Source organism: Tenrec ecaudatus, chromosome 8, assembly GCF_050624435.1.
Source record: "Tenrec ecaudatus isolate mTenEca1 chromosome 8, mTenEca1.hap1, whole genome shotgun sequence".
Classification (NCBI taxonomy): Eukaryota; Metazoa; Chordata; class Mammalia; order Afrosoricida; family Tenrecidae; genus Tenrec; species Tenrec ecaudatus.
In genome coordinates, this window is record NC_134537.1 from 42422231 (window position 1) to 43575663 (window position 1153433).

At 47.5% G+C, this 1153433-nt stretch overlaps 5 protein-coding genes, 1 non-coding gene and 2 pseudogenes across 9 annotated transcripts; 2 read left to right on the top strand and 6 right to left on the bottom strand.

Moving 5' to 3' along the window:
• Positions 1–9760: 9760 nt before the first annotated feature.
• On the bottom strand, positions 9761–18076 carry UMPS (uridine monophosphate synthetase). Its single transcript, XM_075556311.1, has 6 exons — positions 17856–18076; positions 16593–16746; positions 15251–15922; positions 13230–13405; positions 12395–12509; positions 9761–10107 (listed from the first exon to the last, which is right to left on the bottom strand). The coding sequence occupies exons 1-6, from the start codon at positions 18009–18011 to the stop codon at positions 9938–9940; spliced, it is 1443 nt and encodes a 480-aa protein (XP_075412426.1). The 5' UTR covers positions 18012–18076; the 3' UTR covers positions 9761–9937.
• Positions 18077–26193: 8117 nt separating this feature from the next.
• Positions 26194–753604, bottom strand: KALRN (kalirin RhoGEF kinase). 4 transcript variants are annotated; one of them, XM_075556312.1, is made up of 60 exons: positions 753170–753604; positions 533671–533745; positions 525132–525246; positions 491326–491518; positions 487773–488285; positions 455549–455671; positions 416893–417084; positions 413078–413209; positions 408014–408244; positions 385872–385994; positions 344280–344471; positions 336785–336993; positions 332675–332849; positions 319264–319459; positions 312299–312465; positions 303487–303606; positions 296438–296629; positions 293230–293379; positions 291996–292110; positions 290916–291031; positions 290272–290394; positions 283992–284174; positions 282502–282620; positions 280653–280719; positions 278503–278612; positions 268523–268592; positions 265925–266014; positions 260428–260520; positions 253190–253301; positions 252393–252583; positions 251839–251940; positions 250139–250281; positions 246572–246674; positions 186498–186744; positions 108186–108469; positions 107093–107197; positions 102993–103088; positions 93323–93453; positions 87416–87482; positions 85747–85850; positions 85524–85593; positions 84207–84293; positions 83293–83385; positions 82284–82334; positions 80935–81012; positions 77366–77551; positions 76823–76994; positions 72255–72493; positions 70522–70781; positions 66896–67019; positions 65677–65736; positions 48229–48256; positions 47500–47671; positions 45310–45431; positions 44795–44926; positions 41729–41893; positions 38319–38397; positions 31438–31638; positions 27773–27911; positions 26194–26739 (listed from the first exon to the last, which is right to left on the bottom strand). In XM_075556312.1, the coding sequence occupies exons 1-60, from the start codon at positions 753240–753242 to the stop codon at positions 26194–26196; spliced, it is 8946 nt and encodes a 2981-aa protein (XP_075412427.1). In that variant the 5' UTR covers positions 753243–753604. The 4 variants fall into 4 exon arrangements, with proteins under 4 accessions (XP_075412427.1, XP_075412429.1, XP_075412428.1 ...); XM_075556314.1 differs by lacking the exons at positions 26194–26739; positions 27773–27911; positions 31438–31638; ... (7 more) ...; positions 66896–67019; positions 102993–103088 and adding an exon at positions 69390–70216 and having other exon boundaries at positions 107093–107194; XM_075556313.1 differs by lacking the exons at positions 26194–26739; positions 27773–27911; positions 31438–31638; ... (7 more) ...; positions 66896–67019; positions 102993–103088 and adding an exon at positions 69391–70216.
• Positions 277924–278087, bottom strand: LOC142455727 (U1 spliceosomal RNA). Its single transcript, XR_012785872.1, has one exon. It is a non-coding gene; the product is annotated as a U1 spliceosomal RNA (small nuclear RNA).
• On the bottom strand, positions 436171–437036 carry LOC142454581 (S-formylglutathione hydrolase pseudogene; annotated as a pseudogene).
• Positions 753605–785974: 32370 nt separating the features above from the next.
• LOC142455377 (ferritin heavy chain pseudogene) lies at positions 785975–787390 on the bottom strand (annotated as a pseudogene).
• Positions 787391–878597: 91207 nt separating this feature from the next.
• Positions 878598–893588, top strand: ROPN1 (rhophilin associated tail protein 1). The gene is made up of 5 exons (XM_075555645.1): positions 878598–878713; positions 884274–884391; positions 885536–885697; positions 892911–893086; positions 893522–893588. The coding sequence occupies exons 1-5, from the start codon at positions 878598–878600 to the stop codon at positions 893586–893588; spliced, it is 639 nt and encodes a 212-aa protein (XP_075411760.1).
• A 21629-nt stretch (positions 893589–915217) lies between these two features.
• Positions 915218–960662, top strand: CCDC14 (coiled-coil domain containing 14). The gene is made up of 13 exons (XM_075556316.1): positions 915218–915373; positions 921789–921841; positions 922146–922218; positions 923182–923251; positions 923343–923471; positions 934893–935129; positions 935242–935336; positions 936465–936978; positions 938984–939125; positions 950174–950256; positions 955440–955658; positions 955738–955870; positions 958138–960662. The coding sequence occupies exons 1-13, from the start codon at positions 915344–915346 to the stop codon at positions 959069–959071; spliced, it is 2712 nt and encodes a 903-aa protein (XP_075412431.1). The 5' UTR covers positions 915218–915343; the 3' UTR covers positions 959072–960662.
• An 87474-nt stretch (positions 960663–1048136) lies between these two features.
• Positions 1048137–1048424, bottom strand: LOC142454286 (small ubiquitin-related modifier 2-like). Its single transcript, XM_075555646.1, has 2 exons — positions 1048271–1048424; positions 1048137–1048213 (listed from the first exon to the last, which is right to left on the bottom strand). Exons 1-2 carry the CDS (start codon positions 1048422–1048424, stop codon positions 1048137–1048139), a joined length of 231 nt encoding a protein of 76 aa, XP_075411761.1.
• Between the last annotated feature and the right edge of the window lie 105009 nt (positions 1048425–1153433).

Consider the following 1153433-nt stretch of genomic DNA (forward strand, 5'->3'; position numbering starts at 1 on the left):
AGGAACTGATTACAAGGATCCACATGTGACCTCTTCCCTGGGAGAGGGACAGCAGAGAAGGGGGGAAGGGAGACTCCGGATAGGGCAAGATATGACAAAACAACGATGTATAAATTACCAAGGGCATATGAGGGAGGGGGGAATGGGGAGGGAGGAGGGGAAAAAAAAGAAGAGGACCTGATGCAAGGGGCTTAAGTGGAGAGCAAATGCCTTGAGAATGATTGGGGCAGGGAATGTATGGATGTGCTTTATACAATTGATGTATGTATATGTATGGATTGTGGTAAGAGTTGTATGAGTCCCTAATAAAATGTAAAAGAAGAAAAAAAAAAAGAAAAAAAAAAAAGAAATGTGAGGTCATTAATGATGTAAAAACAAGCAACTTTACATTTTTTGTTGTTGTCTAAACTCAACATCATCTCTGCTTCAAATGTCCCTCGGGTGATGGTCGAATGATGGTCATACCAGGAGAATCAGCACCCTGTGTACTGCTGACACGTCAGGATCTGCCCTCACACAGGTGGGCACTGGGGGCCAGGCCCCGGAGCTGTGCACAGGGAAGCTCAGCTTGCATGCTTTGTCACTCTGTAACCTAGGCTCCCAAGGTCCCCAAACTTCTTTGACCTACTACCCCTTTAGAAAAAATAACACTTTCACTCAGAGACCCCTTGGCTACTAAAAACGTTTGTACCATAGCCTATAATCCAGGTATGGTGTAGGCATCTGTTTTTGCAGCCCCCAGGTCTTCCAGCATCCCCTATGGGGTGCTATCGCCCACGTGGGGAAACAAGCTCTGCTCCTGAGCCAGCCCACTGCCGCCCTGCCGCACACACTGAGGCGGGAAATCTCTCGCTGTCATGGCTTGCCTGGGTCCTTCCAGAACAATAAATGTGAATCTCTTCTGCTAGAAGTTTCCCAAACATATTTTAGGTGTTGTGATCATTGGGTTTATTGTGCCAACCTGGCCAATAGGAACATGTGAGATTAATCAGGTCAAAGTTTGATTGGAGGGCAAAGAGATAAATGACTTGGCAAGGTCCGCCCCTTGTTCTCTTGCTCTCTGGACCAGCATGTGCTGCTTTAGCTACCGTGTTTCCCCAAAAGTAAGACATCCCCGAAAATAAGACCTACTTACAATTTTGCCTCTCGCTGAAATATAAGGCCTCCCCGATAATAAGGCCCTTCTGAAGCTACTGTAAACTCTGGACTGTAGTGGTGGGCGCCGCCACGCAGCTCACTGTTGGCCACAGTGCAGTCAGAGCAGACAGGGAGTGCGAGTAAATGAACCACAGACTGTTGAACATGGAAATGATGGTACCGTTTCCCCGCAAATAAGACAGTGTCTTATATTAGTTTTTACTCCCAAAGAGGCACTAGGTCTTATTTTTAGGGATGTATTATTTTTCCATGAAGAAGAATACGGTACACTTACTGTTGAACAAAAAAGGAAATTTATCACCTGTATACAGTATGGTAGTTGTCATCACAAACCAGCATAACCTGACAAACTGTGAATCCTACAGTATCAAGAATTTCTTGTTACTACCATTATTTCCATGTACAACCATCTATGGTACATTTACTCACACTTCCTATCTGCTCCAGCTGTGCTGTGGCCAACAGTTTGCTGCACGGCAGCACCCACCACCTACTCCAGAGTCCAGAGTTACGGTAGCTTCGGGGGGCCTTATGTTTGGGGAGGTCTTATTTTCAGGGATGCCTTATATTTCAGTGAGAGGTAAAACTGTAAGTAGGTCTTATTTTTGAGGAAACATGGTAGTAACAAGAAATTCTTGGTACTGTGGGAATCACAGCTTGTCTAGTTATGCTGGTTTGTGATGACAACTACTACTGTACCATATAGAAGTAATAAATTTCCTTTTTTGGGGTTCAACAATAAATGTGTACCATATTCTTATTCATGTAAAAATAAGACATCCCCTGAAAATAAGACCTAGTGCATCTTTTGGAGCAAAAGTTAATATAAAACTGTCTTATTTTTGGGGAAATGGGGTAATTCTCTGCCTCACTTGGTGAGCTACACTACCTGTGGGACAGCCAACCCATGGATAGTGTCACTAGAGCTTGAGATTCCTTTGATACCTGCTTTGCCACGCTGCTGGTGTGTACATAGCCTGAGCATGAGACTGGTGGGTCCTGTCATCTTGCATTGCTTGAGTTTGATATTCCATCTGGGCCTGCTTCCTTAAGCTCTTAAGCAACTGACTGTTGCTGACCCGTCCTGCGGTTTGCTGCCTGTGAGCAGACTCTGCCTGCATTGCCTGAGGGAGGACTCTGCTGTCTGCTCCCTTGACCTTGGACCTGGCAGCCCTCATGAGTTGAAGGACTTCCAGTATATTAACTGTTCCATGGAAGGGAGTTGAATTGAGACTCCTCTGTACTGCTGTGTGGACTAATTTGCTGTCATACTCCTTTGTGCTGTATAAATCTACCCTTTTGTATACATATATAATTGTAAGTGTCCTGGGTTTGTTTCTCTAGAGAACCTGGCCTAACATAGTGTCTAGTTTCCTCCCTCCCTGGTGTTCAGCCTGTATCACAGCCTGCCTGCCCCAGGATCTAGGTTTTCTAATCCTGGACTCCTGTCCCCCTCTGCACTGTGTCAGAGGATGGGGTTCCCCTCTGTGGCATGGACAGACAACCGGGCACATGCTCTTCCAAACCGGCAGTATGCCAAGACCTTGGACTTTGTGGGCTCCCTTTTCTGAGCGATGAAGGCTAAGTGTGAACTTGGAAAGGTTCTGGGGTAAAACAAGTAAACTCACTTGCTCATTCAAACAAGAGCAGTGTGAGCGGTAAAAGCCCTAAGAGCCTCAACAAAGAAGAGGAGCACAGGCATCATGTCTTGTAATTCAAAATAAAATAGCTCTTAATAGCATTCATCATAAAAGAAATGTGAAGCACTGAGCCTTGGTCTGCCCCATCTGTGATGTACTACCGTCAGATGCCTTCCAGCAGCACGTCTTGGTTCCTTGCTTCGCTGGCGCTCTCAGCATGTGCTTAGTCTGCCAGTCGTGTGCACGGACCCAATGACACCAGGGCAGGGCCCGAGGCAGCACACTGCAACCCATTCCCAATATCAGGGGTCCACCGATGCTGAAATACAGCTTTCACGCAGGATCCAAGAGAAGCCAGAGGTGAAGCCCCAAGGCAGCCGGAATCCAGGGAGCAGATAGTTAAACCCACTAGTCAGCACCATCCTCCCTAGGCTTCGGCTTCCCCATGACCTCCGCTCTGCCCTCCTTGGAGATCCCGTGCAGACGCGTCCAGGCTTTGCCCATGTGCGGGTCCCAACAGCGATTGTGTTGGTTGCCATCGCCCTCCACAACTTTTCTCAGGAGGTTTTAGGCGGCCTAGGAACTCTCTTCTCAAGGAGCCCTAGTGGTGCAGTAGTTAGTTATATGTTGGGCTGCTAACTGCAAGGTCGGGAGCTTGAAACATTCGGGAGAAAGAGGCCTACTGCTGTAAAGAGTGACAGTGTCAGAAACTGACAGGGCAGTCCTACCCTGTGCTGTAGGGTCACTGTGAGTCAGCATCCCGATAGCATTTGAGTTTGGTTATTGAGGCGAGCCTTTAGGGCACCTTTTCTAGAGACGGCTCATGTCAGCATCAAGTGAGGTAGAAAGAAGTGAGATCAGGCCTCCAGGTCTGTGGGACAGAGGCTGGTCTCATGACTGAGTGGATCTCTACTGCTTTGGGTCTACACTCGGAAAGCTCCTGAATAAAGGGAGCTAAGCCAAAGTGAAGGCGCCCTGGTGGCTCAGCAGTTATGTGTTGGGCTGCAATTCCCAAGGTCAGCAGTTCAAAACCACCAGCCGCTCCTGGGAAGATGGGCCTACCTACTCCCATCAAGGGTTAGTCTCAGAAAACCAGAGGCAGTTCTACCTTGTCCTATATGGTTCACTATGAGTCAGCATCGACTCAATGGCAGTGAGTTAGGTTCTTTTTGGAAGTTAGGTGGTCTCCTAGGCTCTCTGGGCAATAAAACTCTCCTAGCCATGTGCTATACAAAGCTTAGTGTTGGGAAAGGCCACAGGTTGGAGTTCTGATTCCACTATTGGATTCTTATACGTAGTTCTCCATTACCTGCTGCTGAGTGCTGTCCAATGTAACTCATGACCCCTCTCCATGAGCCTAGAACAGCCCCAGAGGGTCTCCAAGGCTGTCACTGCCCCAGAGCAGACTGTCACATCTTCCTCCTGTGGCATGACTTCTAAGTTTGAACTAAGAACCAACCTACTGCTTAGCAGCCGAGTGCTAACTACTGGGCAACCATTAAAAAAATTAAAACTGAAACAAAAATATCTCCTAGCGACCCTGTGGGACAGGGTAAAACTGTCCCTGTGGGTTCCCGAGGCTCTTCACTCTTTATGGAAGTAGAAAGCCGTTGTCTTTCTCCCAAGGAGTCGTTTTGAACTGCTGACCTTGTGGATCACACAGCCCGACACCACTCCACCACCAGGCTCCATGTGCAACCAGTGGGTGTCCTCTTCTCTACTGGGAGAGGTAGGTTTTGTGTCAACTTGGCTGGGCCAGGATTCTCAGTGCCCTCATGGCTTGAGCTAACACATCATTATCAGAGTGATCATGTCAAACTAGAGTGGGGTGCAACATCCTCTCAGATGATGATGATGAAGAAATCACTCAAAGTGAGTTTCCTAGGGGGCAGGGGGAGTGGCCTGATTCTGATCTAAGTGAACACTCTTGAAAAACGTGTGTGCTCTTTTGGCTGGGTCTGTCTGCATCTGGCATTTGGTTCTTTCGACTTGAGTCAATGGCCTGCTAATGCTGGGAGTCACCAGGAACCTACCATCTGAGCTGCTGGCTGTGAATTCATTTGCCTTGGCTGCTGACTGGTCGGTCCTCTCCCCACTGAACTTGAGTTCAGAAGCCCTGAAGCTATCCAAGTCAGAAGCCTCCAGCTTCACACCTGGCTCAGACTTGGACCGGGCCAGGACCTGGCCTTGCCCGTGTGAGCCATTTTCTTGTTATAAATTTTTCTGTTGTTAGGTGCTATCCAGTTGGTTTCGACTCAGTGACCCTGTGTACAAGAGAATGAAACACTGCCTGGTCCTGTGTCATCTTCACGATTATGCTGTTTGAACCAATGTTTTGTTTTTTTTTAAATCATTTTATTGGGGGCTCATACAACTCATCACAATACATCCATCCATCCATTGTGTCAAGTACATTTGTTGCCATCATCATTCTCAAAACATTTACTTTCTACTTGAGCCCTTGGTATCAGCTCATTTTTTCCCTCTTCCCTCCCCACTTCCCCTTCCCTCATGAGCCCTTGATAATCTATATTTTGTCATGTCTTACACTGTCTACTTCTCCCTTCACCCCCTTCTCTGTTGTCCATCCCCAGGAAGGTTATACTTAGATCCTTGGGATTGTGAACCCATGCTTTTTTGCAACCACTGTGACAATCCATCTCATCGCAGGTCTTCAGTGAAAAGGAGGAAGATCTTCCACAAAATGGAAACTTCCCTCCACAGGACACAAGCTCCTCGGGATTTGCTTTCGTCAACATCGCCTAAGACACCTATGTTCTATGCAGACTGGTCCTGCCTCTCTGTCTGAATCCGTTTGTGCCTCAGAATTCGTGATGCTCGCAAATGTAGGCAGCCTGGGATTCTGCCGAGGTTCAGACGCCTGCAGCAGCAGTGGCAGCTACAGTAGCACAGGGCTGTTAGGCAGCCAGCTTAGGGACAGGGACTTATCCCTCCCATACCTGCAGAGGCCCCCATACAGATGGTTGGAAAGAAAATCTGGCAACCATTAGATGCCTATGCAGACCCCAAACTGAGCATGCTCATACTCAAGCTCCTGAGCCAGGTGGGAGGTACACCTGGGTGCCCAAACCAGGCCCAGGCTCATGACACCACCCAGGTGGGCTTAACTTTTAGCCAAGAGGGTCAACCAACACCATCAACCACACCTCTCCAGCCAGAGGCTTGAAATATCCTGGTTGTGGGAAGGAAGGCTGCTCTTACTTACCCTGCTCCTGGTCAGAGGTGGGTGGAGCGGAGGGTCTCCCTCCCTCTTGCAGGCACACATGCACCTGCTCCAGGCCTTCCCGGGGTCCACACGCTCTTAGCTCTAGGTCTTGGGCTTCTGGAATGCCCACCCCCAAGTTTTGTACATGTATTCTTTTCCACGTGGTTGTTTATGTCCAGTTAAAAACCCGAGTGGCTTCCGTGTGGCTTGGCATGCTTCCCAGAAACAGTATGTAGCCTTTTGAGACTGTACAATCTTAAACTTGTCTTGTCCTTCATAAGAACCCACTTGGATTACAAAACAGGCTTTGGAGTGAATTCTTTCTACATGCAAAGCAAGGAATGGAGGTATTACCCACTCCAGAAACTTTACAGTTCCTTCTCATCAAATAACAAAATCCCCAGGACGACCCCTGAAAAATACGTTTCCAGGGCCTCTCCCAAATGCACAGAAGCAGAGTCTCTGGTCCCTGCATTTGAAAGCAGTAGTGGGAACCAGGTGGTTTTGGGAGACTCCTCCTTTCCCCCACATTGCCTAGCATGACCCTGAGTCAGTGCCCTGGAGAAAGCAGAAAACACTTTGAAAGGGAGGAAGAAAGTAGGTGTTTCTCACCAGGAAGGAGGAAGATATCCCTGCACCCCCTTTCCCCCACACCTCCCCACACATCCTGTTTCATGCCAGAGCGGAGTATGGGGCACTCCAGGCAGTCGGTCCACCCCCGCCCCCCCCCGGAACTTGTTGTAAGGCAAACCTCAGTCCACCTCCCCAGTCAAACAGTCAAAACCTGGCCTCTGGGCCCAGCCATCTGCTTGCACCAGTCCTCCAGGTGACAGAGCAAGTCAGTAAGTAGGTCTTGAACGTTAGCACATCACCCTAAATGTACTTGCGGCTCCAGGACTTGTTTAGGCACCCTGCCATGGAGTGATGCTGATTCACAGCGACCCCGTAGGACAAGGCAACAGTGCCCCTATGGGTTTCCGTGACTGCCATGCTTTATGGGGGTCGAAGGTCTCCCAGAGACCCCAGAAGCTACTGCGAGTTAGAAAACACTCTTCTCCCTAACTTCCAATTCTTAGAAGCTGCCCCAGGGACCACAATACTTCCTTTTCCTCTTGGCCTGTATTTCTCCATATTTTGTTCCTGATACAAAAGGAATTTCCTTGCAGGTAGAGTGCTGTAATTCTGAAGTCCAAATGCAACTTTCGAGCTTCTCTGTGAGGCTGTGATAGAAACCTGAGCAGACAGTTGTGCTGTCTTGTTTTTGTGCATGTTATTATCTCCGCAGGTCTGTCTAGAAAAGATAGGCTGGAGGAACAATCTGGAGAAAATGGGACCGACAGTTCTTGGGGGACATGGGAGAGGGAGAGGTGGGGGGAAAGGTAGTAGTGTTAACAAATCCAGGGACAAGGGAACAAGTGATTCAAATCAGTGGTGAGGAGGGTGTAGGAGGCCTGGTAGGGTGTGATCAAGGGTAATGTAACCAAGAGTAATTACTGAAACCCAAATGAAGGCTGAGCATGATAGTGGGACAAGAGGAAAGTCAAAGGAAATAGAGGAAAGCGCTAGGAGGCAAAGGGCATTTATAGAGGTCTAAATAAAGGCATGTACATATGTAAATATATTTATATGATCGGGAAATAGATCTATGTGCATATATTTATAGGCTTAGTATTAAGGTAGCAGATGGACATTGAGTCTCCACTCAAGTACTCCCTCAATGCAAGAATACTTTGGTCTATTAAACTGGCATTCCATGACGCTCACCTTCCCGACACAATTGCTAAAGGCAAAGTGGGTGAATAAGTAAATGTGGTGAAGAAAGCTGATGGTGCCCAGCTATCAAAAGATATAGCATCTGGGATCTTAAAGGCTTGGAGGTAAACAAGCAGCCATCTAGCTCAGAAGCAACAAAGCCCACAGGGAAGAAGCACACCAGCCTGTGGCGTGATCACGAGGTGCCGAAGGGATCAGTTACCAGGCATCAATGAACAAAAAAATCATATTGTGTGCTCACCTCCCTGATATGATCACTGAAGACAAATGGGTACATAAGCAAATGTGAAGAAAGCTGATGGTGCCTGGTTATCAAAAGATATAGCGTCTGGAGTCTTAAAAGATTTGAAGGTAAACAAGTGGCCATCTAGCTTAGAAGCAGCAAAGCCCACAGGGAAGCACGCCAGCCTGTGCAATCACGAGGTGCTGAAGGTATCAGGTATCATCAGAACAAAAAAAATCATATCATTGTGAATTGGGAGGGGGGGAGGGCAGTGTGGTGACCCAAAGCCCATTTATAGGCCACTGGACACCCCCTTACAGAAGGGTCTCAGGGAGATGAGCCAGTCAGGGTGTGATGTAGCAACAATGAAAAATACAACTTTCCCCTAGTTCCTAAATGCTTCCTCCCCACCAACTATCATGATCCCAATTTTACCTTACAAATCTGGCTAGACCAGAGTATATACACTGGTCCAGATAGGAACTGGAAACACAGGGAATCCAGGACAGATGATCCCTTCAGGACCAGTGGTGTGAATGACAATACCGGGAGGGTGGGTTGGAAAGGGGGAACCGATTACAAGGATCAATATGTGAACTACTCCCTGGGGGACGAACAACAGAAAAGTGGGTAACGGGAGACATCGGAAAGTGCAAGATATGACAAAATAATAATTTATAAATTAGCAAGGGTTCATGAGGCATCAGGAGTGAGGGTAAAAAATGAGGAGCTGATACCAGGGGCTTAAGTGGAAAGCAAATGTTTTGAGAATGATGAGGGCAATGAATGTACAAATGTGCTTTACACAATTGATGTATGTATGGATTGTGATAAGAGTTGTATGAGCCCCTAATAAAATTAAACAAAAAAATCTGAGCAGAAACCCAGGTTGTGCCACGTAGGTTAAGTAGAGCAGCCAGGGAGGGGCCCAGCTGGCTTTGTGGGTCCTGAGGGTGCCGGGCTGGGCAGGAGAGCCAGGTGAGGGCAGAGTGGGCGATCTTGGTGGGAGCCTCAAGCCATCTGCTACGTGGACCCGGAATGTGTGGAGTGGAGCCACTTCAACTGTCACCCAAGTCCACCCCCTCTTCTTCTCAGACGATCCCAAACAGACCAGAGATGTAAAAATGGGGACAAGCTGTAATCATATGGGAAAACAGGGCCAGGGCCGGGAGCTATTTTCGTGAGAAGGGTGAGGCCTGCGGGGGGCGGGCTCGGCGGATGTCTCTCAGCAGGCCAGCTCTCAAGCGTTTGTTATCACAGGGCAGGCTGGCTCCCCGGCTGGCACGGTGTCATGTGGAATTCTCGGGCGAAGCCCTCACTGGAGCCTCAGCTAGGGGGGCACTGCTGCCTTGTCAGTACAGAAGGCGCAGGCGTTTGTGGGGGACCCAGGGAAGGCGAAAGGAAGCAGGGACAGTTTTTCACTGCGTCTCAGTTGCAGCCTAGGCAATGCAGTGCATCAGAACACTCCCCGCTCCCCGCCCTCCATCTGCTGAAACGAGAGCCAGGTAGGCATCTGGGGCCCCTGTGCACCCCCCTTCCCCTTTGGTGAGTGAGAAGCAGCAGCTCTGGAAACCAGAGGCATCTGGGTACCTAGACAATCACTTGCAAGCAGAAGGGGAATTGCTATTATTTAGACCTGAAACTAAAAGAGGCATCTGATCTAGAGAAAGGAGGAACGTGGAGACCCCAACCAAGACAGGCAGGGCTGGGGTTGCCTTCCCAATACCCACCTCAACAAACTAAGCTAGAAAATGAATTTATTACAACAATCCAGTATCACAAATCACCCGGCGTTTCCCTATGACCATGAGCCTGCCCAACCATCCCGGCACGTGTGGGGAGACCCAGCAGCGTCAGAGCTGCTCCTTGCAAGGGAGTGCGCCCGGGCCCCCAGGATCTTCAAGGCATGGAAAGAACTCACGCACCAAGTCTACTCAAGTAAGCTTCCCATGCGGCTTTCCTGTACATCTCGGCCGCTGCCAGACGATCCGCAGCTGCCAGGATGCCTCGGCCCACAATGACGACGTCGGAACCTCGCTTGCCGATAACGTCTTGCGGGCTGTTGTACTGCTGGCCGAGACTGTCCCCTGCAAAACCACAGCCGTCAGTTCAGCAGAAGACAGGAACGGGCCTGTCGCAAGTCACCTAAGCAGCTCTGCGTCCGGCTGTGTTCTCACTTTTCATTCTCCCCCAGGAGCAGATGCGCGTTAGAGACCACACAGCCGGGCAGAGGCTAACGGCAACCTTTGAACGATCAATTCTAGAGCACTTAACGCGCAACAACAAAATCCAAACAGGCAGGGAACCCCCGCAAAGAGGGTTTGAAACAAAATTGGAATAAACGAAATCTAAAAATTAACTGACCTCACAACTGAAGAAAACCTTAGCATACCATCAGGCCAACTCAGTGTGAGGGCGGTCTTCATGGCCGTCTCACCGGCCACTCCCACGTGCACACCTAACACTTGTCATTGTTTCACGCTCTTTAAAGCGCCTGTTTTGGAAGCATTTGGTTAAATGGTGACCTCTCTTTCAAATCAAGATGTGGCCTTAAAAAGTATTATGGATGGAACTGTGCCCCCAAGAACCCTCACCTCTCCACTTGTGGTTAGAATCCCGTTTGGGAATGGACGGTCTTTTTGTATCAACGCCACACGGTTGGACTGGGTGTGTTTTGAGTCCACCTCTCCAAGCTGTAAAAGGATGAGCGGAGGACGGCATGCCGCCACAGGGAGGCCTCAAAGGGACCAGGACCTTCTCCCCAAGCCGAGGAGGAGGGCTTCGCTAGGGCTGTGCTCCGCATGCACATGCGGCCTCCCAGACGGGGAGAAGACACTCTGCTCCTCAGTCCACCGCTGGACTGAGGCTAGAGGAGGCAGCAGTCTGGATTTGAACCCCACGATCTAGTCAGAGGACGGTCGGGGCTCATGTGCATGCTCTGTGCAGACACGTTTCCACAGATAGTGTGCACGGCACGCCTCCTTCCCCTGCAGGCCTCCTCTATGTAGTACGTGCTAGGCGCGCGGGCATGTTACTTCCATGGGCACGCTACACGTGAAAATGCACGGCAATCCTCTCAACCAGGGGTGTCCACTGGTTCCAGAATGGTAAGGTTCAAAGATGAAGGCTGACTGATCTCATACCCTTTGCGGTGTTCTAAACCCCAATCACTAGGTTCTCCTTCAGCTTCCTAGTCTCAGAAGCACCAGCTCTCCCACCGAGTCCCTTCAATAGGTGCACACTATTTACACAGCATTCCCGAAGCACGGAGTCCGTGGGAAGGGCTATGTGGTTCTTCAGAGAGCGCTCTACTTTTAGGAGCTTACAGCCTAGTGTAAGAGTATTCCAGAAATAAGTCACCTGCCAGAATGTGCAAGGATGTGTACAAGTTCTAAACTGTCTAACTGTGTTAACAAAACAAACACAGCACAGCCCATTCACAGGCACACACCGTGTGCAAAAGCACGAGCTAACTCCCGATGTGGAAGCACAGTGCAGCAGACACTTGGCATTGTGTACGCTGCAGTCCCCGTGCCCCCTCGGCACGTGAGTGTGCGCAGAGCCCGGTCTGAGAGGACCCATGGTCCTGAGTTGGGTGGCTGTCTCTGGAGAGGGGTGTGGACTGGGGGAAGACCAGCGTGCAGAGACGGCCACGAGAGCTCTACCTCGCCCGGAGGTAACAGAGAAGCAGGGAGGTCACCAACGGGGAATAAGCCAAGGGTCTGAGAGTAGTTGTGTAAACTGAGGACCCTGAAGAGCACACCCCTGCCTGTGACTACGCCTACCCTGTGAAGAAGGGGAGACATGGAAGGTGGGACCGAAAGACTCCTGTGCCCACGATGGCCACCTGTCGTGCTCAACTGCCTGTGCGGGGAAATAAACAGGCCATCCTTTCTTCCCCACTCAAATCCGGAGCGATGTTCCTGAGCCCCGGAGGACTGGGTCTTCACTGGAGGGCAGACAGTGAGAAAACACCGCCACCGCGTGCCTCAGAGTGCGGGGAAACTGGGCAGAGCCACTCCGAGAACCCCAACCCGCAGCAGCAGGCCGAAGGCCCAGCCATGCCCGGCAACAAAACACATATTGATTTTGGTTCAACTTGAGCACAGAGGTTCCTTTGGGGGCAACGTACTCAGGATATAGTTGGAAAACCCTAAACTATCACTTTTCTGGGCCTGTTTCAACTACAAATGGCTGTTTAAACTTTCACCTGACAATGAAACTAGGCTGCTTTGTGGATCTAGGTGGGGGTCACACGGCCACAGGGCTGGTTCCTCAGTTCTCCCCGGAAGCCTTTCTGGAGCGCCTGGGTATAAAGATGCACGTTTGATTTTCCTGTCTTGAGTCAGAATTATGACTGAGAAAGGGATTTACCTCCTGTTTGTAATTGAACTCCCGGAGTCAAATGAAGGAATTCTGGTTTGCTGCTCACTCGGGTGCCAGAAATAAAGCCCACCACAAAGTCAGAATGCTCCTCGGCCATTTTAACCTAGAAGGAATGTAAGCAGGCAGGTCATGGGACAACAGTGAACCACACATGATGACACAGAGCTCCACCAGCTGCCTTCTCCCGCGGCTGGAACCGGCGCTATTTCGGGTAGAAGGCACGTGACCGCCTTCTACCCGAAACAGATCCTCTTAGGCCAGCCTTGCTTGGAGAAGACCCTGAGAGACCCTGTTCTGTCCCACCTCCCAGCCGAGCATGCCCTCAAAGCACTGGGCTTTTCCCTGCGTGCCGGCACAAGGCGCGGCAGGCTTTGCACAATTACTTGAGATAACACTTGGCCTTGGGGTGAGCACTCTAGACTGCACTAGCACGGTATGGAGTCATAGTCGAGAACTGAAGGCATCTCCCTTCCGTTTTCCTCGTCTCAACTTCAGTACTTCTCAGAGTCAACGTTTCCCTGGGAGGCCTGGCTGCTTTCTGACCTGGCTCTTCCACGAGACGCCCCTTGTTGCACTCCTACCACCAAGGAGGACCACCGACAAACCAGGGATGTCCTTGAGGCGGGGAGGGTAATCCTTTGACTACCTATGTGGCTCTTAAAATCTGTTAAATGTCCACTACAAGATATCAAATGCGATTGGCGAGCAGGGGACTGGCTAACTAGCATGAACATGTTGTCACGCTGAAAAGGATCCCCCCGCACCCCCAGGTGGCAGACTCCAGATGCAGATGGTCCCTTCCCCTGCAGTCTCTGCTGCTCACCACTGCGTCTGTGTAGCCGCCGGTGGCCAAGGAGCCCGCGGAGCTCATCTCGGCAATCAGCAGGCACCCTCGCTGCAGCGGCAGGCCCACTTCTCGCAGGCCCTTCACCACGCCCGAGCCTGGCACCGCATGCACAGTCACTAGATCTGCCCAGGAAGCGATGTGAAAGACACCGGCTAAGAAAGAAGAGGCAGTTATTGGCTAACGTCCAAACAAAACCATTCACCACTCTGCTCACACCCACCGCCTTCAGTAGGAAAGAGCCGAGAGACAGCTGAACACGGGAGGGGCGCCAGTGACTGCAGACCCGCGTCACTGCACCGGACGGCTCCTGGGGTCTCTCAGGTTCTCCACTTGGCTTCGTAGCTATACGGATAAGACTGTTCCTTCATGCAGGCTCAAGTCTGTGACCGCTGATCAAGCTTACACAATCAGAAACGGACTGCAGTGAAGATGGGCATTGGTGGGGGGCGGAGGGGGCAGTCAGAGACATCGATACTAAGGAATTCCTCTGATGACACATTTTTATTGTGCGTGGGTTTCTCCACTTTACTCTTCTTTGGTTCTAATGCGCCTTCTTAGGAGGCCTGGTGGCGTAGCGGTTACTCACTGAGCTGCAAGGTCAGCAGTTTGAAACCACCAGCGGCTCTGAGACGGGGCACTTTCTACTCCCACCAGGAGTCGCAGCCTCAGAAACCCACAGCAGTTCTGCTGTCCTATCGGGCCGCCGCTATTAAGTCCGCACTAGTGAGCATGCGTTTGAATGTCAATTCCTTGGCTCCTGAAATGCCGGTGAACCCCTGGATTCCTTTCAAAGCTGATGGCAGGAACTTTTTGAGACTACATTCAAACCTGAAGTCTGTCTGTCCATGGCAGCCAGTGAGCTGTGGGAATGATGGCCACATGCACTCTGTGCCATGGAGTCGATCCCAGATCCCAGCTTAGTGACCCCCTGGCACTGGGTAGAGCCGCCCCTCTGGGTTCTGAGACTACAAACCCTTAAGGGAGCCGACGCCCTCATCTTTCTCCTGTGGAGTAGCTAGTAGTTTTGAACTGCTGACACTGCAGTTAGCAACTCAATGCTTAACTCACGATCCCATGATGCCTTCTAGTTACGAAGCAGAATGCCAGAGCCCGACCTATCTTAAAGAAACAGCTTAAAAACATGCACACGTGACGTTATTAACAGAAGCTGACCAAATGTTAGACGACAGAGCAGGGTGCTTGTTGCAAGGCGAGGTGAAAGAAGCCTTGTACGTGCGCAGCTCATAGTCCTAGTTTCTTCTGTCTGACCTGCTTTCCCCAGACTCCTACTCCTCCCTTCCCGCTGCCAAGCACTCCCCTACCGATGCACGAGAGAGGCGTCAACGAGCACTGGTGGGAAAGTTCCCCTTTCTTAGTTCCAGTTTCCCACAAACTCTTCGAAGCACCTGTATACAAACAATTTAACCTGTGCGGAAATCGCCAGCCATTTCTACGGCGACCGTCCCTGCTCAACATGGGGGCCACCTTGAGTATTTAGTGGACACGAAAGTAAACTGTCTTTGGCGGAAATAAAAAAAAACGTCGATAGAAAGTTTCCCCCCCCCTACTGAATATGTAGCTTAATTTTAGATTGAGTGTCCTTTGCTGGTTTTGACAAATGGTGCGCTGCCAGAGCCTGTGACTCAAGCCTGCCTGGAACTCACACCTTCCGTCTGATACCACGTTCTGCCAGGAAACGACCTCTCCTCAATTTTCAGTTCCAGAGCCTATAACAGGTAATAAGCTCCCATGGGGAGGAAGGAGCACGGGGAGCATGCCAGGGAATGGTTGGGGGGGGGGCACACGGCACACACCTGCCTGAGAAAAGTCAACCAACAACTCAGAGCCGGGGGAGGGAGAGAACAGAAACCCACAAGACCCCACTCAGATCCCCCTGGACTTTGAAAACCTGCTCCCCTGCTGGGCTTGCTTATGGGAGCCAACACCTCTCCTGCTCCCTTTCGCCCTCTCACCTGGGCTTCTCACCTACTACTTGCCTTCGTATTGCTTTTTCACTGTGTTGCCAATATCTGCAAATTTCCGGTCTTCAAATATTAAAAACTCATGACGCCTTGCCAGGGCTGTCAACTCCTTCATCACATCCAGAGTGAAGTCGTCCAGAATATCCACGTGAGTCTTGAGCAGGCAGATGCTGGGTCCTAAGGCATCGGCAAGCTGCAGCAGCTCCCTGGCCTCGGACACATCGGCAGACAGACAGAGGTTGGTCTCCTTCTTCTGCATTAACCGGAAAAGCCCCGCTGCGATGCTGTGGGTCCCGGGCAGCTCTGCCCGGGCTGCGAAGCTAAGTTCTCTGGGTGCTCTTGGCACTGAAGGGGGCACATTGCCAGCACCAGCAGGCACGAACACATTCTCCTGAATGAACCTCTTCACTCGCCCCACCATTTCAGCGTCGAGCTTCTGCTGCTGCTCAAGGATCTCCAGCATTTTGGACAAGGTGCACACGGCGTGGAGACGAATCCCGTGCGCCGCCAACATCTCCTTGCCCCCCTGCTCTCTGTCCAGGAGCACCACGGCATCCGTGACCTTGAGGCCCTCCTTCTGAAGAACCTCAACGGTCTCCAAAACACTGGAGCCACTGGTGACGATGTCCTCGATGATCAAACAGGTTTCCCCTGGATTCACGGCTCCTTCCACTAGACGCTTAGTCCCTACGGAAGAACAATGGTTGGTTTCGATTAATATGGATTTTTACACCTAAATATAGAAATTTATTATTTTTTTACAAGTCTTAAGTAAAATATAAGGAGTTCTAGTGGCACTGTCAGGTAAGCGCTGAGAACCGGCAGTTCAAACCCACCTGGTGCTCATGGATAAGACTTACAGACCCAGAAACCCTACGGAGCAGTTCTAGCTACTCTGCTCTCTTGGGAGGCTACGAGCCGGGGTTGAAGTAATGATAGTGGGTTTGGTTTGGATGTAAACATGAATTACAAGTAGGTATGTAACGTGAAGCATCTATGTCAAAGCAAGCTCTATCTTGCCTTATATATTTGGCACGTAGCTATGAATGAGATCAATTTATTCCCCACTCATCCATTTTGGAGTTCCTTTCTCTTTATTTATCATCTGCAATGCGCCAGGATTTCTATTTTATTTAGTGTCTCTGTATCCCCCAAGCAGCAGCGTACACAGTGTAACTAGCAAACTGTTTTACATACAATACACATAAACAGTGTTCAATGAATTTTACAATCCAATTTTCAAGTGCAGCTTTTCTTAAAGCATGATCCCTGCCATACAAAACAAACGACATCAATCTCAGGCAGTAGCAAAACGTCTAACAGGATCAAAATCATGCTCCCGTCACTTCAAATTTACCATAGTCCTTTTTTTCTTTCCTTCTAATAAGCATTGGAATCTGGTTGGTTGAACAGAGAACCGTGGCCATTGGCAAAGCTGTGTACGGCACTCCACACACAGTGTCAAAACTGATCTCTGCATTTCTGGCAGTTTGAAATAAAATGTCTGCGACCTGTTCAAAGACAAAACAAAACCCAAAAACGTATCTATTATTAAAGATGTTTTCAACCGTGTTTCAATCATTAGGAGAAATAGAACATCAGAAATAGTAATATTCTATAGGGAGTAATTCCACCCTATAAGAAATACAAACATCTTTTTTAAATGATCACTTCTAATCAGATTTACTTGGCTAGCCTCGACGGAGATTTTACTTGACGGGAGATTTGCTCCGAGGACATGAGATGCTGTAGAAGATCAGGATGAGGACTCCTACGCTCAAGGTCCTCCCATGTCCCCTGATCCCGGCCCACGCTTTCTTCCTGGAAGATGGCTTCGATTGAGATACTCCACAAGAACAGCGCCTGCGGTGGGAAGTCTTTTTAAAGTCTCCTTTTCCACATAAGCCATCACTGAAATGCAACCTAGCTGTCTCCGGGATAACTCCCACTTTGGAGCTCTATCGGGCGGGGCCAGTCCCTGGAAAGGGCAATTGTGCTTGGTAGAGGGGCAGGGGGAAAGGCGGCCTTTGACAAGATGGATTGGCACCAGGGGTCCACCATGAGAACAATTGTGAGGACCAGGCCCTGTTTCAGCGAGTTCTCCACAGAGCCGCTGTCACTTGGCACCGACTTGACGACACTTAACAACAATACCACGTGCTCAGTGAGCTGGCCTGCGAACTCCAAGTGTGGAGGAGAGGGAGAAAATGTGGCCATGGGCTCCCGCCACGAGCCACAGCCTTAGAAACCCTATGGAGCGATTCCACGCTAACCGGTCCCACGAAAACCAAACCAACGCATGAAGCTGCTGGGCAGTGAAAGAGAAGAAAGCGAGTTTCCTGCAAAGCACGTGTCCCAGCCAATTCAGGAAAAATCCAGGGCGGCTTCAAAAAAGTTGGTGGGGAAATTCCATGACTTTTTAATTCCATTTCTCCATGAGCTTTCTGAAGCCCCCTCTAGGGCCCCAAGACCGAAATACCCTCCACTGTGCGTGCTGCTGAGACCCGCGTTCCGGGCGGACGGCCGGGGGTGCCCGCCGGCTGGGCTTGGGCGCTCGCCCACCTTTCTAGTGCTGCGCCCCCCCCTTTCCCAGCCCCGGGTCCCTTTCCCAGGCAAGCACCTGGCTCAGGAGACGTGGCCGAGAAACGATGCCCCGCAGGTCAATGTAGACGGGGGAGGACAGCCCGCTTTTCAGCACAAAGTCCCCGAACTTGAAAGCCTGTACGTCGTACAGACAGGTTACCAACGGCGCCAAGGAGGCAGGGACGGCCGCCATCGTCGCACGTGGCCGGCTGGCTCCGAGACCCACCGCGCGCGCCCGGCCCCGGCGCGCCGCCGATGACGTCAGCCGCGAAGCCCCACCCTGCCCCGGCGCGCCGACGACGTCAGCCGAGAAGCCGCGCCCGGCCCCGGCGCGCAGATGACGTCAGCCGCGAAGCCCCGCCCCCAGGCTTCCGGGAGTCCGGTCTGGCGCGCTCGCCTTCCGGTGCGCCCCGGGCTCCTGGAGGGCGGCGCCGAGCGCTCGCTGGACGCGGTGCCTGCAGGTAGTTGATTGATCCTGGGATCTCCTAGCCTCTCCAGAGAGTCTATCGGAATCCTAACCATGTTCTGTAGCTTCCCTTTGCGCCAGACGTTTTTCAAGTCTGATTCGGGGGCTCCTCCGCGGGGGTTCGAATTACCCACATCCTATTCTTCAGACTAGCATCTAGTTAGTGGCCTTTACTTGCCCAAATGGAATAAAACTTCCCGAAGGCAGGCCCCCTTGCTCAATTAGCTCAGCAGCATCTGATACAAGACAATTGAGTAAGCAGATGGCCCGTTGGACGATTAAAGTGCCTGCCTGGCAGCCTGGCAGGTGTGTTACTGCACCCGCTGGCTCAGTGCCTGGAGTCCCCGGAGGAGGTGTGTGTGTTCATGTGCACTAGAGTATCGCGGGTGTTTGGGAACATGACGGGTGCTTAGCGGATGGGGCAGGAAGAAAGGGGGTCTCGGGATGGATTTATTACTATGAAGGTAATCAAGAGGATAACTTTTCTAGCCAATCGGACAACCCAAGCTTATTTAGTCTTTAGAAAACCCTTAAGTTGGAGACATTTCCCATTATGTGTAGAGTAAAATATATGATTCGAATTCACCAAACGGATTCTGATTTCATTTCTATAACGGTTTCCTTTTTTTCATGATTATATATTTTTAAATCATTTTATTAGGGGCTCATACAACTCTTACTACAATCCATACATACATCAATTGTGTAATGCACATTTGTACATTCATTGCCCTCATCATTCTCAAAACATTTGCTCGCCATTTAAGTCCCTGGCATCAGCTCCTCGTTATCCCCCCCCCATGAACCACTGAAAATTTATAAATTATTTTGTCATATCTTACACTAACATCTCCCTTCACTCACTTTTCTGTTGTCCCTCCCCCAGGGAGGAGGTTATATGTAGATACTTGTAATCGGTTCCCCCTTCCCACCCCACCCTTAATGGTTCCCTTTCTTTGAAGAGTACTGGTCAGCATTTGAAGAGGCCACACTTGACACATCCGCGTAGATGCAGTAAAACCTCGATGAAAGAGCTAAATGTTCAAATGTTTTTGCCCATCTTGCCCAAAGTGAGTTCACCAAGGCACTTCTATCCCTAACCTAACAGTGTGGCTAATTGACAGTGTACTGGCATCTCATTTGCACTTGGGCAGCACAAGCTGAGTCACTGAAGCCCGATCCTGTCTGCATAAGCCCACGAGGCCCCTGGGTTTCATACCTCGGTGCAGCAACTTGTGAGACCCAGCCCAGATGACCTGCCAACCGTCTAAACACATCACTGCATAAAACAGAATGGCATCAATACCAGACCCGAGGCTTCCTTTCATGGTTTTGATAGGGAAATGTCCCAGAGTCCTTCTCTGGGGCAGAAAGTTACCCTTGATGGGAAAAAGTTATATAATAATGTGATGCTTTCAGGTACCTGGTATCTGGGGGAGGAGAGGGGAAAATTACCCTTTTCATGAAGCAAAAGTTTTAATTAGGAAAAGTAGACAATAAACAATGACAGCTGGAAAGAATATCTTTAGTGTAGTATATTTATAGGAATGCATAACATGAGATGTACACTTTGAAGCTTCTTCCATAACTTAGAACATTTACTGTAGTAGTAACAGGACAGCAGGTTGCCACTTCACCGCATTACACATGAGTGATTTTGACTTACAAATAAAATATTTACAGCCCACCTTTACAAAATGACTGTGTGGATACAAAATGAACGACCACAGGAAAAAAAAGGCTAGAACAACCAAAAACCCCAGAGGATACACTTAAGGCAGACCAGCAAGACACTGAAATAATTAAGGCTGTGGAACTCTGCACCTTGAAAATAGAGAGCTAGTTATCAATACTGTGGAGTGGTTTTAAGATTGTTAACAAGCCTGATGGATGCATGTGTTGATATGTATATGTGTAGTGGTCCCTATGGGGAAACCTGTCCACTTACTGGATCAGGCCTTTTATCAGTATGGCCAGAAGAGCTCACCCATAAACTCTTAGGAGACATTGGGATCACTCAAAATCAGCAGGTGCTGCTGCAAACCCATTCTTAATAACTCAAATATAATGATACTTCTGGCTCCTGTTAAATCGAATAAACGAATAGAGTTCCATTCTGATGTTTCAGGCTCTGTAAACTTGGCTTTGTGGACTTCAGAACACAGCACATAAGTTCCCAAGGAAGTAGAATTTTTCCCAACTCAAATCAACCCCGGTGGTTTTGAATGGCTCTACATGGTTTTCCCACTGAAAAAAAGTGACCCATCTCAGCTGTCTGCAAATGGATAGATTTCTGCATATGAGCAATAACATATACATACATATTATACACTATGTACATGTACCGATGTACACATATCCATGTTTTCCAACCGTTTGCACTTTGTTCTCTGACTGGGATCTCATTGTGAAGAGTAGTCGAGTTTATTCACAGTCTTCGTGTTTGTCCCGCTCTTTTCACCCCCTTTCCCCGTAGAGTAGGTCGGCATTTGGCAGAAACAAAGTAAAAGCACCAGGGTCCAAAAAAATCACAGAGATGACAGATTATGGCTTCCGTTAGTAAGAGAACAGGTTGGTTTTGTGGACTTCAAGCTCATAACGAGAGTCTCTGAGGTCAAACGCTACTAGTCCCCATAGTGCTTCAGAATGGACTTACTTCGTGATACGAGCCAGGCAGTGACAGAATTCCTGTGTTACCTGTTCTGTTTGCTGTTGGCAGATTAGCTTGGGTCTATGAAGCCTCAGGAGTTGGGCTTTGCAGCTTTCGGTCATTCTCTCTTCTCAGCTATGCTTGCTGTCCCAAAGACCACTTATCCAACCAAAGCCAAAGGACAAAGTTCATCATCAGAATAAGTATGACCACATTTTAGAACCTTCCAGCCAACAGGCAGATAGGAACATACAGTAGCCCATGAGCATGGATTTCAGGTTTTCTGTAAATATCCCTCGGTGATGGAAAGTTGTATTGTATCCAGTGATTGTGTAACCCTCGCCTCTAACTCTGATATAAATTAAAAATGAAGAAGAGATGCTTTTCATAGGAAGTATGGCCATAGGATAGGAGTCCTGGTGGCATAGTGGTTACGCATCAGGCTACGATCTGCAAGGTCGGCAGTTCAATACCACCAGCCATTCTGATGGAGGAAGACAGGGCTATCTACTCCTGTAAAGAGTTAGTTTTGGAAGCCCACAGGGACAGTTCTACCCTGTCCCGTGGAGTCCCTGTCCGTCAGCATAGACTCTGTGGCAGTGAGTTTTGAGTTTTATGGCCATAGGATATTTCTGTAAATTTCTTTTCAGGAGTAGCATCACCTGTTAACAGTGCCCCGTGCCAGACACAGACTCCCCCTCTTTAACCCTTCAGAAGTCACGAAAGAACAGAGAGCCACCGCATTTTCAGAAAATAACATCGGCGCCTCCCTTTTGTGGTGGTGAAGCGTGTATGGACTCTATCGTACCCTACTCTCCCAGGGTTTAATAATTCATCGATCCCTAGATTTTAAATGATCAGGAACATTTATATTGCAGCACAGAAAGCTTGCACCATGTTTTCCTTCCTAGCTTAGCCTCTGTAGAGAGCCTCCCACACCGACACCCGCCCCCCAAGACGGGAACAAGTCCCATACGCCTCTCCATTGGCCCCCTGAATAAGGACGAGGTGAGTGTGTACTTGGCTCGACTGTAAATGTGTGGGACAGAGTTTTAGTTCGTACACAGAAATGACCCCTCTTCTGTTCATAACCTATTTGCTCCTGAATTTCCTTGCTCTTCCAAATAGTCCAGAACAAAGGAAGGAACGTAGGGCGGCACGCTATTACCCCGACTGTGGGAAAGCAGCCATGTACTCCGGAAAGGCCTGAGTGTTGGGAAGAAAGAAAGAGTCAAGGTTCTCTTTTCTCCCAGTATCAACAGTTCAATTCACCCGCCTCTCGTCCTGTCTGGTTGTGAGGCTCAGAAGGGCCTGTGGTCTCAGGAGATATCGTACTTTCGTGCCTGCCCTCAAAGTGAGGAAATTCAATTCTGCTGTTTGGGTTCTACTCTGCCCACTTTTCGGGGGCGTAAAGCCTGAGGAGGGCGTGCTGGGTGCTTTGGAGGGCCTCTTCGTTCCCCTGGCTGCTGTCAGGGCTGCTGGGGGGAACAGTCATGCCGGTCAGACTCAGCTCTCCTAATCCTGTTCTGTAGAGTACTTTTTAAAGGATCGAAATAAGGCCCAATCACATGTAGACCAAGAATACCTCGTACCTCTAATGAAAAGCCATATACAGATTTTAAATCTTAGGAGTTTTCACATAGTATCTAATATGAATATTGAAAACCTGGAATGTTCAAAGTTACTATCAATCATAAAATCCATAGCACTGGCAGTGTGTAGCACTTAAAAAACAGTATAGGCATTCAACTGTGGTATTTTCTCAGCATTCCTAAGAGATTAATGCCTTCCCTCTTTCCCTCCCTAACGCCCATTTTACCAATGGAGACATTTGGGGCAGAAAAAACCAAGACTGACTTTCTGTAAGAAAGGATGAATCTGGAATAGCTGAGGTCAAACTCACACTCCTGGCCTCAGCCTATAGTCAAAGATTTCCTGTCAAACACATTTTAAAAAAAGAAAAAAAGGAAGGTTGAAATCTCACTCACTCTAAATACAATGAACTCCTTTATCTCCCATCCTCCTCTCTGAAAGGCACTACTGTTTATAAAGGCTGTGAGCCACAAAGCAATGAAGCCGGCTTCCCCTCTCCTTCCCCTGCTCCCATGGAGACAGATAGTTTATGGCTGTGAGACCTGAAAGACACCTCCAATATTACTAATTTTTTTTCAATCTTCTGTTCAGCTCTGAGTCAATATAAATCTACTTAATTTGGAGTATTTGTGTACAGGGGTGGGTGGGGTAGGGGGAGACGTATGTAAAAGATACAATAAATTGTTATACTTTTTTCTTATATGGGTTGTCTCGGATCTTTGCCTTCTGTATATATCCCATCCTTACCCAAAATGGAATGAAATAAAACGACCATATGCAATGAATATAAGCCATGCGAGGAACTTGTGACTTTAATCAACATTAACCCTCCCCCCCCCCATTAAGACTTGAAATATGCTCTCATTCCTGGTTAAGTAAGGCATGACTTCAAGAACGGTCTAATCAGAAATGGAATAGTTTCTCCTCTCTCCAACTCTCAGCCACCAGGTAAGGGACATCTCTCTGTTCAGGGCAAGTGAGAGAGAATCTTGCAGATCCTTCTGCCCTGGGGACAACTGCCCACAAGGGCAGCCTAAATGGATGCTATTCACCCCCAACCGAGGGTACTTTGAACTTGCTAAGGAGGCGTCTTGAACCAAGACCAATGGTCGTATTGCTTTTGAGAACGGCCAGAAGCTTTGCAAACAAGAAGCCTGCTTACTACTTCTCTTGAGTTAATCAAACCATAGAAAATATATCCCCCTTCTCTCGGGGCCTCTATGAAGTTTATTCTAAGGATTCCATTTTGGCTTCAGTGAACAAAATCCTATTCCTTTGTTATTTCTTTGGCCCACCTCTCCTTTCGTTCGCATTGCCTCACATTTCCCAGTGAGTGTTCTCGGGGAGGGAGCTCAGGGAAGCTCACAGCTCAACTTGGATGTGGACGTTCCGGCTGGAACGTTCGCCGACTGCGCTCTTTTAACAACGCATTCCCGCTAGAGCCGTGGCCCTAGCCCTGACACTCGAGCGGAATCGCAGCTGGCCACCTACATGGTCTTTGAAACTCGAAAGGGCTCAGCAGGGGGCTCTTCAGTCATCCACAGTGGACAGACAGACCTCGCCAAGCCACGGGTGGATATTTGGATTTCTCATCATCTACAATCCAGCCATGACAAGCCCTCTGGACCAAGTGTCTTTCTTATATGCTACATACCACAATGAACACATGTTCACTAAAGGCTTTTAGTAAACATGTTTACATGTCATATGTAAACGTATTTGTACATACATACAGGTTCGAATGAAGAACATGGAGGATTAGCGGAGAGAGCTTTGAAAGAGTTAGACCTGGTAGCTCAGGGCCATTCAAACACTAGGAAACAAGTACAGTCTGAGTCGGTTTCCACATTTTTGGTTAATCCCCGAATACTAAGTGCTAGCTACTCTTATTGCTTGAATGTCCTACTCATTTATCAATATAGAATCTTGGATGAGGCGGGGCGGAGGGTGGATGAAGATGGCAACGTTCAAGTCCACGGGGCAGGAAGGGTGGTTCTGAATCTGCATTTCCCTGGGGGGGGGGGCCTTTTCTCTAGTAAAGTCAGGCTTCTGTCCGCCTTTCCCTTCCCATGTCGGCAGATGGGTCGTTCTGGTCCCCGCTTCACAGACTCTCCGCTCGCACCCTGTGCAGGAGAAGACGTCCTCGGCCCTGCTGTGGGCGAGCAGCAATGCCACGAAGCCCGATTTGGACCAACACTTGAGTGCTATTTGAAGATACTTTCTGCATCATGCCAACTTTCAAAACATCTAGAAAACCAAGGGGGGGATCGGATGCAAACTCAAACACAAAACTGCCCTCCCACTCCAAACCAACAAGCACACACACAAAACAACAAAACCAAATGCCATAAAGTGCCCGTTTTTCTTTCTCCCCCCCCCCCCTACCCCGAGGAAAACGAGGGCAGTGAAGAATAATCTTGTGTTCGGAGTAGACAGTCGAGAGCAGCATTGGTCTCAAAGTATAATTCAGCCTTTTCGTCCCGTGCGATCCCAGCGCTGTGTGGTGGTGGGCGCGGCAGTCTCAGCTGGGCTTCGGTGTTCCGGTAGGGTGCTGTGCCAGGTTTTGCTCCCTGACTTCAGAAAGGACTTGGGACCAGGCCTTTATCAAAGGCCTGTATGGCTGCCTCCTTTTTGGTAAGCACCCTTAGCTTCGAGACGGAGTTAGAAATAAAGCACACCAACTTTCTGAGGACAGTATTCTACAGTTGTAGGGGGAAAAAATCAGAAAGCCTTAGTGTTTTGTTCATCAGAACTGCAGGAAAGGTTTCCACGTGTCGGATTCCCGGACAATGCTGACTGTGTTCCGACTGACTTCCCGCAGGCTTTCCCGCGGGCGGACGGACTGAGCTGCAGTGAATTGGGGGTTAACTTTTCGTTGGCAGAGCCTCTGTGAATCAATCACCTGTGACAGCGAGGAGAAATCTTGTTCAAGGATCGCAAAAGAGGGTCGTTGCTTCCTCCTACTGCACAGGTTTGGGTCAAAGATTTCTGTACAAGATTTATAAAATGCTCTAAAAAACGTGCTGTGGAATTGTGCTTAGTCAAAACTCTGTACTGTCTGGCCTCAGAACATAGACTGCCGTCTTCCCCAGAGCACGCCAGGCATGTAGGATGGGCTTCATCTCTTTCTATATTATAAAACTCTGAAACCTGAGTGGGATCTATCACACGGGCACGCGTAGATGCATCCTGTTAGGAAAGGCTAGCTCAGGCATCCACCGGCAACAGCTGACACACATGACATCTCTGCGATATCAGGCTTGGGGCTTAAAAGGGCAGCCAAGGTGGAAATCCTTCTGAAGTCACTCTCATTGGCTTAGGGCTTGTCCCAGTTTGGAATTCAGGGTGAATTAGTTTGTAATAGCTCATGGAAGTCTCTTGCTCTCTTCGACACCCTCCACCCGCCCCAATCCCCCACCCCCTTGATCAATTCTGCCACTCTGCAGCTTTCTTTCTTCACGCCCTCTTCTGGAAAGCCCCCCGGGGTTCAGGCGATTTCCACTGCTGCTCCGTGACCCTGCATTGCCAGTGGAAAGGGTTAGGGGTGCATCTCCCATGCGGAGGGCTGCCCGCGGAGACACACCGACGGAGAACTATTTACAGACACCTGCCGTCTCTTTGGCTCCCACCACACGTGTCTGCGGACCCTCCGGGCCGGCCCGACGGCTACGTGCCTTGGTTCACCCGGTTGACGATGTAGCCCTTGACGTTGGGCACGGGACGCACGTCGTTCTGGTGCCTGCGGCGCTCCAGGAAGCCCGCCAGGCGGGAGGTGTCCAGGGGGACTTTGGAGTAGCTGCCGTTGTGCGGCTGCAGCCAGGGATGCTGCAGGCAGGTGGCCGCCGTGGGCCGCCGGCGGAAATCTTCCTGCAAGATCACGTTGATGAAGTCCCTGGCCGCGTTGCTCACGCCGCAGAAGTACTCGTGCGGGAAGCTGAAGTCCACCCTGCACACGTTGATGCACGTCTCCTCTTTGCTCTCATCCAGGAAGGGCGAGACCCCGCTCAGCATGACATAGGTCAGCACCCCGATGCTCCAGATGTCCGTGCCCAGGGACACGGGGATGCCTTGGATGACTTCGGGGGCAGCAAACTCGGGGTTCCCCAGGAGGTGGTGGATGTGGAAGTGACCGGAGATCTGGACGGCATCTTCCAAGTCAATGAGCTTCACTCGCGGCACTGGGATGCGGAGGTCAATGAGCAGGTTTTCCGGCTGTGGAGACCCAAGAGGGCAAGGGAAGAGAAGGCAAGGTCAGCTCGCTCTTGGGACTTAGCAGCGGGGCAGGCCCGAGGTCAAGCCTGGTTTCGGCTACTTTTCGATAAAACCTGCACCTGTGCTCTGGTACCTAAACGACTGTGTTCCCAGGGACACCCAAAACGCTTGAAGCTGACTTCCTATATTCCAAATGTCTCTGCATCATGAAGGAGACCTGCGGGTGTGGCCGGTGCGTGCTGGTCAGCACACTGAAACCACCAGGCACTCCCTGGGAGAAAGGCTTAGCTTTCCACACCTGGAAAGAGTGACGGCCTTGGAAACCCACAGGGGACAGTTCTACTCTGTCCTCTGGCGTCGCTCTGATTAGAATGGGGTTTTTTTGTTAGACCCAAATGAATGTAATGTTCATTATTAGAAATCCCCAAACCTGCATGGATTTATCACACTGCGCATGCGTCTGCTATTGGGAGACGCTCTCTACGCTGTCTGAGCGGGAACCGCGGGTATGCAGGAGGTCTCTGTGACATAGGATAATACCATGTTGGAAACTCCCACCGCAGAATGCACAGGAGACGTCCAGGGGCCCCACACTCCCGGTCTGGGTGTTTGACAGTGAAAATCAAGGCTTCTTATCTACCCGTTGCTTGGGGATCAAGTCAAGGAAAGAATAAATGATTTGTTTGGGAGAACGCGGGCTTCTCTCTGAGTGCCATGAGACAGACACCTGTTGTTCTCCTGCAGTGATGCGGACCCCCAGGATCACGGGCCTCCCCGAGTCAGACTCGTCTGTAACGTCAGATCACACGTGCAAAAGCGTCCCTCCCTTCTTCCACCCAGGGGAGATTTTTACTCTGATGGTGTTCGCATTCATTCAAGAACAACTCAAAGTCCATGGCAACCAAGCTTCTGAGGAACGTTTCTACATATTTGCATCTAAGCAAGTGGGAAGACTGCATTTCCTTCCCTCCAGGGCAATGCCCGGTACGCTGGACTCAGATGCTCCCCTGCAAGGGCACCCACGCCCTCTGACCTTTATGTCCAAATGGGCAACCCTGCAGCTGTGTAGGTACTGCAGCGCCTCCATGATGTCCCGGATGTAGAAGGCGACCTTCTCCTCCATCAGCTCATCATGATTCATAAGGTAGTCCAGGAGGCGGCCATCGTCCATCCTGGAAGTAGGAAGGCAAAGGAAATATGTTTGGAAAACCACGGGAGAATCACACACACACACACACACACACACACACACACATGCATACACACACACGGACCTGTTAGAACTCAAAGGTGCTCTGGCTCCCTATGAAAGGTGGAGATAAATGCAACATCACAGCGCGTTTTTTTTTTTTTTGGTTAGATCCAAATGAATGTAATGTTCAGGACAACAGCAAAAGAGAAAAAAAAATCATGTGTTGTGCCTCATGGGAGAAATCCACGTATCTCGTGTAAAACACATTCCATTTGTTGGCAGGGGAAAGGGCCGCCATCCCTTAAAGAGGCTGCATCACAAACTCAATGGGAAAAGGCCATCAGCCACGTTCTAAACAACTAACCGGAACTGGGAGGCTACGGGAAGCCTCACCTATGTTCTGCACACTGCTATTATTTGTTACGTTTTAGTTGGAGAGAAGCAGAAAGTGGATCAAGTTTGTCCCTGGCCATCTTGGCCCTGATGGAACCCTTTCCCTTTGGGTCGACTTTCCAACCTTAAGCGTTGTGACTGAGGACATGGCACCAAAGGCCAGCCAGACTCGGGTTTCAGGCCTGGCTCTGCCACTTACCACCAGCTGGGGGGCTTTGGGAGGTGGCGGACAAGCTCTGCATTTTGTCTCTTCATCTTTCAAGTGGGATCATCCTCACCATCATACCTACTGCACTCTGCGGACAGAGTGCGACCCCAAGCATATGCGAATAATGTGTAGCATGAGCAGGTCCTCAAGGAATGATAGCTAGTTTACCTCGGGGACAGAGAAAATGCCCGGCAGTTATCTGGTAATGTGTAAAACCAAACCAAACCCACGACCGTGGAATCAGTTTTATCTCAGGAGACAGGAAAGGACTGCCCCTTAAGGTTTCCAAGAATGCCAGACTTCACAGGGGATGGTAGCCTCGTCTTTCTCCCAAAGAGCTGCTGGTGGGTTTGAACCATCAGCCTGAGAACTAGCAGCCCAACATCTAAGCCACAGGCCACACTGGGTAGTCGGAGGCATCTTCCCAGGAAATGTCCAGGGAAAACAGAGACGACCCTGGCCAGGTTTTCGCTCTCTTTTCCAGCACATTCCTTCCTCTCGGACTCTTCTGCTACTTTCCGTGACAGGAGCAAAGGCTGGGCTCCATGAAGGCGGATCTTTGCTTCCCTCAGACCACCTGGAGGTAGAGTCAAACGAAACACCAAACTCACTGCCATCAAGCCAATTCTGACTCAGTGGTACTATGGGACAGCATAGAACTACCCCGAGGGTTTCTGAGATTGTAACGCTTTAGGGTAGTTGAAAGCCTACCCAGGCAGGCTGATGGTTTCGAACTGCTGACCTTGCAGTTAGCAACTCATGATGTCACCAGGGGTCGAATAGGGGACGTAAAGGTAGAGCAGGCCTGACCTTATGGGATCCATCCTCCGGAACCTCTCAGAAGGCTTACAGGAGCAATGTAACAGTAGCACTGCTCCTAGACCAGAAAGTCTCAACCACCAAGTTCACCCGGGGACCTTTGGGATAATGCAGAAATCCAGACTCTACAGGACAATCAGAATCTCAATCACCCAGAAACTCAAGGCCAGCCCTCCAGAAGGCCACCCACAGCCACAGCGTAACCAAGACGGCACAAGATTTAGCTCTGGCACAGAGTCCTCCACAAATCCCCCCTGGACCAGGACCAAGACCAAGCCAGGTGCCTGTCCCAGTTCTCCCAGCAAACCTTCCCGAGGTGTGTCTATCTTCAAAGTATCCATTCGTCTATTCGTTTCCTCACTAGACTGACAACTACATCTTTTCCTCTTTGCCGCCCTCACCCTACCTCGGGTCTACACAGCGGGTGGCACACACAAGTGGGTGCTCAGTCGATGCTTGCTAAACTCATTTCACGTGGTCTTCATCTTACGTCATGCTGACAGCATCCTTGGGAAGTGGGGCTAACTCTTCAGACATCACCGGTGAAGACCCAGAGAAGAACTACTTCTGCTGCCCAAGTCACAGGGGGACAAGCCCAGATCCTTCATGCCCAGAACAGCTTCTTCCTGTCGCCCTGTTGCCGCCTGGTGGAATCACCCCCTTCTCTCAGAGTGGGCAGGGGAGCTGCGCTTCATGGCCATCCCTGCACGCTCAGGCATGACCTAACGTGGTCTCTTGTACCCAACATGGTGTTTGCCTGGAGTTAGGATGCTCCCAACCACCAGGCCAGGATCTGAGCGGCTGTTTGCCGGTCTTTTGTGTGTGAAATGCAAGGTGACAATGTACTGGCCCCCACCCCGCGGGGCAAACTGCTTCACCAAAGGACTACAGATGGCAACAGGGTTGGTCTGGTCGCCTGTGTCTTCTTCAATCTACTTGAAAAAAGTACCCAAAGCTATTTGCGTCTTGACTTTCTGTTTTCACTAGAAATGAATTTATGCTAAGTTGGGGCTTCCTTGAAGCACCTCAACACATGTCTAGATGAACAAACCCACGACAGTCCGGCTATAATGCCACTTAAAAGACATCTGCGGAGGTCTTTTTCTATGACAAGGATGGGTCCCTGCGGAGCCACACAGAGCACTGGTCTTGGGTGGACATACCTTCTCTCTAGGAGAGGGGCCTATTTAAACCCAAGCCCAACCCCCAAACTAAAAAAACAAAAACCTGAATTAAACTCACTGCCAATCGAGCCAATTATGACTCATGGTGACTTCATATAACTTTACAGAACTGCCCCTGTGGGTTTCCAAGCCAGTAACTCTTTACGGGAGCAGAAAGCCCCGTCTTTCCCCCAAGGGGTGGCTGTTGGTTTCAAACTGCTGACCTTGTGGTCAGCAGCCCTTCTCATAACCACTATGGGTCTCTTTCCCACTCTTGTAATAACCTTTCTGCCAGGGTCCAGGACTTCTGAACGAATTCTTGCCTTGAGCCTCCCGAAGATGTCCCTAAACCATACAGTCTGCTCTCTGGTCTTAGCCTGGGCAGTAGATAGAGAATAAGACCTCGTTGCCCTACTGGATCAACAGTGCCATCCGGCTGGCTCGAACATCTGCAGTGAGGGGGGTGTTTGGAGGTGTGGCTCCGCGCAAAACGGAGACGTTGGGATGGTAGATTCCTGATGCTATGGCAGTGGTTGACGTATCAACCGCTCGCTCCCATTTCCACTCCACCTCTGTCAGGAGCCTGCCATCAGCACCCTTTCCTAACTTTCTACACAGCCCAGGAGTCCACCATAGAAACAAATAAATAACGAGGAAATTGGAGTGAGAGAGATACGGGTTCCATTTGCAGCTTCACTTCCTGGCTATAAGGAGCTCCTTATTCTACCTTCCTTAATCTTGTTTCTTATCCAGCGAAAGGAAACAGCATTTCTATCAAACCAGGGGGCCGTGCAGGCTGCAGACAGAGCTGTATGAGCGAGGACACACTGTCTACCATGTTGCCAACATGCTGGCCAATCATGGCGGACAAGAGATGCCCCAATGCCTGGGGACCTCCTTAGAGACATGGCGCCTGCACTCACAGTTCCAAAATCAGGATGTAGGATGTGGGGGACTCGTAGGTGTCGTGCAGAGTGATGTACTGCGGGTGCTGCAGGTGCTGCAGGAGGGCGGCCTCATGGGCGGCCTGCTCCTTCTTCTTCATTTTCTTGCTCACAAATTTCACAGCAACATCCTTGCGGGTAGCTTTGTGAATGCACTTCTTCACGATGGAGAAACGGCCCCTGGAAAGCAAAGGAGAAAGAGTGGTTTGTAGACAGGCATGCACCGGGAGGGCATCCTCTTAACCTGGAGGTTCGTGCTCTCTTATGAGGAAGCTGACTTTTCTACATTTTTCAGCTAGCCCACTCTCCCTCCCCCGCAGCATTTTAGGATTCCTTGAGCTGCAGACTCATCGTCTTGGCCAGAGGTTCTGCTTTCCTTTCGAAAGTAGCCTGTGTGACGGAAAGTGCGGCAATGAAAACAGTAGAGAAAAAGGGAGTCTGCCGTGTGATCGTGTTACGACCTTCTTTCAGGCGGCGAGGTGTTCGTGTTATCGTTTACTCCTTGTCTTTTTACTGCAAACATTTTGAATGCACTCAAAAATCAGCTCAAACAGGACAACTCCCTGCCATCGAGTCAGTGCCGAGCCTCACAGCGACTGCATAACGAAGGGAAGAACCCGGTGAACCTGTGCGTCCCACAACCAGTTCTCAGTCACATGCTGCCACACCTTTCTATTTCCCACAATATTTTACAGCCAAATCCTGAACTCCTTTGATTTTATTCCGAAATCCTTTGATCACAAGATGAGTAGTCCCGGTGACATAGCCAGGTAATCCCTGGACAGCTACCTGCAAGATCGTGTTGGCGATTCAAGTCCACCAGTCACTTTTTAGGAGAAAGATGCAGCCGTCTGTCCCTGGATCATTTTCTAGCCTCAGAAATCCTATTTCAGGTCAATGTGAGCTGCAATTTACACGATGGCAGTGGACTTTTTAGTTTTGCTTTTAATTGACCTTTGTCATTATTGAAAAAGATATAACTGCCATGCCTTTATCATATTTAACTAAATTCGCAAGCTTACTGCCACCGAGTTGATTGTGACTCACGGCGATCCTATAGGACAGGGTAGAAGTGCCTGTGTGAGTTTTCGAGGCAGTTAACTCTTTACAGGAGTAGAAAGTCCCATCTTTCTCCCACAGAGCAGCTGGTGGTTTTGAACTGCTGACCTTGCAGTTAGCGGCCCAACTCATAACCCACTACGCCACCAGGGTTCATTCCTCAATGGCTCCCAGTCTCACCTGGAATCCTATGGATGGTCGTGAGCGAGCTAATGAAAAGCGATGGAAGTAGAGAAGGGAGCATCAAAGCCATGGCTAAGCCCTGTCCATCAAGCTTCCTAACCCACGAGCACTGTTCTAACGGAAATGGGTGCCGCTGGCCCCGAGGCAACCCCTATGTCCTCCAACTGACCCCTGACCCGGCTCTGCTTACCAAGCCACTTTCTCACCGCCTTCCCTCACCTACCGACTGTACAGATTTGCCTGCGAGAAGAGAGAGTGATCACTATTAAAAGATGGGTCCGACATATCTAGTGGAACACCAATTATGTCCTGCACATCAGACCTGACACAGTGAGCAAGTACGAGGTCAAACGGCAGGTCTGCTTTTACATTATAAGTATGTAAGTTGTAAGTCTGGCTTTTGACAACAGCCTCTGAGGAGTTTGATTAATAGAAGTCACTCACTTCAAAGCATGTTAGCTTCAGGAGAACAACTACCTGCTTGTGGAGCTCTGGAATTTTGGAGCCAGGTCTGGGTAATGTTACCTTAAATTTTTATAAGGATGACTTTTATTTTTTGTCCAATGTATGCATTCTTTTGACTTAAAAAGTCATAGTTTTATTAATTTAGTAACAAGGGTTGCTACTAAAAACACACAAACACCAGTAGTCTCTGATCCTCTCACACCAACACTTATTTTCTGTCCCTTAGAGGATGATTCATATATCAGTTTAATATATTTTAATGAAATATTTTGGTATTTGCTTCTCTGATTCTAAATGGAAGGAGTCTTGGTAGTGTAAAGGGTTATGTGCTGGGCTGTTAACCCACAAGGTCAGCAGTTTGAAACCACCAGCTGCTCCTCTGGAGAAAGACGAGGCTTTCTACTCCTGTAAGGAGTTACTGACTCAGAAGCCCACAAGGGTAATGAGCTTGGGTTTCGGTCCTTCAAACGGGAGCCTTGGTGGCACAGCGTGTGATGTCTTGGGCTGATGCCACAAAGTCAGTACTTGAGAAGCATCAGCGCTTCAGCCACCTGCGTCACCACCGTATAGTTCTGCACAACTAATTTTGGAATGAAGTCACGGCGGCAACGAGAGTGGAAAAGCAACAGGGATTCCTCTGTCCTTCCCAAGACACTTGTCCTTGTTCGGTGCTGTCGAATCAGTTCCAACTCATAGTGATTCGATGTCCAACAGGACAAACAACGCCTGGTCCTGGACAACACCTGAGTCCATTGTTGTAGCTACCGTGCCAATCGATCGCACGGAGAGTCTTCCTCCCTTTTTGCTGACTCTCTACTTGTGGGAGTTACATCATCTGGTGTCAGTTTGGGATTGAGAGGATGAAGAGTGAAGGGGTGGAGTCTAGTCTGTCAATCAGATCATAACCAATGAGGCCTCTGTGTGGGCACGGCCTTCTCCTAAGGATTCTGGGAACTCCTGTATTTCCTCCTTGGAGGCAGGAGACACTTCTCATTCTCTGCTCACTCACTGAGAAACGCTCTACTAACAAGACACATGGTGCTGCGCCCTGGGAGCTGGAGAAGCCACATGGACCTACCCTGATGCAACCAGACCTCTGGAGTCGGAGAAGCCATGTAGAGACCCCTGCCAGCGCTGCGATGCTTACACCACCACTGGATCTACAAGGCTTCCAAACCACTGGCCTGTGATCCTCCTGCATTCAGCATCACTGCATGTGTTTCGTGAGTCTGAAGCGGATTTTATAGATTGGTATCAGACATACAAGCTAATATTGGACTTATGGACTCAATCTGGAGTGGGCTGGACATTTTCTCAATATTCAATTGCCCTTGTATATAAACCGCTTTCTTATATACATATGCATGTCTATGAATATGTTTCTCTAGTCAACCCAGAGTAACACACTACTTTATCATGTCCATGTACAGGTTCCACACGAGCACAATGAAGTGTCAGGGAATCCATTCTTCTCAATGTGGACATGGACCCCACTTGTGTGGTGTTCATACATATTGTTCCACAATCTCCACATTCTCTTGGCTCACTTTCCATTGGGATGGGCACGAAGAGGAATCTCTTCCAGTCAGTTGCTCAGGCAGTTGTCTTCCACATTTCTTGGCCTTCAGTCAGCGAGAGCTGCCGGCACTGCACTTCTTTGTTGAAACATCTCACGTGGTCGTGCGTCAACCCTTGCAGTTTCCTTTATTTTTTTGCCAAATGACTTCAGAGTAGCTTGAACGTCTTCTTCCTTCAATACCATCAGTTCTTGAAAATATGCGGAATGTGTGGGTGTTGATGGTTCTTTTTAGTACGGTGATTCTGTACACTCTGTGCATCTTCTTTTGATGCCTTTACCCCGAGAATCCTTGAGGATTGCCGTTTAGGCTTGCTTTAGGAGCTCCATTCATGTTGGCTACTTTACATTCCAAAGGAAATTTAATTTCAGCATCTCTTCCGACATCCGCTTTAGTCTCTTCTTTCCTTCCTGGTTTTTTAAAAAATGACCTTTGTTCTCTTCATGTGTCAAGTGGTCAGGTTGTTATCCCATAGCTCAGGTGAGCTTCGGTCTCAGTGCTCAGGGCATCCAATAGATTTCTGAGGTAGCCTCTAAACTCACGTGGCATATACTCATTCTTTGGCTACTCTGGACTTGAATTTACTTCTAAGCCCTTGATGGTGTATTCCACAGTCAGCCTCTGGTCTTGTCCTGACCGATGACATTGAGTTTCTCCACCTCTCTCACCACAGATGGAGCTGATTTGATACCTCTGCATACCACCTAGTAGGGCCCACATGGTTAGTCATCATTTATGTTATTGGGAAAAAAGACTCCTTTTTGTAGTCCTGTAGCTAGAAAGGTGGGCTTCTTTCTCCCAGTGGCTGCTCTTCAGGTCACTGATTTGGCCCGTCCTTGAACCAAAGATGAAAGATCAAGAAGGAAACAAGCAAGAAGCTCCTGGTCACTGTGGTGGTCACTCTTCAAATTTTCACTTCCCTGTTTTTCACGTTTCAGAATCTCCAAGCAGTTTTTGCTTTGTGCAGGGATTGCTGTTGTGGTCATTGGAGAGAAACTCGCAATGAGTTGATCCCACGCTGACCTGGAGGTTGGTTCATTTTAAAATTTAGATCCTCAAAAGTATACACTTCACTCACTTTTTTCATTATCCAATATTTCACATTCACGACAATAGCAGAAAACTATTCAGCTCATTAACAACATACGCCTGTCAGGAGAGGATGCTCAGGTAAGGCTGAGAGTCACGCTGCCTGCGATGGCTAAGGTTGTGTCAACTGGCCCGGGGCCAGGCTACCCGGCGGTTTGACAGTTGTGCAATGATGTCACCTCGCAGTTAGGTCATGATAGAATTTGCCAGAGATAGAATAATGTAGTCATGCAACATTTTGTGACCTGCTGTGGTCATCCTCGATTTTGCAAAATGCTGGATGTTCACAGCAAGCGGACCTGTGGAATCTAACCGTGTCGGCGGGTGAGGAAAGGGTGGAGTGTGGAAGCGCTGAGTCTGATGGTTGGAGCTTATCAGATTGGTGTTTATTGTGGCAGGATCTGACCTGAATGTCTATTTAGGAAAACTTCAAAATCTTTACGCTTTTCTTCACAGGCTGGTCAGAATCCGCAGAGAATGATTCTCGGGTTTCTTGCCTGAGAGTAAAGCACGGGTTGTCACCTCTGGAAGCCCGGTGAACAGCAGAACTGGAGTTGTTGGTCGGCAGCGCACTTGGTACTGCTCTGCTCCCTCGACTTCACCTAGAATCGCCCAGAACACCAGCACTCTCTTTGACGCTGTCCGGGGAATAAGCCTCTAGTCTTGTTCTGGGGGGAGCACAGTTGTACAACTGCAAAAAGCTGGGGACAGCAGGGGTGAACTCAGAGTCACAACTTCTCACAGATATTTTGAGCCAGACCTTCCAATTCTAGAATCTCCTCTCCATTTATGTCTGTGGTAGTTACACAATCTGGTGTCAACTTGAGGGTATTAAGAGTGAAGGGGTGGAGTCTAGCCTGTCCATCAGGTCACAGCCTGATGCCTCCTGGTGGGTGTGGCCTTCTCATGAGGATTCTGGGAACTTCCTCTCTTTGTAATCATCATCTTCATCACGATTGCATGAATTTCCCCAGCCTTTCCCCCTTGGGCCACACAAATGGTGGGGGGGGGGAGAGCTAGAGTTTATATTTGATGGACGGTACTGCCGTAAAGAGTAACGAGTCACTGTGTGCGCCAGTGTCTGTCCCTCCATGGGCCACAGTGGTCCCATGGCAGAGCAGCCTGGCCAGCGGACCACAGGCCTGCCTGCCACCTCCCTCCTGCTGCAGTGTGCCACCTCGGAAGGGCATGGGACACTCTCCCCAGCTTGAGTCTGAGGAGAAATACAGAATCACCTCTGACCCCTCGATTTGCCAAGTCAACCTTCAGGCCCCCCTTTCACGTGGGACTCTATTTAGTTTAACATCTATTTTGTTGCAATTAATCTATGAGCAATTACTGTAGGTTACCTCTTGTGCAGGACTTTAATGTTACACATAAATAAAGAAATGCTCAGGTTTGGTTTGGTTCTGCCGGGAGTGGCGAGTGGTGGTGGTAATGAGTTACATTGTGACTCCTGCCTAAGAAGCCTTTCCCCCAAACCCTCTGTCACAACCGTCTCACTTAATGACATTTACTCGGCTTCACTAAGCATTAGCACTCTGAGAAGGAGGCGATGCTAACGGCCCAGAGTTCGGAGACGGTCTCTTGTGTATTCATCCAGGGTGGGTGGGAGACGGCAGGATTTACCCATCTTCTCTCCTGAACATCACCTTGAGGTCAGTCATGGGGATGAATCCCCCTTTTGTGTATTCCCCTCCACTATTTTGGGGATGTACATAGCTTTTTCCCCATCATATCCCCGCCCCCCGCCCCACCAAAGACACACCAACCGTGGTTGGGTTAGAAACAGTGGTCACACAATTCATGTGTTTAACACAGGGACATATAAAGACAACAACCTAGGAAAACCCTCTGGGCCACTTCTGCTCGCCCATCGAGGGCCCTGTGAGGAGGAAGTGGCTTGGTGGCATAGAATAACAAGAACCTAACAATTAGTGACGGTGCCTTCTTGGGAAGAACACAGAGAATTTGCGGCAAGGATGTACTTCCGCATAAAGCAAGTCTTCACCCAAACCAAGGAGTTCATCTCACACAGCTCGATGTTTCTGAATGCAATTAAGTTAGAAATAAGCCATAAAAGATAATTTAAAAATTTTTCATACATTTGGAAACGTTGAAAGCATTTCTATTGCACATGAACCAGTGGGAAAAGATGACAGCTGAACTTTTAAAAAGACTTAGAACTTGGTGGCGATAGAAAAGTCCACATCTCAAAACTTGGGCTGTGTGGCCAGAGGTCGAGGTGAAGAATCTTTGGAACCTTGAGCAGATGAGGAAAGGAGAAGGGCTGGACCTCGAGGGGTGAAGCATCCAACTGAAGAAGTCAGAAAAGAGCAGTGGATGGCACACACGAGCAGTATGTTTTCCTTACGGCAGAGACAATACATTTAGTACAAGCAACCGAAACAAACAAACAAACCACCCACACAACAAAGCTGTGAGCCTGACAGGATCTTGCTTCTCATTCATGGATGGATCCATTACCTTCCAATCTCATTCAGCTCCGTGTAAGCGGAGTCGAAATTGTCCTTCCAAGAAATGGTGGCGCCGTCCGCAGCAGCATCTTCGGAAGAGAAGAATCCCATTTGTGATAGCGGAGATGCCATGGAAGAACAGAGAGAGGGTTAACAGGAAAGCTCCCGGGGGAACGAACAGCAATTCTCTCCACGACGTACGGAGTCAGACTCGGGGAAAACGCAGCTCTCAGAAGGGTGCATCTTAAAAATATAACCTCCCAGGGGAAACGACATTACAGAGACAGGCTCCCTCTGGCATTTACTCAGACAAGGGAAGCGCTGGTCAACCGGAAAGGTAACTTCTTGATATTTTAAAATAGCAATTTGCTAGAAAGCAGAGAGAAATATATACTTTGAAACTATAAAAAAAGCCAGTGAGAACCAGGGCTGTTGGGAAAAGGCACTGGAGTCAAGTGGGGAGAGTTTAAGGCCGAGGAAAGAGCAGGAGAGGAATGTGCAGCAAACGTGCTGAAAGCTTATCTTTCTCCCCTCCCTGCCCTCAGTCGCGACTTGTACGTGAAATGATTGAACTTCACCCAAACTATGAGCTTAGGTAAAACTCTTGTCAAAAAAGCACAGAAACCTTTATTAGACAAACACGCACACGGGAAGCTATTGTTTGTCCACATAGCCTCCATCGAGGTCCCTTCAGAAGCAGTTTCTCTCTCACTAACATTTCCCTGAAGATCCCTGTGCTCTTCGACTGGGATCGTGAAAACAGCAGTTTTAGCATGCTTGAGGGACTCAAATCGTGTTCCTTTTCAAGGTTTGGGGAACAAAAAGAAGCTTGAAGGGACAGATTGTGGCTACAGGGAGGGAGCACGGCTTCTCAAGGTCAATGAAGTTCTCATGAGCCAGCCCTCGAGATGCTTGTAGAATGAGAAGAATGAGGTGCATTGTTGGGAGGGGGTTAAAAAAAGGCTTTGGCCTTTCCTGTTTTTTCCCAATGTTCTACTTCCTTAAAGTGTCTTTCTAACAAGCTCTGTGACCACCCCGTATGCTCTGAGAAAATGTGGGAGTCACCCTCGGGGAGAGTCCCCGTCTTAGCGGACTTCTCCGCTTCAATGGACCTGGCCAGCAGATCCCCTCGGAGTCCCTGTTTTGCCTGGACCTGCTTGTGAAGGCCCCTGAGGAGACTAGCCAGGAGTCCTGGTGGCATAGTGGTGATGAGCAAGGTTACGCTCCAAAGGTCCACAGTTTGAAACCCCCAGCAGCTCTGAGGGAGAAAGGTGGGCTTTCTCAGAAACTCACCGGGACAGTTCTGCCCTGGTCCCACAGGGGTGCCCCTGGGTCAGCATCGGCTTGACAGCAATGAGTTTGAGGGAGGAGACAAAGGCACGTGTGTCACTGAGAGACCCTGTCAGCAGTCGTCCACTGATCGCAGAGGCACGTGGAAGCAATTGTTGTTCATGTGTGTCTTGGTTGCAATACCTTTTCACTTACTCTCTGAGGTAGTTAGTTTATTGTGCCAACCTGGCCGATAAACACATGTGGGGTTAATTGAAGGGCAGAGGGATAAATGGCTCGGTGAGCCTCGCCTTTCTAGTTCTTGGGTCTTTTGCTTTCTGATGGTGGGACGAGGGTACAGCTTCCTTAGCCAGTTCCCTGCTTCAGCTGGCAAGGCTCACTTCCTGCAAGACATCCCTGAGGAGCAGCCACATGGAGACCCCTGGCAGTGCTGAGATGCTTACACGCTCACTGATCCGGCTTTCCTCCTGCAGTCAGCATCATTGCGTGTGTTTTGTGAAATGGAGGAGGATTTTGTGGATTGGTGTCAGACATGTGGGTTAATGTTGGATTTGTTGGCTTGGGCAGCACTGGATTGGGATGTTTTCTTGATGTGCACTTACCCTTTATAGAAACTCTCTCTTATACATGAGTCTCTATGGATTTGTTTCTCTAAAGTACCCAGACTAACACACTCTTGTCTGATTAAAAGCCTGAGTTGATTTTTTGGCTCCTGCACAGTTTTCAGTCAAGGAAAGTTCTACTTTGTCATATGGGGCCACCAGGAGTGAGTCAACAAACAATATGTATATAACCTGTTCACTCAGTGGTGGTGATTCACACACACACACACACACACACACCTGAGAGCACACGTGCCCACACGCAAGGTCCACAAGTAGCAAAAATGAAAGGAGTCATTATTTCTGGGCAGCATCCAGTTAAGGGGCTTGTGGGGAGAGGTGCCAAGCCAGCAGCACAGACCCAGAGCTGCCCATGCCACAACATGACTAAGGTGGAGGGAGGCTGATCCACATGGAATCTGGAGGAAATAGAGACTAGGGCCAAGGTTTCCCAGGGAGTCACAGGCCTGTGGGAACAAAGGCACCGGATGGGAGCTGCAGTGGGGAGGAATGGGGAGCACTTTTGAATTCAGCTTTGGAAGGAGCATGTCGCCCAGGCCCTCTAGGGACCCTGAGCTCCCCTTAACTGACAGAGATGCAGGCCCCCTGTCTCTGAGTGCAGGGACTGGGATGCCAGGCCCCTCATCTGCTACCAACCTCCTCACAATACACAGACACCGCCGCCGCCGCCCCCCACTCACGCTACCTGAAACCTCAGTTTTGGGGGCTTCCTTGTGCAACAAGTCTCAGATACTCTCCGGACCAAGCAGTCTTGGTGAGAGAGCGGAGGCTGTTCTCCATGGAAAGGGGGGAGGCGATCCTCTCCCATAAGGACTCAGCCTTCCCTGTGGAGCAGTCCCTCTGCCCTAAAGGGTCCCACTATGGAATGCAGGGGGTTCCATTAGCTACAAAGCTCATGGCCATTGAGTGGGTTTTTACTCACAGCAACCCCGTCTAGGGTTTGGATGACTGTAGATCTTTATAGACACAGTCAGCCTCATCCTTCTCTCAAAGAGCCCCTGGTAGGTTTGAACTGCTGACCTTGTGGTGAAAAACTTCCCTGACAGTATTACAAGGTCTCCTTAGTTATCTGTGCCCCTTAATTAGTTTCTCAGTGAATCTACACCCTGTGGGGGTGGGGTGGAAGGGGTTAGCAGAATGATCAAGTTTTCTTTTGGGATGAAATCCTTCCACCGGGCTGCATTCCTCCCTCATGTAAAGTTGTCTAGGGACCGTTGCTAAAGCTGAGGGACAGACTAGGGAGAGGTCACTCCTGCTTGCCCGTCTCAGTTTCTGGAAACACAGACGGCAGTCTGGGAGTTGTCAGCAGGCCCAGGGGTTAGGCCTGGCCCCAAGACGCTTTGCCCCACAGTGTATGGGAAAACTCTTTGTGCGGCCTCTAAGACCCTACTGCACTGAAGCCACCACGCCGAGCAGGTTACCACTTGGCTGGGTGACCTGTCACACCCATTGTGCTAGGTGCCTGGCCATCCACTGCCTGGGGGGCCCGGGCTTGGCTGGGGCTCACCGTATTCCGGAAGTCGCACAAACTCTGAAGGCTCGCTGGGAAGGCTGATCCCCCAGGGGTTACTGGCACTGACTCTGAACTGGTAAGGACACCCAGGACTGAGGTCTTCAATGACGAGGTACGTGTCCAAGGTCGAAGCGACAGACTGCTGCCAAGCCTGGGAACCTGGGCCGGTGTCCGAGGGGAGGAAAGGAGAAAAAGTCAGAGGAACATTGTTTCAAAGACCTTCAGCGCACAAAGAAAGGAAAACGGATACATGCCATTCCAGTGGCCGCTGTGGTCACTACATCAGGCCGGGCCTTGGAAAACCTGCTGCCCAGGCCTGGAAGGCCTTGGTTCCGCTCAAAGATCACTGAATATGATGGGGGGTGGGGGGGAACTTGCAGAAGCCAGATTTTTAAAAGATGTGCTCATGACACACGGAATGCAGGACCAGCAATGGGAGTAGTGATACCAGGAGGGTAGGGCAAGGGGGAGAGAGGAGGGGGGAAAGGGGGAACTGATCTCAATGATCGACACACATAACCACCACCACCCCCCCTCCAGGGGAAGAACAACAGAAACCATGGGGGAGGGAGACAGCGGTCAAGGTGAGATGTGAACATAATAATAATTTATAATCTAGAAAGGGGTCACGAGGGTGCCAGCAGGGGTAGGGAAAAAAGAGAGCAGATCCCAAGGGCTCAATAGCAAGTCAGTGTCTAGAAAAGAATGGTGGCAACATATGTACAAATATGCCTGATGCAATCGATGTATGGATTGTAATGAGTTGTAAGAGCCCCCAATGAAATGATCTTTTAATGCAAAAGAGTATTAAAAAAAAAAGATGTGCCTATAATTTGTTTACGTTAAAAGAAATGTGTGAGGGTGAAAGACGCTGGTAATGCAGGCTGCACTGAGAAGCACGGGGCTCATTTTTAATTGGGCCAAGAGAAAACACTGTGAATTAATTCTAAAAGGGGAGAAAGTAAGGCCAGGAAAGGTTACGCACTCCACTTCCTCCTGCGAAAACCAACGGCAGGGAGCGCCATGCACACACCCCACTGTGAGCGGGCTCTTCTGAGCGGAGGCGGTGCCCTTAACCTCAGGGGTGAAGACTGCAACGCTCAAGCTCAGCGCGAGAGTGCTGGCCCATAAGCCGGTGAGCGCTGCGGAGTGAACGTGAACTTGGAGGAAACGCGCCTGGGCGCCTGCGCGGGGAGACAGCATAGCGGTTCAAAGGCGTCAAGCCGGGCAGCTGTGAAGTCCTGCGGGACCGTTTAACACGAAAGACAGCACTACCATGAGGACGACAGAAGCTGGCGAGACAGACGTCCCAGGGAGGGCAGCAGGCGCATACGTCCCCAAACCTATCTCACCTACTGCCACCTTTTCAGGGGAAAAATAAATTACTCAGAGCCCTCGTGGTCATTAAAAACATTTGCACGACAGCCCGTCATCCAGGATGAAGTGCAGGTACCTGCTTTTGCAGCCACTCTGGGGCCCTGGCGGGGCAGTGGGTATGCTGCGTTGGGCTGCGACCCACATGGTTTGCAGTTCGAAACCACCAGCCGCTCCGAGGGAGCTCTCTACTCTCACAAAGAGCCACAGTCTCAGAAACTCACAGGGGGCAGTTCTGCCCTGTCCTGTAAGGTCACTCACTATGAGTCATAGCATCCTCTCAACAGCAGTGAGGGGATTCTGGATTGTCCCAGGTCCCCACAAAGGGGAAGGCTCAGAGATGTGCTCTTAATGACCAGCACTCCCTGGCGGCTTCAGATGTAGGTATTTTTCCTTGCCAGCATCCCAAGCTCAGTGGTTTCTGCTGAAGACTCTACGTAAATCGCAGGCACTTTTCTGAACGTCCTCAGCTTCGGCCTCAGCTTCCTCGTCTATGAAAGTGTCCTGCTCAGCCCTGTCTGAGTGACTGGCGTGTTAAGTGAGGCGAAGGCACTTGAAAACTGCCCGGATCATAGAGGGACAAGGGACCCCGTGTTTGCGATTAGAAGGCAGCTGTTCCTTCCTGTGTCTTCGACACAGGAGAAATGGCTTATTTAAGAGGTGGAGGCTCATAGTGTTGTCACCTTCTGAAGGGAAACTCAACTGTCTGCCGTCCAGTGGCTGCCGACTCACAGTGACCCTAGAGAACAAGGTAGAACTGCCCCTGTGGGTCTCTGAGGCTGTAACTCTTTACCGGAGGAGAGAGCCTCGTTTTTCTCCCATGGAGCAGCTGGTAGTTTTGAACTGCTGATCTTGTGGATCGGAGCCCACTGGGTAACCAATACACTCCCAGGACTCCTATTCTGAAGGGGGGGACAGGAGATAGAAAAAGAAGAGGAGGAGGGTCATTGTGAATGAGGGGGAGTGCGGAGTGGGGACCCAAAGCCCACCTGCAGGCAACTGGACATCCCCTTACAGAAGGGTCGCGGGGAAGAGACGAGCTAGTCAGGGTGCAGTGTAGCAATGATGAAACATAACTTTTCTCTAGTTCTTTAAAGATTCCTTCCCCACCCCAACTATCATGATCCCAATTCTACCTTACAAATCTAGCTAGACCAGAGGATGTACACTGGTACAGATAGGAACTGGAAACACAGGGAATCCAGGACAGATAAACCCCTCAGGACCAATGGCGAGAGTGGTGATACCGGGAGAGTGGAGGGAGGGTGGGGAAGAAAGGGGAACCAATTACAAGGATCTACATATAACCTCCTCCTTGGGGAACAGACAAGTGGGTGAAGGGAGATGTCAGACAGTGTAAGATATGACAAAATAATAGTTTATAAATTATCAAGGGTTAATAAGGGAGGGGGGAAGGGAAGGAGGGGGAAAATGAGGAGCTGATACCAAGGGCTCAAGTAGAAAGATAATGTTGTGAGAATGATGAAGACAACAAATGTACAAATGTGCTTGACACAATGGATGGATGTATGGATTGTGATAAGAGTTGTATGAGCCCCCAATAAAATGATTTAAAACGAAAACAAAAAACAATATGTAATTATATATTGTGAAATATTTATTTCTAATTACAAATAAATAAAATTTTGTCTTAAAAAAAAAGAAGAGGAGGAGGAAACAGCTCACCTTCTTCTCTGTACTCCACGGTGTAACCGGAAATGGTGCAGTTGCCTGTGCTGGAGGGAGGCAGCCAGCGGAGGATGACGGAGGTGCAGCTTCTCTCCTGGGCAATGGGGCGACTGGGGGCCGCGGGAACACCTGCAGGAGCAGCAGAGTCAAGCGCCATTTCTGCAGAACCTGACATGTGACACCAAGTTTGGTGCGCTCTGGACAAATGTTCTGAAGCCGCTTCTCGTACTTGCCCGCAATTGGCCCACCTGGCTCCAGGCTGGAAGAAGACCTGGAGCGAGCGGTGGACACACTTTGCTGGCCAGCGTTCTCCCTCTGGCTACATTCTGCACTTGGACATAAAAGTTGGCCAGGGAACTGCGGGTGAGGGGCGGGCAGCTCAGCGCAAAGACCCATCCCCTTCCCATTGACTAGACGTCCGTTATAGACGCTTTCCAGCGGATTCTTTCTTCCCCGGTCTCAGAGGCCCTTGGAACACCATGTACCACCGTTGGCCAGTAAAGAACCTGTACCTTGCACTTTGACGGTCGCAGATGTTGACGTGGTGCCGTGGTCGTTTGCTGCCACGCAGGTGTAGATCCCACTGTCCTGCGGCATCAGGTTGCATATCTTCAGCGTGATGTCACCCGAGTCACTAGGGACACAAAAGGAGGCCCTTCCAGCTCCAGTGTGGAGCTTCCTGTGCTCCCCCGCTACACCCCTGCTTAACAGACGCCCCAAACCGCACCCCAAGATGGATTGGCCTAGTGGCTACAACAATGGGCTGAAACATTCCAACAATTGTGAGGATGGTGTGGGCCCTGGAAGTGTTCTGCTGTGCTGTACAGGGGGCTGCTATGGGTCGGAACCACTTTGACGGTACCTAACACCACCTCCACTCTGTAGGAGCCCTGGTCGTGCAATGGATCCAGCACTGGGTCAATCAAGGCAAGGTCAGTGGTTCAAAACCATCAGGTGCTCCTCGGGAGATCCCATAAAGATTTACATACTCAGACACCCCCTATGGAGTCGGTCTAGTCTGTCCTCGAGGGCTGCTATCAGTCTGACTCAACTTGATGATCGTAGATTGATGCCCTCTAAGGTTGCTGGGTGAGTCCACCTGCTGGCACCAAACTCAGCCAGCAGTGACACAGAGGAGACACTTGACAATTACTCCCATAAAGATGGCAGTCGAGAAAACCCCGTGGAATGAGTAATTCTACCGTGAAACACAGGGGTTGCCATGAGTCAGGATCAACTTGCTGGGAACAGGCTTTGCTCTGCTTATTTATGCCTGTCCCTGTCTCCCAGATCCTGTCCTGGACTTCTAAGAGATGTAAGTACGCCCAGTTTCCTTAGAGAGACCCTGTGAAAAACTCAGTGAAACCAAGCTGAGAAAGGATTTTCCACAACGTGCTTGTCGTTGACTATTGGTGGGAAAAAGACCGTAGACTTGGCACACGGATGCTGAGCGGGGAATCCTGAGGCCCAAGATCTAATCCAGTGCAACAACCCACAACCCTGCCTCTCTCAACACCCCTTCCCTTCCACGAGAAAAATCCTTCTCGCCATGCCCATCTCTCAATTGTGCTGTCAATAATGAATGACTTTGGGAAAAAATGGATGCACTAAAATATGAAAATATTCAAGTATCTCAAATTCTGTATGTGGAAGGCTCAAATAATTATGTGATGGGTAAATTCTCCCACTATCCACTGGTCTTCCCCCTTGTCCCAGTTTAGGGCCCAGGAGGATCACACAGGAATACGAAGTGCTCTGAAAAGTTGGACCACTGACCCAGCTCACAGTGGGTCTCTCCGTTCTGTCCCCATGGGAGGGTGATCTTAAGGGTCCTCCCCACATGAGGACTTACTCAGCTCCACAGGCCGTTGATCGTTTATGAGCTGGCCAGGGTCTATGCTGTGAAAACCCAATCATGATGTCGATTCCCGTTTCACGTGCACGGAATGAAACGAATGAAGGAAAGTGTCTTGATGGCCTATTTTCCTTTCATGAATTTTTTAATAAACATTTCGGGTCTACTCCTGCTTGTCTCCTACTAGGGGAATCCACTGCACAAGACCTGTTTACCATGTGAACGAGCAAAGATGCCGCTCTGAGGCCTAATCCATATTTAGGGCGTCTTCAGGCCCCTCGTGTGCATGAGAGAGTTGGACAGCTAATAAGGAAGCCCAGAGAAGAAGCGCTACATTTGAATTCTGACATTGGTGAAGAATGGTGACAGCCCCACGAGCTGCCAATCTCTCTGGGAGGAAGTCCAGCCAGCACGCTCTTTAGAAGCGAGGCTGGCGAGAGCGGGTCGTATGTTGGCCAGGAAAGACCCGTCCCTGGAAAAGGCCTTGCTTGCTCAAGTCGAGGGTCAGTCACAGAGAGGATGAGGTGGATTGACAGGGTGGCTGCACCAACGGGCCCCAGCGTCAGGGCAGTTGTGAAGATGGCGCAGGACCGGGGGTGAGGTGGGGGGTGGTGTTCTCCTGCAACATAGGGTCTCGGTGAGTCAAAACCGACCCCGTGGCAGCGCTGGGGAAATGACCATGTTGGGCTCGGCCATCGTGTCTCTTCCTCAGGCTCTCTTCTAAACCAGGGAAAGTGTTGGAGCTAGGGTCAGTTGAGGCACAACCCTCCTCCCGGAAAGACTAAGCGACAGAGCAGAAGGGGCCTCCCGGGACCGTGCCAGGCCCATCGGCGTGGTAGTGGCTCACCAGGAGGAGACGGCGTACGTGGCTGAGCTGCTGTCCGTGTCCAGGATATTCTGGTCTGGACCCTTCCAGGTGATGGTGGGCTTTGGCCGCCCACAGACTTTGCACTGTAGGGTCACCGTGTCCCCAAGAAGGCAGGTCACATCCACCAAGGGCACAAGGAACTCTGGGGCCACTGTGGTCAAATCAACACACACCCCAAGGGTCAGAACAAAAAGCACACCACAACCATTGTATCCACCTCCACCCCCACACTCCCCACCCCTGCCCATGTTGGGTGACTCCGTTTGAAAGCCTTCCATCTGACCATCATCCGGGGCCCATCCCTGCACTGGGACCCAGTAATCGCTCTAATCTCATCCACCAGAGTCCTTTTTAACTGTCGTCTAACTTTTTATTCTCACATCAACAAAGGCCTCCTGTGGAAACATGAGGAAATGCAGATGAGCAAAAAGAGGGGGCTGGGGGAGGCTTTGCAGTGTCATGGACCAGAGGCAACTGTGTGGGCATTCTGCACGTACCCTTTCCAGGCTTGAGATAAACGGTTCCTTCTAAAAACAAGGCCCCGTTGTCCAGGTTGAAAATCCTAATCCTTCACACTTAATAGTCAACCGGAAACATCTTCCTCACATAGAACCACATCCCCACCGCCGGGTCAGCCCTCAATCAGTGCTGGCCGATCCCCAGCGATTTACCTAACACCCGCCCATAAGCTCACTCTCTTTAACTTACCTTCTTGGATGAAATTTGGATTCAAGATCTGAAAAAGAAACACAAACAGAAAGTTGCTTCAATCCAAAAGGACTAAAAGTCACCGAAGCTTTCATCCTCCTGGGGGAAAAAGAATGTAGTCAGATGGAGCCCACCCTCTACCTCAGCTGTTGGTAAAGCACGCTCTTCTGATCACAGAGAGAAAGTGGGCCTGGGTCACAGAAGGGGGCTGGGTGACTCTGCTGTGTCCTCTGGGTTTACCGGGTCTGTGCCATTGCTCTGACCGCGCATCTTCCCGTTCACACACCCACAAACCCACGCCCCTCCCGTTCCTGTGACGCCCCCCAGCCTTTCCAGAGCCCCTCGTGTTCAGAGGGCCTGAGACCTGGGCAGCTGGAGGGGCCATTGGAAATGAACAAGCCCAGTGGCTTCTTTCTACATCTCCCCTCCACGTGCAGGGCAACTGTCTCCTTGAATGGGGCGCTGCAGAGCCACTCTGGGGTGTCTCCGGTAGCCCAGGCCCCCACAGGGCCCTGTGGACCCGGCCTGGTCCTAACCCCTGTGGCATTGGCCAAGGGCCCCGTCTAGGCCGTTTCTCTTGAGAGGAACTGGGCTGCCTGCCCCGTGACATTGTTGGCTCTCTCCAGAAGGGGAAACATCAGCGTGTGCACCATTCCGGGAAGCTACCCCGAGGGGCAAGCACGGCCACCTTGCTCCCCCCGTCTTGTCTTCGCCAGCAGCACTGCCTGTGCTGGCCCGGGCTGAGAGCATGGGCGAGGTAATGGCACCGGCAGGGTCCTGGGCCCTTTTTCGTTTGTTTGTTTACTGTGATTTTTGTGTTAATTACTTAAAATGTATCAGCATCAATTTCCTCCAGTCTTTCCCCACCCCCAATAATCTGTATCGTAGTTTTATTAATTTACTGCTGTATGGGAGAAAAGATTTAAAGTGTTGGCACGGACAGTTAAAAATACAGTAACTTGGCAAAATGTAAAATAAATATATTGCAGACAAAGGATTCCATTCACTTGTACAATTAATTGAAACAATGTGGATTCTCAACTATAAGCTTAACATCTGATCCCTCCAGCCCGGTGAGCTCTTTTTTAAAGATCATTTCCTTGGGGGCGCTTACAGCTCTCCCAAGTCCTCAGCAGGGACGCGTAACACCTGTGGCAGTGGGTGACGGCAAGTTACAACAAAGGAACACAGGTCAAGTCCTTAGCACGATGCTCCGCAAACGGCAGCTTCTCAGCAAATCCTCAACTACACCAGCGGAGGAAGAAGGGTGGTCCAATGCTATCGACCACCTCTGCCAAAGCAGATTGGTGTTAAAGTGAGTGACCAGCTGTCGTGTAGTCTCTGTTGAGACACGCGCCTCTCCTTTGTAATGACTCTTGAAGACTCGTGGCAGGGCAGCCCAGGGGGCACCCACCCACATCATCCCGGGCTCAGCACGTGGTTTCCGCGTGACCGTCCCTCACGCAGGGGCACAGAGCAGACACCACTGCCTTCTTTGAAGTCCCCTTGGCACTTCTCCGACTCCGGTTTCTCATGGTATGTGCTGTTGCAAGCCCTTGCACTGCCAGCTTCCACTGCTGAGTGCCCAAGGCTCGGACCCCCCCAGAGGCCCCTGCTCCCTGGAACAGCCATGCATGCCAGGGCCTGGGCTGTCTTTGGATGCAGTCCTTCATCTTTTACCTGGGCAGCTTCAAAACCACACAAAGACTAGAAGTTCTGTCTTAATTGGTGTGAAGTGGGGGCAGGATAAATATTTTTATCTCTCTCTCTCTCTCTCTCTCTCTCTCTCTCTCTCTCTCTCTCTATCTATCTATCAAGCTCCCTCATACAGAGCCCTGGTGGCATAGTGGTTACATGTTGGGCTGAGATCCACAAGGTCAGTAGCTCAAAACCACCAGGCACTCTGAGTGAGCAAGACAGGGCTAGGGCCAGGGGTAGGTCTACCCTGTCCTGTGGGGGAGCTGTGAGTGAGCGCCAACTCCATGTCAGTGAGTTTCCCTCCAGGAGGACTGGTCTCCTTTTAAACCAACTTCCTGTCCCACAGGTGGGGGGCTGCTCTCACAGACCGGGTGGGTGAGGGGCTGCAGGAGGGAGGCAGGAGAGGCACCTGACGGGGTTCTCACATGGTGAGCTATGAAGAAACCACCAGCCACTACGGGGGGGGGGGGGCAGCGGGGAGCCAGCTGTGAGAGCACCCTTGGCTGAGATAGAGCGGGGAGGGCGACACGTGAGTTAGCTCCATGCTTAGTAGACAATAAACATTTTCAAAGCATGAACAGTGGCTCCCGCCAGCGGGTGGCTTTGACCTCCCCATTCGAAAACACAGGGCAAAAGAACACCCACCCACAAACACACACGTGTGGAGCTTCTTTGTTCCAAGGTTTTGTGGCGACAGGCATGATTCAGAGATGGGCTCTGCCTTCAGGACCTATTAACTCTTCTGTTAGGTGACGATTTTTCTTTCCAAATATTCTGCAGTCAATGTGATTCACTTTTGTAAGTAGTAATTTCCCCCCCCCCAAGGAAAGAAAGGTGCAGTCAGACCTGTTAGGCTGTAGACTCTTCAAGGACTAGGTCTAGGAAGAAGGCCTGTGGTGCTGTAGGATAAGGATTGGGCTGCTAACCACAAGGTTGGTGGTTCAAATTCACCTGCCAGCGCTAGGGGGGAAAATGAGGCTCTCTGTTCTCATAAAGATGTACAGTCTTGGAAACCCTGTTTAAGAACTGCCATGAGTTGCAATCCACTTGATGGCAGTGCGTGTTTTGGCTTCATAAATAGAAACTGGAAATAGGCCCCCAACGTCTTCATGATTAATATGAAACATGAATAATTAAATAGATTATAATTGACATTAAAGTATATAATGAAAGTCTACAAAATAATTCTGGCTATGTGGTTGATAATCATTGAGTAGAGCATGATTTGGAAACAAGTGGAATGTAAACATCTGGGAAATGATTTTAACATAGCATAATCTGCAGCCTCGGGGGGCGGGTCCGAGTGGCAGGCTGTGCAGGCAGGGCCACGGACTTTGGGGAGCAGATGAGTCCCTTAGTGTCCAGATTCACTCTGTCTTCCCTTGGACCAGATCCCTAAGCAACTGACGCCTGACTTTTCACTGGACAAAAGGGATACAGATACCTGCGTAGGAGAGTTACTTATATAAGGAGTCGGTGTATTCGAGAAAGATTTGCTTAGATGGAGGTGAGCGGGCAAGAAAGGAGGCTGGCCCGCCCACAGCCTTCAGTCCAGGGGCCAGCAGTCCAGGGGGAAGGCAGAATTGAATGGCATTTGCAAAGCGTCTGGGGCGTGCCTGGCTGATGCTAATGGGCAGCCTTCAACACCCAGCACTCTGCTCTCCCCACCTGCCCAGAGTGAGTCCGGGGTAAAGCACAATCCGAGCCGGCAGCCGGCTTTGTTTAATGGCCACCATGGCCCTTCACCGGGAACCACTGAGGGAGCAGAGCACGGAGTCCATTCACACCAGGAAACAAATGGCAGATTCCTATGCTAAACCATTTGAAGTGGGGGTTCAGAACCCTCCCCTGGGGAGCTGTTGGGCTAGCAGTCGTTCAAACCCAGTAGCTACTCCACGGGACCTTCCGGAAAGATCTACCGTCTCAGGAACCCCGCATTGGGGTCACTAGGTCAGAGCTACTCAGGGGGAGTGGGCTTGGCTTCTTTCTTTCTGGTTTCACCCAAGGGGAGAAATTTTATAAAATAACCCCCAGACGTGAGGGACTCTCTCTAAATGTGACCCGATTTCTCATCGGAGAGTCTCATCTGTGCATAGGGTCACGATGAGCCAGAATCCACTCGGTGGCCGTGAGCTTGAGCGTCTGTTGGGACACACACGCACGGTGTGAAGAGGGAAGATTCCCAGCGTGGGTGTGAACTTTAGACGCGATGTCAGAGAGAAAGGTCAATGGTAAGGCTTAACTACAGCTTTCCCGTCTGAAAAGGACTCCTGGAATTTTCCCTGTCTTTGTTCCTTCGCCTCCCGACTGGCCCCGCCACTGAGGAGAGCCCTGCTGGGCGCTGGGGGATGCTGGTGATGTCACAGATTTGTGTCACGTTATACACTCGGCACACACTGTTCACCAACTCCTCCAAAGGCTTTGGAGGCGGTGCAGAGAGGGTGTTACCCCACCTCGTCAACCCAAACCCCCGCCAGTGAGCAGATTCCAACTCATAGTGATTTCAGAGGACGGAAATCTTTCCGGGAAGAGATAGCCTCATTTTCCCCCACCGAGTGGCTGGAGTGTTTGAACTGCAGACCTTGAAGTTAGTAGTCCAATGCTCACCCGTCAGTGCCATCAGGTCTCCTTAGAGAAGGCGATATGTATTCCCATTTCCTAAAGAGCTCAAGAGACACGGCTATGGGCCGGGCCGTGGCGCTAAGTGCAGCCGAGTTCTCGCTCCAGTGCAGGAGAGTCTGGGAGAACGTCTTGTACAACTCTGTCATCACAATCACGGACCTACCTGCCTATCTTTGCTCCTCCCCCAGCCCCACCCCTGCCCTCTATTTCTGCCTGGGCTTCATTTTAAAACTCCTTTACCAAGAACCAAGATAAAACACACTACTTTTTTCTTCTCTAAATTTGAGTCTCGATGATGCCAGTAGAGCAGCGGTTCTCGACCTTCCGAATGCCACCACCCTTTCATACGGTTCCCCATCTTGTGGTGACCCCCAACCATAAAATTCTCTTTGTTGCTACTTCATCACTGTCGTTTTGCTGCTGTTATGAATCGGGCAAATCCCGTGAAAGAGTCATTGGACCCCAAGGGGTTGAGACCCATAGGCTGAGCACCACTGCAGTGTAGAAGAGTCCCTAATGGGGCCCGGGTGACAGTGACCTTGAGAACTCCTAACCTCAAGTTCAGCAGGTCAAAATCACTGGCTGCTTTTAGGGGGAAAGAGAAGGCTTTCTACTTCCATAAAGAGTTATAGTCTCGTTTTGAAAATGATGATGGCAACATATATACAAATGTGCTTGACGCATGTATGTATGGATTGTGATCAGAGCTGTGTGAGCTCCCAATAAAATGATTATAAATATGAAAAAAGAGTTACAGTCTCAGAAACCTGCAGGGGCAGCTCTACCCTGTCTTACAGTGTCGCTATGAGTCAGAATTGACTTGGTGGCAGTGAGTTTAGCTTGGTTTGGTATTCTGAAGCATGAAGGGGGAAAGTCATAATGCAATGTCGTGTGGTCCCTTAGGTATTTTTCCATGGCTTCCTCTAGATCCAAAGGCTCAAGAGGTCAAGGTCATGCCATTTTATGCATAGGCATCCTCAGAGCCTGTAAATCCCTGACATACAAGTTGATATAAGTTGACTCAATGGACACTTTAAATGGTGGGATCCTAATCTGGGGGAGAAGAATCAGGAAAACGTTTGCCCTGGGCTGGCAGTGCTTTCTAATTCCTATTACTTGGGAAAGTGACCTGATGGGGAACTGCATTGGTCAGTGAGACCATCATCATCCAAGATTCAGCCCAGAGTGATTTCTTCCTCCTCCAGATCCTTTTATGGAGACTGGTAAAAACAACAACAACAACAACAAACTGGCACTTCTCGCCTCTGATTATCATAGCATCCGATCCTGTACACGAGATGCCCTAGCCGACTGCAATCTCCAAGGGAGTCATTCTTTCACGTGCTTGAAATTACAGAATCAAATGGACTGAGGCCACTCAGTTTGCAGACTAGCATTTAAGTTTCCTGGCTACCTTGTCTAAGGAGCCCTGGAGGCATGGTGGGCTATGTGTTAGGCTCCTAACCTCAAGGTCAGCGGTTTGAAGCTGCCAGATGCTTGCTGGGAGAGAGAGGAGGCTTTCCGCTCCGGGAATGATTTACAGCCTTGGAGAGCCATGGGGGAAGTTCTGCTCTGCCCCGTAGGTCATTATGAGTTAGAATCACTTGACGGCAGTGAGTAAGTGAGAGCGCTGTGTCTAATGATCCGTGTTGGGGTGTGTGGAGGCCAGAGGGGTCCATTAGGTGTAGGTTGGGAGTCCATCTAATATGGGGTCCACGGGTAGAACTGGGATTGGAAATGGAAGTAGCAGGGAAGGAGAGAGAACAGGTTACATAAAATGCACTGAAAATCTGAGCTGGCGAGGCAGGCGAGGCCGTGTGGGGAAGGGCTGCCCGGGAGCCTGGCTTGATTTGAGCAGAGGGGGGGACCAAGTGGGGGCAGGAGGTAGTGCTTCCTCTGAGCCGGGAAACTAAGGACTTCCGCCGGGGGGCCGCCCATCAGCCACTTAGTGTCTTCCTTCTAGAAAGCGACCTGGCTGTTTTCTTGATTTTTCTTCAAAATTGGAGGGCGATGAGGTAAGAGGTAAGAGTGACCGGTAAAATCAACCAACACCGAATAACACAAATGGAACTCTGACATTTTCTAGCCAGTCTAGCCCAAGGCTGGCACTGTGTGACTAACAGTGTTGGTGACGTCCTTTCTGACTACAAGATTAGAGGTCAACGGGGCCCCTGTGAAGGAATCGTCTCACCCGTGTGATTCCAAATCTCTTATCATTCAAACCTACACATCGAGAATCACGACAAAATAAAAATGTGTCAAAAGCAACGAAAATAAAATATCCTAAACTCAATCAGAGCTTCCTCGACTAACGCCCGATTTCTCTCTCTTCTGTTAGTTCCGTACCTCCGTGCGCAGAGAGGGGGGGAGAAGGGCATTCGATGGTTTTCAGATGGTGAGATTTGGCAATAAGCGAACAGATATAACAAAAGGAATTGCTCCAACTTGAGATATGATTTCTGGTTTGGAGATTCAACCCTGTTTTCAACATGACTGTAGTTTCTAAGCTTTTTAGACAATCTTCCCACCTGGCTTATTTCTAGATGAACCCAGAACAAGCTGCAGTGAAACATTTGAGAAGTTCTTTGGACCATTTCCTCAGTGGTACAATGGCTTTGAAAGTGTGGAAGAAGTTCAAGGTTTGTTATTGCTGGAATAGGTGATTTCCAGACAGCTCTAAAACAGTCTACCACAACGAGGGTTTCAGAGAGAGCTGGAATACCAGAAAGCCTGCTTCTTAGAGTCTCCCTCCTCCTCCTCACATCCTAAAACCAAACTCACCGCCATCGAGTCAGTTCCAAGTTATAGCGACCCTACGGGACAGAGCAGAGCTGCCTCAGTGGGCTTCTGAGCCTGGAACTCTCTATGGGAGCAGAAAGCCTGGTCTTTCCCCGCCCCTCGCATCCTACCCCCTACCCCCCTACCCGCACCTCCGTCTCCGCCCTCCGAGTTGAAATCCACAAGTACAACCCAGGTTCACTCTGCTAGCCATGGAGGACCTAGATCTAGAGCCTCCGTCTGGGACGCAAACATAACCTAAAGCACTGGCCAGCAAGACCCCTGGGCGTGGAACTGATTAAACTGCCACCCGGTAGCACGCACTGAGAGACAAGTAGTCCAGCCCACGGGGAAAGGGAGTACGGGAGCAAGCACCACCAGGGTGGGAAAGAAACATCTAGCAGTGTCAAGCGCGGAGAGGAAAGCAGACTACGCCCCCTATTGGAAGGGGCCAGCTATCTTATTTCTTCTGATCGTGCGGGAGGTGGATCTGAAGGTAACACAGCAAACGAGGGCCTTGGAAAGCTGCCAGGGCTCGCTGGGCAGAGTGCCCCCAGCAAGGTGGCGAGCCCACTCACTGTCATTGAGGCGATTCCTGCCCGGAGCAACCAGCCCCACAGGGCAGAGGCGAACTGCCTCCTGACTTTCCGAGTCCACATCTTCAAGGGCCGGGAAGCTTCCGCTTTCTCCCCTGGACAGGCTGGTGGCTTCGGCTTATCAACTAGTTAGTAGGTTATCGCAAGGCAGAGCCCCGTGCTGCCAGTTCACACCCAGGGGTGGCTCTTGGGACAATTCTAGTGGAGCGTCCTGGTCCACGGAAAGGGCGTATAACTAGCTCTGAGTGGCTCCAACTGACCCCACATTGAAGAAAAAAAATCCCCATGTAGCACATCGTGTGTAATCTGAGCTAAGAAATCAACTCGGATTTATCTGGGTGGGGAACAAAAGGCAGAAGAAATTCACGGAGAAGCTTGAAGACGGTGGGGGTGGTGGTGAAGAAAGAAGCAAATGAGACAATAGAAGGAAGGAATGAGAAAGGGGGAGGGAGGAGATGCAGGAGCGGGCAGACTATAGTTGAAGACAAGAGCAGACAGTGTAATGATCTCTACTAGAGAGGTTCAGTGGGCAGCAGCAGGTCTCCCCCCCCCCCCTCCGTGCTCGGCACATTGTAGGCAGTAGTGGCACTTGGGGCCGGCGGTCATGCTGGAGGAGGGGGAGGCAGTGTGAGAAAGCAAAGCAACCAACCAACACTAACAGTAAGAGCACGTGGCTAGCTGGGGAGACACGGAGTGCCTGGCCTGTGTCTTAGCCTGGAACTCGTGCTGGAAGCCCCCAGGACTAATTTCCTCGGTAAGGCCTCCCCGGAGGTGGGGTGGGCACAGGCAGACTTGGAATTGCTGGCTTTGCTCTGTGGCTGGCCATGGACGCTCGGGAGGCTGGGTTGGCCCCCGCAGGGGAAGGTGACACAATGGCTAAACCTTGCATGCACTTTGATGCGTCTCACAGCCTGGCAGTCAGTGAGGAAGAGGCTGGGCAGGGGTGCTGGTGGTCCCCGGGTGGTGGCATCACTTCTTTATCAGACATAACATGTCCAGCCTGGAAGGCAGACTCTACGTGGACCAAGTCTTTCTGGATGAGTGCGGTTGGTCTCATCCTTTAAGGAGTTGGCTGTCATACACAGACTCTCAAGTCTCCTCAGACTGAGTGAAATCACAGGCCACACGAGGCAAACATTTCCCCGGGGAACATGGGAGAGAGTAGAAGGCTGGCTGTTAGCATTTTCTGGCGTTCGGAATGAGAATGGGATTGCCCAAAGCCTGATGTCCCTTCCCTGAGCACCCTTCCTGAGCTCACCCATATTGCTCTCCTCAGGGGTTTCCCACTGTTCTCAGACAAGCCAACCCCCTCCACCCGCTGCCCCTCACGATCCTTGAAGTAGGTGTCAGCCGTCTTCCTAACAGAGAATGAACCATACACCGCCGCCCCTGGGGACGCATCCACTGCGTCGTGCTCCAGACCGTCCCAGGCATCATGTCCTAAGATGTCCCACATGGACCCTGACCCTCGGGCACCCCAGCACTGCTCACACGTGCCGGGCACTTTCACCGCCAGGTCGGGTGCTCACATCCTGTCCTCCTCTGAACATCCTGTGGACCCATCACTCAGACACTGTGCGCCGTGAAGCTCCTGGCCTTCTTGGGAGAAGGGCAGCGGAGGGGTGCAAACCCCGGGGGAGGCCGGAGCCAGCTGCGCTCTGCAGCATGCTCAGCTGTCCGGGGGCAGGATGGTGGCACACCTGTGTCATGGCACTGTCTGGAGGCAGGGACAAGCCACTGCCACCGCTGAGGGGCCCTGAGAGCACAGCGGGGTACACGTGGGGCTGCTCCCTTCAAGGTCGGCCGTTCACATTCACCAGACACTCAGCGTGACAATGAGGAGGCCACCTGGCCCCGGGAGGCTTCAGTTTCAGCACTGCTACACAGTCGTGCAGGGTGGGATCGCCTGGGTGAGGGCAGTGGTGCTTAAATACCCACGAATGAATGACCCCGTCAGAATTGGTCCCTTTTCTCTGCTTCCATGGGTGGGAAACCATCTCTGGTCTTTTCCAGCACGTACCGATCTTCAGCACGGACTGCTGTGGCTCCGTGGGGTTCCCGAGTCTGTACGTCTAACCGGGGGCAGAGAGCTTCATCTTTGCCCCATGCCGTGGCTGGTGGGGTGGCACGGCCAGCCGGGCCGTGTGGTTAGCCGGGCCGTGCTTCCCCGGCAGTGTCACCAGGGCTCCTTTGCTTCTGGCAGACACTGCTTTAACGTCTGCTGTCAGCGACCCTAACTCCCCAGGCCCTCCGCAGGAGAGCCGTGGCCATCACTTCCACAAAGGCTCTCAGACGGGGCAATTCTACTCCGCACGGCAGGGGAGCTGTGGGTCGGAATAGGCTCGATGGCTGTTGGTTTGGCCGGGGTTTATAACGCGGGCATGTACTCAAGCCTTCGAGCCTGCCTCATGCTCCTCTAGGTGGAACCAACCTTCCCTGGTTGGCTGGCCTCTGCAGTACTGACCACAGTGTGAGTCAGATGCTGCCACGCTGAGACTGAGCACCCCGAGTGAGCCTGTAGCCTGCGCCCCGACGGCAAACACCGTGGCAACAACACCAGGCCCTTAGAACGACTTCTCTGGGTCAGTGGGACTGCCCATCTGCTACGTGTCCTTCATCCAGGCGATGGGCCAGGCCTCCGGGGGGGGCGAGTGGCCGAGGAGACAGGTGAGCAAGTGTGGTGTGTCCAAGGTCGCTGCTTCGAATCCTTGTAACCGGATTCCTCTCTCGGCTGCCCTGGCTGGCTGCCTGAGTCATGGGGACGGGTGGGTGAGGCCCAGTAATTACCCCAACTGGCAAGAGGCTTAACAAGTTGCCAAGGGAGAAATCCATCCTCCTGTGAGTACACGTGTAACAAGGGGGAGACTGAGGCCGGCCCTATGTGAGGACGTGCCTGCGCCCCAGGGAGCAGGAAGTGTTTCTCCTCGGCCCCACGGGCCTTTCCAAGCACCAGTACCAAGAGCTGCTCTTTAGTGGTTTGTGGAACCCTGACCCCCTCAACCTGTGTCCCGGGGTGTGGGATGTGCCTCGACTGCCCTCACTGACTTCCCAGGGTGGTGGGGAGTCAGTACCAAAAGGCTGCATCCAAGACGTGGCCCTGCCTCGGGGAGAAGGCTCCCTCCCGCTGGGCGCAGAAGGGTGTCCATTATGCGCAGGACTCGGACCAGCGCGAGGCCGGAAGAGAGAGTCTCTATGACAAAGAAATTATTTTTTACATATAAAAATGAGGGGAATGTGTCACTTCACTTTTTTCCTCCCCAAGAGGCCTTCTCAGAGGGGGAAAAAAATCTTCCTGACATTCAGAAGTGGGCATCAGTGGAAAGACACTGGCAACTCCGTGACAACCTTTCCTCCTGTCTGTTGGGTCTGGTTCTCAGGGAGCTTTCGATCCGGGCAGGAAGACTGCGGGGCTCGGGCTGGCGGTTTGGGAGGTCGGAGAGGTGGGGACCTGGGGGTGGGAAAAGAAGGGCCGGTTTTGGCCACTCAGACACGCCCAGTCAGGTTTCAGGAGGAAATCTGTCCAGGCTCTGCTGTCCTGCCACACCTTGTACAAAGCAAGTTTCAGGGCGAGGGCTGGACTCGTTCACCTTCTGGCCTCTCAGGTCTCTTTGTTTCCAGAATCAGAGGTGCCAGAAAGGAAGAAATCTTCTGCTAGCACACCTCAGTTTCTTCAGTTTTACTGTGTGTGTGGGGGTGCTCAAACCCAAACCAAGTCTGTCGCCATCAAGTCCACTCTAACGCATAGCGACCCCCACGGGTCACAGTGTAAACTGCCCGCATGGGGCCGGTTGGCTGGTGGACTGCAGCCTTGTAGAAGCAGGTCGTCAGGCCTTCCTTCTGCAGACCCACTAGGGGAGTCCGAACCACCAACCCTCAGTTGTGTGCCACCCGCGTCAATTCTGACTCACAGCCGCCCGGCAGGAAGGACGGAGTCAGTGGGCTCAATGGTTTCCCGAGCCTGCCGTCCTTATAAGAGCAGTCACCGGACCTTTTCTCTAGCAGAACTTGGGCTGCGGGCTTCACCTGCCAGTCTCATGCTTAGCAGTGGAAGGTTTAACCACTGTGCCACCAGTGCAGGCTGTTGCTGCCCACCCCAAACCCCGGGGACCTGTATGCGCTGAAAGGGTTACCCATCGCAATGCACACCCTGCTGTGCACCCTCCCACAGAGGAGCATCCTCCCACAGTGGAGCTGGGCTCAGGAAGACTGGGTCGCCTGCCTGCCCAAGGTCACCCAGCTTACAGGATCTGGGCCAGCATCCAAATTTCCGGACGCCTGCTCCTGTGTTCTTCCAGCGTGACACTGCCTTTGTGTGATTTTTATGTTACTCAGACTCCGGCCCCGGAAAGCAGGGATGGGCAGAAGTGATACTCCCTGCTGTTGTTGAACTGGAAAGAGACCGAGGAACAAGCCCACACAGAGGGACTGGCGCTGTCTGTCCGAACCTGCCCCTGCTCTGGAGGGCGGGCAGCATGGAGGTGGGGCGGGAGATGGACAGATGGTTCTGCAGGGGGCCAGCACCCTGTGCCTCAGCGGTGGGGCTCCCTCTGCAGGCAGCGGGGGGACTAAAGCGTCACAAGTTTCCTCTGCTCGGTGCTTTGCACTGACTGGAAATGGTTCCATCCTTCCCGATGCTCCCTCTCCCTCATCTTTCTGAAGCATCTCCCATCAGACCCAAATCTTGCCGCACAGAGTAATCCCGAGCGAAAGGCCTCCTGGAGGCTCTGTCACCAGGGGTGTGTGTGCCCTGGGCGTGACTGGCTGCCTGCGGCATGGCAGGGGCAGACAGTGATGGAAACCTGAGTCTGATGGATTGATTTCATCTGCTAAGCGTTGTATTGGCTTTTTTACAAAAAAGCTCATTTCACTAATTGGCCCTGGCATGAAAGGTCTTGGCACACCAGCCTGGGAACCCCTTGAAGGCACAGGTTCAAGCCTGGGAGCTTGGTGAGGGTCTTCCAAGCCCAATGTGTGGGGCAGACAGCTGAGTCTGGAGGTTGCGGTGGGTGCCAACCCCCACACATTGACACCACCCTCAGCCGCCTTTTCAGACGGGGTGTGGAGGGGTGAGAGGGAAATACAGTGTGGGCCAGGGAGGACCCAGCCTCCCCAGAGATGCACATTGGATGTTAACCCTGCTGGGGTGGGGCAGGCTGAGTAAGTGCCACCTCCACTCCCATACACCTCTCCACTCTCCAATAAAGGCCCGTCTGCAGCCCGAGCCACACCAAGCCAAATTAGCTGCCACTGAGCCGGTGCTGACTCACAGCGACCCGTGGGGTTCCCAGACTCTGACTGTTGACAGGAGTAGAGAGCGTAGTCTTTGTCCTGAGGAGTTACTAGTGGCTTCGAACTGCCGACCACGCACTGGAAAGGGTGATTTTGTTCCTCAGGCACTCTGCTGTTGGGTCGTCAGCCTGATTTGGCTCCTCTTCCACTGTGGAAAGTCTGCTCTCATGCACGATGCCCCCGCTGACACATTCCCATGTTGAGCTCATCAGCGGTGAAGGGCAGCAGAGCTGGGGACAGACGGGTCATCTGCAGAACCACAGTTCCTTGTGGGGAGTGGTCGGGTCCCAGGCAAGCCAGGAGCGATGGCCAAGACCCAGAACCAGTCTTGTCCAGCTGGACAGCCGCATGGTGGTTGCAGGGCTGGGGGCGGTACGTGAGAAGATTCATGAGTGTGTCTACAGCGGGAGGAATTATGGGTGCCTGAGGACAGAAGCACCTCCCTCTGCAGAACTGAACGTTCTTAGGGAGCTGGCTTTTTGGGGTTCACCGTGCTTCACTTCCCTTTTAATTAGCATTCGGAGGCATGTCTGCCTCTCTCCTGGAAATACAACGGTGACATGCATGCCGGTGCTGAAGGTAGCAAGGAGCCAGTTGGCAAGCCAGGCTCCTTATAGGAACCCTCCAGCCTACCCACCCGGGAAAAGCAGGGAGTGTTCGCCCTGCGGAGGGTGGGGGGCCTCCACACAGCTCGCCCTGGAACCCACATGCTGGTGTCAGACTGCGGTGGCCCGTCAACAGTGCTGCCCCGGCATCCCAGGCTTGGCCCAGAGTTAGTGTGCAGAGTCCCCGGATTGGGGCTGGGACTCTAGGCATACAGGCTTTTACACAGCGGCTATGTACCGTCCAGTCTGACTCAGCAAGAGGAGGCAGATCTGCTGCACGAGGTTTTCCTAGGTTGGGATCTACTTAGAAGCTGACAGCCTCATTGCTTACCCGTGGTTCGAACTGCCCACCTTTCAGTTGGCACCCAAGAGTGTTGCCAGGGATCCTGGTTTTAGACTGCTACAGTTTAGCTCTCTGAGGACACCAGGGCTGGTCTGGAAGGCAGGTGAGTCAGCAAGCTGCTTCCCATGAAACAGCACATGTCACGGTGATCCCGACCACTTATCAATCACAGGGATCTCGCTCAGCGTGGGGCTGGCCCAGGTGTGGCGAGGATGCTCGGAGGTCTTCAAGCGACGGCCCACTCCCCGCGTCTCGAATCAGGGCTCGTGTGGGACGTTCTTCTCCTGCAATGATGTGCTCTGCCCTCAGGCATCGCTATCTGTCCTTTGAGACATGGCTCAGCTCATGGCGAGCAGGTTGGCTTTCTCTCCCGGTGTCGTCTGTGTCTGAAGAAACTGAAGAGCGAGGGCAGAGCTGCCTGCTTTCCCTGGGCGTCCGTTCACAGGTTCAAGGCTAATTGCCAGGGAGCTGGGCACCGTGCGATGGATACTCAGCAGGTGCCACCAGCATCGCACGGGAGGCAGGCACCATCAGCATGGAAACCTGACCTTGGCTTAACTAGAATGCTTGCAGCCTCCCAGTTTGGGTTAACTCACACATCTGTCTGGATTCCGAAACTGCACCGCAACATCTGAAGACTTTCCGACATGCAGCGGGAACTTCTGGCTTCCCCCGGGGAGCAATCACAGGGTCTTTGGTGGGGCTCCCCGGCGAGCGCGTCCTCCCCCAAGCAGGGCTCAGATCGTGTGTGTGCCCCTCCTCCTCCCAACAGGGGCTGACGAATCTGCTTACGTGGTCGGCTTTCTCGCTGGGGGCAGCTCGCCTGGTCCGACACGCCTCGGCGTGCACTGCTGTTCTGCCTGCCCACTATTGCTGGACACGGTTCTACATTACTTTATGGAACACAGACACCTGACTCGTCCCGCCTGCTGCCCGGCCGGCCTGCACTGGCAGCTGACACCCCCACGGCATCCCAGGGTTTCAGACCGAGTAGACAGGCGCCAGCTGCCAGCCACATGAGGGCAGGTAGTGGGTTCCACATAGTGGAGCAGAGCCAGAAATCTCCCTTGGTTCCCTTGTTTACCTGCGGCTAGAACTACTGTAGCCACTTCCTTCTGCAGTGACCCGGGGCTGCTAAATTGGGGCCCTCGACCATCACCCACACCCACAGGGGGTGGGAGGCTATTTTATCCCGGCAGGGCTCCGGGAAACGACCACTCGATTCCTGTCCACTTCGACTCAATTGCTGTTTCTTCTGCAGCTGCCTGACCTGTTCTTAGCTCTCGGCGTCTCCCCTATGTTTTGCAGCGGTTGCTGTAATAGGAGGGTGGGTTTCCTGGGAGTTAGGCTAAATTTGAAAGAGTAGTAAAAGCCCAGCCCTCGAGGTGTAGTGGTGTCTCATTGGGTTGAGAACTGCAAGCTCAGCAGTTTGAAACCACCAGATACCCCCAGGGAGGAAGAGGAGGCGGCCTAGTCCTAGTCCCAGGAAGACCTACTGTCTCAGAAACACAGGGGCCGTTCGGCCCTGTCCTCCAGGGTCACTGGAGCCAGCACTGAAAAAGGGGAAGGGCTATAATGAGGCAAAGGTTTAAAAGATGTTCTTCATGAAAAGAAAATCTCTGAACTTTTATCTCCTCCTGGGGATGGGGATGGGGACCCCCCAGATGGGGAGAAAGGCGTTACCATTTACCCTGAAGGACAAGACAACCCCACTGCTCTCGAGTTGCTTCCAGCTCCGCTGACCCCATGGGATGGAGCAGAACCGCGCCCAGGGCTGTCCAAGGCCAGTCGGCCTTCACAGGAGGTGGCCACCTCTCCCTCCCACAAAGGGCATGGTGACGTGGGGGGGCCAGCTCGCAGGAGGACGCTTTCACCAACCACCACCAGGCCTCCTTCCAAAAGACACAATGGCTGGGACTGCCAATTCCACCTTGCATAAACTCTCTCCCTTAAAAACCAAAACAGTAACAAAAAACCACGACCACTGCCATCGAGTCGATTCCGACTTATAGGGACCCCAGGAGACAGGAAGGAAATAAATTCATTTTTTAAAAAGACTGGAAGGATGTGCTCCCTATGGGTTTCCTGGCTTTAGAGGAATAGACAGTGGCTGGTGGATTTGAACTGCTGACCTTGGGGCTAGCAGCCTAACGTGCAATGCATTACGCCACCAGGGGTCCTCTGCAGTTTATAAACTCACGGTGGCTGTAAATTATATGGGAGACATGTTTCTGCAACCTGGCATAGTTTCTAGACTATGTCTCGTGTTGGAAGTTAATTCAATGCTCTTAGTCGATGGAGGTGTGGATCCCATACCGTGCCTCTGTCAGTCTGTGGGGTGGCAAGGGCTCCTATGTAGTGTTTCAGCCTCATGGTGGACACCCAGACAGGCTTCTGCCAGAGATTTTGGTTCCCCTGATGTGGTGGGTACAGCCACTGTGGTGAGCTCCGGGGGCCAGGCAGGGGTGTGTTCCCATCACCCTTCCTATTTTTAGTTAGGGCCAAGGTCCGTGTGAAGTTGTGGTAATTAACATAATCTGGTGTCAACTTGAGACTATTGAGTGAAGGGGTGGAGTTTAGCCTGTCAATCAGGTCGCAGCTTGATGACCTCATTTGGAGGCATTAAGGAGATAGTTTGGTGGTGGCAGGACACACTCATTGCTGTTGACCAACCACATGGAGCTATGCTGATGGCAGCCAGAGCCTTGGAGCTGGAGGAGCCACATGGAGACCCATGCCAGTGCTGAGATGCTTCCACCCCCACTGGGTCCACAAGACTTTCTGCCCACTAGCTTGTGATCTTCCTGCACTCGGTGTCATTGCATATGTCACATGAGTCTGAAGAGGAATTTACAGACTGATACTGGACATATGGGCTAATATTTGACTTAATCTGGGCTGGGCTGGGATGTTTTCTTATGTAAAGCTCTTTCCTATACGCATATGAGTATCTATGAATTTGTTTCTCTAGTCAACCGAGACTAACATAGAAGTCATCCACAAAACCACATTTCAGTCTTGATGCTGGACGATTTAGGGAGGAGTAGGCCCTGGGAGAAGAATAAGATGAAGAGGATGAAGGGGGAAGAAGTGAGAGCAGAGAAAGGAGAAAGCAAAAGAGGAAGAATGTAAAACCCAAATGAGTTCTTGCCTTTCAGCTGGAAATCAATCCGTATAGGTAATGCGGTCTTCCATGAAAATTAAAAAGGGGGGGGGGCTCTAGGGTCTCCAGAATGAAGTTGGTTAGTCTCCACACAAAACCAAGCCCTCGCAGAGGGAGTCCTGAGCAAACATTCAAAAGAACGTGTTTGCTGTTAAGCGTTTTCTACCAACACGGAGCCGAACGGAACGAGTTTCGTTTGCTTTTTGTTAGGAGGGGCCGGATGCCCAGAGATGTCCCGGTACCACAGTTTATCCGCAGCCGGCTGGTCATTTTGGGGAGACCACCATGCCAGCGCGCAGTAGAAAGACCAGCCCACCCCGACAGTCACTGCAGGCAATAGGACAGCAGCTCTACCTCCATGCTAGTCTTAGGCTCAAGATCGTCACACTCCGACTCCTCGGAACTGTCGGCCTCCTTGACGGGCAGCATGAGGAAGCGGGAGAGAGAGAACACAGTTAGGACACAGCAGCTTTTGCCAGCGAGAGAGGAGAACCTCAGAGAAGCGTGGGCAGCGGGGAACCGGGGCAGAGAAAACACCGGACGTTTCTAAGGCGGGGGTGCGAACCGCCAAGGGCGGCAGCGTGCTCTTTCCAAGGGGGGAAGGCTGGGGCTAGTGTACCCGCGGGTCTCGCAGGAGGCGCCATGGGAGCAACCCCACGAAGCATGGGGGCCGCAGACTTGAACCTGCTGTCTTCTGTGAGGCTGGACTTCCCAGGTGAGGGTGGCAGAGGGAGTGGGATTTCTTTTCCTCTCCCCCCCCCCACAGGAGGACGCTCGAATGGGATGGAATTCAGTGTTCTCATTTTGCCCAGGAAGGGGAGAAAAGCGCCAGGAAGACCAATAATCATTTCAACATTACACGGCCAGCCATCTAATTCCCATTGTTCAGGGCCCAATGTCACGGCAGAGTACTTCATGGTAAGATGCTGGGGGTTCTGAGGAGGAGTGGGGAGGGGGAGGAAATGAGGGCCAACCAACACTTTGTGAGTCCAAAGTAGTAGGTGGAGTTTTACAGAGAAATAACTTGGGTTTAATGTACACGCCTCTGTGCCCTGCCTATGCGCAGGGAGAGGTGAGGGGACTGGCCCACAGTGAGTTTGTCTGAACTCGGGGGAAAAGAAAAGAAATGTTCCTCGGGACAATGGGGTCCCTTCAGCTCCAAACCTCAGCCCTCCTGGGCTGGGGGCACCCCCAATTCCTTGAACCCGTAGGTCTTATTCTCAACCCCCGGGGACAGCATGGGCGCTTTGACACGGGCATCTTGCACTTCTAAGGGGAGGATGCGGCAGACGAGGCTGTTAGGAAACACCTGCACAGTCTCAGGAGAAAGGTGTGAAAGAAAACAGAGATGCACTTACCTGAGCCGAAGTTGCCAGGTGAAACCGAAAATAAAAATAAATAAATAAAAATGGATCTGGCATGCAAAAATCCTGCTAAACTACTTCCCCTCGGGTCCCCCGAACTAGTTTGGGGAAAAGAAATCCCCGCCCCTCGCGTTGCCTTGTGAGAATGCTGCAGGTGGGAGTGGGTGAGAGGGGGTGGTGGGGGGCGCAGCTCCGGACACCTTACTCACTTTAACAGAGGCTTTGCTGCCCAGAATATCCTTGGGTTTACGAGCCCCTGTGGCTTCATGTTTACCCGTGTTCTCCACTTCTGCCCGCTTTCTCATGCGCAGGGTATGCCATGAACATGACTTCCTGTTGTACCAAGAAATGCACCAATCAAAACGGCACGTCAGGGCAGAGGCAAGCGCTGGCAGGGAGGGCTCACCACCCTGGGTGAGCCCGTCGGTGAGGGGCTCCAGGCAAGCTCAAGCTTCAGAGGCCTCACACTTGGGGGCCAGCTCCCACGGTGGCGGGGGGGGGGTGACCTCCCCTCCGACCGAAGAGTATGGGGATGAACGCCGACCTCACTTGCTACCTCTGCCAGGCTGAGTGGCTGGATCTGAAGACAGTAGGAATGTCCTGGGTTACTAAACTTCACCAAGGGGCGTTTTTAATGTCATACCGATGAGGCTTTGCAGGACTGGGGACCCCTTCATGAAAGGCACGCAGAACACAGGGGCAGGGTGGGAGGCGGGGAGGCAAGAGTGCTGAACAGAGGCAGAGGTGTGCTCTACACGGTATACGGTACCGGCAACACACCTTCCCAGGACCAGATATAGCCCAAAGGATGACTTATGGGTTTCCATCTCATTATTCGGATTTGGACTGTGGCCACTCCCACCCGCCGCAGAAGGGACAGGGTTCTCTGGGGTATTTGATGCCATGAACAGCCAGGCACCATCATTTTGCCTGATATTTCAGAGTAGAGGCTTTCTTGGTCTATGTACTCCACACCACTCAGTCCGTGACTCGGTGGCTCGGTCAGCCCAGGAGAGGTCACAGAGTCTTCTCGTGGGGAGAAGGCCCAATATCTGCTCCCAGGGAGCTGAGAGAGGCAACCAACCCGGGCATGCCTTCCTAACTTCTTCCTTCCCATGAGGGGGTGGGGAGCTACTTCTTCACAGTCCTTTGAAGAGCAGCCCAGCCCAGAGCTCGAGCGCCACACGCGTTGGGGCCCAAGGACGAAGAAACCAAAGCCACATCACAAATAGGATCAGTGACCCTGGGCGGGCGTCACCCATCGCCAGTGTGGTCACACAGCTTGGGGTGGGGGGCGTTTTAACCATTGTCTGCAATAAGAGACTTGGCTTGTCTTCAGCGTCTTCTGGTCAAGTTCAGGCCTAAGAAGACAGGGCTCCACACCCACAAAAACCTTCACTGAGGGAGAAGGACACAGCGTCTCTTCCATGCAAGTCTACCCATTTTAGGACGAGGGTGCCCGTGGAAGGTGTTCCCCAAACACTTATCCCTAGCATGCTCGCTCAACAATTAGCCTTCTGGGTGAAAAAATAAATCCATTGCAGACACTGAATCTTGGGAAAGCTGCTTCCTTCAAAAGGCAAGACCTTCTCTTGTCCCAACAAAACTGGTGAGTTCTTTAGGACCCTCTGGCATTCCAACGATCTTATCTGAGTGAGAACCAGTTGTGAAGGTAAGCTCACACGCCATAACTCTGTTAACTTCAGACTTTATCTCTTCTCTTTACCATCCAACATCCCAAGTCCCCAGGTCCTTCTGAGAATATCTCCTGTCGGAGAAGTCCCTATTGAAAAGACTCTCAAGGCAGATGGTGTGTGTGCACATGCTCCTATGTTTATTACCACCTCTGGATTGTTGGGTATGCTTGGTAAGGAACTAGAGATGTGAAGAGCAGATGGTCAAGTGGCCGGACAGCTCAACTTCATATTCTTCTTCCCAGAAGAACCCGTCATTATGGTTTGGGGAACTTCCATCATGGGCCACAGTCCTGGGCTGATGTGGGAATGGGCGTTCAGTTATGACAGTTATCCTGTAGGCATCACCACCAACCCTGACTCCTTTGGTCACAGCAGGCCCTTGGGGAAATGTGTGGTGAATGTGCTTCACTTGTAAGTACTGGCAACCAAGTTGACTCCTCTGCCCCCTTCCAGCCTCCTGACCCTTGGGTGACAGCAACTAAAGTGGACCATACTGACCAATCGGCACGGGAGTCTCTTTACTTTCACTCCCCCTGATACCCCACTTTCACCTGGCAGGTAAGTGCAACTGACAAGAGACCCCAAGATCAAAGATAAGGGGGAGGGAGAGCCAGAGGGTCTGATCAACAGCTCTGAGTCAGTAGGTCTCGGCTCTTTAAGACTGTTGATTAACAAGAACTTCAGTATGTTCAAGGACATTATTCCAAAGGCCCGGGCTTCTTAAAAGCCACTCGAAACAAATGTCTTTAGACTAAAATGAAATGGACCTGCTGGGTTTTCGGGTATCCCTAGAGACTTGGGGGATGTGTGGTGACCTAGAGAGGCCACGGTAATGCTAAATAGCCTCTAGCCCTGGCCCTAAAGAAAGGGCCACAGAAGTGCGCTTCCTCTGGTGCTCTGCTCAGATCAGCCCCTCCTCCGTGTGACCACGCAGGACGGAGATGGGGAGCCGGGCCAAAACCTGCGGTCTAGTCTGGGCAGGAGCTGACGTCAGCACCTCAAGGTCGCCAGTTGCTGGGAACCAGCTGGGCGGCATGCTGTCAACACCAGCCTCATGGCCGAGGTTAGGGAAATCGGCAGAAGGGAAGGCTAGGATGGGCGCTTTGGTGACCAAGGCGCTTTTTCAGGTTCTGAAGAAACTGGCCCCCCGCCCCCCGCAGTCAATGGCTCCTCAAATCCAGAGAAGGAAAGGGAAAAACAAAAAGAAGGTCACCTGTACATTTAAAAGTCTAAGGAGAGTGAGATAGGGTGGGTGGTTGGGGGGAGGGTCAACTAGTCATTCTGCTCATTAAAACATGCTCGTGGTGAAAATTTATTTTACATATTTAAAATAGTACATTTAAAGTTATTAGTTACATGACAGGTTCAATGATGACCATTGTAGCTCTTCAATATATTGCACAACCTGACTTTATCCGTACGGCTGTCTTTAAATAGTGCAAAGTATCTTACACAGGAATGTGCTCAGAAGGGTCTTCGCAATCAAAGGGAAGGGAAAGGAAAATCTTACAAAGGACCATGAACATATATTAACGTGATGGGGAGCGGGGGGAAGGCTTTAAGGAAAAAAAAGTTACAATCTGTACAGAGAAAATTGCCACACACAGCCAAAAATGTCCCTCTCTTGTGGGAGAAGCAGCGGGCCTCTGACCTGGGCAGGCTTGGCATTTGTGCTAAGGTAACTTTTTGGTGTCGATAAAAAAAAAAAAAACAGAGAGAGAAGTAACTTAATACAACATAAATAGAAGTCCAGTCCAGTGAGTCCTGTGGTGGGTCAAATGGAGCAACGGAAGGCATGGCTTTGGTCACCTAGGGCCTCAGTACGGTTCGGTTCTTAATGAATGAGGGGGGGGAAAAAAGAGAGAAAAAAAATGAACAGAAAATCATAAACAGAAAGGAAAGGGGAAACCCCCACCGCCGCCACCACCACCAGGGCAAGCCCGAGGGGATGCCTGTGCTGTGCGCGTGAGGTACCCACACGGGGGCTTCTGTCCCCCCAGCACTGCGGCGGGGGCTCCCAGCAGGGTGTGCTTGCACCGTGCTGTGCGTGCTTGCGTGCGCGCGCTTTGCTGCGGAATGTTTCCAACGCACGCACGCTCTCCTTTCCCGGGGAGGCCACGGAAGCCACGGGCACTTACTTGATGCTCCCGCCACTGTTTTCTGCGGTGGCCACTGTGGCTTTGGTGAGCGGCGCCAGGATGCTGCCTGGGACCCAGCCCTCGGCGGCGGGGCAGTGGTCGCTGGCGGGCTGGTACACCAGGCACATGTTCTGCTGGTTGACGGCGAGGACCTGGACCACCTCGCCTTGGCTCACAGAGATCTCATTCTCCTTCAGTGCATAGTAGTCTTGAATCACCGCCATGGAGGCGCTCCCGTTGCTGCCTCCCAGGTCGTTTGGCTAGGAGGGCAGGGCACACAAACAAGAAGGCTGGGTCTCGGGTCTTCTCTACAGCCAAAGCGAAGGACCCACTCCCTCCCGGACCGTGAGTCCACACCAACAATGCGGTCAGGCTTCGCCCCATCGAAGGAGAGGCCACTGCCTCCGCTGACCCTGCCCCAGGCAGGAACTGAACTCCAAGTGGTGCTGCATTTCCCACCTTCTCCTGTCTGTGGACACCAGGACAGCAGTGAGTTATCAGGGCAGCCCGTTGCTCAGAGGGCATGGGGAGAGCTAGCGGGCCCTCGACATGTCTTTGTAGCAGTGACTTCAATTGATTCACAGCGGCTCGGGGGATTTAAGGAAGAAAATCGTTTCTAGGGGATGTAATGAAATAGTTGGGGCTCTAACAGACAAGAAAGGGCTTCAAACACTTTCGTGGTAATCTGGGATTACAGATGATGGGATTTCCCCAGGAGCTTTCCAATAGCACTGATTTTAGGCACTAAGAGTTTCACCACATCAATGACAACTAGTCATTTGGAGGAGGAGGAGGAAGAGGAGAAGAAAACTCTGAAACTAGACCACGTAGGTCAAACATGCAGCTGTTCCCATTCATAAACGCCCTGAAGGAAAGGGCAACCTCGTGTAACTAACCAGTTGGCTAAGCGTAGGCAGCAAGTGAGTTACAGATTCTGGAATGGAAACCACATTGCTTAATTATTCATCTAGCACAGAATTCAGCTTCTTTTGTTCCTTGTAGGGTCAATGGTCAAGTTTCTAACTCTCCTTATGGTGTTGGCTGGAATGACGGGTCATCTCTGAGAAGGATGTAATCCAAGGCCGGCTCCCTGCGGATCCATCCATGGATGAGACCTCTCTCCTCACACATCAGCAGAAGGAAGGAGGAGACCTATGACCTCACTTCAGTGGCCCCTTTACCAAACCAAACCAAGCTCACTGCCACCGAGTCAATGCTGACTCATAGCGACCACGTGGGTTTCCGAGACTATAACTGTTTATGGGAGTAGAACACCCAGTCTTTCTCCGGCAGAGCTGATGGTGGTTTCGAACCGCTGACCAGGCAGCTCACAGGCCAATGCGGAACCTCCAGGGCGCCTGCCCAGCACAAGGGCCATCTTATTTTAAGATGCCAGGTCTAGGGTGGTGCCTTTCAGACGATCCGTACCACAATGGCTCTGTTTGGCACAGGTGACTCCTCTTCCTAACTGCTGCCAGGGACACCACGTCTGCAGTGTCTGCAGGGGACAGTACACCTTCAACACAGGGTGTCAGAGGCAGCGGGAACTGGCCTCACGCATTCGATTTACAGAGGAAGGGTGAGAAGTAATTGAGATTGTACTCTATTTAATCTGGTCTCACGAGATGCCGTCTACTAAAGCGACCCCTGAGGCTGTGTCCTCACAGTGGGGGTGGTGGGCGGGGGACGAGAGGGGGACACAGGACGGGACTGGACCATGGGCTGTCACCTACCTTGGCGGTCTCATACTTGTCACCAGGCTGGTGGTAGTCGAACCCTGGACTGCCATTGGAGGTAGATATCTTCAGGGGTGGCAGAGGCGGGGTGCAGCTGGAGCCCTTGGGAGGCTTGTCAGAGCCCATGGGGACAGAAGAGTAAGGCCTGGGGCTGGCTTGGGGGAGCCTGGTGGGCTGGGGGCGCATCCCAGCTGTGCGGGTTTCTTTCCGCTGGTACTCAATGGGCGACTGTAGTGCTGCCGAAGAAGAGATGGGCTTGTGATTCTGAGCCTTGGGAACCCCCCAAGGATGTGGGAGCCTCTTTCAGCATCAGACCTGCGCCAGGCACTGCCCATTGTTTTTAAGGAATTTACCACGTACAGTGAGAACCCAGACATCTACCTCACCAACGCCAATACAAAACCCGATAGAGAGCAGTGCCCTGTGGGAGGGACCCAGGCTGGGCAAAGGGGGGGAGGGTATGTGTAGTATGCGGAGGCGAGCGTGTGCACATGCACACGGGTGCTGGTGATGGAGCTACTAAAGAGCTCCAGGAAGACCTGGCTGCTAGGTGACGTGAGAGGGGGTGGGGGTGTAATCTGACCACATGGTCAGATTTCCTGGGGCTGAAGGCCACAGGCCTCCAGGGCAGATGCAATGAGATAAGTGAGAGAGGTTGGAGGGTGGTGGTATGAAGGATCTAGAAAGACCAGCTGTGGTGTCCGGATTGAATTCTGTAGACAATGAAAAGAGATGAGGTTACATGAACTCCCTAACCCAAGCCCAACTCCCTGCCATCGAGTTGAAGCCGATGCAGAGTCACCCTGTAGGACAGGGCAGAACTGTCCCCTGGGATTGCTGAGACTCACTCTTTACAGGAGTCTAAAGCTGTCTTCTTGCTGGTGGTCTCAAACTGCTGACCCTGAGGTTAATGTAATCCACTATGGGACCAGGGCTCAAAAAGCGCCCTTAAATTCACATTCTACCTTCAGAGCCGCATGCAGGGCACATTCATCTTGCAGCAGTTACGAGGGACAATCGGAGAGGAGACGGCAAGGGATGAGGGGCTGTCGCAGATGCCCTGAGATGGGAGCAAGCACAGGGGGGAGTCCCAGGGGTGGCGTTGTGGGGGGAAGCGGGGGGAGTTTCAGAGGTAGAACACATAGGATGCCAGCATCCCCTGGGGGGGAGGGGGACTGGGGACAGGGGGCAAGCATGGCCAGATCTGAAGCTCCCTCTGGTTCGGAGGCTGAGAGAATGACAGGTCATGGCGCTCAGGAGAAAGATGACAATGCCGAGGGGAAGAAACAGAGGTGAGCTTTGTTCCCTGAGGTTAAGATGACAAAGTCCCGGGATCCGAGTACGTAAGAGGTGCAGGTCAGATTCTGGAATAAAGTCTGGTTATGGCGTCATCATCGGTGAGCGCAGTAGCCACTAGCTAACTGGGCTAACTCACAGCTGGGGCCCGGAGAACATGCAATTAATCGGGCTAGCTCTGCAGTGACAGGGTTGTACGAACCCCACTACATCTTCCCTCGGGGTCACGCTTCCTTCCTCCTGAGGTCTCGGTGGGGACAGATGGCTCAGCCATGGCCTTCACCACATCCTGAGAGTACCCAGGTGTAGAGCAGGTGCCTGCCAGGGAAAAGGCTCCCTCCCCAGAGAGGGCTGCGGGCGTGGACTATGGAGGCAATGATAACCTAGGTCGGCATCCCCCACTGCTCACCATCATTAGGAGAAGCTCCCGGGAAATAACATAAAAGTCTGCCTCATTGCCAGTGCCCAGAGACAGACAGTTTCAAGTCCAGAGCAAACAGGCCTCGCGACGCCTAATTCTGCATCAGCCCGCATCTGCTGTGATTAGGGTACTCCTGGCTTATATGCGAGGAACTGCATGGTGTTTTCCGTTGCCCCATGAAACTCACTGTGAGAGTTGGACATTGACTAAGGACAACTGAAGAACTGATGCATTTGAATTGTGGTGCTGGCAGAGAATATTGCAAATACCACGGACTGCCAAAAGGACACACCGATCTGTCTTGCATGAAGTATTGGCCGGAGCGCTCCTTCAAGGTAAAGGTGGCAAGGCTCTGGCTTACAGCCACTAGACATGTTGTCAGGAGAGACTCGTCTCTGGAGACGGCATCATGCTTGGGAAAGAACAGTGGCTGCAACAAGGCTCAGGCAGAGGAACAACGGAGAGGGGAGGAGAGGAGGGAGCAGGTCCGGGCAGTATTTCCTCCTTTTGAAGTAGGGTCGCTATGGGTTGGAACTGACTTGATGGCACCGAACAAGAACAACAGCACAGAAAGATCTGAAAATAGTGTATCTTCTCAAATAAGGGTCTCAGAGGACCAATGTTTCCCTACCAGTCTCAATTGACCTAATTGAGGCCTTAGGACCAGGAAAGCTATGCATCCTCCGACAGCATTTGTTTTTGGCTGCTGGGTGAGATATCTTATATCTAGCCCCATTTCCTTCTTTGCTTTGCTTGCTAGGGAGCTCAGAGATCAATGTGCCCACCACTAGCAGCTGCATGAAGTTTTATGGTTAAGAGCCTAAGTCAAAGTCACACAGTACTGGGTTTACATCCTTGTTCTTGTGACCTTGAACAGGGTTTTTCCCCTGAAACTTCCCCCAAACCCTTTTTCCTCACTTGAAAGAAGAATAGCCGTAACTGACTTTCCGAGCCATTCCTGCAACTTCTGTTATTCCTGGTTTCAACATCCTGTCTCACCTTGCTTTTCTTTTGGTTTGCATTCGTAACTTAAGAACCTCACTCCTGCTTCGGCTGGCTCAGAAAGTCCTAACAAATGGAATGTCATTTAGCGTACACATTTTATTTATGTGTATGACTTGTCATGAAATTATTCTGCCAAGCCAAATTTGATATCAAAGTAATAACTAGTACTATGGAGCTTTCCGTACCGCTCCTCAGGGCTGAGCAGCCGGGGCTTCATTGGAGATGTTTTAGACTGGGAAAGCCCTGAGCGGCCCCCATTTCTGCAGGTGGAGATGGGGGTGGGGTGGGGAGAAGGGTGTGTGGACTGGGACTAGCCTGGGAATCTTGTGCAAAACTGCTTTGAAGTTTCATGGTCTATCTTAAAAGTCCAGGACATCCTGCTCTATCTATTTTTTTGAAATGCTCCCTCATTGTCCCCACAGTCCATCAGGGGCATGTGCCATATTTTCCTATTTCCAGTACTGCTGGAAGTGCTGCCAGCGTGAGACAGAAGATTCGCCCCATTCCCTCTCACCAACAGGGGAAGCAGAGGCGGAGAGAGACATCATTGACTTACCTGGCACCCTCACGGAGGATGGCCTCCCTGAATCCCTCCCCACAGCTTCCAGGCCCATGCTGGACGCTGTCCCAGTGAGGGCTCTGTTTGCATCATGGAAAGAATCCAGATCACAGCACTGTGAGAGGATGTGGCACACTCGATGTGGCCTCTGTGTGTGTGTGCACATGCCCATCCGTATATTACATATACGGGCCAGATCTCAGGGCCAGCAAGGCGAGGTGGGACCCCTGAAGGTAGCCCCGTGTGTAAGTGTGTGTGGATGTGTGTGCACGTGTACTACAGGTCTCCCTGCTCCACGGGCAAGAAGAGATGGCACATCCCAGGGCAGCTGTGCGTGTGTGCGTCTGTGTGTGTGTGCATGTGTGTGTTAAACACAGAAGTGCTTGCTGATCCTCCAGGTGGACTCGCCTTCACTTTCCTTTCGCCCTTCACGTCCACTTCAAGTTCTAGATGCTTCTGCTCAGAGACACTTTTGCGTTCCCCAACCCCGTAGACAAGCACCAGTTTAAACCCATCCCCTCCCTTCACAGGCCACGCCGAGGAAAACGTGAAGACCATCCCAGCAGAGAAAAACACAGAGACCCGTCAACGAGAGCACATGAACTTTCCTCCAGCTCACACAGCCGGGGGAAGCCCCAACAGAGCGCACGCACAGAGAGCTGCATGTCGGGGGGTGGGGTGGGGGTGGGGGGCTAAGACATTTGTTCTGGGAAGATGCCAGGTCTCAGGGAAATGTCGAGCGAGCGATCAGCTCTCAGGGACAGGGTCTGGGTTAGTGAGATGCCTTCTCTGGGCTCTGACACAGTTGGAAGCAGAGCACAGACTTTCCCCAATTTGCCAAGCTTCTGGTCATCTCAAGAAGACACCAGAGGGCACCAGCCAATGCCACCAAATAGGAAAACAGGGGTCCTACAGAGCTGGCCCCATCTCAATCACGCCCACAACTGCCGCCAGCTGGCAGTGGTGGTCACATGTAGATCCCCCGTGCCTGGGTGATGAGAGGATAACTCGAAGAAAAGAAGGGGGTAAAAACAACAAAAAGAGACGAGGCTTCTGTGTTATGCCTCTTCTGCTCTCCTTACATATTTGGGTTCAGAAAAATGTTAAACATAGTCTTTCTAAAACTGCAGAGCTGGAGCCCATGTAAAACATGGCCTGAGCTCATAACTCACTCGAAACCCAGACCCACAGAAGCTTGGAGGTGTTTGTGTGTTGATGGAATGGGGGGGGAGGGCGGTGAATGTTCTGAAAACAACCTTGCTAGAAACCAGGCACAGTACACACCATTTAAGAAGTCTCGCTGTGTTTCCAAGACCTGGTTAATGTCTTGCACCCAGGCTTGCTGGATGTCAGCGTTGGCGGCCTGCAGAATGACCCTCTCCGAGGTCTCCCGGTTCATGAGCGCAAACTTGCAGGGGTCGTTGTCCACATTCTCCTCCAGGACCAAGTAGTTCATCTGCAAGAAACGAAGCCGATCTTTTTCATATTTAAGTGGAATAAAAAAAAAAAGTTCAGCAGCACATGACAGTGTCCCCAAGCCTTTTATTTCAGGAGAAGTCTCCGAAACCTGGGCCTGGATCGACTTGTCTGCTCTGTGGGTTGCTGTCTCTAGGGGAATGGCTTCCTCTCGGTGAAGCATGCCCAAGACTGCATGGTGCTTCACGTTTTCTCCCCGACCAGCACTGTCTACAGAACCTCCACCACTCGAGGTTTGTGGGCTGCGTGACCTTCCAAGCATCGCACTGACCTCTGCTCACTGAAGTGCCAGAGTCTTCAGCAAGCAGCTCCCGGCACGCTCTTCTCCCTCTCCTCCCCACCGGGGCTCACCTTGATGCTCCTCTTGAACATGTAGCCTGGTGTCAGGGAGCCCTTCCTGAGCAGCTCACTGAAGATGACAATCTGCTCGAAGAGGAACACGCGCCGCTCCTTAGTCCGGGCCTGCACGCCCACATCCAGCTCAATCACGTAGAATGTGTCCTGCTGCAGCAGCTTCCCCTGAGCGGTCAGGGTGCCCTGGCAGGAGGAGGGACCAGGCAGAGCGAGTGAAAACGGGGAAAGCGCCACAGCCCTGGCAGGCCACAGTCTCCTGCTGTGGGGACATCAGAGACAGTCCACCTACCACAAGCTTCTCAGCTCAAGTACGAGACCGCGCCCCCATCCAGCCATCACCCATCGGTCAGCCCGTTGAACTGTGGTGTCTCCGTGTCGCTATCCTGCCCGGAGTTATGCTACCAGGAGTGTGAAGAGCGTTAGGGCCATCCGCGATGGACAGTTATCAATAGATTTCCCAAGCCAAGACGGGCTAGAAGAGAGGTCTGGTGATCCACTGCCAAAGATTAGCCCGAGAAAACGGAGAGGGTCACAACAGGATATTGTCTGATCCGGTGAAGACAGACGACTGTCCCCGAATCACTACCATCAGACGCCATTCGGGCTCATAGCGACCCAAGAGGTCAGTAGAAGCACCCCTGTGGGTTTCCAAGGCTGTAACATCTTTACAGGAGTGGAAAGTCTCATCCTTCTCCTGAAGGGGGGCTGGTGGTTTGAACTGCTGGCCTTGAGGTCAGCAGCCCCATGCGTAACCCACTATACCAGGAGACGTCCTTGCTGAAAGACGAACCCCTTCAAATATGCAGTCGGGAGCTTAAAGCCCATGGCGACCCATGATTGGTGGGCTCAATCGCACCCATGACTGGTGGTGAAGATGACCTCAGACCAGGCAACCTGCTGTCCCGTTGAGCATGGGGCCACCACGAGGCGGCGCTGACTTGGGGACAGAGAACCATCATCTCCCTCAAGGGGCCGATTATGGCCACTTCCAGTCCAAACAAAGACCCTCGAGGGAAAGGGAGAGAGGAAACGCGAAGCCACCACGAAGCAGTTCAGGGAAGAAAAGTAAAACTGCCCAGAGTAAAGAGCTCCGGAACTCCCCTGGCCCTTCCTGTGTCTATGAAGAGGAGAGGAAGTAAGAGGCTCTCTGAAGAGTGCTCTCTGCTCCCTGTAATGCGGCCTAGGCCCTGTGCACTCGCTTGTCCATCAACCTGGAATGCACTTGTGACCGGGGGGACCACCGGTAATGAGGCGAGTTGGGCCCCTCTCTTTTACTTCCATGATCTTAGGATGGAGGAATTCTGCACTCCTAGCCTCCTGGGACAGACCGAGAGAGAAAGGTAGGGCACCACCAATTGGTTCCCGTTGATTCTAAGCTGGTGGATAGTTTTCTGGGTCCTGCGATCCTTTCTAAAAAGACTCCAGTGGCGAGGCCACCTGACGCCCAGGTGAGAAGGCGTAGCCTACTCGGTTTGCCAGTTTTGAACCAGATTTCCAGAGATCTCTTCAGCGCTTTATGTACCCAACTCTTCACAGATGCTACTTTTCCTACCGCTCTGCAGGGAGAAGACCCGAACTGGGGGACAGTGAGGGGCAGAAGACCCGAACTGAGGGACAGAGGGGCTTCTCTGAATGCTGCTCTAGCAGACCAGCTTCGGCCCTGCACTGCAAACATGGGCCGATCTGTGCATGTGAGACTTTGTTCCACACACTACCCAGCATGCGGGTGACTTTGCGTCCATGCTCTGTTTGAATCATGGCTTCTAACAGCCACGTCAGCAGCCATACGGGCGTCTCTCTCCCCTGGTCCAAAGTTCACAGTCATAAGCCAGTGACCAGCTAGTTGGGAAAGTTCTCCAAGCTCCAGTCATATTACACAGAGCTTGACTCCTGGGGTCTAGCTCTGTGGATGGGAGAGGGAGAGCCAGGAGATCTGAAAGGTAGGGAGACTCTAAGTGAGGATGCTGGCTTCTCTCTGGCTAAAGCCATGGACTTCAGAAGGCACGGGAATACCTTCATGGCGTTACCTAATGAGCTGCAGGAATGCAATGCAGCTTTTCCGGTCTTGATGGAAGAAGAGACCGCGGCTCTCGGGCTTAGGGGAGGAAAGAACCCCACTCTCCCATGTGGCCTTCCTCGGACGCACACTCAGTGGATAGTCCCGTGGACATGACCTCGAGTCAGATGGCACCATCAGACACCATTCCACCTGCCAGCACTAGCTCCTCTGGAGGTGCCGAGAACGTAAAGCGGGACTCCGGTTCAGAAAAGACGGGGCCCTTCCGGATTTACAAGCAGAAGGCTTTGCTCAGAGTGGGAAAACGTGTCAAACTTGGAGTGGGAAAATGTGTCAAACTCTATCCATAAGACTCATGAGCTCCAAGCCTGTTTCCGCTCATGCTCATGTTGCAGGGCTACCTTGGAGAACCGGGAACCTGTGACACAGAACTGGGAGCAAGAGCCACCTCACAGTTCCTGGTCACAAGGACGCAATGGAACCAGCCAGAGAGCCCCGGAACAGACCGGGAAGGCAAGGACAAGCCTGTGTGCTGCAGGAGCTTCAGAAAAAACCACTGTCCTGGGGCCCGCTCCGACTTGCAGCAACTTGACAGGGCAGAGACCTGCCCACAGAGCTTTCAAGGCCGTGAGATCTTCTGTCTTCTTGGAAGCTCACTGCCACATCTTTCTCCTATCGAGTGGCCAGTGGGTTTGAACTGTGGACCATTTGGGTAGCAGCTGAGCATGTAAACTCTGCTCCACTGGAGCTCAAAAATACCAGAAACCTCCTAAATTTAACTATCCTACTAGTCTGTCTTTAAGTGGACGTTTCGGTGAGGAGGAAGCTATTACTTTCTCACCTCAGCTTCCAGGAAGCCTTTTCCCTCAAAAGCATTAACAGAATCTTGGGTTGCAAAGATGACGGGGGATACAGGATTATCCGAGTCCCATCTCTCTCTCAGGCCTCCAACACCTCCTAAGTACCAGTCAATGACTGTGTCTGGTCCACTTCTGTCTTCTTTTTATGCACAAACAGATCAAGCTGAGTTAACTGACAAGCTTTGGGGCTAGCTCCTCACAGCCACTCATGAAGCTTAAATCAAGTTCACGGAACTCAAGATCTAGCTCTTAGGTCTAAACTTTGATTCCACTCTTAACGAACCACTGGGGTGTTTTGAAGCCTTCAATGTTCATTTACTAAAAGGCCAGCTACTACCAGGTAGAGCTGTTCATTCACACCATCGTCTAAGAAAAAAAGAAGTACTTCCTTTTCCATCTTGAGATCTGTCGCCTAGTCCTGCTCCTCTCACAGGCCCCCAGTTCTCAAATAAGGGACAAAAGGGAGCGGGTTATGGCAAGGCCCAAAGGGTTGCCAAGCATTCTGGGCTTCCCTGGCCCCTATTGCCCTGGAGGGCTATTGATGGCCCTGTCACCAGGCGTCCTAAGCACATGCATCCTTTAGGTGTGCAGCAGACGGGCTGAAGGAGAGAACTGAGCCTTTGGAGGGCAGAGGCCTGCAGGGTCTGGCCTCCCACTGTCCACCCGGCGAAGCATCCCTAAGGGCTCACCTCAAAGCCCTGGAGGCGTCCCAGATTCATCATGTCATTGCAGCGTTTCGGAACAAGGCACATTAGCTCCACGGCTTTCTGCGGGGTCAAGAACAGCAGTCACTCACGGGGGGAAGCACACACAGGCACGGAGCTGGTGGGGCTTCTGTGCCTGGAGACAAGGGCCTCGCCTCCTGGTCGCTCCTTGCTCTAGAAACCCACCCCAAGCCCTCTGCCATGTCATTGAGTCGATTCTGCAGCCCTATAGGGCAGACTGCAATTGTCTCATGGGGTTCCCGAGGCTGTAAATCTAAGAAAGCAGACTGCCACAGCGTTCTCCCACGGGACTGCTGCGAGCTGAACTGCAGACTCAGGTGTGTGGCCGAGTGCTTTAACCACTGCACCACCAAGGACCCTTTATATTCTAGAACCCAAGCCAACTGAAACCCACCGTCGCCGAGGCCACTCGAGGCCCAGCTGCCCTCTAACACAGGAAGGGGCGACCTGCCTGCCAGGGTTTCTGAGAGAGACTGGCGATCTTTACAGAAACCAACAGCCTCGTCATTCTCCCGACCTTTCTGTTAGCAGCCCAGATCCGACCCCACCATGCCACCAGGCCTCCGCCGTTCTCGACACGGGTGCCTCGTGCTGGTCTCTGCCGACCCTTCTCGGGAGTGTAGGGTCTGCTGCACTGGCGGAGGCATGCTGGTGGTCCACATGGGACCACGTGTTGGGGGGGGGCTGAGTCTCATGGGGGTCTACTAGCCCGTCTGGGTCTTCCCTCCCCTCCTGTTCATCAGTTCCCTCTCACCTCTGTTGTTTCCCGGCTGCCTGGGCAGCGGGTACCCTGGTGCGTGGAACAGGAGGGGTGCATAACCCGAGAGGACCTGTGGGAAGAGCTTGCAAACCCTTGGGTCTAAAGTCATCTCCGTGGCACTGCAGCCTCGAAGGACCCCACTTAGAGGGTGATTCTCACAGAGGAGGGGCGGCGAGTGAAAATGGGACCATTTCGTCGGGTAGCTTCCAAGAGCCCTCGGATCCGTGGGGGCGACAACACTCTCCCACGCCCCACTCTCTGACAAGTGTGAACGGGGGTCTCATGGCACCCTTGCCCATGTCAGGTCTCTGAGAGCCACAGGGAGGGCGCTTGTGGGGGCTGAGCTGGGGTCTGGCCCATGACAGAATTCTCAACTTTTGCGAAAAGGTGGTCACATTAAGCACAGTCCCCGTTGCTCATCCTGCCAAGTAGCTGGGGCTCTTTCGCCCCGCCTCCGAGGACTCAGCCTGCACGCCTGCCTTCCTGGGGACATCGTCTTCCCCGCGAGACACAGAGAGCCAAGAACAGCGGGCGTTACCCGCCGAAAACGCACCTCGATATCTGCGCACTCCAGACCAGCCTTCTCGCTGTATCTCAGGAAGTCCTGGCCGCAGGGGACGCGGGGAAGGGCATAGAGAGGAGCGAAATCAGTTAGTTAGCCAGTCAGAGAGCTATTTAAAAACCCCAACTTGGCCTCAAAAACCAACAGCAACAAAATGCGATCCTGCCCAGAAGAGCTTTCTTCCCAGCAGAGAGAGCAATGGCATGTTTTAGCTCAGCAATGACGTCACCCACCATGTCAGGCGATGAGGAAGAGAGACAGTCAAGACCCCGAGAGGAGAGAGAGATCCAGAGAGAGAGAGGGAAAGAAGGGGGAGGGGGGGAGGACAAAATGAATGGAAGGAAACGTTAAATCTCTTCCATTTACCTCATGTTTCTATAAACTAATTCAAGCTATACACTTAAAAATAAAGTTTTAGGTGTTACTTAAGGTGTCTGGGGGATTTTCGTTTCTTGTTCCTTCACATGCCACTCTGATCCTACGCTCTCCTCTTTTCTGGTTGGGGGAGCGGACGGTGGGGGCACGGTGAACAGGCAGAGACGGTGAACTGGGAGGAGGCTCTCAAGTGAAAACTAAGAAGCCCAACTCACTGCCACCCAGTCGGTGGCAACTCACTGCGACCTTGTGGGACAGAACAGAACTGCCCCTGTGAGTTTCTGAGACTGCCACTGGTTAGGGGAGTAGACAGCCCCGTTTTTCTCCTGTGGAGCTGGCTGGTGGTTTTGAACAGCTGACCTTGCAGTTAGCAGGCACATGTGTAACCACTATGCCCCCAGACTTCCTATCAAGGGATAGTCAGCTGTACAGACAGGGGCAGCAGTCATACAATTTATTTGGGGCAAAGCTGACAAAAGTAACGGACGGGTAAGATGAAGGCCTACTAGCTGCCTAGCCATTCGCAAAGTGGGGTGCAGTCAGAAGCCCAGGCTGAACTGCTCGTGCATGCTGAGCCCCAGAAGGCCCTTCTTTGGCTTCGGGCCAGAACTCAGGGCTCTCTTACCTTGAGGAGCAGCTGGTACTTGGTTATTCTCTGAATGGGCTTGATAAGAAAGTCGCTAAGCGTCAGCCTTTGATTGATCTCATGTTTCACCTCCTGAAACACAAAGGAGCTGTGTTAGGAAAAACCCAAACCAAACAACTGGGGTGTACTCTGGATCAGGGTCAGAGGCAAGGAAGGCAGGGCTCCCTAGATTCCAATGCAGCTTTAGCCTCTCTGAAAGACACGAGAAGTGAAACTGCCTTACACAGCTGCGGATCTGCCATCAACAGGGGACACCGCCACCTTCTTGTCCACCCCAGTCGGCAGAAGGGGTACGTTCGCCCTGCCACTGCAGGGAGAGGTCCAGACTGCCGGGCTTTCCTGAGGACACAACAGGCCCCAGATCTCCAAGCACTCAACTGAGGACTTTTCCCAAGCGAGGGTGTGGCCTCTCTACCATTAAGGACGGATGTCCAGGCTATGGTCCAGCAAACACTTGGAGGTGCTCCATTGGCCCCCCGAGACCAGGAGCGTAAACCTCCGAGGTGCGAACGTCTCAGCAAAGAGGGGCGGTCCTCAACGAGCATGTCCAGAGGGCTGCTGAGAAAGTGTGAGCGAGTGTCCTCTGAGGCCACGGACGAGGGCAGGCCAGAGCTCCTAAAACAGTGTCTACACTCACAGAACCAAACGGAGCGTCTGCAAACAGTCCACAGACTGGGCCAACTCAGCACCTCCCAAGTGGAGGTGCACACGAAGGTTTGCCTTAGACGCCAACTGCTCTGTTGAGGCAGCAATTTCTGTAGAATCAGGGTCACTGTGTATGGGGCCAGCTGCGCATGAGCGATGGCTGACTCGCTATGTCCGCACCTCACATCGGTGCATGGGCCTCCGTGGCCTGCCCCTGGCCTGGCCTGAGCGAGGGCTGAGAAACTTACTTCAAAGTAGGCGTCGTACTCAGCAACGATGTACTCTGAGCGCGGCTTGTTCTGACAGTACCACACGTAGATGTGCAGCTTGCGCTCCTGAAACGAGAGGAGGCACTGTTCTAGCCAGGTGTCTGCCACGCTGGTCTCCACCCAGATAAAGAAATGCAGGTGCCCACGTTCGCAGATGCAGTGTGCTCATCCCTAACTTCAAGGGTGGTGCTCCAACACCCCCCCTGGTGCCCTGGAAGAAAGGCCTGGCACTCTGCTTCCACGCAGATCACAGTCTAGAAAACCCCATGGGGCACTTTGACTCTGTACCTCCCAGGGCCGCCATGGGTCAGAACCAATTTCAAGGCAATGGATTTGGGTTTGGGGGTGCACAGAAGCAGTTAGAGTGTCAGAGATGTACAAGTAAATGCTGTCGGCACGAGGTCACCTGCCACATTGGCTAACAGAAGGCTACGGGATGAGGATAAAAGCAGTAAGGGTAAAGCAAAACCAGCAGAGAGGTGAGCCAAGAAGGAGAGTCTGGAGTCAAGAATGAAACAGAAAAAAACCAGAACCATGAAAAAGAAGAAATCAAAGATTTTACAACCAACGGATCCACGTAACATTTGTTAGTACACAAACACCACTCCCAGTACAGTCTCCTACAGAAACCTTGCCACCGTGGATGTCCCACATCCAACATACCATACACGATCAATTCTCTGAATACAGAGCAAGAGCATCGAGTCACAAGAAAAGAATACACGCTAGATGGGCAAGTCACGGGCAGAGAGTTACCTGGATTGAATTTGTCGAATATGGATCACTTTGTCTGTTGCCGTGGGTTACACCCGAGTCGTCTCTGATGAAGGCCGTGGTGAACCGCCCCCGCCCATCCTCACACCCACCGGCACTCTCACCCTCTGCTGCGGCCCCCGCGGTAAAGCCACTCTAGGGAACACTTCATTTATTTTCGCAGCTGACCCTCTAAAGCTCTGTTTCAAAACCATTCTCAGCCAAACCAATTACCAAATGGCATTAACTTGATAACCTACGAAGAGTATGTTTTCATAAAAACCGTTGTCTTCTGATTGAACACTAAAAGGATCGCCATTTATTGTATATTATGTTACTGTGGGGGAACACCTTTGTGCGTACAGTGCTTTATAGACACACGGCTGCTCTTTTCATGATCTAATAGCACTGGAGAAACCTGCTGTGAACCGTTGATCTTTCCATTCTTACATCTTCTGCATTAAAAAGACATTACTCTGCAAACAAAACCCAATGGAGCGGAGGCTGGTGAGCGGGGTGGAGGCGGCGCCGGGCAACACTCACGTGTTTGATAAAGAGCTGGGCCAGTCTGTCTTGCTCCTGCATGCATTTTTCCAGTTCTGCCAGGAAAAAGCTAGACGGAGAGAGGAGATAAGAGAAAGAAGGCCCGTCACCGAGCGCTGTGCTACTTCTCACGGCTGAGACAGGTGGCAGAGGCTGCTGTCCCCTGCCCCACCACGTAGGTCAGACACAGGCCGCAGACACGACGGACAGCCGACACACTTACTCTTTATGCCAGTCGTAAATCTGGTGTATATTTCCAAACACGATTTTATCTTTCCCTCGCATGTCCTCGGGGGCGCCCTTTTCTTCTATTCTCTTCATGAAGCCCTGAGTGGGGGTGGGGAGAGGCTGTGATGAACAGAGTGGTTCCCACGGGGCGGCCCTCGGGGCTGAGCCCCTCACCGGGCTGCTCACACGCTCTGGGTAACTCCAAGGGCAAGGTCTTCGGCAGGTTCTCGTTGTGAGACCACCTCTCTTCTCACGGAGCAAAGATGGACAAGGCTTTTATGAAACGCCGAGTCGTGGGGCCCCTCGAAGCATGTAGAACAAAGAAGGCAGCGGCCATCTGTCCCGCTCCCTTCTCCCAAGCCAGATAAATCGTAACTTTAAAGGTGTAGCTATAGACGCGTCTGGCTTAGAGAAAAGTCTCAGTATGCTGACGCTGCAGCCAGCTGTGTTGATTAACCCTGTACCGGTTGCTTGGATTGTGACCCGTGGAGACCCCATGAATATCAGCCCGGAACTGTGTGCCTGTGGGTTTTCAATGACAGACTTCCCCAGGCCTTTCCTCCCAGCTGCCTCTGGCTGGGTTTGAACCATCAAGGTTTTGATTAGCAGCTGCTGTGACAGACACAGGTCACGGTTCAGCTGTAAGAGAAAGACACAAGGCTGCATAGATTGAATTTATCTCCGAAAGACGAGACGGTCAAGGCAGCAGGCTCCTAGACGGCTTGTCATCTAATCACGAATGTCAGTCTCCCCGTCCTCAGCCCTCCTCAGCTGGCCACAGCCCCTACCTCACCTGCCCCTCACTCGGAGAAGAGAGGGACTTACTACTAGCTAGAGTTCAGGCCCTCTGGGTGCCACGTCATCTGTTTATCCAACACTCGGGGAAAAGCAGATGTGAAACCTGAGTCAGCGGACTCCTGGAAAGGCGGGGGGGGGGGGGGGCGGGGTAGGGGCAGGGGGGCACAGAGGCCAACTCTAAGGGGCCGGCGGGTGACTAGGACAGTCCGCTTCCCATCTTCAGATTTCACCTTCTTTCACTTAAGAAGCTGATGAACAACTGGGCTCTAAGCTGTCTACACGATCCGTTTACCTCCTAGGCTTTCCTCTGTGCGGGTTGAAGTCCCCGGAGGTGAACCCCCAGGAGAGGGAGCTGTGTTTGGCTTACGCCCAGGTTCCCTGTGAACTGTGGACTGTGTCAACCTTGCCACATCAGTGGGCGTTTCCTTGTGTGCGTCCTATCAGCAGTCACAACGCTCCCACTCTCCACGTCTACGGAAACGCACCAGCCCCACAGGCTTCAGTGAGAGTGGTCTGCTCGGGGCCTGTGGTAACTCACAGGTCTGAGAAAACAACAAGACCTCCGTGTGAGGAGACAGCCAGCGAGAGCTCCTGAGACGATCCCGGGTCACCTAATGCCAGAGAAATGGAGAAGCAGAGTGGGCGCTACCGAAGACGCTCCCCCCAGTGCTGCAGGCCCGGGATGCCAGGCTCCTTCAAAGATCGCATCCTGGTTCCACAGGAAAAGAACTGAACTGCTTTGTACACTCGAGCTGAGGCTTTCAAGGAGCTTATGTCCGTTTCTGAGTTAAAGGTGGAGAGCTAAAGTAGAGGACAAGAGGGCCCTGGTGTAGAGACCACCATTCCCACCCGAGTCAGCTACTCACCTCCACCACGACCCCCAGGTCCTTGACGTAGTCTTTTTCCGTCTGTACCAGCTCATTGAGGACAAACCTGAGCGGGAGAGGAAGAACAGTGAGGGACCGATCCTCCTCTGTTTGGGGGTGGGGTAGGGGTAACAGCGTGATGGAGATGTGAGCCACACGATTCACCCATTCAGAATGGACAAGTCAGGGGTGCGTAGTGTGTTCACAGATGGGTACAACTCTCCCCACGGTCAGGTTTGTGTGATTTTCTTCACCACAAAAGGAGGCTCTGTATTCTTGACCTCCTGCCCACCAAGCCTCCCTCCGCTCTAGGTGGGTCTGCTCTGTCTTTACGAATTTGTCTACTAGGGGCATTTCCTATAAATGGTATCCTGTCCTGTGAGGGCAAAAAGTATTGCTGTAAAATCATAGAATTCCTTATTAGACACAACTATGAAACCCCGAAGCTCTTGTTTCTCGGCATTTCTTCCATCGAGGTCTCTACCCTTCCGGAGGCAAAGTTTCTCACTCTCTAACCCTTCCCTAAAAAATTGTGCTCTGTGTGACCAACACCATTTCAAAACAGCCGCTTCAGCAGCTTCCCGGGTCTCACACTGTCTCTTTTCAATGCTATTGGAGTTTGGGAAACAAAAAAGAAGTCTGGAGGGACATGCTCAGGGCTGGAGAATGGTTGGAGGAAGGCTTCCCAACGAAATTCCCCTAGGACAGCCCTGCCGCTATCCTGCAAGAACAAACAGGTGCCTGGCGGCAAGGGAATAGAATTCTCACCAAGGCCACCTTCAAGTTTACATTTCTTCTTTCATCAGCCCCTGTAATTATCCTGTGCCTTTGGAAAAAACAATCCTTGGATAATGTTTGGAAATAAAAAGTCACTATAGCTCTCTGCAGGAGAGAGCCGGGGCTTTCTGCTCCCGTGAAGGGTAGTCTGGGAAACCCAAAGGGGGCAGTCCTACCCCTCAGAAACCCACAGGGGCAGCTCTGTCGCTAATGAGTCGGCATCGACTCGATGGCAGTGAGTTTGGTTTGTAGGTTTCATCACCTTCTCAGCTGATTTTTCTGCCTTGAATTTTAACTGGTCCGGCTGACCCCCTTGGAAGCCTCCCCAGGCTAAGACTTAAATGTATCACGGAAGGAACTTGTCTGTAGCTATCGACTGATCACAACGCCAGCTGCTTGGAATGAACCTGTGCGCGTCGGGACTGGGCCCCACTGGCAAAACTTTTCGACTCACCCTCGCACGTGGTCTTGAATATGATAATGAATGATAATGTTTTTGAGGTTCCGCCACATTGGAGCTGGTGTTAGCAGCTCACTCCTTTATGCGGCTACACCACAGTTTATCCACTCACCAGGTGCTGGGCATTTGGGCTCTCGTCATGATTTGGTACTCTGGTACCTTCCTGACAAGACCACCCAAAGGACTCCTGCCTCACACCCATACCTAATAGCCCCCAGGTGTCCTCCCTGTGAGGGCTGAGGGCACCGGGGCAGGGCTTTCCCCAGACGATACCCAAGGGCCAGGCACAGAATGAAGTTCACCACCCAGAATTCTTTGCTAGGCTCTTTATGCTTCGCCCCCTTCAGGCACAGAATGAAGTTCACCACCCAGAATTCTTAGCGAGGCTCTTTATGCTCCACCCCCTTCACCGGTGATGGAGGTCATCTAATACACAGAGCAGAAACACTAACAACTGCCCTGGCAGAACGGAGCCCTCAGAGCTTTGAGGCCCAGGCCGCCACGAGGCCGGCCTTTCCTTCACGTCCGCTCCGTTGCCAAGAAGAGAAAGGCATCTCTGGGCAAAGGCCTCGTGGACACGAATATCCATGTAGTGGAGACGAGCGAGGTCTCCATGGCGACTGTCCCGAAAAGTCCCCAGTCAGGGCCAGAGAGCTTTCCTCTCAGACATCCCCAGTCACAGTTCGGAGAGCGGCAACCGCGACGAGCCAGCGAGACCCACAAGGACATCTGCGTCCTCCCTCTGCCTCGTTGGGACTCTGATCTCGGAAGTGTGGACGCAGGCCCGTTTCTTCATCCAGCCTTCCTTATGCCTAGAACCAGGCAGATATTCTAGGCCCTATTTCATAGAGATGAAATATGGAGACAGAAAGCTGGGGTGACTTGCCCCAGATTCAGAGAGTGAGGAGCAGACCTGGACTTTGAACCCAGCTGTGCAGGACTCCAGGGAGCCCTGATGATGTACTGGGCTGCTAACTGCAAGGTCGGCAGTTCAAAGCCACCAGCCGCTCCACAGGAGCAAGGTGCAGCGTCCTGTTTCTGTGACTTTACAGCCTCACACACCCCCAGGGGCAGGTCTAGACTCAAAACACTTGTTCACGGTCGCCTGCTGCCCAGGAAACAAGTCCGCAGCCGCAGACCCCCTTCTTCCGTCCCTGAAGAGCCACGCAGAAAGCGACGCGGTGGGTGCAGGCCAGAGTCGGAGCCTCGTGGCTTACTGGAGTCTGACCCCTATTTTCTCAGCTTGCAAGAAGCTCGCCTGCGGCCACACCAGCACATATTTGGCCCGGGTGGAACAAGGAATAACATTCTGAGATGTCAAAGAGGGGCCCCAGCACCAGGGTGGCGGGGTTTCTGATCCCAGGAAGCAGTTCATCTGAAGTCCTTGTCCCCTCAACACAGAGAAGCAGCCAGCCGGTGCCGGTCTGTGGCCTCGGGCAATGAGTGGGGAGGACGCAAAGGAACACATGCCGCTTTATCAGCCCGTCCAGCAGTTGCACGCCGCTCCCTCGCTCCCAGACAGACGATCCTGTGTTCCAGGCCACAGGAAGGAACTGGCGTGGCCAAATAGAGGCATTTAAATATATCTTTAGCCGGGCCCACGTTACTGCTGGGGAGAAAGCGGCACAAGAAAACCCGCAGGAGAAGGCGGAGGGGCACTGAGGGCTGGAAGGCCTTGCAGATGAAGTCCAGCTGGGACTGCAGGCAGGACTTTTATCCTCAGGGCCTTGCTGACACCTGTTCGCCCCCAGGAAAGGGGATTCTATGAGGAGCCACCATGGGACTGAGCGCCCTTCCCTCCAAGGGCTGAGGCAATTCTTGGGGGCAATCAGGATACATTCAATGACACCTTGAAAAGTTACTTAATTTAAATTAGATGCATTGTATGACAGTGCACGAATTAGCTGCCAAGGAAACAGAATTGCTGATAAAGACTTTTTCCCCCCAGAAGCAGTTCTTATTAGTGCAAGTTTTTTTTTTTTTTTTAACAAAGTAAATGTTATGCTTTGGTCCCATTAAACTTCTGCCATGCAGTCTAAACCCTCTTCCAGGGTGGGGTGGGGGTGCTGCTCGGCCCCAGGAAGTCTTAGACAGCTTTGGTACTGGCTCCTGCTTGCCTCTGTGGATCCCTATGGCTGATGATGTGCACCGACCCCCAGTGACGCTGTCCAATGGGGTAGGACTGCCCTGAGGGCTTCTGAGACGGTCACTGCATAGGAGGAGAGAGCCTCATCTTTCTCCCAGAGCAGTGGAAGACCCAGCCAGTAGCAGCCCAATGCCTAACCAGTGGCCCCTCAGGACTAATGGCGAATGGCTCCTTCCCCACCCCCTTCTGGTCTCGATGTGAATGTCGCACCCACTTCAAAGTGTCATCTGGGCCTCTCCTCCATCCACTCAAAGTCCCTTCGTCTGCACTGGTTCTCGTTCTCTCTCTCTCTCTCTCTGCTCCTCCACCCCACAGCTTCTAGCATACCATACCATTTGTTTTATGTGGTTTATGGTCTGGTTGTCCCACTAGAACGCAAATTCCATGAGCACAAGGGCTTCTTTGCTGGTGCCACCTATTCTGTTCACGATGGGCCCAGCACCCAGTGCACAGAGCTCACAGTGACCCCACAGCACAGGGCAGAGCTGCCCCTGTGGGTTTCTGAGGCCGTAACTCTTTATGCAAGTAGAAAGCCTCATCTTTCTCCCGAGGAGCAGCTGCTGGTTTCAAACTGCTGACCTTGTGGATAGTAGCCCAATGTATAACCACTCTGCCATTCACTAGGGCTCCCTGGTCCCTAATAGGTGCGTAATAATTACTTTTTGCGTTAATACATGACTGAAGCTCGAAGATGATTAAGATCACCCTCACATCTTTCTTCTGCTGGGGAAGTCGTTATTTCTTTGCCTCTTTTCTCCACAGAGAGCTCATGCAACCTTCTGAAAGTCTCGCTGCCATTTTCCCAGGCAAGTCTTGATTTTCTGGGTTAGCAATGAAACATGCACACACCCTCTCTTCTGCCGCGGCCACGAATCCCAGCAGGATAGAATACGGAAGCTAGCCAGTGAGAGAGATGAGATGTTCTAAAAGATGGGTTTCCAGGACAGCTTGGGGTCTGGAGGACTATGACGTTGGGCAAGAGAGGGAGGGAGTGCAGGGAGATGAGATGGATCAACGGGACAAGAGGCAGCATGCCTTTGCTGTGGCGGCCACAGCAGGCAAGGCCATGGGTGGAAGCAGACCGGCCGGGTACATGAAGCAGGTGTGGGCTCATGGGCCCACTCAGCCTCGGTGACAAGCGCAGGCACTGGTTTGACCAAGGACTAGCTGCCAACCCCCCAGTCAGTGGCGTTCACTGCCCTGAGACACGGTTTGTTCTGGTTGCACAGGGCACCAGGATACCAGCTCCAACTCTGCCTCGCCCGTGATACAACCTGGGGTGCTGCGGTGAGCCTGCGCTGGGCAGGTCCCCGGAATCGCTCTCTGGGCGCGGCAGTACAGTAGATCAGCTCACGGGGCTAAGGGCAAGCTTGGTGCTTGAACTCACCAAACTCCGTGGGAGAGACACATGGCATTTTTCTCCCAGAAAGATACAATCTTGAACTCCCTGGGGGCAATTCTATTCTGTCCTATAGCTTCACCAGGAGTTAGAATCGACTCAAGGACACACAACAAAGCCCATCCATCAGCTTTGGGACATCCCCCTGTCCCCTTAAGGTAGGGGCAAGTAGGGAGCTATGTGCTATTTGCTCACTCACCTGCCACGATGAGGGGAGAGCCCTGCTCGAAACTAGCCCTGGTTAGGACGTTTCCACCGCGGCTTGCTGGGAAATGAAGTACTGACGTTCACTTAGCCTTTCCCCTGCAGCAGAAGGCACTGGCCGCGTTTGCTTTCACTGACCTTGACGTCTCTGCCCGGGCTGAGAGAGCGATGCATTTAAGGGCGAAGGGAGAACTCCTGCATGCTATGCCAAGCTCACCCACTGTCACTGCTGCGGACAGCCTCACGCACGGAGCCATGGCCAGACTCCCCCGTAACTCCGCTTCCCAAGCAGAGTGCAACCCCACATTGCACAAGTGAAACTTAGGGGAGTTGCGACTTGGAAAGAGTAACGTCCTCTCTCGCCTTGATCATCTCAAATATTATCAGACTGACTTCACATCGGGCCAGATAACGCAAGCCTCGCAGGTAAGAAATGACCAGGAAGGAAACTGTATTTCACGACTGGAGAGCAGGTGCTCTTGGGATGATCAAACCAGGATATGCAAATGCCTCCAGGACCCGGCCTGGTGTCACAGGGGGTACAGCTCCCTCTTGATATGGGGTCCTCTTTGCTCAGGGGACTGCCATCCAACTCCCAGCGAAGGTTAGGGGTTCTCGGGGTCTACAGGTTCTCCGTTGGAGCCACACCCAGTTTTCTAAACTTTGCTGCTTGCTTGGTCCTCCAGCAGATCTCCGTGACACCCCCCCCCACACACACACATCCCTGCTAACAGCAGCTGCTACCTTCCAGCATACACTTCAACCTGAAATTCTTAAAGTCAAGGACAAGGTGGCCCACTGTTCATCAAGGGCACACCATCCTGATCTGGGTCACAATCCAGGGAGCCTCCTCCCCCAGCCCTGCTCTCTGGCCACCATTCACTCTGGCCTAGCACCCAAGTGGGACCAGGGGGCACTTACATCCGGCCTCGCAGCGCCTTGGCTTTCTGCTCTTCTTCCAAGTTTCTGGGGGGAGTGGGAGGGGCCATCCCCTCGTTCAGGCAGCCCGAGGGGTCTTTCAAGCTTCCCCGGTAGGAGCCTTCTTCTAGACTCTGCAAAGAGAACCGACAGGCTCAGGGAATCAAGCACAGGAAATTTCCTTGGGAGCAGATAGTCCCCTTCCTCTGGCCTCTGCCACAGCCAACTTGAAACCGCAGCTGCTGAGGCTGCTCAGGGGACTGGGACCCATGCCTCCCCTGACCTGACATCTCAGTCCAGCCACTTCCCCAGACATAGTGGACACAGAGTGACTTGTCTCAGGGAGCAAGCTGCAGAGGATAGCCAATCATTTCAGCACTACAACAAGTATGCCATCAGCACAGAAAACCAGTGGTGGCACAGCCAAATGCCAACCGGCAAGGGGAGGGCTGAACCAACAACCCAAACTCATGGTCATCGAGTCGATTCCAACTCATCGGGACCCCAGAGGTCTGGGTAGAATTACCGCTGGGTTTCCGAGGCTGTAACTCTTTACAGGAGCAGAAAGCCTGTCTTTCTCCCTTGGAGAGCCTGCTGGTTTCGAACTGCTGACCTTGTCACTAGAAGCCCAGTGCATAGCCACTGTGTCACCCGGGCTCCCATTTAGGACTAGTATGGGAAAAATCAAGCTTCCTTAAATCACCTACAGGCCTTCTGCAGAGGCCAATGAGGTGTAGTCAGAAGCTAAGAGATTTACACTTTAAAAAAATGGACCTTTGCTAAGATTAAAAAAAAAACTTAAAAAAAGTTTGCTAAGATTAAATTTATTCCGGGATTTGTTTCACTTATTAAGTTCTTTCCTTACATTAAAGTGCTGTAGGTTTGAGAAAACACATGAAAGGAATTGCACTCAAGAAAGAGTTAAGGGCAAACTCCAAGCTCACTGCTATCAAATTGATGCCGACTCACAGTGACCCTACAGGACACCCCTGCGGATTTCTGTGACAGTAACTGTATGGGAGTCGACAGCTTTGTCTTCCTCCCCTGGGGCAGCTGGTGGGCTTGAACTGTTAACTCCGGTTGGCAGCTTGATGCATAGCCTAGTACACCACCAGGGCTCCTGACAGGCAAAGGACCCTGAATTATAACTCCTGATCGCAGCTAAAATTGCTCTCTTTTCATTTCCCCCCCTCAAATTTCAAATCAGACCCCTTGCCAGATTTTTGTAAGGCAGAGAAAGCAATTGGGCGAGTTAAATTGTTTCCCCCATGGGCGGAGCTGTCAGTCCTAGGGAGACTCTAAGTGGGGCCAGGCATAGCATCTGTCAAGCTCCCCAGAAGGAGACCACACAGTGATACTTAGTTATTTCATGATCCAAATTGGCAGATGCAATGTGGACAGGCAGTCCTCTGAAATCCATCACTGTGGGGAAATGATGGGACAGGAGGAGGAATATAGAGCCACACATGCGAGCCAGTCCTCCAGGCAGCCTGCCTGAACCAGCCCGGGAGGAGAGCAAGGCTTCACTTCAGCAGCAAGTCCCAGAGACAAAAAAAAAAAAACAACCAAACAGTGCCACCCTGAGGGTACTGGGAACAAAAGGCCCCCCCTGGGTCTTAAGCTCCCACCCTCGGGATGCCTGCCACAGGTGCTCCCAGCCCTGCTTTAGCTTAATCCCAATGGGGGAGGGAAAGGGCCGGGAAAACAAAAAAGCAACTGAGGTGCCTGGTGGGCCATTCTGTGCGGACAGAGAACATCTATCTTTGGATCTGGAAAACTGAGAGCTGAGAGGAAATGGCAACCTTCTTTGGTCCCCACGCTGCCCCCAAATCCACACAACGTGCCAAGGGCCCAAAGTTTATGACCAACATGAAACTCCGGGCCATCAAGTCAGTTCTGACTCATGATGGCCCTGCAGCGCGGGACTGCTCCTGTGCACTCCAAGACTCTAACTTCACACCGCAGAAAGCTCCATCTCGCTCCCGTGGAGTGGCTGGTGGTTTTGAACTGCTGGCCTTGTCACCAACACTAGAAACTAGAATTAAGAGGGCAGGGGTCTTCCAGATGGAGGGAAGAGTTCCTTACCTTTTCAAAAGAAAGGTTTGGGTTTTTTTACAAAACAAGTCATGGTGACTAGTACCCAAAGAAGCCGCATGGGCTAAAAATATCAAAAAGGTCAAGAAGGGTTGAGGTCAATTTATAGACACAGGATCTGCAAGCAGTCATTAAGGAAATGAGGGAGGCTGGTGCTGAGGCTTGGCACACAGTGGACAGGCAGGCTTTTCAGCATGTCCCTTGGTGCCATCGCCAGGCAGGCTCCCCGCACTGCTGACCTCATTACATGCCTTTCACTACCCTCGCCCCTCTCCTCATGTCGGTCACAGCCCTTGTGCGGCATGGTGCTGGCTGGTGACAGCCAGGTCAGGGAGACAGGCCTCCAGTGGCTGAGACTCGGCTCAGGGTGGCCCACCCTCAACTGCTGTGCGGAATGAAGGACATTGGAGAAGTAGCTCCACGTCCTCTTGTTTGTCCTCCCACGAGCAAAACAAACCGTGCCATCTTCACGGGGGTGGAAGGAAGGGAGCAGAGGCGGCGAGCGGGCGCTGCCTGCTGGGAAATCTGCTTCAAGTAAAGGGGTTGGATAGGCATGCTCCCGGTAACACAAGCCCACGTTCTGGCTGCTCTTGCTGGAGTTAGAATGCTGGGCCCCATGTAGGGACCCAAATCACCCCCCTGCCATCCAGGGAACTACTCAAAGTGACCCTGCAGGACAGAGGAGACTGCCTCACCAGGTTCCCACCGCTGCCATCGTTTTGGAAGTTCACGCTCACATCTTCCACCACAGCGCGGCTGGTAGGCTAGGACTGCCAACCTTCCTGGTAGCAGCCGGGATCTAACAACTGCTCTGGCCGTGGTCCGCCAATCACGGGCAGTCAGTCACCCACCAGGCCCGCTCCTGGGAGCAGGCAGGCAGGTGAGTGGTGGGCTCTGCGGCCACAGGGAGGCCATTTGCCCTGCCCGCAGCTCCGAGCCACGGCAGGCTCAGTCCAAAGTACAGGTGGCCCAAGGTCAGAGGGTGGAAATGCACGCAGGTCTTTCCAGCATTAGCAATGAACCTATCTTAAACAACTAAACCGAGCCTATGGTCACATGCCCCACCGAATGCCTGCCTCTGGGCTCCTGTAAGCGCCCTTTATTCCTCCTCACAGCTCCCAGGATGCAGGATTGAAATCCACCATGTGCTTGCACGGCAGCAAATGTCTACGGAGAATCAACTGCAGCCAGGATATTTGCAAAGCCGAGAAGCAAGTATTACTGAGAATCTACTGCAGCTAGGATATTTGCAAAGCATATGAGAAACGGGTGTCTAAGACCTGGTTCCCAAAATGCCCTTGTCATCTAAGACATAGCAGTGCTCGTGGAGATTGGAGGAGTTCTGGGGAGAAGGAAAACAGGGCAGGCAGCTCTGCAGAGGGGTGGAGTCAGGAGTATCTGTGAGGGATCCTGGTGGTGCGGTGGTTAAAGTGCTGGGCTGTGAACCAGAAGGCCAGAGCTCTGAACCCACCCCCACTCTGAAGACAAAAAGACACAGCCATCTGCTTCCACAAAGCTGACAGCCACGGGCAGCTCCACACTATCCCACAGCAGTGCCAGCAGTTGGAGGCAACTCAACAGCACTGAGTTTTGGGTTTTGGTACATGAGAGGGTGGCAAGTGACTGTGTTCCGTGAGGGCTGCTGGGGAGGAAAGCTGGCAGAAGCAGGAACAGATAGCCCCCGAGAGGGACGCGGGGACTGTATCACATGGAGTTGTGTAAGTGGCATGAGGGAGCAGGGACTTTACCTCCCAGACTGGTCGGTGAGGAGCCAACAGGAGGGTAGGAAGTAGGGCAGGGATGTGGTTGAATGGAAACTGTAGAAATATCAGCCTTAAGGTTCCAAAGAACACTCTGCCTGACCTGGGAAAACACCCCTGCTATGGTATAACAGCGAAAGAAGCACTGGGCTGGCATCTGCCATGGGAGTCGCTACATTATTTATAGTGCAGTGGTTACGTGTGGGGCTGTGATTTGCAGGGCCAGCAGTTCAAAACCACCAGCTGCTCCTTGGGAGAAAAAAATGGGGTTTCCTACTTCCATTAACAATTACAGCCTTAAAAATTCACAGGATGTACAAATGTGCTTTAAACAATTGATGTATGTATGGATTGTGATGAGTTGTATGAGCTCCTAATAAAATGATTTAAAAATTTTTTTAAAGAAAATGTTTTGAAAATGATGATGGCAACAAATGTACAAATGTGCTTGACACAACGGATGGATGTATGGATTGTGATAAGAATTGTACGAGCCCCCAATAAAATTATTTTTTAAATTCACAGGGTATTCTACCCTGCCCTGTAGGGTTACTATGAGCTGCCCTTGACTCGATGGCAGGAAGGTGGATTTATTGTTGTTGTTGTTTTTGAGTCTAGAAGGCAGTATACCAACATTTCTATAATAAATATGTTTAGATGATGGTGCTCTGTGTGATGGGATTTCTATTTATATTTTCAACACAATTCCAATTTTCCTTGAGTGAGTACATATTACTTTTATTTAAAAAATATAGTTTTTAAAAAAGAACTTATTAGCAAGTACCTTAAAGTAAAATGTAAAGGTCCGGGCAGGAAGGAAAGCAAGCTCCCTCTGGCCGTGACAAACTCCGGGGGAATGGTTGCAGTGACTCAGGCGAGGGCAGACCTCAAGCAATAACCCTCGATTGCTCTTCAAGATGATGCTTGATTCCACAGCCTGTCCTGCGAGAGGACTCGCGGTTTATTATAGGACACACTCTGGCACTCTTGGGGAGGGGACAAAGCTTGCTTGAGAAGACAAAAAGGTAAGTTTGCTGGCCAAATAGCACTCACCACACCAACCAGTTGGCTCCAGCCTCCTTGTGTTTAAATTGTGCATGACAGTCTCTGGATAAACGTTGTTCGATCTAACCCATTCCCAGGCCAACTGGGGATGATGTGGGTGAGACCATGTGGCGGGACAAGAGGCTGGGGGGGGTGGTGGTGTTGATCCTTCTGGAGGGTGGTGGTGGGGAATAACTCCCCAATGGGGAAACCAGAATCGGGATTTTCCAGGCAAATGGCATCTTAGGTTTGTGACCATGGGTTAAGAGACGTCCTGGTGGGAACCTGGAATGCTCTGACTGTATGAGAGCGTTCGGCATCTTCCCAACAGAGGGGCTTCGCTCCTGACAACCAGCAGTAGGATGGATCTTTGTTCTTCTGGACACTGAACGACCAGTCAGCCTGTCCGTCCTACCACTGACTAAACACGCCAAACCAACTCATGAGAAAGAAGGCTGCCCATGAGTGCAGGCTGGCCTTGAACTTCTGCTCTCTGCCCGCCTGCAAGGCTGGCCTCAGAACCTGGACATTAGCAAAGCTGGCGAAACGAAGGGCTGGAGGGCTGGCTGAAGCCATCAGAATACCTTCTTAGAACTCCAGGCCACCAGGGAGACCCCTAAGAGCTTAGCCCAAGCCAGTGCTTTCCTAAAGGCAGAGAGTTTGCAGCCAGGGGCCTGCTGCAACGCACAGTCACACCCACACAGGTACCATCCTAACCTTCAAAAAGGAGATGGTGAAGTAACTTGCTAGACAGAAAGTAGCAGAGACAAGACTAAAAGCTAGGTCTTCTGTTGACTGATCCATGCCGCCCCCATCCCCCACGACTAGGCAGCCCACAGGTTGAGAAAAAGCTTATTCAAAGCACGTAGGGAAGGCAGAAGACACCGTTATTCCCTGCTTAAAGATAATAACCTCCTACCAAAATAAGAAAAAGAATAATAGTTGAGGGAGTGGGGACCCTCTCAGCAGACAAAAGTTCAAGGCCAGCAGGCAAGAATGCAGGTGGGTGCGCTAACGTGGTGCAATGCAGGTGGGGCTCAGGACGCTTGCCTTGCTGTGCTCCCTAACAGCAGCTCCGGCGCACCTGAGGTCACAGCTCTCAAAGGTAGGAGCCTGAGAACAATAATAATGACATCCGTGATGGAATGGCCAAGGCCAGCTTGGAAACACAGGACAAGGCGATACCATGGCTTTGGGCATGTGAGCTCCAAATGCAGCCTCTCTTGAACGAGCAATAAAAAAGAGCAGAGGCAAATCCAAGGTCTAGACCAACGCCCAAAACTACCCATTGGCTCCTCTGAAATGGGAAGGACCTTGCTAGCTCTTGCTTGTGTTGAACTCGGGTAACTTCCACCTGCAGGTGCGGTTCCACCCTCTGGAGCAACAAAGCAGGCCCACCCTTCTTTCCCACGGCTGCCGGCTTCCGCTGGTGGATGACCACTCTCACCAAGCTGCCCTCTCCCGACTTCTCCCTCGTCTTCATCTCAGTTTTCCCAATGTTCCTGCAAATGATACGGGTCACCTTGCACTGCCTACCTCCTCTGGACCCCTGCTGGACGACTCGAGAGCAGACACTGACACATGACTCACACACCACTGTCGACAGGTGTGGTCTGAATATAATGGGGCCATTATACCCTTTCAGTGGGACGCTGGACTTTCATGAACCCAGTCCACCATGACAATGGTTATTTTGGCAACTGTCATGCTGTCCCACATTTACAGGCGAACACAAACTGCAGCAGCAGCTCTGGGGTCTTCATTTCTCCAAAGACAAAGAGCCGACGAGGAAGGAGAAGCCCGAGCTCCTGGTGAAAATGCCACCAAGCCTCCTCAAACATAACTGAGGACCCACCGGCCTGAGTCGCTGGGTGGGAAGGAGGAGGAGGAGAGAGGGGAGGACAAAGGATGCACGTTTGTTGAGGGCTTCTGGGAATCCAAGAGCCACGGCTCCCTCCCCCTCCTCTCATGACATGCGCAGGGCTTTACAGATCAAGACGAGGACATGCCTATCGTTCTAGGACAGCTATTGGAAGCCCATCGAAGGAGGCACTCCGGGGCCAACCAGATGGTACAAACGGTGTGTGCCTGAGTGCTAACCTAAAAGGTAGGGGTCTGAAACCGCCCATTGGTGCTGCGGAAGGAAAGGTTGGTGGTCTGCTTCTGTTAGAGGAAAAACAAGAAAGCTCCCTAGGCTGGTGGCGGTGCACTTGATGACATCCGGGCTCTCCGTCAGGCAGAGTGGAGCCTCCATGGGAATGTTGTTACTTTCTGTGGTTTGGGGCCAGGCCAATCAACTCCCACCCTGTCCTCACACTCCCTCTTCTCTGGAAAGTTGGCTCATCTAATTTCTGAAGATCTGTCCTCACCTGCTTAACACCCAGGTCCACTGAGCACACACACTAGAGGCCCAGAGGGATTCTCAACAGTGCAGAGCTTCGCGGCAGGAATAGAAAGCTGCATCTCCAACCATTACCCGCTACAGATTTTTGGAAAATAGTATCTGCTTCAGACCTGCTAAGTGTAAAACAATTCTGTGAACCAAGGAAGGGAGGAAGCAGGAAATCATGTCATAAATGACTTATCATCTAGCTGGGGCCATAAGCTGCAAAGTTCAACATGAAGAGGCTCTCATAAATACTGTGGCAGGGCCAGGTGGGAGGCAGAAAGGCATGTGATAGCCCTAAATTAATGAGGTGGCCACGGCTGCAGTGGGATTTCCGAGGAATGGGCTGGACTGGGCTGGGAGCCCTGGGGAGAAATGAGAGGGGAAAGGGGCCAGGAAGGGTGGTCTGAGCTAGATAAACATAAACACATAAAGAGGGAGAACATTCCAGACCAGTAGGGATGGTATAGACCCAAAAACATGGGCAGAGGAGCCCACTCTGGTCAGAGGAGAGGGAGGAAAGCTGTTGGTTGAGGCAGAATACATTAGCCAGACGAATCCATGAACCCTGGAAAGGCAGATAGGAGACCAAGCGACAGAGCTTTAGGATGCTGGGTAAGTGTGGATTTGATCTATAGGCTTGGGTAGGGTGGTGTGTGTATGTGTGTGTGTGTGTGTGTGTGTGTGTGTGTATGTGTGTTTATCTCCAAACGTTGATCATATATACCTCTATCAGTGAACACAATGCCGGCCATACACCCCCAAAACACGCAACACATATGCCCGAGTGCATTATCTGTGTGTCCACAATGAAACACTTAAGACCAAACATTTGAAAGTGATACGACAAAGAGGCTCTAATATTTCCTTCTTATGTCCCAATAAACTTGTGGGTAGCCGAAGGCTCCCCACATGCTGGGGGTCAGTGCTCACAAGCAGCGGGGTGGCAGTGAGCTTCTGTGCCCCAGGGGAAGGCAGTCAAAGCTATGAGTGTGGGGAACTGGTCTGAAGACTGAGCAACAGGAGGCAGATGGAGGGGAGGCGGAGGCAGCGAAGGCCAAGCAGCAGCTACCACAACTGCTCAGGCAGGAGGCCAGGCCCCGGGCCCAGGTTGGGGAGAGAGAGAAACACATAGGGACGACTTCGAACCAAACAGGTAAAGAGAGTACTTAGAGAAGGAGGGGGCTGGATGGGCCAGTGTGGAGAGGGAGTGAGGAAACATTCATGCTGTGCCCAGAAGGACATCAGCTCCAGGCAGAGCAGGAAAATGAACAACTATCAGGAGCTGCAGATGAGGGTCTCAAACCCCCGCTCAGTTCCTCCTCCGTTGTGAAGTGCTAGGCAGTTAGATGGCAGGGAAGAGTGCGCATGCGTGTGTGTGTGTGTGCGCGCATGGTCTTATAAACGGGGCTCTCTGCAAAGGGAGCCACTGCGCGCAGGGAAGCCTTCCGTGGAGAAGGTCCATCATTTTCCTCTAACTTTAAGCCGAGTGGCGAGGATGCTGGGTGAAACACTGGCCTGCCCAAGGGAAGTCTGCCAAAGACACAGGCCTCTTTCCTAAGGAGAGCCGCAGGAAACAAAACAGGGGGCCTGCATGAGGGTTAACAAAAAGACTGAGCTGCCTCAGTCTCTCCTCTGACAGTGCCCCGCTCAAATGTAAGAACGTGGACGCAGCGAGAGCCGTGGCCAAGAGAGCCGTCACAGTGGAGTTCCCTTCCCGGCTTTATCCAGAGTGCCCCGGACAGCTGGGCGCCACAGCCCCCTCATGCTCATGGTCAGGGTCACGGTCACGGCAGACTTGGCTGTGAGACGCTCACAGGCTCAGGCTCCACCTGTGTGTCGTGTGCAGCTTGTGCGTGGTTTGCCCCCTGGGGTTGAGCCGGTGTCCCGGCTGCCTGCGTTTCTCGCCGGGGCACTTCCTGTACTTCTGCCCACTTGACATTGCACCCCGCTGTGGCCTTCTGAAAGACGTAGCAGGCCAGAAGGCTATCTGAGGTCTCGGAATAATTTCGGGGGACTTCAAGCAGCTTACATTCTGCTGGCTGGCAGCTCAGGGCACTAGTCTCAGGACTGAACGAACACACACACACACACACACACACACACACACACACACACAGTCACTTTCCGAAAGCCACTTTTCTGTCGGCCAGGGGACAGGGCTCACAGCTAGTGCTGTTTTGTCTGGAATCCTTTTGACCTTTCCTCAAAGGGGGCTGTCTGTCCCTAGCCCATGCCCAAATACCGCCACGGAGGACGCTGGGCTCAGCCTGTTGGAAACCCTTAGTCGCTGCACACAGTCCTACGGGAGGAACAGAGGACAGGCGCCGAGGAGGACGAGGCAGAAGTGTGAGACACGCACAGAGCTACCTCCAGGGCCCCCACTTACCAGCTTGCTTTTGACCAACTGCTCTATTGCACTGACCAGGTCGGCGGCGGTGGGGACTTCAGCGGAGGCCTGGCGCGCCGCGAGCAAAGAGGAAGACTGCAAGACATCAGGCGGGTTAGCGAGGAAGGAGGCACAGCAATTAGGAAGCAAACAGCAAGTTCAAAGCTCGAGGTGGGGTTGAGAACAAGGCTGTATGTTCAGAGGGAAGAGTCGACAGGTGTGGGACAGGTGTGGGACGGGCCTGCTTGTCGGACAGCCTGGCCAGCAGCAAAGCCTGGGGGTGGGGGCAACAGGTTCTCCTGAGTCAGGCCTCGAAGGGAGCGGAGGGGAGGGGGTGCTGAGTTGCCCACAGCCCAGCCAGTGGGGGCTACAGAACTGTGGCCTGCATTGCCCTTCCAGGGAATGAAAAACGTTCTACAAACCTAGTCTCATGCATGTCTGAGACGAGCAGGGGGATCCAGGCTGTGCTTCCTGTGTGCCCGGCAAGCAAGCCAGCTGGAGGGCACTCAGAGCCCAAGAGACCAGCCAGCTGTGCCCTGCAGCCCTCTCCATTCCCAAACATGGGCACAAGCACCCCCCCTCGACTGGCACACCCCTTTATAAAATAAACCTGCTTCTATAGTCAAACCAGCCACTGAAAGCCAGGCCTTCCCACACCCCCCACACTGGGCACACCAGGAAGTCATAAAGGGCATGATCAGGGTTAACTCTCCCGGGAGGGACCAGGGGCGACCCTTCTTGTTCACAGCGAAGGGAGGCTTCTGGGATGGGCCTGACTCTGCTCTGCTTCCCAGTGCAAAATGCCAGGGGTGTGGAGACTCCTGCCCACTGGGGGCTGTGCCATCTATCACCGTCGCTGTGATTGCCCTCCTGCTACGTGAGGAAAGATCCGGCGATGAATGGCCGACCCCGTTTGTGTGCACGCCTGCGCGCACTGTTACTCCATCACCGGACCGTGGTGGCCCAGTGGCCAGGACACATGCCCCTCCGTCTTTTATGCAAAGGCTGTGGGAGCAGAGAGTTGAATGTCCTTCACCTTGCTGGGACTTGAAGTTTCTCTCTTAGGTGGGAGGGAGGAGCTTCAACACAGAAGCTTCTTGCTGCCTGATCTCAGAGTCACTTCGGTCTGTTCTTCTGAGCCAAAGGAAAATATCAATGATCTGGGGCTAAGACAACCACATGTGTCTTTAGGGGGGCGGGATACAAGGAAAGGGCTAAAGGATGTTTGGCAATCCAAGTTATTATGTCTTTGACCTCCTGAGAAATGACTGCCAAGGCAGAAGTCAGAACATGCTATGTCCACGAAGTGGTTAGCAGCGGGGTTACCTAGAGTAGCAGCAAATTGGAACGAAAAGAAGACAAACCCCACACTGAAGAAGTTCTCCAGCAAGGCCTGGTCAAGCGGGTCACGGTCACCAGATCAATGAAACAACCTTCAACGGTAGTTACGAAAGCTACGTTTTGGGAAGTGACATCAAACGCCACACGTGCATATTACAATTAGTATAAAGGCAAACCCCACGTGCATAGGAACAGAGATCAGAAGACCCCACGGAGAGTTGGTGTAACCATCCCACAGCCAGTGGGTACATTTTTAGAAACTCCTCATAAGCTATTGTCTGAAGAAACTCAGCTCTCTCTGCTTGACATGCCAAGGGCCGCCCCACTCTCAAATCCTCCCAAAAGATACATGTGGGGTACCAGCACAGAGGGCACGAGGGCCTGGAGGGGCTGTCGCCATCTGCCCCATACCTCGTTCAGAAGAAGTCTAAAATGTTTGGGGTCAGCCTGTATTCTCTGTTAAAAATTATCCAGAAACAACACCACAGCCCTTTCCCCCAAGTTCATGACCTTTCCTTATCTCAGCCAGCGGGCACCTCTGGGTGGAGGGCTGTGTGGGATGGCAGATAGTGTGACAGGAGTGCCCAGTGCCCTGCACACACTATCACTGCTTATGGAACGTTTTACAAGGCTAGGCTTCTGGGAACGGACGCATTCTGGGTCTCCTTTCCATCTCAAGGTGAAGCCCAGGCATTTTTGCCTCTGGGAACCCAGGGTGGGCACGATGCCAAACCTCCTATTGCTTTCCTTCCCAACAGCCCAGAGTCAGAGAGCGGGATCCCCTCCATCAGCCCAGGCAGCCCCCCACCATGAGCAGTAGATGAGAGGGAGAGCAGGAGCAACAGCTCAATCACTGGCCTGTCCCTAGACTCCGTGCCTCGAGCCGAGCACAGAGAGATATCTCGACTGGCATCTGGGGACTGATGACCTAAATGTGAAGGAAGAGAGATTAAATACCAGCCAGGATGCCACCAGATACTTCCTAAGTCCCTGTACAAAACACTTTAGGAATTCTAGGCTACCCAGCACTTAGGAAGGTGTCCTTCCAGTCAACAAATCTTGGGGAAATTTCCTGGGGGTAGGCTGCCTCCAGCCAGGTAGAGCACTACAGAAGACAAGACCACTCCCGGGATGGCTGAGCAAGCCACTGCTGGCACCGCCATGGCAAAAGGACCCGCCAAAGGGCACATGGGATGCAGAATTAAAAAGGTCCCTGAAACCACCACCTTACGCACCAGAGTCCAAGAGGAGCGGCAACACTAAGCGAAGGCAGGAGGAACACGGTGTGAAAGCAAGGCTGGTAAGGCCATTGGGTGAAGGTGAAGCAGACGATTCTAGCATCACGTTTTGCGTCAGTCTCTGAAGCTCACCCAACCTGAGCTCCTAGCTCCAAAACACGGGAGATGACCACCCAGCACTTCGAGGCATGTCCATGCCAGCGTTTCAGATCCCAGGGAGCCTCTGACATGCCAGCCAGTCGGGGACTTTTAGGAAAGAGAGGTTGTGGTAATTCGGGGTGTCCACCTATGACGACAACCTTTCCTCCGCAGTGGCTCCGTCCGCCTCGTCCCCAGAGCACTTCTGTCTAATGTCGGAGCATAGAGTGATGAGAGCACCGGACGTGGATGGAAGTGTCCGTTATGCAAATTTCAGAGTTGAGGTGAGAGAAAAGAATTACTACGAACCGTAACTACAAGGTAGGTGGCCCGGGCAAGTCCAACAACATGGTCATGGCCTGGGACGACCTCACACCCCTTTGCTAGGTGTCAGGTAAACAGGACAAGACTGAAGTTGTCAAGGACATTGCTGCGTTTGGATCTACTATCAACAACCGTGGAAGCAGTCATTAAGAAAGCAGACGGAGTGTCGCACTGGGGAAATCTGGCCTCTCTAAAACCTCTAGGAAGCGTTCAAAAAGGCATTCCGAGGCCTCAGGTGTGCCTGATCCACGTGATGGTATCTTCCACCACCTCATGTGTATGTGTGAGCTGTCCAACGGATAATGGGGACCAGAGGCCTTTGTACCAGGGGGGTGAAGAATCCTGAATATTCCATGGACTACCAAGAGAATAAACAAAGCTGTCTGCCAGAAGGCCAGCCAGGAGGCTTCTTAGAAACAAGGACGGTGAGGATCATAGCTCACATACTCTGGGCACATCATCAGGAGGCACCGATGCTCAGAGATGGAGGGAGACTAACTCGGTAGAGTACAAGGTCAGTGGAACGAGAGAGAGAGAGAACCTCCAGGAAATAGACTGACCTCGTGGCTGCAAGGAAAGGCTCAGAGCAGGGCTACCACTGCGAGGGTGCGCAGACCCAGGCAGGATTAGGTTCTGGGGCACAGACAGTGCGCAGACCCAGGCAGGATTCGGTTCTGGGGCACAGAGGGTGGCTATGAGTTGGAACCAAGTCAACAGCCACGAACAACAGTGGTTCCTTTTAGGCTCTGCTCCTCGCGAGGCAGAACCTGTGCTTCATCAACGGGACATGATCCAAAATTCCCATTCTGGGAATTCTACACGTACCCCCATCCTGCCCAGAATGAAGTATGACACCAACCCCCTCCCTCGGGGTGGAGGAGAGGGGCCACCAGGTTCACTACCAAATGCAGATAGACTCTCATCATCGTGGACTCACATGGGACACGAGCTAACAAGGGACAGAGACCGACCCCCCCCCCCACCCACAGAGCACACACACACAACTAGTCACAGGCCTGGCAGACTGCTGTCTCAAGTGAGGAAGCGCAGAAATCCCACCATCTCATCCTGGGCAGGGTCATTGTCGAAGATCTTCATCGGCGGAGGGAGGGGTGTGTGTGACTCTTCATCCGGTTCATCTTCTCCCCAACCTTTCTTGCTCTTCTAGAACAAAAGAGCGCTGTTAGTTACTGTTTTGCATAGCCGAAGCCATCGAGGGGTCTGGAGCCAAAGTTAAGGACAAAGACACGGAAGTGGCAGAGGGTAGGGTGCGTTGAGAGAGGAGAAATGAATATGATTTCCTCCTGCCTAAACAGACCCTAAACGCTTCGTTTGGGTTTCTTTGTTCATGCAATGCATACACCTTCTTATCTCAAAGGGCAATGACCACACACACACACACACACACACCCTGGAGGTTTTTTTTAAGGGCGCCTCACAAATAGCATATCATTACAACAACAGCAGTGTGGTTACACATCAGGAAGCATTTGTTGGCCACATCAGCGATTACTATAGATTTCTTTGCCAGATTAAACAGCTACCGCCTTCCCTCCGGCCAAAACCCCCACTACATGGCGACCACAGAACCTCGACTCTGGAAGGGACTTCTATGTGCTCGCACAGCTTCTGAAACTCTTCCAGCGGGTGCCCACTCGTCCACAGGAAGACCCATCTCCTCACCAGGAGTCTCCCCAGGAACGTTTCTCTGGAGCAGAAACCGTGTCTACCGTCACCTCATGGACGAGTCATAATCCCATCCTGCGGTGCAGCCTGGCACTGTCTTCTCTTTTATACATGACAGTACTTCAGATACCTGAAATGCTGTCTGTCTGTCCTTTCGGCCTTGTTCTGAGATGTCTAGCAGGAGAAGCCACAGCCCCGAGGGGAGGCCGTGACACAATGATAAGCAATGCCTCCGTCTGTGGCCCCACTTGGAAAAACAAGGCTGGCTCTCCCCAGTGCTTCTCAGCCCCTGAACGGGTCCAAAGGACCGGGAGCGTGAGACTAAGAAAACCTCAAGCTCCGTAGGCTCAGGAAGACACGTTCTTGAGAACTAGAGACTGGCTAGTCTCCAAAGTCCCCGAAGAAGGCATTCCCCAAGGCTACAGGAAGGATGCCCGTCGAAGGGTCAGAGCCCTGGTGTAAGTACCTCATCCGCGCTGTCTCCCTGCGGGGTCGTCTCATCCCCGGGCTTGGGGGATCCCAGGTCAAAGCTCTTCCGACCGTCCCGTACTTTCTTCTGCTTTTTGATATTCCCATCCGCCTTCCCGCTGTTGAGCCGGCGCACCGGGCTGGTCAGCCACTTCTTGAGCGTGTTGGTGGACCGCCTGGGCCCCGGGGAACTGTGGACGGAGTTCAGGGAGGACTGGGCCTGCAGGTTGGCCACCGACTCAGATTTGCCCCCATTTTCAGCGGAGGAATGCGAGTACGCATCTGAGGAAAGAGAACAGACAGAGAGAGCCAGGTCAGGGATCATGGAGGCAGTCTGCCGACCAGAGAGGAGGACCGGTCCGGGCCCGGAAGCAAGGACTCAGGGTGGACTGCTAAGGCCACCGCACACCCAGGCCGGAAGCCCTCTCTACGACAGCAGGATGGCCGTTACTCACTCTGTGTGTGCTTAGGCACTGTCCGCTTACAGTCTCGGAAACCCACCGGGGCAGTTCGATCCTGTGCTAGAGGGTCGATATGAGTCGGAATCAACTCATGGCCGTGAGGCTGGGGTTCATTGTTTAAAGGCATTGTTCCATGGCCGTGGATACACAAATAAACAGAAGGCAAAGACCCCAACCGTCTTAAGAGTTGATAGTATGGTAGGAACTATATACACATAGACTATAGCACCAACAGACCAAGGAAACTACCCAGCAGAACAGATGCTGAGAGTACCGTAGTGAAAAACAGAAGAGGAAAGAGGGCAGGGGATGCTGGGTTGGAGTTGGGGGCTGTGAATTAAACAAGTTGATCACGGAAGATTCCAGGAGGCGCCATGCCCATAAAGACCTTAGGTGACTGGTGATGCTGTAACAGAAATAGGTGGCTTTCAAGAGCACACATCTATTTTCTCACAGCTCAGAAGGCTGCCATCAGCGTGTGCCAGGGAACCGACTCTGATTCACAGAGACCCTCTGACACAGCAAAACGCCGCCCAGCGTTTCAAAGGCTGAAATCTTTATGAAGACAGATGACCATGACCTTGATGAAGGTGCTTCCTGCCAGGAAACCCTTGGTGGCTTTGAACCACCAACCTTTTGGTTAGTGGCCTAGGGCTCTACCCATTGTGCCAGCAGAGATGCTTGGAAGACTAAAGGCCTGCATTCTGCACACTGGCTCTAGGGAGGGCTCTCTCTCTGCTCCGGAGGAAGATCTTTGTCTCGGCTTCTCTCATCCCATCATGCCCAGGTGCCATGGTCTTCTCCACAGGGCACCCGCCTCTCCCCTCTTGTGCTGGTTTGTCTCCGTGTCTACACTCTTCTTTGTGCCATTCAGAAGCAGGTTCTAGTATTGATCTCACCGGACAGAAGAACGGCAGACTTAGACAAAAAGTCAACTTCTAAAGACATTTTCGCTAAGAGGGGAAGAAGCAAGATTTGAACAACAGGTAGCCAGACTTGAGGTCTACACTTTCCAGGTTTGTGCCACGCCTGGTTCTCTGGTTCACTCTGAATGCAGGGCTAGGGCGGAGGCTGGCCAAAGGGTAAGACCAGGGAGAGTCACAATGGGGTGGGGCAGAAGGGCTAGGAGAGGCATGAGGCATACATGTGCATGTAGGAAGCACAAACCTGGTGTGCCCGTCCATCGATGTTGCCTGCCTTCAAGTCAATTCTGACTCAGAGTAGCCCCATGTGGTACTGAGACCGCCCACGGGGTTTCCTTGGACACACACACACACATACACACACACAGAGAGACATACAATATATATATATACACACACATTTGTATGTGGGAGGGTACTTTTATTTCATTATTTTTGTAACCTTTATGGTGAGAATTAGGCACCAGTTTCACAATCAATAATTCATACGCATGTTGTTTCAACACATCCACTGCTTCCTTTACTGGACCATCGCATGCCCCACTACATCCCTGTGTTTCTGGGTTCCATTTCTCTTTTCCTAACCCTCTGAACTCTGTTTTTGGGAAAACGCTGCCCCTTTGATCTTGAATGGCTGATTATTCTAGCTCAGGGGTGAGTTCCCGTCCACAGCTAAAAGGTGACAAGGGCCTTGGTCTCAGAGGCCCCACCTGTCTCTGACCTGGCTGAAATCTTTACAGGTGCAGATCACAGGCAACACAGAGCAACTGTGTTGGGTCAAACTTGCAGGCTTTGGGTTGGTACTCATGTGCTTCACCTGTACCACCAGGGCACCCAAATCCTTAACCTACTAGCCATTGAGCCCAAGGAGATCAGCGCTGCCATCTACCTACTTGAGTGTCACGGACTAACTCTGGATTATTCAAAAGAAAGCCCTGAAGTAGTCTTCAGGTCTCTTCCTAACTCTTGTTTGGAGCTCAGGGACGTTGCTCTTGGTTCTACCAGTGCTGAGAAAGGTCGGCCCCAAGACCGTCCAAAAGTAACACAGCAGCACAGGGTGCGTCCTTGGCACAGACTTCAGGGCTGTAAGCAAGACTACCAACCAACACAAATGCCACTGAGCGTCTTCTAAAGAGATAAAAACCACAGGTTTTCTTTTCACAGACTTCTATGTAGCTACAAAGAGAGAGAGAGAGAGAGAGAGAGAGAGAGAGAGAGAGAGAGAGAGAGAGAGAGAGAGAGAGAGCGAGAGAGCGCGAGCGAGCTAGAAGGAGCCTGTAAACTAAAGGGAAGTTCATGGGCTGAGCTGGCATCAGCGTTCAGGAGAGGGTCAGACAAGGTAGGTGGGATTTGTCTGCAAAGGTTAGAGCCATGTTGCCTGAAGTGGGTGATACCACCACCAGGGGCGCTGGACCAATTCAGGGGGGCTGCAAAACCAGACACCAACACTGGTCCTGAATTACGGGCCGAGTACGAAAGGTTTTCATTACCGGGGGGGGGGGGGGGGGGTGTTGAGTAATACTTTTTCCAGAAAAGGGGTGGTAGGACAAGTACGCTTGGGAAGCTACGGGCTATAGGGAAGAGACGTACCGGAGACGGGGGAAGATATTTCCAAAGGAAGAAATGTCAGGAAGAAAGGCAGAGAGGAGCAAATGGAAAATTGCGTTAACGCGGCCCTTCAGAAGATCTCTCCAACGAAAGCAATGTTAACGGAGGAGAAGCAGGGTTGAAAGATGAGTGAAGATACTGAATCATAAACCAAAGACTCAGCGATGCTACTGGGGAATGACAAGATGAAAAAAAGAGTTTTAAAGTTTTGATCGGCGTTTTGATCGGCCAACTGGATACAGCACGGCCCGGGGAGGACGAGAATAGAACCCCAAAGCCATCCCGCCAGGGCTCTGCTGCAGGGAGTACATTTCACAGCAAGAAGTGGCATGTCGTGGCGTCTGGATGACAAATCAAAGGGGGGCTGTCTCTGCACGCCTCCTCTTCCCATCACAAACACGGCTTTTGTAAGAATATCTGATCAGCTTCCTTCTATCCTCACCTCCCCACAGCGTGCCAACACGGATTGGCAAACTATTATTGACGCCCAACAGATGCATAGGTACTTAACAGTCACAGTGGCCTTTTCACAGCCCCGGTGGTGCAGTAGGGAAAAGACTAGGCTGTTAACGGTAAGGTCACCAGTTCAAACCTACCAGCCTCCCTTGGAAGGAAGATGAGGTCTGCATTCCTATAAAGGTTTACAGCCTCGGAAATCCTGTATCGGATCCCTATTGGTCAGAATCGACTCAAGGCCAGTGGGTTTTTCAGTAAGCCCTGGTGGCCCAGGGCTAAGCACCAGCCTGCTGACCGTAAGGTCACCAGTCTGAACCGATCCCAAAAAATGCCTGGAGATCTGCTTCCGTAAGGATTCCCCCAAAGCAGACTCACTGCCACCGGGTCCATTCCGACTGACCCTAGAGGACAGGGCAGCACTGACCTTGTGGGTTTCCACGACTAACTCTTACATGAGTAGAAAGCCTCGTCTTTCTCCTGCCGAGAGGCAGGTGGTTTCGAACTGCTGACCTTGTACCCACTAGACCACCAGGACTCCAACCTCTAAGGATTACAACCAAGAACACTCCATGGGGTAGTATCAACAGTCTCAGCTACGGAGTCCCTTTTCCTCCAGTGCCGTTGCCCCAGACAGGAGAAAGAACGGAAGTCTTAAAATTGGCTTTGTGGGGACTTTCTTTGATGTTATGGGGACACACACACACACACACACACACAGTCCTTAAAGATCTCGGGTGGTTCCACTCAGAGAACTACTTGACCAATGACTGACTTGCTTGGAGCCCCTTTAAGGACAGAGTGGTCATCTTATCTGAGAAAACTCCTGCTGGTTGTGCTCCTGGTGTGTTGACATTGTTTCTGAAGTGTTGGCTATGGGCCAAACTCCTTCTCCCAGCAGGTGCTAAACATCTCCTGCCCCTGAGCTTTTCTGCTGATAAGACACAGACCTTGTCAGTCACCAGCCCCCTGGGCCACCGCATGGCTTGACTGAGCCCAAGCCTTCCAAATGCAGACTAGTCAACATCTACCATGTCAGGACACCTAGAAGCCTGGTCCACATGAACTGTGCCCTGTGTTACCAGAGGGGTCGCTGGGTGATCCAAATGGCTAACATGCCCTGCTGCTAGCCAGAGGCTGGAGGTGTTGAGGCCATTCAGAAGTGCGGTGGAGGAAAGGTCTGCCAATTAATTTCCAATAAAAGCAGTCACTGAAAGCTCATGGAACACAATTCTACTCAGACCCCCATGACACCACCATGAGATAGAAAAATCTCAGTAACAACCATGTGCGCGTGTGGGTAAGCTTGACAAATGACATCTTTCCAAGGTATCTGCTGATGGCAAAGCCCAGCCTTGTTTTTGCGGTTGACACCTGTATCATCTGCATGACCCATTCTCTTCCCCATTGTCATCTGCTTCTACTTGTAACAAATTAGCAGCCAGGGTACAAATGACAAGGCAGAAATTAAAAATCAAGAGTATTCCCTAAATGACTGGGAACCTGTGACTTCGATTATTAGCCCAGAAATATCTACTTAGTTTATAGCTTCTTCAGCAAAAGGAAGTGGACGACTGCAGCCCTCTCCAGCTAGCCCAGGGCCAATCTTCCTCGGGATGTGGGTGCGTCCTTGGTGGACATTACGGGGGGAGAGCATTGTCTTGAGTCATGTTCTATCACGACTGCCTTGGTCAGAAGGTCCTGAACCAATCTTGTAAGTTCTCTGTCTACCGTAATGTCCGTGTCTGCTGCCAATCATGCTTTCGGAGTTTCCTTCGCCCGTCCGTGTTCTTTTTAAAGCTCTGTATTTCAGCAAACCCTGGGGCACCATTATGACCTACTGCCAATGGCCTCCCTCATTCTGGATGAGTGTGTCTTTGTCTTATTGTAGACTTCACTCATGCTCTTCTTAATTTATACTTAAATTATACATGAGACTTGGAGTCTCTCTGATTCCCTAAAACGGAACCAGTGCATCTTTTTCAGTCTCCGTGCTTTGAGACTGCCCCTCTGACATAGCTTCATTAAGACCTGGGAAATAGCCAATGAAATTAAGGTAGCTAGGAAGACAACTCTGCCCCCAGTCGGATGTTCTGGCACGTGCAACTTGCTTGCGAGAGAAAAAGAAAAATCCTACTCTGAGACTAATTTTACTACATTTTAAGAACATAAAGTTACCCAAAAAATAACGACCTTCTACCTACTACCTAGATATAACAAATGTAAACATGTTGCCTCAATTGCTTCTTTTTTTGCCTTTTTCTTGTTTTAAAAATCACTTGGGGGCTCGTACAACTCATCACAATCCATACATCCATCCATTGTGTCAAGCACATTTGTGCATTTGTTGCCATCATCATTCTCAAAACATTTGCTTTCTACTTGAGCCTTTGCTATCAGCTCCTCATTTTTCCCCTCCCTCTCCGACCCCCCTCCTTCTGGAACTCTTGATAATTTATGTTGTTATTATTTTGTCATATCTTACGCTGTCCGACATCTCCCTTCACCCACTTCTCCACTGCCCGTCCCCCAGGGAGGGGGTTCTATGTAGATCTTTGTGATCAGTTCCCTCTTTGTAATCCACCTTCCCCTTACTCTCCTGGTATCACTACTCTCATTATTGGTCCTGGGGATTTATCTGTCCTGGATTCCCTGTGCTTCCAGTTCCTAACTGTACCAGTGTACATGCTCTGGTCTAGCCGGATTTGTAAGGTAGAATTGGGATCATGGTAGTGTGGTGGGGCGGGGGTAAGGGGGGAGGGAGAGGAAGCATTAAAGAAATAGAGGAAAGCTGTATGTTTCATCGGTGCTATACTGTACCCTGACTGGCTCATCTCTTCCCTGAGACACTGTAAGGGGATATCCACTTGTCTACAGATGGACTTTGGGTCTCCACTCCGTACTCATTCACATTGATGAAATTTTTTGTTCTTGGTCTTTGATGCCTGCTACCTGATCCCATTGACACCTCATGATCACACAGGCTGGTGTGCTTCTTCCATGTGGGCTTTGTTGCTTCTCCCTTGCTTCTTCTCTTATGAGTAGATGTGTCTCTTTCCACCCAGGCTGTCAGACATTTACTTTGTCTGCAATCACAGTGTTATTTTGTTTTCATTTATTTTCTTTTTTTCCAATCATTTTATTGGTGGCTCTTACAGCTCTTATCACAATCCGTACATATATATATCCATCGTGTCAAGCACATTTGTACATATGTTGCCATCATCATTTTCAAAATTATTTTCTTTCTATTTGAGCCCTTGGTATCAGCTCATTTCCTCCCCCCCTCCCACCCCTCCCTCACGAACCCTTGATAATTTATATATATTTTTTCATGTCTTACACCAACTGCTGTCTCCACTCAACCGCTTTCTGTTGTTCGTCCCAAGGGAAGGGTTCTATGTCGATCATTGTGATCCCCCTTCCTGCCCCCACCTTCCCTTCTCCTCTTGGTAGTTTGTGTTTTCTAGTTTAAATAATTGCCATAATGTTGGCATCATTTTGCAATCGATTCCTGGATTCAAAATGATCTAAGCTCTATCCATGTTTATACATGTAGGTCTAGTTCATGCATTTTCATTGCCGGTTCAACGTTTTCTTTTATGTGGGTATCTCATAATGTTTAGAATATATTTTCTTTAAAAAACACTTAGGTTGCTAAAACTTTTTAATTTCACGATAAACAATGCTCTAACTGGTCTCTTTGCACAAGATAAGTCAACAGTGCTGCTCGTAACGTTTCAGTCCATCCACAAGCAGATCTGTGCCAAACACAGTATGTTCAACATGTCTCTGCCATCAGTGGGCAGCTGCAGACAAATTCTTTTAGTAATACACTTGCCTTTGTCTTGTGAGGGTGCCTTTTTAATAAATGTATATTTATTAAAAGATTATTTTATTGGAGGCTCTTACAACTCATAACAATCCATACATCAATTGTATCAAGCATATTTGTACATATGTTGCCATCTGTGATAGTTAGGTTTATTGTGTCAACCTGGCAGATGAACACATGTGGGAATAATTAAAGGGCAGTTTAATTGAAGGGAGGAGAGATAAAAGGCTCGGTGAGCCTCACCTTCCAGTCTCTTGCTCTCTGAAGGTCAGACCAGTGTGCGGCTGCCTTAGCTAGTTCTCTGCCTCAGCTGGCAAGGCTCACGTCCTGCCAGACATCCCTGAGGAGAAGCCACATGGACTTACCTGATGCAGTTTTGGGTGCTGGAACAGCCGTGTGGAGACCACCCCCTGCATCCACCAGCACTGAGATGCTTACACAGCCACTGGATTCAAAGACTTCCTACCCACTGGCCTGTGATCCTGCTGCATTTGGTGTCAATGTGCGTGTTTTGTGAGTTTGAGGAGGACTTTGTAGATCCATGTTGGACATATGGGCTAATGCCAGACTTACCGGCTTGGATTGGACTGAGTTGGAAGGCTTTCTTAATGTGCACTTACCCTTTATATAAAACTCTCTTTTATACACATATGAGTTTCTGTGGATTTGTTTCTCTTGTCTACCCAGACTAACACACCATCATTCTTTTCTAGACATTTAATTTCTATTGAGCCCTTGGTATCAGAGGGTGCCTTATTGAAAAAAAAAAAAACAAGACAAAAAATAAAACACCACAACAGTGGATTCTGAGGGGACTGGGTGGGTCAGGTAAGTTTAAAGCAGCTAAGTCAGCTCAGAAGATGACAGTAACTGGTTTTTAGGGTTCCAAAGGAGTTAGTTTGATAGAATTCCTCAAGAAATACAAGATGATGATAGAAGCTTCTTACGAAGAAGGTTTAAGAAAACTGAAAACTGCATTGGTCAGATAATGGCCAGGAAAGTTGCCCCCTCTGCCCCCACGCCCCCGCCACACACACAGCAACGCATCTGCCCACTCCTTCCAGGGTAGCAAGGGCTGTCCATGAGAAATTTGTTGGGACACCTCACCCCACCCACCCTACAGCCCTGATCTTGCCCCTTCGGACTTCTTTTTGCTTTCCAAACTCAGAGACGATTTCAGAGGAACCTGATTAGACTCCCCCCAGGATGCCCAATTGTGGTTGATATCAACCAGGAAGTGACTGATTCTTCAGTACACAGTTAGAGAGATGTAAGCATGATGTTAAGAAGGGTATAGACTTAGATGGAGGATATGCCAAGAAACAACATCTTCACATTTTGATATTTTGGTTTGAATAACAATTCCTATGGTTTTTGTAGCCAAACGTTTTAACTTACTGTGGTCTGTGAGTATTGGTCTGGGGCAGCGCTTCTCAAACTATTTTGGGGGAAAGACTTGGGGTTACTGTTTGTTTCTCATTTGTTTTCTATAAAGGTTCGTGCTGGGCTGTGATGGAATGTGGGAAACAAAGATTTCTCCCAAGTTGTCTCCCCAATAGCTGCCTAACTTAGCTGCTTGCTACACATGGTCAATGACTACACACTTGGAAGTCAACAGAAGTAGGTCAGGGGTTATTCTCCCCAAAGGTTATCAGCCATCCAGAGCAAGCAGACACTACTGTTTATCCCACAACCAGGAGGGCCTGCTCCCTTCTGATAAGGATAGTAGTAAATTGTTTCCCTGCAGGAGCGCCCAGGGAGGTCAAGGCCACCCAAGGGTGACCACAGTTAGGTCACCATCATGACTCTAGGGTCTGCCCATCTTGTCACATGTGTACCTCTAGTCCCTCCCCTTCCTATGTGCACACCCCAGGCTTATCCCCTTCCTGTCATGTTTATACCTATTGTACTGCCCCTTCCTGTGATGTGTGGTTACCTGTAATCATGCCCCGCCCCTTCCTGTGACGGGTGGTTACCTGTAATCACATCCCCTCAAGTAGTGATAAGCCTTGGTTAGCAAGAGTTGCGGACCCCGGCTCTCCCTTTCCGGCTCTCTCTCCACGAGGACCACCAAGCGAGGCTGATGTGAGCATGATACCATGAAATGTGTCTGACTCCATTATTTCAATCTCTCTTGTAGCTCTCATGCTCTCTATGACTTGACTATAGTCTTTACTTATTATCACCGTACAATTGCGCCTACCGGACCCGTGATGATTTGTTGGGGGCTCTTTCCCCCACAGTGGACATGTCAAAATGCTACAGGAAGAATCATCGCTTTCTGGGCGAATCTCCCTGTGGGCTGAGAACAAACATCGGAGGACGTTTCCGGGCCGCAGCGCCCACGTCACACGGCCTGCTCTCAGCGCGGAAGAAGCTTTCTCCAGGAGAAGCTGTCCCCTCTGAGGGACTGCCCTCCAATCTGCCCTAACTCTGCCTTCTTGCTTCCTCCCCAGGCTTAATAGTGTATGCTTGTTTACTTGACCAGTGGCAAAATTCAATGTATCCTTGCTGGCCAATCTCAGCTGAAGGAAGAGGTCAATTGAGATGGAGGTAGAATGCTTCAAAAAGATGCAAAACTGAAAGCAAACAAAACCCAGTGCCTCTTGATCAGAGTTTCCCCAATGGGGTGAGACTGCACCCCTGGGTCTGCTGGCACAATGGGAGGGTTGCAAGCCTACTTACCTTGGTGGGCAGGGGGCGGGCTGAGTAGCTGTTTTTTATGAAAAGAGGCTTTAGGCCAAATGTATTTAGAAACCTGTGTTATAGATCAGGGACCGGCAAACTTTTGAGATGGAAGAGCCAATCCTGTCCCTTACAACAAATTTAAGAACATTTGAGAACTGCGGAGACCTTTTTACAAACAAATGAAATCACCCTTATCTGAACACGAGTAGTATTTTCATTCTCAATTTCCTTTCAGAGCCACATGTACATATGGAAAGACCTACCCATGGCTCAAGATTAACAGAGGATTAACACAATCTTCAACTGCAGTCAGCCACACACTGGGAAAACAGGAAACTTGGCAGAGTAATTCACTTAAGTCAACTTTATGCGCCAAGAGGGCGTAAGCTTACCTAGATCATTCATGGGAAAACAAACACAGGAACAAGAAGAAGAAACTCTAAAAAACAGTAAATGTCGTGGTTACATTGTGTTAGTCTGAGTAGACTACAGAAACAAACCCACAGAGATTCATATGTGTATACAAAAGAGCTTTATCTACAAGAGCAATTGAATATGGAGAAAACATCCCAGCCCAGTCCAGATCAAGTCCATAAGACCAATATTAACCCCTATGTTCAATACCAATCTGTAAAGTCCTCTTTTGAGTCATGAAAGACATGCAATGACACGGAATGCAAGGAGACCCCAGGCCACTGGGTGCAAGGTCTTGTGGATCCAGTGGTGCATCTCAGCGCTGGCAGGGGTCTCCACGTGGCTCCTCCAGTTCCCAGGGCACAGAGTCTATCAGCACAGTGCCATGTGTCTTGTCAGTGGAGCATCTCTCAGTAAGTGAGCAGAGAGTATATCTTCTGCCTCCAAGGAGGAAATCCATGCTTCCAGGAGTTTTCAGGATGCCATGCCCTCAGAGTGGCCTCTCTGGCTATAACCTGACTGATAGTCTAGACTCCACCCCTACACTCTTAATTCTCAAATTGACACTAGATTAAGTAACTACCACAGCTCACACTGTGACAACTTGACACTTTCACACAACTCTTTAGCCATATATAATTTTCAAAAAAACAACAATAAAATCATATCTGTACTTAATAGAATAAAATTAAAATGCATACAATTAAAAAATGTGCCACCCTCTTGTAAGAGGCCTAGCAGGGCTTGATCAAGGGCAATGTAACCGAGAGGAATCACTGAAACCCAAATGAAGGCTGAGCATGATAGTGGGACAAGAGGAAAGTGAAAGGAAATAGAGGAAAGAGCTAGGAGGCAAAGGGCATTTATAGTGGTCTCAATATAGGCATGTACATATGTAAATATATTTATATATGATGATGGTAAATAGATCTAGGTGCATATATTTACAGGTTTAGTATTAAGGTAGCAGATGGACATTGGGCCTCCACTCAAGTCCTCCCTCAATGCAAGAACACTTTGTTCTACTAAACTGGCATTCCATAATGCTCACCTTCCTGACACAATTGCTGAAGACTAAGTGGGTGCATAAGCAAATGTGGTGAAGAAAGCTGATGGTGCCCAGCTGTCAAAAGATGTAGAGTCTGGGGTCTTAAAGGCTTGATGATAAACAAGTGGCCACTTAGCAGAGAAACAACAAAGCCCACATGGAAGAAGTCCAGCAGCCTGTTTGATCACAAGGTGTTCAAGGGATCAGATATCAGGTCACTCCCTGCAAGACATCCCTATTGACAAGCCATATGGAGCTGTGCTGATGGAGCCAGAGTCTTGGAGCTGGAGGAGTCACGTGGAGACCAACGCCAGTGCTGAGATGCTTCCACCACCATGGGATCCACAAGACTTTGCACCCACTGGCCTGTGACCTTCCTGCATTCATTGTCATTGCATGACTGCATGAGTCTGAAGAGGAATTTACAGACTGGTACTGGTCATATGGGGTAACATAAGACTTATGGACTTGATCTGGACTGGGCTGGGATGTTTTCTTAGTGCACAATTATTCTTTATATACAGCTCTTTCCTATACACATATACGTGTCTATGAATTTCTTTCTGAGTCTACCCAAACTAACTCAATAAATAAATAAGCAAAAGCAACAAACTCTTATGGACCAGCAGCCTTTCGGACCATTTCCCTCCTTTTTCCCTCCATTACCAGCGGCCTCCCTGAACAGCCCCCTTAATACTCAAGGAAATACCAGGTATAACACGGTCACAACACACATCCCAAAGCCGATCAAGCCACGAGAGTTGTTGACCACAACACGCACTTTGGAATGGCATGTTGTTGGGTTGACCAACAAAGAAACTGCTGGGATGAGAACTTTCCAGCCTTGCTTTTATGATCCAAGACCCACCCGCGCGGGGGCCTTCTCGGTGGACTGTAGTGAAGAGAAGACCCGGGCTCCGGCGCTGCACAGCCACCAAGGAGCAACACGGCCCTGGACAGGGGGCCTGGTTCTTCATCTGCAAAAGGGGCAGATCAGGCCGCCCGGGCTCTCCCACTACCGGTGCTGTGCCCCTGGGCCAAGCACTTCACAACCGTCTGCAGAGGTTTCCTCCTCAGCAAGCGATGACACCATCTGCGCCGACGTCAGCGCGTTGGGATTCGCACCAGAGAGTTACCATGTGATGTTTCTTAGGGTGCTCAGGATGGCATGGGTCCATGGGAAGAACCATCTAAGCACTTGTTAAATAAAAATGAAGAAAAGCGCACAAAGTTTACTCTAATTCTAAGGAGTCTGGGTTTATTATTTATGCTTCTTATTTCTATCTCTGTGCTCTTCTAAACGACAGACTAGGTCTCTCGGGGCTACTTTCAACGCTGCAGTCTGTGCCGTCATGAAGCCAAGGGGGAATCACTCCAGCCACATTCTGTATTAGCGCTCCGGCCCACTTCAAGCAGCAACGATTGCACACTAACCGCTCCTATGACCAGGCCCTGACACCTCTTCCCAACAAAGCAGCCACCGTCCTGAGAAACCAGACACCCCACCCCCACCCCCACACCAGTGCCCGCCCATGGGCACAGGTTCCTCCTTGGTGAGAATGGCACCTTGGCAATGTAACAAGTATTAAGATTAGAATCTCACATACTACCTTGCGGTTAGGATTAATGTGCCAATGTTATCAGCCTAAACCTGGGCGGGGATGGGGTGGCAGAGAGGCCTCTGAGATTTTAAGAATTTTAAGCCCCTGCCCGTTTCAAAGCAGCACAGAAGACGCGCGCTCTCTGCAAGCAGACAACATGGAAACTCATCGCCAAGTCGGTGCAAGTTTGTCCTGAAATGCATCCTGGAAAGCCCACTGTCTGAGTCCAGCAAAGACCATTCTCCTTTGAGTTGGGCAACTCTCTGTTAGCAACCCAAACAGAAGATGTTATCCAGTGCTGTGACGACAGAAATGCCACCCATGAACGACTTTTACAAGCTGAAGTTTGATTCTCACGTGTTGGAAGCTAGGAGTCTGCCTCACGGGTGCTGGCTCTGGGGCAGGGGTGAGGGCCTTCCTGCTGCCAGGGGTCACTTGGATATTGCCCCTTGGATAACGTCGTTCCTGGGCCATACTGGTCAGACACTGAATTAGCTCACCCCTATGCGATGGCTCACACAGCTTCTCAGGTTTGTCCCAATTCCCTCATTGGTGGCTCTAATAGTTTGGGGTTTTACCTTGAGGTCTGTGATCCACCTTGAGTTTATTCTTGGGCATGGAGTGAGGTAAGGGTCTTGCTTCATTTTTCTGCAGGTAGATATCCATTTTTTCTAGCTCCACTTGTTGAAGAGGGCATCTGCTTCCCATTGGATATTTTGGGGGGCCCTTATCAAAGATCAGCTGTCTGTATGCTGATGATTGTATTTCCGGGTTTTCAGTTCTTTCCCATTGGTCCGAGTATCTGTCCTTGTACCAATACCATGCGGTTTTGACCACCGTGGCTGTGTAGTATGTGCTAGTCAGGTAGAGCAAGCCCTCCCACTGTGTCCTTCCTGAGGAGTTCTCCGCTAATGCGGGGCTTCTTCCCTCTCCACATGAGGTTGGTCAGCAGTTTCTAGCATGAAACTTATATAGTGCCGATTTCAAGGGTCTTATGCAGCCCTGGGCCAAATGCTCCCCAGACCTGCTCTAGGGAAGGCCCTGGTCTCCCTCTGAACCCTTGCAGGCCGAGTTCCCCAGGGCTCTCCCTGTGTCTCGGCATCAACCATCCTTCTTTGGGCTGAAGCGGTCCCCAGGACAGGACTCCGGGTCTAAAACACGCACTCCACTCTGGTGCTCTTACCTATCCGTGAGTGCTCTCCCCTCTGCCTGTGCCTCTCTTTGTATCTTGAATGGAAGATGTTACTTAAATAAGGGTGTGACTTGAGCCATGTCCTCTTGTAAGGCAGTGACCTGAGGTACACCCACCCTGATCCTGCCTCTCTTCCCTTAAACTGACAAGAATCACCGCCATCAAGTCAATTCAGACTCATAGTGACCCTACAGGGCTCCTGCTCTTGTGGGTTTCCCAGATTGTAAATCTGTATGGGAGTAGAAAAGCCTCAACTTTTTCTCACAGAGTGGCTGGTGGTCTTGAACTGCAGACCTTGTGGTGAGCAGCCCAACTTGTTACCCACCACGCCAGCAGAGGATAGCGCTTACAACACATCACAACCCGGAAGACAAACACACCACACTGGGAACCATGGCTTAGCCAAATCAACATGTCATCTGGGGCAGTGGGGAATCCTCTGCCCATTACAAGTACTGACTCAGGATACTAGGAGTTTGTCTCACCCAATACGTTGGTTTCTACATTCAGTTTTCTTTTTAGAAAAACACTTCCAGCTTCCATACTCATTTTGCTCTAACAGACTGTAGTAACGGCAAGATGCCACCCTTTCTGGTTTAATGTAAACTGCACGAAACCATGGGGAAAGCAAAAGAGCGTGAGCGAGCGGGCCAAGTTTCAGATACAACAGCACGAAACCATGGGGAAAGCAAAAGAGCGTGAGCGAGCGGGCCAAGTTTCAGATACAACAGATGCCGACAGCGGCACCATCAGGCTGGCGCCCACTATTTCATCCATCACAAAGTATTGATTCAGTCTTCTCTCCATTGATCACAACGGGAGTTGAGCGTAAAAGAAGACTATACCGTCTAGACAAACAGAGAGGCAGTGCTATTGGTTTGTAGGTTCAGTACCTCGAAGACCAGAACAACATGGTATCCTTGGAAGGGCTAGTGGGAAGCCCAGGGAGCAGGGGGAGGTGCAGGTGGCAACCGGCCCCGCAGTGGCAGGCAGCACCAAGGCTTGTCATTCACCGAGCGCGCTGGCCGTTTCCACATCAGCTTGAATGGGTAAACTACAGGACGGAAAGCTCATCTTCAATCCGTTCTCTGGGAGGTCAGATGATATTCCACACACTTCAAAGGCGTGCCCTGTTACAGACTGTCAGCATGTGTCACCGAGTAGTCGCTAAAAGATACGGGCGCTAGTCATTCTATATCAAATGCCTGTCGTGTCGAGGGTGCCTCTGGGTCTGTAAGTGTCCTTACTGATATTACTCACCACACCGACCTGGACACTTGTACTCCCGTGGCCCAAATCCAAAAAGATCACGGGGCTTCCTTAGGTCCACTGGCTAGTAGCAGAAGGATTCTGTAACCTCCTGTTCTTGTTCATGCCGACTGGACAGAAATCATTTAAAACTCACCCTCGTTGCTTTTGATGGCCGTAGCGGTACAAGGCAAATGCATTTCAATGCACCCCTCAGCAGAGCTGATCCCGGCTTCCGTTGAGTTCCCAGAATTTTATCAATGGACACATGGTAGAAGTATCATACAGACATACATTTTTTTTTTTGCCTACACTGGAGGAAATGAGCATGTTGAGAAGAGCAGCTGGAAGGCAGACGGAGGGTGAAGCTTTTCTTTGGGTAGAAGACGGATGAGCCCACTTTGTAAGCAAGGAGAGGGCAACGCCCACAGCTAGTTGGTACCCCGTCCTGCCTGGCGCCCATAACCGCTGCCACAGGTCTCTGAGAAGGAGCATGGGAAAGCCTCTCCACTGCGGCATATTCGGCTGGGGTCCTGAGCCTGGGTACCATCAGTTCCCACCATGGCTGACTTCCTGGCACATGGTTTGGTTGGCCATTTTGGTGCGTGGGCCCTTGGGCGCCTGGGGATGAAGAAAGCTGCTAAGGGGCAGCCACGGGAAATGAGGGAGGGGGAGGGCCAGAAACGGTGTTTTTTTAACACTAGGAAACGTGCCGCCCTTGTAATCATTCCCACCAGAAGGTCAGACTAACCTTGGCTCAGGAAAGTCCTCGCAGCTCTTAGCCGCGGTCAAATGTCAAACGCACAGGGCCTCTCTCTTATTATGCCGCTGCCGTCAGACTCAGCTCGGGGGCCTTGGCCAAGCTGCCACTCACCCCGCCTCCCTTCCTGTGTGACTGCTCTTGCTTTCCTTGTTGGTTGGGGACGTGGACACCGAACAGAAACACGTTCCCTTTCACATTTCCACACACTGCTCAGCAGCACTGTCTCAGGTTGTCCAGCCGTCACCATGATCTGTTGTCCATTGTTCTGAACAGGTGCTCCGAGCGCTCGAAGCTTCGGCTCCCTCCCCAAGCCCCTCTCAAGCCCTGCTAACCCTGGATCACTTCAGTTTCTAGCTACTTGCTTTTTCTAGATAGGGCACGTAAGTGACGAACCATTCTGCACCTCACTATTTTACTCGCACTTGATTCTCTGTGTTTGAACAAAATTTGTATGCACAGTGCGATGGGTTTGGGATTTTTGCGTCAGCTATTTTTGCCCATCAAACCAAGTACAAATGCAAGGGCCACTTACAACCTTATCAGCACTTGGTACTGGGCTGTGTCTTAGTTCACGTCTACCTAGTGAGCACCCCTCTCTTCTGTCTACCGCTCTTTTTGTCTTAGTATGGGGGCACAGACATGATTTCAGACTCAGGGACACCCGGAATGGCGCAGGAAGCCCTTCCGTCTGCAGATCCCATGAGGATATTAATTCTCAAACTCAGGATCATCTCCAACAGACGAAACAGTTTCTACAGGGGTGAAAAGTCAGCACCTCTGGCTTCCAGCTTGCTAGATCAACTCTCCCGAATCCTGCTTCCGTTCAGATCCGATCTCCCTCGCCACCTCTTCCCTTCTGCCTGCCCTGCTATCAGGGAGTCATTCGAAGTAAAGGGTAACATGATGAAGTGTCCAAATGCTCGTCCTCACAGCCTCCTTGCCTCAGTTTCCCCTATGTAATTGTCTCTTTGAGCGAGATATGGGATGAGGAGAGACCGCACAGGGCATGGAGGTTTCCCGAGAAGTAGATCCTGAAAACGCAGGCTGCCGTGACATATGGGCACACTGCCTGAGGTGGGTAGTTTATCGTGCCAACCTGGCCCATAAACACATGTGGCGTTAATTGAAGGGCAGAGGGATAAATGGCTCGGTGAGCCTAGCCTTTTGAGTTCTCAGGTCTCTTGCTTTCTGATGGTCAGACCAGGGTGCAGCTGCCTTAGCCAGTTCCCTGCTTCAGCTGGCAAGGCTCACTTCCTGCGAGACACCCCCAAGAAGCCACATGGACCTACCCCAATGCAGCCCTGGGTGCTGGAGCAGCCGTGTGGAGACCCCTGCCAGTGCTGAGATTTGTGAGATGGAGGAGGACTATGTGGATTGGTGTTGGACATATGGGTTAATGGGCTAATGCTGGACTTGTGGGCTTGGGCAGCACTGGGTTGGGATGTTTTCTTGATGTGCACTTACTCTTTGTATAAAACTCTCTCTTACACATGAGTTTCTGTGGATTTGTTTCTCTAATGGACGCAGACTCACACACCGACTCACTTGCCTTGCGGACCCCGCCTGCTACCTTGGAAGTTAAGGGCCAGAACAGTCTCTAGTTCCACTGGGGAGAGAGTGGAAGCTGAGCATTTCAGAGCAGGGAGAAGCTGCTTGGCAGTTTTATCAAGAGTGGATATTACAGACATCATTTCCATTTACGGACTCATCTCATTCTCCCAGAACCTTTAGAGAGGGGATAGACATTTCTTTCACACTGGAATAGACCTTACATCCTTCCTGTAAGGTTTCTGTGTTGTTCAAAACACAACCACCAAAATTTGAGCAACCACACAAATTCAGACTCAAGAAAAGATACTCTGTAGTAGTATAAAGACCAAACCGTGGAAGTTTTCATGTTAAGTCACAGCTTTTACGGTCAAGTGATATGATAATCAGAACTGGTGGAGACGCAGGAACTGACGTGCCCTGTGATTGGATTCATCTATAGAGGCGTCAGGTGCGGGCACAAGCAGACTCCTGTACAGAGACACCTGGGATCCCCCAAGCTCAAGGCTGGAGTGGGCACCTGCTCCTGCCTTCACTGCTCCCTAGGCAGCCCTCTCCAGCTCCACATCTGGCAGGCAAACCACATTTCTATGGTGAAACAGGATCGCCTTTTACTATCCAGTGTATCGAAGCCGGGGTCTCCCAGGCCTTCCTTCGATGCCCCAAGTAGGTTCAATGAGCTCCCCCCAACAGGGCCTACTCGGTGAACTTCTTTTCTTCAATTAATAAATCACATAAGTGCTGGGGGCGCCGACAGCTCTGATAACAATCCATACATCGGTTGTATCTAACTCATTTGTACATGCTTCCATCATCATTTTCAAAACATTTTCTTTCTCCGTGAGCCCTAGGCATTAGTTCCCCTTTTCCCTCACCCTCACCCTCATGGACCCCTGATAAATTATAAATTATCATTTTCTTATCTTACACCATTCACTATTTCCCTTCCCCCATGTTTCTGTTGTCTGTCCCCCTGGGGGGGATGGACATGATCATTGTAGATGGTTCCCTATTTCTCCCCCCCAACACCCCCCCCCCCCCGCCTTGTGGTATTGCTACTCCCATTACTGTTTCGGAGGGGTTTATCTGTCCTGGATTCCGTGTGTCGAGAGCTCTTAGCTATGCCATTGTATATGTTCCGCTCTAGCCGGATTTGTGAGGTAGAACTGTGGTCATGATAGTGGGGGCGGGGGAGCATTAAAGAACTAGAGGATGTTGTGTGTTCCGTCTGTGTTATACTGCACCCTGGCTGACTCCTTCCTTCCTTGTGACCCTTCTGTGAGGGAGTGTCCCGTTGTCTACAGACGGGCTTTGGGTCTCCTCTCTGACACCCCTCATTTTCATCACTATATTTCTTTCTTTTGGGTTTTCTGATGCTTGTTACCTGATCCCACCAATGCCTCATGATCACACAGGCTGGTGTGCTTATTCTATGTGGGCTTGTTGCTTCTCTACTAGGTGGCCGCTTGTTTAACTTGAAGTCTTTAAGACCCCAGATGCTGTATCTTTTAATAGTCGGGCACCATCAGCTTTTTTCACCACATTTGCCTATGCACCCATTTTGACTCTAGAGAGCATGTTGGAAAGGTGAGCATCACAGAATGCCAGGTTATTAGAACAAAGTGTTCTTGTGTTGAGGGAAGACTTGAGTAGCGACCCAATGCCCATCTGCTACCTTTATACTTAACATTTAAATATATGTACATAGATCTATATCCCTATGAATATATTTATATAGTTACATTGTACATGTCTATATTTGTATCTCTATAAATGTCTTTTGGCTCCCAGTTCTTTTCTCTATTTCTTTTTACTTTCCTCCTGTCCCACTTTCATGTTCGCCCTTCATTCAGTTCTCTGTACTTCCTCTCGGTTACATTGCACTTGATCACCCCCCACCAGGCATGCTACGCCCTCCAGGCCATCAATTTTAGATCTCTTATTCTTCCCTTGTCCCTGGGTTTATTGGCTCCCTCCTCCCTTTCTCCCACCTCTTCTGCTCCCATGTTCCCCTGGAGACTTCGGCCCCATTGTTTTCTCGTTGGGATTGGTTGAACTGTCTATCTTATACGGAGAAACCTGAGAAAAAAGGAAAATAAGGCAAAAGGGGGTGCGCGTGGGAGCCTATAAAGAGTTCCAGGTCTGTCTCTGGCCCTTCTGATTCCGAAGTCTATTTTCGGGATTCGCCAGGGACTCCATTGCTTTGCTCCCCTTGCTGCTCTGCTGTTCTCCCTTGTGTTTCGTGTGTGTGGTGGTGGTGGAGCACAATACCTGTACCATGTCTCCAGTGCTGTCCTCCTTAGCACTGTGGGTCAGTGAGGGGGCCATCCCCTCGGTCTCTGTTAACTTCTTTAGTAAGATTTCCCCCATTTCTTTTCAGACAGTGTGGACATGAACACGTTCAACACCTGTATTAACCACAAAAACCCTCAAAACAGAGTCTGTAACTAACTGAAGGCTCTCTCAGAGAATGCCAAGGCTAACTTTCAGCTTTTCATTCCTTCCAGAAGATTCTATAATCACAAAGATTTCTGGATCGATATTTTAATTTTTCTCTCCACAGCCACTTCCCTGCTTTAGCTCTTTACAGGTCAGTTGCTTAGACTATGCCACAGCCTCCCAAAGGCCGGCTCGGCATCCGTCTTTTGGGGGCTGCTAACCATAAAGCCACCAACTACTTCTCAGGAGAGACTTGGCTTCCTCCTCTCATACAGATTGACAGTCTTGGGAACCCACGGGGGCAGCTCTGCTCTGTCCTATAGGGTGGCTTGGTGTCAGACTGGCCTCACTGGCAGTGAGGTAGGATTTGGTCTGGCCTGTATGTGGCTGCTCCCGGAGTGATCGGGTGGCTTTGTTCCAGTCATGGCTCAAGCACTTACAAAGCCACTTACAGTGTCTCCTGCCACCTTAAGGTAAAGAAGCTCTCATGAGTCAGCCTCCCGTTCAAGGAATGGGCATTCTTCGAGGTTCTCACACTGGAGACCCCAAGCCGGCAATTCTTGGTCCCCACGCCAAACCAGCTGGATCGGAAGCTGCAAGGGTGAGCTAAGTCTTGAGAAGGACCATTCTCTAGGAACTCAGTATCTGAGCTCCCGTCCCTGTCATGCGCATTCCTCAAGCTTCTCATCTCGGCTGGTCTAAAGCCTGTTTGGCGAGGACTTTCTGGACGAACAGGTGCAGCACGTTCCTCCCTTTTCTCTGAGAGTGCCCTTTGTTCTGCACCGACAAATGCTTGCTTGTGTATTTTAAGGTAAGTCCTTGAGGACAGGCATATCCTCCATGCTTGTGTCCCTAGCACAACTCTCTGGCCATAGAGGAACTCAGAAGAGTTATGAAATGAGAATGAAGAGTTAAGGGGGGCGGAAAGAGAGAAATCATTGGAGAACGAATATACTTAGGTCCAGAGACACCTAAGAAAGTCTATGCTGGCGAGCCACTCATCACTAAAACTGAGCAGTGTGGCCATCGCTGTGTTGTTAGGTGCCATTGAGTTGGTCCTGACCCAAAGCAACTCTGTGTACGATAAAAGGAAACACTGCATGGTCCCGCACCAGCCTCACAGTTGTTCCTGTGTGTGAGCCCGTCCGTCTAGCGACTTGGGCCAATCCATCTCTTTATCGTTGCCCCTCCACCTTACCAAACACGATGTTCTTCTCCAGAGACTGGGCTCTCCTGACAGTATGCCCAAAGTGTGTACGACAAAGTATTGCCATCCTTGTCTCTAAGGGACACTCAGGTCTTACTTCTTCCAACACAGGTCAGTTTGTCCGTTTAGCAAGGCAGGGCACTTTTAAATAGTCTTCTCCAGCACCACAACTCAACCGCATCGAGTCTTTTTCAGTCTTCCTTATTCAATGTCCAATTTTCGTATTTGATGGAGAGTATCATGGCTTGACTTCAGGAACACCTCAAAATAACATCCTTGCTCTTCAATACTCTAAAGAGGTCTTGTGCAGCAGATTTACCTAATGCAATATGTCTTTTGATGTCTTGACTGATATTTCCATGAGCATCGATTGTGGATCCAAGTTAAGACAAAATCCTTGATAACTTCAACCTTTTCTCCATTTATCATGTTGTCATATATTGGTCCATTTGTGAGGATGTTGGTCTTCTATATATTGAGTCATCATCCATACTGAAGGCTAAACTCCTTGATCTTCATCAGCAAGTGCTTCAAGTCCCCCTCGCTCTCAGCAAGCAAGGTTGTGTCATCTGCATACTTCAGACTGTTAGTAAGCCTTCCTCCAATCCTGAGGCTGAACTCTTCTTCACAGAATCCAGCTTCTCAGATGATGTGGCCAGCACACAGATGGAACAAGTCTGGTGAGAGGATACGACCCGGACGCACACCTTTCCTGATCCTAAACCATGCAGGTAAGCCCTTGTTCTGTTTGCACAACTGCCTCTTGATCCATGTACAGTTCCCACGGAGCACAATGAAGCGTTCTGGAATTCCCATTCTTCTCAAGGTTGTCCACAGTTTCTGATGGTCTACATGGTCGAATGCCTTTGCAGGGTCAATGGAGCACAAGTCAACATCTCTCTGGCATTCTTTGCCGTGGGCCAAGATCCACCTGACATCAGCAATGATACCCCTTGGTCTACACTGCCTACTGAATGAGCCTGAACTGGCAATTCCCTGTCACTATTGACTATCACTATAGACAAGTGTTTCCTGTGTTCTTAAAATGTTGGGTTTCCCAGTTCATTAAGCTGGTTTAAACGAAGTTACTTGTCTTTTTTAACCAATGAACTTTTCAGAACCTTAATATGCTCATTAATATGCAAATATAAAACTCAATAGGTAACACATCATTTTGCCAATTTCTTTCCTTTTTGGGTGGCCATTTTCTATTACTAGGTTGTGACTAGCATTGTGTTTAGTATTGATCTTGGCTACAATTCATCCTCTGTCAGGAATACAACAGGCAGATTGAATTCCTGGGGACAGTATCCTGATAGCAGGGCTGCCTAACAGACTCAAAACTTGTTATGAAGACTAAAGTGGGAGATAAGTTATAATCCAGCCCAGTTATTTTGGGCTTATACGCTATCACATCAAAGTCCACCCAGAAGGCAGCGGGAAGTCTGACCTGGCTTCAACTTAGAATGTGTCCTTCAGGGGTTACCTTACCTAAAGGCAGCCACGGGCTGGCTTAATTATAGAGCCAGCAAGGAAGAGCTAAGTACTGGGACTCTGGAAATTTAAGGCTGCAATTAAGTGCTACTTAACTGAAAATGTAATGGAAATTCTCCTGGGGGACCATAGAGAGAAGACGACACTGAGCACACAGAGCTGGAAGCAGGTGGTTGGAAGTCAAGTGTGTGTAAACTACACAGGTGTGTGTGATGGAGGAGGGGAGCTGGTAAGAGAAGTTGTCAAGACGCAGAGGAAGAACAAAAGAAGACATGGGGGAGAGGAGACAGCGGTCGGTGTGAGAGATGAATAACAATGTACAATCTATCAGGGGCTATGAGGGTGGGGGAGGGGGGGAGAGCTGATACCAAGGGCTCAATAGAAAGTAAATGCCTAGAAAAGAATGTGGGCAACATATGTACAGACAAGCCTGATTTAATTGACATATGGATTGTGATCAGAGTTGTACAAGCCCCCAGTAAAATGATCTTTTTTTTAAATGTAGAGGTCCTCGTATTTAATGTAGTTTTGGGAACTCGGGTCTGGACCCGGTTCTGCCTCTGCCCAGCACCGCTGTGAAGACCATTTCCTTCTAGGCCAACATGGCCTGAATTGACTGAAAACAGCAGCCAAGCCAGAGACAGTTCAGACCAAGGCCCAAAGTCATGGGCCTCCCATCCAAGTGCACTGTTTGGGTCTACGTTTCTCAGCTCTGCTCTTCAAGCACTCGTGCCCACGTGGTCCTCCCCTCTGGCCAACTCTTGACCGAGCACACAGGTGAGAGCAGCAAGAGGGGCACAGGAAGACAGGAACCCTGCCGTCTGCCCACAGGGAGTCACCAGTAGGATCCTGTCGGCATCATTTCTTGAAAACCTCTTATTTTGATAGAATTTCAGATTTAGAGAAAAATCCTAAGGCTAGCAAAAAAGCAAACAAATCCTTTAGGTCTTTTGTTCAGAATTTCCAGTGAAGGGCCCACATTTTACTACTCGCTTTTCCATTCTCCCTCCCACAACACACAGAAGTGGTATGTAAATATATGTAAATATACCACACACAGAAGTATGTACACACACTTCCACCCCTGAACAGTCTGAGAATTCCTGCAGAGAGCATGTCCCGTATCCTTAAATACCACAGCGAGTATGTCCCTAAGACAAAGGCACTCTTACATACCCACCGTACTGTTGCTGTCAGGAGATGCCCTCAAGTTCAAACTCATTCTCCCTGCCATCGATTCAGTGGTTTCCAACGCTTAGTATTAAAGCGGCCCCTGTGGGTTTCCCAGGAGTGGAAAGCCTCATCTTTCTGCCTCAGAGAGGCTGGGAGTTTCAAACAGCTGCTCCTGCGGTTAGCAACCCAGGGCGGAATCCACTATGCCACCAGGGGCCCATGTGGTTGGGCCCTGACACACAGAAACCTCCTGCACAAGGAGCTCCGACCGCTGCGGTCCACAGGGATTCCACAGGCCGATGTTCCTAAAGTGGATCACCGGGCCTTTTCCTCCCGTGCATCCCAGGGCGCAAGCTTGACTGAAACCTCTTCCACGTCACAGCCACACACGGCCTCCACTGACAGATGGGTGGGGGCTGAGCTTAGGTTACCTTGCCTGGAATTTGACCCCAGCTCTCCTGCGTGGAAGGTGAGACCGTCATCACTGAACATCACTGTCCTGGATGTAAAACATCATCACGGTACAATGAGCAATTGCGGAATTTTAATGCTCCTCTTCTGCTTTACACAACTGCTACCAATTGCTCTAATCATGTCCTTTTGGGGAAAAGGTTGTGTCTTTCATGATTTGGACATTTTTCTTTATTTTTTTTCCTGAGGACAAGCCCATTCTTTATCAGAATGTCCCTTAATTTGGGGTTTCCAGAGGTTTTCTCATAATTAGGTTTTGGGATACTGCCCTGTCCCCCCACCCCATGACACATCAAGTCAGGAAGCACAGAATGTCTATTTCACCCAACGTGCGTGTGGCAACTGCGATCCTCTAGGAAAAGTGTTCTCTGTCACTGGCTTTTCTTTCTAATCCACCAAGTTAGGTTGCTCTGGGTCCAACCCTGGTGTATTAAAATGCTGGCACAACGTTGGCTGGCTAACCTGAAGTGTATATGCGACAGAGGAGCTATGAGCGACCTCTGAGCATAACTCCTATGGGTTCACACTGGCTGAACAAGAGAGCAATGGCTGTGAGGATGGACAAGGGCTGGGCAGCGCTTTGTTCGGTTGCAGAGGTCCGAGCCAGAACCAGCTTGATAGTGCTTAACAAGGACAACCACCAACCGTGGAAAAGATCCTATTTCATTATTCAAGAAACAATTTCCTGAAGACAAATCCGAGGGGAGAATCATTACCCCCCAGGACCCCCTCCCCGCCCACCCCAGAGCAGACTGCAAAATGTACCACGACAGCGGGCAGCGGTCTCCTAAAGGCTGGAACTGGTTCGCGTTGTACGGCCTGTGCTTCCACAGGCTGCCTGAGGTAGACCTTAGCCTTGCGGCCATAGCAACCAGTGAAGCTGACGTCTTCACATGAAAAACACATTTCTATTTGTGGATCTTGAGAGCCAGCCTGGGATCAGTTTCTACTCAACTCAGCAGTGTATTTTTTTTAAAATAAACCTTGGCACTGAAAATGAGGTTAAAGTTTTTTAGGGAAGGTAAAAATTCCAAACGGCCCTATTAACGACGCACACTTATTAAAAATGAATACAAGAAGGTCATCGTGGAGAAGAAGGTTGGTTGGGTGGGGGGTGCTCATCTGGAAAGGGGTTGAGGAATGGAGACAATTCTAAGGCACCTGTAGGTGGTAAGGCTTTTCTGACCGCCAAAGTCAAATGTTAGCACGTCAGTGATGGGAGAGTGGAGCTCCAGGGCACCGATGGTGAGGTGCTTGGTTGTCACCTGAAGCCCGGGCGCTCTGAACCCACCCCAAAAGTGGTGAGAGAAGAGGCAAGTATGCAGTGAGAGAATAAATCCTAAGAACTGTGGAGGTGTAACGAATGCCCTCTAATCTAGAAAACACTGAACTTGGTTATTTAAAAACGGTTCTAGCAAATGATAAATCCTGGGCACAGGAAGATCTGGCTACTGAGGCTGGACTGGGGTAAATAACAAGGGACTCTAGAAAGGGTACTTTCAAAGGACACAATCTAGTTCCAAGGTAGCGCATTGGCCTAATGGGGACCTACATTCCCGTTGCTACGCATCTTTAGTCCTCAGAGCAGGCAAGGCAAACCACTTACCTCTAGCCATGAGCCAGTTTCCCAGAAGTGCTTTAACAGTATTGCAACATCGCTTCAACCAGGAAAAAAATGTAAAACTCCACTGAGCAACTAACCAGGGAGCAAGAACACATTGTTCACCAAGGGCAGGGGCAAAGCTCCTATGGCTTCAGGGACCCACGGGCGACGTGACATGAGAAAAGCTGGATACTGGACCACCTGGAGGGTCAAAGGCCATAATAAACTACAGAGCGTAAGTCGACTCAGAGACATTCATGCTCATATTTAAGTTAAAAAAGACTGTAGACGCTGCTGTCACATAGTACATGTCTAGGGTCAAAGATCTAAGGGCGGCTGCTTTGCCCTTTCTGCCCAGGGGTGACAGGGTAATCCCCTTCTGGCCATATCCGGAACATCCAGTACCATGATCAGCAGTGACTGGGAAGGGACAGTAGGCACAATGGCAGCTATCTCTTGAGATAGGCTTTGCAAGGGAAATACACAATTTGAATATTATCATCAGAACTGCCCTTTCCTGAAAGATAGATGCCTAAGAGGCTGCTCCACCAGGATGACTCCTTCACTTCTCAAATGCTGGGTCTATAGTCTCAAAGAATACGGAGTCATTGCACGGAAAGGAACCGGTTCACACTCAAGCATTTCAGGAGGCAGCATATGAGGGAGAACCAAAGGCCCTGAAGGCACAAGTTCAAGCTTCACTAAAAGCATTAGCCCCAAACAAGCTCTGGCCACTGGTGAAATACCAATTCACATGTTTCATCAAGCTGATGAAGCACCGAAAGTACTTACTGGTCTATGCCGGGAGATTGGGAAGACAGCTACGTGGCCAACTGACTGGAAGAGATTCACATTTGTAGCCATTCCAAAAAAAAGCTCAAATCACATCATATTATCATATGTAAGTAGAATTTGGTTAAAGATCATCCAACAATGGTTGCAGCAGTACATTGACAGGGAGCTGCCAGAGAGTCAGGCTGGATTCAGGAGAGGATGTGGAAAAAGGGCGATCATTGCCGATGTCAGATGAATCTTGGCTGATAGCAAAGAATACCCAGAAGATATTTACCGTGCAGACCATAAAAAACTACGGAAGAATGGGAATCTCAGAACACTACACTGTGTTCCTGTGGAACCTGCATGTGGACAAGGGCAGTTGTGTGAACAGAACAAGAGCGCACCACCTGGTTTAAATTCAGGAAAGGTGTGTCAGGGTTGCATTCTGTCACCATACTTATTCACTCTGTATGCTGAACAAATAATCCCAAAAGCTGGGTTATATGAAGAAGAATGCAGCAACCGGATGGAAAGAAAGCTTATTGGCAACCTGCACGATGCAGGTAACACAACTGATTGCTGAAAGTGAGGACCTGAAGCACTTGCTGATGAAGACCATGGACCACCTCCTTCAAAATGGGTACAACTCAGTGTGAAGAAGACCAAACTCACGACCACATGAGCGGGTAGCATCACGACACATGAAGGAAAGATCGAAACTGTGAAGGATTTCATCTTGTTTGGATCTGTCCTCAATGCTCACGGAAGCGGCAGTCACGAGATCAAATGACAAACATAGCATTCGGTAAATCTGCTGCACAAGACTTCCTTAAAGTGTTGAACAGCAAGAACGTTACTTTGAAAACTGAGGCACACCTGACCCAAGCCATGGCATTTTCAATCACTTCGGATGCATGTGAATCTGGACGATGATATGGAAGGTCAAAGAGGAATCCATACGATTGAATGACGATGTTGGCGAAGACCACTGAACGTACCGTGGGCTCTCAAGAGAACAAACAATTGCCTTATGTCCCAGAGGGAAGATTAACAATGAGTTTCTTTGCTTTTTTTTGTCTTTCTGCTCTTTGTATGCTTTTGTTTGTTTTATTGTTGTTGTTGTTGTTATGCATTTGGTTTTGTCAGAATATAACCACAAAAGGAAACCAGAGTCATTAACTTCCTGGGCTGGGCTAGCCTATGGATTTTGGGCTCCTCCTTAGTTCTAGCCCCAATCCAAGAATAGTTTGTTCTTAAAACATGGCCCTGCTCAATTCCTGCCTTCATGACGAAATCACGGAATACACGGTGCTAGAGAAGTGTGGGGGAGAAGGCAGATGGTGCCCAGCTATCAATTGGAATGGGGTCTGGGGTCTTAAAGGCTTGTATTCAACATAAAGAGTGAAACCAAACTTGACCTATGGTTACCATGGGTTAAGGAGGAAGGGTTTTTGCTTCAGGGGTGTGGCAGTTACAGAATCCCCTGTCAATTTGCAAAGGGGTGGAGTCTAACCTGTCAACCAGGTCCCAGCTTGATGATATCATTTAGAGGCACTACGGAGATAAATAGCTCACTGGAGGCCAGATACACTCTCTCCCTGGGAGACATTCCTGATGACAAGCCACATGGAGCTGAGATGATGGAGCCAGAGCCTAGAGCTTGGGTAGCCATGTGGAGAACCACACCAGTGCTGAGAAGCTTCCACCACCACTGGATCCACAAGGCTTTGCACCCACTGGCCTGTGATCTTCCTGCATTTGGCATCATTGCATGAGTCTCGAGGAATTTATAGACTGGTAGCAGACATATGGGCTAACATTGGACTTATGGACTTGATCTGGACTGGGCTTGGATGATTTCTTAATATGCAATTGCTCTTGATATAGAGCTCTTTCTTAGAGAGGGAGAGAGAGAGAGAACAAACAAATCTGCTTTGGAAGTAGAGCCAGATACTCCTTATAGGCAAGGTTGTCGAGCCTTGGTCTCTTGTACTTTGGACAATGTTGTGAGGAGAGGTCACAGGCTTACTACCGTAGCAAGGCAGTGAAAAAGAGGAAGACCTTGACAAGAGGGATGGGCTCAGTGGCTGGGGCAATGGGCTCAAACACAAGAACAATTGTGAGGATGGCCCCCGCCTGGGCAGTGTTTCATTTATTGCACATAGGGTCCTTGTGAGTTGGAACCTACCCGATGGCATACAACAACAACAACAATAACAACAACAATGTATCCATTTATGTGCCCTTTTGTATCTAAAGATATCTTTCATGAATTCATTCAGCAATATGTTTTGTGTCAGACGCTGCTGCAGATGCTGGGCTACAGTGGTAGAGGCGGGGGAGTCGCTGGCGCTGGGAAGCTGAGATTCTAGTTGAAGGAGGGGAGAGAAATCAGTCGCTGTTGACACAGTTGAAGGAGGGGAGAGAAATCAGTCGCTGTTGACACAGATGCACGGCGATCCCACCTGTCTGAGTGGAACTTCTATAGGGTTTTCACCCTGATTATTTCTGGGAAGTCAGTGACTAGGCATCCTTCCAAGGTACTTCTGGGCGAACTCCACCCTCTAACCTTCTGGTGAGCAGCCCAGCACGTTGACCATTTAGACCACCCAAGGGCTTCAGGGTCAGGAAAAAAAGTAAAATTGAAAAACTTCCAAATGTTGAATAGAGTTTAGAGAATGAAGCCAGCTAACTGGGCTGGAAGGGGCCCGATGACTTCTTCAATGGTAAACTTGCCGAGAAGCAGCATTCAAACCGAGATCTGAATGACCAGAGGAGCAACGTCACATAACGATGGGGGCAAGGCATCCTGTCAAACCCTGAGGCAGAAATGAGTTTTATACCCTTCAAGACTGGGACTGGATTCACTGCCAAACAGACAACTCTATCAGAAGAGAGAGGAACAGTAGGGACGTGCCCACCTTAGGAGAATCATCCAGTTGAGATCAAGAAAGCAACAATTCCCAAAGGACAAAGTTCAGAACGCTTAGGAAAGGAGGAGGAATCAAAGCAGGAGACACAGGGAGAAAGTGGAATAAGTGATGTTACATGGGAGGGATTGCCATGGATAAGTTTAAACACAAAGTGTGTGAATTGTTCACTGTAACACAGATCATCAGCTCTGTAAATCTTCACCGAAGTCATAATGAAATGTTTCCAAAAAGAGCGAAATGAGTTTGGGATGCACAAAGGAAGACGGTGCAGCTGGGGCTCAGCTGTAAAAAGAAATGGAATCAAGTCGGGAAGGTAAGAAGGGATTAGTGGCAGAGCCTTGCAGGAAGTTAGACCTCATACTAACTGCAAAAGGAAGCCACTGGGAGGTTGGTAAATGAGCGTGGGTTGATGTATCATTGATCTCAGTGGACAGTCTTGAATTCCTGGTTGTTCCATGTTACAGAGCCAAACAAATTTATCCTACATTAGAAGTCCCACCAGGAGCTAAGTACCAAATGAAGGGTGGAAATTGTGGGGGAAACATCTTACTAAACATGGGATGAAGGGGAATGATGAGGTTACTCAAATGGAGTCCCTGACCGTAACACATCATATTAGACGCACATACATAAAGCCATCCCATGCTTTGCTACTTACTATCAATCAGCTGTGTTCCCAACCCTAGATTGCTACCTGATATCAACTCTTCCTGTCATGTGCACATTAGCACAGCTTCAAGGACATGATCAAAGAGACCTGTTCTCACCATAAATCAGGAGGATGCCTACCTAGAAAGCGCTTCCCCGGATCCCACCCGGCTCAGACCTCTTTGCCTTCAGGTCTTTATTGCAACATGGCCTTCTCAGTATCTCCTTCTCTGATTACCCGGTTAGAAAGGCAAGCAAGCGCCCAATTCCCGCTCCTTGTTATTCTCACCACGGTGCTTACCACCATCTCATCTATCAAGACAAGATAAATTAGCAGTGTCCATTGAGTTTGTTCTTTTGGCAGTCCATGGCACTTTCTCTATTTCTCTCCAGCAGTCAGAAGATCAACTGACACATGGCACTGGGTAAATCCGCTGCACAAGATCTCTTTAGAGGATAGCTAAAGCAAATGAAAAGCCAGGATGTTACTACGGTGCACCTGATGTTTCCAGTTGCCTCACGTGCATGTGAAAGTTGGACATTGAATAAGAAAAATGGAAGAATCAATAGTCGTTGTGACCCCCACGCCTCCCAAATGACTAGATGGGAGCAAGCAGATAAGGTGGAGAGAGAGGCCTCTAACGAGGGGAATTGATCAGTTTCATCATCCCTCTGGGTATAAAGTGAGTCGTCTTCAGAAGCAGGAATAGAGATCTGGACACTACTCTCATGACCGTAAAGGAAGAAGAACACTAGCGGCGTGCATGCAAAACCGTGCCTGAATTGGCAGAGGCTGCGGCACTGGGACCGTGAGACGGAGCAGAAGAGCCATGCTAAGGCCGCGAGACAGACCAATGGGCTCTCCAGCTCTGCACTCAGAAAGCTGAGGGCCAGAAGGCTGGTTTGCAGAGTGATGTGCCCTGAGAGCATTTATTAGCACAAAAGGAGTTTTGTAACACGTGTTCAAGCATCAGGGCAGAGGCCAAGGGACTGTGTGGATAAGAGGCCGCTGACCAGAGAGAGGCTGGTCTGGATGAGAAGAGACCCTGCTGCAGACAGAATGACTGTATCCTTAATGGTTTCTGATCCTGACTTGTGGTAACTTATTAACACCCCTAACAAACCCCCACAACTATAGGAAACAAAGAAGAATGAGAAGTCATTGGAAAATACAGCCTTGGAGATAGAAATGATGCCGGAGATCACAAGATCTAATTGTGCAAGATGGGCAGCTTCTTCATTGCAAACACCCTTTTTTCCAAATTCTAAACAGCAGCTGTACCGATGGACATCACCAGATGGAATGCACAGGAATCAAACTGACCACATCATGGGAAGAGATGATGGAGACGCTCAGTATCATCAGCCAAAACAAGGTGAGGGGCCAGCTGCGGAAAAGACTTAGCAACTGCTCATATGCAAACTCTGGTTGAAGCAGAAGAAAGTTAAAAACAATGGCACAAGAGCAAAAGTGCCATCTTATGTATATTCCATCTGAATTTAGAGACCAGCTCAAGAACATATTCGATGCATTGACCACTATTGACCAAAGACCAGATGAGCTGTGGGATGACATCAAGAATATCAATAAGGCCATTAAAAAGACAGGAAAGAGATACTCTCTTGACCTCTCTCTTTTGTGATGCTCTCTGCTCCTGGTCTGCCACTGTGCTGCTGTGCCTTGCTCCGAGCAACGCTGTGTCTCTCCCGACAAGGTGGCCCACCCTACAGAAGAGAGAAGCACGTGGCTCTGCTTTGCCGTCTCTCTTATGGCTTTGACCCAGGGGTCCATGCGAGCAGACTAGGGCCTGCCCAGTGCCTGTGATTCCATAGCTCCATGCACGGAGGAAGCTCTGGTGAACCCCCGCCCCCTCCAGGGAGCCCCTCCTTCTAAGTGTTATGGAAAAGCAGCTCCACGGTCTCGCTTGGCTGCTAAGCACCTTACAGATGTAGGAGCTCGTGTCATAGAGGAAGATTTTAGGAAACGCTGGTGGGGTTCTGTTGGATTTTGACTAAGAAAAATGTGAGGTCCGAAAGGGTTTTTGGGCTGCACAGCTCATCTGTGAGTGAGAGCCGATGTCAGAAGCAGAGGAAGTTCAAGGTTTAGCTGACACAGAAAGGGGCTCTGGAGGTTTGGGCTCTACTGGAAAGAATCAAGGCTCATGCCAGGAATAGAAAATGTACCTGGAAATTTTTTTTCTCCTTAAAACAGAGAGTTTTCATCCAAAGTGTGTGGCACTTTTGTAATGTTCATCCTTCTAAAAATGATTATTGGAATCACATAGAAGCTTTTGTTTTTCTATTTGACTATCGTTTATCATCTGTGCTGGGGTCACTTAACGCAAGGAGTTTCTTTAATTAATTTTTTCGAAATATTTCCACCATTTACAAATACAAAAGAGATGTACTTAATTTGTTGTTTCATTGCTAAATTATAAGCAATGTCTTTCAGTCAATAAACTTAAATTCTTTCCCAGAAAGTAGCGCTGGTGGCATAATGGTCTGCCTGCAGTTCAAAACCACCAGGCGCTCAGTGGGCGACGGCAGGGCTTTCTAGGGCTGCATGAGCGACAGTCTCGGAAAAGCCCAGCGGCAGTTGTAGCCTCTGTCCTACAGGGTCGCGTGAGTCAGATTCAACTGCAGGGACTCCACGGTGGTCGGTGAGCAGACGAAGAGGTCGAGAAAGACAGGAAGAAAGAAAAGACCAAGCGGATTTCACAGAAGACTCTGAAGTTTGCTCTTGGATGGAAGGAGCTAAAGCAAGTGGAAGACATGATGACGTCAGAGAGCTGAACAGAACATTTCAAACGGCAGCTTGAAAAGACAGCGCAGCACTCTGCTAAGGACATGTGCAAAGACCTAGAATTAGAAACCAAAAAGGAACCGCATGCGCAGCACCGCTCAAGTTGAAAGAACTAAAGAAGAAAATTTGAGACTCGATTTGCACAAGATCTCTTGAAAATGCTAGAGTAAAGCTGTCACACCGAGGACTGAGGGGCACCTGACACAAGCCAGGTCTTTTCAGTCACCTCTCACGCACGTGAAAGCCGGGCATTGAACAAGGAAGGACTGCAAACAACTGATGCTTCTGAATCGTGGTGGCGGTGGTGGAAGAGTGACCCAGGCGACCTTGGGCAAAGTTCGGCCAGGAGGCTCCTGATAAAGCCAGGGTGGTGAGACTTCATCTCACGGACTTTGAATGTGAGGCCAACCCTTGGAAAAGGATGTTGTCCTGGCTAGAGGGTCACTGAACAAGAAGACGACCTTCAGAAGGGTGGAAGGACATAGGCTCAAACATAACAACAAGGGTGAGGCTGGCACAGGACCGGGGAGGGCTTGGTTCTGGAGTAGCTAGGACCAGGACGCGCTGGAGCTGACTCAAGTGGCACTAGCAACTCCCACAGCCTGTAAAGGAATAGGGAAAGGTTATCATCTGACAGCACACAGCCCACACAACAATGCCGGCTGAATGACAATACTTAGACTGTGTTGTACTATGCAGTGTCCAAAGGCTCGAGTCCTTGAAGACAGCCCGCTCTTATCCGGAGAGCTCAGAGTCCTGGCCTTTGAATCAGCTGCTGGAATGTGGTCTGTTCTCACTCTCACTTTCTCTTGCTGAGAAGCTCTGCGACTTTTCAGTAACCCGCACCCGCGGCTTCCTCAACAGTCACAGACGTGGCAGGAGATCCCAGCTCCTACTAACACACATACACTCACAGGCACGCATGGCACGTGTGTGCAAACCACCCCCATGGCTTAGGACACCCATGAATTCCACTCAGAGAGCCCAGAATTACCAGATTCACAGGGCAGAGAGGACGTATCTGATTCGTAAAAGTTTCCACCACTTTCTGTCTACAGCAGGGGTCCTCAAACTATGGCCCGTGGGCCACATGTGGCCCGCCGAGGACATTTATCTGGCCCACCGGATGTTTTTGCCCTGTTTTGTTTTTTACTTCAAAATAAGATATGTGCAGTGTGCATAGGAATTTGTTCATAGTTGTTGTTGGTTTTTTTTTTTAACTATAGTCCGGCCCTCCAACGGGTCTGAGGGACAGTGTTTAAAAAGTTTGAGGACCCCTGGTCTACAGAGTTAGGAAGAATTTCAGGATCTCAACAAATAAAGAGACTGAGATGGCCAAGGAGACTTAAAAAAAAACCAACAACACAGTACTTTACGCTTGGCTGCTCACTGACCGGTTGGCAGCTGGGACTGCCTACCAGCGCCAAGGAGTGGGCCGCGGGGACCGGCTTGTGTAAGGACCAGACAGCCCTACAACCCCACAAGAGCAGCTTTACTCTGCAATGGGTCTCGCCCAAGCAGCAAACCAACACCACAGCAAAAAACAAAGTCAACAACTCAGAGTCAGAACTGCAAAGAGTTGGGGATCAAGATCTCAAAGGCAAGACACGATCATCCTGGGCAAAACCAGGAAGAAAGCAAAAGCGTCTGGCATCCTGCTGCTGCTGCTGTTCCGTGTGGCCCAGCGGGTTCTGTCTCACAGCAGTTCTGGGCCTGCACCGTCCCCACAATGGCTCTCCTGTCGGAGCCCGCTGCGGACCCTTGGGACCCTGGGCTAAGTCTCAGGGCTCCAGGCAGCCTGGACGGTACCTTCCCTTCTAGATTCTGGGCTCTCAATGCACATTTTACAACAACAACAACAACAGGCACCGGGCCACATCAAGAACCCAGGTATGGGCTTTGGTGTTAACTCTGCAGCATAATTTTAGGCAAATCCCCATCTTGCAGGGTTTCAATGCACCACCACGGAAAAGCAATTCTAGATCATCTCTCACATTTAAGACCCAAAGCTACAGATGATTTTACTATGTATTCTAAGCTGGCTCTCGGATATCATAACCGCAGGGCTGGGCCAATATTTCGAATCCTGCCCTTTGGTCCCGGCTCTCAGGCATGTCTGCATTTTTTTCGTTAACTTCAGGTGAGCGTGGGATGGCTGTGCCACACGCATTTCCCTACAACACTACCGCCCGTCTTCTTGTCGTCGTCGACAAAAGATGTCAACTTCAGCATCCTGGGACAAATGGAGGATTAGGACAGATTCTAGAAATGGTATGGTGGACCCCAAGATATACACATTTTCAATTTTACAGTCTACCAAGTCACCCTCCAGAATGACTGTGTTCATTTATGTTCCCTTGCAGATGGAAGTCCATTTGTCAACCCATCTAGCAGTAAGTTTGCTAACCTGAATGTTAAAAGTCATCGATTTTATTTGTGTTTCTTGGATTACTTGTGATACTAAGTATCTTTTCAAATGTTTGCTCATTTTTTTGGGTCCTGCTTCTTCGAATCTGCCCCCCTCCCACTCCCCACCCCCGGCGCCTTAATGGGTTACTTGCTTGGTTGATTCTTACTGTTTCATAATAAGGGTGGGGACACTTTTTTCTGCTCCGGGCCCATCTGGATTCTTAAAGCATCATCCTGCTCAAACGCTTCATGAACGCACTGCTAACGTGACGGCTGGAATGGCTTGGGGAGAGGTGTGAGGTGAGTCGGTGCTGACGCTGACAATTGCGGGCCTTAGGCAGCCCGAGGGCCGGACGGATATGAATCTTGAATCTATGTCAGAGGCTGTAAGTATTTCCCTCCCGACGTTTCATTTGTCTTAACGAACGTCCTTGAGCGTGACGGTTGCATTTGTCCCTAGAGACCACTTGGAATCTACTTTAATGTGCAAGGAAATTGAAGGATACAATTTACCTTACTTAAGCCTTCCTTAAGGGAAAAAGTTTAAAGGAGGGACTTCAATGAGGCCCTGATTGATCTTTGTCTTTTTAAAAAAAAATCATTTTATTGGGGGCTTGTACAAATCTTATCACAATCCATACATCTATCCATCATGTCAAGCACATTTGTACATTTGTTGCCGTCATGATTCTCAAAACGTTTTGTTTCTACTTGAGCCCCAATCCCAATATGGTGGACAGCCTCCCTCTTCCCCCAAGGAGAATTTACTTCAGAGGACGGCACTGAAGCTACAGCTTAGGGAGAGGGACATGTCTGATCAGAGCACCCAGGAGCAAATGAAGATGGAGTAAGAGAGTAGAGCACATCCTGGCCCACCAAGCCTTGAGGATGATATCCCTGCTCAGAGCAGCCAATCCACAGAGAGGACCATAGGGCCGGCCCAACTATGAGACACGACATCCCTCACTGACCCATAGCCCTATAGGGAACAACACTGGAGACACAGTGTGGGAAGTGTGCCCGATTTGACTCCACCACACCGAAGCAGAACACTAAGGGCATGCTAAAGAACAGCAAGGGGAGCAGAGCAAGGAAGCCACCAAAGTACCAAATTTTGGGAGTACCAAAAATAGACTTTGGGGCCAGGGTGAGGAACCCCATCAGACGCAACCAAAAACATTCCTAAAGGTCAACACACAGACCTTGAACTATTTACATGCTTTTCTTTTTGTCATTGGTTTGTTGTTGTTTTGTTTGCTTTTCTTGCTGTTTTCCTGTCTTGTTTTTTGTGCATACTATTATCTCTGAAGAGCTATCTAGATAAGCTAGGCGGGATAAACAACCTGGAGGAGAAAACCACAGGACCAACAGTTCTGGGGGGGGGGGGGAGAGACATGGGAAAGGGAGAGGGAGAGATGGGGGAAACGAAGTGGATGTTAACAAACCCAGGGACAAGGGAACAACAAGTGATCCAAAATCTATGGCGAGGAGGGTGTAGGAGGCCTGGTAGGGTGTGATCAAGGGCAACGTTATGGAGAGGAGTTACTGAAACCCAAATGAAGGCTGAACATGATAGTGGGACAAGAGGAAAGTAAAAGGAAATAGAGGAAGGAACTAGGAGTCAAAGGGCATTTATAGAGGTCTAAATACAGGCATGTACATATGTAAATATATTTATATATGATGATGGGGAAATAGATCTATGCATATATTTATAGGTTTAGTATTAAGGTAGCAGGTGGACATTGGGCCCCTACTCAAGTACTTCCTCAATGCAAGAACATTTTGTTCTGTTAAACTGGCGTTCCATGATGCCACCTTCCCAACAGGATCGCTGATGACAAAGCGGGTGCATAAGCAAATGTGGTAAAGAAAGGTCTGGGGTCTTAAAGGTTTGATGATAAACAAGTGGCTAACTAGCTGAGAAGCAATAAAGCTCACATGGAAGAAGCACACCAGCCTGTGTGATCACGAGGTATTGATGGGATCAGGTATCAATGAACAAAAAATCAAATCATTGTGAATGAGGGGGAGTATGGAGTGGAGACCCAAAGCCCATCTGTAGGCAGCGGGACATCCCCTTACAGAAGGGCTGCAGGGAGGAGACAAGCCAGTCAGGGTGCAGTGTAGCAATGATGAAACATACAACTTTCCTCTAGTTCTACTTTCCTCTCCCCCTCCTCCTACATGATCCCAATTCCACCTTACAAATCCAGCTAGACCGGAGGATGTACACTGGTACAGGTAAGAACTGGAAACACAGGGAATCCAGGACAGATGATCCCTTCAATAATGAGAGTAGTGATACCAGGAGGAGAAGGAGAAGGTGGGGTAGAAAGGTGGAACTGATCACAAGGATTCACATGTAACCCCGTCCCTGGGGGAGGGACAACAGAAAAATGGGTGAATGGAGACAACGGACAGTGTAAGATATGACAAAATAATAATACTTTCTAAATTATCAAGGGTTCATGAGGGAGGGGTGGCAGGGAGGGAAGGGAAAATGAGGAGCTGATACCATGGGCTCAAGTAGAAAGAAACTTTTGAGAATTATCTTGTCTTTTAAGCTTCCTTTGTTGAATAAATTGAAGCTATGGAATGTCTGAGGAGACAGGGCCACGTAACAGGCGCAAGCAGATGCCTGTCCACACATTTCATCGCGGGGTCATTTTCAGCGTCCAGTTGAGGCCCTGCACTGGGCCCGCCGGACTCGTGAGAGGCGGGCCTGGGAGTCCAGCCCTCGGGGCCGCTCCAGCGCTCTGGTTGAAAGCATGCCATCCGACGGCATGTCACTCGTCTAACTAGCTGCAACAACGGGCTCAAGCACAGGAACGATTATGAGGATGGCGCAGGGGCCGGGCGGGCAGTGTTTTCGTTCTGTTGTGCACAAGGCCGCTGTGCAGCGGAAGCAACTTGACAGCACCTAACGACAGCAGCGAGTGTAAGAGCAGGCCGGGCGGTTTAGGGACAGCTTGCATGACAGCAGCCCAGTTATTCCAAAGCGTAAGTCCATATGAAAACAAACAAACAAACAAACAAACAAACCCAAACCGATTCCAAATAAAGGTGAGTTTTTCCCTGTGAGTTTTGCGTAACGGTGGTTTTAAGTTTGAGCACATCGAACTTCCTGAATGAATATATGAATAGCTGAACTCAAAGCTTTACATTCTTCATGAGGATGATCGGAAAGAGGGACAATCAAGGGGGTGATGTAGATGGTTAGCCAGAGGAGATTTTCCCAGTGCCTTCAGGGGGGGGGATGCTAGGAGGGGCGGCAGGACGAACACACTGGCGCAGAGGCAGAGGGAGGTGCACCAGCTCGCTCCGCTCTGTTCTGACAGATCACACTGGTATGGAGAGCCCAGGCCCTTCAAAGCAGCCCGGGCACACACTATCTCTGTTAGTAGATGTAACACACACACACACACACACACACACACACACACACACACACTGTACCGAAGCTTTGTGATATGGAGACATGGCACGCTGGTCCCTGGTCAGAGAGGAGGGCCACAGGCAAAGGGCATGGAAGAGGAGTTCAAGCTTCGTGAGGAAAAGTCCCCAAAGATTTCTAAGCCAATAGAATGGAAATTGTTCTGGGTCCGTTATTATCCTCTCTATCGAGTGGGCTAATTGATTGTAAGGACCACAAAAATATGTATAGGGCTGGCTTTCAGGAGCTTGTGCGCAATCTTCGGCTCCATTAAGCTCCTCGCCTTTCAATTGTACTCGTACCAGGTTAGACAGGAATGTAACCTCTCTGGGTTTGTGTAGAGCAATACAGTCCAACAGTGGCACCAAGAGTGGCTTGTGGCCGGCTCGATGGGTGACCTCTGTGCCCCCACTCTGGAAAACAGACTGCTGAGACTGTGGAGCAAGCCTGAAAACAAGAGGGACCTGCCCTGCCCATCTATTAGCTTAGAGTTCAGTCGTGGGTCAAGCCCAGGGTACCCAACACAGGCTGTCCATCTGCTTTATCTTGCTGATGGCTCTGAGAAGACGACCCTCAACTAAGATGACCAGGCCCTGGCTAATCCTCGGTTTTCCTAGCTTGTAGGATCGATTATTCTAGAAGGGAGACACGGCAGAAACTGCAAAGTCAAAAACGCCATCTTGATTTCCCTCCTTTGACAGCCCTACCAACGAACTCAAATTCAAAGCGAGGAGCCTTTGTTTCATTTGAACTTGCGAGGGTGGAAGTGCACAGAGCAGACAGGGTTTCCATTCAACACTGCACACACACGCCTGACATTGATGGCCGCTCCCTTCCCACTCCCTCCCTGCGTACCGCTTCCATGCAGGCTTCTCTCCAGGCCTCCTCCCTTCGAACCTTTAAGCCGGTCACCTGCTGCTCGTTTGCTCTCAGGGGCGCAGGGCTCTCTGGTGGTATTGTTCACCTTCCAGGCCTGCTGACTGTTGGGATGCAAGATGAACTCACAGGAGCGAGTTCTAAGCCCGAAGGGTATCTACAGGCCAATGTCTCTATCAGACCAGTAAGCTTGATGCTGCCCATGATTCTGCTTCTACGTTTGTTCTCCCACTCTATCCAGGACCTGCTGAGGGGATGCCTTTCAGAGCAGCTGGCAATGGTCAGTGTCTACTTTAAACCAGAGGAACCTGGGAGAACAGTGTGGGGAAGCCTGACTTTCTTTTCCTGAGAGGAACCAAAAGCAAGGACACACCATTTTATTGTCCCCCCAGGGTACAGGCCCGTTCAGACCGTGGGTGGGTCCAGCTCGACAGGCCAGAGATCACTATGCCTTTTCGACCCCTCGCCTCTGAGGACACGGATCCAGGCTCACCAACATGTCCTACGGGTGGAGACAGGTTGGTGACTAGCTGGGGAGACTTACACCTTATCACCCAAGTCAGCCCCTGGGTTCCAGTAGGTGAGAGCCAGCATTCTCCCTGGGAAAGACCTTTGTCTCCTAGGGAAGAACTCAGGAGGGCTGACCCAGGGAGGGGGGACGGCCAGCAGGTAAATCACAGCTGGCAGGGACAGGCCGGGAGAAGGTACAGCAGACAGGATTCTGAGAGGGCTGTGGTCTCGAGGGCTCTGACTCTTGGGAGAGCCGATCCTATTTTAAGAGACAAACAAGTGTGACTGCGGTTAAAGATAATCACAGTCAGATGTTGGCAAAAGGAGACAAACATTTCTAAGCCTCGGCGATGTGTGTGTGTGTGTAGCACTTAGATGAAATTAAGAGCTTGGCAGCACGGGGCATGTATATACAAATGAAAGTGACACCCCACAAGGAAAGCTGCTTTGGGAACTGCTAACTGGTCTCCTGGCTTCAGGGACGCCTTGTGGAATGGTCCCAGGTCCCACCGGCAGCGATACAAATAAGTCATGAAGCTGAGCACAGGCTCTGAATGTAGTTGAGCAGCAGGGTGAGTGGGAGAGAGAGGAGATTTTATTAGGAGGAGACCGAGGCTCCAGTGAGTCACCCACATTCGATTGGGGAAATCGTCGGACCTCTCGGAGCCTCAGTCTTCTCATCTGTGAAAGGCGTACACTGACTCCCAAGGGGCAGAGCTCGCAGGGGATACTGCAGTCATGCAATCCAGGTCTTACTTGTGGGGGGAGGCCAGATGCTCACAGGCGTCCTCCCTGAGGGCGATCAGTTGCCAGACTGCAGTGGGCCCCACTCCCTGCTGTTAAGGACAATGGATGCCTGCAGTCATCTATTTGGTTCCTGTAGGTGGGGTTTACACCCTACTGATAATGGATCCTATGGAGACCCAGAGAACAGGTCAAAGTTAAACTGCCATCCTAAACCTAGGATCCGCCCATCTTGTCACATGTATATCCCCAATCCCTCCTCTTCTTATTGCGTGTATGTCCCTAGACCACCCCCTCACTGTATTAACCTATAGCACAGCCCCTTCCTGTGACGTATGTCCTCACCTGTAATTAGGGGGCTTGCATGTCCCCAGAGAAGATAAAAAGCCTGGGCTAGCATTAAACTCTTGTGTCCTCCACGTGGACCATCAAGTGGGGCTGAGGTGAGCATGCTACCATGAATCGTGTCTGACTCCATTTATTTCAATACTTCACTTCTATCTCTCATGCTCTCTGTAACTTTACTATGATTTTTACTGATTTTTGCTGTACAATTGTGCCTACCGGACGGACCCGTGATGATGTGTTAGGGGCTGACTTCCCTGACACTTACTCATTTATTTATCTGGATACGCCCTTTCTTTTCAGCCTGTGATATCCTTCCTGGGCGCTTTCCTGGCCTAACTTGGGACATGAAGAACACTCCACCTGACTTTTCAAGACCAGCATCCCCTGGACACCTCCTCCTTCCTCTGAAGAGCTGTCTGTCTGCTTCTCTGAGCATTTGCCAAACACTGGCTGTAGTTTCTCAGGAGGCTCAGGGATCCACAGGCCGATTCTTCGCACAGAGCATTTGGTGTTGTCTGCCTAGCACCTCTCTTTTTCCTCAAAAGAGCAATCTGGGGTCCCAGCTTTGTGAGCTAAAACCCCGTTTCATTCCATTTCCACCACCATTCTAAGATAATCAGACCATTTCATCCGCTGGTTCCTGGGATTAATTCTAGGATGGGTAAATGACCCAGCACAGGGTAGACAGACCTAGGGAGAGGCAATCTGGGGGACTTTGGATTTCTTCTGCCCACTGAACACAAAGGTTTGTAATTGAGTTTCCCCATTGAAAAATGCTCCATGTAAACTTCAGTAATGCCATGATCTAAACTAATGCATAGCTGGAGAAGTCCTGAGTGGTGCCCAACCAGGGGCACACTGGCTGCCAGCATGATGTAGACTTTTTATTCCTTTCTTCATAAAGACTGTCACCCAGCATCAGCTCTAAACCAGCATCATGGGAAGGCACAGGATGCAGAAATTGAGCAAAAGTGCCAGCTGCTTGAGGGCTAAGTTACATGTTTGTTTTCCTTATAAGATTTGAAAAGTACTAATTCATCTTCTCCTTCCACTGAGTTTGACTATTATTTAAAGTTTTGCCTTATCATCAGTCCCCCATTGTTTATGGACATGGTGTCCAATCACTTTAAGGATTTAATCTGTACAAGTCAATAATTCATGTATTGTGGTTCATAGCTGGCCTATGCTTTTGTAATCTCCTTTTCTAAAATGTGTTTTAAATTCTATACCATTGGCTAAATTAAGGACACTATAGAATGACCTTCTGCTGCAGGGAGATGAATAATAACGTTCTCTAACATAAAATGACAATGATGTCTCCAAGGTGAGCCAGTGGCATATATAAAGCACAGTATTATGAATGGATTTGGGGTTTGCATTTCATTCAATCTAACAACAATTAGATCTTGTGACATAGCCCTGGTTGATATGCTCCCTCATGAAGAGATCGTTGAAGATAAGGATGCTTCAGCAAAAGTTGGTGAAGAAACCAGATGGTGCCCAGCTATCAAAAAGACTAGCATCTAGTCTTAAAGCAGCAGTTCTCAACCTGCGGATCATAGCCCCTTTGGGGGTCGAACAACCCTTTCGGAGTCATCCGATTCATAACAGTAGCAAATGACAGTTATGAAGTAGCAATGAAAATAATGTTATGGCTGGGGAGTCACCACAACATGAGGGACTGTATTAAAGGGTCACGGCATTAGGAAGGTTGAGAACCACTGTTAAAGGCTTGTCTGTAAACAAGCAGCCATTTAAGTGAGGTGTCAACTAAGTTCACATGGAAGCACACCAACCTGTGTGATCTAAGGATTGTAAATAATATAATCCAAATTCAAAGGAGGGATTGGTATCAGAGATTAAATTATGTACCGGTTTGCCGAAGGCTATGGATGACAGTGGAAATCCAAACCCATTTGTAGGATCTATATGTAGATGAAGCCTTTACCTTTTGACCATAGAAGAGGAATGGAAATAGTCGGGTTATCAGGCTGAGAGTATTAGAGATGATTATAGTGGATACAGCCAGGTTAAAACGTACCATCTGATTTGAACCCCTTTTGATCCATTTAACAGTTCTGTTGGTTTGAAAAAACCAATGAAGGGGTAATACATGTGGATGGATTCACCAGAGGGTGAATCCCCTATGAACACAGACCAGGGATGTGTGAAGACTGGCCGGCACACAGAAAATGGAAAATGGATTATGGCAGAGGGAGTTCAGTTTAAAATTGAACACCTTATCATATGTTCTCCCTTTTGACCCATTTTTAAAGTTGTTCTAGTTTTTAATATTTTCTAGTTTCTTTTCAATGAAAAAGATGCAAAGGAAGACCAGACCAAACCAAAACCAACTGAAATCAATACAGCACAATGTGAAATCGTATTTCATAGACCCAGCGGTGATTTTGGCCTAAGGGGCAAAGTTGAACACTTACTTGTGGTATGATGTTGGCAAAAAGTGATTCTCAACGCAAATCCAGGTGATGTTATATCATCGATAGCTTATAGCAGGAGGAAAGCTAGAGAGAGATGAGCTTGGCGTATTCCTTCAGGGTGCCCAGCCAAGCTAGGCTAAGCCCCAGCAGCATTTGGGGATGACTACACTGCTCTGTGTCCTGAGCAAGTGCTCGTCTTCTAGTGTTGATTCAAGGAAGCCTTGCTCACTTTTCCATCTACATCCTACCAGCACTACTGCTCCTGGAGCCTAGTGGTTACGTTGTGGGCTGCTACTGACAGGACAGCAGTTCAAAACTACCAACAGCTCTGTGGGAGAAAGTTGAGGCTTTCAACTCTTGTGAAGAGCTGCCGTCTTGGAAACCCACGGGGGCAGTTCTTCCCTGTCCTATAGGACCGCGATGAGTCAGAATTGACTCAATCGCCGTGAGCTTGTTTTGGAGTCTGACTACTAACACACACACCCAGTCCTCTCTGATTGCCCGCTTATAATCCTGCTCACATAGGCTGGTAGAAGGGTCATAGCTAAATTTAGACCCTCTCGCTGGGAAAGTAGCTATTTGCGGAGATCCATGGGCACTCGGGTCGAGGGCCTGTTGACACTCTAAAATGGAAGCAGCATTTGGTGGTTAGGCTCTAAATTGAATCAGAAAGGGGGTGGAATGTTTCAAACCAAAGCACAGTGAAACTAGCACAAATTAGAAAGGGTTGGGGAGGGGGAAACAACCCTTAAAAGGTTACAGAGGTCTACTGCTGGCTAGCAGAATCCACGTAAGCCTTTGAAAGAGGGTTGTCTCTGGCTTTAAAGCCTTTTATGGAATAAGAATTGAAAAAGGCTCTGGAGGCTGCTGAGTGTAGAGTCCCACCTGTTGAAGAATCGGGCCCATGGCATCGCCCAGGGAGGTCCCGCAGGGGCTGCTGCAACACGCTTTGTGATGTGTGGCTGGTCCCTGGAGGAGGCAGTGGCTTGGATGACAATGCTTCGGAGCAGGACCCAGACATCTGTCCCTTTCTGTCTGGGTGCCGGTGGCTAGGAAGGGGCTTCAGCCACGGGAGGGCCCCTCCACGAGGACACAGGCCAGGCATTGGGAAGTGGGGGCCGTGGCCACCCTCCTGAGTGGCAGAGCGCCGCCCCTTCAGGTGCTTGGGGGCCAGAAGCACATGCGATCTTGAAACAAGCCACCCAAATGTGACATCCACAGAGCAGATGCTCCTTTACATGTCTTCTTTTGTCCTGTCCCGTACCACTTGGCAAAATCTTCTGAAAAGAGGCTGTACAGTTGATCCAGGATGCAAGCCAGGCCCACTTGGAGGCCAGGAGAGACCAGTTATCATTTCAACATGTCATCAGTATGTTTGCGATACTTTACTTTTTTTTTTGGTATGAAACTCTTGAAATCTGGCATGTAATTTACACTGACGACATAGTTTATCAAATCCTCAATAGCCTCATGTGGCTAGAAACCAGACATTGCAGGTCTGCCTTGCATTTCTGCTTTCCTCATTGCATGTCCCTGCCCCTTTAAAAGAAAAAGGTCCACCTGCCCTTTAAGCCTAGCAGGAACCCCAGCTCTCCCAGGAAGTCTCCCCAGGTCACCTGGGCCTTTGTGCTCTTATCAGCTTCTGAATAATTCATTGAGCCTATAATCAGGGTGGACCTTGGAGCACTGTTGCTCTGGTTGTTTTCAGCAGTGTGTGTGTGTGTAGATTACTTACTATCTCTTACTGACAGAATTATTCTCAAGTTGAACTTCAGGATCTTGGGGAGCATGGAAACATATTCTCTATGGTGACTAGTTGAACACCTGTTATCCTGGTACTCAAATATTTACTGATAGAAATAAAAAACACTCCGCTCTGTTTCCCATACGATTATGGAACTAATCAAATCCACTGACGGTGACAGCTGACAGAGTCACACAGAAATCTCTCTGTGTCTCTCTGACCCCCCTGGAGAAAGACAAAGCTTTGCACTCCCATACAGAGTGACAGTCTCAGAAACGCACAGGGGAAGTTCTGCCCAGTCCTCCTTGACAGCAGAGAGTTAGGTTGTTGAGTTGACCCATCCATACTAGTTATAAATCCATCCATACTAGTTATAAATGCATCCATAATAGTTATAAACCAGCACTGACCTAGCTCACATCACGTGACAGATGCTGTTCTAGAGGATTTTTGGATGCAGCTCACTCAAGCTTTGTAAACCCCATGACTTGACCCCTGACCGTCTCTGGTTTACAGGTGAGCAGCCTGAGGCGTTACAAAGGACTTCTGTAGCTGCCACACTCACACAGACCAGTCCTGGAACAGAGCCAGGGCTCACGCTCAGTCAGCTTCCCTAGCCCCGACAACGCGTCTGTCGACTTTATTGCCTTATAAACCCGAGCAGCCACAAGATCGATATTTTAAACCCCGAATACCAGCACATAGCCTAAGAATCAAAAGCATTCGTTTGTGCTATACCTTCCACTAGGATATTCCCTCATATGAAAAAGAATGTTGTTACTCTGGGCAATGTCCAAGGGGGAGGCAGGGCATCCCTGGTCCCAGAGGACGAGCTCATCGTAAATCCTTCACAAACAGCAGCAGTGCACGCCGGCTGCCTCGGCGCGTGGCACGGCGGGGCCAGAGTCTGCATGCCTGTCATTCGCTTGGATTCAGGAAGGCCCCTCTGGGAATTCATCGAAGGAAGTCAGTGTGCATGTGTGCAAAGCCGTGGCGACGAGAGTGGCTTTTACAGTCATGCACGGCAGTGAAAATGAGCTACAACCCCCCAGAGCGGGTTAGTAAATGAAAACGAATTCTATGTGCATACAACAAAGGGGCATCGGGTTGGTGCTGATAAGCCGGCTCTGTGAGTGAAACAGAAAATTCGCAACGATGGTGCTTAGGGATGTGCAAGGTGCCAATTGTGCCCTCAGGGCCAGCTCCCAACGCCCAGTGATGCAGTAACTGGCTGTGGGAAGTCCGGTGCGCTCACTGCCACTCCGTGAGCTGAGCGGGAGCCAGCACACCACGCACCGAGTGCATGCACACAACATGGAGAAGTCGTTCCACGTGTGTGTGTGGGGGGGAGTTTGGTGCTACAAAACCACAATTCTGAGGAGAAAAATAATAAGCACATGACCAAAAAAGAGAGAGAGAGAGAGAGAGAGAGAGAGACTAAAAAGAGATACTGAGAGTGTTAGGGCTAGTTATCGCTGATGAAGGGATTTTATCTTCATTTATCTGTAGTTTCAATGTTTTTCTTAACGCTCATGCATGATTTTACTCAACAGAAACAAAACAAAGGTTTTGTTTCCCAGTTACAATAATTTAAAAATGATCTCTCTCCCATGGCAGGTCTCATAAAAGAAAAATCCCCCAAACAAGGAATCCCTGGCCGAGAAGCCTCTGCATCAAGATCATGAAGATCGCTCAGCTAAGAAACTGTCGAGGGGGCAAGCCTCCAGCGGGCTCCAGTCACAGTGAGTGTGCGCTCCTGGGCTGGGGGAGTGGGGCTCTGCATACATGCTGCAGGAAGGAAAGGTGAGAGGTAGGGAGTGAACCTCCAGATGAGAATCAATCTGCCTGGATCTAGTCTGATCCTGGAGAAATCCGTCCCCAACTCAGGACTCTTCCCAACTCCTTCCTACCAAACTCCCACCCAGCCAATGGAACGAATGCTAACATTTAGTCCAAGAAGCACGAGTGGTGATGCATTGGCCGGCTCACCTCGAGGCCAGCAGTTCGAAACCACCAGCTTTTCCAAGAGAGAAAGACTAGGCTTTCTACTCCCATAAAAAATTACTGTCTCCCAAACTCACAAGGGTAGTGCTGCCCTGTCCATACGGTTGCCATGAGTCAGAAGCAGTGAGTCTGGCTTGGTTTTTGGCATCTGTCCAGTTTAAGTCTTGTTGGCAATGGAATACCACTCGGTAGCCATTCACAAGGCACTCTCACTATCACCAGTCAGTGCTGACTCTCAGGGACCCTGCAGGCAGGGGAGAGAGCTGCCCTCAGGGGGTTCAAAGGCTGCAACCGCGCATACACTTAGAAAGCATCATCTTCTCTCCAGAGGGGCTGGTGGTGACTGGTGGTCTCGAAGTCCTGACCATGCAACCCTGTGGTTAGCAGCCCACTGCATAAGCCAGCAGGGCTCCGCTGCCGTTCACGATACCCTGAGCACGCGTCCACCTGGAGAGATGCTCAGAAGGTGGACAAAAGGCAGGAGGTTGAGCAGCCTGTCAAGGTACAAACTTCTTTCAAAAGGGTGGTGGTGGTGCTAGGGGCGGCGAGTCGACCCGACACACAGGGCCGCATCCAGAACAGAGCGTCAGGGCGAGGAGAAGAGAGTAGGTGGGTTCATATCCATTGTATGGCAGTTTGTCCCCAGGGGGCAGTTCTCCTGTCAGATGGGTCACTAGGAGTGAGCGTCCCTTATTGAGGATGCCGACAATGACAACAACGACAACAATGACAACAAGAACAACAACAGAGGGTTTAGGAGTGGCAGCCACGAGGCGATTAGGAAGATGCCGGAAGCGTTCTGTTTCTGTGTGCCCTGCTTGGCTTGTTGTCTGTAGGGAGCACAGGGAGCATGCCGGGAAGGGAGGAAAACAAGGACATTGCACAGAGAAGCAACGGGCCTCCTGCGTCCGCTCCGTGCCCGGACTGTGCGCTCCCAGAAGATGAAGCGCTCAGTCCTCAGCCCTGCAGTGGAAAGTGAAGCAGCAGAAGCAGCAAGAGGCCTGCTGGAGTCTGGGGCAGGGGGTGCTGGGTCTGGAGAGGGGGAGCTGGGAGGGGCAGCAGGAGAGGACAGAGAGGGAAGAGGACAGATAGACAGAAAGGGATGGTGGAGAAGGAAGGAAACGCCCAAGGGAACCCCCTTTTTCCAGCGTCCACTCAGCCCAGAAGCACCGCTCTTACAGCAGTGGTGCCCACGCCTGAGCCTGCTTCACAGCCACCCGGAGGGCTTGCTGCGGAACAGACGCCGGCTCTCATCCGAGGGTCTCTAAGTCTGAGGCCCAGACAATGAATGTCTAACACGTTTCCAGCGACCACACTTCGGGAACTCGGGGTGAAGGACAAGGCTTTCTCCTCCGTAAAGAGTTCCAGGGCAATTCTGCTGTCTGACAGGGTCGCTGACTCAGAATGGGCTCCATGTCAGTGAGCTGGGTTGGTGAGGCTCTAAGTCACGGTCAGTAGAGAGAGGAGAGCAGGAGGCACCGCCCAGGTGCGAGGCTGAGCCACGGCCTGTGGCGGCACAAGCAGGATGTTCGCCATTCTTTCTAGCAGTAAGGCTTGGCCATCCTTCAACTGGGGATAGGCCGCTCCCCTTCCTCCACAGGAGCAGTGGGAAGAGTCTAACGCAGGGAGGGAAGCGAGGCAGAAGGACGCTCAAGTACTGCAGAAGAAAGACGGATTTGCCTACGATGGATCGTACTCCAGGATAGCAAACCAAACCTGTAGCGGTCAAGGCAGTTCTGATTCACGACAATGGAGAGATCACCTGCCCCCACCCCGTGTGCTCAAGTAGAACTGGTCCATAGGCTCTGGGTGCTGGGGGGCTTCAAACTCCCAAGCTTTGGGTCAGTAGTCAAGTGCACACCACTGATGCCACTCGGACTAAGGAAGAGCCAATACCTGAAAACAACTGGACGGTTTCCTCAGCAAGTTACCAGCCGAGCATGAAGAATGCGGAACAGCTTGTTCTGTGAGCCTGATCTTTGCTGTCCACCCCTCCCTGCTGCCCTACAGGTATAACTAGGGCTTCCTTCTTCCCCGGAAGCAGAACAAGGTTCCACCAACCTCAGAAGGCAAGCTCTGGAACAGATGGATAGACCAGACAGACAGCCGAACTATGGGGAACCCTCATCTACAAGACAGACGATGCCAGCCAAACCTCAGAGAGACTCTTCTAGAGCCCAGGGACTGGGATCCTGTTGTGATTTTTTTTTAACCGAGGTGAAAACAGAAGAACAAGAAAAGCATAAAGGGTGTGCGGCAGGTGCTGGCTGAAGTGAACTGGGGAAAAAAACAAACAAAATCAAACACGCTACCAATTCCCTCACGGACCCACGTCAAGGGGTAGACAGGGAAGAGTGGCTGGCCTTTTAGGCAATGTAGGCTTTCAGGATCTGAACTCCACCCGATATAGATGTCTTTGGTTCCTGTGCCTCTGTGTTCCCCCTCGGATTAGGAGAACTTGGAATGCTGAAGCATTTGCCAGTATCTTCTGTTGAATGCTCTTCTCGTGTATAATACACTGGAGGGTAATACTAGATCTGTGATGTGGTTAATACTGTGTTAATTGTTTTGAAGCGGAAATCCCATCACACGTCTAGATCACACACACCCCGTCTCCCTACAACACACACACACACACACACACACACACACACACACACGATACACAGTGTCAAGTCCACAGCATTGAGGCACCTCAGGCAATGGTTTGAACCAAGGTCAAATTATGTAGAACTTGGATTGACAGCGTTGCCACCGCGTGTACCCATGGCTAGTTAGCTGGGAGCTCTGTGGGCATGGGTCAACCTTTAGCTCACAGTTACTGTTACCCAGAATAGCTAGCCTTTCAAAAGCACTGCCTGTGCCCGGTGCTAGGCTAAGCCCTATTACACACAGTGTCTTCACTAATCCTCACAATGGCCCGGTGGGGTAAACACTGCTCTGATTCCTGCCCATCTTCCCAGCGTACCAAGTGCAGGGCTGGCACGCAGTCAGCACATAAACATTTGTCAAGTGAATTAAAACACTGTATTACATCAAACCAGTGCCGCTCCAAGATGGAATGACAGGAACGCTTTGAGCAAAGGGGCGAGAGAGAAGCGATGGGGATGGTGGTAGAAATCTCTGAATTCAACTGCGCCAGAGGGAACAGATACTCAGCACAAGGTGCGTGGACTCCTCTGGGAGATACAAGAGATAAGACGGTGCCTACCTACTGGCCGTTGAGACATGGCATGGTTCTGACTCAAGTGACCTCGGGTGTTCCGGGTAAAACTGCCCCACAGTGTGTTCTTGGCTAGAATCTTCTCAGCAGTGGATTGCCAGACCTATCTGAGGGGTGGATTTGAACAGTCTTACACTTCTCAGATAGAAATTGAGCACGAACCATGGGCACTACTCAGAGACCTTCAGAGCAGACCGGGCAGATCCAGCCTCTGTGGTGCACGCACGAAGTACAGGTCACAGCATAGTCAACACCCAGTGCAGATGGACTTGACTCCTATCCGCCGGGTCAGCTTGGACTCTGTTCAGAGTTACGACGAGCCCCGTGCTCAGGAAGATAACTGAGGAGTCAGGGAAGTGAACAGAGGTCGATTGTAGTGCTGACCGTCCCACGACATGGCTGGAGATGGGGTGGCCAGACCAACTACACGCTCCCCCGTGTAGCCCCAACCTTCCACGGTCCAGCGCCTTCTACTTGAGAAGCCCCACATCCCTGCTCCAGGGCCTTCCTTCAGGCAAGTCTGAGGTTTGGTCTGGAGGAGAGGGCGGGTCATGCTGCCCACCTGCCCCTCACATGCTGCAAGGGGCGCAGCACTGCGGAAGGATGGCGAGTGCATTTAGGGGAGACGAGAACCGTTCTCGAGAGGAGCATCTCAAAAGATCATGCCAACAACTCAACTCCAAAGTGGAGGATGGCCGCAGCACTGCCCAGACAAGGGCAGAGGAAGGAGAAGAGGAGGAAGCAGATGACGGATGAGGATGACCTGTGAGCCCCACTGTCTTTCTACATGATGCATAAATCCTTGCACACCTTCTCTTTCTATGCAATGGCGCCCAAGAAGGGCCCAACAGCCCAGGTTGAGAAAGAGCCAAGGGATCATGGCTTAGCCCTCCCTAGTGAACTAACTGATTCAGTTTGGGCAAGTCACCACCCAGTCGCCCCTGAGGGCCTCTGACTACTCCTGAACTCATGTCTACAGGGGCAGATAGGACAGCAAAGAGCCTTAAGATGCTCAGGTAATAAACGAGTGTAAAGAAATTCAGGGGACCCGTTGGAGACGCAGAGGGGGAGGTTCTGGAAGGAAGGGACTACTGTCCACAGGCACCCAGTTAATTGTCAGTAACTCGAAAGCCAAGGGTTCTATGACCAACTTCTACCCAGAAGCGTCAGGATCATGTCTAGACTCCGTGATGTAAGCAAGCACACATTTCAGCTGGCAAACCATTTCGCAATCCCCAGGTCAGTGGAGATGCTGCTTGTTACTCCAAAATAAGTTGTTCGTTTTTAATTGACAACAACTAAGGAATCCATAAGTGACCCATCTCTTCAGGCTTCACCCAAAGTCCAACTAACTAAAGTAATCCTGAAACTACTGCCACCGCCTCCCACCCACCCACCCCTGGCCGCAGCAGTGCTTCATCGCTCTTTGGACATGGGCGTGCCATTATCTCACTTCTGGTCATTCTGCCTGTGTCTTTCCTTCCCACCTGATTCTTACGCCCCTCTGACCTTGATTCTTGGTTTTCCTGCTCTTGACCTCCACTCTCAAGGCTGATGCTGTCCTGTGCTGTGGAGTGGATTCCGACTCACAGTGAGCTCGCAGGACAGAACAGAACTGCCCCTTGGGGGACAGACTGCCAGCCCCTTTCTCCCAAGGAGCGCTGAGGGTTTGCTAGCATCTGGGAGTGAAACCATTACATCGATGGGCTCCTACTTTCAAGGTAGGAAAATCATCTTTGATGACTCTCCTGTACTAGAACTATATTCAAAAGAAACAAATAAAAATGGAAGGGGTAAAAATGACATCTTGATTTTCCTTGTTTCCAACCCACAAGACTGTTCAACTAATCTCCTCCTTATCTCCCTCAAGTATGATGGTTAGAGGTCACAGAGATGGTGTCAGGAAATGCTGGACTCTTCACCTAGTGGTTACAGGAACTAATTAGGATCCACCTGAGGAATTCCAGGAGGGTGCAGGTTGCTCGGTTCAACAATAACGAGAACATTCCACATGAGCTCCCTCTTGATTCTTTTTGCGTTGGCCCCTTTCCTCAGGCTTGAGGAAGAAGCATCCTTTGAACCTCATCATCAAGAGCAGAGTAAAGACGGACGCTGTCGAGGATGTCATTGCACGTGGACTCACAATCAGTGCTCACGGGAGACGCCCACGGAACATGAGATGACATACCGCGCGGGGCAAATCTGCCCCCAAAGACCTCTGTGAAGTAAGTGTTAAAGAGCGAAGACGCCACTGAGGACTAAGGTGCCCCGACGCAAGTCATCGTGTTTCCAGTCACCTCTGGCACATGAGGAATCTGGGTCACGAAGAAGAAAACCGAGGAACTGTGCCTTTGATTGACAGGATTGGCAATGACTCTTGGATAAGCTGTAGGCTGCCAGAAGAATGATCCAATCAGTTTTGGAAGAAGTACAGCAAGAATGGTCCTTAGAAGTAGCGATGGCGAGACTCCGTCTCACATACTTTGGGCATGGTTATCAGGAGGACCAGTCCCCAGAAAAGTTTCTATTGGAAAAGTAAAGGGTTAGTAAAAAAAAAAAAAAAGAGGATGACTCTCAAGGAGATGGATGGACGTAATGGCTGCAACCATGGGTTCAAGCGCAGCAAGGACGGTGCAAGTGGTGCAGGACCAGGCAGAGCTTCCTTCTCTTGGCACCTCCTTGTCAGTACCTGCCAGCAGCAACCACCCTTGAAATCTTTCATGATGAGAAGCCAGGGAGGCGAGGCTCCCGGACTTGGGGACCCCAGAAGTGGTCTAGGTTCAGGATTTAGCTACAAGAGTAGTAGGAAAAAGTCAAGTTCTCTCACGTCTAGAGAACAGAGACCAAATAACGGGGCAGTTTTTATTTACATATAAAAATGGTTTTAGGGTTGGGGTGGGAGGTGTTGTGGCTGCCTTTCCATTTAGTAAGTCTGAAAGACCAGAGAAACTGGTTTGGACTGAAAAGGTAGGCAGGTCGTCCCATCCCTTGGAGCTAGTGCTCCAGGAGACTGGTCAGTCTCTGAGCCAGCTTCTGTGTTGCAGTGGGGCAAGTCTCTTCCCATGGACTCTGGGAAGTGGATTCAAGATCCACGGACAAGGCTTTTTCTTTTCAAGATGGATTGAAACTTTTCATCGGGATTGATGCCTCAGGGGTTCTCTGATCTAGTAGAGACAGGCCAAAGGACCCAGGACTGTGCTTGGACACCTCCGCTGACACCCTGCTCAAGTGCTGCCAGGAGGCCCCTTTGAAGGGTGGCTAAATCAGCTACCTCACCAACTCCTCGTATTCCAGCCCTGGGGGCACAAAGGCTGATGGTTACCCATTGGGCTGCTAACTGCAAGGTTGGCAGGTCTAATCCACTAGCCGCTCCTTGGGAGAAAGATGAGGCTGTCTGCTCCTGTAAAGCGTTCAACCAAAACCAAACTCCCCGCTGACTCATAGCGACCCCGTGTGGGTTTCTGAGACTGCTAACTGTTTACAAGGGTAGAAAGCCCTGTTGTTCTCCCACCAAGCTGCTGGTAGTTTTGAACAACTGACCATTCAGATTGCAGCTCAACAGGAAACCACTGTGCCACCAGCAGTCTTAGAAACCCATCACGAGCAGTTCTACTCTGCCCCATAGGGTGGCAGCGGGTTTGGTTTCTGATCAGGAAAGGGGTAAGGACGAAGGGGACGGAGGCTCACAAAGCAACCACCTTACTCTCTTCCTTTGCCCTTGGAAGCTGCGTCCACTGCCTGCCCCTTTGCCTCCCTCAGTCGTCAGCTGAGGGTTGATGGCCCCATCCAGTTCGGGTTCCCATTACCTCCTTGCCAAGCCTCCAGGACACCTTCCCTCACCACTTAGGCAGGAGAAGGCCCTGCAGGCCCCCATGCTGGCTCCCTGCCCCCTCCTCTGAAGACTGTGGGGTGGCCAGAGAAATTCACACACAAAGCCCTGGCTTGGACCCTGGGAGAGTTACCCAGATGGGAAGCCAGGGCTGCTTCTGCTCAAGACACATCTGGACTCTCGGAGGCAGCTGCAGGGGCTTTAGATAATTACTGCCCAAGCCCCCGCATTCGGCCTGGTGACAGGAAGCTCCCAAGAAATTTTGCTTGGAAACCCTACTTGGTGGAAGCAGCACAGCTTTCAGACCAAACCAATCCACTCAGTCTCCCTTTGGCCATTTCCTGCTTCCTCCCCTTGATTCCCTGCCTTGGTTTGAAGAGTTTCTGCATGGCAGCTCAGAGCTTTGTGAGGGACCCTGGCCCCTCAGATTCCTTCTGCTAAATTCTGGCTTTCAGGGCCAGTTCGTTCTAGGCAGCTCCTAATCAAATGCAGAGACTGAGAAAGATTACAGATTTTAATTACTTGGGGGTGGGGGTGGGGTGTCCTTCCGATTGAACCAGGGCTCCTAACCGTACCTCTGTCTAGGATGGAGAATTTGTCAGGGTGCTCTCCTGTGAGAGGCACAGAAGATGGTGAAGGGTCACTTGGTTGAAGTTCCTTGCCCACCACAGGCTGAAAGTTGCACCTGGAGTTTGCATTCAGGGATGGTGACCGGGACTGGGTGTTGAAACCGAGGGTGAGTGGAAAGCAGGAGGCTCTGGATTCACCTCTCACCAAGCAAAACTGGGCTCTTTCTCCCAGCCCAAGCCCCCTGCTGCGGGCTCCTTTGAGCGGGACTACTTCAGGAGCATCTGACTCTTATGGGACCTTCCGGAGGCTGCCCACTCAACCCACAATCTGCCCTCTGTGGGCCTCCTTGCCACCCCCTGCTCTGCAGGCGGATTTGGCAGAAACCGGTCGCTTTCTGTAAGTCTCCCCGTCGCTTTCTGTAAGTCTCCCCACCACCATTACAATGAGCAGAATAATTAAAAGCCAGTCTTAATTGGGGCCAAAGAGGGGGTTCTTGGTTAATTAATGTGGCAAGCTCCAGCCCAGGGCCACAGCCTATTCCCAGCCGCCTGCAAAGTCCCAGGCTGGCAGGGAAAAGTGCTCCGGTCTCCTAAGGGAATTGTCACTTTGGCAAAAATAGTTGCTGGTGTTGAGGCAAGTGCCAAGCACATTCCTAGAGCCAGGAGTCACATGTCCATCTCACAGCTGACACCCGAAAGCCCCCGCGAGCCGCCGCGACGGGCTGCAGGGGCGCGCACAGCCCGAGCGCACCCCAGCCCCGGCCCCTCCCGCAGCAGGCTGGCGCCCTGAAATCCAAAGTCGCCGCCAGCGAAGTAACCCCAGCTCACAAAGGGCAGCTCCCCGCGGCATCCCAGGGAGAATCTCACGGAGGGAGAGAGTGATCGGGCTGCGGGGGGCAACGGGAGTGGACGCGGGCTCGGAGGAAACGCTCTCCGCCCCCCTCGGCGGCGGCCCGGGGCCGTCGGGGGCGACACGAAGGCTCCGGCAGCCACTCACCTCCGCACGGGAAGCAGCAGCAGCAGCTGCACTTCGCCAAGAGCCACGAGGGACATCGGGTGTAAGCCCGGCCACGACCCTTCATGCTGGCCCGTGGCCCAGCGCTCACGCATGGCACGCAGCGCCGGCCTGGGGGCAGGCGCCAAGCAAAGGAAACTTGAGCGCCGCTCCCGGGAGCCCACTCCCTGGCTCGGTCCGGTCCGCTCGGCTCCGCGGCGCCCTGGACTTCCCAGGCGCCCCAGCCACCTTGTGCAGCCGGGGAGGGGCCCGGCGAGGAGGCGGCCCCGCGGGGGCGGAGCTCCAGATCCAGCTGTTGGCTGGAGCGGCCGCCTGGGGCAGGGCGCCAGCCTTGAGCAAAGCCGCCCGCGGCCGTGGCACGGCCAACGTCCCCAGGGAGGACAGTCCTACACTAAACACCGGGCACCAAGCGCCCTCCTCCTCCAAAGCCACCCCCACAGTCGGGGCTTTCAGGAAACCAAGCAATGCGGCCGAGAGGTGCGAGAGGAGCAGGTTTGGAAGGGGTCAAGTTTCAATACTGCTTCCCCGCACCCTGTCCCCTGCCCTTCAGTCTTCGCACTTGGACAGCCTCCTCTGTATTGAGGCACCGTCCCCCAAATCTTCATTCCTTCTTTGAATGCTCATTCCTAATAGTGATTCAAGTGCCCCATGTCTTGGACGTGGAATGCGAGGCTAACTGCCTCCCCCAACCCCCACCCCGGGCAGAGCTGCGTCCTTTGCCACAAGACCAGAGAACTGGGTTATGCTCAGGATCAAAGATGCTGCTGCCTGCTGCAGAAATGTCCACCGACTCAAACACCCACAGGGACAGTGCCCCCTTGCCCTTCCTGGTTGCCATGCACCAGAAGGGACTCATAGCCGTTAGTGAAAAGAATTTGTGTAATTCAATATCGCTTGACCAACAAAAAGAGTCTATAGAAGACCTGGCCCAAAAAACACCCCCAAAATAAATAAATATAAAATAATAATGAAAAACAAAAAGACTGAGCCAAAAGGGGTGGGCGTAGGGGGTGGGAAAGTAGAAGAAAGTGGAACAGTCCCATGGAATAGGTCCTTTCTGGAGCCACTGAACCCCCAAAACGAATATCCAGAGATCATTCTTAAACCTTAAAGCAGTGGTTTTCAAGCTTCCTCACGCCGCGACCCTTTAATACAGTTCCTCATGTTTGGTGACCCCCCTCCAACCATAATCTTATTTTCCTTGCTACTTCATAACTGTTGTTACTATTATGAATCGATCCCTGTGAAAGGATCGTTCGACCCCCAAAGGGGTCACAACCTACAGGTAGAGAACTGCTGCCGGGAAGCAAACACCCCCCCCCCCAAAGTCAGTCTTCTTTAAATGGAACCGGTTGTTGTTGAGTGCTGTAGTCGGTTCCGACTCACAGCAAGCCCACACACACAATAAGGGAGGGAGGGCGCACTGCCCAGTCCTGTCCCCTCTCATCGCTATAATTGTTGCTAGTATTAAAAAAATGCAATTCTTGTGCCAATCCATCTTGTAGAGGGCCTTCCCACTTTCCACTGACCCTCAACTGACTGGTCGTCTAGCCTGATTCGTACAGAATGTCTGCCTTGAGCGGGGCGCCCTCTGGAAGGACTGTCTATAGGGAATCAGAGTGAGGAGAGCGACCAGAACGGTTAGATGGGAAGCTGGGAGGGGCAGGGAGTGTAGGTTCCTGAGGGGAGAACAATCAGAGAGGGGAGAACCGCAATTTGAAGACTGTAATCAGTGTCACTGATTTATGCAGGTAGAATTGTTGAATCGGTGTATGTCTTTGCGCAACAACGTGTGGAAAACTGCTTTGAACTTTGAATCATGAACCTGAAGTACAAAGTTCAGGTCGGCAGCTAACCAGCCCTTTCCTCCAGCAGTGACTGACACCCCTGTGGGACCTGGTGTCATTTCAGTAGGCTCGCAATAATGAGGTCAAGGTATCTATAGCTTTTGTTTATTTGTTTTTCAGGTTAAAAAAATGTCTACAAGTAGTTTCAATGTGAAACCAGGACTGAGAACTCCTGACCTGGGGGCTCACAGCCACTCACATTACTGAACTCATTCTGAATGTTTTCTCTTCCCTCCCTAAACCGGGTAACTTGAATTTGTTTTTTTCATGCTTGCTTGCCCGGTTAGACCTTCTAGTACACTACTGAACAGTAGTGGTGAGAGCAGGCATCTTTGTCTTATAACTGATCTTACATCAAAGAAAGCTCTCAGTTTTTCTCCACTAAGTATGGTGTTAAAGATGAGCTTCTCATAAATGCTCCTCATTAAACTGAAGAATTTCTCTTCCATCCCTAGCTTGTTAAGTGGTTTTTTATCAAGAAAAACTGTTGGATTTCATCAAGTGTCTTCTTTGCATTGGTTGACCCAGTCGGGTGAGTCTTTTCCTGTGTTCCATTAATGTGGTGCACTCATTGTTTTTTCCCAAGCTAGAACCTTATATTTCTAGAATAAGTTCTACTTGATCATTTTAATTTTTTTTCCTTTAACATGTTTTAAGATTCAGTGTACTAATATTTGTTGATGTTTTCAATATCTTACGGTAACTAGAAAACACTGCTACAAAATTCAGAGACCTATATTCAACACAAATATTAAAATGTGAGGCTGTTTCTTGACCTAGCTGCCAGCCAAGTCATTACAGTGTTTCCATTTCGCTAGCCCTCCCCCAAGGAGGCCTGTGTTCTTCCATTACACCAGGGTCAAGATGGCAGTTTTGGCATCTTTGAGGACTCAAATCATGTTTCTTTAAAATGTTTTTCAAAAAACATCTTTTTTGAATAAAAAAAGAAGTCTGAGGGGGTGGGGTCAGAGCTGCAGGACAAATGGGACAAGGCTACCTAGCGAAACAGCCTAGGACAGCCCTTCCCACCCCTAAAAAAATGAACAGCACACTGTTGTGATAGGACAGAAAAGTCCTCGGTACAACTATTCCACTAAATCACTTTTTAACTTCCTTAAAACTCCCTTCTAGTAAGCCCCTGTGATTATCCTGTGACTTTGAGAACATCTATCAAGCTCCCCCTTGGGAACCCTACACAAGAGCCCCCGTGATCTTCTGAGCTGCTGCTGCTGCTGCTCAGGTTGAACTGGGCCAGCAGATGCTCCGGGGCCACTGTTCTCATTGGACTTGGTTTCGGGAAGCGCCCTGGACACGGCAGGTACATCACTGCGACAGCGTGTCTGCAGCTACCTACCTACCGACTGCACACGTTTAACCGTGCCAGGAACAGACCTGTGAGCACATCAACGTTAGACCTACGAGCACTTTGGATACATGTTTTACTTACCCTTGTCTATGTTCACGGGGGATACTGCACTACAGTTTTCTTTTCTTGTGGTGCTTTTGCGTCTTTGGTGTCAGAGCAGTGATAGCCTCATGGGTTGGGGTTTGTCCCTCCTTTTTCTAATTTTCAGAAAATTAGCATCTTATGGAAGATTGAGGTCCTTTCTTTAACTGTCTGGTAGAACTCCCCAGTGAAACCACTTGGTCCAGGACTTTTTGGGGGGAGGGGGGACAAGGGGGGTTCTCTTGGCTATTTTCAATTATTGCCACTACTAAGCACTGACACCTGTCTACCTCATGCTCGCAGAGAGTTGAGCCTCAGGGTGTCTTGCCCATCAATCACCCTCTTTGACTTCCGGAAGGAGGGATTACTTATCACTACCTGCTTATCACTTATTACTACCTGCTCGGAACCAGGCTCAGGTTGGAAAGAAATCGACAATATTAGCTGTGGGATTCCAGAAGATCTTCCCGTCTCCCCCAGGTCCTTCTGCGGGACAGAGACCCCAGGGACGGGTTCTGGAGCTGGATGCTAAGCAGATGACTGAGCTGGCCTGAGTTCAGGAGAAGAAGAGCCATTTATCACAGTGAAAGATGATGGCAGCTGGAGTTGCTAAAAACAAACCACTCCAGGTTTCATCCATTTCCAAAAATGTTTACCTCTAAGTAGGCCAAAGTGCTCTCAAAGTGGGGCACTGAGAAGTGCCAGTCTATCACTTTGACCGGGTTCCAATTTAGGAAGGCTTATGATTGCTAAGTGTCCACTACCCTTTGAAGTGTAGTGTCCACTACTATTTTAATTTAGGAGGTCAATGCCATTTTCTCTCCAGCAGTCAGAAGCAGCAGCTGTAACAGAATGTGGATTAATCTCATAAAGTGTTTCCCAAAGTGGATAATTCGGCCCCCTTGCATAGGGTGAGGGTGGGGGTGGGAGGCACTGGAACGATCCAGGTGGGCTTTCAAAAGCAGATACCTCTACTTTATCCTGGATGCTGAGCTACAGTACAAAAGTCTTTTATTGCCAGGAGGGTGCTGAGTACGTTTTTTTTTTTTCTCGTTAAAGGGGACAGTAGGTGTAGTAAGTTTGGGAAGCTATGACCTAGTAAATTAAATGGGAAGTGGCTTTTGTCTTACTGTAACGCAGGTTGGTATAGTGAAGGTTGCCAGGAAGAAGAGGAATCACTGGGGAGCCTAAGAGTTGGGTTAGGCAGCCAGACAGGGACAGGGGGCTGTCCCTCCCATGCCTGCCCAGGCACCCTAAAGGAGGTTGGGAAGGAAAATTAGGCGACCATTAGCTACCCATAAAGACCTGAATTGGGCAGGCTCTCATTCAGGCACGCCCTCCCTGCCAGGTGGGCTTGATTCAGCCAATGGGGTCAACCAATACCCTTGACCACGCCTACCCAGCCAGAGGTTTGAAATACCCTGGCGGCAGGAAGACAGTCTCTTTTTACCCTGCTCCTGTGCCCGTTGCGTCTTGCCACAGTCTCTCTGGCCTCAGTTCACAACGTGTGGGTGCACAGTCTCAGGAGGTTGTCCGTGTTCAGTGTGGGCCAGTGTGGCTTGTGTGTGATTTGCCACGCTTCCCTGAAATAGCGTGGGCTTTTGTGAGACTGTAAAACCTCAAACTTCTCTCGTCCTTCATAAAAACTCCCTTGGATCACAAACCAGGCTTTGGCGTGACTTCTTTCTCCTGAGAAGCCAAGAACCAAGGTATGACCCAGTGGAGAAACCTCACAGTTTTGGGTTGTCAATCATTCTCAATACACAACAAGTTTGCCCACCTGTCCCTGGAGAAGGCATTCCAGGACCCAAGACTGCAATGATTTCCTCAGCCAGAATTCCTACCGTCAGGAAATTATTCCCTATTTTTAACCTGAGCCCCCTACCTCCCCCGCTAATGTGTAAGCTTGGGTTCTTCCTACCAGCAATTAAAGGACAAAATACACAGTTAAATCTTTTACACAAACTCTGCAGGGGTTCTTGGTGACCGGCCCTTCCTTCACCCAGTCCCTACCTATCTTCCTTCCTTCTTTCCTCTCTCCCGCTCCAAATACTGAGCTGATAACTTACATGCCCATCACTGTTCCAGATGCGAGGGAGAAAGCACGAAAGAAAACAGGCAAAACGTCTGCTTTAGTGGAGGGTGCAGTGGTGGGGGGGACGAGACAATGAACATACAAATATGTCATGGGGGTGCGGTGGGGGTTTGGTGAAGCAGCGGCTTAATTGCTGGGCTGCTCATCAAAAAGGTCACCGGCCACTCCACAGGGAAAAGAGGTGGCAATCTGTTTCTGTCACAATGCAAAGCCTGGGAGTCCCCACGGGCAGCTCCACTCGGTCCGCCAGGGCCGCCACGAGTTGGAGTCCTAGACCCAATGGCAAGGGGTCAGGAGCAATCCCATGGAGCCGGGCAGAGCAGGGCAGGGGTGTCGAGGGTGACGGGAGGGGTGGGGAACGGGGAAGACCTCGATCAAAGATGTGGAACAAGTGTGGTTATCAGTCCATCTAAGCATCTGGGGACTTGGAGTACTGCAGGCAGAGGGGACGGCAGGTGTGTGCCTGGGGGGCAACAGTACACAGCCTAATTGGTGACCAGCCAGGTAGGCTGATTCATGTCAGGATCCTCAGAACTTATACCTATGTGGCCAGATATGACAAAAGGGGCTCTGTAGACACGTTTAAAGAGCCTGAGGTGGACAAACTGCCCTGGATCATCAAGGTGGACTCAGTCGCGTCACATGCATCTTTGGAAGTGCAGTCCTTTCTGGCTGAGGTAGAGGGAGACGGGACTAACGAAGGGACAGAGGTGTGACTTTGTTGACCTGGAAGATGGAGGAAGAGCCAGGAACCAAAGAATGCAGGAGGCCTGGAGAGTCCGGAAAAGGCAGGGAAGCAGATTCCTATCCAGGGCCTGCCAGCGCCTTGATCTTCGCGCACTGAGGCCCGTGTTGGACCTCTGGCGATCAGAACTGTACGGTAACACAGTTGAGTTGTTCTACGTCCCTGGACGTACAGTGATTTCTTCTAGTAGTTCTTGGAAATTCATGTACAGAGAATCAAGAAGAGGCTGCGGTCAGGTCTGGACCGACCTCCTCACGAGGCGCGGAAAGGGGTTCTTGAGGTAAGATGGGAGCCATCGGCGTGTTTGCAGCTAAGGAGAAGCTCTGCAGCCTACACCCATGGGAATGGCCTAGATGCCCGTCTGTCCACTTGACCTGCATCCTCCACCATGTCAGAGTCAGTGCTGGCTGGTAGACAAGGGAGGGGAAGCGAGAACCCAGCCTCGCCAGAATGGCAAGGAGGAAGAAAGGGCAGTCTGTGCAAGGACCAGGCTGCCTCTCGCTTCTGGAGGACAGAGAGCTGGTGTTCAACGTGGCGGTGGCTGTCTCACATGTGTGTATGGCTGCGTTGCTCTCCAGGTCCAAGTGACACAGGGGAGGTGAAGGAGGAGCAAAGCGGAGGGTCCGGCCAGGCAGCATCAGGCCTGCTTCTGAAGGCTCCTTGGGCTACGCTCTTACTCATGGGCTTCTCCCTAAGGCCTCCCGGGTTCTCCCACCTCCGACTGTCGCTGAGCACACAGGGGGCGATCAGGACAGACTGCAGCCGCACCCCCCTTCTGCCCCTTCCTAAAGCACACTGGGTCCACACGTCACGCCTCCAACTTCCTGAAGTTCCTTGGGAGAACAATAGATCCAGCTTCTAAGTGGGAGCACCGCACCCAGTCTTCTATTTCAGAAGGAGCCCCTGGGTGGGGGGGTCTGGTGAACTTGCTCCCCGGCTAACCACAAGGCTGAGGTTGGGTCCACCCAGGAGTGCCAAGCAACGAGAGTCTGCTGGCCCGGCGATCTGCTTTGGAACCATCAGCTGCGGGAACCCGATGCCCAGTTCTCCGACACGCGTGGATTTCACGTGTCAGGAACGGACTCAACAGGAAGTGGGAAACATTCTGGGGCGACTGTCTCTCCAGCCCCTCCAACTTCTCCTCAGAAAACACCATCAGGCGGTCTTTCTTTTCTGGGACTTTCTGAGCGCCCTCGGCTAGTTCACGGGCCTCTGAGACGCCAGGAGAATACGCATGCCGAGGTTCCTTCTGCCCTGATGCTGGGGCAGCATCTGTCCTGGGGCCCCAGGGGGTCCCAGAGGCAGGAGTGTGTGCTGCTCAAATTGGCAGCCGGCAGAAGCGGCTACAGAAGAACGAGGCAGGCTCTCTGGCGAGGGCACCAGAGATGAGTCAGTTCCCGTGACAGCTTGCGACCTCCGCCTGTGACAGCATCAGACTGACGAGCCTTTACAGCAGCATGGGGCCTGGCCCCAGTGGCACACTTGGGCGGAGGAGTCCAGCTCCTGGGAGATAAGCTCTCTCTCTCTCTCTCTCTCTCTTTGTTTTCATCAGCAAGTTTGTATTCGCTTTCTGTTTGTATTGTGGATTATGTGGAGAGCGGACCATTGGTTTTACCTTGGATCATCTGCACACATTCGTCCCAGGCCGTCCAGTGCAAGCCCTCAGCGCCATTACCCATCCCACATCCTCCATGGGGGCTAGTTCCGGTCCCTCCTTCTTGGTTAACACGCTCAACTTCATGCTGCCATCGTGACCGGAAGTGGCTGATGATTCTATCACAGGTGCGTTTAGTTCCCAAGGGTGACAGAGGACTAGATCGTCTTGGGGGTCAAACCTGTATCTCTCCAATAGTGAACTTGGCCTTTTGTAGGATTTTGAGTTTTGTTCCCTGTTGTTCGTCTATTCTCTCCAGGACCTTCTAACGTGATCCTCTCAGAGCAGTTCGTTGGTAGGGGCAGCCCAGAATCATCTAGTTTTCCTGGTCTCGGGGTCCTGAAGGCTGATGTTTGCGTGATCCCTTGGTCCCCTGCACTGAATGTCTCCAAATGTCTTTCGACTGTCATCACCCTTTCCTCCAGAGGGGCAGAGATCAATCGTTTTCCCTTACATGGCTGTTTATAAGCTTTTATGACCCCACTAGCTACTCACCAAAGAAGGATGTAGAACACTGCCTTTGGGAACAGTGCTATACCCATTGACCCGAGTGACCCTGAGGCTGTGGTCCTGATCCCTCAGACCCAGTGACTCATTCCCTCAGGCTGTTCACTTATGTCTAAGACGTTTTCGTAACTTTTCCCACTGTATGTTCTACCACGTTCATGGATATATTTGCAGCAAAGGTAAATGCATATATCCATACAGTCCCTGTAAAAACTGCATCTATCCCTAGGTATACTCTACTCTGTTTCCCACACCTGTTCAGCCTGCATGTCTGTCCAAGCATCTACTTGGTGGTAGTGGTGTCATCGAGTCAGCGCTGACCCATAGTGACCCTGTGCACGACAGAGGGAAACGCTGCCCTGCGCCATCCTCACAATTGTCCCCATGTCTGAGCCCATTGTTATAAGCACGGTGTCCATCCATCTCTCTGAGGGTCTTCCTCTTTTTCACTGCCCTTCTTCCACTTTACCAAAGATGATGCCCTTCCCCAGGAACTGGTTTCTCCTGACCATTTGGCTAGAGTATGGAGGGTGAAGTCTCGCCACCCTTGCATCTCAGGAGCACTCTGGCCTGGCTTCTTCCAATGCAGATCAGTTTGTCCTTCTAGCAGTCGATGGTACTTCTGATAGGCTTCCCCAGCACCATGATTCTAATGCATCGATTCTTCTCCATCTTCCTGACTCAGTGTCCAACTTTCATCTGAGTATGAGGCAATGGAGAAGACCACGGCCTGGGTCAAGTGCACCCGAGTCCTCAAAGTAACACCCTTGCTCTTCAGTACTCGAAAGAGGTCTTGTGCAGGAGATTCACCCAGTGAGACACTTCTTCTGATGTCTTGACTGCTGCTTCTGTGAGCAATGATTGTGGAGCCAAGCAAGACAAAATCCTTGACAACTTCAACCTTTTCTCCATTTATCATGATGGTACCTATTGGGCCAGTTGTGAGCATTTGGGTCTTCCTTACATTGAGTTTTAGTCTACATTGGAGACTACAATCCTTAATGTTCATCAGCAAGTGCTTCAAGTTCTCACTTTCAGCAAGCAAGGCTGTGTCATCTACATATCAGTTGTTACTAAGACTTCCTCCAATCCTGATGATACACGCCTCTTCACATCATCCAGCTTCTCTGATGATTTGCTCAGCTACAGATTGAACAAGTATGGTGGGAGATACAACCCCGATGCACACCTTTCCTGGTTTTAAATCAAACAGTGATCCCTTGTTCTGTTCATACAACTGCCTCTTGATCCATGGACAAATTCTGAATGAGCAAATGAAGTGTTCTGTAATTCCCATTCTTCTCAACATACTCCACAGTTCATTATGGTCCACACAGTTTCAACTGTGTGAAACACAGTAAACATCTTTCTGGTATTCTCTGCTTTGAGCCAAGATCCATCTGACATCAACGATAGCCCTTGTTCCATGTTCTCCTCTGAATCTAGCCTGAACTGTTGGCAGCTCCCTGTCAATGCACTGCTGCAACTGTTGTTGGATGATTGATTGTGCCAACCTGGCCAATAAACACATGTGGGATTAATTGAAGGGCGGAGAGATAAATGGCTCAATGAGCCTCACCTTTCTTGTCTCTTGCTCATTGATCATCGGACCAGTATGCGGCTGCCTTGCTTGTTCTGTGCCTCAATTTGCAAGCTACACTACCTGTGGGACACCTAACCTGTGCACGGTGTCACTGTAATTGAGGTTCCTTCAAGGCCTGCCTCGCCACACCATTGGAATTGACATCTCTTGAGCTGGGGACTGTCGGACCCTGTCATGTGGCTGACTGTTGGTGACCTACCTTGCTGTTTGCTGCCTGTGCCCGGATAGCCTGAACTGCTCTACAGAGGACTACCCTGCGGCCCTCAAGACTTGAAGGACTGCCAGTGTCGAGCAACTGTCTCACGAGAGTGAGTTACACTGAGCCATTTGTATTGCTTTACAATTTGATTTATTTCTTATGTTATCTATCGAGCTGTGTGTGTATATATCTCTATCTATCTATCTATCTATCTATCTATATATATATATATAATTATTAGCATTCTGCTTTTGTTTCTCTAGAGAACCCTGTCTAACACAATGATCTTCACCAAAAATTTACTTGTGTGTGCTATCAATGATAGGTTTCTATAGTTTGAGCAGTCTGTTGGTTCACCTGTCCTTTGAATGGGCACCATTTTGGATCTCTTCTAGTCAGCTGGCCAGGCGGCAGTTTTCCAAATTTCCTGGCATAGATGGTGAGTGCTTCCAATGCTTCTTCAGCGTTCTGAAACATTTCAGGGGGTGTTCCATCAATTCCCGGAGCCCTGTTTTTGGCTAATGCTTTCAGTGCAGCTTGAACTTCTTCCTTCAGCACCATCGGTACTTGTTCACATGCTACCTCCTGAAACGGTAAACTGACGACGAGATCTTTTTGGTACCGTGACTCTGTGTAGTCTGTCCATGCTTCCTGCATTGTTCAACATTCTGTCTGTAGGATCCTTCAAGACTGCAACTAGAGGCTTGAGTTTTTCCCTGGGTTCTTTCAGTTTCAGACATGCAGAGTGTGTGCTCCCCTCTCGATGGCCCCATTCCAGGTCCTTGCGTGCTTCATTGTACTGTGTGGCTCTGTCTTCTCGAGCTACCCTCTGAACTGGTCCACTCAACTCCTGCTCGTGGATCGACTTGGAGGGCACCACCGCTGCAGCACTGTGCGCACGACAGCATTCACCTCTGACTTGTGCAAACCTCTTCATGCAGTGGTTCTCAACCTGTGGGTCGCGACCCCTTTGGGGGGTCGAACAACTCTTTCACAGGGGCCGCCAATTCATAATAGTAGCAAAAGTATAGTGATGAAGTAGCAACAAAAATAATCTTGTGGTCCGGGGTCACCACCACATGAGGAACTATATGAAAGGGCTGCGGCCCGAGGAAGGTGGAGGACCCCTGTGTCTCTCCCTGCTTACATCATTTTTGTCTACCTCCCTTTAGCATACATTGCCTTCCCTTTGGGTCACATTAACATCATCTACTGTCTGGCCAGTGACCTTCCCTCTATCAGCTTTCCCTTCTGCCCAGGTAAACACCAAGGTAAACCTATTTGCATGTATTTCCCAAGGCAATACATTTGGAAATGGCTGAACCAGCCTTCTGATTCAGATCTGGGCCTTCTACTCCAGGACCCTAGTCATGCCGCACTTCTCAACATCTGTTTCTTGTCATAAAAAGTGGCAAAATATGCCCGTAAACCAACACTGGCTAATGGAACAAGTTTTGAATGTGTAAGTCAGTGACCCCGAGGGGGCTCATTTTGCTGTGTAACCATAACCACTAGCTCTGGTGGCGTAGTAGCTGCACATTGGGCTGTTCGAAACCACCAGCAGCTCCGAGGGAGAAAGATGAGGTTTTCTACTCCTGTCAAGAGTTCCAGGCTCAGAACCCCACAGGGGCAGCTCTACCCTGCCCTGTCGGGTGGCGCTGAGTTGGAATCAACTTGTTGGCAGTGAGTTTGGTTTGGGTGAACAGAAGCCCATTGGCCCCTAAGCTATGGCTCTGTCTCCCTGCCCCACCTCTGGTCGCTAATAAGCTTAGGTCTCTGTACATGAGCTGTGTCGCATGAGTGAGGTCACAGAACACTGGTCCCTCCGTGGCAGGCTTATTCCACTGGGCAGGGTGTTTTCAGAGTTCTCCCATGCGGCAGCTTGTGGGGGCTCGAGATTCCTCATTGGGGCCGACTCATCTACCGCGTGTCCTACCGCGTGTCTCTGCATCACCGCTTGTTTATCCCTTTGTTTGTTGATGGCGATCCGGGGCGTTTCCACCTTTTGGCTGCTGTGAATTCACGTCCCCCACTGGCCTGCTCCAAAGTTCTTGGGAAAGCAGCCACGACCTCTGCGCTCCATTTTTCCGTGAACGTTTGCAAGTCCCTTCCAACATCTTTGTGGCAAGCGTCAGGAGGGGTAGCCAGCTCCCTTTTGTTTTAGTCTAAACACGGTCGGAAAATGGCGGCTCTCGGGCCACAGCTCTCGGACATGTGGCTCCCCAAGTAAACCTGAAAATTTTTACAGGATATTATTGCGATCATGGTGATTTAGTCTGTGTGTAAGGAGACAGTTATGGCTCTTGAATAGCTTTTAACTTGTTTGAGGCCAGGATTGACTCTTGCGTCTCAAACGTTTGCCAACCCCTGTTCAAACCACGTAACAGCAAGGCTGACCTGACTGTTTTAAAGTCACTTTTACTAAACACTGTGCTGCGGAGCCTCCCAGCGCCCCGTGAGACAGGCTGTTTTATCAACTCCCCCTGGTGCACACGTGGAAAGTAAGGGCCACGAAGATGAAGTGGCTCTTCAGTGAAGATCAGTGGCGTCTCATCCCTCATCCTGTCCTCGCCCTAGACCGACCGGTGGACACCCTGGGCACCAAGCCTCCCCTGCTTCCACAGAGATCTGGGAACACCCTTCGGGGGAAGGACCGGTAGACTGTAACACCGAGCCATCTGAAATGGCTGGTACCGCACCTCTTCTTTCTGACGACCACACTGGCGGGGTCGTGTGGTCCAACTTCACGAGTGGATCCTTAGAGTAAAGATCCAGAGTCGGTGCTTGGGTGCCTCACACACAGGACGCCCAGGGCAGCAGTGTGCGCTCTGAGGGGGATGGGAAGAAAACCAGGGTCTGGCGGAGACCCTGCGGGTGATTTAGGAAGACGGTGAGATCAGATAGTACAGCTGACAAATGCACTGCCATCCAGTCTATTCCAATTCATAGCAACCCTGTCAGATGGGGCAGAACTGCCCTGTGGGTTTCTGAGACGGTCAGCTCATTATGGTGCGGAAAGCCTCATCTTTCTCCCTGGGGGCGGCTGGTGGTTTCCAACTGCTGACCTTGACGTGAGCAGACCAACTCGTGACCACTGCACCCCCAACTCAGAGCGACCCTGGGAAAACCCACCTCTCTGCCATGGAGTCGATTCTCACTCACAGTCACCCTAGAGGGCAAGGTCAAAGTGGCCCTGAAGTTTCCATTAGAAAGCCACTTCTTTCTCTCTTGGAGCGGCTGGTGGGCTTGAACTGCTTATCTTGTCCTCCACAGTCCAACAAGGAGCCCTCTGTGCCACCAGGGCTCCTCAACCAAGCCTACGGACGTTTAACAGAACTAAAAAGAGAAGCAGGTGCACACGTCATCACTTTAAACCAGGGTTAGGATTGTTGAGCTGAATCCAACATGTCTTTGTTTGGCTCAAAGGGATATTGGATTCTTCAGTGAGAAGATGGGCAGAGAAATTGCCGGGCTCGTATTAAACGCAAGTCCAAGATCAGGAGGCTGCCTGGAATGCGGAGGAGGGGGGTCAAGTCCAGTCCACAGGCTGGGCGGCTCAGCTGCTGTGTGGCAGATGGCTGTTACTCTAGAGGCAGGAGGTTGGAACCCGCTCAGAGGCTAGGGGAGGCGGGCCAGCTCCCATAAAGACACCCACGGGACAGCACTGCTCTCAGGAACCAAGGGGGCAAAAATGGGTTGGGCCAGACTCAGTGGCAGCTAGCAAGACCAAGATTTCAATGAGGGGTTTGGGGAGAGAGTGGGAGATAGGAAGTACCTGGCTTTCTGTCCTAAGGAAGCCTTTTCTAAGGTGGAGAAAACACTAAACCCTAGATTCCTGGCAGCGCCTGTGAAGATCCCTTGCGATCTCCTGGCAGTGCTGTTTCCCTCGGCTCCGCTTCTGTCCTGTGACCAGATGCACACGCAACCAGTGCTGCTCCTGTGGACCCTGACTGCCCACCGCTGATCAGAGAGGTACCAGTCCTCCCGGCTGCTTCAAACACATTGCTTTGGGAGCCCCCTCGTGAGCCCATAGGCAGGGAGCCTGTGGATGTGGCCGCAGAGGGGGGCAGGAACGGCAGGCCTCCTGAAACGTGTGGTGTATTGGTCTGGCAGCAGGAAGGGGAGGGAGCTCCCACCCTGCGGAACATCTGCTGGACAGACTGGCCCAGCTGCAGGGCTGGGCAGGCCCCCTCTGCGCTGGCCCCCTCTCAGCCTGCTGTCCAGAGTGCCGCACAGACGAGCGTTGCTCTAGCTGGGGGCACCAGGGTCCATCCTATTAGGGTGCAAAGCACCTTCACGGCACACTGTCCCTGACAGCTGCTCTTACCCTGAAGGCGAGGAACTCGTGAGCCAGAGGCGAGCAAGGAGGAGGAGGAGGAGGAGGAGGAGGAGCAACAGAGGGCTGGTACGAATACTACCCAGACTCTTGCAATCCTTCCTGAGATTGGCTAACAGGTAGCCCAGTTGGAGAAGATAAACTAATGTACCTGCCTCCAGGGCCTGCAGACTTGAGAGGCTGGCAAGCCCAGCAGTGAGATGTTGGAGATGGGTGGACCTGGGTTCGATTCTAGGTCCCCGCTTGTTCCTTATGTTACTCTGAGTCTCTGAGACCACACACGAGGAAAACATGATTGATATGAGGATAAAAGCATTACCTTAGGACAGGGGTTCTCACCTTCCTAATGCTGCGACCCTCTAATGCAGTTCCTCATGTTGTGGTGACCCCCAACCATAAAATGGTTTTCGTTGCTACTTTATAACTGTAATTTTGCTACTGCTATGAATCATAATGTAAATATCTGCAGGATATATTAGGTGATATTCAGGTTGAGAACCGCTTCCTTAGAACTTGGCTCAATACAGGTCAGTGATTTATATTTCTTTTTAAAATCATTTTACTGGGGGTTTCTACAACTCTCATCACCATCCATCCATCCATCCATCCATCTATCCATTGTGTCAAGCACATTTGTACATTTGTTGCCATCATCATTCTCAAAACATTTGCTTTCTACTTGAGCCCTTGGTATCAGTTCATTTGTCCCCTCCCTACCCCCGACCCTCACGAACCCTTGATAATTTATAAATTATTTATTATTTTGTCATGTCTTGCACTGTCCAATGTCTCCCTTCACCCACTTTTCTGTTGTCCATCCCCAAAGGGAGGGGGTTATATGTAGATCATTAAGATCGGTTCCTCCTTTCTACCCCCCTTTCCCCTTCCCCTCCTGGTATCGCTACTCTCATTATTGGTCCTGAGGAGTTTATCTGCCCTAGATTCCCTGTTTCTAGTTCCTATCTATATCATTTGTACATGCTCTGCTCTAGCCAGATTAGTAGGTAGAATTGGGGTCATGATAGTGGGGGGGTACATTAAAAAACTAGAGGAAAGTTGTATGTTTCATTGCTGCTACCCTGCACCCTAACTGGCTCTTCTCCTCCCTGAGACTCTTCTGTAAGGGGATGTATCGCTGACTACAGATGGGCTTTGGGTCTCCACTTCAAACTTCCCCTCATTCACAATGATAGCATCTTTTGTTCCTTGATGCCTGATACCTGATCCCATCGACACTTTGTGATCACACAGGCTGGTGTGCTTCTTGTGATCGCACAGGCTGGTGTACTTCTTCCATGTGGGCTTTGTTGCTTCTAAGCTAGATGGCCGCTTGCTTATCTTCAAGCCATTAAGACCCCAGACACTATATCTTTTGATAGCCGGGCACCATCAGCTTTCTTTACCACATTTGCTTATGCACCTGCTTTGTCTTCAGCAATCGTATCGGGTAAGCATCATAGAATGCCAGTTTAATAGAACAAAGTGTTCTTACATTGAGGGAGTACTTGAGTAGAGGCCCAGTGTCCATCTGCTACCTTAATACTAAACCTATAAATATATGCACATAGATCTATTTCCCTATCATCACATATAAATATATTTACATATTTACATGTCTGTATTTAGACCAGAGGTTCTCAACCTATAGGTCACGATCCCTTTGGGGGTCGAATGACCCTTTCACAGGGGCCGCCTGATTCATAACAGTAGCAAAATGACAGTTTATGAAGTAGCAACGAAAATAATTTTATGGTCACCACAACATGAGGAACTGTATTAAAGGGTCACGGCATTAGGAAGATTGAGAACCACGATAAATGCCCTTTGCCTCCTAGTTCCTTCCTCTATTTCTTTTTACTTTCTTCTTGTCCCACTATCATGCTGAGCCTTCATTTGGGTTTCAGTAATTCCTCTAGCTTACATTGCCCTTAACCAAGCCCTACCAAGGCTCTTACACCCTCCTTGCCACTGATTTTGGATCACGTATTCCCTTGTCCCTAGGTTTAACATCCACTTCCTTTCCTCCGCCTCCTCCTCTCCCATGTCTCCCCAGAACCAATGGCCCCATTGTTTTCTCCTCCAGATTGCTTATCCTGCCTATCTTATCTAGATAGAGCTGCATAGATAATATGCACAAAACAAGATAATATGCATAAAACATAGATAATATGCATAAAAACAAAACAACAACAGCAACAACAAAAAAAAAACCAATGACCAAAAAGAAAAAAAAAAGCGAGAAGTCTATAAATAGTTCAAGGTCTGTTTGTTGACCTTTAGGAGTGTTTTCTGGTTGAGTCTAATGGGGTGTCACGCCCTGGCCCCCAAAGTCTATTTTTGGTATTCCCTCAGACTTCCTTGCTCTGCTCCCCTTGCTGTTCTGTTGCAGGCCCTTAGTGTTTAGCCTTAGTGTGGTGGGATCAGATCGGGCAGAATTCCCACACTGCGTCTCCAGGGTTGTCCCCTGTAGGGCTATGGGTCAAGGAGGGATGTCGTGTCTCATTGTGGCACCGTTCATGTGGTCTTCTCTGTGGATTGGCTGCTCTGAGCAGGGATATTGGCCTCAAGGCCTGGTGGGTCAGGATGTGCTCCACTCTCTCTTCCTCCCCCTTCATTTGCTCCCGTGTGCTCCGATCAGACATATCCCTCTCCCTGAGCTGCAGCTTCAGTGCTGTCCTCTGAAGTGAATTCTTCTGGGGGGAGGGGTAGCTGTCCACGTAATTGCGATTGGGGCCGGCCCCACAGACCTCTCTACTGGTTCCCTGCTTCATGCTTTTTTTTTTTTTAAGGAGTTGACTACATGCTCACCAGGGGAGGCGACTTTAGCTTGCCAAATTGTTGTCAGCTCCCCTGAGCTGCTCCTACGCAACAGAACACAACGTCGCCTGGCCCTGTGCCATTTTAAAAACTGCCAGCAGGCTGGAGTGTGTCTTGGGAGCCACGGTGCCCACTGAGCTCTCTGAGGGCTGCCACGCTGCATGGATCTTCGACTCCCTTCACCAAGCGTGATGTGCTCCTCTCTCGACGGGCGCTCCTCATGACGGCCCCGGCAAGTGAGCTGCACGATGCTCTGTTGCGATCCACTGGGCTTCCTTCTGTGAGTCCATCACCAACGTTTTCTTCCTAGTCTGGCTTAGTCTGGAAGCTCCTGGACAGTGGACCCGCCACGGCTTACCCGGTGGCCATCTGAAAGACCAGGGTTACAGCCTGCAGCAGGACAGCAGCCCAGCACAGCCATCTGACAGATGGATGTGTACTCAGAGCTGCAGAAGTCCAACTTGACCCCTGGCGGTACCGTGGTGAAAGCACTCGGCCGCTGGAACCCACCGGCGGCTCTGCAGTGGACAGCTGCGGCCACCTGCTCCCATGAAGACCGCGGCGGTGTAAACCTGAGGGGGCAGTTCTACCCTGTCCCACAGGATCGCCGTGAGTCACACACACTCCAGGATAATAGGTCTGGTCCAATTCCAATCCAATCCGAAGGGGAGCTGAACCCCTGTGTTCAGGGTGCGGCTGCACCTTTTTAAGTGAGGCGCGACTAGCTAGGCTTCATTTACAGAAGGGTGGTGAGGAAGAGGAGCAGGGGGCTGGAGAGGCAGGGCATAAGGGCTACCTTCAAGGGTGTGCAGGAGGGAGAAGGCTCGTGCCAGGGCTGGGGAAAGCAAGGAGCATGGAGCAGCCATTTCAGAAAGCAGTCATTTTCTTTCGATATTAGGAAGATTTTTTTCAATAATTATAGCAGCCTAAGATCAATTAGCGGCCCAGTGGTGCAGTAGGTTAAGGGTTGGGCTACTTACTACAAGGTCATTGGGTTCGATTCAGCAGCCGCTCCTGAAGGATGAAGGGGAGGCTCTGCTCCTGGGAAGGTTTGTGGACGCAGAAGCCTAGGGAATGGTTCTCTGCGGTGGAATGACTTGATTCCTAGATTTGTACAACACACGTCCCCAGTGCTGGTCATTAGCACATTTTGCAGCCGTCTCTCCTGTCCTTGAGGTCGGGCCCCATCAGCAAATGGAGCTCTGGAAGGCTCCACTCCCGCCGTCTGATGCCCGATGTCACCACGGTCGACTCCACTCCAGAAAGCAGCTCCTCCTCAGTCACACTGTGGGGGCCCTAGGACCCGAGGGCCCCTCTGGCACTGTCTCCACGATGCCCTGATCCCATTCACCAGCATTCAGCACCTGACCGTGCTTTGAAGCGACGTGCACAGTCCTCGGGGCCTTCTTCCAACGAAGGGGACAGCAGGGTCCTTCTCTGTAGTCTGGAGGTTCCGCTGAAACCTGTTCGCTGTGGGTGACTGCTGGCATTTGAAATACCACCGACAGAACTTCCGGCATCACAGCAATGCATAATCCTCCACAGTATGACAACCGACAGACAAGGGGTGTCTCTCCTTAATCCTCAGAAAACAAGGAGGAAAGGAGGGGTGACTAAACTTGGGGAAGGGGCAGGTGCATGTGCTAAGTGGAGGGAGCTGGCTCAGCGCAGGGGAGCCTGCTGCAATGCTGCAAACTGACCCTGCCCTCTGGTGGCGGAAACGAGGAAGTCAGGCCTCGGCGCTGGACCTGGCGGAATCCCAGGAGCAGCACTCCCTCCGTTTAATAATGGTTTCCATTATTACTATCCAACGATTCAGCAGACGCAAACGTGTGAAACAAAGAGAGCAATGGACAGAAAGAAGGGCCGGGTGAGAGACGAGAGAAAGGGAGACTGTAAGAGTGAGTGATAACAATAGATCACCAGGTAGAGTTTATAAATATCTGAGTACTTCGAAAATCCTGGCCATTTTGAACTACAAATTGAAAGGGCTTAAAAAAACAATCAAACAAGCCCAAACCACTCGGAGATTTTATAAGTTGTTGAATACAAAAACGATGACCCGAAATGTGGACGCCCCACCGAATTCACGATAGAAAGTCACGAGCAAACACAAGCCCACTGCTGCCATGTGGCGCCTGAGTCACGGAGAGGGTACCTAGGTCCCCCAAGGCTGTGCATCTATACGGAGCAGACGGCCTCACCGTCCTCGCTCAGAATGGCTGCGGGTTAGCCCCTAGCGCTTACACAACCGGAAGACCATGACAAGTGTTCCGTGGCAGAACTCCTGCCTTCCTTACGGGAGACGCAGGCCCCGCTCCGGGCCAGCGCATCCCCCACGTAGCCGCTCCCATGTGTCAGTGGAGGTGTGTGGGCTGCTAAGGGTCACAGAGGTGTGGTTTGTGATTGTGAAGAATCATGGGAATGACGCCGAACGGGCCAGGGGCTTGCTCCATCTTACAAGGCGGTTCCCACGTGGCGGGGCCGACAGGCAGCAGTCAGGACACGGTGGAAAGGCGACCTTCCTCACAAAGTGCTCCGCTCTCTGGCTGTCTCTGGGGCGGCTTGACGACTGGGCTGGCGGGACTCCGCTGCTGTTGTGTTAGAGCGCATGACGAATGGCACAGTAATTGCCACTTCTCGTGATACGTGACACCTCTGCGGGGCCAGACCTTGTGCTACTACCTGCGCTCTGTACATCAATCCACGCTCCTGAGAGAGGGGCGGAGAAGGGGCTTTGCAGCAGGATGCTGGTTTATTGTGTACGCCCTCTGGCTTCTGGGCTGCTTTGGAAATTAAGACCGCGCAGGCCAGTGGAAAGGATGGAAACCAGAACAGCCTGAGAGTCAGCAGGGCAGGGAAATGCCTGAGGACTTGGTCTGAGGGTGCTCACCTCAGCTCCGGGGCTGGAGGGACAAGAAAGGTGGGATCAATTGGGGCCCAGAAAACCTGCCACAAGTCTCCCCAGTGACCCTTACCCCGTCTCCTGGCAGAACAGGCCCCCTCTCTCTCCCTCGCTCCCTTGTCCCATACAAACCCCCCATACCGCAGATGACTTGACCCGTGACAACACTACGAGTGGGTCCTCTGCTTCTCAATGTACAATGAGGGTCTTCAAGCCTCTGCTCGCGTTGCCGTTCCAGAAAACAGCCCTCAACCTTAAGCTGGCATCAGAGTCGCTTGGGGGTGGCTTGTAACAACACAGATTGATGGGCCGTACCCTAGCATTTCTGGTTCAATAGATCTGGCACGGGGCCTGAGAACGTGCATTTCTAACAAGCACTCAGCGATGCCAATGCTGCGAATCCAGAGCTCGCCTGTGGAGAGAGCCCTGTTCTGAGCTCACCCGCGCCTCACTTATCAGCAGGGCTAAGCTCCGAAGACCCAAAAGCCACGTCAGACCACCAAGGAGGGTGATGGCATCTGGTTAAGGCGCATCCTTTACAGGGGCATGGGAAGCAGGCCTCTGACCAGGTGGATGGCTGCAGCGGCTGCGACATAAGAACAATGGGACGGATGGCGCAGGAGCCGGCAGTGTTTGGGTCGCAGGGTTGCTGTCAGTCGCTCGCCTCTGAGGCTCCTCACCACCCACCACCACACAGCGGGGAGAGGACCGAGCTCTGGGGACGGGGCACGACTAACGACAGCGTCACACAGCTGCCCGACCGCACCGTGTACGGTTAATGTGCCAAACAGTCAAAACGGCAGTTTGGTGTTTGTCTCGTTGGCACCTGTTGTAGATGCGAAACGCCGCGGTAACAAGACAGTCGCTACGTGAGAAGATGTGTTTTGGTCCTCCGGTGTGAGAAAAAGTAAGTCAGCAAACAGGTGGAGGCGACATCAAGCTTATATAAGACGCGCCCCAAGGCCCAAATCGTGAACAGTCCCTCCAAGGCACGTGCGTGCCCCCAGATGGTGGAGGGCCTGTGGGCAGCTCGGCGGGGTCAGCTGTGTGGCCGTGGTCGCGGCGCCTCTCTGCCCGAGGAGGGGCTTGGAGAGGCGTTTGCCTGCTGTGGAGGGCAGGGTGCGGGGGTCAGCGGCTTCTGGACACCGGGGAACAGGACTTTTCTGAGTGCCATTGGAAGAAGTCACATTGTTAGCTGCCACTGCACCCTGGCCCCACCCCATGAGCAGAGTAGACAGGGCTCTGGAGGGTTTTCAAAGCGGTGCCCTTCTTAGAAACAGATCACCAAGCCTCCGGGTGGCTTCGAACCACTAACCTTTGGGTCAGCAGTGGAGTGCTTAACAACTGTCCACACCACCCGGAGACTCAAGAAGAGAGGGAAGGATCCTGCTGCCGTCAAGGCAGTTCCCACTCAGCCGGTGGAGGAGAACGGCCACGGGGGGCTGTCATGTGCATGGACGCTGACGGCCTCGTCTTTCTCCCCAGGGCCAGCCGGTGGGCTTGAAGCTCCAACCTTTGGTTGGCAGCCGAGTGCTTAGCCACCGTGCCACCATGGTCCCTTAGAGGATCCTGCAGCTCTAATTTTTACAAAACACCTGTCACGTTGCACAGCTGGTCGACTCTCTCCAAGTTCACCACAAACAAGTTCATGAGACAGTTGCCCCCCACGGTTCTCCCTACCTTTCACCAAGGGGAAGAAGCAGTCCATCTCCACACTGCTCCGGGAGTGGGAGATGCACAGGGCGCTGCTGGGGACCAGGCCCTCCTGGGGGGGACTCCGCTCGGTGGTGCGGACCAGACACCAGCCGGGTCTCTCGCTCGGCCGCTCCAGCAGCTCCACCGTCTGGCCCACCTGGATGGTCAGCTCGCTGCTGTGGCCCGCGCTGAAGTCCTGCAGGACCACCGTCAACTCACAGCCGCCGGACAGCTTTGGGGGCAGGTGGGGCGGGAAGGCAGGCAGGTGGGGGAGGTGGGAAAGGGATGTGAGAGCAGGGGAGGGGGAGAGGGAGATGGGGTGGGGTGGGGGTGGGGAAATAAAGGGGGTGAACGTAGAGAAAGGGAAAGGGTGGGAAGAGGGAAGGCCGGAGATGGAGAAAGGATTTGGGAAGCAGAGAGAAAACAAAACAAGTCATTAGCTCAGGGCCAGGCAGGCAGGCAGGCTGCTGCTCTGGCTGCAGCAGGAGCCTGGAGCACGCCCAGGACCAGGGCTTTGATTCTGCCTTCTGGCTGGACTGGCGCTCCTGTCATTCCTCCCTGAGCCCGCAACCCCTTCCCTCACAGGCCCCTCGCTCCCTTCCAAGGACTCTGCCCGGTGCTTCTTCCCAGCCCCCCGAGGCTCCAATTGTGCTGGCACCACTTTCAACCCACCCATTCGCACCCGCTCCCAGGTGATGTCTGGGAATAACAGGAGAGGTGGCCTCCCTCCGTCCTGACCCCTGCAACCCCTGCCCCTAGCCCCACCCTTTAGCCTCAAACAGAAGCAGGGAGTGACCCCAGAGCCATGGGAAGCAGGGTGTCATGTGTCTGGAAGGGGAGATAAACCAGACTCCCTGCACCCCCTTCCCCACCCCGGGCAATGCTGATGCACAATGACCCCCACAGGGCAGGGCAGAACTTCCCGTCGGTTTCCGAGACTGTCACTCTACTGGAGTAGAAAGCCTCATCTTTCTGCCATGGAGGTGGCTAGTGCTTTCAAACCACTGACCTCGAGGTTAGCAACCCAATGCATAACCACTATACCACCAGGGCTCCTGGGGGAAAGAAGAGGGTCCCACCTTACGCAGGCACAAACACCCCGTCTTTGAGCTCCACTTGCCTTTCCACTGGACCTGCTCCTTCTTCTGCTCCTGGGGCAAAAACTGCTGTCTGCATCTCCCACCAAAAATCCAAACTCAACCTCACTTCCATAGAGTCAGTTCTGACTGGCAGTGACCCCACAGGACAGGACAGAACTGCCCCTGTGGGTTTCCCAGATTACAATTCTCCAGGGGAATGGAAAGCCTCATCTTTCTCTCGAGGAGAGTCTAGTGGTTTTGAACTGCTAAGCTCTCCATTAGCAGGCCAGTGTGTAACCATGACACCACTAGGGCTCCTGCATCTCCCACACATCAGCTTGAAGACGATTTTTCATTGTTACTTTTTTGAAATGTTTGAGTCTTCTCCCGGACCAGGCTCCACGCTTCCTTCTTGGGTACATCTTTCCTCCCCTTCTTCCTGCCCCACATTCCTGTGTTCATGGCTTTGAACTTGGATGATGAGGCTTTGGAGGTTCACTGATAGGATTCTTACACCTGGCTCAACCCAGGCATTGCCCTTTCTGTCCAGTCACCACCCATTTCTCTCTCTCTCTCTCTCTCTCTCTCTCTCACACACACACACACACACACACACACACACACACACACACACGAACTGTGTGCTGCTATAATGGCAGGCTAGGTTTCAGGGGAGCTTCCAGACTAACAAGGACCAAAGCTTGGCTACTGGCTTCTGAAAGTCGGCCCAAGAAAACCTCCGGGGCCTGATGGCCCACAGTGCCCCTGCTGTCCTCCCAGCATGTGGGTGGCTTCTCCCACTACACAGAGGGTCACCGGGTACTGAGGCTGACTCGGAGGCATTTACTAACAACAAAGTGGGGAACGCTTTGTAGTTTATTCACTGTCTCTGGCCCACGTGTCACATGACCACCTTCGGTGCCCATCTGGGCTTTAAAAGTTCTCACTCACATTCCCTGGGAATGACTCCCATTTCCTTTAGGCTCCTTTTCCCGGGGTTAGTAGTTGGGGGCAAGCTGAACAGATCAATAGTGGGAGTCGGATTGCCCCTAGGAAGGAGCTCTGCATGTGCTGTAGGCTAGATTGTGTCCCGCTCGGACCACTGATGTGCATTGGAATCCCAGCTCCTTGGTTACGTTAACTGGAGAAGCCCCGTTGGGTGGGATGTATTGCTAATCGCTTCAGCGGCAGCACCGCAGGCTGAGCACTGCCTGCTACTGCCCAGAAGTCTGTGGTCCCACACAGCCAGCCGCTCCTCTGGGGAAAGAGGAGGCCGTCTGGCTCCCATCAAGATTTGCAGCCTCAGAATCCCCAGGAAAGGCCGTGAGAGGTGCAGGGGCTTTCAAGTATCCCCTTGTTGAGGCAAAGAACATCCACCTGTCCGGTGAGCTCCTGGCACAACCCGCCCTCTTCCCCGCCCAGGGGTCTGGGGCCTGCCGCTAATGCCGCGGCGACAGCATGGAGTGTTTTATTAGATATTCCTCTTATTAATTTGATTAGGGGCTCATACAACTCTTATCACAACCCATACATTTATTATATATTATTATCATTTGTCCTTCCAACCGAAAGATGTCACCAGCATACTTGGGAGAGGCTTCACACATAAATAATAGCCTTTTTTTTTAAATGAGCAGAATCTAACACTATAATATTTTTTAAAAGCCCTAAAACAAAAACATAAATGCCTGACAGAAACAGCGTGGTTGGGTAATGATGCTCAACCCACTAAGGGAATGATCAATTATGCAGTGCTTAGGTATTCCCCAAACATTGTGATCGCCTTAGAAATTGCCCCGTCAGTACAATGTTCAAAAACAAAGAAGTCTGCCTGCTGAGTAATACATCAGAAGGCGATTCAAAGGTTTGTGGGAGCATTCCTTTATCTTTTCATTTCATTTTTCATAAAACTTTTTGGGTAACTGTATGGAAAATGTCATTATCATCAACAACCTCATTCACCATAACCAAGCAGCAAGGAAATTCATCGAAATGTTAGCCCTGGCCTTGTGGGGGTAGGGGGTGGACGATGGTGCTCCGAACCCCCGCCCCCTTTAACTGCATTTTATCATACGCAGTGATAAAAATACAACAGTCCCCAGAAAACTTCTGCTCCAGGCCCAAACTGGGGTGAAACCCCAGGAGAGCCCCGAGCCGCAGGTGCCCGGGTGGAGCTGCTTCGGAGTTGTCATCGGCTCAGTGTCTCTCTGTGCCTCCGGGACGTCTGTGACACCCACACGAGCTCTCGTGAAACCAGGGCCCTCGGTGTTAGTTGTGCCTAAGAACTACGGTTGTTGACTGCCACCAAAGGTGCTGTTGGACTCAGCTGCTTCCCGCGGTGCCCAAACGAAGGGCAGGGCACCGAGTACGGTCTGTGGGCCTTTCCAGTCTCCTGATTGTGGCAAAATGTGGAGGTGGGAATCAGGAGGTGTGGGAGTGGGTGCAGGTTTCCCCTCTCTTCTGCAGACCTGAGCTAATACATGGGTGCCGTGGACCGATGGGGCTTCAAGGTCACTCAGATGTTAACATTCTAAGAGTGTGCCACATTCTAAGAGTGTGCCCCACACCAAACTCACTGCCACTGGGGCGATGCTGATTCACAGCCACGCCCTATCCATTTCCAAGACTGTTGTTTCAACACAGTTGTTGATCAAAGTAGAAAGGCCAGTCTGTCTCTTTCCAGACTGCTGGTGGTTTCGAACTGCTGACCATGCAGATCGCAGCCCAACAGGCAACCACTACACCATGAGAGCTCCTTCCCTAAGAGTACAGTTGTTTCCATACTGATTCTTTAACACCCTGCGATCAGTGTGAGGTGCTGCCTTGTGGTGACCCTGTGTGTTACAGAGTAGGAGGGACACCCATCACCTGGTCTTTTCTTCTGCAGGACTGCTGGGTGGGGGTGAACCTCCAATCGATAAGCTAGCAATTGAGTGTTAACTGTGTGCTCCCACTTAAGACCTTCTCTAATACACGCTGCTGTTGAATGCCATCGCGTCGGTTCCGACACTGACATGGTTCTAGCGGACAGAATGGAATGGCCCCAGAGGCTTTCCAAGGCTGGAAATGTCTATGGGAGCAGATGACCGCATCTTTCTCCTGTGGAGCAGCGGGTGGATTTGAACTGCTGACTTCTTGGCTATCAGTCAAGTGCTTAACCATTGTGCCACCAGGCTCCCTTCCCCAACATGCAGCCTGATTTCATTGCTTAAGCAGAGGGCATCTTAAGTCATACACTGAAGAAAGTAAGGATCCCACCAAGCTGGTTTGGAACAGAGGCTTACGACCCCAAATTCCTAGCTCAGAGCACTTTCCACAACACTTGCTAACGTTCGTGTATCTTTCCAGGAGAATGGCTTCAGGCTCCAGGCTCACACCTGCACCTAACACTCCGATAGAGACCCGCATGACACCTGGCCAAGAGATTTCAATTCCAGGCCTGACAAAGCTGCAGAGGACACAAAACCCAGATAGGAGGCAAACATTACAGATTATAAACCCCACCGCCACCGCCACCACCCCAAGGCACCTTGGGCTTTTATTCACTGCCATCAGGTCTACTCTGGCTCATACGGACCTGTAGAACAGAGCAAGGCTTCCACTGGGGGGTTCTGAGAGTGTCAATCTTTACAGAAGTAAAACGCCTCATCTCATCTCTCGAGGTGGCTGGAGATTTCAACTGCGGCTCTTGTGGCTAGCAGCCCCCTGTGTAACCCCCTACTCCACCAGGCGCCTTGTCCTGAGCTTTCACAAGCTTCTAATCTCACCTCCTGCTCCAGGCAGGGCCCCTCAGCTTCATGAAAGAGGACCCTGGCCCCAGATTACCCATCGGGCTGCTACCCATCAGGTCAGCCGTTGGAAGAACGCGGTGAGCAGCTGCCACCTTGGGCACCCACAGGGACAGTTCTGCTCTGTCCTACGGGGTCCTTTATGAATCCGCATCACCTCTACGGCAGTGAGAGTTTGGATATGACTGTATGAAAATGGCCCCTTCTGGTGGAGAGCTGTGGTTTTAAGCGTCTTCATTGTGTGTGTGTGTGTGTGTGTGTGTGTGTGTGTGTGTGTGTGTGTGTAGGGGGATGGCGTGTGGTATTTGCCTGTAACTCTTCCAAGTCTGCCTTCTAGGGTAATACAGAAGTCTTCCTTCCATAGGGATTTCATGTCGTATTTGAAATCAATACCACGCTTTCCTTGATGTTTTCCAAAATGTTCCCATTCCCCAAATGTTTCTTTGAGTGAGTGATTCCCAGAGGTGCGGCTTCCAACCTTTTCATAGTCATCTTTGGAGACTCATCAACCTTTTCTATCTAGTGGGGGCACCCAGAGCTGAGCCTGAGCCTGAGCCTTTCCATGCAGTTGTCCCAGCAGGGACTCTTCATGTCTCGAGTCCTGACACTACGAGGGGCTTTTCTTCGGGCCACGCCGCTGGCCTGCATTGAACACGCAGCCTAGGAAGATCCCCAGACCTAACTGTCCAGGGTTTCTCGGGCCAGCTTCTCTCCTTTCTGGGCTTGTGCTACGCGGCTTTTTACGCAGGGGGTTTAGACGCATCGTCATTCAGCCCCACGGTTTAGCGAGGGCATTGTGCTCTCGAGCGAGAGACATACATACTTACACCTGCGATGTATGCCCGCCTTCAGAGGAACCAAACAGGGAACACAGTGGGAGGGGGGTGAGGCGAAATAAAATGTGTGCGTGAAACACTGTTGAATATACAACCAATGGTCTGCTCTGTAAGCCGTCACCCAGGTAGTTCCCAGCGGGTCATTTAAAGGGAAATAATGAAAGTCAAGCATTCGTTGGGTTCCTTGAGGTGAGAGAACAAGGTAGGGACAAGAGAAGAGCTTGGAGAGACAGGACCCTGCAGTTCTTGACAGGCACGCTCAGAGTCAGCGGAGAGAGGACCAGATTTCCTCCTGGGTACAACTAAACCGCGCACAGAAGGTACAGGGGGTGAGCTTTGGCTTAATTTAATGTTCTTCCAGACCTCCTGACCTGGTGGTTCAGAGGTAGAAGCCTTGCCTTCCATGGGGGAGACCCGGGTTTGAGTCCTGCCTCTCAGTGGAGGCGTGCATGTTGTTGGGGTGGCAAACAGGCTTCCGCAGAGCTTCCAGGCTACGGCAGACTGGGAAGAAGAGCTTAGCGACCTTCCTCCTCAAACCAGCCAGTGAAAGCCTGCTGGTGCACAGCGGCCTGAGAGGCACTCAGTTGCGCATGCAGTTGCCGAGAACCAAAGGCAGCGCCAACAGCCACACTGGTGATGCATCTGCCTCTCCGCAGGAATGTGGCTGGTGCCGGTTGGAGCAATCCGGCCCTGGAGCAGGGGGACATGTGAACGGATCCACAATTGTCTGCTCCGTCCCTGTGTCCTCTCTCCACGGAGGCATCAGGGAACAAGGAGATGAGGCACTGTAGTTTGAGAAGCCTCCACTCGGAGCAAGGCCTCTGCAGGACTAACAGCTGCTACTTCCTCTCCTGTCTGATCTCCTCGCCTGATCTTCTAGGGGAGGCCCTCGCTGGTGGTCAACAGAGGCGGCTAAGCGCGGCGATGAACTTGAGTTGGCAACACTGACCCAGACATCTCCCAGCAAACCCTTTCTCCCCCGAGGAGAGCCAAGCTGCTGTCTGGTTGCTCTCGGGTGGGAAGGCTCTGTCCCCCATAGTTTAGGGAATGACCCTGAAACCCCCAGGTTACCTGTAGACAGCGGGGAGCGGGGCCTGAGAGGAATCTGCGACTACCACACGCAACGCTTCAGTTAGAGAGGAGGCAGACTGCCCCCAGGATCCTGCAAGTGGTCCCCCATGTGGATCCTGAAACACTGGACGGCTGAGCCCCAGAGGAAACCAGGGAAAAGAGGAGAGGGGATATTCCCAAAAATCTAAATCGCTGCCAAGACTCCGTTATTCCCGACTCCCCCCTACCCCCCAAGCCTCCATTATTCAGTTCTAACCACATAGCCGCCCAGTCGATTCAGACTCATGGAGCCAGAGAACTGTCCCTCGGGCTAGCTGACATGTGCTTTGGAGAACTGTCAGGAGAGACCAGTCTCGGGAGAAGGACACCCTGCTGGGGCAGCAAATAAGGGGAGCCCGGGGAGGATGGCCTGACACAGTACCGGCAGTGATGGGCTCACACGTGGTAACACTTGGGAGAATGGTGCAGGGCGGATGGGGCAGTGTTTTGCACTGTTCGTTGGACATGACTGAACGGCACTGCTGTCAGGTAAGTGTTGGGTTGCTAATCACAAGGTGGGCTGTTCAAAACCACCATCTGCATCTTGGGAGGAAGCTGTCTGTTCCTGTAGAGGCTGGTAGCTCCAGAAAGCTTAGGGTGAGTTTCCCTTTGAGTTGGAAACCCCTCGGTGGCAGATGGCTTGTGTTTCGCTTGTTCAGTAACCATGAAACCCCCCGTTACAGAAGCAGACCGCCACGTCTTTCCTCCGCAGGGAGGCTGGCGTGCTCAAAGCGAAGGCTTTGGTTTGTGGCTGAGCAGTGACCCTGTGCCACCTGGCTCTGTTGTTCAGATGGGGGCTGGGTGGCACCCTCCTTATTTTGTGGGGTATTGAGTCTGGAGCCAGAATGACTACATTGTAATATGTCACCATCATGACCATCTGTATAACCCTGTGTGTGAGTCCAGTGCTTTCTTTTGGGCTCGTGTTCTTTATCTCTACAACAGGGATAAGATCCATACCTCCGAATACAAGTAAACTCGGACATACGTTATCTACTTAATTAACAGTCCTTATTCAGGAGCCCTGGTGGCATTGTGGGGTATGAGCTAGGCTGTAAACCACAAGGTCAGCAGTTCAAAACCATGGGGGAAAGATTAGGCTTTCTATTCCCGTAAAGAGATGCAGCCTTAGACCCCCAGCACCCATTCTGTACCCTCTGGGGTTGCTGTGAGTTGGAACATACTCAGTGGCAGTGAGGTTTTGGTCTGGTGAGTTCTTATTACCTGGGAGGGCCCGGGGCATTGCTAGTTCGATGCTTGAGCAGGAACAGAAAGGGTGGCAGTTCGAATGAGTCGGAGGTGCCTTGGAAGAAAGGTGTGGCAATCTTCTACCAACGGAAGCCTTGAGAGACCTATGGAGTGCACCTGACTCTGCACATGTCGGGGGCTGGCTGGACATCATTGGCACTGGCTATTCTTTTGCACGTTATTATCACTTCACTTCTGCCAAGACACGCTCTCCCGCATGGATCCTGTTTGCTCGCTGTTGTTGGACGCTGCCGAGTTGATTCTGCCTTAGGACGGCCCCCCTGAGCGCAGCGCAGGGAATATAAGTCCATTCAGTTTCCAAAACGTCCTCAAATGCACATATTGAGGTAGACTAGTAGACTGGAAAACCCAAACCCAAACGTCATCATTCCTAAGCCAAAGGGGAAGAGTTCGGGGACATACTTTAGGCCACCGTTTCCTTTGTAGAGTCATGGAAGCGACCCCCCCCCCTCAGTCTGTAGAGTCCTGGTGGCGCACTGGTTAAGCACCACTTGGCTGCTGGCTCAAAGACTGGTGGTGGTTGGATCCCACAGGAGACAGAGGTGGCGGTTGACTTTGGCCATACGGTGCGGCCTTGGAAACCTCATGGGCAGTTTTGCTTTGTCCTGGGTGGTTCCTAGGAATTGGCGACAATGGGCTCAGCTTGGGGTTTGCTAAATAGGCGTACACATTCGGTGGCAGTTACATCATCACCTGTCAACTTGAGAGTCTAGCCTGTCAATCAGGTCGCACTTTGATGACCACATTTGGAGGCACCGTGGAGATAAATAGCTCACTGGAGGCCAGACACACTCTTTCTGCCTGTCTCCCTGAGAGACATTCCTGCTGACAAGTCCCATGGAGCTACGCCGATGGAGCCAGGGCCCTCCAGCTGGAGCTGGGTCTCCAGCCACATGGAGACCCACGCAGTGCTGAGATGCTTCCACTGCCACTCGATCCACATGACTTCCCACCCACTGGCCTGTGATCTTCCTGCATTCGGCGCCATTGCATGTGTTGCGTGAGTCTGAAGAGGAATTTATAGACTGGTATTGGACATATGGGCTACTATCAGACTTATGGACTTGACCTGGACTGAGCTGGGATAGTTTCTTAATATACAATTATTCTTTGATATAAAGTTCTCTCTTGCACACATATGAATTCCAGTGAATTTGTTTCTCTGGCCAACCCAGAGTAACACACATACTCACATGTTGTGACAGGGCAGAGGTTGAAGGATCCATTCATAGACAGAAAATTTACAGACTAGTTAGTCCCTGGGAAGAAACCAGGCTCACCCAGGGTTGACCAGAGGACCCTGGCCAGCCTATTTATTGTGTAATTGGAGCTCGGGCCACATGTCTGCCAAGGCTGGCGTTGGCAGAGGGCATGGGAGGTGTTCAGAGGTATGCTGCTGAATGCCCAAGACAAGCCACCTTTCTCAGCCAGGGGCTGGCCCCACGCTGTTTAAGAGAAGCATGTTTGCAATGCTCTGGTTTCAGAAAGCAAACATTCACAGTTAACAGTGAGGCCACGGTGGACATCTTGTTAATGTCCTAGCTTCAGGCAGGATACGATGATCATGAACGTTTGCTCAGATCTTCATTGTTTACAAAGCTTTTAGTAGACATTGTACAAGCCCCGTAGGATCCCCTAAGGTTGTCTCTACCATTCTGTTTTATAGAAGCAGCAGCTGGGGTCAGAGGGGGCGAAATGACCCGCTGTGGACTGACAAACAGCAAAAGCAGGGCTCTTGCTTCTGTGGGTCCATTTCCCTCTTGCATGCATGCACTCGTTTGCTCAGGCACCAGCCAGCCTGCTCCTCTGTGGGCATGGAGACGGAGCGGTACTCATGGAGTCCTGGCCCTCAGCAAGCTGACAGTAGGCATGGGACACAAGGGACAAGCATCTTGCAGGTGACCAGAGGGCCCTACAGAAGTGCATTAGCAGGGCCCTGACCTGGCCCAGGGATGTGGACTGTGGCAATAGGTGACTATCTCTTCCCGCTGGATTGCTTCTCTGGATGCGGCCATGGTTGTGTCTTCTCAGTGCTGTGCATCCTCTTAGGCTCAGACTCCCCCCTTTGCTGGGACATCCCGTAACAGCTTCATCCCCGTGTGGCATCATTCCAGCGCGGCTGCCTCGCCCCTGTGCCAGCCTGCTCAGCTCCATTGCCAGGAGGCCAGTTCTAACAGTGCTGGCACCACCCTGGTGGTGGGAGCTGCAGAGAGTGCCAATTTCCACCACGAATGATCCAGACATGTGCTCAGCAAGGAGGAAAGCTTGTTTCCAGCATCTTCTGCCATCTTCTGTAAACTTTTTTTTTAACTTAAAGCCCTCAGCAAATTATCATCAGGCTTTCTCTCTTCTGTCCTCCCCTTCAAGGCGCCTTGGTGGCACTGTAGCTTAGGTCTGCTAAGTGCCAGGTTACCGGTTCAAACCCCAGCAGCTGCTCCTCAGGAGAAAGATGAGGCTGCCAGCTCCCATAAAGATACAATCTTGGAAAGCCTATGTAGGCTTGCTATGAGTTGTAATTGACGAGATGGCAGTGGGTTGGGTTGGGTTTCAGGATGCCCCCCACATCCATGGGAAGAGAGACCTGTATCTTGGTAACCACACTCTTTATTTATAGACTGTACTTTAAGTCCATCTCATACGGTGACTTCTAATGTGATCCCTCTGCTTCCATCTGCTGCCTTGGATTGGTTTGGCTCTGGCCAGCCAATGTCTTGTGTGTGGTTCATGGCATTTCATCTCCCTACCATACCTCCCTGGAGACAGCTCTCCTGATGTGCTCTTTGGAGGCCGCCTGCTGCCTCGACACAGTTTATGATCCGCCTGCCCCCTAATTTTTTATTTGAACCCCCTCTCCTGGTTAAAAACAAACAAAGCATGATTCTAGCAGCTCTGCTGGAGTTACTGTGTAATTGTTGGCCCAGTTCAAACCCACCAGCCCCTCTGCAGGTGAGGCCATTGCTCCCATAAAGATTTAGAGCCTAGGCGTCTGAATTGACTGGAAGACGGTGAGTTTTTCTTCATGCCCCAGTGGAACCATTACACGGAGGCCCAAAGCAGGATTTCACAAAGTTGCTTGAAGAGCAGGCAGGTCTCACAGATTCATGGGACCCCGGCCGGGACATACCATATGCAGAATGTAGGTGCTATGTGGTAGGTGCTCAATAAATCTCTCCTGGGAGAACTTCTTAACCTTAGAGAAGGAGAAAGCATAGGCCAGGATGGGCTAAGGGATTTGACCACCAAAGTAGCATTGGGGACCAGTGTTCTGGGTTCTTGAGCAGTTCTTTCTTCATTCAGTCTGCTCAACTGCACATTGGGAGGAAGGCTCTCTCTGCTGGTGGAGTCACCAACCCACAGGACACTGAGTGACAGGTGATGGTGGGGGATCCCAGGCTGAGTCGAGAGTCTGAGAGTGGACGATGATCCTGGGTAAGTGGCTGGATCTCTCTGGGCCTATTTCCTTATCAATAAGATGAGAGGATTCCCACACTTGAAAAAAATATAGAAGCTCTCTAACTTGATATTGTGACTCACAGCTTGCTCTGCACAGCATCCTGTGGGCAGTGTGGAGGGCTCATAGTGTGAGGGACGGGCAGGCTGCTGTTGTTCTTCTGAGCTACGGGGCCCCACTTGCTGATTCTGCTGGGGAACTGCCCATTTTACACGTGTTCTGTTTCAGTTTCCATATGTGCCTTTAACATTATAATTTCCTTCAGGCAAATAAAAAAGGGAAAGGCTAGTTCCTTCCTGTTCCACCACCCTTAGTTCCAGTTTAAATATCACTGGCTAAGAGTCGATTTGAAAGATTTCCTTCGCCACTTTCAGTGTCTATGAATATTGAGCACTGTGAACTTATTCTGAATGTTGGTGAGGGTATTGGTAGTGCCCACATGCCACCTGATCACAAACTACTACCCCATCGTCATTTCTTCTTTACTATCAGTGCAAGTACCCTCTCTCTCCCTTTCCCAGCCTCCTCTTCACATATCATAGAGATCACACACACACACACACACACACACACACACACACACACACACACACACACACTTTCCTGCCCCCTTTATAAAGGTCCATAAAACCACCCCTCTCTGCTAAGAGAGGGCCAGGTTGAGAGACAATACATCTCGAGATGTCAATCCACACCATTTAGGAAAAAGCTCCATGGCAGACTTGTGCTTGTCAAGAACGCAAATGCTCTTGAACCTGGCCTGTTGGCCTCTGCTCTTGCTGTCAGGGAATCCGAACACTCGGCACGTCCTACGGCTCAGACAGGACCTGGCGGGTCCCCCGTCCCTCGTCACAGCACTCTGAACCACTCTCTTCTCAAGCTAACGAGCGGCTCCAGAACCTGGTTCATTATTCCCTGATAACATAAAACGGAATCCACTCAACTTCCTGCGCCTCCTCCATTGCCCAGAGACCCTGGTTCAAATCCCTGAGCACACCATCCACCACCTCAGAGATCCAACCTCCAATCCTTGCACCTCATCTGCTCCCAAGCTGACGCTGGGCGGCGGCACTCACGGATAACTCCAACTTTCCCAACTCCTTTTCAGTGACATATTTAAAATTAGTTAGCTTATTGCTTTTTAGCAGTGTCACTGGCAAAGGGTTCGCCTGTGGCGCATTGCAACAGTTCAATCACATTCATAAGAGTTGTGAAGCCATCGCTCCCATCAAGTATTCCAGGATATTTCTCCTTCCTCGGACTCGGTGTTAGCGCTCCATGTCCAGTCTGACTCTCTTTTACTGATTGACCTCTTCTCAAGCCCCCTTGCTTCTTATTAAAACTCTCCCCTACTTTCAAGCCCAGCTTAAGGCACCTTTTCCACGAAGCCCCATAAGCAGTCCCACCCATGCCACCAAACAGGGCTCCCAACCTGTGCCCGCCTGCCGAGCACACTCCGCCTCGGTGACAGGTCACTTTTGCTTCGATGATCATTTTGTACCTTGCTGTGTCTTTCACTGGATTAAGCGAAAGCACCCACAGGTAGAGCTTGCTATTTTTTTTTATATAGTTGAGTTCCTCAATGATTATTGACTGGAATTAGAAGTAGGTAAGAAGGACTGGACTCTGCCTTATTAGATGCCTGGCACTTCTGCATCTTCTGTTTCTTCACTCTCTTACACGGAGATGTAGACACTTTACTGAGTGTTTTAATGAAAAACCTTCTCAGGTCCCGTGGGAAACAGGCCACATATTTATTTTAAACTTTTTTACTGGCTTATCACTTGGGCTATTTTACTTCCTGTCAAGGGATTTTTGAGGAAAATACCTTGCAATTATTTTTAAATGGTTGTCTTAAGTATATTTTAAATGGTAAGCCGGAAACATGCTATGTCTCTTTATGATGAATGGAAGGGATTAGATGTGAAGCTCATATGCTAAATCTGATGATTCTTCTGCACAAAACTGGTGCCACAAGTAGGGGAGCGAATTGGATGGTGCCACACGTTATCTTTTTCCAATGAGATGAACGAAAAAGACGTCTTGGGGTCTCCCACCATCTTTCTATCCCATTCCTGAGCTACAGGGACTGCGAAATCCAGGGGGTAACTAACATTCCTGCTCGGTGAAGGACTACATTTCCCAGCTTCCCTTTCAGCTAGTGTAGCCATGTGATCAAGTTTTGACCAATAAGTATTGTTTGCAAGTACTGGGCGCTTCCTAGAAAGCTGGGCAACATGATTATGAGAGAGAGGTGCCCCCTGGAGTGGTGGCAGAATAGCTGAGAAGGCCCCTGGGTACCTGATGGTTTTCTCCACCAGCCCTAGACGGCCCATCTTCGGGCACCTATTATGTGAGAGAAAACACATTTCTAGTTACATCAGCCAGGCTTATTTGTTGCTCTTTTCTGCGTGATGTTGTTTGCAGGGGCCGCTCCCCTCACAACAGAGGAACATGCTGCCGCTCGGCCCCGTCCACACAGTCGGTTTGGATCAGCCTCTTGCGATCCACAGGATGTTCAGATGTGGGATCAGCAGGCCTTTCCTCCTAGTCCTTCTTAGTCTGGAAGCTCTGCTCAAACCTTTACGGCATTACAGCAACACAGGCGTCTTCCCTGACAGATGGGCCGTGACTGAACATGAGGTGCATTGGCCAGGATTAGAACCTGGGTCTCCTGCATGGAAGGAGAATGCTACCACTGAACCATACGAAGCTGAGTCTAACCCTAATTCAAGGAGCCCTGGGAGGATAGTGGGTTACGGGTGGGGCTGCTAGTTGCAACATCAGCAGTTCAAAGCCGCCAGTGCCTCCGTGGAAGATGGAGGAGGGTTTCTGCTCCCGTAAAGATGGACAATCTTGGAAACCAAAGGGGTCGTTCTACCTGCCCTTTAGGGTTGTTATGAGGTGGTGGAACCCTAACGGATGAAGATGACAGAAGCGGAAAGAAGATAGCTACGGGCGGCTTTGAGTTGCCATTTGTCTCCATTATGATCCAGGGAGTAAGTAAACCCAAGAGTGGCTTTGATCAAAGAACCGCACCTCTTTGACAAAAGGAGGCAGAGAGTGAGGGGGACGCTGGAGAGCTCAGCAGGCAGCGGACATGGGCGCTCTGCACCCCAAGTGACCAGACGGAGCGACAGGCTGAAGGGACGGTCCACCCCAGGTCCTGCTTCAACATCCCGGTAAAGGAAAAAAAAAAAATACATGGCAGAGCTAGAGTGACAGATGGAGACTGGGGATTTGTGAGAATGTACCTTATAAACATTCTTTTTAAATCGACTTTATTTTTATATATTTTAATATCAACTTAACAAATAGTCTTTACAACCTTACACTGTTCAGGAAGTCCCATGTTGTAATTGTGTCATAATTATTTTTCTAAGTTGGACCTCGCTGGGGAGATTCTGTGAAGCTTTCCCACTGAACCAGGAGGCCCACCTAGTCCTCTGACAGCAGCTACAAACACCACGGGAAGAGAAGCAAGCAGGGATCATGAGTCTTGAATCTCCAGCCCAGCAAGCCGTGATGGGTATCAGCCAATTGAGTTTTGACCACCCAAAGTCAGCTCTTGACTTCTACCAGCCTTTCCCCTCCCCGCTTTTCTTCATCTTGGGGGAAATCACTTCTGTTTCCTCCCCCTCAAGACTTCTGGACGCTCTCTTCCCCTTGGCTGTTCACACAGTCGGCAGTCAAGTCTTGGCTCTGTGTTTGCCTCTGTGTGCTCACCAGCAAATGTTTTGCCCCACGTCTGTGTTCTGTCTTGGCGAACGTTCACTCTGCAGCCTAGAAGCCCTGCCACTCGTGTGACCGCAGCCCTGAAACCACCCCTCACACGTGGGTGTCTCAGTCCTCAGACACTTGCTCCTTTCCCCTGCAGGGTAAGTGGGAGTCTCAACACCTTTCTCAGCCTTCTTTCCTCTAGACCACCCCTGGCGCCCTGTCCTCCGAGTAGTTCTAACCCGGAGCCCTTTCCACGTGGCTCTGCGACTCCTGCCTCTCACGCCTGTAGAAGTGACAGCCCAGAAAGCCCCACGGGACAGTCCTGCTCTGTCACTACGCGTCCGAATCGACCAGACGCCACCTCACAACAACAGAGCGCTCTGACCCTTAGCGTAGGCCATTCTGGGTACACGGAATCCACCCCATTCTCCTGTTCCCTCTGCCAGCCAGCCTTCTCCCATGCTAAATCTGCAGGTGCCTCTCTTCTGGGGAGTCTATCTGAATGAGAAGGAACCAGCTTTCCACACACATGTTCAGTTTTCAAACTTTGCCACTTAGGTGCTCATAGAAACATGTATATGGAAAAGTTAAGCACTGATTAAGAACTCCTTTTTGCACAGAAACACTTGTGGTGATGTTAATGAAACACGTCTGAACAGGGTCTCGCCGGAGGCACTGAGAAAGATAAGGCATCTTTTGGAAAGGGCCCCCTACCAGAGCAACTTAGTCTGCTGGCACTGAAGCAAGAACAAGCATCCGATGTGTGATGAAGCACGGGGTGAAGAAAAATGAAATGATCAATACTTTGGGACAGGTTTCTGGGGACAATGTCCAAACGAAATCAGGAATTTGCATAAGTCTTTGAATATCAGTCATTTGAATAACCAGTAAAATGAGTAACTCCGTGCCGGAATGAACGGATCAGACAGTGTTGGGAATCCATACCATACCAGCAGTTTAAAGTCCACCTCAGTTTGCAAGGAAAAATGCAACTTGTCTGTACAGGTTGTAGAAAACCAACTAGTAACAGCAGACACAGCAGCCAGCACCACAGACATCTCTGTTGATTCAGCTTATCCAATTCTGACTGAAAAATTAAAGTTGAGCACACTTTCTGCCTGAGCAGCGGCAGAAAGGAAGAGAACTTTCAGTCATCATTTGAAACCACTGGGAGCAAGATTCTGAAGCGTTTCTCCATAGGAGAGGAAACATGGCCTTACCAATATGACCCAGTGATAAAACACAGTAAAAACAATTGTTACTCAGAGGTGGAAGTGGTCTAGGGGTCAAGAGAAAAGGCCCTAAAACAGGTGTGGTTTTCTTTTTTGTGGCATGTTCAAGACATTTTGCTTGTTGAATGTCTAGAGCAGGCGTCCTCAAACTACGGCCCGCGGGCCACATGCGGCCCACCGAGGACATTTATCCCGCCCACCGGGTGTCTCTGCTGCCGCTGTCTACCTGCTTAGCAGCGGACTCGTCCAGTGTGCATCATAGGAATTTGTTCATAGTTTCTTTCAAACTATAGTCTGGCCCTCCAACGGTCTGAGGGACAGTGAAGTGGCCCCTTGTTAAAAATGTTTGAGGACCCCTGCTCTAGAGGGTCAGTGAATGATAACATTTGTATATCAGGAGTGCATTTTGAGAAAGTTAGACAACGCTTTAGCAGAAAAACGCCCAGGAAAGCTTCCCCAGGAATCCTTCTCAGGCAGGACAATGTCCTGCTCATGCCGCTCCTCAAACTGGGGCAATTTTGTGAGAAGTCTGATGGGAAGTCATTAGGCATCCACCCTGCAGTCCCGATTGGCTCCTGCTGACTTATTTTGATTTCCTAACATTAAGGAGTCTTCAAAGGGCACCCAGGTTTCTCCCCTTAATCATGCAGAACAAGATGGCACTGACATGGTTAAGTTCCCAGGACCCTCGGTTCTCCCCAGACGGACTGGATGGCTGTTATCACTGCTTATAAACGTTTCGTAAACTTGATGGAATATATGTGTAGAAATAGAGGGTATATTGTTAGCTTTACATTCCATTTCCTCTCGCAAAAAATGTGACGTTTGCTCATGGAGCTGTACTTATAATTAATATACCTTTTATAGTTATCTTGGACCAAAGGAAACCACGTGTGAATCCTTTCTCTAAGTCTCACCATCTGCAGAAGATAAGACTCATTACATGGGATTTCTTTCCCCCCTCACACATGTTTCCTGTTTTTCCTGAATAATTGAAACCTTTTTTCCAAGATGTAACTTGAACAACTCCTCATTTTCACAAATGGAATCGATGTCCTTCTATCTAGTGTTATTTTCCAAATGGACTACATGTCCCATGATGCCTACCAGTTGTGGTTCTATTGGTTAAAAATGCCATGAACCCAAGGCTAGATATTTCACTTCTACAGGCTTTAGATTTCTTGTCTACAAATTGGCTACCGATGATCTCACCACTGGATTTAATATCCCGTGATTCTATATCTCTGTGCCCATTCCTCACTGGGATTATTGCCAGTTACTCTAGTCTCTCCTCCACAACCGCAGACCGTCAGAACTCCCGCCGAGGGGACTACCAAGTTCTTATTCTTTTTCATGCGACTCAATCAAGCCTTTACATCCGGAGAAGCTGCATGTCATTTCCCTGAAGCCTTCTGATCATGGTGAATGGGGATGGGAGAATGGGAGGAGGCAGGGGCCAGGAGCTATAGCTGCGTGTGTGCCTGATTGTGTGAAGCTCCAAATGTTGGGGTCCACCCGATCACCCTGTTTCCTGGCCTTTCCATGCTGGGTGCAACACGGAAGACTGGCTCTCGGGGCCAGCGAAACCTGGAGTCCTCGTGCAAGTTGCATTACGTGGATCTCTTTGAATTTCGTCAGACTTGCTCGGTGATCGCCGCCATGATGAGTGTTGGCAAACACTCCACCAGGACTTGGGAAAGAAAATACACCTCCAGATGCTGGGTGCCAATTAAAAACGCCAATTATAGGTGGTTGACTGTGTTATCAAGTGTCCTACAAGAGGGGTTAAAAAGTTGGTGGAAAAAAATCCATTATCTTTTCGTTCCATTTTCCCCATGAACATTCTGAAGCTCCCTCGCTGGTTCTCTATGTAGTCGTTCTATCCGTTATAGAGAGGGAGGGCGTTTAAAAATGTCCAGTCGCATTTCTGGACTTCTCTATCCCTCCGTAAAGCCCCATTAGTTTTTGTTCCATGTATTTTCAAGCTTCCTTATGACTCCACCCACTGGTCATCATGAAATGACCATCTCCATCGCTGGCAATATTCTTTGCTCTGAATTGGACTTTGTCAGATAACACAGCTTTTGGAATACTGTCAGCGTGCTATATCTTTATTCCATCTTTTTACTTTTAGCTGATTCGTATATTCATTTTTAAAGTGCATTTTTAGAGGACTTATATATTGGGTCTTGCATTTTTACCCAATATGACAATCTCTGCTTTTAAATGGAGATGTTTGAAGTCATTTACATTTAATGTGCTTATTTATATGAGAGGCCTTAACTGTATTATCTATTTGTTTTCCATTTGTCTCATCTATTTCTTCCCCTTTTCTTTTTCTGACATATTTTGGATTATTTGAGAATATTTTATTATAATACTTTACCTTCTTTTCTGGCTTATTAATTATAACTCTTATTTCATTAATTACATTAGTTTTTAGTATATATGTTTAGCTTATCTCAGTCAAATTTCAAGTGATACTATATCACTGTATATAAGAACTTTCAATAGTGTACTGCCACATCCGTATCTCCTTTTTGGGCCTTTATGCTATGTTGTTATATGTTTTGAATTTACCTAGGTTACAAACCCCACATTACATTGCTATTATTTTTTTAAAATAATTAATCTTTTATATTTCAGTTTCTTGATTGTAAGCCATAAATTCATTAATTACAGATGAGCCTCCAAGTTGACTGATCTTTTCTCTCTCACTGCATAATTTGCTATTAATCCTACATATATAGTTTTGATTAATGACACTGTTGCTTCCAGCTTTAAAAATTCATATGCAATTTTAATCTCTTCCATGTCTCTGTTTAACTTTTTGAATGTTTGGAATTCTGTTAGCAACAGTATTTTTATGCCCATATCTTCTTTTTTTTTAATTTTAACAATTTATTGGGGCTCATACAATTCTTTTCACAGTTCATATATATACATACATCAATTGTATAAAGCACATCTGTACAGTCTTTGCCCTAATCATTTTTTTCTCTTTTCTTCTTTTACATTTTATTAGGGACTCATACAACTCTTACCACAATCCATACATATACATACATCAATTGTATAAAGCACATCCTTACATTCCCTGCCCCAATCATTCTCAAGGCATTTGCTCTCCACTTAAGCCCCTTGCATCAGGTCCTCTTTTTTTTCCCCTCCTCCCTCCCCCGCCCATATCTTCTAATTCTAGTATCTGTGCCAACTTTAGGTCAGTTTCAATTTATTTATTTATTTTACTCAATACATGTCCTATATTCCTGTCTTTCGTAAACCTGGTAATTTTTTTGAAAACAGTTTTGTTGGCACATAATCTACATATCATACAACTCAATAGTTCAATCTTGCCATTGAGTCCCCATTTATCCCACACCTTCCCTGCCACACCCCCAAGAAACAATTAGTCCAGTTACTGTCTCGATAACGCATCCGTCCTGGATTTCATGTACAGAAGGCATACACAACCCACACCAAATAAACAAAAGTGCTAACAACAACTACAAAACAGAAAAACCTTAATAGAAAAGAAAGCAGAAAATATTAAAAACTCGAACAACTTTAAAATGGGTCAAAAGGGAGGTCAGATGATAAGCTGTTAAATGTTAGCTTACCTACATCCTCCTACATCCTGTTTCTAATGCACCCTGCAGGGCAGCGTAGCCCCTCACATCCCTGTCTCTGCTCAGAGGGGATTCTCGGAGGCTTCATCCCCAAGGATTTCCCCTTCTTTTTAAACTGATACAACGTTTAAATTGGTTACAAGGGGGATCAAGCAAGATTTTTAACCTAACAACTACATCTACTACAGCCGTCTCTCCAGTACTCTGTCTGATAACGAGGCTATTCCCACCCCTCAACTCTGGGCAGAGAGCGTTTCCCGAGGCTTACACTATCTGAGTGTACTGCACATGGATTTTGGGCTCCTACTGTCATCCGCAGCATTCTGCAAACAGGGCATTCACAATTTAAACTCTGCCGCATTCACGATTTAAACTCTGCCGCATTCGCGATTTAAACTCTGCCACCATTACCGCCGTCAGATTTGGATTATATCATTTACAGCCCTGGGATCACATAGGCTGGTGTGCTTCTTCCATGTGGACTTGGTTGATGCCTCACTTAGCTAAAACTGCTAAATTGTTATTAGATGACAGACATGATAAATTTTACCTTGTGGAGTACAGAATATTTGGTAACTTCATAAATATTCATAAACATTTTTCCAGGATACAGTTCTTTGGAAATAATCTGATCCTTTAAGTCTTAGGAGCCCTGGTGGCATAGTGGTTATGCGTTGGGCTGCTATCCAGAAGGTCAGCAGATCAAAACCACCAGCTGCTCTTCGGGAGCAAGACATGGCTTTTGACTCCTGTATAGGGTTACCATTTTGGAAACGCCCAGAGGAAGTTCTACTGGTCTTACAGAATTGCTATGAGTTGACTCCTGTATAGGGTTACTGTTTTGGAAACGCCCAGAGGCAGTTCTACTGGTCTTACAGAATTGCTATGAGTCAGCATTGACTCAATGGCAGTGAGTTTTCTGTCAGTTACGTCTTAGTATACAGAGGCAAAGTCATGTTTAGTCTAGGGCTAATCATTCTCCACTAAGGCGAAGTTGAAGTTTTCGAACCAGGCTGATGGGAACAGGCCCTTTGTGAGTGTTGGAATCTGTTCCAAGGAATTATTTGGGGAAATTCTTCCTCCTCCTAGCGTGGTTCCCCTCAACACAGGTTCTCAGCCAGTGATGGGTATTTCAGAGGGCCCTCTGCCCATCTCCAGAGTCGCTTCTCTGTACTTGGCTTCGCCCCAGTCTTCCACCCAGAGAAGTCTAGCTCCTTTGTCCTCCTTGTACTCTCAGCACCCTCTTCTCAGCTCCGGGAGACCACGGGGCTGCACCTCTGTGCCTCTCCTTGCAGGGCAGCATGCACCCCAGGCACTCAGAGGACCCACTTTGCTTCCTGCCTCTCTCAGAATCATACCCCCTCGCTCTTAGGCTGGCTTGTGTCTAGTGATTTGAAATGGCTGTTTCTTATATTTTGTCTGATTTTTCATTGTTTCATCAGGAGTGGGGCGGGGGAGTGGGTAGGTAAATCTTGTCTATCTTGGTCAGAAGTCTGCCTCACATTTTCCTTCCCAACCACACTTTTTCCCTCTTTCCAAAATTGTTTGTCCAACTACTTAGACTTTTGCCCTTGTATCTGACTGCACTGGCACCTGAAGAAGTCATCATCCACTTTCTTCCGGGCTACTGCCACCTCCCGTTATTTTCCTTGGTAAGAGCTTATATCCCCGAAGCCCTTACTCCAGACATGCTCTGGCCAACACCCTCAGCACCTTTGCCCCTCTGCTCAGTGAACGTAGTTCATCAAAGGGTAGATGATCAAGACTTAAGAAAAAAAAAGAATGAAGAAAATTGCCCATTTCCTTTTTTTTAAAATTGCCTATTTTCAAGGCTAATCAATGAAAAACTTGCTGTTTCACAGTACTTGTGTCTCGTTAACAGCAGGTATAACAATTATACTTAAAATTGGACTTTTCCTTTATGATGTTTTTCTAATTTCACATGGTTTGGGATGTGTACTTGTTGATATTTTCCCAATAAAAGCTGTGACCGTGGGCACTGCAGCTAACCTGATAACAGAGCAACAGGCTGCTGTGAGCGGGAGACCGTGTCCAGACCAGGTCCTCCGATCTTTCGATTTTACAGGTGAGGAAGCTGAGAAGATACGTGGTTTGGTGAGGTTATTTTTCAAAGCTTACGCAGGTGGTCAATATCAGATTTAAGACCCAAACCAAATCCCCTCACTCCAACCCACTGATTTTCTCGCCAATAATTCCTCAGTTAGGACCACGGTGTTCAATGCCTTGTGTTTGCAGACAGTCTAAGTATGTTTTATTGTAGTTTGCACTGGACTTTCAGTGACCATGGACTAATGAAATCTGGATTTCCAGAACGAAGTCGCACAATCTCATAGCATGACTTGTATCAAGAGCAACATGGTATATGGATTCATTTATTCTCTTACGGAGAGAAAACAGGATCAGTGATTCTGCCAAGAGAGGATTAACGAAGTTGACAGCCCTTACATAGCACCTACTGTGTAGTCTGACCAGCTGCAGGCTAACCCTACACATGAACATACCTAAAATGTAATAAGCTGAATCCTAAAATACAGAGGGCTTGTGTCCCACTAGAGTCATCATGGCGTTGTCCCCTTGACATTGGGTGTCGGGGGTCTGGACAAGGTTTTGAGAAGAAGTGTTGTCCTCTTCACAATCTGACTAGATATTGACATTAGCACTGAACTACTTACTATCTATAAACCCACTCGTGCCAGATTCCATCACAGGGACCCTTTATCTATAGGTTTTGGTTTCCAAGATTTTAAAATTTATGGGAGCAAAGAGCCTCATCTTTCTCCTGACCTACTACATCTAGAGCTTACTAATCACTGACAGGAGCTGGTGGAAATTAAGTATCAGGAGTTAACACAGAGCAAGCGATGAGCTGAATATGAATAATGCTATTTCAATGTCTATGTTTGAAATTCACACACACACACACACACACATCTGTTGAGCTGGGTCAACATTTGAAAATCTGTTTGATTTAGAGCCCAAATATCAATATTGAATTTGAGGCAAATGTATATCATTTGCAAATAAAATAATATGGCTCGATGTTAATTGCTAAGGCGACTCAGTTTGATGTTCAGCATATATTTCTAACTCTCTGCCTTCTGAACATATCATTTCGCTGTTTTTCTTGGCACCCTGTGGTTGAATATGGCCACGTGACTGGTTCTGACCAATGACAGGAAATCATTTCTAGACTGGAATATTTCATTGCTGGTGTAAGAGCCTTCAGAGTTATCTTTCTGTTTGGGGTGGTAACGAGCAACTTCAGCAACTGATCCAACAGCTAAAGAAACCATTTCCTTATGAGCGAGACCCCCTGCTAGCCCATTATGAACGTGTAGTGTTAGAAATAAGCTCTTGCTGTTTCAGTCGCCTGCATGTTAGAGCTGGTTACTGTAGCCTAACCTAGCTTGTTCTGACAGCGACAGCTACCTTACTGCTTTTTTCTGGATGAGTTTTCGGATGGGTCAATAGAACATTGAAATAAGAAAGTTCACGGAACAGAAACAGGGAAGAGGAGTAGGAAAGAAAGGAAAGATCCACAGATCCACAAAACGACAGTCAAAATGAAGGCTGAAGGTTGGGTTTATTATTAGGGTTGTTAATACTTTTGCAATAATGACTATAATTAGTGTGTTAAGACCATTTAACGATTGGTGCCCTTACATCTATGATTCAGCCTATATGCCAAATAGACACACAGAGGGGCAAGACATAGTTCTAATTTGTAGGCCTCTTAAGTGAATGCCATGGGCTGAAACGTCACAACGATTGTGAGGAAGACACGGGCCCAGCTGTGTTCGGTTCTGTTCTCGGAGGGTCGCTTTGAGTTCGAACTTGGGTTCCACGACCCCCAACGACAAGTTACTGCGACAGGCTGAGATGGCACGTTGCGAACTTTGTTCTCTTTGTATTTTTTCCTCTCCAAAATGACCTATGCAATCTTTGATTCAATGACCGCATTTTACATTCTTTGTGTGTACTTCTGAAATAAATCCAGCAGCTTGCCTTCCTGTGGGGGAACTGGCATCCCAGCCCATTGCTGACCATCTCTTGGGCTGACTAACCACAGAGGGCCCAGCTCTCACATCCTCATTCCCTAGCACATCAGGAATGCTTCCTGGAGTCAGGAGCGTGGGAGCCGTGCGTGCTGAAGAGGGCAGAGGCATTTTCCAACCCCCACTCTCTCTGGAACCTTCTTCTCATGGGCACCCATCTCCGGAAAGCAAACCCGAAGGGAGGCATTCTCCCTTGGTCCATTTTTGGACATGTGTTCGCCTGGGTTTATTCGCCTGCTTATTGCTGCTTCACTTTAATGAGCCCTAGGCAAGCTTTGGGTAGCACAGTCGATTGCATGTTGAGCTACTAACCGGAAGATCAGCAGTTTGAACCCACCAGCTAAACCATAGGAGAAAGAAGAGGTTTTCGATTCCTGTAAAGAGCTGCAAGCTCAGAAACTCACAGTGGGCAGTTCTACTGTGCTCTATAGGCTCACGATGAGCCAGCACTGATTCGATGGCAGTGAGATTTAAGCAAGGTCTGGAAGAGGAAATGAGGGAGCTCCATGTGCACCACAATTGTGACTCAGTGCTGCCAGGGACTGGGATCTTGGCTGACCAGATGTATCACTGTGCCCGAGGCACGGATCCTACACGAATCACCATCCTAGGATTCTGGCACGGGCTCCGGCGGGACCTGTCCTGTTCACGATAAAGGGAACTAGTCCTCTTTCTACCTTTGCACTGATTACTGAGGCGAGTCCCCAGGCAGGTGTGGTTAGAAAGCATGCTTTCTCCTGCTGCCGGATCTTCCTAAAACTAGACCGGAGGGAAATCTAGGGGGTAACCAGAGAATTCTTATTCTGAGCCTGTTGAGGACACAGGAAGGCATTAGGCTACTCTTCGTAATTGGTAACGAGTGTCCTTCAGAGCTTCGCATGATCTATGGATCCTGTGTTCCCAGATTCATGATGTATTTCAATGGTAACTTTATTTTCAAGGACATCCACAGGAGAACCGGGAGGGATGTCTGACCACACTATAGGCGAGGGCCTTGTCACTTCTGATGCCACCAGGCGGCCTTCCCTAGACTTTTAGTGGCGTTTGTGTGGAGGAGTCTTGGGGACCTGGAGGTCCTGGCTACCCTCCTGGCTCTACCGGAGGCATGAAGGACCATCTTACCCAGAAGCTCCTACCTGGCCCAAGATAACACTGTTTATCTCTTCGCCCCCATGCTTCTTTTGGGGGCAAGGAAGAAAGGTTCCTAAAACTTTACGCGTGCTCTGGTCTGCTTTCCTCTGCTCCAGCATTCACAGTGTCTCCCACTATCTACCCACAGACCATCCGGACTAATTGTAGCGTTTCCCTAATTCCACCAGTCATTGAGATGGAAGTCCTGCTTGCCCGGCTCCCCTCAGGAGAAAGACAGGGCTTTCTGCTCCCGTGAAAAGTTAAAGCCTTGGAAACCCCCAGGGGTGGGTCTACCTTGTCCTATAGGGTCGTTACCAGTTGGCATCGCCTCAACGGCAGTGAGTTTGAGTTTCACACTTCCTACATCTCCTCGCTGCCACATGTTTCTCTCCAGCCTGTCATCATCATCTGATATTTCACATATTTATCTGTGGGACTTTCTAAGAGAAATGTAAGCGCCAAGAGAGCAGAAATTCTGGTTTGTGTTTTCACTCTCCAGAATGGTGTCTGGCTCAGAGTAGGTCCTCAATAAATATTGGTTGGATGAAGAATTGCATGAACCTTATGGACATCCAGTACTTTTGGAAATTTGCTAATTATTAGCAACTGTCAGTCATGGATGTAGGGTGGTGGTGGTGGTTAGATGAATTATTATAGCATTGGACATTGAAGGGGTCCTTTAGGCACAATCTGAGAAGCCCCCTCCTCCAGGTGGAACACTCCCTAGAGAGATCAATGTGGCCAATGTGACTTGAGACTATCATATTTAATATTTCAAATCACCCCTGGGCCCTTGATGCATCATTTCATAAGACTCCCCCAAATCACTCAGCAGATTTCTGAGTACAGTAGCCAGATTTGGGGGCTAGGGCAGCTTGAAAAACTGACAAGCAGTGATAGCTGAAGCCAAAGGTTCCCAAACTCATTTTGCCTACGGCCCCCTTTTCAGAAGGAGAGAGAGAGAGAGAAGAAAAAGACTCAGCACCCCCTTAGCAATGAAATATTTTGGTACTGTCGTTCAACATCCAAGATAAAGTAGAGGTATCTATTGCTGCAGCCCACCTGGATCCTTCCACTGTCACCCACTGACGGCACTTTGGGAACCACTGATCTAAGCAATCACCCTTGCAATGCCATCAGACTAATTTCTCACTTGAATTTCTGAATCTTTCACTACTTGGGAGCCAGAAATGTTTGGACAATGGCTTCTCAAACACTGCATTTGTCCAGCCCTGTACACGATCTTCGGCCATTCCTTTAAGCTGGAATGTCCTCACTTGGATTCCATAACTCCGACCAGTGAGCTCACCGCTGTTAATTTCTCGTCCTCTCATGGCGGATTCATGCCTGCTGGTGTGATCTGACAGGGGGACAAAGCACTTAGATGCCTGTGATGGCTTAGCTTTGAGGCCTATATTATAGTCATGTTTCTTCACGTTTATGTTTAGAAAACCCCAGGAGTAAACCAAAATTAAGCTCTAGGTCAGCATCTTCAAAACCAAAGAAGACAAGACGAGTCTAGGAAGTTCAAAGCCTCCTACTTCTATTGCTAACTTCCAGCTAGTTTGGATTGTGTCAGATGATTTTAATCACCTCTTAGGACCACGATGCCGTCCACGCCCTGGAGACCCTTTGAGACACCTCTAGTGTCCTCCTTATTGGTCACTCTTAAGACTTCTGCCACGTAAGGAAGCCAAACCCTGGTTCGACATCCACTATGTTTTTGGTACCTGTAGACGTTTGGTACACTCCTCTACCATACAGCTACCCCAAAGAACTCAGCACAGTCAACTGATACAGTCCATGTTATGTTTGAGGGGGTAAATCCCACTGAGAGGTCACCCTTAGAAACAGAATGACGCTCCTCATTCCACCCGCCCAGACACTGCTGTTTCTGAACTTTCTAAATTCTCCTGGAAGCTCTCACGATCCAGGACCACGCTGCACCATGTGGGCCAGGACCTGCATGGGCACTGGTAAGCCTGGGAATGGCACTTGTGCTCAGACACTTTTTTGAGGCCCAAGGAAGGCGTGTAGAGCTGGCAGAAAGAGGGCTCAAAGAAAAGAGGAGCCGAGAACCAACTAATGCCTTCCCTGTACTCCTCCTGTGGGGTTTCTGTGCGTAAAGCCCACCCTAAGGAAGGGTGGGGCCAGAGCCCGAGCAGTCTCCTTAAGCTCTGCAGGGGGTGCAAGCTGCTACCCACGTAGGTGGCTCAGGAGAAATATGAGGACGGTGTGCAGTGGTCCTCCGTGAGCCCTTCGGCCACCACGCTCCCTTCTGACTGCGTTCTTGGTTTTCTAACGTTGGTTCCTCTTCTGGAGGATGAGCTCAAAACTTATCTGAAGGTCCCTGGCCCAGCCTCACTGGCCTTCAACACGCTTCCTGTGCACAGGCACATATGGACAACGCAGCCACACAGTGGGGTGTATAGTCGGGACCTTTCCCCTCATGGATCCTTGAACGAATACTAACTCCGTTCATTGAACTCTGCATACTATCCTGCCTTCCCCAGTCCGGCTATTGCTTAGGTGCTCTGTCCCTGTGATGCAGTGGGCAGGGTTTTGTTTGTTTGTCTGTTTGTTTGTTTTTAAGGCACAGTCATGCTCACAACACCCTTGAGTGTCTGAAGCTCCAGCAAAAACTGACGCTCACACAGGGTCTTTCATCTTCATGCAAACACTGTGACCCAGATATACCCCACGGTCACAGGCGTTACATCCGCACCGCTCCCTGTCACCCCGCTCGGGGGCTGCTGAGGCAGGCCCGTGTGTGCTCAGCACCACAGCCTAGCGCACCCCTTCCCTGGGTCTTCTTGTCTCAATGAAGCCTGCTTTATGTTGGTGCTAAAAGAACTTATCGATTACCTGTCTTTGAGCACATATTGAGTATAGAGAATGAAGACGGGGAGGCGCTCATGTTAGATGATAATCTACCCCCAGCATATTCTTGAATGCTGATTACCCTCCTGAGAACCCCATGGCGCGCAATTCTACTCGGACACACGTGACGGCACTTGATGGTAAAGACTGGTTTGCTTGCTTTTTGAGATAGGGTTACTTTTATCTCACCACGGTGGCCTGTCCAGCCCTAGTACAGTGCCGGGTACCTCTTCGGTGCTGAACCATCTCTCTTGCATGAGTGAATGCTCTCAGTGATAGAATGGGAAAGCGATGAGGTCAGCAGACCGATAGGCTGGGAAACAGGGGAGGGTGGTCTTAGCGATCTATCACCCCCGTGGGCTCCTGCGTGGCTGAACCATGTGAAAGCTGACGGGAGATGGCTCAGGGTGACCCACAGGTCACTGTCTCCAAGATTCAATGAGAGAGCAGCTCTCTAGCCACAAGGAATTCAAGGAGTGGGCAAAAAAGGCTAAAGCACTAGAAGGGCAGGTACCGGAAAGGAGGGTTTCATATTGCTCTCCATGTTTTCCCCGTGTTGCATGCTTAAAATACCAGAGAGGCTGATGGACCAGCCATCACATGGAAGACAATCTACTCTTAGTTGGCCATGTGCTTCGGAGAGACAGAACGTTTTCGATCATCTCTACTAAAGGCACCTTGAATCAAAATGTCCTCGCTGTTTGCCTTTGGAGCGTGGTATGTGTGCCTTCCCCCAGACCGTTTGCTTTCATGACACGGAGTTGCAGCTAGTATTAAAACAGATTAGCATTTGCTCTGCACAGTGTCTGGTGGGGGGGGGGGGAAAGAGGAGGGACGAAAACTCACGCAGGGCCCCGTGTTGACCAGTGAATCACTCACAGATCAGGCCCACAAGTGGGCGTTTAAGCAGAACAAAAGGGAAAGGCAGCTGTAGGTGCGGGGATGTTCGTGAACTGGGGGTCACTGCCCCAGGAGACAGGTCGAGCTCATCCTGTGAAGGGAGCGAACAACAAGCACACTGGACGGGAGGTAAGGCCACTGGGCTGCTCATCCTTGATGACCCAAAGGGAGCTCACAGAATCTCTGTGGTGTCTCCGTTTCCTGATCTGCAAAATACAAGAATGACACGTGTTCTGTCTTCCCCCTGGATTCGGGGGTGGGTGAAAGGGCTTGGGGGAGTGCAGAAGGCTGCGTACATGGAAAGCACTGAGAGACAAGCAACAAGCTATTGGTTCCTAATTTTCAGGAGCTGTCTCCTGTGCAAACCCCTCAAGGCTTGGGGGTCTTAGTCTGTGGCTTCTGCAGCTTATTCTGGTTAAAAAACAAACAAACAAACAAACAAACAAAAAAAAATGAGTCCTGTTTCTTAAGGATCCTGTTCTTTAAGGATTGCTACTTTGATCACACCTAAGGGGTCCTGGTGGCTGAGTGGTTATGCGTTGGACTAGAATCCTCAAGGTCAGCAGTTTGAAACCACCAGTCACTCCTCTAGGGAAAGATGGGGCTTTCTACTCCTGTAATGAGAAGGCTCGGAGACCCACAGGCAGTTGCACCCTGATCTATAGGGTTACTGGGAGTCCACATTGACTGGATGGCGGTGAGTTTGTTTTGGGGATTTTTTTTTTGAATGGATGTGTCCTCTCTAAGGCAGCACAGGTGCTTTTGTCTTAATAGGGACCTTCTAGCTATAAGATCTGAATGTGGTGAGTCTCAAAGTCTGGCCCAGGAGAAGCAGCCTCAATAATCTGAGAATGTGTTTGAAATGCAAATTCTTGGGTCCACCCCCAACCTATGGGCCACACACCTTGTTTCTTAAGGCTCTTGCTCTTTAAGCATTGCTACTTGGATCACACCTAAGGGGCCCTGGTGGTTTGCGTTGGGCTGCTAACCACGAGGGCAGCCGTTGGAAACCCCCAGTAGCTTTGAGTGAGAAAAGGTTTTCCACTTCCGTAAAGAGGTACAGTCAAGAGTCAGAACTGACTTGCTGGTTGTGAGTTTTGAGAGTGTACCCCAGGCCTACTGAATCATAAACCCTAGAAGTGGGGCCCAGTAACCACGTTTTAACGAGCCTTGAGGTACTGCGGGTGCACTCGAGTTTCGATTGCTTTGGGCCAAAGGGGAAATAAAGACTGAATTTGGGCACTTGGACCTGGTGCTGAGAAATGCTTCTTTTGGGGGAAGGGGGCTGAAGAAGGCCATGGGACTTTTCACATCACACTATGCCACTGCCTCTTCAGAGCTGGGCCAAGCCGCACGTTAAACGCTCTCTCTGGCCATCTGAGAGTGTTTATCACCCACTCTACACACTAGCTCGCTTGCTTCTCTGGGAGGTCCTTCCCGCTGCACGTCCTACCTCCCTCTCTTGGCTCTGGCTCCTCTGAAGCATCCATCCCTTTCCAATATGCTGCGACTCCCTGGTCGGCGTGGCTAATCGCCCATCTACACCACCTAGAGAGTGAGCTACTTAAGGGCAGTCCACTGCTGTGTCGCCCCGATTCACAACCCCACAGGACAGCGCAGAATGGCCCCTGTGGGTTTCTGATCCTGCAACTCTTTACGGGAGTAGAAAGCCTCGTCTTGTTCCCACAGAGCAATTGGTGGTTTCGAACTCGTCAGCAGCCATTCTGCCACCACGGCTCCTTAGCATGTAGTAGGCACTCAATAACAGTTGTTGAATTAGAGAGTGAATGAGCCTAAGAGATGAGAACAGAATAAGGTCGGACTGAAATGCCAAACTGCTGCTAAGCAGCCTGGGCAGGCAGTGAGTGATGTGGCGATATGTGGGTGCTCACTCTCGCGAGCGAGTCCTGCTGCCAGCTTTGGGCGGTGCGCACACACAGGGCTCAGGGAAGTGCCGTCCTTGGGATTTAGTGCACTCTACTGTTACCTTCACAAGGCTTGATAGTCTCACCTACCCCCACTTGCTCTGTGGTCTTCAACAAGCTGCTTAGCGTGCCCAGGCCTCCCTCTGACCTGCGGATGTCCAGGATCTGCCAAGTCTTTTCCAACATGTAAATACACACTTATTCATGTGTTACTCGGCTCAGGTCTGCCTCCTCTCCTGGGTCAGTACCTAATCACCATGGGATCCCTCCCAGCTAGTTCAGAATGCCAGCACTTGTAGGCTTATCTTCTGCATGAACAAATCCCCCAAGAAAACCAAATGGTGATCTTGGGCCTATCAGCTTGTCGTCTACCCAGCCAAGTCAGCCACAGGAGGCGGATGACCCGGCACCTGGCCAGGTGGGCTGCTCCAGGGAGCGCAGGGCACTGGTTCTGACCAGGTGGCCAAAGTGAGAGCCCAGGCTGGGGCCTTAGGACATCAGCCCAGGAGAACAGGAGAAATGCAGGGCGTGGGGATAGAACTTGAAATTGGAACCACGGATCTGCCATTTTCTAGGTGTGTGACTTTGAGCAAATGCTTCAGCTTCTCTTGACTTAGGGCAGACAGTACTGTCTGTCTGTCTGTCTCTCTCTTGAGATAGCTGTGAGGCTCAAAGTACAGTCAGTCTATGAAGTGTGTTCACAGGAGCTTCTTTAAGAAGGTAGTCCATATGTGGAAGCCCTCTTTTCTGGTTCTTCCTCCCCGCCCCCCGTTACAGAATCAAGCCATGAGGTATCTAGTGATGTGTCCTTGTACAAAAGAATTGGGTTTAGTTTGCTATCAGCAAGTAGTTGTACCCTCGTCTCCACTGAATGGGGATACCTATGGGGTGAAAGTTATTTCTTTAATATCTACTTTTGGAAATGTAAGGCGTTTCCCCCCCCTTGCTTCCAGTTTTCCCTAGGAGATTTCCAACTTGCTCTGGGTTGATATCATAAGCGTTATTCTGTAGATCAAACCGTACAATTGATTTCTATTTGAACATGCTGAGCCCTGCTATCAAGCAGAATGGATGAAGATATCCCCTTTCTTTCCAGCTGCTTGCCTCTCTCCCCCCACCTTGCTCCTTCCCTCCCCGTTTGGTAGAATGGCTTCTCCTCCTGCTCTCAGCCCCCTCCTACCCCACACTCATCTACCACCTAGGGTCTTTATTCTGGAAAACAAATTCTGCTGCTAGGCAACCAGGTCGGTATGATGCTCATGAGTGACTCCACTGCAGTGGTGCACTATTAGCTAGATGCCTGCTCATCCCATCTGCCCCCAGCCAGTGAGACCTTTCTGGAAAGTGGGGTGGAGCAGGGTGACTTCTCCACATAACATTATGGGCCTTGGTGCTCAACAGGACAGGTATTTATAAATCACTGTATATCCAAAGCCTGCTTTAGAATCATTTTATTAGAACACATTGGAGAAAGTGACATGGAAAAAGACAGCAGCGGTTCTCAGTCATGCAAATGCCCGTGTTAAGGTTCACCATTTAAATTCAAGTACAAAGACAGTCCTTTCCTGAGCCAGGGACAGTTCCAGAGAATGACATTCTTTTTCATCGAAACAGAGCTGGTTTCCTCTGCAAAGTTCAGAACACTGAACAAGTCACACCCTCACAAGAAAACTGTGAGATACATGGAAGTGTAAACTTTCAGAATTTTAAAGACCCCTTTCCTGCCCCCCTCTCCCACCCTCCCAGCCAGGGAAGGAAGCACAGCCTTGGGGCCTCTGAGGAACTAGGTCCGTCTATGGAAAATAAAGCGGCGAGTCTTAAGAAAAGTTAGAAAATGAACTCATGTATATGGAGCGGAACCATCTCTGCCTCGTTCCTTGGTCTGAGGCTCCCAGAAAGCTCTGTGCAGGGGGTGGGGCTAAAAGCTGGAGGACTTTTTAAAAAAATGTTTTATTATGAAAATTTTCAAACAGATACAAAAGTGGAGAGAATGGTGTGTGATGAATGCCTGTGTTCCCATCGCTTGGTTTCACAATGACCAACGTATGGCTACTCTTGTTTTATTTATATCACCCTGGTCCATTTCCCACCGCCCTCCCCAATGAGATAATGATGTTTCTCTTTCTTTCTTTCTTTTAAAGTAAATGGAAGTGTCAAGAGGGTATTCTTTGAACCCAGAGGCCTCAGGAGGGAACAGGAGAGGGAGGAGTTAGGAAAACAGGACAAAATGTGAGTCGGTTGCAGCAAACGGTGTCTGGTGGGCAGGTGGCTGCCGCCCGTGTTTGGGACAGGCTATGGCCAAGCCTCCTCTCTTCTGCCATAGCCACCCCTACCTTCTCTCCCCACGCCCCCTTCCTCCTGATGCTGGAGGCTGGGTGGATTCGAATGATGGTTTTGTTTGTCTGTCTGTTTGTCTGTTTTCCAGAGTGGGGCCACTCATAACAGAAATGCCAGCCTGGAGCCCAACTCCAGGGACAAGTGTGTTCCTCCAACTGACCTGTCCATGCACCCTGCAGACCCTGAGGGCAGTGAGGGCCTGGGGGTCCTGGTGTCCGGAGTGGGGGCTGGGGGAAGTGCCCTGGGGCACCAGGGCCTCTCCCAGGTCCCTACCGACCGTCCCATCATTTTAGACTTTGGCGAGAAGCTCAGCAACCTTGAATTGCACCCAGTAGAGAGGCAGGGAGGAGCCGGAGGGGTGAGCCCATGACCCAGGCGGCAGTTTGCTGGGAACAGGCTGCCCCCTGAGCAAAGGCTGCACCCCACACCAGCCCTGCCAGAGCGGTCTCAAGAGAGGTGGGTGATGGGAGTCCAGGTGGGAGGTCCCAACGGCGGCACGGCAAAGCCGGAGAGCTGCAGGGACAAGTCCCAGGCTGCGCGCTAAACGTAAGTGGAGAAAGGATCTCCAGGTCCCAGGTGCCACCGAGGAGCAAGGTTGCCATCCTGTTAAGAAAAGGGCCGGGGCTCTGTGATCTGCACATGGACTTGGCAGTAGTCTGCACGAGATCCCATCGCCCTTTCTAGAAAACAGTGAGCGTGTCAGTGCAGCCGACTGCAGCTCTAAGCACCCAGCGCACAGCCCAGCCCCGTTCTCCTTAGAAGAGGATGCACAGACAGCAGGTGTCACACAGGGCAACCCAGGTCGGAAGGTTCGGAAGAGGCCAACCAGGTCCTGGAAACCTTAGGGGCCACTGTGCTGGCCTGGCCGAGAACTCAGCCCCCAGGCACTCTCCCTTGCCGTCGGCCCTGTGCACCGGCCGGCCCTGCAGTGGTGTCCAGGTGGGTCAAAGCAGGAGTGGAGCCGCGCAATATAAACACGGACAGGGCTCCAGTGGCAACGATCGCTGGTGTCTGTTTCACACCAGTCGTTCTTGTCGTTCTGTTTTCTCATGCAAATTCTTTCAGGGTTATTACACCCCACACCGAGCCCTGCCCCTGTACTCGACTGGGAGAGAGTAACAGACAATGGACCCGTTTATGACAGATCCTTGGCCATCATGGATTGTAAATGAGTAATTTCTAGTGTTGGCAAAAATCCATGATGCTTGAAAACCTAATTTTCCCAAGGGCGGGTTTTGGTTGGCACAGTCTGCCAGGCTGCCTGAGGGCGGGAGGTGCCATGTGAGAGTGAGTGAGCAAAGGTGCCAGGTTGGGCCCTCCCCCCTCCCCCCATATTCTCGTGTGGCTTGCGCCATATCTCTACCGGGCTGTCTGAAATAACGAAATCAGGGTTTCTTCAAGAAAAATAGTCTCTTGAAGGAAGTGAGCTTCTGGAGCCCTTGCCGGTGTTAAATATTCTAGAAAGCAACGGCTCTCAGCCAAGAGGAGAGTTCAGGAGAAATGAGCCTTCGGACCAGTTCTTCCCGGCTTCGTTATGGCTGACAAAGCGAAACCAGAGTGGCCCCGAGTGTGTACACTGTGTGTAGACCAGAGCGATTGCCGGTCAGCACCGTGCGAGCCCTGGCAGCTCCCTCCCTGAGATGATGTGCACTGCACCGCAACCAGACAGCTTGCACCCCTTTGACTACGTGTCACTCCTCACAGTCCTGGCGAGAATCCAATCCCCGCGGCGGGCCCCGAAAAGGGCTCACTACACACCCCTCTTCCAGTCTCCCGTCCCAGGGCTTTGACTTGTCATTTTTATTGTTCCTGTTACTGCTCCGATACACTTAAGTTGAGGGAATTTGAGTCTGGTCCAATTCTCCGTCAGCTGTGACTGAGCTAGTCAACCGTTTAGAAGGCCGAGGACACATGAAAGAGCGGGAGCTCACATGTGGCCGAGGCTCCGCCCTGGGATGGAAGAAGCCCCCCAACCCGACCCTGTCTTAGTGAGAACTCCCGCCCGCCGGCCCAGACTGTGCACGAAGTGATTGAAGACAGGTCAACGTTACTACAGGGAAAGCTGTTGCCTTGAGCTGCGAGGCAGGTAGAAGACATTCCGGGGTGAGAAGGGAATGAGGGTCTAAAGCACGCCAGGCGCCGTGCCTGGCGGGGAAGGCACGGGCGTGTCGACCGAGCTCACCTTGATCAGGGCCGAAGGGACGCAAGAACTTCAAGGCACGTCTTTCTTTGTATACTAGCACGTTAAGATGGGGAGGTGGTATTGTCTGTCCCCGTGAGCGAGTCCTCCCGCATCCTAATTCCCTGCCATTACCAGGAGTGGTTTCAGGTCTGTGGGATTTATTTCGGTGGCAGAGCCAAATAGTTCTAGGGGATGTTTAACTTGACATTCTGCCCTTTGTACAGCTATTGGATTCTGAAGAACAATTGCACGGACCCTTTCCTTGCAACGAGGATTGTGAATGGGTACTGCGGCTCGAGTGCTGACCGTGTGCCAGGCAAAGGGCCGGCCTCTGGCAGCCTGGCTTCCTGTATCCTGCATTCACAACCCTGTGGGGTGGGCAACCCATGACCCCTCTTTGGCAGAAGGAAGCACTGAGAGGTCCCTGCCCGGGTCTCACAATGAGCAGATGGGGGAGGGGAGATGGGAACCATGGCGCTTGTGGACACCCACACTGTCCTCTGCCGCTGGCCACTCTGGGGAGGGAGACTCCACCTGCCAAGCGGCCCGTGGGCGTGCATGTTCGGAAAGCACCGCTCACATAGTTCAAGAAGCTTCTCATCCTGCAGGACCTGTTGTCAGTGTTTCGGGTGATTATGTGATGGGAAATTTTAAAATTATTTTTCCTACAGAAAACGTCCTGTCTTCTTCTAAACCTCAAGCTGCGATGGTCTCTGCATCCCTGTGGATCTGCTCGACGATGGGGTGACCTGTGAGGGCCCTATGCAATAAACCAACCTGCTTGTTCACATCGATGCCTACTTCTTAAAATGCCGAGACCACGCTGCACAGTGGTCCGACCTAGTGGGCCCTTACAGGAAAAGCTGACGCCAGCGCACAGCTCCTCACTCAAATCCGCAGCTTACAAAAGCAACCAACTGGGTTCCCTAATGGCCTCGGAGGGTCGGGTTGGTGTGAGGACTGGGCACCAGGAACACCTTGGACCAAATCTCGGCCACTTGCTTGTTGTGTGACCTGGGGTGAGCTAGCGAGGCTCTAGAAGCAACATTTGCTTCCTCTGCACCACGGGGACAAGGGCACTTACCTTACAGAGCTGTGCGGACCGAGTGGGGAGCAGGCTCACCACCCAGGCCCAGTCAGAGGGCAGTCAGTGTGGAGGGCTTTGTGCTCTGGGCGGCTTCCCTGCAGGCACCATCGCTGGTGCTTTCCAGGAGGGCCCTGTCCCCGACCCAATGGCGTCACTAGCTAGGGGAGACCTCACACGCTCTCTGCGTGCTCCTCCACGACACCCGGGGACTCCACCAACGCCCTGCTAACTGGCTTAAAGGAACCTTCCCTCCGCCTCAAGTTTCAGACCAGCCCAAACTGGCAGAGCCATTGGCATTTCGACAGACACAGGTGGCAAACCCACCAGGACAGCGCTCAGAGGACAGACAGAAGGAGCGGCGGGAAACACGAAGTCAAGGACTGACTTTGGGACTTATCTGTTCCTACTGCTTTCTGCTCTGCCTGGATGGTGTGTATGTAGGGGGGGGGGGTGTCATCCCACCCCTTTGGGGCCTCCTTATCCTGCTTGGTTGTGTGAGAAGTCCCTCCCAGGGCCTCCCCCACCCCCCACCAGACCCCCACCCCAGGCCCTCATCCCAGGAAGACAAAGCCAGAGGAAGACTTCATCGCCCCGTGTTTCTTTCCTCTCCGTTCAGTGACACCCCCCCCCCCCCCCAGAATGGTGATACCAGGCAACGTGGGAGAAACGGCCTAGAAAATCCCTGTTTCATGTCGTTCCCCCCCCCCCCAAGTTCAGCAAGATTTCTCAAAATCCCTTTTTACCCAAGAATTTTATCTGAGAATGTTCCCCTCTGACCTTAGGCTGTGGGGAGGGAGGGAGAACGTGCCTTGGCCTAACCGTGGCCTGCCTCTGGCTTGAAACCCTGCTGCCGTGCGGTGGAGCTGCTCCGCCCATGTGCTCTCAGAGAGCCCTAACCCTGCTCCAGGGTCCCCTGCCCAGGAACTGTCAGGAGGCTTAGCCCAGCTCCAGACAGGCCTGCTTTTTCTCTGCCTCTCAGCTCTCCACGGAATCTCTCTACCAATGTGGGAGTATCCTTGAAGCTTGCTCTCACAGGCTGATGGAAGAGTGCACTCTGGGAACTCTCTGTCCTTGCACACCCCTCCCTGAAACAGTCAAGTGTTGGGGAACCCCTGTGGTAGTCTCCTAATCTGGTGTCAGTTTAAGGATTAAGAACGTAAGGGTGGAGCCTAGGCTGTCAATCTGGAGATAGCCAATGAGACTTTTGTGTGGGCATGGCCTTCTGAGAAGTCTGGGAAATCTGGTACTTCCTCTGTGGAGGCAGGAGACACTTCTCTGGGAGACAAGGTAGCTGACAAGACCTCTGAAGCTGGAGATGCCACATAGAGACCTGCCAGCGCTGAGATGCTTACAACACCACAGGATCCAAACACTTTCTACCCACTGGCCTGTGATCCTCCTGCACTTGGCATCATTCCATGTGTTTTGTGAGTCTGAAGAGGACTTTATAGATTGCTGTCGGACATATGGGCTAATGTCGGACTTATGGACCTTCTCTGGACTGGGCTGGGATGTTTTCTCAATGTTCCATTGCACTTGTATATAAACCTCTCCCTTATACACATATGTGTCCGTGGATTTGTTTCTCTAGTCTACCCAGACTCACATAACGCCCCACACACCCAGCACTCCCCTTCTCTTTCCTTCACTTCAAGTCCCCTGTCCTTTCCAAACCAGCCCACTGGCCAGTTTCTCAGCTCTCCTCCCTGGTCCATCCTTGAGTCTGCCCAAACCCACTGTGGTGGCTTTCACCACGCTCCGATTGCTGGGGAGGGGCCCGTCCTGCTCCCTACAGCCACCCGCTTGTCCCCGGACCTCGATTCACACAGAACACAGACCTCGGCAGCCATCGGATCAGCTTGTCCCTTCTGGTCCTTTCGAAAACAACATTAGGATTTTCTGTTCCCCAAAGTGAATATTTTCTTCTCGAGACATTGGAAAAAGCTACCACTCCAAAATAACCACTATTTGGATTTTGGTTAATTTCCTCCTTCCATATCTATAGGACTGTGCACGTGTGTGTAACTATGCATACCAAGAGCCCTGGTGCCCAGTGGGTGCATATAGCATACACATGTATGCCAGTGGGTCTGTATACTGTACACGTACACGTGCATACAATGAGCCCGTGGGTAAGCACTTGGCTGCTAACTGAAAGACTGGCAGTGTCACCCCACCAGGTGCCCCGTGGGAGGAGGATGTGTCAGTCGGCTTCCAGAAATGTCACCTGCAGGCTTGGAGCCCCGACGGGGCAGCTTTCCTCTGTTTGGTCGGGTTGCGATGAGTCCACACAGACACCACGGGCACAGGTTTGGTTTGGGTATAGCTACATACAGAAGCACAAATGCACATGTGCACACACACACACACACACACACACGTATATTCTTTTTCTTTTTTTGGTTAACAGAAAAATCAGCCTTTTGTATTGAGTGGGAACAGGAAGCCCGCAAACGGGTAGGAAAGAAACGTCACCCCAAGATCCAACTCAGGTAGACCCTTCACTGCGCCAGATGCGGCCAGGCGCGTTCGGAGCACACACCCTACCGCGGCCTGAGCAGCTGGCCCAGTGGAAGCATCTGATCTGCAGATGCCCGCCGCCCAAACCATGGAGACGACCCTTCTCGTGGAAGCTCTGGGAGCTACAGTCAGAGACAGAGATGCGTTTGTAAAGACACAGGGACACAGGACACAGACGTAGAACGCGCCGTTCCCCACTTAGGAGCTGGGTGCTCCGAGTGCTTGCTTCACTGTCAGGGTGCGGCGGGGACCACCGGGAAACAGCAAACGGGGAGTAGAAGGACCCCGACTAGCAGACTGCTCAGGGAGGGCTAGCGATCACTCTTAATGACGAAGATGGGCCCTGAGCTCAGGAACTTAGCCACCTGAAAGAGGACTCCTTTGGGGGACACAGCCCGGCAGGACGGGCAGGCAGACCAAGGAGCTCAGGCCTGCAAGGCACAGGAGTCTGGGGGGAGGACGGCACAGCGGCCGGAGCACAGTTCACAGAGGAGAGTTTTGCAGGCAGCTGGGGGCCCACGGGGGAGGAAGGGTCGGCAGGAAGATCTAGGTGTTAGAAAAGGTAAAATGGAGGGTTTGGGGGCGGGGGTAGGGAGTATGCTTCTCCTCTTGAAGCTCCCAGAGATTTCATTCATTAGAGAAAACCACCCAGCCAGGCTGAGTAACGTGTAGTCAATGAAGCTCTGCCATGGAAAGCTGTCTGAGGAAGAGACCGAAACGAAGATGGGCCCAGGTGGCTGAGACGGGACGCTGTTGGTGGGGCTGTTAGAAAAGGAGCCGGCTGGGCTATCAAGGGACGTAGTGTCTGGGGTCTTAAAGGCTTGAAGATCAACAAGTGGCCATCTAGCTGAGAAGCAACAAAGTCCACAGGGAAGAACACACCAGTCTGTGTGATCAAGAGGTGTCAATGGGATCAGATATCAGGCATCAAAAACCCAGAAAAATCATATCGACATGAATGAGGAAGAGTACACAGTGGAGACCCAAAGCCCATTCGTAGACAATTGGACATCCCCTTACAGAAGGGTCACAAGGAAGAAACGATCCAGTCAAGGCGCAGTATAGCACTGATGAAACACACAACTTTCTGCTAGTTCTTTAATGCTTGCCCCCCATGCCACTATCATGAGCCCAATTCTACCTTAAAAACCTAACTAGACTGGAGCATGTACACTGGTACAGGTAAGAGCTGGAAACACAGGGAATCCAGGACAGAGAAACCCCTCAGGACCAATATTGAAAGTAGTGATACCAGGAGGGTAAGGGGAAGGTGGGGGGGAAAAGGGGGTACTGATCACAATGATCTACATATAAGCCCCTCTCAGGGGGATGGACAACAGAAAATGGGTGAGGGGAGACAGTGGTCGGTGGAAGATAATTTAAAAAATGATAAATTATCAAGGGTTCATGAAGGAGGGTGAGGGAGAGGGAAAAATGAGCTGATACCAAGGGCTCGAGAAGAAAGAAAATGTTTTGAAGATGATGATACAATCGAGGGATGTGTGGATTGTGATAAGAGCTGTGCGAGCCCCCAATAAAATGATTTAAAAGAAAAGAAAGGAGCGGCTGGGGGATGGGATCATGGCGAGACACCCAAGTTTGGTGACGACCTGGACCAGTGGTACTGGGGCCCGTCCAGGGAGGACGGCAAGGTGCAACGGCAGAACGGCTGCCTCTCCACTAAGTGTGCAGTGTTGTGCGAAGCACCGTGGTGAAGGCAAAGAGAAGCCTGCCCTGGATGTGAAAAGATCGTCATCTGTCTGTTTGTGTCCCGTTAACCGGCATCCGGGTGGGTGGCTCAGAGGCAGAGGACGTGGTTGATGTGGGGGCAGGGGGAACGCTGGCCTGAAGGGCGGCTCTGAGGCGAACAGGCAAAGTGTGCAGGAGCCGGAGGCAGGAGGAGCGAAGCTTGACTTGACCAGAGGGCGTCCAAGCACCACCATCTGCTCTGTGGCCGAGGGGGTAGCAGATACTCCTGTGGCGGCCTCCTTAGAACCCAGCCATGCCTGTCAAGAAACCCACACGCTCGACGGGAGGGAGACCTCCGGGCAACTCGTTTGGGGGGGCTAGGTTGAAGTGTGGGAGACTGTGACTATCTAGCTGCTTTGGATCCCCGGACACGGCAGTTGCCAATGGCTCCCCATGGCACAGGTTCATGTAAAGCGCATGTCAAGGAAGACAAGGGGCGGTCTCCAAAGGACGTGGATAAGAAGGAAAACTATCAATGCCTTTGGAACTGGGCCTGCACGTTCTCGTCAGGAAATGAATTACAGGAGGATGTCCCTGGGCAGCTGAAATGTTACTGGTAGGAGGATGAATCTGCTGTCCGTGGGACAGATAAGAGACATGGGCAAGGGTCCAGATACTTGGAGAGCTCTGTTTCTCCTGCCCGAACTAAGGAAGTCAACCCAGACTGCAGTCTGAGCGAAAGAGCAAGGAGTGATCTCTCTGGAGCAGACACGGAGGACAAGCAGGCTTTCCCACCGGAAGTGTCTGGCAGCAGTCACGGTCCTTCTGCCACCACGTGGCTCGATCTTTGGTTTCCTGGCTCCTCGGCAGCTTGCATCAGGGTTGGAACTGATGTCTTTCGTTCCACTACTACACCTCCCGGATGTGGGACACTGCTCAAAAAACACACTGTCCTCATTTAGCAAAATATTTTCTGAGTACCTTGGACAAGTCAGTAGCTTTTTTGACACTGGGAGACAACGGAGATACAAACACAAGCACGTGTCTCTGTCCTTACTGTCTGCTGGAGGAGGCAATCACAGAGTGACCCAAGTGCTTACTTACACGCTGACCAACGGGGATAGCGCGCCAAGGAACGACAGTCCGGGTTCTGTGATACATAGGCGCTGGGGAGAAGACCAAGGCAGGATAGGCTAAGATCTGAAAGAAAAGAGGTGGGTGGACCAAGCTATTTGGGGTGGGGGAGAAACAATTTCCTGAGCAAAGGAGAGAGCATATCCAAAGGCCTGGTATGGAGCAGAAACATAACACATCCCAGGAGGACCAGAGAGGTTGCAGGGCAGGAAAGAGATTAAGAGTGTTTCCAGTGACGTTGGCGGGATGGCAAGGGCTGGACGCTGCAGCTCTCACAGGACGTGCTGAGGAGCTTAGCATCGGCCCTGTGAGCCAAGGGCAGCGATAGAGGAGCTTGGCTGCAGAGTAGAGAAGAAATCAGAAGGAGGTGATCCTGAATGCAACGGGAGTGGGGTGTAGTGGGTTATGCATTGGGCTGCTAACTGCAAGGTCAGCAGTTCAGAACCACCAGCCACTCTGTGGAGGAAAGATGAGGCATTCTACTCCCCTAAAAGTCTCAGGAACCCAGAGGAGTTTGCAGCTATGAGTTGGAATCAACTCAATGGCAGTGAGTTTGGGAAGCGTGAACATGCAGAGACTAGTTAGCAGGCTTCCGTCCTGGGAAACTAGAGGTAACCCCTCATAGTTGCTTCTCCTCATTTCTGTGACTCTCTGGCCATCCCTAACTTACGACTGAACGTAATCTACCCTTTGTTCATAACTAAAAAAATCAACACAACTAAGAATCACGGTGTGGGATGTCTCCACGACAGGCTAGTCATTAAAAAAAAAAAAAGCTTGATATTGTCACCAAGTGGAACCCAACTGGTGACATTTCAATTGCCCTGCCAGCTTCTACATGGCATGGATTCCTGCTTCCTCTTGTGTGGTCAGTGCTTGGCTGTGGTGGCTACGGGTGGGCCTGCAGAGAAGCAGCTCTCTCCTGTTGTAGGTCTCCTGGGAGCTGCGGGGCCAGGATGGAAAGGGTGCCGTGGGAAGTGAGCATCTAACAGGGTCCCCTGGGGGCACAGAGGCTTATTTTGGTCCTGTCCAGGCTTTTCCCTAGGCCGTTGGTCTGTGCTGTCAGACAAACCCAATATGTTCATCATATATATACATATATATATTGAACATACTATATATATATATATATATTTGCCTCAATTTTTCATGGCTTCAACTCGATTCCCTGTGAACGCGCAAGGTAAAAGGGCACACACAGGCACATTTTCTAAAAAGTCAGCTGGTTCTGATTCCTTCCCTCAATTAGAGGTGGTCATGGGGGTTGAGAGACACCAGCCTTCTACTTTTGCATGGTGGTGTACTATTCTGTGGAGAAATCACTGGTGAGATTGTATTTAAAAATCCCAAACACGTATCACATCACAGAACCCTCCAAAATGTATTCAAAATGCCAAATTGTGTTTATCAAGCCACAATATAGAGAGTGAAAAGACTAGCCAGACCCCGGCAATCAAAAGAGACAGCATCTGGGGTCTTAAAGGCTTGAAGGTAAACAAGCTGCCATCTGGCTCAGAAGCAACAAAGCCCACATGGAAGAAGCACACCAGCCTGTGCAATCACGAGGTGCTGAAGGGATCAGGTCTCAGGCATCAAAGAACAAAAAAATCATATCATAGTGAATGAGGGAAGGAGTGTGGAGTGGAGACCCAAAGTCCATTTGTAGGCCATGGGACACCCCCTTACAAAAGGGTCTCAGGGAGGGGATGAGCCAGTCATGGTGCGATGTAGCAACGATGAAAAATACAACTTTCTTCTAGTTCCTAAATGCTTCCTCCCCTCTCACCCACTATCATGGTCCCAATTCTACCTTGCAAGTCTAGCTAGACCAGAGGATGTACACTGGTGCAGATAGGAGCTTGCAGTGCAGGGAGTCCGGGAAAGATGGTTCCTTCAGGACCAGTGGTGTGAGTGGCGACACTGGGAGGGTAGAGAGAGGGTGGGTCGGAAAGGGGGAACCGATTACAAGGATCTACATGTGATCTCCTCCCTGAGGGATGGAAAACAGGGAAGTAGGTGAAGGGAGATGTCGGACAGGACAAGATATGACAAAATAATAATTTATAAATTATCAAGGGTTCATGAGGGAGTGGGGAGTGGGGAAAGAGGGGGGAAAATGAGGACCTGATGCCAGGGGCTAAAGTGGAGAGCAAATGTTTTGAGAATGATGAGGGCAAAGAATGTACAGATGTGCTTTACACAATTGATGTGTGTATATGTATGGATTGTGAAAAGAGTTTTATGATCCCCTAATAAATGATTTTTAAAAAAAAGAAAAGACAAACCAGAGAGTGAGAGCAGATATTTGTAACAGGTGAAGCTAATCTAGAATAGCCAAAGAAGAGCTGAAAATGGAGTTTAAAGAAGAGAAGACCACCTACTAGACACCTCGGCAAAAGAACATCCAGATGTCCAAGAAGGATATGAAAAGGAGTCCACCCTCATTGGTGATCAGGGAAATACAAATTAAATTGATAAACAGCTATCGCCATATCCCCACCAGATCTGCAAGGCATTAATACCTGACAATACCTGAGGCTGGAGAGCGGTCACAAGCTCATCTGTGCTGTGGGAGTATCAATCTAGGGGCAGCCACTTTGAGTCATAGCTCACTACAGCTGAAGACACCCACATGGGCCATCGCTTAGCAATTTCTCTCCTAGCTTTACACTCTGAAAGAGCGTCAAGAACTGCATGCACAGTGGGACGACACACGAGCACTCGCACCAGCATTGTGCACCATGGTCCCAATGTCCAACACGGACACGTGGATAGTGTTAGACCTTCCCCATGGAGCACTACCCAGCAAGGAAAAGGAATCAACAACTGCACACAGAGACAGGAATGAATCCCATAAGCAGACTGTGGGGCAATAGATGACACAAAACAATATATACACTAGTATCCTATTTACATTAAATTCAAAAACAGGCACATCAAACCTAGCTTACGTAGGGACCCCACAGAAGAGGGACAATAAAAAGAAGGGTAATCATGATTCTGAATGTCATGGGAGGGGTACCTCTGACCAGGGAGGGCGCAGAGGGCCTTTGGAGAGCTGTAACCTGCATGGCTGTTACATGTATATTCCTTAAACATGTTCACTTCTGTCCATCTATTTTCAGCATGTATGTTTCATATTTAAAAATTTTTATGTAAATCAGATGTTTGTAAGTAGGAACAAATTTTATCCCTAGAAATTAAAGTTAAAAGTAGCAGTCAGTTAATTGGACAAATTCACACCTCTCATTTGGGTAATAATGTAGATGAAACAGTGCACACTGTAATGAAATACCGTATATACTCATGTATAAGCTGAGTTTTTCAGCACATATTTAATGCAGTTTTTGTGGTAAAATTAGGTGCCTCAGCTGTTATTCAGGTCGACTTATACTTGAGTATATACAGTAATAGAAAATGCTGACATTCCAATTCTAGCAGTTAAACAAAACATAAGCAAGTAGTAATGGACAAGGGAACAACAAGCGATACAGGGAGAGTGGAGGAAGGGTGGGCTGGAAAGGGGGAACTTATTACAAGGATCTACATATAACCTCCTCCCTGGGGGATGGACAACAGAAAAGTGGGTGAAGGGAGACGTTGGACAGTGCAAGATATGACAACATCATAATTTATAAATTATCAATGGTTAATGAGGGAGTGGGGAGCAGAGAGGGAGAGGTAAAAATGAGGAGCTAGATGACAGGGGCTTAAGTGGAGAGCAAATGTTTTGAGAATGATGAGGGCAATGAATGTACAAATGTGCTTTACACAATTGATGTATGTATGGATTGTGATAAGTTATATGAACCCCTAATAAAATGATATTTTTAAAGAAAGTAATAATGGACAAGGGAGCAACAAGTGATCTAAAATCGATGACGAGAAAGGTGTAGGAGGCCTGGAAGGGCTTGATCAAGGGCAGTGTAACCCAGTGGAATTCCTGAAACCCAAATGAAGGCTGAACATGATAGTGGGATAAGAGGAAAGTAGAAGGAAATAGAGGAAAGAACTAGGAGGCAAAGGGCATTTATAGCAGTCTAAATACAGACATGTGCATATGTAAATAAATTTATAGATGATGATGGGGAGATAGATTTATGTGCATATATTTATAGGTTTAGTATTAAGGCAGCAGATGGACATTGGGCCTCCACTAAGTACTCCCTCAATGCAAGAACACTTTGTTCTATTAACGTGGCATTCCATGATGCTCACCTTCCCACTGAAGACTGTCACTGAAGACAAAGTGGGTGCATAATCAAATGTGGTGAAGAGAGCTGATGGTGCCTGGCTATCAAGAGATAGCATCTGGGGTCTTAAAGACTTTTAGGTAAACAAGTGGACATGTAGCTCAGAAGCAACAGAACCCACATGGAAGAAGCACACCAGCCTGTGCGACCACGAGCTGTCAAAGGGATCAGGTATCAGGCATCAAAGAACAAAAAAAAATCATGTCATTATGAATGAGAGGGAGTGCAAAGTGGAGATCCAAAGCCCATCTGTAGGCAACTGGACACCCTCTTACTGAAGGGTTGTGGGGAGAAGAGAAGCCCATCAGGGTGCAGTGTAGCACCGATGAAACATATAACTTTCCTCTAGTTCTTTAATGCTCCCCCCCCCCACTATCATGACCCAATTCTACCTTAAAAATTTGGCTAGACCAGAGGCTGTACACTGGTACAGATAGGAACTAGAAACACAGGGAATCCAGGACAGATAACCCCCCAAGGACCAATAATGAGAGTAGAGACACCAGAAGGGTAAGGAGAAGATGGGGGAGAAAGGGGAAACCAATCACAATGACCTACATATGACCCCCTCCCTGGGGGACAGACAACAGAAAAGTGGGTGAAGGCAAAAGTGGACAGTGTAAGACATGAGAAAATAACAATAATTTATAAATTATCAAGGGTTGATGAGCGAGGAGAGAGCGGGGAGGGAGGGGGAAAATGAGGAGCTGATCCCAAGGGCTCAAGTAGAAAGCAAATGTTTTGAGAATGACGATGGCAACAAATGTACAAATGTGCTTGACACAATGGATGGATGGGTGGATTGTGATAAAGAGTTTTAGGAGTCCTCAATAAAATGATTTTAAAAAAATTAATAATAAATAAAAATTTTTTCAAAGATACCTGCTATCAGACTGGAAAAAATATAAATATTTGTGGGCCACTACCCTGTGAGGCTGAGGGGGCATCTAGGTGGGCATAGCCACCCTAGATGTTGCTCAGACAATGCCAAGGGAATAATGCACACTGCCTTTGGCCCAGTGATTCTTCTAGGAAGTTAATATTCTCTCAAGTGTGGGAAGCTGGGTCTGACCAAGGGGACTAATTGCAGCCTTGTTCTGTAATGAATGACACAGACCGGAAGCACCACAAGCGCCCATCCAGAGAGGGACGGTTAAATGAATCCTAGGACCATGGGGGACGGGGTGATAGCCAGCAGCAGAAAGGGTGGCATGGCTCTATCCTGTTTGTCACAAGGAAAAACAAATGAAACAGTATTTAGGATATCAACAAATACCAAAAGAAGATGTGTGCATGTGATCATATGTATGTGCATGTACACATATAAATGTCTATGAAGCTACATAAGAACAATGTCCATTTATTATGCTTTATAGGGAGATATAAAACATCACTACACAGAATATCTGTAAACCAAATATCTTAATCAATGCTCATTACCGGTATCAAGGAAACTGACTTCCAATTACTAAAATGGAATATTATATAGTTTAAGATTTATATATGTATGCATGTTTGTTTCCAAGGGGGCTTCAAAAATTTCAGGGAAAAGTAGAATGCAAAGATAACAGGCTTTTGCTATGAATGTTTTGAAGTACATACACATACACACACACACAACAAGTTGGATTTGACTCAACAGCAGTGGGAATATATGTGTCTGTATATATATATATATATATACATGTGAGCGTATGCATACATTAACAATATATCCTTTATATACACATATATCTATGTATGCATCAATCCTATAAGCATAAAGCTAGGTAATATTATACACACACACACATACATATACTTTGGCTTCCAAAAGTTTAATGGAAAAATTCCATTTTTTCACAAACCTTAAAGGGGCCTTTGAATAAATATAGCGAACATCTTACTGTTGTCTGGGGGAAAGTTTACCGGGCAAATTAGTTTCCCATTCGTGCATTTTGCTTTGTGACGTCCGCTGCAATCCCTCCGTGTGACGGCACTCTCCTTGCTTCCTGCCTGGGCTCCTGCGTCCATTCACCCTTCTGTCCTGGCCCTTCCTGCAACCTGGACTTTACTTCTAAGCAAGTGCTGCCCCCTTGGAATTCCTGGAGAAGACTCAATTTTGCACCCTGTGGATGTGCTATTGCTTCCAAACTACAGTTGAAAAATTGTGCATGCAAACATTTAAGGAAAAACTGGTCCAAGAAAGTATTCGAAGGTTTTGGCAAGATGCTAAAGGAATTTCTGAAGAGTTCCCATGTCCGGACAGAAGAGCTGACTTAAAAACTTCATATCTAATTCTATTCCAAAATAAAAAGTGGCTTTCTATACAAATGCATATCAGATTGCTCTGTTACATATTTTCTTTGACTAGAATAATTATTTAGGTCAAAAACTGATACAAAAAGGAGGAATGTAAAAAAAGATGAGCTTCAAGGCCAAGCTCAAATGTCAGTCCAAGGCTAAGCATGTGGGTCAAAGTGGGCCTAGTCCTGTTCAAAAAGGAGCCTGCTGGGCCGTAAGTGTGTGTCTGCTCTGCTACTTTCTTTGTTCACTGCCCCGAGGACCAGCACAGGTTGCGGAATAAAGCCAGCGCCATGTGCAAACGCCTCATTCCCTAAGCCCATCTAGCAAACACATAGCCACCCTCTCTGGTACCACCCACACGGCCCTTGGGATTGAACGCAGAGGACTGAGGTCAAGGTCTGAGACTAACTCTACACAGTCTCTGGTCATGATGCTACCTGGTAACATTCTGGTGCTTAAACAGGATGAATGTGGTGCACCGATAGATTGGAAAAAATCTTCCGTCCTGCCTTGAAGTCCACTCCTTTCTTTGTGTTCCCCCAGCTCGGTCAGCTCTTGGAAATCGGTTCCTGATAAAACTACGATTCTGTGGTTTGGACTCTACTGGCAGCAACGGCCAGTTTAAATGGTCGAGAACATATGCTAAACATCTTTCCCTCTGGAGAAGGCTCAAGAACAACTTCGTAAGAGCTGGTTCCCTCCTAATAGCCTGTGTGAAAGCAGTCATAAAAGTCTTATTGACTCACCCGTGGTTGTGTGGGGAAGTGGGAGGTGTGGGAATGACTGGGGGTCAGGTGGGGGGAGGAGGAGACACCTGCATTTTATTCTGGGTTAAGGGTTACAGTACAAATGTTAATTGCCAGTGGGGCTCTGAGTAACCCCCCCTGAAAAGGGGGGTGGTAGGCCGAGTCAGTGAGGGAAGCTAGGTTTAAAATAAAGGCTGTCGAGGCGTTGGTCACGGAGAACTACTCGTACATGGAGGCAGAGGAAGAGGAAGGTGGGCAATTGGTCTCAGGACTGAGTGCGTTCCGCTCCTGCCGGTGCGCAGAGCCCAGTGCAAGAGGCCACCGAGGCGCTTTGTCCGCTCTGTCCACTACCTGTCCTCCATCACTAGGAGGAGGAGAGGGACTCAAGCAATGGCGAGTGAGTGAGTGATGAATGAGATGAAAGGCTAGCACCCCTCCCGAGGGAAAGATCCTGCAAGGCCACACTCCCTTCGCTCTGCGGTGAGCAGCAGCCAATCAGTCAGGGCAATGTAGTGAGCTCGATTCCTGCAGCTAGGGGACCCTGCCTGGAGGCGCTGCAGGGATTCCGAGATGCCAACTCTTTGTAGCAGAACCTGCCCGCGGGGTTTCCTAGGTTGTATTCCTTATGGGAACCAACCTGTGGGCCTTTCTTCCGCACAGGCTCTGGGTAGGTTTGAACTGCCGACCTTTGGGTTGGCTGCCAAGTGCTAACTGTTGTGCCACCACGACTCCTTGCAGAAAAGGTGTAGCCTGTCTTTCTCTCTCTCTTTTCCCCCTGAGCACACCACGCACGTTCGTGACACGTCTGAGCCCCGCAGGTGCCAGAGGGCAGCAGGCAGCGCACATAGGGCCATGCCGCCTGCCTCGCCGGGCCTGTAGTGAAGCGAGGCTGCGCTGGTGGGAAGAACCTCTCTCCTGAAATTCTGAGAAAGTCAGTGCGTATCTCTCTGCCGTGAGCAATTCCAAACAGAACCAAAGAGCTCTTTAAGAGAGGGAGTGCGTGAGCAGGCGCAGGTTCTGAAGTTCAGATGTTTGGCTCAATGTCTGGCCTCGGGAAGCCTGCATGCCGACTGGTAAAAGGCCAGCTCTGATAGGCACAGGTGCGGGTCCCCCACACGCCAGGGCCAGGCGGCATGGAGAAGCCGGGTGCGTCGTGCCAAGGGGTCGGTGCGTGAACACATGCAATGCAGACCTCCCTCTTCTGGCAGCCTCTTCGGACAAGAAGAGCTACGTTAGGGCAGAGGCTGGTCCCTGCTCCTTAGAAGAGGCTCTGCACCGAGTCACGTCCTCCCTGATGCTCCTTGGCAGCCAGTCAAAGTTGTTTCTCTCGACCAAGTCCTGCTTTCCAGTAGTAGGGATCATCATCCCACCTGCCCCAAGGGTTTCCTGGGCTGGAATCTTTATGGAAGCAGACAGCCGCCTCTTTCTCCCAGAGTGGCTGCTGGGTGCCAACCACGGTCAAATGCTAGAACCAGGCCATCAGGGCACCCCGCCTAAGTGCTGGGCACCCTTACATTAATCCCCATTATCCGCCTGTTACGTTGGGAGTTGGCTGTCACCATCAGCACTGAGGAAGTGGCACTAATTGCAAGGTAGGACTCCAGTAAGAATTTCCAATCTAGGCTCAAGATTTTAAAAAACAACAACAACCAGGTCCCAGCCACCCTTTCCTCTGCCCCACTGGCCATTTTGATCAGGTGTCGTGGTGCTACAAACAGCTAAACATTCTACTGCTAGTGGAAAGGGTGGTGGTTCGAACCCACCGAGAGCTGCCGTGGGAGGCAGGCTTGGTGACCTGCTGCCCAGAGGCCGTCAGGAACGGTTGTAGTTGTCACACGTGGGGTACCCAGGAGTCAGCTTTGACTCACTGGCAACTATGGATGCCGACCCATCCTACGGCCACAGATCACTGAGGCCGGGCTCCCAAGCGTGTGCGGAGGGATGGACTTGAGAGAGACGGGCGTCTCTCTGTGCACTGTTGAAGCCGCCTCCTGTGCTCGGCCGCATGGGGTCGCACGCACAGGCAAAGGGAGCTGTAGATACAGCCGAGCCCCGGCTCCAGAGCCACCTGCCCCCTCAGCCCCACCCACCCATGTTGGTCTCTTCACTGCTTTTGTCCCAGACATTTATTTTTTGCACAATCTCTGCTCAGAGTTCTGAAAAGAATTCATTTTGAAACCTGCCAAGAGTGTTCGCTGATGAGACCCAACTCTGACTTATCAATTCTAGTGACCCTGCCATTTAAGAACGAGGTTCCCCACAGCCCACAGCTGTCGGTCACTAGCATGGACAGGGTGGATTCAGTGATTTTGCTCAGAGGTAAATTAACTAATCCAGGAAGGAAAAGGGGTGAAGTGAGATGCCCAGTGATCCGGGTGGGCCGCTGAGGCAAGCCCTTGCTCTGAACGCTGCCGCATCTCTCCATGCCGGAGTGCTGCTTGCACCTCCCTGCACACTCCTCCCACCCCACGCCACCCTCCGTCCTGCCTGCACCCCTCCCCGGCAGCAGCTAGAGCCAGACTCACGCACTCCGGTCTCCTGGGTCTTGCGCTGCCACCAGCTGATCCACTTGACCAACACGGCCTGCTCTCAGATTTGTCTTATCTTTCTAGCAGTTTTTAAAAAGAAATGGTGTCGGGTAGCGGCAGAGCTGTGCTGGTTCTGGAAACCCACTCCTTCTGGGCAGCCGGGAGCCGGGGATCGGCCTCACACTTCCTGTGCTCTCTGCCAAGCGCTCTGAGCCGGCTGGGACTCTGCCTTAAGAGGCCACAGGCAGAATCACACTCCCACCAAGGCCACTGTGAGTCATGCACACTTGGTTTTAGATATCTGTGAGAGGATTTAATACTCCCAGTGCCACTGACAGCCCCAGAGACACGGGACTGGGCGACTGAACCACTTAGTCATTTAATTTGGATTGCTACAGATCTGATGGGGCAAAGTTAGAGGGGACAGAGGGTGCAGATGCAGGCACGTGGAGGAGGGGGCAGCAATGGGCCTCACTTCTTGCTACAAGCATCAACACGTTAAGCTATCAGGATGACTATGAATTCAACGTGCTTTCAGTTCCATGTCATCGTCGGGGCCTGGCGTGGGGTTGAGCCTTGGTTGTGCACTCAGCTGCTTCTCTGACTGAGCAGACCATGAAGCGCTTTGCTCTTTGGAAACAGGACAAGGAGAGGGAGCAAGCGATCTCTAAGTCTCCTTTCTTCTAAAAGTCTGTGACTCCACATTCCTGGCTACCCCTGCCCTTGTCACACATTGACCTAATCCTTTTGAGTTCAGACCACCTTATCAAGTCCCCCTATTCCCATACGAAAGCGAACAGGTTCGTGTACAAGGTGCATATTGGGCACATCCAAATGCTCAGAGCATCCCGGCTGCTCCCAGGCGTGCTGTGGGTTGGCCATGTTCAGCAAGTGCCCATTTGCTTTTCAGGCGATTGGTCATTTCCAACATGGGCTTCTCAAGGGTGGCTGCCAAGCTATGCTGCGCACGGAAAACATCAAGTCGAAACAGTGCGGTTCGGCGACATTTGCCCAGGAGCAGCAAAAGGGCACGTCCTCGTTTCTGGTGGACCATGGCTGCGAGCCCCCCACTCGCCTATCTGAGGACCCTTTCACTGGAGTCAAACCCGTGGCCTCAGCTCCTCATCCTTTATCAGTGTGTTCTGAAAGGGCAGCACATTTCTACTGCATTGCAATATCACTGCGGAGGTGGCAGCCTGAGGGAGGCAGCAGCAGCCAGAAGGCATCCCAAGGACCACAGACTATAGAACCACGGACTACAGGACCACAGACTACTGCGTGTACTGCTCACGGCTGCCTTTCTCCCTCCCTCCGGCCAGCTGCCCGCCACAGATAAAAGCAAGAGCAAGCAAGGACCGCTACCGTGAGAAAGGTCATTGTCAGACTGAGTCCAGGACTAAGACTATTAAGAGAGCTAAAATACAACAAAACATTTATTTTTAAACACAGTTTATATGTAAAACTCTATGGTAGATTAAAAAAAATTGTAGTGACTACCAAGTCCTTGTGGGAGAAAATAATTTGAAAGTCATTATCTAGGACATACACAGTGATTCTGATGCCCTTCACTGTCCAGGGTTGGACCCCACTGAGGTCCAAGCTTCTAAGTTCCAGATTTCATTTGCAGGTGGACCTGCCCTAAACCCTGGTTAAGGAAGTACAGATATAGATTCCCTTTCAAGCCATCTACGGAAGGACTATAAAGTGTGCTGTCACTCAGTGGAAGGGAACAAAGCCACTTTCTCGGAAGTCATGGCATATAGACCCTTTGCCCCAGAGAGACAGAGGCAGAGGGACAGAGGTGCTGAGTCTTCCCCCCCAGAAACCCCGCCTGACTGTCTTCTCTTTGTACGAGAGTGGGTTTAATGGCCGGGTGCCCAGACACCACAGCTGAATGCAACATGCTGCCACGATAAAATGTGAGCCGACCAGCCTCGGGGCGATCACCGTGATGGTTTTTAAGATGCTGTCGAGTGAAAAGTCCCACCTGGCATGAACGGATAGGTTTGATTCTCATCGGGGTACTGCTGGACCCCCGCATTTCCACATTTTGGTTTTCTCTCTGTGGAGTCGTCCGAGTCCACAGGGAACACACTGCCTTCGGATCCTGCAGCCACCCCGAGAGCAGCCCCCTGCGTCCTGTATTCCTTTGCAGAGGCTCGCTGAGAGCCCGAAATGGCCGCAGCAAGTAAGACGCACGCCCGCATGGTACAGATGAGGAGACTCAGGCACAAAACCATCAAGTGACCTGTCAGGAGTCCACAATGGGTTTGCATCCCACACTCGTCTACTCACCAAACCCCCCACTCCTCTACTCACCACCTTTCTTCCCGGCAGTAGACAACATCTAGCATCCTGCCCAGAACCCTCTCCCCACCAGGACCCTCCTGTCTCGACCCCTGGGTGTGGTGGTCGCTGACAGCTCATAAAAGGCCAGCCCTCCTGCTCTAAGGAGAGAGCCCTTGTGGATCTTACTCCACAGCTCTGGGCCTGGCCTGGCTGAGCTGGGCTCCCGGTGAGGCCAGGTGCCCACTTATCTCCGCCCTGTCCCCGTGTATGTGTATGTGTGTGTGTGGGGGGGGGGCGGGGGGGTTGGGAGGGCTGCTTTCGCTGTTGGTTTTTATTGATTTACACGAAGATTCCATTCCCTCTCGGTTAACCGTGTCAGCACAGGTACGCCGGCACGACACTCGACCCGGAAGATCCTTTTCTTTAGCTGCTTTAGGTTCTTCCAACGGCGGCATCAACCCATTTTTCTTTAAGGGGAAACCCCCAATGCTAATGGATCCACGGAACGGCCTCTGATCTCTGACGCTATTAGCAGAAGTCTAGGAAAGCCAGCCTTTCCCCTTCTCAGGATGGAAGCCGTGGGACGGCAGGGCCTTTGTTTGGTTCGCTGCTGGGCTCCCAGCGCAGAGAACCGAGCTCACCCGGGTCCTCAACATGAGTATGAACGAAGACACCAGTGTTCACCGTCTCTCCCCGCCTACTACCTCTGCATGCGGCGGTCTGTCTTGTGTCCCTAAGAGCAGGTGCGAGATGAGGCTCTAGGGAGGCTCTGCTCCCAGAAGGCTCCTACTGCCCAGCTGCCACACCCCTGGCTTTCGGCTTCACCGGAGATGGCTGCAGATCAAAGTGGCAGCGGCAACACAGGACTCTCTAGACCTTCCCGTAGTTGGACCCTCAACACGTCTGCGCTGGGCCTTCCCTGACAATCAGTACAACACAAGTGGGGGTACGTGCACCGATCTGGGCACCCAGAGTTTAAGAGTGACTAAGTTAGACCCTGAAATCTCCAGGCTTCTCTACGAGTCTATTTTTGTGTATGTGCCACCAGCACCCCACACCCCAGTCCCAGCACATGACCCCTCTCAGCTGTCTCTTGGGTTGCCTGAGTTTGATCATCCTAATTCAAATCACACGTCCGCCCTGGGATACTCAGCCGCGTCCTTTCCCTGGCGACCTTGTTTGTGGAGAGAATGGCACCTGCAACTCAATGCCACGTCAATCCCTGTCTCCAGCCAGCCTGACATGTCTAGAAATTTACTGACGGTTTACGGAGGGCCACTCTTGCTCCTGGGCTGTATCTGTCATGTCCAATTCAACAAGCGTGTACTGACTGCGTCCAGCGTGGCCAGCCCCCGTGGTAAATACATGCACAGGGACCATTGCGCAGCAGACACCGGCTTGTATCCCATCAGCTGGCAAGTCATCGGCAGACCTCCATCGTGTTAAACAAGAGGCTTCTTTGCCGACATCTCGCAGCTCAGCTTTGCTTGCGGCGGATTCTACATTTCTGGAGTTCTCTGAAGTCAGAGTGGCAAAGGCCCACCAGTGAATGAGGCCTCTACAGGCAAAAGACTCTTTCCAGTGGGAAGCTCAGCGCAGTGTCGCCGGAACACACTGCTGGGCAACAGAAGGTCAGCGGGACCGGGAGGGCTCAGACCGCTAGGGAGCAAAGCAAGGACACACATTTTCCCTCCAGAGAAACAGCCCTGGACGTCCATCAGGTGGGATCGGATTATCACAACCCACTGAGAGCTGAACGAAAGCCACTCTGGGAAAAGCTATTTGCGTCATTGATCAAGGCACAGACGTTGGTCACACAGAATTAAAGAGGACAGACCGTCTCCTCTCAAGGGTGGAATTTACACCCGAAGTAAACAATCCCAGCTTCTCTGCTATAGGGAAAAGGGGGGCTGCCTTGGCCGGGTGGAGAGCTTAAAGAAGAGCCAGACGAAGAATCTTCCAAGAACCAAAGGCTAACGGAGGACGAGAAGGAGACCCGGGCATTGCTCTGTCCATAATCTGACCTTTTAGCTAGAACTTGGTAGAAGACACAGAAGGTACACCGATCCGATAATGCTGGGAGACAGGTTAGTGGATAATGTGCAGCCGCAGCACACTGGAGCACTGGGGTGGATTTAGACCAGAAAAAAAGCTAGTAACTCTCGTTCTCAGTGGAGCAGCTCACGGAGATGTGACAGCCAACATGTCAGGGCACACCACCCAGCAAGGAGCCCACACTGGGAAGCGGTGGAACAAGGAGCTGTGTTCAACGTTCGTGAGATGCACCCTGGAGCACGGGGCACCCTTCTGGATGATCCACTTTAGACAGGTGATTACAGACGGGAGTAATCCCAGAGGAAAGCAAGGCTCTGAAGCTATCCGCCCATCGGGAATGGGTGCCGACGCTCAGGCCTCTTTTAGTTCATGCAGAAGAACATGGGATCTGTTTGCCACCCTCACGTCTAGTCTGGTGATACTCGCATAAGCAGGGAGGTCACAGCCTGTTCAGCTGATGCCGACTCCTGGCGACATCCGGGTGTGGCAAGTAGCTCCGTGCACCACACGGTGTGGTGTTTGTGGTGGCGGTGGTGGTTTTTGGACGAGGGGCTATGGCTCACGTTTTCATTGTTATAGAATTACAGACAGTACGCTTGCCAATGCACCAGCGTCCGTGTGTGTAACTTGGTGAGAGCACTGGCATCGATCACGTGGTGTTGTCAACCATCGGTATCTACTGCCACAGTTAACACTGAGCTTCGGTTTATGTTGAAGGAAACAGGATTTCTAACCAAAATGAGAAGGTCTGAAGAAAAGGCATGAAGGAAGCCTTTAGTATCTCAGTCTCAAGGCTGCCCCTGGCCCAGTGTGGTACTGTCTGAGAATGAAGTGAATGAACGACAGAGATGCATCATGACCCATTCAACAGAAAGATGGCCCATGCGTCAGTGTGACAGATCTCTGGGCCTTACATGGTAAGGGCTGGCACGTGGGCAGGGGGTGACGCTGTTCTGCTTTTAGATGGGTGATGTAATCAACTTGATGGGGGGGAGGGGGCTGGGTTTGGGTTTCGTGGACGCTCCATCCCTGTAGTTGAGCACTGAGATGCATATGCTCCCAGCTAAGTCTTCCTAATGACATTGGAGGGCGGGCTCTACTCGAGCACATGTGAAGCTTCTCACGGATGGCTACATCATCTGCTTATTATCTTTTAAGCCTTTGTTTCCTTCTCTAGTAATGCAGAACTTGAACCCTTGCAGCATCATATTTTACTCCATCTGCACAACGGCCCAGTGAGAGGAGCGTTACTAACTTGGCGTGACAGAGGGGGTTGCTAGGGTGTAGTCACTTATGCAACAAGACACAAATACAATGGCCAGAGCTGGGATTTGAACTCAGGCAGGTGTGCCAGGCTTCAAGTCTAAATTCCTCTCCACCACACTACACCAAACCACACCACAACACACCAGGAGGAGGGGGCTGGCGGGTGCCGAGGGCCCCACTGCTCCAAAAGCCAGTCTGCCATGGTCCTTCAACGGTGACATTCCTCATCTCCGTGGGACTAGAGAAGAACCAGGGGCAGTGTGCTAGGAACCCATTGCCAAGATGCTGATCGCCCGATTCCTATAGCTACCTCCCCAGGCTTGCTCCTCTGCTGGATGTGGTTTGATTTGCTCTCTTTCTTCCCCTTATGTGTTCCCCTGACCACTTGCAAACCAGCATCCTCTGGCCCTCCGGCACAGTCAATGCTACCGATCACATCTAGAAGTCCATAGATACCAATGAATAGTTCCACCAATGAAGAGCACTGCAGGTCAGAGACGACACGTGGCTGCCTCGGCACCTGTCCTTCATGTTGCAAGAGCGAGAACATTCTAATTTGCCGTACCTGGCTACAGACACACGCTCCCCTTATTGTGCCCACTGCTGAGGGATTTTCCAAGGTTCAGTCATGAAACACGCCTTCGTTTATCATCTCCCAGCACACTCTGATGGCTGCAGCTTCGTGGTGCCGTTAGGCTAAGTTCTCCAGCCCACTAGAGCTTTCCCCTCAGAACTAAGGAACCGAGGAAACATCTAACTCCTTGCTTTGTTTGAAAATACCATGTGCATATGTTTTGCTGCTTTGGGATCCCTGGTTTTCCCTGCCTCTGAATGCTGGTGCTCCCCAAAGCCAGGGACAAAGACTGCTGAGAGCCAGAGGCATCCAGTGGCAAATGCATTTCTCCTCCAGTCTGTGCTGAGCATGTTGTGTGCGCTGCCTGTCAGGCAGTGATGGGGCAGACAGACACGGCCCTGCCGTCACCAGGCATTTACAGCTTGGCCGAAGAGACAGACAGTCAACACAAACTGCTACAGATAGGGATTCACATGGAACACAGAGGCCACATCTCTCCACAGGACCCAGCACGGAGCAGGGCACACAGGGACTCCTTTTTGACGAATGGGTGACTAGTGTGTTTGGGGATGCACAGAAAGCCTACCCGGCTAGGCTGCTTTCAGCACTGGGAATCCAATGCTTTGACTTTTTTGGAGTGGGGAAAACACTTCTAAGACAAGTCACTCAGCCTCTCTTGGGCCTCTGTTTTCTGCATGGTAGCATCAACCGTGAGTACCAGATTCTACATGACTGGGGATCAGAAGTGTCCTGATCCAACTGCACTCCCCTGCAAGAAGGACAAGGACTGGCCAGTGCCCAGGGCCTGCTAAGGCCCCAGACCCATCGGAAGGGTCTACGTCTATGTCAGGGCTGCTGGAAAGATGGGCAGCAGCTGGGAGGGATGAGCCTTCTGAACCTTGAAACTACGGGACGATGCTTGAACATGGCCAACTCTTGGTTTTGCTCATCACTGACTGGTTAAGAAGAAGCACTTTCTTTCTTGCCCATGGCAGTTGAGGCCAGCCTTCTAAGCAACGGACTAGAGGAGAAAGGGGCGCACAAACAATCTCCTTCGCACGCGTTTACAAGTGGGGAAAATGAGCTCTGATAGTCAAAGGTGGCTCCAATCCTGGAAGGCAGGATGCCAGATGGAATTACCTTGAATGTCCTTGAACGCTAGTGCATGCGATGAAGGTGGACAGAGCGTTTTCCCTCTGAGTCAGAAAACGCTAGAAAAGTGGACGGATATCCTCTCAGAATACGCACAGGAGCCAGGGGACAGGAGCTGAAGGAGCGGGTGAAACGACTCCTTCTGGACAAACTAGGGCCTAAGAGTCTTTGAAAAGCTCAACCTTCGTGAATAATATCACCGCTTGGCAGCAAAGGATCATCTCCCACCAAGCAAGTGAGAAGTAGGGGCAGGGAAATCGAACCTTTCTCTCCTGAACTCCATTCCCAACTTGAGCAAATTCGTGACGTCTTTGCTCCAGTGTGCTTCCTTTTACTTCCACCAGGACCCTTAACTCTTGTCCATTTGCTCTAAGATGTAAGAGAGCAAGGGACTAGACTTTCTTTCAAGACACTACTTCGTGGGCCTGCTGCTGCTCAGGCCCAGAACGTCCGTGGCTTCTGGGCAGAAGCCAGGAGAGCGCTGTGGGTTAAGGAGCCTCATCACTGTGCCCATTTCTCAAATCATTAGTCTTAGTCTAACTTTAAAGCGATCCCCCATTCAAATCACTATAAAAAAGGAGCCAATCCCATTCACGAACCTCAGGAAACCAGCTCAATCTCAGTCTCCCGAGTTCCTTCCCGAGCATCCAGCAGCCCAGGAATGGGACCAGGACCAGAGACCTAGGCCCCCTCGCCCTTTCCACTTCTGTTAGCCTCTCACAGCAAGCGAGGTGCACCCGAACCCCTCAGACAAGGTCCCCGAGCTGCAACACAGCTCCTCCCTCCCGGGTTCTTCCCCGTTGCTGGCACAGCGACAGCTGCCTGTTCAGTTAGGACCACGGTGGGAACCATTCCTCTCGGGCTAACCCTCCAGGGGTGGTGAAGCCAACAAGAGGTCTTGGGGGGAAGGCAGGCCGGGAGGGACATCGTCCTACCTTGTCACTGTCCACTGTGTTCTGAGAAGTCCTCGAGGCAATGGAGATGGTGTCCGGCTGGCTGCTCCCATCCCCCTGGCTGTCCACATCCTCCACGCCATCCCTGCAGAGAGAAGAGAGGAAAAATAGGGGTGGGGGTGGGGGGAACCCCTGTGGGTTGAGAGCACACAGGGACTCCAGCTGGGCTGGATGAACAAAGCCACAGTACTCTCTGCAGGGATTTATTTGAAATGATCCCGCTAAAGGGAACCGCACTAGGTGATTTTCAATGATGCCATCTGTGGTGAGTAAACACGAAATTGTTATGCTGACAACTGAGAGCAAAATGAGCTCCCCGCATAATCCCTCTGGCCTGTTGTCCGGGGGAACGGCTTGAAACAGGCAGTAGGAAGAAGTGCATTCCTAGAAGCCCGGCCTCTATCCAGGGGGATTGGGTCATCTCCAGCAGTCCCAGAGTTCAGGGTATTCAGGGGGATTTTTCTGCCAACTGGGATAGGGGTCAAGATATTTTCTCTGAGAAAGATGATCTTTGGAAAGTTTAGGATGTTGGAGTCTCAAGTACTGAGTGTAAAAGGGGAATTTATGGTCTTTGTCCTGGCGGGACACGCTCGTGCTTATTGTTCATGATTTCTTCCCAGCACAGAAGGCCCAGCATTTCTCTCAAAGACGGACGAGTCTCAGGTCCCTCAGCAGCTCTGAGTCAGCGGTGCTGCTGCTGCTGCGTGGCTGGTGAGACCGTCCCCAGGAGCCCCCCGGCCTTTGCCCGCCAGCCTTGGCCTCTGGATCATAACCACACAGCTTGTTCCACTCACATGTCTACCCAACTCTTGCGCTTTAGTGCTTGCGCCAACCCTGCACTGAACCACAGCTAACACTAAAAGGAAGGGATGGAGGCTGAGTCGTCTGTGACTGGAAAAGCTGGTGAGAAGTGAGAGCTGGGGCTAGGTAAATGAGCGTGGGACAGAGCTCCTACTAGGAAGGCTTTTATGAAAGCTGCACTCCTGATGGGTAAGCATCGGGCTGCTAACTTCAAGGTGGGAGGTTCGAACCCAACAGCCACTCCTTGGGAGAAAGATGAGGCTATCCACGCTGGTAAAGATGGACAGGCTCAGGAAGCCCGCAGAGGGAAGCTAAGGGTCAGAATCGACTGGAGGGCAGTGAGTTTGGATCTGGGGTGGCACTCCTGGTGCTGGTTCTGGACCAGGAATGGACTGAGGGGATATAAATATCTACTGCCTGAGAGTCTAAAGGCAAAGTGCCCCCAATCGTGAAGTCACTATGTAAGGTTCACACGATGACAGTCTAGCACACATGTGAGGTCCCTGCGGCCATGGGTGTGCGCACGGTATACAGTGCGTGTGTGCTGTCGCTTTATGCATGTGCACAGTGCCAATTGGTCATAAAAAAAGTCCTCCTCCCACCAGACACTTCTCAGTTGACTGCTTTCTCCCCGCCACTTGTGGGCCTGGGAAATGTCGACCTGTGTGAATGGCATCCACCCTACATTCGTGGGAGGAGAAGCCTGCTGTAAACAGCAATGACGTGACACATCCCGTAGCCCAGGAGACAGGTCTTTTCCAACCTGTGTTGTTGCAGGTGGCTGGACCCCGCTCCTCACCATCTGGGGATGGTGAGGGTGGGCTGGGCTTGCTGCTTCCAGCTATTTTGACCCATTTGGGTACATTCCGGTCCAGTGTGGATGAAGTTGATTCTGGGGGCTGTGTGGGGCCCATCCAGGAGTGTTGTGTGTGTGTGTGTGTGGGGGGCTGTATTTCCTAAGCCAATCAGCTCCTCCAGAAACTCTTGTTCTAATAGCCAGGGATCCAAGCTAACCAGACAACACAGTGCCTGGGTATTTGCTATGGAGCCTGCTAAGGTTGACTACTGGGCAGTAACAGAAGATGAGGATGGTGGGGGTGACACGTCTCTGTCCCTCCCACCTTATACCACACCACACCAGTTGCCCCTGAGACACCTCTGATTCATGGAAATGCCACGTATGTCCGAGTGCAACCACGCTCACGGGGTTTTCAATGGCTGTTCTTCAGAAGCACCTCCCCGAGTGTTTCTGACCCTTGGGTTGTCAGCCGAGCATGCTAACCGTGTGTCCCGCTCCAGGACTGCCCCCGGGTTCTAGAATGGCTCAGACTCACCAGCTCCAGGACAGGGGCTATTGCACAGCGTTACCTCCACCCACCACATGTCACTGGAGTACCCTTGTACCCCTCCGGTCCTCACGACCATTTCCTTTCCTCCTCCACTGCAGCGGGCGCTGCTTCCCGTGCTAACCAGGCCTATCTACGTCTGAGCCGGGGCAGGAGGAGCGAGGACAGTGCCGCTCGGCTCTTGCAGCACTCCGAAGGCGCCCTTAACCCGCACACGAGGGTCTTGGGGCTCCCACCTTGCTCCGCCCCTTCTTTGGGCTACCTCCTCACTCTGGCCAGTGTGTCTACCCCACAGTGCTCTCCAGTTTGCTTATCTCAGTTGATTGCCAAGAGTCACCTGAGTCCTTTATTCCACGCAGGAACAGGGAGGGACAGGAGTCAGCTACCATCCAAGTACATCATGCCCAGCACCCTATTTTCACTGTTGGCCTATTTGGGAATCCTCTGGTCCAGGATAGCGGAAGCCAGTTCAGGAGGGAGTGTGGGTTGGGTGTCAAACTCATATGCAGTTTTTCTATGCTTTTTTCTTTTCTTTCCCCCCTCCCCAAATTATCCCCAAAAGAATCGGGTAGGAGTCTGTCCCATGGCGACTTACCAAAGGAGATCATCCATTGGTCTAGAGGACACTGGGGTGAGAAGGCTCAGGGACATGAAGACACAGAACTAAGGCCTCTTTACCCAATGACATTGTTTAACATTGGGTGCGTGGAGAGCAGGACTATGTGGAGGTCACAGGACCTGCTACTTGACCTTCACAATGATTAACCCACCCGACCCCCACGCCACCTCATGCAACTGGTTCAAGGAGCTCCAGAGTTCATCTCCTTCCAACGTTTTTCCCCGCTCCCCTGTGGTCTCCTGACTCTGAATCCTGCAGGTATTCCCTGTCTCTGTGTGTGATACCAGCTCTACTCTTTATCTTGTATGGGAGACATGGCCCTTAGAGGGTCCTCTTGTCATATCCAGCAGTGTTCGAGTTCTGATGGCATCGTGGTTACGAGTTGGGCTGCGATCCACGAGGTCAGCAGTTTGAAACTACCAGTTGCTCTGTGGGAGAAAGATGGGGCTTTCTACCCTCACAAAGGGTTTACAGCTTTGGGAACCCAGAGCGGCAGTTCAGCTCTGTGGACAAGAGGATGGCCACGAGTTGGTAGTGAGTGGGGTTTTGGAGAGCAGGCCGTTCATCTAGGTCTTCTAGCAGAGCGTTCAGTGACACTGCTGACCTTAATTGGCAGCAACTGGCAAGACGCTGGAAGATCAGATAATCCAGGGAGAGTTTGGGGGTGGCATTCAAGGAAGGGGGTGCCCTCTACGGAGTGCTACCGCCCCTACAAAAGCAAAGGTTTACCCCACTCCCACTCCGGAAGCATGTGAGGCAGTTGGAGGGAGAGACGCTGGTTACCTCTTACTGTTGATCCTCTGTTTGGCTGGTGTTTTGGGGAGCTGGATTGGCTCCTTCAAAGCTCCTTTCAGGTGAATGATCCTTTCCTGAATCACCTCTCGGATGTTCTTGATCCACTCCTGCTTGGTTTCGATGTTGGAGGCCTGGAGAGCCACAGGGAAGAAGAATGAGGACTCCCACCTCCCCTGCGCCCTGCCCAAGCCCGTTCAGCCGGCCTCTCGCAAGCGTGCTCCAGTGCTTGCCAAGATCCCGATGTTTGGGGAGGTTAGTTTTATACTTGTCACTCTTCCAGTGACCTGCTTCTCCAACTCCTTGACCTCCTATGGCCTCAAGACTCGATGTAGACTTGGAAAGCGTGGTTTTCCAGGGAATCTGGTAACCACCAGGGCACTGCCTGGTCCTGGTACCTTCTCTGGGGCTGGAGCAGTCTCTGGAGGCTCCTGCCAGGTCAGGAGTGAACACTTTAGCTGCTAGGTATTGGGAGGTCTACTCCTGTTAACAGTGTGTGCAGTCTGGGAAACTCACAGGGGCAGTTCGGCCCAGTCCTACAGGGTCGCTAGGAGTTGGCACGGACTTGATGGCAGTGAGTTTGGTTTTCGGTTTTGGAGGGACAATGGGGATGGGGGAGGGCATCCAGGGGATATTTAAAAGCAATGGCTATTCACCAATGGCATGGGCCTTCATCAGGTTAAATGCAGGCTTGTGTTGATGGGAAGTCCGTTTTGGGGGTTTGTGCCTGCTAAACCTTGGGAGTTTGAGAGTACTGTTGCCATTCCATGAACATCCTTGGTCTTTGAGGAGTTTGTCTCTGGGAAACTTCTGTCAGGGCTGTACGGTCTTTTCCCTGGGGACAGGTGAGTCCCTGAGAAACAAATGATCGGTGGGCGGTCCATATGCTCAGCCAGACTAACAAGGTCATGGGTACTCATTTAAGGCCCACTTGTACTCTGGAAAGTAGCAAGACTCCTGTGGTCTGTCCTGAGGCAACAGGCCCTCCTTGTGACGCCTCTCAATCAGCACAGTTCCCGTGTGACTATGGTTTTACGGGAGCTTCTAGAACGTGGGGTCCCAGAGGACAAGGCCCGTATCTTACACACATCAACACCCCTTAGGTGAGCAGAATGACTTGTGCATAGAAGGTGTTTTGGAGTGGTCATCGTGTGGTGGTGGTGAGGGGGGTGCAGCCCTGGTGGTGTAGGGGGTTATGAATCAGACAGCTAACTACAAGGTCCGCGGTTGGAAACCACCTGTGGGAGAAAGATGAGACTTTCTACTCCCATAAAGAATTACGGTCTCAGAAACCCATATGCAGCGATGCTATAGGGTTGCCATGAGTTAGAATCAATTCAGTGGCAGCTGAGTTTGGTTTGAGTGAAAATGTCAAAGAGAGGTGACTTGTCTCAAAGGGCCAATTATGCGTCTGGCCACTTGAGATGGGTATATGGACATAACAGAGCTGAAGTGGACTTGCCAAGGGAGCCTCGGGGACCACTCCCTGCCCTCTGCCCTCCAGAGTCACATGACCCTCCTGACCCAAGGAGACCTTTTGGCTTTGAGCTATGGGTCAACCTTGTGAACACCCATATGGTGCTGCCATTCCCAAGAGAGGCCCAGTGGAGTCTCTGGTCTCCCATCCCTCCACCCGCTCTCTTCCAGCATCCCCTACCCTGGCCTGGTGCCCGGCAGAGAGCGGTACTTACTTTCAGCACTGTTTTATTGTCTGAGGATGGGGTGCGTCCAGACCACAAGGCAAACTTGCAGGGGTCGCCCTCTACGTGCTCGGTCACACCCAGCTCTGAGGTCTGTAGACAGGAAATGCCTGTGAGAGGCGGGGAAGGGGAAGGCAGTGGGGAAACTGAGGGGAGGGCTGGGCTGGGAGGGGAAAGGCAACAGAGAGGAGAGGGCCGAGGGAGGGGCTTCTGTCAATCAAACTTAAACAGACTGGACTTTCCATTCATCTCCCCAGGATGGAAGGGCCGGCAGGCAGGTGCCTGAGCAGCAGGTACCAGGTAGGGCATCGGAAGAGGTAGTGCCCACAGCAAGCAGAGAGCTGTGGGGACGAGGCGGGTGAGCAGGGAGCTCTCCCTGTAGGAGAGGTTCTCTTTGGTCCTGGGGCAGGGGTGGGGAGGGTGAGGGGTGGGGGTGGGGGCATGGAGGCCGGGCAAGAGGTGAGAGGAAGCTTTCCAGACCCCTTCCTGCTCTAGGACTCTATGACAGCAGGGGGGTCTGGCCTTACCCGACTGGGCCCACCTACCAGTAGCTTGTTCTTGTAAACATATTTTGTGTGTCCCGCTGAGTCTTTGATCTCCTTGCTAAAAACCAAGGAGATCTCAAAGAGGAACAAATGCCGCTCCCGCCCCTTCCGGATCAGCGACTTCGGGTCCCACACTTGAAAGGCATCTTGGAGGATCAACTCCCCCTGAACATCCAGGTTCTCGTCGAACCCTGAAAAACACCATTCCAGCCCTTGCTTCTTTCTGGGGGCGCCATCCTCTCCCGGAAGGACCTGCCGGCGCCAGAGTGCTGCTTGCTCTCTGCTGCCCCCAAGCGAGGCTCCCCCACCCCACCGCTGCAGCGCTACCCTCCGCAGAACTGGGGCTCAACCCCAATCCCTGCACCAGGGCTCCCAGCCCCGCAGACTCCACAGCAGGGGAGTCTCCAAGTTCCAAGACAGACTTCGGGGAGGGCCTGTCAAGTGCATCCTTCTGGACTTGCCTAACCTCCTGGGAAATATATCAGTGTGTGTCTGCGTGCGTGAGTAGAGTTTCTACCTTTTCTGAGGATGGAGGCAATACAAATGCAAAACTCAGGACTGCTGTGGCTCTAGTACACTTTGAGTAATGTCAGGGGTCTTAGGCAGCCAGGTGTCCACGTAGCTTACATAGCTTAGGCATGGCCCTACGTGGAGGCAAGACGTTACCCCGCTGGTTCCTGTGACTTCTTCTCTTCCAGCCTGGTGCCTTGCCTGACTTCATGCCACTCCCTCCCCTGGCGCTCCCTGGTCTTGGGAATGCCCAGAAAGCCACAGCGCAGGTCTCAGAGAACAGCTACCTTCCAGCATGCTGACGTGCATGGCGTCATTGGCTTTCTTTGGGACACTGAGCATCACCTCCAGGCCATCCTTGAGCTCCCCCTTCCCTTCTTCACAGCAAGTTAACAGCTCCTGCAAAGAAGGCCAGGCGCCATTAGAACGATTCCCTCCAAGAGTCCCCATCTGCCCACCATCTAATCCCTGCAAGGCCATGGCACACCGGCTTCAGCCTCTGTCATGGTTCCCCATAAGCTAAAAGGAAGGCGGGGTGGGGCGTTCTCCGCAAGACTCCAACCACTCTGTGGACGTTACCCAATCTGTTGCCAATTTGAGACTTAAGAGTGAAGAGATGGAGTTTAGCCTGTCAATCAGGTCACAGCTTAATGACCTCCTTTGGAGGTGCTAAGGAGGTAAATAGCGTGCTGGAGGCAGGACACACAGACACTCCCTGCAAGACATTCCTGTTGAGAAGACACATGGAGCTCCCCTAGAGCTGAAGGAGCCCCGTAGAGACCCACGCCAGCGCTGAGTTGCTTCCACCGCCACTGGATCCACAAGACTTTCCACCCACTGGTCTATGATCTTCCTGCATTCGTCATCATTGCATGTATTGTGCGAGTGTGAAGAAGAATTTATAGATTGGCATCGGACATATGAGCTAATATCGGACTTACGGACTTGATCTGGACTGGGCTGGGCTGTTTTCTTAATATACAATTGCTCTTGTACATAAAGTTCTTTCTTATACACACGAGTGTCTATGAATGTGTTTCTCTAGTCCACCCAGACTCCCACATACTCTATTCTTCCTAGACTGAGCATCTGCTGCTCACTGTAGTCTCAGCCAGGCTTTTGAACCCTTTCTTTCTGATTCTACCTCAGCAGAGGATTTGCATTTCTATCCTACATATAATGAATCAGCAGCTACAGCTTAATGAGCTCTCCAGGAGATTCTTCTATAGATGAGAAGAATTACCTGGTGAACTATAAGAGTCACCCGAGGGTCTTGGGAAAACTGCAGACTGATTTGGTACAGCTAGGGTGGAAATGCAAATTCTCAGGAGACAGTCAGATCCGAATGAATTGGTTCAAAGCCCTGGTCCAGCCCAACTCAATTCAACCCAACTCCAAAATGACTGGCTCCCAGCCAGCACGGGGGCATTACACAGCCCCTCCTTTCCCTGCAATATAAAAGAGGTACCCAAACCCCAAGCCCCACAGGCATTGGGTTCATTCCTACTCACAGCAACCCCACACGACAAAGTAGAACAGCCTATCTGGGTTTCTGAGGCTGTAAATCTTTACAGGAGCGGGAAGCCTCATCTTTCTGCAGAGGAGCAAGTGGGGGGTTCACACTGCTGACCTTGTAGTTAGCATCCGCATCCATAACCTAGTATGCCCCGGGGCTCCTTGAACGAGGTACAGAATTGTGAAATCATAAAGGAAAGAGGGAGGGATGCTACAGAACGCCGGCACCCACACGTCGCTGCGCCTCTACTGTTAATCCCTTCCCGCTTACACACCTCTCCTGTCTGAAGGCTGTCACCATATTGGGAGCAGCCTGAGGTTGGTGACATGGTTGGCCTATTAACATTTCAGAGTTATAAAAGATATCTAGATCACTCAGGTCAGGCCATCCTAACCTGGGGTCCCTGGGGGGGATTCTAGAGCAACCCTTTTGTAGTCAGATGAGGAAACTGATTACGAGGGGTGAGCTGATTTTTCCCAGGTCATAGAGAACTCACTAAAGGCTGTACAGGGGCTGGAATCCTGAGTTCAAGTTCAGCACTCTACTCCCATCTCCATTCTGTCTCCATGGCACCGGGAGCGGGAGCACACCCTCTCCCTTTCACTTCCTCATGCAAGACCAAATCACCACCATCTCCATAAAAGGTACATACTAGCTGGTTGAGAGAGAAAAAGGTTTCCAACTGTCTTCAGAATCATAAAGGCTTTTGGGAATATTTTGGCCCTGAATCAGAGTACAGTTAACTTTCCATCACATTGACCCTGGGAAGGATATAGTTAAGCGAAATATCTGCCAGCCATATTCTATCCCCACGGGGGTCCTGAGGATAAGGGTAGGGGGGCAAGAGTATACATCCAGGAAAAAATAAAAGAGTTTGGTTACACATGTCAGTGGCCGACCTCCTGGCAAATAAACTACTGGTACTTGATAGCAAAAGAGCCCTTAGCTTTTACGAGCGGGATCTACCTGGCCCCTCTAGGGCTTCTTATTGGTAAATAAACCTGGAACCTGTGGCTTTAGGATCATGGCTCTCCCTGAGTAAAAAGTGGCCCATGTGTTGTGGTCAAGATGGCACCCTTCAGGGTGATACGACCAATGTGCCCGTCACCCACCCGCTGCCATCAAGTCAGCGCCAACTCAATACCTAGTCATCGTGCAAATCTAGGTGTCATGTCAAGGCACCGCGTGTTAACCCGGGTCCCCGGGCAGGACCTGGAGCTGCTCCAGCTGTCTAGGACTTCTCCCTGCTGCTCCTCTGCCTACGAACTAGTTGTAGCTTGGAAATTTACTGGCCAATTGACGTCTGATAAGGTATCTGATTCCTGTGAGTTTGATTTGAAACTCCAGGTCTTTGTGAAAGTCCAGGGAAGAGGGGGGGCTCCCCAGTGCCACGCTCGGGAGGGAGAAGGTTTCTTGCTCCTGTCCCTGCTAGGCCAGCCTTGTTCACGTCGTATTGACTTCCGACAACCCTTGCCCTTTTCCTCCCTCCCTCCTCCCCAGTTTGTTCTCATACATCATTAAAGGAACCACTGAGGCAGAAACAGAGGAACAAAAAATATGCTTCTTCGGCTGGCCACAGAAAACACCAATTAGTTTAATCCATTAAAGCATATTCTGCAAGCCCACTGATCTAGCGGCGAGCCGATAAATTCTCCTCCGTTCCCTGATACTGTTTACGGGCAGAAGTTCCTCATGTAATTGAGGCTCCCAAAGGTCAGCTGCGGCTGATTTACAGGAGACGATCGAGCGCTCCATCGGACACCGAGCAACTACTTTCCCGAGACGCCTAAAGTATCAATTTATTTGGAATAAAACTGGCTTTAATGAGACAGGAAGTCCCATATTATTTATTGCTAGCAAGAGCTCAGCAAACCATATTTCTTTTGCTCAGGAGGCACGCTGCCACCGGCCCATTGAAAACCTGCCAACATGGTCTTCAGTCTTCCCCACTTAATTTTATAACAACTCTACAGTTAAATTCCTTCTGATTTATGATTTCAATGTTCAGTTATCACTTCCTAATGTCCAGTGCCAGGATGCAGAGCAGAGTGTGGGATTAGAAGAGATTTTTCTCCAGCTTTGTCTCCCCCAAAGACATGCCAAACCTTAGAGGCGATTTGCCATCACATAGTGGGAGGTCAGATGCTTGGAGATGTCCTCCCTGAAGGCAGTCAGTTGCCAGACAACTGTCTGGGTCCACCACAAGAGGGGTCCACTCCCTGCTGTTAAGGACAAGGGGCTACTTCTCCCTACAGGCTTGCAGTCATGGTTTGGTTCCTGTAGGTGGGGTTTACACCCTACAGATAATGGTTTCTATAGTGAGCCAGAGAATAGGTCAAACCTGCTCAGCCATATCCAAAATTAAACTGCCTCCCTGAATCTTGGATCCTCCATCTTGTCACATGTGTACCCCCAATACCTTCCCTTCCTATTATGTGGATAGCTCTAGGTCACCCCCCCTCCCAATACTAAATTACCTATAGCGAAACCCTTTCCTGTCCTATGTCCTTTCCTATGTCATCATCTGTAATTAGGGGGCATGCACGTCCCCAGAGAATATAAAAGCCTTGGTTAACAATCAATCAAGCAATCTCTCTCTCTCTCTCTCCACGTGGACCAGCAAGTGAGGCTGAGGTGAGCATTTCAGACCATGAAATGTGTCTGACTCCATCATTTCAATCTCTCTTCCATCTCTCATGCTCTCTATGAATTTACTATAATCTTTACTTATTATCACTGTACAATTGCACCTAACGGACCTGTGATGATGTGTTAGGGGCTGATTTCCCTCACAACAGAGCCTACCTGTCTACCTGCCTGGAGCGAGACACAGGGGGATGTCTTCCACTCTAGGTCTCCCTCCCATTACCCTGTCGCCTAATCAACCCACGGGGGCTCGTCAGCCTCCTGGGAATGACCTGCACAGAGGAAAAGCGGGCCTCTCTCAGAACAGTGGCAATGTGACTAGAAGAGTCTTTTCTTTCTTAAATTTATAACCCTACCAATTCCTGAAGAAACTCCGAGATGCTTACATTTAAAGCACAGAAAAGTTGATTTAAAAAAAAATTAGTGCAAGAAGAGTAACTTAAAAGGGGCCAGCTTTCAGCGAGAACCACTAAACTTGGCTAAGAGGGAACCACCTGGCCACCCTGGGTATTTGACAGCCAGAGGGTGTCCAGCTTTAAAGGCAGGAAGCAGACAGCACTGTCAGGGGAGCGCCCCAGCCCCTAATCTGAGCTTTTAGGCTACTATCAGTGTCTTTACTTCAAAGCCAGTGCTGTGAAACTGACTCCTGCAAGCCCGCGAGTGTCACCGTCGAGCTGTGCACCACCGTTGTCAGTGGCTGGTTCTTCAATAGGGGATCGCCCGGCCTTTCTTCTGGGCAGACCCCAACTGCCATCCCTGTGATTGGCAGCCCTTGGCATCACCGGGGACTCTCAGCCTTTAGATAAGAAACTGAAAAGATAAGGTCTTCAAAAATGGCTCTGCCCAAATTGCCGAGCTGTTCTGCAGAGTGTAATCTCTCATTCTGGTCCTCGATAAAGGCCAAGAGCGTCATGCCGTGTTGTCATTTTCCAGGCCGTTTCCCCCCAGGTGATTGATTTCAAGGCCTGAACGTAGAAGCCTGCAGGCTCTTCATGGGAAGAGGAAGGAGAAACGACACAGAGGAGGAAAGAGGTGTCCTGGGCACAGCTCTACCTTACTGCCACCCCACACCTCTGACCTCAGGACCACAGTGCTAAGTCGGGCGATGTCATGGGCTGGAGAGGGCAGGCACATTCCATTGTGACTGGAGCCCGAGATTGGAAACTAGACTGGTTTTCAGGTCTAGTCAAACTGGAATTGTTAGGTAGGTTAGCTTAGGGACTGGGGAGTCCATTACCCATGCTCAGAGGTCCGAGCTACAGGCCCATGAAGGAGTGGCACACTGCGTATGCTCAGAGGTTCAGGCTTCCGTCCCGGAAGGGGAGGCACACCTGGGTGGGCACTGCACCTGGATTGTCCCACCTAGGCCAGGTAAATTCACTTCAGCCAATGGGGCCCACCAGGGTTGTCCACCACGACACCGTGGAATAATTGAAAAAGGCAGGAGCCCGGAGTCGACTACGTAACTTCCGACCAGCTTCTAGGGAGACTGCACGGGGTAAGGGGTCCTGTGGGTGTCTGAAACTTCTTCTAACTCTCATAAAACTCACTTGGCTCACAAATCAGGCTTCGGTGTGAATTCTTTCTCGCGTGGAGTCAAGGACTGAGGTATAAGTCTCCCCGGAGAGATCTAACAGAATGTGCTTGACTTTTCTACGGAATCTCCTGAGAGGGGCTGAAATGAATCAGATTTCTCTAGAACTACCCTGTTTAAAACATAGGGGTAGTTAGCAAAATATTCAAAGTGAGGGGCTCTCAAGCTGCCTAGAATCTCAACTTGTCATTTTAAAAAAATTAATAAATCATTTTATTGGGAGCTCTTGCAGCTCTTATAACAACCCATCCATCGTGTCGAGCACATTTGTACATATGTTGCCATCATCATTTCCAAAACATTTTCTTTCTACTTGAGCCCTTGGTATCAGTTCCTCATTTTTACTCCTCCCTCCTCGACCCTCCCAGCTTCATGAACCCTTGATAAATTATACATTATGATTATTTTCATATCTTACACCATCTGCTGTCTCCCTTCACCCATGTTTCTGTTGTTCGTCGCCCTGGGGGGATGGTGGTGGTGGTGGTTATACGTCAGTCATTGCAATCGGTTTCCCCTTTCTCCCTGCACCTTCCCTCTACCCTCCTGGTATCACCAATCCCATTACTGTTCCTGAGCGGTTAATCTGTCCTGGATTCCACGTGTCCAGAGCTCTCATCTGGGCCGGTGTACATGCGCCGGTCTAGCCGGATTTGTCATTTTCATACTGTCAGTGGTCTGTATTTGAGAGAAATCAACTCAAATGATTAGCGTTTCCCTTAATTTGATTATTTCAGTCTTGGGAAAAGGTTCAAATCTTTTGGTTGGCTGTAAAACAATATTTCTCAAAGTGCATGATACTATTCTGTGCATGTGTGCGTGCACACACACACACACACACATGCACACAATGGACTGGTCCAGGGGGAATCTGTAAAAGCAGATACCTACACTTTATTCCAGATGATGAGCTACAGCAGAAAAAATGTTTTACTTGCCAGGGAGTGCTGAGGTTTTTCCCTCTTCCTTTTTTTCTGTAAAGGGGGTGGTAAGCCAAAGAAGTGTGCGCACCTATGCCAAGGAGCCCCTAACAAATGGATCTGCCACACGGAGGCGTGCCAGTGTGTTTTAATATGCCCCCTGGAAAACCCCGTCCTCATGACAGACACAGGGATTAAGGCAATGGGAGCGGCCACCCTGACTGACCTCCACTGCCTGTGGACACCAGGAAGTAAAGATCCTATGGCCCTGATGTCTAGTTCCATCGAAGCACAGCTTCTAGGGGGAATCCGCCTAAGACGGAGCAGCAGAAAAGACTCCAAGTACCAATTTAGGGGCACCCCTAAAACGGTAGTTCTCAACCTTGCTAATGCCGCCGTGACCCTTTACTATGGCTCCTCATGTTGTGGTGACCCTTCCCCAACCATAAAATTATTTTCGTTGCTACTTCATAACTGTAATTTTGCTACTGTTATGAATTGGGTGACCCCTGTGAAAGGGTCATGTGACCTCCAAAGGGGTTGCAACCCACAGGTTGAGAACCGCTGCCCCAAAACGTTGTACAGTGGTGGGTTGGTATAAAACTAGTCACAATAGATTTCTGCTTATATTTTCTCCTCTTTCCTCCCCAAAGTAAGTATCTGGGATTTTGTGAGCTACACCCGATAATCTGAGACTGGTATTCTGGACTGGACTCACTGTTGAAGTTCACTCTAGGTGGAAAATAGATTCGTAGGGGTTAGACTGCCCACCCCTAGAGGTAAAACCGGGATTCCCTTGCTCTGGGGGGGGAGCATCATGTGATGGCGATACAAGAAGGAGGGTGGTACCTTCAGGAGCAGTTGGTACTTGGTGATCCTCTGGACAGGCTTAATCAGGTAGGAAGAGATGGAGTTGGCCAGGCCATGCCGCTGCTGTATCTCCTACAGGGTTGGAAACAGACACCATTAGACGCGGAAGGGCAGAGGTGGGCAGGGGAAAAGTGGGGGGGGGGGCGAGGAGAGAAACGAAATGGTTAGAGAATTAGAGCATTTTTCTCTAGTTAGAGAAACTGTTTTATGAGGAGGAGACGGGAGTAGGAAGGGAAGAGAGACTCAGATGTATTTGTAAGTGGAGGAACTAGGAGGAACACCTTTAAAAAAAGCAAGCCTTGTGAAACAGAAATAAAAGTGGGAAAAGAAATGATGAAGGATGAATAGAAGAGTGCTGACGCAGAGACACCGAAAGGCAGAGGAGAGGTAAAGGAAACGGATGAAAGAAATCAAGATAAAGACAAGACTGAAAAGCCGGACAGGGAGCAAGGCGAGAGCACAGGAAAGGGCCTGGGGAGCTCTGTGCTCTGCTCTCATGACGCAGGGTTCCACAGGTCTTACAGGGTGCGGGGGGGTCGGGGGGAGGGGGGGACAGATGGGGAAAGCTACGCTCAGGAAGAGTAACGGAAGTCTAAATTGCAACATCAGAGGGTGGGGTTGAGGTTGAGGTGAGAGACGGAGCAGTTAGTAGGGTGTTGCAAAAGTCCAAGCCTGTGAACATCGAGTGATGCTACGGCCCGGCAATTCCGCTCCTAGGACGACATGCACACGCCCGCGCAGTGACATGCACGCGGCAGCGCAACCAGAAAGCATTCCTTGGTGGGAACAACCCAAATGCGCGTCAGTCGAATGGCGGACGTTTCATCCCGTGAAACAGCATTTGGTCATACGAAGGCATGAGACACTAAGATATAATAGCCGGGCTTTGAGCACATTATGCTGAGCAGTGTGATTCCATTGTTAGGACCTAGGGAGTGTTGGAGAGACGGGAAGTAGAAAGAAAGTTACTTCCGGCTGGAGGAGGTGAGGAGTCAGGTGGTTAATGGCAAACAGGCTCAGGGTGCTTTCTGCGGCGATGGAGATGTCCTACCCCTGACTGTGGTGGCTGCCGCATAACTCTGTGAAGACCTTAAAAGTCACTGGATCGCGCACTGCAATGTGAACTATACTCCCAATAGAACTTCGATAAAAATGACTCCAGGTGCCTAAGGCAGGCCCGTGCCGTGAACTAGAATCAGTCAGCAAGAACGCAGGAAACATTTTAAAGTCAGACTAGATAGGACTTGCTATGGGGCTACGGACGGGGAAGGAGAGAGAATGATACTACAAAAAAGGAAGAGTCTACGTAGGCCCAGCTATCCCAGAATGCAGTGCTTTCTCTCACTCGCGCGCCTCTTCCCCAGAGCACTCGTTCAAGGACTAGGGGCATCCTAGTGGGCAGCTTGCCTCTGGGCCAGCAAACCCTGAGCGTTTATTTGGAAGCCTGAGCGAGAGGGTACAGCCGACAGTGCACTGACGCTCTGCCCTCTGGGAAGACTCCCAGCTCTGGGAAGGAAGGCTGAGGAAGGGGCTGCTCCCGGCAGCTACATCATCTTTAGGGCAACAGAGTCTGGATCACGTGACCATGTGTATCCCCTTTATACAATGGGGGCCTCAGGAGCTGCTTCCTCGGTGGGGACTGAGGACAGCCCTGTGATGGGTAGGGTGAGGAGGCAACCAGGAGGGTCTGTTCGTCACCGGCCGCATCACAGGCATTGCCTGACCTCATGTAAGAGGGTGGGGGCCGGGGGGGTGCGGGGGGAGTTTGACATATCGGTTAAAGTCACAAAAGTGCCTAGAAGCAGGGACGAGAGTAGTGCAGAACTGGAAGCAAATAACAGGTAGTATGGTGACTTGCGCCTGTCGGTGAAAGGCGTATCTTCGTCCCCAGCTGGCCCAGGGTGGAGGGAGGAGTGGGAAATAGAAACGCGCATTGTTCACCTGCCAGCAGGCAAGCAGCTACAAATGCTGTCAGAGATACAAAGTATAGCCTATGCAAAGAGAATGGGAAGGATCTGCGAGAGCGAGCCACCCACAGGGACTATGGTGTGAACAAAACTAAGAAAGCCGAAGCGGCCTTGGGCTCGCTCAAAGCACTGGGCATGCCGTTCAGGAGCAGAGTAGACACAGGGCAAAGGGCACGGAAAGCTTCAGGAAGATCTTGCTGGATATTGTCACTGGATAATCAGCTAGAAACATCCCCATGGAAGGACATTATCAATCCACGGTAACCATGGTACAGATGTCTTACACGCTAGACCATACATTGAGCTATCAGATTAGGAAGCCCCTTTCCCGGGTTACTCTGTAGCCCTAGAAATTCCGGTTTGTAACACCCAGAACCAGTCCATGTTAATGTTCCACTCTGATAGACATCAGACCTAGTTTTTCCTCATGCGGGCTTCCTCCCATTCAAATCTTTCCTTCCCTGGGCAATAACGGGCTAGGCGGATGCTCAGAGATGGTACATTTGTGAGCTTCATTGGGATGTATTTGAGTTCTCCAAGGGAGATGCCTTACTATTGACTGGCAGTCAGTAGCTTTATCATCTAAAACAACAACAACAACAGAGGGGTGTCCTCTTTAAAATCCAAGGTCCTGAGAAAGCAGGTGAGCACTTGCTATTACAACAGAAGTTGTTGGCCCTGACAGCCGGTAGGCTCAGCAGCGGAGCGCTTACTAACCCAACACCCAGGACAATCTCACCAGAAGCTCAGCCGTGGGGCCCAGGAAGAGGGAGTTTGTCTCAGTGCCTCAGGTGATTCCCAGGCACGGTAAGAGTTGGAAAGCTCCCTGAGAGGGAGGTGGCAAGCCTGTCTATCAGACAGGGAGCGAGTGTGGAAAGCCGATTACGGCAGACACGATTAAGTCAAAATGTAACACCTCATTTGCTCTCCCTTTTGACCCATTTGAAAGTTGTTTCCGTTTTTAATACTTTCTTTTCAGTTGAGGTTTTTGCTTTATCTAGCCATTGGTTCATATGTTTGTTTTGCTTCCCTGTTTGTGTTTGGATGACTCTCTGTATATGAAATATAGGATATGTGAACCTAGAGAGACAGTAACTGGATTAATTATTACCTAGGTAATTACCAACGAAGTGGACCTACCCCCCAGAAGACTTCATTTCAGAGGACAGCACTGAAGCTACAGCTCAAGGAGAGGGACGTGTCTGATCACAGCACACGGGAGCAAACAAGGAGGGTGGGATAAAAAGTCAAGCACATCTGGCCCACCAAGCCCTGAGGACAATATTTCTGCTCAGAGCAGCCAATGCACAGAGAGGACCAGAGGGCTGGCCCCACCATGAGACAGGACGTTCCTCACTGACCCACAGTACCACGGGGGAGAACACTGGGGACACACGGTGGGAACTGTGCCCACTCTGACCCCACCATACCTAGGTGAAATGCTGGGGGTGTCCAACTGAGCAGCAAGGGGAGCAGAGCAATGAAGTCCCCAAGTTACACCAAAAATAGACTGTGGGGCCAGGGCGTGGCATGCCATCAGACTCAACTGGAAAGAACTCATAAAGGACAACAAATAGACCTTCAACTATTTATAGGCTTTTCTTTTTTGTGTGTCATTGGCTTTTTGTTGTTGTTGCAGCTATTGTTTTATTTTCCATTGTTGCTTTGATTTGCTCAGTCTTGTTTTTGTGCATATTGTTGTCTCTGCATGTCTATCTCAATGGGATAGGCGGGATAAACAAGCCAGAAGAGAGAACAATGGGACGACAGTTCCCTGGGGACATGGGAGACAGGGAAAAGGAAGTAGGTGTTAACAAACACTGGGACAAGGGAACAACAAGTGACCAAAAATCGATGGCAAAGAGGGTGTAGGGGGTCTGGTAGAGCTTGATCAAGGGCAATGTAACCGAGAGGAATTACTGAAACCCGAATGAATGCTGAACATAATAGTGGGACAAGAGGAAAGTAAGAGGAAAGAACTAGGAGGCAAAGGGCATTCATACAGGCCTAAATAGAGGCATATACATTTGTAAATATATTTATATATAACAATGGGGAAATAGATCTATATACGTATATTTATAGGTTTAGTATTAATGTTACAGATGGACACTGGGCCTCTATGCAAGTTCCCCCACAACACAAGAACACTTTGTTCTAATAATCCGGCACTTTGAGATCCTCACCTTCCTGACATGATCGCTGAAGACAAAGCGGGTGAAGAAAGCTGATGGTGCCTGGCTATTAAAAGATATAGATTCTGGGGTCTTAAAGGCTTGAAGATAAACAAGCAGCCATCTAGCTGAGAAGTAACAAAGCCCACATGGAAGCAGCACACCTGCCTGTGTGATCATGAGATGTCGGTGGGATCAGTTATCAGGCATCAAAGACCCAGAACAAAAATCATAATGTGCATGAGGGGGTAGTGCAGAGCGGCGGCCCAAAGCCCATCTGTAGGCAATTGTACATCCCCTTACAGAAGGGTTGTGGGGAGAAGATGGGCCAGTCAGGGTGCAGTATAGCACCGATGAAACATACTTTTCCTCTGGTTCTTTAATGCTTCCTCCCTGCCCACTATCATGACCCTAATTCTACCTTACAAATCTGGCTAAACCAGAGCATGTACATGGATACAGATGAGAGCTGGAAACACAGGGAATCCAGGACAGATAAACCCCTCAGGGTCTATGTTGAGAGTTGTCATACCAGAAGGGCAAGGGGAAGGTTAGGGAAGAATGGGGGAACCAATCACAATGACCTAGCTATAACCCCCTCCCAGGGGAATGGAAAACAGACAAGGGGGTAGAGGGAGACATCGGACAATGCAAGACATGAAAAAATAATAATAATTTACAAATTATCAGGGATTCATGAGAAACGGAGGGTGGAGGAGGGAGGGGAAACATGAGGAGCTGATATCAAGGGCTCAAGTAGAAAGAAAATGCTTTGAAAACGATGAAGGCAACATATGTACAAATGTGCTTGACACAATGGATGGATGTATGGATTGGGATAAGAGTCGTACGAGGTTCCAATAAAATGATTACCAAAAAAAAAAAATGTAGAAGCTGATGGTGTTTCTCTGAAGTGGAAATGCACTCTCTGCAGTTGGTCCAACTAGAATGAACTGGTTCCAAGCCTTGATCCAAAGGGAGGTCTGAGAATCTGCATTTCTAACCAGTTCTCAGCTGCTGGTGATGGTTCTGGTCTGGAGAACACTGACAGAGGCGGCTCGGGGAGGGGAAAGGAGGAGCCTCTGAATCAGCAGCTATATCCTAATTGGTCTCTAAGCATATATGGCTAGCTAGCAAGGTGCCTGAGCCACATTCACAGCGCTTGATCTGGGCTGGGGCCAGGCAGGAGGTATAAATAAGGTTTCTGTTTTGCTCCGTGACGAACTGGTTTTCAATGGCCAGTAAAGAAAAACGAGCAACACATTCATCATCCCAAAGCAGAGAAGCGTTTCCATCCACTCACTAATCGCTCAAGAACGGGAAGTCGCAGCTTACATCAAAGAAGGTGCCTGCGTGCTCCAGGATCAGCTGGTTGGAATCAGGCTTGTTTTTACAGTAGGTGACATACATCTGAAATTTGTCTGCCTGAAAAGAATAAGGACAGTGGTAGATAAGCATCCCTTAGTTGCTGCTCTCTGGTCACTAAACCTGAGACCCACCCGTGGGCAGTGCAGTTAAACCCTCAGATACTGATGTCTGGATTATCTGCAGTAAATGTCCTGGGCCCATGATCCCCTTGTGTAGTTTGGAAGGGAGAGAAAGCTTGGGGGAAAGTGAGCTGATTTTATTATTAGTCCCTGCTGGAAAGAATCAGAAAAACCAACTCGCATAAATGTGCTCTCCAGTCAGGCAGAATTAGACATTTACCCCATTTTGACAGATGATAGTATTTGCTCAAAAAGATCCCCCCCAAATAAAATTAAGCACAAGCTCAGAGGTACAGAGACTTGGCTGCAAATGCCTCCCTGGAGCATAGTTTAGAGGCGGCACATAGCTACTGTCTACTGCCAGCCCCAGCTTCCCAGAGGCAACGGAGGAGGGCGGGACACAGAAACGCCAGGCAACACCTTGAATCCAGAGTTTGGACAGTGGTTTCTCTTCAGCTCAGTCCCTCAGAGGATCAGACCATCAGGAACCTTAGGGTTCAGTGAAAATCCATTTCTGAGTTTTCATTTTCCCCACAGCCTTCTCACTGAGTGCTCCAGACACCACCTCTTCACTTGGACGTGTGTGTGACTTGGCCATTAAGGGCTTTCAGCGCTGGGGAGGCATGCGCATCTCGTGCCTACAGAACAGCTCTGGGATGTCCTCTCCTGAGAGAGAGCACTCTAGATGCGTGCTCATGAGAACCGCTCTAAGTACTTATGTACAGTGGCGTGTGTCCATTTGACCCACACACGGATCCCATGTAGTGAGTTCTGTTATGACCGTCACCTTCACAGGAGGAAACTATAGCACAGAGATTGCTGCTGGTGGTGGTGATGACTGTGTGCGTCAGGTCCACTCTGACGTTGGCATTTCGACCCGACAGCAGAGTGGAGCTGCCCCGTTAGACTTCCCACACTAATCTTCACAGAAGCAGTCTGCCTCTTCTTTCTTCATTGTGGTGAGTAGACTTTAATTTTCCACACTTACAAAGGGGTAGCGCCCAGGCCTCCATCTCTGTGGTCTTAAGAGCTGACTTTCAAAACTTGATTACAAGCTTCTTGTCTCACGCTTTCCCCGCAAGTGCACACACACGGCCAGGGTGAGACGTAAGAAAGACACCTTGGGGCGATTCTTGGCCACAGGTGCACACTTCATGCAATCAATGAGGATTTCCTGAAATCAATTTTAGGGGAGAAAGGCTGGCGGTTGAACCTAGCCGTGACCCCGTGGGGCAGAGATGCGGCAGTCTGCTGTCTTACAGAGGACCACCTTGAAAACCCTATAGGGTCGCTAAGAACCAGAAAGAACTGCCCGGATGACAGCGAGTAGGGTGTGGTTACAGTACCCGGAGAAGCAGCCATGGTCTGGAAGAGTGACACTGCCTCATGCAGGTGGTGAACTGTAAAGGAGATCCTCACGCCCCACCCTCACCAGTGCTTATTATTCCATGGTCAATTTCAGCTTGCTCTTCTGTATCTTGACTTTGCAAAGGATCAGTTTCTTTTATCAGTATCAATATGAGCTGTACATGGGCCCTTGTGTTCAGAGAAATAGAATGCATTAGAACAAAAGGAGCGTATGCTAGGAAATAAACACCAGGCGCTCATTAGAGAAACGTTCTCCGGGTGTCTGGTCTGCAGTTATGGGACAGGTAGTGGGATGATTTACTATGTGTCAGTGAACCAGTCAACTTCCAGAAATGCACCCATCTTTCAAATCTAACACAGGATCAAAGCCTCGCCCGCTGCATAGGCTGCTGAGAACACAATCTCTGAAGCATGAAGACATTTTCAAATGCCATCAGCCCATTTCAAACAGAAGTTAGACTTGGGTAATTATTAAATATGATAAATCCTGGTGCTGGCGGTAGAAGAAATGTCCATGCTTAGTTGTATTTATAAGTAGACTTTTCTGGAGAAATTCTGAGGCTGAGCTGAATTATCAGAGACCGGTTTTTAATTTATGTCACCACCTGGCAGATTCAGCCCATTAAATTGGTCCATGACAATGACACGGAGGGAGAACGACTGGACGCTCGTCTGGTTGGACAAAATTGGCGCTGAGACCCAAGGAGTGCTCTTGCCAGGTGAGGGGGAGTACAGTTAGGTGGTTTCCCAAAGTTCCACTGCCCTCGCCCACATCCTATATAAAGCGCCTGGATGGAGCAGATCTAGTCCCTTTTGCCAAGACTGAGTGGTCTTGCTCTACTTCCTTGACCTCAGAGATTTAGAAGAGCTTAGAGACCTTAACACCACGACAGGTCCTCAGGGATGGACCGCTGCTCCCTAGCCCCACGCATGGCATGGCCCCTCGCCACAGCCCCGGGCCCTGATGCCAGGCGGGCAGTGAAGCCCAGCCTCGGGTTTGGCACTAAATAGGTGGCGTCTACCGTGCCACTGGCACTCCTGAAAAGCATGGACCAGGAGAGGGGTTTCGGTTAGTTACCCAGGTCACAAAGCAGTGTCCCACATCCTCAGGCAGCTGCTCGTACTTCTCCAGCTCCTTGAGGAAGATGCTGAAAGGAGACAGAAAGGCTCAATCAGATCCCTCGGTGCCGCTCGACCCGCAGGGGAGCCGCGCGGCTGCTCGGCTCTGCGCGAAACGAGACGGCGCGGCTTTCACAGACGAAAAGTAATCCCATTAAGTTTCTGTGAGACGATGAATTTGTACCTCTTGGGTTGAAAATAATGCAATATCATTATATGTATAAGTGTTGGACCTGTAATTTTATCAGCAACTATGGCTTCCTCTTTATTGCTCAAGTAATCTAAGTAGAGTTAAAGTTGCTGGGTTTTTAAAAAAGAGAACAGACACTAGAAAGACCCAAATAAAACAACATCCATAACCCCAAGGGGAAAGTAGAAATGTTTTGAATTCTACACTGGCCTCCTCATAATTCTGGGTTATTTTCACCCACCAATAGTCTGTGCTGAAAAAAGAAGTACGTTCAGCGTAATGTCTTCCTAATGTAGCAGACGTCACTAGTTGAGAAAATTTAATGGGAGGAAAATCATACTATATTCCAAAGCTGAATTCAATGACTGCTGGGCTCCTTGGCAGCGTGGACATCTGCCCCATTGCTCCTTTCCACGTTGATAAGTGAGGGCCGAGGGCACTGCCTTTACATTAATCTGTTAAACAGAGAGTCGGTTTGGGCTCCGGAAATACAAACTCTGATAAGCCAACATCATACGAATGGAGTTTGCCTTTAAAATACACCGCGGCATTTTTCAACTAGGCAATAATGGGGAGGCTGTGGGGAAAGATATATGGAAATGCAAACTGGTAGGATCACCAGGAAGTGCAATATCAACAACACGAATGTGTTTACCTTTTGCCTCTGTAGTCTCATTTTGGAAATTACCGACAGCGATACCCACCCACGTGCAAGATGATCGATACACAAAAGCTTGCGCTGTAGTAGCAGAAGGTAATGTGTAGAGGACGGACTGTTTAGACTATGGGACAGTCAGGGAACGGGATGCTATGGGCTGGCACAACAACACAAAGCTGTCTGGGCTGTGATTCTGCGGAGCTCAGGCAGGAGGCTCTGGGACGAGCATCAACTAGAGAAGGCTCTTTTTATTTTAAGCGAGGACTTACATGATTCCCAACCCAGGAAACGAACAAACGTCACCATCGTAGGGAACCAGGTAAAGAAACAGGTGGATGAATACAGTGTTCCATGTGTAATTTTCTAAACAATTTTGATTCTGGGATCATGAAAATGCATTCCCTTCAAATATTAAAATATATAAGCAGTTCTGAATTACTCTACTACTTATCTCTACTGCTGGGGAAAAACATATGTTTTTGTGATTGTATTTGTTTAGGAAAACTCCACCTGGCTCCTGTATCCCAACACGCTAGCGGTGTATTATAATCACAGGGTCCTTTTCACAGGGACACAAAATAATGGAATGTGCGATGTCTTCACAGTGGCGTTGCAGATGACGCTGAGAGGCGCTTTACGTGGTCATTTCTCAGGCTAGCTTCAATCTAAATCTGGGTGATGACGCAGAGTGGAAATCCAGCCCCGAGGCACAATGGTAGGGCATGGCTCGACCATTTGGGGGAGAGAATCTGATATTCTAGCATAAGCTCTAGTGGCAGAGTGTGAAGTACTTTAAAGAAGAGGGTGCTGATAGGACCTAAGGGGAAGAGAGAGAGAGAGAGAGAGAGAGAGAGAGAGAGAGAGAGAGAGAGAGAGAGAGAGAGAGAGAGAGAGAACACTCTGGAGGTCCCAGTGCTTAGAAGAAACGCACGGGGGAAACCTGGAGGAAACCTCTGCTTCCCACCCCAGCATTGCTTTATCCCGGTGAGCATTTTTATTCCTACTCTAGCTCTGTGGTTGGCGGGTGGGCTCTCCTGCAGGGGTGGCCCAAGAAATACTCCCACAGCCTGCATGATGACATCCCACACGGGACCTCAAGTTGGATTTTTGTTTTCTGCATTGCAAGGATAGACACAATGACTAGGGAGAAAGTCTCTTTCCTGTCTCATGGCCAAGTTCAATTGACCTTGCCACTGAAGGTTCATTTAAGCACGCTGCAACTGCTGGATCAGGAGTCAGATGTCAGACACAGCGCTGGACATCTAACATGAAGCATTACAGCCACACCTTGACCTCTTGTGGCTAGAGCCACCAAAGAGCTGTGGGAAGATATTCCGTTGGAAAAGCCTAAAGAAACAAACGCTCTCTAAAATGACTGGAACACCTCGGGCCGTGTTTCCACAGCAAATGCTCTTCCACGGATGTCAACCACTGCTCTCTGTCCACACACAACAAGTGCAAGTTAGAGAACCAGACTTCACCCTCAGTCACCAAAGCGTCTTCCATGGCCTCGCTCTGCTCATCTTTCAACAATGACCTTGGGGGATTGCTGGCACCCAGCCGACGCGGCAGAGGCACGGTTCTCTGGGATCAGTGTTTTCCAGGCTTTAGGAGCTCCCCCACTCTCTGCTCAACAGGAGGACCTCATGTTCTTTCCTACTCTGGGAGACTGAGCGCGCGGGGCCTGCTCTCCACCAACTCCGTGCCGAAACCTCCATTAGGTGCCTTCCCTGAAAGCACATCTGAGCGGGTCTGAGGGGGATCCCAAGGTCATAATCATGCACACTTGGGGACTGCTGGACTGGCTGATTCTTTACTCTCGGACTTCCAAACTCGTATGCTGTGATGATATACGTTAAAAATCTCTGAGACACACGCAAGCAGGCAGTGCTTCCCAGAACTTTCTGTGCATGGAACACTTTGGGGGGAGCGGGAGAGTGGGAACATAGCAGACCTTCCTCCAAAGATCACCCTTGGAGACACCGAACTAGTGGCTGGGCCCCGTCTTTGGTTGGGCAACCCCCTCTGGGGCGCGGAACTCAGCGTGTGGATTTTTACGAAAAGTCCCCAGGTTATTCTAGTGCCGCCAGCCCACAGATTGGCACTAGATTGTAGTGTGCTCACAGCTGGTATATCCTACGTGGTCTCTTGGTGGTTAATCAAAAGAGAAAAGGTGCGAATTAAACATTAAAAAAAAAAGCAAGACAATCATTTAGCTTGTGCCGTGAGTACCAAGGCCTCACGAGCATTCCAAGGTTCGCCACCACCGCACTGTAACTGTTGAAGGTACGTGGCGATATTCAATCTGATTTTTTTTTAATTTCCAGCTTAGGAAGATGAGAGACTGTGTGAGTTTGATTGATACCATTCTGTCTGCTTCAAATGAGCATGCTGAGGTTGTATGAAGGCAGAGTAGCTCCCAACGTTCTCTACAAACCACGACACAGCCCCTCTGCTGTCCCACAGCAGCTTTCGCCGCCCCTCCTCCTCCGTCTCAGTCAATGCCTCACCGACCGTGGAAGGATGAGCAGAGACGGTCCTTGAAGCTTTGAGGGGCGTGGGGGTCTGGAAGTCTTTCAGCAACGAGTGGCGTTCTTAGAGAAACGTCAAGATCTACGCCCAGTCATCGGTCCGTTGGACTGTATTAGGCAGTGACTTTCTGCGGGACGTGCTCTGCTCTGCTTTGTCTCGAGTCCTGGGAAACGAACCCTTCAGCGTTGTTTATAAGGTCGCTTTCTGAGCTTTGCCATCAAACAGCACAGCCTGAGCACCAGTCTGAAGGCAGCCTCAGTCGTTTCCTATGGCGTCTGCAGACAGGTTTGCTCTCTAGCTTTACTGCCTCCAAGGGACTGTGTCCTTGACCAAGCAGCTCATCATCTTGTCCTGCCTCTCACACCCTGAATTTAAGTGGAACATCTGATGTCTGTGGCAGGGGCGCTATGGCGAGGGGGGAAACAGAGGCAGTGGAGTGGATACTGGAGGCCGGGTAGGGAGAAAGGTCCCAGGCTCACTTACTTGCAGAAGTCTGATGTTGCTTCCATCATCTGGGACATTGTTGGGCTACAAGTAAATCTGAGATCGTTCCCAAAGAATCCATTAATGCTGGACAGGTACGCAGCCTGCTCATTCGTGGCTGAGGCTGCTGGTTAACCGACTGGAGCAGCTGTGGAGTCTGTGAAGATTCCGGCCGTGCACGCGGGAGAGGTACTAGGTTATGCACGGAGCCGCTTTGGCACAGGCAAGTGGCACGGCTGTGATGAGAATCACCTGGCTCCGGCCCTTCCCGTCACCCCAGAGTCTCCAGCCATGGTCAGAGATGGTGAGAAAAGTGGGCCAGGGCTGGAGCCCACACAGCTTGCCCCCACTCTCAGCTCCCTGGCTGCGCTGGTACTGGTTGAATATGTTTTACCAATATTTCCTAATTTTCTCAAATTTACATGATTATATAATGAACATAGTTTCTCCATTGACGCCTATATACCAGTTGTTATGGTAAAACAAAACACAATACATTCACCTAGCATGTCATGGTGGCATGTCCGTTAGGTGCTGCTTTGCCACGAGGCCGGCAGGTGGCAACCGCCACCAAACTCCCTGTCATTGAATCAGTTGCCACTCAGGGCGACCCTGAGCTGCCCCGTGAGTTTCTGAGAGTGTAACTCTTTACAGGAGTAGAAAGCCCATCTTTCTGACCTTACACGTTCCAGCCCACCGGCTACACCGCCCAGGGCTCCTGAAGCAACAAGCGTGGGAACCGTAGTGAACATCATTTTGACACATGCACATTCGGTTTTTAACATTTATTTTGTTTCAGGCCTTCCCTGATACCTGCAGTCAGTGCCAGGGATGTCAGGTTACTGGAAAAAGCAGCAGCACATTTTATAGGGCCCTGCTGGTGGGTTGTGTTAGGCCAGCGGTCATTTTATACAGTGTGGCTTTTGGGGTCCAAAGAAAGATCACAGTACGTGTCCCTTCTCTCATGCCTTCGTCTTCCAATAGTAAGGACTTGCTTTTAGTCTGGCTGGCCCACGGAGTAGTTTGGGCAGGTCAAAAATCTTTGTTTTTATAAAGCAAGGGATTATCTTGGAAGTTTCTTCATGGTTTATTATGAGATTACTTTAAATTATTTTATAAAGCAAGGGATTATCTTGGAAGGTTTCTTTGTGGTTTTCACATTTAGTCATTCTACAATTTCTGTACACCGGATGAGACCAATATCAAAGGCATTTGGTGCAGGAAAGTGTATGGAATCAGGTCATGGTGATGATGCACTATGTACATAATATGTGTCCCATAGCAAGGGGTGTGTGTGTGGGAAGGGGCAAGCGAGGCACGAGGAAGGAAGAGCCCCTGGCAGGGTGGCCTTTCAGCCTGCACTTCATGCTTGTCACCACTGAGTGGAACCAGGTTCTTGACCTGCAGAGACTGATCAACCACTGTGTTTCAGTGGGTCCCCACATCAATGTAGGCTGTGGCAACCAGCAGTTTTTAAAAAGGGGGAGAGTGTGGAGGAGGAGAAGGCAAAAAAAGAAATTGAATAGAACAAACTATCAGAATGTAACATTCATAGTGATATACTAAAACAACCCTTAATTTAGTTATGCATTTCATATTAGGAGATGAATTTTTATTATGAGTATGTATGTGTCTATCTATCTATTCATTCTTGTTCATTCCAACTCATGGTGACCCTATGGGCTAGAGTAGAGTGGAGCTCTGTAGGGTTTTCAGTGGCTGATCTTTTGGCCATCGATTGCCAGCTCAGGTTTATAAAGACAATAAAGGGCAATACTAATGAAAACTAGGGGATTATTTTACAGAAACAACTTGTGACAGTGTTGTCACCACAGAACCCCATCCAAAGTCAGGGGTGACGTGTAGCTATGAAGAGGGCAGCTGAGATCTAACGGAAGCTGGGGAGAATTTTAAACAAAGAGCTGTCCTCACCAAAGCTAAACATCTAATAATTCGAGGAAACTGTAGACAGTGATTTCCGTGAATTTCTGTGTTAACCAGCCCATTAGGAAATGGCCGTATGCAATATTTACCTAGGACTACAAAGGCCCTTGAGGCAGACAACAAACACGGGCCTACACACACTGAACAAATCTTGGCTGCCGTCTTTTAGAATGACCCCATTGACAAGGGTCGATACAAACTGGCTGAGATATTGAGGACATTCACCCGTCAGCCCTTGGTCTAAGGCCCTAGGTCCTCATGGCCCATTTCCCGGGAGACTAATTTGGTTATCCAGGCAGTGCCACACTCAAGCTCGCTCCTTCAATCCACGTTCCTTTCTTACCTCCTCCTTCCTCTCGTCCCTGGTCCCCTTCTCAGAAGCAGCAAGAGCAGATGGCCGGAGCAAGGCTCCAGAATGGACAGGAATGTGGTTCTTTATCAGATAACCAAACTATAACTTTGTAAACACCTAGTACAGATAAAAAACCAACTTTGTACATTTAGTAGGCTATAAAGCAGGGGTCCTCAAACTTTTAAAACAGGGGGGCAGTTCACTGTCCCGCAGACCCGTTGGAGGGTCGGACTATAGTTTGAACAAATTCCTATGCACACTGCATATATCTTATTTTGAAGTAAAAAACAAACAGGGCAAAAACACCCGGCGGGACGGATAAATGTCCTTGGCGGGCCGCACGTGGCCCGCGGGCCATAGTTTGAGGACCCCTGCTCTAGAGCAACCATGGCAGAGAAGCATTCCTGAAGAGCAGACAGGTGTTCCTGTTCAGACTGCCAAGAAGCCCCTTCACCTAGAAATTCAATTATCCACTGATGGTGATGGGGAGGGGGCGGCAAAAAAGAAAAATCAGATCTCATTGTTTTGCCCTGTCTCGAGACTCGCACAAACAAGAGGTTAAATTATGACTTAGATGGCATTAACCTTCAGCCCACAAAGTGTAATACTATATTTTGGCTTCGCCATCCATCTATCCACAAATATTTACCAAAAGTTTTACTACTATCTGCAGTGAAAGACAGTCTTGTATTTTCAAAGTTGGTCAACTGCCTTTCTGAGTCTTATTTACTAGAGGTTTTAGAAGTATTGTGTTTCTTCATCCATCAAAACTTATAAAGCACAAATAGAGAGCATACAAATAAAGCAAAGCCTTGGCCTCCTTCGGACTTTGGGGAATTAATATACAGCTTAATTTGGGGCGATCATCCCTTACGTTGTTGTACTTTAGAACAGGATTACATGTTGGTGAATGGCTTTTCAATGCCTTGCAGAGGTCCCCGCTGTTCAACACAGAGTCATCAATTACAGCTATTATGCACGAGGCCCTACAGTGTGATAGGGTTGCTGGTACCAATCCTGAGCAGCTCTTGATGGCTATGACCTTTTGTCCTTTGGGCTTTGTTTAATTTTCTCTCTGGCATTATTTTAGGGGGTTGGTATCAAGTGACATGCTGAAGTTCTTGATTCGTACCTGCTGTTTCTGAATGACTTAAACCAAAAAAACAAGCTCACTGAGCAAGTCAATTCTGACTCCTAGCGATCCCACAGGACAGGGAAGACCTGAGGCTGTACTCCATTCAAGTAGAAAGCCTTGCATTTCTCCCTCAGACTAGCTCCAAACCAAACCAAACTCACTGCCAATGAGTCACTGCTGCCTCACAATGACCCCCTGTGGGTTTCTGAGACTGTTACTGTTTACAGGAGTAGAAAGTCCAGTCTTTGCCCTGAGGGGCTGCTGGTGGTTTCGAACTACCGACCATGCTGATGGCAGGCCAACGTGTAACACCACTATACTCGCAGGGCTCCCTAGAGGTTTCAAACTGCTGACCTGGTGGACAGCAGCCCAGTAGGTACCCATGGTGCCACCAGGGCTCCTTGTGAATTACTGGGGGCTTGGAGACCAACTGACCCAGAAGTAAAGCAGATTTGTGGCAGGGTGGAGAGAGCCTTTCTGGAAAGTCTCTGCTGTGCGCTCTAGAGTTCCACAGATTTGGTAAGAATGGTGGGAGTGTGAGGCTGGTTGACTAAATCCCAGAGACCATAAATCATAAAGCAACAGGAGCTTACTGTTTACCACTTGGGTGCCCTCTCGGATATCCCGGTGAGATGGGATGCTAATGACCCGGATGAAGATAGCACTGGGGACAGTAGTCAAGAGTAGCTTTTTTGGGATCTTATTAACAACAGGCATGGGGAGAGACCGTTTTGATGTTTGAACATCTCTGAAGAAGACATATCGAGAAGGTCAGCAACATTTGTGGAACAAGAATAAAAAGTTTTTAAAGGATTGGGGACTTTTCCTGGGTGTCCCAGAAAAGCAGGTAGTTGTCAGCCCCTCCCACTTAAGAACGTACCATGCTAATCATCTGACAAGGCTAACATGTCAAGGGAGCTACATATTTTATGTGCTGTTCTTAAACTGGTGCAATCTGATGACATGACATGGGGTTAATTATCAGGAGTTTCCAGGAGAATGTGACTCAGAATTCTTAATTTAGCCTTCCCCAGGATTCTAAGACACAGCGCTAGCTGGCCTCTTGGTCATCCTCGGCAAAGGACCACACGTAGGCTGCTCATGATGGCCAGTTCTGTCCACTGTGGCTCTCTGAAAGACACTTTGCTAACACTGGAAATGCAGATGCACCAGGCGCATTTCAGAGGGCCCTGGATGCACGGGGGTGAAGAGCTGGGCTGTGACCTACCTGCAAGGTGGGCCGTCTGAAGCCACCCGCCACTCCGCAAGAGAAAGCTGGGACTTTCTACTCCTGAAAACGGTGACAGTCTTGGAGACTCCCGGGGGCAGTGATGGCCTGTCCGATAGGGTCACTGTGAGTCCGCATCACTTGATGGCAGTGAGGGAGAACGTGGCATAGCCCCGGATGCATTACTGATGGCGACCGCACTGGCAGTGTGGGGAACGGTCCTGTCATTGCAGTCTCTCAGTCAGTGCTGCTCTTGAGTGTTGATTCAGGTTGGCTGCTCCACCTGCTGCCTGGCTTCCTCAGGGATTTCTGCAACTGGCTGTTTCCTCTTAAGCATGCCCGCTCACTTCAATAAAAGCCTCGACTAGCCTGCCTCCAGTCCTTCCTCTACGTTGTGTTCTTTAACACCGAGCATCTACCTCTTGACCCTATCTGAGCAACACAGGCCTGAAAGAATGCTAGGCTTTGATCCCACATCATCATATTATTCCTGCGCCCTGAGATCCCACTCTATCTCTATTTTGGAAACTACAACATTTCTACTAGTTGGTTATGTCACTAACTACACCAATGTGCTTGCTCACCCCGTTAACAATAGCACGTGTTGTCTCATGTGCTGGGCAAAAGACTTCTCAGTTAATTTCTGCATGGGGGGATGGTAAGATTTTATGATTCAATGATTCCATTCATTTCAAGAAAACATAGAAGGTCCATTGATATAATCTCTTCTATAAGCTATTAGGAAATGGGTTCTATTAGGGGCTCTGATGGTTATTTATTGTGAGGAGAAGTTAGAGGGAAGACGTTGATGCAAAATTTCTTTCTCTCTTTTTTTAAACAGGGGATAGCGCGAACGCAGTCCCCCACTACCACAAATTATGCAGTTGAGTTTCCCACATTTGGGGAAATCGCAGGGGTCAGCACACCCGGAGTGCAATGGGTGAGCCTCGCCCTGGGAAAACCACCTTCGTGATCATGGTATCTCCTCTGCCAGGTAAGTATGATGTAAAAATTCTTAAAGTGAAAGAAAAACTTCATGAAATTTAAAACTAAATGCCCACAAGGTAGAATGGTTAGCCAGGGATGAATTTTGACGTCAGCATTTCCCTCCAGATCTAATGAGAAGATACAATTATTTCTTCAAAGCCTGGTGAGTGTTCTGATTAGGAAGATGAAGATCTTGCCCATTGGGTCCCTGAGGTGAGTGAGGGAGGAACCTGAATACCTTGCAGCTCCCGTGTGGATTTTGAATTGCAGAGAAAGGTGAATGAGGGAGAAAGAAGTCTGATAGGAACTGGCGTGGAAACATCCCAGGTCAGATTTCCCAATCAGCTTTGAGCCATTTTTTGAGAACCCCTGTTGTCTGCTATATATATAACCCCAACATGTGCTCTGCTGAGACCCACCCTCAACCTACTTGTTATGAAAGTCGTAGATCTCCTGGATGTTGCCAAAGATGATATGCTCTTTATTGAGGATCCCAGGGGGAATTTCCTCCACGCCACTGGTCATTTCCCAAAGGTAGGTCTGAAAGACAGAAATAGTTCATCACTGGCAAGTGCTGCCCCGCGAAGCCCATGCAAAACAACAGCCCCTCAAACTGGGGCGGCACGAGTTGAAACACGGAGATTTTAAATAAGCAGAATGGCAAGAAAAAGCTGAATACAAGGTCTTCTAAAGCTTTATGTTAAAATTCCATTTTTTTAACTTAATTTCTCCAAAAACCTCCTAAAATTTGCTGATGGCCCTTTTGTCCAAGCGTTGTTGGGAAAATTACACACTAAACCTTATAAAGAATGCAAACTCCATGCAATTTTGCTATTTATTAAATGTGTGTGTGTGGGGCGGGGGAGGGCAGGGAAGTGGAGAGCAGATTTTCAGGCGCAATTCAGAGCCAAAGACTGTATAAAATTTTTTATTTTGAACAGAGGTGATATGTACACACACACACACACACACACACACACACACACACACACTCACTCACACACACTTGCTGAAGATCATCCAAAAATACTTGCAGCAGTGTACTGACGGAAGTAGTTCGTGCTGGATCCACAAGAGGGCGTGGACCAAGGGCGATCATTGCTGATGTCAGAGACAGATCTTGGCTCAATGTAGAGAATACGAGAAATCCATTTACTTGTGTTTCATTGACTAGGCAAAGGCATTGGACTGGATGGATCACAATAAACTATAGATAACCTTGAAAAGAATGGGAATTCCAGAACACTTCATCGTGCCCACGAGAAGAGGAACTTGTATATGGATCAAGAGGCAGTTGTGTGAACAGAACAAGGGAATAGTGCATGGCTTACAATCAGGAAGGGTGTGCAGCAGGGTTGTAGCCACTTACTACACTTACTCAATCTGTATCCTCGGCAAGTTCTCAGAGAAGCTGGCTTATAGGAACGTGGATGTGGCATTTGGATGGGAGGAAGGTTTATTAACAATCTGGTATGCAGATGACGCCACCTTGCTTGCTGCCAGTGAGGAGGACTTGATGACGATCGTGGATGGCAGCCTTCAGTGAGGGTTACAGCGCAGTGTAAGGAAGACCACAAGCCTCACAAGTGGGCCAAGAGGAGGAAAGGTTGGAGTTGTCAAGGATTTGTCTTAATTTGGATCCACAATCAATGCTTATGGAAGCAGCAGTCAAGACAACAAAAGGCATGCTTTATTAAGTAAATCAGCTGCACTAGACGTTTTTAGAGTACTGCAAAGCAAACACGTTACTTTGAGGACCGAAGTGCGCCTGACCCAAGTCATGGTATTTTCCATTGCCCATTGCATATGAAAGGTGGGCACTGAATAAGGAAGACTGAAGAAGGGCGGCTGCAACTGAACTGGGTGCTGGGAAAGGATATTGATAGTACCATGGGCTGCTGAAAGGTCAAGCCAATCTGTGTTGGAAGAAGTACGGCCAGAGTGCTCCTAAGAGGCAAGGATGGCCAGACTTCACTTTACGTACTTGGAATACGTTGTCAGGAGAGGACAGACCCTGGAGAAGGACATCGTGCTTGGAACAGTGGAGGGACAGTGGAAAAGAGGAAGGCCCTTGATGAGATGGACTGACATCGCGGCTCCCACAGTGGGCTCAGGCACAGGAACAATGGTGAGGTTGGCGCAGGGCCGGGCAGTGTTTCGATCAGTTGTGCACTGGGTTACTACAGGTTTTAACCCACTCAATGGTACATAACAAAAACAACAACATATATATGTCTATGTGTATACATATATGTATATACACACATATACATATGTGTGTGTACATATGTACACACACATACACTCACATAAATATGTCTTATTTTTTTGGCTGGGTATAGCATCATCTGATTAAAAAACCAAACTTTCTTTTTCAAAAGCACTTGAAGTTCCCATGCTTAAGTCACTTTAGGAGAAAGCAATGGTTGACTTTGGGAGAAAGACTTTTCTCAGGCTGCCTTTCATTCCTTACTCTCTGGGAGAAGACAAAGACAACTGGACTCAATTCTTGAGTCTTTGAGCCAGGGCAAGGGTGCCATCTTCCTGCGACCGCTATGACCTGGTCACCACGCGCCTTACCTCCATGCACTCGTGTAAGTCCCTGACGTACGCCTTCTCTGTCTGCAGCAGCTCAGCCATGATGAACCTAGAAGGAAATGGGGGTTTTTGTGAGCGATGCTGTCATGCCTCCCTTCCCCCAGCTCCACTCCTCCTCCTCTTTCATGTGCAACTTTCTGGAATGTCCCGGGTCTCTACTTTACGGGCACCACAGAGAGAGCTTTGAAATATGAGCACCTACTCAAGTCCGGGAGGGGCCGTTTGGCTTTGGAGCACCTCCCAGAGCCTGCCTTCCTTTCTTCTGGTCTGGAGGTAAACCCCCCAACTTCCAAGAACACTGGCAGTCTGGTCCCAGATATATTCCTGATGTGCGGCATGGTTTTAGAGAAATGCTTGCCCTCCTCCAGGCCTCGTCTCCATATTTAAGGATGTTGCTACAGTGTTTCTTGATCAATGTGGGTGTCTTCAGCACTCTTTTATTCCCGTGGCTCAGACAAGACACAAATCACCGCCTGCCCTCAAGAAGTTTCTAATCCAGTTAGAGATGCTCAGGAGTCAATTGAATATATAAAATGTGAAACCACATAGGAAAGATGTTCAGAAAGGAGGGCCAATGACAGTGTATTTGATACGAGTTGGATTTTACAGAATCTCTGGAATTCAGAAAGAGAGAGAATGAAACTAGACAGAAAGAAAACCCGTGACGGGGCGCAGAGTACAGAAAGTAAGCGATGATCCAGAAAGGAAACGGGAGAGGTGGGCAGGGAGAGAGGAAGGGAGCAAACAGAAAAGGCAGGTCTGGTTCCAACCACCAAACGGAGAATGTCCCATAATGTCTTCTTCAGACCTGCCAGGAGCCTTGTTCATCAAAGTGCGTCATTGGGATGGAAAATTATTGTGATCTAAGATTGGGTTAGGCAAAGCCAAATGATAAGGACTTGGGGGTTTGATCTATGTCCTGGAGCAAGTGTGAAGCCATTTAACATCTGGAACGGAGTGACACAAATGATTCACACTATTCATAATGGTGACAAGGCAGGCAAGACCTAGGTTTGAATGACGGCTCCATTACTTCCCATTGCCATGTGGTTTAGGACAAGTTGCTTAGCCGTTCCAAGTCTACTTCTCATCTGCATAATAATATTAAGTACCTGGGATCCGTGGCAGAGCCTTGTTGCTGCTGTGGGGTTAGCATTGGGCTGCTAACTGAAAGGCCAGTGGTTCAAACCCACTAACTACTCTGTGAGATTACCCCCCAACAACCATGTAGGTGGTGGTGGTGGTGGTGGTGGTAGACACAGGATTAGCAATACTGAGATGTCACTTCGGAAAGAAAACTCGGTCTCACTGGACTGGGAAACTGGGCACGGAGTGGGAACCAGGGAGTCAGGGAAGGTCTTGAAAGACTCCAGACATCTGGGGATGCGGGCTGAGACGAGAGGAACTCTGAAGTTAACAATGGACACCAACTGGTGACAGGTGGGCCACGAGACGTCAAAGGGACAGTTTGAGCGCACTGCATAACTCCAGGTGGGGACACGACAAGGCTGGTGGCAATTATTGACGGGATTAGGAAGCTGAAGGGAACTCAATTTGGGGGAGGCGGAGATATTTGGTTTCATCTGTGTTATTCTGAGAGTGTGACATGAACTTTGATCATTAAAGAGGAAGATTTTCGTTATGAAATGAGTGGCACGTTGAGAGAGAATTCGAGACATGTAGATGTCTTCACAGTGGCTCTGTCCACCCGACAGGAATTCATGCCTGTCCATCCCAAACCTAAGCCGGCAGGCGGTTCTTAGGCTGCCCGAGGGACAGATGACAGCAAAACCTAAGCAGAGTCACAAGGAGCCTGCCTCCTAACACCTACTCTTTCTTCCGGGCGGACTTGCGCTTCTCCTCGTTGGTTTCATGGTTGGCATCCCGCAGTTTGACCTCACGATCGGAAAGGCTTGCTGGGATGATGTCCAGCTCCAGGTCCTTGTTGTCCTACACACGAAGAGATCAGACAGGTCACCCTGGGGACGTTCTGGGAGAGCAACTTGGTCGAGTCAGGGGCGGTGGTAGTGGGGGAACCCAGAGCAGATATATGATGGCTGGGAGGGCGGGGAAGATGGGAGAGGACTCGAGTATTGATAGGCACTCTCACTCTGCTCCCCACATCCCTCTTTCTTTCAACCAGGCCAGACCCATAGGGCCAGGGTCAGGGTCAAATGCGTGGAGCTAATACCCACAGCAGGAAAAAACAAACAAACAAACAAGGAGCACACTTGATAATGCCACGTCTACTTCCCCAAGGCCTTTGGTTCTGATTAAATCCAAACACACAGCCTCACAAATCAGTCTACGGATCCGTCACCGCTGAACTCGAGGTGAAACAGGAGAAATGCACACAGAAAACGTTCCTTTGTCCAGGGACAATCGACAAGGCAAAAACATCCCGATGAACACAAGCAACTCCCCTTGAGCATAGAAAGCTAAATGGCGGGACCATGATTAACGCTTCCCATGGCTTCGCCTTGCTTAGTTCTCTCATCACTTGTCTTCTTAGATGGCAGCAGCTTCTGGGCAGAGACGCCATGCAGAGCCAAGCTGAGGGGGTCCTGAACGGCCTCAGCTCGCCGTGGGGGGATCGCGTTACTCTCCAGGCTACTCTGCTGCAGAGCATGAGCCTCTTTAAAGACTTAAGAATGAGAAATCCTAGGATTAAATTCCCAGACTGTATTTAGCTTTTGCTTCATAGATCACTGGCCCCTATTATAAAGAAGAGATTAAAAGTCAATCTTCCCTTATGTTTTAGCAAATAATACCCCCTTTTCAACGGAGCTGTCAAAAAGCATTTGCACAAATTACACCCCCTCTTCTAGAAAGGGCACTATTATTATATACAAGGGGTTCTAATCATTGGCTGATTAACCCCATTGGCTGGAAGATGTACGGATGATCCCCAGACAAAGGATTTAGTCTTCAAGGGCGACAGCCCACACTGCACACGGCAGAACTCTGCCGTCAGAGGTCCCCCTCCTAGCGGCCTGTTTTGTAACATGCATAGCATGGGAGAAAGAGGCTTTCGACACCTGTAAAGAGCTACAGCCGCTGAACCCCATAGGGGTGGCCCTACCTCATTCTATGGGGTCGCTATGAGTTGGAGTTGACTCGATGGTGGTTAATTTTATTTTTTGGAGAGCAGAGCACTAATTACAAGGGACGGGAGGTGATTGGCTCAGCATGGCCCGGTGCCTCCACTAGAAAAGCCAGGCGAGGCAAATGTCTGAGAGGGAAACAGCTCCTGGGATTGCCTGGTAACCGCCGGCAGGGCCGAGGATGTGACGGGAAGGCTGGGCAGGCCTTCCCACCTACCTCTGTGTTGACTCCGAGGGCCTTCTCCAGGGAGTACCGGTACTTGCCCATCCGCAAGGAGAAGTCCCTGTAGTGCTTGTCCACCGTGGTCACCCATTTCCTGATCTCCGTGGCATGAATATGGCCTTTTTCCACAAAGCTATCCGCCAGCTGGATCAGAAGCTTCACCTTCTCCTTGGTTTGCTGCCCCAAAAGACAGTCTCGGGTCACTGGGTTACAATGACTCTCATGCCCCTTCCTCCCAGCCCCCTTTCACAGGCGCCAGAGAGCAATCTCGTCGCCACACGGCCTGGGTCTGGGTCCTGGCCCTGTCACCCACTGGCTGGGAGAAATTGAGCAACATACTTCGACTCTGTGCTTTGGTTCCATCATCTGTGACTACTAGTGTCTGTGTCACAGGGATGGGGTGTGCATGAAGGGAGGTGATCATGCCCATTAACCGGGACACGTGGTCAATGACCTCTGCCACTATGACTATTACTGTTTGGTTGTTATTGATGTGATGCAAATGAGAACCCCTTGAATTAATGTGGTACTTTCTCAGATCCCAGAGCATGTTCATGTCGCAGCATTCGAAGATCATTTGAATGACAAGACATCCCTTTGAGATAGGTAGAAGGTAGGTGGTGACAGTCTCCGTCAATCCCACACGACCCAATGGAGGCTTAGGTCCAGGTTCCCAAGGGCAGCAGGGGCAGAGGGCAAAGTGTGCTTGCTGACCAGCATGTAAGTGAACGACAGCAGGGTCTAAAGAAACCTAATGAGGAGATTTAAGAGTAATGAGCTGTCATTTTTTTGCCACCATGACCTTGTCTGTGGTTTCCATCAGAGAATACACGGAAAGGGTTAATGATGGCTAAGTAAGGGGTAGCTCTGGCAGCTATTGGATTAATTTCATTACTAGCAAGAATCTGCTCAAATCTGACTCTGCCCACAGCACTGTGTGCAAGGCCTATGGGGATGTGCCTGGGGGATAAGCAAACAAAAGAAGAAAAAGAAGTAGTATTCCCCACCCCACCCCCCATACATAATCTCCAGAAGGGACCAGGATTCACACCGACTGATTACATCACAGGAGGCGTGACGTAATTGCATGCACACTAGCATGAGAAGCAGGTATACAGTGCACCCGGCAGGAATGTTCAGACAGAGGATGCAGGCGGGCTAGCATGGCTGGCACGGGCAGGAGAGGCTGGGGAGAGGAGGCGGAACTGCCGTCGGGTATGACACGGGCATGGATAGGGCGCTGCAACACGGAAGCCGCTGTTTGCCCCTGGATCTGGAAGCTGTGACTCGATCGGGGATGTCTAAGAGAGTTTAAGGAACGAACATTTCGATACTATTCTGAGAAGACTTCTTTTGAGCTGGGGAGAGCACATTCCAGGTTTTCGCCAGGCATTCAGTCTAGACAGCGGAGGGAGATGGAGGGGGAAAGTCACAGGAAGAACAGGAGACAAGACCGAGGAGAAGTCTCTTGCTCTCACTCCCTTCCCTCCCTGCCCAGGCTCTTCTGCAGCTCCTCGCGGGGGAGTTTCTGCCGGAGACAGGGCTTGGCTTCCTGCTGGAGAGCGAGCAGAGGGCTCTGCGGGCCCCACAGCCGAGGCGACTGAGCCTCCTGCACCTGAGGACCAGAGCGGTGTCCGGGCCAGGAGAGCAGAGTTGGGGAGCTCTGATTTCAAGGGAAGGAGCCTGGTGGGAGGGCAGGAGGAACAGCTTCTCAGTCAGGAACTGGCCTCATGAAGGAAGAAGGCAAGAGTAACAGTATTGGCAACTGGTTAAGCGACTTGCACAGATAGCCTAAGGATTCGGTGTTTTGTTTTCCATTGACGATGCTTTATTTATAAATATCTTTTTAAAGGCCTCGTATTTACATAAGACAGCATCATTTTTGTAGTTATAATTTAAATTTTTTATGTGAAAGGCTGGGAAACTTGTCACAGGGGCAGTTCCATCCTGCTTCATGGGGTCACCAGGACACAGACTCAGTGGCAGTGAGTTATCTTGTTGTTGTTGTTGAGGTCTTTAGCATGAGATGGCATCTGACAGCCAGATGGTGGCAGCAGCAGCCTGTGGGGCAGCCATTATACCAGAGGACATCTATCCCACAGTTTCAAACCTGGGATGCAGTCAGCCGGGAAGCTGCTTCACAACCACGAGCATCCTGGGTGGTGCGGCGCCTGGGGAAGCCCACAGAGAGCAGACCGTCTAGCCCAGGGGTGGCCAATGGCGGCTCTCCAGCCCTGGGTGGCCCTTTCAGTACCTACATGTAGCTCTGAAGTAAAACTGAGATATTTTAAAGGCCAGTATTGAGATCATGCTGATTTCATTGGTTTGTACAAATGGGTTGATGCCTGCCCAGTCATTTTTAAATTGTGTGAGGGGCAGGATTGGCTCTTGTGTCTCAGAAGTTTGCTGACCCCTGACACAGACAACTCTTCTCCGCGTGGCTGCACCTCCCTCTGAGAGAGCAACCCCACCTCACTTGCTGGACTTCACGCGGTGAGGGGCTCCCACGCACCCCCGACTCTTAAATCCAGTGGCCCTCCCTCCTTTCTTCTCCTCCCCAGACACACAGATGCAAACCTCCGAGTGCTCCACAGACAGACAGACAGACAGACAGAGTCTTGCTTTGCGTACGCAGCCTAGCAAGTTATTCCCAGGTGCTCTTCAGTGAGCTGCGAGCTCCTGAGAGCGTCAGCCCTTGTTCATTTGTACACCTCAAGTTCGAGAAAACAGCAGGCCTGCCATAGATGTTGGATAGAGGAGCGGGTGAATGAGTCAGTCTTGTGTTTAGGGGTTTGGTTCTTGGAGCTTGACCAGTAAGCGCTGAGGATTTAGACTGGGGACACATGGATGACCCATCTGGCCCATGAACTAGCAAGGGCCGCTGGGCGCTCACCGTGTTTTCTCATGATCACTCGTCACTAGGGAGGAACCCATCAAAATCGCAGTGAGAAACCATCTCTATTCTGCCCTGCAGGGGCACCATGGGTGGGAGCCGACTGGTGGCGCCTGGAGGTGGTGGTGGGATGGCCGTAATCAAAGAAACAGACACTTTAAGTGTTGGCGGGAAGACGTGTTGGAACTGGAGCCCTCGATGGGTGCTGCTAGCACTGGAAAGCGGCGGCCCCACTGTGGAAGAGAACTAGATGGCCCCTCCAAAAGTGAAACAGAGGGGCCAGAGGCAGCTGCCAAAGAGAATTGGAAACATTTGTCCACACCAAGCCTTACTGGATACGAATGCCCACAATATTATTCATGATGGCCCCGGATTAGAAACAAATATTCATCAACCGATGAGAGGAAAACAGAAACCCAGTCTATTGATGGGAGACTCTTCAGTCACAGGTTCGGAAGCCTGCTATGAACCTGGGAAACATGCTGAAACGTGGACGAAGCCAGGGACGACGGGCCTCTTCTTGTAGGACTCCGCTTACAGGAAATGGCCCGAACGGGCAAAGTCAGAGAGAAAAAGCAGATTAGCGACAGTCAGGGCTGGAGTAAAGGGCGAGCTGGGGTTGCTTCAGGGGTGACAAAGGGTCCTGGAAGCAGCCAGTGGTGACAGCTGCAGAACAGTCTTGTGTACTAACCCCCCTGATGTATTAAAAAAAAACATGAAAAATATAATAAAGATAAAGACAGGTTGCTTTCAGAAGTTTCTCCAGAAGCCAAAATGATGAAGATTTCCTTTCATCGAGTACCCTCTTGAGAATTCTGAAACTCACAATCGCAAGACATCATTTGCGCTCTCCCACACGCGTGTTTGCAGCGAGGCACCAGAAGACGTCGTGTTCCCTCTCAGCCTCACGCAAATGATCTCTATCTTACTTTGAGTCCTACACATAAGTGGATTTCTGGAGACAGTAGCTTTGCAAATTCAGCATTTCTTCTGTTTCATCTGTTTCGTAACTCGGGGTTTAGTATTCAGTCTCGAGCCATGCCATTTATTCTCTCCTGATGCAAGGTCAATTTTGTTTCCAATTCAAATCCATCTTATTGGCTATAAAGTTTAAGACCAGAGGGGCTGGTTAAATGAGATTTGCACCTGAGACGTGGGGCGGGGGTGGGGGGGCAGGGGGCTGCTGTTAGGCCCTAAAAGCGCTTCAGCTAGTTCTGTTAGCCTATAGATTTTTTTAAATGACAAATAGTCCAGAGATTTGGAATCTGAGCGATGGGAGAGTGATAATCTGCTAACAGAAATACCACACATACTCGAGTATAAACTGATCCGAATAACAGCCGAAGCACTGAATTTTACCACAAAAACTGCATTAAAAACTCGGCTTATACACCAGTTAATACGGTAATTAAATTGAGAGCGAGGACTTACGGAGCTAAAGTAGAAGCAGCATTTTAAATACAGATTTGGGAGTAGGTGTTGAAACGTCCCCAGCTCCCTTTATTCCCCGTATGCTCACAGCACAGAAGCTAGAGTCTGGGGCAGAGAGGAAGCATGGAGAACGCTTCCTGTCCTTCGGGACTGACTGGCTGGTACAGGAGACGGCACAGCACCCGGGTGACTGGAGCACAGGAGCGGCCCTGCCAGCCACCTAACATGTCATGCCGACCCCAAGGGCCATGGGGCAGGGATGGGACAGGCAACTTCCTTGCTTTTAGGCAGTATGACAGAGGAGCAGGAGGTACCAAGGAAGAAAGAGGCATGAACCGGCAGGAAGCATAAAGGATTCCAGTCAGAGGAATGGTCTACAAAGGCACAGAGACTCAGAGCCCATGATTTGTGATCAATCTCTCAGAGAGTAAGAGAGTACACTGTTCTGCTGGAGCGTAAACTTGACACCAAGAACAAGTGACGGTAATGCTGGGGAGGCAGGGGTGCAGGTGGAGAAGCTGAGTGTCAGCCTGCCTCCAGGGGCTGAGTGGCCTTATGATCCGGGCAGTCTCCTGATGAACCGTGAGGAAGAACAGCACGGACGGGAAGGAAGGGCAGGCCAGAGGCATGGAACTGAATTAGGAGGCTGCTACATCCCAGGGCGGTGACGATGCAAATGAGAGGAGAAGGCTCTAAAGGTAGGTTGAATTACAGCGAACCATTTCCCACATTGCAACTTTGGGTCAGGGCATATTGAGGTCCTACGAAGTCAGAAGGGTCTGCTGCGGCCCATTCTCTGAGGGTCAGACGCTGATGGCTCTGACATTTTTCCGCCTGTTTGTTCTAGACACTAGGCAAGAGGATGGGAAAACCAACCGCGGGTCAGTGAAAAGCCCCCTTCACTGGGTCCTGAAAGGAGCCTGTGCACTTGCCACCTTCTCGGCACTGCTGGTTGCAGCTGGTACTGAACTCACAGCTATTGACAACAGGTGAAAAAGGTCCAAAAGTTCACAAGGACGCAGGCGATGGGCCTTCTCTATCTAGAGGTCCTAGCACGGGATTCCTAAAGGCGAAAACCACGTTGGATGTACCAGCTCAAGCAGAAGCTAAGGCTTAATTTTGGCACCGTCAGTCCCTCGAGCGGCAGAGGGGTCTCTAGGTAGGGTGAGCGCTCGCATGTTCTCCCCTGGCCCCCACAAAAGCCGCTGGCACGGTGGCGGTAGTATCTGCCACGGGCGGAGGTGATGTCGAGAAAGGCCACCCGGTGGCAGGGAGCCCAGGTGAGGCACAGAAGGAACTGGGCAGCTCGGATTGCCGTTCAAAGTCAAGGACCATCCAGATGATCAAAGTCTGACTGTTCAACTGGAGGCAAATCTGATTTTCCACCCGCTAGTGCATTCTCCCACTCAGGGTCAACCAGAGTGCGAGCGTGTGTGCGCGTGTGCACATGGGTGCCCACACATGTACACGTTGCTTACCTAGCTCACTAGCAGGCCCGAGAACAGCGGAAGCAGTCAGCTTCGGAGAACAGCATCATCTGCTTTGTGAACCCCCCACGGTCACGGGCCCTTCTAGTGGGTGGCGCCCTCTGCTGCTCCAATTTCAGGAATGCATTGGTAGGTGCCCAAGCTCAGCACACATGTGCACCTGGGCATGGACACACCCCTTTGACTTAGTGGGTGGTCCAGACTGCAGCAGATTTCAGAGCCATGAGCAGGAAGGCGAGTATTGGGACATGCAGTATCGAGGAGTGGACTTCTGGACAGTTGTTCTATCCAGCAGCTGCATTCTTTGGATAATTAAGGCCTCAAGGGTGAATGCTTACTGTTCTTTGCCCTCGCCTTAGCTCCCTGCATGGCTGCTGTCCTACCTCTGATGCAAAGTTGGACAGAATGTGGGGGGAGGGTGGGGGCTGGCTGGGTTGGGGAAGGGGCTCTGACCACCTCCTACCTTGGCAGGCACCCTGAATTCCCCATATTCTTTCAGCAGCTCCTGGGTCTCCTCTGTGGTCTCTCCGCTGGAGGTATGTGTTGAGAGGTAATATTCACCTGTTTCTTGGATCCAGTCCAGAGCCTGTGGGGGAAGAACATGAGACACTCAGTCCCCAAGGTCAGAGGACAGCAGGGAGGCAAACCAGGCTACCACAAAGGCTTGTGGCTTGGGACAGCATGATGGACCTAGGGACGGTTGACACAATGTGATTGGGACGTGACTCTGAAACAACCTATAATGTGACTGGGGCGTGACTATGAAACAACCTATAAAGGAGCCGTTAGATTTGGAACATCCGGCAGCAGATAGTGTCTCCTCCATCAGACTAGGGACTTTCAAGGCCAGCCACCATCCCACCCATAAGTTCAGGACAATGGCCTTCAGCATCTTCTCACAACCGCTGGCTCCCACTCTGAACAGAGGGTTTGGAAAAAGCCGGGTGCAGGATGACAGCCTCTGCCCTCGCTCTTCTCTCCACCCACACAGCTCATCTCTGCTCTGCCAGCTGTGGGGACTCTCCTCTGGACTGCCCATGCCTTGGTCACTGGGGCCTCTGTATGCTCCCAGAATCAAGGCAAAGCCAAGGAAAGCTCTGGACGTACCTGCTTGGCACTGCGTTCAAACACCACGTACTGCTGACACTGGTCTAACCGCCGCTTCTTCAGGGTCCAGAAGTGCAGGACTCGATTCTCCCTCTGCAAGAGCTCACTCAAGATGGCTGCAGGGAAGAGGGGTCAGTGCTGGTCACGGGAAGGCTCTGAACAAACACAACCAAACACCCCCAGCCTCCAGCCCAGTCCTCTGGTAACGGAGGCCTTCAAAGCCTCTCCGCCAGACGAGTGCAGACAGCAGAGCCAGCACTGGGCATGGAGACTCTCTCAGGAGGGAAGCAGTAAGTGGCAGAGCCAGGATTAGAAATGGATCGGATGATTTACCAGCCCATGTCTTGTTCCCAGGCCCCCAGACACCCTTGCCCTGGGCTGTTCCACACGGCGGTCATTAGCCACATCCGATTGCTGGCATGGAGATTACTGTCAACTGCCATTGTGTTGGGCTCCAATTCAGACACCTGGCAGAACAGAACTAGACCCCGCCCAGTTTGGCACCACCCGAGCGCGGACGGAGGCTTGGCTTGTGATGCATTGGCTGAGTTTGGAAAAGCAGGTCCGCCAGGACTTTCTTTCTAACGTTTAAACGTGCCGTATATACTTGTGTAGAGCCAAGTTTTTCAGCACATTTTTAATGCCGTTTTTGTGGTAAAATTAGATGCCGCAGCTGATATTCGGGTTGGCTTATACTCAAGTATAGATGGTACTTAATTACCATTAAAATACAAATGAAAATCTAGCTCCTCAGTAGCTACCTATGCCTATAGGTATTGCCCAGTGTCCACACAGAACAGTTCCACTATCGTAGACAATTCTATTGTACGCCATTACGGCCCGAGAGGCCAGGAGACACGTGGAAGCTCTGGGCACAGTGTAGGCTGCTCACGTCCGTTATAACTTCTGATGTACAGCAACAGAGCGACCGTGACCCACCGCTGCCTCCTCCACCCCGCATCACTTGCCCTTCCCTACAAAGAAGAAGCAGGGAATTTGCAATTTGGGGAATGTGGGAAGGGTGGGGCTTCGGTGCTATGCTGTGGTAGTGACCAGTGACCTGGTAGGTCTCCCACTGACCTTTGACTTGCTGCTCAGGCCCCCGGGTATGGCTGGCGACACTGGGCATGCTGACGTTATTCCTGTGGATGTACTTGAGAAAGACCTCGGCGTTCCGCCGCGCCAGAGTGCAGGCCTAGAACAGACAAGGGTGTGAGACCACACGTTCAATTTCTGTCTGTAGCGATTTGGAGACACCAGATGGTTTGCCCTCTTCCCACCTTTGGAGGATGCTCACAGGGTGCTTGCTTGCGGTGGTGAGCATTCTGCAGCTCTGGGTGAGAAGAAAGGAGCCCTGCTGGTACTGTGGGTTAGAAACTGGATCGCTAACCTCAAGGTCCATGGTTCAAACCCATCATCCACTCCATAGGAGAAAGATGAGGCTGACAGTCTTGGAGATTGACAGTCTTGGATATTCTATATAGGGTCTCTATGAGTCAGGGATAACTAGATGTCAGTAGGGTTTTCCAGTTGGGGGAGAGGAGCTCTGGAGGTCACTTCTGGTCAATTTGGATGGCTCCCCCTTTTGAGCCTTCGAGTTATCAAATGAAGCACTTCTTATGGCTCCCCTTTTCCACCTTGGATACCAATAAGAAAGCAGTCACTCTTGGTGACCTATATGTGAATTAGGCTTTCTCAACATTCCCTGTCAGGCAGGTGTCCCTCTGCCCCGATGATGCCTTGCTGATGGTCACTCTGCTGAGCCCAGAGAATGCAAACTCACTTCAACAGCCGTTTAATTTAGACTCCAGAGAGGAAATTTGAAAAACAAATCATCTAAGCATATGATTCCAAATCCAGATGAAAATGGTCAACATTTTCCAGTCCTATTTGACCATGAAATCTACTCTCACCTCCAGAGCACTGGCAGACATCCTCCTGCTGGGAGGCCCTGACAGACACGGAGGAAGAAGAGCCGTTGTCACACATCCCTTACAACTCACGTTAGCTGCAATGGCCAGTGAAACGCTCCTTGTATGCATGGGGGTGTCTGAGCCCCCCAAAACTGACACTATGGCCAGTTATTCTTAAGGCTGCGCATTTTCTGAATTCCTCTAAAGAGCATTATTTCCTCTGATGGTAATGAAACATTCAATGAAACACTGAACACAAACAGCACACAAATAGGTAGGTGGTCCCATAGAGAACATATCGATGGGAGACAAGGCGACAGGAGTCAGGGGGCAAGAGAGAGAAGGTGGATGAACCCCCAAGACACGAGAGATCAAGACTGTGGGTGGCCATGGGCTTTGACCTTCAGAAAGGCCTCCTTTTGTTCCAAATGCTTGCTGATGAGAGGAATGACGTGGTCGATCTCTGCTGCCGGGCCCAGCTTATCCCGTCCGCCGCACCAGTCCTCATCCCTCCGGTACTCTTGCTCCAAGCTTTCCAAGACACTACACACCTACCGAGCCAGGGAGGAAAAGAGGCAGTCAGTCAATCAGCCTGGACGTAGGCAGAGAGAGAGGGAGGGGAAAGTGATATTTTTGGGTGTCGCTGTTATAACCTCCCAGTCATCCTGCGGATTGGGTAGAACAGAAAACGAAGGGAGAAGAGACCTGGCCTTGTCTAATCCTCTGTGCTTGCCCTGCAGTAGGCGTCCCCAGGCCAAGGGAAGGAAGGGCATTGCCTCTGGGGGGTGGTTTGTGGACCATCAGTGAAGTCATTTTCCCCACCACTGGGGAGAAAAAATACCCCAGCAAAAATGTCGCAAGGCCATGCCAGTTCCAGGCCTTCTATCACAAAATACAAATTTCTTTCAGAGGGACAACACATTTGGGGTAACCTAAAAGACAGTTGGCAGCCGTGGTGGCATAGTGGCTCCACAGGAGGCTAACCCAAAGGAAGCAGTTCAGAACCAGCAGATGCGCCTCTGGAGGAAAATGGTGCTTTCCTCTCCTGCAGGGTGACAGTGTCAGAGACCCACAGGCACAGCTCAACTCTGTCCTGTAGCTTCACTATGAGTCAGAATCGGCCTGGTGGCAGTGAGAAAAGACAGTTGGGAAGTGTTTCCGTTCTCAAATGCTGAGAGGTGCTGTTAAGCAACCTGATCCATGACCTCACAAAAGCTTGGCAAAGACAATTTGCGGAAGGACAAGTTACACTGGGCACCGCAGTTTGAGACTCAGGGCAGGCAACCCAGGACCAAGGCCACTGATACCTAAAACATAAACCCATCTTCACTTAGGTGTCTTCAAGTGGATTCTGATAACTTGATGGGCGATGAAAGCAGGGGAGAGCGGCTTCCCCTCTACCCTCGGCCATCGTGGCCTGGGAGTGCCATCCCGTTTGATGAAGGGCACGGCTTTGGGAAGGATGCTCGCTCAGTGGTCTGCACCATGTCCCAGGCGCACTCAGTCCAGACATGCTTCTCCTGTCAGAGAGGGCTGTCCCCACACGCTAGCTGACTTCACTAGGCCCATCTCTAGGCCCCCCACACCTCCCTTTATTCAAGGCACGGAAATGTGCAGAAAGGCCCAGGTCTTGCAATGAGACAGGAAACAATGTAAGACAAAAAGAGGGCTGGAGACCTGCTCTATCACAGCACTGTGACGGAAGCCAATACATGTAGGAGGCAGAAGAACTCAAAGATTATCAAGTAAGAATGCTTGGATTTAACAAGGGTCCCAAATCTAGAAAAGGTAATGACCTTGAACAAAGTCAGTTCGGGGTCAAAGTTTCTCACCCTTAATCAATGTACTGTCCCCATCAGCATCTAGACCCCAATGAACATATCTGTTTGCTATTAGAGAGAGACAAAGCCTCCGTTTCCCCCTATGAAAACTTATTTGTTGAAAAGACTTTCCTTTCCCCATCGAATTGCTCTGTGAGAACTCAGTAGACAACGTACGGCAATTGTAATCCGATTGGAGCTTGCTCTACTGATCCATGTGTCCATACTCACTCCGGGTGATTCTGTCGTGATACTGTAGCCTCAGCATGTCTTAAGAAGCAATAAGTGTACCTTCTACAATGTTCTTTCTTTTCAAGATTGTTTGGTTATTCTAGGTTGTTTGCATTTCCATGTAAACCTTACACTCAGTCAATTTTCTTGATAAAAGTTAGTTTCCTGGGATTTGATCGGAATTGTGCTGAATATACAGAACAGCTATGGGAGCCTTTAGCATCTTGGGCTGCTGTGTCCACTTCTGTGACTCCGTCTCCCTGAACCAACAGACAGAGGGAGCGAGAGCTCTTCCCTGTTGCCATATCCAAGCAAGCAACCCCAGAGCATGCTGGGAGAGGGTGCCGAGCCTGTAACCCTGGCTGCGGGCCTTTTGTATTTGCTCGGAGGCTAGGCTTTCCCACGATCCCCATTAACCACTCTGAAGGAGACACACGTTTCTCTGATCACTCTCGACCAGGGAGCAATGCACACGAGGAAATTATTTCACAGTGACAACGCCAGCTTTAACCCCTTGCTTCCCGAATAGCACCCCAATCGTTTAGAAGACCCTCTTACACGAGGCCTGCTGCAATTGCTGAGCGGACGCCCTGGCAATGCGTCTGCATCTCCTGCCTGTCCTCTCCCAGCAGCCCCATCTCTCCGAAGGCGAGGCTCCAAGCTCCCCGAAGACCCAGAGCAGCGTCTCCTTCATTACATAGAGACCCACGAGGCAAAGAGGTGTGTGTGTTTCAAGCAAATGCGCCCCCTCCTCTTCCGGCCTTCAGAAAACTCAAAACCAGACTCTGCCAGTGAGTCAGTTCTGACTCAGAGACCCCCTGGGACAGCATGGAACTGTCCCTCTGGGTGTCTGAGGCGGTGACTCTACCAGAAGAGAAAGCCTTGTCTTTCTCCTGCAGAGCGGCTGGTAGATTTGAACTGCCGACCTTGCGGTTAGCAGCCTAATGCACAGCCCACTACTCACCCCCAGAACTCTTTCAGCCTTCTCAGGAACCATGTATTGCCTGCCTCCCTGATGCTGGTTTGGACACATGACTTCCGTTGGCAATAGAAGGTGAGCGAAGGTAGGTTTCCAGCACAGTAGGTTTTAGGCTCTTGCACTGCTGCCTCCAGTAACTACTGGTCAAGGCGGAGGAAAGCCCTAGAAGAGATCTAGAGCCTGTCTGCCAGGCTCGGTCTAGACAGCTGAACCACGGGTACTTGTGTGAAAAACAGAAAAGAAAAATGCTCACCGCTTTATACTACTGAGTTTGGGGAATGGCTTTTTATACAGTATCATCAGGGTAATGGCTGATACACTGCTCCCCAAATCTAGCATCCCAGAAGGCCCAATTTCTATTTCAATACCTCAGTAAAGATCGCAGGAGTTTGAAACATTTATTTTATAAGAACACAACAGAACAAAACATCTAAATTTGTTGGAAAGGGTGACAAAGAAACACACTGTGGGGGTCCACAAACGGTTCTCCAATTTCAGAGCTTAGGACAGAGGGGCCTGGCTTTGCGCTGCAGATTGTCAACCTTGGCCCCACAGCCCCCCCATCACCTCTCCCCTCACCTGCTCTGAGGTTTTGTAAAAGGCCACCGAGGCATTAACCAGCTTCAGCCGGTCTTCCATCTTCAGCATGAGCTGCTGCCAGTGCAGGGCCACCTTCTCGGCACATTCCCGGATGGCCTCCGCGTCATAGTGGCCAGCCTGGAGTAGGGCCTCGGCTTTCTGCTGCACCTGCAGGGCGCTCTGGTGTGTCTTCTGCAAGGAAGTGGCATGAAAGAGGGACTGGGCACGAGGGGAGGAGCGAGCGGTCCGTGGAAACGACCCAGGCGTGGTATGGGAGGGGGGTGGAGTGAGGCGTGAGTGGAAAGATGCAGAAAAGTTAAAGAGCTTTAAATGATGGATTCAAGCATTTTTGTCATGAAGATCAACACATCATAGTATTTAAAGCATCATCTTAAAAAAAAAACAACAATACCAGGCAGTTTTGTTATCTAATCTCTCGGCCCTGTAGCCCCTGTCTCTCCTCTCTCCTCCACTACTTGTGTCTGGGTTTTAAGGAGGGTCTGGCTTCCACGGAAGAGAAACAGTGTCAGTGCCTATGAATCTGTTCTCTGGTTGGTTCATATGTTATTTAAATGTCCCTTCCAAGTCAAATCCTAAAACTTGTTCACCAGACTGAGTTTTCAGAGAAGTTATTTCTGGAGTCCATTTTATAGATCAAATATTTGGAGCTCATTAAGAAGAAAAATCTCTGAGTGTCAAAAACCTCCACCAAACACAGTAGGATTCATTTCAAGCATGCATAATCAGCTGGAAAGGATTTCAGTGGAAGAAATTCAAGTTTTTAAGTTAAGAAAACTTTAAGAGTATCCTCCCATGTCACCCTCGAGTTACCCTACCCAGGGACAAAGCAGTACATCGGCAGTTCAGCTCAATGCCTAACTCCCACGTCATTTATATTTGGCTTTATGGTATAAGCTTTTGGTAGAAAGTTTAGGTTGTCCATGCCTCCTGATTCAAGCTAAATGGGGTTCTCATTCTCTGTGTTTATGAAACACGCCAGCGGTGAGGAGGCCAGACTGGAGGATAGTGTCAGCGGGGATTTAACTAAATGGGATGAAAATTTACTAAAATGAAATGACCCACGGGGGGATGCTGGAGGCCAACTGACTTGACAGCTGATGTCATTCCATCCTCTGTTGCTGGGCTCACTTCCACTCCCCCCCAGATCCAACCAAACCCACTGCTGCTGAATCAGTTCCAACTCATGGTCCCATGAGTTACGTAGCAGAAGTATCTCCCCATAGGGCCTTTTGGCTAGAAGAGGGAAGCAGACCATCAGACCTTTCTTCTGAGTGCCATTGAGTGGAGTCAGACTAGTGATCTTCAGGTTACTAGTCAAGTACAGGCCATCTGTGTCTCTTAAGACCCTTTTCAGAGAGTAAGGCTAATTTGGCCTTTCCACTTTTAGGAAAGCGTAGCTTAATCAACGCCGGGAGGGAGGGAGTTAGCAGCCCCGTCCGTACCTGGTCCCAGAATTAACTCCTCACCTTCTTCTTGGGCAGCATGCAGGGGCAATTCCCAAGGGACAGTTGGCTCAACATTTCCTATATTGCATTTGCTTCTCCTTCTCATTCCAAACTGTACTCCACACACTGTGATATTTTCCAGTCCGCAGCCTCCAGGCTTCGCTTCCTGCTTCTGAATCTGCACTTGGTATCAGCATCTATCCCCTCTGGTTGCCTCCTGCTCCAACCCCGGAGCCTCCAGTGTGCTGCCTTCAGTTACACACGACTATACGCTGATCAAACCCACCCAGTGTTGCCTAAAAAAGAGGACTGCTTCTGAAAGGTCCCAGCCATGTAAACCGTGTGGGGCCACCATGAGTCAGAATCAATTCCGTGGACACGAACCACAGTCCACTCTCTTTCAGCAGTAAAGCTCTAGTCCAGGGGTCCTCAAACTTTTAAAACAGGGGGCCAGTTCACTGTCTCTCAGACCCATTGGAGGGCCGGACTATAGTTAAAAAAACAACCCTATGAACAAATTCCGATGCACACTGCACATATCTTATTTTGAAGTAAAAAAACAAAAGGGGGAAAACACCTGGCAGGCCAGATAAATGTCCTCGGCGGGCTGCATGTGGCCCGTGGTTTGAGGACCCCTGTTCTAGTCGGACAGCAGGAACATCACCCTGTGCCCTTGTCTCAATTCTAAAGTCTTTAGGATTTTCCTCATTGCTATGAAATTAAGTCCAAATGCGGGAGGCCATCATTAAAAGATCTCTACAACACGGTCTCCAACGTAACCACATACATTTCCTCACCCCCAATCCCTGTGAATGTCGACTAGCCTACGTTCTTTTTTGTTTCTGTTCTGGTCGTTGCTCTGTCTTTAATAGGTGTCTCTCAGGCTCCCCTTCCCTCTCCCACCCTCCCGTCTTTATTCCAGTCTTCCTGTGAAGTGCACCCCAAGTCCCCCTTCCTTCAATAAGGTAGGTCCCTTCCCAACAACCTGAAAGTCAGAGAGACAGTCTCCTAGGTCCTTCAGCTGATGCTTGGCTGAGACTTTCAAGGTGGGCTGTTAAAATAATGCTAATAGCTGGGGTTTGCGAGGCTCTACTCCAGGCGCTGTACGCACATTTTCTAGTTCTTGCAACATTATTTCCATTTCCTAATTTTAAAAAAAGGGGGAGGGGCCTGAGGCTAGTTGAGTGTCTTGTCCTAAAATGTACGACCAAGGAAGTGTTGAACCCGGAAATGCGCCTCTGGTTTGACCTATTCCCAGAGCGATGATCGCTTTACTGTTATCACCCTGCAGCATCTGCTCTCTAGTAAGTCGGCTGGTATCTGCAGCATCCCATTCAGAGCAAGGGCTCACCAAATAGAGTAGTAATTGGGGTCATGATTTGGCAAACCGGCACTTCACTATTATGGCGTCATTATGCCTTCTTCCCCGAGAGCGGAGGCGCGCCTTGCACGTTCATCCTCCCTCCGCCGTGATAAGTCCTCTTTCCCATTCGGCAGGTCATCATGGTCTAGTGGTCCTAGAAAGGCCTCCTCCATCAATCTCTAAAAGGAGGTGTTATTGAAACTTCATAACCTGCTTTGCTAAACTTAAGTCGTCATTCTCTATTATTTCCTTCTACTCCCCATGTCCAATTACCCTGAGCTCTGTGACTTGAAGACATGGATTACAAGAAATATTAATATTTAGTAGTAGTACACAGAAAATCAATTGAATTTACTGTCCAGTCTTCACAGTTTTCCTGATACAAACACCCATGCTTACAATGAGTAAGAAAATGTCAAGTAAAAATGGATTTGAAACTTGAATCTATTTCTATGAGGTTTGCAGTCCCTGAAGGCTTACCAGCCACAAGATCTGAACTGCAAAGAGATAATAGACTAGTTGAGCTTGATAAAATCACGATGCTTCTGGGTATCGTGTGGAATGCACCCTTCTCCATTCTGAATGGCTCTGGGGAGGGTTTCTAAAGTCAAGGCTTTTTCAGGCAAAGGCTGACATCCTCTGGGGAGAGCAAAACCTTCAACGTGATGAGGTCACACAGCAGGGTGAGCAGTCTTCTGGTTTTCCCACATCCCAGGACCAGTGTGTCTATTTTTTTGCCTGAGTTATTAATAATCCCTTCCTTCACGTTGTAATTGTCTAGGTAAGAATGATCCATCCTAGGGCCAGTCAACAGGGACAGCTGGTCTTTCTAGGAGCCAGTCTGTCCCAGCAAGTGCCCCATCAGGAAATCATTGTACAGGCCTCATATAGCACCCTCAAAATGGACCAAGCTAAACTAGACTCCTTATACACTTTTAAAGTTATGTCATGTTGGGCTGCTAGTCACAAGGTCAGCAGTTCAAACCCACCATCATCTCTGAGGCCGAAAGATGAGGCAGTCTGCACCCAGACAGAATTATAGCTGACACTGGCTCGATGACAGTGGTTTTATTAAGCTGCTGGGTCAGTTGCTTAAGGCCTCGCTGGCCCATTTCCCACCTGATGGAGATAGAACGTGGTCTACACGGACACATTTGGAAAGAAGCGCACGGTCACTTAGAGGAAGGGCTAGTGCTGAAATTCGGGTCCTGCTCTCTTTCCTAGTCTAGCCATGCTGCAGACCCCCCTCCCCTTTCTTCTCAGTATCTTCCAGAAACCCAATTGCTCTGCTCTGCCCTCAAGAGACAATAGACACTAAAAGGGCCTATATCTCAAGATTAACCCCAAGAATATTTAACACCTCGTACCCATATGATCCAGAGTGGATCACAGGCTGTGGATGTTAGGGAGTCTCTGTTCGGAAAGGGTGCAGCAGCTGCCAACGCAGATGGACACGGGCTGGGCCTACAGTTATGTGGAAGGCCGTCATGCCAGGGCACCACTCGGATGCGGGAAGGACCTTGCGGGCACAACAAACACTCAGCTGCTAACAAACTCTCAGGCCGGTGGCTTGAACCCACGAGCCACTCCACAGGAGAAAAGACGAGGCGCTCTGTCCCCATAAAGATTAAACCCACGGTCAGGTGTGATACCAACTCACAGTGACCCTAACGGCAGAGTCCAGATGCCTCACAAGCACCAGGTTCCCAAGAGCACAATCTGCATGGAGCCAGACGGACATGGCTTTCTCCCAGGGAGTCTAGTGTGCTCAAACCACCCACCTTTCTGTTAGCAGCGAGCACTTACCCACTGCATGCCAGGGCCCCTTCCCATAAAGACCCCAGCCTAGGAATCCCTCTGGGGCAGTTATGCTCTGAAAGGGTCCCCGTGCGTGGGGATCCCCTGGACAGCACAGCACAACGGCAGCAGCAGGTGCATGTGCCCACTATTTCCCACCAGCACACTGCGACGCCCACGCGGCATGACCCTGGGGTTTACCTGCCACCACTGGACTAAGGGAACAGACATGTACTTAATCGGGACCGATGAGGTAAACTTTCACTTTCAAGACAGATAAAGACGAGACTTGGCCCGACGGGTGCAAGTGGATTACACCCGGGGCTGCTAACTGCAAGGTCAGCCGTTTGACTCCACCAGGCGAAAGAGGAGGGTCACAATGCGTTGGAACTGGCTCCATGACAGCTGGGCTTGGTTGGGGAATTTGGTGTAGCTAAGTGCTGCCCTCTCCCCCGCCAGCAGCGCTCAGTCTCCAGTGTGACTGCCCAGCCTGCCCGCCCACACTGCTGCTGACCTGTCTCGGCAGACCATCACTACTGGGTGAATGCTGTCCCACGGTCCTTCTGACCTAGCTTTGTGCCACACGGATCAGACCCTGTGGCCGGCCAACTGCAGTAGAGACGGCTGGTGATAACAGAGCGCCCTCCCCTCTAAATGATTTGCGTCTAGGGCACGCGTGGTTCTTTTGAAATCTCATATCCTGGGTCGTACAGGCATCGCCGACTTTTTAAAAGTTCACTCTGCCCCACTGCCTCGGTGTGCCCTGGAACACATGCCCTACACGCAGTCTCTGCAAGTCCTGTAGGCGCTGCTGTTCATCACTAACTGAACCATATCTGCAGAGGCTTTTGACTTCCGAGAAAGAAGGCTCTTCGCAGTTTGCTTTGCAGCCGGCCCCTTAAGAGGCAGCATGCCCCTCTCCCAAGTTGCCACAGCTTTGTACTTCGGCGGGGGGGGGGGGCTCCCCAAAATGTGTGGAATTAGAAGCCAAAGTAATTTCCCCATGAACTTTGTGACGCTCTCTCACATGTTAGTGCTACTTTATTTTTTGTTTTCTTGAGTTGAGAGGGCGAGGGAAAGTGAGTGAGAGGGAGGACGAGTCTGTTAGTGTTACTTTAGGTTGTATGGGCTACTTGTTTTTTTTTGCAGGGAGAGGTCGGTGCTCTGGGAAAGTGCCATTCTTCCATGTGCAAATGAATGGTAATTGCTTCTTCACTTTATGTCCCTTTATGAGAGGCTTCAATAGGAACACTGGACTTTTGGATAGTGGGGGAAGCCTGTGTGTCTAACAGTAGCGCCTAAAAATACATCAAGGTACCTTACAGAAATAAATCATTTACCTGCACATGGCATGTAAGATGCTTTCTGGACCATTACACGATTGAATTCAGTCAACACTGGCTTCAAGATTAATTAATTGTGTTGAATCACTAAATTAAAACATGTAGTTCTAAGCACAGTCAGCTGAAATGTATTGTTTGCTTATCATGGTGGAGGACACATTTCTTTCACTCCCCGAAGTGGTCAAGGCCTTAACTGACCCATAAGTGATGAGTGCCTTTGAATTTCTTGCTCTCTCTGTCTTTCCCCGCTGGCACTGGACTTCTTTTTAATTGAGGTTCCCTGTCCCACTTCCAAATCTTTTGCCCACACCACACCAAAGCAATCAGTCCAAATCTCTTTGGGAAGGAGAATGTTCTCCTGGAAAGGCTAATTAAAGACATTATTGAGAGGGAGAAAACACTCATATTAGGTGGCTCTTAGGTGGAAGTTGATGTTAGCGTGGACTTTCAGGAAAGTCCCTGTTGGCAAGCTATTTCTGGTCGTGAAGTTTCTTTTGGGAAGATCTCCTCCACCATCACCGACCAAGTTTCTCCTGGAGGCGAGCTGGCTGCTGCAGTCGGCTCCTGTTCTAATGGTCCCTGTTTAGAGGCAGAGACTGACAACAGTCTGTAAACACAACCCAGAAGCCAAATGCCTAAAAATAAAACCTCCGCTGCCCAATGATGTCTATGCTTGCTCATCCTCGATTCTGAGCGCTCTTCGATTCCGTGTGGTTTCTAACCTTCTAATTTTACGCTTCGCATGTTGGGCCTGCCCCGTTTATCATCCGTGAAAACTCACCCCGTGTGCCAGGAGCCTTCCAGGTGAACGGTTCCTATGTAGCATGTGCCCCATCAAGCTCCCCTAGAGTAGGCTATTCACACATATGGTTTGTGCTGCACACACTTGCTTTCTACATGAGGCCTCCCTGGGATGGTTTGCTTCCCCGTCAACTCCTGGGTAACAGGGAGGCTGCCTGGCCCCGCTCACTGAACACAGCAAGGGCTTTGGCCCCTGGGGGAGCATCCGCACCTCAGGGAATCATGCCGCTGGAGGCACGGAGCAGAAGGGGGCGCAGTGCAGTCAGAGTTGGCTGTTACCTCGATGGCCAGTTGGAACTGCTCGTGCTCCCGCTGCAGTTGCTCTGCCTCAGATAAGGAGCTGGCGTTGACCAGGCTGGCGCTGAGCATCGACTCCCCATTGCGGATCCATCCCAGGACCTGTGCGGACAGAATGGGCAGATGCTGAGCAGCTGGCACGGCTTCCCCAGAACTCGAGTCTCCTCTGCTGGGTAGCTCAGGCTGAGAGTCCACTTGCCTTTGTCCATCGTTAGCAAGAAGAGAGGTCTAGCCTGGATCATTTAAAAGGTGATCTCCCCAACTGGACCTGGTACCTTGTATCAGGGGCACTATTTTGTGTCCCCATCTCACTCCTGGCTTCATGGTTTCTTTCCTCCCACGCCTGTTCCCGTTTCCTCCCCTGCTTAGGCAGAACGATGCTCCATTTCACTGTTTTGCACACGAGGAGCTGAGGTTCTTTCTGGAACCTAACCAACACAGCCCCAATTACTGCCATCAAGTCAATTCTGAGTTATAATGACCCCACCGGCCAGTGTGGAACTGCCATAGCGTTTCTAAGGCTATAGATCTTTATAGAGTGGACCATGTCATCTCTCTCCTGCTGACTGGTTGGTGGGTTTGAACTGCTGACCTTATGGTCCACAGTGCACCACTTAACCACTGAGCCACCAGGACTTCTTTTCTGGAGTGCATAGGTGGTGTAAATCAACTTTGTCTGGTGGCATTATGTCCCCCTCTTTAAGGCCAAGTTCAAACATCCACAACATCTTCTGTAATTAAGCATTCCATTTAGAAAGAATTCCCTTCTCTTCTAGAAAGCCCATGTCATTTTGTTTGTACCCCCTCTTTGCATTCACCAAAGACTGCCTTGTTCAGTCACCCTTGTCTGCTTCACATCTCCTCTTAGAACAGCGGTTTTCAACCTGTGGGTTGCAACCCCTTTGGGGGATCAAATGACCCTTTCACAGGGGCCGCCTGATTTTTAACAGTGGCAAAATGACAGTTATGAAGTACCAATGAAAATAATTTTATGGTTGGGGGTCACCACAACATGAGAAACTGTATGAAAGGGTTGAGGCATTAGGAAGGTTGAGAACTACTGTCTTAGAATGTAAACTACTGAGAAGTTGGGAAATATTTATTAGTGATTTTTAAAATATCATGTAGTATTTACCATAGGCCCTTATGTGATGGGTGTGCAGTACTTTTTTTGAAACAGGGTAGATGGAAAATACCCAACTACTATTGAGCAGTGAATCCAACCCCCTATGTCTTTGGAAAACAGCCAAATGTAGACAGCTCTGAGTTTTAGCAAGTAAACAACTGCAAACCAGGAGGAAAAAGAAGTAAAACAAGCAAGAAGCATAAATAATTTACCAAATTGTTCATCAGAAAAAATGAGAATCCTTTTTAACTTAAATTATTTAGAAGCTCTGACTAGGCTACATGTACGATCTGGGTGACCACACTGAGTAGTGGAGGGACAGAAACACAGCCAGGGGAACCTGAGACTTGGAGACCCAACTGGCATTGGCTAGACACGTGGGGGTCCAGGCGAGTGGTGCCCTCGGCAGCTGAGTCAACATAGGTCATCAAACTGGAAGAGTCACGCTCTGATAGCCGACCCTGTGTGGGGTCTCCAAAAAAAAATAATAAAAAAACAAACAACAAATTAGTGAATCTGACAATTTGCTTGGAGAAGAAAAGTTCCTCTGAAATGTCAAGATCAGTAAACACCATCCATTTGCTATTTCAAGGCAAAGGAGAAGACAGCACAATCTGCTGCAGAGTTGCCTTTAAACCCCCCCCCCCCTGCACGCCCTCACGCTGTCCAGTTAGAAAACTCCAAGCCCTTTCTCCCACTCCATCACCCTTGTCGGCATCTCTCAACTTCCCTCACTGGGCAGGAAATAAGGGATGTCACATTATGCAGGGGCAACATCAAGGCATAAATCCCACTGCAGCCAAGCTATTTGGATTGAGATGTGAATTCATGGCCAGTCTGGCAGATTGTGGGGGAGCTGCCAATCTGTAAAGCAATGAGTTGCAAGAAATAACTGCTGGGAGTCCGTGTGTGAAATTCCTGATGCCATGAGTGTGCTGTGGACCACTGAGTCACAGTGGAACTGATTTCCAAACGCTTCCTGTAGGTCTGGGTGCACGCGTACACAGATTACATGCCCAAATGCTTTCTCTCTAGGAGGCAGAGCACACAATGTTTATTTTTGAATTATGTAAGCCTTTCTGCAGTAATTAACTACTGGTATATTTTGCAGGGCTCAGAGATTTAATTGGGGTGACAGAAAAACGTTTTCTCCATGTACATCTAAATCAATGCTTGTGTGGCAACAGACTCCCTTGGAGCTTGCTGGAATGGGATTTTTTTTTCCCTTCCTATTTTCAACCAACTGGGAACACCAGTTGTTAACAAAGATGGCAGCAATTCCCATCGCCATGGGAAAATCTCATGGCTCAGACCTTACTTTTCTCAGGAAGTCATTCTGTTTATAATGGCCTTCCAAGACTCTGACGTGGGGCGATGCAGTTTAGGAAGATGCAAATGCACGGTAATTTATAGTCATGGTTTAGATCCTGGCATAGGATCTATGGATGAGTCAGTCCTGGGATCAAGTCGGAGACACTGTAGAAAGAGCACAAACTGGGAACTGGGAACAACTGACCTTGGTACTTGGCAAAGTCACTTAGCACACACCCCCTCCCCGAACTTTAGGTTGTTTTCATCTGTAAGATAAGGGTAATTGGTCCTTCACTTTCTGTATTACAGGGCTGTTTTGGGCAGTGGCGGTAGTGATTTTTGGTTGTGGAGCAAAGGTGTAATTCTTTATTTACACGTCACCCGACAGGAAGACTATGAATTACAAGCTTGCCTTTGAGTGCAGTATCTGTGTGTGAGCGTACGGGGGCACCCAGTATGAGTACGTATGACAGCTGTTTATTATCATAATTTTTGTACTGACCTGTGATAACTCTTGATTGGGATAATTTACTTTTACCGAGGTCCTTTATTCCCTGCTTCATAAAACTGGTCACCGTATGTATATACACGTAGAAGCCGACCCGAATATCAGCCGAGGCACCTAATTTTACCACAAAAACTGCATAAAAATGTGCTGAGAAACTCGGTTTATACTCGAGTATATACAGTATTTATTCCTCTGCGAGCATCCAGGTATGCGCAGGGTAATACCAGGGCGCTTCCAAAAGTTTGCGGAAAAATGGAAATCAAAGGAACTGAAGTTTTCCCATAAGCATTTAGGAGCCTCCTGGAGGTGTGACTTTGAGGACTAAGGTGCACCTGACAGAAGCCACTGGCATTTTCAATGGCTCCTCTGCATGTGAAGTCTGGACAGCGGGTGAGAAAGACTAAAGGATGAATGACTGAAGTATGCTGTTAGCCAAGAATATTGAATATGACATGCACTACTAGAAGACTGAACAAATCTTTGTTGGAGGTCGGACAGCCAGACTGTTCCTTAGAAGCCAGGATGGACTTCATCTCGTGCACCCTGAACGCACCAGCAGGAGGCCTAGTCTGGAGAAGAGCAGCGAAAGCGGTAGGCCCTCACCAGACGGACGGATACAGTGGCTGCACCATAGGCTCAACCATAGTAACGACTGTGAGATGAAGCAGGATGGGAAGCACCTCCTGGCCATGAATCAGAACTGACAGAGAGCACCTAACAACAACAGAGGAAATAAACTAATAAAAAAGCGAAGTCAAGTAAGAAAATCTGGCGCTACGCACCTTGAGCTACATGATCTTGGAAACATAAAATCTCTAAGGCTCAATTTTCTCATCTTTAAAATGGGAATACTTTCCTTGCTTCAGTCATACGATAAAGATAAAGTAACACAATTTTATAAATCAACAACATGTTTATCAGTCATCTTAGACAGGCTTACTTAATAGATCGGATGATCTTTAAAGATCACGCCTAACTCTAACATTCTACCCTTCTTTCAAAATGAAACGTGTTCCCCTTTCTGCTGTCAGAAGACACTAGAAAGAGGTTAATTTTGTAGAAATGAGAGACTCAAACAATATTTGCCCTTGGAAAGTTCTCAGCTAGGTCAGAAATCCAGCTGCATCTGAGCTGAGGAGGGACCTGATTGTTGAGTTCCAGGGCTTCCTTCGGCCATGCTAGCCACGGCAAGGCCACGTGAGGAGGGGGACAAGGGCATAAAGGCCCACCGATGACAATGGCATCTAAGCTGGGCAGACAGACCCTTCCCCGAGCAAGCTGGGGAAGTCATCTGTATCTGGCTGCGTACTCAGGATCACACCTATAATAAAGTCATTAGCCTATTTCTCCTAAGGTCTATTTCTATAGATGACTGATCAAAAGGCAGAATTGTCTGTGAAGCTCTAGGTGCCCCAAGAAAAGTTGTCAGGTTCCCAGATGGTGGAAGGGGGCCTTTCCTATACCCACCTTCCCTGTGTTCTGGAGTGCTAGAGTATGAGACAGCGCACGCTCCCCCTTCACGGTTTTCCAGACCGGGACCAGACCAGGTCTCCTCGCAATTACCCAGATGCGTGTGAGACTCAGGAAGAGGCTGCTCTAGCCTTTGGTCTCCCCTCTTTCAGATTTGGCCCCTCTCCTGTCTCACTTTTATGGATAATGACTAGCATGCACCCCAATACATGCACCCCAATAGCATGCACCCCAGCAGTGTTTTGAGGGCCAGCCTCGTAATTTCTCCTCTGTGCTGAACGTCCATCTTGATCGGGTGGAAATTTTGGCCAGTGTTTGGTCCAAAGGGACAAATTGAGCCAATGTCTTTAATTAAAAAAAAAAGGAAAAAAAGAGAATTATTTCTTTGTAGAAGCTTAGGGCCAACGGCTTATAAATTCATTCTGGCACTTTTTTCCCCCACTAAATGCCCTGCACTGTATACATATGGGGATTTACTTAATTTTTATGGCCATTAAATGGGTTTTTCAAATGTTTCTGATTCAGATGTGAGGTCACGTTTACCAGGGTAGTCATTTTCCTGGAAGGCAATCAGGATGGTGGTGTGTGTGTGTGTGTGTGTGTGTGTGTGTGTGTACAGAATCATTTTTCTAAAAGAAATGGAAATTTGTGTGGTCTCGAACCCTGAGCCACAGTCCATGATCAGCAGTGTGAGATCCCTTCAGAGCCTACCATTTCTCCAGAGGTGTTTCGGTCATACATCGTTGATATAAAATCCTAAGAAATCCCTCAGAAAATCAGTTGCCTTCATCAGTTTCTTTGGTCTGAATCATTGAGAACTTCAATGGCTCACTCTCTAAAGCTTTAGATTAATATAATTTAATTTCACATAAGGTTTTAGTGGCCACACGGCCACATCAAAGTCTCTCATCTATGAGCTCGTAAAAGAGCACCCCAGAATAATTACATATTGTTCCCCGATCAGTTCCCATCAGTGGCATTGTGATTTAGCTGCCCCTACCCCTCCACCCCCGCTTTATCTTTTAAGAGTATATTCACACAAAAAACTTTCAAGCTGTTGTCTAAATTTAAGCTCTGGGATCAATACTGACATCTAGATTAACTACCTCTTTCAAAGTGTCAACAGCTTCCGGATCAATATTTCCCGCTTCACCAATTTCCATGAAAGTGGATCAGACGTCTCCGGAAAGAGCCCAGCTCTGACAGGGGACAGGCTGTCTAATGAGGCGTGGGGGCTGCACCCAGCAGCGGTCTCGGCATCCACGGGGCGCTGCCCTTTGCACAGGACTAAAGAGCCTGACTCAGTCAACACCACACGGTTGATTCCTACGGTGTGTCGTTCTCACCGAGGCTGGGAGAAGGAACTGTCCCACCTACACAGAAGAATTCTCCCACTGTCCCCCGCCCCGTGAAATTCTGAATGGTAATACGCACACATATTTGTCAACGCTGGATTACGCGGTTATAGATTCTCTGCTTTTGCCTTTGAAGGGCGACCTGTCTCCTACCCCCCTCCACACAGAATGTGTACTTAGCGAAGAGACATCCATTCTGATTGAAGACGAACACAACATGGGAGTCAAGTTCTACTACTCATGGTCCAGAAATGCACAAACATCGCCAGAAACAAAAGCATTAAACTATACCCCTTAAGGGTCTTGTAGGAATGCTTTCCTCCTCTCTGTGGGGTTCACATTATCCACGCAGTTCCCTCCACGGGCAGAAACCGCAGAGCACGGGCAGCCGAGGAGAACTTGGTTGCCTTGCTGGGGACTCCAGTTGGCCAACCAGGCAGGCAGCACCCTCCAGGAAGTCGAGGCCACGCCGACCCTGACTTCTCAGCCAGGGTCTTGATGAGACGCTCCGGAACATACGAGGCTATGTTCTGCTGGAGGATTGCTTCCTAATTTTCCTGAAATAGGCCGGAGTAGGTCCCAGTAGAGGAGCCCCAGTGGCATAATGGTGACGCACTGGACTGAAAATGGCAAGGTCAGCAGTTCAAATCCATCAGCCGCCCCTTGGGAGACAGATGCTGCTCTCTATTCCCGTGAAGAGTGACAGTCTCAGAAGGCCACAGGGGCGGCTCTACCCTGTCCTGCAGGGTTACTATGAGTTTGCATCACCTGGAAGGCAATGGGTTGGGTTTTGGGATGTTTTTTTTTTTTTGGCGGCCCCCACAGAGGCAAAAATCAAATTGAGGTGGCCTAGTGATTCAGCACCGGTCACTGCGGGAGAAAAACCGGACCACCTGCTTCTTGGAAGATGGACAGCCCTGGAGGCATCTTGGGACCGCACTGACTCCGCTCTGAGTCAGGCTTTGGGCTCAAGTTTGGCTCAGGGGTCACACGGCCCCAGGGAGCACTCATCCTTATGGTGTCTCCCTTGTAAAATCAAAGTAACCCTCCTTTCTCTCAGGGGCCCCTTCTACTCTGAAAGTGACTGTGAAAAGACTATTGATTCTTCCTCCCTCTCCCGGTGTCCTGGGCCTGCAAGGATTTCCACCAGGCCCTCGGGAGCACCATTTCTCCCCAGAGGGCCACGTGCAACTCCCGTGCCATGGGCTGGCAGCGCTGTGTCGCAGCCTTGCTGGGGGGCAGCGACAATGTGTGGGGGTTCTGGTGATGTCTGGGCTGGAAGAGGACAGGGGTGAGGAAGGCCACTCTTCCCGTGACGGGGAAGAACAATGCAGTCTCTATCCAACGTGCTAGCACGCATAGCCTGAATACACAAGGTGAAGAAGCAGTCGCTACATTAAAAAGACTATCTTTGTTCCCTGTGCTAAATTATTAGTCTTAAAGCAAGTCTGGAAGCCACATTGTACCTGAGGGGAAAGTGGCTAAAAAGAGGCAGATGTTTCCAGTTTAGGATTTTTTTTGGGGGGGGGGCTCAGCCTAGAGGAAAGGAGCCCCAGAGCTGCTGTGAGGTAAACACTGGCCCACTAACTGGAAGGATCAAGGTTCAAACCCATCCACTGCTCTGTGGGAAAAAGCTGAGGCTGTCTGCTCCCATAAAGATGGACAGTCTCGAACCCTCTCAGGGGGATCTGGATGGGTCAGAGGTAACTGGATGACAGAAGGTTTCTGCCTAAAGCAAGTAGGGGAGGGGGGCTGGGAGAGCCTGCAGAAGGGAGTGACCCCTGAAGTGATAGAGTCTGCCCTGCTCAGGGCCCCTCCCAACCTGTGGACAGTGTTCCAGCCCCACGGTGGCACTCTCTAGGTGCCAGTGGCTTCATCTGTAAAACAGACTACATCCGTTTCTGAAAGTGATTGTGAGGCTGGACTGAGATGTGTGTAAAAGGAGCAGAGCCCTGCCCACTGTGCCCCTGTACCCCACCCACAGTCACGCTACACTGTGTTTCCGAAGCCGTAACTCTTGGTGGGAGCGGATAGCCTCAGCTTTCTCCCGGGGAGAGGTTGCTGGGCTTCAACCGCCAACCTTGAGGTTAGCAGTCCAATGCTCGGCCCTCAGCATCCCCAGGGCGCCTCCAAAAGCTCAGAGCACTCATTCCATGGGACGGACGACCAGATGTTTGCTTCTTCAACCCCACTTTTTCTAAAGATGAGACGCCCGCGGATTATGTTAATAGCAATCAACACTTGATCTCTTCCCAATAGTGTGAACACATGCCAAAGTGTGTCCATTCTTTGAGGTTTGAGCTCTCAAAGATCTGGGTATGCCTGTTGACAAAAAAATGTCTCATGTCATGTCTCCTGCCACTAAAGATTCTTTTTCTTCTCTTTTTAAATCAACTTTAATATGGAAAGAAAGGCTTCTTACAAGATTACCCCACACACTGAAAACAATGAGGGTAACGGCTACAACTTATCGGCTGCCAACCAGACACCAGGCACTGTTTGGAGGCACACTGGCAGGCCCCCCATATGGACAGACCCTGAAGATAATGCCTAACCATGCTTCTTGAGGGAGGGTGTGCCCTTCTCGTGGACGGTGCGCAGGATTAGAGACAGGGAGGAGGAGGAGGAAGAGGAGGAAGAGGAGGAGGAGGAGGGGGAGGGGGAGGAGAGGTTCAGGGACTGACCCCTTGGGAGAAGTCTGGAATGCACTCCTGCGATTGTTCTGAGAGTTCGAGCCACCGCGCTGTTGGGGCCATTCGTAATAGCAGCCTAGCTTTCAGAGATGAAGACGGCCGAGCCTTTCACCTGTGTGTCTTCTATGTGCTGCTTATTTTAGGGGATGCACCTGGGGCGCTGTATCCTTTAGCCTCAGGCCTGGCTCAGCAGGGGGGGAGTGCAGGCTAAAGGTGGCTGGTGGGGGTGGCTATTGGGGGTGGCTGGTGGTGATGGTGGTGGTAGGTGGTGAAATGGGGAGAGGCGGAGGGGAGGGGAGGTTGGGGGCAGCTTGGGAAGGGCCAGGCTCACCTGCTTGACCTCCGCCTGGAGGTGCCGCAGTTGTAGACACTGCTCTAGCCGCTTATGGGTCTGCTCGGCATTGAGCTCCAGTTCATGCTGCTTCTCATGGAGAAATTCCAGTAACTCTTGCACCTGGGCCGCTAGGTCAATGTCTTTCTCACAGATCAATTCAATTCCTGATTGAGGAAGAAATACAAGGTACACGATGAACACCCAGGTAGTACGGGGGTACTTCAAGCCCATCCTTAGTCCCACTCACGACGGGGTTGCAGCCCAATGGGGTTAGATCCCGATGACTCCTTTGCAGGTTCCTGCTGATGTAGTTGACTGACTCACCTTTTTGTTTTCAGTATCACTGCCTTTTATTGTTATCAATTTTGTCTTTATTTGCCTTTGGGGGTTGGCAGGAGAATGTTAACTTGAGCAAATCATCCACGTGACACTGGATGCAACACATCTTTACAACACTAGGATGTGCACAAAGAACTTGTGAGGTCCCATGTAGCTCGAGCCAGCACCAAGTCGGTGTCTACCTGCATGGCAGCTTCTTAGTTCTGTCCAACCCTTTCCCTGCTCACCATCCTGTAAGCACTCTACCACCCCAGCTGTGGTCCTCATGCTGACCCTTGCCTGGGACCCAACCAACAACGGGGTTCTGATTCAAGAGCCCAGCAAGTCAGTCAGCGAGGGCAAGCATCTCTCTGTGCGGGCAAAACCTAAAGGAGCCCACAATCTTGGAAGACTTCCTCGCGGCTGACTCATACCATCAGAACACCATCTCCCCGCCACCGCCACCGTCACCACCCTGGCAGCATCCAGTCGGGGGAGTCTAAAGGAAGGTAGCGCACACTAGGGGAAATTCACTTCTGGAAGCAAAAATAGAGCTTTATATAAGGACAATATGGTCGAGTGGGAAACGTTTCTTCCTGGTTATATGGTAATGATTTCGATGTTTTTGTCCCAGGCTAATTTTAAAAATCAATTTCATAATTTCAAGCCCCCACTCATGAAATAGCTGTGGAAGACGGCGAAAAGGGAGGCTTGCTCCTCGGGCTGCCAGCTCTCTCTCCTTGCTCTCTTCAGTTACCCAGGGGATTTCTTGATTACAGCAAAACGGAACACGGTGGTGCTCGCCACAGGGGGATGACCCCTGAAACGCCCCCCCCCCCATGATTACTCCCTAGAAATGTAATTTAAAATCCAGTTGGAGAAGCAGGAACCCTTCCCTGCCCCCAGCTCGCAGGGGGATTTCCACTGCACATGTGTCTCTGGTGTTGAATATGCCGGGCTTGGCAAAAGTGTCTCCATGTGAGGTTCACAGGGTGGACGCCTAACACACAGCACGTGGCTCATCTTCCCACACCTGCTAACTCATCCAAGAGGCCAGGTACCTGCTTAGGCCCCTCACCCAGAACAGGCTCCTGGCTGACTTCTCACTTGGATCAATCTCACTTGCTACTGCTTGATGTGAGATGAACCCAGAACCCAGAACGGGCAAGGGAGATGGTGGCTGCATCCCAGCTCTCGACAGCACACTGTGCACTGACGGAGCAGGAAGAGTACCCCGGCCCCTTCCAGAAGAAGAGAGCCTCCTCTTCTTCCACACTGACCCTTCCCCCACCCCCAACACAGTGCCAGGAGCACAGTTAAAACCCACATCTGCTTGCATTGACATTACTACTCTTGTCTAATCATCGTCTGTCTTCACCGCATTCATCAGGGACCGGGAAGGCAAACGCAGCCATGTGGGTGGCTTGACCTTTCCAACCAGTCGTGAAACAAACCCAGGCAGTGAAATCGTTGGTCAGGCTCTCTTAAAATGTTGCATGGAGATTTCTTTCTGGGGTACGCCTACCCTCACCCCCATCACACTGCCTTGGACAAAGCTGATCGTTAACTCGTCGGAGTGCTTGCATGACCAAAGGCTCCCTCCCTGAAGCCAGGGCCCTGCCTGTCCGGTGTGTCTCTGCACTGCGATGACACGTACCTGTGGGCCGTGGAGAAGGACCGAGTAAGATTGGAATCTACTCTCGACAACTTGTAAACTGTGAGGCTCTGGGCTCTTTACCCTCTCTGCGCCTGAATCCACGTCCCTGTTAGAATGGGAACCACAGTTCCTTTCCTGGGACGGCGTGAGGATTAAGTAGGAAAAGGAAATTATGCCCTTGGTGTTTATTTGCTCAAGAAATATTCATTTTCATATTTTTTCTTTTCCTTGGGGGCAAACGTAACTTACTCATCATCGATTACTGATGGGATCATTGGATGGCATGTGCATGTAAACTTAACAACATACTGATTCGTGTTCTATGCTTACTTATCATTGTGTTTATTTATCTTCAGAAGGGTGCTGTTAGACCGGGATAGGGAACTTTTTTTTCCCCCCTGCCAAAAGCCATTTGCATACTTTTAATATCCTTCATGGGTCATACAAATTATCAACTTGAAAATTAGCCTGCTATATTTGCTCACACATTTAATTAACTCGCCCTTACGTGATGGCTGGACCGGCTTCTCTTTGGGAGGTGCGTGACGTGAGTTGTGGTGACAACTGCGTGCGCCTTACGCAGTCCACAGGCCGGACAGCCCACCCTGTCCTAGACCATCGCTGTCACCCTGGCGACAGCTGGGACTTGATGGGGCTGCCTTGTTTGTCCAGGTCTCAGGAGTTTTCTGTGTCTGAGCGTGTGAAGTCTTACCATCTTTCTAGGGTTCATTTTAGTGCAAAACATTTGGGTTTTCCTTTTCTGACTTACATAGGTTCTGGTTTACACAGGTTTTAATTTATTAGATTTGTCTGGAGATTAAAAAAACCAAACAAACCAGGGGTAGGATTGAGGCCCTCAGGATGAGGCCAGCATGCAGACAAGATTCTGAACTGCTGGAAACACAGGCCAGGGTCTCCTTACGAGACACTAACGTTGTCAGAGGCTATGCATGTGTGATTATTTAGGTCTCAAGGCGATACAGCTAATAACAAGGATGCGACTCTGCTTTCCTTTGTTGCCACCAGGGGGACCTAACTTTCTTGAGGAGAGGGGTAGCTGGGATCCAGGGAACGGTTTAGGTATTCCTGGATCTGCTGCCCATATTCCTAACAGGGTTTCAATGGTCTCTGAGTTCTTAAAACCTTGTGTCTGCTCTCCAATGGACATAGTGTCTTCTCTTGTCCCTTCCCCCTTTCTCTATCTGTGTCACTCCGTCTGCACAATAATCAGCTCAGAAGGGACAAAGGCCTTAATCAGGTTTTTAGATCAGCGTTCTGAAAGCTAGCTGTACAGCACAATCACCTAGAAGTTGGAAAAATCAAGGCCCCTTTCGGACCAATTAAATAAGAATCCCTGAGGGGGTGTCCTGCCACCACACCTGGGCCTTTGGAAGCGGCTCCCCGGGAGATTCTCAATAAAGCCACCAGGTCCACGGTTCTGCAGCAAGGCTCTAGTCCCTGACCCGACCCTCAGCAGGGCCCCACTCCCGGTCAGCCCCGCGCAGCTTTGGTTTGGGAAAAGCATAGTCCTTTTCTTTCCTCTGCGGCACGTGGGGGAATTATTTGCAGGGCTTTATTTTTACCTATGTCTGTTCCACCCACACCGATGTTCCTTCTCCATCAACTAAGCAAACATGTTTAAGGTCTCGCTGTGTGCAAGACAGAGCTGCCTGCCAGATGCTGGGGCTGAAAAAGAGAAGGAGCAAAGAGTCGCAGCACGTGTGCTGCAGGAGAAGCTTCCAGAACACAGATGACCCTGAAGGGATGTGGTTTGTATAGAAGACCTGCGTGGAATACACAAGCAGGTGTGCTTTCCTGAGCACCTGCCATGGGCTTGACCTGTGTCCTAGCACAACATCCTCACAATGACCCTCCTTGGCAGGCACGCTAAAGAGACACGCCTTATTCCTCAGGCCAAGGGTAACAGCTGCATGGCCAGATAGCAACTAGAAGATGAGCAGGCTACAGCATGGCAGTGAGAACCGGGGAAGGGACGTCAGGAGTCAAGGCTGGACAGAGGAGCCACCCGAAACCTCAAGAAAAATGACCCCCCAAGTCTAACTGCTCATAGTGGTGAAGCTAGACCTCGAATTCAGCTTGTTTTCCAAGCCCAGCTCCTTGCAGCCAACCCACCACCTCCCAAGCTGAGGCTCGGACAGATGGTTCTTTAATGAGGAAATTGTCCTTTTTTGCCTTCCAGTCCTAAGGCTGGCATTGCATTAGGCACAGGCTTTTGCTCCAGGGTTGTTGGCATAGCAGAAGGGTTCAGGAGAACCTGGCTCAATGTCTTTCACTTTATACTTGAAACTAAGCATATGAAAACTCCATTCTCCCATCGACGGCGGTAAAAGCAAAGCGCGACCCCTCAATTGATTTGACACGGCGTGCTCAATAGCAACCAAACCCACATTTTGCCAACTGTCCTTTCTTAAAAGCAACAGCCTATTTTACTTTTAATCGGCATCTGTGTATTGGCTATCCCTTACAGCTGTCCAAGCCTTATCCCTTATCAGCATCCGTGTATTGGCTATCCCTTACAGTTGTCTAAGCCTCCAGCACTGGTGTGACCCGTCCTCCCTGCCCTCCTTGCTCTAAGTCCGGAGAGGAGATGCCTCCTCTGCAGAAGCAGGTCGCAGATCCCCCTGAGACACTTGGGTCCAGGTCCCCCAAACCTCACAGGCTGTGTTGGACTGGACAGTCGCTTCGGTGGAAGCAAGGCAGCAGCCAGTCTCAGCGGAGGGGGCTGCAGAGGCCACTCAAACTTCGTTTGACGAAACTCTCATCTCTGAACAGGATCACGTGGGGGTAGATCGACCATCTGCCTGGGGGCGTTTGCACCCACTCAGTCCTGCTGGTCGCCAAGCAGAGCCAGCCCACAGTGACAAGCAGTCCTCAGGGGCTGCCAGCAGTCTTTCTGTTACCATGGATACTTAGCTCCTGGGACAGAGGGTGGCTTGCTCAAGGTCCTGCCACACAGAGGTACAAAATGCTGCCAGTCTCCAGGCAGACAGGGCCTCTCCTGCTCGACAGGTCAATTCTGAGGCATGAGGGCAACATCCCTGCCTAGCTTCTCAGTCCCAGCCACTCTACTGGGCACCGTGTCTGCAACTTGTCACAGTTTTAGCCAGATAGCAGCTATCATCCTGAGTTCCCAAAGGACAAACTGGAGAACTGAACCCCAAACTCAAAAGGTTCTCAGTCACAGAGAAAGGGCCATCACCCGCTTCCCTAATAAGGCACGGAGAAAGTACAGGCCTTATCCTAGATCCCTGTTTCTCCAACACTGATGCGCGTGCATCACGGGAGACTGGGAGAACATGCAGATTCAGGTGCACATGTTTGGGGTTCTGCATGTCTAACCCGCTCCCCAACAGCAGCCAGTGATGCTGGTGAGACTGACCCAGGAAGCAGACTGAGCAGCCAGGGGAGACACCGATTTCCGGATCTACCTGAAGAGAATGTGGTGTGGAAGGCCTGGAGTGGGCCCTGGAACCTGCATTTTTAACCAGCGCTGCACTGCTGTTGGGAGACCACACTTGAAAAATCGCTGTCTTTGACCATGGTCCAGATGGGAAACAGCGATTCTCTACCCTGGACACAGTTGACTCACCTGAACAGCTTTTCGCTGATGCCCAGGTCCTGTTCAAACCAAGCCCAGGCCCACTGCCAGGCAGTCAATCCAGACTCATGGCGACCCTATAGAGGGCCTCGGAAACTGTAACCCTTCCCAAAGAACAGACAGCCTCATCTTTTCCTTGTGCCATGGCAGCCTAACCCCTAACGCACAGGGTCACCGGTGATCTTTAAGTCTTAGTTATGTCGTCGTCTCTGGAGGTGGCGCCTGAACATTGCCCCCGAGAGAATGCAGCGTGGGTGGCCTGTGCGGCGTCTGCACGACAGCTACATGCAGGCTGTGTCTCAGAGGCAACTGCAGCCTGTTCAGAACACGGTAAACATCAGAGGACGAACATCGAAATGGCCAATATGTTGCTTTTAATGGTTTCTTCATGTGGAGGCAAAGTTCCTTTCCAAGATAGCATTTATACTTTCAGGTCGTCCAAGGAAACACAGTACCCTGAAGTTTAGAGTGATTGCTAGCGCCCCCTGAGAATCTTCCGATTCTGAACACCCTTCAAGATGATCATCAGGGACTTGGACCCGCAGGATTTCCAAGAGGCGATGGCCTCAGTGTGTCTGCCTTGATCTAGAGAACAAGGAGCCTTCATTTAGGGTAGGCCCGGGTGGCAGAGTGATGGTGTGGCTTAGGGTGGTAGGAGACCTGGGCTCTAGCTCTCTCTGACCAACCCAGTCACTTCTTTGACTTCGTTAGGACCGTGGGGATCCCGAAGGCTCGTCTAGTTCTAACATGGAAGGCTGTCTGGGGCAGGGGAAACATTCCAGTGCTGGACAAATATCGAATGAATCCTGAGCAGGAAAGAGTCAACAACGGAGCCAGCCAGCCGTATTGTTGAGTAGGTTGACTGGTTTTCGATGTATGAGCTTGCCGTAAGTCTCTGTTAGCCCTTCTTAAGCACCCTCACAGACCCGCGATCCATAAGCAATTCTAGCCTCTGAGAGGAACGGACTGGAGCTGAGGTGCGAGCCCGGTGGGGGAGGGTGTCTGCACACTCCAGGACAGCCCACCCCGGTGTCTGACTGCATCTGAAGCCAACCCGTGCTGTGCTCGTCCAGGGCAGCTTTCTTTGGATCCGTGCAAACGCTGTTACTGGTCCTCTCGTCGTTTCTCTAGCACCAGGAGACCCCAGTCATTGCTCGCCCCGCCCCCCATAGTACACAGAGCCCACCTGCTGATGCTGGAGGGGTGACTTCAGCTCTCCTGGTTTGGGGATCCTTTCTCTTTAAAATGGGAGTAAACATCTCCATCGGTCAGAATAAAGTGCACTCACGGGGCGGAAGAGCTCGTGGGAGACAGCTGGTACATTCATTCCCCGCACCACCCCAGCCAGGAGAACGAGGGGCCGCCTACCTGAGGCCTGGACCTCCATGATGTACTGGTGCAGATCCTGGCCCTGCTGGATGACCTCAAAGGTCATGTTGTTCATGGCTAGCTTCCGTTCCGTGTGGCGCTGCAGCCGCTGCTCTGCCAGTGTCAGATCCTCCGTGTTGAAGTCATTCATCTGCCGGAGCAAATCCTCATTCCAGGCATCCAGCTCGGCTGTCACCTGCGAGGGAAAGACCATTGGTCCAGGCCCCGCCCCTAGACATCTCCCCCAGCCATTCCAAGCCTTATGTGCCCCTCCCATCAGCCACTGCTCTGCCTCTTTTCAACCCTGTGCCTTTTGGAAGCAACGTTGTCATGAGCTCTGGCGGCGGAGTGGGTTACGAGTGGGTCTGTGGCTTGAAGGCACCCACTGCTCTGTGGGAGGAAGCGATGCCCTGCGGGGGCCACACGAGTCGGAATGGATCCCACAGCAGTGGGTGCTGGTCCCGTCACGCGCCCACTCACTCCTGGCTCTCAAGTAGTCCCTGTGCATTCCAGGACCCGGAGCCACCAGCAAAGGAACAGCAGCCAACCCTGAGACGCCGAGGAGGTTCATGTTATAGAATGGTACACATTCCGACCGGTCTGAGCCAAGCAAGGCAGGCAGGTCCATCTTATGGAAGAGGGTGCTGATCCTTAAGCAGACACAGTAAGGTGCCCAAAGTTCAGGGTGCACGTGAGGGGCCAGAGCTTCAGACAGAGCTCGGTCCTTCCCCTGACGGCACAGCCTCTGTCTGCTGACCCACAGTGACTGCTCTCGGTGTGCGTCCCCGTTGGCAGGTGCTCAAATGAAGCAGCTAGCCCTGTGGGGTCGTGGTTACTCGTCGGCTGCTAACCGCGAGGTCAGCTGTTTACAACCACCGCCCCCTCTGAGGGCGAAGGACGAGGCTTTCTGATCCCATCGGGAGGTGCAGCCTGTCCTGCAGGACTGCTTGGAGTTAGAATCAGCTAACTGGCAGCAAGTTTCTAGAGAGAGAAACTGAGGGATAGAGACGGCTGATGAATGGTTACATAATTACAGTTCACGAGCCAGTGGACATCAACCCCAATCCAAACCCGTTGTCGCTGAGTTGATTCTGACACGTGGTAACCCAGGGGTGGCACTCTGCTCCGGGGGGCTTTCAGGACTGCGGTCTTTCAGAAGAGGCCCTCCACCTGAGGCACCTCTCGGTGAGTCTGCACAGGGTGACCGAACCAGCTGTGAACGGGTGGCACACCGCTCAGAGTCCAAGCAGCTATCAGGTGCTCAGAGGCGCCATCGATTCGACGATGACTGCGCATGTAATGGACGGGCCCACTGCCCCTGCACGACTGTGCCAAGTTCTCACTGCAGGAAGCGGCGTGCCTACGATCTGCAATGATCGGAGGAGGGACTTAGAAGCCCTGACTGGATTGGTGATCATTCTACCCGCTATCTAGAACAAAGTGGTTTTCAGATCTGTTATCTCATGCTACCCGGACAACAGCCCCGTGACGCACTGGTGTGGTCATCCTGTTTTCAAGGAGGGGAACAAGAACTCTCATTCAGGTCACAAGCCGCAGGGTGGCCTGAGCACCCACGTGTCCCAGAGCCCCTTTCAGTTATTCCTGTAGTGCCAGGTCTCAGCCCTGCTGGCAAGTCACATGGCCTTTCCAGCAGCCCAGCACTGATGCACCAGGGCACCAGAGGCCAAAGGGCGGCACCTTGGGGCAGCTGGCATCGCACCCTCAGGCCCCTTATGGGTGTCATTCAGATGGGGGCAGGGAAGACCAGCTTGACCGCAGCAGGGGTTACAGTCTGCAGCACAGGACTCTGCCCACCACACAACAATCACGTCTTTCTTCCAGCAGAAAGCACGTAGCTGAAGGCGTAGCTGCTCTCTATGGAGTGGAGGCTGCAAAGATACAGTTCCAGGGCCTGGGTCCCCATGTCACCCATCTACGACATCTCAGGCCAGGGCTTAGTGACCCATGAAGCTCAGCAAAAATAAGTGAATACATAAATGAAATAACCCAAACCAAGCTTACTGCCCTCAAGTCGATTCTGATTCACAGTGACCCCAAAGTACAGAGTCGAACCACCACCCCTGGGGGTTTCTGAGAATGTAAACTTTATACGAAGGTAACAAAGCCTCCTTTTTTTCCCCTCAGAGTGGCTGGTGGTTTCGAACCACCGACCTTGACGTCAGCAGTCCAACGCATAACCACAACGCTGAGAGTCGGCAGGATAAAACATGTTGTTGTGTGGCCACATCTTTTACAAGGACTGTATGCTCTAACTTAGAGAAGGGGCCTAAAGCGAGGGGAATAAGAGCAATAGTAAGCCCTCGTCTTTACAGAACTACTCTATAAACATACTTTTCCTTTTGGTTGATTTCAAAATGAGGTCCAAAGCACAGAGATTTTCAGCATTTAGTTCTGTGAGTTCTGACCACCCCCGGAAGGAAAGGGATCCTTGCCCTCACAGTGAGACGTCCACTTGGCCTCCCCGCCTCTGGTGAGCACTTTCTGATCTCCCTTAGCATAGCTCTGGCTTTGCCTATTCTGACATCTCAGACACATGGAACTACACAGCGCCCACTCCTTGGTGCCTGGCTTCCTTTGGTCAACGTGTTTCACCCATGGTGTATGCGTCAGCTGCTCATTCCTTCTCACACTTGAGTAGGATCCGAGTGTCTATCCTGAGGGTCATTTGTTTATCCACGCGCCTGCTGATAAGTTTTTGGCTGCTTTCCAGTGTTTGACTATTACAGATGAGGCCGCCGTGAAAGCCCCTGTGTACTCTTTCCATGGACAGCGGTTTTGGTTTGCTTGGGAGAGGGACTGCAGGGCATTATAAATGTTTATAAGAAGCTGTCAGAGGGAATAGTTCTAAGTCAGCAGTTCTCAACTAGTGGGTCGTGACCCATTTGGGGGTCAAATGACTCTTTCACAGGAGTCGCCTGATTCATAACAGTAGCAAAATGACAGTGATGAAGTAGCGATGAAAATAATTTTATGGTTGGGGTCACCACAATATGAGGAACTGTATCAAAAGGTCATGGCACGAGGAAGGTTGAGAACCACGGTTTTAAGGGATGATAGCATTGTACATCCTCAATAGCAATGTAAAAGAGTTTTAGTTGCTCTACATCTTTATTATCATTTAGTATTGTCCATCTATTTAAAGTTAGCCATTCTAATGGGCTCAGTCATCTCTTACTATGGGTTTATTTTGGACTTCCCCTTGGACTGATAGGACTGAGCTCATTTTCGTGTGGTTATTGGTTATTTGTATAGCTACTTTTATAAAGTGCCTTTTCATGTCTTGCTCGGCATTAAAAAACACTGGCTCGATCCTCTTTTGATTTGTTAGATTCTTAATGCATTCTGGATGCAATCCACTATCAGGTATTCCATTGCAAATAGCCGAAATCACAGTTGTTTTTTTTAAGTCCATTTCCTTGCCTACAACTTAAGGGGAATGACAATAAAACCGAGACCACAAGCATGGAGACAAGGGTCTGCCTTTCTTTCTAGGTTGAGTTCTGTCCTCAGAGTGTGCTGTTGGCTCCTTCCATCTTCTGGGTTTTACCAAGTAGTTAAGCTCAGAGAAAATGTGAACCCCCACCAGTGATGTAGCCTGTGGCCTGCCTGGTGCACTATCTTTTTATCCAATGTACATTGACTTACTTATGCTTCTACTTCCAAGTTAGCACCTGCCGAGGTAGAAATCTCACTATGTAGGAGGCCCTCGGAAGGAAGCTTCAAATCATTAAGTGCTCCATGATTAGACAAAAGGTTTGTAGTTCAAACCCACCAACCTGGAGGTGCCCAAGAAATCCAGCCTCAAGCTCAAAACCAAACTCACTGCCATGGAGTCACTGCTGACTCACAGTGACCCTACAGGACAGGGTAGAACTGCCCCTGGGGGTTTCTGAGACTGTAACTCTTTACAAGAGTAGACAGTCTTGTCCTTTCCTCCAAGCAGTATCTCGTGGTTTTGAACTGATGACCTTGAGGTTAGCAGGCCAATGAGTAACTGCTACACCAGCAGGGCTCCTCAGGAAATCAGGCCTGGCAATCAGTTAATGAAGGTTCCGGCCTGGAGAAGCCATTGGGGCAGTTCTGCTCTGCACATAGGGGTTCACTATGAGTTGATATAGGCTCGAAGGCAACTAACATCAACAGTCTTTCCCTCAGAGCATGTCTTGATGCTGATTTGGATCATGAGAATGATGAACGTGATGAAGAGGATGATGTAGGTGAGGAGTATGATATTGTACTACTGGTATGCGATATGCAGTGTGTTAAGCACTTGACGAACCCTCCTAAGGAATAACCCTCATTGCAGGTCTAAAGGGAAACGAAGGCAGAGAGGTCCTTTCTCCTTGGGTCTCTGGGCTGCTGGACAGTCAACCGCAAAGTCCAATGTTCTTAACCATGGTGTCACATCAAAACTGCTGGGCCCAGAACTGACTGCTAGAAACACCCTTTCCTTTATTATTTTCATTTCTGATAAATGTGCATTCCACTCTTCCTCTCATTTCCTTCTCCATGAAAACGCGGTTTTATTTCCCACGAACTCTCAAAATTGATGACGTGTTCTTTGAAAAGCTTAGCACCTGAATTTTCATATTCTTTAAAAATTTCCATATCATTCACTCTTGTAAGAGGCTACACTGCCTCCCCCTAATATATGGGGTATCTTTGCTGAAGAATTCGGTATTTCTTTAATTTTTTAAGATGGACTCTGTCATATTGCTTAGTATAAAGGTTATAATAATCTATCAAGAACTTTCTGGTCTGAGGGAATACCAAAAATAGACTTAGGGGGTAGGGCATGACACCCAATCAGACTTGACCAGAAAATACTCCTAAAGGTAATGTTGAACTATTTACAGGCTTTTCTTTCTTTCTTTCTTTTTTGGTCATTGGTTTTGTTGTTGTTGATTTGTTTTATTTTGCTCTGTCTTGTTTTGTGCATATTATTATCTCTGCAGGCCTATATAGATAAGATAGGCAGGATAAACAATCTGGAGGAGAAAACAACGGGACCAACATTTCTAGAGGGACATAGGAGAGGCAGAGTGGGGGAAAGGAAGTGGGTGTTAACAAACCCAGGCACAAGGAAACAAGTGATCCAAATTCGGTGGCGAGACGGGTGTAGGCCTAGTAGGGCTTGATCAAGGACAATGTAACTGAGAGGAATTACTGAAATCCAAATGAAGGCTGAACATGATAGTGGGACAAGAGGAAAGTAAAAGGAAATAGACAAAAGAAGTAGGAGGCAAAGGGAATTTATAGAGGTCTAAATACAGGCATGTACATATGTAAATATATTTATATATGATGATGGGAAAATAGATCTATGTGCACACATTTATAGGTTTAGTATTAAGGTAGCAGATGGACATTGGGCCTCCACTCAAATACTTCCTCAATGCAAGAACCCTTCGTTCTATTAAACTGACATTACATGATGCACACCTTCCTGACACAATCACTGAAGACAAAGTGGGTGAATAAGCAAATGTGGTGAAGAAAGCTGATTGTGCCCGGCTATCAAAAGATATAGCATTCAGGGTCTTAAAGGTTTGAAGGTGAACAAGCAGCTATCTAGCTCAGAAGCAACAAAACCCACATGGAAGAAGCACACCAGCCTGTGCGATCACAAGAGATCAAGTATCAGGCATCAAAGAACAAAAATATCATATCATTGTCAATGAGGGGGAGTGCAGAGTGGAGACTCAAAGCTCATCTGTAGGCACCTGGACATCCCTTTACATTAGGGTCGTGGGGAGGATACAAGCCAGGCAGGGTGCAGTGTAGCAACAATGAAACATACAACTTTTCTCTAGTTCTTAAATGCCCCCCCCCCCCAGTTCTACTTTACAAATCCGACTAGACCAGAGGATGTACACTGGTACAGATAGGAACTGGAAACACAGGGAATCCAGGACAGATGATACCTGCAGGACCAGTGGTGAGAGTGGCAATACCCGGAGGGCGGAGGGAAGGTGGGGTAGAAAAGGGGGACCAATTACAAGGATCTACATATAACCCCCTCCCTGGGGGATGGACAACAGAAAAGTGGGTAAAGGGAGATGTTGCACAGCATAAGACATGAAAAAAAAATTATAAATTATCAAGTGTTCATAAGGGATGGTGGGTGTGGAGGGAGGAAAAAATGAGGAGCTGATACTAAGGGTTCAAGTAGAAAGAAAATGTTTTGAGAATGATGATGGCAACAAATGTACAGATGTGCTTGACACAATGGATGGATGAATGGATTGTGATAAGAGTTGTATGAGCCCTCAATAAAATGATTTTTTTTTTAAGAACTGTCTGGTGCTCCAGGCCCTTTCAGACACACCTGCAGTCCGGTTTGGGATGAACCGAGGGAGTAAACTGGCAGCAGAGAGAAGTGCAACCTGCCCCCCCTGCCTGCTGCCGGGATCTCTGACCACAGGGCCCGGCCAGTTACTCAGCGCGCACTCTCAGGGCCCTCCGAACGAGACTTGCTGGCAAGGTAGTAGAGAAACAACGAGGGAAGGGGAGATGGGATGCTTACTGCTCAGAGATCAGAAAGCAAACACACACAGAGGAAATGAAAATATACCACAAATAATAATAATACTAACAAGAACAAAATAAACCCATTGCTGTCGAGGTAATTATGATTCACGGCCACCCCATGTTTTACAAAACAGGGGTGCTCTCCATAGGGTTCTTCGTGGCTGACCCCCAGGTCTCGCCTCTCAGGAGCTCTGGTGGCCGTGTGGGGTAAGCAAGGGCCTGCTAACTGCAAGACTGGCTGTAGCAACTTGCAGCCGCCGCTCAGGAGGAGGCTGAGGCTGTCTGCTCCTGCAGAGATCCACTCTCTTGGAGGCCTATTCAGGGTCACTATGAATCAGAATCAATTCGATGGCAGTAGGTTTGCCATGCTCCTTAAGGGTTAGGCCCCCAGCTCAGTCCCACCCCATTACGAGAGGATCTCTGAGAATTGATTGAAGGCAGGTGTCTTACTGGGTGACACCCCCGATTTTATAATGACAAGAAGGAAGGGAAGGAGCGAGAGAGAGGGATGGATGGTGGGGAAGACTTTCCAATGGTCCCACAATTGATTTCACAAGAAGTTGAGAAGAAATGGTGAAGTAAACATTCGGTGAGGATTTGGGTCTACCTAGCTGTATTTATCCTGCGCTCCCTCCCACGAGAGCCCGTGGCACATGTAGAAGATGCGACGACAATCGCTAGGAATTCGCCAGGGTTCATCTCAAAGAGCTCCCATCTCCTTTCTGGAGATGCGAAGCGTGAAGTGGGTCTGGGCAACTTACAAGCACAGAGAGCAGCCAGGCTCTGAGACTCTATGAAGGTCCCGCACTATAGGCATGGAAGAAAGGGCCAAGACATTGGGCTGGAGGATGGCCAGTGTCCTTGGATGATTCCCGGCCAGCAGACTGGCTGTGCAGGCCATAGCTCGGCGTCCAGGAGGAGACCCTCCCATGAAGATCCGCCTGGCCGCCCCATAGCTTCGTTACCAGACTGCGGATATGTTCAACTGGAATGTATTCTGACAGGCTGAAGAACTCAATAAAAACCAGCCAAGGTATATTTTGAGAGGAAAAAATATAAAAGCCTTTTTTAAAACTTAAAAAAAAAGTCCGTATGCTGGAAGCACTGACTTTGAAAACACAACCAGAGGCTTTTCAGAGAGCCTGAGCCCAGACGAGACAGGGGGTGCATGGCTGCAAAGCCCCCGGGGAGGGTTCCATTTCTGCCACTGCACTGTGAGTGCTCTGGTGGGGAGCAGGGGACATGGCGGAAGGTCACCACAGGACCTCCACCTCTCCACGTCGACACTGCACAGATGTCCACTGGACGTCTCCTAGGTCAGAGGGGAGTGGGGACGAGCCCCTTCATCAGAGGCTGGCCGGGAGAGGTCGGGGTCTGGAAGCCGTGCTCCCTTCAGAAAGAGGCCACTGAGTGAGGGGTGCACACCACAGGAAGAGCTGACAAAGGGGAGCAACAGGCCCAGCATGTCGGGTGTTGGAAGGGACTGCCGGAACAACCGAGATAGATAACCTCATTTTTTTTTAGATCAGAGAAACAAGGCTTACGAAATGCACTTTCCACTATTTTTAAGGCGGCCACGCAAAAGAGGGCACAGATTTGTTCTGTGGTTCCAGAGAGAGGCACTGAGACCACGTGTGGATGAGTGGAAGTCTGGGCTCTACACAGCGATACCCTGAACACCTGCCTGTCACCCACCCAGCCCCCGCTTCTGGGAGCTATTCTGGGTAGAGGCTGGGTGGCATCCTCCTGGGACACCAAATCCAGACCACAACTTCTATCTGTCCTCCTCCAGGTGTACCCTCGCCCAGCAACTCCCATGGGCAGCCTGAGTAGGCTAAGCGCCCTGCCTACCACAGCACAGCGCTCTCAATGCCTTGCGAGTGCCACTCTATCACATCGTGTGAGGGCTGGTTCTGTTCTCCCCACTAACCGCTAAGAGCTGTATCTAACAGTCCTTGTCACACACAGCAGGTGCTCGTGAAATATGGCCCGACCCGAACTTCTGTACGCCATGAGAGGTTAGGACGAGTAGTCTCTCAGTGTAAAATGCTGGGAGCGTGTGTACCACACGTTAAAGAGCCGAGCTCTCGAGGCAGTCGCGATCAGCTCGGTGCTCTCGCGGCTGCGTTCTCCTCCTCCTCGGAAGGCCGCTCCTTCCCCGACTCAGCCTGATGCCAGCTCATCATAATGTGAACCCCGAGATGTGCTCAGGCTCATTTCCAGGTGAGCTGCGGCTCCCGACAATGCAGTGCAGTTTGAGGGAGAGATTTCAAAGAAAGCCTAAGTACAGCCCACACTTCTCAGAGGGTCTCTTGCCGAGAGTTTTTTGCTAGGTGTGTGTCTATGCCAACATGGCCTTGGCCACTGCAGAGAATCACCCAGATTATTCATGGAAAATAGCGAGAACAATTCTTTATATAGATATGCACGTAAGTGTGCACATGTCTGTATGATAAAAACCAAACTGCCAGTGAGTTGATCCTGACATGCAGTGGTCAGCAGTTCAAACCCATTAGCTGATGTGCAGAACAAAGATGAGGCTTTCTGTTCCTGTAAAGATTCACAGCCTCAGAAGCCCACAGGGAGTGTTCTCCTCTGTCCTCTAGGGTCACCAGGAGATGTGTATTATATGCATACCTATTTTACCAGATCAATAAGCAATTAGGTTTCACAGACTTTCATGAATCAAAATCAACAGCAACAGAAAAACAAAACAAAACACCAAAGAACAACCCAAACCCCCCACTCTCCCTAGAAGGTACTACATGACAGGCGGTGTCATCTGAGATGCAAGTGGCATCTTCATAGACCCAGTGCAGCCGGTTTATCGAATACCCAGTTTTAACGAAACTAACACTCTCAGAAGGGCACATGCCTTCACCAGGCTCCTGAAAAGAAATTGCAGTTTCAAGACAATTCTAACCACGAACTCGCAGGGAGCGCATAGGGGCTGAGCAGGGAGGACGCGTCTCTTACTTGGGACTATGTGCTGACCACATGATGCCACTGTTCCGTGCCGCAGAGTCAGTTCTCCAAGACTCTGTTTCACACACTTTGGTCATGTGGTCAGAAGAGACCGGTCCCTGGAGAAGGACCTCATGCTTGGTAAAGTGGAGGGGCAGCACACAAAGAGGCGGCCCCTCGGGGAGATGGATGGGCACGTGGCTGCATCCATATAAACCATGGTGCGCATGCACAGGGCTGGCACGTTCCGTTCTGTTGCCCGTAGGGTCGCTAAGAGCCACACCGATGCCACGGCTCCTCCCAACACCTGTTCTCCCATTAGCAGTTCATCTGAAACCTCTTTGTGGAGGGAGGCTGACCCAAGAGGAAAGGGCCTCTGAGCATGTCACGTTTCCTTGGGGACCGCTCTGTCTAGTCTCCGTGGCTCTGGGAATGCAGTCTTGGTAATGAGCATCAGGCTTACCTTGGTGTTCAGGGTCACCCTTAGGAAGCTCTGAGGCTGGACTGTGGAGCCAGATGGGAACTGACCCCACAGCAGTGGCGGGACACATCACTTAGCAAGCACGAGGAGCCTGGAACACGTGCTATTTCACTGTTAAAGGAATATGCCCATCCCTCAGGCCTTGTGTCATCTTCATTTTAAAGGGAATGAGTCCGTCCCAGCCATCAGGGAGACAATGAAGGGGTCATGTTTAGATCCCCCCAATCGCAGGATAGCAGGGTTTTCGGTCATGCCCAGGAATTTGGAGTATGTTGCCCAATGCCTTCCTTTTGTAAACGAGAGCAGAAGCCCTGTGGTCAGAACGTGGTCCTGGGTAACGTCAGCTCTGACAAGTCTCTCTTTCCAGGAAGCCCCCTCTGTCTGTCTCACCCTCCGGGGCCTCCCTACACGGTTGCTCTCTGTCCACACAGTGGAACGCCGGCTGGTCTTGGCACTAATCCCGGCAAGTGCATACGTCACTCCTGACAACCGGACTCAGGGGCAGAGGTTTTCTATGGCGTTGGCAGGATTTCCATTTCTCAGGCTAAAGGCAGGATCTCTGCCCTGTTTGGAGCTACCCGCCAAAATGGGGAACAAGAAAGGCCCCTTCCCAAACCCGGATGTCGCTGTCCAAATCTGAAGATGTGGAGCCCAATCCGTGTCCTGACTCTGTCGCGGTGGCAGAGAGCCACACGCTATTGCACCACTTTTGCCGCGTTGTCTGCCGCATAGAGGTGGCGGGAGTTGCTGACCGTTGCTCAGGGTGGGGAACAGACATTTCCACACATCCACGGGCTAAATGTCAAGTGACTCCATTTAAATGTCAAGTGACTCCACTGCTACATTTCACTAGGATCTAATAACGGGAAGTTATTTGATTTATACTCATTGCTTAAGGAACACTCTCTGCATACGCTTGGGATCATTCTACAGGTGTGAAGTAGGCTTGCCCAGTCATGCTAATGGCAGGAGAGCAATTCACGGCCAGGTGAAAACCAGCCAGCACTGAACCGCCCGCCCCCGCCCCCCCCCCGCCCAGTCAAATCAAAGGGAAGCATCCAAACCTGGCCTTGTCCCCCTCCCCTCGAGCATTCTGCTGGTCAGGTCTTGGAATGACAGCCGAGTCTCTAAAGACTGCACCAGCAAAACCACCAGCCCTGCTCAATGGCATCGCCCCGGTGGGTAGGCATTTGCTCCCCGTGGGCAAAGTGGAGCAGAGGAAGGAGCACCGGGTGCTGAGGGCCCTGCTTACTATAATCAAGCGTCACCTCTAGTTCTGTGAGTCTCGCTTGCCTTTACTAAAGAATCGTAACTCATGTCCCTCCTCTCCTGCCGTCAGTACCCTGGCTTACCTGCCGCCTTGATAAAGTTCACAGACTCACTCTTCACTGGAGGTCAAGATCCCTATTTACCCTCTGGCATTTTCATTGTTTGTTCAATGTGTGTTTTACTATGACTGGCCACCCCCAATCCTTTCAAGGGCAGATTCAAAATAAATGATACAATTAAAAATGGAAATAAATCCACCTGAATTTGTGGGGCTTCCTTGGAAGGATCATTGAGATCTGGATCGAAAGTTATCTTTCCCTGTGCTCCAGAAACTGTCCAGTAGCCACCTTTTAGACCAGGAAATCTTTAGGCCACAAATTTCAGCGGCCCCAGGGAGGCAGGGGCGAGGTGTGTTTAGAAGAGAAAGAGCAGGTGAGATGAAGGGTTAGGAGGAGGGGTACTTTTAGCACGGCTTCTCTCCTACACGGACCCTCGGGGAAACTCGCTTGGTGCGCCCATGTCTTCTCACAGGATTGCAATATGTACATATACTGAACGTACACACACTGAACATCTACTCAGTATTATATTCCGTATACACACACCTACATATACAAAGTACATATAGACTCTAGGTATACATATGAGGCGTTGATGCAGTGGTTATGTGTTGGGCTGCTAACTACAAGGTCAGCAGTTTGAAACCACCAGCTGCTCTGAGGGAGAAAGATGAGGCTTTCTACTCCTGTAAAGAGTCCCAGCCTCGGATTGAACTGGATACTCGGTCAGTTGACGTCCCTCTTGAGCGAACCTGAAATTGTTCTCAGTGCAAGTATTTCTCGCTTGCTCCAGACAAATTCCTCCATCCCCTGGCCTTTTAAATATTCATGGTGCTCTTTTCTTTCTCATTTGGATCTTTATCTCAGTATTATTATTATTTTATCTTTACCCCTTTATTTTGTCTTTGCTTTATATTGTTTCTGTTGGGTTTTCCAGTTTGTGAAGCGCAGAAGTAGATGCATAGAGATAAGAGGTGTTTCAAGGGTTTATAGGGGAAGCAGGGAGGGGGGAGGTAGAGAAGGTGAGGGGGTTGGGGAAGCAAACAATGTATGTGGGAGGGGGAGGGAGTATTAGAACTGATGGCGATTACACAACTCCTTTTAAAAGTGATTTAACCACAGGAGGGGGTAGAGAAAATATTCTAAAATGGATCGTGGTGATGGTTGTATAACTCTTCCTGATATAACGGAAATATTTAATTGTGTGATATGGGGATTAAGTGCCAATAAAACTGTTTTGTTGTTGTTTTTTAAAAAAGCGTCAGAGTCTAGGAAACTCACAGAGGCAGTTCTACCTTGTCCTACAGAGTCACTGAGTCAGCATTGACTCGATGGCAGTGAGTTTTCAGGCTGTGTGTGTTTATGTGTTTCTATATACACACAAATACACAGATATTGTTGGGAAGATCAGGCCCAAGAGACTCAGAACCCCCAACTCCAGGTAGAGAGTTGGAATGCAAGGCAAGGTCCAAAAGAAGTGGTGGATGGAGAAGTGACCACAAGGCAAGAGAAGGCAGTCTAATCACCCTGTTTAACAACTGCCTACTCGTGAAGCTGTGGGACTCGGTGACTTTACCTCAGCAAGTCATGAACTCTGTGTTCCTCCAGGAACCAAGGCACTCCGTGCGAGTCCAATGAAGGGCAAGGGAAACCCTCTCCAGGGAGTGACGCCGTGACCCCAGACAGAAGGCTGAGAGAGGGCTCTGCTGGCCGCAGGGGCAGTGGAAGTGAGGAAGGGCTGTCTCACGATGGATCTGCAGCTGCAGATTTCTCAAACACATCCTTGATGCCTGTCAGTGACCAGTTGCTGTTCCGACTCACGGTGACCCCACGTGTCTAACGTCGAGTTGTGCCACGGAGAATTTTTTAATGGCTATTTTTTGGGGGAAGTGGATTGTCCTAAGCACCTTGGGGTAAATTCAAGCTCCCGACCAGCATATAACCATCCACACCGCGTTGCTGGGCACTCCCCTCTAACCCCCGAGGCGACTGCCCTGTCCCTGGGTGGTGTGCTTGGTCAGAAAGCAAACCACCCCACAAGTGCTCTCCCAGAGCGGCCCTCCAGCCCAGCCCACCAACGGCCTACCTCAATGGTGTACTGCTCAAAGATGCGCAGCTGCAGGAAGATGTCCAGCTTAATCTTCCGCTCGTGGAAGAGCTCCTCCATCTGCACCTGCGCGTCGTCCAGCTGCTGCAGCACCGACTCGATGTGGCTGATGGAGCTGCTGTGGGGCATCTTGTTGTTGGCCACCGCGGAGTCCCTGTGGCGGGGTGGAGAGAAGGGGTGGGGGGGCCTTGCCATGTTAAAAGTGGCAGAGGGAGAGGAGGCCGACGCAGCTGAGCAAGGTGGACAAGTCATTCCATCAACAGGCATTTATCCAATTGCTCCTGCGAGCCTGGCACGCTCTACTGAGCCAGTGAGCCCAAGGCAGAGGCATTCTCTTTGGGGCTCCCAGCGCCACCTTTCCCCCATGAGTTATCCCTTCCTCCCACCCCTCCGCCAGATAGAACTGTGAAATGCATCCAGTAAAATAATATATAGCAAAGGTCTCTCACGGCACAACATATCAGAGACATGGGTCAATATTTAGAAGTACAGTGGTCACACATACATGCATACATATATCACAGGACACGTGGGGAGGCCCAGGAAAGACCCATGGAGAGTAAACCTTCCTGGCGTATCTCACAGGACTCATGGCTGTCCAAATTAGCCCTACACATCCCAGTGCGATGGCAAGTTATAGACTGGCATTCAACCAGCTTTAAGCTGAGGTTGGGAAAGCCTTGGGTCACGAGTCTGCAAGCTGACTGAAGTCCCAGCTCTGGTAGGTGTGTGCCGGTGGCCTATGGAAATCCTCTCCCTGAGCCTCAGCTTCCTCACCTGTAAAATGGGTGAAAGCCTTGCCCTACTCGGTGAACTGCCCAAAGAGACGGTCTTTGTGATGGCGCTCGGTGGCCACTGTGTGAATGGTGAATGGTGGCTAATCCTGAAGAAAGGCTATGAATGATGGGCAAGGTGCTGACTGAGGCCAAAAGGCCAGGCTAGATCACAGCCAGCTGGGACAGCCAACAAAGGTTCCTAAGAGGGTGAGTTTTTGTTGGAGGCTGGGGAAAGAATGAACATGGGCCCGTAGATGGGAAGGGAGGGGGTGCACTTTCTGGGCAGAGCAAATCTGTACCCAGCAGATGATGTTGCAGAACAGAGACCAGAGGTCAACACATTGTCCTGCTGACCCGCAAGACCCACAAAGAGGTCACCACTGAGGTTCACACGTTCATATTTAGGTTCTTCAGCAAACACAAGCCCTTGTGTTTCTTATGAGTTTAAGGATTCCAAGGAGAGGCAGAAAACGATCAGTTTTCGATCCTCTCGCCAGTGGGCTTTCTGGAAGGCTTTTGGTATAGAGTGAATTGTGTTCCTTTCTACATGCAAGGACATGTTGCAGATCCCAGCCTCAACATCTTGTAGTAAGATTTCCGTTCGAGAATGGCTTGTTTCTGTTGTGTTGATGAGGCAGGATTAGTGTAGGGTGTACCTTGAGTCAATCCCTTTGGAGATACAGAAGGAATTAAACAAGCAAGTGAGCAAACAGATGGAGAAGAGAGATGCTAAGCCACCTGAAGCCTGCCAGGAGCAGAAGCTTAGACAGACCAGGACCTTCCTCCAGACTTGGCGGTGAGAGAGACAGAGAGAAAGAGAAAGAGAGAGAGAGAGAGAGAGAGAGAGAGAGAGAGAGAGAGAGAGAGAGAGAGAGAGAGAGAGAGAGAGAGAGAGAGAGAGAGAAGAAGAAGAAAGGAGAGGAGAGGAGAGGAGAGGAGAGGAGAGGAGAGAGGAGCCCCTAGAGCAGGCACTCTGCACTTGGACTGCTAGCCTCCAACTGGGAGGAAATACATTTCTGGTTTTTAAGCGGATAGAGGCACTCAGGCCCCCTAATCATGCATTTTCTGGGGACTTAGTGGTGGGATATGACTGTCCTTTGAACGAGACATCTCAGTGGCTCTCCAGCACCCAGTTTCCGGAAGAAAGAAGATGATTTCTGACTGTGTGGGCAGCACAGAGGGTCAGCGCCACACTCACTGGGAATCAGAGAGGATGCAGTGACCACTCAAGCGGAGCCGCGGAGACCTCCAGATGATGCGTTGTGATGTGTGTGAGAGGCATCTGACAAGGACTACTGAGCACCCCTTCTTCTGGCTATCTTTGGTCCTGAAGTCAGGCAGAGGAGTGGTTACGGACTGAAATTGTGTCGCCCCTGACAGATGGGTGGGAATCCTAACAATAATATGAATCACAATGTGTGTGGGTAATCCTCAGAACCTTTGGGTGCGATCCCAAATGGGACTCGAGCACCCTTCATTAAGCTAGTGAGGCCCTACCAGTGTAGAGTGTGCATTCAACCTACTGGCCTCCGAGACCAAGACCTAAGGGCCTGTGAGGTTTATAGAGGCAGTGCAGATTAGGAAGAGCAGCAAGCGCAGAATGGAAGGCAGATGCCTTTTGTAGATCTTGAAGGAACTGAAGACCAGAAGCCAAAAGAGAAAGATTTCCCCCTACAGAGAGAAGGGAGGAAATCTTCCCTAAGTGCCTGCGTCCTGAATTCAGTTTACTTCTAGTTTGCTAAACCGTTTGAGATAGACTGATTTTCATTAAAGTCGCCTCATTGCGACATCGATCCTGACTAAGACAGGATCCCAGGCAGAGTCAGGCTAACGAAGGAGTGAATGGTCACCTTCTTGGTCACCTGCCAGAGGCACTGTCTAAAACCCAGGGAACCTGTTCAACAGCATCACTCACATCATTGCCCTCACTGTCCTGCAGGAGTAGCCTTAAGCCCCTCGGCATTGTGTAGTGCTGGCAGATAGATGCTAAAAGAAAGTGACATCTCCCTGGGCCCAGGCAGAGTGAGGACAGCCGGGCTTGTGAACAGTGTTTGGTGAGATAACACAAAATCATCACTAAATTCCTGAGCTGAGAGAGCACCCCCACCCCCTCCATAGCAATCCCCTTAATTACACAGATGAAACAGTTCAGCTGAGGCCCAGAGAGGTTGAGTGTTTCTTCCCAAGCAAATGGCAGTGGAGTTTCCTTGAGAGGCAGTCAGACTGCCATGTGTTATATATTCATAATTATGCACAGGGTGTGGGTGGAAGGGAAAGCTTCTGCCTGGCCAGGATGCAATAGTGGGGAGGGCTCAGGACACTTGCACACGTGTTTGGAATAGAAATGGTTAACAGGAAAACCCACTAGGGCCTCATAATGGTAATTTCTCATCGTTTATTTAATTGGACAAGTGGTGTAGGAGTGGGGGGGGGGGCTAGAAAGCCCTCTCCAACGGACATAATTCCCCCGGGGCCTCCAAATGGGCCTGGGACTTGTTGACGAGATTACTTCTGCCCATAGCCGGCACGGTCACGGCACAGCGTAATTTGGGGAGAGGAACAAGTCCCTGTAGACAGGCATGGTTAGCACGATCACATCCCATTTCTCTAGCACCTGGGCAGGGGACACGCGGCTGGGGGCTTGCTCAAGGCCTCCTGACACCTTCATCTGAGGAGTCAGTGCCCTCGACAGGAATGGGAAACATTAGGCCCAATGCCAGCCATACGGAGGCAATGGTGGTGAACTCTAAGTGACCATAAGCTCTCCCACAAGGACTGCCCCCCTCTTGGTTTATCTGTTGAGGTGACTCGGGAATTGTTTTATTTCCTGGGCAGCACAGAGTCCAGGGGGAGAGGCCACACACGGGATTGTTAAGTGTGACCATAGCACTCACACAACATCTGCATCTTCCTGGGGCCAAAGCCGGCCTCCAGCACAGGGTCGCATTGCTGACTGGGGTGTTGGCGTTCGGAGTTCAGCCTAAGATCCGATGCCAAAGAGCACTCTATTCTGTCACGGCCCATCCCCATGTGACCAAATATGCCAGAGTCCTCAATGGCAACGCTAGTTATTCGGTGTTGAAAACATCATGGGCGATACTGCAGGCTCGGACACATCAGCATGCTCACACTCAACACTTCGCTCAAAACTCAAAGGGGACATGGTGGCAGGCATTTTCCGGTGTCACAGAGGGAGAAACTGACGCTCACACACGGCCACAAAGCTGGGGTCACGGCTGAGTCAAGACTAGGACACGACTTATCTCGCCTCGAGCCCAAGGCTTCTCCCACCGGGAAGCACTGCCATGCTGACCTGGCCTCGCTGGGCTCCCCCAGGGAGGGAGGCGCTGACCTGAGCTGCTGGATCAGGTCTTCGCCCTCCTTGATGATGTTGAGCGTGGCATCCAGTGTGGCTGTCTGCTGTTGCTGGAACTGCTTGATCAGTTCCTGCACGGCATCCACCGAGTCCGCACAGACGTCCTCCAGCATCTCCTTCTGAAGGTCTTCCATCCATGTCCACAGCTGTGGGGACAGAGCGGAGACTGCGCTCAGGGCCAAGTGGGCAGGGGAGGCCAGGCGGGGGGCGAGGCGTGGATCCATGCCTGCCACATCCGACCGTGCTTGCTCCGCGACACACGGAGGGGTCAGCGTGTTCCAATAGTGACACTCATTTCCCATCCGCATTACGCCGAGCCCACTAGAGCTGGCCTTCCCCACAAGGGACTTCACTCCCCCTGCAGTGTGGGGACGCCCACGGGTGTCGTCTGCGAGCGGGGACAGAAACTATGGCATCCTTTCCAAAGCGAGTGAAGAGAGGACTGGGCACACTGGCCTCCGGGCAGCCAGACGTTGATTGCCGGGAGTTATCCTGAGATTTTCAAGATGTGACCAAGGGTGTGCTGCTCTATAAGCAGCGGCCGGAGATGAGGAAGCATCCCCCGGGCTGTGTGCGCTGGTGTCCTCCTCAGGATGCCCACGTTGCTTGGGATGTGGAATGCTAAAGCTGTATCTTATCTTAATTTCAAGGCAACTAGGCAACCTTTCCCCTATGGCAGTCAAGGCGAGGGACTGCTCTCTGGGTGTTGTGAGGCGTCTCACCAACTTAGAAGAGCTAAGCGGTGTTTGGAACTAAATTAAGCACCGAGCATGTTGAAAAGTTAATGGATTTATTGAAAACACTTTTTTTTTTTGGGGGGGATAGCTCTTCCTATTGTTTAAGATGGGTTTCCAGGACCAGGTCCCAGGATCCCACAGTGACTTACTCAGAGTGAACATTTGTATAAACGAGGGTGGGATAAACGAGGGTGGTGTTTGCTTTGAAAGCAGGAGGCTGTACCTAGCAGAGCTAGCAGGGCAGATACATTCTGGGGTTTGGTCAGGGGAAAAAAGCTCAGCGGAGAAAGAAAGTGATAGGTAGAGAGGGAATCAGAGATGTGCTATTTTGGCCTCCGTTCTAGCCAGAATTTGTGGGAGCCTTTGAGTAAATCAAGTAGCCCCTTTGTATCATGTTAGCACACACATGTCATTGGATTTGAAATCTCTTCAGTTTGGGGTTTTCGCTCCTTGGGCAATTCTGTCCACCTTGGGCTGGTCTAGGGACTAACACATCAGCACTGTACCTTCTCCACCCATCCTCTTCCTCACCAAAAGAACGCTATGCCCCTCCACCAACATGCCGCTGCGGGATTCTCACAAAAGCCCTGCTCTCCTCATGGGATGGCTTAGCACCCTTTCTCCCCCATGGAATTCATGAGCGTGGCTCTCATTTGGAACATTTTGGCACCCCAGTGGGATCACAGCCAAGGAGAACGTGTACTGCTGTACACGAAGCTAGCTTGAAAACCCCGGGCACGGTGGTGGTTCACCCGCCGGTAAGGTGACCGCTTTCCCGCGTGAGTCTGATTCCCACTTACTACAGGGGGAGGCCCGCGCTTCTGGGATGCTGAGCAGGTGTCTGCGGAAGTCTAAGGAAGAAAACAACAAACAACCCAAAGGCCCCATGATCTACTACTGAAAATCAGTCCGTGGAAACCCTCTGGACCCCAAAGTCCCAGTACACAGCAAGATTGTGTAGTTGTGCCTGGAGTCTCCGAAAATTAGGGGCCAGCCCAATGGGGGTGAACCACAGTAGTGAAACTGTGCGCAGGTAGGAGGGACCACCCATAGGACCTCCCTCACCAGCTTCCATTGGAGCGCGCGGGTGGGGGGGGGGGGTGTTGAGAAAAGAGCCCCTGAAAACTGTGGGAAGGGAGGGGCAAGGAAGGAGTTTTGTAGAGATCGAGTGCACTGCGGCGGAGGGACCAAGGAAAGTGGGCATTTCACGTCCTCTCTTGCTCCTGCTGACTGGCTGTTCCAAAAGTGAGGCTGTTTTTGACTCCCGCAAAGACTTGGGGTCTCAGACACGCAGGAGGGCCATGCTCCCGTGTCCTCCAGGGTCGCTAAGAGCTGGAATGGGCTTGACAGCAGTGGGAGAGAGTCCTTCTCTGCAGAACTCTGCACACCTCAAAACGGCAGTTTGGGAATTCTCCAGAGACTCAAACTGTTCTTCTGAAAGGCCCCGTGAGTTTGGAGAACAAGACACCCGAGGGGGCAAGATGAAGGATGTAGGATAAACGGGGTAAGGTTTCCCAGCAAAAGTTCCCAAGGACGGTCTTTGCTGACCTGAAGGAATGGGCTGGTCAACTGTGGCCACAGAAAGCCGTTCCCGGACACAATGTTTAGGACTTTTTTTCACCCATGCCGTTTTCTAGTAAAACGTCTTCATAAGGTGACCTTGTGTACAAGACAATCTATCAACATGAAAGCTCTGGAGTCCCCGATACAGTCGCCAGACCCTTCTGCGCTAGCCTCCGTCTTTGCATGCACACGAGCCCTGCAGAGCCCCTGGGCAGGCACGCTGAGGAGATTGCCATGGAGAGAATGTGTCTGCGTCCACCCACTGCGGGCAGAGGCGTGTCCCAACATGCTGTGCGCGGCTAAACCTGTGCAGGTATGGACTGCAACTCGGGCGGCAATGCTTCCTGACTCACGCCCCCACAGTTACAATTGACTGTGCCCCGCGGGTTGCTCTAAGGAGCACTGGTTCCGTCAGGGCGAAGCTCCCCTCCCTCATCTGGAAGACATCATTGTTCTTTGGCCCGGACCACCAGCTTTTATTTGTTAAGTAAATCTCATGTTGTGCTGATGCTGGTTGTTGACAAGTCCGTTCCAACTCACTGGGAGTCCCTGAGTGCGGAGGAGAGCTGCCCCACGAGGCTTCCAATGCTGTGTCCCTGTGGGAGCCGATCACTGGGCCTGCCTGCCTTTTGAGGCGCCTCTGGCTAGGAATGAGCCATCAACCTTTGGGCGGACAAGGAGCTAGTTTGTTCTTGCAGCCATTATCCTTCTTTCAAGGATTGCTTTACTTTTGGTTCTAGGGTGGGTGGACTGATGTGCGTGCAAGCAGGTGCAGGCATACCTGCATGGAAGGATGCTTCTGCGAGGTGAGGAACAAATGGAAGTGGGAATTTAATGAAGCTCTTACCAAGTGCTGAGGTTGATTATTTTGGCCAATCTCCTTTGCCAGTTTGACTTTCATATTCTTAGCGCAAAAGTACCTAAAAGTGGTTATTTTGAAAGCCCGGGAATTGCAACATCTCCATGGAAACATAGCAAGGAAGGAGAATCCTGTCTTGACAATCTCTGCAGCGCAGACGGCACTTGCTGCAAATGCCAAATGCCTCATTCTTGGACACAGAAAACGAGGAGTCGGGTCTGCCCTTCTCCCTACCCCTTTCCTTGCTCGCCAGGCCAGAAAACAGAGCCATCTGCCCTCTTGGCCCCAGGCAAAAAGGAGCGACATGAACGTTGGTACAATCTGTACTAAAGGCTGAGGCACTGAGCGCATCAGAACTAGCTGAGGGCATGTTGGCCACTCTTCTCTATGGAGTAGCCCTTGCCCACAGGAATCGAGACTTGTTTGATTTTTGTGATACAGCATGTCGTGCGGTTGTTTCAGATTCTAAACTGAATGACCACTGAAGAGTACCTGTGAAAAAGAAAAATGCAGAAACGAAAATCAAATCACCCTTAATATTCTGACGTTTTTGGTCATTTCCTTCTAGTCTTTATTCCACATGTGAATGAACCAAAGTGTGGTCTCACTGGATGGACAGCTGTCTACACCACCAGCCCTTCCTCAGCCCATGACGGACCTTTGACCGTGGGGCTTATGAGCGCACACTTCACTATATAGATGTGCCGTGACTTCTTTAAGGAACCACCCAGCGCCAAACAGTTAGATGGACTTTACTTTGAAGATTATGAATAACCGCAATGAAATGGTTCTGAGATCCTGCCCTTCCAACTCCTAGGGTTCTCAAGAGCCCCCCACAAAGCAGGGCCAGGAGCATTATGCAGATTGTTCCCTCTTCGGAGGACATGAGGCTAGAGTTACCTTTTTTCACACCTTCTTTCTGTTTTTGTCTGATTCTAGTTAGGGTAAGCCTTCTGTGGCAGGATGTGGACAAAAGTAAAAGGATATGCCTCAGCCTGGGGGGGGGGGGTCACTCACAAGAAGCTTAGGTTAAATCCCTCTGGAGAGAGAAATTCAGTTGACTCTCAAGAATCTTCTAGAAAGGTGACTTTAATTTGACCAGAGTTGCATTACACCTCACATTCTATTACACATCGGTCCTAATACAGAATTTCAGCAAACGACTGAGATGGGTAAGGAGGAGAGGAGAGGAGAAACAACATTAAAAAAAAAAAAAAAAAAAGGAGCGAGTCAGACTGGGCAGGAAGGCTGTAAACCAAACCCACCACTGCCAAGTCAATTCTGACTCCAAGATAGCCCACAGGACGGGAGGGACCTGCCTCGGGGTGTCTGAGACTAAGTCTCTATGGAAACGGTGGCTACATCCTTCTCCTGGGGAGTGGCTGCTGGGTTTGACACCTTTGTTTAGCAGCCAACTGCTTTAACCACCGCATGACCAGAGCTCCTCTAGGAAGACGGCTTATCAACAACCCAGTTTAGCAGCACTGAGCAGGTCACTTACTTTCATTCACTGTAAGGGGGGAAAGCTACAGCAACAAGTTTGTTCTGTACAGACTTATAGATGATCAGACTCAGCTCTTACTGCCTTGAGTAAAAAACAGAAGTTTGCATGGAGAGTCAAGAGGAGGGGACCAGGATCAGATAAGACCCACATTTAGCAAAGTGTGAAAGGGGGTGAGATGACATGCAAGGTACTATATACAGAAAGAACAAACCTCAGGAGATCCTTCATGAGGCCACTGAGGGATGCTCACGTCTAACCACCTAGTAATCCATTTCTGCCTGCTATATGGATCCTAGGAGAACTTGCATTCAGATGCCCCGCCCCAGCTTCCTTCGCTGACATTGCTGCTGAGCTCAAGCCCTACAGCTTGCGAAACTAAAAGATTTGAAGGAGCTGGCTTACCTCTCCCTCTCTATTTTAGAAAAATGACTAACTTCCCAATACAGAGTAAGCCCAATAGTCACTGAGGACTTCTTTGTATTAGACATGTTGTTATATATGTACAGCTATATGAGAGGGCTTCAAAAAGTTCATGAAAAAAATATCAATCATTTTTATTTTTCCATGAGCTTTTGGAAGGCCCCCTCCCCCTCCACATTCCAGGCAAAGAGACTATGCTACTTCCTGACAGCTTCTTGTTCTAGTAAATTCCCTGGGAGGGAAAAATCCTCCAGGTCTCAATTTATTGACCTTTAATATGAACACCTGCGGGAGAAAGACGGGGTTTTCTATTCTTGTAAAGAGTCACAGTTGCACAAACTCACAGGACACTTCTTCCCTGCCCCATAGGGTAGCTCTCAGTTGACATCGACTCTATGGCATTGATTATATAGATATATTTGGCTCTCTACTCCCATAAATAGTTACAGTCTCGGAAGCTCTCAGGAGCAGTTCCACCCCGTCCGGTAGGGTCGCTGTGGTCGGCATCGATTCGATGGCAGGAGTGGGTGTGGGAGATTATTGTTTATTATTGCCCCATCATCAGATAGGGACGAGGACAAGGGGAAGTGACAACACAAACCTTTAGGATTCATGTTAGGATGCCAAGGGGCCTTGGAGTCACCATACACATTTACAGATGAGGCCACCCAGGACCGGGGTGCTGTGGTTCGCATGAGCTCATCCGGTTCTTGGGTGGCAGAACCTTTCAGTTTTGTGTGCAGGTGGGAGATATAGCTAGGAGGAGTACCTGGAAGCCAAATTCTCTTTTTCAGGAGTGGCAGAAGGACCTGAAGTCCCCTAAAAGAGACATAAGGCTGTGCTCCCTCCCAGGCCTTCCCTGTCAACTCAGATATGATGGCTGCAGGGAACTGAGATCAGATCAAAGTGCCACCTACATGGAAACTGACCTCTGCCTGCAGCCAGCGCCTGCCCCTACCCCCCACTCCCCCTCTTCTTCATGTCCCACTGTACTGAGATGGGGAACACAGGGGCCTTCAACTGGGAAGCAGAGGAGCCAGAAGGAAGCAGACAGGCAGGCAGCCTGGATTACAGCTAATCCCCCAGCTCTGCAGGCTCTCCTCAGAGAGGGGCTGTGAGCCCAGGGAGAGGAAGCAGGGCCCACTCCAGGGCGCTCCCTGGCAGGCTGGCCCTTCATCTGCCTAGGGAACCTCAGTTTAGAAAACATTATCTTTCATGTTTCCCTCTGATAGGCGAAGCAATGAATGGCATTCATTCCCACGATCTGCCAGAAAGGCTTGTGAAGAATTAACAACCCTACTTCCAAATGCATTTCAAATATTTAAAAAGATCAACTTAATTAAGTAGGGTTATTTTTTCCCCCTGAGTAGCAATCAGACTTTAGCTAATACTCTATTTTAACAGATCCCCGGGGGAACACAAGTACGTAGGCACCTAAGGAGTTCACCTGCCGGGAGTGATATTCTGGGAGGGGCTGGAGGTCGCTCCTGGCCGGCCACTTCCGCCTTCTCAGAGCATCGGTGCCCATCAGAAATGGAAGGCCATTGCAGGTCTGCAGCCCTTCTCCTCTATGGGCCCCTCTGTCCTGCCCTCTTCAGTCTCCACTCGGGGGATGACGCACGTCCAGGTGGGAACCCATGCCTTTCACATGACCCGGGCAGACAGATGTAGACAGACCATGTGGGCCACCTCCTTGTGCTCCTTGCTGAGGGTTACGATGATCCAAGTCCTACAGGGCTCTGATTTCTGAGGGGGACCAGCCAGCAACCAAAGACTCTGGGTCACAGGGGAGAGGGGGACTCTCTGCTCATCTGTTTCCTCTTTCAGACACTCTTGGCGTTCCCAAAGTTCTCGGGCTACAGGCTGAACTCTCTGGCAAGGGCATCGAAATCCCCAACCCCTCGACAGCAGCCAATTCTGACTTCCAGCAACCCTGTCAGACAGACCCTCGAGCTCCCAAGGCTGTCAACCTTTACAGACGCAGACTGCATAGCTGTCTCCCGAGGGATGGCTGGTGGGTTTGAACCACTGACCTTTGGGTTCGTGGTGGAGTGCTTTAACAACTGCGCCATTAGAGCTCTTCTCTAACTGTAACACCACTCCCGCCCCCCTACATTTATTTCCTCGTCTTTCCTTCGGCTGGAGGGGTGGGGAAGGCAACTATCCAGTTTGGGTTGAGGCTGATCAGAAGCCAATTTCCAGTATCATTAACATGAGTAGGGTACCCCACCCCAGGCCACCCAGACACTGATCACATGCCAGGGCCCGTTTTGCTAGGAAGCCAACCCCAGACTCTGTGCAACAAATGAGCCCCGGGGAACCCTGCTTCCCGGGGGCGCCCCCCCTTACCTCTTTGGTGTGTGTGTGGAAAGAGACAGACATGTCCAGGAGAAGCTTTCGCTGCTCCACCCTGCGCACGAAGTCTTGGATCCGCACCTCCAGGTGCCGCGCGGCTTTGTAGATCTCCTCCGGGTCACATTCCCCCGTCTGAGCCAGCTGCTCCGCCGCTTCCAGGAGCTTGTCCGCGTTGGTGTACGTGTTCTGCCAGCAGCGACAGGGAGGGAAAGTCAGCTGGCTGCGCGCTGTGAGCTCTGTGCCTCCCCCCGCCCCCAGAGCGGGTGCGCAGAGCCGAGGAGGCGCTGAGCCCCCGGCTCCTGGCGCTGGCACGGAGGCGCGGTGCGTGGGGCTCGCCCGCCGCCTCTCAGCAGCCAGACCCAGCCAGGTGCCCCCTCCGCAAAGAAGCTGGGGGGCAGGCCAGCACCTCACACCTCCGGGGCGCTCCCTCAGGCTGGGCTGCCGATCCACAGACCGTGTTCCGAAGTGAAAACGCCAGGAGTTCCTGGAGACTTGCTCCCCCCACTCCGCACCCGCCACGACTGGTGTGACTGGTGTTTATCTTTTGGAACCGAGCTATCTCTGCGGAGGGGTCGGGGTCAGCAGCTTCAGGGAGGTGACGGAGGAAGTGGTCACAGCGAGGGAGGCCATGCAGGCTACTCCCCGAGGCGCCCAGGAAGGCTGACTGTTTACAGAGAGGCTGCGGAGGAGTCTGGTGACTTGATTTTTCATAAGCTAGTGCGTGTGTACACGCGCGTGTGCACACACACACGCAGGCACTTCTCCAGCCCCTGGTCTGCCACAACCAACCCACAAGTACTGTTCATCAGAATAGGCGCTGTCTTGACCTTTTTATCATGATGATTATATTATAAGCCATGTACACAATGCTTCCTCCACAGGCTTCCCTGAAGAACATACCCTGTTAGACACTGACTTAGAGCTGATGACTCAGATGTGCATTGTATTTCTTAATATCTGTACATTGTCTTGGGAACTGGTCCACTCACGGTTGCTGTTGACAACAGGAGGCTGGTAGCAGCAGGCACTCGTGAACACAAAAAGTGAGAATTGAACTAGGCTTCGTCCAGTTCTACGTTGCCTGTGGAGCGGCCTCCAGATCGCCTGGTGAGTCTTCCGGACAAACTCAAAGGCCCGGGACCGAACCTTCCAGAGTTCTACTTCTGGACTGGATGGGCATACAACCTGGAGGAGAAGGGCAGGCCTTCCGCACCCCTGGCCTGGCTTCTAGAACTCCAAAGAGCCATAAAGAATGCTGTTTGCAAAGCAGCTCCCCGAGGCAAACACTGCCCCAAGGTTGGGGCGTTGAAGTGGCAGCGATGGGAGACTGAGGAGGAGGAGAAATCCCAGCCTTGGTGGGGACAGAGCTTGGCCACAGCATTAAGAGAGGCATGCCGATTGTGGAAAGCAAATCTACAGTCATCCAGCGTCACAAGGAAGCTCGGGGAGAGATGTGGAACGCCAGTCAGGGGGAACTCTGAGACTGGGGGCCAGGCTACGGTCAGTTCTCATCAATGCTACTAGAGTTGACTGGAGAGAGGTTTTGAAGAAATGCTTCAGCTCCTCTCAGGAAAGGCTGGAGAACCCAGGATTGTGAGTGTGTATATCCTAGCCAATAACTCTACCTCAAAAAGAAAAATCTCTGAGCACTTGACTCAGAAAGTACAGATGTCCCTGCTCCACCGGCCTGGCTCCAGATCCCTGAGCTGAAGTGGAGGGGCCAGGAACATGCTTTTTGAAGGAAAGGGTTGGAAAGATGGTGAAGAAAAACCACTTCTTGAGCCAAGAGTCGCCTCCGTGGGTGATACGGTGTTGGCATTCTTGGCTCTATATGCTGGGGATGAGGAGGGGTGCGGTCCAGACTAGTCACTGTTAACAAGGGAGCAGAGTGAACTAGCGATGGGGGCAACCAGGGAACCGTGAGAGAACCTCAGTCCTCATGGTTATCTCTTTACGGGTCGGCATCGTTGGAACCGATCGGCAGCAAGAAAAAAGAGCAAAAATACATGAGCCTGAGGGAAAAGAGGCCGAACGCAGACACTCGTACTTTACCCTGGCCCAACAGCCCTCGTCCCCTCCTTCTTTACTCTGGCTTTTCCGAGATCTTCGTGGCACAGATGAGGAAGCTGAAGTACAGAGAGGTGAAACTATGGGCCAACACTGAATATCTAAGTAAGCATCACACATCAGAACTCAAATCCGATTCTTCGGTCTCCCGAGTCAATTGTTTATTTGTGGTATAACCTGTCCTGAGTCCGTGTACATCTTGAATCCAGTGGGGGTCTGCAGTGAGAGTTTTAGAGGACAGCTCCCTTGATGTCAGCTGTCGCTTGGTCCACTCCCCTTTCCGACGAGTTGGTACGGCATTCCTGTTCATTTTTCTTCCCGCTGCACGCTTTCCTTCTTAGTCAGTGGTGAGAAGAGACTCCCCAGATGTCTTTTCTCCACTGGGCCTCATGAAGGGCTTTCTCCGAAGCAGCCCTCCCCCCTTCTGGCAGAGATACTCCGGGTGGGTCAGGAGATTGCTCTCCCGGTGGGTGCAGGTTTGGTTGAGGAAGTACCTCACTCTCACAAAGCAGTTTATCCTTTACACAATGCTTACTGGGCGCCCTGCTTCTGCTCCAGTTGCCTGAAGAGACTGCCTTCAGGAGGACTTCCTGCTCTTCCCGGCCCCCCTCCCCCCGTTTAAGAATTTACATGGTCCTCAAAGTAGCACTTTATGATGCTAGTTTGTTCATCCCTTTGTGCTGCAAATCCATGTCCTCAAATGTTTAGGCCTTTTCAAATTTAGACTCTGGGAATCTCAATGCACGGTCTATATTCTGAAGACAATTGCTCCTAAGACTTAAAGGATCTTTAAGGGTTTTTTTTTTTTTTTTTGGTAACTCCAGGAATCTATGAATTGGATGATGCTGGCACTGCTGATTTTCTCTGACAAATGTTCTCTTCCTCTCTCCTGATGCCAACACAACAACACAGACAGCTATCAGGATTGACTCTTCCAGCAGAGAGGGGTCCAGGGTCTGAACTTATCTTTGTACTTGCACAACCAAAACATCAAGCAAACAAACAAACAAAAACCCAACCAAACCCCAAACTCACTGCTATCAACTTGATTCTGACTTGCAGGTCAGAGTCGAAATGCTCCCTGTGGGTTTCCGAGACTAATTCGGTACAAGAGTAAAACGCCTCATCCTTCTCCCCCAGAGTTGCTGGTGTTTTCACACGGCTGGCCTGGCAGACAGCAGCCCAACACACAGCTCACGACACCCAACCAAAACACGAAAAGATGGCTTACACGGCATCAGCGAATAAAGGATGGTGAAGGGGACGGACCAGAGTGAGCCCTCCACTCACTGCAGCCTGACCGCTGGTGAGCGCGCTCCAGGTCACAGCTCAGGGAAGGGGCTGATGTGAAGTCTGGCTGGGACTCTGAGCAAATGGGAGCTGAGAAGCCAGCGGGAACAAGACCACTAGAATTCACAGGACAGCGTGTTAGGGAGGAGAGAACCTCCAAGATGTGCAGAGGAGCGACCGTGTGTAAAGACCTGAGACCCGGGAAATGAACAGTGCGGAGAACTAGAGGTAACTAACAGAGCTCAGTGTACATACAGGTCTAGGAATGAACAGCCTCCATTCCCACCCGGACATTTTCCATGATTCCTGTGATACTGGGTAGAGTATCAGGAGGGCCTGCCTCAGCCGTGGGAAAGAATGAGCCTTTGTTCCAGTGCTGCTTAATAATAAAAGAAAGATCTGAAGGATCCAACTGTTTACAGGTCACAACTGTGTCCCAATCAGAGCTTGCAGAGGCTTATAGGAACACAAAGACATCCAGCATCTGACAAGTTCAAGACCACAGTCTGGTGTTGCGTTTATAAATTACCAAGCATGTCGGGATAAACAATCTGGAGGAGAAAACAACGGGCCCGGGCGGTTCCAGGTAGGGGGGACATGGGAGAGGGGGAGGTGGGCAAAAGGAAGTGGGTATTAACAAACCCAGGGACAAGGGATCAACAAGTGATTTAAAATTGATGGTGAGGAGGGTGTGGGAGGCCTGGTAGGGCTTGATCAAAGGCAATGTAACTAAGAGGAATTACTGAAACCCAAATGAAGACTGAACATGATAGTGGGACAAGAGGAAAGTGAAAGGAAACAGAGGAGAGAAATAGGAGGCAAAGGGCATTTACAGAGGTCTAAATACAGGCATGTACATATGTAAATATATTTATATATAATGAGGGGGAAATAGATCTATGTACATATATTTATAGGTTTAGTATTAAAGTAGCAGATGGACATTGGGTCTCCATTCAAGTACTCCCTCAACACAAGAAGGCATTTTTCTAATTACCTGGAATTCTGTGATGCTCACCTTCCTGACATGATCACTGAAGACAAAAGCTGATGATGGCCAGCTATCAAAAGATACAGCATCTGGGGTCTTAAAGGCTTGAAGGTAAACAAGCGGACATCTAGCTCAGAAGCAACAAAGCCCACATTGAAGAAGCACACCAGCCTGTGATCACGAGGTGTCGATAGGATCAGGTATCAGGCATCAAACACCCAGAACAAAAAATCTTATCAAGATGAATGTGGGGAGTGTAGAGTGTAGACCCAAGCCCATCTGAAGGTAATTGGACATGCCCTTACAGAAGGGTGGAGGGGAGGAGATAAGCCAATTAGGGTGCAGTGTAGCACCGATGAAACATACAACTTTCTTCTAGTTTTTTTTAAGGCTTCCTCCCCTACCCCCCACTATCATGACCCCAATTCTACCATACAAATCTGGCTAGACCAGAGCATGTACACGGGTACAGATAAGAACTGGAAACACAGGGAATCCAGGACAGATAAACCCCTCAGGACCAATATTGAGAGTAGCCAGCAATACTAGGAGGGTAAGGGGAAGACAGGGGGACAAGGGGAGAATTGATCACAATGATCTACCTATAACTCCCTGCCAGGGGATGTACAACAGAAAAGTGGGTAAATGAAGACATCAGTCAGTGTAAGACATGACAAAATAATAATGTATAAATGATCAAGGGTTCATGAGGGATGGTGGGTAGGGGAGGGAGGGGGATAATGAGGAGCTGATGCCAAGGGCTCAAGTAGAAAGAAATGTTTTGAAAATGATGATGACAGCAAATGTACAAATGTGCTTGACACAATGGGTGGATGGATTGTGATAAGAGTTGTACAAGCCCCCAATAAAATGATAGTAAAACTAGCACACAAAAAAACCGCAAAAAACAACATTACCAAGCATGTAGTGAGGAGACAAACTAATCAACTGAAACTGATCCAGCATTGACACAAATGTTAAAATAAGCAGATAAGGACTTTAAAATAGTTATTTTACCTGTATTCCATATGTTTGAAGGGTTACGTGTATTTTTATACAGGCTCTATGTGCATTACTATAAATACATTAATTTATATTCACATACAATTCTTAAAATTATTATAGTTAATAAGTTAACAAAGGCAATTAAATTTTTTTAGTTCATATAAGGGCAGAAAAAAGAAGGAACAAAGAATTGATGGAACACAGAAAACAAGTAGCAAGACGGGAGATTTAAACTTAATTTTATCAATAATCACATTAAATGTAAATGTTCTAAATAATTAAAATATAAGGTGCCTACAAGGTACATGCTTTTAAGACGAAGATACTAACAGGATAGGAAAAAACATAGCATGAATAAAACTAGTTGAGGAAAGCTGGAATGGCTACATCATGATCAAACTGAGTAATTGTCAGGGCAAAGATTACCAGGGAAAAAGATGGCATTTCATAACAATGAAGGGGACAATACAGCTCCAAACTCCAATGATAGAGGAAAGGATAAAAACTGGTGTATTCGTAAAATGGAATATCATACATTAATTAAAAAGCAGAAACAACTCCCTTAACACCACAAAACATGGACAAAACTAGAGAACATTGTGCTTACAAAGTTAGTCAGTCTTCTAAGAGTAAATATTTAATGACATCATTGTTATAAGAAAAAGCAAAGACAAAGAAACATGGCTTTTACACCAAAAGGTAAGACTTTGAAAAATCCAGGAGGCCAGGGATGTGGGGTGCAACTAGAGAGAGGGAAGGGGAGGGAATTAAAGAGGGAGGGAGGCAGGGAGGAGGGGCGAGGAAAAAGAAAGAAAACCACATTTATGAGACGCTTAACAGGGCACTATTGGTGATTTCACTTGCTGAGATAGGCTGTGTAGCTAAACAGACCATGCTTCTTTAAAAGCCAGAAGGAAAGAGGAAGCGTGAAGGCTCACGGCCTTAAAAAACCACCACCACGATCCTCCAGACTCCCTGCCCCACACATCTGAATGCTGTTCCCAGCGGCTGGCAAAACGGAGGAAAGTAAAACGGAAGAGGACTTCAGAGTGTTTACTGACATACAAGTTCACCTTCAAACATATGAAAGAGAAAGGGAAAAAGCAGGTCAATCCATCAAGAGGATTTAATAATCCTAAGCATGTATGTATCTATTTTCTAAAACTCATTTTATTGGGGGCTCTTAGAGCTCTTATCACAATCCATCCATCCATCAATCCATACACCCATGGTGTTAAGTACTTTCATACATATGTTGCCATCATCATTTTCAAAATGTTTCTTTCCACTTGAGCCCCTGGTATCAGCTCCTCATTCCACCCCCCCATGCCCCATCCCTTCCTCATGAACCCTTGATAAATTTTAAATTATTATTATTTTCATGTCTTACATTGGCCGCTGCCTCCCTTCACCCACTTTTCTGTTGTTCATGCCCCTGGGGTGTGTGTGTTATATATTCATCCTGTGGTCATCCCCCTGTCTCCCCCACCTTCCCCTTCCCCTCCTGGTATCACTACTCTCATTATTGGTCCTGAGGGGTTTATCTGTCCTGAATCCCCCGTGTTTCCAGCTCTTATTTGTATACAGTGTACATGCTCTGGTCTAGCTGGATTTTTAAGGTAGAATTGGGGTCATGATGGTGGGGGTTGGGGGGGGTAGGAAACCTTAAAGAACTAGAGGAAAGATATATGTTTCATCGGTGTTATACTGCCCTCTGACTGGCTTGTCTCCTCCTTGTGACCCCTGTGCAGGGGGTGTCCAATTGTCTACAGGTAGGCTTGGAGTCTCCACTGCACCCCCCCTCATTCACATAGATATAATTGTTTTGTTCTGGGTGTTGGATGCCTGATGCCTGATCCCACTGACACCTCGTGATCACACAGGCTGGTGTACTTCTTCCATGTGGGCTTTGTTCATGTATGCATCTATTAATAGAGCTTCAAAATAAGCAAAAATTGGTAGAACTCCAAGGAGTTGATAGAACAAGGAGACCAAAAAACCAGTAAGCTTTTACAGAAAATTTGAGCCGCAGCAACCAACTCGACTGAAATGATACTTCCAGAGCGCTCTACCTAGCAACAGCAAAGGAAGTATTCCTTTCAGAAGCCCACAACACATTTATCGGGATAAACCATATTACGGGCCACAAAAGAAATCTCAACAAATTTAACAGGATTCAAGTCATACAAGGCATTTTCTTTGACCACAGTGGAATTAAGTTAGAAACCAATAATAGAAACATCTCTGGAAAAATCCCCAAGTAATTGAAAACCAAATAACTTGTGGGTCAAAAAGGGAAGCCAGCATTAACCCACTGTCTATAATCTGCTAGCCTTGAGGTTAAGCCCTGCATACATACTATCTCCAGGCTAGGGACAGATGTTCAGCTAGGTGCTACTGATCCCACTTTCCCAACAAAGAACACAAGGCTCGGAGAGATAAGGTAATGTGTGTGGAGAAGGCAGCACAGTTAGAACATGGCCATCTGACGTAGCTGCAGTTCCCTCACTATCAACTCTAGGCACGTTCATTGACCACGTGTCTCTCTCCATGGCTCAACGCAAGCAACAGCTCCACCCCCTCTGCTTTGCCCTTTCTTTCTTATTTCTATTGTTTACTATTTGTGGGAGCTGCATAATTTCATGTCAACTTGACGTGTAGGGGTGGAGTCTAACCTGTCCATCAGGTTACAGCCTGAAGGTGCCTCCTTGTGGGTGTGACCTTCTCATAAGGACAGAGTTCCCCACCCCAACCCCCAACCCCCACCTTCATGCCGGTGAGCCCTGCTGAGACCTACAAAATGCAGCTACTATCACTGGATCCACAGGACGTTGCACCCACTGGACAGTGACGTTCCTGCATTCTGCATCAATGCATGTGGCTTCATGAGTCTGAAAAGGGCCTTATGGACTAATTAATATTAGACATAAGGACTTGAGTTGGACTGGGCTGGGCTGGTTTCCTGATATGCAATTACTTCTTGATAGAAAACTCTTTCTTACCCATAAGCTCTTTCTTATGAGTGTCTCTGGATTTGACTTTCTAGTCAACCTGGCCTAACACCCAATTAGACTTATTCGAAGACCTTTGATGCTTAAAACATAGTAAATGCTGTTTCGCAACTCTGCCATTGGGGGAGGGGTGCATGCGCACTTCCAATGTGCACATTTGGCCTTCTAAAAAGTTACATTCGCCTTTAGAGCAAGGAGATATGCTCCACATCTTTTCTGTCCCCACCTCTCATCTAGAGAGCTTTTTTCCCCCTTGATCCAAACAACATTTAGGCTATCTCTCTCTTTTTTTTTTTGAACGCCCATGTTGACTTTATTTTATTTTTTTTACATTTTATTAGGGGCTCATACAACGCTTATCACAATCCCTACATATACATACATCAATTGTATAAAGCACATCCGTACATTCTTTGCCCTAATCATTTTCAAAGCATTTGCCTAGAGAGCTTTTTAGAGATATCTGACCCCAGGTTTCTGCAGTCTAGGCTCGGGTAATGACATCCAGATGAGCACATAGTGCTGGTAGAACAGTATCTACGATCGACCCAAATCTGCATCGATGGCCAAGTGGCAAGAGGCTTCGCGGTGCTTATTCCAGATCACCATGATCACATTCCTCCTCCATCCACTGGCTCTGGCAGGGCAGGTAGGAGATAGAGTTTGGTAAGTTTTGCAACATAGTCTTTGGCAGGGAGCAGTAAGGCAAAAAGGAAAGTACTTCTGGGTCCCAGTGATGGCTTAGCTTATCATGGCATTTGCTGGGTGTCTGGGACTCGGGAAGCAACAGCTGCCTCCACTAGGGCTATCAGTACGTCCAAACGAGGGACGTCTCCTAAGCAGGCCTAATGAGATGATCCTCAAGCTGCAATCTGTTTGCACAACTCTTCAGTCTACTAATTGGAACTTATACCCAAAATAACCACTGCCGATGCCAAGCCATCCCAACACAATGGTCTGGGCGGAGCTTATTTCTGGGAACCTAAACCCCAGCGTCACCACACTTACATGTGCAATCATCACCTTATCACATTCTCACACACATCTCTAGTGCTGGAGCGCAGTTTCCACTTTAAGTCTAAAATGTGCCAGCACCCTTCCTATGACCAATAAACAGTATATTTTCAGAACTTCTCAGGTCTCATTTCCTACAGTCTAACCGTGTATGTTTATGAATATCCCCAAGTCAACAATTCTGAAAGAGAAGGAAAAGCGGTTGTTCTTGGTTGGGGTGCTTCCTCTGACTCACTCCTTTTCTTTCCCTGCTAATATTCAACCGCCTTCTTCTTTTACAAGCTGTTGGTGTCAGTGGCTTCCAAACGCTGCCGGCATCGTGCACAGCAGGATGAACCGCGGCTGGTCCCGTGCCACCTCCAAGATTAGTTACTGATCAGACTGGCTGATTTTTGGAAGTAAATTGGTTCATCATTTAGGCTTTAATCACTAAAGGTTCTTCAATGCGTTCTCTTGCAACTGCAGATTGGAATTAGACACTCATTGGCAACAGGATACAAGGAATAATGAGAAGTAACTATTTAAATGATCTACTCGAAACAATAACAACGCACAATGTTTCTGCACCAAAATCAGAATCCATCCTCCCCAAAGTTAACTCACCTCCACTGCATTGAATCCAACTCATAGCGACCTTCTATGGACAAAGTAGAAGCCTCAACTATCTCCCCTGGTGCAACCTTTGACCTGTGGTTAGCAGCCCAGCATGCAACCCACCATGCCACCAGGGCTCCTTGGGTCATTCCCCTTGCCACTCAGTTGATGCCAACGAATAGCGACCCTATAGGGCTGGGAAGGACTGCCCCTGTGAGCTTGTGAGACTGTAACTCTTGAGAGGAATAGAAAGCCCCGCCTTTCTCCCTCGGGGCAGCTGGTGGTTTCGAACTGCTGACTTTGAAGCTAGCAGACCAATGCATTGCCACGGTACCACCAGAGCTCCGGCTCAATATTAGAGGTGGCCAACAGTTAGGAGCTCACATATAACACAAAGGACTATCGGCAGGAAAGGACCAGTCCATATTCCAGCAAACACGCTGCCCTTAGAGGACGGAGACACAAAGCAAATGCAAACTCCACTCCCCCGCCCCCGCCAAATCCCTCTTCCTTCCAGTCATGGAGAGCAGGAGAAAGCACAGTCAGACTAAACCAGGCCTGGAAAAGTCAGAACAGGCACTTAGACCAGCACACCAAGAAGACGGCACAGTCTGCAAAGAGCTAATAGGTTGGCCCAGAGCTGCAGCCCAAGTCAAAGCAGATGGCAGAAAGAGCCGAGAGCTAAGAGGGTCGCAACTAGGAGAGTTCCAAGCGGACACAAAAAGCTCCGGAGACCGAGGATGGACATGCTTTATCCTCTTCCCCGTGGAGGGGCCCCAGATGTTGCCGGCTGGCACCCTTGTTGCTGTTGGGGGACAGCCCACCACACCAGGAATTTGATCTCCTGGTCTCCACTCCCCGGGTCACTCCTTCCCCTCATTCCAGTTACAGTCAGAAAATCATGAAGGGGTTATAGAATCACAACAGGAGAACGTAGACCCCTCGCCCCACAAAAAAATCTTAAAGTGAAACAAACAGACATAAGGATTCAGTCACAGATACAGGAGCCACCCATTCAGGGAGCAGGCTTCACCCTGGCCCCAAAGAAGTCCATTCTTGCACGGAATTCTTAGAGCCAAAGCAAGACTCGGTTGCTGGGTGAGACATCTCCCCTCCGCAGAGACAAGTAAGGCCACCCACTGCAATTCAAGAGACAGGGGGGAGTGCACCCAGAGCAATGTTCTCTCTTCAAAGATGGAGCTTTGCGCAGAGTGGCTCTTCTGCCCGTTTCCATATTCTATGTTTGGCTGTCAGCAGGAGGCAGTAGGCGGGAGAGGAAGGAGGCAGGGCTTGGGAGAGACCAGACAGTTGGCTTGAAAATATTGCTGAAAACCTTGGGGCTTGTGGATTTGCTTTTTCTTCTGTTTCACTTCTAGAGGGGCAGAGAAGGAAAGGCTATGCTCAAGCCAGGGGAATCGGGGTGAGCTGATGAGACAAGAGCAGAGGGCTTGGCCCCAACGTGTGCTTCCACCCGTTAACACGGGCTCCCTCAAGTCTCACTCTGTTTGCGCACAGACCGCCCTGTGGGGGCCAGAACTGCCAATATATCATCCACCTAAGCCGGCAGCACCCACAGCCCCTGACTAGGATCAGAAGCCCCTGCCTCTCTTGACAGAGGATGTTCCTGCTGACTGTCCCCTTCCCGGACCCCAGGCCTTTCCTACCTGTTCCTCCAGAGGGGGCCTCGGGGTATGTGGGCAGGTCTTCTAGCAGTAGCGCTAGTGACCTTTTGGGCTGCAGGTTGTTTGCAGATTGTCCTGTATACAGGCTCTCTGGCTTCTACCCACTGGATGCCAATACAACCTCCCCAGATTACAGTGTATTTCTGATCATCATTCAGACACTGGGAGCTTTCAGGAATCAGTGAAGCTGAGGTTCTTATGAGAACAAGGTGGGGGGCTGGAGAGACATGGGGGAAAAGCCTTGTCCAGACCCTATTCACATCACTTACATAAGAATGGGCCAGGAGGTGTGGGTGGGAGCATCTGGTACCTACAGGAATTCTTAGTTGTTAACCCTAAACAAAACCTTCTTGGCATTCTGCTGAACTGAATGTATATATCCCAGGGAATATTCAGACTAGTGACATTTGAGGACATGAGGGGTAATTTTTCATTTCCACTATTTCATGTTTTCCAAATGTTCCACGGAAAACACGTATTAATTTTTTAAATTACAGAAAGTGCGATATTTTTAACTGGTTGCTTTATTTCTATATGGGCAGAGAGAAAAACACACTAGACAAGTGATTATCTAGTCTGATGAGAGAAGTGGGGGGGGGGTGGAAGGATAAATGGCATTTGCAATGTTCTACTTGCTAGTAGCACAAGTAAGAATTCATTTCAAAAGCTGCAAAGCATTAAATAAAACCACAATGGAGACACCAGTGAGGGAGATTATAAAATAAAAAAGTCATTTAAAATGAAAAGGGTTTAATATATTCTTGTCAATGAATAGGCACATTTACATATGATATTTTAAATATATACCTAAATTTCATTAGAACTATTATTTGTCCTAGACATGGGTGCATTTCCTGCTTTCTGGGGTTTCCTGGAGATACTGATGCTTGGCCAGTCACCATGACATGTATATTCATTAGGGGAAAAAGGCCAACTCTTCTGTCATCCCCATCAAGGGTTTCACCTTTCTCAGTTCACCCTTTATGACACCATCTCATCATCGCTTGGAAGAAACATGATTTTGATATGACATGTACAAGTCGATGCAGAAAAGAGCCAGTTAAAAATAATCACCTACAAAATCTTAGAAATGATTCCGCCTGGGCACTGTGCCAGCACCAACCACCCATCACCTTGAGTTGTGTGCCTCAGCAATCAGGAGGAGCAGACATGTCAAGTGTGAACTTCCTTAAAAGTAAGACGAGCAGCTGGGCAGCACCCCGAGAGGCTATGTCTGAACTGGGGCTGAATGTGCAGTGGAAGGGCTTCCCTAGCACCATCAGGCAGGTATCAAAAGCCGTAGTGCCTGGGGCACAGAGCTGAGAGCAGCACACCGGGACAAGCAGGGCCCCGGCCTTGGGTACCGCTCCGGATGAAACTGACAACCTGCTACAGACTTAAATGCTTTTAGTTAAAGAAAAACAGGCAGAGAAAGAAAGCTGAAGTGATGCAGAAGTGAAATTAATACGATGAGAGAGTCTGCTCTGGAAGAATCATCCCTGTTCTTCCACTCATGCTGGGTCACGCTAAGATTGGGGTCTCCATGCAGATCCATTAAAAAGACAGGAGAGAAAGCAAAGATCGGTGTGGATGTCTGAAACTTGCTCTTCGCCACAGAGCAGCTAAGGGAAATGGAAGCAATGATGAAGTCAAAGAGCTGAGCAAGAAATGCCAAAGGGCAGATCGTGACGTAAAATGCTATCATGAAACATGCTAAGACCTAGAGTTAGAAAGCCCCAAACAAAGAACATGTTCCGCATACCTTAAACTGAAAGAACTCAAGAAAAAATCCAAGGCTTGAGCTGTCATATTGAAAGACTCTATGGGAAAAACACTGAATGATGCAGGAAGCATCAAGAGAGGCTGGAAAGAATACACAGAGTCACGACCAAAAAGAACTAGAAGACATTCAACCATTTGAGGAGGTAGCACATGAGCAAGAACTTATGGTACAAAAGGGAAAGATCCAAGCTGCACTGAAAGCAAAGCCGGAATGAAGACTCCAGGCATGGGCGGACACCCATCGAGATGTTGTAACAAGCTGATGAAGTACTGGAAGCACCCACTCGTCCATGCCGGAAAATTTAGAAGATAGCCACTTGGTAAATTGACTGGAAGAGAGCCATATTTGTACCCATTCCAAAGAAAATTAATCCAACAGAATGTGCACATTATGGAATATCATGAAGGTGACACGCAAGTAAAATTTTGCTGAAGATCATCAGCAACAGTTGCAAGCAGTACATTGATAGGGCGTTGCCAGAGGTTCAGGCCGGATTCAGAAGAGGACGTGAAACAAGGGATATCATTGCTGATGTCAGATGGATCTTGGCTGAAAGCAGAGCATATCAGAAAGATATTTACTTGTTCCACACCCCACCCCCACAGTTACGGGGTCTATTAGGGAAGCTAACAGGTTACAGTGCTCAGGTTCCAGTTGACCAGTGCTGTGCCCGCAGGCAGGTCTCTCTCTGGCCCGGAGTCTTTTGGCCTGGCCTCTACCCTGCTCAGGTAATGATACAAAGCTCTTTCAGAGCGATCAATAAATGCACAAAAAACACACCACTCAGCTAGAAGCCTTATCCCCAAGACACTCAGCTCCAGTTCTTTGGGTCAGCAAATCCTGTTTCCGAATGAAGTATCCAGTGGTATCCCATTCGAGAAGACAGGCTCCTGTCCCAAAGCACTCTGCTTTCCTTGCTCTGTGCACTGAGATGCCACTGCCTGTGGTCCTGCTCTGGCTTCTGGTTCTGCTGCCGCTGTTCCTCTGATAGCAGAGCTGTCTCCGGGATCACAGAGGCTCAATGTGCAGAGATCTTGGGGTATGAAAGACATGCTACATGCTACACTCTTGGCTCTTCCACATCCTGCTTCTTAGATCTCATTTTACATCAAGAAGAATGGCAATCACAACTAGCTCTTCTAACAGCAACTTATACTTGAATCATATAATCCAATCAGTGTTGCCCCCCCACACACACACCATTTTACTCAGATTCATTGCAAAATGAAGGTCATTTGGTGGAGTAGCAAATGCTCTGGCTAGAAGAGCCATATGGGCTTGAAGGTCAACAAGCGGCCATCTGGCAGGGAAGCAACAAAACCCACATGGAAGAAGCACACCAGCCTGTGTGACCATGAGGTGTCGACGGGATTAGGTATCAGGCATCAGAAGATCCAAAACAAACAATCATATCAATGCAAATGAGGGGGATTGGAGTGGAGATCCAAAGCCCATCTGTAGACAATTGGATATCCCCTCACAGAAGGGTCACAAGGAAGGGAGGAGCCAGCCAGGGGGCAGTATAGTACTGATGAAACATACAACATTCCTCTAGCTCTTTAATGCTTCTTCCCCTCCACTATCATGACCCTGGTCTACCTTACAAATCTGGTTAGACCAGAGCATGTACACTATTACAGATAAGAGCTATCAACACATGAAATCCAGGACAGATTTCACCTGCCCATCCCACCCCCTACAGGAACAGTAATGGGAGTAGTGATACCATGAGGATAAGGGTAAGGTAGGGAAGAAGGGGGAGAAAGGGAGAACCAATAACAATGATCAATGTATAATGTCACACCCCCAACCCTTGAGGGGCACGAACAACAGAAACATAGGTGAAGGGAGACAGTGAACAGTGTAAGATATGAAAATAACAATAATATGTAGTTAGTCAAGGGTTCACGAGGAGGGGAGGGTGGGGGAAGGAGGGTAAAAAGAGGAGCTGATACCAAGGGCTCAAGTAGAAAGAAAATGTTTTGAAAATGATGATGTCAACACATATACAAATGTGCTTGATGCAAATGATGTATGGATTGTGATAAGAACTGTAAGAGCCCCCAATAAAATGAATCATAAAAAATAAAAATAACAACAACAAAAGAAGAGCCATAGTAAAGAATTCACAGCATTGCTGGTTTCCGGTCATCCCCTCAATGTCCAAGAGTCTCAGTGACCATCAACAGAGGTGATACCACTTCCTCTACAATTCAGTTCAGGGAGCTTAGCAGAACTCTTTCAGAAGTTCTTCAGAAAATACGAATCTATCTGTTGCTATCCTTCATCTTTACTATTTAGAATATTGTTTTTCTTTCTGATTCTGTTTGCTCCACCCAAGACTGCAAGTCTACTTCAGGTTTACTTTCCTTCTTTATCTGGCCACTCAGGCAAATTCTTAGATCTGAGTGGGAAAGGAGGTGGTTTTATTATTACTACTATTGATTTACTTTTTATTTTTCTTGTTAAATGCTCTTTTTTTTTTATCCTCCCTCATCCCTCCTATCACCCTGTTCCCTGGCCTCCTCAAAGTCACCAAAGTCTTGTCTATTGGAGTACAAAGCACATTTCTTCTTTTCTTGTGTGGTTTTTGTTGGTGGTGGTGTTTACTTGGGTTTTACCGACTGTGCTAAGGCACTTGACAGTGAGGATCATAACACCCGTGGACAGCCTTGAGGAGAATGGCAATTCCAGAACACTTCATTGTGCTCCTGCGGAACATGGACGCGGGTCAAGAGGCAGTTGTGGGGACAGAAGCAGGCACACTGGGTGGTTTAAAATCAAGAAAGGTGTGTGTTGGGGTTGCAGCCTCTTGCCATGTTATTCTATCTGGATTCTGATAAAATAATCAGAGAAGCTGGATTATTTGAAGAAGAACTTGGAATCACAATTGGAGGGAAGCTTATGAATAACCTTCGATTTGCAGATGACACAGTCGTGCTTGCTGAACGCGAGGAGGACTGGAAGCGCCTGCTGGTGAAGATCAAGGATTGTACCCTTCAGAGTGGGTTACAACGCAGTCTAAGGAAGACCACAATCTGGTAGGTAACATCATGGTAATGGGGGGGGGGGTCGAAGTTGTCGAGGATTTATTTCATCTTGCTTGTATCCACAATCAGTGCTCATGGGAGCAGCAGTCAAAAGGTCAAACAACGCCTTGCAGAGGGTAAATCTGCTGCACAAGACCTCTTTAAAGTGTTGAAAAACAAGGATGTTACTTTTGCACCGTGGTGTTTTCAACTGTCTCACAGACAAGTCAGAGTGGGACACTGAACAGGGAAAAGAAAAGAATCGACGCACTTAAATCATGGTTCTGGCAAAGAATATTGAAAGTACTAGAGACTGCCAAAAGAATAAACAGATCTTTCTCAAAGTACAGCCAGAATGCTCCTTAGAGGCAACGATGCAAGACTTCAACTCAAGTACTTTGAACAGGTCGCCAGGAGAGACCAGTCGCTGGAAAAAGGCACAATGCATGGTAAAGTAGTGGGGCAGCAAAAATGAGGATGATCTTTGACAAGATAGATTGACACCGAGGCTGCATCCATGGGCTCAAGACATAAGAACAATTTTGGGGATGGCACAGGACCGGACGGTGTTTTGTTCTGTTCTGCATGGGGCTGCCATGAGCCGGACCCAACTAGAAAGCATCTAACAGCACAACAGGTCTGTGGCAGTTACATAATTTCATGTCAACTTGATAAATAAATAAGTGTAGGGTGAAGTCTAGCCTCTCAATCAGGTCACAGCCTGATGATGCCTCCTTGTGGGTGTGGCCTTCTCATGAGGATTCTGGGAACTTCCTGTCCTTCTCCCTGGAGATGGGCACACTCTCTCTCTCTGCTTCACCTTCCTGTTGGTGAGGCAGGTGGCAGAGACCTGGCAGAGCCTTGTGATGCTCTGGCCTTGGATCCACAAGACTCTGCACCCACCGGCCTGTGACCTTCCTGCATTCTCGTACATTGCATGTAGCCATGCGAGTCTGAAGAGGGATTTATGGAGTAGTATCGGGCTTATGGACTTGATTTGGACTGGACTGGGATGTTTTCTTGATAGCCAATTACTCTTTGATATAAAGTTCTTTCTGACACATAGATGGTGTCAATGAATTTGTTTCTCTAGTCGACCCAGTCGAACACAAGGTCACTCACATCTGATCCTTTATTAACATCATCATGGTCATGACCATCCAAGAGAAATGGGACTGTTAGCACAGAGTGGTCCTGGTGGCCTCAGAGTGACACACACTGCTCTCAGAATCATATTCCTTTAACAGGAAGGACCCTATGGATGCAGGCCAGCCTTCGACTGCAAAGAGAACAGAGGCCTCAAGGAGAGAAAAGGAAAACCGTAGCTTCTCCAGTGACCGGAAGGTAGCCCTGTTCATGACTGGAATTGATGAACAAGACACTACAATGGAGCTAAGGACGATAAGGTCAGTAGTTAAAACCTACCAGCAGCTCCGCAGGAGAAAGATAAGATTATCTGCCCCCATAAAGACTTGCAGTCTCAAACAACTAGATTGTGCCCAGCTACTACCACCAGCTACCACCAGAGAATCACATCAGAAGGTCCTAAAGCAGAAGATGAATGCAGAACAACACTCAATGTCATGACACAGATCAGTCTTATGGGACAGACCGAGGCTGCGGTGGGACCTCGAGGACTCTGGCCTTTGCCCATCAGGCCTGTAAAAGAACACACCTCTGTGGCAGAATCATCAACCACTGAAAAGCAAAAGGGCAGCACTGACCCGAGGGCAAAGTTCAGAGGGTTCAAAAGGAAGAAAGGAAACAGGAAATGCAGGGAGACAGGAGCATACATAATGATACATTGAAGGGAGTGCATTGGATGAATTGGGGGAAAAAGTATATGTGTATTAACTGTGGAATATAAAACTGACCATCTGTTGTGTAAACTGTCACCTAATTCACACACACACACACACACACACACACACACACACACACACACACGAGGGGCAGCCTTGGACATTCGAAGAAGCAGTTCTACTCTGTTCTGCAAGGTCGCGGCGGCAGTAGGCTTACTCGGTGGGTCATAGGCCCAGCAAAAATAACCCTCCCTGAAAGCATGAATCACATCCAGAATGTTGTGTGCATGGGCATTAAAAGTATAAACTGTTTTTCAGAGAGTTTGCCATCAATGAAAATTAAATTCAAAGCGTTTCAGCATGAAACGCTGAGGGTTAAGTTTAAGTCTGCAATAAAACTAAACGATGTAGGACAGTTATTCTCCAAGGAGGGAAAGAAATGAGGCGTGACAGTACTACAAATTGGCACACTGGGCTGAGGAGTGATCCGGGTAGGATGGATAAGCCCGGAGAACTTCTCAGAGGAAGGTGAATTTTGGAGCCAACTTTAAAGAGCCTAAAACGAGAAGCCAAAAGGAAGGCCCTCCGGGGCATGGAGCTGCCATGGGCAAGGCCAGAGGGAGAAGCCGGGAAGCCACGGGGCCTGGGAAAGGATCGGAAGGCTCTGATGGAGTTAGAGGGAGACAGCTCTGGGGTTGGAAGGTGGAAAGCTTTGGGGGTACACAGAGTGGCTAAGGGCTCTCCAGGACGAAGGGAACAGCCCTCCACCCAAGCAGCAGAGCCAAGGGGTCAGAAAGTCTAGCTCCATTGCTCCCTGTGGAATGAAGCCCACGTGGCCATCTGGTGTGAGAAAGGGGCCTGAGGGCGGCAGACTGAGTAAGGAGACCAAGGTCCAGAAGAGGGCAGCCTGCACACCCTGGGCTGCATTAGACACGTGCTCTAGGAGAAAAGGGGACACTGTATGTCCGCTACAGAATGTCGGCCAAGACTCTGTGCCCCTGTGGCCCCAGACTCCCTGCTTCAAAGAGGGAACAATGCTCTCCCCTTTCCTTTCCAACACGTTGATTCTCACTCACAGCGACCCTGCAGGGCAGGGGAGACTTGCTCCACGGGGTTTCCAAGGCCAGAAATCTTGATGGGAACAAACAGCCTCGTCTGTCTCCAAGGAGATTCATAAAGAGTCTACAACTGGCGGATCTCCTCAAGGCAGAGAATCCACAGGGAACCATGTCTCCCCATTCAAGGCCCTTTAGGGAACGAGCAGAATTCCAAGACTTGGAGACTGGGTCATGACACAGGCTGTGGAGTTCAGGCTCACATCCCATCAGGCACCTCATCATCGGGGGCTCTTGGATGCTTCCTGCCTTCATAGGTCTTGACCTATGAAACGACAAGCTGCACCCATCCTCCTCATCGTCACGGAAGACTGGGCAAGAACTCGGACTCCTCCAGCATGAACGCATCCTCAAGACTAGAAAAGGACAACTGGAGACGGGGGTGACGGTAACAGTGGCAATAAAGGGGAGCAAGCTGGCCAGGAGGCAGGGTCTGGCAGTGCATGGGGATTTTCACAGAACCCTGGGGAGGTGGGTATGAGAGCCCCGCTGCCCCTTTGCCCCAGGGCCGGGCACGAGCAGAGCAGGTCACTGTGCGCAGGGAAGCCGTCTGGTTAGAAGGACACGGGCATTAAGTGGACACCATGCTCTGTGTTCATAGCAGCGTGCTGTCTCCGTTTGTAACTGTTTTTTGCCCCAACATCTCCCTGACCCGAGTTTTTACAAACCATCACAAGGAGAGATTTCCCCATGAAATCATTAGCTTTAGAATGTGGAACGTTTCCCAGCTAATCTCGCTATGCCTGGGAATCTGGCCCTCAAACCGGGCAAGAAGCTGGGGGCCGTGAGGAGTTGGAGATGGGTCAGCACTTCGACTCTGGGGAAATAACCACTTTGGGGCAATAGCATCAATCTTGTCGATATGTCGAGCGCCTCTTTTCTGACAGTCTTCCAGACGTGATCTCACCCCGGAGCGCCCCATCCTCGGCATAATAGAGACACTAATTTATATCTGCTCCGTGCTCTAAGCTGGAAGTGTTCCTAGACACATTATGTCACCTAATGCCTACTTCAATCTGATGATACAGGCACGATTCTTATCGTCTAGGTGTGGAAACTGAGGCTTGGCGCGGGAAGATGACTTGTGCGTTTAGCTGGTGGTACCTCTGGGCTTCCACCTCAGGCGTGGCTCTATTCTCTCGCCTTTTCACCAGGTCTTGTGGCCTCCCACATGGGAAGAGGGTAGAAGAGCTTCTAAGGCCCGATTCTGTGTGTGGGGAGAGTATGAACTCAGAGCTCAAGTGGCCTTATATGAAGCAGAGAGGGGGCAGACGAGAGTCACTACCTGGGCGTCAGATCGCCTGGTGCTACATCCCGGGGCAACCTGAGGCCAGGATGAAATGAACCAAGACATCCCCAAACCTTGAACCTTTCTAACTTTATAAACGTGTACAATGTTCACCTACCTACAGCTGGCAGACCAGTCCCAAAGTTTGCACCCAGATAACCCTTTCATCTCTAACTATAGCTTATTTAAGCGCACGACTGATTTTGTAAATCCCTAAGACACTTACCCAACCTCCCCACTGTGGTCAAGTTCATTTCGACTCAGAGTCACTTGCAGGGCTTCTTTATGGGAGCAGACCACCTCCTCTTTTTCCTGCGGAGGGACTATGGGTTTGAACTCCTGACCTTGTGGGGAGCAGCTCAATGCTCAACCCACTACACTACCAGGGCTCCTTCCGAGATATTAAAAAGTTCTTAACTTCAGACAAGAATTCAAGCCTCGTGAAGGAGGAAAAGAAGGTTGGGTAACATATCTGTTATATGAATTTCAAGTTCCCACTTTGGTCTCCCTCATTCCCCCTCGATGGTATTTTCAAAACACCAGACAAGCGATGAGCCTAAATGCACAGACTAATTTTAAGTCATCTGTGATACTGTTGCTTGCTTCAACATAGTTTTAAAATAGCCCGCAGCAGGGGCTGTCACAGAGCTATGTAACTACAGCGGAGGTGGCCGACTGTTAGTGCTACTGGCTCTAGATCAGACTAGAACAGCTGGACCACGCTCTCTTTAGACCCACAGCACAGTGCCCTGGGCCAGTGGGCATCTGCCATGGGCATTCAAAAACACGTGTGGGCACCAAGTCATGCTTGGTCTTGAATGTCCCCAATACCTGCACCAACCCTGGCTTCCTTGACAGGTGGGCTCACTCAGATGTAATGCATTGCTTCACACCTTGGCAGTGAGCTATTCTCCCATTAAGAAATTGATTTCAGACAAAATTGGTTCCTGAAAATGCTTTCAGTGGCTCATTAGCAGAGAGTGTGGGGTGTGGGGAGAAGAGGAACAGATCTGCCCTGGTGGGTTGAGCTTATTTCTGGTTTGCCTAATACGCAGTCTGAAGCCCTGAGCTTTAACTCAGGGCTCATTGGTACTGGTCTCCTGTGGTCAGCCCTCGTACCAGCTGCCTGCCCACTCACAGGCTCTCAAAAGCATCCTGCCTCACTCTTTAGCCAAGACATTTCGGATGTCCTCAGGATCTGAGTGCCTCTGGCAGGGAGGACTCTCCTTACAGAACTCTCGGGCTCCTCGGGTGGGGGTGGAGGGGGACTACCTCTCTGAAACCTTCCTGTTCAGGTCAAAGGGTGTGCCTGGGTCCTATCGTCGTCACGGTGTGTGGCGAGTCATCGCCATTTCATGGCAACCCTACATGACAGCGTAGAACGGCCCCACTGGGTGTGCTAAGACTGCAGAGCTGTCGCTGCATTTGAATCAAATTGACGGTGTCAGAGGAGAACGATCCAAGTGCCACTGACTGCCAGGAGCACAAACTGTTTTGTTGTAAAAGTACAGTCAGAATGTTCTGTAGGAGCGACGAGGGCCAGACTTCAACTCACATCCTTTGGACATGTTGCCAGGAGAGACCGGGCCCTGAAGAAGGGCGTCATGCTGGTAAAGTGTAGGGGCAGTGACTCAGGGGAGGCTCCTCAGAGAGAGAAACTGACCCGTGGCTGCAACAGTGGGCTCAGAGCAGCGACGGTGCATGTGGACCAGGACGGGCGGTGGTTCCCTCTGGTGCTCACAGGTTGCTATGAGTCAGAAGTGACTCAGAGGCCCCCAACAGCAACAATCGTTACGGGAGCAACTGCCTTTGACAAGCTTTTTTTTTTTTTAAAGTAGGAGGGAGTGACATGAAGGAACAATGAAAGCAAGAAGAAGGAGACAGGGGGAGGAGGCGGGAGAGGAGGAGGGAAAGAGGCTACACGGTGAGTATTTAGAAGCAGCCCGCCTCTTACCTACACTATCATTGCACCCCACTCCACCCAGGTTCACAGGCCCTTTTAATACGCAAGCAAGTAAAGGGGTAACAGATTGCCTCTTCTGAAGCCAGGTCTGGAGACAAGGTCCCCAACGCTGGCTTCAACCCAGCCATCTGTTTTCCATGTTTGTCTTGCTTCTTCTTGTTGACTTTTATAACTACCGGATTTTAAGAACCTAGAGTTGCTAAAATCTAAGCAAGTGAAACATCAAATCCACAGTCTTTGAGGCAATTCTGACTCACACCGACCCTGTAGGGCAGGGTGAAACTGCTCCGCTGGGTCTCCAACGCTGTCATTCTGGCTGGAAACCGACGTCTCGTCTTTCTCTTGTAGAGCAGCTGGTAGATTCAAACCACGGACCTTTCGGTGACCAGCTGAGCACTCTAACCTCTGTGCCACCAACGCTTCTTTTGGGAAAGAGGAAGTAGCCATGCTCGTAAGAACGTACCCAGTAGAGAAACAGCATCATGTATAGGTGAGTGTGTCTACTGCGTGCACATATCCCTCAAGGAGGCACACTGGTTACCAGACGTCCCCAAACCCACATCAATAGAGAAGCAGCTTCGAGAACACCAACCGTCAGACAGACAACGGAGTGGGTGGCTTACTGGTGTTCCCTGTTGCTTGTCTGGAATTTCTGTATTGGAAATGATAGCTTCATAATTGAGGAATTAAAAAAGTTAAAAAGAAAATAGAATCTTAATTGGAAATGAATCAAAAGGAGTACTGCACCCACTCCTTTCCTGCCCACCCTCTCAAGCCCTCCAAAAATCGGGGGTTAGAAGCAGAACAGGAGGCTCCGGGCTCAGCCTGTCTGGGTTCACATCTTGACACCAACATGTGGCTCATTCTATCGAGTTCTTATTCTTCACGTGTAAAATCAGGACAATATCCTGGGAAGCAACAAAGCTCACATGGAAGAAGCATACCAGCCTGTATAATCATGGGGTGTTGATGAGATCAGGTATCAGAAAATCCAGAACAAAAAATCATATTGATGGGAATGAGGTGAGGGTGTCAGAGTGGAGACCCAAAGCCCATCTGTAGACAATTGGATATCCCATCACAGAAGGGTCACAAGGAATGGACCAGCCAGCCAGAGTATAGTATAGCGCTGAGGAAACATACAACTTTCCTCTAGTTCTTTCATGTTCCCCCTCCCCCACTATCATGACCCCAGTTCTTTCTTACAAATGCAGCTAGACCAGAACATGTACACTGGTACAGACAAGAACTCTGGACACAGGGAAGCGAGGACAGATAAATCTCTCAGGACCAAAAGTGAGGGTAGGGGGAAAGTGGGGGGAGAAAGGAGGAACCCATCATAATGATCGATGTATTAAAACACCCTCCCCCCACCCACCCCAACAGGGGACGAACAACAACAGAAATGTGGGTGAAGGCAGATGGTGGTCAGTGTAAGATATAAAAATAATAATAATTTATAAAATATCAAGGGTTCATGAGGGAGCGAGGATGGAGGAGGGAGGGAAAAAATGAGCTGATACCAAGGGCTCAAGTAGAAAGAAAATGTTTTGAAAAGGATGATGGCAGCATATGTACAAATATTTTTGATACAATTGATATATGGATTGTGATGAGAGTTGTAAGAACCCCCAATAAAATGATTGATTTTTTAAAAAATCAGGATATGTCAACACCTACCCACATACCCATGTTATTTCAGGGATTGAATGAAACAGTGTGTGTTTTTATGAGATGCAGTCAGGAGGTGGTAAACTCCAAAACCAACTCACTGCCATCAAGCCCATTCTGATTCCTGGCGACCCTACAGGACAGGGTGGAACCACCCCTGTGGGTTTCCGAGTGAAATGATGGGAATTCCAAACTCCATCGTTTTCCGTTGGAGGAGCTGGGGGATTTGAACTGATAACTTTATGATTGGCAGCCCAACATGTAACCCACTGTGCCGTCAGGGCTCCGTCCGTACGTGGTAGTGGTGTTTTGTCAGGTGCCATCAAGTGGGTTCTGACCCATCGTGACCGGATGCACAATAGAACGAAACACTGCCCAGCCCTGGGCCATCCGCACCATCATTCCTGCCCTTGAGCCCATCATTCCTACAGCAGCCAGTGTCGACCCAGCTCCCGGAGGGCCTTCCTCGTCTGCGCTGCCCCTCCACTTGACCAAGCACGGTGTCCTTCTCCAGAAACGTGTCTCTGCTGACCACATGCCACAGCATGTAAGAGGAAGTCTGGCCAGCCTTGCCTCTAAGGAGCATTGTGGCTGTACTTCTTCTAAAATCAGTTTGCGTCTTTTCAGCAGTCCACAGTATTTTCAATATTTAGTGACAGCTATTATTATTTCTTCTGGTATGCTTACCACTCATTATAACACAAGTTTAAAATTTGCCAATACTTTGCAAAATCTTTTTATCTACAAAAAATATATTTTCATTGAGGAATTTGCATACACTCTTCCTATATGCAAATGAATCCCCTGCTTCTTCCCTTAGTTTCACCTTAGCCCGTGCTGGCTTCTACAGCAGCCAACACACTCAAGTAGTCCACCTCACTGGCTATCTGTCAGAGAAATGAACGAGGGGGAAAGAGAAAGTCGATTCAGTTTTTCAGAATCCAGACAGGTTGACCTGTGCTGAAATTAATTATAGGAAGACACAGTAATAAATGGTTTGCTTTCAGAATCAATACTGGACTGGAAGAGCTTTCTCGGTTTGTGTTCTAAACCACATCAATGCTCTCTGAGAGATAGTAACTTTATTATTCCCATCTGTATCTTTCAACCATACAAAATACACAAGTCCGCCAATTGTGGAACTCTAGTGGCTGCACACTTGGTCGCTCTCTAAGGAAGACCACTGCGTTAGAGAACTTTTGAAAGGGGAGAGTCTGTATTTCCCTTTCCCTTGGTTCTGTCTCCTTCCTTCTTTCTTCTCTGGACCCTGGGGCAGACTCAACTCCTGCCTAGTCAGAGACACCCAACGCAATCGCAGCTCTCAGCCACCTAACATGCTAGTCCTCTGAATTAGGTCAGCTGGGGGACAGTCCTGTCCTGTGCTGGTGCCTAGTTTTGATAACTAGATGTTTTTTTCCCCAAAAAGCATTTTTATTGGGAGCTAATACAGATATCATATCATTGCCTAGTTCAATCACATCAAGTGGGATTGTACAACTGCTATCACAGTCCGTTTCAAATGGCTACAGCTAATCTTAACAACATCACCACTGATGGAGCCCTTATCACATGCCAGGCACGGTACCAAATCTCTGTCGGTTAGCTCATGCTCCCCTTACTACAGCTACAGTAAAACTGAAAAACCAGACGCACTGCCACCACATCAGTGCCACTGAGAGCGACCTTAAGGGACAGGGTATAATTGTCCCCTTGAGATAACCAGACTTTTGACCTCTCCCTAAGAGTTGTTATCTGGTGACTCAGGGACCCTAGCTTTGAGTCTTTCTCAGTGGAAACGGTTCATCTTCCTCTGGGATGTTTGAACACCACTGGCTCCTAGATGCCCTACTGCTGGGCACTGCCTATGTCTGGGCAGGCTACACCAGTACTCTGTTGGCCCCTCCACTGGATGACCACCTGTTCCATAGTCTTCAACCTATGGGCCATGCTTGTCTGTAAATCTGTCAGTGTTTGACATGGATGTGTCCCTTGCATACCCATGGCTGTCAGGTGTCTTTGAGTCAGTTCCAACACACAGCAACTCTATGCACAATAGACTGAAACATGGCCCATCCTGGGCCCTCAACACAGTTGTTCTTGGCCCCACTCCAAGGACAGGCCTAGTCTCTCCAATATGGTTAAGTCTTGGGTGATGATCTCATGATTCTTGCTAACTCAGGCTGGAAGGGAGTGAGGCTTAGATGTACTGCCACCGGCACTACCATAGTCCCAACTGCTGCCACAAAGTCCACTGTTTACTAAGAACCTCCTAAGAACAAAATTCTGTTTCATGTTATTTCTAATCATCACTTCATTCTCTAAGGTAAGTGTTATATCTATTTTAAACGGAAGACACTGAAGCTCAAAAAATTAAATGATTGTCACCAGATCTGAAGGCCAACAACAACAAAAAAATTCTCACTGCCATTGAGTTGATTCCAATTCACAGTAAGCCTACAGGGCGGTAGAACTGCCCCTGTGCATTTCTGAGACTGTAAGTCTTTTCAGGAGCAGAACGAGCAACACACCTGTCTCCCTTGGAGCTGCTGGTGGTTCTGAACTACAGACCACATGGTTAGCAGTCCCGTGGGTCACCCACCAAGCCACAAGATCAGAAAATGTGTGTGTGTGGGGGAAGCAAGACTGTCTCCAAATATTCAATTTTCCCCTCACTATATATACAGGAGCCCTGGTGGTATAGTGGTTACTCACTGGACTGCCATTGGCATGCTTGGCAGTTCAAAACCACCAGTGCTCTCAAGAGAGAAAGACTGGGCTTTCTACTCCCATAAACAATTACAGCCTCAGAAATCCCCAGGGGGTCACTCTGAGTCAGCACGGGCTCAATGGCAGTGAGAGAAGACATGCACTAATAGACGGGGGCAGACCCACTGCCACCACTGCTGTCACTGTTATTAGGCGCTGCCAAGCCAGTTCCAACTCAGTGGTCCAGAACTGACCGAGGCACCAAAATTGCTGAAAGAGCTCTCAAGGGTGATGGGATTTGAGAATGTAAGAGGTTTAATTAAAGATAGCTTGACCTTAAGGAAGTGGTGTCAACAAACCCAGGGACAAGGGAACAACAAGTGATCCAAATTGGTGGTGAGATGGGTGTGGGAGGCCTGGTAGGGCATGATCAAGGGTAATGTAATGAAGAGGTATTGCTGAAACCCAGGTGGGGATGGAGCATGAGAGTGAGACAGGAAGAAAGTCAAGAGAAACAGAGGAAAGAGCTGGGAGGCAAAGAGCATTTATAGAGGTCTAGACAAAGACATGTATATATACAAACATATATATGAGGATGGGGAAATACATCGATGTGCCTATATTTATGGGTTTAGTATTAAGGTGGTAGAAGGACATTGGGCCTCCACTCAAGTACTCCCTCAATGCAAGAATGCTTTCCTCTATTAAATTGGCATTCTATGATGCTCACCCTCCCGACACAACTGCTAAAGACAAAGTGAGTGAATAAGCAAATGTGGTGAAGAAAGCTGATGGTGCCCAGCTATCAAAAGATATAGCATCTGGGGGTCTTAAAGGCTTAAAGATCAACAAGCGGCCATCTAGCTCAAAAGCAACAAAGCCCACATGGAAGAACACACCAGCCTGTGTGATCACGAGATTCCGAAGGGATCAGTTATCAGGTATCAAAGAACAAAAAATCATATCATTGGGTGCACACCTCCATGATAAGATTGCTGAGGACAAACTGGTGCATAAGCAAATGTGGCGAAGGAAGCGGATGGTGCCCGGCTATCAAAAGGTATAGCGTCTGGGGTCTTAAAGGCTTGAAGGTAAACAAGCGGCCATCGAGCTCAAAAGCAACAAAGCCCACATGGAAGAAGCACACCAGCCTGTGCCATCACGAGGTGTTGAAGGGATCAGGTATAAGGCATCATCAGAACCACAAAATCTTACCATAGTGAATGAAGGGGGGAGTGCAGAGTGGAGACCCAAAACCCATTTGTCGGCCACCAGAGATCCCCTCACAGAGGGGTCTAGGGGAGGAGATGAGTCAGTCAGGGTGCAATGTAGCACCGATAAAAAAATACAGCTTTCCTCTAGTTCCCAAATGCTTCCTCCCTACACCCCGCCCCGCCCCCCCCGACTATCATGATCTGAATTCTACCTTGCAATTCTGGATTGACCAGAGGAAGTACACTGGTGCAGATAGGAGCTGGAGGCACAGGGAACCCAGGGCGGATGATACCTTCAGGGCCGGGGTGTGAGTGGCGATACTGGGAGGGTAGAGGGAGAGTGGGTTGGAAAGAGGGAACCGATTACAAGGATCTATATGTGACCTCCTCCCTGGAGGACAGACAACAGAAAAGGGGGTAAAGGGAGACGGCAGACATGGCAAGATATGACAAAATAATAATTTATAAAAATTATCAAGGGCTCATGAGGGAGAGGGGAGCGGGGAGGGAGGGGAAAAAGAGGACCTGATGCCAAGGGCTTAAGTGGAGAGCAAACGCTTTGAAAATGATGAGGACAAAGAATGTACAGATGTGCTTCAGACAATTGATATATGTATGGATTGGGTTAAGAGTTGTATGAGCCCCTAATAAAATGTTAAAAGAAGAGATAGCCTGGCCTTAACAAAAGGTGAAGAGACAGGGATCCAATAAGCTATGACCTAGGCCAAGTGTAACCTACCATTCTGTGCTAGAAAATGGAAATGAAGACTCAGGCCAGTTATTAAATAGGCCAAGCAGGATCAGCTGTCATCTCCCATTGTACATGGACTTCAGATAAGCCAGAGGGTAGACAGACCGAGAAGGCAAAAGGCAGGAACGGGTTCCAGAAGGCCTGGAATTACACAGATATTGGACACACACAAAGTCTTGAAGAATCACAAATGCGGTCCTGGGGCCCCAAGGAAATTGTAAAGACAAGATGGGAAGAGGTCTTCCTCTGTGATGGCGCGCAGTATCCGGAGGATCACCTGCATCTAGTCAAAGAAAGGAGACCAGGAACTGGTTCTGAATGGGCGGAACCTGCCACTCTGGGTCCCAGAGACACTCAAAGCTTTTTTCCATCAAGACATTCTATTGCCAGGTGGTTATCTGGACCTGAACTCCTGGAGTTTGATTCCCAGCTCTACCACATACCAGTTCTGTCAACTTGAGCTAATTATATGACCTTTTAGCCTCCGATGCCTATATAAAAACAGGAATGAGAAATACTTCACTCATGAAACAGCGAGGAAAGTCTGCTAAAGAAGTTAGAGCTGTGGATCTCCACCTTCCCAACGCCGCGACCCTTTCGTACAGTTCCTCATGTCGTGGTGACCCCTCAACCATAAAGTTATTTTCGTTGTTACTTCATCATTGTAAGTTTGCTACTGTTACGAACCCTTTCACAGGTGACCCCTGAGAAAGAGTTGTTCGACCCCCAATGGGGTCGCGACCCATAGGTTGGGAACCACTGAACTCGATGGTGCTGGCTATCAGAAAGAACAGTGTCTGGGATCTAAAAAGCGTATCTTCGAACAAGCAGATAAGTAAGTGACGAGGCAGCTAAATCCACACGGAAGAAGCACACCCGCCTGTGTGATCTAAGGACTGAGATCATGGAATCCAATGCTGGAGGAGAGAATGGCACCAGAGCTTAAATGTGGAGGATTCAGTTTGCAGACGGCTACACATGACAAGGGAAGCCCAAATCCATTTGTAAGGTGAGCCTCTGACAGAGCTTCATTATGGCACATACACGTAGGAGAAAATGTAATATCACTTGATAGCCCTTTGGACCCATTTTAAAGGTATTTCCATTTTGTTTGTCTTTTTTTTCTTAAATCATCTTATTGGGGGTTCTTACAGCTCTTATCAGAAGCACATTTTGTACATATGTTGCCATCATCATGTTCAAAACATTTTCTTTCTACTTGAGCCCTTGATATCAGCTTCTCACTTTCCCCCCTCTCCCATTTTCCCTCCCTCATGAACCCTTGATCATTTATCATTTTTTTCATGTCTTACACTGAATGCTGTCTTCCTTCACCCACTTTTCTGTTGTCTGTCCCCCTGGGAAGGGGCTATATGTAGATCATTATGATCAGCTCCCCTTGATCCCCCCACCTTCCCCTTCCCCTCCTGGTATCGCTATTCTCATTATTGGTCTTGAGGGCTTTATCTGTCCTAGATTTCCTGTGTTTCGAGCTCTTATCTGTACCAGTGTATGTACTCTGGTCTAGCCGGATTTGTTACATAGAATTGAGGTCATGATAGTGTGGGGAGGAAGTATTAAAGAACTAGAGGAAAGTTGTGTGTTTCATCCTTGTTATACGGCACTCTGACTGGCTCATCTCCTCCTTGTGACCCTTCTGTAAGGGCATGTCCAATTGTTTGCCGATGAGCTTTGGTTCTCCACTCCGCACTCCCCCTCATTCAACTGATATGATTTTTCATTCTGGGTCTTTGATGCCTGATCCCATCAACACCTCATGATCATGCAGACTGGTGTGTTTCTTCCATGTGGGCTTTGTTCCTTCTCAGCTTTACAGTTTTGTTTACATATAATTCACAATCATGGCTGCTTATTTACCTTCAAGCCTTTAAGACCCCAGATGCTATATCTTTTGATAGCCAGGCTCCATTAGCTTTCTTCACCACATTTGCTTATGCACCCATCTTATCTTAAGCAATTGTGTCGAGAAGGTGAGCATCACAGACTGCCGGGTTATTAGAACAAAGTGTTCTTGTGTTGAGGGAGGACTTGAGTGGAGGCCCAATGCCCATCTGCTACTTTAATACTTAACATATAAATATATGTACATAGATCTATTTCCCCATCATCATATATAAATATATTTACATATGTACATGCCTGTATTTAGACCTCTGTAAATGCCCTTTGCCTCCTAGCTCTTTCCTCTATTTCCTTTTACTTTCCTCTTCTCCCACTACCATGTTCGGCCTTCATTCGGGTTTCCGTAATTTCTCTTGGCTATATTGGCCTTGATTAAGCCCCACCAGACAGCCTAACCCTCCCTGCCATCAATTTTAGATCACTTGTTGTACCCTTGTCCCAGGGTTTGTTAACACCCACTTCCTTTTCCCTGCCTCCCCCTCTCCCATTCCGCCCCCTCCCCCCCCTGCCCCATTGGAACCATCAGTCCCATTGTTCTCTCCTCCAAACTGTTCATCCCACCTATCTTGTCCAGACAGACATACAGAGACAATAATATGCACAAAAACAAAGCAAAGCATGACAACAAAAGATGACAAAACATCAACTAAAATAAATAAATAAAAAACCAACAGCAAAAAAAAAGAAAATCCCTCAAAGTCCTTGGCCTTTAGGAGTGTTTTTTGGTTGAGTCCACTGGAGTGCCACGCCCTAGCCCCAAAGTCAACCTTTGAAGGTTAAGATTCTTGAGAGTCTAGACACACACTGTATTTTCAGCCTTTTATTTTTACAGCAATTCACTTTCTACCGTGTAGAATCCTTTTCTTTCAGCAACCTAGTGATATTAAACTAACAGTGTTACACCACCCATTGATATGTAATTCACAGTTTTATAAAATTCCTGGGAGATTCGAAGAAATCAGATGACTTCCATCACCACCACAGCTTTTCTTAAGTCAGAAAGAAGCTCACAGCGAGCCAGTCTTTTCCATGTCCTCGATCCTCTATTTGATCACACCCTCCATTTGATGGGAACTACTGGTCTAATTTTGTTTCTGATTTATGGAAAGCCATGGTGGTGATGGGTTCTTATTTCCATATCATCAACTTGTTTGAACAGTTTTGTTTTCATATAATTCACAATCATACAATCCAATAGTGTACACATATTTTAAAAGTTGTACAATCATACCTTAATTTACAACCTTTTCTTCTTTCTTGTACTCATGATTAGCTCCCCACAACTTCTTCTTTCATAATTCCAAGACACGTCTAATCTATTGTCTCCACAGATTTACCTATCCTCGACTTCACAAAAAGAAACACACACACACACACACACACACACACACACACACACACAAAGAAAGAAAACATATAGAACCAAAAAGCATCAAACACATTAAAAACAAACAAATCCAACAACAATAACAAAATAAAATAGAGAAAAACGTCAATGGGCAAAGATGACAGAAAACAATGAAAAGTCGCACCAGGTACAATGGGTCAGCAAGGAGAACAAAGGGCGAGGCGCCACGTGTAATCTGGCAGCACGGGCATCAGTCCACTCTCACTGCACTGTCTGATCTCACCCTGGACGCGGGTCCACGTGGGGACTCTGCGGATGAATTTCAGACTGTCACTGTCATCCACAGCCTTCTGCACACTGAAAGCTTAAGAGTTTGTGCTTATTCTCTCCTCCAGCTTATTCTCTACAACCCTTGGATTGCCCCGGCTGGTGTGCTTCTTCCATGTGCATTTAGCTGATACTTCACTTAGACAATCCTTTCCGAACCCAGACACGTTTCTTTCTGGTAGCTGGGCACCATCTGCTCTTTCCCCCACACTTTGCTACAGCATCCATATCTTCAGTATCTCTTCATGAGGGCGAATATCGAGTAGGTCCATGTCATAAGAACTAATTCACTGTCCTTGGACTAGGGCCACGTCCAGACGCTCTATTTGATAAAGGTGCCTTGGGGTCATCCTGGGCTGCTAACTGGAACCATCAGCTCCTCTGCAGGTTTAAGATGAGATTTTGTACTCCCACAAAGCCTCAGAGTCCCAGAAACCCATCCTTACTGTGCTGTCCTGTTTTACAGGATCACTATGAATCAGAATCAACTTGATGGCAGTGAGTTTTCTGAGTGAGCCCAGAAAGGACTAGACTATGCTATGAATCAGGAACACGTTACCTCCCCACCCCCTGCCTTTATCTCCATATTGTTTCTCCGTATCCCGACCCTCGAGTTTGTGGAGTAGGTCTGTCTACCTCAGAAACTTTCTGCTCCATTGCACTATATCATCCTCAGTCTTCTTAGGACGAGTTCTCTAAACAGACTCCTTTTCCATTGCAGGCGAAACCCAGCCCAAACCCACTGCTGTGCAGTGGATGCTGACTCACTGTGAGCCGAGGGGCCAGAGCAGATCTGCCTCCATGTGGTTTCCAAGTCTGCTGTTCTTTATAGACGCAGACTGACCTATCTTTCACCCGTGGGCCAGCTGGTGGGCTTGAAAAACCAGACAGTGCGGTTAGCAGCCCAACACGTAACCCACACCATCACTGGGACTCGTTGACTCATAGAGCAGCCAGTCTACTGTATTACCTGCATTCCATGTTGAGTACTCTAAGATTACCTAGGGTCATTTTTCCGCTGCTTTTAGAAGCTTCATACGTGCAGTTTTGTTTTTGCTGGACAATGTTCTCCTTCTAATTTGAAATTCCCTAAAAATGCCCCGAGATCTGATGAACAAGCCTTTCTGTAAACCTGTCCCAGGCTTTCTTTACATGACGCACTCCACCCCGTCCCTGCAGCGCATCGTCCTAGCTCTGCAGCACATAATTCCGGAAACGGAAACCTCCATCTCCATAGACCCCGGTTGGGTCTCAGAGCCTGCCTTCCTCACGGTCACTGCCATCCCTGGAACGCGAGAGAAGAGCGCCACCTGGGCTCTCCAGTCTTTCAGTCCGCTACCCAGAACTTCAAAGCCATTAGACATTCAGACTCAACGGATTCTCTGTGTGTTTTTTGTTGCCTGCCTGAGGCAGACAAGTCGGGGGAGAGTTCCTGAGCAAGATCACAGGGTATTAGCATGCACAGATATTAGTTCGCAGCCCTCCCAATTTCCCCACCACATCTACACAAGCGGCTCTCAAAACCCTGAGCTGGGAGTCACCCAGCACCCAGAACATCTATCTTTTTTTCTACAAGTGGCAGTAAGATCTCTCCCATCAGCTCATGCCAGTGACTTATTCCTAGTGCTCCATGGGGCGATACCCAGAGAGGGTCAAGCAAGATCCAGAGACTAAGCCCGTAGTTCCCCCTGCTTGCATTTGCTGCTAAATGAATGGGCACCATCTCAGGCAGGAACAGAAAGGTGCGCCTCACTCCAGAGGCCACGCCACCATTTCCTACTGGATCTCCAGGTGAATGAATGTTTTTTCTTAGTTTTCACTAGGAAATCTCCTTGAAAACCCCAGGAGATCGAGGAGTGCACCTCTTCTCTCCCTACAGGACTTTTTAAAGGGTTAAAATATGCTCGCCACCTGCAGCTCTTTAGTTTTCTAGGGTCTGATGTGGAACCCTGGTGGTTAGAAATCGATTCACAGAACCACCCAGCCCGAGGAGAATAGGTTTCTTCTCTCTGTAGCTGCCTATTTTATTTGCCTTGTGGGGCTACTTGTTAGGCTGCTGACCACAAGGCCATCAATTTGAAACCACTAGCCACTCTGCGGGGGAAAGATGAGGCTCTCTAGGCCCATAAAAAGTTACAGTCTTGGAAATCCATAGGGGTGGTTCTATTCTGTCTGATAGGATTTCTATAAGTCAGAATCGACTTGATGGCAATGAGTTTGTAAATTTATTTGCTCTCAACACTGACTGTATGCTACATATCTTTGGTAGATATCACATAATAGACATCAAAATGAATCTCTGTTTTTGTTAGTTTTATTTCAAGACTCAGAATATATTTTTTTTGGCCTGAGAGGGACCGGGTGCAACATACCAACGTGCTGTGCCTCGAATCCTATCAGGGCTCAGTGCCCACTGCCCTGGGGCCTACAGGATCCCAAACTACCAGAAGGGGTCAGTGTGCCCAGTGCAGGGGGAGGCACGACCCTGCAAGCTGGCACCCTTGGGAGAGGGTCTGAGCAGGACAGAGAGCAGCATGTTGGTGCCCAGGGGCTGACTTCTCAGTCCCAGTAAGCAAGGGCTGGGGAGTCCCTGCTGGTGGGGATCTCAATAACCCTCTGCCTATTCTCTAGTCCTCGTCAGGAGCTCCAGGGGGCTCCTACTGGGTCTGACCTCTGCCCCCATAAAGGGAAAAAGAAGAAGAAAAAAAGAAATATAAAAAAAAGACGAAAACTATTTTTAAAATCATTTTATTTGAGGCTCATACAACTCATCACAATCCATCCATCCATCCATTGTGTCAAGCACATTTGTACATTTGTTTCCCTCATCATTCTCAAAACATTTGTTTTCTACTTGAGCCCTTGGTATCAGCTCCTCATTTTTTCCTCTCCCTCCCCACTACCCCTTCCTCATGAACCCTTGATAATTTATATATTATTACTTTGTCCTATTTTACACTGTCCGACGTCTGCCTTCACCCACTTTTCTGTTGTCCATGCCCCAGGGAGGAGGTTATATGTAGCTCCTTGTAATCGATTCCCCCTTTCCACCCCACCTTCCCTCCACCCTCCTGGTATCACCACTATCACCACTGGTCCTGAAGGGATCATTTGTCCTGGATTCCCCGTGTTTCCAGTTCCTATCTGTACCAGTGTACATCCTCTCATCTAGCCAGATTTGTAAGGCAGAATTGGGATCATGATAGTGGGAATGGGGGTGGGAGGAAGCATTTAAGAAGTAGAGGAAAGGTGTTGTTTCATCATTGCTACGTTGCACCCTGACTGGCTCGTCTCCTCCCCGAACTTTCTTTAAGGGAGTGAATAGTTGCCTACAGAGGGGCTTTGGGTCCCTAATCTGCACTACCTCTCATTCCCAATGATATGATTTTTTTGTTCTTTGATGCCTGACACCTGATCCCTTCAACACCTCGTGATCACACAGGCTGGTGTGCTGCTCAAGTTTTCGAGAACAAAACAAACAGGATTCAGATGAGGAAACAGCTAAGCAGAGATCACTGAAAGAAGCATTTCATTGTGCTTCATGGTTTGCATTTCTTTGAATGGCTATCAGTTCAAAAAGGTAATTCTAGTGTTCCCTCATATCCCTATCTCTGTACATATATAATATATAAGGAGATACATACATGTTTAGATGGCAGCTCTGTCTCTTCTGTTATATTTATATCTATATAAGCATAGAGATATAAACCTATACCTATCTGTGTGTGTGTGTGTGTGTGCATGTGTGTGTAAAACAAGGTGCCATCTAAGCTCAGGCACCCGAGTGCTCTCGAACTGAGCAAGGCAAGCACCTTGAAAGGCTGAAGGAGGTAACATCAGCACCACGTCCCAGCCCACCCTCCGGGCAGACGAAGGCACACAGATCCCCAGACAGCCCTGCTATGACAGGCCGCAACTCCATCTTGTCTAGTCTGTCTTCCCAATGGCACTCATGTGCCACAAGAAAGAACAAATGCCTCTTCAAGCCTGTTTTACCCTGTGGCATGATGGAGGTCACAAGCTCACGGGCAAGTTGGGACAAGTATTTAGCAGGCCCTGTCTCCTATTTGATCACAGACGATGCCAATAGCTTGGACTAGGAGTCCAGCTGAAGTAGAGCCCCTGGTGCATGGCTTTGCCCCAGACCCACATGGCCTGCATGCTGGTGGGTCCCCCAGAAGCCGTCATATTGCGGCTCATTTTCCCGCCCAGTACAGTCCAGCCCAGTCCAGCCCAGTGTGTTCAATGAGTGCCACTGCAGGACGAACCAAGGACCCACCATTTATTTCATCTTCTTCAAATGAAATCCAAGTAGCCCTGGTGACTCAGCCAGGATCCCTACTGAAGCTGTGGGTGGAACATTGGGCTGCTGACCACAAGGTCGGCAGTTCCACCCCAACAGTTATGCCTTGGGAGGCAGAAGAGGATCTCAGAGAAGTTCTATTCTGCTTTGAATCAAGATCAACTTGAGGGCAGTGGGTTTAGTTTAGTTTTGCTGGGCCTGTGCATTAAGCATAGGCCCACTACCCAAAAGGCCAGCAAATCAAATGTATCAGCTACTCCAGAGGAGAAAGACGAGGCGGCCTGCTACGGCAAAGACTTACAGCCTCAGGACCCCACGGTGCTGCTTGGCGCCATCATCAGGGTGGCTGTGCATCTGAATAGATTGCACACCAGTGAGCTTGGCTTGGGCATGGCGGGGCGTGCAGCGGGTGCGTGCTCAAACGCTAACAAAGGGGCGAGAAGCTCCAGCCCAGCTGCTCGGTGGGAGAAAGCAGGGTGGGGCAGCCCTCCTCTGTCCTGCAGGGTTGCTGTGGGAGTCTGAAGTGATTGCACTGCAATGGTTAAAGAACATTTGAAGACTCGGTTTAAAACCGAGAGCCAATGCACACAATCGACGCTAACAGTACACCATGGCCATAGCCAGTCCCGCTCCTCACAACTCTTGTTGGGCTCCAACCAAGGCCCTTTTGGTTAGCAGTCATGTGTTCAGCCACTCCACCATCAGGCCCTCTTTACAAACCTGAAGTTGATAGAGTTAAAGCTATGTTGTGGATGACCACGTTCTTCCTTCACAGATATAATTTATATGTCATCGCTGTCTTCAGGGCCTTGGTGAAGCTGGGGTTAGGCGTTGGGCCTCTCACCACAAGTCAGTGGTTCAAACCCACCAGATGGTGGGGGAGACACAGGAGGCTGTCAGCCCCCACAAAGGTCTTCAGTCTCAGAAGCCCTGGAGAGATGGCTCCATGGCGGTGGGGTTCCAGTGCCTTCAACTCAATGAGTGCCACCTAGTGGTGAGAAACAGCACCATGACCCTCTCCTGAGCAGAGAGGTCTTTTTCCAGGGACTTGTACTGACCGTTTCCCCCTCCCCAGGGGTGAAGCGGTTTTCTCTGCCTGTGGATTCGACCTTCCCAGCAAAAAGAGGTGTTTCCAGGACTCGTAACAGACGTGGGCCCTCTCTTCCTGCTTTGACAGTCACGGTACCTCTGATGAAGCGGCGAACAGAGAGTGAATGCTCACCATGCTCACACCCGCCCTGGGATAAAGAGTCATAACCTAGAAACTGAATCATAACCTCTAAACCCCGAGAAAGGAGTCCCTTGCCTCCGACTCCACCATGCCTGTGACACCCTTCCTGACCACAATCCCATTAAAAGCAACCCCCAAATAGCAAAGGAATGAGTCTCCAAGCGTTGGTGGTATTCTGACTCAAGAATGCCCGGATCCCTGGTTACAGTTCTCCTCTCTGCTCCAGCTTTCTCTCCATTGAGAACAAAGGGTACAGAGGTACGGGGAGCCTTTTCCCGCCTGCATCACCCCAGCTCTCCCAGCAGGATCCTGCAGATTCCCTCACACAGAAAAGCCAGTTCTGAGGCAGGCCTACCAACAGTGCACCTGCCTTTGCTGACGTCGAACCTGGGTTGCTGGGTGGCGCCGCTGCTTGCCCCTTTCCTCGGAGAGGAGTCAAAGGGACTAGATACAAGTTCCCTCTCGGGAGACCAGCTGGAATGTGAGGTGACAGACTGATAACCTCTAGCGTAGATGTTCCCTTTGGGGTCCATGTCTGGGTTTCTCCTTTCTAGAGCAAAACAGGAGCCTTTTTGGACCTTAGAATTCTCTACTCTCCCTCCAAAGATACCGTCCTATCAGAAAGCAGAGGGCCAGGGGCCTTGAGAAGGGCCAGGGAAGAGGTGACAGAGCGTGTTAAACAAGATAGTGGCAGCGCCATCTCCAGCCCTGCTCTCTGACCTGCTTTCTCCACGGACCAACCAGCACCCAGAAATACACTGCCTTGCCCTCACCACACCTCCCTGCAGCCCCAAGCTGGTGCCAACGACTTAGGCACCTCACTGCTAACAAGGAGGCTGGAGGGTCGGGCTCACTCCAAGGCAACTCCCTGGGTAGAAAGGCCTGGAAATCCACTTCCATGATTACAGCCTAGTGGAGCACAGTTCCACTTTGACCCCCATGGGGTTGCCATGCTCAGAATCAGCTGGATGGCAACTGCTTTCACACTACCTCCAAAAGGAAGGCCTACACATAGTAAGCACATGACTCCGAGAAACTTGAGTCTAAGTCCCAGCAGAGCAGCCGCACACTAGCGCATTGCGCACAGTGCACACCTATCTGAGCCTCAGCACCTCCAAGTAGACTAATACAATGGCAATGACACGTTATCTATCAATCAGAACTGGCGTGAGATAAAATAGGCAATGTAACGGTAAGCTCTCAAAAATGTGTCCATCCAACTCTGGGCCTCTCCTTAAATCTTAGCTCAGTACAAGAGCGGTTGGTTCTAATATATTATGTGGCATTGTATGATACTCACCTTCCTGACACGATCGCTGAAGATAAAATGGGTGCATAAGTAAATGTGGTGAAGAAAGCTGATGGTGCCCGGCTATCAAAAGACATAGCATCTGGGGTCTTAAAGGCTTATAGTTAAAACAAGTGGCCGCCTACCGGGGAAGCAACAAAGCCCAAAAGGAAGACACACACCACCCTGTGTGATCATGAGGTGTTGATGGGAAGAGGTATCCAAAGTTCAAAAACAAGTAACCAGATCAAAGTGAAGGAGCTGGATGTAGTGGAGACCCCAAACCCACCCATAAGATAATTGGACAGTCCTTCCCAGAAGGGCCACGCAGAAGGGAAAATTAATCCAGAGTGTGATATAGCACTGATGAACCACATAACTGTCCTCTAGTTTTTAATATTTCCTCACCTTACCATTATGTTTTTTATTTGTTTTACCTCATTAATCATGTTAGATTTGCATAGGTTCATTTGTATATTTAAGATCATTTGGTACATGAAAGTCAAGATAGATAACCCTTCAGAAACAGTAACAGGAGTAGTGGTTCCCTGAGGGTATGGGAAGAGGTGGGGAGGAGGGGAATGGGGAGCTGATAGCACTGATGACTATATAACCCCACTCGATGGGATCGAACAGCAGAATTATATGCGAATGGATATAATGGATCATGTAAGATATGGCAAAACAACAACCACAAAACATTATAGAAAAAAAACCATAATGTGTCCATTCAACCTTTAATATGAATTTAAGCTAGTATGTTTCTATGGTTAAATAAAAGCCATTGCCTCATGTGAGAGGAATATCTAGGCATCCCTGAGCAGGTCTCCCTCAGGGGCAAGCAGTGGGGTGGGCTGAAGTTGGGGCGGCCACCAAGCTTGCTTGGCTCTAATACCACACACAGCCATGGCCTTGACCATGCGACTACAGATGACACAGAGTAATGAGAACAGGCTAGACCATGGCTGGGGTCGCTTTGGAGACAACCTTCGTAAATGAGAAGGCACTGGGCCACTGCACACCTCAGAGGCAGGAGCCCCAGGGAGCACCCAGGAAGGGAACACCTGCTCCAGGGAGCACCAAGCATCTGGGATGGCTCAATTCCCACCCAGAGATTTGGAGTCTCAGCTACAGCCTCTCCGTCAGAAGACACAATGGGACCTGCATCGCCATGATGCTGGGAAGTCCTGCTCATTCTGAGGAAGCCTCCATGAGACCGTGAGGTGCTTTTCCTCTCACAGAATGGCCCATCCACTGCTTTCCTGGGCTCAGTCACTGTGGTCGCTATCTTTCTGCTGCCCAGCTCCTCTCCCTCTGCAGCGATCTAGCTGAAGCTCCCCTTGGGATGCGGCTGTGCTCCTACCACATGCCTGACCTCTGGCAGGTCCATCTGGTCCTCGATTGGCCTCTTCCTTTCCCAACTAGTGCACATTTCAGTCTGGGTTGACTGGGACTGCTGGTTCCCCTAGGCAAGGTCCTGGGGTAAGCATAATCCCCAATGTGACACCCCCACTGAGGGCTGCCTTACAGTGGGCTGGGAGTCAGCCCAGGCTAGAGTCATGACCTGGCCTGGTCAGGTTCACTCCTCTAGCAACACCTGCCTCTGGGTCCCATCTTGAGGCCGTGCCCAGCACCTCCTCCCTGCCCAATTTACCACTAAGAGTTTAATTGTCCACTGCAATCAATGGCACACTGGGGGGGGGGGGTTAGCTGACAAAATTAGCTGGCCAGCAGTACTTCATCTGGAAGATGACGACTTTCACAACCCATCTGGAAGCACTTCCCACCACAGGAACAGAAGGGAGCTGGGGTGGAAGTTTTGAGGTGGAGGCTCGGAGCAGAAATCCTCCTAGATTAGGATCAGTGGTAGGGGCCTCTCATACAGCATCTCTCTGCGAGCAGAGCGAACACCGTGTCAGCTGTGCATTACGCTGCTGGAGGTTTCAAACTGCCGACCCAACAGACGACCACTACACCACGCATCCTGATCAAAGCTGCAGCCCTGGCGTCATGTCTCAGGACTCGTCAGTCCTTCCCGTCAGCACCCCCTGGTGGACAAGGCATTTTCAGATCATGCTGCTAAAAAGATTTTCTTTGAAGACCACACGCTGGGAGTGTGTGTGTGCGCGCGCGTGCACACACACACACACACATACGGACACACAGACACCACCACCACCTCCTTCTCACCTGAGCCACTTCTTCAAAGTCATCATGCCTCTTCTGCAGGGCCCGGGCTCGATGCAGGGACTTCCCAACCCCAGTGTGTTTGCTGAGAAAGGCCTCACCATGGTTCTCAATCCAGTCCAGCACCTAGTCAGAGAAGCAAGGTAGAAACAATGACTCTCAGTGGGCAGGAGGGCTCTGTGGTCTCTGTGCCAACTTGAGAGACAAGACTGCCAGAATCCTAACCCCAACCCCACCCCAACGCCAGGCCCCCAAGCAGCACTCCTGGCAGAAATCTGGAAACCGTCCCCTCCCCCCCCCCCCAGCCACTCTTCACATGAATACAAGGATTTCATTACCGTCATTGGTCAGCCAACATTCTTACCCTTTAGCAACTGCAACTCATCTTCCTTGATCTCCAGAATATCTCCCATTAATATTTACATTTCCATATCTTAATTAGTCCATGATTCTTAGCAAGTTACACAGACCATCAGGCACAGGTTAGTTAACCCTCTCCTTGTGCCCCAGCCACATGAAGACAGACAGGAAATTGGGCAGCATCAGATCAAGTCAGTTCCTTAGCCCTTGACCACTCTTTGTTCACACCAATGGCTGCCAGTCCCGAGGTTCCTTTTCATTATGCCCCTGAAACTCCTTTCCTCAACTCTGAAGCAAATTCCAGAGTGGTCAATTCCCCGCTTGGTTTCTTTCTGCCACTCCCCTCCAGTCCATACCAACCAGCCAGCCAGCCAACCAACTAACCAGCCAACCAACCAACCAACCAACCAACCAACGGTGTGAAGGCTTTTAGCATCTTTAGGCCCTCAGTGTCTATGAGGCTACAGGGCTAGCTGACACAATGACGAAGTGATTTCTTCTCACAACGTTGGTCTTAGTGGTTAGCGCCTGGAACAGGGGTGGCCGATGCATGGGGGATGAGGGAGGAGATGTTGATCAGGCAGTAGAACATGCTGTCGCGGGCCCATTCCAGGAGCAGAGCAGAAACTTGGAAATGCAGGGAAGGTCAAAGCGCTCCAGGTCTACTTTGCACTCACTCAGGTGGTCTACTAACAGAGGGCGTACTGCAGAGAGGAGGCAGCGGCTCATCTTCTGGGCTCTGCAGAGCAGGGGCTCAGTAAATCAGGTGGCCACAATTAGGCCGGAATTATGGTGGAGACACACCTGTTACAGATCCTGGCCAAGACTCCCCAGAGCCCAGCCAACTCAGGCTACCCTAAACATGAACCGAACACTTCATTGATGATGAACTAGCCTTCCCGGATGTTAGGGGGCTATGGTCGGAGCACGAGTTAGATAGACACAATCTATTTAAAGGGATGCGTTAGTCTGCTGCTCTGTCTGCATCCACTGTCCGGTGGCCAGCAGGGAAGACCAATTCTTCCTGTGGGTGGTGGGATGTGAGCTCTGGCCCCACAGAATGTAGCCTTTTCCTCCATTTCCTGTAACATTTGGGATGAATTTATGCCGGCAGTTATGCAAAATGTGGAAGCTTTCAAAGTTTCCATGGCACGGTAATGAATGCCACACCACGACGGTATTCGTCCAGAGGAAAGTATACACGCTTATAAAAATGAAGCTGAAAAGAGAGCCGCTTTATCACGCTGGAAGGTCAGGTTCATGGAACTGAAGGGAAACTTATATTTGAAAAGAAATAACTTCATCTAAACATTAGGTACGATGATTTTAAAACATTTCCTATAACAAATTATGATACCCAACAGGATAAGTCTCAGACTGCTAACCACAGGTGGGCAGTTCAAACCCACCAGCGGCTCTGCAGGAGAAAGACGAGGCTGTATTCTCCTGTAAAGAGCAGTTCTACACTGCTCTACAGGCCACTCCAAGTTGGAATAGACTCCAAGGCAGGGTGGTGGTGGTGGTGTGTGTGCTTTTATTAGCTGTCGTCAAGTCAGCTCTGACTCAAGTGGCCCTGTGTGCTGAGCAGAACTGTCCCAAGGTGCCTCTCGGTAGGGTTGGCCGGACAACCTTCCTGCTGGTAGTTGAGTGCTTGCTTAACCGTCTGCACTGGGGATTTCATCTCACTAACTTATGTTTTGCTAAATTACACACTCATTCTATTACGTTATTTATGTGTTGTTGCATGGCAACATGTAATAGATTTAATGCTCTGAAGGTATGCTTGTGAAAAGGCGTGACAGCACTGAGTGGACTGAGTTTGACCTGAGCAAACACGGGAAGGCGGCAGTGCAAGGGACTCCCGGGTGGCGTCCCTTAAAAGGGCCTGTGTTTCTCTAGAATTGCCGCAGGACATTTCAACAGCAGCAGCGGCACAAAAAAACATCAGGAGAGGGTATTTTGACTCGGCTTGCCATAATTTGATTTCATGATGCTTTCTTGCAACAGCGATGAGACAAGGCAGAAAGGTGCAGGCAGTCCGTTAGGAGGAGATAGACTGGTCCCAAATGAGCCTGTCAAGTCACAGTGTTTCCAATAAACTGCGCCTCCTACAGGGACGCTGTGAACATTTTAGTACATTTAAACCTTCATTTCTTCTCTTTGAGAATGGATTAATGATTGGAGATAATCTTTGTGAACAAAGCAGCTCACAATTGTTTGAGAGCTGATAGCAGATTTTCAGATAACTATCCCCCCCTCCCCTTTGGGCGGTTACATGCGACCTGTGTGTCTGACAATCGATCGTATTTGACTTGTTTCAATCTCTAGCTTTATGAAAAGTGGCTATTCCGAAGCAAATAGGTCAAAAAGGCATGTTTGCCTTCCTGAATTCACCACTGGCTAGCTCTCATACTCACTGGCTGTGATTTCCCCCTTTTAATTTTTCTTAAGCAATGTGTTTTCTTTAAAAAGTATTTTGCTCACTCGCACATGTGAATTCATCCTCGAGGGGTGTCATTTACTTTATTTAAGTAGCTGTGCCTTTGCAACGTCAATGTGTCTACTTCATATGTGAGGAGCCGGCGCCTAATTGAAACCTGCCGCTCCCGGCTCTGCGATGACGCTGTACTCGCCACCATTCACTCAGACTCCCGCCAACAGGATGGAAACTGCGAGAGAGACGGGTGCAACCGCCCTGGGAATCCCGGGCCCGGCAAACATACTTTGACCAATCAGGCCATGATTTAGGAAACGCACAAATCCCTTTCAGGATGCAGAAGACCAAAACAGCAACCAGGGAGGGGCGCAGCCTGTGCAGGAGGCATGGTTTAGATGCTGTTTTCTGGCTCCTTTGCCTTCAGACAATTAATGCAGGGTGTCATCGTTCGACGTACATTTAGACGCCAGGTTCTCTTGACCCCAACCTCACGTCCCCCTACCCTGAGAGTGGACTCATGGTTCTCAGGTACACTCGGGACAGCAGAGAGAGCAGTCACCAGGATTCTGATTTGCCTGACAATGGCTCCCCCCCCCCCATACGTTTACAGGCAGCCCTGGGATTCGGCTATCCTTCAGTGGCTGGTGAGTCAGGTTAAGCTAAGTCCAACTTCCAGATTCTGAACATTTGCACATCACAGATTAAGCTACTGTGTTTCTAGCCAAATCATGATCCCTAGATAAGTTACTCACCCCCACCCCAGCTTCATTTCTCTCATCTTCAAGACTATACTTCAAATAATCAATGATCATTTACCAACTAGCTGGCATAGTCTGGCATGATGATCATGTATACTATACTGTTGGTGGCTGCAGGCTGGTATTTAAGTATCTCCAAAACTGCAGGTTTTATACTTCTGTTTTAGTCTGGGGGTGTCTCAAGCAGCCAAGAAGGATGTGTGGGGTACAAATACCCACACATTCAAACAGATGCAAATGCCTTAGTGCTGGGGGATGCTGTAGTCAGCAAGGCAGTAGAGGCCCTGCTGCCAGCAAGCCCCTGTGTGTGTGTGTGTGGGGGGGGCAACTCTGACACAGCATTCACCAATAATCACAACATGAGACATGCCAACTGCCAGAGGCGTCCTCCCTTGCTGGAGGCCCAAGGGAGGCTTCCCTGAAGAAGTGAGGTGCAAGCTGAAACCAGAGAGACAGCAGGATTTAATCAGTGAGGGACAGGAGGACTCAATCACTGGAAATGAAACTTCCAGCATCATCGAGAAGAGTAAGAGGCTTACATGAGGACAGTGAGGGAGAGACGAAGAAAATTTGATGACCCCTGGGGTGTTCGAGATTCCAGTGTTCCGGTGTTGATCCTGACAGCCACTGAAGGGTGTGTATGTGTGAGAGAAAGAGAGCAAGAGCGAGAGCGAGGTAGACATCAGCCAGGTGCATATTTGAAAACATGCTCCGCCTGCTCTGTGGGAGAATCAAACAGAGGAAGGGAAGAGCAAAGCTGGGACGCAGAAGCCACCGCAGAAATCCATGAGCAGTGATGGTGGCTCCCTCCAAGCAATGGCAGGGCCCCTAGAGCAGCGGTTCTCAACCTGTGGGTCTCGACCCCTTTGGGGTGGAACAACCTTTTCACAGGGGTCGCCCGATTCATAACCGTAGCAAAATGACAGTTATGAAGTAGTAATGAAAATAATTTTATGGTTGGAGGTCACCACAACATGATGAACTGTATTAAAGGGTGGAGACGTTAGGAAGGTTGAGAACTACTGCCCTAGAGAGACAGATTTGAAGATGTCTAGGGAAGAATGACCAAGATTTGATGGTGGTGGTGGTGACAGAGAGGCCCAGCCTTGAATAACAGCGTGTAAGGTGGACCCAGTCCCGACACAGAAGCAAATGATAGTGCTGACATGAGACATGTGTCTTCATTCTATGTCTCTACTCTTGCTCTGGCCTGGATAAAAGGCTGTTGTGTCCCTGAACTCAAGTGGGAATTGGCACTAACAATAGCTGTCAATCTGATTCTGACAAGATGTGACTTTATACACTTGCTTTTACATACTAAGGTGTGAAAGTACATTATAAGTTGTTAATCTAACTGGCTCAAAATAATAGAGATGCCACCTCAATTTAAAAACACAACCTTAGGCCTAAATAGCACAAATCCATTTATATTATTATTATTATTGGGATGAAAGGGGACATTTGTCATCTCAACCTTTTTCACATGGACAGCTCAGGAGCGTTACCTGAGGTTCTTCGTGTTGTTCAGCCATCACATTTAAGTGTGCCCTGGTTTGTCACCCGTGACAGGGCCCAGGGGCTCTTAAGCATCCAGTTCTTTCTCCCCACGCTCTCTGTCCTTGTCCCTAATGATCCTGTCCTTGTCCACTAATGATCTCTGGTCGCTACATACTTGCCTATTGGAGATATTCCACTTGTCTATTTTGTGACCGACTTACTGTACTGCGAATAATGTTTCCATGGCTGATCCATGCTGTAGCCTGCATTGGAATGCCGTTTCTCTGGACAGTGTTCCACTGTGTCTTGCCATCTGTCCACCTGCTGACGGACATTGAGGGTATTTCCACCATTGGGCTACTGTGACTGGTGTTGCAATGAGGGCTGGCCCACAGGTACCTGTGTTCCCACTCTCAGCTCTACTGACTCGTGCATTCTCGTAGGGGGCTGCACATCATTTCTGAGGGCTTCTTACCTTGACACACAAAGTCCTTGGTGCTCAAGCCCCACCCGCACGTCCAACTCTACTTCCTGGGAGCTCTCGTTTCACCCCTCAGCTCCCCCACAGCTGTTTTTTCTCCCCAGCTTGGCTCTTGCCTTCATTTGAAATGCCCTTTTCTCCCTGGGCTGCCACCAATTCATCGTTTAAACGTCACCTCAAAATCACTGCACCTCAAAATCACTGGCTTGGAAAGCGTTTACTCCTCTTTACTAACCCGCCCATACCAGAGTGGGCACCATTCTTCTCTGGTTTTTGTTCACGCCTTAATTATTCCTCCCTGACCTGCTTCCCCTGCTGGCCCCCAACCTCCTGAAGGGCAGGGGCTATAATCTGCGAGCCTAGGACACAGTATGGATCATGGCCCAGAGCAGCTGCATAGCAGATGTTTGTTTAACTGCTGAAAACTCAATCTCACTCCTCCCGCACAGCACTTTGGGGTGACTGTCTCCAGCGCCACCTCCCCAGGTCCCAGGTCACTGTCTCAGCAGCTCTCACACCCTACCCTCAAAGCTCTCTCTTTGTGGTCGCCTCTCACTGCTGGCCCCCCTTGGCAGGGCATGCCTAAGGGAACAAAGCAATATCGAGTGTGTTCCCCTGTACCCTTTCCTTCTACCCCAACCCAACCACTCTGCATCCTGGTCAACACCTCACACACAGGAGTTACGCAACACACACAGCCAGCGTGAATTGCCAAGCGTACACATTGCTGAGCCAGCGTATTCCGAACGTCTGACTTTTGCAGTGTCTTCGGGGGGGCAGTCACGTGGGTTAATACAGACCTCTTGGCCACTGCCCCCAGCAGGCAGGCTGGCAAAACATTTGTAAACCTCTTCCTCTCTCCACAGGCCCAACTTTTCAAACAGAAATTAGTCCTTTATGAGAACAGCCTTTTTCCGTGAGAGAAACTCATGTCCTGAACCTGACTGGCAGCCAATATAACAGCATTACGCATGATCCCTAATCACCCCCTTTCTTCCTCAACTAATTGTGCTGATTCCGCCCAGCAGCCAATCAAGGGGAGCTCTTTCAGAGACGGAAACAGCCCCTTTGAGCTACTGCCGAAACAGGAGGAAGTCTCTCTGAAGAGAACTATGGAGACTCTCTGAATGGTGGCCATGGACGCATCTGAGCGACGGGAGGCTATGAAGGCCTTCACTGACGGCTTGCCCGTAGCTCTGCCGGCTTGGATTCTCCTTCCGCAGCTGTTAGGGGCCATCTGAGAGGTTCCGGCTCCTAGTGACCCTGCAGACGAAGTCTTTCCTGGTCCTGCGCCGTCCTCACGATTGCTCCTGTTTCAGCCATTGGCAGCCATGGTGTCAATCCTGAACGGCTTCCCTCACCGCCCCTGGACTTGATCGAGCATGATGTCCTCTCTGGACAACATGTCCTGCATCTCCCCCTCTCTAGCGCCCTGATGCAGACAAGGACACTGGGTCAGACCCAATTCCAGCACAAATAGTTCACAATTTGATGACACATAATTAATTAGGGTGTAGCTGCATCCCTCCCAGGCACCTGAAGTTTCAGTAGGTGAAGAAGCAATCCACACATTAGTTAGAAGGAACTACTCCCCCAGGGGGGCGGGTGGAAGGCAATGCTTGATGGCCGCTACTGTGTAAGGGCCCAGCCCTCTCCCCAACACTGGGGCCATCCACCAGTTATTCCATCTCCAGAACGCCCTAGGAGGTTGGCCGAGGACCCCGAGAGATGACACTGCAGGGCAACGCTGCCTTTTTCTTTATCCCCTCCCCTTTGCTACCTTTCCACAGGAGTTCGTCCCAAGACACCTTTCTACTAAACAGCTTCTTCCTCCCTGAGCAGGCAGCCTGTCAGAGTCTCACCTTGGAGGCAGTGCCTCCCCTCCGCGGAGCCCTTGCTCTCTCCGCCCAGGCGCTGGCCCCGTGCACCACAGCCCTGCCCGCTGTGAACCACTTCCCCTCTTGTGGTAAGCTTTTCCCATGAACTCCAGGGACGATCTCCTCATGAGGAATTCCTTCTGGTTCTCTGAGCTCTCTCAGTGGTCTCTCTACCATCTTCCCGCCCAACCTCTAGGTTTGGATTACATGGGTGTACAATGCTGGGCCTCTTCCTTTCTGTATCCTCTCTCACTCACTCTATAATTTCACCCAATTCCATGGCTTTAAATACCATGGAGAGGAGCTTGCGACTCGTGCAGAGGATTAATGAGCCCAGCTAATAATCAAATGGTTGGAGGTTCGAGTCTGCCTAGAGCTGTCACGGAAGAAACACCTTGCCAGTCACTTTTAGAAAATCAGCTGTTAAAAATGAGACGCAGTCCAATTCTACTCTGATCGACGCATCACCATGGATCAGCATCAACTCCATGGTGACAGGTCGTATTTTTTTATGTGCCTTTCATTTCCATATTCCCTGTCCCAGTGCTGATTTCTGTCCTGAGATGGAGATGTACACATCGAACTGCCCATTCCTCCTCTCCATGTTGACACCTGACAGGCAGCTCAAACCCGAAACATGTAACACCGAACTCTTGGTTTCCGTCTGGCCCCACCTCCCTCCTCCCCACTTCTTCCTGGTCCCAGGAGGGAAAAGACTCCATCTCCTTGCTGTGCTTCCTCTCAAATCAGAGTGGTTCTTAATTACTCTTCCTCATGCGCCTTTCTCACTTATCCTAACAACCCCCAACGGGCCTCCCTTCTTTCATCCTACTCCCCGGACATCCCCCAACTCAGAAGCCGGATCCAATTATGTTTGTCAAAGCATTCTCCATTGCAAAACCCTATTGTTCGTTCCCACAACATTTAGGAAACCCATATTCTCTCCAAGCCTACCAGGCCTCACCTGGACCCAGCTCACCGCTCCGCATTCACTCCTCACCCCTTTCCCTACTCTCTATTTACCAGCGTTCACGAATGCATCTCGTCTGTTCCAGCCTCCGGAGCGCTAAACATCCCGGATCCGTGTGCCTTCACCTGCTTCTTAAAGATGCGTCCGTGGCGGCGCATTCGGTCACTGATGCGGAAAGCACTCTTGGACGCATCGTCCATTTCTTTCTGACGTTTTACCTCGACCCCTGAAGGTCAGCCCAGCGGGAGCTGTGGTCACTGCACGCTACTGAGAGTATTCGCGGATCACGGAGGGAAGAAAGGAATCTGATTTGAGAGCTTCTTGTCGAAAGGAGGAGGAGCACCCCCACGTGGAACAGAGGCGGGTTCGCACATATTTGTGGACTCGAACCCCAACATTCCTCTGGCTCGCTCTGAGACGGCACTGCGTTCTCACTCGCTTCTAGCTCCCTGCACGTTTGAGGCGCAGTGCAACCCGCACGGTGCAGGGGAACGCTCTACGGGACTGAAGGCGTCTCCCTCCGCTCGGGGCCTCCAGCCCCACTGCTGTGACGGTTGATGGGTTGCGTGGGCTTGGACTCGCGGCGATGTGTGTGTGTGTGTGTGTGTGTGTGTGTGTGTGTGTGTGTGTGTGTGTGAAGGGCACCTGCTGTGGCTGCCATCGTTACGCTCCTGAGTATGTTGAGGTTCATGGTGTGCTGACCGCATCAGCCCAGCGCAGGGAGGGTCTCACTCCTTTGCCAGCCCCCTCCCTTACCAAGTCTGCTGTCCGTTCTGAGAAATCAGCCTGCCTTGGTGGCTGAGCCGGCACCTTCCCTCTTACCACTTGTTCTTTCTTTTGTAAGTTCCTGGTCTAGAGAGTACGTGGCTCTGCTGGCGTACTGCTTACACGTTGGGCTGCTAACCACAAGGTCAGCAGTTCGAAACCTCCTCCGGAGCAGCCCTCAGGAGAAACAGGAGGCGTTCTGCTCCCGTAAAGAGCGACAGTCTCGGAAACCCAAAGTAGCAGTTTGGCTCTGTCCCCCAGGGTGCAGGGTCAGGGGAGTTGGCACCGACTCGATGGCAGCGAGTGAGTTTGGTGTCATCGATGTTCTTCACCAGCACCACAGCTGAAGTGGATCAAGCCTTCCTTTCCCTTCACCGCCGCATGCCTACGGGGCACGCACCTGCAAGGCTCATGGCCTGGGTCAGAAATGCCCACGCACAGAGCTCTGTATCTGTGACAATGGACTCTGTTTATGGGCCTTGGGTAAGGTGCCCAGACTTTAACACGGGTAAAGCGGGACACCATTGATAAAACTCATATCCTGGCGAAATAGCCACATGGCAGCCAAAAACCACATACCCTTGCTTGTGGTGCATTCTTTCAAAAAATCGGGACTTTTTTTAAACACCACAGGATGCGGGAAAAATTGTTAAAAATTGGGACTGTCCTCCCAAAAGGGGGACGTCTGGTGACCTTAGTGCCCTTGGGGCATCTGCAAAGCGTCTTGCCCTGGAAAAGGCTCAGCAGGTAGGAGCCTGGACAGTCCCTTGGGTCATGATTTTTCCCTCTTGAACAGCATATGGAGTGGGGGCTCAGAAGGGGCGTGGTTCACTAACAGCCAGTCCTCCCCAACTTCCCCATGGGGCTGGGACTGGAGAGCACTGGAGCCACTTGAAATGCCCACTCACAGCCACACATTCTCTGTCCCTTCTTTGGAACACCTGTAATACGAATAAACGATGTGCGGGGGCAGGCGAAGCCACCACTTTGCCAAGAGGGCTCTCGAAAGGAAGCTCATTAGCAGGTGTACAAAATCTTCCCTGGAGAATGGCAGTCTCTGCCTGACAGACCCCATGCTGAGTGGAAGCCAGCTAAGAGAGTCCTGAGCTCTGCCCCCCTACCCCTACCCCTTAGAAGCCTTGCACCTGCCCCCTCCCAACAGAGCGGAGACTCCCAAGATTGCTGGGACTTGTCTTTGTCCTTGGCACCTGCTGGAGAGACTCTCCTGTCCTGGTAACTGAATGTCTGCCACTCAGGCTTTAAACCCTGAAGTAAGAGGTTCTCAAACTGTAGAATGCATCAGAGCCACCTGGGATCTTCTGACACTCGAGTCAGCACCTACTCCCCTGTTGCTGCGTCTGCTGGGTCCTCAAGTAGATCCTGACTCCCAGCAGTCCAACAGGGCAGGGCAGAGCTGTGCCGGGGTTTGCAGGGAAACTCTGTCCAGGGCAGGCAGTCAGGTCTTTCCTCCCGAGGAGCAGTGGTTTCCAGGCTGGCCTTTGGGTGGGCAGCCAGGCACTTACCCACTGGGCCACAAGGAGCAGAGTCGGATAGTCTGCATTTTTCACAACCCCCTCCTGTCTGCCTATATTTTTTAAATGTCAGGGTGGTGAGGGCCAATCTTTGAGAAATACAGGTTCATAATGCACTTAACACCGCCCTTGTTTTCTATACCAAAACAGACAGCAATCTCTAGTAAGCATTTCCACAAATGCTCTCAAACCTTTGCTTGTCCCCCATCGCACACCCCATCCTCAGTCCTGTCCTGGCCATTCCATTACTGTTGCTTACAGCCTCTAGCCCAGTGGCTCACAACCTTCCTAATGCTGCAACCCTTTCATACAGTTCCGTATGTGTTGGTGACCTCCCCAACCATAAAATTATTTTCATTGCTACTTCATAACTATAATTTTGCTACTGTTATAAATCAGGCAACCCCTGTGAAAGGGTCATTTGACCCCGCGGGGGTCGTAACCCACAGGTTGAGAACCACTGCTATAACCCATCATGCTCACCATGCCTCTCTTCCCCATAAACCAGGCTAGAGTCCCATGTGTGTTACAGATTACCAATCTGTTAGCCTAGCATTCAAGCCTCCAGAACTCACGTGCCTGACAAGCATAAAGATCACTAGCAAAAAGTGTGGCTCTCGATGGGTAATTCATCAACATATAATGTTCCTTAATAAGAAGGAACATTAAAGATTTTTAAAATTCAGAATTTCCAATTCTCTTGGACTCCAGACTTCCTGAAACCATGAAAGTCAGGCGAACTCTGGAAACAACTGTCCTGAGACAATCTTTTACCCTTAACCACAAGCATCCCCAGAGTCATCTTAAAGCTGAACCAAGTTTACCTTACAATTTTAACTAGTAAACATGCTCTGCCTGGTGCATTGTGCTCATTGAAGAACTAGCGATACAGAGCAAGGTGACAAGAACAGCTCAAAAGAGGAGCTGGAAGCTTAGATGCAGTCATGATCACAGGTAAAGAGAGTAGGGAGAGGGAGTGATGAAATTATGAATGAAAGAGTTATAATTCAAAATGGGCACATAAGCAAATGTGGTGAAGAAAGCCGATGGTGCCCGGTATCAAAAGATATAGCACCTGGGGTCTTAAAGGCTTGAAGGTAAACAAGCGGCCATCTAGCTCAGAAGCAACAAAGCCCACATGTAAGCAGCACACCAGCCAGTGTGATCACTAGGTGTTGATGGGATCTGGTATCAGGCATCTAAGACCCAAAACAAAATCATGCCCAATGGGAATGGGGTGTTTGTACAGAGTGGAGACCCAAAGCCCATCTGTAGACAATTGGACATCCCCTCAGAGAGGGGTCACAGGGAAGAGATGAGCCAGTGAGGGTACAGTATAGCACCGATGAAACACACAACTTTCCTTTAGTTCTTTAATGCTTCCCCTCCCCCACTATCATGACCTCAATTCTACTTTACAAATCGGATTAGACCAGAGCATGCACACTGTTACAGATACGAGCCTGCAACACAGGGAATCCAGGATAGATAAACCCCCCAGGGCCAACAATGAGAGTAGAGATACCAGAAGGATTAGGGGAGGGAATCAATCACCAGGATCAATCTATAACCCCCTCCCAGGGGAACAAATAAAGGAAAAGTGGGTGAGGGGCAATGGAGGACGATGTAAGCTATGGAAAAAATAATCTATAACTTATCGAGTGTTCATGAGGGAGGGTGGGAGGGAAAGGGAAGGGGAAGAAATGGGGGGCTGATATCAGGGGCTCAAGTGGGAAGAGAATGCTTTGAAAATGATGGTGGCAGCATATGTGCTTGACACCCTGGGTGAATTATGGATTGTGATAAGAAATGTAAGAACCCCCAATAAAAGTATTAAAAAAAGGAGTTGTAATTCAGAAAAGGAAAACAAGAAGGTTGTACAAAACACAAAGAATGTCATCGAGGCACGGGTAGAAACTGTTGTGCTGGCATGCCTGATGCTGTACATATCCTCAACAACAACAAATAAATAAAACGATATCATTTGTGAAGTGCCAGATTACTTTGGCTCCATCCAGCCCTGATCAGCCTTGCCCTGTCCCTCCCAGCCACGCCTTCCTGCCTGCTGGAGGTAGCAGGTTCTATCTGAGAAAATGCTCTCCAGGGAAGGGCCTCTCTTAGTCAAGTCAGAAAGCCTAGAGAAGAGACACCGGCAAGGGGTAGGCGCGGGGAGCAGGGCCGACACAGGAACCTACCAGAGACGCAACAGACGGTCCTCCGCAGAACGGGGGAGAAATGCCGTAAGAAACAGAAAATGTAGTGGGGACACAAGCAGCCCATCAGGCCAGACACACTGGACTGGCAGAGGCTGGAGGATGCGTGGAGACGATCAGCCTGAGACAGCCTTTCATCTCGGAGCTCAGCCCACTCCCGGAGAGAAGACGGGCCTTTCCTCCCAATACTGGATTGGCTCATACACAATACAGACCTGTGTGCCCTGTGCCTTTCAACCATCACTGACATGAGACCAAAGGGTCAGGATTTACCCTAAAGCAAAGGTGAGAAGGGAAAGTGGGACAGGGAAGCTAGATTGGTGGACAAAGAACAACCAGAACGTAAGTAATGAGAAGGCTGACGCCTTGTGAACAGTGTAACCCGTGTCCTTGAACAGTATGCACGTTGTTGTTACGTGGTGTTGAGTCGGTTCTGACTCATCGCACGCGGCGCCTGTGCACAACAGAAGGAAATGCTGCCTGGCCCTGCACCGTCTGCACAATCGTTCCTATGTCTGAGCCCCTGCTTGCAGCCTCTGTGTCAATCTTGTCCATCACGGTGTCAATCACTGTCCCATTAGTGTACCAAGCAATGTCATGGAACAGAGGGCAGAGAAATGGTGAACTGGGAACATAAATTGTGGTGCAAAAGTTTACCAGAAACATCACAAAAACAGAGAAACCAACCAAATAACAACAAACTGGGAAAATAGACAAGTAATAGAGGGATCGAAGGAGTCCAGGGGCTTCCCGGCAGGAAGAGTCTGAGAGAGATGCAAGAGGTAGCCCCTAGAACTCACAGATTGCTTCCTCAATGTTCACTGACACCCGAGACAGGTGGGAATGTTGTTCCCTGGCCTTCACTCCAGCCAGACAGCAGCCCCGACAAGCAGGGACCTTCTCTCCTTCTCGCTGCCCCCTGCCCCCTCCCCCAGCCCAGCTCGCCCTCACCTGAGCTTTCTTTCTGGGCAACCACCCTGTTAGAGAAAACATTCATGATCTGCCTGAGTATATTTTGAATGATGGGATGATCACAATCGCAGAAACTTAAGCTTGTGGGCACATGAATCTTATTTTGGCTATGTGCTACCAAGAACCAGAGAACGATGATGCTTTCTGCTCCAGGACAGACTGACAGCCTTGGAGCCCCACAGGGTCCCTGCGAGACAGGATGGACTTGATGGCGGTGAGTTTGTCACCATGCACAGTGTCCGCAAGGCTGAATTAAATCTATGGTGACTGTGAGAAAGAAACGCGCAGGGAGCAGGGTCTGTTTTAGGGAACTCGGTGACTTTATTCTGATGGAGTGATGGCAAAGACTGTCTTTGTGGCCCTTATGCAGCCTGGGTATGATGACCCTCACCGGCTACTGCCCTCTGACCTTGAGCAGGTCACATCCTTGGAGACCAAGTCATCTATAGGGGCCTTTAGAGGACCGATATTCATGACAAGATTATAAGCCCCCCGGGCAGTACCTGTATCTACCTGCAGGCCCATTGCTCAGGGAGGGGCCGGTGGCCCAGCAAAGACTCTGAGAACACCAACTCTGATGTTAGGTGGTCTTGTGTTCGAATCCTTGATCTGCTAGCCATTGCCTGCGTGATCCTGGGAACATGTACTTCAACGCTCTGTGCCCCAACGTCCTCATGGATACAACGAGAACCTAGTTATCGCCTGCCTCCTAGTGCAGGAAGATGACAGGGGAAGGGTGAGCACAGGCCCTGGCACATGGAGTGGCTGGTATATGTGTAGCTAGCTGTACATTCATATGTTCGCTCCTCAGGATGCGAAATCCCGGTCTTTGAACAACAACGTGGTTACAAAGACACATTTAATCTCAGGAACAAAGTCTCAGGGATGGCCCTCAACCACTACAACATATTCACTAAGTATCCGGCATGCTCTCCCCATTCTGCAAATGGTGCCCTCGCTTGCTCCGTCTCCCCGAACAGGGTGCAAACTGCCCTCAGCATCTCTTCCCGAGATCGTTCAGTCCTCCTTTAATAAGAAGAGTTGATTTCTGAATGCATCGTCTATTCTGGTCATTAAAAAAATAACTGATCCTTCTGTGTGCAAACCGGAGTGCTTGCCTGGATTACAGGAAGCCTGTTTACAGGAAGCCTGTATTACGGGGCTCACACACTGCCCAACCACGGTCAGTGAGACTGAGGGGCTACAGTTCTCTATAGTTGGTAACATATTGCTCTCTGGAGGCCGTTTGTTTTGTTTTGTTGCTTCAAATTACTCTCCCCATCCTTTTAGACCTTCTTTGGCAGGTAAGAGCTGACGTAGTGAAAGCTTTAATTGTCCAGGTGAGGCTCCGGCAAAGCTGGTGGAAGCAGGTGAGACTCATTTGCAGTGCGGGAGCACTGGGCTTTAACATGAAAACATCGCTTCCGAAGCCAATGGGCAGCCTTAGAGCCAGACACCTGCCACCCCTGCCTTCGCGGACTGCCGAGTCAAGACATCATTTTTAAGGTCAGGCGAAGAGTCTCAAACGCATGATCCCCACCACCACCACCACGGCCACTCCTGTCCCCTGGCAGCCTTGCCTCCCACCATCACTGCCAGGAGAGTGAGGGCAATGGTCAGATGGCCTATTCTTGTTCCTTATGGCTTGGCTCTCTGTCCTTCCCCAAGAACACACCACCCTCCTTCCCTTGGGTCCACGTCGCAAAGACCCACACAAATCCCTTATAGCCAGGTGCCATTCATCTAGCTGAAGCCCTTCCCCACTTCCCTTGAGCCCAGACTTCAAATTCCTAGCCTAGGGCTTTGCGCAGAGCAGGTGTTCCAGAACACGGAACCATCTCATTTTCCTCTGCAAAAAGAGTTTCAAATGGAGGTCAGCGAAGAAGGGGACACAAAACAGGGTAGCATGCAGAGGGCAGTCTGAAACAGTTGTCCCGGCGGAGAAAAAAATGCAAGACTTGGCATCTTAAAGAAAGATCCACAATCCAGCTCTTCCAAGTGTACACATCGGATGCAGAGGAGTATGGAGCATGAGAGGCAGAAGGGAGACACTGACTAACGCTGCACTGGAGGGCTTTCTTGGTCAGTGCTACTGTACTATAAAATAGAATAATAATGACCTACTGCTGCCAAGTTGATTCTGCCACACAGAGACCCCATGGGGCAGAGCAGAGCGGTGCCTCACAGAGTTTCTAAGGCTGTAATCCTACTGGAAGCGGACAGTCACCTCTTTCCATGGCAGACCAGTTACGCACTTGAACCTAGACCTCTCTGCACATGACCACTGTGCCACCAGAACTTCTTAAAACCAAAAACCCAGACTCACTGCCGTCAAGTCCCTGCCAACTCATAGCAACCCTCCAGGACAGGGCAGACCTGTGAGTTTCTGAGACTGCAACTCTTGATGGGAGGACCAAGCCCCATCATCCGAGGAGCAGCTGGTGGTTTTGAACTTCTGACCTTGCAGTAAGCAGTTCAGTGCATAGCCATCTGAAACAGTATGATGGACGAGCCCCAGCCTGACCTTAAGGGATCCAAGTTCCCATCTTTCCCTATGGTATTTACTTTCATAGACCACTCCCGCCCCAGCCCAGAGGGGGAAGAGTGTTGAGCAGACGGCTGCTGGGCACCAGGCTGAAGCACCAGGCCAGTGCTGGCTGAGAAACCAGACAGCACCTTCTTCACGGGCACCGGGCTTTGGTTTACGTCTCTCTGCAGTGCGCTGGTTCAGGCTGCTTAAAGGGCAATGTCCCGCTTCTGGGGCAAAGGTCACCTCCAAAATGGCAAGGGGGCAAGAGGTTCCCCGACAGTGTTCTCTTCTGTCTCCCTCCTGCTTCTCGTTCTCCTCCCAGGTGGGCCTGTCCCTCTGCTGATTTCCTCTTTCCCTCTCCTCTCCCCACCTTCCTGTGCTAGGCGGTGTGTGCACGCATCTGTCTGTCTTCCTCCCCCTGCACGTCTGCACGTGTATTTCCTGCCTCTCTCCTCACCCACTTGCTTTCTGGGGCTCAGGAGACATAGTGTCTTGCCTGGCACCACCCTACACTGGCTGTGTGGTTACGGCGAAGCCCCTTGACATCTCTGAACCTCCATTTCTTCAGCTGTATCGCAGATGAACCCCCAGGGGTCTGTCCGTCTGTCGCAATGCCGTGGCGTGTGTGTGGCTGTGGTGCTGGAAGCTATGTCACTGGCATTTCAAATGCCAGCAGGGTCACTTCACTGTGCTGATGCATAACGTGTACATCAAGAGGCAGGTGTGCAAACAGAACAAGGACATCCTGTATGGGTTAGCATCAGTATGCCCCTTGCGCCTTGCAGTTGTGTCCTCACTATACGCGGTCAACCTGTACGCTGAGCAAATCTTCAGAGAGGCTGGATTACATGGTGTCAGGAAGGGAGGAAGGCTTCTGAACAGCCTGTGGCATGCAGATGACACAGCCTTGCTTGCTGAAAGCGAGGAGGACTGGACGCACCTGCTGATGACCATCAAGGACTGCAGCCCTCAATATGGATGGCAACTCGATGTAAAGAAGACCCAAACCCTCACAACAGGACCCACAGGTAACTGACAAACGATTGCAGTCGTCAAGGATTTCCTCATGCTCGGATCCAGTCAGTACTCAGGGAAGCAGCAGTCAGAGATGAAATAACCCACTGCTCCGGCCAAAGCTGCTGCACACAACGCCGCTCGAGTATGGAAAAGCAGAGAGATTACTTCAGGGACTAAGGTGCCACACCTGACCCAAGCCAGGGTATTTTCCATTGCCTTCTATGTAAATGAAAACTGGATACTGAACATTGAAGACCAAAGAGGTCATCGATGCATCTGACTTGTGGCGCCGGAGAAGAATATTGGGAGCACAATTAAATGGACAAACCAATCTGCCTTGGAAGAAGCACGGCCAGAGTGCGCCTTAGCGGCAAGGATGATAAGACTTCATCTTATAGCCTTTGGACATGTTGTCAGGAGAGACCAGTCCCTGGTAAAGTGGAGGGACAGCGAGAATGAAGAAGGCGCTCCGCCAGACGGACGGGCACACTGGCTGCAACAAAGGGCCCAAGGACAGAAACAATCGTGAGGAAGGCCCAGGGCAGAGCAGCGTTCCATTCTGTGTGTGCAGGGTCCGACTCGATGACCAACAACAACAACAACAACAACAATATAGTAGACTAGACTGGGTGCTCTTTCAGCCCTTTGGTATTGTTTAAAGACAAAACACCTCCAATGCACAGCTGCTGAGTTGATTCTGATTCGCAGGGACCCTGTGGCCAGGGGCGAACCGGCCCTGTGCGTTTCTGAGACTGGGGAGTAGCTGGTGGTTTTGAATTGCTGTTCTTGCAGTGGGCAGCCCCACACGAAGCCACTGTGGCACGGAGCTAAGATGAAAAACAACCTTACAGCTCTCGCTGAATAAAACGAAACCCGCAGGACTACAAAGCCTTCCAGTTGGTAGACACCAGAGAATCATGGAGGGAGGTCCCTGCGATAGGTAGATCTGTTGTGCCAGCCTGGCCAATGAACACACGTGGGATTAATTGAAGGGCGGAGAGTTAAATGGCTCATCAAGGCTCGCCTCTTGTCTCTTGCTCTTTGATGATCAGACCAGTGTGCGGCTGTTTTAGCTGGTTCTCTGCCTCAATTTGCAAGCTACGCTACCTGTGGGCCACCTAACCTGTGGACTGTGTCGCTGTAGTTTGAGGTTCCTTCAAGACCAGCTCCGCCATGCTACTGGAGTATACATCTCTTGAGCTGGGGACTGTTGGACTCTGTCGCCTGGCTGACTGTTGGTGACCTGCCTTGCTGTTTGCTGCCTGTGGCCGGAGAGCCTGAATTGCTCTACAGAGGACTACCCGGTAGCCCTCAAGATTTGAAGGCCTGCCAGTGTATTAGCTGTCTCATGGAAGTGAGTTGCACTGAGCCATCTGTGCATAGATTAACTGTTTGTTTCTTCGTTAATCTATATTAATATATATAAAATCAGTAGTGTCCTGGTTTTGTTTCTCTAGAGAACCCTGTCTAACACAGTCCCCAATGACACAAGCGCCAGGGGGCGCCCGAGTACCACATAACAACCCAGCTACTAGGGATAGGCTTTACTGTGTGCCAGGCAGGTCATCTGGTCCTATGAGATAGGAACTATTATCACCCCGGCTTTAAAAGCGAAGAAACTAAAGGTCAAGTGACTTGCCTAAGGCCATACAACCAAGACATGTCAGAGCAGGAATTGAACTCAGGCTGTCTGACTGAAGCGTGCTCAGGCTCTAACCTGAAATTTTTACATCGCATGAGTTGTGGGTGGACACGCTAAGCCTCCCACCAGGGCCACTGCGTGGATCTCAGCATGTGCTCAGCGTCTTCGGGTCAATCAATTCTCTCCTGCACGACGCCAGGTCCGACTTCTGCTCATGTTTGGCTGTAGTTCTATGGATACTCCCTGCAAGATGGCTGGTGTGCTTCAGTACAATTGTTCCTTTTCAAATATGTATGTCTTAGGCTATTCTGACTATAAACTAAGGTTCTTGCATGAGCCTAGCGTGGCCCCAGGGCTACTGTCGAAGCTGGAGCCCACTGGATAACCAATGAGCGTCTGGATGCTTCCAGGGGGCACTGAGGATGTGCCCTGTGTGGGCTCAAGAGAGCTGGACCCCCAGGACTTCTCACCACAGTTCCCACTGGGAAGATGCCTAATACTCACCAGGTTGGGAGGAAGGATTACATGGCATTCACTTCACAGGAGCAGACATGGAGGGTCCCCCCAAAGGTAAAGAAACAAAAACCAAACTCACTGCCATGAGTCACTGCTGACTTACAGACTCTGCAGGACAGGGGGAAAGGCCCCTGAGAATGTCCAGGCGAGAAGGAAACTAACTCTTTCCCGGAGTAGAAAGCTCCGCTTTCTCCAGCAGAGGAGCTTGTGGTTCCATACTGCTAACCTTTCAGTTAGCAGCCTAATGTGTAACCGCTAGGCCACCAGGGTTCCTCCCCACAAAGGGAACTGCAGCTCAAGTCAGCAAACAGGAAGAGAATCCAGCTTCGGACCAACACAGCTTGGAGCTACACGTGGGGCACAGCTGCTTGTCTCAATGAGATGCTGGAATGGAGACATGTAGAAACAATAACAAAACCCCACAACTATCATGTCAGTTCCAAGGTGAAAGTGCTACTATTGAGATGGGCGGATAGAAGGATGGATGGATGCACGGATGGCTGTGGGAACACAGTCCTGCAGCTGGGGCAGCCGTACAGCTAGGAGGCAGGAGATCAAAGACTAAGCCCCTCACCAGTCCCTGGGTGGATTAAGCACCACCTCAGATGCCTGTCAGGTGCCCATGGCTGTTTGGGTGGCGAGTGTGCAATTAAGGCGCTCCCTAGTTTAGGCTGCACTTATTTTTCTGTATTTTTGTATGAGTGAGTCCGATACCGGCTGAGCGAGCGGGCCGAGTAAATGAAAGCCATCCCCGAAAGAAGGCAACCCGGAAAATGCAATTCTCATGGACTTACCAGCCCCCAGCCCTACACACCCTATGATCTCCCGCTTGCTTTTTGTTCGACCAACAATGTGATTCTGACAGGAAAGACCAACTGACCGCGTTTCAACTCCAGAAAGCTCTCCTCTTTAAGAGCAGGCTGCGGCTGGCTGCGGCTGCTTGATTCCATGTGCGCTTGGTGATGCAGCCGTGTTGGTGGGTGCAGGAGAGCCTGATAACGGCAGTTCCTAGATAGTCCAGTGGGGACGCTGAGGTCCCCACGTGGAAGAAAGCCTTTCACAGCTCCAGGCCGTTGCTCCGCACCCCTTGATGCCAGGCAAACAGCACCAATTAGAAGCACCAGCACACACCCATTGTCGTCTACCGGATGCCCATCCATGGCCCTTCAAGACAGGGGCAGAAGCCCCCTGCGTTTTCTAAGGCTGTGCCCCCCCCCCCCCGCCGGGAGCACCTGGTGTGCTCCAAGGATGTGTCTCTCTGGTTAGCAACAGCAGCCCCCTGATTAACACCTGGGCTACCAGGCTCCCTGCCTGGTCAGCACGGATGATGAGTAGCGACAGGCGGGGAGACAGCAGGGCCCAACGATCTGTGCTCTCCCACCTCCTGGAGTCACAGAGGGGTCACAGAGCTGGCACCGGGCCCTCTTCTGTGCCTTCCGAGCGCAGCTGGCTCACTCTGTCTCAAGTCACAGATGGGCTTGGGGGCACTCCAGGGCTCACCGGTGATCGATTCATCTGGAAGGCTCCAGATGGCAGGAGCAGGCAGCGGACAACTGCCCCTCTTCTCCCAGTGGGTCCCCAATAGCCTCTGAGCACAAACCCTGGAGCAGCCTGTCCTGAGGCTGAGGTGTCACCTCTGAGGACCCAATCCCAGCTCAGTCAACAGTCTCAGGGCATCCAGGGGAGGGGAATGAGTTGGAGAGTCACCAGGATGCCTATCCAGTCATGGGGGGAGGCGGGAAAGGCAAGCACCCCCACCCCCCACCCCCCGCCCCAATCCTGCTCCACTACTGTTTCGGCTCTCGAGTTTCCATGGAAGAGTGAGGCAATGTTGCTGTACAGGACTAGCCCTGAGGTCCTGTGATGTGGAGGGGTTGGAATGGTGGCGTCTCCCCAACAGGGAGAAGAGCCCCCAGGAGACGCATGCACAGAAGTACATGGGGGGGCGGGGCTACTGCATCTGAAAGAGTGTTTGTTCATGGCAAGTTGTCCCTTTAGGGCCAGAGACGTAGCCATTTCTGCGTTGTTCACAGTGGCAGGGAAAGCTACGACAGGGATAGGAAAGCAAAGAGAGAGATGACGCCCAAGGTAACCTCCATGACAGGACCCACCGTGAACCAGAGCCCCGTTTCCAGTCTCATCTCCCAAGGACAACTGCCATAAGGCTCGGAACTCCCCACCCAAGCGTGGCAAGCCCCCTGCCTCCCCAACATTCGATGAGGGGGAGGGGGTGTTTCCAACTCCACTGTCTCAGCCAAGGCTCAGCTCTCCAAGCCAAAGAACAGTGATTCACCTGACGGCAAGGCATATTGCCACGCCTCAGAGTCTCCTTTTGACGAGAAGGCCCAGTCTCTAATGCTGCTTGGGGGGAGGGCGCTGGTTGGGGAGAAGCAGGCCCCGAATCAATCTGGTCGGATGTTTTCATTTTGCTGGAGAGGGTGCTGGGGGCTGAATTACCCTCCTTCCTGCCCTAGCTCCAGGCTTCCCCAGCCCGATGGTCACTTAGCTCAGGGCCTAGAACTTGCCCCCGCCCAGGCAGGCAGGTGGTGGATAGGTAGAGCGGAAGCAGAGCCCTTACCTGCTGGACATCCTGCTGGAAGACACAGAGCTGCAGCCGCTGGTGGAGCCGCACCTTGCGGTGCTGCCAGATGCTCTCGAGCCGCCGCTGGTGGTGCAGCACCTCGTGCACCACGTCCAGCACCTGGTGCACCGCCTTGGAGTAATTGGCCGTGGCTGTGAGGGACTCGGAGTTCCCGGGGCTCAGGGGACGCTGCAGCACATCCAGCAGGGCTTTGCCATCCTGGCTGACCTGCAGAAAGAAGAGAGGCCTGTTCTAGGGCTGGGCCAGGCAGGGCGCAGAGGGACCAGGGGCAGCAGCCCTAGGTGACTGCAGGAGTCCCCAGGCCCCTGGTTCCCGGGGCATGCCAACCCACCAGAGCTGCTTAGGTGGCTGGCTCACAGCTCAGGAGAAGGCAAGCATCCCGGAGAGCTGGGACCTGGGCTCAGAAGGGATGCAGTCCGTCTGCCCCTAGGTGTGCAAAGAAGGAGCTGCGGAAGTGCCCACCCACTGCCTGCGGGGCTCTTCCATCCCTGTCTCTGCTCTCATGAACTTTGGCTTCATGAGCAGGGACTTTTTTATCTTCTTAAAAACAAGAATAAATTCTAAAATGGGTCAAAAGGGAGATCAAATGATCCGGTGTTACATTTCAACATCATTACAACTGCCATAATCGAGTTCCCAGTATTCTCTGTCTGACAGCAAGGCTGTCCCATCCTCAACTATGGTTAGCGGGGGTCCACGTCCACGGGAGGTGTAATCCATGTAGGGACCCTCAGAATGGACTTGGGGCTGCCATTGTCACACATAGCCTTTTGTAAATCGAGGGCTCACAATTTAAGCTCTGACACCATTCCCTCATTTGGATTTGGATTTTGTTATCTATCGTCCTTGGATCACACAGGGTGGTGTGCTTCTTCCTTGTGAATTGAGTGGAAGCCTTACTAAGGGGGCTCCTTATTTGAAGACAGGCCCTTAAGACCAAGATGCTACTCTTTCTGATAGCCGGACACCACCTGTTTTCTTCAACACACTTTGCTGTAGCACCCATATCTTCAGTGATCTCTTAATGAAGCATTGAGTATTGAGCATATTGTAAGAATGAACTGTTCTTAGATTGGGGCTAGATTGAAGTGCCGGCCTAAACTCCTTTCAGCCACCGGTGGTTTACAGAGCTCTCTGGTTCACTTTAGAGGTCTCATTATCGTCTTATGACAGAGAACATTATCCATTATCTCCCTGGAGCATAAGGTAATTCTAATGATAGTGTCATTAATTTATCCAACTGTAAAGACTTTAACACACTGTTGAGAAAGGGGAGTTATACAAGCACAGAGCAGCACTGCACTGCAATCCAAGAACTGTTCACTTGTACAGATTAAACTCTTCAGTGCCCATGGGCATGGTTGGTTATAGGGCAGAGTGGGGACTTCTCCACCTCTCTCTCACCAATGCCTCTGGCAACCCCACACGGTGGAGTACAATGGCCTCCTAGTGTTCCCTAGGTTACAAGTCTTTGTAGAAGCAAACTGCCTCCCTTTCTCCTGTGGAGAGGGCAAGTGGGTTTGAACTTGCAGTTGGCAGTCCAACGTTTAACCTATAGTTCCAAGACACATAGTAGGTGCTTGGTAAATGACTCACCAACTGGGCCAGGCAGGAGCACTTTATTTCTCAGGAATGACATTCGGACAAAACCCCCACCTTAACCCCTCTCCCTCCTTTCTCTTCACCTTGGCGACTGGGTTCCACACTTCTTGGTGCGTGACCAGAGGCACATTACATAGTCTCTTTGGGCTTCAGTGTCCTCCTCTGTGAAATGAGGGTAATCACAGTACAGGCCTCGCAGAGCAGTGGTCAGGATTCCGTGAGCTGGTACATGCATAACCCACTGCCAGTCGATTCGGCCGTGCAGCAGCCCTTTCCAAGACTGGACAGCTTGATCCACCTGACGGCCTCCTCCTTCTCCCACGGAGAACCCCCGGGCTCCATAACCACATGCGTAGTGCTTCGAAGAGGCACGTGGTGGGGTCCTCATCACCACTCATTTCTCTGTCTTCTTTATTTTCTTGCCACATTCTGTCTTCCTTATCGCCTCCCCCCTTTTATTTATTTTTTACTTCTTGCAAGATGGGAGGTAAGATGGCAGACTTCTTCCTCAAGGATGTTGAGACTGACAACTTCCAGAGACACAAGAATAATGGCAGGATTCTGTCTCCACTCCCCAAACCTTCCGGTCAGATGAAGGGTCCAGGTCCAGAACAAACCTCCTCCCTCCTTTTAAAATCTCCTCTCTGACCCTCTTCTTTCTACCAAAGAGCAGCAACATTGCCCATCCCTCTTGAATATGCAGAGCGAGGGAGGACTGCTCATTGGGGACACATCACCTATGCTCTGGTATGTCTTCTATGTCTCCAGCATCCACTGTGCTGGGGGCAGTGCGGTGGTCCTCCTTGGCCTTCCACTCATTGGGTCCCTGGCACAAGTACCAGCACCAATAATTTGCGAGCATGGCATTGCATAATCCATACCCGTGGTCCTAGTGTGTTTCTAAGAGTGCCCAGGAGGGATGCATCCCTAGGGAGGCAATGGGCTTCTTAAGACCCCACATTACCCTGCTTGACAATGAAATCAAAGTTATGTTACAGTTGAGACAGTCTTCTTTTCCTACCAGAAAACTGGGGAGGGGAGTGTGCCTCCACCTCCACCCTTAGGACAATGAAGGGGGAGCTGCTCTGTGTGTCTGGCTTACAGCCTCCCCTCCCCATTCCTGCGGCTCCTGTGAAGCGCTCCATTGGGGAGTGGTTCAAGGACATAGACTCAGCTTTTAGTCTTCCTGCTTGGGGTTGGGTGGGGGGCAGCAGAAGCTTTGGCAAGGCTGAGTGGCAGTGGAGAGGCGAGCTGGGGTAGGCTGAGACTGAGGCAGGAGGGGAAGCCTGGCTGGAGCAGCATGACCAGTTTAGGTGCCCACTGCCTCCTGCCCAAGCGATTTATTTATTGCCACAGGATGGGGGGGGAGGAGTGGCATAGACTTTAATAAAACAAGTGTCCACAGCTGAAACCCAGGAGAACACGGGATTAGAGAAAGGACTGTCTTTTGCTCCATGCTCTGTCCAGGGCAGAGTGATCAGGAACGGAGGGCCACATTTTAGAAATCCCATCAACAAGAGTTCCAGTTTTCTGCCCCTGTTTCCATATCTACAGCTGGTGAAGCACCGTGTGCTGGACAGCAAAGGACCTGACTCAACACGGGTAAGGACTGGGAATGGGGAGAAACATTGTCTTGTATATACTTATATTGATACTGACACCCCATGATGAGATGCAATACGTCTACTTCTTCCTATTTCACATGGAGTGGACTGAAGAGATTCTTGACTCATGCATGGGTAAATGGAAAGTTCTGGTCTGAGAGAGAAGTCCTTGGAGCAGTGGTGTCTGTGTTGGCGAGATCAGACTCAGCTGCAAGTCGTCCTGCAGGCTTCGGATCATGACAGAGCCTCCTGGCACTTGTCAGCCCTTACCACAGCCAAGTGGATTACGTAAGCAATGTCTTTATGACCTGTAACCCACCCTCTGAGGCTGATGCTCGCTCTCTCTTTCACTTCACCGAAGACAAACCCTGGGGCTGGGGCTGGCCAAGTACCTTGCCAGAGTGAAGAGAGGAGCTAGGATCCAAACTCAGTTTGGATTGAGGCAAAACCCCTCTTCTGACCTTGAAGACACTGATTCTTAGACACTTGGACTGCTGGGTGCATGAGTCAACCAGGCGCAGGGTAAAATGCAGGTTTCAGATCTTCCTGTGTGCTATTCTGAGTCAGTCAGGGGTGGGGCTCTGTAGCAGGTGGGTCTGGGGCAGGTGCTCCGGGAGACTGCTTTGAGCAACACAGCCCTGATTGACCTTGCTCAGAGGAAACCTGCAGGCCGGCATTCCCTCCGACCCTGAGCAAAGTGGCTCCCTTAACCAGCCCATTCGTATTATAGTCCGCCTCCTGCTTGCTGCTCCCCTCAGAATCCACACCCAGGTAGTGAACCGTGTGTGTGTGTGTGTGTGTGTGTGTGTGTGTGTGTGTGTGTGTGTGTGGTCTGAGGAGATGCACCTAGGTGGCCCATTACTTTAAAGAAACATCAAGACATTTCCCCCCTTGATTTGTCCCTACCCTCTCCACCCTCCTGGCTCTGACTCTCTCAGGAGTCTCTCAGGTCCCTCCGCAGCCGTGGCGCTTTCTCATTCACTGCTGCAGGCACGTGTCTCCACCCAGGGGTTCCCTTCAGTCCCTCTACTGCGAAAATCAAAACTTTTTGATGGGGCACCTCATTAAAGGGGCGCACCCCTGCTCACCATGCAGAGCAATCTCTAGAGGAGTACCCCTGTGCTCTTAAAGAAAGCCCTCCCCTAGGGGAGTGTCTAAACCAGTGGTTCTCTGCCTTCCTAATCCCACCACCCTTCCACATAGTTCTTCATGCTGTGGGACCCCCAACCGTAAAATTATGTTCCTTGTTATTTCATAACTGTCATTTTGCTACTGTTATGAACTGTCATGTAAATATCTGATATGCAGGATGTATTTTCATTGTTACAAATGGAACATCATTAACGCACAGTGATGAATCACAAAACAATATGTCATTATATGTCGTGAAATATTTATTTCTAATTACAAATAAATGAACTTTTGTCTTGAAGCATGGTGTAGCATGGGTAACAGTCTTCACACAGGGTACTCAAATGTGGGTGTATCTGCATGTAGATGGACCCGACTGGAGACGGATAGAGGAGCGGTGTCTCGGTTCCTGAGACCATGAGAAAGATGTGCTTTCCGATAGTCTTAGGCGACCCCTGTGAAAGGGTCGTTTGACCCCAAAGGGGTCTCGACCCATAGGTTGAGAACCGCTGGTCTAAACCTTCACTTCCACGGAGGTGCACACGCCAAGGAGGTGCCATGATTCTTTCGGCTGCCGGGCTGGCTCAGGACAGGACAGACATCTCTGAAGGAAGAGGGCCCTCTCTTCTCCTTAGCTCAGCAGCCCAGAGGGCTTCCACCTCCCACCCCTGCTGGGACACCTGGCTGCCCTCTGGGGTCTCACCTCCGTGTAGGCCTGGGTCACTTGCTCGTACAAGGTTTGGTGGTGGTGGATCGCCAGCTCCAGGTCCTGCATCTCGGATGGCAGGCCACCTTCGCTGCACATCTTGCACCAGGCGTCCACGCCCGACAAGAACTGAAAGGAGAGGTGGGGGTCAGTGTGGGTGGTGGTTGGTTACCTAGGACACGGAGGGTCAGGCATGTTGGGGAGAAGCATCGGGATCTCTGGAAGCCGGGGGAGCCCGGATCATCCTTGACGTCTCTGAACAACAAGCCCAGTAAGAAGCAGGGCTGAGGTCCCTCTTTAGGTGTGGTTTCCACACACAGGGATGACTGTTAGGAACCTACCGGGTGTGGGAATCACCCCTCCACCCCCCAAGTGCTGGTGTGGAAACATCTCACTGGGATGCACGAGGCCCCCTCCGCCACCACACCCCGGCCATGAGCCTGTGCTTGTGCACAGGATGCGTACGTAGCTCTAACGGAAGCGCATGTGTGTGTTAAGCTGTGGAGTGTAATTAAGAGCTTGCTGCATGCAGAACCATTAGGAACCCAGAGCCGGCCCCACAGGGGGTGTAGAACTCCCAGGGCTGGGTCAATCTCCCTAGGATAGACTCAGGGAGAGGCAGCAGGATGACAGGCATGTGTGGCTCCTGGGGAATGATAGGTCGGGCTGGAGCCTGGCCGACGTGAAGGTAGATCAGAAGTAGAATGAACAACTGGAAGACCCAGCGTCTCCACGCACAAAGGGAGAGCTAACTGAAATCACGCAGGTTTATTGGGTGGAAAAACATACCTCTTGAAATGCAAATAATTCTTCGCCCAACAGCCTGAAATGGGTCTGTGTGACTCGGCTTGCCTGGTGCACAGCCCCATCTACGTTAATTGCCTAAATACCTTTCTCGTCCATTTCCTACCACAGCCCCTGGGAGGACAATAAAGGGCTGCCTACATAAATACAGGGAAAATCGCCTTGAACGAAGCTCTCCCAAGTGACAAAGAGGCACGGTTTATAGATTCCCCTAAAAGGCTGGTCATACCTGCAGAAATGACATGAAAAACTGAATACGCACACAATTTCTTCTTCCCCAAACTCATCCAAGCCAGGCAGCATCAAAAGTGGGCTCCTTCCATTCCCTTGGCCTACCACTGCACTTTCCTCTGCCACGGCTGGAGTCACTTCCAAGCGGTCCGGCCCTGCCTGCTGGCTTTGGTGGTCCCAGAGTTTCCCATCTACATGTTTTTATCCCACGAGGTCATCTCCCAGCAATTCTCGAACAGCTCAGGGCTGCCACCCTGGGTGTTCCCTAACCCCTCGGAGGCATCTGTGTCCTGCTGGCAGCTGAACGCAGCTCACGGTCTTGTGTCAAGTGTGGGGTGTGTGCCTCCCTGAGCTCTTTGGGTTTCTCTGCGGAACACCGTCAGGAGGATCCCACCAGACAGCCAGCTAAGGGAGCCGGCCAGACCCAGATGAGGGAAGCACAGCGTCTTCCTTCCCATCTGTGCAAACGTGGGACAGTGGTGGGGAGAACGGGAGAGAAATCAATGTACCCACTTTGCCATGAATGAACCGGTCGCATCGGTCACCACCGGCGCCTTCTCTGAAAGAAGACAATCCAACTGGATCCCTTTCAGTGGAAGGACTGTGCTTGGCTTGTGTCTCGGGAGCTCAGTCTGTGGGGGGAGTTCCCAGGCGGGAGTAGACACAAATGGAGGAAACACAAAGATGTCCACACTACACAGCACTGGAAACAATGCCCCCAGGAATTGCTCTTGCCATGTAACCAGGGCACACCACCACGACCTTGGAAGAGCCCTGTGAGGTTTAGGTTGTGGTGGTTGTGTTGGGTACCTTCCAGTCAAGGCCGACCCATGGAGCCCAATACCACGAAGTAGAACGGCCCCATCCCATTTTCCAGGCTACAATCAATCTTCATGGCCACATCTCCTACAAGGGGCTGGTGGGCTTGAATGGCCCATCTTTTGTTAGCAGCCAAGCATCGCCATTTTGCCACCAGGACTCACTGAGGCCCCATCAGGGAGGAGGAACCAGGCTGAGATTGGTGAAGTGACTTGCCTAAGAAACTAGTCAATACTGGGTGGGGCTTAGATCCCACATGCCACGGTCTGTGTTGCAGTGGCTAGCAGAGCAAGAGATGGCAGGTTAAACCTGGGGCCCATCTCTCCATGATCTGAAGTTACCCGAAGTGTGATTCAGAGAAAAGAGTTCGGAGGGTAAGACTTTAATGGTAGACACCTGGAGTGAAATCCCAGCTGTTCATAGACTAACTATGTGATTTTAGATTTTAGCTGTGTGATGATTAACAACCTGCATATCACACACACGTACACATACACACATATACAATGATACGTTTTACTGGTATAAAGGACATGTAGCACAAAATCTACAAAGAGTCAATTTCACACGGCTAGTGGAGCCTCATAGGGCGGCCTGGTGGATTTTCATTTACGTCGTATGAACACCACAGCCACCTCTGGTGACACAGTACCAGTGGGCATATTCTGACACTACCGTGGGGGGACGGTGGGCATTAAGGGTGTCAAGGTGAAAAATCTGAAGGCTTCTGTGAGAGCACCCTTCTCTGGGCAGGGATGGAGGTGACTGCTGACCTTCCTCGCGGTTATGAGCACTGGCAGCAGAGAATGCCTCCTCAATGTGTGGGCCACAGCTACAGACAGGACAGACTGTCAGCTTTAAAACACTGTCACCATCACTCTGTTGAGACTCTAGATCGTCAGTAAAATGGCCAATCAAGCCCTGGTTTGCTAGGGAAGGAATAGGGTCCCCTCTGCCACATCCCATCAATGAAAAGAAGCTGACGGACGCAGAGAGCAGGAGACTCAAAGCCCAGACTCTGCCATCGAGCCAACGCTGACTCACAGCCACCCCGTGGGTTTCCGAGACTGTCACTGTTTACAGGAGTAGAAAGCCCAGGCTTTCTCCCTTGGAGCTGCTGGTGGTTTTGAACTGTTGACCATGCAGATCACAGCCCAATGCAGAACCACTACATCACCAGTACTGTAGACGGCAATAAAATAGAGTCAAATACTCAGGACTATGAGAACATAGTGAGGCTCCCCGTTTGAATGCACCCAGAGGTGCTTCGTTCCACAGGAGAGCTGCTTCTTAAAAGTCACACACTCGGGCGCCCTCAGGACCAGTTAGTTCTACTTTCACACACTAGGTTGCTACCAGTTGGAATCCACTTGACAGCCACGAACAACAACAAAATAAAAACTCAAGATGCCTGGCAAACACTTACAACTGGCCCTTCATGAGCTCACAGGCGCCAGCACTCACACCCCATCAGGCATTGAGTAGGCCACGAACCTCCGTACAGTGGGCTAGCAAGATCTCAGAGTGTGGCCTCACAGGACCGGGCAACGATGACTGTTTCCATCCACCATGTGACTCACTACATGATTAATACCAATGTCAAATGCTCATTTACGAGTTTTTCTTGTGTTGACGTTTTCATCCCTTTGGTCTGGGTTAAGGGAAATTAAACTGTGCGTACACAACAACAACAACAACACACACACACACACAGTAATCGGCCAAGCAGAACATATAGAGGCATGGTGCTCCTCTGGTTTGTATGCTAAGCAGAGTCACTAGAGCTGCCGATGGTTCTTTGTGTACCCGGGGCAGTGGAAGCGGCAGAATAGGGTCATGGCTGCAAGCCTTCAGCAGTGTCTGCAGTGTGCGGAGAGAGAGGGGGCCTCTCTGTAGAGCTGCGTGCACATTCTCCCGGCCGGTCCCTCAGACCCACCCTGCTTCCCGCCTGGCCTCACCTGCTCGGCCTTCTGGTGGAACACGGCAGACATGGCGAGGATGGTGCTGCGCTCGTCCAGGGCCGCGGCAAAGCTCTTCCACTCCTGGTCCAGCTGCGTGGAGATCTGCTTGATCTGCTGTGAGGCATAGTGGCCAGCCTCCGAGAGGCGGGAGGCCACCGACATGATGCGGTTGATGTTGACGTAGGCATTCTGGGAAGCAAGGAGAGGGAGCGCTCAGTGGGGCAGGCAGAGAGGGCATCTGTTAAGCATGGTGAGGCCAAAGAGAATATTTGTAGCAGGAGGCTGCCCCCAAACGAAACATTTGGGAGAAGCTGATGTAGACCAAGTATTTATATTCTTGGACCAAAGGGTGTCTTCCTCTAAGACCGAAGAGCTAGGCAGATAGGGGGCAGCAGTGGCAGCCTTTGATCCCGGGGGACTGGGATTGTTCCTGTGCTGTCAGTGTGTGGCCCCGCGATGCGCGTGGTCTGATCCAATGCTCGGAAACACCCACCCCCACCCGCCGCCATGTGGTCAATGCAAGGCGGCAGTGCTGTCAAGAGCTGCAGCCTGGCAGCAAAGGCGCTGGCTACAGCCAACGCTAAAGGAGATGAGTGTACACCTCTCAGTGAGGAAATTGTATGCCAGGGCACCTCGCTAGATCGGTGGGAGGATTCTCGCCTGAGTTCGATTCCTAGCCCATGCCCTCCATGCACAGCCACCACCCGTGTCGCCAGAGGCTTGCTCTTTGAAGTCAACAACGAACAGGCTTTAGTGGGGCTTTTGAATAAAGACTGACCAGGAAGAAAGGCCTGGTGAATTCTTTCAAAAACCATCGGGTGGAAAATGCTGGGGATTACAAGGGCTCCATTCACAGGTGAGCTGGGGATGGTGCAGGACTGGGCAGCTCTGTTGGTTTTGTGCGGGGTGGCCGTGAGTCCCAGGCCAACTAGATGGCAGCACAGGGCGGTGACGCTAGCCCAAGTACAGAGGACACTCTGGGCAGACGTGGCCCACAGCTCTGTGCCCCCCAAAGAGCTGGGGCCCCCTTGGCTTTCAGTAGGGGAGACGCAAAAATCAGTGAAAGCCACAGCAGTTCTTCGGGCTAAGATGTACAAGTTTCTGTTCAGGATGATTGAAATTTTGGAAATAGATCACTGTGCAGGCTGCGCACATTACAGACACCATGCCACAGATCTGTACTCTGAAAACATCTACGCCACTTAAGACTGAAGCCTGCGGAACCCTTTCCTATTGCTCTGCTTCATTAAGAGCATCGCCCTACCTGACCCTGAAAGTCCTATGAGGGTGCTTCAGAGACCCAGGGTGGGGGCTCCTGGTGACTCCCCTCATCTTGTGTTTTGTTCACATGCCTCCCCATCTCTGCTTGCAATTAGAAAGCCAGGGACAGGGCATTTTTCCCTACCGGTCCATCAGCAAACCCTCCAGGAAGGAACAAGACAAAAGAAAAACCCCACAGATACAAGCACGGGAGTGATGGCAGTTATTTTTAACCGCCACCTCCTATTAATTGTCGGAGGTGTCAAAACAATCAAGTAATACTGTGGCACCCACACTGTGCTTCTGTGAATCACAGAAACATGGGCCCCCAGAACGGCAGGGGGGGGGGTTAGGGGGAAGGCAGGCTGCTCAAGCAGTCCTTCCTTCTTTGTTTCAGATGCTCTCAGATAAGAACTATCCCCCAGACCTGGGGTTTCTGCATCACGGTTCTGCAAACTCAGGTGTCGATCATTAATGCTGGGGGAGGGGTGAGATTTAATGAAGGCTCTTTATTTTCTCTCTTTCCTCAATGGCCTCCATTGATCTGAGCTGTCCACAGCTGCCAAGCAAGCCACTGCAAACTGGGGTCAGGCTGATAGAGATCTCCCTTACTGAAGAGGTCTAGGTGGAAGTTGAAAAGGTTAACTGAAGTAAGTGCTGGAAACCAACCTGTCCCGATGCTGGGGATCCCCAGGGGTCACCTCTTTAGTCTGGCCTGAGGCCATTCTGGCATGAGCAGCTCCTTGGTGGAGCTAGAATCGTACTGGCTCCTATTATTTGATAATATCCAAAGATTCATCCCTGTTCTCCGAGTTAGGAGACAGATCCTAACTAAAAATTAAACTCTATTTATAGACCTGACAGAAAAATCAAACTCGGCACTTAAAAATAGAAGACAAGATGGGGGTGAGGGAGGAAGCATGGACAGATTTTAATAGTTGTCACTGTTAGGGGAATCACACTTGGACACCTTCCCCAAAGTGCCTGCTGCGTCACCGTGTTCGTCCGGGCTCCCTCCAGGCAGATCTGGAGACAATGGTTTGGGGACGGGTAGTTTATTTGGGGTCTGGCCCCCAGAAGTCCCGAGAGAAAGGTTGGAACGTTAAACAGGGAGAGGAGGGGAGTGAATGGAGTAGGTTAATAAGAGGTTACTGAGGGGAGCAACTGGGGTGCATCCCTTCTGGGGACACTAGAGCACATGCTGAGCTGGGGTGTTTGTGCAGGAAATCCCATGTAGTTTCACCTGGTCATCTTTGGGCATTTCCAGACAGACTCAGAGAGAGGCCAAGCTCACTGCTCAGGTAAAGGCAGAGACGAATCGTGGGCAGACACGTGGGTAGGCAGGGGAGCCATCTGCATGCAGACCACCCCCTCCCCAGGCTAACGAGATATGGGCGGGGCACTGGCAGCATCAATATAAATGTGTTTTTCTTAGCAGCCTTCCGATCTGAGTGCCCTCTGGTTATCCAGCTGGGTCTCAGGGTGCTGCCCCCCCCCCCGCCCTGGTGAGAAGCTTGTGTGCTTTGGTCAAGTGGAACACAAGAACAGCACCAAGAGCAGGGCATGCCCCTCCCTGTCCTTTGGCCCTCACAGCCCCACCCAGGGCACCTGGTTCCGCTCACACCCAGCTATGGGCCGCAGCAGCCACTGGAGAGGGTGACCGCCCTGTCACTCATTCCATTAGGTATGGAGAGTGGGCCAGGCTCTGTGCTTGGAGTTGGAGGGGATCCAGGAAGAATGAGAGAGGATTCCTGCCCATCCATCCCCAGGCTTCAGGGGCTAACAGCTAAGACTTCCGACAAGTCACAAATAACTGTAATTTAGAGCAAAACCAAGCAAGTACTTCCAGAGAGGGATAAGCAGCTGACTGGGCGTGTTCGGCGGGAAGAGGTCTGAGCAATGGCCAGGGATGGTGGGGAGGAGGGTTTCAAGTTCCCTTTAATTCTTGTTCGTGGGTATAATTGAACACTCAACCCAAGAGACCTCAGCTTCCATGCACGTTCTAGCGACAGGCCCAGTAAACACTTTCATGTTTCCTTTAGTAGTGGGCAGAGAAACGTCTAACTGAAATGAACGAACGATTCTGCTTCACAAAGGAAGCAGAGACAGTGCACTTCTCAAGAGCGGGGTAAATAGAATGCCGGCTCATGCATTTGCTCATTGTTTTCCTCTACCTGTCCCTTCTCAAGTGTATTAAAGCAGTGGAGCCCAGTCGTGTGGTCCAGGCTTATCTGCTGCTGCTTCAGTTTCCTTGCCCCGGGGCAAAGACAAAGGGGCAGAGAGCTTCTGAAGCACAGTTTGCCCCTGAGTACAAGAAAGACGGCCACAGTCCGAGGAGCAGAGAGCAATGGTGACAAAGGGCCAGATGACTTAAAAGGAGAGACTGAGCTGAAAGAGCTGGACCGGGTCTGAATGACTCAGGTGCTTAATCCTGGGGCAGGAATGAAATCTCACAGCCTTCGGTCCATGTATCCATGCTTCTGTGACACGGAGGCACATCTGTCCAGGGGACACAGTCAGCAGGGAGGGCCATTCTGACTCCGTAGGATTTGCAGCTTCTCCGCCACCCCTTTCCCTTTGGTCCGGTTCTCTGGGCTTCTTTGCTAGCCTGAGGGCCCCAGGATCCGCAGAGTGGTCCATCAGTCAAGGGCATCAAAGGACATTAGTCAGGAGACATAGGATCTGGTCTCAGCTTTGGCCCCAACTTACAATGGCATCTGACTGCTCTGCCCTTAGTGTTCTCATCCGTGAACGTGAGAGTTGGACTGCAGGGCCCAGAGGTTCACTGCCTGACTGAGTCACGTCCTTTTCCTAATCCAGGTCTGGAGGTGCGTTCTCTCTTTATGGCGGGCACTCAGACTGAGTGTAGCGAGACGTCTGGAGGCCACAGTTCTGTCTCAGGAAGCCACAGTGTCTCCCAGGAGGAGGTGGGACATAAAGTGAAGAAATCTGGGTAGCTGACATGTCAAGGGTCCAGGTGCAATAGATGGTTTTAAAAACAGAGGGCCATGACCTGATCCATACTCCGAAAAGACTGTCCCAGCTGCTCCACACTATAGGATGGCCAAGCGTGGTCCAAGCACGCACGGAGCCAGCCCACAGAGGGGGTGCTGCTAACCACGCGGGGCACATAGCCCAGCCCCACGGCTCCTCTATCAGCTCTGAGTGTGGGCGCCAAAGCTAGGGCTAGAGCTAGCCTCCAAGTCCCAAGGCCAGCAGCCCTCCTGCCATCTCAGCGGAGCTGCCCAGCATCCCTGGCTAGAAGCCAAGAACATCACTACAGTCTCGGGCTTGATGTATCTTCTTAAGCCCCGACTTCCAAGCTGCTTCACTAAAGTCACATCCCCATACACACATACGGTGCTCGTCAGAGCATCTCATAGGCCCAGATGTGACCACATTCTACTCCCGAGTGCAACAGGTCTGAAACACAGTCAGCGCCCCCATCCTCCCTTCAAAGCCTTACGCCTCTCATTTTTGTGAAAGAGAACAATGCATAGTTCTAGGAAAACCTCCTTGTCCAAAGCTCCTGCCCCCACTTGTGTTACCTCCATGTCCTTGGCTTATCGCTGCAGTCACTAATTGGAGATCTGCAGGGACCATCTCCTGGGTGGGTAGCCTCCTGCGGTGATTAACGGAAACCCATGGAGCAGACTGGTTCTCCAGAGAGAACCGCTCGGCAGGACCTTGAACAGTTTCTAGCCCTGACACGGGCTTTCCCTTGGAACCCAGTTCCTGGGTACCCCCCTTCTGGGTACAAGAACTCGCCAAGTTGCTTGCATGATCATGGCAAGTTCCCATCTAAAATAAACTAGCGATGCCTGCTCTCCAAACAAGTTCTCTGATGTGCTGCATTCTGAGAGAGACACAGGTTCTTCCAGAAATGAAGACTATCACAGGCTACAATTTTGGTCGCCCTAAACGCTGCGTCTGGGGCTGGTTGTCAGAGTAAAACATTGCCAGGTGTGTGTGTTCTTTGAATTCCACTCACTTCCTTCCAAAGGAAAAGAGACTGACTTGCCTTTCTGGCTGCTAAGGGAGCCCTAGTGGTATCGTGGTTGGGTCGAGAACCACAGGTCAGCTGTTCAAAACCACTAGGTACTCCTCTGTAGAAAGCCCCAGCTTTCTAATTCTAGAAAGAGGTACAGTCTTGGAAACCCACAGTGGCAGTTCTACCCTGTTTTATAGGGTTGGTATGAGTCAGAATCAAATTGATGGCAGCGAGTTTTTGGTAGGGTGTGTGTGTTAAGTGCCCATCCTCAATCAGAAACTCTTCCAGTGAGCTGCATGAGAAACCATAAAGCATGCGTCTGGTTGCCTACTATGTAACAGAAATAAACAAGTAGCATGCCTTCTCTGCCATCCAGTTCCAGCAGACTGGTTTTAAGGTCCCGAACCCAAGTTTCAGTAAAAAGCACAAGCACAAATCTATTAGTGATTCCAACCAGAGGCGAAGCAAGTAGCTGAGCATCTCGTGGCATTTCCCAGTGAACCCCCTGTGGTGGCACTGTCCCGGGAGGAGTCTGCTCCGGCAGCAGTGTCAAGTCCCAGCGGCCCGTGGTGCTTGCCAGGCCACTGCACTACGCTCCACCCCGGGAGCTAAGGGTCTGGGGTCTTGCCCTGTACGCAGGTCTTTTCTTGGGCCAAAGAGCTCTGGAATTCAGAATTAGCCAGCGACTCATGTTGTTAGCTATTCACTTGCAACACACTGTCCTTCCTTACCTGTTGGGAAAACAGGGGTCTCTGTCTCATGAGACAGCCACCTTGAAGCATCTCTATTGGCACGTGTGGCCCACACCCAGGACACCAGGCACGGGCACCTCTGCTCCGTATACATCAGAGACGGCAGGTCCTTCTCCTTACCGCTGGTTTCATTTCAGAAGGCACAGAACCCTCATTCCTGTGGTAGGGTGATTATGCCATTCTCTCAACAGAGGACATGGGGCCTTTATCATTGTTGTCCCACAGTGACATGACTCAGCTCTAGGTTTCTTGTCTTCATCTCCCAAGAGGCAGAGGGAAGCCATCTCAGAGCTATCTCACCTCTGTAGCAATGAATTCTGGGTGCATGGCTCTCATTCCATCCCAGTTAACTGGGCAATAGCTTGTAAGTTACAATTGAGAGAACAAAGTTGCCATCTGTATGTCAGATTGCCCAAGGATGTGAGGTAGGACCACCACTTAGTGGCCACTTTCCCAAAGGCACTCAGTCCTCCTGAGGAATCCTAGAGAATGGGGCCTCCAAATCTAAAAGTTAAGAGAATCAGCCCAAGGGCAAGCCAGGTATTCGTCAGCCATTCAGATCAAACAATGCTAAACCAAAAGCCAAATGAAAAGTACATAACAGTCAAGCCTCTGCTGAGAAGAGTATTATGCATAACAGAGAAATGTACCCAAATGTTAGCAGTTCCTGAATGTTTATGGGCACCTGACGTGCACAGTGGTGGGAGCATTTCATTGTTGCTAGCTTCTGCTCAGGCAGTCTCTGACTCACAATGACCTCTCAAGCACAACAGGACAGAAGGTTGCCCAGTCCCGTGCCATCCCCACGATGGGTTGCAGACTGGACCCCAGAGGTCTCTGGGGTTTTCCATGGCTCGCTCGTCACCAGGCTGCTCAAGGCTGTCTTAGTCTGGAGCACTGTTAAAGCCTGTTTAGCATCAGAACAGCAATGAAGCCTCCACTGGCCAACAGGTGACGGCCTGTAACTGAACCTGAACCTGAAGGGAGCACCTTTCTTCTTAGTTCTATTCTGTATCAAGAAAGGGGCAACTTTTCTTAAAAATCATTTTATTAGGGCTCATACAACTCTTATCACAATCCATACATACATCAATTGTGTAAAGCACATTTGTACATTCATTGTCCTTATCATTCTCAAAACATGTACTCTCCACTCAAGCCCCTGGCATCAGCCCCTCATTTTTAACCCCTCCCTTCCTGCTCCCCCCTCCCTCATGAACCCTTGATAATTTATAAATTATTATTTTGTCATATCTTACAATGTCCAACGTCTCCCTTCACCCACTTTTCTGTTGTCCGTCCCCCAGGGAGGAGGTTATATGTAGATCCTTGGTTCCCCACCTTTCAAAACCACCCTCCTGGTATCGCCACTCTCACCACTGGTCCTGAAGGGATCATCCGCCCTGGATTCCCTGTGTTTCCAGTTCCTATCTGTACCAGTGTCCATCCTCTGGCCTAGCTAGATTTGTAAGGTAGAATTGGGATCATGATAGTGGGGGGGGGGCTTTGCATTTACCCTGTTCCCCCAAAATAAGACAGTGTCTTATTTTCAGGGTATGCCTTATTTTTCCATGAAGAAGAATGTAGTATAGCTATTGTTTTATTAAAAGAGACCTCACACTTCCTGTCTGCTCCAGCTGCGCTGCAGCCAAAAGTGATCTGTGTGGTGCCGCCTACCACTACAGTCCAGAGTTATGGTAGCTTTTGTGGGGGGCTGATTTTGGGGGAGGTCTTATTCACGGGGGGATGCCTTATATTTCAGCGAGAGGCAAAACTTTAAGTAGGTCATATTTTCGGGGGATGCCTTACTTTCAGGGAAACAGGGTAGGAACTAGAGAAAAGTTGTATGTTTCATTGTTGCTACACTAAACCCTGACTGGCTTGTCTCCTCCCTATGACCCTTCTCTAAGGGGATGTCTAATTGTCTACAGATGGGCTTTGGGTTTCCACTCCGCATTTTCCCTCATTCACAATGATATGATTTTTTTGTTCAGATGACGCCTGATACCTGATCCCTTTGACACCTCCTGATTGCACAGGCTGGTGTGCATCTTCCATGTGGACTCTGTTACTTCTGAACTAAGTGGCCGCTTGTACCTTCAAGCCTTTAAGACCCCAGACGCTATATCTTTTGATTGCTAGGCACCATCAGCTTTCTTCACCCCATTTTCTTATGCACCCATTTGTCTTCAGTAAATATCAGGGAGGTGATCACACAATGATATGATTTTTTTGGCCTTTGATGCCAGATAACTGATCCCTTTGACACCTTGTGATTGCACAGGCTGGTGTGCTTCTTTCTTGTGGGCTTTGTTGCTTCTGAACTGGGTGGCCGCTTGTACCTTCAAGCTTTTAAGGCCCAAGACGCTATATCTTTTGATAGCTGGGCACCATCAGCTTTCCTCACATTTGCTTATGCACCAGCTTTGTCTTCAGCAATCATGTCAGGAAGGTAAGCATCATGGAAAACCAGTTTAATAGAACAAAGTGTTCTTGCATTGAGGGAGTACTTGAGAGGAGGGGGGGCAACTTTTTAAAAACAAATAACTTTGGTAATTTTTTACTATTAGGCAAAATTTGTGGTTTTAAAAAATGGGTGTTTTAGAATCTCTATTCTCTACTGAGAAGCCCTGGTGGTTTAGTGGTTAAAGTTCATGGCTGGTAACTGAAAGACTGGCAGTTCAAACCACTACTCACTCCATAGAGAAAGCTGTGACAATCTGCTAACATAAATATCACCACTCGGATATCCGATGGGAGATTCTATTCTGCCCACTAAGGTCTCCATGAGGGAGACTTGGCTCGAGGACAATGGGCTTGGGAGTGGATTCTTTTCATTGAAGCACATAGGTTGCCTTTAATTTTTTTAAGTTGTTTTGCACCAGAAAATAGTAGGAGTTGCTAAGACAAAAGATACATATATTTTTAATTTAAGTAGATTTGGCCAGGCTGTACTCCATGAAACTTGTCATTACTCAAATTGGTTCATGCATTTTTACTTTGGTAAAGCTTGTTTAGTTTTTAGTTGTTCATTTAATTGAAGTAGTATTTGCATACAGCAATGAAAGATATTCCTTTTGCAAGGAAAATAATATAAAATGCACTCTAAAGTGTTTTAGAAACCAAGTTCATATTACTTTACAGTTAGCCAAAGGTAAAAAAGGAATGGAAACATGGGTATTTCTTGAGTCCACGTGTTGTCTCATTGGGTGTCAAGTAGGTTCCGACTTGGTAGAAGAAAACGCTCCCTGGTCCCGAGCCATCTTTGCTATTGTTCAGTTTGAGCCCTGTCACAGCCACGCCGTCAGCCCATCTTGTTTAGGCTCAAGCATGAGGTCCTCTCCAGGGACTGGTCCTCCCTGATAAGATGCCCGAAGCACGTGAGATGAGGTCTCGCCATCCTTGCTTCTAAGGAACGTTTTGGCTCTTCCTTTTCCAATACAGATCTGCTCCTTCTTCTGGGAGTCCACGTGTTTAATATTTTTCACCAAGACCACAGTCAGTGGCATCCGTTTGCCCCAGTCTTCCTGCTTCAGTGTCCAGCGTTTGCAAGCAGGGGAGCCCATTGAAAATGCCACCACGGCTTGGGTCACGTGCGACGTACTCCATGAGGTGCTTGACAGGCCTGCTGCAGTACAATTGTCTAATGCAGTCCATTACTCGGTCTCTTGGCTCTGCTTCCATGGGGATTGATTATGGAGCCAAGCAAAACGAAATCTTTGACAACTTACCTATTTTCTCCACTTAGCAGTCCATTCTTAAAACATGCATTAAATCACTCAGGTGTTTGCTCAAAGACACAGAGGGCGGGTAGAATTAGAACTAGAAGACAGGTCGCCAGGATCCCAGTCTGCACGGCTCCTCCACTGACCGCCGTCTCCTCCCGCCCGGCAACTTTTATGAACCCAAGCTTTTACTTCATCACCCTCGAGCCACGAGGAGAGCACCTGGCAATGTTTCCACACAGCTTCTGGAGCAGTGGTTCTCACCCTTCCTCATGCCCTTTCATACAGTTCCTCAGGTTGTGGTGACCCCCAACCATTAAATTATTTTCATTGCTACTTCATAACTGTCATTTTGCTACTGTTATGAATCAGGCGGCCCCCGTGAAAGGGTCGTTGGACCCCCAAAGGGGTCGTGACCCACAGGTTGCGAACTGCTGTTGGAGAGGCCTTGAGAGCAATCGTTCGGTATCAGTAAGAAAATAAAGAGATCCTGTCAACGTAATGGAAAGTGTGGGGTCTCACCTCCTTTCCCTCATTCCATACCAGGATACGTGCTGTTTACACCGTTGCTCGGGCCAAGCCCACACCGGGCCCTGAAGTCGTTAGAGCATCCGCTGATGATTAATTAAGTTAACATTACTATGTAAACCTGCTGAGTCCACCTGGAAACATATGGACACTGGGCTAGTAACATCTGGAGGAGAACCGTCCATGCCTGAAACGATACTACAAGTTAGCTCTGAGACAGGATGCGCTCTAAATGAAACCTCCATTTCCTGCCTCCTCAAAGTCAGAGGGTGCCCTCTGGGGACGCCCAAATAGGGCAGCTGATGGATGACTATCTGCTCGGGTTTGGCCGAACAGTAGGTCAAACCATGTGGAAGCCATCTGTCACTGTCGGGCATAGAGGAAAACAGGCTGAAGCAGCCCGGGGCTCAGCAAAGATAACTCTGGTCGTGAATCCCTCTGTCCCTCTGGCCTGGCTCGCTGTAGCAATGTTTCCTCCAGCAATTGCTTTACAAACCATTAAGCAGTCATGGGAAGCAGAGCCTGCCCATATGTCTGAGGGCCACAGCATGCCCAGGAGCAGGTTTCAGAAAAGGTGAAGCCCCCTTTGCTCTCCTTCCTCGGCATGGAGTGAATCTTCCTTGCACACGCGAGTGTGTTTGTGGGAGGAACTGTTGAGGAAAGGTGGGTACAGTTGGGGTCAGATTCAGGGACACCCACAGGGAATGTTGGAGGGGGGGTGGGGTGCGTAGCTCCGCTGGGTTAGGACCCAGGGGTTTTAGGCCTGCTTTTAAGAATGCAAGCAGAGGCTACAAGACTTCAGGGGGAGATACATTTGCCAGTATTTTATCCCATGACCCTTTCTCTTGGAGAGCTTTGCTGCTGGAACCTTGGCCTACGCCCTCTGCGTTGCCTAAAGTTACTTAGAAACGCAGAGGCCGCACTCTCACACTCACTCTCTCACTAATTCAATCACTCACTCACTCTCTCACTAATTCCCTCACTCACTAACTCACTCTCTCGCTCATTTACTCACTCACTCACTATCTCACTGTCTCACTCACACAAAAAAAAAAAAAGAAAGAAAAGAAACGCAGAGGCCAGGCACAATCGGACCTTCTAAATCCACATTGCACTTTAACAAGATCCCCGCAGATGGTTTGTACACACAGAAATCCGACAGTCAGAACCTCGGAGGAGCTTCCCTGAACACAGAGAACAATGGCTTCTGGCATGCCTGACCCTGTAACAGTAATAGCTCAATCATGACACGGTGCCACCAATCACGTTTCATCCTTACAACAACTCTGGCAAAGGCACTACTGCCCCCCCCCCCCACTTGTGGACGAGGTGGTGAGGCTCTGAGAAGCTTTAATAACTTGCCAAAGATCACACAGCGAGGAAGGACATCTAGACCTAGAGGTAGCACCTCCCGCCCAGGTTCCTGCCCACCATGCTCTTGCACTTGACATGAAGGAGAAGGCAGGTGGGCTGCCCAAGGATGCCTCTTGGGGGAGGAGACGATGGAGAGAGACATCGCCTAAAGAATCAAACATCCATCTCAAGGAAATAAGGCCCCGAGAGAGAACTCAATGGAAATGCCGCTGACTCTCTAAAGTCTCCCCCCACGAGGGTCCTGAACTTATGCTTGTAATTATTGCGACAGTGCAGGTCCAAGAGGGACAGGAGCCTGGCAGGTGGGCCTCTCTTACCAGCTCCCTCCTCCCAGCAATGTTCTCCATGTGCAAACATGGGACCAGCTACCTGAAGCACAGGCCTGTTTCCACAGCAGCACAGGACAGACAGCGGAGGCCCTTTTAATCGACATCATGCCTGACATCTGCTATTCTAGGTGTGTCTTCAACCCTTCATTCATCCAGCCATGCTGGGCATGGTTTGAGCAGGGAGCAGGACAGACTCTCCTACACTCACAGGGCAGACATGTAGCAGAGGAGTCAGCTGAGACCTGAACCAATATTTCCTGCAGAAATGAATGGGGAAAGAGGGTTGGAGAGTGAGGGCAAGGTTCTCTGAGAAGTGACACCTGGGTTTCCCCCTGATTGAAGTGACGGAGGGAACCACATCGCCATCTGGAGGAAGGGAGCCAGGGAGAGGGGCTATCAGGCACAAAGGCCACAGGCACCAAAGAACTCGGTGGTTCCAGAGGGAGCGAGGAGCCCGAGCGACTTGACACGGAGAGTAGTCAGAAGGAGCTGAGACCTGAGAGGTAACTGGGGGCCAGGCCCTGCAGGCTATGGAGAGCCATGGGCAGACTCTGGGGAAGAGATCTCCGACTTCATCCAGAGAGATAGGATGACAGCCAAGGGCTCTGAGCAGTGGGGTGATAGGGAGGGATTCACCTCACATCCAGGCAGGGCCATTAGGCTCTCGTGTTGAAAGGAGACTCCACTGGAGTCAAGGTGGAAGCGGGAGGACCAGGCAGGAGATGATGGTGCTAGGGCCGGGGGTGAGAATGGTCAGATTCTGGATGTGCATTTTGAGGGTAGAGCGGAAAGGACCTCCTGATGGAAAGCTTGTTGCTCCTCCTCCTTTCCTGGCCTCTGCCTGGGCCGTGAGCGCTGACGTTTTTGTACAGCCTCCTTTCCATCCATCCACCTGGCCCTGACTCCTTGCCTTCGGAATGACCTGACTCACAAAGGCCTTTCCTGGATGTCCTTGGTCAGTGTCAGTCCCTCATCTGGCACAAACGACATATGCAAGACACTGCCGCCCAGTGCTATCAGGACTTCCTGTCTGTGCTGTGCTTTCCAGTTGACGTCTATTTGTGTGCATTACACCACCAGACGCACTCGGAGTCACGGACCATATCATGCCTTTCATTCAGCTCCAGGAGACCTCAAAGAGCAGGAATGAGTCAGCCTTGGCTGGATTTCAGACAGATTAACTCCTTGGCAGATGCAGACCTGGCAGAGAGCAGACAGAGGCTACGAAGAAATACGTGGACGCGTGCAAGGACACTCAGGGGTAGCTGTCAAACATCCACAGCAAAGAACCCGCAGGCAAGGCCCATCCTGATGGAGAGCCCCGGCTAGCAGGGGGCTGAAACAAGAAACGAGGGACTGAGCGGTGGGCAGCCAGCCAGGAGTCTGGGGGAGGGGGGCCAGTCTGGTGCCAGGAGCGGGTGAACAATCAAGAGAGAAGCCTGAGCGGGGCCAGTGGCAGCCACAAGTCAGAAATCAGAGCCAAGCCCTGGGGGTCGGCTCAGAGAAGCTTTTCCTTAGGGCCCAGGCCAGGTGATGGGGAGCGCCTGAAGGAAGCCAGGATTGAGCATCAGAGATATGCTCAGAAAGCCTCTGCCCAATCCAAGCTGCTGTGCTGGGCTTCTTACAGAACAAGAACCAATCGCCCAATAAGGCTGATAGGAATCCAGTGTGGGAAGGTCAAGGGGACACCTGGTGATGTTCGGGGTGGAGGGCAAAACCAGAACACCAAAGACCCTGCCATCGAGTCGATGCTGACCCATGCTGACCCTACAGGACAGAGTAGAACCGCCCCTGTGAGCTTCTGAGACTAATTTATTACAGGAGTAGAAAGCCTCGTCTTTTACTGTGGAGCAGCTATGGGTTTTGAACTGTGGTCCTTTCAGATCACAGCCCAACGCATAACCACTATGCCACCAGGGCTCCCGTGGAGGGCAAGGGGAAGTGTGAAAATGAGCATCCTTTCTCCCCAGATATGTCTGACCTTGGAGAGACATTCTCACACCCATTCCGCAGGCGTCATTCTTTGGTAGCTTTAGCGTGTGATACCAGGGCGGATCCCATCCCGCTTGCTTCTCTTTATCGGAGACCCATGATTCTCAACTTGGATTCTTAAAACTGCAGAGATTTCCAGGCTCAGCTACCCCAGGAGTTAAATCCAAACCTAAGGGTGTGGCCCAGGAGCAGTCTTTTCAAAAGCTCCCCAGGTACCTTGAGTGGGCAACAAGGTTAGGGGACTGCTGCCTCAGACACAGACACCAAGTACACGGGGGACCGACTGCAAGCACACGGCTCTCTCCTTTGGGGACAATGGTGCCAAGAGCAAGGGTCATCCGGAGAACATCAGAAAACAAACTCTACTCTCCTACTGACTTGGAAGAAAGGGGACACTCCACCCACTGGGCTGTTTGTGGAGATACCAACAACGAACCTCCTGTGTCCTTTTCCCTCTGATGACAGCCAGACTTCACAAGTACAGGTTGCCTAAGAACTGTGCCTTAGAAACGCCAGTGTCCACAGCGAACCCTGGTCACATTGATTCTTGGCAGGAAGAGTCACTTTTCAGCACTGTTACTTCCATCATTAGGATTAGACTCTTTGAAAGAACCCCCCACTCCCACCCCGTACCCCACCAGGGTCAGGCGGACTGGGAAAGTACATCTTGCCCAGCAGTGCTGGGAGCTTGTAAGCATACTGTTCCCAGGCTCCTTCCTGAGGGGCACCATTGTGTAGCCGTCCTCTAACGGTGCTTACTCAGCTTCTGCTGAAAGCATGTCCTGCCAGGCTGCCCAGTCTGTTCAAGGCTGGAGGCAGATGTGGTGTGCATACTATCCATATTCAGTCAACAAGCATTTGGGCCCATGCTCAGTGCCAGGCACTGTTCCCAGGCCAGGAGCTAGACTATGAGTGAGACAAAGAAAGTCGAAGTGCTGTCTTTAGCAACTTGTATGCTAATGGGCAAACGTTCCTTTCCCATTGGGCACGAAGGGAGGACGGCTCAATGGTGAGCTCTCTGAGGACAGCTGAGTGTCTTATGCATCTTGGCTTTCTCAGCCTCCAGCAAGGAGACCGAGAACACAGACCAGCAGGAGGGCGTGCCGAGTGGGACACACAGACCCCTACCTCAGCGCCACCAACACCCCCATTCTGTCACAAGCACTCTTTCAAACAGTAAGAAAGTGTTATCGGAAAGACAATGGGAAGCCACTTACTCTCCAGCTCTCTGTCTATATTGCTATCAGCTCTATGAAGTTATAATTAAAATATTGTATGATTCTCCCATTAAGTATGCAATGCAGTGCTTTTAAATATTGTCACGGTGCACCGCTATGTACAACTACCACCGGTCTGTTTAGAACATTTTTATAATCTGAACAAGACACTCTGGCTTTTGCTTTCTCTTCTTCTCAAAGCTTTCAGCCCTAAGTAACAATCCAGGGACGTTCTGGTGTGTCTGGTCAGGACTTTTCACATAAACATACCGTGTCACGCACAGATTTCGGTGACTGGCTTCTTTTACTTTAACAATGTTTTCAAGCTCTGTCCAGGTTGTAGCATATATCGTGGTTTCATTGCTTTTCGCGACTGGATAATATTCCATATTTGTGTAATATGCCATCTTTTCTCTATCCACTCATCCATTGCTGAGCATGTGGGCTGTTTCTAAGTTTGGTTATTATGAATAATTCTGGCATAAACAGTCATGTACAGTTTCATGTGAACATACGCGTTTCTTCCTCTGACATGTATGTCAAGCAGTGGAAGGGCTGGATCCCAAGGCAACTCTAAATGTAACCATTCGAGGAGCGGCCAGATGATTCTCTTCGGTGGACGCACAGTTTCACATTTCCACCAGCAGTGTCTGAGGGTTCAGATGGCTCCCCAGCCTGGCTAAGACTGGGTACTCTTCGACTTCTTGATGACCGTTGTTTCACTGGGAGCGCAATGGTGTCGCATTGTGATTCTGATTTGCATGTCCCTGACAACTTATGATGGCCGGCATCTTTTTGTGTGCTCATTGGCCATTGGTGTGTCTTATCTGGAGAAATATCTATTCAGATCCTTTCCACTTTAAAAACTGTAATTATGTGTCCTTTAATTGTTCCATTTTAAGAGTTCTTTGTATATTCTAAATGTAACTCACAAGAAATATGATTTGAAAATACTTCTCTGATTTTTTGCATTGTCTCTTCTCTGTCTTATCACTTTGCAGGGTCGCTGTGAGCCAGCAGCATTCAATTGATCGCAGTGGCAGTGAGCCTGGTGTTTGGTGATCAATTTGTCACATTGTGGTGGCTTGTGTGTTGCTACGATGCTGAATGTTCCCCAGTAGTATTTGAAATACCAGCAGGGTCATCTGGGGTGGACACGTCTCAGTGGAGGGTGGAGACTAAGCTAGATAAGAAAGGTGACCCTACGATTACTTCTAACAAACATTAGCCGGTGAAATCTACTGAACACCGTCTGATACAATCCCAGAAAATGAGCCTTCAGGGTGGAGGGTATTGGAAATTCGATTTGAGAAAGGCTGCCTCCTTGTAGTAGAGTTGGCCATAATGAAACAGATGGAGGAAAGCTCTCAGGACCTTCATTTACTGGTGTTGGAGCTGTGGGCATCTGCTGGCAACCAGAACATGGGATCTGCAAAGTATGAATCTACACAAAGTATGAATCTCAGAAAAATGGGAGTTTTCAAAAGCGAAATGAATTGCTTTAAGATCTCCATCCTCGGCATTAGCGAGTGGAAGTGAATTGGGACTGGCTATTTTAAATCACACAAACATATTGTCTACTCTGATGGGGATGAAAAATAGGGAAGAATTGGCATTACAGTCATGGTAAAAAGAGCATTTCAATAGTCGGATAACAGCCACATGCCTGCCCATAAGGAAGACCAGGAGCCCTGGTGGCACAGTGGCTATATGTTGGGCTGCTAACCACAAGGTCAGCAGATTGAAACTACCTTTCACTCCCATAAAGACTGACAATCTTAGAAACTCACAGGGGCAGCTGTACCTTGTCCTTATAGGGTCACCACGAGTCAGAACCAACTCGATGGCACTGGATTTTGGTTTCAGGAAGACCGGTTAATATGCCATTATGTAAATTTATGTGCCAGCCACTGAGGGCAAAATGAAGAAATTAGAGCTTTTTAACCAACTTCTTTATTCTGAAATTCATGAAACAAGCAATTGAGATGCATTTATAATGATTGGTTATTGGTATGTGAAAGGTGGAAACAAAGAGAAAGGGTCAATCCTTGGCAAATATGGCCATGGTGACAGACATAAAGCCAGAGATGACCTGAGGGGATTTTGCACGATCAACACCGTATTCATTAGAAATGCATTTTTACACCGGTATAAATGGTAACTATATATGTACACATCGCTGAACAGAATAGACAGGGATTAAGTTGACCATCTCCGTGGAAAGAGATGATGGAAAAGTTCACTATTATCAGTCAAAAGAAGGTCAGGAGCCAACTGTGGGACAGATCATCAATGCCAACATGCAAGTTCAAATTGATGCTGAAGAAAACCGTAACAAATCGGCAAAAGGCAAACTATGACCTTGCGTATATCCCACCCGAATTCACGGGCCTTCTCAGGAAGAGTTACCACGCTGAACACTAAGGGACTGAAGGCCAGACGAGTGGTGGGCTGATAAGCAGTCATTACAAAGACTGGAAAGAAAAGACCCGAACGGTCGTCAGAGGAGATGCTGACACTTATTCTTGATGTAGAGAAACTGCAATAGAAGGAGGACACGATGAGCAGACAAACCCAGCAGAAGGATCCCCAGGGTGGCTGGCGAAGACAAGACTGACTAGCACGATGGAACGGACAAAGACCGAGTTAGGGAGTCAAAGGGAAGAGCACTCTCAGCCTTTCTGGAGATGAAGTGACTGAGGAGAAAGTTCAAGTCTTGAGTTGCAACACGAAAGATTCTCTGAGCAAAATATTGGATGACACCAAAAGCATCAACCGAAGGTGGAAGGAAAATACAGAGCTACTGCTTCAACAAGAATCGGTTGACATATCAATCACTTCTTTTTTTCTTTTTCTTTTTTTAGACATTCAATCATTTCAAGCGAAATCAAAAGATAGAGAATTCATGGCATTGAAAGAATAATTCTAAGATACACTGAAGGGGATGGAAAGAAACAATGCTCCAGGAAATGACTGAACAGCAGCTCGGATAGTTCAACAAACAGATGCAATGCTGGAAGTTTATTTGTCAAAGCCAGTCACCTTGGCCAATCAACAAGAAGAGATGCATATTTGTGCCCATTCCAAAGAAAGGTAATCCAACCACATTTTGGACACTAAATGTATCATGAATATAACACGCAAGTAAAAAAATTGATAGTAACTCAAAAATGGTTACAGCGATGCATTGACAGAGAACTGCTGGGAATTCAAGTTGGATTCAGAGGAAGAAAACAAGAGATCATTGTTTATGTCAGCTAAATACTGGCTGAAGACAGAGAATACCAAAAAAGAAGTTTTTTGGTTTCATTCGCTATGCAAAAGCGTCCCATGGTGCATGCACCACGACAAATTACAGGTAAGGTTGCCAAGAATGGGGATTTCATAAGAGTTCGTTGCGCTCATGTGGAATCTGTACGTAGACTAAGCCATAGTCTTTCAAACAGAGATAGGTTTAAAGTCACGGTTTAGAAGCAAAGTTGATGTGCCAGGTTTGCACCCTTTTACCACACTTATTCCATATACATGCTGGGCAAATCATAACTGAGAAGTTGGTTTATACAAGAAAAACACAGCATGAGGATTGAAGAAAACTTCATTAGCAGATGGAACCTGCAGATGGCACAACTTTGCTTGCCGAAGGCCGAGAGGACAAGAAGGGCTTACAGAGACGACCGTCTTCAGGATGACGTGCACATCAACATAAGGAAAAGAGAAATCCTCACAAATGGACCGGTAAGCAATGTCATGATAAATGGGGAAAAGATCGAAGTTGTCAAGGACTTCATTTTTTACTTGGATCTGCAATCAACACCCACGGAAGTCGCAGGCGAGAAATCAAACCACACACTGCACAGGGCAGGTGCGCTTCAAGGTGTTAAAATGCAAAAATGTCACTCTGAGTTCTAAGGGATTCCTGACCAAAGCATGATACAAAATGGCATCCAAAAGTTCATGGAAAGATTTCATTACTATTTTTTAAGGTTTTATATATTTATCAAGGAGATTCAGTTATAAAATGAAACTCAGTTACAGGGCCACTGTTTTGAAACATCTTTTTTCCTCTGTAATTTGGTTTATCATTAACTCTTCTAATTCTGAAAACTATTACCTGATATCGTTCATAAATTCAGGGATTCTGCATGATGTGACTGATAATAAGACTTCAATGAAGCAGGAGCTATGAGTATAATTCTCTTGCAACCCAAAACTCATGGGGATTTTTTTTCTGTGCAGGCAGCTATGAGGTCATGAGTCAGTAAGTGTCCATCTGAAAGGGACTCGTCATCTGCTCCTTGGTCAACAAGTATGAACAGCCGGGACCCTGGATAGGACGTCACCAGGTGAAGAACATTATAAGCCTTCCACTTGCTTTGATCGGATCCCAAATGTCCACTAAAAACTTTTTTTTTTTTTTTTGCCCCAAGGTCAGGGCACAGGGTCGCCAAGTGGAACGAGTGCTGGAACTGATGTATATTTTCCAGGATTTTTCAGAGTACAGATCAGAACTCCATGGCCTCCCTACAATGGCCCAGAGAGACATTTGCTAGGGGATCCACTGGAAAACTGACATTTGTGAGTTGGGAAAGCTCTTACGTCACCGAAGAGTACATTCTTCAGTTTGTTTTCCAAGGAACTTCAGTGGCGTCCACATCAAAATGCAGCATCAGTGCCCAAGCATCAGCTCTCATCTCCTCCTTTAATATGGCAGCCCCAAGGGCTGGTGTCTAGAGCCACAGCGACCCGCTCATGTTCTGAGGCCGCTTGTGATAACCATATTTTGATGTAAAATTTTGTTGTTTATGAATTAAGCCAGACATCTCATAGGATGCCAGACACTTTGCAGTTTCTGCTGTTGGTGATGGGTAGACAGCAAACTTCATGCTGCAGTTCAGTTCGGCGCTGCCCTGATGTTCAAACACTTTCTGTAAGCCTCCAAAGCACCTGGTGCTGGACATCTGCCTCAATGCCATTCCTCCCTGTGCACCTGCTACTTGCTTTTTAGTCTGCGCCGAAGGAAAGATGCCCCTTGGGTGGAAGAGGAAACAGAAGAACTTCATTACCTTTTAATTCAATTTTCCATGAACTTTTTGAAGACCCCTTAGATTTCCATTCGTCACATTTGCTATGGAAAACGAGGCACGGAGGAGAATGGATGCATTGGAAGGAACATTTTGGGGAAACACAGTGACTACACCATGCACTGCCAGAAAAGCAGACACACTTGTGTTGGAAGAAATTCAGTCAGCATTTCCCTTAGAAGCAAGGATGGTCTCCATCCTTTGGACATGCCATCAGAAGGAAGATATTGTGCTTGATAAAGCAGAGCGTCAGTGACAAAGAGGCCGGCTTTCTACAAGATGGATCGACACAGCGGCTACTGTAATAGGCTTACACAAAGCAATGACTGTGAGACCGGTCCACGACCAGGCAGTGTTTTGCTCTCAGACATAGAAAAGGATGAGTCAGAACCAATCAATGGCACCCAACATGCAAACCAAATGCCATCGCTGTCTTGTCAATTCTGGCCCCGCAATCCTATCTAGCGTTCATGTGAGCAGGCAGTCTCATCTTGCTCCTGTGCAGTGCTCGGTGGGGGGAATCGGGCAACCTTGTAGCTAGCAGCTCAATGCTGGCCCTACCTCAGCACCAGGGCATCCTAACATCATCAGAAATTGATTTGCGGCTATTTTCTCCCAGGGTTTGTGCTGCCTTTTCACTTTCTTGAATCTTTGGAAACACAAAATATTTTAATTTCAATAAGTCAAATATGTTTTTCTTTCCCCCAGCATGCTTTTGCTGTTCTATGAATCTATTGCCAAACTTAAATTTCAGATTTACTCCTATATTTTCATATAGTTTTTCACATTTAGTTTCCTGGTTCATTTGGGTAAGTTTTGTATGTGGTGTCAAGTAAGGATCCAACTTCCTGCTTTTGTACCAGGACCATTTGTCGAAAACACTATTTCCCCCATTCAGTGGGTTGTGCACACATGGGTTTATTTTTGATATCTCAATTCTGTTTGATTGACCTATATGTCTATCTTGGTGTCCAAACCACACATCATGACTACTGTAATTGTACAGTGGGTTTCCAAACTAGAAGTGCAAGTCCCTCTACTTTGTTCTTGCCTTTCTAGGTTGTTTGGGCTGTTTGGGAGCCCTTGTGATTCCATACGAATTTTAGAATTGGTTTGTCAATTCCTACAAAGGACCCAGACGATATCTGCATAAAGATTAGACTGAATCTGTAGAGTAACTCGGGGAGTGTTGCCACTGGCACAGTGATGAGTCTTCTGATGTATGAATATGCTTCTCAACGTACTCACCTCATTAATTTCTTTCTACAGTGTTCAGCAGTTGTCAGATTATGTGTCTTGAATTTCTTTTGTTGAACTTACTTCTAAGTGTGTTACTATTTTTGAAACTACTATAAATGGAATTATTTTCATAATTTCATATTCAGATCGTTCTTATAATGATATCGGAACCTTCAACCTTGCTGAGCTAATTTGTTCGCCCAAATCATTATCAGTAGACTATTAAGGATTTTCCATATACAAGATCATGACAAACAGGTGCCTTTCATTTCTTTTTCTGGCACAACTGACCAATCTAGGATTTCTAGCAGAGCACTGACTAGAAACAGTGCAAGGACACACTGTTCTTGTCCCTAATGTAAGAGGAAATGTATCCACTCTTTCACCATGAAGTATAAGGGCAGCTGCAGGTTTTCATAGACACCCTTTGTCACGATGTGGAAGAACCCTTCTATTCCTAGTTTGTAGAGTGTCCTTTTTTTTTTCTTTAATCATTTTATTGGGGCTCTTACAGCTCTTATCATAAACATCCATCCACTGTGTCTAGTACATTTGAACATAGGTTGCCATCATCATTTTCAAACCATTTTTCTACTTGAACCCTTGGTATCAGCTCCCCCTCCCCCCACCCTCCCTGCCGCATGAGCCCTTGATCATTTATAAATTATTTTTTCATGTGTTACATGGACCACTGTCTCCCTTCATTGTCGGGTGTTCTTATCACAAATGTCCTTGATTTTGTCAAATGATTTCCATGTATCCAATGAGTTGATCATGTGTTTTATTGTTTTTCATTCTCTGGGTACACTGTATTGCACTGATTGATTTTAGGATGCTAAACAAACCTTGAATTCTTGGGATAGAAGCCACTTGGTTATAGGGTATAATTATTTCTATAAGCTACTGGATTCAAAGTGCTAAATTTATATCAATAACTTTTGTGTCCATATTCATAAAATATACTGCTCTATACCATGCTTTTCTTCTGATTGTCTAGTTTTAATTTCAAGATAATACTGGCCTCTACCTCCTTAATGAAACTGCTGAAGACAAAGCGGGTGCATAAGCAAATGTAGTGATGAAAGCTGATGGTGCCCGGTTATCAAAAGATAGAGTCTCTGGGTCTTAAAGGCTTTAAGATAAACAAGTGGTCATCTAGCTCAGAAGCAACAAAGCTCACATGGAAGAAGCACACCAGCCTGTGTGATCATGAGGTGTCGAAAGGATCAGGTATCAAGCATCAAAGAACAAAAAAATCATATCATTGTAAATGAGGGTGAGTGCAGAGTGGAGACTCAAAGCCCATCTGTAGGCAACTGGACACCCTCTTACTGAAGGATTGTGGGGAGGAGATGAGCCAGTCAGGGTGCAGTGTAGGAACGATGAAACACATGACTTTCCTTTAGTTCTTAAATGCTTCCTTCCCTCCCCACTATCATGATCCCAATTCTACCTTACAAATCTGGCTAGACCAGAGGATGTACACGGGTACAGATAGCAACTGGAAACACAGGGAATACAGGACAGATGATCCCCTCAGGACCAGTGGTGAGAGTGGTGATGCCTGGAGGGTGGAGGGAATGTAGGGTGGAAAGGGGGAACTGATTACAAGAATCTATGTATAAACTCCTTCCTGTGGGATGAACAACAGAGAAGTGGGTGAGGGGAGACATTGGACTGTGTAACATATGACAAAATAATAATAATTTATGAATTATGAAGGGTTCATGAGGGAGGGGGCATTGGGAAGGGAGGGGGAAAATGAGGAGCCAATATTAAGGGCTCAAGTAGAAGGCAAATGTTTTGAGAATGATGATGGCAACAAATGTACAAATGTGCTCGACACAATGGATAGATGCATGGATTGTGTTAAGAATTGTACGATAAGAATTGTACAATAAAATGATTTTTTTTAAAAGAAAATCAATTTGGGTGTATTGTAAATTTAAAATGTGTATATTTTGTATCCCAGAAACCCTTATGCATATGTACAAGAAATAATAAACTCAATATTTAATAAAAAGGATAAAACTGGCCTCATAGAAAGAGTTAGAGAATATCTTCTTCTCTTTTACCTTTTGAGAGTGTTTAAAGAATTGTTACTAATTCTTTCTGTCAATGCTGGATAGAATTTAGCAGTCAAGTCATCTAGACCTAGGCTTTGCTTTGAGGGAGGGTTTAAAATATACATACACCACTTACTTCAAAGGAGCCCTGGTGATGTAGTGGTGATGCACTGGACTGTGATCTGCATGGCCAGCAGCTCCACAGGAGAGAGACTGGACTTTCTACTCCCATAAATCCACAAGGAAACCCACAGGGGGTTGCTATGGATAAACAATGACTTGACAGTAGTGAGCTTGGTATATATAATTTTAGTTAATCTCTTTACTTGCTATACGTCTATCCAGATTGTTGATTTCTGCTCCAGTCTACTCAGGTTGTCTATGCCTCTCTAGGAATGGCTCCATTTGAGAGAGCTGGTTTTATTGTGCCAACATGGCACCTGTACGAAGATATGGGTGGAATTTAGCCTCTCGATCAGGTTGCAGCTTGATGACCTCATTTGGAGGTGCCATGAAGATAAATGGCTCTCTGGAGGTGGGCCACTCTCTCTCCCTGCTTTCACCTTCCTGTTGATGAGCCACGCAGAGACCTGTGCCAGCCCTGTGATGCTTCCACGCCATTGGATCCACAAGACTTTTCACCCACCGGCCTGGGATCTCCCTGCCATCTTCATCAGTGCATGAGTCTGAAGAGGGCTTATGGACTAGTTTCAAACTTATGAGCTTGTGTTGGACTGGGATGTTTCCTGATATATAATTACTTCTTGATATAAAGCTCTTTTGTACACATATATGAGTCTCACTGTGTTTCTCTAGTCAAGCCAGCCTAACACACCATTTGATCTGAATTACTAACTTATTGGCATACAATAGTTCACAGTATTCCTTTATAGTTTTTTTTATTCCTACAAGGCCAATGATTATTTTATCTTTAATTTCTCATTCAGGTAATTTGAGTATTCTCTGTCTGCCCTACCCCTCTACCCCACACATACACCTTGGTCATTCAAGCTAAGGTGTCTCCATCCTGTTGAGCCTTTCAGAGAACTAGCTTTCAATTTTGTTTTTCCTCAGCTTAGTGGATTACACATTGGGCTGGTTACCGCAGGGTGAACAGTTCAAAACTACTAGCCACTTAGAGAAATATACAGATTTACAGCCTTGGAAACCCAAAGGGGACAGTTCTACTCTGCCCTATGGGTAGCTATGAATCAGAACGGACTCAGCGTCAGGGAGTTTGATTTTTCCATTTCATTAACCCCTTCTACTCATCATTTCCTCCCTCATGCTAGTTTCGGCACCGTGTGCTCTTCTTTTTCTAGTGCCTTACACAGAGGCTTAAGTTATTGATTTGAACGCTCTCCTTTTATTGATTGTTTTCCCTTTTAATATAGACCATAAGGGCTACAAGTTTTCCTCTAAGCACTGCTTTAGTTGTATCCTATACATATCGGGCTATGTCTTTATTTGCATTTATTTCAGAGTATTCTCTAATATCCCTTTGGAATTTGTGCTTGAGTCACTGGCTAGGATTACTCCCATTAAGCCCACTGCCCACCAGTCCGCTCCCACTCCCAGACCTCCCCTTCGGACTCTGTGTAGCCACTCACCTGGAGGTGAGGCATCCGGCACTCAGCGGACAGCACCTCCGGGCTTCCTTCTCCACGAATTTGTGAGTTTCTAAAATTTTGTCTTTTTGTGATAGATTTCTAATTTCATTACATTGAGGTTGAAGAACACACTTAGTATTATTTCTGTCCTTTAAAATGGTATTGAGTCTCAAACAGCCTTACTATCAGGCAGAGACCCTTGTAATCTTGATTATGATGGATCGAACTTAGAACTTGGCCAGTTGACCACCCTATAGATGTGACCGGAATCTATCTGGGTGCAAGACAGTAATGTTTTTCCTGTTTGTTTGTTTTTAATGTGGTTGGGTTTTTTTCCTTCTTACGCACTATTTGTCTATATACCAGTACTCTTACGTTTTTAACCTTACCACCTTAGTGCAATTTTGTTTGCTATTGTTTTTGTGGAGTCTCCAGCTGTGAAGTACAGGAAGAGTGGATGTATAATGATACGAGGGGACAGAGAGAAAGCAGGGGCTTAGGATGGGTGATAGGGCGGGAAAGGGGATTGAGCAGTAGATGATGAGCGTGGGAGTGGGGAGGGGGCACTAGAATGGACTGACTGCACACTCATTTGCACCATGGGGAGGCACGCTCGGGAACTGATGTGGTGACGATTGTACAACCCTCTTTGAGATGGCTGAACGAGTGAACTCTTGCGATTGTATGATATGTACATCATGTGCCAATAAAACTGCTAAGAATAAAATAAGCAAAGAAATGATATTGAGGTTTATTTTATGGCCTGGCATACAGTTTGGATTGAACTCAAGATTCTCCAAAGACGGATTCAATCACAGTAAGTCTCCTTTGCATGGGTAATTTCTGAGGGACGTACATGAGTTTTATTGATTGATTTTTTTTCCTGGCACTGAGAGGGTTCTGTCTAGCTCTCTCTTTCTCCAGCTTTCTTCCCAGCGAGACATCTGGCCTGTAGTTTCTCCTCTTCCTCCATCAGTCTCCCATTGCCTCCATGGTTTTTGAGATTCCTCTACACTCTGCGATAAATGAAGCAGGTTCCTTTGGAAAATATATGGAGTTTTCTGTTTAATAGCTTCAACCCCTAGAGGACATCACTGGAGCTGGGGTGGGCCTGTAGTTTCTCCTCTTCCTCCATCAGTCTCCCATTGCCTCCATGGTTTTTGAGATTCCTCTACACTCTGCGATAAATGAAGCAGGTTCCTTTGGAAAATATATGGAGTTTTCTGTTTAATAGCTTCAACCCCTAGAGGACATCACTGGAGCTGGGGTGGGGGCAGTATGCCCGGCTCTCTTGCTTTGGGAGCTGAGTGTTCAGCAGAAGGGATGGGGCAGTCAACGTGGTCTACCCAACTTGCCCATCCCAGTGTGGAACCTCTGTGCTGGTGCAAAAGTAACTGACTGGGACTCTCAGGATGCCTGGTGCTGTTTTCTCAACGTGGGCTTCTTCTGGCCAATGAGTAGGGGTTGGAGGAAGGTAGACACTGTCACGACTTGGCTGCATTTCTTGTAACAGCATCTCCTGTCACTTCCGGGAAGACAGCCCCCTGAGGGGGACTTTGTGGCGAGAGAGGCTTGCGTGCACACCGCACCAATATGCAGTGGCGTTTCTGTCTCCCTGGGGGAGGCCAGGGCAGCAGTGGGAGAGCTCCTGGTTTGACCACGGGCTCTCACTGTTCTGAATGACTTTCAGGAGATTTCCTCATTGGCTGTATGCCTTGAAGACCATGTTCAGATCCTTAAAATTATTTAGAAAACAAGTCCTGCGGTACTGTGGAGCTCCCCCACAGTCAGCCCACAGCTGAACTCTTCCTTGAGATGCTTCATTTGAAAGCACGGCCTTCTGTAGACGTACAGACATCCACGTAACAGTTCTCCCACGGTATGTGCCTGTGACTCACCAGGGAACTCACTACAAACACCGATTTCTGGGACCCCACTCCTGGAGCTGGGGTAGACATCTGCAACATGCAAATTAAATGTGCATGTTAAACCAACTTTTTACACAATTCTTTGTGGGATCGGGGTGGGGAGGGCAACTAAAGAGACTAGCACCTTCCAGAGAAGATGAATCGCTTCATTTATTAACAGCCCTGTGTTTTCCTAAGGGGCACTGCAGCTGTTCAAACACGGTGTCTTTTCCCGTCAAGGTTGAGAAAGACCGCCGGGACAGCAAGTGCTGCCTGCGTGAGGTGGGAAGTGCAGCAGCCACAGAGATGACGAAGACCCCGGAGGAAGGCCGCCAAGAGTGTGGTCAGGAGACTCCTTGCTGCAGAATCTCTCTCTTGTACCAGACCCGGCCTTTCCTTGGGGTGCCCACTTGTAACCGTCCCTCAGTACGGATAGAGCACATCGCAGGCCTGGCTGCAGTTGGTCTGACTGGCGCACTATACCAAGTGGTCAATCAGAGCAGGCTATGGGACTGGTGTCACAAGCGCAGTGACGGCTGAGTGCGCACAACCAAAATAGACTCCGATTTCTAAAACGATGAAGCAAAAAGATAACTGGAATGGGAAAATTATGCGTCACCATTCTGGAACTGGAGGCTCAGAAGAGGGGTAGTGAGCTCTTTCTGAAGAACTCTATGTGAGAATCTGAGTTCCTGCCAGGCCGGTGCAGTGTGACACACACTAAATCACAGCTGGCCACCACTGTTGAGTAGTAGGTCACCGATGTGTCAGACTATGCCAATCAAGAGGTTTGGCTACTCTCTCTCTCTCTCTCTCTCTCTCTCACACACACACACACACACACACACCTTGTTTTTTAAGAGGGAGATTAAGTTTCTAGCAAGGCACTGATGTGTACTTTTGACCTTCTCAGTTGTGTTCTTGGTTCATCAACATTCTACAAAGTCAAGAAAGACCATGCTGGCTTCCCTTCGTGGGCTTGAACTAAGGCAGAAGAAGCGGCTCACAACTCTGCGTGGAAACTTAACAGGGCTTTAAAGCAGCCAGCTATCACACACGAAGCAGAGAGGATTCCTACCACCCAGCTACACGCTATTGCCTCTCATGTGAATTTTCACAGTTGTATGATAGACAATGACTATGACTGAGTATGATAAAACTCTCAACAAAACCAATTAGTCATCTGTTTCCCCCCAAAGAAGTGGCTAATTAAAATTGTCCAAAACTGATGTGTCATGTTTGTGTGTACCCTTCTGACTGTATTTTCATGAAGAACCAGCCCATTGGCAGCGATCGGACTGTTCAATTAAAAATCACAATCTGACCCCACTTCTACCTGCCTCCTTGTCCACCAGCTGGAGGGCCACACACAAGGGAAGGGGAATTGATGAGAAAAGTTTTCCTGACAGAAAGCAAAATGAACCAAGACAGGACTCAAGAACTTGGAAACATCTGGCTTTCTGAGGTGTCCCCAGAAGCCAGAGAATATATTTCCCTACTGAGCTTAGTGGGTGGGTTATTGTTCTGATTACGAAAGAAAATCAAAAGGAGAGGGGTTTCCCTGTGGGAACGGGAAAGCATGTGTTATGATGGAAAGTTTTTTTTAAAAAAATCAATCAGTTTTAACTTTTTCCCCCTCAGAATGACTCATTTATTATACTCAGCGTATAACACCGCCCAAGACCTCTTTAAGGTGTTGAAGAGCAATGATGTTACTTTAGGACTAGGGTGCACCTGACCCCCTGCATTTTCAATGGATGCGTATGCACATGACGGCTAAGACAAGGAATACAGGAGACCAAAGTAGAGACCCTGCTGGTGAGACAACTGAAGATTCCACGGACTGAGACAAGAACAAACACATCTGCCTGGGAAGAAGTACAGCTAGAATGCCCTTGGAAGTGAGCACGGTGGGACTGCCTCTCATCATGTACTTCAGACACGCTGTCAAAGGGACCGATCTGTGGCGAGCACATCCTGCTGGCAAAGGGCCAACAAGGGGAGGAAGACCCTCAACAAGATGGACTGACAGTGGTGGCAACAATGGGCTCAAACAACAATTGTGAGGATGACACAGAGCCAGGCAGTGTTGTATATGGTGTGTGTGTGTGTGTGTGTGTAGTGGGGGAGGTTGTTCACAGTGAATTGGAAGTGACCAACAGCACCTACCACCAACAACAATACTCAGCAGGGCAATAGAGCCATAATAAATATATGATAGATAGATAGATAGATAGATGGATGCCAGTAAACACCCCACTTAGAACACGTAGGAGTTTGCTTCCATGTTTCAGTTATGTGCAATTCTTTCTTGCTGAAGGCCACCTCAGCTGGAGCTGGGTGTTTCACCAGTGTAGTAAAACTAGACACACCCAGAAAACTTGAACACTAGATAAATTGTAAGTTTGGATCATTTCCAAACTTTTTGTGTGTGCAAAGTTTACAAAGCAATGTGCTTACAGGCTTCTTTAAATGATAAGTTCTCTGGTAAAACCTAGAGTTAATCCACCAATCTTAATTTCTACTAGTGAAGGAGCAATCAAAGTTAAGTACATTTTAATGAGTGATCTCGAACCTCATGGAGACTCTTGTCAGCCTGGCATTGCACCCCTCGCTCTCCCATCACGGAACTCACTAGTTTGTCATTACATCTGTCTCTGAGAGAGTCCGTACGTACGTGCTTCGCCTGCATCTCTGCACTGGGATCTCATGGAACATGAGTGACCATCAACACCATTGGCCTGTCAGCTCACTTATTCGAAGAATGAGTGAAATAACGAGATCCCTGGGGCCTTAAGCTAGGGGGTTGACTAGTTAGGCTTTTGACTCCTCTAAATCCCTTGAGACAGTATTTTAAAATCTGAGTATATGTTCCTTTTTGTTTGTTTGTTTTTAGTCTAGGGAGAGGACCCAGAGGCTCTATTCTATTTCAAAGGGATCAGTGGCCTCCCTGAAAGATAGGAAATCACTGGTTTCTTCGATGGTTAACACAGGAGTCGATACACACAAACGCACCTTCCCGTGAAACAACGGATGCTACATGTACATTCTTGTGTACAGATGTGGGGGTATACGCATACGTCTGTGTGTCATCCTCACGAGCTAAATGAGACTTGCCTCAGAGAATGCGCAGGACAACCCACATTCCCGCTTCCCCGAGGAACAGATCCTGCCATAGCCACTACCCTGTTTCCCCGAAAGTAAGACATCCCCTGAAAATAAGACCTACTTACAGTTTTGCCTCTCGCTGAAATATAGGGCACCCCAAAAAATATAAGACCTCCCCAAAAATAAGCCCCCCAAAAGCTACCATAACTCTGGACTTTGGACCATAGCGGCGGACACTGCCGCGCACCTAGCTCACTGTTGGCCGCAGCTCAGCAGGAGCAGACAGGAAGTGCGAGGTCTCTTTTCATAAAACAATAAACAATAAATGTGTACTGTATTCTTCCTCATGGAAAAATAAGACATCCCCTGAAAATAAGACCTAGTGCATCTTTGGGAGCAAAAATTAATATAAGACACTGTCTTATTTTCAGGGAAACAGGGTAGTACTCATCCGTTCCTTGGCAGCAGCATCTGTCACTCAGACCAAGAAAAAGGAGCCTGGAATTCCCTCCTTCTACCTGTTTGAGATGTGGACACCCTTCTTGGTAGGAAGTTCCTTTTAATAACGAACCTATAAACCTCTTGGCTAACAAAGGCACCTTATAAACACAGGGACCCGGGCCATTGGGTCCAGCGGCCCCAGGTTTCCCCTCCCTCCCCTCTCTCCCACAGCTCCCTGCAGCAGCCAGAAGAGACCTGGCCCCATCAGGCTGACTAGGCCCCTGAGCGCAGTACACATCCAAAGCAGAGGGAAACCAAGGAATGGGCTGGAAAATGCTAATTGGCTATGGTATATGAAATCTCTCTCCCAGCGACTGAAGATGTTTACCGCCTTCAATGAGCTTCTGCCCGTCTTGCCCTAAAGACGGAGACTTTCAACGTGCATTTGCCATGGGGAGGTTCTGATGAGCCATGAACTCCCAGTTATCCACACGAAGAGAAGAGCAGCGGTGCGCAAAATTCAAAGCCAAAGGCTCTTTCGACTTAGCTTTGTAGTTCCTTGTAACATGAGGCTTAGTGACAGACTTACCTCTCTAATTATGTTTCTCTACTCCTTATTAATATGAGTTTGTCTGCCTTAGAGCCAGGCGGCTGGGTGACAAGAAGATTCTAGGCCCCGGATCTGTAAAATTACCAGGGGACATCCACAAGGCATGCAGATAATCAAACTTGACTAGATTTGAGTTCACGTTCTTAATCACCTATGATCAATTGCTTTGCTCCTATGTGACTGAAGGAACCCGGGATGAGACGTAATTATAGGGAGGAGTTAGAAGGGAATGTGCCTTTACATTTAGATCAGTGGCTCTCAACCTGTGGGTCGGACCCTTTCAATTCATAACAGTAGCAAAATTACAGTTACAAAGTAGCAATGTAAATAATTTCATGGTTGGGGGGCACCACCGCAACATGAGGAGCTACATGAAAGGGTCGCAGCATGAGGAAGGCTGAGAACCACTCATTTAGATGAAGACATCAGACTGTGTTGCGACCAAAACAGACAGTCAATCAATGTTGCTAATTTCCCTGCCTGCTCTCCAAACCTTCTCTTTTACGGCCAGAGTTTACTTTCTATGCAAATTTCATGGCAGCCAACTCTCGCTCACATCCTGTGCCAGTCTTCAGGACTGCTGACAAACATCCTGTACTCTCCTCCCAGACACAGGCTAGAACTACACTTCCCAGCCCACTGGAAGGAAGTTGGACATGGTCTCGGGACTACGTCGGCCGATGCTATGTGGGTGAATGTGACGTGTGTCGTTTTTAGGTGAGGGGTTTCTGAGGCAACCTGTGCTTGGCTGCCTACTTTGTTTGGCAACTGGCAACATCTGAAATGGTGGTTGCTCCATCCGCTTGAGGATCACTAGTAGTACAGTGGTCAAGCATCTGGCTACTAAATAAAAGGTCAGCAGTTCAAATCCATCAGGTGCTCTATATGAGAAAGATGTAGGATGTAGCAGAATGTTTCTACAAAGCTTTACAGCCTTGAAAACTCTGTGAGGCAATTAATTTCTGCCCCAATGAGTCACTGAGTGGGAATTTTGCTCAATGGCAAACACAGGAGCCCCTGAGCTTGGGTCTTTGAATGGCTGTCAGGAACACAGTGCCCCACAATCGGGGAGCAGGAAATATAGCTCTGTTGTTTAAAAGCACGAGGATTTTGACATTCTGACTGCAGTCAGCGTAATGAATCTGTCACTGCACGTATCAAACTGCAATGGACTGCCTGGATTCTCCTCTCTCCAACTGGACACCAAGCAGCGTGAGGTCAGCCCTCTTTCCTCTTTATCTGGTTAACTCCAGGGAGTGGCATACATTCTATCCTGGCCTGCTGCTTGGATGTGTGAGCCACGCATGGCCACCCTGTGCTTTGTTTTTTTTTTTTTGCTGCTCAATAACCTGTCTAGACTCACAGGGCATCTGCTGGGCCAGAGACCTGCCATGACCACTGCCTCCAGAAGCCTGAGGTCACGTACTCTTTCCTACCCATTCTCTGCTCTGGAAGCCTCCTGCCTACCACCCATTCCCCATTCTTTTTCTGCCCATCCAAGTCCATGATTTTTCCCCTTCTTTTTGCCCTTTTCCCTGCCCAGCAACAACACCCACGGCCATTCTGAATGCCACTCAGAGGCTCGGAGATAAACGGCACTCGGAAAAGAAGTGAATTTATGAAATGAGATCAAAGATTCTACAACCAACAAGTAATCTCGTGTTAAAACAAAACTCACTGTTATCTAGTCAATTCTGACTCATCGGAACCCTATGGGACAGAACAGAATTACCCCTAAGGGTTCCAAGACTGTAGATCTGTATGGGAGTAGAAAACTTCATCTTCTTCTGTGGAGTAGCTGCTGGCTTGAGCAGCCCAATGCATAACCACTACACCAGACCGCCTCGAGTGCAAGGCATGCATGTTTTAAAAAGCCTCGTAGAAAATGAAAATGTCTTCCTCCTTGGCCTCTGTGGTTCTCCATGTCCATGTTCTCTCAACACTCGCTCCATATCCTCAAGCTCTGTCACAGGCTCCACTTCTCCGTCCCCAGTCTGAGGGGATGCAGACGCTCCCTTAGCCCTGTGTGCCCATCTTAGGGCTGCTGGCTTTCGAGTGTAACTGCATTCTTCCCGTTGAGCAATGGTGAGAAGGCATGGCGCAGACTCGAGGAAATGAGGGAGGTGAAATGAATGGCATTATGGAGGTGAGGCAAGAGGTACTACCATCAGCTATGTGGAGGTGGAGTAGTCCAATCAGGCCCAAGACGTTACCAAACTGCCTAGGGGATCGCATGGTTCTGAAGGGCAGGAGACGAGGATGGATGAGGAAGAGATCTGAGCAAGGGAGGTAGATAAAGCATGTGTGGGGCCTCTCTCCCTGAGGGCCTGGGCGCCGCGCCCCCCCCCCCCACCCCCATCGCAGCTGCCTCAGCAACTGTCTCAGCCTTCCCTGCTCCATTTGGTCCCCACTGTTCCCCTTGGGTGGGCTAAGTCTGGATTCAAATTAGACAATGCAGCCCCACAGGGGCTACAGATAAAGATCATTAATTAGTTTCAACCTAAAGTCTTCATTGGTTGGTGTGCATCTGGGAGGCGCCTGTAGCGGTAGGGTGAGAGAGCAGAGCAATCCGTCCCTGAAACTGTGCTGTTTTAGTAGGGTCGGGCCATTCCTTAGCATTTCCTACGGACCCACTGGCTTCCATGAAAAACTTTGCCTGTCATTGCCAAGACAACACAAGCCCACTGTTTCCCTGAATGAATTTTCAAGGACGTCCAAGGCTGCCATGTTCATGTCTTTCTTGAAATCCTTTTGGACTGACATCCCTACCCATCACCAGCCAAATTCCACGCATCCCCAGGGCTTATTTCCAGGGCTTATTTCGTGCACCAAGTTCCAGCCCCCACCCAACATCCATAATCCACACCCTTCTCGTCTCGCACCAACAGGGCACCTACTGTATGTTCCAGAGTATCCTAGGGCCTAGGTTTCTACATCTTAACATCTAGACAATAATCAAACTTACCTTATAAAGTTACTGGGTAGCTTAATGACACAATGCATACAAAGCATTATGTTACGATAGAGATTGTAAGGGGCCCTTAGAACAGAACCTGGCGTGTACTGCCAAATCAAACCCACTGCCACCAAGTCTGCCTCACAGTGATCCTATAGGACAGGGCAGACCTGCTCCTTAAGGTTTCTAAGACTAAATATTTACAGGAATGACTGGTGGGCTTGAACCACTGACCTTATAGATAGCAGCTCAAAATGTAATCTACTGTACCACCAGCGCTCCCCAGCATACACTAAAAAACTCCCAAACCAAACTCACTGCCATCAAGCTGAATCCAACTCAGCTAACCTATGGGGCCGTGTAGAACTGCCTTTGTGGGTTTCCATACTTGTTGAGTGGAAGTGGGAGAAATGTAGCAACAAAGAGGTGGGTTGAGTCTGGCCACTGAAACCCATGGACCTGGTTCACAGGGACTAGAGGAGAAGATGAGAGCAGGTTCACTGGTCTGAAGTTCATGACCTAGCACAAGGGGGACAGGGTTGTTGAGAATTTGTGATGGGGCCCATGGTCTAAAGGCAAACCAGCCAATGGGCACCCTGGTGAGGCTAAGTGAGGCACGCACATTGAGTTGACTAGAACTTGACCAGATGAAGAGAAGATTTTTGAGCCTGTGAACTGGTGCACATTGCGGCTGACTTTATGGATGGCCTACCCTGATTTGACTTTGCTTATGGAAGCGGACTCACAAGGTTCCAACTGGAATGAAGATTCTTCACATCAAAGAATATGACTGTCTCCTCAGAGCACTGGGTTGATATAAGTGGGCAGAAAGGAAATCAGATATCCGAAAGTTGGGGAATAAAGGCATGAAGTGGTTGGTGTACAAACTTTGATAGGTGGGAGAATATATTCATAGGATTACAAGATTATGGTATAGGTGTTACTTAACTGCAATTATTAGGCATAGAATATGTTGTGCTATGGATTGTGATAAGAGGTGTATGAGCCCCTAATACAATGTTTTTTTTTAAAAAAACAGGAGACAAACAAACAATCCCCCCATAAAAAGAATATGTTGTGTTGTTCACTTATAGAATATTATGTTTAAATGAGGTTTTGGCACATTTTTAAATTTTATGCATTTTAGTTTTATCCTGTTAGGTACAGATATGTTTTGTTTAAAAACTATATATGGCTAAAGACTTGTGTGAAAGTGTCAAGTTGACAATGGTGGCCTGGGTAGTTACATAATCTCCTGTCAACTTGAGACTATTGGGAGTGAAGGGGTGAAGTTTAGCCTGTCAATCAGGTCACAGCTTGATGATCTCATTTAGAGGTGCTAAGTAGATAAATAGCTCATTGGAGGCAGGACACACACTCGCTCCCTGCGAGACATTTCTGCTGACAAGACACATGGAGCTACGCTGGAGTCCTGGAGCTGGAAGAGCCACGTGGAGACCCCTGCCAGTGTTGAACTGCTTCCACTGCCATTGGATCCACAAGACTTCCCACTTGCGATCTTCCAGCATTTCGGCATGATTACATGTGTTGCATGAGTCTGAAGAGGAATTTATAGATAGGTGTCGGATGTATGGGCTAATATTGGACTTACAGATATCTGGATTGAGCTGGGATGTTTTCTCACTGCAAACTTGCTCTTTGATTCTCTCTTACACACACGCAGCCCTGGATTTGTTTCTCCAGTCTGCCCGGACTAGCACACCCAGACTGTAACTTAGTGGGAGAAGAAAGCCTCATCAGGCTCCCTCCGAGTGGCTGGTGGCTTTGAATTGCTGACCTTGCAGTTAGCAGGCCAGCATTCAACCAGTACACCATCAGGGCTCCTCCCAATAAGTGGTAGCAAGGACAAGGTAACAATGGGGATTGGCATAGAGCAGAATTGGTATGTGTCATGTATGGAAGTTGGTGTTACACTAAATTGGTGGCTCTCACATGTTAGGGTGCATCAGAATCACTTGGAGGTTTTTTTGTTTTTTGTGGAAACACACGATTTCTGGGGTCAGTTCCTACAATTTCTGACTTGGTTAGACTTATGTAGGAATATTCATAGAAACTTTATTTATAATTGTCCCCAAATTAACAACAGTCACTATAACAACAAAAGTTTAACAATAGGAAAAAGAATAAACAACTGGTATATTCAGAATACCACTCAGCCATACAATTTTTTAAAAAAAGAAATACTAACGGACATAATAAAATAGATGAATCTAAAAACATATTGAGTGAGCGAATAAGAACAACGGTATTTATCATCAACACAACACAGACACAGTCTAAGAAATCCAAAATAGATCAAATGGCTCTATGATTGCAAATCAGCATAAGGGTTACTTGTGGGGGTTGGCAATTTATTAGAGGGGGTAAGAGATAATGTTCTTGGTTAATGAAAATGCTCTATGTTTTGACTAGATTGGTGGATAAGAAGGTGCATTATTTATCAAAACTCACCAAACTGTACACTTAAAATGTGTGTAGTTTGCCATGGGCCAGTTTTACATAAATGTAAAATGAAATTAGAAGGTTAATATTACCTAGGCTTCTAGGTTGCTGGAATGATTAGAAACTACAAATGTAATATGTCAAAGACCGGAGTTCAAATAATGCTTCCAAGTGCCTGTCTCTCCTGACCGAAATAAAGCTCACGTGAGCTCAAGCTCACTGTGAGCGAAGCAGAGAGAGATCTCAGCCTGCGAGATCAAAGGCTTCTCTGGAGTGGCTGTCTGTGCCTCCACCTCAGGGAGGCTGAGCCGAAAGGGCAGTGGGTCTGGGTTTCAGACAAACAGGCGGTTGGAGAATGGCGGAGCTCTTTTCTTCTGACCATTAGTGCCACCTGAGCTGGCGGAGGGAGAGAAGGAGACACGGTACACAGTGTACTTAAGCTGCACGTGTCTGGAATAAAATGGGTTCGAGAAGCAGGATTTTGAAATAAGCCTTGGAAAACTCACATGGGAAAACCGCAGGAGTCTAGTCCAGATAAAACCTGTGCCTCACCATAAACACAACTCTCTGAGAGACCACTTTTCCCTGTATTTGTGATGACATACTAGGTACCAGGCATAGGGCCGACTGCGTCACAAACATCAACTAACCCTCACAACAACCCAACAACAGATTCGATCACTTCCATTTCACAGGTGAAGAAACGGAGCGCAAGGGAGAGCAGTAAATTCCTTAGCCCAACAGCTAGCAAATATTCCTCTCTGGTTGCCCAAAGGGGCCAGTCGGCATCTGCATGTCCACTCCCCATTACGGGGAACTCACTCACCCGACTGCACCCCCTTGCTGAGCCATGGCCTGTCTGCCCCTCCACGGACCTGCTCTCTCTGGACAGCCTGCCTCCAAGAACAACAGGAAGCCACTGGATAATGTTCTCCAACACAGCCTTCAAGTCTCTGAAGGCAGCAACTGCGTGTCCCTTATGGCTCCTCGTTTCCAGACTAGATTTCCCTAATCCTCTCCAGCATTCCCAAAGCGCGTCATCTCTTCACCATTCCAAATTAATACCAAACCAAACCAAACTCACTGCCGACTCAGAGTGGCCTGACAGGGCAGGGTAGACCTGCCCTGTGAGCATCCAAGACTGGAACTCTTTACAGGAGCAGAAAGCCCCATTTTACAAGGAATCCAGATAAACCCCTCAGGAACAGAAATGGGAGTAGCGATACCAGGAGGGTAGGGGGAAGGTGGGGGAAGGAAAAGGGGGAACCAATCGCAATGATCAACACATAAATGGCCCCTGCCCACCCCATCCCCCACCGGTGATGAACAACAGAAACGTGAAGGGAGACAGCAGTCAGTGTAAGATATTGAAATAATAATAATTGATAATTTATTAAGAGTTAACAAGGGAGGGAAGGGGGAGGGAAACAAGAAGAGCTGATACCAAGGGCTCAAATAGAAAGTAAATGTTTAGAAAATAATGATGGAAATTTATGTACAAATATGCTTGATGTAATTGATGTATGGATTGTTCTAAGAGCTGTAAGAGCCCCAAATAGAAATTAATCTTTTAAAAAAAAGGAAAGAAAGCCCGGTCTTTTTCTCACAGAACACCTGGTGGTTTTGCACTGCTGACCTGCGAATCACCTCCCAATGCGTAACCACCACGCCACCAAAATGGTAGCTAACACAGTGAAGTGGCATTGGCGACCCTCCTTTCTGGCCTGGAGCTGAGCTAATGCCTTCAACAACCCCAAGCACATTCCTTTCCCAGTGTAAAACAGGGTCTGCCACAGAAACGGGCCACAGGCTGCAGCCCAGAGAGCTAGCTGGCCCCGTGCTGGGCACACTTCCCTACTCTGACAAACGGAATGCTAACCTTAGGTGTGACCGCAGCTCCTCATTCTCACTCAGGCTGAATGGAGTTCTAAGCACACCCCCTCTCCTCCCCTCCCCATCTTCCCACCCCGCAGAAGCAGGGCTAGGCATAGCCCCAGGGCTCACCATGGAGTTCATGGCAAAATGATTGTGCTGTGTCTGCAGGTCTAGGGCGTGCTGGTAGCTGACTCCGATCTCTGTGTGGCTCTGCAGGAACAACTCCTTGTTGTGGCTTATCCAGTCGAACATCTAGAGGGGACAGACGAGAAGATGCAGAATGATCATGAAGGGTCCTGGGTCCAACAACAACAACAACAAGCTTGCAGCATGTCTAGAAAACACAACCACCCCCTCCCCCACCCTGGCTGTGCCCAGTGACACTCAGCATCATCATTCATAAGGCCGGGAGGCCCCAGCCTGGCTTTGTCTGTACAGTAAGGACCCACTGTCAGCCTCTGTGTTTCTCTACAGAACCTGAGGGAAAAGGACAACGTGGTGAAGAGATGAGAGAAAGGGGCAGGAAGCTGTTTACTGTTCCCAGCTCCCTGCCCTTTCTTTCTTTTTTCAAAACAATTTTATTTGGAGCGAATACAGATATATCATTCCATAGCTCAATCACGTCAAGCAGCATTGTATCATTGTACCACTCTCAGTTTCAAAACATTCTTTTCCTTCTTGAATTCTTTTTTTTTAAAACAATTTATTAGGGGCTCATACAACTCTTATCACAGTCCATACATATACATACATCAATTGTATAAAGCACATCCATACATTCCCTGCCCAATCATTCTCAAAGCATTTACTCTCCACTTAAGCCCTTTGCATCAGGTCCTCTTTTTTTTCCCCCTCCCTCCCTTCTCCCCCCTCCCTCATGTGCCCTTGGTAATTTATACATCGTTATTTTGTCATATCTTGCCCTATCCGGAGTCTCCCTTTCCCCCCTTCTGCCATCCCTCTCCCAGGGAAGAGGTCACATGTGGATCCTTGTAATCAGTTCCCCCTTTCCAACCCACTCACCCTCCACTCTCCCAGCATCGTCCCTCACACCCTTGGTCCTGAAGGTATCATCCACCCTGGATTCCCTGTGCCTCCAGCCCCCATATGCACCAGTGTACAATCTCTGCCCTATCCAGCCCTGCAAGGTAGAATTCGGATCATGGTAGTTGGGGGGAGGAAGCATCCAGGATCTGGGGGAAAGCTGTGTTCTTCATCGGTACTACCTCGCACCCTGACTGACCCGTCTCGTCTCCTAAACCCCTCTATGAGGGGATCTCCATTGGCCGACACTTGGGCCTTGGGTCTCCACTCTGCACTTCCCCCTTCATTTAATATGGTATATATATATACATATACATATATATATACATATACACATACATACACACACATATATCTTTTTTTTTTTTTTTGCATGATGCCTTATACCTGGTCCCTTGGCACCTCGTGATAGCACTGGCTGGTGTGCTTCTTCCATGTGGGCTTTTTTGCTTCTGAGCTAGATGGCCGCTTGTTCACCTTCAAGCCTTTAAGACCCCAGACACTATCTCTTTTGATAGCTGGGCACCATCAGCTTTCTTCACCACATTTGCTTATGCACCCATTTGTCTTCAGCGATCCTATCATGGAGGTGTGCAGTCAATTATATGATTTTTTGTTCTTTGATGCCTGGTAACTGATCCCTTCGGGACCACTCGATCACACAGGCTGGTGTGTTCTTCCATGTTGTTTCTGAGCTAGATGGCCGCTTGTTTATCTTCAAACCTTTAAGACCCCAGTCACTATCTCTTTTGATAGCTGGGCACCATCAGCTTTCTTCACCACATTTACTTGTTCACCCACTTTGGCTCCAGCCGTTGTGTCGGGAGAATGAGCATCATAGAGTTCCAATTTAATAAAATAAAGTATTCATGCATTGAGGGAGTGTTTGAGTAGAGGCCCAAGGTCCTTCCGCCACCTTAATACTTAACCTATAAATATAGACACATAGATCTATTTCCCCATCCTCCTATATATATTTGCATGTACATGTCCTTGTCTAGACCTCCATAAATGCCCTTTGACTCCTAGCTCTTTCCTCCATCTCCCTTGACTTTCCTCCTGCCCTACTACCATGCTTCGTCGCCACCTGGGCTAGAGTATACCTCTTCTCTAAGCAACCTTACCCTTGATCATTTCCCACCAGGCCTGCCACTCCCCCCTCTCTACCATTTTGGGTCCCATGTTTTTCCCTTGTCCCTGTGATTGTTAACACCACTTCCTTACCCCCCTACCCCCCCCACCCCAAGTCCCCCCGGAACTGTCAGTCCCGTTGTTTTTCCTCCAGATAGTTCATCAGCCTGTCCTATTCAGACAGACCTGTGGAGACACTAACATGCACGAAAACAAGACAGAGGAAAACAAAGCAACAGTATACAACCAGACAACAAAACAACAAAAACAAACCACTGACAAAGAACAGAACAAAACCGTTCACAAGAGAAAAGCTTGTAGTTAGTTCAGGGATCGTTTGCTGGCCTTTAGGAGCGTTTTCCAGTCCAGTCTGTTGGGGCACCACGCCCTGGCCCCAAAGTCCACTTTCAGCATTCCCTGGGGACCTTGCCACTCCATTCCCTTGCTGTTCCGCTGCATTCCCCCAGTGATTTGCCTCGGTGTGGTGGGATCAGGTCAGGTGCAATTCCCACACTGTGTCTCCAGTGCTGTCCCCTGTATCGCCCTTAGTCACTGATTGGCATCATTTCTCATAGTGGGGCCAGCCATGTTGTTCTCTCTGTGGACTGGCTGCTCTACTCTCCCTGCCCTTTCTTAAAGCACCCAGAAGGGCCCTTCCTTGCTAGTGGTTCTCAACCTTCCGAATGCCTCAACCTTTTAATACAGTTCCTCATGTGGTGGTGACCCCCAACCATAAAACTATTTTCGTTGCTACTTCATAACTGTAATTTTGCTACTGTTATGAATCGGGTGAGCCCTGCGAAAGGGTCATTCGACAACCACCCCCCCCCAAGGAGGTCGTGACCCACAGGTTGAGAACCACTGCTTTAGAGACAGGTGCTGAAGGAACAAGCTAGAAGGCTCGGTGTGTTCTGGATGCACTAGGAGAGGAGAGAAAGCCTTGCTGTCAGCAACAAGCCAAGTTGTGGCCATCTGAGGAAAACCGCTGGGCCCACTGGACCTAAGGGTATTCCTGGGTGAGGCTGTGACAGTCATCCTGACACATCCCTCCCATTTACACACTGTGCAATACGCGCGCACTGGAAGTGAGAGCCAAATTCTGGGCACTAGGGTTGCTAGTAGTTAGGATCAACTTGTTGGGCAAGGGTTTGGTTTAGGTTATGTTCACAAATCCATTTTAAGTCGCTACAGGGATTAAGCTTCCATTGACTATTTTTCCAACCATTAACCAGGAATGCGAGCAGTCCTGCCCTCCGGCAGACTGCGTTAGAAAGAGGATTACTACCATTCCCCTACCCCAGGGGAGGGGAGAGGGGACATCTGGATGCTACTGGGGTGCTAGGGTCACATGACTACCTTGGTCAGAGGGCCTGTAAGTGCATCTGTCTAACGTGATGTACGTGTCCCAGTCATGATCCTGTAGTCCCACCTGAAACTGTGAGGTAGTGATCGGCCACCAGTCACGCTTTGTGACCATTTCCTTTGCCATCCCATGTCCTATTTAAGCCTCCAGTTCTCTGGAAACCCTTGGACATCATGACGGCCTCCAGACAGTGGTCTCCCTCATCTGGGAGCACTCTGAACAGCCAAAGAACAAGTACAGCCAGACGGACACAGTGGCTACAATGGGCTCAAACACGGGAACAATTGTGGGCAAGGCACAGAACCGGGAAGTGTGTCATATGGTCTCGATGAGTTGGAAATGAGGCAACGGCACCTAACAACACCACTGTTTGGTTAACTTTGTCTTCTCGAGCTTCCCTTTGAAATGTTCTGCTCAGCACTTCTACTTCACCATGCTTCCATGCGCTTTAGCTCCTCTCTGATCGAGAGCAAATTTCAGAGTCTATTTTGATATCCACTTTGATCTTGAAATGTGCAGAGAACATCAAAAGTTAGAGAAGGCTCAGCATATACCAAGCTGAAAGAACTGGAGAAAATAAAATTAAGACTCAAATTGTAATACTGAAATATCCTACGGGCAACATATTGAATGATGCAAGAAGTAGAGCCAGAATGCCCTTCGGCTGAAAGTTGAACCATGGGGTAAGGTCAGTTCTGGGGCTCAAGGATATCCGAAGGCCAGAGTCTTGGGATTATACCAGTCTTTACCAGACAAGTAAACCTAGTCATTGTTATTATTTTGAGTTTTATTCCACGTTTTCCTCCCACTCTACGTAGGACCTCCTCTTGTGATCCCTTTTAGAAGGATTAGCAGTGGTAACCGGGTACCAGCTAGTCCTTCAGGTTTCCAGACTGTGGAGGCTGGGATTCACATGGACCAGTAGTGCTTTGCTTCCTTGAACCTTGGACTGTCCTCCCTCTTCTTTGCTCCAGACACGGAGGGACCCACTAGCTGTACCTCAGTTAGCCACTCAAAGCTTTTAAGACTCCAGCTACTCCTCGCCAAAGCAGGTGGTAGAACAAAGTCTTTGTGAACTAAGTTATGCCAACTGATTCTGATGTCAGCTAAGACTATACTCTTGCTCATCTTCCCAACAAAATCACTGAATACAAAGCAGGTGCATAAGCAAATGTGGTGAAGAAAGCTGATGGTGCCCGGCTATCAAAAGATACAGCATCTGGGACCTTAAAGGCTTGAAGATAAATAAGTGGCCATCTAGCTGAGAGGCAACAAAGCTCACATGAAAGAAGCACACCAGCCTATGTGAACATGAGGTGTCGATGGGATTAGGTATCAGGCATCAAAGATCCAGAACAAAAAGTCATATTGATGTGAATGAGGGGGAGCACGGAGTGGAGACCCAAAACCCATCTGTAGACAATTGGACATCCCCTTACAGAAGGGTCACAAGGAAGAGATGAGCCAGTCAGTGTGCAGTATAGCACCTATAGAACAACTTTCGTCTAGTTCTTTGATGCTTCCTCCCTGCCACTATCATGACCCTAATTCTACCTTACAAATCTGGCTAGACCAGAGGATGTACACTGGTACAGATAAGAGCTGGAAACACAGGGAATCCAGGACAGATAAACCCCTCAGGACCAATAATGAGCGTAGCGATAATGGGAATGTAGTGGGGGAAGGGCGGGGTAGGTGGGAACACAATGATCTACATATAACCCCCTCCCAGGGGGACAGACAATATAACCCCCTCCCAGGGGGACAGACAATGATCTAAATATAACCCCCTCCCAGGGGGACAGACAACAGTGGGCAAAGGGAGACAGCAGTTGGTGTAAGACATTAAAAATATATACATATATAAATTATCAAGGGTTCATGAGAGAGGGAAGATAAGGGAGGGAGGAAATGAATAAATACCAAGGACTCAAGTAGAATGAAAATGTTTTGAAAATGATGATGACAACATATGTACAAATGTGTTTGACCCATTGGATGTGTATGGATTGTGATAAGAGCTGTAGGAACCCCCAATAAAATGATTTTTAAAAAACTATAATCTTGAGCCCCTATGTCCAGCGACTCATTCCTATGTCCAGCGACTCAATGTATTTGATCGTGACTAAGAAGTTTTCATCACTTTGTTTCCAATATGCTCTCTCTACTAGATTCATGGATGTACTTGAAGCGCATAGAACACTGTCTGGCAGGCCTATGTAGCTTGGTGAGCAGAGTCCCCTCTGCCTCCCCACGCTAGTCCAGCTTGCATGTCCATGCAGCTGCATGTAGACTGTTGTCAGTATGGTACTGTAGGGTTGAGAATGGTAGGGGTAGTATTTAGGGGCTGAGTTTTCAGAAGTAGATTTCCAGACCTTTCAGTTCACTGCTGAGCTGTTAAGCATTTGCACTACCCACAGCCTCCTCCATTCATTCATTCATTGTCTTGAATTTGGGGGTTATTTTTCTCTTCCATTAAATTTTTTTTTATTTTAATAGATCACTTTATTAGGGGCTCTTAGATCTCAATCCATACATCAATTGTATTGAGCACATTTGTGCATATGTTGCCATTATCATTTCCAAAACATTTTCTTTCTACTTAAGCTCTTTTTTACCCCCCTTCCTCCCCCACCTTTGCACCCTCATGAACCCTTGATAATTTATAAATGATTTTTATTTTCATATTGTACACCATCTGCAGTCTTTCACCCATGTTTCGGTTGTTCTTCCCACTGGGGGGAGGGGGTGGTTGTATGTCGATCATTGCAATTGGTTTCTCTTTCTCCCCCTTCTCCCCACACCTTTACCTTACCCTCATGGTAACACTACTCTCATTATTGGTCCTGATTACCTGTCCTGGATTCTGTATTTTCAGAGCTCTTATCTGTACCAGTGAACATGTTCTGGTCTAAGCAGATTTGTAAGACAGAACTGGGGTCAAGATAGTGGGGAGGAGAAAGCATTAAAGAACTAGAGGAATGTTTGTTGTGTGCTTCCTCAGTGCTTTACTGCACCCCCACTGGCTCGTCCCTTCCTTGTGACCCTTCTGTGAGGGGGTATCCAATTGTCTACAAATGGGCTTTGGGTCTCCATTACAACCCCCCTTCTTTGCATCGAAATGGTTGCTTGTTTTGGGTCTTCTCATGCCTGATACCTGATTCCATTGATACGTGATCACAAGAGTTGGTGAGCTTCTTCCAAGTGGGCTTTGTTGTTTCCCTGAGAGATGGCTGCTTGTTTAACTTCAACTCTTTACCTCCTAAAAGCCAGGCACCATCATCAGCTTTCTTCACCACATCAGCTTATGCATTCATTTTGACTTCAGAGATCATGTCAGAAAGGTGAGCATCACAGAATGCCAGGCTATTGGAACAAAGTGTTCTTACGTTGAGGTGAGGACTTGAGTAGAGGCCCAATGCCCATCTGTTACCATTTACTCTCTCTCTCTCTCTCTCTCTGTGTGTGTGTGTGTACACAGCCTCCTCCCTTTACATGGAAGAGTGAATTTACTTTTTAGTCACATTCAACCAACATTAATGAAACACCAGTTATGTGCCAGCCCCTCCTCAAGGCAAGAAAGAGGCAAAAGTGACTAAAATGTGCTTCTTATGGAAAGTGGCTAACAGGTCAACATGGAAGGCAGTCACAGACTCAAATAAAACTGTGATACAAATGTTTATTTGCATATAACTTGATGAGAAGCCATGGGCTGTTGAGAGAACACAGAGGGAAGGCATCGTTGATGGAGGGCTAGAGAAGAACAGAGGTGCAGGCCTCCCGTACAGGTGGCACCTGGATCGAGCCTTGCCGCATGTAGAGTCAGGCAGGCGAAGGTAAGTGGGAGGGGTGTGTCACAGATGGGTGACTAGCGAAGAGGCAGAGCTTTGTGGCAGACCAGTGTCAAGGGCATTCGCCCTGCCTCCGCAGGGCCCTGGGAGCCCAACATTAGGCAGAAAATAGGGCTGGGGAGGTCAAAGGAGTGGACTACCCGTGGAGAACCATGCACAGGCTCTTCAACAAAGAAGCGTTTGCCAGAGTCCATTCGTATGCACGGCAACCCCATGTACAGCAGAACCGGCAGTGGGTTTTGTGACCCATAGTTCTCATTGGCTCGTTCTCAGAAGTAGATCACCACGCTTTTCTTCCGAGTCTGCTTTAGTTTGGAAGCTCTGCTAAAACGCCTTCGCCTCAAAGGCAACACCCAAACATCCACTGACAGGCAGGTGGGGGCTGCCCACGGGGTGCATCAGCCAGAAATGGAACTCATGCATCCTCCATAAAAGGCAACATTCTACCACTGAACCCCAAAGCCCACTGCAAGAACTGGACCCCAAATAGAGTGTCGGCAGCACAGAGTGGACAGAGGGTCTTCAGTTGAGTGATGAAGGGTGACGAAATCCTGATGGGGCAACTGATAAGCATCTGACTATGATTAAAAGGCAGTTTGTCAGTGCTTGCACCTGCCAGCTGCTGTGGGAGCAAGCTGTGGCCGTCTGCTTCTGTCAGATTGTAGCCCCGGAAACCACGCGGGCACTCCTCCCCTCTCCCAGAGGGCTGCTCTGGGCAGCTCTGCTTCGGTGAGGTAAGATTTGGTAACCCTGGAAAGTGCATTGCAGGGAAGGGGGACAGGCAGGAAGAGATGGGTGAGGAGGCTCTCACGATCATCTTGCTGAGTGATGGTGAGAAGCTGGAATGCTGGATTAAAGGAGTAGAATGGAAACTGGAAGTCACGAAGGAACAAGGAGGAGCCCTGGATAGTGGGTTATGGTTAGGCTGCTAACTGCAAGGTTAGCAGTTCAAAACTGCCAGCCACTCTTTTGGAGACAGGTGAGGCTTTCTACTGCAGTAAAGTGAAACCCACAGGGGCAGTTCTACCCTGTCCTGCAGGGTCATCGTGCATTAGAATGAACTTGAAGGCAGTGAAGACTTTCTCTCTTTCTTGTTGAAGGAGTAGGACTAAGGACTCATGGTTGTTTGGGAGGAAAGCGTGAGGACCAGCGCGGAGAGTGGGCAGGTTTCCGTCATGGGCCCTTGGGGCTTCGTCACACAAGGCGCCGCGCCACAGAGGGTTCTTGACGAGGAATGTGTGCAGTCTGAGTGAGGGTGGGAGAGAGAGCAGGCCCTGTCTGTGAGGTCCCGCCTTTGAGAGGTACAGGAGTTTCCAGCAGGAGCGTCCTGGGAGCGTTTAGATTCATGTGTCCGGAGATCAGGAGAGAGACATCCAGGCTGTGACTACTGAAATGTAGGTCTGAAAACATCACCTCGAAAGGCAGGCGTGTCGGACGAGGTACTCCTTCCCTTTGCAATCGTCCCCGTCGCTGCTCCTCTCAAGGGGCGCCGTTAAGAGAGAAAGGGGACACGTGACAGTCTTCGTTTTCAAGGCTGGGAGCACTTGTGTCGGGCAGACAGTCCCTAAGGCTGACTTTGGTGTTGTGCGCACCACGCCCAGGTCCCAGGTCACCAGCGCCTTGGAGCAGGCCCTCAGCCTCTGGGAGGGCTGCCTCCGCTGCTTCTCCTGGCTGTATAGTCGAGGATGAGTGAGGAGAGGCGAGGTGCCCAGGCGTTGACAGGAATGTCACTCTACAATCTGCTTTTCTAATCTTTACAACTTTGCCTCCCAAGCACATTTCAAACTAATGCCTCCTCTCTTTTCCGTATGGGCCAAAGAGTCAATACAGTGAATGAAAAAGCGAACATGCCCCCAGCCCTTGGAACGTGTGATAAACGCCCCCCTCCACCTAACTTACGCGGCTATCCCAGCGGCTGCAGCGTGACCTTCCCTGTATTTTCCGTGAGATGACTATTTAGGTGTGCAAATAAGTCATGAACCGGCACCACCATGTTTGGGTTGCGCTGCCCAGGTCCCTGCTAGACTGCAGAGCAGGGGTTGCTGGACACAGGCCCATTAGGGGGCGGCGGGAAGCAGGAGCAAAAGCGGGTTAAAAGGACAGGCAAGGGTTGAGGGTGCCGGCTAACTGGCGCTGGAGTCAAAATGGGTCCACATGATGCCACGCACTGAGCTCCCTCCAATCGGGCTCTGTCCCCAGGGATGAGCTCAGCTCTTCTCTGGCTGATTGCAGCCCACCCTTCCCTGTGAGCCTGGCTGTCCATGAGGATCACAATATTCCTGCTGCATCCCGTTGGGGCACGTGAGTGGATGTGTGTGTACCCAGTCAAGGGTGGCAGGGACTGAATGGGTTGGCGGCTGGCTCTGTCCCTGGCTTCCCATTAGACTGTGGGCCGGTAGATGGAAGTAAGCATCATGATTCCTAACAGATTCGAGGATGTGTGTGTACCCAGTCAAGGGTGGCAGGGACTGAATGGGTTGGGGGCTGGCTCTGTCCCTGGCTTCCCATTAGACTGTGGGCTGGTAGATGGAGGTAAGCATCTTGATTCCTAACAGATTCGACTCAGCCAAGTCCCTTGGTACAGCTTACGTTTCCACCTGTTGGATTAAAGGCTGTCATTGAGAAATCTGGCATTGTTTTATAAGAGCCCTTTTGGCTTTGGGGTCACAATGAAAAACAGCTGCCCCTCGGGAGGAAGATGAGGCTTTCTCCTCCCAGAAAGAGTTGAGCCTCAGAAAGCCACAGGGACAGATCTCCCCCATCATATCGGGTCACCATGAGCCGGCATCGACTTGATGGCACGGAGTTCAGGTTGGGGCTTGGGCATTGTCTGGCAGCCAGTGGTAGCAACTTCCTCCTCCTCAGCTCGGACATGCGTCTGGTGCTTTAGAGCACAAAATGTCCATTCACACCTACCATCTTCCTCTCCCTTAAAAGAACCCAACACAGCTCAATAAACATACCCATTTTACAGATTCATTGGCGGGAGGCGGGGGCCTAGGAATTCATTTCCCCCCCTGCCCTGTGCCACATTTACGGAGTGCCCGTGATGCCAAGGTTTGGGGTCACGACCTCGCACGCCACTCCTTAGCAAGGCCAAAGGCACAAAGTGCAGCACCTGGCCCCTGTGTCTGGTGCAGGGGCTTAGCGCACTGCGCCTCTCTGGGGCCAGTCCTCACACCCCTTCTCCTCGGTCACCTGCCCCACCAGTCAGGAGGCCATACAATCCCCAGAGGCAGCTGATTCAAACAGCCGCACTTTTCTCAATAGACACTGAATGAGGGAGGGAACAAATGAATGAGTGAGCAAAAGAGTAAATGCAAAAACTACCCAGAGATGCAAGGGTTGCGGATCTCCAGGCAAACTGGCCCTTTCTAAGCTCTTTTCCAGCGAGGACAGTTTATGATCGGCTCCATTTGAACCTACACTGACCCAGAGAGCTAGAGCTCTCTCCACAATGACTGCAAACTCTCTCCACAGTGACTGCAAACTCCGGGGACAACTTCCCTCCCCTCAGTCATGAGAAGCAACAAATGGTTGAGTCCCAACAAAATACAACAACAAAATCCCTCCAAGAGGAAAGTTCATGTCCAAATAATGAAATTGTATCTCGCTGTCTGGAAAAGTTCTGTCTCATCAAGAAGATAGACAGTAGGTGCAAACGACTTGGATTCCCCCACCTCCCTTCTTCTTCAAATTTTGCTGTCAATTAAGTGAAATATTTTTTTATACTGGCTAAAATTCAGTTAGAAATATACAAATCTGGTTCTTAATACATAGTAAATGTTAGAGGAATCTATTTAAATGTAAATTAGGAGGTTAAAAAATTTTTTGTCTTTAAAGATGAGGATCACTAAAAGGTTATTATTATTCTGTTCTGTCTTTAATGAAGTATGAACTACTTCATGGGGGAAAGATATTAAATAAAGATCGGGTGTTCCTCTCCCATCACTTGTCAAACTTGGCAAGGGCATCTGGTTTGGAGATCTAACTATCAGACCATCTCAGATCTATGGTTAGCATTTCATACCGTCTCCAATAGCACTGGCAATAAAGCTGGTTGCATTCCGCCTTGATGAGCTCACTATGAAGATAGAAGACCACCAGGGAGTTTCTTTGCCTAAGTCTGCGTGACCCATTATCATCTGTGTCCCCTCCACTTGCTTGTACATGGCAGTGACCCATCCATAGACACTTGGCCCCGAGAGCACTAAGGGTCCCCCCTTGTGTCTGGAAAGCAAGGGGCGCCTTCAATTCCAAAGGACGGCATGTGTATTAGAGTAGGAAGAGGAGAGAATGTGAGTCCAGCACAGAATTTGCTGCATAAACTTTGGTAACCCATGCCACTGGTCAGAACCTCAGTTTCTCCATCTAAGGGTCCGAGATAACAGCTTCTGCTATTTAAACCTTAGGGCAATAAGAAGATGCCAATTAACCGGTCTGCAAATGCTTTCTTTGTAAGGTGCTACAGACATGGGAGATTTTGAAAATCCATAAATTGAGCATAATCAGTTGCATGTATTTGGTCTTAATTTAGAACACAAAATAGATAAAGGGCGTGAGTTCTCATCACTGTAAGACACCATGGGATAACGGGATTAGAACCTCAGCATCTAGACACTAACATCCACAGCCTGGCCCACGGGGAGGTGCGCCCCAGAGTGACCACATGTTGGCACACACGTAGCCCAGAAGTGCCCCTCTAACCTCCCACTGTCACACACTCTGGGCCCTGGGGAGCCACTGCCCCCAGGGGGGCTCTGGGACCCTTCCCTCTCTTGGGTATAGTCCCCATGCCCTTCTGTGGTTGGGTGCCACTGGCCCCAGAACCTCACTTTCTCCGTGGTTCCAATCCCCCTTCCCCATTCTCTGCCACAGCCCAACATTTTTCTTTACCAGAGACTCTCTCTCTCCAGCTGTTAACAGTTTTTTACTCAGGAGAGACTCCCATTAAAATGCAATTATTCCTGCAGTCCCTCCTGGAATTCATTCATCTGGTTACAGACCGGTCAAGAGAGGGGCTTTCTACTCTTGTAAAGACTAGCAGCCTTGGAAACCCATAGGGCAGTTCTACCCTGCACTATCCGGTGGCCACGAGCCTGCATTGACTCCATAGCAGTGGGTGTCATTTGGGTTGGTTTGGCGATAAAAATGGAAAGCAGGACCCATTGGGCACACCACCCAGGAAGGAGCACCTAATGTGAAGTGGAGGAGGGGCCCCAGACAGGCAGAGGGTGGGCCTGTCAAGGGCAGTGGGTGGAATTAAAGGCAAATGGCCTCCCTGGGCAATCTCACAGGCATTCTGCCCCACCCCCACCCCAGGCGGAGCGTGTGCTGGTGCTCACACACACACACGCATGTGGTCCATGTGTTGTCCTAGGATCTCCACAACAGTTCAACCCTGGTTGTCCATTATCCACTCTTCAAAGGGAAAAAAATAAATGCACCCCCCAATGTGGGCCTGACCTCTAGGTTCCTAGAATCCCTGCTGAAGGGGGTCTGAAACCTTGTGTCTTTTACATCCCGCAAGCCTTGCGGCCAGGAGGGAATTCAAGATTTGGAAGAGACCATTACACTGATGCCTACGGATACGGGCAGCAGGTGTCCAGAACATCTACTGAAGGTGAGAGAGTGTTCTGCGGCTCTGCCTGTTTTCCTTTAGGCTTTAGACATGTCACCTGGCATGTATTTTTACACTGCATAGAAAGGAAGTCATTTTTATCTTTCCCCTAACTGAAGCCTGCTCTACGGAGGAAAGCTTGGCTGGTTACCTGGGAGACGTCATCACTGCATCCTCGGCAGTCAGCTGGGATGCCAGGCGATTTCCCTGCCCAGGCTGTGCTCTGAGCTGACGACATGCTCACTGCTCTCCAAGTATCTCTCGTACACCTTCCACAGCAAAATTCCTTACGGTGCCAAACCCCAGATCGAACACCACAGCATGTTGGTCCTTTTCTAGAACATTCAGTCCTGGTCTCTATGTAAAACAGTCAGATGTTTCACTGTGAGCAAAGGGTTACCAGAACCCGCTCCCTTCTGCATGATAATCTCACCTTCAGTTAACATCCCAGTCTGTTTCCCTGGAAACAGACAAAGAATGTACGTGTCAAGAAACTATATACTACATTATGATGCTGGGGGTAAAAATGCCCCCTGGCTGGTAAATTGTCTTTGAATGGAGAGGAACTATAAATGGGCTAAGCATGCCCGATGGGCACACCATACCTGAGCCTCCTCTGAATATGTAGAGTCTTATAACTGGCACCCCCTGGCAGGGCCCCTTAGAGTTGTGCACCTGGAGTGGTTACAAGAAAGATCGGCTCCGTGGGGCATGGATTTTTTTAAGCCATGGCTCCTGGAACTTCCCCATGAGGAGCTTTCTCCTGGTGCTCGAACCAGACTGCTGAAAGGACTCTCAACGCGGAAGAAACCCCCACAGCTCTGGGCTGAATTGCGTCTCTTCAGAGACCTATGCAAGTCCTGAATGGTCTTATTTGGAAATAGGGTTGCTGCAGATGTAATTAGTTAAGATGAGGTCATTAGGGTGCCCGCTACATGAGTGGTACACTTAGGATTGGAGAAGAGCTAGACTACAGGAAAGAATGCCATGTGATGACAAATTGTAAGAAGAAAAATTGGGCAATCTACACCACCACCCCCCAAAACAACTTTCCAATGAAACCATAGATTACAATGGTCTGCTCCTCGATGGTTGCCACTGAGTCAGGGGCCAACCAGAAGGCAGCCAACAGCAGCAGCAGCTGGAAACAAATACACTGGTGCTGCCCTGCTGCCAAGCTACGGATTCTGGTTACTATCCTAAGGCAATGCCAGGGATGGCTCATCGTAGACATTCACGATGAGCAAATGGTGCCTATGGGCTCATGAGTAACACCCACCCCTGACATGCCACCAACTCCCTCCTTTCTTTCAAACCATTGCCTTCTCCTCCCTTCGCAGACCTTCATCTGCTTCCCTGAGCGTATCGCCGGCAGGCCTTCCCACCTCGAGGCGTGCTTCACGTCACTATCAGGGGCAGCTGGTGCGGTGTCCACAAAGTGAAGTGCGTGGCTACCCGGCCTGCAACAAGTCTACCTGTGGGTCTCGCTGCCACATATGGGTCACGCTTGCCGTATTTCAAAGCTTTTCATATATGACTGCACACTTCCGGACATTATAGGGGTCCTGTCACTTCTAAATGCACAAGGAAGCCAAAAAAGGGCATGACTTGTTATATTGCAACAATAACTTTATTGAAAAAGCGAAACGTTGTCAGGATGACACTATGACCCAGACAGGAAGCGAGTGTGTGCTGCTGGGAAAAGGACTCTTGCTCAGGGTTTGCCACAGAACTTCAAGCTGTTACACACGTGTGAGGTTCCCCAGAGCGAAGTGCACGAACCTGAGGCGAGCCCGCGTGTCCTTTACATCCTCGCTGCCGCGGCCGCTCACCCCTCTGCGCCACTGCCTGCATGATGGCCGTCACAGCCTCCCTCACCTCCTGACTCCATTCTCCCTCACCAGGCTCACACAGATTGCTTGAACCGCATACCCCCCGGAGTCAGGAAACCCCATGGCTGCTATCTGCAGTCCCAAATACACAATCTGATTCCCATCCCCTCCCTCCCCCGCCCCTCCCAACAGACTGGCTTTCCCTGTTACTGAGCACAAATGCCCTCCACCACGCCTCCTTCCCAGGCACGCTGGTTCTTTGCTGGCCTGTAAAAAATATGTATTATACCGTGCTCAATCTCATCCCCATATCGTGGTATTCCATTAAATAGTCCATACCTAAACAGCCAAGTTATTCCCGTCCTTTAAAAACAACAACGAGAAGCTCTCCGCCTCTGTAAAACCTCCACTGACCACCTGAGTCCACCTGACTTTCTGCTCCCGAGTCTCACTGCTCTTAGAATCCACGGTGGTAGTTCTTACCTACGTAGAGCGCTTCCTGGACCCTACCCTTGGGAGTTGAACTCAGTGGGAACACTCCAGGTTATCTTGATGTACTGGAAATTTTATTGTAAAAGCTCTTGTGGGGACTTAGAATCCTGCCTCTGATGGAATTGCTGGTCTCTGACTTGCCCTGCCATCTATAAGCTATTTACAGGCATTGGTCAGTAAGCAGCACAGACCAGTGATCCTGGAAAAAAAGGAGACACACCCTGAGCTCCAGAGGGTGTGACTCAAACCGCATAATAGGAAAGGACGAGAGACTGCGAAGAGAATCAGTCTTTCCAGGTGAAACATAGACAGATAGATAGATAGATAGATAGATAGATAGATAGATAGATAGATAAAGATAAATATTAGAGATTTGGGTGACAGTATCAGAAATGAAAGAGCAGCAGAAAAGAAGCCCCCAACATCTGAATTAAAATTCCCTTCAGGTCCAAATCCTAAATTGCAAATGTGCAAAACAAACAAGCACCTCACTGTCCTCTAGTCGACTGACTCGAGGTGACCCTGCATGACAAAGTAGAGCTGCCCCTGTGAGTTACCTGTAACTCTTTACAGAAGGAGAGAGCGTCGTCTCTCTTTCCCCTGCAGAGCAGCCGGTGGGCTTGAACTGCTGATCTGTGGTCAGCAGCCCAACGTGGAGCCCGGTGTGTCACCAGGGCTAGCAGAGAACCCCTCTAGGAGGCAAGGGGGTGTTGAGAGAGGCACAGAGAATGTAGAGGCTTCTAAAGTCTAAAGCCACCCGTCCAGCGGCGTGAAGAGCTGTGTTAAACTGGGAGTCCACACAGAAGACCCTGGTTCTACAGGTGTTTACCTTGTTGCAAAGGGGAGTCCAGCCAGCTCTGAGCTCACCAAATCGACCAGCACTGGTGTGATAGACGTCTCACCAACTGCCAGCTGCTCTCTATGCCTCCCTCCGTCTCCTCCCCGCTGCTTTCCCGTATAGCTCCTTCACTGTCTGGGTCAATGCAGGCACTAGAAAAAGCACCACGCGTGGTTGCCCGAGGTCAGTTCCTTTCCTCTTCCCTTGGGCACAGGCAGAATGAGCTGGCAGCAGCAGCAGCAACAACAACAACAACAACAACAACAAATAGTTGCTCTTTAATTAGAGCTAGCTAGGGTGCAAACTTCCCGGCTAAAAATCAAACTACCCTTGACAGATGAGCGGTAGCTCAGCTCGGCCTAGAGAAGCACACACGGATGCTAAGCCTTTTCAAGTCCTCTGTCCTTGCTTTATAACCCTGGTAGCACAGGTTATGTGTTGGGCTGCTAACGACAAGATGAACAGTTCAAGACCACCAGCTGCTGCATGGGAGAAAGATGGAGCTTTTTCACTCGGCAAAGAGTTAGTCTCAGAAACTCACAGGTGTGGGACCCATCTGCCCTGTAGGGTCATTATGAGTCAGAATGGAGTCAATGGCAGTAATTGATTTATTGTTGAGTGAGTTCTCAGCTCACCCAGCCCACTATAAATATAAGTATTTCAGACTTTAAATAAATTGGGGGTGTTTTCTGTATGTCTAGATGAACTGAACTCCCTGCAGCCCTGAAAGCACGGACACACTATCCTCCTAGGGGGACAGAAGCAGATGAGCAACAGTACCAGCCAAGACAGGAGGCAGTCTGGGCAGCCGGGATTGTGAAGCTGGGTGGTCAGTTTCCTTCCATCTGAAACACAGATGCTGATAAAATATTTTCAGGAGTGGAGTGAGGGACTGCACTTCACTCAGTTCCCAAAATGTAGACTTGAAAAGGTCAACTTCCTATTTATTGTAAGCCGAGTGACCAGTGCCCAATTCTATCCCGGCACTAAATTTAGGCATAAACGGGCATCTGGACCTTGGCAAGTTAATTTAGATGAGCTAATGCTTGTTCCTGGCACACAGAATTCGCTCAATAAATGGGAACTATGATTGTTACTGCAAAAATGGAGTGTCTGGTGATAAATGTTCTCATGCAGTCCTCATACACATCCTAGAACCAACTGCACCAAACCAAACAAACAGCCCCACCCTACCTGGGCTATGAGGGAGTTGGTCCTTCTTCTGGAGTCTTTTCAGATAGAAGGGACAGCTGTGCTGGAAGAGTCTGTGCCTGGGGGGCATGCTTAAGTGGGGGAGAAGACCAGGCATGGTTGCCCTTTATCCCCTTCTCCTGTCTTCCAGCAGCAGCCTCAGCCTGGGCAGGTGAGGGGCTCAGGGGTGCATGCAGGAGAAGGCGATGTGAGGTGGTCATTCTAGTTTCTAGATGCCGCCTAGCAAAGCAACCCCAAAAGAGCCCAGGGCATTCTGATAGGATGAAGTGCTCAGCCACCCCTCTACAGCTGTCCGTGCCTTTATCAATCGTCTTCCATCTTATCTTGTCCCTCAGAGCTGGGAATAAATAACCAAGTCACGGTTTTCAGTAACTTCCTTTACTTTCTGTCCCTTAAAACAAAACGAAAAAATTAAAACTTGAATTTCACCGAGTCCTTCTCCCCAATGCTTCTGGGGTTTCCGGGCCATCTTGTCCCATAGTCAGTCACCATGCTGACACAAAGGCCCTGGAGTTATCTTAGCTCTCTGTCCTCCCTGACACCCATTGGGTCACCTGGTCCTGTTGTCTCTTCTTTAGGGGACCTCCAGTGTTTGGCACTCTACCCCTCCGCCCCCCACTCTACTATGGCTCAAATCCAGACCCAGCTCTCCTCTCCTTACCCCTAGGGAGCATAGAGGCTCCGAACTAGTTTCCCTGCCTCCTCACCCCTCTCGCCACTGCAAGATGAAACTTGCTAAAGTGTGTCCCTGGAAACCACTCAGCAGTAGATGGTGCTCTTGTGTCAGCTCAGAATGCTCACAAAAGCTCTCTTCTGTCAAGCAGACTGGGTCTAACTGCCCATCACCTCCTTAGCCTCTGAGATCACACAGATCCGACCTCTGGGAATCTGCACTGTAATTGGGAACTTATGGGACTTTAAAGCACCTCAATATACGACAAGGAGGGATGGACGAGGACAAGCACGAGGGACAGGTGAGGGATATAGGAAGATCTCTGAAGAGAGAAAGACCACCTTGAATGAGCACGAGAGGGGAGAGCAGCCTTTGAGCTAGACCTTCAGTGAGCTGGGACTTCAGCAGACAGAGACAGTGGAATGGGCCCCTGTTGCGTGAGTGAGTGGGGTAGCGATAGCCATGGCTCGCGAGGAGGTGGGGACAGGCAAAGCACCTAAGAGGATGTCTGGGGGAGGGGAGCTCAGTGCCCAGTTCTCATTTCACTTCCCATCTGTACCCTCCTGGGGAGAAAGGGTAGCTCACAACCAAGGGAAGCTTCTCAGAGGGAGCTTGTGAGGGACAGGGTGTACTCTGGGGTGGGATCATGCTGATCTGCAGGGGAAGCTGAATGTCCCTTTTTGTTCTATACCAGGAAAGAGGATGCCAAAAAGCAGTTGTTTCAGTGCATCCGTCATTGTCCCTACAGCAGGTCCTTCCTTAGACCAGTGGGTGATGCATCTGGCTGCTCACCTCCAGGTCAGCGGTTCAAAGCCACTAGCCACTCTATAGGAAAAAGATGAGGCTTTGGACTCCTGTACAGATTACAGTCTCAGAAACCCCCAAGGGCAGTTCTGCTCTGTCCCACGGGTCCCTGTGGGCCAGAACGGACTCGGTAGCTGCGAGAAGAAGGAAAAGTAGGAGATGAGTGCAGATGTGCAGAGAAGGAGCTTTCTTGGCAGACAGAGAAGGGAGGAGATGGGGGAAGGAGCCTTCTGAAATTCCAGCTAGAAGCAGATTCCTGCCTATGAATTCTTCAATGACACGGCAATGTCTACATATGGGCTTGGAGAGAGATCCCCACCCGTGGACAGATTACGTTGTTTTACTTTACAAACTGGACCTTAATAACTTTTGTTTTTCAGAAAGGACACTTGGGGCATTTTCTTCCATTTCTCCTGTGGGGTGGAGCTGGCCTGTTTTCTTGGCCCTGGTCCACCTCTGTGCTCCCCGCCTCATCGACCGACACAGGAGCACCGGCACTCCTGCCAGCCCAGTGGCCGATTGCCAGCTGACTGGTTCCCTTGCCTGGCTCCAGCATGGAGCCACCTATTTCTGAGATGCCTTCCTCCTCCATGATAATCACAGCATCAGGTTGAACCTGATTCCTCGCGACACCTCTCTCCTTTGCTCCCTGGGAGAAGAGGACAGAGATGCAGTCCCGATTACCCAGCAGAGGGTCTGGCAAGTGAAAGACTTCAATGTTTGCGAGGACGGAAAGAACAAATCGATGAACGCTTCCGTTATGACTCATTGCCTTGCACACATTTTATCTATGATACGGGCTCATCTGGGTCGGTACCGAGAGAATCAAGGTTAAAACTGTGGAAAGTACTGTCAGCATAGGACTCGGAGCTCCACATTCTATGGGGTAATTATGGGTCCGCTCATAGGTAGAGGCCACATATGCAGACCTCTCACATACAGTTCCTGCCTGCTCAGGTCTCCAGCACCATTTGGCCCTTTTGAGAGAAAGTTGGAAAGGAGCCAGTCCGCCCATATCTAAAGTCCCCTCTGCCCTGTTCTTACATGCACATCCCTCCTGCCGGCCTGATGACCCCAGGACACAAATGGGGCTGAAAATGCAGGGGAGGGGCGAAAGGATTTAAGGGAGATCTGAATTAAGAGGGAGAAGAACAGCTTTAGGAAGAAGAAAAAAAGAAAGAAAGAAAAAAATAGCAGAGGCAGGCTGCAGAACATTGTGACTTGAATTATTTTTGGAATCTAATGTTTCTAATGTTCAAGGGGAGGAAGTAAAAAAAAGTAAGTAGAGCTTCCCAGGCGCAGCGGGCTGGAAATACTACAGGACACTGTGTTCTGTGGCAGGGGGCGGAGCACAGACACACTTCCTTGCTGGAGTGCAGAGTGCAGCCAACAGGAGGTGGAGGGGCACAGCGGTGTGGGCCTCCAGGGGGAGGGGGCAAGGAAAGGGCACCAGGAACCTCTCTCCAAAAGGAGCAGGAAATGACACACCACCCACCAACAACCTTGCCCTTCTGGTTGCCCTGAAGGTCACAGCTCTTTGAAGCTATCCTCCCAACACAAAGGGCCCAGGCATCAGGCGTGCACAGAGGCCTGTGGGCATGCCCCTTGCAGGCTGGTCAGTGTTTGGCATACATCAGATGACCCTGTCCTCCGTTCTTCTTCTCCAGCCCCAGTTGCTGGCCCAGGCCAAGGTTTCTCCTGCCGGTCAAAGAGCCTCATCGAGGAAACTGTGCATGTGTGTGCATACGTGTGCTGGTGAGGAGGTAGGAGCAGTACAGTTCACAGCCTGCCTTTTAATCCCAGCATTGCTGCCACCTGGCTCTATCCCACTGTCCCCAAGGTTCAGCTTTCCCTCCTCTATGGTGCTGCTCAAATGTACACGCACTTAGCCAGCCATGCAAGGTCATGGGAGACACAGCTATTGAGCCCTGGCTAGCTGACTGGGAGGGGAACGAGGGGGGGGGGGTGCGGGTGCACTGCTCACAGAGTTTTCTATGTAAAAGGAAGGGCTGGGCCCGAACATCTCAAAGGTCATGATGTGAGAACATTTTTCAAATGTTTCAACCGACTTTCAAAAAATAAAGAATACGTATTATAATTACTACCATGACACACTTCAGTTTGACAAATGACGATGGTGTCACATTGTTGGTGGTGAGAGGGGTCTGGGGACTGGGCGGTGTGCAAACGAGGAGCGATGGTGGCCAGCAGGAAGGGTAGCAGAAGTTTCACATGATGGCCAATGCTTCTGAGCACCCAGGGCAGGCTGTGACTGTGGGGTCTGCTTTGGGCCTTGGGAGAGATCAGATGGTAAATACCTTGAAGTGGGGGCGGGGGCAGGGGGATGGAACAGGAAGGAGCAGAAGATACTTCGCCCAGTGCTGGGGCATGCCAGGGATGTCTGGTACTGCTGATTCCACTAACAAGACATGAACCCACTGCCTTTGAGTGCTTCTGACTCACGGAGACCCCGCGAGACAAACTAGACCTGGCCCCGCCCGGGTCCCAGTGCTGCACATCTTCAGAGTGGCTTTCATGCTTGCGAGTGAACCAGCTTCCTCCGTGCAACAGCTCGGGGTTGGCGTTCCAGCACCTTCACCACAGTGCCACCAGCGCTCCTGAACAGGACAAGCAAGGCTCAATCTCACGGAAGCCTTCGGCCCTCACCTCAGGGCACCCCCTATACACTCTCTCATTGGGATTAACATAAAAGCAACATTATTTCGTTTGCATCAAATCAAACCAAAGTCACTGCCATCGAGTCGATTCCAACCTATAGCGACCTTATATGGCAGGGCAGAACTGCCCCTGTGGGTTTCAAAGGCGGTAACTCCTTTTCCATTTTTAAAAATTATTTCATTAGGGGCTCCTACAACTCTTATCACAGTCCATACATACATCCATTGTGTCAAGCACATTTGTACATTTGTTGCCATCATCATTCTCAAAAAATTTGCTTTCTACGTGAGTCCTTGGTATCAGCTCCCCATTTTTCCCCTCCCTACACCCCTCCTCCACAAACCTTTGATAACTTATAAATTATTATTATTTTGTCATATCTTACAGCATCTGATGTCTCCCTTCACCCACTTCTCTGCTGTCCATCTCCCAGGGAGGAGGTTATATGTAGATCCTTGCAATCTGTTCCCTCTTTCTCCCTCACCTTCTCTCCACCCTCCCGGTATTGCCACTCTCACCACTGGTCCTGAGGGGTTCATCAGTCCTGGATTCCCTCTGTTTCCAGTTCCTATCTGTACCAGTGTACATCCTCCAGTTCAGCCAGATTTGTAAGGTAGAATTGGGATCATGATAGTGGGGGGGGGGGGGTTGGAAACATTCAAGAACTAGAAGAAAATTGCATGTTTCATCATTGCTACGCCACACCAATGGGATCATCTCCTCCCCATGGCCCTTCTGCAAGGAGATGTACAATTTCCCACAGATGTGGCCTGGGTCCCCACTCTGCATTCCCCCTCATTCACAATGTTATGATTTTTTTTTCTGGTCTTTGATGCCTGATACCTGATCCCTTCGACACCTTGGGAACTCACAGGCTGGTGTGCTTCTTCCACGTGGGCTTTGTTCTTTCTCAGTTAGATGGCCACTTTTCCCCCCAGCCTATAAGACCCCAGATTCTATACATTTTGATAGCTGGGTACAATCAATTTTCTTCACCACCTTTGCTTATATAACCGCTTTGTCTTCAGTGATTGTGTTGGGACAGGATGGTGTGCTTCTTCTATGTGGGCTTTGTTGTTTTTAAGCTAGATGGTAGCTTGTTTATCGTCAGGCCTTTAAGACCTCAGATGCTATATCTTTTGATAGCCAGGCACCATCACCTTTCTACACCACATTTACTTGTGCACCCATTGTCTTCAGCAATCATGCCAGGAAGGTGAGCATCTCAGACTGCTGAATTGTTAGAACAAAGTGTTCTTGTGTTGAGGGAGTACTTGAGTAGGGGTCCACTGTCCACCTGTTTCTTTAATACTAAATCTATAAATATATGTACATAGATCTATTTCCCCCCTCATCGTATATAAATATATTTACATTTGCACATGCCTGTATTTAGATCTCTATAACTGCCCTTTGCCTCCTACTTCTTTCCTCTTGTCCCACTATCATGTTCAGCCTTCATTTGGGTTTCAGGAATTCCTTTCGGTTACACTGTCCTTGATCCAGCCCAGGCAGGTCACAATGCAAATGAGAAGGTAAAAGGTGTACAGAGGGGTGATCATTTCCCCTGCTGCAGTGGGCTGAAGCTCTCTCCTCACTGGCTGCCGGAAGGACAGAGACCCTCCCTGGGGTGGCACACTCATCCCCTCACTCCTGGGCCCCGTCAGGTATGACACCCAGTTGGGCTGGTGCTCCTCTCTTGCTCCAGCTCCTTTCTAAGGCCAATTCTTCATCCTGTTCCATTAGAGCAGTGGTTCTAACTTGTGGGTAGTGACCCCTTTGGGGGTTGAACGACCCTTTTACAGGAGTCGCTGGATCCATCACAGTAGCAAAATTACGGTTATGAAGTAGCAAGGAGAGTAATTTAATGTTGGGGGGGGGGGGTCTCCACAACATGAGGAACTGTATTAAAGGATCACCACATTAGGAAGGTTGAAAACCACTGCACTAGGGTGACTGGATATTATTTGGCACACGTCAGCTCATTTGGAAAACAGCACTGGGGAGAGATGGCACAGCCACAGCAAGGACAGGGTGGCTGGAGAGCAATCGTGACTGAGGTAGAGCAGGGGAGAAGGACGGACGGGATGTGGACACTGGCCACTGCCACATGCATTACCCCATTTGATGCTCTCAACCACCTTGGACAGCAGCTTGCTTTACAAAACAAAACAAAAACGGAGGGCTTATTTACTTAGACATTTCCCTTATCATCTTCAGTCATCAACGCAGCAACCTTGCAAAGAGAGGAGCACGGAGCAAGTGCCCTTGTGGGTCATTGAGCTAGAGGAGGGCTCAGATATCACTTAGTGCAGCGAGTCTCAAAGGCAGAGGGATGCAGGCTGGCTAGGGACTGGGTGGTGTAGTGGTTATGTGTTAGCCTGCTCACCTCAAGGTCAGCAGTTTGAAACCACCAGCTGCTCTGAGAGAGAAAGACAGGGCTTTCTACTCCTGTCAAGAGTTATAGTCTTGAAAACTTACCCTGTCCTACAGGGTCGATAGGAGTCAGCATCGACTTGATGGCAGTGACCTTGTTTTTGTTTTCTTTTGTTTTCGTGCAAACCACTCTAGAGATTCCGACAGGCCTCCGTGAAAGCATGCTGGCCATCACACAGCATGGCCACCACCAGGACCTCTACCAGGACCACACACATACACACTACTCACTTCTCCCACTGAAAACAGGGTGAGGGCCGCATGTGAAAACAACCCGGAAGCAGCAGCCAAGTTGAAAGGCACTGAGTGGGTTTAAGCGTATCTTCGATTGGTTGGCAAATTCATTGAGAGGGTTGGAGGCTAGAGATGTGTCCACGGCCTCGTGACTGGTCAATGGCACCCCAGGACAAGTCCTGGCTCCACTCACCCCAGCTCTATGTCAGCATGCACCCAGCCCTCAAGGAGAGGAAGAGAAGTTCCTGCAGCCACTGAGGCCACAGTGTCCTCGGAGCCCTTGAAAAATGAGACCTTCCCACCCAGGGAGAAGCTGTGACCATGCAGGACACTGGGCAGAAGGCACCCAACTATCCCCTCAAGGACAGTGGACAGGGCCCTGTGTTATACTTGCCCAGCACAGGGCTACACCTGAAATAAATACAAAATGAGCATGATTCCAAGACTGGAAGCCCTATGGATAGCCTTGGGGACTTTCCCATAGAACATGGAGCACTCTCCTCCTTTCCAGAATGGCTTTGCACACAACTAGAACATCAGTGCCCCTATGTGGGGTAGACATCTGCGCTGGTCAGTTTCACATAACAATGTGACTAGGCCATAGGCTCCCAGTTACACAAGCAGACACTGATGTAGGTGTGGCTGATGGGGTTGTGGTTAACAGCTACAACTAGCCGGCTTTAAGTACAGAGGGTTGCCCTCAATAATTCAGGTGGGCCTCATTCAATCACCTGAGGGCCCTAAAAGAAAAAAGTCAGGGTTATTCCGAAAATAAAATCCATCTCAAGATTGCAGCATGTGGGTGCATAAGCAAATGTGGTGAAGAAAGCTGCTGGTGCCCGGCTATCAAAAGATATAGTGTCTGGGGTCTTAAAGGCTTGAAGATAAACAAGTGGCCACTTAGCTGAGAAGCAACAACACGCACATGGAAGAAGCACACCAGCCTGTGTGATCTTGTGGTATCGACAGGATTGGGTACAGGTTTCAGAAACCCAAAAATAAACAAACAAACAGAAAAAAAGCCAAATTCATATTGTTGAGAATGACGGGGGTAGGAGCAGAGACCCAAAACCCATCTGTGGACAATGGGACATCCTTTCACAGAAGGGTCACAAGGAAGGGATGGGTCAACCAGGGTGCAGTCCAGCACCGATGAAACACACAATACTCCTCTGGTTCCATAAGACTTCCTCACCCACCACTATCATGACCCCAGTCCTGCATTTCACTTTGGACTAGATCAGAGCATGTGTAGAGGTACAGAAAAGAGATAAGATCTCATGACACATGGAATCCAGGAACAGGAATGGGAGTAGCGATACCAGGAGTGTAGGGGGAAGGTGGGGACTAGAGGGAAAGAGGGAACCGGTCGCAATGATTGACACATAACCACACACACCCCTCCAGGGGGATGAACAGCAGAAACCATGGGGGAAGGGAGACAGCAGTCAGTGTAAGATATGAGAATAATAATTAATCAAGGGGTCACAGGGGGTGGGGGAGAGCTGATACCAAGGGCTCAATAGTAAGTAAATGTTTAGAAAATAATGATGGCAACATATGTACATATATGCTTGATACAGTTCATGTAGGATTGTTGTAAGAGCCCCCAATAAAATGATCTCTGAATGAAAAATAAGAAAAGATTGCAGCATCAACTCCGGTCTTGGTTTCCAACCTGCCCTGCAGATTTGACACTTGCCAGGCCCCACCCTGATGCTGAGACAGCTCCTTGAAGTCAGTCTCAATGAGTAACTGTCTATGGCCCTCTGCACCCACCTGCTGGCTCCACCTCCCGGAGTGCCGGGACCCATCGCCCAGGTCCATCAGCACACTTGCTTCTTTATGCACACAGACCACACAAAGATCGCCCCACCGGTTTTATGCAGTGGAGCCCTTCCAAGTACTGCTCCTCTTCACAAAAGGGCCAGAAAGAAGGCGTATGATGCAGGCGGGGGCTTTGGGCTTCCCAGAGTGCTCACACTGGTGGGGGCCCAGAGGGGGCACGTGGAGACACAGAGGCTGTCATCAGGGAGGCAAGGCTGGGCTTTGCACAGTGGGTGGGAGGCAGACTTTTCTGCCTCCAGTTTCATTCCAGATCTGAATTGGTTCTCAGATGACAGGGCGATCCTACATGCCAGGAAAGAAAGGGGTGTGTGTGGGGGGGATGTCCCTTCACTGAGCAGCACTGGCAGGTGAAGGTGGCACACTTACAATAAGTCTACTTAATGGTCTCAAATGCCACCACGAGTCCCAATGGGGCTGAGGCCCGTCGCCTCTGGCTAGAAATGTGCCCTGATTTCAGGACAGACACCTCCATCGTGCAGGATCCGCAGTGCCAGAGGGACAGCTGGCTGTGATCGTGGGCCACACAGAGAGCCATAATCTGCCCAGGCTAATGAGGAGCAGCCCGGCCTATGTTCTGTGAGCACGGGAGAGGAAAGGCCCATGCGCTATGGACCAGAGGAAATGGGCCAAGGCAGGCACTGGATCACCGCTGAGTTATCCAGCCCGCCCACAAATTGCTCGCGAAGGCTTTCCCACTGTCCCAAACTGCAGTGCCTCTACCCTGAACACCTCCTGGCTCAGGGGCTGCGCCTGGGGCAGGGCAGCACACAGAGCAGACACTTTCCAAATAGGAGTGGCCACCACCTTCCTCAGACTGTGAGATCCGGGCCGACCCGTTCATTGTGGAAACACTCTGCTCTGGCTAACGGCGGCTGCTCAACAGAAGTACATTAAATGAATGAGTGACCTGCTTTATGAATTATCCATGAGCGGGTCCCTCTTCCCTACATGTTTACTTGGCAGAGAAAATAGCTTCCGCCTCCCACTCCCACAGTGGGGAGTACGGGGTGTGTGTGTCAAGGCAGGGGTCAGGGGAAGGTGGTATGAGGTGGCATCCCTACGCAAGGCCAGTGGGCAGAAGGGGTGGTCCAGCCCATTACTCAAGCCCTTGGAAACAAGCTGTCACCACAGGGCCAAAGGGGAGGCTGTGCAGCCACCCGGCTGCCTAAAATAGAAAGAAGCTGGGCCATCCCCAGACTCCGGCCAGTGCCAAGTGCTTCCCAGATTTGGAATTGGAGGCCTCCGATAAGTCTCCCACCAGAAAGGAGGCCAGGCTATGGCTCACGCAGTAACGATGCCCCCCCCCCACTCTTGTTTAGACCGGGAGCCGCACCACAACCCCTACCCCAAGGCACCCTCCTCCTCACACCCTTTCGAATCACCAAGTAAGTCAAATGTCGAGGCACTTGTTCCTGCGCAGAGAGTTGAGATGAATCTTGAGACAACAGAAATGGGACTTTTTTTTCTTTCTTCCCTGGCCCCACACCCAGCCCGTTTTCTGTGGTGGCTGGGTCAAGTCTGACTGCATTTCTGCACCACTGACTCAGTACCAAGTTATACCCCATCCCCCGCCTCCTTCTTCCAAGGCTCCTTTCTCTCCTTGGTTTCCGTTCTTCAGTCTCTCTCCTTCTTCCTCCCCCAGCCCTCTATCAGACACACACACACACACACACACACACACACACACACACACACACACACACACACACATACGTCCTTTAAGGTAAACATCTTATAGAGCAGGGGATCCAACCCAAGGGTCCAGGGATAGAGTTCAGGAATAGTGTACTTGGATGAGGGGGAAAATACTACATCTTTATTTCACTAATTTCTAAATGAAATAGAGAATTTCTCTAAATTGTTTGTTTAGCTAACAAATTACATTGGTGTTAGTCAGACCTGTGCCTTTGACCCCAAGAGGAAACCAAACAAGTCCATTCCCACTAGCAGAACTGCCCCCACAGGGTTCCCAGGCTGCGATTCTTCATGGAAACAGCCTGTCGCCTCTTTCTCGTCTAGAGCCATGGGTGGGTTCAAACGACCGAGCACTTTTACCACTGAATCAGCCGGACCTTTGACACCAATAGGCTCAAAACCAAGCTCACTGCCATCAGGTCAGTGCTGACCCTGCCAGTTACATAACTCCACGGCAACATGAAGACACGGAAGAGTGCATGGGGTGGAGTGTAGTCTGTCAGTCAGGTCACAGCCTGATGACCTCACTTGGAGGTTGTATGGAGAACTATAGCTCTCTTGAGGATGGCCTCTCCTTTCTGCCTTCATCTTCCTGATTGCTGCCTGAGGGGGACTAGGGACTAGTATCAGACTTATGGACTTAAGTTGGACTGGGCTGAGAATTTTTCTTGATATGTAATTACTTCTTGATCAAAAGCTCTCTCTTACACATATGAGTATCACTGGATGTCTCCCTCTGGCCAATGCAGCCTACATATTGACTCACGGTGACCTTACAGGACAGGTACAACTACCCCGTGGGTTTCTGAGACTATGACTCTTGACGGGACTAGAAAGCCTCATTTTCCCGCAGAGTAGCTAGTGGTTTTGAACTACTGACCTTGCAGTTAACAGGCCAGCATATAGCCACTGCACAATCAGGGCTCCTGTCACCAATAGGGACACATATGTTTCCTATTATATCTGGATTGCTGTCTCAGAACATCACGTATGTTCATCACTACTTGCAAATTAGGTTAGTTATTAGACCTGAAGTATATTATGTCATTTAACATTGACTCTTAAAGAAGTATTTATATTACAGTTATTTAAAAAGTAATAATTGCTTCCATATAAATGTTTTCCAATATGTTTTACATATGCTATTTTGTAAACTTGTATATTGATAAATGAGCCCTGGTTGCATAGTAGGTTATGTGTTGGGTTGTTATCCACATAGTCAGCAGTTCCAATCCACCAGCCCCTCCACAGGAGAAAGATGAGGGCTGTCTGTGTGCTCTTGTAAAGATTGACAGTCTTGGGAACCCTCTTGTTCTGTAGGTGGCTACGAGTTTGAATCACCTGGAAGTCGGTGGGCTGTACATTTATAAAGTGGCCCATTGGCTGGCCCAGGCTAGGGCGGGGGCGTCCATAACACACACACAGGTTAAGGGGATGTGCCAGGCCACGAGCATTGGAAAGCGGGATCTGAGGTTTGCTCTGGGCCATCAGGGGCAGCACAGGGCATCGAAGGGAGAATGGGCAGTGTGCCAGTGGCAGTGTTACGCACGCTGGCTGCTCCTGGAGCAGAGAGCTGGGTGAGCGTCAAAGACTAAGCTATGGGTTCTCACTCACCAGCAGGGGGATCTTGAGCAAGCCACTTCACCTCTCTGGGCTTCTCAATTCCCTTAGCTTTAAAAATTAAAAACAACACAGCAGACGATTCTCGCATGCATGTGCTGAGAGAACACGTCTGGCGGCAAATACTGCCTAGCTGACTAACTGGCAGTTGGCTGGTTCTGGGAAGGGCAACCTTCCCTACTGGGGGGAGGGGAGGCTTCTGGAGCTTTTTACTTTTTAAGACAAGCATGAGCCATTCCCTGTGCCTACCCACTGCCATCAAGTTCATTCTGACTCATAGAATCCCTACATAAAGACTAGTTCTTTATGAGACTAGACGGCCTCGTTTTTCTCCCCCAGAGTGGCTGACGGGTATGAACACTGCTGCCAGGGCTCCGATCCCCTGTGCAGGCGTCCCTTAGTCTGGGGCTTCAGGAATACTGCATGACACCTCAACTCAGAAACACTCCCCAGCAGTCTGTGCGATACTTCATGTAGGCCCCTGGTTCTCCTTCTGCCCCTGGTACTAAGGCCAGAGGACCAAGCAGCTTCCCTGGCCGGGAGGAGAAGACAACGAAAGTAAGTGGAGCGATTCCAGTCCTTCCCAGCAATGGTCCCGGGAGCCGACGTACAGAGTAGCTGGCGCCTCACCATTCAGGGACAACAGCTATGATTCTGCGGTCCTCGCTGCCCCTCCCAGAGCAAGCTAGGCTAGCCAGGGGCACACTCGGGGCACACTGGCCAATGGGCAAAGAGGTCTGAGGAAGGACAGAGGAAACCTTGCCATCCTAAGGCCATGCCAAAACTGACTTTGATCTGCCCTTTCTAAAATTTGGGTTTAGCAGTATTCAAAAGAGCACCGACCTATGTGATCCAAGGATTGTAAATAATGAAATCAAAATCAAAAGGTGGGTAACGGTATTAAAGCTTAAATTCTGAACACTCCGTTTGCAGAAGGCTACGGATGAGAGTGGAGGCCCAAATCCATTTGCAGAATCCCCACAAGGATTAAGTGTCCAGAAGCATCCTTTCTGATCACAATCCAGGGATCTGTCAGAGAACAGTCAGGTCAATGATGGCAAATGTAGTGAGAACTCCCTTTTAACCGATTTTAAAGTTGTTTCCATTTTTAACATTTTCTGCTTTCTTTCCTATTGAGGTTTTTCTGTTTTGTTTTGGCCTTGCTGTTGTTTTGCTTGCCTCCTGTTGGTGTTTTTATATACGAAATCCAGGACAGGTAAATCTAGAGAGAAAGTAACTGGATGAATAATTACCTAGAGGCTTGGGAGGGGAGGTTGGGGGCAAAACGGGAGCTACCAATGAGTACAAGAAAGAAGATGCTCTGAAATGGTGGTGATGATTGCACAACTCTTCTGAATATGACTGAATGATTGACGTACAGGATATGTGAAGTATATGCCAATAAAACTATGAAACAAAATCAAAAGCAATAAAAATTAAAAGCAAGCTTTAAAAGCAAAAACAAAAAAGGTTCTGCTGCAGAACAGGGATGTGCAGCCTTTAGAAACTGCACGTGCTGGTTACTTTCTGGTCATCGAGTCTAAGTTAGGGGAAGACAGAGGGCAAGGCGCTGCCCTGGCCTGGGGGAGAAGAGGATGGAAGAAGGTGGGCAATTCCGGTCCTTCCCAGCAATGTAAATTAAAGTGAATCATGAACTCAGTCCCTAGAAATCAGGGCACAGAGGTGAATTTCCTTCTGTACACACATACGCTTGCACTCTTACATAAATTGGGATCACAATTATATAGAGACTTTTATATCTCGGTTTCAGCATCCAAAAATTCATACAGACATTTCAATGTGGCCGCTTGAAGACCATAAAGCGATCACACTGGCTGTTGGTGGTAAAAGGTACCTGTCATGGAGATGGCCTGGTATTCTTAAGAAGCGTATTGTGCATTAAAATATAGTTACGGCCAGAACCTGATAAGAGGTGGGCCTGCCTCAGGAGTCTCAGTAAGAGAGCACTCCCTCTCTTAGCTCAGCGAGAGTCGAGCGAAGCGGCTTTTGTATTCTCAGCAGAGGCACTACGTGACATCTCCTCTTTTGTGACTTGTTCTTATCTCGCCCATCCAGGGAAGGCCCCGCATACTCACTGCTGGAGACACCGTGTCTCCATTGAGAGTGCTCAGAAGAAAAGCACCCAGGAGAAGGTGTACGGCAACCAGCGTCTGGCACGAAAACGGCACAGGCTGGGGTCTTTCCAGACCCAGCCCGCGGCGTCCTCTCCTGAGGTGTCCGGGAAGACACCACCGGTCACCTCAGGAGGGCTTCGTGGGCCCCTGAGAAAGCATACCCCCCATGGCGGCACTGCTGGCCCTGCTGTATTTGGTGAACTACTCACTGTGTGCGCTTAGCAGCGCAGTGGCCAGCAGGGGTCAAGATCATGATCTCCGAAGCCACCCTGCCTACACCTGAATTTACACGTCCCTTGACCTCTTGGTTTCTTCTTCTGTGAAATGGGATCACGGCAATCCACCTACCTCACAGGGCCGTGGAGAGGATTCAGATGAGTTATTCTACACACAGATTAGAACGGCACCTGGTGTCCACTGTACAAGGAGCAATCTAGGAGCTAAACACTGCAGAGTCAATGGTCAACGACAAGGCATAAAGCCGAAAGAAACATAGCCTAGCCATAAGGAATTAGCAAACAAATGAAACAGCGGACATCAAGTTGATTCTGACTCCCGATAGAACATGTGTCGGAGTAGAGCTCGGCTCCCCAGCTTCTCGATGGCAGTGATTTCCAGCAGGAGAGCCCCAGGCCTTTCTCCCCGGGGACCTCCGATTGGAGGGGAGCCAGCCCTTTTGGTTAGTAGGTGAATGCTTTGCCATTGTACCACCAGGAACCGGCTCCTTAAACTTTCCACAAAATTGGTACTATCGCGAATTTGAAAGTTGGATTCGCCGCCTCCATCAGTTGCCCCGTAAAGCGATTCCCCACTCCCCAAGCTTGGGTTTAGCGCGCCCGTGCCTACCTTCTCTGCATCCTGCTCGAAGAGCCGCAACTGGAAGCACTGGTCCAGCTTGAGCTTGCGCACGTGCCACATCTGGTGCAGGTGCTGCCGGGTGGAATGCAGCTTGTCCAGGAGGCTGGTGATCTTGGGGACCAGGCTCTGGAAGTCAGCGCTGCCGGGGATGCAGTTGCGCCCCGAGAAGCCGTCGCTGCAGCGGATGCACTGCAGCAGCCGCTGCCCCTCCCGGTCCAGCTCCTCCACGGGCGCCTTCAGCACCTTCTTCTTGAGCTGTGTGTGCTCGTCAATGAGCCGCCTCGAGCCCTCCACATCCACGGGGAACTCCTTCCGGGCCAGCATCTCCTGCAGGTCCTCGAGGCGCGAGAGCAGGTGCACCGCGCTGTTGAAGAACTCCTCCAGGGAGAGCCGCAGCTCGATCCACTCCTCGTGGTTGTAGTCCAGGGAGCCGTCAAACTCCTCCGTCAGCTGAGAGGGGTCCACCAGCTTCGTGAGGCCTTCCACGGATACCATGCTGGTCTGCGGGGGGGGGGGGAGGGGAGGGAGACACACAGGTGACTCAGTGATGCGAGCGGAGGAACAGGGAGCAAGAACAGGCCGCCACCACAAGGGAGGGCCAGTGGAGGAGCTGGCCAGGAGCTACAGATAAGCCCGGAATACTGGTTCAAGGCCGCTCCATCTGCCCACCATTTACCAGGCAAGGAGAGACTCCGTGCCTCACCTTCACTCCTTGCCTCCCCAAGTTCACCCCCAAAGGCTTCAGATGCCAGAAGCAGGAGACTCGGGGAGTCAATCAGACCCAGTGTCAGGGGCCGAATTTCCATGGTTTTAAAATGCAGACCCATTGACCCAGGGTGCCTTCATGCTTGGACTGAGATCTCCCTGTGTTTCTTCCTGCCCTGGGCTGGGCCTCCTGCAGCCCAGCCCTGAGAGTCTCCCATGAACAGAGGGGTGGATGCTGGGCACAGGACTGGGGCTGGGAACAGGAGCCTGGGCCCTCAGCTTCCTCGATGAACCACCGACAAGCTCAAGCTGAGTGAACGATGTCTGTCTTCGGGAAGCAACACCCCCTCAGCAAATGGCGATACAAGCAACTCCGTCTCAATAAAACGGACCCAGGCTTCTCCTCGCTCTCCTGAAGGCGAGGCTAGCGAAGAAGTATCTGGGTTCATATCCCCATTATACGAACGATATACTAACTAACTGTACAGTATAATGGTCCTATTACACTGTATGGCCCAAGGCAAGCCAGTCTCCTCATCTAAACAGTAGGAATGGCAATGCCTTCCCTCGGGGCTGTGTTGGATGCCCAGCCCAGAGCACATCCTCAAGGCCTGCTAGCACTCACCATGACGGCGACTGCACGGCCGGGCCAGCAATGAGAGAGAAGCTGCCCCTGAAAGAAGGTGCTCACACTTGCACTGCTCATTAGGATCCCTTGAAGAACTTAAACACATGCACATGTGTGCAAGCATGCATGCACGCGCATGCACACACGTGTGTGCAAGCCCTGATCACACTGGCCTGGAGTGGAGCCTGAGCCCGGGTGTTTTCATCAAAGCTCCCAGGTGCTTCTAATGTGCAGCCAGCATGACCAGCCTCCGCCACTCAGACGCTTGCTTCTCAGAGGGGGGCTCTTGCATCAGCTGCCCTGACACCTCACCCGAGGGCCTGGGAGAGATGCAGGCTCAGAGGCTGCGCTTTAGCAAGAGCCCCCCGGATCCCTGTGCACATTAAGTTTGGGGAATACTATCCCATAGCACAGTCTGCCAGGAAGCCTCCCATGATTACACGCACCAGTCATCCATTAAGTATCTGTTACTGAACAAGCCTGGGCTCTCCCCTCCCATAGGATTTGCAGTCTTGGAAACCCCCAGGGGCAGTTCTACCCTGTCCTGTAGGGTCACTGTGAGTCGGCATCGACTCGGGAGCAGTGAATTTGGTTTAGGTTTTCTTCTCTGTATTACTATTGCTTCTGTCCGCACTCGGTGTTTGGCTTGCCGTTTTCAACACAGTGCTTTATAAATATTCTTCCCTGCTACAGCGTTTTCCATCCCTGTGAGTGGGAGGCCCTGAACTTTCGGACTAGGAGACAGAGATAAACTTGCTTCACTTGGAAAGAGGGCGAGTGCAGGGCAGCTATGCTGAAACAAACATCTCAAGGCTTACTGAAAAATTATTTTAAGTCTCTTTAGTTTATAAATTTATAAGCCTGTTGTCACTGCCTTGGTATAAACAAACTGAAATTATAAAAAGCATTTTCTCACAGGGCTCCCAGTGTTCAGTCAGGGTGCTGAGGGAATATGCTTGTTAACTGCTTTTATACAAAGCCAAATTTATTGTGTTATTTACACAAAGTGCGAACTGCCTCCATCAGGCCCTGTGCTGAAACCACCACCAAAGGGAGAGGCGCTCCTGGCCCTGGGGACAAGGTTGTGGAGGGGAAGTTGCTGAAAGATGAAAAGCAGCTTGCTTCTCTCTCTCTCTCTCTCTCTCTCTCTCTCTCTCTCTCTCTCTCTCTCTCTCTCTCTCTCTCTCTCACACACACACACACACACACACCTTTTCTTCTTACAGGTAAGAACCAGAATTCTGAGAATTCAAAGTTGAGTTGGGAACACGTGCCCCCTTTAAAATTTCTCAGGGGCATAGACGTCTTCTGGGAAATTTACTTAAAAACCTACACGTTTTCCCTGATTATAAAACTGGGAAGAGACTGGAAAAATATGAGAAAAAAAACCCACTCATCCACTTCTTCTACGTCTCTCCATCTCGTCTGTCTCTACACACGTGTGTGTACACCTGTATGCAGCTATACATTTGAGATTATACTGTCCGTGCTGTCTTATCACCTGCCCTGTGTAACTTACTAAGTCATGACCCTTTTCCCCATGATACTCAATAGTTTTCCAATAAAAGCCTGTCAGAGCCTTTAGTGTCCGAGTGTTACTGTTACTGCTCCCTTCTTGGTGACACCGTATGCATCTGATACTACAGAAACCATTGGCAGCTAACCCCAGGGTCATTGGTTTTAACCTACCAGCTGCTCCGCAGTGACCATGGGGCTGTTTGCTTCCATAAGTGTTTCCCTGGGAAGTGGCTGGGCTGGTGCTTCTCTGTCCCGGGCGGGGTGCTGGGAGTCGGGCTGGGCTCCATCGCTATGGGATTGGTTCTTTTAATAATGACTGAGAATGGTGCGATGAATACCTCTGTACAATGGGTGTGTGTGTATTATAATTAGCTGCCCACCTTTTCGTTTTCCTGCATTCTTATTTTAAGAATATTTTACTAGAAGAAGAGTGAACACATCAATGGTTCCAAATTCTTTTTTTTTCAGGCTCTGACACAAATTGCAAAGCCTCCCTGGAAACTCATCTGGAGGAAAACCGCTATGAACAGCCACTAGGAATGCCCATTGGAGCTATGTCGGGCCCCGCACTGCTCCCCAGCCCTCGCTGGGAAGGCCCTGGGCGTGCTGCCCTGGCCGGCTCGTGGGAGAAGGAGAGGTGAGGAGTGTGTAGGTAGCAGAGGAAGAGAGAGAGTGAGAGGAGGGGCTCACCTCAAAGATGAACTTGGAGCTGCCAAAGTTGGTCTTCTGCTTCTGCCAGAAGTTGTCGGGTTTGATGATGAGGGCGACATGGATCTCAGCGGGGAAGGCTTCCTGCAGCGTCTTGAGGAGGGGCTTGATGAGGTCCCACTTGGAGCCCCGCATGTCGATGATGACGGTGAAGCCACGTTTGCACACGTCCTCACTGTGGGAGGGCAGGGGGCAGGCCCGGTCACTGCGAGCAGTTGAGACTTTGCAGGACAACATTAAAAGCATCCAGAAACCTGCATGCCCTGTAATGTGGGCCACCCTACTCCCCCTAACAGCAGGTCTCTCGTCTGCCTTCCACCCCAACTCTTGTACTCAGTGTACCCAGTCTCAAGAAACCTTTCATGATTGGTCCTGTCTGACCCAAGGCCCCTCCTGACGCCTTCTCCCTGCACTGAGGAAACAGCTCTGGGGTCCCACGGTCACCCGCACTTGGGAGGCGACTTGCCGCTTTTCTGTGCATTTTTGCCTCCCTCTCTTTCTTTTAGGAAGCGTTCTTGTCATCCCCATGTGAAGACAAGCTCTCTGAAAACAGGGATCCCGTGGCCCCTTGGCCCCTTAAATCAGAGTCGGGAAGCCCATGACATGATAGCTGTCCTTTCCTGTGTCCCCAGCAGGGACAGGCACTAACACTAGACGACATGACATGCAGGATTGAGGTGGAGTTTGACGATCCCAGCTTTTAAATGTACTGGGTCCATAGCAGTTTGCACGTGAGTAACTAATAACCCCTGACAGCGAAAAGTAGGTACCAGGAACCAATTTTCTCTAGGAAGTTGTCACCAACCCAGGAGGTGGGGATGAGGGCCAGTGGCTCACTGAAGAGCCCTAATCTAATTGGCATTTCTCAGTGACAACGCCCTGATCTCCCAAGAGGCACGGTGTGTTTGGTTTCAAGTCAGGGGCATTGCTGGAGGAGAGAACTTTTTTTAACCACTTCATTAGTACTTCATCCACGTGTCATACAAGTCAATAATCCAGCCATATCAAGAAGAGTTGTACAGTTATCACCAATTCTATGTTGTATAATTAAATATCACCGATGTTCAATTCTAGAACATTTTCTTCTTCCTCGTACTCATGGTTATTCATGTAATCCCCCCCCCAATTGCAGCAAAAATATATACAATAAAACATTATCCAATTCTGCAACTTCTATATGTATATTCAGTGCTATACTCTTTGTGTTGTACAGCCATTGTTGACATCCTTTTCTAAATTATCCCCCCAACCATTAACACAAACTCAAGGCCCCCTAAGCAACAATTCTTTCTCCTTCATGGTAACCATCGGTCAACTCGGTTTTGCTTTGACTTTTTAGTAGTTTCCTTGATATAGTATTCACATCTCATACACTTATATGGTTAAATCACTTTTGAGAAAGAGTTGTACATGCATCATTACAATCAGTTCCAGTGCTCCCTTCTCCTCCTGAATTCACTGTTTGCTTCCCAAGTCCCTCAGCCTCTTCGAGTCCCACGTTCACTGTTTGTTCCCCAAGTCCCTCCACCCCTCCACATGCCACTCCACCATCGCATCAGTTATTCCTCTGTGCCGTCACTCCTCTGTGCTTCACAAGCTGGGAGACCCAACAGAAACATCAACAAAACAGCAAGAAGAAAATCATAATAATGTTGAGATAAAAATAAAGAGTAAGAAGAAAAGACCACCATCAATGCTTTAAAACCCAGAGAGGAAATTTCTGTTGTGGAAAAAGTGCGCCTGGAGCAAATTCAGGTTGGGTCAAAAGGGAAGTCAACTGCTCAGGTATCACCTTACATCATGGTTCGGCCCACCACAATGCAGCCTACAACGACCTGTGTCTGAGAGTAAAGCTGCTCGAGGTCCTCGCCTGAGGCTAGAGGGGTCTGCCAAGGGCCTAGTCTGACTAGACACTCTGCAGATGATTAGGGGCTCTCACTGTCCTCTGTGGCCTTCGACAGATTGGGTGTTCACAACTTCGGCCCTGATACTTGTCCCTTCGTCATATTTGGATTTTGTACTTGTCATCTCAGGGGCACAAAAGGTGATGTGCTTCATCCATATGGATTTAGTTCACGCCTCACTTAGAGGCGTTACTTGTTTGAAAACAAGCCTTTCAAACCCCAGACAAAATTCCAATCGATAGCCGGGCACCAACTGATTTCCTTACCACACTTTGCTATAGCACTTTCACCTTCAGGGACCATTTCATGAAGGCGGCCACGTGTTCATTCTACGCTGCAGGAGAGCAAGGCAGCAAGTTGGCTTCTGTACAGACAAGTAGCCTTGAGACCCCGGGGATGGTTCTGCTCTGTCCTTAGGGTTGCTATGAGCCAGAATTGACTCGCTGGCAGTGAGTGTGATTTGGGATTGGTTTTATTCTCTGTCAGGAACTGTGGTTGGGTGCTGGAAGGGCTTCAGAAACTTGGAAGTGTGTTAAAACTCTACAACTTTTCATTTTATTTTTCCATAAACTTTCTGAAACTCCTGTACATTACCTCACTTTGTCCTCACAATAACCGTCTATGTTCGGGATGGTGTTTTCCATTTAAGAGACATGAATTGAGGCACAAAATGTGCCTAAGGTCCTAGGACTCGTCAGGAGCTAAGCAAAAATGCCAAAGCCAACATTGTCAACTTTAAAGCCCACACTCAGGTAGCGCCACCACACTACACCCTACCACAACCCTCCAGTGAGGGGTGTTTGGTGATTGGAGAAGGGGACTAAGGGTCAGCAACGAGGAGATTCCATTAGGAGGCTCACAGGAGAGAAAGACAAGTAGGCCAAACCAGGGCAAGCCTTCCATCCCCCGGCCCTTCATAAATATTGATTGCTCAGGAGCACTTGGTGCCAGGCACAATGGTAGCAGCTTGACTTCTAGCAAAAAGTTACAATAGGCTGTGCCAGTTCTAAGTGAGATTAATAGCAAAGCTTTCAGAAAGCAAGGGGAAGGCATCTGAACCGACTGAAAGGGGTGAGGCACTTCCGGGAGGCTAGGAGGCTGGCGTTCCACAGGATAAACAAGCCAGGCTGAGGGTGGCCGTGGGTGGACGATGGCCTCCAGGGGAGGGAGCAGAGTGTTCAAAATCCCGGGAGCAAGAACCCGGCACCTGGGGAAATCCCAAGGACGTTAGTTTGGTTCAGGCATGGGGGTAAGGTGCCAAGAGATGCTGCCACCCTGAGAGGTTGAGAGAGTCCTGCTCGGGCTCTGACCCAGAAGCCAGGAGACGAGGGAGTCAAGGAAAGAAGAGCGGAGAAGGGTCCAAGGAATAACTGTGGCCTTTCAGGACTCGTGTGGGGTCGGGATATAGTCTCCCCAGGTGCTCTCTGGGATGATTACAGACAAATGCCAGGCCAACAGGGACACTCCTCTCTGGCCCACCTCTCCTCTCCGGCACTTGATAAGTACCCGCAGTCTGCACGCTGTTGTTCTTCAGCTGCCTCAGCCCCTCAGGGCTCACCAGCCTGCTCTCCCCCAAGGCTGCACACTCTGGCCCACTTCTCCTTTCACCCATGGGAGCAGTTTGGGTAAACCATTATGCATTGGAATATTACTAACAGGTCGTCTTCTCATATTCTCTTTCCCCCTTTAAAAAGATGTTTATTCACCTAAAGCAGATGTTAAGGAGCAGAACCTTGCATGGTTCCCAAGCAAGAGCATCCGCCCTTCCTCCCCACGACCACCCACACCCCTACTTCAGCCAGGGAATGCAGCCACCACCGACCCCTGCCACCCACCCACCCAGTCCTGTCCCCCAGTCTCCCGTCGGGGACTCGAGACCTGAGTTCCCTTGGCCAGCTTCTCACCGTGTAAAAAATCACATTCCCTTCAAGCTGAGCTATGAACTGCTTCATAGACTCTCGGAGGCTCTCAGGCCCAGGAGTCACAAATGTGCACAGAATGACTGGGGATTGATCAGAAGCGCTTGTGCGCAGTTCTGGGCCATTCACTCTTCTGTTCATGAAATGTCACTGTGAGTGCTTTCACCAGCACACCCACGCGAGGAAGAAAGAGCATTTTAGCCCCTCTTTGCAATGCTGCTCAAACTTGAGTGACTTCCATCATTGCCTAGGACACGGGTTGAAAAATGCTGAGTTCTGAGACCCCCGCTGTCTGGGATGAGGTGCAGACTCTCCCAGGTGAGCCAAGGACAGCAGGTAACACACTCAGACTTGCGTCTCAGGTGAGGTTTGTGCTGGTTTAGAGATACACAGAATTTGGGCAAGCTGGAATACACAGCAGGCAGTTCTCTGGTGCAGCAGGCAGAACACTGCAGTCCAGTAAGAACAGCATGTGTAAGGTGAACAAACAGTTAATGCTGGACAGATGCCTGTCAACAAGGTTCCCAAGTTTCTTCCTCTGGAGCACCTGGGCCTTATTGGAAGCCTAAGAAGTAGGTTTAGGGGGCTACCTGCCTGTGTAGTGCATGGCTCTGATTCTTTCTGCAAACACTGCGCACCTTCTCTCTGGGCCTTCGGAGGCTTTCCCTGGAGGCCTGGGGAGCTGCCCTTCCCGACGGAGCTGGCGATGGCCAAGCAGATGCCTGCGTGCTGGAGATGGGCTGGAGATCAGCTGTCCCCGGGCTTCTCAGCTGTCACAACTTCACGGGGAAGCTTCTGCTTCATGGCACACACCTGGCCCAGCAGTGGTACCTCAAAGCTTCTAGGCAGGGCTCAGGGGTCTCCATAGGGGCCACCGAGTCCAGCCCACTTCTGATGCCCCAACGTCTTCTCTGGACCTCCTGGGCTGTGAGCTGCTGAAGGCTGGCTTCAGAGCTGATGGCCCAGGTTTCGGGGGCCTTGGTGGGAGGGTCAGTGGTGAGGAGTGGATGAATAGCATAACGTGGCTGATCCTTCTCAGCACTCTGCCTCGTCCGCACACTCGGGTGGCCTCTCTGCCGGTCGGACTCTGGACCTGCTTCCTGTCTTCACAGCTCTGATTATCCCACTCCTGTTCCACACACTGCCCTCCCTCCAGTGCCAGGGCTTGGGGTGTCTGCGTCCCACACCAGCTGTTGCTATGGTGCCTACACAGCAGGGCGGAGCACGTGTCCTGGTGACCCCAGGCCACAGCTTCACTCCTCCTCCTGCCTCTCAATCCCTGCCGCCTCTCCCATTCCCTTTCTCTGCACCTGCCAGGAGACACAGCCGAGACCCTCCCTCTGGATTCGATCCTGGCCACATCAGTGAACTTCCCTGGTTTGTGATCCAGTATCATCTGGCCAAAGGGTTGGCTTCAAATGCCACCCTTTCCGCTAGGACCTTTCTTGTCAGAACAATCTCCCCGTTGCTGAAACAGACAACTTAGTACCCACGCCTCGCCGAAAGCACTTTCTGGACTTGAAGTTTGTGTTTGACTTTGCCTTCTCATCCTGTTTGCCTTGGAGCTGCTGACCCCAACCTCATTTCTCCCCACAGTTCAAAGGTCAGCTAGCATGCTGCTTCCTCCAAAAAGTCTTCTCCGCCCAACACACCCTCTCCATTCCCACAGGCTCTTCCTACACATGCCAGCACCTTCCTGACCCGAAGAGCACCCGTCCTCTGTGCAGCAGCGGCTAGCGGATCTCCTTTATAAACGGAGCTGCCTTGAGACCAGGGACTCTACCTTCCCACCGCCCTCTCCCCAGCACTCAGCCGGCTTCCTGGAAGAAGGTGGGTGGTGAATGAATGAACCACCACATGCATCCACAGGTCTATGTGACGTCCTCTATTGCCCACCAATGTCCTCAGGCCAGGCTCTGTCTGACCAGTCTCCGCAGCCCTCGGAGAGAGCTTCATCACCTCAAAATGAGAGGCATGTTACAACGGGGCACAGCAGCTCCCAGGGCGCCCTGTGACTGTGCCACAGTGTCCATTCATGCATTGACTTCATTGTCCAATAAATATTTCCTAAGCGCTTTATTCTGTGGCTGGCCCACTACCAGACCCTTGGGGTCTAAATGTGGCCAAGACAGAAACTCAAAGGGTACATTCTAAGTGGTCTCAACCTTCCAAATGCCACGACCTTTTAATAAGTTCCTCATGTGGTGACCCCCAACCATAAAATTATTTTCGTTGCTACTTCATAACTATAATTTTGCTACTGTTATGAATCATAATGTAAATATCTGATATGCTGGATGTATTTTTCAACAAATTGAACATAAAGCATAGTGATTCATCACAAAAACAATATGTAATTATATATTGTGAAATATTCGTTTTTAATGACAAATCAATGACATTTTGTCTTGAAGCATGGTGTAGTATGGGTAAACAGTCTTCATGCAAAAAATTAGTCTTCATGCTGGGTACTTGTATGTGGGCATATCTGTAGGTGAGCAGTGTCTCGGTTCCTAAGACCATCAGAAATATATTTTCTGATGGCCTTAGGCGGCCCCTGTGAAAGGGTCCTTTGACCCCCCCAAAGGGATCATGACCCACAGGTTGAGAACTACTGTTCTAGAGGGAGAGAAGAATTCAAGACAAGTGCAAGAGAAAAAGAATAAATGCAAACTTGTGCTAAGTCTCAAGACGTGATCCGATGGTAAGGACAGACCATTGTAAGGAGCGGACGTTCGCGCAGAGACCTAGAGCATGAAAGGAAGGTAGTCAAGGGTGTGTGTGTGAAGAGAAGAACCCGGGCAGAGGGAAGAGAACATGCAAAGGCCCTGAGGTAGAAGAACACCCATAGGGTGCTGCTCCTGGAGCACAGGAGGAAGCAGATGTGGGGTGGGGGTGGGGAGCTCAGTAAGGAAGCCGGAGGCCTTCAAAACACCAAGCTGGAGGAAGACGTAAGCTAAGAGTCACACTGCTGATGCTGGGGCAGCTGAGTTTGGCAACAATGCGACAGACAGGAACACTAATGGCAAAAGCCCCTTTTTGCTGTGCTCAGGTTTCATGTGTGCCTGCCATGTCACATGTGTGATTAGTCCTCTCATGAAACTTGTGAGTAGCCTCTATTCATCCCCTACCCGGCAGTAAGAAAACCGAGGCTCAGAGAGCCTCACCAGGAAGTCACCAGGAAGGGGTCAGGTCAGGATGGGAACCAAGGTCGGTTTGACCACGGAGCCACCATGCTCTCCTCCCTCACTGATGCACAGACACGTGGGCTGCACGCGTTCCTGTGGCTAACCCATTCATCTGAGAGCGGAGGGGGCAAGTTCTAGGGCAGGGAGTGACCGGTTTAGGGTCACACAGTTTGCTGGATATCTTCAACATGGGGTCGGATACTCGGGTCCACTTCCTTGCGCCAAATCTTTTATTAAGCCAGGAGAGTTTTGGAACTGGGAAAATAATGAGGGAGGGGCCCCTTAAGAATCAGCCTTCCTTAAACAAGCCGACGTCACTGAATCCAGATTGGAGGTTCAGATATGATGATTTCTCCCCGAGAAATTGGCACTCCCTCCTCCTGGTCTCCACGGTGTGTGCCCACTGAACTTTACCTCTTGCACGTGAATGGCTGGCGGATTTTCACTTGAAATCCCTTCTGGAAAAATAGAACAGAGATCCATTCTGATCCCAGGGGAGGGGGCAGTCCTCATTGGCACCTGCTCCAGCAGACCAGGAATGTGTTGGTGAGCAGTGGGGGCAGCTGGCACCAGTCACGGGTTCGAGGGCAGGTGATGGTGGCACAGGCAGCAAAGTAGGTGAAGTTCAGAATCCACTTGTGGAGACCCGGAAGGCCCAGTGGTTGGCCGGTGAGGGCGCAGACTAGGCCTTCAAATCAGACCTACTCATGAGTTAACCAAGGAAGATGACAAGCTGACTTGGAGGCAGAAGACTAGCGTGGCCACGGAGGGAAGCCCGGGCAAGTGAAGGACCCCCGATCAATGAGAGGGACACGATCTCTGCCACAGACAGCTCTGGTCTTATGGTCATCTAGAGCCAGCTGGGAAAAGTCTGACCCACAGGGCCAGAACCAACTTTAAACCCCCCAGACGGTTCACCACAAGCAGGAAGAATCAGCAAAGAGGGGAAGGAAAGCCACCCCACGAGTGAGTCTCCCACTGCACACCCCTGCCTAGAGCAATGCTGAGCCCGTTTCCCAGAAATCCTTTGACTCCTTGAGGTGAACACTCGGTTCGGAATATGAGGGAGGAGAGTCCCCATCTGGGTGGGTGTGTGCATGGGCTCTTGGGCCCATCAGAGGGTGCCTGGTTGTAGAACGGAGAAATCATTTCAAAGGTGTGCCTGTGACCCTGATGGGTGCTCTCCTGCTCTCTGCTCCTCTTTTGCTAATGGAATAGCCTGAGCACTCCTCTGCTGATTGCCCCAAATCAGGCCACACCCACTTGCTTAAATCAGCAGGTGTCCAAGGAAAGTGCTAGAGACCCGTTAGCACCTGCCCCAGCAGTCTAATGGGCTGTTATCAGCAGTGAAGAAAACAACAGGGAAGAGGTGGAGACTTGGAAAGAAAGGGAGTCTCTGCTTAGAGAAGTTTGTCTTGAGAAGGAGAATGTTTTCTCATAATCACGCTTCTCAAATCTCGACTTGTGGTGCCGGGAGCAAAGGAGCTGTTTCATCCTAAATTTAAGCCTCAATTCTTCCACTGTAACATGGGACACGTGGATGATGTCTGCTTCCAAGTGTGCCTTTAGGTTGAGCTTGCAGGTAAGGTGTGTTGGCATATATGGTTCAGAGTCAGCATGAGGTCCCGAGTTAGCCTGACTTTAGGGCAAGAAGGGATCCCTGGTGGCACCGTGAATTAAACATCAGGCTGCTAACCGCAGGTTGTTGATTCAAACTTACTAGCCGCTCAAAGAGAAAGATGAGGCTGTGTGCTCCCATAAAGACTTATAGCTTCAGAAACCCTAAGGAGCAGTTCTGTTCTGCTGTAGAGGTCCATATGAATCCGAATGGACTCCCTGGCAGTGGGTTTCCATGCCAGAAAAGACTCAAAAACTTTTCAACAACTTAAAAGCTACGCATGCAGCTAGTGAAGTGACCCGATGGAGACTTTGTTGTGAGTACGGGTGGGGTCCATCATTTCAAAGTGAGGACAAAGTCACAATTCTAAAGGACAAATGGGAGTTGTCCTTCAGCTGAATGTTCGCAACCTGGGGACTTAGACTGTGCTGTGAACGAATTGATTTGGAGCTGAGTACAAACATTTTTACAACCAGAAAAAGAAAGAAAGAAAGAAAGCCATACGAAAACAGAGGAGCCCTGGTGGAGCTGTCAGGTAATCATGGATGGCAAGGTGTGCTGGCTAGCTCCTGTAAAGAGGGGCAGCCTTGGGAATCCGATATCGGCACACTACAAATCTGAATCGACCCAGGGCAATCAGTTCTGTTTAAGTTGGTGATTCTAGTGTAAAGCAATAGTGAAGTGCTATTAGTTAGTCAAGCCCTGGTGGCATAGTGGTTATGCATTGGGCTACTAGCCGTAAGGTCGGCAGTTCGAAACCACCAGCCACTCCATGGGAGAAAGATGGAAATCCACAGGTGTAGTTCTACCCTGTCCTATAGGGTATGACATGGCATTGACTCGATGGCAGTTAATTTTGTGTTGTTTTCCTAAGGTTGTGGGAGGAAGTGCTGCTTCCAGGTGGCAGAATCCTTGCCTTCCATGCAGGGGCCCCAGGTGGGATTCCTGGCCAGTGCGCAGCCACAGCGCGCCACGTGCCATCATCTGCCAGAGACTTACACATTGCTGTATTACTGAATAGTCTAAGATCAGGAAGAAAGGCCCGGCAAGCTACTGGTGAACATCCATCAGTGAAACTCTCTGACCGACCAGCATTCAGGGAACTCGATAGCTGGGCAGTACTTTGTTCCGCTGTGCATGTGGGGTGGCCATGGGTTGGGGCTGACTTGACAGCAGCTAATGATGAAGGGGAGAGATACAGAGCTTTGCTTGCCCATTTCCAGCTCCAGAATCTTTCGCTTGCCAGTTCTACACCACTAGGTAGGTGTACAGGAAGCTGACCCTAACACCTGCTCCTTTCAGGGTCTCGGGGAAACCTTGCTCTGGGGGTCAAGTGAACATGGTTGGCATTCCCCACTTCTTGCAAGTTTGTTGTCCAGTCCTGTCAGTGGGTGGCATTCCTGACTGCCACTGTCCTGGGCAAAAACATGGTCAATTCTCTTCCTTCCTCTGGACAGGCCACGGTGAAGCATTCACTAGCACAGACCCATACCCAGGGCTACACTAGGCATTTCCAGATGAGGCCAAAAACAACTCAGTAGGACATGTGCACCCACCCACCGAGTGTCCCTTCCTGATTTGCTCCTTGACCCTGCCTTTAAACAGCTCCAAACTCACAGCCATGGGTCAATGCCAACTCCAGGGACCCTATAGGGCAGGTTGAAACTGCCCCTGGGGGTTCTGAGGCAGTAACTCTTTAAGGGAATAGAAAGTCTCGTCTTTCTCCCTCTGAGGAGCTGGTGGTTTTCAACTGCTAACCTTGCAATGAACAGCCCAGTGCCAACAGAGCTCCTTGCCACAAAGCACCTCCCAAAAGTTAGGTCTGCTCACAGCTTTCCATCCTGAGAATCAAAAGAGCCTCCTGCCACAGTTTGGAGACAGCACCCAAGGGGGTGGAGCTGCAGGCAGGACTGGGGGTAAGGCGCTGATATGCAGTTTCCAAGGGATGTATACTTCAGGAGGAGCTGGTACTGGGTTAGCTACGTGAATGCAGATGTGTTTTTAAATCAGGTCACTTCATAGCCTCACAGACTCTCAAACTTCCATTCACCAAAGGAAGAGACCTGCTTTCTAAATCAACTGGACTGGAGCCCAAACTCCGGAATGGGCTACTCTTAACCACCGGAAGAGAAAGCACCCTGACAATCCTTCCGCGCTCAGCCTGGGGCTGCCCAGCTCCTCGAGGGCAGGAGGGGGGTGGGGGGCAGGATCTGGCCGGCCTTCTGTATCGGCTAGCAGCCTTGTCCTGCGCCCACCTTTGTTCATTCGTCTGTTCACCTCCCCCTCCTGCAGCTCGAGGCAGAAACAGAACAGGAACCAAGCAGCAGAGGACGAGAACCACGGCCTTCCCTGGTCTTCATTGCACAAAACCCAGAGGCACGCTGCTCGGCTCTTCCCTGGCCCGTACAGCCGGCTATGTGTGTGTGTGTGGGGGGGGGTGTACATCATCTGGTGTCAGTTTGGGATTGAGAGGATGAAGAGTGAAGGGGTGGAGTCTAGTCTGTCAATCAGATCATAGCCAATGAGGCCTCTGTGTAGACACGGCCTTCTCCTGAGAATTCTGGGAACTCCTGTATTTCCTCCTTGGAGGCAGGAGACACTTCTCATTCTCTGCTCACTCGCTGAGAAACGCTCTACTAACAAGACACATGGTGCTGCGCCCTGGGAGCTGGAGAAGCCACATGGACCTACCCTGATGCAACCAAACCTCTGGAGTCGGAGAAGTCATGTAGAGACCCCTGCCAGCGCTGAGATGCTTATACCACCACTGGATCCACAAGGCTTCCAAACCACTGGCCTGTGATCCTCCTATGTTCAGCATCATTGCATGTGTTTTGAGTCTGAAGAGGACTATAGATTGGTATCAGACATATGGGCTAATATTGGACTTATGGACTCGATCTGGACTGGACTGGGACATTTTCTCAATATTCAATTGCTCTTGTATATAAATTTCTTTCTTATATACATATGAGTGTCTATGAATTTGTTTCTCTAGCCTACTCAGACTAACACAAATCTTCTTTTAACTTGGGGGGGGGGGAGGTGTCCCAATAATCACTGCCCATCCATCTGTGAGATGTACACCAAAACCGAGTCCAGATTCTACAGACGGTGATGACAGGTCACAGGTGGCTTCATCACGCCAGCTACAAGACAAGGGGAGTTTTTCTCCCATGCAGGGAAAGAAAACTGATGGGGCCCCAAAGGGGCCAGGGGACAGCAGGGGACCCCTGCTACCCGACAGCCGCCCGCCCACCCAGAGGCAGAGCAGTGACCCCGCTGGCTGGTGCCCATGCTTGTCACCATGGCCATTCTTCCTCCTTCTCTGGCTGCGCCCCCTCCATTCCCCCTCTCCTGGGATCCCGACGAAGCTGCGGGGAGGCTCTGGTTTCCTGCCGGGGCAGGTGGAATGCTCGTTAACAAACCACACGTTTCCGCCCGGAAACCACTGCCTTTACTCCAAACTCCTGCACACTCGCTTCCTTCCAAGCCCAGTGTTATCTGCTCAGACAGATTCCCAGACACGGCCCCTCTCCACCAAAGCCTTCACACCGTGACGCACGGGCTTTGCCCCAGGCCAGCTTCGTTTCCATAGGGCAGGTGGCCCTCCTCATGCCAGCTGGGGATGATGACGTTCCCGGGGTTCACCAGGAGAAGCCCAGCGAGGACTTAGGCACCAGTGGGAACCTGGGAGCACAGAGAAGTGCCTGGGGAGTCGGGTGAAGGAGGCTTGTGAGAGGAGATGGAGGGAAATACTTCAGAAAAGTTTGGAACTTAAAATTACACAAAAAGGACAGGTACCAAGGGCTCTGAGTCTTTTCTGAAAGTCAGAGCTAGTCAACAGAATAGGCTTCCCGTGCCCACAGCTAGCATGTGAGAGTGTGTGTGAGCGGAAGCGTCCTGCTGCCCTGGGTGCATGGACAACTGCACATGGCCTGTGGGACCACTTGCTATCCGGGATGCTTCCCACAGGCGCTGTCCACCTCAGGGGCCGATGCTGACTTACAGGAAGCCCAGCACAGGTGCCCAGGCTCCAGAAACAACACTGGCTGGCTCGGTGGCCCTGGGAATGTCTCCGCATGTCTTTGGGCAGCATGCTCCCCTTGTAGCACGAAGAGGTTAACCCAGTTCCCTAACCCCTTCTTGCCCTGAGCTCTAGGAATCTATCTACCCACTTCCTTTATAATCCAGGCCACATTTTACCTCCAGCACATCCTCTTTAATTCCATTGAACTGTTGCACGTGTTAGAAAGTTGCTTTGTATCCTTTCCTTTCGTGGCTCCCCTAGCACCTTAGCCAACCCTCCAGGTGGGGAGAGCCAGGTCCGCTCTCATTAACTTGCCCAGCGTGAGTCCACCTAAAACAAAGGTCTTCAACCCAAAGGGGGGCACCCGATTCACAACAGTAACAAAATGAGGGTCATGAAGTAACAACGAAAATAATTTTATAGTTGGGGGGTCACCACAACACAAGGAACTGTATTAAAGGTTGCGGCATTAGGAAGGTTGAGAACCACTGGCCTAAAACAACCAAAGGGTGACGTGGCCACTCCCTGTACCTGAAGTGTGTATTTAGGAACTCACTGATTGTTCTGTGCATCCACAGGTCCCTAAATTATGTCTGGACCAAATGACAGCTGTCTGACTGGAACTCTCCAGCACCATCAGGTCTAGGGGAGGTGAGAGGTGGTTCTCGCCTTCCTCCAAGTCCCACGCAGGGGCTTCGTCTGAGGCTGAGCCTGGACTTCCCGCGAAGGAAAACGGACTGTGGTTCAAGGAAGGATGGGTCTGGGGATGAGAGGACAGTCTCTTCTTGGGCTGGAAGTCAGGGTCGAGGCTGTCTCAGTGCCAGGCTCAAGCTTACTTTAGGCCCTGGGCCAAGAGGGCTTTCTGTGCAAAGCCGGGCACATGAACTGCTGGCGACAGAGCAGATACCATTCCAGGCCAGGACAGAACAGCCTGAGCACCGAGAAGGTGAAAACAGCATCCATTTTAGGCTGTGGAGCAGTTAGTTCTCAAAGCAGGGCTGGTCCTCAATTGACCCAGAACACGCCAGGGTGGGGAGAGCGGGGAGGCTCTGTGGCAAAGGAGAGAGGGACCGGGACATCAGGCACCCACTGGATGATGTCAGCAATTATCCGGAAAGGCATTTGCCCCGCTGAGTCACCGAGCCTCTGACAAAGTGCTCCTGTCTGGGTCTCGGGAGAAATGGGGCTACCTGTCACCGGGGCTCAATTCAGTCTACCTCTTTAGTTCCCTCCCGTGCACCTCCTTCATCCACACTCCAGCAGAGGGTGCTGCCGCCCTCTTGGCCACAGAGCCAGGGGCCCACTTTGGTGGGTACATTTCCCCCGGGGGAGGAAAGAGGGCAGGCTGGAAGCAAGTTTTGTTTGGTCTCAGTAGCTTCCGGCTCAATGAGACTCTCAGCCTTGCCCTGAGGCGTCTGGGGTGGGGTGGTAAGCCACTGTCTTTTCCCCTTGGAGAGTTCCCGGGCTACTTGAATTGGCCTGCTGCTCCACACACTGTGGGGCCAGGATAAGAGCACCACCTCTCAGCCCGTTTCCATAGGGCATCGCGCAGCTCCGCAGCCTACCAAGGAGAGAACCGGCGGCCCAGGGGGACTCCTAAAAGAGAAGGGGACCCGTCACCACTATATGATGGGTTTCCTAGATTCAAAACCCTCCTTCCAATTTGTTCAATTTATTTGTTCTGCTTAGGCGATGCTGGGCCTTTAAGAAAGCATATCTGAGGAAATATGTTTCATCAAAAACAATCCAGAAAGAGATGAGATGGTGTGGAGCAGATGGGGGCAGGGGCCAAGGGGCGGCGGCGTCTTCTTTTTCCACAAAAGCTATAGTGGCAAACCAGTGTAGAAATTGTCTACAACAAGCAAGTACATTGAAAGGGTTACACTCTGCAGCCAGAAGTCCCAGGTAGTGATGCTGTTCTTGTTCTCCTATTCCATGTCTAGAAGAAGAAAGTGGTGTTGGAAAGGGAAAGTTCAATAAGACCAATCAAGGCTTTGATTTCCAACGTTGTAGCTGATGAAAATTGCTGAAAGTTCTAAGAGAGAAATAAGTTGAAGACACTGCCTTCAAATTCAACTCAGACTAAAGACAAACCAATAGACTTTTTAAAAAGTATTCTAACAAAGGTTTGATTTTATAAAAAAAATTAAGAATTGGTCAAAGAAATTGAACAAAAAGTTCACCAAGGAGGCTATTCAAATGGCCAATAAGCACCTGAAAATATGTTCAAAGTCATAAACTCAAAACTCACTGCTATCGAGTCAATCCTGACTCATAATGACCCGACAGGGCAGGGCAGAACTGCCCCTGTGCGTTTTCGAGATCCCCTATCTTTCCCCCCAAAGAGTGGCTGGTAGTTTCAAAGTGCCAACCTTGCACATTGCAGCCCAACAAGTAACCACTACACCACCAGGGCGCCTTCGAAAGTCATTAGCCAGGAAAAAAAATTAAACCAAACTTATTGTCACTGAGTCAATTCCAACCCATAGCAACCATACACGACAGAGTAGAACTGCCCCCATTGGGTTTCCTAGACTATGAATCTTTATAGGAAAAGAGAACCTCATCTTTCTTCCTGAGAGCAGCTGGTGCATTCGAACTACTGACCTTACAATTAGCAGCACAATGCATAATCCATTTTGCCACCAAGACTCCTTGGATATATGAAGATACTGATAATAAAAGGCAATGATAATGGAAACTAAAACAAAACACAAAATGGGCTATTTGATTTACATCAGAGCAGAATCCCATTAGGGAGATAAAAACCAAAGCCACAATGAGACACCATCCTAGCCCCATTAGAATGGCAGGGGTCAATAAATGAAAATACGACCTGTGGGTGAAGTTGTGGATTGCGCTGTTCCACTCTTAGATATATACCCACTGAAGGCAGTGACCCGGACAGACGCACATACACTAACGTTCACTGCAGTACTAATCACAACAGGCAGAAGGTGAAAACCGCCAAAATGTCCATCAACTGATGGATGGAGAAATGGACAGAGAAAACAGGGCATCTCCACACAATAGACCATTGAGCGCGGCTCACCCACTGAGGAATGAAGTCCTACTGCCTGCCACCACATGGACGGACCAGGGTGAGACAAGTCAGAGACAAATGGACACACATTCTATGATTTCACATGAAACAATCAGATATATACAAACCAAACGCAATCCCTGGTTACCACGGACTGGGAGGATAGAAAACAGGGGCTTTGTCTTGAATGGAATGTATGCTAGAGAGAAAGAATGAAGAAAAGTCATGGTTGTACCACGTGAAGGGTGTAGTCAACGTCATAAAAGGATATATGCAGAAATCGAAGAAATGCTGAATGTGTTGTATGTGTATCATTATATTAAAAAACGGTATTGTCAGAGTACATTATCAAGGCGTTTAATTTTTTCTAAAAATAGCATCATCATATAACTCTCAGTTTTAACTAACAATTACTATATATCTAGGCTAAATGTCCCGTTTAACCTTTGCTATAAGCCTCATGTCCTTTGGACATCCATCAGGAGAGACGAGTCCCTGGAAGAGGCCACCATGCTTGAAGAAGTGGACAGTCAGAGAAAGAGGAAGGCCCTCAGCCAGTGGATGGACCCAGTGGCTGCAGAAGTGGGCGCAGACGTAGCAACAAGGACGCAGGCAGCACAGGACCGGGCGAAGCTTCACTCCATTGCACACAGGGCTGCTGAGCTGGAGCTGACTCATCAGTGACCAACAACAATGCAGTCCTCGGAAAGCACTGTGATTCACCCCATTTGTAGGTGTGGGAAAACAACCACTTGTTGTCATTTAAGTTAGTTGTTATGTAAGTTTCAGTGTTTCTGTAAAAGCTAAAAATGGAAGCCGGAACACATGACAGCTGAATAAGGAGAGGGCAGAGTATTGTCACGTGGAGCCTAGAGCAAAATCCATCCCTAGCTTCCCCAGGCAGCTGAGCTCCGCGCTTGGTGGCAGCATATCTATAGGACCACAAGAAAAAAAACAAACTCAATGCCACCAGACAATGCTGACTCACAGCCACCCTACAGGACTGGACAGTGCGGCCCCATTGGTTTTTCCGAGACTGTAAATCTTGACGAGAGCAGGTTTCTCCCACAGAGCGGCTGGTGGGTTTCAACCCGCTGACCTTTCGGTGGGCAAGCCCAACGCGTCACCCAAAGGCAGTCTATCAACGAAATTGGAGAGTAATCTCATGAAGGGGTTGAAACCGTCTGGGCTGTGTGTACAGAGAGGTGGTTGTCAGATGCTGTACGTCGATTCCAACTCAAAGCAAACCCATGAGTGCACAGGACTGTTGCTCTGTCGCCTTTCCAAAGCTGGGACCTTTTGATCGCCGATCGGCAAACCTGCCTTCTGCGGCGTCTCTTGGTGGGTGGAAGCCATCAGCCTCTTGGCTAGTAGTACATTGCTTACTGACTGGAGCCACCCAGGGGAATTTTTCTAAAACCATTCACAACCTCAAATACCAGTGAGGGCACAGAAGTGACAGCTGAAGAGGGAACCACATCATGCTGAAAATGATCACTTAAATGGGGCAGAGGGGAGGGGGTCTGCAGAGAAACACACTCAAATCTGGAACTCATCAAGTGAAAAACACAAGCTCCTCCTCGGTGCCAGCCTCCAGGATCTACCTTCAGAGAAGAGCTCACTGCCAGTATTCCAGCCAAGTGAATCTCAGCTACATTCACGTCATCCTGATTCCCTGGTTTGGAATGCAGAAAAGCTGCCTTGGGGCTTGGTGTTTCACCTGACAAATTCATCCAAGCCGATATCAGAAACTCCAGCTGCCTCATCAGCTTGGTTAGCCTTCACCACAGCAGCATCGAAAGGGTATTATGTGACCACAGTCGGCGTTGCAGGCCTGCTCAGCACTGTTTTCTAGAGACAAGCTCCAAAGGAGACCCAGCTCTCCCGGCGGAAGGCAGCTATGGACGCCTGGTTCAGAAGAGCGCAGGGGAGGCTCGCAACCACTTTGAGCCAAGCCAGAAACATTCCAAAGTGAGACTCGAGATTCACCAAGGGCAAAAAGCCATTACACTCTCTGTCGGATCAGAAATGTAATAATGGTCCTTTAAGGGGGGCCAATTAATTTATAAATGCACAAAGAATCCTAGCCCGGGAGACCTCAGAGGGTCACCCCTGTGACCACGTCATTTACTCATTTCAAATTCAGGATCTAGTGAAGGTGCCGATCCAAGCGCAAATCCAAACTCGCTGCTTCAGAGGCTGTATCGCTGTATCTCTTTACAGGCGCAGGCAGACCGTCTCGGCTTTCTCCCACTGAATTTGTGATGCTAAATCTGGAGTTCTTGTTGATGGTGATTAACAGTATTGGCACCGTGGGGGAGGCCTGGGCAAGGATGAGCAATTTAAATCCTTATTAAGCACATTTTCTGTGATTTTTTGGGTTTTTTTCTGTTTTTATTTTTCATATTGGGGTTCACTGCCGCTATATTTTGTCATTGTGGGTAGCCCTCTTGAATTTCTGTTATATGCTTTTCAACAGATGAAACCCAGAATTGATGAACCTACAGAGAGCAAGTACAATAAGGGTTCCTGGCAGGCATGGTCCTGGGGAAGAGGGAGGCTAATGGGGAGCTGATGTCAAGGAATTCAAGAAGCAAGAGAATGTTTTAAAACTGATTTTGGTAGCAATTGTACAATATTGCTGGCTGTGATTGAACTATGGAATGATATGATATCTGCATTATCTCCCAATAAAATGGTTTTGGGAAAAGAAAAAAAGAATCAGAAGTCTAATGCAAGCCAAAGACACACTAGAAACATAAACTGGGATGTGTGGAATGAAATTTGGCTTAAAAAAAAGTCCACAATTATCACAAATCGATTCAAAAGATAACATCTAAAACAGGTTTATACACAAAAGATGTGAATTGTGGTTTATTTATGATAATGAAGTTTTAGAAATGGCTTAGATGTCCGACAAGAGAGGTAATTTAAGGTATGGTACACCCCCAGGTACACTATTATGCATTAAACATTTTAATGTTATGAAACTATTCTTATAATATAATGCTAAGTAGAAAGAAGCAAACTTGAATAAACAATATGATTCACTTATATAGGTCCTAAGAAAAAATATCTGAATGAACCACACACATGTGAGTCTATCAATTGTTATCTTTGAATCATAGTTACAGTGGTTTTGGTTAGTATTTATTTTTCTGTCTTTTCAAATTCTTCACATTTTTTCTTGCATTTACTTTTGTCACTAAGAATTTTTTTTTCTAAAGAAAAAGACAAGGTTTGTCACACCGTTAGGCACATGCATCTATTCACTCCGTGTTTACTATGCACCTGCCGAGGATTACAGACCTTACTGCTGCTGCTGCTGCTGCTTTGAGGACTACCCTACATTTCACCACACTGTGAGTGAAGCACCATGAAGGACAAGTGACAAAACCAGGTTTGATACCCTTGAACCAGGAAAGGGACACAAACTCATCCCACAACAGCCTGCCTCTCCTGTGTGCGAATCCTTGGGCCAGGCACCCTTCTCTGCATCATCTCGGGCAAGCGTCTCTGTCCTTCTGTTCGGTCGTACCTTGAGGCCAGTGTAGGGCCCTAAGGAGCCCTGCAGTATAGTGGCTCTGTGGTGGGCAGCTAAATGCAGGTCCGCAGTTCACAAATCCTTTCGAACACTTCCTCTGTGGGAGGAAAAGGGGGCCTTCGATTCCCACAAAGAGTTCCAATCTCAGAAACTCAAGGGGGGCAGTTCACCCTGTCCTATGGGGTTGCTAAGAGTCAGCAGGGAGTCAGCATCAGCTTGATGGGAAGTGAGTCCGGGGGGTGTGTGGGGGTTCTACATGAGCTCTGGTGGCACAGTGGTTAGGAGCTGGACTGCGAACCACCAAGTCAGCAGTCTGAAATCACCAGCCGCTCCTTGGGAGAACGATGAGGCTTTCTACTCCTAAAAAGTGTTATAGCTTGGGAAACCCACAGGGCAGTCCTACCCTGTCCTATAGAGTCGATATGAGTTGGAATCCAGTCCATGTCAGTGAGGTATGCCTATGTAGGGAGTCCTGTGTCGGAGCTTACAGGTTGGGCTGCTCATCTTAAGGTCAGTGGTTTGATCCCACCAGCTGCTCCATGGGAGAAGCACAGCCTTTCTGCTCCCGTACATATTCACAGTGTTAGGAATCTGAAGGGGGCAGCTCGAGGCTGTCTGGTAGGATTACTGTGAGTCAGCATCAACTTGATGGCAGTGAGTTTGTTTTACGCCTCTCCTACAGATGAGGGACACTGTAAAGGGCATACGTTTATCCTCCCGAGAGGTGGATTTGGAAGCTAATTCTTCCTGCAGCAGTCCCAGGCAGTATTTCCTGGGGACCCACTCCTCCCTTCTCTAAGTCAAAACATTTTGCTACAAAACCTTAAAAACAATGTTGGCATTCCCCAGGGACTTGAATCATGTTCCTTTAAATGTTCTTTCAGTTTGGGGAACAAAATGTAGCCTGGAGGAGCAAGTTTAGGACTGTAGGGGAAGCGGGGTAAGGTTTCCCTGGAAATTCTCACAGGACAGCTGTCCTTAAAAATTCAGCATTGTGATGGAAAAAATTCCTAAGCTCAATTTCCCTGGCCTTTTTCTCACTTCACACAGTTTTCCGTTTTCTTACACTTCACCCTAAGGACCTGCGATCGTCCTATGTCCTTCAAGAAAACTCTTCAATCTTGCTCCCTTGCCACTCCCAAAGCCCAAGGTACCCTGGTGAGACTAGACTGAGCCCGGGGGATTCTGTGGCTGTTCAAATCCACCAGCCACTCCACAGGAATGAGATGAGGCTCCTGACTGCCATAAAGGCTGACCAAGCCCTCCACTGGGTTTCTTTGTTTGTTTTGGTAGTTTTTAAAAAAATCATTTTATTAGGGGCCCATACAACTCTTATCAAAATCCATACATCCATCCATCGTGTAAAGCACATTTGTACATTCATTGCCCTCAGCATTCTCAGAACATTTGCTCTCCACATAAGCCCATGGTATCAGCTCCATTGGGTTTCTGTGAGTCAAAATCTACTCAATGGCGGAGGTTTGGGGTTTGAACAGGACTGGGATGGATGAATGACTGAAAGACCGTGTCTGTAGTCCTCCGCCGATAGCAGAGACATGATTAAGCATGATTTGTTTAATCAACCTGTGTGTGTATAAACTGGAAACTTAGTAGTAGCACTGTTGCACTAATCTTGGACAGGCCCTACAGTTCCACCAGAGTCAGTGGCAAGTCAAGGGTACCTTCTAAGGTACAAACTGAAAGTACAGGTGAAGAAGAAACAACACCCCTAAGATTCAGAATCCGTTCGCCCAAGGCTGGGTCCCTGATTTGTCCGCAAAAGGCAGTTACTCGTCCCTGGAATAACCACAGCTACCTCACAGCTACTTTCTGACCACATGGTTTCCGCCTCTGTCCAGTGACTGTCCTCCAGGGACTCACAGGTGCACATCTCTATACCTTGGAGGCACCATGGCCGGCCTTTTGCCCTCCTCCCTACAACTTACACTCCCGAGGCGCTCAACTGCATCAGGACTGTGCACTCTAAGACAGACCCTGCCAGGCCCCACCATGGCCACGGAAGTGAACCCAACCTCATAGACAGCTCTGCTGACCTCCAACTAATTCCAGGACTGTGTTTCTGATGCCAGAGAAATTCACAGGATAACGCCGGGTGGGCAAATGAGTGAAGGAAACATCTTGGGCCCCAAGCAACTGAACAGGATCACGGTCCCTAGAACATAGCAGACACCACTTCACCAATCGAGGCTGTGCCCCAGGGCTTCAGCCAGTGTCATTCTATTGTCTTTAAAAAGTGTCTATCGCCTTACATGATCTTGTGTTTTCATGACATTTCTTGGTATAATTTTGAAACTAAATCACAGCTGAATAAGTTCCCAGATGAGCATACCAGAGCAAAATGGACTTGTATAAATGAGGCATGCCTACCTACCCCGCCCACCTGCACTGTTCTGCACTAACTCCAGCGGCGCAGGCCAGGAGGCTCTTACTAGCTGTGTGGCCATCAGCAGCCACCTCCACACTTAAGTTCTGAGGAGAGCCTTCGAGAGAGCGAGCTGGTTGGATGTCCTCCACAGTCGTCACCCGCCATCATTACAAGCATCTCATCGCCATTACTTTCTTCCACGGACACAATGTTCCAGTCCAATCCTTATTCCCTACTTTGTTTGGACCATAGGTCCCTGAACTGAGAAATCTCTTACATGAAGCATCCACCTTTTTAAGTTTCCCAAATTTTTGCCGGAACTTCATCAGCACAGCTCACCTCTGCACCCTCATTTCTTCATTTATTTGATATTTAAAGGTCAGGCCCTGGGGGTAGACCAGCAGTTCTCAACCTGTGGGTTGCAACCCCTTTGGGGATAGAACAACCCAGAGGTAGTTAGTTTATTGTGCCAACTTGGCCGATAAACACATGTGGGGTTCATTGAAGGGCGGAGGGATAAATAGGCTGGTGAGCCCCGCCTTTCTAGTTCTCGGGTCTCTTGCTTTCTGATGGTCGGACCCGGACGCAGCTTCCTTAGCCAGTTCCCTGCTTCAGCTGGTAAGGCTCACTTCCTGTAAAACATCCCTGAGGAGAAGCCACATGGACCTAACCCGATGCAGCCATGGGTGCTGGAGCAGCCGTGTGGAGACCCCTGCCAGCGCTGAGATGCTTACATGTTCACTGACTCGGCTTTTCTCCTGCAGTCAGCATCATTGCATCTGTTTTGTGAGATGGAGGAGGACTTTGTGGATTGGTGTCGGACATATGGGTAGGTAAATGTTGGACTTGTGGGCTTGGGCAGCACTGGGTTGGGATGTTGTCTTGGTGTGCACTTACCCTTTATATAGCTGTTATTTTTATTACTTTGAATCTACATGATTGCAATGATTCATTTCTAGTCTTTCTTTCTATTCCATATTCCACTCAAGTACACAGAGAATCTTGTAAGATGTATTATTCATCATCATACTCTTGCTGAAAACAACTTCAAAAGTTCTGTACTGCCTATCAGTAACACTTCTGAACTAGACTCTTTCAATTCTTGCATGAAATTCTATTCCGTCCCCGACCACTCTCCCCATACTCCTACCACCCTGAATTTCACTGAATAGCCTCTGCTCTCCCCCTTCTCCCTGGGCCTTGACTTGAGCCCTTCACTCTCTTGGACTACTCCATATACTTTGGCACCATCCTCTTAATCCTTTGACCCTCTGCTTAGAGCAGAACTCTCTGGACAGGGCTTCTCATTCCCACTCTGTAAGGACGCTGAAAGCGCTGCATGCTGTAAGTCAGTCCACAGACAAAAATAACTTTATTAGGGGCATTTATAGCTCTTATAGCAATCCATACATCAATTGTATCAAGCACATTTGTTGACACCATCATTTTCAAAGCATTTTCTTTCCACCTGAGCCCTGGGTACTAGCTCCTCTTTTTCCCCTCCCTCCCTCTCTCTCCCATCCTGTGAACCCTTGATAAATACATTTTTATTATTTTCATCTTATTGTCTCCCCTCACCCACATTTCTATTGTTCATCCCCTTCAGGGGTGGGTGTGGGTTATGCCTCAGTCATTGCGATTAGTTCTCCCTTTCTCCCCCATCTCCCCCCACCTTCCCCCTACCTTCCTGGTTTCGCTACTCTGTTCCTGGGGGTTTTATCTGTCCTACATTCCGTGTGTCAAGAACTCTTATCTGTGCTAATGCACATGCTCCAGTCTAGTTGGATTTGTAAGTTACAACTGGGGTCATGATAGTGGGGGGGGGGGCGAGGAAGCATGAAGAACTAGAAGAATGGTGTGTATTTTGTTGGTGCTATACTGCACCCTGGCTGACTCGTCCCTTCCTTGTGATCCTTCTGTGAGGGGATATCCAATTGTTTGCAGATGGGCTTTGGGTCTCCACTCCAAAATCCTCGTTCACATCAATATGAGTGCTGGTTTTGGGTCTTCTGATGCCTGACACGTGATCCCACTGACAGCTCATGATGATACGGGTTGGTAGGCTTCTTTCATGTGGGCTTTGTTGCTTACCTGGTAGATGGCCACTTGTTTAATGGCAAGCCTTTATGGCTCAGATGCTATATCTTCTAATAGCCAGGCACCATCAGCTTTCTTCACTACCTTTGCTTATGCACCCATTTTGTCTTCAGTGATCGTGTTGGGTCATTCCTTCATTTAAATACTTAATCTAAGGTGTTCCCAGTACCTATGCAATGCCTAATTCCTCAGACCCTGAGACCCTTGGAAGGAGAGTCCAACTATTATTTGATGAATCTATTCATTGCCTCGCACTTGTCTGTTTGTTACAGTGTGTTGACTGAATGTTGCTGTGATACTAGAAGCTTGCCACTAGTATTTCAAACACCAGCAAAACTATCCATGATGAACAATATTCAAATTAGAGTGAATCTTAATGACAAGGATAGAGAAAAGCTCTCAAGACCTCCATTTGCTTATGCCCCATGACTCAAAAAGAGAAGCAGCAATGGAAAATATTCATTAATAATTGGAACACAGAATGTAAAAAGTAAGAATCCAGAAAAAATGGAAATTGTCAAAAATGAAATGGAACTCATAAAGATATGCATCCTAGGCACTAGTGAGGTGAAATGAACTATTATTGAATATTTTGAATCAGACAATCATATGGTTTGTTGTGCTGGAAACGAAAAATTCAAGAAAATGGTGTTGCATTCATCATTAAAAGAAACATGTCAAGGCCTATCTTGAAGTACAATGTTGTCTGTGATAGATGAAAATTATAGTCTAGATCCACACCTATGAGGAACAATTATTACTCACATTTACACACCAAGCACTAAAGCCCGTGGTGAAGCAACTGAAGAACTCTACCAGCTTTTTCAGCTTGGAAGGGATCCAGCATGCACTCTAGCAGCATGGTGAGTGGGAGGTAACAGCTGGAACACGGAGGATCAGTCATTGGAAAATATGGCCTTAGGGACAGGAACAAAACTAGGGACAGCGCAATATCATTTGGGAAGACCAATGATCCTCTTCATTCCAAATTCATTTTTCCAACAAGTGAAAGGTGACTATATGGGTGGATCTCACCAGATGTAATACACGGAATCAAATGGGCTCTATCTGGGGCAAGAGATCATGGAAAGGCTCAGTATCATCAGCCAAAATGAAGGCAGGAGCTAGCTGTGAATTTCTTTAATACTGCAGCTTGAAGTGGGAGGAAATTAACAAGTCCATGAGAGCCAAAACATGACCTTGAGTGTATCCCCGCTGAATTTAAAGATCATATTAAGAACAGATTCCCCACTCTAATCAGTAAGGACTGAAGGTGTGAGTTGTGTGATGCTATCAAGAGTAGCACACGTGAATAAAGTTAAAGGACATTAAAAAGGCAGAAAATAAATAACAAACCAAAGTGGATGTCAGAAAAGACTCAGAAACTTGCCTTCAAATAAACATTAGCGAAAGCAAATGGAAGAAAAGGTGAGTTAAAAGAACTGAACAGGACATTACAAAGAACAGCTTGATAGGACAAAGTAAAGCTTTATCACAAAGGGCAAAGACCCAGAGTTAGAAAGCCAAGAGGGAAGAATATGTTCCACATATCTCAGGCTGAATGAGCTGAGGCAAAACTTAAATTCTCAAGCCGAAATATTGAGTCTGTGGATCAATATTCAATGATGCAGAAATAGCGAAAGAAAATGGAAGGAATACACAGTCATTGTACCACAAATAATTGGTTGGCGTTCAACCATTTCGAGAGGAAGCATATGATCAGGATCCAATGGTGTTAAAGGAAGAAATCCTAGCAGAAATGGAAGCACTAGCAAAAAACAAAAGACTCTAGGAATTGGTGGAATACCAATTGAAATGTCTCAACAGGATGATTATGTATGAACCGGAAGCACTCACTCATCTTTGGAAGGCAAGCAACACAGCTAACCAACCGAGAGATATGTATACCCATTCCAAAGAAAGGCAGCCCAACAAAATATGGAGATTATCAAGCAATATCATTAACATTACACATGTAAAAACTTGCTAAAGATCATTCATTCAAAAATGGTTGTAGCAACACCTAGATAGGATGCTGCCAGAAGTGCAGGCTGGATTCAGAAGAGGATGCAGAAACGGGGTTTGTTGTTGTTGCTGTTGTTGTTGTACAGAACCAGGGTTATCATTGCTAACATCAAATGGATCTTTGCTGAAAGCAAAGACTACCAGAAATAAGTTTACTTGTGTTTTCTTGACTATGAAAAGTCATTTGACTGTGTGAATTAGAACACACTACACAACAGGTGGTGTTTTGTTGTGTTGTCCATAAGATTGCTACGAGTCGGACATGACTTAACAGCACCCAACAACGACAACACGGATAACATTGTGAAAAATGGAAATTTCAGAGTACTTCATTGGGCTCATGAAGAACCTGTGCGGAGACCACGAGGTAGTCGCTGGAACAGAGCAGAGGGATACAGCACGGTTAAATCAGGAAGGTGTGCCTCAGGATAATGTCCTCATCACACCTATTCACTCTGTTGCCTGAGCAAGTAATCCTAGAAGCTGGCCTAAATGAGGAAGAATGTGGCATCAGGAATAGAGGAAGGTTTATTAAAAACCTTCTGTGTGCAGATGACATAACCTTGCTGAAAGCGAAGAGGACTTGGAGCACGTACTAATAAAGATCAAAGACGACAGCCTTTGGTGCGGATTACAACTCAGCATAAAGGCAACAAAAGTGCTCACAACTGGGCCAGGAGACATCAGGCTAAACAACAGAAGGACATAGGTTGTCAGGGACGTCATCTTGCTTGGATCCACAGTCCATGCTCAAGGACTCGAGTCAAGAAGGCGGCAAATGGCGTACTGCACTGAGCAAATCTGCTGCAAAAGACCTCTCCGAAGCGTTAAAAAGCAAGATGTCACTTTGAGGACTAAGGTGTGCCTGGCCGTGGTGTTTTCAAGCATCTCCCATGAGCACTGCTGCAGATGAAAGTAGCCTGAAGGAGAGCGGATGCCTGAGTCAGGGAGTTGGAGAAGAACACGGGAAGCCCAGACGGAACGCTCCTCATACACTGTGACAATGGTACCGGAGTGACCAGTCCCCAGAGAAGGACGTCATGCTTGGTGAAGTAGAAGGTCAGTGAGAAAGAGGAAGCCCTGTCATGAGCTGGGTTGGCACCGTGCTGCCACGCGGGCTCACATGTAGGAGCAGTTGTGAGGGGGCCCAGGACCGGGCAGGGTTTCGTTCTGTTATACGGAGGTCACTATGAGTCAATACAACTTAAGGACACTTAACAACAGCTCTGTGTCTGGAACTACTTAAGGACTTTACAACACCTATCTTCGTATCATCGATTTGATAATGATCCCTAATAAATTGAGAAAATGTTCACTTGTTCTTTGATATCAATATTAATTATAATGTCTCTTCTAAAATACTGAGTAAAATAGTTATTATCAATTTTCCTCAACGAGTTCACTGAGAAAATCATCTCAAGGGATTCTTTGGTACCACCCTCCTGCTATGGATCATCTGGTGATGTGCTCTCAGGGCGAAAGTTAAGCTTCTTTTTCACTGTCAATTACTTTTGAAATTCATCCTTGTTGTTGACAAAAGCTGGAAAACTGCATATGGTATGATACCATTTTTATAAAGCTTAAAAAAGAGCAGGACTAAATAATATCTTGTTTATGAAAACACGCACTTAATGATACAAAAAAAGTAGACGAAGGATAAACAGCACACTCGGGTAGCGACTATTTCTGGACAGGCAGTTAGCAGGCTTTGGGAACAAGGCAGGGGTCCAGAGCAGAGGAAATGTCTACTTCTCATTTTGGGGGTGAGCTCCGGGTGTTTATTTCAGGATGATGCTTCATTACTTACATATATATTCATTCCATTCCTTCCCCTTAGCAAATATTGCTATTTATGTATGTCTGCTTGGAAATATATTGATTCATATTATTATTATTATTAAGTTCCTTGAAGGAACCTACTGGCCATCAATGAGTGCCTGGATACTGCATAGAGTGCTATATGATTTCTTCACAGTGCCCTTAAGAGATGACTATTCCTTTCTCAAATTTAGAAATTAGAAATATTGAGTAATAAGGTCAAGGTCTCACCTGATGCCAAATATCTTCTGTTTGCCACTCTGGATTCACTCTCCATCTCCCCTCCCCTCTCCAGTGCCCTGGGATCTGTCTGTCAGCTGGTGCCCCCATCCTCTGAATGCTGTCTGTGTTCAGCCAGTGACCCGCACCAACAGGAGGTTAGTCAGGTGGGAGAAGAATGAGGACGGGGGCCAACTCCACTCACCTTACATCACGGAGTCACACTCAAGGCCACAGCGGCTGTCAGACAGCCTTCGCACACAGCTACCATCTTTCTCTAGAGTCCAGGGACGCCCCCCACCCCACTTTTCCCATTCAGGCCTAAACAAGGTAGCAGCTCCCCTCTCTGCCCTGGGGGCCCAAACGTGGCTGGTTTCCCACAAGCTTATGAACTCTTCTCCAGTGCCCAGGCTGAGTGGTAGTGTAGTAGAGAGTCAGGGTCTGCACCCCAGTGTTTTCTTTACTAACATGCCTCCCTGCCCTTTGCTGTAAACACGAAACCCTCGCTAAAGAGGGTGTTGCTAACAGTGTTGCTAATACTATGATGCGTGTGTGTGTGTGTGTGTGTGTGTGTGTTTCGGCAGCCAAGTAGAACACTCCTTGTTCTTCAGGGTTGTGTCACATGCAGCGAGCACCAGGGACACTACACTGGGTTCAAATGTCAAGTGTGCAAAATGAAATAGAAATGATAAACCCTCCCATCAGGACCAACAAAAGAAATTTAAAATGGATATAAAAGGGTACATATTTTAGGAAAGTATAAATTATAACAACGTGACCTAAACATTCTCGGGGGTTCTCTTTTCTGGACCTTTCGTTCCTTTGATTCCTCCCCTCACTGCCCCCGTCATGCTGAACTGACGATTCCAGAACAAGGAACCACACATCTCGCGGGCCCTGCAACAGAGCACACTTGACAGTGACCGCGGGGTCAGCGCACTTCTCCCCTGCTGAAAACGGTGGGAGGAACCCTGACAGTGCTGCCCTCCTCCTCTGCATCATCTCTCTGGATTTCTCTAATGACGCCTCAATTCTGGCCATGGTGAAGTTCAGGTGCTATGCACAACGGAAGGAAACACTGCCCCGCCCTACACCACCCTCCCCATGGTTCCTGGGCCTGAATGAGCCCGCGGTGGCAGCGATGGTGTCAGTCCATCTCCTGAAGGCCTTCCTCTTTTAACCTGACCTGATTCCTTAACATCATCCCTCACTAAGACCCTGCCTTCCTTCCCGGACCACTCAGCATCTCATCGGCACTGCCAAGAGCAGGTCAGTTGCAGGGGTATCCAAGGGGTTAACAAGCGGTGTCCTTGGGAGCTGCAGAAAGACGATCACGATGAAGCAGAACCACAAGATGAAGAAGAGAGATTCAGTGCAGGAAGAGTAACTCGGGGTTTCTTGACTAGGTGTTGTTAGCTGCTATCATATTGGCTCCTATTTTGGGTGACTCCATGCACACTGGAACAACATGCCCCGTCACCCCACAATCGGTTACAGACCAGGCATTTGTAGTTCATAGAGTTTTCACAGGATGATTTTCAAAAATGGATCACCAGGATTTTCTTCCTAGTCTGTCTTGGTCTGGACACTACTGCAACTGGTTTATCATTAAACTAACACATGAATCTCCACTGATAAGTGGTAGCAGCTGCACATGAAGTAGATTGGTCAGGATCGAACCCAAGACTCACACCCAGAAGGCAATAATTCTACCACTGAGCTACTTCTTCCCTATACTAGATGTACAATTGGTAAGTTTATGGCCGATTACCAATGATCTCTGAGGAGATGATCAACATTGTAGGCTATGACTGGGCAATTGTTCAGTTGCAGACTGGATTTTCTATTCTTTCTCTAAATTTCTAGAGATAATTATTATTAACTCTCCTTTCATGTAAAGTAATTGCAATCAGATAACCAGAGGGAGGAAAAAGGTAGCCGAGTGTCTGACAGACAACAGTTAGGAAAGGTAGGGATTGTCTAAGATCTCTATCTAATACCTGGCTTATTGCAGGCACTCAATACGTATTGACTGAATGTGATTGCTAGAAACTGAGTGATGAGATCTTTCAGGTCTTCAGAACAAGATTATAGAAATACTGAGAGGACCCAGGAGCAAACCAGAGAAACTAGAGGAGACATATCCCAGGCAGAGCTAGACCCCCAGAGAAGAACACAGGTACTGTTCTCAACCACGACACCTAGAATGATCCTGGGCCTTCAGTGGTGGCCCCGGATCCCACCGCAGGCCAAGGAGACAGGAAACAGTTCTCTAAGACTTTACTATGTAATCTAGACTATTTGACAAGAGAGTGAAATTCAAGGTCTTATTTGGGGAGCTTCAGAAAGGATGACATATTGTTGGCATTTTCTGAGGGAAGCAGGCCGTAGATTTTATGTTGTATTTTTCCCCCAACGCCATAGACACAGAAAATTCAGGTCAGGAAAGGTGACTAGAGGTTATTTCATGTAGACACCGCCCCAGGGGAGGAATTCTTCCTACACCATCCCTGACAAGACGCTCCCTTTCTCCAGGGGCAGCACCAGTACTGCTGGACAGCTCCTGAACAATGGCTGTTCTGGGTCCAGGCCACCGTCTGGATCTAACTGCTACCCAGTGAGCAAGGGACATCTTGCTTGCTCCCTTTCTGAGGCGCAGCTGAACTAACGTGGGAAGGCAGTTATCAATCCTGACGGCAAAACATCCCTCACTCCTTCGGCTGCAGTGACATGATTTGTGGATCCTTCAATTTGTAATAATGATCACTGTCCCTGACAGCACTCTAACTGGTCAGTCTAGTCCTTCAAGCGTTGCTGGAGGAGTTGAATGTTGCAGGCTTGAGTGGCTGCACTGCACAGAGGATGGGGGCACTGTTTCATCCTGTCCCTTTATAAATGAGCACAGCCACCTGTCTCATCACCAGTTCCAGGATGGTGCCCAGAATGGCCATCAAACCAGCTAATTCCTAGATCCTGGCATCTTCTTTCATCATTTGCCCTTAATTCCTGTTCTCTGCAAGCTGGTTCATCTTAAATGCTGCCAGCTGGTCTCATCTGCTTTCCCTTTTACAGCTACTAGTTGGCAGGTATACCTGGGTTTCCCTAACATCCTCAAAAGGCCCGTGCCCATTCATCACGAACCCTCAATCTACCTGGCAAGTGAGGTTGTAGTCATTTGTGAGATTTAGAAATTCAGATCGAATGTCACCTACAGACCCAACCTCACCCATCTGTGGAGCAGACTTCGGTTACCATAAGACCCTGTCTGTCTTGTGAGCATCCTGGGCCATGAGGTAGGATACTTTCTTCTCATGCGTACCAGTTGTCCTTGGGTAAACTCTGATTCCTGGTGGTCCTGTGTGTGTCAGATCCACAGGGTTTGCAGAGGCTGATATTCAGTAGACTGCAAGGCCTTTCTTCCGAGATAGATTTAAACCTCCGACATTTCAATTAGCAGCTGTGCATGTTAACCATTTGACTAATTGGTGCTTCTTCCCATCAGTATCGTCTACCTAAGCTTTCAGCTGAATTTCCCTTCTTCTAAACCCATGTCTATATCCAAGAGTGGAAAATCCTTTCCCTAAACTTTATCAAATTTAGAACAATCCTGTTCTAGGTTTTCTTTCCCACAGTCATCGTGTGTGCACTTGTGGTCAAGAGAAGTCAGAAGCAACCAGTGTGATTCATGAGTGGCCCACCCACTCCTGGGGAACACAGGTTCCCAAGGAGGGAGAAAGCAGGTACCATGGACCAACTCTCCCCCGGGCAGGTGGCAACAGGATTTGTCCTCCCACCTGCCAGCACCTGTGAATAACATCTCAGGACACTGAGAAGTAGACGGCTTGCTTCCAGAATGTTCCTCCAATAGTAACACGGTGTTTCTTCTTTCTCAGTCTCTCTTGGGCTTCACTTTACTTCATGTCACCAGAAAGGTTTTCTTCTTAGATGGTTTCCCATCCGTTTTGTCCCAATCTTTTCTTAACAAGCGAGAATGAAGAAAGGTACGCTTCCAGCCGTGTTCCCCGCCCATTCCAGAGAAAAGACAAGTGTGCCAGAAGAGAGAACCACGTGCCCTTCCTAGCTCCCCGGGCCCAATGTCTCTAACTCTAAAAGAACTGAAAGCCCTTTACGGGTCGCTGCAAAAACTTCACTTGCAACTTGCTTTAGAAAATGCGGGTTTTATACCTGCTAGCAGTGTACTTCAGGGAAAGGTGCTATTAAAAATTGCTTAGACCTCAGATGGCTAAATTACTAAAATTCCCTAGATCAATCATAGGTTATTTAGTCTATCACTGTGCCTGTGGGTACATGAGATGCTTTCTTCAGTGGAAAGATTTCTAGGAGAAGCCCCTCGTGTATTACAAAGTCTGGTACCTCATGCATTCACAGTTTATGGGATCTTCTTTCAACGCAACCCTGTTGAGACTGAAGACCTTTTATCTTTTTTTTCTTCAATCCTCAATGAAGCCATGAAGAAGAGAGACATGAATTGGCATGTATTTGTTCACAGCCTTGTGCTAGGAGTGCTCCCATTCCATTCAACAACTTCTCAAGCACTGCAAGACCGCCCTTAAAAAGACCCCTTCACCACCTGCCCATCTCCAGCCACCAGTCTCTTTACAGTTGTCCTCCCTCTCACGTGCTGACACCTGCTTCTAGAACTGAATCGGCAAGTTGGAAGTTCTCCACGCTCTCCCCACAAAGGAAGAACAGACTACAGAGCTCCTCCTTCCCCGTATTCTCTGCATACGCTTCCTAATGCTCCCGTCTGCGGAAATGGGACGCAGAGAGACAGGGGAAGGGCCAGAACACCCCAGACAGCACTTCTCATCCACCACAAAACCCAGAGCAGACTCCAGCTCCATTCAGTGAGAGGAAGAGTAGTCCTCTCTGCCTAAAGGCGGGCATGGGGGGAGAGCACTGAAGTAGGAGGTCCCTGGGCGGCACAGAGGGTTTGTGCTAGATTGTGATAAAGGTCGGTGGCTCAAACCCACCACACACACACACACACACACACACACACACACACACAGGCTGGGTGACCTGCTTCTGTGAAGGCCACGGCTAAGGAAACCCTAGGGAACTCTATCTGGCCACACATGGGCTCCTTGTGAGTCCGCATCAGCTCGAGGACCACAGGCTTGGTTCTGGCTGGCTCGCGTGCAGAACAGGAACCCTCTCTGCGGGCATTCCCTCCCAGGGCTCTTTGGGCTCTCATCATCTACGTCCCTCTGACAAAGCGAAGGCCTTTCTCCCCGTTCTCGAGAGATATACACCACCACCTTGGCATGTCTCCTCCCACCCACCTCTGCACCAGTGGGGGTCACTGGGACCAACACTTCTCAACTCCTTCTCATTAGCCCCCTTCCTCCTCTGAAAGAGGAGCTCCTGTCGGACAGGTTTTCCATCACTGCCCCAAGGACATTTGAATAAGGACAAGGATGCTGCATGTCTGCTCATGGAGTGTGTGTGTACCTGCGCTGTACACACCAAAAAGCAATGTCCACCTCCTCGGGTGGGCAATGGCAGCACTGCTGAGAAGGCGTGGCCTACACTGAGCCACGGACTGTCCCTTGCGGACTGAGACCAGTGGTTACTTACCCCAAACTCCAATAAGTATACATTCACTAGCCAGAGGTTGTAACAATAATCCTTTCCACAAGCCACTGTGGATTGGCCCGTGCTGTCCGACTTCCCTCAGGTAAAGCAGCTTCTCATCCCCAGCCCCCTGCCTGGGCCACTCTGTCTCTTGGTCCGGGCCCAGTATGGGTCCTCTGAGCCTGGGGCCTTCACCTCTGCCTACTGTTCCCACTCCATTCATAGGAATCTCAGCAGAAACAATAGGAATGAAGCGAACAATGGACTATGAGGTTCCAGGGATCATTAGAATCTGCTCCTGGGGCCCCTGGCAGGGCTGGAGGCGCATGCTGACTCTCTTGCATCCTCCCAGCGACCCTGCTCCCCCTGACACCCGCCCCCACCACACCCCTACTTTACCTTGGCACGCTGGCCAAATACGTCACAAGCTTCCGCAGGTCTTCCTGTCTTATTCTGTCATGATTGCTGCGGGCAGGGAAGGTCAGGATGGGTCCACCTCGCTTATCACGGCCCCCTGCAGGGAGGAAGAGGAGGGAATTTAAAGCCAGAAAGCATGCTCCAGAAAGGAGGGGGATCCATTCAACTGGTTGGATGCATCAGGCAGAAACATGGTGCCCAAGAAAGCTGCCCTTGGGACCAGGACACAGGATGTAGATGCACACACCGTGTGTGACCCTGGGCACATTTTGTGATTCCCGGAACCCTCGCTGTACAATGAGGATGGAAGTCACACTGGCCGCTTTGCAGGGTGCGACTGTAAGCCACAAGAACACTGTCAGCGTTCTTATTGAGAAAGTGGTAGGGCCTCTAGAAGACGGACCTCCAGGCACTTCCTTTGGCTTACACAGACCTCTGTGAGCATCAGAGGAGCCGGCCATCGTGGAGAGAATCCTGCCCCTCTGGGGACAGCATTGCTGGGGGTTTTAGACTCAAAGGCAATATATTAAATATTTCCTACAAAGCAGAGCGCCCACCCCTGCCCGCCTGCCCGAGGTGCCACCTGTCACTCCTGCTGGAAGAACACATGAATCTTCAACCGAAAGGAGGCTGCTCTGGTCTTAATCACGGCAAATGCGTATGCACGCAGCACCATTGCACATGCCTTCTAAGTATCACGTGGGAAAGCTGAAATGCGTACACCACAATGACCATCGCTCTTAGAAGGCTCTCCTACTTTCTCTTCTCCCCACCCTCCAAGCTTCCCATTCGTTATGATGCAACCCTTGAATGCACTTCTTGATGTGTGACTACAAGCAGAAAGAGGGGCTCTGGTGGGTCACCTGCTCGCTTGCTATCCACAGATCAGGGGTCAAACCCACCAGCCATCACAGGGAAGCTCAGTGTGGGTGGAAAACAAAGCGGGCTTTGGGCTCCTATCAAGATGGGCATCCCCTGAAGTGCTAGTGGCAGTTCCCATCTGCCCCGTGGGATCACTGGGAGTCAAGTATCCCAGGAGGGGTAGACTGAGATGAAGCTCGGTGCAGTAAGCTGTCCTCCCAGGGCACCGGTGATGATACTAGGAAATGCTCTGCCTCATGAGGAGCGACTCCCCTCCCCTTTCCTCAGGACGCCCCCTGCCCCCACCTCCCACAAAGAGGGGATCCTCACACAGAGGATCTAAGGCAAGACAGAGAAGGGACAGCATGGCCATCCCCATACCAGAGAAGCCGCTGGGCACGCAGTCTTCTGCAGAGCAACTCTCTTCCAGGGCAAAGGCAAAGTCAGCAGGCCCCACCCACACTGAGCTAATGAGTACCGCTTGCCTCGTGTGGTGGGGTGCAGGAGCCCCCAAAATACACCAAGAGGGAGAGCTTGGCAAACAGACTGCAATCAACTCCAGGAATATCCCTGAGGGGAAACACAGAAGCCGGAAGGGGAAGAGGATCAAGCTGGATGGAGGCCACGGAGAGAGGATCTGGTCCCAGTGAAGACAATAACGTGCCAGTCTCTCCAGCTGCTCAGCAAGAAAGATTTGTACAGATCGACTAGCGAGTTCAAGTGCGGGTCTAGATCTTCTAGCCTTACTCCTTCACACTGATAGCCACACCCATGTACCCATCTTGCAAAACAGTCTCCAGCTCCTGAGAAACTGAAGTGGAAGGACGGAATTAAGCTGCCCCTAAAGCTGCCAGGCTATCTCTCACTCTCGACTTTCCATCTTGACCTTACCCTAAGGATGTTCAGTCTTGGGCATGTTGTAGACACAACAGTTTGAATTCTTCCAGACCCTCCATGAACACCTTCTGAGTAGACCCATAGGAACATGGGGAGCCGAGGCTGGCTCAACTGTTAAAAGTGGACCAAGGCTGGTTGGCATCATCCCTCTCAGGTCGGAGCACTGAGAGTGGGGAAAGGAACTTCAGAATCACAGTCGGGGAAGGTTCCAGAAAGCAGTGGGAGGGGCAGTGAGGACAGAAAGCCTGGGGGAAGGACAATCCGTACCTTTCTGAAGTGTGGAGTCAAGAATGGAACAGTAGAATCAAGTCAGATAAGAAGAACAAGACAAGCACGCACAGTGGAAGAGAATCCTTACGCTGGAAACAGTGGGGCTAAAAAGGGGGTAGAATCACAGAGCAGGTACACAGGCCAGGGGTCAGGGGGCAGGTGGATACATTTACCTCCTTCTATAAGGCAGGCTGGCAAAATTCAAAGAGGGAAGGGAGAGTGTGGCAAGACAAGAGTTTGGAGAGACAGGTACTTGGAAAAGAAGACGTCATCCTGCCTATGGGGATACTGCTCTTTGAGTGCAGTAGGAGAACCTAAAATCGAGAGTCAAGGTTGAGGTGCAGATGAGAAAGGAGGAGCAACACCATCCATCCATAGAAGGCTTCCGGAGTGAGCAGGGGCCTGTGGGGAGGGGCTCAGGGTAGATGGTAGGGTTCAGGAGCACAGTGGGAGCGCCATTGAAGGGTTGTTGCTGGTACCCATGCGGGACTGCACCTTCAATGAAGTCACAATGAAGCTAATGCTGGTGTAATGAGAAGACCCAGTGAAGGACTGTAAGTTCCCAGAGGGGAGAGAAGGGGTGCGTTTTGTTTATCTGGTACGATCACAACAAGTCAAAGGTCAGAGGTGAGAATCACAGAGAGAGTCAAAGATCAAGATCTTGGATGTGCATGACCATGGTAGGGAGGCAAAGGGCTTTGGTGCCAAGGAGGATGAGGAACCATGAAGCTATAGGATTTCATGGATAATTATTAACCTTGGCGTGCGAATGAGAGTTACCTGTTGGGCTGGTAATTTCAAGATCAGCAGTTCAAACCTACCAGCCACCCCACAGGAGAAAGATGAGGCTGTCTGCTCCCATTGAGATTTGCAGCCTTAGAACCCCCAAGGGGCAGTTGTACTCTCTCCCACAGGAGTGCTGTGAGCCCAAACAGACTCCATGCAGAGGCTGGTCAGGGTTTGGAGGATGGGCCACAGTAAGGAAGCCAAGCCCGCACTCAAGTCCATGTGTATTATAGGAGCTGATCACAGGGCCTGAAAAGGTGATGGGGATCGGGGCAAGGTTTCCAAATGAGTGCTTCCCCTGCTGAAATGAGCATTGACTTGCTATAGGTATCCTGGTACAAGGCATTGGCGGTAGGTGCTATAGAGCAGATGCAGGGAATAAATAGAGGGGAGATGTAATGGAATGTTCTATAAATCACAGTGGTCCTCCCTTTATGGAGACAGGGCAGGGCAGGGCTGTGGAGAGAGGTAAAACCCGAAGTGGAAGAAGCGAAGGCTTCCCTGCGTGAGGTGGAGGTGGAGAAGGAATCGGGCACACCGTTTTCAAAGGGGTCAGACTCCAGTTAGGGCAGGCAGATTAGGTCCTTTGGGGAAAGAGGAAATAAAACAGTGAGTCTATCGAAGTACATCAAACATTTGATCCATGTAACAATAAATCATATCAAGCCCACTGCCATCTAGTTGAGGAGCCCGGGCAGTGTAATGGTTATACATTGGGCTGCTAACCGTAAGGTCAGTGGTTTGAAACCACCACCCATTCCGAGGGAGAGCCAGAGGCTTTCTACTCCTATAAAGAGTGACAGTCTTGGAAAAGCAGATGGGCAGTTCTACTGGGTCTGGTAGGGTCACTAGGAGTCAGAATTACCTCGAGGGCAGTCGGGCTTTTGTTTTTGATTTGCTACCTAGTTGGCTCCAACTCACAGTGACCCTCGACGGGGTTTTTGAGACTGTAAATCTTTACAAGAGTGGACGGCCTCATCTTTCTCCTACAGAGCAGCTGGTAGGTTGGATCCACTGACCTCATGCTTAGGAACCCAACACGAAACCCACTGAGCCGCCGGGGCTCATTCTGTAACAACAGTTCTGCAAAATGTTCATGGAGACGTGAAAGGCCCCCCCACCCCAATACTTTTTTATGAGAAGGAGGTTATTCTGTAGTTTGAAAACCACCCAATTAACAAAGATCAAAGGGTTCTTTACTGAAGGTCTTCCCATGGCCTTGTTCATCCACCTTAAGGGGTATTGTAAACCCCACTGGAGGGTTTAACCTGCAGTGCTCCCTAAGCGCATATGAAAGCAGTAGCCCTTTCTCTTTGTGTTGTGGGACTGCTGCTCCTTAGAACACCCTTGGAGAGACACGGGTTCAGGAACCAACAGATGGTGCCACAGTGGGTTTCCCTGGATCACTAAGGCCATGCAGACAATGGGGGGCAGAGAGGGACCACCAGGAGGCAGCTGAAAGCAGGGCGCATGTACCCAGAGATAATGGAGGGGAAACGGGCCCTGCACAAGAAGGCTGGATACAAGGGACACCAGGTGCCAGGAGGGGTGGGATCAATGGCACCCATGGAACCATGAGGGCAGAGGGGAGCTGGCCGCCTGTGAGTGGTGGGGCCCACAGAGGGATGCTCACTGGATTACTCCCAATGGATGTTCCCACAGCAGTGTGGCCCCCTTCCCCCTCACCAGAGCTGGGGCATGTGCCAGGTGGGCGGACTCTCCCTAACAGTTGGCTTTTCTGCTCCCCCTTTCCTTGCAGTGCTTTGGTCAGGAGGAAATCAAAAGGTTCTGTAGCAGTATTTTATTCTGGGTTGCCTGAGGTTATTTTGACATCTGGTCTTTTGTTAAAGGCCAGCCATAGGCCAGCAGCTCCCTGACCACCTCAGGCTCCTTCACAGGCACAGGGCCCTGTTCCTGAGGCTGGGAGCCCTTGGCAGCTTCAGCAAATGAATACAGACCTCTGGATCCCCACGAGCACATGGAAAAGCCCCCTCTCCTTTTGGAAGCTTCTACTTGCCTCATCCCTTTTCACAGAAACACATGTTGTTTCTAGGACAACTCCCTACCACTCAGAAGGTATTTTCTAGGTCTGGCTGGACCCTGTCCCAAGGCTCTGCCTGAATTCACCCTGGGGATCACCCTGGGGATCACCCTGGGGATCAGGAGTAGGGAGTAAGGAACAACAAAGAAATATGAACAATATAAAGGTAGGTTTCGCATACCAGAGGAGAGTGGAGTGTGTCTGCACTCATCTGCCCTTAACTGATGTGGCACAGGAAGACCTCCTCAACTCACAACCCAACAGCCGATTCTGACTCATGGCCGCCCTGTCGGGCAGAGGAGAACTGCCTGCCCCGGTGGGTTTGCAAGTCTGTAGATCTTTACGGGAGCAGAAAGCCTCGTCTTTCTCCTGTGGAGCAGCTAGTGGATTTCAGCAGCAGACCTTGTGGCTAGCAACCCAACACACAACCCACGATGCCACCAGAGGGAGTTTCAGGCATGAAACCATTGGGAGAATGAGCCTGCCAGCAGAGTGCAGGAAGGGTCCATTTAGGAGCCATCTCAGAATCGAGAGAGGGATCTCACTGCCAGCCAGAGTCAGGAGTGGATCATCCTCTGGACCTCGAGACCCCTGCACAGTGAACCTTCTTGGTCAAGGTGACAGCTTTCACATCAGAGGGGTGACAGAGCAGCAGTAGACCCCACTAATTAAGACTAACCGCACTAAGCTGGAAGGAAGAAGGAGGCAAAGATCAGAGCAGGCTCCTGAGAGAAGAGTAGGCCTGTCTTGGAAGCCATGGTCAAGACCTCAGCAGAAGTCTGGCACTGCCCAGTGGCTGCAGGACATATGCACAAGGTCTTTCCACGTGCTCAGGGAACATGCAGGATCCAAGCGGGCAAGACCATGGGTGGGGGTAGGGGGCATTTTGCCTGTGCCTCTGCTCATTCTGGAATCTCTGCTACATGATACTGCCCAGGGGTTGTTCAGCCAGGTGCTCCTCCATGTTCAGCGACAGGGAACTCACTCAAAAAACGCACTGCCATTGAGTCAATTCCCATTCATAGCAATCCTATAGGGCAGGGTAGAACTGCCGCTGTGGGTTTCCAAGACTGTAAATCTTTACAGGAGTAGAAAATGCCATCATTTCTCCCATGGAGCTGCTGGTGGTTCCAAACTATTGAGTTTGTGGTTAGCAGCCCGATGCTTGTCCACAACGCCACCAGGCCCCCCTGGGAGCACACTCCCTACCACGATACTCAGGCCCCTAACAAACAGGGCAAAGCAGCTTTCCAGGTGCTCCTGCTGACGAGCATTATCAACAACACAACCCTATTTCTTCTTCTAGTCTTATGACGGAGTCCTGGTGCTATAGTGCTTACACAGTGGCCTGCAAGCCGCAAGGTCAGCAGTTCAAAACCAACAGCAGCTCCTCTGGAGAAAGATGGGGCTTTCTACTTCTGTCAACAGTGACAGTCTCAGAAACTCACAGGGGCCATTCTCCCCTGTCCTCTAAGGTCACTATGAGTCAGCACTGACCCGATGGCAGTGTGTCGAGTATTATGGTGATGATTATGTCCACTCCCCTTGGACGCTGTGCCCTCCCACCCCTACTGCCCGAATCAGCAGGTGCTTGGCTTTCTCAGGTAGGAGTCAGCTGCTACTCGATTTCCCCCTCTCGCCCGCCTTTCTTTTATGGCCTGGCTTGCGGTGCCTGTGGAGTGAACCCCTGCACTGGGAAAGGATACCTCTTTTCCCTGGGGACTCCCCCACTAATCGCCCAGAAATAGAGGGTTTCTCCACGAGGTATCAGCTTGTAGGTGTGTTTCCCACAATGTGATCCTGAGCCCGTGCAATGAGCAGTATCCCGTCTCCTGCTCCAGGGGCCACAGGAGGCACTGACCCATGGGACCTGCACGGGAGCTGCTGGGCAGTGAGTTAGTGCACGTGGTCCCCTAGCCACCATCTCTAACTTCACCAAACGGCCTTTCCCTGATGGGTCGGGGAGGAAATGACTGCACTAAACGATTCCGCCGTCAGCAGCTGCCAGCCGTCCTGCTGTATATAACAGGGGCCATCCCAGAGGCAGGGAGGGGGGTTCACTGCAAGGGCGACCTAGGGGTACAGTGTCCTCCAGACCGCAGGACCCCCACACAGTGAAACTCCTTGATCCAGATGACAGCTTTGACACCAAAGGAGTGTCAGCAGAAGCAGTGGTCAGAGCCTAGGGTAGAGCAGTGGACTTCCCAGCCCATATAGGGCAGCAGTTCGCAACCGATGGGTCGCGACCCTTTTGGGGGTCAAATGACCTTTTCAGAGGTCACCCGACTCATAACAGTAGCAAAATGACAGTTATGAAGTAGCAATGAAAATAAATTTATGGTTGGGGGCCACCACAACATGAAGAGCTGTATTAAAGGGTCACGGCATTAGGAAGTTTGAGAACCACTGCCCTAGAGCAAGTAAAGGTGAGTGCTTTCGGGCAGAAGGCTGGCTTGTGGAGTGGGGCGCCTCCAAGCAATCAGACCCGCAGTGCCTCAACAGCCCTAAGAACCCTGTGACAGGTCCTGACCAAACAACCGTATCCTGAGCATTGCTCGCCGCAATTATAACCTGGTAACTTCATTATAAATACCATCATAACGAGCATCGACTATGAGCTCTGTGTGGCCGTTGCCATACATTGTTGCATCTAGGAAGGGAAATGGATAGTGCTGGGGAGGCAGTCTAGGAGCACTAGGACCGGTATGCAGGGTGAGTCTGGAATAGCTTCCAGCGCTGGCCAAGGCAAAGAACAGACTCTCCTCTAGAGTCTCTGGAGGTGCCACACCTTTCAGCTGGACCCATGAGCCCGGTGACACACTGCCGCCCTCCAGAGCTGAGAAAGAATAACGTCCTGTTGTTTAAGACGCTTGTGTGCTAGTTTGTTATAAGAGCAATGGGAAACTAAGACATCGACTATGTAAATTGATCTGGCTGTGTTCCAATAACATTTGACTGACAAAACCACGTGGAGAGCTGCAGGCTGTTGTTTTCTGGCCCCTGTATGAAACATCTAGAGATCCCGGTGCCTAAGATGGGTGGGAGAGAGAATTTAGGAAGAAATATTTGATAGTCACTCTCCAAGGCAACTCTCTTTGGAATGGGTATAAACTTGGCCAACTGACGGGATGCGATTCCTATTTATACCCATTCCCAAAAAAGGTGAAGCAACAGAATGCATACATTACAGGTGCATATGTCATTACTACCACATGCTAGCAAAGGCCAACAATGGCTGCGGCATGCGGAGAAGTCGGCTGGCTTCAGGAGAGGACGTGGAATAATGGACATCACTGGTGATGTCGGATCGATCTTAGCTGAAAGCAGATAATATCCAAAAGCTGATATTCTTGACTATTCAAAGGCTTTCTTGACTACTCAAAGGCTTTCAATTGTGTGGATCATAACCAACTATGGATAGTTTGAGAAGAATGGAATTCCAGCATATTAATTTTACTCATTCGGAATCTGTACGTGGATCAAAAGGCAGTCATGGGAACAGTATAAGGGGATATATGCATGCACACACCCACACACACCCTTCTCTAGGGCAATGACAAAGGAAAGTTCACACACACACACACACACACACACACACACACACACACACACACTCACACACCCTTCTCTAGGGAAACGACAAAGGAAAGTTCAGTAGATGCTCACCAGACACGAAGGCCACTTTTTCCTTTAGGATGGGAAGGACATCAGAAGCTTTCAAACCATCATTCCGAAAAGATCCTGTGGAAAAACAAAACGGAAAGAGCCCGGTGAAGAGAGCCTGTTGACTGACTCTCGGGGTCCCACCCTCAGCCTCCCAACTCCAGCATGGGTCAGAATGCTAGGCCGAATTCAGTTCAGCCCAGAGTCCAGGGCTGGAAGGGCACTTCCATGTGATACCAGAACACAGGAGGTGACCACGGGTTTGGGCGCATCAATCTCCTCAAAGGAGGGCCAGTCCACCTCACACCTGCCCCCTTACCACCATGCATACAGCTATCTAAGTCTCTGCTATATATCACAGTGCCCTAAATTATTCTTTTTGCCTTTTTTCAAAGTAAACTATATCTTCTCACTTTATGAATGGGAAAGGTCAGACCAGAGTTAAACACAAAGCTAATGCCAAGAATTCCTTCCTTCACAGTGTTCCCCTGCCTCTCTGTCATCTTCATCAACAGACAGGAGGAGAGGGGAGATACCAGTAACCTGGGAGGAACAGGTACCCGTGTCTTCAGCTCCCTATTGCTCTATGGCTACACCCTTTCTGAGTTCCTGCTAGGGAGCTGAAGGCAGAGGCCTGGGCCCACTCACAAAGGGAAGTAAAGATATGCCTGGAAACAAAGACCAGTCACCCAGTGCAAGAGGTGTGGAACAGAAGAACCCACCGCCACACAACACACCCCCCAGCCAGCCCCCCACACTCGCCGAGTTCATTCAGGGTCCCACTCGGACTGGCAGGGACAGGCAGCCCACGCTCACAGCCCTTCCAGCTGTCCCCGGGGTCTCTGCTGTGCGTTCCCCACACAGTGGGCCCCAGAAGGTGCAAGATTCATTGTCAATTCAGTGGGATAGAACTAGGGACCCTAGACACGCCTCTGGTTGGTGCCTCTCATGCTTGTTTGACTCCCCAGCTCCTCCCTTGGGGTCTGAATCTCACAACCTACGCAGGCAAGTACCAGGCTGGGAAGCATTGTCCCAGCCAGGGTTGCTTTAGTCCCTAAATACTGTTCTGGGCCCCCCCTGGGGAGTTGTGGTGACACCCCAGAGCTGAGCCCCTGCTTGCGGAAGGGAATAAGCCTACTGCACACTCGAATCAGGACACAGAGGGAGGTGAACCCTGCTGTCTGCTTCTGTGGTCACAGGTCACACTCTAACCCCAAACACCGGTCCCAAGCGTCTCAAGCCATTTCTCCTTTCCTGCTATCAATAAGTGAAAAGAGCCGGCCTGTGTATCCATCAGCTGCTTCTCTTTACACGTTATTCCATAGTGCCTGATGTTGGGGGCCTGATCTGAGAAGATCATGAGGATAGAAAAGAAACACGCCGCCAACTAAGAAGGCCCCGACCTCAGGAATTGTAAGCATGGTTTTGAACTTTCTACTCTTTGTGCCTATAGATCTTTATGCTCCTATCTTCTAGCATGGGGGAAAAGCTCACTTGTAGAGCTAAATTTGGAGCAGCATAAATTATATTAGGATTTACCAATAGAACTCATAGTCGGTCGGATTGTTTGCTTGTTTGTTTTGTACCCTCCTACAATACGGAGACGTGGGCATGGACGAGTCATGGTGGGCTGTGCAGACTCCGTAAGAATCAACTTCAATTCTTTATGTGAAAGGATGGCTGCACTTTCTATACATCGAGTGTTCACAATCTTCTCTCCGCCATTATGCAAACTATTAAATTCTACAGAAAAACGTTTTATTGTGGTACATCAAATTACAGCCCTATCTCCTTCCAGAATGACGTACAAGTGCAAAAATAGCAAGGCCCCCACAAAGGAGATATTACTCTGTCACAGCATCTGCATAACCCTCTTTCCCTCCCGAGCTCCTCTCCTGGTTTCCCCACCTCTCTTCCCCACTCCCCTACCGTGTTCAAGTATACATCCAGGAAGGAGCAGCCACCACAGGAATTCTATCAAGTTGCATTCCCCGGGGGTTTCATGGCCATGACCTTTTGGAAAACCTTCCTTTCTAGGCACCTCTGGGTGGATCCAAACGTCTAAACTTTCCATTGGTCAACACATGCTTAAATTAACCCTGTGCATCACCCAAGGGCTCCACAAGGACACAAGACAGCCTAACTTCACTTGCTTCCCTGGGTCGTATGGAAGAGATTCAAATTTGCCATAACGGAAGAGGTCCACCTTTCCTATTAAGGAAGTAAAAAGCTGCCCTGTCCTCCTTCCTGCCCACCCCCCTTACCACATTGGAGAGTGAACTCCAGTCCCACCCTAAAGACCCCACTCATCCTGCTCCACCCTCTCCCTTCTCCCCTTAGGTGTAAAGGACCACAGGAAAAAACAGGTAGCTGGTCCATGCAGGTTGCAAGCATGGCCCAGGGAATGTCGGTGTCTTGGGTTGGGCTCTTCTAAGATCTCTGGGGCTTCTCTCCAGGGTAGAGTCCTTTCTGCCCAATGCAGACCACTGCTGGCCATCTGCCAGGCCGAGTGTCCATCTTTAAGAAAACCTAAAGTCCAAGTTTACAAATCCTTAACTAGGGGATATTAATTTCCAATAACAATGACAACATCAGGAGGATGTTTTCGCATTATAAAAAGGATTTGCTCCAGGGTCTCGTTAAATAAAAGTTCCCTTCGTGGTTTGAATTAGTGTTTCATTTGCCAAAAAAATTGAATTACAAATAACTCTTCCACAATAGATGTATTATGTAAAATTAAGTAGAGCTAAACTAATTAGCCCAGCAGCCCAGAAGTTGGAGACCTTGCTTACAAAACCTATTTGCACTGGCTAAAGATCCTATGTGTCAAGTCCCCCAGGGTCCTTCCAAAGCCAGCTGTTGGAATATGTAACAAAGGATAAGTTCACTGAACGCTACCTCAAATAGAACCAATGAAATAGCAGCACATTCTCACGACCAGGCACGTGTCTCTACAGACTAATAGTAAATGTTTGATAAATAGCTGATGGAAGAATAAATAAATGGGTGAAATGCTAACCCTCCTTGAAGTGACTTGCTCAAGTCAGTGGTTCCATCCTCCACACCAAGTTCTGGTGATTAGAGTCGAGGCCACTCAAGATAGCCCCCACCTAGAATGCTCCAAGATCTTTGAATCCTTTTTCCTCCTCTAATTTACTGAGCCTGAAAAGTCTCATAGTATCAGAAAGAACAAGATGCTTTGAAGGGAAATATTTGGGGACCGAGTTCCCTAAGAAGAGTGAGTCCACCCTGGAGAGGTGAAACTACTCTCCCCTAGCCCCCCACCCCACTCTTCCCCTGGAAGCACTTCAGAGACCAGCATGTTCCTGTTACCGCCACTTTGCAGGTGGCCTTAATAATCAAAACTGGGGGGGGGGGGAAGAATGATGGAATAACTTCTGTGGAGAGTACGTAGTTTAGAGAAGGCAGGCTTGTACTTTAATTGTTGTGCTTGATACGAGGTGGATTTGATAGAATGGTCTAAGCCCATCTTGGACCAGCTCTCCCCCTTGAAAAAGAAAAGCCAGACCAATTGGCATAACAGTTAAGACAACGGACATAGTCCACCAAGACAGTGTCCTCCACCCTCCCAGGGCAAGCAATAAGCGGGGACTTAAAAGCTGGTGAGACGTCATCTAAGATGCACCCGCTGGTCTCTCCACACACACCGAAAAGAAAATCAAGAGAAGTCAAAGACTCAAGAAACCAATTCATCTAAGACGACTAACAGACCAGGCCCTTTGGCCCCCACGGAGACCAGAAGGATGAGATGGGGCCTGGCGACCATGATCAATTGCTCTGATTGGCTTCACAGAGGGTCCTGGGCAGAACGGAAGACAAAATGTAGAACAAAATTCAAGCACATCACACTTGTTGGACTGACAGAGACTGTTGGAACCCCCCAACACCCCCTTCAAACCTAAAGCTGAACCTAGCCCCAGGGATCGAACAACAGATAAGGCCACACGGTGAACAACACAGTAACACTTGCGAGGAACATGATCCTCGGGATAATCAACCACCGGAGACCAAATGGGAAGCACTTGGCCCAAATTAAAGTTCAGAAGACAAGGGACAGGAAAGAAGAGCCAATGGAAACAGGATCCCAGAGAGGAGGCAGGAAAAGCGCTGTTACCCTGAGGGGACTGCCCTAAAAGCTCTGGACCAAAATGTATATAAATGGTTGAACAGAAAACTAATTTGCTCTGTAAATTTTTGCCTGAGCCATAATAAAAAAAGTTTTAAAAGAAGCCGATTGAAACACTAGGCCCCAAGCTACCGCTAGAGAAACAAGCCCCTGAGCCCTTGGGGTTACTGCAGGGCCGACCCCCTGATGAAGCAGATCCCACCGTGGGCTCTGTGCTTTCTCTTCAGGACAAAGGCATGCATCGCTGGCACTCCGTGCACATCCCACCCCGTTTGTGCCCTGCTGCTGTCAGCATTGCAAGCCTGCTGTTCTGTTAATTAGCAAAGTTAAAATGCTCGGCATCTATTAGGGAAATAAAAATCCCCAACACCGCCACCACGGGATTCTCCAGCACGGCTCTTCTCAGAGTTCCAGGTTTGGCTCCTCCTCGTTCTACGGCTGTTATGCTGGCATCCCGGCAGCCTGCTTCCACTCAGCATTGCCCGGGTGAGAAAAGGCCAGTCTTGCTCACGCGCGCCCCCACGCCCGGCGGCAAGGACAGGACTGGGCCTGATGTTCTGCCTCTCTGAGATGGCGCTGAGCCTCCCCAGGCACCTGGGTGATTTATGATCCGCACACTTAGTTCCTTCAGAGAGCAACCCTGCTTCCCATGAGCAGACACACAAACAAACAAAAATGTTGAGTATCTATGGAAGGAACACTTGGGAGGTGTGGGCTGCCTGGATGCCCTGGACTACTATTTAAGGCCTTCTGGCCCTGCGTGATGGCCCTCTGATTTGCACTGAGCGAGAACTTGCCAGTCTATAGATGCTGCCAAGTAGATGGCACATCTCTCAACACCCGGGTCTCCGCTCCTCTTTCCTTTCTGTCCCCAGGGTGTCCACCATGAAAGCCTGGCTCAAAGGTGGCACCGAGTCACTGACTGCACAAGTGAGGCCTGGTTTAGAATGGAGTGTCCCAAATGTTTAGGACAAATTGTGGCCAAACCTGAGTTTGAGTGTCCTCTGGTCAGTTTCCTATTCCCCGCATCAGTGTTTCTTCAAATCGTAACTGAGCACCTGCTGGGTACAGACCCCGCTCTCCAAGGCACTTTCAGGCAGAGAAAGAGAAACATGAAAATAAAGATGGTGAGGGGCTATCAGAGATAAGGCACCGAGTGAAAACCGTAAGGGGAGATGTGATCCTCAAGGCAAGTTTTAAAGTCTTGAAGAGGCAGGCATCACCTAGGAACTTGCTGGGTAACCAGCATCTCAGAACTCAACACAGACCAACAGAATGACTTTGTATTCCAGAGTTGCCTTAGAGACAGAGGTTGCAAAAAACCCACATCTAAGCAAGATCTCCCCTGTCTGATCTTCTAGGACTACTCACCACCTCCACTCCGAACCCACTTCCCACGGAATTCCAGAGATTCAGCCATTACGCCGGAACTCACCATTCCAGAAACAGAAACATTCCCTCCTCAAGGACAGCAAGACTAGATCATGCCATGTTGTTCTGACCTTATAGAACCAGCTGCCAGACTGTTTATGAAAAACACCTATTGAAGCTATCCAACAAAATTTCATTAGTCTAAATCACTCCCTCATGCACAAAATTAAAAAATTTTGCAACACAGCGTCCTGTGCCCCCTCAACCCTGAGCCTTGCTTTATCAACTGATTTCCAGAATCACTAGGACTGTCACTGATCATAATTCAAGACCAAGATAACCCCTCTGAGATGGCCCTGGAGAACAAAGATATCCGTGGATATATACCCTTTTATCCCACCTGCACCACTACCCAAAGGGGCAAAGCCCTGGGTGAATGGAAGAAACATGAGGAAGGAGCAGCATCCACCTCTCCCCAGCCTTTGGAGCTCCACCCATAATGAGAACCCAGTGCTAATCTCAGAGAATTCTCTCCCTTAGAGGGAAGCCCCAAGGTCTGTCGCCTGAGAGTTTCCAACCTAAGATGACACCCAGTTTGCCTCAACACAAGAGGCTCCTAGACTCAGTATAAAGAGCCATTGAAGACATCTGGCAAAAAATCCCCCAACCCTGTCCTCCAATGAGACTGCCCTGTGGTTGTTGTGCACCAAGTCCCTCTGATGATATCCCCTACACCTGATGATGTGGTCCAGCATCCACTGAGGTCCCTGCATCTGAGACTCCTCTTCCTCCTTCACCGGAAACATCAATTGCAGTCACGCCATTCTGTTGTTCGACCTTTTGAATCTTTCTCACACCCATCATGTCCTCTCTGCTACTTCCCTGATCTTCTCATCACGTTGAGTGCCCCCAAACCCACTCCAGATGTTTCCTTCATACTCTTATCAGTCTTGAATGAAATGTACCTGTTTTTATTTTACTCCCCCTATAACTGAAACAGATCCCTTATGGGAGGAGTCAGGCCTTATTTGTTGTTCTACTCCAGCATCTTGATACTTGCCTTTATGGAGAGATCACTGAAGATTAGGGTGCTAGAGCAAAGTGTGGTGAAGAAAGCAGATGGTGCCCAGCTATCGATTGGAATTGTGCCTGGGGTCTAAGTGAGGCGTCAACTAAGCCCATATTGAAGAGCGCACTAGCCTGTGTGATCCAAAGATGACATCAGCAAAATCCAAATATGACGACGGGAAAAGGATCACAGCCCAATTTGTAGAAGGCGATGAGGGACAGTGGGAGCCCAAATCCATCTGCAGACTATCGAGTCGGATTAAGCCAGTGGCAGAGTCCCTCTAGCCAAAGGTGAGAGACTCAACATAGTTTTACTAGCAGATAGTGATTATTTCAGATTTTAATAGGGTGGATCAAAGCATGGTATAATGTGACAGATAGTTGGTCAGTTGATTTCCCTCTAGACCCAACCTGGGTTTGCTCCTGGCTCAAGTATTTTTCATTTTTCCACAACAGAAATTTCTTCTCTGGCTTTTAAAATATGGATAGTGGTCTTTTCTTTCTGATTCTTTATTTTTATCTTTTTATTCTTTTCTTCTGGTGGTTTTGTTTTTATGTTTCTGTTGGGGTTCCCAGTTTGTGAAGCGCAGATGGAGTGGCTGGATAGAGACAAGAATTAATTGATGCAATGGTTGGTCGAGGATGTGCAGGGGGCACGTGGGGTGGGGAGGGTAAGGGGATTTGGAGAACACACAGTGAATGTGGGAGGGAGCACTAGAGGTGATTGTGATGACGCATGTACAACTTTTTAAACGCAATTTAAATATGGGAGTGTTATGATATATGAATATTATATAAGAAAACTACTTTTTAAAAAAGGAAAGAAAGAAATCAAACTTGACCAAATGGTTACCAAGGGTGAAGGAGAAAGAGCTGTTGCTTAGGGGCCCCTGAGTTTATGCTAGTGGCGGGGGGATAAATTGGAAGAGGATATTGATAATGGTTGGACAGCATGAAGAGTATAATAATGGCAATGAATTATACATGTAGAAGCTGTTGAACTGGAAAAACAAAACCAAACAATGAGGGTGTAAGACAGCGAATTGGAGCTGAGCACACCTGGGTACGAAGAAGACAGAGTTCAGCACAGTGAATTGAAGGTGACGCATCAGGGCAGCTTGGTCTGAAAATGATATCTGTGAACACTTTTCTGGCCCCCACACCTCTACTACATGCTCTGCTCGGGCTTCGAAGGAATGAGGAGGTTGCGAGCAATGTCAACTGCTGAGGCTGGTGGTGCAATGTAGAGGCAGAGGGCCCAGGAATATTGCCTCTTTTATTCTCCCAAAGTTCCATGAGAAGAAGACTGTCTGTGTGTAAGTTACCTCCTGAGACTCACACAGGCCAGAAGCAGGTGGACAAGTTGTGTGAGAACCCACAAAGATCCAATACAGAACCCAGTCAAAAAAGGCAGAGATTTCAAGACTAAGGCAAAGCCCAGGAGAGAAGACACGATCATTGTAACTGGGTGTGGCAGAGGATCTGTCAGTGGGAGAGGCAACGAATCTTGTCTCCATTCACCCCCTCTCCCACTACCACCCCACTCCCTTGCCTTTTCTGTATAACACAAGAGGAGACCCAGGTAGCAAGAGTGGGAGAAAAGGAAATAGGATGAGGGAAAGAGATGGAGAGCTGGAGAGGTGGAGAGAGATGAAGGTGTTTGTTCTTGTCTCCTCTGCACAGGCACTAATGAGCTATTGAGGAAAGTGCCTGTTGGAGAACTCCTCCAGTGGCTATAAATATGTTCCTTGGAGTTCTCGTTAAAACCATCACCGCCGAGGCAGGAAGTGTGCACTGAGAGGAAGGAATAAATCAGGCAGAGAACGAGACAGGGCAGCTTTATGTCAGCAATATACAACACAGCATGGAGACCCACATGCCCCTGCCCATCCTGGGAATCCATCAGCCCACAGTGAGATCAGGGTCCCCATGGTCCTCACTCTCCACCTCCACCCACCCGTGTCAAATCAACCCCAGTAACTCCCTCCCTCCCCAGGCGGTAGCCATGGAGGCAAAACAGTGTGACGGCACAGCCCTCCCCGCCCTGGGCCATGGAGCTCCTACGCGAAGGCGCAGTGAACCGCCGCTAACCTGATTTCACAGCAAGCCCAGCACCCAACCTGCTGCCAGCAAGTGCCTGCCAGCTCATGGTGACCCCATGGGTTACAAAATAGAACGCTGGCCCACGAATTTCCAAAAGTGGTGGGGGGGGGGGATTTACAAGGGCTCCTCTTTGGGAAGTTGCTAAAACCTCAAATCTTCCATGCCAATTGGCCAGTCCTTAGGAAGGGTAAGGCAGTACCCAGGGATGTGAGATGATAAGCAGGCTGGGCAATCTTTATCACACTGGGGAAGAGAGGTCTGCCTTCTCTCAACTCTGCGGCATTGCACTTGCAATGACCACAGGTGCCCTGCATGACAGTTTGCGTACCTTCCCCAGCGTTCCTTAACTAGTGCCTCCACCACTACCTGAACTATGTTGGATTCTCTGTACATTACGTGGCAAGGACCACACTCTGCTGTCACCGTCTGCTGCTGCATCTGGTTCCCTAACTAGACTCTAAAAGCTCCTTGAGTGTAAGGCTTGAGTGCTTACCTTGACATCTCCAGGGCCTGGCACACAGCTGAAGCTTAATGGGTGACCCAGGGAACAAAGCTTATACATCCAGGGCCACAGTGCCTTCCGCACAGAAAGCCCTACATCCACTCAGGGCCTCTTTCTCCACTCGCTCCTGTGCTTATCACTACCTCTGTCTCCATCCTTCTCCATCTCTCACTCTTCCACCAGAACTCTAATTGCGGCCAATTTTAACATCGACTCTCTACAGTCAATGTTAGATATAAAGGCCTGGCTAATGGGCTACTTTTGAAAAGTAGAAATCGGTAACACTTGCCATCATTAAATTAGCTCCATTAAAGATCACTGATAATTAGCACTTTTAAGCATGTAGGTAACACCGCTCGAAGCCCAGCTAATGAGCAAACCCTTTCTGTTTATTCTTCACAAGATTTAATATTAGCTTGAGTTGAGACCTCAGCTGCAACACACACACACACACACACTCCCTCCCTGCCTCTGTCCTCAGAAAAGTGACATTGTTCAGTATAATCCACACACAAGGAAAAAATGGCCACATAAGAAGGGCTTACACCCCACCCTCCACTTTTAAAAAATAGACTCTTTCCTAGCAGACAAGGTTACTTAAACTGATGGTTCTCCAGGGTGGTAGTGATGACTGTAGCTTTCTTGTCTTTTTTGTCACAGTGAGCATTGCTCTTGGATGGCTCCTTAGTAACACAGAACGTCAGTGTTTTGTTGATGAATACGAGTCAACTATTGAATAGTAGTATCTCATTTGTTATGAATATAAACTTAAGAGAGAGCTACCATGATGCTCAGGGGCAGACATCCATGGAGTTCAGACATATCAGACTTGATCCTTGGACACTTACCTGAGATCCTCCTCCCTGTCCCCAGTATGCATATCAATAGCCTTTAGCCTAATGATAGCACAATAACTCTCCCAACACTTATCCATCAGTTTGTTGCACTGTAGTAGCTGATGTGTTGCTGTGATGCTTAGTCACCCAAAGTGAACAGGTTTCAGTAGAACTTGCAAAATAAGAACAGACTATACAGAAGAAACAGACTGTCCATTTTGGAGGAATTAGCCACTGAAAAACGTATGCATAGAAACACTGTTAGATACTGAAGGTCTAATAAATAGAAGCAGAACACTGTCAAAGATAGTGTGTGATAGGTAGGTTTACTGTGCCAACCTGGACAATAGGAACATGTGGGACTAATAAGGTCGCAGTTTGATTGGAGAGCAAAGAGATAAATGAATGGGAAAGCCTCACCCCTCTCTCTTGCTCTCTGGAGATTGGACCAGCGTGCAGCTGTTTTAGCTAGTTCTGTGCCTCAACTTGTGAGCTACACTACATGTGGAACAGCCAACCCATGGATCGCGTCATTAGAGCTTGAGGATTCTTTGAGACTTGCTTCACCACACTGCTGGTGTGTACATTACTTGAGCTTGAGGCTGTCGGATCCTATCGTCTTGCATTTCTTGAGTTCGACATCCCATCCAGCTTGCTTCACTAAGTTCCTGATCTGTGGACTGCTGGTGGCCCACCCTGCTGTTTTCTGCTTGTGGCCAAATAGCCTGCATTGTCCTAGGGAAGACTCAGCTGTCTGCTTCCTTGACCTTATACCCAGCAGATTTCGTGAGTTGAAGAACATCCAGTATTTAACTGTTCCACAGCAGTGAGTTGAACTGAGCCCTCTGTGCTGCTGTGTGCACTAATTAGCTGTTATATTCCTTCATGCTGTATACACACACATACACACACACACACACACACACACACAAAACATAAATGTCCTGGCTTTGTTTCTCTAGAGAACCCTGTCTAACATAGTGCCAAAAGATATGCCCTCTCAGATCAGAAGGCACTCAAAATGTGACTGAGGAAGAACAGCTTTCTCAAAGAGATCATGATAGTGACATGAATGGAATAAAGGCCATGGGAGAAAAGCCTTTGAGACCTCCATGTGCTGATGTGGCATGACTCACAATGAGAAGGAACCGCTGCAAACATCTAACAGTCAGAACGTGGAATGAATAAGGTATGAATCCAGGAAGACAAAATGAGATGAATGCAAATCAATATCCTAGATGTTTGTGAGCTAAATGGACTCATATTTACCATTTTGAATCAGAAACCATGTGGTTTACTATACTTGGAATGGGACAGGGACAGGAACGGTACTGCATTCACCATCAGAAAGGGCATTTCAAGATCTATCTTGAAGTACAATGCTATCTGTGATAGGATAATACTATTCAAATTCAAGGAAAACACAATCAATAGCACATTATTCAAATTTATGCACCAACCACTATAGCTAATGATGAAGAAGTCAAAGAAGTCTACCAGCATCTGCAGTTGGAAATTTAGCAAACATATAATCAAGACTCATCGATAATTATTGGCGAATGGAATCCAAAAGTTAGAAACAAAAAAGGAATAGCAATTGGAAAAATGATCTTGGTGATAGAAATGAAGCTGGAGATGGCATGATCGAATTTGGCAAGACCAAAGACTTGTTCATAACAAATACTTTTTTCAACAAAACAAATGGTGACTATAAATGTAGACTTCTCCAGATGGAATACACAGAAATCAAACTGAGAGCATTGGTGGGAAGAGATGATGGAGAAGCTTAACAACAACAGCTAAAACCAGCTGCAGACAGACTATATAACAGACCACCGATTGCGCATATGTACATGCAGGTTGCAGCTGAAAAACAAACAAGTCCACAGAGCCAAAAGATGACCCTGAGCATGTCCCAAATGAATTTAAGAACATGCAAACACAGATGTGATGTGTTAAGCACTACTGACAGCAGTCCTGAGGAGCTACAGGAAGACACTGAAGAAATCAAAAAAGGTCATTAAAAAGATAGGAAAGAAATAAAAACAAAAGATGTCAGGAGAGGCTCTGGAACTTGCTCTTACTCAAAGAGTTGCTGAAACAAATGGGAGAAATGATGAAGTGAAGGAGCTGAACAGACAGTATCAAAGGGCTGCTTCAGAAGACAAAGTGAAATATGTAAAGACCTAGATTTAGAAAGCCAAAAGGGGAAGAATACACTCAACATATCTGAAACTGAAAGAACTCAAGAAAGCATTCAAGCCTCAAGTTGCAATACTGAAAGATCCCATTAGCAAATATTGAACAATGCAGGAAGCATCAAAGGAAGGTGAAAGAAAACAGTCACCGTACCAAAAAGAACTAGTCAACATTCCACCAGGTCAGGAAGTCAGTCGCGTATGAGCAAGAGCCAACAGTGCTGAAGGAAGAAGTTCAAACTGCACTGAAAGCATTAACCAAAAGCAAGGGTCCAGAAATTGATTGAATATCAATTAAAATGTTTCCACACGCTGACAAAGCACTGGGAATTTGGATGGTGGGAAATATGGAAGACAGCTACTTGACCACTGACTGGAAGAGATCCCTATTGATATCCATTCCAAAGGAAAGTGCCCCAACAGGATGCTCAAATTATAGAACAGTATCATTAATATCACATGCGTTTCCTCATCATAAGTAAGCCTGTCTTCCTATCTTTTTATGAGTGCATATTTGTGTGTGACTATGGGGGGTGGGGTGGAGGAGAGCATGCATGTTCTACGGATTGACAACATTTACATTTTAATTCTATATCATTCCTTCTACTTCGTTTTGTGTAAGAGGAATAAAAAACAAATTAAAAGTTGGAATCTCAAAAAAAAGTGAAATTGTGCTAAACATGATCCATCCACAGTTGCAGCAGTGCCTGTAACAGGGTCAGATTCAGAAGAGGATATGGAACAAGGGATATCACGGCTGATGTCGGACGGATGGTGGCTGAAAGCCGAGCGCACCAGAGAGATATTTACTGGTATTTTGTTGACTATTCAAAGGCTTTTGGTTGTGTGCATCATGACAAACATGGGGCAGTTTGAGAAGGACTGGAATTCCAGAGTATTAATTCTACTCATTCGGAACCTGTACCTGAGTCAACAGGCAGTTATATGAACAGAACAAGGGAACATTGCATCATTTAAAATCAGGAAAAGTGTGTGTTAGGGTTGTTATCTTCTCACCAGACTTACTCAATCTGTATGCTGAGCAAATCATCAGAGGGACTGGAGGATACGTAGAAGAATGCGGTGTCAGGATTGGAGGAAGGCTTATTAATCACCTGCAATATACACAGGACATAATCTTGCTTACTGAAAGTGAGGAGGACTTGAATCACTTGCTGGTGAAGTTCAAAGACTGCAGCCTCCCATATGGATTATGACTCAATGTAAACTGGACTGATAGATAACATCATGATAAACAGATATAAGATTAAAGTTGTCCAGGATTTCGTCTGGCTTGGATCCGTAATCACTGCTCTGGAAGCAGCAGCCAAGAGATCAAACCAAGTGTTGCGTTGGGAAAATCTGCTGCACAAGGCCTCTTACAATGTTGAAAAGCAAGGATGTCACTTTGAAGACTAATACACACCTGACTCAAACTACGGTATTTTTCAATTGCCTCTTAGGATGTGAAAGTTGAACACTGAGAGGAAGAATGAAGCTGTGTTTGAATTACGGTGCTGGTGAAAAATACTGACAGTCCCATGAACTGCTAAAAAACAAACTGAGCTGGAGAAGCACGGCAGGGTTCCTCAGAGGCAAGGATGCAAGACTTTGTGTCAAATACTTTGGCAGCTGGTCAGGAAAGACCATCGTGGAGAAGGCACTGTGCACGGTAAAGTAGAGGGACGGAAATAAGAGGAAGGTGCGTGACAATATGGATTGACACGGTGGCTCCAACAATTGGCTCCAACACAAGAACATGTGTGAAGATTGTGCAGGACTGGGCGGTGTTTCATTCTGTTGCTATGAGTTGGAATTGACCTGATGGCACCTAGCAACAACACCTAGCAACAACACAATAACTCTCAGGAGTCCTGGTGGCAGAATGCCTAAGCGCTTGTTGCTAACTGAAAAGTTGGCTAGCAAGCGCCAATCACCCTCAACACTACCTCCCCAGGAGAAAGATGTAGCAATCTGCTCCCGCACAGATTATAGCGCAAACCCTAGGGGGTGGTTGTATTCCTTATACAGTTACACTTACATGAGGTTATCAGTTGGAATCAACTCAGTGCCCCACAAGAAGATAATAACTTTAGTTAAAGATAAATTGCTGATTTGAAAAGGCAGCTTTGACTTCTGTCATTGTGGAATGCGAAATGCCCCAGTGCCTCCCCAGTGCCTCTCCTTTCTCTCTCCACCTCGCAGAGCCTAAAGTCCAGGAACGGAAGCAGGGAAGCAGTGGTGCCTCACTGCAGAGCTCAGACAGCATGCACGACTCCTGGGGCAGCCTCCTCACCTCGGAGCTTCCCTCTGGTCCCTCTTCCACCTTGATTCCAAAGGCAGTGGTGCCTACCCTTTCCAGTCCCACCGCCAAGCTCATTAGTGGGACAGAGGCGGGGCACACACCTGCTTCAAGTCAGCCACAGACTCGGGAGAGCTACTTCCAAAGCATTAGCCACACTTACCAAACTGCAGGTGCAGCGCTAAAGTGAGAAAGGCCACAATGGAAGGCCACATTAGGAAGCCACACACAGCAAACTAAAAGGCCCCTCCCATTTCCAAGTCATGCTTGTTGCTGTCCTTGGTCCTGAGCTAGCCTTCCTTACTACTTGGAGTGGCTGCGGTCTACCCTGCCCTAGCATTTGTGAAGCAGATGAAAAACACTTTAACATATCTCAGGAAGATAAACATTGATGATAAGTAGACACAGACAGATATTGAAACAATAAAAGTACATTTTTTGATATACAGTTTCCATGGAAACAAGAGGTTACAAATCTCCTGTCAAGTGGCTAACCATAAACTGGCTAACCATAGTTGAGTTGTATGAGTTGGCAATGGAGAGACTCTTCGTCTCAAAAAGGAGTGTTTAAATATCTCAAGTCATTGCTTCAGCCATCGAAACATTGCCACATTCAGTCCACTAAATGTCTGTTGAGCACCTACTATGTGTTGACGCTTTAATTACTGTGGATACACAGACAAAGAAAATAGAGTTCTTACTTTTATGGGACTTTTCATTATGGTGGGGAGTTAGACATATCAACATGTAATCTCAATACCATATAAAGCTAACTGAAACGTTATAGTGAGGATGTTGAAACTGTATCTTATGTATTTTGGATATGTTGTCAGGAGAGACCTGTCCCTGGAAAAGGACATCATGCTTGGTAAAGTAGACGGGCAGCAAAAAATTGCAAAACACTTAATGAGATGGACTAACACAGCTCACACATAACAGCAGTCGCAGGGCTGGTGAGGACCAGGCAGTACTTCATTCTGCTGTGCACGGGGCTCTGTGACCCCTAACAATGGCAATGTGAGAAATGAAATGACAGAGGTACACATGACAGAAAAATACTCAAGAAAGGATCATCAAAAAGCCAACGTTGAGGAGATTTGTAAAAGGAAATTGCCTTGTTCATTAATAATCATTTAAATATTCCAAAATAGGGTAACCTATAGAGTACGGGTTCAAGTAAAAGAAGTCAAATAAAAACAACATGTTTGGGGCCTAAAAAGCCAAATATCATAGCAGATGCCTGTCGAATGAGCTCTACATATTCACTCTGTGAAAAGACCCCTGGTGGTTCAGTTGTTAAACACTTGACTGCTAGCCAAAAGGTCAGTAGTTCAAACCCAGCAGCATCTCTACAGAAAACGACAGCCTGGAACTCTGTGTGACAATTCCACTCTGTCATGCAGGGTCACTTCGAGTCTGAATAGACTCGACAGCACACGGCAACAACAATGATGTGAAGGGAATTTCAAATACACTTTCACGCAGGAAAAGAAATGAAAGTAATTATTTTTAAAGAGATTAATAGGTTTGATTGTCCTAACCAGATATTAATGTACATATTTTTGCATGACAATTATTAAAACATAAACTGAAGTAAGAATTAACACACAAATGAATGGAATATGATGTATAGTCCTAATGCAACCTGTCCGATGTGAGAACTAACTACATGACACGGAGGGGAAATATAAACAAATGAAGAGAGTTTTTAAATGAGCGAAGTTTTTAATAAACTGCATCAAAAATAGTCACCACAGTCAAACCTCTGAAAGCTATCACCTGTGTAAAGAGGAAACCTGTCAGAGCAGGACATCCCCACTGAAAAGCGAGGGACTCCTGGCGAATTCTGGCTCCTCCAGGTCCCATGGTATTTTGAAAAGAAAAAGAAAATTAATCTTCCCACGTTCACACCACACAGCAAAATAAATTTCAGATGGATTTGAAACACAAATCTTTAAAAATTTCATTGAAAAAACCCTCAGGAACATACATGGTTAAGACCTGAACTGATTCCCTGCATGAGCATGTAAGTACTGGGAGAAATCAGAAAGGAACGGATCGATGGTTCTGTTTGTATACACACACACACACACACACACACACATATATATATGACAAGCTGGGAACCACATTTACAACAAATATGGCAGGAAACAGGTTAATACTACTCATTATTTGAAAAGCAAGCAAAGGGCATAAACATGCACTTTAGAGAAAAAGTTTAAAAATGGCTAATAAACATAAGAAAAGCAATCAACCTAATTAGTACTCGAGAAGATATAAACTAAAACACTATGATAACGTTTTTAATCCATTACATTTGCAGAGTTTGGAAAGTCGATAACGCTGGATGCTGACAGGAGCTCAGCCACCCTCCCCAGGCCATCTCCCGCTGCTACTAGCAGAATTGCTCGAACCTTTCCAGAAAGCAATCTGGTAATGTGGATCATAAATAATAAGATTGTGCATATCCGAGGACCAGGACCTAGTAGTTGCCCTCTGGGCATCTATCGTGAGGAACTAAGGAGATATGAGAATGAATATTCTAAGACAAGGGGTCTCCTGCAACACTTTTTATTTTCTCCCCAAACTGAAAAGACTAAATGTCCAACAGAGAGAAACAGTTAGAGAAACTATTGAAGTAGCATGCAGCCATTAAATGTTTGATCTTGGGCATTAATGTCATAGAGAATGTTCATAATACATAAAGTCAAAATGAGGATACTGATGATAGATATACTGCGTCTCACAGGTTGATCTACATAAAGATGGATCCAATGGAAATGGATTCAATTAACATTGATGTCTCACTTTTTTTTTAACCTGAAAAACAAGTAATTTGGTCTGATCTAAAATGTGTACACATTTTTAGGTATTGGGATTATGGAGAATACTTCATTTTCTTCATTATGTCTTTCAATAGTTTTCAAACTTTCTACAGGGAATATATATTTAGGAAGTTATAAAGTTATGTTTAAACCTTAGAAAGAAATGCCCTGTACTCAAATTGGTATTAAATCACCTCTCTGCGTTCACTTCTCTAGATTTTTACAATCCTCTGCTACTTCAGTTTCATAAGCCTCAACCTTCCCTTCATCTTTGTCTCTTCCTCAACTTACTGACAGGTTCTGCAGTTTGCTCTTAAGTGTTAATGACCAGAATAAGATGTAGACTCCAGGAAGGGTCCGTCTTGGACTACCAGTCTTTCTTTGTCCCTGGAACCTTCCCAGAATAGGCATGAAAGTTGTGAGATTTCTATCGTCTAGAGGGGAGAATATGCTTTTCGGTCAGACTACCTGCTGCAGGAGGAGAAAGGCAGGCAGCCTCCCCAGTGGGCTCCGGCTGGGGTCTTCTCCGCTCACCGTGTTTCTAACACTGCTCTAAAGTTGGGGCTTGTGCAAGGGTAGCCAGGAGCACCCTTCCAGTACCATGCTGGTGAAACTGCTCCAGCTGTTTCCCAGTTTTCAAGATTTGGAGCACTTACTGATGCAGTGTTACAGTATGGATTACAACTGAATGGAATGAAAATGTGAATCCCTACAACCAGACCAATAAACAACATGGAGAGGAGATTGAAATTGTCAAGGATCTTTCTACTTGAATCAACAATCCAAGTTTATGGAAGAAGCAGTCAAGAGATCAAACAAACAACATTGTGCATTTGGCACTAATGACCCCTTTCTGTGTGAAACCAACCATAAGGTTTCTAGCTCTCTGGGGAAGCAAACTACAACACTTGTCCCTGAGATCCCCTTCTGCTCTTGGAATAATGCACTAACCAACTATGGCCCAACACTGCCACCCTGGGACCCACCTTCACGGCCTGTATTCCTGCACCTCTTAAGCATCAGCCTCTTGGCCAGTAGGAGCTCAATGGCATACAGCTGTTCATCATCAGAGCTGCCCGGAGGGCCTCCTTTTTTCATACGATCACCCCTTCCTACCCCAGACAACAAAGAAGAATTTCTGATTTTAGCAGCCTGGAAATAGAAGAACTCCAGATCAGCTGCTTCTGTTTCCTTCCATGACGTTTTAGAAAGAGTTTTCCCAAACACTACCAAAGATGCCAACAAGGTTGGAGGTCGACAATGTCTCCTGCTTCCCTGACTCCTTTTTATAAGGAGAGAAATCACACCCCTTGTCATATTTATTTTCTCCTTCTAGAATTTTCTTCAAACTTATCCTCTGTGACTAAGGCACTTTTCATCCAAACCCTTTCATTACATCACCCTAGATTTCAGAAAGCCTAAAACCCATATTTGCAGAGCTCGAAAGACTACATAGCACATTAGCCCATCTTCTAACAAGTCATACAAAAGCACAGATGAGTCCATTCCATTCCAAGGCCTGTTGAGTGCTTACTCTAGTTTTCTTATTTTTAGTCTCTCTTAATCAAACACACCCACACAGAGCAGAAGCTATGACTGACGCAACTTGCTCACTCTGGGTAGTCTCGGGGAACGCTTTGGTGAGCTTCAATCCATCACACGGGCATGATCGTCTTGGATGAGAACTCCGTCTCAGGACTGCTGTCCTGAATCCCCATGGAAGCTGGACAATGGGGCCAATTGTTCTCAAGGTGGCTGCAGTAGCCAGCAGCCCTGCTCAGAAATTTAAGATCAGTCAACTTTCTCCAGAGGTGAAGAAGGACGTCTGGGAGCATCGTGGGGTATCTACGGAACTGGGGGTTGAAAACTGTGGCTGCAGAGCTGGCTGGAAGAGAAGAGGCACTTAGTCCTTCTTCTCTAGGCACAGGAGGAGCCCCGAAGGCTGGTGTTTTTAGTTACTATTTAAAAGAATTAAAAGTAGCAAATCAAATGTTGCAAAGGAAAATAGCTAAATGAGAATGTATAATAGAGAAATATTGTTAATTTGTTACAATAAAATAAGCAAACACTACAATTGTCAAAGACCTAGAAAGTTCCTTTGCCTACAGTTAAGAAGATGAGGGTAATCAGTAAACATTCTATATACACAAAGCAACAATTATGGATTTACTAAAAGGAAAAACTTTATAGCAATGGAATAAAAGACTTTATTTTCCCAGCCCCAAGTGATCTTGAAGCAGGTCCTGGGCTTTTAGCTTCTGAATGACCAGCCTTCCTCCCCCACCCACCACCCCTACACACACACACACACACACACACACACACACACAGGCATCACCCCTATCTCAGGGAGAGCTGTACTTGTGACCCTGGCCAGATTGAGTTCAGGGTTACCTAATGCCCCATCCCATCCATCCTTGTATTGCTCAGGTGTTTCAGACCCTAGGATATAAATGTACTGATTGCAAGCCTGAACTCTCGCCAGGCATTCATGGGCAGAGCAAGTATGGGCTAGAGCAAAGTAACAGTGTCTATGTCAGAACTGAAAAGGGTCTTATGAATCTGCTAACCTTTCATTTTACAGAAAGGGAAACAGATACTGTCATGGGAAGGGATTTGGCTAAAGTTGCCTGAAGCGTCTGTTATATAGAACTTGGACTTCCAACAATACAGACTAGTCCACACAATGCAGACTCAAGAGTAACCCACTCCAGAAGGATGGGCACTAAATGGGTGGATGGCTTGGATCCTTAGGCAATGTGATTTCAGTCCATCAAATAGCCAACCTGGGTTGTCTTCCCTCAGTCCACCGGGGATGGGTTGGCTGTCAGTGCCTTCCGATTTCTGTGGAGCCCAACAATCCTATATACTTTTCATTTTAATAAAAAATAAAAATGAATCAATTCATTGAAAGATGATAAATAAATATGTTAAACAGGCAGATCACAGTTCAGAGCCGTGCTATCCAATAGAGTAGCCACAAGTTATGCGGGCCCAAACCTAAGAGCCAGGGTGAAGTTACACAGGACCAGGCACTGTCTCGTTCTGTTGCACTTCGGGTCTCAAAGCATCTGAAGCGACTCGAAGGCGCCTAACAACAGCAACCAGTGGCTATTTACTGTTAAATCAACTGACATTAAAGACCATTTAAAACTTGGTTTCTGCATTGTACTAGTCACACTTCAAGTGCTCATTGACCACAGGTATAAGGCTGGAGAGTGTAGCTAGAGAAGATTCCCATCATCACAGAAAAGTCTATCCGCAGCATTGATTTAGATAGAGATTTCCTACAGACAGCGCGGTTCCCTGAGGGCAGGGTCTGTGTCGAGTACTCCTTAGCAATATGCCGAGGATATGTTCCATAACATGAGGATATGGTCCATAACGAGCGGCGAGAAGAAAAGTCCAGGATGCAGCCAGTGGGGCACAACTGCCAAGGACCGAGGGTCCACAAAACCGAGCCATCCGCAAGGGAGCCAAAGAGAAGGTTTGAGCACATGGACCTAGGAAACAGCCCAATGGCTTCGGCTCTTCATCTACATTTTGCCATGAGTATGACTGCTATTGCTTGAAACCTGAACAAAGTTTCTAAAAGAAACCAAAGTGTTCAGTCTCTAACTCTCAGAAATTACAGAGGTGCCTCTGAGCCTCAGCTCCTTGGCAGGTATCCGTGCCAGAAGGCCGAGAAGCCTAAAGTACAGGGGAAACCCACCAGTTCTCTAAGGAGAAACCACCTTCTGATCTTTTAATGAGGCAACTGGAAAAACCTTCATGGATTTTTCGTGTCATTTGAATGTGCCCCACGACGCACACAAATATGTCAGGAGCCCGGGTATGACAATGGGAGTTGGTGTTGGGTGCTAGCCACAAGGTCAACAGTTAGAGCTCACCAAGCACTCCTCTGCAGAAAGGTGAGGCGGTCTGCTTCCATAAGGATTTACAGCCTTGGAGACCCACCGGGAGGGTTCTATATGGTCCTATGGCGCCACTGTGAGTTGTCATCGACTCCACGGCAGTGGGGTGTTCCCTTGATTGTTTTTGTTTTTAATATGCCAACTTGCTTGGACCACGAGTCTCAGTGGCTTGGCAATTATGTAACGATGTAATGTTGTAGCTTTGTAACCATGTGATCTGCCCATCAGTTGTGAGCAGCGTGGTATTCCCTTACTCGGGTCACAGCCTGATCGCAATGGACAGGGAAGTAGCCTGGGTGTGATGTGTGTCACCTTTTATTCTACAAGCCGAGAAGCAGGCAGAGAGGGAGGGCTCTGGCCACCACCAAGAAAGGAGCATTGAGCACAAAGCCTGTCCTTGGAACTGAGTCCTTGCTCTGAGAAGAGTGATGTCAAGACACATGGAATCTCCAAGGGATGCTGAGCCCACTGACGTTGAAAAACGACGAGCCCCTTCCTCCGCGGCCAAGAGAAAGAAAATCTTCCCCCAGGGCTGGCTCCCTGAATTCAGACTTACAATCTCCTAAATTGGACAAGAGTAAATATCTGTTTACTGTGCATTTCTGTCATGGCAGCACTAGATGGATCCGCGACTCAGAAAATGCTTTGAGAATGAGGATGGCAACCAATGTACAAATGTGCTGGACACGATGGATGGATGGATGGATGGATGGATGGATGGATGGATGGATGGATGGATGGATGGACGGACGGACGGACGGATTGTGATAAGAACTGTATGAAACCCCCCCCCCAATAAAATGATTTTTTTAAAAAGACATTTGGCAATGGCCGTCAATCTACCAATCTAGCCTGAAGCTGAGTATTGGTACCACGCTGCCACGCTATCGAGAGAAGCCAACCAGCACAATGGCTTCTGAATTCTGCAGCCCAAACTTCAGCAAGAAGAGAGGGAGGGTATTTCTGCACATTAAGAAACCTCTATGCAAACAAGTTTCCACTTTTTATGGCTATATCAAAGTCTTGATTACTACTAGTCTGCTTAGGAAAATGTACCAGTAAAAAGGAATTGTGAAGCTTGACAGATACAAAGCCTCCAGTAAAGATATATATGTACATATATGTGTATATATACATATATTTTTATGTAAAGGACCATTCATTAAAGCAAAACCAAAAGGAAGAGAAATCTGCTGAAACACAAGGACCCTGGGTATATTTCAATGTCTCAAAGCTCTAATGCTACATGAGACTAGGAAATGAACACCTGAGTCAGAATCTTACCAGCTCTGTTAAGCAGCGGCTGCTGCAGCTAACATGTAGAGACAGGACACTCACTAAGCATTCAGCGTGGGTTCTGTGTTTGTCTACATCCCGAGGCCTAACCTTGTGTTGCTAGTCCAAGTTAACATGCCTTGCCTATAGCACGGGTGTTCTTCCTTGTTTTGGAACGCACAGCTTCCTGCTTTCACGTAGACTTCATTAATGCCCAACTCAAAAAAAAAAAAAAAAGACTGTATCTCAGTTTTCCTAGTTGCAAAATGTAAGTAACGCCAACTTCATACAGGGATTTTGATAATTCATTGAGATTACTATGTTTGTTTCTGGTGCCTAGTAGATCGCATGGGTACGGTTAGTGCTGGGTAATGGGAATGAATGAATGAATTTATTTCCAAAATTTACTATGTGATTGATTTGTCACGGGGCTCAGTTGCTTAAATCTGTGAGCAACCAAAGAACAGGGACAGTATTAATAGTATAAGACACACCTATCTATGTGCTGTTGGCTCCTAACACTGTAGACATAGTTACTGGGGGGGCGCGGAGCAAAGGAATCAATGGCCTCTAAATACCATGCTTCACAAACTCAGACTACTGTAGAGGTGAAGACATCCCCAGGGAGAAGAAAATCCCTTTCCACTCTAAAAAGTTTATGATTATCTGTGTGCACAAAAGGGAAGAAAGGTCAACAATTCCATCATTTTTCTTTGAAGCTTTATTATTAAAATGCTCCTGTCAACATCCATATGTAGATTTAGATGTGTTTACTAAACAGCTGAGACCCAGGTACCAAAAAGGGAAGTGAATCATAGTAGTGTTATGTTTCTGTGTAATATTCCTGATGTGAGAATGAGCACTAGACCAGGAAGAAGACCTGAGTTTCCGCTGTGGCTTTTTCCAAGTCTCCCCTTCCCTGGCCTTCATTTTCAATGCGAGGAGACTGAGAAAGCGGGTAAGGTAACAGCTGATCCTCTCTTCAGCTGTTCCATTCCCTAATTATGCATTGCTGTCTAAGAGGTAATGGCCCACACGGGAAGAGGGTAGAGAAGGTGGCATCCAGATAGGAAGTAAGAACCTCGGGGTGAACATCATATTCTCTGGAAATACCATATTTCATTAACTGTAAAATGCATCATCAGTTCATATGCTGGTATGGTAAGGAAGAAAAACTGGTGCCAATTAAAATATTACACACCATAAACTTTAAGAGGCATCCTGATTTCAAATGTTAAAGGAGAAAAAAAGGAGGCATCTTGGAATCAATGAAATATGGGAACTAATATTCATTGTTCATTGGCTATCATCCAGGTATGGGGCTAAATATTTTATACCTGTCATTTATTTTAGCATTAAAATAACCAGATGCAATACAAAGATGTGTGAGATAGAGCAGCATCTGACAAAGAACATTAAGGTAGTGGGTGAAGGGAGACGTCGGACAGTGCAAGATATGACAAAATAATTATAAATTATCAAGGGTTCATGAGGGAGAGGGGAGCGTAAAGGGAGGGGCAAAAATGAGGAGCTGATGCCAGGGGCTTAGGTGGAGAGCAAATGTTTTGAAAATGATGAGGGCAATGAATGTACAAATGTGCTTTACACAATTGATGTATGTATAGATTGTGATAAGAGTTGTATGAGCCCCTAATAAAATGATTTTAAAAACCCAAACAGTATTTCAACAACAACAACACACAACAAAAACCATTGAGGTATGGAGTGTTCCCATGATTTGCTTATGGTCTACCAGCTCTGGGTGGAAGAGCCGAGATTGGAGGCCGGGTCTTTTACACTCCAAGCTCCATCTTCTAAACAATTCACATCTTGAAGAAAGGCTCAGAGTGTAGAGAGAGCGAGTTATCTGATGGAGTCAGGGGTTGAAGTACTAAAACTGTCAGAGCACATTAAAGAAACTTATTAGGATGAACGACTTTGAACTAGAAGGAATTTGAAGATATAGAAGCAAGGCATCCTTTAGAGATAAAGAAACTGAAGTCCAGAGCGGTTGGTTATATGATTCATCCAAGGTCACGGAGTCAGTTGGTGTAAAAGTTAGTATTCTAGAATTCTGTTAGGATATGATCAAGTTTACAAGTCTCTAGTTTCCACCAGCTGCCCACTCCTATCTTTTCAAGTTCTAGACACCTTCCGCCTCTTCTCAGTGGTTTCTGGATCACCATGTCTCTGGGATCAGATAGCTAGTTTCTTCAGCATTCCACGATGCAGTTCCTGTGGGCCTGTGAGAGTCTCCGGGCAGAACGGCTGACGGCGTAGTGGCGGCTGGACTCTGATCCTCCTGGCTCCCTGGACCAGGCATGTATAATCTCTTTGTGCCCGTGGCCTCACATGGAAACTGGAGGCCAGTGGAATCTCACAAAGAAGACTATCTAGAATGCCTTTCAAAGAGTGACCAGGACCCAGTGGGTAGACAATGAATGGCAGTGATTATGACTGTAACTTGTGAAGTAGATTAGGGATTTGACAGCCTTCTTTCTCCTTTCTTAGTCATTAGTTTTTTCTACGAATGATCTACTTTGCATTTTCCACCGGAAAAACATCCTTTTGGCAGGAAATCGTAGGAGCAGAATAATACACCTGCCTTCTTGGCTCCTCCATCTCCCTTTACCGTTTCGTCAGGCAGAGACTGAACACCCTCCTCTATCAGTTTGTTCACAAGCGCACAGCTTGATGGCTTTAGTCCAGTAACCTGCCTTCCTTTCAATGTTTTGGGATTTTGTTTTGTTTTTTAACAAAGCATTAAAAATTCACACTTCTTGAAGAAGTCTCTTTCCCTTCATAATCCACCCACTTGCCTTACAGTGAAGGACAGCTCTTGTCCATGGAGTGGGCCATTCTTCAACTCCACAGTCCTTTGAAGCTCAAGGTCAAAGCCTTTTATGTTCCACAAGCAACTATGAGGGGTCAAGTGTCCATGGACAAACACTCCTCCCCCCATTTTAGGGTTCTTTGTGCTTCATTTTAATTCGGTGTTGGGAGATAATGCATGATAATTATGTTTCAGGCTATGGGGAGAAAGGGCCGGCCCTCAAGCTGAGAAGTAGAAAGTGCCAAGGCAGCTGTGTAGCCAGGGTGTGGGCTGACCTAATAATACCACCTTCACTTTGAAAACACATAAATGAGGGGTACAGCATGTGCCCACTGTCACAGTTACCCCCAACTGCGGAATGCCCAGCTGTGAAAATAACAGGCACCACCAAGACCTCACTCCCCCCCCCCGGAGACAGACTAGCTCCCCAAGTACAGCCTTTATTAACCAAGCATGGGGGGGGCTAATCTGCATGAAAGGACCGCACATTTCAGGCCTTGCCTTCTCCAGTCCTGCTGGGCTATTTTCTTGTTCTTATGGCCTTGTGGCTGATGCTTGTGGCTAGCACAATATTAAATGTTATGATCTAGGTGCAGGCTCCTGTGTGCTTATGTGTTTGATGTGGTTTAATTCTCACAACTATCCTACAGGGTAGGTTTTATATTCCACGTTTATGGGTTAAAAAACAAACAAAACAAGCCCAAGGACTGGAGAGTTAAAATCATTTGCCCAAGGTCACAGAGAAAGAAAGGAGCCAAAATTTGAACCCAGGCCGATCCCATTCCAAAGTCATGCAACATGGAACTGTGTCAACCAGCTTCTGAGTCACTGGGATCAGGGCACATGTCACAAGGCAGTCATACACTGAGCTCTGCCTTCCGGTGACTTATTCAAGAGGCGCTGTTTTCTGAAACCCCACCTGACTTGATGGGGGACTTGCCTATCCTGCCACCCACTCTGCTGGAAGGAGGGAAGGATATTCCAGTGGCACTAGAATTAAGTGCTTGGCACTGAATCAAAATCAGTTCTAAACCACCAGGTACTCTGTGGGAGAAAGATGTGGCAGTCTGCTTCGGGAAAGATCGTGGGCATTCTATGGGGCAGTTCCGCTCGGTCCTATAGGATCACTATAAGACACTATTCACAGCAATGGATTTGAAAATGCTCCAGTCACTGCCTAGAAGCCTGCTAGGCATGTATCAATGGTCCAACAGCGTAAAACCACAGATTTTCCCGGCTCCTAGTGCCTTCCAGTGTGGACTCTGATGATACTTCCATCTCAGGACTATTGTGCCCTTTCCCCGCCCAGTGCCTTGGAAAATGATGCTAGCCTGAAGGGAACATTGCTTCAGAGGTCCTGGTGGTGCTTAGGGACCAGGTCAAGCAGCGGGCAGCTAACCTCTAGGTTAGTGGTTCAAACCCACCAGCTGATCCACGGGAGAAAAATGAGACTAACTGCTCCCATAAAGCCCCCTACTGTTCTGTAGCATCAGAATAGGCGCAGTGGAAATGGGGTTTTATTTTTATATGATATACATAAATCAATACAACCTGTCACAGTAACCATTTTAAATGTAAGATTCAGGGATGTTCATTACATTCATGATGCTGTGCAATCTTCACCACTAATAGAAACCCATTTCATCGCCCCTAACAGAAACTCCGTAGTCACTCAGCAGTAATTTCCCAATTCCCATTTCCCTAGCCCTTTGAAGCCACCCTCTACTTGAATCTGTATGCATTTGCCTTTCTAGATCACATATACACTAGTAAGTGGTGTCGTAGAATGTTTGTCCTTTTGCGTCTGACTTCTTTCATGTAGCATAATGTTTTCAAGGTCCATAGGAGATGAAATGACATTCCATGTCTGGATAGCCCGCCTTTTGTTAATCTCCTCGTCTACTGATGAGCACTGAGTCATTTCCACTTTGGGCTACTGTGAACAATACTTTGATGAACGCTGGTGTACAAGTCCCTGTTGGAGTAATTACCTTCTATCGTTCTGGGTATACACCTAAGAGTGGAATGGCTGGATGAGATCACCATTCGATGTGTAACTTTTTGAGAGTAGGAAACCTGCTTTTGTGATCGTGTTGGGTCCCCTTTTGCTTCTTTCAGGCCAGCAGTCCCTTAGCTCTCACACAGACATTCTGCCAACCTGTTTGAAAGGAACGACGCAGACTTTCCTGGGTCCACACCATCAACGGTTTTGCAGTGGGAGGACAGACTTATTCACGCAGACAAGTGACTCACTCCAAAGGGCCACCCAAAGCACTCCACAAACCACGAGAGTGACCAGATGGCCACGAGCATTTCTCATCCCATCGACTATCAATGGAATGGTCATTATAAACACAACAGCTCATACGATGCACCGTTTCGAGTGTTGACTCGAAACCAGCTGTTCCACTCAGTACAGCACTGCAGTCCTAGAGAGTGCTGGGAGCTCGTGGGAAAGGTAACATGCCCTTTAGATGAACGTGTGTCTAACTGTAGGGATTGAGTTGTACTTCTCACCATGCCACATCATCACCTAGATCCACAGTGGTCACCATTTCTGCCCATCCATGTAAAGTGGTGGTACAGAGTGATCAGATGCTTATCAAGCCAGTGCCCTCTTCTTCTGGGGCACACAACAACGTTACATTTCCCAGTCTCCCAGGAACAACCATGTGACTGATCTCCAGCCAATGGGACGTGGACAGAAGTGTTGCATGCTACTTCCAGACTGGCCCATGAAATCATCCCCCACCTGCATCCTACACATGCTCTCTTTCCTGTGCTCTGCCGGCGGGACACAGCAGGGGCAGTAGAGGACTCCCAGGTTGTGAAGATGGCAGAGAGCCACTAAATGAAAGGCATTTGGGTCCGTGCATCGCTGGCCAACTAGAAATTTTATCGTGGATTGTGGCATGAGTAAGATATAAGCTTCTCTTATGTTATTCCAGCAGTCAACCTCTGCTAACTAATAAAACAGAGAACCCTGCTATTGCTCATATAATTTTTGGTAAAAGATCAGGGTAATATACTGTAGAGACTCTGAAGAAGTTCCTTTCTCTCTCTATACCAAAATCTCATGTCCAGTACCAAAGTACTTTGTGAGGGATGGGCATGGCCTTTTTAATAACCAATAAGAATTTGTCAGTGATCTTGGTATAAAATCTGCTGAAGAACTTCAAAAAGAAAAACAATAATCCGACCGGAGGGGAAACCTCGGAAGGACTTTGAAAGCACAAGCACGTGTAAGTGATTAGCCAGGCTCTGTATACTCTTCTCCCTGAAAGAACTCAGGCACTCTCATGCCTTTGACAAAAACAGGTAAAAGGACAAGATGAATTGTAGAACTATATATATAAATGTAAATACTTGGGCTGCTACCACAAAGTAAGCAGTTCAAACCCGCTAGCCACTGCAGGGAAGACAAAGGAGGCTTTCTACTCCCATAGAGTCACAGTGTCAGAAATCTACAGGCACAGTTCTACACTGTCCTATAGGGTCACGATGAGTTGGAATCAGCTTGATGACAATGAATTTTGAGTTGAGATCATCATTGCTCCAATTCGTAAACCTAAATCCATGAAGCGGCCTCTGAGTCAGCCCAGCTAATTCGAGGACACTCAAAACACGTCCATGGGTTTCAACTCTAAGTCTCCACCATGTCCAAGAAGGCACTGATGATTTGCTTTGCACGGACACATACGCAGGCCATTCTAATGACCACCTCATCAGATTCCCTCCCTCTCTTTCTTGCACTAGACATCATTTCTAATTCACAGACACAGAGAATTCCACGCACAGAAGGTCAGACACCTTGCCCAAGGTCATACAGCTAGTCAGTAGGAACCAAACTCCTGATTTTGACTTGTATGAAATCTCATAACTGTCTGGACTCCTCCAACAGGTAGGACAGCTGAGCCTATCCGGTAGTGTGCTCAACTCCGCTGCTTCTGGACCGTGAGTGCCAACTGGAATTTTAAGGAATTTTGCTAACGGGAAGCTTGAAATGTGCCATGATATCTACAAAATGGAAATTAGCAAATATGATGAATATTACCCTGAGGGTGTGCACCCACGTCCCCCACCCCCCAACCCCATTCCCTTAGAAACATTAACCACTGACTACACCTTCCAGTCTGAACCAAGCTGGCAAGGCTACACTGTGTCCTGACAGTGTTTTGTTGAAATTGCAAGAATCGTACTTAGAAGGAAAGAGCCTCTGGATAAGCGACTGGGCAAACCAGAAGAGAACCTCAAGGCCAACATGACAAAGTCACAGAGGTTGAAGAAGTAAGCCGTCTCCAGGAGCGGGCTCCATCTTCTGTCCATTCCATAAGGAATCCTGATTAACTGGTAAAGAAATAATTAGGAAGACTTTCTAGCTTTAGGTGGGGAGTTAAATTCTATGGTAGGATGACGAGAAAGCCCTTAGAGACCTTACTTTAAAACACAGGGATGTGGGGAGCCACATATCCCAGGCCCTTTGAGGTAAATTCTGAAACAGACATTATTTTAAAAATAATGAATGTGCAGTTGGCACATTAAAGTAGCACCGATAATCCAAAGCAGGAGATATAATCACACGAGGAATTTTTTCTTTGATCAACTGTAAAAGATTTACCTTCTTGCATCAAAGTGCTTCTTAATTAGGTAAGCGCACAGCTTCTGATATTTAGGGAAAGGAATTAGGAGTTTGTGACGTGTAGAGGGGTAGCTAGTCTGCATTCTTTGGTCTTTTTAACTAAGCATTTCACATGTGGCGAATAATCTCCATGTGAAAAATAAAGAGATTAGTGATGGGGGGTGCGGGGAAAGAATGTGTGTGCGTGTCCCAGAACAGTTGTCCTCAAACTTAGCTGATCATCAGATCTGGTCAAAAAGATTTTTTTAAATGCAGAGGAAATTGTGTTTGCCATACTGAACTGAAAATGCATTTAAAGCCAACGAGCAATCGATAATAATATCTATTGAAGGAGGATGTAAAGAAGCCTAAGTAAGGTGAACCAATAGACCTCAGTGTGGCCCAAACCAAACTCATCGAGGGGTGCCTACTCACAGGGACAGGATGGACAGGATGGACCTGCCCCTGCTAGTTCCCAAGATGGTAAATCTTTTCAGGAGCAGAAAGCCCTGTCTTTCTCCCGAGGAGCTGGTGGTGGTTTTGAACTGCTGACCTTGAAGTTTACAGCCCAACTGCCCACCATGCCACCAGGGTCCCGTGGGAGAGCAAGGGTTAGGAGAAACCATTTAGGACAGACGATCTATGGAGGCTTCACTTGTTGAAGGGGTCACAGTCTGATGAAGCAGGACTCTGAGTGTCAAGGGGAAAGACAACCAGGGATCATCAGAATCATAAGCTGCATGGGGATATTGTTGCTCCATTAAGTCCAGTCCACCACACAGCCACCTCAGGCGACCGAGCAGAACTCCTGCATCGGGGCTCCTAGGCTGCGATCGGCATGGGAAGGCGCTCTGCTGGCACGGTGGTTCACGAGGCTCAGGGGAGTCCAGCTGCTAACTGAAAGGCTAGTGGTCCAACCCCCCTCATTGCTCCAAGGGAGAGACGTGTGGCAATCTGCTTCCATAAGGATCACAGTCCAGGAAACCCTGTGGGGCACTTCTACTCTGTCCTTTACGGTCGCTTGGGGTTGGCCCAGAGTAAAAAGCAGAGTTTTCATCTAGCTCCCCATAGATCTGCACACCAAGCCTCTCGCTAGCAGCGGAGTGCTGAACCACTGCGCCACCAGGTCTCCTGAACCATGTTCAGGAGGCTGTTCACTTCCAAGTTGTTAGCCTGTTGGGAGGGTAGAAAGCACCTATCCCAGGGACTAGCCCGAAGCAGGTTGATTTTCATTATTGTCACCATTACGATTTTCTCTCTTCCCTCCCGCCAAACTCAACCAGTACATTTAAAGCCAAGCCCCCCGAGCTGCTTTCGGGGTTCACCCAGCTGCCACCTCCTGAGCAGTTCATGGCAGGCTCACAACGGTCCTCTGAGGAAGACAGAAGAGGCTGTCTGTCCACTGGGCCAGCATTCAAAACACAAAGTATCAGCTCTAGCTTGGCTCTGCGCTTAGCTGGTTATGTAGCTCTGAGCAGACCTGTGATTCTTGGTCTTAATTTCCAGCCTTTCAAATGGGCATAATCAAAATGAACCTGTTTGGGGCCAGAAGCTCTAATGAAGAGCCCAGGAGAATGGGTTAACGAGCAAGCTGACACTTGGTGCAGGGATAACAAGCCAGTCTGCTGCTGCCCCCTGAAGCTCTCCCTCCCTGGTCAGGGAGGATGACGGCAGCCCCCACACTGCTGCACTCAGCTTCAGCTAATTGGGGGCTTGATGACAGATGACACCAGGTTTCTGGGGAACAAAATGACCTCTCCAGCCCCAGAGCTCTGCAGTGAGGAGGAGGGGCCCGGGAAACTTCCTGGGAGTAATGCAACCAAGGTTCCCGAGGGCAGCATATAAAACATTAATGGGACTCAAGACACCAGCAGAACATGTCAGGGACTACAGGAAACCAGCAAAGCGGAGTGGAGTGCCGCTGGCCCAGCCTGCTGGTTGGCACAGCTCAGTGGGAATGAGACGCGGCCAGTCAGTCGGCCCGCGGGACGCGCAGAGGACGCAGCAGCACTCAGTTGCTGCAGAGACTCCGGAAGAGCCTCAGACATTTCGGGAAGGGCCATTTGTTCTGGACCAGAAAGGAAGCGAGTCTTGAGTGGGGAAATGATGAAGCAAAAGTATATAGGACAGAGGCACAGGGGATTCAGAGACAGATCTCCCCCTTCCGAGAAGGAGACGTGTGAGCTCCAGGCCAATGTGCTTCACGTGCAGCCTCCGCCAGCCTGTCAGCAGAGGCTTCTCTGTGGCCGTGACACTGAACCTGCTTCAGCGGGGCTGACCAGCTAGTGTGGGCACGAGAGAAAGACCTTGCCATCTTGTTATTCTTGTTGTTAGGTGCCAGGGAATCGGCTCCATCCTCATGTACAACAGAAAGAACCACTGCCAGGCCCTCTGCCATCGTCACTGTCGCTGCTGTGTCGGAGCCCATGGTTTGAACCGCTCACTGGCTCTCTATCCAGCATGACGTCTTTTTCCAGGGACTGGTCTCTCCTGATGACATGTCCAAAGTAGTGACAGTCTCATCACCCTCACGTCTAAAGAGCAATCTGACGGTACTTCTCCCAAGACAGAGCGCGTGTCCTCGTGGGAGTCACGGTCTCCTCCGTACGCTTGGCCAGCACCGTCACTGAAAGGCATCAACCATCTTCGGTCCTCCTTGCTCATGGCGCAGCTTCCATGCGCACTTGAGGGCCATTGGGAATTCCTTGTTTGACTCAGGTGCACCTTTGCCTCCCAAATTCCTTCCAAAAAGCAAGTTCTGTAAGTGTTCTAGACGCCTCATGCTCCTGGATGTCATTGTTAGGGCGCCATTAGTCAGGGGCCGGCTCCGTGGCAGCTAACAACAACAAGTAAACAGAAGCACAGGAGAAGAACTCCAGGCCTATAGACTGTACAAGCGTGGCCTGAAAGAATGACGGTCAAGCAAACAAAACCAAGGAGGAGGAGGCGGAGGATATAAGGAATAACAGCTCTGAGAGAGGAAGGTAGGCTCCCCAACTTTTTCTTACAGATATCTGGTGAAGTGGCTGTCAATTCTCTGTTCACAAAGAGGAAATATTCCAGATCTTCAGGCTGAGGGTTTGGTTTGGTTTTTATGTAGAATTTCCAAATCACTTCTATGAAGATGAAACACACCGCAGTATAGGAGTGTCCATACTTCTACCTCATCTAGCTCTGAAGCGATCGTGGTTCCCCTGCAGGTGAAGTGAGGTGGGACTTGGGAAAAGGGACAGGAGTGATAGGATGTAACAAGAAATGCTTCCCCTGTGGTGGTGGTTACATAATCTATCCTCAATATGCGAGGATTCAGAGTGAAGGGGGTGCAGTGTAGCCTGTCAATCAGGTGGCAGCTTGATGACCTCATTTGGAGGTGCTAGGGAGATAAATAGCTCTTTGGAAGTGGGACCCTCACTCCCTTGGAGACGTTCTACTGACAAGACACATGGAGCTATGCTGATGGCAGTGAGAGCCCTGAACCTGAAGGAGCCACGTGGAGACCCACGCTGAGATACTCTCGCCACCACTGGATCCACGAGACTTCTCACCCACTGGCCTGTGATCTTCCTGCATTTGGCACCATTGCATGTGTACTGTGAGTCTGAAAAGGAATTAATAGATTGGTATCGGACATATGGGCTAATATCGGACTTATGGATTTGATCTGGCCTGGGCTGGGATGTTTACTCAATATTCAATTGCTCTTGTAGATAAAACTCTTTCTTATACACATATGCATGTTTGTGAATTTGGTTCTCTACGCTGCCCTGACTAACACACATGCTGCCTTCTCTCTTGGCCCCAAACTGCCGAGTTAGTCTCATTTCCAAAAGCTCATGGTCATAGTCCAAGAATCAAGCCAGACTAGAGATGCAGAGATGGCCCAAGTAAAAGCCAATCCTCCCCCAGGACAGGAGCCATATCATGACCCGACTCCCTGTGGCAGCACTTATGAACTTAATTTACATTAATTTACATGGCCTTAAAAATTAAACAGCTCAAAAAAAGTAAACATCCTCAAGCTTATCACTTGTTCATGTTCTGTGTCCCTCAGATGAAGAATTCCCAAGAGTGGGTCCTTGCTTCTCCCAGGCTACTAACAGTTTCCAAAAAGCAGAGAACACTCATGCAGTCCCCAGCAGAGCCTCCACATACAAATATTCCACAAATACTTTCCGATGAGGATGGAATTTTAAATCTCCATCTTTGCAAAGAATTCTTCTCCATGAGGGGAAAGGTTCTGAAAACTAGTGATGTCTGTAAAAAAGAAAATATACACAAGGCTCCAGGCCTCCAGGGAAAGTGCCAAGACACCGGAGTAGCCAGAAGCTCAGCCAGATGAAGTCAAGGAAACCATTGTTCTTCCTGCTAGGAGGGGATGGCCTGTGCCCACAGTGTCTCCACCACCCTCTGAGCCCGAGTTTAGCTGGCCTTCCCAGGCCTCAGAATCCTGCGTCCGTTAGGACTGCCTTTGGCTAAGACGAATAGAAAGCCCTCTTACAAGGGTCTCCAGCAACAGAAAATCTGGAGCTGGCCATCCAGAGGGTTGCCTCAGTGGTAGCTGTATCCCTGATGCAGCCGTAGTGACTACAGGATCTCTTGGCATAGCGTCCTCATTCCAGGACGAGAAAAGGATGAAGAACAGACAGCTTTCTCTTTGGATGACTTTGCCATGTACTCAGGGACAGAAGCCCTGCCCATTGACTTACACCCACATGAGTTGTGTCGGCCACTAGTGGTAGGGAAAGCGACAACTTAAGTATTTTTTATTCTCTACCCTTTGTAGGAAAGGAAAAAGGCCTCTGAAATAGACATTACGTACCTCAGCCTGCAGCATCTATGTCATACGCAGGCTCACAAATTAAAAGAACACTCACACACACAAAAAAAGAACACTCACACCTGTCCACACCACTGCTCCACCAAATGGAAAGAGTTACAAGAATATACTCCAGACCCCCCAAAGCCTCTCCAGTTCCTAGCCGTGACCTTTCCTATTTAATTCAGCCCATGCTGAGTCACTCTTACATGCATTCCCTCAAGTATTCTTTACTACAATTCTTTAAGGCAGGAAACCCAAAAATAAGGAGGGAGAGACGGACAGGTTGTTACTTGTCAAACGGTTCACCGCTTGTAAAAGTGGTAGAATGAGGTTCTGAACCGAGGTCTCTAGCCTCACACCAGTGTTTTGACTGTCCTGTTTTGTTTTGTTTCTTTCCCTGAGCCATCACCACACCGCATACCTGCCCGCTCCTGCTGCTGCTGCCCCTTCTTATTGTTGGTCATGCTCCAGTCTCCTTTTTCAGTTTGGATATATTCAGAAAGAGAAGGAAGGCCATGGGAACTGCAGCAGAGTCCATGAAAGGTTGCAAAGATCAGGAACTTTCCACTCTTGCCAGCAGAGCTTGCATCGTTTATTAAGAACTTACCATGTGACAGGCACCGTGCTAGATGCTGGGGCCAGACATTCCCACCTTGTACTCCCCCAGGAGAGCATTTAGAACAGGAAAAACACAAATGGTCTCTTTGAACTCTTGCACGGCTCACCCAGAAGAGGGACCAGACATCAAATCCAAGAATAAAAGGCGCCTTCCAGGGGTCACCCCCTCCAAGTTCCCTCAGTTAATCCCCTTCACACCAATGCTGAAGTAGACACTGCAGTCCCCTGGCCCTTCTACAATGACACCTCTGCTGCCTGCTGCCCCGTGGATCCAGGACCCACCATTACTCAGGCTAGCCACGTCGGCCTGCACAGCCATGTACCACACTGCACGTACCACACCGTCTGCCTGCTGGTTCTGACTGCTGCACAAGGCCTTCGCCTCCTTAAAGAAAGAAGGATTGTGTCCGCGTCAATATTGTTTTCTTGGCATGCAGTCTGGTGTCTCAGCATCTAGTCTCATCATTTTTCATTAAAACTGTTTAAATGAATGAATGCAAAACATTCCTCTCTCCTGGTTCCGTGTCCCTGTCCTTTCCGTTTGCCCTCTCTGGAGTGGAAAAAACAGCTGGCTGCTTCTCTGGATGCCTATTAGGAAGCCGAAGCCAAAGATGCCACGGAAAGTAGAACTTGGATGATCAATCCAAGGAAGCCGTGGTCTGGAGCATTGGGGGTGATCTTTCTGCATTTCTGGAGCAGAGGGGGGGTGTCACAAAGAGGAGAATGGAAGGGCTCTGGACCCCTGCCTGCGCAAGGAAAGCAGAAGAGAGCGAACCCAGAATAAAGCTCATGCCCAGAGCAGCCAGAGGAATGCCAGCCATGCAGGGGTGCTGACACTAGCCTGGTCCCTGTTTGGGGACGCAGTGTCATAGTCAGCCAGGCAAAGCCGCCCTGTGTCTGGTCTTTCCGGTCTTCCCCTGTGCTCTGGGAATGTTCTTAGGTTGGCCCCACTGCCTTGCCTTGACCCTTGTCCTATCCTTACTCTCTTTGCTGGCACTAGCCCACCTCATAATCCTGACCTATGATTGCCTGGATTCCTGAGTCTGGCCGAGGCCCCAGAAGCCACTGCTAGGCCTTGCCTGGGCTCCCGCAGCCCCGGCACGGTGGATGTTCAATAACCTTTTTATGAGGTCGATGACTGCCCCCAGAAAACAGCCCATATACATATAGCCATAAGAACTCCATCCAATTGCAGGAGCTTGATGGGGCCCCAGAATAACTCCCTCACAGACCCTGGTTCTGAGCAGACTGCTACTTTCCCCGGGAACAGTGTCCAGGGGCTCAAGCAGGCAACTCCGGCGTGCCCTCCTCCCAAGACAGCACTTAGAACAGTAGAGAACACAAGCTCTCTTTTTCATCTCGCCCCACTCAGTAGTCTTTAATTAAAAAGAAGAAGGAGGTAAGTGCATACTGCTGGCAGTCCCTAGAAAAGCAAAGGATTTGACATGCATTTTGTAGAAACCAACTATTCCCCAAACCTTACCAAGTGGACATCGTCCTCACTTCAGGATGAAACAGGGGGACACGTGTGAGTGTGGTCACCCTAATAGTGAGGATCAGGGTGCAGACTCCACCCCCAGCTGGCTGGAGGCCCCTACAGGCAGCCTTCCTGGAAGAGGGCTCTCTTTCAGAATGCACACAGGAATGCTCCCCCAACTCCCCAAAATCTGGTCCCCTCCCTTCCTGTAGACGCTAAGGCTGTAATTCCACAATCAGAAAGCAGGTGAAAAAAGGAAGTCACGCTTTCTTGGGGTGTGGCCACTTTCTGTACATCAGCCCTGTATTTACATCAAGGTGTCTGGAGAGCAAAGGCTGGGGGCAGAGAATGAATGAAGCTGCGGCGCTCTCCCCTGAGTCAGGGAGCGCAAGCAACCCAGGAGGAAACAGCAGCTAAGGCAGGGGTCCGGAGAAGGACACACAGGGACACACCATTGGAAATGTAATGAGGAAACGTATCTGGCAGGTGGAAAAAACATTCCCAAATAACCCTGGAGCAAGATAAAAGATAAGCAGGGCTCCTGATAAAGTCCATCCTGTGCACAGCAGAAGGAGCCCTGGTGGAGCAAGGGTTAAGCCCTCAGCTGATAACCAAAAGGTCAGTGGTTCAAACCCACCAGCTGCTCTGTGAGATAAGGATGTGGCAGTCTGCCCTGGAGCAGTTGTACCCTGTGGTACAGGGCTGCACAAATCAGCATTTGGCTTGATGGCGATGGGTTTCTTTTATTTGATGCAGAGCCGTACAGGGGCTGGGAAGGGGTCGAGGACATGCCTCAGCCTAGTCAGGTGTCTGCTGTAGGGCTGGAGCAGGATGGGGGTCTTGGGAATCAAATTCAGAATGTCTATTCATGGTTAAGCATTTGGCTACTAACCACAAAGTTGGTGGTTTGTACCCACCAGCTGCCCCGTGGGGGAAAGAGGTGATATAGCAGCTTCTGTGCCGATGGACAAGCTTGGAAACCACACTAGCCAGTTCTACTGCGCTCTGCTGCAGTGTTACTATGAATTGGATAGGCCCCTGAAGGCAATCGTTACCTTCACTAAAACTACAAGGATGTTAGGGTGGAGCTAGAGCAAGAGCCTGCCAGGGGAATGCTGTCCACAAGCTGGCAGAGTGTCACAAACAGGACCAGAGGTGGCAATGTCAGGGAATGGATGGGCAGAGTCTGGAAACGAGGAGATGTAATCACAGGGCAGAAGGCTGGGATCGAATTGAAGAAGAGCGCTTTCTAGGTGCTTGTGTACAATCAGCAAGCAGGGTGTGCTTTTACAGGCCAGAGGAAGGGGCTTAATGAGCAAGACTGATTAACAGGTCTTGAATGGGGCATCTGGAGAGGGTGGGCACCTTCTGTCAGCATCATGGATGTTCAGGGAACCAAATAAAATATTATGACACCAAATAAATCCAACAGCTAAGGAACTTCCTGGGGTGAGAGGGAAGGGAAAGGCAGGAAAGAGGTCACTGCTTACGGGGCATTGAGTTTCCATCAGTGCTGGTGGGAGAGTTGGGGAAAGGAGGGTAGTCGTGGCGGGGCAACATGATGAATGTAATCAATGTCACTGAATTATGCATTTTAAAAATGGATGAATTGGCCAAAAAGAATGCAAGGTACCATGTGATGAGCTTGTAAGATAGCATGTTCTTCAAAGATAACAGAATGATACAAGACAACAAAATTATCAGGGATGCAAACAAAGATTGAGCCAAAGGTATTTTCATAGCAGTATTTTAAAATTTCTCTTTAGAATAAAAAAACCCTAAATATATATTTGAAAAAGAACGAGTGGTTAAGTGAACTCTGACAGCATGATCTAATTGTTCTGTGTAGGGGGGTCTAAAATCAGACTATTTAGGTAATATCCCAGCTCTGCCCCTCAAGGACTGCCGGACTTTCGAAAATGATGCAGAGTCTTTTACCCTGCATCGCCTCACCTTATAGCGAGTGGGAACATGCCAGGCCCTGCCTCCTCGTCCTGTTACTTACGCCAACATCTGGTACGGAGAAGCCAGGCAATCGGTGCACTGTTCTGTTGGTGCATTATAGAGAGACAGAAGACAACTAAGTCACTTAAAATCTTTTGTAGAAATGTAACGATTGAATGTAGGAATGTATCAAAACCTGTTTACAAACGCTGCATTTTAGGTTTCGAAAAGTAGATCAAAGGTGTATGTTTTGTTTTTGCTATATGTTTATTTATTTGTTTTTGTTCTTTTAGTAACCATTTTCTTGGGGGGGCGCTCTTACAAATCTTATAACAACCCATCATTCAACTGCATTAAGCACACTTGTGCATATGTTGTCATCAACATTTCCAAAGCCTTTTCTTTCTACTTGAGCTCTGGGTATCAGCTCCTCTCTCCCCCCTCCCTCCCCCTCTATGCATCTTTGTATATGTGCACATTTGATGAGGAGGAAAATGAGATCTAAAGATCCATAAGCGACCAGCGAAAGAGATCAGGAAAGTCCTTTCCCCTCAGACAGGAAGAAAAGGAGGACCACCTTCAAAGCCACCAACACAGCGCTGGGGACATAGCGCATCTGAGGGACGTCTTTGACGTGAGCTCACAGAAAAAGCCTGGCTCCTGGCTGTCATTGCTGCCCCCTGGCTGCACCGCACCCTCCTCGCGTCTTCAGTTCAGGAAGACAGATCTGAACCTCTCCACCTAGACAGACCCGGCAGCATCAGCCTGCGCTATTAGCCACGTGATCAATAGTAACGACACGGTACCTGTTGTGGGCAGAGCACCTTACAGGTTCTGAGCCCTTTGTGTCCCCAGCTGGCCTTTCGAACAGTGTCTGCCTGAGCAATGACCCTGATGAGGGCCCACCTAGTGCTTGTCTGTCAGATCTGGATAGCTTCCTTCAAACCCCAGTCCAGCACTGTCTGACCCATCCTGACCCGCAGCAGTCCTACAGCATAAAGTAGAGCTGCCCCAAGGGGCATGCAAGGTGGTCTCCATGGAAGCAGACTGCCACATCTTGCTCCTGAAAAGCAGTTGGTGGGTTCGAACCACCAACCTATGGGTTAGAAGCTGGGCACGGCAGCCACTACACCCACAAGGCAGAGTCAGGATTCTTGCTCATGTCGCACAGATCAGGAGCGCACCATGTGCAATGACCTCACTGACAGGCAGTGCCAGGGTCGGCGCCTGAAATTCCCTAGTGTTCCCCTTGGTTTCTAGTCTTCAGAATGCAGAATCACAGGGAGAGGGAACAGAGATCTGCGATTTAAGGACAATCCTGGAGATGCAAGCCAGGTCCCTGGTCCACCCCGCTCTGCCCCCTCCCCAGTCAAAAGAGTGCTTTCCACAAGAACCAAAACAACTACTGGAGCCCACTGACTACAGGTGAGTTTGAGGCAAGGGTCTGAAAAGAGATTTCTGGCAGGTAGGCAGGCCTTTGCAGGTTTCAGCATCTGTCCTTTTGTGCAGAAGTGTGGACAAAGCACCCCAAGCTCAGCTGCTAAGCGGGGCTCCTCATTGTTATCCACACAATGGAGCCAAGAGGTGGACAGAGATTGGAGACTCTTATGCGGCCAATCCAGGCTCAGGAGTACCACATCCAGGGCAATGAGTCAGGGAGGCTCTGTATTGTAAGAGCTTCCCTTTCAGGGCATGTTGGACAAGATGGGTAGCTGTACACAGTTCTTGTGCAGGAAAAGGAGAGGATGTCTTTGCTCCTCCCACCCTGCCCTCACCAGGGAATCTCAGGAAGAGGTGTTATAAGTGTCAACATGCTTTCTGGAGGCTCTTAGGAAAGCAAAGCCCACTCCCCAGGAGCCCCTCCCCACCACTGACAAAGTACTTCTACAGGCTCCATCCCTTTGATCCCCCACCAGGGGGAGGGCACATCCCAAGGGGCAGATCCAAGTGGAGGTCTTGAATAAGGTAGGCTGTCTCTGAGGGAGGATGAATGAAGTGTCTTAAGGCCTCTCCAGCTTGGCTAAGCTCCAAGAGAGAAGTTAATTAATGCAAGGTGAAGACAAAAACTACCTTCACACCTTCTAGGTGTGTGTACTTCCTTTTCCCCTGAGTTTTCAGCCCCTCGCTAACTCTCTAGAGCCTCCCCTACTAAGACTAAGAAGCCAACTTTGCAAAGAGTCGCTGAAAGTCTTCGGGCCCACAGATATCTGTGCCTGTCTGCGAGATATGCAACACGACCTCAAACTTCCGGTTCCCACCCCCCACCCCCATGCCTGCCACGACCACCCTCTCCTCTCTCCCCAACGTTCCGGTAGGTCCAAGAGCTTAGCATCCTCAGATGCATGTCCTTAGCAAACATATTCCAGCACACAACCCTCTCCCCCGTGGAGCTGGGAATAAGGGCCCTCTCAGAAAGAGAATTATATATATATATAAAGCAACAAAGAAATTTTTAAAAAGAGCGATTTCCCTGATTCAACTCTATGGGTCTCAGAACTGCCCAGGAACTCAAGATGCTCCTGTCCCTTTCTCTGCTCTCCCTTCCCTCCAGGGAGCGCTTTCCCTACTTCATAAAGCCGCTCTTAACCTCCAAAAAAAAAAAAAAGAAAGAAATTTTTAAAAAGCCAAACGAGGTCAGCCCTGCAACCTCCGAAGCCCCATCCCCCTCAGTGCCTGTTGTACAGGGGGCTCTGGGGGAGGTCCCAGACTCCTTTGGGCTCAGCTGCACAGGGAGATCCATTCCCAAGTTCAACTCAAACACTAACAACTGCTCTTGCCCTTGTGCATTTCATGAACATGGAGATGGGGTCTTAAGGCCTGCTGACGACCCACAGCGAATGCTTACATGAAGCTTATTTGCTTTCTTGCTCCCCAAGAAGAAATGTTTAATCCTGTGGGGAAGAAACAGCTCATAACTCTTTCAAATATGATGTTTTATTCCATGAACTCGGCAGTACTAGTATGATGAGCAAGAAACTGAAGGCTGTAGAGACTATTAACTTGCTGATAATCATCCCGCCCCACCACCAGCAGGTTCATTCTGACGCCTAGCATCCTTGTAAGACAGAGTAGAGCTGCCCTGTATGGTCCCAAAGGTTGAAAATCCTGACAGCAGCAGGCTGCCACAGCTATCTCCAGGTGATGGGTGTGAACCATTGTGCTTTCAGTTAGCGGCTGAGGACTTAACCACTGCACCACAAGGCCCCCTTCCTATGCTCACACAGGTAGTGAACATGATAGAGCTTAGGCCCAGACCCAGGTATGCCTGACACCAGAGCCCCACACCCAAAGAAATCCTACCTATTTGGAAACTGATGGTGGTGACAATTGTACAATACTGCTTGCTGTGATTGAACTGTGGCAGGATGTATACGTGCACTCCCAATCCTACCCATGGTTCACTCACTGGTCAGCTCACATCACGGGGAGAGACATCTGGGGCCAGTGCAGCCCATATTGATCTCTCCCGCCGCTGCTTTTATGTCACTCAGAGTCTGGACTACGTCACCTCGATATTGAGGACTTCTTTTCGATTATTGCTCTCTGTTTGCCTAATCTGTGTCCTCTTGGCTTCCTTGCACCCAGAACACGTCCCTCACCGTGCCACGGTCACAGGAGCCGGCAGCTGCCTATCGAACACTAGCTTGAGAGACACCAATGCAAACCTGGTGTCGCTCTCCTTTTGACGCACACAATTTCATATGTCAGAATCTTCCCTCGTTTTACCTTTTTGGTCCTCTTCAAGCACTAAATGTGATGTTTACAAGGCGCTCCAAATAAATAGGAAAACACTTCTGATAAAAGGTCAGGCTAAAAGAGACAGGATGCAAAAATAAATACACTATGTGAGCTCAACTCTGTAAAAATTGCGTTAAAATATTAGGAAAAATACATTTCAGGAAAATAACTGGAATGAAAGATGCCAAAAGGTTAAAGAGAGGTTATCTCTGATGGGTGGAACTAGCAAAGGCTGATATTTCCTCATTTGGTTTTCCATCTGTCTTTGGAAATGTCAGAAATTGTACTTTAAAGAAATTCAAGGATGAATGTTAAATGAAACTCTATTTGTAGAGAGGAGGTAGTGGGAGTGGAGAGGTGTAAATGGTTACTTAAATTAGGGGGGAAAAAGATTAAAAGCGTGTATCACTCATGGTCCAATCAGGAAAAAAAAAAAAAACACCATGCTAGAAATTAACCAGAGGAAATTCAGTACAGGAAATTGGTGACCCAGGTGATCGAAGCACTAAGAAGCCAAAAAGGATGGAAGAAGAACCCTGAGATTGGCTACAGCGAGCGTCATGCCCTCAAAGATGGAGCCAGAACACTGAGCCTCCTTTGTACACCCAGAAAATGTGGAAGTCGGAGTGGAAGGAGAGAGGCGCTGTAGCCGCCCCTCTCTCTACGTTTCAACTCCCTGGCAGGCCCTTTCACTGAGCAAACTCAGCTGGGAGCCAGCTGTCATAGTGCCGTGGGGGGTGGCCAGCCTGCATCAACGGGCACCCTCCCATCCAAAGTAAGGTGGAGAGACTGGGGAGGGAAACACACCTAGATCCGGCATAAAGGGGATGAGTTTGATTCAATATTAAATAGGTTAAAGGTCAAGTCAATAAAGAATCGAAGTATACATGTTGAAACATTTCTGGAAAATCAAACTCTTACAATTACACAGTAACAATTCTAGGCAAATACAATTTCTAATGTAACAGTCAATGCCAGTGTTTCTCAGGCGTTCCTGATGACAGGAATCCGTTGGGGTCATCCGTTAAACACAAACCTCCCCAGACGCATCTCTTGGAGAAGTGGATTTGATCTGCCAAAACCTGTTGTGCTAAATTAACAGATGCCCATAGTACAATTCTTCTGGACATGCCTGAACTATTTAATTGTATGGTTTGTGAATTATATGCTACTAAAACTCTTTTACAAATCAATAAAGATGCCCACAATTGTTTACTAGTTTAAGGGTCAAAGTCTAATTCCCCTCCCCTGGAACCTGCATCTCAGTTACTTGCTCAGTCGTTAAAATGTAGTGGAAAGGACACACCGAGGCTCCTGAGGCCTCGTTGTGAGAAGCTCTGTAGCCTCGCCCAGGTCCTTGGAACACTCTCATTGGGGAAACCAGTGCCATGCATAAACTCCAAGCCAGCCCTGTATAGAGGCCACATGAAGCTGAGCAACGCCTGCTCCAGTGCAGGTACCAGACACAGTTTGAAAGCACCACCTCTGATATTCCAGCCCTAGGAGGCACAGCATGGGGGAATCACACACACACACACACACGCAAGTGAACAAAGATGGGAATCCAGTCGCAGGAATAAAGCAAGCCCCGGAAATATGGCTTCAACAGCTACCCCAGTCCTCTCCAGCTATGGGGCCACTCCAGATGGAAGCCCCAGGGATTGTCATGCAGCCGTCCTCACTGTGCTCTGCCTTGAATCCTTGACCCACAAAATCAGGAGCGAAATGAAAGGGTTGTTTTCATGTCACCATGTTTTAGAGTCAGCAATAGATACACAGAACACCAGGGCAATGCTCTGATGGGGCCTCTGCTCCTCCTCATACCCTCAGCCCGGACGATGCTTCAAGTAACTTGCCCATAGAAGAATGTCAAAGTAGGCATTGGTGGGGAGCCAGGTAGGGTCTTGAAGAAGAAAGACCAGGCTCAGACACACAACTCCATTGGAGAGGAGGTCAGAAGCTCTAGACAGCGTCTGAGTGGCTATGGGAAGGCACAACCACAATCACACTCCCCGCGTATCCACTGTGCCATCAGTATTGGGAGACGGCAAGTGTGGGGAGACAGTTCTCTGAAGTCTCGTCAGGGTTCTGCACGTCTTAGGAGCAAAGTCCCTGGCATCTTCTGTGCCAGACATGCCTTTTCAAGCATGTTTGCTGAAGAAGATACAGATGCAGCCTCTCTGTGGCGTTGAGGACAATTTGATGGCTGGCCAGTAAAAACAATGTCTCAGGACAAAGGTGTAGATTTGCTTACAGGCCTTTAAAAGACAGGGGTTTCCTAAGACTGGGGTTCCTCGGCTGTCATGGGAACCCACCACCTGCGCAGCATCTAGCAGGCTCCTTCACACTGCCCTGTGGCACACAACTCTGGAAGCTGCGGCTGTCTGCTTTACAGGGAGTAATTAAGTCCTTTGTCTCTGACCCAAGGGTCTCATGTCTTCCTCCAGAGTCTATGAAAATGTGGCAGGCTACCTTATTAGCTTGCAGGTAGGGTAAAATCTCAGCCCTTCACAGTTCTTGACATTAAGTAATAGTGTATACATGCCTCCCTTTCAAAACACCTGTTCCCGCCTTTCTCCTTCCCCCTGTCCAAAGCACTTCCTTCTGTCAGAGCCTGATTACAAACCCCTCTGTCTGTGCGGGCACCAAGCGAGAGAAGCTGAAGGTAAATATAATTAAGTGACAAATTCGAGTGCTAGACACCGATTTCTGTCAGAGGCAGCTCCGCTGAGGGGATGATGAAACGAACTACAGCAGCTTTTGCTTTGAAAGGAAACCTTTCAGAAATGCCTTTTTCTCTACAGACCTTCTCTCCTCCACCAGCCCAAGCCCCACACGACTGTTTCCTCGTGGTCTTAAATGCAGACATCCTCTGATGCAGTATCGAAGCAGCGGGAGAAGCAGGGGCAGCATCATTGGGGAGTTTGTAAAATTGCCCACTCCTGCCTCGATCACTGGCCTTCTGAGTCAGAGCATTTTAAACCAGTGCCTTCAGTGGTTCTAAGTACACTGGAACTTGTCCTAAACGCTGTATGTGCATCCCTGGATGTCCATGAAGCAGGATGTCCAGCTCTGAGGCAAAGAGCCACAGACGATCACTAATTGCTATGGGCTGGAGCTGGGCATGGTTTGCTTGCTTGCTCGCTTGAATGCAAGATTCCATTTGCAGTCAGGGTTGAGACCCTCCAGGCTAGCAACCTTATTGGGAATTTACTGCCATCAAGTCTTTGCCAGCTCATAGCAACCCTACAGGGCTGGGTAGAGCTGCCCCTGTGGGCTTCTGAGACTGTAACTCATTACAGGAGGAGAAAGCCTCATCTTATTCCCACAGAGCAACAAGTGATTTCGAACTGCTGACCTTGTGGATTACAGCCCAATATGTAACCACTATGCCACCAGGGCTCCTGCCCTACTGGGAACAGGACCAAGCAAAAAATAAATACAGTAGGTATTCCCCTATCCTGACCCCTCATATTTCTCAACTTCAACATGCAGACTGCCCTTCATCAAACTCATTCAGCTCTTCTATTCAAATGTACATCTTAGGAATTCTCCCCACCTTGTAACTCCCTAATGATTTACCGCAATACAAATCTCCCTGTAGGATGAAGCCTTCATTGGCCCATCCCTTTTCTTGTACTCCACTTGGCACTCCAATTAACCTAGTGATAGCCCGTCTTTCCATCAGTCCCTATGTGTCTTGCTGAAGATACCTTCAAAAAGCAACTGGCTTTCCCTGTCTTCCATGGCTCCCTCTGCTCCCTCCTCTCCATCCGGGTCTGGGGAACAGAGGCTGTACGGAGATCCCTCTTTCAGGCCACAGGCTCGGAGGCATTCACCAGTAGAATCTGAATGGCTGCTGTAGATCATTGCCTCTCTTTGGCACACCTTCCTTGATTGCAGAGTCTCTGTTTAGAGACTGAATCTGGCAGGCTGGATGTGGAAACCCTGCGTCCCTCCCCATCTCCTTCTGCCCTTGAAGACACAGCTTAATACACGGGTTCCTTGAGTATCACTAAATATACGACCTTCGCTTCTTCATGGGGTGGAAGAAGGCGGGTGATGCAGCCTCCACACGGCATTCTGGAAACAAGAACGTGTCTTTAAACAAGAAGAGTATCATCCATCCACTGTTTCCCAATGGCTGCACCTTCACAAAGGTCCCATGGCCGCTCCCAGGGAGTGTTGCACAGTGAGGTCGAGTCATCAATGCCCAGCTTCAGAATAAATCACCAGCCATTGCTGTCAGCACTATTCCCCTCTTCTGCTCCCAACACACATGTCCCACTCCACCTGAGCCCACGCTCTCCCCAGAATCACCTCTGTCATCACCTCCACTGAGGAGGAAGCTGAGGCAGCCAGGGTTCTGAGGCGGACAGGCCCGATAAGGGGAACAGGGCAAAGGGATGTGTGACTGTGAAGGTCATGGTTTGGGTCATGCAGAGCTGGCAGGAGGAGGGGTCCCTGTGGTTGCTAGGTGCCATCAAACTGATTCCAAACCATAGCAACCTCATGCAACACAGTGGCAGGGCCCCACAGAGCTTTGTCAAGAGCTGTTCCACTAGGTCTTTCGTCCACAGAGCCACCAGGTGGTTCAACTGCCAGCTAATTGGTTTGGTGGCTGAGTGCTTAACCAAAGTGCCACCAGGGCTCCTTGGCCACCACTGCGGGAACACCTTAGCTGCCCAGTGACACAAAAGGCCCAAAGGATGGATTCCTCAACAAGGACACCTGGGGGTGTCGGTCAGTCAAGGGCGATCTCTGTTATGCTAAGGAGCCCTGCACTTCTCTAGAGGAATTGTCCCTCAGGGTCTATGGCTATCCTCCAATGAATACCCCCTTTTCCTCCAGGGGGAACCCTCAATGTAAACAAGTTGAGCCCTCACGCCAAGGCAATTCTAGGTCACCAGGGAAGTGTGACTCTAATGAAGGGAGACTTTGCCTCTGCCACTAGAACCTGCCTCAGAGCAAAGTTCCCCTGGCCCAGGGCCAACCCACAGGTCTGTCCACCTCTCTGCTTCCCGCACCACCATCTGCCCATGCCCTGAGCATGCCTATGAACCAGGCGAACATAAACTCACAAATGGCCCTGAACATGAAAAGGTAAAAGGGAGGCTGACAGCAGGGGATGGGCACTACTGAATGCTGAATGCTGGGGGCCAGGCAGGGAGGGTGGGTTCTGGGCAGATACAGGACTCTTAGGTCTGCCATTAGTCTTTTTTGGATCCTCTATCTCCTCGTCTCTCCCTCTCCTGGCCTGCTCTGTGTGTTTATGAGGCAGCTGCAAAGGGTAGCTGGAGCTGTCTGTGCACCACATCTGCCAGGGCCAGAGAAGTATATGGTAAAATATACTAGAGCACCCAAGAGCCAGCATCAGGCAAACTCTTCAGACTCATGAGCACATGCAATGATGACAAATGCAGGAAGATCACAGGCCAGTGGGTGGAAAGTCTTGTGGATCCAATGGTGGTAGAAGAATCTCAGCACTGGCAGGGGTCTCCTTGTGGCTCCTCCAGCTCCAATACTCTAGCTCCAGCAGCTTAGCTCCAAGTGGCTTGTCAACAGAAATGTCTCAAAGGGAGGCGTGTGTGTGTCTGGCCTCCGGTGAGCCATTTCTCTCTGTCGTGCCTCCAAATGAAGTTATCAAGCTGCAACCTGATTGACAGGCTAGACTCTACCCCATCCTCAAATTGACAGATTATGTAACTGCTACAAAGACCTACAGGCTACTTGGTCTGAGAGGGTCACAGTATTGCAGCAGGCATGGACACCTTTCCATGAGGAACATAAAACAGGGAGGTAGACAGGAAGAAATGAAGCTTACCTGGGGGGTGGAGACTCAAAGACCCTAGCACAAATTTTAGCCTGAACCATGAGGTAAGATTTCGTAGCTTGAAGTTTTTGTTTTTGGGGGGCACAGCTTCATGAGTGACAAAATAGAGATGGCTGCTAGCTCTATGTCACTAGGTCTTCATCATTTGAATTAATTCATGCAGATCTGGCCTTCAGGGTGCTCCCTTTGGGGTTCCTCTCTGCGCATCCGCCCCCAAATGCCATGTTCCAGATACAAGCCTCTTTCATGTGTGTTCGTGCATTCCTTCAACGTCTATTTATTGGATGTCTACTGTAACAGTATGGGCTGGGTACTAGCATACAAAACCGTGGCCTTCAAGGTGTCTCTGATTAGAGCAGACAAATACAAGAATCTGAATACAAACTCAGTGCCACAATGGCGATCGCTGTGATGGGCTATAGAATGAGTAGTGGGAGGGTCTGGAAAGTCAAGTTGCAAATTAGCCTGTGTCTTCAAGAATATGCAGATTATTGTTTTCAGTGGCTGAGAAGAAGCAGGGGTGCGATGGGTGCGAACATCAGTACCTCTGTCCTGCAGGACTACGTAGGTAGAGCACAGACAGAGGTTAGGGACTTAGGCAGGGCCTAGATCACCAGGGTCACTGCCATGCTAAGAACTTTGGGATTTAGCCCACTGACCCACTGCAGAATCCTTTGGGAGTTTAACCCAAGTCAATGGTAAGATGTGCATTTTAGGGATAATTATGATACTTAAGTATATAAGGAGCCCCAGTGACACAACGGTTAAGCACTCGTCTGCAAACCCAAAGGTTGCTAGTTCAAGCCCACCCAGCAGCTCCTTGGGAGAAAGACTTGGCAATCCACTTCCATACAGGTCACCGCCTGGAAAACCCTATAGACTGCTTCTCCCCTGTCTCATGTGGCCACTGGGAGTGGGCACCTAATCACAACCATGCTCACATAGTACTTACACTCATCTAAATTCTTCACCCTATATATATACCATAGTGAATGAAGGGGGAAGTGCAGAGTGGAGACCCAAGGCCCAAGTGTTGACCACTGGAGATCCCCTCACAGAGGGGTTTAGGAGAGGAGATGGGTCAGTCAGAGTGCGATGTAGTACCGATGAAGAACACAGTTTCCCCCCAGATCCTGGATGCTTCCTTCCCCCAACTACCATGATCCGAATTCTACCTTGCAGGACTGGATAGGGCAGAGATTGTACACTGGTGCATATGGGAGCTGGAGGCACAGGGAATCCAGGATGGACGATACCTTCAGGACCAGGGGTGTGAGGGGCGAGGCTGGGAGAGTGGAGGGTGAGTGGGTTGGAAAGGGGGAACTGATTAAAAGGATCCACATGTGACCTCCTCCCTGGGAGATGGACGGCAGAGAAGGGGGGGCGGGGGGAAGGGAGACTCTGGATAGGGCAAGATATGACAAAATAACAATCTGTGGATTATCAAGGGCTCATGAGAGAGGGGGGAGCAGGGAGGGAGGGGGAAAAAAAGAGGACCTGATGCAGAGGGCTTAAGTGGAGAGCAAATGCTTTGAGAGTGATTAGGGCAAAGAATGTACGGATGTGCTTTATACAATTGATGTATGTATATGTGTGGATTGTGATAAGAGTTGTATGAGCCCCTAATAAAATGTAAAAAAAGAAAAGAAAAAAAATTCTTCACCCACATCACCCACCGCAACTCTATGAGGCGGTATTATCCGCATTTGGCAGATGAAGATATAAAGGTTATGTGGCCTGTCCAAGACCATCGAGCTACTCCTTGGTGGACCTGAGGTTCAAACCCAGGCCCAGCAGACTCAAGAGATGAAGTTCTAATGTTCTGCCTTTTCCAACCTCCTTGTCTTTATCTAGTCTGTGTCCTCAGAATGGACCTTCTGTTCTCCTTTCCCACCTAAGAGTTCCATCGCACATTTCAGAAGGTGCTCACCTGTTGAATTCCATAATCCCCTCAGGTGGATACAATCTTCCCCTTCTCTGTTCTCACCGCACACACCTATGGCAACCATGGCAGTTCCCAAATGTAATTCGTTCACGTCCCTCTTGACCTATACGGTGGTAAGATCCTGAAGAATCATGTCCATGTCTTAGTCATCTTTTAAGCTCCATTTTCTCACCAAGATGTTCCTCTTGCAAAGGTGTCTGATAAATGCGTAATAAACGAGTGAACATTAGTAAAGCAAAGCTGTCCTGCAGCAAAAGGATCCAGTCGTGATAAAGCCATTCCCGGGGCATGGACACCCAACTACGTGTGGAAAGATCCAAACTCATGTAGGCAAGGAGATCGCCCTCCCTGGTCTGCCACAGGGTCGCAGCCTCGACCTGAAACCCTCATGGCCCAGATGGCTGACTCGATTTCTCTTTTCTACTTCCTCCTTTTCTTCCCATCGGGGGAACGATGCTGTGTTCCTGGATCCCTCCCAGGAACCGCTTTCTGCTTTCCCCAGTTTTCACGGCACACCTACACCCATCCTAGCCCCATCAGCCTTTCTTCTGTCTTCCACACTACCTTGAGAAAGAAATGCCTTCCATTGCCCTCTCCTCCACGTCCTCCTCCCCACTTTGTTCCATTTTTGAGCCAAAAATAATCCTAATCATGGCTGATAAGTGGAAGAGCTCTCCATGCCAGGGTTTTACGAGGTTCCACACCTGCTCAGGAGAAAGGGATAGCCATGCATTTTGAAGTAAATTAGAGCCAATAAAGGACCAGAGCCAGCAGCCCTAAAACCTTTAACAGCACCCAGAAATCACCATCACCAGTCTCTACCTCCCATTTCTTCATTTTTCTAATTGAGCCTGCTTTTTAGTATGAGCACTTTTGTAGAAGAAAAAATTAAATATGGCTATGATTTGCTGTGTTTTACCTATGTTTGCTCTTAAAATAATATTGTTCCTTACTTTTCCCCCATTGTGAGTGTCTGCTAGGTGAGGAGTCTAGCCATTTGGGTTTAGAACCTGGGTGGCACGGTCAGTCATGCAAAGTCAGCAGTTCAAAACCACCAGCTGCTCTGTGGGAGAAAGATGAGACTGCATCTACTCCCACAAAGGTTTAGTCCCAGAACCTTGCAGGGTGGGTGGGAGTCAGAATGGCCTCTATGGCCACAGGTTTGGTTTGCTAGAGAAACCTAGAAATGTGAGACCACTAAGCGTTTTGTGGATGTTTCTGTTTGTTTTCATTTTAAGAAAATCGTAACGCTAATTTTGACATCTGACGCTAATCAAGTCTTACGCCAAATCTACGTGTAGGCGGCGATCCAAATGAGAGTGGTATTGTCCTTTACAGGAGGGGGTGGGAATGACGTGAATACGGGCAGGAGAACCAATCAAAGCTAGGTGAAGGAGAGTGAAGCACACACTTCAGGAGGCTGTGTGGGAGAAGAGATTTTGGGAGTGAAGTAGAAGAACAGATAAATACTGAGCAACTAATATGTGAGGGGCACAGAGTTAGAGCTTTCTCAGTTTATTAAATGGAATCCACGAATCAGGCTAGGAGGTGAGTCATCTTTGCTTGTCATTGGACAAAAGAGGAGACTAGCCATTAGAGCCTTTGTCTGACCTCCTGGTTGCACAGTAAGCTATGGCCTGAGCTGCCCATCACAAAGCCAGATGCTGGAATCCACCCGCCACTCGTGAGGAGCTCTCTGTGAGCTGGAACTGACTTAGTGGCAGTGCGTTTGAGGGAGACGGTCACATAGCTTTTTTAAGTGGTAGGGACAAGATTCCAACTTAGATCGATTCAAAGAGCTGCCAAGGACTTTGCCACTTCCTGCACATGTAACACACACACATTTTTCCTAGATTAGAAAGGGTGGAGGGAAGGGGGAACATTCCACATTTTAAATTTTTAAAATAAACTGGGGGAGAGAATTGATAAAGTACAGAGAAAGCTGCAAAGAAATTCTGGCTAACCAGAGAGTTCACACTTTCCAACACGGGAGCACGGGAGCAGGGGTCTGCCCATGCTAGGGCTGGACCGGTTCGGAAGTCTAGAAAGCGAAAGCCAGGGGACTCCTGTTCGAAGCCGCTGCAGCCTCCCTCAGCAGGTGAGGACCAGGGCTGACCTAGCAAAACCCAGGCAGCTTCTAAAAAGGGTCACAGGTGTGAAAGTCAAGTCCCACCCCTTCCTCAGGCTCAAAGTCAGAATCATCCCGATCCGGTTTGTATTTGAGGCTGGCCAGGGAAGACTGAGCAAAGGAATACTGTGGCTTAATGACAAAGTATAACTATGCCTCTGAGGGCTTTCTTTCTTTAAATGTTTGCTCTGAAACAACGATGTTGCCTTTGCTGTTTGATTAGTGTTCTTTAAACATCACCCTTTCCCTAAAGAGGTCTAACGTGGATCCGACCAGAGGGCTCTGAAACAGGAAAACATGACAACAGCTTGGACAAGGGCTCTCCTGTTTGGAAGACCCTCCCAGGCGGGTCTGCTATGAGAACCCACAAAGGAGTCCTGGTGACACCCTGGTGGGAACACTCCACTGTAAGCCCAAGGCGTGGCAGTTCAAATCCACCAGCCACTAGAGGGGGAGCATGTGGCAATCTGCTTCCGTCAAGATCATGCCTGGGATGCCTTCCAGGGGCAGCTCTTCCCCATCCTACAGTGTCCCCATGAGTCGGACATGACGGCCACAGGCTTGGTTTGGGTGGGCTTGGACTGAGTAGCTTCCGTTAAATCCCCCTACGGTTCAGCGTTCACAGGGTAGATTGGCACTGCTCTCCAAGATATGGTGGCAGAGGGGACGAGGGGGAAACGGGAGGGTTAAGAAGAAAATTCTAGGCAATTAGCCATGAGAAGACCATCTCCTCCAGCATCAAACCCAGGTCCCAGCAGAAAGTCATAGTCACCTCGCCCCTCACTGCTCCTCACGATCCTCTACCAACCTTCTCAAGCCTCAGTTCCCTAGCATCGTTCCCAATCAGCTTCAAGTCCCCATGTTCTCACTGGACTACTGCATGGGCAAGGTCATCTGGGAGATTCACTGTGTTTCACATGCTACCAGGAGGCTAGACAGGGCTTTGACTCAGTTCAAGGTCATGAAGCAACAGCCCTGTCCTGGGTGTGTGGAGGTGGCTGGACTTCCCCGAGAGGTGCCATGTGCAGCGTCCTCACTTTCCAGCTCCCATGGAGAGGAGCGGGAGTGAACAAAGGCGGTCCATTAGTGCATCTGCCCCTGGGATTGCTGTCTACCTCCGATGAGAGGGGGCCACCGTCCTCTTCTCAGGGAGGGTCAGGTGACGTGCACTGAGTGCTCGGAGCCAGTGGGGCCCAGTGGGCTCTCTGCCCCAGGAGTCTGACAGAAAATCAATCTGCTGTCTCCTTTACTTTATGCACATTGTGGATGCTCATCAGGTAGGAGGCTGAATCACAGGGTCTCCACAGTCTCTCCTAAAGCCAGCCCTCCCCAATTCCTTCTAGCAAAAGCCTGAGAGGTTTGCGACCAAGAGCGGGCTGGGAAAGAGTGGCGATAAGGTCAGAAAACAGTCACCTCTCAAGCTCCTGTGCAAAGAGAGGGGACCAGGACGGGAGACTGCAGATGAGCAGACTGCAGAACGGGACCTTCTGCCTCGGAAGGAACCGAGGCCAGAGTGGGGAAGTCACTTGCACACAAGGTGATACACTGGGTGGAACCAAGACGTCTGCCTTCTCGTGCTCAGCCCCTCCACGGACTGGGTAACCTTCCTTCCTTTGGCTCGACACTGCACCCCCTGACTCTGGGTGGCAGGAGCTGTTTTGCCCACTTTAGGAGGACTTCGTACTGGCGAATAACCTGAAGAGTCATGAGCACACCAACCCAATGGTGGGGACAAGGGCAGGGGCCACAGCCGGGTGTCAGAGAGAAGCCAGCCCAGCATTTTGCAAGTTACCGAAAATACCTCATGATGTGGGTAATCTATATGGAGATCATTGGAATTATAAAAATACCTCACGATGTGAGTAATCTATATGGAGATCATTGGAATCATAAACGTCCTCTCCTCCAAATCTTACTGGGGGGCTTCCTCAGTGGTTAGCTCCTGTCACCCTGACACTATTTTCTCCCAGGTGACCAGAGAGACTCCCAGGTAAGTCGCTTCTTGGGGCTGTAGAGCACCCGAAGATATTTTCTGTTTTAGAAAGACGGATCAGGTGGAACTAGGAAGGAGTGAAGTGAGACGGGAGCAGCTCTAGTCGAGAGGCTTCAGACGGCAGCTCATGAGAAGGTAGAGGAGAGTGGGGAGGAGCTGCAGGCCAGAGGCTACAAAGGACGGCGGCACTGGAAGGCTCAGCCGAGGCAGCTATAGGAGAGAAGGAACCACAGAGAGACTCGAGGCTTTCTGTCTTGAGAAAGAGGGGCAGGGTCTGTCTCTTAGAGGGAGAAGCTGGTTTCATTTAGACCGGATGTTTGCATGGCATCGAGGAGCAGAGAGCTGACGGACAGAGGCTGAAATCTAATCAACAGGAGAAGGGTTACTCCATCTCTGGTGGCTCTGGAGGGCACTTGGTCCCTGCAGATGTGTGTGTCCTATGTTCCTAGAATCCTGTAAGCATCGTGAGGCCATGTTGTCCTTCCACATGCCTTACCATGCACAGTGCAGGGCACACAGGAAGGGCAGAAGTAAAGCCACCCCACCCCCAGCCAGGTGCACCCACAGCGGGGCTGAGCCTGTCAGCTGCCAGGCCTCGCAAACGACCTTCTCCTCCACATTTGTTTTCATGACAGCAGAAGCCAGGCTGGCCCAGGGCCATGGGGCATTGGTCTTGGCAGCTGTCCCCTCCCCCTGGGAGGACAACACAAGGACTCCACACAAGCTGAGTGGGCAGAAAAGAAAGCCTCTCTGTAGTTCAATCCCTGCTACTGTCTTCTCGGTGCTGAGCAGGGTGACTAGCTGACAGGGTGCAGGTCATCCTCCGCACCTCTCCTCCTGCCAAGGACTCGGCGCAACCCAGAAAGGAAGAAGAGCGTGGACAGGCAGGGGAAACTGAACAGCCTCCGGACTCCAGAACCTTTGGCACGAGCTCTGGACGGCTAGCTGGGGATAAGGCCATGTGCACAGGCCTCTCCGAGGTTTCCAATGCCCTCCCTAGACCCTGGGATCAAGTCCCACGATCTGCTTTTCCTGATCTGTCTTCTGACTCCGTGACAGCGAGTCTGGTGTTTTCAGTGTCTTTGAAATGGGAGTAGCACCTGGCACGAGAGAAGTAGCAGTTGGGTGGTGTCCATGATGACGGACTGGAAGAGGGACGTCTGAGCCCACCAGGAGGACTCGGAAGAAAGACCTGGCCATGGGTTTCTGTCAGGTCCGGGCCCTTGAAAACCTTACGAAAGAGTTCCCCCAAATACACGTGGGCTGGCCACATGGTTCTGTCAGGTCAGTTCTCACTCACGGGCGACACCACCTGCCCCCAGGTGTGTAGAGCAGAGCCACTGGTTTAAGGTGTGGCCTTCAGAAGCAGATCACCAGGCTTTTCTTCCAGGGCACCTCTGCATGGGGCATACCACCAGTTTCCGTTAGTACCTGAGTTGTTGGTGGTGTACACAGACTTGTGGTTGGCAGCAAACATCCCTCTGCTATTTCTCAAATGAATAGATCTATTTATCTTCCTGAGGGTCCTTGTCACTTGGATACTTATTAAAGATAAGGTCCCTCTCATCCTCATTTGTCTTAAGCAGGAGCCAACCAAGATGGTGAGAGGTGAACAATGGATAAGCAGCCAGCCCTCCTTCACTAGAGGGTGCCATGGTCCCACCCTGGTCCTGGGCGAGATGGAGGTCCTGGTGTAGCTCAGTCCGCTTTTCCTTCGTGTGAATCAGAATGTTCATAACAACCCTCAGCAGCCACTCGATGCACTCGGACTCACACTTCTGTGTCCCAAGTGCACCAGCTGCAAACCTCCTGCCGCCGGCAGGCTGCCCACTTCCCCTTCCTCTAAAGGTGCTCTGCAGAGAGAGAGGAGCTGAGCTGGCAAAGACTCAGCACCAGGCCGCATGCACAGGGGCCCTGGGGAATCCCACATGTGTGCCTTTCTTTGGGGAGACAGCTGGGATTCTGGACTTCTGGGCACTGTGCCCAATGGCCGGATGTCCTAGGAGTGGAGGAGGGGTCCAACGGACTCCAATCAAGGAGCCTGACTTGGGAGTTTCTGGTGGAGGGGTCCAAGAGGGACAAGCCAACCCTGAGGGGGAGATTGGAGTGACCGATGAGCAAAGGAAGCTCGTACATAAAACTTTTAGAAGTTCCTATTTTGTTGTTACAGAAAGTTTGTCCAAACATCAGGAACTTTTTGGCAATGATGAATGGGGGGTAGTGGGGAGGCATTTTGCATTCCACAGTCACAATAACAAACTTTGTATATTTTCTTCCAAAGCTCCTAGCTTGAACCTTCATTTCTGCCCTCCTGGGGATTTCTGAGGTCTTGCCCTGGTCTCTCTGGTTGGCCCTGAGATGTTACTATTCAAAATAACAAGAAACCTTGTCCCTTCCTTCCTGCTCCCTGTACCTCCAGTCATCACTGGGCCAGGAAGTCCGGCAGAAAGATAACTTAGGTAGAAGAAACTTGCGTGTAATGACTTGTACCTTTCCACACGCCCCCTCCCCACCCCACGCCGTCTTGTGCATCTGGGCTCATGGTGACTCTGCAGGACGGAGTAGAACTGCCCCCTTGACTCCCGAAGACTGTGAATCTTTACAAGAACAGACAGTCTTCACCTTTCTCCCACAAAGCAGCTGGTGGGTTTGAACTGCCAACCTGAGGTTAGCAGCCTAATGCATAGCTAACTACACTACCACAACTCCACATTCCTCCTCCCCTTGTCAAAACCTTATCAACTTAAGGATGCTTTGCTCAGGTAGTTCTAGCCTCAAAGTCCAAGGGAGAGAGGGTCAGTGTGGTAGTTACATAATCTCCTGTCACCTTGAGAAGGGGTGAAATCTAGCATGTCAATCAAGTTGGTTTGATGACCTCATTGGGAGGCATAACAGAGATAAATAGATACACTTCCTGTTAACAAGCCACATGGAGCTGTGCTGATAGAGTCCTGGAGATGGAGGAGCCACGTGGAGACCCATGCCAGCACTGAGATGCCTACACTGCCACTGGACCCACAAGACTTTCCACCCATTGGCCTGTGATCTTCCTGGATTCAGCGTCATTGCATGTGTTGTGTGAGTCTAAAGAGAAATTTATAGATTTGTATCAGACACATGGGCTAATGTCGAACTTTTGGACTTTATCTGGACCGGGCTGGGATGTTTTCTGAACATTGAATTGCTCTTTCTTTCTTTCTTTCTTTCTTTCTTTCTTTCTTTCTTTCTTTCTTTCTTTCTTTCTTTCTTTAAAGCTCTTTCTTATATACATATGAGTGTGTCTGGATTTGTTTCTCTAGTCTACCTGGCCTCACATAGTCAGCACCTATTCCAAATTCTGTTTTCCCTGACTCACTCCACTCATTTCCAGTCTTAGACCCCCTAACTCCCCTACCCCACCCCATGTAACACTCTTGATATACACTACTTTTCTGTTTTTTAAATTTACTTTTTATCCATCAAATATATTCAGCTTTTAAAAAACCAACACACTTCATAATAAAAAAATTTTGGAAATAAAGGAAAAGTAGAGATAGGAAGTTATTGGGCAAGTTATTTACTTAATCTCTTTAGGCGCTGTTTCCTGGCTGGCAAGATAATAGGGGCAAAAGCTGACTAAGGCAGCACTGCTCATTTCTGTTGTATTTGATTTCTCATCAACTTACTATTTCACTGACATCAGTAATCAGATGACTCACTGAGGTGATACAAAACTTCCCAGGAATGCAGCAATCACATCCCAGGAGGTAAGTCAATTCATTCATGGGCTAGTCTTCCTCCAACCCTTCCTGTGGGCCACACAGCCCCAGCCCTGGGAGGTCCAGGACAATCACAAAGCTACCACTTAAGCAGGTACATTTTCACTATGTTCTAATACTTTGTTAGGCCAATCATGATTTTCCCCCTTCTATTCTCAATAAACTTTGAAAACAAAACTCCAATTCCCAATCTACAGATATGGAAAGTTGTGCTCAGAGCAATAAAAAGACCTGCCTAAACCCTGGTGGCATAAGGTTATGTGTTGGGTTGCTAACTGCAAGTTAAGCAGTTCAAAACCACCAGGAACTCCTCAGGAGAAAGAGGAGGCTTTCTTCTCCTGGAAAGAGTTGGCCCACAGAGGCAGTTCTATCCTATCCTATGGGGTCACTAGGAATCGGAACCGAATTGATGATAGTGAGTTTGCTTTGTTTTTGAAGACTTCAGAGACAGTAGATAGAAGAAGGAGACCCAGGTCTGCGCCTTCGGCTTCCAATTCCCACACCCTTGTCTTAAGCAGTTACAAGATTCTCTGTATCATTTCGAGCTGGTCCATCCACCACTCAAGCAAAACTTCCTATATTCTGGAACAGACATTTTCTTAAACCAACTCACCTTTCCTCACAGCAGGGCACCAGGATTAGCAAGGTGAGCCCATCCTGACCTTCCCTATTTGAAACCATCATGACAGAAGAAGACAGGATGATGTACAGAAACTTGTGTGACCTATTGGGCTACCATTCCCAATTTAAGAGAAACAGGGTTGGGGCACAATGGATTTGATACCTAGGAGATCTGACTGAGGGGCCGCAATTTATGATGCTGTTAGAGTGGATTCTAATCATTCCTGGAATCCCATCACCCATTGTTGAATAATGTGGAAGAATGATTCTTCACATCAATCAGACAACATAGACACACCCACTTTATGGGTGGGGAACATAAGATTCGGAGAAGTCAAATAACCTCCCTGTGTTAGGGTTCTTTAGAGAAACGAGACCAAGACATGTGTGACGATGCATACACATATACACACACACAATGAAATGAACAGCTGATTAGTACACAGAGCAGTACAGAGGGCTCACTTCAACTCACTTCAATGAGATAGTTAATACACTGGCAGTCCTTCAACTCACAAGGGCTGTTGGGTGCAAGTCAAGGAAGCAGACAGCCGAGTCTGCAGCAAACACCAGCCACCAGCAGCAAACACCAGGGCAGGTCACCAACAGTCAGCCAGATGACAGGGTCCAACAGTTAGTTCCCAGCAGTGTGGCAAAGCAGGTCTCAAAGGAACCTCTAACTATAGTGACACGGTACATGGGTTGGGTGGCCCACAGGTAGTGTAGCTCACAAGTTGAGGTAGAGAACTAGCTGAGGCAGCTGCACACTGGTCCCATCATCAGCGAGCAAGAGACAGACCAGCGAAGCTCACCAAGCCATTTATCTGTTTGTCCTTCAATTAAATTGCAACCTTATTAATCTCACGTGTCTATTCGCCAGGTTGGCACAATAAACCTACTTATCACACTACCCAAAACCACATAGCCAAATGGTACCAAAGTGGAACTGGCTGAGCCCAGCTCCAAATCCCAAGCCCTGGCATTTTCTACTGCACCAAGTTGCCTTCCTCGCCAAGTTTCCTAAATCTATGTGGTACTATGGAGGTTGAAGGAGGTGCTTAGAGCATTCATAAAAATATTCTCCAGGGCCCCCCGAAAGGATCCTCCTGACAGCAACAGCTTGCAATTACTGACCCATGTGCCTGGAAATTCAAAGTTTGATCTCCATCGGCAGGAATTCCTCCAAGAGAATATAGTTCGAACTTAAGGAAGAACCCGAAAAACAGAAGCCATTCTGTGGTCCATGACGGTTTTCAAGACTTTGCCATGCTTTTTTCATCAAGAGGGGGAATCTGTGTCCCTAAGCCCTAATCTGGCCTGTCCCAAGACTGACTTTGACCAACAGAATACAGTAGAGAAGATGCTACAGACATGACTTCCAGGCATATTGGAACTACTGCTCTCATTCTCTTGAACGCTTCAGTCAGAGTGTACGGAAAGTTAGTCCCCTCTGCTAGGGCACAAGTGGCCTCAAAGAGATGATAGAAGCAACAGTAGGCAGCCAGCTTCAACAGCCAGACATAAGTTATCTGAGACCCATCTCAGTCCAGTGGCTAAATTATTGCAGCTATATGAAGGACCCAGGGGAAAGTGGCACGGTTTCAACTCAAATTGATGACCCCAGAATTAAGAGACAAGAAATAATTGCTTTACGCACTAAGGTTTGGGGTGTTCTGTTGTATGGAAAGAGAATTAACACATCTTCCCCCTGCTCTGGGGAACACTCCCCTGGCCTAATCTAATGCCCACCTACCTATCCTTCTAAGGGACCTTCTCGGTTCTTCGCAAGCCCTGGGAAGGCCTTCCTTTAGAAGGTTCTTCCAGAAAACCGTATTTCTTCTCTCTAGATGTACGTGGTGTATCCTCCAGGCCAGCGCTACACAATGAAAATGGGGTATCCAAAGAAGTGTAAGATGGGACCCTGTCTCCTCAAAACAAAAACACCTTATTCTAATAATCCGGCAGTCTGTGATGCTCACCTTCCTGACACGATCGCTGAAGACAAAATGGGTGCAGAAGCAAATGTGGTGAAGAAAGCTGATGGTGCCCAGCTATCAAGAGATATAGTGCCTGGGGTCTTTAAGGCTTGAAGAGAAACAAGCAGCCATCTAGCTGAGGCGCAACAAAGCCTACATGGAAGAAGCACACCAGCCTGTGTGATCACGAGATGTCCATGGAATCAGGTATCATACATCTAGGACCCAGGACAAAATCATACCCAATGTGAATGTGGGGAAGGCAGGGTGGCATGGAGTGGAGACCCAAAAAAGCCCATCTGTAGACAATTGGACATCCCCTCACTGAGGGGTCACAGGGAAGAAATGAGCTAGTCAGGTGCAGTATAGCACTGATGAAACACACAACTTTTCTCCAGTTCTTTTTTTTTTAAATCATTTTATTGGGGGCTTGTACAATTCTTATCACAATCCATACATCCATCCATTGTGTCAAGAACATATGTACCTTTGTTGCCATCATCATTCTCAAAACATTTGCCTTCTACTTGAGCCCTTAATATCTGCTGCTCATTTCCCCCCTCCTTCCCCACTCCTCCCTACCTCGTGAACCCTTCATCATTCATGTATTATTATTATTTTGTCATATATTACACTGTCTGACCTCTCCCGCCACCGCCTTCTTTGCTGTCCCTCCCCCAGGGAGGAGGTTATACGTAGATTCTTGTAATCAGTTCCCCCTTTCTACCCTACATTCTCTCCACCCTCCAGGCATCGCAACTCTCACCACTGGTCCTGGAGGAATCATCTGTTCTGGATTCCCTGTGTTTCCAGTTCCTATCTGTACCAGTGTGCATCCTCTGGTCTAGGCAGATTTGTAAGGTAGAATTGGGATCATGATAGTTGGGTTGGTGGGTGGAAGTACTTAAGAACTAGAGAAAAGTTACATGTTTCATCGTTGCTACCCTGCACCCTGCCTGGTTCATCTCCTCCCCACAACCCTTCAGTAAGGGGTACCCGGTTGGGCTTTGAGTCTCCACTCTGCACTCACCCACATTTTCAATGATATGATTTTTTGTTCCTTGATGCTTGATACCTGATTCCTTCGACAGCTCGTGGTCACACAGGCCTGTGTGTTTCTTCCATGTGGGCTTTGTTGCTTCTGAGCTAGATGGTCTCTTGTTTATCTTCAAGCCTTTAAGACCCCAGATGCTGTATCTTTTGATAGCTGGCCACCATCAGCTTTCTTCATCCAGTTCTTTAATGCTTCCTTCCCCCCACTCTCATGACCCCAATTCTACCTTACAAATCAGATTAGACCAAAACATGCACAATGCTACAGATAAAGAGCAACAAGGGGAATCGAGGATAGATAAATCCCTCAGGGCCAACAATGAGAATAGAGATACCAGGAGGATAAGGGGAAGGTGGGGGGAGAAAAGGAGAATCGTTCACAAGGTTCAACATATAACCCCCTCCCAGGTGGACGAACAACAGAAAAGCAGGTGAAGGGCTACAGAGGATGATGTGAGATATGAAAATAACAATCTATAACTTATCAAGGGTTCATGAGGGAGGGCAGGCGGGAGAGGAAGGGGGAAAATAAAAAGCTGATATCAAAGGCTCAAATAGAAAGAAAATGCTTTGAAAATGATGATGACAGCATATGTACAAATGTGTTTGACACAATGGATGATTGTATGGATTGTGATAAGAGATGTAAGAGCCCCCAATAGAAGTATTTAATTTTTTTAAAAGGGGGCCCTGTCCTCTAGGAACGCTGGCAACTGCAGTTAAGTCCAATCCTCAAACTCTAGGTAACACAAAGCAAAATGCAAGGTGGGATATTGAGCTGGGCACCAAGTGGGCAGAAATATAAGTGAATGGGAGAAACGTGATTTCGGATTCAATTTCCCAAATCATCTTAGACAAAGCACACACCTCCTGAGGACCGGGGCGTAAAGAGTAAGGGAACTCGGGGAGATGGTAAAGTGCATCACAGGCAAGGCTGCTGAGGTTCTGTGGGCCCCAAGATATGCCAAGGCTGGAGCCAGACACTACATACAGTTGGGACGGCATGAAGAAGAGCCAAGCCCAAAGATTTCACAGGAGCCCATAAAATGAGAGAGGCTTAGAAACTGCTTTTATGGATCTACAACTTCGCTGTGCGTACTTCGAGGAAAATGTCCTCTCTCGTCTATCAAGCTAGTGGTCATCATCAACAACTCCCGGGTGCCTTGTCAAAGAATTCCAAACTTCCCAATCTGAGACTGCAGGGCTCTCCAAGAGCTGATGCTAACGTCGGGTCTGCAGTCCCCGTCCTTGCATCAACACTTACCAGTTGTGTGATCCTGGGCAAAGCAGTTCACAGATCTGAACCTCAGTGTCTTTATCAGGAAAGCTAGCGTTTTACAAGCATAGGGCCATAGGAAAACGAAAATAACAGATACGACGTGGCCTGTATGGTGCTTGGCAGACAGTAGATGCTGACCAAATGCAGAGCTCTTTCCCTATGGGGCGTCATACTCAAAGAAGAGAGATCACTTCAGAGAAAAAGTCTCTTCAGTAAGAGACCCAGTTATCTTTTTCTTTGTTTTGTTTTCATTGAATACCCCCAAGTACATCTCCACAGCAATGAGGCCATTAACTAAAATTTCATCAAGGAATTATCCTGGGACTTTGAAATGTTCTTGGTTGAATATTAATCAAGCCAGCCTTCCTCTCTGCGTTATGCTACACATCAAGGAAGGGTGTCCATCTCCTCTACTCTTCACCTAGGAAAGACACTCCTACCACTGAGATTACCCAGAGGGGTTCCCCAATTTTTAAACCTGGCCAAGCCCTAATCGAAACCTTCTCCCATCCCTTCTCCACCATCCTGGGCTCTCTCAAAGTCATAGTAAACACAACTCTGTATTAGGAGTAAACAGATGATGCTACAGCCCAAGCCCACAAGTCAATAAATGGGTCTGTGTGGTAGTCAAATAAAGTCAGATCTTCTTATTCTTCACTCCCGCACTCTCTCTAAATGCTGGTTCAGAGTCTGTAAACGTATGGGGTCAGTTGCCAATGGCAACCAAATCTCAGTCCTTCAAATCCAATTTCATTCTGATTGACTTGGAGGATGGAAGTCAAGAAAGGACCAAGATCAAGTTGCTTTTGTATTGAGTGCAGTCACTTAACCGCCATCATGCCTCACACTCCTGTAGCTCCTCAACGTGTCTGAGGGCTTTCCACTAGCATCTCATCATCGCTTCATCTCACTACATTACTTGAGGTGATTGGTGATGGCCTCTGGAATACAGAAACTCTCTGCAGTTGTTCTGTCCCTCTCTCCACCTCTGGAAACAAAACAAAAAATTTCAGCAGAGATAGAACAGGAATATGGGCTCCCTTATAACAAGCCACAGAAGCCCTCAGCCTTATAAAGGCTGCCCAACAGAACTTTCTGTGATTACGGACACGCACATATCTGTGTTATTCAATACAGCATCCACTAGTCACACGTGACTATTAATCACTCGATGCTGAAGTTTTTCATTTTATTTCATTCTAATCACTTCTCATGTTAGCATAAATACTCACCCGTAACTTAAGCATACTACTGTCCGCGGCAAAGCAGTTCTATAGCTTTCTAGGCAGATGTCCCCATAACACGAACTGACTACCTGGATTCACGATCTGATATCCCCAAGGCAGCATCATGGAGTCGTTCCCTGAATAAGCCTGCCATCTGCACTGAGAAAAGTGCATTACACAAAAGCTAAGTGTAGACTTTTGCATATAGTTTGTAAACTCAGCACTGTAGTAACAAAATGCTTGTAAATTCTTAGGGACTGATCAGAGGAGTACCCCAAAATGAGCTAGTGCAACCCCTTTGTTTTACCGATGGGAAAATAGGTTTGCGACCTTTCTCTTGAGATGACACTTGACACATCCCCTATGTGTGTTCTCTAGGGAGTCCAAGGTTGTTCCATATTTGCTCCAAAGTTTGACGATCTTGCTCACTGTTCTCTATGTCCAGATATCCCAGTGCAAGACCACAGTTCAGGGGAAGAAATCACAACTGCCACCCATCACCACCAGCAACCTGATTCTTCCTCGGTGATCTCACAAAGGTCTATGGGTCAGGGATAAACTGCGGGGAAAGAGGTGAGGAAGCCAGGGCCAGACTCGCAATACAGAGCCTAGTGAGACCACGGGGTTCACTCCCTCCCTGACCAGTGGCCTCCTTGGAAATCCCCTGGCACTAGATGTCCCCAAACAAAAACATCTGCTTCCTTGTCACATTAGTTCAGATCAGTGGGATGACTTTGTATAGGGGGGTTTCTATGCTGAATTTGTCCCAAGAGGAAATCTCTTGCCCTCGACTATTTACCAAATGAATCGTTGGAGAAAAGGAGCTGCCACTGGAATGGGCCCTAAAAATGAAGATTCTACAGTTACGGCGAGATGTGACTGTCTTATAAAAAATGAAAAGACATTTACTTCTCTTGTGTTTTAAACTTGGAATTAAGAAAATTCAAATATCATTCAGACTAATTTTATTAGTGTTATTAAGAAATCTTTGGTTATGTAACTATTTATTCATCAAATATTTATTGAACACCTTCTAGTTGGTACGCTAGACATTTTCTTATGGATAAATACCATTTAGCCACTCAATGTTCATTGAGACACTAGTAAGAGAGACAAAAGCCCTACCCTCATGGAATTTATATTTAATGATGTAACTTCCAGTAAACATGTGCACAAAGTAATATTTTATGAAATCCTATAAAGACCATAAAAGCAATACAGTAAGAGTATGGTGGATGAGATGGGGTACATTGTACTGGCCAAGAAAGACTGCTTTGAAGAAACAACAATTTAGTGTGAAGTAAAGGACAAATAAAAAAATGAATAAAGACCCCCCCCACCCCTTGCCTGAAGGAAGGGCATTTACAGAGGCCCAGAGAAGATAATGAGCTTGGCACGTGTTATGGTTGAATTGCATCCTCCTAAATAGGCCTGTGAGAACCAAAGTGTGAACCACTTTGCATATCCCACCTGAACTTTGAAAGTAACTCAAAAACACACTTGACACGTTGAACCAGAGCAGACCCACAGTGCTGTAGGGGGACATCAAGAACAGCATACAGAAGGAAAACAAAAAGTCATTAAAAAAGAAAAAATTATATCTAAGGGGATGCCAGAAGAGACCCTGAAACTGGCTTTGGGATGTAGAATAGCTAATGCAAATCGCAGACATGATGACGTAAAAGAACTGAACAAAGGGCAGCTCAAGAAGACAAAGTATAAAAATGAAATGTGATCAAACCTGGAGTAAAAAATCCCAAATGCGAAGACATCCTGAGCATGTATCAAGCTGAACGAACTGAAGGAAACCATGCAGGCCTTCAGTCAGGATGGTAAGGACGTCTAAGGGTAAAATATTAATGATGCAAACTCCCAGTGGCCCCACAGAACAAGTACAACTGCCCCCGTGGGTTTCTGAGACTGTAACTCCTGACAGGAGTAGAAAGCCTCTTCTTTCTGCTGCAGACTGGCGGGTGGCTTCAAACTGCTGACCTTGTAGTCTGCAGCCTAACATAACCGACTACACTATCAGGGCTCCTGGCAGTGAACAACGCATCAAAAGAAGGTGATAAGAATACACAGGTCATTGTATGAAGAAGAACTGGGGGGCACTCAACCATTTCCAGAGGTAACAGAGGACCAAGAACCAATGGGATTAAGGGAAGAAGCCCCCACGGCACTGAAGACATTAGTGAAAATCAAGGCACCAAGAATCCACAGAACACCAGGTTCAATGTTGCAACAAACGAATGTAGCACTGAAAGTACACTAGTTTACACCAAGAAACTTAGAAGACTGCCATCTAACCAGCCACGGCTAGCCAACTGGAAAAGATCCACAGTTAGGCCCGTTCCAAAGAAAGGCAACCAAACCACATGTGGTCATTACCAAACAATATCACTAACATCACCTGTATGTCGAACTTTGTAGAAAATAACTTAAGAACACTGCAGCAGAACATACACAAGGAGCTGCCAGAATTTCAAGCCAGATTCTGAAGAGGACATGAAATGAGGGATATCATTGCTGACATGAGATAGATCTTGGCCGAAAGCAGAGACTGCCAGAAAGATGTTTACTTGTGTTTTATTGACTGTGTTAAGGCGTTTGACTGTGTGGATGCTAACAAACTTGAGAAACCTGGGAATTCCAAAGTGAAGTTGTCAGGTGTTTTATTTTACTTGGAAACACAGTCAATGAATCCAATGACATACTGCATCGGGCAGATCTGTTGCACACAACCTCTTAAAGAGATGGGAAGCAAAGATGTCCCTTTGAGTGCTGAGCGCCATGGCCGGCCCAATCATCTGTGATGGGTGTAAAGCTAGCCAATGAATAAGGAAGACTGAGCAAATGGTGCCTTTGAATTACGGTGTTGCTGAAGAATATTGAGAGCAACACGGGCAGCCAGAAGAAAAAACAACTTTTCCTTGAAAGTATAGCCAGAATGCTCTTTGGAAGGAAGGCTGGTGAGAGAGCCTCAGCCAGAACAGCAGATGCCGACGAGCGGGAAGCGGGAAAAGCACGTGTGACACATGACGGCACATGCGAGGGGCCACGGCTGGTTTCATACAGAGCACAAGCAGGTAGGAGCCAAGCGCAGGAAGGCCTTTGGCACCAGCCTCAGGAAGCGCATTTATTTTTCTGTCCAGTGGTTTTTTCCTTGGCTCTTGAACAGACTATTGCTCCCACAGAGCAAACTTGCAGGGTCCAAGGTTGACAAATAAGGAACCCGCTTAGGTTTCTGTACACCAGCAATGAGAAATCGGAATGGGAAACAGAGGAAACAATGCCGTTTTACAATACCATCCAAGAGAATAAAATGCTTAGGACTGAGTCTAGCCAAGGACACGAGGGACTTATACAAGGAAAATTATCAAGCACGGTTGAAAGATATTAAAGAAGTCTCAACTAAACGGAAAGATAGTTCATGTTCTTGGTTGGAAGACTTAATCCTGTTAAAAGGTCAACACTCCCAAAAGCGTTCCTTAGGGTCAACATTACCCCAAGCACAATTCTAGCCGCTTTCTTTACAGAAGTGGAAAAACCATTGTCAGCTTTATGTGTAATGGGAAAAGGCGCCCAAATAGCTAAAGCAATGCTGAAATGGATGAACCAGGTAGAACTATCAATGCTCCCTGGTTTAAAAATATATTACACAGCTATAATAATCAAAACGGACTGGAACTGGTATAAACATTAGTTACCTGGACCAATGGTATAGAATTTCGAGTCCAGAAACAAATCCATACATCTATGATCAACTGATTTTTAAGGAGACTCAATCTATTTCATAAGTTTCTTCAATAAATTGTGTTGGGAAAACTGGCATTCCACATGCAGGAAAATTAAGTAGGATGCATGCTCACACTATACACAGAAACAAATACAAACTGAATTAAGGACCAAATTGCACAAACTAGAACCATACAATTCTCAGTCGAAAAATGCAGGAGCAATGCGGTGAGGCCTGGCCTTTAGTAATGGGTTATCTAATACAATAGCAAGAGCACCAGCAGGAAAAGTAAAACACAGGAACTCATACAATGAAAACTCTTGTTCATCCAGCTATCACCTGAGAGAATAGCTTTAGAAAGCGTCTATCCGATAGAAATCAAATATGTAAAATATATTTTAAAACCTTCAACAACATAGCAGCAAAAAGACAAATAACCCCATCATAAAATAGGCAAAGGATGCAAATAGGCACTTCACCAAAGAGGATATTCAAGTGGCCACCAAACCTGTGGCAGGAGGTATGCAGTGTCATTAGCCATCGGAGAAATGCAAGTCCAAACCACGGAGAAGATAAAAACCAAACCCCAGACCGTCATCAATGCTGGTGACAATATGGGAAAGCTGGAACCTGATGGGAACGCCAAGGGCCCAGGGGTGTGGGAAGCAGTGTGGCAGTGCCTCCAGGAGAGCTTAAAGAGAGAAACACCATGTGACCCCATAATTGCACTCTTAGGTATAAACGGGGAGGACTTGAAAGTAGAGACGCCAACAGAGACTTGCACACCAATATCCACTGCAGCCTACTCTTCACAGTGCCCCAAAGGTACAGCTGTCCAATGAAACACTTGAACTATACACGACACACCGTCTAGGACCTCACCCACATAGCAGAGGCAAGACAAGGCTAATGGAGAGACAATCGTTTACTGGACATTGCCAAGGGCCGGCGGGAAGGAAAGGGGAGTTCAGTCAGGGGGAAATCTTGTTAAGGTAGGGTTACACAGATGATTACTGCAATCGCTGCCCTTAGGTTGCACACCTGCAAAAGGTTGAGTGATAGATGTATTTATAACAATGTCAAAACAAAAAGTGTAGCTCTTGAAACTGATTATAGATGATCAAAAACCTCACAGGGTTTGATTCCATGGATTGGAGGTTCAGGGTCATGGTTTCAAGAGACATGCCAGTTAACTGGTCTGATAATATAGTGAGTGTCTCTGTTCTAGATCTTAGTTTGTTGCCTAATGCCTGGGGGCTTAAAGTCTTGAAACTTTCCATGGAAGGCATGAACCACCCACCCTAGTCGTACAGTTTCTGAGGTTCTAAAGCTTTACGGGTGCAAACTGCCTCCCCTTTCTCCAATGGATCAGTGGGAGGCTTCTAACAGCACGTTTTCCCATTAGTCACTTGCTGCTTAACCCACTGCTACACCAGGGCTCCTTCCAGCATGGCTACTGATCTCTATTTGCCTGGAGGAATCGAGATCAAGAACTAAGAAGCGAGGCGGATATGGACTGTGTGGGTAGTTCTCTCCCTGAGCAACTGCCTCCTTTGCCATGAGACCAGAACTGTAGTCCCAACTACCATCGCTGACCATTCTTAAAATCAAATATCCTATACAATAATCCTGATCAAAAGAGGGAAATGTAAAACAGAGTTGTCAATTCCCATGGACTCCAGACTTCCTGGAGCCATAAAGGATTCAGGAACTCCTCAATGTATTTCCCTACGATCATCTTTTTTTCTAGGAGCCCTCATGGCCTAGTGGTTGCATATTGGGCTGCTAACCACAAAGTCAGCTGTTTGAAACTATCGGCTGCCTCTACAGTAACAAGATGAGGCTTTCTTCGCTCATAAAACGGTCCAGTCTGGGAAACCCACAGGGGCAATTCCCCCCTGTCCCACGGAGTCAACAGGAGTCAGGATGGACCCAAAGGCAGTGAGTGATGATAACCTTTTAAAACTCAGCTGAAAGCCTGTGTGATCACGAAGCGTCAAAGGGATCAGTTACCAGGCATCAAAGAACAAAAAAATCATATCGTTGTGAATGAGGGGGAGAGCGGAGTGGGGATCCAAAGCCCATCTGTAGGCAATTGGACATTCCCTTACAGAAGGGTCTCGGGGAGGAGAAGAGCCAGTCAGTGTGCAGTGTAGCAACGATGAAACATACAACATTCCTCTAGTTCCTATATGCTTCCTCCCCTGCCACTATCATGATCCCAATTTTCCTTTACAAATCTAGCTAGACCAGAGGATGTACACTGGTACAGATAGGTACTGGAGACACAGGGAATCCAGGATGAATGATCTCTTCAGGACCAGTGGTGAGAGTGGTGATACCAGGAGGGTGAAGGGAGGGTGGGGTGGAAAGGGGGAATCAATTATAGGAATCTGCATATAATCTCCTACCTGGGGGACGGACAACAGAAAAGTGGGTGAAGGGAGACGTCGGACAGTGTAAGATATGACAAAATAATAATTTATAAATTATCAAGGGTTCATGGGGGAGGAGGGAGCGGGGAGGGAGGGGAAAAATGAGGAGCAGATGCCAAGGGCTTAAGTAGAGAGTAAATGTTTTGAGAATGATGAGGGCAACGAATGTACAAATGTATTTTACCCAACTGATGTATGTATGGAGTGTGATAACAGTCGTATGAGTCCCCAATAAAATAATTTTTTAAAACTCAGTTGAAAATATTCTTTGAAGTCTTCTTCAAACCAAACAGTCGTTTAGCTAAACTAGTAAAACAACAAAAAAAAAAATCTGCCTTGAGCATTATGTTCTTTTAAAAACTATCTAATTGAGGTTAAACTGATAATAGCACTTTGAAAGAGCAGAAAGGAACCTTTAGGGTCAGTGAATTTCTATGAATTGGGGAGAAACAACTTGGAAAGGGTGACTGTAAGCCTTATCGCTGAACCATACATATAAAAATGGCTGCCCTGGAGGGTTCTGCTGTGTACATTCTCACCAAAAGATATCTCATAGAGGTCCGAGCAGACTGGGCTGGGGTCCCTTGCAGACCAGTTCTATCCACATTTCTGCAGGTGGGCAGGGCAGGCACTGGTATAAGTGGAAGCTCCCTGGGTGAGGCTTATGTGCAGCCAGGGTTGAGAACCAACAGTGTAGGTGAGAAGAGGCCCTGAAGGGTTTTAGACAAGCTGGAACAGTTATTTATTTTCCACAGCAAATTTGTTTTCCTAAAGACTACATTTTAGAATAGAGTGTTTTACAGTATAATATATTCAGGCAATGACAAATTAATTACATGCATTTGCATGTAAAAGTTTTGAACATCATTACAAATGGAGCTCATGACTTTATGAGAAATGGAGAAAAACCTAACTTTCTTGCAAACAAGGAGGGGTGGCAATCAGCAATTATTATGTTGACGGATTGTAGAGGCAGAAAAGTGCTCCTTTGTTTTACAGATTGAAAACCCAGAGGCCCAGAGAGGTGCCAGGATAAGCCCAAGGTCACCCCAGGCTAGCAGCAAAAGCAGAGCTGGAACCCAAGCCCTTTCTGTCATTCCATGTGGGTTCAAACACTCAGAGGAAATCGCCCTACGTTCTGAACTTAGGTAAGTCATGATACTGAGCGGACAGAAGAGGAGCTAAAAGGCCAAACTAATCTGTACAGACTTTGGCAGAGGCCATGTTGTTTTCAGATCATCCCTTCAGTTAACCATCTCCAACACTACTGCCACTTGGCGTGTTTTATTTTGGTGTTTCCATTGCTTAGTCGAGTGAAGACAAGCTTTTGACGGGTTAGTATTCTTGTTCAGGATGCAGACCCACGTCTGTCTCAAGCTTCCATAAGAGGGAAGGGTTTGAAGAGACACTGGAGTCGGTGTCCTCTTCCCACATTGCTGCCGGGCAGATCTCCTACCCTATGTCCCACTAACGCCAAACACAGGAGAGCTCTTTGTGTCTGTACTTGAAAACACTATTCCGACAACGAAGACTGAAGACATGCATTGTGGTTTCGAGGCACGCCAGGCAATGTGGCAGCCACACACATGCTGGACCATTGAGCCCTGGATCCACACTCCCCAGCAGCTATTGCCAGCAATTTGGGTCTTCTCCACTTTGTGATGAAATCTTCCACTTGGCTCTCCTCTGTTCAAGTCGGAGGAAGGGTACTGAGATTCTACAGACAGGGGAGTTCATCTGAACCAGACATAAGGGATGTCCAGTCCAGAGGCAGTGCTATATACACAGGAACAGGTTGTGCATTTAAATGTGTGCAACCTTCAGAAAACACAAGCGTGTCACTTGCTGCTCAGAGTGACCACAGAAGTGGTTGAATTCACGTGAGATGGTGTGCCAGTCACAAGGAGCCACGATGAGAACTGTGAGGACCACCAGCAGGAGACAAAGGTTATAACTGAGAAAGGAAAAGCACTTGACCACGGTTTGGGTCAGGTAAAAGCAGAAGAATATCCTCAAGTATTAAAAATAGGCCAGGTGTCCAAGGAGCAAGGGTACGTACAAGAGTCTTTGAGGGAGAGGACGTTTAGAGGCTGAACCAGAACAAACATGTAGGTGAGAAAAGTGAAGTCTGTGGGCAGGGGCCACCAGCTCAGGTGAAGCCCTTTCTGAATTTGAGAAGGGCCAGATCCAAGAATCAGCAGTGTCTTTCCAACAGAAATCCTCTCCGCCCTTGATTGGTGCGCAGGGCTTCCTGGGTTAGGTTTCCAAGATGAGAAACCACACGTCTAAGTCCTGTACGGTCATCAAATATTAGTCTTCCTTGAATAATATTTGTGTTTGCTTGAAACTCCCGAAAGGACAGCACTACTCTACGATGCAGTTTTGCATGGCCTCTTGATGTCTTCTTTACAGACTTCCTCCAATTTATAGGGTTTCTCCAATTCCTGACAATTGGTCTTACAAGAGTTCAGTGCCTTGTGAGAATACTTACACATCTTTATGTCATTCTTCTTTTAAAAAATTTTTATACAGCAACTTTTCTAGAGCCAATTGTGTGTTTTCTGGCATGCATCCATCTATTGACTTCTATTAAATATGTATATGTATGTATGTATGTATGTGTGTGTATGTGTGTGTGCATGTGTATGTATGTATGTATGTGTGTGTGTATGTATGATGGTCTGAACAGACCTGAAGACTGTGGAATGCAGGTGCTAGTGTAGCATTCACTCATTGCCAAGGAGTCGATTCTGACTCATAAAGATGCTATAAGACAGGGTGGGACTGCCTTGTGGATTTCTGAGACTGTAACTCTTTGCAGGAATATAAAGCCTCATCTTCCTCCTATGGAGTGGCTGGTAGTTTCGAACTGCTGACCTCGTGGCTAGTAGTCTAACGTGGAAGCCAGTATGCCACCAAGGTTCCTGGTGGAGCGCTAGGTAGGGACATTTTCCTCCAAAATTTTCACATTACTTGCAATGAGGTTTGTCAGAGCAGATATGTTGCCATTTCTTCTCTGTAAGACTTCACATACTTCACACATGACTGTTCTCGTCTATTTTTAATGCTCTGAAGCATAAAAGCTGGCTCAAGTGTCATTATCAAAGGAATCCATGATTCTTTCCCTCTGTGTAAGTGACCAACCCTCTGGGGGCAAATCCTGCAGGGGCGGCCTGCTCTTCATAGACCCTGATACTGGCCCATTTGCAATTCTCTCTCTCTCTCCTTTTCTTTTTCATCCTTTTATTATGAAGGGGGTAAAGGTTTACAGAGATCAGTTTTCCATTCTACAATTCATACACGTTTTGTTGCATGTCACTGATTGCAATCCTCCAATGTAATGTCACCTATCCCAATTCTTCCCCGTGTTTCCTGTTTCCATCCCTCCTCCTTTCTTAACCCTTCTGAAATTTGTCCTTGAGTAAATGCTGCTCTTTTGATTGCAAATGATTGGTTGTTCTGAAGTGTGCTCTCTCCCTCGTGTCACTGTACCCCTCGTGGACCTGTCTACTGTTTGGCTGAAATGTGAGCAGCAGGGGTGTGTGCAGTCCAGACCTGGAGGATGGTTAAGGATCATTGTCTTGGGAGTTCAACCCATTTCTCTCAGGACAAAAAGCTTTATCTTTTTTAGGATATTGAGTTTGGGTCCACATTTTTCTCCCACTCTGTCTAGAATCTTCTAATGTGATCCCTTTCAGAGCAATTACTAGTGGTCGCCAGGCAACATCTAGTTCATCGGGTCTCGGTGTCATGGAGACAAATGTTCACATGCTCCATTAATCCACTGGACTAATTGTTTCCATGTATTTGATTTTCTCCACTCCTTTTTCCTCTGTATATAGAGAGACCACCTTAAGTGGGAACTCATGAGTTTTTATGACTAAGTTACTACTGAGCAGCATAAGGACAGCCCACTCTGAAAGCTGTCAGGGGTGTCTTTCAGGCCCACAATCCATGTTCTTATGAAACCTCTGGCCTATTTTCACTTCCAGGAGCCCACAATATCATGCAGGAAGACCACATTATTACTCTTTTCCCTTCTAGTCCTCAAGTTTTGTGATATCTGCAGTGTTTTGAATAGAGGTGGGAGTAAACTGGGCTGTTTGCATTTGTTTCCTATGTGGTCCTCGTGAGGATACTGCAGTTTCAAAGGCAGAGACAGTAGAATTTGGAGAACTGAAGTTCTAGAAGGAGATGCTTAGACCTCTTCTCACTCGTAAAGAAATGTTTAATGTCAGAAGATACCTCTCACACATGAAGTCCTCATTGCCATTTAGATATAGGTTGTTTTGAGGGGATTTGAAAGTCAGAATTGTTCTTTTCCTTTGGAATAACCTGCAGTCAGGAAGGGCTTTGTATTTACAGGAAAGAGATTCCATTTTGCTAAGAAGGAAAAGGACAAAGCTGTCCTCAGGACCTCTCCGCTAGTTTCCAGGCAATCTCCCCCATGGGGTATAAATCTGCTAATGGACCTTCCTATGTCATGTTCCCACGCTACGCACCTCAAGAATAAGACTGGGTGTGTGACTTTGTCTGAGTATGTGTGCATGGGAATTCAAATATCATTCACACACATAATGGAAACAGTTAAAATAGACGATAATGATTAGGGTTCGGATAAATCTTAACTCCCACCTTTCAGGCAGGAGGCCTCGGGTTTCCTCCCATTCCTTTGTGAATCTCAAGAGAAGGACCACAAGGAACTGAATTCTGACTTCCTACCGACTCCTGCCCCTGCAGAGGTGTCCGCACTCCTGCCTCTCGTGCCCAGGGCAGGCGGGAAGCGCATGGAGCACATGCTTAATCACCACGGGCTCTGACAAGCATCCGTTCCATCAAGACATTGGAGGCTTAGAGAGGAGGGATGGAATTTGTCCTCCGACCTATGGAACGAGGGCAGCAATGGATTCTTCCTGCCTTCACCTCCTCCTTCCCCCTCAAACTGGCTGCCCTTCCTGGAAACAAGCGCAAGCACTTGTCGATTTTGAGAGCTGTGCTTGCCTCTGCACATGACTCAACTTCATCCAGCACCACGGGCAGTGGACACTGATCTTCTGCAAGGATTTTGGAGAGGGCGGAAGACAGGTCCTGATGGCTGAGCACCAAACTTTAAACAAACTTTAAACTTTATTCTCAAATAAAGCAATTGCTCATCGTCTAGTCCCATTCTGAGCTAGTTTCTGGGCCTTCAGCCTAACTCGCCTGACGCAGGAAAGTAACCTAGGCAGTGGTTCGCCTGTGGTCTGGTCTTCAGAGGTGCTCAGAGCTAAAGAAGGGAGAAAATGAGGAGGCGATCCTGTGAAGTCTTTCACGTGGATGCCCATAGGGACGGAGATGGAGAGCTCTGTGAGTGGGCAGATTATTCTCTCTGGAAGCCAAGTCTGGGACCATAGGACCAGGATGCATGACAACACGGGGTATTTTCAGTGAAGTACGTGAGACATGAGGCCACGTGAGATTCACATGTCTCCACCCTGGCGCACTAAGATAAGGAGTAAAGTTAGAAAGCCAGGCAAAGAAAAAGGAGGAGTGACGAGGAGAGAGAATAACCTTGAGTGGGGCAGCGAAAGGAAGGCAGCAAGGGCAGGAGCAGAGGTGGGAGAGGGCAAAGCTGGCATGATCATCTCACGTTACATGCCATTTGGTATAGTGTAGTTCATTTCCATTTCATTTACTGTGCTCTAAATTACACCCCCACCCAAATAGTCTAGGAGTGACACAAAACTATTAACATATGACATTAACCGGGTTCTGGTAAACCAGGCTAATTTCTCGTGATTCCAAATGCTAGCATTTTACTACAAGGTATATGAGGCAGTGGTAGTTGAGGGGTAGAATTCCTGCCTTCCATGCAGGGATTGGACTTCCCACCGATACACTTCGTGCTTGCATGGTGCTACAGTGATGGGCACATGTCAGCATACACCCAGACTAATGCAGATGAAGAAGAAATCTACTTCCAAATTTAAGCCAATGAAAAGCCTATGGACTACATTATCTGAACTCTTTGTACATGGGGTTGTCATGCGTGGGAGCCTGCTCTACGACAAGAGATACCACAAAGTATAACAATCGCCCCATAATAACTGGGGTGTCGAGTTGACTTGAGTGCCAGCTCTGTCATTACTCCACACAGTATGTGAACTTTAGTAGCACTCCAAGGGACAGGGATTTCCTGATCAGTCATGACTGGGTTGTTGCTGTTGGTTGGTATTTTTACAAAGGGGTTTTCCCCTTTGTATAATGTTGCTCATACCAACATTATAACTCTCCTGTGAAAGAAAGAAGCTTGCCACATAGACAATGGGTAGAATCGGATCCAAACCAGGTCCCCACCGCTCATGCTGCGACGGAGAAAGGAGAAAAGGTAGGAAAACCCCTCAGAGGAGCGCCGTGGCTTGCCCGTACTCGCTGCTGTCTGCGACCCTTGCGGCCATGGACAGCAAGCCCTAGCGGCCTGGATGCCCAGAAAATGGCGGCAGTTCTACTCAACGGAACTCACTACAAAAACCCACTTGGGATGTTTCATGCCTTCTCTCCTCCCGCCATTCTTCCATGCACACTGGAGCGAGCCCACACTCTGGCCACTTATTCAGAGACGCATCCTGGCATGCTTTCTGCCACTTCTTTGGATACATCTTCCCAACACCAGTTTCCTCTGAGTCAGTTTGCCTCCTAATGATCTCATGTGTGTCAGAGGAGCACAGAGTTTTCCTGCGCTGGTATTTCAGAAAGAGATCACCAGGCCTTTCTTCCGAGGGACTGCGGGGTGGACTCAAACCTCCACCATTCAGTTAGCAGCTGAGTGCATTAACCTGCTGGCACCCACGGGGCCTCCCTTCCCTTCCCCTCCCTTCCCTCCTCTATTCCTAATGGACACTTTAACCAGATTCCTTCTGTGTAGAGAGGGAGGGTGTGAACGAAGCTGGCTGCTGTGTGCTCTGCTCCTCCTGCACCTCATCAGGATGATGGTTCTGTCCAAGGGTAGCTTTTTGATTTCCCAACCTGTTCGCCAGACACCATACGCCAAATGAGCCACGCTCAGCCAAGTGCTAGAGAACTTCCTATAGTGACTTCCCCCTTGTCTGGGTCTTGTCAAAAACAGGTCACAAGTTACAAGTGCAGATGTCTTACCACAATCAGAATCACCAGGCTGGCTATAGGTCTGAACATACACAGCATTGCCGGAGGATTTGTTTGCTCTGAATTTCAGAAAGATACACTGATTGTATGTCAAATCCCACCTCCCTTCTCCAAGGTATGCCGTATTGAGCAGCTTGGGTTTAGTTTTAATTCACCTCTAGTCCCTTTTCCATTTCAATCTAGTTCTTGAGCACAGCCTTGTTGGGGACCTTTCCGAGGCCCGTGCCTCCATCTCCCCACCTCACTTTTAAAGTGGGGGCAGCAACACCCAGCCAAGAGAGAAACGATGCCAAGTTTTCAGGACAGAGTTGTTTTCTTACTTGCTTTCTTTCTGTCTGTCTTTCTTTCTTTTTTAACCAAGTATCTATCTCTCTACCATTCACCTAAGAGGCCATGTGCTTAGTTCACATTCAGCACTGTGCTGGAGGTTACGAGACTTCCTGCCCTCCAGGAGTTTGGAGAAACGGGCTGCTGCACTACCAGACGGGCAGAAAAAGCAATGGTTGACTTTCAATGAAGTAGATAGGTCAGAGAAGACCAGTTGGTCTGGAGCACGTCATAAGCCAGCTCCTAAAAGATGTGCTGGATGGGAATGGATCCCACTGCAGAGAGCGGGCATGAGTCTGTGATGAGGCTGTAAAGGCAATTGTGTAGGGACATACACCTGAGCCCCTGTAAAGTCCTGAGTCTAGACAAAGAGGACCCATTAGAGGTTTCTAAGCCATGGGGGAGTGGGACTAAGTGGTGTGCAGAGAAGCCAGATCAGGTTGGGCGTGTATGATGGACTGTGGGGAGAGTGGGCAAGGAAGTTCTGGCTGGGAGCCCAGTTGAGAAGACAGGCTCCAGGGCCACAGCTTTATTCCTCAGAGAGCTGCAGTCTTGCAAAAGCCCAGTGAATCCCCATCTATCTGGTAACCTTCCCTCAAGCTCTGCAATCAATACAGCCTGTCTGTGCCCTGCATGGCTGGGGAGAGGGCGCCCTGGCTGGCCTCCAGCCCTTCCTTCCCATTAGCATGACGAGCCGCAGGGGCATGTCAGGGAGAGCTTTCAGTGAATTCCAGGAATGGAGATCCCCTTCAGACAGAAATGGCCAAACCAGCCAATCGGTACTCAGGAGCGCTTTGCGAAACAACACCATGAATGCCTCTGGTGACAAATGCCTTGACAGGGCAGAATCAGAGCCAGCTTCTCCCCACTGCTGCACCTCCCGGCGGCCAGACCTAGCATCCAAAAGGAAGCAAGGAGATCCTCAGCTCAGGCACGGCTTTACACCAGAGGCTAGTGAACCAAAGGGTTATTGTCTCTCCACCGACTGGGAGCTTCCTGGGACGGGTGTTCCCATCAGTTCATAGCCCACGGAGTGGCTGCGGCACACGCCTGCCTTTTCTGTACTCTCCACGCAGCCTCGTGGTAGGATCTGAAGGCACAGCAGGAGGGGGCGGGGGATGTGTCCAGAATCATTTCTTAAGTTCAGGAGACACACCTCGGAGGCTCTCTTCTTGCTCTAGGCCTTCCAGGGAGAAATACGAGCAGAAGGGGGCTCCAAGGAGCAAGATGGCTGACGCCTTTGATTTCCTTAAGAAGCTGCAAGAAGCGCCCATAGGCTCCACATGCACAGTCTGGCTAAGGACACGCCTGGAGCAATGGGCCTGAGGACGGAGCCAGGGCAGGGGCACTTGGTGGGCAACATGGGTGTTGTGAACTCAGCTTAGGAGAGGTGGGGAAAGGCACACTCTCCACTTCCTCCTCTATGGGACTGTAAGTTCAAGACTTGCCAAACTGATACTACACAGGAAAGCAGTCCACCAAGAAAGCCGCCCTCCTCTGGACAGCCGTCCTTTGCTAGCCCGCAGCAGAATTGGCAAGCCATCACACAGACACTGTTACCTCCATGTTTTCTGCAAAAGGTGCAAATGAATCACCTGAAATTAAATGCCCCGTGTGTGTGGTGTGTGTGTGTGACTTGTTCAAAGCATTCACATACTAACTCTGACTTACACAGGGTATGTGTGTCGGGGGGGGGTGTTTATTAGCAGAACTACTTACCCCAGCCCACTCTCAAGGGGACTCATGACTTGTGCCCAAGGGACATTTTGGTTATTTCTATTTTACCCTTCAACCTGGCACCAATTATTGTTTCATGACAAGCACATTCAGAGTCTATGAGAAAAAGCTGGCTGTAGTTGAGTAACAATTATGAAGCAAACTGGACGTGAGAAGCAGCCCTGACTACACACACTTGGGGTCTGGAGGCCTGGGGTCTTATCCTTGCCACACCACTATCTGTGTGATCCAATCCCTCACCCCCCAAAAACCCATGGCTCCTCATCTACAAAGTCAGAATGCTGGCTTCACACAGCTCTTAGTTCTCTTCCAACACTGGTTTCCTGGGATTGTAAAAGCCATTTGAAAACATTTCCAGGCAGCCAAATCTCACAATGTTATTTAGTCACAAGGAGATTGGACAAATGATAGCTAATTTCTCTGAGATCTGAAAGTCTGTGATTCTATTACATATAAGGGCTTTTAAGTACACAAAGATGAATTTTAAAAATAAACAAAACAGAGGAGACTTTTTAAAAGACTTATTTTGAAAGAACAGAAGTGGAAGATGCTAAAATCAAGACCCTAGCCATTCTCTGTAAACACAGAGGAAATAGATGGAAGGGACATTATAGTACAGTCCTAGCTCCATATCATGATGACATATTTTAATCATAGACACAGGAAGAACCCAGGACACCCGCATGGCAATGACGTTCTAGGACAGCGGTTCTCAACCTTGGGGTCGAACAACCCTTTCACAGATGTCGCCCAATTCATAACAGTAGAAAAGTTACAGTGATGAAGTAGCAACAAAAATAATATTATGGTTGGGGTTCACCACACCACAACATGAGGAACTGTATTAAAGGTCGCGGCATTAGGAAGGTTGAGAACCACTGTTCTAGGACATCACTCTGTTCTGAGCTCAATGACAGATCCTAGGACAGCAGGGCAGCATCTCTAGATCCTTAGGAGCTACTGAAGGTATCCACTTTGGTCATGTAACTATGTAAAATCTGCCATCCATGTTGAGGTCAACCTGGTTAACAAGACATGGATTAGCTCAAATCAAAATGGAAGCATGTGGGGTTTGCAGTTCGGACGGGCAGGTGAGATCATATCAAAGCAGTCGGTCATGAACAAGGTCTGAGCCGGAGTTGAAGTCAGGTGAGGAAGCATCAATAAGGTATTTTTCAGATTCCAAGTTTTAGTAAAGACGCTTGTTTAATATTATCAGAAGTAAACTCACGCTTCTCCAGGGCTGGGAATAGATCTTGCGTGCTGGTCTATAGAAAGTGCTCCATTGTACTTGTTGATTAAATGGAGACTAACAAAAAAGTCTTGCGCCAATGAAATTTGATTGCTGAATGATATTTCTATTCAGTGCATTCCAGACTGGAAAGTCAGCCCAAAGGTGGGAGGAGAGAGGATGAAGACTCACTTTCTAAACTCAAAGGTGCCTCAACCAGATACCTAGGAGAGAGGATTCCACTTTATTTACCCACCTGTGTATCTGTGACAGTTAGATTTTATGCCAACTTGATGGGACCTATGTGGAGGTAGGAGTAACTTCTAACCTATCAATCAAGTGGTAGGCTGGTGATGCCTCCTTGGGGATATGGCCTTTTTATAAGAGGGACAGAGAGAACTTCTTTCTCTGGGCTTTCATCTCCCTCCTTGTGGGAGTCTGCGTCTTCCTCCAGGGGTGGTCACATGTAGCCTGTCAACCCAGAGAGCTGTGGCATGCACCAACCTGTGATCTCCTGGCTTCCTGCTTCACCCTTCTACGCATCAGCCAAATGCGGCTAAAGAAGGCCCCAGCTAGCCAGGGACCTGGGGACTTGCATTAGATTGGGATGGAATGCCATCTTGGTATAAAATTATATATATATATATATATATATATATATATATATATATATATATATATATATATATATATATATATATATATATATATATATATATATATATATATGAGAGATGCTGCCCTGCACTTCCAGGATCTGTCACTGAGTTCAGAACAGAGCGATATCTAGAATGTCATTGACATGTGGGTGTCCTGGTTCTTCGTGTGCCCATGATTAAAATATATCATCGTGACATGGAGTCAGGATGGTGGTATAATGTCCCTGTGATTGTCATACCAGGAAAGAGTCCTGTTGATCAGGAGTCTTTGATCCCTTCCATCTATTTTCTCTGTGTTCATAGAGAATAGTTAGGGGTTTTACACACACACATACATACGTCACTGGTTTTGTTTGTGTAGACAACCCAACCTAACACTGTATCACTGATGGAAAGGCATTGTACGATTTAAATTGATGGGTGATTTTCCAGAGAATCTGTGTTCCCCACAGTTTAAGCTGGATGGAGCCCTTAAAACAGGGGCTCTCATCCACCTGAGGAAATTCCACCTCAGCAGCATGCCACACCTACCTATCTTCTGAGCTTAAGAAACCTGAAATCTTTCAGGTTGCTGGAAGTAGTTGAATACAAGCAAAAAGCTCTCTATAGGCTAATTAACATAAGACAACAATTAAAAGGTCTGTGTGTCTAATTTCCAAGCACTCCCATCAGGCAGATGTGATCAGATAGGCGCTGGTCACACATGCTGTCAAAGACATGGTTCTTTTATTACGAGGAGAACTAACATCGGTGCAACTCTCATTTCCAGCTGAATCTTATGAGAATATGTATTCAACTTAAACCAGGTGTTGCTTTCTTTTAAATTCTACTTCTTATTGCACAATCATCTTTCAGTAGAGAGAACAGTTAACCAACACATACTGATTTTATTATTTTATTTGGGGAAATCTATATAAATATGAAGGGAGTATCGAAAAGTCCATGGAAAAAATGGAATGAAAGATATTAAACATTTCCGTGAACTTTTTGAAGCCCTCTCATACAGTCTGTGAGCCAACAGATTTTCTATCAGAACATTTTCTGCACATCTGCTCCTGCCCTGACCTCTCTTAGTGACCAATGCCCAGGCAGTACAATCCACGTAAACGCAAAAATGCACTGTCATCGAGTCAATACCAACTCCAATGGCGCCCTGAAAGCTCAGTCCAAGCAGAGGGAGTACCAATTATCTGATAGCACCTCCAACTGTTGATGCTGGGAACCAGATCCATAATATATGGTCATTTGACTGATGGCAAAGCTAGCACCGCAGTCCTGTGGGAAAGGACGGTCTTCTCAACAAACGGTCCCACATCAACGGGATGGGGAAACAAGAAAATATAAACTAAAAAGAATCTTTCCTCCACTAAACTCACAGGACCTTTCCAGATGAATCACTAATAAAAATGTGTGGGGTAAATCAGAAGGTTTCTAAAAGACAGGGAAGACAATTGTTTCTCCAACAAGACACCAAAAAAATCGATAAATATAAATGGAAAAGTTGATACACTGGACTCTATTAAAATAATAACATGTTCATCAAAATATACCATAGATAATATGAACAAGCAAACCATGGACCATAAGAAGACATTCAGGCTAAATATATTTGACAAAAGACTCACGCTCAGAATAAAGAAGTCCTACAGCTCATTAGTATAAAGTCAGACAACGTAACAGCAAAGATGAGCAAAACCCTTCCAGATGTGCTTTATAAAGCACGGTATCTCAACTGGCCTCTAGTTCCTAAATGCTTTCCACCCCCCACCCCACCCCCAATGATCATGATCCCAATTCTACTTACAAATCCGGCTACACCAGAAGATGTACACTGGTACAGATAGGAAATGGAAATACAGGGAATCCAGGGCGGATGATCCCTTCAGGATCAGTGGTGAGACTGGAGATACCGGGAGGGTGGGGGGACGGTGGGATGGAACCAATTACAAGGATCTACATATAACCTATTCTCTGGGGGGCGGACAACAGGAAAGTAGGTGAAGGGAGACATCAGACAGTACAAGATATGACAAAATAATAATTTATAAATTATCAATGGTTCATGAGAGGGGGAGTGGGGAGGGAGGGGAAAATAAGGAGCTGATGCCAGGGACTTAAGTGGAGAGCAAATGTTTTGAGAATGATGAGGGCAATGAATGTACAAATGTGCTTTACACAATTGATGTATGTATGAATTATGATGAGTTGTATGTACCCCTAATAAAATGATTTATTTTAAAAAGCAGTGTATCCAAATGGCCAATGAACATATAAAATGGTTCTTAACTTCATTGGTCATCTAAGAAATACAAATTAAAACTACAATGTGACATTACTACAGACCTACCAGAATGGCTAAGATAGAAAAGTCAAAGATACAAAGTACTAGAAAAGACGTGGAGCAGCTACCTGCAAGTGGTGGTGTAAACTGTCATAGCAGGTTGGGAATATGGTTTGGTTAAAGCTAAAAACCCTCATACCTTGAAGTTCAGGAATTTCTCTTGGGTATGTACCCCATACAATTGGATAAATATATCACTCACCCGTAGACATATACAAGAGTATGTCAAAGCAGCTTTCTTCATAAGCAGCTCCCAATGAAACCACTCAAATACTTAGGCAGTAAAATGACGAATGGTGTGTTTATACAGCAGGTGACTGCAGTGAGGATGACACCGAATAACTATGTGCAGCACAGATTAATCACACAAACAAAACATTGGACTAAACGTAGACACTCTCAAAATAACATAAACTAAAAAAAAGTTTTTCCTACCAAATTAATATACACTTTGATTTTCCATGTAGGTAAAGTTTCAAAACAGGAAAACTAGTGAATGGATCCAGAAGTCAGGATAGTTCACCCTTGAAAGAAAGGGCTAATGAATGGCTTCCATTCATTAGGGGATAGCTGTTCCTTAGGGACCTTCGGAGATGGGTGCACGAGGCTACCGCTAATCCTCGGTTTCCAGGCCATGCACTGGGCAATATAGATCTTCTCAGTGAGCTGAAATCCACTGAGCTCTACATTCTGATGTGCATACTTTTCCATGCATACGTTATACTTCAGGGATTTTTTAAGTTTACAGTAAAACACAAAATAAATTTAGGGGACGTAGTCTGTGTGGGGAAGAAAACAGTAAAGGTCTGCCTTACAAACCAAACCTATTGAAAAACAGAAAAATGTATAGCTTCTAACTGTTTGGAGTATTCTGTTTCAGTACAAAAATTTCCTCTTACATGCATTTTTAAAATTTACTTAGAATATATGCTCACTTTTAGAAAGAATGTGAAGCACCCACGCTTACTTAGTCAACAAATATTCATGAGAGGCTTTTAGTCCTCTTTAGAAGCTTTTAGGATATCAAACATTGGTCTGCATGGTTAACTTTTCTTCCCCCGTGTTAATATGTAGGTTCTTAAAAATACAATTTTTTTTTTGCTATCCCCCTCTAATGAAGATTAACAACCCTAATGTTTACATAGCTAGCAAGCAAATTAAGCTGAGGCAGTGCATGCCCACCAAACCAGAATCCTTGGAAGGCTGCAGCCAGGGGCTGTAGTTCAGGTTCAACATCTTTTGCTTGCTGCAAAGGGAAGATTGGGAGCAATTATCTCAGTAAACCAAGCCAAGAAACACAACCACAGGACTCAGGAAGAAGAGGCGGCCTGGAGAGCCAGCAGGCCTCTAGTGAAACAGAGACAGACTGGCCAGAGAGCGCTGATGGTTTCCTACCCTGACGTGTGTGCTGGCGCTCTCCCCGGGGGTGGAAAGCTTTTCCAGAGGATGGGATCATTCTCCTTGATCTACCCGACTTACAACTGTATAATGCTTTAGGCATTACAAAGTGGTCTAGGTACTAATGTTCTCAGCTCTGTGTCTCATGCTAACCCTAAAAAGAAAAGAGGGAAGTTTATTACCAGCCTGTTATTTGCTGATGAAAGAAGTGAAGCTCAGACAGCTAAGGGACTCTTTAAAGCCATGTGGCGGTCCATTGTGCGCACAGCAAGGCCAGAGCAGGCTCAGGGAAGTGCTCCGATCCCTGGTCCATGCAATCCCCCGGCGTCTCTCCAACCCTGTTTATGAGAATGAAGATACAATCCTAAACCTGGGGTGCGGGTAGGGAGTAGGCTAGGGTTTGTGGACAGTGGGCAGCAGGAAGCTGGAAACTGTCAAAGCGCAAGGGCTGTGTCTGCTCTTGGCATCTGGAGTCACAGAGACACTGGGAGAAGAGCTGGGATAAAAGCATGGGCAGGAGCCAAGGTGGGGAGCAACGGACTGCTGAGTAAACAGCAGTCTGACTCTACCATCTGACTTCACGACAGACAGGTCACCAGCCATTGAGGAAGCATCCGCCACCTGGGCAAGTTTCCTGCAAAGAGTGAACTGACACACCTAGGTAAATTGTGTGCGTGTAAATTCATACCCACACTCACACAGTCATCTAGAGATTCTGACTGCTGGATGACCACGTGTGTGTCAGAGAAGAACTGTGCTCCGGGGAGGCTTGGGTGACTGATTTTTCCGAGGTAGATCTGTGGGTCTTTCTCCCAGGCACCACTGGATTTGAACCACTGCCCTTTCAGCTAACAGCTGAGCATAGGAACTAGTTAAGCTGCCCAGGGACCCCGACATATAGGACACTCGGTCTCAACCTCTTCATAGGCACAGTAGGTTTAGATTCTGCCAGAGATGGCATGTCACGAAGACTAAACAGCATAAAAATACTGACATGGGAAGGCAACAGAGCTGGATTTAAATCCCACCTCTATTTCTCATTCGTTGTGCGTGAAAGGCTTTCTACTCCCATAAAGAGTCAGTCTCAGAGACCCACAGGAGCATCTCTACCCTGGCCTGTTGGGTCCCTATGAGTTGGAATCGACTCGATGTCAGTGAGTGAGTAAGCTGGGGGGCAAGTTACTGATCTGCTCCAGGCTTCCATTTGCTGGGCCACCAAACCAGCAATGACAACACTTTCCTATCAGAACCAAACCCACTGCCACCGAGCCCTTGTAACTCAGAGTAACCCTCTCAGGATTCCCATGGCCATCCAGTCGATTCTGATTACAGTAGAAATGCAGCGTGGATGTACAAAGCCTCCTCTTCCTCCCTCAGAACATCTGGTGGTTTTGAACCACTGGCCTGGTGGTTAGCAGCCCAGATCATATCCCACCATGCATCACGGCTTCCCTTTACCATTCCCCTCTTAAAAAAATACATGAAAGATGAGTTCTCTCTTTGTGAGCTTTAAAAAATGTACGGCATACTTGGAAAGCAAGGCATACGTTTGAAAGTATGGCATATGCTAGAAGGTCTTGGATAGAGTGGGAGGAAAGGGTGGGACAAGACTCAGAATCATAAACGACTCCAGGCTTCCAGGTCAGATAGAGACTGGAGAACCCCTGGGAGTAAGGTTCTTAGTCACCCCTCAGGTCTAAGACCCAACTTACCCGTCTCCCTCAATTTTCAAGCAGACAATGGCACATCTATAAGGGAAAGGATAGCACTCGGGAGGGGAGGTACACTCCTTTGACTAATCACTCATTTGAGATCCAAAGGGCAGTGCTTACCCAAGGACCGAGTTGAGAGGGTTAGGAAAAGAGGAGGCAAGGGAACCGGAAACAATGGGCTAGTGATGGCACACTGAGGAATCGTAATGAGTGCGATTGAACGGATGTGTACGGAGTGTTGAATGGAGACCGATGATCCACTCTACAAACCTGCATCCAATTCTCACTAAAAAGCTTTTCAAAATTTACACACACGCACACAACAGCAACAACAAACACCATGAACTGAACCTAACCCCTGAGTCAACTCTCAGCCAAACAACAGACAGGTGTATAAAGTGACTAATAACGCCAAGAGGAATGTGCAATTTAACTACACAAGACCAGAGGGAAGAATGTGTGCCCAACCAGGCTCCGACCGGAGGAAAGAAGTGGGAATGAAAACAGTCAAGGACGAAGGGAAAAGAACACTGTCACATTGAGGTGATGGTAACCAATGTCGTGAAACAAAATGTGTACACATTGTTGCACGGGAAATAAATGTACTCTGTAAACTTTCACCCAAGCTACAATAAGACGTTCAACAGATACACATATATAACATACATATGACATGAAGATCTCCAGTCTTCTTTGCTAGCTAGAATGAACTAAAAACATAAATAATTCAAATCCACCCCTTACAGGATAATCACATATGAATAGGAATATACAATAACCTTATCAGATGGCCTGGTTTAAGAGCCTTGACCTATTTCCCCCCCTTTCTCACCTGGAAGTAATCTGATTTTCTCAGTGCCTACTTCATTTCCTGGAATAGAAACTGCAATAATCGTCTCCTTAATTTCAGTTAAGTGATTAAGCTGACAAAAACATGTCACCTGTAGGCAGAATCCAGCTCCCCCAGTTTTCTCTAGGACTGATACTGCCAAGGGCTGCCAGATAGAGAAGAGCCTGATTTTCACTCTAACTCCTGATGCTGCTCCCAGGCAAACTCCACAGCTCGGGAAACAAGCCGCCCTGATGGTCACTGAAACGCCATCAGTTCAAATCTGCCAGCTGCTCCTTGGAATTGAAATGTGCGAATATGTGTCTGTTATGATGCACAGTCTGGGGTTCTACCCAGCAGCAATGAGTTGGTTCTCCTCAGGGCAATTATATAGAGAAGCTGAGAGAAGGGTTTTTGTCAAATGATGGTATCTTTTCAAAATCTCAGGAATTCTATTTAGATATTTTGTTATTATCTCAAAATCAGTCATACCCTCTACCTATGAATGGATTGTCCTGTTTATACCCAGGGCTGAAAGTTCTTAAAATCTCAGAAACCATAAAGTGGGAAAGACTTCCATTGATGTAACCCACTATCAAAAATAAAACAAACTCACAACCGTGCAGCCGATCCTGACGCATAGTGACTCTATCAGACAAGGTAGAACTGCCCTGATGACTTTCCAAGATTACAGGAATAGAAAGCCTCGTCTTTCTCCTGTGGAGCCACTGGTGGTTCTGAAGCGCTGACTTGAAGTTAGCAGCCCACCTCACAACCACTATGCCACCTCACTCACTGCTATGGAGTCAATAGCGATTCTTCACAGGACCAGAAAGCCCTGTTTTTCTTCCCAGCAGCTGGTTTCAAACTACTGACCTTGCAGACGGCAGCCCAACATGTAACCACTACCCCACCAGGGCTCCACTCTCAGAGTGATACAGGAATCGTTCCCACTGTATCGCTGATGGTCAGGTACCAACAAAACACGTTCAGTGTTGGGAGCCAATTCCTTGCCAGCTGCATTCTTTCCATTCTTGGCCAAGGTCTTCCATAAATTCAGCTGGGACATGCCCCGCGTCTTTTCTCTTTCCTCTCACTGCTCCTGGTGGCACACTGGGTTACTCGTTGGACTGCTAACCCTACAGTCAGCAGTTTGAAATCACCAGCCACTCTGTGGAGAAAGAAATGACGTTCTACTCCTGTAACCTTGGGAACCCACAGGAGCATCCTATCTTGTCTTCCAGGGCTGTGATGAGTTGAAATAGACTTGGCTGCAGTGACTTGGGTTTTAGGTTTTCATTAATCCTAGCTCCGCCCTAGTAAATCTCACCCCCTCATCTACCCTGGTGGCCCCGGCATACAAAAAGCAGTCCTTATGTTTCTGCCTGGTTTCTGTTCTGAATAAAACATCCCATTAAAAAAAAAGCATCCCACTGAGGGCCACTTACTACCTGAAGGACTGAGACAGAAGAGGTAAACAGCACATGAGAGTCCTAAGGAATGTCACCCTGGGAGACTTGGATTCCATACCACCTGCTTTCTGCCTCTCTCTTCCAGATACATCATAGCTTTTTCATGTTCCTCCTGGGCGTGGCACCCAGAAACAAACCCCAAACTGGGTGGATAAGCAGATTGTGGGAGTCCCTGAGTGGTACGACTAGTTAAGCACTCAGATGCTAATCAAAAGGTCAAGGTTCATGTTCACCCAGAGGCACCATCTGCAGGATCAGGGGAGAGGGGAGGTCTTGCCGTTTTCCTCATTCCTATCTGGAACATCTGAATGGACAGAGACAACCCTGTCACCTGGAGGAGCTACTTGGGGTAGAAAGGAGATGTCATGAATAGCCAGGCTCTACAGTCCAAAGCACTTACTTCAAAGTGAAGAGTCTGTGCCCTCTTCAGGCGCTGTGATCCCACACATGTGATAGGGAGGTGGGGGTGCATGAAATGATCTCTATTCCGGATTTAGTTCCAACCGCGCAGAAATGTCCATGGTCTGAGAACTGCATGCAAGGTATCAAGTCTGAGGTTTCCAGAGAACGGTCTAATTCCCTTCTTGGAAGCAGACAGAACATCTGCCCTTTGCTAACCTTCAAGGGGCCCTGGTGGCACTGAGAGTCAAGGACTGAGTCGCTAACCAAAAGGCTGGCGATTGCAGCCAGCAGAAAGATGAGGCTGTCTGCTCCCTAAGGACTGGCGGTCTCAGAAACGCTGTCTTGGGCCTCTGAGTTGGGCCCGAGCTGCCAGCAGTGGGGTGCATGGTGGTGCCCTCCAGCTTGCGAGCCCCTCTCAGAGTCCCACTGCTCCCAGACAATCTGTGGGGAAGGACTGGTTTGCACTCTTCGGGGTTTTTGGTTTGATTTGTTTTTCTAACTTCATTATAGATAAATACTCTTATAAAATACCCAGGACTTCCGGGAACATTTCTTTACAACCTTCTGTGAATTTATAATTACTTCAGAGGGGAAAACTGGACCGGAAGGCGTCTCAGGGGTCATTCAGAAGCAAGGCTTGCAGACAATGGAGGCAGCTGTGAGGTTTTCAAAAACTACAACACTAACGTCTACATTCCAACCTAAGATTTTTTTTAAACTGGTCTGGGATGAGGCCCAAGCACTGGTGTTTTTAAATTCCCTAGCTGAATTCACAAAGGGGTAGAAAGCATGGAATGAGCGCATCCACGTTGGTAGTGAGCAGGTATCTGCTGAATGAACGGCTCAGTCAATCCTGGATCCATCATTTGATCTACAGATGAAGAGCATCGGAGGCAAACACAAAGGGCCTCCTGTCTCCTTGGGCCTCACCTCCAGCTGCTCTGCATCTTCTTCCGAGCGGTCCCCTTCCACTCTGGCCAGGCAGCAGCCTCCTGGCATCCTCTGATGGACAGAGGGGGGCTTCCTTCTCCCCGTGGCACCAGCCTTCAAGGAAAGCACTGACTTAGCTCTCCTCACCCTTTTTGAGCAGGGCTGCCTCACACATACACCCAAAAATCCCACCAAGCCCCACTCATACAGGATGGGCACGCTTTGGCTCCTCTACTCCTGGTGTGCTGGACTTTTGCTTGTCTGTTGTTTTTCTGGTCATCCAAGATCCCGGGCTGTGCTGTCAGATGACAGACTTCCAGAGCACAGATGACCAGATCAAAGTGTAGGGCAAGCGCTGGGTCTATCCAAAGTCTAGCAAGTAGAGGCTGCTCCTTCGAGGGTGAAGAAGGGCAAAAGAGGAGGGGCACAGCAAGGAGCAGGGATGAGAAGAAGGAAGTGGCTGGCAGGCTGGAATGGGAGGCCAGACTCTGGATGCCCACTGTGGGCAGGCTCCAGTGGCCAGACACAGGTGGAAGGGTGGGGAATGGCTTGGCAGAGCTCTGAGTGCTTTACCATGAATGAATGCCTGGGCTGCCCCAGCTCTGACTCTGGCTGTTCTCTTGGCTGCTCCAGAAGCTATTTTCGGCTGAAAGCAGCCCCTCCCTAGCCTCCTCTTCCAAGGTTTAATTCCATGACCCCAGAAGCAGCTAAACTGTCATCTGCTTTTGGACCCTGGACTGCCCACTCTTCTTGAGGCTTCCAAAAACTCAATGCTGTCGAGCTGATGCTGACTCACATGAACCCTATAGGAGGGGGATTGTTAAGGGGCTGGGGGGGGGGGCATGTTCCGAGGCTGTAACTGTTTACAGGAGTAGAAAGCTCCATCATCCTCCCGAGAGCGGTTGGTGATTTGGAACTTTGGACATTAAAATTAGCGGTCCAACGTGTAACACTATGCCACCAGGGCTCGGAGTCAATTTGGGATGGATGGATGGATGGATGGATGGATGGATGGATGGATGGATGGATGGATGGATTGGGGGTGGGGGACAGTAGACAAGCAAGTCAGTTATAAAATATGACACTTGGTTTTTCAATTTAGCCAAAAAAAAAAAAAAGGAAATGTTATAGGCCCAGGGAGTCTCCTCCCTCTGACTCCCAAACACAGATGCTCCGTGCATCTCCCCTTCACCACCTGCCTGTATAGAGCTGCTCTCCCCGACCCCGACCCCTACTCCATGGCTGCACTTCCTGGCACATGTCTAACTCCCCTCGGAAAGGGAAAAGGAAATCACACAGTTTGGATACCCTGGTGCCTGGCACACTGCAAACTTCTCTCAAGGTCCTCCTCTTATACTCTACGACACACCTAGACTCCCACAGCAGCAGAGCCGGGACTCAAACCTACTACACTGCGAGTTCTCAGCTTACCAATGTCCTTCTTCCTCTGAAAGCAAGCCTAACACCCCTGTAGCTAAAACAAGTCATCTTTCCCCAGCCCATTAGATGGCTGTCTTCCCAAGGAGGGCCCATGAAACCCCATTGGATGGGTTCCTCCCCTCGGGGGAGGCTGTGAACTGGTAAAGGGACTGAAGTGCCAGCTTCCAGAAGAGGTGGGGGGAAGCAGTGAGCACCCACCAGTCAGTGAGGCATGAAGAAACATGTGCCGCTACTGTTCCCCTGGCCTTCCAAGAGGCGGAGGAAACAGGTGGGAGTGGGGGGATATCCAGCCCGAACAGGAAGTTATAGACCATCCCAGAGTCTGAAATAGCATTTTCCATTTGCACAAGGCTCCTGAGAAAATGACTCATTGATCCATCATCCAGGGGCTATTTCTTGAGCACCTGCTGTTGTTGTTGTTGTTGTTGTTGTTGTCGTCAGGTGCCATCAGGTTGGTTCCGACCAAAAGTGACCCCGTGCCCAGCAGAGGGAAGCACTGCCGGTCCTGTGCCATCTTCACGGCAGCTGTGCTCTTCTCTTCGAGCACCTGCGGAGTGCCGGCTGCTGGGCAAGGTGCAAAGGGAGCCAAACCGTGGCAGTGGGTGTCTCTTCTCCTCCATCTTGTTGCTATGGGGAGGGGACAGGAGGATGCTGGGGTTCAGAGGTATTGGTGGGGCGACAGCATCTCCTGACCCACTATCTCAAATTTAGATCTGAGGCACTTTAGTGGGAGGAGAAGGAGGAGGAGAAGGCAGAGTAAAGGAAACCCAGTTGTTGCTAAGCAACCGTGATGCTTTATTCTTAGGCAGAGAGCAGTGTTGTACAGGGAGTAGGTGGGGGGCGGAGATGGGGACACAGGGGGGTTGGGGGCAAGGATGAGGGGGAGGCGGAGCGGCATGCTGAGAGCACCGAAGCTACACATGGGGCTCTCCCCATGGAGTCGCTCCCAAATGGACACGCCATAGAATCACCCCAGCGGTGGTCAGGATGTGGTGGGGCACCACCTGCCCAAGCGCAACATCCCTCATTCTTGGGGCTGAAATTAACCTTCCTTTATCATAAGCAGATCTCGCACTGAACACCAAACAAGGGGACAGAGTGGAGCCCAGAGGCTGGCACGTCTCCTGCCTGGAGGAACACAACAGTCTGCCAAGGGAATAGGAGGCACAGAAACAGCAGATCAACAAGTATTCATTAAGCATGCCCTCCGTGTTCATCCTGCCCTGCGCAGAAGGCCGTGGGGCGGAGGCAGTCCCCAGGGCTGGGGGAGTGCGCGTGCTGCCTGGGGGTGTGTAGCGCTAGCCCTGACTCTGCCCCTCACCAGCAACATGAAGCCTGAGGGATCTCCAGGCCTCGGATTTCTGATCCCTCAAAGGAGAGTAGGAAATGCCCTTCCAATCTTGGCATTTTAAGAGCTGTGGAATTGCAGCAGGCACAACACTGAGATCAAAGGAATGCTTGGGAAGGACTGCATGGGGGGATTCCAGGGAGGGGACACAATGGTTATTGAGCAACTCTGATGCACCCTTGGGGACCCCAGGTGTGTGAACAGAACAGCTCATGTGCTCGGTTGCTCAACAACACGTTAGTGGTTCAAGTCCACACAGTGCAGCCTCAAAAGTAAAATGTGTCTGTCATCTCCTGCTGGGAAAAATCAATCCTTATAAAACCCGGGGAGCACAGTTTTACTCTAGCAAACATCGAGAACCAGTTCGGTGGCAACTGAAGTTTTTCTTTCATACCTTTAACTAGGATTCAGGAATATTTCCCCTATTAGTTACAGCTGGAAATAAAAAAACAAGCCTCGGGGAGGTGGAGTGACTTGTTCAAAGCCACAAGGCCAGTAGGTAGCAAGCCTGGGATTCAACCCGGCTCCAAGCCTGTGCACTTCCCCTGGATGTGTCAGGCTTCTCTCAGATGGGTCAGGCGAAGATAGAGAGAAGGGTATGCAGTAGCCAGGGAAGACTCCCAGGGTCAGGGAGGGGCTGTGGCTGACAGGAGGGGATCCAGAATTTGCACCACGAAGCCCTCGCCCTGAATTAATTTGCAGCCAGGGAGATTAAACGTGAAAATGAACAATTAATGAATGCTATAAAAAGTGCCAACGCAAGAGTACAAGAATAAATCACAGCTCCATTTAAATGGGGAGCCTTCGCTCTGACAATGGCAGGGAGAGGAGATCCCTGGAGGTGGGGGGGGGGGAAGGGCAGGGAGGGAGAGGTGGGGGAGAGGTAAGAGTATTCAGGACAGGAAAAATATCAGTCATAGGAGAGAAAGCAGAAAATATGCTCTATGGAAAACAAACAACAAAAAAAGAAAAGCTCACAGCCACCCGACAGGACAGGGTAGAAACTGCCCCCAATGAGTGTGCGAGACGGTACTTCTTTACAGGAGTAGAGAGCCCACGGTGCTTCCTTAAGAGAGAGTGGTGGTTTCAAACCGTGGCCCTTGCGATAAGGAGAACAATAAGCAACCACTAACTAGGCCACCAGAGCTCCTCCATGGAAAACTACATTCCTTAAAAGGGAGGGCAGCTGGGAAATAGAATAGAAAAGTCCACTGGATTAGGCAAAGCTAGAGAGCCTTGGGTGATGAGGGAGGAGTCTGAACCTTAATCAGAATGCTATGGGGGAAAATACAGAGACTCTTTTCGAGCAACGGGGAAGAGCTTCCAGAAAGGAAAGCCACTAGGCCTGAGGTTGGAAAGCAAGGCTCTCGCCCTGGGTATTGCCAAGGATGAGCAGACTAGTCCCACGGACTGAGGAGCCAAGTAAGGGCGGACTGAAGCAGTGAGCTTGAAACTTCACACCACCAGAACGATGGCGTTCCCAGCCAGGGAAGCCCAGCTAAATAACTAATAAAACCTTGGGGGCTATGCCAACAAATGTACAAACGTGCTTGACACAATGGATGAATGGATGGATTGTGGTAAGACTTGTATGAGCCCCCAATAAACTGATTAAAACAAAAAACCTTGGGGGCTGGTAGTAAGGAGGTTGATCCCTTCCAGAAAGACATACACTGGAAGGGTCCTCTAGGATATCTGAATACAATCACCCTGAATCACAGACTCAGAAAAAGAAAGCTTGAAGCAACTGCAGGGGGCTCCCAGGGTCACCATCCCCCACAGTGAGATGAGTCCTCCTCTGTGCCTTAGACACCCCCCACCCGGGAAGGCAGGACAGCTGCTGTGTCTGTGGGGGAGGGTGCGCCTGTGTGTCCCAGAAAGAGGAAGAGGAGTTGCAAGGAGAACGGAAACAAAGCCCCAGAGCCAGCTCTTAATTATTCCTATCAACAGTTAGCCAGGCTTCCACTGGTCAGCTCCACAAGACTGGAGTCGGCTTCCCTCTCCACGCAGGAATCCGACCTGTGCCCTGCTGAGGGGTCACCAGCCTGTTCCAACAAGAGGGCCTCATGGGGAACCACACTCCGCATCGGAACACAGAGACGAAGGGATTAAAAAAAGACCTTGGAGTCAGAAAGACCCGAGTGATAATCACAAGCTGTTCCATCTGTAAGAATGGGCATGCTTATCTGCCCTCTGCCTGGCAGAGTTCAGGGCACACAGATGGTGCTGGGTAGATGCTGGTGTCTCTCCCCCCACACCGCTGTCCCCAGCCCAGGGCATCCTTTCCAACACTGTGCAGTTCTCATGGGTTCAGAGCCTGCCCAATGGGGCTGACTGTACCCTCTGGACTAACGACTATTTGTTCGTGTTTCCCATAAATCTGGGTTTGGGATATCTGGACCTGAACTCCATCCTCGGGGTGAAGTCTGATGAGCATAGAGCATGGAAACGAGGGTCTGTAATTCCCCTTTTTGGAAATAACTCGTCTATAAACACAATCAAGACCCCAAAATACCACCTTGATTTACTTACCGCTGGCAGTTGAAGTGTACTGTGAGAAATGTATCTCTTTTAGCTCGATGTCTCTTTTAAATGACAAATCCTCCCATGAGGAATAACCCATTAAGCTCCTGCCCATAGTCAGGAACAAGAGTGGGCACACCAGCTACGGGGCAGGGACAAGGGTTTAGGTGCTTTGGGAGAGTAGTTAGGGGTTTTCGTAGCCGGAATCACTGGCCCTGCTCAAGAAGGCTGTCCAGGGGAGTCAGGCAGTCAGAGGGGCGAAGGGTTCTAGAAGAGTCTGTTTCCTAGCTTCACTGCAGATCAGTCTTGACCACCAGTGAGAGGGGCTACAGAGAGATGAGCCAGACCCTGAAGGTGCCGATTACCTCATGACAATGTGGGGCCTTAAGGGTAGTGATGTGGAAGCCTGACACTTCCAGAGGGTATCAAAGAGGACAAGGTACCCCAGGAGAAACCAAGGTCAGAGGTCAGGGAGAATTTCCCAACGATGCAGCAACTGCCCTTTTCTGTGGTCCCCATCACCCTCCGGAAAGAGCCCTTTCAAGCAAGAGCCAGGATCTCCCAATATGCAAACCCCACGGGATCTGCCTGGCTCCAAGCCCTTGACTCCTTCACGCCAAGGCCCACACCTTCCTGGAAAGCCTTGCCTGAGGGCATCCCAGTGGTCCTGAATTTTCCATGTAAGTCTCTTTCCAGGTTGCATGCCCCCGTCACGGAGCTCTAACACTCTGTCCTTTCTGTCCTGAGGACTCATCCCCACCCTTGGTCTCTAATTTGGCAGAGGGACCACTGCCCAGCAGCTCACAACCAAAATGCAAGGAATGTTTCAGCAGCATCGCTAACAGGACAGGGCCTAGTGGATTGTGGGGACATCAACGATTGCAGGGGGAATAGAGGCAGCTAATGAACTAACATGCTGGTCAAATGTGACGCAAGAGGATCAGGCCACAGGGCAGTCACCAAAAGCTCAGTGCTTAGTTCTGTTTCTGAGGAAGCTTCTCTTGGCTAGCACATATATCCTAACCTTGACCCACGAGCACCTGTTCAGAGAAACAAAGTCCTCTTGTCACCTTTGCTTTGATCTCGTGTGTCCGAGGATATTCTCTTACGGACAGACCATCTCACCATCAGATGGCAAAGAGAAGGGACCCAGGGCCCGTGGCTGGACACCTGAGAGGAGAGCTCATCATCTCTGCTCCAAAAGCCAGCTGCCACAGGTCTTCCTGAAGCAGACCCTCCAGTGGGCATCCTCCCTGGCCCCGCCCTTGCCATATCTGTACCAATGATCTTAACCACTGACTTTTTCTGTCATCTCACATCTGTGTTATATGCATCACGACACACACACACACAGATGAACATCTCAGAGAGCACCATGCTACAACTTTCGGCTCCCTGGCTCCCTGGCCAAAGGCCCATAGAGGTGAGGATCAGGTGCCCAGAGACCCGCCCCTCTAACAAGCTGGAAGCTCTCCAAGGCCCAGAGTCCTGTCTAAAAGTCACACATCTGCTCCTTGACTCTTCTTCCCACTGTCCTCTTCAGCACCCAGCAGCAAACTCTGGTGGTGACAGAGAATCAAAAGGTCCCTAGGAACGTCATGGAAGGGGGAGAGGGGAAAAGACAAGAAAAGGTGGGGAGAGAGAAGAATATAAGTGAACCGTTTGTGTCCTCCACAGCTTTCTGGCGTGCTGATGCAATCACCCTTTTCATCTGCGGCCCTGCCACTCATCACTAAGGCTAGCCCTTTGATCTGTCCTTCCATCTCGTTGAGTGTGAAACATTGAGATTTGTCAGATATTCTGAGCACCAAGAAACACGTAAGTAGGTTGCCAAGCAACAGAGCACTCCTCTTCCGTGTGAGTCCTCGTGGGCGCCGGCAGAGGTAGAGTAGGGAGCACAGACACCCTCCCACCCCCTGCTTCAGTCAGATCTGGCTGACTTCAAAGTTAGGGGAGCTATGAATGGTTTTGAAGGGGAGGATGGAAAAAACTGGGTCCCTCTGAAGAATTGCTGTCCTAGGGGATTCTGCAAAGTCTAAATGCTCAGCTCTGTGAGCTCAGAGATGAGGTGGGGAACAGGGAGGGTGGCATACCTCCATGTGGCATAAACTGTAGAAGGAGGCCATTGACCACAAACATGCCAGGGAAAGGCATCATTCCAGGGCCAGGCCCTAAGGTACTAGCCTTCCAGGGACCAGTAGGCAATCTGCAAGGCTTGGTTTCTCCTGACTTCCCTTGTCTCCATACTTCTCACCCAGACTCAGAAACTACACAAAAGGCCCCAGGATCAAGCATGGTGTCCCATTGTTAGGCAAGGAAGCTGCACCCTTCCCTTCTGCCTGCGGCAGACAGTGTTGCATTCACCACGCCCTGAGGCTCCATCCGCCATTCCCCTGCCTCCAACCCAGACCCACAGGGTCCTGTGCTTCTCTTCTGTCTCTAGGTCTCAATGTCTAAGCCTTCAAAAGGGACGCCTTTCCTGGCCTCTCCTGACCTCCATCCAACACCCACGGAAATGGTCGAGCAAAGCGAGATGTTTCCTGTGAACTGTTATGAAGTGGCATTCAGATGGAGGGACTGACAACTAATGTCACCCAAACAAAGGATGTGTAAATTACTGAATGGAAAAATTAATATATCTTACAAACTTTCATCGAACCACAACTGGAAGAAAAAAAAAAGAAGAAGAGGATGGCAGTAGCCACTGGAGAGTAGTCCCTACCTGTCCTCCCTGAGATCCCAGCTCTCACCTGTGGAAGGAGCAGGGAAGAAGACAAGGTATCTTACATTTATGTCTCCAATTCACCTACCTCTGTACCGCTCCTTCCACTGCCCTTAGACTGTACCAGTCGTTCAGTGGGAGGCCCACCTCTATGCTTCTGCATAGCCCCGTGAGCCACCCCTGCCGGGCTGGCTGGCTCCCCCTTCCCAAAGCCCTCTCCACCCACTACAACCAGTTCTGTACTCTTGACAAGCCACCATCTGCTCTGATCATGTAGGTCCACACTACAGCATTCTAACCTAACATGTTTGGTGTGGCCCCACAGTGTGTAGAACAGGGTGTGGACCTGGTGGGTGGGTCCCACAGCGATGTGGGTCAAGGTCTGGTTTTGTGTCCCCATCATCAGTGAATACAGATGTCTCCCATCTTATGGGGACCGAGTATATCTCTCCAGACGCAAACCCCAGCCAACCCCACGACTACCCCAACGTGTGCTCTCTTCCACCTCAGTTAAGACATCAGAAACGTCCCCTCCTGTTGTCCAAACCTGACCGGTGGACCACCTGCCTGCCTTTTCCTGACTCCCCCAGGATGGTTTGGACATCACTAAGCCAGGTCTTCACAAGTGTCTCCTGGATTTGTGGTGGGGCACCAAGTGCACACTTCAGAGCCAGGCCACCAGCATTTTAACAAGCTCCCTGGGGACATGCACATCTGTGAGCTTCTTGACCCCAGTCACACGCTGCTCTAGGGATCTGTGTCCTGGGTAGGACTCCGAGTCTCTGGAGCTGCGATGAGCCTCTACTCAGAATTGTGGGCCTCCGACAGCAGAAGTGTTTGCTAGGCCCCTACACTCGTTCACCTTCCAGGGATACTCCCTGCCGGGGAGAACACTCGGAATTGTTGGTAGCGCTCTCTCTAGGGCCGTCTCAGCATTCCCGTTTCCTGAGAGAAAGGACCTGGTCCTTGGGAAACGATGGTCTCCACTGGGCAATGTAGAACACAGAAGCCGAACTCTGGCATCCCCAACTCTTTCAAAGAATCGCTCTTTAAAGCAACATGAAAGGCCTCTTGAGTTACAGCAGGAACCAAACCAGCCGCCATCGCCCTGACTGTGCCTCAAGGCCAGCCCGTGTGTGTCACAGGACTGTGCTCCGCAGCATTGCCAGGCTGACCCTTCAGAAACAGTCCGCCAGGTCTGTCTGCTGCAGAGCCTCTGGATGGACTCGAAAATCCTCCAACGTTTTTGCCAGCAGCCGAGTGGGTTAATGCCGGCACCACCCAGGGACTGCCTACCTAGGAAAGCTCCATCCTATTCCTGCCCGCTCTCTAATGTTTGTGCCTGTGGCTCAAGGCTGACCTGGCCCACCGACTGCCCCAGGACCTGATATTATATTTTAATCCTTTCCCCAAGAAACTAAGGGGACTTGGAAAGAGCCCCAAATTCACCATTTTCTCTCCTAGAAGGCCCAGGCATAGATCCACAAACAGGCACATGCCAGGTGCTTAGGACCGCCCGTGGCCTCCAGAAACGAACAGAAAACAAGAGCTGTCCTTCACAGCAGCCCCCTGGGCTCTCTGCTTATCCCAACAGATGCTAAAGACATTTTTAGTTTCCTCTGAGAACAGACCTCACTGTCATTTGAACATTAAAAAAAACAAGCAAATTATGTCATTCCTTCCCCCCCCCCCCCTCTAAAAAACATTATCGCTCAGCTTGGGCAGGTCTGGTCTCCTCTTCTTCAGACTGGGTATCAGATGAAGCTGGGTTGGTTCCAAAAATCAAATTAGCATTCAGAGATCAACGTTTGGTTGTCATTAAGGGCAGTTTAAAACAACAACCAAAAAAGCCCTGCACTGCCAGATTTGAAAACGGTTCCCAGAATGCAGATCAAACCGTTTGTACACAGGTCCCGCTGTAGAATTAGTTCTCCTCGGGGAGCTTGCTTTGAAGGGAGCGTCTCCTCATTTGACGTCAGGGTGGGGGTTCAGTGGTAGAATTCATAGCTTCCAGTGGGAAAGCCAGTTCTGACTCCTGACAGAGGCTCCTTCTCCTCAGCCACCGCCCGGTCTGTCAGTCGAGGTTTGAGGGTAGCTCTGATGCTACACCTTGGTGCCACTGCCAGGTGAGCGCTGGACTGCTAACTAGGTGCAAGGTTGACCATTCCCACCAACCAGCTGTCCTGCAGAGAAAGAGGGCTTCTCTGCTCCTGTAAAGGCTCCCTCCCTCAGAAACCCCTGATCTGCTGCAGCTTGCTATGAATGGGATTCGTCTCACTGGTGATGGGCTTGGGGGCTTGGGGGCAAGCTGCTAGCAGATTTCAGCATAGCTTCCAGATGACAGGGCCAGCAGGCTTCTTCCACCCAAATGGCCCATAATTCCAAAAGCCCAGTGATGACAGGGAAGGTGCCAGACGGGGCAGGGCAGTTCCACCTTGCTTGGGGTCACCATGAGTAGGCGCCAGGTCAAGGAGAGCTGACAAACATCGCCTCATGTGAGGTGAGCAGCCAGTGACTCCTCCCAGGTGCCTCGGCACCGAAACCCCCGCACCCAAGAAAAGACTGGAAGACGAGACACCCAGGAGGGAGGGTTTGACTTTGGGGATAGAACACTCCAGAAGCAAAAATCAGATGAATTCTCCAGGGATGGGGGCTGTCAGGGGGAAAACCATGTCCACGGAGGCTGAGGCCTGCTCTAGTCCCCGACGACATTGGACTCACAGAACTCCCCAGGAAGAATTCAGCACCTGGGCCTGCCACAAAAACCCTGCAGATGGTCATGGAGGAACAGGGAAAATTAACATGCCCCTCAGCTTCCCTCCTAGGGCCGGATTCCTTCACAGGCATTTCACAGTCATTCTCTCCCGGCCTGCTCATCCCTCCCCTTCCTTGTCCTGCCATGTACAAAATCAGGCTTCTGTCCAGGCAGGAGAAAATAAGATGTTTTCTTCTTGGCTCTGAATTTTCATTCAGCCTTAGCATGCTTGGACCATGGAAGAAACCCCAGCCGGTCCTCCCACCTGGTGCTGGCTACTCTCTGTTCAGGGTGTCTCCTCTGTCCCCAGGTCTCACATAGACTGGAGGCCGGAGCCCCGGCATGAATCCTCCCACAGTCCTCCCACTAGCATGGCTTAGACCCATGCATGCTCAACACATGGCATCCCTCCTCACGGAAGGTTCGGGCTGGGACTCCTGACAGGCTGAGGGAGGCTGCAGGAGACAGGCGGTGACTGTGTGATCAGGCAGCTCTGGTCTTGACCACTAATGGTAGAAAGACATACGGGGTCATCAAAATGATGTGGAATCGATAACCCCCAATCACGGACAGTTTCACGACTATCCATGATGATTGGCAGTAGAGTTGCTTTTATGATGATGATTGATGGTTCAAAAATTAACAAGCATTCCCTGAAGACTCCAAGTAGTAAGAAACGGCTGGATGGAGAGACAAAGCCAATTCTGAATTTGAAAGTCAACTTGGAATTTGAAATTGGCCATGAATAGACAGACATAATCAAGAATGAATTGGCCGCATGAGGATGACAAATCGGAAGTCAGAGCTGCAAGGCACCTGGGAAATCATGTAGTCTACTATTTTTCAGATGGAAAACCGAGGCCCAGGGAAACAAGGGATCGCCGCATATCACCTAGCCAGTTGACCAAAAAGCCAGAAGCAAACCTAGGCTATCTAGCAGAGCTCTGTCCAAAGGCTTCACCTGATAACAAACCTTCCTCTAACACTGGATGTGACCACTGTGCCAGCCAAATCTGGAGGCCTTCTACAATCACCTGCAGAGCCCTGCTCCCCTCCCCATCACGTTTCCCTACAGAGGAGTTGCCCGCAGGCGCCTTAGTATCCTGATGCCACCCCTGCCATGGATAGTCCCAGGTGGAGTATCACAGTGATTTATTTTTCATAAAATGCTGCCCAATTGCTGGTTGGCACAGCATGCTCTTGGACAGTCAGTATCTTGTAGGATTCAAATCAGTAGCTGCTATCAAGTTCCCCTGGTTCAGGTATAATAGTAAGTAAGTCCCAGTACTCGGATGGTACTTTTGATATTTTCTATCACTCTTTAACAACTTGTACTGAACACTAGGTTCACTCTGCCCTGTGAGGTAAAGGTCGAGCAGGGATTCAGATGCCTGTTTCACAGCTCCCTGGTGAATACCCATAAGCAAGCGTGGGCACTGGAGACTGAGCAGAAGTCTTCAGACTCCCAGCCACGGGTTTCCCAGAGGAGCTTAACAGCAGGCGGAAACAGCTACAATTTACAAGGAGCTTCGGGAACAAGGGTCATTGTTGTGGTTGTTTGCTTTCTGACTTTTTGTTGTGGTTTGAGTGAAAGTTTATGGAACAAAAGGCTTTCCGTTCAATGACCCACGCCCGTTTTGTTTCTTGACATGGATCGCAATGGCCGCGACACAATAGCACCCTTCCCATCTCTTCTCGCAGTTTTCTGTTTCTCTCCCTCCTCCTTTCCCATGTCTTTCTGCTTTCTGAGCTTTATCCCTGAGCAAAAGCTGCTCTTTGGAACAAGTGTGGCTGATTGTGCTCCAAAGTGCATACCTCCCTGGTGTCTGATGCTTGGCTGAAAGTTGCACCTCGGAGGTAAGTTATGTTCCTGGCATGAAGGATCACAAAGGGTCACAAAACTGAGAGCTTTACGAGTCTCTACCATACTCGTATGCCTGGTTTTTTCTATGGTTCTGAGATTCACTCGATATGTCTATCCAGGACCTGCTACTATGATCCCTTTCAGACTAGTTGGGAGTGGTAGCCAGCCACCATGCTGTTATTCTGATCTCAGCACAGGGGAGGCCAAGACTCTCATGGTTCATTGGCCCTTGGGCCTATCTGCTTCTAGATGTCTTGGATTTTCTTCATTCATCTTGAATTCTCTTCACTCTTAGCCTCGGACAGAGAAACACCAGCAGTGGCACCCTGGATATCCACACACCAGTTTGAAACCCAAAGGCCTCCTTTCTGACTGATGGTAATCAGGAGAGGGCAGGGTGGAACTGCCCCCTGTGGGTTTCACTAGCTCTGAAGACCCCAGTGATTGTTCACCCCACAGGAGGGTGAATTACATTGCAATTTTAATTACAATTACACTGTCCTTGTAGACTATGCCAATTGGATTAGCTGTCCCTTTAGACAGGCAGTTCTCAACCTGTGGGTCACAACCCCTTTGGGGGTCAAACAACCCTTGCATAGGGGTCACCCAATTCTTAACAGTAGCAAAATTACAGTGATGAAGTAGCAACAAAAATAATTTTATGGTTGGGGGTGTTACCACCACATGAGGAACTGTATGAAAGGGTTGCAGCATTAGGAAGATTGAGAACCACTGCTCTAGACTGTCGTATTAAGCCCCCAAGTCCAATGAATGACTTATTACCTCAATATTTTTGGTTAGGGCTAAGAAGTTTCCACAACTCTGTACTTTGATTGTGCTACCAAATCGATGGATAGAGGTTTGTCGGTGTGGAAGGACACTGTCTGTGAATCCTCAGATCAAGAGAAGATACAAGGATGGGGGAAATTCAGTAGTACCCCCTTTTTTCTTTCTTTTCACATTTTAAATTAAGGTATAATTTGCATACAGTAATGGACAAAAACTGTAAAAGTACAGCTCAACAAAAAATAGATATACACATATATTTAATGCTCCCAAGTCCTGGTATTTTCAATCACCTCGAATGCATGCGAAAGCTCAACACTTGAATAGGGAAGACCCAGGAGGAATCCATGCAGTGGATGTGCGTGCTGGCAGAGAATACTGAAAGTACCATGGACTGCCAAAAGGACAGATCAATCTGTCTTGGGAGAAGTACAGCCAGAATGCTCCTTGGAGGAAAGGATGGAGAGACTTTGTCCCACGCACTTTGGACATGTTGTCAGGAGACACCAGTCCCTGAAGAAGGACATCAAACTTGATAAAGCAGAAGTGCACCAAAAGAAAAGGCGGCCCAGGACATGGAAGATTGACACAGTGGCTGCAACAATGGGCTCAGACATAACATCAATTGTGAGGACGGGGCAGGACCAGACGGTGTTTCTTTTCTGTCGTTCTCAGGGTTGCTATGAGTTGAAACCAACTCAACCACACCTAACCACCTCCATCTATGTACCCACCTCCACCCACGTAACCACCTCCATCCACGTACCCACCTCCATCCACGTAACCACCTCCACCCACGTAACCACCTCCATCCACGTAACCACCTCCACCCTCGTAACCACCTCCACCCACGTAACCACTACTCAAATGTCCCAGCTGAGGACATTTGCAGTCACCAGAAGGCTTCCTCCTTCCAGTCAGAAATAACCGTTCTTCTACTTCTGTGACCTTAATTTAGTTTTACTTGTTCTTTAATTTCATTTAAATGCAATAATAAACTATATAGTCCTTTATGTTGGCTTATATTGCTCTAGTTACACTGTGTTGTTAACATATCAGTATTTTGAGTTCCCCCCCCGCCCATCTCTCTAAGGTACTCATTTTTAAATAATATGCCATAAGATATGTATACCTACTACTCTGGATGGGCATTTTTGTTATCAGGTTTTGGCTTTTATAAGTAAAGCTGCTACAAGCATTCCTATATATGTTCTAATGAACATAAACACTCATTATCTACTGTGCTTATCCTCATGCAGAATTGTGGGGTGACAGGGCATACCTAGGGAACCCTGGGTGGTTCAGTGGGCTAAGGTTGAGCTACTTAGTGCAAGGTTGGCAGTTCAACCCCAGCAGTCCCTCCAACTAAGAAAGAAGAGGCTGTCTGTTCTTGTAAAGATTTACAGTCTTGGATACCATATGGGGCAGTTTCCACACTGTCTTTGTAAGGTCTCTGAGTCAGAATTTACTCGGTGGCAGTGAGTAAAGCACACATAATATCTCCCACCAAATTTTTTTCAAAATGATTATATCATTTTTGTTACACAAGCCAAGAAAGTTTCCAGTGTCGTGGCCATTTACTTTGTTTTGATTTGCTTTTATCCAACTCGAATAATTTTACTTCTTGTACAGAGTAAACCACCTACCCATCGTATAGGTGTGTAAAGCGATGTTTTCCCCTAGACTCACAATCTAGGATTTCCCTCTAGCCGCCCGCATGAGCAGACTTCACGTGCATATCAGCAGGGCATGGCACCTCCCTAATATCTGTCCTAGGAAACCATAAAGGGGCAAAAAAATAACATATTAAAAATGACTCAATCGGGAACTTTAATTTTCAAATAATTATAAGTCAACACGGTCTGGTCTCTGTGTGCATCAGCTTGGTGAATGCTATTCTCTTTGCTGCTGAAAGGTAATTTCTGTGTCCTGAATGGTGAAAAGTTCTCCATAAATAAGATTACTGCATTATTACTCATTTTGCTGTTTTTACGTGGTTTGGCAAGTTGCAGTCCGTTGTCAAGCAATCAGTGTGCATTTATAGAACACAGAGTCCAGGTTTGCTATTGAGCTACATATTTTGGAAATCTCGAAGAAAATCAACAAGGCGTCCCTGGAGGGTGCAGGGCCCAGAGGTAAATCACATCCAATAGTGTCCTTGCCTTTTCCCTTTTCCCTTGGTGCACCCAACCTCTTTCGCAGATGAAATGAACTTAAGGAGACGAACAGCAATGGCCGGCTTGGCCTGGGAGGGTAAATTCGCTTCTAAGAGGGGCTTCCAAGGCCGTGAAGAGGGAGGGACAACAGCCCAGTTCCTAGGGCTATGGCGACAGAGGGAGGGTGGTTGGAGGTGATGAGATGATTGCTGCCTCTGGTCTTAGAATAGAAGCAACACTCCAGGTTCTCCCTTTCCTCCACCGCCCCGAAACCCCACCTCAACCCACCACACCCTCCCTTCTCAGACTCCCAGTGTCCGTCTCTTGGTGTCAGTGCTCAAGCGACTGAAGCGTCCCACACCCAGGGAACCACCAAGGGCACCACCAAGGGCAAAGCCTATCCTTTGACCACATACAACATCCTGGCCTCCAAGACACCCCTATGATCGCCAAATGCAGGATAGCGGCTCGAGGACAAATTACTGTGGACCGGCGTATTGAGCAAGGAGTGACTGGGTCTTGAGATGGTCCTTAAAACCAGCAGGAAAACAGTAGGGAGAGTGCTCTTCCTATGACTAGATAAAATGGCAAGAGCAGGAGAAACTATGGGTTCTTGGGGCCTGTGAGTACATAAGACACGCTTGTCTAAGTGGCTTTTCACTTCGAATGTGACTCCATTTGGCTACTGCTCCTGATGAGCATGACGTCATTCCTTTACGCAAACAAAAGTTGCCTCCGCACAGACACAAAAGCAAATCACCAAACACAAAAACAAAAACCGTCACTGGCATCCAGTCGATTCTGACTCGTTGTGACCCCGTAGCACAGAGTAGGATGGTCCTTGTGGATTTCTGAAGCTGTACATCTTCATGGGGGTAGACAGTTTCACCTTTCACTCATAGAGAGGCTGGTAGTTTCAAACTGCTGACCTCTGGCTGCAAACATAACCTACTATGTCACCAGGCTCCTTGCCTTGTGACTGTGAACTTGAGAGACATTCTTAGAAACGTGCTCATGTGAGCGGGCAAGATGAACCTGTGCAGTTACGTGCATCAGGAAGGGCACCCAGACACGTGTTCATAAGCCCCGATCTCCCACGTTATCTCTGGCTTGACTCTAGAAGACAAAAGCAAAGGACCAAGAACAATTAGATGGCTGTTTTAGTTTGAATGCTGCCTCTGACCTTGAGCACAGATGTAAACACATCGACAGGGTAGTTGTTGTTGTTGTTAGGGGCTGTCGAGTCAGTTCCGACCCATAATGTCTCTGTACAACGGAAGGAAACACTGCCTGGACCTGTGCCATCCTCCAATTGTTCGTGAGCCCATGGTTGCAGCCACTGTGTCAATCCAGCTCATCAATCCCTTCCTCACTGGGGCTGCCCCGCTACTTTACCAAGCATGGTGCTCTTCTCCAGGAGCGGGTCTCTCCTGATAACATGTCTAAAGTACACAGGGGGAAGACGTCTCCCGATCCTGGCTTCCAAGGGCATTCTTGTTGCACTTCTTCCAACACAGATTGGTTGGTTCTGTTGGAAGTCCACGGCACTTTCACTATTTTTCTCCAGCATCACAATCCAAACACATTGATTCTTCCTTGGTCTTCCTTATTCAGTGTCCAACTTTCACATGCACGTGAGGTATTGGAAAGTAACAACTTGCTTTTCAATACTCTAAAATGGTCTTGTGCCGCAGTTTACCAAATGTAATACATTTTCATCTCTTGGCTGCTGTTTCCATGAGTATGGATTGTGGATCCAAGCAAGACAAAATCCTTGACAACTTTGCTCTTTTCTCCACTCATCATGATGTTACCTATCGGTCCAGTTGGAAATATTTGGTTATCTTTACACTGGGTCGTAATCCAAACTGAAGGCTGCAATCCTTGACCTTCATCACCACTTCTTCAAGTCCTCGTCATTGTCAGCAAACAAGGTTGTGTCATCTGAATATCCCAGGTTGTTAATAAGCCGGTCTTCAATCCTAATGCTACATTCTTCTTCATATAATCCAGTTTCCCGATTATTTGTTCAACATCCAGACAGAATAAGGAGGCTGAAAGGCTACAAGCCTGATGTACACCTTTCTTGATTTTGAACCACCTAGGAGTAGGGGAAGGGACACAAGGGTCAAAGCCATCAGCTGACTCCAGACCCCTGATCTTTCAGGACCAGTTGAAAAGGACAGGGGTCGCAAATGAAAAGAAGATGTGTAGGTTATGTCAGCACCTGACCACAGCCACTCACAGGAGACAGACAAACAGACAGACTTTCTGGATCATAACCCTCCCCTCCAGCGAACTCCCCACTCCTCTCGATATATTTTTTCTTTTTCTCTGGCCAAAAATCACAATTTTTCAGGACTCTATTGCCATATCCCATCCTGAGACACAATCTGCTTCTTTTCGCATGGTTTATATTTCCATTTGGTTTTCTTGCTTCCCTCTATTGTGAGCTCAGAGGGGACACCCCCAACTCTGGGGCAAATAGGAAACATCAACCTTCAAATGATCGATCACAGGCTGAGGCTTCCATTCTCAGCCCCAGAGTTTATTTTACCTCAGGCTTCTGTCCTCAACAGGTTGATTATCTAAATGAGGGGGTTGGGGGAGACCAACATCATTTAATATGCAAACCTGGCATGTGGGGGGAGGGGGGAGAGGTAGACAGCAGTCAGGCAAACCTAACACTGGCTGTAAGCACCTCTGTCTCCACTTGGCAAGTCTGTGGTTTCCCTGCCTTAGCTGGCCCTCTCTCGTGTACGGACCCACACAAACTACTGGAGAAGAGCAAGCACAGCACATTAGCAGCCGGGCTTTCTGAAGGCGGGGAGTGGACCCTACCCGTTGCTGTGTTTCCAGCACACACAAAAGTACTCAAAGCTAATGGTGGGAATGTCTGAAGGACAGAAGAAAATAACTGAGTAATTTAAAACACATTGTACACATCAAAGGCATACATTTGTAAGGAACACAAATTACGGAAGATATTTAAGCTTAGAAAAGTGTAGAAAAAAATAAAGGAAAGTTAAGAGGACGCAGGAATCAACCAATATCAAATGAAGGAGCACTGAAAAGTACACCTCCCGCCCCCCATACACACACTGCCATCGCGTAGATTCTAACTCCGATCAGCTGTTCCTTAGAGTTGGTAACCCTTTAAATCTTTATTTGAGCAGACAACCTCACATTTCTCCTACAAAGAGGCTGTTGAATTTGAACCGCTGACCTTATAGTTAGGAGCCTGAAGCTAAACACCACACCCCACAAACAGTCCAAAGCACCACAAGGGCCCCTTGAAAAGTATACAGTGTTGCCAAATAGACTATGTGGTAATAATCACCACGGTCCTCAATTATCTCAAGGACTTCAAGTAGAAATGAAATTACATAGTTCTGTACGACCCCAGAGGACGGAACTAAAATCAATGTGCATAATAAGTTGAAGAAAGCCAGATTCCAATTACATAATATAATTTACGAACAAATTAAATCTGTCCAACAATAAAATGAGTTGTCTTGTGGATCATGAACACCTTGTCAGTGGAGATAAAGTTCATTACCACTCATCGATTCTTGCCTCTAGTAGAACGTCACACTAACCGGCCTCTAAGGTATCGTCCATAAATTGTACAATTCTTTTTAATGTGACTGAACTATGGACAGGTATAATATGTGAGCCATATGGTCAATAAAGCCATCTACTTTTTAAGATAGCATCTATAACAAAGATTCTATGAATCTAGAACTCTGAGAAATGATAGGTGAAAACAGTAAACTTGGCAGGGGGGCGGCTCTGAGTCACAATCAAGTTGACAGCAGTGAACTTTTTAATGGATCGGTAACCCTCATCTGAATCAGACTGAAATGGGAAAACCTTATATATTTAACCAGCCGGTACAATACAGACACGCAGCAGCATTCGAAATGAAAGGAAGTCAACAAGCCAAGGCTAGTCCACAAAGCTGTAACCAGTTTGAAACTTATGAATGGTGGTCTCTGAGTTACTGCCATGAAAGTGCCCATCCCGGCAGCCTTGGACTCTTGTCATTATCAAATGGCCAAATACAAGTCATTATCAAATCAAGGGGTCATTCTGTTATGAATCCTATACTGTGTCTGAGCCAGAAAAACAACAGCCCCTTCTTTCATTTTGCTTGGACAATGGCCAAATACAAGTCACTTTACTATGACTTAAACTTTAAGTCGTGCAGAGCACTGCGCCCATCTGGTCCCCATCAATGAGAATGACTGAAGGGTGGATGGAATGTGCCAGGGACTCCTGGACAAGCCTGTGGGTGTGGGTGTCTTAGTTATCTGAAGCTGTTATAACAGAAGGTGACTCTAACAAACAGCAGGATTTTTCCTCACAGTTTAAGAGGCTATGAGTCCCAATGCTGGGTGGCAGCTCTAAGGGCAGGCTTTCTCCCTTTGTCAACTCTGGAAGGTCTTTGGTTCTTCTGAGCTTCGGCTCCTGGGGGATCTTCATGTGGCTTGGTATCTCTCCTCCCCCATCTCTGCTCTGCTTATTTGCTCAGTCTCTTCTATATCTTAAAACAGGTTGGTCCCAGGTACACTCTGCAATAATCCTGGCTCCTTAGCAAAATAAACAAACATGATCCATTCCCAGGTGGGATTATGATCACAGGCAGAGGTGAGGATTTGCAGTGCATTTTGGAGGACACAATTCAACCCTCACAGTGGGTTAGCGATTTGGAGTCCAGGCCCTCTGCCATGGGATAGCGTTGTCTCCATCCATGAACATAAGGACTGGATGAAACTGTCCTTAGAGGTGAGAGGACATTAAATAGCAGGACTTGGGCCATTCCATTTCAACTCGGTAGTTTTGAAAGTTACAGCAAGGAAGAGTATTTGCATCCTGTGTTACAGTGTGAGAAATTCTTGCAATCTTTGTGTTACTTGGCTTCAGAGAATCTGACTTTGTACCCTAAATTTAAAAGGGAAAGTTAGGATTGATGTCATTCCTATCAATCATCTGAGTCAAAGAAAAGCAAAACAAAACATTGCCATTAAGTAAATTCTGGCTCATAGTGGCCTTGTATGTTGTTTCTAAGACTATAAATTTGTAAAGGAACAGACAGACTCATCTTCCTTTCAAGGAGCAGCTAAGGGATTTGAACCACCAACCTTGTGGTTAGCAGCCCAATGCCAAACCCACAGTGCCACCAGGACTCCTTATGCATCAGTTATGGTGTGGGGAGGCAAGTAAACTGAAAGAAGAGATGCCTGAAACCACAGGCAAACCTTTATTGTCATCAGCATTAGTGAGGAAAAAGAAGGGTCTCAATATTTTCTCAGATTTGAAACAGTTCAATGACTGAAGAAGAGAATCTCTCTAATAGTGGCTGAGTGGGGGGAAAGAATAACTTTCAGTAAAATATTAAGAAACCTTGTTAAAAAATTCTCTTGGCTGAAGTCTGACTTTACAAGATCAAAAAATGTCATTCATGATTTAATTTTGAAGAGAAGAGATTCATTAATTTGAGGCCTGGCAAAAGCAAAGAAGTCTCTCCCAAACCTCCGCCAGAATTCCCAAAATCATGATCCTCGTTTATTCAACGTTTCTCTAGAGAACATCAAAGCAAACTAAATCATGAAGGCAAAATGGAAGGTGTGTGGAGTCAGGGGAGTGTGTGCAGGTGAGCTCTTGAGAAGACGCTGATAGAGCCCTCACCCATCCCTCCTCTCCTGCTTTCCTGCGTCAGGGCCCAAGCCAAGACGGGGCTTTGAACATGTGGGGTCGCCTGTGCCCTAGGAGACACCTGATCCGTACAGCCCAGTCCTAACTAGCCAGAAGGGTTGATGACTAATTGGGGGTTACGTAGGCTTTTGAAATCTCCTCTCCCTTTCCCTGTCCCTGTCCCCCTCTCCCTTTCCCTGTCCCTGTCCCCCTCTCCCTTTCCCTGTCCCTGTCCCCTACTTCCAATTGGAGGGAGCCTGGTGGTGTAGTGGTTACCCCTTAGGTGGCTAACTGCAGGGTCAGCAGTTCGAAACCACCAGCCACTCCAAGTTATTCTCAGAACCCCACAGGGGCCATTCTAACCTGTGCTATAGACTCACTGTGCACCCGAGTTGACCCGCTGGTAGGGAGGGGGAAATCGGGGACAAGGAGTGGAAGAAATACACTCCAAGTTAGTCTCAGAACCCCACGGAGACCATTCTAACCTGTGCTATAGACTCACTGTGCACCCGAGTTGACCCACTGGCAGGGAGGGTGAAATCGGGGACAAGGAGTGGAAGAAATACACTCCAAGTCATTTTGACTTTTGCAAGCAATGTGATAACAGTTTATCCAGGACAGCGGTTCCCAACCTGGGGGTCACAACCCCTTTGGGGGTCGAATGACCCTTTCACAGGGGTCGCCTAAGACCTTATTTCTGATGATCTTAGGAACTGAGACATCGCTCCTCTATCTGTCTCCTGGCGGGTCTGCCCACATGCAGATAGGCCCACATACGGGTTACCACCACATGAGGAACTGTATCAAAGGGTTGCAGCACTAGGAAGGTTGAGAACCACTGATCTAGGAAAGGGGGATTATGCTGTAAGTTCAAATGAGGTGTTTCTGCTTCCTCTGGAGTTTAATTATTCAGGCCTCCAGTGCCCTTGACTCCTCCCAGCCTCTCCTGCAAGCTCAGGAATCATTACGAGTGGGTTTAAATAACAGTGTCTGCCACCACTGCCAGCAGCACCACACAGGAGCCCTATGCCCACATCACGGCTTCCTCTCTTTTCCATGACAGCTCAAGGTCACCTGCTCCTAGAATTCTTGCTTATCCTCCAAACAGTCGTCTCCAACCTTCAGACGCTCCTGTCATCACGATACCTGCATCCATGAACCAAGTCATGTGTGTTTGTCTGTTCCCATGATTAGGAGCTGACAACATGAAAGAGCGGAATAAAGCAGACTCTCCATCAGAGTCCCTGGATTCCAGGCTCATCTTCTTCTTGCTAACTGGGTGACCTTGAGCAAATCTCTTCACCTGATTGAGCTTCGGTTTTTGCTCGTCTATAAAAGGGTCATGATCATCCTTGCCCCTACCTAGCTCAGGGGCTAGAGTGAATTTCAAATAAGCTAACCAATGGGGAAGTGTTTCGGAAATCATGAAACATCGTGTTTCTGTTGCTATTGATACAGGGGCCATGCCTCCTCTTAGAAAACGGTGTCTGGCCTAGAGTTGTCGCCCAGCAGAAAGCTCAGTACTGATGTGGTTCAAACATTGCAGAAGGCTCCCACCTGCAGTATCTGGACAGGGCTCCACACGGCCCCTGTCCTGAGCTTTACCATCTATTACACAGCTGACCCTCCAGATCCATGGCTTCCACCTCTACAGCAGATTCGACTAACCGAGCCTCCAAAATGCACAGGGGAGAAACAAAGCAATTATGTAGTCAGAGAAATGCCTCAAAGGCTAAGAGGGAGTCTAACGCGCTGTTTACACATCACTTGCATTTTGCTTGGTATTATAAGTTAGCTGGAGATGGTGTAAAATATATGGAAAGATGTCTGTAGGTTATATGCAAATACTATGCCTGATTAAAACATCCACACCTACGGCTCTTGGTATTCTCGGGAGACCTTGGAAGCAATGCCCCTGCTGAAACTGAGGCACAACTGTACAAGTCTGCATGCGCATCATTTAAAGACACATACCCAGGAAGGCTCTTGGTGCCCGCCCCCTGGACTCCCAGGCATGAGACGAGCCAGCCCTCAGAACCTGCTGAAGGAGCTTCGCACCACCTCCAGCCAGCAGAAGAGCAGTGCCAAGTCCGCACCAGCACTCAGACTGCACTAGTTCAACCCTCTGCCCTGAAGGCAAATCCCCAGCACACTCAGGAATTTATTTCCCTTTCCTTTTAGACTTCCAACCGCAGAACTGCCATGACACTCACGGCAGCCAAAGCTGGGTGAGTGGGACCACTCACATCACCATTTGGGCAAGCTAAAGGCCCAGAATTCCCTGGCAAGGACTTAGAAGTTCATGGAACTCATAACTCAAATCCCTCATTGGCCAACAGAGAGCAGCGGTGAGACGGAAGGGTGACACCTGAAGCCATTAATTGCCCATGTTCCCTGGCAGCAATGTGCTCAGAAGGCGCTGTGGGCTTCAGGAGTGTCTGCTCACAGGCTGCCTGTGACCAAGAGTATCACTTCTAGTGAAACCAATCCTCTCTGCATCTTCAACGGCTGACATCTATGATCAGCTCTTGTTTTACAACAAAGACAATTCAGCAACTAGTGGTTTTGTGGAAATTCCAGTCCTCAGCCTCTACTTCAGGGCTCTGAAGGCACTCCCCAAACCATAAAAATGCTTCCAGGAGAAATAAATCCTCATCCCTTATACTTTCTCATGCAGCCATGGGTCCCAGAGTCAGCTCTTTTCTAATGACCTGATAAAGGAGGCAAGAAATATCTCCGGAGTGATTTGGGCAATATTTCAAGATTCGTCTCTTGCATGAAGCTTCTCTGATTGCTACAACCAAGGAAGATCTATATATTCAACATTTCATTATTGAGCATCTACTATGCACCAGGCCCTGTTCCAGATCCTGGAGATAGAGCAAAATAAACAGTCCAAATCTATTTCTGGTGGTTCCATTCGTTGATTTACTAGTATATGAAATGTTTATGCCCGTGCATCAATACAGCCTTTTACAAACAGCTTTTTTCTGGAACTCATGTCATGCCCTACTTCCCAATAGAATTATAAAGATATCTTCTTAAGCAGTTTAAGAGTAATGATGAAGCTTTAAAAAAAAAAAAGCTAAGAAGATTTCAAAGGTGACTCCAGAAGGCAAAAGGAAATACAACATTGAACTGTGCAAACACATAGAAAGTCAGAAGGGGAGAACTTGCTCACGTCTCTCAAGTGGAAAAACGGAGGAATACATTCAAACTCTCAGCTACGATACTTCACATTTCTGCGGCACAACGGAGCCCTGCGAGGGTCGTGGCTGCACACTGTGCAACTAACTGCCAGCCGCTGTGTCGGAGAAGCCAAGGATTTCAGCTTGAGATGTTTCAGGAAAATGGGCGCAAGGCTCTAGGTGCCTACTAATGTATGCAAAAAAGTTTTGGAAACAGCTCTTTTACCAACCAACTAGAAGAGATCCATGTTTGTGCCATTCTAAAGAAAGATGGTACAGCAGAAGCCAAAAATGAATGAACAATGTCATACACAAAATGTTGCTGAAGATCATTCCTAAACACTTGCAACAGCACGTGGATAGGGACCTGCCAGACCTTCAGGTCAGAGTCAGAAGGGGACCTGACACTAGGGTTGCTGGTGCCTCCTGGGTCTTTGCTGAAAGCACAGAATAGCAGAAACGTGTTTACTTTTGTGTTTCATTGACGATGCAAAGGCATTCGATTCTGTGGATCAAAACAAACTATGGATGACATTGTGAAGAATGGGGCTTCTGAATAGTTAATGGTGCGCGCGCGCACACACATACACACCATAGTGTAAGAGACATTTGTCCCAACAGAATAAGGGGACAGTGTGTGGTTTAAAGTCAGGAAAGGTGGGCATCAGGACTGTGTTCTTGTGCTATACTTGTATGCAAGCTGTATACTGAGCAAACAATCGTAAGAAGGTCGACTAGATGAAGAGTGACATCAAAATGAAAGGAAGACACATCAACAACCTAAACTATGCAACTGACAGAACTTTGCTTTCTGGAAGTGACTATAACTTGAAGCACTTACTGACAGAATAAACCTCAGCATAAAGAAAACCAAAATCCTCACAGTGGGGCCACTAAGCAATATCATGATAAAACAGAGAGCGCATTGAACGATTCAAGTATTTCGTTTTACTTGGATCCACTACCAATGCCCATGGAAGCAGTCATGGAAGCAAAATCAAATGGTATATGCATTGGGAAATCTGTGGCAGTAAGGCTTCTTTTAAAGTGTTAAAAGCAAAGGATGTGACATGGAGTACTAAGGTGTGCTTGACCCAAGCCATGGTATTTTCAAATGACCTCATTCGCTGATGAGAGCTAGACCAAAGAATAAGGAAGACACGAGAAGAAGGGATTCCTTGGAATTCTGTGTTGGCAAAGAAGATGAAATAGACCACGGAATGCCAGAAGAACAAAAAGGTCCTTCTTGGAAGACAGGCAAGTAGAATGCTTCCTCGACGCAAGACTAAGGATGGAGACATTGAATCTCATAGACTCTGGACATGTTACCAGCAGGGATCAGTCCTTGAAGACAGTAAAATAGAAGGTCAGTAAAAGAGAGGAAGCCCTTTAAGGAGAGGGACTGACACAGGTTCAAACACAGCAGTGACTGTGAGGAGATGGTGCAGGACCAGGCGGTCTTTTCTTTTCTTGTATATGCGGTTGCTGTGAGTAACAGATACTTAGTTTAGCGAAAATTCAGAGGTGCCAGCTTGAGGGGAAAGCTTTGTCTCTCTGTTGGCCTTAAGGGACAAGACTTATCTCCTTTCATCATCTGTGGACCCAGCATTCCTTGGAGAGCTCCATGTGTCTTAGCATGAATCCAAAGGACGTGTTCCACTCCTAGCTCTTATTTTCTTAGTGATGCTGGGGTCCCCTTCTCTCTGTTCATTTCCCTCTCCGATTATCTCTTGTAAGATAAAAGGTGGAAAACAAATCACCTTACAACTGATTGGTTGATCATAGCAGATCAGTTTCTGATTGGGGACGGGGAGGTGGGGAGATGATCACATGACTTTCAAACAATTGAAAATGATGGTCCAGCCATGTTGACAGATGTCTGGAGCAGGTACATTTCAATCCACGGCAGAGACCAACGTTCTTGACAACACTAGGTGAGATCAGTGAAGAAGGCCCCTGAGTAGTACAGCATTCCCACTGGTAAATCACCCCCAGCCAGCAGTGCAGGAAAGGCATCAGGTCAGCGACGGGCCACCTTCAAAGGCACTAAGCTATAGCCAATTGCCTCATATGCATACAAATCTGGGCAATATATTAGGAAGACCAGAGAGGAATTGATGCAATTTAATTATGATGTTTGAAAAGAATATTAAAATGTACTCTTGACTATAAAATAGCTATGACATGAAATGGAATATATGAACTGCCAAAAGAACAAACAAATCTGTCCTGAAAGTAGTACAGTCAGACTACTCTTTGGAAACAAGGAGGGAGAAGAAGAGGGAGAGAGTGAGTGAGCTAGTTCATTTCTTGTACTTCAGTCATATTATCAGTCCCTGAAGAAGAACGTCGTGCCTGGTAAAGTGGAAGATCTGTGAAGAGAGGAAGCTCCTCAAGGACACAAAGGTGAACCAATGGGCTCAAACATAAGAACAGCTGTTACAACAGGGCCAGGCAATGTTTCCTTCCATTGCACACGGGGCACTAGGAATCCAAGCTGACCCACAGCACCCAACAACAACAGCAATAGCAACAATCTATATCAGAGAATTCAGTTCTAGCCATTCTCATAAGAGGCCTCAAGATTTATCTGTTACATATTCAAGAGACTTACCTTTCCATTGTCCAAACTGTAAGGTATGCTAAAACCTTCCAAATCAATAGTAAATGACCAAAAATCTAACCCCCATTATGTGCTGCTATGAAGCTGAACCGGGCTTAGGCCATCTAGGAAGGAAGGCCTGGTGATCTCCTTCCCCAAAAAGCCAGTGAAAAGTCCCTATGCATCTTAACAGTCCAATTGCAACTTGCCATGGGAATGGCTCAGCACTGGGCAGCATTTCCTTTCGTTGTGCCTGGGGTCACCAAGCCAACTAACAATAAAAAAAGATTTTTTTTTTTAAATGCACTGCCATTGAGTTGATGCCAACTCATAGTGATCCTACAGGACAGGGTAGAACTGCCCCTGTGTTTCTGAGACTGTAGTGCTTACAGGTGTAGAAAGCCCCGTCTTTCTCCCTACTGAACACCAACATCTCAGATACAATGTTAGGCTTTGCTCCAGTCTTACTTGATGTGAGTTCTGACCCACGCCGAAGTTGGGTCAGCCTGGGAGTATTCCTGCCTCCCTCAATCCGTGATTCAGAATGGAACCTTGACGATCCTTCTTTTGGAAGTAGGCAGTGGCCTTTAGTCATGCAGAGCCAGGAGCTGACTTCATTTTCTCCAATAAATATTTCATTGAAACTCAGTGAAATAACAGAAACCTTATTCATGAGATTTATGTTTGCCTTAATGATTCACAGCACAATTTGTTCCAATTAAATATTGATTTTAATATCTTCTTGGGTCTGAAAACTTCTTCCCATTCATCAGTGACTCTTCGTATCATCATGCCCTCACACAAGTGAAGACACGGGAACATCCTCATTCTTCTCCACAGTGGGGGCTTTTCCTTTCCAGCTCCCTCCTCCTGTGGATGCAGAGATAACTCCAGCACATCTGGGCTACAGCTGTGCTATCCCTGACCTGTCTCCCAGGGCCCCGCCAGCCAGTCTCCACTCCCTGCTCCCTCCCGCCCGACATCTCCCAGCCATCCTCAAAGCTGACCTTTGAGACACCTCAGATACCTCTCTCAGACACACAATCTCAGAGAAGTTACCTGTGAAATAAAACAGAAGGGGAACGAGAACAGGCCATGACGCTATGAGAGGACACTGGAGGTCGAGTAAGGAGATCTCAGTTCAAGCTCTTGGGCCACGACTTCATGAACAGACCGTCTGAAGCAGTCACCCATCTAGCCTCTTCCCACTTGTAAAATGGGGAAAATGCATTGTTGACAGAATCAAATAAGAAGAGGGAGGGGCTTTATAAACGGTGGGGGGAATTAACTATCTCCCAGGGCTGTTGTGAAAATACAATGAGAAGATACATTTCCAGTGTTTAGAACAAGCCCAGCAAATAATAAGTGTTCAAATGTGATGTAATTATCTTATTACCATGCATATTCGAGTATAAGCTGAGTTTTTTCAGCACTTTTTTATGCCGTTTTTGTGTTAAAATTAGGTGTCTTGGCGGATATTTGGGTCAGCTTATACTCGAGTATATACGGTACTATAAAAATTAGCAACCAAACCTACTGCATCCAATCCGATCTAACTCCCAGGGACCCTAAAGGAGGGAGTAGAACTGTCTAACATGCTCCCAAGGTGGTAAAACTTTAGGGAAACCAACTGTTACATCTTCCTCTTACGGCTTCAGGATTTGAACCACTGACTTTTTGGATAGCAGTGGCCCATTTTAACCCCTCTCCCCTACACCACAAAAAAAAAGGTGTTACGTTTATGAGCGTGCAACAGCGACTACTGGTTTCGATCTCACTCCTGCTTTACATACTGCCTGCGTGAGCGCTCCCGATCAGACCCACATGGACGCGCACGGCGCGTGCAGCAAGACCCAGGGCCTGTCAAGGGTCAGAGGGCTTCTGTGCTTGTGTGTTGCACTGTTTAACTGTTCACATTGACACACGTCGATATCGTTTCCTCAAGAAACCCTCTCCCTGACAGGTTGTGGAAGCACCCGGGTTCTCAAGAAGGCATGCGTGCCTGCTTCCTTCACACGGAGGAAAGCCTAGGCTGCCCATCCCCTCAGTCACTCCATCAGATAGCAGCTCTGCCTTCTGTGGTCCCTCTGCCAGGGCTCCCAGCTGAGAACCTCACCCCTCAGCACCTCCCATCCCTGAAGTCTGGTTCCTGGCCCAGGGGAAGTGTCTCCTGCATCCCATGGGCTGTCTCCTGGGCCTGGGGTATTCAGCCCTCAGCCCGGGGGAAGGCACTCTGCTCTGCCTGCTCCTGCGCCCGCCTTCGGAAGGGCTGCCTGGATGCTGCTCGACGGGAAGCAGGAAGAGTCTGGGAAGGGAGCATGAGTGGATTCCCGAGGCAGCTTGAAGCCCTAAGGGATTTCACCTTTTATATTAATTTTATGTCACTTGTGAAATGCTTAATCCCTTACCCTGTGAGAAAGAGTTACTGTGCCAAAGCAAGAAGAACTTCTAAACGTAATTATAAAGGCTTATAAGTTAATAACGGCTTTGTTCCTGGTACTATTAAAGCTCATTCCACTACATGAAGAACTAAAAACTGGTGCTCAATAACCTGATGACTGTCCCAATCCACAACTCCGGAAAGAACAGTTGCCCCTTTGCCACCACTGCAGGTTACGAGCATCTCTCCTTCAGGAAGCCATGCCAACATATCCCTCACCATTTCTGTGTCCTTCCATCCACTCACCTCTGTCCACACGCTGCCTTAACGCTCCTCTACTCCTTCCAAAGCCAAGGAATCTTACTTAACATAGGGTACTGCCCGCAATAGGTACCCTGGTAGGTTGTGGGCTATGTTTGGGCCTGCTATCTGTAAGGTCAACCGTTCAAAGCCACTAGTCACTCCATGGGGAAAAGCAGGAGGTTTCACCTTCCATAAAGATTCACAGCTTTGCTACGGATAGAGGTACAAACATAGGTGTATACTCGTGTGTGTGTGTGTGTATAATTTATAAAATAGAGGTATTGGCCTATGCACATATATTTATATGGCAATACATTGAGGAAGGGGACAGATTTTGGGCCTCTGCTCAAGCCCTCCCTCATCGCAAGAACGCTTTGTTCTAACAACCTGGCATTCTGAGATGCTCGCCCTGACAAAATGGGTGCATAAGTAAATGTGGTGAAGAAAGCTGATGGTGCCCGGCTAGCAAAAGATATAGCATCTGAGGTCTTAAAGGGTTGAAGTTAAACAAGTGTCCATCTAGCTCAAAGCAACAAGCCCACATGAAAGAAGCACATCAGCCTGTGCGATCATGAGATATCAAAAGAATCAGGTAACAGGCACCAGAAGACCCAAAACAACAGAAAAAAAAATATTGTTCAGAAAGAGTTGGGTTGGAGCAGAGATCTCAAAACCCATCTGTAGACAATAGGAAATCCCCTCCCAGAAGGGTCACACGGAAGGGATGAGTCAACCAGGGTGCTCTATAGCACTGATGAAACACACAATATTCCTATGGTTCTTTGAGGCTTCCTCACCCCCCACTATCATGACCCCAGTCCTGCCTTTCCATTCTGGCTAAACCAGAACATGTACATTAGTACAGATAAGAGCTCACGACACATGGAATCCAGGTCAGATAAACCCCTCAGGAACAGAAATGGGAGTATCAATACTAGGAGGGTAGGCAGAAGGTAGGGGAAGGAGGGGAGAAGGGGGAACTGATTGCAATGATTGACACATAATCCCCACCCCCAGGGAGATAAACAACAGAAACATGGGTGAAGGGAGACAGTGATCGGTGTAAGATATGAAAACAATCATAATTAATAACTTATCAAGGGGTCACGGGGGGTGGGGTGGGGTGGGGAGAAGGGCTGATACCAAGGGCTCAAATAGAAAGTAAATGTTTAGAAAATGATGGCAACATATGTACAAATATGCTTCATACAAACGTATGGGTTGTTATAAGAGTTGTAAGAGCCCCCAATAAAATGATCTTTCAAGTTAAAAAAAAAGCCTTCTCAGTGTGCACGCTCTGAGACATGGTCAGAAAGATTCTGGACCAAGAACACATTGCTAGCACTTTTTAAACCACACCATTTCCACCACCCCCAAACAGGACTCTTATCACATATTTTAACAATTTGAATATGGATTAATTTTCTGATTCTTTTCCTCCATTCTTGTTTCAAAGGGTGGGGGGGAAGGCCACCATTGTCCTTCTCATAAATGAACTTTCCAGAGTAAGCTCCCAGCTCAAGACAGCAGGTCATTCAAATTGACTTGACGACAAATCAACCAATTTCCCCTCTTTGGCCTCTGCACGACTGTAGATCAGAATGATGCCTGAGATATCTGAAATATGATCTTCCATCTGCCATTTGAGTTTCCATCTGTCACTTCTCCAATTCGGCAGGGGGCTGGGGATTGGGAGACAGAACAAGAAAGGCCTGCAGGCGGTCCACTTGGTGATGAGCAGATGTCAACAGGGGCACCAAATGGGATAGGGTTAACTCGGCTTTTAAAGCAAGGAGGGGTCAGAGCTCGTGGTATTGGCAGCTTTGGATCAGATTCCACCTCCAGAGGCTAGAGTCTAGGTCGTCTCATAACAGGCTTCAGATGAAGGGCTGGGGAAGGAAATAAGACCAAAATAAGAAAACCCAAGTTTGAGTCCTGGCTCTCCATGACACAAGCTGAATGACCTGGGACAGTCACTTACCGCTGTGTGTCTCCGTTTCATCCTCTGTAAAGTATTAGAGAGCTGGGGATTGAGATAAGCACTAGAGGCAGTGCCTCTTACATAAGAAGTACTTACTATGTTTTTAAACATTAAATTGAATTCCAAACTCACTGCCATCAAATTGATTCCAATTCACAGCAACCCTATGGAACCAGCAGGCTATTACTGCCCTTGTGGGTTTCCAAGACTATACATCTTTATGGGAGTAGAAAGCCTCACGTTTCTCCCTTTAAAAGGCTGGTGGTTTCAACTGCTGACCTCGTGGTAAGCCGCCCAATGCATAATTTCACTATGTCACCACGGCTCTTCTCTATGAAAGTGTCACTAGAACCTTGGGCTTATACTCAAGCACTCCCTCAATGCATGAATACTTTCTTTTATTAAATTGGCACTCTACGATGCTCACCCTCCCGACACAACTGCTGAAGCCGAAGCGGGTGAACAAGTAAATGTGGTGAAGAAAGCTGATGGTGCCCGGCTATCAAAAGAGATAGTGTCTGGGGTCTTAAAGTCTTGAAGATAAACAAGTGGCCATCTAGCTCAGAAGCAACAAAGCCCACATGGAAGAACACACCACCCTGTGTGATCACGTGGTCCCGAAGGGCTCAGTTATCAGGCACCAAAGAACAAAAAAATCATATCATTGACTGCACACCTCCATGATACGATCACCGAAGACAAACGGGTGCATAAGCAAATGTGGCGAAGAAAGTTGATGGTGCCCGGCTATCAAAAGAGATAGTATCTGGGGTCTTAAAGGCTTAAAGGTGAACAAGTGGCCATCTAGCTCAGAAGCAAAAAAGCCCACATGGAAGAAGCACTCCAGCCTGTGCAATAACGAGGTGCCAAAGGGACCAGGTATAAGGCATCATGCAAAAAATATATATATAGATAGATATAGATATATATACACAACCATAGAGAATGAAGGGGGAAAAGTGCAGAGTGGAGACCCAAGGCCCATTTGTCGGCCACTGGAGATCCCCTCATAGAGGGGTTTAGGAGAGGAGATGGGTCAGTCAGGGTGCGATGTAGTACCGATGAAGAACACAGCTTTCCCCCAGATCCTGGATGCTTCCTCCCCACCAACTACCATGACCCGAATTCTACCTTGCAGGACTGGATAGGGCAGAGGTTGTACACTGGTGCATATGGGAGCTGGAAGCACAGGGAATCCAGTGTGGATGATACCTTCAGGACCAGGGGTGTGAGGGGCGATACTGGGAGAATAGAGGGTGAGTGGGTTGGAAAGGGGGAACTGATTACAAGGATCCACATGTGACCTCCTCCCTGGGAGACGGACGGCAGAGAAGTGGGGGAAGGGAGACTCCAGAGAGGGCAAGATATGACAAAATAACAATCTATAAATTATCAAGGGCTCATGAGGGAGGGGGAGCGGGGAGGGAGGGGGGAAAAAAGAGGACCTGATGCAAAAGGCTTAAGTGGAGAGCAAATGCTTTGAAAATGATTAGGGCAAAGAATCTACGGATGTGCTTTATACAACTGATGTATGTATATGTATGGATTGTGATAAGAGTTGTATGAGCCCCTAATAAAATGTAAAAAAAAGAAAGAAATGGAAAATATGGAGAAGAAAATTTTCTGAAATTGATCGTGGGAATGTTTACACAAATCATCTTAATAAGATCGAATGATGAAATTGTATGATTTGTGAAAGGGAAAAAACAAGTGTGTAGACTTAGAGATTGTGTAAAAAAAACAGCAGCTCCACATATTGATATTATTGCTTAATAAATGGTTCCATGACTTAAAAAAAAGTGTCACTAGAACCTTGGCAGCACTGTCGGAGAAGCACTGAACTGCTAACCACAAGGCAGGCAGTTCAAACCCATCAATCCCTGTGGGATTAGGATGAACTAGCTGCTCTCGTAGAGATTCACAGCCTTGGAAACCCTATAGAGATAAAGTCATTATGTACTGGACAGAATTAACTCATTGGCAATGAGATCATCTATTTTTAAAAACTCCATTATTGTCAAGTTTATTTCAATTCATAGCAACTCTATAGGGGAGGGTAGACGTGGAACACGGAATCTGAGTTTATTTTTTGCTTTCACAGAAGCAGAGTGGCATGCCTTCCCTTGTGGATGAAGGGGTGGGTATGAACTGCCCATCTCTGGGGTTGAAGGTGAGCACTTACACACTTTTGTCACCAGAATAGTAATCAACTCAATGGCCGTAGATTAACTCAACGGGCCAAATTCTCTGGGCTCTTTTTTCAGTAGATGCTAGATTTCTGTTACCAATCTATACTACATTTGTTGATCTTTGCATGACTAATAAAACACTAAAGAGAGACGACCAGCTGACACAGAAGATGTGCTCTCTAATCATGACCACACCCATTAGAGTCATGAGACTTGGGCCACAGCCAGGGCCTTGTGAACACAGTGGCTGGGCCAAAAAGAGCTAACGGCATCACTGAGCTATCCTAAAACATGCCTGTGGCTGTAAGGGACATCGACACCATCCCCTTCATTTGCATACAGAAGAAAAGTTTCATGCTACCAAAGTTGCTTCTTTTAGCCAGTATCCTGAGAAATGGATGCTATCTTTGAAAATGCATGCCTTTCTTTGTTGACAACCCTGTCTCCCACCCTGAGAAATGTTCCTGGAACCAGGATCTGTTTCTGGAAGCCAATTTAAATTTATGAAGCTGCTGGTATTTATGATCAACTGGAAGTAAATCTGGTTGAAGCAAAGACCTACAAACCCAAGCTTACCGACCCTTCACTTATTACTTGCTATCCCTAGCTAACAGCCTGGCCACAAGCTGCCCTTTGCTCTCCCTCCCTGCAGGAACCCTGGCCATTCAGAAGCACCAAGACAGAGTTGAAACAGAAGGGAAGCAAAACAGCATTAAATCAAGCAACACACCCTCTACAGCCAAGGGTAACACCCAGGAGGGGCAGCAGGGCTTGGGCAGTGGCGGAAGAACTCCACCCCACACCACTCTTCTTAAGGACGCTCGTCCAAGTGGAGCACAGAGCTACTAATCTGACGTACATCCAAAACAGAGCTGTGGGTAAAAATAAAGCTCTGACTGCTCCCATGAGAAGGCCAGGAAGAGAACATACTGAAACAGTCCTGGCATGCAGCCCGCCGAGCACCAGTGCTGCTGAAAGGGAAGTTTTTGCTAGGGACAGAAAGACAGAGAAAGTTACTTTTCTTCCTCAAAATCTCCCAATAGCCATTATCGTGTGTGTGTGTGTGTGTGTGTGTGTGTGTGTGTTTTATCCCTAGTGTGGAGCAGAAAGTCTATCCTTCCTATTTTGACAGCTTTCTCTCTCATTTCCCTAAGTCTTCTACAGACACACACACACACACACACACACACACACCACACACACACACACCCTCACTCCCAGATTTCCAAAACCTTCCCAAACTCACTTTCCTCTAAAGCAGAGGCTCTCAACCTTCCTAATGCCATGACCCTTTAATACAGCTCCTCATGTTGTGGTGACCCCCAACCATAAAATTATTTTCATTGTTACTTCATAACTGTCATTTTGCTACTGTTATGAATCATCATGTAAATCTGATATGCAAGATGTATTTTCATTGTTACCAATTGAACATAATTAAAGCAGAGTGATTCATCACAAAAACAATATGTATTTTACATAGTGAAATACTTATTTATAATGACAAATAAATGAAATTTTGTCTTGAAGCATGGTGTAGCATGGGTAACAGTCTTCACAATGGGAACTCGTCTGTGGGCGTATCTGCATGTGGGCAGACCTGCCTGGAGACAGAGGAGCAGTGTCTCTGTTTCTAAGTACATCAGAAAGATGTGTTTTCCAATGGTCTTAGGCGACCCCCTGTGAACGGGTCCTTTAACTCCCAAAGGGGTCACGCCCCACAGGTTGAGAACCGCTGCTCTGCAGCCACCTCCATATGCACCATTTCAACCTCTACACATCCTCATGCCTTCCAGGCCAAGACCAGAACCAGAGCTCTTCTCTGCCCACGCTCGGCTTCCACGGCCCTTTCCCACTGCCTTTCTCATTGGTGTCAAGTCCACGGAGGCACAGACGCGGCCTGTCTTCTTTAGAACCCCCGCAGTTCATGCACACAGTGGGGATTCAGAGGCGTGAACACCACCTCAGTGTCAAGGGGGCTTTCCTGTGGCTTGAGTTTTCTGGACCTTACCACACAAGAAGTCCCCATAGAGAGATGCCGGGCAGTGTCGCCAGCTTTGACAGTTTGGCCCCCAGGGGTGAGCAGAAAGAGAGGGGGGGGGTCCTTGCTTCAGGGGCTCTGAGCCTCAGGTAAGGGCTCTGAGCCATCTTGGAAGCAGATAGGCATAGTTGTATAATATGATAAAATGTTCAAGTGGCAAATGTTTCCTTTTATAGACATTCAAGGGGGGTTCCAAACCTTCACAAAGTTGGTGGGAGAACGGAAATAAAAAACATTTCAATTTTCCACAGACGTTTGGAAGCACCCTCGTTTCTGTGTGTGTGTGTGTGTGTACAGACATATATGATATGTATACACAGACTATAATTGTTAATTCACCGACTTTGCCTGATTTGCGCTCTTACGTGGCACCTCCTCCAGGGCTGCAGAGCCTTATCTGGCTATGGGCACAACCCCCCAGCCACTCCTGCTGGATCCTGTTCCCCCGCTCTGGCCACCCACCCTTGCTGGAGCGGCTAAGGTGCCCCCTGTGGGAACCTGGACAAGTGACCCAGGGTGCTGGCTCCAGAGCTCTCACCCCGGCAGTCCTCCAAGCCCCAAACAACCTGCGTTCCCTAGAGTCACAACATCTAGACCAAGCTCTGATGGCCGCTGAGATAATGCCCTTTTCTCCTCTCTGTCTGCACAAGATCAGCATCATATGCCCCCCAGGTGCGATGCCAAGCCCCCATGAAGGGGGCTCCTTGCAGTCCTGCAGCATGCTTCTCTCCAAAGGGCCCAGATGTGAGCCCCTGGCCTGGCAAGACAGCAACATCTGGGAAACAGAAGAGGCAATCCCTCTGAAACGCATTTTCCCTGTCTCTCAGTCAAATCTATCACACAAACAGGCTGCCTGCCTCACTGCTGAAGTGGCCGGGAATGTCTAAATGCCGACAGAGACGACTGCACGGTCTCTGGCTACCCCGTTCTACCTCTCACCTACCCTCTCTTCCCAAGAGGCCGCATTGTCCTGATGGTCTCTCTGCTTGGAGAGGCCCCCACACTTCCAATTAAAAGGGGAATCCCTTTTCCACCTTCTTTTCAATGTGTCCACCCAGGGCCTACTGTGAAGTCCTCCAGGACCACCAAGTCCTGTCACCTCTGGGTCAATAACACACAGGCAGTCACCAATGCCCTTGGGTCTTTCTCCCTTGACGGGTTGATAAGAGTGGATTTAATCAGCTACTGCCCAGACACTGAGGATTTATCAATGCTGAAGCTCTCTAACATCTGCCCATTAATGTGGCCAGCATTCAGGGCTGGACCATTCAATCCCCTTCCATTGAATGGGGAAGGAATTCCAAGGAAGGCAGGAAGCACCTTGAGTCTGGTCTGCTGGACCAGCAGGGACAGCCCAGAATCTGCTCTCCAAAACCCCCCGAGGCAGCCCAGTTCAGCCACCTGGAAAGTAGATAGAAAGACCCAGCCACAGAGAATGGCTCCAGAGGGAAATATGTCTCCATGACCAGGGAGTCGGAGGGTGAAGTCTTCCCCCTGGGCCAAGCTTTAAGGCAAGTGGAAGTTGGTTTTTCACTCCTCTTCGTACCCCTTTGCCTAACCATCCTCTTTCAAAGCCCACGTACCTCAAGGGCACATTCTGCCTCCCTACCCCCAACCTTTCAAAATCTGCCCTCCGTAAGCTTCCAGACCCAGGCCCCCTCTTGCCCATTCCATCGAAAAGATACAGTATAGGCACTGTGGATCATGAAGAATCAATAGCTAACATACTGAATGTTTATTTAACATGTGTAGCATCACATAATCCTTATAATAATCCTTTGAGGTGAGAGTGATAGTTGTCATTATCTTAAAGGTGAAGCACATGTAGAAAGGCTGAGTGAAAGGCCATACAGCACGTGGTAGAGATACTGAAAAATAACTAAAACTCCTTGCCATCAAGTCAATGCTGATGCATAGGGACCCTCTCTGGGTTTCCGAGAATGCACTGCTTGCTCCCAGGGGAGGGGGAGGAAAGCCCAGTCTTTCTCCTGCAGAGCAGCTAGTGGTTTGAACTGCAGACCATGGGGATGGCAGCCCAACACATAACCACTACACCACCAGGACTCCTTAGTGGTGGAGATATGAGGTTTTTACTCAAAGCCTCCCCATACTTAACCAGTCACCATACTGCCTGAAAAGCAAGCCAATCACAGCAAAATACCGCTGGCTGTGGGGCTTGACACTGCCAACGTGATGAAGTTTTAAGTATTGCATTGTTTGATGTATTTGGGTTTGTCTGTGGGATTTTTTATGGTGTTATAGTCACACAAGTCAATGGTTTTAACTGCTGGCTTTTAGGTGAACAAAGGGGACAGAGTCACTCAAATGTACTTTCAACTCACTTTTATCACACTTGTTCATCACTCTCAACACTCAGCTGCCCATAATCTTAAACATCAGTTCACAAACACGTGCTGCCTTCTTGACACACTTGGCTGTGACTATTATTTTTCAGGGGCTTCCAAGAATCAATGGCAGGCCGATCAGAGAAACAGATCTGGCGCGTGATGAAAGACAGGGAGGTGGAGTATGAATCTGTGGCAGACTAGTGAGTGTCCTGGGGCTGGGGCTCCTCACCCTGGTGGACACAGTGGAGATGCCCATCATGGGCTGTTTGGGGAAGCCTTCCTACCCCCCTCTCCCTTGCTCCTAGGTACCAAGGGAAGGTACCTTCCATCCCGCTGAGAGATTCACAAGTCTTAATTAGGAACCATCTCCTGTCATATGCAGTCCACTTCGACTAGAAATACTGGGAAGTGGCCCGTTTACCCAGCAGAGCCCTATGACTTCATCATGTGCATTAGTTTTTGTGTAACATGCGTTTAGAAAAGAAGGAATTGATAGTGTGATCCATTTGGTGAGTATGATTTCAAAATGACCATTCTTCATCCTGCAGAATTTTCTTTTTGAATACTTTCGGTTACATGATATATTGAATGCTGGTCACAGGGTATAACACCATGTTTCAGTTTTTAGGTTACAGAGTCTTCTAGAGGAATGTGGCCCCTACGTTTCAGACTCGTCCCCATGAGCACTGAGCGCTGTCCTTGTGGGTGTTATTCAGAGCCCACATCCCTCACAAGCCCATACTTCTCAACACGTAAGCCTAAGCTGAGACCCGAGTGCGACAGACGCCAGGGTCTCCTTCCCAACATTAGATTCTGTTCAGGCCCCAAAAAGCCTTGCACTTCAGGCCGAGTGGGGATTCTTCCAGTCCCAAGGGGTAAATACTGATCACATTACCCCAACCACAGAGATCATAGCCTCTTTTAAGTGACAGATTTAGGAACTGTTAGTAAAGTTAGGTCCTTTGAGAGGTAAGGAGAAATCTCCTGTAGGATACCTGGGAAAGGTTTTCTTTCTTTTAAAGAGACTGCTCGAAGGTACGGTGGATAAGGAAGCAGCTCTCCCAGCATTGATCAGCTCTGCATGTCACTTATGACAGCCATTGGGACTCTAAGAGTGGTAACCAGAAAGGTATGAATAAGTGGAGGCCTGAGAGCTCCGTTTCCTTTCATGGCAAGGCAAACCCTCCTACCATAAGCAGCTAATTTTTAAAATCTTCTTCAAGGAATCAACTAACAAGAAGGAATCACTAGGCTAAAAATGTAAGAGAAGGTGAGCATCCAAAAAGAAAAACCCAGCTTTTCCCTTGGGAGCATTTGCCAATGTACAGGAAACAGTGGCAAAGCTACACCGTGCTTCTGTGGACCAGGAGGCATGAGAGGGGCAGAGAAGTTACTGGGGGCCCTGCCCAAAGAAAGGATGCTAAGAACCATCACCCCGCTCTAAACTAGGCCTTATCTGGTGAGCAGAGTTTCCCCTCTCCATAAAAACGACCAGCAAACAAATGAGACTGCATACAACCTTGAAAGCCAGCTGTGTAGAACCTAAGTCCAAAGAACGTCAAGCATCAACTACAGGCAAAGGAGAACTGGACTGCACCTCCAGATGTCTGGCACAAGCAAATGAAAATTCTTGCTGGACTGCATTACCATCCTAGGCTTCAAATTATTCCCATCAAATCTTTTTCGTTATGGCAAGGAGGAAATCAAAAATAACCAGACACATAAGGAGAAAAAGAGAGTATGAGTGGTAGTCACTAGGGGAAAAAACAGACTACAGAAACAGGTCCACAGATATTGGAATTATCAAGGCAGAGATTATACAACAAATAGACTTACTATGTTCAAAGTAACCAAAAATAGATGGTAAGATTTTTCTATGAAAAAGTTATCTGAAAGAAAAAGTTATGTGTAGGATGCCTAACACTGAAAATATAATTGAAATTCTATTTTTATAATTAAGAAGGAACCAACAGAGTTACAGATTAAATATAGGTGAATAGAGAATTAGTAGAATAGATGGTTAGTCGGAGGACACTGTATCGTGAAGAGATAAAATTTTGAAAACATAGAATGATAAAGGATACAGAAGACAGAAAGTTTAACATATAGTCAATTGGTATTTCTATAAAAGTCCAAACCAATATCACTATCATCCAGTCCATGCCAGCGCACAGCAACACTCTGGGGCAGAGTCGAGTCTCTGAGACTGTAGCTCTTGTTTGAAGCAGAAAGCCCTGTCCTTCTCCCTCAGAGTGGCCGGCGGTTTTGAACTGTTGAACTTGCAGTGAGCAGCCCAACTCGTAACCACATCACGATCAGGGCTCCTTTCGTATTTCGACGGAAGAAAAGAATCAAGCAAACTAAATACAAAAGAATCTAGGGATGATGTTGAGAAAAGACTGTTACTTAACTGCCCATCCACTAAACTTCTTCTTCAGAGAAGGAGGAGAGAAAACACAAAACACAATAATTAATATTTTAAATATTAATTATTAATTAATCCACTTTGGATTAAGATTCCTTTGCCTGCCACCTGAAAAATCCTAGATAATATTCACAGCGAGAGCAAAGTGCCAGTCAGCACTTATTGAGCGCCAACTGTGTGGCATACACTGTACCGAAATTTCAGCTTCATATAAGTGTCCCCAAAGTCATCTAAGAAGTATATATTTGTCAGGACAGGTGTGTTTAGGCTATGACTCAAAATCATCCCCCCAATAGCAACAGAAAAGACGATGATTTCTTGCTCATGCTCAAAGGCCAACATAGTTCAGAAAAGGCCTCTGATCGCCGTAGTCACCCAGGGTCCCAGGCTGATGGAGGCTTCATCCACACAGCCTCCACCGTCGGTGAAAAGGCCATAGAGGATGAAGTGGATGGTGCACCGGCTTTCAAAACTGTCACTGGACGTGAAACATCAATTCATTACTTGAGGCAAATCAGAAAGCCCTTGGGAGTTCTATTAATAATGGCATGAATGACCACCCCAGGTGGAGCTTACTCTAAGAGGCCGAGGAAGGTGTTGTATTCCTTAGCTGAATGAATCAAGAACGCGCTCACTGATACATTGTCCTGCAGGAGACAGCATCAGCATGGCTACATGCCCTTTGCAGAGAGAAGGTGGCAGTGAGAAGAGGGAATACAGCAGTGGCAGGATCTCAAAGGAGCCACGCTGGTGCCCTGCTCAGTGCTACCCTAGTAAATCCCAGCGCCACCAGCGCCATGGTCAATGTATGGGGTTGAGGCCGCCAGCAGGGGAAACGTCCTAAACCTCTCTTCTGTTCCTAATTGCTAGCTTCCTTTCTGTATGGAACTGGGCAGACATGCATGCACGAATGGTTTCCACTCTTTTATATTCCAGGTGTTCAAGATGTGCTTGGGGGGAGGGGGGCGCAGAGTTTCAAGTTGGCCGTGTTCATTTTCTAAACTTGATCTTCACGCATTCAGACATGTCAAGACAACCCCATTGTCTCCAGAGGTAGCAGAGTATAGGCGATCCTTCTCTCTTGTACGCCCAAGACCTTCCTATGAGCTGCATTTTCCAGCTTGTAACAGACAGAACAATTCCCACCTCCTTCCACACCTACTGATGACACTGTCTACCTCCCCTGCCCCCCGACCCCCATCCCAGCGCCCCATGCGGCTAGATTCCTATCTCTTGGCGGGCTCCCTTGGCTCCCATTCTGCTACGTGTGCACTGCCTCTGCCAGTACAATTCAGCGTCGTGCAGACACGGCAGCATCTGTCAGAGATTCTCTCTCCCTGCGGCGGGGAAGGAGTCTACACCGCATTCTCATTTATTTATATGTTGGCTTATGCCTTCCCAGGGATGAGGCCTTGGGTAACCGGGGAGGGGGGGACTAGAAAACAATCTGCTGCGGTGGGCCAGAGATCAGTGGAAGAAATGTCTCTATCATTCCAACTGCTTTCCAACCGCACTGTCTCGAGCTGAGCCCCCTGGGTGAAAGGTCTGTGTATTACCAGGGATGTGAGTTTGTAACCTTAATTATGTCTCCGAGCATTTGGCTGTGTTCATCCTGCAACTTCCAGCAGGAAGAGGGGGAAAAATGTGGTTTCCATTACAGCGTCACTGAGGGACTTGTACTGAGGTTGAGATCATTAAAATGAAAACACTGACGAGTAAGCCATGGCATTTTGTCTCCAAGACGTACGTCCTTCCTCCACCCCCAGCCCTGTACTTTATTTTGAGACAGGCTTAAAATAGTCTGTGAAAGATGGAGCTCGTTATCCCATCTAACAGATTTCGTTTAGCATGAATGTAGATGAAAAGTCCCAAGCCACTTCTCCGGCCTAGCCTGGGTTCATAAGGAAGAGATTCCTCTGGGTCCCTGCGAGTACCATGCACCGCTAGGGCCAGGAAAGCCAGGAAGCGCCACTTCCAGTTCCACTCAGCTTCTTGTTCACGATAATAACCAGGGAGAACTGGCTCCTTAGAAACTTTGCCTGGAGCATTAAAAAAAAGCCAAACCCCAACTAGACAGCCTTCAAACCCATTGTGTCTCCAGTCTGCCCAGTTTACCATTGACAATGGGGACCCCAGAGCTGCTGGCATGAACCCACGGGGCAGCGAAACGAAAAGGGGCCTCCCCTTGGAGCTTTCCTTCCAGTCCTCTATCGGGCTTTGGGGAGGGCAATCATCTCTTCAAGGCCCTAATTCCTGATTACTGAGACCAGAAGAATCTTCAACGTTTGACTTTCTTCTTTTGCTAAGGACACAAGTGTGGAGATACAACAGGTAAGAAATACAAACCACTTCTCCACTCAACACTCAGCTTATTTGGCTCAATATCATCTCGGGCCAGTAATTTACTTTGGATCTGATAAGGCAGGCCCTCTCTGATTACGCCTTTCCTCTGGAGCTCTAATGCGGCAGGAGCTCTTCCATCTTACCCTGAGTGCCCTTCCCCTTACTAGAAGAGCCCCAGTCAGTGTGGATTAGCAGTGACTGCATGCTAACTGCTACGCATACACACACACCCCACCCCCACCCCCAGCCAGCCAGCCAGCCAGCCAAGGGTTTCCCACAGAGCCTGGTTTTAGGTCTTAAAGAAAGGCCGTGGATGCAGAGAAAGTCTAGTTTAGCAACAACTCCAGCTTGCTGCCCTTTAATATGATGCAAATTTGATGCCCTTGTGAATCTGTCCCCAAGTCCTCATCATGATCACCTTCCCTGGCACACAGGTAGCTTTGCCATCACTGAGCAGGGCTCTGAGCGAGGCTCTCGATGCCATGGCGTCAATGCTGACTCATGGGGTCCCCACTGTGGGTTTCTGAGACTGTAGCTGTTTACAGCAGAAAGCCAGTCTTTCTCCGGCGGAGCTGCTGGTAGTTCCAAACAGCCACCCATTCAGATTGCAGCCCAAAGCATAATCGCTCCACTACCGGGGCTCCAAACGTAAAGCTAAGTAAGATCGATATGCACCTGGTCTGCTTTACCTACCAATGCTTAAAGACACGGTTAGGAACAGATCTTGTTTATATCCCAGCGACTGACTGTATATGAGATCCTTCGTGGTTTTTTTGCTCTGAGCTGGGCCTCTGTATTGTCTATTACACCTAGGTGATACCCTTGCCTCTCTCACAGAGTCCACTTAGCACACTCACCTGTACAATAGCATCACCTACATCACACAGTGTTGGGAGGTTTGAATGAACCTGGTATGGGCTTATCAAAGGTCTGAAATTGGCTCACCCCGCTGGTCTCAGCTCATGACATTGCCTGCCTTTTAGCTAAGATTATCAAGGCCATCTGAACTGCATTTCCTCGCTTTTCCTATTTCTACTTAAAAATAGCTTTCTAATCACACCCTTCTTCCTTTCAACAGAGGAAGAGTTCTCCCTCCTCCAGTCTACTACTCCCATCTGCATGCTTTGTGCAAACTGTTCCTACCTCCCCCAGGTCCACGCTGGGTGCTCTATAGCACTTATCACAGGCTGTCGTTATAAATTCAACTGTTGCCTGGCTTGTATATTGTCTGCCTCGCTCACTGGGATGTAAACTTCATGAAGACTTCATGCCTTATTCATGCTGTCGGCCCAGAAAATAGCACAATGCCTGCAACATCATTGGCACTCAATGAATATTTATTAAATAGATTCATGAATCCATTTCTGGTCATCACTTCCAAGTTCCTCTCTTGTCACGAATCCCCTCCCCCAGGCTCAAACATTCAGGCCTCCCCTTCTTAACAAAGCCATCACTTGACCCTGATGTCCCGGCAGCCTCATTCTATTTTCACACAGCATTTTCTGATCCACTCCTCACACAGTATGTGCTTGCTGCACCTCGTCCCGCTCCAATCTGGTTTTCCCCTCTTAGGAACACTGCCGAAACAATGCCATAAGCTCTCACCAGTGAATGCCTTCTGTCACGACACCAGTCAACATTGATTGCCCCCCCTCCCTGCACTGGGAAACCTTCACTGTCGCATCTTCTCTGCCCCCATGCATTTACTGCATCCTGATTCTCCTCCCATCTCATGAGTACGCTCACCTGCTCCTTCCTCTCTATAATGTCTTCTCTGAGTTAAGCTCAGTTGCACTCTCACTCTAGGTAGACAACCTAAAGTCAAGCATCTCCTATCCTAACTTTTGTATAGAAACATAGACATGCTTCAACTGCCTGAAGAAACTGGGCATTTTGTGATCATCTAAAATTCCGTTGGTAAATCTCTTCACCAACACACCAAATGCAATCCCCCTTCCCAAAATTTTAGCCTAAGATAGATCATGAGGTGTCAAAGGAATCAGGTATCAGGCAGGCATCATCAGAACAAAAAATCCTATCATTGTGAATGAGTGGGGCGAGTGCAGAGCGGAGACCCAAAGCCCATTTGTTGGCCACTAGATATCTCCTTGTAGAAGAGTCTCAGGGAGGAGATGAGCCAGTCAGGGTGCAATGTAGCAACTACGAAACATACAACTTTCCTCTAACTCCTAAATGCTTCCTCTCCACCCACAATCATGATCCCAATTCTACCTTACAAATCTGGCTAGACCAGAGGATGTACATTAGTACAGATAGGAACGGGAAACACAGGGAATCCAGGGCGGATAATCCCTTCAGGACCAGGGGTGTGAATGGCAATACCAGGAGGGTGAAGGGAGGGTGGGTTGGAAAGGGGAAACCAATTACAAGGATCTACATATTACCTCCTCCCTTGGGGATGGACAACAGAAAAGTGGGTGAAGGGAGACCGTCGGACAGTGCAAGATATGACAAAATAATAATTTGTAAATTATCAAGGGTTCATGAGGGAGGGGGAGTGGGGAGGGAGGGGAAAAATGAGGATCTGATGCCAGGAGCTTGGGTGGCGAGCAAATGTTTTGAGAATGATGAGGGCAATGAGTGTACAAATATGCTTTACACAATTGATGTATGTACGGATTGTACTAAGAGTTGTATGAGCCCCTAATAAAAATGATTAAAGAAATAAATAATAAATAAATAAAAGACAGAATCTAAACAAACAAATTTAGCCTAAGCATTGCCATTGCCCCAGTTAAACCTAAGCATAGACGCATCAATCCTGCTTGGATATCAAATAAATTTCAATTTCCGAATTCTCTGTCCCACACAGCCTACTCTTCCTGTCTTTCACCCCTGTCAACCTCTTCACTTACTAGCCTCAAATCCAGAACTTGTATACATCTAGATTCACCTTTAAAGAACTCTGGTCTTTCACAATCCAGCCCCTCCAGCCTCCGCTGTGCCTCGGTCCTTGCTTTCCGGGTGACAATGTCTAGTTGCCGCTTCATCTAACAGACTCCTACTCATCCTGCACCACAGCTGCACGCCCGTTCTCAGTGAAGACTTATTCTCCCAACTCCTCCAGGCCATCGGGCAGCCTGTCCTCTGTGATCCCATGCAGATCTGGGCAACCACACTCATTCTGTTGTACGTTTTTGCCTCTAAGTCTCTCTTTAGACCATGAGCATCTCATATTATGTATACATCATTATTGCTCGAGCCCACTGCCTGATTAATGGGTATTGCTCAGTTAATTGAATACTACTGCCTTGCTATAATTTGTATATAAGATCAAGTATTTAACCTTCATATGTAAGACAATTCACTAACTGTCCCCAACACATATCCCCAACATTAAAAACCCTTACCACAAAATGGTCCAGAGAGGCGGGTTTAGTCATCAATCCCCAAGTATGCTTGGTAACCCTCCAACTCCCGGGGTTTCATCCATGTTGCCTTCTGTCTGGAGTCTCTTCTTTCCTTTCCCTCATAATTAAACACCATTTAACTCTCCTGTTTATTCTACAAATCATTGTATTATTTATTGTGTGGCTTTTTTAATTTATTTGCCCCCACCAGATCATAAAGATGTGTGAAGACAAGAACACCAGCTTCTCAAACACCGTGTTATCAGAAGCACGTCAGAAGTGCCTGTTGGATGACTCTTTCCCCTTTGTGCAGAGCCAATTCCTTCTCGACATTCCTTCTGTGGCTTAGTCAGCACCTATTCAACAAGTCGAGATGCACTCTACCGCAGGTGTTAGAGAAACAGTTGTGGGTATTAGAGGCATTGCCCACAGAGCAATGAGACACTAGAGCTAAAAGATAACTTCCTCTTAAGTCTTCCATCATTTGATAAGTGTGTCGACAGAAACTGAGACACCTTACTGGTGGTTTGATCATTGGGAAACTTTTTCCGTTTGAATTGTAAGCTGCCCTGAGGGCAGGAATGCTACCTCACGCTGCTAAACTTGCATGGCCCTTAGTAGGTCCCATTACCACCACCAATAATAACACATTCACCACTTTGACAATTCGATAACAAAACACTTGCCTCCACAAAGTGGAGGGCAAACTTGTCACACCAAGAACTCAGTTGACCTTCTGAGCAGTCAGAGCCAGCTGCCCTCCCTGCCCCTCAGCTCTCCTGGCAATCACAGAATACTCTACAACAGAATAGGTCCTAGGAGGCCATGCCCCAGCCAGGGAAGTGCTGCTTTGTTGTTCTCAATTCAGGTAACTTCCACCTCACCGGAAAGAAACACCACACCGGGACCGCACAGAGCTGCTATCAGTGTCCTTCCCTGGGAACCTGGCCTGGACGCGCCGCTGGTCTGGAGACAAACCCCCGGGGATAGACTCTAGTATCTGCTGATAAGGGGGGTGAGCGGGGGTGGGGAGGGGAACTTCAGTTCAACACACCCTCTGGGGAGAGAGAAATAAATATGAGGCTCTCCGCCTGGATGCTAGCAAGCCTAGGAGAGAATTCATACTGGGGAGGAGTCTCGGGGCCTGGACTCTCCCTTCTCCATTCGCACCTGTGTCTCCTCTCTGAGCCTGCTTCCTCTCTGTGAGCCTCCGCTCCGATAAAGAGCCTGTGCTAAGTCACCTCAGAGAGGCAGAAGATGAGGATCAAAGTGGTTAAGATGTTTGGGAGTTTTCCGATCATTGCAGCTTCCTTTTTCCTCCTGAGCAATGCTGTGATCTTGAGTACTTTCTTTTCTTCCCTGGAGAGTTCAGTTATTCTCCTCTCTCTTGCCTATCTGGAAGGGAGAAAGGGATTTTCTTTTTCCAGTTCAAGCAGAACACAGGTAGGTAGTACTGGCATTCCATACTTAAAGTAAGCAAGTAAGGAAAGTTGTTTAACATCTTTACTGACAAACCCCCATCCCTACATCGCCAAAGATTTGGGCAGCCAGAATCTGTACCCACTGCCGTCGAGTCAATTCCAACACAGAGAAACCCTAACAACGCCATCCCAACCCCGCAAAAAAAAAAATCAGGGGCCAACCTCCTGAGTAGTCATCCCTAGAGCTGGCATGACCCAGTAGAGTAAGTCATGGTGTCCCCCCCACATACACAGCCCCCCGCCTGTTCCAGACGGGACAGAGCCCTTCTCTGAGCCACTGAGTCCATGCCAGCTCACTGCAGTTCACAGGACTGGGTGGAGCCGTCCCTGTGGCTTCTGAGACTGCAGCTCTTTATGGGACTAGAAAGCTTTCTATTTTTCCCACAGAGAAACTGGGGGTTTTGAACTAGCTAACCTTGCAGTTAGATGACCTAAGCATAAATATACCGGCAGGGTACCTTAGTGGTGCTTACTATTAATTTTAATTATAGAATAATATGTGGCATTGTTTTAAATTGCTTGAATGTCATAGTTCTTATATGAATACTACCAACAAAATTGTTTCATATATCCTCTCTACATTGAATTACAACATTACTAGTTACACATTATTAGTAACTGAGTGGAAGTCATTTTTTTATCCTTTTCCATTAACTACAACTTTATTCTCAAAAAAGTTATTGAGAGAGATTCACAAATGTTAATTATCACACTATTGTAGTTAATACACCAGAAAATTTGACCAAATCAGCAATTATAAAAACAATGGCCACAAATTTTTATTTTAAAAATCACACCTGCTGGTGCACATGCAGAGGAAGAAGCCATGTGGTTCGAAGCATCACTGTTATTGGATGATCATGACAGCTCTGAACGGAACACATATTACCAAGTTGAAACATGCAAGATGGATTTATGAAAACAATGGTTTTACTGTTAAAAACAAACTCAAGGGCATTTCTAAAAACTGTTAAGTTTCTGTGGAAACGCACAAAAATTTTACAGGTGGCCATTTTGGTGCTTCCCCCTCTGACAGCATCATCTAGGGTCGTTTGCACCCCATACACACTCTGGGTGACATCGATGTTGCTGAAGAAAATGTAAGTATTTTCCCCTGAGGCTATGAAGAAAAGTCAAGGTTCGGGTAGGTAGTAATCCAAGTTTCTGAAGAAGGCTGTATGAATTGTTCACCAAGGATTATGTTCTCTAAAGCTTCGCTCCTTAGTACATTCTCAGGCTCACACTTGAGTTTACTATTTTCATATAGTAACGAATTTTCTTGTCTGTTTTGTTGTTCTTTTCAAGGGTCATTTTTGTCTTATTCCCTGATGTTCACAGGAAAGGACCCCAACAAGCAGTCCTCAACCTTAGCTGTCATTAGAGTCACCTGCAGAACTCGGAACCAAGCCCAGGGCCCAGTCCCCTTTCGAGAGACTCGGACTTCATTAGTCTGGGGAGGAGGTATAACGGAGCTCCTCAGAGTTCTAATGTACCATATATACTCGAGTATAAGCTGACCCGAACACCAGCCGAGGGACCTAATTTTACCACAAAAACGACATTACAAATGTGCTGGAAAACTCAGCTTGCCCACGAGTATATACGGTATGTCCAAGGTGAGGTCCAGTTGGTTTCTGGTCCATACTCCAAAGTGCTCTGTAGTAGCTTCAGGAATGTGGATAGAGCACCAAGACTGATGTCAACAGTAACTAACAAAAACAATGCTACCTCAGTTGTAAATTCAATGTAAGCATTGGCCATTTTTGTACTGCTACCATTTGCTAAGGATTTCATCTTGCTGGGCTCCACAGTCAATGCTCATGAAAGCAACAATGAAGAGCTTGAATCACACTTTGTACTGGGCAAATCTGCTGCACAAGATCTCTGTAGAGGGTTGAAAAGCAGGGAGGTTACCTTGCGGAGTGAGGTGTACCTGACCCAAGCCAAGGTAGTTTCAGTTGCCTCATATGCATGTGAAATTTGGACAATGAAAAAGGAAGACCAAAGAAAATTGGAAGCATTTGAATTGCGGGGCTGGTGAAGGAGAATCGGGCAAGTGGCATGGTCTGCTGAAAGGACAACCCAGTCTGTCTTGATGGAAGAAGTGTGGCCAGAGGGCTCCTGAGAGGCAAGGATGGAGAGGCTTCACCTAACATACTTTGGGAATGTTCTTTGGAGAGACCAGTCCCTGGAGAAGGACATCGTGCTTGGTAGAGGGACAGGGAAAAATAAGACAGCCAAGATAAACTGACACACTAGCTACACCTAAGAGCACTTGTGAGGGTGATGCAGGACCGGGCCGTGTTTGGTTCTCTTGCACACAGGGTCGCTATGGGTCAGCACCAACCGGACAGCACCTAACAAGAAACACTTGCACCATATCTATATGCCTCCTGTATGGTCATTTCCTTGTTAAGTCGACTACATTTCTAAAGTAAACATATTTTTACAAGAAACTGGTGGGTTAAGGATAATGGCAAGGTAATAAAAATGGCAGGAGCAAGAGAAAACAAGGCTGTGGTTCCTGAGAGGAAAAGGGCCCAGGCAGGGCTGGTGGAGGGAGCAGAAGGAGACGGGAGAGGGGTCTACAAAGGACAAACTGAGGGATGTGTGGGGCTGAAGACAGGATGCCACTGGATGGGGCAGAGGCAAGGGGTGGACCACCCAGCAGAAGCAAGCATTGGACTGAACAGACTGTCCTCCAGACAGTACCGGGCAGTGATTACAGAGAGCAGCTCAAGTGTCAGCCGTAATTCACTGAAAATCCTCTCGTGTACTGCCCAGGGTGGACGTGCCCACACTTTGGGAAACACTGACTGAAACTCTGTGAATGAAGACGAGCTTTAGTCTTTCCTAACAAAACCAAACACTAACAGATTGCATGAAAGCGAAAGAATGCACGCCGCCGCCACCCCTCACCTGTCAGGATTCCGCGGCTACCCCCAAAATTCAAGCGCAAAAGGCAGCCTTCCTTCCCTGTACATACAACTCGCGGCTCTTGTCTGCCTGGGCTCTTTCCTGGGGTGAAGTGTCCGCATCAGAGGGGCCATCTCTTTAGCCACCACCTGTGAGCACGGAACCCAAGCAGAGCTGACTGTGCCCCGTAACAAACAACATAAAAGTAGGAGCTGTTATTACACGAGACTGAATGGTCAAAATAGCGTGTCAACAGCTAGCAATTCATGGTCATATAAATCCCAACATACAGTTGAGCACAAAAACAAAGGAAACTTCACCTTTACATTCACAACCATGAGGGAGACAAATGATCAATGCGTCAACACGCTCTCTGATTTCCTGTGCAGCTTAGCATGCGCTGTGATGTCTTTCGCTGCTTCCTTCTGCTTTAGGTGTGTCGAATCACAGACTCATTTATTCCTCAGTCGCAGCCAAGCGAATGACTCAGGTTAGCACACAGCTTGTCAAAAATTTCGATTTTACTGGACTCAACTCATCGTTTCCCACTTCTCATTTTTCATCCCCTCCTCACTTTGTTAGGCCTGTTCGTTTCAAAATGGCATGAGGCACGACAATCAGGAGGGTAAAAAGGACATCAACTCTTCGGACAGATGCAGGGGGGCTAAATTCTCTTACACTAAAGAGAGATCTAAGAGAACTGTCTTTGCTGCCTGAAAGGCACAGTTCTTCGTTCATTCATTCAATCAGTCAACAAACAAATGAGCTGAGGGCCTCCACTGAGCTAGCTCAGTCTGGCAATGCCACTTTAAGGCACATCATTTTCTATGCAGCATTAACGAGAGGAAAGACATTCTATCCAACAAGTCAGCTTGGATACAGATGCACGAGTCGAATGCTGTAATTCTCTCATTAACCAGACCTGGGCAGCATATTCGACACCCCAAACTCTGGAAATGAGAGGCCCTGCACCTTTAGGAGCTTCTTATCTAAAGCTTTCAAAATAAGAAAAACTCTAGAAACACCTCCTGAAAGACTGTAAACTTTCGATTGACAGTCAGCCCTGTGGAGTGAGAAAGTGCACACGGAAGACAATTCTGGCAGCCAACATACTATGTAGGACAGGCTCCATCCACCATCAAGGCATGCGTTCAGGAACCTGGCATTTCCCAAACTGCCTAACACCGTGACAGCCACTAAAATTACATCACCCCTGGATTCTATGATGTAGGTACTATGACTGTTCGTATTCTCAGTCTTCAGATTAACAAACTGATAGTCAATCTAAGTTAAATCTTTTTTTTCAAGAGCACTGTGAGTGTGCAATTCAAGAATTTTGCATGCAAGCATTTTCCTAAAGAAAGAAGCTGAATATTATGGTAGCTTATATACTAACATCTAGTTTCCTCTTTTTTCTTCTTTTTTGAAAGCATCTAGTTTCCTCTTATAAGTAGCGTGATCATCTGTATTGCATTAATTTGAATCTTGTTTTAATTCACATAAGCAGAAATGCTTTCTAAGCCTCTAACAATTCTTAATTAGACTTTCCCCAGCTCCTGGTCATTACATACCACCTGTTCCCAGTTTTCCCAAGCTGTTGGTAGGACCCTGAGAATTAACAGTCTCCATAATGAAAACTAACACCCAATGGGCACTTTTTTCACACCAACCACTGGGATAACAAATTTTCAGTTAGCCCTTACAGCCACCCTCTGAGTTGGTATTCCTATTTTGGTAAGTGAAGGCGAGGAGGCCTGAGAGGTTGAGAAACTTGCCTGAGGTCGCACCGATCAGGGGGATTACTGTGAGAGAGGTTCCCATCTGGCAGGACTCCCCATCCCGAAAGCCCCAGCCTGCCGTCTCCACCAGTGTGATGTTCTGGCTCCCCTCTCCATCCCATCTCATCTCCACTCTGAGCTGCCCTGGCCTGCTCTCAGCACTAAAGCGAGACTGCTTTGCAGATGTGCTGATTTGCTTTCCTCCATCTTTGATTTCTCTTTGATTAGGATCCTGGTCCGTGGGCTCTTGGTGGTTCTCTGCTTCCACCTGGCACCCCTCACCCTGGCCCCAAGGGAGAGGACCACACCTCAGGGTAGATCGGAGCTTCCCGGGGAGACCATCTTTTCCTTCAGGAGTTCCCTCTCATGCTGGCTAGAACTTCTTAAAAGAAGCCAAAGCTTTTAAAAATAACAGGCAGCATTTTCAACAGCAATCAATTACTTAACCAAGTGAATCGTGGTTTTCTCTTAAAATGGGACATCTGGGTCTGTGTCACATTCCCAGGAGGTGTTCACTGCGTGAATACTCCATGAAAGGGTTGTGGGAGCGGGTCCGAGTCACCTGACTCAGGAGTACAACTGACTGTTGCGTTCTGGTTCACAAATGCTCACACCAGACAAATGTTCTATTGGCTCTATTGTACAGAGGATCCACCAAGGCAGCTGTCCCTAGGACACAGGTGCTCCCTGACGCTGAGAGCAGAGTAGGGAGAAATGAACCATTAGCAAGCACCTACTGGATGGTACCTAACCACCACAGGAAACACCTCTGATGGACCACACAGGCATTAAGGAAGAATTCCACCACAACCCTAGCAGAGTGGCCTTCATGTGCCCATTCTTCAGAAGATGTGCTCAGAAAGCTCACATGAGGAGCCTAAGTCACAGTTTGTTAGTGGCCGGACTGAGATTGGAGCCTCTGCGTGCAGAAATTGCTCTCCTGCCTGTGTGGCTTCTCAGAGTGTTGGATCGGAAGACAGACAGGCTTTCGCTACAGTCCTGAGCTTGATGTAAAATCCAGCAAGAGATGTAATCCTGTTCGTTAGACAGATGCTCCCCAAATGGCCCTGCTCTCCCAATATCCACCTGGGTGACAAATGTCCCCAGAAACACGGTCTCGCTCGGCTTTTCATCTGCTCACTAATTGCCTCTGGTGCATTCCCTCTCCTCTTCCTGCTCCCCGGGCTGCTGTGTCTTCTCTCTCTGCACCTGTGTGCCACTCCGGGTCTGAGCGTCTACGCGGCTCTCTGGCTCTCTCTGACACACACATGCACACGCGCGCGCGCACAGGCACACTCGGGGATACCTCGGTCCAGCAGCCGGAGCAAGCGGAGATACCAGAGATACCACTGGTCCCAGAAGCGGTCCGTCATCCCCCCCTGAACTCATCCTTCACAGCCGGTCCCCTCAGCAGAGCCTCGGCCCACCACCACCACCACCACCGACTCGACGAGGCCGGAATCACTTGACGCTGGGCTCACGCGCAGCCTGCTCAGAGCAAATGCCTGCTTGCAAAGACAGCCACCGGTCCTCCCACACAGAGGCTGACTGTGCCTGCGGAGCCGTTTCGCAGCAACAAAGAACAAGTGCAGAGCCACGCCGTGCGCAGACCGCGCCTGCAGCCCCATGGGAGGTCAGAGATGCGGGGGAAGTGGGCTGCAGGGGCTTCTGCCAAAAGGCAAGGTTTGGAGTGGGTCTTGGGGACAAAAAAAATCTCCACAATCAAGGTCACCTCTTGGATCTGATTCCAGATTTCCTTGCTATACTGCCTTCCCTTGCCTCCCATGCCAGAGGCCAGAAGGGGGTTGGGGGGTGGTGTGTGGGGGTGTGTGTGGGTGTGTGTATGTGTGTGTGTCGCATTATAGGGGCTCAGCTGTCCTGAACTCTAAGGCCTGCCCAGAAGATCCAGCGCTCTGCTACCTCACTTGAAGGGGACCACGGGGGTCTCTCCCCAAGACTGCTCGCTACCCTCTCGCACAGACCCACCCGGGAAAAGTCATTTGGAGGGGATGGAAAAACAAACTATGGTTAGGAGGGCCATAAATAATTCACAGCATTGTACTGTCTGACTCACGTGCCCCCAACCACCAAAAAAGGGCCACAGGCTCCTTCTCCTCATCCCCCCCATGAACCCACTGTTCATGGAGTCGGTTCAAACCTTGGGTCTACTACTGTCTTGACCAAGTACATCAACTCTCCAGGCCTTGGATTCCTACTCTGCAGACCTGAGAGGATAGTATTTGTGAGGGTCAAAGGGCAGGGCAGCCTGCTCACCCACTGCCGTTATTCCATCCTCTACCATAGCACCGGGCAGAGAGCAGGGCACTCGTGCTTCCCCTCCAATGCGACTCACCCCTCCAGGTCCCCAGTGCCTCACATATCATGGCTTCTGCTGGTTTCGCAACTCCATGCCCCGGCCGCCACCCTTGCTGCTAACACCATGCCCTCCCTCTTCCCTCATCTCATCCCAGCCAAATCTTCCTAATCTTTCCAAGTTCGAAGACGAATGCTACAGACTCTGGGCAGCTTTCCCAGATCTTCTCTCCTTGACGGTTTATGTGTTTCCTGCATGGCACATCTTCCTGTAGATGTGCTCTTTCCCCCCACTCAACCGCAAGCCCCATGATGGAAGAATCTACGTATTTCCAAAGTACCTAATACAGGGCCTTTACATTTGTAAGTGTTTGCGTAGCTACTGAGTGAGTGAATGAATGAATAACATAGCAAGCAAGGCTGGGTGTCCCATACCATTTCATCTGGATGGCAGGGAGAGGAGTAGAGTATGAGGCTCAGTCCTTGAGCACTAAGGCGTGTGGTAGGAGAGCAGGGTGCCCTTCCTGGGCCAACCAGACCCTGAGGCTGTGTCCCTGGTTATGGAGAGTCCTGCTCACTGAGATGAACCCAAAGAGAACCCTAGGTCTTGATTCAACCTTGCTCTCCAAGCTGAAAAACCAGCAGTCAAAAAACCAACAGCCAAGTACACATCCAGCCCAACCTGTGTTTCAGCCCTGGCCATGCCAGCAAGGCCCTCTCACTGCTCCAGCAGAAATGTTGGCAATCCCAAGCCTCCTGATCTGCATCAGACGGCTATCAGGGGCAGGTCCCCCTCGGTGTCAGCTTTTGCTGGGGCCTTAGGCCTCTAAGATAAAACAGGTTGTTTGTTTGTTTTTTCTTATTTCTGACAGAATTCCGATTTGGGGAGATGCTTGTCCTAAAAAAGTGAGACCCTAGGAAGGGTGGGGGGATGGGGAGGGGCAGGCAGAGCCACCCTCTCTACCCACCTGCCCTTTACCAACATCCCACACCACATTTCTTTCCTAAACAGCAACACTGGAATGAGTAGAGGCACCATGACCTAAGAAGCTACCTCTCCGGCTCTGCTGGCATTATTGTGTTATTACCTTAAATGGACAAAACTCCAGCATGGAGTTCACACAAGAATGCATACCCCTCCTCCTTGCTCCAGAGAGGAGTGCACTGACCCCCAGCCTCACCCTTGGCGAATAACAAGAATCCATCACTCACGCAGGGCCAGTGCTTTTTGGGTTCACAAAGTCCTTGCACGTCTGTCATCTCCTTGGGGGGCTCTGACCCACCCTGAAAGGTCTGGGGGATTGGAATCAAGTTTCCCTTTCTACAGAGCAGAAAAATCCATATTCCAAGAGGTTAAATCACTTGCTTCAGGTCAGATGACGAGGAGGTGGCAGAGCCGAGAAAGAAATGCATGCTGGCCATCTCCTCCCAAAGAGTCTCTGCAGCTCTGGATTGTTCCCTGGGGAGATGCTCTGTCTTTCCCCGAAGTGGAAACTCTCAAGGTGGGCAGGATGCCACCCGCCGAGCCAGGGAGGTCCAGGTGGGTACAGAGAGGCCGTGGAAAGAATGGCTGACTGTGAGGCCTTGGCCCGGGCGACCTAGTGTCAGTGGGCACTGTGGGAACTAAAACACTTGTGTGGGGCTCACACTACCTTGCTAGGCCCCATTCTTGGGCTTGCAAGGAGAACCTTGCCCTTCCTTCTAAGCAAGAACAAAACATTTTACACAGCCTCATTTTCATGGGGAGAAACCACATAGAGACCATGAAGGACCATGATGGGTGCAAGCACCTCCCCTAACGAGTGGAGCAAAGAACTGAAGCGCAAGGCATTTTCCACTGGATCAGGCTCAGGGTGAGCCCATTCAGCCGGCATTTTATTCAAGATCAGCTTGAACCCATCAAGCTGGGCCTCTCACAATTCCCAATCCACCTCTGCTCATTTCTCCCACTCCCACAGGGCCTCATGGCCTTCCTTTAAATGAAGCCCCTCCAGAAGCTGAATAAAATGCTCCAAGAGACTGTATCAGAGTTGTCATTTAGCCGTGGGACCAGGAGGAAATTCAGGGACATTGGCCAGGACAGTCTTAGGAGTGGGTTGCGGCTGTTGTTTTCTGCCGTAACAAATGCTTCCATGGGGGCTCCTTCTTTCACGGCGATCAAAGCAAGCACAGCGAGCCCCGTTGGTGTGGTGTAGTCCGCCCAGCCCACTGAGCTGGCTCCGAGACAGCCTCTCCAGAAACAGGCAGCATGTCCGGGCCAACGGCAGCCCATCCACTCGACAGAGCCGGGGCCTGTCTAGACGATCGCCGGTTATCACAGCTCGCTATCACAACGCGCACATGTTCCTTTCTCTTCCCTGTTCTTCTTCTTTCCTTGGCACTGTTCATTCTCCCGCCCTCCACCCACCCCAACATGAAAACACAGTGTTCCTGATCGGATCGAGCCAGCACAAGTGTATGGAGCAGAAGGAAGCAGCCCCCCCCCCGAGGGAGGAGAAAGCCAATCCTGCCTTAAATCTTCCCCACTCCTCTTCCCAGGACAGTGGCGCGTGGCCTCAGCAGCAGTGGCTGGTTCCTCAGACGTGTAGAGTGGCTATCCAGTGAGGGAAGGGCCTCATAGGAGGTACACGGTTGCTGGTGTCTTTGAACTGAAGCAAAGAGCATCTGTCAGCACGGCGCTCTCCCCCCGCCCCATCCCAGGAAGGGAGCTCCACCAAGCTGCCATTTTGCCCTGCAAGCTGTGCTTCGGTTGCAACATGAGGCAACCCTCTCCCCACCACCCCCCACCCCCACCCAGCAGACACCATCCTCAACCACCTCCTACACCACTTCTGTCCCCTTGGCGGGTGGCCCCCGAGTGGTAAGTGAAGCCTGTGGCAACACCATCCGTGGGGTGAGCCGGACACCCGCTAGCCTCTCCTTTGAGAGCCTGGTGTCCCCAGGTGAACAGGTTCCCTGGGTCCACACCTGAGGATGGCACCTAATACCCAAAGTATCACCTAGAAACTGAAATTCAAGTCCACCTCTCCCCAGAAATCATGTCCAGCTAACCTCGCTCAGTCTCTATCTCAGAGGTTCTCACACTTTAATGGGCAGCAGAACCCCCTTAGAGAGTAGACTACCCCTGCAGATAGCGAGGCCTTGCTCCCAGAGGCCTGCATTTTTAACAAGCTCCCCAGATGACTCTGAAACTGTGATCTAGCTGCCTCTTTTCCTGCTCTCCTCTCTTACACTTGGCACCAACCTCACGACTTTGTCGCCCTCATCTCCCACATACCCTAAGCATGGAGAAGGGGTTTGAATTTCCCACTAAACAGGAGCTCCTGGAGGTGTGCAGAGGTCCCCGCTCCTCACCAGGCTCAGTAGCAGGCCCCACATGCCAGGAGTCCTGCAGGAAGGGGTTGATAAGCTGCCAGCCAGGAAGCTGAGACCTCAACCTCATCTCTCCACAGGACCCCCGAAAGTGTTCATCCTGCTGCGGTTCCACCTCACATCTCAACAATGGCTTTAAATGTCACCTCAAATATCAGGCCAGCCAACAGGAGGGAAGTTAGTCTTCCTTGCCCTGGCTTTTATGTCTCTTTCATCCTTGCTCATCTCTAACCTCTGCTGAGATCTTTAACTCCCCCTCTAGGGCTCTAGGGACTGGGCACTACAGCGAATGAATGAACTGTAAACCGGTGGGAAATGCTGCTCCCAACTCAGTCCCTCCCTGACTACTCTCCTGGGGATTTACAGTTGCCCTACCAGTCATGAGGACCACCATGTTGACTCCATGCCCCCCAAACTTGGTCCCCACATCCCATTTTTCTCTGGCTTATCTAAGATCACTCACCCTGAATCCTATTTCCTCTCAACTGTGAAAAGTAGTAAAATAACCTAATCTCCTGTAAGCTATTCACGATGAGAGCTGAATACGCTGGCCCTCGGCGAAACATTTCCATGTTGATAAAGGTGACACCCCGGGTCAAAGGCAGGCTACAGCAGAAGTGCAAGATGAGGCAAGTGGTGGTGGCAGTGGTATTCGGGGACTAGGAAACGGGCCTGCTACACTCTTCCAATAGCTGGTCTAAGAGAAATTCATAGGCAGTCGGTTAGCTTTCCAGGAGCTTGGCGGTGCAGTAGTTAAGCACCCAGAGGTTATCTGAAAGATTGGCAGTTTGAACCCACCAGGAAAAAGATGGGGTGGACCACTTCCATAAAGATGACAGCCATGTCCCCTTGGTCATCTGAGAGCCAAGTTCTAGCTTCGCTTAACTAGTACAAAGGTCTGCCATGGCCACTGTGCGCCTCTAAGAACTGTTTCCATGGGATGAGCTAGATGCTGACAACCTGAAAGGCTGTCCAGGACCCAAAGGGGCAGTGAAGGTGGACTCCGAAAGAAGGAGGTAAGAATGGAAACACCTTGACAAAGTCATCAGGGTCAGTACCCGAAAATCCATGTTAGATATATTCGCAACAGCAACATTACTTTTTTTTTTTGGGGGGGGGGGGAGTAGCATTCTTAAAAACCCTAGAGCAGGCGTCCTCAAACTACAGCCTATGGGCCACATGAGGCCTGCCAAGGATATTTATCTGGCCTGCCAGGTGTTTTTGCCCCATTTGTTTTTATACTCCTATGCAATGTGCATAGGAATTTGTTCATGGTTTTTTTAAAAAAACTATAGGGTCTGAGAGATCATGAACTGGCCCCCTGTTTAAAAAGTTTGAGGACCCCTGCCCTAGAGGTTAGTTACAGACTGCCCTGTAGGACTGCAGTGAGAGAATCAACCTCACGGCAGTGGTCAATGGGCTCTTTCATCCTCCGTCACTCACTCACTCACTCACTCACTCACTCACTCACTCACCTACCTACCTCCCATTTCCTACGCAGACTCCGACTCACCTTTCAGACACCTTCTCCAAAGAACCTAAATGACACAGTAGCTCTCATTGAAGGGGATGAAAGTTAACCAAGCGTTGGAGAGTCCACCTCAGACCCTGACCACAGGCCTCAATCATCCAGAGTGAGTTCTTGGCTTCTATGTTTCTCTTGGGGAGCTGGGGAGACTGCCTAGATACCCCAGAGTTCTACTCTGTCCCATAGGGTCCCTAGGGAGTGGAACAGACTCAATGACAGTGAGTTTGGTTTCAGTTTGCTTCTCAGAGGAGCCCCTGGGTAGTATCAATGGTCAGCCCACTTGGCTGTACCCGAAAGGTTGGAGGTTCTAATCAACCCACCAGCAACTCAGAAGAATAGTCTGTTGCTCTATTTCTGAAAAATCAAGTACTGAAAACCCTGTGAGTCCCCATTCACTTCCATTAAGGGCACACAGTCTCCTGACCCATTCAAGGCTTTACATTGTATACCTTGATCAAGTTCAAGTACATTTCTCTTAAACATTCCTCATCTCCCACATTCTAGAACTTACCTTCAGAAAACCAAGGGAACTTGCCTTGGCAGAAACCACATCTGAAAACCTCATACCTTAACCTAACACAGGTGGGCTCTTTGGGGAATTCTCTCTCTTCATCCATGCCCTTCTCTTAACATCGCTTCCAGAACTTTTCCAAATGCCTCCTTTCAACACATCTGCCCAGTAAAATCAGGCATTGTCCCATTTGAGCTGAGAGCAACACTAAAAAGAAGTTCAGCAGACTCAAAAAGAGTCCGTGTACCATGAAAGAAATACTAAATACGTTTGGTATATATCTGCAGCTTAACTCTCCAGATATAAACCAACATTCTGTTGCTTCATTTTTTGGTTTTGTTGTTTAATTTATAGTCCGTCAGTGTCCCATATTGTAGTAGTTGCATAATCTGGTGCCAACTTGAGACTATTAAGAGTGAAGGGGTGGAGTCTAGTGGAGTCTTGCCTGTCAATCGGGTCACAGCTTGATGACCTCATTTGGGAGGCGGGAGGCACAAACGGAGATAAATAGCTCACTGCAGGCCAGATAAAGACTCACTCCCTGAGACAAGCCACACAGAGCTATGCTGATAGAGCCAGAGCCCTGGAGCTGGAGGAGCTACTTCCACCACCACTGGATCCACAAGATTTTCCACCCACCGGCCTGTGATGGTCCCGCATTTGACATCACTGCATGGCTACATGAGCTTAAAGAGGAATTTATGGACTAGTATCGACATGGGGACTTACAGACTTGAACTGAGCTAGGCTGGGATGTTTTCATAATGCACAATTGCTGTTTGATATAACGCTCTTTCTTACACACAGATGAGTCTCCCTAGATTTGTTTCTCTAGTCCACCCAGACTAACATACATTTTGTATCCCACTATTAAATCAGAATATTTGATTAATCTTAATGTCCTGACTGAAGCCCTGGCAGTATAGTGGTTACGTGTTGGGCTGTGATCGGCATGGTCAGCAGTTCGAATCCACCAGCAGCTCTGCAGGAGAAAGACCAGGCTTTCTACTCCCGTAAACAGCTACAGTCTTGGAAACCCATAGGGGGTAGCTATGAGTCAACATTGACTGGATGGCAGTGAGTTAATGCCCTGACTACCTTTTCCACTGCGCTGAATAAGGAAATTTTCTATATAGCACACTATTTTGATTATTTTTTTCCTTGTCCTTATTTAAACAAAAACCTGTTGCAATGATCTTTTGGGGAACATGAATTCTGCTTATCCTTCTTAAAAATAACTGATTCCCACACATTTTATTAACAATCTCTGTATGTACTGTTGCTGTTGTGTAGCGATGCCAGTCCCTCCCACTGCACGATGAGCCTGCTGGGCAGTGCAGAACTGCCCAGGAGGTTTCTTAGCTGTCGTATTGAGAGCAGTGGGGGAGAGAGGGGCGGAAGCCCTTCCTTCTCCTGCACAGCTTAGCTGCTGGGTGGGTTTGAACCACCAACCTTTGCTTAGTACCCAAGTACTTAACGATTGAGCCACAAGGACACCTTAATCCCTGTATAATCTTGTTTCTTTGGTTAATTTGTAGCATTCCACAAGTTGGAGAAAGGTTTGAGCTTTGAACCCAGAATGACTGAATCCAAATCCCAAACCTTTGTCTAGCTTAACTGAATAATCTTCGTCATAGACCTAACTTGACTGAATCTTAGTTCCTTTATATTTTGGTTAAAGAACAGACTGACCTTATAAAAACCTGAACAAACGTCATGAGGAAGAAATGAAATACGATATACAACTGTGGAGATAGTAGGCGCTTCATAAGTCTTAAGACACGCTCTGTCCCTACAACAGGAAACAAACTCAGGTCAGGTTGAAATTCTCAATTTGTAGAAGGTAGAAAGTGGACATCTAATCTGTGAAGAGTGGTGTCAGCTTGGCTTCTGAAGAGTGACCTAAACCGAGTGATCAAGGTAAGTCTTACGCTGGGGCGTCACCACTCAAAGGCTTCTCTGCCTGCCCTTCAGGAGGGCCAGATTCCCAAATTGCTTTTTCTCAAACTCCTATGATCCACCCACTTCCCACTCCCCCCACTGGAGGGTCTGAGATCCAAATGCCCCCCACTTGGATCTGCCTTCTTCCTTCTGCTGGATCGGGAAGTTCCACGAATGAGACTAGGAACCCCCACCCTGGGCTATGTCCGTGTGAACCACATGGAGACCCCAGGGCACTGTGGGGACTGGAAACTGCAGAGGTCCTTAATGGGGTTTATGATCTGACTTTCCTAAAAGACTAATTAAAGTGTCATTTAAGCGCTCATTAAAAAATCGTAAACTAACGCTTTAAGAAGACAAATTGTATAGTCTTCGGGTAGAAGGGTTTTCTAAGCAAAACACAAAATAGAGTTGTAGGTGTTGTTTGTTGGTTTTATTTCATCTATACTACCATACACAAATTACCTAAGGAAGGGAGATGGCTGGATGACAGCAGTAAGTGGAATCTTGTCATCCTTTTATCTTTTTACACCTCTTGAGTTTTGATCCTGGGGCTGCTATCAAACCTTCAGACAGTTCTATTAAAATGATAGAGTCAAGAACACATGCCATTGTTCTTGGGCCCCAGCTACTATGCTATAAGAAGAACAAGCCACTTGGAGGAGAGTCAAGGCCCTTGGCTGAGATACCCCACCCCTGCTGGTCCCAGTCTCCTGCCAGTACCAACCGCCAGCCATGTGAGGGCCATTTTGGCTCTTCCAGGCATCCCACTGGGCACACACAGCAGGATTGCCTGGGCAACCCCCATAGTCATGAGCAATGGTTTTTTAAAAAGCGCTGTTGTTCTAATCCACTAGGATTTGGGGTGGTTTGTTACAAAGTAATAGAGAAAACACACAGGGAGACACTGACTTATGGAGGTCAGTGTTCACCAAGGAAATATGGAAAACGTGTATGCCTTGCTTCATCTAGCAGACAAATACATGACTTGTCTCGCAGCCATATCTATTTATCTACTTATTTCCCTATCTTGGAATTAGAATTCTGAAGACTGAAGATGTCAGGGGGATGCCTAATTAACATATTTGTATGGGTTTTTAAAATAGTAAGTCAGACTTTCTCTGACAGGAGGTAAATTTATCTGACTTGGCTGCTTGCTTTGATAATGAGAGATACCTTTGCCAATAGATCTAAATTTGCAGCTCCGAGATTCTGAAGGAAGTATATTTAAAGCCTGTATCCAATAGAAAACTGGCTAAAAAATACATTCTTTGCAACTACGTAAACTTGGGGTAAATGGCAACTTAAATGCATTATAAGGAGCATATCAAGTTTTTCCAATATTATCTTAGGGCATATATAAACAAAAAAATGACTAAGCTTTCTGTGAATTGACATGAGAAGATCTTCAAAGTATACTGTTGGGTTAAAAATGCCAGCAATAGATGAGAATATCTAATATACTTTTGACATGGATAGAAGAAAAGATAGATTTAAATTTTCTTAGATTTGAAAAAATAACACTGAAAAGATTAACCAGAAATTAATATGATGGTTGTCTATGGCTATAGGGTCAAGTGACAAACTTTAACTTTTGTATTAGGATTTTAACTGGCTGAATATATCATATATTTTAGGATCCTTATGAAGTCCTCATAGCAAAAGTAAGTAAATGAATTAAAAAGCACAAATTACAAACTCATGTGCAATGCTAAACGAGACCAGAGACAAATACCACATTTGTAACAATGCATCACACAAAGGGTTAATATCCTGACTTTCCAAAGAACTCCTAAAGGCCAATGAGAATGGTTTGGGTTTGGGTTTTGTTTTTAATTAAGAATGGGGAAAGCATATGAGCACACAATCCACACACAAAAAAACCCTACAGATAATGGATAAAAGTAAAAAGAGGCTGACCTTTACTAGGAATCAGGGCAATGTAAATTAATGCAATAACAGCATGTAACTTTTTCTTATCAGATTGGCAAGAAAACAAGCTGGTAGGAAAGTAAATTGATATAATGTTTTTAGACATCAATTTGGCAGGATCTATTAATATTTCTAAAGTGCATAGCCTTCGATATAGCAATTCTACTTCTTAAAATCTCACCTACTAAAATATCTGCGCTTACAGACACACTGCGGTGTGTTCTAAAACCCAAAGATAGCAAAAAACTAGAGGCAGCTAAAATGTCTGAGGAATGAATAAAGATACATTATGATACCGTCTGTATTATACTTTGAAGCAACCCCATAGTACATTGTTGTGTGAGAAATGACTAGCTGAAAATCATTGGAAATGTGTATGATCCAAATTTCTCTGAAAATTGTGATTTATAGATACACACACACTGTGTACTTGAATGTGCAGAGAAAAGGTATTCTGGTAGGATATCTACAACCTGTTAACAGTAGTTTATCTTTGGAGAATGGGGAAAGGTGGTTACAGAATTGCATTTTATAAAATCCTAGGTTGCTATAAATCAGTTACCAGAATTTCTTGTTCCATCGGGAATATTTGAAGCATCTATGTGTTCAGTCTGGCTAAATTAGTGGATCCAATCTTTTATCGGAAGGGGGGCAAGCTCTCAGAGTCAAGGCAGCATGTTCCTTTTCCACCCTCACTTCACATCTGAGACATGCGTGTTCTGCAGAGACTCCACGGGTCACAGATAAGCAGCTCGCACATTCTGTACAGCTGTCCAGGTGGAAGGCAGATGAAGTCCCACCTCTAGATCACAGCAAATGCGATTTATCTCTCATGTTGCTCCACATAGAAGCCTTGGTGCCTAAGTGCTGGGCTTCTGCTAAATACACAGTTGAAGTCAACAGATGAGCTCAGGAGCCACTCTGCCAGAGAAAGGTGAAGCAGGCTACCGACATGCAGACAGACAGCCGGGGAACCCTCTGCAGTGGGCTAGTCTGTCCTAAGGGCTCGGTGAGTCAGAATCAACCCCACAGCCGTGGGGTTGGGTTTGGGTGGCTCCCCATCCCTGACCTATGACAAAAGTCGGAGTGGGCTCTCCGTGAAGTTAATGAGCTTTTAGTAAAAACCTCAATCCCCTCTCAGACTGCTCACTGATCATACACTTAGACACCTTCCTGGGGACTTTGCCCAACAATAGCAACTGTCGTGTTTCAAGATTCAATTCTAACCAAGGGACAGTGGTTGTCCACAGGTCATGCATGCTGAAGAATCTGAGGGTGCACTCAGTCAATCAGTGGTGTCTGCCAACAGCGGGTGGGGTTTCAGGGGATGGAGGCCACAGCACATGTGCTTGCCAGTCTGCCGGCCCTGCCTGTGTCCCCTGGCTCTGACTCGCTAACACTGTAGGATGAGCCATCTCTACGTCAAGTGAGTGTTTGGTTTGGGGGAGCTGAAGATGAGGGTAAGAGTGAACAGTGACTGTGTCTTTAAGTGGTTTGTCCATCTGAAGACAGTGTCCACGCAAAGAGTCTGAGTCAGGGAGAAGGACCACTCACAGGTGGAGATGAAGCCCCAAACAGCTGCAGATGCAAGACTCTAAACATCTGGGCACAGTGCAGGGCGGAGGTGAGCCCTGGGGCTGGGTCCCATCTGTCACATCTTGCTGAGCTCTGTGTCCCAAGAAGCCGGCCATTATGCTCACGTAAGAGTATGCTTCTCACAATTTAGAAACATCCAAGTGGCCCATTAATTGGGAATTCACCCATCTTTTCATTCCCCCAACCAAAAACAGAAGGTGGGGGCGTGGGGGAAGCCCAGAGCCATCCCAGAATGTCACGTGTTGTAACTAAAAACACTCAATAAACAAAACCAGTCCTTGGGTTTCCTAGAGGAGTAACTGTCTAAGAATGCTTCTTTTCTTTCAGTTGCGGAATGTGAGTGTAAGAGAGAGAGAGAGAATGCTAACACTGTTTGGAGCTCATCTTGAAGGCATTACTTTTTCCGCACACGATGTGCCCCTCGTGTGCTTCTCCCGAGCGGGCAGCAGCAGAGAATGAAGAGGCTGCCAAGGACACCCCTATGCCAGGCCTGCCTGTACTGGTAGCCGTGGGAGCGCGGAGGAAGCCACAGTGAAGCCTGGGCATTGAGGGTGGGGGCAGGGGCAGGATTCAGAGCACTGGGAGCAAGTGCAAGCACCATAACCTGCCCGGGGGAGGGACTGGGACGTCTGTAGGGCACCAAGAGTCCTTGGAGAGTGGACCACCCATTTCCAAACTGGAATGAGAGAATAGAACCAGTCTTTCCACTCCTTCTTCAGGCCCATCATCCAGAGGCCACGAAGGCAAACCACCACACGTTCTCGCCTAGCTCTCAACCTATCGGCCCAGCACTCACACAGAGCACTCACAGTGGCCTAAACGGGGAGAGGCCAAGAGATTCTGGGCAGAGATCGTAAAACTACCCCCCTTCCTCCTACAGTAGAGAATGCAATTCGGTCATCTACCATTCAACTAGTCTTTGTTGCCCCAAGTCTATCATCAACGGGAGGTTGGAGGTGTCCTCCCTCGTGGCCTCTTCACAAATGAGTCACAGCAAAGCGCGGAAAGGTCTCCTCATCTGCTTGACTAAGGCAGACTCAACAAGTAGACTACGAACTCAGTCTTACAGATATCCTTTAATTGGGGGCTCTTACAGCTCTTATAACAACCCATTCATCAACTCTATCAAGCACGTTTATACATATGTTGTCATCACCAATTTCAAAGTATTTTCTTTCTGTGTAAGCCCTTGGTGTCAGCTCTTTTATATCATACTTCCCCCACCCTCCCACCCTTATGGAACCCTGATAAATTATGAATTATTATTATTTTCATATCTCACATCACCCGCTGTCTCCCTTACTGTTATTGGTCCTGCTGGGGATGAAAGGTAGTTATACATCATTGTAATTGGATCCCCATTTCTCTTCCTACCTTCCCCCTACCCTCATGGTACCGCTACTCCCATTGCTGTTCCTGAGGGGTTTATCTGTCCTGGATTCCATGTGTCCAAACTTAACAAGACATTCTTTAAACCGATTGCCACTACCAGGTCCCACCCACATGAAACAGTTTTCCAAGTTCTCACTGGGAGTCAGCGCAGCCCAAAGGCTTCAAATGCTGCATCACCTCCCAGACTCAGGAGTCACCAACCTTCACCCCAATTCTACCACTGGGTAATTGTGTCAGGTTGAACAAGTTGCTTAATCTCTCTGTGCCTGGGTCTGTAAGATGAGGATAAGAAGAGTAAATAAATAAATTAACAAATATAAAGAGCTTTGAATGGTATCCGGTTCATGCTAAATATTATCTATATACTTAAAATAATCAGCCTTGTCCTCCATACCAAGCTATTGCACCCATCCCTCCGATACTGTGCTACATTGTTTCTCACCCTGCTTTTATTGAGCTCTCTGCTCATTCCCCGAGTCTTGGTGTAAATACTGCTTCCTCTAAGACAGTGGTTCTCAATCTTCCTAATACCGCCACCCTTTAATACAGCTCCTCATGTTGTGGAAACCCCCCCAAACAAAAATTACTTTTGTTGCTACTTCTTAACTGTAATTTTGCTGTTATAAATGGTCACGTAAATATCTGATATGCAGGATGTATTTTCATTGTTACAAACTGATCATTAAAGCATAGTGATTAATCACAAAAACAATATGTATTTATATATTGTGAAGTATTTATTTCTAATTACATATAAATGAAATTTTGTCTTGAAGCATGGCATAGCATGGGGAACAGTCTTAATATGACAACAGTAAACTACAGTGCTACACTTTGCAACAGTATGGCAGGATGCATAAAAAGCCAAAGGCGATGCAAAGGGAAGGTTGAGATAGCTTTTTTCTCACCAGATCAGCAGACCTGCACGTGGGCAGACCCACCTGGAGACTGAGAGAGAAGCGGTATCTCAGTTCGTAAGACCATCCAAAATATGTTTTTTCCGATGGTCTTAGGCAGCCCCTTGAAAGGGTCATTCGACTCCCAAAGGAGTCGAGACCCACAGATTGAGAACCACTGCTCTAAGAAGCCCTCCCTGGACGCTACACCCTCCCAGCCCTACACCCACCCAGTTACACCCACCCAGCCCTATCCCCTACTCCCCACCCCCCCGTTGGACGCTACACCCTCCCAGCCCTAACCCCTATTCCCCACCCCCTGTTGAGCACCCATCACACCCTATACACCCTATAGGATACCATGTGCTATCCCAATTGCCTCTGTCAGTCTCCTTCGCAGGCCTTGTTGCCATCCAGTCTATTCCAGCGCACGGCCACCCTGTTCCTGTCAGGGTCCAACCATAGGGTCTTCGATGCTTGACTTCTTTAGAAGTAGAATTCCAGATCTTTCTTGCCAGGCACCTCTGAGCAGACACAGTTATTAGCCATGAGCACCACCCAGGGCCTGTTCTCGTTCATCTCGCCAGCGTTTACTACGCGGCGACCTGGTGGCACATCCTGGACTATGCCTGACAGCACAGGAGAGAAAGCACAGGCTTCTCTCCAAGAGCTCACAGACCCAGGAGCAGAGCCCCTGCCTTCTAGGAGCAACTCAGAAAGAAGCAGGGGGTGGGGAGCATGAATGTGGGCAGGCGCCAGAAGGAAGGGGTTTCTCGGAGGAGAATACAGGTGTAAAGCTGGGGAGGACTCAGAGAACAGACAGCCCTTCAACCCAAGAGCTGTGCTTCCTCCCTGCAGGCGAGGCATCGATGCAGCTTTGCATGACCCATGCAAACAAAAGGGGGGACTCTTTAGAAAGGTGTTTCATTTATCCACGGCTCAGACTAACTAACTCCTTCACTGCATCCATGCTGTCTACTATCTTGACCACATTGGGGACTCCTAGGGACAGAGGTGGTAGCCTGTCCATCTTCATAGCCCACCCTGCCCCCCCAGCGGTTACTGCCCCACCCTGCTCCTGCTGGCTAGGGCAGCAGGTACCTTCCATCGCGCTGTGTCCAGAGTGAAGGGCAATTGCAATGTAAAACAGGGAATGTGTGTCACTCATCTGGACCCCGTCTTCCTTTATATGTCTCTCACTATGTATCTTAAGGTTGTCTTATTCATTAGCTTAAGAAAAACAAAGAAAAGACAAAAAGAGACACCAGGAGTTAAAGGCGGAAGTGATGGTTCTACTTTTCTCTTCTGAAGCAAAACTAGCACCACCACCACCACCCCCTCATAAAGCCAGCTGTGTGCTTTGGGAGAAGATCTACTTGGCTGTCATGCTGCCAGAAGCTTTTGATAGCTCGGGCTGAAGGGAAAAGAAGAGACAGAATTTCTACTTACAGGAAGAAAAGATGGAAGTAACTTTTCCCTCGGAGATTGCATCATCGATACTTGCGGTTATGTTTTCCATGCTGGTTGCTCTAAAACTGAGGGAGTTTTCCTCAATGAATCGTCCAAGTGCAGCCACCTCCAGGGAGGCAGTATACTCACTGTTAGCAAATTCAGTCCAACCCTACTGCCAGAGGAGACCTCACCCAGTGGGCTTCTGAGGCCATAAATCTGTACAGGAGCAGAAAGCCTCATTTTCCTCCGAGGAAAGGACGGCAGGTAGGAACTGCTGACCTTGAGCATATGCCAGGGCTCCATCAGTAGGGCAATAAATCCAAACTCACTGCCATCATGTCAATTCTCACTCAGAGCAGCCCCATATGGGATTTCCAAGACTATAAATTTGTGGGAGCAGCTTCATCTTTCTCCCACAGAGCCACTAGTGGGTTTGAACCACCGACTCTACAGCCAGCAGTCCAGTGCTCCGAAGAGAGGAACAGTGCTCCCGAATGCAGCCTGGAGACAAGCGGAGCACAGGGAAGTGGCAGCCCACGCAGTCACAGCAGTGCGACTGGACCCCTGTCCTGCAGGAGCGCTGAGAGGGAGGCGAGTTGAGTCCACCACCCGCGAGCGCAATAACCACCATCACTACCACGTGGAGGGTAGGATGTGGCACGGCATACAAGGAACTCCAAAGTCGGGTAAAAGCGACTTAGACATGAGCTGCCCGTCAGCTCCACCTTCCTTATGGATAACGAATAATAAGTCAGTACGGCCAGTGACTCACTCAGTAAAGGCCATGTCCTTTCACAATGAGGACTTGACAGGGAAACGTGCGTGGGGGCTGCGAGGCAGGACACACACGCTCGCGCACACCCAATGTCAGCCTGATGTCTCTGTGAAAAGGGGGGGGGGGCTTCAATCGCTCACGGGGGAAAAAAATGGAATTAAAATATAATGGGGCAACACCTGGACAAGAGATGAATCATCCGATTTTAAAACGGGCAGAGGACATGCACAGTTCACCCAAGTAAACACCCAGGCAGCCAACACACCTATGAATAAATGCAGTCACTCACAAGCCATTTAAGAGATGCAAATCAAGGTAATGATGAGCTGCTACCTCACACCAGCATGGGTAGCAAAGGGAAAAGGAAAAAATGCTGGAAGGGTGTGGAGAGACTGGAATCCTCAAGCATTGTCGGTGGGACTGCAAATGTGTACAGATGCGAGGAAGCCAGTGTGGCATTTCCTCAAACAACTGGGAATGGAAAGACCACGTGACCCAGCAATCCCTCTGGTCGGCAACCACCCTGCAGAAACACGGAACAAAGTCCACGCAGGCATACGCACGCCCATGCTCATGGCGGCATTGTGCACGGAGGCAGGAAGATGGAAACAAACCTAAACGCCCATCACTAGGCGAATGGGTGCAAACACCCAACAGAGGCTGTGCACCCTTCCAGGTGATGAAGGGACTGCGGAGCCCCTCACGACACGGACGGACATGGAGGACACAATGCTGAGGGAAGTCAGCCAGTCGCCAATGGACCACAGCTCAGAAAGAAAAACGCAAGAGAAAGCTTTCCCTACCACTGGAAAGAGGGAACCAGCGAAGCGACAACAGGCGCCGGCCAATGGCGGCTCTGGAACCATATGTGGCTTCTTAGGTGTGTAAACGTGGCTCTGAAGTAACTACGATAAAGGAAATTCCACTTGTTGGTAAAAATATTATTTATGACCCTTGAGTAATTGTTAAATTGTTGGGAGGGACAGGATTGGCTCTTCCGGCTCAAAAGTTTGCGGACACACTGGGTTGGAGGGTCGATAAATGTCACCTTGGGTGAAAAGGAAGCTGGTTTTTTTAAAAATCATTTTATTGGGGGCTCATACAACTCTTATCACAATCCATACATACATCCATTGTGTCAAGCACACTTGCACATTCACCACCCTCATCATTCTCAAAACATTTGCTCTCCACGGAAGTCCCTGGCATCACCTCCTTATTTTCCCCACTCCCTCCCTGTTTCCCCCTCCCTCATGAACCCTTGATAATTTATAAATTATTATTATTTTGTCATATCTTACAGTGTCCGACGTCTCCTTTCACCCACTTTTCTGCTGTCCATCCCCCAGGGAAGAGGTTATATGTAGATCGCTGTAATTGGTTCCCCTTCTCTACCCCGCCCTCCCGGTATTGCCACTCTCACCACTGGGCCTGAAGGGATCATCCACCCTGGATTCCCTGTGTTTCCAGTTCCTATCTGTACCAGTGTACATCCTCTGGCCCAGCCAGATTTGGAAGGAAGAATTGGGACCATGATAGTGGGTGGAGAGGAAAGCTGTATGCTTCATCATTGCTACACTGTACCGACTGGCTTGTCTCCTCCCCGTGACCTATCCAATTGCCTACAGAAGGGCATTAGGTCCCCATCCCACACTCCCCCTCATTCACAATAATATGATTTTGTGTTCTTTGATGCCTGATACCTGATGCCTTCAACACCCTGTGATCATACAGGCTGGTGTGCTTCTTCCATGTGGGCTTTGTTGCTTCTGAGCTAGATGGCCACTTATTTACCTTCAAGTCTTTAAGATTCTAGATGCTATATATATTTTTATAGCCGGGCACCATCAGCTTTCTTCACCATATTTGCTTATGTACCCATTTGTCTTCAGAGATTGTATCAAGGAGGTGGGCACACAATGATATGATTTTTTTTGTTCTTTGATGCCTGATACCTGATCCCTTTGACACATCGTGGTCACACAGCCTGGTATGCTTCTTCTATGTGAGCTTTGTAGCTTCTCAGCTAGATGGCCACTTATTTACCTTCAAGTCTTTAAGACCCTAGATGCTATATTTTTTGATAGCCGGGCTCCATCAGCTTTCTCACCACATTTGCTTATGCACCTGCTTAATCTTCAGCAATCGTGTCGGGAAGGTGAGCATCATGGAATGCCAGTTTAATAAAACAAAGTATTCTTGCATTGAGGGAGTACTTGAGTGGAGGCTCAATGCCCATCTGCTACCTTAATACTAAACCTAGAAATATATGCACATAAATCTATTTCCCCATTCTCATGTATAAATATACTTACGTATGTACATACCTTTATTTAGACCTCTATAAATGCCCTTTGCCTCCTAGCTCTTTCCTCTATTTCAAAAGGGAAGCTCTTGTTCCACAGGAGTGAGAAGAGCAAAAAACTGGTGGGGGATGGGGGTACTGGAGGGGCCAGGGCATGCTACTGTGAGGTGTGAAAAGTTGCTTAAGTTATTGAATATGAAAATGATTATCTGAATGTAACCCCCCACCTAATTCATAATAGGAAGTTTTTCAAAATATAATGGAGTTTGTCCATGAACTTTTTAAAGCCCCTCATATAAGGAGATGTCAGGGTATCACATTAGCCTGAATAGCACTGCAAGCCATAACCCTACATGCTGGGCTTGTAGCTCAGGCTGCTGTATCTCAGCCATCTGACAGAGGCCCCCTGGGAACTGACTGGGCAATCTAGTGCAGGCCAACCTGGGAAGGGCTGGCTTATTTTCACCTGATCTGTATGAGACCGGATGCACTCTCACTTGGAGGTCTGTAACAACACTGCTCAAGACCATCTCCCTGGGGTGATGTGCACCATCTTCACTTCACACTGGAGCTGGGCTGGCACTGAGTGACCTGGAACTGAAGCGGAAAACTTGTAGAATATCAGAGAGCCTGTGCCTGGATTTCCATTACACCTCTGACAAATGACGCAGTTCTTGCAGATAAACTGACGGGCAGTGAGCAGGGGAAGGGTATAAGTGAGGAGACTTGCTGCAGAGGGAATGCAGGCCTGGGGAGTAGGAACTTGAGATGGGCTGTAGACCAGGGAGCTCTGCCCTTGACTACTGGGTTGAATTTTAAAACTATATTTTTTCCATATATATGAAAAAATTAAATATATGCTTATAATGCATCAGATGACCATGGCTTAATAATATTATAAACATTTAAAAACCTCACTGTCATTGAGTGGACTCCAACTCAGTGACTCCATGGTATGGTCTTGTATGATGACCAAATCAATATGTAAAATGTTCTCAGCAGATATGAACTCTGGACCAAAATTATTAATAAGAGTAAATTTGATAGTTAGGATTTATATGTGGCTTGGTGATCTAGTGCTTCTGTAACAGAAGTTCCACAAGTGGGCAGCTATAACAAGCACAAACAGATTTTCTCATGGCTGTGGAGGCTAGAAGTCTGAGTTCAGGAGGCCAGCTCTTGGGAGAGGCTTTCTCTCTTAGTGTGGGCTCTGGAGGAAGGTCTCTTCTGAGCACTGGGTGATCGTCATGTTTGGAAACACTTCTCTTCTGGTTCCTCGACACCTAATCGGCTCGGTTTCCATCTTCAACTGGATTGGTTCCATATACACCTTACATTGACACAGCCTCCATAAACCAACTCAAAAGCCAAATTCACTGCCATCGAGTCAATGCTGATCCACAGTGACCCAATAGAACAGGGTAGAACTGCCCCTGTGCTTTTCTGAGACTGTAAATTGTTAAGGGAGTAGAAAGCCCCATCTTTCTCCCATGGGATATGTAGTAGTTAAATAAGCAGACACCAACTTCAGACTATTAAGAGTGAAGGGGTGGAGTCTAGCCTGTCAATCAGTTCGCTGCTTGATGATCTCATCTGGAGGTGCTACGGATATAAAATAGCTCACTAGAGTGGACACACTCTGCTTTGTATTCCTGATGACAAAACACATCGAGCTACACTAGAGTCCCGGAGCTGGAGGGACCATGTGGAAACCCACGCTAGCCCTGAGATGCTTCCACAGCCGCTGGATCCACAAGACTTTTCACCCACTGGCCTGTGATCTTCCTGCATTTGGCATCACTATATGTGTTGCCTGAGTCTGAAGAATTTATACACTGGTAACAGATATATGGGCTAATATCAGATTTATGGACTTAATCTGGACTGGGTTGGGATGTTTTCTTAAAGTGCAATTGCTCTTTGATATAAAGTTCTCTCTTTTACACACATAGCAGTGTCTCTGAATTTGTTTCTCTAGTCTACCTGGACTAACATAGGACAGCTGGTGGTTTTGACACACTTTGAGCCCAACACATTACCACTACCCACCAGGGCTCCCACTTCCAAACAAGGACGATTTTTAGCCTCACATGTAATACCTGAGCTTCACAGTGCGTTTGTGTTACATTCGTGTGGTTAAGCTTTCTTAGAACCCCGCTTTTAGCTTTAAAATCAAAAAGGAAGTTTGAAAAGGAGAGAAACAAAACAAAAGCTTGTTGCCTTCCAATCAATTCCAGCTCCCAGTAACCCACAGAGTTTTCGGTGGCTACACTCTTACGGAAGTAGTATATTCCCAGGCCTTTCTTCCTCGGTACTTCTGAGTAGATTGAAACCACCGGCCTCTCTGTAAACCACCCAGGAGCTTGGACTTCTCATTGTCATAAGCCTGGGAGAAATCTGCATTATAAGAAGGCTTCACAAACTCCCTCACACTACTGGGAGTGCAGAAGCCTTGCAAGTGTTAGTTAGGGTCACTACCCTCATCGTGTCTAGAGCATTGTGTTCCGTTCTTGTGGCACAATAAGGCAGGGACACTGGCAAAGTAGACTGTAACTTGTTAGGTGCTGTCCAGTTGGTTCGACCCTATGTACAACAGAAGGAAACCCCGCCGGGGTCCTGTGCCATCTTCACAATTGTTAAGTTTGAGCCCACGCTTGCAGCCATGGTGTCAGTCCGTCTTCCTCTTTTAGAATGTAACTGGGTAGTGATGGGGGAGGAGGGCTAAGGAGATGCTAAAAACCAAGGCATACGTGTAATAAATAAAAAACTGAGACTGGGGAGACATATACAGGTTTCTTCAAATAATGTGAAGGCTTTTTCTGGATCCGTAAAATAAAGAAATACACTCCTTTCAGGAAACTCCAGCAATAAATGCTAGAAAAAAACAATTGCAAGTGAATTTTCTTTCACTTAAATAAAGGTAAAATACCATAATTAGTATGAGTAATATAGCAAAATAGTAGAACAAGATCATGAGCTCACTGTCATCAGAGGTATTCAAGGAAAAGATTTCACAGGGAAAATGTAGTAGGTTTCATTAGGGACAAAACTGAATAACACCGTAAAAAAAACCAAAAAACTGAATAACACCTAAGATCCTACTGACTCTAATAGTCTATGATTCCATATCTGAGTGGCAGAATCAATTTTCAATTAATGTTATCGATTTCAAATCCCAAAGGAGTTGTCCTCTGCCACCAGATGGCAGTAGATGCCTTGGACTTTGGGTCTTAAATATTCAGTGTGGCCTAAAAGAAATTAACATGTTTTCCAATACTCTCTTTAAATTAAAATAATAAAATACCAGCACACAAGCATTAAACCCAAAAGTAGCCCCTTTCAAGGAAATGTGTAGGTATAATTCATGATCTCCCTCGTTATTCCGTAACAATAATGCTTCCAGAAGCATTTGCTCTTTCTCTTGTAAAGGGTCTGCAGAGACTCCTCTCTCCCCCCCCTGTGGCCTTCTCTCCCTGGGTCATGTCGCCTGACTCCTACAATTTGATCCCAGCAGCTAGTCTTGATGCAAACCCCACACCCACCCCTTCCTCCACAGCTCTAGCCATGCAATCTGCTACTACAGTCTTTCTTCCCAACTTGGGAAGACGAACATCAGGAGGGCGAAGGCAACCCCCTCACCGTTCCCTGTCTCCACACAGCTGAAGCCACAATGCAAGAAAACAACAAACAAAAACAGAAGAGCCCGACTAGCTGAAGCTCCGCCCTGATAGCATGAGAGTATATGATTATCTTTTCCCAATTAGAAGGGATAATCTCCTACCCAGTCCTTGTAGGGAAAAACCCAAAAAACAATTTTCCCTTCCCTTCTCCAGCCACAGCTGTGGGTTTAGTTTTTGCTTTAAATTTGAATACAATTAACAACCCTTGTTCCAGTTCCAAGCACCCTACAACTGTTAACAATTGCCTTGGCTAAGGGTCACTTCAGAAAAACATGGCTCTCAGAAAGCATTCTGGAAGAGAGTGTGAGTAAATGCAAAGGAAACAAGACTGTAAAGCTGGGATGGATGGCAGTTTCTGTACTAACAGCCCTGCACGGAGCCAAGGCCCGACTCCTCTTTCTGCTCTCTGGTGAGACAGCGCTTCTTCCAGGAAGCCCTCTGGATGCACAGACTGGGTCAGCTGCCCTGTTTGTCTGTCAGCACATCCTTCAGTGGTCCCTTTACCAGCCCAGCTCCTGCTGCTACACTGTGGACTCCAGGATAGCATCTGTTTCACTTGCCCCTAAATCTCTTGAACACAGTAAACAACCATCCAGTTGCTGGCGAGTCAACTGAAATTCATGGCAATTATGTTTTCCAGAGTAGATCTGGGCTCTATGAGGCCTTCAAAAGGGGTTTTTCAGATGTAGATTCCAGGCCTTTCTTCCAAGTTACCGGTGGTTAAGACTCCCATCTCCAACCTTCTGGTAGCAGCCCAGTACATCAGCTGTTGCCTAGCCTTTGAACTCCCCTTGAACTGCCATAAATAATCATGAGGCCATTGTAAATCTACATCTTGCCAATTAAGGTGGAACTCAAGCAGCTGTGCCACTGAGGCAAATATTCTTGCATTCTACAAACATTTAGGGAGTGCTTCTAGGGCCAAGAAAGGTGCAAGATGAGACAAGTCTAGGCCCTACCCTCAAAGAGCCAGCTGTCAAGGAGGGGAGCCAAAACAAGTATCCAACTCTCTGGATACAAAGATTCCCTGCTCGCACGCGCTGAAACAGGTATCCAACTCTCTGGATACAAAGATTCCCTGCTCGCACGCGCTGAAACAAGTATCCAACTCTCTGGATACAAAGATTCCCTGCTCACACGCGCTGAATACTAGAAGGATAAATAGGAGTAAAACCACAGGGATCACCAAGCAGTTCAAGGAAACTGGAGCCAAGGGCTGTGTGGCAGGTAATTCTGGGGCCAGGACCTGGAGATTCTTGAATAATTTCTTCAACTACGATACATTCCAACTACATTCCGGAGCTCTTCCGTTGCAGGGGAAACAGGCTCAGAGAAGTCAATCACAGCTGGTAAGTGGCAGAGCTAGGTTCCACCCAGGTCAGCCCGAGGACCACGGCAGCAGCATGATAATGCTTTGGAAACTGACTTGCCGAGTTCGGGAGCTGTGACTTGATCCAGCAGGCAGTGGCCTGGAGCAGGGGCATGCCATGGTCAACGTGCTTGTGCTTGGGAACATTCTCAGACCGTCGGAGAGAATGGCTTGGAAACAGGCAAGCTTGTAGCCTACTGCAATAGTGTCAGTGGCCCAGGAAACCCCAGAGTTCAGCAAGGCTGGTAAGGTGGGGTCAGAGCTGAGAAAGCCCAGAGGAAGGAGGCGACAGTTGGTGGCAATCAAGGGGTGCACGTGGGTGACAGAAAGGACAGATATTTGGGGATAATTTATGGGCACTTCACCTGTGTCTGTGTGTGTGTGTGCATGTGAGTGTGTGTCCACACACATGCACACAGGTGGTATCCATAGGTGAGCGATGTCAGTTGACATGGGAAAGAGGAGAAATGAGTGCAGGTTCAGGTGGGAGGGCAGTGGCTTGCATTTCTCGGGAGCACCCAAACAAGGGGTGCCTAAGTCCTCCATCAGCCCATCCTCCTCCTCTCCCTAAGCACTGCTCTGAACTCTAAACACCTCCAGAATTTCCGAGCTGCTCCACCACTTGGGACACCTGAGCCCCAGGGACTGTAATGGGGCCCGAGGTATCACACAGTCATGTCCACCTCAGGCCTACCCTCCTCTGCTGGGCCTGGCCCACTTCAGAGAATGCCTGCTCCCAAACCAGCACCAAGAAGGGGACAAGTACCAAACAAGAGCTAGAGGCCCCAAGTGGTCATCCTGACTCCAGCCTCCGACTCTGTAACTTGACCCAGATCTCAGCGTCCTAGTTTAGAACATGTGAGTTTGGACCAGAATCCGAAGTTGCAAACCAGAGGCCTGCAAGCCAAATTCGTTCTGCAGATGCATTTGTTTAACCAAAGAGCATTTTAATTTGAATGGGTTGTCAACATTTGAAAATCCAACTCTTTCACATAGAAAAGGCGTCTTTGCAGCCTCTCTGGAAACACTAGGAGACGGGTCAAAACAGGGTCCACACTCCCATGTGGTATCAACCAGCTGGCTCTGAGTCACTGCTGCCCCTTTAGGGCGCCCACTCCCAGAATGCCACAGGCCACACCACCTCCCTACTGCTCCCTGGCGGCCACCACTCATCATCCATACGGGTCATTTCCACCTTTTCTGCTAATGGTCTGGGTCTTGTAGCCATCTGAATACTCAGCCCCTAGAGAAGGGGATCGACATCATCATCACTGTAACCAGGCTCAGGAATTAGGGACAGAAACAGGAGCCCTGAGAAGCTGGCAGTGAGGAGAGTGCTGCCATAGAGAGCGGCTCCTTAATGCAAGGATCGGCCTGCCCGCCGTCCTCCCCACACCCACCGGGAAGGAGCAGGGCGATGACATCAGCCTTGGACCCAGCCAGAGAAACCCCATCATGAAGCAATTTGCTTCCCCAGCCACTCTAATTTAACAATTAGCTTAACAACCCCGGTCAGGCACTTGCTGCTGGAGCACTGAAGTGAGATCCTCATCAGGGCAGCCGCAGCCTGAGAATCAGGATTCCGGAAGCCCCCTCTCCCAAGCCCTGGACTCAACTGGATCTGCAGCTCGCTTGCCCTCACAGACAGGTTTTCTCAAACAGCTCCAGAGAGGTGCTGCCTTCTCCTGGACCACCCTAGCTGGGCTCCTGGCATGTACTCCCCTGGGTTCAAAGTGCATTTCTCCTGCTGCAGCCTTGCCCTTTTCTCTCCTCCTCTCACTGATTGCCCTGCTAGCACAGGGGTTTGGGGGTGGAAGGGGTGTCCCCACATAGGCCAAGTGCCTGGAGAAGATACACTCACAAGGTTGAAGGCCTTGGAACCTCCTGAGGGGCGGACCACCCGCCACTTTGGAGCACAGGTCTCTAGAACTGGGCTTGCCCTGACCCCAGCAGCATGCCCAACTTCCCATCTGCATCGCCAAAGGGCCTCCTCTTCAGGAGAACGCACAATACTCCCTGACCCAGCTGCCCTGTGCCTGCCTCCAAATCCTGTCTCAAGCTGCACCCTAAGCCCCAAGCGCCAAATTTCAGAAAGACATCTTGAAGGGAGTCTTAAAAAAATAATAAAAGAAAGAAGTTATAAAATCACAAATCCACAGAAACCTGGAGCCTATTTTAAAACGCAGTATGTGAGTTCCGGGATAGATGAGTTGAGGCCAGGGCCCAAAATAGCAGACCCCCTTAAAGGCAAAAGCACCCCCACATCACTAAGCACGCATTTCAAAGAGGCACAGAGGAAGGGATGGTATGTTTAAAAAAAAATACAACAACCCAGGAAATTTGTCAGGTCAAAAATAAAACTGAGCGGGGCCATTGCCAAGGTCAACCACAGAGATTATTTTGATCTGCCAAGGGAAGACAAAGAGATGGAGGATCAGGGGGACTGGTGAGTGGTGCTCCTGGTACAAGGTGTCCTCGGGACCTAAAAGGTCCGGGAATACATTCTTCCCCTCTGTTCTTTTTAGGGGGAAGCATCTCGGTCTTGCCAGAAGGTGGTGTTAAGGAATTGTCCTTCCAAAGGTGGCCTCCTCGGTGGCAGGAGAGCGGCCAGGGCTAAAACTGCAGCCAGTGCACAGGAAACCAGCTGACAAATGAAGTGAAATCACCAGGACCATGTGGCATCCACCTGGGAGTCTTAAAGGAATTTGAGGGTAAAATTGTGGAACTGCTGGCCAAAATGTGTAACCTCTTATTACAACGGCCCTCGTGCCCTAGAACTGGCAGAGTGCCCACTTAGCCTCCATTCATAAGAAAAAGTCCAGGGAGAATTCTCATTTTCAGACCAAGGAAACTTGCAGGGCATATATGACGAACAAAATGCCTAAGTGTGGAAAGACAGGCTGGTTTGGAGCAAAGCATGTATATGAGAGACTTTCACAAAGTAACCATGAGGATGGATTAAAGAGAACATAGGGGTGTGAGTTTCATGAATTTCCATGAAACTATTTGCAAAAACTTTTTTTAATTGAATAATAATAAGACAGTGAGAACACTTTTTCATGACCAGGGAAGAGACCTGGAGTCCAGAAACCACAAGAGAGAATCGAGTGGCATTTCTCTGAACTAAGACGTTTGAAAGGTCTGGTTCCTAGGGCTCAAACTTAGAACTGATCTTATGTAACAGTCAGAAATGGTCTGTAGGAGGGAGTGAATGGCGAGTTACTCTGCAGGTCGGTCTACACCCCTTCAGACAAGGGACTGCTGCTCCAGACGCAGGACAGGAAGATGTTTTCAGGTCCTCGGAGTTGGTGTCAAGAAGAGATGGAGTTTCAGTAGGAATGCATCTCTCTACCAGGCCCATAACAGTTCCTTAGTTAGCCTCCTCTCTAGATATTCTGGGCTCTGTTCCCTGGGCCTTGTAACTGTAGGCTCCAGAGCCTACGTATTCCTGAAAATAGGAACACATTCAAATTTAATCCACATAACTCTTCTGGCTAGCCCATCAAGGAGCTGGTCTACCCCTGTGGTGCAGTCCACCACAGCTCAGGCCCCGCTCCCTCACCCTCCATGCCCATGGAACTATAGGTGTGAAACCTAGGCAGAGAGTCCTAGGAAACCAAGAGTTCTAAAAAGACCAGGAAAGAGTGGTTAAACGGATACCTAATTCTTTGTATTAATTGTTGCCATTGGATCTCTCTGTTGGGTAGCTAACTACAGACACGCAAACCTGACCAAGCTTAGAGTACCCTCCTTGGCCTCACTGTTCTTCCTGTGACCCACTGTTGGAGAAGGCAGCAGAAACAAGAGTTGTCCAGGTGTCGCCTGCTATAGCTTCTTCTAATAAAGCTACTATCCCTGTAAGTTGAAATTCTTGCTCTACCAATGACTGGTTGAGCGAATGCAAGCTTTACACATGTCCACATTTGTAAACTGGGCATGATAATGACTGCCTACTTCAGAGGGTGACTCGGGGGGTCCACTGCAGCCGTGTTTATAAAGCATTCGGGAAGGCAGGATGCACCAAAACTAAAACCAAAACAGACTCACCGCCGCCGGGTCTATGCCGACCCACAGCTACCCTTTAGGACAGGGTAGAACGGCCCCCGCAGGTTTCTGAGACCGTTGCTAACTGTGATAGCAGAAAGCCCCATCTTTCTCGTGCCGAGCAGCTGGGGGATTCAAACTGCTGACCTTGTAGTTAGCAGCCTAACATGTAACTCACTATGCCACCAGGGCTCCTGGGTGCTCAATATGTGTACTAACAACATCTTCCAAAAAGTAGGTCTAGTCCTTCCTTGCTTTTCTCCGCAATCTAAACGTAGCTTTCAAAAGGGCTTGTGGTAGCTAATGCGGCTTCCTCTGCTCTACAGTCAGTCCCTCAGCTCCCAGTTGTCCCCACATCCCATTCTTTTTTAATTTGTATGCATTTTGTTGTTGCCGTGGCTTTCTACTCCCATAAACAGTTACTGTCACAGAAACCCACAGGGGGTCACTATGAGTCAGCATTGGCTCAAAGGCAGTGAGTTTGGGTTTTTGTTTGTTTGGGTGGAGAATAAGCACAGCAACCCCCACCCCCACCCCCAAAAATCCAACCATTTCTATGTATACAATTCATTGACATTCATGACATTCCTCAAGGTGTGTGACTGTTTCAGCATCCCTTTCTGAGCTGTACCTTCCCCACTGACATAACTTCTCTGCCCTCTAAGCTTCCGAAGGAAGGAAGTGTACACGTTGAGCCCATATAGATACTTCTTGGGAAAGGATAACCCTCAAAGAAGGTGCTTTTACTAAGGAACTAAAACATCCTTCGGGTTTAAGAAGACTTTGAGGGGCATTTTGGGTTTAAGGTTTCCAGATTATCTCGGGACAGTAGTTTCAGGGGTTCATTCCGCTTTCATCGCTCCAGGAAGCAAAGTCCAGGATCCTTTGAAATTCCCTACTGCATTTCTCCCTCTTTGATCAGGATTCTTCTATAGAAGTTTTGATCAGAAAGCTTGGTATTGGTACCCAGGCACCCCCCTGTCCTGGTCCCCCTGGCAAAGAGGTAGCTGTGTGAAAGGACGCATCATCCTCCTGCCTCCTTCCTCCTCTCTTGCTCCAGGCTCTCTCGCTGCCATGAGTCTATTCCAACTCACTGCTCCAGGCAAACAGGCGCCAATTGTTGTGCCTTTTAAGGCTGCTTGTAAGCTTTTATGACTCCTGGCTCAAATAGGAGGTAGAACAGAAGATAGGTAGATATAGACAGTTAACTGGGATATCCCTGAAATCATAATCCTACCCAAGAACCCAAATCCCATGAGGTATTTAGTTGTGCATTAGCAGCCTCAGCTACTGCTCGCTATATTATACCCTTGTGCAGAGCCCTGGTGGCTTGGTGGTTATGAATTTGGCTGCAAGACACAACATTGCCGTTTGAAAACACCTTGGCAGAAAGATGAGGCTTTCTATATCTGTAAAGAATTATCTACACATGATGGTGGAGCAGGAGGAAGATAAAAGGAAAAAGAGAAAAGATCTAGGAAGCAAAGCTATGGATAGAGGTATAAACATAGCTGTGTATATCTGTAAATACAGTCATTCATAAAAATAAAAATATTGGAATATGTACATATATTTCTATAACAATACCTTGAGGTAGTGGACAGACTTTGGGCTTCTACTCAAGCCCTCCCTCAAAGCAAGAACACTTTGTTCTAACAACCTGGCATTCTGTGATGCTCTCCTTCCCGATAGGATCCGCTGAAGACAAAATGGGTACATAAGCAAATGTGGCAGCAAAAGCTAATGGTGCCCGGCTATCAAAAGATATAACATCTGTGGTCTGAAAGGCTTGAAGTTAATCAAGCAGTCATCTAGCAGAGAAGTAACAGCCCACATGAAAGAAGCACACCAGCCTGTGGGAACATGAGGTGCCAATGGGATAGAGTAGCAGGCACCAGAAGACCCAAAACAAACAAACAAACAAGCAAAAAAACCCATATTGTTGAGAACAAGGGGGGTCAGCACAGAGACCCCCAAACCCATCTATACACAATGAGACTTCCCCTCACAAAGGGGTCACAAGAAAGGGATGAGTCAACCAGAACACAGTATAGCACCAATGAAACACACAATATTCCTCTGGCTCCTTAAGGCTTCCTCATCCCCACTATCATGACCTCGGTCTTGCCTTTCACTGTGGGCTAGACTGGAGCATGTACACAGGTACAGATAAGAGCTCACAACACACAGAATCTAAGTCAGATAAACCCCTCACGTATACAAATGAGAACAGCAATACCAGGAGGGTAGAGGGAGGAAGGGGGAAGCCAATTGCAGTGATACACACACACACACACACACAAACACACACGGGGATGAACAACAGAAATGGTGGGGGAAGAGAGACAGTGGTCAGTGTAAAATATGAAAATAATAATTTATCAATTATCAAGGGGTCATAAGGGTGGGAGGGGGCAGGAAGGGAAAAAAGAAGCTGATCCCAAGGGCTCAAATAGAAAGTAAATGTTTAGAAAATGATGGCAACATATGTACAAACATTCCTGATACAATTGATGAATGGATTGTTACAAGAGCTGTAAGAGCCCCCAATAAAATTATCTTTAAAAATTTTTTTTAATTTTTAAAGAATTAGCTCAAAGCCCACAGGGCATTTCTACCCTGTTCTATAAGGTCACATGAGTTAGTGCAAACTTGATGGCGATGAGTTTGCATTCTTATCTGCATTTATATGTTGTTTTATAAGTTATAAAATCCTTTCCATGCACACCAATGTCACTGTTGATCCAGTTTATGCGGGAAAGACACAGCATGCTTGAGGCTTTATCAGGAGTGTTCCATTACTAGATGGCACTGTTCTTGATGAATTTGCCCATGTGGAGTGCATCCATGCTAAAACCAGATCATGTCAGTTCTCTGACACTAAGCCTAGCATGCAGTGAAGACATTACTAAGCTTACACGGCTTATGTAGAAGCCCATTTACGAACAAAAACAGCAGACAACTGTCACAGGGCCTGAAGTGCTCATGTCACCATAATCAGACAGAATGATGTACCAAAGAAGGCAAGGCATCATCAGAAAAGCATGTCTTCCTGTTGTCAGGTGCCATCCTGTCGGTTCTGACCCATAGCAACCCCATGCACCACAGAACAGAGCACTGCCTGGTCCTGAGCCAGCCTCACAAGTGTTTCCATGCTTGAGCCCATTGTTGCAGCCACGGTGTCAATCTACCTCATCGAGGGCTGCCTCTCTGCTCCCCAGGCATGATGTCCTTAGTGTACATACAATGGAGGCCGGGGAAATCTGCAGAACCATTCGTGGCTTCAACGGACTGAGGTGTCTGCCTCAAGATTAGGGTGGTCAGCATCTAAGTATGTACTACCAGTTTCTGCCTCTTCAATTAACCTTTCAAAAATGCCCAGGCCTTCCAGGTGTTTTACCAGGCCTTTGAACCAATTCATTCCTGTTGGAACCCCTGCTAGGAATTTGCATTTCTCTCCTAGAGACACTAGATCCTAATCTACATTTTAACAAAGACTCACCTGGGGATCTTGTTGAAATATAGGTTCTGATTCAGTGTATCTGGAGTGGGAGTGAAAAATTATCTGCAGGTGATCAGACTGAAATGCACCAGTTCAAAGCTTGGCCTTCCACACCCCGTGCTTCCCCAGGCTGCACTCCTTTTAATGAATAGGTTTCAGAGTACTAGATTACAGCACAGTTTCCCCTGGATTATCCCCAAGTCACACTCCCTGAGTCTTTTCCCTCACTGGTAGAGCATCTCCTGGCGCACATCGGCAGATGGCAGAGCAAACCCATGTGGGATTGGACAGGGGGACCTAGTTGTACCCTCAGGGGAAGCTTCATGTCTGTTATTTCCAGGTTCTTGAACAGCCTGCATGGCTATCTCCAGGGGTGCACATGGCAGAATGCCCGTAAATCATGGACCCCTGCTTCTATTTTACTTGATCGTTCTGCAACAAGTAAACCAGGAATTTGTAAGCAGCTGCACTGCCATTGAGTCGATGCCAACCCATAGTGACTGTAGGACTTGGGAGAACTAACCCCTTGAGTGTCCTAGACTAACTTTACGGAAAGAGAAAACCTCATCTTTCTCCCTTGGAGCACCCAGTGGTTCTGAACTGTCGACCTTGCAAATTGCAGCTCGACGCATAACCAGTATGCCACCAGGGGTTCAATCACTTGGGTTGGTAAGTGAAGCTGTAAACATGTGCTTTTATGAACAGAAAACCAGCTGCCATCAAGTTGACTAATTGTGACTTGCGGCGACTTCACTTATATCCTAACAGAACTGTACTCTATCAGGTTTTCAGGGGCTCTCACAGCTCTTATCACAACTCATACACACGTCTATCGTGTCAAGCACATTTGTACATATGTTGCCATCATCATTTTCAAAACATTTTCTTTCTACTTGAGCCCTTGGTATCAACTCATTTTACTCCTGTCCCACCCTTCCTTCCTCATGAACCCTTGATAATGTATCTTTTTTTTTTTTCATGTCTTACACTGACCACTGTCTCCCTTCACCCACTTTTCTGTTGCCCAACCCCTTGAGAGGGGGTTATATGTAGATCACTGTGTTCGGTGCCCCCTTTCTCCCTCCCCCTTCCTGTCCCCCTTTCTGTCCTGTCCATTATTGGTCCTCAGGGTTTATCTGTCCTGGATTCCCTGTGTTGCGAGCTCTGTACGGGTGTACATGCTCTGGTCTAGATGGATTTGTAAGGTAGAATTGGGGTCATGATAGTGGAAAGGAGGAAGCATTAAGAACTAGAGGTAAAAAAAAAAAAAGAACTAGAGGAAAGTTGTGGGTTTCATCAGTGCTATCCTGAACCCTGACTGCCTCATCTCTTCCTGGTGACCCTTCTGTAAGGGGATGTCCAATCTATCAGATTTTCAATAGCTGATTTTTCAGAATCCAGTCACCAGATCTTTTTTTCTGTGATGTCTCCATGTATATTTGAGCTTGGAACCTTTTGATTAGCAGCTGAGCAGGTTAGCTACTTACAACATCCAGGGCGTCCCTCCTTAATACTTTGCTGACTAGCTATTTCAAGTCAAAACTACCCTGTGTAGCCAGCTCCTATAAGGACCTATGTTGTTTTCAGACTTACAAACTGCAAACACTAAGAGAAGTGCAAACACAAGTATACTTGTGATCAGTCAGCAAGAGACCATGTTCCAAGCATTAACTGAGCGAGTGAGCAACGACAGCGACTAGATTCAGGGAGCAGATCCAAACAGAACATGTCCAGGAAGAAGGGCTCACCGAACGGCTGTATTTACAAGACTTGCAGAAGGAAGTGTAACATGTTCCCGGGTTGTATTTAGAAAACTGACATCCTCTTCCACTAAATTGATCCTGGCCAGTAGCCTTTTCTCTCTCCCTGGTGTCTTAACAGCCTGTAGAAGAACATTCAGCTTTAGTCCTCAGCAGAAAGTAACTTGGAACCTGGCACAGAAATAGGTCTTGTTCTTCAAGTTTTATAATCTTTAAGCAGGAATCGCTCTTCAAAAGGTCTTGCGGGATTCTGTCTTGCTCCAGATCTGATCCGCCTGTAGGAAGTTCCAACAGAGAGGGTACCTTGCACGCATGGTGGGGGGGGGGGGGATGCTCACCTTCCTTTATGGTTGCGTCATGCATGTCTGCTCCTCGCCTCCTCTGGGTTTCAATGGGCTGCAAAACAATGCTCATGAAAAAGAGCCTACGCTCTGGAGCCAGACAGCCGTAAGTGAGATATTGGTTTTCATCATTTCTGGCAACCCACTTAACCTCTGAGTCCTTTCTCGGTTTTAAGTGGGAATAACTACTACCTTTCAGCATTGAGGGGGCTGAGGATAACATTTGAGAAGCGCTTAATCGGTGGTTGTTTTTATTACGGAGGATTTTCCAGCTACCTTGGCACCTGCAGGGATAGTACCTGACTGGGCATGCCAGCACACTGAAGCACGCCTGAGTGCCATGACCCCGCATCATCCGACCAGGAACAAGGCTGCTTCCTCCCCCTCCCTGGTCACCCTTCACATGGAAATGCTGCCTCTCGCAATCCTGAGAGTTGGTTTTAGTTTGTATTTTTGGTTTCCTCCTTTGCTGATTTTCTGGGTAAAGAATGATTTCTTTTTAAAATCGAATCCATTTTACTTTTGTTACTCTTTTTGAGAAGATGCACAACAAAACCTGCAGCAATTCAACAGTTTCTGCACGTATACTCCAGTGACCGTAATGAACTTCTTTGAGTTGTACTGGTTGTGCCCTTAGCCGCCTTTCCCCCGGTAACATACACCCACTGCCCCGAAGGTTCCTATCTAGCATACCGAGTTACTGTGCTCTGTCTGACCCAGAAGTTACAGGACTCCACTCACTGCCTTGCGTCGATTCTGATTGACAGTGACCCTCCAGGTTCCTGAGGCTGTAACTCTTGACAGGAATAAAGCCTTATCTTTCTCCTACCAAGCGGCTGGTGCTTCTAAATGCTGACCTTGCAGGGGGCAGCCTAACATACAATCCACGCTACCAGCACAGCTCTTCAGTATAGATCTGAAAAGAGAACGAAGCTCAAGGCAGATATTCTTTATTGGTAGTTAAGATAAATTTTTGTTTGGTTATAAGAAGACTGCAGAAGATATTTTTGATTTAAGATTTAAAGAACATCTCAAGACAATAGTTTTAGGGTTTTCACCAACCTTCGTGGCTAAGAAAGTCTACAGTCAATGAGAATTTAAAATTCTGTTTTGCATTTTGTCCATCTTTGGATCAGGATTGTTCTACAGAATCTTGGCTCTTGGCTCAAAGTGGTCTAGAATGGAAGCGAGACACAATTTAGTTCTTCTGATCTCATGACAGAGCAGGCCGTTGTTTGACTGAAGGAACTAGACACACGTTTCATATCCTCCGCCTAGACTCTTGTTCCAGGCAAATAGATACCAATTGTAATATCTTGGATGACCACTTACAAATCCTGAAGACCACAGGCAGGCACTATTCAATGCACTAGGAGGCAGAACAGAAGATGATGAGGCTACTTAACTGGGACGTCCCATGCAACCCCGGGGAATCCTACACCTCCAAACCAAGGAATCAAATGCCACGAGGTTTTTGGTTGTGTGTAAGCAGCCTCAGTCGTGACTTTTCTGATTTTGGAGGGTCATGGTTGTAAGTATATCTGTCACACAACTTTTGCCAATTCAACTTTGGACAGGTGTTCACCTTATTGACAGCAATTATAGAAATTAGTGTGCCATACTTAATCAACGTGATTTTGCTATCTCTAAACCCAAAGTCAGTACTTCATAAACAATGACTGCTCCCTTTCCAAACGCAAGTGAAGTGTTTTGAAGCCAGGGAGTTCTAAAGACTCGCTGTTAGTCTAGCCCATTTTCATAGCAGCCTAACGGAGACTCTTCATTCTCCCCCCAAGGAATGCCTTGGCCACTCCCTCATCATTGATCCTCAAAGACCTAAATGTCGCCTTTCCCCAATTCCCCTCAGCAAAAGATAGTCTCCCCCTGACCCACCCACTGAACTTCACCTGCAGTTTCATAGCACTTCCCCTCCTCCACACTGGAACCCACCGTCCATGGTGCTATGGGTCAGGACTGACTCCAGGGCAGGGAGCTTGTTTGTAAGGAAAGCCGCCCTTCCAAGTCATTCTCTTCTCACACTCACGCAGTGGTTCTTCACTGCAGGATGCAGAATCTCTCACTTTGCCACCCATCTACCCTTCCAGCGTGATGCCCGCTAATCCTGCTTCCCTTCAAACACGCCCACTGTTTGCTGCAAGTATGGGAGCAGCATGTCTCCCACGCTACCACTGCGCTGTGCGCTATGCAGAGGGGCGCAGACTAAGCGTCTGGGCCACTGAACACTGTCATGATGTTCCTTCAGCATTTCCACTCTTCCTCCGACTACATTCCCATGATGTTCTCTCGATGGAAAGAACATGGACCGTGGGCATAGACATAGAGATTATCTGTGTTCAAATCTTAGCTTTGCCTTTGATACCTGTATGATTTCAGGAAAGTCTCTAATCTCATAGCGCGGCATTTTTAAGACTAAATGAAATATTTGTGAAAATACTCAACCTTATGCCAAGCCATGAAGAAATGATAGACTGTAGTAGGCAAATCTACAAATCCCTCTTGCAAGTGCTGAAAGGCAAAGATGTCACTTTAAGGACTAAGGCTCACCTGAACCAACCCATGGTATTTTCAATCCCCTCGCTTATTAGTGAGAGCTAGACAATGAATAAGGAAGACCAAAGTACCGATGGGCTTGAATATTAAAGAATACAGAGTAAACGAGAGCGGCCAAAGGAATGAACGTATCTGTCCTGGTAGAAGTACAACGGGAATGCTATTTAGAAGCAAGGAGGGCGAGACTTCATCTCATAGAAATGGACATGTTATCAAGAGTCCCTGGAGAAAGTAGAGGACCAGCAGAAAAGAGGAAGCTCCTCACTGAGGTAGACTGAGCCAGTGGCTACAAAAATGGGCTCAACTATCTTAAGAGTTAGGCGGATGGCGCACGACCAGGTTTCGTTCTATGGCACAGAAGGTCTCTAGGAGTCGGAAATGACTCCATAGCATCTGACAACAAGCTAAGCATACAGAAGGTGCTCAATAAACACTAGGTATGATTCGTGTCATTCATGGCATTCATAGCTCCATGTCCTAAAATGAGGAGAGCAGGAAGCCAGGCTCCCAATTACAGGCTGTGAGCTCCAGTCCCACCACAGGCACTGCTCCGGGTCCAGAGACCCTGCCCCATCACAAATCGCATCGCTTCCTCACACATTAAATGGGAGTTGCTAGGTTGCTCCTGCCTCAGACCATTAGTCAGTACACACACCTCGTCACTTCCCTCCAATCCCCGCAAGCACTATAATTTTCCTCTTTTATAGAAATGTCCCAAATGCTTCTGTCAATAAGCTGCAGTCAGGGACGATAGGGTCTTAAGGAAAGATCCTTTAACCAAGAGGCAGGACATAAGTGTCCTCTTCCTGTCACTGTCACTAAGAAGCTATGAACTACCACAACACTTCTCTGGATATCTGTATTCCCACCAATAAGAATTAGGTCACTAGAGCAAAATGCCCTCCCAGCCTGCGTCCATTCGAAGCCGTTCACTTTTTATACCTCCACCAAGTCCTTCCTCCCCCTGCCCGCTATCATGGCTGGGCATGATAGGGAAGTCTGTTGGATTTCAAGTATTTATTGATTTAGGCCCATTGTCCCAACAGCTGGCACAAACAGTCAAAACACTTGGCTGGTAATTGAGAGTTTGAAGCCCTTTGTGAATCTGCATGTCTCCCTCACGCAGGCCTGGTTGGTCTAGGGCATTCTTCATTAGTCACACCAGCATCAGCCCACCACCAGCATGCGAGCTGCTTCTTGCCATGGTTTTCTCGCTTAAAAAATCTTTCCCTCTTCTTCCAGCTCCCCTTCCACTCAGTTTTCACATCCTAAGTCTAGTGCAAATAACCTTTCCTAAGTGGGAAAGACTCGCCTTCCCAATTTAACTACTGTCCCCACTGCAGTCATGACCATGTGAGAGAGACACACACACACACAACATAGCATGATTAGTGTTCGTGGCACCCAACTCAAGGAAGGAAGGAAGGACGAGGAAGGGTTTAGGGGAGGAAGCTCCGGAAGACTGGGCAGGAGTTTCCCTGGGGGAGCAGTAATGCCAAGAGTAGCGCTGCCCACATTTGCTCGCAGTCTTTGCCTTGGGCTGCTGGGTCTAGACACGGTGTGTTTGTAACTCAGGTGGTGTCGCGAAAAAGGAAGAGCTGAGGAACAGAGCAGAGGCCACTTTCCATATGTCTCCCCAGCATGGATCCATGACACAGTAAGGCTGCTTCGCTCTCAGATCGGGCCTGTTGAGATGATGGGCCCTCGAGGCAGAGAACAGCCCGGATACCCACAGCCTGGGCTCGTCCGCGGTGGCCAGCTGATCAGCTCGTGTTCCATCCCCCTTGGGTGGCAGTGTGTAAAATGGGAGGACGAGGAGAACAGGCCATCGCTTCCGTTGCTTTCTTCCTGCACCTGACCCCTCTGATGAAGCGGAAAGAGCACCGACAGAGACGCAGAGGGAAGAGTGAAGAAGGCGTCCTCAAAGTCTCCCATGCCTACAACTCAGGAGCCCAAAGTCCCTCAGAGGCCTCTCAACCCCCGAACCCCACCCCTCCCGCTGACAGACCGCCAGGGAAAAACCACATGATCTCTCTGACTTCTAGAGGATAAAAAGCAGCGGCCTCTCGCCATCTCTCAGCACTTTAAACTCCTTGGTTTTTTGGGCTTAATCACAATTACCCCCCAAGTTTTGTTCCCCTCATCTATGCTTCCTTAGCTTCCAGGGATGACCCAATTGTAGGATGTGTCAGGATGAGCTGTAATTCTGTTTCCTGAGCTGTCTCCCCCACTAGACTGAGCTCCTGGAGACCACAGCCATGTCTCCGTTGTCTCTGTACTCTCAGCCCTTATCACAGGTCTTGCATATCTGGTCAAAATGAACTGTATTCTAGCACTTCTTCCAAATCCATTTTCTGTGTCTTGTCAAAAGCACTACCATACATATTTTCATTACTATTTTTTTTAATCTTGAGTTGTTTCTCAGAAGCTCACTTGGTAAGTGAAGTAGCCACACATTCAGAGAACTGTGTCCCTTGGGGAGAATATGTTTGTCCCGTATTAGAGTTGGAGATGTGGGCTCTTTTATGCAATGACTCCTACTGGGTTGTCCCAGTCTTTCCCCCTTCTGCCAACACGAAAGCCAGTGTTGCACACATGGCCCTCCCTCGAGAAGGTCCTGCTGAACTGACCTGAGGATGTCCTGGTCCAAGCTCCCAGGAGAAGTTGGCCATCTGCCAAATCTAGCTACAGTGCTTGACTGAGAGCAACTAGCTGCCAGAGTTCAATCAACTGTGTTACCTCGTGCTGTTACCACAGAAATACTACAAGTCGGAGGCTTTAATAAGCAGAAATCTGTTTCCTTGCAGTTAGGAGGCTAGAAGTCCAAATTCAAGGTGCCAGGTCTAGGGAAAGGCTCTATCTCTCTGCTGGTTCAAGATGAAGATCTTTGTCTCTTTGAGTTTCTGCTCCCGAGTGATCTTCATGTGGCTTGGCATTTCTCCCCCTCACAACCCCACCCTACCCCACCCCACCATCTCTGCTTCTCAACTTTCTTGCTTATATCTCAAAAGATTGCCTCAAAACACATCCTACTAATCCTGTCTCATCTGCATAACAAGGACAACCTTTCCCCCATGGGATTAAAACGGAAGGCATTGAGATTAGACTTTACAACACATAATTTGGGGGGACACAATTCAACCCATAATGGCGATTCCTCCTGAAAGTGGACTGAGAAGAGTTTTCTTACCCGAAATGCCCAAACATCTTGTTCTAAGTACTGACATCTGTTTGCCAGCTTGCTGCTCCCAATGTTTGCCAACTGGCCTAGAATGTTTGTGTCTTTACCAACCATCTTTCCCCATCACACCCACATTGCTTCCTTCCCCAGCTGGCAACCTCACAGGCGCTACTGTGAAAGCGCCAGGTGAGCACTTTGGGCAAATACGCTCTCCCAACCCCAGGAGACCAGGCCTGGCATTTCTGTACCCAAGAAGCTCACCCACAAAGTGCCCCAGTGGTTCCCTTTGCCCACTGGCCTAAGTGCCAACAGTCATATCACTTTAACCACAGGCCTCGTTCTCTCCTCCTCTACCTCCCTTTCCATGGTCTTCTTTGATCACACATCATCTGGCTGCCAAGACACCGTGGAATATCCTGAGCCCCCATTCCAAGCCCACAAGTTTTCTGGAGCTAGACAGAGGGGCCTTTCTTCCGTGTTTCGCTTACCCTCGGCCTCTAGGTCTCTGGCTCTATTGACCACATACACTCTCTTGTCTCCCAGTCTCATCTCAAACGGTCCTGACTCTCTTCTTGCCTGATCCAGCTCCCCTTCGACACTTCTTTGGCTCCTCTCTTCCACCCACTCTCCAGCTCTGAGCAGTCCTCAAAGACAAACTTGAATGCTCAGTGAAGCTCTCTCCACAAGCTCCTCATGCATGCTTCAGAGAGCTCATTCACTTCCTGGGGCAAGTTCATTGCCAAACACACCTCGTTCTTTTTCCTTTACATCCCTCAAGGCGCTAAAATGACTGAATCCTGATCCGATCTCGAGTACTTCTAAATCCTCACTCAATCCTCTTCTCTGCTGTAGACCTCCGTCCCACAGCCCCGGTGCTATCCCGGATAACTGAATCAGAACCAAGTGTTGTCATCACAAACTCAAGGTCCCCTCTCTCCAAATCCTACTTTGTTCCAAATACCTCCATTCTTTTCGAGCACCAAAGAAAATATGTAGCATTAAAAATCAAGTGAAAACCATCGGAGAACCTGATGAGAGACCTTGATATTTGGAAAGTAGCGCAAAGGTGTTAACACCTACAACCACAGCACAGAGGGTATGGATGTAGATTTCTAGGACCCATCCCTGGAGACCTCTCTTCCAAAAGTCTGGCCTTGACCCAGGAATCTGCATTTTAACAATGCTCCAAATGATTTTGCTGCAAACAGGCCTAAATCAGATGCTTGGAAAGGCTGGCTTTTAGGAGGTGTGAATAAGATAAAGCAGACAGAGCTGAGAATGTAAAAAAGCCCACAGGTGACTTTAAATAGCATCAATAGCTGTGACAAAGCTTTCTTGTTAAGGGATGTTTATTAAAGCCAGAGAGGCTTGGATAGACCTCAAAGATGGCCAATCGGCTGACAGTTTCTTGGTTGACAAGAACATCTGTTCTCCAGGGGTGCCATGACCCTTGGGGCACAAGGAAGCGCTGTGTGGGGAACCCTTTAGACCTCACCCTAAGCATCTCTTCATTGGTGTCCCTTTTCATGATGAACCTGTACTATGAAACACTCTCAGGGGTCCTGCAAGCTCGTGAATGGTCAAACCCAAAGGGGGAGTGGGAGTCAGGGGTCAGGAAGGAGCGTGTGTGGTCTCTGAGCACACGGCTGACATGGGGATGAGGTCGAGCGGAGCCAGCCTTGAATTTGTGGCCAGCAGATCAGAAAGTTGGAGTGTCTTAATAACTCCCCTAAACTTCCAACTGGCATGTGCCTATCTGGCAGTCTGAGAGATGGTGTTGTGAGCTTTGACTTTGCTGCTGGTGGCCAAGAATACAGAAAATGTGGCCTGCGGGCAGGTGGCAAGGAGGATGGAGAAGTGGCGATGTGAGAACTGGATCTGTGTTCACATTTGGGGGGCTGGTTTTATGCACATCCTTCCTCATGCTACCCACAGCCACAGAAGTCTGAGACACAATGTTTAACCTAATTGGCAAAGGACACCCTCTGCCCACAGATAAATACGTAAAATTTGAAAACACACTATAGACATACTCACAGGCATAAAATATTACTTCATTCTGAATGTGCCCATGAATTACCAGAGACTCTCAAATGCCAGGCCTTCTCAGGAGTCTGGTAGGGTGGGAAGTGGCCTTCCCAGTTCAAACCAGGCGACGCCCATGCTGCTGTCCTGAGATGCACTCTTGGAGTAGCAAAGTCATAGAAGGCAAATCAGCCATTTGGTTCTAAAGAAAGGTTTCTTTACCAAAAGCAACTGCCCCCTGCCCCCCCCCAAAAAAATCCCTGTCTGCTCCCATTTTTTTCAGCCACTTTGTGAAGTGAGTCAACTTCCAGAGTCTCTGCCACCCTACCAGGATCTCCTCTTCATCTGTCGACCGAAGGCGGGGAGCCCAGAACACAGGGGGATACCAGGCTCACACCTGGGCTCCTGAGACATCATGCTCAACAGTACGGTGAGAGGATGAGAAACTGGGGTCCTACAAAGATGCAGCCACAGGGTCTTCTTGCAAATCAGATTTGGGAAATTGGGGATCTTTTCATTTTGAAGGAAATTTCTAAATTAAAAATGCATGTCCTCATCTAGAGAGTTGTGGCATCAAAACAAAAAGAATGTATTTGGAATTAGGAACCACAGACACCCCGAGGCACCATCATTATGAACAAAGTCAGCTGGCACACAAAAGAAATTGGCCCTGGACTGCAGAGCTGGGCTCTGGCACCACATCGTCTACCTGCGCTCCATCCCTGGACACGCTGCGTGATTTGGAACAAGTCACTTAAGCTCCATTTCCTCACCTGAAAATCAAAGTCAGAGTGAGCCTTAAATGAGCTACTACACGTAAGACACCTAGCTGCCTGATGCATCTGGGCATATGAGGCAAATTGGCTACAAGTATTAGCAGAGAGGGGAGCGTAGTCAAGGAACCCCAGGTTAGTCGCTCCCCAACCACTGGGAGCTCAGCTGGGCGGGTCACAAGGACTAGTCACTTGCATTCCCCTTCAGGGTCACATGTCTAATAAGTTGAGGCATCAGATCTGCGAGTAAGGGAGACAGCTGGCTCAACACCACTGTCACTGGATGGCAACAGTTTCTCTTCTGCAACTTGCAGGAGGGGGAGCCGTGCTGCCTGGTGGCCCATACCCAACAAGTCAAGTCTCTATTGTACCTGCATCCCCAAGGCTTAGAGGCTTCCTCTGGAGAGGAGAGACATACACAAAGGCCACCAGGAAAGCCCTTTCCAATCATCCTGGGGCATCTCCAGTGCTGGTGGGGTGACCTGTGACTGGGCATGTCTCTCAGCCATGTCTGGCTGCATGGTACCCTACCCTTAGCACCCCTCACGTTCAATGGGCCAGCATCACCCACTGCACTCACCCAGAATCCCCCACTCAGAATGCCCAAGGCCTGGGCTTCATGCTCTGTGGCGGCTGTCTTGAGACAATTAAATATTTTAGTTTATGTTTTAAGAAACTAGATACTTTCCTCTTAAGACTGGGGACAAGGCAAGGCTGTCCCCTCTCACTACTTCTATTCATCATTGTTTGGTTTGTCCTAGCTGATAAAATAAGACAAGAGGAGGAAATAAAAAGTATACGGACTGGGAAGGAAGAAATAAAACCCCTCTTTGTTTGCAGATGATGTAACTGTCTATGTAAAAAATTCCCATGAAGTGACCCAAACTCCTGAAACAAAAAAAGCAATAAGAATGGGGCTGCAGGATACGAGACTAATATACACCTTGTCTATCTGCCTGGAATTTGCATTCTGTACGTGGAGATGGACAAATGGAGCTTGTGCTAGGTCATACGGCATATGCATCAGTCACCGCCCACCACCACCCTGGGATGGGTTCTATAATTCCCCATCTTTCTAGGGTTCCAGGTCATGCCCAGCTTCTCCTTCCATGCCCCCTGGTGGAAACCTGGTACACACACCCAACATGCCCCCGGCAGGCATTGGACATCTATGCCTCTCCCTACTGACAGCTGGAAGCGCATGCAGCCTGCCTCTCCCACCGGCAACCCAGACACTGAGCTTGTCCTTGCACTTGGCATTACCCTTGGGGGGCACCTGTCTGAAAGAGGTTGAAGCAGCAGGTCTGTGGGAAAGGGAGGTGGCTGCCTCAGCTTCCCTGCCCCTGCCTGGGTATGAGGTCAGTCCGACAGCTGGCAGGAGTGGGAACCCAGCAGCCCAGACGGCCACACACACTGACTCATGAGCCAGAAACCCCGCCACCTGTGCGAGTCTGCACTCCCTCCATGAGCACCTGGGCCCTAGGAAACACTGCATTAAACAAAAAAATGTCAGATGCCATGATAGGTTGAAAGAGAGACACCACGGGCGAAATATAATTTAGCTATAAATTATAGTATCTATAATGCAAGCACATTTCCCTTGCATTTTCATTTTGCGCTGGGCCCTGCAAATGACGCAGCTAGCCCCTGACTGCCAGCATCCAGCTCTCAGTAATCCTCTCAGCTCGTGTATGCAGAGCAAGGCCTCGCCCTCTGAAAGACTGCCAGTCCCTGACACTGGCCAAAGAAATGGCCAGTGAAGCCCCTGGAGAGGGAGAGGAAGGGTCCCTGAGGACGAGCTGAAGAATTCTCAAACGAAGATGTCTAGCGATCCAACGACTGCCACAACTTGGCTGAGGTGACCAAAATTGCTGCAATCACCTCAGAAAGGATTTCCCGCCTTTATCCCACTACCCCCTGTGTTTAGCATGCTAGGTACCCAGGCATGAGGGCACCACTACAAGCCCCAAAGGCAGCAGAGTTCTCAACCTGTGGGTCGCGACCCCTTTGGGGTTTCAACGACCCTTTCACAGGGGTTGTCTGATTCATAACAGTAGCAAAATCACAGTTATGAAGTAGCAACGAAAATAATTTTATGATAGGGGGTCACCACAACATGAGGAACTGTATGAAAGGGTCCCGGCATTAGGAAGGTTGAAAACCACTGTCCTAAGGGCTTCATGGAGGATTTTAGATTTTTGAGAATAAAACATCAGTGCTTGACATCACTTGGCCACCCCACAAATTACTAGCACGCAGCCTTCATCGGTTTCAGCATTCAGTCACCTCATGCCTTTCAATGACATCATGCCTTCGCAAAGCGGGCTTTGGAGTGGCCACTGGGATAATAAGCAACTCCAGCACAGGAAAATCAATATGGAATAGGAAATGAGGGTGGCCATATCCAAGCTGTTTCCAACGTCGGAGAAGCAGTGCAGAGCCCAACAGGCGCAGCCAGCTCATGAGTAAGTAATTATGGTTCTTTAGGGAAAATATAAAAATACTTTCTCTTTCAATGTGCATATATCATTTGTTCAAACAGCTCCTACACTATTAGGAATATAAATACATATTAAAGTTCACTGGACCTAACCAGTTCATCAACAGCCCTGTGAAGTGTTTCTTCTGGCCCAAGGATATCATGGGAGAATTATTGAGACATTAGAGTACCATGAACTAAGAATATTGGGGAACCTCTGAGCTACCCAATTCTCCTTCTTTTCTGTAACAAAAGGCTCTGGAAGTGGGAGACCAGGGAAAGTGGTTGCAGCACATACCTTATGGCATTAGAACTGGATTCGATTAAGGATACAAAGGCAACTGATGCAGACTAAGGCTTCTTGGATAATATTAAAAGAAGCTAGTTGCAACATTCAGACTTTACCCTGGATGTTTAAAGAATAATATAAATCTAGAGCCTGGAGGTGGGTCCAATCTGGGAAAGGTTGCAGGAAATGGTCCAATTTTGGAAAAATTTCAGGATATGTTAAATCCATGATGCAAAGACAGATTCTGGAGGAGTGTTTTCTGATTTAATTGGGCTGAATTGATTCTAGTAAGAAAGTCCCAGAAAAATCCAATTTCAGGTCAAGGCTACAAAGCCTGCAGTGGCGAGCCAGGCAACAGATCAGGCTGACCTCCCTGGAGCCACAGGGTGACTGCGTGGCTTCAAAACGTTCAAGCTTGAGAGGGAGAGGCACAAGGTAAATGGGAGGAGAGTATGGGGCACAAACCATCGGGACCTCCCACAGTTAAAGAATAAAAGCACAAAGAGAAATGGGCTTCTTTAGTTTATAGCCTGCTTGATTCTTGACCAGCAAGAGGCCCTGGGCCACCCCACCCGCCATCAACATGAGCTAATCAGCCCAGGAACTCAGAAAAACAAAGGGAGACCAGGCAAGAGATGGAGGGAGGCCTCCCTGTCTTTCATTAACCATGAACTAAAGGGAGCTGATGCATGTGAAGTACGGTGCTTGTGAAGACTGCTCAGAGTACCGTGGACTGCCAGAAGAACAAGCGTATGTATCCCTACTGGGAGGAGAACCGTCAGAGTGTCTTAGAAGAGAGGCCTGTGAGACTTCATCTCACATACTTTGGACATGTTAACTCAGGAGGGATCAGTCTTGGGAAAAGAGCATCATGCTTGGTAGCAGAAAGAGAGGAGGAGCTTCAATGAGATGGATGGACACGGGCTGCAACAACGGGTTCAAATGTAACAACTGTGAGGATGGCACAAGACGGGACAGGTGTCCTTCTGTTGTGCCTAGGGTCACTGTGAGTCAGAGCTGACTCTAAGGCACCTAACAACAAGAGGGGAGGGAGAGAGGGGCTGCATCTATAAAGACTTTCTAAGGCCAGAAGAAAATGAGTCCTGGTAGCAGCATAGTTAAATGTCTGGTTCCTAATTGAAATGTTGTGGGAGAAAGAAAAGGTTTTCTGCTCCTGTGAATGGTGACAGTCTCAGAAACCCACAGGGGCAATTCTACCCTGTCTATAGGGAGGGCCACTGTGAATCAGCATCAACAAGTGAGAGTTGAGAGAACTGAAATATTGGAGATTTGAATTCACTCAGAGGCTCCACAATAAAAAGGTTTAGTAATGCACTTCCAGAAAGATGATATAGAAGCCAAAAACAAAAAAAACCTATGGGACAACTCTGTTCTGTTACATGGGGCCACCATGAGTCAAAAACATTTCAATGGCAAGTCACATCAATAACAAGGCCAAAGAGTCGTGTGCTCTATGCAATCTGGGCATCCAGTGGCCCCCTTTCTTAATCTAGTCAGATCATTTGGTCCTTCATATGGAAAGCCCAGGATTATGACATAAACTAGAAAAGGCTCATTGAACGGAGAGGACAAGGGCCCACTTGCAGTGGAAACAACAGGTCCTCATATGGTGACCTTCGTCCATGGGATGAGGCAAGCAGCTGATGACCAAGAACTCTGTGCCAGCCAAGTTTGCTCACTGGGCTCTGCCAACCATCGCAGGCACTACACTGGCAAGACATGGGGTTGAAATAAAGAAAGTCCTGAGCCAGTAAGAGCAGACTACTCAACGGAAACTCATCTCTGTTTCCCCAAACACATCTTGCCCTTTCAGCTTCAGCAGATGCCCAAGTGCTTTCCTTGACAAGTCTTCTGCGGCATTTCACCTTCTTCACCTTGATCTACCTCCCGGGTAACCCCTGGCCCTTTGCTGTCCTTAATTAGGGTGTACTCTGGGCTGGACTCCTCTCACTGGCTCTATCTCTTGGTTCTTCTCTAAACTCTGCACATTTCTCCACATGTAAATCTTGCTTCTGTTCCCATAATCTCAGCTTTTCACCTTTTGCCCAGCTTCCAGAATAAATGATTCACACCTCAAGACAGAGTGACCAAGATGAGGTGAGACAGGAGGAGGCTCTACAACAAAGAACAGAATATGGTCCTGGATTCTTAATCTTTAGAGTAGTAAGCAGTCTCCAAAGATTGTCTTATCCCCTCCCACCACCACTTTTACCAAGCCAAATGTGGTAAGGGATAAATCAATGGAAGATAAAACTCCCTCTTATAGGGAGGAAAAAGACCTGGCAGGGCAGACCAAGATAGATATCTCTAGGGTAAGGGAATTGCCAAATATCCAATTTAAAATTACTTGGAAGTTCTGAAAAAATTCAAACAAAAATTTTCTCCTTTCAAAAATGCTCTTTATAGACCAGGGGAGGAAACAAATCATATTTAAGAGTAGTTGTTATATATAGATTATGGCTACTCTAAAATTGTTGACTGCACTTTCTCGGGAAGCCCTTAAATACTCGGTGGTTCAAATAACAATATGAAGGGAAGAACTAGTAACGTACTTGAGATGTACCCTGCACAGTGCAACTGGGAACTGGCAAGTCCAGATGGTTGTTTTTACTGGATCCCTCATGGCTAGGGAGAGATACCGGCTTATGGCCACTTACTCAGAATTTTATGTGTCATATCTGAGAACAGAGACCCCCCTCAGATACAAGACAATCTTCCCTTGGAGTGGCATTTTTCTCAGAATTGATAGGCAGAGAAGGACTTCCTCTTAAGTACATTCTCAAGCAGACAACATAGGTTTTCAAACTGAAGTAGCTTGAAGAACTTTGGTGGTCATGTATTTTAATATGTACAGCGAAGAGACTCAGACCCAGAGGAGTGGCCTAGTCCAGACGGATCATAGAGGAGACAGCAGCTCAAGGGATCCCCAACTTCCAGACGGGGCACACATCCTTCCCACCATACTATAGCCATGGGCTGTGCCACAAGCCACCCAGGAGACTGGGAAAAGCCACTGCTACTTACATCCACAGAAAGTCAGACTTCCACTGAACATCATTTTTTCAGCTAGAATTCCCCAAGGTAAAAAGACAAGCACATGTGTGTTTCCATTCCAGGGCTCAGCACTGATTTGGAAGCGCAGCACCATGCCCTGTATCCACACGACTTATAGGCGAGGGTCTGGTATAAAGTCAAATGGCCCTGAAAGAGTTAAGAGTTCTGACACCTGAAGAGATAAATTACTTCCTTTTTTCTTAACCTAAAGTAGCAGTTCTCAACCTGTAGGTTGAGACCCCTTTGGGGGTCAAACGACCCTTTCATAGGGGTCACCCGATTCATAACAGTAGCAAAATGACAGTGATAAAGCAGCAACGAAAATAATGTTATGGTTGGGGGGTCACAGTTAGGGCTGTGGTGAAAGTGAATGGCTGCTAACGGAAAGGCTGAGGCTTGGGTCCACCAGTCAGTCTGATGTGTCAGTCAGCTTCCGTAAACATGGACAGCCCTGGAAATCCGATAGGGCAGTTCTATTCAGTCATACAGGACTGCTGTGAGTCAGAATCACCTCACTGGCAGTGGGTTGGGTTTGGGTTCTTAACCTACATGAGGTTCTCTCCAGGAACTCACAGGAACTGAGAGCCTCCAGGAGGCTCTCAAGCATTCAAGCTGGTATTTGGGAAGATCAAGTTGAATCTAAGCCTAGAAGTGGGAGACCCAGAGAACAAAGCCTCAGTATTATATGCATTGAGGGCCATGGACTGCTTAAAGGACAAACAGATCTGTTATGGAAGAACTACGGTCAGAGTGCTCCTTAGAGGCCAGGATGGGGAGACTTCGTCTTACACACCTTGGGCAGGTCAGGAGAGACCAGTCCCTAGAGAAGGACATCATGTTTGGTAAAGTGGAGGGGCAGCGGAAGAGAGGAAGGTCCTCAAGGAGATGATTGACGCCAGGGCCGCAGCAATGGGCTCAAACATAAGAGCAACTGTGAGGATGGCGCCAGGCCCAGTGGTGTTTCACTCTGATGTGATAAGGCTGCCATGGATAAGATCCGACTTGATGGTACCTAACAACAACATAAAGATTGGTAGAAGTGAGCACTTGGTATGGAACAAAAAACACATGACTTAAAAAGTCTAGACCTGTTAAAGCCAACACCCACCAGTGTGCTTCACAGTCTTTAAAGGGCTGCCCCTTTGCTGGATACATTGGTTAAGAGAATTGGGCTTGGGTTTGACCACTGTCCTCAGGAGCTATCAAGTCTATGCATTAACATGAATCTGTGGTTCAAGCATTTTTAAAAGTTGCCACTGAGTCCACTCTGGCTCATGATGACACCGTGTGTCTGGATAGGAACTGCCCTTAAGGAGGGCTTCCAATGACTATGATCTTTCAGAAGTAGATTGCCGGGCCTATCTTCCAAGGTGTCACTGGTTAGATTTGAACTGCTAACCTTTTCTTTGGTGGTAATGCACTCAACTGTTTGTACCGTTCAGGGATTTGCTTTAGCTCTAGCCTCCAGTACTCTAAGAAAGCACATGCTCCCACACTGCAGCCCTGGGCTGTCGGACAGGCCCTCATCTGAGGAGCTGGGCTGGTCTTCTCCAGGAGGAAAACCAAAACCCAAGGAGACAATCACAAACATGCTTATTCGACACCTAGAATAATACGAGATGGAATCATTAGAGTGCTCTAAAAAAAAAAAAAAAGCTTAGCAAATTACCTCGATGCATAATGAATCAAATAAATCCTTCGTAACAAACGAGGTAGGACAGATTACGCTGCTGTAAGAGTTTAGAAACTGGGCCAGGGTGGAGAGAAGAAATTAAATGACCTCCTTTTGGATTCAAAAGACAAGTTGGTAGCATCAGGAGCATGACAGGGAACATTCTCTTCCGGGGCAGCAGGTTTCTGTGACCCCTGCACCCCGCCAGCAGTCCCGTTGTCCTGCCTCAGAAACCAGATGCTACAATCAGATTCCGTGAGAATTACTGAAAATGAAATTATAACCAAGTCTGATGCGTTGCCCTCTGCTAGAAGTGATGCATTACGGAATCTGTTGGGAAATGCTAAAAATCATTTCTACTATCGATTTATGTGAAAGATTTTGGCAAATGGAATCCAGACCATAAGTAATTGTTTCAGCAGCCACTGCACACGTTGAGTATTCTACCCTTCGGGATGAGGAATTCACAGATCTTCTTCTAAAAGTTCTGGAAGTTCAGAAGCTTACTGTCTTACTGAATGAGCTAAGCTACTGGAAGACCCGCACAAGTAAAAGAGCTGTGTTAAACTAGACCATAGACAATAAACTCCTAGACAAAGGCTGGAACAGATGCAGCTCACAATATTGAGAGGTTATGTTAATAAATACTCTTCAGAGCTTGCAGAAATCCAGGATGTAGAACAAGAAGACAGCCATTTTCAAGATTTCATCAAATCATATAAACCTTTGTGAAGCAAAAGTATCAATGTGAAGCTACTGTTTCTGGACACGTCCTCCACCAGGGTCTACACACTCCTGAAGGTGGTATTTCCCTCTCCCTCTCCCTTCTCTGAAGAAGTCTGGGCTCTTTGATTTACAGCATGTCAAAATAGCAGTGTGGGCATCCGCCAGGAAATCAAACTTGTGTTCGTTTTCAACATTCTTTGAGTTTGAGGGACAAGAAGACATCTGAAGGGGCAGGGCCAGGCTGGTACTGTGGATGGAGTGAGAATTCCCAGCGAAGTCTTCCCACGACAGCCCTGGCTCTCTCAAAGGATGAGGACGTGCCTCACTGTGAGGGGCACAAGTGCCACGGCACAACTTGCCCGCTCTTGTTCTCGTTCAGAAAATTGAAAATGTCTTCCTAACGAGCCCCCGTGATTATCCTGAATCCTTCGAGAAAATCTATCAAGATCCAGCCCCTTTTGGAATTTCAAAAAAAAAGTCACTACAAACTTCTGAGTTGAACTCTCTGCCTTGAATTTGACAGGGCCAGGAGATTTACTTGGAAGCCAAGGGAAAAAAAAAACCCAAAACTTGAAACTTTTTTTAAAAGGCTTCCTGGTAGGTAAGCACTGGACTGCTAGCCACAAGTTCAAACCCACTAGCTGCTCCATGGGAGAAAGATGATGCTATCTTACCCCCATGAAGACTGACAGCCTGGGAACCTACACAGGATAGCTGTGAGTTGCAATGACCTTGATGCCACAGATTTGGTGGCTTGTGCTACTAAGAGAATTTATAGCTACCCACTGATGACAGAGTCATGTCTAAAATATGTTTGTTTGGAATAAAGCCATGCAAACATGAGCTGAACCCCTGGGAGCAACACTTCCTTCCTTCCCATTGTACACTTTATCTGTGGGCAAGGTGTTCGAGACGACCTGCTGTATTAGACAGGCCAGGGGACCAGTAGTTCCTACTATGGGAAAGGTACTTTAAAGGTCTCTTAACGCGGTGTCTTGGGGAAAAGACAAGGCTGTCTGCTCCCATAGAGAGTGACGGTCTTGCACATCCACCAGGGCCGGTCTACCTTGTTCTGGACAGTAGCTATGAGTTGAGATCAACTGGTCTGAAGGGGAAACTACCCTCAGAGAGTCCTGTTGCTTGACGGCACTCAAGTGCAGAAGGAGGCGAATCAACGTGTTCTCCGTGTGCGTCCAGTGGCTTCTGCAGCCTTTTAAGTCAATCAGTAACAGGCTGGTGGGGCACAGAGGAGGAAGCGATACCATGGCTGATGCTCAAAAGTCCCGAGCCTCTCAGATGCAGCCACCTCTCCGGAGTCTCAAGTTTTCTTGTTGCCTAGGAATTGCCACAAGTCATGCTGGGGAAGTGAGCTTTAGCATCCAGGTACAGACTCTGGGTTATCTAGGACAATTCTGGGTGCAAGTCTGGTTATGTCCCCCTCTCGGAGGCTTGGAGGTTTTCCCAGTTTGCCCATGCAGACACTCTCCTTGGGAAGGGAAAAAATTAATTTGACACAAGCAATCAATCCCACTGGAATGTTTGCTCACTCCGAGCCAAGCAGAAATGGATCCTGAAGGGAGCGCTTCTGGGAGGTGATGGGAATTCTGATGCTGAAAAATGATATTGTGTCAAGAACCCAGTACGATGGAAGAAGCATGCACATTTACACCCGGAGCATGAGTAGCGTCATGGGCAGGCACACGGCACATGGATGCACACACAGGCATGCCATCACTATGGGACACGCATAAAATGTCCAGTTCAAAAATCAGTCACTCTGTTTTCTTGTATTTTATATTCAAAATGTTAAGAAGAAGCTATAATAGCTTGTCAAGTGCTCAGTACCATTCCTGTGGTTCCGGGATAGGCGAATGCATCACCACCAAGCAGCAATCTGAGATTTCATCATCTCCTTGGCCGCTACTTCAACTCAACACGAACTGGAGACCCTACTACCATTCCAGTTCCTGTCATTAGTTTCCTAACTAGCATCCCTAGCTCATTGTCTGCCCTTCACAAAACTACACGGGCCTTTCCCAACTACCTACATTTCGTGTACCATCACTTCACCACTTCAAACTCTATGACTCCCTACTTCCTACCATATAAAATCCAAATTCTGAAATACGAAAATCTAAGAGCTCACATGCATCTTCAGTCTTCTCTCTCACCCTGTTGCTAGGTGCCAAGGAGTTAGTTCTAACTCACACTGACCCTGTGTGCAAGAGAGTGAGACACTGCCTGGTCTGCACTGACCACGTAATCATGTCTATGTTTGAGCCAGCCACTGTGTCCATCAGTCTGGCTGACCCACTCTTTCTCATGGACCTTCTACTTTACCAAGGCATGATGTCCTTCCCCCGGGACTAGTCCCTCCTGGTAATGCGCAGAGTGCCTGAGACAAAGCCTCACCATCCTCGCTTCTGAGAAGTATCTTTCATGCCACAGTCCTCTGATTCACTACGCTCTTGCCTTTGCCAATTCTTCTCCCTGTGCCAGGAATCCTCCTCTATACCCTGTTGCTCTGGATAATGAACTCATCCTTCCGATGCCATTCAAAAATCTCTATGACATAGCCAAGAAAAACCAAACTCACTGTCACTAGTTGATGCCAATGCACAGAGACCTTGTAAGACCGTGTAGAACTGCTCCTGTGGGTTTCCAAGACCATGATTCTTTATGGGAATGGAAAGCCCTGCCTTTCTCCGGAGATCCACTAAAATAGGCTTCATCATTCCTCCAATGATGGCCACTAGCATTATCATGCTGTACACCTGAAATGCTTTCATTTACTTTTCAAAAATACGTCTCCTTCTAGCAGAATGTAAGTTCCCAGAAAATTTAAAGAATAGAGTCAATGGAAATGTTGTTCTGGGCAGAAGGAAACGCAAGTGAAAGCCAAGATGACCTGATTTCTCTGTTTCAGTTGATGGTATCAGGCTGAGTTTGTATTAGAAGTCCTAGCCAGATTTCTCCTAGTTTGCTCTAGGAAAAAACGACATCAGATTGCCTTCCATCATTTTCTCTGTCAGATTCAGGACAAGAAAAGTTTGAGCCTGGGCCGTCAGGGAGATCAGTAAGGTCGTCCTCCCTGTGCCATGGGAGGGCTGACACAAAGGCAGTCGCTGATGAGGGCATTATTCTAAGTTGTTTAAGCAAGTTGTTCTATTAGCCCTAGAAATTTCCTGGTGAACTGTTTAGGATTTTCTATATAGGATCATATTATCCACAAAGAATATTTTTCATTTTCTTTTCTCATCTAAATACCTTGCAGTTCTTTTTCTTGTCTATTCCTCTGGCTAGTGCTTCTAATACAACATTGAATATAAGTGGTAAAAGATAGCACCCTTGTCCTGCTCCCAATTTCAGGAGGATGCTCCCAGCCTTTCTCCCTTAGTATAATGTTAACTGTTGGTTTTCATATACATCCTAAATCACATAGAGGAATTTCTCTTCTAATTCAATCTTCTTTAAAGGTTTCATCAAGAAAAGGTGGTGGATTTTGTCAAAAGCTTTGCCCATATCCAGAGATAATCATGTGGCTCTTCTCCTTTATTTTATTGATGTTGTAATTATGTTGGTTGCTTCTTTATTGTTGAACCATCCTTGCATTCCTGGTAAACCCCACTTGGTCATGGTACATAACTCTTGATACACTGTTGGATTCTATTCACAAATTTTTGTTGAGAATTTTTGCAGCTATATTCATTAAGTGATATTTTTTTATTTAAACTTCTATGACTTATTATGCCATTTCTATAGAATAAATGTCCATGAATAATTAAGACTGCTGTCAAAGGAATCTAATTTATTTGTAAAAAGCAAAACGGACCAGAATTGGTCATTTTATGAGGCTGAGGAAACTTGGAAAGAAGGTTAGAGTTAAGGCAATACCAGACCAATTAATAATTATTAACTAAGATACTTACCACATTTAGCAGACTGAAATGTCAACTTCTCAGAAAACAGGACTCGACAGTACACCTGTGTACACAATCTACTTCCTTTACAGAGCCCTCATAACACTTGGAGCGCCTTAAAAATAGAGTCGGACCCATAATCTTAAGCAAAGCCATACCTTTCCTAGATGCACATAAACACACACATGTATTTAGATGGAATCCCAACAAAGGCAGAGCTGAGAAGCCCCATTTCTACATGTTTTTTCTCCCTAAAACTACTGTTTTATCTAGAATACTTTTTCCTATGTTTCATCCCCTAGCATATATGTAGCGTCCCCTTAGTGTGCCAGAAACATCTATTTGCCTTAGGCAAGTATAGGATGGTTACAGCCACAGGCAAAAGAAAGAGTCTATGATCAGTTGTTGACATTGAGGATAAGATTTTTTTCTTAGTACACTACTTGAATTTTCAAGATCCTATTAACATATTAATTCCACACCAGATATACTTGACCACTAGGTTACTATAAACCAGAGATAAAGTGTGCTAGGACATGACATGAAGGAAAGGAGAAAAGCCCTCTCTTGTAGGAGAACATGGGGAAATTATTCTCTCTAGGAGATCAGACACCATCCCTATTGGTTTGTCACCTCCAGGTCCAACCAGAGTCTAAGGCGGGCAGTATTAAAAGTGCCCAGGTGTGAAGATCTCTGAGAACTATATGGCCACTCCTCTGAGGTGACAGGATTCTAAGAGCATGCCTTCTGTTTGGAAGTAAGGAATGCTAATGAGGAATGAAAATACAGCAGTGGTCAATCTGAATGTCTAGTTAGGTGAACCTGGTGTAGACCTTCTGTCTTTTCATAGTGAATTGAGTGGAGTTGGGATCCACATATTTCTGCTGCCCCTGGTGATGGTTCATAGAAGTGCTCAGAGTTGATAACCAAGAAAAGGCCTGGGGTCAGAACTAAGAAGCTGTCAGGTGCTAGGACTTTAGCCCCATAAGCAAATACCTAGGACATGAGCAGGTGGGTCTAAGGATACCGTGGCCAACACCAGCACTGGGGCCAAATCGTACCAATCCCCATGCAGCAAAGAGCAGCGGGCACTGAGCCATCACAGCATAGCTCCAAGCACCCTTCATGGCCTGCTACCAACTCTGCCATCTCCAATTCCCACGAGCACGTCTACACACAGAGACCCCATGCTGAACAAGAGAGACGCTGAGCGATTGGGCAATTCACCTCAAAGCTCTAGTTATCCAAGAGGGACTAACTAGCCAGGGGGCGGGGGGGGGGAGGGGGGGGATTGACAATAGCGCAGTGAGGGTTCACAAGAAACATGAGCTTCTCCTACGGTTCTATCCAAAAGGTTAGCAGTTCAAACCTACCTGTGGCTCCACAAAAGGCAAGTACTCGTGATTTATTCCTTTAAGGCAGCAATTCTCAACCTGTGGGTCGTGACCTCTTTGGGGGGGTCGAATGACCCTTTCACAGGGGTCTTCCGATTCATAGCAGTAGCAAAATCACAGTTATGAAGTAACAACAAAAATAATTTTATGGTTGGGGGGGGGGGTCCCCACCACATGAGGAACTGTGTGGAAGGGTCGCGGCGTGAGGAAGGTTGGGACCCACTGCTCTGAGGAGTACAGCCTGGGAAACCCTGTGGGAGAGTCCTACCCTGCCTGTCATGCAAGATCATTGCGAGTCAGAAGCCACTCGATAGCACACAAGAATAGATATCCAGAAATTCAAACAAATACATGCACACACACATTCTCGGCAACACTTACAATAGCCAAAAGGTGGACACAGCTCCAACAAGCCATCGATAGATGAAAGTATCTGTGTGCATGTGTGCAACAATTACAAGTCTATCCATGGATGTGTATGTATGTGTGTGTTGTATACATATATAAAACTCCCTCTGTTTATGAATGCACATGCAGATGACAGAATATTTTTCAACCACAAAAAGGACTGCAGTTCTGTTACAAGCTATGGCACAGATGAACCTTGCAAACGTTACGCTGACTGAAAGAAGCCAGACACAAAAGGTCACATGGTGTGTGATTCCATTTACATGAAATGCTCAGAACAGGTTTAAGTGTATCGGCAAAATCCCAATTCGCTTCCAGGCCTGGGATAAAGGAGTCATGAGGACCAACAGCTTAATGACGACAGGGTTTCCTTTGGGGTGGTGAAAAATTGGGGGGGGGGGTGATTTACACACCAGTGTAAATGTACTAAGTGTCTGGAATTATACAGTTTAAAATTATTGGTTTAATGGGACGTGGATTTAACTACTGCTATTTTTTTTAATTAAGAAAGGTTAGCACCACTTTTGGAGAAGCATCGTCTTTGCTCATTGAGGCCATAGGAAGGAAGTGCACGCTGCTTAGGACCATACTCTTGACTACCTGCTCCTCAGCACTGCCGGGCAGTCCGAGGAAGCACTTTCCGCTCTCATGCACACGTCTCTCTTCCACAAGCAAATGGAACATATCATGAACATTTCACTCTGTCTCTAGAACTTCAAATTTCCTACCAGATATGAAAAAAACACCCAGCTCTCAGGCGCAGGGCAGGCTGTCACTCCCGGCTGAATCCCCTGTCTCGGCTTTCAACCACACTGGAAACCAAGGGGACCCCGGAGAAAAGCTGCTGACAGAAACCCTTTCCACCGTGTTTTCCTAAAGCGTTTTCTTCCTCTTAGCTCACTTTATCTCACACGATGCCTGTGAGGTATGGCAGCGCCCGTATATTCAGAGAAAAGAGGTCCCATCTGTGAAAACACTCGCTGGTTTGGCCAAGTCACAGAGCTAATTAGTGATGGGTAGAATTAGAAACCAAGACTCCAGAATCATATCCTTGAACTCTCTGGCAAAGCACTTTGCACATACATCCTAAAGGTTTCCATACCTAACTGTGCTATCGGAACTAAATTACACTCAAGCCCACAGACTGCATGTGGCTTTTTTTTTTGGGGGGGGGGGGGGTTCATGGTGACTGCAAATCTGGCTCCTAAGTCACTTAAAAGGAGCCCTGGTGGCACACTGGCTAAGTGTTTGGCTGCTAACCAAAAGGTTGGCAGTTCAAACCCACCAGGAGAAAGATGAGGTCATCTCCATTTGTAAAGATGACAGCCTTGGAAACCCCCCGGGGCAGTTCCACTCTGTCCCATGGACGGGTATGTAGGGTTAAAACTGACTCAGCAGCAATAGGTTTTGCTTTATGTCACTTAAAGGCACACCACCAGAGACCAAGAATGGCTTCTGTCATTTATCTAAATGTCACAAACAAAAGCACACTTAAACATTAGAGACAATTATCCTTCAGCGAACAGGCATTAGCTGTTCTTCCCCTCCTGAGGATAAAAGCAACGGAAACCTCTTGGACTACAGCTGTCGCACTTTCCCAAGAACCGAGTCATGAGTGGCCCTCCTTTACGCCAAACAACGCCCAGCACAGACACAGGTTCACGGGACACACAGGTTAGAAATGCTTGTCAGTGAGAGAATGTTAGATACAACAGGACACATTCACATAACAGAACATTGCACAGCTCTTAAAATAAATGAGGTAACTCAACGTGTACCGACACAGAAAAATGCCTATGACTATATGGTGATAAAAGCAAGTCACGGAATAAGAAATAACCAGCAAGGTACGATCTAATTTTTATGAAATAAAATAAAAATGAAAGCTATACATTTATAGAGACATGCACTTGTATGCGCAATAGGCATATGCTTTTGTTAAACGTCTCTAACCATCAGGGAGGCTGAAGGAGAAGAGGCACTTTCACTTCAGGTTAGACCATTTACAGGGTCTAACAGTCCATGACCTTTTCATTCCATTTTGAAGCCCCCCTTGTATATGATAGCTTTGTTTGTGTGTAATTTGGAGGGGCCCTTGCCCCTCCAAACAGCTGAAGGATCCTAACTGCCCACATCATTCCTATATGAAGATAAATTGGCTTATGAATGTGTGTACACACACACACACACACACCACTAGCTTATCATACATTTAAGTTAATTGGGGGAAATGGCATCATTTAGGGGGGGAATATATCTCCTGAAATTTGTTTTTCACCTTAATTCAATGACTTAAAAAAATAAAAACCCTGGATCAAGAGAGAGTGCGTACACACAAGGAAAAAAGACCAGAAAGAAAGATTTCAAATTAACAACCAGGTGGTCTCTCAGTGATGGGATTACAGTGACTTTTCTAGTCTTTATACTTTATCATGTTTACCAAATGCTCAGTATTGAGCTAGAATTTTCCTTCTACTAAAAAATAAACAAAAACTTCAGTAGAGAAAATAAATGTTCAAGGAAGGTATTCCCAAGACTGAGTCTCTGTAAACAAAATCTGGCTCCAGCACTTATGGACATTACCTTGTAACGTGTAGACCCTCAATAAACAGGTATTAGGTGAATCAATGAATGACTGAAACTAACTTTCTGACTGATCTTGAATTAGCTGTTTTCCCTGTATCAGTACCCTCCACTCAGCTGGTTTTCCTGTATCAGTACCCACACACTCCTCAAGGATAAGGACCAATTGTTACCCACCGTTAATATTTCCCTTAGCATCCAACATATAATACTAGGCATGTGACCGATACTCAATATTGTTGAGTTGATCAATTTGTAGTTATGAACTATCCTATATGGGTTTTCTGATAAAATAAAATATTTTTATTTGCTTTTCCTGTGCCTATAAAATATATGAATATTTGTAAGCAAGTCACAAAACGGGCACCTATATTTCAGTCAGTGTTGGTTTCATAGATATTCTTGTTAATAATAGAATTGCCAGTCCACCAAAAAAATTCATTTACATAGCACAGTGTTTCATCATAAAACTTCCCGATGGCCTGCATGCCATTTGAAGTTTATCTTATGGAAAACAACAACAACAACAACATAACAAATACTAACCAAGTCAATGTTGCCTGTAAGGCCCTGAACTGGGTGCAGAAAAGAAAACAAGTCCAAAGTCAAAGGCATGTCTAACCTCCCTGGAGAAACCCGCCGTGAACACTTTCCAAAGTAGAACCATCGAGCCCGTGCTGATTCATGACAACCCTTTCTAGGGTTTCTGAGACCGTCCATCTTTGGGGACGCTGTTTCACCTTTCCCTTGCACAGTGACTGGTAGATTTAAACCACCGACCTTGCCATCAACAACATGATGCCTAAACCATAACATTACCAGTGCTCCTTATTTTCTGTCTTTTTATTTTTTTAAATCATTTTATTTGGGGCTCATAGAATTCTTATTACAATCCACACATCCATCCACTGTGTCAAGCATATTTGGACATTTGTTGCCATCATCATTCTCAAAACATTTTCTTTCTATTTGAGCCCTTGGTATCAGCTCCTCACATTTTTCCCCTCCCTCCCCCAACCTTCCTCCCTCATGAACCCTTGATAATTTATAAATTATTGTTATTTTTTCATGTCGTACACTGTCGGATATCTCCCTTCACCCACTCTTCTGTTGTCCATTCCCCCAGGGAGGAGGTTATATGTAGATCATTATGATCGGTTCCCCCTTTCTCCCCCACCTTCCCCTTACCCTCTGGGTATGGCTACAATCAATATTGGTCCTGAGGGGTTTATCTGTCCTGGATTCCCTGTGTTACGAGTTCTTACCTGTACCAGTGTACATGCGCTAGTCTCACTGGATTTGTAAGGTAGAACTGGGGTCATGATAGTGGGAGGGAGGAAGCATTAAAGAAGTAAAGGAAAGTTGTATGTTTCATGGGTGCTATACTGTACCCTGACTGGCTCGTCTCCTCCCCCAGACCCTTCTGTAAGGAAATGTCCGGTGCCTACAGATGGTTTTGGGTCCTATGGTAGAGTCTTCAGAAGGCTTAAGAGCCTTCAGTGTCCAGTACAGCTTGGGGGAAAGCATATGTACAAACAAGTCCAATGAGCACCTCGTGCCCAGCCCAGGCCCCTTACTTCTCTCACCACCCAAGGACTCAGGAGTCCACCACTTTCATCCCCACTCAGAGCTTCCAGTGGGGAGAAAGATGTAGAATCCCGCATTCTCAGCCAATTCTGAACTCAACTGGATGGGTAATCCTTAATGCAATTCTCACTCAATCTGCTGAGAGTAGATCCGCTCTGTCTCCTTTGATGGCAGGTTCCCAGAAACCCCTATTCTGGCAGAGGACCTTGACTCCCATTTGCTGAGAAAGGTGTGGTCGGTTTAACAAGAGTACTAGCATCTAAGCCTCAATCACAGAGGAAAACTTAAAAGGGGATAATCACTTGGCCTGCAGCTCATCCATTTCTGGCTTGTGAAGAAGTCCGCACCATCCTGGGACCTTGCCCACACACATGCATCCTCTAACACAGCGGTTCTCAACCTGTGGGTCGCTACCCCTTTGGGGTTGAACGACCCTTTCACAGGGGTCGCCTAAGACTGTCGGAAAACACATCTTTCCCATGATCTTAGGAACCAAGACACTGCTCCTCTATCCGTCTCCAGGCAGGTCAGCCCACATGCAGATACACCCACCTACGTGTACCCAGTGTGAAGATTGTTACTCATGCTACACCATGCTTCAAGACAAAATGTTATTTATTTTCATTAGAAATAAATATTTCACAATATAAAATATTATTTTTGTGACGAATCAGTTTTAATGATATTCAATTTGTAACCATGAAAATACATCCTGCATAGCAGATATTTATTTACATTCTGATTCATAACAATAGCAAAATGACAGTTATGAAATAGCAATGAAAGTACTTTTATGGTTGGGGGTCACCACCACACGAGGAACTGTATGAAAGGGTCACAGCATGAGGAAAGTTGGGACCCACTGCTCTACTGCCTACTTTGATGACTTTTCAAAATGTGCAAAAATTTTTCTATGAAAGGTTTTTTTGGTTTGTTTTGTTTTGCTCTTTTTAAAAGAGTAAACTTCACTGGATCTGATAGCCTTTGAAAACTCTTTACTGAAGTCCAATAATACAAGAAGCTCACAGAAATCTGACAAACAGAACACATTTATAATAAATACCACTACCAGGCCCCCTGCATTGTCCTTCAAATATCATTTCATTTTTCACTCAGTGTTATGACCAAACTTCCCAAATGGTAGTTTGAACTCGCTGTCTTCATTTCCACCATCCTCCCTGATCCATTTTAGGTCCAGAAGCCCCATAGCTCAGTGACTCACTCCTCTTTCTGCAGCCAGAGGTTGACGGTCCCTTCTTGATACTCCCACTGGGCACGGTGTAAACCTACATGCAAGCATTTGTTTATGCATCAGCCAACCCCAGTAGTCTGTGGGAAAGGATTATTTGTAACGTGTTTGTGTAGCCCTAGTGTGTGGCACTTAGTAGGTGCCCATCTTAGCATTTGAACAAATGTAGGGATGAGACCCACTCACTGAAATCTAGTACCCTCTCAAAACTGGCCAGTTCTATGTCCAGTTCTTATGAAAAGTGAATTTAGCTATTAAAACTCTGTGGCTGGGATCATGAAAGATGATGAGAAATTATGTCATCCTCATATTGGCTAAGCATTCTCTATATTCAAGTCTTTGAGCATATCATATCATACACCGGGGTACAGAGAAGAGACGTAAATCTGCACCTTTCCTCCAAGTCACAACATTATTCAACAGTTCTCTATCCTTCTGACACACTCGAATGGAGTCCTGCCAGGATTTTGTTGTCCCCAATTTCTCCTGAAGCCCCTCCGCCTTTTCCCCACAAGCTCCCTTCCAGGACAGTAAGTAGTCAGAGACATGAAACACACGGAAGCCCCAGACCCCTCCTCCCAGTCCCCTTTTGTCTCATCCAATTAACCATCTGTCAGCTTCCAGGGTCTCCTTCTAGGCCCACTGTCCAGCTGCCAGCACAATACTGTGTCTCCTCCCTTGCCCCCACCCTCACCTCACATAGATGCCCATTGTTCTCTGGGCTACAGAGTAAGAGTGGAAAAGGCTGGGATTTGAGCTACATCCCCAGCCCTGTGTGCTATGCCCCGGGGGTGGGATCACAGCCCTACCTATCTCTACACTGTTAGCAAAAACAAAAAGGGAAGCTGGACAGACAGATGGAGGATGGTAACAAGGAAAGTGGGTAGGGGAGAGAGAGGGAGAGCATCAGCTATTGAAACACCATAGCTTTCATGATTTGATCATAGGACTCATCTAACTCAGAATATATGAGAGCACTCCAAAACATTCAAGGAAAACTGAGCTACAAATCCTGGGTTCCACGAACTTTCCCCCGTATGTGTATATGTGTGTAACGTGGTTCCACGTAGCCTCAGTGCCAAAGTGGTTAAAAACCTTGACGGCTAATGACTGAATCCATTTTACAAATAAGAAAACTGAAACTTGAAGAGACTATCACGTGCACAAGGGGATACAACTAATGACCTCTTAGTCTGCTTTAAAATTCTATGACTCTCTAACTGGACCAAACCTAAAGATACTACTCCCCACCCCCACTCCCCACACCATGCCCTCCATTATGATTCTCTAACTGGTATGATTCTCAAACCTAAAGATACACCCCCACCCCCACTCCCCACCCCATTCCCTCCATTATGATTCTCTAACTGGTATGATTCTCAAACCTAAAGATACACCCCCCACCCCCACTCCCCACACCATTCCCTCCATAGCCAACTTTTTTTTGCAGGGTGGGGGGTGGGTAGCCCTACCCCTACTCCCCACGCTCTGGAGGACTTCCTGGGAGTGTGTCGTGAGGTGGACTTTCTTAATATGGCTCCTCGATGCTTCGTTCTACAATTCCCACCAAATGATTGAGTAGGGCTATGCAAATGAAGTGCAGAGGACTCTGACTGGGGGAGTGGCCAGTGTAGCCATTCCCCTGGCTAGCCGAATGAGGCATCGCAGGATCGGGAAAAGACTGGGCACATGGAGGAGGAAGAGCTACCAGTGGAGGGAGTTCAAAAACCCCCGTCTGAGGTGGGGCAGGTGGCAGGGCGCGTCCACGGGAAGAGCAGCGGCCAAGGCAAGGAGACCATGCAACAGAGCAGAGCAGCAGTGCACAGATGAGGTGGGGCCGAGCGGCCAGCGAGCTTCCTGGCCAAGGATCACGTGGCTGAGAGGCTGAGGACCAGAGGGAGTGGCTGGCCAGCTGGCTGAGGAGAGGTTCCAGAGACCGCATCCTTAATGCGCTGTGCTCCTGGCTGGGGGTAACCTGTTCCCTTCCCGAAGAAGTCCCCTGTGAGTTCGCTGCAGCCAGTGCAACAAGATCTCGCTCACGAACCGGTGGAAAGGAGAGTGCTGTGCCAGGAACACGGGGGGGGGGGGGGGGGGGGGAGGCTGGATCGAGTCAAAGAAAAATGGAGGGTGAAGGCGAGTCTGACCTCTGCCCTATGGCCACTGGCCTTGGGCCTGTATGGAGTCGGATTTTTCTTCTGCGCTGTGTGGCCCAGAGGTCAGATGTGGCCCCCACGCTGGTGCTCAGGGAGCCTCTGGTCAAATGGGACTTTTTCACTTCAGGCAAGTTCTTGTGTTTGTCTGTAAACTGAGGGTCAGGGTGTGCCTGAGGGTGAGCCTCAGGGTGTGCGTTTTAGCATATCCCTCTTGTGTGTGCAGGTCCCCTTGAGGGGTGAGAGTGGAAAAGCTTTGCCTGGTCCATACTCTGCTTCCACTTTCTTCAGGTACTTCTATCTATCTACTTCTATCTAGCGGCATTCAGGAAACTACAAACTCTGGAGCCGGATCTGTCTATTCCTGAGATAGCCCCCTCCCCGGGAAGCTTCTTGCCCGAGTCCCTCTCCTTCCTCCTCGTTCACTTGCCATCATGGGCCTCTTGACTCTCACTCTGAGGGAGGGGATGCGGCAGACCCCGCTGGAGCACCCTGCATCTCAATTCTGCAAAAGGAAGCCGCCAGCGCTTGTGAAAGTGCTGGGATCGCCCAGTCTTGCTTACAAGCTTCTCTGACCCCGGACCACGTGACCCCAGTATGTTCTATAGTTCCCCTTAAGTCAGGCACTGTGGTCTTGGGAGTCTTCGAGTCGAATGATACGTGCCTTATGACTGGGTCTTCTAATCAAGAGTATTGTGCCCTCAGCAGACATCTTTGCCAGCCAGCCACTTTACTGGGGCCCGCCTGGTCTCTAGTCGCCAAGAAGCATCCTCTGACGATGGCCCAGTGTTGACTCTTCAAGCTGACCTTGAGCCCAGCCCCCTCCATGCTCGCCAATGGACCTTCTTCCATCTATTGTCCCACTCTTCATATTCACACCCTTCCTCATGCCTGCTATCTCCCTCCTCCCCACCCCTGTATTTCTTCCGCATCCTGAAAAAGCCTCCCCTGCGCTGTGCAACCCATCTCCAACTGCCTTCTATATTTAACCGTCCCTTCACAGCCAACCCTTTCCAACAAGTTATCTATATACACTCCCACCGTTTCCTCACCATCCACTCACTCCCCACGCCCCTCACAATGTGAAGTCCACCGCCCATAAGTAACTGAAACTCCCTTTCAAGTTTACCAAGCACTCTCCCAATTTCTGGAACCAATGGTGTCTGCTCGGCTCTCATCTGCAGCATGACAGTCTGCTGATCACCTCCAAGCCGAGTCTCCTCCAGCCCTTCAGCTGAATCTACAGCTCTGTCCTTGGCCTTCTGGTCTTAAGCCTCTTTATGCTTTTCATTTATTATCTCATCTATTCTCATAGCTCCAGCTACAACTTCTAACAGATAGCTTCCCAATCTATTTTTCCCAGCCCTGGCCTCCCTCCAACACTCCAGATTCCCTTCAGAATCCACCTACTGAATCCACACCTCCCGGAGCTATTTCACTGACACCTGAACTGCAACACGCCCCAAATCAAATTCCTGGTGTCCTCGTGCTCCTCCTGTCTGAGGCAGCTGCAATGCCTGGTTCTCACCGCCGGCGCCTCCATCGTCCTGATGATGCAAATTCTAAACTGTGAAGTTACCTCGCATCCTTGCCATCTCATTGCCACCTCTTCACGCAGTTCCGCAGGCTTGACCTCCACAGCATCCCTTATATCCATCCCTCCCCCTCCAGTTCCACTACGGTACCCCAGACCAGAGCATCGAGCCCCTCACAGGAGTCTTCGGATCTGTCCCTGCCTCCACAATCTCCTCGGCTCCAGTCAACCCTCTACAAGGCTGCCATATTTATCGTCCCAATTATGTCACCACACCATCTAAGAACTTATGGCGGCTCTCTAAAGCCATGAGAAGCTCAAACTCTTTGATTTGCCACGCAAAGCCCTTCGTGGTCCAAGGGCTAATCGATGCTGGATGGATGAAACAACCACTCCATCAATCTGGTCCCCCTTTGAGTCTCATCAGACCCTGTGGATCCCCTGATTCACCTGCATCAGAGCATTGACTACCCCCAACATGCCTTGAAGGTTCACATCTCTTTCTCACACCATTCCTACAACAGGATACCACAACACTTGCTGTCTTCCAAACAACCACATCCGGCCTGCCTGCAAGCCCTAACTCAAGAAGTAATCATTTCCCTGAGTGCCCAGCGCATCTGCCACTCTTCACCCTCCTACTTGCTCCTCTCTTGAATCCTGTTTTTTAGCCAGGGTCCAGCTCCCTTCGAAGCACTGCCAAGGAGGCAGAAGGGAGGAGGCAATGTTAATTCTCTAGCAGTTTCTTCTTTACATCCCTCAACTAATTCCTCTATCCTCCTGGCTGAATTGTTCTGTTCCCCAACTACTTGGCAGACACAATTTCAAGCAGCACTATTGATCCAACATCGCTGCGACTGTCAATCACATCCTGGTTATTTCACCGCCAGTCACTCACGCAAGGAGTCGCCAGAGGACCTGAACTGCACACAGACAGGAAAGCCGGAGATGATTCGCTGCAAACTCCATTCTCCTTAGGTCCCTCCAGATGGCACCAGGCCATGTGGCCCAGGCCCTGCACTGGGGGATGCTAGTTGGCATTTTTAAACTGCTGCAGAGAACAGGAGTGCACTGATCTGATCAAAGGAGGGTGGGTACCCCATCTAAACCCAAACCAGAAGGAGTGTGTCTCTTCCCAGACTGAGAAGGTTCCGTGGAGGTCAGATTAAATAAGATAATACTTGTCAGAAGAGGCACTTAGAGTAATAGAGTATTCGCTTGGTAGAGTCTTACTTGAGTCTCTCAGCCCTGGGAGGGGGTTGCAGTTATCAACACAGACGATAAAGTAATTCAAGTAAGTACAGAGCAACAGGGAGTGTTCACCTCCTGCTTTCTGGCCTGACCTCAGCTTCTCCCACAGCACCTTTCCAGCCCTTAAGCCCAAGTGGGTAGATTGCTACTCCTTTCCCTCTCTGCTCTCTATTCTGTCTTTAATGATTTCTATCAACCGCCAAAGCACAGTGTGCGGCTGCAGTAGGCACTCAATAAATACTTGTCAAATTAATGATTAAATGAGTGAATGAAAGAAAGCTGAGCCCCAAACCCCAGCCTTCTGATTTCACACCCGGGCTCCTCATTCCCCATCTTGCTGTCCCTCTGGAGCCCTGCCCCACTCTATGTCAAAAAGCTGTTTAGTCAACATCCTCCCAGAGATCCCTGGCTTCTGTCACATTCACTTAGTAATCAAGACATCAGGAATAGTTAGGATCTCTTGTGCCCTTGCTATGTAGCAAAAAATACTAGATATTTTCTCCCCTGTGAAACAAGCATTATTCACTCCATTGTGCAGAAGACTGAGGATCACAGAGATTAAGCAATTTCTTCAACAACCAACCCCTAGTGAATGCTGAGCCTATCTTATCAAAAGCCCATGAATGATGGATTGGCTATACCAGGGCTTCTCTATTTCAGCCCTGTTGACATTTGACCCAGAGAATCCCCAATGCCTTAAGTACTGTAGGAAGTTGAGTAGTTGCCCTGTCCTCTACCCACTCGAAATCAGTAGCACCCATATTCTTGATTGTAACAATGAAAAAAAAATCTCCAGACAATTCCACAAGTTCCAGAAACGGGAAGAATTCTAAACGCTAACAGGGTTCTCATTTTCCAACATCCAAGAAGTCCTCCTAGTTTGCTTGTAGTAGTATTTCACTGATGTTTACAATAAGAAAGGTTGTTTACCCCACTCATCTAATTTCTTTCTTTAGGTTCAAGGCATTCTAGTACTTCCTCTCGTTCTCCAAAAGATCACCAAATACAGTTGGTGAGAATGTGTCCATAATGGAATTATTGACAATTGGCATGGTGGCACAAGAGTGAGGCGAGCCGCCCACATCTCACTGATGTGGGTCTAGATGCCACTGACACGTTCTAGACAATTCAGCAATTCACTGCCATCGAGTCGATTCTGACTCATAGCAACTCATGGTGATGCTATAGGACAACTATAGTGACCCTATAGTCTCTTTACGAGACTATAACTCTTTACAGGCGTAGAAAGCCTGCTCTTTCTCCTGTGGAGCAGCTGGTGGTTTTGAAGTGCTGACCACGTGGTTACCAGCTCAACGTGTAATCACTATGCCACCAGGGCTCCTCAATGTGTTCTGTACGGCATCTTAATGAAGAGATGGCCTGTATAAATACAAGCTTAGGGACAGCAACGACATTCCCTACTCATGATCACAAGAACTCTTAATGTCCCCAGAGGCTCCTGGAAAATGGAATGACCAAAAGCTCTGATCCCAACTGTATAGAGTCAGAATTCATGACTGAGTGGAAGTGAAAGAAAATCAAAGGACAACAAGCATTGCATTCAGCATCGTGTTTACTGCTGGACCCCTGTGCCTATTGTCAAACGGGTTCAAAATGAAGCTCCGCGGTCACTTGATCATAGCTCGATACAAGAACATTCATTCTTGTGGCGTGGCCCTGTTCAGTAATCACCCTCCTGAGGAGATCTGGCTATCAGAAACCAAGAGGTCTGGAGTCTTTAAAGGCTTGTCTCAAAACAAGCAGCTATCAAGTAAGGAGTCAGCTAAGTCTCCGTGGAAGAAGCACATCAGCCTGTGTGATTCAAGGATTGCAAATAATAAAATCGAGACCCTAAGAAGGGAATGGTATCAGAGCTTTAATTCTGAACACCTGGTCTGTGGGACATTATGAATGACCATGGAAGCCCAATATGCATTTGCAGGAGTGCTATGTAGATTAAGGCTGGGGTGAATCCCCTCTGGCCATAGTCTAGGGATGTGACAGCCTTAATATCAAATAGAGAGCATTGTAAAGTGGACTTTCGCAGCTATGTTAGGCTGAACTGTAACACCCTGACATCTGATCTCTCCTTTGACCCATTTCAGTTTTGAAAATACTTCCTTTCTTTGGGATTGAGGCTCTTCTCTGTTTTATTTGGTCTTTATCTTTCTTGTGTATGTGTTTCTCTATAGAGAAGTCAGGATGAGTGGATCTATATAGGCAGTAATTGGATGAATAATTACTTGGGGGCATGGAAGAGGAGGTTGGGGGGAATTGGGGAATCAACAGCAATGGCTACAAGAAGGAAGAAATGTTCTATAGTCGATTGTGGTGATGACGGTATCATTCTTTTTAATGTGATTGAATTACTGAATTGTATGATGTATTAATTATATCTCAATAAAACTACTAAAACAAAAAACAGAGCTCAGGCAGTAAGAGTCATTTCCCTTTCCAAGTGCCTGGAACCCTGGTGGTATAATGGTCATGAGTTACACAGCTAACCACAAAGCCAGCAGTTTGAAACCACCAGCTAACTCTTGTCAAGAACGACAGTCTCAGACACCCACAAGGGCAGTTCTATGGGGTCACTGTGAGTCAGAATTGACTCAATGGCAGTGAGTTTGATTTTCTCAGTTTGGCAATAAACAAATTAGATGGTAATACTTATGTACAGAATTATGCACAAAACCACAAGGTATTATTTTAAAATCTCTTTCCTCTGTGACCTGAAGATAACCAGAGTTTCCAGTCCCTTGTCTAAGAAGTGGAGGCATAGGCTCACCAAAGAGAAGAGTTTAAAGAATAGTACCACATGCACCAACATACAACCACCTGGATTCAACAACTGCTTACACTTTGCCAAGTGTACATGGAAAAAAAAATCTACAGTGGGTTGGGGGAGGGTTTGGGTTTGTTTTGTTTTTGCTTTTGATGAATTATAAGTTGTTGTTGGTTTAAGATCTTGCTTCTTAACTCCAAAAGCCAAATCATTTCAGCAGGGAGACGTGCCCTGCATGTGTGCCAGGGAGTAAAACGCCATTGGTTGAGTGAAAGGAGAGGGATAAATGAATGGTTTAGGAACTGGAAGGGCAGAGTTGGGCACTGCAGGCTGCACGGCTCCCAGTACAAAAGCAGGGCTCAAGTCCTAAAGAATGAGTTGAATTGGGACAGTAGAGATTCTGAGGTAGGTGATTCGAGAAGAATGTGAGTTAAGGTGCCTTTGAACAATGAGAAGAAAAGTCTGGCTAGAACTGAGCAGAGACGTTTGGACCTGGCCTTGAAGACAATAGAGAATCATTGTTGGTTCATCCACCAGGCAGGGATGTAATCAAAGTACTGCTCTTGTAAGTATAATCTGTCCACACGTGCCAATTTGAGTGGGGATGCAGGAAAGAATCTCCAAGGAGGAGGATACAGGAATCCACAGAAGGCATCACGCCCGGGAGGAAGAACGAGTCCACTGTCGCAGAAGAAGATGCGAGTACCGTGGACTGCCAAAAATCAAGCACATCTGTCTCGGAGGAAGTACAGCCAGAATGCTCCTTAGAGGCAAGGATGGCGAGACTTAGTCTCACGTACTTGGGACATGTCATCAGGAGAGGCCAGTCCCTGGAGAAGGACATGATGCTCGCTATAGTAGACAGGCAGCGAAAAGAGGAAGGCTCTTGACAAGATGGACTGCATCCATGAGCTCAAACATCACGACAGTGGTGGCGGCGCCCGACTGGCTGGTAGTTTGTTCGGTTTTACATATGCTTTCTCTGCGTGGGAAACGAATGGAGGCACCTAACAAAAACACTCTTCTAAATCCAGTGTGCGGATTTTACATGTAAAACACATCTCAATCCACATGCTAAATTTCATCAGAAACCACGTGAATTTAGACTTAATAAAATGTCGATCGAAAGGGAGGTCCGACGTGGCACAAAAGGGTAAGTATTCAACTACTGGCCAAAATGACGGCAGTTCAAATCCACCCAGAGGTGTCTATGAAGATAGGCCTGGTGATGACCTGTTTCCAAGGGGCACAGCCTTGAAACCCCGATGGTCAGTCCTACCCCTGCCCACGAGGAGTCACCATGACTCAACAGCACCTAACAACAATGCTCACGGAGTTGATTCCAACTCAAAGTGATGCTCTATAAGAGGCTTCCGAGACTAACTCTTTAAGGGAGCAGACAACTTCCGTGTTCTCCTGGGGAGCACCTGGGGGGTTTAAACTGTGACCTGGTAGATGGCACCCAATGCCACCTCACCCACAGTGCCACCAAGGTTCCTTTGAGGATGGCCAGCAAGGACTGACTATGCAAGATCGTTCCTCAAGGCAGGTTAGTGGAGAGAGAGTCCTCACAGACAATGCCAAGGCGTTAAATATCGTGACCAGGAGAGTGAAGATGCCACACAGAGAATGATGGCAGCGACGAGGAGAAGTTAGCTGGAAGAGCCGGAGAGAAATACAGAGCTGAATTTGAAGCTGGCGGAAATCCAAGTCACAGCTGAAACTGTCTGCGCTCATAGGACCAAAGCTCAACAAAAAGATATTTCATATAAACTTCTTTTCATTTGTCCTCTTAATATTTTTCCCCCTTTCAGTTCTAAAGAAAGAGGCTGCTCCTCTGTTCAGTAAAGCTAAGCCCTTCCTTTTGTTAGGGAGCCCACTCTCCTCTCCCAGCTTCCCGGACCTGACTCAGCAGTCAGCTTCCCAGCAGCCTCGAGTTTCTCCTCTCCACAAGCGCTCTCCCTCGCACCTTCAAGCCTGTCCGACCTCTCTGAAAACAACTCGAACTCCTTTTTAAAACTGACTTGTTTCTTGTCCTTAGCAAACACATACTACAGAGCATGCACCAATTCCACAAGTTCTGCGTGTTCAATTCAACAAGTTCTGCGTGTTCTACGATCTAAGTGGTTCGGCCATTCCCTGGGCTGCTCCTCCTCCAAGCACATACACTCAAGGCCCTCTTTGCTCCCCTATCATCTGCTGAGTGGCTGTTGTCAACTTGATCCTCTCTAGATAGTCCTTAAAAGAGTACAGGGCTCAAGGCAGAAATTCTTTACTAATTAAGTTAAAGTATTGTTTGGTTTCAAGAAGATTTCAGGGGATGTATTTTGAAAACTCCCTTCCTTACTGCTGTCCCTCTGGCCAGCACACCACCTCTCTTTCTTCCTTTCACTGATAAAGTCGGCCAGGCACTGATTCCCACCTACCACCCCCAAAGCCGTATTCTGAATGCCTCTGGCAGTGGCATGCTCCCAAGAGCCCAAAGTGGCCTTCTTATCACATCCAATGAAGCTTCCCCAGTTCTCCAGGGCAAGCTCTCTGCAGCCTGTCATTACATCAGAACCCCACGCAGACTCCCTGGGGCCTCCAGGATCAAGCCTCCTTTGCCACAACTTTCTAAATAAGGGTTCCTCCCCCAGGTTCTTTAACCCCTCCTCTGCTTCCCCTCCTAACAAACACACTCACAGAGCCTCAGCTTATGACCTTGACACAGAGAGCTTCCAAATCAATATCGCCAACTTCAATACCCCAACCTCCCATAAACCTTTGCCCACGCCATACCTCTCAACTCCCTAGGCACCTTTCAAGGACCACCCCAGGTTCCAACTCCTCTAGAGTTCTATAAACTTCTTTTAGCAATTAATTCATCTCATTGAATAGTGAATACCATTCTTCTTTTAAAAGATTTTCGAGGGCAGAGACCACTTTGAATATATATATATTTGTTTTTTCATGTCTTACAACATCCTAAATAGCAGAAGGTTTCTAGCAGGAGCTGAAAAGTTCTTGTTGTCGACTGGTTTCTAGTCTCAGTTCGGAGTGTTCAGACCTCCCCTCTTTGGCCGCACAACCACTGATCAATAAGCATGATTGTGACACACCTTCTCAGGCCCACGCAGAGCAGAAGCCTCCCAGGGAGCCGATCTGGAATCCACCCATCTTTAAGAATAGTGGGGGTGGGGGCTTGCATCTGTGACTACATCCAGGTGTGTGCAGAAAGCAAGAGCCAGTGAATCTGATTGACACAGTTTATTCAAGAAAACTAGACTTCCAAAAATAATCAGAAGAGGCCCAGTGACGAACCAAAAGACCAGAATGATTTGAAGCATGCCTAATTAGAGGCACAGGCTGCCAAGGTTTTGACAAACCTGAAGGCAAAATTGTCCACCAGAAAGGTGATAACCCTGGCTTCCCAACTGTTCAGTTGAATCAATATAATCTACCCAACCGACAAAGTATCATACTATGTTCCATAGAGGTGGGGAATCGGAATTAAGAAGGCTCCAAATCTCACCTTCTCTAGACTTAAGAACCTCCAGTAAGAGCTAGTATAAAGAGACCAGTCGGTGGGGGTGGGGTATGTGGGATGTGTGAGAAGCAGGGTCATGCTGGGTGGTGGGCCTAGACCCGGCCACAGGTAGCCTGTACCCCTGCTAAACTCACTTCAGATCACCAGTCAGTCCAGCTGTGAGTGCTGAGGGTTTCCGCTCTAATTCTAAATGAACATCACATTGGCTCCTGCCCCACCCCCCCTGACAAGAAGTAGGAGACTCTCTAAAAGGAGTCCCACAGGAGGTTGGCCTCAGTCTGCTAGTTGCTCTGTGATCTGAGCCAGAGGTGGGACAAAGCAAGCCCCGCCTTGTGTTCTGAAAGGCCCTGGGAAAAGTAACACATTGGACCATTATAGGCCATTAACACCATTAACACTGTGTGAATTAATTTGTCAGAAATTAGCAAGCCTCCAGAAACAAGCTCTGCTCCAGGGGATGGAGCTTGGGCAGGAACTGGCATTTGACTGGCAGGAGAAAGGAAGGGTGAATGGGTACCAAAAGATGAAAGTGAGACTCAGATAGCCAAAGTGGAGAGGCTCACACTTGGATCCAGAGTTTTTACTCCAGAAGCAGGTGAGGCTGACCTTTGCCACTGATGCATGGCCAGGCTGCCCAGGCAGGGAAGGGAGATGACCCTCCTGGTGAATATTTCTATCACTTAGCCCCCAGGAACTCTGTGGTAGACATCAGGATACACGCTCAGTTCAGACAAGTCTTTAAAAGTCACGCTTGAGAGGGGTGTGTGTGTGTGTGTGTGTGTGTGTGTGTGTGTGTGTGTGTGTGTGTGTGTGTTGGAAAGGCATGCCGGCAGGAGAGAGGGAGGGAGGCTGCACCCCAGGAGACAGACAGGATGATGACCAGGGCTTCCTCTGCTTCCCCCAAGTCCAGCCTTCAGCGCATGCCCTCCAGCTCTTTCCTCTCTAGACTTACGGGAGAAGGAACATATGGGCCAGTCAAGTCTGGACTTCCAAAGCCACAAGTTCCCCCCCACACCCCACCTCTTTTCACAAGGGATGACCTCTAGGGCAAGGCAGTGGGCTTAGAAAACAGATGGATGTGCAAGGAACCTCCAGAAATAACCCGACCCCTGACCCCACTAGTTCATGCCCTCAAATACAACTTTCCAGGACAGATGGGGGGATGAGGGTATCCCTTAACTTATAGAGGACTCCTTGGGACAAAGATTCCATTCAAAATGGTTCCGGACATACGGGAGACAGGAAGCTACCACACAGAGCAGGTAGAAGCCACAGGTAATCGAGAGTGGGGGGGGGATCCCTAGCAGCCAGGTCCACAGGTGGTGAGAGAGAAGGACCTTCAACGCCTGCTCTAAGGAGGGGGCTATGTAGCCAGGTTCCCGTCCGACCTATGGACCTGGGGGAGGGGAGGGGAGCGGGCTGCAAAGAGCTGAAAAAGGCAGCTCTCTGGGGCTCTCCACACCGCCGGCAAGCAGCAACTGAGCGGGTGTGTATGAGGATGCTAACTCACACTTCCAGGAATGAGTGCATCTTCTGCAAAGCTCATCGGTTCCCAGAACTGCAGACGGGGTGCAAGGAAGGGGTCCGGTCGCCCAGGGCCCCTCGGAGCTCCCATCTGCCTCTCAAGTGTAAGTCCCCGCTCCCCACAAGAACCAGGCATGGCCCTCTACCCGAGCCCCTCTCCCAGCAGTCTGCAGCCTGCGCGGCTCCGGTCCTGTCTTCCCACATCAGAACCCTGGCCCTTGGCCCCGAAGAGGGGTGCCAACCCCGGGTGGCCCAGAGTCCCCGCCGATGACAGGCTCTGCGGGCAGGGGGAAGGGGGAGGGAGGGGCCAGAGAAGAAGACGGTAGCTGCAAAGTGATCCTACATCGCCCCATCCCCGCGCTCCGGGAAAAGGCAGCCCAGCTCGAGGGGACCGCCTCCCGCCTCCCCAACACGGGCTCCCCGCAACTGGGGCGAACGCCGCCGAGGGGCGGCCAACTCCCAGCCCCCACTGCCTCCCCAAAATGCTACCGGCATTGCCATAACAACACGAATCTCAGCAACTCCAACCCGGGCGGCGGCGGCGGGGCACTGCCCCCCAACACGCCCACCCCAGCAACAGCCTTCCTTCCCCAAACTTGTCCGACCCACGCGCCGCCGCGTCCAGGGCAGCAGCCCTCGAACCCACCCCCCCCCCCAACACACACAGCCCCCCGGGCCCCGCGCCCCCGCCCGACTTACCTGTGCGGAAAAAGGCGTCCACGTCCGAATCGGCCGCTCCCCCTTCCTCCGCCGCCCCCTCCGGGGGGTTCATGGCTGGAGGAGGGCGTCCGCCCACCGCCCGGGGTCGCCGAGCCGCCGGCCCGGAGCTGCCGGGCGCCCGCGGGGCTGGGAGCGCGGGGCGCAGCGGCCGCGGCCGTAGAGCCGCCGGCGGCTCGGGCTTCGCGGGCAGAGACGGGGAAGCGCCTCAGGCGGAGACGCGCCGGGGGCGAGGGGCGCCTGCCGCCGGCTCCCCCATGGCCCCCTTTCCCTGGGGCGCTGGCCGCCTGCTGTCTGGCCGGGGCCGGGGTCGAGGGCCGGGGTCCGGGCTGCCTCAGCGCCCGCGGTCCCCCAGCAGCGGCAGCTGGCTCCGCTCCTCGCCCGTCTGCCTGTCTCTATTGTTCAGCCCTGCTCGGCTCGCTCCTCTTTATTTTTCCTCCTCCCTCCCACCCTCCCTGTCTCTCTACCTCCTCCCTCCCTCGCCCGCCCGCTCGCCCGCTCGCTCGCTTGCTCTCGCTCTCTCGCTGGCTACCTCCTCCCTCCTCGCTCTCTAGCTCCCCCTCTGGCTCCCGCCGCCGCCGCCGCCGCCGCCGCCGCCGCCGCCGCCGCCGCCGCCTACCCTGCTCCTCCCCCGGCTCGGCTCGGCTCGGCTCGGCTCGGCTCGGCTCGGCTCGGCTCGGCTCGGCTCGGCTCGGCTCGGCTCGGCTCGGCTCGGCTCGGCTCGGCCCGGCTCGGCTCGGCTCGGCACGACTCGGCTCGGCTCGGCTCGGCACGACTCGACTCGGCTCGGCTCGGCTCGGCACGACTCGACTCGACTCGACTCGGCTCGGCTCGGCTCGGCTCGGGCTCGGGCTCAGGCTCGGGCTCGCGCTCGCGCTCGGGCTTCGGCGAGGCTCGGGTTCGGCTTCGGGCTCGGGCTCGGGCTCGGGCTTGGGCTCCGGCTCCCGCTCCCTGGGTCCCTGCCAACAATGACCCGCCCCTGCCGAGCCCACCGACGCTCCGCGCCAGCCCGCCAGCTCTCGGGGCCGAGCAGCGGGGACGCCCCCTTTCCCCGCAGTCTCGCGCCGGCCTCTGCGGTAGCCGCGAGCCCAGCCCCGAGCTATTGTTCGCGGCCGCGCTGGGCCGGCTTCCTGAAGCCCGCAGGAAAAGCCCGGGCGCGGGACGCTTCCGAAGACGGGGCGGGGCCCGGGGTCCGGGCCGCGGGGCTCAGCGACCGCCCTGCTCGCTCCGGACCCGGCCGCTCCCGCAGCGCCGAGCGCGCCCCGCCCCGCTCTCAGGTGTGTGCGGGGCAACCCGGCTGCCCCGCGGGCCTCCCTTCACGCCAGTGCCCGGGCTGGACCGAGCCGTCCGCAGAACCGGACTTTCTCCGTCGCCCCCTTCGGGACCAGCTCTCTCCTCCTGTCCACCTCCCCGCCGCCAGCCCTCCTACATTCTCCTTCACCCTTTCCGCTCCACCTTCGCGCCACTGTCTCTCTCCCCCTGGCTTTCGCTCCCTTTCCCCTTGTCAGTGCCTTTTTAAAAGAAACAGCTCTGCCTGCCTCCGCGACTCTGTCCAGTCCATTCTCTTCATGCCTCTCCTCCTGCCTCGGCCACTCTCCCCTGTCCCGTTTGTCCCGGCCCTGCCTCTGTGCTTGGCCCCTAGCTCCGCGCTCCCCTTGGACAGCTGTCAAACCCCCTAATCCCCGGGGCCCTCTCTGTTTTGTTCTTCTCCCGGGTGTGAAAGGAGAGATCCAGTTGGCCTAGAGAAAAGAGGTGTTTCGGCAAGCTGAATTTCAATTAAAGTGGGCAGAGGGGCTGGGGTAGGATGGGGATAATGGGGGGGAGGGAGGGAGGAAGGAAAGCAGATGCTGTATGGGGTAATTAATGCAGTGATTGTATTGTGCCAATTGGTTTTTAAGTAATAATTAAACAATAATTAGCCAGTATTCTGTTTATCGTTGTAGGGACCGCGCAGCCTACAGAAAGGAGGGTCTTTAGACTGAGTGCGGCGTACTGTGTTGTGCGGGACTGGGTTAGGGAGCGGCTGCCTCGCCCCAGCTGGGAGAAGTTGTGGCCTGATAGGAAAGCCAGGTGCTGGTCTAAGGTTCATGGTCAGCTACCCACCAGCCTGAATCTCCTGGATCTCCTCTCCCTGTGACCAACGCACCCGGGAGCTTTCCAGATCTATCAACTGGGTAACTCTAGCAGCCCATGAAATGAGTTCAATATGTCCGTAGTGAACCCTTTCTGGCTCCTGTAAGCATCATACTAAAAAAAAAAAAACACCTGTTAGTAATAGTTCATACCATGGCCAGTATATTAGGAGTAACCACCCGAGGGTCAGGAGGGGTCGGAAGGTAGTCATTGTGTAGGAAGCACTGTGGACGTGTTTACAGTGATGGAAAACTTGATACTTGAACAACGTGATTAATGCAATGACCTCAAATTGCGCTGGTAAAAAAATGCAGACTTGGCGAATATTTTGTTTTTAACAAAATCAACACCATTACCCGTTTTCAATCTTGGGTACGTTGGTTGTCCAGACTACATTTCTCAAAGATTACTGACAGTGACACTGAGATCACAGGTTCACTGCCATAAGATGTACTTCTCCTGACCCTGACAGCTTCAGCTGCTTCCAGCAACCATGCTCATTTGCCTTTCCTAAATCTTGGCTTCTCCTTGACCCCAAACAGAACCAGTGACGTGCACACATGCAACGTCGCAAGGCGCTGTTAGGTACCACCATCGTGTAGAAAGGGAACTAATGGCCTGTCAGAGGCGCTAGCTTGTCCCCGATCAGAAGAAACATATATTTAAAGGAAAATTTGTATCAACATCTCGATCCTTTCAAGGAAGGGAAACCTTATATAGCAACACAGACTATCTGAGAGGAAATCTGGCAATTTCCATTAAAACTGTAAATGCCCATACCTAGACAAAGACTATTTCAGAGCATATGATATCAAGCATAAAAAGGGCATTTTATAGATAGGCAATTCATTAGGTGGGCATAACAATCCTAAACATTTAAGCACCTAACAAGAACACTTCAAAATGATGAAGGATTAGTGCAAGCAAGGCTAACGAGACAAGTTCATAATTACAGTCAGAGATTTTAATACCTGCCTCAGTAAAGGCCAACTGAAAGCAAGCCCTTGTGGTCTAGTGGATTTCAACTCACCATAGCCCAATAGGACAGAGTCAAACTGCCCCACCTGGCTTCCCAGGCCGTAAATCTTTACAAAAGCATCTTTCTCCCATGGACCAGCTGTTAGGTTCAAACTGTGGGTGTTTTAGTTAGCAGTTGAGCACTTTAACCACTGTGCCACCAGAGACAGATCGTTAGTAAGCATATAGAACTCTTGATCCACACGATCATCTAACTGGGTCTAACTGACCAATCAGCTTGAGCATCTAACCACAGAAGAGTACACCGTTTTGTGTTTGTTTGTTTTTTAACTGCAGATAGACTATTTATGAAGATAAACAATCTGGTAGGCCATAAAGCAAGTCATATAAAAAAGTAAGATATAAAATGGGATATTGGAAAGAATTTTGAAGTGAGTAAATATGAATACACACTATATACAACTTTCTGGGCTACAGCTCAAAAATACTATTCTGAAGAAGAAGAGAAAAAAAGATCTTCAAGTCAATGATCTCTTACCTTTAGACAAAATAAAACAAAACTAGAGGAGTCAATTAAGCCCAGCGTAAGCAGAAGGAAAGCTAAACCACACCTACTGACAGCGAGTTGATTGTGCGTCAGTGCCGCCCGATAGGACGGGGCAGAACTGGTTCCTAGGGTTTCCAAGGCTGTGGTGTTTACAGGAGCAAGACAGCCTCATCTTTTCCCTCCAGAATGGCTGATGGATTCAAACCCCTGACCCTGTGATTAGCAGCTCAAGTCATAACCCACTGTCCCACCAGGGATCCTAAACACAAGAAAAGAAATTTTTAAAATCAAAGCAGAAAGCAATCAAATAGATAACAGAAAAGAAGGAAAAAATTCTAGAGGACATTGGAGAAAGTCAGTACGACCTTAGGGTAGGTTGTGGTTTGTTAGATATGACATTAAAACCATAACTACTAAAAAGAAAAATATATATGAATTGGACCCCATCAAAATCTAGAAGCTCTGCTTTTTAAAAGCCAGTACTAACTGAAAGAAAAACATTTACAAATTGCATATATGACAAAGGATTTGTGTCCAGAATATATAAAGAATTTAAATCTTTATAACATGAAAATAATTCAACACATAACAACTACGCAGAAAATGTGAATCGTTTGTCACCTTAGCATGTATGTGAATGGTAAATAAGGACTTGAGAAGATGCTTAACTCCATTAGCCATTCAGGGCTCAAGCAGAAAGTACATGCTTTGAAAATGATGGTGGCTCTGAGGGGCCCACCCTAATCCCAACTATTCTTCTTCCCCGCAGAAGAATTCACTTCAGAGGACAGCACTGAAGCTATAGCTCAGGGAGAGGGACATGTCTGATCAGAGCACACAGGAGCAAATGAAGGGAAAGAGAGAGAGTGGAGCACATCCTGGCCCACCAAGTCCTGAGGATGATCTTCCCACTCAGAGCAGCCAATGCACAGAGAGGACCATATGGCTGGTTCCACTACGAAACACAATGTCTCTCACTGACCCATAGTGCTACGGGACAACACTGGAGACACAATGTGGGAATTGCTCCCGATCTGACCCCACCACACTGAGGTGAAACACTAAGGGTGTGCAACAGAACAGCAAGGGGAGCAGAGCAACAATGGAATGGACGGTTCTGGGGGGACATGGGAGAGGGGAAGCAGGGGAACGGAAGTATGTGTTAACAAGCCCAGGGACAAGGAAACAACAAGTGATCCAAATTCGATGGGAAGTAGGATGTAGGAGGCCTAGTAGGGCTTGATCAAGGGCAATGTAACCGAGAGGAATTACTGAACCCCAAATAAAGGCTGAACGTGATAGTGGGACAAGAGGAAAGTAAAAGGAGAGAGAGGAAAGAGCTAGGAGGCAAAGGGCATTTATAGATGTCTAAATACAGGCACATACATATGTAAATATATTTATATGTGACGATGGGGAAATAGTTCTAGGTGCATATATTTATAGGTTTTGTATGAAGGTAGCAGATGGACATTGGACCTCTACTCAAGTACTCCCTCAAAGCAAGAACACTTTGTTCCATTAAACTGGCATTCCCTGGTGCTCACCTTCGAGACGTGATCCCCGAAGACAAAGCAGGTACATAAGCAAACGTGGTGAAGAAAGCTGATGGAGCCAGGTTATCCAAAGATATAGCGTCTGGGGTCTTAAAGGCTTGAAGATAAACAAGTGGCCATCTAGTTGAGAAGCAACAAAACCCACATGAAAGAAGCACACCAGCCAGTGTGATCACAAGGTGTCGATACGATCAGGGATCAGGAATCAAAGAACAAAAAAATCATCATTGTGAATGAGGGGGAGTGCAGAGTGGGAACCAAAAGTCCATCTGTAGGCAACTGGACATCCCCTTATCAAAGGGTCACAGGGAGGAGACGAGCCAGTCAGGGTGCAGTATAGCACCAATGAAACATACAACTTTCCTCCAGTTCTTTAATGCTTCCTCCCCGCCACTATCATGATCCCGATTCTACCTTACAAATCCGGCTAGACCAGAGATTGTACACTGGTACAGATAAGAACTGTAAACACAGGGAATCCAGGACAGATACACTCCTCAGGACCAATAATGAGAGTAGCAATACCAGGAGGGTGCAGGGAAGGTGGGGTAGAAAGGGGGAACCAATCAATGATCTACATAAAATCCCCTCCCTGGAGGATGGACAACAGAAAAGTGGGTGAAGGGAGACATCGGACAGTGTAAGACATGAAAAAATAATTTATAAATTATCAAGGGTTCGTGAGGGAGGGAGGGGGCAACTGAGGAGCTGATACCAAGGGCTTAAGTAGAAAGAAAATGTTTTGATGAGCCCCCAATAAAATGATTTTTTTAAGTAAATAAATTCAATGATCATACTATAGACCAGGAGTTCCAGATAAAGTCAGAATTCACTCCTTATTGTTGGAGTTCTTAACATTTTTACATGAAAAATAATAATGTCAATAATAAATCTATTTGATGCATTTTTCCTTACTTAAAAAGGGGGGGGGGGACAAGCAACCACACACATGTAGTGGGTTTGCATGTGGAGCGGAGGGGGTGGAGCAGGCGCAGGCAAGAAAAGGGAGGGGAGGGGAGTAAGCAGCAGCCCAGCATGCCTCTGAGCACTAGGGAACTGGTGAGACCCATGGTTACCAGCATGGGAAGGGGAAGGAGAAAAAGTCCAGAGGAGGAGCTAAATCAGAAACAGGGAAAGATTAGCAAGAGACTAAGATATGGCTTCATCTCGTGTCCCATGTCATCACTGGGAAAACTGACAGGAAAGAAAAGTGACATGCCAAAGGTCACACTGCAGATCCCAGAAGGCATGACTCTCAGGTTGGCTTTCCATGCAGGTTCTCTGACACAGTTCCCCCCTTACCTGAAGAGGCTGAAATGATGATGGGTGTCCAGGTGGTAATGTCCAATTGGCAATTATAACTGTCAGCATAGAGCTTGGGCAAGAACTCCAGAGCTAGAAATATTGATTAAGGATCGAGGAGCTGTCTGAAGCAACAAGAACAAATGAGATAAATGGCTTTCTATCCATTTACATTAACTTTCCTCTCTGAACATGTTTTCCACTTGAAGGTCCTGCTTTCTATTCAAATAAAATTTGCCTCAAAAAAGGCGCCACTCCTGACGCTCCTGACTTCCTAATGCCAGTTTCACGGGCTGGCACCCTGGGAGAATTGTGGCTTCTTTCCCTTCTCTGCTTACTGTGACCATGCTGTTATTAACTGCAGTCAGTGTTTTCCTTGGAAATGTCAATCATTTCCCCTGTCCCCTCTATCACCAGGTTAGCCCAGACTTCATTTAGCTAGGCGATCTTGAATATCTACCACCAACTAGCCTCTCTACACAAGCGAGGGAGGTGAGCACATGGGTAAAACGGAAGATAGATCAGAGGGACACCTGAGTGACAGGAACAGGCTGGCCATGAAAATAAAATAGGGGACCAGGACATAGACATGGACCACATGCACCCAGAAACGTGAGGGGCAAAGAGGGCTGAGAAATGGAGACAAGGTTTGGGTAAGTGGCAGGCTACAGGTGACCTTATGAGACAAAAGCAGACAAGACAGGAATGCGTATGTGGGGAAGAAATGGAAGCAATAGAGCTACCCTATTTGTTCATAAAGTCTTGACAGTGGAAAATGAAAATAAGAAAGTAGCTACACGGGATAGTCGCATTTCCAAATGTTTATTTTGTTTTGCTGTTAGAAATGGTGATGGATATGCGTTGTTGAAGGTATGGGATAAGGCACATCATATCAGAGAAGATTCAGAAACTGGAAGACTATCAGCTTCACTCAGAAACGCAAGGGTGGTGGTCTTCCTGGTTGACATGAGCGCCAGGCAGCCTGAAGGTCAGTCGGGCGACATAGAGGAAGCTAGAGGAAGGTATCTGGGCCTCCAGCCTTGAACCCCAGCCCTCAGCCCACACGGCACCGGAAATGTCTAACTAGCTGTTTCCTTTGTCACACTATTATCTGTTTCAAGTGAGCCTAGGAAGTAATCTGTCCTATTCTTTGAACAGATCCAAGGGAATGCCCAAACATCCCCTGGCCGTGGTTTTGTTTGATACTCAGTTGTGACAGCCCCAAAGGTCTCCCTGACCTCTACTCCCCATCGTTCCCCTCAGCCTGTCTTTGGGGGTGGCAGACAGTGACCAGAAGCCATTCCTGGATGAGGAACTCTCCGGGAAAAGTCATGAGACTTCCCTGTCCAAGCTCCATGTGCTATCCTCCTAGGACCATGCCCATGTTCCCCGTCAGCCTTCAGCCAGGTGGAAGAGACGAGGACTAGACATCATTCAGAGACACGTCAACTTACACTTGAATCTTAAAAGAAAGATCTCTTTAGACAACTCAGAGATTCCGGGCCTAACATTAGAGCTAGAAATGGAAACAAATCTTAAGCTACCCAAGTTTCATGTGCCCAAGAAGTAGTCAAGAATACAACCGATCCACTCAGCCCTGGAGCCTGTCTGTGTCACCGAGTGAACTGAAAGCAGAATAAAAATATCCTTCTCTGTTGCCATCTGAAGAGCAAGCCAAACAGCCATGCCTTACCCCAGGGACGCCTTTCCGCAAGTGTCAAACAAGGGTTCAGGATGGGCACAAGAGAGCGAGAGGTTTGAACAGACAGGTTTCCATGAGAACAGAAGAAAGTCGAAAGTGGAAGAAAGATAAATGGAAGATTTTAGCGAAATGAGAAAAAGGGAGTTGTAGAGCATGGGAGAGAGTCTCTTCTTACTGTCCATTTAGAACAGGAATTTTGTAAATAAAGTTTTATTGGGATGCAGCTGTGCCTATTTGTTTACTGATTGCCTATGGCCATTTCTGTGCTACAAATGGTTGCAAAAGAGACGGTATGGCCTACAAGATAAAAAATATATATTTACTATCTGAATCTTTACAGAAAATGTTTCCTGATCCTTGACTTAGAGTGAGGGCAATGTTGTAACTTCCTGTGATGCTAATAGGCTCTTCCTGATTCTGCAACTATTCTTTATGCTTTGGGTTATCTCCAGAGACTTCTTTTGCCCTGAAAGAAACCAAGGCTGGAGCCAAGCAATGGGACAAGGATTTGGAGCTGACCGAAGCAAATTTCCCCAACATTCAAAAGGAATCAAGCCAAAGGGCAAATCGGACACTAAAAGAGAGATTCAGCTACAGATGGAAAGTGTGTGTAAGTGTGTGTGCAAAACATACTGATCGTAGTATTGTTAACTACTAATCGGGGAGTCCTGAGGGCTGAAGGGGTTAAAGTACTCAGGTACTAACCAAAAGGTTTCAAACCATTAGCCACTATGAGGGATAAGGGTGAGACAATCTACTTCCATTAAAACGTCTAGCCCTGGAAGCCCTGTGGGGTCCTATAGGGTTACTGTGAATCTGAATGGACTGAACAGCAGTGGACATGCTAATCATAAATATACATATATGGTATAGCATGGGTTTATTATATATGTACAATATATGTATGTTTTTACGTACATATATGAGGAGGCTTCAAAAATTTCATGGAAAATAGAATTAAAAGATGATGGATTTTTTTCCACAAAGTTTTTGAAGCACCCCCCCCAATATATGGAAATAGATTTTAGTATTATATTGAATGAATTCAAAATGTATATAAATACTGCATAAGGACATCTAAATACACACATATTAAATGTCCATAACTACATAAAATATGCATATATATGTAGAAACACACATAAATTAAATGGCCACACAATATAGGAATATATATAATTATGCATATTTCTGATTCATTTTTAGCATTGCTAAAATCATGACTTTGATGGTGAAGAGACTGATATGGTATAATAGCCAATGGATTAAGGGAGCTAATCCATATAATATATTAATAATAATATAGGTAGCCCCTGGCTTTCTGTATTTTCAAATTATGATAAATCACATGTCTTGTTTTATTCTGATTTTGTACATCTTATTGTTAGTAATATGTACCACATGCAATGCAGTAGTGCATAATTTTCTGATGTTATTACTCTCAGATATTCACTAGCAGTGCTCAAAGATTGAATTTATAAAGATACTGACAATAAAAGGCAATCTTCTTAAAGAAATAAAGCTGTGCTTGACGTCAATCTAATATACCTTGGTGTCATAGACCAGAACACCCTCATAAATCAGGGACACCTGTAATAAAAAAAATTGAAATGCAGCTAATAAGTGAGTGTAAGAAAAGAAAATGATTCAAGTGTTTTCATCACCTTCTTTTAATAGTGATCTGAGGTGGCAGGTTTGAAAGTGAACTTTTCTGCACATCTATCTTATATGCCTGATAATGGGAGATGAAGGGAGAAAACCAGTGTGGCATTTAAAAAGACAACCTCCCCATAAAACATGAAACCCAGAGTCATCTAGGTTTGGGACTTCTTGCCAAGAAATCAAAGAATCATGTGAAACCACACATTTCCAGCATGTGGCTCATATCTATTTCTCCAGTCTTATCCTATCCAGATTCCTTGTCTGCCAATCCCATGAAGCTATCTCACCCCATCTATTCCTAACTCTCTCTCTCTCTCTCTCTTCTCTCCTTGGTCCAGCAATCCCTGCCCTCTTCCCCTCTCCAGGCTTCTGTTCAGAGGCGTAGACATTACGGGGTGCCCATTCCAATCTCTATTTCCTTCTTTCTTCCTCACACATGGAAAGCTTACTCAGGAAATCAATGTGTCCCGTGGAAAGATTCACCTTCCCAGACTTCATTGCAGCTAGGGGTGCTCGTGTAACTCATAACTTCTCATGACACAAGCAAAAATCTGCTAAAATGTGGCTTCCTCGTTCAGACCCTGCCTTCCCCCCACCCTCTCTTCTTTCCTTTCTTCCTTTCTTTAGTATACTCTTTCTTTCTTTTCCCCGCTGGCCCACAATTAGGAGGCATGAGGTAAACCAGCCATCCTGGAAACTTGGGCCAAGATGAAAGGATCCTGAGACACTGGTGAGACATCTCTAATTCAGGATCCTTTCATCTTTCTGCTTCACCACGCTTAGGTTCTGTGACTTCTTGCTGTATGTCTCTGAACACTTAAGGACCTGTAGTCAGGATTACATACTGCGATCACTAATTGTCACACCCATGGCAATATTCCCTCTTTCACCTGGAAGGCCACTCTCTCCCTACTCCATAGTCAACTTTGAAGACCCCTATGCATCCCTTAAAACTCACCTGAAATTTTACCTCCTTCAACAGGCATTATATTCTATCTCAAAATGATGCTCCCTCTGTCCCATAGTCCCAGAGGACACAATTAACATACTTAACCTAGCATGCATGCTGCATGTTATGAATATTTATATATGTTTATTAACACCCATGCCACTAGACTGAGAGCTCCTAAGGGCAAGAACGTTACTTCACTCGTTTTGAATGTCCCGCAGCAGCCAGCACAGTGCCCAGCAACTTAACAAAGGACGGATGAATTATTTTGATTGGAGAAAGACTACTCCGTTCCCAGGTGTTTATTATGAACTCTATTAAACAGGTGGTCTCTGAGTAGAGATTACCAAAGGGGAAAATAAGGTTTAGAAATGCCAATCATGCTCTAACCCAGTAAATGATAATGAGGCTGTGTAGCTATTTGCTCACTAACAACACAGATGTACGAACTAAGGTCACAAAGGGGGCAGTCGTGAGAAGGTATAAAATGCCCAGGACTGAACCTCTGTGTGTGTGTGTGTAATCAGACTACTATATGGGTTCCACCAAATTGAATCAGTATCTATCAGAGGAAGACTCCATCTATTGCATTATCATTCCAGTTACACATCTGATGATTATTTCTTTTGTTTACCAAAAAAAATTTTTTGAGCACTTACCATGTGTCAATCCTAGAGTACAAATCAACGCATTTTTTTCTAGAACTAAGGAATTTCCTCGGAGGATCCTAAGATAACTGAAATACTTGACCTTCCAAGAAAGTGTGCTTGATTCTGGATATAAAGCTGTGAAGAAGGCAGATAGGTTCTCTTCCCACACAGAGCTCTACAATCTAGTGGCCATTTGAAGCTCTTAGTAATTTCAAATAGGCTTTGCCTTCTTTAATTACATGTCCAGATCATTCATCATAGAGTTTATGACACAGTAGTCAAGGTCATCCAACATGTTCAGGTGTTAACCATCATAAACATTGCAGTTGGTCACCCAGGTGGAGGAAATGAAGGGTTGTGGACTAGGAGAGTAAGCAGCAGCTCAGCTCCTGAAGAGGTCATTGTTCTTGCCACCTGTGAATTCCAACCACCTTCAGTCTCAGCCTGAGCCAAGTGTCTGTTGTTCTTGGGCCGGCAGACACGCTACATCTTCAAGTTCTTAGCCCTCTTTATGACCTGTTAGTTGGAACAGGGCCTTTTCGGAAAGGGTTAGGCTAGGTCAACTGTCCCTAGGGGAATATAGAGGTAATTTGAATGTAGCTCCTACTGATGTGGCCATAACTGGCTGGGGAATGACATTGTTCTCCATTATCATTCCATCGACGCATTCTTATAATATAGCTGAGAGGCTGGGTTAACGAAAGCACTGGCATTCTTAGGTGAAGACTATATAGATGACTTGATTACCCCTCTTAGAATTTCCAAGCCTTCTCCCAGACAGATAATGGGTATTTCCGAGATTCACAGGCTAAGGTCCTATGCCCCAAAGTAGCCACTCCCTGGACAAAGACGGAAGGTCCCGGTTCCCATCCTAGGAATCGCTGGAATACTTCTTACCCTACTCTGGACTTTTCTCTCCATTTCCCAGGCGACAGCTCTGCTAGGCATTCCTCTCAACTACCGCTGATTTTCTTCTCTTGACTAGTCTTGACTATGTTTATTTCACCGCCGTTATCTTATTAAAGCCTTCCAACACCTCAAAGAAGGTATTATTAGCCCCACTTCCAGAGATAGAAAGGGAAGCACCGAGAAGGTAGGGTGACTCGCTCTGAGTCACTCACTGTAGAGTAGCATTTGATTCCTACCCTCCCAGACTCTTCTGAATGCTGCTTCGATGATCTGGGGGCGGAGCGCCTGTAAATCTAGTGTGCTTGAAGGTCAGTGTGAGGAAAACGTCAGGAAAAGAAGCTTTGCAACTATCGGTGTCTATGTGTTGCTCGGGGAGGGAGTGGGTGGGACAGGGAACACAGCAAATCAGTGAGGAAAACTGGGCAAGAACCTTGGTCCACTGCCCTGTGCTGGATCAAACAGTAATTTAATTCGAGTTTCTCCTTTAAAGCAACGAGGAATTAATTTTAGAAACTGCCCATAGAAGGTTTTCGAAGGGCAGTTTTTCCACAAACAAAACTAAAAGGCTTCAGTTCACTTCCATGGAAATTCCAACAGCGAAGAGGCTTTCAGTGGCCTGAAGCTTCCTTTTGGAAAGACAGACCAGAGGGGCTGAGCAATCGGCTCTTTGTTGCATCCTTCTCATTGAGCCACACGGCGTCAAGGGTCACAGACTGCCACCAGGCATGCCAGCCATTGGCACAGAGCGTGCAGAGATTCCAGAACAAGCGTTTTACCAATGAGAAAGGTGAAGCCTGCAGCCATACACTTCCAATGTCTTTAAACCTGCTTGGCTTATAATAAAATAATAGTCTTATTGGGGGGGAAAGAGAGAGAGCAAGCAAATAAATAAAGTGATGTTCCCGAAGGTCACACAATAGGAACTGAAATTCAAGGTCCTTAATTCCACCTCTGTCTCTTGATCTATTTACATCATTCTCTGGATAAGCCTAGCCAACTTTAAAGTGGATTTAGGGCACTGTGCCTGAGTTGAGTAACATGAAAATTTTAATTAGAGATATGGAAAAGATGGAGTTGATGGAGACCTCTTGTTATCCAGATGCCAGCACCATTAGGTGTGGCTGGTTTGGTTTCTAATGAGCATCTGCTCCACTTCACCAATCCGTTTTTGCCCTTTCATAGAGTATACAGTTCCCATTACAAAGTCAACAGTTCTCTATCATCTGTGTGATCAGTCACCCTTTTGTGGTCTGTCCCTGGTAATTGTTTAATCTGGCAGCGTCCCCTAACACTTTTCTTGGCTGCCTGCTCCCTCTTGTTCCAGTCAGTCAGGTTGTACTTAGGGAATGTAAATGTTCAGCAAACACTCCAAAGTCAATTAGAACTGATTAGATGTGTAGCGCTTTGGAGTGGCCAGTCTATACGTGATAGGCGGGATTGGGGGAACATTCTAAGGTTTGGTGACACCCAGCTCTCCACCATCTGTATTAATCGAGGGGGAGGGCAGTGTGGAAGCACAGCACGCATGTTGGTAAATCAAGATAGAGAGTAGCTTCAGCATCCCATGAAATCTCCGTGTGCCCCATCTGCTCCTGCCTGGGCCCTAAGCAACCACCATTCTCCTTTCTGTCACTCGAGATTCCGCCGGGCTTTTCAAGGTTTGCCTATAAATGAATTCATGGATTATGCACTCACGGAGAGTTATTTTGCTTGACTTTGCAATGACTTCTTTTCCCAGTCATGTTGGTTCAGGCAGATATTAAAATGAGTTCATGTTCCCTACCCCCAGATTGATTGACCAGGGTGGGTAGATCTGGGATTTGGAAGAAATCTGAGGCGAGACCCAGCAGCTGATGAGAAAAATGCTTGGCAATGCGAAGAACGTTGGCTTTTCCGAGCATGGGTGGGCAATAACAAAGAGTGCCTGAGCCCCTTTGTGCCCAACGCTCCTCAGCCAACTCTCCCAAATCGAATAGCCTCGGAGTGGTATATGGTTTGGGTACTTCATTTGGAAACTCCAGACTCCAGCCAGCCCCTTCACAGCCACGGAGTCACTGCTCCCTCTGGTGAAAACACAGGGATCTGTCCCCTATGACTTGAGGCACTCCGCTCCCCACCCGGCCAAGGCAGCCGCCTCTTCACACCCACCACCGCCGCCCCTTGCCGGTAAATTTTCCTCAGCAAGCAAGCAAGCAAGCACAGGGCTCTCTCCAGCTACCCTTAGGTCCAAAGCTGAATTGGGGAATGCAGCAACATGGAAAACGCCAAGAGGCTGATTGCTGAAGAGGAGCCAGGATCAGGGAGAAGGACCACTTCAGAGGAGACCAAGGTGGACAGGCATGAGAGATGGACAGAGGAGAGGCAGAGGCACAACCTGAGAAATGAAGCAACGAGCCACCGAAAGACAGATCTGGGATTCCAAGAGAACTCCTGAACATTCCCACATAAACGGAATCAGACTATGAGACTCCTTCAAAAGGGGGTTTCACATGGAAATGCTGATATATGTTATAAATAACCTACGCACCTCCAGGTGCTGCTGGACCGTCTAATCCCTTTAAACCTCCAATAACTTCAACTGTGGTGCTTAAAGTCTCATAGATCTGTGCTAGCTTACACCGGGACATACAAATCATGCTCAGGAGCTTAGGGGTAAGGACAGAAGACGGGCATCCCAATGCCATCTAAAACCACAGCCCAGGCTTTTCATCAAATTATTCCAAGAAAAGCTGACATGAAATGTGCTCGGATTTCGGGGTGTGGAGCCAGACGTTCTCAATTTGCCTCCACCATCGCCACCGCCTCCCTTTTTTCCTTTTCAGGGAGTGGAGTGGGATGGGGGAAGGTTGGTGGGCTAATCAGTAGGAAAGAAAAACCGCAAAGTCCTTCTGGCAGTTACATAATTTCATGTCAACTTGATAAATAGGTCTAGGGGTGGAGTCTAGCCTGTCAATCAGGTCACAGCCTGATGATACCTTCTTGTGGGTGTGGCCTTCTTATGAGGATTCTGGGAACTTCCTCTCTTTCTGCCTGGAGGAGGGTCACACCCCCTCTCTGCTTCCCCAGCCTGTTGACAAGCCACGTGGAGGCTTGCTGAGACCTGGGAGAGCCTTTCTCTCTGTTTTCACCTTCCTGCTGATGAGACACATTGAGCCACACGAAGACCTACAAGAGCCTTAAAGATGCATCCACTGTCACTCAATCCATGAACCTTTGCACCCCTGGCCTGTGATCTTCCTGCAATTTACATAATTACATTTGCTGGGTGAGTCTGAAGAGGGATTTATGGACTGGTATCAGACTTACGGGCTAATATCGGGCCTGTGGACTTGATCTCAACTGGGCTGGGATGTTTTCTTTTTTTTTTTCCAATCATTTTATTGGGGGTGCGTACAACTCTTATCACAATCTATATATACATCCATGTATCAAGCACATTTGTACATTTGTTGCCATCATCATTCTCAAAACATTTGTTTTCTACTTGAGCCCTTGGTATCAGCTCCTCAATTAAAAAAGATCATTTTATTAGGGGCTCATAAAACTCCTATCACAATCCATACATACATCAATTGGGTAAAGCACATTTGTACATTCGTTACCCTCATCATTCTCAAAACATTTGCTCTCCACCCAAGCCCCTGGCATCAGGTCGTCATTTTTTCCCCTCCCTCCCCACTCCCCCTCCCTCATGAACCCTTGATAATTTCTTAATATACAATTATTCTTTGATATAAAGATCTCTCTTATATGTACACAAGTCTCCCTGGATTTGTTTCTCTAGTCAACCCGGACTAACACAGGCCTTTCCCCCAAAAGCTGTGGTGTTTTCAATTGCCTGCAAAAGCGGACCCGTGAAGGTGAACACCAAAAATAATAATCGATGCCTTTGAATTATAGTGTTGGCGAAGAACATTGAATATACCGTGGACTGCCAGAAGAATCAACAACTTTTGTCTTGAAAGAAATAAAGATGCCAACATTTTGTCTTATTTATTTTGGACATATTTTCCGGAAGGGCTTGAATCGGGAGAAGGAGATCATGGTTGGTAAAGCAGAGGAGCAGCGAGAAAAAGGAAGATGCTCACCGGGATGGACGGACACAATGTGTAGAACCATGGGCTCAAATAACGATTGTAAGGGGACACAGGGCAGGCCAGGGCTCCCTTCTGTTACACAGAAGACCACAGTCTGTTGGAATCAACTGGAGAACATCAAACAAAACCAATCTCATTTCATCCAGATTTTATACATAATAAAACAAACCAATAAAATTAGGAAATAACACTGTTTCTAGTAAGGCACCAACAAGATGATGTTAAATTACTTTTGTTAAATTATTCATTCTCAGCCGAAAAGCTATGGAAAGTATTTTAGGAATAAGATCTACCTTTTCTTCTTCATTCCTATGATAGACCAGGTACATGCTTCTGGGTAAAGGGTAAGGCTCCTTGTGTGAAACGCATTAGGTACATGAATGAAGTTTATCCTCACGGCCACCCCAAGAGAAAGGGATGCTCCTTGTTTACCTTATATAGGTAAGGAAGCCGAGGTTCAGACTGTTCAGGTAACTAGTACAATGTCACTCTGCTGTTAAATGGTGGAATTTCACCCCAGAATTTGCTATGGCAGCTCATCATTTATCCCGTTTAACCTCTGGGTGGGGGTCGGGGGACCCACCTGTGCATCACACGCTGAGAGTTGATGAATCCTGTGTAGCACAGTCTAAGAGTTGGTGTTCCTTCATCCTCCTTCGTGGCCCGGTCCCCAAACCATTTCATATCCCAAAGTCTTAGAGAAGGCCCCTATGTTAACTGAAACTTTCCTCAAAGTTCAGGCCACAGGGAGGCGGGGAGGGAGGGGCTGTGGAGAAGAGTCCTAAGCTGGTGTTCTGTTGCTATGCAGAAGACTTTCCGTGAGTCACGACTCAAGAGTGGACAGCCGAGCCCTCCAGCAACTGAAGAAGAATCAATGCATTTGAATGACGAGCTGGCAAAGACTATCGAACGTCCCGTGGACTGCCAACAGATCTGTGTTGGGGGAATTACAGCCAGACTGCTTCTTAGAATGGAGGATGGCCAGAATTTGTCTCAACTACTTCGGATAGATGCTCAAAAGAGAGCAGTCCCCTTGACAAGGACATCCTCCTTGGTAAAGTAGAGGAAGGCCCTCAACAAGATGGATTGGCACAATGGCTGCAAGAATGGGCTCAAAGCCAGCGATGCTTGTGAAGCTGGTGCAGGGCCAGCCAGTGTTTCTTTCTATCATGTGAATCAGAACCAACTCCATAGCACTAGCAACAACAAATCCTAGTTGCCCTCAGGTGACGTACCACCAGGGAACCCTGGGAAAACCTCTGAACTTTCTTTGCCTCTGCTAAGTCTAGGAGCCCTGGTGGCTAGGCATTGGGCGACAATCTCCCATGGTCAGCAGTATGAAGCCACCAGCAGCAACTGGAAAGAAAGACTGGGCTTTCTACCCCTGCAAACAGCTACAGTCTTGGAAACTCACAGGGGGTGGGGTCTCTATGAGTCAGCATGGACTCAATGGCAGTGAGTATTAAATAACTCTCTACAAGACCCACCCCCAAGGCTGTTATGAGGACTAACGTGGGAAAACATCTGGAGATTGTGAACTGCCAGGCAGTCTCTGGGCCTTATGATTCTGGTGCAGAAGGTCGGCTAAGGAGTCAAGGCCAAACTAAAATCTAACTCCATCAAGAAAAGAAAGGAGAAGGGATGGAGGCTGGCACTCATTTCAAAACAGTCATGCTTCAAAGACATACATTTCGGGAAGGAAACTATATATGTATCTATCATTGCTTCCCAAATTGTTTTCTATAGGGTGTTAGGATCTGTCCCCTCAAACGCGTCTGTAGTCAAGACAGGTTGGGAGGACACCGTACAGGTGCTCTCTCTCCATGATTCAGTGCACATGGTCTTACAGAGCCTGAGAATCAAATGGGAGCTGCTCTCAAGTTGGTTCCAACCCACGGCAACCCCACAGACAATAGAGTCAAAGATGGCCTGGCCCCGCACCATGGCCGTGAATTTGTATGCCCGAGTCCATTGCTGCCTCCACTGTGTGGGTTTAGTGTCTTCCCATCTAAGGGGCTCACATGCTGGCACTGGATTAGACAACATTCTTGTGATCCACAGGTTTTTTTATTGACCAGTCTGCCTAAGTAGATTACCAAGCCTTTCTTCCTCGTCTATCTTGGTCTGAAAACTCCACCGAAGCTTATCTACCATAGGTGCTCTGCAGGTTTTTGAGATATCAGACACATAACTTCCAGAATCAGAACAGCATAGAAGCCATCACAGTGCAACAAACGGACAGACGGGTGGTAGGCCATAGAACGGTCTCTGCTTAACCCACAGTTCCCAAAGATTTGGCCACAGGAAGCGTATTTGGGGGTTTCTGGCCATTAGCATCTGCCAGAACATCATGGAGCAGAGTTTAAGAAGCACCGCTCTCCATGAGGATAGCTCCTCTCACCCAACATCAATACAGACTCTGACCCGCTCCTCCCATTGTGATGACTACTCCTTCATTTGACAATTCACATCAGAGGGAGGAGACTCCCCAAGGGCCTGTGGACGTGCTTTTTTATAGGGCTAGTCTCTACACCAGTGGTTCTCAACCTTCCTAATGCAGCGACCTTTACATAGTTCCTCATGTGGTGGTGACCCCCAGCCATAAAATTATTTTCATTGCTACTTGGGAACTGTCGTTTTGCTACTGTTATGAATCTAGCAACCCCTGTGAAAGGGTCGTTGGACCCCCAAACGGGTAACGAGCCATAGGTTGAGAGGCGCTGCCCTGCACGAAGGTCTTCTCCTCTGAGAGACCACGTCCACATGTCTCTGGACCCAGGTCTCTAGACTCAGGTCTCTGGATACAGGCTTTGGGAGGGAAGCGGGCTAGTAGAGGAGGGAGAGTTAAGGAGAGGAGCCATTTCTCTCATTTTGCACATTTTCCAAAATGTGTATGTATGAAGCTAACTTACACCAGAGTGCTTTCTTAGTTTGGGTTCTCCTGAAGTTGCCCTTGAGATCAGGAGCTGAGAGCAAGTAGTCTCTGTGGGAGATAATCAAAGGAAACGCCAGTCGGAGAGTGAGGAAATGAGTCAGTGAGAGAAAGACAGCTCTCATAAAAAGTGAATTATGAAGCCAGCTACCCAGTGGACAGCTGTAGCTTAACCCTAGAGAGCAGTGGTTCTCAACCTGTGGGTTGAGACCCCTTTGGGGGTCGAGCGACCCTTCCACAGGGGTCGCCTAGCACCGTTGGAAAATACATCAATAGTTCACAATCTATAATTACATATTGTTTTGTGATTCATCACAAGGTTTTAGTTATGCTTAATTTGTAACAATGAAAATATATCCTGCATACCAGATATTTACATTCTGTTTCATAATAGTAACAAAATGACAGTTATGAAGTAGCAACAGCAATAATTTTACGGTTGGGTGGGGGTCACCACCACACGAGGAACTGTATGAAAGGGTCGCGGCATTAGGAAGGTTGAGAACCACTGCTATAGAGGAACTTTGGGGAGCAAGTATAAACACACACCTCAGAATTATCCCACCTCAAGAGATGAGGATGTTGGGATATGTATACGTCATCTCCCATCATTCGTTGCTTGAATGATTCTGTGGAAGTAGCGCTACCCATTTCCCAGCACTATGAACTGCCCCGTAGGTTCCAGATAAAAACGCTGCCAGCTTGAAATATCAGGGGCACCCTGAAATATTAAGGGCAGGGGGGCATGGGCCTGCTGCAGTGTCTCGAGGGGACCTGGTGGATTAGTGGGTTGCACATTGGGCTGTTAACTGCAAGGTCAGAAGTTCAAAGATACCAGCTGCTCCTTGGGAGAAAGATGGGGCTTTCTCCTCCTGTAAAGCATTACACTCCTGCGAACCCACAAGGTGAGTTCTACCTTCCCTATAACGTCACAGTGGACTTGGCAGCAGTGTGGCTTTGGCGTTGTTTGGTTATTTGGAGCGGCGTCTCTAGACTTCCTATTTCCAGATGGGAACATCCCAGTCGGAAAGAATGCTATGAGGACCCTATGATCCGAGGAGGTCTCCTTGAGGCGCAGGGCCCTGGGGAATGTGCGATCGAGTCCAGAGGGCCAGGCCAAAACGATAACCGCGTGGAGAGCACCCACTGGCGCCTCCTCCGCTCCCCAGGACGCAGTGGCTGTCGGACTTTGCTCAAACCCGCGTTTGACGTCTCTCTCATTCACTACCAACAGTGCGTCCAAAGGCTAGAGGTAGCAGGAAGCCGCATTCCTTCCGAAGCGGGCCGGGAAACATCCAAGAAAGCACAGAGAGTATGATTAAAATCCGTAGCCACACTGCCTCACTTTCTCACCATGCCAATCCCCTGGGTGCGGTGCCATTGTGAGTGGAGGGTCTGGGCGCGTGGAATGACCTCCAGAGACGAGGGAAGGTTGCAAAGCTCCCGGACCAGACAAAGGCGCGTCATCATGCTCGGAAACCAGCAATAACGTTAAATAAAGGCATTGACCTTTTTCTAAATGCAAGAAAAGATCTAACTAAGCGCGGAAGGAAGTCGTTTTTAATGTGAGCAAAGGAGAGTTAGTAGATGATTTCAGGAAGCTGGAAAAAGAGCAGCGTTTGCTGGGAGCTGCAAAGTGACGTCACCCAGTGAAGGGGGCTTCGGTTTGAGACTGCTTTCCAACGTTCAGTTAAATGGTTAGGTCAGAGGTTCTTGGTGTCCCCCCCACCCAAAGAGGACCGCTCTGTCTCCTCTTCCCCCAAACTCACCTACTACACTTGTCTTTCCCTGAGTTCGTCCCGATGAAAACCTGTTTATGGAAGTAGCTGAATTGGGAATACTAATGCAAACCGTGTATGCCCAAGAGAGCTCAGTTACTTTGACCCTACAGCACTGCACATTCAAGGACCTGAATTGTACCTTTGGTTTGAAACTCTACAAAGGGGCTTCCAAATGTTAGTAAAAAAAATTCCACTACCTTTTCATCGGACTTTTCCATGAACTTTTATAGATAGGAAAGACCGCTTCCTGGAGAAGGACATCATGTTGGTACAGCGGCGGGGCCGTGAAAAAGGACACGGTCTTCAATGAGATGGACTGACACAGGGGCTCCAACAGTGAGCTCAGCATAGGAACAATTGTGAGGACGGGGCAGGGCCAGGCAGCGTTTCCTTCTGTTGTGCATCAGGTCACGCTGGGCTGGAACGGTTTCATTGGCACCAAAACAACATGTCCAGTTATGGAAAGTAAGTGAAAAGAAAAGGAAATATGGCATTTTAGAAGGGCCATAGGTTGAAGGTTCCTCTAAGTAAGTTGTGATCTTTTTTTTCTTCACAAACTTTGCACCATATGATTATTTGGCCCCCTTAATAAAAGTCATCGTTAGGCTTAGAACTTTCCTTCTAGGCTCCTAAACCCTCTTCTGATGGTAGGATTTGTTACTGGACTCAGCATCTGGGCAAGCAATAACAATACTGCTCTGCCCAATTCAGATTTCTGTAAACTGTACCCTCTATTTTTCACAATTCCTCCCATGACAGAGTTGTCTATGTCACTCACAGGGAACCTTCCAGACTATTCACAGACGGAAGACTTCACCCATCCTTTGCTTCTGGAAAGAAAAGAAACTCTCCCCTCTTTCCCCTCTCTTTCCCTTTCACTTCTGCACCTCAAGAAGAGGTCACACCAGTCTGTGGCGCCCTCCCCGGGTGTTAAGTGGGCATTGCTCAGACAAAGGAAGCCTTTCTCCCGGGACTTGCTTCTTCCCTTCACACTTCTGAAGAGCATGTCTGGCTGTCAATTTCTTCTCTTGTGACTACGAATGTAGATTTCTTTGGGATATTGTCCCAGGAAGAGGGTCCCCAGCTTGGGTTTATTCTCAGGGAGAAGGAGGGCACAGAGACGGCCTGGCCTGGGCCATGTGCTTTAGGGCACCTAGCAATGAGAGGCGCTTTCAGCGTTCAAGCTCAAGTACAGCAAACGTGAGAAGATAGGTTCCTTTGTCATTGTTCTCTGTGCCTATGTTCTTCTGAACAGAATTGAGGCATTTCCTAAAGTCTCATGGCCGCTGCAGACACCCCTTTCACTTTAAATATTTCCCTGCCTACTCCCATTTTACTTTAAACATTTTTAATCATACAGAAAAAAATGGTAAGGATGAAATAATGAATATGCATACACCTTCCACCTAATTCATCGATTATTTACATTTTGTCACATTGACTTCATTTGTGTGTGTGTGTGCACCCATGCATGTGTTTGAGGTTTTGTTTGTTTGTTTGTTTGACTGTTCTGAACTATGTTAAAGCAAGCTATAGGCAGTATGATACTTTATCCCCAAATACTTCAGAATGTATCTCCTAAGAATAAGAACACAGTTTTATAGAACCACAATGCTATCATCACACCTCAGCAAATTAATGATTCCATGGCATCAAACTACCCAATGTTTCCCATTTTCCCAAGATTGCCTTTCGTAGCTTTTCTACTGTGGTAGCTGCATAATCGCACATCAACTTGAGGAGCTTAGACTGAAGGGGTGGAGCCTAGCCTGTCAAAAAGGCCACAGCCTGATGATGCTTCCTTTTGGGCGTGGTCTTCTCATGAGAGGACCGTCCTCTCTTCCTTCCTGGAGGTGGAATGCACTCCTTCTCTACTTCTCTTTGCTGCTGTTGAGACACTCGGAGAGCTGGAGGAGCCACGTGGAGACCTGTGCCAGCGCTGAGATGCTTCCACCGCCACTGGATCCACAGGACTTTCCACCCACTGGCCTGTGATCTTCCTGCATTCGGCATCATTACGAGTGGCTATGTGAGTCTGAAGAGGAATTTATGGACTAGTATCAGACATATTGGACTTATAGACTTGATCTGGACTGGGCTGGGATGTTCTCTTAATATACAATTGCACTTTGATATAAAGCTCTTTCCTATACATATATGCATGTCCCTGGTTTTGTTTCTCTATCAATCCAGCTTAACACATCTACTTACTAGGGAAAAATAAAAAGACAAGCACATTACTTTTTTAAAAGTCCCAAATATTCTGCATTTGGATTTTTCTTTTTCTTTTTGTTTTTAACATTTTATTGGGGCCGATACAATTCTTTTCACAGTTCATACATATACATACATCAATTGTATAAAGCACATCAGTACAGTCTTTGCCCTAATCATTTTTTTTCTCTTTTCTTCTTTTACATTTTATTAGGGACTCAAACAACTCTTACCACAATCCATACATATACATACATCAATTGTATAAAGCACATCCATACATTCCCTGCCCCAATCATTCTCAAGGGATTTGCTCTCCACTTAAGCCCCTTGCATCGGGTCCTCTTTTTTTTTTCCCCCTCCCTCCCCTTTCCCCCCTCCCTCATATGCCCTTGGTAATTTATACCTCGTTATTTTGTCATATCTTGCCCTACCCGGGGTCTCCCTTCCCCCCTTCTCTGCTGTCCCTCTCCCAGGGAAGAGGTCACATGTGGATCCTTGTAATCAGTTCCCCCTTTCCAACTCACTCACCCTCCACTCTCCCAGCATCGTCCCTCACACCCTTGGTCCTGAAGGTATCATCCACCCTGGATTCCCTGTACCTCCAACCCTCATATGTACCAGTGTACAGCCTCTGTCCTATCCAGCCCTGCAAGGTAGAATTCGGATCATGGTAGTTGGGGGGAGGAAGCATGCAGGATCTGGGGGAAAGCTGTGTTCTTCATCGATACTACCTCACACCCTAATTAACCCATCTCCTCTCCTAAGCCCCTCTATGAGGGGATCTCCATTGGCCGACACTTGGGCCTTGGGTCTCCACTCTGCACTTCCCCCTTCATTTAATATAATATATATATACACATACATATATACATATACACATACATACACACACTTATATCTTTTTTTTTTTTGCATGATGCCTTATATCTGGTCCCTTGGGCACCTCGTGATCGCACTGGCCGGTGTGCTTCTTCCATGTGGGCTTATTTGCTTCTGAGCTAGATGGCCGTTTGTTCACCTTCAAGCCTTTAAGACCCCAGACACTATCTCTTTTGATAGCCGGGCACCATCAGCTTTCTTCACCACATTTGCTTGTGCACCCATTTGTCTTCAGCGATCCTATCATGGAGGTGTGCAGTCAATGATATGATTTTTTGTTCTTTGATGCCTGGTAACTGATCCCTTTGGGACCACTCGATCACACAGGCTGGTGTGTTCTTCCATGTGGACTTTGTTGCTTCTGAGCTAGATGGCCGCTTGTTTATCTTCAAGCCTTTAAGACCCCAGTCACTATCTCTTTTGGTAGCCGGGCACCATCAGCTTTCTTCACCACATTTACTTGTTCACCCATTTTGGCTCCAGCTGTTGTGTCGGGAGAGTGAGCATCATAGAGTTCCAATTTAATAAAAGAAGGTATTCATGCATAGAGGGAGTGTTTGAGTAGAGGCCCAAGGTCCTTCCGCCACCTTAATACTTGACCTATAAATATAGACACAAAGATCTATTTCCCCAACCTCCTATATATATTTGCATGTACATGTCTTTGTCTAGACCTCCATGAATGCCCTTTGACTCCTAGCTCTTTCCTCCATCTCCCTTGACCTTCCTCCTGCCATACTACCATGCTTCATCGCCACCTGGGCTAGAGTATACCTCTTCTCTAAGCAACCTTACCCTTGATCATTTCCCACCAGGCCTGCCACTCCCCCTTGTCTACCATTTGGGGTCCCATGTTTTTCCCTTGTCCCTGGGTTTGTTAACACCACTTCCTTACCCCCCCTACCCCCCCACCCCAAGTCCCCCCGGAACTGTCGGTCCCGTTGTTTTTCATCCAGATAGTTCATCCAGCCTGTCCTATTCAGACAGACCTGTGGAGTCACTAACATGCACGAAAACTAGACAGAGGAACACAAAGCAACAGTATACAACCAGACAACAAAACAACCAAAACAAACCACTGACAAAGAACAGAACAAAACAGTTCACAAGAGAAAAGCTTGTAGTTAGTTCAGGGATCTTTGCTGGCCCTTAGGAGCGTTTTCCAGTCCAGTCTGTTGGGGCACCACACCCTGGCCCCAAAGTCCACTTTCAGCATTCCCTGGGGACCTTGCCACTCCATTCCCTTGCTGTTCCGCTGCACTCCCCCAGTGATTTGCCTCGGTGTGGTGGGATCAGGTCAGGTGCAATTCCCACACTGTGTCTCCGGTGCTGTCCCCTGTATCGCCCTTAGTCACTGAGGGGCATCATTTCTCAGAGTGGGGCCAGCCATGTTGTTCTCTCTGTGGACTGGCTGCTCTACTCAGGAACATCATCATCACGGCCTGGTGGGCCAGGCTGTGCTCCACTCTCTCCTCCTGCCCCTTCATCTGCTCCCGTGTGCTCTGATCAAATATGTCCATCTCCCCTAGCTGCAGAGTCAATGTCGTCCTTTGGAACAAATTCTTTTCGGGGGAGGGGCAGGAATCCACTTAATTTATGGTGCTGGGGCCAGCCTCCCAGACCTCTCCACCGGTTCCCTCCTCCACGCCGGGATATTGCATTCACACCTTGCGACACTGGGTTGAAGTCTGGTCCCACTTTCCCTGTGGAGATATAAACAATACCCTCCCCTTGGGTGGATTAATGCCCCATTTCTGTCATGCTGATTGTACTTACCTCTGGGGACTCATGTTGTACCTGTCCCTTTGGGTCTGGCTTACCTCGCTTAACATAATTCCTTCCAGCTCTTCCCATGAAATAACGTGTTTCATGTGCTCATCGGTGCTTTTTAGTGCTGCATAATACTCCATTGTGTGTATGTGCCAAAGTTTGCTAATCCACTCGTCTATCGATGGAAACTTAGGCTGTTTCCAAGTCTTTGCTATTGTGAATTGTGCCGCAATAAACATTGGAGCGCATATGACTGGTCGTGTTTTATTTGCTGCTTCAACCGGGTATATGCCCAGTAGAGGGATGGCTGGGTCGTAAGGTAGATCAATTTCCATTTTCTTTAGGTATCGCCAGATTGCTTTCCACAGTGTCTGTACAAATCTGCACGACCACCAGCAGTGGAGGAGGGTTCCTAGTTCACCACAGCCCCTCCAACACTTGTTGCTCTCTGATTTACTGATCTGGGCTAGCCTCAGGGGTGTTAGGTGGTATCTCATGGTTGTTTTGATTTGCATTTCTCTTATGGCAAGGGACTTCAAGCACTTTCTCATATATTTATTGGCCATATTGATCTCCTCTCTAGTGAAAGTTCTTCTCATTTCTTTTGCCCACTTCCTTAGGGGGTTAACTGTTTTCCTCTTTTTGCAGGTCATGATGGTGTTGTAGATTTTAGTAATGAGCCCTTTGTCTGACGTGTCATTACTAAAAATCTTCTCCCAATCTGTGGGTTGCCTTGTCACCCTCTTGGCAAAGTCTTTCGAGGTGCACAGGTGTTTTATTCTTATTAGATCCCATTTGTCGATTTCCAGAACATTTGGATTTTTCTAATCGTCTCATCATGAGGCCTTTAATTGTCCACCTTTCTTTCGTATTTCAAAGTCAGGCCTAGGCTTGCATTGACTGGCATGGTACACAGAGTTGACTGTGGCTGGTGTGCATTAGAAACATAGTGAGTCTGAGTTGTGGTGTGCTTTGAGTATACTGCACTTGATCTTAGCCAAAAGGCCAAGAAGCAATATGTGCTTTGTGTATAGAAGGAGTTCTGGTGGCGTATAAACACTTAAAGGATCAGAAACCCACAGGGGGTCGCTACGAATCAGCATTGACTCGATCTCAGTGAGTTTTTTTAAGTATAAAACACACATTAAGATTTCAAATACATGAAAACGAGGAGAAGGGTGGAGTGGAGACCTCAAGCCCATCTGTAGACAATTGGACATCCCCTCAAAGAAGGGTCACAAGGAAGGGATGAGCCAGCCAGGGTGCAGTAGAGCATCATTGAAACATACAACTTTCCTCTAGTCCTTTCATGTTTCCTCCCCACCACTATCATGACCTAAATTCTACCTTACAAATCTGGCTAGTGCAGAGCATGTACATGGGTACAGATAAGGGCTATCAACACATGGAATCCAGGAACAATAATGGGAGTAGCAATACCATGAGGGTAGGGGAAAAGTGGGGAGACAAAGGGGAGCCAATCACAATGATGATGTATAACACCCCACCCCACCCCCACCTTCCACCAGGGGGATGAACAACAGAAGCGTGCGTGAAGGGAGACAGCGATCAGTGTAAGATATGAAAATAATAACAATTTATTAATTATCAAGGGTCCATGAGGGAGGGAGAGAGAAAAATGAGGCACTGATACCAAGGGCTCAAGAAGAAAGAAAATGTTTTGAAAAGGATGATGGCAACATACCTATGTATAAAATGATAATAATTTTAAAATTTCAAAAAAAGATGCAACACTTCAATAATTTGTGTGTGGTTTACACACCTCACCATATATTTTGCATATTGAGGGTTAAATGTATTATTAAATCCCTTTCACGTCTGATGTGGCTACTAGGAGATTTGAAGTTTCGGGTTCGGCTCACAGTACATTTCTGTTGGACAGTGGTGACCTTGGAGCTTTCCACTCGATTCAGATTACACACTTTGGGTAAGAATGCTTCCCTCCGTGAGACTGCTTAGTTCATACTGAATCACAGCAGGAGGCGTATAATCTCAGCTTGTCCCCCGAAAAATGATGTCCAGTGTTATCCCCTAGTTAAGCTGGCAACTGCCAGATACCTGGTTTACAATGTACTTCTTTTCCTTTTGCCGTGTAAATGCGCCATGAAAGAACTGTGACAGCAGAATACCTTTTAAATATCAGAGGAACCCTGACAGCCATTAGCCCACGTCTCAAAACCACCGCCTGCGGAGCGGCATTCATCAGCTCTTCAACACGTCACCCACCTAAGGAGTACGGTTCAGACAGCACGCCGGCCTCGGTAGCCCTCACCTTTCTGGCCACTACAAGACCAGAGAGCGACCCTTCCCGGACCTTCTCGCTCATCCTTCTGCATGTGTCTATAAGCCATCTGTAGCAACTTACCCGCGTCAGTCATTTCCAGTGTAACCGCCTGGAACCTGAAACTGACAGGGGCCTCCTGTCATGTCCATACTGACAATATCACAGATGTATTCTACGGTCACATAGATTACTGCCTTTCCTAGTCTGCCCTGGTTACAGACACACTGGTTCTACGTGAAGTGGAGAAAAAAAAATGGGTCCTCTTCCCTCTCCGAGGAGCCGAGGATCTGCAGGTGGGCAGTTCGAAACCCACAGCTGATTCGAGGAGAAAGACACGGGACTTTGTACTTCCATAAACGCAGCCTCATAAATCCACAGGGGCAGTGCTACTCTGTCCTATAAGGTCACTGTGAGTCAGTACGGATTCGATGGCAGTGACTTTGGGTGGAGGGGAAGTTTGTTCCCTCTCTGAAGGGCACTTTCCCCCCGGAGTGCCAGGGTCGCACCTCTGGGTGCAGTCCTTTGCCTGCTGATGGCAGCCTCTAAATCATGACTCATCATAAACGACCTGGAGAGACACCTCATGCCCTGCAGATCCCTCTATCCTCTTCAGGTACTCTCTTTGCAGGTACTAGAGTACTCTCTTTGCTCAGCCCGCAGATTGAATAAGTGTAATAAGATATAATCACACTTTTCCTGATTTTAGGCCTTGCAGTATTCCTTTGTTCTGTTTGCACAACTGCTTCTTGCTCCCTTACAAGGTCTGCATCCATGAAACAAAGTGTCTTGGAGTTCCCGTTCTTCTCAAGGCTATCCATAGTTAGTTAGGATCCACACAAACACTTTCGCATAAACAGTAAAACACAAATAAACATCTCTCTGGTATGTTCTGTTTGCAGCTACAATCCATCTGACATCAGCCATGCTATCCCTTTTTCAAGTCCTCTTCTAAATCCGGCCTCTTCTAAATCTGGAAACTCCCTGTCAATACATTGTTCCAACTGTTGATGGATGATCTTCAGCCAAAATTTACTTGCATGTGATATTAATGACATTGTTTTATACTTTGAGCATTCTGTGGAGTCATCTTTCTTTGGAACGGGGACAAATGTGGATCACTTCCAGTCATTGTTTATCAAATTTCTTGGCATAGACAAGTGAGTACTTCCAGTGCTTCATTAACTTGTTGAAACATTTCAATTGGTGTTCAGTGAATTCCTAGAGTCTTGGTTTTGACTGATGCTTTCAGTGCACGTCAAACTTGTCAGAAACATGTTGAATGTCAACTCATTCTTTTTGGTACCGTGATAGCATGTTCTATCCATCTTTTTCGATACTTCCTGTATCATTCAATATTTTGCTCATAGAATCTTTCAATATTGCAAATTCAGGCTTGAATTTTTTTCAATTTTAAGATAGGCTAAACCTGTTCGTTATTTTTGGCTTTGAAACTTCAAGTTTTCACGTATTACATTATAATAGTTTAATTGGCCTTCTCAAACTGTCCCTTGAATTTTTCTTTTTAATCATTTTACTAGGGGCTTATCAAAACTCTTATCAAAATCATACACACATCAATTGCGTAAAGCACATTTGTGCATTCACTGCCCTCATATCTTTGATATTTTCTACTCAGCTCTTTATCTTCGTCATTTCTTCCATTTGCCTTAGCTGCTCTGTGATTAACATCCAGTTTCAGCATCACTTCTGACGTCCATTTTTATCTTTTCTTTCCTATCTTCTTTGTGACCTTTTGCTTGGATGATGCTCTTGATGTCCTCCTACAGCTCATCAGGTCTTCTCTATTAATTTTCAATGAGGCAAATCTGTCCTTGAGATGGTCTTGAAATTGAGGTGGAATATACTCAGTGACATATTTTGTCTTTTGTAGATGTGTTTTCATTGTCTTCACTTTCAGCCTGAAATTACATATAAGCAATTGGTGGTCTGTTCCACAGTCTGTCTCTGGCCTGCTTTTAGCTGCTGATATTGAGTTTCTCCATGGTCTTTTCCCACAGATGTAGTCAGTTTGACTTTTGTGTAATCCGTCTGGAGAGGTCCATGTGTAGAGTCACTGTTGGTCTTTCTGAAAAAAGGATATTTGTTATAAACAAGTCGTTGATTTTCCAAAATTCTATCATGTGATCTCCAGCTTAGCTTCTATCACAAAAACCAACTTTTCCCAACTACTGTTCCTTTTGTTTCCAATTTTTGCATTCCAATCACCAATTGTTATCAATACATCTTGGTTGCATGTTTGATCAATTTCAGACTGAAGATGTTTGTAGAATTCTTTTATTTCTGTATCACTAGCTTTAGTAAAAAATTGAGTAATAGTTGTTTGGGAATAGATATAATCCTGTCACAGATAGCATTGTATTTCAAAATGTTGTCATTCTTGTTAGGTGTCATGGTGTGTGTTCCAACCCATAGTGACCCTAGACACAACAGAATAGAACACTACCTGGTCCCACACCATCTTTAAAATAATTCCTATGCTTGAGCCCATTGTTGCATCTCATCAAGGGTCTTCTTCTTCACCGCCCCTCCACTTTCCCAAGCATGATGTCCTTCTCCAGGGACTGGTCTCTCCTGACAACATGTCCAAAGTCTCACCACACTTGTCCCTAAAGTGCACTCTGACTATACTTCTTCCAAGACAGATTTGTTTGTCCTTTTGGCAGTCCATGGTACTTTCAATATTCTTTTTTTTTCCTTTTCTTTTTTCACATTTTCAATATTCTTTTCTAGCACCACAATTCAAATGCATGAATTCTTCTTCGGCCTTCCTTATTCAATATCCAACTTTTACAACTATGTGAGGAGATTGAAAATATCATGGCTTGGGTCTGGCACACTTTAGTCCTCAAAGGAACCTCCTTGCTTTTCAACATTCTACTGAGTTCTATGCATCATTTGATCTCTTGACTACTGCTTCTAAGAGCATTGGTTATGGATCCAAGCAAGACAAAATCCTTGACAATATCAGCCTTTCCTACATTTATCATGATGTTACCTATTGGTCCCGTTGCGAAGATTTTGGTCTTCTCTACATTAAGTTGTAATCCATATTGAGGTCTGTAATCCTTGATCTTCATCAGCAAGTGCTTCAAGTCTTCATTTTCAGCAAGTAAGGTTTTATCATCTGCATATCTCAGGTTGTTTACAAGCTTTCCTCCAGTCCTGATGCTGCATTTTTCTTCATATAATCTAGCTTCTCAGATGATTTTCTCAGCATACAGATTGAATATATCCGGTGGGAGGACACAACCCTGACATACACCTTTCCTGATACTTAACCAAGCAGTATGCCTTGTTCCGTTCTCACAACTGCCCCTTGATCCATGTATCAGTTCCTTATGGGCACAATAAAGTGCTCTGGAAGTCCCATTCTTCTCAAGGCTGTCCATAGTTTGTTAGGATCCACACAGAATGCTGTGTTAGTCTACATACTTTAGAGAAACAAATCCACAGAAACATGTAAAAGAGAGAGTTTTATATAAAGGTTAAGTGCACATCAAGAAAACATCCCAACCCAGTGCTGCCCAAGCCCACAAGTCCAACATTAACCCAAATGTCCAACACCAATTCACAAAGTCCTTTTCCAACTCACAAAACAGATGCAATGATGCCGGCTGCAGGAGGAAAGCCAAGTCAGTGAATGTGTAAGCATCTCAGCGCTGGCAGGGGTCTCCACACGGGTGCTCCAGCACCCAGCCCTGCATCGGGGTAGGCCCATGTGGCTTCTCCTCAGGGATGTCTTGCAGGAAGTCAGCCTTGCCAGCTGAAGCAGGGAACTGCTAAGGCAGCTGCACCCTGGTGCAACCATCAGAAAGCAAGAGACCCGAGAACTAGAAAGGCGAGGCTCACTGAGCCATTTATATCTCCACCCTTCAATTAACCCCACATGTGTTTGTCAGCCAGGTTGGCACAATAAACTAACTACCTCAAACGCTTTTGCATAGTCAATAAAACAAAAGCAAATATCTTTCTGGTAGTCTGTGTTTTCAGCCATAATCTATTTGACATCAATCATGATACCCCTTTTTCCAAGTCCCCTGACAGAACCTCTGAACCCTGTCAATGACCTGCTGCAACCGTTGTTGGATTATCTTGAGCCAGAATGTACTTGCATGTGATATTGTTCTGTACTGTGAGCAGTCTGTTGGGTCACCTTTCTTTGGAATGGGTACAAATATGGACTTCTCCCAATCAGTTGGTCAAGTAACTCTTTTCCAGTTTTACTGACATTGATGAATAAGTGCTTTCAGTGTTTCATCAGCTTGTTGAAACATTTCAAATGGAATCCCATTGATACCTGGAACTTGTTTTGGGCTAATGCTTTCAGTTTAGCTTAAACTTCTTCCTTTGGTACCATTGGTTGTTGATCATATGGTACACTCTGAGATGCTTGGCTATCAACTGGTTCTTCTGAGTACTTTGACTCTTTGTATTCTTTTTTTTCTGTGCAAGCTCCATTTTATTAACTGGGATTTTGTGGCGGAACTGGGGAGCTTAAACTGTTTGACCGCCTGTGCCCGGGGCGGATCTCTGGCCCCTCCCCACCAAGATCTCTGAGACAACATCTGGGTATGCACTGCCTTGGTCACTTGGGGAAGGCCAGGCTGCACATAGCTCTCTCCAACACTGTCTCCCAGGGTATACTTGTCGAAGAGATACTCGGCCAGGCCGGAACTTGGGGCCCCCATCTTGCGCAGGTTGGATTTCACTTGCTCATCCAGGTACTGTGTCTCGGTGAAGTCACAGAGATGGGGGTCGTTCTTGTCCGTGGCCAGTTGGTGCAGCTCCAGCAGGGACTGGTTGACGTTCTTCAGCGCACACTCCATGGCGCTGAGCCCGCTCTCCCGGTCGTCACGGTCTGGTGTCCTGATATCCTGGAGGAAGTTCCGGCCCCCTCGTTGGTTCTGCAGCTTCATCCGTTTCTCGGCGTGCTCTCTCTCCTCGTGAGACTGGTGCAGAAAGTATTTGGCAAAGTTCTTCAGAGCCACGTCATCCCGGCCGAGGTAGACATAGGAGGCATAGAGCTCTAGGTTGATCTGGCGGTTGATGGAGGCCTCCGTCCTGGTTGTAGTTCTGGCGCACCTGAGAGGGAGACAAGGTCACGGCGTTGGTGGAGGCCTGGGGGCATCGAGAGTGTGGCTGAGAGGTGCTGCTGGAGGGCGGACTGGGCAGCCTGTTGGGGTGAGGGTGGGTGGTGGGGGGGCGGCGGGGGGGAGGCTGGCAAGCGCTGGGTTCCGGTCAAGCACTGTTGAAGCAGGAGACCACAGCGACTCTGCGAAGAACGTCTCGACTCTTTGTATTCTTTTTCATCTTTTTTTAATGCTTCCTGCATTGTTCCATATTTTGCCCATAGAATCTTCCACTATTGCCACTCAAGGCGTGGCATTTTTTCTTTAGCCCATTCAGTTTCAGCTATCCTGACCATGTACTTGGTTTTGGTTTTCTAAGTCTATGTCGTTCTTTGTACAGTTCAGTATAATATTTCTTTATCTTCTCGAGCTGCCCTTTGAAATTTTCTGTTCAGTTGTTTGATTCCATCATTTTTCCCATTGCTTTAGCTACCACTCTGTGATTAAGAGCACTCTGTGATTAAGAGTCTCTTCAACACACATCTTGAAACAGCCTTTTGACAATGAGTGAAATACCTTTCCTCTTACATCTGCCGTTCCTGGCACAGTAACCCATATAATTTTCTGATTCAAACTGGCCAGCACTAGTCCATTTCAGCTCACGAACACCTAGAATAGTGATCTTTATGTGTTCCATTTCCTTCTTGACAACTTCCAAATTTCCTAGATTCATACTTGGTACATGCCGAGTTCTGATTATTAAATGATGTTTGTAACTGTTTCCTCTCATTTTGAGTTGTGTCCCATCAGTAAATTAAGTTCCCAAAGATTATGGTCTGGCAGGCCTTACGCCATCCATGTCATTATGGACAACTCTATTTTAAGAAGGCAGCTCTTCATCAGTCATATTTTGGCTGTCATTTTAGTTATTAGGGAAATACACATTAAAACTATAATGAGATATCACTGCACACCCAATATAATGGCCAAAGTTAAAAAGACTGGAAATACCTACCATTTCTTCACAAAATGTGGAGTAACTGGAACTTTCTTACAAAGCTGGTGAGAAGATAAAATAGTTCAGCCACTCTGGGAAAGAGTATGGCAGTTTCTCTTATAGTTAAATATACCACAAGGTCAGCAGTTCAGAATCACCAGCTGCTCCTTGGGAGATTGATGAGGCTTTCTATGCCCATAAAGAGTCATGCTCTTGAAAGTCTACGGTGGCAATTCTACCCTGTTCTATAGGGTCGCTTTGAGTTGGAAGTAACTTAATGGCAGGGTGTTTGGTTTGGGGTAAAATAATTCAGCCACTCTACTCCTAGCTACCTACTCAAGAGAATCAAAAGCATATATAGAAATTCTTCAGCTATTTGTGGACTCTTTTTCCAGACCAACAATAAAGCAAAGATCACAATAAGGCAAGTGTGGTCGTTAAATAATCTGGTGTCAATTTGGTACTTGAGAGGATTAGGAGTGAAGGGGTGGAGTCTAGTCTGTGAATCCGGTCAAAGCCAATGAGGCCTCTGTGTGGACATGACCCTCTCCTGAGAATTCTGGGAGCTCCTGTATTTCCTTCTTGGAGGCGGGAGACACACACTCTTATCTGCTCACTCCCTTGGAGACTCTCTACTGACAAGACTCAAGACTCATTCCTGAGAGACACTATACTGACAAGACACATGGCGCTATGTTCTGGGAGCTGGAGAAGCCACGTAGAGACCCTGTCAGTGCTTAGATGCTTACAGTGCCACTGGATCCAGAAGACTACCAACCCATGGGTCTGTGATCTTCCTGCATTCGGCATCATTGCATATGTTTTGTGAGTCTTATGAGGACTTTATAGATTGCTATCGGTCATATGGGCTAATATCAGACTTATGGACTTGATCTGGACTGGGGTGGGATGTTTTTTCAATAGTCAAGTGCTCTTGTATATAAACCTCTTTCTTTTATACATATGAGTCTCCCTGGATTTGTTTCTCTAGTTTACCTGGACTAACGCAGCAGTCACATGGATATTGAAGTCTCCCAATGCATATAAAGCTGTACTTACACTCCCATGTGGCCTATTAAATATGGGATAGAATTATTATATTGCAAAAATTACAAAAGTGTGGCACAGATACAAAATGACCATATGGTATTGGGGGGGAAATGACATCAGTAGATATACTCCTTTCAGGGTTTTAAAAAACTTTTTATTTGTAAGAAAACACATTTTGCATAACTCAGTAAAAAATGACATTCAATTGATGTATGGATTGATATAAGAGTTGTAAGAGCCCCCAATAAAATAATCTTTTAATTAAAAAAATGAGAACTAATCAAAGTATGCCAGCACCCAAACAAAAGCCTGCACATGAATATACATAGCAGCTTTCATAGTAATAGACCCAACAGTGAAAAGCTCAAATGTTCATCAACAAGGGAACAGATTTTTAGAAGCCATATTGTCATACAATTGAACAAAGGAAAAATATATTGATACACCAATAATATGGGTGTATCTAAGAATAACTTTGGAAAGTGAAAAAGTTGGACACAAAAGAATACATACACAGTTGGCCTTCCATATCAGCAGGTCCCATCTGTAGATTCAAGCAACCATGAATTAACAATATTCAGGAGTTTGGTGGGGAAAGCAACTGAGTGGTTAAAGCAATTCCTCAAAGGCTAAGAGGGAGCACGAGGTGCTGTTTATATACTATTTACATAAAATATAGGGAGAATGTGTGTAGGTTAGCCATAAATATGATATCATTTTACATAAGGGCCCTGAGCAGCTTAGGATTTGGGGACGGGGTGGGTGAGGGTATCCTGGAGCCCACTGACATCAAGGGATTATTGGCCTCTATAATTCTACTTCTATAAAACCTTGGCATCACTGAGTGGTACAAACTATTCACGTCTCTGATCACTAACCCGACCCTCCAGAGCAGAGTTCTACTGGGACACACCTGAGGTTGCTGTGACTCAGAATCAACTCAATGATGACTGATGGCACCTTTTTTCTTTTTCTTCTCACAACCATTGTATTTATTAGAAGATAATATAGATATATCACTCCATAGTTCAATCACATCAAGCAGTATTGTCCAATTGCTATCACAGTCAGTTTCAAACAGTCTCTTCCTTCCTGAACTTCTTGTTGTCAGCTCCCTTTTATCCGCCCCCCACTACCCGCCTTCTGCCCACCACTGTACCTACCCTTATTCTACTTCCTGTCCCTATAGGCTCATCAATCCTGGGTTTCATATACTGAAATGGAAATACATGAAACAAAAATTCAAAAGAGTGACCCCCAATGATATAATACATCTGAGATAAACCCACTATGGAAAACAACAGCAGGAACAAAATGCAGGCAGTGTTGAAAACCAGATCAGGCCTAACGTGCATCAGAGAGGGGACCAACTGGCAAGGGTTTAACCATCCGTCAGGTTTCTCATTTTGCTCTCTTCCATAGTCATCGCTCCAATTCACTCTATTTGGTAACGACTTTCCTCCCATCCCCCTATTATGGATAGAGGGAAATCACCAGAGACTTCTTTCCTTTGTAGATCTCAGAAATGTATCTCGGGCTTCAGCTATCCTCCACAGCCTTCTGCAAACAGATTCTCCCAATTTTAGGCTCTGATACTATTCCTTCCTTCAGCTTTGGATTCTATGACTTACAGTCCTTCAGTCACTGATGTTGGCGTGCTTCTTCCATGTGGACTTAGTTGACATTTCACTTAGATGGCTGCTTATTTGGAGACAAGCCTTTAAGACCCCAGACACTATTTTATCTGATAGCCGGACACCATCTAACTTCTTCACCCCACTTTACTACAGCACCTATATCTTTGTGTTCCTTTCCTGAGGGAAAGTCTTGAGCTAGGTTTTATTGCATGTCCAAAACCCATTCCTGGATCTGTTTTTCTTTCGCGCGCGCGCGCACGCGCGCGCGTGTGTGTGTGTAAGAGAGAGCAAAAGGGAAATTGTATATTGAGAAAACATCCCAGCCTAGTCCAGATCAAGTTCATAAATTGGCCCATAAGTCCCATACTAGTCTTTAGTAGTAGCTCCTCTTTACACTCATGCAGCACATTCAATGATACTGAATGTAGCAATCTTTTCTGTTGTTTTAAAAAAATCTGCCTTTGGCTTCCTTTCAAAACCTCCTTGTTTGATGTAAGATATGAAAATAATAATGATTTATAATTTATCAAGGGGCGATGAGGTGTATTAGTCTGGGTACTTTAGAGAATCAAATCCACAGAAACGCATTTATAAGAGAGAGTTTTATATAAAAGTTAAGTGCGAATCAAGAGAACATCCCAACCCAGTACTGCCCAAGCCCACGAGTCCAACATTAACCCATATGTCCAACACCAATCCACAAAGTCCTCCTCCATCTCACAAAATACACACTATGATGTTGACTGCAGGAGGAAAGCCAAGTCAGTGAATGTGTAAACATCTCAGTGCTGGCAGGGGTCTCCACACGGTGCTCCAGCACCCAGGGCTGCATCGGGGTAGGCCCATGTGGCTTCTCCTCAGGGATATCTTGCAGGAAGTGAGCCTTGCCAGCTGAAGCAGGGAACTGGCTAAGGCAGCTGCACCCTGGTGCGACCATCAGAAAGCAAGAGACCCGAGAACTAGAAAAGCGAGGCTCACTGAGCCCTTTATCCCTCTGCCCTTCAATTAACCCACACGTGTTTATTGGCCAGGTTAGCACAATAAACTAACTGCCTCAGGTGGGGAGGAAGGAAAGGGGGGAAAAGAAGAGCTGACACCAAGGGCTCAAGAGAAAATAAATGTCTAGAAAATAATGATGGCAACATATGCACAAATGTGCTAGATACAATTGATGTATGAATTGTTACAAGAGCTGTAAGAGCCCTCAGTAAAGTATTTAAAAACAAAAAAAGCTCCTTGTTAATTTATGGTAGAAATTTTTGCCAGTCATCCCTCTGGAGCATAAAGATCTTCCATTAGTATTGTTTTTTATTAGCTCCAGGTACTAATTTTTTAAAGCTCTATTGAGAGAGGGATATTGAGCCAACGTAGGCTAAATCCATATCACAGTACCTGAATTATTCACTGACACTATTTATACAAATAATGGGGGTTAATTGTCAGGGAAATTTACAATATTAATCAATGAGCTTGTCAGTCACAGGTTTTCTGGAATAATAATATACAGCCTACAGGGCACTGATGTAGCAAGACCATGATTCTTCGCCTACCAACAGCACAACAATCTTGGACCAGCTGTCTTCCACTTCCTCAGACAGCATGAATTTTCCGTCTTCAGTCCTCAGGTTTCAAGTGTGTCTGAGGTAGAGTCCAGTTCAGCCCTGTGTGCAAGACATCCTGTGAGCAGAACTGGGGTCATGATGATGGAGGTGGTGGTGGTGATGGTGGTGGTGGTGGTGGTGGTGGTGGTGGTGGTGGTGGTGGTGGTGAGGAAGCCTCAAAGAACTAGATGAAGAGTGTATTTCATTGGTGCTTTACTGCACCCTGGTTGGCTCATCCCTTCCTTGTGACCCTTCTGTGAGGGGATGTCTAATTGTCTACAGATGGGCTTTGGGTCTCCACTCTGAACTTCCTCTCCTTCTCATTCACATAGATATAATTGTTTGTTTTGGGTCTTCTGATGCCTGATCCCATCAACACCTTATGATCACACGCATTAATGTGTGTGGACTTTGTTGCTTCCCTGCTAGATGGCTGCCTGTTTAACTTCAAGACTTTAAGATCCCAGATGCTATATTTTCTAATAGCCAGGCACCATCAGCTTTCTTCACTACATTAGCTTATACACCAGTTTTGTCTTCAGTGATGGTGTTGGGAGGGTGAGCATCACAGGATGTCAGGTTATTAGAACAACGTGTTCTTGCATTGAGGGAGGACTTGAATAGAGGCACTGTCTGTCTGCTGCCTTAATACTTATCCTGTAGATATATGGTACATAGATCTATATCCCTATATTAATATATTTACCTATGTACATGCCTATGTATTTATATCTCTATAAATACCTTTTGCCTCCTAGTTCATTCCTCTATTTCCTTTTACTTTCCTCTTGTCCCACTATCATTTACAACCCTCATTTGGCTCTCTGTACTTCATCTCGGCTACATTGCACTTGATCGAACCCCATCAGGCATTCTATGCCCTCCTTGCCATTGATTTTAGATCTTTTGTTTCCTTGCTGCTGGGTTTGTTGGCCCCCCTTTCCTTCCCCCACCTCCTCTCTCCCCTGTCTCCCCTCGGGAACCGTTGGTGCCGTTGTTTTCTCCTTAGGATTATGGATCCTGCGACTCTTATGTAGATAGACAAAAAAAGAAAGGGGGAAAAAAAAGACCTAGAATAGTTTCAGGTCTGTCTACTGACCCCTATGAATGTTTTCCAATTGGGTCTGATGCAGTGCCGAGCCCTGCCCGCTGAGTCTGAAGCCTATTTTCAGAATTCCTCATGGATTTTGTTGCTTTGTTCTCCTCGCTGCTCAGTTGTGCTCCCTTCGTGTTACACCCTGGTGTGTGGGGGTCAGACTGGGCACAATGCCCGCACTGTGTCTCCAATGTTGTCCTCCATAGTGCTATGGGTCAGTGAGGGGGCGTTTTGTTTCATGGTGAGGCCAGCCCTAAGGTCCTTTCTGTGAGTGGGAATGTAGTCCTCAAAGCTTGGTGGGCCAGGATGCTGTCCACACAAGAGTAGGTTTCAAGTGGTAATATTAATCATAGGAAACCTTTCTGTTAAATATAGGAATTTTGATGAGTTAGAAGAGAGGTTATAAGAAGTGTATTATTGCTTAGTAGTTTCTGTGAGTGCGGGTTACTGAGGATGGGGGAGCAGGGTTTTGAGGTAATGGTGGTTGGTGTAGGTGAGGAGAACATTAAGAAATCTAACAGTTACTTATTGACTCTATATAATATAGAAAGAGTACAGTCAACCCGCTATTGTGTTTATAGTTGAAGGCCCTTATTTTGGTGGTACACGGTTCCCCTGTTCTCAAGGACAGTCCCTATGATACTGTGAAGTAATATGGGATTCTGCACTTCTCAGTACTGTCTGGCCTTCATGCCAGGGTGATAGGGTGGAAATAGGCTATCAGAGTGGAGGCTCAAGGTGAGAGTGAGGAGAACTCCAATCAGGAGGAAGTCCTGCTAAGGATAGGAAGTCCTAGTGCCAGCTAGATGCCTAGGTAGGGGAGAGGAAGCAGCTGAGAAACACTGGAATGCTGAATTCTGGTTCCTCTGATGGGAAAGAGATTTGTGGTTTTATTCCTCAAAAGACAATAGGAAAAAGTCTGGGAGTATCCCTCTGGCAGCCACAAGAGAAGGTAGGGAGAGGGGATCAGGTAAGGGAGTGAAACTATGAAGGCTCTGTTCCACTGGCCCCGTGAGCTCCAGCCTCCAGGGCTCCCAGTGGTCCACAAGGGCGTTGGGTGGGGGGGTTCCACCTGCGGGTCAGTCTGGCGTGGGATATTCCCCTGCACTGGTGGGCTAGAGGAGAAGGGAAGAGGCTGGCACTCGCTGCCCCCACTGAATCTGCTGAGCTTGGGGAAAGAGGAGACTGCAGAGAGCTCCATGTTCTCCAGGGTGAACGGAAATCAGAGAGAGGGGTGAAAATATTCCTAGGGTGCCAAGAATACAGGTTCTGCATCTAAATTCCCAGAATTGGCCTCTTTACCTGTCGATCTCTGGGCCACACAAAGGGGTGTTCTAGGCAGGGGACTCCATATCAGTGCCATCTTCCCAGGTCTCTCTTTGACTGATAATGCTTTTATGTAAAATTCTAGACAATGAAACATCTTTATATTGATAGAAAGCAAATTAATGGTTTCCTGGGGCTAGGAGCAGAGGGAAAATGGTCTGCAAACATGCTTGAGGAAACTTTTGGAAATAATAGAAATGTTCTATTTATTGATTGTAGTGATGGTTCCCCAAGGGTATGTATGTATCACTCATCACATTTGCGAAGTGTCACATAGGAAGTCCAAAGAGCTGGGAGCTGACCGGCCAAAGAGGACTACACCTCAGAGAAGACCTCTTTCCTTAGGAGGGAGAGGGCACACTGGACTGAGTGCCAGAGAGCTGTGGTCACAATAACCCACCTCTCCCTCGACCACGAGGGCCGCTCAGTGGTGATCCACTTGGAGTCCCTTCCTGTCTAGAAGACCTCCTCTTTCTCCAGCCATAGCTTCCATTTCTTATAAGACTATCATCCTTTCAGAATGATTATCTCATTTACCTTTTCCCAGTCTACATTCATGACATTAAAAATTTTTAAAACTTTAAAAACCACTGTCATTGAATCGATTCTGACTCATATTGACACAGTGTAGGATTTTAGAAGCTTCCTAAATCTTTAGGGGAGCAGACAGCCTCAGTTTTCCACTAAGTCGTGTGTGTGTGTGTGTATTTTAAGTTCAGATATTACCAACTTTGGGCAAGGAGGTGAGAAAATAGGACCTTCATCCAACTGGTGGTGGGAGTAGAAACTGGCACAGCCATTCCAAAGAACAATCAAGTCTCTGAATATGCAACCAGCCCTGGGGAAATTCTCTCTAGGAAACACTAGAGTTCATGACCCCAGAGTTCATCGGGTGGGTCCACGTGCCATGGTATGCATGTATGACAGAGTACTGAAGTAGACTTCCACATACCAACTGGATTGATCTGAAAAATGGGATTAAGAGGAAAAGTAAACAGGATGAGATTTATAGCACACTTCCATTTATGTATTGAACACACACATAAGACAGCTTTGTTTATTTTGTAACTGTACTCATATATCTAAATAAACAGCTGCTGGATGAATTGGAAGCACTACTAGATTAAATATACTAAATTAAATATAGTAAAATGGGTGCCTATGGGAAGATTACAGTAGGCTGAGGAATGGCAATTGAAGAGAAAATATAATGAAATAAGATTTTAAAAATAATTTTAAGAGAGAGAGTGCTTTCACTGATAGGCCATGAAGTCTCATGAACTAAGGAGCAGAATTAATCCAAGCGGGTATAGCTGAACTTTAAAAGATATAACAAGAAAATGGATAGCTAGACAACTATAAATATGAAAGGGATTCATAAAAGTTTGTGGAAATTTGGATAGAAGGATAATGGAATTTTCCACAAACTTTGAGAAGCCCCTTGTATAATTTTTGTTTTGTCTTTTATTATTATTCATAATGAATCAACTCACTATTGCCTGGTGTATTAGTTTCCTAATGTTGCCTTAACAAATAAACACAGATTTGGTGGCTTTACACAACACAAATTTACTATTGTAGACCAACACAGGTTCACCAGGCTAAAACCAAGGCTCTCTGGGCTGTGTTATTTCTTGGAGGCTCTAGAGGAAAATCACTTTTCTTGCTTCCTTTTTCAGCTTTTAGAAATGGCTCGTATTTGCTGGTTCATGACCCTCTTCCTCCCAACTTCAAAGGCAGCAAGAGTAGGTAAAGTCCTTCTTACGTCTCCTTCTCAGTCTCTCCTGGCTTCTTCATCCACTTTTAAGAACCCATGTTATTACACTGGTCCTACTGGGTCATCTAGGATAATTTTCATACTTTAAAGTTTTTAATAGATAATTTTATTGGGGGCTCTCACAGCTCTTATAACAATCCACACATCACTGTGTCGAGCACATTTGTATATATATTGCCATCATTTGTTTCAAAACATTTTCTCTCGACTTGAGCCCCTGATATCAGCTCCTCATTTTTTCCTGCTTCCCAACCCTCCTACTTTCATGAACCCTTGATAAATTATTATTATTTTCATATCCTGCATCCTCTGCTGTCTCCCTTCACCCATGTTTCTGTTGTTCATCAACCAGGGGGTAGGGTGTTATATATCTATATCTATCGCTGTGATCAGTTCCCCCTTTCTCCCCACATCTTCCCCCTATCCCATATTACTAATCCCATTATTGTTCCTGGTTTATCTGTCCTGGATTACGAGTGTCAAGATTTCTTATCTGTACCAGTGTACAGATGCTCTGATCTAGCAGAATTTATGAAGTAGAACTGGGGTCATGACAGGGGTGAGGAAGCATTAAAGAATGCTATATGACAACATTGTTATACTGCACCCTGGCTGGTTCATCCCTTCCTTGTGACCCTTCTGTGAGCGGATGTCCAATTGTCTACAAGATGGACTTTGGAGACTCCACACAGCACCTCCCCGCCAATTCCCATCAATATGTTGATTCCCATCAATATGATTGGGGTCTTCTGATTCCTGATACCTGATCTTGTCAACACTTCGTGATCACACAGGCTGGTATGCTTCCCCCATGTGGGCTTTGTTGCTTCCCTGCTGGATGACCACTTGTTTAACTTCAAGCCTTTAAGACCCCAGATGCTATATCTTCTAATAGCCAGGCACCAACAGCTTTCTTCACCACGTTTGCTTATGCACCCATTTTGTCTTCAGTGATCATGTCTGGAAGGTGAGCATCATAGAATGCCAGTTTATTAGAACAAAGTGTTCTTGCATTGAGGCAGGACTTGAGTAGAGGCTCACTGTCCATCTGCTACCTTAATACTTAACCTGTAAAAATATGTACATAGGCCTATATCCTTATTGTTACATAAAATATATTTACATATGTATGTACCTGAATTCATACCTCTGTAAAGGTTCTTTGCCTCCTAGTTCTTTCCTCTATTTCCTTTTACTTTCTTTCTGTTCCACTACCATGGTCGACCTTCATTTGGCTCTTTGTACTTCCTCTCAGCTACGTTACACTTGATCAAACCCCACCAGGCATTCTACACCCTCCTCACCATTGCTTTTAGATCACTGTTGTTGCCTTGTCCCTGGGTTTATTGGCTCCGCCACTTCTTTTTGCCCACCCCCATCCTCATCCCCCATGTTCCCCAGGAACCGTTGGTCCCATTGTTTTCTCCTCTGGATTGTTTATCCTGCCTATCTTTTATAGATAGACATGAATAAAACAAAACAATAAAAGCCTATAAATAGTTCCAGGTTTGTCTGTTGATCTTTATGGATGTTTTCTGATCGAGTCTGATGAGGTGCTAAGCCCTGCCCCTGAAGTAAAGTCTGTTTTTGAGATTCCTCTGGGACTTCATTGCTTTGCTCCCCTTGCTGCTCTGTTGTGCTCCCTTTGTGTTTTGCCTGGTGTGGGGGTGTCAGACCAGGCACAATTCCCACACTGTGCCTCCAGTGTTGTCCTCCATAGCGCTATGGATCAGTGAGGGAGCCATGCCTCATTGGAGCAGGTCTTATGGTCCTCTCTGTGCATTGGCTGCTCCCAGCAGGAATATCATCCTTGGGGCTTGGTGGGCCAGAATGCAGTTCTCTCTCTCTCACCCTTGCTCTTGCTTTCGCTATCTATCTCTCTCTTTCCCTCTCCCCAGGCTATATCTGCAGTGCTGTCCTCTGTGGTGCACGCTTCTGGGGAGGGGTGTCCACATAGGTGGGATTGGGGCCAGCCTGGCAGACCTCTCTGTTGGTCCCCTGCTTCATGCCAGTATGTTGCCTTCAAGTCTTGGCACACCAGGTTGAGGTCTGTCCCTCTATTCCTTTCATGAGGAGACATGAACAATACCCTCCCCCTGGGTGGGTTAGAGTCCTGTTCCCCTTCCTACCCACATCCTCTTTCTTTTTCTTTCCCCTCCTTTTTCGTTGCTGTCATATGTATCTGTAGGTTGGATCTGACCCCTGCCAGAGTGCTTAGACCTCACCCCTAGAATTTATGCATTTAGTAGCTTCTATGCTCATTGTGCTTTTTGAGCTTACCTCAGTGAACTCATGTTGTATTTATACTTTTGTGTTTGGCTTACTTCGCTTAGCATAATTTCCTCCAACTCTTCCCATGTGACGATGTACTTCAAGTGTTCATCACTGCTTTTGAGGGATGCATAGTACTCCATTGTACCAGGGTTTTTTTTGTACCAGGGTTTTTTAATCCATTCGTCCACTGATTGAAATTTAGGTTGTTTCCAACTCTTTGCAATTGTGAACTGTGCCATGATGAACATCGGAGTGCAAATGTCTGGTCATGGTCTGTTTCTTGCCTATGCCCAGTAGGGGGATTGCTGGGTCATATGGTAGCTTGATTTCCATTTGTTTTAGGTGTTGTGAAATCAATTTCCACAGTGGCTGTACATACCTACAGGTCCACCAACAGTGGATGAGAGATCCTATCTCACCATAGCCCCTGCAACACTTGTTGCTTTCTGGGTGTTTTGATTGGGCTATCTTTGAGGATGGTATCTCAGAGTTGTTTTCATTTTATTTTCTCTTATGGCTAAAGATCGGGAACATTTTCTCATATGCTTATTGGCTATTCAGAATTCTGTTCCTATAAAACATCTGTTCAGGTGCTTTGCCCACCTCCTCAATGGGCTTTTAGTTTTTTTTCTTATTGTAGGCTAGCAGAGTATTGTTGATTTTAAAAATAAGGCCATTATCTGATGTGTCATTACTAAAGATGTTTTCACAGTCTGTGGGTTCACTTATTAATCTCTTGGCAAAGTCTTTTGATGTACACACGTGTTTAGCATATCACATCTGTCGATTTGGGCTTCCTCTGTGTTAGTGTTCTTCCCTATTTCCAATTTAGGTTGTTTCCAACTCTTTGCCATTGTGAACTGTGCCACAATGAACATTGGAGTGCAAATGTCTGGCCATGGTCTGTTTCTTGCTTTTCTAGGTATGTGCGCAGTAGGGGGATCATTTCACCTCTTCTTTCCCCTGATGAATACCTTTGACGTCTTTCCTTTGTCTTATGTTGTTAGCTTGGACCTCCAGTAAATAAAAGTGAGTACAAGGGGACTCTGTATGGTCCCCCTTTACAGTGGGATGGTTTTCCTCTTTTCTCCATTGACTACCATGTTGTCTGTTGGTTTATCATACATAAATTGCATTATTATATTGAGAAATTTCCCTCTCATTCCTATCTTCTGTAGTGTCTTAAACAGGAATGCTTTTTTCTGTGTCTATCAATATTATCATGTGGTTCTTCTCATTTTTCATGCCAATGTGACAAATAATGACAATGGACTTTCACATGTTGAACCATTCCTGCATCCCTAGAATGAATCCCATTGGTCGTGGTGAATTATTCATTTTTCATACTTTTGTATTCTAATCTCCACTATTTTGTTAAGGATTTTTTGCATCGATGTTCATTAGAGATAGTTTGTAGTTTTCAATTCTTGTGGGATTCTCACCCTGTAGCTTCAGAGAAAGAGTTTGGGAATTTGCTGTCTATTTCTATTCTGTGGAAGAGTTTGGGTAGGCCTGGTGTCAGTTTTTCCCTGAATTCTTAGTAGAATTCTGTGAGGCTGTCTGGCCCAGAGGATTTTTGATTGGTAACCCTTTGATAACCTTGTCTATCTCTTCTATTGCTATGGGTCTGTTGATGTTCTTGACATCCATCTGGGATAGTCTAGGAAGGAATTGTTTTTCCAAGTATTTATCCATGTCTTCCAAGTTGTTGAATTCAATGAAGCACAGTCCTTTATAGCACTGTGGAGTTATCATTTTGATTTCATTAGGATCCGTCGTAATGTCCCCAGTTTCATCCCCCATCCTGGCTATTGAAATTTGTTCCTTCTTTTTTTGGTTAGGTTTTCCAATGATCTACTGATTCTGTTAATCCTTTCAAAGAGCCAACTTTTAGCTGCATTTATTTTTTCCATTGTTTTCTTGTTTTTTCTCTCATGTATCTCAGACTTTATTTTTTATTATTTCTTTTAGTTTGCTATTAGTAAGATTGTCCAGTTGACTCTGCTCTATTTACTGGCAGTTTTGTGCCAGCTTATCAGTAGTAAGTTTCTCTTCCTTTTTCATGTGTGCATTTATTGCTATCAACATTCTTCTGATAACTGCCTTTACTGTGTCCCAAAGGTTTTGGCAACTTGTCTTCTCATTCTTGTTTTTTTTAAAAGTTCCTCATTTCATCTCTGATCTGGGCCAGTACCCACTCCTTTTGCAATAGAGTTGTTTATCCTTCAATTGTTTGTCCTTGTTTTCTTAATTGTCCTTTTGTTGATTTCTAGCTATATGGCATAATGGGCTAAAAGGGAAGTCTAATTTTCTCTGTGTGCTTGAATTTACACAGGTTCATCTTGTGCCCAAGCATGTGATCTATCTTTGAGTATGTGACAGGTGGGCTTGAGAAGAATGTGATTTTTTTGCATTTGGCTGGAGAGCTCTGAAAATATCTATCAGGTTAACTCTCCTAATTGTAGAGTTTAGTTCTGTAGCTTACTTGTTGAACTTCTTTCCCTGTGATCTATCATTCTCAGAGAATGGTGTATTAAAGTCATTTACTCTGGTTGTTGAGTCTGTGAGTTCTTTTTTCACCTTTTAGAGCGCTTGATTGGTAACTTTTGCATGTATATTGGTAAATTGGGAATGTATATATTTATTATGCTCACGGGTTATTGGCTCACTGTTCCCTTGAGCATGATATAGTGCCCCTCCTTATCTCTTGTTATGCGTACCTCCTTGAGATCAACTTTGCCAGAGATTAGGATTGCAACTCCTTTCTTTGAATTGCCATTTGCTAGGTATATTTTTCTCCAGCCTTTAATTCTCAGCCTATTTTTGTCTGTAATCTTGAGCTGTGTCTTGTAGGCAACAGATCAATGGATTGTACTTTCTAAGCCAGTCTGCTTATCTCTGTCTTTTAATGGGCGAGTTCAGTGTACCTTTTGTGTTGGGTGTTTTTCTACTTCCCTTCTTATCAGTGTGTTTTGCATGTGTGTGTGTGTGTGTGTGTGTGTGTGTGTTTCATTCTTGTCTTTTTAAAAAATTGTTAAGCCAATGCTATCTTGGGGGCTGTTTTCAATTTGTTGACTTCTATGTGGAGTTGCTCTATGGGGTGGCCTCTTATTTGTGCTTGGTGAGCGTTGATATTCTGCCTACACTGGGAAGATTCTTACTTCTCCATCTATCTTGATAGATAACTTGACTGGGAAGAGTATTCTGGAGTTTGCATTTGTTTCAACTTTCAGAATATGTTACTCCACTCTCTCTTCTTCTTCATAGTGTCTGCTGATTGGTCTGAGGATATTCTTATTTGTGAACCTTTATCGGTAACTGCTTTTTTGTCCCCCTAGCTCTTATGATTTTCTCCTTTTCCTCAAAGTTGGATAGCTTAACTATTGCATGCCTTGGTGAATTCTTCTTGGGATACTGTCTAGCTGTTGTCCTTTTTGGTTTCTGAATGGTTGCCTGATTTTCATCCATTAAGCTGGGGAAGTTTTCCTCCAAGAATTCCCTCACTATTTTTGCCATTGACTTTTTCGTTGTACCTTATTCCAGTATTCCAATTAGTCCAATGTTGTTCCTACTCATAGCATCAGACATTGTTCTCAGGTTTTCTTCAGCTTCACTGATTATCTTGTTTAACTGTCTTCCCTGCTAGTTTATGTCTGCCTGGGTATCCCCAGCAGACCGGTAAGATTCTGTTTCTTCTAGTCTGTTGGTCAAGTCTGTAAATTTGCTACTTGTTTTTGTTGCCTCATTCCTGACCTCTTGTATTTCCCTTTGTGTGCGGCCTTTATCTCCTCTATAGTTTCATCCTTGTTCTGTATTGCTTCCTTCATATCCTGTGTGATTCCCAGCAGCATTCTTAAGATTTCTTTCTGTGGCAGATCAACGTCTGCCTTCTCCATGAACTTTGTTAAGTTTGAGGCCTCCTCTGACATTGAATTTTTCTTTTTTCTCATTGAGGTTGTCAAGGCAGCTTGCTGTCTATGGTCTATGTATCATTTTGGAGGAAATCGGTGGCATTTTCCCAGGAATCAGAGTCCTGACTTTCTCTTTGGGAGACTGGTAGGAATGCTTCTGTGGGTTGGCTGTACCCAACTTCCTGGGTGGTGGGGGGGGATGCTACAGCTTTATCCTACTGGGTTTCCCTCTCACCATAGTCTATTGGGAGTTTGTTGTTTGGAGTACAGGTGGATGGCTCTCTCAGTCAGGTTCCGGGGTCAGCCTGTGTGGCATTCCAGCAACATTTTGGCTTCCATAGAAGTCTGTTATAAGCTGTGAGAGCCATCTACAGGTCACAGGGCCTGGTCTGAAGTTAAGTGCAGGCCCAGGAGTGGGAGAATGAAACTTGGGAGGTGGGGTGGGGGTGGGGATGGTAAATGATCTGTTCATGGCTAGAGGCACTGCAGGACAAGGGGAAAAGGCCCCAGCCACAGCTGTCAGCTTAGCATCCAGCTCTGCAGATTTGGGCATGGGTGGCAGGAGAGCACTGGGTGGATCAGGGAAAGGGCAGGAAGGAGAATGCCAGTCTTGGAGGAGGGATCTGCCTGCAGCCAGTAAGGAACAAGTGGATTAATTTAGGGGTAACAGCCTCAGTGGGATCCACAGCAGGACAGGCAGCATGGACCTGGAGCAATCCCTGTAGAAGGCCACAGGTCCCTGGGACTCCGCAGGGCTGCCAGAGAGAAAGCCAGCTCCTGGCTCAAGAAAACACTCTGGGTTGTCTCAGGGCTTAACCAACAGCCTCAGATCCCCTACCGGGCCTGCAGATCTACCCACTCACCATCCTCCATGGATCTCCCAGTGCGAGCTGCCCACTTGGTCACCATCAGGCCAGAAGTCAATTTTCCCATCTTGAGATCAGCTGATTAGTACTTTTAATTCCACCTATAACCTTAATTCACTTTGGCCATATAGACTAATATAATATACTCACGGGTTCTAGGAAGTAGTTTTGTTTGGTTTAACTTTCTATAGTGAATGAGGTAAGGATTTACAGAGCAGATCGCAGTTTTACACTCAACAATTAATGTGTTTTGATTCATGAATCCATTGTAATTCCCCAATGTGCCCTCACTTATCCCACTTCCTCCTGTCTTACCTGTTTCTAACCCTCTGAACTTCTATCCTGGGTAAATGCTGCCCTTTTGATCTTACATAACTGGTTATTCTTTATTATTATTATTAAATACATTTATTGGGGGCTCTTACATTTCTTATCACAATCCATGCATTCAAACATTGTGTCAAGCACATTTGTACATATGCTGGCATCATCATCTTTAAAGCATTTTCTTTCTATTTGAGCCCTTGATATCAGCTCCTCATTTTTCTCCCTCCCTCATGAACCCTTGATAAGTTATAGATTATTATTTTCATATCTTACATCATCCTCTGTCACCCTTCACCCACTTTTCTGTTGTTCATCCCCCTGGGAGGGGTTACATGTTGATTGTTGTGACTGAATTCCCCTTTCTACCCCCACCTTTCCCTTATCCTCCAAGTATCTCTATTCTCATTGTTGGCCCTGAGGGGTTTATCTATCCTGGATTCCCTGTGTTGCGAACTTTTATCTGTAGCAGTTTACATGTTCTGGTCTAATCAGATTTATAAGGTAGAATTGAGGTCATGATAGTGGGGTACAGGAAGCATTAAAGAACTGTAGGAAAGTTGTATGTTTCATCTGTACTATACTGCACTCTGACTGACTCATCTCTTCCTTGTGTCCCTTCTATAAATGGAAGTTCAATTGCCTACAGATGGGCTTTGGGTCTCCACTCCACACTCCCCCTCATTCACGATGATATAGTTTTTTGTTCTGGGTGCTTGATGCCTGATACCTGATCCTAAAGACACATCATGATCACACAGTCTGGTGTGCTTCCTCCATGTGGGCTTTGTTGCTTCTGAGCTAGATGGCCACTTGTTTCTCTTCAAGCCTTTAAGACCCAAGATGCTATATCTTTTGATAGCTGGCATCATCAGCTTTCTTCACCACATTTGTTTATGTACCCGTTTTGTCTTCAGTAATTGTGTTGGGAAGATGAACATTACAGAATGCCAGATCATTAGAACAAAGTGTTCTTGTGCTGTTGGAGTACATGAGTGGAGGTCGAATGCCCATCTGCTACCTTAATTCTTAAGATATAGATATAAGTACATCAATCTATTTCCCTATCATTATATAAAAATATATTTACATATGTACATGTATGGCTGATTATTCTAATATGGAGGTGAGTTCCGTTCTAGATGTAAAGAGTAAGGACCAACAGGGCCTAATCTCTACTGAACAGAGGGACACTCATCTACTCTGGGTCAGGACAACAATTAGACTTGTAACTATTTGTATGGTCTTCCCCCCGGCCCCTTGATGTCTATCTATATAAGACCAACAGTTCCAGAGGAAGGGGTGGGGGTCATGGGAAAGGAGAAGTGGGGGGAAGGGATTCAAGGGTGGGGGGGCTCATGAGAAAGGAGAAGTGTGGGGGAAGGGATTCAGGAGCCAATAACGTTGGGGACAGGGGAATAGCAAGTGATCTAAAATTGACAGTGGGAGGTGTTGCATTCTTGTTCATGTTTGACCAATCAAAATGGAACCAAGAGGAATGACTGAGAGATGAATGATGGGTAAACATTATAGCAGGGCAAGAGGAAAGAACAAGAAAGTAAAAATTATATAATAGGTATAAATATAGATATGTAAATATATAAACATAAAATAGATGTATTTGTCATATATATAAATACAGTAAGGAAGCACGTTGGGCCTCTATTTAAATCTTACCTCAGTACAGGACCAGTTTGTTCTAACAATGTGGCATTGTATGATACTCACCTTCCCGACAGGATCGTTGAAGACAAATGGGTGCATAAGCAAATGTGGTGAACAAAGCTGATGGTGCAAAAGAAATAGCATCTGGGGTCTTCAAGGGTTGTGTTTAAACAAGCGGCCATCTAGAAGGGAAGCTACAGAGCCCACATGGAAGAAGCACACCAGTCTGTGTGATCATGAGGTGTCAATGGGAATAAGCATCAGAAGTTCCAGAACAAGTAATCCAATTGACATGAGGAAGTATAAACAAAGTGGAGACCTAAAAGCCATGTGTAGATAATTGGACAGTCCCTCACAGAAGGGCTACTCAGAATGACATATCCAGGTTGTTGTAGAGCACTGATAAAACAAATAACAATCCTCTAGTTCTTTAATAGTTCCTCCCCTTACTATTATGGTACTAGTTTTAGCTCATTAATCTTGTTAGACCTGTGTATGTTCATTTGTATAATTAAGATCGTTTGATACATGAAATCCAAGATAGTAAAACCTTCAGAAATAGTAATGGGAGTAATGATTTCCTAAGGGTATAGGAAGAGGGGTGGGGGACTGGGGGAAAGGAGGAACCGATAGCACTGATGACTGTTTAACCACTCAGGGGAATGAATAACAGAATTGTAGGTGAATGGATACATTGGATGGTGTAAGATACAGCAAAATACTACTACTAATAATATATAAAAATAAGGGCTTCTGGGGGGTTGTGTGGGGGGAGGGAGGGGACAAAGGGGAGCTGATATCAAAGAATTCAAAAAGAAAAAATGTTTTGAAAATGATGGTGACAGCAATTGTATAATTGTGCTTGATGTAATTGAATAATGGATTGTTATAATATCTGTAACAGCTCCCAATAAAATGATTTTAAAAACAAATAAATAAGGACCATAGTCTTGGGGGCTTCATCAGTCTCAATCTGACCAGTAAGTTTGGTTTCTTTCATGGTTGTTTGTTGTTATTTAGCTGAATAACTGATTCTAGTAAGAACAAATATATAGTTTTGTGGTTTTCATTCTTTGCCTTATACAAATGTTTTGTTTTGTTGATGTTGTTAGATGCTGCAGAATGTGAGTGAGGTCTGAGATTCTGCTTTGCTGGCAGGTGTCCAGGTGATGCTGATGTTGATGCTGCCTGTTCGGGACTGCACTGTGAGGCTCAAGGTCTGATCTCCAATAAAGCTGTCTTCTGAACAGTAGTCAGTCTGACCCTGCAAGCAATCGATCCTTCTGATGCATGTACCTCCTTGTATGAGGCCATGAGAGTGGATCAGCTTGCCAAAATGCAGCAATTTGTCACGTGTGACAAAACACCTGAAGCAGAGGAGACATAGTGCTAGCTGGAATGGCTTCAGCTTTTCATGAGGAAGACTTCTAACAAAACCCACCTCATCCCCAGATATGCAGCATGCTGTTTAACTTCTACATACAGACCAGGCCTACCAACATGTACGGTAGTGTCTCCTGACAGTGACGGAGGGAGTCAGTACCTACAGTCATATAATTTACCCAAATTTCACAGGGTTTGACAAAATCAGTAATCTCTCTGGACATACTATCCAGATTATTTGAGAATTCCTCCTGCTACCCTCAAAATCTAATGAGGTTCAACATTATCCTTCTAATAGGAAGGAGATTTTCCATGCTACCATCTTTGGGGGTATGGAGAGATGAGCAGAAGTAGAATCTTTGTAAGTGTCTTGGATCATCTTTATAGAAACCTAAAGGGAACTCTGGAAGATAACACAACCTTAGTTATTCAGGGATTGATGGGAGAACACACTATTTCATCAAGATGAATTGTCAAAGTAAAATTTAAGGTAAACGAATCCAAGCTTCTACATATAGCACCTGGATATTCCTGAGTGATATGTGTGGGCAGTACTTCTTCAAGGTATACTTTGGAACATTGATATACTTGGATGTATGACCTATGACTTCTCCAAATCCTTGTTTGGGCCCCAGAAATATCAGTCTCATTAAGAAAACAAGTTAGAACTGTACCTAACAACCCTTACTTTCTACTTACAAGGTAACGAGGTGTATCACATTTCCTTGGTCAAATGCCACCTTGAAGAGTCTCTAGTCTATGTCATCTACTGACTCCCTCCTGCCCTTAGCTTTGTTGGGGAGCTATGGAGAACTCCCTACACAAGCAACATAGATCAAAACGTGGCACCTCTGTGATACAGAGATGGTTGAGGGCATGAATCGTTGTTATACAATAAGGAGACACTTTGGTTAGATCAGGGCTTATTGCTATCAAGTCATCCAGCATCTAACCTGAACAGGCTCTCTATGAAATATTTCCTATAACAGAACACATTAAATGTGAAGTGACTATTCTCTCCCACCCCCAAGTCACCAGCTTTACCCCCAAGTGAAGGCATGGAGTGTAATGCCCATCATTATACTGGATAAAGAAAATAAAGGCCAAAGAAAGGGAGTAAACACAGGGAGCCTTTAAAAAGTTCATGGGAAAATGTCCCTGTTTTTAATTCCACTTTTTTTCCATGGACTGTTTTTAAAACCCTCACGTGTATCAAGATCAAACAGGTGATGCACACTCAGTTCAGTCGGGCGACTTACTCCAGGTATACGCTTAGTTGATGGCAAAAAACCCACTTGTAATTCCAAGAGTTTTTCTTATGTGGCTCTTCCTCACCCACACTCAGAACATCCTTTTCCCTCATCTGAGGAAAGGACACCCAATTGTGGGGTCAACAAGGCCTTTGGAAATACTCCCTTGCTCATGGTCTGCTTTGGGGAAAAGGGCAAAGCAACTCCCTGGAACTGCTGCTAATCAGCCAGATCAGACTCTCCACCTCATTTTCATCTCATAGCTTCGACCTATTTTTTTTCCCTTACCCAACCCTTCGTCCTAGTCTTGTGTATTACTTACTCCTTTGCTCTTTCAAGTTTCTCTCCAGTTGGGTAAAATCTTTACTCTTTGTCCTCACCCTGGGGTTTTCTCTTTGGTTTGATAGCATCTGCCCAGGGGACCAGCTCACCCTCCCAGCCCTCTTTTTACATCTCACTCAGGTCTCCCACCTCCTCCACTTCCCTCCTCTCCACTTCCTCCCTCCACTCCACTTCTCTTGGAAGGATGCCTCCTACATTTTTGGTCTTCATCAAAACTGGACGCATTCCTCCCTCTTGCTTCAGGTGGGTGGTTTTAGGGTGTTGGGGGGAGGGTCCTGTGAAGGCCCCAAATGCCATCTTTCATCTTATTTCCTATTTCTAGCACATACCTATTTATAACTTTGCCTCCCTCATAGCAGATTGACACAGCACTCTGCTTGTTTCCCAGAATAAACACAATTCAAGAACGAGAGGCGAGTCCAGGCTCCCAGGATTCTTCCGCCGTCAGACATTTGTCAGGAGTTTTGTTCCGGCCGACATTCACAGTGTCTGGCGGCAGCTGTGCTTCTCAGAGCCCATCTTCCACGGTCCTGGAAGCTGATTCCATAGCTTTTCTTCCAAGCTGATCTCCCCTCCTGAACATCGCTGGCCCAAGTTTACCTCCGAGGAGGTTTTTATTCCCTGAACACACCCTGACTGTGCATAAAAGATACTGAAGGGATACTTGTTCAGTGCATGAGGGAATGCCAGCCCGTTAGATGAGAAGTTATAAATGGGGTCTATGAGAAATCCACTTGGGATTACAGCAGCTAATATATAAAGTGAATGGTACATATTTAAAAGAAAAAGTTTATGATTTAGTTTTCTGTCAACTTGCCAAAGCTGTAAGGAAATAGGAGTAGAGGTCAACTTATCAATCAGATCACAGCCTAATGACATCATCTTCAGGAGGTAGGGATGGTGTATTTATAAAAGACTTAATGGGAAACTGGTCTCTCTCTTGCCCTTCTCCTTCCTGGTTGCTTGGATCCTGTGTCTGGGTTTGGGGACCAGTGCCTCATGTGGCCTGCCAACCCCGACAGCTATCAGTGCCCTGCCACATTCTTGCCAACTTAGATCCACCCAACTCTGTACCCACTGGCCCATCGTTTCCCAGCTTCCCACTTCACCTTCCTGCTTCATTGGCCTGTAGCTGGGTGAGTCTGAAGGGGCCGCCAGCTAGCATCTGACCCATGGACTTGAGATGGACTGGGTTGGGATACTTTCTTGATATAAAGTTCATATATATATAATGTGTATTACTTTCTCATACATATACTCATATGTCACTTATACATAGGAGTGTCTTAAACATATATTTTCTTTAGAAAATGCAGCCTCACATAGACACCCATTATTATTATTCTCTCTGCTGTCCCCATTACCAAGTCACTATCAATCTAAATCAAGGAATAGTCACAGGCTACCTTGCACATTTTAGTAATTGTGTTTTTTAAAAATGTCTTCATTTGTTCCCACACCTCAGAAATGGGTATTAGCTCCATTTGGTGGGTATGAAAACTGAGACTCCAGTAGGTGAATGGTTTGTCGCAATAAAAGAAATGATAAGGCTTAATGTAGTTACATATGGACAACCTTACGCTCATGCCTCTAGCCATAGTTTTGCTTCCTAGATCATTCCTCTGTTTCCTTTTACCTTCCTTCTGCCCCACCATCATGCTCACTCTACTCCTGTCTCATAGTACTTCCTCTCAGCTAGATTGCTGTTGCGCCAGTGCTCCTAGGATCTCTACATCCTCCTCGTTATTGATTTTTATTCCCTAGTTGTTCCCCTGTCTATGGTGCTGTTTGCCCACCACACCTTTCCCCCAACCCCCTTCTCCCCGCAAGTCCATTGATCCCATTGATTTATCCTCAAGCTTGCTTCCCATGCCTGTCATGTGTAAGTAGGCATACCAACAATGGCTTAGTCCAAACAAATAGAAAACAAATGGTTGACCAAAAAGAGAAAGAGAGAGAGAGAGAAGAAGAAGAAGAAGAAGAAGAAGAAGAAGAAGAAGAAGAAGGAGGAGGAGGAGGAGGAGGAGGAGGAGGAGGACAAAAACACAAATAAAACAGAAGCAAAACAAAACAAACACAAGAGAAATAAACAAACAAGCCCCCCAAAAAACACAACTACAGCAAAAACAAAACAAAAAACAAAACATGCATGCTATCTGCCCACTGGTCCTTGGGGAATTCTGGAAACTGCCTCTCCTAGTTGGAAATCTATTTTGGGGGGCTCTTTATGGATTTTGTGGCTTTGCTTTACTCCCATTACTGATCATTTGTGTTCCTTTCTTGGTTTGCCCCGCTGGGGGGGTGGGGTTCAGACCACACTTCCTCCCTGCTGTGTGTCCACAGTATTGGCCTATGTACATATATTTATATGGCAATACAGTGAAGTAGTAGACGGACTTTGGGCCTCTGCTCAAGCCCTCCCTCAATATAAGAACAAATTGTTCTAACAAACTGGCAATCTGAGATGCTCACCTTCCTGACACAATCGCTGAAGACAAAATGGATGCATAAGCAAATGTGATGAAGAAGGCATATGGTGCCTGACTACTAAAAGATACAGCATCTGGGGTCTTAAGGCTTGAAGTGAAACAACCAGCCATCCAGCAGAGAAACAACAAGCCCACACGGAAGAAGCACAACAGCCTGTGCGAGCATGAGGTGTCCTCAGGACCAGGTAACAGACATTAGAAGACCCTTAACAATCAAACAAACAAAATCATATGGTTAAGAATGAAGGGGATCAGAGCAGAGACCCAAAGTCCATCTGTAGACTGTAGAACATCTCCCACAGAGGAGTCGCAGGGAAGGGATGAGTCAACCATGGTGCAGTAAAGCTTGAGGCTTCTTCACTCCCACCGCCATGACCCCCGTGATGCCTCTCACTTTGGACTAGACCAGAGCATGTACATAGATATAGATAAGAGATAAGAGCTTGGGACACACCCAACCCAGGAGCAGGAATGGGAAGAGAGATATCAGATGGGAAGGGTGAAGAGGGCTGGAGAGGAGGGGAAGAAGGGGAAACTGATCGGCACACAACCACACACCCCCCTCCTGGGGGAAGAACAACAGAAGCCATGGGGGAAGGGAGACAATGGTCGCTGGGAGATATGAAAATAATAATCTATAATCTATCAAGGGGTCACGAGGGTGGGTGGGGGAGGAGTGGGGGAAGAGGAGCTGATACCAAGGGTTCAATATAAAGTACCTGTCTAGAAAAGAATGATGGCAACATATGTACAAAAATGCCTGATAAAATTGATGTATGGATTGTAATAAGCATTGTAATAAGAGCTCTCAACAAAATGATTTAAAAATAAAAGAAATGATAAGGCAGAAAACAGATTCACTCAGGAGGATCTGACTTCAGAGTTCACTTTAAAGACTCACAGATTATTTGTGATCTTTGAACGCAGCACCTTAGGCAGCACAGGTAGATGGCAACTGCTTAGGACAGGGTTCCTCTTGCCCATTTCTTCCCTGTTTGGCACATAGTAGGTACTCAAAAAGCCATTTGCTGGCTCAAATGATCCAATGTGTCATATAAGCACAAAACTTCTTAATCTAATGTGATGGGTTGAATGGTGTTCAAATGTATTAGGACCTTATTTTGAAATAAGGCCTTTGCTGCGTGATCACAAGGTGCTGAAGGGATCAGTTATCAGCCATCAAAAAACGAAAACAAAACCATATCATTGTGTGCTCATCTACATGATACGATTGCTGAAGACAAATGGGTGAATAAGCAAATGTGGCAAAGAAAGCTGATGGTGCCTGGCTATCAAAAGACATAGCATCTCGGGTCTTAAAGGCTTGAAGAGAAGCAAGTGACCATCTAGCTCAGAAGCAACAAAGCCCATGTAGAAGAAGCATACCAGTTTGTGCGATCACGAGGTGTCGAAGGGATCAGGTATCAGGCATCATCAGAACAAAAAAATCATATCATTGTGAATAAGGAGGAGTGTGGGGTGGAGACCCAAGGCCCATCTGTAGGCAATTGGACATCCCCTTAAGGAAGGATCGCGGAGAGGAGACCAGCCAGTCAGGGTGCAATGTAGCAATGATGAAACATACAACTCTCCTCTAGCTCTTAAATGCTTCCTCCTACCCCACCCCCCACCCTTACTGTCATGATCCCAATTCTACCTTACAAATCTGGCTAGATCAGAGAATGTACACTGGTACAGATAGGAACTGGAAACACAGGGAATCCAGGGCGGATGGTCACTTCAAGACCAGGGGTGTGAGTGGCGATACTGGGAGGGTAGATGGAGGGTGAGTTGGAAAGGGGAAACCGATTACAAGGATCTACATACAACCTCCTCCACGGGGGATGGATGGCATAAAAGTGGGTGAAGGGAGACATCAATAGTGCAAGATGTGACAAAATAATAATTTATAAATTATCAAGGGTTCATGAAGGAGTGGAGAACAGGGAGGGAGGGGAAAAATGAGGAGCTGATGCCAGGGACTTAAGTGGAGAGCAAACTTTTTGAGAATGATGAGGGCAATGAATGTACAAAGTGGTTTGCACAATTGATGTATATATGGATTGTGAGAAGAGTTGTATGATCCTCTAATAAAATTATTTTTTAATGAAATAGGGCCTTTGCAGATATAATGAAGATGAGGTTACAATGGATTAGAATCTTCCCTAATGCAATAACTAATGTCCCGTAAGAAAGCAAGGATGGCATGGAAAGGCAGAAGCAGAACCAGGGAACCCAAAGGAGTGTCAGCAAACACCATAAATTAGGAGAGGCTTGGAGCCTGACACAGCACTTCCCGCACCGAGAATTCTGGGATCATGGAGGTCTTGCTGCTTTAAGCCACCTTGTTTGTTATGAGAACCTTTAAATATAGATATACGATTCATTTGTATAAATTATAAATAAAAATAATATAATTAGACTATATCATTCCAATACCCAGGGAGCTTGGCGTCGACACCAGACTTTGGAACTTTCTCAGATGGAGACAGGCTTGTGAATGTTTTCTGTCTTGCTCAATGGAAACAGACAAGGGCTGAGAACTTAGCAGGCAGGATTCAGGTGAAACCTAAAGAAAACCTTGTGAGACACTGGACCAAGTCACCCATGGAGACAAACTATTTTGTCTGTTGACCCTCATCCCTCGGGGCGGGGGCACTCAACTTCACCTGCCTAGGCAGCCTTCTTCCGAGCATGCGCACTCTTGCAGCAGCAGTGTGGCTGTTCTGGTAGAAACTCTCCACCCCGGCATCCTCTTCACAGTCATATGGAGTTGCCAGTTCCCTTGATTGCTCTCTGATGTGGAGCTTTAATTGTATCCTGGCTTTGATGTAGAGAATAGGATCCTGTTCCCAAAAGGATAGCTTGGAAACCCTGCTGCCATCCTTGAATCCAAATAGAAGCCTGCAGAAAATGCTGCTTCACGGTGGGCCCAGGAGAAGGAGAGAGGGCGGACAACAGCCCGCCACAGGTCTGGGGTCTGGGTTGGAGTCCCAGAGATCACTCGCCCTCTTTGTCTCTTATAGGAGTATAAACAAGAGGAAGATGAGGATTTTACCCTTCTCCGAAGGGTTTAGGACGGTAGTGTTGAAAAGTTACCAACCCCCTGAAAAGCTGTCCCGCCTGTAGGCGCTTCTGCTGACCAATACCGTGGACCATCACACAATTGCGTATTGCCTTCCCCAATAGCTTATGCGTGTTACTACACAATGGAGAGGGCGGCACAAACAAATTATGCCATTCACCTTTTCCAGGTAATAGTGTAGCTTATTAGCCTTCCAGGTGTGGTGGTGTAGTGAAATCCCACCACTTTACAGTTGAAAGAACAGTAGCAGTGACAGGGACTGTGCGAGGTCGGGCGCTGGGAGCGTGTCCCACCTGTAGAAGGGAGACAGAGCCTCAGGAAGCAGTGGGCAGTGGTTGACTCTAGGAGGCAGGATTACGGGAGCTGATTTGGGGAGTTTGGGTCGTTTTTTCTCCTTCACTCTTCTCTCAATGTCTTACATTTTCCAACTTTTTATTATAAGCCAGTTTCATTTTGTATGCTACGAAGTTTGGTTTTAAATATGCTTCCTCTTTCTGTTACCAGGAAACCTGAAAGGCACTGGAATTTAAAACAGCCACACCAAAGAAAGCCCCAGATTCATCTCATCGTGCCCGCGGAGGCTCGAAACAAGCCCCTAAGGCCCTCCCAGAGTTGAGCCTGTAACAAGACTCTATGATATGGCATATATGATGTCACCTTATCTCTTAAAGAGATAAGAGCCCCTATCCAGGAGCCCTGGTGGTAGAGTAGTTTAACATGACGTGCTAACTGCAAGGTCAGCAATTTTACTCCCAGCAAGAGTTACAGTCTGGGAAACCCAGACCCACAGGGTGGCCATGAGGCAGAATTCAGCAATGGCAGTGAGTTATCTTGTAAGTAGCTGGACTTCTTCATCTGCAGCTCCCTCCCCCTCCCAACCCCCCAAGCACTTTAGTAGAAGAACACGTCTTTGCCTTATTTCGGATCATAACCTTGTAACTCAAGCGTCTCTGAGGAGAAGCCAGGCTACCTTCTGTCCGATGATTCACTTCCAGGGGCAGCAGACTCATCAGGCACAGAGCCTAGGGAACAGAGCACTTTTCCAGGCCACAAACCCATTTTCATTTCTCTTAAAATCAGAAAGAAAAGATGAAATGTTAGGTTGAAGAAATTATGTGTATAGATAAATAAATATTAATGCATTTGTCTTTAAACCAACACAGACATGACTTTTTTTCCATATTTTTTATGAAGGGGGACATGAAGGCAAAAATGCCGAGAATCCACAAAAGGCAGAGTCTAGGTCACCGAGCCTACATTTTCCAAAGCCGTCTGTGAAATCACTGAGGTGGGTTGCAAACCAAAAATGCACCCCGCTTCTGTGTACTCGTCATCTGTATCTTTCTCATACAGAGGAAAGCGAGTTAGGGTGTGGATTTGGGGTACGATAGTAACCCGTCCCATGAGGTCAAACTGAGACCCCCCACTGCAAGATTAGATAGGCAGAAGAAATAGCCTTTTAAAATGCCTACCAAGCAAAATTACAACACAGCAGGGAGGATAAGAAGCAAGGGCTCTAGAAAATGAGTCAGAGCTTCCCCTGTTCTTAAAGATGACTCCCCTCATTCCTTTGGATAAGGTCTCTGTGAAATGTGAGTCTTCCTTTCATAATTATGGGCCTTCTTTTCAAATTAGAGTTATAAATAAATAAGTGCAATTCCAAGCCATTTGATTACATCCCTATACTTTCCCTAAGGAGGCACTTACACCAATTTTTGTATCATTAAATATTTAAATAAAAACTCATTGAATTGAGTTGTGGGCCCAGGCGGCATTTATTAAGCACGTTTGGACCCAAAGCAGTGCCAGGTGATAGACATCAGAGGCAAACAGAGCGATAGTTTGCTCCCTGCAGACCAGCAATATGATAGTGTAGCAAAGAGTTTTGAAGGGAGATAATATTGCTTTCAAGGGAGGAAGTCAGTACTGGAACCCCCAATTTCGGAAGCCACAAAGACACACAACATCATCAAGAACCAGGAGATAAGCAAAGCAAAGCGTCTGAGGACAACAAAAACTGACGTTTCTCAACCCACACCTCCCTCGGTTTTAGAGCATCATGGAAAAGTTACTGAGCTTGCATCACCTCAAATACCTCCAGTACAGAAAAAGAGAAGTGATGAAAATTCATAACACTATTTATGAAAAAAACCATGTTTCTTCATACATATAATCATAATGTTAATTGGGAAGCATTTAATAAACACAGCACTGTGATACGAGAAGACAAAACGATGTCGGAAAGACTTGCAATCCATAAGGAGTTGGCAAGATCATTGAGCAATACAGCAAATGAAGAAATACAGAAATAGAGCAAAAATAGATGTCAATTAGACCCGCAGAATAAGGCCATCTATTCTGAACAGCATGGAAGTGGTCCCACTAAGTTTTTGAGTGGAAACCAAGCAAAGGGAGAGACGCTCAAGTGAGGATGCACCCAGGAGGAAGTAGATGGCACCCTCAAAAGGAGACCCTCGTACTCCGTGTTTGGCGCTCCTGGGTAGTATAAATGGTTAATGCATTAAACTGTTAACCAGAAGGTTGGCAGTTCAACTCCACCTAGAGGCACCTTGAAGAAAGGCCTCCTAATTAAAACAAAAAAACACACAGCCACAGAAAATCCTGTGGAGAATTCTGCTCTGCTACACACGGGGTGCCATGAGTCAGGATCATCTCAACAGCAACCCGTTTTAACCTGTAAGAAGAATTTAACAAATAAACCATTCTGTGAGCTATGGGAGCCCTGGTGGCGCGGCGTTTACATATTGGGCTGCTGACTGCAAGATCAGCAGGTCGATACCATCAGTCACTCCTTTGGAGAAAGACAGGACTTTCTATTTCCATAAAGAGCTACCGATTCTGAAACCCACAGGGGAAGTTCTACCCTGTCTTGTAAGGTCTCCATATGCCAGCATCAACTTGATGGCAATGAGAGTAAGGAAGAATGACTGAGATGTGGGTGGTGTTAAGCAAACTAACCATGATGGTGGTCTCAGTGCCTGGCAACAGTGGGCAGGGAACTCCATTTCCACGTCTAAAGAGGCAAGAGCTGGGATGATGTGACTGGATTCCCAAGAGAAAGGGCGTAGAGGAGGAGGGGAGACTCCTCAAAAATTGAGGAAGTGGCTCAGGTTGACAATTGGAAATAAATACTCAACCTTTGATCTCCTGCTGAGAGATCCCATGGATTAATCCTAACCCAAAGCTGAAGAGCCAGTGAGTCCAGGTGATACAATCTTCTGAGGCCCAGAATAAGGCAGAGAAGAGTAGACATTAACCTAAAGGGACAAATGGAAAATAGTCCAGCACACCTTAAGAAAATGGGGACATTTATTAGTAAAGAAATGGAAGGAAGAGGGCATCTTAGGTCAAAGTAGATATGTGCATATGTTGTTGTTAGGTGCAGTTGCATCAGTTCTGGGTCATAGCAACTCTTCATACAACAGAATGAAGTCATCCCCAATCCTGCACCATCCTCACACCTGGTGCTATGTATGCGTCCATTGTTTGAGCCACTGTGTCCATCCATTTTGTCTAGGAGCTTCCTCTTCTTCACTGCCCCCTACTTTACCCAGCATAATGTCCTTCTCCAGGAACTGGTCTTTCCTGAAAACCTGTCCAAAATCCTGCATCCTTGGCTCCTATGGAGCTTTCTGGTTGTACTTCTTCCTAAATAGATCTGGTTGCCCTTTTGGCAGTCCATAGCACTTTCAATATCCTTCGCCAACACCAAAGCTCAAATGCACCCATTTTTCTTCAGTCTTCCTTATTCAATGTCCAATTTTCATATGCATATGAGGCTATTAAAAATAACATGGCTTGGGTCAGTTGCACTTTAGTCCTCAGAAAAACATCCTTGCTTTTCAACCCTTGAAAGAGGTCCTGTGTAACAGATTTATCTGATTCAATACTTCATTTGATGTCTTGACTGTTGCTTCCACAAGCCTTGATTGTGGATCCAAGCAAGATGAGATCCTTGACAACTTCAACCTTGACAACTTGGCAATTTATCATGATGTTACCTATTGGTCCAGTTGTGAAGATTATGACTCTCTTTATATTGAGTTGAAATCCATGTTGAAGGCTGCAGTCCTTCATCTTCATCAGCAGGTGCTCTGAGTCCTCCATACTTCCCGCAAGTAAGATTGCGTCATCTGCACAGGGAAGGTTGTTAATAATCCTTCCTCCAATCCTGATGGAGAATTCTTCTTCATAGAGCCTAGCATCTCTGATTACCTGCTCAGTCTACAGACTGAATAATTAAGATGAGAGGCTACAACCCTAATGCACACGTTTCCTGATTTTAAGCCATGCAGTATTCCTTGTTCCCACAACTGCCTCTTGATCCATGTACACATTCCTCATGAACACAGGGCAGGGTTCTAGAATTCCTTTTCCTGTCAACACTATCCACATTTGTTATGAACCACACAGTAGAAGGCCTTGGCACAGTCAACGGAACACAAGTAAACATATTTCTGGTATTCTCTACTTTCAGCCAAGGTCCATCTGACATCACATCCCTTGTTCCACATCCTCTTCTGGATCCCGTCTGAAACTCTGGCAGCACCCTGCCAATGCACCTCTGTGACCATTGTTGGCTGGGCTTCAGTGAAATTTTACCTGTGTGTTATCAATGATATTGTTCCATAATTTGTGTATTTGGTTGGATCACCTTTCTTTAGAATGAGTAAAGATGGATCTCTTCCAGTGAGTTGATCAATAGCCGTCTTCCAAATTCCTTGGTATAAACAAATGAGTGAGGGGTTAATGAAACATTTCAGTTGGTGTTCCATCAATTCCTGGAGCCTGTTTTTGGCTAGTGCTTGCAGTCCGGCTTGAGCTTCTTCCTTCAGCACCTTGTCTCTTTCTCATATGCAACCTCTTAAAATGGTAGAATGTTAACTGGTTCTTGCTGGGACAGTGACTCTGTATTCTTTCCATCTTCTTTCAATGCTTTCTGCATCGTTCGATATTTTGCTCACAGAATCTTTCAAGATTAACCTTGAATTTTTTCTTTAAGTTCTTTCAATTTAAGCCTTGCTGCGCATGTTCTGCCTTTGGGGTTTTCTAACTGTAGGTCTTTGCATATCTCATTATGATATTTTACTTTTCTTTGAAATTTTCTGTTAAATTGTTTTACTTTGTCGTTTCTTCCATTTGCCTTAGCTACTCTATGATTAAAAAGCAAGTTCCAGGGTTTCTTCTGACAATCGCTGTGATCTTTCCTTTCTTCCCTGCCTTTTTAATGACCTTCTCCCTTCTTCATGTATAATGTTTTTGATGCTGTTCCAGAACTCATAAGGTCATTGGTGTTTAATGCATCAAATCTGTTCTTGAAATCTTCTCAAAATTGAGGTGGGATAGAATCCAGGTCATATTTTAGATCTCATGGACTTGTTTTCATTTTCATCTTCAACCTGAACTTACGTAGGTGCAATTGATGATCCGCTCCACTATCAGACCCTGGCTTGGTTTTAGCTACGGTTATTGAACTTCTTCATCATATTTTCTCACAGATGCAGTCAATTTGATTTCAATATGGTTGTAAAAGGGTATTTGCCATGAAGAAGCCATTGGATTTGCAAAATTCCCTCATGCACTTTCCAACTTCATTTCTATTACTCCCTATCATCGAATCAATGCTGTGTCATTGACACCCTTTAGAATAGGGGAGTTTCTGAGACAAAACTCTTCACAGGAGTAGAAAGCTTCCTATTTCTCCTGAGAAGTGACTGGTGGTTTTGAAATGCTGACCTTTCAGATCACAGCCTAATGGGTAACCACTGTACCACCAGGATCCCTTCATTTCTATTACCAAGGGCTTATTTTTTGAACTACTGTTCCTTCCTTTGTTTCCAACTTTTATATTCTAATTGCCAACAATCATCAGTGAATATTTTGTGCGTGTTTGATCAATTTTAAACTGAAAGTGATTTGTAAAATTCTTGAATTTTTGTATCACTAGATTTTGTTTGGTGCATAAATTTGAGTAATAGTTGTATTGAATGGATATTTTTACATGGGCATATATAACATCTACAGACAGCCTGTACTTCTAGATCTTGAAATGTCCTTTCTGCACATGCATAAAATGCCATCCCTTCTTAAATTGTCATTCCCAGCTTAGTAAACAAAAGGTTTTTCAAATCAAAATGGCCATTGCTCAAGAATGGGTAGGGTACACAACTTTATGCATCCTATTTCATTTTTGACACCTTCCAATTTTCTTAAATCATACTTGTACATTCTAAATTTCAGTTACTAATAGATGTTTGTAGCAGTTTCTTCTTATTTTGAGTCATATCCTATGTGCTAGTCTGAGTACTTTAGAGAAATGAATCCACAGAAACTCATGTATAAGAGAGAGCTTAATATAAAGGTTAAGTGCGCATCAAAAAAACATCCCAACCCAGTGCTGCCCAAGCCCACAAGTCCACAACATGAGCCCATAGGTCCGACACTGATCCACAAAGTCCTCCTCCATCTCACAAAACACACACTATGATGCCGACTACAGGAGGAAAGCCAAGTTAGTGAATGTGTAAACATCTCAGTGCTGGCAGGGGTCTCCACACGGGTGCTCCAGCACCCAGGGCTGCATCAGGGTAGGTCCATGTGGCTTCTCCCCAGGGATGTCTTGCAGGAAGTGAGCTTTGCAAGCTAAAGAAGGGAACTGGCTAAGGCAGCCGCATCCTGGTCTAACCATCAGAAAGCCAGAGACCCAGAACTTGAAAGGCGAGGCTCACTGAGCCATTTATCTCTCCACACTTCAATTAACCCCATATGTGTTCATCGGCCAGGTTGGCACAATAAACTTTAACTGTCTCACCCTGTAAGCAAATGAAGGTCTCAAAGGCTTCACTCCATCCATCCACATCATTATGGATGGCTCTACATTGAGAAGGGACATATACCTCCTCAGTCATATATGTGGGAAGGCACATATTTTTGTGCCTTCTGATCCAAGGGCCTCACCTTCTGGCAGTCTATCTAACAATGCTCTGTTGTTATTCATGAGGTTTTCAGTATCTGACAATGTTTTGCTGCCATTCACAAAGTTTTTGGTGGCCAATGCCTCTGAAGTAGACACCCTACTCCTTCTTATTAGTTTGTTCTTAGTCTGGAAGCTCTGCTGAAAACTTCTCCCCTTGGGTAACGGGATGGTATTTGAAATATTAGTGACATTGCTTCCAGCATCACAATATCACACAGTATGGCAACTTGAAAAGTTATGCTTCCCTCTAATAATTAACACTCTGTGGCAAAACATGCTGTATTCTTTTTTAATGTAATTAAACTCTGCAATGTAAAAGCAAATACCCTGGGTAGACCTGACCTAATCAAATGAGTTTTTAAAAGAGACAGCAACAACAGACATCCACCTGTTGGCCTGTAGGATAGCAGGAAGCCAGGTCATGAACTTTTGGGTGAGAGCCATGTGGTTAGGACCTGAGGGTGGATCTTTGACCAATAGTCAACAACAACACACCCACCCCAAAAACCTACAAAGAACTGACCTCTGCCAACAACCATTGAGCCCAGACTAGAATCCTGAGCTATCTATGAGATCACAACTCTATCTGACATCTTGCTTTCAGCCAGTAGGAGACTCTTAGCAGCCTTTACCCAGCATCCTGTCCCTCTAGGAATGGAAATCATACATTGGCCAACATTGTGTAGCAAAAGGAAAATGGAGGTTGTAGGCACAGGGAGGAATGGCTCCGTGCTGAGATTTACAACCACTACAGAAAGCTAAACTCCAGAACTGAGCCAGACCTGGGCTGGGCTATATTGTAATCCTCACCACTGCTCAGTCTCTGCTTCACCAAAGCCCAAGCAGAAAGCAGGACGGAGTGAAGTAGTGTACGCCTAGGAAATATCAAACTTAAAAACTGGAGAAAGTGAACCACAGTATAGGCCACCCAAAAGAGACTAGAATTTACTTTCTGAGCTGACAACTCATGTAGATTAGTTGATTTTTAAAGATAATATCAACCTATAATAACCTTAGGTAATGGCCCAATGGCAGGTCAGAATCTGCTTGATGGCAGTGAGTTTTAAGTTTGAAGCACCAGATTTGCTTTACTCGACCAAGTATAATTTTATTCCCTAAGATACTGGACTAGGAAAACTGACTGAACCCTAAAGAAGCATTTCTCAGAAGGGCCTCTTGGGAGGAAGATAGAAGAGGGAAGTAAAAACAACAAGGGAAACTTTATTCCATTAAACAAATCATTGTGCTCATTTTGTGTGCAGGCCTGCTCTCAGCAGTGAATAAAACACACAAAAGTCCTGCACTCAAGTTGGAGTATATAGACAAATGAATAAAATGCATTAATCAAATGCATAGTGGGCCAGATGGGACTATAAAGCAGGGAAGAATTGATGTTCAATTTAAAATAAAGAGGTCTGAGAAGGTCCCTCCGAAGGCACCGTTTGCAAACAGATCTGAAGGAGCTGAGAAATGAACCTTGCAGGTGTCTGAAGAAAGTGCCACAATTAAAAGTCATGGTGAATGCAAAAGCCCCGAGGCAGGAGTGTGCCTAGCGTTGTAAGGAACAGCGTGCCAGCCGATGTGGCTACGGGGTGCCCAGAATAAGGGAGAAGGGAATGAGTGCAGAGGGTTTCAGAGCATAGAAGGTCACTTTGTCTGTTACTCAAAGTGAGATGGGAGCCATTGAGGGTTCTGAGCATAGGAGCAACGTGATTCATCTGGTGTCTTCAAAGGATGGCCCTGGTAGCTGTATTAGACTATACTGTAGGCGGACAAAGGTGTACAAAGAGGGACAGGTTAGGAAACCATTGCAGAGCAGGGTGCCTGCCACCCACATCTCCCCAACCAGAGGCGCCCACGCTCACCCTTCCATAGATGGTGGTGCATACTCCCACAAAATGAGTTGCACATTCTGACCGTGGTCATAATTGGCAGCTAATGCTGATGTCAGTATGGTGCCACATATATATTTTCCCCAATCTTTCCATTTCTTTCCTTTAATGCATTTCTTTTTGGCTCCTCCCCACCCCTTTTCTTCTCATTTTTATTCCCTTTTCTCCCACTTTTAAATTTTTAAAACTTTGGTATTGTGGATTAAGTGACCTGATCTCATCACGTCCACATTCAGTAGTACCTGACTCTGACCCTTCACATTCAGTGCTATGTACTCCTGAAAGTCAAACACCCCATTCCTCCCACGGTTGCTTGACAGCTAGTGGTTGCATCCATACTGTACCATGTTTGTTTTGCTTTGTTGTCTTTGGAGTTTTCTCATATTTCTGTTTCTCTTTTTTCCCTTCTTCTTTGGACTTTCCCCCTCCCATATCCTTGCATTTGTTTTGCTTTTCCATTTTTTGCTTCCTCCACATACCCTCTTTTTATCTTTTTCCTTCTTATGTTTTTTCCCCCCCAGGAGCTGGAAGATAGTGAGCTCTACTGAGCCATACCCATCCACCTGTCATTCTACCCAATGACCGAGTATCACCACATGCTCCAGTACCACTGGATCCACAGACAATATCCAACACCCATCCAGTCTGCTCTCAGATGCTCTACACAACCATCAATTAAAGATTCGCTTCTACTGACTACCAAACCCACCCAAAGGCAGGCACTAAGTACCACACTGCTGCCAAATTACCAACAAAGTAGCACACACACTGAATTCCTTGAATATAATAAAACAATAGCAAAAAATCAGTGAAATAAACCATCATGCAAGCAGTACATGAATGCAATAATACTACAATGTCTAGGAAACAACAAGAAACTTCAATCCCAAAAAGAAAACTAAAAGCATCACAGGACAGAATAGCTCAAATAAATGACCAAAACACAGGGCCAGAAAGTCTTCTGGGGAGACAAATGCTATTAGAACTATCTGATAAGGAAATATATAGTTAGATCTTTTCAGAAATTTAAAAGAGAGATCAAGGAAAACCTCAGACAAAGTAAAAGACATAGACCAAATAATAGAAGAATCCAAGAAAGCAAAATAAGACCAAACAAATAAAGTAAATGAAAAAATCAGACAGTATACAAAAAAGTAAATAGAAATCCTGAAAATAGATCATGCATTGGAAGAACTAGATCATGCAGACTACTCAGAAATAGGTCATATATGAGAAGAATAAGGAGCAGAATTTAATCTGTGGGAGACAGAATTAGTAAAACTGAAGACAAATCTTTCAATATTTATCTTCATTGGTTGCAGAAGTGTTCCTAAAAAAGGAAAGCCTAAGAGTTATGTGGAATGCCATTAAGATGAATCACACATGTTACTGGAATTCCAGAACAAGAAGAGACCAAAATACAAAAAATCGTGAGAACTTTTAGAGGAAAACTCCTTTACTATCATGAAAAACAAAGAGATACATGTTCAAGAAGCTCAATGAACCTCAAAAGATTAGATTGCAAAATAAAATCACCATGACATATCATAATCAAATTGTCCAAAATCTTAAAAAGAATCTTGAAAGCAATTCAGAAAAAAACAAAACATTAGCTGCAAAGAACCAATAGGACTAAGTTCTGACTTCTTGTTAAAAAGGAATGGTGAAATTAGGACATTCTCAAAAAACAGAAATTATGGAAAACTAGACCAACCAGCCTTATGAGAAATGCTTAGGAGAATCCTTCAGAGAATCAATACAGCAGAAAACAACTGGAGATTAAGACACACAACCATAGTATTCACAAACCAAGTTAGACACAGAAGGATCAAAAGTAAAATCAACCTTTGGCACTGAAAATAGGTAATTCTTAATGTCAATTTGTATATGATAGGAATTACAAAGAAAAAAGACAAAGGAACAAATTATGGAGCTATCGAACTTCCAAATGGAAAGGAAAGCTAGACAATATTCAGATGGAATTGAATGATTTTAAACTTTGAAAGATAATAATGAACTTACATGGTAAGCTCTAAGAAAATTAATAAACCTCATCAAGATAAAGAAGAAAATAATAAAGTCTCAGTAAACATTAAAATAAAACAACAAAGGAAATGATGTGAAAATCCATAAACAAAATGAATTCAGCACAGATAAATAAAAGAAACAAAGAAACTGTCTCACACACTCACACAATCCAGCTAAATGACAGAAATAAATCCATATCTATCAATTATTACGATGCATGTAAATGGATTAAATGCACCAGTCAAGAGAGGAGCAGCATGAATATATATGTGATTGTATGTACTACAAATATATTCGTGTATAATAGAACATATAGGGAGAAAGTTATAAAAACTTCATACATAATCAAACACCTTAAGGAACTGGGGGATGAGGACCATCATCTCAGGGGATACCCGTGTCAATTGGCCTCTCTGTTCACAAAGACAATAGTCTACAGTCTACTCTGGGAAGTAATGACTGGGGTCTTAAAAGCTTGTGAGCAGCCATATAAGGTGCAGCCCTTTCTCTCTCCCCACCCAGAGGAAAGAAGAGTCATGAAAATGGAAAGAATTAGTTCAATGGATTATGGACCACACAAACATTCAGTCTCCACAGCCTTGAAACCAGAAGAAATAGATGGTGCCCAGCTACCACTACCAACTGTTCCAAAAAGGATCACAATTAGAAAGTCCTGGATAGAATGCAAGAAATGTGTGGAACAGAATTTAAAATCATAAAAAAGATAGGCTTACTGATCAGATTGAGACTGGCAGAACCTTCAATATGATGGCCCTTAGTCACTCTTCAATCCTAGAACTGAATTCACTCCTGTGTTAGAATAATCAACCATTTAACATCAAAAGGACAGCATTCATCCACACACAAAGTACAGAGGGTTGGGAAAGATGAATTAAAAACAGGTAACACCAAGAGGAAGTGGAGTAAGGGATGGCACATTGAGAGGATTGAAATGGATGAGTGGAAACAAAATATGTATGAATTGCTAAATGTAAAACTAACCTTCACTCAATTCACAACAAAAAGTTTTCAGAAAGAAAGAAAGAATTACATGATGCATCAATATGCTGTCTAAAGGAATTACACAACACACATAAAAACAAAAATAAGCTAAAAATGAAAAGGTAGAACACATATCAAACAAATGCCACCTGAAATAGCTCAGTAGTAGCAATATTAAATTTTGATAAAATATACTGTTTATATATATAGAGAGAGTCTAATTAGCATGAAAACACAACATACCCAAACCTTTATGACACAGCAAAAGCGGGTGCTTCATGGTCAATTTATAGCAATAAGTTCACATATTAGAAAATAAAGAATCAAAATTAAAATCTTAACCATAAATATCCAACAATTAGAAAAAGAACCCAAGGTCGAAATTTAAACAGATTCATCATACACATACAGATTCATCATACACATACACACACAAAGAAATGAACTGGCCATTAAAAAATTTCCAATAACAAAAATCATGACAGATTAATTCACTGGCAAATTCTACCAATTAGAAAACTTGCAACAACATTAACAACCATTAAACAACAACAATATTAGCTACTATTAAAAAAGTTCCAACAACAACAAAAAATCATGACAGCTTATTCATTAGCAAATTCTACCAACATTCAAAGAAAAAGTGACACCAATTCTACTCAAATTATTGCAGAACATAGGAAAGGATGAAATACTATAAAAAAGCATAATCCTGATCCCCAAACCACGTAAAGACACCAAAAGAAAATCATAGACCACTATCCCTCATGAACTTAAAAAAACAAACAAAAGACCTCCTTGTCTTTGAGTCAATTCTGACTCAGAACAGTCCTAAAGGATAGGGGATCCCTATCCCTCTGGGTTTCTGAGACTAGCATTTTACAGTAGCAGAAGACTCATCTTTCTCCTGCAGGGAAGTATGGTAGTTTGGATCTATTGCCCTAAGGCTTAGCAGTCCAACATATAACTGGGACTCTTCTATGCCACCAGGGCTCACAAACGTAGACACAAAACTTTGCATCAAAATCGTAGTCATTTTACTCCAACAACACATCAAGATAATGATAATCATACATCATGACCAAATGAGATTCATACCAAATATGTCAGGATAGTTACATAATCTGTTGTCAATTTGAAACTTAAGAGTGAAGGGGTGGAGTTTAGCCTGTCAATCAGGTCGCAGCTTGATGACCTCATTTGGAGGCTCCACGGAGATAAATAACTCACTGAAGGCGGGGCACACTCTCTCCCTGTGAGACATTACATACAAGGAGCCTGGTGGAGCTACACTGATGCAGCCAGAGCCCTGGGACTTGAGGAGCCATGTGGAGATCCATGCCAGTGCTGAGATGCTTCTACCAGCCCTGGATCTATAAGACCACTGGCCTGTGATCTTCCTGCATTTGGCATTATTGCATGTGTTGCATGAGTCTGAAGTGGAATTTATAGACTGGCATCAGACATATGGGCTAACATCAGACCTATGGACTTGATCTGAACTGGGCTGGGATGTTTTCTCAATATACAACTTCTCTTGTATATAAAGGTCTTTCTTATACACATATGAGTGTCTGTGAATTTCTTTCTCTAGTCAACCCGGACTAACACAATTGTCTAACATTAGAAAATAATCAATATAATCCATTAAATAAATAAGGCAAAGAACCGCACGATCATATCAATTGATGCAGGGGGGGAACTTGGCAAAGCCCAACGGCAATTCTTGATGACTCTCAGTCAAATAGGAATAGAAGGGACATTATTCAGCACAAAAAACTAATAACCAATGTTGATCTCAGTGTAAAGAAACTAAAAATATTCCCTTTGCAAATGGAAACCGGCCAAGGATGCCCTTTATCATTTTATTGGAAGTCCTAGTCAGAGAAAGAAGATGAAATAAAAGTCATCCAAATTGGCAGCGAAGTAAAACTATCACTATTTGCAGATAATATGACCTTATATATAGCAAATCTAAGAGCCTCAATTAGAAATCTACTGAAACTGCATTCAGCAAAGTTTCATATCATACAAATACTGATATCATACACATATCAGTTGGATGCCTTTACACTAACAAAAATGATTCTGAAAAGGAGTTCAGGATAATAATATTATTTATAATATTTATACAATAATAAATACCTAGGAATAAATCTAAACAGAGAAACAAAAGACACAATGAAAACTATAGGACATTACTATAAGAAATGAAAAGACGTAAATAAATGGAAGAATATACCATGCTCACGGATAGGGATACTAAGCATTGTAAAAGCGTCAACACTACCCAAAGTGATCTAGCTATCTAATGCAATACTGATTCAAATTTTACCTTCATTGCTAAAAGATGGAAAAACGAATCAACAACTTTATATGGGAATGAAGAGACCCCAGATACGCAAAGCAAAAAATAAAGACAAACAAAATAGGAGATCTCACATCCCCCCCTATCTCAAAACCTACTCTACAGCCACAACAGTCAAAAACAGCCAGCTGCCGTGCACAACAACAAACACAAAGACCAATGAAACTGAACTGCAGATCCTAGAAGTAGCCCTCCAACCACCTACGGGCCGCTGAAACTCATTTACACGAAATGAAAAAGAGGTAATCTAGAAAATGGCGTGGCAAAAGTGATTTCCATTAGTAGAAAAAAGAAACAGGACCCATACCTTACACCCTAAAAAAACCCAACTCAAGATGGATTAAAGACCTAAATGCAAAGTCCAAACTATAAACACTATTAAATAAAAAATAGGAACAAACCTAGGGATCCTAATACTTGGCATGAATGCACTATCAAACATGACAAAGAACAGATCAACAGCCAAAGACAAAATAGATGACTGAGATCTAAAACTAAGTCAGGTATGCACGTCAAACTATTTCACCAAAAGTATAAAAAAGATTCCACAGATTGGAAACATTGTTTAAGAAATGACATAGCCAACAAAGGAGTAATCTCTAAAAATGATAGAAAACATCAACATCCACCCTCTGCAACCGAAACACCAATGGTCTATGGGCATTCCAGCAGAGAGGGGCCACACAGAGGATAGCATGCTAGAGTAAGCCAGCCCCTAACAACTGCGGGGCGTCCGTGGGCACAACTGTACGGAGATAATATGTAAAGATTATAGTAAAGTCGTGGAGAATAGGAGAGGTAGAAGAAAAGATAAAATAAAGGAGTCAGACACACTTCATGGTAGGATGCTCACCTCAGCCCCTCTTGGTGGTCCACATGGAGGTGTGAGAAGAGAGTGAGTCCTTACTGTCTTGGGACTCTTATAGGTAGACATAAGACATGCATATTCGGAAATTACATGCACCACAAGGTGGGTGGTAACCACAGTAAAGTCCCTGAGCTCACAGGTGAGGTAGCCTAATGCCTGCAGTGGGGGAAGCAATGAAGGATGGGTGCCACCGTGGGTGGAGACAACAAGAATGTCTGCTTCTATAGGGAGATGGAATCACCCGTGTGCTCACATTAAGGCAGCATAACTGTTAGGGGAGAATCTGTGGGAATATATTTAACACAGGATATTGTACTGGTCTTTATGTCTAACTTACCAGAGTGGTGGTTTCCCTACCGTGGAATACTAGCTTTCTAGATTCCCTGTATTATAAGTTAGGCAATATAATTCTAGTCATATTTCCCTCGGTTTCCCACAAGAAGATACATCCAGGGAACAATGTAGCACCAACAAAACACACACTTTTCTAGGCCCTTAATCCTTTCTCCCCCCACGATTATGATCTCAGTGGTTTTGCCTCACAAATCCAGCTAGTCCCTGTACACACATCAGGCTAGACGAGAGCTTTCAATTTGTGGAATTCAGGTTAGACAAACAGTAACAGAAGTAACGACTTCAGGAGGGCAGGGGAAGGGAAGGGGGCAGGGGGATCTGATGACAAAATAACCCCCCTCGAGGGGGACGTTTACCAGGATTGTAGGTGAAGGGATAGAAGGGGTGGTGTTAGATATGTATAAATAATAATACATAATATATCAGGGGTTGTGAGGGTGGCCGGGTGGGGGAGGGAGGGATAAAATAGGAACTGATGCCAAGGGACTCAAGAAGAAAGATAATGTTTTTAAATGGTTGATGGCAATATTTGAGCTTATCTGCTTAATATAATGGATGCATGGACTGTTATAATATATAGGAGTCCCCAATAAAATGATTTTTAAAAAAGACCAATCCTCCAATTACAAATGGGCAGAGTAGCCAGCCAGACACTGCACCAAAGAAGGCATTCTCTGTACCATGGAGCTGATTCCAATTCCTAGTGAGTCTACAGAACAGGGTAGAAATTCCTCTATGGATTTCCAAGACGGCAACTCTTTCCAGGAGCAGCATGGCTCCTCTTTCTCCCAAGGAGCAAGCTGGTGGTTTCTAACTGCTGACCTTGTGGTTACGCCCACTGCACAGCCACCACGAGGCCTCCTAAGGAGACAGTCAGGCGGACATACGGAGACTCTCAGGGGGCTGATAAACATATGAAGACATTCTCACAATCATTAGCCACCAGAGAGATGCAAATAAAAGCAATGAGAGAGTATCTCACCCTCGCTTTAATGACAAAGATAAAAAACAAGTAAAATGGAAAGAAATGCTGGTGAGGGCGTGAAGAGACTAGAACCTGGAGACCTGCTGATGGGATTGCAAAATGTTACAGCAACCATATGGTGCTTTCTTACACAGGTGGAAATAGAAATATCATTTGATCCAACAAGCGCACTTCTAGAGTACAAGAACTGTGACATAAGCACACGCCTGCTCACTGCAGCAACATTCACAATAGCAAACGGACGGAAACAACCTAAATGGCCCATCAATGGATGAATGAGTAAGCAAAGTATGGTACCTACACACAATGCAATACTAAACAACATTAAACAATAAGAATAAACACTTCACAGCGTGTTTTTGGTAGGTGTTAATCGGAGATAGAAGGCTGAGGACACAGGGGCTCGGCTGGACTTAAACTGCACTGCGCGTGATTTGGAAAGGATGCTAGCCTGGACTTTTCCCACTGTGGAAGTCCCCGGAACCTGCTCTTGGGTGCCGCGCGTAATGTGCTGCGGTAGCCCCATCCCCTCGTGTCTGTCTTTCCATCTATCCTCCCTATTGGTATGCGGGGCTATGGGTCTGCATTTCTGTGTTTCCGGAGGCTTGCATGCATTCCCAACCTCGATTCCTGGGATGGGACAGAAACACTGCGTCTGCACGGTCGGGGAATTTCCCTCCCCAAAGCCTTTTTCATTTTCAGAGGTCTGCTTTGCATCCCGGCCAGCTACACAGCCGTGTGCGCACACATAAACCCTGTTGGTCCCTGCAGGACTATGGTTTCAGGGGCTTGCCTCATCCACCACCTGCTGGTCACTAGCCCGCATATGGAGGTCATCATTTTCCTGGCCTCGTGACTTCCGCTCCCCAGCAAGATGACATTGCTCAGTGGCTGCCGCCATTTTTGTTGTGGCACAACTGAGCACGTGACCCTGGCTAAGCTGCCACCCGTTGCTCCAAACACGTGTATGTGTGCGGGGGTGGGGGGCGGGTGTCGGTCCTTAGGGGATGCCTGTCTTGCCCTGCAGGCTAGCCCCAACTAGTCCCGGGGCTCGGATGCTTCTTTACCCCTTCCTCAGGAAGGTTTATTAATATTACCTGCGATATGCAAATAACACACTCTTGCTTTCTGAAAGTGAGGAAGACTTGAAACAATTGCTGATGCAGATCAAAGACTGCAGTCTGCAGTGAGGATTTTGCAAGAGGTAACATCGTGACAAATGGAGAGAAGATGGCAGTTGTCAGGGATTTTGTCTTACTTGGATGCCCTGTCAATGCTCATGGAAGCAGCAGTCAAGAGATCAAAGGACGCTTTGCGTTGCATGAATCTGCTGCGCCAAATCTCCTTCAAGTGTTGGGAAGCAAGGATGTCACTTTGAGGACTAAGGTGTGCCTGACTCAAGCCATGGTGTTTTCAATCATTTCATATAAGACTGAAGAAGAATTGATACATGTGAATTCTGGTGCTGGGGAAGACTATGGAAAGTGCCATGGAATGAGAAAAGAATAAGCAAGTCTGGCTTTGAAGATGTGCAGCCAGAATGCCCCTTAGAAGCAAGGATGGCGAGACTTCATCTCAATACTTCGAACATGTTATTAAGAGACAACAGTTCCTAGAGAAAGCCATCATGCTTGCTAATGTAGAGGGGTAGTGAAGAAGAGGAAGGCCCCCAAGGAGAAGGACTGACATGCAGCTAAAACAATGGGCTCAAGTGTAGAAACCATTGTAAGGATGGTGCAGTGGTCTGTTCTGTTATACAGGATGTTGCTATGAGTCAGAACCAAATTGGGGGCACCAAACAATAGCAATAGGTGGACACTCCGTAGGTCAACCACTCAGGAGAGCAAACGCCAGCTTTTGCCCAGATAAAGCTCAGGAAGGGCAGGAAGGGATATGAAAAAGATGGAGATGAAAAGGGATATGAAAAAGAATGTATAGTAACAGTAAAGACAGGGAAGTGGGAAGACTGCTGTGAAGTGTGGTAATTAGAATTCATTTCATAAATTAAAACATGTATGAATTGTGGAATGAAAAATCAACTTACTATTCAACTTTCCTTTTAAAGTTTTTTCCTTATTCAAATTTTTAAAATAACTTATTTTAAAAATTTGGAACATGGAAGGTACAAAGGATGAAGCTAAGAAAATTAGAAATATTCATAAATGAAATGGAAGCATAAAGATTATTAATCTAGAAACAAGTAACCTGAAATAAACTCTGATCAATCATTGTGAATTGGACAATCATATGGTTCATTACGCTAGAAATGACCAATTTAAAAAGAATATCATTGCATTCATCATCAAAAAAAAAAACATTTCAAGGTCGATCCTGAAATACAATACTGTCAAGATAGGATAATATATGTGTGTCTAAAAGAACACCATTCAGTTAGACTATTATTCAACTTTACACCCCCGCCACTAATGCCAAAACTAAAGACATAGAAAATTCTTACCATCTTTGGCAGTGTGAAATTGCATTTATATTTACTGGTGTCTAGAGCACAAAACTTGGAAACAAAAAGGATCAGTAGTTGGAAAATATGGACTTGGTGACAGAACAGCACTGGAGATAGAAGGATAGAATTTTGTTAAGTCCCATGACTTACCACAAGTATACACATGAACCTCCCTGCATGGACTACACATGAATGAAATTGACTATCAAGAAATTTGATCAGGCAGAGTCTGTCTGGGGAACAGACCATCAATTGCTCACATACAAGTTCAAGTTGAAAGTGAGAAAAAAGTCAGAGTTCTCAAGACTCAAGTATGACCTTGAGTAGTATATCCCACCTGAATTTAGAGACAATCTCAAGAACAGAGTTGATGAGCTGAACACTAAAGGCCACAGATCAAGTGAGTTGTGTAGAATGAAACCCAGGACATTATATAGGAAGAAAGAAAAGGTCATTAAACAGACAGGCAATGAAGACCAAAATGATTGTCACAAGAGACTCTAAAACTTGCTCATGAATATTGAGTAGCTAAATTACAGAAAAAAAATGAATCAAAACAGCAAATTCAAAGGATGCTTTGAAAAGACAAATATTATTCTCTTGTATTATAATGACATGTGCAAATACCAGGAGTCAGACAACCATAAAGGAAGAGCACAGTCACCATGTCTCAAACCAAAAGAACTGAAGGCAGAATTCAAACCACAAGCTGAAGGATTCTACAGGCAACATATTGAACTACGCAGGAAGCATTAAAAATATGCACACATTTGCTTATGCAAAAAATGTGTGCATAAGCAAATGTGGTGAAGAAAGCTGATGGTGTCTGGCTATCAAAAGAAATAGCATCTGGGGTCTTAAAAGCTTGAGGGTAAATAAGCGGACATCCAGCTCAGAAGCAACAAAGCCCACATGGAAGAACACACCAGCCTGTGTGATCGCAAGGTGTCAAAGGGATCAGGTATAAGGCATCATCGGAACAAAAAAATCTTACCATAGTGAATGAAGGAGGAAGTGCAGAGTGGAGACCCAAAGTCCATTTGTCAGTCACTGGAGATCCCCTTGCAGAGGGCTCTAGGGGAGGAGATGAGTCAGTCAGGGTGCGATGTAGCACCGATGAAGAATACAGCTTTCCTCTAGTTCCTAAATGCTCCCTCCACCACACCACATCCCCAATCATGATCCGAATTCTACCTTGCAAGTCTGGATAGAGCAGAGGATGTACACTGGTGCAGATGGGAGCTAGAGGCACAGGGAATCCAGGGCGGATGATACCTTCAGGACCAGGGATATGAGTGGTGATACTGGGAGGGTAGAGGGTAGAGGAAGAGTGGGTTGGAAAGAGGGAACCGATTACAAGGATCTACATGTGACCTCCTCCCTAGGGGACGGACAACAGAAAAGTGGGTGAAGGGAGATGTCAGATAGGGAATGATATGACAAAATGATAATTTATAAATTATCAAAGGATCATGAGGAAGGGGTGCGGGGAGGGAGGGGGAAAAAAAGAGGACCTGATGCCAAGGGCTTAAGTGGAGAGCAAATGCTTTGAAAATGATGAGGGCAATGAATGTACAGATGTGCTTAACACAATTGATTTATGTGTGAATTGTGATAAGAGTTGTATGAACCCCTAATAAAACGTTTAAAATAAAGAGATAGCGTCTGGGGTCTTCAAGGCTTGAAGATAAACAAGTGGCCATCTAGCTCAGGAGCAACAAAGCCCACATGGAAGAAGTACACCAGCCTGTGTGATCACAAGGTATGAAATGGATCAGGTCTCAGGCATCAAAGAACAAAAAATCATACAATTGTAAATGAGGATGAGTGCAGAGTGGAGACCCAAGGACCATCGGTAGGCAACTGGACACCCCCTTACAGAAGGGTCGCCGGGAGGAGATGAGCTAGTCAGGGTGCAGTGTAGCAATGATGAAACATACAACTTTCCTCTAGTTCTTAAGTGCTTCCTCCCCCAACTATCATGATCCCAATTCTACCTCACAAATCTGACTAGACCAGAAGATGTACACTGGTACAGATAGGAACTGGAAACACAGGGAATCCAGGACGAATGAACCTCCTCAGGACCAGTGGTGAGAGTGGCAATACCAGGAGGGTAGAAGGAGGGTGGGGTAGATAGGGGAAACCGATTACAGGGATCTTTATATAACCTCCTCCCTGGGTGAGTTAGTTAGTTTATTGTGCCAAATTGGCCAATAAACACATGCGGGATTAATTGAAGGGCGGAGTGATAAATGGCTTGGTGAGTCTCACCTTTTAAGTTCTGGGGTCTCTTGCTTTGTGATGGTCGCACCAGTGTGCAGCTGCCTTACCAGGTCCCTGCTTCAGCTTGCAAGACATCCCCAAAGAGAAGCCACATGGACCTACCCTGATGCAGTCCTGGGTGCTGGAGCACCCGTGTGGAGATTCCTGCATGCTGAGATGCTTACATGCTCACTGTCTTGGCTTTCCTCCAGCAGTTGGCATCATTGTGTTTGTTTTGTGAGATGGAGGAGGACTATGTGGACTGGTGTTGGACATAGGGGTTAAAGGGTTGATGTGGGCTTGGGCAGCACTGGGTTGGGATGTTTTCTTGATGCGCACTTAGCCTTTATATAAAACTCTCTCTTATACACGAGTTTCTGTGGATTTGTTTCTCTATAGTACACAGACTAACACATGGAGATGAACAACAGAAAAGTCGGTAAAGGGAGACATTGGACATTGTAAGATAAGACAAAATAATAATAATTTATAAATTATCAAGGGTTCATGAGGGAGGGGGAGCAGGGAGGGAGGGGGGAAAATGAGGAGCTGATATCAAGGGCTCAAGTAGAAAACAAATGCTTTGAGAATGATGATGGCAACAAATATACACATGTGCTTGACACAATGGATCTATGTAGGGATTGGGATAAGAATTGTATGAGCCCCCAATAAAATGATTTTTAAAAATAAATAAATAAAGATGAAAGCAATATACAAGATTACTATACCAAAGAGAATCAGTCAACATTCTATCAGTTTAGGAAATAGCCTTTGATCAAGAACTGGCACTATTAAGGAAAGAAGTTCAAGCTGCAAAGAAAACACTGAGACTACAAGGTTGCAGGAATTGATGGAATACCAATAGAAATGTTTTAAAATGCTGATACAGTGCTAGAAGCTCTCACAAATCCAGACCAAGAAATTTAGAAGACAGCTACCAGGCCAACTAACTGGAAGAGCTATGTATTTGTGCTCTTCTAAATAGAGGTGATCTAACAAAGTGTGTATATTACTGAACAATATCATGAATATAGCATATGCACTAGTACAGGTTGACTAGAGAAACCAATCCAGAGACACTCTTATGTGTATAAGAAAGAGCTTTATCTGCAGGTCTGTCTACATAAAATAGGCTGGATGAACAATCTGGAGGAGAAAAGAATGGGACCGATGGTTCCGTGGGGACATGGGAGAGGAGGAAGTGTGGGGAAGAAGTGTTGACAAACCCAGGGACAAGGGAACAACAAGTGATCCAAAATTGGTGGTGAGGAGGGTGTAAGAGGCCTGGTAGGATTTGATCAAGGGTAATGTAACCAAGAGGAATTACTGAAACCCAAATGAAAAGTGAACATGATAGTGGCACAAGAGGAATGTAAAAGGAAATAGAGGAAAGAACTAGGAGGCAAAGGGCATTTATAGAGATCTAAATAAAGGCATGCACATATGTAAATATATTTATATATGAGGATGGGCAAATAAATCTGTGTGCATATATTTATAGGTTTAGTATTAAGGCAGCAGATAGACACTGGGCCTTCACTCAAGTACTCCCTCAATGCAAGAACACATTGTTCTATTGAATTGGCATTCCATGATGCTCACCTTCCCGACACAATCACTGAAGACAAAGCAGGTGCATAAGCAAATATGGTGAAGAAAGTGGATGGTGCCGGCTACCAAAAGATATATTGTCTAGAGTCTTAAAGACTTGAAGGTAAACAAGTGGCCATCTAGCTCAGAAGACACAAAGCCCACATGAAAGAAGCACACCAGCCTGTGTGATCACGATATGTTGAAGGGATCAGGTACCAGGTATCAAAGAACAAAAAAATCAAATCATTGTGAATGAGGGGGAGTGCAGATTGGGGTCCCAAGACCCATCTGTAGGCAACTGGACATCCCCTTACAGAAAGGTTGTGGGGAGGAGATGAGTCAGTCAGGGTGAAGTGCAGCAATGATGAAACATATAACTCTCCTCTAGTTCCTAAATGCTTCTTCCCGCCGCCCCCTCCACTATCATGATCCCAATTCTACCTTACAAATCTGGCTAGATCAGAGGATGTACACTGGTACAGATTGGAACTGGAAGCACAGGGAGTCCAGGATGGATGATCCCTTTAGGACCAATGGTGAGAGTGGTGATACTGGGAGGGTGGAGGGAACGAGGGTGGAGGGAGGGGGACTGATTACAGGGATCTACATATGGCCCCCTCCCTGGGGGATGGACAACGGACAGGTGGGTGGGGGAGATGTCAGACAGTGTATGATATGACAAAATAATAATAATTTATAGATTATCAAGGGTTCATGAGAAGGGGATAGCAGGGAGGGAGGGGAAAGGATGAGGGGCTGATACCAGGGGCTCAGGTGGAGAGCAAATGTTTTGAGAAATATGGTGGCAGCAGATGTGCAAATGTGCTTGACACAACAGATGTATGTTTGGATTGTGATGTGGGTTGTACAAACCCCCAACAAAATGATACAAAACAACAACAACAACAAAAAAGAAAGATGATGGTGCCTGGCTATCAAATGCTATAGCATCTGGAGTCTTAAAGGCTTGTAGTTAAACAAGCAGCCAACTAACAGGAAACAAGAAAGCCCGCATGCAAGAAGCACGCCAGTCTGTGACCATGACGTGTCAACAGGAAGAGGTATCAAAAGTCCCAAAAGCATGCATCCAGATCGATATGAAGGGGAATGGCTGTAAGGGAGACCCAAAATCCACCAGCAAGTCAATTGGTCAGAGGATAAATGTGTTTCCTAGTTGTAGCTCTTTTTAAAATTATTATTATGAAATACTTTTACTGGGGGCTCTTCCATCTCTTAGCACAATCCATACCTTCATCCAGTGTGTCAAGCACATTTGCACATGTGCCACCAAAATCATTTCAAAGCATTCTCTTCCCACTTGAGTCCCTGGTATCAGCTCCCCATTTCTTTCCCTTCCATCCCCCACCTGCTCTCCCTCACAAACCGCTGATAAGTTACAGATTATTATTTTCATGTCTTACATTATCCTCCATCGCTCCTCACCCACTTTTATGTTGCTCGTTCCCATGTGAGGGGGTTGCATGTCGATCCTTGTGATCAATTCCCTTTCTCCCTCCACTCTCCCCTAATCCTCCTGGTATCTCTACTCTCATTGTTGGCCCTGGGGGCTTATCTGTCCAGGATTCCTGTGTTTCGGGTTCTTATCTGTAGCAGTGTGATGAAAAGTTTACACTTGTATTTTACAACCAGATGAAAAAGAGTAGCATCATTTAAAACATTAATGAACTTACATATTTACAATAAATTACAGAGTAAGGCAAGTATTAAAAAATGAAAAAGCTTGATAGCAAAGAGGATTAATATATTAAGAAAACATCGCAGCCCAGTCGAGATCAAGTTCATAAGTCCGATATTAGCCCTATGTCTGATACCAGTCTATAAATTCCTTTTCAGATTCACATAACACATGTAATGATGCTGCATGCAGGAAGATCACAGGCCAATGGGTGGAAAGTGTTGTGGATCCAGTGGTGGCAGTGGAAGCATCTCAGCACATGGCTCCTCCACCTCCAGGGCTCTGGCTCCATCAGCATAGCTCCATGTGGCTTATCCACAAGAATGTCTTGAAGGGAGAGAGTGTGTTCCACCTCCAGAGAAGAAGACAGGCGTCCCCAAAATCCTCAGAAGAAGACCATGCCCACACAGAGGCCTCATTGCCTATGACCTGATTGATAGGCTAGACTCCACCCCTTCATGAGCTGACAGAGTGTGTAACTGCCACAGCATGCAAGAAAAATGTTGTTGAAGATCATTTTTAAAATTACCTCAATAGGGAATGAAATAGTTCAGGTTTCTTCTGCCAACCTGGCCGATAAACACATGTGGGGTTAATTGAAGGGCAGAGAGATGAATGGCTCCATGAGCCTCACCTTTCTAGTTCTTGGGTCTCTTGCTTTCTGATGGTTGGACCAGGATGCAGCTGCCTTAGCCAGTTCCCGGCTTCATCTGTCAAGGCTCACTTCCTGGGAGACATCTCTGAGGAAAAGCCACATGGACCTACCCCAATGCAGCCCTGGGTGCTGGAGCAGCCACATGGAAACTCCTGCCAGCTCTGAGATGCTTACACACTCACTGATTCGGCTTTCCTCCTACAGTTGGCATCATTGTGTGTGTTTTGTGAGATGGAGGAGGACTTTGTGGGTTGGTGTCAGACATATGGGCTAATGTTGGACTTAAGGACTTGGACAGCACTGGGTAGGGATGCTTTCTTAATGTACAGTTACTATTTATATAAAACTCTCTCTTATATACATATAATTTTATGTGGATTTGCTTCTTTAGTCTACCCAGACTAGCACAGGGAACTACTAGAAACTTCATCTGGATCCATAAAAGAGTATGTAACAAGGCTATCACTGCTGACTTCAAACTGGTCTTGCCTGAAATCAGAGAAGACCAGAACAATGTTTCCTATGTTTTATCGACAATGCCAAGGTATTCCATTGTGCGAATTATAACAAATTCTGATAACTGTGTGAAGCATTAGATTTCAAGACTACTTGATTGCGCCCCTGCAGAAACTGTCCATGTTTGCCAAGAGGCGGCCATTTGAACAGAATGTGTGGTTTAAAATCAGCAAAAAGGTACATCAGGCTGTATTGTTTCACCATTTTGATTCCATCGGTATGCTGAGTAAATATTCAAGACACAGGCAGTTTGAAGAAACATCTGGCATTGGCTTTAGAGAGAGAAATATTCCTTAACAGCCAGTGATATTTATATAACACTTTCTGCTTGCTGATAGCAAAGAGGACTTAAAGCACTTATTGATGAGGGTCAGAGACTAAAAAGACTGAATCCTTCCGTGTGGATTGCACCTCAACGTAAAGAAAACCCAAACTCTCACAACTAAACCAATAAGCAACATCTTGGGCCATGGATTGGCAAACTTCAGCTAGAGAGCCACACGTAGCTCTTTCAATATGTACATGTGGCTCGGAAGTAAAGTTGAAAAATATTAAAGGATATTATTCAGATAGTGGTGGTTTCATTTGTTTGTAAATATATATTTATGGCTCTCGAGTAATTTTTAAATTGTTATGAGGGACAGGCTTGCCTCTCACATCTCAAAAGTCTGCCGACCACTGATCCAGACAAATGAAGAAAATACTGAATTTGTCAAGGGTTTCATTTTACTTGGATCCACAATCAATGTCCTTAGAAGTAGCAGTCAAGAAACTAAACAAGATATTACACCGGGCAAATTTGCTTAATGGACTTCTTATAATGTTAACAAAAAAAAGCAAAGATGTCAATTTGAGAACTAAGGTACACTTGACTGGACATGCATGTGAATGCTGAACAATGAATAAGGAAAACTTAAGGGAAATTGATGCCCTTAAATTATGGTGTTGCCAAAGAATAAGAAATATAACATAAACTGCCAGAAGGAAAAGCAAAGCTGTCTTGGAAGAAGTACAGCCAGATATTCCTTTGAAGAGAGAATGGCGAGAAGTCTTCTCACATACCTTGGACATGTTATCAGGTGGAACTGGTCCCTGAAGAAGGATGTCATTCATGATAAAATAGAGGGTAAACCAAAGAAAAAGAAAATAGCAAGACTGTTAGGCCAGGTTGACTAGAGAAACAAATCCACAGACACTTCACAGATGTGTAAGGAAGTGGTTTATATCAACACGTCATTAGATATCAAGAAAACATCTCAACCCAGTCCACTTAAGTCCATATGGCTGATACTAGTCCATAAATCTGATTTTAGTCCCTATGTCCCCTTTCAGACGCATGAAGCCACATGCAATGATGCAGAATGCAGGAACATCACTGTCCACTGGGTGCAAAGTCTTCAGAATCCAATGGTGGTGGAAGCATCATAGTGGCTCCCCTACAGGAAGGTGAAGGAAGTAGACAGGGGTGTGAGGGAGTCCATATCTACAAGTAAACATCATCAGGCTGTGACCTGATTGACAGGCTAGACTCCACCCAAACTCTATTTATCAAGATGACACGAAATTATGACATGAAACTACCACAGAGACCCTCAAGGAGATGCACAGCAATGGTTATGAAGATTGTGCAAGACCAATGACTTATTATATTTTACATAGGGTTGTTATGAGTCAGAACCAACTCTAAGGCCCTAGAAACAATAAATTATCTTTCTGGTATTCTGTTTTTTAGCCAAGATCCACCTGGCATCAGTAGTGATATTCAGGTAACTTGTTTCACGTCTTTCTCTGAATTTGCCTTGAAATTCTGGCCGTTCCTTATCATCTATTTGGGAGTTGGTGTTGGGGACATAACTCAATGGATAACAGAGACTCAGAGGGACCGTCAAATGAGGATGGAGGAAAATCAAGAAGTGTAATAACGTAGATGTCAAAAAAGAAAAATCTTTCAAGGATGAATGGTCTATAGCAGTGGTTCTCAACCTGTGGGTCGTGACCCCTTTGGGGGGTCAAATGACCCTTTCACAGAGGTCACCTGATTCATATCAGTAGTAAAATTACAGTTATGAAGTAGCAATGAAAATAATTTTATGGTTAGGGGTCACCACTACATGAGGAAGGTTGAGAACAACTGGTCTAGAGCAGGTATCCTCAAACTAAACTATGACCCACGGGCCACATGTGGCCCGCCAAGGACATTTGTCCAGCCCACTGGATGTTTTTGCCCCATCTGTTTGTTTGTTTTTTTTACTTCAAAATAAGATATGTGCAGTGTGCATAGGAATTTGTTCATAGTTTTTTAAAAAACTGTAGTCCCGCCCTCCAATGGGTCTGAAGGACAGTGAACTGGCCTCCTGTTTAAAAAGTTTGAGAACCCTTGGTCTAGAAGGTCAATCCTGCTACTAGGTCAGCAAGTAAAGGTTACGAGATGACTGTTCAATTTAACAACCTGTTCCCAGTGTTCTTGATGAGTGTAGTTTTTGAGAAGTGATGGGGACAAAAGCCTGATTCAAGTGGATTCAAGAGAGATCAGGAAAGAAGAAATCAGAGGAAACAAGGAGAGATAAATCTTTTCCAGAACTTTACAATAAAATGGGACAGAGGAATAGGTAGCTTTAGGGTTGAAAACAGTGAGAAACATTAAAGGATATTTGTATGTTTATGGGGTGTCCTTATAGAAAGCAACATTAAGTGATGAAAAATCATAGTCAATCTTTAAATCCATAAGACAGTGTAGGGGATCAGTATTACTTACCTGGTAGGTATACCCATGAATATGTATTACTTGATATTTAAATGTATAAAAGAGTACAGGGGTACCTGGGTGATGAAAAGAGTATTTGACTATTAATTCACATCCATCCAGAGGCATCTCAGAAGAAAGGCGTGATGATTTGCTTCCACAGATTCGTTTTTAAAACCTTATGTGTTTGGACTGGGTCCGGACTAGGCAGCCCCCATCTCTTCTCCAGCCCCTCAGGAAGATAGAACTTCAAGGCCCCCATTTCCAGCCTCTTGGGAAAATAAATGATCTATTGAAGTCTGCATCTTCTGCCCCAACATTCCAAGGAGCTTATCTCTCCAGACCAAGGTGTGCAGCCCCTGTTGTGGGGGGGCGGTCAGATGCTTGCAGACATCCTTCCTGAGGGTGATCAGTTGCCAGACTACAGTGAGCCCCACTCCCTGCTGTTAAAGACAATGGATTACTTCTCCCTGAGGCTTGCAACCATTAGGTTGGTCCCTGTAGGTGGGGTTTACACCCTACTGATAATGGTTCCTATGGAGATCCAGAGAACAGGTCAAAGTTATCTGCCATCTTAAATCTAGAATCCGCCCATCTTGTCACATGTATACATACCCTTAATCTCTCTTCCTGTAGCGTGTACACCGCTAGATTATCCCCCTCCTGTAATCAGTGGGCTTGCACACCCCCAAAAGGTATATAGGCCTGGGTTAGCGATAGACTCTCTATCGCTGGTCTCTCCCTCGCTCTCTTCTCGGCTCACTCTCCCCTGTTTCCCTTTCCCCTCTCTCCACGTGGAGCTGAGTGGGGCTGAGGTGAGCATGCTACTATGAAATGTGTCTGACTCCACTATTCCAATATCTTGTATCTCTCATGCTCTCGATGATTTTAATGTAATATTTATATATTTCAACCGTACAATTGTGCTTACTGAACCCGTGATCAGTGGTGGGGGTTCTGGTCCCCCCAACTTATACCGCCCCCTGTCCCAGCATCCAGGGAATAGGTTGGCAAACAACAAAGGCACTTTCTATGGATCACATCCTGACTCAAGGTCCTGCAGCTGCAAGCAACAAATCTCCCTTCTTGTTGTCAATGTAGACCTCCCTAGCTCGAGCCCTACGTATCTCCCACCGCCTCACCGACAAGCTGCGATTCCCTGACCCAACTCATTGGGTCTCAGAACCGCCCAGGAGTTCAAGATGCTCCTGTCCCTTCCTCTGCTCTCCCTTCCCTCGCAGGAGCTCTTTCCCTGCCCTAATAAAGGCGTTCTTAACCTTATGTTCTTGGTCTCAATCCCATCTCTGTTCAGTGTCTCAGTGTTGACCTCTCATCATGGTACCCACCCGGGAGGAGTAAGAGGTGTTTTGACACGCCTCCGCCCTCCCTTGGGCGAGTGCAGTGCCCCTGTCTCCTCCATTCCCCCTTTTCTTGGACCAGACCCTCTCAGCTGCCACTCACCACATCTAAGAGTGAGCACCTGACAGCGCCTGAGTACGTTTACTTCTGCTATTCCGGCCACTCGCTGCCCCTTGCTGCTGGGTTCTTTAGAGGCTTTGTTCATTCATTTCATTTCTGAACCGTGGGACCAAGGCAGAGCCACATGCAGAGGACAGCACTTGGGGACATCTGATTCTCTCCACTCCTTTTCTGGGGCAGCTGGGGAGCCTTCCCCTTCCCCTGTTCCAGAGGCCCCATTGAGGCTAATTGTCTAGCTTGGTCTCTTCCAAGAACCCTGAAGCATGGGAAACAGAAATTCTAAGCCAGACTCCTCCACACCTATAGGTTGCCTCCTGGCTAATCTCTCAACTCATGACTTCACACTTAACACCAGATCTCCCCCAAACACCTTGTTTTTTACTGTAATTCTGTTTGGCCCCAATGTAAACTAGATAATGGGTCTCAATGGCCAGAAGACAGTACTTTTGATTTCAACATTTTGACCAATCTTAGTAACTTTTGCCAGGAAACTGGCAAATGAACTGAGGTCCCCTACTTCCAAGCTTCCTTCCTTCATGCTCCCACCCCTCTCTCTGGACTCCCTGTCACCCAGTTCTTTAAGCCCAATACTCTCCTAACCAGAAACACTTGCCAGCTCAAACAGACCCACCGCTCCCCAATCAGGCCTCTGCCAGTACTCACTCATCTTTCTCTGACACCCTGACTCCTTGTCTGCGCCCCCAGTAAGGCCTCCTCCATATTCTGGGTGCTCTTCACCATCCCCTCCCGCCCCACTCTCAACTCCCAACCACCCCTCTGCTGTTCCCCCTACCCCAGCCTTTTGTCTCTGTGTTTACTTTGTGTGATTTCTGCCAATAACAGGACTCTTGGCACTGGGCCTGGCAGTCACTGCACCCTCTGATTGGACTAGAGCGCAAAGAGTGTGTCTGACCTTCTTCTACCTGGTTGTGTGTTTCCTGCTGGCAGTTCTGCGGTGCCCGCTCTCAGACCTCATCTAAAATCTGCTCCCTCCTGAGCAAAGGCCTCAGACCTCCATTCAGCAGGCCACAAAGGCAGGCCCCTCCCCTCCCTAGCTTCCTGCAGTGTCTTTCACTGTCATTCACCCAAGGTCCCCTCTGCTGGTTAAAGTCGCAGGCCTGCGCCAGGGAACTTTCCTGTTCAGGGGAGCCCAGCACTCTCCCACTGGGCCCCTAGCCCAGACTGGGACACCTCTCAGGGTTACTGGGCCACCTCCTGACTGACGTCCTTCTCCTCTGACCGTACCCCTTGCAGTTTAAAACCACCCCATGGAAAGCTCGCTCTCTAAGCCTCCAGGGACAGTCCCTTGGGATGCCTCCTGAACTGTGCCTGGCTCCGGACATTTGCCCTAAGCATCCGGTCTTTTTCTGTAACCAAGTGTAACCCCATTGGACAATGCGGTGTGCAGGCCAGGACTTTTGATTCCAGCATTCTCTGCCACTTCAACAAGTTCTGTCACAGGCTCAAAAATGATCTGAGGTTCTGTACATTCAGGCTTTACTTTTCCTCCGCTCCTGTCCTTCCTTATGTGTCACTTGTCACCCAGCCCAGCTCTTACTTTCTCAATCACCTTCAGCTGCTCCTGCTAAACTCCCATTACCCCTTCCACCACCGCTCAACCTGAACTCACCGCTTCTGAGTCCTGGGAAGCATTGTCCTTCCCACCTACCCATCCTCCACCTTATTCCCTTCCACCCCCTTCAGGCCCCAAACCTAGTCAGACTCCTAGTCAACCTTCCCTTGCCCTTCTACCTTCCCCTGCTGCTTCTCACTGTGGGTCACATCACTTCTGTCCCCTCAGTGAGGTGGCTGGAGTTGAGGACCCCATCAGGGCCCATGCACCATTTTCCCTCACAGATCTCTCCCAGATAGAAAAACACTTGAGAACATTTTCTTAGGACCCCACTACATACATTCAGGAGTTCCCATATCTCACCAGGCTTATGACTTAACCTGGCACGACCTTTATATAGTCCTCATTCCACCCTCACCCCTGCTCAGCAACATGCAGATCAGATCCATCTCACAGATGCCACCATGCCCATGGGTCCTCAGGCAGTTCCTAGGGAAGAGCCAGATTAAACCTATCAAATAGAGACCCAAGCTGGACTCGAAGCCAGGGCTGCTGAAACTGCATGTCACGTATTTGCTGGCTGGCTAACAAACCGTTTCTCACAAAGCAGTAAACTTTGACAAGTTGCAGGAAATTACCCAGCAACCAGGTAAGAACCTGGCAGCTTTCCTCACTCTCCTAACTGAAGCCTTAACCCAGTATGCTAGGCTAGGTAAGGTGACCAGATTTTAACATTGGTAAAGTGGACACCATTGATAAAACTCATATCCTGGTGAAATAGCCACATGGCAGCGGAAAACCATATACCCTAGCTTGTCGTGCTTTCTTTCACAAAAAAAAAAAAAAAATCGGGACTTTTTAAAAATGCCATGGGATGTGGGAAACATTGTTAAAAATCGGGACTGTCCCGCCAAGTGCGGGACGTCAGGCTACTGTGCTAGCCACTCATTTTATAATACAGTCAGCCACCAATATTAAAAAGAAACTTAAAAAATCCAAGGATGGTCCTCAGACCCCCATCCGTGACCAGGTAACCATGGCATTTAAAGTTTTTACCACCTGAAAGGAATAGGCGGAGCCCACCAAGAAGCAAGCTGGCAAGCTCAAGTCTTGATTGCCTCCCTGGGGCTGCCTGGAGGGAGGGGTAAGAAGACTTCCACAGTAACTCTAACTGCTGGGACCCTGCTTCACATGCGGCCAGGAAGGGCACTGGGCTAAGCATTGCCCACATACCAGCCACCCACTAAGCCTTGCCCATGTGTGGTCAGCAAGGCCACTGGAGAAGTGACTTCCCTCAGCGCCTAGCTGTGGAAGGTCAGTCCCTCCAAACCTTGAATCGCCATTAACACTGCTTGACCTGGCCAATGAAGAAGCTCCTCACTCAACAACCCCAGTGACCGTGCCCATGCCCCCCACCCCTTGCCCACCCGCCCCAGCCCAGAGTGATGATCAAGGAAGCAGGTAGGCCAGTTTCCTTTTTGGTGAATGAGTGGGAATTGCCTTTTTAGCCCTTCTCTCCTTCTCAGGCCCAACCTCTCCTTCCCCGGTCACAGTTATGGGAATAGAGGACAAACCATCAACCCCCTAATAATTTCACCTTTGTTCTTGGACATAGGGGGCTCCCCTCTTTCCCACTCCTTCTTAGTAATGCCTTCAGACTCCCCACAGGTGGTCACAGCAGCCTTTAGTGAGGCAGCAAAGGCAACTCCCAGCAAACCTTTAACCCTTTGCTGACACTTAGTTAATACAAATTTCATATTCACTGAAACTATGTGAAGGACATCAAGCTGACAGTTCCCCAGGAACACAGGGAAGCAACAAAGCAGACAAGGTCACTCATTCAAACCTGCCACCCCTGCCAGTCCTCTAGACCTGATCCATCAAGTCCATCGCTCCCTGCATCTAGGGCCCGTGCTCTTCTTCAGCTCCTACAGCCTGTGCTTTGTGTCTCAAATCACACAAGGGTGTTCACACTAGACATTAAGTGGCACTCACATAGCCTGTACAGGCCTCAGGCCTCTAGAAAAGTTAAAAAGATGAATGGAATTATAAAAGGTCATCTGTCTAAACTAACTGTAAAACTATACCAGTCATAAAGAGACCTGCTTCCACGAGCCCTAACTTGAATCCACACCACCCCTCGCTCTCCCTCTTTCCTAAGCCCCTTCAAGTTGATGTATGGCAGGCCTAATTTAACCAACCATACCTTACCAGACACACTACCACCACTGGCAATGACTTACCCTATATCTCTCTCTTAAAAATTTTTATCTGAGGACACACAGACAGGTGTCTACCTTCCCCTGATCCTGTGCAACCTGACCTACCTGCAATCAACCCAGAAGACCCTGTTCTGCTGAAAGATCTCCATCCTCGACCTCTGCAACCCAAGTAAAAAAACCACACATCGTCGTCCTGACGACTCCGAGAGCAATCAAAGTCCTCGAAGACCTCAATTGGCATCATCTGACTCAGGTGAAGTTAACTCCTGACCCCACAGTGACCATTACTCCACTCAGATGGTGGGCCCTACCACCTTATGCTTGACTAAACCTTCTTCTACCTAATTTCTTACTCAAATCTGTTACACCCTATCCCTCCCTAGTCTCAGACACACACATGTAGCAATTCACAGTTCAGGAAACAATCCCTGAACAAAGCCTGCCAACAGAATACACAAGTTGTTATTAAAGCCAAACCAAAGTCATCACCACAGCTAGTGTGTTACTTCACAAAGCACGATAAAAGTCGCTTTTCTCTACATAAAGTTAACAAACATGATTGTTAATACACCAGCTCATTCTCACACTCCTATATTCACTATTCATACAACATTCATTTACATTCCGTGCATATGCCTGCACACACTCACATGCCCATGTGCCCACTCTCACTGATTGGTACAAACTCGCTCACTTATGTTCATGCATCCGCATGCCCACGTCTGCACACTCACCCATTAGGGCACAGCATGCTCCAAACACAGAACTTTAACAAACAACTCCAGCTGATCATAAACTCCACATCAAAGTCTCTCACCTCCTTTCAGCAATGACTTACATCCCTGGCACAGGTAACCCTTCAAAACCATCGTGCATTAAATCTGTTAACAGCTGACTAAAAGGTACATACACTATATGAATTAGTCGAAAGTATTTAAATAAAATGTTAAAGAACTTCGCACCATGGCCGATGAAATTAAAAGAGGTCAATGAGGCACCACCAGCCCTTCCTCATGGTTTCGAAGTCCTGTCATGACCTGGATCATGCCCCTCTGGTAGTAGAACCTCTGATAATAATATGTCTACTATTACTTCTGGCTCCGTGTGTGTTTACATTTTTGCAGGAACGAATGAAAGATATTTCCAACCTGACTTTCAATCAGCTTCTTCTCCACTCTTACAGTCCACTGTCAACTGGCCGGCCCTGAACCTTCCAACTCTTAATCCGCCCCCCCCCGTCCCCCACCCCCCACCCCGCCTTCTTTGCCCTATCTCAGCAGGAAGTATTTAAGAAAAAACACATCACCCCATTACCACTATTAAGAAGTTTGGGATGTTTGGGCTGGGTCCAGACTAGGCAGCCCCCATCTCCTCTCCAGCCCCTCAAGAAGATAGAACTTCAAGGCCCCCCTTTCCAGCCTCTCAGGAAGATGAATGACCTATTGAAGTCTGCAACTTCTGCCCCAACATTCCAAGGATCTTATCTCTGCAGACCAAGGTTGTGCAGCCCCTGTCCCAGCACTCCACGGAATAGGCTGGCAAACAACAAAGGCACTTCCCACAGATCATATCCTGACTCAAGGTCCTGCAGCTGCAAGCAACAAATCTCCCTTCTTGTCAATGTAGACTGCCCTAGCTCGAGCCCTATATATCTCTCACCACCTCACTGACAAGCTACGATTTCCCTGACCGAACTCATTGGGTCTCAGAACCGCGCAGGAGTTCAAAATGCTCCTGTCCCTCTCTCTGATCTCCCTTCCCTCCCAGGAGCTCTTTCCCTACCCTAATGAAGCCGCTCTTAAGCTCACATTCTTTGTCTCAATCCTGTCTCCGTTCAGTGTCTCAGCGTTGACCTCTCACTATGAAGACAGTTGTGCTCTGACCCACATGGGGTCATTAGGTCGTCATAGTTAATTAAACAGGATGTATAAATCTTGAAACATAATAAATTAACATTAACACCCATGAAGGTAGAATACCACCAATCAATCACGTGCCCTCCCGCCCCTATTTCCCTTTCTCTCCAGAGGATACAACTTTGCTAAATTTTATGTTAATCATTTCCTTGAGAAGTCATCGTCTCTTCACTAAACCCCGTGATATTTATTGACTGACGGACAGATCAAGGGCAACATCACCTCTTAACTTGGAATCCCGCGGACACGCAAACCCAGGCCACTACAGTCCTATAATATGATGGAATTCTTTTTACATTTACTTGGCCGCATATCAATTCCATTTTTTTTCTGTCTTCCACCTCTAGCTGGTTACTACATCTTTGCCGGAAAAATTCATTTCCTATGTAAAGATGATTACTATCCTCTCCTGCCCTATATACTCTGCATTAAAGTGGGTAGAGACCAGCACACCTTTCTCCCCTGGTGTACATACAGAACTGACTCCTGTGGCCATTAACATTCTCCTTCTTTGGGACAATGCATCTCACATCTTCATCCTCCCTCTGCCATCCTATCGTGTACCTAGATGGCCACATGTCCCTTCACAGATGCCTCACAAACAAAGGCAGGCAGAGGTCAGTAATTAGGTATCTTTCCTTCTTTGATCTTGCCTATGGCCAGCTGGCCACCCCCACATTGCCCAGGATTCTCCAGGTGTACAAGGATCTGCAGAATCCTGCAGACAAATACCACCGATAGAGTAGGTTCTTTACCAATGCATAAGAGCAAGGCTGTGCAAAGCCCTCTGCATACATAAACCAGCCTCCTACCTCTCGTACTTGCTTACTGATGCTTGAAATTGCTTTCAAAGGAGACAACAGCTTTCATCTCACAAGTGGAGAAACGTTGAAGGCCCTGGGTGAGCTAACTCATTGGCTTAAACTAATGCACATTACTGTATAAATAGACTGAAAGATTGACTGGTATAATGGACACCTTAAAAATGAGCATGAAGTCGTAAAGGCTATACCAGGGAACACTGATGTTTCTCTTGCCTGCTTGGGAGACTGAATAAGAGCTATTGAAATCACAAAACCTAGAACCAAGTTTGCCCTAGAGTAGTGGTTCTCAACCTGTGGGTCGTGACCCCTTTAGGGGTCGAACGACCCTTTCACGGGGGTCGCACGATTCACAACAGTAGCAAAATGACAGTTATGAAGTAGCAATGAAAATAATTTTATGGTTCGGGGTCACCACAACATGAAGAACTTATTAAAGGGTCACACACAGCATTTGGAAGGTTGAGAACCACTGCCCTAGAGGCAGATGTTTGGCCATAGAGAAGTTACTCACAAGTATTGAGCTAATTCTACATTTCTAATATATACAATTATAATATTACAACAATTACAATATTACTGTATTTCGTGCACCTCTGTAAAAGTGCCCCAGTGCAAACATTTGGGTGCTGTAGCAAAGGGCAGTGAAGGAATCAGATGGTACCCAGCAATATAAAATAATAGCATCTGGGGTCTTAAAGGCTTGTCTTAAAACAGCTGATCATAAAAAGGAGCGTTTCTCAAGTAGTTCATGCAAAAGAAAGCACACCAGCCTACGTGAGATCAAAAGATTTCAAATAAGATTCATGATCAGAGAAGATGTAGTAAAGCTTAAATTCTATGCACTAGGTTTGAAGAATTTTACAGTTCACAATTGGGAGCCCTAAATCCAGCCCTGATGGTTTCGTGGTTATGCATGGGCTGTTAACTGCAAGGTCAGCCGTTTGAAACCACCAGCTGCTCCTTGAGAGAAAGACAGGATTTTCTCCCTATGAATATTTACCGTTTTGGAAACCCAGAGGGGCAGTTCTACCCTGTTCCATAGGGTCCCTGTTGACTGTTGGCAGTGAGTTGTTGGTTTTACACCCCACAAAGATTCAACCTCCATTGTAAACTGTCTAACAATTGACAGTCTAAGTAAAAGAGCAGTTTGTTGGTGGAGAGGTGGGGTGGGTGTGGGTGTGACCTGGCTAGCCCAGGGAGGGGCAGTCATCCTCAGGGATTTGCACTAGTGTATGCACCCTCATCAGGGTCCCATTCCTCCTCTCACAGTTCCCCCTGGCCCCCCTCCCCGCAACTATACCGAAGTGATGTGGCCAACCATGATTTCTTGACAACGTTGGGTTTTTGGTTTTTTTTTAGTCGTCGAAGTTTATTGTCCAATAGGGAAACATTCAACCTAGACTCCAATTCTGACTCTTTATCATTTGTTGACTGTGTGCTATTGGGATTGGGCAAGTTACTTAATCTGTGTGGCTCAAATGGCTGACTTGCTGGGGTGCTACCCAACCAACCAGCGGTTCGAGTCTACAGCAAAGGCAGCCCTGGAAACCCTGTGAGCGTGCAGTTCTTCCCTGGCACGCCCAGGTCGCTGGACCTGGTTTGTGCTCCAGGGCTCTCCTGGTACAATGGGGGGAGGGGGGTAATCATAGCGCTTGCTTCGAGGGCCGACGGCAAAGATTACGTGAGTTAATATGTACCATTCGCTCAGAACTGTAAAGAAGCCCCTTCAGAAGTGTGTGCTACGATTACTCCCAGGAGCTTCTCTCCACCTGTCCACTTTTCACCAAACCCAAAGATCATTTAAACACTCCCCAGTTTCGGCTTCCTGACCTACAAAAGCCCACTGTAAAATGGCTACTCTTGTCCTCAAGAACTTTCCTAAAGCCCCCGCCCAGCCTTACACCACCAAGGTCTGGCCCCTCCTACAAGCCAACCGTGCAGCTTCCCTCCCGCCACAGCCCTGCAAGCCTGGGCTTAAGAAACCCAACTCCACCAGAGGGTTGTGTGTGGGCGTGGTGGGTGGGAAGCTCGGACTCTGCGAGAAGATGGGAGGAGGGTGAGGAAGGTGGGAGGCTTTGTGACGTTGTGCCAGGCCCCCTCCACGTGGTCGCCAGGCAGTGGAGCCCACGTCCAAGTTGCCAGGCAAAGGGGAAGCGCAAACAAAGCCCCAACCTGCCCCGCCTCTCTGGACCTTTTAAGCCCTGCCTCTGGTCACGCCCAGATTCTATAGACTCTCCTCCCGCCTAGGGTGCGAGGGACAGGATCACTTCCCACTGCTGCTGCCTGAGGCCAGGCGCAAGGTATCAGACAGCCCCTTTAAGAGCCAACTTCTGGTAACCTTGCTGGAAGGGACGCGGAGGAAGACAGCGCCCATTGGTGAGCCCCAGTGGCTGCGCAGGGCCTGAAGGGAGAGCCCTGCTGGATGGGCCTCCCTGCATTATAAGCCCCCTGTGTTCACAGACAAGGGACTGGAGGGTGATCTGAGGGGAGAATGCTTGGGATGGGAGTGGGAGTGGGGACGGGCTATTGCTCTCTGGCCAAACTGCTGTGTGAAGCCCCCCAAAAAGCCAAATTCACCATCATTGAGTCAATACCGACTCAGCGATCCTCAAAGACAGGGTAGAACTGCCCCTGTAGGTTTCTGAGACTGTCACTCTTTAGGGGAGTAGAAAGCCCCATCTGTCTCCCACATAGAACCCCAAACTACTATTTGATGATTTCTTACACAGACAAGTCATTTGTAACATGCATATAAGAACACCTGGGTAGGGGTTGGGGTGGGGGGCAGTCAGAAGGCCCAAAGGGGCATGCTTAGTGCTTTGTCAACTGCTGTCTTTCATGCATTTCACTAACATTCATTGAGCCCAGGCGGTTCCCAGCAGTGAGCTAGACATTGGAGAGAGCAAAACTGATCACCCCAGCCCTCCACTCCACTCTCAGTGAATGTTGGGGGCAGGCTGAATTTAACTCAGGCGGGTCAGGAAGTAGTAATCTGTGAAAAGGGAGGGAGTGCATGCTAAGCAAAGGTTAACTACCAACTCCTATTCCAAACACCAAAGTCCCTTTACCTGGTCTGTGCTCCCAAGAGCTGGTCATAGGAATTGCCTCTGATATGCTGGTGTCCAAAGCCCTTCCTTCACATAAGGGAAGCCCTGCTTAGCCCACACCAGCAAAGGCAAAGGAGAAATCCCAGAAACAAGTCTGTAGTCCATATGGGATACAGCCTACATTCTTCAACATGTAGCAAGTATGGGTTGGCCTGACATGCCACAATGGGATGAATGTAGGTTCCACTAAAGGCAACAATTGTTAAATAGGATCCGGAGTTAATTGTTAAAAAGTTATCCGGAGTGGATAACTGAAGAAGCCCTGGCATTGCAAGAGCTCTATAAATGCAAAGGGATTTTACAAAATACTGGAATCATGAAGTAGTTAGATAGACTGGACCTTCCCATCTTCTCCCCACATGATGCGAACAAATGGCTCACTTTGCCTAAAGGCAGAAAAGCTGAGCTTCGGGGCCACTCCAACCAAGGCGCTTATGATTCTAAGGCTTTGTGACTCAAATGGTGAAGTGTATGGAACTCTGGGGTGGGTGGAACCTGGGAGGAGATGCTGCCATGTTGCTCCTCCAGTGTCCATCAGGTCTGCAATAGCACCACCATCCCATCAGTTCTTCAAGTTTGTAAACTGGGGATTAATAATCCCCTTTCTCACCCTCTTCACTCAAATTACCAAGTCTTGTAAATCTTGCCAACTAAATACTCATCTTTCCCAAACGTCCCCCTCCACCCCTCACCTACCTTTAAAAACAAGGCGTCACCAGCATTGCTGTCATTTCTTCTAACCAGGGTTTCTATCTGCAGCATCACCTCATCCCCTTCAGCCCATTCACACAATGGTCAGAGCGATCATGTGTTTCAGTCAGGGTCCAGCAAGGGATCAGAACTCACACAGGAATTGGAACAAGGAAGTCCAATAGGAAGTTATTAACTGTAATGGGACTGGAGTCGTAAGAGGTTAGCTCCCCAAACTTGAACTCACTGCCATTATGCTGAGGTGGCAATGGAGGGTGAATTTGGAGCCAAGAGTTCATAAATTGAAAACTGGCACACCAAGCTAAAACCACAGTCTGATTGTGTTGCCCTCCTGTTCAGTGTTTTAGTGGCTCCCCCCTCAAGATAAAGTTCAAAAGGCCTAAAAAGGCATACAGGCCTTTCGTGTTCTGAGCTTTAGTCTCTATTTCCAGCCTTTCACCATGCCAGCCCAATCACGGCCCATCTTCCCTATTCTAGCTCTTCTCAGTTTTTCACTGCCATCGTCTATTCTGACTCATGGCGACCCTATAAGACAGGGTAAAACTGCCTCTGAGGGCTTCCTGAGACTGCATCTTTATAAGAGCAGAAAGCCTCATCCTTCTCCTGATGGCAGCTGATGATTTTAAAACTACTTCCCTTGTGGTTAGCAGCCCACTTCGTAATCCACAATGCCAACGGGGTTGCTCTTCTTCATTATAGTGCCCTGTGTTCACCAAGCTCTCTCACATCTCATCCCTTTTGTACAAGTCCTTCCAGCAATCTGGAATGCCCTCCTGACTCCTAATATCAAACAGATACTTACTGAATATCTTCTCGGGACCAGGCACTATTTGGGGGACTGGGAATAAAGCAGTGAAGAAACCAAATATACCCATGTCCAATCAAATACCAGTCTTTGGCAAGCATGTTCTGATCCAATTCTCCTGGCCCTCGGTGAATTAGGTGCCTCACCTGGAGTTTTTCTTTTATTATCATGTAACTTAGTACAGAGCTCTTGGTACCTATTGTACCCTGTTTTAACCCTGTTTTACCTATCATGCCCTGTTTTAACTACTACTCCACTACCCGGTAAACTCCCTAAGGGCAAGGTGCATGACTTGGAATGGCAATAGAAATAAAAGAGAAACTTATCCCTGATCTTATATTAAAGACTGTGAGAGATACATCTATCCCGCAGAGCCCGTGCATATTTGAGGCTCAGAATCATAGGACTTCCTAATGAAATCAGACGTGGGGAAGACAAGTGAAAAAGATGAAAATGGCATGGGGCATTCTGACCTGTCCCTCTGAAAAGCTAAAGTGTTCCAGACACTAAGGAAGGCAAGGCTAAGGTGACCCCAGGACATGTTCATCCATCCAGCAAGGGCAGGACACAACTTCAGGAAACACTGTTACCATGACAGTCTTCAAGTGGTGCCCTCAAGCTTGTGGTCCATGATGTAAACGCGAGGGGAATCTTTGAAATATAAGGATGAACAAGGCTAAGTTAGGAGAAATCAACTAATCACCATGTGAAACTCTGAGAGGTGGTAGGAAGATAATAGATAAGCGGGGTGGGAACTGTGCTACTAGACGGAACTAAACTATTCAAAAGGAAGCCGGGTAAGACTGACCTTAGCACTAGTGCCGTTGGTGGCTAAATAATGGGCCATCTTGACCATGGATTTGACCCAGGATAGGAAGAGATCTGTGCTGCTGTGAATTAAAGCTGGGAGAGACCAAGCTAGAGGGAAGCCCCTGAGGTGTGATTGCCGTATTGGGGAGAAGCCGTCTGGTACATAATATGAAATAGTACGGGAGTTCTTGATTCAGCTGCACCACAAATTATAACCTTGTGCCAATCACTTCTTTGTAAAATAAAGGCATTGAACTATATTATGAGCCAAATGATCTCCACCCCCAATTTACTTACCTAAAAGATTTTCTTAAAAAGTTTACGAGGAACTGAAATGGGGAATGAAAGAGAAGGCTCCTTCCAAGATGGCCAGAGTGTAACAAGCAAGGAATTGAATGCGTAGAAGAAGTCTGTCCTGGGTGCTTTTATGGGAGAGGGAAATGAGACAGGAAGTAGGGACATTTTTAAGAGCCTCTACTTTTGACTACAAGACAGTAGGCTGCAGCAGTTCAAAACTCCCACGGCAACAACTAAGAAAAAATCTGGAAAAGTTATTTTTGAAAACACTGTAAAGACACCAGCAAGCTTTAGAAGCAATGAGGACTAGATTAATTGGCATTCCAGAAAGGTATGCACTCCTTCCAAGGTGAGCTGATGGTTGCAGGCCATTTTCTTCCCTGGAGGATCTGCTAGCTAAAATTGGGCGTCGCTGTAGCATAGAGAAACCAGCAAAGCTTTGAGAGCTACACAGCACTGATGCGAGAGATTGAAGCTTTTGTTTTGTTTTTTTCACTTTTAAATTATTTTTTTATTTAATCATTTTATTGGGGGCTCATACAATTCTTATCACAATCCATACATATATCAATTGTAGAAAGCACATTTGTACATTCGTTACCCTCATCATTCTCAAAACATTTTCTCTCCACCTAAGCCCCTGGCATCAGTTGTCATTTTCCCCCTCCCTTCCTGCTCCCCCCTCCCTCATGAACACTTGATAATTTATAAATTATTATTTTGTCATAACTTACACTGTCTGACGTCTCCCTTCACCCACTTTTCTGTTGTCCAACCCCCAGGGAGGAGGTTATATGTAGATCCTTGGGTCAGTTCCCCCTTTCCACTCCACCCTCCCTCCACTCTCCCAGTATCGCCACTCTCACCACTGGTCCAGAAGGGATCATCCGTCCTGGATTCCCTGTGTTTCCAGTTCCTATCTGTACCAGTGTACATCCTCTGGTCTAGCCAGATTTGTAAGGTAGAACTGGGATCATGATAGTCGGCGGTGGGAGGTGGGGAGGAGGAGCATTTAGGAACTATAAGAAAGTTGTGTGTTTCATCGCTGCTACACTATACCCTGACTGGCTCATCTCCTCCCTGCAACCCATCCTTAAGGGGATGTCCAATTGCTTACAGATGGACTTTGGGTCTCCACTTTGCACTCCCCCTCATTCACAATGGTATGATTTTTTGTTCTGACGATGCCTGATCCCTTCGACACCTCGTGATCACACAGGCTAGTGTGCTTCCTCCATGTGGGCATTGTTGCTTCTGAGCTAGAAGGCAGCTTGTTTACCTTCAAGCCTTTAAGACCCCAGATGCTATTTCTTTTGATAGCTGGGTACCATCAGCTTTCTTCACCACATTTGCTTATGCATCTGCTTTGTCTTCAGCGATTGTGTTGGGAAGAGGAGCATCATGAAATGCCCATTTAATAGAACACAGTATTCTTGCACTGAGGGAGTACTTGAGTGGAGGCCCAATGTCCATCTGCTACCTTAATACTAAATCTATAAATTTATGTACCTAGATCTATTTGCCCATCCTCATATATAAATCTATTTATATATGTACATGCCTTTATTTAGACCTCTATAAATGCCCTTTGCCTCCTAGCTCTTCTATTTTCTTTGACTTTCCTCTTGTTCCACTATCATGTTAAGTCTTCATTTGAATTTCAGTAATTCCCCTTGGTTACATTACCCTTGGTCACGCCCTTTAAGGCCTCCCACACCCTCCTCACCACCGATTTGGATTACTTGTTGTTCCCTTGTCCCTGGGTTTGTTAACACCACTTCCTTTCCCCCCACCTCACCCTCTCCCATGTCCCCCGGAACTGTTGGTCCCATGGTTTTCTTCTCCAGATTGTTCCTCCAGCCTATTTTATTTAGACAGACCTGCGGAGATAATAACATGCACAAAAACAAGACAGAGTAAAATCAAGCAACAATATACAACAAAACAATGACAAAAAAACACACAAGAAAGAAAAACTTGCAGTTAGTTCAAGGATATTTTGTTGGCCTTTAGGAGTGTTTTCAGTCGAGTCTGATGGGGTACCAAGCTCTGGCCCCAAAGTCTATTTTTGGTATTCCCTGGGGACTTCATTGTTCTGTTCCCCTTGCTGTTCTGTTCCACGTCCTTAGTGTTTTGCCTCAGTGTGGTGGGATCAGATCAGGCGCAATTCCCATACTGTGTCTCCAGTGTTGTCCCCTGTAGGGCTATGAGGCAGTGAGGGATGTCATGTTTCAGAGTGGGGCCAGCCATATGGTCTTCTCTGTGGACTGGCTGCACTGAGTGGGAATATCGTCCTCATGGCTTGGTGTGCTCCACTCTCTTCCTCCCCATCATTTGCTCCCATGTGCTCTGATCAGACATGTCCCTCTCCCTGAGCTGCAGATTCAGTGTTGTCCTCTGAAATAAATTATTCTGGGGGGAGGGGCAGGTGTCCACATAGATGGAATTGGGGCCGGCCCCTAAGACCTCTCCATTGGTTCCCTACTCCATGCCGGCATGTTGCATTCACATCTGGTCCCTCTTTCCATGTAGGGATATAAACAATACCCTCCCCTTGGGTGGGTTACTGCCCTGTTCCCCCGCTACCCATTTCTATTTTATTTTTTTCCTCCCCCCATACCTCCTTTTTAGTTGGCTACCATATTTATCCCTGGATTTGGTCTGGCCCCTGCCGTACTACCTGGTCCTCACCCCAGGAATGTTTGTATACAGTAGCTTTTTCCCTATGCCCATTTTGTGTTTGGTTTTTTTTTTTAACTTACCTCAGTGGACTCATGTTGTACTTGTCCTTTGTGCTTGGCTTACTTTTCTTAGCGTGATTTCCTCCAGTTCTTCCCATACAGCGATGTGCGTCACATGCTCATCACTGCTTTTTAGCGATGCATAGTACTCCACTGTATATATGTACCACGGGTTTTTAATCCACTCATCAGTTGATGAAAATCTGGGTTGTTTCCAACTCCTGCAATTGTGAACTGTGCCACAATGAACATTAGAGCACAGATGTCTGGTCTTGGTTTGTTTCTTGCCTCTTCTGGGTATATGCCCAGCAAGGGGATTGCTGGGTAGTATGTTAGCTCAATTTCCATCTGCTTTAGATATCACCAGTTCTATTTCCATAGTGGCTGTACATACTTACAGGTCCACCGGCAGTGGATGAGAGTTCCTGTCTCCCCACAGCCCCTCCAACTCTTGTTGCTTTCTGATTTTTTGAATTGGGCTATCTTTGAGGGTGTTAGGTGGTACCTCATTGTTGTTTTTATTTGCATTTCTCTTATGGCTTAAGATTCGGGACATTTCCTCATATGCTTATTGGCCATTTGGATTTCTGCCCCTGTGAAACTTCTGTTCAGGTCCTTTGCCCACCTCCTCAGTTGGCAATTAGTTTTTTTTTTCTTTTTGGAAGCTAGCAGAGTATTGTAAATTTTAGTAATAAGGCCTTTGTCTGATGTGTCATTGCTAAAGATGTTTTCCCAGTCTGTGGACTCTTATTACTCTCTTGGTGAATTCTTTTGATGTACACACGTGTTTTATCTTCAGTATATCCCATTTGTCAATTTGTGCCTCCTCTGTGTTTGTTTCCTTCCCTTTTTCTGATAGCCTATGTATTCCCTGTACCAAGGTACTCAGATTGGTCCCATTTCCCTCATTGATGGCTCCAATAGTTTGGGGTTTAACTTCAAGGTCCGTGATCCACCTTGAGTTTATTCTTGTGCATGGGGTGAGATAAGGGTCTTCCTTCATTTTTCTGCAGGTAAATATCCATTTTTTCCAGCACCACTTATTAAAGAGGGCATCTGCTTCCCATTTGATATTTTTGGGCCCTTATCAAAGATCAGTTGTCTGTATGCTGATGAATTTATTTCTGGCTTTTCAGTTCTTTTCTGTTGGTCTGAGTATCTGTCATTGTACCAATACCATGTGGTTTTAACAACTGTGGCTATATAGTATGTGCTAAAGTCAGGTAAAGCAAGCCCTCCCACTGTGTCCTTCTTGAGGCATTCTCTGCTAATTCTGGGCCTCTTCACTCTCCATATGAAGTTAGTAATCAGTTTTCCCACTTCTTTGAAGAAAGATGAGGGTAATTCTATTGGGATTGCATTAAACTTATAGAGTGCCTTGTGCAGAACTGACATCTTTACTATATTGAGTCTTCCAATCTACGAGCATGGGATATTCTTCCATTTGTTGAGGTCACTCTTGGTTTCTTTCAATAGTGTTCTGTAGTTTTCCTCATATAGATCTTTTCTTCTTTTAGTCAGGTATATCCCTAGATATTTCAATTTGTGTTTGGCTATTGAGAAGAGTACTACCTTTTTGATCTCCTCTTCTGTGGTCTTATCTAATGTGTATAGCAATCTGACGGACTTCTGTTTGTTGATCTTGTATCCTACCACTCTGCCAAACTCCTCTATTGCTTCTAGTACTCCCCTTGTGGAGATTTTTGGATTTTCCATGTATAAAATCATATCGACTACAAATAAAGATAGTTTCACTTCTTCCTTCCCCAGACAAATACCTTTGATGTCATTTCTTTGCCTTATGCTGTTAGCTAAAATCTCCAGTATGATGTTAAATAATAGTGAGGACAAGGGGCATTCTGCTCTGGTCCCCTTTTTCAGTGGGATTGTGTTAGTCTTTTCTCCCTTGACTACCACCTTGGCCTTTGGGTTTTCATATATAGCTTGCATTGTCTTGAGGAATTTTCCTTCCATTCCTATCAACTCAAGTGTCTTAAAAAGAAATTGATGTTGGATGTTGTCGAATGCTTTTTCTGTATCTGTCAATATTATCATTTGGTTCTTATAGTTTTTCATGTCAATGTAGCGAATGATAGATACTAACAGTCTTTCGTATGTTGAACCATCCCTTCATCCCTGGTATGAATTCCACTTGGTCATGGTGAATTATTTGTTTTACTTACTTTAGTTTTCTATTGGCCAGTATTTTGTTAAAGATTTTTGTGTTGATGTTCATTAGGGATATTTGTCTATAGTTCTCGATTCTTGTGGGATCCTTTCCTGGTTTTAGTATCAGAGTTATACAAGCTTCATAGAAGGAGTTCAACAGTTTGCCACCTTTTTCTATGTTCTGGAAGACTTTGTGTAGGATTGGTGTTAGTTCTTCCCTAAATGCTTGGGAGAATTCTCCTGTGAAGCCATCTGGTCCAGAGGATGTTTTTGTGGGTAATTCCTTGATAACCTTGTCTATTTTTTCTATTGCTATGGGTCTGTTGAGATTCTTGATGTCCTTTGGGGTTAGTCTAGGGAGGGATTGTTTTTCCAAGAATTTTTCCATCTCTTCCAAGTTGTTGAATTCATTGGAGTACAAGCCTTCATAGTACTGTGTAATTTTCCATTTGATTTCATTAGGGTCTGTTGTCATGTCCCCTATTTCATCCTTCATTCTTGCTATTGAGATTTATTCCCTCCTTTCTTTGGTTAGGTTTGCCAGTGGTCTGTCGATTCTGTTTATCCTTTCAAAGAACCAACTTTTAGCAGCATTAATTTTTCCCATAGCTTTCTTATTTTCCCTCTCCTGAATCTCAGCCCTGATTTTTATTATTTCATTTTTTTTTGCTATTAGTGGGATTGTCCTGCTGACCCTGGTCTAATCATTGCAAATCTTGTATAAGCATATCAATCATGAGTATCTCTTCCTTTTTCAAGTGTGCATGTATTGCTATGAAACTTCCTCTGATAACTGCCTTTTCTGTGTCCCATAAAATTTTGGTACAACGTGTTCTCATTCTCATTGGTTTCTAGAAATTTCCTAATTTCATCTCTGATCTGTGCCAGTACACATTCTTTTCTTCAATAAAGAGTTATTCTTCCTCCAATTGATTGCTCTTGTTTTCTTCGTCTTAATTTTGTTGTTTTCCAGCTTATAGCACAGAGGTCAGAAACAGAGGTCTGTATGATATCAATGTGCTTAAATTTATGTGGATTAGCTTTATGCCCCAGCATGTAGTCTGTCTTTGAATATGTGCCATAGGGCTTGAAAAGATTATGAATTTTTTGGTGTTTGGATGAAAAGCTCTGTAAATATCTATCAGGTTAAATTGTCTAATTGTGGTATTTAGATCTCTAGCCTCCTTGTTTAGTTTCTTTCCCTGTGCTCTATCTTTTTCAGAGAGTGGTGTATTGAAGCCACCTCTATAATTGCTGAGGCTGTGATTTCTTTTTTAATCTTTTAGAGTGTTTGATTGACGTATCCAGTGGGTCTCTCATTCGGGAAATATATGTTTACAATGCTTAGTGGTTCTTTGTCTACCATAACCCTTGAGCATTATATAGTGTCCCTCATCTCCTTTTATGGTTTACACTTTGAGGTCAATTTTATCCTAGATTAGGATTGCAACCCCTGCTTTATTTTGAATTGCTGTTACCTTGGTATGCCTTTCTCCAGCCTTTGATTCTCAGCCGATTTTTTATTGTAGTTTTGAGATGTGTCTCCTGTAGTTAGGAGATTGATGGATTGTGTTTTCTACGCCAGTCGGCTAGTCTTATAATGCCTGAGTTCAGGCCATTTATATTCAGGGTTATTATCCCCATCTGCAGATTCTGTGATGTCATCTTATATCTTTGTGTTGGGTGTTTTCCTACCTTCCTTTCTTATTAGTGTATTGTGTATGTATGTGTGTGTGTGTGTGTATCATTCTTGACTTCTTTACATCCTTAAACCAATGCTATCTTGGGGTCTGTTTTTTCTTTGTTGCCCTCTGGGTGAGGTTGCTCTATGTGGCAGTTTCTTATTTATGCTTGGTGAGTGTTGTTCTTCGGCCCATACAGGTCCAGCAAGGACCTTTTCTAGGGCTGGGTTTCTTCTAATGTATTTTTTGAGTTTTTCCTTGTATGGGAAGTCTTTTACTTTCTCCATCTATCTTGATTGATAATTTGGCTGGGTAGAGTATTCTTGGGTTTGTGTTGTTTTCCTTCAATTTTGGGAATATGTTACTCTACTCTCTCCTCTTCACAGTTTCTGCTGATAGGTCTGAGCATATTTCTTATATGGGAACCTTTATATGTGATTGCTTGTTTTTCCCTTGCTGCTCCCATGATTTTCTCCTTTTCCTTAAAGTCGGATAGTTCAACTATTATGTATGTGCCTTGGCTGCTTCTTGGAATTCAGTCTAGCTGGTGTTCTTTCAGCCTCCTGAATGGTTGCCTACTTTCATTCATTAAGCTGGGGAAGTTTTCCTCCAATAATTCTCTCACTCTTGTTGCAGATGACTTCTTGGTTGTGTCTTCCTCCGATAATCCAACAATGTTGTTCCTCTTCATAGCATCAGACATAGCTCTTAGGCTTTCTTCAGCTTCTCTGATGATCTTATTCAATTTTTGTTTGTTTGTTAAAGTCTGCCTGGCTGTCCTCCAAGTCATTGGTATGGTTCTCTGCTTCCTCCAGTCGATGCTCAAGATCTATGAGTCTGCTACTGGTTTTTGTTATCTCCTCCCTAAGCTCTTTTATTTCCCTTTGGTGTATGGATTTTATCTCTTCTATTGTTGCATTCTTTTTATGTATTATTTCCCTCATATCTTTATGACTCCAAGCAGCATTCTGAAAATTTCTTTCTGTGGCAGCTCAATGCTTGTCGTTAGGTTCAGGACATCTTCTGCCATTGCCTTTTGTTTCTCCCGTTTTTTCATCAAGGTCCTTGGGGGTTGATGGCTGTTTGCATTGCATTGTTTTAGAGGAGGAGCCAGGTGCCATTTTACAGGGAGTCGAAGAGCACTGGCTCTCTCTGGGAGACATGGAGGAATGCTTCTTCGAACTGCCTACAGTTAATTTCATTAGCTACAACTTTATCTTCCTTTGGCTTCCCTCTCAGGAGAGTACCCCAGAAGGCTAGTGTGTTTCCTGCTTTGATTTAGAACACCATAAATGGTGGGCGGAATTGCCCTGGCCAGGTAGATCACTGCGGAGGTTGGGCATACAGTTTCCTGCGGCATCTTTGAATGTTAGCGAGTGTTGGCCAAGATGCCTTAGGCCGTGTGAGGCACTAAGGTAGGCAGGAGGAAGTTCCCTCAGTCATGTGGGCCCACAGAGGGAAAATAGGAGCTCCCCCATCTACACAGGCAGGAATTCCCTGGTAAGAAGTTGGGCGGATTATCCCTGGTGGAGGTCAGCTGGGCTTTCCCCATCCTTACTAAGCTGCACAGGGTTGAGCTCTCCTAACTGGGTGGGGGGCAGGTGTAAATTCGCTAGGATAATGGGAGTTGTCTGGATCTCGGCAGTGGAGTGTGAGAAAACAGGGAAGAGACAAAGAGGAGAAAAAAAAACTAAGCACACTTGTGACTGTCGGGGGATAGGGAGAAGAGAGGGAAACAAAAGTAGCAATATAGCTGAGCCCCAATCCCTGACCGTGGGGCTGCAAGGGTTTAATCCTTGCCTCAAGGTGGCGGCAAGCTGTGGCTGTGTTGAGTTAAATCCTCTGGCTGGCACCAAATGGTCCTGGCTCTGGCCAAGACAGTTGCAAGGCTAAGGTAAAACCGTAATCAGTCTCCACTATGGTAAGCCAAAAGCCCTAGCCCATCAAAAGCTTGTGGATCTGTGCCTACTTATCTTTATGATGCTCCTCCTGCGATCCAGCAGTGTTTAATTTTTCCCTCTTAGTAAATCTCCTGAGCTTATTTCTGCAGAGTCCCTCTGGTATGTGTTACTCAGTCACCACCTTTCCAGAAGTCCCCGAGGTTGAAGTTTTGAGGTGTCCAAACAGCTTAGTTTTCACACAATGTCCAACATACTATAAATCAGTAGATTTGCAAAGAAGCAGGAAAATGTATCTGTCAATTGAAGAAAAAATTATGTCAGAGAACAGATCCACAGGTTGATTCATGTATTGAAGTTAGCAGACTTTGAGTCTGAAATAAGTGTAATATGTGTAAATAGGTGGGGCACATGTGAAATTTCACACAGAACGTTTATTAAAAATCAAGGAGATATTTTATAACTGATATATACAATACTTGAAATAAAAAATTAATTGAATGAGTTTCACAGCAACCTGGACAGCACAATATATGGTTAAGTGAATGAAAAGATGAAACTTCTCTTCCATAAGCCCCCATAATTGTTCCACATCGGTTGAGAAAAATCTATCAAAATAACCTCTTTGGAATACAAAGAAAAAAAACAGTTGCCATCACTGGGCTGGTAATGTTTTCCTCTATTGTATGTATGGTCACTCTGAGTCAGCACTGACTGGGCGACAGGTACCTAACAGCAACGACAGGTACCTAACAGCAACGACATAACCTTCAGAACTGACCTCTCTGCCTTGAATTTAACTGGCTCATAGATCCCCATGGAAGACAAGATTTTGATTGGACCTTGTTTTGAAGGAACCCTACTGAGACTAAGACAAGTTTATTACTGCAGTCATCTACTGATCACAGAGGCTTGTTTACACATGTTCTGTTTGTAATAAACCTGTATCTCTATGAACTGGAATGCTAGTAGCAATAATTTTTTATTTTTTACTTACCTTCATCATCAGAGTCTCAGAAGGTGAGTAGAGAGAGAAAGGAGCAGAATGATGCTAATTATCTCCTCAAAAGGATGAAAGATGTTAACTCATAGATTCAAAACACTCAGTGAACCTCAGGCAAAATACATTATGTTTTACCTGCACACATCATAATCAAACTGCTGAAAATCAAAAGGAAACAGTGGTAGTTGTGAGAGCTGTGTAGTCCAGTAATCAGAATGGATGATTATAGAAGCCTTATCACAGGTCATTGGAGGGGTAAGTAAGTGAACTTTTAAAGCCATCTGAGAAATTCAACAGTGAAAAAGAAATAGATCGTTGGTAAGACAACAAGATCAATGGGGAGCTAATATCAGGGCCTCAATTGGGAAGAGAATGCTTTGAAAATGATGGCGGCATATGTGAAAATGTGCTTGACACACTGGAGGAATGTATGGATTGTGATAAGATATAAGAGCCCCCAATAAAAGTATTTCATTTAAAAAAGAATAAGGTCACATAACAAATTTTTAAAGAGAAGGACAGATTCTGCCTGTTTTATTGGCGAAAAGGTGATAAGGCAGTGCTCAGCAGATGACATTTTGTGGAGAATGTAAGAGGTAACGTCATGCTTGGTTCCTAGAGTCATGGGAAGATCAAGGACTAAGGGCTTGGTGGTATAAGAAGAATATGAGACCATTCTTGACTTGCAGACGTGATTTAATCTTCTGAGATTGAAGACAATAGTTAGGTCAGTATGCAGACTTGAGGGAAAAGTCATTCACTGGAGATTTAATTATAAAGAAAATTAAATATTGCCAGGGAACAGCAGATATCAAAGCGGAAACACAAGGGAAGGAGGTAGGTGAGGAGGCCAGGTTGTTAACGAGCCACAGTGAATGATGCAACTGAAATGATTATGTTGTTTTGAAAAATAACCAATTAAGAAAAATAACCTACCGTATATAATCGAATATAAGCCAACCCGAGTATAAACTAAGGTACCTAATTATTACCTGGGAACCCAGAAAAACTAATTGACTTGAGTATAAGCCTAGGGTGGGAAATGCAGGATGTGAATTAACACAGAGACTACAGGGGAGAGACGGAGCACAGCCACAGACACATCCTTACCAGTTCAGCTGTCGGGTGTAAGTGAATCACTACGGGTGCTTCTGCGAATTGGAGCCTTCCACATCATAGGACGGCTCTGATTGGTTAGATGTGAGTAAACAAACATTCAAAGCCCTGCAGTGTCAGCGGGGCTTTGAATGAACAGCGGAGGAACGGCAATCACCCGCGAGATATTACACCTCGCTGGGGTACCACTGACTCATGTATAAGTCGAACCCCAGTTTTTCAACACATTTTTTGTGCTGAAAAACTCGGCTTATGCATGAGTATATACGGTAGGTCCAAATGTAATTACCAAATATATTAAGTCTAATTTGATATAGACCTAGCTTTCTGCTTCCTTCAAGTTTGCTTGGATTATGTTAATCACATGACTATCTCAAAAAGTGCTCAGGCTTTGGTGGTTTTATGAGTTCAATAGATGTCAGAGCTCTTAAAGTCTTGTTCCTTTACCAAATCCCAACAAGCAACTGCTACTCTCATGAGGGGATCCTAGCTTCCCGCTTGTAACCAAAGCAAGGTCACATGACCTTACAGTACTTCCGCAGGTCAGGGATCTCTGCCAGTGGTTGCTTGTGAGCTCTTCTTTCTCGTGGCTCCTAGTTCCTGGAGACACTACCAAGTGTCTCTGGCCTGCCTGATAATTCTACTTCTCTGCAATCAAGAGGAATTTATCTGCTCTGCTAATTTGCTCCAAACATCCTTTCTGACTTCTAATCAATATTTTATCTTAGTAATTAGAAGCTAATTGTTCCCTTAACAGTTTTGCTTTCTATTGCATTCTTACCATTGCTTTTATTATTTTTAAAATTTTATTGGGGCCTATAATACTCTTATCACAATCCACACATACATCAATTGTGTAAAGCACACTCATATATTCGTTGCCCTCATCATTCTCAAATCTCCTGCTTTTCGCTTGGCTCCTGGAATCAGCTACTCATTTTTCTCCCCCTTGCTCCTCCCTCTCCACTACACCCCTCCCTCATGAACCCTTGATAATTTATAAACTAATATTTTATCATATCTTACACTGCCCAGTGTCTCCCTTCACCCACTTTTTTATTGCCCATCCCCCAGGGAGGAGGTTATATGTAGATCCTTGTAATCAGAGCCCCCCTTCTACCCCTCCCTTCCCTCTCCCCTCTCGATATCGCCACTCTCACCGCTGGTCCTGAGGGGTTCATTTGTCCTGGATTCCCTGTGTTTCCAGTTCCCATCGGCACCGCTGTGCATCCTCTGGTCTAAGCAGGTTTGCAAGGTAGAATTGGGATCATGATAGTGGAGGTAGGGTGTGTGTGGGGGGGAAGTGTATAAGAACTAGAGGAAGTTTGTGAATTTCATTAATGCTACACTGCACCCTGAGTGACTCATCTCCTCCCCACTACCCCTCTGCAAGGGATGTCCAGTTGTCTACAGATGGGCATTGGGTCCCCATTGTGCGATTCCCTCATTCACGATGATATGATCTCCCCCCCTGTGGTGCTTGATACCTGGTCCCCTCGACCCTTCATGATCACACATGCTGGTGTACTTCTTCCATGTGGGCTTTGTTGCTTCTGGGATAGATGGCAGCTTGTTTACCTTCAAGCCTTTACGACCCCAGACGCTATATCTCTTGATAGTTGGGCACCATCAGCCTTCTTCACCACACTTACTTATGCACACATTCGTCTTCAGTGTTTATATGGGGAAGGTGAGCACACAATGATGGTTTTTGTTCTTTGGTGTCTGCTACCTGATCCCTTCAATACCTCGTGATCACACAGGCTTGTGTGCTTCTTCCATGTGGGCTTTGTTGCTTATGAGTTAGATGGCCTCTTGTTTACCTTCAAGCCTTAAAAACCCCAGATGCTGTATCTTTTGATAGCCAGGCACCATCAGCTTTCTTTACCACATTTGCTTATGCAAACGTTTGTCTTCAGTGATCATGTCGGGAAGGTGGGGATCATGGAATGACCATTTAGCTGAGCAAAGTGTTCTTATATTAAGGGAATGCACACTAGGAGGCCCAATGTCCACCTGCTACCCTACTACTAAACCTATAAATATATGCACATAGATCTATTTTCCCCATAATCATAAATATATTTACATATGTACATGTCTGTATTTAGGCTTCTCTGTATGCACTTTGCCTTCTACTCCTTTCCTCTATTTCCTTTCGCTTTCCTCCCGTCCCACTACCATGTTCAGCCTTCATTCTGGTTTCAGTAATTCCTCTCAGTTACCTTGCCCTTGGTGACTCCCTACTAGTCCTCCCATCCCCTCCCTGCCACTGGTTTTGAGCCACTTGTTGTTCCCTTGTCCCTGGGTGGGCCAACACCTCCTCCCTTTCCCCACCTCCCACTCTTCCATGTCCCCCCAGGACTGTTGGTCCCATTGTTTTCTTCTCCACATTGTTTGTCCAGCTTATCTAGATAGACCTGCAGAGATAGTAATATGTGCATAAAATTGCGAATGGCCTCGACAGCACCAAACAAAGTGACACAAAACATGGCGATGATGGCAATAACACTGACAAACTAACAAACAAAACACCCACTGACGTACCAAATCTAAAAGAAGAGAAAATAATTTTAAAAATAAAAGAAAGAAAAGCCTTTTAGTAGTTCAAGATTTGTTTTTTGACCTTTAGGAGTGTTTTCTGGATGAGTCTGATGGGGTGCCACATCCTGGCCCCAAAGTCCATCCTTCATACTCCTTTGGGACCTCCTTGGTCTGCTTCCCCGGCCACTTTATTGCACGCCCCCAGTGTTTTGCCTCAGTGTGGTGGGGTCAGCTTGGTCACACATCCCTCACTGTGTCTCAGGTGCTGTCCTGTGTAGTGCCATGGGTCAGTGCAGGATGTCGCATCTTTCAGTGGGGCCGGCTATATGGTCCTCTCTATGCATTGACCACTCCGAGCCGGCTATTGTCCTCTGAGCTTGGTGGGCCCTGGTGTGCTCCGCTCCCTTCCTCCCCCCTCATTTGCTTCAGCCTCCTGATGGGAATGGTAGGTCAGTTCCTTTCCCTCACCAGACGATTTATTTTCATTTTCTGTGGCACTCCTTACCGTGCTTTCTAATGTACATTATGTTGAACTTTCCTAAATCTCAGCTTTTATTAGAAATTAATTTAAGTACCAGATCTCTTCTATCACACATAATCCTAAAACGTCCTAGTGGGTCTTAAGCAAAAGTACTTAGCACTTAGGAGCTGACCCTTCTCATGTATGATGCCCTTAGGGACTGTCTGCATCCTGCAGAGAAACAAACTGTAAGGGACCGGGGAGGTCCATACAGGACATATGTTCCCTAATCCAGTGTGTGTTTGGAGCCATTGTGTCACAGTGGGTTATGCAGCGGGCTGTGGATTGAGAGGCTAGTGGTTTGAAACTTCCGCTTTCTACACCTGTAAAGACTTACAAGCAACTTTGTTTCCATCCAAATGAGAGCTTGGATGTGAACAAACAGGTTATAAGAACCTCATCAGGTAACAGGCACTAGAAGACCCAAAATAAAACAAAACAAAAACATTATTGAACGAGGGGGGTCAGAGCAGAGACCCAAAACCTATCCATAGAAAATAGGACATCCCCTCACAGAAGGGTGATAATGAAGGGATGAGTCAACCAGGATGTAGTGTAGCACCGATGAAACACAATATTCCTCTGGTTCTTTGAGGCTTCCTCACCCCCCACTATCATGACCCCAGTCCTGCTTTTCAGTTCTGGCTCAACCAGAGCATGTACACTGGTACAGATAAGAGCTCCCAACACAGGGAATCCATCTCAGATAAACCCCTCAAGAACAGAAATGGAAGTAGCTGTACCAGGAGGGAAGGAAGGGAGAGAAGGGGAGGAAGGGGAAACTGATCACAATGATTGATGCATAATCCCACCCTCCACAGGGAAATTAACAACAGAATTGTGGGTGAAGGGAGACAGTGGTCAGTGTAAGATGTGAAAACAATAATTATAATTTATCAAGGGGTCACAGGGTGGGAAGAGTGGGGAGGGAAAAAAGAGGAGCTTATACCAAGGGCTCAAATAACAAGTAGATGTTTAGAAAATGATGGCAACATATGTACAAATATGTCTGATACAATTGATGTATGGAATGTTATAAGTGCGGCAAGAGTCCCCAATAAAATGATTTTTAAGAAAAAAGAACATCATGGTGTTCAGAATAGGGAGAACAGATTTGATAGAAAGTCATTCCAAATTCTCATTGCCGCCTGTTATCATCAGAGTAGTACAGAGGTCTTTGTGTTTGCATGACAGCCATAAAGCCATTTGTCTTAAAGTATGTGGTTACTGCTCCAAATACTACATCTCTAGTAGTATTTGTCTCTAAGGATTCTGTGTCGCACTATTTAATACTCTGAGAAGACAAAACACTTTGATTAGTCTTATTATTTGACTGGTGTCTCTTTAACACCTGCTACCATTGTGGATGCATCTTCTGAAAGCATCATTCCGGTCCAGCTGTTGCGCTGGCCTTTGCCGGAAGTTGTGGTCAGTCTCTAGAAGACAAGTTGGCTTCAGTTCTTCATTCTATGGTTTTCAATGAATGTCTTGAGCCCAATCAGGTACTCCACTGTAAACAGTTTCTTAAGACAATGATTTTCAAAGTGTGCTTTCAAAGACCTTACTGGCTTCTTGAGACTTTTTTGAATGGAGGTTGGGGAGAACCTACAATATAAAAATGATTCTTGTAATAATACTATATTATTACATATCATTTTTACTGTTCTTTTCCTCAAGTGTACAGTGAAGCTTTTGATAAGTTATATGATGTGTGATATCACAGCAGATTGAATACAAAACAGGTATGAAAATGTAGCTGTCTTATATTAACCTGTCAGAAAAAAAACATAAAGCTATGTCACTAAGCAGTTTCCTTTTGGATACAGTTTTTTTTTCATAGAAAAGTTATTGATGTAAAGAACTTAGTGAATATTTTAAAGCTTTAGCTTTAATTTTTCTAATAATCAATGTTGATAGCTATAACCATAAGCAAAACTTTTTGGAGTCCTCAATCATGTTTAAGAATGTCAAAGGAAAGTGAGACTAAGAACTTGGGAAGTAAATAGTTTCTGCTAATCTCTGGCAGAGTTTACCTGACCCTTTTTTTATTTGTTAATTTTCCTAGCTGACAAAATATTTCCACTGAGAAAGCAAAAAATGATCCGATAAAACAAATCCGAATTTGAAAAATAAAAACTCACTGCCATTGAGTCAATGCTGACTTATGGTGGCCCACTATGCGTTTCTGAGACTGCAAGTGTTTACAGGAGCAGAAAGCCCAGTCTTTCTCCTGAGGAGCTGTGAGTGGTTTCAAACTGTCAACCATGCAGATCGCAGCCCAACACATAACCACTATACCATCAGGGCTCTGAATCCTTCTAGATCCTAAGAAGTTACTTACATTTGTATTATTGAATTTTTAAAAAGTATTTAAATGTAACTATATTTAAGTAAAAAATGTAATTTTAAGATATGCTTTGTGATAGAAAATAAATATTTAAATTTAAAATATTTTAAGAGACATATAAGTCAATGTACCTACAATAAGTCAATTTTCAAAGCAAATAAGTCTGTCTACTTAAGTATATTTTCCAATAAATAACAAAAGTTTATATTTGGTAACTTAAGGGGAACTATGTATGTATTGATTTAATAATTAAAATTCTGAATTGATACAAAATATACTCATCAATAGTCAAAATATTTTGAATCTTTTTTCCTTAAGTATTAAAGGCCTACTGACCCTTTACTGAACTAATTAAATAATTTCCCTTTGTTTGCTTGTAAAGCAGGTGCTTTTTAAAATTTCCACAAACAAAATCCAAGCCCCATCTACTGCTATTGAGCTGATTGTGACTTACATGGCCTAGACAGGGTTTCTGAGACTATGAATCTTTACTGGAGCAGATGGCCTCATCTTTCTCCCATGATAACAAATAAGTAATTACAAAATTCAATTAAAAATTAGACTTTTGATCATCATGTATTTGATAACATCACAAACCACGACTAGATGACTGTGTAAACCAAGTTGCACTTGAAAAACAGTGAACAAAACCAATTTGCTTTATTGTGGTGGTGGTGATGATGATGACTTTAAATCCTGTTTCCTCTTTGTTGGGAGAAAAAAGTGTGGAAAAACAATAAATTAAAACAAAGGAAAAGTGATGTATCTAAAACACATATGCCAAAAAAAATTCTCACTGATAAGAAATACAGACAGAAGGAGAAGGGTTACTTCACAGGTCAGTTTAAAAGGACAAGAATTTCCTGGTGGCAAGTGATACGCACAAACCCTTACCATCAAAAGAGTACTTCCTGAAAGTGAGAAGTTTACTGACTGAGCCAAACAGAATCCAAGCATAATTTCAACTGCTGTAAACTGATGAATGGCTGTCCCTTGTATCTCACCATGAAAACCTTCTGAGAAGCCATCCGTGCCGGCACACCTGTCGCCCATTCTGAGCTGGCCACTGCACAGCCTCCAGAGCTAGAAAAGTCACAATGAGATGCAAAGGCCAGCTATGCAGCATAGACAATATTTACTAGGAGGTGTCCCAGAAAGACAGCACTCAGGATTTTCTAGGAAAGTCTTAAGGAGCAGTCGGGGTGGGGTCTAGTCTGCATAAGTGGAGTAAGTGAGGCAGCTGGAAGTGGCAGGGTCCTGAGGGAAGAGGGAGAAAAGCAGGATCCAGCAATGTGGACACGGAGTGAGAACGCGTTGTGTTTGGGATCTATAAATTCCTGGAAGGTAGCCAGGGCAGCCTAAGTGTTGGAATTAGTGTTGGTAAATAGTAACAGAAAACGCCCAGTTTAAAATGATGTAGAAAAATCACGGAGCAGAATGACAAGTCAGGGTTTGCCAATGGTGAGCAGGGCTCCCTGATGGATAAAAGTGGATATTGAATATAGATCTGGAAACGCGGAGCAGAGGCGATCCACCACAGGAACACCAGTGAGGAAGTTGGACAGCAAGAGGTGAGGGCTGGACCCACGTCACAGGAGGAGAGATGGAGAGTGAGAGATCAATTGTAACACAGTTCAAAGGAACTGTCCATGAACTTCAGCGAGTTGAGAATGTTGGGTTTTGATGCCAAAGGACTGTGAGAATGATGATATCATGTTTAGAAAAAAATTCAGGAAGGGACTGAGTTGAGAAACAAAATCAATGCTACTGGCTCGAAGGCCTTGGAATGTGGAACAGGAGCTTAGGGGAGAGGCTAGGAGAGTGTGAATGGGTACCAGTGACACAATGGCATAGCGGATACGACCGGGAGCTCTTCAGGAAAAACGACAGGAAGACCTAACCTCAGAATGCTGAGGATGAGCTGTGGGGAGATCGCCAACATCCGCTTATCAAGAGAAAGGAGGAGTGAAGGGTGCAGGAAGGAGATAGCGGACAACAGCTTAGGAAAATAGAAAAACAAGAATGGTGTTATGCCATTAACGGAAGTGGTGTGCTAACAGGCCGCTTCCAGCACCAGGCCCTGTGTGTTCAAGGCCTGCCAGGAACACTTCCTAGTGAGTACCCTGTTGATTTGTTCGCTGTCTTGGTTTCACTCCCTATCAGATGACCAGAGCATAATCCAGAGAAATGAAAGAGTCTGTGTAGGATGCTTAGTATTGTGCCTGGCACATACACGAGGTTAACAGATGCAACTGATGGCGTTTAAGGGAACAGTAGGCTGATGGTGCTGGGAAAATTGCAGAGGATTAAATAAGGGATGAACACTGAGAAGAGACAATGGATAGAGAGATTTTATTATAGAGTCTGTGCCCCAAAATGAAGAGAAGCCACAAAGCCATTGTTAAATGAAGCATCGGATGAAGGAAAGGTTTCGCTTAAATTTCCGCGATACTCATCAATGGTTATTATTGTTCCAGTTGGCATGAAAGGATCTTTAATTAGTGCTGGGTCATCTTTGTACTCCCATGAGGCCATCTGAGCCTCCTCTAATTGCATAGTAACCAAAAGATCTCAAAACACATGCAGATGAAATGAGCAAGATGAGCCCCAACCGCTCTCCAAGATAAATTGGACTGACAAAGTCATTGGACCTTTTAAAGTTAGGACCTCTTTCAGCCGCCCAAAGTCCCATGCATGTCAATGTCAATGTTAGTCCAAGAGTAGTGACGAGCTCCCTGAGATGCTCGGATACCACCCTGCTTACGGCACAGAGCATCACTCAGTGTGGAGGCCCCTATGCATCTCCCTGCTGACATCTCCCTCCTTCCCCAACCAGGGTACACTTCTCTGAATGTGTTTGTTCTTCATCACCTGCATGTAACCCTAAAAATACACATTGTTTGTGTGTGTTTTTGTACCCCAAACCCAAACCAAATTCACTTGTCATTGAGTTGATGCCAGCTCACAGTGACCCTATAGGACAGGGCAGAACTGCCCCTGTGGGTTTCTGAGGCTGTAACTGTTTACAGGCGTAGAAAGCCACATCTTTCTCCCACAGAGCTGCTGGTGGATTTGAACTGCTGACCTTGCAGTTAGCAGTGGAACACATTACCCACTGCACCGCGTGGGTTCTTTTTGTTTCACTCAGCACTCTGTGACTCATGTATGTTGCTGCCTACCATGTACTCATGGAGAATCGTGCTTTATGTTTCTCAGGAAGGATTATGCTTGCTTCTCAATCAATTGAACCCTCACCATTATGCAATATCCCTCATTATTCCTAATGATGCGTTTGCCTTGATGCTGCGCTTCTCTCTCATTAGAAGCACGTCAACTTGCTTGCTGTCGTTGTGTATTTATTTTTATATCCTTGACCTTTCCGTCTTTCTATGTCCTTCTGGGGGTTTTGTTTTGTTTTCAGATGTGCTGCTAGCTAGATTTTTAAAAAATCCAGTCAGATAATGTATCTATTTTAACAAAACCATTTAGACACCATTCCTTTTTCTTGCGATCGCTCGTGCGTGATGATACCGGTCATGAGGGTGAGCCTAAAAGCCTGGCCTCCAGGGTCCCCGTTCATGTGCAAACCCACTGCTGTAGACTCCATCCGAACTCGCAGCAGCCCCGGAGGACGGAGCAGAACAACGCCACAGGGTTCCGGAGACGGCACATCTTTCCAAACCAGATCCCGTGTCTTTTCTCACGAGGAGTTTAAACCACTCACTGCTCTTCGCGGCCAACACTGAACCCACCGACCATGGATGGATTTAAAGCAAATACAATTGCATGAGTCATGTTAGGGGGCTTTAAACCAAAAAGGTTTAGCCCACACAGTGGCTTGTTGAATGATTTGGTGGGCCAGTTAAATTTAAGGCTGATACAGGTTATAAAACCAGAAAATCAAGCTCACTGCCATCGAGTCGGTGTTGGTGCATCGCTACCCTATAGGACAGGGTAGAACTGCCCGTGTGAGTTTCCAAGACTGTAACTCATTACAGGAGTAAAAAGCCACCTCTTTTCCATGAGTGGCTGTTGGTTTTGAACTGCTCACCTTGAGGTTAGCAATCCAATTTGTAACCACTATGCCATCAGGGCTCCTTGATAAAGGTATAGTGATTGTTTTATCTATATCTATATTTTATTTCAAAGGGGTACTCTTTTTTAAAAAAACATTTTATTAGGGACTCATACAACTCTTACCACAATCCATACATCCACTGTGTAAAGCACATCTGTACATTCTTAGCCCTCTTCATTTTCAAAGCATTTGCTCTCCACTTAAGCCCTTGGCATCAGGTCCTCTTTTTCCCCCTCCCTCCCCGCTCCCCCCTTCCCTCATGAGCCCTTGATAATTTATAAATTATTATTTTGTCATATCTGATGTCCTGTCTGATGTCTCCCTTCACCCTCTTTTCTGTAGTCCGTCCCCCAGGGAGGAGGTCAAATGTAGATCCTTGTAATCTGTTCCCTCTTTCCAACCCACTCTCCCTTTACCCTTCCAGTATCACCACTCACACCCCTGATTCTGAAGGTATCATCCACCCTGGATTCTGTGCCTCCAGTTGCTATCTGCACCAGTTTACATCCTCTGCTCTATCTAGACTTGCAAGGTAGAATTCAGATCATGATAGTTTGGGGGGAGGAAGCATTTAGGAACTGGAGGAAAGCTGTATTCTTCATCGGTGCTACATCGTACCCTGACTGACTCATCTCCTCCCCTAGACCCCTCTGTAAAGGGATCTCCAGTGGCCGACAAATGGGCATTGGGTCTCCACTTTGCACTTCCCCCTTCACTCACTATGGTAAGATTTTTTTTTTCTGATGATGCCTTATACCTGATCCCTCTGACACCTCATGATTGCACAGGCTGGTGTGCTTCTTCCATGTGGGCTTTGTTGCTTCTGAGTTAGATGGCCGCTTGTTTACTTCCAAGCCTTTAAGACCCCAGACACTATCTCTTTTGATAGCCAGGTACCATCAGCTTTCTTCGGCACATTTGCTTATGCACCCATTTGTCCTCAGTGATCTTATCATGGAGGTGTGCATCCAATGATATGATGTTTTGTTCTTTGATGCCTGATAACTGATCCCTTTGCCACATTTGCTTGTTCACCCACTTTGTCTTCAGCGGTTGTGTTGGGAAGGTGAGCATCATAGAATGCCAATCTAATAGAAGAAAGTATTCATGCATTGAGGGAGTACTTGAGTAGAGGCCCAATGTCTTTCCTCCACCTTAATACTAAACCTATAAATATAGGCACATAGATCTATTTCCCCATCCTCATATATATATTTGCATATGTACATGTCTTTGTCTAGACCTCTATAAATGCCCTTTGCCTCCCAGCTCTTTCCTCTATTTCCCTTGACTTTCCTCCTGTCCCACTATCATGCTCCGTCTCCACCTGGGTTTCAGCTATACCTCTTCGTTACATTACTCCCGATCATTCCCTACCAGGCCTGCCACACCCACCCCACCACCAATTTGGATCACTTGTTGTTCCCTTGTCCCTGGGTTTGTTAACACCACTTCCTTAACCCCCACCTCCCCCTATCCCATGTCCCCCCGGAACTGTCAATCCCGTTGTTTTTCCTCCAGATAGTTTATCTAGACTATCTTATTTAGACAGACCTGCAGAGATAATAACATGCACAAACATAAGACAGAGCAAAACCAAGCAACAATATACAACAAAACAACAACAACAAACCACTGCCAAAGAACAAAACAAACACAAGAAAGAAAAGCTTGTAGTTAGTTCAAGGATTGTTTGTTGGCCTTTAGGAGTGTTTTCCAGTCCAGTCTGTTGGGGCACCACGCCCTGGCCCCAAAGTCCACTTTCAACATTCCCTGGGGACCTTGCCGCTCCATTTCCTTGCTGTTCCACTGCACTCCCCCAGTGCTTTGCCTCGGTGTGGAGGGATCAAGTTGGGCGCAATTCTCACAGTGTGTCTCCGGTTCTGTCCCCTGCAGGGCTATGGGTCAGTGCCAAAGGGGGGTACTCTTGAGAGAGTTTTTTTTTCCTAAAAAGCTCACGATGAGTAGGGGCTTGTTAGGAAAAGGTTTTAAGAGCTGGTGAAGTGCCTTGGTGAGAAAATGTCCAGGCAAGTTCTGTCCAGGCATCTTCTTCCATCACAGCACTGCTCAATCTCTGAGGGTCGCTGAGAATCTCGTTGAGAAATCTCACCCCATACACCCTACCACCCTGGTCCTGCCCCAACCTCCGACTTCTTTTTGTTCCTCAAACTCAAAAACATTTCAAAGGAACACAATTTGAGTTTCTCTAGGATGACTAAGCTGCCCTTTTGATGTGGTATAGATTGAAAGTGAAGAATTCTTCAAGGGTGTTTGAGGAACTGTATGATGTTTGGATTGTGTCCCAATAAAATTGTGTTTAAAAAATGCAGAGAAATGTTGAAGCGATAGAAACCGCTTCTTCAGAAGTACATAGGCTTAGAATGAGAGTATATTGGCAACGGTAGCGTCACGTTCGGATATTTTTGTTTAATAAAGGTCGGTGTGATTTTGTAGCAATACTGCCTTATGCTGGTATATTTTATGCTGAAAAAGCTCTGGAAGGATGCATACAATATTAGGGGGTAATATCATTCGAGGAGATTTTTCCTTCTTTCTCTTAAAAGATTCCCATTTATGCATTTTTTTTTCTGCCAATAGGTCAACTAATCAATGCCTCAGACCGACAAGCAAATATGCATCCCACCGGAGCTGCCCGAGTTGCTGAAACAGTTCACCAAAGCCGCCATCAGGTCCCAACCCCAAGATCTCATCCAGTGGGCTGCTGAGTATGTCGCATGCCTTTCCTCCTCTTCCCACTCCTGTCCCCACAGCTCGGGAAGGGAAGGCCATGGAAAACTTGGACGAGGTTGTCGTGACTACAGTCGGGAAGGGGGACTGATGAACATCATGTTGTGATTTCCCCGTCTGAGTGTTACTTAGGTGTTTGCAGATCCATTCATGAAGCCGCCACAGTGCGCACGGATGGGGTGAGCGAGGAACCGAGGGCACTGGGCAAAGTGTCCCGGGGAAACAGCAAGAACTAGACCATCGCACTTCACTGGCGCATGCACACTGCAATCACCCAATGCACACCCCTGCAGCTTAACTTCCCGTTCCGTGGTTTAGCCCTCACGTGACCCATGGGACATTTGGTGCCCACCAACTTTCTCAGCGCCTCAGGTTTCTTGGGAAGCTGTGCGCCCAGTGCTGGTGGGATCCATAGAACTGTGTGAATAGGAAGAAGTAGGTCTCACCCCACCAGAATCCACCAGGACATACGTATTCCACACAAATGTATCAAAATCTTTATTTCCTTACATGGCTTCCCTCTCTGAATTCAGTAGGCCTCTATTACTGAAAACACACGATTTCAACAGTTAATTCAAGCAGAAAATAGTTGGGCCATGAGAGGACACGAGGACCACATTCTCAGGATGCACCACCAGATGGCAGCAGGACCCTGGCTGGGCGGGGCAGGGAGGCCCTGAGAGGAACCTGCTGAGTGGCCTGTGCAGGCCGAGTCCACCCTGGTCCACAGTCCACCCTGGTCCACAGTCCACCCTGGTCCACAGCTGCCTGGATTCTTTGAAGGAGACACCTTTCTCCCGTGCTGTTCAAATTCACACTCACAGCCAAAGGCATTTTATCTTTTGTCTGTGGGGGAGATTATTGCTGTTTTCTTGAGTGTTCCTTCGCAAGGACTAGCTCTCAGCATAAAGATGTCTGTTCGCTGCACATCCCATTCGGGGGAAGAGAGGCAAAGTAGATTGAGAAGGTCAGCCGGGGCAAGGCTGGGTTAACAGGGCACCTCCAACGCGGTGCCCTCTTTCAGCGAGACCCCCAGAGGCCGCTCAGTCGAAGGAGCACACACAGCAATCGCTGCTGGCCTGGATTGAAACCGCTTTACACAGAAAACCTCTCAACTATGAAATTGCTTCTTAGACAAACTCACCTGCTTGAAGCTGGGGCCAGAGTTCGGAGCTGACTAGATGGCCCCTGATTGTTTGGGGGCTATTTTTACTGCTGGGTGACTGCCTCCTCTAGAGCATCTCAGGGGAGAAGGGGCAGTGAGGGGGGAGGTTGAGAGACAGTGGTGGGTCCAGGAAGGGAGAGTGCCTTGAGTTGGAGACTGTGAGTGGGTGTGCTTGCGGGGAAGAAGGGGTGGACATCCTTGAGAATGCACCCCGTGGAATCTAGAGGAGTCTTCAAGACTCTGGGGCTGCGCTCTCTGCGCTCCTGAGCGAGGGCTAGGGAGACGCTTTCCAAACAAAAGGAGAACTGGTGTGTGTCTAAGAGAGACATACTAGGGGTACTCTGTCTGGCCAGGAGGCCTGTTTGGGTTTTCTTTTTAAATTTGATATGTCACCTCTAAGATTGGACTTTTGCGTCAGCAGACTAATTTCTTTTGGCAAAATCAAGCACCTTGTTTTATATTAAACTACTTTGAACAACAGTTTCAAACTCCATTTTGTTGTGCATAAGCTGACGTTTTACGGTAAGACAAATGGCGTTTCTTGGTGCTTTCCCCGACAGTTATGAGCTAAGACATCCCACTGTAGTTGCCTGTTTGCTCTCATGTTGAATCATGTGCTATAAATTTTTTAGACACCTGTGAAAATCAGTCGGTAGTTTAACCACAGCTCTGGCCTAAGAGCACTCTCCATCCTGCTCCGCCATGAAAAGCACTTTGTCAGATGGTTTGTGTGTCTGACATACCTGTATCACTTTGTGGGCAAAACTCTACAAAGCAGTGCCAAGACCAAATAACTGTGTCACTCATTTCAAACAAGAAGTCTCCTACATAAGTGCTGTCATCCAAAAACAAAAACAGATAAAAATACCTGCTAGGCATCAGCAAGGCATCAACTTACCTGTCCTATAGTAGGCGTGGAAGGGATATTAAAAAAAAAAAAAAAAAAAGCTCCACCAGCCGGAGTTTTTGTAGTACACATTGTTCCCACTAGGGGAGCATCGAGCAACTCACTCTGAATTAGTGCACCCAGTGGTATCACCTGGGAAGGTTCTCTCTGGTCATTGTGGATTTTTTTCATAAAACACTTTCACTGCAACTTCATTTTTTTGTGCGTGATTTAAGAGAACAGCATGCAGCTGTGAAATTCTATTTTGCTGCTCAAAAAATGCCACTTACAGAGACAGCAGTATGGGAAAAACTCAACAGTATGGGAAAAACAAGTAGTGTTCTGGTTTTAGAAAAGGTGAAATGTTGATTGATATCAAACCTCATCCTAGACATCTGTCAACTTCCTGAACGGATGGAACTGTTGACAAAATTCATGCACTTGTGCTCGAAGACCCACGAACCATTGAAGGGATGAGGGCGTTATCTGGACAATTTTGGAGCTCAGTTCAGAGAATTTCAACAAGATTTGAGAATGAGAAGAGTCGCTATGAAATTGTGCCTTGGGGTCTGATGGATCAGCAAAAAGTGTCAACTGGACACATTCCATGCTTTGAAAGAACAGCTCCAAAGCAACCCAGAAATTTTTAGCAAGGTCGTTACTGGTGACAAGACATAGTGCTGTTCTTATGACTCCCAAACCAAACATGAATCAAGCCAGTGAAAGACACCATCATCGCCCTCTCCGCACAAAGCTCACAAAGACCAAGAAGATGCTCATTTGTTTTCTTGATGTGAGGGAGTTCGTTCCACCATCTTGCTGTTAATCAGGCTTTCTATCTAGAGGTTCTGAAAAGATTGCATAACAGTGTGCAACAAAAAAGGCCTGATTTATGGCCGACGGGGACTGGCTTTGCCACCATGACAATGCACCTGCTCATGTAGCCATCTCAATGCACCAGCTTTGATAAATACAGCCCACCTCTCTTGCCCCACACACCTTACTCACCTGACCTTGCTCCATTCGACTTCTTTTTATTTCTTCGAATGAAGAGGGACATGAAAGGGCAGTAATTTGATGATGTAGAAGCGGTAAAGAAAAAAATGAGGGAGGTGCTGTCAGCCATCCAAGCAGATGTTTGAAAAATGTTTCCGAGAATGAAATGACAGATTTGACAAATGTATTAAGTGTACTGGGGAGTACTTTGAAGGTGATATGATTGCTTTGTAAAAAAAAATTAAATAAATAGCTTTGAAAAAAATTACCTTGGTGGTGGTGGGGGTTACCCCCCCCTCATATGTCAACACACTTGAAATGTGTGGCCATGGAATTGTTCACTTGGCAGATGGAGCTTTCGGAGGACCTAATGAGGACCAAACCCATTGCGGACAGCCTTTCGGTGTCTCCCGCCAGTTCCACTAACAGTCTGGGGAGTGCTACTCTCTACCCACGGGCACTTCTGTAGAATGAGAAGCTGCATGTCTACCTCTGCTGTTTGCATCTTACCTAAGTCTGGTGAATAACCGGAGGCCTCACCGCATCCTGTTGTCACCCTGTATGACCCCCTCCCCAACACTCTTCTGTGTGGAAAGATTTCGCATGCAAGGCCCTAATGGTGACCTCGAAGTACGTCTGCCCTCCCTGCTGATGCCCTCCACGGGGTGACTACTGGACGGCGTCCTTCAAGCCCGTGGGTTCTTTACTTCTTCATTAAGCCTTTGGGGCTTGGAGATGGAAAACGGTTCGCAGCCTCCTCATTGGATGACTCAGTCCTAAGGTGGATGTTACAAAGTTCTGTGTTCTTTCTATACTACCTGGGTGGCACAGTGGGTACCTGCGATCTGCAAGGCCAGCACTTTGTTCGAAACCACCAGCCCCTCCTCAGGAGAGAGACAGGGAGTAAAGAGTTAAAGTCTGAGAAGCTCACAGGGGCAGTGCCACTCCGTTTTATACAGTCGACTATGAGTTGGCATTGACTGGATGGCAGTAAGAGGTTTGTTTGTTTGTTTGTTTGTTTTTGGTCTATAGAAAGTAGTGAAAAACAAAGCAGGGAGGAGCCAAGGCTTTCAATGTAGATCATCAGGTGCCTCTGGGTGGTTCAAGCCACCGACCTCTCAGTTCTTCATTAGGTTCTGAGCCTCCTTTATTGAAGCTAGACCCTTTCATGAAGCAGGGAAGGACCCACTGGTCAACTGCCCTGTTCACCCCCTGCCGCACGCTGCCTCTCCTCATCTCATACCTACCCGGGTACAGGATTCGGTGTTTCTTTTCCCACCACCCCAAAGAAGTGCCACTCTGCACGGCACTGGGGAGCAAGCAGATTTCACATTTTGAGGGGAAGGTAGAGAAGGGTTATACATCACACCCCTCCTGTAAGTTTGTCTCCTTTGCCTGCCTCCCTGGCTGTCCCCCCAGCCTTCTCCTTCTCCCCACTTGAAGCCCCCATCCTCACTCTCTCTATCCTTGCCCCTCTCAGCTCTCCCAGAGAGCGTGCAGCGCACTCCGGTTCTTTCCCACCGTCTCTTTCCAAGGCCCCGGATCCTCACTCACTACCTAACGCTGACCGTAAAAATGTCAGGGGTCATTGTACAGGTAGTCCCCGACTTAGAGTGGGTTCTATTTTCTGACTGCAAATGGCCTTGTCTTTCTGAGGCATGTAGATGGCCCCCTATTATTTTTGTTTTCATTATTACCGCCTATTGTTATCAGGATCTTTGTCTTTGGGGAGTTGGGAGCCTTACATCTGAGAATAAGAAGGAGAACACATTGTGTGTGGCCCATATCACAAATGACAAGATGTTGGGGAAAGACAAAAACAAAAGCCAGTCGGTCATAAGTGTGGTTTGTGGTAACTTGAATACATGGTGATTAGGGGACCATGTGTAACGAACATAAAGATTTTATCCAAGAAATTGCTATAAAATATCATTACTGGAACTTTTCTGCCTTAAGAGAGAATAGGAAATTAAAAATAGCAAATTATTTGTCTTTTCTTCTTCATATACCTACCCACACACAAGCACATATATACATAGCCACACATACACATATGTATTCAGGGTTTAAAAAAAAGTTCACGGAAAAATTCCATCAACTTTTCATTCCTTTTTCCCACAAATATTTGAGGCCCCATTATCTACTTCTATATATCTATATCATCTATATCTATACACTTACCTATACACAAGATCATATGATGTGTTATACAGGTAATGTTACACATACAACGTACACACCCCTATACCTTATGATGTGTGAAAAACTTAGGAAATAAAAACAACACTACCTAGCATGTCCCAGAGAATTCCCAGAGTTGATTTATTCCTCATCCTTGGAGAGGAACCAATATGCCCACTCCTTCGGCATTCTCTAGGCCTTGGGCATAGAACGTCAAATGCTTCCAGCTTTCCCTGGTGTCAGTGGACTTCATAAACAGGGCTCACAGGAATCTGGGACGCACACTCAACCCTCAATTCTCCTCTTGCAGTTACTTTGGGGCCATGTCCCGTGGAGAGATTCCCCCCGTGAGAGAGCGGTCGGAGAGAGTAGCTCTGTCTAACTGGGCCGAGCTAACTCCTGAACTGTTAAAGATCCTGCATTCTCGGGTAAGGGCTGGGCCTCGGGATATGGGGAGCAGGGCACGGTTAAGGCCAGGCAGGTACAGATCAAAGCCCACTCTCCCCCTGCCCATCAGCTAGCCACTAACCCATGAGCTGGAAAGAAGCCTGGCCAAGGAGAAATCAGAATCACACTGCAACAGGCTGTGGACTCTCAGACTTCTGTGAAGCTGATGGAGTGTCCAGCGGCCTGGTGCAAGGCTAATTCCTTCCCTTCCAAAAAACCCAAGTCCACAGTCCCTCGCTTACTGACCACCATCACACTTTGATGTCCCCCCATGGTCCCAGGTATAGACATGGTCTGGCTTAGAGGAAAAAGACCGGCTCTTCCCACAGCCAAGTCCTCCTGGGAGCTGCCCGGAGAAAGCTTATAGCTTGGCCAATTCCCAGGAAAACATGGCTTATAAAAACTCAATTTAGGACCCACTGTAGAGAGGCATGGGGGTGGGGGGTTCTCAGGACTGACTCAGTCAACTGAGCTGGTCCCAGAGGCTTGACCATTTCAACCAGAATCCGAGTGTGTGTGGAGGGTGTGGGGAGTGGGTGCTGGACCTTCATGGGGGCATTCCTGCCTTTATCACCTTGTTGGCCAGTAATTGACTGCCTGTGACCTTCCTCCTCTTAGTCACCCGGTGCCTTGTGCTGTGGTTCTGACATTGACCCAAGCATCCAGAGCCAAGGCTGAAGGTAGCCTCCCCCATCTTATTCTGGAAAAGTGTGAGTGATTCCTGTCAAGTCCATGACAAAGAAGTCAGCAGAGACCAGAATCCATGGTCTCACATCCAGTTTCAACACTGATTAGTGGTCTCAGCCAACAACTCTGACCCTGGGTTCATGTGCAGCTGGCCCTGTCTGCCTTGTAGGAATACCCCACAAGGGATAAAACAGCAGATAACAAAAGTATTGAAAAATTAAAGTGGAGCGCTTAATGTTCCTGCTTCCCATAATTCTGACATCTGCAGTTAAAAATCATGGGGTCCTGTTCAGCATGTTCTTCATTAGGGAAGATATTAATCTGCCAGGTTAGGGTCTCATCTCCCTGCTGACCCCACTTGCTGTGGCCTGGCAGGTCTCAGGGCCTCGCCAGACGGGTGCAGAGCTTGCCTCAATCCCTGTGTGTTCCCTCCTGCAGGTTGCCGGCAGACTGATCATCCATGCAGATGAGCTGTCCCAGATGTGGAAGGTGCTGAGTCTCCCGACAGACCTGTTTAACAGTGTGATGAATGTGGGTCGCTTCACAGAGGAGATCGAGTGGCTGAAGTTTTTAGCCCTGGCTTGCAGTTCTCTTGGAGTTGTAAGTCACGTTAATGGTTTGTGTTCCTTTAAGGGAAATGTCTCTCTGTACCCAGAAGGGCAGGAGTTGGGCGTTCGGACATGGAGACACAGTCAGCTGTCTACGGCTGTGGGTGGGAGATGAGCCTGCCTGTGCTTGGAATACCAGGCTTCTAGTCTTCTTGTTTTCTCTGATTAGACTTGTTCCTGTGCTATCAGCAGGAAGCAGGGACTGGGGGGGGCGGGCGGGGGGGCAGGGGGTAGAGAGAGAAAACTGAAGCAGGTTCTAGGGAGAGGCTGAGGAAATGTGGCTTTGGATTCTTTATGAATTTCAATCGTGGCAATGAGATTCATTTCCATCAGCACGCCACTGTAGACGCTGTAGAATTCTTACTGCTGATACTTGGCTTTCAGATCCCTAGGAAGAAAATACACCAGTAGAGATGTTCACAAAGAGAGGACTCCTTATAGAAAATGCAATAAAAAAGGAAGGAAGGGGACACAAAAGTCAGAGAGATAAGAGAGCAAGGAAGGAGGGATGAGGCTATTTCTAGACTTATCATCATGACATCGCCATGGACACAGGATGCTCACAGAAATTCACTTTCCTGTTTTGAAAGAAAAGATGCTGAAACTAGTGTGTGTGCGTGCAGATATATATGGGTGCATGCACAGATACATATATCTACACAGACACATTATATATACAGTTTTAAATAAAGCTTGGGATGTCTTATGCATGAGCTCACTCTTATTAAACCCAGTTTTAATAACTAAAATGAAAATGAATCAGAAACATGTTTTAAAAAAATCCTTTGCATACATATGAGTTTAAAAATTAATGAGAGAACCGTTGCCTTTACCCAAACCAAATGGTATGCAAAGGTGGTTTGAATCACTCAGCACTTCTAAGCACGACCTTGTTCTTTCTTCTCAAATATGCTTGAAGTACAGATTTGATATTTTTGTGTCTGAGAAAATTTACCAGAAATATTGTAGTCCAACTTCTTCTGTGGGTTTCCCTTGCAGCATGCTCATCCTCATTTCTGTAGAGAGGAGGGAAGGGGTCCTCTGTGCGTTAGTTCATTTCCTTTCTGTTGTCCTTTATAGCGACCTGTTCTCCTGAAAGCTTTGCTCTCGAGGAGCGGGCAATGCCGCAAGGACAGACGGCGTCCATCTGCACTGAGTGCACTTCTGTGGGAATAACCCAAGGGTTGGTGTGTTCTTCCTCTTGTGGGTTAACTGACAGAGATGTATTTTCTCACAGGTCAGGAGGCTAGAAGTCCAATTCCGGGTGTGGGCTTCCGGGAAGGCCCTCTAGGCCTGCACTGGGGTCAGGGCTTGTCTGCCTTCAGCTTCCATTCCTCAGTTCCCTGATGACCATGTCACAACTATCGTGTTCTCTGTGATGGCTTCCTCAACCTGTTCTTTTTACATCTCGAGGAGATTGGTTTACGACACATCCTGCATGGACACTGCCTCGTTAACAAAGAAAGGCCCTTCCAAATGGGGAGCATAATTATAGGTATAAAGCCAAACTCACTGCCGTTGACTGGATTCCAACTCATAGCAACTCAACCGCTTAGGGTAGAGTTTAAAAGAAAAATAAAATAGATTGAGCCCAACCCAAGAATTTCCGTCTGTGGCAATAATAAAAATGACCTCTAGGTAACTTGCATCACCTGCCAGATAGGTTTCCTCTGCAACTCATATGCCTTCTCTTGTTTCCAAGGTGGCAGTTGAGTTTATAGCAACAGGGTGACCCCAGGACCTCAGAGTGATGCTCTTTGGCACCTCTGGTCTCTGTGGTGATGCTTCTGTCTGAGCAGTCACGATCTGCTTGTAGCTTGAGTCTTGGGTCTAGAGTCATTCAGGTTAGTCACAAGCACAAGGTGCCACCCGCCACCCCCAATAGGTATCTCAGTGTTCCTTGGTGCTGAGTTCTCTGCCCTGGCTTAAATGGTCTAAGCTGTGGCCTCTCACTGCCTTGGGAGATGTCTGAATCTTCCCCTTTTCCCTCTACCTCACAGTAATCAAGAGGATTTGGGAAAGTCAATGTCAGCCTTCCCTCAGCTTAGCCCACGGTGCAGCTGCTAGGCTTCCTTTTGATATGGCTGCTTCTGGAATTGGCAAGAAGAAATCATGAGCTAAGTTGTATCCTTCTCCTGTCCTCCTAAAGCAAGGCAGTTGGATGAGATGTGCCAAGAGATGGTCCTACGCTCCAGTGTTCTGCAATTCCATTCCCTGTTCTCCATTTCCTCTGAGACACCCTCAGGCCTCGCTGTGGAAAACTGCAGGCTTCTCAGGTTCTGGAGGTCCTGAGAGGTTTGCCTTTGTCCTAAAACACCTTGTGCCCAAGATTACATAGACGAGAGGTCAGTCTGGAGGTCAAGTCCACAAATAAAGGATGCCTTATAAATCTAGGAAGTAACCCCTTTACTCCCACTGGGTTATACTGACTGGTTGGAAACGTAAGTGTGGGGAAAGTCAAGTGTGATGATCCAGTGAAGGCTTTGCCTTCTGGTTAATTCGTGTATCTACTAGTAAGTCCAGCCAACCGTGACTGCTCTGTCATCTAGAAAAACCACTTCCCTCTTGTATAGAGCCTGATGTTTAGGTAGCAGATAGAGGTCCTTGAGTCTTGAGTTCTCTAGGAGTCTTAGTTATCTAATGGCACAAGTGGAGGCCTTTACCAAACACATTCTCTCAGTTAAGGAGGTAAGAAGTTCAAATCCAGGGAGCCAGTTCTAAATTCAGGAAGGCTTTCTTCCCTGTCTGCTCTGCAGGAGAGCCCTTGACTCCTTTCAACAGCCATGCATCTGGCATTCTTTGGAGATCTCTGTATGCCTTAGAATCAGTCTTCCCCTGGGTTTGTGAGGTTCTGAGCAGAGGGACCCTGGGTCCAAATGGTGCACCCTGCTCCTGGTAGCACTGAAGGCCCTTCCTCGCTGCCCTCTCCTCTCTCCTTTATATTGTGTGATAAAAAGTGACATGGGCCACACCCCAGAGACACCCCCTTCCATCAGATCAGGGTTGTGATCTGATTAAAGGTGTTGCATCCCACCTTTAGAGCAGATCAGGGTTGATCACACGATGGGAGGCATCATTCTATAAGGACCACATTATATTGTTATATAACTACCAGCCCCTGAAAATCATGGCTCAGCTGAGTTGACACAGATTTGTGGGGAGTGGGGTTGAGGGCACAATTCAATCTATGACGCCGGATGTAATACTGAGGTGACTTCAAAGAAGTTCATGGAAAATTTCCATTATCTTCTAACTCCATTTTCCCACGGACTTTTTGAAGCCTCCATGTACTTGTGATCCAAGTGGGCTGGCATGAAGACTTCTTCCCTTTCAGGACTCCTCCCCTTAGACTGGCCTCAGCCATCTCCTTTTCCACAGAGACTTTATATCAAGTGAAGAGGTCTTTCAAGTAGTAAATACTCATGTCAATCGGAAGAAATGGCTTGTATCTTGTTAGCAAATAATTTCTTTCCTGAGCCCTTTACCTCTGAGTATGAACATGAGGCTCATGAGATACTGAAAAGCCATCGCTTTGAGGTTGATCCCCTTCTGACCAGAGAGCTTGGGTGAGAGAATGCAGAGATTTACTTTAGATTTGTGTAAATTGACAAAAGAGCTCCAAAGAGTTCTTTATCCATCAACTCATTGAATTTTTAAAAAATCATAGGAAATCAACAGAATCTGAATACTTGTTGTTTGAATGGCCAACCAAGGAAGGTGTTGGGGGTCAAAAGCAGCCCCATTTGGAGGAAACTGGAGGCAGCGAGCAGCCAGGCAAAGGCAGCAAGGAAGCAGTTGCTTGAAAAGAGTAGAGAGGATGAGCTGTGGGTGGAAATGATGCCACCGAGAGCCCATGTCGAACCTCTACTTCTACTGCAACTCAGCTGCTCTCAACTCTGCCGGGCCTCCAACCCCACAGCGGGCCTTTAGGTCCTCACGGCCAGCCTCTGGCCCAGCCTCCTGCATGCTGTTCTCCCACGCCCTTGGTGGAAGAGGCTGCACACCATCTGTGCCATGCTTTACAGCACTGTCCAAGGGAGGGCCCAAGGGGATGGGGGTGAGGGGAGCAAATACACAAGTGGCCTACTGCAAACCCCAAATGTCCTTGGCATCACGTGGTTCATCCCATAAAAACCCATGTGCATTGAAGATTGTCATTCATAAAATACACTGTGTGAGTTAGTATGCAAATACTATACAAAATGCTTGCCATCAAGTGCAAATGTTGCAACAAGAAGATGGGCCGGGTTTATCCAGCGCCCTTATCTACCTCCTGGCATAGAGGGTTCAACACACAACACAGTTAGAGATGCACCACCTCAACATCCATTGCATTTAGGAAGAGGATGGGAACAGAGCAAGCAAACATCCACCACAGAGGGGGAACCGGCTAGCCAGGCAGTTGGAAAAACACAGCAGCTTGTTCACTCCCCCAGCCTCCCCCAGCTCCCCACTCCAGTGTGATTTTTCATGGAGTCTTCAAGAGTATGTAAGAGTCATTTGTACATCATCTGTTTTCATAACCTCCATAGTGTACACACAAACCTGTCTTTGAATTAAAACCAACTATTTGGCTCATATCAGTTCTTTCCTTTATCCAATCATGACACAACATCTCTCCATATGAAATGTATCCACAGGACAGACTTGTTGAAAAATGCCACTGCAGAAAACCATCAGTTCTGGGCATGATCCTTAAGGTTCACATTTCCTTGAAAGGAGTCGTTTGCATATGTTACATCAACCCTTCCATCCCCCACTCAATGCTAATATTACACGCCACAACATACTGACCCAAATCCCTTTCCGTCAGGTTAACTCTGGCTCATGGTAACCCCATGCCTGTCAGAATAGAGCTGGGCTTTATGGGGTTTTCAATGGCTGTGTTATGGGAAGTAGGTCACCGGGCATTTCTTCTGTGGTGCCTCTGGTTGGATGTGAACCAGCAATGTTTCAGTTAGTAGCCTAGTGCATTAACCATGTGCTCCCCCCAAGCATTCCCCAGAACAGCAGTTCTAGACCTGTGGGTCGCAACCCTCCGGGGGTCAAACAACCCTTTCACAAGGGTTGCCCAATTCATACAGTAGCAAAATGACAGTTGTGAAGTAGCAATGAAAATAATTTTGTGGTTGGAGGGTCACCACAAGACAAGGAACTGTATGAAAGGGTCGCGGCCATGAGGAGGGTTGAGAACCACTGCCCTAGAAAGTACTGCATGGTTCTAGAATAAGGGTGGGGAGCTTTGTTTCTGCCAAGGGCCACTTGGCTATTCACAACATTATTCGAGGGCCATCTTGCTCAAACATCTCATTAACTGGCCCCTAATGGGATGTCTGGGAGGCCCGGTGGCACAGTGGTCGTGAGTTGGGCTGTTGACTTCAAGGTCTGCGGTTTGAAACCACCAGCAGCTCCTCAAGAGCAAGACAAGGCTTGCTGCTCCCAGAAAGGCGACAGTCTCAGAGCCCAGGGGCAGTTCCAGCCTGTGCTCTGGGCCACTGTGAGTGGGAATCGACTCAAAGGCAGTATGTTTTTCGCTTAATGCGATGGCTGGAACTGTTTCTTTGGTGGTGCATGTGATGCTGCCTCCTATTGATGGTTTCTCAGGCCTTCTGCCACCCACTGCTGGACAATCCCCACTTCTATTTTAGAAGAATGAGTTTTTTCTTGATGCCAGGTGCCATTTTTTCCTGCATCTGCGACACCCATCTTCCTGGGGACATGACCCTTCTTCTGCCTCCTCCTCCCCATGATGGCATTGTCTCAAGTCTCTCTCTGGAATATATAGGCTAAACGTTAACCTTGACCCCAACCCTTTAGAAAGAAGGGTGGAGAACAAGAATAAGGGGATCAAACTTGGAAGCATGTAAAAGTAAATCCCCTCCTCCAGTGAGTTTATTCTGATTCAAGGGACACATATCTCCACATAGCCAGCACTTTATAAACTTAATTCTCTGAGATTATTCCTCCAACAAAGGAAGACCGAAGGGAAAGGTAACCACGTAGGTATTCAATCAACCAGATGCCAGCCAGCCAATTTTGCTTCCTGGGGGCCCGTATGTGTCAGAATAGAACTGTGGTCCACATGATTTCCAGTGACTGAGTTCTCCTAAGTAGGCTACTCGTTTGTCGTGCTGTGTTGTTGGGTGCTATGCCGTAGGTATTTTAAACACTAGCAAGTTCACCCATGGCAGATGAGCTTTAAACAAGTCTCCAGATTAAGAGGGGGTGAATCTGCTCCACAAGACATTTTTAAAGGGTTGAAAGACAAAGATGTTACTTTGAGGACTAAGGGTGTATCTTGTTCAAGCCATGATACTTCAATGGCTTCAGATACATGTAAGTGCTGGACACTGAATACGGAAGACTGGAGAAGGATCAATGCAATTGAATCAGGTTGCTTGCAAAGTACTGAAAGTACCTCCGAACTGCCCAAAGAACAAACAAATCTGTTTTAGAAGAAGTACAGCCAGAATGCTAAGAGGAGGCAAGGGTGGCAAGATTGGACATTTAATCAAGAGAGGCAAGTCCCTGGAGAAAGACGTCATGCTTCGTGAAGTCAAGGGGCAGTACAAAAGAGGAAGACCCTCACGGAGATGGATTGACACAGTGGCTGCAACAATGGGCTCAATCACAGCAACCAATGGAGCGGATAGTGTTTTGTTCTGTTGCACATAGGGTGGGAATTGATTCGATGGCCCTGAATAATGTCACAGGAAGGAAGGCTTGACAATCTGCTTCTAACAATGAACGAGTGAACATCTTCTTTGGAATCACAACAAAATCGTGTCCTGTTCACTTGCTTTGGACACTCATCGGGTGGGAGTGATTGCTAGAGGAGGCTGTTGTGTTGGATGACCTAGAGAGGGTCCACATGTGGGAGACTCCCAGTGAGATGAACTTGAATGTGCTTGTGACCATGAGGAGGACTTTGAACCAGGCAACAAATACAAAAGGTTGCCAAGGGGCCTGAGTTGACTCGATAGCAAGAAGCTCTCTCGAACTCCAGGTACTCACCATTTCTAGATGGAATTAAATGACATTTGGGTATAAAGGTCTAAAGCATTCTAGAGTACTGCATCATTCCCACTTGATTTTATGAGAGTTGGTTGTTTTTTTTCTTCCCTTTTTATATCTAAACTGGTCTCCATGTGTATATTTAGCCTGGAATACCGACTTTCCCCTCATCTTACCTTGTGCCTTTCTAGACCATTGCCAAGACTCTCAAGATAGTGTGTGAAGTTCTGTCATCTGACCATGACAGTGGACCTCCCAGGATCCCTTTTAGTACCTTCCAGTTTCTCTACACGTACATTGCGGAAGTGGACGGGGAGATCTCGGCATCGCATGTCAGCCGGATGCTCAACTACATTGAACAGGAAGTGTAAGTACACCTTTACCTGCTGGGGGTGCAGGAAGGGAGGGGAAACCGATCTCGCAGGGCCCTGAGTCAAGCGGGTGACAGTGAGAGCACTACACCACAAGGCTTGGGGAACAGGAACAGTGGGAAGAACCAGGGTTAAGGATCAAAGGGAGGTAAGGGATGAGAAGGGGAAAGTAGTGTAGCCTAGCAACTCAGCATCAGCCTTCCTCGAACCAGAAACTCCAGGCTGGCACTCAAACCTGTCTTGGCTAGCCTTCCCAGTGACTGAACTCTCAAGAGCAACAACTAGTAGGGAGCAGAGAAGAAAGGTTCGGAGCAGGAGAGGTTGCTGGGGCAGCAGCAGGCTGTGGAGTGAGTGAGTTGTTTCTATGCTGTCTTCCTTCGGCTCCATCTCCTGCAGTGAACTAACCCTGCTCCCGCCTTCTCTCCACACAGAATCGGTCCTGATGGTTTAATCAAGGTGAACGACTTTACCCAAAACCCCAGGGTTCGGCTGGAGTAAAAGCACAGTTTGGCGATTTTAAAGGGAGATACAGAGATGACTGTGCTTCAGATTGACTGAGCCCCACACACCATCCAATGACAATTTTTGTGTACAACGGGTGCACACTAATAAACAATTAGCCAAACATGCTGAATCAGAAATGTGTGGGATTAAGCGCCAAGTTGTTGGAACGAAGACCTATCTTAAGAAGTGAGGAGTATGCTTCCCACACGGGCACTGAGTAAAAGTGGCTGATGGGGAAAGCCGGGCTGTCTGATTTCAAAGTAGAATGTTAAGGGGACACGCGCTGATATTTTGTGATTAAACCAAACCCAGCTCCGTGCCATCAAGTGGATGCTGTCTCACATCAACCCTGCAGGACAGGGTAGAACTGCCCCTGTGGGTCTGTGAGACTAACTCTTCACAGGAGGAGAAAGCCAGAGTGTGTCCCTCAGAGCAGCTGGTGGTTTTGAACTTCTGACCTTGTAGCTAGCAACCCAACTAGTAACCATTATGCCACCAGGCCTTCTTAGACTTAAAATGAGATGAGGTCAATCCACGTTTTTACTGGTTCATGTCTCCATTTGTTGGTTTTATACTATAGGCAGTCCCTGGATTAGGAATGAATTCTGATGCTCCTAAATTGGTCTTTACATTGAAATTGTACAGACATTGAAACAGGTGTGGTTTGTAGCTAACCTTGGTTAGGCACATGTTTGTCTTAGTCTATGCAATGGAACGTCCCTTTCTATGCATCAAAAGACATGCCTCTGGATACATGAAAACATCTTTCACATGAAAATGCAGTAATCATAATAACAGCATTTGGATGCCCATCACAAAATAGTTACCATTTGTTATAACATACCACTGTAGGTATCAGATGCTCATTGCTCCTGGGCTGCCCTGAAGTCACCCCCTCTCAGTCTGTTTGTTAGATGCCAGGAATCCCAAAGGCGAATGCACTAGCTACTCACGGGAAGACTGGGAGTGTGAGCCACCAAGGACTGCCTCAGAAGAAAAATCCAGTGATCTGCTCCAAAAACTCAGTTATGTGAAAATCCTGTGGAAGCCCGATTCTACTCTGACCCACATGGGCTGACATGGTAACAAGAATAGGACTGCTACATAGAACATGGGATGCCCAGTTATACTGAATTTCAGATAAACTAGGTTTATTAGTCTGAGTATTTTTGAGAAATAAATCCACAGAAACTCATGCATAAGAGAGAGTTTTATATAAAGGTTAAGTGCGCATCAAGAAAACATCCCTACCCAGTGCTGCCCAAGCCCACAAGTCCAACCTTAACCCATTAACCGATATGTCGAAGACCAATCCACAAAGTCCTCCTTCATCTCACAAAACAGACGCAATGCTGCAGACTGCAGGAGGAAAGCTGAGTCAGTGAATGGGTAAGCATCTCAGTGCTGGCAGGGGTCTCCACACGGGTGCTCCAGCACCCAGGGCTGCATCGGGGTAGGTCCATGTGGCTTCTCCTTGGGGATGTCTTGCAGGAAGTGAGCCTTGCCAGCTGAAGCAGGGAACTGTTAAGACAGCTGCACCCTGGTGCGACCATTACAAAGCAAGAGACCTTGGGAACTTGAAAGGCGAGGCTTACTGAGCAATTCATCCCTCCACCCTTCAATTAACCCCTCATGTGTTTATTGGCCAGGTTGGCACAATAAACTAACTACCTCTCTAGGACTCATTTTTAGCATAAATAATTTATTTTGTTTTTACGACACCTTGGCAAATCTAGCCAGAAACTATGCAAATAAATCAGACCTGAATTCTGCTCTGAGGCAGTTCCCAGTCTGGCATTGCGAACAAGATAAGACAGGAACATGAACCCCTTTGATGTGAGTGGTGCTAAGAGGAATGAATAGCATGCTTTAGTGATTAATACTACGGCATCAATGTTGGCAGGCTTTCCTGACACCACATATATGCAAATGTCACGGGACCTCCTTTCAAAACCCTACCTGAGCTGGCCGCCTCCCGATGTTTGTCACCTAAAGATGCCCTTTTCTTCCAGGATCCGGATGAAATCAGCAGGTTGTATGCCAAGGTCACTGAGACCCTCTGAAGTATAAGCCCCTCCTTAAATTGATTTTGTTTAGAAATCAGTTTTTTTGAAAGCGCACACACACACACACACACACACTCACATGAATTGGGAGAAATGGCACGTATCTTATCCAGAGACAAAACTGAGAAAGGTTGACATGAGATGTCAACCTGGGCCCTTTGAATTCAGCCAAGAGTAAAACAAAAGAGCTGAAACAAATTCTTCCCCAGTAGTCACCAGACTGCTCCTGCAGTGGTGGCATTCTCTGATTCTCCCACGGCTGCCTCCTTGACCAAGTGGAGCATGCGTATTCATTCACTAGGGACATGGAGAACCCTCACCTTCTAGTCAGGAAGGGAGGGTAGCGCAGGTGAAGCTCCCTGCTGGAACTGAAGTGGTTGGAAACACACTGGCTATTGTTTTCAGAGCCCAGGTGGTAGGTTACTTGTTGGGCTGCTACCCATGAGGTTAGCAGTTTGAACCCACCAGGTGCTCTGTGGAAGAAAGATGAGATTTTCTGCGCTTGTAAAGCTACCTTACAAATCCAGCTGGATCGGAGGACGTACACTGGTACAGAAAGGAACTGGAAAAACAGGGAATCCAGGGCAGATGAACCCCCTCAGGGCCAGTGGTGAGAGTGGTGATTCTGGGAAGGTGGAGGGGAAGGTGAGGGAGAAAGGGGGAACAGATTACAAGGATCTACATATAACCTCCTCCCTGGGGGACGGACAGCAGAGAAGTGGGTGAAGGGAGACGTCGGATGGTGTAAGATATGACAAAATAAACTTATAAATTATCAAGGGTTCATGGGTGAGGGAGGACGAGGAGAAAAGGGAAAAAATGAGCTGATATCAGGGGTTTAAGCAGAAAGTAAATGTTTTGAGAATGATGATGGCAACATGTGTACAAATGTGCTTGACACAATAGATGGATGTATGGATTGTGATAAGAGTTGTATGAGCCCCCAATAATATGATTTAAAAAAGAGAATTATATGGTCCTCAAAAAAATGATTAAAAGAAAAATTATTTTAAAAAATAGCTTTCTTGAGTCTTTGTCTGGTAGTTCCATGATCTGTTCTTCCTCATAGACCATTTACTTCCTTTTGTTCATTTGCTTGAAACTTCTTGTGTTCTCATATAATTTCAAAACTTCTAAAAAATTTCAAATAATTGTTTTCAAGCCATTAACATTTTATTTATTTATATATTTAAACGCCAACAACAAGATTTACAGCCTGGAAAGCCACACAGGGGCAGTTGTATTCTGTCCTATAGGGTCGCTGTGAGTTGGAATCGACTGAAATGGCAATGAGTTTGGGTTTGGATTTTGAAAGAATGAATTAGATCCTTTAACTGGATCTTTAACTGGATCCTTTTTCAAGTCCTCAGTTTCTACTGGTTTTTCTTTCATTGTGATCAGGAATTGAAAGACCGTCTGGTCTGGGACTGGGAATGGCAGGGAGGGGAAGGAGACATGGAGTGACAAGAGCAGTTTGGAAGTCTCTAAAACACGGAATTAAATTTCATAACTTTAGAGCAAAGGATCCTTTGTACATTTGGGAAACAAAATTGAAGTCAAAGCTACATCTCAGAGTACTGTCTTTTTTTGCAAACGGTGCCGCTTGAATAATGCACACCTGCATGTTTCTCTCAGTATCTGAAAGCAGCACGCTCCGATGACAACTTGTCAATCGAAATGGCCTTAAGCTAATGATGCAATTCCTATTAGATTATGTGGGGAAACTTTTGAGCCTTCCTAGACACCCTACCCACCAAATGACCTACCAAACCATAGCAAATACACACATAAACCCTGAAATATCACTAGCGTGTCATGTTCACAGACACAGTGCAAAGCGCTGGTGCTGATGTGTGTTCACTGCTCGGGTGTGCACTAGCTCTTTAATAATTGGCCGCAGAACAAATGCTAAGTGTTAGTTTTACTTTTTTCTTTTTGGCCAAAGAGTGAAAACACCTCTTTGGATTTCTTTCGGGTAGAAAAACACAGTTGCTAGTGTAGGTCTTTTGTCAAAGCAAAGCAGCATGACAATAACTTTCAAAGAACCAGGTCACCTGCACAACAGGCAGAAATCATAGACAGGCTGCCCCGCCAAGCCCCTGCAGACACCTAGCATTTCTGGTGACGTGGACAGATGTGCACTTGACCTCGCTCATCTTCATTCACCAGTGTTGTTATGAGTCATACCTCGCGGCAGCGCTAGTTTACATTCTTAGAGGGAAGCCATTACAATTGTGCATCACATTTGTCAGCTGTCCAACATTTTGTCTTTTTTATTAGTTAGTTTGTTATATTTTCCAGTCAAAACATAAGAGGTAAGTGAAAACTAGTAGGAGGTAAGCGCTGGCAAGTTTTGGGTAAGAAAGAGTAATTTTAGTTTTACAAATACATTAAATAAAATAAATGTTTAGCTGACTGTCATTTTGATGCTGCCTGGATAAGCCCTGGCCGAGAAGTCAGGGAGCCAGTGGTTTTGCCCAGGAAAACAAGTCAGTGAAGCTGGAGATCGTGGAGATGCTGGAGCAGATCTGTGCCCAGCGAGGTCATGCTGGAGGTGACAAGGTGGGGCTGGGTGTCTGGCCGAGGGCCGTGAACAGTGCTGGCCCCACAGGAAATCAGCAAACAGGTTGCAGGTTGATGTGGTGCAGGCACGGGTGCCAACGGCCCTCGCCCCACAGGGCGCCCCCAGGTAGCCAGTCGAATACGTCTCACCTGAGTGAAGGACATGTGACAGCTTAGTGTCTGTGGAGTTCATGTCAGCCCCAAGGCATCCACACAAGTCGAACAGCCAAGCTGGAACGTGGTCCCTTCCTGCATGGGACAGAGTGGCCTGCAGAGCAGACCTCATCTCCCAGCAGAGGACTCTTGCTGGGAGATGAGCTAGTCTTGAAACTCCAGCAGGCTGGTGATTGTCAGCTGCCAGGAACCAAACCTGTGTTTCAACAGGTGCCAAGTCAGACAGGAGAAATTAATGAAATGGAAGCTATCAACCTGTAAAAAACAACAGTTTCGCTCACTGATGAAAATAACATGTGGGAGTTGTGCAAAAACAGCTAGCATGTGTGTTATTGGCGTGCAAATATGGTACCCCTGATAGTAAGAGAGGCTAATGAAACCCCAGCTAGCAAATATAACAGATATGAACTTACGGGTGGCATGATAGTTAGTCATCATTTGATAGCTCTCAAAATGTTTGACTGTCAACCAATTGATACAGTATCCGGTACTCCTATCTTCTGATGCTTCCTACATCATTAAATATTTTGCTCATAGAATCCTTTAGTATTTCAACTTGAGGTTTGACTTTTTTCTTCAATTCTTTCAGCTTGAGATCTGCTGAATGTGCTCTTCCTTTAGGTTATCGAACTAGGGCTGTCAAACTGGTGGCCCGCGCCGCATGCGGCCCCCGAGGTAATATTTTGTGGCCCGAGATGCTTTGAAATAATGAATATAGAAAAAATTGTTCTGAAGAAAATAGTGCCTAAGGGAGATGGAGGCAATACCATACACTCAAATCCCTCATTAACCCTTTAACTACTGTGGACGGGTAAAAACCCGCTGACTCAGTTGCGGCGACGTTTGGAAGCGATATGCCTGCCACTCTCAGTGTCACACATTGTAAACAGACCCCAATAGTGAGAAGGTTAGAAAGAGCACTCTGGGTTGTGTTGTTATGAGTCATACCTCGCGGCAGCGCTAGTTTACATTCTTAGAGGGAAGCCATTACAATTGTGCATCACATTTGTCAGCTGTCCAACATTTTGTCTTTTTTATTAGTTAGTTTGTTATATTTTCCAGTCAAAACATAAGAGGTAAGTGAAAACTAGTAGGAGGTAAGCGCTGGCAAGTTTTGGGTAAGAAAGAGTAATTTTAGTTTTACAAATACATTAAATAAAATAAATGTTTAAATAAAAGCAAGTATATAGTGTTTTAATTATCCTATCCATATTCCTGAATCCTCACATCAAAATAGAAATTTAACAAAACTTGTCAATGTCACATGGCCCGTGTGAATCTTGCCCATTGCACCAAATGTCCTGCATTTTAATTGAGTTTGACACCCCTGCCTAAGGCCATCGGAAAACATCTTTCTGATGGTCTTCAGAACTGAGACACCACTCCTCTATCCGTCTCCAGGCGAGTCCACCCACGTGCAGATACGCCCACATACGAACTCAAAACGTTTCTTAATGAGAAAGCAAGACCACACAGTTTGAAGCATTTTTCAGCGTTAAAAGTGAATTGCAGAAAATAGCTTACTTGGTTGACATCTTTGCCATCTTGAATGAGTTAAATCTATCACTTCAAGGACCAACTGCAACGTGCCTTGATTTGTCTGAAAAGAACCCATCATGCCAAATGAAACTTCAGCTTTGGCAAAAAACAACAACAAAAACTTGGATGAAAATCATATTTACATGTTGCCTACCTCATCTACTTTCTTTGAGGAACATGACATTGAACCAGACAAAAGGATTATGGCGATAATTTCTGTGAAAGAACACTTGCACATGCTCGCAGATGAAATTTCATTGCACTTTCCAAATCTACCTGATACACCACTTGCCAGAAGCCCACTCAGAGTCAAAGTTGAAGATGTTCCTGAGACAGCACAAGAGGAGTTCATTGAACTTATTAACAATGATGCAGTGAGAACTGATTTCTCTACCATGTCAGTTGCAAAATTCTGGATCAAGTGTTTCAGTCCTATCTTGTGCTGTTTGAGACTGTTGCACCTCCTTCTTCCATTCCCAACAATATATCTTTGTGGAACAGGGCTTACCAGCTTGTGGGTTTTCAAGTCTAAATATAGAAGAGGACTTGTTGTGGAAGATGACCTTCGTTGTGCTCTTGCAAAGACTGCCCTGAGAATTTCTGATCTGGTGAGAAAGAAGCTATCTCAACCTTCGCCCTGACATTGACTTTTTATGAATACTGTGGCAAATGTAGCAATGTAGTTGACTGTCGTTATATTAAGACTGTTACCCATGCTACACCATGCTACATGACAAATTTCATTTATTTGTAACTAGAAATAAATATTTCATGATATATAATTAGAATTGTTTTTGTGATTACTCACTATGCTTTACTTATGTTAAATTTGTAACAAGGAAAATGCATCCTGCATAGCAGATATTTACATTATGATTCATAACAGTAGCAAAATTGCAGTTATGAAGTAGCAATGAAAATAATTTGATGGTTGGGGGCCCCTCAACATGAGGGTCGCGGCATGAGGAAGGTTGAGAACCATTGCTCTAGATTTATCCTCTGTGCTGTGAGGCCCTTCTAAGAGGGACTATCCAAGTGACTTCCTGGTGGACTTTGGGGCTCCACTACATCCACTTCCATTCAGTGTGCGCTCTTTGAACTTCCAATAACTCTTCCTGTAGACACCTCATGATCACACAGCCTGATGTGCTGCTTCCACGTGGGCTTTGTTGCTTCCCTGCTACATGGCCACGTGTTTAACCACAAGCATTTAGGATCCCAGATGCTATAGCTTTTGACAGCCAGGTACCATCAGCTTTCTTCACCACATTTACTTATGCACCCATTTTGTCTCCAGAAATTGGATCAGTGAAGTGAGTATCATACAGTGCCACATTATTAGGACAAACCATCCCTATACTGAAGTAAGATTTAAGTAGAGGCCCAATGTCCACTTGCTTCCTTGTTACATGTATATATGCACACACACACACACACACACACACACATATACTGGGGTTCTTTTTGCCCTCCTACCCCACTATTATGTTTGCCTGTCTTTTACCTCTCAGGAATTCCTCTCAGATACAATTCAATTGATCAGACACCACCAGAAAAGCTACACCCTCCTCGCGGTCCATTTGCGAACTCTTACTGTTCCCCTGTACCTGTTATGATCGACTCCCCACTCACCTCCCCCTCCTCCTCCCCTCCATGCCCCAAGGAACTGGTGGTCCTGAAACTGCTGTCTCCTTAAGACTGCCTATCCTGAATTTCTTGTATAGATAAACACCAAACAACAACAAACAAAACTAAATAATAATAGTAAAATAAAATAAAAGATTAAAAAAACTAAACAACAGCAACATGCAGATAGCCACGGGTCTCGCAGGGATCATGACCTAGAGCCACATTGGAGTCCAAAAGGCAAGTTTCCTATAAGCTCATGTTGCTATTCCCAGTCTGAGATGAAGTCTAGTGACCCCCCCCCATTTACACCTTAGACTTTCAATGTGTCCCCCTGTGAGTAACCCCCAACTAGGTTAGGTGGGGTGCCAAGGGCTGCGCCCCCCCCCCCGAGTCGCAAGTCGACAATCGGGATTGCTCGGGGACTTTGAGGCTCCCCACCCCCATCACTGGTCTGTTGCTCTCCCCTCATGGTTTGCCTCCATGTGGGCGGGTCAGACCGCCGCCCTGCAGTCCTTTCTGGGAAAGAGCTGCTCCATTCAGGAACATTGCCCTCGTGGGCTGGCACGCCCGGATGAGGTCCGCTCTGCCCGTCCTCTCCTGTGGCACCTCACATACTTTGGACATGTTATCAGGACGAGATTCGTCCCCGGAAAAGGGCATCCTGCCTGGCAGAGGAAAGAAAGGAAGACCCTTGAGGAGATGAGCAGACACAGGGCCTGCAGCCATGGCTCAAGTAGAACATTCTGAGGACGGCTGGCACAGAGCAGTGTCTGTGCTGTGAACAGAGTCCTGATGAATCGAAACCGACTCTGAGGTGACTAGCGACGACAATGTGCGCAAGCGGGACCCCCACATCACGGCCGTCAAAGCACGCGGCTGCTAAAGAAAAGTTTGGAAGTTCCATCTCACTGGCTGTTCTGCCGGAGAAAGATGTCACAATCTGATTCCATAATGACACCTGGGAACCTCAGTGGGGCAGTTCGCCTCTGTCCTGTAGGATCAATGTGAATGGAGTCAATTCAACAGCATTGGATTTGGTTTTCTGGATGTGTGCCCGCCACTGTGCATAACACTGAAGAGATAGTTTCAACTCTGCCTTCCCCACGTGGCCTTCCAACCTCAACACTACTATCCATATTAAGGAAGCCTCCTGGCACAGTGGGTTAAGCATTGGGCTGCTAACTCTACGTTCAGCAGTTCAAGCACACCGGCAGCTCTGCAGGAGCAAGATGAGGCTGTCTGCTAGTGCAAAGATGTAAAGGTTAAGAAACCCGAAAAAGCAGTTCTGCTCTGCCTACAGGGTCACTATGAGTCAGAAAGGACTCAGTGGCCAGCAGTGGGTTATTATTCACATTTCATAGACAAAGGAATAGTCTTTTTTCAATAGCAATATTTGATTTAAAATTAGGTGGGGGTGATGAAGGAACCATTTGAAGGACATTAAGTTCTTCAATGTCACAGGTGAAAAAGAATTTGAATCCAGGACTGACTCCAAACTGGTACTGCCTTGCATGTGTCTGAGTATGGTGTTGTGCCCTGTGGTAGTGATATAATCCTTTGTCAATTTGACAAGCAAGATGGAGACAGGCTGATGGCAGTCAGAGCCGTGGAGCTGAGGGAACCATGTGGAGACCCCTGCTAGTGCTGAGATGCTTACAATGCCACTGGGTCCACAAGACTTCCCACTCACTGGCTTGTGATCTTCCTGCATTTGGCATCATTGCATTTGTTTCATGAGTCTGAAGAGGAATTTATAGACTGGTACTGGACATATGGGCTAATATCAGACTTATGAATTTGGACTGGACTGGGATGTTTTCTCAATATTCAATTGCTCTTTGATATAAAGCTCTTTTTTATACACATGAGTCTCCCTGGATTTGTTTCTTTAGTCTACTCGGAATAACACATCCCCAGAAACCATCTTTCAGACAAGGAGTAAATGATCCAGGTGATCACTGGAAGCTGGAGAGTGATAGAAGAAAGCCAATTAAAAGTATTGTGCAAATGGCTAACACCTTTGGCTGGAGGTTCAAGTCCATCCAGAAGCACCGTGAAAGAAAGGCTTGGTGATCTGCTTCTGCACAATTAACCATTGAAAAAACCCTGTGTATGTGTGTCTATATGTATATGTTCATATATCCATGTAACTATACACATGTATATTTGATTATGATGCATTTGAATTGTGGTGCTGGAAAAGAATATTGAACGTATCATGGACTGCTCAAAGGATAACCACATCTGTCTTGGAAGAAGAAGTAAGGCCAGAGTGGCTCCTTAGAGGCAAAGATGGCAAGATTTTGTCATACACACTGAGATAGTTAAGGTTTACTGTGCCAACCTGGCCAATAAACACATGTGGGGTTAATTGAAGGGTGGAGGGATAAATGGCTTGGTGAGGCTCACCTTTCTAGTTTTCGGGTCTCTTGCTTTCTGATGATTCGACCAGGGTGCAGCTGCCTTAGCCAGTTCCCTGCTTCAGCTGGCAAGGCTCACTTCCTGCAAGACATCCCTGAGGAGAAGCCACATGGACCTACCCTGATGCAGCTCTGGGTGCTGGAACAGCTGTGTGGAGACCCCTGCCAGCGTTGAGATGCTTACATGCTCACTGATTTGGCTTTCCTCCTGCAGTCGGCGTCGTTGCATGTGTTTTGTGAGATTGAGGAGGACTTTGTAGATTGGTGTTGGACATACGGGCTAATGTTGGACCTATGGGCTTGGGCAGTACTGGATTGGAATGCTTTTTGAATGTATACTTACCCTCTATATAAAACTCTCTCTTATACATATGAGTTTCTGTGGATTTGTTTCCCTAGTTTACCCAGACTAACACACGCTTTGGACATATTGTCCCTGGAGAAGGACATCATGCTTGGGAAAGTGAAGGGGCAGGAAAAAAGAGGAAGGCTCTCAATCAGAGGGACGGACACCCTGGCTGCAGCAATGGGCTTGGGCCTAAGTACAATTGCAAAGGATGGTACCAGCTCATTCAGTGTGTCGTTCTTTTGTGTACAGGGTCACCACTGACTCAATGGCACCTACACAACAACAACAACAACATATGTATATGCATATGTTTATATAAGGTGGCTTCAAAAACTTCATTAGCTTTTGATTTAATTTTTCCATGAACTTTTGAAGTTGATCCCCCTTATATAATAAAGCTCATAGGAGACAGTTACAGATATTTATTATATATAACTAAACACTTGCTGGGCTTGTTTTACTGGGTATGAAGACTTAGGGTCATAATCTTATGGGACAACTCAATCAATTGGAATAACATAATCAAAAGTATTTATGCTCTACATCCTAGTTTGGTGAATAAGTATTCCTGGGTTCTTAAAAGATTGTGGGCAGTCATCTAATATAAAATCATACATCTATTTTTGTCTGGAGCAAAGAGAAAGAAGGAAATCAGAGACCCAGAGGAGAAGTGAGTCTCTAGGACTAATAGTCTACAATAACCCGGCCCTACCCACCCTGCAACCAGACAGACTAGATGGTCCCTGACTACTACTCGATGAATCCTAATACCCACCAGAGCCAAACCCATGGCCATCTAACCAATTTCAACTCACAGTGCCCCAGTCTAAGGTTTCTGAGATGGTAAGTGTTTATGGTAGCGCAGTATCTCATCTTTCTCCCATGGAGGGGCTGGTGGGTCCAAAGCTTAGCAGTCCAAAGCTTGCCAAAGAGAAGCGCCAATAGAAGCGGAGGAATGTGTGAAGCAGAACTCAAATTCTTTAACATACCAGACTGGTTGAGAGTCGACACCTCCCAGAGACCTCCATAACCCGAGAGGCTCCATAAACCTTGAATGAAAGCTGAGCCTGAGATCACCTTTCAGCTCAGACAATTATGTATCAGTAAGGCGTGTGCACCTGTGAAAACATCATCGGTACACGGACAAATGCTCAACAGGTCCCCTGAAGTAAAGATGACAAGGTAAGAGAGCCAACAGATGAGAAGGTGAACACACGGTGAACACACAGTAACTGACGCCCCTCAACAAGCTGTAGCAGCGATCAACAGGGAACCTCATTTGCTGTAGAAACTCTCACGGAAAGCACGGTAAAATTTTATTTCACACACGCACACACAAACACACACACACACACACACACACACACACACACACACACACACACCCCTACGGAGCACAGTTCCACCCTGACACACAGAGGGTTGCCATGAGCCAGAATCAACTCGACAGCAACTAATTGCAACAGTAGTTTCAAGACATAAAGCTCAATCCCACTGAAGGACTCCAGGGAACAGTGTAGAACGTCTGTCGGGGTCTCCCAACCCTGGGGGTGAGGAGCGTTTCATGCATGCATGGTTAAATGCTGCTTTCTCGCCAACTCCCCGTCTGTCACAGACCGAGGATCGCTTCTAGGGGCATAAGTCTCTGGCATTTCTAGGTCGCCCTATGCGTGCCTTGGGCGTGCTCCTATTGGCCTGAGGGCATGTGGCCCCAGTCCTTGGCCACGTCTGTGCTTCTTAGTGCTGCCATCACAGAAATATCATCCATAGGTGGCTCTATCAAGCAGAACTGCACTTTCTCTCCTTGTAGGAGGTTAGAAGTCTGAATTGGGAGCACTGCCGCAGGAGAAGGTTGTCTCTCTCTTCTGGGGAAACCCTTACTCTGCTTCTCTAGCGCCTGGGCTCCTGGCTGCCTTGGTGACTGTTCACACGGCATCCACATCCCACCATTCTGCCGGCCTGTCCGCATCTCCGGTCTGCTGCTTTTAAATCTCAAAGGTCATCAGGTTTAAGGCACAGGCTGCACTTGTGTGGCCCATGCTAATGTCACAATTAGAACCCTATGCAAATGGATTACAATCACAACCATAGGGGTTAAGAGCCCAACACATAGCTGGAGAGACACAATTCAATCCATCACAGGCAGGAAGGCATTGATGTTCACACTCACAGTGTCAGCTACACAACAATTTTAGTGAAATAGAGTGTTGATGTTCTAAACCTTATGGTTTCTCTCCTTGGGTCTCAGGCACAAGTCTATTGGGGGGACTTAAGACAGGTACTGGGCATCTTGCTGTATTAAAATTCATAACTGACCCCCACACCTGGCCCATCGTCCCAAATCAACTGTGTCTTCCTTACAATGGATGAGGTCATGCTGCAGGATCACTCTTCGTCACGCTGGTCCTTGGCAGACCCTTCCCTGGCCTTCCTGTCCTAATCAGAAATCCTCGACTCCTGGCCTGGGCCAGTTAGGCTGTCAAATTGAGAATTCAAATTAAGACATGAAAAAAATTATAAATGAACAAGGGTTCATAATGGAGGGAGGGTGGGGAAGAAGGAAAAATAAGGTGATCCCAAGGGTGCAAGTAGAAATAAAATGTTTTCAAAATGGCCCACAGCTCCCAGCATCACCAGGGTCTGGCAAGAGAAGGAGATGGTCCCTCCCATGTGGAAAGCTGGTCTTTGAGATGGGATTAGCTAGTTTCTTCACCAGGAATCCTTGGCGAGGCTCCCGAACTCCTCTGATAAAATTATCTATAGAAATGTTTCAGAAATGCACACACTAGCATTTTCCTGAGAGGAAGAAATTCTCTAATCTTTTAGCGAATTCTCAGTTATATGTTCTCAAAAGCTCAAGAACCCATGGGTTGAAAGCACAAAATGACTTGGAGAAAGGCAACAGGGAAGTCACAGATCTTTCCAAGCAGAACTAAGCTCCTGCTCCCAACATTTGATTTATTATCCAGTCCATAGCCTCTTCCTTCTGAATCTTGTATCTTGGCTATAAATCTCACTATGTTTTCATTTAGGTCTTCAGAATACTTTGGGGCTTGGGTTAGTTCCTGGAAACGAGAACGCTGTTAAACATGAACAGAGTCCAGCACACCTCAGAAGTGAGCCAATTGGAAAGGTTATTGGTTCACATGAGACCACTATTAGAAAAGGTAAGAAAAATTTTCACATCGAAAGAGACATTATCTATTATCAAGAGTGGGAGGGCAAAGGGTGGAAGAGGGGAGGGAGTGAGGGAGAGAGGGAAAGTCACTGGCTGGAGGGTAGACAAGAGTGAACCTGGGTGCCTGGGAAGGCAACATACAATAAGAGAGATATTGGGGAAAAGATGATGGAAACAGGGCAAGGCTTTTGCAAGGGTTAAGGACAACAGAGGTAAATACTGTTATAAATACAGTCCTGCAATCGAGGTGTCGACAAGTAGATGCTTGGATAGATACACAGACCAAACAGGCATGGGAAAGAGAAAGGGCATATGCCCATGAATACATATATATATATATATATATATATATATATATATATATATATATATATGTATACATATATATGAATATTTATATGTATGCATCTATCTTTCCTGTAATTATATCCACAAATGTAGTGGATATATATATATTAGAATATTTATATGTATACATCTATCTTTGCTGTAATTATATCCACAAATGTAGTGGAGCATACATGGCCAAAGTTAAACAAAAACAAAAGCATTTTAGACCTAACCAAACAGCCCAAGGGAATGAAGTGCTGAGCCTAGAAGCACATAGATTCTGAGGAGACCAAGATCAATTGGCACAACATAGTTCACAAAGCCAATTTTCTACATCCTACTTTGATGAGTAGTATGTGGGGTCTTAAAGGCTGTGAGGAGCCATTGAAGGTGCAACTACTGATTTCTCCAACACAGGAAAGAAGAGTGGTGAAAATCAAGAGGTATTTATATAGAAACAATGAATCTAATGGATAATGGGTCATGCACACATCAGTCTCTGTAACCTTGAGGTCAGAAGAACTAGACGGCACTTGGCCACCACTACCAGCTGCTCTGAAAGAGACCACATTAGAAGGTTCTGGATAGAGTGGAAGAAAACTGGAACACATAAAAAAAAAACCTAGCTTACTGGTCAGAGAGAGACCAGTAGGACGTCTGAGACTCTTGTCCTCAATCACCTGAATCAGTAGAACCAGACTATTGCCTTCCATCAGTCTGAAACTATAGTCACCCTTCTGGTAGCATAACCAGCCAGTTAGGGCGAAAAGGGCAGCATTTTCCCAAGGACAAGATCCAGAGAGTTAAAAAGTTGGAACGCAAGCAGCAAACACAGGGAAGAATTGGGATTCGTGATGCTAGATTGAGAGGATTGCAATGGATGAGTTGAAACAAAACATGTATGGCACTGTTGAATATGAAACTGATTAGCTGCTCCGTAAACTGTGAAATAGGTCACAATAAAGGGTTTTGAAGAGGAAAAGCTATTGATCCCAGGTGCTAAATTAGAAAGCACTGGGTATGAATCACAAAAGAAGAAATAAACAAATTTGATTGTATCAAAATGAAATGTGTGTGTATGTGTGTATAACAAAGGACTTTATCAAGAAAGCGAAAAGACAGCCTGCGGAATCTATCTGCCAACTAGATACCTGATAGGAGTTTGATAGCTAGAATATATAACGAATTCCTACAACTCGACAGCAGAAAGACAAACAACCCTACTTAAAAATAGACAAAGAGTTCATGAGTGGAAAATTCTCCAGAGAAGACCATACAAATGGCCAAGAAGCACACGAAAGGATGCTCAATGTCCTTAGGTATTAAACCCAAACCATACGCTCATTAGAGTCAAGTTGAATCCAACTGGGGGTTAAGCCCATAGTACAGAGGGTCTCTAAAGCTGTAATATTTACAGAAGCAAGTTGCCACTTCTTCCTCCATGGGAGCCACTGCCGGGGATCACTCACAGATGACGGCAAGGATGCAGAAGGTTTCCATTCTGGCAAATTACGAGACTCCCCCCCCCCCCCCCCGCCCCCGGCTTACAATAAAGACTGGAGAAACCCAGGCAAAGGGGACTCTATGGACCCCTGAAGAGCTGGGGGGAGTGTGACACCGATCAGGCAGGTCCCGCAAGCAAGCAGCAGCATCTGGGAGCGCCAGGCTGGAGCGCCCAGGAAGACTGTGCACACCCTGCAGTTCTCCAAGACAGGTGGAGAGTCCCAAAAACACACAAGCAGGAACTGATGGACTACCCTTGAAATGTTTCAGCAAGCTGAAAAAGCACTGTGGCATTCACTCATCTATGCCAGGAAATTTGGAAGGCAGCTATTTGGCCAACTGATTGGAAGAGATCTATGTTTGTGCCCATTCCCAGGAAAGGTGGCTCAACACAATGCTCAAGCTACAGAAGGATTCATGATTGATATTGCCCATTAGTAAAATTTTTGCTTAAGATCATCCACTAATGAACTGTTGCAGCAAGAACTGACAGGGAACTGCCAGAAGTTCAGGCTGGATTCAGAGGAAGACATGGAACCAGGGATATCATTGCTGATGTCGGATGGATCTTGGTTCAGGGAAGAGAATACTATATATTTACTTGTGTTTTATGGACTATGCAAAGGCATTAAACTGTGCGGATTATAATACCCTGTGGATGACCTTGAGAAGAATGGGAATTCCAGAATACCTCATTGTGCTCATGAGGAATTTGCTCATGGCTCACAGGGTAGTTGTGAGAACAGAACAAGGGCGCACTGCATGATTTAACATCAAGAAAGGTGTGTGTCAGGGTTGTACCTTCTCACCAGACTTGTTCAATCTGTTTGCTGAGCAAATAATCAGAAAAGCTGGACTATACGAAGAAGAATGTGGCTTATTAACACCCTGGAATGTAAACAGTAAACAGAGGGAGGAAGTAGGTTAAGTAATATTATACAATGAAGATTGCAATCAGTGACAGGAAACACGATGGTGTACAACTCCTCCTGATATGGCTGAACTATTGGATTAGATGATATGGGGACAAAGTGCCAATAAAACTCTTTTAATTACAGAGTGGAGGGTGAGTGGGTTGGAAGGGGGGAACTGATTACAAGGATCCACATGTGACCTCTTTCCTGGGAGTGGGACAGCAGAGAAGGGGGGAAGGGAGACTCCGGATAGGGCAAGATATGACAAAATAACGAGGTATAAATTACCAAGGGCACATGAGGGAGGGGGGAAAGGGGAGGGAGGGGAAAAAAAAAAGAGGACCTGATGCAAGGGGCTTAAGTGGAGAGCAAATGCTTTGAGAATGATTGGGGCAGGGAATGTATGGATGTGCTTTATACAATTGATGTATGTATATGTATGGATGGTGATAAGAGTTGTATGGGTCCCTAATAAAATGTAAAAAAAGAAAAGAGGAGAAAAAAATGATTAGGGCAGGGACTGTACAGATGTGCTTTATACAATTGATGCATGTATATGTATGAACTGTGATAAGAATTGTATGAGCCCCTAATAAATTGTTAAAATTAAAAAAAAACATCATGTTTCATGTCACTGATTGCAATCTTCATTATATAATATTACTTAACCTACTTCCTCCCTCTGTTCACTGTTTACATTCCTACTTTTTCTTTTCTGAACTCTGTAGTTGCATAAATGCTGCCCTTTCTAGCGCAATGGGAGTGTAGGGAGTGTGCACCTCTCGGGGGTGGTGTTCCCCTCAGGAGCTGACTTGTTGGGCAGAAAGTTGAGTCACAGAAGTGAGTTCGGTTCCAGACCTGCCGGATAACCAGGGCCTATAGTTTCTATCTGACCAGTCAGCCTAGTCTTTGTGGTGATTTTCAGTTTTGTTTTTTTCTTTCACTGTATCCAGGTCATTCTAAGATGATCCTTTTCAGAAGGGTTGGTAGTGGTAGCTGGTTACCATCCAGTTCTTTTGTCTGCATGGTTATGGAAGTTTATGCTCGTGGTCCATTAGTTCATTGGCATAATTGCTTCCATGTGTCTTCATTCTTCCTTCCTTGCGATAGGGAGGGAGAAATAGTTGCACCTTAGAAGATTGCACAGGAGCTTTTAAGACCATCTCACTGTTCAACAAAAGATTGAGAAGATTGTCTTTGTGGCCAATGGCATAACATTGGTGCCCCCTGAGACTTTGGTCCTGAGACCCCAGGCCCTATGACTTATTTCCTCAAGGCCCTATATAAGAAATTTCCATAACTTTCCCCCCCTATATGCTCTATAGTTGTTGGTAGGTGCCATTGAGTCTGCTCTGACCCATGGCGACCTCATGCACAGCAGAACGAAACACCACATGGTCCTGCGCCATCCTCACAGGTGTTCCGCCTGAGCCCATTGATGCAGCCACTGTGCCAATCCATCTGGTTGAGGGCCTTCCTCTTTCACTTTACCAAACATGATGTTCTTCTCCGGGGACTGGTCTCTCCTGACAGTATCTTCCAAGTATATAAATCAGTGTCTTGCGCCTAAGGAGCACTCTGCAGTTAATTCTTCCAACATAGATCGATTTGTCCTTTTAGCCGTCCAAGGTACTTTCAATATTCTTCTCCAGCACCGGTGCATCAATTCTTCTACAGTCTCCTTTACTCACTGTCCAACTTTCACATGCACATGATGGAATGGTGACTACCATAGCTTGGGTTAGGTGTTCTGTTGTCCGTGTTATGAAATGTTCCCCAAATTCATCATTGCTCTTTAATGCTACATAGTAGTCAAGTGTTTGTGTGTTTACCCATTCCATGTGAGGTTGAGTTTTCTAGAGAAATAAGTCCAATCACACACACACACACACACACACACACACACACACACACACACACACACACACACTGGTCTTTAATACTCTAAAGAGATCTTATACAGCAGATTTGCCTGTTGTAACTCATCTTTGATCTCCTGGCAGCTGCTTCCATGAGCATTGATTGTGGCTCTAAGTAAGACAAAATCCTTGACAATGTCAACCTTTTCTCCATTCACCACGATGTTAACTATTGGTCTAGTGGTGAGGATTTGGGTCTTCTTTACATTGATTTCCATCCTCGATCGTCATCAGCAAGTGTTTCATTTCCTCCTTGCTTTCAGCAAACAGAAGAAATTTCTTTCTTGGAACAAATCAAGAAATATTTGAGCATAGAGCATATTCAGGTTGGGTCAAGGGAGAGGTCAACTGACCAAGCGCCCTATTACACACCATGGTTCAATCCACCGTCATCAAGTTGCCTATCCTCTGTCTGGTAGGGAAGCTGTTCAAGGCCCTCCTCTGGGGCAGGTGGGGATCTGCCAGTTGACGTCTCACTTAGATGGCTGCTTGTGTGAAGATGCCAGACACGATTCCAAATGAGAGCCAGGCAACCGCCCGCTTTCTTCACTCCACTTGCTGCAGCACTGAAGTGATCTCTTTGTGAAGGCGAGGATCGAGCAGGGCCATGTTATAAGAACTAACAGGAACATGATGTTTCACGAGTATTTATTAGAACACTGATTTGCTCTGTAAACTTTCACCCAAGTCACAATACATGTTTTTGTTTTGTTTTTTAAAGAAATAACCATGCAACAACAACTAGAAATCCAGGGGGCAAGTGGGATAAGTGATGTTACATTGTGGGGAACTGCACTCAATAGAGAGGAAATAAAATCTGTATGAACTGTTGAATGTAAAGCTGATGAACTGCCCTGTAAACCTTAGGCAATTCACAACAAAAAGGTTTATCTATCTCTATCTAGCTTTTTATTACATATGTATCTATGAGTGGAAGAAAGTGGTAGAAAGACAGGGCTTTCTGCTCCCCAAATAGTTATAGTCTCAGAAACCTACAGGGTTTCTGTCCCTTCCAACTGTGCTGGGTTCCTTCCATGCCTAACCCGGACTCTCTGTTTCTGGGCAGTGATTGGTTTAACAGTAACACAACAAATAAAAGTTTCTTCCCAAATGAGACTATACTCACAGACATAAAACCTGCACCAAATCCATTAGCATGGAGCCACATCCCACGCGTATCCAAGGCTGCAAATCTTCATAGAAGTGGACTTACACATCTTTCTCCCTTGGTGAGTTCAGAACACAGACAGTTCAGTTGGCCATTGAGCGCTTAACCACTGCACCATCTCAGGGTTTTTAGTCAGCCATATGAGTTAGGGTTTTCAATACCTATGTTTGGGAGGCACAATCTAATCCATACCAAATGGTGATCTATAGGTGGCAGGACTATGGGTGCTTTTTTCCTTTCTGCTTATCTATAGTTTCGAGTACAGTATATTTTCTATTCCTGTCAGAGTTACAGTCTCTGAAACTCTGAACAGGGACAGTTGTACCCTGACCTATAGGGTAGCTATGAGCCAGAATTGATGGCACTGGGTAATCTATATTTTTCTAAAGCAAGCATATATTAAAATCAACATGTCTTAAAATCAGTTTAAGAAAGACAAGCATGGAACCGATTATACGGATCTACAAATAACCTCCTCCCTGGAGGATGGACAACAGAAAAGTGGGTGAAGGGAAACGTCGGGCAGTGTAAGACATGATAAAATAATAATTTATAAATTATCAAGAGTTCATGAGAGAGGAGGGAATGGGGAGGGAGGAGGGAATGGGGAGGGAGGGGAAAAATAAGCTGACACCAAGTGCTCAAGTGGAATGCAAATATTTTGAGAATGATGAGGGCAACGAATGTACAAATGTGCTTGACACAAGGGATGCATGTATGGATTATGATAAGAGTTGTACGAGCCCCCAATAAAATGATTTAAATTAAAAAAAAAGTTAAGCAGGGAAAAAAGAAAAAAAAAAAAGACAAGCATCGAATCCCAGAAGTTAAAAATTGTAATAGAAGAGGAATAGGGAAAGCCAAGGACTAAAAATGTTCAATCCAAAACTAGTGACCAATCACCCACTTTCCCCAAATTGTTCACTATGGACGTGTAATATATTGCTAGGAAGATCTTAATTCCTGATTTTGATATTAATTGCAAGGGGGACTTTTGCAAGGTAAGTCATTTTCCCATTTAAAAAGATAAAGTGAAATCAATTGGGCTCACTTTACATTTCTTCTTAACATGATTGAAGAGATTAATAAAAAAATCAATGCCTTGAAACCTAACGACTAATCTCTATTAAAAGTCGTGGAGCATGTCAACGTAAGAACAATGTGTCATTCTTTATTAGCAGTAATTACCTCTAATGAAAGAGTTGACAGCTATGCATGGAAGTAAAAACCGAAATCTCAACTAATGAGCACTGAGATCAATGCCCCGGTGAATAATTTTGAAACTGACCCGAGAATTAACCCAAGGATAACAATCCGATCCTGGAAGTCGATTTTCATGGACTATTCCGAACAAAATCATTCAAACAGGCACACAAAACTCAGAACAATCAACCAAAGAGCCCACACCCAAGAGGTGAGCGCCAGCGCCAATTCTTCCTAAAACCTCTCCGCTTCGTTCTCCGCCGTGGCGTGTCCGCCAGCCCCGCTTCCACGAGCCCATGGAGGGCAGCAGTTGGTCCGCAGCAGCGCTCCGAAAGCCCGCTGTCCAGCCTTCAGCCGGGGCGCTCCGCAGGCCGGACACTGGCTTCTGGCCCCGCCCCGCGTCCTCTCGCCCCGCCCCGCGTCCTCTCGCCCCGCCCTGCGTCCTCTCGCCCCGCCCCCGTGTCCTCTCGCCACGCCCCTCCCCCAGTACCACTCGCCCCGCCCCCTCTCCCCGTTCCACTCGCCACGCCCCCCTCCGCCCCGTTCCTCCGAGCGCCAGCGGCCAGCGCGTAGGTAACTCGCTTAGGTGCCGAGAGGATCCTAGTGCGCACGCCCAGCGCGGCCGGGCTAAGCCGAGAAAGGCCGGCGACCATGAGGCGCGGCGTTCGGCGGGCTCCTTCCCGGAAACGGAAGCTCGGGGGGCGGGCCGAGGGGGACCCGGAGCCCGAGGCGGTTAATTCCTTTTCCCGTGCGGCTCTGCGTCCCTCGGTGCGGGCTGCTCTGCGTCTGCGAGCGATGGTCAGGTCCGGAGCCCGGCCGGGCCAGGTGAGGGCTGTGGCCCCGAGGAGGCCCCGAGGGGGTGGAGAGGGACCGAGGTGGTTGTCGGACCGGGAGAAGAGTGAAAGCCCGCTGGAAAAATACCACGACAGAGACGCGGGATTAAAACTGCCTGGGACAGGGCGGGGGCGGGGCCACACGTCTCCCTTCCTAACACGGCCGCGCTGCCCAGAGGTGGCCAGTGCTCACTTACGTAGGCGGTGGTGGGCCTCCGGAGTGGGAGCTTTGGCCTTAGCTCTGGGGTCGAGTCCCTGCCGCTGGTCGGACTGTCGCTTGCGTCCGCAGCACACTGTTGCATCCGGTCCAGGTTCTCAGCTGCACTTCGTGCTGGTAGCACCTGCCACTCCTGCTGGGGTTTGACTCGTAAGGAAAAATAATGTTGATCCCCATGGGCCTTTAACCTTAACCCTCTCAAAAAGCACCCTTCCCGCTGAAGCTAAGCGGTTCTCTTGTTTAAAGTCCAGCGTGAGACCCATCGACCTGTTATTGATATTTTATTGTATTTCCTAGGGTCGAAATCACCTTGAAGGCAGTGGGTTTACTTTTCAGGTGAAGTTTTGCAGAGAAAATTAGTTTACCATCTAACAATTTTTATTCAGATCCCCCGACGCCACAATATCCGCAGCGAGTCAGCGTTCTTACTTCCATTCTGTTTCTTTTCTTTCCATTGATCTCGTCTCCTTTCTTTGCTTTCTCATCGTTGACTTTGGTCTAATGTAGTCGATGGCTTAAGGGGGGGGCATCAGGGGGGTGTTGTTTTATCGTGGTGACCTCCAGGAGCAACTAAGTGCCAAGTTCAGGCTAGAGAGTGGCCCGGAAGGTGTGGTGCTCAGAGCCTCTAGTTCAAGACTGAACCCCAGGGGGTTGGACTTTCAGTATAACTCTTACTGTAGTCCTTGCTTTTTTTCCCCCTGCCAACCTCTGTTCCAGAGCCATTCTGTGTTCTCTAACCATTGGTCCCGGGGAGCCGGGCATGGACTGGGCTTTTTGGGTTTCACATCTTTCCACATCCTACTTTTTTCCTCTGCCCGATGCCCTCCTGCGCCGGAGGTTCATCCTCCGGCCTTCATCCAGCAGCATCTCTAGAACTGTCTTCTCTGCACGCACACCACCCTGACCACTTTTCAGGGTTGAGGGTGCGAGTATTTCTTCCCTTAGACCCCTTAAACTTCATCTTTATTGCTCCTGAAAGCTCCTGGTCGTGGCTGAGTCCTTGCCTGCAAACGAGAAGGTGGGTGCTTTGGCAACCACAGTTGCTCTGCAGGGGGAAGATGTAGATGTGGTACCCTGTTTCAGTAAAGACTGAGAGCCTTGGCAACCCAGAGGACAGTTCTATTCAGTCCTTGAAGGGCTGCTAGGAGCCAGGATGGATGACGCAATGGCCGTGGGGTTAGGTGTTTGTTTCTGCACCCAGACGGCGCTGTTAGTAAAATTTCAGACTCTCCTTACTGCTTCTAATCACTTTTTTCATCGCTGCATCCTCCATTTATCAGCTCATCTGTCGTCACCATGAATATGAGGCTTCCATTTTTTTTGAAGACCTGACTCAAGATAACTTACTTCCCAATATTTCCAGAGCACTCTCACCCATTTGGATCAGCTCTTTCTTTCATATTCAGTGTATGTGGAAGAGGTGCACTCAGCGAGTATGAAAAAAAATGTTTTTTATAGCTATCCACAGGATAAAATGAACATTTCTGCCACCACGGTCTCAGTGACAGTAAACAAAGTTCTTTTACCTGTAAAATTAGAGGTCAAAGGACTTGCCTCAAAGACTTGGAAAGAATCAACAAGAGAGCCTGGTAAACTATCTTTCACGTACTTGTGCAGTAAAACTCAGGTCCTTTAAGAATACAAAGCTTGCTCCTCACCCTAACAATAGTTAGTCATGCTGTTAGTTGCTGTGGAGTCAGCTCTGACTCAGGAGTGATCCCGTTTACAACAGAACAGAATGGTGCCTTGTCCTGGGCCATCTTCACAAACATCCGTGCGTCTGTTGAAGTCCAGGTTTTGTAGCAAACGCTAACTGCTCCAAGAGAGAAAGATGAGGCTGGCTGCTCCCATCAAGATTTATAGTCTACTCTGTTTGACCACTGCGAGTCCAAGTTGACATGATGGCAGGCAGCTTGGGGCATATTTTGAGTGTCTTCCAACGCAGAGGGCCCATCTTCTAGCCCTACTACCGGACAGTATGTTCTCGTGACCCATCGTTTTCATTGGCTAAATGTTGGCAGTAGATTGCCGGGCCTTCTTCCTAGCACAACCAATGGACAGTTGATGGAAAAGCAATAATAGGGAGATGATGCTGTTCTAAGTGCTCTTACATATTACAGTTTATTTAATCTCCTAATAGTGATTTTTTAATCATTTTATTGGAGGCTCGTACAATTCTTATCACAATCCATACATACATCCATTGTGTCAAGAACTCCTAATAGTGTTTTAATACTATGATCACCTCTGTTTCACAGGTGACATTAGGAGATGGAAAAGTCAAGGGACTTCTTTGTGGTTACACAGCTGATTAGTAGAGACAGGACCAGACCCAAACTGCTAATAATTTTTTACCAAATCATTTTAATTTTAAACCTGAAAAGCTAGTTTTAGTATATAGAAGGGTTTACGCTAGGGTTTTTAAAACGATTATGAAAAGTAAGAAGCATACCAATTGTACATTTTATTCTATTTACAGAAATGCGCACCCATTAGAATATTTTAAAGTTTATCTTCATGTGGGAAGTATCTGCCATGGGCATTATGACAATGAAATGTGCTTATGGTAAAGGTGGGCAGCTCCAGCAGCCAAGAGCACACACACTGAGTCTCCCATCTTGGTTTCTAAATCCCATTCTCCATCAAAAGGTAAAATAACCAAATCCAGGGCTAGAGCAGGGGAATTAGAAAACGAGGAAGAACCCACTCAAAGCGTGATGGAGATATCAAATGACACAGTGACACAGAGGAGTCAGCCTGAAGGGATCCCTACTAACCTAATCTGTGACTACTTGAGCAAAATAAATAATGCTTCTATTGAGTGAAATAGGATTTAATGAATTCATATTGATGTAAATAAATGAACGGAAAAGGAACAGTGCTTTGTGAAGTTGAATATCAACTAATGTAGTAAGAATGACAGTAGACAGTGACCTTTGGAATAACATCCTAATTTATTTAGGCAAGAATCAGCAATGGATGTTAAAACTCCTAGATCAAGCTTTATGAAGAACAGCATATCTCTATAGTTTCATAGGATCGGTCTACAAAATACGTAAAATCACAATGGGCAAAAGTAACGTTGCCATGGGAAAGTCTGGTAAACAGCATCTTAAGTGAATCAGAGTTTACTTCACCAGTAATCATCTCATGTGCTTGCTTGTATTGTATTGCCAAGGACACAACATCTCTTCTGTGGTCTTCATGTTGAAAATGAATAACCTGAATCTGATCATGAAGAAACATCAAATATCTAACTGTCCCGAGGGGCAGTCTACAAAACAATTACACTGACCGCTCTTCACATGTCAAGACTTCAAACGTCAAAGAATGCAACATGCGATAGCCAGAATATTTTTAAATAGAAAGTAGTATGGGCAATAAATTTGAATAATCTGGAGATTATAGGACAATGATAGTTCCTGCTTTTGGAAGTTACACTGTGACTTTATAAGAGGTTGTCCTTGTTTTTAGGAAATATTTATTGAAGGATTTATGTCTGCAACTTAAACTTAAATGCTAAAGATAAAAATACATATGTGTGTGTGTGTATATACATATATATGTATGTGTGTGTATATATATATATATAGAGAGAGAGAGAGAGAGAGAGCGCCCTCCTGATGCCGTGGGTTAGGTGTTGAACTGCTAACGGCAAGCTCTGCAGTCAGATCCACCAGCCACTCCCCTGAGAAAGGTAAAGGCTGCCTGCTCCCTTCTGGATTTATAGACTTGGAAGCCTTTTATAGGCTATGAATCAGAATTGATGGCAGTAAGTTTGGTTTTGTTATACGTATATACGTATATGGAGAAGAAATGGCAGATGCAGTAAAATGTCATCAATGATGTCATAGAGGTTAAGAGCACATAGGACTTCTCAGTAGTAGTATTTCAAAAGTAAGAAAAACGAAGGGAACATAATACTATAGCAGGTACTGTTTCAGGGTGCTTTTATCTTGTGTCATTGGTTTTTGTGGATTTTCTATAAAAGTAGCCTTTTTAATATTTTTTGGAGAAATGCCATGTATAATCAGAAATTACACTATGCAGTTATTTTAGCCTGCAAATGGGGCTTCAAAAAACTAGCAACATGATTTTTCCACAGATGTTGAAAGCCTCTCCTATTTTTTTTGTTTGTTTTCCCCTTTTGAAGATAATCCTTTGTGGCTGGTTGGGGACTTGGTCCAGGCTATAGCAAATACCATGGTTTGGAATTGTCTGGTTCCACCAAAGTACCGACATAACTGTGTCATACTAAAGGGAAGCCCCGAGGAGTGTGATCCAGACGCAGGTGGAGCTGCGTGACCCAGGGGGTCTTATGTCCCGTGATGGTGATGCTTACTGTGACGTCACGACTCTCTGGTATAGTCCACAGTATCTCAACGAGTTTTCTATAGTTAATTATCTTTCATGCATTCTCTGTAGCATTTTAAGGAGGAGTACATTTCTTGTACTTAAGCAAATCATAGAATATTATATAACTCAAGAGTGTTTGACAGTTATTGCTCAAAGCACTCTGAGTGATACAAACATGCCAAGAAATATGATAAACAAAACTGCCAATCATGATTCTTTCAGGACAGTAGGACAAAAAAGGTGAATTAGGGGCTTTAACGTACATCCCTTTGAAGTTTCATTTTGCATAGAGATACATTTATTTGGCTTAAAGCTATTAAGATATGAATATCTAACTCTGAAAAGTTTCCTCTCGTTCTTTTCACCCTGTCTCTCCCCCTACAAAAAGTTGCTGTTCCATTGATTCCTCCCCATTAGGACGCCGGGTATGTGGCAGTAGAACCAGGCTGTGCTCTCTCGGATAGAGATCACAGGCCTCCTGCTGAGGCGCCAGGGGTGGATTTGATCCACAGATCTCCCAGTCAGTAGTTGAGTGCGCACAACCATGCATCACCAAAAACTCAGTGTCCCTCCCTACAAGTAACTTTGCCTCTTTCTTTGGTAACTCGCAGAAAATATGGATACCTTCAGGCGCAAATACATATTTGTTTCACCTTTTTTTCCTATGTAAAAGTTAGCCCACTTGACAACTGGACATCCCCTTACAGAAGGGTCTCGGAAAGGAGACGAGCCAGTCAGGGTGCAGTGTTGCAATTTTGAAACATACAACTTTCCTCTAGTTCTTTAATGCTTCCCCCCTCCCCCCCACTATCATGATCCCAGTTCTACCTTACAAATCCGGCTGGACCAGAGGATATACACTGGTACAGATAAGAACTAGAAACACAGGGAATCCAGGACAGATGACCCCTCAGGACCAGTAGTGTGAGAGTGGCGATACCAGGAGGGTGGAGAGACGGGGGGGGGGGGGGGTTAGAAAGGGGAACCAATTACAAGGATCTACATATAACCCCTTCCCTGGGGGACAGACAGTGTAAGACATGACAAAATAATAATTTATAAATTATCAAGGGTTCATGAGGGAGGGAGGAAGAAAATATGAGGAGCTGATACCAAGGACTCAAGTAGAAAGCAAATGTTTTTAGAATGATGGAGGCAACAAATGTACAAATGTGCTTGACACGATGGATGGATGGATTGTGATCAGAGTTGTATGAGCCCCCAATAAAATGATTTAAAAAGGGAAAAAAGGTAGCCTACTTCTGTTACTTTTAAAAGAGATTTTTTTAAAAAAAAACTACCATAGGAGCTTAAAAAGAAAGATTGCGAGACTGAGATGTGGACCAAGAGGAATAGTAGTTCCCATGTGCAGGGCTTGTCGGTCTGAGGACCCTGGATAAATGGAATGAAAGCTATCAACTCTGGCCTGTGCATTAATAACCGGTAATTTTGAAGAAGTTAGGGACCGTGGAATACGTGTCATTCAAACTTCCTGGAGTAGTCCTTGGTGTAAATACTGCCCTTTAATCTTCAGCTTGAATAGAAGAGGAGCACAGATACGTGTTGTGTGCCTGTCACTTTATAAAGACCAAGTAGCTTTATTCTGAGTGCACGTGTCGTGCTGGATTTTGAGGTTGTATTGCAGTGGGCGCAAATCTAGCAGCCATCGTGAGGCTGCAGGTCTGGGCAGTGGTTCTGCCGTGGCCTGGGTTACTGTGGTTAGCGCCAGCCCATCAGCGTGACACATGGAAGCTACGGGTAGCATTGTGTCAGGACAGCTTGTCGCAAATGAAAACATCTGTGTATTTACTGTAGTGTATATGTCATGTCACAGGTATTACCTTCAGGAAGACACACTGCACCTGCTAAATTAAATGGAAAGAAAGGGTAAGTGCTCAGATAATGTTGGCAACTTAAGGAACCGCTGGAGACATTTTGGGTCTTTGGGCTGGACTGTGTTTTGCCAGAAAATAGCATGGACTGCTGCCTCTCCGACTTTGGAGAGGAACCTGTCACATCTACCCAGGTGAAGCAGGTGTTACACCTGTTTAGGTGTAACAGTCTCCACAATCTTTATGTAAATTTATTCTTGTCCAACCTTTGCTGGGAAGCAAATAACTACTGACTAATAGATTTTGGAACGAAATAAATTTTAGATGTTTGTAAGAATATTAACCAACTTTTCTTTTAGGTCCCAATTAAGAAAGGTGTCACGTTTTAATGCAGATTCTGGTAATCTTGTTCTTTCGGATTCGGAGAGTCAGGTAAGAATGAAAACGTAATAGGTAAGATGCCCCTTGTTCTGAGATATCTAAGTGAAAGCTGTGAAGTGGGAATAAAATGGGAAAGTCAAGTATTCCCTGGCTTAAGGCAGAGAGTAGTGGTAGTGGTAGAGTTTGTGAATTCCATATGGAAGACCTAGGTTTGGTTCCCGGCCAGTGCGTCTGGAACACAGCTGCTGCTTGTCTGTCAGTGGTGGGCGGAGTGTGGCTCTGTTGCTAAGCAAGTTTGAACAAAGCTTCCTGTGTTAGGCCGGGTTGACTAGAGAAACAGATCCAGTGGCACTCATATATGTAAGAAAGAGCTTTATTTCAAGAAGTAATTATATAAAGAAAAATCCCTGCCCAGTCCAACTCCAGTCCATAAGTCCCTCTTCAAAGCCATATGCAATGATGCAGAATGCAGGAAGACTGCAGGTTGGTGGGTGCAGAGTTGTGTGGCTCCAGTGGGGGTGGACGCATCGCAGGACTCTGGCACCACTCAGTCAGCCAGCAGAAAGTTGAAGGCAGAGAAAGGTGAAGAGGTTCCCAGGAAAAAGCCACAGCCACAAGGAGTCACCATCAGGCTGTGACCTGACTGACGGGTTGAATGCCACCAGTGCATATGCATACACACACACACACACACACACACGTCTTCAAGTTGACATGAAATAAGGTAGCACTACAGTACCCAACCAACGCAGACGAGAAAGAAAGGCCTAGCAGTCTTGTTCCAAAAACCCTGTGGATAAAACGTTGCCTGAGCCCATTGCGCGTGGGGCTGCCGTTCCTCAGGGCCAGCTTGAGCCCCGTGAACCAGGGACTATGAGGGCTTGTTGCTCTAAAACAAGTTTTCTAACAATCATCGCTTCTGCATGAGGACACTTGAAAGCGGTGTCAGTTGTTTGCTGTGTGTGTTTTCCTACACTGGAGTTGTCTGTCTTCTACATGATGTTCTCATTACAGGTGGAAACCGTGCAGGGGCTGGATGGCTGTGCTTCTTTACTGCGGGATATTTTAAGAAATGAAGATTCAGGTGTTATCTTCTTAACGTTTCTTTGTTGATTTCCTTTTCTCAATTAAGATGGCCTTTTAATTCTAATGGTTTTCGTATTAATTGTAAATAGGTTCAGAAGCAGCACGTTTAAAAAATAGATGCAAATTCCATCCCAGAACTACAGAGGGCCAAAGATATGGATCTAAAAAGAGAGGACCTGGAAAACACACAGTTGTGTCTGCTGTGTGGAAAGATATTTGTAAGCATTTTGTCCTTATTCATTGAAATATGGTCTGTAGTGTAATCTCGGGGTGGATGAATTACCAGGCTTAGGCGCTTGCCTTTCAGGTTAGCAACGCCCGGCTATTTGGTGTGAGTGCTGGGCTTGCTTTCCAGCGAGCTTGCCACCGCGGAGCACTTTCTTTATTCGTAGTTGTCACGCTCCGCAGAAAATAGGAAGGAAACTAAGCCTCAGGAAGGATTCACACGCGGATTGAAATTTAGGAGGTAAACTCTAGATTTAGGTAAACTTAATTTCGGGAGTCTTTAGGAGGTCAAGAGAGGAAGACCTTCAGCAAGCTGGATTGACACAGGCTGTGCCTGGACAGGCTTGCACTGAGGAACCACTGGTGCCTCGCTCTGTTGCACATGGGGCGGGAGGAGTTGGGGTCGACTCAGTGTCACTTAGCAGCAGTTGTTTAGTACTCTCTGGTCGTTATGTTTTTAAGTGTTCACAAATTTGTGTTTTCAGGTGTATACTTAGAGATGCTTATTGTTTTAAAATTATTTTATATGTTTATATCCTTATTAGTTTTCCACTTGCTGAACTCCAAAGTATACAAAGACCCTAAGAAGGGAATATCCCAAGTTGGATAGATTAGTAGGGAAAGGGGACCTGCCATTGCTTGACGGGGTATGGCCAAGGGGAATTGCAGAGAGTGATTTGTGTTGACTTCATTAAGTGCATAACTTCAGCAAACGCATTTAGGAGAAGTGCGTTTTGATGCTTTCTACTGGGGAAACCTAGAGAATGGAGATGAAAAATCCTGGATTGGGAATTCAGCTGGAGCAGAGTGGGACTCGCTGCTGCCACAGTTCGAGTGGGGCAGAAATGTCAGCACAGGAGGGCATGCTCCGGTTCAGAAAGTCAGCCAAGGCCGTAGGTAAAGATGCTGAGAGAAAGAGGGTAGAACATCCAAGGGAATAGATGGTGATGTTCTGGGTCATAGGTTCTCAAATTTATTTGGCCTACTGCCCCCTTTTCTGGAAGGAAAAATTACTGAGTGCTCCCTGGCAGTGAAAACGGTTGTACTATATGTAACCCACAATCCAGGACGTATCCTTTCCGGAACCCAGGATCAAATGTCGGCATCACTTTTGCAGACCCCTCTGTGTCTTCTCCTCACCCCCTAGGGGGCGGTGTTGCCCGCTTGGGGAAGCACAGCTCTCGGTGGTCCCGAGTTAGAGGCAAAGGCAGGGAAAGCCAGTTACCCCAGGCCTCCCGAATTCCACTGGGGGACCACTCGTATTTAGCCTCTACCTGCACCACATCAGGCTTTTGTACCAAACGTGTTGTTTTGGGAGCCTCCCTGTAGGACAGTGTAGAATGGCCCCTGAGACTTTCCAAGGCTGCCAAGGAGTGGCTTGTGGGTATGAACTGCCAGTCTTTCTGTTAGAGGCCATGTCCTTATCCTCAGTGCCACCAGGCCTTCACCAGGAGGCTTGAAATACAGCTAGTGTAGCAGAGGAGCTGGATTTTAAATGTCCTTTAACTTTAATTAATTGAAATTTCAAAACTTATACTTCAGTTACTGGAAAACTTTTAAGTCAAGCTACTCTTTTACCCCTAGGGCTGGTGTCAGTCAAGGTGAGGCACGGCGACCCCTCGTAGGACTGACCTGTAGGGGTTTCAAGGCTGTGTCCTTTTGGGAACATCACCACCAGGCCTCTTCATCGGCGCCTCTGGGTGGATTTGAACTGCCAACAATTGACTAGTCGTGTGCCACTCCTTTTTAACTGTCCACTGTAGTGAGTAAATACACATCAAGAGTTCCTGATTAACATCAACATCCAGATTGAGATGTGTCCTAAGTGCTAAAAGGGTACACTGGGTTTAGAATGTTAAGTACTAGTCATGGAAGATATTTGAGTTTTCCTATTACTTGCATGCTGAAATGTTAAAAGCTTTCTGGTTGATTTAAGTAAAAAATGTTGTGAAAAGGGAGAAGAGGAGGCTCTCTGATCCTGTAAACATTTGCCGTCCTGAAAACTCTGAGGATCTCTTCTGCTGGGTCTCACAGAGTTGCCAGGAACTGGATTGAACTCTTTCAAAAGTCTTTTTAATAGATGAAAATTAGTCTTACATTTGTCTCTTTTACTCTTAATATGACTACTGGAAAGTTTTAAATTACTTGTATAGCTTGCATTACATTTCCATAGGAGATGGCTGGTTTAAATCAGGGGTCAGCAAACTGCAGCTGTTTATCTTGTGAGTGGCACTTATTTTGTGTACTTGCTATGTCGTTGCAGTTTTTTTGGTGACAGTCCCTCCTTATTTCCCACCTACTTATTGGAGCCTAGTGGCCAAAGAGCCCCGGTGGCATAGTAGGCTGTACATTCTGCTATTAGCCACCAGGTCAGTGGTGCAAGCCCACTAGTTGCTCTGTGGGGGAGCAACGAGGCTTTCTGTGCTGGGAGAGCGTGACAGCCCCAGATATCCCCAGGCGCAGTTCTGTTCTGCCCCAGAGGGTCAGGACAGTCCACGGAGGCTCCATCGCAGTGAGCCTTGTTTGGTTTGCACGCACAAAAGAAGGAATGGTGGCATGAACTCCTTGTTGCTCTAGTCCAGTGGTTCTCAACCTGTGGGTAGAGACCCCTCTCACAGGGGTCGCCCAATTCAAAACAGTAGCAAAATGACAGTGATGAAGTAGCAACGGAAATAATTTTATGGTTGGGGGTCACCACCACATGAGGAGCTGTGTGAAAGGGTTGTGGCGGTATTAGGAAGGCCAGGAACTATGGCAATCGGCTCTCTGTGTCAAGGCAGGTTCTTTCTTTCCCAGGGCATGCTTCCTCTCCCTTGGAGCTCTCATTTGGGATGTAAGTGGCTGACAGTAAGAGCCAGGGTACCAGCTTGTTGGACCCTGATGTAGCTGCTCATGCAAGTCAGCATGCCGCTCACAGGAAGCTGAAGGCAGCCTTCAGCTTAGGATCATTCTAGAAGGTTTCATTTGCAGCGGGACTCATACCTGCGGTGTGGATGGGTCCCGTGGAACTAAAAGGGGATTGTGGACTAGCCCGGTACTAGTAGCGGAGCATCCGTGCTTTTATCGTCCCCGGGGCTGAAGGGAGTAGAGAAGGGAGGTGTGGCTGGGAGCCAGACTGCCTGAAAGAGCAGTGAGCTGCTCTGCGGAGTCATTGCTAGCGTAGACCTCCTCAAAGAGCAGTGTCGGGACACAGCCAGCCAAGGTGGGCTCACAGGAAGGGATTTGGGAATGAGTACTCCTGCTTTCCCATAACTTGATATGCCAAGACTCTCACTCACTTGATCGGAGTGGCAGCCCTTTGATGTACATCAGGTTTGTTTTATTCTCTTTAAATACTAATGAATTACTGTATATACCCAGGTATAAGCCGAGTTTTCCAGCACATTTTTTTCTTGAAAGTCCCTTTATTTGCAGTGTTATCTATAATTTGTTAAGATACATATAGTCAAATGACTTTTCATAGTCAGTAAAATACAAGTAAACATCCTTCTGGTGTTCTGTGCTTTCAGCCAAGATGCAGCTAATCCATTACAGGCAATGATGGCTTTCATTCCGTGTCCTCTTCAGCACGTAGCTTGAAAATCTAGCAGTTTCCTATAAAAGGATTGCTGGGGACTTTCCAAGACATGCTCTCCTGCTTCCAGCACATTTTTTAAAATAAATCATTTTATTGGGGCTTATACAACTCTTATCACATTCCATACATACATCAATTGAGTAAAGCATCCTTATACATTTGTTGCCCTCATCATTCTCAAAATTCGCCTTCCACTTGGGTTCCTGGAATCAGCTCATTTTCCCTCTCCTTCTCTCCCCGCTCCCCCCTCCCTCATGAACGCTTAATAGTTTATAAATAATTATTTTATCTTATCTTACACTCCCCGGCGTCTCCCCTCACCCCCCTTCCCATTGCTCATCTCCCAGAGAGGAGGTTACACATAGATCCCCAAGATTGGTTCTCCCTTTCTGCACTCCCTCCCTCCCGGTGTCGCCACTCTCACCGCTGGTCCTGAGGGGTTCGTCCGTCCTAGATTCCCTGTGTTTCCAGATCCCTACTGCACCGCTGTGCATCCTCTGGTCTAACCAGGTCCGCAGGTAGAATTGGGGTCATGATAATTTGGGGGGGGGGGATCCAGCACATTTTTAATGCAGTTTTTGTGGTAAAATTAGGTGCCTCGGCTGATATTCTGGTCGGCTTATACTCAAGTGTGTATGGTAGTCTGTTACTATGTCATGGATGTTGGCAGGAGATATAAAGTTCTTGGGTTAGAGACAAAGGACCTGATTACTCCTGGTGTACAGCAAGCAGCATGTATGTATGTCAACGTATTCATGTTGGATTCCCCTCCTCTGCCCCTATGGTTGTAACGGGGCCACAGGGAGGCTGCGCATGGGATGGAGTTTGACTTATAGCTGAGGAACAATGAGCATAGGGAATCCATTGCTTTTGTTAAAATTGCGTTTGGGGGAAGGTTTTTCACAGCAGTGCTGGTTCCCATGCAGCAGTTTCTGCACAGCTGTTCATCGGCACTGGTTACACTCTTCACACTGCATGGGCAGGCTCACCGTGGCTTTTCTGCTTGTTCCTGTTTTGTTCATCGAATTCCTGTCCCCTTAGAGTCTCCTCTCTGTTTTAGGGTCATTGTTGACCATTTGGTCTCATGTGGATGGTTTTTGAAAGGAGCACAATATTCCTGGGTGGTACTCCTGATTTTGTTAGCCAGTCTGCTATTTAGCTAAAAGATGACTGCAGGCTGGTTTTGGTTCAAGGCAAAAGAATATCTCAAGACAGTGGTCTTGGGGCGAGTCCTCCAGTCCCAACCAATCTAGTAAGCCTGGCTTTTTCAAGAACTTGAGGTTCTGCCCCACATTGTAGCCCTGATGGGAACAGCTGGGAGTGGTGGCTCAGCTCCCTCCCCGGTAGGTGGTTTGCATTTGACGCATATTTGTCTCATTACCTGCATCAGTGCTAGGAGGTAAATATAAACGGTTTCTGTCATTTTCACTGAGGAAATTGAAAGATGTCAAAGTGACACGTCCTGTCATCCTAGTGCTAATGAATCAATTAAAGCATGTTAAGCCCTTATCTGTCTATCATGTAAATGTGAACACACATTGCCTTACTATAGTGTGCTGACGCGCTTCTGGAACATCCTCACATACTTCCTATTTGTGACCTACCTGTCTGTTGTGTGTCTCTGGAGTCAAGTCAGTGCACCTTGGTTAGAATACACTGAATTTATTTGGCAGAAAACAAAATTGATTTTGCTTCCCTCACCTGGAAGAAACAAGCCACCACGGGCAGAACTGTGAACCCTGATTGTCCCCCATCAAGGCCAGCCAGGTTTTCTTCTGTGTATCTCAAATTGTGATCGACCATTAAAATCCACAGTGCTCCTCTACATTAGATGTTTGTTCTGTATTTGGGCGCCAGTAATTTTCCTGCTGTCAGACAGTGGAACGGCACCCAGGTAGCATGCAAGTAGATGCATTTCGTGGACTAAATAAATAAATGCACATGAGTTTTATGGTTTACAAATAAGTTTCATCTGACAGTATCCTGATCAGTTACATAATTTTTGTTTTTTGGAAAGTGTTTTGGTGTGATGAAACAAGAGCAAGGGAGAGCTCCTTCATGTGGGCTCGCTTTCAGTAACCATACCAACTCCCTGCTGCCCAGCCAGTCCCAACTAGTAGTGCTAGACTCAGGGTGTAGGAACAGGCTCCTTCTCCTGCTGTGGATGGTGATGGTCTGTTTTGCTTCTTTTAACATTGTACAGTTGTAACATAAATGCAATATTTTCTATAACTATTCTAGTAGCTGTCATGAGTTATTTTTCTGAATGCTTTATTTATTTAACTTTTTATTGGCATATCGTACAATTCAGTAGTTCAATCATTAATAAGAGTTGTATAATCATCACCACAATCAATTTTAGAATATTTCCTTCTTTCTTGTACTTAGTGTTATTAGCTCCCTGTTCCCCCTCCCCCAATCTCCCCTGCCTAACCCCAAAGAAACCATTAATTCAGTTACTGTCTTTCTAGAGTTACCTACCCTGTATTTCATATTCAGGGGGGAAAAATAAAAATAAAACTAACAACAATAGCAAAGTAAAGCAGAACAACAACAAAAACAAAATATTGAAAGCTAGAACAAATGTGAAATGGGTCAGAAGGGAGATCAGATGATAAGCTCTTACATTTCAGCTTCACTACATCTGCCATCATCGAGTTTATAGTGTTCTTGCCCTGATAACAAGACCACTCACTTCCCGGAGCTATGGTCAGAGGGATTTACCATTGGCTGAATGCATGGGGGGACCCTGCAAATGGATTTTGGACTTCCACTCACATCTATAGCCTTCTGCAAACCGGATGTTCACAGTTTAAGCTCTGATACCACCCCCTTCTTCATATTTGGGCTTTATTATTTACAGTCTTTGGATCACACAGACTGGTGTGCTTCTTCCATGTGGACTTAAAGTTGACGCCTCACTTAGATGCCTGCTTGTTTGAACACAAATCTTTAAGACCCCAGACTCTGTTCTTTCTGTTAGCAGGCACCATCTGGTTTCTTCACCAACTCTGCTATAGCACTCATGTGTTCACTGATCCTATCGTGAGGGTGAGCACTGAGCAGGACCATGTCTTAAGCATTCATTATTCTTAGACTGGGGCTAGGAGTATGACAGCTTTGCATCTTTAAATGCAGGCTTTTAACGTTCCCAGTGTTTAAAATGGGCTGAAGCATGCCATGGCTTCCTAAAGCTTAGATTTTCAAGAAGTCTGTTTGGCACTCATTTGTGTATGTGGAGGATGACATTTGCTGGCAGAGGGGCACACAGTTAGAGCCCAGCCTCCGCAAAGACTGCCTAGAATACCCTTTGAAGAGGAAGTGACTGAGAGCCAGTGCTTGGGAATGGGAGTGTGAAATCTGAGAACGGCTCAAACCAGACCATCTTTATTTTAAGGGGCCACATATCATCCTTGAACAGAAATGAGATCCAGTGTGTGTAGGGCTGGCGTGATGCAGTTGGCACTTGCTGGCCTGCAGTCTGTGGTGGACGGACATAGGGCTGCTCTGACCTCGCCCTTCACCAGTCGAGTCAACATTGAAATGTGTTGGTGGGCACTTTTCCATTTTCTCTATTATCCCATTGGGTTTCCAGTCAGCTAACATACTTCAGCTGAAATGTGTTTAACCATTTTTGTTGTAGTTCATCTGTTCAGATAATGAAGAGGAACTTGACACTTTGGGTTTTAATCACCTTCTTAGCAGGAACATACTTAGAGGTATTGGGTACATATTGATATGAGGTGAGAAAATTTATGATTATGAAATATTTATTCATCTAAAGACTTGGCAATAGATAAAATATTGAGTTCTTAAGTAGCGCTAGACATTTACTTAAGTTCTTTATAACTGTTTTTTCCTTTTCTAATTCTCAAAACAAGCTTTGTTGAAATAAGACCCAAACCCACTACCATCCAGTTGATTTATTGAAGCAGAGAGAACTGAGCAGAACTGTTCCGCAGGCCTCCCACAGCTGAAAATCTCTGTGGAGCGGGGTGCCTTCTCTGTCTCCCCCTGAGCGGCTGGTGGGTGGGAAGCACTCACTTTTTGGTTGGCAACTGAGAAACACTGAGGCTCTAGGAGTCACATGAAAAAAGAAATGAATTAAGAAAACACACTGCTAAAGGAATATTAGATCATGACTTTGGTTGGCAATCCATTGCTTCCATTTTGACTTGGATGCGCTTCCTTTTGAAAAGGAGCCCTGGTGGCTGCTAACCACATGATCAGCAGTTCAAAACCACCAGCAGCTGCATGGGAGAAAGATGAGGCTTTCTGTACCCATAGAGACTTGGGCCGCAGAAAGCCACGGGGCAGGTCTGCTGTGCCCTGTAGGGTGCTATGAGTTAGCATGGTCTCGTGGCAGGGAGTGTTGTAGTCCTGCGGCTGCACTCCCTGTCCTAGGCCGGCAGTAGGCAAGCTTTCGGGCTCAGTAAGCTGTGCAGTGGGTTCTGTGGGCTCCAACTGCAGGCTCAGTAGATTGAACTCCCCTTCCTGGGGGGAAGATGAGGCTCTCTACTCCTGTGCCCGGACACGCACTGGAGCAGTTCTCTGCCCAGGCTTGCTCTGAGCTGAAATCAAGTACTTTCCAAGGCAGTGAGCTTAACACTGGGGAGAGGTTACCTAATGTCTTCTACTTGGTGTCCCAAGGCTTCATGCCTCTGGACTTCTTTTTCTTCTTGAGAAAAAAGGTGAGAGTAAGAAAACCTTTTGAGATGAACCTTTTGAGGTAGGTACTCTTTACCGCCTTTTGCTGATAATGAGAAGCCTGGAAGATAGTAATTTGCCATATATCACAACTTAGCTACCAATCTCTACTACCGATGGCTATTTGGGCATTTCAGGTTTGGAGCTGCTACTAATAAAATGTTAAGAACATTCTTCTACCCATCTCTTAGTGACGTCTGGGACTCAGCTGGCCTAGGAAGGGCATTCATTCATTGGAGTAGAGCTTTTCAAAAGCCAGCACACCACAGTCCAAAGGCAAGGCTTGAGTCACCAACCTTACTCACGTGGGCAGTCGGTTCACAACCTTGTCCATATTTCCCCCATTTCTCTACTGGTTATGGTATATAATCTGCTGTTAGCTCTTTTTTGATCTTGCTTTTACACACACATTTTGTACTTTCAGCAATGTCTTTCTTCTTGATGCACTATTATCTTTATTAAATGCTGATATTGAAGCATTCCGTGCATTTTCAAGTAATTTTTTTAATTGATGAGTAACTCTTGTAAAGCAAGTACATCAGTTTCCATGATAATATTTTTTGCATGTGAATGCACCCATGTGGTAACTACCCAGATAAAGATTGAATGATTTCAGCACCCTGTGAGACTCTGCCAGCTGGTATCTGTGTTACCACCATCTCCATGACCCATACCCTCATCTCTAGGTGACTGTGAATCTGACCTCTATTTCCTATGACTAATTTTACCTGGTTGTGAACTTGATATAATTAGAATCATACATTATGTACTGACATATTTCATAAAACCAAAGTTTCGTTTTAAGGCCATCCAAGTAGTTGTATATGTCAATAAGTTGTTATTTTTCATTGTTATCGTGAAATGCCCTGATGGTGTTGTGGTGACGAGTTGAGTAGTTAACTGCAAGGTCAGCAGTTTGAAACCAACATCTGCTCCTTGGGTTTTCAACTCCTGTAAAGAGGGTTTTGGAAACTCACAGGGGCAGTTCTACCCTGTTCTATAGGTCACTGTGGGTAGGAATTAACTTTATGGCGGTGAGCTATTATGTTTCATTGCAAACCACAATTTATTTAATTGTACACCCATTCCCATCGCTACAGGATAGGATTGGCCCTGTTCCCTTCTGAGATTGTAACTCTTTTTTTTTTTTAAACATTTTATTAGGGGCTCATACAACTCTTATCACAATCCATATATATACATACATCAATTGTATAAAGCACATCTGTACATTCTTTGCCCTAATCATTTTCTTTTTTTTCTTTTCTTTTTTTACATTTTATTAGGGGCTCATACAACTCTTATCACAATCCACACATATACATACAGCAATTGTATAAAGCACATCCTACATTCTTTGCCCTAATCACTCTAAAAGCATTTGCTCTCCACTTAAGCCCTCTGCATCAGGTCCTCTTTTTTCCCCCTCCCTCCCCGCTTCCCCCTCCCTCATGAGCCCTTGATAATCCACAGATTGTTATTTTGTCATATCTTGCCCTATCCAGAGTCTCCCTTCCCCCCCTTCTCTGCCATTCATCTCCCAGGGAGGAGGTCACATGTGGATCCTTGTAATCAGTTCCCCCTTTCCAACCCACTCACCCTCCACTCTCCCAGCATTGCCCCTCACACCCCTGGTTCTGAAGGTATCGTCCACCCTGGATTCCCTGTGCCTCCGGCTCCCATATGCACCAGTGTACAACCTCTGGCCTATCCAGTCCTGCAAGGTAGAATTCGCATCATGGTAGTTGCGGGGAGGAAGCAGATTGTAACTCTTAATGGGAGTCGAAAGCCCTGGCTTTCTCCAGAGGACTGGCTGGTGGGTTTGAACTGCTGACTTCTCAGTTAGCAGCCCAGTGCGTACTTATTATGCCACCCGGGCTCCTAGCTACCCCATAGCACAATTTGCATATTTACCCATGCCTGTTATTGATGGCAATTTGAATGTTTTCAGTTTGGGAATACTGGTAATAAAAGCGTATGGAGTATTGTTCTGCACATCTCTCAGTAGACAAAAGATCTCATTTCTTTTCGGTATATACTCAGGAGTAGAATTGCTGTCATAGCATATGTATATCTGTCTTTGCTAGTTAATGCCAAAAACCACGTATTTCTGTTTCCTGTCTAACCTGTGATCTCCAATAACTCTGACTGCTGTCAGTAGTCTTCAACAATTTTTTCAGAAAGGCATGTTATTAAGGAAATACAATTCAGATTTTGCTACTGATCAATAGAGTAGTCGTACTTTGTGTTTTCCATTTATTAATTTATTAATACCAGGTTTCTGTTTTGTACATATAATCCCAGGCTCTGTGGGAGGAAATAGCAAATTACGAGATTCAGCCAGCCCTGCCTAAGGAAACTGATAGTTGGGGCAGAGGGACGAGAGAATGAGAAGATAAGGGGGCATGATTTGTACAGGTAGCAGGTACAGGTAGCATGATTTGTACAGGGCAATCACTAGATGGGGTGAGAGGAGAAGGCTTTTGAGAAGAGCCACATCCTTAGCTGGGCCTCAGGGAATGGGTAGAATTGAGTGGAAGACGGTGGACCACCCTGCGCAATATCATAACACGGGGAGGAAGGCCTGTTGGGTGGCCAGCTTGACCTGGCGAGAATGAAACACTTGAGTTGGGGGTCTTGGAATGATAGTTAGAAACCCATTTTTTTTCTCTTGGAAATCTCTCCACGCTGATTTTGTCCACAGCGAAAGCATCAGAATCACTGCAGATGCTCTATCTTTCCTGTTCCCGTTTCCTGGGGAGTATGAACTGGACTAGGGGCAACACGGAGGATTCATAGACATTGGATTTTCAGAGAGTGTAGCGCCTTCGACAGCTCTTTGCCTCAGAAAGTAATTGAAGAAGAAATCCCACCAATAGCAGTTAAGAGAGAGTCAAGAATATTATTGATAACTTTTGACTGGGGATGTACTTTATTATCTCCCTGCTTTGAAAAAGAAATTGAGGCTTTTCAAATTCAAAATATTGAAAAATAATTTTCCTTATGGGTGAAAAAGTGGCAAAGCCTTTTTGTGAAGTATATCATGTTGAGAGTCCTTTTATCCCAAGATCCTGTTCTAAATGTTTTGAAGAATGACTTTTAAATAATTTTTTTCCTTTCTCTATATTAGTATCTTCAGATAATAAGCAGCCGCTATCTAATGAAGCTTCTGCTAGAAATGAAAAAGACTCATCAGACATAGCACAGAATCAGTCATTACAAGATCATTATAGAATGTATTCACCCATAATCTACCAAGCCCTCTGTGAGCATGTACAGACTCAGATGTCACTGATGAATGACTTGGCTTCAAAGAACGGCCCTAATGGAATTCCTGGTATACCTTGCCCTACTGTTTCTGGTTCTGGTTAGTATGAACAGTGTTTTAAAAGCATGACTGCAAGCTTTAATGAAATTGCCTGGCTATTGTATAAGTAATATGAGGCATGAGTGGTTTTTTTCTCCTTTTTACCTTTTAGAATCTCAGGCAACTCCACGTTCTAGTTATGGCTTATCTACCTCCACCCCCGTCCTGTCACCTCAGCGGCCACCCTGCCCTCCAATGGTTCATTCTGTGGGTACCGTTTTTATACTACCTAGTGAGTTATTTGCGTGTAGAAATGGTCATCCCAGTAAGGAAAGTCGGACATGCTAATTCTATCTCAGTGCAGCATTCGTACCCAAGCTCACAGTCGCCGAGCCCCGTCTGGCCCATGGGGCAGGGTTGGAAGTGCCCCTGCTCACACCGGCACAGATCTTTTCAGGAGAGGAAGGGTCTTACTTCTCTCAGAGTGGCTAGTGGCTTTAAACTGCCGCTGACCTTGCTGTTCGTATCCCAACCCACGAAGCTGCCTTTTTCTCAGTGATGCAGCAGGTTGTCATCACTATGTTTTCAAGTTTGTTTTTTATTAGAAACGACGCCTATTTGTTAAGCACAGTGCTAGAGTAGTAAGCGCAGAGGGGTGTGGGAGGTGCCCTGGGGCCGGGATAGAGAATGACAGGAAAAAGAATTCCCTCCCCCCGCCCCCCAGCACAGTTTCTGATAACACAGCGGTATAGTACTTTTTCAAGCATTTTATTCTCAGTAAGGCTTTGTTTTCTGATTTCTTTAGTGGTTACTGTTAAGTTTGCTTTCTTTTAAAATTACAATTATAATTAAGCTTCATATCGTTTTATGTACTGTTTTTGTCACTTAGCACTTTATTATGTGCATATTTCTCTATTAAGCTATGCCTCTTGTAAATTCTTAATGAGTGGTTATTGCTATAGTTAGTGGATATACCAGAGCCTGGGGTAACTGCTCCCCTGTGGTCAGACATGTAGATAGCAGCCAGAATTATACTATGATTTCTGTATGTATCTTTATGTGGAAAGCTTTTTGTGTATCTGAGTTTATTTTCATTTAATTTCCCAAAGTGCAAATGTTGAGCACAAATAATTTTTGGTGCCTTGAAGCTATTTGCAGTATCTGCAAACTGCCCTGTCTTCGTCTCAGCCTTGCAATGTATCTATATTAGAGAGTGAGCTGCTTAAGGTTGATAAAACTGACAGTACTTTTCCTGAGAAAGAGTCCAGCCTGCTGGTGGGGCCATCTGTAACTCCATCCTGGAGAAAGTCACTTTCTGATACTTGCAGTGTCAGCCTGCAGGTCATCGCTCACCTCGTAAAGAACTAATAGCATTCTGTTTTTCCCTTCCTTTAGGAAGTGCAGACTGAGAGTGATGACCAGTTCACATCAGAAGGTGGAGCGGTTTCTGTGACTTCGGATGTTCTAAGGAATTCCTTCAATACTAGTCTCGGGGCTCCATGTAGCATGCCCAGGGCTGATCCACCTGTGATCCCAGGCTGCCAGCACCTGGGCCATGCTAACGGATTTCTGCCCCAACCAGCAGTTTCTAAGGAAGCAGACCTACTAAAGTACTTCCAAACATACATGTCTCTGTTGCATTCTCATGGAAAAGAGACTCATCGGGACAGTCAGACACAACAAAGCCCCAAGCGATGTAAGCCAGCTTTCTTGGCCACTCGAGAAGAAAACTGTGTCAGGGAACACACTGGCGAAGACGCCAGGGAGAGCAAGGACTCGAACACACGTGTGCGAGAGGCAAAAGCGGTTAAGGACGCACAGAAGGCAAAAAACGTCAACCAGACGACAGAGAGAGTTCGAATGATCAAGTATTTGTTGGGAGAGCTCAAGGCTCTGGCAGCTGACCAAGGTGAGAGCCCTCCCTATATTCTTCTGTAGTTTGGTCAGATGCTAATGAGCAGTGTCATCTTATACAGCCGGCATTTAAAGGTAGAATAGTCAGGGTGGAGTGTGGGATATATTCTGTGCCTGATGCAAAGAAGGAAATAGGTCTGCGTGTTTTATCTTCTCAAGTTTTGAATCCACACCCTCACGCGCACCACCAACCAACCCCTCCCCTGCCCCAGCAATTTGAAATGTGTTGGAATGTCAAGTATTTAGTCATCTGCTTGATCCCAGAGTGACCTTGAAAAGATAGAACAAAGAGAATTGGTGCAGACCAAATTTTAGGAATAGGAGGCCCCTGAAGTTGATGAATTCTCGGGAATGGACTGATTATTTGCCCCACATGAAATAAGTACAGAAATCTCTCCATCATGTCTGTAGTAACCACCTGTCAGTGGAAGAAATCTCCCTTCTATGGGAATGCTCTTTGCACCTTACTTTCGGGAATTTGTAAAGTCAAATCATGAAAAACGCCCTAGGCAGACGGACTTCTGTGACGGATGAGCGTGGTGTCTGCACTCTGGCGCGTACCGCGCTTTCTCCAAGCTTGCGGCAGATGTGTTCTCCTGAGAGCCTGGTTGTGGAAGTACTGACTGAATAATATTTACCAAATGACCACAAAGCAGCGACATCCCCAAATCCAAATGTAGCTGAAAGAAAACAGCCCCATTCATCCAAAGGCGTACGTGTGCGCCAGTTGCCGCCTTCTCAGATCTTTAACGCATTCGCATGTTCTCAGCTGCATTTCCGTCGTGGTGATAAAGAAGCAGTCGCAGTTACAGCTCTCGTCTACTGCACAGTGGACGCCAGCTGGGCGCCAGGTCCTGCGCGCCACCTCACTGAACCCTCCTCTGTTGGGACCACCATTGATCATGAAGGAACCCAGATCAGCTACTGAGCCCCAAATATTAGCATAGCGTCGATGTATTATTTATGAGGTATTTTACATTCGTTTTGAAGAGTTAAATAATTAGAATGCTGCTATATTGCCAGAAAGAGGTGGTGCCCAGGCCTCTGTTCCCAGAGCCCCTCAGTTCAGCTACGCTGTATGGGCTTCGTGAAGGATTTCTTGGCAGTCGGCCACAGTTGTGTATCTTCTATCAATGTGTTAAAACATCTTACAGAATTGATTGTTTTTTATAACCTAGGAGAGATGTTTTCTGCTACGCTTGGCTAGCATGCAGTATTATTACAATTCTTAAATGTTTTCAGTCACAGGTAGTTTAAAGAGGAGTGAGGAAACCAAAAGGAGGGAGCAGGGGACGAAAGGAAATGAGTCTGTGCCCGCACCTGTATTTGTTGGCCATGCCCAAGAGCCTCTGCGCCCACAGCTAACAGCAGGAGCACAAGTGGCACGGCGGGCTAGATCGAACCTAGTATTTAAAATTAAACAGTGAAACCTGCTAGCTCACAGACCCTCATGCTCACTGCTTTGCCAAATGAATCACCTAAGGTAAATGATTGGTCATTACCGAATTAAAGATTGTGTTGTAAATGTTTTATGATAAGCAGTAATAGAGCTCCAATTTTGTCCTCGGGTAAATAGAAGCTGGTAGATATTCGTAAGCTACCTTTTTACTAGACTCTTTAACTAAAGGGAGTTGCTAATATAGTGACCCTGTGATTTATGCTTAATCTTTAATTAACTGACCGTAGCAGCTTTAGAATTCTTCTCAGTGGAAAGAGGAAACTGTGACCTGTAGAGTAGAGTTGAATTTATATATAGTAAGTAGATGCATACCTATTTTTAAAAGCTTCGCTAATGAATACTAATAAAAACCTAAAATGAACGAGTCTTCAAGTCCATTCCACCTCATAGCAACCCCGCAGGATGGAGTCTCCCCTGGGGGTTTCCAAGGCTGTCCATCTGTACAGGAGCAGTTCGTGGGCTCAAGGCTCCTGACATAGTAGGGACCTGACCCAAGAACAATTGCACTATTAATTTTACTCATTTCTTCTGCCTTTTATAGGGGATTCAGAAATTCACAGGTTGGTTTCAGAAGTGGAGGCGTGCGTGCTACTGCTTCCAGCAGTCAGTGGCAACACTAACATTCAAGTTGAAATAGCGCTGGCCATGCAGCCACTAAGAAGTGAAAATGCTCAGTTACGTCGGTAAGAAGGGCTTCCTAAATGTCTTCATCTTGTCTGCCAAGACGCGCCAGCACGAAGGTGCCAGCGGGCGGAGCCAAGACTCCCTGAGGAAGCAGATTTGCTGTCTCAGAGGGACCCAGCTGTTTCCTCCCCACTCTCCGAAGATGACCAGTATGCTCTAACTCTCCCACCGCCTTGTCCCGCTCTCCTGTCGCTTGGCTGGTTGTCCTGCAGAGGGAGGGGAAGTCCCCCAGAGCGAGTGCAGTCTAAGTGCCAAAGGGACAGTGGCACAGCGCTGCCAGCGTCCACTCTCGCTCCGGTCAAGCCCCAGCTGGGTCTGTGTGTGGCTCAGGATTGAGGCTTCCTTCATCTTGGGAGGCCAGTGTCTTCTCCTAGTGTGTATTTTTCAAGGAAAGGGAACTTGGCTATGACACACCGACTCGTACCTGTCTCAACCCAGCAGTCCAAATGTCACTGGAGCTGCTCTTTTGTAGATGAAAAGTCAACAAGCCACGTGGCCTGCCTGCTGGAAGGGTCTCAGCGCTGTCCTCTCCTCATGCATCCCAGGGTCCAGCGGGAAAGAGAAGCTGAGGTGGTCGAACACGAGCAGCCCCGCCACGTGCAGAGAGAGAAAAATCATTAGCTCTCAGATTGTTTTCCCCTTTCTCTTTTGTCCATCTTAATTTATGGTGGAATTATATTCTTTTTAAAAAAAAATTACATTCTTGACGGAAAGATCGTAACCCAGAGATCAAGTGTTGGGAAAAAGGGAGTGATGTAGCATCTACCAATCCCCAGGTGAGCACCAGGGGCACTGTTGCGATGTCCATTGATTACAATGAGCTGCGGAACGTTGGAGCAGATTTCAGCTGTTTGTGCAGCCCGGCGGGGTGGTTGGGGCCTGAGAGGACATTGCCATCTCGGCAGCTGTAGACATTAGACAAGCGAGGCCCCAACACTTAGGAGACAACAGAATGGCACTCCTAATGTAGGTGGCTTAGATTTATGGATCTGGAGCCTGCAGAGGGACAGTGCCTGCTGAGATGTCATGATTCAGGAGGATTTCTCTAGTCTCTGGATTCTGGGATAAGAAGAAGAGGTTGCTGGTTTTAAATTATGTTAATAAGTCACTCATTTCTGCCCTAAGGGATCCCTATACCCCCCTCCCCCCCAATAATGATGATGACAAGCAGCGTGTTTGAGGAAGCTTCAAAAAGTTCCGGGAAATTTTTAAATTCTATTTTCCCAGGAGTTTTATCAAACCTGTGTGTGTGTGTGTGTGTGTGTGTGTGTGTGTGTGTGTGTGTGTGTGAAGGACTGCTGTTCTTTCTTTGTTGTCTCTTAAAATCTTTACAACAAGCCTGTGAGGTGGGCATTTTGTTAATCTCCTGGCACACAGAGAAGCCAACACACCACACCGGAAGGTTATTTAAGTTGCCCAAGGTCACGTCACTGTGAGTTGGCATCGTCACGACTCAAACCCAGGCAGTTTGATTTTAGTGCGCAAAGACTTCTGCACTATCTCTGCTAGGACGTAGAGATTGGCTTCTATATGCCTCATTTCAAGGTGTGTTTTGTGGAACAATTAAGTAGCAATTAAGTAAGTCTTCAAAACAAACAATAATCCCTTGTTTAAAGATATGATAAATTATTGGTTTCATAAAGAAGCACATCGGAGCTTAGTTTCAGATTATGATCTAGTTAGCATCGTCCCAGTGGGAACTGTCAGTGGTTCTAATCTCCATTCTTTGAAACAAGTAGAGAACATTTCAAAAGCTAATATATATTGTATGTACTCACGTGTAAGCTGAGGCACCTAATTTTACCAACAAAAACTGGGGGACTTTTTAACACAAAAGTGTGCTGAACAACTCGGCTTGCACTGAGTACATACAGTAAGCCACTCTGGAAAATGAGACTTGCTGCTTGTAATGGGCTTTTCGAAGTGACCCCAGCTCGGTGGCCACGCTCTCCCCTTAGAGCCCTGTGGTCCTGTGCTACCGCGCGTGCGTGCCACTGTCATTGGCTCGGCTTCCTAACACGTGGACTTCCTGAGAAAGGAAGAGTTTGTGAGACCTGCTCGATTCTGCGGAATGAGGGTGTCCGCACTGCATGGGCTTTGTGTGCCGCTTGTTTCTGTTTCACGGGGAGACCATCATTCACACGCTCCCTTACAAGTGACCACTGGACTGCATCGTCTCATTTCAAAGTCTTTTTCATCGTTTTCCATCAAAGTGCGTGTTTTCCTGTGTGGACGTTTAGAAAACATTCTTAGAGCACACTGCCATCTTGTGGCTTAAAAAGTAAGACATGTGTTGTTCCCATAGCAATTTGGGCATTGTAGGCTGGACTGTGTGTTACGTGGGGTCCCAACAAGTGCCCAGCATTACACCTCTCTGATCTCCACGCATGGCATGTCTGTTGTGTCCCCAGCCATTCTGACCACCCAAAGCTCCCGCGCATCTGCAGTTGAGGTTAGAAAGGCACATGTTACTTTCTCACTGGAGGTACCAGTTAAGAACCATGGAACCAGAGAGTGCCCTAGCATTTGTGGGAAGTCCGGGTCCTGGTGTCAAGTTAGATTTGAGAGCACTGTGTACTAAGGCAGGATGAAAATGACAGGTGGTCGCGCCAGTCCTCTAGAACCTGTTTGTCTGCTTTATTTGGTAAAGGGGGCGCCAGTGAGCTAAGATGTAGGCATGTTGAATGTGTCACGTACAAGCCCACCCTGAGATTCAGGATCAAATATACATGGGGCTGCTCAGTCAGCATTTTAAAAAAATGAAGCATTTATTATATATTTAGCACTGTTGTAGGCCCTGGAGATGAAAACAAGCAACCTGCTAGGACCGAGTAGACGGTTCAACGTGGTTCCCAAGACTGTCGTTGCGACAGAAGCAGCTGCCTCACCTGTCCTTGCTGGAGTGCGGCCCAGTGTTCCACACACTGTACGACGAGGGAGCATACTATCTACGTCTCCGTTGAATTCATTGGGGCAAGCGTGGCGTGTGAACAGAGCCAAGGGTGACCTGTCATGGAATGACAGCTGTTGACGGAAGGAACAGAAGAAAAGCAGCCCTGGAAGGACCGTGCAAGGGAAGGAGCAGCTGAATTGGAGACTGATGTCACAGAGGCCACAGGAGGAGAAAATGACAGGAGAGGGATTTGTTTAACATTCAAAATAAACAAGCAGACAAGACGTGTGTAGATGGGTCTACTATACGCATCATCAAACAAGTGACCAAATTGTTTTTTATAGGAAAAACTGGCAGTATTCCAGAGCCTCTGTGAAATGAAAAGCAATAGTATCTCCTTTCAAGTAAGATTGCTAAATGAAGCTAAACCAGTAGAAGAAAAGGAAAAACTAGGTAAGCTTAGGAAAATGAAAGGACAAGAAAAATGTTACCAAAAGGAAAACCATATTAAAAACAACAAAAAGATTACTAGCAAAGAAGATGAAGCCAGGGGGTAGTGTATTCCACTGGAACCTAAGCCATACGAAGGCTGCATTTTTGTCTGCTGCTCTTTCTCCAGTGAGAATTGTGCTCAACACTCGCTTTAATAAGTACTGGCTAAGTAACTCGATTCATGGTGGATAATCTAGAACAAGTCAACATGGACAGTAATGATCTCAGAACTATTACTATTTTAACATGCTACATAGAGAAGATAAAAGAGATGCATATTGGTATAATTTCATCTTCCTGGGAAAGAGAAGCGAACAAATGGATCAGAAACATTATTAAGAGGTATGCAAAGAAAGGAAAATGTACTACTCTAAGGTTTGTGTCTGATTAAGAGGACATGCAGGTCCCAGAAAAACTGCAAAATAGTCAACACAAAGACATGCTGGTAAAGTTAGTATACCTTAAGAATCGATACTAGTACTTTTTATGGTCACTCCAAAAGAAAGAGCAAACACCAGGCTGTCTTCAGACTTTCCCACAGTAGCAGTTGCTAGAGGATCGTAGAAGAGCATCCACAAAGTTCTACAGGAAGAAAGAAGGCCCCAGAAATCTCATCTGCGGTCCAGCTGTCCTATTGGTGTGGTAAAGGCCGCAGTCACCGTCTCAGTAGTGCCTACGTTCTTGGGCTTCTTTAAAATAAAAAACAAAACAAAACCCAAACAACCCTGTTGCATGACAAAGTCCAATCAATTAACAGATGAATTCAAATAAAGGAGTGGGCCAGCGATGGGTCTAGACATTTTTTTATGTTGAGTAAAGATTAGACAATATGGGCATTACAATTACAGAATAGGATGCATTAGTAATGTTGACAATATAAATTTAAACAATGCTTTTCATATGATATTTTCTTAATTTTAGTCTTTTTAGAAATTAATGTTTATTGAAGTAAAAAATATTAAAGTTTATCTGTTCTGGATTCACTTTTTACTTTTTTATTGTTGAAATCATGTAATCCAAATTCAATACATTATGCCCTAATATTTTAATACTATCTCATTATTTAGAAATTCTGTGTGGTTATTTGTTTTTGTCCCTATATAACGTAGGAAAAATATCTGAATGATACCGTCAAATAGTTTTTTTTCTGTTTAACATTGTTCTCGAGATTGTAAACAGTACTATAGGCAAGAAAATAAATAAAAAGGAGCCCCATTATTTCTTAATAAGTGAAGCTGTCTTATTTACAAATAGCATCATAGTCTTTGTTGAAAAACTTTGGCTATTACGAAAAGTAACTAGAAATGGAATTCAATTGCAATTAGTAAACGTTGCAGGATAATCAGTATACAAGAATCAATTGTTTATGCACTAGCAACAAACAATTTGAAATAAAAATCAAAATGAATACTATTTAAGAGTAGCACCCCCAAAAATAAAAAGTATGAAAATAACTTTGATCAATGATACACAAATCCTATACACAGAAAATAATAAACAGTATTTTAAAGACCTAAATGTAAACCCTTGAACTATAACTATCACTGAGAAAGTAGGGACAAACTGAGGGACTCGAATACCTGGTGTAAACACACTGTCAAGGGTAATGAAAAAACATAGAGCAGAATCCAGAATAGATGAGCAGGACCTCCTCAAAACAGACACTGTACATGGAAAGGGTAAAAGGAGAACCCACGGGCAGGGACAAATTTGGGGGCAAGGACATTGGACCAGGGGCAGTTTCTAAAATTTATAGCAAACTACACCTGAACAGCAAAAAAGGAAAAGATGAATGTTTCAGTTAAAAAAATTGGCATAGGATCTGAACAGTCAATTCACCAAAAAAAAAACAAAACACCTTGAGATGGCCATGCAGAAACATGCAGAAGAAAGGCTGGTCCTCACTAGTTATCCAAGAGATGTAAATCAGAATAACAAGGAGACACTGCCTCTCAGCATTGGCAGCAAAGTTAAAAATACAAACAAAACAACCCCCACAGAACAAAACATGCAAGAGAGGTGTGGAGAGGTGAGAACATTTGTATACTGCTAAAACTGTCCGAACCGTGTGGAAAGCACATAGCAGCATTTCCTCAATCAGGAAAGGAAATGCCCAGCGACCAAGCAATGCCTCTACCGGGCATACTCCCCAAAGAAAGAAGGAACGCAGCATGCAGAGAGGGATGCACCCCATGTCCACCTCAGCACTATTCACAATAGCAAGAAGATGGATGATAAAGTGGAACCTACCCACAATGGGATGTTACACAGCATTAAAGAACAGTGACGCATTTGTGATGTGGACTGAAGCGGAAGACATTGTACCGAGTGAAATTGATCACAAAGGACAAATGTATGAGGCCACTGCTGTTTTAAAGCAGGTGAAAGTTTCATACCACAAGAAACAGACTTCGATGGTTTCTACAGGTGGGAGGGGAAAGCAGGAGGGAAGGGGAAGGAAGGCCCCGTGTCAGCAGACAAGCCAGATGCGGCTCTTGGTATGAACACATGGCTCTGAAGTAAAATCGAAAAAAGTTAAAGAACCTCATTCAAATTATCATGATTTCATTTGTTTGCAAAATTATGTTTATGGTTTTTGAGTAATTTTTCAATTATGAGGGACAGGATGTTTCTTCTATCTCAAAAGTTGGCCAACCTCGACTAGAGGTAGACAGGTTTCAGCATGGCTGAAGGGGAAGGTGATAGCCAACAAGCAAGAGATGCCCCCGCCCCTGCCTGCCTACCCCACACCCCCTGCAAAGGGAGCAGGACAAGCAGTTGGAGAGTTTGATAAGTTGTTGAACATAAAAATGATGATCTAAGCTATAAATCCTCACCTAATTCAGTCTTCAAAAGGGGGTCATGAGCAATTTTTTGAGGTGTTAAACATATCCATTACCTTTATTGTGATGGGCTTGTCATGTCACATGTCAAAACTGAGTAAATTATACACTTTATGTGCCGCTCATGCATGGTATGTCATTTCCAACTCAAGCTACACTAAAAATCATAATAGACTAAAAACGTAATTGTACTGCTAGCACTTTTCGTTTGTTAAAATATTAAATTCAAGTACACTTAAAGCATTGTTTTAAAATAGTGCATGTAACATCCATTTTTTAGAAACTTGTTTTTTGCTATTTTATGTACACAATTCATTGTCATTTTTTATAGAAAAATTTTTAACAATAATCTTACTGACATCTGAACACCTTCCAATGTATCCATTCGCATACAATTCTGTTGCTCAAGCCCACCACTCCTGTCACTGTCTCACTTTTTAAAACTTGGCTTTGAAAGCAGGGAATGAAAGGGGGGAGAATAGCTAGGGATAAAGTTGATTGGACGGGGTGTTTGCTTAAATAAGGTAGCAGTTGGAGTGTGCTGCTCAGCCCAGGAGCACGATCTGGCAAAGAAGGAGAAGCCACAGCTGACAAGACAGAGGCGCGATAGAGGCGCAGAGTCTGGGAGGGCGTTCTAGGAGGTGGGCGTGAGTCAGGACTCCCATTCTGTGAGTCGAGAGGAGGAACTGGTATCCATGGATATGTATGCTCGAGGGCAGGAGGAGAACAGTTTGTCCCCCTCTGTATGTTGGTCTCCATTATGTTATCTTCACTTTGGTTTTTAGTTTCAGTTACTCTAGTGGAACTAGGGAAGTGCTCTCCTGGAGGAGGAGGGGAAGGATGCGACATATAGATTGTCTCTGGGGAAGCTGACCAGTGATACCTCAAAGTGCCCAGCAAAGCTACTGTCACACAGTTGTTTGGGGAGAGGCTTCTAAAATTCCATTAAAAAACTCCCTTATTCCATTTTCCATTGTTTTCCCACGGACGTCTTTGAAACCCTTGTGTGCAAGAGGGGCTCAGCACATAGAGGTTTCGGGAGAACACCAGAAGCTGCTTTCTGGGTGGTGGTCTTGATCACTCCTTTTCTCCGTCTGCATTCCGGGAAATCAAGTTTTTATTATAAAGTTGGCAGTGTTTGAGGCCTTTGCCTTCACTAAATCTTGGTCAAATTCCCCAAGGAAGCCATCTGGGCCAGGACTTTGCTGCATGGTTTTGTTCACTGATTCAATCTCTTCCCTTATTAAGGCTCTGTTGAGACTCTCCTTTTGAGTCAGTTTGCATAGATTGTGTGCTTCTGAGGATTTGTCCATTTTATTGAATTCCTTCATTAAATTTTAACTGTTCACTAATATCTTCTAGAATTAAAACAGTATAGAATGAGACATGAATGTTTCTCTTTACTCATACCGTCTCCACTTGTCTCCTGTTAACAGATTGGTATGTTCGCTTCCAGAATCTTTTATTTCAGTCTATGCATATTATAACTACACACACATATGTGCACACTCAGGATACCAGGAAAACCAGACTCACATGAAATAGATTCCGAATCATATTGAGTCTAATAGATTCTGACTCACATCAACCCTAAAGGACAGTAGAACTGCCCCTTTGGGTTTGTGGGACTTTAAATCTTCATAGGAGCCGACAGCCTCATCGTTCTTCTGCAGTGAAATTAGGGGATTCAGACTGCTGACCCTGTGTTTACTACCCCAATGCATAACCCACTATGCTACCGGGGTGCCTATACACATAATATATTTTTAAAAACATACATGGATTCGCAATACTATCATTAGCCTGTTGTCTTGTTTTCATTTGATATTGTGTCCTGGTGATTTTTAGTATGTTAGTACCTATGGGTGTTTTAATCTTTCTGATGCATATGCATTAGTGTTCCTTGGTACGGATGTTCCTTAATTCATGTAGCATTTTAGTTTGTTTTGAGCTTTTCGCTATTAAATACTGCTTGTGCATAGCCTTGTGTGCATTTACAAGGCTGTACGTACTTTTGCACACATACACTGATTTCTGACACTAAATTACCTAGAGGTAGAATTCTTTGTCAAAGATTATGAACATTTACATTCCAATCGATACTTCCAAATCCCCATCCAGAATGGCCACCGCAGTAGATTCCTGCCGCGTGAGCGCGTTTATTTCTGCATGTCCGTACTACCCTGAGTGTTAGTTCCTTCCACTGTTGACATTCTGCTGGCTAAAAAAGCACCAGTATTGAATGTATGGCTTTTCATATTACACTAAACAATTTTCATTTCCAGATCTTAGGAAATTGCTTTTCTTTTGTCACTTTTTACTGGATTGCTACTGACTTATGAGAACTCTTTATATGGTGTTGGTTTTGTCTGTTGTATAGATAGGGAAGATTTTTTTCCAGATTGTTTTAGAACTGGTTTCAGATTTCGATGTCCTCAAACCCGCTGTTTCCTTAGCAGTGGGCTCTAGGTCTTGCTTAGGGATGCCTTCCCCACGGCAGGCCTGGGGAGGGGTCTCTCTCATGCAGGGATCCATTGGTTTTATACGCCCTGCTGGCCAACAGCACCCTGCACACACCCACCGGTGGTCCCTGAAGATGTTTGGTTTTTAAAGGGAAAGCAGCTCTCCTTTTGTTTATTATTTACCCCCTGGTGATTTTAAAGACCCCACCCCAAACTCTCACAGCACTGGACTTGCAGGTGAGATTCAGGTAGGTGAGGAAGAGAGCATGGGTTGGGCTCTTTGACTGTCCGGTGGACAGGTGGGCAGAGCAGCACGCTGAGCTGGGTGTGCTCTGCTGCCCCTGCTGGCTTCTTCTGCTCTGGCAGCCGCAGCACGGCGGGAACAGGCTGGATGGAAGCAGGTGCCCAAAAGGTTTTATTAGGGTGTTCACACGTGTCCCTATCACTTAAGGCCCTATTTCACAAGACAGATTTTCTGGAGCGTGCTAAATGATGCATCCCTGTACTAGTTTGGGTGGGTTTGTTTGTATGGATATATTCTGTTTAGCTCTGAATCCAACAGATTAATCCACCAGTTAATAAGCTGTGAATGGTACGCGTTAGGGCACGATCATTGTAGATTCAAACACACAAATCAGTATTCTAATATCGAATGTTTCCAGGTAAGTAATTCTGGCATGGAATCCTTTTGCTAGTCCCAGCAGTTCGCACATCTGCTAACTGCTAAGAGGCGGTTTGGAGGCTTGAGTCCACCCAGAAGTGCCTCAGAAGAATGGCCTGGCACTCTGCTTTTGAAAAAATCAGTCTTAGAGAACTGCATGGGGCGCAGTCCTATTCTGAAACACAGTGTTGCCACAAGTCAGAATTGCCTTGCTAGTAACTGAGGGGGCGTTGAGGGTAGGCAGATCTGGAAAGATATTACAGATGTTTTAAACCACTGGTACCTTCTTAAGTATTAATTTTTATGTACCTTTTGTTTATTCCTTTTTTGTGAAGCAGCTACATATTGGGGGGAGGGGGACAAACCCAAAACTATCAAATGCATTTGGGCTCATAGCAACCCAATAGGTGAGACCAGAATCTATGACTACATTTTTTTGTTAGTGGACAGCCTCATCTTTCTCCTATGGTTTGGCTCGTGGGTTTGAACCGCCAACCTTTTGGTTAGCAGTCCAACACTTAGTACGCTGGGCCACCAGGACCCCTTGCATGTTTGGAAGTTGCTGCTTGTTAACATCTTCATTACTTAAGTGAAGGCATTAACCTTTCCATCTAATATGTAAATTATTCAAAGCATAGGCTTGTATCTTCCCCTTGTCTCATTATCTTATACCAGCCAGTCCAAGTTTATAGTAATGACAGATCTTTAAGAAAGCAGACAATCAACTGCAGTAACAAAGATGCAGAGAAGGGAGACAGAAGGAAGAAAATAGCAAGAGGGCGAAGGAAAAGAGAAACAAGGAAAGGAGAACTCATTGAAAGACAAAAACAGAACAAAGGGAGGGGAGTCATCCCATAGTGAAAAGTTTTCTCCTGCCCCATCATCCGTTCCTGGCCTTCCTCTTTCAGCCTTGTGTTAGGCAGGGTCCTCTAGATAGAGAAACCAGGACACTTATGATATATATATATATATATATATATATATATATATATATATATATATATATAAAGAGAAGGAAGACAACAGCTAATTGACCCACACAGCAGTACAAGGGCTCAGTCCAACTCACTTTGATGGGACAGTTAATATACTGAAGGTTTTTCCAACTCACAGGCCGCTGCTCCAGGGGCAAGGATGCAGACAAGGAAGAAGCTGGTGGGAGGTGGGAGTCAGCTTTGCAACAGTACTGTGAAACAGGTCGAGATGGAGCCTCAAGGCTTAGCGATCTACGATCCATGGGTTGGCTCGACCCACAGGTAGCGCAGAACAGCTAACTCAGGCAGCAGCAGGCTAGTCTGATCAGGGAGAAAGGGAAAGAGGCAGGCCTCGAAACCTTTATCTTGGTGGCCCTCCAATCAAGCTGTGACCTGATTGACAGACTAAACTCCACCCACATATTCCCGCAGGAGTCACAGTGGTACCAAAAAACCTAACGATTACTAGCCTCAACTAATCCTCAGAGGTACCTGTGTGTATGCCTTCTTTGAACTAATTCCTGCCATCAGAACTACTTTTAATTGTCTTAGACCACCTAACAGTGGTGTTTTGTTTATATGGGTTTTGTTTCTTGTTTGAGAGGTGAGTGGGCTTCTGGTATCCTACTGCTGCTGGTGCTTTTTATTTCTCTGTTGTCAAATGCACACTTCCAAGAGAGCTCAGGATTTAGACATTCATGTTTCTTCAAACTTCCCTTTAGGCAAGTGAGAATGTTGAACCAGCAACTGAGAGAACGAGAAAAAACTCAGAAGACATCTTCTCTGGAATGCAGCCTCCTTAAATGTAGGTAAAAGAACCTTAAGGGTTAATTTTGCATGAAGTCCTTGTAGCTCTGGAAATGTTGGTAAAGAATTGAGCTTTCTGAATGCTTTCTGTAGATGGATTTCCTTTCTTTTAAAACTTTTTAGTGTGATCTGGGTGAAAGTTTATAGAGCAAATTGGTTTTCCAGCCAACAGTTGACTCATTTTCTTTAATGCCCCTCATTGATTGCAGGCCCCACAAGACAATGTAGGTGTGTGGATATGATCCTGTCCACTGACAGTGTTGTATCCCAGGATAGATTTTGAAATGGCCTCCTCAATTTGGCGTTCCTTCTTAGTAGATTATAAGATTGTTCTATCCCAAATGGCTAATAACCAGTGTATTTCAGCTCACTAAAGTCTACGATAGTGATCTTTATTCATTCCATTTCATTTCTGATAAGTTCCAATTTCCCTAGATTCTTACTTTATACATTCCATGTTCTGATTACTTTTCAGAACCTTTTATTGTGATTTGGGTGAAAGTTGAAAAAACAAACTGGTCACGGCTTCAGCAGTTCATACGCGTAACACTTTGTAATCTAGATTGCAATCCCCACAAAATAACCACAGTCTTCCTCCCTCTTCCTTGTCTGGTGTTTCTACTCGCCCTTTCATGTCTGTTAATACCTTCCGAGCTTTACCTCTGGGGGAATGCTGCCTTTCTGATCATGTATGGTTGATTGTTGTAAGGTATGTACCTCCCTACTCTTCGTGTTCATGTCATAGGCCTGTCAGATGAACCACGGGGGAGAGGGGAGGGCGGTAAATTCCATTCCAGGCCTGCAGGCGGACTAAGACCATCGTCTCAGGGGTTCTATGAGCCCCTGTCAGACTAGTAAGCCTGCTATTTTTTATAATTGAGTTTGTGCCTTGTTTTTCTCATGGTCTGTCTAGGATCTCCAATTGTGATCTCCTGAAGTTACTACCTGTCTGCTCTCTAGGTAGTGACTTACTCTCCCTCCCTCTCCTGCCCTGGTGACTTTCAAAGAAGGTTTATTTCTGTGTATAGCATTTTATTAACTTCTGGTGATAGTGATACCATATAACATTTGTCCTTTAGCCTTTGACTAATTTCGCTCAGCATGATGTCCCTCAGGTTTTCCCATTTTATGAGGTATTATCCAGTCTTCATTTTTTCTTGAGTGTTGAATAATATTCCATCTGTGTATATACCATAGTTTCCCTGTTCATCCACTGAAGGGCACTTGGGTTTTTTCCGTCTTTTCACTATGGTGTACCTATGTCTATTCCTGTCACAGGTCTTATTTATGTAGGAGCTATACCCCATGGCGGGATTCCTAGGTCATAGCGTATTTCTAGTTCTCACTTTAGAAGGAAGCATCCTACCATTTTCCATTGTAGTTGCGCCATTTTAGAGTTCCTCCAGAAGGGATAGGGCTTCCAATCTCTTCAGACCCCTATCATCATTTGCTGTTTTCTGATATTTTTAACTTTGCTGTTAAAGGAGGCTTGATTTGCTGTCACAGTGTTTTTATTTGCTTTTAGAGAGCAACGACTAGACAAAACAGAAAGACCTCAATCAGAAAGAAAGCAGAGAATATTAAAAACTGAAACAACTTAGAATGGTTCAAAAGGGGGGGTCAAATGATAGCGTGTCACATGTTAGCATTAACTACATCTGCCCTCATGAGCTTTAAAATGCTCTCCGTATGATAGTGAAGCTATTGACATCCCTGGGTCGTTTTCAGAGGGGATTCACTGGAAGCTGAATCAAGGTGGGGACCCACAAATATACTTTGGGCTTCCACTGTCATCCACAGTCTATCAGGTGTTCATAATTCAAAGTCTTGATACTATTTCCTCCGATGGGTTAGGATTTTATTACTTACATTCCTTGGATCACACAGGCTGGTATGTGTTAGAACGGGAACAGAAGGAAGATGGACCCAGAGCATGGGTTTCTACTAACAAGTTGTATGTAGAGTTAACGACTTGCCCGGGTGTCTAGAATGGAGTGAGGGTAAAGGGGGCAGGGTGAGGGGAGATTGGAAGACAGTGAAGAGAGAGTAGCCGAAAGTAAGAAAGGGAGAGCTAGAGAGGAAGAGACAGAGGGACGTACGTGCAGCCACATGAGAAGGTGAAGAAAGTCAGAGTGTGAACAAAGGAATCCCGCATTAATAAGCTTTAGGGACAGAAATAAATTGTTATGTCTAAAAGGAGCGCCTGCTTCCCTCCCACCCCCCAACCCCCACTAACTGTGGCACCAGCAGAGCGGTGAAGAGGGGAAGGTTTCTGTGAGCCGTCTTGAGAAGGCGAGGCGTCACATTACACTCAGTGGGGATGGACAGGGGGTCAGCGATGCTGGCTATGGCTCAGAACTGTAGTCTTCCTGCTGGACCCTTAGTGTGCTCCATCCATGTGGACTTAGTTGACGCTTCACTTCAGTGACTGCTTATTTAAAGACAAGCCCTTGAGACACCAGGTGCTCTTCTTTCTGACAGCCAGGCACCACCTGGTTTCTTCACCACTTTGCGATAGCACCCATATATATCTTCAGTGATCTCTTCATGAGGGCCAATGTAGAGTAGCGCCAAGTCATAAAAAATAATAGTCCTTGTATTGGTTCTGCCCATTTTAAAATTTGACTGTCTTTTTGTTCTTGAGGCTCTTCAAAGCCTTTCTCGCCACTGCAGTTGTTGCCTTGACGTCATACACCACGTACCACATGTACCCTGCGCCCAGTCCTGTGCCCGCCTCACAGGTCATTTTTATATTTGAGCCCATTGCTGCAGCCACCGTGTCAACCATGCCCTATGGTCTTCCTCTTTTCCACTGGCCTTCTACTTGACAAGCATGATGTCCTTCCCCGGACTGGTCTCTCCGGACAACGTGTTGCAGCACTTGAGTTGAAGTCTTGCATCCTCACTACAAAGGAGCATTCTGGGGGTACTTCTTCAAGACAGATGTGTTTGCTCCTCTGGAAGTCCACGGCTTATTTGATGGTCTTCATTAGCACCAGATTCAAAGACATTGATTCTTCTCTGGTCTGACCTTATTTGGCCCAACATTCCCGCATATTGGTTGTTGTTGTTGTTAGGTGCCTTCAAATCATTTGCAACTATAGCAATTTTATGCACAATAGTACAGAACACTGCCCGGTCCTGTGCCATCCTCTCAACTTGTCCTATGCCTGAGCCCATTGTTGCAGCCACTGTGTCAGTCCATCTGCTTAAAGGCCTGCCTCTTTTTCTCTGCCCCTCCACTTTACCAAGCACGATGTCCTTCTCCAGGGACGGGGCTCTCCTGACAACATGTCCAACGTATACAAGATGAAGTCTTGTCGTCTTTGCCTCCAAGGAACGCCCTGGCCGTATTTCTTCAAGACAGATTTGTCTGTCCTTTTAGCGGTCCGTGGCACTTTGAACATTCTTCTCCAGCACCACAGTTCAAATGCATAGAGTCTTCTTATGGTCTTCTTCACTCCATGAACAACGTTCCCATGCATATGAGGGGATGAAAACGGCCATGGCTGGGGTCAGGGGCACTTTAATCCTCAAAGGCGCGTCCCTGCTTTTCAGTACCCTCAGGAGGTCTTGCGCAGCAGATTTACCTAATGCAATGTGTCCTTTGATCTCTTGACTGCTGCTTTCATGACCATTGATTATGGATCCACGCAAGGCACAATCCTGCCAACTTCAGCCTCTCTCCATTTATCACGAGGCTCTTGGTCCTGTTGTAAGGAATTGGGTTTTGAGTTGTAATCCATACTGAAGACTGGATTAGAATCCTTGACCTTCATCAGCAAGTGCTTCAATGCCTCTTCACTTTCAGCAAGCAAGGTTGTGTCATCTGCACATCTCAGGTCATCAGTAAGCCTTCCTCCAATCCTGATGCTACATTCTTCTTCAGATGGTCCAGCTGCTCCAACGATTGCCCAGCATGCAGACTGAACACATAGGGTGAGAGGATGCTACCCCGACAGACACCTGTTCTGACGCAGTCATGCAACGTTCCTCGTGCTTTTCACACGAAGCACAGGGAGGGTTTCTTGAGGAGAACCCCCAGTCTCCTCAAGGTTCTCTACAGTCTGTTAGGTTCCGCAGAGTCGCGTGCTTTGGCACAGCCAATAAAACACAAGTAAACGTCTTTCTGGTAGTCTCTGCTTTCAACTAAGAGCCATGTGACATTAGCAATGATAGCCTTTGTCCGACGAGCTCTTCTGAATCCGGCCTAAAACAGCTCCCTGTCAATGTGCTGCCGCAAACATTTGTTGGGTGATTGTCATTAAAATTTGCTTGCGTGTGAAATCAGTGGTAATGGTTCTGTGTGAGCATTGCTGAGCATTCTGTTGGGTCAGCTTTCTTTAGATTGGTCACAGATATGGATCTCTTCCGGTCAGGTGGCCAGGTAGCTAGCTGTCTTCCAGATTCCCTGGCTCGGATGAGTAAGCACTTGCTCAGCTTATTATCTGTTGGTGGAACCAGGGTTCCCCAGTCTCCTGTCTTGGCTCCTCAGTTTCCCGTCCCCTGTCCCCTTCTTCTTCTATTCTCAGTCCAACCAGACTGAGCTTTTAGGAACTGATTTTGCCTTTCGCTTTCAATTGGTTCCCATCATACTTGTAAACATTTCTGGGGACCAAGGAGACCCTACATTGTGAGGTTCTTGCCTGTCCTTCCAGTGTCACCGAATTCTCTTTTCCACCTTGCCCCCTTGCCCCCGTCCTCCAGCCACACTGGTCTCTTGTTCAGTCCCAAAGTAAAGAACGTTCTTGGCGAGCTCAGGAATTTCCTGTCGGCTCTTCTTTTGCCCTCTTGAATCTCTCCACTTTCTTCTCATCCTTCCGGCCACAGCTCTACCCCCTTCCTCCCCTTCTGACGGCTCTCTAAGTAGCTTTGTATTCTTTATCCCTCTGCCTTCCCTTAAGAGCCAGCCTCCCTATGTGTAACTAATGACCTGTTTGCTTGGCCCATGAGAGCAGACGCATGTCTGATCTGTGACTCACACACAGTGGGCATTCACTCAAGGCTGTGTTTGTGAAACGCACGGGGCGATAGACTCTTGGGACCATTGTGAAAATGTGGTAGATCCTCGGCTAGCCTCGAACAGCCCGGGCCCTTGTAAACGAGCACACCACCCCCAGATCCTTTCAGGGTCGCCATTTTTAAATTAGGGGAACAGATGCCATCTGTTTTGTCTTGCAGTGTTTTCCCTTCAGTCACTGAACGCGTCACTGCAAAATCAGCTGCAAGAGTCACTGCAGAGCCAGGAGTTCCTACAGCGCAGAAACGAAGAGCTCTTGAACGTGATTGAAAACCAGACAGAGGAAAACAAAAAATTTGCCACTATATTCAAAGAGAAAGATCAATCTATACTTGAAAATAAGCAGCAGTTTGACATTGAGACAACCAGGATGAAAATTGGTACGTGTTTGGACTGTCCTCATGATCGTGTTTTTAAACGTCATCAGGAAGCTGATTTTGTTTGTTTGTTTTGCTTTAGAATTGGAGGAAGCTCAAGTCAACTTGAAAAGTTCCCAGTTTAAATTAGAAGCTACCGAAAAGGAAAATCAGATATTGGGAATAACATTACGTCAGCGTGATGCCGAGGTAACTCGACTGCGAGAATTAACCAGGTAATTCTTTGGTAAGCCCCCGTCCCGTTTAGTAACCGTAGGCACCCCGGTGACCCCGTGGTGAAAACGCATGGCTGTTAACCAGAAGGTCGGTGTCCAAGCCCAGCAGCCATTCCATGGGCGGAAGCTGCAGCGGTCTGCTTCTGTAAAGACAGACAGACAGACAGCCTTGGAAACCCACAGGGGCGGTTTTTCCTCTGGAATCGCCTAGACAACAATGGTTTGGTTTTGATTTTTTTATTAGACAAAGTTAGAGACTGTCTTTCCCCTTTTCCTCTTTGTTACTCACTACGCTTTGTTAATTTCTAACGATAATTCTTCTGTTCCAATTAAGTTAAGTTAGGCATTTCAAAGTAGCTAAATACCTTCTTCAACCAGGTGATTCCTGGTTGAAAAGGGTCCCTGCTGAAGGCTTGTGTAGCGAAATAAGTGGTTACAAGTTCCTGGCGCCCAAGTTAGAGCGACTTGAGAGGCAATCCCAGCCCTGCCCGCTCCCCCTGTGTGACGCCAAGCGAGCTTGTTAACCTCTCCAAACCTGAGCTGTGACTGCCACAGTGGGCGCGGGCATAGGAACAATTGTGCGGCTGGCACAGGGCCGGGCAGTGTCTTGTTTCATTGTTCATAAGGTGGCTGTGTGTCCGAACCAGCCGGATGGCACCTGGCAACAACAAACCTTAGCTGGGAAGTGGGAGTGGGAATGGCCTTACTGGGGCGGCTAAGAGATAAAGCGGCCTTCATGTTGTGTGATCTCAGGCAAGTCACTTTACCTCTGCACCCGGTCTGTTTTATTCTCTGTGAGGTGAGGGCTTGGCAGCAGCTGCAGAGAAGCCTCTCAGGGCTGCACATTCGTGGGCCATTGTCCACGGCAGCGATCCTTTATGATTAGCCATATGAAAGAAGTCTATGGAAAAGCAATAGAAGCCATTGCCATGTAAGAGCAATCAGAAATCAAGAAATACAGCAGGTTTTGAGATTGTCAGCCCAGTTGGAACAAAATTTAGTTTCTGCCTTTTTGGAAGAAGTTTGCTCATTCGTATCTCCAGAGATGACTGCTGACTTTAGTTTAGAGGTGGTTTTCCAGTATTCAAATGAGTCACCACTGATTGTTTCAAAAACAGTATTATGTCCTGATTGTTTTCATTGAACTTTATGTAATCCTTTCGTTACCAGTTCTTATTACTGTCAGTTCCTTACAACTGCTCGTGATGTCATTATATCACAATGTACCTCAGTCAGTTTTAGCTATACAAAGCTATTTTCTATTCCAAATAAAATATCTGCGATGTAGTTTTGGAAACAGACTCTGTAATGAGTAGGGTGAACTCCTGTAATGGTACACTTTAAGGACTAGAAAGGCTCTTTTGAAGTGTTTTGCCAGCTTGCTCTCAGGAGGACTTTGACTGGTGGACACTTTTCACTAGCGGCACCTGCCTCTGCAGGTTTCTCAAACGATGGCTCTTCTTTTCCTATGTGAATTCATCGGCAAAAGCAAAAAAGCTTTGACTTTTCGTGTCTCTGATTAAAAGTTGAACTTGTAAAGCATGCTTGTTTTGGTGTCTTTTTCTAATGGATATTTCGTGTTTTCTTATTGAGTTATAAGAACAAATGATCCAATTCAAGTAGACTGAAGATTGTTTACTTAATGATTTTACTAGAACTAATAAACGCTGTTACCAAATGAAGAGCTCTCTGGTCTGAAACCTATGCTAAGACTTTATCTTTCTACCTGTGTCTTTTCTTATTTAAACTCTTACTAAGTTTTACGTAGGCAGGTTTCACTTTGACAACTGGCCAAGTTGAGATTCAGAGAGGCTAGTGAAGAGGGTGCGAAGGTTTGATTCCCCTCTATCACTGTCGTCCTAGTATCTGAGCCGTTGCTTATTCCTAATTATGCCGGATAATGGCTTCATGTATATTTTAAATGACTAGACACCATTTCCAATGGGATTCATGTCTGTTTTTCTTCTGTGTGCCTCAGCCTTCCCTCTCTTGCCCTGCTTGTTCACGGTAGGCCTCTTTGTACAATGTGCTCATGGAACAAAGCAGTCTTCTCGGTTTTTAAATAAAATATTAAGATGCTGACCCAGTCTTTTTATCATTTGCTATTTTGCTAGACTTGCCTGCACATTCTCTATGATTTGTGCTTTTAATTGCCAGCTTTCAACTTAGGAACCAGGTTCCTTTCTTTTTTAAGATGGTGAATTATATGTAAATAAAATAAATAGGCAACAGTAATACTAATCAGTGTGCTAAATTCTTCTTAACAGGACTTTGCAGAGCAGTATGGCAGAGCTTCTCTCAGATCTGAGTACGGACAGTGCTCGCTGCAAGCCCGGAAATAACCTTACCAAGTCACTCCTAGACACCTATGAGAAACAGCTTCAGCGGGACCCAAGCCCCCCCCTCACTTCTGTAATGAGCTACCTAAGTCAGTTAGAAACAAATCACAACTTTCCACACTCAGAGCCCCATTCGGCCATCAAACACGAGGAAAGCACGGAGCCAGCCAGGCCCTATGAAAACGCGTTACCTGCCGAAGCCTCTCAGCTCAGTAACACTAAGAACGTGGAGGTGGGGCCAGCCCCAGGAACGGTTTCTGCCATTTGGAACGAGGCCGCTGACGAGGAGAATGAGAGCAAGACTTTAGTTGAAGATGAGTCCAATTTAGATGAGACTATTTACCTTCCTTTTGTTAGAAGCACTCCTCAGAAGAAATCACCACTCGCTAAGAGACAAGCTGCCCAGCCGCAGGTCAGTGTAGCCGCCCCACAGCAACTCAACAACAGTGGGCTTCTCTCCGAAATGGAAAATAAGCCGTGTGCATCCATGGCTTGCTCCTCTTCACAAAAGGATGCAGAAGATGTGCCTGAGAAGCTTTCCAGAACGACCGACATGGAAGACAGGCAGCTCCTCCAGAAGATCCAGGAAGCCATTGGTAAGATCCCTGCCGTAACTGAGCCGTCCCTTGGCCAGGCTGTGTATAATGGTCCCTCAGCTCCTCAGAGCGGCAACCTGGAGAAAGGCAATGCTGTCTCGGATGGTAGCTTTTTAACTTCTGACTTGATGTCTGATTGGAGTCTGTCTTCTTTTTCGACCTACACTTCTCGTGATGAACAAGACTTCAGAAATGGCCTTGCAGCCTTGGATGCCAACATCGCTAGACTCCAGAAATCCTTGAGGACTGGCCTTCTAGAGAAATGACGTCAACAAAGGAGAGAGTCACTGAGTGCTATTTTGTTTTGTTGTTAAGTAACAGAGCTAGGCTACTGTAAATGTATATGTTAAGTTTCTTTAGAGAAATGTGTTTTATATAATTATGTGCAAAATAATAAATTGTGTGCGTAATAAATTTATTATTGGAATATATTGGCACTGTGGGACTTATAAAAGCAAGTCATCTTAAGAATTAGCTGTTTCCTAAGAAGAAAATTTTATAGAACTAGGAGAGGATTATAAGTAATGATTTGTTATTTAACTGTATATGTATTCATTGTATGTTAATATTCCCCTGCTGGGTAAAGTGCAGATGGAAAGGATTGTCTGGTTGTTGTCAATGATGTTGGGAAAAGTCTCTCAGGACAATTTACTTTCTTCAGATGAGCTTCTTTTCTCTTGCACAACTCCGTCTGTGTTTTAATGCCGTGTTTTTATATGAGTTGCTCTGTGCTACAAGTTATTGTTGGTGAGCTGTGTAAATATTTCTTTTAAGTAAAAAGGTAACAGTATCTCCGTCTCTTAAAAACACCGATTGGTCCAAGAAAATATGGGTCGCTTCCTAGGCTGGCATGAATGCATGTTTAATGTCTTTTAAAAACAAAAGGCCAGACTGAGATAAAAAGTGCTGTAACAGGTAACTTAGTTTTGGAAGTTCGTCTTTTAATAAATGTTTGCTACAGAATGGACTCGGTGGCAGCATGTATCTTTACTTGAACACGGTAGTGGTTCTAAGTTGGCAATAGCTTTAGTTCTGCCTGTCGGAACCAATTGCTTTTCTGTAATAGTTTAGCTGAGAATCTATTCCATGACATGAACTAGGTTGATCTTTTTGCCTTTCTATGCCAGCATATCTTCACTACTCAGTCACCTCCCTCCATTCAACAGCCCCACTTTCAGCTCGTACATGAACAGTTCATACATACACGTTTCATCTCCCAAACAAAACATGTTTCTACATTCCTCTGTCATCAGTGGGTGGCTGCAAAAAGCTTCTCTCAGAAATACACTTGCCTCGGTCTCATTCACATGCCTTCAGAAACAGGTTTGGTCAAAGCAGTGGCTTCCTTGTCAGCAGTCACCTAAAGAGTACCTGCTGGTCTCTCCCGGAGGAAAGAAAAGTGACGCAAGCAAATGCACGCCAACAGCCAGTCGAGTGGACTGAGGGACCACACGGACATCAGTGTCCATGGCCCTGAGACCAGACTTAGAGGTTCTCAACTCCCACAACCGGCTGCTGGGAAAGGGATCACATTAGAAGGTCTCGGCTAGAGTGGGAGACAGATGTAGAACAAAACTCACAATCTTAATAAGAGATGACTGGTTAGAGACTGGTGGAACCTTTGAAACTATGGCTCTTGAGTCATCTTTCAGATCTGGAAAGGAACTCAAAATAGTGGCTCAATTTTCAATAGACAGGTCTATAATAATAATAATCATGAGGTACACACACCTTAGAAGGATGAACTGTTTCTGAGATAAAAAGGCGAGCATTTGCCCAAGGGCAAAGGCGGAGGAATGGAAGCAAAAGGAGGAAAGGTGATAGTTCTTTGTGCAGCTTGCAGTCAGTGAGATGAAACAAAATGTGTATTAAATTGTCTGATATATTCTTTATCCAATTAATAATAAGCTAAAAAATAATAAAAGCTCTTGTTTGCCCGGAGATTTGCATGTTGCCTGGGTGTTAAACAGGTTTCAGCAGGGCTTCCAGACTAAGACTAGGAGGGAAAGACGCAATCTACCTCTGAAATGCCATGGTCTGCCCTAGACATAAGAAATCTCAAAGACTCAACAAGAAAACTGATTGAACTAATTGAAATGTTCATCAGTGTGGCAAATTACAAGATCAATACATGAAAAATCAGTTGGATCCCTTTATACTAACAAAGAATTCTGAAGAGGAAATCTGGAAAACTATCATTTACAATAGCTAAACAAAAGATGAAATACTTAGTAATAAATCTAACCAGAAAAACAAGACACACACGCACACAAACCCTTTAAAACACTACTACAAAGAAATCAAAAGAGACCTACATGAATGGAAGGATATGCCATGCTCATGGATAGGAAGACTTACCATTTTGAAAATGTCAATACTGCCCAAAGTAATTTATAGCTAAAACCCAGATCCCAATGCCAGCATAATTTCTTTAAAATGATGGGAAAACTAATTACCAACTTTACATGGAAAAGAAAGAGGCCCCGATAAGCAAAGTAATACCAAAGAATAACAAAATAGAAGACGTCACATCACCTGCTCTACAGCAACAGGTTTCAAAACAGCTTGGTACTGGTGCAGTCACAGATACACAGAATAGTGGAAGAGAAATGAGTACTTAGAGATAAATGCATCCACTTGTAGATAGCTGGCTACAAAATGCATTAAACGAGAAAGAGATAACCGCTTTAATATTGGTGCTGGAAAAACTGTAGATCCATTTGTCAAAAAGAATGAAAGAGGGCCCATATTTCACACCATAAACAAAAACTAACTCAAGATGGATCAAAGCCCTAAATCTAAAACCTAGAACTATAAAGATCATCGATGAGAAGTAGAGACAAACTGAGTACATATTGTAAATACACTATCAAACAAAAACACAACAGAAGATAAGGGAGGTGACATCTAAAAATTAGACACTGTGCATCAAAAATTTCACCCACAGACTGGGGGGAAATGGCAATACACAACAGGGGGGGAAATTTCTAAACCCCTCAGCAAGAAAAAGGAAAATAATCCAATTTTTAGATGGGCAGAAGGCATGAACAGGCATGTCAACAAAGATGACATTCATATGAAGGTGGCCAATAAGCACATGAAGAAATTCTCACACATTAGCCATTTAAGGGATGCAAATTAAATGTGTGCATAAGCAGCTGTGGTGAAGACAGCTGATGGTGCTCGGCTATCAAAAGATACAGCGTCTGGGATCTGAAAGGCTTGAAGATAGTGGGCATCTAGCTCAGAAGCAAAAAAGCCCACATGGAAGAAGCACACCAGCCTGTGTGACCACGAGGTGTCGAAGGGATCAGGTCTCAGGCATCAAAGAACAAAAAATCATATCATTGTAAATGAGGATGAGTGCAGAGTGGAGACCCAAAGCCCATCGGTGGGCAACTGGACACCCCCTTGCTGAAGGGTTGTGGGGAGGAGATAAGCCAGTCAGGGTGCAGTAGCAACGATGAAACAACTTTCCTCTAGTTCTTAAATGCTTCTTCCCCCCACTATCATGATCCCAATTCTAACTTACAAATCTGGTTAGACCAGAGGATGTACACTGGTACAGATAGGAACTGGAAACACAGGGAATCCAGGACAGATGACCCCTTCAGGACCAGTGCTGAGAGTGGCAATGCCTGGAGGGTGGGGGGAATGTGGGGTGGAAAGGGGGAACTGATTACAAGAATCTACATATAACCTCTTCCCTGTGGGATGGACAACAGAGAAGTGGGCAAGAGGCGATGTCAGACAATGTAACGTATGTCAAAATAATAATTTATGAATTATGAAGGGTTCATGAGGGAGGGGTCAAGGAGTTGGAAAAATGAGGGGCTAATATTAAGGGCTCAAATAGAAGGCAAATGTTTTGAGAATGATGATGGTAACAATTGTACAAATGTGCTTGACACAATGGATGGATGGATGAATTGTGATAACAGTTGTATGAGCCCCCAATAAAATGATTTTTTGAAAAAGTGAGATACCACCTCACCCCAGCTATTAAGCAAAGTTTAAAAAAACAAAGCAAATGCTAGAGAGGGTCAGGAGATAGTGTGCAGGTGGGACTGGAAAATGGTCCAACCACTGTGCAAAGTGGTATGGCACTTCCTCAAAGTTGGGGATAGACATACCATGTGACCCACCAATCCCTGCACATGGTATCCATCCGAGAGAAATAAGAGCCAAGAAAAAATAGACGTTTGCATATCCATGTTTACCACGGCACTATTTACAATGGCAGAACGATGAAAACAGCCTAAATATCCATCCGTGAAAGGATGGACAAACGTTGGTATGTTCTGTATATTAGTGTGCAACGTTAAATCATGAATCTGCGAAACACCTCACAGTATGCATAAACCTGGAGGACATTAGGCTGTGTGAAATTAGTCAACTGCCAAAAGACAATTATTGTATGAGACCACCATTATATAAAAAGTCAAGAAAAGATTTCACACTAACAGATGGTCCCCAGGGGTGGGAGGGCATGGGAGGTTAGAAAAATGATGGCGACACGGGATGACACAGTTTTATAAGAATTTAGGGTGAAAGTGGCAGATACTCATATACAAAATCCTGAAACAGATCAATACAAGTAGATACTTGAGTAGACACACAGGCTAATCGGGTGTGAAAGAAAGCGAGAGTATACCTACAAATGCAAGTTTCGCGGAGGATCTTTGCATTTTTACTGCAGGGGTTCGGGTGACAGTGGGCTATGCACTGAGCTGCCAACTGCAAGGTCAGCGCTTTGGACTTACCTCTACAGGAGAACGATGAGGCTGCCTACTTCTATACAGATCTAAAGTCTCAGAAACCCAAAGGGGCGGCTCTACTCTGGCCTACTGGGTCACTATGAGTCAGAAAGGACTCAGTGGCAATGAGATATTGGCTGCAGATATACTCATGAATGTGGTGGAGCACACAGGGGGAAAAGTTAGGAAAACCTTGCAGACATAAATACCTTGAAGTAATAGGTCCCTGGGTCTGGGCTACTCGGAACCCTAGTCTCAGGGGGCACCCAGGTCAATTGGCAGAACATAGTTCACCAAGACAATGTTCTGATTAATTTGGTGAGTCGGGACTGGGGTCTTAAAAGCTTATGAGCAGAGAGTTAAGGTGCTACTATTTGTCTCCACATCCTGAGGAAAGAAAGGTTATGAAAACAGACATGGAAATAATAGTCCAGTGGAGTGATTGACATTGCAAGCCAATCTGGACAACTCTGAGACCAGCAGGGGGTGTGCCTGGCTACCACTACCAACTACCATGTTAGATGGCCTTGGGGAGAGTTGAAGAAAAATGGGACCAAATCTCAAAATCATAAAAGAAACCAGGTTTACGGATCAGAAAGAGACTGGTGGGACCCTCAAGACTAGGGCCTTTTGCCTTAGGTCTGTAACGGGACTCACGTCTGCATTATAGTCATCAAAGATGTAAGAGGGAAAAGACAGATCTTACCTGAGGATAAAGTTTAGACGGTTAGGAAAGCGGAAATGGAAACAAAATGGGAAGGATGTGGGATAAGTGGTGGCATATTGAGAGATGGCAATAGAATCAGAACGTGCACGTGTTGTTGAACGTGAGACGATGATCTGCTTTATAAACCTTCACCTACGTCACAATAAAAAGTTAAAATAACAGTAACAACTCTGTGGTTCACAATAATCTGATTCATAATATAACCTGGGATGGTGCGGGACCAGGCAGCATTCCGTTCCATTGTGTTTGGGGTGGGATGAGTCAGGGAGCAATTGTCCAGGAGCTTCCAACCACAAGAATTGTGTGGGGAGTGCTTACATTGAGGAGTGTGACAGTTATGTAAACTCCTGTCAACTTGAGAAGGAGTGGAGTTTAGCCTGTCAATCAGGTCGCAGCTTGATTACCTCCTTTGGAGGCGCCACAGAGATAGATCACTGGAGACCAGATACACACACTCTCTGCTTCATATTCCTGATGACAAGACACATGGATCTATTCTAGAGCCCTGGAGCTGGAGGAGCCACATGGAAACCCACACCAGTGCTGAGATGCTTCCACCATCACTGGATCCACAAGACTTTCCACCCGCTGGTCTGTGATCATCCTGCATTCCGTGTCATTGCACATGTTGCATGAGTCTGAAGAGGAATTTACAGACTGATATCGGACATATGGACTAATATCAGACTTACGGACTTGATCTGGACTGGGCTAGGCTGTTTCCTTAATGTATGATTGCTGTTTGATATAAAGCTCATTCTTATACACATATGAGTGCTGATGAATTTGTTTCTCTAGTCTACTGGGACTAACATGAGGGGTGATATCTTCAGCTAATGAGTCATTCACTTATTCGATGACACTTTAAAATATGTCAGGTATTACTCTAGACTAAGAATGCAACAATGAACAAGACACATTCCTTACTCTAAGGGGACTTATATTACTTTGGGAGAGCCACACTGAAGAGAGGAACCCAGAGTGAAAATCCTATAAAGAAAAATAAATCGTGTAAGAAGACTAATTAATCATAGGGTTATTGTCCAAACCAAACTCACAGCCATCGAGTCGATTCTTACTCTGGGTGACCCTACAGGATAGGATAGAACTGCCTGGTGGGTTTCTGACTGTAAATCTTTACCAAAGTAGCAAGCTTCCCATTTTCGCCTCTGAGGCACTCGCAGTTTCAAACAGCTGATCTTGCGGTCAGCAGCCGGTGCATTACTCACTCAGGTCACTAGGGCTCCTCAGGCTTGTACTTAGTTGCTGTAAAAAGAATGACATTGGAGTAACTTCTGAACTCCTTTCTTCTTCTTCTTCTTCTTCTTCTTCTTCTATACTTTTATTGGGGGCTCCTACATCTCTTATCACAATCCATACACTCATCCAGTGTGTCAAGCACATTTGCACATATGCCACCACCACCATCATTTTCAAAGCATTCTCTTCCCACTTGAGCCCCTGATATCAGCTCCCCATTTCTTCCCCTTCCCTTATGAACCCTTAATAAGTTATAGATTATTTTCCCCATCTCTTACATCATCCTCCATCACCCCTCACCCACTTTTCCATTGTTCGTCCCCCTGGGAGGGGGTTCTAGTTTGTGATCGATTCCCTCTTTCTACACCCACCCTCCCCTAATCCTCCTGGTATGTCAACTGTCCTTGTTGGCCCTGAGGGGTTTACCTCTCCTGGACTCCCTCTTCCCTCCTCACTTATTAAGAGGGAAGGAGAACTGATTCCATACCGGCATCGCCAAAGCCCATTGCTATGAGGCCAAGGTCAGGTATGTCTCCACCCTCCAATTCTGACAGCCACCGCCCACCCACCCCCTAGCCCACAGCACTACACTTTTCAACTGAGTTCCGTAGTTCATTGCCATGGCCACACAGAATACTCACCACTCTGGGGCACTCAGGGAGCTGACACTTTACAAATGCTCAGCCACTTTCCAGCACGCCCACAGGCTGGCCTTTCTCAGCTTTGGGCTCTCAGCCACCAAGGCCCTTGGCCTCGCCCCGGCCCAGGTAATGCTACAAAACCCCCTCTCACGGGCTTTAGACACATCACTAGGTGAGACTGGTCCCTGGAAAAGGCCCTCCTGTCTGGTGCCGTGAGTAGAACAGATGATGAGACGTGTGGACCCAATGGCTGCAGCAGCGACTCTAACACAAAGATGGGGAGGAAGGCCAGGGACTGGGCAGTGCTCGTTCTGTCGCACTGCGCTGCACCGGAGCTTTGGGTGCAAACCAACCTGAGGGCACTCAACTAAACTAACTCCTCCACGCTGCTATCAGCCTGGCCCGAAGGCACGCACACAGCTCTGGCTCCAGGAGTCTGTAGACCGCGCTGCCCTGATTAGGTGCCTGGACGCACCCACTGCACAAGGCAGCCTCCTGCCCGAAGGCACTCAGCTTTGCTTGAGCAGAAAGCCCAATCTTTCGACCTGCAGACCATGTAGATCGTAACCACTGCGTCACCGGGGACCCCTAAATGGAAGACAGTGCTTTCGAATGACATAGACACATAGTGTGTGCGCACGTGCTAGACTAGGCCTACGTTTTCCTCGAAGAAAGCACATCATGCTCTTGAAATCTTTGTTTACTACAAGGTGCTATACAGTAACAACCATTCTCACACCCATCACGGGCCAATTTCATCAGCGTTCCTTATTTAAAGTTGTTTTTAAAGTGAGCGAAGAAAGTGGTGAGAATTTTCCTCCCCCCAGCAGTGCGTCTCCAGCAATGGCGTCTCGTTAGCTCCCGGGGTAAGGGGCGGGGGGTGGGGATGCGGGGGTCCTTTCTCCACAGAGGTCGCAGAGACATGCAGAGGTATCCCATGCCATGCAGGAGAAGAACGTGTGCCCCTCTGGAGCTAGAAACTTAGCACATGGTTCAGATACACAGCAAGGAATGCGGCCCCCGCTCAGCAGGCAGCACACAGCCAAGGTGCATCTTTTCGCCACAGCATCCTTTCCCGATGATTCCTGCATTTGGCTGTGAGCTCCGGGCTCAGAGCTGGGGAAAAGCGACCACAATGAAATATTTCAAAGACAACAGGTCCAAAGTAAGCAACGCAGACCTCTTCAGGGCAGTAGTTTGTGGTTTTGAGAGGAGAAAGGAGTACAGGGGGAGAATTTTTTCCTCAGAATCTCCAGGGATGGAGAGAAAAGTCATCTCTTTTCCTAGGTCAGTCAGCGCTACCAGACTTGCTGTCTTAGGGTGAGGAGATGGGTTGGGAGGCCTGAGAGGGAAACTAGGGCAAGGCAATACATATTTGAATAAGTAGGTCTTCACTGGGTAGAGCAGGGAGCTCAAGTCTACCACCCCACCTTTCCCCGCACTACCAGACTAGGGGCCAGTTTCCCCGAGACAGACCCCAGCACCGCCTCTCCCCTCCCTCCCTTCCCCAGCACCGCCACTGACCTGACACCCTCACTGACTGAAAATATGTCCTGTCAGATATTTGTAATAATGACCCAACGGACACACACACCTCCCGCCCTCCACGCCCAGCCTACAAAGAAAGAATTAAATGGTAGTTTTCAGTATTGGGGACCAAAGAGGGGGCATCTGAGAAAAGGTCATGATCTTGAGGCTTAATAAGACACTGAAACAGGCCATGGTATTTGGAGCCCGTGGAAATTTTCATTTGAATGAAGGGGTGCCTGAGCAGAGCAAGTGTACTGGATCTGAGAGTCAGTTGGCCTAGAAACTGTCGCCATGTGCTGTCTGATCATTTATCATTTATTCGCTCTCTATTGTGCACTCCACAGTGGCCAAAGACAGACAGGATGAATTATCTTCGAGGTATTGAGAACCACAACACCTGTAAAATGAAGGGACTTGATCTCAAACACTCCTGCCACTTTGAAATACTGAGCTTTTCAAGGAGAAGGCTCCTGACACCAAAGGAGCCAGGCAACCTCTCACGATGGCGATGTCGTACACAATTTTATCTTTAAATTACGGTTCTTTATTTAATACTCAACTTGAGTCCTCTCTATTGTTATTTTCTTAGTGGTTGATTTTTTTTCTTTTCCAAAGAGTATCATTAGTTACTCTCTGAGGACTCGGATTTTTTCCCCCACCCTCACATTTAAATGATTGTTTAGGTTAGATTTCAATGTGAGGATGATAGTAGAATTCATTTTTTAAAGCAAAAAACCCCCACAAATTCCATTTGGGTGCAAGCAAAAGGGGTAGAAATCAGGAGGTAACCCCCAAACCAAACCTCAGACTAGCTGGAAGAGCTCTAGAAGTAAGCGACTACCAAGCAGGGACAGAGACGGTGCTTATGGCTCAGTTAGCAGAAAAGGCCAGTCTTAAATCTCTAGAGAAAGATCTACCAGCTTTATACTGTGAAATATGGACATGGTTCCTAACCTATGTGGACAAGTAAATACTAAACATATTAATCCACAGACCTCTGAATATTAAAAAAAATCCCAGGCCTTTCTACACACCACTCTTCTGCAAATAACAGATCCAGGAAAACTTGACCTGATTGAGAACAAAGGAAAGAAAGAAAACATCTGAGAAGCCAGTGGAGGGGTGTACTCTGTCCCACGGGTCAGAATGCACTTACTGGCCATGGGTTCAGTTTGGTTTGGGGTTACTCCCATCTCTCCATGGTTCTCACTGTCTCTTTTCAGAAAAGAATCAAACAAAGCCAATTTAATAAAGTCCATCACTACCTGTAAAAAATAAAGGTGTCAAGAAAGAACAGCATAGGATTTATACTAAAATATTTTGTGCGGGAGAAGAGGAGGAAATAAATGAGAAAATAAAATGGAAATTAAAGATACTGTCAGAAAAAAATGTTACCTAGACTAGATAAGATTTATGATCAAAATTGATGTATGGATCATTATAAGAGCTGTAAGAGCCCCTGCAACTTTAAAAATATATGATAGAATATTTAGCCATGAAGTTTTCAATGGGATGAAACAGCTACTTATTTTTATTAAGAACATTGACAGAAAAAGCATTAGGGACAAGATGATGAGATGACAGGTGAAAATGAAGCATGAGCTGGCAGAGTTTGGAGGGAGGGGAAAATGGAAAGGAAAAAATACTGTATATACTTGAGTATAAGCCGATCAGAATATCAGCCGAGACACTTAATTTTACCACAAAAAAACTTCATTAAAAATGTGCTGAAAAATGGCTTATATACAAGTGTAGATGGTAAATCAGAAATGATGACAAAATGGAAATTAACACAAAGGAAAATAAAAGTATGATAGTTTGAAATGAAATTCTAAGTTTAACTTGTTTCTTTTTAACACACGTCTTAAGGCTCTTAGTGTGTGTGACTATAAAGAAATCTGCCATCAGTCAGATCTCTTTTTCACCCAGGAGATTTTTGTTGCATTGAAAAGGATATTCTTCTCTCTGGAAATCTTTAGTACTTTCTCCACCTTTGATGATCTTAAAATTTATTCTTATGAATATGCTTGTTGTTGTTTTTAAAATTTTATCTAGTGTTTTACTCTCTTATTATGAGCACTTTAACTCAGAGGTCTTATATCTTTAATTTTGAAAAATTCTCAGTTATTATTCCTTAAATATTTCCTCCTTCTGTGATTCATATCATGTGGGTTTCAATGCTCCATATCTCTTACATATATTTTGCCCTTTCATCTCTTTGTCAATTGTTAAATCCTTCCCAGAAAATTTATTCATCTGATCTTTCATCTAATTTGTTCTTCAGCTGCATCTGTTTTGTTGCTGAATCTATCTATGGAGTTCCTAACTTAATTGTAACACAGTGGCTACAACAATGGAGTCAGGCATTGTAACAATTTGTTTCATTCTGCTGTGCAGCAGGGTTGCTATGAGGCAGAACTGACTCAATGGCACATAATAACAACAGTGTATTTCTATTTCCAATTGTTTTGGGTAGTGTCATATTGCTTTCCAGAATGGTTGTACATATTAAAAGCCCACAATCAGTGTATGATGATCAGAACTTGGAATATGCAAAGTATGAATCTGGGAAAATTGGAAGTGATCAAAAAGAAAATGGAACACATAATGACTGGTATCCGACACATGACAGAGCTCAAATGGACTAATATTTGGCCATTTTGAATCAGAAAATCACATGATTTACCCTTCCAGGAATAAGACAATCAAGAGAACATTGCAAAACCAGTCACGAAGTACAATGCTGTCTGCGACAGGATTATATCTGCCTTCAAGGAAATATAACCAATACAACTATTATTCAAATTTATGCACAAACCACAAAAACTAGTGATGAAAAACTGAAGAATTCTACCAACCACTTCGGTCAGATATTGATCAAACATGCAATCAAAATGCATTGATCATTATTGGCCATTGGAAATCAAAAGTTGGAAACAAAGAGGAAGGAACAATAGTTGGAAAATAATAAACTTGGTGATTGAAATGGAGCTGATAGAATTTTGCAAAACCAATGGCTTGTTCGAATCAAATATCCCTTTTCAACAACACAAAAGGAAACTATACACAGGGACTGCTCCAGATGGACTACACAGAAATCAAATCGACTTCATCTGTGGAAAGAGATCACGGAGAGCTCAAGATCAGCAGCTAAAACCAGGCTAGGGGATGAATGTGGAGCAGGCCATCAACTGTTCATATGTAAATTCATATTGAAGCTGATGAAAATGAAAAGAAACCACAATAGCCAAAACATGATCTTGAGTCTATCCCAACAAAAACAAACCACCTGATTTTCAAGAAATCTCAAGAACAGAATTGAGGCATCGAACACTAATGACAGAAAACCTGATAAGCTGTGATAGGACATCAAGACCATAATTCATAAAGACAGCAAAAGATCATTAAAAAGACAGGAAAGGAAGAGGCTCTGAAAATTTGCTCTTAAGAGTAGATTAAAGCAAATGGAAGAAAGGATGAAGTCAATGAGTGGAATAAAATTTTTCAAAGCCAGCTCGAGAAGACAAAGCCAAATATTACAATGAAGTGTTCAAAGATTTAGAATGATAAAACCCTTAATGAAGAACATCCTCAACATATCTGAAAGTCAAGACTTGAGTTGAAATATTGAAAGATTCTATGGGTGAAATATTAATTGATGTAGGAAGCATCAAAAGAACATAGAAAGAGTACACATAGTCACTGTGCCAAAAAGAACTACTCAACATTCCATCACTTCAGGAAGTAGCTTATGATCAAGTAACAATGGTGCTGAAGAAAGAAGTTCAAGCATTAACCAAAAAACAAGGCTCCAGGAATTGATGGAATACGGCTTGAAATGCTTCAAGAAGCTAATGAAATACTGGAAGTACCCACTTGTCTATGCCAGGAAATTTGGAAGACAGCTAATTGGCCAACTGACTGGAAGAGATCCATACTTGAACTCATTACAAAGAAAAGTGACCCAACAGAATGCTCAAATTATACAACAATATCATTAATATCACATACAAGGAAAATTTTGCTGAAGATCATCCAACAATGGTTGTAGCAGTTCATTGGCAGGTTCAGGTGGGATTCAGAAGAGGATGATTGACAAGAGATCTAGCCTGAAAGCAGAGAATACTAGAAAGATATTTACTTGTGTTTTTTTGACTGTGCCAAAGCATTTGACTGTGTGGTTTGTAACAAACTATAGATAACCTTGAGAAGAATGGGAATTCCAGAACACTTCCTTGTGCTCATGTAGAACTTGCACATGCCAGTTGCCCACATTTAATTGGATTATTTACTTTACTCTCATGAGATCTTGCAGAATTCTATAAATTTTTTTAGTCCCTTGTCTGTTGTGTCATTGTTGAAGATTTTTCCCAGTCCATGGGCTCTAGTTTTATTCTTTTGATGTGTGCAAGTATTTTGTTTTTAAGAAGTCCCAGTCATCTATTTTGTCTTCCACTGTGTGTGCTTCCTTTATTACATTTGGTAGTCCGTGTGTGCCCTGCAGTCGGGTCTTTAAATTGTTCCCAATTTGTTCACTGATGGTCCATATACTTGGAATGTAGGTTCTTGATCCAGCTTGGGTTCGTTTTGAGCACTGGGTGAGGTATAGGTCCTGTGTCATTCTTTTGCAGATGGAGATCCATTTCTCCAGCAATGTTTGTTAAAGAGGGCGTCCTTTTCCACTTAATGTTTTTTGGCCCTTTGTGGAAAATCAATTGCCCGTAGGTGGATGCTTCATTTGGGGGCTTTCTCTACTGCTCCGATGATCTATGTATCTATCATGTTACCAGTACCAGACTGTTTCTATTACGGTGGGTTTTGAGGTCGGATCGTGTGAGACCACTTGTGTTCTTTTACTCTCCATATGAAGTTGGTAATTAGTTTTCCATTTCTTTAAAGAATGAATTTGGGATTTGGGTCAGAACGATGTTGTAATTATAGATTGCTTTAGGTAGTCTTGACATTTTCACAACAGCAAGTCTTCCTATCTATGAACATGGGCTTTTCTTCCATTTGTGTAGGTCTTTTTTGGTTCAGTAGTTTTCTTTGTGTGGCTCTTTTGTTTCTGTGTTTAGGCTTATGCCTGGGTACTTCATCTTTTGAGTAGCTATTGTCAGTGGTCTTGTTTTCTTGGTATCTTTTTTGTATCTCTCTTCCCTGGTTAGGAATTCAACTGACTTTTGCTTGTTCATCTTGCATCCGTCTACTCTACTGAACCTCTCAATTATTTATAGCATCCTTTTTGTGGACTCCTTTGGGTTCTTTCTCTATAAAATCATGTCATATGCAAATAAGAGGAGTTTCACTTTTTCCTTGCCTAATTGTAGTCCCTTGATTTCTTTATTTTCTAATGGTTCTAAGACTTGCTCCAGATTTCAGCATGGTGCTTAATAAGAGGGGTGATAGGGCACTCTTGTTTACTTCCTATTTTCAAGGGGGAAATTTTTAGTTTTTCCCCATTTAGCATGATATTGGTGACTGGATTTTCATATGTGGCCTTTATTATGTTGAGGAATAACTCTTCTGTTCATATTTTTTGGAGTGTTTTCAGAAATGGGTGTTGGATATGGTCACTGCTTTTTCTGCATCTATTGATAGGATCATGTGATTCTTATTCTTTGTCTTGTTTATATGGTATGTTACATCGAAGGTTTTTTTGAATGTTGAACAATCCTGAATTCCTGTTATACATCCCACTTGATCATGATGCATTATTTTTCTGATATGTTGTTGGATTCTACTGGCGAGAATTTTGTTGAGGATTTTTATGTCTGTATTCATGAGGGTTACTGACATGTAGTTTTCTGCCTGTGGGGTCTTTGTCTGGTTTTGGAATCATGGTTATGTAATATAGTGATTCATTTAGATTTTCTTTCAGAGGAGTAGCCGGTTTTGTCTACACTCTTTTTTCTAAATAGTTCATCCTCCCCTCCTCACTAATCTACAATTTTGACACATTTCTATGACGCACTCTAATGTAGTTATAAGTTATTTATTCTATTTCAGAGATGTAGCTGTATGCATCCTTACCAAGGTCATAAAGTCACTGCCATTGAGCCAATTCTGATCCCTAGGACTCTGTAGGACAAACTAGACCTGCTCCTGTGGGTTTCTGAGTAAACAGCCTCATTTTTCTCCTGTAGAGTGACTGGTAGCTTGGAACCTCTGACCTAACGGTCAATGCATAACCCACTACACTCCCATGCTCCTACTAATACCACAGTGACTCTAGTACCCATTGAACACTCAGATCTATGAAGGCAAGCCCTCTTCCATATTGTATGTACAATATGCTCTTTTGCTCTCTATCCCTCTTCCTTTCTCATGCTATTCTTTGGCATTTTTTAATTAAATACTTTTATTAGGGGCTCTTCCATCTCTTATCACAATCCATACATTCATCCATTGTGTCAAGCACATTTGTACATATGCTACTATCATCATTTCAAAGTGTTTTATTTCTACTTGAGTCCTTGATATCAGTTCCTCATTTCCCCCCTCCCTCATGAACCCTTGATAAGTTAAAGATTATTATGTTCATAGCTTACATCTTCATCTGTCATCCTTCACCCACTTTTCTGTTGTTCATCCCCCTGGGAGGGGGTTGATCCTTGTGATCGAGTTCCCCTTTCTCCCCCCACCTTCCCCTTATCCTCCTGGTATCTCGATTCTCATTGTTGGCCCTGAGGGGTTTATCTATCCTGGATTCCCTGTGTTGTGGACTCTTAGTTGTAGCAGTGTGCATGTACTGGTCTAATCCGATTTGTAAGGTAAAATTGAGGCCATGATAGTGGGGAGAAGGATGCATTAAAGAACTGTAGGAAATTTAGGTGTTTCATTAGTGCTATACTGCACCCTGACTGGCTCATCTTTTCCTTGTCACCCTTTTATGAGGAGATTTACAATTGTCCGCAGATGGGTGTTGGGTCTCCACTACACACACACACACACACATACACACACACACCACACCACACACACACACACACACACACACACACACACACACACACACCGCCATTCACATTGGGTGTGATTTTGTTCTGGGTCTTAGATGCCTGATACCTTATCCCATTGATACTGCATGATCACACAAGTTGGTGTGCTTTTTCCATATGAGGTTTTTGCTTCTCAGCTAGATGGCCACTTGTTTATCTTCAAGCCTTTAAGATCCCAGACACTATGTCTTTTGATAGCCGGGCACCATCAGCTTTCTTCACCACATTTGCTTATGCACCCACTTTGTCTTCAGCAATCATGTCTGGAAGGTGAGCATCACAGAATGCCGAATTATTAGAACAAAGTGTTCTTGTGTTGAGGGAGTATTGAGTAGAGGCCCAATGTCCATCTGCAACCTTAATTCTTAACAAATAGATGTAAGTACATAGATCTATTGCCCTCTCGTAATATTTAAATATATTTACATATGTGCATCCCTGGATTTAGACCTCTATGAATGGCCCTTTGCCTCCTGGTTCTTTCCTCTATTTCCTTTTACTTTCCTCTTGTCCCACCATCATGTTTGGCCTTCATTCAGGCTTAGTAATTCCTCACTACTACATTGCCCTTGATTAAACTCCACTAGGCATCGTATGCCCTTCTCTCCATTGATTTTAGTTCACTTGTATTTCCCTTGTCCCTGGGTTGGTTCCTTACCCCACCATTCCTTTCTCCCACCTTCCCTTCCCCCGTATCCCCCCGAATCATTGGTTCCATTCTTTCATCTCCGAATTGTTTATCCCACCTATCTTATCTAGATAGACATGTAGAGATATTAATAAGTGCAAAAACCAGGCAAAGCCAACTACAACAACAGAGGAAGCCAAGACCAACAAAACAATAACAACAAAAACCCAAAACAAAATAACAACAACAAAAAGAAAGCCACTGACAAACATGGAAAAGCCTATAAACAGTTCAAGGTCTGTTTGTTGGCCTTAACGAGTGCTCTTCAGTCGAGTCTGAGGGAATGCCACACTCTGTTTCCAAAGTCTATTTTTGGTATTCCCCAGGGATTTCATAATTTTGCTCGCCTTGCTGCTCTGTTGCATGCCCTTCTCCTTTCACCCCAGTGTGATGTGGTCAGATTGGGCACAATTCTTGCACTGTGTCTCCAGTGTTGTCCCCGTAGTCCTATGGTTCAGTGAGGGATGTCATGCCTTGTGGTGGGGCCAGCCTTATGGTCCTCTCTGTGCGTTGTCTGCTCTGAGCAGAAATATCGTCCTTAGAGCTTGGTGGGCCATCCCTCTTCATTCCTCCTGTGTGCTCTAATCAGACGTGCCTGCTCCCGGAGATGTAACTTCAGTGCTGTCCTCTGAAGTGCATTCTTCTTGGCTGGTGGGTGGGAAGGTGGGGCATTGTTTTTCATATAAGCTTCAGAATCATTTTGTCTAACGAAAAATGCTTTTTTATTAAAATATGTAGAATTAGCTGTTTTATCTTTTCTTTTAAGAACACAACATGGCTTTAATACATTCAAATCTCATTTGGGTGGGTTGTTTTCCCTCTAGCTATTTCTATATAAGAAAGCCAGATATTGCTACAAAAACATTAACACATTAAAAAAACCCAAATGTGAAGTTACTGTTTAAGTGGTAATTTTACAGTCTCTCATCAGTGTCTAGGCTTCAGTCACAGTTTGTTCATGCGTTGAGGCTGACTTTCTTCTCTCTCCTGACTCACCTTCAAGGCTTCCCCAACCTTCCCTACAACCCTGGCTCCAACGAGAAGATGTCGTTTTATGTGGGGCTAATATTCTTACAAACTTGTGGAGTTTCAATGATTTTGAAAGATGTCCACTTCAGTTTTATTAAAAATTTATTATTAGCCTTGACCTCAAAATCATTTTATTTTTCCATCACATAAAAATTATCATTAAAAAAAAGTATCTTCTTTTTTTTTAAAGACACTAATGAGACCGAGACAAGTGACTTGGAGAACTTGTCTGCAGCCATCCACTGATTGCAGGAGCAAGTACAAGCTCATTTTAGCATCAATACTTTTTACTTTGCCTCACATAGAGCCTGAGGCTATCTTGTTAAGTTTATTCTTAAGTATCTTAGTTATCTAGCAATGTTGTGACACATAACACAAATATGACTTTAACAAATAAATTAGGTTCTCATGTAATTTAAGAGGTTAGAACTCTAAAATTGGTGTGCTTACTTTACGGGGAAGACTTCCTCTGTGGGCTCTGGGGAAGAGCCTGGTTCCTCAACAACTGTGGGACCAGCATTGCCTGCAGTGGTTTTGTGTGTGAGTGAGTGAGTGTGTGTGTGTGTGTGTGTGTCGACATCAATCTTCTGTGCCTAAAATGCTCTCAGTACTGGGACCCTGGGTCCAAAGGATGTACTCCACTCCTGGCTCTTCTTTATTGATGATATCAGGTCTTTATGCTCATTTATTTTTTCCTTTGATGGTCTTGTACAATAAAATATGGTGATGGTGATCGCTGAAGACAAAATGGGCGCATAAGAAAATGTAGTGAAGAAAGCTAATAATGACCGGCTATCAAAAGACATAGCATCTGGGCTTTTAAAGGCTTGAAATTAAACAAGTGGCCATCTAGCTGAGAAGCAACAAAGCCCACATGGAATAAGCGCACCAGCCTCTGTGATCATGAGGTGTTGATGGGATCAGGGAACAGGCATCAGAAGACCCAAAACAAAGAAAAACATATTGTTGAGAATGAGGGGGTGGTCAGAGCAGAACCCCAAATCCATCTCTGTAGACAATAGGACATCCCCTCACAGAAGGGTCACACGGAAGGGTGAGTCAACCAGGGTGCAGTATAGCACCAATGAAATACACTCTTCCTCTAGTTCTTTGAGACTTCCTCACCACCACCACCACTACCACCACCACCATCATGACCCCAGTTCTGCCTTTCGGTTCTGGCTAGATCGGAGCGTGTACACTGGTACAGATAAGAACTCAGGACACACAGAATCCAGGTCAGATAAACCCCTCAGGAACAGAAATGGCAGTAGCGATACCAGCAGGGCAGGGGGAAGGTGGGAGAAGAGGAGAGGAAGGGGTAACCAATCACAATGATCAATGCATACCCTCCTCACTGTGGGGACCAACAATAGAAACATGGGTGAAGAGAGACAGTGGACGGTATAAGATATGAAAATAATAATAGTTTATAATTTAACAAGAGGTCATAAGGGTTGAAAGTGGAGGAAGGAGGGAAAAAAGAGGAGCTGATACCAAGGGCTCAAATAGAAGGTAAATGCTTAGAAAATAATGACAACATAAGTACAAATATGCTTGATACAATTGATGTATGGATTGTTATAAGATCTATAAGAGCCCCCAATAAAATGATGTTTGAAAACAAAAAGAGAGATGGTGTTGGCCACACCTCATGGAAACTCTGTATCCATCAGATCAGGACCATGACTTTGGTAAGAGCATCAGAGGGTTACATCCCACCCTGGTCCCCTTATATTGATTGGCTCATCATATAGGATAACATCATTATTTAACTGCTAAACTCCTGAGAATCGAGGACACATGTTTTGCAGGGACACAATTCAGTCCATGACAGGCCCCCTCAGGTGAGCAGAAGCCCTGAGTTTATTCATCTGGAAAAGGACTATTTCTTTTCCCCATGAATGCTTGATGATACCATCCTTTGTCAACCCACAAACCAACCTCTCTACCCTCCAGTAGATTCTGACAGTGTAGGACAGAGCAGAACTGTCCCATACAATCCCCAAGGCCATAAAGCTTTACAGAAACCAACTGCAACATCTTTCTTTCGTGGGACAGCTAGTGGGTTTGGACAGCCAACCTTTCAGTTTGTACCTGAGTCCTTAGCCACAGAGCCACCTGGGCTTCTGTTCGATTTTTTTCTAGCCACGCTCAAGTTCTGCTTGTTGAGGGTGCTCCCTCCGCTCTGCTTCCTGTCTCTCAGGACAGTCTCCATCCCTGCGCTCCCCACCCCACTTCACCCCCACCGTCCACCTATACTAAGGAACAGGGTGAGGGGTCTGGGTATCTCCACTGACTTTCCTTTTAACTACAGTCCCAATTTAGGTCAAAAGCCGAACCAAGGGAGGAGCCAGCCCCTGGGCCAGTCTCAAAGGCGTCTTTTCAGGATAGTGAATAGTGGAGCTGACTCTGGAGGTGTCTGCTAACGTTGTTTCATCTATAGTACTGTTTCTCAGCCAAGGATGATTATGCCCCCACCTCCACCCCGGGCACATGCCACACTGTCCAGAGACACGTTTGGTAGTCACCGCTGAGGAGCGGATAGGTGATGATACTGCCATCTCATGAGCGGAGGACAGGCATGCTGCTAAACCTCCTCTGTTGCCCAGGACAAGCCCTCCCTCCCCCACCAAGACAAAGGGTTCCCACTGTCATTGAGTAGATCTTAGCACACAGTGACGGTGATGGTTAGGGATCGTGTCAACTAGACATTCCTGGTTAAGGGTAAGAGTGGAGCTCAACCCATCCTTTATTTCACAGCCTGAAAACACCTCCTTGGTCTAAGAGAGAGAGTGCACAGGGTCGAGTCCCCTTGGCCCTTGCCTTCTGCCAGAGCTAAGTCTTCCATCTGGGTCTTCCATCTCCTGTTACATTGCCTGCACCTCCCGGGAGCGGTTGGAGGAGTGCCGACGGCAGGTCCATTCGGTTGACTTTGGATCTCTGCATCCACTAGCTTGTGCCCCAGCTGTCTCTGCTTCACCATCCTGCTTCCTGTTTATCAGCTTCCGTGTGCTAGGAGAAGCCCGACTTGAACTAGACGGAACTTCATTATTGCTACAACTGTGTAAACCATATCTTGATATAAATGTCTTTCTATATACAATCTATGCAAGCATCACTGGTTTCGCTGATCTGTGAAAACCCAACCTAACACAGTGACTTTATAGTACTGAGTAGAAAGGTCCCCGGAGATTTCCAAAGTAGCATTTATAAAAAAAACAGAAAGGCACATATTTTTCCTGTAAGATGTCTGGTGGATTTGAACTGCTGACCTTTTAGCCAGCATCTGCACACAAAACCACTGAGCCACTAGGACTCCTTTAATAAAGAACTTTCCAACCAGAAATATCGGTAATTTCCAAGGTGAAAACCCTCATTTACGGTGGTAACTGTGCCTCGGACTTGGGAAGACATTGCAGGTCTCCAGTGATAACCCACAAGTTCTTCAGCAAATATACATTCGCTAGCATGTTGAGCTGGAGAGAATGTCCTTCTATGTAACGATTCTGCCCTAGTCTCCCCTCCTTCTTTCCTTTTTATGGCTATTTAATAGTCCATTTTATGGACACGCCACGTTTTGTTTACAAAGTCACGTGTTCTTGTGGTCTCTCAGGCCTCGGTCAGCAACGTTTGAAAGTGACCGAAGCGTTGTTTAATTGGCTGAGGCAGGGACTGCACCTGAACTTGCATCACTAGGTGGACCCCCGTCCCCAAGTCCTGGGCCAAGGACCTTCGATCAGGGTTTTCTAGGCTGGTAGGAGAGCCGTAGCGGTGCTAGTGGCTTGGTGCCGAGATACTAATCACAAGGTTGGTGGTTCAAACCCACCAGCAACTCAGCAGGAGAAAGAGAATGCGGTCTATTTTGGTAAAAATGGACATTTTCAGAAACCATACAGAGAACTGCTGCAAGTCCGAGTCAAGTTGGTGGCAGCGTGTTGTATGGCAGTCACTGGTCTCTGACTGGCGCGCCACCCACAGTGATTCAGCACCAGAACTGCTCTCCTGAGGCTTCCCGGTCAGGAAAGGGTGTCTCAGTGGGAAGCTGGGGTGCAAAGTTGGTATGTTTCCCACATCCAGGGCATTGATGGAAGTGTGTTTTTCCCCTTCTGACTGCAACATGGTAGATAGGCGTTGCTGAGCATGGCAAGACGGTCCAATCTGGGTCTAGCTGCCTCTGTGACTCCAGCCCCTGTTTCTTGTTACCTTTCCAATGGCCCAGGAAGGGAGCCAGCAAAGTAGCATAGCTCCACCTTAAAGTGCTAGTTCTCTAGCTGACGTTTGCCCACAAGCCATTTGGGCTGTTTCTACTTTTGAATAAGGCTCCTATACATTTTCATGTCTCTTGGCTATGTCCCAGGAGAGGAATTGCTAGGTCACGTGGTAACTCTGCATTTCAATATTTAAGTAATTGCAGGCTCTTTTCCAAAATAATGGCATCAGTTTACGTTACCACCAGCAGTGAATTTGGGTTCTGATTTCTCCACATTCTCATCGACACTTGTTATTATCTGATATCTTGGTTCCGGCCATTCTTGCTGGTATAAAGGGTATTGATTTGCATGTATCCAGTGACTAATGATGTCAGACATCTTTTCATGTGCTTATTGGCAACTTGCCTATTTCCTTTGGAGAACTATCTATTCAGGCTTTTGCCTGTCTTTTTATTATTGAATTATTTTATTATTAAGTTGTAAACAACTGCCATTGAGTCTATTCCAATGCAGAAACCAAAACAAACTAACAAACAAAAACAAGATACCCATTCCCTGCCATCAAGTCAATTCTGACTTGTAGAGGGACCTTATAGGACAGAGTAGTACCGGCCCTGTGGGTTTCTTTGGTGCCATGAGATTTCTTAATATGGGTCTTCTATCCACATCTCTGTAACTCCCACCGAATGATTAGGTGACACTATACAAATCAGGCATGTGAAACACTAACAGAGAGGACGGATCCATTGCAGTTGCCACTCCCTGGGCTGTAAGAATGACAGGGTCTTCTAGGGTGGTAAAGGAGCTTGGCAAACCCTGTGAAGGAAAGCCACCAGTGTACATGTTCTATATCTTTGTCTGAAGTTGTGGAAGCTGAAACCAGAGGTATGAGAGGCCAAGACAAAGAGACCATGAGACAGAACAGAGGAGTAGTCCTAAGACTATGAGCCTGTGAGGCAGACCAGGGGGACATCTTCGTGACCCATGGAGATACAGGCTAAAAGGACCATGTGTCTGAGAGGCTGAGGACTGAAGCGGGATGTGGCTGCTGGCTGGGGAGAGGAATTGCGAGGGACCAATGACCGTATCCCTAACATCTTTTTACCTTGGCTTGTGGTAACCCATTGACTTCCCTAATGTACACCCTCTTACTCAAGAATATTATCTGTGGGTTCTGTGTGGCCATCGCAACAAATGATAAAACCCAGCATAGAAGCAGAGGCGGTGAGAGGAATGGTCGGTGGCAAAACAGGGACAGAACGATGCAGAAGGGAGGCATATCTAACTTCTGCCAAGAGGAGGTCAGATATGACCCTTCCCCATGCGATTTCTGCTGCAGTTCCCAAGACTGTAAATTCTTATGGCAGCAGAAAGCCTCTTTCTCTAAAACCACCTTTCTCTACGACCACCAGAGCAGCTGGTGGTTTTGAACTGTTGACCTTGAGGTTAGCAGCCCAATTGATAACCCACGACAAGACAGAGCTCTCTTTCCACCTACAGTGACCTGTAAAACAGTAGAACTGCTCTCTCAGGTTTCTGGAACTGTAGATCTTTCTGGGCACAATCATGTCTTTCTCCTGTGCCCGTGGAGCAGCTGGTGAGCTCGAACAACCGACCTTGTGACAAACAGTCCACTGCTTAACCCACTGTTTTCCTACTGTGTTGCAAGAGTTCGCTGTATATTCGCAACACAGATGTCAGATGATTTGCAAATATCTTCTCCCACTCTGTGGGCTGTTTTTGTACTCTCTTCAGGGTGTCCTGGACAGAACTAGCATTTAAATTTCCGACTAAGTCCACTTTAACTATTTTATTTCCTTTGGTGACGCATGCTTTGGGTGTCATAGCTAAGACTTCTTCACAAAGTCCAAAATTAGGAAGACATATTCTGATGATTTCTTCTAGGAGTTTTATAGTTTGGGCTCTTATACGCCAGTCCTTGATCCATTTTTAGCTCATTCTTTTGCATGTGAACATTCCATTGTCCTGATACCATTTGTTGGGGGAAAAGAGCCTTCTTTCTCCAAAAATTAGTGGATCACAGATCTATGAATTTATTGTTGGACTCTCAATTCTGTTTTATTGATTTGTATTGATCAGTATCACATTGTCTTCACTACTGTTGCATTATTGTGATGTTTAAAATTGGGCAGGGAGACCTCCTGATTTTTTTCTTTGGCGGAGATGGGGTCTGGTTTATTTACTGTGCAAACCTAATTGAATCTTGTTTCTCAGGATTGTCTTGGCTAGTCTGTGTCCTTTGCAGGTCCATATGAACTTGAGAATAGATTTATCAATTTCTACAAAGAAGTCAGCAGGTATTCTGACAGAGACGGCATTGAATCTGTAGATCAGTTTGCGGAATATGGCTATCTTCCCATTGCCAGTCTTCTGCTCCATGAATGGGGGCTGCCCAGCCCCCCTGCTTACTTAGATCTACTCAGATGCTGTTTAACAGTGTTTGATAGATTTTAGAGTATATGTTTTACACTTCTTTTATTGAGTTTATTTCGAAGTCACTTATTTTGGGGATACTATATTCACTTATTTAAAAAATCATCTTTTCTTTTCAGTGTTTGAAAACGTAATGACCCCTGCAAACGGTGGTTAATGGTCAAACATAGAGGCAGTCGTGATCAGAGCCAGCAGGGGCTCTGATCTAGCTCGTCCTTAAGGCTTTCCATGGACAGGAGCCAGAGACACTGCGTGGTTCTCCCAGATTGCTTGTTTTAATGAAGGGTTGGAATCAGGTCAACAGAGGACTAATAATTCAGGGATTTAGGTGGGTCTCTAGGATTAGACTGCGTCTAAAGAGAGCAGGAAACTAATCACATGGAGTGTGACCTTTCTAAAGAAAGAATGTAGACAAGAAACGAGGGCTTGCAAGTGGAAGAGGGTTAAGCCGTAATGAAACCAGGAGGAAGCGGGTGACCGAGGCTGGTAGAACAGTCAGCTGTCTGGCCCCAATGTTGTCTGCTGTCCGGGAGGAGATGTCTTAGGTAGCAGCAGCCAATAGGTTCTGGCTAACGCCAACTTCTAAACCAAATCGGCTCCGTTCCACAATCACGAGGCAAGCTACGCTGACTTCTGGAGGCACACACACATGACACATTCACTCTAGGAAGACAGGGAACTGGCATGTGGTTCTCGCAATAAGTTAATTGAGTGCAATTCTGTTACTAACGTGACCTTCTGCTTAACATGAGTTATTCTCCCAGCCCGATCGCTGACTTCTCTTGTCAAGCCTGTAAAACTGAGACTCAGGCCCAGCTGAGTTCCTTCCTTGTCTTACATTTTACCATCTCTTCTGATCACAGTGTGCAATCATTACGCATGCTATCCCCTGTAGGGAGGGGGAAACAAAAAGAAATATTTTATATCCAATAAGAATTACCTCGAGATAAACCTTCAGAGTGTAATCAACCTTAAGAATTCAGAGAATATTGTCCTCATAAGTTCTTCTTAAGGAATCTACAAGAGGACTAGCTTTATTTTTTTAATAATCATTTTATTAGCGGTTCATACAGCTCTTATCACAATCCATACATACATCCATTGTGTCAAATGCATTTGTACATTTGTTGCTATCATCATTCTCAAAACATTTGCTTTCTTCTTGAGCCCTTGGTATCAGCTCCTCCGTTTTTCTCCTCTCTCTCCCACTCTTCTTCCCTCCCAAACCATTGAAAATTTATACATTATTATTATTTTGTCTGTCCTGGATTCCCTGTGTTTCCAGTTCTTATTTGTACCAGTGTACATCCTCTGGTCTAGCCGGATTTGTAAGGTAGAATTGGGATCATGATAGGGTCGGTGGCGGGGGGAGGTGAGACATTAAAGAACTAGAGGAAAGTTGTACGTTTCATGGGTGCTACACTGCACCCTGACTAGCTCATTTCCTCCTGGCAACCCTTCTGTAAGGGGATGTCCAGTGGCCTACAGGTGGGCTTTGAGTCTCCATTCCACCCTCCCCCTCATTCACAATGATACGATTTTTTTGTTCTTTGATGCCTGATACCTGATCCTTTCGACATCTTGTGATCACACTGGCTGGAGTGCTTCTTCCATGTGGGCTTTGTTGCTTCTGAGCTCCCGTGTTTCCCCGAAAACAAGACACTGTCTTATATTTATTTCTCCTCAAGAAGACACACTATGGCTTATTTTCAGGGGATGTCTAATTTTCATTAAGTATGGTACACCAGTCTACATTGACTCAAACATAGTGAAGTCGTCTTCTTCTGGAACATCGACCATGGTGCTGAGTCAAACGGCAGCCACAGCTTTCCTTCTCCCCCAGGACACACAACACCCAAAGCAGAGCGTCCCGCTCCTCATACCACAGAGGAGACCTTTACTGTCTCTGTCTCCCTCTCTGCCTAGCTTGGGACCTGACAGGGGCCGACCTTGTGGATGGGGCTGACCTCACCTCTCGGCTCCCCTCCGAGATAGCAGCTGTCACCATGGAGCAGATGGGAAGGGCTGCCTGTCTTCGTGACCACTCGCGCTGGTGCGCTGCAGAGCCACACCTATCACCATGTCTTATTTTCGGGGGATGGCTTATATTGCGCAAATGCTTAGAAATCCTGCTACGGCTTATTTTATGGGTATGTTTTATTTTCGGGGAAACACGGTAGATGGCCGCTTGTTTATATTCAAGATTTTAAGACTTCAAACGCTATATCTTTTGTCAGCTGGGCACCATCAGCTTTCTTCACCACATTTGCTTATTTACCCACTTTGTCTTCAATGATTGTGTGGGGAAGGTGAGCATGATGGAATGCCAGGTTAACAGAACGAAGTGTTCTTGCATTGAGAGAGTACTTGAGTGGAGGCCCAATGTCCATTTGCTACCTTAATACTAAACCTAAAAATATATGTACATATATTTCTATTTCTCAATTGTCATATGTAAATATATTTACACATGTACTTGCCTGTATTTAGACCTCTATAAGTGCCCTTTCCTCCTAGTTCTTTCCTCTATTTCATTTTACTTTCCTCCTGTCCCACTATCATATTCAGCCTTCATTTGGGTTTCAGTAATTCCTCTCGGTTACATTGCCCTTAATCAAGCCCTACCAGGCCTCCTACAACCCTCTCGCCATCGATTTTAGATCATTTGTTGTTCCCTTGTCCCTGGGTTTGTTAACAAACTCCTGCTTCCCCGTCTCGCATACCTCACCCCTCACCATCGGTCTGTTGTTTTCTCCTCCAGATTGTTTATCCAGCCTATCTTATCTAGATAGATCTGCAGAGATAATAATATACACGCAAAAACCAACATAGAGCAAAACAAAGCAACAAAAGAAAACAAAACAACAACAAAGACAAAAAATAAAAGCCTATAAATAGTTCAAGGTCTTTTTGTTGACCTTTAGGAGTGTTTTCCAGTTGAGTCTGATGCGGTGCCAAGCCATGGCCCCAAAGTCTATTTTTGGTATTCCCTGGAGACTTTGTTGCTCTGTTCCCCTTGCTGTGCAGTTGCACACCCTTAGTGTTTTGCCTTGGTGTGATGGAGTCAGATAGGACGCAATTCCTACACTGTGTCTCCAGTGCTGTCCCCCATAGTGATATGGGTCAGTGAGGGATGTCGTGTCTCATAGTGGGGCTGACCCTGTGGTCCTCTCTGTGCATTGGCTGCTGTAAGCAGGGATATCGGAAGACCAGCTTTTAGGAAACCAAAATGACTAGACAAGAAAGCATAGGTCATAGACAGACTGATAATTTGATAGCATTAAACATATTTACTTATAAAACTTAGACTAAATGAGTACTTACACATCAATGTTCATTGCAGTATTTTAATAGTAGCCAAAAGTATGAAAACAATCCAAGTGTCCATCTGCAAATGAATGGATAAACCAATGGCATGCAATGAATATTCTTCACTGTAAAGAGACATGATGTTCTGATACATGTGTCATAGATTAATCTTGAAAACTTCATGTAACATTAAGTCAGACACAAAAGAATATATATTGTATGATTCCACTTATATAAGTTATCCAGAATAGGAGTTGCCTATCAGCCAAAGTTCATTATTGGTTACCAGGGCCAAGTGGGAAATGCAAATAGGGAGCATTTCTTGAAGGATACAGAGCTTTTGTTAAGGGTGATGAAAAAGTTTGGAAACATACAAAAAAGGTCCTTGTACAACAAGGTGGCAAGATGGGTTATGAGTTGAGCTGCTAACTATAAAGTCAGCAGTTCAAAACCCCCAGCCGCCCTGTGGGAGAAAGATGAGGCTTTCTACTCCTGTAAAGATTTACTTCAGGAAGGTTCAATGGGAGGCTTTTGACCTCCTCTAACCTCACGAACAGGAGGAGGAGGGTCAGACCCAAAGCCCAAGGCTGATCCCCATCAGGCTGTGTGAGGCTGAGGTGAGGCGTGCCTTGGGCCTTCTCGCCATATCTAACGCTCTGGTGCTAGCTAGGTGGACTTCACTTATTCATCGCCATGGCTGCACAGAGCCCACAATCTTCACTAGGATGGGGTGCATGCGGGAAGTAACAGGTCACGTTTCAGGTTTAAGCACATTCAGGATACAGTTCTTTGACAGCCTCTTCACCTCCCTACCTGTAGGCAGGCCTCTTTCTGACCCTTGATCCCTTGGCCTGACTTCTGTCTTCCTCAGACAAGTGCTACACAGCTCTCCCAGCTCTGTTGGCAAATACCCAGAAGCACTACCAAACCAACAAGCATCTTGCTTGAAGGCACTCCACTTTCACACTCCATCGGCTGCGAAGCCCACCCCTCTGCTCGTGCGGTCTCTTGACTCTGCTGTCTCCGCTGCTGCTTCTTGCCCTCTCTTATTTCTTTCCCATTTTGACCCATGTTTGATCTGTTCTGGTTTCTATTAACTTCTACTTCCTCTTGAGGTTTTCCTGTGTCTTCTTTTGTTGCTGCCGTTGGAATTTGGGGTATGATTTTCTTTACATAAAATCCAGGATGGGTAAAGCTAGAGAGACAGTAGCTAGATGCATCGTTCTTAGAGGTATGGCAGGGGAGGCTGGGGAGCAATGTAGACTCAATTATAATGGGTACAAGGAGGAAGAAAATGTTCTAAAATTGACTGTGGTCATGATTTCACAACTCTTTCTAAATATTTTCAGACCATTGAATTGTATGGTAAGTGAATTATATGTCAACAAAACTGTTAAAACAAAACAAAAAAGAACCAAGTTGAAGTTCCTACTGGCCAAGGATGGACAATTTGAAGTTCCATGAAGATTTGATTTGCGGTAGATTGGAACCGCTCAAATAAATTTAAATACCCGAGTTCATAATGATATTAAGGGGAAAAAGCCTTAATATATTACTTTTGAAGAGGTGGATAGAGTATTAATTTATTATCTTGAAAATTGTGTTAATTCATGGAAGGAAGGGAGTATTTATCCTGCCTCTTTTGTTTGGATTTCGCTGAGAGTAACCACATGTCGTATCACCTCATTCAGCTACAATCCAAAACAAAATGGCAGTATTCCATCAGCAGCATTTTGCAGCTCTCAGTGACCTCACAGGTCACTGAGCACCAACATCTACTCAACCAAAAAAGGGGCCCAAAGTAGACATCGTATTCTCCTCACGAAAAGAGATGCCACCACCTGAGGTCTTAGAAAAGGGATTTCACCTCAGCCTGGTGACACCTGTAGATCAGCAGGAAATTACAGAAAATCCCGAGGACAGAGAAATCAGCTCAAATGTTTCACGAGTGTGTGGTGAATACAACGCAGACTCTGAGAAACCCCAGAGGTCAAAAGACCGAAACCCACCAACAGGTGCATTGTAAGGAAAGATGTAGCATGCACTTCATGTTTTCAGACGCTAGGCAAAATGCACACGGGAGTGAGAATATTGTAAAGAAACACAAGGAAGTGATTACACAATAAAAGACAAGAGTGGTTATTTTGGTAGAAAGAAGGGATGGGATTGTGGAGAGACTTCTAGACTGACTGGCAGAATTCTTGGTCTTTGGGTGGAATTGCCTCTATCTATCTATCTATCTATCTATCTATCTATCTATCTATCTATCTATCTATCTATCTATCTATCTATCTATCTATCTATCTATCTATCTATCCATCTATCCTGTCTTCCTGCCTGCCTACTTACTTACTTATTGGTATTGTGATATAATCTGTATCTGTTTTATTTTAAAGTAAGTGGTATTCGTTGATTGTTCTTCCTTTAAAAAAAAAAAGCCTCACCAACCTCAAGTAAAGGGGTTTAAAAGGGTGGGAAACAGGATCCAAGGGAGGAGGTCAGGAAAAAACCAAAATGTTTCACACCAAGTGCACACTATTAGGCCGTCCTCCCCTGCCCTCCAATTTTTAAAGAACCTTGTGGGTGCACAGATACGGATGCCAGAACGGGAGCGAAAGTTTCAGATCTGCAAGTGGCATCCTCCTGATGAGAACCTCTTCACTTACCGAAAATGGAGCCAGGCACAGAGTCCGGAGTGTCTTGCGCACGCTCACAAAGGTACTGTTAGAATCATCTCACAGTGGTTCTCACCCTTCCTAGTGCCGCGACCCTTTCATACAGTCCCTCGTGTTGTAGTGACTCCCCCCAACCATAAAATTATTTTCGTTGCTACTTCATCCCTGTCATTTTGCCACTGTTATGAATCGGGCCACCCCTGTTTAGAAAGGGTAATTTGACCCCCAATGGGGGGCGACTCACAGGTGGAGAACCGCTGGCTAGAACCTAGGCGTCCCAATGTATAATTTATTTCTCCACCGCAGCACACAGAGTTCTCTTCTTCTTCATTTTAATTCTTGTTTCTTTTTAATTTGTATTTTAAGAAGTGGCTGAGTTGGACAGTATGCAATTTCCCCAAACTTCTCCAAGACGACCTTTCGGAGCAGCATTCGAGCCTAGAGTGGAGGCAGCCTCTGGGGGTGGGTAAGATGGATGCCTTCTGGGAGCTGGTCTGTATTAGTGCCAGGTGTGGGGCAGCGCTGCACCTTCTAGACACCGGCTTTTCTCTTCGCCTCTTATGGCCTCTTCTCCTTTCACAAGGTCAGCAGTTCAAAACCACCAGCCGCTCTGCCGGAGAAAGACAAGGCTTTCTACTCATTTAAAGAGTTACAGTCGCAGGACAGTTCTACCCAGTCCTTTATAAAGGGTCACTGTGACTTGGAGTTTGGGGGTGAAGCTTCCCAGTTCTATTAATGTTCCAGTGGGAGAGCAGAAAAACGAGGGATGGTAAGATTCAGCAACATGCCCAGAGTAAAGGATGGGCGTCTTCCTCCCAACGAAGGCATTTTTAAGTCACACATGACCTTGCCTACTTAATGACATATTTTTTCATGTGAACAACATTTCTGCTTTTGAGAGCGGGCCAGTTGGATTTCATGATACTTTGCACCGTGAAAAACAAAATTATTTCCATTGTTAGAGAAGAACGTTCATTTAAAAGTGTATACTGAGCAGCCCCCCCCCCCCCCCACACACACACAAACTAGCTGCGGGAGCAGAGGGAGTGCGGGTTCTGTTCCGTGGGACCGCGGACTCCCGGCTCCCGACTCCTAGGAGGCGTGGCGGTCAGGTCCGCAGGTCCAGTCGGGGAGCACTATGTAAATGACATGCAAATCAATGCGTGTTAGTTTGGAGTCCGCGGCTTGCGGCGCGCTCCGGTAGCTGCGCGCTCGCTGGCTGGCTGGCTGGCTCGCTGCGGGCACTCACTCTCCCGGCTCCCGCACCGCCAGCCCGGGCGCCGCTGGCTGTGCAGCTGCTGCGGAGGGAGCACCGCTGGCTGTGCAGCTGCTGCGGAGGGAGCATCGCTGAGTCCGCGCCGCGCGCTTGCAGCCGGTGCGCCCCAGCTGAGCGCCGGTGCTGGGACTCGGGCCGCCGTCGGCGCGCGGGTGAGTGAGTTCGCTCCACGCTTTTGTCCAGGCGCGGCCCGGCAGTCAACTCCCCGAGGTGGGCGGGAGCCGGGATTGGCAGCCTCACTCCCGTCGGTCCCGACGCCCCCCAAGCTGTGTTTCCTAACTCTGCTTGGCGGCCAGGAGCTTAGGCCGCCTGGCAGCCGGGCCTTCTTTGGAGGAGGTGGCGGGTTTTGGGGGCAGTGATCCGGCTGTCTCTATAGGAGTCGTCCAAAGGGAGTGCCTGTGATTTCTGGGGGACCCAAAAGGAGAGCAACGGGTTCTGCTCCCAGCCCCCAACCCCCTGGCACGACGGCAGTGGTAGTCCTCAGAATCCGTCCTGGAAGGAAGGTAACCGCAGGGTGCTAGGGTTCGGGCCGCTCGTGGCTGGAGGTGGGGCGGGGCACGTGTCAGGGGATGCAGTCTTGCCCACACCACCCTGCTCCTCTGGCACCCAGGCTCCTCCGCCCCGGCTTCCATGGTTACTGAACTCTCCCCAGATTACTGCAGCTGCAAAGTTTTCAATGAACTAATTCCTAGGAGCTGTTAGTTGGCAGCCTTTGAGACTGAGCTGCTAAAAGCCCTTCAAAACCCAAAGGACCGAATTTCCAGGGGTGGGATTGCAGCCTGGAAAATGGGCTGACGGGAGAGGCATCCTCGGGGCTCCCGCTTTATCCTCTTTAAGCCTTAAGGTGAAGAAAGAGAAAGGCTTTGTTGGACTGTGATTTGGGATGGAGGCGACCAGGGTGAGGTTGTTTTCGGTTTGGGCTTCCAGGTGGGCTGAGCACGAGGGAGACGAGGAATGATGGAAAGCTGTTGTTGGAGCCTGGCACCCACTCCTCAGCCTGGAAAGTGGGCTGATGGGAGAAGCATCCTAGGGGTTCCTGCTTTACATGCCCATGTCCTCACCCTCGGGGTGGGCGTGGGAGGGTGGATTCCCCTAGCTGTGCCCTCTTTCCACCTGGGGCCCATAGGCTGCTCTTTGCCTTAGGGAGACCTTGTCAAAACGCACACTGGTCAAATTATTTTTAAGGTTTGGGGGAGGAGGGGTTTGAGAAGGGCTGGGACCATTTGGAGAACCCCAGCCCCATTGTGAAGGGCTTAGGGACATTGGAAGTGCCCTGTGCAAGGAGGGGTGTGGTTGGACACTGGAGGTTCGATTGGGTAGGAGCCCTCTGGGGGACATGACCAAGTGCCTTTACACTGAGCTGTGTATAGATATCGGTAGATGTGTGTATATATACATATACATCTGCCTGCCCCCTCATGTGATGCTGACTCAGAGCACTGTGCTCACACACCACTAGGCTTGAGTTTGGAGAGGTACACCCCCACCCCCATGATGGTGAAGGGTTTGTACTGACCCATCCTCTTTTTTTGGTTTCTTTGGTCCAACAATTGGGAGCAGCTGAGGAATGGGGTGGTTGCTGGGGGCTTGGAGTGTTTACTACCTCCTCAGCAGGAGGCTGCTTCCTCAAGAATTAGGCCTCCTGGAAACAGACTAAAAGGTCCTGGTCCCATTAGTGAAGTTCGCTGGACCCAACTGCTGCCTGTGCAGTCCCTACAGAGTAGGCTCCTGGGGCAGGCAGCCCGGCAGGAGGCTGCTGGCCTGCTTGTCAGAGAAGCTGGCTGGCTGCAGGTGGTGGAGAGGGGCAGGACCCAGCTCTGCCAAGGGGAAGCAGAGGGGAGGGGGGAAGCAGAGGGGAGGGGGGAAGCAGAGGGGAGGGCCCTGAGGGTTTTGACCCTGGCCGGGGTGATCTTCACTCACTTTGGAGGAATTGAGCTTAAGTGCTCAGCTTCTTGAATATGACTCTTGGCTTTTTTCTTCACTATAAGATAGAGTCCGTGAAATCCGTGAAACCCACGGAGTTGGTTTGTGTTCCCTTTCCCTTTTAAGAGGTGTAGACTCCCAACACCCACTGCCATCCCGTTGGTTTTGACTCATGGGGACCCTGTATAGGGTTTCTAAGGCTGTAAATCTTCATGGATGCAGAGAGCCTCATCTTTCCCCCAAGGAGAAACTGGTGGGTTTGAGTCACCAACCTTGCAGTTAACAGTACAAGACTGACCCAAGAGTACCACAAGGGCTCCTTTTTAAGAGATTTCAAAACCAAAGTCACCACCTAGTGCCATTCAGTCCTTTCTGATGCATATTGACCTGATAGGAGAGGGAAGAACAGTCCCTGTGCCTTACCTTTCTGAGGCTGTGGCTCTTTATAGGAGTAGAAAGCCTCATCTTTCTCCCAGGGAGCAGCTGGTGGTTTTAAACTGCTGACCTTGTGGTTAGCAACGCAACAATCACCCACTGTGTCAGCAAGGTGTAGGCTATGCAGTCTCACTTGGGAGCAGGGGTCGAGAGACCCTTTGAACATATGGACTCTTTAGTATCTTTTTGAGGACAATACTTACTGATCTTCTGAAAGTGTGTACTAAAGCCCCTTTGACGCCTCCATAAACATGTAGGTTGGGAAATGAATTCTTAACAGCTTCCTGGCATCCTGACCTACCCTTTCTTTTAATGTAGAAAGGAACAGAGAGCTTTAAAAACAAAAGAGCCTTCTCGACAGAAGACACTGTCCTGGCCCCAGTGGAGTCTTGGTCCCTGCCCTGGGAGGGTGCATCCGGAGGACATGAGGTGGGATCATTTCCGTGGAAAACGAACCATTGGTACTTGGGTTGAAGGGACACCTGTTAGGTGGCCCTGGGGGCTCAGAATCTGGGATCCTCTGAGGGCACAGCAGGTGTCGCTGTGGTGGGCCTTGGGACTTCTGCCTCCCTTTTTTCCTCCCAGCCCCTGCACGGGGAGATGCATGGGCTGGGCAGGGGTCTGCACTGGGAGCTACCTGGGGCGGGACACAGGTTAATTCTTTGTCTCTTTCAGGAATTTTCATGTAAATGTTTTGATTCGTTTGAAGCCAATAGGTTGAGCAAATGCTGTTCTCCTTACAAACTTAGGTGGGGGGACCTCCCTGTTTGTCACCACAGGCCAGCAGGTGCCTCCCCTTGGTCTTGGGACTTTGATGCATGCAGCTGGTGGAGGGGGCTGCAGCCCTTGTGAAACGCACCGCCCAGCCAGCCCAGAGGGGTGGTGGGGCTTTCAGAGGCTCACACCACCCTCTTGTCATTGTCTGTGGTGTCTGAGGGTGAATGCTCACAGTGGGCCACTCCCTTGGGGGTTGTGTGGATCTGGGCCCTCCGATTTCCCTTCTCCCCACTGTCAATGCCTCCCTGGCTCCCTGGGTCCCCAGTGCCTGGCCCTCTGAACACAGAAAGCCTCTGGAGACAAAAAGAGAAGGGATGGAAGAGGATTTCTTTTCCTTTCAGATTTGCTGCTTGATTTTGTTCACTAACTCTACCCCCTCCCCCATTGCATGCTAACTGGTTCATCTAGGACTTTATGCGTTATTTCTCATCATCTTTTGGGAGCTAAATGTCTAGAATTTGGGCTCCCATAATTAAGGATGCTGATTATCTGCTGACTCCCCCTCCCCACGCCCCACTCCCACCCCGCTTTCTACCCGCCAAGATTTCCAGCACAGAGTAGCTCTCCCGATCTCTCGCAGGAGGAAGCAACATGGAGGGTGGTCTTTGGTGTTACACATGGGTTCACATTCATCCCATTCATCAGGCGTTCTTGGTCAGTTCTGTGGTTGTGAAAGTGAAATAATCCGTGCCGGTCAACGTGGTTGCATACTGTAGAATCGATTACAGTTCACAGGGTTTCCAACTTTGTGATCATGAGGGGAATAGGTGCCCGGGGCTTTCTCCTGTGAAGTTGCTGGGTGTATTTGAACCACCGACCTTCCAGTTAGCAACTCAGCATTTCACCACCGCCTCCTTTGGGCTCTTTATTACTATAAATCAAACAAAATTCAAACTCACTGTCATCTAGTCAACGCCGACTCTTAGTGATCCTGTAGGACCTGGTAGATCTGCCCCTGTGAGTTTCTGAAACATAATTTGATGTGAGTAGGAAGCCCCATCTTTCTCCCGAGGAGCTGCTGGTGGTTTTGAACTGCTGACCTAGCAGTTAGCAACCCACTGTGTGACCTCTACGCCACTTGGGGTCTTTCAATATGAAGAGTGAACTCAAAACAAGGAAGCGCTGTTCCTGTACACATGCAGGAGTGTTCTCGATGTCTGTGGACTGACCTCAACATCGGCCAACAAACATCCATTATGAAGCTCCTCTCTGCCTCGCTCTATGGCGGATTGTCAGACAAAGGTAGGTAGGACACCCAGGAGATGTCCTATCTCTATAGGGAAACAGCAACCACATTGGAAACAATTAGAAAACACAGGCAACACGTACTTTCCAAGGTCTGTGGCACAGACTCAATGCAAGGAACTAACAGGGGCGAGAAATGCAGGGCATGGGTTCAGAGATGCGGAGGAGGTGGGCAGGACACCGAGGGGAGAGTCAGCATGCCCCCGGGGAGAGCAAGGCAGGGCACTAGACCTTCGGTGGGTTTGGGCTCTGCAGGGAGCAGCCACCCATCCCAGTCTGATTATTTTCTGGAATTTGTTTTTGGGACAGGTTTTTTTTCTCAATATGTTTTCCTTCTGCTGCCCAGCCTTCTCCTGGAATGAATTTGTCTCAATTTTATACTGAATAAAAAAATAACGAGAAGCAAATTTATGGCCAATGTGAAAGTCTCTTACTTTAGAAGACTTTTGGCTTTTCCCGTGCTTTGTATTTTTTTTCATCATGCCTCATTTATTGGAGCTCATTTTCCAGATGTGGAATCACAGGCTGGCGGAGACCAAGCCCACCTGACTCTGGTTCTGGTCTGCAGGAGGCCCAGTGACGTGGTGGCCAAGCCTGGATTCACCCAGAGTTCTTTTGGGGGACAGTATGGTGATGGGGCGGGAAGGCAAACTGCCTGATGAAGGCCCAAGAAATGGATATTAATTGGTCACATCACCTGCTTCACCTAGTTTTCTAGAGTCCTTAAAGACTGCCCTCTTAACTTTGAGGGTGCTCTGTGGAGCAGGGTGAATGTTTCTTACTTTATCTAGCTTGACTCTGATCAGTGCCATCTGCCTGACTCTAGGGCCCAGAGTGCCCCATATCTGCACCGTGAATTCCCCTCACCATTAAAGATCCAGCCCCCTCTCACTGAATATCCAGACTTAATTCCTATGACTGTGCTCTGGGTCAGCCATAGTTCTGGAATGTACTGTTCTGCCCAGGAATTTTCACCCTATGAAAAACTTCAGACTTAGGCCATCTCCGCTGACCCTGGCAGGACTGGTATTCCTCTATTCCAGGGATGGAACAAGTGGAATGTCTTCCTAGGCTGGGAACCACTCACCACCAGTGGTGAGCTCCAGCTCTGACCTGTACGCTCTGTGACTCCACCTCTCCAGGTGTCGGTCTCATCATCATGGATTAGACAGAGAGGCACCCCTTCTCTGCTCACCTGGTGAGGTGATGGGCTTCTAGCATTTGCGCAGGATGTCTTGGTAAGGGCTGGCCTCCCACTAGGCTGTGAGCTCATCCCTGTGTCCTGTGAACCCAGTGCCAGACACACCAGAGGTGCTTAGTGGATCTAGGCAGAAGGCATGGCGGGGTAGGTGGATGGAGGCGCTCAACAGTAGATTCAGAAGGATTTGCCTGTGCTCCTCCTTCTGTTTATCTCATTGGCCTCAAGCAACTGAATGCTCTGATTCTCCTTCTGTGTTTCTGCTGATACTCGGTTCACTTGAAGGAGCCAGCTCTTTCCTCCTCCTGTTGATATTGGGTGCCATACAGGTGCCACCAGTCCCTTCCACGCATAGAGACCTCCCGTACATCCACATGAAGCGGGACTCCGGCCTGCGCCGTCCCCGCAGTGCTGTTTGCTTTGAGGCCGTGTTATAGCCACAGTTTCATCTCGCTGGGGCTTCCTCTTTTGTTGAAGACCTCCTACTTTACCAAGCATTTTGTCCTTCTCCACGGTCTGATACTTCCCGACAACATCTCAAAATACGTGACACAAAGTACCCTCACCCTCACTTCTAAGGCTCATTCTGGGCGTCCTTCTTCCAAGACCGATTTGCTTGTTCTTCTGGCTGTCCTTTCAATAGTCTTTGCCAGCAACCACACCTCAAAGGCCCCAGTTCTTCTGTGGTCTTCATTATTCGTTGTCCAGCTTTCATATACATACGAGGTAAATGAAAATACTACGGCTTGGATCAAGAATATTAGCCTTCAAAGTGAAACCTTTGCTTTTTGTGGATTAAGTACTCCCACTTCACCACCACCACTGGCACAATTAGCCCCATCGTAGTTAGATGTTTTAATTCAATTAGGGTGTGTTAGTCTGGGTACTTTAGAGAAATAAACCCACAGAAACTCATGGATAAGAGAGAGTTTATTATATAAAGATTAAGTGCACACCAAGAAAACATCCCAACCCAGTGCTGCCCAAGCCCACAAGTTCAACCTTAACCCATATGTCCAACACCAGTCCACAAAGTCCTCCTCCATCTCACAAAACAGACACAATGATGCCGACTGCAGGAGGAAAGCCGAGTCAGTGAATGTGTAAGCATCTCAGCGCTGGCAGGGGTCTCCACACGGCTGCTCCAGCACCCAGGGCTGCATCGGGGTAGGTCCATGTGGCTTCTCCTTGGGGAAGGCTTGCAGGAAGTGAGCCTTGCCAGCTGAAGCAGGGAACTGCTAAGTCAGCTGCACCCTGTTTTGACCATCACAAAGCAAGAGACCCAAGAACTAGAAAGGTGAGGTTCACCGAGCCATTTATTCCTCCTCCCTTCAATTAATCCCACATGTGTTTATTGGCCAGGTTGTCACAATAAACAAAGTAACTCATAGGGCAACTCCCACCGTCAAATCTGACTTACACAAAATAGCAATCACATCAATCTCCAAGGATGTTGGACTCCCATCATAAATTTGTTTCTCATCGTTGTGGTAAAACACGAATCCTCTAGGCACTACATGTGCGGGTCCGGTTTGATAAATCCACTCTGACATACCCATTTCTCTAAGCCAAGGCAGCTCTGGTATTTCAACTTGGTTTATTAGGCCACCACAGCCAAGCTTCCAAATAAATCTATGAACCAACCAAATAGACTATTAGATTCTTTCCTAATCTCTTGATCTGAAACACTGAGTGAAAATTCTGTTCTTAGTGGTCCCATATTAATAAACTCACACTGATTACACTTTATAATCCTTGCAACATTACCCCACACCCTTAATAGCAATTCCCAGGTTCCTGTTTGTCATACAGTTCTTTTGGGATGCACCATACCTCTTCCTGGGTCACAATTTGTACTTTAACTGTCCGGGGACTTAAATCTAGAAGAAATAATGAGTGGTGGGGGGTGAAATCCCGAGGGCATTTAGTTATGGCTTTTAAGGCATCTGCCTCGAGCACCTCTCCATGTGATATTGCAAATGACCCATCAGGCACCACTGGGCCAATCTCTTCCCTTGAGGCTAAGAGGGAAGTTCTGTTGGCAGAAATGATTCAACAGGCATTGAGGAGCTCAGGGTCCCCAGCTTCCCGATTCTCTGCCCTACTATCCCCATCCCAAACTTTAACATCCTATGCCATCCCAATCAGTGCCTTAAATGAACATTAAACACCATCTGAGGTTGGGAATTCAGTTGGTGTTGTAACTCAGCCACTCTTATGATAAGACCCAGGGCTTGGTTTTTGGCAATATCAGCTCTATTATGAGAAATCAGACTTATTGTCAGGGTATGAATGGAAACTTTGAGGTCCTAATCTGTGACTCTGAAGCCCTGAGCTCATTGTCCCCCCACTTTGACTAGTGTACATTGGATCAAGTGGCCAGATTCTCTATATTTTCATCATGACAAAATTAAGGAAAAGCGTCAAATATCTGATCACCCAAATCTTCTTTTCTCACCCATTCTTGACCTCTCGGTGGTGGAATTTGTGTATTAATATTGCCGTGGTATACCATGGATTGGCAGTGCCTCCTTTACTGATGGAGGTGATGTTTGTAGTGCCTCTAAAATTAGTCACACTGGAGACCCATTTAGGAAAGCTGCTCGGCTGATGGACCTAAGATAATATTGATGCAACTACAAGGAAATCCAATTAATACAACGAGTATTCAAAAGTGTGCACTAACCAGTGAAGCTAGTGATGGAGAAATTGAGTAAGTTGAAGATTACCAACAGCAGTCGAGAGATCAAACAACAGATTGCTTCGGGGAAATCTGCTGCGCCGGACCTCTGCCAGGTGTCAAAGAGCAAGGATGTCACTTTTAGGACTAAGGCACTCATGAACCCAGCCATGGCATTTTCCAATAGCCTCCTATGTGTGCTATTGGTCATGATATTACCTATTGGTCCAGTTGTGAGGACTTGGGTTTTCTTTACATGGAATTGTAATCTACACTGAAGCCTGCAGTCTTGTATCATCACCAGCAGATGCTTCAGGTCTCCCTCACTCTCAGTAACCAAAGGTTGGGTCATCTTCCTATTTCAGGTTGTTAGTAAGCCTCCCTCCAATCCCGCTATCTCATTCTTCTTCATACCACCCAGCATCTCTGATGATTTGCTCCGCATACAGATTGAAGAAGCACAGTGAGAGGATGCAACCCTGACGCACACCGTTCCTGGTTTCAAGCTATGCAGAACGCCCTTGTTCTGTTTGCACAGCTGCCTCTTGATCCATGTACAAGTTGTGCATGAGCACAATGATGTGTTCTGGAATTCCCATTCTTCTTGAGGCTACACAGTAAAATACCATCGTTTAGCCAACAAAACACAAGTAAACACCTTTCTGGTGTTCTCTGCTTTCAGCCAAATTCCATCTGACATCAAAAATGCTACTCTGCTTCTCGTCCTCTTCTGAATCCAACCTGAGCTTCCGGCGATGTTCTGTCAATGAACTGCTGCAACTATTGGGTGATATTCAGCAACATTTTACTTGTGTGTGATATCAATGATATTGTTCTATAATTTGAGAGTGCTGCTGGGTCATCTTTCTCTCAAATGGGTATGAATATGTATCTCTTCTAGTCAGTTGCCCACGTAGCTTCTTCCAAATATCCTGGCATAGCTAAGTAAATAGGTAGCGTCATGATAAGTGGAGAAAAGATTGTTGTCGGGTGGCCTTGAGTCAGTTCATAGAGTCCCTATGTACGACAGAACAAAATAGTGTCCAGTCCTGTGCCATACTCACCACTGAAGAAAAGCTTGAAGAAAAAGATTTTGTCTTGCTTGGATCCACAATCAATGCTCACGGAAACAAGAGTTGAGAGATCAAATGATGTGTTACATTGGGTAGATCTGCGGCACAAGACTTCTTCAAAGTGTTGAAAAGCAAGCACGTTCCTTTGTGGACTAAGGTGGGCCTGACTCAAGACATAGTATTTCCCATTGCCTCCCATGCATTTGAAAGTTGCACATTGAACAAGGAAGACCAAAGAAGAATTGATGCATGTCAGCTGTGATGTTCGGGGAAGGTTATTGAAATTGCCATACATAAGAACAAACAAATCTGTTTTGGAAAAAGTACATCCAGAATGCTCGATGGAGGAAAGAAGCGTTCACGAGAATTTGTTGCACTTTACTTTGGACATGTTGTCAGGAGAGACAGCATGCTTGGTAAAGCAGAAGGTCAGTGGGGAAAAAAGAAAGAAAGAAAGAAAGCCCTCAACCAGATGGATCAACGCAGTGACTGCAACAAGGGGCTGGGTTATTAGAACAACAGTGAGGATGGCACCGGACCGGGCACGATTTTGTTTCATTGTACAAAGAATCTCTGTGAATTGGAACTGATTCAAGGACACCTACCAACAACAACAACAACAATGCATGCATGTGAAAGTTGGACAACGAATAAGGAAGCGTGCAGAAGAGTTGACTCGTTTGAATTTTGGTGCTAATGAAGAATATGAAATGTGCCGTGAACTGCCTGAAGAACAAACAAGTCCATCTTGGAAGGTGTGCAGTCAAGATGCTCCTTAGAGCATTACTGAAACAACAACAGCTTCTTTTGTGACTTAGGTGGAAGGTTGCGTTTCTGATCATCATCTTTGAATTCAACAATGTATCTTTCCTCCCCAGACCTTGGCTCATCACCCTCCCCTTTTGGATCCTCTCCCTCTTTAGTATATTACCTTCCCATCCCTGGTCACCACCAGTTAGTGGGTTGTTTTTCCTTTATCTTCCTTTTCTAACGGTAGTCCCATATAATATTCGTCTTTTTGTGACTGACCAACTTCATTCGGCCTAATGTCCTCCAGGTCCATCCATGTCCTAAGGTGCTTCACAGTTTCATCGTTGTTCTCTGATGGCGGGTAGTATTCCAGTGTGTGCATGCACCGAAGTCCATTGATCCATTCCTCCACCAATGGGCATTGTGTTAGACAAGGTTCTCTTGAGAAGCAAAGCCAGGACACTTACAATTATGTGTGTGTATGTATATATATATTTATATGTCTCTCTCTATATATAGATATATACAGCACAAAGGAATATAAAGGCTAATTAGTCCACACAGCAGTGCAGAGGGCTCAGTTCAACTCATTTCCATGGAACAGTGAATATACTGGAAGGCCTTCAACTCATGAGGGCTGCTGGGTCCAAGGTCAAGGAAGCAAACACCTGGGTCTTCTGTAGGCAAAGCAGGCAGTCTGGCCACAGGCAGCAAACAGCAGGGTGGGTCACCAACAGTCAGCCAGATGACAGAATCTGACAGTCCCAAGCTCAAGCGATGAATAAACCAGCAGTATGGTGAGGTCTCAAAAAACCTCAAGCACTAGTGACACGATCCATGGGTTGGCGGTCCCACAGGTAGCGTAGCTCACAAGTTCAGGCAGAGAACTAGCAGCCACATGCTGGTTGGATCACCAGAGAGCAAGCGAGAGAGAGAGAGAGAGAGAGAGAGAGAGAGAGAGAGAGAGAGAGAGAGAGAGAGAGAGGACTTGCTTAGCCATTTATCTCTTTGTCCTACAATCAAACTTGATTTTATGAATCCCACAATAAACCTACGTATCACAGACATTGAGCTTGTTTTCATCTTCTTGCTATTGTGAATGGTGCTGTGATACACACGGGTGTCCCTATACCTGTTCATACTCTGTTCTTGATTTGTAGGGTATATAACAAGGAAGACTCTTGAAAAGAGGGATTGACACAGCGGCTGCAACAATGGGCGCAATCTAACAACAATGGTGAGGATGGCGCAGGACCAGGCAGGGTTCTGTTTTGTTGTACATAGGGTTGCTATGAGTCACAACGGACTCAGCAGCATCTAACAACAACAACATAACAAGTACCATTATCGCTGTTTCACACTGCGTTTCTGTTCTCAGTGATCTGACCCAGTGCTGTCCCTTTCCTCTGTGGTTTACTGTCTCACGGCTCCAGAAGGTTTCCATCGCTCAGCACCCTCTTCAGCATTTCTTATTTTCTATTTTGTTGAACTTTGGTATCAATGCTGGTTTGAGGTGGTATCTCATCATTGTTTTGATTTGTGTCTTTCTTTTTGCCCCAACCATTTGTTGGCATATAACCCACATATCACACAATTCAACAGTTCAATCACATCAAGACAAGGGGTGTAATTATCACCACAATCAGATTTAGAACAGTTTCTTCATTCTTGTACCAATCTTTATTTCCCTCCAACCCCTTTACCCAAAAGAACCATTAATCCAGTTACTGCCTCTATAGATTTACTTACTCTGGATTCATATACAGAAAAGCATTAAAAAGAAAATAAACAGAAACAACAACAAAAGGCTGCCAAGAATAACAAAGTAAAACAGATAAAATCCTCAAAAGAAAAGAAAGCAGAAGATAATATAAACGAGAACAAATTTAAATGGATCATAAGGAAGATCAAATGCTAGGGTGCTGAATTTTAGCCTAACTGCATCTGGAACAATCCACTTTCTAGTGCATTCTGCATGCTGGCAAGGATATCAGCATTCCTGGTCTATGGTCAGTGGGTGTTCCTAGGGGCTCAATCCACGCATATTTCCCTTTCCCCACTCTTTTTTTTCCAATGGAAAAGCTTTAAAATGGGTCTAAAGGGAGATCAAATGATAAGATACTGTATTTTGACCTATATCTGCCATAATCTTCTTTATAATGTTCTCTGTCTGATAACAGGGCTATTCACTCCCCTCAACTAGGATCGTGGGTATGGGGCAGTGGAATTCAGTGGAGGTTAAATCCATGTGTGGACCGGACCCTGTAACTGAATTTAGGGCTTCCACTTTTATCCATAATCTTCTGCAAACCAGGTACTAACAATTTAAGCTCTTTCCTTTAGATTTGGATTATATTATTTACACTACTTGGATCACACAGACTGGCGTGCTTCTTCCAAGTGGACTTAATTGACACCTCACTTAGATCGCTGCTTGTTTGAAAACAATCCTTTAAGACCCCAATCGTTACACTTTCTGATAGCTGGGGACCATCTAATTTCTTGACTTGCATCTCCTGGATGGTCACGGTCATGAGCATTTCTTCATGTTTGTTGGCCACCTGGATGTCATCTTTTGTGAACTGTCTGTTCATGTCTTCCGCTCATTTTTTAAAAATTGGATTATTCATCTTTTCTTTTTGATTTCTATATATTTTAGTTTTCTATATATTTGTCGTAAATGGTATTTCTCTCTTGATTTCCTTTTCAGAACTCCCTTCATCAGTATCCCAGAATTCTTTGCTCATCCTTTACCCTGCCATGTAACCAAATATTTGAATTATCTCCAATAAGTTTGTTAAGTCTTTGGGGTTTTATATGAATAGAATCATATAATCTGAAAAATTTTACTTCTTCTTTGCCAATTTGAATATCTTTGATTCCTTTTTGTTGTCTACTAGCTCTGACTAAGATTTCTGGCACAATATTGAATAAAAATAATGGTACAGGACATGCTTGTGTGCTTCCTGTTCACAAGGTAATATGCTTTCATTTTCCCCACATTGAGGGAGATTGTGATCATTGGTTTTGCATGTACGGCCTTTGCATCTAGGAATTTCTCTTCTATTTGTTGAGTTTTGTCTGTTTATTTGTTTTTTAATCAGGACTGGATTTTGTCAAATGCCTTTTCTACAATTGTTATAGTCATGTGATTTTTATCCGTGGTTTTACTTATATGGTGATTAGATTGATTTTTTAAAAATTGTTAAACTATACTTACATACCTGGTATGAATCCCATTTGATCATGATAGTGTTTTAGTTTTCTATTTTGGGTTCTACTGGCTAGGGTTTTATTGAGAATTTTTGCATCTCTGTTCATAAGCTGTGTGGGTCTATACTTTCCTGGTTCGGGTATCAGGATTATGCTTGTTTTATAACGTTTTCCATCTCAGCACCATCGACAGGGGAACAACTAGGGTATTCGAGTCAACAACAAGGAGAAGATAGGGATGCGGGGTGGGGTGTCGGGGAGGGGAATGGACTTGTAGGAGCAACAACAAGCTAGCTAGGAGGAGGTACCAAGAGGCAGATAAGGGGAAAGTGATGGTGTGGTAAGAGGAAGGTAAAAGGAAAGAGAGGAAGGGACCTAGGAAGCAAAGCAATGGGTAAAGGTATAAACATAGCAGTGTACATCTGTAACTACATTAATCCACAATAATGGAGGTATTGGCTCATGTACATACAGTTATATGATGACAATACACTGAGGTAGGGGATGGACTTAGGGCCTCTGCTCATACCCTCCCTCAATACAAGAACACTTTGTTCTAACAAATCGGCAGCCTGAGATGTTCACCCTCCCGACACAATCACCGAAGACAAAACGTGGTGAAGAAGGCGACTGGTTTCAGGCGATTAAAAGATAAAGTGTCTGGGGTCTTAAAGGCTTGGAGTTAAACAAGCCGCCATCCAGCAGAGAAGCAACAAGTGCACATGGAAGAAGCCCACCAGCCTGTGCAATCATCAGGAGTCATCAGGACCATGTAACAGGCATCAGAAGACACATAACAAACAAACAAACAAAAACATATTGTTGAGATCCAGGGGTTGGAGCAGAGATCCAAAACCCATCTGTAGACGATGGAACAACACCCTCTCCCTCCCCCACACACAGAAGGGCCACATGGAAGGGATGAATCAACCAGGGTGCAGTAAAGCATTGATGAAACAATATTCCTCTGGTTCCTTGAGGCGTCCTCACCCCCAAACTATCATGACCCCAGTGCTGCCTCTCAATTCAGACTAGACCGGAGCAGGTACAAAGGAATAGATAAGGAGCGGGGCCCATGACACACAGAATCCAGGAGCAGGAGTGGGAGTATTGATACCAGAAGGGTAGGGGGCAAGGGGAAGCCAATTGCAATGATTGACACATAACTGTACATGCCTCTCCAGGGGGAAGAACAACTGAAAACATGGGGGAAGGGAGATGTTGGTGTGAGATATGAAAATAATGACAATTTATAATCCATCAAGGGGTTATGAGGGTAGTGGGGGGGAGGGAGGGAAAAAAGAGGAGCTGAAACCAAGGGCTCAATAGAAAGTAAATGTCTAGAAAAGTATGAAGGCAACATATGTACCAATTTTCTTGATTTAATCGATGTATGGATTGTAACAAGAGTTGTAAGAGTACCCAATAAAATGATCTTTTAATTAAAAAAAAGAGTAAAAGAAAAAGTGGGGCAACAAATGGACAAATGTGCTTGATACAATGGAGGCATGTACATATTGTGATAAGAGCTGTATGAGCCCCAATAAAATGAGTAAAAAAAGAGTTTTCTGTATAACATATTTTCAACATATTATCAGGAGAGACCGATCACTGGAAAAGGACACCATGCTTGGTAAATAGGGTAGTTAAATAGTCTGGTGTCAATTTGGGACTTGAGAGGATTAAGAGTGGAGGGGTGGAGTCTAGTCTGTCAATCGGGTCACAGCCAATGAGGCCCGTGTGTGGGCATGGCCTTCTCCTGAGAATTCTAGGAACTCTGTATTTCCTCCTCTGCTCACTCCCTGGGGGATATTGCAGCTGACAAGACACATGGAACTACCCTAGTGCCCTGAGCTGGAGAGGCCACATGGACCTACCTGATGCAACCAGACCTCTAATATCAGACTTATGGGTTTGGACTGGACTGGGTTGGGATGCTTTCTTAATGTACAATTACCCTTCATTTAAAACTCTCTCTTATACACATATGAGTTTCTATGGATTTGTTTCTCTAGTCTACCCGGACCAACACAGTAAAGTGAGAGATCAATGAAAAAGAGGAAGACCCTCCAGGACATGGGTTGGCACAATGGCTGCAACGCTGGGCTCAAGCAATGATTGCGAGGACGGTGCCTGACGGGGCAGTGTTTCATCCTGTTGTACACAGGGTCACTAGGACTCAGGACCATTTCTGTGGCACCCAAAACAACAACAACGACAACCAGGTTCTGAAATGAACATTTGTATCACCAAATTTTTAGTTGTTCCACCACATCTTTTAGATACTTGAAGAACCCGGAATCAGTAGTTTCAAGCAAAGTGAGTCCATATTTTTACATGTGAGTAAAGATTCCGGATGGACATGTACCACACTGTCAATTCCAAAGGAGAAAAACTCAGCCGCAGTTTCAGTGCTCCAGGAGACGTGCCCTGCAGCCCCTGGCCAGGTCCGCAGAGAACCTGTGCTTTATCCAGGTAAACAATGCATAGTTCCACAATAGATCCCCAGCTCTCATTTCAAAAGCTATGCATAAGGTTTTCAGTTTAGACGTTTAGGTTGGATACAGAAGGGGACGTGCTGATGTCTGATGGATCTTGGCTCAAAGCAGAGAATGCCAGAAATATGTTTACTTGTGTTTCATTGACTGGGCAAAGGTAGTCAACTGCGTGAACCATAATAAACTGTGGATAACCTTGAGAAGAATGGGAATTACGGAATACTTCATTGTGTTCACTTGGAACTCGTGCATGAATCAAGAGGTAGTTGTGGGAACAGGACAAGGGCATACTGCATGATTTAAAATCAGGAAAGGTGTGCGTCAGGTTGTATCCTCTTATCAGACTTGTTCAATCTGTATGTTGAGCACATCATCCGAGAAGCTGGATTCTGTGAAGAAGAGGGCAGCCTCAGGATCGGAGGAGGGCCTAGTAAAAACCCGAACCTTGCTGAAAGTGAGGAGGAATTGAAGCAATTGATGGAGATCAAGGATGGCGAGATTTTGCCTTATATTCTTTGGACAAGATGTCAGGAGAGACCAGACCCTGCAGAAGAACATCATGTTTAGTAACGTGAGATGGCCCTAGGTGAGATGGATTGACGTTGTCACTGCATCGGTGGGCTCTGTCATAGGAACAGTTGTGAGACTGGAGCAGACTGTGCATGTTTTGTTCTGTTGTGATAGGGTCTCTGTGGGTCAGAGGTGATTTGATGGCACCTAACAGCAATGACGATTTCAAAAGCTGTGTGCAGCCTTGTTTGGATTCTTGACTGCCGTTTCCAGGGTGTGCTGATTGTGCATCCAACTCTGCCCCCGGAGCCAGAAGATTGCTGGCCCATGCGTCTACATGGGCATTCTTTGCACTGGGGACTCGGAGAGGAACGAACCAGACGTCATGTCCTCAGGGCATTTATTAATGAGCAAGTGGGGAGTAGGCACACTCATACTTGGATGTCGAGTGGTGGGTGCTGTGACCATGCTAGCAGAGTGGGTGCTTGGAAAAAAGGGGGAGGGGCAAGTGATGGGAAATTGCATAACGACAAGGCCAAGAAATAGCCTATTTGGTGGAAAGGAAGGAATCTCCTGGTGGGAATGTCTTTCCAGAGCTGTTTAGACATTGAAATGAAATGGTCTGTCCCAGAGGTTCCAGGAAGGAAGAAGGGGTATGAAGGAGGCATACCCACCCCTTCTTCCCTTGGTAGATGCAGAGTGGGCGAGGTACTGCTTGCCTTCATGAAAAGAAAATGTTGTCCTTGTACACACAGCAGAACACGCATCAATCCAGCAATTTCTCCATGTGCAGTGGCACTGATGATCTTCAAGGCGTACAGCATGGCCACCCACCTTTCCTGAGTTGGTCCTCCTTCAGTTATCTAAACTCACTGCCCACTCAGGCTCTTAGTCAATCTTTTGAATTGCTGTTGTCACTTTGATGCCATACACATAGCACTCCTACTTTATTAGCTAAGCCAAACTACTGTGGGTTTAAGAAGACTTCAGGGAATATTTTTGGTTTGAGGTTTAAAGATGATATTAGGGCAATGGTTTCCGGGTCTCATCTACACTCCCTCTCGGTCTACAGAAAGTCTAGCGTCCACGTGGATTTGCATTCTGTCTTGCACCCCCTCTTTCAAGACAGTAATGGTAACCAGGCACCGTCTAGTTCTTCTGAGCTCATATCCAAGGAGGTCCACAGAGGCCACCAGACCCACATTCTGTTTCCTCTTCCCAGTCCTTACTCTCTTTCCTCCATGCTCCAGGCTCAGAGAAGCTGATTGTTATACCTTTGATGGCCACTTACACGTTTTTAAGACTCCAGGCACTACTCAAGGAACTAGGGGTAGACCAGAGCCACGCAACACATTAGGCCAGTTAACTAAGACATCTCTTGAAGCCATGACCCTCACCTCCAACCAAGGAACCAAACCTCATGAGGTGTTCGGTTGCACATGAGGAGCCTCAATAGCTGCTCTTGTTGTTGCTTTTGTAAATGTACCACATCACTTTGGCCACTTCAACTTTTTACAACTTATCGGCAACAATTACATAAATCAACTGTGCAAATTCTACCTTTAAATCAATTTGATTTTCCCATCACTACAAGTTGGAACTCAGTACTCCGTAAGCAACAATTTCCTTCTTCCTTCCTCCCTTCCCATCAAATTAAACAGCAGAAACTCTTAACTGGGGATGATCCTTGCTTTTGTTGATGTTTGTATGCTGTGGCATAAGCATTGGGCTAATCCTACGAGGTTGATGGTTCAAAGCCAGCAGCAGCTCCGAGGGAGAAAATTGAGGTTGTCTGCTCCCATAAAGATGTACAGTCTTGGAAACACTACTTAGAGTTGCTGAGTTGGAATCGACTTGATGGTGGTGGGTGGGAGGCTTGAGAGAGGGCAGCCTGGCTGAACGGCACCAGCAGTGTCTGGCTCTCACTCCAGGCTTTTCTGGAAAGCAAGTTATGCCAACCCAGTCAAGAGGTCACAAACTTTCACAAGTCACAGTATTTCTTTGCTGAGAATCAGCCACCATTTAAGAGGCCAGGGGAAACCTCCAAGTACAATGTCCCTCCTGCACATCCCTTAGACAACTTCTTACTCTCCTCCCCCCATCATAGAGAAGGTATGAAAAGTCTCCTGTTAACCAATCTCAGAAGGCCACCTGTCTCTGTGAGGTCCGATTGCTCTGTCCACCCAACAGTGACTCCTCACTCAGTCACGGGCTTCCCATACAGCACTCTGCACACCGGGCACCTTGCATTCTTCTTCCTAAGTCTTAGAAGATCATGCCATTGGACCAGAGTTCTTGCCCTTCAAGGTCAAAGCAAAGTGGACCGTTAGAAGTAGTACTCAGTATAGTAGGTGTAACATTAAATTTAATGATAGGTTTGGGGGGAGCTAGACTTGATGATGTGATCTTGTAGTGGATATTCCACTGACCACTTGATCCAGCCCCTGTATGCTCCTTCTATGTCCTTCTGTGTTATGATCAGGGGACCCGAAGCCCTGAATCACTTCCATGGTTGACTCAATCAGTGTGTGTTTTACATAGTGCTTTCTGGGACCCCTTTGTTAGTGGCACACTGAAAGTTAGGGATATAAGAGGTATCAGCATAATTTTATAGCTGGATAAGACCTTAAACATTATCTAATAAAACCTTCCTGATTCTGGGCCTGCCTGTTTTTGTGTATTAAAATTTATTTAATGTGAAAAATGTTGCATTGATAGACTTAATACACAGACACATACAAACCAAAAATAATCCATATTCTTAGTCTCTCTTATTATTCTTTTATGTGTGCTTTGTTTTGTTTATTTGATCAGTCTTGGAACTGGGCAGCTCTCGGCAATAACAGACATTGCTTTGTGCTACATACAACCTCAAATCCTGCCGTGGATTCCATTCTGTGAGTGTGCCAGAATTTCACAATTCTTTACTATTTAAACCTTTAAAATATATCCAAGTCGAAATTATTTATAAACAGGGTTTTCCAGTATGTCTTCGGAATACACAGCTCTAATTATTTTCTTAGGGTCAATGACAGGAAGTGGAATTTCTAGGTCAAAGGTTATCAACATTTTTTCAGGCATTTGATCTAGAGCAGATGCAGCCTTTCCCTCAGGAAGGTTTTACCAAGGTCCCCTTCTACTAGCCAGGTATAAAATGGTCATAGCAAAGGGGAGCTCATGTCAAGATGTTCAAGAAGAAAGCAACTGACTGTGGTAACAATTGTACAACCCTGCTTGATGTGACTGAACTATGGAATGTGATGATATCTGTAAGAGCTCCCAATAAAATGATTACCATATATACTGGAGTATAAGCTGACCAGAAATTCTCAAACTACAGTTTTGAAAATTTTAGTTAGAAAATTTCAGGTTGGCTTTTACTTGAGTATATAGCTAATAGAAGAAGAAGAAGATGACCTTAGATCTATGTGTGGAAAACTCAGTAGATGAATTTTGATGGCACACTGAACCCTAAAAATAATATTTTAAAGGCAATCGCTACCATATACTGAATTCCTCCTATATGCCAGAAACAGGATTACATGCTTTTACATCAATAATCTTATTCCCAATAGTGATTCTTGTGAGGTAGGCGATATCTCCATTTTAGAGATAGCAAGACTGAAGTTTAGTAAGCTCTTGTAACTTGCCCAATATCACTTAGTTCAGTGCTGTACAACTGGGAAGGGGTGTCCGTTTTATAATTTAAGAACATTTGTCAATGTCTGGAAGCATTTTGGAGTCCCTAGGTTATGCAAGAAGAATCAATGCATTTGAATTATGGTGCTGGTGAAGAATGTTGAAATTACCATGTACTGCCAGAAAGTCAAATGATCTGTCTTGGAAGAAGTACAACCAGCATGCTCCCTAGAAGCAAGGCTGTGCCTAATACTCATCTCCTGAAATGATCACTGAAGATAAGGTTGCTACAACACAGTGTGGTGAAGAAAGCATATGGTGTCCGGCTATCAATTGCAATTGTATCCGAGGTCTTAAAGGCCTGTATTCAAACAAGCAGCCATCTAAGTGAGGAGTCAACTAAGTTCACACAGAAATACACCAGCCTGTGTGATACAAAGATGACAATAACAAAATCCAAATATGATGAAGGGGAAGTATCAGGGCTTAAATTGTGAACGCCCAATCTATAGAAGGCTATGAAGCAGAGTGGGAGCCCACAACCCATCTGCAGAGAATCTATTCAGATTCAGCCTCTGGCAGATCCCCTCTGGCCACAGGCCAGGGACTTGAACAGCTTTTACTACCAGACAGAGATTACGGTTAACTTGATTTTGGTGGATCAAACCATGGTATATGGTCAGTTGACTTCCCTCTTGACCCAACATGAATTTGCTGTAAGCAAAAGTATTTCTCACTTGTTCCACGACCGAAATTTCTTCTCTGGCTTTTAAAAATATTGATAGTGGTCTTTTCTTTCTTACTCTTTATTTTTATCTCTATATAATTATTATTTTCTTCTTGCTGTGTTGTTTTTTATTGTTTCTGTTGGATTTCCCAGTTTGTAAAGCACCGAAGGAGTGGATGTATGGAGACAATAACTAATGCAATGCTTTATCAGGTGTGGAAGTAGGGTGGGAGGTGAGGAAGGTGAGGGGATTTGGGGAGCAAACAATGAATGTTGGAGAGGAGAGGGAGTCCTAGAACTGATGATGATGATGCATATACAACTAATTTAAAAAGCCATTTAGCCATGGAATTGTATGATATGCAAATGCTATATCAAGAAAACTACTAAAAAAAAGGAAAAAAAAGAGGAACCAAACTTGACCAGTGGTTCCCATGATGAAGGAGGAAGAGTTGTTGCTTAGGGACATTGAGTTTATGTTGACGGTAATAGAATAATTGGGAAAAGGATTTCAATAATGATTGTTCAACACAAAGAGTATAATCAATGGCACTGTTTTATACATGTAGAAGTTGAGGAATTGGAGAATTTTTGTGTGTGTATGTATATTATTCTTGTTGTGTATATTTTTACCACAATCAGAAATTTTTTCACGAATAACAGTGAGTACAAGATTTTTTTCACGAATAACAGTGAGTACGAGGAAGAAGAAAATGTTCTAGAATTGAATGTGGTGATGATTGTACAACTCTTCTTGATATGATTGAGTGATTGAATTGTGTGACATGTTGATGAAGTGCCAATCAAACTGTTAAGAATGAAAAAAGCAAAGGATGGTGAGACTTCATCTTACAGATTTTGGACACGTTGTGGGAAAGCGCAGTCTCTGGAGGAGTGGAGGACATCGTGCCTGGTAAAGCAGAGGGCAGTGAAAAGGAGGAAGGCCTTCCACAAGAGGGATTGACACAATGGCTGTGTGGCCGTGACAGTGAACTCGAACATGAGAACAGTTCTGAGCATTGCGCAGGGATGGGTGGTGGTTGTGTTTGTCCTGTTACAGAGTCCAAACCTGACTCAACAGCACCCAACAACAAGGTTATGCAAACTCAGCCTCTGGCCAATAACCGAAAGTTCGACAGTTCAAATCTACCCAGAGGTGACTTGGAAAAAAGGCCTGGTGTTCTACTAAAAAAAAAATTGCAGCCATTGATAACTATGAAGCACAGTTCTATTCTGATAACACAAGGGGTTTCTATGAGCTGTGATTGACTTGATGCTGAGGCAATCTTAGTTGCTAGAACTTACTGGGTGCTACTGGCATAGAGGCCAGGGATACTGCTCAATGTCTTACAACAAATAGGAGAGCTTCTCTGCCCACTAAAGAACTGCCTGGCTCCATGTGTTAATAATCCTATGGTGGATGTGGAAAAACATCAGAGCCAGGATTCCAGCCCCTATCTGCCTGACTCTGATGTACATGCATTTATTCATTGTTCTACTGACCACAAGTGAGGATTTGTAGCCTTCACGCACTGACTATTGTAACTTTAAAACTCTTTGCCAATTTGGTAAGCTTTTTATTTACATGTTTTAGTGGTGAGGTTAAACATGTGTTTGCATGTTTACTGGGCACTGATGTTTTCCTTGTGAAGTGCCTGTTGTCTTCTGCGATGCTTTGGTGAAGTTTGGGGTGTTGATGATCTCTCTCTGTACGTTTAGTCCAGAAGCACAGCGCATGCTCTCTGGAGAGGCTCTGAGTTACAAAACCTTGTGGAAGGCCTGCACAAACACTGCCTCCCTGCCACGGAGAGAATATCCTATGAAAATTGAGGATACCTGGTGTTATCGATTGAATTGTGTGTCCCTCCCCAAACTATCTTGTATAATTCCTCCCATGACTGTGATTATAATCCCATCAGGGATGGGTTTACTTTACGATAGTGATAAGGCAGAATCAGTGTAGGGTGTGCTTGAAATCAGTCTTTTTTGAGTTATCTGATGGAGCTTCAAAAAGTCATGGAAGAATCCAGCTAAAAGTTAATGGAAGTTTTCCACAAACCTTTTGAAGCCCTCTCATAAAAGGGCAGGACAGACAGGGATAGGGTGTCGCTGGCATTGAGGGATGGTGGTGGCGAAGTTAAGTGTCGAGTCCTTGAATTCTAGGTACAATTAGTTTAATTTGATTACACTTTCTCTGATTTCACAATGCTTTCCCCTAAACGCCCATGAAACTATTGAGAAGTTACCAAAATGAACAAAATTAGACTAGCCTTAATTCTGGGGAAACCCATTTTAATCAGTATTTATGGAGAATTTGTATTTATTAAGGAGCACTGGTGGTACCATGCGATAGGCATTAGACTAGCAATCATAAGGTCAGCTGTTCAAACCCAGCAGCCTCTCCTGAGGAGAAAGATGAGGCTGTCTGCATCCATACAGAGTTGCAGTCTTGGAAACGCTGTAACACAGTGACTCCCACATCCTCATGTCGTGACCTTTCATACAGCTCCTCGTGTTGTGGTGACCTCCCAACTGTAACATTATTTTCATTGCTACTTCATAGCTGTAATTTTGCTACTGTTATAAATCTGGCGACCCCAGTGAAAGGGTGGGTCATTTGACCCCAAAGGGGTCTCGACCCACACGTTGAGAACTGCTGCTGTATGGGGTTATTGTGAGTCAGAATCAACTTTGTTTTGGATTGTTATTATTATTATTTTATGAAGAGACCACCATGCGAGATGCTACTGAGGTGAGGGGAAACATACAAGATGTATTTATACAGCTGAAAGAAACCACAACAGTGATCTAATCCGTCTTTTTTTCTTAAGCCAAGACTCAGAGAGGATAAACAAGTGGTCAGCTACTTAGTGGCAAGACTAGAACAATAACACACATCTCCCAACTCCCAGCCAAAGTCCTCCCATGGGGCTGGGCTTACAGGCTTCTCTCTCAGTATAATTGAGCCACAGCCAAGCCCTCCAGTGAATGGATCCAGGCTCCAAAGTTACTGGTGTAGGTTTTGGGTGATGTTCAGAGAGGAAGAGTCTAGTCAATTAGGGAATTCTTCACTAGGACCTTATTCTAGAGTTATTTCACTCTTTATTTCTTCAACCTCTTCCTTTCCAGAAGCAGCGGCTGTTCCTTTCCGTTATGAATTGAAATGTGCCCCCCCCCGAATAATGTGTTGTAAAACCCAAGCTACACCTGCTAATTTATATTCCTGCTTGGGAATGGTTGTTATGTTTGCAAGATAGGATCAGTGTAAGGTATGTCTTAAATCAATCTCTTCTGAACCACAGAAGAGATGAAACAGCAAGTGAGAGAAGCAGGGGGCAAGGAGGATGTGAAGCCTCCTGAAGATCAAGAGGAGACACGACTTTCCTCCAGGGCTGACGGCGAGAGAAAGCTTTCCCTTGCGTGCTGGCTTCTGGCCTGCCAGACGGTGAGAAAATAGGTTTCTGTTGGTTAAGGGTACCCACTTGTGAGATTTTATGTTAGAGCAGCACTAGCCCACTAAGATACCCAGCCACCTAGAAGCATCCCTCTTCAAGTATCTTCGTCAAACTCGGGGGCCTCAGAGATGCAGCCGAGTTCCTTCCCTTCACCTAGGGTCACATGTTAGCTACCAGTCTTCATTTCCTCCGCTCCCATTCAGCTTTGCCCCCACCCTCCCTCCTTTCCCAGGCACCATGTGCCCAGAGTGCTCGTGTAGTCGTCCGCTCAGTGGCTTCTTCACACAGTGAAAGACGTCAGTCAAGAAGCGAGCCCTGGGGCCATCGTCAGGTGTAATTGTTGAGTAGGACTAGGACTTCCTTCCTTCCACTGGATTCTGGCAGACTAATTTCTCATCCACATTTTATACTGTATATTCGTCTCCCTTGTTAACTGCTCTCTGGCCTCCCAGATACTTGGCCCCTTCTTCCCCAACTCCCGGCTTGCCTTCCTGTCTTCTCTTTGCCGTTAGGTGTCACTGAGTCAATTCTGACCCGAGTGACCTGGTGCACAATGGAACACAACCCTGTCTGCTCCTGTGCCATGCCCACCATTGTCCCTATGCTGGAGCCCATGGCTGCAGCCACTGTGTCCGTCCATCTTGTCAAGGACCTTCCTCTTTAGTGCTACCCCGCTGGTTTACCAGGCATGATGTCCTTCTTCAGGGGCTGGTCTCTCCTGACAACATGTCCAACGTATGAAAGACGAAGTCTCGCCATGTTTGCCTCTCAGGAGCACTCTGACTATACTTCTTCCAAGACAGATTTGTTTGTTCTTTGGGCAGCCCATGGTACTTTAATATTCTAAAGTTTAGTCTTTGGTATTTTCTAACTTTCTTTCAACCTACATTTCTTCAAAGAACTAATTTATATAATTTCTTCCATTATGTTTTCCATGTAGATTAGGTTGCTGATAGGGCGTGACTCGAAAATTAGAAGAAATAGTTGCAAATATTCATTATAATTAGAACATGGAAGGAAAAAAATATGAATCCAAAGAAACTGAAAGTTGTAAAAAATGAAATGGAACACATGAAGATTGTTTCCTTAGGCGTTCTCACTGCCGTGGAGTTGATGCCGACTCACAGTGACCATATAGGACAGAGTAGATCTGCTCCTGTGAGTGTCTGAGACTGTGACTCTTTACTGGAGTGGAAAGCCCTGTCTTTCTCTCGAGGAGCAGCTGGTGGCTTCGAACTGCTGACCTTGCAGTTAGCAGTCCAATGTGTAACCACTATGCCACCATAGCTTATGCTAAATCACAAAGACACTGGGAATGAAAGCCCATCTCTTCCACCTCCGCACTCCCGCAGGGAGAGAGACTGGGGGTGTGTGGGCCACCTGAGGGGACAGCTTGGCTGTGACAAGGGCTCAGGGATAGGATGTACTGTGACAAATTCAAGAGGAATAATGTTACACTCATCATCAGAAAGAACAATGAAAACCTGTCTTGAAGTCCAGTGCTATCTGTAATGGGATAATATCTATATTCATACAAGGAAATCCAATTAATGCAACTATTATCCACATTCACACACCAGCTACTTAAGGTAGCAATGAAGAGAATGGAGGAGCTTACTAACTTCCTCAGTCTAAACTTGGTTAAGCATGCATCAAGATACATCATAATTATTGACAATTGGAATGAAAACATCGGAAACAAAAAGTTGAAAAATATGGCCTTGTTAGAAACGAGGATGGAGATTACATGATAGAATTTTGTAAGGCCAATGACTTCTTGTGGCAAATACCTTTTAAATCTAAAGCCCAAGAGCTTGCAACTTCTGACCTTAAAGGCCAGTCTCACACTAGTCGCTCACCTGCTCCTTCAAAGGGGGAAGGAAAATCCAACTCCAAATCTGTCCAAGGATGATTTCTGTGGGGCATCAGTCAGACATATCTGCCCTCTCCAACCTTCTTGACTGTGTCTGGCACCAGTGGTCGCTCTCACCTCCCACTACCCTCTACTTCTCTGCTGTGTTTCATCATATGTTGTGATAGCCATACAGACTCAGAAAGCACGATACCCATGATTATGGATTTATTAGGAAAGGTTCCAAGTCAGGATCCCAAATGTTAAGGACACAGTTCTTTTGTTCACAGTGCCTCTTCTCATCCATGACCACAGTAGGTCTCTCCTGGCTTCCTGACTTCTTAACAACATGACCCATCACCTCTTCCCACCTTGGGCAAGTGGTACGGAGCTCCTTTAACCTTGGCAAATGCCCAAAGGATGCTCCACTGCATGCCAGCCTCCTGCCCCAGGCACTGTGCTACTTCTGTGGACCAGAGAGTTGATTCTGACTCACAGAGAGATAGAAAAACAACCTTCAGAAGTGTACAGACCTAGAGAAATAATAATATGCCAGGAAATAATAGATTCACATTTTGATATTCTTCTTTAATAGATTCCTTGGATTTTGTAGCAATATTTTTTGACTTCTTGTATGTGTCAAAAATTACCTGAAGACAAACTTGTTTTGACTTCCTTGTCTTCGATTTCTCCTGCTTATTTGAACTTCTGTGGCAATTAATCCCTATAAAAGATTTTTAAAGTGACAGGTCCTATATTATTATGGAACATCTTTTTTTGTTTGTTTAACTTATTTTTTGTTTAATTTTTTGTATACTAAAATTTCATCTCTGTAACTACACTGAAGGATCCCTGGTGGTGCAGAGGTTAAAGCTCTCAGCAGTTACCCAAAAGGTAGGGGGCTTGAATCTATCGCGAGTTCCCAGAGAGCAGAAGTGGCCGTCTGTGTATAAAGACGTACAACATTAGACATCCTATGGCCTGGTTCCACTCTGCCCTGTAGGGTCTACATAGCTGCAATAGACTCCGTGGAGGTACTTTTTTGGTTTTGTTTTTAAAAAATAACATCTTTGAAAACTTTAGGGAGGGGCACACGTACTGCCCTGTCCTTCATAGCAGTGGCTCTGAGACCTGATAATAAGAAAATACCTTTGAGAGTCTTGTCGGAAAAATAATCCAGGATTACGAAATCAGGGAATCATTATGTTTACAAAGCTCCCCTGGTCATTCTGATACCAGCCAAGAGGAATGATTTATGCGTGATCAGAATTCCAGAGCAGGAGGAAATAACAAAAAGCACCGAGAAAATAGTGGAAGAGCTGTTAGAAGAAAACTTCACTAACTTCAGGAAGGACAAGAAGCTACGCGTTCAAGAATCGCAACGGACCCCAAACAGGCTAGATGCCTAAGGAAAATTACCAAGCTATGTCATCGTGAAACTTCCTAAAACCAAAAATAAGGGAAGAATCCTGAGAGCAGCTTGGAAAAAGTTACCTACAAAGAGAATAACTAAATAAATAATCTCTAACTTCTCAGCGGAAGTCATGCAGGCAAAGAAAATAATTGATCAATTATTAAGGGTTCATGAGGGAGGGAGGGTGAGGGAGAGGGAAAAATGAGGAGCTGATATCAAGGGCTCAAGTAGAAAGAAAAAGGTTTGAAAATGATGATGGCGACATATGTATAAATGTGTTTGACACAACAGATGTATGTATGGGTTGTGATAAGAGCTGTAAGAGCCCCCAATAAAATGATTTTTAAAAAAGAAGAAATCATGCAGGCAAGAAGGCTATGGGATGATGTATGTATGTATGTATATTCTCTGAAAGAATACAAAAAGGCAACCAGGAATTATACACCCAGCTATCTCTGAAATATAATAGTGAAATTAGGACAATTCCAGATACACAAAAATTAAAGGAATTTCTCAAAACCAGACTAACCTTATTAGAAATCCTAAGGGAAATCCGTAGGACAGAGAACCAACAACAGTCGACAGTAAGCTGAGATTGACATGCATGGCAACACCGCCCAGAAGTCAACCCAGATACTGATGTTATTAATTGCCATCCAGCTGGTTCCAACTCCTCGCAGCCCCTGTACACGTCCTGCAGCATCCTCACAATTGTACTCATGCTCGAGCCCCTTGTTGCAGCCACTGTGTCCGTCCGTCTTGTTGAGGGCCTTCCTCTTTTCTGCCGCCCATTTACTTTACTCAGCAGGATGTTTTTCTCCAGGGAATGGTCTCTACTGATAACATGTCTAAAGTACCTGAGACCAGAAATAACTGACCAGGAAATTTCAAGGGGCAGCCGGTGAAGACAAGGTAAAATATTATAATAAGATGCACAAAAATAACAGAAAGAACTAAAGGAACAATTCAAACTGTGAGTTGTAATAGTTAAAGATACCATGGACAATATAGTGAATGAGGCACGAAGCACCAAAAGAAAATGGAACGAATACACAGTTAACCGTATCAAAAAGAACACGTTGGCATTAAACCATTTCAAGAGATGACATGTGATCAAGGACCAGTGGACCTGAAGGAAGATATCCAAGCTGCAGTGAAGAGATTAGCCAAAAACAGGGTTCTAGGAATTGATGGAATACCAACTGAAATATTCCAACAAGGCGATGAAGCACTGGAAGCACTCCTTCAAACCCAGGGAGAAGTATCCAAAATTAGACAAACCTGTAAGAATGAAAACAGGGAATCATAGGTAATAGTCTGTAACAAAGACAATATCAAAGTAAATACTGGGAGTGTGTGGTTACAGCACTTTTAAATAGGAAGTCCAGTAGACTGTAAGACAGAACAGATTGTTTTACCAAATTAATAAATTCCAAGGTAGAATCAAAGAAAACAAGTAAAGAGGACATTCATAAAGATTTAGTACACACTAAAAAAAATAGCAATTAAGAAAACTCAAGAACAAAATAAACTCAGAACAGAAAATTATGTGTAATAAAAGACCCAGCAAAACACACACACACACACACACACACACACACACACACGCATGCACACGCACACAACCCGTTAATGTGCTATTAAGGAGAGACACACTTTAAACACAAACATAAAAATTGACTTAAAAAGTCAAAGGTTGGGGAAAACCTATCAAGCTAATGACAATACAAAAAGAGCAGGAGCCGCCGTATTAGTTTCTGATAAAATAGTCTTTAAGATAAAATACAAGGAGCCCCGGTGGCACAGTGGTTATGTGTTGGATTGCTAACTGCAAGGTCAGCAGTTTGAAACCACATGCTGCTCTGTAAGAGGAAGATGAGGCTTTTTACTCCTGTAAAAACTTTAAGTCTCAGAAACCCACGGGGCAGTCTACCCTGCCTTACAGTCACTATGAGTTGGAATTACTCAATTTCAGTAAGTTTAGTTTATTTCTGGAAGGAGTATACACTATAAGAAATAAATAGGAGCATTATAAAATGATCGAAGGGTTCATTGAACAATTATACCATAATAAGTATCTATGCACCCAAAGAAAGAGCATCAAGGCAGAATTTGAAGACAGAAACAGACAACTCTACAATAATAGTAGGACACTTTAAAACACCACTTTCAATGAAAGAATAAAGAGAAACTCAACCCAGATGCAGAAGAATTAACACAATCAACCGAGTTGACTTCATCGATTTGTACAGAACACTCCACCCACCAACAGCAAAATATGCATTCTTTTCCTGTGCACAGGGAAAAACATCCAGAATAGACTATAGATTAGACTACAAATCAAGCCTCAGCCAATTAAAAAACATCAAAATATTACAAAGCATCTTCTCATATTACAATGCTATAAATTTGAAAATAAACAAGAGGAAGCTCAATGGAAAAACAAAATACATGGAAATTGAATAACACTTTGCTTAACAGTTATTTGGTGGTAGGAGAAATATTTTAAAAAATAAATTGAAAATTGAATCAAATGAGAATGAAAACGCAACATGCCAAAACCCTTTGGACACAGCTAAAGCAGTCTAAGAGGCGAATTTTAGTGATAATTTTTTAAACAACAAAACGACGAAAACTCACTGCCAATGAATGGATTCTGATTCAGATCTCATTGGTAGTATTATTTATTAAGTACAATTTTTGTTGTTTCAATGCATTCTAAAAATAAATATACCTGCAGAATCTAGAAATACAATATAATCAATATCTAATTGTTTGTTGTCACCCACAAATAAAATGTATAATTAAAACAAGTTAGGAAGATGTGATACTGAACCCACTTTTAGTTCCCATCTGCCTCTGAACTCTTTTCTGAGCTTTCATTCATTCATTTAGCAATTTAATTTTGTGTATTGATTTTGTATATCACAACCTTTCTAAATTCACTTATTAGTTCTAGTAGCTTTCTTTTGGTAGATTATTTGGGATTTTGTAGATGATCATGGCATCTGAGTAAAGACAGTTTGATTTCTTGTTGTATGCCTTTCAATTATGTCTCTTGGCTTATGCTGGTTTGAATCTTCAGTATGCTATTAAGTAACAGTGCTGAGAACTGCTTTATTTCCAGTTTTAGAGGGTAACGCATTCCATCTCACACGGTTACACATGATGTTAGATGCTGGGTTTTTTGGGGGTGTGTAACGACCCTTTGACAAATTGAGGAAATTCCTTTCTACTCAAAGTTTTTCTTAAGAATGGATGTTGAATTTTTTTCTGGGTCTTTGGATATGATCATATACACATACATATATATAATTTTTGTCTAATGTTTGACAAGTTTTTTTCATTTAGGGCCAAATAGCAAGGAGTTTAGGTTTGAAGCGGCCTACGGTCTGTACTTCACAACTGAATTCTGCCATTGGGGCGTGAAAACGGCCTACGTAAGTGGGCTTGGCTGTGTTCCAATACACCATTATTTACAGAAACAGGCTGCAGATAAGGTTGGGGTCATGAGTGATAATTTGTTGGCCCCTGCTTTAGTCTGTTGATATGTTGAATTACATTAGTTGATTTTTGAGTGTTGAACAAGCCCTTCACTCCCAAAACAACCTGGTCATGATGTGTGAGGGCAAGTAAGAAAATATTGGTACTTAAAGTGCAGCTCAGACCTGCATGGACCAGTTCCAAACACAATGTATTAAACATATCTCTGTGGTCTGTGGGTGACTGCAGACAAATTCTCTCCTCTATATTTATATTAGCCTCATCAGTGTACCCTCAAAAATTAGGTTCCTTCAAAACAAAACAATAGCTTCTGAGCACACCTGCTGGCTTATTGTGCTCACTTTGACCTTCAGTAAATGTTGAATAGCAGCGGTGAGAAATTATACTAGCAAGGAAATATAAGTCAGACTTGTCTCGGTGGCAGTGAGTTTTTATTGTTGTTTTTAATTTATCACTATAAATTAGCCTCTTAGCACTACTTTCACTGTGTCTGAAAGGTTTTGGAATGTTGTGTTTTGTCATTTGATTCAAAGACGTTTTATATTTATTTTTCAAAAATTTCTCTACTGTTATTTCTGGGTAAAGGGAGACAATGGACAGTGTAAGATAGGAAGTAATAATAACACTATAACATTGATCAAGGATTCACAAGCATGGGAGGGTGTGGGGGAGAAGGGATAAAAAACAGGAGCTTATACCAAGGGCTCAAGTAGAAAGTGTTTTGGAAATGATGATGGCAACATATGTACAAATATGCTTGATACAATTGATGTATGGAATTTTATAAGAGCTCTAAGAGCCCCCAATAAAATGATTAAATATTTTCCCCCTCTACTACCCAGTATTTTTTAAGCAAAGTGTCAGGCAGAAAGGTCAGCTCAGAAGTTATCTCGATGATTTTTGCAATTCTCAAGCGATAATCTTGATAGGTTTTCTTGAAGGACCCAGGACTATCCCAGGAGCTTATTAGGGACGTTTAAAGAAAACTCATAACTGCATTGATTCGAAACAGTCCAGGAAAGTTGCACAAAGCGATTTTGTTTTCCTATCACGACAAAGCGCTTGCTCATTCTTCAAGGACCGCCAGGGCTGTCCTGCCAGAATTCTGTAGAAATTGCTCATCCTCCCTGCAGCACTGGTTTTGGCCCCTCATGCTTCTTCTTGTTCCCCAAACTCAAAGAACATCTAAAAGGAGAAGGACTTTGGTCTCTTGAGGATGTCAAAGCTTTTGTTTTTATGGGGTATAAATCAAAGAACACAGAATTCTCTGAGGAAGGGATGGAACTATGGACATAGCACCCTCAGAAGTGCATAGGCCTAGATGGAAAATTTCCAGACCTACGGTTACGGGAGGACATGGGAGAGGAGGAGGTGTGGGAAAGGGGGTGGGGATCCAACAAACCCAGGGACAAGGGAACAACAAGAGATCTAAAATCAATGGCAAGGAGGGCATAGTGTGCTAGGTGGGGTTTGATCAAGTGCAATGTAGCTGAGAGGAATTACTGAGAACCGAATAAAGGTTGAACATAATAGTGGGACAGGATGAAAGTACAAGGAAGTAGAGGAAAGAACTAGGAGGCAAAAGACATTTATAGAAGTATAAATATTGGCATGTATATATGTAAATATATTAATGCATATTAATATATAGGGATATAGGTTTATGTGCATATATTTTTGTTAAATATTAAGGTAGCAGACGGACACTGGGCCTCTACTCAAGTCTTCCCTCAATGCAAGAACACTTTGTTCTAATAACCTACATTCTGTGATGCTCACTTTCCCAACATGATCGCTGAAGAAAAAATGGGTGCATAAGCAAATGTGGTGAAGAAAGAAGCTGATGGTGACTGGCTATTACAAGATCTAGTGTCTGGAGTCTTAAAGGGCTTGAAGTTAAACAAGTGGCCATCTCTCAGAAAAGCAACAAAGCCCACATGGAAGAAGCACACCAGCCAGTGTGATCACAAGGTGTCAATGGGATCAGGTTTCAGGCATCAGAAGATGCAAAACAATCATATTGATGCGAACGAAGTGAGTTGGAGTGGGGACCCAAAGCCCATCTGTAGACAATCGGACATCCCCTCACAGAAGGGTCACAAGAACGGACGAGTCATCCAGTGTGCAGTATAGCACCAATGAAACATAGAACATTCCTCTAGTTCTTTAATGCTGTACCCCCAATATCATGACCCCAGTTCTAACAAATCCAGCTAGACTGGAGCATGTACACTGATACAGATAAGAGCTCTCGATACACAGAATCCAGGACAGATAAACCCCTCAGGAACAGTAATGGGAGTGTGATATCATGAAGGTAGTGGGGAGAAGGGGGAGAAAGAGGGAACCGATCACAATGATTGACATACAGCATCCCTTCCCCACACACACCCAGGGGGACAAACAACAGAAATGTGGGTGAATGGAGGCAGCAGATGGTATAAGATATGAAAATAATAATTCATAATTTTTCAGGGTCATGAGGACGGCAGGGTAGGGAAGGGAGTGAAAAAGAGCAGCTAATACTAAGGGCTCAAGTAGAAAGAAAATGTTTTGAAAATGATGATGGCAACATATGTACAAATGCACTTAATACAATTGATGTATGGATTGTTATAAGAGCTGTAAGAGCCCCAATGAAATGATTTATTAAAAAAACAAAAAAAAAGTTATCAGAAACATTAGCTTCACAATTTGACATTCTTGTTTAGTAAATAAAATTGTAATGATTTTATAGTAATTTTTTACTTATGCCCATAATTTAATATATATTACAGATTTTGATGTGCTAGTATGTATTTTTTTCAAAATCATTTTTATTGGGAGTTAACATAGATATCATATCATTCCATAGTTCAAGCACATCAAGCAATAATGTCCAGTTGCTACCACAGTTTCAAAGCATTCTTTTCCTTCCTGAACTTGACATCAGCTCCCTTTTACTACCACCACCACTGTAATCATCCCCCCTCCCTAACCCCCTCCCCAAAAAAACCCTTATTCTACTTGCTGCCCCTATAGGTTCATCAATCCTGAGTTTCATTTTGAAAAACAGAAAAACCTACACCGTATATACTTATGTATAAGCCAAGCTTTTCAGCACATAAAAAAAATAATTTTATTGGGGGCTCATACAACTTTTATCACAATCCATACATACATCAATTGTGTAAAGCACATTTGTACATTCATTGCCCTCGTCATTCTCAAAATATTTGCTTTTTACTTGGGCTCTTGGAATCAGCTCCTCATTTTTTCCCTCCCTGCTCCCCCCTTCCTCATGAACCCTTTATAATTTATAAATTATTATTGTTTTATCATATCTTACACTGCCTGACATCTCCCTTCACCCACTTTTCTGTTGTCCATTCCCCCTAGGGAGGAGGTTATATGTAGCTCCTTATAATTGGTTTCCCCCCTCCACCCTCCCAGTATCGCCACTCTCACCACTGGTCCTGAAGGGATCATTGGTCCTGGATTCCCTGTGTTTCCAGTTCCTATTTGCACCACTGTACATCCTCTGGTCTAACCAGGTTTGTAAGGTAGAACTGGGATCATGATAGTGGAGGGGGGCAGAGGGAGCATTTAAGAACTAGAGGAAAGTTGTGTGTTTCATTGATGCTACACTGAACCCTGAGTGACTCATCTCCTCCCCACTACCCCTCTGCAAGGGATGTCCAGTTGTCTACAGATGGGCATTGGGTCCCCATATCACACTCCCCCTCATTCACAATGATAGGATTTTTTGTTCTTTGGTGCTTGATATCTGGTCCTTTTAACAACAAAAGGTCACACAGGCTAGTGTGCTTCTTCCATGTGGGCTTTGTTGCTTCTGAGCTAGATGGCCGCTTATTTATTTTTAAGCCTTTAAGATCCCAGATACTATATCTCTCAATAGCCGGGCACCACCAACCTTCTTCACCACACTTACTTATGCACACATTCGTCTTCAGTGTTTAGGTGGGGAAGGTGATCACACAGTAATGATTTTTGTTCTTTGGTATCTGCTACCTGATCCCTTCAACATCTCGTGATCATACAGGCTGGTGTGCTTCTCCCATGTGGGCTTTGTTGCTTCTGAGCTAGATGGCCGCTTCTTTACCTTTAAGCCTTTAAGACCTCAGGCACTATATCTTTTGCTAGCCGTACACCATCTTTTCAGCACATTTTTTAATGCAGTTTTTGTGGTAAAATTAGGTGCCTTGGCTGATATTCAGGTCGGCTTATATGCGAGTGTATACGGTAACAAAACTTTAAGAGAGTGACCCCCAATGGTATGTAACACATCTGAGATAAACCACAATATGAACAAACAAATACAGAAAATGTCGCAAACCAGATCAGGCTTAAAATATATCAGCGGGGGATCAACTGACAAGATTTGTCCTTTGGCTCTTCCATAGTCATCTCTTCAATGCGCTCTGTTTAGTAACCACTTTCCTTCCATTCCTCTATTATGGATGGAGGGCGATCACCGGAGGCTTATTTCCCAAGTAGTTCCCATTCATTTGTCTTGGCCTCCTACTGCCATCCATAGCCTTCTGCAAACCAGATTCTCACAATTTAGACTCTGATACTATTCCCTCTTTTGACTTTCGAGTATATGATCTATAATCCTTCCATGTGGACTTAACTGACATCTCACTTAGATGGCTGCTTGCTTGGAAACAGTCCTTTAAGACCCCAGACGCTATCTTACCTGATGGCTGGGCACTATCTACTCTCTTCACCACACTTTGCTTTAGCACCACATCGTCGGTGTCACCTTCCTGAGGGCAAGTCTTGTGAAGGCCATGATGTCGGAACTAATGGTTATGAAGTTGGAGCTAGGATTTAGTGCAAGTTCAAGACCCATTCCTGGATCTATGTGTTTTTTGTTGTTTTTCCTTTTTAATCTGCCTTTGGCTCCTTTTCCAAACTTCCTTGCTAATTTATGGTAGAGACTCTTATTGATTGATTTGCTGATATTTAATTGAGGGCTTGTGTCTATGTACATGAAGAACATTGGTCTGTGGTCTTCTTGCAGTCTGAGTTGGGTGTGAAAATACTGTTGGCCTCATAAAGTAGGAAAGTGGTTCCTCGTCTGTATTTTGTGTTTGTATAGAATCTTTATTATTTTGCCCTTTCCTTTCTGGTAATGAATTTTCCAAAGAAATTGAGTCCACGGCTACTTTTTTGTGTGTTTGCCCATTTTGTGGAATAATAATGTTACAAATTCAATGATTAAATAGCTACATGCATACCCAGGGTATATTTCTTCTAGAGTGATCTTTGGTAGTTTGTGTCTTCTGGATATTTTGTTTCATCTAAGATGTAGAAGTGGTATTAATAGTGCTGTTGGTAATGTTTGCCTACTATCTTTTTAAATTAATAAATCATTTTACTGGGGGATCTTACAGCTCTTATAAAAATCCATACATCAATTGTATCAAACACATTTAGGCTGTATATCTTCCAATACAGATTTGCTTGTTCTATTTATTTATTAAATACTTTTATTGGGGGTTCTTTCATCTCTTATAACAATCCATACATTCATCTATTGTATCAAACACATTTGCACATATGCTACCATCACCATTTTCAAAGCATTCTCTTCTCACTTGAGCCCCTGATATCAGCTCTCTATTTCCCCCCCTTCCTTACCACTTGCCCTCCCTCGCAAACTTGATAAGTTATAAATTATTATTTTCATATCTTACATCATCCTCCGTCATCCCTCAACCACTTTTCCGTTGTTTGTCCTTGTGGATTTTAATGTCTCCTTTTCATTTCTGATGTTTTTCATTCGTATCTTTTTTGCTCTTAGAAAATCTAGCTAGAGAAAAAGATAAGGTGCCCTGGATGAAACGGATTGATGTAGTGGCTGCAATGATGGACTCAAACATAAGAAGGATTCTGAGGACAGCAGGGTGAGTTAGCAACAGTCAGTTGCTTAGCAAAGCAGCCTCTGATGGGATCTGAGGCTCAGCAGAGCAACAGAATTCAACAGCTTTGAGCTCAAGCAATATACGCACCAGTAGCAGGGAGAAGCAGGTCTTGAAGGAGCCTTAGGCTCTAGCTACACCATCCACAATCCATGAGTGGGCTTGGTCCACAGGTAGTGTAGCACACAGGTTGAGGCAGAGAACAAGCTGAAGCAACAGTATTCTGGTCCAGTCACCAGGGAGCAAGAGAGAGGGGGCGGGCCTTGCAGAGCCATTTATCTCATTGCCTTCCAATCAAGCTGCCACCTGATTTGTTAGATGCTTGAGCCTGGACACCTCATTGAGCTAACTCTGAACTTGCACTGACTGGTTTGTAAAATAGAGATGCGCACAACCTCTGGGTACCGTCGTGAGGGTTATATACCCATTTTCGTTGAGTCAGTGTTGATTCAGAGAGACCCCAGGGGACAGAATCGAATTGCCCACAGGCTTTTGAAGGCTGCAAATCTCTACAGAAGCAGACCTCCACATTGTTCTTCTACGTATCAGTTTCAAGCTGCAGATCTTTTGGTTAGTGGCCAGTGGCTTAGCCTCTGTACCACTAGGGCTCCTGTCAGTAAATCTTCACTCTCTCTCCTGGGCTAGTGGAGGTGAGGGGGAACTCTAAAGGGTATAAAGAATACAGGGGTGGGCAAGAGTCGATATAAAGAGGCAAATCAAATGGAAAATATCCACTGGGAGAATAGGATACAGACAAGATGCTGTCCATGCCCTCCTTCCTCCGATATTGCTAAACTAGAGGCTAGACAGGGATGCTTCAGTTGCTGAGTGTCTGCTTTCATTCTGGAGCAATGAGTGACTAACTGCCAGATCTGGGTTACTTAGATTGTTTGGTCCTCTTGCCTTTTATTTTTCAGCCCAGGTCACCAAGCTGAGAATAGGTCTTGGATTTGTATCAATCATGATCAATAAGAATGCAAAGTTACCTGAGATTTGATGGGACTGGTTCCGAAGGACCTGGTGACTAAAAGCATCCCCTATATACTTGTATAGGCCCCTTGCACTGTTGGTAGAGCACATTTACACCCACCTTATGACCACCCAGTGAAGGATGGAGAGAAGAGGTGCTCTTGGACTCCTTGCGATCTGAGGTCTCTGCTTTCTTTTTGCCAAGATTTCAGACTCCTGAATACAACTGTTGGGGGCTAAGACCCATCCTGCCTTCCCATGGGAAGTCAGTGAGTTATAGAGCTGCTCTTCCAGGCCTGTTCATTCCAGTGTGAACTGAAACTTCACTGCCCTCTGATTCAATCAGACCAGGACTTTCCCCAGAAAGCTCACAGCACACATCAAAGGTTCTCAGCCCACAGAACAAGTAAAGATGAGTGCTTTGAGGCAGGAGACCGGCTTGTGGAGTGGGGTGCCTCTGGGCACTTAATTGGAAAGTTGGGTTTGCCAACTCAATGGAGCTGGACCTGAGTACTTCGAGTTGAGGCTTATGGTGGAGTGGCCTGCCGTTTGGGAATTTATTGGTAGCCCTCAAAGAGCTTTGTAAGTGCCGAGCAGGGCAGGGGCCAAGTCAAGAGCCTGTGGGGCAGGGAGAGGCCTGCCTGCAGGCACCGCACAGAAGAAATTGTCCTGATTGAACGACTGGATCCTGAGCATTTCTCACCTGAATTGTAACCCATGAATCTCCCTAATAAGCCTCATAATTGGGTCGCCTGTGAGCTCTGTGTGGCCATTTCAATGGATTATAAAACACAGCAGAGAAGCAGAGCATGGGGAAAGTAGAGCGTGTTGGGAGGAACGGTTGGTGTCAGAATAGTGTTCAGAAGGATGGAGAGTGGAGGCACCTGTGAGGTCTGCCTTGTGGCATCCAGCCTTGGGAACTGGAGGAGGTCAGATTTGTGTGTACACACACACACACACACACACACACACATGCACACCCCAAATGCTGTTTCTTCAGAGGGTCAGAAATTTGAATCAAGTTTGAATTTTGCCAACCTGATGTAATCAATATCATTGTACCTGAAAACAACAGTCAAACACATCTCCTTGTGACATTCCTGGTTCAAAGGAGTGTTCATTTCCTGCTGCATGAAAGGTAGACGTCCAGCGTGGCACACAGGGACAATAGACTGGAGTGGCACATTGCAAGCTGTCATTTGTGTGCAGTGAACACTTTCTGCTGGGATCATGATCGTTCCCTAGATGCGTGCACACGCTTTGCATTTGCAATCGCATGAAACTGTTCGCATCCCACTTCCTAGTTGATGGTCTGAGGCTTCGAGTCGTTACAAAGAACTGTCCAGGGTCACCGGCCACAGTGAAACCAAGGCCCCAATGGGGCAGAGGACATAAAATAGAGATTCCTTGCCACTTGGCAGCTGTGTGACTCTGAGCAAGTATCATTTTTGGTTTTGGTTTTTAATCTATAACAGAATGGTGTGGCTAGGTCATCAGGCTAAACTAGGTAACACCGGCGAGGCGCTTGGCATAGTGCCTGTGCAAATGTGAGTGGCCAGCAAACCCTCGTGAGGATGCCCCGTTCCCGCTGTTCCGTAATCAATGGTTCCAGTTTTCATTCCTCTGCTGGGAGTCACACTGCTATAATTGTCTCTGGACAAATGGTTTGTTTTTCTGTTGTGGCATTTCCTTGGATTGTGTTCCAGGGACAGCATGTCCAGGTCGACAGGTATGATACCCCTTTTATGACGCTTTTGTTACAAGTTGCCAAACAGCCCTGTGGTGGGATGATTCTTATTTAATCGGCTGTTTCTAGACCCCTTTGGGTGAGCTGTTTCCCTACATTGGTAACTGTTAGGCCGGGCTGACTAGAGCAACATCCTGTGACAGACACTTGTATGTTTAAGAAAGAGATTTATGTCAAGAAGTCATGATCTATCAAGGACACATCCAAGCCCGTTCCCATTCAAGTCCATAAGTCCAACACCAGTCCACAAATCCCTCTTTAGGCTCACGCAGTCACAGGCAATGGTGCAGAATGCAGGGAGATCACAGGTGGGTGCAGAGTTGCGTGGATCCAAGGTCGGCAGAAACATGCCAGGGTGCCAGCAGCTTTCTGGGTGGCCGCCACGCAGGCGAGTCGAGGCAGAGGGAAAGAGAGAACTTCTCACGGTGCTCTTTTTGAGAAGGCCGCACCTCCAAGGAAGCACCATGAGGCTGTGACCTGATTGGCAGGTTAGATACCACCCCTCCACTTTTATATATCTTCAAGTTGACTTAAAATTATCTATCACAGTAACTCTCTGTCTGTGTCCACTCGGCCCATCAGAGAGCCAAGCAGCCATTCCCAATGGGGCCAGTAACTACTCTCAGAAAAGACTATCCAACCCTAGGCTTCTTAGAGCCAAAACTTATCAAACAGATTGTGTCTATGGTAAGGCATAAACTGGGCTGGTCAATAAACTGTACCGAAAATGCAAGGGAGAGCTGGCTTCTCTCAGGCTCTGTGGGAACTCTTTGAAAGCGCACTACAGGTAGATAAGAAGTGATATTGGGCGAGGGGGGAGCGTCTTCTGAGCTCTGCACTTGCAATGGCATGGAGGAGGAGTGTCCCGGAGCCACTTATCCTGGTCCTTGTAGGGGGAGTTTAGAAGACAAATGGCAGTACTCATTTCCCCTATGACACTACGTTTTGGAGAGGGTGCTGATGGAGACATGATGAGTGAGCTCCAGTGAGAATGCCGGACAGTTGTTTAGGGCCAGTGCTGCTGCTATGTGTGGACTCCCTGGCCACTTCCTGACCTGCCTCTAGGTCCCAAGACAAACTATGTCTAGTGACTGATGTGGTGGATCAGGTGTGCTTGCCTGGGTTTCCAGAACTTGTGGGAAAGGTGGCCTCCGCTAAGGGAGGAGTTTAGGTAAAGGGGGAACGTGGCTTTTCTCGGAGCCCATGGAGTGTAGTAGGCAGGGCGTGGAGCCCATGGAGTGTAGTAGGCAGGGCGTGGGGCTGGGCAGACATGCAGAGGTCATGTGATTTCTGGACCAACCCTCAGTGGAAGAGGGAATGTGTGTGTGTATGTGTGTGTGTGTGTGTGTGTGTGTGTGTGTAACTAAGCTACTAAGGTCCCTTCCTGCTTGGGAATTGCATCCTTCTCATTTGAGAATTGATGTTTGTGAGAAGCCCCAGCTCCACGACCCTAAGCGCAGAGCCCTGTTGTGAGGTCTGTCTGGGCGTGGAGATGTGAGCAGCTGAAGAAGGGACAACCAGAACGGGGCCTGCTGGCTCCCATCCCAGCCTTTCAAGCAAGATTTTCATCAAGCTGCCTTTCCCACGAGGTCTTTCCTGGCCACCCTCTGTAACATTTCAACCCACCCTGGTAGTTCATGTCCTCGCTCCTGATTTTATTGTTTCACGTTATGCTTTCACCACCCCTGTCCAACAGAATTTCTGTTTTATTCACTTCTGGCTTTTGTGTGATTTCTTCACTGGATGGTAAGACCGTAGAAGGGAGAGGCTTGTGCATTGTATTCCATGCACCACACTCCCAGTGAGAGCAGTGGTGACTTAGTAGAATTCTCAACTTCCATGCAGGCAACCAAGCTTTGCTTCTTGACCACTGCACCTCAAGAGCATCTGCCCATCTGCCGTGCCTGCTGCTGTTATACTAAGCAGGTTTATAGCAGAGCTTCCAGGTAGGAAGAAAGACCTGCAATCCACTTCTGCAAATCTACCAGTGAAGATCTTATGACCCCGAGAGCCTCATATCCTTGTTCGTGGGTTTGCCATGAGTCAGAACCCACTCAAGGACAGTTAACCACAGTGACATCTCCTAATACTGAAGCGGGGCCTGGCACATATTAGGCACCAGTGCACATCTGTTGGATGCTGAATAGATGAAGGTGTTGGCATCTTGAAATTTTAGGTAGACATTTGAAAGGTATGCACCAATTATGATCTTTGAGGGGTATCATGCCTCTGTTTACACCATCCCCCTCAACCCAAACCACCCCAACACCTGCTTCTGTAGGGATTGTCTCTAGTTTTAGAGTTTTATGACTTCTTATGTATTTATTTTGACTCTGTCTTTGTGGGTATGTGATTATACTGAAAAATTCATTGTTTAAAACTAGGCCTGACAGTATTGCCCTTGTTTGTTCTTCTAAGAATTTTATGGTTTTAGTTTTTAAATTTAGTCCTCAATCCACTTTGGATTTGTTTTTGTGTTTGACACGAGGCACGAATCCTGCTTCATTTTTCTGCATGTGGAAATCCAATTTTCCCAGAACCATTATCGAAGAGAGTTTTCATTCTGCATTGAGTAGATTTAGCATGCGTGTCAACATCAGTTGACCGAACATGTGTAGACGTATTTGTAGACTCGGAATTCTCTTCCAGTGGCCTCTATGTCTGTCGTAGCAGCAGAGCCAGGCTGGTGTGACTACTAGAGCTGTGTGGTCTGAGTCGGTTCCCACCATGGAGACCTTAAGCCTGGCCCTGCACCATCCTCACAATGGTTTCTCTACCCCACGAGGCTGATTGCTGGTGTTCCCCAGTCAAAGCTTAACGATGCCTCTGAAGTGAGCCAGGGTCATATAAACCACAGATACAAGAACAGATGTGGCAGTTAGTTGTCGCCCTACTCTAAGAAAAACTTAGTTCTTATTATGTGCTCTTACTTGCTACTTTCCCTCATAGAGAGATCACTGGAGACTCGGATACTGTGGCAAACTATGATGACATCGGACGGTGCCCAGCTACCAGAAAGAATAGTGTCGGGGGTCTTGAAGGCTTGTCTTAAAACAAGCAAGCATCCAAGTGATATGTCAGCAAAGTCCACCTGGAGGAAATACACCAGCTGGTGTGATCTAAGGATTATAAATAATAGATCCAGGACTGGAGTAAGGAATGGTAAAAGTGCTTAAATTCTGGGCATTTGGTTTGCAGAAGGCTATGGATGGTAGTGGAAGCCCCCAATCCATTTGCAGGGTCCCCCTCTGGATTAAGCCTCTGGAGAATCCCCTCTGACCATTAACAGGCACATGACTAAACTTGCTACCCGACAGAGTGCATTGGAAAGTAGATAAATGTAGATGTAGTTAGGTTAAAATGTAACACTGTATCATCTGTTTTCTATTTGACCCACTTTAAATTCATTCTAGTTTTTAATATTTCCTGCTTTTTTTCAATTGAGGTTTTCCTCTATTTCATTTTGTTATTGATTTTTATATGGTTTGTGTATCTTTTTCTTTATATGAAATCTAGGATCTGTAAATATATAGAGACAGCAATTGGATTAATACTGCCTCAGGGTCATGGGGGTGAGGGGTTGGGGTGGGAATGAGCTATTAATACTGAGTACAGGAAGAAGAAAATATTATAAAATTGATTTCTCTTTTTTAATATGATTAAGTCATTGAATTGTTTTTTAAAGACAAATGGTTAATATATCTACTACTTGAAAGATCCTAAAATGAATAATTAGTAAAAAGACAATTGAATAGAAGAATGGGCCATGTACATAATTGAGCAATTTGTTATAGAAATGCATATTGCAAATGCATATATTTTTATTCGCTAATATTGAGAGTACAGCCAAGATGTTCGTTAGAGGTGAGGATGGTGAGACTGGCTCATGCATTTTGGACATGTTGGGAGAGATCGGTCTCTGGAGAAGGATATTATGCTCAATAAAGTAAAGGGTGAAAAAGAGAAAAACCCTTGGCAGGTGGTTTGACACCATGACTGCAAGGATGGGCTCAGCCAAATGGACAGTTGTGAGGATGGCATGGGACTGGGCAGTGTGTGGTTGAGTTGTAGATGGGGCCACGACGAGTTGGAACTGATTCAAGGGCACCTACCAAGCAGTATTGAGAAGATGCTTTCCCCCCTATCATACTAGGGGGTACCCCCAAACACCCGGAATTATGCTGGGCAGAGCAGAGCTTTTGTAGTACCCATTTTCCCCAGTAGGCCAGCATCAGCCAACACACTCTGAGTTAATGCACCCAGTGGCATCACCTGGGAAGGTTCTCTATGGTCAAAGTGCATTGTTGTGTAAAAGCAATTTCTCTCGAACCTCATTTTTTGTGATGGTCGATTTTAGAGAACAGTGTACGGCTGTGAAATTTGGTTTCCTACTCGGAAAAAATGCCACAACTATTTTGATGTTGAACATAGCTTACAAGAACGAGTGGTTTTCTTGTTTCAAAAGAGGTGAAACGTCGATTGAAACATACCTCGTTCTGGACGTTCATCAACTTCTAAACAAATGAAATTGTAGACTCAGAGTGCATTTGGAGTTCATTCCACCAGCTCAGAATATTAATTAAGCTTTTTATTTAGAGGTTCTGAAAAGATTATTTTACACTGTGCAACAAAAAAAGACCTGGTGTGTGGCCGACAGGGACTGGTTTTGCCATCACGACAATGCACCTGCTCACACAGCCGTCTCAGTGGATCAGCTTTTGGCAAAAACGAGCCAGCTTCTCTTGCTCTGCACAACTTCTTTCTGTCTGTTTCTGCGAATGAAGAGGGACATGAAAGGACAGCAATTTGACGATGTAGAAGAGGTGAGGAAAAGAAAAACAAGGGAGGTGCTGTCAGCCATCCAAACAGATACGTTTGAAAAATGTTTCCAAGAATGGAACTGTAGCTTTGACAAATCTATTAAGTGTAATGGAGAGTAATTTGAAGGTGATAAGGTTGTTTTTTTTAATTTAAATACATAGCTTTGAAAAAATTCCAGATTTTTTTGGTATCACCGCAGATTGTAAAAAATTTGACAGTCTTTTTTTTAATTTGACAGGCTTATGGTGCTGTCTAATAAGCACTAAACTGCAATGTCAGCCATGCAAACTCAGCAGCCACTGCTTTGTGAAAGAAAGCTAGACTATTTGCCCTCATAATGATTTATAGCCCCAGAAAGTTAATATAGGGTTCCCATGACCTCACAACCTACAAAATGCACATGACGCAACCCTGCTTGCTGAAAGTGAGGAGGACGTGAAGCCCTTACGGTTAGAAGGGTCATAGGAATCCAAGCACTTCCGAATAAAGATCCAGGATCGCAGCCTTTGGCATGGATTATACCTCAATGTGAAGAAGACCCAAATCCTCACAACAGGACCAATAGAAAAAAATTGAAGTTGTCAATGATTTCATCTTGCTTGGCTTCACAATCTATGCTCATTCAAGGTCAGATGGCACATTGTATTGTACAGATCTGCTACACAAGACATCATTAAAGTGTTAAAAAGCAGAACTGTTACTTTGAAAACTGTCCCAAGCCATAGTATCTGTAATTGTCTCGTATTAAAGTTGGGCATTAAATAAGGAAGACCAAAGAAGAATCAGTGCATCTGGACTGTGGTGCTGGTGAAGAATATTGAGCATACCACGGGCTATGAAAGGACAAACCGCTCTGTCTTGGAAGGAGTACAGCAGAATGCTCCGTAGAGGCATGCATGATGAGATTTCATCTCGTACACTTTGAACATGCTTTCAGGAGAGACCAGTCTTTGGAGAAGGACATCTTACTTGGTAAAGTGGAGGGGCCGTGGAAAAGAGGCAGACTCGACGAGATGGATGGGCACAATGGCTGCAGCAATGGGACAGCACCGGAACAATTGGGAGGATGCACAGAACCGGGCAGTCTTTCCTCCTGTTGTGCACGGGGTCGCTGTGGGTTGATGGCACCTAACAGCAACATGAGTCAGAATTGACAGGGTGACATGGGCTTCAGTAGCACTTAGAGACTAAAAATAGTAACTTTTATATTGCTGTTAGAAGCAAGAATTACTATGACAGTTTGGTAATTAATTGAATTATTATTTCAAAATTAGAATATATATTTTAATCTGATCATCTCTGCTCATCAAAAGACATTACCAAAACAATGAAAAAATGAGCAAGCAACCAACTGGGAGACTATCTTTGGAAATCATATATCTGATAAGAATCCGATAATCAAAAAATATATAAAACTTCCACAACCTAAAAACAGAAAGCTAATAACCCAATCATAAAATGGGCAAATGACTTGAATAGACATTTCACAAAAGAGGACGATAAAATGGCCACCTCAACAAATGAGAACGTACTTCGCATCATTAGACGTCGGAGAGATGCCAACCCAGTTACAATGAGATGCCACTTCATGGCTACTCACCTAAGCAGAACAAGGCGGACTACCTGGAGGTGCTTCCGACTCATAGCCCTCCTGTTCACAGAAAACAAGCTCCCTGCCATCTGACTCACTGAGGCTCTCCAGGGTAGGCTGGAACTGCCCCTAGGAGCTGCTGAGACTCATCTTTATGGGAGGACTAAGTCTCATTTTTGTCCCGTGGAGCCACTGATGGTTTTGTACTGCTGGTTGGCAGCCTGGTGTCTAACCACTGTACCACCAGGGCTCCCAGCAACCATGTAGGTAGGCTAACATGCTCTGGTGTTTGTTTTTTAAAAATCATTTTACTGGGGCTCGTACAACTCTTATCATAATCCATCCATCCATCCATCCATCCATCCATCCATCCATCCATCCATCCATCCATCCATCCATTGTGTCAAGCACATTTGTTGCCATCATCATTCTCAAAACATTTTCTTAATACTTGAGCTCTTGGTATCAGCTCATTTTCCCTCTCCCTCCCTCGCCCTAACTCCCTCACAAACCCTTGATAATTTATAAATTATTATTTTTTTTCATGTCTTACACTGCCCGATGTCTCCCTTCACCCACTTTTCTGTTTTGTTCATCCCCCAGGGAGGGGGTTATATGTAGATCATTGTGATTGGTTCCCCTTTCTCCCCCACCTTCCTGTTACCCTCCTGGTATCTCTACTCTCATTATTGGTCCTAAGGGGTTTACCTGTCCTGTGTTTCCAGCTCTAATATGTACCAATGTACACCTTCTGATCTAGCTTAATTTGTAAGGTAGAATTGGGATCATGATAGTGGGGGACTATGGAGGGGGGAGGAAGCATTAAAGAACTAGAGGAAGGTTGTATGTTTCATCATTGCTATACTGTACCCTGATTGGCTCATCTCCTCCCTGTGACCCTTCTGTAAGGGTTTGTCCAGTTGCCTACAAATGGGTTTTGGTCTCCACCCCGTACCCCCCCTCATTCACAATGATATGATTTTTTTGTACTTTGATCCCTGATCCTATGGAAATCTCATGATCGCACAGGCTGGTGTGCTTCTTCCATGTGGGCTTTGTTGCTTTTGCGTTAGATGGCCGCTTGTTTACCTTCAAGCCCTTAAGACCCCAGACGCTATATCTTTTGATAGCCGGGCACCATCAGCTTTCTTCATCACATTTGCTTATGCACCTGCTTTGTCTTCAGGGATCATGTCTCAAAGGTGAGCATCATGGAATGCCAGTTTAATAGACCAAAGTGTTCTTGCATTGAGGGAATACTTGAGTAGAGGCCCAATGTCCATCTGCTACCTTCATACTATAGCTGATGATGGGGAACTAGATCTATGTGCATATATTTATAGGTTTAGTATGAAGGTCGCAGATGGACTGTAAACCTTTATGGGAGTGTAAAGTTTCTTCACGCCAAATCCCCACCGCCCACCCCAAGTGGTTTAAAACTGCTGGACTTACAGTGAGAAGCCCAACAGATAATCCACTACACCACCCGGGCTCCTTCACTGCTACTAGGATGGCTAAAGGAGAGAAACCAAAGACTCAAAACCAAACCAAACTCACTGCTACCGAGTCCATGCCCACTCATAGCAACCTCCCTGTGGGTTTCTAAGACTGTAACTGCTTGCAGGAGCAGAAAGCCCAGTCTTTCTCCCGAGGAGCTGCTGGTGGTTCTAACTGCCGGCCATGCAGATTGCAGCCCAATGCGTAACCACTATGCCACCAAGAACATGTCTAATGTTGGCAACAATGTGGGCAAATTGGAACACATCCATTACTGATGAGGATGCAAAATGGTAGAGTCATTGATCTAAACAGTGGGATGATCCTCAAAATATTAGAAACAGTGATCGTGCTGTGATGGTTGGATGTCATCAAGTCAATCCCACTCCCAGGGACCCCACATGCAATCCATAACTCCTGCCTGCCAGTGCTCTCTTCTGCTCCAAGCATGCTGTCCTGCTCCCAGGTGGATCCCTCCTGGTAACATGGGAAACAGATGTTAAATGCAGTCTTTCCATTTGCATGTCTAAGGAGCCTGCTGACTGAACTTCTTCCGAGGCAGATTTGTGTTGGAAGTTATTTCAGGATTCTTCACCCATAACACAGTTCAAGGGCATCGGTGCTCCTGCAGCCTTCCTTACTTGCCCAGCTCTCATGTATATGATGGAATTGAACATCACTGGGTTGGAAGAGGCACAGCCTTCAAAGTGATAGCTCTGTTCTCTAACAGTGAAGAGAGATCTTACTGTAGTGCAGTGACTGCTGTGAACACGAGCATTGACTCTGACTCCAAGTCGGGTAACATTTACGACACCTTCACTACTTTCTACTTTCATCGTGATGCTGTTTATTGGTCGAGTTGTAAGGATTTTGCTTTCTCTACATAATTGTAATCCACCCTGAAAGCTGCAATCTTTGATCTTCGTAAGTGCTTATTGACGCATGCTATGATAGGGATGGAGCTTCATGGCATTATGCTGAGTGAAGCAAGCCTATCACCAAAGGATGAAGATTCTGTGACCCCACCTGTGAAAGACAAGAACAACAAGAGACAAGAACAGACAAATGTACAGAGATCAGTGTGTTAGTGGTTACCAGGTTGAGAGGGATGGAGGAAAGGATATTAATACTAATGAAAAAATATCATTAAGGGGAGGGTTACACAGCCAATTGTTTAAATGTTGTTAATAAATAGTATCCTATTAACATGGAATTGACAAAAGATGTATAATAGAAAAATTTACAATGACAAATTAATTAATTAGGAGAAGCCGCTGAGACTACTTATGTACAATGAAATACCTCATGGGAATTGATGCCTTGGTCAGGAGGTTTAACGTCTTGGTTTCATGGGGCAAACTAATTAATTGGGGTACTAAAATATTTAACACTTCTCTTCTTCCTCCTAATTCATGGTGTAGATGTGGGTCTTAAAAGCCAGCAAGAAGTCATCCAAGGCATGGCACTTTACCCAGAGCAGCAGGGAAGGAGGAGAATTAGGCGTCTCAGGAGGATATGAAATGTGTGTGACTGTTTGTCTCTGTGAACAACTGTCTCCTTTCCCACGAGGCTGGAAGAACTGGAGTGTGCCTGGCTACCGTTGTGGAATGGTTTGATCAAAGATTCTATAGAATACTTTTGATCAAACGAGGAGAAATACAGGATAGATTTTTTTTTAACTCAAATTCTCATGGCCTCTAGATTTTCCAGGTTGATGAACCCCTGAAATTATTGCCCTGAGATAATTTTTAAACCTTAAACAAAAATACCCCCTAAAATAATGGTGAAATGGAACAATAGTTTATCCCAGCTAGTGAAAAAGGTCTGTTCTGAGCCCTGCACTTTAAAAAAAAAAAGGCTACCTCTATGGGATCAGATTGATAGTAACTAAAAAGATGAGCCAGGAGCCAGTGGGGACAGTGGGCTGATGTAAATGAGGGAGGAGCCACTTAGAAAGGGAGTGTGAGAATGCTACCTACGTGAAAAATGGAATAAGCGTCACCAAACTGTCCACGTAGAAACCCGAATTTGTGTATGTTTTGCCATGTATATTCTCAACAAGAAAGTAAAACAAAAATTTCAAGGGAAAAAACTAACAAAAGTGAAAATGTTTTTGCAACAAATGGTACAGAATAAACTAAATATCCTTATAAGGGGCTGTGTGTGTGTGTGGGGGGGGGGAGTTTGACCTCCACCTCACACCATATACAAACATTACTTTGATCCAGTTAGACCAGAGGACACACCTTGGGACAGATAAGAGTTCTCGACACATGGTCTGGGGGCGGGGGTGGGGGTGGGGAAGCGCTCTCGACACGTAGAATTCAGGAAAGATAAACCCCCCAGGAACAGTAATAGGGGAGCAATATCTTAAGGGTAGGGGGATAGTCAGGGAGGGGGAAGGATAAGAAAGGGGGAACCCAGCACAAGATTGAATATGTACAACTCCCCCCGCTCCCCAAATGGGTCGAATAACAGAAATGTGGCTGAGGGGAGACAATGGACAGTGAGATACAAAATAACAAAATATAATTGATCAAGGATACACAAAAGACGGGGGATGGTGGAGGGAGGGGGTAAAAGAGGAGCTCAAGAAGAAAATGTTATGGAAATGATGATGGCAACATGTAGAAATATTCTTAGTACAATGGATGTGTGGAATGTTGTAAGAACTTTTTTAAACTCCCAATAAAGTGATTTAAAAAATTAATTTGAGATAGATGAGGGACCTAAACAAAACAACTAAAGCTATAAAGTTTCTAGAAGTCACAAGAGATTATCTCTGTCATTTAGAGTAAGTAAAGTTGCTTAAGGCACAGGAAAAAGTTACCTTAGAAAAAATGATACACTAGACTAAATAAAAATCCAAAACATCTGCTTACAGAAGACAGTGGTAAGAAAATGAATAGGCAAACCACCAATTGGGAAAAATGTTTGCAAACTGCACATCTGACAAAGAACTGGTATTCCAAATATTTAAAGAACTCCTACAATTCAGTAATAAAAAGATGCACAAACGAATATTTTAAGTGGGAGAGAATTTAAATAGTGCTTGAGAAAGACATACAAATAGTCAATAAATTAAACCACTGTCACCATGTCGGGCCTGACTCAAAAATTAACTCTTTATGGGAACAACCAAATTCATCGTTTTCCCACAGAGACTCTTGTGGGTTTGAACCATCAGCCTTGCACTTATCAGCCCAGTGCTTAACTCATTGCACCATTAGGACTCCCAGTGGGTAGTATCGTTACTTGTAAGAGGAATGCAGATTGTGAACTATTATGAAATAAAATTAACAAACTACCCAGATTGGATAAAATTATAAAGACCTGCAACTCCACATGTTCACAAAGATGTGGACTGAACAACATGTATGTCCGCTTTGGTAATTCCCTATAAAATTAAACACATACCTACTATATGACACAGTAATTCTACTTCTAGGCATTTATCCAAGAGGTAGAAAATCATATGTCCACAAAGGAAAATCTGTACAAGAATATTTGTAGAAGCTTTTTTTTCATAATAGCCCCAAACTAGAAACTGTTCAGTGTGTCAGTTGAATTGATAAACTGAGGGACATCCATGCAATGGTATACTTAGAACTACCACATAAGCAAGAACCAATGGTGCTGAAGGAAGAAGTCCAAGTTGCACTGAAAGCCATTAGCTAAAAACAGGTATCTAGGAGTTGATGGAACCCTAACTGAAATGTTTCAACAAGCTCATGAAGCACTGGAAGGACTCATTTATCTATGCCAAGAAATTTGGCCAACTGGCTGGAAGAGGTCCATCTTTACACCCATTCCAAAGAAAGGTGACCCAACAGAAGGCTCAAATTATAGAACAGTAGCATTCACATCACATGCAAGTACAAATTTGCTGTAGCTGTAGATCATCCAACAATGTTTGCAGCAGCACATTGACAGGGAGCTGTCAGAGGTTCAGGCCGCATTCAGAAGAGGATGTGGAACAAGGGCTATCATTGCTGATGTCAGATGGATCTTAGCCTAACGCAGAGAACATCAGAACGATGCTTACTTGTGTTCTTATTGACTGTGCAAAGACATTTAACTATATGGATCATAAAAATTATGGATAACCTTGAGAAGAGTGGGAATTCCAGAACACTTCATTGTGTTTATTCAGAGTTTTACATGGATCAAGAAGCAGCTGTGCAAACAGAACAAGGAATACTGCATGATTTAAAAATCAGGAAAAGTGTGCATCAGGATTATATATTATCACCAGACTTATTCAATTTGTGGATGAGCAAATAATGCAGCATCAGGATTGGAGCAAGGTTTATTAACAACCTGTGATACGCAGATGACACAGTCGTGCTTGCTGACAGTGAGGAGGACTTGAAATGCTTGCTGATGGAGATCAAGGATTGCAGCCTTCAGTGTGGATTGCAACTCAATGTGAAGAAAACCCAAATCCTAACAACTGGACAATGGTGCTCGTGATAAATGAGGAAAAGACTGAAGTGGTCAAGGATTTCAACTGGCTTGGAACCACAATCAATGCTCATGAGAGCAGCCCTCAGGAGATCCAAGAGTGCATTATATTGGGTAAGTCTGCTGCACAGACCTCTTTAAAGTGTTGTAAAGCAAGGATGTTACTTTGAAGACTAAGGTACACCTGATCCAAGCCATGGGATTTTCTATTGTTCTGTATGCATGGGAAAATTTGATATTGGATAAGGAAGATCAAAGACGAATCTGCACCTTTGAACTATTGTATTGGCGAAGAATATTGAAAATATCATGGACTGCCAAAAGAACAAACCAATCTGCTTTGGAAGAAGTCCAGCCAGGGTGCTCCTGAGAGGCAGGGGTGGGGACACTTCTTCTGACATGCTTTGGACATGGTACCAGGATAGACCAGTCCTGGAGAAGGACACCGTGCTTGGTGAAGTCCAGGGGCTTGGAAAAGGGGACAGAGGGGCTGCAACAATGGGCTACAACCTAAGAGTAATTGTGGGGGCGGCGCAGGCCAGAGCAGCGGTTCATTCTGCTGTGCATACACGTAGGATTGCGGACAGTAGGAACTGGCTTGATGCTCCACGGCACCCAACAGCAGCAATAACCAAAGGGAACGACCTGCTGATGCATGAACGAGCCATACGCCCTCACACCATGGTGCTGCGTCTGCGAGACGTTCTACAAAAGAACATCAGCTATTGATTGCTACATGAGGTTTTTGAAAAGATGAAACAAATCTAGGATTTCAACAGCTAGGAGTGGTTGCTCCTAGAGGATTAAGGATGGAGAGAGATTGTGAAGGAATATGATGGAACATTTCTGGATGCCAGTAACAGGCAATCTTGGAAGGTTTACACAGTAGTATGCTTTTGTTAAAAGCTACCTAATGTACATACAAGATGTGCACATTTTATTGCGTGTTTTACCTCATGAGAAAAATAATGTGAACTCTAGTAAGTAATCTGTATGCTTAAGTTCTTAGGGGACCTTATACTAATGTCTTCAGCATACTTTGAATTGCATCACAAAAACAAGAAAGACTGATGTGCAATAGAGGAGAGACAGAATCCTCAGGAAGCAAACAGTGAATTGTTTATTTTAGTAGCTAAGTGGTGAGTGTACAGGAATTCACTGTGTACTTGTTTAGATTTTTATGCATATTCAAAAAATTTCATAATAAAACTGGAAAAGCGACTCACCCTATTGCTGTTGATCCGACTCCCATTCATCAGGTCCCGCGGGCGGGACAGAGTAGTGTTGTCACTGGGGCCTTCCGCGGTCGTAATGCTCCCAACAGCAGGTCATCAGATTTTTCCAACTACCAGGCCTTTTCCGTTGCACCGGATTAGGGGACTCGAACCACCAATATTTTGGATAGCAGCTGAGTAATTAACTATTGCCACCACCAGATTCCTTAAGTGAAAAAGTAATTCCTACCATCTAAAACCCACTCCATCGAGTCGATTCTGACTCATAGTGACCCTGAAGGACAGAGTGGGCCTGCCCGGGACGGTCAAGCTTGGCCAGGGTAGAAAGCCTTGTCTTTGTCCAGCAGGGAACCTTACTTACTGTTTGCAGCCCCGTATGTTACTCACTTGTAATTCTTGAGTGTTTGGCACAGCCCACAACACAAACATGTCAACTGCCGTCAATGCAGCATCTTCCACTAACACTTGTCTGACAATGCTTACATGAACTCCATCAGAGCCCACTCTTTGCTGGGTCTCTGCGATTTACAGGGTGGTCCAGGGCCTGACCGCATATCTTTTTCCATCTTTTCATGTTCAATCTTTTTGTGTTCTTGAGTTTAAAACATGTCTGTTGTAAACAGCATACACACTTTCTCCTCACTTATTGGCTGTCTCATTAGTCAACCATTCAAATTTACGGCAACAGTAAAAAACATGTACTACCTGGCTGTTCAGTGCATCAATATACGTGAAGCAATAGGGACACATCGGTGCAAGATGACAGTAGCACTGAGATTATGTGTCAGTTTTTCTGAACCATGACTCTCAGTGGTTGCACAGTTGTGTGAGGAGCTTATCTGGCACTTATGTAATAATGTAGCCATTCTCCATCCTGTGATCTGATGTAGTTATCCTCCGGGTTAGCATAGCACCAGTAGTTTTTTAGAATCTAACTATGTTGCTAAGCGAGGAGAGGGTGTAACTGGATCTTCTTGTAAACAATCTTTGCCACTCTTGTCTTTTGATTGGAACCGTTAGTTAATTTCATTCACTGTAATTATTGATGAGAAGTGACATTTCTGCCATACTCTTGTGTGTGGATGTAGCTTTCTTTGTCTTTGCCCTTTAGTACTCCTTGTTTTTGTGTTTTGTTGGCTTATTGCAGTGAGACTTTTTGTTTTCTTTTTCTTTTGTGTAGGTTCTTTATATTTTTCCTATGGTTACTATGACTATTATATTTAAGAGCTTATAACACTCGAGGGTACGTTGTTACCAACTTAGATTTAGTAGCCTACAAGAAATTCTGTGTCTATACCATTTCTGCCCTTCCCTTGTTGTTATCACTAAATATATCTTTATATTCCATGTGCCCTGTAACATACCGCCAACCTTCTTTCATATGTTTGCTATTAAAAAGCCTGAAGGACCAAATAATTATAATCATCAAATAGTAATATCTTGTTTTTAGTCTCTTTTCTAGGGATCTTTATTTTTATGTGTAGCTTTGCTAGTGTTTCCCCCTTCTATGAATATTTTTGTAGTGTCAATCTGGATTTGAGCTCTCCTAGTTTCTGTTTGTTTGGGAATGTTTTAATCTTACCTGGATTCTTGAAGGACAGTTTCACTGGTTTTCTTGGTTTAAAGTGTTTTAAATATATCAGTTCGTTGCCTTCTGGCCTCCAGTGTCTCTGAGGAAATTTGGTGTTTAACCTCTTTGGGGTCCTTTGAATGTGACAGTTTGCTTCTCGTTGCTTTTAACATTCTCTTTTTACCTTTCGTTTTTGGGGGTTGGGCTGAGATCCGCGCAGTCAGCAGTTCTAAACCACCAGGAGCCCCTCAGGAGAAAGACTGGGCTCTCTGTTCCTGCCAACAATTGCAGTCTGCGTTTGCTATGAGTCAGCACCAACTCGGTGGCAGTGAGTTTGGCTTTTGTGTGTGTAACTGTGATGTGTTGTGGTGTCCATCTCTTTGGGATTATTCTGCTTGGGGTTCTTGAATTGGTAGTTCCGTGTCGTTTGTTAGATTGGGAAACTTTTCTGTCATTATTTTTCAGATATCCTTTCTATCCCTTTCATTTCCTTCTGGAATTCCCATGATGGATGCACTTTATGCCTTGTTTCCCATACATCCATTACACTGTGCACAGCCTTTGTGAGCCTTTCTTGTTCCTTTTCGGCATTTGTGATCTCAACCATCTTAGCCTCTAACTCGTTGATTATTTCTTCTGCCTGGTTAAATATGTTGGTAAGTCCTTCTCAAATGTTTCTCGTGTCAGCTATTACCCCTTTCAGTTGCAATACCTCTTTATTAAAAAAAATTCTCATGTGTTCATTACTTCCTTCAGTTCGTTGCGTAATCCCTAAGTTCTTTAATCATGTTTAATGTTGTATTCTATTCTTCCATGTTTTTCTTTATTTGGTCACTGGAATTTTCAAAGGCGCTAACTTTCTCAGTTTTCCACAATATGCATATTTACCTACATGACTTTCTGTGGACAACTTAAACGGACAAATCTTTGACCTTTGTTTACCACTTCTTCACCTCCCTGGGTCACTCCCTCTCCCTCCTTATACTAATGGAGAATTCCAGACCCCATTTTTCAACCTTTACTTGTCTCCAAACACAACAGAGAACACCGTGGTCAGTCTGCCACCAGCAGGTACCATCTCTCAGCCAAGATGCTATGTACTAGTCAATCTCTCTACCAGGACACAGTCCCCTCTCTCTGATTGCCACTCCCTTTTCTTCTCTGTCTCTGTGATCTGGTTGTAATCAGAAAGTCCACCTCCCTTGAGACTCCATGATGGATGGGTGTTGCCCTCCAAGTTTGCTGAAGTGTCTTTCCCTGCTCAGTGGTGGATGCCTATGAGCAGGCATTCAGGGGGAGCGAGGGTAGACTGTCCTTCATTTCAGGAGAAGGTGCCGATCATCCCCAAAAGGACTTCTAGAAGATTTACTGATTGTAGCAGAGCCCCGGCGGCTTTGTGGCGGTTGAGGGAAGTGTCCACTTAGATGACCCATCCCTGGCTCCGCTTTACAGAACCTTCTGTGGGAGTTGATGTCAGTTCTGCAGCCAACAATAACTAGGGTTTGATTTGGTGTGTGTTCTGGGAATGGGGGGAGAGATAGGCAGGTAGTCACACTCCAAATGGGCCCTCAGAGACGTCTGCCTTGTTGCTGTCAGAGTCTGCCCCATGGTATATTGGTTGTGGTTGTGTTTCCCGGCACACAGCAGCCTGTTAGCAGTGCTCACTGCCAATGGTGAGGAAGCAATGACAAACCCAAATTAATCCCCGGGGATGCTGGCCCTTTGGCTTCAGAGGCCCGATCTCTGGGTTGTACAGAGACTCTAGGAGTGTGTTTATTATGGGAACCGAATCCACTGCACAGACCTTCTGTACAGTAGTCCTGCAGCTGGCAGTGTCCAGGCCGGGGAGGTGCTGACCCAATGGAAATGGATCCCCAGCGAGGTCTGTTTTGTTGAGATGAGAGCCCCCCACTGGATTACCTGTGCGCTGGCTGTGGCGTATCCTCTACTTTAAAGTCCTGCTTTCTAGTGCACAGCAGCCTCAATCAGCAGTCCTGAAATGGAGAGTTGGCAGACCCAGGCAGAACCCCTGGGAGGGCTGCTCTGTTGGTCTCGGTGGCAGTGAGTTTGGTTTCTTTTTCACTTCCTTTCTGGGACCAAGGGGGTTGTGGCTCTTTCCAGCTTCTTGTGAAAAGCACTGCACGTCGGATCCGTGAAACATAAGGGACAAGTGCATGACGTTGCATAGCCGCCGTTACATTATTGCACGGAGTGGTTCTGCTGCCCCCACGTCCTCCTGCTTCCATTCCTGGTTCCTTTCCCTCCCTCCTTCCCCATCCCACCTGCTGGCAACCACTGAGCTTTCTACCGCCTTTTGACTTTTCCCGAATGTGGTGTATTTGGAATCAGCCAGGAAAACAGTGTGTAGCTCTTTCAGCCTGACTTGATTTCCCTGAGCAATAGGCATTTAAGGTTGCTGGGTGCCTTTTTCCAGCTTGAGAGTGTATTTTTTTTTTAAACAAGAAGTTTATTTAAACAACAAGACGCTTGACTTGAAGGGAAAACTATCCAGGCTTCATTTCTTTGAGAGTAATTTACCCCTACTTAAAGACAGATTGCCCTACATGTAAGAGCTACGTACAAAAAAGTTATAAAATTGTCCTTGGTTTTACAATGATAAATGAAAAACATTAAAATTCTCCAATCCAACAAGGTATGCAAGGATTTTTTTATGTCTTTTTTTGTTTTTGTTAAACAATGGGAACAAAATAACTTACTGGAATATAGAAAGAGGAGCTGAGTGAGCATGCCGCTGATGGCGAAGGGTGGGGGGTTTCAGAGCCAGTGTTTCCCCATCCCATCTCCACTTGGTGTCGATCAAAACATACCATTGGCCATTTAGTGAAAAAAAAATAAAAATAAACAAAGGGAAAATGCAATATGCGTGTGCACATGCACCAGTTACTTTATGTACAATAAAGGAATGGGGAAGGGGAAATAAAAGAGAAAACTACACTGTAGCCGTCAGGAGGTGGTGCAACCAAATTGTGGTTTTCTAATAGAGAATGGATTCTTGGTCGGTAGGAAGAGAGTTGTGGAGGAAAGGAGCAGGCTCCCTTTTAGAAGATGCCTCCTGTCTGCTGCTGGAACACATCAATTGTATCTTCATCCTCCATTTCCAACTGTGCAGGTGGGTCTGTTTCATTGATTGGCTGTCCGTCAAATCGGAATCTGATCTGCCTCAATGACAAACCCTGTCGTTCACAATAGGCTTTCGTTAGTTTGCTCAGTGGCATGTGCCTCTTAATCTTAAACTGCACCACGGAACCATACTGCCCCGCCACCTTCAAATTCATATGATCGTTGTTCTCAGTCTTGACTCCTTCCTTGGGTTTCTTGTCGACCATGGAGAGCGCCGAAGTCTCCTCAGCTGCCGCTTCACAAAAGAGGTACCACGTCCTCACCAAACGAGCACCGAGAGTGTATTTCTTATCATTGAATAAGACCACTGTGTGTGGATTTGGATCCCTTTGCCTACTAAAGGATGTCTTGGCTGCTTCCAAGTCTTGGCAACCGGAAATAAAGTCCTGTGCACATTCATGTGCACGTTCATATGTGCACAGAAGTTGTCGACTCGTTTGGCTAGCCCCCGGCAGTGGTGTTGCTGGGCTGTATGCGTAGCTCGGGATGAAGCAGCCAGCCTGCCTTCCGAGGAGGCTGCACCATGTGCTTGCTCAGCAGCCCCCGAGCGTCCCTGCTGTTCCGTGTTCCCGACAGCGCCCGGCGGTGTCAGTATCTTGGATGTCAGCTGCGCTTCGCAATCCCCTAATGACTTACGAGGCCAGGCAGCGTTTCCTCGGCTCCCTTGCCGTCTGTCTGTCTTCTCTGGGGAGGTGTCTGTTTGGATCTTTTGCCCACTTTTTGGTTGGGTGGCTTGTTTCCTTCTTGCTGAGTTGTAAGAGTTCCCAACCCAGTGTGGAGGCAGGTCCTTTCTCAGAGATGGGCTCTGCGGACATTCCCCATCGGCGGTTTGTCTCTCCCTTCCTTTTACGTTGTCTCGTGCAGTCTCCTCCCCCGCAGAACCCCACTGCCGTAGAGCCAGTTCCGACCTTCTGCAGCAACTTCTTTTGTAGAGGAGGGTTTCATTTTAAGCCAGTCCAGCTCACCGAGTTTTCTGTTGTCGTTGCATCTGAAAACCCATGGCCAAACTCAAGGCCACCTGCAGTGTCATGGGTACATGACACGAACACGTTTGCCCAAACCATGAAACCGAGCAGCGTGCGAGTAGATCTTAAAGCCAGCCGTACACTTTAGTTAGCAGTCACGTGTCAGCATTTATTTATGGTCGGTAGAAAATGTACCGCCCCGATACTAGGAGCTCACCGTAGGAGAAACTATGCAGAGGGTCGAGGAGCTGCCTGGGAACGTGCTGTACTCTCTGCACTACGTTTCTGCAAACCTGAAGTGGCTCCAAGAATCAAAATAAGATGTTTACGCATGTGCACAAATGCATTGCTTCCACCCTACGAAACATCACTGGTAGCAGTTGGGCGCCTGCGCTGATCGAAGCCAGATGTCATCAGTCACTTAAGCTTTTGTCTAATTCAACAAGACAAAACAACCCGCGAGCACTGAGTTGATTGCAACTTCGACAGGGTTCTGAGGTGGCAACTCATTGCAGACCAGTTAGCTTCATCTTCTCCCGAGGAGCCGCGGGTGGGCGTGAACCACCAACCTTGGGGTTAGCAAACAACGCTTTAATAGTAGCCCTGAGGGTGCATCTGTTCCACGCCGGGCTGTGATCCGTATGGTCGGCCTGTTCAGAACCATCAGCACCCCTGAGAGTGCTCCTTAGCTCCTCAGGAGAAAGATTGGGCTTTCAAGTCCCGTGAACAGTTTCAATCTCAGAAACCCACAGGGGTGGGGAGGGTGGGTGTCAACTGTGAGTCAGCATCGACTCTGTGGCAGTGAGTGAGTTCATTTAATTTGTACTTAGCACGAGTGAGCTTGGGCAGGTTTCCCTGGTTTGGGGCCTTGGCTCATTGTCCCCTTCTACTGTCTGTCTTTTTCGTCTTGCTTGATAGAAGCGGTCAGCTTCAGCTTTCCAGCGTGGATTAGGTTTTTGAAAGTGGTGAGACATGACCCGAGGAGTGAGGCGGACTCTGTGAAGGCGTCGTTCCAGTAAGCAAAGGCTGGGAGCATTTTAAGACTTGGGGTCTGTCATAGTCAGGATGAGGCTGTGCTGGTGGATGAGTTGAAAATGCTGATGAAAACTCGCCCGATGCTCCAAGGGAGAAAGCTCAGGGGTTCTTTTCTTATAAAACGATCTGTTCCCATAAAGACTTGCAGCCCCAGGATCCCCCGGAGGCAGTTCTCTACCTGGGAAGGACCGCTATGCGTCGACCTTGAGCTTGGTTTCGGGAGTTTACTCACTGACACTTATTAACTATTGTGTGACAAGAGTGCCGACTGCTACCCGACCCTCATTTCACGTATTTTTGTCCTCTTCTGTGAGGTGTAGGTGTTTCAATATTCATGTTGTGGCGGAGAAGACCCCACAAGAGAGAAATTTTACCACGTACTCCAAATCATGCAGCGGATCAATGGCAGAAGCAGCATGTGAATCCCAGTGGTTTGGTGCAGAGGCTGTTCTGAAGGACCATGTGCTTCTCTCGCCCTCCCTGCCATCGAGTTGATTGTGGCTCATGGGGACCCTGCAGGAGAGAAGGGAACTGACCCTGTGGGTTTCCCTGACTGCCTCGTCTTTCTCCCATGGAGCAGCTGAGTGGTCTCAAACCGCCGACTCTGCAGTGAGCAGCCGAGCGTGTCCCTGCCATGTAAATAGCCTCAGAAAGGAAGCAGGAAAGACATATGTACATGATGGGATGTAGGATCACATGCTAACAGGCCAACACCACCTGTTGATTAATGAGGAGATTACCAGTTACCTGTACACGCATGGTCTTCTTTTCTGTTGCTTTATTACCATGGTCAAGGTAAAGGTTTACGGAGGATATTCGGTTCCCATTCAGGAATCCGTTTATTTGTTACATTGTGACATTATTTGAAACCCCCAGTGTCACTGTACTCTCCCCATTTATTCTTCAGCTCCTCGCTTCCATGCCCTCCTTCCTGCCCTTCCTGTCATGTGAATTTGAGTCTCATTCATAGGAGTGCTGAGAGGTCATGGCCCTCTGGGATGTCATTGTTCTGTTCTTTGCCTGCCTGTTGTCTGGCTGCAAGGCGATGGGGAGGGGGGGGCGGTAAGGGAGTGAGGAGAGGTGTTCCATTCCAAGTGTCAAGGGGGTCTGAGGGCCGTAGTCTCAGGGGTTTCTACCAGACCCATATGTCTGGCCTTTTCTATGATTTTGAATTTGTGCTATATTTCCCCCCTAGTCTGGTGATCCTGATACAGACGGGTTCTTGCCCCAAATCAGATGGTCAGTGCATATTAATTTAATCTGATTCTAGACTGGCCCATCAGAATTTTCAGTGATCATGTGAGACGGTATTGGGTTTGTCTGCAGGGCTACATCAAGAGGGAGGCAGACCTGAGAGTTCATGTAAAGGAAAGACACATGACAAGCTTAGACAAGGCGCAGTGTGTTGGCCTCAGTCAGATGCCATTGATTAACCCAGGATGATTAGGTCTAGAATCTTTGATCTGGGCCCTCAGATGTAAAATATACAGCCCTCGGATAACTCACAGAGGCGGATAGTATGTCCAAGAAGGCTCTAGGAGAGCTTTCTAAACAGGCAGAGGGCACGATGGGAGAACTTAACTTAAAACAGGTGCAGAGACGATCAGGAAGATAGTTGTAGGAGGTCAAGGGGGGGAAGCTGTCCAAGGACATGGCGGGGCAGGTGCACAGGGGAGAAGGTGTGTGGCTCTCAAGGAAGGTGGGGGGATGTGACACTGATTGAGACCAGTGAGTTAGGAACAACCACATGACAACATTCTGGAGAATTTGGACTTCATCCTGAAGACTAGCAAACCATGGTGTGCACGTGCGTATGTGTTCACATAAGAAAGCAGCATGACCAGTTTGCTTTGTAGAAAGAGTGCCTGGTTGAGGTGGAGAGTGACCTGTGGGGGAAAGAATTCATGGGAAAACAAGGCCCTGCTCCACTCTTGTCAAAGTAAGTGTTCATAGTGGTGAAGGTCAGGTCAGAGGCAGAGCCCTCAGATAGTTAAGGTTTATTGTGCCAACCTGGCCGATAAACACATGCGAGGTTAATTGAAGAGCAGAGGGATAATTGGCTCAGTGAGCCTCGCCTTTCTAGTTCTCGGTTCTCTTGCTTTCTGGTGGTCGGGCCAGGGTGCAATTGCCTTAGCCAGTTCCCTGCTTCAGCTTGCAAGGCTCACTTCCTGGGAGACATCCCTGAGGAGGAGCCACATGGACCTATCCCGATGCAGCCCTGAGTGCTGGAGCAGCCGTGTGGAGACCCCTGCCAGTGCTGAGATGCTTACACATTCACAGATTCAGCTTTCCTCCTGCAGTCGGCGTGTTTTTTGAGATTGTGGACTTGTGTTTTTTGAGATTGTGTTTTTTGAGATTGTGTTTTTTGAGATTGTGTTTTTTGAGATTGTGGACTTTGTAGATTGGTGTCTGACATATGGGATAATGTTGGATTTGTGGGCTTGGGCAGCACTGGGTTGGGGTGCTTTCTTACCCTCTATATACAACTCGTATACATATGAGTTTCTGTGGATTTGTTTCTCTAACGTACCCAGACTAACACCAGCCCTGATTTGAACAAGACCCCTGGATTTAGGTCAGGAGGCCAGCTAAGTCCCAGCTTAGCTGCTAAGTAGCCATTGTCCCAGCTCCTCTGAGCCCTGTGATAAAAACGGGGGTGATACCCTGGGTGCAGCCGACTTCCCAGAATCAAGTGAGGTCGTGTGTGTAACCACATGGAAGGAAGCTGTTGTTGGAACCGGAAGACCAGGATGGGGTGGGGAGAAGGAAGGGTTTTAGGTGAAAAGAGGCCCATGGTTCTCTCTAGTGGTCCAGGGAATGACCCAAGAACCAAAGAGTGGGCGAAAGGTGGAAATCCACATTTCTGGGGAACCAGCCCCAATTTTACTCTCCTTGGTGCTTTGAACCCTCTCCCACTCTGAAGAGCTCTCAGTCCTCCCACGCTCCTCTCGGCATGTTTCTGCAGGTTACAGCATCCTCAGGGCCAAGGTCAATACCACAGGATCTGGGCATAATGGCCAGTGGTAAAAATAGGCCTGTGCAGCAGACAAGACACTAGAGCCTGCCCGGCAGCGGCCCTGGAAGCCCCAGGACACTGACAAAGACCCGGATCCCAGCAAAGGGCCCGTGCCCTGGGCTTCCTGCTTGCATTAAGCCTGAGCGCCGAGTTTTCAGACCATGGGCCCCGGAGCACAAATGTAGAATGGCAGTCAAAGGAAAATATTCATGTGTACAGGACCGGCGTGCGCTGTCTTAAGCAGGCCTGGCCCAGAGTTGGGAACGTGGTCAAGGCCACAGCCCGTCGCGTCGTTTTCTTTCTTTGGCACCCAAGAGCAAGTGGCCTCACGAAACAGCGTTTGCATCTGAATTCACGTCTTCGCCTGTGTGCCTTTGAGACATCATTTGACTTCTCTGAGATGTGAGAACGGCGCTGCCCGCTCTGTATGGCGAGCCGCCTGAAGAGGAAATGACCGTGGCATGACTTGTGCTGCACATGGAGGGTTCCCGCCACATAGGAGCAGCTGCTGTCGTCACCTAGGGGTGCTCATTGAGCACCGGAATGGGCATGTCGCCAAAGGGCAGATGTGCTGGGTCAGGGGAGACTTGGGAAAAGCGCAAAACCCACTGAGCACACAAGCAAAGTACTGCCACCGCCTCTGGGGTTGCTGTGCTGCACCCGCATCTCACCGGGAGCCCCGGTGAGGCCACTTCAGAGCAGCTTCCATTTCACAGGTGACAAAGCAGGGATTGTATGCCACTGGGCGGCGGTGGCTGGCGGGGGGTGGAGAGGGACTCCAGTCCAAAGCCAACTTTTTTCTTCTTCCATTCTCTTAGGCAAGAAGAGTTCTTTTCCATGTACAAGGGAAAGAAAGCTCTTCCGGGGTGAGGGTCTCCATTTATTGGTTCTGAACTGTGTACCAAAAAGCCAAACTCACTGCCACCGAGTTGAAGCGACTCACAGCGACCCTAGAGGACAGAGCAGAACTGCCCCTTGGGCTTCCAAGATTGCAATTCTTTGTTTTGTTTTTTCAAATAATTTTACTGGGGGCTCATACAGCTCTGATCACAATCCATGCATACATCCATGTGTCCAGCACATTTGTACATTTGTTGCCACCATCATTTTCTTTCTACTTGAACCTTGGTATCTGTTTCTCATTTTCCCCTCCCTCCCCACCCATCCTCCCTCATGATCACTCGATAATTTATAAATTATTATTTTTTATGTCTTACATTGATCAATGTTTCCCTTCACCCATTTTTCTGTTGTCCATTTCCCAGGGAGGGGGTTATATGTAGATCCTGTGATCGGTTCCCCCTTTCTCTCCCCACCTTACCCTTCCCCTCCTGGTATGCTTCTCTCATTATTGGTCCTGAGGGGGTTATGTGTTCTGGATTCCCTGTGTTGCCAGCTCTCTTTACCAGAGGAGAAAGCCTCCCTTTTCTCCCGACAAGCGGCTTGTGGTTTCAAACTACTGACCTAGAGGTTAGCAGCCAAATTAGTAACCACTTCGCCACAGGCTCCTCAAAGAGAAATACTGTTGCTCTTTCTCCAGTAATCTGGAAGCGTAGGATCACCAACACCGTAGACGAAGGTGTGCATGGCCCAATATACCGAGCTTTCTTCTGGAATGAACAGACGTCTGATTCTGAGATATATGAAATATCAACATTTCTGACTTCTTCTCATCGTCTCATGCTTTCCACCTGAAATTTTCCCCTTGACGGGATGAAATGGGTCATGTTGGCCTGTTCAGTTGTTGCTGCAAGAGGGTGTCCTAGCTGGGTTCCCCAGGGACTGCCAGCTTGATAAGGGGCATCTATCAAAATGTGACAGTAACTATTACTTTGCTAGTGAGCCCTGAAGTTTCATGTCAGTGAAGTCCCGCAGAAAACAAAGTGGTACAAAGAGACTGGACCATATGCCGGCCCTAACCAGAATCAGCCCGAGCCCCACCATGGAAGTACCACCGAAAATGAAAATAGATCGTCTGGTGTGGGAAAGGAACTGACCTACCACACCACACCCAGAAGGAAGCTGAAGCAAAGGAAGGAGGAAGAACGGAGCGGAGCACACCTGGTCCACCAAGCTCAGAGGACGACAGCCCGGCTCAAAGGGTCCAATGTACAGAGAGGACCATATAATTGACCCCATGGCAACATGCGACATCCTACACTGACCCATGGAACTACAGGGAACAGCACCTGAGACAGAGTGAGGGATGTGTGACTGAGCTGACCCCACCACAGTGAGGCAAAACACTGGGGCGTGCAATGGAGAGGCCTGGGAAGCAAAGCAAGGAGGTCCCGAGAGAGTATAAAGGATGGACTTTGGGGCCAGGACATAGCACCCCATCAGACTCATCTGGAAAATACTCCTAAAGGTCAACAAACAAACCTTGAACTACTAACAGGCTTTTCTAGCTTTCTTTTTTATTTTTCTGTTTTGTTTTATTTTTTTCTCTTCTTTTAAATTTTGTATATCAGTGGTTTTTTGTTTGTCAGCGTGTCGGTGTTGCTGCTGTCAATGCCATGTTCTTATGTGCCACTTTGGTTCTGTCGAAGTCATTTGCATTTTTATGCACATATTATTATCACTGCAGGTCCACCTAGATAAGATAAACTGGACAAACAATATGAGAAGAAAATAACAGGACCAAGGGTCCCGGAGGGACTTGAGAGTGGGAGGGAGGGGAAGGGAGGAGGTGTTGGCCAACACAGGGACAAGGGAACAAGTGGTTCAAAACCAGTGGAGAGAGGGGATGAAAGGACTGGTAGGGAGTGACCAAGGGCAAGGTAACAGAGGAATTACTGAAACCAGAATGAAGGCTGAACATGGTAGTGGGGCAGGAGGAAAGCCTAAGGAAATAGAGGAAAGGAGTAGGAGGCAAAGGGCATACATAGAAGCCTAAATACAGACATGTACATATGTAAATATATTTATGATTGGGGGAAATAATGTGCATATATTTATAGGTTTAGTAGTAGAGTAGCAGTTGGACATTGGGCCTCCTAGCATGCATTCCTTTAATACAAGAACACTTTGCTCAGCTAAACGGTCATTCCATGATACCCACCTTCCCGACATGATCACTGAAGACAGACGTGTGCATAAGCAAATGTGAAGAAAACTGATGGTGCCTGGCTATCAAAAGATATAGCATCTGGGGTCTTAAAAGCTTGAAGGCAAGCAAGCGGCCAACTAGCTCGGAAGCAACAAAGCCCACAGAGTAGAAGCACACAAGCCGGTGTGACCACAAAGTGTTGAAGGGATCAGGTAGCAGACACCAAAGAACAAAAAACATCATTGTGTGATCACCGTCCCCACATAAATGCTGAAGACAAATGTGTGCATAAGTAAGTGTGGTGAAGAAGGCTGATGGTGCCTGGCTATCGAGAGATATAGCATCTGGGGTCTTAAAGGCTTGAAAGTAAACAAGCGATCATCTAGCCCAGAAGCAACAAAGCCTACATGGAAGCAGCACACCAATATGTGTGATCATGAAGGGCCGAGGGGACCAGGTTTCAAGCACCAAAGGCTGGGGGGTTGGGGGGAATCATATCATTGTGAATGAGGGAAGCACGTGATGGGGACCCAATGCCCTTGTGTAGACAACTGGACATCCCTTGCAGAGGGGTAGTGGGGAGGAGATGAGTCACTCGGGGTTCAGTGTAGCAACAATGAAACTTAAAACCTTCCTCTAGTTCTTAAATGCTTCCTCCCCTCCACTATCATGATCCAAATTCTACCTTGAAAACCTGGTTAGACCAGAGGATGCACAGAGGTACAGATGGGAACTGGAAGCACAGGGAATCCAGGACAGATGAACCCCCTCAGGACCAGTGGTGAGAGTGGCGATACCAGGAGGGAAGGGGGAGTAGAAAGGGAGAACCGATAATGGGGATCTACATATAACCTCCTCTCTGGGGGATGGGCAACAGAAAAGTGGGTGAAGGGAGACGCCGGGCAGTGTAAGATAAGATAAAATAATAATTTATAAATTATCAAGGGCTCATGAGGGAGAGGGGAGCAGGGAGGCAGGGAAGGGAAAAAGGAAAATGAGGAGCTGATCTCAGGAACCCAAGCGGAAAGCAAGTTTGAAAAATGATGAGGGCAATGAACGCATGTGTGCTTTACACAATTGATGTGTGCATGGATTGTGATATGAGTTGTATGAGCCTCAATCAAATGATTTAAAAATAAGTAAATAAATTCTCAATAAAAAAAGAAAGAAAACAAAGTGATATATGATCGCCTCTTATTCAGAGCCTGGAGAACAAGGTTACATTCATAAACCGAATGACTCAATCAATATAAAGATTCAGTTCTCCCCCAATTAATTTATGAATCTAATGCTCTTCCAAGCATAGGTGAGAATGTGGAGCAACGGATCCCCTTGCTTATTCCTGAAAAGAATAGAAATTGGCACAGTCACTTTAGGGAGCGACCTCGTTGTCTTCTTCATCCAAGAAATCCTACTCCTGTGTAGAGGCTCTTGCTTGTGTGCGTAAGAAAGCATGCACTCCCGGATTAGTGCAGCCCACGGCAGAGTGGTCTAGAAGGTCGTCAGGGTGGCCCTCAGGGAATCAGATACTATCACAATGGCTTAGGAATGGTTGAACAAGGTACTCTACAGTTTTTCATGGGGATCCATCTCAAAAACAATGTGACAGGAAGTCAGCGTGTTTCAGAAAGATGTGCAGACTCATGTTTCTGTAAGTTGCAAGGCCTGGAAAGCAGCACTATTCCGTGTTTATGTGTCCATCACACAAACCTGCGTATCAATGAGTGGTTGTCTCTTGTGGGGAAGGAAAAGGCTAGGGGCATGGAAAGAGCGTCCACAAGGAGCCTTGAGCATATTAGATAATATTTTTACTCAAGGTGCATTTTGTGTAGCAGAACGTTTTCACCACTAAAATGGATCATACATGACATGCATGGAGTGCCCTGGATTAGACCTTGGAAAGAGAGAGATTAGTGGAAACACTGACAAAATCCAAACAAAGTCTGGGGTTTCATAAACAGTTTTGACACGTGCACCGGGGTAACGTTTGTGGCCAAGATCCATCTGACAACAGCAGTGATATCTCTTCTTCCACATCCTTTTCTGAAGAAGCAACAAGGTCACTCCGATGACCAACGTGTGCCTGGCTGAAGCCCAGGGGGGTTTCAGTCAGCTCCTAGGTAACGAAAGAAGAAGATCGAAGAAGACTGTGATGTTGGCCAAGACTACTGATCATAGGGTACACCGCCAAGAGAATCAACAAGTGCATTTTAGAGGCGAGACAGCAAGAGCGATCATCTGCAGACGTGAGGAGGGAGACCCTCAGCTCACTCACTTTGGACACATCATCAGGAAAGGCCAGCGGGAATGGGCTTCCTGTTTGGGAAAAGACAAGACCAATACCATTGAGGGAAGTCCGCAATGACAAGGAGCCACACAATAGTGACACCAGTGAACACGAGCAGCCCCGTGATCCTGGAGATGGGCCAGGTGGGGTAAGATGACATTCTGCTCTTCAGAAAGTTGCCATAGGTTGGCGCCCACTCAACAGCTGCTCCCACCACTAACACTTAACACCAGGGCAATGTAGATGTTAATATTATGGGGCACTGGGGAGGAGTCTATAGGAATTCTCTGTATCATCATTGTAACATTTCTAGAAATCTAACATCATTCCCAAATAAAACATCCATTTGTAAAAATGGGAAGGGGAGAAATTAAAAAAAAATAGCCCCCAGTTCTTTCCCCAGATCCCCACTGTGTGATAGGTAGGCTTATTGTGCCAACATGGCCAATGAACACATGTGGGATTAATTGAAGGGCGGAGAGGTAAATGACTTGGTGAGCCTCGCCTTTCTTGTCTCTTGCTCTTTGATCATTGGACCAGTGTGCAGCTGCCTTGCTTGTTCTGTGCCTCAATTTGCAAGCTACCCTACCTTTGGGACACCTAACCCATGCACTGTGTCGCTGTAATTTGAGGTTCCTTCAAGACCTGCTTTGCCACACCATTGGAATTTACTTCTCTTGAGCTGGACACTGTCAGACCCTGTCATCTGGCTGACTGTTGGTGACCTGCCTTGCTGTTTGCTGCCTGTGGCCAGATAGTCTGAATTGCTCTACGGAGGACTACCTGGCGGCCCTCAAGACATGAAGGACTGCCAGTGTCTCACAACTCTCTCATGGGAGTGAGTTAAACTGAACCATTTGTACTGCTTTATAATTATTGTTTATTTCTTATGTTATCTCTTTATCTATCTGTATAAATATATATAAAATTTTTAGCGTTCTGGTTTTATTTCTCTAGAGAACCCTGTCTCACATAACTGTCAGTTCTCTTCCCCTTGACCTCGGTCCCAGTGTTGTTAGTTGCCACTGAGTTGACGCTGACTCTTGGGGACCTCAGGTGTGCACAGTAGTAATGCTCCCCTAGGGTTCCAAGGCCGGGCCCTGTGCCAGCAGATCACCAGACCTGTCTTGCCCAGGCCCCTCAGGGTCAGTTCAAACTCCCAACCTTTCAACTAGTGGTTGAGCAGTGAACCATTTGCACTCCCTGGGGACTCCGGGGTAGATGTACTTGCTCTCATTGTACAGATGATGAGTCCTGCTGAGAAAGCTCACTGACTTCACCAAGGCATAAAGCCAGCGAGGTGGTCTCTCAACTATAAGAAGCGAGAGTTGATTCTAGCTGAGGGTGCAAGGGGCTTGTTTTTGGCTCCTGACCTGGAGGTCCCGTAGCAGACAGCCGTAGGAATCTGCCTTAAAGATTACATTCCAGAAAACTCCGTGGGGCAGTGCCCCTTTGGGGTCCACCATGAGTTGGAATAAATTTTGTGACATCCATTTGCTTTTTTTGGGTTGATTCTGAGAACTCGTCAGCGCCCCTCTGAGGGCAGGGAGGATAGGTCCCCCAGAGTTCAGAGCCACTGTTGGGAGAGCCGAGGCCGAGGATGATGTGGAATATGATGGAACCACCAGGGTGGCACCAGCTGAGAACCAGTTTGCAGGCAGGGAGGACTGGAATCAGGCCCACCAGGACCACAAGTCCCTGGGGATTTTGTCTGCTGGCAGGAGGGAGATCATGCACGTTGGCTGTCCACCCTCCCCTTCCCCCCACCTCCCATTTCTTTGTCCTATCCCAGCTGTGGAATTCATGTCTGGTAGGCTTTTGTTGTTGTTTATTGTTGTTTTGCGTTGTTTATTGTTGTTTTGCAGCGACCTGCCTAAAAGCAAGCTCGCTTGCTCTTTGACTGTTTAGTCGTTTTTAAGGGAGAGATTTTGGGTGATGAAGGGAGCCCCTCGGGGCTTGATAGAAAATGCTGTGGATGCAAGGGGACTGTCAATCCTCCGAAGTGTGGGTGTTGGTGATAGCAACCTAGGAGGTTTGTGGGGGCAAGGAGAGAAAGCTGTTTGGGAGAGAGGTCTCCCAGGAGAATATGAGATTAGTTGAGGTTCAGCGGGTCCCTTTGGTGTGAACTCAAGGAGCATATTTGGAGGGATACACCCCTTCAGTTAGAGCAGAGCATCCCCGCCTTGTTGCCATAGCCACGGTGATCAAACAGAGGCTTAAACACCAGAAAACACCGGCTTGGAGGGATTCCTTTGGCACAGCCATTCTCTCGCAGGAGGCCCAGCTATTGTGCGCCCTGGGAGGAGAAGGATGCGGGTTTGCGTGGCCTCCCTTCCTTCCTGACTCGTGCTGTGGGGCTTTTGTCCGGTCTTCTCTGGACTGACGGGGTCTTTAGAAAGGGGCTGCCCCCCCCTGCAAAAGAAACCGGTCTTCATGAAAACCTGGGTCCGATTCTGGAGGGGTCTCCCTCCTTCGGGCCCCCTTTCTTTGTTGGGTAGTCTATTAACCTGCCATTCTGGAACTTAAAAGGGTCTGCAGGAAAGCCAGTCATCTGGCCCCTGCCCCAGTTGGAAGGTGAATATAGGCTTTAGATCTGGTGGTTCCTCCTGACCCCATAGGAGAAGGACACACGCCTCACAGCCCATGGGCGGTGGCCACTTGTCACCAGTCCCTTGAATTGTCTGACCTCTTTACAACTGTGCACCAACTTGCAAGAACATATTAAGAGACCTGATTCTTCCTGACTTAGTCTGACTGCCTTTCTGGCTTCCAGAACACCCAACACACATGTCTGCCCTTCTGTACCTCTGTGTGGGCAACCCTGCTGTGATCCTGGAACCACTGAGAATCCAGTCATTGAGTTACAGATGGGGGTGGCGGGAAAGTCTGGATTCTCAGTCACTCCTTTTGGTCCCTTGCCGCTGCCTGATAAGCCGTGTAGCTCAAGACTGCAGTGTAAGAATAAGAGTCTGTAGGTTCTACCCTGTAGGAGCCAGCATGGTGCCTGGCCCACCAGCATTCTTACCTTAGGAGTCGGACAAATCTATATTACACATGATCTTAAAGTGTTTTCTACCTCGTTAGAGAAGTGACAAAGAGAGCATATAAAGTTCTGGAAGCAAGGCTCTTTGCCTACTTTGCTTTAGACTCTAAAGTGGTGCGGTAGGTAGTCTATGGGGCCAACCTGGCCGATAAACACATGTGAGACTAATTGAAGGGCGGCGGAAGGATAAATGGCTTGGAGAGGCTTGCCCCGTCTCTTGCGCATTGATCCGACCAGCGTGCGGCTGCCTTGCTTGTTCCGTGCCTCCGTTTGCAAGCTACACCGCCTTTGGGGCACCTAACCCGTGGACTGTGTCGCTGTAATTTGAGGTTCCTTTAAGACCTGCTTCGCCACACCATTGGAATATACATCTCTTGAGCTGGGGACTGACCGTTGGTGGCCTGCTTGCTGTTTGCTGCCTGTGGCCGGAGAGCCTGAATTGCTCTACAGAGGACTACCCGGCGGCCCTCAAGACGTGAAGGACTGCCAGTGTCTCGCAACTGTCTCACGGGAGTGAGTCGCACTGAGCCATTTGATCTGCTTTATAAGTTAAGTAACTTTTTCTTACTTTATTTTATCTATCTGTATATATATATATAATTATTAGCATTCTGGTTTTGTTTCTCTAGAGAACCCTGTCCAACACATTTGGTACCAGGAGTGCTTCTAGAGAAATAAAAGTCATAAATATGGGCTTCTTAAATTGACTTTCCAGCTTGTTTAGTCTTAACAGCACTAAGAATGCTACTTCGACGCCCCCAAAAGTAAAAGCCTGCTACTCTTAAACTAATGCATGGTGTGAAATAGCAAAGTTAATATCTACAGTATCACCACTGATAGATGAGGTGCTGGTTCAAGGGGAGGCTCTGAGTGATCGTATGTTTGATATTTTCCAGGAGTTTTGTCAGGATGACAAGTATAGGGAAGCTGGTTGGCTGGTCCTTCTTACCATGGAAAGTGTGATTAAGGAGAGGGATGGTCTCAGAGCCTCAGAAGCGCGCCTCAGGTGCAGACTTCACAGACGTGAAAGCTTTCAGCTGTGTTGCTAAGGAGAGCCTGCTCTCCTGTTGTAATAGAGCTGACCTTGCGGAGAACCAGGTCCGGTCTTACTATGCAAGTGGCTGAATTACATCACCTTCCTCAGGGCGCAACCCTTGAATAGTTCATGTTGCGGTGACCCCCCCCCCCATCATAAAATTATTTTCGTTGCTACTTTATAACTGTAATTTTGCTACTGTTCTGAATCAGGTGACCCCCTGTGAAAGGGTCATTAGACCCCCAAAGGGGTCATGGCCCACAGGTTGAGAACCACTGCTTTAGAGGCATGAGATAGCGGTGAAAGCCAACAGATAAGTTGATGTTGCAGTTTAATGCGAGGAACACACATGTTGAAAAGTACCTGGCAACCCCTTCATGAGTTAGTTTCCTGTGGTTGGTGCTTTGCACATGTTATTTTTGCGAGTTATTTACATGGATGTTTTATATGCTAAAATATGATATACATTAGATTCTTTGGAATGTGTTGAAACTTGCAATATGGTCTCTTAGGAGTCACGTTTTGAAATTATTCTAAAATCTTGAAGAGAGGGATGATTATCCTCTAATTATTGGGTGCAGGTATATCCCGGGGAGATAAGTATTTGTTGCCCGTGGTAGCAAACTTGAGCTGTTAAATACAAATACTGATGGCATTGAATTCAATTGAACAAAGTTGGCCGAGTTCTGAGCCATTATATTGGGGCTTCTGTTTCTGGGTCACTGTTGGTAAATAGTTTCTTCTCGTTCCAGTTATTATGTAGTATTCTCTCTCCTGATTAAGTACCTTGACGTCTGTTTCAGCTGATGATGGTTTAACTCTTCTATCTCTTTGAGGGTTACTTTTTATCTGGCCTCTCTTCCCATTTCTTTCCATTCCTTTGTGCTTGTATGCTCTAGATCCATCTGATAGGTGTGCGTGTATTTCTCTATGTACATATTGCCCGTCTTTAACTGGTGTATCTGGTCCATTTGGATTGGTTGGTATTCTGATACAGTTGGCGTTAGAGGGACATGAACTTACAGGGACAGAGGAGTGGCTGGTGATGTACGTTACACAATCTCCCGTAATGGTGTGCTGGAAAGCAACTGGTTATCCGTCCCTTTTTCCACCCCTTTCCTCCAGTCTCATCGTAGTGGATAATTAATGGGCGGACGGGAGCTGGCGGCTCATGGAAAATATCCAGAGGAAGGCTAGAAATAGGGGATAGCTGCAAAAATGGGTAGGTCTGAGTGTGGGTCTTTCCCAGAGGGGAGTTAAAATGCAGGGGGAAACGGATAGAAAATACACGGCATGATGAATCTATCACTGGTGGGTATCAGGGAAAGAGGGAACCTTGGGAGTCACAATGGCCAAGCGCTGACCTTCTAACCCAAAGGCCTACAGATCAAACTCACTAACAACTTCCTGGCAGAAAAGACCAGGTGGGGCAGTTCTGTGCCATCACAGAGGGGCCCTGTTAGTGGGAATCCACTCGCTATTACATGACAATAACAACCTGAGGGAAAGAGAATGATATTTACACAAACACATGCCTGCTATAGAAAGGTACACCCCTTTCTCCTAAATTATCAGTGTAAACTGAGCTGTTAGTACTGACAGGTGCAGTCGAGTTGTTTCAACAGATTGAAACACTGCCGAGTGCTGCCACAGTCGTGTAACAGTGTTGGAGACCATCGTTTCAGCCACGGTGCTAGTCCGTGCCCTTGAGGGTCTTCCCCGCCTCCCTGACCCCCCGCTTTACCAAGCATGATGTTCTGTTCCAAGGACCAGTCCCACCTGAGCATACGTCCAAAGCCTGAGAGACAAAGTCTCACCACCATGCTTCTAAGAGGCATTCTGACCGCACTTCCTCCAAGATAGATTTCTTTATTCTTCCAGCAGTCTATGGTAATGCAAATGCACCCAGTCTTCTGAGGTCTGCCTTATTCATTGTCTAGATTTCACTTGATTTCAATATGAGACACTTGAACACGCCATGGCTTGGGTCAGGTGCATCGTAGTCCTCAAACCGACAGCTTTGCTGTTTAACACTCTAACGAGGTCTTTTGCATCAGATTTGCCCAATGTGATTCAACATTTGATGTCTTGACGTTGGTTCAGTGAAGATGGATTGTGGATCAAAGTAAAATGAGTTCCTTGACAATGTCAGTCTTTGCTCCACTAATGTATTGGTCCAGTTCTGAGGGTGTGTTGTGTTCTTACGAAATGTAATCCGTGATGAAGGTTGTAGTCTTTGACCTTCTTCAACAAGTGCTTCATAGCCTCTTCACTTGGAGCAAGCAATGCTGCAGCTGAGTATCACAGGGGTTAACGAGCCTTCCTCCAATCCCGAGGCTGCAGTGTTCCTCATGTGGACCACCTGCTTGGATGATGAGTTAAGCATACAGACGGAATCCGTGTAGTGAACACACCTGGTACAGACCTGTCCTGATTTTTAAACCCTGCAGAATGCCTTTGTCCTGTTCAAACAACTCCCTCTTGGTCTGTGTGTAGAATGTATGCGAATACAAATAAGTATCTTGGAATTCCCATTCAGTGTGATCCATAATTTGTTAGGATCCACACAGCCCAGGGCCTTTGCATTGCCACTAAAGCACAAGTAAGCATCTGTCTGCTGTTCTCTGCTTTCAGTCAATCAAGACTGGACGTCAGCAGTGCCATGCCTCGTTTCACATCCTTGCTCAATCTGGGTTACGTTTCTAAACGCTCCCTATTGAGGTTTTGCTGCAATAATGTGTGAATTATCGTTAGCAAAATTGTACTTACATGTGCTATTAATTCTATTTCTCTGTCATTTCTGCTTCTGTTCTGTCACTTTTTGGGGAATGGGCACAAACATTACTTCCTTCCAGTTTGTTGGCCAGGTAGCTGTCGTCCACGTTTCTAGGCATAGAGAGTGAGTCCTCCCAGAGCTGCGTGGTGTGTTGAAACATCCCCATGGTTATTCTGTCAGTCCCGAGAGCCGTTATTGTCACGGATACTTTTAGTGACTTGGACTTCTTCCTTCCAAAATGATTAGTTCTTAACTATGTTCTGCATCTTGAGATGCTAATGTTGACCAATTCTTTTTGGTACACTGACTGTGAATTCCTTCCACCTTCCTTTGCGGCTCCCTGGATAATTCAATGTTTTGTCTGTAGAATCTTTCAGCATTCTAACTTGAAGATTGCTTTTGTTTTCTTTACTTATTTCAGCTTGAGTATGCAACACATGTCCTTTTTGCTTTTTAACTCCAGGTCATCTCATTATAATGGTTTACTTTGCTTTTGAAAAACTCCTCTTGTTTTTCCGTTCAGCTCTTTTACCCCATCAGTTCTCCCATCTGTTTTCCCTATACCATGTTCAAGAGCAGGTTTCAGGCCCTTCTGACATCCACTTTGGTCTTTCCGTTCTTTCCTGTCTTTCAATGGCCTTTTGTGTTCTTCAGGTTTGATATTCACAGTCACCTCACAACTTTTCGGATCTGTCAGTACTGTTCAACGCATCGAATTTATTCTTGAAATGTTCTCTAAATTCAGGTGAGAGAGACTCAAGGTCATATTGTGGCTTTTGTGGACTTGTTTTATTTTTCTTCAGGTAAAACCAGAACTCCATCTGAGCAACTATTCCACATATGGCCCTTGACCTTGTTTTGGCTGATGATAAGAGTTTCCCCATCTGTTCCCACAGATGTAATCATTTTGATTCCTGTACATCTCTTCTGGTGAGGACATATATATGTCACTAATGTTGATGAAATAAGATATTTGCAATGAGTCACTTTTCTTGCAGAAATTCTATCCAACTTTGTTTTTCTCATCAACGGGATATGTCCAGCTACTAAAACTTCCTCTCTATTTTCCAATTTTCACACTCCAATCAATTAGCAATGGATGTTAATTGAACAATTTCAGACTGAAGAATTTGATAGAATGCTCTAGGTTATTTATCATTGGCTTTGTGGTTGTGCACACATTTGAATTACAGTGATATTAACTGGCCTTCATTGTAGATGTATAGATATTACTCCTCTAACTACATTAAAGATGCTATACTATAAATTACATAAAAATAAGCGATAGGCTTTCTAAAATGTTTCCTACTCCCTAATCTTTGCCAAGAAAGATGGAAGACAGCTATTTAGGCAACAGAGTGGAAGAATGCCCTATTTGTCCCAATTCCAAAGAAAGATGACCCAACAGAATGTATAAATTATTGAACAATATCATTAATATAGCATGCAATTATAATTTTTCTGAAGGTAATCTACAAAAGGTTGCAGAACTACATTGACAGGGAGCTGCCAGGAGTCCAAGCCGAATTGAAAATGGATGTAGAATGAGGGATATCACCGTTGGCATCTCATGAGTATTGCCTGAAAAAAGAATACCAGAAAGATGTTCACTTGCGTTTTGTTGATACTGTGTGGATCCTAAGAATGGGAAGCCCGGGACACTTAATTGTATTCACATGTACTGTACACAGACCAAGAGGCAGTGGTTTGAACAGAAGAAGGGAAACTTCATGGTTTAAAATCAGGAAAGCTGTTGTATCCTTTCACTATACTTATTCAGTCTGTATGCTGAACACCCGCATAGACGTGTATTTACATATGTATATGAATACAAATGTATGTATTTTCACAGCACTAATCTGGAAGGCCCGGCTGACTTTAAGAAAGGGAGCTGGGCACCTGGGCGACGTGGGGAAAGAGCTTTCTCTGCAAACTCCGATGTATTTCACAATTGGAACCACATGAGTATGTTGGCCACTCAAAAAGAAACGCACGGTAGTTTCAGAGCGACATCCTTCTCGGACGAATGGTTTGGCTCCGATACCTTCTCCTTTATCCCACTTGTCATCCCTGTATCTTCTCCTTGCCCACCCTGAGACAGGACTCATTGAAACTCTACCCAGGAGTGAGCCAATATTTCTAAAATATCCCTCGTGGCTGATTGCTCTCTAGAGCTGTGATTTTTAAATGTTAGCCAGCCTCCCAATCACCTGTGGGCCTTGTTAAAACGCAAGTGGCTCCAACCCTGAGTTTCTGATTCAGCCGGTCTGAGGTCCAAACCCAAACCAAACACCCTGCCATCGGGTCAATTCCGACTCACAGCGACCCCCTTCTAGGCTAGGGTAGGACTGCCCCTGTGGGTTTCAGAGACGGTGACTCTGTGGGAGTAGAAAGCCCTGTCTGTCTTTATGGGAGTAGAAAGCCCTGTCTGTCTTTATGGGAGTAGAAAGCCCGGTCTTCCTCGGGTGGCTGGTGGTTTCCTTGGGTGGCAGTGAGCAGCCCAATATGTAATCCGTGTGCTCTGAGAATCTGCATTCCTGACAAGTTCCCAGGTGATTCTAGTCAAGCACTACTGTTCCAGACTAAATGTTTTTCTCCTGTGATGTGCTGATAGGCAGCTTGGGCCCTGCTAAGTCTTCCTCTAGACTCGCGGAGCAGTGGTATCAGAAGAGGTATACTCCTATCTCTTCCCCTGGGCAGACTTTAGCTCACTGTTTTCCAGCTCTGTCCACCCAGCAATGACCATCAGGCTCCTTCGTCCTCATAAGAGAGTATGCTCATCACCACGAACAGTGCTGACCTGTCAGAAGCCTGGCGTCTCCCTCCACCTGAGCTCCCCGAGCAGATATTCTGTGATTATTGCTGACACGTCCCTGTGACGACTTCACTGGTATTTAGGAGACTGTGGAAGAGTCATGCTAGTTACCAAGTCCCTGCCCAGTGGGTCGCAGCAGGGATGCTGTCAGCATCGAGGGCTAGACTGTTCTTGATCATGAGCATTCTGCTTAATACAGGACCTCAGCATCCTCACCCAGTCCTCAGTCATGGTGACAAGGCTGTCACAGGTAAGGTGTAAGGTGTAAGATGTAAGGCTGTCACAACTCCCAGGACTTCCCTTCCACATCAAGGTCAATGGAGGAGGAGCACCGAGCAGCAGTTGGTGAACAACTGAGATTTGAGTCAAGCTACCACACATCTCTGTCCTGCTGGTCCCTCTGTTTCCAGGCCGTGTCACTAAGACAGACCACCGAGGTGCCAGGGAGCAAGCTCCCTTCAGAGGGCTGTTTATCTGTGGGGAAACAGCCCTCCCTTCCCCTCCAGACCACAATGCCCCCAGTTCTCCTGCATTAGTCTTCTTGTTCTTGGTCTCCTTGTATCTCCTGTTGCTCCTGAACTCTAAGCCTATAACTCCCAGCCTTCGCTCCCTCCCCCACGCCATACACATCCATCAATACGAGCACTCCTTTGGGAACTTTTCCACTCAGTCTCTGCTGCAAGTGAGGTGCACACCCCCCCCCCCCCAGTCTCTCCCACATCCCTTTGGCATGCCTGTCTCTGATCGGCTTTCCTTTCTTCCTTCCCATCCAGGGGGATGCCTCAGTCAGCTCCCTGTGCTGCAGTTCAGGGACAACTTCTGGAATTTCCCAGCTGGGGGCTCTGGTCCCCAAGGGAAGCATCCCTCTGGGTTCCTTCCTTGCCCTCCCAGGCCAGTTGCCACAACAAACAGCAGTGAAGACAGAGTTTTAAATTATGTTGCTGACCATTCCTCCCCAGCTTGCCCCGAGGAGGCTGCAGAGAGCGGAACATGTGCCTGCTCCTGGGGCAAGAATGGTGCCCCCAAGGTGAGATGACACCTGGCCAGGCGCCCAGGAAGGGGGAGTCAAAGCAGCCTGTTTGGGTCTTATCTGTGGATCTTGGCTTGGTTGGTTGGAATTCTGGAACTGGCCGTGAAACAAGATTGAGGAAGTGCTGGCTGGGTCCCCTGGTTTTTGCTAGAATCTGCTTGCACCGCCAGACTGTGGTATGCCACGCTTCCGAAGCGGCTGGCAAGTCTCCGCCTGCTGCCACGGGAGGCTGTTTGGGTGAGCTCCATTTGGTTTTGATTTCTGTTTTGACCGTGGTTCTTCGGCCAGAAAGCACCGGGGGTGTCGGAGCACAGGTGGAATTCGGTGGTCATCGCTCCATAGCCAGCTCTATGGGACAAGCTATGCTGGGTCCTGGCCCAGATCGCCCACTGGTTCTCTCCCTTCCCTTCTATGAGAAGTCCTGGCTAAGACTAGATGGGGAGTGGGCCTGTTGAACCAGAATGCTGCCTTCTCTGGGCGGCTAGCCATACCAGGGTGACATTCTTCGGAACTGTGGGTGACCATTGGGGATCACTTGGGTGAAAGCTTCCATTGCTTCCTGCAGCTTTCGTTTGTGATGTGAGGAAACCAGACCCCTCTCTCTTTATTCATGACCCTCTCTAAGGTCTCATTTCAGCAGGGGGTCCTCCTTCTCTACACTCCCACTGCAAAGGCTCAGGACCATTTCCAGGGAGGCAGAGAACCAGAGAGTCAGAGGGGGACGAGGAAAAGACAGGGTGGCTGGGGGTGCACGATTCTTTTCCTGATGGTTTGAAATCTGCTTGGAACTCTGGCCCCATTGTGAAAGTGAGACGGGAGCTTCTAGGGCTGTTTTGAAGAGAAAACCAGCGTGTGCCTCCTGTTGTTTTGTTCAGAAAACAAACCCACACATTAAAGGGAGTCTTGACCCGTGATTGTGATTGTGAAGTGGCGGATGAAGGGAAAAGCAGTGAGCTGAGATCCAATGGATGAGCCTTACAGTTGCTGCAGAGAAAACTCAGGACCTGGGGCTGAGACGGGAAGTTTTCTGCTCGGATTCAGGGGAGTCTGGACCAAAGTCAACACGATGCATATGTGAGCAGGTTTTTCTTTAAAGGTCAAGTCTGAAGGCTTTTTGACATGTTGAACGTTACAGTGTAGGGTATGGGGGATCAATTACATTGGGAAAATCTGCCGCACGAGGTGTCTTTCGAGTGTTGAAGAGCAAGGGTGTATGGCATTGAGGTCAAAGATGTGCCTGACCCAAGCCGTGGTCGTGTGATCGCCTCAGGCAAGTGGAAGTTGGACACTGAATAAGGAATATGGTTACTGAGAGTGTGAGAGAGACTAGCAGAGGGGTTGAGGAGAGATTAGTTTGCCACTCTCTTTTCCATAAATAAGAACAAACCCAAACAAAACAAACCACTGTCATTGAGTTGATTGTAACTCATTGACCCTACAGGACAGTTAGAACTGGCAGTTTTGTAAGCATGGACAACTTCGTTTTTCTTCTTGGAGCAGCTGGTGGTTTCGAACCACTGGCCTTGTGGTTAGCAGCTCAGTGGATACTATGCTTCCAGGGTTCCTTGTTAATCACGATGAAGCATCTGAGGTTTTACCTACTTGCAAGCTACCAGATTGGCTGGCCACAGTTTCATAAATTCTGGCAAAAGACATGAGAATCCTGGGTCAGACAGATAATTTTATGTCTCAATGATAGAAATAGCCAGAGTATCTGCATTTCTTATCCAGACTCCCTACTGTTGAGTTCATTCCAACTCATAGCAACCCTAAAGGAGAGCTAATTCCCTTAGAAGGAAGCAAAGAGGGCCAACTGATACCTATATGCAAAGAAGGTGGTGTTGCAGGGGAGACTTAGAGTTTAGGAAACTCAGGTCTTTGCTAATGGACAGTCAGCATGGCTGTTCTGTTTTGTTTTGAACATTTTTATTAGCACTTCATCCACAGGTCATACAATAGTTGTACAAATGCCACCACATTCAATTCTAGAACATATTCTTCCTTTTACTCATTGTTATGCATGTAATTTTTTTCTAATTGTGGCAAAAATATACACAACATTCTCCAATTCAACCACTTCTTACGTATATAATTCAGTGCTATTGATTATACTCGTCACGTTTTACAACCATCATTGATATCTTTTATTGAATTATTCCACCAATTTGAACATAAACTCAATGCCGCCTGAGCAACAGCTCCATCTCCAGGGTCTCATGTAACCCTTGGCCGAGTGTGGTTTCTTTGGAGCATGGCTGTTCTTTGCTTCCGTGTGAGGCATTGTCTTCTCTCTAATAAAACTGCTTACTATTCAAATGTCCTTGAGAAAATAGTCTAGAGAAGAGGTCGGCTGACTGGCTCCTGAGCCAGATGTGGCTCTTTCGGGGCACAGATGTGGCTATGAAATAAAACTCCAGTGAGAATAAAACTCTCGTAGTTTCATTTTCAGACAAGGGTGATGTCATTTGTAAAAATATATTTCTGGCTCTTGAATGATTTTGAAATTTTTGTGAGGGACAAAGTTGGCTCTTCGGTCTCAAAGTGTGCCAACCCCTGGTGTAGAACAAAGCAAGGCAGTGCCTCTGTGTGCCAGATGCCCCGAAACGTGAGTGTGCTAGTCTAGCTTGATTAGAGAAACAACTTCAGAGACACTTATATGTGTATAAGAAAGTTTGATATGAAGAGTAATTGCATATTAAGAAAGCAGTCCAGTCCAAATAAGTCCCTAAGTTTGATATTAGCCCTTATATCCGATACCAATCTATAAAATCCTCTTCAGACTTATGTAACACCTGCAATGATGCCCAGTGCAGGAAGATCGCAGGCCAGTGGGTGGAAAGTCTTGTGGATCCAGTGGTGGTGGAAGCATCTCAGTGCTGGTGTGGGTCACCATGGGGCTCCTCTGGCTTCATCAGAGTAGCCCCATGTAGCTTGTCAATAGGAAAGCCAAGCAGAGAGTGTCCCACCTCCAGGGAGAAAGACAGGAGTTCCCAGGATCCTCAGGAGAAGGCCAGGCACACACAGAAGCCTCATTGGCTATGATCTGATTGACAGGCTAGACTCCACCCCTTCACAAGTTGACAGGAAATGATGTAACTGCCACAGTGAGGAAAACCTTCAAGAATTGTCTCCCAATTGACTAATAGGAAGAGAAAATAAGAAGTTAATGTTTATTGTACTCTTGTTATGCGCCAGGCACTAAGACATTTTCATTCCTTGCCCCTTTGAAACTTCAAAACATTCTCAATATGAGATGGTATTATTGCTGTTTTATCATTAAAGAAGTTAAAGATAGCTGTTGGTGACATTTCTAGTGAGTAATCAAACGGGAATATCCAGCTGGAGGATTTGTATATATATCATGCACTCATTATATGCCAAGTATTGTGCTATAAATTAATTAGATGCCAGGAATGTTTGAAGAGTTCTCCATGAATTAATTTACTTATTATAACTAAGATTCTCCCATTTTGTACCTGAGAAAACGGAAGTGAATGTTGGAAATGGGATTCGAACCTGAATGTGTAACCACCGCACTGCTGGGTTCTCTGTTCACTTCCCACGGTCATGGTCAGACTCGCATGTTTCTGGAGGACATGTGTCCAGAGGCTGTGGAAGGATTTGGAAACTGCCAAGTGCAAATCTTTGAAGGGCCTGGGTATGTTTGGCCTGCAAAAGAGTAAAGGGGAGAGGATGCCAGTCTTCAAATATGTGTAGGCAAGCCCTTTAGAAGAAGAGCGTTCATTTGGTTGACTCCTAGAGGCAGGATTGGGCCCATATAGTCATTCATCAAAAGCAATTTTCTGCATAATCCAAGATTCCAATGTAGGATAGGCGGCTTGGGGAGTGCAGACTTCCTCTCTTGGGGTCTTCAGAGGGGTTACCTTTCAGCATCCTTGGACAGACTTGTAAAGGTCCCTCAACAAGCACTTGCACTTGTCTCTGGGGAGCCGGCTCATCAGAGGTCGATCTTTCTGGAGGTGCTCTGGGCCTTTCTGAGAGACCAGATCCTGGTAAACAGCTGCCCACATGCCTTCCCTTGCCATCCACTGCTCTGCTACCTCCAAGCGTTAGGATGGCTAAGACTTTCCTACTCTCTGACATGCACGGGCGAGGGTTTCTGCAGGTGGAGAGTCTGGATCTGTTGCAAGAGGACTGGAGGAGGTAGGCTCAGCTGTGTTCCTACTTCTGCCAGCTCCTGGCATCTCAGGCTTGCCCTGCCTCCTAGAGACCCATTTGGATCTTGACTGAGACCTGCCTCCAACCTGAGTGGGTTATTATTCCATCCCTGCTCCCAAGCTTGCAAACCTCCGCCGGGTGGCCTGTGGCCGTCTTAGGTCTCTACGCCCACATAGGCACCCAGGCTGAGACAGTGTAGGAATCCACCACTGGGTGGGAGGTTGACTTGTGGTCTTCACTGTATGTGCAGTTCTGTGATTCCCTCTTTACTTGTCAGATAACCCAAACTTTCCAAAGCAAATGGGAACAAGTAGTTGAGTCCAGTGCTCTCTACAGTAACCTAGCTGTTGGTCCCATGGAAACACTCCAGGCCCCAGGCAGCTTTAACTCTGGGCAGAGCCAGGAGAGCCCAGCTGGAGAAAGGCTCTTGGGGAAATGGTGAGGAACAGAACTGGTAACAACTGGTCTAAAGGCATCTTTTCCACAGATGCCAGAAATTTGTTTGATAGGAAGCCTAATGACTTACCAAATGTCTCAGTTAGGCCATGCATATCTTTAAAAGAATTACATTCTCATCAGAGATCCTTGAAGGCGATGTTTTAGCCCAGCATAGAAGGCATGGTCAGGATCAGATGCTGAAATAATGCCTTCACGATCCCAGATGTCAGTATGCGTGTGATGGTGAAGAACATTTGCTTTATCCCTTATTTGCCGGAAAGGGAGAGAGTGAAGAGCGGAGACAAAAGGCTTTCATGGTCCAGTCTGCTGACATGATTTTATCTACCCCACTGATATCAAATCTGCCCAGCATTCCACTGAGTCCCAGTGCTCTGAGACACCTCTGCAAACTTGGACCTTGGTCCTTGTGCTGGTCATGGCCAGTACTCTGTCCTTTACCACCACCACCACCACCACCACCACCACCATCATCACTACCCGACTTCTTTAATTCCAAAGCTCTCTCTGGCACCAGAAACTGTCGGTTGAACGTCAGCACTTCAGGAAGGTCCCTCTCCTGTGTGTGTGTGTGTGTGTGTGTGTGTGTCCCCTATTGTTACCTTCCTCAACACATCAGGCCAATGTGATCTCATGATGGTGGAAGCCTGATTCAGCAGGAGCAGCTGGCCAGATTTCTCTCATTGGTGACAGTGGGAGGGAAAACCAACTCAGGATAGTCACTCTCCCCACCCCCCTCTTGATGTACAAATGACATTTCCCATGTTCTGTCCTTTCCTTTTCTCACTTGTCAAAAGCATCTTCCATTTCAAGTTAGCTCTCGGAGCTCTGGGGCCTTTCTCCTGGGCTAATGTTGACTCTCACTGCCAACGAGTTGATTTCAACTCATTGAAATGGTTCAACCCTAGAGGACAGCGCTGTGCGTTTCTGAGACAGGAACTCTTTGTGGGAGTAGATTGTCTTGTCTTTCTCTTGAGGAGCAGCTGTGGCTTTGAGTGGCTGACACTGAAGTCAGCATCCCATCGTGTGACACTATGACACTCGGAGCAGACCGCCATCTGAGACTCTTGCTACTCCTGTGCCTTGGTCACATTGGTAGAGGGTGTGCTGCGTGCCAGGTGCTGTGCTGAGTGAGGGCTTCGAGTCTCAACCTCTGGAGGCAAGTCGTCCTCGTTTTACAAGCATGGGCACAGGAGCAGGCAAAGCAGGGTGGCCCCACGGCTGGCTGCTGTCAGCCCCTCCACATAACTTGTGGGTTCTTGCCAGGCATATACCAATTACCCCCCCCCCCCCAACTGATCTTTGTAACGCAACCTCCACTAGAGAGTTCTAATTCGATCTCCTCAGTCCAGGTCAATTGAGATGTGACTGTGTGCAGGGCACTCTTGGAGCCCTGCTGATGAGGCACGGCAGCTAGGGAGAGCAGACCTTGACCTTCAGAAGATGTGCTCAGCCAGAGCAGGGCCTTTGCTTTGCTCACTGCTAGGTGTCTACTGAAAAAAGAGTGACCTGCTAGGCGACACTCTGTGTGGGTGTGTAGGAACTAGCCTAATGCTGGCAGGTTCTAAGCACTCCATAAATATGCGATGGATGTATGAGCTACTAAAAACTGGCAGCATTTAAAAAATAAATGAGAGAACACATTAATTAAAACCCTCTGAAGAGCAAAAACAAAGATTAAAGGAGATTCTTTTTATAGACTTTGAGCTGCTATCTGAAGAATTCTCTCTGTTGCCCTCATTTTTTCATGCTTTAGCAGATGCTCAGAACCTGATCACATGTAGGGTCTTAGCAGCCCATAGATCTTGCTGGAAGGGCCTTAGAGAAGAGGTAAGCCGGGAGATTTCAGTAGGATTCAGCTGGGTGGAAAAGAGGTCAGAGGGCGTTCCAGAATCAGAAGTATATTGGAGCAGGCAGAAGGCCCTGCCCTCGGATTAGTATGTAGTCTCCTGTGTTTGCCTGATGAGTACAGTTGTTGTGAACTTGACTCCTCGGACCCTGGTCCTTTTCCCGTCTTGCTCAACCCATGCCTTACTCCCTCAGCCCTGCCTATTGTCATTGGTATCTGAATGCATAGCCTGTGAGACCATACAGGAATGTCTGGACCTGGGACTAGTTTGCCTAAGCTCTGGCATAAGATCAAGGAGATCGATTCAACTGGGGCCAAGGAAGGGAGAGGAAACTATTCGGAGAGACAGGAGTTGGCGCCAGGTAGGCTCACAGAAATCAAGAGAACTCCGATTTAAGGGTCATGCAAGTTTCTTGCACTTTGACTAAGTAATAAGCATTCGAGCAATATACTCTAGGGGAAATAACCTTAAAAGAGGACAGAGTATTTCATGAAGCAGTGACTTGTGTTTCTGCTCTAGGGGCAGGCCTGTGGACAGGATGGTTCATCCACTTGATGGGGTCTCATAAAGTCATTGAAAATGAGGTTTAGGAAGAGTGGTCCCTAACCGGGAAAACATTTGTGGTTGATCTTGAGGAAAAGTACCATCCCTAAAGGCAATGAGGCTGGCGATACACACGTTTGCTTTTGAAAGTGTGCATCTGGAGGCAGGCCTGGAAAACACACACCCAAATGACAGTGTATCTGAAAAGCGTCCGTTATTCCTAACCCTGCTCGTCTGCTTTTGACAAATGCAGGTGGGTCCCACAAGTTCATGGAAAAATCCTATTCTCTCTTGAGTGCCATTTTCTCACCCCCCCCCCACAGACTCAGTGAAGCCCCTTAGTATTTTTATTTTATGAACAAATAACAAAGGGGGCATTTATGTCAGGTAATGGAATGGGGGGCCTGGGGTGTGCCCAACATTCAGTCAGTCAGCAGTCGTCTTGATTAAGTAGACATAAACAAAGATCCCCATGAGATTGGGTCCCTATGTAACCCAGTGTGTGAAATAGTGAATCGTTCCCTGGATGGGGTGGGGGTGTGTGAACTGGGAGCCTAGAAAGAACTCCTCGGAAGTTTCACTTGGTCACCTGACTTAGGAAGATGGTGACAGTGGGCAATGGACATCCCAGTCCCCCTGGACCATTCCAGCTCAAGTATTAACAGCATCCCTGTTCATTCTCAGAAGAACCTTGTTTGGATGGTGTTATGTGATCACCCTACTGCATATTGGGGTGGGGTCACAGCTCTGATCCCATATCACTGTAAGGGGAAATTCCTTGGTGCGTGCCCTGCCATCACTGGGTTAGTCTGGGTTGACCAGAGAAACAAATTCATACACTCATGTGTATAAGGATGAGCTTTATATACAAGAGCAGTTGACTATTGAGAAAACATCCCAGCCCAGGCCAGATCAAGTCCAATATTTGCCCATATGCCCAACACCAATCTATAAATTCCTCTTCAGACTCATGCAATGATGCCGAATGAAGGGAGATCACAGGCCACTGGGTGGAAAGTCTTGTGGATCCAGTGGTGGTAGAAGCATCTCAGCGCTGGCGTGGGTCTCCATGTGGCTCCTCCGGGTCCCATCAGCAAAGCTCCATCAGGCTCATAAGTAATGTCTCACAGGAAGTGAGTGTGTGTCCCGCCCCAACGAGCTATTTATCTCCTTAGCAGCTCCAAATGAGGTCATCAAGCTGCAACCTGATTGAAAGTTTAAACCCCACCCCTTCACTCTTAAGTCTCAAATTGACAACAGATTATGTAACTACCACAATCACCTTTTTACTTATGAGACACCTGGAGAGAGAAGTCAGCAGAGCAAGGGATCAACCATCACTGATAAGAAGAGGCAGGAGGGGTGTTTGTCCTCTGAGAACCTCTTCAGCCCAGGGGAAGATTGGTGTCCAGTCACATGCAGATGACCAAGGTCGGCCAGGCCTCCAGAGGCTGAAAGGAAAAGACTTTCTTCCTTAACTGAGAGACTTGAGAGAGCGAGAAAGCCTCCCCTGGAGCTGGCAGCCTTTGAGAACTCTGAGCCTCTGAAGCTGGGAGAGGTGGCTCTGCTGGCATCATGGGCTACCAATCGGGCTGCTAACTGCAAAGTCAGCAGTTTGAAACCACCAGTGTTCCACGGGAGGAAGATGAGGCATTCCACTCCCATCAAGACTTCGGATCTCAGATCCCGGAGGGGCAGTCGGCCGCAGTGAGTCTGAGTGACCCAGTGAGAGGGTCCGTTTGAGAAACCATCCCCGTCGGGGACTTCTGTTACAGCCCGCTCGATCACTGCAAGGGGCGTGTGTTCCTGGGGACTGTCTCAGGCCAGGGCTGCCCAGTCCTCCAAGCCACGAGCTGTAGCTTCCGGCCGAAGAAGACCCATAGCTGCCTTTGTGCTGGCTGAGTGCCCCCAGGCTGGTGAGGCCTTACAGAGTTCAGGAGGGTCTGTGAAGGGCCAGTGGGTCTTTCATGACCAACCCCACTTGCCTGGCTCCTGCGGCACCATGGCATCAGGCTCTGTTTTCTCTAATAGATTCCGCGTTCCCTGAAGTCAAGTCCTGCGCCCTCAGATATGTGCCCACCCATTCCACTCCTAACCCCTACCCATCCTTCATTTCCACCTTATCTCCACTCTGACTGGGCTGGGTGGGGGCCCAGTCAATACTGGGCATGACTCTGTGCCAGCCTGTGCTCTCCCTTGGTCTGATAAGCTCCTGGGGGGATAATCCCCCTGTGGAGAAGGGCTCTTCCCCACCTAGATGTTTCCATGCGTTTGCGGAAGGCCTGGGGGAGAACAGGTGCTCTCACCCTCCACTGGAACCCAGTGGAGCTGACGTTTGAAGCAGAAGCCGCTCTCTGGAGGTTCAAAGGCAGATCCACATCCCTGCTGGTACCATGTGCTGCTGCTCTCTGTTGGCCCTCCCTTCTCGCCCGGTGATCGCTTTTCTTCCCTTCAACGGCCCCACTCTAGACAGGCTTGTAGGCAGTCAAAGAGGAGAAACATCCCCCCCCCCCCACACACCCCTGGTCAGCTTCGTCAGTCTAATCAAGTCTGAGAAGGAAGCAGACACGGGTGGTGGAAAGTAAGACTGTTGATGAAAGGGGGAGCGCAGGTCAATCTCCTTCGTCCTCCATTGTTGGAGGTAGTGAGGACTGGATGTCTTTGGCAACATCACTTACCCCCACTGACCCTCCTGCGTACCTTAGGGGACAGGCAGGGTGTGGTGTCGTGTCAAAGGACCTCGGGCTAGAGACCAGGGTGAGTGAGTAGTGAACAGTATGGACTCAACTTGATATGCAGTCTGCCCTGTACCCGCCATCCTCTCTGTTACTCGAGTGGCTTCATTATGTCCCCAAAGGCGCATGGAAGGACAGATTGGAGGACAGACAGACACAGGAACACTCTAGAGGAGCTCTACGTAGCATCCCCCATCGGCAGCTCCATGGGGAGTAGGAGCAGACTTAGAACACCAGGTAAAGGTTGTATGGATGCCAGGCGGCTCGGGTTGAGAGAGCCGAGGCTGGAGGAGTCTGCAGCACCTGTGGACCAGTGCAGAGGTAGCTGTGCTTGAGGGGGTCGGAGTGAAGGGCTGGAGCCAGGGTGGAAGCAGATGTGAGCCCCTCTGTCACTCTAGAATTCTGCCTCCTCTCCCGCTGTCTGAGGGTTCTTGAGGGGCGGGGAGATCCTCAAAGCCAAAGTGAGGATGTGGGCCTGTCCAGGATTGCCCCCCGCCCCACTCTGTCTTTAACTCCCCATCCCTTCATGCCCCCAGCTGTAACCTTCTCTGACTCCGTGTCTCTTTACTCAGCATAGAGTGATTGATTCCTCACTCCCAATGCACAAACCCCCAAGGGTGCTTGGATCGAGTTAGGCTTGGTGCCAAGTAGCATCTAAATTGGCCAAGTTTCCTAGGAGCGGCTCAAGGCAACAGCCGTGTCTTCCTGTTGTCTATGGCCTTTGCTCCCAGGCCCCTTTATCCGTCCTCTCTCTGCACCTCAATCCCCCCTCCTGAAACAGGGAGCAAGAGGGTGGTGGTTCCATTGAGTGGTCAGAAATGGAAGCCAGGAGGCCCTGGACCAGCCTGAGTCTGAGATTGGGACTCAGAGTCCCAGGCCCAAGGACACCCATCCACCTGTGGTGCTCTGGGAACTTCAGATCACACCTTGAACATCCCATCCTGACAGTGGCCACTTCAGTTGGGAAAGAAAAGCAGGGGCAAGGTGGGGAAGAGGGACATTATCAGAGTAAGAGGGGTGAGGTCTAGGGGTAAGTTCATGCCCTCCCCTCTACCTGCGGTGCTCATCCACCACCCACTCTATCGATACTGACAGCAGACCTGCTAGGAGTCCATGTGTGTCAACACACAGGGATGAGGGTGCGGCCAGCCTGTGACGTGCTTGCCTTGCCGGGCCGCAAACCAGGTCAATGAATGTGTTATTAGTCCCAGGCGATCGATACAGGAACCAATCATGTACATGGTTCTGCGTAGTCAGGAGGGAGCCCCATCTTCTCTGCAGGTTTTTGCCCAGCTGTGGAGTAGGCCTTTGAGACAAACACCAGTGGACTTTGGGATGTGGAAGAAGCTTCCTATAGATGCAAACTGCAGGCATTCACACATGTCGGGAATTTCCTTGCAGAGAAGAGTGTGAATGCTTGTGGCTAAGGCTTTGGGCTACTGTGTAGACTCCGTTGTTTTATGGTATAATAGGCTTAGTTAATCACCGGCAGACTGGCAAGCTGGTCTGAGATCCGCAAGCGAACAGTGATTGTTTGGGGGGTTTCCTTGGCATACTTTGCCCTGTTTGCTAGTGAGAGGTTGGGCTAGGTTGTCTGAGCTGCTGTGGAGAGCAAGGTGTGTGATGACCCTCCGAGGGTGCTTGGATTCACAGGGAGGTTGAAGGCCACGGACTTGTGCCTATATGGTTGTAAACAGGTACTTCCAGCGGGGAAGGATAGAGTCTTCCAACCCTGGAAAGGTTAGGACACTTCCCAGGGCCTCTCTGTTAAAAGAGCCTGTCGGTGAAAGTCCATGGACCTGGCTTTAAGCCAGTCTCTTCTCTTAGATCTGTTTGCTTATCTAGAGAATTAGAAGGTGAACCAGGACAAGACACGAGGGCCTTGGACACCCAGCTCCTCCGCGTGACATCTCCTGACAGCGTGATCTTGCCAACGAGAGTTTGAACCTTGGAGGCCTGGGTTCAAACTCGGTTGGTAATAAGTAGCTTTTCTTTAGTAGCTCTGAGACTGTAGAAATATGATTACTTAACTCTTGACCCTTTTATCTTTACAATGACAATCCTGCCCGTCTTACTGAGTTGCTCTGAAAATTGAAGTGAACTATCAATTTCACATTACAGTACCTAATCCATAGTTACCACTCAACACGTGTGTTCTTTCTAACTAACTTTTAACACGCTAATTGTTACAATAGATAAGATGGTTCAGTCATTTCACTTGTCTGTAAAATGCAAGGACCGACCTTTGACATCCCCAGGAGCAACAGAGGAAAAGACAGGCATTCCCAAGGAGGAGCTGAGTTGTAGCCTGAATAAGCTTACCAGGAGCATCTTTTCTTTTTTTATTAAAAGATTGTTTTATTGGGGGCTCTTCCAGCTCTTATAACAATCCATACATCAATTGTATCAAGCATATTTGTACATATGCTGCCACCATTCTTCCCTAGCTCCTCTTCCACCCTCTTGCCATGGCCCCTTGATGATAAATTATTATTATTTTCATATCTTACTCCAACCGCTGTCTCCCTTCCCCCATGGTTTCTGATGTCCGTTCCCCTAGAGGGTTATGTGGCTGTGTGTTGATCATTGCAATTGGTTCCCTCTTCCTTCCTTCCTCTCCCCACCTTCTCCCTATGCTTCTGGGATTGCTATTCCCATTCCTGTTCCTGGATTCTGTGTCGTGAGCTCTTATGTCTTATCTGTGCCTGTGCACATGTTTCGGTCTAACTCGTAGTGAAAGGCAGTACGGGGGTCGTGATAGTGGGGGGGTGAGGAAGCCTTAAGGAACCAGAGGAATATAGTGTGTTTCATTGGTCCTTTACTGCACCCTGGTTGACTTATCTCTTCCCTGTGACCCCTCTGTGAGGGGATGTCCCATTGTCCACAGATGGGCTTTGGGTCTCTGCCCTTACTTCCCTAGTTCTCAATAATATGGCTTTTGTTTGTTTGTTTGTTTATTATGGGTCTTCTGATGCCTGTTACTTGGCCCCGATGACATCTCATGATCACACAGGCTGGTGTGCTTCTTCCATGTGGACTTGTTGCTTCTCTCTTAGAAGGTCGCTTGATTATCTTCAAGCCTTTAAGACCCCAGACGCTATATCTTTTGATAACTAGGCACCATTCACTTTCTTCACCACGTTTACTTATGTGCCGGCTTTGTCTTCAGTGCTGAAGGAGCATTTATTTTAAGTGTCTCACTTATTCAGTAAATCTACATGTTGTTGTTGTTGTTAGGGGCCATCGGGTCAGTTTCAACTCATGCAGCCCCCAGACAGGTGTGTTTGTTTTTTTGACAGTGAATATTCTTCGCCAACACGGTAATTCAAATGCCTCTTTCTTCTTTGATCTTCCTTATTCAGTGTTCAACTTTCTCAAATCGCATTTGAGGCGATTGCAAATACCAAGGCGTGGGTCAGCCCTCAAAGTAGCATCCTTGCTTTTCAACCCTTTAAAAGAGGTCTTGTGCAGATTTACCCAATGTAATGCATCATTTGATCTCTTGACTGCTGCTTCCATGAGCACCGATTGTGGATCTCAGCAAGATGAAATCCTGGACAATTTTGATCTTTTCTCCATTTATCATGTGTTACCTGCTGATCCAGCGGTTCAGTTGTTGTCATACTGAAGGCGGTCATCCTTGGTCTTCATCAGCAAGGCCCTTCATCATCTGGCCCTTCTAACAACGGGCCCTTGTGTGATGTACTGTGAATTCTAGCCTCTGTGCCTGTGGCTGTCTATCCATTGTGGAGGAAGGTCTCCGTTTGCTACTGGGCAAGATTAAGATGGATTTTATTCTGAGTCTTCACCTTATCTAGAGTATATGAACCAAGCCCGCATGCTTTGTTTCATTGGGAGTACGGTCTGCTGAAAGACAGAAGCCACACCTCCAGAGACGAGAGCTAGCTCAGAATCAGGAACATAGAGAAACACCAAGATCAGAAGGAAGAAGATGTGCTACCGGCTTGCAATCCCTACCTGAAATGACAGAGGCTGCAGAAGCCGTGCCAATGGGCAGACAACGGGCTGTGGCAAAGAGACCAAGAGACTGAGCTGAGGAGCTGCACGGAGACGATGCAAATGTGGCCGCCCTGGCCCGTGGAGACAGAGGCCGAGAGACCACATGGCTGAAAGGCCGAGCGACAGAGGCAGGAACTTGGCTGCCGGCAGATTGGTGGGGTCCTGGTGGACCAATGGCTGTATCCTTACTGCTTGCTGATCCTGACCTTTGCCAACCCGTTAACTTCCCTAAGAAACCTCCATAGTTGACTTCTCAGTGAGTTCCATGTGGCCATTGCAATGAAGTGTCAAACCCAGCAGGACAGTCCAGGAGCGGTTGGTGTCAGAAGAAGGTAAAGGAGGAGGCAGGGTGCGGGCATGTGCATCTTCTGCCCCATCGTGGCCATGGGCCTTGGCTGGCCAGGAGTTGCCTTGTCCTTCTCCTCTCTGCTGTAGCCAGAGTAGGTCAGATATGCCCGCCCTGCACTCTTCTTGCTACGTAGAGTTGGCATTCTTTGGAATACCCTGACAACGTGGAGTTTTCTGGGTTTTATTTTAGTGGTGAACGTATATGCAAGAATGGATTGATTTTAATGTAAAAAGTCCTCTCCCAAATGCTTCAAAATGAACTGACTTCAAGTAGCCCCAAAGGGCACACAACTGGACACCCCTGGGGTGCACACGAGATGGGCTAGCTTCTTCAGCCTCTTCCAGCCAGAACGTTCCAGCTCCCAGGGGAGCGTCCTCCTCTACAAAGGACCTCAGGTTAGTGTGGACTAAACAATCCTGAAGGAACATCAAGAGGGCACGCTCTTCTGCACCCCGACCCTTCTTGGGTGCTCGAGCAGTGCTAGATGGGAGTAGAGGTCACAAAAAGGGGAGAAAGGACACCCCCCAGTGAGAAAGCCTCCAGGGCAGCAGGGCTGTGTCTGAACCTGGCGCTTAAGCTGACAGGGTTGAGTTGGCAGCCTTTCCACCACCCCGGGTCTGTCCTAGGACACACTACACCATTGTTTCCAAGGCGCCGCTGGAGGCTGTCCTGGGCAGAGGTCCTCATCTCCCGGGAGGGCAAACTGCCTGTGGTAACTGAAGGCCTGCCATGTGCCTCTAAGACAGCCTCCTGTCCGTCGTGGGCCCTGTCTGCCGGAGGCCTGGCCAAGAGCGCTGAGCGTCTGGGGAGAACAAAGACTTGTTACCTGTGGCTGAGAGGAAAGAGAGAGTACCTTCTTCGAAACGTATCTCTGTATGAGAAGTCTGCCAGCACACATGATCTGGCCGTCGGGCATGAAGGGTGGGCGTGAAGTCACCCATTGGCTTAGGACAGACAGACAGGCATTTCTCTGGGCAAGGGATCAAGTCCATGAATCCAGTCTGTACCCGTCAGACATGACTGTGATAAAATCTAAAGGGAAGTACCACTAAGTGTGCAATACTGAATTCCTCCTCCTGGGGATGATGTTTAGTATCATGAACATTTTGACACGCTTTGAGAAGTTCTTCTTGAGCCTGGTACCACACTGAGTGCAGATCTGAGGTCATAAGGGCTAGATTCTTGTTTCTACTTCTCTAACCATGTAACCCAGGCAGAATGACTTGATTTTTGAGCCTCAGATTTCCCATCAGTAAAATGAGGTTTTCAACTCACTGTAACAAAAGACAAAATCCTTACAACTGGACCCCTAGAATAATGCACGGTAAGTGGAGAGAAGATTGAAGTTGTCAAAGATTTTATCTTGCTTGGTTCTACAGTAATCCTCTAGGAAGCAGTCGTTAGGCAATCAAATGCTATATATCCTGTCTATATATCCTGTCTAACCAACTCAAATGCACTGCCAGCTCACAGCCACCCTGTAGAATGGATAGAACTGCCCCTGTGGGTTTCAGACACTATAAACCTTTACAGGAGTAGAAAGCCTCATTTTTCTCCAGCAGAATATCGGCTGGTTTTGAACTGCTAACCTGTGGTTAACAGTCCAACGTGTGACTTAGTGATCTACTTGGTGACAAATGGACAATATTTGCAGCAAACTTTCAAGGAACTAGAACTTCTAAGAGAAATGTGATAGTTCTGCGTCTTCATCATACCCGACTACAATCAAACACTTGTAGTTAACACTTGTTACGCATTGGCTCTGCGCATGTAGAAATGACTTTGCGCACTGCAGTTACAATGCATTGAATATTTTCAGCAGTCACTTTGTGTTGCCTCTAATCTCCACACAATCCTATAAAGCAGGTAATTAAATCCCAATTTTAGAAGTGGGGAAATTGAAGCTTAGAGAGATTAAATAAATCACCGAGGTCATCCCACTCCTAAGTGGCAGAGGCTAAAGCCAGGTCCAGGCATGTCCGACTACAAAGCCCGGGCTGTGATCGCTCTGCTTCAGTTGGCTACTTTGCAGGCACCGTCTGGCTTCCTTTTGGATGGTACGTGTCTTGCCAGGACTGGTGGTTGCTCCAGCTGTGTTTATGATACAGTTCTGGGCTTGACGGGAGTCCTGATTCTTTCTTTCTAGCTCAGTTCACCAACTTGAACATTGCTTGGGGAAAAAAACACCTGCACAGAGCACCTTCCCTCCTCTGGTATGTTGGCAACACCAACCTGGGCCCCCTTCCCACTCTGCTCTGGGGTGTGCCTGCCTCTCCTCTCTGGACCAGGCAAGGGACGGAGGGGGAGCGCAAGTAAGACGTTTGTAACCATTCTCTGGGCCTTGGGCTTCCTGCCAAAGGAGGCAGCTTGTGTTGATGGGAGCAATTAGAAAACAACTGCAAACTCATGTCTCAAATCCCCAAGCTGTGAAGTTGATAAGTCAGGCTGGCTCTGGCTGCACTCTCCTTTGCAGTGGCACATGGGGAAGTGGCAGAGTGGTGACATGCTGGGCTGCCGAGGGCAAGAGCTGTAGTTCGAAACCACTAGCCGCTCCTCAGGAGAAGGTGGTTTTCTACTCCCGTAAAAAGTTACAGAAACACACAGTGTTAGTTGTACTCTATTGGCGGGGGGGGTGGGGGGGGGTGGGGGGGGGAGAGAGAGAGAGAGAGAGAGAGACAGACAGACAGACAGACAGACAGACAGACAGACATGGGGAGATTTGGAGAAAGTCTCCCAGCCTCAGTCATGGAAGAGCCAGACGGGCAGCTAATAGACACTTTGGATGCCTGGTGCTTGTGACCGTCCTCAAAGACATCCTCTCTTGCAGAGCTCCATGTCCCTGGGGTTCCTGTCCACAGTGCTTTCCCACTCTGAGGAGGCTCTCCCATGGAAAGACAGCGATAATCCACAGAAGGATCCTCCTTGCTCTCTCCCCTTGAAGCCACCAAGCATGAGCCCAGCCGTGAAGTAGCTTATGGGACACTGATGTCTCCCCTAGGCCACATGGAAGGGAGCTGGAAGAGCAGGGACACTGTCCAGTGGCCAGGCCTGGGCAAGTTCTGCTCACAGCTCCACTCGGCGTTAAAGTGCCACCCGCCCACCTCCCAGCACACTATTCTGTGAGCCTGTGCCTCTAGAGCAGTGGTTCTCAACCTGTGGGTCATGACCCCTTTGCAGAGTGAACGACCCTTTCACAGGGGCCACCCATTTTAGCAAAATGACAATTATAAAGTAGCAACAAAAATAATGTTATGGTTGGGGGGGTCACCATCACATGAGAAATTGTATGAAAGGGTCACGGCATGAAGAAGGCTGAGAACCACTGCTCTAGATCACCTCTACAGAGGCAGCTGTCTGCATAAAACACAGAGGAACGCACCTGTACTTCTAGTGGACTCAGCACTTTTAAGAAAGGCACTCAGCCAGGGGAATCACCAAGGGTACATCCTACGGGGCTGTAGTTTCCACCATGGGCTCTCTTTGTCGTGGCCTTGTTTTGGTAGCTGCCAGCAGGTGCAGCGCAATCCAGGTTGACTGATCCTGTGCCATCCTCAAGACCATGGGTATGTATGAGACCAAGAGGGGAGAACCGTGCCCTTTGAGCACCTTGCGGCCAAAAAGGATCATCTTCTAGCATGGTAGGACTCGATATTCCATTGTGATCGATCATTCATTTCTAGCACCATAGGAGATCATGTTCCATTATGATCGATCCCTCATCTACTAGCATCATAAGAGACCACGTACCATTAAGATTGCTCACCTTCTAGCACCCTAGGGGACCATGTTCCATTGTAATCAATCCCTCATCTGCTAGCACCCTAGGAGACCATGTTCCTTTGCGATCCTTCATCTGCTAGCACCCTAGGAGACATGTTCCATTATGATCAATCCCTCATCTGCTAGCTCCATAGGAGACCATGTCCCTTTGCGATCCCTCATCTGCTAGCTCCATAGGAGACCATGTCCCTTTGCAATCCCTCATCTGTTAGCACTGTAGGAGACCATGTTCCTTTGTGATCCCTCATCTGTTAGCACTGTAGGAGACATGTTCCATTATGATCGATCCCTCATCTGTTAGCTCCATAGGAGACCATGTCCCTTTGCGGTCCCTCGTCTGTTAGCACTGTAGGAGACCATAGTCCACTGTAATCTCCGATCTTCTAGCACAAGGGTCCTAAAATTTTTTAAACGGGTCCTAAAATTTTTTAAACGGGTCCCTCAGGCCGGATGGAGGGCAAAACTCTAGCTTAGAATAGAAAACTATGAACCAATTTCAGTGCACACTGCGCATCTTATTTTGAAGTAAAATAAAACTGGGCAAAAACACCCAGCGACCCAATACATGTCCTCAGCGGTTCATATATGGCCTGCGTGACGTAGTTTGAAGACCCTTTTTCTAGCACCTTAGGAAACCATGTTCCATTGCAATCACTCATCTTCTAGCACTTTAGGAGGCCATGTTCCATTATTATCCTCATCTTTGAGCACCCTAGGAGACCATATTCCTTTGTGATCCCTTATCTACCCGCACCATAGGATACATGTTCGATTATGATTGATCCCTCATGTGCTAGCATCATAGGACACCATGTTCCTTTGTGATCCCCAATCTTCCAGCACCATAGGAGACATGTTCAATTATGATCGATCCCTCATCTGCTAGCATCATGGGGCACAATGTTCCCTTGCGATCTCTCATCATTTAGCACAGTAGGAGACCATGTTACATGTGATCCCGCATTTTCTAGCACAGGAGTCCTCAAATTTTAAAAATGGGGCCAGTTCACTGTCCCTGACACCTGTTGGAGGGACAGATTGTAGTTGAAAAACTATGATCAAATTGCTATGCACACTGCATATATGTTATTTTGAAATAAATAAAATGGGGCAAAAATAACCGGTGGACCGCATAAATGTCCTCGGCACTCCGAATGTGGCCCACGAGACAAATTTGAGGACCCTTGTTCTAGCACCATAGCAGACCTTGTTCCATTGTGATCTCAAATCATCTAGCACTGTAGGGGACGGTGTCCATTGTGATCTCTCATCTTCTAGCACTATAGGGCACCGTGTTCCATTGTGATCTCTCATCATCTAGCACCACAGGGGACATGTTGCATTGTGATCAATACCTCATCTTCTAGCCCCCTCGGAGACCATGTTCTATTATGATCCCTCATCTGCTAGCTCCGTAGGGGGCCATGTGCCATTATTCCTCATCTTCTAGATCAAGAGAATGCTGTGCTTGATTGCGATCTCTCATCTTCTAGCACAGGGGTTCTCAAAGTTTTCAAAAGGGGCCAGTGCACTGTCCCGCAGTCCTGTTGTAGGGCCGGACTCTAGTTTGTAAAAAAATGAACAAATTCTTATGCACAGTGCACATATCTGCCTTTGAAATGAAAAAGCAAATGGGGCAAAAACACCCCATGGGCCGGAAAAATGCCCCGGGAGTCCACAAGTGGCCCACAGGACGTATTTTGGGAACCCCTGTTCTAGCACCAAAGGATAGTATGTTCCAATGTGATCCCTCATCCTCTAGAACTTTAGGAGGCCATGTTCCATTATGATCTTCATCTTTGATCACCCTAGGAGACCATGTTCCTTTGCGATTCTTCATCTTCCAGCAGCAAAGGAGACATGTTCCTATGTGATCGATCCTTGATCTTGTAGCACCAAAGGAGAACATGTATGTTCCATTGTGAACCCTCATCTTCTAGCATCATAGGAGACATGTTGGATTATGATTGATCCCTCATTTGCTAGCATCATGGGGCACCATGTTCCTTTGCGATCCCTCATCTTTTAGCACAGTAGGAGAGCATGTTACATGTGATCCCTCATCTTCTAGCACAAGGATCCTCAAATTTTATAAATGGGGCCAGTTCACGGTCCCTCACACCTGTTGGAGGGACAGATTGTAGTTGAAAAAACTATGATCAAACTGCTATGCACACTGCATATGTGTTATTTTGAAATAAATCAAATGGGGCAAAAGTAGCCGGCGGACCACATAAATGTCGTCGGCAGTCTGAATGTGGCCCACGAGACAAATTTGAGGACCCTTGTTCTAGCACCATAGCAGACCTTGTTCCATTGTGATCTCACATTATCTAGCACTGTAGTGGACCGTGTTCCAATGTGATCTCTCATCATCTAGCACCACAGGGGACATGTTCCATTGTGATCTCTCATCATCTAGCACCACAGGGTACATGTTGCATTGTGATCAATACCTCATCGTCTAGCCCCCTAGGAGACCATGTTCTATTATGATCCCTCATCTGCTAGCTCCGTAGGGGGCCATGTTTCATTATTCCTCATCTTCTAGATGCACAGGAAACCACGCTTGATTGCGATCTCTCATCTTCTAGCACAGGGGTTCTCAAAGTTTTCAAACGGGGCCAGTTCACTGTCCTGCAGTCCTGTTGTAGGGCCGGACTCTAGTTTGTAAAAAAATGAACAAATTCTTATGCACAGTGCACATATCTGCCTTTGAAATGAAAAAGCAAATGGGGCAAAAACACCCCATGGGCTGGAAAAATGCTCCGGGAGTCCACAAGTGGCCCACAGGACGTATTTTGGGAACCCCTGTTCTAGCACCAAAGGATAGTATGTTCCCATGTGATCCCTCATCCTCTAGCACTTTATGAGTCCATGTTCCATTATGATCCTCATCTTGAAGCACCCTAGGAGACCATGTTGCTTTGTGATTCTTCATCTTCCAGCAGCAAAGGAGACATGTTCCTATGTGATCGATCCTTGATCTTGTAGCACCAAAGGAGAACATGTATGTTACATTGTGATCCCTCATCTTCTAGCATCATAGGAGACATGTTCCATTATGATTGATCCCTCATCTGCTAGCATCATGGGGCACCATGTTCCTTTGCAATCCCTCATCTTTTAGCACAGTTGCAGACCATGTTCCATGTTGATCCCTCATCATCTGGAACAGGGGTCCTCAAATTTTATAAATGGGGCCAGTTCACTGTCCCTCACACCTGTTGGAGGGACAGATTGTAGTTGAAAAAACTATGATCAAATTGCTATGCACACTGCATATGTGTTATTTTGAAATAAATCAAATGGTGCAAAAATATCCGGCGGACAGCATAAATGTCTTCCGCAGTCCGAATGTGGCCCACGAGACAAATTTGAGGACCCTTGTTCTAGCACCATAGCAGACCTTGTTCCATTGTGATCTCTCATCATCTAGCACTGTGGGGGACCATGTTCCATTGTGATCCCTCATCTTCTAGCATCATAGGAGACATGTTCCATTATGATCGATCCTTTATCTGATAGCAACATAGGACACCATGTTCCTTTGCCATTCCTCATCTTTTAGCACAGTAGGAGACCATGTTCAATGTGATCCCTCATTTTCCAGCACAGGGGTCCTCAAATTTTATAAGTGGGGCCAGTTCAATGTCCCTCACTCCTGTTGGAGGGACAGATTTTAGTTGAAAAACTATGATCAAATTGCTTTGCACACTGCATATATGTTATTTTGAAATAAATAAAATGGGGCAAAAATAACCGGTGGACTGCATAAATGTCCTCGGCAATCCGAATGTGGCCCACGAGACAAATTTGAGGACCCTTGTTCTAGCACCATAGCAGACCTTGTTCCATTGTGATCTCAAATCATCTAGCACTGTAGGGGACGGTGTCCATTGTGATCTCACATCTTCTAGCACTGTAGGGGATCGTGTTCCATTGTGATCTCTCATCATCTAGCACCACAGGGGACATGTTGCATTGTGATCAATACCTCATCTTCTAGCCCCCTCGGAGACCATGTTCTATTATGATCCCTCATCTGCTAGCTCCGTAGAGGGCCATGTGCCATTATTCCTCATCTTCTAGATCAAGAGAATGCTGTGCTTGATTGCGATCTCTCATCTTCTAGCACAGGGGTTCTCAAAGTTTTCAAAAGGGGCCAGTGCACTGTCCCGCAGTCCTGTTGTAGGGCCGGACTCTAGTGTGTAAAAAAATGAACAAATTCTTATGCACAGTGCACATATCTGCCTTTGAAATGAAAAAGCAAATGGGGCAAAAACACCCCATGGGCCGGAAAAATGCCCCGGGAGTCCACAAGTGGCCCACAGGACGTATTTTGGGAACCCCTGTTCTAGCACCAAAGGATAGTATGTTCCAGTGTGATCCCTCATCCTCTAGAACTTTAGGAGGCCATGTTCCATTATGATCTTCATCTTTGATCACACTAGGAGACCATGTTCCTTTGCGATTCTTCATCATCCAGCAGCAAAGGAGACATGTTCCTATGTGATCGATCCTTGATCTTGTAGCACCAAAGGAGAACATGTATGTTCCATTGTGAACCCTCATCTTCTAGCATCATAGGAGACATGTTGGATTATGATTGATCCCTCATTTGCTAGCATCATGGGGCACCATGTTCCTTTGCGATCCCTCATCTTTTAGCACAGTAGGAGAGCATGTTACATGTGATCCCTCATCTTCTAGCACAAGGATCCTCAAATTTTATAAATGGGGCCAGTTCACGGTCCCTCACACCTGTTGGAGGGACAGATTGTAGTTGAAAAAACTATGATCAAACTGCTATGCACACTGCATATGTGTTATTTTGAAATAAATCAAATGGGGCAAAAGTAGCCGGCGGACCACATAAATGTCGTCGGCAGTCCCAATGTGGCCCACGAGACAAATTTGAGGACCCTTGTTCTAGCACCATAGCAGACCTTGTTCCATTGTGATCTCACATTATCTAGCACTGTAGTGGACCGTGTTCCATTGTGATCCCTCATCTCCTAGCATCATAGGAGACATGTTCCATTATGATCGATCCTTTATCTGATAGCAACATAGGACACCATGTTCCTTTGCCATTCCTCATCTTTTAGCACAGTAGGAGACCATGTTCAATGTGATCCCTCATTTTCCAGCACAGGGGTCCTCAAATTTTATAAGTGGGGCCAGTTCAATGTCCCTCACTCCTGTTGGAGGGACAGATTGTAGTTGAAAAACTATGATCAAATTGCTATGCACACTGCATATATGTTATTTTGAAATAAATAAAATGGGGCAAAAATAACCGGTGGACCGCATAAATGTCCTCGGCACTCCGAATGTGGCCCACGAGACAAATTTGAGGACCCTTGTTCTAGCACCATAGCAGACCTTGTTCCATTGTGATCTCAAATCATCTAGCACTGTAGGGGACGGTGTCCATTGTGATCTCACATCTTCTAGCAATGTAGGGGACCGTGTTCCATTGTGATCTCTCATCTTCTAGCACTGTAGGGGATCGTGTTCCATTGTGATCTCTCATCATCTAGCACCACAGGGGACATGTTGCATTGTGATCAATACCTCATCTTCTAGCCCCCTGGAAGACCATGTTCTATTATGATCCCTCATCTGCTAGCTCCGTAGGGGGCCATGTGCCATTATTCCTCATCTTCTAGATCCACAGAATGCCGTGCTTGATTGCGATCCCTCATCTTCTAGCACAGGGGTTCTCAAAGTTTTCAAACGGGGCCAGTTCACTGTCCCGCAGTCCTGTTGTAGGGCCGGACTCTAGTTTGTAAAAAAATGAACAAATTCTTATACACAGTGCACATATCTGCCTTTGAAATGAAAAAGCAAATGGGGCAAAAACACCCCATGGGCCGGAAAAATGCCCCGGGAGTCCACAAGTGGCCCACAGGACGTATTTTGGGAACCCCTGTTCTAGCACCAAAGGATAGTATGTTCCAATGTGATCCCTCATCCTCTAGAACTTTAGGAGGCCATGTTCCATTATGATCTTCATCTTTGATCACCCTAGGAGACCATGTTCCTTTGCGATTCTTCATCATCCAGCAGCAAAGGAGACATGTTCCTATGTGATCGATCCTTGATCTTGTAGCACCAAAGGAGAACATGTATGTTCCATTGTGAACCCTCATCTTCTAGCATCATAGGAGACATGTTGGATTATGATTGATCCCTCATTTGCTAGCATCATGGGGCACCATGTTCCTTTGCGATCCCTCATCTTTTAGCACAGTAGGAGAGCATGTTACATGTGATCCCTCATCTTCTAGCACAAGGATCCTCAAATTTTATAAATGGGGCCAGTTCACGGTCCCTCACACCTGTTGGAGGGACAGATTGTAGTTGAAAAAACTATGATCAAACTGCTATGCACACTGCATATATGTTATTTTGAAATAAATCAAATGGGGCAAAAGTAGCCGGCGGACCACATAAATGTCGTCGGCAGTCCCAATGTGGCCCACGAGACAAATTTGAGGACCCTTGTTCTAGCACCATAGCAGACCTTGTTCCATTGTGATCTCAAATCATCTAGCACTGTAGGGGACGGTGTCCATTGTGATCTCACATCTTCTAGCACTGTAGGGGACCGTGTTCCATTGTGATCTCTCATCTTCTAGCACTGTAGGGGACATGTTCCATTGTGATCTCTCATCATCTAGCACCACAGGGGACATGTTGCATTGTGATCAATACCTCATCTTCTAGCCCCCTCGTAGACCATGTTCTATTATGATCCCTCATCTGCTAGCTCCGTAGGGGGCCATGTGCCATTATTCCTCATCTTCTAGATCAACAGAATGCTGTGCTTGATTGCGATCTCTCATCTTCTAGCACAGGGGTTCTCAAAGTTTTCAAACGGGGCCAGTTCACTGTCCCGCTGTCCTGTTGTAGGGCAGGACTCTAGTTTGTAAAAAAATGAACAAATTCTTATGCACAGTGCACATAACTGCCTTTGAAATGAAAAAGCAAATGGGGCAAAAACACCCCATGGGCCGGGAAAATGCTCCGGGAGTCCACAAGTGGCCCACAGGACGTATTTTGGGAACCCCTGTTCTAGCACCAAAGGATAGTATGTTCCCATGTGATCCCTCATCCTCTAGCACTTTATGAGTCCATGTTCCATTATGATCCTCATCTTGAAGCACCCTAGGAGACCATGTTGCTTTGTGATTCTTCATCTTCCAGCAGCAAAGGAGACATGTTCCTATGTGATCGATCCTTGATCTTGTAGCACCAAAGGAGAACATGTATGTTACATTGTGATCCCTCATCTTCTAGCATCATAGGAGACATGTTCCATTATGATTGATCCCTCATCTGCTAGTATCATGGGGCACCATGTTCCTTTGCGATCCCTCATCTTTTAGCACAGTTGCAGACCATGTTCCATGTTGATCCCTCATCATCTGGAACAGGGGTCCTCAAATTTTATAAATGGGGCCAGTTCACTGTCCCTCACACCTGTTGGAGGGACAGGTTGTAGTTGAAAAAACTATGATCAAATTGCTATGCACAATGCATATGTGTTATTTTGAAATAAATCAAATGGTGCAAAAATATCCGGCGGACAGCATAAATGTCTTCCGCAGTCCGAATGTGGCCCACGAGACAAATTTGAGGACCCTTGTTCTAGCACCATAGCAGACCTTGTTCCATTGTGATCTCTCATCATCTAGCACTGTGGGGGACCATGTTCCATTGTGATCCCTCATCTTCTAGCATCATAGGAGACATGTTCCATTATGATCGATCCTTTATCTGATAGCAACATAGGACATCATGTTCCTTTGCGATTCCTCATCTTTTAGCACAGTAGGAGACCATGTTCAATGTGATCCCTCATTTTCCAGCACAGAGGTCCTCAAATTTTATAAGTAGGGCCAGTTCAATGTCCCTCACTCCTGTTGGAGGGACAGATTGTAGTTGAAAAACTATGATCAAATTGCTATGCACACTGCATATATGTTATTTTGAAATAAATAAAATGGGGCAAAAATAACCGGTGGACCGCATAAATGTCCTCGGCACTCCGAATGTGGCCCACGAGACAAATTTGAGGACCCTTGTTCTAGCACCATAACAGACCTTGTTCCATTGTGATCTCAAATCATCTAGCACTGTAGGGGACGGTGTCCATTGTGATCTCACGTCTTCTAGCACTGTAGGGGACCGTGTTCCATTGTGATCTCTCATCTTCTAGCACTGTAGGGGACATGTTCCATTGTGATCTCTCATCATCTAGCACCACAGGGGACATGTTGCATTGTGATCAATACCTCATCTTCTAGCCCCCTCGGAGACCATGTTCTATTATGATCCCTCATCTGCTAGCTCCGTAGGGGGCCATGTGCCATTATTCCTCATCTTCTAGATCAACAGAATGCTGTGCTTGATTGCGATCTCTCATCTTCTAGCACAGGGGTTCTCAAAGTTTTCAAACGGGGCCAGTTCACTGTCCCGCTGTCCTGTTGTAGGGCAGGACTCTAGTTTGTAAAAAAATGAACAAATTCTTATGCACAGTGCACATAACTGCCTTTGAAATGAAAAAGCAAATGGGGCAAAAACACCCCATGGGCCGGAAAAATGCTCCGGGAGTCCACAAGTGGCCCACAGGACGTATTTTGGGAACCCCTGTTCTAGCACCAAAGGATAGTATGTTCCCATGTGATCCCTCATCCTCTAGCACTTTATGAGTCCATGTTCCATTATGATCCTCATCTTGAAGCACCCTAGGAGACCATGTTGCTTTGTGATTCTTCATCTTCCAGCAGCAAAGGAGACATGTTCCTATGTGATCGATCCTTGATCTTGTAGCACCAAAGGAGAACATGTATGTTACATTGTGATCCCTCATCTTCTAGCATCATAGGAGACATGTTCCATTATGATTGATCCCTCATCTGCTAGTATCATGGGGCACCATGTTCCTTTGCGATCCCTCATCTTTTAGCACAGTTGCAGACCATGTTCCATGTTGATCCCTCATCATCTGGAACAGGGGTCCTCAAATTTTATAAATGGGGCCAGTTCACTGTCCCTCACACCTGTTGGAGGGACAGGTTGTAGTTGAAAAAACTATGATCAAATTGCTATGCACAATGCATATGTGTTATTTTGAAATAAATCAAATGGTGCAAAAATATCCGGCGGACAGCATAAATGTCTTCCGCAGTCCGAATGTGGCCCACGAGACAAATTTGAGGACCCTTGTTCTAGCACCATAGCAGACCTTGTTCCATTGTGATCTCTCATCATCTAGCACTGTGGGGGACCATGTTCCATTGTGATCCCTCATCTTCTAGCATCATAGGAGACATGTTCCATTATGATCGATCCTTTATCTGATAGCAACATAGGACACCATGTTCCTTTGCGATTCCTCATCTTTTAGCACAGTAGGAGACCATGTTCAATGTGATCCCTCATTTTCCAGCACAGAGGTCCTCAAATTTTATAAGTAGGGCCAGTTCAATGTCCCTCACTCCTGTTGGAGGGACAGATTGTAGTTGAAAAACTATGATCAAATTGCTATGCACACTGCATATATGTTATTTTGAAATAAATAAAATGGGGCAAAAATAACCAGTGGACCGCATAAATGTCCTCGGCAATCCGAATGTGGCCCACGAGACAAATTTGAGGACCCTTGTTCTAGCACCATAGCAGACCTTGTTCCATTGTGATCTCAAATCATCTAGCACTGTAGGGGACGGTGTCCATTGTGATCTCACATCTTCTAGCACTGTAGGGGATCGTGTTCCATTGTGATCTCTCATCATCTAGCACCACAGGGGACATGTTGCATTGTGATCAATACCTCATCTTCTAGCCCCCTCGGAGACCATATTCTATTATGATCCCTCATCTGCTAGCTCCGTAGAGGGCCATGTGCCATTATTCCTCATCTTCTAGATCAAGAGAATGCTGTGCTTGATTGCGATCTCTCATCTTCTAGCACAGGGGTTCTCAAAGTTTTCAAAAGGGGCCAGTGCACTGTCCCGCAGTCCTGTTGTAGGGCCGGACTCTAGTGTGTAAAAAAATGAACAAATTCTTATGCACAGTGCACATATCTGCCTTTGAAATGAAAAAGCAAATGGGGCAAAAACACCCCATGGGCCGGAAAAATGCCCCGGGAGTCCACAAGTGGCCCACAGGACGTATTTTGGGAACCCCTGTTCTAGCACCAAAGGATAGTATGTTCCAGTGTGATCCCTCATCCTCTAGAACTTTAGGAGGCCATGTTCCATTATGATCTTCATCTTTGATCACACTAGGAGACCATGTTCCTTTGCGATTCTTCATCATCCAGCAGCAAAGGAGACATGTTCCTATGTGATCGATCCTTGATCTTGTAGCACCAAAGGAGAACATGTATGTTCCATTGTGAACCCTCATCTTCTAGCATCATAGGAGACATGTTGGATTATGATTGATCCCTCATTTGCTAGCATCATGGGGCACCATGTTCCTTTGCGATCCCTCATCTTTTAGCACAGTAGGAGAGCATGTTACATGTGATCCCTCATCTTCTAGCACAAGGATCCTCAAATTTTATAAATGGGGCCAGTTCACGGTCCCTCACACCTGTTGGAGGGACAGATTGTAGTTGAAAAAACTATGATCAAACTGCTATGCACACTGCATATGTGTTATTTTGAAATAAATCAAATGGGGCAAAAGTAGCCGGCGGACCACATAAATGTCGTCGGCAGTCCCAATGTGGCCCACGAGACAAATTTGAGGACCCTTGTTCTAGCACCATAGCAGACCTTGTTCCATTGTGATCTCACATTATCTAGCACTGTAGTGGACCGTGTTCCAATGTGATCTCTCATCATCTAGCACCACAGGGTACATGTTGCATTGTGATCAATACCTCATCGTCTAGCCCCCTAGGAGACCATGTTCTATTATGATCCCTCATCTGCTAGCTCCGTAGGGGGCCATGTTTCATTATTCCTCATCTTCTAGATGCACAGGAAACCACGCTTGATTGCGATCTCTCATCTTCTAGCACAGGGGTTCTCAAAGTTTTCAAACGGGGCCAGTTCACTGTCCCGCAGTCCTGTTGTAGGGCCGGACTCTAGTTTGTAAAAAAATGAACAAATTCTTATGCACAGTGCACATATCTGCCTTTGAAATGAAAAAGCAAATGGGGCAAAAACACCCCATGGGCTGGAAAAATGCTCCGGGAGTCCACAAGTGGCCCACAGGACGTATTTTGGGAACCCCTGTTCTAGCACCAAAGGATAGTATGTTCCCATGTGATCCCTCATCCTCTAGCACTTTATGAGTCCATGTTCCATTATGATCCTCATCTTGAAGCACCCTAGGAGACCATGTTGCTTTGTGATTCTTCATCTTCCAGCAGCAAAGGAGACATGTTCCTATGTGATCGATCCTTGATCTTGTAGCACCAAAGGAGAACATGTATGTTACATTGTGATCCCTCATCTTCTAGCATCATAGGAGACATGTTCCATTATGATTGATCCCTCATCTGCTAGCATCATGGGGCACCATGTTCCTTTGCGATCCCTCATCTTTTAGCACAGTTGCAGACCATATTCCATGTTGATCCCTCATCATCTGGAACAGGGGTCCTCAAATTTTATAAATGGGGCCAGTTCACTGTCCCTCACACCTGTTGGAGGGACAGATTGTAGTTGAAAAAACTATGATCAAATTGCTATGCACACTGCATATGTGTTATTTTGAAATAAATCAAATGGTGCAAAAATATCCGGCGGACAGCATAAATGTCTTCCGCAGTCTGAATGTGGCCCACGAGACAAATTTGAGGACCCTTGTTCTAGCACCTTAGCAGACCTTGTTCCATTGTGATCTCTGATCATCTAGCACTGTGGGGGACCATGTTCCATTGTGATCCCTCATCTCCTAGCATCATAGGAGACATGTTCCATTATGATCGATCCTTTATCTGATAGCAACATAGGACACCATGTTCCTTTGCCATTCCTCATCTTTTAGCACAGTAGGAGACCATGTTCAATGTGATCCCTCATTTTCCAGCACAGGGGTCCTCAAATTTTATAAGTGGGGCCAGTTCAATGTCCCTCACTCCTGTTGGAGGGACAGATTGTAGTTGAAAAACTATGATCAAATTGCTATGCACACTGCATATATGTTATTTTGAAATAAATAAAATGGGGCAAAAATAACCGGTGGACCGCATAAATGTCCTCGGCACTCCGAATGTGGCCCACGAGACAAATTTGAGGACCCTTGTTCTAGCACCATAGCAGACCTTGTTCCATTGTGATCTCAAATCATCTAGCACTGTAGGGGACGGTGTCCATTGTGATCTCACATCTTCTAGCACTGTAGGGGACCGTGTTCCATTGTGATCTCTCATCTTCTAGCACTGTAGGGGATCGTGTTCCATTGTGATCTCTCATCATCTAGCACCACAGGGGACATGTTGCATTGTGATCAATATCTCATCTTCTAGCCCCCTCGGAGACCATGTTCTATTATGATCCCTCATCTGCTAGCTCCGTAGGGGGCCATGTGCCATTATTCCTCATCTTCTAGATCCACAGAATGCCGTGCTTGATTGCGATCCCTCATCTTCTAGCACAGGGGTTCTCAAAGTTTTCAAACGGGGCCAGTTCACTGTCCCGCAGTCCTGTTGTAGGGCCGGACTCTAGTTTGTAAAAAAATGAACAAATTCTTATACACAGTGCACATATCTGCCTTTGAAATGAAAAAGCAAATGGGGCAAAAACACCCCATGGGCCGGAAAAATGCCCCGGGAGTCCACAAGTGGCCCACAGGACGTATTTTGGGAACCCCTGTTCTAGCACCAAAGGATAGTATGTTCCAATGTGATCCCTCATCCTCTAGAACTTTAGGAGGCCATGTTCCATTATGATCTTCATCTTTGATCACCCTAGGAGACCATGTTCCTTTGCGATTCTTCATCATCCAGCAGCAAAGGAGACATGTTCCTATGTGATCGATCCTTGATCTTGTAGCACCAAAGGAGAACATGTATGTTCCATTGTGAACCCTCATCTTCTAGCATCATAGGAGACATGTTGGATCATGATTGATCCCTCATTTGCTAGCATCATGGGGCACCATGTTCCTTTGCGATCCCTCATCTTTTAGCACAGTAGGAGAGCATGTTACATGTGATCCCTCATCTTCTAGCACAAGGATCCTCAAATTTTATAAATGGGGCCAGTTCACGGTCCCTCACACCTGTTGGAGGGACAGATTGTAGTTGAAAAAACTATGATCAAACTGCTATGCACACTGCATATGTGTTATTTTGAAATAAATCAAATGGGGCAAAAGTAGCCGGCGGACCACATAAATGTCGTCGGCATTCTGAATGTGGCCCACGAGACAAATTTGAGGACCCTTGTTCTAGCACCATAGCAGACCTTGTTCCATTGTGATCTCACATTATCTAGCACTGTAGTGGACCGTGTTCCAATGTGATCTCTCATCATCTAGCACCACAGGGGACATGTTCCATTGTGATCTCTCATCATCTAGGACTACAGGGTACATGTTGCATTGTGATCAATACCTCATCGTCTAGCCCCCTAGGAGACCATGTTCTATTATGATCCCTCATCTGCTAGCTCCGTAGGGGGCCATGTTTCATTATTCCTCATCTTCTAGATGCACAGGAAACCACGCTTGATTGCGATCTCTCATCTTCTAGCACAGGGGTCCTCAAAGTTTTCAAACGGGGCCAGTTCACTGTCCCGCAGTCCTTTTGTAGGGCCGGACTCTAGTTTGTAAAAAAATGAACAAATTCTTATGCACAGTGCACATATCTGCCTTTGAAATGAAAAAGCAAATGGGGCAAAAACACCCCATGGGCCGGAAAAATGCTCCGGGAGTCCACAAGTGGCCCACAGGACGTATTTTGGGAACCCCTGTTCTAGCACCAAAGGATAGTAGTATGTTCCCATGTGATCCCTCATCCTCTAGCACTTTATGAGTCCATGTTCCATTATGATCTTCATCTTGAAGCACCCTAGGAGACCATGTTGCTTTGTGATTCTTCATCTTCCAGCAGCAAAGGAGACATGTTCCTATGTGATCGATCCTTGATCTTGTAGCACCAAAAGAAGAACATGTATGTTACATTGTGATCCCTCATCTTCTAGCATCATAGGAGACATGTTCCATTATGATTGATCCCTCATCTGCTAGCATCATGGGGCACCATGTTCCTTTGCGATCCCTCATCTTTTAGCACAGTTGCAGACCATGTTCCATGTTGATCCCTCATCATCTGGAACAGGGGTCCTCAAATTTAATAAATGGGGCCAGTTCACTGTCCCTCACACCTGTTGGAGGGACAGATTGTAGTTGAAAAAACTATGATCAAATTGCTATGCACACTGCATATGTGTTATTTTGAAATAAATCAAATGGTGCAAAAATATCCGGCGGACAGCATAAATGTCTTCCGCAGTCCGAATGTGGCCCACGAGACAAATTTGAGGACCCTTGTTCTAGCACCATAGCAGACCTTGTTCCAATTTGATCTCTCATCATCTAGCACTGTGGGGGACCATGTTCCATTGTGATCCCTCATCTTCTAGCACCATAGGAGACATGTTCCATTATGATCGATCCTTTATCTGATAGCAACATAGGACATCATGTTCCTTTGCCATTCCTCATCTTTTAGCACAGTAGGAGACCATGTTCAATGTGATCCCTCATTTTCCAGCACAGGGGTCCTCAAATTTTATAAGTGGGGCCAGTTCAATGTCCCTCACTCCTGTTGGAGGGACAGATTTTAGTTGAAAAACTATGATCAAATTGCTATGCACACTGCATATATGTTATTTTGAAATAAATAAAATGGGGCAAAAATAACCGGTGGACCGCATAAATGTCCTCGGCACTCCGAATGTGGCCCACGAGACAAATTTGAGGACCCTTGTTCTAGCACCATAGCAGACCTTGTTCCATTGTGATCTCAAATCATCTAGCACTGTAGGGGACGGTGTCCATTGTGATCTCACATCTTCCAGCACTGTAGGGGACCGTGTTCCATTGTGATCTCTCATCTTCTAGCACTGTAGGGGATCGTGTTCCATTGTGATCTCTCATCATCTAGCACCACAGGGGACATGTTGCATTGTGATCAATACCTCATCTTCTAGCCCCCTCGGAGACAATGTTCTATTATGATCCCTCATCTGCTAGCTCCGTAGGGGGCCATGTGCCATTATTCCTCATCTTCTAGATCCACAGAATGCCGTGCTTGATTGCGATCCCTCATCTTCTAGCACAGGGGTTCTCAAAGTTTTCAAACGGGGCCAGTTCACTGTCCCGCAGTCCTGTTGTAGGGCCGGACTCTAGTTTGTAAAAAATGAACAAATTCTTATGCACAGTGCACATATCTGCCTTTGAAATGAAAAAGCAAATGGGGCAAAAACACCCCATGGGCCGGAAAAATGCCCCGGGAGTCCACAAGTGGCCCACAGGACGTATTTTGGGAACCCCTGTTCTAGCACCAAAGGATAGTATGTTCCAATGTGATCCCTCATCCTCTAGAACTTTAGGAGGCCATGTTCTATTATGATCTTCATCTTTGATCACCCTAGGAGACCATGTTCCTTTGCGATTCTTCATCATCCAGCAGCAAAGGAGACATGTTCCTATGTGATCGATCCTTGATCTTGTAGCACCAAAGGAGAACATGTATGTTCCATTGTGAACCCACATCTTCTAGCATCATAGGAGACATGTTGGATTATGATTGATCCCTCATTTGCTAGCATCATGGGGCACCATGTTCCTTTGCGATCCCTCATCTTTTAGCACAGTAGGAGAGCATGTTACATGTGATCCCTCATCTTCTAGCACAAGGATCCTCAAATTTTATAAATGGGGCCAGTTCACTGTCCCTCACACCTGTTGGAGGGACAGATTGTAGTTGAAAAAACTATGATCAAACTGCTATGCACACTGCATATGTGTTATTTTGAAATAAATCAAATGGGGCAAAAGTAGCCGGCGGACCACATAAATGTCGTCGGCAGTCCGAATGTGGCCCACGAGACAAATTTGAGGACCCTTGTTCTAGCACCATAGCAGACCTTGTTCCATTGTGATCTCACATTATCTAGCACTGTAGTGGACCGTGTTCCAATGTGATCTCTCATCATCTAGCACCACAGGGAACATGTTCCATTGTGATCTCTCATCATCTAGCACCACAGGGTACATTTTGCATTGTGATCAATACCTCATCGTCTAGCCCCCTAGGAGACCATGTTCTATTATGATCCCTTATCTGCTAGCTCCGTAGGGGGCCATGTTTCATTATTCCTCATCTTCAAGATCCACAGGAAACCACGCTTGATTGCGATCTCTCATCTTCTAGAACAGGGGTCCTCAAAGTTTTCAAACGAGGCCAGTTCACTGTCCCGCAGTCCTGTTGTAGGGCCGGACTCTAGTTTGTAAAAAAATGAACAAATTCTTATGCACAGTGCACATATCTGCCTTTGAAATGAAAAAGCAAATGGGGCAAAAACACCCCATGGGCCGGAAAAATGCTCCGGGAGTCCACAAGTGGCCCACAGGACGTATTTTGGGAACCCCTGTTCTAGCACCAAAGGATAGTATGTTCCCATGTGATCCCTCATCCTCTAGCACTTTATGAGTCCATGTTCCATTATGATCCTCATCTTGAAGCACCCTAGGAGACCATGTTGCTTTGTGATTCTTCATCTTCCAGCAGCAAAGGAGACATGTTCCTATGTGATCGATCCTTGATCTTGTAGCACCAAAGGAGAACATGTATGTTACATTGTGATCCCTCATCTTCTAGCATCATAGGAGACATGTTCCATTATGATTGATCCCTCATCTGCTAGCATCATGGGGCACCATGTTCCTTTGCGATCCCTCATCTTTTAGCACAGTTGCAGACCATGTTCCATGTTGATCCCTCATCATCTGGAACAGGGGTCCTCAAATTTTATAAATGGGGCCAGTTCACTGTCCCTCACACCTGTTGGAGGGACAGGTTGTAGTTGAAAAAACTATGATCAAATTGCTATGCACACTGCATATGTGTTATTTTGAAATAAATCAAATGGTGCAAAAATATCCGGCGGACAGCATAAATGTCTTCCGCAGTCCGAATGTGGCCCACGAGACAAATTTGAGGACCCTTGTTCTAGCACCATAGCAGACCTTGTTCCATTGTGATCTCTCATCATCTAGCACTGTGGGGGACCATGTTCCATTGTGATCCCTCATCTTCTAGCATCATCGGAGACATGTTCCATTATGATCGATCCTTTATCTGATAGCAACATAGGACACCATGTACCTTTGCCATTCCTCATCTTTTAGCACAGTAGGAGACCATGTTCAATGTGATCCCTCATTTTCCAGCACAGGGGTCCTCAAATTTTATAAGTGGGGCCAGTTCAATGTCCCTCACTCCTGTTGGAGGGACAGATTGTAGTTGAAAAAACTATGATCAAACTGCTATGCACACTGCATATATGTTATTTTGAAATAAATCAAATGGGGCAAAAGTAGCCGGCGGACCACATAAATGTCGTCGGCAGTCCGAATGTGGCCCACGAGACAAATTTGAGGACCCTTGTTCTAGCACCATAGCTGACCTTGTTCCATTGTGATCTCACATTATCTAGCACTGTAGTGGACCGTGTTCCAATGTGATCTCTCATCATCTAGCACCACAGGGGACATGTTCCATTGTGATCTCTCATCATCTAGCACCACAGGGTACATGTTGCATTGTGATCAATACCTCATCGTCTAGCCCCCTAGGAGACCATGTTCTATTATGATCCCTTATCTGCTAGCTCCGTAGGGGGCCATGTTTCATTATTCCTCATCTTCTAGATCCACAGGAAACCACGCTTGATTGCGATCTCTCATCTTCTAGCACAGGGGTCCTCAAAGTTTTCAAACGGGGCCAGTTCACTGTCCCGCAGTCCTATTGTAGGGCCGGACTCTAGTTTGTAAAAAAATGAACAAATTCTTATGCACAGTGCACATATCTGCCTTTGAAATGAAAAAGCAAATGGGGCAAAAACACCCCATGGGCCGGAAAAATGCTCCGGGAGTCCACAAGTGGCCCACAGGACGTATTTTGGGAACCCCTGTTCTAGCACCAAAGGATAGTATGTTCCCATGTGATCCCTCATCCTCTAGCACTTTATGAGTCCATGTTCCATTATGATCCTCATCTTGAAGCACCCTAGGAGACCATGTTGCTTTGTGATTCTTCATCTTCCAGCAGCAAAGGAGACATGTTCCTATGTGATCGATCCTTGATCTTGTAGCACCAAAGGAGAACATGTATGTTACATTGTGATCCCTCATCTTCTAGCATCATAGGAGACATGTTCCATTATGATTGATCCCTCATCTGCTAGCATCATGGGGCACCATGTTCCTTTGCGATCCCTCATCTTTTAGCACAGTTGCAGACCATGTTCCATGTTGATCCCTCATCATCTGGAACAGGGGTCCTCAAATTTTATAAATGGGGCCAGTTCACTGTCCCTCACACCTGTTGGAGGGACAGATTGTAGTTGAAAAAACTATGATCAAATTGCTATGCACACTGCATATGTGTTATTTTGAAATAAATCAAATGGTGCAAAAATATCCGGCGGACAGCATAAATGTCTTCCGCAGTCCGAATGTGGCCCACGAGACAAATTTGAGGACCCTTGTTCTAGCACCATAGCAGACCTTGTTCCATTGTGATCTCTCATCATCTAGCACTGTGGGGGACCATGTTCCATTGTGATCCCTCATCTTCTAGCATCATAGGAGACATGTTCCATTATGATCGATCCTTTATCTGATAGCAACATAGGACACCATGTTCCTTTGCCATTCCTCATCTTTTAGCACAGTAGGAGACCATGTTCAATGTGATCCCTCATTTTCCAGCACAGGGGTCCTCAAATTTTATAAGTGGGGCCAGTTCAATGCCCCTCACTCCTGTTGGAGGGACAGATTTTAGTTGAAAAACTATGATCAAATTGCTATGCACACTGCATATATGTTATTTTGAAATAAATAAAATGGGGCAAAAATAACCGGTGGACCGCATAAATGTCCTCGGCACTCCGAATGTGGCCCACGAGACAAATTTGAGGACCCTTGTTCTAGCACCATAGCAGACCTTGTTCCATTGTGATCTCAAATCATCTAGCACTGTAGGGGACGGTGTCCATTGTGATCTCACATCTTCTAGCACTGTAGGGGACCGTGTTCCATTGTGATCTCTCATCTTCTAGCACTGTAGGGGATCGTGTTCCATTGTGATCTCTCATCATCTAGCACCACAGGGGACATGTTGCATTGTGATCAATACCTCATCTTCTAGCCCCCTCGGAGACAATGTTCTATTATGATCCCTCATCTGCTAGCTCCGTAGGGGGCCATGTGCCATTATTCCTCATCTTCTAGATCCACAGAATGCCGTGCTTGATTGCGATCCCTCATCTTCTAGCACAGGGGTTCTCAAAGTTTTCAAACGGGGCCAGTTCACTGTCCCGCAGTCCTGTTGTAGGGCCGGACTCTAGTTTGTAAAAAAATGAACAAATTCTTATGCACAGTGCACATATCTGCCTTTGAAATGAAAAAGCAAATGGGGCAAAAACACCCCATGGGCCGGAAAAATGCCCCGGGAGTCCACAAGTGGCCCACAGGACGTATTTTGGGAACCCCTGTTCTAGCACCAAAGGATAGTATGTTCCCATGTGATCCCTCATCCTCTAGCACTTTATGAGTCCATGTTCCATTATGATCCTCATCTTGAAGCACCCTAGGAGACCATGTTGCTTTGTGATTCTTCATCTTCCAGCAGCAAAGGAGACATGTTCCTATGTGATCGATCCTTGATCTTGTATCACCAAAGGAGAACATGTATGTTACATTGTGATCCCTCATCTTCTAGCATCATAGAAGACATGTTCCATTATGATTGATCCCTAATCTGCTAGCATCATGGGGCACCATGTTCCTTTGCGATCCCTCATCTTTTAGCACAGTTGCAGACCATGTTCCATGTTGATCCCTCATCATCTGGAACAGGGGTCCTCAAATTTTATAAATGGGGCCAGTTCACTGTCCCTCACACCTGTTGGAGGGACAGGTTGTAGTTGAAAAAACTATGATCAAATTGCTATGCACACTGCATATGTGTTATTTTGAAATAAATCAAGTGGTGCAAAAATATCTGGCGGACAGCATAAATGTCTTCCGCAGTCCGAATGTGGCCCACGAGACAAATTTGAGGACCCTTGTTCTAGCACCAAAGCAGACCTTGTTCCAATTTGATCTCTCATCATCTAGCACTGTGGGGGACCATGTTCCATTGTGATCCCTCATCTTCTAGCATCATAGGAGACATGTTCCATTATGATCGATCCTTTATCTGATAGCAACATAGGACACAATGTTCCTTTGCGATTCCTCATCTTTTAGCACAGTAGGAGACCATGTTCAATGTGATCCCTCATTTTCCAGCACAGGGGTCCTCAAATTTTATAAGTGGGGCCAGTTCAATGTCCCTCACTCCTGTTGGAGGGACAGATTGTAGTTGAAAAACTATGATCAAATTGCTATGCACACTGCATATATGTTATTTTGAAATAAATAAAATGGGGCAAAAATAACCGGTGGACCGCATAAATGTCCTCGGCACTCCGAATGTGGCCCACGAGACAAATTTGAGGACCCTTGTTCTAGCACCATAGCAGACCTTGTTCCATTGTGATCTCAAATCATCTAGCACTGTAGGGGACGGTGTCCATTGTGATCTCACATCTTCTAGCACTGTAGGGGATCGTGTTCCATTGTGATCTCTCATCATCTAGCACCACAGGGGACATGTTGCATTGTGATCAATACCTCATCTTCTAGCCCCCTCGGAGACCATGTTCTATTATGATCCCTCATCTGCTAGCTCCGTAGGGGGCCATGTGCCATTATTCCTCATCTTCTAGATCCACAGAATGCCGTGCTTGATTGCGATCCCTCATCTTCTAGCACAGGGGTTCTCAAAGTTTTCAAACGGGGCCAGTTCACTGTCCCGCAGTCCTGTTGTAGGGCCGGACTCTAGTTTGTAAAAAAATGAACAAATTCTTATGCACAGTGCACATATCTGCCTTTGAAATGAAAAAGCAAATGGGGCAAAAACACCCCATGGGCCGGAAAAATGCCCCGGGAGTCCACAAGTGGCCCACAGGACGTATTTTGGGAACCCCTGTTCTAGCACCAAAGGATAGTATGTTCCAATGTGATCCCTCATCCTCTAGAACTTTAGGAGGCCATGTTCCATTATGATCTTCATCTTTGATCACCCTAGGAGACCATGTTCTTTTGCGATTCTTCATCATCCAGCAGCAAAGGAGACATGTTCCTATGTGATCGATCCTTGATCTTGTAGCACCAAAGGAGAACATGTATGTTCCATTGTGAACCCTCATCTACTAGCATCATAGGAGACATGTTGGATTATGATTGATCCCTCATTTGCTAGCATCATGGGGCACCATGTTCCTTTGCGATCCCTCATCTTTTAGCACAGTAGGAGAGCATGTTACATGTGATCCCTCATCTTCTAGCACAAGGATCCTCAAATTTTATAAATGGGGCCAGTTCACTGTCCCTCACACCTGTTGGAGGGACAGGTTGTAGTTGAAAAAACTATGATCAAATTGCTATGCACACTGCATATGTGTTATTTTGAAATAAATCAAATGGTGCAAAAATATCTGGCGGACAGCATAAATGTCTTCCGCAGTCCGAATGTGGCCCACGAGACAAATTTGAGGACCCTTGTTCTAGCACCATAGCAGACCTTGTTCCATTGTGATCTCAAATCATCTAGCACTGTAGGGGACGGTGTCCATTGTGATCTCACATCTTCTAGCACTGTAGGGGATCGTGTTCCATTGTGATCTCTCATCATCTAGCACCACAGGGGACATGTTGCATTGTGATCAATACCTCATCTTCTAGCCCCCTCGGAGACCATGTTCTATTATGATCCCTCATCTGCTAGCTCCGTAGGGGGCCATGTGCCATTATTCCTCATCTTCTAGATCCACAGAATGCCGTGCTTGATTGCGATCCCTCATCTTCTAGCACAGGGGTTCTCAAAGTTTTCAAACGGGGCCAGTTCACTGTCCCGCAGTCCTGTTGTAGGGCCGGACTCTAGTTTGTAAAAATATGAACAAATTCTTATGCACAGTGCACATATCTGCCTTTGAAATGAAAAAGCAAATGGGGCAAAAACACCCCATGGGCCGGAAAAATGCCCCGGGAGTCCACAAGTGGCCCACAGGACGTATTTTGGGAACCCCTGTTCTAGCACCAAAGGATAGTATGTTCCAATGTGATCCCTCATCCTCTAGAACTTTAGGAGGCCATGTTCCATTATGATCTTCATCTTTGATCACCCTAGGAGACCATGTTCTTTTGCGATTCTTCATCATCCAGCAGCAAAGGAGACATGTTCCTATGTGATCGATCCTTGATCTTGTAGCACCAAAGGAGAACATGTATGTTCCATTGTGAACCCTCATCTACTAGCATCATAGGAGACATGTTGGATTATGATTGATCCCTCATTTGCTAGCATCATGGGGCACCATGTTCCTTTGCGATCCCTCATCTTTTAGCACAGTAGGAGAGCATGTTACATGTGATCCCTCATCTTCTAGCACAAGGATCCTCAAATTTTATAAATGGGGCCAGTTCACTGTCCCTCACACCTGTTGGAGGGACAGGTTGTAGTTGAAAAAACTATGATCAAATTGCTATGCACACTGCATATGTGTTATTTTGAAATAAATCAAATGGTGCAAAAATATCTGGCGGACAGCATAAATGTCTTCCGCAGTCCGAATGTGGCCCACGAGACAAATTTGAGGACCCTTGTTCTAGCACCATAGCAGACCTTGTTCCAATTTGATCTCTCATCATCTAGCACTGTGGGGGACCATGTTCCATTGTGATCCCTCATCTTCTAGCATCATAGGAGACATGTTCCATTATGATCGATCCTTTATCTGATAGGAACATAGGACACCATGTTCCTTTGCCATTCCTCATCTTTTAGCACAGTAGGAGACCATGTTCAATGTGATCCCTCATTTTCCAGCACAGGGGTCCTCAAATTTTATAAGTGGGGCCAGTTCAATGTCCCTCACTCCTGTTGGAGGGACAGATTTTAGTTGAAAAACTATGATCAAATTGCTATGCACACTGCATATATGTTATTTTGAAATAAATAAAATGGGGCAAAAATAACCGGTGGACCGCATAAATGTCCTCGGCACTCCGAATGTGGCCCACGAGACAAATTTGAGGACCCTTGTTCTAGCACCATAGCAGACCTTGTTCCATTGTGATCTCAAATCATCTAGCACTGTAGGGGACGGTGTCCATTGTGATCTCACATCTTCTAGCACTGTAGGGGACCGTGTTCCTATGTGATCTCTCATCTTCTAGCACTGTAGGGGATCGTGTTCCATTGTGATCTCTCATCATCTAGCACCACAGGGGACATGTTGCATTGTGATCAATACCTCATCTTCTAGCCCCATCGGAGACAATGTTCTATTATGATCCCTCATCTGCTAGCTCCTTAGGGGGCCATGTGCCATTATTCCTCATCTTCTAGATCCACAGAATGCCGTGCTTGATTGCGATCCCTCATCTTCTAGCACAGGGGTTCTCAAAGTTTTCAAACGGGGCCAGTTCACTGTCCCGCAGTCCTGTTGTAGGGCCGGACTCTAGTTTGTAAAAAAATGAACAAATTCTTATGCACAGTGCACATATCTGCCTTTGAAATGAAAAAGCAAATGGGGCAAAAACACCCCATGGGCCGGAAAAATGCCCCGGGAGTCCACAAGTGGCCCACAGGACGTATTTTGGGAACCCCTGTTCTAGCACCAAAGGATAGTATGTTCCCATGTGATCCCTCATCCTCTAGCACTTTATGAGTCCATGTTCCATTATGATCCTCATCTTGAAGCACCCTAGGAGACCATGTTGCTTTGTGATTCTTCATCTTCCAGCAGCAAAGGAGACATGTTCCTATGTGATCGATCCTTGATCTTGTAGCACCAAAGGAGAACATGTATGTTACATTGTGATCCCTCATCTTCTAGCATCATAGGAGACATGTTCCATTATGATTGATCCCTCATCTGCTAGCATCATGGGGCACCATGTTTCTTTGCGATCCCTCATCTTTTAGCACAGTTGCAGACCATGTTCCATGTTGATCCCTCATCATCTGGAACAGGGGTCCTCAAATTTTATAAATGGGGCCAGTTCACTGTCCCTCACACCTGTTGGAGGGACAGATTGTAGTTGAAAAAACTATGATCAAATTGCTATGCACACTGCATATGTGTTATTTTGAAATAAATCAAATGGTGCAAAAATATCCGGCGGACAGCATAAATGTCTTCCGCAGTCCGAATGTGGCCCACGAGACAAATTTGAGGACCCTTGTTCTAGCACCATAGCAGACCTTGTTCCATTGTGATCTCAAATCATCTAGCACTGTAGGGGACGGTGTCCATTGTGATCTCACATCTTCTAGCACTCTAGGGGACCGTGTTCCATTGTGATCTCTCATCTTCTAGCACTGTAGGGGACATGTTCCATTGTGATCTCTCATCATCTAGCACCACAGGGGACATGTTGCATTGTGATCAATACCTCATCTTCTAGCCCCCTCGGAGACCATGTTCTATTATGATCCCTCATCTGCTAGCTCCGTAGGTGGCCATGTGCCATTATTCCTCATCTTCTAGATCAACAGAATGCTGTGCTTGATTGCGATCTCTCATCTTCTAGCACAGGGGTTCTCAAAGTTTTCAAACGGGGCCAGTTCACTGTCCCGCAGTCCTGTTGTAGGGCCGGACTCTAGTTTGTAAAAAAATGAACAAATTCTTATGCACAGTGCACATATCTGCCTTTGAAATGAAAAAGCAAATGGGGCAAAAACACCCCATGGGCCGGAAAAATGCTCCGGGAGTCCACAAGTGGCCCACAGGACGTATTTTGGGAACCCCTGTTCTAGCACCAAAGGATAGTATGTTCCCATGTGATCCCTCATCCTCTAGCACTTTATGAGTCCATGTTCCATTATGATCCTCATCTTGAAGCACCCTAGGAGACCATGTTGCTTTGTGATTCTTCATCTTCCAGCAGCAAAGGAGACATGTTTCTATGTGGTTGATCCTTGATCTTGTAGCACCATAGGAGAACATGTATGTTACATTGTGATCACTCATCTTCTAGCATCATAGGAGACATGTTCCATTATGATTGATCCCTAATCTGCTAGCATCATGGGGCACCATGTTCCTTTGCGATCCCTCATCTTTTAGCACAGTTGCAGACCATGTTCCATGTTGATCCCTCATCATCTGGAACAGGGGTCCTCAAATTTTATAAATGGGGCCAGTTCACTGTCCCTCACACCTGTTGGAGGGACAGGTTGTAGTTGAAAAAACTATGATCAAATTGCTATGCACACTGCATATGTGTTATTTTGAAATAAATCAAATGGTGCAAAAATATCCGGCGGACAGCATAAATGTCTTCCGCAGTCCGAATGTGGCCCACGAGACAAATTTGAGGACCCTTGTTCTAGCACCATAGCAGACCTTGTTCCATTGTGATCTCTCATCATCTAGCACTGTGGGGGACCATGTTCCATTGTGATCCCTCATCTTCTAGCATCATAAGAGACATGTTCCATTATGATCGATCCTTTATCTGATAGCAACATAGGACACCATGTTCCTTTGCCATTCCTCATCTTTTAGCACAGTAGGAGACCATGTTCAATGTGATCCCTCATTTTCCAGCACAGGGGTCCTCAAATTTTATAAGTGGGGCCAGTTCAATGTCCCTCACTCCTGTTGGAGGGACAGATTGTAGTTGAAAAACTATGATCAAATTGCTATGCACACTGCATATATGTTATTTTGAAATAAATAAAATGGGGCAAAAATAACCGGTGGACCGCATAAATGTCCTCGGCACTCCGAATGTGGCCCACGAGACAAATTTGAGGACCCTTGTTCTAGCACCATAGCAGACCTTGTTCCATTGTGATCTCAAATCATCTAGCACTGTAGGGGACGGTGTCCATTGTGATCTCACATCTTCTAGCACTGTAGGGGACCGTGTTCCATTGTGATCTCTCATCTTCTAGCACTGTAGGGGATCGTGTTCCATTGTGATCTCTCATCATCTAGCACCACAGGGGACATGTTGCATTGTGATCAATACCTCATCTTCTAGCCCCCTCGGAGACCATGTTCTATTATGATCCCTCATCTGCTAGCTCCATAGGGGGCCATGTGCCATTATTCCTCATCTTCTAGATCCACAGAATGCCGTGCTTGATTGCGATCCCTCATCTTCTAGCACAGGGGTTCTCAAAGTTTTCAAACGGGGCCAGTTCACTGTCCCGCAGTCCTGTTGTAGGGCCGGACTCTAGTTTGTAAAAAAATGAACAAATTCTTATGCACAGTGCACATATCTGCCTTTGAAATGAAAAAGCAAATGGGGCAAAAACACCCCATGGGCCGGAAAAATGCCCCGGGAGTCCACAAGTGGCCCACAGGACGTATTTTGGGAACCCCTGTTCTAGCACCAAAGGATAGTATGTTCCAATGTGATCCCTCATCCTCTAGAACTTTAGGAGGCCATGTTCCATTATGATCTTCATCTTTGATCACCCTAGGAGACCATGTTCCTTTGCGATTCTTCATCTTCCAGCAGCAAAGGAGACATGTTCCTATGTGATCGATCCTTGATCTTGTAGCACCAAAGGAGAACATGTATGTTCCATTGTGAACCCTCATCTTCTAGCATCATAGGAGACATGTTGGATTATGATTGATCACTCATTTGCTAGCATCATGGGGCACCATGTTCCTTTGCGATCCCTCATCTTTCAGCACAGTAGGAGAGCATGTTACATGTGATCCCTCATCTTCTAGCACAAGGATCCTCAAATTTTATAAATGGGGCCAGTTCACTGTTCCTCACACCTGTTGGAGGGACAGATTGTAGTTGAAAAAACTATGATCAAACTGCTATGCACACTGCATATATGTTATTTTGAAATAAATCAAATGGGGCAAAAGTAGCCGGCGGACCACATAAATGTCGTCGGCAGTCCCAATGTGGCCCACGAGACAAATTTGAGGACCCTTGTTCTAGCACCATAGCTGACCTTGTTCCATTGTGATCTCACATTATCTAGCACTGTAGTGGACCGTGTTCCAATGTGATCTCTCATCATCTAGCACCACAGGGGACATGTTCCATTGTGATCTCTCATCATCTAGCACCACAGGGTACATGTTGCATTGTGATCAATACCTCATCGTCTAGCCCCCTAGGAGACCATGTTCTATTATGATCCCTCATCTGCTAGCTCCGTAGGGGGCCATGTTTCATTATTCCTCATCTTCTAGATCCACAGGAAACCACGCTTGATTGCGATCTCTCATCTTCTAGCACAGGGGTTCTCAAAGTTTTCAAACGGGGCCAGTTCACTGTCCCGCAGTCCTGTTGTAGGGCCGGACTCTAGTTTGTAAAAAAATGAACAAATTCTTATGCACAGTGCACATATCTGCCTTTGAAATGAAAAAGCAAATGGGGCAAAAACACCCCATGGGCCGGAAAAATGCTCCGGGAGTCCACAAGTGGCCCACAGGACGTATTTTGGGAACCCCTGTTCTAGCACCAAAGGATAGTATGTTCCCATGTGATCCCTCATCCTCTAGCACTTTATGAGTCCATGTTCCATTATGATCCTCATCTTGAAGCACCCTAGGAGACCATGTTGCTTTGTGATTCTTCATCTTCCAGCAGCAAAGGAGACATGTTCCTATGTGGTTGATCCTTGATCTTGTAGCACCAAAGGAGAACATGTATGTTACATTGTGATCCCTCATCTTCTAGCATCATAGGAGACATGTTCCATTATGATTGATCCCTCATCTGCTAGCATCATGGGGCACCATGTTCCTTTGCGATCCCTCATCTTTTAGCACAGTTGCAGACCATGTTCCATGTTGATCCCTCATCATCTGGAACAGGGGTCCTCAAATTTTATAAATGGGGCCAGTTCACTGTCCCTCACACCTGTTGGAGGGACAGGTTGTAGTTGAAAAAACTATGATCAAATTGCTATGCACACTGCATATGTGTTATTTTGAAATAAATCAAATGGTGCAAAAATATCCGGCGGACAGCATAAATGTCTTCCGCAGTCCGAATGTGGCCCACGAGACAAATTTGAGGACCCTTGTTCTAGCACCATAGCAGACCTTGTTCCAATTTGATCTCTCATCATCTAGCACTGTGGGGGACCATGTTCCATTGTGATCCCTCATCTTCTAGCATCATAGGAGACATGTTCCATTATGATCGATCCTTTATCTGATAGCAACATAGGACACCATGTTCCTTTGCGATTCCTCATCTTTTAGCACAGTAGGAGACCATGTTCAATGTGATCCCTCATTTTCCAGCACAGAGGTCCTCAAATTTTATAAGTAGGGCCAGTTCAATGTCCCTCACTCCTGTTGGAGGGACAGATTGTAGTTGAAAAACTATGATCAAATTGCTATGCACACTGCATATATGTTATTTTGAAATAAATAAAATGGGGCAAAAATAACCGGTGGACCGCATAAACGTCCTCGGCACTCCGAATGTGGCCCACGAGACAAATTTGAGGACCCTTGTTCTAGCACCATAGCAGACCTTGTTCCATTGTGATCTCAAATCATCTAGCACTGTAGGGGACGGTGTCCATTGTGATCTCACATCTTCTAGCACTGTAGGGGACCGTGTTCCATTGTGATCTCTCATCTTCTAGCACTGTAGGGGACATGTTCCATTGTGATCTCTCATCATCTAGCACCACAGGGGACATGTTGCATTGTGATCAATACCTCATCTTCTAGCCCCCTCGGAGACCATGTTCTATTATGATCCCTCATCTGCTAGCTCCGTAGGGGGCCATGTGCCATTATTCCTCATCTTCTAGATCAACAGAATGCTGTGCTTGATTGCGATCTCTCATCTTCTAGCACAGGGGTTCTCAAAGTTTTCAAACGGGGCCAGTTCACTGTCCCGCAGTCCTGTTGTAGGGCCGGACTCTAGTTTGTAAAAAAATGAACAAATTCTTATGCACAGTGCACATATCTGCCTTTGAAATGAAAAAGCAAATGGGGCAAAAACACCCCATGGGCCGGAAAAATGCTCCGGGAGTCCACAAGTGGCCCACAGGACGTATTTTGGGAACCCCTGTTCTAGCACCAAAGGATAGTATGTTCCCATGTGATCCCTCATCCTCTAGCACTTTATGAGTCCATGTTCCATTATGATCCTCATCTTGAAGCACCCTAGGAGACCATGTTGCTTTGTGATTCTTCATCTTCCAGCAGCAAAGGAGACATGTTCCTATGTGGTTGATCCTTGATCTTGTAGCACCATAGGAGAACATGTATGTTACATTGTGATCACTCATCTTCTAGCATCATAGGAGACATGTTCCATTATGATTGATCCCTAATCTGCTAGCATCATGGGGCACCATGTTCCTTTGCGATCCCTCATCTTTTAGCACAGTTGCAGACCATGTTCCATGTTGATCCCTCATCATCTGGAACAGGGGTCCTCAAATTTTATAAATGGGGCCAGTTCACTGTCCCTCACACCTGTTGGAGGGACAGGTTGTAGTTGAAAAAACTATGATCAAATTGCTATGCACACTGCATATGTGTTATTTTGAAATAAATCAAATGGTGCAAAAATATCCGGCGGACAGCATAAATGTCTTCCGCAGTCCGAATGTGGCCCACGAGACAAATTTGAGGACCCTTGTTCTAGCACCATAGCAGACCTTGTTCCATTGTGATCTCTCATCATCTAGCACTGTGGGGGACCATGTTCCATTGTGATCCCTCATCTTCTAGCATCATAAGAGACATGTTCCATTATGATCGATCCTTTATCTGATAGCAACATAGGACACCATGTTCCTTTGCCATTCCTCATCTTTTAGCACAGTAGGAGACCATGTTCAATGTGATCCCTCATTTTCCAGCACAGGGGTCCTCAAATTTTATAAGTGGGGCCAGTTCAATGTCCCTCACTCCTGTTGGAGGGACAGATTGTAGTTGAAAAACTATGATCAAATTGCTATGCACACTGCATATATGTTATTTTGAAATAAATAAAATGGGGCAAAAATAACCGGTGGACCGCATAAATGTCCTCGGCACTCCGAATGTGGCCCACGAGACAAATTTGAGGACCCTTGTTCTAGCACCATAGCAGACCTTGTTCCATTGTGATCTCAAATCATCTAGCACTGTAGGGGACGGTGTCCATTGTGATCTCACATCTTCTAGCACTGTAGGGGACCGTGTTCCATTGTGATCTCTCATCTTCTAGCACTGTAGGGGATCGTGTTCCATTGTGATCTCTCATCATCTAGCACCACAGGGGACATGTTGCATTGTGATCAATACCTCATCTTCTAGCCCCCTCGGAGACCATGTTCTATTATGATCCCTCATCTGCTAGCTCCGTAGGGGGCCATGTGCCATTATTCCTCATCTTCTAGATCCACAGAATGCCGTGCTTGATTGCGATCCCTCATCTTCTAGCACAGGGGTTCTCAAAGTTTTCAAACGGGGCCAGTTCACTGTCCCGCAGTCCTGTTGTAGGGCCGGACTCTAGTTTGTAAAAAAATGAACAAATTCTTATGCACAGTGCACATATCTGCCTTTGAAATGAAAAAGCAAATGGGGCAAAAACACCCCATGGGCCGGAAAAATGCCCCGGGAGTCCACAAGTGGCCCACAGGACGTATTTTGGGAACCCCTGTTCTAGCACCAAAGGATAGTATGTTCCAATGTGATCCCTCATCCTCTAGAACTTTAGGAGGCCATGTTCCATTATGATCTTCATCTTTGATCACCCTAGGAGACCATGTTCCTTTGCGATTCTTCATCTTCCAGCAGCAAAGGAGACATGTTCCTATGTGATCGATCCTTGATCTTGTAGCACCAAAGGAGAACATGTATGTTCCATTGTGAACCCTCATCTTCTAGCATCATAGGAGACATGTTGGATTATGATTGATCACTCATTTGCTAGCATCATGGGGCACCATGTTCCTTTGCGATCCCTCATCTTTCAGCACAGTAGGAGAGCATGTTACATGTGATCCCTCATCTTCTAGCACAAGGATCCTCAAATTTTATAAATGGGGCCAGTTCACTGTTCCTCACACCTGTTGGAGGGACAGATTGTAGTTGAAAAAACTATGATCAAACTGCTATGCACACTGCATATATGTTATTTTGAAATAAATCAAATGGGGCAAAAGTAGCCGGCGGACCACATAAATGTCGTCAGCAGTCCCAATGTGGCCCACGAGACAAATTTGAGGACCCTTGTTCTAGCACCATAGCTGACCTTGTTCCATTGTGATCTCACATTATCTAGCACTGTAGTGGACCGTGTTCCAATGTGATCTCTCATCATCTAGCACCACAGGGGACATGTTCCATTGTGATCTCTCATCATCTAGCACCACAGGGTACATGTTGCATTGTGATCAATACCTCATCGTCTAGCCCCCTAGGAGACCATGTTCTATTATGATCCCTCATCTGCTAGCTCCGTAGGGGGCCATGTTTCATTATTCCTCATCTTCTAGATCCACAGGAAACCACGCTTGATTGCGATCTCTCATCTTCTAGCACAGGGGTTCTCAAAGTTTTCAAACGGGGCCAGTTCACTGTCCCGCAGTCCTGTTGTAGGGCCGGACTCTAGTTTGTAAAAAAATGAACAAATTCTTATGCACAGTGCACATATCTGCCTTTGAAATGAAAAAGCAAATGGGGCAAAAACACCCCATGGGCCGGAAAAATGCTCCGGGAGTCCACAAGTGGCCCACAGGACGTATTTTGGGAACCCCTGTTCTAGCACCAAAGGATAGTATGTTCCCATGTGATCCCTCATCCTCTAGCACTTTATGAGTCCATGTTCCATTATGATCCTCATCTTGAAGCACCCTAGGAGACCATGTTGCTTTGTGATTCTTCATCTTCCAGCAGCAAAGGAGACATGTTCCTATGTGGTTGATCCTTGATCTTGTAGCACCAAAGGAGAACATGTATGTTACATTGTGATCCCTCATCTTCTAGCATCATAGGAGACATGTTCCATTATGATTGATCCCTCATCTGCTAGCATCATGGGGCACCATGTTCCTTTGCGATCCCTCATCTTTTAGCACAGTTGCAGACCATGTTCCATGTTGATCCCTCATCATCTGGAACAGGGGTCCTCAAATTTTATAAATGGGGCCAGTTCACTGTCCCTCACACCTGTTGGAGGGACAGGTTGTAGTTGAAAAAACTATGATCAAATTGCTATGCACAATGCATATGTGTTATTTTGAAATAAATCAAATGGTGCAAAAATATCCGGCGGACAGCATAAATGTCTTCCGCAGTCCGAATGTGGCCCACGAGACAAATTTGAGGACCCTTGTTCTAGCACCATAGCAGACCTTGTTCCAATTTGATCTCTCATCATCTAGCACTGTGGGGGACCATGTTCCATTGTGATCCCTCATCTTCTAGCATCATAGGAGACATGTTCCATTATGATCGATCCTTTATCTGATAGCAACATAGGACACCATGTTCCTTTGCGATTCCTCATCTTTTAGCACAGTAGGAGACCATGTTCAATGTGATCCCTCATTTTCCAGCACAGAGGTCCTCAAATTTTATAAGTAGGGCCAGTTCAATGTCCCTCACTCCTGTTGGAGGGACAGATTGTAGTTGAAAAACTATGATCAAATTGCTATGCACACTGCATATATGTTATTTTGAAATAAATAAAATGGGGCAAAAATAACCGGTGGACCGCATAAACGTCCTCGGCACTCCGAATGTGGCCCACGAGACAAATTTGAGGACCCTTGTTCTAGCACCATAGCAGACCTTGTTCCATTGTGATCTCAAATCATCTAGCACTGTAGGGGACGGTGTCCATTGTGATCTCACATCTTCTAGCACTGTAGGGGACCGTGTTCCATTGTGATCTCTCATCTTCTAGCACTGTAGGGGACATGTTCCATTGTGATCTCTCATCATCTAGCACCACAGGGGACATGTTGCATTGTGATCAATACCTCATCTTCTAGCCCCCTCGGAGACCATGTTCTATTATGATCCCTCATCTGCTAGCTCCGTAGGGGGCCATGTGCCATTATTCCTCATCTTCTAGATCAACAGAATGCTGTGCTTGATTGCGATCTCTCATCTTCTAGCACAGGGGTTCTCAAAGTTTTCAAACGGGGCCAGTTCACTGTCCCGCAGTCCTGTTGTAGGGCCGGACTCTAGTTTGTAAAAAAATGAACAAATTCTTATGCACAGTGCACATATCTGCCTTTGAAATGAAAAAGCAAATGGGGCAAAAACACCCCATGGGCCGGAAAAATGCTCCGGGAGTCCACAAGTGGCCCACAGGACGTATTTTGGGAACCCCTGTTCTAGCACCAAAGGATAGTATGTTCCCATGTGATCCCTCATCCTCTAGCACTTTATGAGTCCATGTTCCATTATGATCCTCATCTTGAAGCACCCTAGGAGACCATGTTGCTTTGTGATTCTTCATCTTCCAGCAGCAAAGGAGACATGTTCCTATGTGATCGATCCTTGATCTTGTAGCACCAAAGGAGAACATGTATGTTACATTGTGATCCCTCATCTTCTAGCATCATAGGAGACATGTTCCATTATGATTGATCCCTCATCTGCTAGCATCATGGGGCACCATGTTCCTTTGCGATCCCTCATCTTTTAGCACAGTTGCAGACCATGTTCCATGTTGATCCCTCATCATCTGGAACAGGGGTCCTCAAATTTTATAAATGGGGCCAGTTCACTGTCCCTCACCTGTTGGAGGGACAGGTTGTAGTTGAAAAAACTATGATCAAATTGCTATGCACAATGCATATGTGTTATTTTGAAATAAATCAAATGGTGCAAAAATATCCGGCGGACAGCATAAATGTCTTCCGCAGTCCGAATGTGGCCCACGAGACAAATTTGAGGACCCTTGTTCTAGCACCATAGCAGACCTTGTTCCAATTTGATCTCTCATCATCTAGCACTGTGGGGGACCATGTTCCATTGTGATCCCTCATCTTCTAGCATCATAGGAGACATGTTCCATTATGATCGATCCTTTATCTGATAGCAACATAGGACACCATGTTCCTTTGCGATTCCTCATCTTTTAGCACAGTAGGAGACCATGTTCAATGTGATCCCTCATTTTCCAGCACAGAGGTCCTCAAATTTTATAAGTAGGGCCAGTTCAATGTCCCTCACTCCTGTTGGAGGGACAGATTGTAGTTGAAAAACTATGATCAAATTGCTATGCACACTGCATATATGTTATTTTGAAATAAATAAAATGGGGCAAAAATAACCGGTGGACCGCATAAATGTCCTCGGCACTCCGAATGTGGCCCACGAGACAAATTTGAGGACCCTTGTTCTAGCACCATAGCAGACCTTGTTCCATTGTGATCTCAAATCATCTAGCACTGTAGGGGACGGTGTCCATTGTGATCTCACGTCTTCTAGCACTGTAGGGGACCGTGTTCCATTGTGATCTCTCATCTTCTAGCACTGTAGGGGACATGTTCCATTGTGATCTCTCATCATCTAGCACCACAGGGGACATGTTGCATTGTGATCAATACCTCATCTTCTAGCCCCCTCGGAGACCATGTTCTATTATGATCCCTCATCTGCTAGCTCCGTAGGGGGCCATGTGCCATTATTCCTCATCTTCTAGATCAACAGAATGCTGTGCTTGATTGCGATCTCTCATCTTCTAGCACAGGGGTTCTCAAAGTTTTCAAACGGGGCCAGTTCACTGTCCCGCAGTCCTGTTGTAGGGCCGGACTCTAGTTTGTAAAAAAATGAACAAATTCTTATGCACAGTGCACATATCTGCCTTTGAAATGAAAAAGCAAATGGGGCAAAAACACCCCATGGGCCGGAAAAATGCTCCGGGAGTCCACAAGTGGCCCACAGGACGTATTTTGGGAACCCCTGTTCTAGCAACAAAGGATAGTAAGTTCCCATGTGATCCCTCATCCTCTAGCACTTTATGAGTCCATGTTCCATTATGATCCTCATCTTGAAGCACCCTAGGAGACCATGTTGCTTTGTGATTCTTCATCTTCCAGCAGCAAAGGAGACATGTTCCTATGTGATCGATCCTTGATCTTGTAGCACCAAAGGAGAACATGTATGTTACATTGTGATCCCTCATCTTCTAGCATCATAGGAGACATGTTCCATTATGATTGATCCCTCATCTGCTAGCATCATGGGGCACCATGTTCCTTTGCGATCCCTCATCTTTTAGCACAGTTGCAGACCATGTTCCATGTTGATCCCTCATCATCTGGAACAGGGGTCCTCAAATTTTATAAATGGGGCCAGTTCACTGTCCCTCACACCTGTTGGAGGGACAGATTGTAGTTGAAAAAACTATGATCAAATTGCTATGCACACTGCATATGTGTTATTTTGAAATAAATCAAATGGTGCAAAAATATCCGGCGGACAGCATAAATGTCTTCCGCAGTCCGAATGTGGCCCACGAGACAAATTTGAGGACCCTTGTTCTAGCACCATAGCAGACCTTGTTCCAATTTGATCTCTCATCATCTAGCACTGTGGGGGACCATGTTCCATTGTGATCCCTCATCTTCTAGCATCATAGGAGACATGTTCCATTATGATCGATCCTTTATCTGATAGCAACATAGGACACCATGTTCCTTTGCGATTCCTCATCTTTTAGCACAGTAGGAGACCATGTTCAATGTGATCCCTCATTTTCCAGCACAGAGGTCCTCAAATTTTATAAGTAGGGCCAGTTCAATGTCCCTCACTCCTGTTGGAGGGACAGATTGTAGTTGAAAAACTATGATCAAATTGCTATGCACACTGCATATATGTTATTTTGAAATAAATAAAATGGGGCAAAAATAACCGGTGGACCGCATAAATGTCCTCGGCACTCCGAATGTGGCCCACGAGACAAATTTGAGGACCCTTGTTCTAGCACCATAGCAGACCTTGTTCCATTGTGATCTCAAATCATCTAGCACTGTAGGGGACGGTGTCCATTGTGATCTCACATCTTCTAGCACTGTAGGGGACCGTGTTCCATTGTGATCTCTCATCTTCTAGCACTGTAGGGGACATGTTCCATTGTGATCTCTCATCATCTAGCACCACAGGGGACATGTTGCATTGTGATCAATACCTCATCTTCTAGCCCCCTCGGAGACCATGTTCTATTATGATCCCTCATCTGCTAGCTCCGTAGGGGGCCATGTGCCATTATTCCTCATCTTCTAGATCAACAGAATGCTGTGCTTGATTGCGATCTCTCATCTTCTAGCACAGGGGTTCTCAAAGTTTTCAAACGGGGCCAGTTCACTGTCCCGCAGTCCTGTTGTAGGGCCGGACTCTAGTTTGTAAAAAAATGAACAAATTCTTATGCACAGTGCACATATCTGCCTTTGAAATGAAAAAGCAAATGGGGCAAAAACACCCCATGGGCCGGAAAAATGCTCCGAGAGTCCACAAGTGGCCCACAGGACGTATTTTGGGAACCCCTGTTCTAGCACCAAAGGATAGTATGTTCCCATGTGATCCCTCATCCTCTAGCACTTTATGAGTCCATGTTCCATTATGATCCTCATCTTGAAGCACCCTAGGAGACCATGTTGCTTTGTGATTCTTCATCTTCCAGCAGCAAAGGAGACATGTTCCTATGTGGTTGATCCTTGATCTTGTAGCACCATAGGAGAACATGTATGTTACATTGTGATCACTCATCTTCTAGCATCATAGGAGAATGTTCCATTATGATTGATCCCTCATCTGCTAGCATCATGGGGCACCATGTTCCTTTGCGATCCCTCATCTTTTAGCACAGTTGCAGACCATGTTCCATGTTGATCCCTCATCATCTGGAACAGGGGTCCTCAAATTTTATAAATGGGGCCAGTTCACTGTCCCTCACACCTGTTGGAGGGACAGGTTGTAGTTGAAAAAACTATGATCAAATTGCTATGCACACTGCATATGTGTTATTTTGAAATAAATCAAATGGTGCAAAAATATCCGGCGGACAGCATAAATGTCTTCCGCAGTCCGAATGTGGCCCACGAGACAAATTTGAGGACCCTTGTTCTAGCACCATAGCAGACCTTGTTCCATTGTGATCTCTCATCATCTAGCACTGTGGGGGACCATGTTCCATTGTGATCCCTCATCTTCTAGCATCATAGGAGACATGTTCCATTATGATCGATCCTTTATCTGATAGCAACATAGGACACCATGTTCCTTTGCCATTCCTCATCTTTTAGCACAGTAGGAGACCATGTTCAATGTGATCCCTCATTTTCCAGCACAGGGGTCCTCAAATTTTATAAGTGGGGCCAGTTCAATGTCCCTCACTCCTGTTGGAGGGACAGATTGTAGTTGAAAAACTATGATCAAATTGCTATGCACACTGCATATATGTTATTTTGAAATAAATAAAATGGGGCAAAAATAACCGGTGGACCGCATAAATGTCCTCGGCACTCCGAATGTGGCCCACGAGACAAATTTGAGGACCCTTGTTCTAGCACCATAGCAGACCTTGTTCCATTGTGATCTAAAATCATCTAGCACTGTAGGGGACGGTGTCCATTGTGATCTCACATCTTCTAGCACTGTAGGGGACCGTGTTCCATTGTGATCTCTCATCTTCTAGCACTGTAGGGGATCGTGTTCCATTGTGATCTCTCATCATCTAGCACCACAGGGGACATGTTGCATTGTGATCAATACCTCATCTTCTAGCCCCCTCGGAGACCATGTTCTATTATGATCCCTCATCTGCTAGCTCCGTAGGGGGCCATGTGCCATTATTCCTCATCTTCTAGATCAACAGAATGCCGTGCTTGATTGCGATCCCTCATCTTCTAGCACAGGGGTTCTCAAAGTTTTCAAACGGGGCCAGTTCACTGTCCCGCAGTCCTGTTGTAGGGCCGGACTCTAGTTTGTAAAAAAATGAACAAATTCTTATGCACAGTGCACATATCTGCCTTTGAAATGAAAAAGCAAATGGGGCAAAAACACCCCATGGGCCGGAAAAATGCTCCGGGAGTCCACAAGTGGCCCACAGGACGTATTTTGGGAACCCCTGTTCTAGCACCAAAGGATAGTATGTTCCAATGTGATCCCTCATCCTCTAGAACTTTAGGAGGCCATGTTCCATTATGATCTTCATCTTTGATCACCCTAGGAGACCATGTTCCTTTGCGATTCTTCATCTTCCAGCAGCAAAGGAGACATGTTCCTATGTGATCGATCCTTGATCTTGTAGCACCAAAGGAGAACATGTATGTTCCATTGTGAACCCTCATCTTCTAGCATCATAGGAGACATGTTGGATTATGATTGATCACTCATTTGCTAGCATCATGGGGCACCATGTTCCTTTGCGATCCCTCATCTTTCAGCACAGTAGGAGAGCATGTTACATGTGATCCCTCATCTTCTAGCACAAGGATCCTCAAATTTTATAAATGGGGCCAGTTCACTGTTCCTCACACCTGTTGGAGGGACAGATTGTAGTTGAAAAAACTATGATCAAACTGCTATGCACACTGCATATATGTTATTTTGAAATAAATCAAATGGGGCAAAAGTAGCCGGCGGACCACATAAATGTCGTCGGCAGTCCCAATGTGGCCCACGAGACAAATTTGAGGACCCTTGTTCTAGCACCATAGCTGACCTTGTTCCATTGTGATCTCACATTATCTAGCACTGTAGTGGACCGTGTTCCAATGTGATCTCTCATCATCTAGCACCACAGGGGACATGTTCCATTGTGATCTCTCATCATCTAGCACCACAGGGTACATGTTGCATTGTGATCAATACCTCATCGTCTAGCCCCCTAGGAGACCATGTTCTATTATGATCCCTCATCTGCTAGCTCCGTAGGGGGCCATGTTTCATTATTCCTCATCTTCTAGATCCACAGGAAACCACGCTTGATTGCGATCTCTCATCTTCTAGCACAGGGGTTCTCAAAGTTTTCAAACGGGGCCAGTTCACTGTCCCGCAGTCCTGTTGTAGGGCCGGACTCTAGTTTGTAAAAAAATGAACAAATTCTTATGCACAGTGCACATATCTGCCTTTGAAATGAAAAAGCAAATGGGGCAAAAACACCCCATGGGCCGGAAAAATGCTCCGGGAGTCCACAAGTGGCCCACAGGACGTATTTTGGGAACCCCTGTTCTAGCACCAAAGGATAGTATGTTCCCATGTGATCCCTCATCCTCTAGCACTTTATGAGTCCATGTTCCATTATGATCCTCATCTTGAAGCACCCTAGGAGACCATGTTGCTTTGTGATTCTTCATCTTCCAGCAGCAAAGGAGACATGTTCCTATGTGGTTGATCCTTGATCTTGTAGCACCAAAGGAGAACATGTATGTTACATTGTGATCCCTCATCTTCTAGCATCATAGGAGACATGTTCCATTATGATTGATCCCTCATCTGCTAGCATCATGGGGCACCATGTTCCTTTGCGATCCCTCATCTTTTAGCACAGTTGCAGACCATGTTCCATGTTGATCCCTCATCATCTGGAACAGGGGTCCTCAAATTTTATAAATGGGGCCAGTTCACTGTCCCTCACACCTGTTGGAGGGACAGGTTGTAGTTGAAAAAACTATGATCAAATTGCTATGCACAATGCATATGTGTTATTTTGAAATAAATCAAATGGTGCAAAAATATCCGGCGGACAGCATAAATGTCTTCCGCAGTCCGAATGTGGCCCACGAGACAAATTTGAGGACCCTTGTTCTAGCACCATAGCAGACCTTGTTCCAATTTGATCTCTCATCATCTAGCACTGTGGGGGACCATGTTCCATTGTGATCCCTCATCTTCTAGCATCATAGGAGACATGTTCCATTATGATCGATCCTTTATCTGATAGCAACATAGGACACCATGTTCCTTTGCGATTCCTCATCTTTTAGCACAGTAGGAGACCATGTTCAATGTGATCCCTCATTTTCCAGCACAGAGGTCCTCAAATTTTATAAGTAGGGCCAGTTCAATGTCCCTCACTCCTGTTGGAGGGACAGATTGTAGTTGAAAAACTATGATCAAATTGCTATGCACACTGCATATATGTTATTTTGAAATAAATAAAATGGGGCAAAAATAACCGGTGGACCGCATAAACGTCCTCGGCACTCCGAATGTGGCCCACGAGACAAATTTGAGGACCCTTGTTCTAGCACCATAGCAGACCTTGTTCCATTGTGATCTCAAATCATCTAGCACTGTAGGGGACGGTGTCCATTGTGATCTCACATCTTCTAGCACTGTAGGGGACCGTGTTCCATTGTGATCTCTCATCTTCTAGCACTGTAGGGGACATGTTCCATTGTGATCTCTCATCATCTAGCACCACAGGGGACATGTTGCATTGTGATCAATACCTCATCTTCTAGCCCCCTCGGAGACCATGTTCTATTATGATCCCTCATCTGCTAGCTCCGTAGGGGGCCATGTGCCATTATTCCTCATCTTCTAGATCAACAGAATGCTGTGCTTGATTGCGATCTCTCATCTTCTAGCACAGGGGTTCTCAAAGTTTTCAAACGGGGCCAGTTCACTGTCCCGCAGTCCTGTTGTAGGGCCGGACTCTAGTTTATAAAAAAATGAACAAATTCTTATGCACAGTGCACATATCTGCCTTTGAAATGAAAAAGCAAATGGGGCAAAAACACCCCATGGGCCGGAAAAATGCTCCGGGAGTCCACAAGTGGCCCACAGGACGTATTTTGGGAACCCCTGTTCTAGCACCAAAGGATAGTATGTTCCCATGTGATCCCTCATCCTCTAGCACTTTATGAGTCCATGTTCCATTATGATCCTCATCTTGAAGCACCCTAGGAGACCATGTTGCTTTGTGATTCTTCATCTTCCAGCAGCAAAGGAGACATGTTCCTATGTGATCGATCCTTGATCTTGTAGCACCAAAGGAGAACATGTATGTTACATTGTGATCCCTCATCTTCTAGCATCATAGGAGACATGTTCCATTATGATTGATCCCTCATCTGCTAGCATCATGGGGCACCATGTTCCTTTGCGATCCCTCATCTTTTAGCACAGTTGCAGACCATGTTCCATGTTGATCCCTCATCATCTGGAACAGGGGTCCTCAAATTTTATAAATGGGGCCAGTTCACTGTCCCTCACACCTGTTGGAGGGACAGGTTGTAGTTGAAAAAACTATGATCAAATTGCTATGCACACTGCATATGTGTTATTTTGAAATAAATCAAATGGTGCAAAAATATCTGGCGGACAGCATAAATGTCTTCCGTAGTCCGAATGTGGCCCACGAGACAAATTTGAGGACCCTTGTTCTAGCACCATAGCAGACCTTGTTCCATTGTGATCTCTCATCATCTAGCACTGTGGGGGACCATGTTCCATTGTGATCCCTCATCTTCTAGCATCATAGGAGACATGTTCCATTATGATCGATCCTTTATCTGATAGCAACATAGGACACCATGTTCCTTTGCGATTCCTCATCTTTTAGCACAGTAGGAGACCATGTTCAATGTGATCCCTCATTTTCCAGCACAGAGGTCCTCAAATTTTATAAGTAGGGCCAGTTCAATGTCCCTCACTCCTGTTGGAGGGACAGATTGTAGTTGAAAAACTATGATCAAATTGCTATGCACACTGCATATATGTTATTTTGAAATAAATAAAATGGGGCAAAAATAACCGGTGGACCGCATAAATGTCCTCGGCACTCCGAATGTGGCCCACGAGACAAATTTGAGGACCCTTGTTCTAGCACCATAGCAGACCTTGTTCCATTGTGATCTCAAATCATCTAGCACTGTAGGGGACGGTGTCCATTGTGATCTCACGTCTTCTAGCACTGTAGGGGACCGTGTTCCATTGTGATCTCTCATCTTCTAGCACTGTAGGGGACATGTTCCATTGTGATCTCTCATCATCTAGCACCACAGGGGACATGTTGCATTGTGATCAATACCTCATCTTCTAGCCCCCTCGGAGACCATGTTCTATTATGATCCCTCATCTGCTAGCTCCGTAGGGGGCCATGTGCCATTATTCCTCATCTTCTAGATCAACAGAATGCTGTGCTTGATTGCGATCTCTCATCTTCTAGCACAGGGGTTCTCAAAGTTTTCAAACGGGGCCAGTTCACTGTCCCGCAGTCCTGTTGTAGGGCCGGACTCTAGTTTGTAAAAAAATGAACAAATTCTTATGCACAGTGCACATATCTGCCTTTGAAATGAAAAAGCAAATGGGGCAAAAACACCCCATGGGCCGGAAAAATGCTCCGGGAGTCCACAAGTGGCCCACAGGACGTATTTTGGGAACCCCTGTTCTAGCACCAAAGGATAGTATGTTCCCATGTGATCCCTCATCCTCTAGCACTTTATGAGTCCATGTTCCATTATGATCCTCATCTTGAAGCACCCTAGGAGACCATGTTGCTTTGTGATTCTTCATCTTCCAGCAGCAAAGGAGACATGTTCCTATGTGGTTGATTCTTGATCTTGTAGCACCATAGGAGAACATGTATGTTACATTGTGATCACTCATCTTCTAGCATCATAGGAGACATGTTCCATTATGATTGATCCCTCATCTGCTAGCATCATGGGGCACCATGTTCCTTTGCGATCCCTCATCTTTTAGCACAGTTGCAGACCATGTTCCATGTTGATCCCTCATCATCTGGAACAGGGGTCCTCAAATTTTATAAATGGGGCCAGTTCACTGTCCCTCACACCTGTTGGAGGGACAGGTTGTAGTTGAAAAAACTATGATCAAATTGCTATGCACACTGCATATGTGTTATTTTGAAATAAATCAAATGGTGCAAAAATATCCGGCGGACAGCATAAATGTCTTCCGCAGTCCGAATGTGGCCCACGAGACAAATTTGAGGACCCTTGTTCTAGCACCATAGCAGACCTTGTTCCATTGTGATCTCTCATCATCTAGCACTGTGGGGGACCATGTTCCATTGTGATCCCTCATCTTCTAGCATCATAGGAGACATGTTCCATTATGATCGATCCTTTATCTGATAGCAACATAGGACACCATGTTCCTTTGCCATTCCTCATCTTTTAGCACAGTAGGAGACCATGTTCAATGTGATCCCTCATTTTCCAGCACAGGGGTCCTCAAATTTTATAAGTGGGGCCAGTTCAATGTCCCTCACTCCTGTTGGAGGGACAGATTGTAGTTGAAAAACTATGATCAAATTGCTATGCACACTGCATATATGTTATTTTGAAATAAATAAAATGGGGCAAAAATAACCGGTGGACCGCATAAATGTCCTCGGCACTCCGAATGTGGCCCATGAGACAAATTTGAGGACCCTTGTTCTAGCACCATAGCAGACCTTGTTCCATTGTGATCTCAAATCATCTAGCACTGTAGGGGACGGTGTCCATTGTGATCTCACATCTTCTAGCACTGTAGGGGACCGTGTTCCATTGTGATCTCTCATCTTCTAGCACTGTAGGGGATCGTGTTCCATTGTGATCTCTCATCATCTAGCACCACAGGGGACATGTTGCATTGTGATCAATACCTCATCTTCTAGCCCCCTCAGAGACCATGTTCTATTATGATCCCTCATCTGCTAGCTCCGTAGGGGGCCATGTGCCATTATTCCTCATCTTCTAGATCCACAGAATGCCGTGCTTGATTGCGATCCCTCATCTTCTAGCACAGGGGTTCTCAAAGTTTTCAAACGGGGCCAGTTCACTGTCCCGCAGTCCTGTTGTAGGGCCGGACTCTAGTTTGTAAAAAAATGAACAAATTCTTATGCACAGTGCACATATCTGCCTTTGAAATGAAAAAGCAAATGGGGCAAAAACACCCCATGGGCCGGAAAAATGCTCCGGGAGTCCACAAGTGGCCCACAGGACGTATTTTGGGAACCCCTGTTCTAGCACCAAAGGATAGTATGTTCCCATGTGATCCCTCATCCTCTAGCACTTTATGAGTCCATGTTCCATTATGATCCTCATCTTGAAGCACCCTAGGAGACCATGTTGCTTTGTGATTCTTCATCTTCCAGCAGCAAAGGAGACATGTTCCTATGTGGTTGATCCTTGATCTTGTAGCACCAAAGGAGAACATGTATGTTACATTGTGATCCCTCATCTTCTAGCATCATAGGAGACATGTTCCATTATGATTGATCCCTCATCTGCTAGCATCATGGGGCACCATGTTCCTTTGCGATCCCTCATCTTTTAGCACTGTTGCAGACCATGTTCCATGTTGATCCCTCATCATCTGGAACAGGGGTCCTCAAATTTTATAAATGGGGCCAGTTCACTGTCCCTCACACCTGTTGGAGGGACAGGTTGTAGTTGAAAAAACTATGATCAAATTGCTATGCACAATGCATATGTGTTATTTTGAAATAAATCAAATGGTGCAAAAATATCCGGCGGACAGCATAAATGTCTTCCGCAGTCCGAATGTGGCCCACGAGACAAATTTGAGGACCCTTGTTCTAGCACCATAGCAGACCTTGTTCCAATTTGATCTCTCATCATCTAGCACTGTGGGGGACCATGTTCCATTGTGATCCCTCATCTTCTAGCATCATAGGAGACATGTTCCATTATGATCGATCCTTTATCTGATAGCAACATAGGACACCATGTTCCTTTGCGATTCCTCATCTTTTAGCACAGTAGGAGACCATGTTCAATGTGATCCCTCATTTTCCAGCACAGAGGTCCTCAAATTTTATAAGTAGGGCCAGTTCAATGTCCCTCACTCCTGTTGGAGGGACAGATTGTAGTTGAAAAACTATGATCAAATTGCTATGCACACTGCATATATGTTATTTTGAAATAAATAAAATGGGGCAAAAATAACCGGTGGACCGCATAAACGTCCTCGGCACTCCGAATGTGGCCCACGAGACAAATTTGAGGACCCTTGTTCTAGCACCATAGCAGACCTTGTTCCATTGTGATCTCAAATCATCTAGCACTGTAGGGGACGGTGTCCATTGTGATCTCACATCTTCTAGCACTGTAGGGGACCGTGTTCCATTGTGATCTCTCATCTTCTAGCACTGTAGGGGACATGTTCCATTGTGATCTCTCATCATCTAGCACCACAGGGGACATGTTGCATTGTGATCAATACCTCATCTTCTAGCCCCCTCGGAGACCATGTTCTATTATGATCCCTCATCTGCTAGCTCCGTAGGGGGCCATGTGCCATTATTCCTCATCTTCTAGATCAACAGAATGCTGTGCTTGATTGCGATCTCTCATCTTCTAGCACAGGGGTTCTCAAAGTTTTCAAACGGGGCCAGTTCACTGTCCCGCAGTCCTGTTGTAGGGCCGGACTCTAGTTTGTAAAAAAATGAACAAATTCTTATGCACAGTGCACATATCTGCCTTTGAAATGAAAAAGCAAATGGGGCAAAAACACCCCATGGGCCGGAAAAATGCTCCGGGAGTCCACAAGTGGCCCACAGGACGTATTTTGGGAACCCCTGTTCTAGCACCAAAGGATAGTATGTTCCCATGTGATCCCTCATCCTCTAGCACTTTATGAGTCCATGTTCCATTATGATCCTCATCTTGAAGCACCCTAGGAGACCATGTTGCTTTGTGATTCTTCATCTTCCAGCAGCAAAGGAGACATGTTCCTATGTGATCGATCCTTGATCTTGTAGCACCAAAGGAGAACATGTATGTTACATTGTGATCCCTCATCTTCTAGCATCATAGGAGACATGTTCCATTATGATTGATCCCTCATCTGCTAGCATCATGGGGCACCATGTTCCTTTGCGATCCCTCATCTTTTAGCACAGTTGCAGACCATGTTCCATGTTGATCCCTCATCATCTGGAACAGGGGTCCTCAAATTTTATAAATGGGGCCAGTTCACTGTCCCTCACACCTGTTGGAGGGACAGGTTGTAGTTGAAAAAACTATGATCAAATTGCTATGCACAATGCATATGTGTTATTTTGAAATAAATCAAATGGTGCAAAAATATCCGGCGGACAGCATAAATGTCTTCCGCAGTCCGAATGTGGCCCACGAGACAAATTTGAGGACCCTTGTTCTAGCACCATAGCAGACCTTGTTCCAATTTGATCTCTCATCATCTAGCACTGTGGGGGACCATGTTCCATTGTGATCCCTCATCTTCTAGCATCATAGGAGACATGTTCCATTATGATCGATCCTTTATCTGATAGCAACATAGGACACCATGTTCCTTTGCGATTCCTCATCTTTTAGCACAGTAGGAGACCATGTTCAATGTGATCCCTCATTTTCCAGCACAGAGGTCCTCAAATTTTATAAGTAGGGCCAGTTCAATGTCCCTCACTCCTGTTGGAGGGACAGATTGTAGTTGAAAAACTATGATCAAATTGCTATGCACACTGCATATATGTTATTTTGAAATAAATAAAATGGGGCAAAAATAACCGGTGGACCGCATAAACGTCCTCGGCACTCCGAATGTGGCCCACGAGACAAATTTGAGGACCCTTGTTCTAGCACCATAGCAGACCTTGTTCCATTGTGATCTCAAATCATCTAGCACTGTAGGGGACGGTGTCCATTGTGATCTCACATCTTCTAGCACTGTAGGGGACGGTGTCCATTGTGATCTCACATCTTCTAGCACTGTAGGGGACATGATCCATTGTGATCTCGCATCATCTAGCACCACAGGGTACATGTTGCATTGTGATCAATACCTCATCTTCTAGCCCCCTCGGAGACCATGTTCTATTATGATCCCTCATCTGCTAGCTCCGTAGGGGGCCATGTTTCATTATTCCTCATCTTCTAGATCCACAGGAAACCACGCTTGATTGCGATCTCTCATCTTCTAGCACAGGGGTTCTCAAAGTTTTCAAACGGGGCCAGTTCACTGTCCCGCAGTCCTGTTGTAGGGCCGGACTCTAGTTTGTAAAAAAATGAACAAATTCTTATGCACAGTGCACATATCTGCCTTTGAAATGAAAAAGCAAATGGGGCAAAAACACCCCATGGGCCGGAAAAATGCTCCGGGAGTCCACAAGTGGCCCACAGGACGTATTTGGGGAACCCCTGTTCTAGCACCAAAGGATAGTATGTTCCCATGTGATCCCTCATCCTCTAGCACTTTATGAGTCCATGTTCCATTATGATCCTCATCTTGAAGCACCCTAGGAGACCATGTTGCTTTGTGATTCTTCATCTTCCAGCAGCAAAGGAGACATGTTCCTATGTGATCGATCCTTGATTTTGTAGCACCAAAGGAGAACATGTATGTTACATTGTGATCCCTCATCTTCTAGCATCATAGGAGACATGTTCCATTATGATTGATCCCTCATCTGCTAGCATCATGGGGCACCATGTTCCTTTGCGATCCCTCATCTTTTAGCACACTTGCAGACCATGTTCCATGTTGATCCCTCATCATCTGGAACAGGGGTCCTCAAATTTTATAAATGGGGCCAGTTCACTGTCACTCACACCTGTTGGAGGGACAGGTTGTAGTTGAAAAAACTATGATCAAATTGCTATGCACAATGCATATGTGTTATTTTGAAATAAATCAAATGGTGCAAAAATATCCGGCGGACAGCATAAATGTCTTCCGCAGTCCGAATGTGGCCCACGAGACAAATTTGAGGACCCTTGTTCTAGCACCATAGCAGACCTTGTTCCAATTTGATCTCTCATCATCTAGCACTGTGGGGGACCATGTTCCATTGTGATCCCTCATCTTCTAGCATCATAGGAGACATGTTCCATTATGATCGATCCTTTATCTGATAGCAACATAGGACACCATGTTCCTTTGCCATTCCTCATCTTGTAGCACAGTAGGAGACCATGTTCAATGTGATCCCTCATTTTCCAGCACAGGGGTCCTCAAATTTTATAAGTAGGGCCAGTTCAATGTCCCTCACTCCTGTTGGAGGGACAGATTGTAGTTGAAAAACTATGATCAAATTGCTATGCACACTGCATATATGTTATTTTGAAATAAATAAAATGGGGCAAAAATAACCGGTGGACCGCATAAACGTCCTCGGCACTCCGAATGTGGCCCACGAGACAAATTTGAGGACCCTTGTTCTAGCACCATAGCAGACCTTGTTCCATTGTGATCTCAAATCATCTAGCACTGTAGGGGACGGTGTCCATTGTGATCTCACATCTTCTAGCACTGTAGGAGACCGTGTTCCATTGTGATCTCTCATCTTCTAGCACTGTAGGGGACATGTTCCATTGTGATCTCTCATCATCTAGCACCACAGGGGACATGTTGCATTGTGATCAATACCTCATCTTCTAGCCCCCTCGGAGACCATGTTCTATTATGATCCCTCATCTGCTAGCTCCGTAGGGGGCCATGTGCCATTATTCCTCATCTTCTAGATCAACAGAATGCTGTGCTTGATTGCGATCTCTCATCTTCTAGCACAGGGGTTCTCAAAGTTTTCAAACGGGGCCAGTTCACTGTCCCGCAGTCCTGTTGTAGGGCCGGACTCTAGTTTGTAAAAAAATGAACAAATTCTTATGCACAGTGCACATATCTGCCTTTGAAATGAAAAAGCAAATGGGGCAAAAACACCCCATGGGCCGGAATAATGCTCCGGGAGTCCACAAGTGGCCCACAGGACGTATTTTGGGAACCCCTGTTCTAGCACCAAAGGATAGTATGTTCCCATGTGATCCCTCATCCTCTAGCACTTTATGAGTCCATGTTCCATTATGATCCTCATCTTGAAGCACCCTAGGAGACCATGTTGCTTTGTGATTCTTCATCTTCCAGCAGCAAAGGAGACATGTTCCTATGTGATCAATCCTTGATTTTGTAGCACCAAAGGAGAACATGTATGTTACATTGTGATCCCTCATCTTCTAGCATCATAGGAGACATGTTCCATTATGATTGATCCCTCATCTGCTAGCATCATGGGGCACCATGTTCCTTTGCGATCCCTCATCTTTTAGCACAGTTGCAGACCATGTTCCATGTTGATCCCTCATCATCTGGAACAGGGGTCCTCAAATTTTATAAATGGGGCCAGTTCACTGTCCCTCACACCTGTTGGAGGGACAGGTTGTAGTTGAAAAAACTATGATCAAATTGCTATGCACACTGCATATGTGTTATTTTGAAATAAATCAAATGGTGCAAAAATATCCGGCGGACAGCATAAATGTCTTCCGCAGTCCGAATGTGGCCCACGAGACAAATTTGAGGACCCTTGTTCTAGCACCATAGCAGACCTTGTTCCAATTTGATCTCTCATCATCTAGCACTGTGGGGGACCATGTTCCATTGTGATCCCTCATCTTCTAGCATCATAGGAGACATGTTCCATTATGATCGATCCTTTATCTGATAGCAACATAGGACACCATGTTCCTTTGCGATTCCTCATCTTTTAGCACAGTAGGAGACCATGTTCAATGTGATCCCTCATTTTCCAGCACAGGGGTCCTCAAATTTTATAAGTGGGGCCAGTTCAATGTCCCTCACTCCTGTTGGAGGGACAGATTGTAGTTGAAAAACTATGATCAAATTGCTATGCACACTGCATATATGTTATTTTGAAATAAATAAAATGGGGCAAAAATAACCGGTGGACCGCATAAATGTCCTCGGCACTCCGAATGTGGCCCACGAGACAAATTTGAGGACCCTTGTTCTAGCACCATAGCAGACCTTGTTCCATTGTGATCTCAAATCATCTAGCACTGTAGGGGACGGTGTCCATTGTGATCTCACATCTTCTAGCACTGTAGGGGACCGTGTTCCATTGTGATCTCTCATCTTCTAGCACTGTAGGGGACATGATCCATTGTGATCTCTCATCATCTAGCACCACAGGGGACATGTTGCATTGTGATCAATACCTCATCTTCTAGCCCCCTCGGAGACCATGTTCTATTATGATCCCTCATCTGCTAGCTCCGTAGGGGGCCATGTGCCATTATTCCTCATCTTCTAGATCAACAGAATGCTGTGCTTGATTGCGATCTCTCATCTTCTAGCACAGGGGTTCTCAAAGTTTTCAAACGGGGCCAGTTCACTGTCCCGCAGTCCTGTTGTAGGGCCGGACTCTAGTTTGTAAAAAAATGAACAAATTCTTATGCACAGTGCACATATCTGCCTTTGAAATGAAAAAGCAAATGGGGCAAAAACACCCCATGGGCCGGAAAAATGCTCCGGGAGTCCACAAGTGGCCCACAGGACGTATTTTGGGAACCCCTGTTCTAGCACCAAAGGATAGTATGTTCCCATGTGATCCCTCATCCTCTAGCACTTTATGAGTCCATGTTCCATTATGATCCTCATCTTGAAGCACCCTAGGAGACCATGTTGCTTTGTGATTCTTCATCTTCCAGCAGCAAAGGAGACATGTTCCTATGTGATCGATCCTTGATCTTGTAGCACCAAAGGAGAACATGTATGTTACATTGTGATCCCTCATCTTCTAGCATCATAGGAGACATGTTCCATTATGATTGATCCCTCATCTGCTAGCATCATGGGGCACCATGTTCCTTTGCGATCCCTCATCTTTTAGCACAGTTGCAGACCATGTTCCATGTTGATCCCTCATCATCTGGAACAGGGGTCCTCAAATTTTATAAATGGGGCCAGTTCACTGTCCCTCACACCTGTTGGAGGGACAGATTGTAGTTGAAAAAACTATGATCAAATTGCTATGCACACTGCATATGTGTTATTTTGAAATAAATCAAATGGTGCAAAAATATCTGGCGGACAGCATAAATGTCTTCCGTAGTCCGAATGTGGCCCACGAGACAAATTTGAGGACCCTTGTTCTAGCACCATAGCAGACCTTGTTCCATTGTGATCTCTCATCATCTAGCACTGTGGGGGACCATGTTCCATTGTGATCCCTCATCTTCTAGCATCACAGGAGACATGTTCCATTATGATCGATCCTTTATCTGATAGCAACATAGGACACCATGTTCCTTTGCCATTCCTCATCTTTTAGCACAGTAGGAGACCATGTTCAATGTGATCCCTCATTTTCCAGCACAGAGGTCCTCAAATTTTATAAGTAGGGCCAGTTCAATGTCCCTCACTCCTGTTGGAGGGACAGATTGTAGTTGAAAAACTATGATCAAATTGCTATGCACACTGCATATATGTTATTTTGAAATAAATAAAATGGGGCAAAAATAACCGGTGGACCGCATAAACGTCCTCGGCACTCCGAATGTGGCCCACGAGACAAATTTGAGGACCCTTGTTCTAGCACCATAGCAGACCTTGTTCCATTGTGATCTCAAATCATCTAGCACTGTAGGGGACGGTGTCCATTGTGATCTCACATCTTCTAGCACTGTAGGGGACCGTGTTCCATTGTGATCTCTCATCTTCTAGAACTGTAGGGGACATGATCCATTGTGATCTCGCATCATCTAGCACCACAGGGGACATGTTGCATTGTGATCAATACCTCATCTTCTAGCCCCCTCGGAGACCATGTTCTATTATGATCCCTCATCTGCTAGCTCCGTAGGGGGCCATGTGCCATTATTCCTCATCTTCTAGATCCACAGGAAACCACGCTTGATTGCGATCTCTCATCTTCTAGCACAGGGGTTCTCAAAGTTTTCAAACGGGGCCAGTTCACTGTCCCGCAGTCCTGTTGTAGGGCCGGACTCTAGTTTGTAAAAAAATGAACAAATTCTTATGCACAGTGCACATATCTGCCTTTGAAATGAAAAAGCAAATGGGGCAAAAACACCCCATGGGCCGGAAAAATGCTCCGGGAGTCCACAAGTGGCCCACAGGACGTATTTTGGGAACCCCTGTTCTAGCACCAAAGGATAGTATGTTCCCATGTGATCCCTCATCCTCTAGCACTTTATGAGTCCATGTTCCATTATGATCCTCATCTTGAAGCACCCTAGGAGACCATGTTGCTTTGTGATTCTTCATCTTCCAGCAGCAAAGGAGACATGTTCCTATGTGATCGATCCTTGATCTTGTAGCACCAAAGGAGAACATGTATGTTACATTGTGATCCCTCATCTTCTAGCATCATAGGAAACATGTTCCATTATGATTGATCCCTCATCTGCTAGCATCATGGGGCACCATGTTCCTTTGCAATCCCTCATCTTTTAGCACAGTTGCAGACCATGTTCCATGTTGATCCCTCATCTTGAACAGGGGTCCTCAAATTTTATAAATGGGGCCAGTTCACTGTCCCTCACACCTTTTGGAGGGACAGATTGTAGTTGAAAAAACTATGATCAAATTGCTATGCACACTGCGTATGTGTTATTTTGAAATAAATCAAATGGTGCAAAAATATCCGGCGGACAGCATAAATGTCTTCCGCAGTCCGAATGTGGCCCACGAGACAAATTTGAGGACCCTTGTTCTAGCACCATAGCAGACCTTGTTCCAATTTGATCTCTCATCATCTAGCACTGTGGGGGACCATGTTCCATTGTGATCCCTCATCTTCTAGCATCATAGGAGACATGTTCCATTATGATCGATCCTTTATCTGATAGCAACATAGGACACCATGTTCCTTTGCGATTCCTCATCTTTTAGCTCAGTAGGAGACCATGTTCAATGTGATCCCTCATTTTCCAGCACAGAGGTCCTCAAATTTTATAAGTGGGGCCAGTTCAATGTCCCTCACTCCTGTTGGAGGGACAGATTGTAGTTGAAAAACTATGATCAAATTGCTATGCACACTGCCTATATGTTATTTTGAAATAAATAAAATGGGGCAAAAATAACCGGTGGACCGCATAAACGTCCTCGGCACTCCGAATGTGGCCCACGAGACAAATTTGAGGACCCTTGTTCTAGCACCATAGCAGACCTTGTTCCATTGTGATCTCTCATCATCTAGCACTGTAGGGGACGGTGTCCATTGTGATCTCACATCTTCTAGCACTGTAGGGGACCGTGTTCCATTGTGATCTCACATCTTCTAGCACTGTAGGGGACATGTTTCATTGTGATCTCTCATCATCTAGCACCACAGGGGACATGTTGCATTGTGATCCATACCTCATCTTCTAGCCCCCTAGGAGACCATGTTCTGTTAAGATCCCTCATCTGCTAGCTCCGTAGGAGGCCATGTTCCATTATTCCTCATGTTCTAGATCCACAGAAAGCCATGCTTGATTGTGATCTCATCTTCTAGCACTGTGGGGGACCGTGTTCCATTGTGATCTCTCATCTAGCCCTGTAGGGTACTGTGTTCCATTGTGATCTCTCATCCCCCAGCACCACACGGGTCATGTTGCATTGTGATCAATACCTCATCTTCTAACCCCCTAGGAGAGCATGTTCTATTATGATCCCTCATCTGCTAGCTCCGTAGGGGGCCATGTGCCATTATTCCTCATCTTCTAGATCCACAGGAAACCACGCTTGATTGCGATCTCTCATCTTCTAGCACAGGGGTTCTCAAAGTTTTCAAACGGGGCCGGTTCTCAGTCCCGCAGTCCTGTTGTAGGGCCGGACTCTAGTTTGTAAGAAAATGAACAAATTCTTATGCGCAGTGTACATATCTGCCTTTGAAATGAAAAGGCAAATGGGGCAAAACCCCATGGACCGGAAAAATGTCCCGGGAGTCCACAAGTGGCCCAAAGGACGTATTTTGGGAACCCCTGTTCTAGCACCAAAGGATAGTATGTTCCAATGTGATCCCTCATCCTCTAGAACTTTAGGAGTCCATGTTCCATTATGATCCTCATCTTGAAGCACCCTAGGAGACCATGTTGCTTTGTGATTCTTCATCTTCCAGCAGCAAAGGAGACATGTTCCTATGTGGTCGATCCTTGATCTTGTAGCACCGAAGGGGAACATGTATGTTCCATTGTGATCCCTCATCTTCTAGCATCATAGGGGACATGTTCCATTATGATTGATTGATCCCTCATCTGCTAGCATCATGGGGCACCATGTTCCTTTGCAATCCCTCATCTTTTAGCACAGTAGGAGACCATGTTCCATGTGATCCCTCATCATCTGGAACAGGGGTCCTCAAATTTTATAAATGGGACCAGTTCACTGTCCCTCACACCTGTTGGAGGGGCAGATTGTAGTTGAATAAACTATGATCAAATTGCTATGCACATTGCATATATGTTATTTTGAAATAAATCAAATGGGGCAAAAATAACCGGCGGATTGCATAAAAGTCCTCGGCAGTCCGAATGTGGCCCACGAGACAAATTTGAGGACCCTTGTTCTAGCACCATAGCAGTCCTTGTTCCATTGTGTTCTCTCATCCTCTAGCCCTGTAGGGGACCGTGTTCCATTGTGATCTCTCATCCTCTAGCCCTGTAGGGGACCGTGTTCCATTGTGATCTCTCATCCTCTAGCCCTGTAGGGGACCGTGTTCCATTGTGATCTCTCATCTTCTAGCACTGTATGGGATCTTGTTCCATTGTGATCTCTCATCCACTAGCACCACAGGGGACATGTTGTATTGTGATCAATACCCATCTTCCACTCCCCTAGGAGACCATGTTCCATTATCCCTCATCTGCTAGCTCCGTAGGGGGCCATGTTCCATTGTGATCCCTCATCTTCTAGCACCATAGGAGACATGTTCCCTTATGATCAATCCCTTATCTGCTAGCAACATAGGACACCATGTTCCTTTGCGATCCCTCATCTTTTAGCACAGTAGGAGACCATGTTCCACGTGATCCCTCATCTTCTAGCACAGGGGTTCTCAAATTTTATATGTGGGGCCAAATCAATGTCCCTCACACCTGTTGGAGGGACAGATTGTAGTTGAAAAACTCTGATCGACACACACCAGAGGGACTCCACAGAATCCAGCCCAGGAGAGTTGCTCAGAGTGAAATTCAACGCCACTGGATTGCAGGAGGTGCATCATAAAGATAAGTAGGCACAGATCCACGGGGTTTTGTGGGGCTGGAGGCTTTTGGCTTACCTCAGTGGAAGCCGGCTGGGGCTCGACCCTAGTCCAGCTGCCGGATCTGCCCAAGCCGGGACCATTTGGAGCCTGTAGCAGGGCTTGGTCTCAGCACAGCCAGTTTTCCCCTATCTGCCTCAGGGCAGGAACAGGATGCTTGCAGCTCCACTGGCAGGGATCGGGGTTCAGCCACATTGTTGCTTCGGTTTGCGTGTCTGCTTAATATTCCCACACAGCCTTGGAGGGCTGCGCAGGGGTTTTTTCAAGGCATAGCCGCAGCCGCGTGGTCTGAGCAGGGACTAAACCCAAACCCCCACAGCTCCATAGGCAGGGATCAAGCTTCAGCTACACGGCGGCGTCTGTTAACATCTCTGCTCTCTGTCCCCCCACTTCTCTGGGGGCTGCTCAGCAGTTTTCTTGCGACCCTTCTTGGGGCTCAGCTGCGCACTACTGCTGGGGCTTGGGGCAGGGAGTAAGCCCTTGCAGATCCACAGGCAAGGAGTGGGACTCAGCTACATAGTTTCTTTTGCTTCCCTCGCTTCCCTGTACCCCTGCACAGTCTAGTCTCACTTTTTGATTTTTCTCACCCCCCTTGTTCCTGCCCTGCTCTCTCACACTCCATTGCGGACTTTCGGGGCACTCCCATTGCCCTAGGACATTTGCGTCTGGGTCACACCCAGCTAGGTGAGCTCCACCCTGCATAGATAGCCCAAGGCTAGGGTAAGGCCTGCTTGCTCTCCAGGGGATACTCCTCAGACTTCTCACCAAGGAGTTCCTGCTTGTGTACCTGGGAACATAAGGCAGCTCAGCCAACACTTATCAATATTCAAACCAATAGCGGGAACTTCAGCCCAGCCTCTGCAACACTTGGGCAGGCAGTCGATCTGCCATCTGGGGCACTCCCCTGATAGGGAAGCCACAGAAAGATAAAGTGGTAGGTTAATCCCATAGCAAAATTAGCTGTAGGCAGATCGAAGAAGAATTCCTATAAGTCTTCCAGAGAGAGACTAGAAAATGGCACCTGGTCCCTCAAAAACAACTCAACGCAAACAGCCATCACCCCCAACGACCTCAACGAAAAAACTGGAGAAACAAAAGACAAAGGCAGAAGATGTCCTGAACATAACAACATACATAGAAGAAGCAGACACTGAGATGCCATATAAAGAAGCTCTCAGAATGGTGCTTGGAGCGATGCAGGATATGAGGGAAACACTACAGAAAAAGGATGAAATGATAGAGGAGATAAAAGACATATACCAAAGGAAAATACAGGAGCTTGAGGAGCAGATTACGAAAAACAATAGCAGAATCATGTTCCTTGAGAATCGATTGGAGGAATCAGAGAACCGCATCAGTGTCGTGGAGGACAGCCAAGCAGACTTTAATAAACGTGAACAAAAATCTAATGAGAGCATCAGAGAAGCCGAAGAAAACCTAAGAGCTATGTCTGATGCTATGAAGTGGAACAGCATTAGAATTATTGGCCTACCGGAGGAAGACACAACAAAGAAGTCATCTGCAACAACAGCGAGAGAATTCTTGGAGGAAAACTTCCCCAGCCTAATGAATGAAAACCAAGCAACCATCCAGGAGGCTGAAAGAACACCAGCACGACGGGACCCCAAGAAGAAATCACCAAGGCACATAATAGTTAAACTTTCAAACTTTGAGGAAAAGGAGAAAATCATGAGAGCAGCTAGGGAAAAGCAAGCAATCACATATAAAGGTTCCCACATAAGGATATGCTCAGACCTATCAGCAGAAACTATGAAAAAAAGGAGAGAGTGGAGTAACATATTCCAAAAGTTGAAAGAAAACAACGCAAATCCAAGAATACTCTACCCAGCCAAATTATCGATCAAGATCGATGGAGAAGTAAAAGTCTTCCCAGACAAGGAAAAACTCAAAAAATTCGTTACAACAAACCCAGCCTTACAAAAGATCCTCGCCGACTCAGTATGGGCAGAAGAACAACACTCACCAAGCACAAATAAGAGACCAACACATAGAACAATCTCACCCAGAGCACAACAAAGAGAAAACAGACCCCAAGATAGCAATGGCTTAAGGATGGAAAGAAGTCAAGAATGATACACACACAAAACATACACTAATGAGAAAGGAAAGTAGGAAAACTCCCAACACAAAAGGTTTAAAATGGCATCACAGAGTCCGCACATGGGGATAATAACCCTGAATATCAATGGCCTGAACTCAGGCATTAAAAGACTGAGACTAGCAGAATGGCTTAGAAAAAACAACCCATCAATTTGCTGCCTACAGGAGACACATCTCAAGGCTACAGACAAAAATAGGCTGAGAATCAAAGGCTGGAGAAGGACCTACTAAGCAAACAGCAATACAAAAAAAGCAGGGGTTGCAATCCTTATCTCGGATAAAATGGACCTCAAAGTGCAAACCATAAAAAGAGATAAGGAGGGACACTATATAATGCTCAAGGGAATGATAGACAATGAACCACTAAGCATTGTAAACATATATTCCCCGAATGAGAGACCAGCTCAATACGTCAACCAAACACTCCAAAAGATTAAGAAAGAAATCACAGACTTGACAATTATAGTGGGCAACTTCAACACACCACTCACTGAGAAAGATAGATCACAGGGAAAGAAACTCAACAAGGAGACTAGAGAGCTAAACTCCACAATTAGACAATTTGACCTAATAGATATTTACAAAGCTTTTCATCCAAATACAAAAAATTTCACATTCTTTTCAAGTCCCCATGGCACATATTCGAAGATAGACCACATGCTGGGGCATAAGGCAAATCTACATAAATTTAAGCACATTGAAATAATACAGACCTCTCTCTCTGACCACTGTGCCATAAGACTGGAAATCAACAAAAGGAAGACAAAGAAAATAAGAGCAAATAATTGGAGGATGAATAACTCTACTGCAATAGGAGTGCATACTGGTGCAGATCCGAGACGAAATCAGGAAATTTCTCGAAACCAACAAAAATGAGCACACGACGTACCAAAACTTATGGGACACAGCAAAGGCAGTCATCAGAGGAAGGTTCATAGCAATACAAGCATACCTAAGAAAGGAAGAGAGACTCATGACGGATACGCTGACACAAAATTTACAAAAACTAGAGCTGAGTCAGCAGGACAACCCTACTAATAGCAAAAGAAAAGAAATTATAAAAATCAGGGCTGAGATTCAGGAGAGGGAAAATAAAAAAAACTATGGAAAAAATTAATATCGCTAAAAGTTGGTTCTTTGAAAAGATAAACAGGATCGATAGACCATTGGCAAACCTAACCAAAGAAAGGAGGGAACAAATCTCAATAGCAAGAATAAGGGATGAAAGAGGGGTCATTACAACAGACCCTAATGAAATCAAAAGGATAGTTACACAATACTATGAAGGATTGTACTCCAATGAATTCAACAATTTGGAAGACATGGACAAATTCCTGGAAAAACAATCCCTCCCTAGACTATCCTCGGTGGACATCAAGAATCTCAACAGACCCATAGCAATAGAAGAAATAGAAAAGGTTATCAAGGGATTACCAACAAAAAAAATCCCCTGGACCAGATGGATACACTGGAGAATTCTATCAAGCATTCAGGGAAGAACTAATACCAATCCTACACAAACTTTTCCAGAACATAGAAAAAGATGGCAAACTCCCAAACTCCTTCTATGAAGCTAGTATAACTCTGATACCCAAACCGGGCAAGGATCCCACAAGAATCGAGAACTACAGACCGATATCCCTAATGAACATTGATGCAAAAATCCTTAACAAAATACTAGCCAACAGAATACAAAAGTATATAAAACAAATAATTCACCATGACCAAGTGGGATTCATACCAGCGATGCAGGGATGGTTCAACATACGAAAGACCATTAGTATTATTCGTCACATTGACATGAAAAAGTATAAGAATCACATGATAATATCAATAGACGCAGAAAAAGCATTCGACAACATCCAACACCAATTCCTGTTTAAGACACTAGCGAAGATAGGAATGGAAGGAAAGTTCCTCAAGACAATACAAGCTATATATGAAAAACCAACAGCCAAAGTCATAGTCAATGGAGAAAAGACTAACACAATCCCACTGAAAAAGGGAACCAGACAAGGATGCCCCTTGTCTCCACTCCTATTTAATATCATGCTGGAGGTTTTAGCTAACAGCGTAAGGCAAAGAAGTGACATCAAAGGTATTCGTCTGGGGAAGGAAGAGGTGAAACTATCGTTATTTGCAGATGATATGATTTTATATATGGAAAATCCCAAAAGTTCCACAAGGGGAGTACTGGAAGCAATAGAGGAGTTTGGCAGAGTGGCAGGATACAAGATCAACAAACAGAAGTCCATCGGACTGTTATACACATCAGATAAGACCACAGAAGAAGAGATCAAAAAGGTGGTACCATTCACAATAGCCAAACACAAACTGAAATATCTAGGGATACACCTGACTGAAAAAACAAAAGATCTATATAGGGAAAACTATAGAACACTATTACAAGAAACCAAGAGCGACCTCAACAAATGGAAGAATATTCCATGCTCTTGGATTGGGAGACTTAATATAGTTAAGATGTCAGTTCTGCCAAAGGCACTATATAAGTTTAACGCTATCCCGATACAATTACCATCATCTTTCTTCAAAGAAATGGAAAAACTTATTACCAACTTCATATGGAGAGGGAAGAAGCCCAGAATTAGCAGAGAACTCCTCAAGAAGAAGGACACTGTGGGAGGGCTTGCTTTACCTGACTTTAGCACATACTATGCAGCCACAGTTCTCAAAACTGCATGGTATTGGTACAATGACAGATACTCAGACCAATGGAAAAGAACTGAAAACCCAGAAATAAAAGCATCAGCATACACACAGCTGATCTTTGACAAGGGCCCCAAAAATATCAAATGGGAAGCAGATGCCCTCTTTAACAAGTGGTGCTGGAAAAAATGGATATCCACATGCAGAAAAATGAAGCAAGACCCTTATCTCACTCCATGCACAAGAATAAACTCAAGGTGGATCACAGACCTTGAAGTTAAACCCCAAACTATTAGGGCCATCAATGAGGGAATTGGGACCAACTTGAGAACTTTGGCTCAGGGAATACACAGGCTATCAGAAATAGGGAAGGACACAAACACAGAGGAGGCACAAATTGACAAATGGGATATACTGAAGATAAAACACTTGTGTACATCTACAGAATTCACCAAGAGAGTAATAAGAGAGTCCACAGACTGGGAAAACATCTTTAGCAATGACACATCAGACAAAGGCCTTATTACTAAAATCTACAATACTCTGCTAACTTCCAAAAAGAAAAAAACCAATAGCCCACTTGAAAGGTGGGCAAAGGACTTGAACAGAAATTTCACAGGTGCAGAAATCCGAATGGCCAACAAGCATATGAGAAAATGTTCCCGGTCTTTAGCCATAAGAGAAATGCAAATTAAAACAACAATGAGGTACCACCTGACACCCTCAAAGGTAGCCCAATTCAAAAAATCAGAAAGCAACAAGTGTTGGAGGGGCTGTGGGGAGACAGGAACTCTCATCCACTGCTGGTGGGACTGTAAGTACGTACAGCCACTATGGAAATCAATCTGGCGATACCTAAAACAGATGGAAATAGAGTTACCATATGACCCAGCAATCCCCCTACTGGGCATATACCCAGAAGAGGCAAGAAACAAACCAAGACCAGACATCTGTGCTCCAATGTTCATTGCGGCACAGTTCACAATTGCAAGGAGTTGGAAGCAACCCAAATTTCCATCAACTGACAATTGGATTAAAAAACTGTGGTATATACATACAATGGAGTACTACGCATCACTAAAAAGCAGTGATGAACGTATGAGGCACATAGCGGCATGGGAAGAACTGGAGGAAATCATGCTAAGCGAGGTAAGTCAGGCCCAAAAGGACAAGTACAACATGAGCCCGCTGAGGTAAGAATTAAATTTTTTTTTTAAAGCAAAAGTGGCATAGGGAAAAAAGCTATTGTATACAAACATTTTAGGGGTGAAGACTGTGTAGTATGGAAGAGACCAGACCAAAACCAGGGATGCACATGGTAGACAATGGTGGAGGAGGTGGGGAAAGGAAAACAAAAGGATGAATACAAGGAAGAAAAGGGTAGTGGGGTCATGGGGCATTAATCCACCCAAGGGGAGGGTATTATATCTCCATAGGGAAAGTGGGACCAGACTTCAACCCAGTGTCGGAACGTGTCAATGCAATATCCCAGCGTGGAGTAGGGAACCAGTGGAGAGGTCTGGGCGGGCGGCCCCAGCACCATAAATTAAGTGGATTCCTGCCCCTCCCCCGAAAAGAATTTGTTCCAAAGGACGACATTGACTCTGCAGCTCCGGGAGATGAACATATCTGATCAGAGCACACGGGTGAAGATGAAGGGGCAGGAGGAGAGAGTGGAGCACGGCCTGGCCCAGGAGGCCGTGAGGATGATGTTCCTGAGTAGAGCAGCCAGTCCACAGAGAGAACAGCATGGCTGGCCCCACTATGAGAAATGATGCCAATCAGTGACTGAGGGCGATACAGGGGACTGCACCGGAGACACAGTGTGGGAATTGCACCTGACCTGATCCCACCACACCGAGGCAAACCACTGGGGAGTGCAGCGGAACAGCAAGGGAATGGAGCGGCAAGGTCCCCAGGGAATGCTGAAAGTGGACTTTGGGGCCAGGGCATGGTGCCCCAACAGACTGGACTGGAAAATGCTCCTAAGGGCCAGCAAACGATCCCTGAACTAACTACAAGCTTTCTCTTGTGAACTGGTTTGTTCTGTTCTTTGTCAGTGGTTTGTTTTTGTTGTTTTGTTGTCTGGTTATATACTGTTGCTTTGTTTTCCTCTGTCTTGTTTTTGTGCGTGTTAGTGTCTCCACAGGTCTGTCTGAATAGGACAGGCTGGATGAACTATCTGGAGGAAAAACAATGGGACCGACAGTTCCGGGGGAACATGGGGTGTGGGGGTAAGGGGGGTAAGGAAGTGGTGTTAACAAACCCAGGGACAAGGGAAAAACATGGGACCCCAAATGGTAGAGAAGGGGGAGTGGCAGGCCTGGTGAGAAGTGATCAAGGGTAAGGTTGCTTAGAGAAGAGGTATACTCTAGCCCAGGTGGCGACGAAGCATGGTAGTAGGGCAGGAGGAAAGTCAAGGGAGATGGAGGAAAGAGCTAGGAGTCAAAGGGCATTCATGGAGGTCTAGACAAAGACATGTACATGCAAATATATATAGGAGGATGGGGAAATAGATCTATGTGTCTATATTTATAGGTCAAGTATTAAGGTGGCGTGAGGACCTTGGGCCTCTACTCAAACACTCCCTCAATGCATGAATACCTTCTTTTATTAAATTGGAACTCTATGATGCTCACTCTCCCAACACAACGGCTGGAGCCAAAATGGGTGAACAAGTAAATGTGGTGAAGAAAGCTGATGGTGCCTGGCTATCAAAAGAGATAGTGACTGGGGTCTTAAAGGCTTGAAGATAAACAAGCGGCTATCTAGCTCAGAAGCAACAAAGTCCACATGGAAGAACACACCAGCCTGTGTGATCGAGTGGTCCCGAAGGGATCAGTTATCAGGCACCAAAGAACAAAAAATCATATCATTGACTGCATACCTCCATGATAGGATTGCTGAAGACAAATGGGTGCATAAGCAAATGTGGTGAAGAAAGCTGATGGTGCCCGGCTATCAAAAGAGATAGTGTCTGGGGTCTTAAAGGCTTGAAGGTGAACAAGCGGCCATCTAGCTCAGAAGCAAATAAGCCCACATGAAAGAAGCACACCAGCAGGTGCGATCACGAGGTGCCAAAGGGACCAGGTATAAGGCATCATGCAAAAAAAAAAAAGATATAAGTGTGTATGTATGTGTACATATGTATATATGTATATATATATATCATATTAAAAGAAGGGGGAAGTGCAGAGTGGAGACCCAAGGCCCGTGTCGGCCAATGGAGATCCCCTCATAGAGGGGTTTAAGAGAGGAGAGGGGTTATTTAGGGTGTGAGGTAGTATCGATGAAGAACACAGCTTTCCCCCAGATCCTGGATACTTCCTCCCCCCAACTACCATGATCTGAATTCTACCTTGCATGGCTGAATAGGACAGAGGCTGTACACTGGTACATATGAGGGCTGGAGGCACAGGGAATCCAGGGTGGATGATACATTCAGGACCAAGGGTGTGAGGGACGAAGCTGGGAGAGTGGAGGGTGAGTGGGTTGGAAAGGGGGAACTGATTACAAGGATCCACATGTGACCTCTTCCCTGGGTGAGGGACAGCAGAAAAGGGGGGAAGGAAGACTCCGGATAGGGCAAGATATGGCAAAATAACGAGGTATAAATTACCAAGGGCACATGAGGGAGGGGGGAAAGGGGAGGGAGGGGAAAAAAAAAGAGGACCTGATGCAAGGGGCTTAAGTGGAGAGCAAATGCCTTGAGAATGATTGGGGCAGGGAATGTATGGATGTGCTTTATACAATTGATGTATGTATATGTATGGATGGTGATAAGAGTTGTATGAGTCCCTAATAAAATGTAAAAAAAAAGAGGAGAAAAAATTGATTAGGGCAAAGACTGTACAGATGTGCTTTATACAATTGATGTATGTATATGTATGAACTGTGATAAGAATTGTATGAGCCCCTAATAATTTGTTAAAATTTTTTAAAAAACCCAAAACAAAACAAAGAAAATCTTGGTTTGGAAAATATATATATATATTCAAAACAAAAAAAAACTCTGATCAAATTGCTATGCAAATTGCATATTTTTTATTTTGAAATACACAAATCAAATGGGGCAAAAATAACTGGCGGACCACATAAATGTCCTCTGCCATCCGAATGTGGCCATGAGACAAATTTGAGGACCCTTTTCTAGAACCATAGCAGAACTTGTTGCATTGTAATCTCTCATCCTCCAGCACCACAGGGGACATGTTGCATTGTGATCAATACCTCACCTTCTAGCCCCCTAGGAGACTATGTTCTATTATGATCCCTCATCTGCTAGCTCCGTAGGGGGCCATGTTCCATTATTCCTCATCTTCTAGATCCACAGAAAGCCATGCTTGATTGTGATCCCTCATCTTCTAGCACAGGGGTTCTCAAAGATTTCAAACGGGTCCAGTTCACTGTCGCGCAGTCCTGTTGTAGGGCCGGACTCTAGTTGGTAAAAAAATGAAATTCTTATGCGCAGTGCACATATCTGCCTTTGAAATGAAAAGGCAAATGGGGCAAAACCCCATGGACCGCAAAAAATGTCCCGAGAGTCCACTAGTAGCCCAGAGGACGTATTTTGGGAACCCCTGTTCTAGCACCAGAGGTTAGTATGTTCCAATGTGATCCCTCATCCTCTAGAACTTTATGAGGCCATGTTCCATCATGATCCTCATCTTGAAGAACCCTAGGAGACCATGTTCCTTTCTGATTCTTCATCTTCCAGCAGCAAAGGAGACATGTTCCTATGTGATCGATCCTTGATCTTGTAGCTCCAAAGGAGAACATGTATGTTACATTGTGATCCCTCATCTTCTAGCATCATAGGAGACATGTTGGATAATGATTGATCCCTCAGCTGGTAGCATCATGTGGCACCATGTTCCTTTGCGATCCCTCATCTTTTAGCACAGTAAGAGACCATGTTCCATGTGATCCCTCATCTTCTAGCACAAGGGTCCTCAAATTTTAAAAATGGGGCAGTTCACTGTCCCTCACACCTGTTGGAGGGACAGGTTGTAGTTGAAAAAACTATGATCAAATTGCTATGCACACTGCATATATGTTATTTTGAAATAAATCAAATGGGGCAAAAATAACCGGCGGATTGCATAAAAGTCCTTGGCAGACCGAATGTGGCCTACGAGACAAATTTGAGGACGCTTGTTCTAGCACCATAGCAGACCTTGTTCCATTGTGATCTCACATCATCTAGCCCTGTAGGGGACTGTGTTGCATTGTGATCTCTCATCCACCAGCACCACAGGGGACATGTTGCATTGTGATCCATACCTCATCTTCTAGCCCCCTAGGAGACCATCTTCTATTATGATCCCTCATCTGCTAGCTCTGTAGGGGGCCATGTTCCATTATTCCTCATCTTCTAGATCCACAGGAAACCATGCTTGATTGCGATTCCTCATCTTCTAGCACAGGGGTTCTCAAAGTTTTCAAACGGGGCCAGTTCACTGTCCCGCAGTCCTGTTGTAGGGCCGGACTCTAGTGTGTTTAAAAATAAACAAATTCTTATGCACAGTGCACATATCTGCCTTTGAAATGAAAAAGCAAATGGGGCAAAAACACCCCATGGGCCGGAAAAATGTCCCGGGAGTCCACAAGTGGCCCACAGGACGTATTTTGGGAACCCCTGTTCTAGCACCAAAGGATAGTATGTTCCAATGTGATCCCTCATCCTCTAGAACTTTATGAGGCCATGTTCCATTATGATCCTCATCTTGAAGCACCCTAGGAGACCATGTTCCTTTGTGATTCTTCATCTTCCAGCATCAAAGGAGACATGTTCCTATGTGATCGATCCTTGATCTTGTAGCACCAAAGGCAACATGTATGTTCCATGTGATCCCTCATCTTCTAGCACAAGGGTCCTCAAATTTTATAAATGGGGCCAGTTCACTGTCCCTCACACCTGTTGGAGGGACAGATTGTAGTTGAAAAAACTATGATCAAATTGCTATGCACACTGCATATGTGTTATTTTGAAATAAATCAAATGGGGCAAAATAACCGGCGGACCGCATAAATGTCCTCGGCAGTCCGAATGTGGCCCACGAGACAAATTTGAGGACCCTTGTTCTAGCACCATAGCAGACCTTGTTCCATTTGATATTTCATCTTCTAGCCCTGTAGGGGACCATGTTCCATTGTGATCTCTCATCCTCTAGCAC

Coding starts and splice junctions, on each gene's coding strand:
- UMPS (XM_075556311.1), bottom strand. CDS start 18,011: ATGGCGGCCGTCCCTGCCTCCTTGGCGCCGTTGGTAACCTGTCTGTAC. Junction 15,923..16,592: donor GAAAGAAAAAAAGGACTATG/GTAAATTTGAAG, acceptor GTTCTTCCGTAG/GGACTAAGCGTCTAGTGGAA. Junction 10,108..12,394: donor AGTTCAATTACAAACAGGAG/GTAAATCCCTTT, acceptor GTGGTTTTGCAG/GGGACAGTCTCGGCCAGCAG.
- KALRN (XM_075556312.1), bottom strand. CDS start 753,242: ATGAACCCCCCGGAGGGGGCGGCGGAGGAAGGGGGAGCGGCCGATTCG. Junction 293,380..296,437: donor TTTACAAAACCTCAGAGCAG/GTGAGGGGAGAG, acceptor CTGGCTCGGTAG/GTGTGTAGTGTCTTGGAAAG. Junction 268,593..278,502: donor ATCTACGACTTTCATAACAA/GTAGGTTGAGGG, acceptor GTCTCCTTTCAG/CATCTTCCTCAAGGAGCTGG.
- ROPN1 (XM_075555645.1), top strand. CDS start 878,598: ATGCCTCAGACCGACAAGCAAATATGCATCCCACCGGAGCTGCCCGAG. Junction 878,714..884,273: donor CTCATCCAGTGGGCTGCTGA/GTATGTCGCATG, acceptor CTCCTCTTGCAG/TTACTTTGGGGCCATGTCCC. Junction 884,392..885,535: donor TAAAGATCCTGCATTCTCGG/GTAAGGGCTGGG, acceptor TCCCTCCTGCAG/GTTGCCGGCAGACTGATCAT.
- CCDC14 (XM_075556316.1), top strand. CDS start 915,344: ATGGTCAGGTCCGGAGCCCGGCCGGGCCAG. Junction 955,659..955,737: donor GACAACCAGGATGAAAATTG/GTACGTGTTTGG, acceptor GTTTTGCTTTAG/AATTGGAGGAAGCTCAAGTC. Junction 955,871..958,137: donor CGACTGCGAGAATTAACCAG/GTAATTCTTTGG, acceptor TCTTCTTAACAG/GACTTTGCAGAGCAGTATGG.
- LOC142454286 (XM_075555646.1), bottom strand. CDS start 1,048,424: ATGGTCGACAAGAAACCCAAGGAAGGAGTCAAGACTGAGAACAACGAT. Junction 1,048,214..1,048,270: donor AGCCTATTGTGAACGACAGG/GTTTGTCATTGA, acceptor TCAATGAAACAG/ACCCACCTGCACAGTTGGAA.